We start from the raw sequence: 1153433 nt of genomic DNA, 5'->3' as shown, positions 1-1153433 counted from the left end.
TGAGCTATGATTGTGCCACTACACTCCAGCCTGGGCAACAGAGTGAAACTGTGTCTCTATGAGTGGATGAATGAATGAATGAATACATATATACATACATACATATATACACACATACATATATACACATATACAGTCAGTTGGCAATAGGGAAGTCTAGTAATAAGCAAAGAGATCCAGCTTCAGGAACTAAGAGTAGAGGCAAGATCTGGCAAATTTAAGGGTTCTAGGCAAGGTGAAGTCATGAAGTCCTTCAAATATTAATCGAACTGGGCTCCATTCTGGGAGCTTGGGATATAGCAGTGATGTCTCTGCCTTGGAGTTGGCAGATTTTCAAGGGAGTCAGATAATAAGAAAGTAAATTTTAAAATTAGCAATTTCAGCTAGTAGCAAATGCTATAAAAGAAATTAAACCAGGGTAATGAAATAATAGAAGGTGGCTGGCAGTTGGGGGAAAGATACTTGAGCCAGGATCATCTAGGCATGCCTCTCTGAGGAGAGGTTATGGGAGGCCTGAATGATGGGAAGGAATGAGTTACGGGAAGAACTGTGAAAAAGGAACCCCAGACAGAGGGACCATCAAGTGCAAAGGTCCCGAGGCAGAAACAAGTCTCAAAGGTTTAAGGAGCAGCAGGAAGCCAGTGTAGCTGGCACGGAGTGACTGAATGGAGTGTGGGGAGCTGAGGTCAGTGAAGTAGGCAGGGTAGGGTCTTGATCATTGATGAGTCTTAGAGGCCATAATAATGAGTTCAGATTTTTCTCTAAGTAAAATGAGAAGCCTTTGGAGGATTTAAAGAAGAGGAGTGAGATGATCTGAATTATATTTGAAAAAGATCACTCCAGCTTCAGTGAAGAGCAGGTTCTGGGGGACCTGAATAGAAGCAGGGAGACCAGGTAAGAGGATACTGCAGAAGCTCATGCCATGGCCAAAAGGAACGAAGTACTGATATATGCTACAACCTACGTGAAACTTGAAAACACTTATCCCAAGAGAAAGAAGCCAGACACAAAAGGGCACATATTGTATGATTCCATTTATGTGTAATGTCTAGAATAAGCAACTCCATGGAGACAGAAAATAGATTAGTGGTTTTCAGGGACTGGTGAGAGTGACTGCTTCTAAGTATAATGTTTTCCTTTTGGGGTGATGAAAATGTTCTGGAATTAGACAGTAGTAACAGTCGTACAGCCTTGTGAATAGACTAGAAACCATTGAATTGTACACTGTAAAAGGATGAATTTTATAATGTGAATAATATTTCAACTTTGAAGAAAGAATGAAGTCTAGGTCACATATTATAATAACATGTTGGATTGGATGGTGGCAGTCTTTGCATCTTCGCACAAGCAAAATTTGTCTATTTTTGGCATGAAATATCCAAATTTTATTACATAGTCCTAGATGTTCTTAGTAACTTGAAATGCTCCTCTCCCACTTCACGAAGGCATTCACCAAAGACATGTCTGCATCAATGACTCTGCTATAATTCCTAGCTTTAATTTTTTCAGGGCAGAAAATACTTTATAAAATCCAAGTAGAGAGCATTGGTCTTTACACTCACTTTGATATGACTCAACTAAGAACAGCATCATTATCTAAAAAGTGGACAGTGGATACTATCAGTGAAATAATAATAACCTGCTACAAATAAATGCTTTACAGATGTGTATTCACCCATTTAATGAGCATTCAAGTGTCAGCCATATATAGACTCTCAAAATTCTGAAAGTTCTGTGTTCTGTTTTATCATCTCTAAGACCACCTGCACCCTTTCATACACGCTATAGACTGAATGTATTCCCCCAAAATTCTTAAGTTGAAATCTTAATCCCTATGTGATGATATTTGGAGGTAGGGCCTTTGGGAGATGATTAGATAGTGAGTGTGGAGCCCTCATAAATGGGATTAGTGCTCTTAGAAAAAAGGCCCCAGAGAGCTCCCTTACCCATTCTACCAGATGAGGAAACAGCAGAAAGACAGCCATCTGTGAACCAGGAAGTGGGCCCTCACCAGACATTGAATCTGCCAGTGCATTCATCCTGGACTTCCCAGCCTTCAAACTGTGAGAAATAAATTTTTGTTCTTTATAAGCCACTTAGTTTATGGTTTTTTTGTTTTTTGTTTTTTGTGTTTAACAAGGTCTCGCTTTGTTACTCAGGCTAGGGTGCAGTGGCATAATCACAGCTCACTGCAATCTCAGTCTCCCAGGCTCAAGTGATCCTCCCACCTAAGCCTCTCAAGTAGCTGGGACTACAGGTGTGTACCACCACACCCAGATAGTTTTATTTTGTGTAGAGATAGGGTCTCCCTATGTTGCCCAGCCTGGTCTCCAACTCCTGGGCTCAAGTGATCTTCTCACCTCAGCCTCCCAAAGTGCTAGGATTACTGACGTGAGCTACCATGCCTGGCCTATGGTATTTTTAAATAGCAGCCCAAATTGACTAAGACAATATATCTTCCCAATGTCCTACTATTCACTGCTTATGCTGATGCAGGCCGAGCCATTTAGAAATACTACCCTAATTGGCCGGGCACGGTGGCTCAGGCCTGTAATCCCAGCACTTTGGGAGGCTGAGGCAGGCGGATCACGAGGTCAGGAGATGGAGACCATCCTGGCTAACATGGTGAAACCCCGTCTCTACTAAAAATACAAAAAATTAGCCGAGCGGGGTGGCGGGCGCCTGTAGTCCCAGCTACTGGGGAGGCTGAGGCAGGAGAATGGCGTGAACCTGGGAGGCGGAGCTTGCAGTGAGCCGAGATCGCACCACTGTACTCCAGCCTGGGCGACAGAGCGAGACTCCGTCTCAAAAAAAAAGAAAAAGAAAAAGAAAAAGAAATACTACCCTAATTTCAAATTTGAAATGCAGAGGAAAGTTTTTGCTTAAGGATGTCTAATACTAAGAAGTCAAAGTTCCACTGAAGTTATGGAAGTTGAAAGCGAAGTACTCCAAAGACCCAATTTAGCCTGTGATCTCTAAACAGAGTTCAGGATAGAAGCCAATTGTGGAGCTACAGAGCTCAGACTCTAGAACAGACAGTCATTTGTGACAATTACAGGAAACTGACCAAGTGATTGGGGGCCTGTTTGCTTCCGAAGGTGGATAACTATCATTTAATGACAGGATACCTTTCAATCCTCTCCACAAAAGCCTTTGGCATCTGGATAGAATTCCTTTTTTATAACCGAGTTCTCCTTCAACACTAATATGTCATAAGCTCTATGGTAACCCCAATAATCCTAATTCATAACATTTCATAATATATAGTAACCCCAATAATTAGGGTTACTATAACTGATAATTAGGATTATTGGTGTTTCTATAACTATGGGGTTCCCATTGGGGTTGCTTCAAACTATGTAGATATCAACCTCTCTGCTTGCAGGAAAATCTCTTGATTTGGAAGGAATTTGTCGTTTGTTTTTTTTTTTAATTTTTGTGGACACATAGTAGGTATACATATTTATAGGATATATGAGATATTTTAATACAGGCATGCAATAAGTAATAATCATATCAGGGTAAAGGCGGTATCCTTCACCTTAAGCATTTATCCTTTGTGTTACAAACAATCATATAGTCTTTTTGTTATTTTTAAATATACAATTAAATTATTATTGACTATAGTCACCCTGTTATGCTAGCAAATACTAGATCTAATTCATTCTTTCTATTTTTTGTACCCTTTAACCATCCCCACTTCCTCCCCTCCCCCACTAGCCTTCCCAGCCTCTGGTAACCATCATTCTAGTCTCTACCTCTTTCAGTTCAATTATTTTAATTTTTAACTCACACGAATAAGTGAGAATATAGGAAGTTTGTGTTTCTGTGCCTGGCTTATTTCACTTAAGATAATGACTTCCAGTTCCATTCCATGTTGTTGCAAATGACACTATCTCATTCCTTTTATGGTTGAATAGTACTCCATTGTATATATGTACCACATTTTTTAATCCATTCATCTGTTGATGGACACAGGTTGCTTCCAAATCTTGGCTATTATAAATAGTGCTGTAATAAACATGGAGTGCAGATATCTCTTCAGCATACTGATTTTCTTTCTTTTGAATATATACCTAGCAGTGGGATTGCTGGATCATATTGTACCTCTATTTTTTGCTTTTTGAGCAACCTTCAGACTGTTCTCCATAGTGGTTGTACTAATTTTCATTCCCACCAACAGTGTTACAAAGGTTCTTCTTTCTCTACATCCTTGCCAGCATTAGTTATTGTCTGTCTTTTGGATATAAGCCATTTTAACTGAGGTGAGATGATATCTCATTGTAGTTTTGATTTGCAGTTCTCTGATGATCAATGATGTTGAGCACCTTTTCATAAACCTGTTTGCTATTTATAGGTCTCCTTTTGAGAAATGTCTACTCAAATCCTTTGCCCATTTTTAAATTGGATTATTAGATTTTTTTCCCTATAGAGTTGTTTGAGCTTCATATATATTCTGGTTATTAATTTCTTGTCAGATAGATAGCTTGCAGATATTTTCTCTCATTCTGTGGGTTGTCTCTTCACTTTGTTGATCGTGTCATTTGCTGTGCAGAAGCTTTTTAACTTGATGAAGTTTTTTAGCCCTTTGTGCATTTTTGCTTTGGTTGCCTGTGTTTGTGGAGTATTCCTCAAGAAATCTTTGCTTACTCCAATGTCCTGGAGAGTTTCTCTAATGTTTTCTTTTAGTAGTTTCATAGCTTGAGGTCTTAGATTTAAGTCTTTAATCCATTTTGACTTGATTTTTGTATATGGTGACAGAAGTCTAGTTTTATTCTTCTGCATACGGATTGTCAGTTTTCCAAGCACCATTTGTTGAAGAGACTGTCCTTTCTCCAATGTATGTTCTTGGCAACTTTGTCAAAAATGAGTTGACTTTAGATATATGGATTTGTTTCTGGCTTTTCTACTCTGTTCCATTGGTCTGTATGTCTGTTTTTGTGCTAGTACCATGCTGTTTTGGTTATTATAGCTCTGTAGTATGATTTGAAGTCAGGTAATGTAATTCCTCCAGTTTTGTTATTTTGCTCGGGATAGCATTGACTATTCTGGTTCATTTGTGGTTCCATATAAATTTTAGGATTTTTTTTTCTACTTCTGTGAAGAATATCACTGGTATTTTAATAGGGATTGAATTGACTCTGTAGATTGCTTTGGGTGGTATGAACATTTTAACAATATTGATTTAGAAGGACTTTTGAATGAACTGAACTGTACTGAGAAATCATCCCAGGAGAAATGCTCTTCTAAAAGACAATGAAAGTACAATGAATACAAGAAATGGAAGATTATAGACCAAATAAATTGATGTTTCTTAAGACTTCCTGTTGTAGGATAATTAACTTTGCCCTGATAATGACACAACAGTTCACGTAATTGTAAGAAATACAACATCCTTTACAGGAAAGGAAAACTTTTCTTATTTCTCTAATCACTTGCTAAAATTAATTTTAAACCATTTACAAAAATAATAAGGAACATTATGAAAAGTCCTTCCTTTTGAGGTTCTTTTTAGATTCACCCAGTGAATGTAGTGTGGACTGATGGGCTAATGGCAAATAAAAGATTTGTATGAAAGTTCAAGAGTCATTCTTTTGCAAAAGAGGTTTCATCTCTTCAGCCTCTTGGGGTCATGAAGCATTGCAGGTGGGGATAGTTTTGATGAATTCTCTAAGTGCTGGCCATGGAAGGTTAAGATGCCATCTGAAAGCAGCATGGGTATATCTCAGAGAGAACCTTGAGAAATAAATTTCTTTTGAGAAAAGTAATAAGAGAATTTTTTAAAAAGCAAAGTCAATGGCTTTTTACATTTACATTGATGCCCACAAGGCTAGATTTTCACATGATAGATGTTCTGAGAGTAAAGCCATTAAAGAAAAGCAGCAATGTCACTGCAAATTTGGAACATGACATTAAAAAAAATTCAGTCCATTGAAGGCAGAATCTTTTCTTGTTCCTTAAATTGCAATGAAAATATTAATACCCGCTAAGGAAAAATTTATTAGATTTTCTTGACATATTTATAAATCACATCTGGACAAAGCTGGCAAAAAAACAGATATTTCTAGACCTATGAAGTGTTGTAAAAATGGAACCTAAAATTAAATGATAGCTATAAAAATACAAGGACAAATGATAAAGTAATTTTTATTATTTCTACACAGTATAGCCACTTTTCTCTTGCTAGACTAATTTTCAATCTATTTAAAAATAAATCAAAACATTATTATATTTTCTAAAGGCATCTGGTATCTATGAAAAAATATATACAGTTTTTATATAGACATGTTCAGATCAAAATTTTTATTGCATTTGGGCAAAAGTGATTGAAAAAAGTGAAGAGAAAAATAGTTGGTATAATTTGATGTTTTTAAAAAAGTTTAAATAATTGAAAGATACCTGGAATGAATTTCTGAGTATAAAAATAAGTGACATGTTAGTTAATGTTATAAAAAGGGTAATCACCACTCATTTTATCTCCAGTATCGCAAATAATTTAAGCTCTAATTTTTTAAGTAAAAAATATCTGTATTTTTAATACAGATACGAAATGCTGAAAATTGTATAAATATGCATGTCATGTTGCTCTAAATTAAATAGTAATTGATATTATTTTAAGAAATTTAAGAAATTTCTGAGAATAAAATTAGCCAATGTTGAGCAGCTTATTCTTTTTGTTCAACTGTAATCAAATTCCTTTTTTCTAAAAAATTAATCACATGTCCTTTTTCTATGTTTCATCCATTAGTGTGAATTCAGATGTAAGCTACTTTCAATCTTCCCAAGTTTCAACCATAATTTTAAAGTTTTTAAACAGTTTAAAGGGAAAAAGCAAAAATAGACAATATATTTACTTCTTAGAGAAAACTGAAAAAAAACGTTAAGGCAATCATTGTATTAACTGAGTAGGTTTGCAAGCAGGTCATCTCTGGTCTTCTCTATTATGACATCTATTGGTTTGGTGCAAAGTAATGGCAAAACCTCAATTACTTTTGCACCAACCTAATATATGTTTAATGTCTGTTGGTTCAATTGCCAACAATTGATTGGTGGCAATTGTTGATCAAATAAAACCAACTTGAACTTTTTTGCTTTCATCCTTCTCTCCTCCTATACTTTTATTCCCTTTTTAACATGGTGGCTCACCCCTGTAATGCCAACATTTTGGGAGGCCGAGGTGGGAGGATTGCTTGAGCCCAGGAGTTCCAGACCAGCCTGAGCAACATAGGGAGACCCTGTCTCTACAAAAATAGAAAAATTAAAGTTAAAATTTAAAAATATCAAAGAATTGCTTCTAACTCCTATTCTATCCCACCACATCATTATTACTCTATCTTAGAGATCTTCAGGTATACGGAGTTAATTCTATACTGGGAAAGGCATTTGAGGTAGATAGTATGTTATCTTATTGATGACATCTTCCTTCCTTGATCACCTGATAGTTAACAGAAACTTCCTTCCTCTCAGCACTTCCTATCTCCTTTGCATAGCTTTTTTTCCCCCTGAGCACTTATAGCCTCCTGATAATACCATACTACATGTCTATATCTAGATAATTCTTCATTTGCTTATTATCTATCTGTCTCCTTTTAGTAGAGTGAGAACTCCAAGTAAGGTTTTAAATCCCTTTTATCATTTTAAAAACACTCATTTTATATTTGCTTTTATATCCTTCTAATATCTCAAGTTCTTGGTGGTGTCAAGATAACTTGGCACATAGTGGGCACTATAGAATTTATGTAAATGAATCAGGGAAATAATCTGATTTATGAAGCTTCTATTTATACTATTATTCAAACTTTAAGCACATATGCATAAATGGTGATATACCCTTAAACTATACTGGAATAATGAACAATCTTTCACTGTATAAACCATTGCTTAGAATCTTCCTGAGTTCTATTTCCTATTTTGTTGTAGTCAATTTGGGAGACGAGAACCTGGAATTGATAAAGAGTCAATTAGCATATGGTGGAAAATAAAAATATAGAAGTATTATTAGGAACTGGGATTATCTAACCAGGAGAGCAAGGATTCTTGGAGATAGTGTGACCTCATGATTGAGAGATTGAGCAGTGGAGCTGGACAATCTGACTTTGAGTCATGGCAACACCACCTGCTCAGTGGAAGACACTGGGATGATAATTAGCTTCTGAATGATTTAGTTTTTGTTATTTTTAAAATGTGAGTGTATGATTTTTTGTTTTTTGGCCTACACAGCACCCCTGTTTTGGAAAACTGTGCCTTCCCTCTTTCTATAATAATCTTACACAATTCAGGGATCAATCTCTGGATTTGTGCAGGGGCTATGGTGAAGGCGTTCTCATTCTCTGTTAATCTGACATGTAAGGACAATATAGCTTACATAGAGAGAGGCTATTTTACAATGACACCAGCCAGCAATGAGAGATGAAGAGAGAGAGAGAGAGAGAGAGAGAGAAAGAGAGATTGACACTGATAAACATACTGACAGTCAGCTGTGCCTGAAACCAGGTCCATCCTTTGGAGTTTGGAGTTAGGTAAATCAAAAATTTCCGTTTTTCTTTTAAGTTGGGTTTGGGAAATTTGCAACAGTGACCGAAACAAAATACATACCCAATAAATTTTAGTGTGTTGGTGATGATAAATGGAGGAGGAACAGAAGACATCACATAGCAGAGAGGGCTTTAAAAACTTCTAAAGTTTTATTTGATTTTGTGTGTATTTCATAATGAGAGTGGCAATGTCTAAAATAGGAAGAACAGACATGAGAAAGAGCAGAATTCATTTTCTTCCACCAAACTTTCAAAGACCTAGACCCACCAATTCTTCAGGGAGAAAGGAGGCTACTATACTAATTACTACGTAGCCTCTTACTATTCGGGCCTTTCCATAAACACACAACCCAAGCTCTCACCAATTTTTAAACACTTTTAATTTTGATGTAATTACAGGTTCACAGGAAATTATCAAAAAATGTACAATGAGGTCCTATGGATCCTTCGCTTAGTTTTCCCCAAGGATAACATCTTGAATAACACGATATTAAAACCAGGAAATTGACATTGGTACAACCCATAGAACTTATTTAGATGTCACCACATTTACATGTACTCATTTGTGTGAGTGTGTAGTTCTATGCAATTTTATCAAATACGCAGACTCTTGTAACCACCACCGCGGTCAAGATACAGAACAGTTCCATCCGCAAGCCTCCCTTACATTATCTTTTTTTTTTTTTTCAGATGGTATCTCGCTCTGTTGCCCAGGCTAGAGTGCAGTGGTGTGATCTTGGCTCATTGCAACCTCCACCCCCAGCCCCCCTGCTGCCTGGGTTCAAGCGATTCTCCTGCCTCAGCCTCCGGAGTTGCTGGGATTACAGGTGTCCGCCACCACACTCAGCTAGTTTTTGTTATTTTTAGTAGAGACTGGGTTTTACTATGTTGGTCAGGCTGATCTCAAACTCTTGACCTCAAGTGATCCTCCTGCCTCAGCCTCCCAAAGTGCTGGGGTTACAGGCCTGAGCTTCCCACTGCGCCCAGCCACATTATCCTTTTATAACCATACCCACCCACCATGTTCTTATCCCCAGCCCCCGGCAACCACTAATCTGTTCTTCATCCCTATAATTTTGTTATTTTTTATTTTATGAATGTTATATTATTTTGTTTTATGAATGTTATATGTTTTATTTTATGAATGTTATTTTATTTTACGAATGTTATATAGGATCATATACTATGTTATCTTTGGATTTTTTTTTCACTCAGCATAATTTCCTTGAGATCATCCAAGTTGTGTGTGTCAACAGCTTGTTCCTTTTTATTGTATTCCATTTCACTCTTCCTCGCCTGAAGGACGTTTGGTTGTTTCTGGTTTTTTACTATTAAGAAAAAGATGCTATGAATGTTCTTTTATAGGTTTTTGTGTTGACATAAATTTTCTCTTATCTGGAATAAATGCCCTAGAGTGCAATTGCTGGGTTGTATAGTAAGCACTTGTTTAGAGAATGAGAAACTAATTTCTAGAGTGGCTGTACCATTTTACATTCCCACCAGCAGTGAGTGATTCCGTTTCTTCATATCTTTGTAAGCGTTTGGTGTTATTGCTATTTTTTATTTTAGCCATTCTGATAGGTGTGTAGGAATATCTTGTAGTTTTAATCTGCATTTCCCCCCAAAAGCTAGTGATGTTGGGCATCTTTTCAGGTGCTCATTTGCCATCTGTGTGTCCTCTTCATTGGGACACAGGACATTTCCTTCAGACAGGAAATGTCTGTTCCTGTCTTTTGCCCACTTTCTAAATTGGATTGTTTAGTTTTTTACTGTTGAGTTTTGAGTGTTCTTTCTATAGTCTAGATACAAGGCTTTGTGTTGAATATGTGATTCACCAGTATTTTCTTCCTGTCTGTAGTTCATTTTTTCATACTCTTTACAAGGTCTTTTAGATAGGGTCTCACTCTGTCCCCAGGCTGGAGTGCAGTGACATGCTCACTGCTCACTGCAGGCTCAATTTCCTGGGCCCAAGGGCTCCTCCCACCTCAACCTCCCTAGGAGCTGGGACTACAGGTGCACACCACCACACCCAGCTAATTTTTGTATTGCTTGTAGAGACAGAGTTTTGCTATGTTGCCCAGGCTGGTCTCAAACCCTGGGGCTCAAACAATCTGCCCACCTCAGCCTCCCAAAATACTGGGATTATAGGCGTGAGCCACTATGCCCATAAAACAAGTCTTACTAGTGAGAAACATGTTATCATTTAGAGTTTCTCTGACTAATGTGGGTGATTCTAATACGAATTCTTACGAGATACTGATTGTATCAGTTGTATCGTCTTTCTTAGTCAGAATCTACCAGGGGCAAAATAGAAGGATTCATAAATCACTCAACTTTTTTTCTTCCTCTGAGTGCCTTGATATCCCAGGTGCATCAGAAACTACTTAAAACCATTTCTATGGTTTGAATGTGTTCCTTAAAAAGCACGTTTTGGAAACTTAATTCCCAATTGCAACAATGTTGGAAAGTGGGTGGAGTCTAATGGGAGATGTTCAGGTCAAGAGGACTCCACTCTCATGAATGGATTAATGCCAACTTTAAAAGGGCTTGAGGCTGCAAATTCAATCTCTTGTTTTCTTGCGAGTGCTCTTTTGCCCTTCTGCCTTCCACCATGGGCTGATGCAGCAAGAAGGCCCTCACCAGATGCCCACTCCACAATCTTGGACTTCCCAGCCTCCAGAAGCAGGTGCCAAATAAACTTCTGTGTATTATAAATTACCCAGCCTGTGGTATTCTGTTATAGCAGCACAAAACAGTCTAAGAGAGCTATTAGAGCTACTGTAATCAAATTCTTTTAAATCATTAGCATTATTTTCAATATCTTAAGGAAATTAAATAATTTGCCCCAGATCATAGATAAATAAATTAAAAAAACAGCATCTTGGAAAATAAAATTCTAATGTATTTTTTATTGTCTTAGAAATAAGTTTTTATATTTATTAGTGATATCACACCTATCAAGTATTAGCATTCTCATCTATAATCATTGCCATTTTTCAAAAACCACAATAAGGATACCATCTAGACCCAGTCACACAAGATAACTGACCATTCTCATTCTTATTATGTCAAAGGACAGTCTAGAGAAAACAGTTCATTTTAAACATCATCCCTAAGAACTACTAACATTCTCTTGGGACAGAGAAGAGAAGACTTCCATTGCTTGTCAGTAGATTTGACAGCAGACTTTCATTCTTTACTTTCTTTCTTTTTTGGATACAGAGTCTTGCTTTGTCACCCAGGCTGGAGTGCCGTGGCACGATCTCAGCTCACAGAAACCTCTGCCTACTGAGTGCAAGCAATTATTGTGCCTCAGCCTCCCAAATAGTTGGGATTATAGGCGTGGGCCACCACACTCAGCTAATTTTTGTATTTTTAGTAGAGACGGGATTTCACCACTTTGGCCAGTCTGGTCTCAAACTCCACTTTCTCCACTTTCTTTTTTTTTTTTTTTTGATGGGGTCTTACTCTGTTAGCCAGGCTGGAGTGCAATGGCACAATGACAGCTCACTGCAGCCTTGACCTCTTGGGTTCAAGTGATCTCCCCGCCTCAGCCTCCCATGTAGCTGGGACCATAGGCCCATGCAACCATGCCTGGCTAACTTTTTCATTTTTTGTAGAGATGAGGTCTCATTTTGTTGTCCAGGCTGGAACAGCAGATTTTCATTTCCAAGCACATATAGTACTCATTTAAAACTTATACAGATATCAAGTGGATAATATCTCCCTTCTTCCCAAGATTTGATTGATGATTTAATTCTGTGATCTTCTACTTCATGAGGGTGTGATTTCATGACAGTCATTTTAATTCTCTAGGTCTGAGATGGAATTGAAGTGTTATTTTTTTGGTTGTTAATTGTGAAATCTCAAAATTCATTTAACCCACTTTTGAATCTTATACACCAAAAAATGTCACACTCTAGGCATTCCAAGTTATTTAACTTTATCATGCCCTCTAGATTCATGATCAGCACTTAACTTAAACTCAGTTGGATTGTAAACGTAAATGGCTCTAGACAGTCCCTGAATCCTGTTATCTCCCCAAGTGAAGGACTCTTAATCATCAAAAAAAGTATCCTGTCAATGTATTTGATTAAAAATAACATCAGTGGAATGTTTATTTCCAAATGCCTTTTTTTGTACAGGAGGAGTGCAAGTAACTTAAAAGTGAAATTTTAAAGCTTGTAAAAGTTTGGCTTATGAATGAACTCTCTGCACATTTAAGTATTTAAAGTTCTCATGATTTGGCAGCCATTATCTAAAATGTATAACTATTTCTTTTCAACTTCTTAGAGAAATTACAAGTTCAAATAAAGTTACTAGATGTAAATGACTACTGTTTTCAAAACTCTCTGTGCAGAGTTTTTTTTTTTTTTTTCAAGTAGAGACCTTTAAAACCACTTTGATATTATCAAAAGTCCAAGCTTAGCCACATATTTTATTTTCACATTTGGACTCTTCTCATGAATGTGTCTTGCCCAAGACAAAATATAGCTGCATATATAGAAACTAAGTTTGTATCTCTGCTTAAATAACCAAGATATGTTGCATTTGAAACAGCAAAAACAAACCAACATTTTCATTCCAACTGCTCTTTGAACAATCATTATTATTTATTTTTTTTTAAATGGAGTCTCGCTCTGTCACCCAGGCTGGAGTACAGTGGCACGATCTTGTCTCACTGGAACCTCTGCCTCCCAGGTTCAAGCGATTCTCCTGCCTCAGACTCCCAAGTAGCTGGGATTACAGGCATGCACCACCATGCCTGGCTAATTTTTTAATTTTAAGTAGAGACAGGGTTTCATTATGTTAGCCAGTCTGATCTTGAACTCCTAAATTCAGGTGATCTGCCTGTGTCAGCCTCCCAAAGTGCTGGGATTACAGGTATGAGCCACCGCACCTGGCCTGAGCAATCATTTTCTATAAACTCCGCCATCTAGACTGCCCACTACTTATGAGTGGCAACACATTAGCTAGTAGATAAACAACTGGGCTCAGTGACAATTTACTAAATTTTGTGAGAAATTATATTATCTGTTGATATTCACAAGTTTGTGGTTTCATACGATCTCAAGATATAACCCATGGGAATGTCAAGGGTCCACAGAGTTACCATACACATTTTATAGATGAGAAAAATAAAGTTCAGAGAAGGTGACTTTCTCAAGGAAACACACTTAATAAATGGCAAAGTCTGGGAGCCAGCTCTAGTGAGAAAGCATATTCCATTTCCTCCGCGAATGGGACCTTTTAAGCACCAACACTCAGCAAACACTCTGCGCACAGGTGATATTTTTATTTTATAATCAAAGCTTGAGCTATATAATGACAAAGATGATAGAGTCCACAAACCCATATTTGCAATTCTGAAGTTTAAAAAGCCCCAAAGTAGGTTTTGTAATTCGTTTCACACCTGACCTGACTTGAATTCATTTGCTGGCAAAACTTGGCCTGAAATGTAATGATTTTTCATGGCTCTTATTTATTTAATTTAGTGTGAATAATCATATATTTTGTTGCATAATTATTAATATGTTTGTTACAGAGCTCTTCCTCAGACTAAATGGGGTTGTTATGTCATACGTGGTAAATGTACAGTATTACTTATAACTTTTTTTTTAATTCTGAATTTCAAAACACCTGGCCTAAGGGTTTTAGATAAGAAACTATAGACCTGAAGAACAAAAATATTAATAGCAATAACAATGAGAGTAAAACTTGCATTCTACAGTTTGATCTCATCTTTATGTATTTTTGCAAAGTACTTTCAAGTATATCTTATTGCATTGTCACCAAATGTGAATACTTCCTTATGTCTTTGGACAGATTAGCACTGTTATCAAGTCCCTTGGCCAAATATAGGCCTGACATCAAACTGATGCAGGACTTTTCTTCTCACTTTGCAAGCCGATGACCCCTGGCCAGCAATGCTCCATGCAGGGCCTTCCTCAGCCACACTGGTGTGCCTCAGCTTGCCTGTGTTATAGCTTGTACCCACATTTGTTCCTGAGCTCTTGTACCGCACACAAGAAGAATGAGAATATGCAAGACATTGGAGGGTGAAGAGGGTGGAGAATAATTGTATTGAGCAATGTAAATGGCTTTCAGTGGAAAGGGGACAGGGTGGGGATGGATCCCTTGTGTGGCTGGGTCTGGGGCCTTTTATGGACTCAGAATGGGGAGTGCATGCTGATTGGTTTGTGAGTATGCAAAAAAAGTTAAAGGGATGACACCACTCAAAGGTGGGCATGACAGTGTAGAAAACCAATTAGGAAAGGGTAGGTATATGTAAAATAGGTGAAGGATGGGAACTAATCAGAGGAAGGTGCACCAAATGGGAGGACAAGTTCTCAATCCAGTCTGAGGATTTAACTTGTAGCTTGGCTTTCAGGCTTTAAACTGTCTTCAGCTTGGAGATGGGGTTTTGCTGGGGATCTGCCCCCTATCTGCCTAGGCATTTGTCTGCCTCTATCAAAACTAAGTTTTGACATCTTAAGTAGGATATTAATTTTAAAAATTAATAATATTGTATGTCTGTGTGTATGTCTGGTGTCTGTGTATGGTTTTCCTTCTCCTGGGCTTTTCTTATAATTAAATTTCTCTAATGATTTTATTTTTATATTGGATGGCATAAGATTTTTATTTAGTTGCCTAAATGTAACTAGCACACTGTAATAAGTTAAGGGCCTTAGTGGCTGGGCGTGTTGCCTCACACCTGTAATTCCAGCACTCTGGGAGGCTAATGTGGACAGATCACCTGAGGTCAGGAGTTTGAGACCAGCCTGGACAACATGGTGAAACCCCATCTCTACTAAAAATACAGAAACTAGCTGGGCGTGGTGGTGTGTGCCTGTACTCCCACTACTCGGGAGGCTCAGGCAGGAGAATCACTTGAACTCAGGGGGCAGAGATTGCAGTGAGCCAAGATCACACCACTGTACTCCAGCCTGGGCAACACAGTGCAACTCCATCTCAAAAACAAAACAAAACAAAAAAAAAGTTAAGGGCCTTAGTGGGCTGTGTTATGAAATAGGATTCCAGCATTTATACAAAGAAAACAAAAGGGTTAATTCTTATATAAGCATAAAAAGTATTTCTTTGCCTAAAATATTATGGATAATAATATTTAATCAAGATGTTTCCTTTACTTTCCAGAAAATTTTAAATTCAAATCAAGATTACAGATATAATATTAGTTGTTTACTGGATCAGTAGTTTTCAAAATTTTTTTCCTGCTGCAAAACACATAATGGATGCAACATATTCTATCCAGTAATGGTGGAGAGAATTATTCACAAAATAGTTATTATTTATACAGACAGCAATCATTCCCATGCCTAGGGTCCAACAGAACCAGTGTGGATCAGCTTGAATTTTAATAAAAATCCAACACATTTCATAAAGCTCCCGTCATAGGTTCTGGAAGCTCATTTCCTATAGTAGCAACTTCCCCTTACTCTAGCATGCTCTTTGCTGGCCTTGGTTGCAGGCCAAGGGTGAAAGGAATCTAGAATGGATGAAAGAGGAGATAGATTATAAATACCAACTATAGCTTTGGGACCACTGCAGCAGTGTGGAGTATAACCCGTTCTATTAACTTTCCTGAATTGAGTCTTTTGTAGATTGTTGCCAGCCACCATCTTGAAGGCTTTGGAATGGACTTCATGTAGGACACAGTGGATCTTGTGGTACGGGTGAACTGCAGTGGACATCTCTTATGCTCCACTTCACATCCTCTCAGCCCATCTTTTACTAGTGGCATTACAATGGCCTATACAACCTAAATGTTCAAAGTTTAAGGGAGTCATTATCCTTCTGAAAAAAATCCTTGATACAACGGTAGTGGGGATGGATGGATAAATGCTCCTACCTCCTCTTCAGGAAGACAGCTGTGAGAGATACTTTATGGCTCTTTAGACTATCCCAGCAGCATCAAGCCTTGGGCATTCACAATGATGATCAACTTGATAACATGGCCTTTTCTCCCTTCTTTCTCTTCTGTTTTCTAGATTGCCTCTTAAGTAAGCTGTCTTAAGGGGCCATCCAGGATTAGTCTTGCCTGTTACATGCTTCATTGGAAGTTCTTAAGGCTACAGTTGGGCTTGAAGATTTGCAAGAAAGACTCACAGAACTCAGAAGAGCTGGTATGTTCATGATTACTGCTTATTACAGAGAAATGAGTACATACTAAAACCGGCAAATGGGAAAGGTGTATGAGACAATGTCCAGGAGATATCAGGCACAAGCTTCTGGGTGGAGTTGTATGGGGATGCATTTAATCCTCCAAGCAATGGTATGTGACAACATGTGTGAATTATTGCCAGTCAGGAAAGCTCACATAAGTCTTGGTATCCCGGATTATTATTGCAAATTGGTCAGGTAGGCATGGCTGACTTTAATTGCTCAGCCTACAGCCCCACCCCTCTACTTATGTCAAATTGATACAGCATGGTCCAGGACCCTCTGGCATATGAAAACACGCTTCATCAGGCAGGATATTCCAAGAGCTCAGACGTTATCTACCAGGACTGGTCAGTCAAGGACCAGTCCTATGAAGAAAGACCTTCTTTGGAATGTACAGGATTTGAGCAACCCAGACCTGCTGAGTTAATCCTTTACTGCACACATGTATTGGTCTTATCACTCTAACTACAACATAAGGTTCTCAAAGAAATGGATATTTATACAGTTTTTCACCCAAGTAAATACTTAGTAAAGTCCCTCTGCCAGAGTTAGAGCAAATCAACATTCCTGAATTCCACCCCCCAATTTTTTTTTTTTTTTTTTTTTTTTTAAGCAGAGTCTCATTTTGTCACCAGGCTCTCATTTTTAACCCAGGAGTGCAGTGGCACCATCTTGGCTCACTGCAACCTCTGCCTCCTGGGTTCAAGCCATTCTCGTTCTTGAGCCTTCCAAGTAGCTGGGATTACAGGTGCCTGCCACTGCACCCAGCTAATTTTTGTATTTTTAGTAGAGACAGGGTTTCACCATGTTGGCCAGGAAGGTCTCCAACTCCTGACCTCAAGTGATCTGCCCACCTTGGCCTCCCAAAATGCTGGAATTACAGGTGTGAGCCACAGTTCCCAGCCAGTATTCCTGAATTCCCAAACTGATTTTCTCCCAAGAACACATTTCAGTGTGCATTTTGAAAAGTACTCTGGGGTATTTGTACACCAAGCCCCATTAGTCCTCAGTTAAGGGTTCTCAGGGATATTAATTTCCCCATTTCTTCCTTCTGGACTGCCATTTTGCATCTGGGCAAAGCACATGGTTCCAAAATGCCCTCAGGCAAAGAGGTGCAGGTACCCGCAGCTGGAAGTGGGCTAGAATATGCTGAAGGGGCAGGGAGAGGAATCCAGGCGAGGCAATGCAGCAGCTGCTACAGTGCTCCAAAGTTCCCTAGGGTTGAGGAGGAGGAAAATGAGTTAGAATTGTGGACGCCTTCAACTTATTGTCACTTGATAGAAGAGTCTCATCTCCTAGAACACAACACAAATTCCATCTTTGGAGCTCAAAAAGCTGAAAGTCATATAAGACTGATACGGTGGGTAAAATCTAATGTAAATTGGTATTGGCATTATATTTGCATTATAGATAAGGTTATAACTTCAAGGAATAGGTGAATATCCACTATAAATCAATAATGATTTTTTAAAGGTTTAGTCAAAACAAAATGAGTACACACTGCAAATGGGGAGCATGGCATTTCATCATGAATATTAACTAAATAAACATAAAGACATTTAAAGACCAAGTTAATAAAGGTGTGAGCAGATAGGATCTGGAATAGCACATCCCAAATGGAAAAACCGTATTAAGAACCTGAATAGTCATCTGATGTGACTGTGCTTATTGTCTGAAGATCTCTTCTGGGGTTTTGTAAGGGAGTTTTATGGAGAACAAACTAACAAGGGGCAAAATATAAATGGCTGGAGTCTATGATAAAAGCTTATAGGGAATAGTGCTATATTATTTCTTTAATTTTCTCCAGCACTGTTTTTACAGCTATCTCAGTGAGCAAAATGCAAGTTTTATAAATAACTTCTTGCATGGAGCTCTCTGATTTATCCCATTCATAGCAAGCTACATCTGTGCAGGCAGCATAGCTTAGCTGTGGAGGCAGGGGGCAAAGAACTGACTTGACTGAAAAACATGAACACGTTGGCAAAAGGTAGCCAAATTCTAAAAAAAGCGGGGGTGGAGGAGTAGATTTTAAGAGTTCTGGCTCAAAAGTAGAAATATAGAATTGATCTGAGTATATTAATATTGCTTAATAAAGAATATTGCAATGTGAGTGGGTGGCCTACATGAAAATATAGAAAAGGGGATCAGAACAACCAAAGTCAGTAGTGTCCTTCCAGCTGATATTGACTCTGACCCTAAGGAAAACAAATACACTTAGTAAGGGCTATACTCTGCTCTGAGTTAGAAATGACTCACTTAGCTTCTGAAGATACTCTGCCATTTCTGTCAACCTCCATTTGCTCTGAATGCATGCTCATAGAGCAAACTACTGATTTGTTTTCACATAGGCTTTAAGATATCTTGAAACCAGGAAGAGCTTGCTGAAGAGCGGACATGACTATGTCTGTCATTGTAAAAGAACGGCCCTGATGATAAACTGATAATTTGGTAGGTATTGTTACCTTAAGTCAGATGACTGTTTTGGTAGGCTGAAAAAGTCAAGTTCCTGGATCACAAAGTGAAGAACCAGATTTGAAAGTGTTAAAGCCAATCCATGAGGTCCGGCCTGGAAAACTAGCCATGCAAGCCCCACTCAGTTGACCTATACACCTTCAAACTGGACAATAGTACCCACATTAGTAGTATACGTGTAAGAACATATGTAAAAGAAAACCTCCTCAAATCACACAGATAAAAGGGCCTAGTACACTATGAAGAGCCCAGACTCTCCAAGGATCATTATGGGGACACTCTGTGCCTCTACTTCTGCCCCTTTAAGATTCCAAAATCTATGCATACAGATAAACGTTGTCCTCCAAATTCCTTCTGAGAATCTATATGTTCTCTCAAAAAAAAAAAAAGGTTACTCACCCTGAGCAGCATAGCAAGACCCCATCTCTACAAAAAAATATAAAAATGAGCCAGACATGGTGGCACACACCTGTAGTCCCAGCTACTCAGGAGGCTAAGGCAGGAGAATCATTTGAGCCTAGGAGCTCAAGGCTGCAGTGAGCTATGACAGCACCACTGCACTTCAGCCCAGGCAACAGAGCAAGACCCTGAATTTAAAAAAAACAAGCAAACAAAGAGGTTTCTGTTCAAATGCTTTTAGGAACTTTACTTTGGAAATTTCCCTTAGAGCCATTTATGCAAAAATATCTGTTATTTAAGCCACCCAGTCTATGATAGATTTGCTGTAGCAGCTTGAACTGACTGAGACACTCTCAACCACATTCTCATCCCCTGGAGAAGAGGAACCTGGTCCATTCTCCTCTAGAGTCCCCTAACACTCTGACTTGTGCAAAGTAGGTGCTCAGTGGAGGTTTGTTAGACTAATGAGTGTGATTACTCATACCTCTACATAGGAAACTTTTTGCAAATAGACTCAAAAATATTTCTTTGACTTTTACCACTTAAACTAGAAAACAGTAACTACTTGGCAGCAGAACAGGGATCTAGACCTGATACTCCTGTAGGAGGAGTTCATGATCTTGTCCATTGGATCATTCAGATAGTCCTTTCAGAAAGAGATAAAATGCCTAAAAGGTAAAGGGTCGTGTCATGACAAGGGTCTTTTTACTTGCTGCAATAGTTTTGGTTGCAGAGCAGTTCCAATACTCTGGGTGTTGCCCATGTCAGGGCCTGGTAAGAGTTTCCCAAAGAGCATTTCCTGTCTTTTTGCATGGCAAATGCCAGCCACAGTCTTACCGCACAGGTGAGTGAATGGATTGATGCTCTATCACATAAGAAATGCCATGCTAAATAGGCATGATACAGGTAATGGTTTTGTCCTTTTCATCTATATAATATATTATAATATGTTATTTTCTATTATGAGGTCTTCATAAGCAAGACAATATGTTCTTCAATTTCCTGTTCTTGTCTCATTGTTTTCTCTGACCATTCTTATTCAAAATTCTCCTGTATGTTTGTTTTTTGTCAAAGTGACTGCAGTGTAAGTTGAGAGCAATGTAAAACAGAAACTTCGAAATTGGCAGCCATGACACAAGAGGCTGTTTTAAATTAGTTGGGAGGAATAGGATTAGGGAAAGATGTTTTTTGTGTGCTATTAGCAGTTTAATTCATTAAGATTTTAGTAAGGTACTTTTGAATGGCTACTTCTGGCTGCCTGCTTTATTAAAATTGACTGAACTCCATCATGTCTCAATATTTGTTCTTGACATTTCTGTGCATCATTTATGTTCTGGAAATAAGGTAGTCCGTGTCTTGAGAGAACTTGTATTAGTCTGCTTACACGCTGCTAATAAAGACATATCTGAGACTGGGTAATTTATAAAGGAAAGTGGTTTAATTGACTCACAGTTCCACATGCCTGGAGAGGCCTCACAATCATAGTGGAAGGTGAAGGAGGAGCAAAGCCACGTTCTTACATGGCGGCAGGCAAGAGAATATGTGTAGGGGAATTCCTCTTTATAAAACCGTCAGATCTTGTGAGACTTATTCACTTTCATGAGAACAGCATGGGAAAGAGCCGCCCCCATGATTCAATTACCTCCCACCAGGTCCCTCCTGTGACATACGGGAATTATGGGAGCTACAATTCAAGATGAGATTTGGGTGTGGACACAGCCAAACCACATCAGAGCTGGATGTCTTAGGCTGGAATATAGAGAAGCAAACAAAAATAACCACAATATGTTATATGTTATAATAAATTGTAATGTTTTGTGTTATATAAAATTACAAAGGTATAGGGTGGTTGATTATTTCTGGCTTAGAATAGGCAGCTTAGGAAAGCAAAGTGAAAAGAAGAATTCCAGGCAGAGGCAAATGTAGGAGAGAAGGATTGAGGCTGGAATGTGCACAGGATATTCAGGTAAACAATAGTGAGTGATGGGGTTGGTGAAGAGAACAGATGGAGGCATAACTGGAGAGCTGGGCTCAGGTGAGGTTGTAAAGGGGCTTTGTTTACTGTGCTAAGATGTTCATGTACTGTCTGGAGTGGGTGGTGAGACGCCATCAAGAGTTTCAAGTGGGTTTCAATGAGTGCACAGAAATGAGGCTGGAATGTGCACAGGATGTTCAGGTAAACAATAGTGAGTGATGGGAAGGTGGGGAAGAATAGATGAAGGCGTATCTGGAGAGGTGGGCCCAGGCTAGGTTGTAAAGGAGCTTCATTTATTGTGCCAAGATATACGGGTAGTATCTGGAGGGGGTGGTGAGAAGCCATCAAGAGTTTCAAGTGGGTAGGTGTCATGGTAAGATGTGTGTTTTAGAAAGATCACTCATGCAATGTGGGAGGTTAATGGAAAAAGAGTGAGCCAGGAGACGGGGCTGTTAAACAACTTCAGGACTGATTCAAGCAGTGGGGGTGGAAGAGGAGATGGATGTAAGAGACTGTTCAATAGATCCCAGTGGCCTCGCTCTTCAGAGAGATTATGACAACATAATGGGAGATAGACAGAAGAGTAGCATGCCAGAGTGTGTGCACAATTGTCCTCCCATGTCCTCAAACTCAGTTTGCTACTTATTTCTTAAGCATAGCACCCTAAGATACTGCACGTTGTGAATTTTATTCTATTTGTTTATGATTTATGATTACTCATTATTTTAGACTAAATCAGAATTTGTGATGAAAAAGGTAGTTGGGTACAATTTGACTTGGCCCCATATATTAAAAAAGAAAGGAAGACTTACTAAGAAAATTTAAAGTTTTTTCTTTTTTTAAACTCTTTTTTGAGATAGGGTCTTGCTCTGTTGCCCCAACTGGAGTGCAGCTGTGCTATCATAGCTCACGGCAGCCTCAAACCCCTGGGTTCAAGCAGTCCTCCCACCTCAGCCTCTTGAGTGGCTGGACTTCAGGTGTGCACCACTATAGCCAGCTAATTATTTCATTTTTATTTTTTGGCAGAGACAGGGTCTCACTGTGTTGCCCAGGCTGTTCTCTAACTCTTGGCTTTAAGTGGTCCTTCTGCCTTGGCCTCCCAAAGTGCTGGGATTACAGGTGTGAGTCACCATGCTCAGCTAAAGATTTCTTCTAAAAATAGCAGTTTTGAGCCTTTAAAAAGCACAAAAGGCCAGAGAAATGTAACATGTCCCGGGTCCCCTGTCCATGCAGGAGCCATACCACTGTCCTCCCCTGGTCCTGCTCTTCACCCAGACTTCTCTTCTGTGGTTGCCAAAGAAGCCAGTGGGACTAATCTTAGACATATTAGAAAAACTGTGGGTTTGGGAGTGAGAAAAAAGGGGAAATATTCTCCCTAAGAATATACGGAGAGGTGGAAGGAACTACAGCTTTAAAATCCCCTGCCAATTTTAATTTTGTTCTTAGAGACATTCCAGCACAATGGAAAGAAAGAGGGATTTGCTACTGAGAAAGTACAAGACAAGAGTGCTAACATTTTTTAGGGTTTTGTTGTTGTTAGAATGAGGAAAATAAAGCTAGGTAACTTACCCAACATCACAGAACTAGTAAACAATAGTAGAACTCAGACTTGAACAAAACACATGGCTTCCTAAACAATGGAAGACTTTGGGCCAGGCATGGGGGGTTCACACCTGTAATCCCAGCACTTTGGGAGGCCGAGGTGGGTGGATTGCTTGAACTCAGTAGTTCAAGATTAGTCCAGGCAACATAATGAGACCCCCGTCTCTACCAAAAATACAAAAAATTAGCCAGGCATAATGACGTGCGCCTGTAGTCCCACCTACTTAGGAGGTTGAGGTGAGAGGATCACTTGAGCCCCAGAGGCGAAGGTTGCAGTGAGCTGAAATTGTGCCACGGCACTCCAGCCTGGGCAACAAAGCAAGACCCCATCTCAAAAAAAAAAAAAAAGGAATGGAAGATTTTTAAGAAAGAGAAAGGTACTGATGTGGTATTTATGAGAACAAGGAAGATAACATTTAATATTTGGGGATCCAAAATGTAAAACAAACCTAGAAAGATTAAGAAGACCATATGGATTAAATCTTTCATGAATGACTAAAATTAAGCACACGCCCTCCCAATCCCTGGTTTTCTGTACTCTGTACTCTTATAAATTTATTTTTAAAACTTTTATGGTTACAGATGTACAGGATTATCACTTGCTATTTTTGTCTTTTTAGTGGTTATTTAACTTAAAAGCACAAACTATAAATTATGTTTAATGCAACGATATATTCAATAGCTGGTTCTAGACAAATAACTCCAGATTAGAGATCTGACCAATAATACAGTCACGTAGAAATAGGAAAAATATGACCTGCCTGTTGATCTTAATTTCAGTTGGAATTACTAGGGATTTAATAAAAGATGAATAACTCATCCCCATCATCATTGTCATCTTCATCACCACTAATATTGATCAAGCATATTAAATGTCCTAGGAATGGTATATTATCATTTAATCATCATTATCACTCTATGAGAAGGTGTATTGCAATCCCTTGTCACGGATGCAATAACCATGGCTTAAGGACTGTAGCAGACGCTTTTGGAGCACCATGCTACATGCTCTGCTACACCTGGTATCAGTCCATTTTGGTTATACAGTTCCACGCATGTTGCCCAGGTCCCACATCAATTCATTAGCATTTTACTAATGGGGGCTTCCCTATAATTGTTTATATGGTATTGAGATAATGCATGCTATGGCAACACTCTGGCACACTTTATTCTTTGCATAGGATGAGTTGCAGGGCCAAAGTCACTGCCATGGAGTTAGCTAATTGGTTAAGGACATCAGCATTGCTCTGCTTTGCTGCCTTGGGAAGCTTTGAAGTCTCAGGAAGCTTCTCAACCACTTGACAATCTGGAAGTGTCGGGGAGCTAATGACCAGAGGGGACTCTCAACCAGTGAAGGCAAGAATCACGGCTGAGACAGCTTCTGAGATGCAATCTATGCATAGTTCCTTAGAAGGTCCCCACACAATTGAGTCTCAGTTGCCCCCAGTGGTAACTAGATAATTTGTATGCTCTCTATTGGCTTCTCTTCCTTCCAAGTCTCACTTTTCTCATTTCTGCTTCCCAGGATCACCTTTGAAGTAAACCATCTTTACCCAAGTTCTCAGGAGAACCCAAAACAAGGCAGGTATATTAAGTATCTTGCCCAAAGACACTCAGTAATATGCAGAGCCAGGATTCAAACCCAGAAAGTCTGTTTTCAACACCTGTGGTCTTAGGCACTGTCCTGAGGAACTTGGGCTCTAATGCAAACAATAGGCACCTTGTTATATAAACTCCAGAGAGTCACATGAAGAGTAATTTACATAGATCACTGAGTCTAGTGATAAATAAGTGTGATCTTCATGCCTACATCAGGGTCATTAGTAAGAATCAATTCAAGGTGGAAAGTAATATACAATTGGAGTAGTTATCAGGTTTAGAGGCAAATTTTGGACAGTCTTTGCAGGCCTGTGTTCTGGTTCTGACTCTACTACTAAAAACATTTTGTGATTTGGGACATGTTATTGAACTCCTCTCCTCATCCGTAAGGTGAAGACAATTCTCACCCAGCCTGCTGCCTAAGACTACTGAGAAGCCCAAGGGATATACTGTACCTGAGATTTCTTTGACTCTCATAAAGCACTTGGCTATTATAAATTATTATTATTAAAACTTTGACTCATAACCCTTATCAATTTGTATGATTATTTCTGCACATGTTATGCAACAGGCACCATGGACAAACTTTTTAAGGGATATGCTAAATAGAGTAACATATGACCTTGCTGTGACATTAGTTACAAGAGAGTGGAATTGAATATAGAACAGATCTGATTTTGAGCCTAAGAAATAGCATTTTACTAATGGGGGCTTCCATATAATTGTTAATATGGCACTGACATAATGCATGCTGTGACCACATTCCAGCATACTGCATTCTTTCCCTAGGTTGGATTCCAGGACCAAAATCACTTCCCTGGAATTAGCTAATTGGTTAAGGAAATAAGTTAACTCTTCCAGATCATTATCCTTAGTACCAATTAGTGCTAATGGATCCTAATAAAGAACGGGCTATAATAAAGAAAGGGCTAAAACCAACCTAAGGACATTTAATGAGATAAATGTAAAATCATAGACCCAGAGACAAGGAATTTTAGAAAAGGAACACTGGTCATCATCCCATTGTTTGGGAGAGCCCAATAAATATTACTCTGTGCTGAACCAATTGAGAAATAAGATAATGAAGTTAGACAGTTGGGATCAAAACTATTACATTATCACTGATAAAGCTGATAATGAAGAAACTGGTTTAAGCATGCAGGGAAGTGGCCCTCGCAATAGGGAATCCTACTGGACTACTGCAGACCTCCTAACCTGAAAAAAATGCTTGCAAAACTTAGAGCATGGGGAGAGTAGGCCAGAGTACATGCTTTTGGTGGCTTGTTTATTCCTGAAGAAAGAGGAGATTGTGTAGCAAGTTGGTGACAGTGCCAGGGCTGAAACCCAGTGCTGTTCTATTTATTTATGTTTTTTTAAAAGGGGCAAAATCAGAATGGCAGAAACCTCCTGTTTATTAGCATTGTGTCTGAAAAAAGTTGGAGGTTGGGATTGTTTCATTAACTATCAACTTAATATGAAACAGTCTGTGATGGGTGCGGCTCTGGTATAGGGTCCAGATCACATAGAATAGCATTTCTTGTGTTCCTAAAACTGAGATGAGGATTGTACTCAACTCCAGAAGCCACATTTTATTAGGAGGATTGAAAATAAAAAGTACAGAAGGATACCATGAGGATAGTAAGAAGCTGAAACAGAGCTGGAGTTTTAAAAGCCCTCACAGAAAAGAGAAAGGACACTTGTTTCTGCAGAGCTCCGGAAGAAAGAAGGCAGAAACCAACACTAGCGGCAGAAAGCTGAACGAAGGCAGTTATAAGTCAATAGAAGGAAGAACTTTCTAATACACACACACACACACAGACACATACCCCTAAGCAGTGAGTAGGATGCAAATTTGATCGTGTTTCCTCCATTTGATCCTGTTTCCCCTTGTCTAAAACTACTGAATGGTTCCTTAGTACTCTTAGGATAAAGATCAAGTTCCTTAGCAGAGTTTACAAGGCTCTTTGGGGAGTGGCCCCTCCTTGGTGTCCAGCCCCAGCCTGCACCTGGTCCCCTTTTCCACTGATGGCAACCATACTGACCTCCCTTCTATCCCTGGTGCACAGCAGCCTCCTTCCCACCTGTTGAAAGTGCCAGTCCTTCTGCCTGGGTAGTCTTCCTTCAATTCTATATCAAGCCAGCTTGTATTCATTCTTCAGCTCTCAGTTTACCCATCCTCCGGGAGACCTTCCTGACCAACAAGAGGAGGTCATTTTGCCTTTGTGTGCTGCCCTTCTTAAGCATTTGTCAGAGTTGTGCCTTTACTTTTGTTTTGTTTTGTTTCTTTTTAATGTGGTAAAATATACATAACATAAAATTTACCATTTTAGCCACTTTTAAGTGTATAGCTTAATGGCATTAAAGACATTCACATTGTTGTACAACCATACCGTTATTCATCTCCAGAACCTATTCATCATCCCATACTGACACTCTATACCCATTAAACAATAACTCCCCATTCCCTCCTGCCCCCAGCCCCTGGCAATCGCTATTTCACTTTCTGTCTCTATGAATTTGACTATTCTGGGTGCTACTTTTTTTGTTTGACTCTTTAAGTAATGTTTGTTTCTCCTACTAATCAATGAATTCCATGAGAACAGGGAATGTGTTTTTGCTCACAATATCCCAGAGCCTAGCACAGTGTCTGGCGTATGGATCTCCTGAAGGAAGGAGTGGAGGGGAGGAGACAAGGAAAGAGGAAGGAAAGGGTTTCCTGGAACTGGCAAGTCTTAAGCAGAAAATATTAAGGACCATCTTAGGGGAACATAGTTGAAAATATTTCTGCAATGGATAGCAAGATTGAACAAGATGAAGTTATTCAGCAAATATTTACTAAGCACATACTGTGTTGCAGGTACGAGGTACAGGGGATACTGTACTGAACCAATCTGCACTGATGTAGAGGTACATTTCAATTCTAAGAATTGGTGATTAGATGGAACAAATCCATTTAATACCATGTGACAGAAAAAATAAGAACGTACAGCATTCTGGACCAGGTTTTCATCCCAAATTGCAGTCATATCTGATTTCATTAACTACATATTCTTGACCTTGAATATTGGAATTACTTTTTATGGTGAGCCATAGCTATGATTTACAGAGGATGGGAGAAGGAGAATCAAGTTAATGTCTTGTGGAAAACAACCGTGAGAACTAAAATAAAGAACCATTCCAGTGATTCAGACCAACACTTTTTAGTAACCACTAAGTACGCAATTAAATAAAGCCCAACTGAGTTTGTTTCCACTGCTTCCGAAGAGTTTGAATATGTAAGAACAGAGATGAGAAAAATTCTAATTCCCTTTTCCTGGAATGTTGTCCTCAGTAAAAGGCTCCATTTGGAAGCAATTGCTAAAAAAATTTTTAATTTTCGTGTTCTAAAACTGTGTACTTGTGATGAAAGAATGAAATCAGACTTGCAGCTCTTTCTGTCGGGAGAGGCAGAGGCAGAATAGATCATGAAGGAACAGAAGGATTGTGAAGGATAAGGCCAGAGCTGATTCTGAGCTTAAAGAGCACAAAATGAACCCCCTGCTGATATTTAATTTCTCTGTGCAATTTGTTATTTTATTATTTTCTTTTCTTTTTGAGACAGAATCTCGCTCTGTTCCCCAGACTGGAGTGCAATGGTGCGATCTTAGCTCACTGCAACCTCTGGCCTCCCGGATTCAAGCGATTCTCCTGCCTCAGCCTCTCGAGTAGCTGGGATTACAGGCGTCCACCATCACACCCAGCTAATTTTTGTATTTTTAGTAGAGACGGGGTTTCTATGTTGGCCAGGCTGGCCTCAAACTTCTGACCTCATGATCCGCCCGCCTCAGCCTCCCTAAGTGCTGGGATTACAAGTGTGAGCCACCGCGCCCAGCCTATTTTATTATTTTCTTGCTGGCCTATTCAGAGTCGCTGGTGAGACTCATCCATTGTTATTAAATACCTTCCCACCATCACTGACCTTGGAGCATGCTGCCTAGCGATAGCCATGTGAGAAGCAGCTGGAAGGCGAATTAGTGCCACAGTGCATGGCCTCTGCCCTTGGGACATTCAGTTTGGTATCCACATTTGCAGTCACTGCTGTCTTCGTCCACGTTGCCTTACCACCTACACCCTTGTCCTCTTCTTGTGCATCAGCAAGAGTTTTGTGCATGGGAAGAGTATTGTTGTATCTTAAGATAAGGAATATCAGATCAGACTAGTCTACAAGATGCAGAAAAAGTAAGAACATGGAAAGAGACTGAAGATACATTGGAAGAGAAGATAATGGAGTGAGATTTTGGAGGAGGTGGGAGGGGTGAAACAAATGCCCATTCATCTGAAAAGTCATTTTAAGACTGAGTTCCAGAGGGCTGCTAAAAATGCTTAGGGTTCTCTAACTTGGCAACTGTTCAAATGTGCAACTCCTCTATTATTGCTCCTTCTGTATTTGTTTCTTCTCACCAAAGTACTTTAGTAAAATAATAATTCAAGAGAAATTTATCATTCAGCTCTCAAAATAGCGCCATTCAGAATACAAATTTAACTACACTGGCTTCAATGCTTTGAAAATGTTCAGGATCTCATTAATTTTGACCTAATTTGATTAGTATATTTAAGAATCATATTATATAAATGTAGTTTTATAAATTCCTATGTAATAGAATAAGCATGACCTAAATAAACAATTTATTAACAATTCAGATATATCCAAATGGTTAAATATCTAAACACAGTTTCCATCAAGGTAACCATCTGGATATACCTGAATACTAAAAAAAAAAAAAAAAAGAGAGAAAAATAAATGTAGAAAAGTGGTGTTTTTTTTTTTTTTTTTTGAGACGGAGTCTTGCTCTGTCACCCAGGCTGGAGTGCAGTGGCGTGATCTCGGCTCACTGCAAGCTCCACCTTCCAGGTTCATGCCATTCTCCTGCCTCAGCCTCCTGAGTAGCTGGGACTACAGGCGCCTGCCACCATGCCTGGCTAATTTTTATTTTTATTTATTTATTTATTTATTTATTTTATTTTTAGTAGAGACGGGGTTTCACCGTGTTAGCCAGGATGGTCTCAATCTCCTGACCTCATGATCCGCCCGCCTTGGCCTCCCAAAGTGCTGGGATTACAGGCGTGAGCTACTGTGCCCAGCCCAAATATCATTTTCTTTCATCTGTGTCTATGCATTACAATTTTAACTATTACTACTAATGCTTACTTCCTAGAATTGACTCATCAGGAGTTTGTTCTACCACCATTTCTAAATACAATTCGTAACTTTTACCTTTAACTGATTGCAGCAAAGCTGCAGTTTTGTACCATAGGTGACTAGGTAGCCATCCAGGGATCAAACATTCTTCATTTTCTCTCTCTCTCTCTCCCCCCAACCCCCTATTCTTTCTGTTCCCAAACCACATGTTTCCTAAGCCAAGGTTATTTTAGCAAATCCCACCTCTCTGACACCAACTGAAAAGGGAAAAACGTTTTTTTGTTTTTTTGGTTTTTTTTTCCCTTATACTCTCACTTAACACTCACAACACTTCACTTCTGACCACCAATTGTGTAGGGATCTTTTTCACACCAAGCAATTCCCTAGTTCTCTGCAGACACTGACTGGGCATTCTACAGTTTCACCCAATTTTAACACTATCTACCTGGAAATGGCTTTCAGAGTACACAGGTTAAGGGCTCAGTCCCATAAGTGAAGATGGGACCCCACTTCAGATATCAATCACAGCTTGTCACCTGCATTTCTGGCTGACCAGCTATAAATCAGAGGTTTGCATGACCTCCTGCTGGGTTCAGTCATTTGCTAAAGCAGCTTATAGAACTCAGGAAAACAGTTTAGGAGTCAAATTTTGAACTAGGAGCATTATATAAAACTAGATTACCAGATTATCACAAAGGATATATTGAAAGATAGAAATGAACAGCCAGATGAAGAGATACATAGGGAGAGGTCCAGAAGAGTCCCAAGCACAGGACCTCCTGTCCCTATGGAGCTTCCAGGTGTGCCACCCTCATAGCACATGGTTGCGTTCTTACTCACCACCCAGAAGCTCTCTGAACTTCATTCCTTTGGGTTTTTATGGAAGCTTCATTGCAACAACATGATTGATTAAATCGTTGGCCATTGGTGATCAACTCAACCTTGAGCTCCCCTCCCCTCCCTGAAGGTGAGCAATGGGGCTGGAAATTCCAACTCTCTAATCACATGATTGGTTATCTTGCCAACCAGACCTCATCCTGTGGTTATCTGGAGGCTTTCTAAAAATTACCTCATTAACATAAATTCATGTATGGATAAAAGGGGCTTGTTATGAATAACACAAGATGCTTCTTTCACTTTTATCATTCTGGAGCTGTTTCAGGAACCAAGGGCAAAAAAGTCAAATATTACAACAATAAGATACTACCATAGCTCTAATAGCTTAGGAAATTTCAAGGGTTTTAGGGGCTGTGAACCAGGAACTGTGGATGAAAACCAAAACATATACTTCTTATTATATCACAATATCACACAACTGTACGCAATAAATATTATCTTCACATTTCAGATGGGGAAACAAATGTAAAGAGAGGAAGGGACTTCCCCAAAGAGAAATATAAATTAAATTGAAATGAAATCAAATTAAATCATATCGTGAATGTAGAATAGAGATGAAGCATGAATGACAATTGATATTTTAATTAAATTCAGAATTTAGGTCTTTGAGAATGAAAGATTAAAGGTTCCTGGCTGAATTAAATAGTTTAGTACTATAAACTATAAACTTTCCTCTTAGTACTACTTTCACTGTATCCCATAAGTTTTGGTATGTTGTGTTTCCATTATTATTTGTTTCAAGAAACTTCAATTTCCTTGTTAATTTCTTCATTGAATCACTGGTAATTCAGGAGCATGTTGTTTAATTTCCATGTGTTTGTATAGTTTTTTGAATGTTTTAAGGCTTGTTTTGTCGTTTTCTTTCAGACTGAAGAACTCTTTTTAGCACTTTTTTGTAGAAAAGACCTGGTGTTGATGAAGTTCTTCAGCTTTTGTCTGGTAAAATCTTTATTTCTCCTTCATGTTTTAAGAAGATTTTCACTGGATATACTATTTTAGCATAAAATATTTTTTCCTTCAGCACTTTAAATATGTCATGCCACTTCCTCCTGGCCTGTAAGGTTTCCACCAAAAAGTCTGCTGCCAAACATATTGGAGCTCCATTGTATGTTATTTGTTTCCTTTCTCTTGCTGCTTTTAGAATCCTTTCTTTATCCTTGACCTTTGGGAATTTGATTATTGAATGTCTAGAGGTGGTTTTCTTTGGGTTAAATCTATTTGGTGTTTTATAACTCTCTTGTACTTGAATGTTGATATCTTTTCCAGGTTTGGAAAGTTCGCTGTTATTATCCCTTTGAATAAACTTTATATCCCGATGTCTCTCTCCACATCCTCTTTAAGGCCAATAGCTCCTAAATTTGCCCTTTTGAGGCTATTTTTTCTATATCTTGTAGCCCTGCTTTATTGCTTTTTATTCTTTTGTCTCCTTTGTGTATTTTCAAGTGGTCTCTCTTTAAGCTCACCAGTTCTTTCTCCTGCTTGCAATTCTACTGTTAAGAGGTTCTGATGCATTCTTCAGTAGGTCAATTGCATTTTTCAACTCTAGAATTTCTGCTTGATTCTTTTTAATTGTTCCAATTTATTTGTTAAATTTATCTAATATGATTCTGAATTCCCTATGTTATCTTAAATTTCTTTGAGTTTCCTCAAAATAATGATTTTGAATTCTCTGTTGAAAGGTCACATATCTCTGTCTCTGCAGGATTGGTCACTGGTGCCTTATTTAGTTCCTTTGGTGAAGTCATGTTTTTCTGGATGGTCTTGATGCTTATGGATGTTTGTCAGTATCTGGGAATTGAAGAGTTAGGTATTTATTGTAGTCTTCACAGCGTAGGGTTGTTTGTACCCATCCTTCTTGGGAAGGCTTTCCAGGTATTCTAAAGGACTTGGGAGTTGTGATCTAAGTTTTGGCCATTGTAGCTGTATCTGTATTAGAAGATACCCCAAGCCTGGTAATGGTGTGGCTCTTGCAGACTCATAGAGTACTTGGATAATAGAGGTGGACTTGGATAATACCCAGAAGAATTCTCTGGATTATCAGGGAGAGACTCTTGCTCTCTTCCCTTACTTTTTCCCAAACAAATGGAGTCTCTCTCTGTGTGCTGAGCTTCCTGGAACTGGGGAAGAAGTGACATAAGCACAGTTGTGGCCACCACCACTGGGACTGTGCTGGGTCAGACCTGAAGCGAACACAGCACTGGGTTTTGCCCAAGTCCCACAGTAACCACTGTCTGGCTATTGCCTATATTTTCTCAAGGTCCTAGGGCTCTACAATCAGCAGGTAGCAAAGTCAGCCAGGCTTGTGTCCTTCCCTTCAGAGAGGCAAGTTCCCTCCCTGCCTCAGGGCCTGGGCAGATCTAGAGATACCATTGGTGAGCCAGGACCTAGAGTCAGAACTTTAGGAATCTACCTGGAGCTCTATTCTACTGTGGCTGAATTGGTACCCTAGCCAGAAGTCAGAGTTCTTCCCACTCTTCTCTCAATTTTCCACTAGCAGTAAAGTCTCTCCCTGTGGCCACCACCACCGCAGGCCCATGGCCAGTACTGCAGGACTACTGCTGATGTTCACGCATGGCTCAAGGGCTCTTCAGGCAGCTTATGGTGAATGCTTCCACACCTGGGACTCTCCCTTCAGGCCCAGGACAGGTCCATAAATGTCCAAGAGCCAAGGCTTGGAATCAGGGACCCCAAAAGCCCACTTGCTGCTTTATACCATTGTGGTTGAGCTGGCATCCAAGCTGCAAGACAAAGTCCTCTTTACTCTTCCTTCTTCTTTTTTCAAGCAGAAGGAGTCCCTCCTCATACCCACCATAGCTGGAAATGTGCTGAGTCACACCTGAAACCAGTATATCTTTGAGCTTCACCCAAGGCCCATGGCAAACACTGCCTGGGTACTACTACTAACTATTCGGGGCCCAAGGGCTCTTTAGTCAGCAGGTGATGAATACTACCATGACTGGGTTCCTCCCTTCAAGGCAACTGGTTTCCTTCTGGCCCAGAATGTGTCTAGAATTGTTGTCTGGGATCTAGGGCCCAGAATGGGGGACTCAGGACTGTGCCTGGTGCCCTATCCTACTGTGGCTGAGCTGGTATCCAAGTTGCAAGACACAGTTTTCTTTACTCTTCCCTCTCCCCTCCTCGAGTGAAAGGAAGGCATCTCTCCCAGAGCTGTGAGCTGTGCTGCCTATGGTGGGGGAGGGGTGGTACAAGCCCTCCCTTGGCCATCCAAGCTGGTGCCTCATTGAGTCACATGCCCCTCAAGTCCACTGGCTCAGAGCTCATCACAGCACCAGGACTTGCCCAGGAACTGCAGTCCTTGTGGCCTAGACTGCCTTTAAAGTTTATTTAGGACACCAAAGCCCTTTAGCCCATAGTGGTAAGGCTTGCTGGAACTCAGGTTCCAACCACTGGGATGGGTGACTCCCCTCTGACTAGGGCTGGTCTAAATGCTCCCTCCGTGGGCACTGGCTGAGTTCTGCCCAGTGCTGCTTTCTGCTGTAATAAGGCAGCACTGAGTTCCAATGAAAAGTCCCACAATCACTGTACTCTCCTTCCCCTAAGCACATATCTCCTCCTTCAGTGATATGAAGTTCAACCAGGTACTGTGATTGCTCACCTGATTTTTTGTTCATATAAAAGTGATTTTTTGTATGAATAGTTGTTCAGTTTGGTGTTCCTGCAGGAAGGATGATCAGTGAAGGCTTCCATTTGGCCACCTTGCTCCTATCTCTGGAATGGCCAAATGGAAGCCTTCACTGATCATCCTCCCTTGAGCAAGAGAAAATTCTCCAGCAGATTGCCATTACACTTCATTTGTACTATCAACCCTCATAGGTCTCCAGCCTATCACCCACACTGCAGATTTTGGATTCTCCAGCCTCTGTAATTGCATGAGCCAATGCCGATCAATCAAGCAATCAATCAGTATAAAAATAAATAAATTGAAGTGTTGATCTCCACTCTGGCTGTTTAGACCTAGTCCTAGTTCAGTATCTTAAAAGCAGTCACCCATATATACTCATTTTAAATAATGCATTGATTCAAATATGGCTAAAACTTGCAGCAAACACCACTCTGATGAGAACAAAGAAAAGGCCATCTGTGAGCTGCTGCTACAGGCTCCAGGAGATAGCCAAAAAACTGAGTGCTCAAAGTGTGAAAGTATGAAAAGCGGATTGTCTGCTCCCGAACACACATCCTCACTGGGGAACCTGAAAGTCCAGATCACAGGAGAAGGATTTGACCTTACCTGGAGGTGAGACGAATTTAGAGAGCTAAGTGAAATACAGGGATAGAAGAAGAAGCAGGAAGAGCCCTGTGGGAACTCTCAGTCCCCAGGGAAGCTGTCTCTGACTTTGTCTTGCAGGGGTGCTTGGGGAGAGCTGCCAGTGGAACTGGGCAAAGACCACAGGGAAAAGGAAACTTCCAGCTGAACTTTGTAATAATTTCAATGGAACACAAAGTTTCCTGGATAGGATCTGGGGGAGGGGGTGAACTAGGAGTGCAGACACCTTCACAGAAGCCACAGCAGGCAGGGAGGTGTGAAATCTGAAAGCCCTGCTTGCTTTCTCAGCAGGGAGGCTTGAAGTCTGGGGCAAGTTCTCAGCCATGCTCACCAGCTGCCTGGAAATAAACTCAGTGCTGTTAGGCAGCACAGTGGGAGAGAGACTGGCCTTTAGGAACTGGGTGAGGCCTGTCGTTGGTTGCTTTTCCCAATTTCCCTGGCAACTTTTATGAAGTAGCAGAAGCAGCCATAATCCCCCTGGGAACATAACTCCATCAGCCTGAGAACCACAACCCCATCCCCCATAGCAGCTGCAGCAAGCCCGGTACAAGGAGAGTCTGAGCTCAGACATGCCTAATGCTGCCCCCACCTGATGGTCCTTCCTCTATCCACCCTGGCAGCTGAAGACAAAGGACATAATCTCTTAGGAGCTCTATGGTCCTGCCCACCACCTAATAAACCCAAATACTTACCCAGGCAACCTTAGGGCAAGCTTGTCTCCTCCCTATACTACTGCAGCTGGTGCTCTCTTGAAAGCACCACCTCCTGACCAGAGGCCAACTAACACAAAACCAGCACACTAAGCAAAACTACAATCAAGGAACCCTCACAGAGTCCACTTCACTCCCCCGTTACCTCCACCAGAGCAGGTACTGGTATCCATGGCTGAGATACCTAAAGATGGATCACATCACAGGACTCTTTGCAGACACCCCCCAGTACCATTCCAGAGCCCAGAAGCTCTGCTGGGTGGCTAGACCGAGAAGAGAAATAACAATCACTGCAGTTCATCTCTCAGGAATCCCCATCCCTAGGGAAGCGGGGAGAGCATCGCATCAAAAGAGCACGCTGTGGGACAAAAGAATCTGATCAGCAGCCCTTGAGCCCCAGATCTTCCCTCTGACATAGTCTACCCAAAGGAACCAGAAAAACAATTCAGGTAATATGGCAAAACAAGGTTCTTTATCACTCCCAAATGATCAAACTAGCTCACCAGCAATGGATCCAAACCAAGACAAAATCTCTGAATTGCCAGAAAAAAAATTCAGAAGGTTGATTATTAAGCTAAAGAGGCACCAGAGAAAGGTGAAGTCCAACTTAAAAAAAAAAAGATAGAGGATGTGAATGGAAAAATCTCCAGAGAAATAGATATCTTAAATAAAAAAACAATCACAACTTCTGAAAATGAAGGACACTTAGAGAAATGCAAAATGCACTGGAAAGTCTCAGCAATAGAATTGAACAATAGAAGAAAGAACTTCAAAGCTCGAATACAAGGCTTTTGAGTTAACCTAATCCAACAAAGACAAAGAAAAAAGAGTTTTAAAAAAATGAACAAAGCTTCCAAGAAGTTTGGGATTATGTTAAATGACCACACCTAAGACTAATTGGAGTTCCCAAGGAAGAAGAGAAATTTAAAAGTTTGGAAAGCTTATTTGAGAGAATAATCAAGGAAAACTTCCCTGGCCTTGCTAGAGATCTAGATATCCAAATACAAGAAGCTTAAAGAACACCTGGGAAATTCATTGTAAAAAGTTCATCGGCCAGGCACAGTGGCTTAACCGTGTAATCCCAGTACTTTGGGAGGCCAAGGTGAGTGGATCACTTGAGATCAGGAGTTTGAGACCAGCCTGGCCAACATGGTGAAAACCCATCTCTACTAGAAATATAAAAAATAGCTGGGTGTGGTGGCTACTTGGGAGGTTGAGGCAGGAGAATCACTTGAACCTGGGGGGTGGAGGTTGCAGTGAGCTGAGATCGCACCATTGCTCTCCAGCCTGGGCAACAGATCAAGACTCCATCTCAGAAAAAAAAAAAAAAAAAGATCATTGCCTAGGCACATAGTCATCAGGTTATCTAAGGTCAAGATGAAGGAAAGAATCTTAAGAGCTGTAAGGCAAAAGCATCAGGTAACCTATAAAGGAAATTAGATTAACAGCAGATTTCTCAGCAGAAACCCTACAAGCCTGAAGAGACTGGGGTCCTATCTTTAGCCTCCTTAAATAAAACAATTATCAGCCAAGAATTTTGTATCTAAACTAAAACTAAACTTCATAAATGAAGGAAAGATAAACTTTTTCAGACAAAAAAATGCTGAGAGAATTTGCCACTACCAAGCCAGCACTACAATAACTGCTAAAAGGAGCTCTAAATCTTGACACAAATCCTCAAAAGACACACAATAGAACCTCCTTAAAGCATAACTCTCACAGGATCTATAAACCAATAACACAATGATAAAAAGGTATTCGGGCAACAACTAACACAATGAATAGAATATTACCTCACATCTCAATACTAACATTGAATGTAAATGGCCTAAATGTGCCACTTAAAAGATACAGAATGGATAAGAATTCACCAACCAAGTGTCTGCTACCTTCAAGAGACTCAACTGACACATAAGGACTCACACAAAGTTAAGATAAAGGGGTGAAAAAGATATTCCATGCAAATGTACACCAAAAGTGAGCAGTAGTAGCTATTCTTATATCAGACAAAACAAACGATAAAGCAACAGCAGTTTAAAAAGACAAAGAGGGACATTATATAATGATAAAAGGACTTGTCCAACAGGAAAATACCACACTCCTAAATATGCATGCACCTAACACTGGAGCTCCCAAATTTATAAAACAAATAATTACCACTAGACCTAAGAAATGAGGTAGCAACACAATAATAGTGGGGGACTTCAATACTCTTCTGACAGCACTAGACAGGACATCAAGACAGTCAACAGAAAAACAATGGGCTTAAACTATACCCTAGAAAAATGTACTTAACAGATATTTACAGAACTGTCTAGCCAACAACTGCAGAATATACATTCTATTCATCATACATGGAGCATTCTCCAAGACAGACCATATGATAGGCCACAAAACAAGTCTTAATAAATTTAAGAAAATCAAAATTATATCAAGTACTCTCTCAGACCACAGTGGAATAAAATTGGAAATTAACTCTGAAAGGAACCCTGAAAACCATGCAAACACATGGAAATTAAACAACCTGTTCCTGAATGATCGTCAAGTTAAAAGGAAATCAAGATGGAAATTTAAATTTAAAATTCTTTGAACTGAACAATAGTAATGACACAATATCAAAACCCCTGGGATACAGCAAAGGTGGTGCTAAGAGGGAAGTTCATAGGATTAAATGACTACATCAAAAGGCCTGAAAGAGCACAAATCTAAGGTCACACCTCAAGGAGCTAGAGAAACAAGAACAAAGCAAACTCAAACCCAGCAGAAGAAAAGAAATAATGAAGATCAGAGCAGAACTAAATGAAATAGAAACAAACGAACAAAAATATAAAAGACAAATGAAACAAAGAGCTGGTTTTACGATCATATGATCATCTCAATAGATGCAGAAAAAGCATTTGACAAAATCCAGCATCGCTTTATGATTAAAACCTTCAGCAAAACTGGCATAGAAGGAACATATGTTAAGGTAATAAAAGCCATTTATGACAAACCCACATCCAATATTACACTGAGCAAGAAAAAAATTGAAAGCATTCCCCTGAGAATTGGAAGAAGACAAGGATGTCCACTTTCACCACTTCTATCTAACATAATACTGGAAATTCTAGCCAGAGCAATCAGACAAGAGAAAGAAATAAAGGGCATCTAAACTGGTAAAAAGGAAGTCAAACTGTCACTGTTTGTTGATGATCTGACTGTATACCTAGAAAACCCTAAAGACTCATCCAAAAAGCTCCTAGAACTGAGAAATGAATTCAGCAAAGTTTCAGAATACAAATTAATATACACAAATCAGTAGCTCTCCTATACACCAACAGCGACCAAGTTGAGAATCAAATCAAGAACTCAATCACTTTTACAACAGCTGCAAAAAAATAAAATAAAACACTTAGGAATATACCTAACCAATGAGGTGAAAGGCCTCTACAAGGAAAACTACAAAACATTACTGAAAGAAATTATAGACACCACAAACAAATGGAAATACATCCCATGCTCATGGATGGGTAGACTCAATATTGGGAAAATGACCATACTGCCAAAAGCAATCTAAAATTCAATTTGTAGACTGAATTGTAATCACCAAAACTGCATGGTACTGGTGTAAAAATAGGCACATAGACAAATGGAACAGAATAGAGAACCCAGAAATAAAGCCAAATACTTATCACCAACTGATCTTCGACAAAGCAAACAAAAACAAATTTATGTTTGGGGAAAGAACACCCTATTCAACAAATGGTGCTGGGGTAATTGGCAAGCCACGTGTAGAAGAATGAAACTGGATCCTCATCTCTCACCTTATATAAAAATCAACTCAAGATGAATCAAAGACTTAAATCTAAGACCAGAAACCATAAAAATTCTAGAAGATAACATCAGAAAAACCCTTTTAGACGTTGGCTTAGGCAAAGACTTTATGACCAAGAACCCAAAAGCAAATGCAACAAAAACAAAGTGCTAGTTTGTTGAAAAGATAAATAAAACTGATAGACTATTAGTGAGACTAACTAAGAAAAGAAGAGAGAAGATCCAAATAAACTCAATTAGAAATGAAAACGGAGATATTACAACCGATACCACAGAAATACAAAAGATCATTCAAAGCTACTATGAACACCTTTATACGCATAAACTAGAAAACCTAGAGGAGATTGATACATTCCTGGAAATATACAACCCTCCTAGATTAAGCCAGGAAGAAACAGAAACTCTGAAGAGACCAATAACAAGCAGCGAGATTGAAATAGTAATAATAATAATAAAAAAATGCCAACAACAAAAAAGTTCTGGACCAGATGGAGGATAACTGAATTCTATCAGACATTCAAAGAAGAATGGGACTTAATTAAACTAAAAGGTTCTGTACAGCAAAGAAATAATCAGCAGAGTAAACAGACAACCCACAGAGTGGGAGAAAATATCCAGAATCTACAAGGAACTCAAACAAATCAACAAGAATAAAACAAATAATCTCATCAAAAAGTGGGCTAAGGATATGAATAGACAATCTCAAAAAAAGAAATTCAAATGGCCAAAAAACATGAAAAAACAATCAACATCACTAATGATCAAGGAAATGCAAATCAAAACCACAGTGCAATACTACCTTACTGCTACAAGAATGGCCATGATAAAAAATTTAAAAATAATAGATGTTGGCATGGATGTGGTGAAAAGGGAACACTTTTACACTGCTGGTGGGAATGTAAACTAGTATAACTGCTATGAAAAACAGTGTAGAGATTCCTTAAAGAACTAAAAATAGAAATACCATTTGATCCAGCAACCTCATTATTGGGTATCTACCCAGAGGAAAAGAAGTCATTATATGAAAAAGATATTGCACATGCATGTTTATAGCAGCATAATTTGCAATTGCAAAAGTATGGAACCAGCCCAAATGCCCATTAATTAACAAGTGGATAAAGAAATTGTGATATATATATATGTATACCATGGAGTAATGGCCTTCACAGCAACCTGGATGGGTTTGGAGACCATTATTCTAAGTGAAATAACTCAGGAATGGAAAACCAAACATTGTATGTTCTCACTCATAAGTGGGAGCTAAGCTATGAGGACACAAAGGCATAAGAATGATACAATGAACCTGGGGGAAAGGGTGGGAGGAAGGTGAGGGATAAAAGACTACACACTGGGGCCGGGCGCGGTGGCTCACGCTTGTAATCCCAGCACTTTGGGAGGCCGAGGCGGGCGGATCACGAGGTCAGGAGATCGAGACCATCCTGGCTAACACGGTGAAACCTCGTCTCTACTAAAAAATACAAAAAATTAGCCAGGCGTGGTGGCGGGCGCCTGTAGTCCCAGCTACTCGGGAGGCTGAGGCAGGAGAATGGCGTGAACCCGGGAGGCGGAGCTTGCAGTGAGCCGAGATCGCGCCACTGCACTCCAGCCTGGGCGACAGAGCGAGACTCCGTCTCAAAAAAAAAAAAAAAAAAAAGACTACACACTGGGTACAGTGTACAGTGCTGGGGTGATGGGCGCACCAAACTTCAGAAATCACCACTAAATAACTTATTTTTGTAACTAAACACCACCTGTTCCCCAAAAACCTATTGAAATAAATAAAATGAAGTATGAAAGAATAATTAATAATAAACAAACAAATACGTACATGCATCCCAGTGGTTCTGTATCTCTGGGGAACCCTGACCAATACAAAGGGCATGATGTATGCAACCTACTCTCAAATGTTTCTAAGAAAATTTTACATTAAAAATATGTGGCAAAATGTTAAAAATGGTGAATCTGGGTAAAGGTATATGAAGTTGTTTATACTATTACTGTAACTCTTCTATATGTTTTAAGTTATTTCAGAATAAAAAGTTGGACATTTAAAGTGGTAGGCCATTTATGTTTCAGCTAACAAAATTCTAGTCAGGGGAAGACCCTGACTGGCATTTTTCATAATAGGCCAGGATTTTTCTTGTTTTGGGTTCTGCTGAAATGAGAACCTAAATCAAGCTTTAGGTTTAGGCAAGTTATTGGGGGTAGGGGGGGTGTATCTCAGGAAGCAGAAATGAGAGAATGGAAGAGTCAAACAGGGAAGAAGCATTATCAGTTGAGCTCTCACTGTAGGTACCTGTGACTCATTCCTGCTGGAGACCTGTGGTAGCCAGGCTCCAGGATGGCCCCAATGAGCCCTGCCTCCGTACAGTCATACCTTTGTGTAGTGCCTGTTCACTCTGTACCAGGGTTGGTGTGTCTGACCAATGTCACATAGCAGAAGTGATGGTAGGTCACTTACAAGATTAGGTCATAAAAAAGACCATGGCTTTCATTTTGGGCACTGGCCCTCCCTCTGGGGGAAGCGATGTGGTGAGGAGTCTTATGAAGAGGTCTATGTGGCCAGGTGAAGCCTCCTGTCAACAGTCACTCTGTCAACAGAAGTGGATCCTCCAGACCTAGTCAGGCCTCCAATGACTGTAGCCTTCGCAGACTCATTGATTGTAGCCAGTGAGAGCCATTGAGAGTCTCTGAGCCAAAGTCACCCAGCTAAGCTGCTCTCAGATTCCTGATGCATAGGAATTGTGAAATAAAAAACATTTGTTATTTTAAACCACTGTTTGAAGTAATTTGTTACACAGAAACAGCTAACACAGGACCCTCTGAGGAATCGTGTTGAATATATCTCAGAACTGTTCCTCCAAAGATGGGGAGGCTGAGGCATTTATCCATAAAATCCCATTCCCACCTTTGCTGAGAGTTAGGAACCCTCGGTGTGAACACTGGAGGTGAGATGCCATCAACGTGCTGGAGCTGTTCAACATTGTTGAAATTGAAACTGACCCAATTTTCCCACAGAGCTGATGTTTATGGTTTCTTTGAACAGACATAGAAATTGATCCTCTCAATCTTAAAACTTGAGAAAGTTAACATTTGTCTTACCTGAGTTCCTTTCTCAGGAAACCAACCGTCAGGCCTCCCAAATAGTATCGAGGAGCTGAAACTCACTAGATTACTTCATTTGGACAGTGAGAGATCAGACTCCCTCATCTGTCATGACTGCCTAACTGACCATCTGCTTCCTGTTGACCAACTCCTCTTGTTTACCCTCCCTAATTCCTGTTTTCCCACACATGGTTACATTTCTTCCCTGCTATATAAACCCCTTATCTTAGTAGGTCAGGGAGATGGATTTGAGACTGATCTCCCATCTCTTCAGCCGCAGTACCTGATTAAAGCCTTTTTTTCTTTTTAATGATACTTTAAGTTCTGGGATACATGTGCAGAATGTGCAGGTTTGTTACATAGGTATACATGTGCCATGGTGGTTTGCTGCACCCATCAACCCATCATCTACATTAGGTATTTCTCCTAATGCTATCCTTCCCCTAGCCCCCTACCCCCCGACAGGCCCTGGTGTGTGATATTCCCTTCCCTGTGTCCATGTGTTCTCATTGTTCAACTCCCACTTATGAGTGAGAACATGGGGTGTTTGGTTTTCTGTTCCTGTGTTAGTTTGCTAAGAATGATGGTTTCCAGTTTCATCCATGTCCCTGCAAAGGACATGAACTTATCCTTTTTTATGGCTGCATAGTATTCCATGGTGTATATGTGCCACATTTTCTTAATCCTGTCTATCATTGATGGACATTGGGTTGGTTCCAAGTCTTTGCTATTGTGAATGGTGCTGCAATAAACATACGTGTGCTTGTGTCTTTACAGTGGAATAATTTATAATCCTTTGGGTATATACCCAGTAATGGGATTGCTGGGTCAAATGGTATTTCTGGTTCTAGATCCTTAAGGAATTGCCAAACTGTCTTCCACAATGATTGAACTAATTTACACTCCCACCAACAGTGTAAAAGTGTTCCTATTTCTCCACATCCTCTCCAGCATCTGTTGTTTCTTGACTTAATGATCGCCATTCTAACTGGTGTGAGATAGTATCTCATTGTGGTTTTGATTTGCATTTCTCTAATGACCAGTGATGATGAGATTTTTTTCATATGTTTTTTTGGCTGCATAAATGCCTTCTTTTGAGAGGTGTCTGTTCATATCCTTTGCCCACTTTTTGATGGGGTTTTTTTTCTTGTAAACTTGTTTAAGTTCCTTGTAGATTCTGGATATTAGCCCTTTGTTAGATGGATAGATTGCAAAAATTTTCTACCATTTTGTAGGTTGCCTATCATTCTGATGATAGTTTCTTTTGCTGTGCAGAAGCTCTTTAGTTTAATTAGATCCCATTTGTCAATTTTGGCTTTTGTTGCCATTGCTTTTGTTATTTTAGTCATGAAGTCTTTGCCCATGCCTATGTCCTGAATGCTATTGCCTAGGTTTTCTTCTAGGGTTTTTATGGTTTTAGGTCTTACGTTTAAGTCCTTAATCCATCTTGAGCTAATTTTTGTATAAGGTGTAAGAAAGGGGTCAAGTTTCAGTTTTCTACATATGAAAGCCTTCTTCTTTAGCAATATTCATCTCAGTGATTGTCTCTCTGTGTTGAGCAGACTGAACCCCTGGTGTTCAGTAAGGAAATCAAAGGTGGGCTATGATTTCAGGAACGTATGTGGAAAAGGGGCACAATAAAGCATCTAAATAGTATCATCTTTAACGTTACCAAAACAAGATACAGGGTTTAAACAATGTGAAGCTCTCTTGAGGATCTTTTCCCTCTTTATTTACTGTTAGTTTCTTAGTCTTCAAAGTTTATCTCATAGAAATAGTAATCCAAGCAGAACTGGAACTGTTTTAAAAACTCCAAAATGCATAATTCACAGATTGCCATTGTTAAAATTGTCTGCCATTTTATATGCTATAAAAATACACACGTTTTTATTGAAATCATAATCATAGTTTATAGCCTGCTTTTGTCACTAACAAATATATGGAAAACAATGTCCAATGTCAAGTGATACCATTTTAATAAGTAAATCCTGAACACATCATCCAATGAAAAACAACAATCTAACTTTTCAGGCTTCATTGTGTTTTCCAGTGTGAGGAAGTTACCAGATGGAGCTTTGAGCAAATGAAGGGTATGATGTCATTTATTTAAGTGACACAAAATAAATCCTGTGCCATGACCTCTATAGAGGCACTTCTAAGAGCGTATTGAAATCACTTTCCAATTATATTTTTCAATCTAAGTTTTCTTGTTAAAAATAAAAATGAGGCCAGGCACGGTGGCTCACGCCTGTAATCCTAGCACTTTGGGAGGCTGAAGCGGGTGGACTGCCTGAGCTCAGGAGTTCAAGACCAGCCTGGGCAACATGGTGAAATCCCATCTCAACTAAAATACAAAAAATTAGCTGGCATGGCAGCATGTACCTGTAATCCTAGCTACTTGGGAGGCTGAGGCAAGAGAATTGCTAGACCCTGGGAGGCGGAGGTTGCAGTGAGTGGAGATCACGCCACTGCACTCCAGCCTCGGTGACTGAGCAAGACTCTGTCTCTAAAAAAAATAAATTAAATTAAATAAATAAATATATATGAGTTGAGCCAGTGGTTCTACTTCCCTTTGTCAGGTGGGGTGCCAAGAACTTGGCCTGGTACTCATTCCACACTTGCTGCTTGACCAGGTGCTTACTGATGGCCTCCCCTATGGGGTAGGCACACACCAGCTCTAAAGCCCTTCTCCTGAATCCAGTGCTGGCTTCTGCTAGAAACAACTTCTTGGGAATGAAAATGCATTTCGTTCCTTCACTAATCTAGAAGAGAGAATAAACATTTTGATATTTATTTTGAGAGATTTTTAGTTGCTTAATGCATAAAGGTAATGTAGGTCAAACATGGATTTGAGAGTTCATATGTCTCATTAGGCCCACCCCAGTGCCTAATGAATCAACATGGATGTGATGTATATAAGAGGAGTGGCTGACTAGTCTACCCAATCTGGGAACCAGGATGGCAACTGTGAAGTCATTTGGGTCCATTATGTCCTAACATCCCTCCTAACAAATAAAACATTCTGCATAAAGACTATAAAAGGATTAGTCTAGAAAATATGAGCCCTAATGGGGACAAATGATACACAGTTAAACTATAAGATAGTATAAGATAGGTAGTTATTTAACAATTGGCAGGTAACCTGGAATATGGGTCTGATGTTAACTGTTAATTCTCTGTCAGTAGGCCATAGTGTTCTCATCTCTGTTCTAGTCCTCGTCTAGATCTTTCTCTTCTTCTATTGGGCCAGGTTTTATTCCTCTGACCTCTATTGTACATTTCTATGTTGTAGATGGATCTGTATGAGCCAGGGACACATTTATGAAAGAGAAACTGATCACTCTGTCGTATTAGACTTCATTCTCTCTTCAACTCAAAATATCTGTCTCCCCCAAGGTTCAGCAAGGTATTTTTTTGGTTTTTCAATTTGTGTTCTTTTTAAATTGCTATTTTCCAATGCCAGTGTATCAGATGTTAGGATCCTGGTTCTTTAAAATACCTTCTATACCAGTGTGAGAGTAAATTAGAATCCTGTAAGATTTTAAAAGAGGAAGAGAACATATTCTTGGTTGGATATTCCCTGGGATGCAGTCTCTTATTATTTAAATGGCTTTTCTTGTAGAGCTGTTTCTCTGTTCTAGTAACAATGCTTCCATTGTAACTGCCTGCTCTGGAGAACAGAGATTGGCCCCATAGTGGACTCTGTAGGCTAACTCTGCACAGGTTCTATAGGTACAGGGAAGGCTCTGGCTATGTAAGTTTCAAAACTTCTTTGAATACTCAACTTTATATTGCTTGAAAACTTTGTGAATCTCAAAAAGTGAGAAAAATTAGGAAAATCTGAAAAGTTTCAGTTAACATGGGATAAATCCTGAGTATACATGACGTGGAAAATGGCAGATGAAAACTGGTATTTATTCTTGAAAAAAAAAAACCTACCAATAGACAAAAAAAATTCCAAGGGAGGCCGGGTGTGGTGGTTAACACCTGTAATCCCAGCACTTTCAGAGGCTGAGGTGGGTGGATCACTTGAGGTCAGGAGTTTGAGACCGGCCTAGCCAACGTGGAGAGACCTCATTTCTACTAAAAATACAAAAATTAGTTGGGCATGGTGGTGTGTGCCTGTAGTCTTAGCTACTCAGGAGGCTGAGCCAGGAGAATCGCTTGAACCCAGGAGGCAGAGTGTGCAGTGAGCCGAGATCACGCCACTGCACTCCAGCCTGGGTGACAGAGCAAGACCCTGTCACAAACAAACAAACAAACAAATCCAAGGCAATTTAAATATTTTAAATTCCATTTTAAAAATGTTTCAATATTTCTGAACCCAAAGTTTTTTGATTTCCATAAATCTCTTTGGATTTCTACGTTGTAGGATGCTGCTAGGAACGTTGTGTCCTGTCTGTGAGCTCCTATGTGCTGAGCAAATGAACATAGCATGTGACTTTTGGAAGAATGATTCAGAGACCACTTTGGAAAAAAGATGTGCTTTTACCAGACACAAATGAAGATCACATGATTTGTCCAGTGTTTCCTCCAAGCCCTCAAATTGTAAGAGAACCCAAGTCACTAAACGTCAAAGGTAACTTTTTATTAATTAAGCAAGAGACCAGAAAAATAAAATCAGCAGCAGATTTTTAATTAATTCTACTGTAACAATGAACCTACACATGGTCTTTTAGGAGTCAAATAAAATAGGAATGTAAACTATGTATTCTAAAATCCATGTAAAGTTCAGAATCAGATATTCAGAAGGAATGAGCCACACTACCAATTAAAATATCTGTTAAAAATTCAAGGCAGATAATCTATTTTTGTTTTGTGTCTTAAAAAATTTATCATAATGGCAAAAATGAATGATTGTTACTTTTGGGGACAGCCAGACTTGAGCTAGGACTTGCAGGACAGAAAAAGTCTTGCTCAGGAGGGCAGATGATCTAAATTAATTTCCTTTTTTTTTTTTTTTTTTTTTTTGAGATGGAATGCTGCTGTGTTGCCCAGACTGAAGTGCAGTTGTGTGATCTCGGCTCACTGCAAACTTCACCTTCTGAGTTCAAGTGATTCTCCTGCCACAGCCTCCCAAGTAACTGGGACTACAGGTGCCCGCCATTCACACCTGGCTAACTTGTATTTTTAGTAGAGATGGCGTTTCGCCATGTTGGTCAGGCTGGTCTCGAACTCCTGACCTCAGGTGATCCACTCGCCTCACAGCCCCTCAAAGTGCTGGGATTACAGGCATGAGTCATCGCACCTGGCCTAATTTCCATTTTCTTAGTAACCAACATGCATGAGTCTTATTTTCTACCTCACACATGAGTCTCATTTCTTAACTCATGAGACAAATCTTTATACATTTTTCTTAAGTTATAGAGCCCAGAACTGGACAGTTTATTGGTAAACATCTGTTCAGCATTGAGCTTTCATTTCCATACAGGAAGGCGAACACCTAAATTAAGCAGAAACTTACAAACCAGTTTGAGGAGCCAGCACCCAGAAGCTAGGTGCCCCCATTATCTTTGAATCAAATGTTTGTGGAGGGAAAAATAGAATGTTTCAAAGTACTCACGTATGTGATTACATAACAAACAGTTTGGCTACTGTAAATAAAATATTTTGGTCTTTTTCAACAACTTAAAACTTATTTTAAGAATATTTTTTTCTGAGCAAATGTAGGTTCCGCCAAAAATAAAATTTTATAATAATCATCCCCTTTTAACATAAAATATCCCAGTTTTCTAATAATTTTTTTTCTGAGACAGGATCTCACTCTGTTGCCCAGGCTGGATTGCAGTGGCATGACCTCAGTTCACTGCAGCCTCGACCTCCCTGGCTCAAGGGATCTCCCTACCTCAGCCTCCCTAGTAGCTGGTACTACAGGTGTCCACCACCACATCCGTTTAATTTTTATATTTTTTGTAGAGATGAGTTTTCACCATGTTGCCCAGGCTGGTCTCAAACTCCTGGCCTCATGTGATCCACCTGCCTCAGCCTCCCAAAGTGCTGGGATTACAGGTGTGAGCCACTGCAACCAGCTGGTAATTTATAGATATATATCTGAGTTTGTTGTTTTATACTACCTGTGCCTATGATGGACCTTGTTCTTACTTAAGTTTTTGCATATAGTCCAGCTTTTTTCCATTTTCTTGCCTTTTGTCTCTATGAGAAAATGCTGACATTATTATAAGAGTAGAAATTTTGGAATCAGAGCCTAGTACTGAAACTTGCTATGTAAGGGACATTAGACCCAATCCTTTATTTTAGGAAGCCCAGTTGGTTTTTTATTTTTTATTTTAATTTGTAAAGTGAGGATAAAATAACTTATAGGTTCATTGTAGGATCAAATGAGTGAACATATATAAAACTCGTAGCGTAGTTTCCCCATATTAGCTACTCAATAAGTGAGAGGCTCTCCTTTTGTATGAGGTAGCCTAGACATCCTCGATCTAAAAATTAATAGTTGTCTAGGCTGTGAGAGCATACGCAAATATCTGTTTTAAAATAATTATTTTTAAGGCTGGGCATGGTGGTTCACACCTGTAATCCCAGCACTTTGGGAGGCTGAGGCAGGTGAATCACTTGAGGTAAGGAGTTTGAGACCAGCCTGGCCAACATGGCAAACCCTGTCTCTACTAAAAATACAAAAATTAGCCAGGCGTGGTGGCAGGTGCCTGTAGTGTTCAGCCTGTAGAGGCTGAGGCAGGAGAACTGCATGAGTGCTTGAGTCTGGGAAGCAGAGGTTGCAGTGAGCCGAGATCACGCCACTGCACTCCAGCCTGGGTGACAGAGCAAGACTCCCTCTCAAAAACAAACAAATAAATAAATAAATAAAATAATTTTTTAATTACATATATGCAAACTAAGAATTAAATATAACATAGATTAGACTTCTAATAGAAGGCTCTGAGAAGACTGTAACGTAATTTCAAGTCTCATTTCTCCAGAGCTCTTCAAGAATGGAGTCAGTCTAAAGGCCAGATAATATGAAACTAAATGAGCTTTGTTTCTGATTCTCTGCCTGAGCCCCATCCATAGCCTGGTAACACATGCAAAGCCCGTAATCAATCTTCTTACTTCCTTGGTGACCACTTGGTCTAGGAAAAGTTCCAGGAAAAGGCATTCCTTCAGTTGAGGTTTATAGTGAATAGTAACCCATAAAAGTGACTGAAAAGTAGTCTATAAATATATATGCCTGATAAAAGTGATTAGCAATCAGGAAATATTTATTTATAATGTGTGAGACTATGGGAAAGACGAATGAGATGTGTTCTTTGCCTTCAAGAAACCTCAGTCTGCTTTAGAAGATAAGATTTGCTTTTTGCATTGATCTAATTGCTTTTTGAAAAATGCAAGGACTTTTTAAAAAATGAGCTAAATTTATGTGAGGAAGAAATTATTATGTTTTCCATTCTCAATATGTACCAGGCACTGAACACATATTATCTCACTTAATGCTCTTGCCAATTCTGTGAAGTGGATATAATTATTCTCATTTTTTAGATGAGAAAACTGAGGGTCATACAGGTTAGGTGACTTGGGTAAGGTCCATAGGAGTGGCATTTCCAAGAAGGCAATGCAGACCAATGTCTCTGGATCCAATGTCCACACTATTTTCACTAACTCTTATGGTAGCAGGGAGAATGGAAGGGAAGAAATAATTGTGAAATACACTTTGAAGAAATAAATTATAAATTTTAAAATTTATAAAATTTAAAAAAATTTTTTAAATTATAAAATTTAAAATTTATAATTTTTATAATTTCTTGAATAGGGATGTTTTAATATCAATACTTTATTAACAAAATTATATGAAGCCTTGGGTGAATTTTAATGAAAGCTTTCATAAATGAGACAAGGTGAGAGCATCAGGAAATGAAATAATTAAGTGTGTTGAGGGAATCAGATTAGTTTTATCCTCCTATTTTAAAAGACTTAGCTTAATAATTTTAATAAGTATACTACTGTGCTTTTATGCAATGTATTTTTACTGTTGGCATTTTAAATTTAGAAGGCACCATTGTGAAAAGGAAAAAGCATTAGGTTAGAAGATCTGGGTTTGAGTTTTAGCTCCCAAATTACTATCGTGTGTTTGATTGTGGGAGGCTCACATAATCTACTTTTAATCTTGTAGGAATATTATTACAGATTCTACCTGATCCAGCCATCCATCCATCCACTTATTCAATTATTTATTCAATATACATTTATTGAGCATCTACTAAGTGCCAATCACTTTCACTTGAGACATCTTAGAGTTAAACTAGATTCAGATTCTGCCCTGGAGGAGACCAGTATAGAAAGAGACAGACATGAATATAAAACAAGGCAGTGTAAAACATCATAGGTGACATAAAGAAAACCTGTCCTGATCACAGTGGACAGAAAGAAGAGGTCACTTCTTGGTGACTATGTTGCCCAGGCTGGTCTCAAACTCTTGGCCTCAGAGATCCTCCTGCTTTAACCTCCCAAAGTGCCAGGATTACAGATGTAACCCACTGCACCTTGCCAAGAGTTAGTTTTTAAATCATTGACAGTATGAAGGGTTTCTTTTCTTTTCTTTTCTTTTGGTGGGGAGATAGTGGCTTACAGTAAAAAAAAAAATTATACGCTATATCTCAACTAGAAACTAAATGAAACTAAACTAGTATGCACTTTTGAGACATTAAGATGAAATCAAAAACTAACACCAATCATACTTCCAAACTCATTTATCATATCAAAGCCAGAGAAGGACACTATAAGAAAATAAAAATTACAGGCCAATATCCCTGATAAACATAGATGAAAAAGTCCTCAACAAAATACTAGCAAGCCAAATTCAACAGCACATCAAAGGATAATTCATCAAAAGGATAATTCATCGAGATCAAGTAGGATTAACCCTGGGATGCAAAGAAGGTTCAACATAGGTAAATTAAATATATGTAATGTACTGCATTAAGAGAATGAAGGTCAGGAATCACATAATCATCTCAATAGATGCAGGAAAGGCATTTGGCAAAATTCAACATCTTACAATGATAAATACTCTCAATACATTAGGTACAGAAGGAATGTATCTTAATACAACAAAGTCTATATATGACAAGCCAATAACTAGCATTAGTGAAAAGTTAAAAAATCAGAAAGGAAGAAGTTATTTCTGTTTGTGAATGACATGATCTTATATAAAGAAAATCCTAGGGTCTGTTCCAAGATGGCCAAATAAGAACAGCTCCGGTCTGCAGCTCCCAGCGTGATCGATGCAGAAAACAGGTGATTTCTGCATTTCCAACTGAGCCTCTGCTGGTGGTACCCAGGCAAACAGGGTCTGGAGTGGACCTCCAGCAAACTCCAACAGACCTGCAGCTGAGGGACCTGTTTGAAGGAAAACTAACAAACAGAAAGGAATAACATCAACATCAACAAAAAGGACATCCACACCAAAACCCCATCTGTAGGTCACCAACATCAAAGACCAAAGGTAGATAAAACCACAAAGATGGGGAGAAACCAGAGCAGAAAAGTTGAAAATTCTAAAAACCGAGAGCCTCTTCTCTTCCAAAGGATCACAGCTCCTTGCCAGCAATGGAACAAAGCTGGATGGAGAATGACTTTGACGAGTTGACAGAAGTAGGCTTCAGAAGGTTGGTAATAACAAACTTCTCTGAGCTAAAGGAGGATGTTCGAACCCATCGCAAGGAAGCTAAAAACCTTGAAAAAAGATTAGATGAATGGCTAAGTAGAATAAACAGTGTAGAGGAGACCTTAAATGACCTGATAGAGCTGAAAACCATGGCATGAGAACTACGTGATGCATGCACAAGCTTCAGCAGCTGATTTGATCAAGTGGAAGAAAGGGTATCAGTGATACAAGATCAAATTAATGAAATAAAGTGAGAAGAGAAGTTTAGAAAAAAAGAGTAAAAAGAAATGAACAAAGCCTCCAAGAAATATGGGACTATGTGAAAAGACCAAATATATGTTTGATTGGTGTACCTGCAAGTGACAGGGAGAATGGAACCAAGTTGGAAAACACTCTTCAGGATATTATCAAAGAGAACTTTCCCAACCTAGCAAGGCAGGCCAACATTCAAATTCAGGAAATACAGAGAACATCACAAAGATACTCCTCAAGAAGAGCAACTCCAAGACACATAATTGTCATATTCACCAAGGTTGAAATGGAGGAAAAAATGTTAAGGGCAGCCAGAGAGAAAAATCAGGTTACCCTCAAAGGGAAGCCCATCAGACTAACAACGGATCTCTTTGCAGAAACTCTACAAGCCAGAAGAGAGTGGAGGCCAATATTCAACATTCTTAAAGAAAAGAATTTTCAACCCAGAATTTCATATCCAGCCAAACTAAGCTTCATAAGTGAAGGAGAAATAAAATCCTTTACAGACAAGCAAATGCTGAGAGATTATGTCACCACCAGGCTTGCCTTACAAGAGCTCCTGAAGGAAGCACTAAACATGGAAAGGAACAACCAGTACCAGCCACTGCAAAAACATGCCAAATTGTAAAGACCATCGATGCTGTGAAGAAACTGAATCAACTAACAGCTAACATCATAATGACAGGCTCAAATTCACACCTAACAATATTAACCTTAAATATAAATGGGCTAAATGCCCCACTTGAAAGACACAGACTGGCAAATTGGATAGAGTCAAGACCCATCAGTGTGCTGTATTCAGGAAACCCATCTCATGTGCAGAGACACACATAGGCTCAAAATAAAGGGATGGAGGAAGATCTAACAAGCAAATGGAAAGAAAAAAAAAAGGCAGGGGTTGTAATCCTAGTCTCTGATAAAATAGACTTTAAACCAACAAAGATCAAAAGAGACAAAGAAGGCCATTATATAATGGTAAAGGGTTCAATTCAACAAGAAGAGCTAACTATCCTAAATATATATGCACCCAATACAGGAGCACCCAGGTTCATAAAGCAAGTCCTTAGAGACCTACAAAGAGACTTAGACTCCCACACAATAATAATGGGAGACTTTAACACCCCACTGTCAATATTAGACAGATCAATGAGACAGAAGGTTAACAAGGATATCCAGGACTTGAACTCAGCTCTGCACCTAGTGGACCTAATAGACATCTACAGAACTCTCCACCCCAAATCAATGAAACATACATTCTTCTCAGCACCACACCGCACTTATGCCAAAATTGACCACATAGTTGGAAGTAAAACACTCCTCAGCAAATGTAAAAGAACAGAAATCACAACAAACTGTCTCTCAGACCACAGTGCAATCAAATTATAACTCAGGATTAAGAAACTCACTCGAAACTGCACAACTACATGCTCCTGAATGACTACTGGGTACATAACGAAATGAAGGCAAAAATAAAGATGTTCTTTGAAACCAATGAGAACAAAGATACAACATACCAGAATCTCTGGGAGACATTTACTGCAGTGTGTACGGGGAAATTTATAGCACTAAATGCCCACAAGAGAAAGCAGGAAAGATCTAAAATCGACACACCCTAACATCACAATTTAAAGAACTAGAGAAGCAAGAGCAAACAAATTCAAAACTAGCAGAAGGCAAGAAATAAGTAAGATCAGAGCAGAACTGAAAGAGATAGAGACATAAAAAACCTTTCAAAAAAATCAATGAATCCAGATGCTGTTTTTTAGAAAAGATCAACAAAATTGACAGACCACTATCAAGACTAACAAAGAAGAAAAGAGAGAAGAATCAAATAGACGCAATAAAAAATGATAAAGGGGATATTACCACTGATGCCACAGAAATACAAACTACCATCACAGAATACTATAAACACCTCTACACAAATAAACTAGAAAATTTAGAAGAAATGGATAAATTCCTCGACACATACACCCTCCCAAGACTAAACCAGAAAGAAGTTGAATTTCTGAATAGACCAATAACAGGCTCTGAAATTGAGGCAATAATTAATAGCCTACCAACCAAAAAAAGTCCAGGACCAGATGGATTCACAGCTGAATTCTACCAGAGGTACAAGAAGGAGTTGGTACCATTCCTTCTGAAACTATTCCAATCAATAGAAAAAGAGGGAATCCTCCGTAACTCATTTTATGAGGCCAGCATCATCCTGATACCAAAGCCGGGCAGAGACACAACAAAAAAAGAAAATTTTAGACCAATATCCCTGATGAACATCGATGCAAAAATCCTCAATAAAATAGTGGCAAACTGAATCCAGTAGCACATCAAAAAGCTTATTCACCACAATCAAGTCAGCTTCATCCCTTATATGCAAAGCTGGTTCAACATATGCAAATCAGTAAACATAATCCATCACATAAACAGAACCAATGACAAAAACCACATGTTCATCTGAATAGATGCAGAAAAGGCCTTCAACAAAATTCAACAGCCCTTCATGCTAAAAACTCTCAATAAACTAGGTATTGATGGAATGTACCTCCAAATAATAAGAGCTGTTTATAACAAACCCCCAGCCAGTATCACAATGAATGGGCAAAAAATTGGAAGCATTCCCTTTGAAAACTGGCACAAGACAGGGATGCCCTCTCTCACCACTCCTATTCAACATAGTGTTGGAAGTTCTGGCCAGGGCAGTTAGGCAAGAGAAAGAAATAAAGGGTATTCAATTAGGAAATGAGGAAGTCAAATTGTCCCTGTTTGCAGATGACATGATTGTATATTTAGAAAACCCCATCGTCTCAGCCCAAAATCTCAAGCTGATAAGCAATTTCAGCAAAGTCTCACGATACAAAATCAATGTACAAAAATCAGAAGAACTCCTATACACCAATAACAGATGAACAGAGAGCCAAATCTTGAGTGAACTCCCATTCACAATTGCTATAAAGAGAATAAAATACCTAGGAATCCAACTTACAAGGGATGTGAAGGACCTCTTCAAGGAGAACTACAAACCACTGCTCAACGAAATAAAGGAGGACACAAACAAATGGAAGAACATTCCATGCTCATGGATAGAAAGAAGCAATATCGTGAAAACAGCTATACTGCCCAAGGCAATTTATAGATTGAATGCCATCCCCATCAAGCTACCAATGACTTTCTTCACAGAATTGGAAAAAACTACTTTAAAGTTCATATGGAACCATAAAAGAGACCGCATTGCCAGACAATCCTAAGTAAAAAGAACAAAGCTGGAGGCATCATACTACCTGACTTCAAACTATACTACAAGGCTACAGTAACCAAAACAGCATGGTACTGGTACCAAAACAGAGATATAGACCAATGGAACAGAACAGAGCCCTCAGAAATAACATCTGCAGCCATTTGATGTTTGACAAACCTTGCAAAAACAAGAAATGGGGAAAGGATTCCCTATTAATAAATGGTTCTGGGATAACTGGCTAGCCACATGTAGAAAGGTGAAAATGGATCCCTTCCTTACACTTTATACAAAAATTAATTCAAGATGGATTAAAGACTTACATGTTAGACCTAAAACCATAAAAACCCCAGAAGAAAACCTAGGCATTACCATTCAGGACATAGTCATGTGGAAGGACTTCATGACTAAAACACCAAAAGCAATAGCAACAAAAGCCAAAATAGACAAATGGGATCTAATCAAACTAAAGGGCTTCTGCACAGCAAAAGAAACTACCATCAGAGTGAACAGGCAACCTACAGAATGGGAGAAAATTTTTGCAATCTACCCATGTGACTAAGGGCTAATATCCAGAATCTACAAAGAAATTAAACAAATTTACAGAAAAAACAACCCCATCAAAAAGTGGGCAACAGTTATGAACAGACATTTCTCAAAAGAAGACATTTATGCAGCCAACAGACACGTGAAAAAATGCTCATCATCACTGGCCATCAGAGAAATGCAAATCAAAACCACAATGAGATACCATCTCACACCAGTTAGAATGGGGATCATTAAAAAGTCAGGAAACAACAGATGCTGGAGAGGATGTGGAGAAATAGGAAAGCTTTTACACTGTTGGTGGGACTGTAAACTAGTTCAACCATTGTGGAAGACAATGTGGTGATTCCTCAAGGATCTAGAACTAGAAATACCATTTGATCCAGCCATCCCATTACTGGGTATATACCCAAAGGATTATAAATCATGCTACTATAAAGACACATGCACACGTATGTTTATTACAGCACTATTCACAATAGCAAAGACTTGGAACCAACCCAATGTCCATCAATGATAGACAGGATTAAGAAAATGTGGCACATATACACCATGGAATACTATGCAGCCATAAAAAAGGATAGTTCATGTCCTTTGTAGGGACATGGATGAAGCTGGAAACCATCATTCTGAGCAAACAATCATAAGGACAGAAAACCAAACACTGCACGTTCTTACTCATAGGTGGGAATTGAACAATGAGAACATTTGGACACAGGGTGGGGAACATCACACACCGGGGCCTGTCATGGGGTAGGGGGTTGGGGGAGGGATAGCGTTAGGAGAAATACCTAACGTAAATGACAAGTTGATGGGTGCAGCAAACCAACACGGCACATGTATACCTATGTAACAAACCTGCACGTTGTGCACATGTACCCTATAACTTAAAGTATAATAAAAAAAAAAAACCCTAAAGACTCTACAAATAAAAATATTAGAACAAGTAAACAAATTCAGTGAAGTTGCAGGATAAAAAAATCAACATAACAAAAATCAGTAGCATTTCTATACACTAACAACAAACTACTCCCCAAAAAATCATGAAAATGATCTTATGATAGCAACTCAAAAAATAAGATACTTAGGAATAAATTTCACCAAGGGAGTGAAAGATCTGTACTCTGAAAACTATAAAACATTGACGAACAAAATTGAAAAAGACAAACATAAATGAAAAGATATTCCATGTTCATGGATTGGAATAATTAATATGGTTAAAATGACCATAAAAAACCCGAATAGCAAAGCCATCACAAGCAAAAAGAATAAAGCCAAAGGTACCATACCACCAGATCTCAAAATCAGAACTACAGTGTATCTCCACTAGAAACTAAATGTCAGTACCATGCTGTTTTGGTTACTACAGCTTTAGTAGTAGTATAGCTTAAAGCTGTAGTAACCAAAACAGCATGGTACTGACATAAAAACTCATACATAGTCAAATGGAAGAGAATGAGGGACCCAGAATTTAATCCACATATCCACAGCCAACAGATTTCTGACAAAGATGTCAGGAATACTCACTGGAGAAAGGACAGTCTCTTCAACAAATGGTGCTGGGGAAACTGGATATCCATATGCAGAAGAATGAAACTAGACCCCCACCTCTCACCCTATACAAAAATCAACTCAAAATGGGTCAAAGGCCTAAATGAAGAAGAAAAACAATAAAGTGACTAGAAGAAAACACAGAGAAAATGCTTCACAGCAATGGTCTGGGAAAGATTTTATGAATAAGACCTCAAAAGCACAGGCGTCAATAGGAAAAATAAACAAATGGGATTATATCAAACTAAAAAACTTCTGCACAGCAAAGGAAATATCAACAGTGAAAAGACAACCTACAGAATAGGAGAAAACATTTTAAAATTACTCATCTGACAGGGGATTAATATCCAGAATATACAAGGAACGGAACCATCTCAACAGCAAAACAAAAATCTGTTTTTAAAATGGGCAGATGATTTGCACAGACGTTTCTCAAAGGGAGACATGCAAACAGCTAACAAACATGTGAAAAAATGCTCAATATCATTAATCATCAGGGAAATGCAAATCAAAACCACAGTGAGGTATAATCTCACTCCATTTAGCATGGCTATTATCAAAAGGATAAAAAAAGATGCTGATGAGGATGCAGAGAAAAGGGAACTTTTATACACCGTTGATGGGAATGTAAACTAGTACAGCTACTATGGAGAACAGTATGGAGGTTTCTCAAAAAACTACAAACAGAACTACCATATGATCCAGCAAGCCACGACTGGGAATTTATCCAAAGGAAAGGAAATCATTATATTGAAGGAACATCTGTACCCTATATTTATTGCAGCACTATTTTCAACAGCCAAGAGATGGAATCAACATCAGTATCCAGCAACAGATGAATGGATTTTTAAAAGTAGTATATATACACCATGGAATACTACTTAGCCATAAAACAGAATGAAATCCTTTTATTTGTGGCAACATGGATGGAATTGGAGGACACTATCTCAAGTTAAATAAGCAAAGAACAGAAAGTTAAGCACTGCAGGTTCTCACTTGGAAGTGGAAACAAAAACATTGATCTCATAGAAGTAAAAAGTAGGACAGGATAGTAGAGGCTCAAAAAGGTAAGGGAAAGGAGGGGATAATTGGGAGAGATATGTTAGAGGATCCAAAATTATAGCTAGATAGGAGACAAAAGTGTTCTATACCACTGTAGAATTACTGCAGTTAACAATAATATGTTATATAGTTTCAAATAGCTAGAAGGAGGATATTAAATCTTCACAACACAAATAAATGATAAATGTTTGAGATGATAGATATGCTAATTACCCTAATAGAATACATTATGCTGAAACATCACTATGTACTGCATGAATTGGATGGTATTATTTGTCAATTAAATAGAAATGAAACAACTTAAAAATGTATACAATTTTTAAAAATTGCTAAAATGTCCATACTGCTCAAATTAATATACAGATTCAATCCAATTTCTATCAAAATTCCAACGACATTTTTACAGAAATAGAAAAAACAATCTTAAAATTCATATGAAACACAAAATACTCTGAATAGCCAAAGCAGTCTTGAGCAAAAAGAACAGAGGGAGGTATCACACTACCTGATTTGAAAATCTACTACAGAATTACAATAACCAAAAAAGCATGGTACTGGCATAAAAAAAGTCACATGCACCAATGGAATAGAACAAAGAGCCCAGAAATAAATCCACACATTTAAAGTCCATTGATTCTCAACAAGGATGTCATGAACACACAATGGGAAAAGAACACTCTTCAATAAATGGTGCTTTGAAAACTGGATATTCATATACAGAAGAATGGAATTAGATCATCACCTCACACCATATAAAAAACTCAATGCAAAATGAATTAAAGACTTAAATGTAGGACTTGAAACTTCAAACCTCCTAGAAGAAAACATAGAGGGAAAGCTGCATAACACTGGTCTAGGCAAAGACTTTTTGCATATGACTCCAAAAGCATGGCAACAAAAGCAAAAAGAGACAAATGAGATTATATCAATCTAAAAAGCTTCTGTACCACAAAGGAAACAATCATCAGAGTAAAAAGAGACAACCTATAGAATGGGAGAATATATTTGCAAACCGTATGTCTGCTAAGAGGTTAATATCTAAATACATATAATGAACTCAAACAACTCAATAGTAAGAAAACAAATAGCCCAATTAAAAAATGGGCAAAGGACCTGAATAGACATTTCTCAAAAGAAGACATACATATTGTATAACATGACGACTACAGTTAACAAAATATTGTATTCTTGAAAAATGCTGAGAGTGGATATAAAATGTTCTCACCACAGAAATAGGAATGCTTTTACACTGTGAGAGTGTAAATTAGTTCAACCATTGTGGAAGATGGTGTGGCAATTCCTCAAGGATCTAGAACAAGAAATACCATTTGACCCAGCAATCCCATTACTGGGTATATACCCAAAGAATTATAAATCATTCTACTATAAAGACACATGCACACGTATGTTTATTGCACCACTATTCACAATAGCAAAGACTTGGAACCAACCCAAATGCCCATCAATGATAGACTGTATAAAGAAAATGTGGCACATATGCACATGGAATACTATGCAGCCATAAAAGGAGTGAGTTCATGCCCTTTGCAGAGACATGGATGAAGCTGGAAGCCATCATTCTCAGCAAACTAACACAGGAACAGAAAACCAAACACTGCGTGTTCTCACTAATAAGTGGGAGTAGAACAAGGAGGACACATGGACACATAGAGGGTAACATCACACACCGGGGCCTGCCAAGGGGGTGGGGGGCAAGGGGAGGGAAAGCGTTACAACAAATACCTAATGCATGCAGGGCTTAAAACCTAGATGATGGGTTGATAGGTACAGCAAACCACCATGGCACATGTATACCTATGTAGCAAACATGCACATTCTGCACATGTATCCCAGAACTTAAAGTAAAATAAAAATAAAAAAGATTTAGTTGTAAGAATGTCCGCCAGGCGCGGTGGCTCACGCCTGTAATCCCAGCGCTTTGGGAGGCCGAGACGGGCGGATCACGAGGTCTGGAAATCGAGACCATCCTGGCTAACACGGTGAAACCCCGTCTCTACTAAAAATACAAAAAAAAGAAATTAGCCGGGCGTAGTGGCGAGCGCCTATAGTCCCAGCTACTCGGAAGGCTGAGGCAGGAGAATGGTGTGAACCTGGGAGGCGGAGCTTGCAGTGAGCCGAGATCAGCACCACTGCACTCCAGCCTGGGCGACTGAGCGAGACTCCGTCTCAAAAAAAAAAAAAAAGAATGTCCAATAAATTTTTTTATTATGAAAAAATATTATCACCACAAAAATGACAACCATATGAGGTAATGCATATGTTAATTAGCTAGATTTAGTCATTCCACAATGTATAAATACTTCAAAACATTATGTTGTACACAATACATACATACATACATACAATTTTATCTGTCAATTTAAAAATAAAAAGTAAATATTTATTTTGGGGTATGATAAAGCAAATATCTTCAGTTACACGCTGTTACTGAAATTTAAGGACTATTATTGTTCAAGAACAATTTTTAAATTAAAATTCTTTATACTCAAAAAAAGGGCATAAATGGTTAATAGGTATATTTTTTTTAATGTTCAACATCACTAATCATGAGAGAATGCAAATTAAAACCACAATGGGGTATCATCTCACACCTGTTAGAATGGCTACTATCAAAAACATGAAAGATAACACAAGTTGGCAAGGATGTGGATAAAAGGGAACCCTGTACACTCTTGGTGGGGATTTAAGTTAGTACAGCCATTATGGAAAATAGTATGGAGGTTCCTCAAAAAATTAAAATAGAACTAGTATGTGATTCAGCCATGCCATTTCTGCATATATATCCAAAGGAGATGAAATCAGTATGTCAAAGAGATATGTGCACTCCCATGTTCACTGCAGCATTATTCACAACAGCTAAGACATGTAAACAACCTAAGTATCTATCAGCAGATGAATGGATAAAGAAAATGTAGTATATATACAAAGTGGAATACTATTCCGCCTTAAATAAGAAGGAAATCTAATTTGCGACAACATGGGTGAACCTGGAGAACATTAAGTGAAATTACCCAGACACAAAAAGATTTAAAAATTGCATGATCTTATTTATATGTGGAATCCAAAAAATTCAAATTCATAGAAACAGAGAGTAAAATAGTAGTTACCAGAGGCTAAGGGGTAGGGAGTTTGGTGAAATGTTGGTCAAAGACACAAAGTTTCAGTTACACAGGAGGAGTAAGTTCAAGAGATCTACTGCATACCATGGTACTATAGTTAATAACAATATACTGTATACTTGAACATTGTGAAGAGGTAGATTTTAAGTTTCTTACCATACACAAAAAATGGTAACTATGTGAGGTGATGCATATGTTAAATAGCTTGATTTAGCCATTCTACAATGTATACATATATCAAAATATCATGCTGTGTGCCACAAATAATACAATTTTTAGTCATCAATTAAAAAATTTAATAAATAGTAAATAATAAGCAGTTTTTATATTAAGTATAGAAACCTTAAAAAGAGAAAAATCAAATAATTTTGTCTATTACTTTTAATTTAATGGCAGCTAAAAATAAGTAGAAATACTACAAATCTAATAAATTCAAAAACAGAAATTTAGGAGGAAGATATGCAAATGAAATTACTCATAGGATTATATATTACAAGGCAAATCAAACTGTTGTATAGGTCAAGCTAATCTTTTTTTTCAGTGTAATGAAGTAGGATTTGCCCATTAACTAAGTTATGTAGATCTACCTTGCTTTTTTGCCTATGTTCAACAAGATACTTAGAAAGGAATTATTTCCAACCCATTAGCATGGTGGTTTTTCAAACCTGAGTGTAAGAATCACCTGGGGAATCTGTGAAAATTGCAGATCCCACGGCATCATCTCCTTCTGCCAGATTCTAATTCAGTAGGTCTGAGGTGAAGCCAAGGAATCTGCATTTTAGCACACATACAAGGGTGTTTTAGTGCTTCAGGTTCACAGACCATACTTTGAGATAAACTATATTGTAGATGGTCAAGTAAAAACAATCTATCCCACATGTATCCTGATTTTTTTTTTTTTTTTTGAGGCACTGTCTTGCTCTGTCGCCCAGGCTGGAGTGCAGTGGCACAATTTCAGCTCACTGCAACCTCTGCCTCCTGGGTTCAAGCAATTCTCCCGCCTCAGCCTCCCGAGTAGCTGGGATTACAGGCGCATGCCACCACGCTCGCCTAATTTTTGTAATTTTAGTAGAGACGGGGTTTCACCATGTTGGCTAGGCTGGTCTCAAACTCCTGACCTTGTGATCCACCCACCTCAGCCTCCCAAAGTGCTGGGATTACAGGCGTGAGCCACCGTGTCTGGCCATGTATCCTGAATTTTGAGATACAGTTGATAAATGATCAATTCTAATTGGAAGATTCCTTTAGCATCAAAAGGTAAACTCATGTTATGTCATATTTATCCTTTGAACAAGATCTCCAAGGATTTGGCCATGATCCTCAAGTTAGACTTGAGGTCCAAGATGGCTGTGACTATGACATGTACCTACAGGCTCCCAGTAAGGAAGAGTGTCACCCATCGCCTCTTCTGTTGGAAACTTCTCTGCTCTCCTGAAACCCACAGTGGATCATTTTAGGGAATTTAAATTAGCGTGGGCATGCCCACTGGTGTGCTCTGACATGTAACCAAAGGAGACAGGGAAAAGTCAGGGTTGAATGAATCCTGGAATTTCAGAACTGGAAGATGATGCTTGAGGGTCTAATCCTCTAAATGTACAGATGAGTAAACAGGCAGCCAAATAAATAAATAAAAATGTAAGCAACTTACTAAAAACCACATTTGTGGAGTTTCCCTGTACTCTATGTCAGATGATAGCCTGACCTTTAATTCCTCCATAATGATGGATTGCTTCATCCATCCTTCCATACACCAGGAAAAAACAAACTAATTAGATGCATATTTTCTATCTACTGAATGGCAAAAGGGATTCTTGGAGTGGGGCAGCAGGCAATTTGGGCTCTTGCAATTTTCCTTATAATTATGTCATTTAAAATTTTTAATCTGTCCTCTCTATTGAGATGTCTTCACTGGTAATGAATAATGACAGATGCAAACTTTTTAACTAGAATTTCATATGTTATGGAAATACTGACACTCAAGAGTTGAAGAAAACTCACTGGTGTTTTTGCTGATAAAATACATAATTTGCTTTTAGTTGCTCCTAGATTTTTATGTTGTATATACCAGTACAAAAAGAAATAACTGACATAAGTGTACCTGATTTGCTAAATAACTAGCAATCATGGCAATAGTTTGATAACAGTATGACAGATAGGAAGAAAAACAGCAGCTATTCTATATAGTCTGTGAGGACCAGAAAGTGAAATCTATGCTCTTTACTGTAGCTGAATGCATAGATCCCAATAAAAATGGCATAGGTATCAATAAAATGAGAAATGAATTGATTCCTAGATTCAAGGCCAAGTGCTTCTTGTAAGCCACCTCAAACCATTTTGTGAAACAGATCAAGGTGTAGATAAATGCATGCACACGCAGCACATTCATATATACACATAAAACTATTTTTCTCTTTCACTTCACCATCATTCATTCAATTTATTCAACAAATTTTTACTTCATGCCTATCAAGTACCAGGCACTCGTGTGAGTAACAGCAGCAAACAAGACATACCAAGCTTTCTGAAGCTCATAACCTAGAAGGAGGAAGACAGACCATAAGCAAAAAAGCAAACAGATATACAAGGTAATTTCAGAAAGTAATAAGAGCTCTGAAGAGTTGGACCAAGACATGAGAGACAGACTGGGTAAGAGGTCATTTTGATGGGAAGACCCCAGTGAAGAAGTGACTCTGAGATGGGAACAATGAGAAGGAGCCTGAGAGTGTAAACCACTGTGTGAAGAGGGAGGAACATTCTGAGCAGGGCAAACAGCAAGGACAAGGTCAGTCAGGAGGCAAGAATAAGCTCAGCCCTAAGCATCGTGAGCGGGTGAAATGAGCAAGAAGGGGATGGGTATGAGCTGAGGTTGGCAAGGCAGGCAGATGTCAAGTCATGCTGGGCTTTAGGGGTTATTCCAGTGTTGCATAGCAGTAAGGGTCAGAACTCTGATTTTCTGATTTATAGCTCAGGTCCTTATTCTCCCCTTTGCCACTTTCTTTGGGGGAAACATAGAATGGAATAGCCAGCTGCCCATTCAAACAAAACAGAAACCTGCCAAGCTCTGGGAGGCATGGAAGAGGTAACTATGTCCTCAGTCGCATTTTGCCTTCTTGGATGTGGCTCCCCTTGGGGTTCTCTTACTTTGATTCCCATCAGTCCTATCCTGCCCAAGTCCCTGAAGTATAGTGGTCCATACACGGACAAAGAAATACTGCTGTCCCTGTTTCTCCTTGGCATGTGTGAGATAAGCAAACATTTTTAAAGGAGAAATTTAGTAAATAGAAAGGGAGAAATAGATTTCCAAAATACAGGTTCCTGAACATAAGATTCATTCATCCCTGTGTTACCCAGCCTCAATGGATTGGTGCAGATCCTCAAATACCCTGACCAGCTTTTTTCCCACCCAAGTCCCACCCATTATTTGACATTAGATCTTGGGGACCCATCCTGTTTCCTGACTGTGGGAGATGATCTTCCTGTCCAGTCTGTCATTCTGAGACCAGTTTGCAAAATAATCAAATTAAACTTTAATTCAAACTTGCTTTCCTTATGAATGAAAAAAAAAATTTACTTTCCCAAGAAGCTCTTTCTTCATTGCCTATCCAAACCCTTTTCATTCATTAAGATCCAGTTCACATTCTATCTGATCACTCTGGGTTATATTACTGTCTTTCTCTAAATAGCTACCTACCTACCATTTATGTGAGCCAACAAAGCACTTATTTACATATGGGTTTATTCCCAAATTGTGGCAGCAAAGCCATAAACTTCTCAAGGGTAGAGACAATGTCATAATCTTTTATTATTACTGTCTGTTATAACTTGAAATGTAAATGTTGCATTTTTGTTTTTGTTTTTGTTTGTTTGTTTGTTTGTTTTTGAGATGGAGTCTCGCTCTGTCACCCAGGCTGGAGTGCAGTGGTGCAATCTTGGCTCCCTGCAAGCTCTACCTCGCGGGTTCACACCATTCTCCTGCCTCAGCCTCCTCAGTAGCTGGGACTGCAGGTGCCCACCACCGCACATGGCTAATTTTTTTTTTTTTTTTTTTTGTATTTTTAGTAGAGACAGGGTTTCACCATGTTAGCCAGGATGGTCTCGATCTCCTGACCTCATGATCCGCCCGCCTCGGCCTCCCAAAGTGCTGGGATTACAGGCGTGAGCCACCACACCTGGCCCTGAAATGTAAATGTTGTATTTCTTGGATTGTTATTTTTCAGTTATTTAAAAAAAAAAACATAGACTACATTTATATCTTAAATAAATTAAACAAAAAGATATCTTTCTTAATTAGACAGTCTAGCATAACTTTGGGTACAAGATTATGTAACTAACATCCTTATTAAATTTAATTAGGAGGTAGGGGGTTGCACTTATATACTAACATTTTTCCTTTGTGCCAGGCAATGTTCTTAGTGCTTTGCATAAATATTTTTATTTAATTAAGTGGAATAAAATCTGAGTCACATGTAAACATTAGTGTACATTTAGGATGTGCAAATAAGATGAATTATTTTTATCAATTTAAAAATGTCAGTTAATCTAATTCAGCTACCCAAGAAATCATTCCTCAGAATCCCAAATTTCTGTCTTGATGCACCTCATCATGATGAAATATCAAACTTAGAATATTCAATACACTATAACATTGCTAAGCATATTCTCCAATAATTTATAGTGATAATCATGTTCTTAAAATATGATTACAAAAACTATTTGAATTGTCCTAAAACGATTTTCATTTTATGTATTTGAATTATGCCATTAAGTCAATAAGTTCCTCTAAAACAATTACTTTATCTCACTTTCCTTGGTATATTCTCTTAGTACTCAAGAGTATCTTTGTTTATATTAGATTCACATGACTGTTCAAATATGTAACTGTGGATGCCAGAAATATTTTTCAGATTAGGGCAAATAGTTACTGGAAAAAAATTACTATTTTTCTACTAAAATAGTCACTGGAAATTTTTTTCTAAAAATACCCAATATGAAATGTGGTAGAATTATTTAATGTGGGAACCACAGCTTTAACTCAAATATTGTTGGCATCAGTGAGAGCCTGTGTTGCTACATAAAGGAAAAAAATAGCCCTTATTATAAATGAAATATTAAAAAGATTTCAGAAATATATAAATTTAAAAGAGGTCACTTATATTTAGTGATATATTTAGTGATATAACTTGAAATGTAAATGTGTATTTGTTGGATTGAATGTTATTCTTCAGTTTTTTTAAAAAAAACCATGGGCTACATTTATATCTTAAATAAATTAAACAAAAAGTTATATTTTCTTAGATAGTCTAGCACATAGCATCACTCAATAAATGTAACCTTTCATATCACATTATCACATGACTCTCAACATTTCCAATGGTGAGATTTAGTGAGTGATAGGGATAAGTTACTTATATGTTAGTCTTTCATAACAGTCTCAATCAATACTTATTTAAATATTTACTCATGCAGATATTCATTCCTAAAACATTTTTGTCTAATATGTGCCAAGGACTGAAGAATTACATGTTTTCTATAATACATACAGGATGTGCACATACATCAGTACCTAATCTACTGTACTCTAAAATTTAAATATTATCTCATGCTTTCAGCAGGGAGTGATTATTTAACTATATGTATATCATGCTTCTATTTACACCTCTAAATTTAAGTAATAAATAGAGGCAGATTTGCCAAGAAACAATGAATCTTAAACTTTTGAGTCCCTCATTTGCACAGGCCCCTTGCAAGGTCTAAGAGGAGTTCCAGCAACAGAGTCACAAGGACATATATTTTTTGTCAAATTTGAAAATGTAAGACATTTTAACTACAATTGTTTAAGAGCTTTCCCGGGGGGCAGTTCCAAGATGGCTGAATAGGAAGGAACAGCTCCAGTCTATAGCTCCCAGCGTGAGTGACACAGAAGATGGATGATTTCTGCATTTCCAACTGATGTACCAGTTTCATCTCACTAGGGATTGTTGGACAGTGGGTGCAGGACAGTGGGTGCAGCACACTGAACGTGAGCCACAGCAGGGCGAGGCATCACCTCACCCAGGAAGCACAAGGGGTCAGGGAATTCCCTTTCCTAGCCAAGGAAAGGGGTGACAGACGGCACCTGGAAAATCAGATCACTCCCACCCTAATACTGCGCTTTTCCAACGGTCTTAGCAAACAGCACACCAGGAGACTCTATCCTGCGCCTGGCTCGGAGGGTCCTACGCCCACTGAGCCTTGCTCATTGCTAGCACAGCAGTCTGAGATCAAACTGCAAGGCGGCAGCGAGGCTGGGGGAGGGGCACCCGCCATTGCCGAGGCTGGAGTAGGTAAACAAAGCAGCCAGGAAGCTTGAACTGGGTGGAGCCCACCGCAGCTCGAGGAGGCCTGCCTGCCTCTTTAGACTCCACCTCTGCGGGCAGGGCACAGACAAACAAAAGGCAGCAGAAACCTCTGCAGACTTAAATGTCCCTGTCTGATAGCTTTGAAGAGAGTAGTGGTTCTCCCAGCATGCAGCTTGAGATCTGAGAACAGACAGACTGCCTCCTCAAGCGGGTCCCTGACCCCCGAGTAGCCTATCTGGGGTGCACCTCTCAGTAGGGGCAGACCGACACCTCACACGGCTGGGTACCCCTCTGAGATGAAACTTCCAGAGGAACGATCAGACAGCAACATTTGCTGTTCAGCAATATTCACTGTTCTGCAGCCTCCGCTGCTGATACCCAGGCAAACAGGGTCTGGAGTGGACCTCTGGCAAACTCCAACACACCTGCAGCTGAGGGTCCTGACTGTTAGAAGGAAAACTGACAAGCAGAAAGGACATCTACACCAAAACCCCATCTGTACATCACCATCATCAAAGACCAAAGGTAGATAAAGCCACAAAGATGGGGATAAAACAGAACAGGAAAACTTAAAATTCTAAAAATCAGAGTGCCTCTCCTCCTCCAAACAAACGCAGCTCTTCATCAGCAATGGAACAAAGCTGGGCGGAGAATGACTTTGAAGAGTTGAGAGAAGAAGGCTTCAGATGATCAAACTTGTCCGAGCTAAAGGAGGAAGTTTGAACCCATCGCAAAGAAGTTAAAAACCTTGAAAAAAGATTAGATGAATGGCTAACTAAAATAACCAGTGCAGAGAAGTCCTTAAAGGACCTGATGGAGCTGAAAACCACGGCACGAGAACTACGTGACGAATGCACAAGCTTCAGTAGCCGATTCGATCAACTGGAAGAAAGGGTATCAGTGATGGAAGATCAAATGAATGAAATGAAGCGAGAAGAGAAGTTTAGAGAAAAAAGAATAAAAAGAAACTAACAAAGCCTCCAAGAAATATGGGACTATGTGAAAAGACCAAATCTACTTCTGATTGGTGTGCCTGAAAGTGACGGGGAGAATGGAACCAAGTTGGAAAACACTCTGCATGATACTATCCAGGAGAACTTCCCCAATCTAGCAAGGCAGGCCAACATTCAAATTCAGGAAATACAGAGAATGCCACAAAGATACTCCTCTAGAAGAGCAACTCCAAGACACATAATTGTCAGATTCACCAAAGTTGAAATGAAGGAAAAAATGTTACGGGCAGCCAGAGAGAAAGGTCGGGTTACCCACAAAGGGAAGCCCATCAGATTAACAGCTGATCTCTTGGCAGAAACTCTACAAGCCAGGAGAGTATTTCTTTAAGAATATTCAACATTTTTAAAGAAAAGAATTTTCAACCCAGAATTTCATATCCAGCCAAACTAAGCTTCATAAGTGAAGGAGAAATAAAATACTTTACAGATAAGCAAATACTGAGAGATTTTGTCACCACCAGGCCTGCCCTACAAGAGCTCCTGAAGGAAGCACTAAACATGGAAAGGAACAGCTGGTACCAGCCACTGCAAAAACATGCCAAATTTTAAAGACCATCGAGGCTAGGAAGAAACTGCATCAACTAACGAGCAAAATAACCAGCTAACATCATAATGACAGGATCAAATTCACACATAACAATATTAACCTGAAATTTAAATGGGCTAAATGCTCCAATTAAAAGACACAGACTGGCAAATTGGATAAACAGTCAAGACTTGTCAGTGTGCTGTATTCAGGAAACCCATCTCATGTGCAGAGACACACATAGGCTCAAAATAAAGGGATGGAGGAAGATCTACCAAGCAAATGGAAAACAAAAAAAGGCAGGGGTTGCAATCCTAGTCTCTGATAAAACAGACTTTAAACCAACAAAGATCAAAAGAGACAAAGAAGGCCATTACATAATGGTAAAGGGATCAATTCAACAAGAAGAGGTAACTATCCTAAATATATATGCACCCAATACAGGAGCACCCAGATTCATAAAGCAAGTCCTGAGTGACCTACAAAGAGACTTAGACTCCCACACAATAATAATGGGAGACTTTAACACCCCACTGCCAACATTAAACAGATCAATGAGACAGAAAGTTAACAAGGATATCCAGGAATTGAACTCAGCTCTGCACCAAGCAGACCTAATAGACATCTACAGAACTCTCCACCACAAATCAATGAACCATACATTCTTCTCAGCACCGCACCACATTTATTCCAAAATTGACCACATAGTTGGAAGTAAAGCACTCCTCAGCAAATGTAAAAGAACAGAAATTATAACAAACTGTCTCTCAGACCACAGCGCAATCAAACTAGAACTCAGGATTAAGAAACTCACTCAAAACCGCTCAATTACATGGAAACTGAACAACCTGCTCCTGAATGAGTACTGGGTACATAACGAAATGAAGGCAGAAATCAAGATGTTCTTTGAAACCAACAAGAACAAAGACGCAACATACCAGAATCTCTGGGATACATTTAAAGTAGTGTGTAGAGGGAAACTTATAGCACTAAATGCACAAGAGAAAACAGGAAAGATCTAAAACTGACGCCCTAACATCACAATTAAAAGAACTAGAGAAGCAAGAGCAAACACATTCAAAAGCTAGCAGAAGGCAAGAAATAACTAAGATCAGAGCAGAACTGAAGGAAATAGAGACACAAAAAACCCTTCAAAAAATCAATGAATCCAGGAGCTGGTTTTTTGAAAAGATCAACAAAATTGATAGACCGCTAGCAAGACTAATAAAGAAGAAAAGAGAGAAGAATCAAATAGACGCAATAAAAAATGATAAAGGGGATATCACCACCGATCCCACAGAAATACAAACTACCATCAGAGAATACTATAAACACCTCTACGCAAATGAACTAGAAAATCTAGAAGAAATGGATAAATTCCTTGACACGTACACCCTCCCAAGACTAAACCAGGAAAAAGTTGAATCTCTGAATAGACCAATAACAGGCTCTGAAATTGAGGCAATAATTAATAGCTTACCAACCAAAAAAAGTCCAGGACCAGATGGATTCACAGCTGAATTCTACCAGAGGTACAAGGAGGAGTTGGTACCATTCCTTCTGAAACTATTCCAATCAACAGAAAAAGAGGGAATCCTCCCTAACTCATTTTATGAGGCCAGCATCATCCTGATACCAAAGCCGGGCAGAGACACAACAAAAAAAGAAAAATTGAGACGAATATCCCTGATGAATATCGATGCAAAAATCCTCAATAAAATAGTGGCAAACTGAATCCAGCAGCACATCAAAAAGCTTATCCACCATGATCAAGTGGGCTTCATCCCTGGGATGCAAGGCTGGTTTAACATATGCAAATCAATAAACATAATCCAGCATATAAACAGAACCAATGACAAAAACCACATGATTATCTCAATAGATGCAGAAAAGGCCTTTGACAAAATTCAACAGCCCTTCATGCTGAAAATTCTCAATAAATTAGGTATTGATGGGACATATCTCAAAATAATAAGAGCTATTTATGACAAACCAAAGCCATCATACTGAATGGGAAAAAACTGGAAGCATTCCCTTTGAAAACTGGCACAAGACAGGGATGCCCTCTCTCACCACTCCTATTCAACATAGTGTTGGAAATTCTGGCCAGGGCAATCAGGCAGGAGAAGGAAATAAAGGGTATTCAATTAGGAAAAGAGGAAGTCAAATTGTCCCTGTTTGCAGATGACACGATTGTATATTTAGAAAACCCCATTGTCTCAGCCCAAAATCTCCTTAAGCTGGTAGGCAACTTCAGCAAAGTCTCAGGATACAAAATCAATGTACAAAAATCACAAGCATTCTTATACACCAATAACAGACAAACAGAGAGCCAAATCATGAGTGAACTCCCATTCACAATTGCTTCAAAGAGAATAAAATACCTAGGAATCCAACTGACAAGGGATGTGAAGAACCTCTTCAAGGAGAACTACAAACCACTGCTCAATGAAATAAAATAGGATACAAACAAATGGAAGAACATTCCATGCTCATGGGTAGGAAGAATCAATATCGTGAAAAGGCCACACTCCCCAAGGTAATTTGTAGATTCAATGCCATCCCCATCAAGCTACCAATGACTTTCTTCACAGAATTGGAAAAAACTACTTTAAAGTTCATATGGAACCAAAAAAGAGCCCACATTGCCAAGTCAATCCTAAGCCAAAAGAACAAAGCTGGAGGCATCACGCTACCTGACTTCAAACTATACTACAAGGCTACAGTAACCAAAATAGCATGGTACTGGTACCAAAACAGAGATATAGACCAATGGAACAGAACAGAGCCCTCAGAAATAATGCCACACATCTACAAATATCTGACCTTTGACAAACCTGAGAAAAACAAGCAATGGGGAAAGGATTCCCTATTTAATAAATGGTGCTGGGAAAACTGGCTAGCCATATGTGGAAAGCTGAAACTGGATCCCTTCCTTACACCTTATACAAAATTTAATTCAAGATGGATTAAAGACTTAAATGTTAGACCTAAAACCATAAAAACCCTAGAAGAAAACCTAGGCAATACCATTCAGGACATAGGCATGGGCAAGAACTTCATGACTAAACACCAAAAGCAATGGCAACAAATGCCAAAATTGACAAATGGGATCTAGTCAAACTAAAGAGCTTCTGCACAGCAAAAGAAACTGCCATCAGAGTGAACAGGCAACCTACAGAATGGGATAAAATTTTTGCAATATGCTCATCTGACACAGGGCTAATATCCAGAATCTACAAAGAACTCAAACAAATTTACAAGAGAAAAACAAACAGCCCCATCAACAAGTGGGCGAAGGATGTGAACAGACACTTCTCAAAAGAAGACATTTATGCAGCCAAAAAACACATGAAAAAATGCTCATCATCACTGGCCATCAGAGAAATGCAAATCAAAACCACAATGAGATACCATCTCACACCAGTTAGAATGGAGATCATTAAAAAGTCAGGAAACAACAGGTGCTGGAGAGGATGTGGAGAAATAGGAACACTTTTACACTGTTGGTGGGACTGTAAACTAGTTCAACCATTGTGGAAGTCAGTGTGGCGATTCCTCAGGGATCTAGAACTAGAAATACCATTTGACCCAGCCATCCCATTACTGGGTATATACCCAAAGGACTATAAATCATGCTGCTATAAAGACACAGGCACACGTATGTTTATTGCGGCACTATTCCCAATAGCAAAGACTTGGAACCAACCCAAATGTCCAACAATGATAGACTGGATTAAGAAAATGTGGCACATATACACCATGGAATACTATGCAGCCATACAAAATGATGAGTTCATGTCCTTTGTAGGGACATGGATGAAGCTGGAAACCATCATTCTCAGCAAACTATCGCAAGGACAAAAATCCAAACACCGCCTGTTCTTACTCATAGATGGGAATTGAACAATGAGAACACATGGACACAGGAAGGGGAACATCACACACCGGGGACTGTTGTAGGGTGGGGGGAGGGGGGAGGGATAGCATTAGGAGATATACCTAATATTAAATGACGAGTTAATGGGTGCAGCACACCAACATGGCACATGTATACATATGTAACAAACCTGCACGTTGTGCACATGTACCCTAAAACTTAAAGTGTAATAAAAAAAAAAAGAGCTTTCCCTTTCCACTACTACTTTTCCTTTATCACATTTTCCATTTTGTTGGGTGGCCTTGGTGTGACCAGAGGTATTTTGAAGATCCACCTTAGGGGAAGTTGAACTGGAGACATTCAGCCTGAATTTAGTGGGATCTATTGATTCAGTCATCAGTCAGTTGTCTGTGTAGTTAGGTTACTACTGGCCTCCCAGGATAAAATTTCCTCGATGAATAGTGCAAGTGCCCAATCTGGGACTCATCTGGTATCATAATTCAAAGATTAAGGGCATGGGCTATATAGTGTAATGAATGTGGAGACAAACAGAGCTTTGAAATAAACAGAGCCAGATGCTAGTCTATGAAGAATTCTTTCAATTATCAGATAGGTAAAATCGTAAGTTGAAGATTTTATCTCATTTTCTGCTATTCAAAATGGAAGTTCTATTTTGTCAGAGACATGCTTGATATTGCAATGTATTCAAATGTAAACACATTGTATTTTTTAAAGTAGGAATCCTAAAATAAAAATGTTCAGAATTCCTATGAATGGAGGGTACAAATTTACAGTGACACTACAAACAGTGTTTTTGTAAGCAAACTTGGATATCTGTGATCTCAACATATCTGATCATCTCTTGGCATATCTGACACATCTTGCAGTGTGGAAATTCCAGAGAAAATGGGTTCCAAAATTCCTTTTCTTAAAAAGTGATCTCTAAATTATATAAGGTTCATGTTCCACAAAACCTGGATCTGTCCCTAGATTATCCTGAGCCAGTGAATCATAAAATCATAACATCTTAAGAGATGGTATAGACTTTAAATACCATGTAGTCTGGTGGGGTTTTTTTCATATATTTTCTTTTAAGTTTCAAGATCCTTTCTTTTTTTTTTTTTTTTTTTTTTCCAAATAAAGGCCTGTGTTAGTTTCTATAGCACTTCCCAGGAGGTGCAATAGAAAGTCTTAGTAGTTGACATTATGAAAAAAGTAGAAAATAATAAACCCTGGAGTTATATATATAAGATGTATACTTGTTTCTATTTAATAAGAGAAGAACATATGCAGAGAACAAGTACACCAAATAGTTCTAGAAAAAAAAATAAGAATTGTACCAAAATAAAGAAAGGATTGTCTAGCATGGGTAATCAAGAATCATAAGAAAAGGAATCCAACAATATGTGTCCTAATGATAGATTAACCCAATGTCCTAAAGACAAAAATTAAATATGTGTCTTCAAGCTCTCATAGCTGGGGGGTCAAACTTCTATACTACCAAACTAACTATAATAAAACTCTTGGCCGGGCACGGTGGCTCACGCCTGTAATCTTAGCACTTTGAGTGGCCAAGGTGGGTAGATCACTTGATCTCAGGAGTTCAAGACCAGCCTGGGCAACATGGCAAAACCCCGTCTCTACAAAAAAATGCAAAAATTAGCCAGGCATGGTGGTGTGTACCTGTAGTCCCAACTACTAGTGGGGCTGGGGCAGGGAGGATTGCTTGAGCCCAGGAGGTGGAGGTTGCAGTGAGCCAAGATTACGCCACTGCGCTCCAGCCTGGGTGACAGAGACCCTATCTCAACAAAAAAAAATAATAAAAAAATTCTAATACAATGTACATAGTTTTATATAATTTTATTTTATTTTTTTAAAAATGTAGCCACATGGTTCAAATTTCAATTATAAAATATTAAAAGGTATAATTTTAAATTTTACATTTCTTTTTAAGTCCCTCTTTTTCACTTGTCCCCCATCTGCTCAGTTATGAGTGTCTCAGAAGCCCCTCCCAATCCAGGTAACCACTGATCAGTGTGTTATGTCTTCTTACAGAGTTTCTTCATGCATAATAAAGAAAATAATGAATTATTAGTCCCTCTTTCTAAACAAATTTTATTCTCTTCCCAGGTTTTAAAAATTGAAACATAATATACCATAAAATTCACTCTTTTAAAGTGTACAATTAAGTGGTTTTTATTATATTCATAAAGATGTACAGCCATCATCACTAATTAAAGAACATTTTCATCACTCCAAAAATAAATGCCCCTTAGCTATCACCCCCCTGCCCCCAGTTCCCCCAACCCACTATCCCTAAGCAATCATTAATCTACTCCTGTCTCTGTAGATTTGTCTATTCTGGACATTTCATATAAATTGAATCATACAGTAGGTGGCCTTTGTGACTGGCTTCTTTCACTTAGCACAATGTTTTCAAGGTTCATCCATGTTGCAGCATGTATCAGTGCTTCATTCCTTTCTATGATTGACTATCCCCATTGTATAGACATATACCACACTTGATCTATTCATTAATTGATAGATATTTGTTGTTTCCAAGCTTTTGGCTATTATGAATAATACTGCTACAAACACACATGTACACATTTTTGTATGAACAGGTATTTTCAATTGTCTTGGGATGCATCTAGGAGTGGGATTGCTGGGTCATACAGTAAATCTACATGTAATTATTTTGCAAAACTGCCAGACTCTTTTCCAAAGTGGCTACATCATTCTACCTTCCCACCAGCAACGTATGTGTGTTCCAATTTCTCCACTTCCTCACCAACAGTTGTTATTGTCCATCTTTTTAAATTATTTCACTTTTTAATACAAAAGGAAGGAAGCATACCATGCACACTGCTGTGAAACCTGCTCTTTCCCATAATATCTTGGGCAGATTTTGCTATCTGGAAAACAGAAAGGACCTGTTTCTGGGAAGCAGCCTCAGCTGGTACAGAAGAAGAGGATGTGAGGGGAACCCTGAATGCATGTGTGCATGCACTCACACACACACATTAATACAATATAGTATATATAATATATACATGTGTATAATGTATATACTATATAACACACTATACTATATATACACTATATATACATACTATTTCATTTGTTCCAGTTTTCTGTATCACAAACACTCTCACAGAGGCACCTGAAAGGCTCCAAGAACACCATCAATAAACTACTTATCTGCTGTAATCACAGCACTTTGGGAGGCCAAGGTGGGCAGATTACTTGAGGTCAAGAGTTCGGGACCAGCCTGGCTAAAATGGTGAAACCCCATCTTTACTAAAAATACAAAAATTAGCCAGGCATCGTGGCAGGTGCCTGTAGTCCCAGCTACTCAGGAGGCTGAGGCAGGAGAATCACTTGAACCCAGGAGGTGAAGGTTGCAGTGAACAGAGATCGTGCAACTGCACTCTCCAGCCTGGGTGACAGAGCAAGACTCTGTCTCAAAAAAAAAAAAAAAAAAAAAAAAAAAAAAAAAAAAAAAGCTACTTATCTGGTTCATCCCTCACTTGACATGCAAGGAAACCAAGTCCAGAGAGGCCATGTGACCTTCCTAGGTAGACTGGTTTGCCGAAGCTATTGTAATAAAGTATTGTAAACTGGATGGCTTAAACAACAGACATTTATTATCTGGGGTTCTGGAGGCTAGACATCCAAAATCCAGGTGTCAGCAGGGTTGTGAGAGAAAATCTCTCTTCTGACCGCTGTGAGAGAAAATCTGTTGCAGGCCTCTCCCCTGGCTTCTGGAAGTTGGCAAGCAATCTTTGGAGTTCCTTGGCTTCCAGAAGCATCACTCTGATCCCTGCCATCAGGTTCACATGGCTCTCTCCCTGTGTGGGTCTTTGTGTGCAAATTTCTCCTTTTAATTAAGACACCCATTGTACTGGAGTAGGATGCAGCCGAATGCTCTCATCTTAACTTGATTCCCTCTGTGAAGACACTGTTTTTAAATATAGTCGTGTTCTGAGGTGCTGGGGCTGGGACTGCAATATATGAATTTTGGAGAAACACAATTCAACCTGTAACACCAAAGTTATTGCCACTAGCAATGCTTTCTAGATTTCCCAGATATCCTTGAATTTCCTAAGTGTCTTTTATATGAAGGATCTAAGCTTATAAAACATTTTCATTAGTAACACCTCTAATTAAAGACAAATCCCTTAATTCCACAAGAAAACAACTGAGATTTGATGTCAATTCGAAAAGCTAGTTATTAATCGATCATAACCCATTTTGTGGGCATTAATGGAGGATAACTCTTCATGCTCACTGTGAGCTGAGGGTCAGGAAATATGGTGCCAAGCCCTGACTCTGCCATTCATTCACTGTGGGATCATTTACCTTCTGGATTGCCACTGCCTCTTATTGTAGAGGAGTTGATACGATTTTGAAATTCCGGATGATCCTCTGATTCCTATTCTATTTGGTGATGCTCTGTTTTGTGCTAGTCTCTTCTATGCCCCCACACAAATATAGGCAACAGAGAGACAGATGATATGTACAAGCAAGCATACTTATAACACTTATTCACAGCCCCCTAGATTCTTAGAAATAGAAGGCTTTCACTGACTGTCCTCATTTAACAAAGAAATGGAAGCCTAGGGGGCTTAAGTGACTAGTCCTAAGACACACACATCATTCCTTGCTTGAACAACTTCAAATAGGGCAGTGGTCCTTAAATTAGATCCACAGACCCAGGGGTCTTCATGGATGAATTTTAGGGGTCTATATATCTCCTGAGAGTTAGTACACAGAAATGGAAATGAATGTACATGTGTACATTTTAATTTTTTCTGTTGGAATGAGTCCCTAGCTTTCATCAAACTCTCAAAGTTCTGATAAATCCTCAGCTCTCAGCACAATGCCTGGTATATAAGGCATACCTAGGAAACATCAGTTGACTTATGTGTGTCAAGTTCTCAACCACAGAAAAGTTAATAACTACTGAAATAGGGTAAAATAGAATACAGTCATTCTCTGGAAAATAATCCTCACTAGTTCCCATCACCCGAATGCCCTATCTATACAGAGTCTTTCATCATCCTGCTGTTCGGAGTCCTGGATGAATTACACCATGCTCTGCTTGTCTATTAAACCAATAGAGAAAGATTTTTTCAATCACTATTTCATCTCCTTCAGGAAATCATCCATCTTTTAAATTTCACTTTACTATCCTATTTAATTAATAAGGGTTTAAAGGTAGTTAATAAATTATAATTAATTTAGGAAATGACTGTTTTGTCCTTATTAAAGTAATTCAAATTTTAAATGCTTGTAATTTTCATTAGTTCAATCAAGTAAGACATCCCCATTCCAATTAAACCTAAGCTAACTTACTTTACTGTTAGTCCAGGGAAAATCTCTGATACATTGAGCACATGTGATAGAATGATTATTAAAACTGTGACTTTGATAACTTAATTATTTCTGTAAAGAAAAAAAAATGTGACTCTAAAAAAGGCAGGGAAATGCCTTGGGTCCAAGACAGGTGGTATCATAAGCAGAGAGCAGCAGCCCCATAGAGTAGGTGCTCAATACAGATGCGATGAAGCAATGAATTAAAAAGAAGTAGCTGGCCAGGCATGGTGGCTCACACCTGTAATCCCAGCACTTTGGGAGGCTGAGGCAGGCAGATCACCTGAGGTCAGGAGTTTGAGAGTAGCTTGGCCAACATGGCAAAACCCCATTGCTACTAAAAATACAAAAAGTCAGTCAGGCATGGTGGTGCATGCCTGTAATCTCAGCTACTCGGGAGGCTAAGGCGTGAGAATCACTTGAACCCAGGAGGTGGAGGTTGCAGTGAGCCAAAATTGTGCCACTGCACTCCAGCCTGGGCGACAGAGCGAGACTGTGTCTCAAGAGAAAAAAAAAAAAAGAAGTAGTTGATACTTCTAAGAGAACAGAAAAGGCCGGGTGCGGTGGCTCATGCCTGTAATCCCAGCACTTTGGGAGGCCAAGGTGGGCAGATCATGAGGTCAGGAGATCGAGACCATCCTGGCTAACACGGTGAAACCCCATCTCTACTAAAAAAAAAAAATACAAAAAATTAGCCAGGTGTGGTGGCGGGTGCCTGTATTCCCAGCTACTCGGGAGGCTGAGGCAGGAGAATGGCATGAACCTGGGAGGTGGAGCTTGCAGTGAGCTGAGATTGTGCCACTGCACTCCAGCCTGGGTGACAGAGTGAGAATCTGTCTCAAAAAAAACAAAAAGAGAACAGAAACTCTCTTTGAGCAGAAAACTATCCACCTTAAGAACAGCTAATAGGACATCCATCAGTGGAGGGATATATAATGGTGAGACCCTTGTCTAAAAGATCATGTTTTTTTTTTGTGACCCATTGAGGAATGGTGCCATGCTGACAATTATCAATATGGATATCAAATACAACTATCTGTCTGTAGTTATTAAACATTTCCTTCTGTCAATTTGTTACTAAGGACATGCCAATATGGAAGAAGCCCAGAGGTCCAGGAACAGGGCCTCAAGACGGAAGAAGTATGATACCCTACAAGAAGCAAGCCAGGCCATTTGTGCCATAGATATGTGAAATAATGAATTATGTTAAAAAATCAAATCTTATTTGGAAATAATGTATATTGTTAAGTATTTACAGATAAGGATTAACTTTGCCAATGAAGGTTAAAAGCTCTCTTCCTTACAGTACAGGGTCTTACTCATGTTTATGTCCCCAATCCCAGGAAAGAGTAGCTGCTTAATAAATGATTGTGGATATAAATTAAGTTTAATCAAGAACATTATTAAGATAATCAAGGAAGATCTTACAAAGTTTTGCCATTTATCTTGTCTAGTTTGTTCAGCTACCTTATATTACAAGGCAGGAGTGACTTTTGCATCCTACAAACTTCCTGGAAGAGTAATTATCAGTTAGACATCTAGGGACCATCCAAGACTTAAATGAACACAGGAACTTTGAGTGCTCCCTTGGTGATCATTTTTATCAAAAGGATCTTTCTATCTCATTACTCTGTACTCCTTTGAGCAACAATCCTCAATATTTTAGATAATAAAGAACCTAAGAGCCAGATGTTCAATGAGACACCAAATTTATTCCATTTATCTTACCTGGAGCTGAGGTTTCTTTGTGTTAAGCGTTGTTTTTCTAGAAGCTGAGAATGATGTCTTGGGAGAGACTGTGGATGCTTTCAGAGGAGTACATATTTTGTTGTTACAGATTTTTATTTTAAAATTATTCATATTATGATCCATTTATTAGATGAAATACTAGGCATTTCTTAAAATGGAGTCGTAGGAGGATATTTAATGAAAAAGGCAATACATATTTTAAGCTTTTTCCTGATTTTTATGGTACATTGAAATTATTTTATGTAATTAATAAAAATAAATATGTGACAGATAACAGGCCCACTATTGGTAGATTCCAACTCAGAAATCAATTTCAATATTTGTGTAGCATCATTTCACAGAAATGTTCTTACTTTCTAAACTTCTCCCAGGTACATCAACAGTTCCTCTTGGTGGAAGACCAGTGTGGAAATTTTTTAGGGTGGAAGAATCTGTCATTACCCAGGAATGTACAGATATTTTCTGATAATTCATCTGAGTAATTACCAGACAATGGCCCTGAAAAAAAGACTGAATAACTGACTACCAAAGAAACTTGGATTTCTTTAACGCATCATCTTCTATACTGACATGTAAAGATTATTTAATTCAAAATTCCAAAGAGGAGTTGAAATTACTCCTGATTAGTTATACTATTGAATCATCGAATATGTCAATGGGTAATCTATGGTCAGGTTCAACTAGCTCCTAGTTCTAGAGATGATCATAAATATGAAGGCATTATAGAAGATATGTAATCTTTGGTTGTAGCTCTCTACCAGAATTATAACTGAAAAAGTTAATGCTTCTATTACGTACTTACAGATGTGATTAATACAAGGAAATCTGAGTTTAAATTATCAGAGATAATGTTTGTTCCAGCCCTGAAAGAAAATGGGGGATTCAAGATGCATTGAAAAAATGTCTATTTATTCATACAAAACACTCATTGAGATTATTACGCACTAGGCCTAAGATAAAATGAGCAAGGCAGAGACAGTCCCTCACTGTGAAGTGTATGTATTTATCCACTCACAAGTACTTCTTGAGCATCTTCTATGTGCCAACATTGTAGATTTGGGGTGGAGAGGGTCATAGCCCATAGTGCTAGCCTTGAAAAGGAACAATATATTCTATTTGTGCTCCACCTGGAGATATTGAGGAAACACACTACTTAAAAAGTTGGGGGAGACCATTACATGATATCATTTAAGCAAATGTGCAGTGGTATAGGCAGAGTAATTTGAGGTAGGATTGTGAAATAGATGACATTTGATTGCAGTGCTCCACTTCTGTTTTTATATGTATATTTCCTTTCTCTGAGTGTCTCTGAGGCTCCTCAGCCCCTTCTTGTGGTCTCCCCCTTGATATTCACCATCTATGTCCTCACAGTGAATTCAAGGCCAAATAACTAATTTGATAAACTAATCTCTAGTAAATTGCCATGGAAAATAATTTAGGGTTAGTCTCTTAAATAAAAGATATGAATTTTAACTTCAGCCTTGTAGAGACACCTGGAATACAACCACCACGCCTCATATTCTAATTATGCTGTTAATTTATGTGCAAACATCAGTGCAAGGTACTATGTGTTAAGCACTAAGGTGATGCATAAAGGAATAAGATGCTAGCTCTATCTATCAGGGGTCTCATGAGTTAACAAGGGGGAAAGATCAATATAGAGACAACTTTGATCAAAGCAGTTAATAGCATGGGCGGAATAGGCACAGTGCCAAGAGAGGGCTGAGCTTTCACTGGTGCCAGCTGTTGTGCACGCCTGAGATTCTGACGCTTGATGTTAATGGGCGTTTGTAGCTAAACCTGTTGTCACATTTCTCTAATGAAACCAAGCCCTAGGCAGGGAAGTGGAGAAGTGAGGGGTGACCCCAGTATAACAGAGGAGCAGGGCAATTAGTGAGCTCCCCATGGGAAAGATAACCTCTAGAAAGAGAAGGCAGGGCTCTGAGGTCCAGCCATTCCCATCCACATGAAGAATCTCTGTTCTTTCATTAGCTTGGAAGGTCCAGGTCCAATTTTTCCAAAGAGTTAGCTTTTTCTTAAATTCATACATAGCTTTTCAGAGATAGAAGGGGGGCTGATGAAAGGTTACTGTCCCAGCCTACCGGGTCCAAAGACTTTTGAAGGAGTTTTGTCTTTGTGGTTTAACCCAGCAATGATGAATACTGGTAATTCCAGGTCAAGTTGGGGGAAAGATAGTGCCTTGGCAGGGCAACAAGGATACAACTGTGGGCAGCCAGTGCCTTAATTACCGCTCAAGTTACACTCAGCTTTGGAGGCTTATGCCAGGAAGATAGGTCATGAAACTTATCTACAGGTCCCAAGTGCATCCTCAGGTCTCCTGGATCCTTCCCTTCTTGTATTTTCATTCCTGTGACATAGATCAGATTTTTCATTCTCTCTAGATTACAACAACAATATTCCCTGTTTCCAATAAATCTGATGGCAATGCATCCTCTTTTTTTTTTTTTTTTTTTTTTTTTGAGATGGAGTCTCGCTCTGTCGCCCAGGCTGGAGTGTAGTGGCACAATCTCAGCTCACTGCAACCTCCGCCTCCCGGGTTCAAGCAATTCTCCTGCCTCAGCCTCCCAAGTAGCTGGGATTACAGGTGTATGCCACCACGCCCGCTAATTTTTGTGTTTTTAGTAGAAATGGGGTTTCACCATGTTGGCCAGGCTGGTCTCGATCTCCTGACCTCATGATCCACCTGTCTCGGCCTCCCAAGGCAATGCATCCTCTCTTAGCAGTCACCAGAATAATCCTTAAACACAATTACACTGTGTTAATTATATAGATAAGGGTAGTTTTCTTCTAATGTTTTTTGGAGGCTGATCCTAAAGTATTGAAAGCTTCCACCTACCTCATCTCATCTAAGTTAATTTCTTCATCCCTCTATGTTACACACACTCTCCTCTCCAACCCAGAAACACAATTTAGGCTTATCTGCTGAAGCATGTTGTTACACTATCTGTGCTATTTACTTCTCTGGATGCTTTATCCAGAGAAGTTACCCCAAAGCTGGCTTTACACGTGTTATTCTAGGAAACCTCTAATCATTGACTCTAACTTAACCTTTCACATCTGGAGTCAATGCTTCCAGTATTAATATTAATTTGCTTGTGAACCTGCTTGTTTCGATTTCTTTATTCCAAATGTGTTATTTTGTTGTTTCATGTCACATTCTAACTTCCTAAGGAGCTTTCAAAGCCTTGAGATTGGAAACCATGTCCTCCAGTTGTGTTTTGTTTGTTTTTGTACTCTCTGCATCCCATCTCCCCACTCTCCAAGACAGTTTATTTTGAGCTATATATTTCTATCAATTAGCGGATCATGAAATCAATTTAGTAAGTCTCCTACTAACATCTCTAAATGAAATAGAATCGAACCTAAGAGAATTGAAAACATGAGAGTGACAGACGCATGGTAAGGGCAAGTATCTTTCTGAAACTCTGACACAGGAGTGTGCATCAGGCTATGATATAAAATATATTTCATACTATGAGTTGTGGTCAAAACAGCTTGAGAAACACAGGTAAGGATGAAACATCTGCCTGAAGCAAGAGATTTACCTTGTGCAAATTTATTTGGGTCCCCCTAGCATTTGCTCCCAGATTCCTGGCTTTAGTTTGGCTTTTGGTGTCACCCAGTTGGCTCCAACCATTACCCAGGTGACCTCTCAGGTTGGATCCTGCTTGCCCCTTGGATTGCAGGCTGACCTCAGCATGCTGCTGTTCACACTGACCCTATACACCTTGGTCTCAAAACTTTCTGCCCCATATTATTTTTTTATATTTTGAGATGGAGTCTTGCTCTGTCACCCAGTCTGGAGTGAAGTGGCGTGATCTCGACTCACTGCAACCTCCGCCTCCCGGGTTCAAACGATTCTCCTGCCTCAGCCTCCCGAGTAGCTGGGACTACAGGTGTGCGCCACCATGCCTGGCTAATTTTTGTATTTTTAGTAGGGACAGGGTTTCGCCATGTTGGCCAGGCTGGTCTCAAACTCCTGACCTCAGGTGATTAGCCCGCCTTGGCCTCCTAAAGTGCCGGGATTACAGGCATAAGCCACTGCACCCGGCCTCTGCCCCACATTATACCGGATGCAACCTTGCTCCAAGCAAAAGCCCAGACATGATGATGAGAATACTGATATACATAAATGCAGATACCCGGCTCTTTTTGGAAAGAGAGTCCAATATTCTCTTTCTATGTTAAAGTATTGGGTGCCTGGTACCTGATTTTATTATATAATGGGAAAAACAGACTCCAGGAAATTAACATTTCTTGGAGCTTCCTGAGAGTAAAATTCTAATTCATGGAGGAGTACTTAAACCCATGATTTTAAATGAGCAACTTAGTTGAATTTTGAAAATACAGCAGCAAAAATTCAGCATTCTTGAAGAAATAAGTCCTGTGAGAAAAATATTCTAATTACTAGTTACATCTGAGATGATATAATTTTTCTAACTTTCCTAATGCAAATGATTGGCTTTAAAAATGGCCTAGAAGGGACTTTCCTCTACAATAATTTTGCTTAAAATATACAAATTAGGTAGTGATTTGGAGGAAATCTGTAGCTTTTCTTGTTGCCATGGTAACAATCTACGTTTCCTTATATTTGTACAGTCAGAATGGTCCAGGCATAGTTTGCCCTGGAGCCGTAGATGACTATGTTGGTGCCATGGAGTGCTCTCACAACATCTGAAAAATGATAATCATGTCCTTATCTTATTTGCTGCCATTTAGCGAATGTAGAGGAAACAACATATAAATGAGGTTTCTTTTGCAGAAGCAGCTATAACCTAATGAAAAGCCTGCCAGTAGTTCATTTTATTAGACTTTAATATAATGTACTAAGTACACACAAGCTAGAATAGAAGTTCCTTGAAAAAAATTGAGGGATATCCAGTCTCCCCAGCATAATTATATGAATGGCTTTACAGTCTTGGCATTGAAGACTTGAGAACTTGAAAAAGACTCAGAGAAGAGCTAGCAAGATATCGATGGAGTGGGAAAGAAGGTCCTTTGATGAAAAATACTAGCACCATCAAGATTACACTGTTGCCTGATTTCTACAGACACACAATAGTAAGGAGTAGGTGATTTCATGACAGTATGGGTAAGTCAGGACTGAATTATTAACACTAAAACTCTGGTGAAGGTTTGAAGCTGGTCTCTGAATGTTTCCTCGTCCAAAAGCCACAGCTTTGCCCTGGGTCGGGTCTGTATTCCAGGAGACCAGGCACTGTCTATCATGTGGGACATGACTAGTGTTCAATAAATATTTGTAACACTTGGCTTCATCTTATATTCCTATATTTATTTTTCTTACATTTGCATTTCTCATTTATATTGTATTTTCTTCTATAGATTTCCTTTATGGAACAGGGAGGTTTATAAATTAAATGTTGTTGAAGAGAAAAGGAAGAAAATAAAATGGGAGGGCCATAAAGAACTTACAAACAAAGGTGCAATGTATGGGGTTTGAAGGATGGAAAAATCACCTATCGATGGATGAGCCAGGAGAGGTTTCATGGAAGAGGTGATTTTTGACATGATTATAATCAGTAGGTAGTAGTGTGACTGGCAGAGAGGATTCTGAAAGGTGAAGACAGCCAGGTCTTCCAATTCATCAAAACAAATTTGTACTCAAATATTTATTGATTCTGAAAAAGAAACTGAAAAGTACAAAATATAACAATATAACCTGTAGTATTGGCATAAGGAACAGTGAACCAGAAAGGCTATCTTTTCTCTGGGCCAAGAGGAAAATAATGGGAGATTCCTGTTGAGAGAGGAAAACAAATTTATCAGAATTTAGAATCATTCTCCCGACTCTTTTTTTAATTTTAAAACATTTTTTGAATGTTTGTCAGTACAGAGTAGGTGTATATATTTAACATGAGATATTTTGACACAGGCATGCAATGCATAATAATCACATCAGGGTAATGGGGTATCCATTATCTCAAGCATTTGTCCTTTGTGTTACAAACAATCCAATAATGCTCCTTTAATTATTTTTAAATGTACAATTAAATTATTTTTGACTATACTCACCCTCTTGTGCTAGCAAATACTAGATCTTATTCATTCTTTGTAACTACTTTTTGTGCACATTAAATGTCCCCACTTAACCTACATGTTTCCAAGCTTCTGGTAACCACGCTTCTATTCTCTGTCTTCATACATTCAGTTGTTTGCATTTTTAGACCCCACAAATAACTAAGAACAAGTGTAGTTTGTACTTCTGTGTCTGACTTATTTCATTTAACATAATGACCTCCAGCTCCATCCATGTTGTTGCAAATGACTGGATCTCATTTTTTTATGGCTGAATAGTACTCCATTGTGTATATGTACCACATTTTCTTTATCTATTCATCTGTTGGTGGAAATTTAGGTTGCTTCCACATCTTAGCTATTGTGAATAGTGCTGCAGTAAACATGGGAGTGCAGATATCTCTTCAATATACAAATTTCCTTTCTTTGGGGTCCTAGCAGTGGGATTGCTGGATCATATTGTAGCTCTATTTTTAGTTTTCTGAGGAAGCTCCAAACTGTTCTCCATAGTGGTTGTACTAATTTACTTTTCCAGTAACAGTGTACAAGGATTCCCATTTCTCCACATCCTTGCCAGCATTTATTATTGTCCAGCCTATCATTTTAGTTCTTTAAAAGTGGCTGTAATTTCTCTTGTTCATTTCATGATCAAAGTCAAAATGCATTACTTCCTAATCTATCAATCCGTACTCTTGGTCCAACAGAACCCACTAATCATTCCCTTCCATCTCACATGCACCTCCACCTGCCTGCTCTAGCCTCACCTGAGAGTAATGAACATGGCCAGGGCATCCTCCAAGACCGCGGGAGACTAAGGCTGCATTATGGGACGGTCTCCTGGGCTTCCTAGCACAGTCTGGCCCTCCAAGATTATCCTTCTCCTTAGGGATATCTAGCACATGATCACCCCCACTATGACCCTGCTGGACTTAAGAGGGTGAAGCTTCAAGGACACCCAAATCCTTTCACATCTGAACCAAATGGACCGAAGCTTTGAAAGAAGCTGGAGTTTCCTCATGGCCTGTCTAGCCTCCTTGGTGAATTCTGGTGTCCAGAGGACCTTTCATTTGCTCTAATGGCTGCCATCCAGTAACAACATCTTTCTCAATAGAGAGGTACCACTCAGTTTTTACCCATAAGGGTACAGCCTAACTCAGCCCATCAAGACAGGGACACCACATAAGCCTAAATATTCTGTTTGCCCTGAGAGGGCTGGAGGCGGTTATCACCCCTCCCATCTCTGTGGCTGAATTCTTGACTGATGCTGTATTTCCCAGGATCTTCTCTGGTCTCCCACAAGCACTAGAGTCCTGCCTAAAATAGTTTCAGTTCACTGGAGCCCTAATTCCCACATCCAGAATATGATAGCCCTGTTTCTCCAGGCTGTATCTTGCTTCCAGGACGCCTTCCAGATATACCATCTACACACCCTTCTGAATCCAAAAAGTCCTTGCTTCTCAGTCTTGCCCTACCCTCTGAGAGAGAGTTTGAATCCTGATGCCAGATTGGGTTGGACTAAAGCAATGTTTTCCAAATTTCTCTAGTCATAAAAGCTCATCAGGAGCACTCATTAAAAATACAGAATCCTAAGCTCTCTCCTAAAGATCCTGCTGTGAGAGACATGGGGCAGGGCCTGGCCATGTATTTTTAGCAAATGTCCAAGATGATCGCTAGAACTTTTTGATATTTAGAGAAACACTAGATTAAAGTTTGCTGTACTTTCTTAGACCTGGTGATTTGGGTTTCTAGCCCTAGAAGGGCTCAACCCTTTTGTCCCAACTAATTTCCCGTTGCTTCAACCTCAACCACTTCAATCCTGCCCTTCTTTCTTCCATTTCCCAGCATGTCTTATAGCCAACATCACCCTCACCATGATACTCCTTATACACAGAAAGACTTCCCTAAGATTCTGTTACTAATCTTGCAGGGAACTAGCCTCACCTTCCCGCCCCTTGGATCCGTCCCCTTGGACAGTATGGCTGGCCCATATCAGAATGGAGTTTTCCACATTCCATGGACATGGTGATTTTAATCTCTGGGCCTTCCTGGGAGGGCACCAGCTTTTTATATTCATTAGTTTCTTTTGGCCCTTGCTGGTAACTTCCTTTTTGCTGGATGGCCTATGATCAGCCTATTTATGGTAATTCTAACACTTCAAAACAATATAAAAATACAGTCTCTACCATAGTGTTATGCATATACCTATATCCTCTAATAATTTTTCCTAGGGGTGTAATGTTTACAAGATTTGTCTCTTCCATTTAACCACAGATCTAGTAATTATTAAAACCACTTATTTAGCACCTTTATTTATGCAAGCCATTTTATAAACATATATAATACAGTAAATATTTTAAATTTTCATTGTATTTCTTTTCTCCTTGAGAATAGAGTCCAACCCCTCAACTTGTTTCTTATCCTTCCTTATTTCCCACAGAACTAAAATGCAAAGACACAAAGTAGGCAGTCAGTAACTGATTACAACATTAGTTAATAAAATAAATGAGGCATGTAAGGTATACAACTGAGTGATAGTGAGAACACATAATTAACCTCAAAGACTAGAATGCTTGGAAATCACTTATTAGATGAATGTAATATATCAGGCATGAAATGTCAAAAAGAGAAGAAAGGTCTGCATTTTTGGACCCCTAGGTCATCCTAGACATTAAAGAGGGCCACACCCCCCTGGCAATGAAATGGGACAAAATAAAAATTTGGCCATCAATACTGCCTCTGGGAAATCTCAGGCAAAAGGAAGAAAATGAGAAATAGAAATGAAATCCTAAGCCCACCAAGCAACAGAACAGACCTCTTCTTTGCCAAGGGACCCCAGAGAAACTCAAAAACTGAGTTCCCAGCCATGACGGGATGGGAGGTTGGAGAAACCTCATTATAACCCCTCCCTCACCTTTTCCTAAGGGTTAAACAGAAACCAGCCCTTTGGAAAGACTCACTCCACCCCTAGTATCAACCACCTGATGCTACCTCTCCCTTCTGTGGTTTCTACAAAATAACCGGCCAGCATTCCTTCCTGATAAGAGACCATGGAGGATGCGCAGTAAGGGTTTTCATGTCCTCTGCTTCAACTTTTGACCTCAGAGGGCTGAAAACTCCTCCCTGGGATCATGCTAACTCCACTATTTTTTGAACATGGTACCCATGAAGGGGCATGAAGTTTACTGGGGCATGTGCATATTTCTCCTTTCATAAATATTCATGACTCCTGCTATAGTTTATTGAAATATGTATGTTTGGCCACCCCTTTCAGCATAAATTCCTGTTCCCTTTGCTCCTCCCTCAAAGAGCCTGTTTCTAGCTTGTCAGAATGGCCACCCTGTAAGATGCAACCTTACATGAGAAATAAAGCTCCGCTTTCCAAACGAAATAGAGCTACATATTAATCTTAATCTACTTGACAAGTGGAAAATAAAATAGAACAAATAAAAACACAACTCAACTCAACTCTTCTGCCTGAAAATACTGAATGTTCAGGTTGACAGAAATCTAAAAAATGGTGTTTTCCATGTTTATGTTGGTGTAGATCCTATGGAGATGAGATTAGCTGATTTAGGGTTTGTAAAGCTAAGAAATACAGGGAGAAGTTCATTCTGTTTCTGGGAATTCTGATCCTAGATACTCTTCTTAGAAATCATGATAGCTTTCTCTGAAAATGCTTTACTTTGAATCAGTTGCATTCAGGAAAATAGATAATGCTAGCAGAAAAAGGGTAGGATGGCTGTGAATTCATGAGGGAATGGTCACTGACTAAGCATCTGGTACCTCCCAAGCTCCATGCTCAGTGCTTTGTGCATACTCTCTCTGCTGAGGTCCAACAGCACCTGGCATATCAGAAAACTGAAGCTCTGGGAAGTGATATACTTTGTCCCAGGTCACTGAGTCACAGAGCCAGGACTCTGACCTAGGTCAGTCTGACTCCAGAGACAAAGTTATTTTCCCAACATCCAGTTACCAACCCAACTCAATCAAAGGCTATTGAGCACTTGTGCCAGACACTGTTCTAGAACTGGGATGGCAGTGATCACAGACAAAATCCCTGCCTTTGAGGAGTCTACATTCTAGGGGCTCCCAGATTATCATTTGTGATATTTAACATATTTAAGATCATTTAAGATAACTTTGAGATATCTGGAGAGACACACCAAGAAAGGAATGATGAAGCTATCAGAATCCTAAATCAACAAGAAACCACATCCAGAGATGTTTTTTTACACTTATTTTTCTAAGGTTCACTAAAACCAAGGCAATTTTTTTCTTTATTTCAAAATGAATGAAAGGCAGAGAAGGCATGCATGCAAGGAATGACATTAGAAATGGCCCGATTAATGTCTCATAAATGTTAACTTTGTGATTCATCTGCTACATTGCATTAAATACCCATAGATACCAGGGTCCACTTTGATATTTGTTTCTTGTGTCATATTTAATAAAAGAAGTCATGTTCTCTATTCCACACAGACACTCCATGTAGCTGCAATTGCAGTTCTTATTCTGGTCTTCTCTTGACCTTAAAACTTCTAAAGGCTTTGGAGAAGAGTTTAGAGTGGCCCAAACTATAAAGAAAATTGAATTTAGCAAGCAATTCCCAAGAGTCTCCAAAGTTCATTTATGTAATTGCCAATGCAGAATCATTTTTAAATCTTGAACAGAAACCTCCTTTTGCTTTCACATTTTTTCCCAAGTATAGAATAAAAATCATTTAGGAATAATTGTCTTCAGATTTGGTATGATACTGATCTAAAGATTCAAATAAGCAACAACCCTGAAACAGCTTTGGGAAAACCTACTTTAACCCTGTAGTACCAGGAAGTCTTGCATTGGAATGAGAAAATTAGCAATTTTGAGTGCCCCCTTATATTGTCAACATTTTGACCAAGGCGAGTGTTATTGAAAACACTACCAAACTGGAGGTGCCTTTATTCATATGTAGTTATGTTCGTTGTTTTAAAAATCTAGACACATTCTTGCCATGCAAAGGAATAATTCAGACATTTAAATCCTGAGACTCTTGCCCTCAGTACTAAAGTATAAATAAAGAGAACTTCTCTGCTCTGCTCTCCCTACCTACCTCTGCTAGTCAGATTCTTCCAGCACCCCATCCTCTCTTCAGAAATACGTATGAGTGCACACAGAGCAGAGACCAGATTTATGACTATAAATGGAATTTGCTGACCTGGATTTGGGTTTTGTGAGGATAAAAGAGAGAGATTACATTAGGCACAAGGAAGAGAAGGCAGTGAAAAAGGGAGAGAGAAGCGAAGAGCTTTCATATATTAAAAAGGAGCAGAAGAGAGTGATGGAAACTGGACCAATGGGAGGGAGAGAAGAAACTAACACTGAAAGGAAATATTATTGAGGAAACTGTGACCAGAAAATTGTTATGGATTATTGTCAACCTTCCTTTTTTCCCAAAGCATTTGGTGTTACTTCCTTATACAAGTAGTCCAAGAACTCACATTCTGGCATTTAAAATCTTCTTTAAAAAAAAAATTCATATACCTAATTACTTCTTTCCATTGATTTGTTAAAATTTGATCTTTATGTTTGAAATAGTTTCTCACAAGAAATTGGAAAAATAGTACAGAGAATTATCATGTACCCTTCACTTCCCCCAGTATTATTACATATCCCCAGAGCACATTGTGAAAACCAGGAAATTGATGTTGTTCAGTATTATTACCTCAGATACAGTCCTTATTCATATTCCAGTGTTACTTACACTTTTTCTTCTTTTTTTTTTTTCTTGGTCTATAGTTTTCTGAAGTTTTATCACACATGCAGATTCGAATAACCAACACCACACTCAGGGTACAGAACTCTTCTGACACTACAAAGAAACCCCCAGTATTCTTCCTTGAGAATCACACCCTTCTCCCAGTGCTAGTCCCAGGCAACCTCTGATCTGTTTTCCATACTATTATTTTGTCACTTGGGGTTAGTTATATAATCAATCATGTGGTATACAACCCTTTGAGACTGGCTGCTGCTGCTTCTTTTTTTTTTTTTTGAGAGAGACAGGGTCTTGCTACATTGCCCCAGCTGGACTTAAACTCCTGGGCTTAAGCAATCCTCATGAGTAGCTGGGACTACAGGCATGTGCCACTGCACCCGGCTGTGACTGTCTTTTTAAGCTTGCCTTTAAGATCCAGCCTTCACATTGATTTTTAAAGTTCCAATTAAGCAAAATTTAAAATAAGACCAACACCTTATTATCTAAACATTTGTTTTCCATGTGCTCTATTCAAGAAAATAAAGTGATCAGAATAGTTTTTTTGAAATTAAAAATAAAGAGAGAATGGTGACATGCAATTTGGAATGAATTGCACAGTTAATAATTTAACTTTTTTGGAGGTCATTAAGAAGAAACAGCTTTGGCAAGTTGAAGCATCATATTCTGACTTCCCTACAAACTATGATATTAGGATCCTTGGGACCATAAGCATTTTAGTCCATGGCTCAAAATGGCTATTGCTATTTTAGGAGAGCAGACTAAAGTTTTCGAGAAAAAATTTGCATTAAGAATCAGTTTCACAGAACCCAGAACTTGATCAAATGCTGATTACCACAATATTTCTCTATCTGTAACTGGCACTATCTATGAAAAGCAGCAGATTTTCATAACCATTTCCATCACTAATAAAGTGGCGCATTTGCAAAGTTTCTATTAAGATACGTTTATTCTCTCAGAATTTTATAGCCTTGGATTTTAAGAATTTAATGTAAAACCCACATGAAGCTAAATGTTAACAAAACAGTCAATTCTTCCTAACAGAAGAAGCATTTGTGGCTGTATAAGTTTGAAGAATAAAAAGTAATTCAGATAAATGGACTTTCTAAAGGACTCGTTTTGGCATAAAAACAGTTTCAGAAAGATGGTATATAAAGTTATGTCCAGAAACTATAGAGTTGGTATTTAAATAAATATTAATAGGAAAGTTCTGCTAAGCCACTGCAGGAACATGTATCCTAATGGGTGTGCCCAGCTGGCAGCTTTCCAGTTGTACAGCCTCATATGACTCACTGTGTTGGGGCCTTTGGCCTGGACTACCTGCTCCAAATGCACACAAATACAGAGCTTCTTACTCGGTCTCCCCTGGAACACCTCACCTCACCTTTCAGACTTCCTATTACAGCTGTGGCAATGCTGCCTTAGGTGGACTCCTGCCTGGAAAGAAACAGGTTTTATGGTGGTGCAATGCCCCAGGTGGCATGCTTGCTGATCTTCAAGCTGTACTAGCAGAGACCAGCAGTCTCTATCCGGACAGACAGACCACTTCCCAGCTCCACTTTAAAAATCACAGCCTTTCTGCTTTTGTTCAAAAGTCAAAAAATGACAGATGTTGGCAGGGCTGTGGAGAAAAGGGAACACTTATACTCAATGTGAATATATTGGTGGAATGTAAATTAGTTTAGCCACTGTGGAAAGCAGTTTAGAGATTTCTCAAAGAAGAGTTGAATGACCATTCAACCCAGCAATCCCATTACCAAGTATATACCCAAAGGAAAATAAATCATTCTACCAAAAAGACACGCACCTGTATATTCATGGCAGCGCTATTCACAATAGCAAGGCCAGGCACAGTGGCTCACACCTGTAATTCCAGTGTTTTTAGAGGTCAAGGCAGAAGGATCCCTTGAGGCCACGAGTTCAAGAACAGTCTGGGAAATATAGTGAAACCCTTTCTTTACAAAAAATAACTTAAATAAAATTAACTGGGCATGGTGGCATGTGCATGTAGTCCCAGCTACTTAAGAAGCTGAGGCAGGAGTATTGCTTGCGCCCAGGAGCTTGAGGTGCAGCAAGCTATGATCGCACCACTGAACTCCAGCCTGGGTAACAGAGCAAGACCCGGTCAGTCACTCTTTTTAGATCATACTCTTTTTGAAAAACAAAAAAACAACAAATATAGAGACAATAGCAAAGACATGGAATCAACCTTAATGCCCATCATTGGTGGATTTACTAAAGGAAATGTGGCACATATACACCATGGAAAATTATGCAGCCATAAAAAAGAATGAAATTTTATAATTTGCAGCAACATAGATGCAACTGGAGGCCATTATCCTAAATGAACTAATACAGAAATGGAAAACCAAATACCATGTGTTCTCACATATAAGTGGGAGCTAAACATTGGGTATATATGAACATAAAGATAGGAACAATAGATACTGGGGACAACAAGAGTAGGGAGGGAGGAAGGGGGGCAATGGTTGAAAAACTACCTATTGGATACTCTGCTCACCACCTAGGTAACACATTCAATCATACTCCAAACCTCAGCATCATGCCATACACCTTTGCAACAAACCTACACATATACCCTCTGAATCTAAAATAAAAGCTGGAAAAAAATCACAGCCTTTCTGAACTGTGCAGGTGGCAAAGAGACACTATGCACAGTGCAGCTGAACAGCTCTTTTCTGAAGCATCAGGCCCGGTGATTTGGAGGCAGGGTAACATTTGGGGGTTGGGGAGTGGCTAACCCAGCAGCAGGAAGGGGGATTTTGTTAGGTCAAGGGGAGTGGTGGACATACCCAGTTGTCAGGGATAGCCATTCAGGAAGGTGGGCAGGCAACTAGCCCCAAAGAGGTACAAAAAAACACATCAGGTGGTTATCCCAGCAGTGCATGGGCCAACAGGGAACTGAAAGTAACAAGATGGTAGAGATCCAGCCAGTGGTCAGCATCAGGAAGATTTGGAAGCAGATTACCAAGGTAGGCGTAAAGTTGAGGGGAACGCAGCAGCATCCCTGTTACTGGCACTGGGGTACAATTTTGAGTTAGAGCACAGGAATAAGGTAAGGAAGGGAAAGGAAAAGGTACTGAAATTGATAGGCAGCCTACTAACCTAGGTGCTTTAAGCATATGATCTTATTTAATTCCCACAGCAACCATGCAAAGTAGGAATTAGCCTTATTATATAGGAGAGAAAAGTGAAGTTCAAAGAGAAATGAATTTTGCCAAAATAACACACTTAAGGAGGGGGGCAGTCAGAATTTGAACTTAGGACCAGCTGACTCCAAAGATACCATTGCTGTATTCCCATTGTCATTTGTCCTCATTATTTTTTAGTGCCAAATCTTTGAGAACACAGCCCCCAGTGCATATTTCCCATTGTGTCATTTATGTTTTCCCCTTTAAATTACATTGTATCATAAATTAGAGACTTTAAAAATGGGTCTAAATTCACTTCCAGTGCCTATGGGAGGGAAATAAGGGTCAGACCTCTCTGCAAATGATGTGTGGAGGCAGTCAAGAGGAAATCAGTGGGTTGGATGAACAAGCTTCTGCAGGGTCCCCTGAGGATGAAGGTGAACCAAAAGCAGCAATCAAAACTTGGAGTATAGGGCTAGAGTGTGTTTGGTGAGGCCAGGTTGGATGAAGAAAACTAGACTCCTCCCATGAACTTTTCACAGTATTCCACAGCATTTCACAGACACACAGTGGGGGCCGACGGCTCCAATGGAGCCAGTGTCAGCCCTAAGGAACTTCAAGGAGGATATGTAAACATATAGATTTTTTGGTCCAAATATTTATTGCAATTCTCTTGATTTTTAAAATTGTATACTTTATATCCAAGAAAATAAAAAATAATTTAAACAGCAATCTCTAGTTTTCCTCCTAAATGTCATCTTTCAAATACAAATCTTGTATGTTTTTATACAGTATAAATATTTTCAAATGAAGGGTGGTTGGCCATGTATCTTTTCCACCTTCGATAATAGGTGGAAGGTGCAGTAAATGTAATTTTTAAAATTAAAGACTGAAGTTCATTTGGTATTTCAGAGCACCACCTGGTGGATTAATTAACAATAACAGTCCAAAACAAAAATGAATCTTAAAACTGGCTCCGAAATAAGAAGTATTGGAACCCTTATGAGGCTCACTTCTTCTATTCTTTTCCCTCTCCTTTAGCTCTCTTTTTCCCCTTCTCTCTCTCTTTCTCTCACTCTTTTCATTTCCTACCTAGTCATTTCCTCCCTCCTATTTTGTTTATACCTTAGAACTTGTCCACATCATCTACTGGTATTGATGAGTCCTCAGAGTGGGTAAGGAGCTCACTTACTTATGCTTGGTTTAATAAGATCTACAAGGTCTCTAAATTTCAAGTAGAAAGGCAAATATAGAGTTGCAAAATTCAGTTGTCTTTCAGAGACTGAATCTTTTTACCTAGGGATGGGCCTGTATTTCCCCAAGGTGGAGTTTTTGTTTGTTTGTATGTCTGTTGTACACACAACATTCATTCCAATAGAACCCCTCTTTCCTATTTTATTTGTAAATAATGCCTAAAATTGACTAATTTTCAGTGTTTTTGCCTGTTGTTCTGAGTAAGCTGCCCAATAGCTTTTGACAGAGAGGCAACCTGGTTTACTGCAACCTTCTTAAAGGTGTCTGATCTCACATGACCCACATGTAATATGAATGAATGGAACAGGAAAGATATAAGACACCAGGGAGTGGGGAGACTGAGGACCTGGAGACCTCAAAGCTTGTCTATGGGGGTACACATTATTCTGATCCAGCTGCTGCTTTTAGTTTTTTAAAGAGAAGCCAAAAACTTGATTTTTATTTTTATGAAGATCCTTAAGTGTTTAAATGTTAGCAAATTTTCAAAACATACCTGCAGACCACAAATGGCGCATGGGCCAACCTCTGATTTAAAGTGGTGGGAAACATCAAAAAAGCAATACACCATGATCAAGTGGGTTTCATCCCAGGGATGCAGGGATGGTTTGACATATGCAAGTCAATAAATGTGGTACATCACATACGCAGAATTAAAAACAAAAACCATATTATCATCTCAATAGACACAGGAAAAACAATAAAATCCAGCAGCCCTTTATGAGAAAAATTCTCAACAAACTAGGCATAGAAGGGACTTAACTCAGAATAATAAAAGCTATACATGACAAACCCACAGCCAACATCATACTGAATGGGGAAAAGTTGAAAGCATTCCACAGTGAGAACTGGAACAAGACAAGATGCCCATTTTCACCACTTCTATTTAACACAGTACTAGAAGTCCTAGCCAGAGCAATCAGGCAAGAGAAAGAAATAAAGAATATCCAAATTGGAAAAGAGGGAGTCCAACTATCACTGTTTGCCAATGATACACCTACAAAACCCTAAAGACTGCTCAAAAAGACTCCCAGATTTGATCAATGAATTTGGTAAAGTCTCAGGTTATAAAATCAGTGTACACAAATCAGTAGCACTTCTACACACTAACAATGACCAAGCTGAGAATCAAATCAAGAACTCAAAATTAGCCAGGCATGGTGGTGCGTGCCTGTAATCCCAGTTATTTGGGAGGCTGAGGCAGGAGAATAGCTTGAACCCAGGAGGCAGAGGTTCAGTGAGCCGAGACTGCGCCACTGCACTCCAGCCTGGGTGACAGAGTGAGACTCCATCTCAAAAACAAAACAAAACAAAACAAAAAAACCAATAAACTCAATTCCTTTTACAACAGCTGCAAGAAAAGTAAAATACCTAGGAATATACTTAGTCAAGGAGGTAAACAATCTCTACAAGGGGAACTACAAAACATTGCTGAACGAAATCACAGATGATACAAACAAGTGGAAAAATATCCCATGCTCATGGATTGGAATAATTAATGTTGTGAAAATCACCATACTGCCCAAAGCAATCTATAGATCTGATACAATTCCCATCAAATTACCAACATTATTTTTTCACAGAATTAGAGAAGACAATCCTAAAATTGATATGGAACCAAAAAAGAGCCTGCATACCCAAAGAAATCCTAAACAAAAAGAGCAAATCTGGAGGCATCTCATTACCAGACTTCAAATTATACTCCAAGGCTTACAGTTACCAAAACAACATAATAGTGGTATAAAAATAGGCACGTAGGCCAATGGAACAGAATAGAGAACATAGAAATAAAGCCAAATACTTACAGCCAGCTGATCTTCGACAAAGCAAACAAAAACATAAATTGGGGAAAGAATACCCTATTCAACAAATGGTGCTGGGGCAATTGGCAAGCCACGTGTAGAAGAATGAAACTGGATCCCCATTTCTCACCTTAAATAAAAATCAACTCAAGATGGATGAAAGACTTAATCTAAACCTGAAACCATAAAAATTCTAGAAGATAACATTGGAAAAACTGTTTGGGGCATTGGTCTAGGCAAAGAATTCATGGCTAAAACCCCAAAAGTAAATGCAACAAAAACAAAAATAAATAAATGGGATCTAATTAAACTAAAAAGCTTCTGCACAGTAAATGAAATAGTTATCAAAGTAAACAGATAACACACAGAATGGGAGAAAATATGGCAAGCTATGCATCTGACAAAGGACTTGTATCCATAACCTACAAGGAACTCAAAGAAATCAGCAAGAAAAAAATAATCTATCAAAAAGCGGGCAAATGATATGAGTAGATATTTCTCAAAAGAAAAGGGGGTATACAAATGGCCAAGAAACATATGAAAAAGTACTTAACATCACTAATCATCAGGGAAATGCAAATTAAAACCACAATGAGATACCACCTTAATCCTGCAAGAAAGGCCATTATTAAAAAGTCAAAAAACAATAGATGTTGGCATGGATGTGGTGAAAAGGGAATGCTTATACATGGCTTGTGGGAATGTAAATTAGTACAATCTCTATGGAAAACAGTGTGGAGATTCCTTAAAGAACTAAAAGTAGATCTACCATTCAATCCAGCAATCCCACTACTGAATATCTACCCAAAGGACAAGAAGTCATTATATGAAAGACACATGCATACATATGTTTATTAGAGCACAATTCACAATTGCAAAGATACAAAAGCAACCTAAGTGTCCATTGACCAATGAGTGGATGAAGAAAATATGGCATCTATATATACACCCACAGAATACTCTTCAGCCATAAAAAGGAACAAAATAATGTCTTTTGCAGCAACTATTAATCGTACCTGTAATCCATTTTTCTAAGTGAAGTAACTCAGTAATAGAAAACTAAATACCGTATGTTCTTGCTTGTAAGTGGAAGATAAGCTGTGAGTATGCAAAGGCATACAAAGTGATGTAATGAACTTTGGATGTAGTAGGAGGAGGGTGGGAGTGGAGTGAGGGATAAAGAAAAACTACACATGGGTACAATGTACACTACTTGGGTGACAAGTGCACTGAAATCTCAGAATCCACTACTATATAATTCATCCATGTAACCAAAAACCACTTGGACCCCAAAAGTTATTGAAATAAAAATATATTTAAAAAATAATAAAGTGGTAGGAATATAGACAACTCACTGGATGATACAACATGAGTAAAGAATAAGTCTGAGGATAAAATCCACTCTGTTCTCTGAACAAACGACTTTTATTATTCCCAAGGATCTCTATCGCCTCTCACACTCTGAATCCACATTATCTACCCCCATTCTTGACATAATCACATCACAGGATCATATAAAATTGAGATATCCTGGCAGTGACCTTTTATCCATGAGAATGACGTTTGTCTTGAAATAATCTGAGGTTCAGATTTTGGCTCCAATGAGAAGCTGCTGAGCAAAGCTAAGAAAAGCAGTTATAGAGTTTATAGGCTTCAGATGTGTACTGTCAGATTAATCCGTATTTAAGTTTAAAATGTATAAGTTAAATATTTGGATTCTAATTTTGACCATTTATAAAACCTACTCATTTATACACCCTAGTGGGGCAAACAGAAGCACTTTACTGCTAACTGATTTGGGAAAGATGTTGATGGAATTAAGACAGTCAAAGAGAAAAAAATTAATTTCCTTACAGTTCTTTGCGAAACAGTACATGGGGTTTTGTTTGTTTCTACTTTTTGTTTGGCATGAAAAAGACTCATAGAGTGTGATGTTTTAGTAACAAATTTCATGGCAAAAATGATTTGAAGGAGAGGAAGGAATTAGGAATATTTTGTTATTATAAAGTACTTGCCATTAAGTGGTATAGTGTTGAGAGAGTGGGCTTGGATTACCTGCAAATGTACATTACAAACTCTAGGGTAACTACTAAAAACAAGTTTAAAAATACATAATTGACATGCTAAGAAAGGAGAGAAAATGGAATCATAACACACTCAATTAAAAACCACAAAAGGCAGAAAAAGTTTGGAGAACAAAAATAGAAACTAAGATCAAGGGCAACAAATAGGAAACTATAACAAATATGGTAGATATTAATGTAACTCTATCAATAACCAACCTAAATGTTGATGGTCTAAATATAGCAATTAAAAGACAAAGATTGTCAGAGTGGATCAAAGATCAAGACCCAACTATATATTATCTACAAGAGACCCCCTTTAAATATAAAGACAGATATAGATTAAAAGTAAATGGGTAGGTACTGGGATAATTGGCAGCCACATGTAGAAGAATGGAACTATATCCTCATCTCTCACTTTATATAAAAATCAACTCAAGATGGATCAAAGACTTAAATCTAAGACCAGAAACCATAAAAATTCTAAAAGACAAAATCAGAAAAACTCTTCTAGACATTGGCCTAGGCAAAGAGTTCATGACTAAGAACCCAAAAGTAAATGCACCATAAACAAAGATAAATGTATGGGACTTAATTAAACCAAAAAGCGTCTGCACAGCAAAAGAAATAATCAGCAGAGTAAACAGACAACCCACGGAGTGGGAGAAGATCTTTGCAAACTCTACATCCGACAAAGGACTAATATCTAGAATCAAGGAATTCAAACAAATCAGGAAGAAAAAACAAATAATCCCATCAAAAAGTAGGCTAAGGACATGAATAGACAATTCTCAAAAGAAGATATACAAATGGCCAACAAACATGAAAAAATGATCAGTATCACTAATGATCAGGGAAACACCAATTAAAACCACAGGGTGATACCACCTTACTCCTGCAAGAATGGGCATAATCAAAAAATAAATAAAAATAGATGTTGGTGTGGATGTGGTAAAAAGGGAACACTTTTACACTGCTATTCTACTAAGAGTAGAACTACCATTTGACCCAGCAATCCCACTACTGGGTGTCTACCCAGAGGAAAAGAAGTCATTATATGAAAAAGATACGTGTACATGCATGTTTATAGCAGCACAATTCACAATTGCAAAAATATGGAGCCAGCCTAAATGTCCATCAATCAATAAGTGGATTTTAAAAATCTGATATATATTCCACACACCATGGAAAACTACTCAGCCAAAAAAGAACGAAATAATGGCATTTGCAGCAACCTGGATGGAGTTGGAGACCATTATTCTAAGTGAAGTAACTCAGGAATAGAAAACCAAACATTGTATGTTCTCACTTATAAGGGTAGCTAAGCTATGAGGAAGCAAAGGCATAAGAATGACATAATGGACATTGGGGACTTGGATGGGGAAGAGTGGGAGGGGGGTGAGGGATAAAAAACTACACATTGGGTACAGTGTATACTGCTTGGGTGATGGGTGCACCAAAATCTCTGAAATCACAGCTAAAGAACTTATCTATGTAACCAAATACCACCTGTTTCCACCAAATTATTGAAATAATAATAACAAAAAAACAGTTTCCCATTAGCTCCTTGAAGCATTTATCTTTGTATCTTATCTCTTGGTACAGTATTTGGCACAGACTCAGCATTTGGTGAATGCTTATTGAATGAGTGGAAGAATGAGTAGAAAAGCCACTTGTCTAATTCTGAGAGTTATCTGGTTGAGAACATAACATTTTGACACAAATTGCAATTTCTTCATTTTTCTCTTCACTTTGCCCATCCACCCTGTAAGGAACATGGCTGTGCTTTAGTCAAGCATAAGCCGAGGTAAACATCCAAAGTGACTCAGCAAGTCTAGAGTGCAGATGCATAACTCCACTTGTTATCACAGCCATGTAGCCATAACATGGGAAGGCTCATCATTTGGCTCTAAGCCAGTAATGTCTGTAAAAGGTATAACTGCCCTGCTGACACTGTACAGGCACTGGTGCCCAGAGAAAGAGAGGGAGTCAAAGTTGTCCGTTTTTCAGACAGACAGAGGGGAGCCAGGGCACAGCACGGCTTGGCTCGTGCCCAGAGAGAGAGAAAGAGTTAAGCTGCTGACCCTGAAGGCAGGGGAGAGCCGGCCACACAGCTGTGTGTGGGAGCCAGCTGCTGAGAGGAGCCGCAGGGCTGGAGCAGACAGCAGAGACAAAGCTCAGTGTGAGAGAGCTAGTGGGAGTAAGCTGCTGATGAGAGAGCTGCTGAATAAAACTACATTTCACCTGCTTACGGCCCCCCTGCGTGTTCTTTCAGCTACATGCCCATCTGCCTACTCCCCTCGAACCTCAGCATGGGCTGGAACCTGAACCCAAGCAGGGCATTTGGCATAGTGATGAACCTGACACACTGTATCCCAGGAGGCACAAAATTGTGCAACCTCTCTACCCTTTCTCACTCCAGGAAGCGTTTACCTGGAATTTAGTCTGGAGCCACAAACTCTAGAGCCCACCAAAAAAAAAAAAAAAAAAAAGTAAATGGGTAAAGAAAGACATACCATGCTAAGGGTAATCAAAAGAAAACAGGAGTAGCTATATTAACTTCAGACAACGCAGACTTCACAGCAAGGGAAATTGTCAGGAATAGAAGGGGATATTACATGATGATAAATCGGTCAATAATCAAAGAAGACATAACAATCCTTAATGTGTATATGCCTAAAAAAGTGTCAAAATGTGAAGCGAAAACGGATAGAACCTCAAGGAAAAATATTTGTATCCGCTTATAGCTGGAGACTTTAGAAATGAACAGATCCAGCAGGCAGAAGAGTCAGGTTAAACTCAACTGTACCATTAATCAACTGGAAATAATTGACATGTGCTCCACATTTTGAAATGTATTCACTAATTGGGTAATACATTTTTGTGGTGTGTCTCTCCTTTTAGACGTCTAACTTCTTACCGGCAAAAGTATTCTGCATTTCTCATTCTTTCCTTTCTCTGGGCCTGTATTCCTCATATAAAAGTCTAGGCTGTAAAAGGGAGGCATGAGCAGAAATGAGCTCTCAGAATACTGCTCTAACAAAACCAAACATAAAGGAAATAAAACATAAATTGAGCTGCTTTTAAGTTCTATGGCCCTCAGCTGCTTGGCTATTGTAGCACTGGACCCCTATTAACTCCAGTAGGGATGGCACCAGGTTCAAGAGGCCAAATAAAAGACCTGCAGCCAGTGAAGAAAAAATAGGGCTTATTTGGAGGAACTTACAGGGTGGCCCAGTAGTGGTGGGCTGGACGAAAAGAACCACAACCGCTTATGAAATGCAAGCAATTTATATAGCATTTTTACTTAGCACTCTCCCCTTAGCAACCTCTTCATGGCAACCCTCATTTCTTAAGTGATTGCTGTCAGGTGTATCTGCCATACGGGGTATGTTTAAGTTATGCTTTCAGGTGCATCTACCATACAGTGATGATTATCCTTGATTTTCAAAATGTTTCCATTACTTGTCTCATAGTCTAGTTAATTCATGCACTTATTCTTAGAGTAATCTACGGCCAGTCTGATATCAGCCGTGGTAAATACATGACTCATACGTAAATTAAATACATGAAGATGTACTGACCACATCAAATGCGTTTGTGTCATGAAATTAACAGTGTTAAGAACACACATGTGCATGTACGTGCACACACACACACACACAGTGCTCAGTCACAGATGCTACTAATTTCTGACAAGTGATTGCACTGCCTGATTCAGTGATGCTCCAGGAATAGACCAAGCAGTAGGAAAGAATAGAAGACCCAGAAACAGATGCACTCATAGGGTTTATGTAACAGTTTTAGTATTTTTAACCTGTGCTATTCATTCAGTCATTTATTCATTCAACAACTATTTATTGAATATGTACTAAATGTCAGGCACTGTTCTAAGTATCCTGAATAAGAAAAAAATCAAAAACTATTTTTTATTTTGTTTAATCTATGGCAGCTCAATGAGAAAGGTACTAGGAAGTCCATTTTATCAATGGACAGGCATAAGTAAATTTACTTGACCAAATAAATATAACCAACAAGTGGTAACCATGGGGTTCAGATTCTAGTCTATATGTCTTCAAAGCCTATGTGCTTTCACCACACCCTGTTGCCTTCCACCATAGAAAACATTTAGAAGGGATTAGCCTGAATTTCAAATCAAAAATTTCAAATGACTCTGTCAATGACTTTCTTTTAAAACTGTAAGAACTGTCCATGGTAAATGCACACCTTAGAAAGCTGCATGTTTCTTGATATTGTTCTTGTACTCTCTGTGCAAGAATACAGTAAAAATCCTAGAAGACAATGTAAAAATAATGAATCTCTCTCTTTCTCTCTGTACACACACACACATACACACACACACAAGACTACACACACACATAAACATATATGAAGCAACCTTGTAAAGTCATTCACCCTATTCTTCCCTGGCCAAGTCACATGATTTCAAAAAATCCCATATACCTCCCTTGGAATAAAAATTTGCTAGAAGAATTGTTCATCATTTATTTTGAGAAATAATTTTAATGGTGGTAATATTTTACATTAATATTACAAGATTAATAAATATTACTTAATAAATTAATTTCTTCTTACTTAAAAATAAATGCATGATAGTTTCAGATAGCTTCAATTATTAAAAAATAGATCTTTAAAAATAAATAGGCTTTTTCCTAATTTCTAAATTGCATAATTTTCTTATAAAGTGGTGACATTAATGGCCCTTCAAACAAGCTATTCTATTTCCTACAGTGTATTTTTCAACAAGTGATACTACATGAAAAGATACTGGAGTACAAACATATACAATGATTTTTTAAAGACAATAGTCAGTTTTACCATATCCCCTAACACCAATATAAAACCAAACTTGTACAGTAAAGGTAAATACAACATAAAATAAATGCACTGTATTGCATTAACTGCATGCTGAGATGTGCATATGTCAGTTAAAGACCATACTCCAGTGAAAGACCAAAGCATAATATGTGGAAAAAAAGAAAAGATACAACAATGGGTTAAAAGGGCAGTTTTCTCCTCTGTTCAAACAGAAACCAAGGATTTTTTTTCCTTGCGTTTTCCTTGTTTCAACTCTAGTTATTGACATTAGCATTTACATTTTACAACAGAACATTAATTTCCAAAAACATCCTAAGACTTCCGGGGCTTAGGTGTGTATCAGTCGGGATAGGCTAGGTTACCCTGCAGTATCGAACAACCTGAAAAGTCTCAGCAGCTTAAAACAATACTTATTTCTCCCCAGGTGCACATCTATTATGGGTCAGCAATGAGCTTTGCTTGCTCATGGGAATCACCAGGAAATTCAAGCCAGAGGCTCCATCCTGACAAACCCAGAGGCAGAACATAACTAACCACGCGGGGGCTCTTCAAGCTTCTGCCCAGAAATGACACACATCATTTCCACTCATATGGGGTTTTGTATTTTTTGTTTTGTTCTTAAATTTTCATTTATTTTAATAGACAAAACATGTTTTGAAATATGTATGTATTTTTGAAATATGTATGCATTTAGAATTGTGAAATGGCCCTGCTTACATATCACTGGCCAAAACAAGTCACATTACCAGGCCTGCCATCAACAAGGGGGCGGATGAATAACTCTTCCCCAGGGAGAGTTACCGAAGGTTTATAAGTGATAGAGTCTTCCACAAGCTTTAGGATTACCTTACAGCTGGGACTATAGTTTACCAAATAGGCTCATCCACATCATCTCACTGGATCTTGATAACATCCATATGATGCCAAGGGCAGGAAGGGTGCGGGCCGGTAGCAACAGCAGGCACTGCAGAATATTTAAGCAGAACTAATCAGTGTTACCTGCTTCTGCTATTCCTGGTCTTCCACATCAGCCAGTCAGTCAGGGAGCAAAGAATAGGACAAAGCCAGACCAATAGTAGAAGGAAAATCACAGCTGCTTCCAAATTGCCCTCACGTCTACCAATTTCATCCACCCTGGGTCCTGCCTTTGGAGTGCTCCCCATTCCTCCTGCTCTCTGACATCCCCAGGAATGGAGAGGGAGGCACCAGAGGGGAGACGACTGACAGGACAGGGCCACAGTGAGACATATTGAGACCCACCAGGGGTCATCTGCTCTGAGGTCATAGAGCTATGCTGCAGTGCAGCTGCATCCCTGGACAGTAATAGAAATATTATATAAGAACACAGGGCACCTGCTCCAAGTCAACCCTTGTTGAATAAATAATAACACTGTGTAACAGCTAATTGTGAGCATGTGCTTCTTCTTCTTTTTCTTTTCTTTTTTTTTTTTTTTTTTTTGAGGGGGAGTCTCGCTCTGTTGCCCAGGCTGAAGTGCAGTGGTGCAATCTCGGCTCACTGAAACCTCCACCTCCTGGGTTCAAGCGATTCTCTTGCCTCAGCCTCCTGAGTAGCAGGGATTACAGGCGCACACCACCAGGCCTGGCTAATTTTGTATTTTTAGTAGTGATGGAATTTCATCATGTTGGCCAGGCTGGTCTCAAACTCCTGACCTCAAGTGATCCACCCACCTCGGCCTCCCAAAGTGCTGGGATTACAGGCGTGAGCCACTGCGCCCAGCCAGAGCATGTGCTTCTTAGTTGATAAAACTTAGCCAGGTTCAAGTGTGCTGGGCCTTTTGATCTCCAACAGGGGCCCAACATTACGATGGCTCACCTATTGTTCCCAACCCAGCTGTCAACGCAGCTCTCTGTTTCTGCCACAGTGGTGGGTAAATTCCCCTCGCCATAGTCATCACAGTCACAGCATCCTTCCCTCCTAGAAGAGTCGAAATGCAGACAGTAGTAGTTTGTCAGCTGAGTCTCTCTGTTCCTTCCTGGATGACTGCCGCCATCCTGAAGCTCCAGGTGCTGTTCTGCACTCCCTAAGGGTGTAGTAAAAGGAGTCCACAGCACTAGAGTGGGTCCCAGAGCCTCTTACCCGGACCCTCCACCTGTCTGCTCTAGGCAGTGGAGCACAGTGAGTAAGCACACAGGTGCTTACTCAGACAGACCTCAGCTCAAACCTGACTCCATCACTTGCCAGTTGCCTGTCTTTCAACAACTGTTTGCTCTTGCATTAACTCCTTTTTAAAGTGGAAATGAGAATAATAGTAGTTACTGCCCAGGCTTATTGTAAGGTTTAAATGAGTTCTGATGGTAAAGCATTTACCCGCCACTGCGGCAGAAACAGACAGCTGGGTTGGGAACAATAGGTGAGCCATCGTAACCTTGGGCCCCTGTTGGAGACCAAAGGGCCCAATACCTCGAAAGCCCTTTTGTCATCTCTGCTTCCTCCCGGGGGGAGTGAAAGCTAGTGTCTCATGATGCCTGACCTGCAGAAATCACCCAATTATGCTGACTGTCACTATGTTAGTTGTCATGACAATTATAATGTGCTTCTCAGCTGCGTAGAAGACCATACACCTCCCCCTCCTGCCTTGGGCCAGGGCTTCCAGGACCCTACTGTAAAGCCGTTATAGGAAACTGGCTCTTGCACTCTCCCCCTAACCCAGCAGAACAAGGAAGCCACATGCCTTCCCTCCAAGGCCCCAGAACTCTCTTGTTTTGTTCTCTCAGAAGCAAAAAGTACAATGACTTGAATTCTCCCCACCAGTCCCTTCCATTCCCGAACTTGGGGCTGAAGTGTCTCCTGAATGAAACCCCTACCCCACACTTGCACTTTCTATTTGTCCTTCCATCTTTGCAAACCTTGCTCCTCCAGGGTCACCAAACACTAAACGAGATGCCTTCCATGCACTACAAAAATTAACACTCATTAATCACAGACTATGTTGTAATGTGAATAAAGAAAAATAAAATTAGCTTTAAAATGCTTAGAAAATGACATCCATTAAATTTAGAGGCTCACAAAGTCCAAGGCATCTCAACTCCTAAATTCTTAAGTCCCATTACATTGGTTTCTTCCTCATGGTGTTCTGCCTACTGCCCACGATTCCTATTGAGCAAATGTAGAGCAAATTAATTTGTTTTTCATCTTTTGACAGGTTTCATGGTATTTAGAGGAAAATAAAAGTGTTTTATTGATTCGACAGTGAATCTGAAAGGCTTTCACATCTATCCTCAAGTCAATAAGTGCTCTAAGGGTATAGATCATCAAAAATAAAATCAAGGGCTTAAAATATGAAGAAAGAAAAGGAATAGCTGTCATATCACTGGAGTCCTCTGGAAAGCAAACTTTAATGCTAAAACTGTCAATAAATTGATTGCATAGCATAAAGTTGTGCAAACAGCCCTAGGGTGGGAAGGCATTTGCTGTGTGCAAGGAACAGAAGGAAGGCCCCACACAATCTAGAGCATGGTGGGTGAAGACGTAACAGGTGTGAGATGTCAGAGAATGATGTGGTACATTAAGTTATTAGCCTCACTCTGCCACACACACACACACACACACACTCTCTCTCTCTCTCTCTCTCTCATGTCCTTTGACATGTAACTTTGCAGTGCCACCCATGAAAGAGAGAGTATATTTCCCACCCCTGGACTTTGGGTTTGCCATGAAATTTTCTTTGGTCAATGAGATATTAGCGGATGTGACACAAGAAGTGTGCTCAAATACATAGGTACACCTCTTGTGCTCTGCCGTTGCCTATTGGTGTCTGGTCCCAAGAGGTGAATGAGAGACAAAGGGCAGAATGTCCCCACGCCACCCTGCCACATGAAGCCAAGCTGCCCAGTCCACAGAGCCTGCATCAGCCAGTCCCCACCCAACCTGCAGGCATGTGAACAAACCAACTTCAATCGGCAGAACTGCCCTGGCTGCCTGGCAGCCCCATGAGAAAAAGAGCCGTTTTATACCTGAGTTTTCAGTGCATTTTGTTACTCAGTATTATTGTGCCAATATCTAACCATTACCAATGGTGACACTTTAGATTTTTGACTTGCATCGGATTATGGTGAAATTACTGAAATTAAGAAGTTCCAGCAGAGAAGCAGTTTGGGGAGAACACTAGAGTTCTCTTTTGGCTGTGTTGACTATGAGGTGCTAATCTAACAGACAGTTGGGGGGAATATTATCTTGTTGTCTTGGAATTGCCAGCAAGACTTGTACTGAAAAGAAAAGGTCCTCAGGACCCCATATTCTAAAGATAGCCACCAATGAACCACCAGCATTGTGACCAAAGATGATCCCCACAGGGCTCACTAAGAGAAGCCAGAACTCATCCACCACCTTCCAGCTCCCTTCCTCCTACCTGAAGTCATAAGAGAATGACTAGAGGGACTGGGAGGTTGGCCCTGTGGACAGAGCAGTGATGGTGGAGAGACTCTCCTTCTGGGGAGGGGGTGCTTTTCCTAGCTTAAGGCAAGTAAGTGATGGGAGGCTTCAAGAGAAACTCACAATGGAGCAGCATCACTTTGAGCTGCCTTTGCAAGAAGGATACCAATCTTTTGTTCCCTGACTGAGTGCTTGCTGCAGGCCTATTAGGAGATACTGGTGGAGCAGAGTGTGGTGAATGAGATCTGAGGACAGCTTGACATCTGCCCCTGAAGTCTCTGGTCTTCTAGAGACTGGTGCCCACTTCTGGTCTAGACTTTTCTTGAGCCAGGTGGTCTTCTGGTATAGCCTGTATCCAAAGGATATAAAGGGGTTGTGGCATCAAGTGCTGAGGGAGAAAATGGGCATCCCCCAACCCTTTCAAGTTCTCTAAGTGCTCAGAGGGTGTGGAGGAGGACAACAGAGGTTCTTTCAGCTCCTTGTGGAGAAGCAGGTAAGTGAACAGAAGGGTGCGAGACATGGGTTGCCTACTCAGTGAGATACCCAGCTCTCTGAGGGGTATCAGTGACAGGGCAAAGATTAGTGCTGCCAAAGGAAAGACCACATCAGGAGAAGAGGCCAAGGAAGGGTGCTTCCTTCATGAAACCTTTCACTTCTCTATACCTCACCTCTGCCTCTCCCCAAGGAGGAGTGAGCTAGTGTCTCAAGCGAGATCACAACCCCTCTGGACTCAAAGCAGCCAGGACCACAGCTTCAGATTTCATTGGAAGGAAGAGAGAAGCCAAGAGGTAAGAAGCTATATTTAAGGACTGAAGTTTTGGATTGGACTAGATTAAGTTTTAATAACTGAAAATGATTGAATAATTATGGAATTGGGCCAGGATAATGTTAAGGGAGCCACTAACCAGCAAAAGAGTAGGAGTCAAGCCAGCACAACTAAAATCAGTTAAATAAATTAGATAAAACTATTTTGTGTTTGTCTTGATGACGTGAGACTCAACAAACTCCAGTTACACCTACTAGACATTCATATAGAAACACATCAATTTGGGTATATAAATCTAGAGCCCAGAAGGAAGATCATGAATGGAAAGATAGATTTGGAAATGATGGTTATAGAGACGGACCCTGCTGATGGTTAAAACCATGGGACTAGATAAGAACTTTAGAGACAGTGACAAGCCCTAGAACACTCCACAGTGACACATCAAGCAAGAGTGGAGTCAGCAAATCACAGTGGGAAGCGGGCCTTGAGAGAAGTGAAATACAGCATAATGTGTCCCAGAAGCAAGAGAAGAAAATGTTTTCTGAGGAAGAGAATAGACAACTGTGATGGTATGTGGAGATGGCACCTTTGGAAGGTGATTTGGTCATCAGGGTGGAGCCCTCGCTATGGGATTAGTGCCCGTATCAAAGGACACATCAGAGCTTGCCTCCTCTCTCTGGTCTCCACCTTGTGAGGACACAGTGAGAAGTTGCCATCTGTAAGCTAGGAAGCAGGCCCTCGCCAGAAACCAATCAGCTGGTGCCTTGCTCTCGGACTTCCACTCTCCAAAACTGTGAGAAATAAGTTTTTGTTGTTTAAGCCATTCAGTCTATGGTATTATAGCAACCCAAACGGACTAAGACAACTGAAGCAAAGACATCGAGATGTCTAGAAATAAGAGAAGAATCTAGAAACTACAATGGGTTTTTTGGTCACTCAGCAGTGACCTGACAGAGGCCACCTTACCAGAGCGGTGGGAGCAGAGGTACAGGTGGACCAAGCTGAGGAGAGACCAAGAGAGGAGGGTGCGGAGACCACCGATGACCCTTTCAGGAAGCTCTGTTGTCAAGAGGAGCAGAGCAACAGAGTGGTAGCTAACGGGCTGGGGATGGGGAGTATGGAAGGTTTTCTTTGCGTCTGTTGAAAAAAATGAAATCTCTTGGGCATATCCGCATGCCGAAGGGAAGGATCTAGGAGAGAGGGAGAGGCTAACCGTGGGACAGAGTCACCACAGCAGCAGGCCACACCCTGTTCTAAGCATTTCCCAGAAACTTACTCCTTTAACCTTCACAACAACTCTGTGAAGGAGATAGCATTAACTCCAGATTTTACAGATGGGACAACTGAGGCATGGAGAAATTACATAATTTTCCTAAACTCATCCACTTGCATTGGCTGCCAAGGCAAACTACTACAGAAGCCGTGTCCCCAACAAATGACAGAGGATGGGACCAGGGCATGTGAGGAGAGGCTGGCATTTGACAGGCTCAGGGACACCTCCTCCACAGACAGGAATGGATGGAGACTATGGTTACAGATGGAGGGAAGTTATGTAATGGAGCCATGATGGAATGAAGAGGGGCTCCTGCTTTCTTACTTGTTTTTACTAAGCACTGTATAAGGCAAGACCATCAGATCAAAACCAAGGGGAGAGAATTTAGGAGAGAAGAAAAGAAGTGAAATCGTCACTTCAGAGAATGAGAATACTAACATATTAAGGAAATAAAGTACAATGATGGTGCATGGCTATACACCACGCAGACAGACTAGCTAACACGTTTGAGAGGTATTTCCTCCATATTATTCAGCTGTTCAGGTTCCCAGTTTATACAGGTTTGAGAGAGAGAGAGAGGAGGGAGAGAGGAAGAGGATAAGGATATTTGTAGAAGTATGGTTATAGTGAAAAACCAAGGGATCTAAGTTGGATATGGAGAGAACCAACCACAGGAGCAGAAAGCATGACAGTAAAGAAACAGAGAGAGAGAGGTGGGTCCATGGATGAGAGGTCCCAATGGAACTGAGGCACTGTTGGAATGGGAGAACCAGAGCACACAAGCTGGAGGCATAGAAGAGCCTGGTTGGGAGATGAATGCTACAGTAGAGATTTTGGGAATAGTCCAGTTATTATAAAGATCAACATTAGACCATGGGAATGGTGGGTGAGGTAGGGAGAACCAATCCAGGATCAGAGAGACTTGGGTGCTGGGTGCAAATCACCAAGAATGAAGACAGAGAGTAGTGACAGGAAGACAGTGAAGCAGTCTGTGGTCAGCAGCGAATGAGGAGGAACCAGGAGGTTGTAGTAACTGGAAGGGGGAAAGGGGGAGGGGTGGGAAAGTCAGAGGCCATGAGATTCAAAGGAGCTGGGTGTCTAAACGAAGAAAGAGGAGATAAGGTTGGGAAGCAGCAGTAGGGTGCTAGGAGGACACTCACCCCACCCCCAGGGCTGCAGTACTTGTAGTGTGAGAAATCGCAATAATAAACTGCATCCACGGGAGAGGGCTGTGGAGGAGATGGTGTCTGTAGGAAGCACCCCAGTTTCAATTAGGTCCAGGTGGGAAAGATGTTCAGCACAGCAGTTGAGGAGACTTGAGGATGCAGGAGAGTTTGCTGTGACCGACCTTAAGTTCCAAAGGGCATGTGGAAGAAGGTAGAGGTTGGGGAGGAACAGAAACTGGGTCAGATGAGCAGAAGCACAGAATGGTAACAGAGGGTATGAACAATATGGAAGCCCTTCCAGTGGACTGTGAGGCATGATGGGATTCATTCTCATAAGCCCCTGGTGTCCAGTCCAAGCTGAACAGTATGGGGCCACTGGGCAACAGTCCTCCCCTGCTGACCTCAGAGTGTGGTGCCCTAAGTAGGAACCCTGGGTGTGAGGGCCTTTTTTAGTTGTCTGTAGTTCAAAGAGGCCTGCAATGAAGGCACAACAGCAGGGAGGAAGAACTAGAAAATTAGTCACAGTTCTGTTTCTACTGTGCAACAAAGAATAATCATTTACCAGCTTAAGTAGAACAGTGATTAAAGGTGTTAGTTATTGGAAAGTATTGAATTGGTGTGGTTCTTGCTATGAATTCCAAGTATGATTTGAAAATGAACTTACGCCCTCAACTACACTCAAACACTAGTCACTTGAATTAATTCAGAATTAAAACACACAAATGATTTACTTGGATGGAATAAGCATAAGCTAGCTTCTTAAGGGTTCTTTCCTGCTGTGAACATTGACTAGAGTCCTTAGAACAGAAAGTATTCAGACTTGATTCTACTGAAAATTGCAAAATGACATTGGTGGGCATTCAGTTGTTACTTATGACAGACCTTGTAATAAATTGCCCTGTTTATAAATTTAATATTTCATAATCCAAATGTCCATGAATGGATGACTAGTTGATGAAATTATAATATGTCTAGATAACATACCATATAATATACTTGTTTAAAATGAGGTATACACAATGAGATACCATCTCACACTTGTCAGAATGGCTATTATTAAAAGTCAAAAAATAACATGCTGGTGAGATTGCAGAGAAAAGGGAATGCTTATACACTGCTGGTGGGAGGGTAAACTAGTTCAACCATTATGGAAAGCAATGTAGTGATTCCTCAAAGAACTAAAAATAGCAGTATCATTTGACCCAGTAATCCCACTACTGGGTATATACCCGAAGGCATATAAATCATTCTACCAGAAAGACACATGCACACATATGTTCAATGCAGCACTGTTCACAACAGCAAAGCCCTAAATGCTCATGAACAGTAGACTGGATAAAGAAAATGTGGTACATATACACCGTGGAATACTATACAGTCATAAAAAAAGAATGAGATCATGTCCTCTTCAGGAACATGGATGAAGCTGGAGGCCGTTATCCTTAGCAAACTAACACGGGAACAGAAAACCAAATACTGCATGTTCTCACTTATAAGTGGGCGCTAATAGAACTTACGGACACAAAAAGGGGAACATTGGGACCTTCTTGAGGTAGGAGGTTGGGAAGAGAGAGAGGATCAGAAAGAAAAAGAAACTGTCAGGTACTACGCTTAGTACCCAGGTGATGAAATAATCTGTACACCAGACCTCTGAGTCATGAGTTTAACTATATATCAAACCTGCACATGTACCCCTGAACCTAAAAGCTAAACTATTTTTAAAAATTTAAAACATAAAAATGAGGTATATCTATATATACCAATGAGGTATTACTAAGTGAAGAGAGAGAGAGACAGTATGGGAGTGCACACTGGGGGGGAGGGGGAGAGAGAGAGAGAGAAAGATTAGATAGATGATAGATAGATAGATAGATAGATAGATAGAGATCTTTTTTTTTCAGGGGTTACTTCTCCATGGTAAAAATATTGAGTGTTTTATTTTTAAGTTTCTTCAGTCTTTATATTTTTTACAGTGTCCAGTTGTAGCACAGAGAAACAGGAGATAAATAAATAAGGTTTGTATTTATCATGGCCAGCAGAGAATCTCAAAGCTTAACCAAAAGTTTGTATTGTTCCTTGGATGAATCCTGTTTGTTATTTAAGCTTGTCTGAAAACTCGCTATTGCATGGATTTTTGTGCTTCCCTTGTGCCTAACATTTCCTGATTCTCAGTTAAAACTACATTTGCAGCAGAGTGTCCTGTGTCCAAACCAGACTGTGGTTTGCAGCAGTGGTGACCGAGTAATCCCTGTAGAAATCAATCAGTGTGAGTTGATCATCAAGATGGCTCATGTCTGACTGAAGAAGGAGATGCATTTCTTTTCTGGGGTGAGCAGGGATGCTCAGAAGAGGGATGACAGGAGATGAATGGGATGGGATGGAGTCTGTGCCCTTCACAGTCCAAGGCTCTGGTTCTGAATCATAATGGAGAGAAGGTTTAACCATATAACTGAAGGGCATGGAGAAGTCTACTCTATCCCGCAACAGACCAAAAGACCACCATGTAGAACTGACATTGTTCCCGGAGGCATTCTCCTGGCAGCCAAAGGAGCTTAGCGAGGAGACGAGCAGAAATTTTGAGTGGACAAGCTTCTAAATACAAGCAAACACTACCTTAGGGATGCCTGAAATAAGAAGGGAGATTCCAGGGAGGGAATGGGGAGACAACAGCTACCATGGTTTGGGCATCAATGTTAACACAGCTGCATCTGTAGTGAAGGCATGAGGGAGGCTATGTGGGGTTCACTATCAAACAGGGTTATCAGGAATTAGTTAGCCTGTCCAAGAGTATGGGTCCATATCTCTTTCCTTGCTGGGAGATTCCATTACATATTCCTCATGTCCATATTTCTGGCCCCTTAAAAAACTGTCGTTTACTGTATTTATAGGACTACATTCTGATTTAGGTCAGAACTTCTTTAACCAATCCTGAAGGCTGTCAAAATACTTGGTTTCTCTTTTTACATTCAAATTACTCCATGCTAATATCAGAAAAACTCATGGAGTCTTCAATTTATCTTTGAGTTTTGATCTAATTTTATGTGAAAAATTTCCACTTGATAGTGCGATTTTTAAAAACTGTCCTCTTTGGGCATTTAGTCAAACACTGATCACATAAGGGCTCATTTTTTCAAAGAACAAACCCATGAACTGAGAATCCTTGCAAATGTACTTGATTTTAAGTGAAATGGCTGGCCATTCTGAAATAAGAATAGTAGGGTTTTTAAAAAACAGAGGTTTAATGACATTTGTCACATGCCTGCATTCAAGTACTAGGCTGTAACTTTTAGCAAAACTAAGTCTTTAAGAATGTGCCATAAGCTCTACTGAAAAGAACATAAATAATGGAAGCCGGAGCCTAGAAAATGGCAAGCTGGCTCAGCCTCCTGTATCATCATTCATTAGATCCAACTCCAAAAGCTAGAAGTCATAAAAAATGCATGCAGGGTTTCTTTTTAAGCATTAACACACCACTACTTTAAATGTTGTTTCTGACTGAGAAATTCCTCTCTGCAGGTACTTTTTACCCCTGTAACCTCAGCAAACTGCCAGGGCCTCAGGAGACTAAACAAACGGCCAACTTAAAAATTCATTATATTATCTGCTCCCTTTCCAAGACATAAAATGTACTCTGTAATATTTGCTCTTCTGAATCCTGAGACTTTAATCTTCAAGGCTTCGTGTGCTTGTATGACACCATCTCTTGTCCATTATTTTTAAAAACACATCATATCTGAAAGTTTTAAAATGAGAAGTGAAAATGCCGCTAGTCAGCATATTAATTTCCCTGAAATAAGCAATATCAATAGTGATGACAAAAGTTACATCAGTGCACTAGATTCCTGAGAAGGAAGTGTGAAATGCTAAACTACATAGTTCGCAGTTACCAACCAATGGTAGCAAATGGATGATAAAATCCAGGGGCATGAACTCACTGTTAGAAGTCCATGAACAGAAGAAATTCAATTTCATACAGCTACGAAGATAACATAAAATTATCAAGTATATAATATAAAAGTGTGATGGTCAGGCACCATTTTGAAAACATAAAGACTAGCCATCTGGGCAAAGGCCCAGACTTAGTACAGATAAAGCAAGTGGCTGCTTACCTTATCACATCTCAAAGACTTCTAAAAAGGGCCCATGAACTCAAGATGGCTATAGCTCAAGTAGGCGTAGTCAAGACTTCTGCACTGCAGAATGGGCACATAGAAAAAGAAGGAAACGAGCAACCAGAATGAAGGAAACTGACCCAGCCAAAGAGCAAAGAGGGATTCCTGAGAAAGTGATAAAAGAGTGAAAAATAGAGGTTATTGACATTATTTTATTTTAAAATAATTCCTTAGGGTGTAGGTCATGATTAAGAACCAGCTTTTCTTTCTCAGAAAACTTGGGGCTGAATTCCTAAGTGAATTCAGTTCAAAGTATTTGTCTAAAATTTAGTCTGTGGCAAATATAGTAGAAATGGGTTAAATGAATTAAGAAATTGAAAGGACTAGCAAAAAAATCATAGATTATTTATGGATAATGTTTCTGTTCTAAAGAAATATAGCACTTTTTTGAACGCAGTAAGAGAACAGAGGCAAAGAGAACAATTTGATTAGACAGAGTTACAAGAAAAGCCCCCAAAACTCCAAGAGTTTAGCCAATAATCATAACCCATTATGAATTAAATCAGAAATAAGCAAAGTCACTTCAAACGGATGGAATGGCTAATTTAAGAGTATGATCTGACTATAACTTCACCTTGATGATATTGGTATATGTCATGAGAGAATGTGTCACTCAGAAGAGCAATCAGTCTCAAAACACAGGACATGGGGACTTAGAGTTAGCAATCAGTTCCCAGCACTGGCGAGACACTGAATTTGGAAATACAGTTGCTTCACTCTCGAAGTGCTCTTAGCTACAGGGCTTAGATTTCTACCAGGTAGCCCCTTGGCCTGGATAAAAGATCCCTTAAAACCACTTACATAACTTTACTTCAATTCTGTCTTCACTTAGCAAGCCCCCAACTGTTAATTCAACCTCTCAGTCACCCTGATACTGGAAGGGTTCATTAGATGATAAAAATGATAATTTTAGTAACTGGAAAGAGATATTCTCCATAAAAATTAATAAATCAACAATCAGATTTATACACCATTTGCTCATAAGTTAATATGAACCTGTCTTCTCCTCTTGTCTCAGGTAGCATCCTGTGAGACACTGACACAGAAACTTCCAGAATTGCAAATTTAATATCAGAGCCAGATGATGGGAATTCCACCACCCCATAAGTCAGCTTGGCTGCCAGTTAGCTAGCCCCCTTAAGTGGCTCTACCCCTTCATGTTATTAAAAAAAAAAAAGAAACATATGGTGGAGCACAGTGGCTCACATCTGTAATCCCAGCACTTTGGGAGGTGGAGGTGGGCAGACCGCTAGAGGTCAGGAGTTTGAGACCAGTCTGGCCAACATGGTGATACTCTGTCTCTACTAAAAATACAAAAAATTAAGTGGGTGTGGTGGCGCTTACCTGCAGTCATAGCCACTCTGGGGGCTGAGGTATAAGAATTGCTTGAACCTGGGAGGCAGAGGTTGCAGTGAGCTGAGATTTCGCCATTGTACTCCAACCTGGATGACAGAGCAATACTCTGCCTCAAAAAAAAAAAAAAAGAAAGAAAGAAACGTGTAAGAATACATGATTCACTTTTCACTTCATATCCTGTGAATTTAGTACTAGATGATTACATGAGACAGAAATCAACTATGTACATCAATAACTAGTATTAAATTCATTAGATTGTGCAAGGAGAGATACTATATCTTTTTTTATTGTGGGCCATCACGCAGTGTCTGATATTTTAGGAACACATGAAGTATTTTTGAAATAAAAAAAATTTTAAGAAAGGAAAGGAGATGAAGCAAAAATAATCCAGTTTCTTTCCAGAAGATTAAGCTACTGATGAGACATGATGACTTTTCATATGACTTACATCAAGTGGTTTCCTTCCTTTTGAGGAGCTATTCATGACACTTTTGGAGGATAGAGAGAACTATGAAAATAAATCAATCACATAATTGGACTGTTCCTTATGGTACAAGGGTGGGAAGATGTGGTCCTGCTTCAGTATAAACATAAATTAAGGTTATCTTAAAATCATTTCCTGTTTATATTTACTATCCTGCCTGAAGAAAAGAGACACCTGAAAGTCCACTGTGTTTGTCTATCACTCAGGTATACACAGTCTACAGAGCTAAGTTTCAACAAAAAAATATAATGTTGAAGAAAGAGAGACTAATAACCCATAAAAAGGTGATAAACAGCTATGCTGATGTTGTCCTTATGCTCTCTGAGGGAAGAGATGAGATAAGCCATAGTAGATCAGTCAGGACATTCAAACCCTTGTTATGGAGACTCAGCAAGCCTTTTGCACACACTGTAGACACTGCTGCATCATCTTGAATTATGCAGTCTGCAAGTATTATGAGCTGCCTAACAGCTAAGCTAGTCCTATGCTGTTATAAGGTCAGAGATCAGGGTCCACAAAACGGACTTATTAAAATTTAGTGAGGACATCATGCTAAGTGAAATAAGCCCATCACAAAAGGATAAACCCTGTATGATTCCTCTTATATGATGTACTTAGAGTAGTCAAATTCATAGAGAAAGAAAGCAGAATAGAGGTTACCAGGGGTTTGGGGAAGGGAAAATGGGAGGTTAATAGGTACAGATGTCATTTGGAATGACAAGTTCTGGAGATGGATGGTGTTGATGGCTGCACAATATGAATGTACTTAATACCACAGAACTGTACACTTAAAATCGTTAAAATGGTCAATTTTATGTTGTGTATATTTTACCACAATAAAAAAAAAATCTAGTCCGGGCACGGTGGCTCACGCCTGTAATCCCAGCACTTTGGGAGGCCAAGGCAGGTGGATCACAAGGTCAGGAGTTCAAGACCCACCTGGCCAACATGGTGAAACCCTGTCTCTACAAAAAATACAAAAAAATTAGCCGGGTGTGGTAGCGGGCACCTGTAATCCCAGCTACTCGGGAAGCCAAGGCAGAGAATTGCTTGAACCCAGGAGGCGGAGATTACAGTGAGCCAAAATCTTTTCACTGCACTCCAGCTTGGCAACAGAGTGAGACTCCATCTCAAAATAAATAAATATAGTTACTTATATATTTAAAATAAATAAATATAGTTACTTATATATTTAAAATAAATAAATATAGTTACTTATATATTTAAAATAAATAAATATAGTTACTTATATATTTAAAATAAATACAGTTACTTATGTATTTAAAATAAATAGTTACTTATATATTTAAAATAAATATAGTTATTTATATATTTAAAATAAATATAGTTACTTATATATTTAAAATAAATATAGTTACTTATATATTTAAAATAAATATAGTTACTTATATATTTAAAATAAATATAGTTACTTATATATTTAAAATAAATATAGTTATTTATATATTTAAAATAAATATAGTTACTTATATATTTAAAATAAATAGTTACTTATATTTAAAATAAATATAGTTATTTATATATTTAAAATAAATATAGTTACTTATATATTTAAAATAAATATAGTTACCTATATATTTAAAATAAATATAGTTACTTATATATTTAAAATAAATATAGTTACTTATATATTTAAAATAAATATAGTTACTTATATATTTAAAATAAATATAGTTACTTATATATTTAAAATAAATATAGTTACTTATATATTTAAAATAAATATAGTTACTTATATATTTAAAATATAGTTACTTATATATTTAAAATAAATAAATATAGTTATTTATATATTTAAAATAAATAAATAGTTATTTACATATTTAAAATAAATAAATATAGTCACTTACATATTTAAAATAAATAAATATAGTCACATATTTAAAATATATAAGTATAGTCACTTACATATTTAAAATATATAAGTATAGTTACTTACATATTTAAAATATATAAGTATAGTTACTTACATATTTAAAATATATAAGTATAGTTACTTACATATTTAAAATATATAAGTATAGTTACTTACATATTTAAAATATATAAGTATAGTTACTTACATATTTAAATGTATAAGTATAGTTACTTATTTAAATGTATAAGTATAGTTACTTACATATTTAAATGTATAAGTATAGTTACTTACATATTTAAATGTATAAGTATAGTTACTTACATATTTAAATGTATAAGTATAGTTACTTACATATTTAAATGTATAAGTATAGTTACTTACATATTTAAATGTATAAGTATAGTTACTTACATATTTAAATGTATAAGTATAGTTACTTACACATTTAAATGTATAAGTATAGTTACTTACATATTTAAATGTATAAGTATAGTTACTTACATATTTAAATGTATAAGTATAGTTATTTATATATTTTCAATGTATAAGTATAGTTATTTATATATATTCAATATATAAGTATAGTTATTTATATATATTCAATATATAAGTATAGTTATTTATATATTTTCAATATATAAGTATAGTTATTTATATATTTTCAATATATAAGTATAGTTATTTATATATTTTCAATATATAAGTATAGTTATCTATATATTTTCAACATATAAGTATAGTTATCTATATATTTTCAATATATAAGTATAGTTATCTACATATTTAAATATATAAATATAGTTATCTACATATTTAAAATATATAAATATAGTTATTTATATATTATTTAAAATATATAAATATAGTTATTTATATATTATTTAAAATATATAAATATAGTTATTTATATATTATTTAAAATATATAAATATAGTTATTTATATATTATTTAAAATATATAAATATAGTTATTTATATATTGTTTAAAATATATAAATATAGTTATTTATATATTATTTAAATAAATATAGTTATTTATGTATTATTTAAATAAATAAATATTTTTTATATTTAAAATAAATATTTTTTATATTTAAAATAAATATTTTTTTACATTTAAAATAAATATATTTATTTTTATATTTAAAATAAATATATTTATTTTTATATTTAAAATAAATATAAATAAATATATTTATTTATATTTAAAATAAATATATTTATTTTTATATTTAAAATAAATATATTTATTTTTATATTTAAAATAAATATATTTATTTTTATATTTAAAATAAATATATTATTTTTATATTTAAAATAAATATATTTATTTTTATATTTAAAATAAATATATTTATTTTTATATTTAAAATAAATATATTTATTTTTATATTTAAAATAAATATATTTATTTTATATTTAAAATAAATATATTTATTTTATATTTAAAATAAATATATTTATTTTATATTTAAAATAAATATATTTATTTTATATTTAAAATAAATATATTTATTTTATATTTAAAATAAATATATTTATTTTATATTTAAAATAAATATATTTATTTTATATTTAAAATAAATATATTTATTTTATATTTAAAATAAATATATTTATTTTATATATAAAATAAATATATTTATTTTATATTTAAAATAAATATATTTATTTTTATATTTAAAATAAATATATTTATTTTTATATTTAAAATAAATATATTTATTTTTATATTTAAAATAAATATATTTATTTTTATATTTAAAATAAATATATTTATTTTTATATTTAAAATAAATATATTTATTTTTATATTTAAAATAAATATATTTTTTATATTTAAAATAAATATTTTTTTATATTTAAAATAAATATATTTTTTTATATTTAAAATAAATATATTTATTTTTATATTTAAAATAAATATATTATTTTTATATTTAAAATAAATATATTTATTTTTATATTTGAAATAAATATATTTATTTTTATATTTGAAATAAATAAATATATTTGTTTATATATTTAAAATAAATAAATAAATATATTTGTTTATATATTTAAAATAAATAAATAAATATATGTATATAGTGAGTAAAAAAATATTGTGAAGGCACAATTTGAATGGGGTGAAATCAGCCACCCAGATGCAGCAACCTCTTCTTCTCACTCAGACGCCTGGCATATTAAAATGCTCTGAGAATTAGCCTTCCATTATGACCCTTAAGCATAGTTAGAATGTCCCTCTCTTACTGGAAGTAAATGATTCTAAGAACTCAAGCATCTGCCGCTAATGCCATTACCTTCATTTACTGAGGGCAAGTTTTGCGCTAGTACAGATCCCTTTACATAAGCCATTTCTTTGGAATGAGATTCCACACCCTTGTGTTCTTGCCCTGGCTTGACTCTTCAGCCTCACTTTTCTCCAGCTCTATGTCCAATTGCTGCATTTCCCTAGAATGTACCACAATCTTTTGCCCCTCCAGCTCTATACACACAGACACACACACACACACAGACACACACACACACACACACACACACACAGCTTTTCTTGTATATGTGGTTCCCTCCTACTTTCATTTAGCCAACTCTGGTGCATCCGGCTGACTTCAGTTCAAGACTTCAGCTTCCTTTGATAAACATCCTGATCCCCACCGGAATCAGTGTTCCTCAGACCTGGCTCCACGTTAGAATCACCTGGGGCAGCTGAAAAATTACTGACCCCTGGCTACACTTCCAGAAATTTATTTAACTGGTCTGTGACCAGGGCATTGTTTGTTTGTTTAAAAAACAAAACAAAAACAAAAACCGTCTCTATGGGATCTTATTCAACAGTGGAGGCAGAGAACCACTGGCCTAAACTGGGTTATTTTCCCCCTCACCACCTGATGTCTCTCATGCTTCTCCCTATCTTAGCCCACATCTTATTTTATTAAAATCACTTGTTAGTTTAGGCCTCCCCTTTGAAGCTCAAGTTTACCATCATATTCACAGGGCCTAGAACAGCACCCAGCGCATTGTAAGGGCTGAACTACTGTGAACAAATGTGAACCAGAAAGAGCCAGTCCTGCAAGATGGATTCCAAATAGCTAACTGGGCCTAAATTTAAAACAGAGCCAAGCAGCCACTTGCTGACTAAAGGTCACACACACACTTTGAGCTCCCTGAAAACCCACACCTCTGCTCAACTTTGGGACTTTCAGAGCTCACCTGAACCAACCAAACAGGGCTCAGCTGTATCAGCCAATTAGAACTAAGAGCATTTTAACCCTTAATTTGCATAAATGGATCTGATTGAGAACCTGAGCAGGAACTTTTGCTATAAAATCCAAACCCTCCCTTTGTTCTCTGGAACACACCTTTGTTTTACACCAGGCTGTTACACCAGGCTGTGTCACCCCAGTTTGCACTGGAATGAAGTCTCTTTCCTCCAAATTCATTTTCAAATAACTTGTTTACATTACCTTGAGTTGCTTTCTTGAATTAATTTTGTACCCACTAAATGAGGCTCAGAGACGCTAAATCATTTACCCAAAGTCACACAACAATTGAACAGCAGAGTAAGGACTAGAATTTAGCTCTCTCTGACTACAAAACTCTGTTTACTACACCACACTGCTTTCTGGCTTCTTGAATAAGTTGCTCGTAATGAAATGAGTTATTCCTACTGAACAAGTTCAAAATAAAGATGAAACCAGAAGTGTGCTGTGAATAACTGGATGACACACATCCAAAGATCACTCAATTTCCTAAGTACTCAGGGACAAGCTTTTGTAAAATCTGGACCTCAGATGAACATCAGCAACATACTCCCGAACAGGCTTAATCACCACTCTCAGAGGGACATTTATTTCTCAGTGCTTAGAACTCTTTTTTCTAGTACTCTAGATCCATTAAAACCTAAAATGGTTTGGATGTATCAAGTTTCTGAGTAAACAACAACAAACAAAACAAAACCAGGAAGAGAAAATTGTGAATTGTAACGGCCACTGTAACTTTCTCAGGCAACCACACCAGTACTGCTGACAGCCACTCACTCAATTTTAGATAGGACCTGTTATGCATGTGTTCAAAATACAAAACTAGGACTTCACGTTTCCTGTGTCCACTCTGTCTCTGCCACAGTATGTGTTTTCCTACAAAGGCAGACACTGCTGAAACTGCCCCACTGCCTGTCTACAGCAGAGCGCACACCATGGCTCTAGATGCACCAGCATGAAGCTGCTTTCCAAAATACAGGCAGTTGTTGACATCTGAGGTTTGCTAATGTCCTGAGATGAACTTCCACCACTGAGGTTTCCCTGACTGCTCAGGAGAGGAGCTTGGCTGCCAAGTGCCAGATGGCATAGAAGTGCCAACTGCTTACTTCTCAGTACCCAACCCCAGCTTTTATTATGGAAAATTTTAAAGCATATACAATAGTAAGTAAACGCTTCTACCCACTATGGAACCAGATAGTAAGCATAGAGTGTACGAGTCTTTGATTAAGACGGTGAGTCAGGGCAAGGTGGCTCGGGCCTGTAATACCAGCACTTTGGGAGGCCAAAGTGGGCAGATCCCTTGAGCCCAGAGGTTCAAGACCAGCCTGGGCAACATGGTGAAACCCCATCTCTACAAAAAATACAAAAATTAGTCGATTGTAGTGGCATGGGCCTGTAGTCGCAGCTACTCTGGAGGCTGAGGTGGGAGGATCGCTTGAGTGTGGAGATACAGGCTGCAGTGAGCCGTGACTGTGCCACTGCACTTCAGCCAGGGTGTTAGAGTGAGACCTTGTCTCAATTAAAATAATAATAATAATAATAATAATAATAATACGGTGAATCAGGCTACAATCCTAGGTTTGCACAGTATTCTAGTGGCATATTTGTCAGATGGGCCACTTGGCACTTGGCACAAATGAATAAATATACCTTATTTTATTTTATTTTATTTTATTTATTTTATTATCCTGGAAGTCTCACAACCATTTCTCCAAGCTTGCCGGTGTAATCTTTTGGAACTTTATGGGGAGGCCTATAGCTTTCATTGCATCACTCGCTGGGAATAACTTAACAGACAGAAAATCATAGTGGTTACAAGTAGAAGCTTTGGTCAGGTACTCTGGGTGTATCCTGGGTGAGTCCCAGTTCCACTACTTATTAATCTTGTGAACCTTGAACAATTTGTTTTAACATCTCTTAGCTTCCTTTCCTTCATCTATGAAAGGTAAAAAGAAAAGTAGCTAATAGGGTTATTGAGAGAATTAAATGAGATAATACAAGCAAAATACTTAGAACAATGCAGTTTGGTTTTTTTTAAATAAGTGTTCCATAAATGGCAGTGGTGGATACTGTGAGTTACAGCTGTGTTCATTCCTATAATCTTTTCCTACTTGGTCTTGGTTTTATTAAAGGCCTCCGCCCTAGCAGCCGTTCCCTGGGGTCCCATGGTGTCTCATGACCATAGCCACTTCACTTACATTTCTCGCCGTAATGTTCAAAGAGCCTACAGATGGCTGAGTGAGTTGTATAATCAAAGTAGCTCTGATGTCAGAGGATGGTGAAGTCACTCTGGCCTGAATATATGGAACGCTTGGTGCAGGAGATGAAACTTTTAAAGTTAATTTAATTTAATTTAATTATATTTTACCCCAATCCCTAGTATTTGTTGGATTCATTAAAAATACACATAATACAATGGTGAAAATAAACAGGTTAGAGTCAGAGAGAGGGGAGAATACAGACAGGGAAATAGAAAGCTAGCTATAGTATTTCACCAAATTGTGTCCCAGGAAATCTTAGGCTTGATGTGTGCAAATCAGGATGTAAATATCCTCTTACCAAAGCAAAGAAGGAAAATATAATCAACTGCAAAACTCATATATGTCAATATATATCTCATATGCCAGGCACTGTTGTAAACATTTCATCTATACTAGCTCACTTAATGGTCACTGTTAACACTCTATCAATTGGTGTTGTTTTTGCTGTTTTTATGGATGGGAAACTGAGGCTCAGAAGGTGAAATAAGTGGCCCCGTGTTCACTGTGGCTGCACTGAAATTTGAACCCTGGTAGCGTGGGTTCAAGACCCATGCTTTTAAGGTCTGGACAATACTGTTCTGATAGACAATGTGGCATAGAAAATAGCAAACAAGCAGTGTAGAGAAAGCATTTATTATCACTGAGATCTGAGTCCCCAAAAAGACAAAACAGTTAACAAAGCATACTAGTTTCCAGATTTGAAGATTTCCCAGATCAATTAAAATATTTTTTAAATGGTGGGGGATAGAGGGATATTATGTACAATTGGCAACCTCTTTTTTGTTTGTACGTGCCAAGTAACAGCATTAAAATAACTACCAGGGTTGGGAAAACTGGCTAGCCATATGCAGAAAACTGAACAGAAAACCAAACACTGCATGGTCTCATTCATAAGTGGGAATTGAACAACAAGAACACATGGATACAGGGAGGGGAACATCATACACAGGGGCCTGTCGGGAGGTGGGGGGCTAGGAGAGGGAGAGCATTACGACAAATACCTAATGTAGATGACAGGTTGATGGGTGCAGCAAACCACCATGGCACATGTATACCTGTGTAACAAACCTGCACGTTCTGCATATGTATCCCAGAACTTAAAGTACAAAAAAAAAAAAAAAAAAGAAAAGAAAAGAAAAAAAAAAAGAAAGAAAGAAAGAAAAGCTACCAGGAGCATCAACATAGCTCCTCACAAAATAAATGACCTTGACCAGGCTTGGTGACTCATGCCTGTAATCCCAGCACCTGGGGAGGCCGAGATGGGTGGATCACCTGAGGTCAGGAGTTCGAGACCAGCCTGGCCAACATGGTGAAACCCGGCATCTACTGAAAGTACAAAAAAATCAGCTGGGCGTGGTGATGGGCGCCTATAATCCCACCTACTCAGGAGGCTGAGGCAGAAGAATCACTTGAACACGGGAGGTGGAGGTTGCCGTGAGCCAAGATTGTGCCATTACACTCCAGCCTGGGCAACAGAGGGAGACTCTGTCTCAAAGAACATAAATAAATAAATAAATAAATAAATTTAGGCACTGAAATATATATATACACACACATACATACTATATATATACACACATATATATACACACACATATATATACACATATATGTACACATATATACACATATATATACACATACATATACACATACACATATATATACACATACATATACACACACACACAAAGAGCATACTCTAAAAACTAAAGGACCTTGCTTTAAAAATGTGAATAAATTCAGCTTTGTGAAAAATATACACATACACTGTCCATATCATTCTCATTTTACCTGTTTGGTGAAGACCAATTGGAGAAACTCAGTGATGCATTTGAGAATCGCTGACAGTCTCCCCCTGGATTACCTCTGTGACCTCAGAACACCAAGGGCCTACGGCAGAACTGAGGGCTCCATTCTTCTGGTTGGTCTCAAAATTAGGTTCTTAAGAACCAGATGATGTGATCAGATCAGAAAACACAGAAGGTCTGCGAAGAGCAGCCTGAGAGGGAGCCCGTGGTTCGTGATTATCATACAAGGTGTACACGGTACCCAAAATATGAGCACATCCCTGCCGTGGCTGAGATACGCCACAGTGACACTTAGTGTGAGGACATCATTTCAGTCTTGAATGAAAGCTATGACTGTTACTTTTAAAAGGATATGAAATGCAAAACGAAAATATAAGATTAACCCTAGGAACATTATTAGATTTTCCTGATGCTAACAGATTGGCAGCATTTTTTTTCTATTTTGTTTGGTAAAAAATTTGAGTTGCTTATAAATTTATTCTAAAACTCACTGGACACTTTCAGAGGCTGAAGCGAGCAGCCCCAGTGTTTAGGGAGTTGTATTTACAATACCTACTGTTCCTCTATTTCCATTAGAATGCAATTATCCTGCTTGGGGAAAAATAAAGGTCACTGGGTTAATGGAGCTCACCTTTCTTTTTTAGTCCATAAATAATAAATCAAATATAATATTTAAAAAGAAAACTACATCCTATATATCACTGTATTTCTGATGTTTTCTTCATAGGACATTTGAGTATATGGTGCTTACTCTGGCCATAATAGTTGCAGTCCAGCAAGTTCTTACAGCACTGGTTCAGTAAAGAAGAACATAGAATGCATCTATTAAGTTGATATTCATAGATACTAAAATGTTCCAGAAATTTCTCATGATACTTTCAAATCAGATTACTGTACATTCTACTCTGAATTTGAGGAGCATGTCACAGAATGATTTACATACAGAAAAACTCATGAACTTTATCTGATAAGTATTGACAAAAGTATCCATTTGAAAAACTCGAATCATTATAGATTCAAACACATTCTGGGCTTCCATAATGGCCTACTGAGAGTAGAGAGTAGACAGTACTTATGACCACACTAATACTAATAAATATCTCTAGGCAAGATTCTGTTGCTCCTAGGTTCCCTAATGAAAAACACAAAGACTTTCCTCCCAGTTAAATAGCTGAATAGGGCTCTCGGCCCAAAGAAGTCTAATCAATGCTTTCACTTCAGTTTCCCAAGGGATCAACTAAGCAATCCCTCCCATACCTGGCACATCAAGATTTATAAGGCAGAGGAGGAATGCATGGCCTAAATAGCTTCAGAAAGCCATTTGTCATGAGTAATAAAAAAAACACCTTAGAGTAGCTGCTGTTAGATCACCATTACCCTCAAACTAAGGCTGCATGTCTCACGAGATTTATCTGATAAATATTTTTAAATAAAAAGGAATTATAGTACACTCCTGAGCCTGCTATAAAAATTGTTAAACACTTGTAATTACTCCCCAAAAATAATAAAAATGAAAAACTCTGCTTTCCACTTGACACAGGCTTGTGCAACAAACACCACTGTGATTGTCAAACAACAGAGTCACACACAGCTCCTGCTTCATTACGTGTTCCAGCAGCATCATAGCATGGCCCTGGGAAGAGGTATTTTAACTTTAAATTATAAACCTACCAATGAACCAGTCAACCATTTTCCTAAACAACACAGCACTTATAGTCACTTGACAATTTTTTTTAATTTGACGAACATGTTTGCCATCAACAGCATCGTTATTCTTTATTATAATTAACAACAACAACTAATAGTAATAATACTATTTGTTCAGTTTTGTTCTGCCAGGTACTAATCAAACAGATTTACATGGATTATCCTGAAAATATCTTATGGTCTGTGGCAATCTGTTATCAAACTAAGGTTACTGATGTACCAGCACAAAGCATCAAGATCTAACACTATGCCATAGACAAATTTTTTGTTAGTATTCATTCTCAATGTAAATATTTTGGGCTTTGGCATTTATCAAGGTTTCCCAAAAAGGTTTTCTTAAAATAGTAGATGTTTTTAGGACTATGATCAGATATTTACCTCTTTACTTATTACCAGAAGTTTTACATCTGTTTCACATAAAATTGAAGTAGGTAGATTGGCATTAATTGAAAGGCAGATTTCCTGAAAAATAAAAACAAATGCCTCTCTTCTAGAATTATTTCAGCTCTGACATTATTCTTATAATAAACTCTGGGAAACTGGAATTATAAGTATGCATTATTTTAAGCAAATACTTTTTAAAAAATAAATCTTGAGCTTACAGAATTAAGAAATATGAACTGTTTGGACTTTACTTTCAAATAATTCATCAGCCTTGGCAGAACTACTTTCGGCAAACTATTGCACTAAAACAGAATGTCAGGTTGAACGATTCTTTGCTATGGAATGCCTCATGTGTTAAAACAGAAGCATGATCTGTAAGAATACATAATGCTGTGTCCTACCTACATTCAGCACTGTTACTGAGGAAAGGGGGTGCTTTGTTCTGAAGATGACAAGCCTGAAGGGAGAAGCTGACAGAGATCCATGATGCTCAGTGAGGGGGGATAGTGTTAGTGTGACCGTACACAAAATTATAACACTTTTTGTGATTACAAAATTGTTGGGAGGCTGAGGCAGGAGGATTACTTTAGGTCAGGAGTTCGAGACCAGCCCAGGTGGCACACCGAAACCCCATCTCTAGAAAACAATTTTTTAAAATAGAGGGTGCGGTGGCTCACGCCTGTAATCCCAGCACTTTGGGAGGTCCAGGCAGGCTGATCACCTGAGGTCAGGAGTTCAAGACCAGCTTGGCCAACATGATAAAACCCCGTCTCTACTAAAAATACAAAAATTAGTGGTATGGTGGCACGTGCCTGTAATCCCCGCTACTCGGGAGGCTGAGGCTGGAAAATTGCTTGAACCCAGGAGGCAGAGGTTGCAGTGAGCCAAGATTGCACCACTGCACTCCAGCCTGGGTGACAGAGCAAGACTCTGTCTCAAAAATCAAACAAACAAACAAACAAAATCCAAGCATGGTGGCATATGCCCGTAGTCAGCTATTTGGGAAGCTGAGGTGGGAAGATTGCTTGATTCCAGGAGTGGAAGGCTGCAGTAAGCTATGATTGTACCATGCACTCCAGCCTGGGAAACACAGCAAGACCCTGTCTCTAAAAATAAATAAATAAATAAATAAATAAAATTGAAAAAGATGTGGCAATAAAGTCTCAAGGTAGGGGTGTCTTAGAGAAAGAAGCATGCTGTGACCTCAAAATTAAAGTTGACAAACACCAATCTAGATGATCTCCAAGTTCCTTTCCTTTAGTTGAAAAACCAATGGCTTGATGTGGTCTCACACAATTGAGGCAGCACAGTGGAGTGAACGAGCAGTAAAATCAGTATTGGGCTCTTATTTCTGCCACTCATCAGCTGTGTAAACAGGAGCGATTTGGTTAACTGCTCTGGTTCTCCATTTATGAAGGAGTAAAGTCAAAAGGTTTGTTTAGCTAACCGCTGTGGCTCCATCTCATACTAACAATTGCTGATCCTGGGCAGAACCTTGGAGTCCACAGAGGATCAGAAAGTCCTAAGGGGGCCTCCTGAGCGCTTCCAGCACTATAATGTCTGCCCTGTCACAGGCTGGCCAGCAGTCTCGAGTAGCTGGGATTACAGACACACGCCACCACACCCGGCTCATTTTTGTATTTTTAGTGGAGATGGGGGTTTCATCATGTTGGCCAGGCTGGTCTCGAACTCCTGACCTCAGGTGATCTGCCTGCCTTGGCTTCCCAAAGTTCTGGGATTACAGGCATGAGCCACTGCACCCGGCTGGGTTTGATTTTTTTTTTTTTTTGATTGCTGGAAATACATGATTTGTTTTCTCCTTTGCCCTTCACATTGAATTTGTTACCAATAAAATATCTGGAATCCATCTCTATTTGGTATCTTGATGGCTAGTGCTTTGGTTCAGGGTCCACTGATGAGTTTCCCAACTGCTCCCCAATTCCATTTTTGTCTTCCCTTTGCTAATAGCACCCCCACATCACCACAGTCATCTATTTAGAAGTTAATCTGATCCATCTCCTCCCTACGTAAAAACCCTCAATGAGCTCTACTGCCTGTAGCGTTAAGTCCAGAATCTTTAGCATTTTTTCTAATACTGTATCTCACCTTAACTGGCACTTTCAAAATCAACCCCAGCAAATGCTCCCATCTTTCAAGACCTTGTTACTTAGAGGTGTTTGGATCTGAGGATCAGCAAATCCTATCTGACCATGACTCAATATAGAAATTAAATGTTTTATTATTTATATACAAGCTGCTTTCTTAGCCTAAATGTTATCCTTTTTACATAAAATCTTTTACAAGAATATAATTTTTTGTAAATAATTAAAAAGAGTTCCTTGAATCAATCACTATTTGGGTATAATTATTTTATTTGTGAATATCACCCTACCTCCAAGGCTACATGGTTTACAACTCATTCATTTAGCTGGTCGATCTTTCATATAGCAATAATTTGTGACTCTTATTGTATGTTCTATATGTTGACAAACTACATATTAGGTTATATGTTGGTTCTACACTACCAAGTAAAAATGTGCTTTTATTCTAAGTATTTCAATTAGTGAGACATTTGATACTTAAGGACAATACTATAGCATGTTATGTTAATTATTTTTATGCAATATCATACAGATTACATAATTTAATGATGATGAGCGACTGAGAAATTGAGAGACTATTTACCCCTATGAAGTCACCTTCTTCAAACTCACTTAAAATGTCAGAGTTTGAATTTTTGTTTGTGCTTGTATTGCTTGAGATGACCTTTAAATGTCCAGCAAGAATCCAATAGCACTCAAGTGGTAGGTGTCCTTGTCTTAGAACCAGACTTTCAGCTTCATACCTGGAGAGAAAGAATATCAAAAACATCTAGCATGCAAAATGGTTAGGATGAAGTCATTGGTGACAAACAAGACAAAACACAAAACCCTTTCATCTTCATCTGTAAAGAAATTTACGTTTTGTTAAGAAGCAAGTATTGTCTTCCTCTGGTACAGACCTGGAAGGCAGGGATTTCAGCCACCTTATCCACTACTGTAGCACCGTGCCTAGAATGGTGCTTGGCCCAGAAAGCAGGGACTCCATCTACATAAATTGAGTGCATTTATGTATAGGCAAAAGGAGGTGCTGTAAAACCACAGAATAGAAGGTCTCCACACACATTTCTTAGATGAGTCCTGCAATTTCACAAAATATAGGCACGTTTTTTAATTGCTACTGCTGAATTCATGATGTAAGGCAAGATTTTTGGTTTTTAGAGGATAAATTTGGCGTTGGTTTGCACACCTTTTATCAAGACTTTTTTTAAGTACTATCTTCAGCAACAGGTTTGTATATCTGCCAATTCTCCTATTCGTAGGTATTTAGCCAGAGGATGGTCATTTTCCCACCCTTGGTTTATAAAAATAACCTATCCCTGGCAGTAATGCATGCCAAACTAAAATGGGCGTTAAAAGGTCACCTTGGACATTTGATAAAAAACACAGGATTCTTTTGCACCTTGGAAATTCTGATTAGGTAGCTCTGGGGTGGAGCCCAGGAATCTGTATTCCTAAAGGGCTCTCCAGATTATTTTGATGAGGACCATACTGTGAGAAATGCTGTGTTTGAGGCTAAGAATGAACATTATTGATATCATTTTATTTTTCTTATATGAGTATTATTTTTGTGTGAAGACTGGAACAAATCATGTTGAAATATTGAAATATTGGGAAGTCTGCATAATTTCAGATTTTCAGTTAGTAATTACACTATCCAGAATCCTTTCTTCCTAGAATAGCAATTATAATTTCTATATTCCAAATTAAGCAAAGAGAAATGTTAGTTGAGAAAGAAGATAGCACTATTATATAGCAAAGATACTACCATTCTTGTGTTATCAGTGAGAAGGGCTAAAATGTAGCACTTGACCTGCTACGAATTAACTAAATGATTCTGAGAAGGTCAGGCATGGTGGCTCACACCTGTAATCCCAGCACTTTGGGAGGCCGAGGCAGGAGGATCGCTTTAGCCCAGGAGTTCGAGACCAGTCTGGGCAACATAGTGAGACCCTGTCTCTATAACAAATACAAAAATTAGCTGTGTGGGGTGGCACATACCTGTAGTCCCAGCCACTCGGGAAACTGAGGTAGGAAGACCACTTGAGCCTAGGAGGTCGAGACTGCAGTGAGCCAAGATCACACCACTGCCCTCCAGCCTGGGTGAGAGAATGACACTCTGTCTCAAAAAGAAAGAAAATGATCTTGAGAAAAATCACTTATCCTCCACTTCCAACTCTTCACTTATAAAATGGAAAAAACCTGTATCTACATACTTCTCAAAAATGTTTTAGGAGAAAAAATACAGAATGTATAACAATGACTTGAATTCTTTACAAATAAAGTATCGGGATTTTGCCCTACTTTACTATGTTTGATGATATGAAGGAAACTTAGAAGTAGGAAAACTCCCACCAAAATAACAAGTTAGCTTGCCACAGTTCCATTAATGCTGACTGAAGGCACTAGACCCCTGAGCTAGAGACAAAGGACATTCTTAGCTGCAGCAGAACAGTAATGAGATTTACCAGCATGGTTGCATCAGTTTCTCAAGTCCCAAATCCCATAGGGCAATATGGAGGGCCCAGTAGAGCTTGCAGACACAGTGGGGTGAGTCACAGGAGAGGAATGTGTTTTTAAGCAAGCCTATTCTTTGTCCGGAAAAAGCCCAAGTACAGTGTAAAAACTGCAATGCACCATCATCTCAGAATTACCAGGTACATGAGCAATCCCGAGAAGTGACCCAGGTATAACAGTCAAAGCCCTGGGATGTTGGCAAATGCAGCAAGTTGTGTAGGAGCCCAAGAGGCCCATGGTGGACTGTATCTCAGCAGACAGGGCATAACAATGAAAATGAATACAATTGTTTTAAAAGGTTATGCAGTTACTTAAAGAACTATGATTCTAGTTCCAAAGGAAAAAGATGGAGGAAATTTTACCATGCTATTTTCGCTGCCTTTGGAAAGAGGATCAAAAGATTAAAATGTGGAGACTACTGACTTTCCATTGTTTATGTTCACAGATTCCAATTTTTTGAAAACCACTACTTGAAGCCCATAGTCTTGAAAAAAATTATTAAAAATTGCTGAAGTAACTGCCACATCATGTAAATATCCTCAAAATAATGGTTGGTTTCTATGAACTAAGAAGAAAAGAATAGTCCTTTGGACCACTGTGGAATCACAAGAAGGAGGCCAATAAGATGTGATAGAAAAAGAAGGAGAAGAGGGCATGTAGAAAGGAAAGGTTACAGAGGGAAGAACTGATATGTGGATGATATTTTTTCCAATAGAAAAAATCCTGGTTTTGAAGACTAAGTTGGGTTTAAAGCATCACAGAAAAAGCAGGAGGACTCCACATCCTGTTTCCTCTCTCTTGTATTGTAAAAGTATGGATGAGGGCCAGTCATTCTCAGCCAGGCTTTGAAGTGCACCATTAGGCTGCCAGATACCCATTACACTAATTGGATCACCAGCCTCATCTAGATCTCATTGGCAAAAGGATTCCAGGGCTACCCATTTCTTCTGCAGCATTAAATTGACATACAATAAACCATAAAATATTCACATGGACCTGTACTCTCCTTTTGTATTATATGGTAACCCCAGAATGATTTTCCAACAGGCTACTTGAATGATGTGAAGAAATGCCAATACTAAATATGTTTGTTGGGCTTAAAACACTTAATTTTACACTTCCAGAGGATTTGAAACATTTGCGAATGGAATCACTGTCTGCCTTGAGAATTTTTTCTCATTAAGCCTACAGACACAACTGCTCCAACCTAAGAAATACAGAAATCAGAATATGTTTAAGAATAGAAAAAGGAAGATTTAATATATTCACATTCAGAAAGAAAAATGTCTACATCAACATACATATGGCTATATATAGTCATGTGCTACATAATGACATGTCAGTCAACGATGGAGATGGTAGCTCCATACCTATTGTTGCTTCTGAAGACCCTTCAGTGGGGCAAGATGCAGAGGTGGAAGACAGTGATATTGATGATTCTGACCCCGTATAGGCCTAGGCTAATGTGCATGTTTTTGTCTTCATTCTTAACAAAAGAGTTCAAAAAGTTTTTAAAAAATTAAATAGAAAAAAGCTTATACAAAGGAACAGAAAGAAAATAAGTTTGTACAGTTGTAGAAGTATTTGTATTTTAAGCTAAGCATTATTACAAAAGAGCTTAAAAGCTTAAAAATTTAAAAGTGTATAAAGTAAAAATGTTACAGCAAGCTAAGGGTAATTTATTATTGAAGAAAGAGTCTGGCACAGTGGCTCATGCCTATCATCCTAGCTACTCAGGAGGCTGAGGTGGGAGGATTGCCAGAAATTCTAGACCAGCCTGGGCAACACAGCAAGACCTTGTCTCAAAAAAAGAAAGAAAGAAAACAACAACAACAACAACAAATACCCTAGCTGAGTGCGGTGGTATGTGCCTGAAGTCCTAGCAACTCAAGAGGCTGAGATGGGAAGATGCCTTGGGTCCAGGAGTTCAAGGCTGAAGCAAGCTACTGCCATTACTCTTCAGCCTGGGCAACACCACAAGATCCCATCTCTAAAAAATATAAAGAAAGAAAAAAAATTAAATAAATGTAATGTAGCCTAAGTTTAAAGTGTTTATAAAGTTTAAAGCAGTGTACAGTAATGTCCTAGGCCTTCACAGTCACTCACTACTCATTCAGAGACTCACCCAGAGCAACTTCCAGTTCTGTAAGCTCATTCATAGTAAGTGCCCTATACAGGTGTGCCATTTTTAATCTTTTATACTCTATTTTTACTGTATCTTTTCTATGTTTCGATATGTTTAGATACACAAATAATAACGTTGTGTTATAATTGCCTACAGTATTCAGTACAGTAACATGCTATACAGTCTTACAGCCTGAAGCAATAGGCTACACCATATAGCCTAGGGATGTGGTAGGCTATACCATCCAGGTTTGTGTAAGTCCACTCCACGATGTTTGCACAATGATAAAATCACCTAATGACACATTTCTGAAAACATATCCCCATCGTTAAGCAACACATGACTATATGTAAATTTTATACTGAAATATAAGAAAAGCCTATGAACACTAACTACTTATAGATATATTGATTTATTTTTTGTTTTTATTCTCCATTTAAAACATTAGATTTGAATGAATATCAATGTTAATTTTTATTGAAATAACTAATGCTTAATGAAAGTAACTCTCCACTAAAACTTTTGGATATCCACAATTTTTTAAATGAGACTTCATGTTAATGCCACACTATTAAACTTTTTCCAAAAGAGTCACATACTCAACAGATTTTATGTTAGAGATTTCTGAATTTCAGACAACAGAATTCACTCTGATTAGTTTAAGAACAAAAGGATTTACTGCAGGTAGCAGGTCACTTACAGAATCTTTGGAAAGATTTGTAAAATGGTTTCTAGTCCAAACTTCCAGCAACAACTCTGGTGAAGATGCTGGGCAGACCTCAGAACCACGTCTCCACCATAGTTAGGAAGGGGGCCAGGGGCGGGGGGCACCACATCTGACCAAAGAATCGCATGATTTTTGCCAATATCTGCACCAGAAAAATTGATGCCCCATGTCCTTCCTTTTTCCCCACATATATTGATTTCAAATGAAAATATCATGAAGAGCTATCTAGTTGTCAGAATCTAAATCATTATACATTAAAAAGAAAAGGTAGGCTCAGAAAGGTAGCTTTTAGTTTGTTTTCTCCTTTGTTTTGTTTGTATTCTACATTGAGATGATGGTGTTTACACTGTCAAAAACTATAAAATTATTAGAATCTGTTAAAAATATTTGAGACAACCTGAAATTACAAATGTTAACTGTATTTTATTTATCATAAAATGTAAGGTCTTCACCTAACACGTTTTGCATGTTTTTTCACATTCTAGATAAATAAGTGGATTGTTACAGCAGTCTAATAACTTTTTTATTGTTTTGGTACTTTGCTTATATTGTTTGATCATTATCCTATCTTCCTTCCTTCTTCCTTCCTTCCTTCTTTCCTTCTTTCCTTCCTTCCCTCCTTCCTTCCTTCCTTTCTTTCCTTCTTTCCTTCTTCTTTCTTTCCCTCTTTTAATTTTTTTATAGGGCCTCACTCCATCACTCAGGCTGGAGTGCAGTAATCCTATCTTGGCTCACTGTAGCCTCAATCTCCCAGGCTCAAGTGATCCACCCCAGCCTCCGTAGCAGCTAGAACTACATGGACGCACCACCACACCTGAATAATTTTTGTATTTTTTGTAGGGATGGAGTTTCACCATCTTGCCTAGGCTGGTCTTGAACGCCTGCACACAAACAATCCTCCTGCCTCAGCATCCCAAATTGCTGGGATTAGAGGCATGAGCCAGTATGCCCGGCCCATCATTCTAGTTTCAATCCTACTTTCCTTCAGGCTGGTTTGAAAACTCACCATTATGTTACAGAGTTCAAAGAACAAACCCCAAATTATTACATACTTTTTGGTCAATATTTATTTGCAATGTGTCTTTTGTCTTTGAAGTTTTGTTAAACTCTATTCACTACCTGCCACTGCCTTTCTTAGGGGACTGCCAAGACCTAAATGGAACATTTTCGTGTTACTTACTCTTGATAGATTGCAGTCTGGCAAAGTTGGAGTTGCACTGTACTTGGCAAACTGAAAAATGACCTATTCTTCCTCAGCCATAGTTGAATCTTCAAAAGAAAATAAAGAAAATTTAAAAAAAGCTTATAGAAAGGCTAAAGGAAAATTATTATAATGCTTTGCTATTATCTCAAATTCCTTCAGTGTTTCTGAAACCAAAACAAGAATAGTTTGTATGTGTTCTCCAAGGTCTAATCATTTTTTATGTGATAGATGCCAGGAAGTAAAACCTTCTATATACAGATTCACGAGAATTTGATATGATCCTAATAAAGCAAAACTTCTCCTATGGAAGGGAAGGAGACATCAGATCCAGTAAGGAGCACTCTGAACTTCCGTGATGCTAGGCCACCTACCTCCATGAAGAAATTGGTAAGGAATCTTTCAGAACCTAGCTTGCCCAGCAAAACAGGATAAGCCGAGGACCAGAAAAATAAAATCTGATGGTGTTCAGGAGTCCTTCATTGGAAGACATTAGAGGTGAGATTTAAACATGCCTTTTTTTCCTCTTCCAAAGTATTAGGTTTTGAAATGTATTAACTTTGCATCTGCCTGCTATTTTTAAGAAGGAACAGTCTTAAAGGAGTTATTTAAGCAGAAACGAAGGATGACAATTACTTTCATGAATACATATGAAAGTATAACACTCACTGGTAGAGGTTAATACATAGTCAAATCCAGAATACTGTAATGGTGGTATGTAAATCATACACATCTCTAGTATGAAGGTTAAAAGTAAATATGATTAAATAATAACTAAAGTAGCCAGGCATGGTGGCTCACACCTATAACCCTAGCACTTTGGTAGGCTAAGGCAGGCAGATTGCCTGAGCTCAGAAGTTTGAGACCAGCCTGGCCAACATGGTGAAACCCCGTCTCTGCTAAAAACTACAAAAATTAGCTGGGCATGGTGGCAGATGCCTGTAGTCCTGGCTACTTGGGAGACTGAGGCACAAGAATCACTTGAACATGAGAGGCAGAGGTTGCAGTGAGCTGAGATCATGCCACTGCACTCCAGCCTGGGTGACAGAGCGAGACTCTGTCTCCAAAAAAATTAAAATTAAAATTAAAACTGAAGCTATAATAAGTTGTTAAGAAATATACAGTTTAAAAAGATAAAAATTGTGGCATCAAAAACACAAAATTGCAAGGGGAAGGGTAAAAAAGTCTAGATTTCTTTTTTTTTAGACGGAGTCTCGCTCTGTCGCCCAGGCTGGAGTGCGGTGGTGCAATCTTGGCTCACTGCAAGCTCCGCCTCCCAGGTTCACGCCATTCTCCTGCCTCAACCTCCCGAGTAGCTGGGATTACAGGCGCCCGCCATCACGCCTGGCTAATTTTTTGTATTTTTAGTAGAGACGGGGTTTCACCGTGTTAGCCAGAATGATCTCGATCTCCTGACCTTGCGATCCGCCGCCTCGGCCTCCCAAAGTGCTGGGATTACAGGCGTGAGCCACCGCGCCCTGCCAAAAAGTCTAGATTTTTTGTATGTGACAGAAGTTAAGTTGTTATCAGCTTAAAATAGTAGACTATAACTTTAAAAGGTTTTATGGAAGCTTCATGGAAACCACAAAACAAAAATCTACGGTACATATTCAAATGATAAAGATGAAGGAGCCAAAGTTTAGCATTAAAGAAAAATCATCAAATCACAAAGATGGACAACAAGAAAGGAAGAAAGAAACAAAGGAGCTACAAAAAACCAGAACATAAATAACAAAATAGCAGTAGTAAGTCCTTACCAGTAAATAATACTCTTGAATGTAAATAGATTAAATTCTCTAATCAAAAAATAGAGTGCCCGACGAGATTTAAAAAAAAAAAAAAAAAGCAAGAACCAACTGTATGCTCCCTGCAAAAGACCCACCTAAACTTTAAGGACATGCATAGGTGAAAGTGAAAGGATAGAGGGTGATATTCTATGCAAATAGTAACCCAAACACAGCAGTGAGCTATACTTATATCTGACAAAATAGACTTCAAGTCAAACACTGTTGCAAGAGACAGTGAAGGTCATTATTTAATGATAAAGGGGTCAATGCATCAAGAGGACACAACCATTGTAAATATATATGTATTCAACATTGGAGCACCTAAATACATAAATCAAATATTAATGGACCTGAAGAGAGAAATAGATAGCAATACAATAATAGTCAGAGACTTCAATACTCTACTTTCAACAATTGATAGATCAACCAGACAGCAAATTAAAATGGAGATACTGGACTTGAATGAACAGTTTTGACCAAATGGACCTAATAGACATACACATAATATTCCATCCAACAGCAGCAAAATACACATTCTTCTATAGTGCACATGGAACATTACACAGGATAGACTATAAGTTAGGCTACAAAACAAGTCTTAACAAATTATTGCAATCGTATCTAGTATCATTTCAGACCACAAGGGTATCAAACTAAAAGTCAATAACAGGAGGAATCTTAGAAAAGTTACAAACACATGGAAATTAAGCAACATACTCCTGAAAAACAAATGGGTCAAAGAAGGAATCAAAAGGAAAATGTAAAAATAGGTTGAGACAAATGACAATGGAAACACAATATACCAAGACCCATGGGATGCATCAAAGTCAGTTCTAAAAGGAAAGGTTATACTAGTAAATGCCTACATTAAAAAAGAAGAAATCTCTCCAATAAATAGTTTAATATTATGCCTCAAGGACTAAGAAGAAGAGAAATAAACTAAACATAAAGTTAGCGTGAGGAAAGAAATAATACCAATCAGAACAGAAATAAATCAAATAGAGAACAGAAAAACTGTAGAAAGAACTGATTAAGAGTTGGTTTCTTGAAAAGATAAAATTGGCAAAACCTTGGCTAGTCTATCTAAGGAAAAAAAAGAGAATATTCAAATAAATTAAATCAAAAATTAAAGTGAAGAAATAACAACAGATACCTCTACGGTAAAAATGATTATAAGGAACTATTATGAACATTTTTATGCCAACAAATTAGGCAATCTAGAGGAAATGGAAAAAATCCTAGAAAAATATAACCTACCAAGATTGAAATAGAAAGCCTGGACAGACCAATAACAAATAATTAGATTGATGGAGTAATTTTAAAACCTCCCCCAAAAGAAAAGCCCAGGACCAGATGGCTTCACAGATGAATTCTTCCAAAAATTCAAAGAGTTAATACCAATACTTCTTAAGCTTTTTTGAAGAACAATGCTAGAGGAAATACTTTCAAATACATTTTATGAGACCAGCATCACCCCAATACCTAAGCCAGACAAATACATCATCGTAAGAAAAGAAAACTACAGGCCAATTTCTCTGATTAACAATGATGTAAAAATCCTCAATAAAATATTAGTAAACCAAAACTAACAAACATCAAAAAGATTATACGTCATAATCAAGTAGGATTTATCCCCGACATGCAAGACTGGTTTAACATATGCAAACCAATAAATGTGATACATCACATTAACAGAATAAAAGATAACCAATGATCATCTCAAATGACTCAGAAAAACTCCAACATCCTTTCTTGATAAAAACTCTCAAAAGTTTAGATATAAAAGGAAAGTTTCTCAATGTAATAATGGCCATTTTTTAAAAACTCACAGCTAACATTAAAATCAGTGAGGGAGAACTAAAAGCTTTTTCACTAAGATCCAGTACAAGGCAAGGATGGCCACTCTTGCCACTTCTATTCAACATAGTGCTGGAAGTACTAGCAAGAGCAATTAGACAAAGAAAAAGAAAAAAAAGTGAAATGAAAGGCATCCAAACCAGAAAGGAAGAAGTCAAATTATCTCCATCTGCAGATGACATGATTCTATTTAAGAAGCCCACCAAAAAATTGTTACAACTAATAAATGAATTCAGTAAAGTTGCAGGACACAAAATCAACATGCAAAAATCAGTAGCATTTTTATACACAAATAACAACATAAATGAAAAAGAAATCAAGAAAGTTATCCAATTTATGATAGTGTTAAAAAATTAAAACACTTAGGAATAAATTTAACCAATAGGTGAAAGAGCTGTACACTGAAAACTATAAAACACTGATGAAAGAAAGTGACGAAAACACAAATAAATGGAAAGATATCTTGTGCTTATGGACTGGAAGAATTACTATTGTTTAAATGTCTGTATTACCCAAAGCAATATACAGATTTAATGCAGTCCCTATCAAAATCCCAATGACATTCTTCACAGAAATTTTTAAAAAATCCTACAACTTTTACTGAACCATAAAAGACCCCAAATAGCTGAAACAATTTTGAGAAAGAAAAACAAAGTTGGAGGCATGACACTTCTGCTTTATAATTATATTACAAAGTTCTAGTAATTAAAACAGTATGGTACTGGCATAAAAACAGACCCATAGACCAGTGGAATACAATAGAGAGCCCAGAAAAAAATCCAAACATATATATGGTCAACTAAATTTTGACAAGCACACAAGGAGGACACAGTAATAAAAGATTGGTCTTGTCAACGAATAGTGCTTGGAAATTTGTATTTCCACATGCAAAATAATGAAACTGGACTCTAATACTATACACAAAAATCAACTCAAAATGGATAAAAGACCTGATATAAGATCAGAAACCATAAGACTTCTAGAAGAGAACATAGAGGAAAGGCTCCTGGATATTGGCCTTTGCAATTATTTTTTGGATATCACACCAAAAGCTCAGGCCACAAAAGCAAAAATAAATTAATGGGATTACATCAAACTAAAAAGCTTCTGCACAGCAAAGGAAACAATCCACAAAATGAAACAGGAGCTTATAAATTAGGAAAAAGTATGTGTAAACCATATATCTGGTAGGGGTTACTATCCAAAATTTAAAGAAGTCATACAACTCAATAGTGAAAATACAAATAACCTAATTTTTTAAATGGGCAAAAGTTCTCATTTCTCCAAAGAAGACATAAATATGGCCAACAGGTATATGAAAATGTGCTCAACATTATTAATCATCAGGGAAATACAAATCAAACCACTATGAGATACCAACTCACACATGGCTATTATCAACAAGTCAAAAGATAGCAAATGTTGGTGAGGGTGTGGAGAAAAGGAAACTCTTGTACATTGTTGGTGGGGATGTAGACTGGTACAGCCATTGTGGAAACCAGTATGGAAGCACCTAAAGAAATTTAAAATAGAACTACTATATGACCCAGCAATCCCTCTTCTGGGTCTATACCTAAAGAAAGTGAAATCACCACCCTCTAAAGATATCCACAATCCCATGTTCGTTGTAGCATTATTCACAGTAGCCAAGATATGGAAACAATCTAAGTATCCACTGATGAATGAATAGATAAAGGAACTGTGATATGATATGATATGAGATGATATGATATGATATGATATGATATGTTCATTGTAGCATTATCCACAATAGCCAAGATATGGAAACAACTTAAATGTCCCATGACAGACGAATGGATAAAGAAACTGTGGTGTGTGAGTGTGTGTGTGCGTGTGTGTGTGTGTGTAATGAAATATTATTCAGCTCTAAAAAATAATGAAATCTTGCCATTTGCCACAACATGGATGAGCCTGGAGGACATTATGCTAAGTAAAATAAGCCAGACACAGAAAGAAAAATATTGCATGATCTCATTTAAATGTAGAATCCTAAAAATATCAAAAATACAGAGACATAGAATAAAACAGTGGTAACTAGGGGTATGGGGATGCAGGGGAGGAAATGGGGAGACATAGGTCAGAGGACACAAAGTAGGAGGTGTGTAGGATGAACAAATCTAGAGCTCTAATGTACAGCATGAAAACTATAGTTAATAAAATTGTACTATGTATGGGTTTCATGCTAAACGAGTAGGTTTTAGCTGCTCTTGCTACTAAAACAAAAAAGAATAGGTAACTATGAGAGATGATGAATATGTTAATTTGCTTCACTATAGTAACTTTTTTTTTTTTTGAGACAGGGTTTCACTCTGTCATCTAGGCTGGAGTGCAGTGGCGTGACCGTAGCACACTGTAGCCTTGAACTTCTGAGTTCAAGTGATCCTCCCACCTCAGCCTCCTGAGTAGCTGGGACTACAGATGTGTGCCATCACACCCAGCTAATTTTGGCTTTTTTTTTTTTACAGATGGGGCTTCACTGTGTTACCTAGGCTAGTCTCTAATTCCTGGTCTCAAGCGATCTTCCTGCCTCGGCCCCTCGGCCTCCCAAAGTGCTGGTATTACAGGCGTGAGCTGCCAAGCCTGGCCTATCGTAACCTTTTTACTATATATGGACCTTATAACATCGTGTGGTATACCTTAAATATGCACAATAAATTTTATTTTAAAAAATAGACAAAAGATTAACTCAGAGTGGATCGATGATCTAAATAGAAGAGTTAAAACCATTAAAGCAGAAAACAAGTCTTTATGATCTTGGATTTTATAACAGATTCTTAGCTATGACACCAAGAGCACAAACATTAAAAGAAAAAATAAACTGGACTTCATCGAACTACTTTTTGCATCAAAGGACTTCCTCAAGAAGGTGAAAAGACAACAAAACAGGAGAAAATATTTGCAAATCATATATCTGATCATATCCAGAATATGTAAGGAACACTTACAATTCAATAACAATAAGGCAAACAACCCAATTTAAAAATGGGCAAAGAACTTGAATAGATATTCCTCCAAAGATATACAAATGGTCAATAGGTATTAGAACAATTGCTCAACATCATTAGTCATTTAGGAAATGCAAATCAAAATCACAATGAGATACCACTTCACACCTACTACAATGGCCATAATAAAAAGAAAAGAAAAATAACAAGTGTTAGCAAGAATGTGGAGAAATTGGAATCTGTGGGCATTGCTGGTGGGAATGCAATATGGTGTAGCTGCTGTGGAAAACAGTTTGGCAGTAACTCAAAAAAGTAATTGATTATATGACTCATCAATTCCACTCCTAAGTATATACCCAAAAGAACTAAAAACACTTACTCAAACAGACATTTGTACACCAATGTTCCTTGCAGCATTATTCACCATAGCCAAAAGGTGGAAACAATCCAAATGTCCATCAACAGATAAATGGATGAACAAAATTTACTATGCACATACTGTGGAATATTATGCAGGCATTAAAAAGAATGAAGTTATAATACATGCTACAACATGGATGAACCCTGAAAACATCATGCTAAGTTAAATAAGCCAGCCACAAAAGAAAAGCTATTGTAAGATTCCCCTTATATATCTAGAATAGGCAAATTCATAGAGACAGAAAGTCAATTAGAATCTATCAGGGGTTGGGGGAAGTGGGTAATGGAGAGTTATTACTTAATGGTCACAGAATTTCTGCATGCGGTGACAGAAAAGATTTGGAAACAGATAGTGGTGATTGCTGCACAATGGTGTTGTATGTGTAATTAATCCCACTGAATTGTAAACTTAAAATGGTTGGAATGGCATATTTACATTATACATATTTTACCACAATAAAAAATCCTAAGATATGCTCATAACAGGTAGAAGCTATTACTTAAGGTTTTAAGTACCCTAAAATTTCAAGTGTTTTTAAATCTAGTAGCCATTGCAGAAAATTGTTGCCTAGCAGGTCAGAAAATGAGGTCAGCACTACAAAGGAATTTGGGGGACAATGAAACAGTTCGGTACATAATCATTATGGTGAATACATGACTGTGTATTTGTCAATACCTGTAGAACTAGAGTTGAACAAACAAAGAAATTATAGATAATGACAGCTAGGTTTGTATCTGTGGGAGAAATAAATTACAAACAGGCTAAAGGAGGATTCTAGAACAATCCCTGTGCTAATGGACTAGAGTTAGAGATATCATTACGAACTAATGTTTATTTAATATGTATACAGATGGATATACAGAAATAAATACAGACACATGGATTGGTATACACACAATCATTCGCTAGCTCTAAAAGCTGAGAGGGGCTATAAGCAATGACCATCTAGAGGCAATGGGGAATCCTAGGCACCAGATTTTGGGTTCTAAATGCCATTCTCCAATAAAATGAACCATGTTTCTTAAAGAAACGGGTGATTCTTGGGCTGGAACATGGGAGATAGAAGAGGTTCCTCTTTCAATGACAGAGGTAAGTTAGTGCTGAAAAGAAACATGCAAAAAGATGAGACAGCTCCTAATAATTTGAGCAATACAATAAACAAGAACAGTAATGAATCGTAACCCAAAAAGTAAAATAACTATCTATAAATCAATAAATATCCATGAGTCTATATACAACAGAAAGAAGGAAAGAGGAGGAGGGAGGGAGAGAGGAAGGGAAGGAGAGGAAGAAAAGAAGATAGGGAGGGAAGAGAGAGGAAAGAAGGAAGGAAGGAAGCAAAGAAGGGAGGGAGAGAGGGAGGGAGGGAGGAAGGGATTTTCCCTAACAGAATAATTCCAATTAATACATGGAGAAGAAATGTGGAAAATAGAATGTCACCGTTAGGGTGCCACAGTCATAACTGCAGCAGGCAAGACCCACTGACAAATGCTAAAATTAGTGAGCAAAACTTTAAAGAGGATCAGGGCATTCACATTGCTTCAAAATATCTGCCATCAAATATTTATTAATAACTGTGGTAGTTTTAACACGTCTACAAATCCTTAAACACTCTCCCTCCAGGAAGTGAAGCTTAATACCCCTGGATTGGACTTAACTCCAGGGTCTGGACTTCGTAACTCACTTCCAAAGGACAAAGTATGGAAAGGGGAAATGGCAGGCAGTACCTTAACCAAGTGATCAAGCCCAACATCACTAGTAATAACACATAGTGACATTCAGCACCCAAAGTCCATAACCTCAGTCTAATAATGAGAAAACATCAGACAAAACCAAACTGAAAGACGCTCTACAAAATATCCAACCACTGCTCTTCTAAAGTGTCAAGGCCATGAATGACAAAGAAAAACTGAGGAACTGTCATAGATTGAAGTAAATTAAGGAGGCATGACAACTAAAGGCCGTGCAGTATCCTAACCTGAATCCTGGAACAGGAGAAAGACATGAGTGGAAATACTGGGGAAATCTAAATAGTCTGTAATTTAGTCAATTTGTTGAGCTCATCTTAATTTCTTAATTTTGATTATTGTACCGTGGCTATGTGAGATATTAACATTATGGGAAGCCAGGTAAAAGGTATATGGGGACTGTCTGTACTATCTTTGCAAGTCTTCTGTAAGCCTAAAATTATCAAAATAAAGAGTTTAAAATTTGTTTAGCCTCAGCTGAATACAAGGGTTATACTCAGCAACTTGGAGTGGAAGGGTTTCAAACCCTGGTGAGTGAAGTTGAAAATTAAAACAACTCAGCAGTAACCACTTACTCCTTATTACTACTCACCAGGGTAATTTGTGTTCAAGTTTCCCAAACTAAAGTCTACCAGGAAATTGGCTAGGGGAGTGTTCTCGGTTGTTGCTCTGCCAGCTGGCCCTATTTCAATCCACCCAGCTGCAGGCCCTGCAGTAGACTAGGGAGATTCAGCTTCCAGTTCAACCCCTTTCTCCTGCTATCCCTGCATCATGGATGTAGTTTAGCCCTGGTGGGTAATTTGGATGTTTGGGATGGCTAAGCTGAAACAAAACAGATGGACAGATGGAAATTGGTGATAATTGGTACTTTGTAGAAAGGTGAGAAAAGCATAAAGAATGTACAGTTGATCCCTAAACAACACGAGTTTGAATGGTGTGGGTACACTTACACATGGATTTTCTTCTGCCTCAGCCACTCCTGAGACAACAAGACCAACCCCTCCTCATCCCCTCCTCCTCAGCCTACTCAACGTGATGACAACAAGGATGAAGACCTTTATGATGATCCACTTCCACTCGATGAATGGTAAACATATTTTCTCTTCCTTATGATTTTCTCAATAATATTTTCTTTTCTCTAGCTTACTCTGTGGTAAGAATACACTGTAACATATGCATAAGAATACACATTACATACAACATACATGTACATATAAGAGTACATATAGCATACAAAATATGTGCTAATCAACTATGTTATTGGTAAGGTTTATGGTCGACAGTAGGCTATTAGTAGTTTTGGGGGAGTCAAAAGTTGTATGTGGATTTTCAACTGCACAGGGAGTTGACACCCCTAACCCCTACATTGTTAAAGGGTCAACTGCAGTAATGTTCAGCTCTGTCCTTTCTTCTTTTTTTTTTTATTTTTTATTTTTTGAGACAGAGTCTCGCTCTGTCGCCCAGGCTGGAGTGCAGTGGCGCTATCTCGGCTCACTGCAAGCTCCACCTCCCGGGTTCATGCCATTCTCCTGCCTCAGCCTCCCGAGTAGCTGGGACTACAGGCGCCCACCACCACGCCCGGCTAATTTTTTTTATTTAGTAGAGATGAGATTGCACCGTATTAGCCAGGATTGTCTCGATCTCCTGACCTCTTCTTACTGAAAATGCATGCGGCATTCATGTAAGCATCTACCTTAAGGACAATGCAGAGGAAACCCTCTGGCTGACAGAAATTTTATTCCCTGAACTGACAACTACTCTTACCTGATTAAATACAAACTTTCCATCCCTGCCAGTATCTTTTTGACAACATCCAGAACAGGGATTTCCAACCTATCACCTCTGGAGCTCCTTGAAGAAGTAAAAGGGGATTGGGATTAAGTGGGGTTTTGAATTTTGAATATTTCCAAATGTCTAATGAGATCATTTATTTACCTGTGATAAAACCACCCAGAATAATATGTGAATTGTTTTTGCTTCAGCTGGAATCACATCCACTCAGTATGGAAATATGGGTTATTTTTATTGTATTTTTATTTATAAAAAATAACTGATCAAAAGTGCTGATAGGAAGATATGTCTTAAATTTTCAAAAGAGGGAGATAAATGGACTATTAATGAATGACTTTTGTTCAGGAGGCAAAAACCTTTGAAAACATAGGGTTCGTGGGGCAGCAATGATTAGGAACTAGTGCACTACTGTGTAAGACAGATCCCCTGCCCTTGGCTCTTGACTGTGAAAGTCCCCACTCCTACCCATCATCAGCATCCTCACCCCCAGCACTTCTTCCTACCCTGGAAAGCCTTTTCTGGTGATCTTTTCCTGTAAATTAGAAGTGCTTGGTAATTTAATGTCATCTTAATTGATTTATGCATATACAAGAAAGCTATCAACCTCAAAACATGCACATAATTCATAAAGACTTGAGTAAATATAGTGTCTATTTTTACATCTTCAGGATTACAATTTGTTATTTAAAATAGATTCTCTAAGAAAGATGAACTGAACTTAAATCATGTTTATTTATACTCCTTTTTCCAAGTTGCAAATTCACTGTTAAATTGAAGTCTGCCTATGCCCACACACGAATTTCAGCTCATAGTAACAAGAATTTATATGGCTTTGATATTTACTAGTGTTAGATCCCTCTGGGCTAAAAGGATGTCAGTGAATTCAAGGTAATGTCATAAGCACAGAAAACACTGACTTTTAGAAATGTCTGGTGCCAAAAGATGATGAAAATACTTGTAATACAGCACTTTATTCTTAGGATATTCTGAAATGCTTTATATCTTAAGATGTTTAAAAATCAATACTGCTTTTTACTTTATAGCTGGTTTACAAAACATAGTACACATCCTTTAGAAGCTAAAAAACAACAACTGTAAATCCAATTTACCCAAGCATATAAAAATTTTCACAGAAGCAGAAAAGGTTCACCTAATATTTTAGGGACAGAAATCTATATCTATGTAATGGATCACTGAAGTCTGCTAGTGAAATGTACTAGTTCCTAATCATTGCTGCCCCACGAACCCTGTGTTTTCAAAGGCATTTGCCCCCTGAACAAAAGTCATTCATTAATAGTTCATTTATCTCTCTCTTTTTAAAATTAAAGACATATCTTCCTATTAATCAGTACTTTTGATCAGTTGTTAAATACATTAATTTATATTCAAAATTAATTATCTATCTCAAACACATTCCACAAAAAAATACACATATTAGGAACTCAAGTATCAAGATTTCTTTAATCAGTGTACAAAATACATGAAAGGAAAGAACTGCTTCATTAGACCAAAGAAAATAGAAATATCCCAACCACCTTTATTTAATGCCATTTGTTTTCTAAAACACTAAAACTTAAGGAAGGAATAAGAGAGTAGAAATGTAAGAAAAATAATTTGACATGATGTTTTTTATAGTGTGATATGGTTTGTCTCTGTTTCCTGACCCAAATCTCATCTTGAATTGTAATCCCCCCATGTCAAGGGAGGGAGGTGATTGGATCATGGGGGCAGTTCCCCCATGCTGTTCTCGTGAGAGGAGTGAGTTCTCAAGAGATCTGACGGTTGTATAAGTGTTTGGCATTTCCCCTGCTTGCACGTCTCTCACCTGCCACCTTGTAAAGAAGGTGCCTGCTTCCCCTACACCTTCTGCCATGATTATAAGTTCCTGAGGCCTCCCTAGCCATGCAGAACTGTGAGTCAATTAAACTCTTTCCTTTATAAATTACCCGGTCTCAGGTATTTCTTTTTAGCAGTGTGAAAATGCACTAATACATAGTGCTAGCTTGTATTTGCTTAAAATAATAAAATAAAAGCATAATTGGATAGTATTGGAATAATCATATATCAGAAAAACATCTTTTTTTTTTTTAACCTCTCTGAGATTTTCTTGGCTTCTTAGATTAGGTTGAATGAACAACAATGTCTTCAGCTTTTCAAAATCTTTGCTCTATAAAACAAAGTGTATTTACATTGAATGCATCTCACTTGTCCCATGGACACAACTTCTAAAAACTTGGAAAGGATTTATCGTCTGTGGAACATGAGGTGTTATGTTTAATTTTGCACATACATTTTGTTGAAATGACTTTAAGAAACAGATTTACTTAAAACAATTGAAGCACCAAGCATGGAATTCACTGGTCATGTTACAGATAGACAAGTTTAATTATAACTAAGACAATAGGCCCATTATAATAAATCGAGAGTTGTTTGCATAATGAAATGCTATTTCTTGAGTTATGATTATGATTTACCCTATGAATATAGCTTAATTTCAGATCAACTAAGTCAAATAGGGTTCACATTCACCAAACAGATTTCATGTACCTATAAAAAAGGGTCAATAGTAGTCATTTTCTTTTTATCTAGGGAATTCAGTTTGAAAATAGTATTACCAACTAAGGGCTATGACATAAGGTGAAACACAACTCAGTTCAGTTGTGTTTATTTATCCCAATTATGCATTATCTTTTACTATTTATTCCAGGTCTTCAGTATCAACATAAAAAATTATTTCCATGCTATATCTTGCTACTCTTCACATCACATATGTGATGATAACAATCTGAATACAGGCCAGGCACGGTGGCTCACGCCTGTAATCCCAGCACTTTGGGAGGCCAAGGTGGATGGATTACCTGAGGTCAGGAGTTCAAGACCAGCCTGGCCAACATGGTGAAACCCTGTCTCTAAAAAAATACAAAAATTAGCCGGGCATGGTGGTGGGTACCTGTAATCCCAGCTACTCAGGAGGCTGTAGTGGGAGAATCACTTGAACCCAGGAAATGGAGGTTGCAGTGAGCTGAAATTACACTATTGCACCCCTGCCTGGACAACAGATAGAGACTCCATCTCAAAAGAATAAAAATAAATTTTAAAAATCTGAATACAGATCTAAGATACTCCTTGACCTATTCTGATAACTGTTTGTTCTTAATAGTAAAAATAATAATAATAATTTATTGAGCATTTAGTATGTCAGACACTATTCCAAGCACTTTATATGTATTAATTAACTCATGAAGGCAGTTTCCATTTTCTGGTTTCCTGTATAAGAAAAAAAACTCTCCTGGTTATTTAATATTTCTATGAATGACATACAGGCAATATTCTGACTTAATCCTTCTGGTTTTTTGTAGCTATTTGTAAAAAGGGAATGAAGGACAGCAGTACCATGTAGCCTATCAAAAAAATATAGCAAAGATGACACAACACGTAATCCTATACAGCTTGCCTATACAGGGAATTATCAATACATCATAAAGTGTGAAGCAAATTAACACTCCCATCATAGCTGGAATTATTCTAATAGGATCTAATACCATTCGCATGAGCTCATGAAAAATGAAATTTTACCTAGTCTAATCCTAATGAGTCCAATCTACTCAAATGAATGCCAGCAAGCAGCAGAAAATTATTATTGATGTAATAAATAGCAATGTGCCTGTACCAAATAAAAATAACAGGAAAGTAAATTGTTTTATTTGATGTCAGTATATTCCCCAAATATATATATCAAGGAATTTAACTATATTAAGCATAATCAACTGAAATTTTCAGAATTAAGTTTTAATCTGTGATGGAATGCATATATATAAGCTTGAATTATTTTAACATTAAGTGTGTTAAATTTCAAACTAGTCTACAAAAACATTTAACTATGAAAATAGCTAGTACATTCATGTGCATAGAAAAAAATGGAGGAAAATATACCAAAATGTTAAAATTAATCATCTGTCATTTAGGAAATAGAATTTTTTAGCCATTTTTATTTTGTTCTTGATAACCTTTCTATAATATCCAAGTTTCCTACACTAAACCTGTATTACTTTTACTTAAAGTTTTTAAAAATAGCTACAATTTTTCTGATTATAAAAATAATACATTTACATTTCAAAAGTGAAAATTTGTTGAAATTCTACCAACCATAATCACTGTTAGATTGTGATGCATTCTAGATCTCTCTGATTCTCTGTGTCTTTGTCTGTGTGTGTGTCTATAGAGTGGGAGAGATGGAGAAAGGGAGATGTTTATATATGTATATGTATGTTAGTATGAATATATATTCACACACACACACACATATATACATCTGTACAAATATAGAAATATAATTTTATAGAAATAAAATTATACTATTCTGTTTTGTAGCCTGATTTTTTTCCCTCAATGGTATATTGATTTTTCCCATGTGTATATTGTTATTTCTAATAGCTGCATCTTATTCCATTACATGATACATCAAAATATATTTAACCCAGTCACTGCTCAGCATCCAGTTTAAATATCAGTTCATCTAAGAAGCCTTCACTGCCTCTCCAAGTTAAGGTTCAACACCCATCTTATGTGCTCCAACCACAGTCTATACCACATTCAATTAATGTTTAGTTGACTTTCTTCTTTCCTAAACTGTAAGGTATGTAAGGACAGGGATCATCTATCTCTAGTTAATTTTTATAGCCCAGTACCTACTACAGTGCCCAGTAGGGGTAGGTACCCTATAAATCATTGTTGAAATATAAATTGTTTCCTTCTTAAAAACTATAAACAGTAAGATGAACATCCTTAAACATACAAATCTGTGAACTTATCCAATTGTCCTCATGAAGTAAATTTCTAAAATTGGAATTGCAGAAAAAAAAATGGTATGGGCTTTTTGAACTTTAATACATATTTTTAAATCACCCTCCAAATCCCTGTAGGAATTTACATTCTCACCATCAGCGAATGAGTGTATCCATTTTACCATGTCCTTAAAATACTGAGCCTTGTTATCCCTTTAAAAACTTTTCCAAATGTGATATCTTATTACTATTCAGCATTTTATCATTACAAAAACATTTTAATATATTAGAGATTTTGCTATCCTTAAAACTAGATTGGGATGTAAATAAAAAATACTAACCAAGTTATATTTGGAAAAATTGTTCATGCTAAATAATGGTCCATTCACTGAATGATTCTTCATATTCAAGTAAAAAAGTGCCCACTCTTCTGTGTGACTCTTTTCAGTGTACCTAAAGATGATATAAATTTAAAATATAAACACATAGAAAAAATATATATATAAGTACCTACTTGATGGAGAAAATCTGCACAAAAACAAGCTAACATTGAGATAAATCATGGATTCAAAAAACAAGGTGAAATTGTCAATTAACTGCCGAGGAGGTGATGTGTTGCTCTGACACAGGAAGTTGGAAGATGCTCTGTTGTGCATTCCAATGGTCTGTGGTCTCCATCCACAGGGATGCTAAACAATACCCCAAACTCACTGTGTCCAAAGCAAAACTCATGTTCTTCCTCTTTTCCCCAAGAACACTTAGTAAATTTTAGATCCAAGGCTATCATATTATGTCTAAGAGTTGTGCTGCCCAATATGGAAAAGCAGTTAATATAAACTGAGATGTGCTGTAAATGTAAAAAATACGCACTGCATTTTGAAGACTTAATATGAAAAAAGAATGTAAAATATCTCATCAATAATTTTTACATAGATAACTTGTTGAAATGACCATTGCTACTGGTAGACAATATCTGAGTTACTAGTGGAAGGTATCATTGTTACTGGTGGAAGCTATCAGTGCCAAATCCGTACATGTCTGCAGCTACCTCAATTCTTGCCTCCTCAGAAGAAGGTATTCGACTGAGGGGCATAAGGCAGAAAAAGAGACCGAGGCAAGTTTCAGAGCAGGAGTGGAAGTTTATTTAAAAGGCTTTAGAACAGGAAAGAAAGGAAAGTATGCTTGGAAGAGACCCAAGTGGGCGCCAAGGTCAAGGGCCCCATTTAACCATGATCATAGGACTTTATAGGCCCACCTCTTTCCCGTGATTCATTCCTCCCTTAGGGTGGGCTGCCAGCATGCTCGGTGCCCCCCTTACCCTTGGGAAGGGGGCATGTGCAATGTGTTTAGGAAGTTGTATACATGCCCATCTGAGCCTTTCTTCCCTTTTCCAGTGGAGTGTCCCCAAAAGGTCATACTTCGCCATCGTGTCTCTTAAGGAGCATGCCCAGGAAGTTCCTTCTCCCTGGCATCTGCATTCAATTAACACTTTAATATTAACAGCTGTGGATCATCAGGAGATTGTCTCTCCTTGGCACTCTGGTGCCCAGTTGCCAAATTATCATTTTTAGAGAGGCAGTGTGATAATTGTTGAACCATCACCTGACATCCCTAGTGGGTTGGGGAGAAGAGCCCTCTCCTGCCCAACTCATGCCTGTCTAACTACCTGTAACAACCACGTTTTTGAGATATTAGGTTGAAAACATATCATTCAAAATAACTTCACCTGTTTCTCTTTTCCCTTTTTTTTAATGTGGCTACTAAAAAATTTAAAATTATATATGTGGCTCATGTTTATGACCTGCATTATATTTGTATTGGACAGCAATGGTCTAGAGCAGTGAGATCAGGGCTAGATTATGAAGCTAATTATCAGGTTGGATGTTATGCCCTAATAATCCTGCAGAAAGGAACAAGAAAGTGAGAATAAAAAGGAGAAAGGGAAATCCCATGAATTGTGCTTGGTGTGGACTTTGGCAGTCAGTGAAGGGATCTTCCAGGCATAAGAGACAGAGTAGAAGCTGAGGAGAACTATAAACCTGAAGATAAGAAACCTATGTTATACATGCCAGATTGTCTAAATCTATGGCTGTCACTGTGTTATCTCTCTGATGTTGTTGCCAGAGCTTTTAGCAGTGCCTCAGGACATTCTAGTCTTGTCTGAGTTGGACTACGAGGTAGCAAACTTGAGCTAGAGTTAAGGTTAAAATGAGAAGGTGTGGAAGCTAAACAACTCCATTTTGGATGCTAATCCACCATATTGACTTATTAACCCCAGTTCTGGGAATGCCTCTAAGATTTCTATTTGATTTACCATTCCTTGTGTACTTACATCCCCTTAGATGAAAACAATATTGACCATAAATCCTGCCCTTAGGTAGACTCACATAGCATTCCTGCCTTTCCCTGAGGGGTCAACTGTAATTGTTCTACACATTCCTTCCCTAAGGTCTGGGGGGTAATGGGGTTAAGAGTGGGTAATCCACCATCTTGTCTTACGCCACCTGAGGCACAGACATGCTTCTATTCATAAGTCCCTGTTAAATGTTTCTTCCTGAGAAACTGGATTTGTCAACCTCTTTCTTTGGCCTCTCTGCTTCCTTGGACTCTGGGGATCATTTTGCATAGACCTGCCCACCACGGAATGATGGTATGTCTCCCAGTGCCAGGAGTGACCCTAAGAGAGCCAAGAGGATTTGAAGGACAGAAATCAGCTGCCCCACCTACCAGGAAAGTCCTTTTCCACTGCCAACCTTGAAGTTCTGGGTTTGGGTAGGGGGTTCTGTCTGTATGTTTTTATTTTGGTTGTGCAGTTCAAGGATGGCATCATTCCCTAAGGACCTCCTTTAAAGGACCTGCAAAACCCCAGTCTACCCCAATCTTAAAGTTTACCTGAACCCAATCCGAAGTCGCCACATGCTTTGGAATCTGTGTCCTGTTATCATCAAGTTCCTCTTTGTATCCATCCCCTTTCCCAGTGAGCAGATATCAGCCTAGTCCCAGTTACTTCAACTTCCCTCCTGGTCTTATTCCATGGAAATCTCCACATGCTGAACTACTTGGTAACAAAGGCTAATGATCTCTAAGGTCTTTTTCAATCTATTGTTACCATAACAAAAAGCATATCAGTGGTTGCTTGGGGCCAGTATGGGAGTTATTACAATAACTTTTGGGAGTAATGGGTACTTTCATTATTTTGATTGTGTGATGGTTTATGGGTATATATATATATATATATATAAATGTATCAAAATGTACATTTTACATATGTCAACTATACTTTCATAAAGCTGTTAAAAAACAGCATTAACATGTTTCCTTCTCATAATCAATTTCATCAAACAAGAAATGAATGATGAAATACTTATGTATAACCCACTCTAGCTATCTGAGTCCCTGGTAGGAACAGGGACTCTCTTGGCCAAACAGCATCTCAACGGGAACTTATTCTATCATCTGCTTTACACACACAAAACAATATTTTGGCAGCATACCTTCCATAATATATCTCAAGGTGCTCATCAGAAGAGAAAGTCGTCTGATATACATTTGAAACCATTGGATTGGTTGGTTGTCTTTCCATATAAAGAAATATCTCTAGTGAATAAAGAATAAAACTCTAAAAACCTTCACCACCCAGTATAGTAGAGTTATTGTCTTAGGTCAGGTTTCATAGAAGCAGCACCTGAGAGGAGAATTCTTGTGCAAGTGATTTGAGGCTCTTGAGTGAGAGCTCTCAGGAAGTGCCACAAGCAGGACAGGAAATGAAAGCAGCCAGGCAAAGATGCAGGGCCAGCTGCAGTCCAGCCCCAGCCTGTTCCCACAGGGAGCAGGGGAAAAATGACTCACACCACAAAGGTGTTCCCTATAAGGCAGCAAGATTGGCTCTATGTACCCCCTGGTCAGTCATCCTTTAGCTATTGACCACACCTGAAAGTCTTGAGGTGTAACCTCCTGGGCATCTCCCAGCAGGCAGCTTCCATCAGCAAGGACAATTCTTGAGACAGGGTGCAGCTGTGAGCTGTTGGCAACCTATGCTCGTAGCACCTGGAAAATGGGGATATGATTTGTCCTCACTAAACTCATGTTGAAATTTGATCCCCAGTGTGACAGTGTTAGGAGGTGAGGCCTAGTAGGAGGTGTTTGGATCATGAAGTTGGATCCCTAAGAATGGCTTGCTGCCCTTCTTGTGGTAGTGAAGAAGTGCTCACTCTGCCAAGGCTGTATTAGTTCTCGCAAGAATGGATTAGTTCTTGACAGAGTGGGTTGTTATAAAGGCAGGACGTCCCTCGTGTTTTGTCTCTATTTGCATTTGTCCACTGCCCCTTTGACCTTCTCTGCCATGTTATGATGCAGCATGAAAGCCCTCACCAGAAGCCAGGGCCATGCCTTTGAACTTCCCAGCCTGCAGAACTGTGAGCAAAATAAACCTCTTTCTTCATAAATTACCCAGTCTCAGGTATTCTGTTATAGCAACATAAAATGGACTAAGACATCATATAATCTTAGAAAAGTTACTTAACTCTGTATTTCAGTTTCCTCATCTGTAAAATGGGGCTTATGAGAGCAGCTGCTTCATATGCTTGCCAAAACTAAATAAAATAACAAAGCACTCAGAATAGTACTTTATATTAAACTGTATATGCAATTTACTCAAAGTTATGCATAGCACATAATGATCAATAACTGTTATAAATTTTATTGTTGTTGCTGTTATCCTGTCCTCAGGGATGCCTGCACCAGGTGTCTCATTGCTCAAGTGCTATCCAGGTGGTTTATACATCTGGACACCCAGGAGTGAAATTTTTTGTCTCAATATTGAACTTAAGGGTAATCTAAAGACTCCACATCTAGGTGACTGCCTAAATAGATATATGCACATATCCATTTAATCTGACATTTCTCCAAGCTCAAAATCAAACAAGTGTAGAGCCAGGCCAGGCGGCTCATGCCTGTAATTCCAGCAACATGAGAGGACTGCTTGAGCCCAGCAGTTAGAGGCTGCAGTGAGCTATGATTGCACCGCTGTACTTGGCCCTATCTCTTAAAAAAAATAAAAATAAAACATATTTAAACAGGGGTAGCCTTTTGTCTGTTTCTCTTTAAAGAGTGGGATAGGTGCTATTTCATCATTGGCTGCTTTTTTACTTATGTGGAGACCCTCAATAGGCAGATTCTTCTTCTAGTCTGTGGTAGGAAAAACAAAGAAAAATAAAACCCCCTCTTTCCTAAGCCTCCAGACCCCAATCATGAAACCAGAGTTTCCCTCAGGCAACAATGTCCCCACAAAGTTATACCCAAGTATAATTTTGCACAAAGTTATACTTGAAGCAACACTTCAAATCAAAGTCCCAGCGGCCAATTCTCTAATTCTTGCACCCTCCAGAGGCAAATATGAAAAACTTCAGACGCTTCCTCCAGTTCTTTTAGTTTGGGGAAACAAACTGGCATCTCTGACCCACACCTGACTAGAGAAGGTGGGATGGGTCAGTGGCGAGTGGGCACGGCTCTCGGGAGAGGGAAGGCAGCGATTCCAGGAGTCGGGGTCGCCTCGCTGCGATGGCAGGTTCAGCTTCGGTTCACTAATCGCAACCAGCCCCACCGCGGGAGACGGGGAGAGCCCTGGCTGCTGCAGGCCGGCACCTGGGTAGATGTTACCTTTTCCCGCACAGGGTCAGTCCACAGACGTGCACCAGCACCCCGGCGACCGGTCACAGCCTTCTCCTCGCCCCGGGCGGGCGCGGCCTCAGGGAGCCCGCAGGGCTTGGGGCCAGGACCATGGCCATCCACGCGCTTCGGCCTCGCACTCCCCGGGTATGCTGCGGGCCCTCTCCATCCTGGGAGGCGGGGTCCGGGGAGGACACACCCCCGGCCCGGCCTCTCCGAGCGACCCTTTGGATTTTTCTCTTCCACACCGGCTCATCCGAGTGGAGCCCCCCACCCCACACCCCGCAGTGATCTGGGGATGGGGAAGAGGGACGGGCGCTAGCGGTGGCGCTCCAGCTGGAACCGATCATGCCTATGTGGAGGTGGGGGATTTGAACTTTTATTTTATATGAAATTAATAAGGATAAACTGAGGAGGTAGAATATAACATCTTCTTTCATTCTTAAAAGAATGCATGGCTTTTAAATAAACGTAGCGGGACAAGAGAGACCCTAGGGGCAGCGTTGCCTTGGGTGCAAGTTTGAGAAGCGGCTATTAGGTACACAGGTGCTTCTTTCTAAATTCAAGTTATTGAAGCTAGACCCCGCGGCGCGCTCTGCGTCTGGGTCTAGGACACGCCTTCTAGCTGCGATCCACGTTGACCCCGCACAAGCCGAGGTGCGAAGGAGGATCGCAGACCTTCGCCCGGGTTAAACTCCTTTACCGAGAGACCGTGTAACCTGCATCTGGGCCCTCCTGGAGAAAACAGAGAGGCCTGGTGCATAAAAAGCCGTTTGCAGAACGTTAGACAACTGGGCGGTAAAAGCAGAGGTCTCTCCTTGGGCTGTAGAATAAACCGCACTGATGGCTCAAGAGGCCCTAGAACAACAGTTCCTTCTGTTAGGTTGATTCATAAGTCATTGCTGTGTTGGTGGATCAACAGAATAGGCCCGGCTGCTTTAAATTTCCTGGGAAGTGAAGCTAAATATGCTTTAGTCATCTATAAGTAGTTACAATGCCATGAGCAACAGCCATGTAATGAACTGGTCATTAAGAAATGTAATGTTTTCTATAATTTTCACGTTTTTGTTCCATTAGAAAGGCCTCAGAATGGAATTATGCCAGAAATACATGAAAATATACATGATTTTATTAGACTTACCTAAAATATGTGGTTTATAAGGAAACTAATCTAAAACAGTAAATCTGTGAAAGCCACTGTTGCCTTTATAATTCAGCTTAATTTTTTTTAAAAAAGTTATGAACACAATCAAGATTTTTTTTCTAACTGGGGAAGGATAGAAGGATGGGTATATGGATGCCCAAATCTCAAGATTTAAGCTGATTCTGAGTCTGATATAAATAATGATCATGAATTTAAGAACTATCTAGTCTTAAACATACACTGATTTAAGAACTATCTAGTCTTAAACATACATTGATTTTTGTTTTGTTTTGTTTTGTTTTGTTTTGTTTTGAAGACGGAGTCTTGCTCTGTCGTCCAGGATGAAGTGCAGTGGCACGATCTCGGCTCACTGCAACCTCCACCTCCTGGGTTCAAGCGATTCTCCTGCCTCAGCCTCCTGAGTAGCTGGGATTACAGGTGTGTGCCACCATGCCCAGCTAATTTTTGTATTTTTAGTAGAGACGGGGTTTCACCATGTTGGTTAGGCTGGTCTTGAATTCCTGACCTGGTGTTCCGCCCGCCTTGGCCTCCCAAAGTGCTGGGATTACAGGCGTGAGCCACCATGCCTGGCCAAACTTACACTGATTTTTCTTATGCAAAATCAGCTCAGTAAAAATAAATAAAAATTTAAAACTGTTGGAACCCCCCAAAACACTTTAAGCCTTGACAAAGATATGGCTGATCTGAGTCACATATGGTTACAACTTCTGTTCTCAGATTATAGATTAACTCATTTTCTTGTTCTCTACAATGACTAGTGAGAATTAAACAGCATCAGGGACAAAAATCTCCTGCCTTCTTAATTCATGACCCTTGTTATAGATTAACTTCTCTCTTGTTGTCCTGCTTTGCTTAGACCAGATGAGAGAAAACTCAGGACTGTTAGACCCTCTGTTTTAAAAAAGTGTTATATGTACCTTTCCCAAAAAAGAACATTCCCATAACTAATCATATTGCTGTAACTATTTGCCAACGTTGTATGAATAATGTTGCAATCCTGCTAAAAACACCTCTGTCTCTGCCAATAGAAATGAAACCTTAACTTCCCTACTTGTGAATGCTTACTCCATTCCTTTGGAGTTGGTGTTTCCAGGTGGTCCATTCTCACACTTTGCACTTGAAAAAACTCTCTTTAAATTCGATTCTGATCTTTTTTATTATTTTAGATTGACAGCTCTGATCAATTAGATCACTCCCCTAGATACTATAATAGACTTCCCACCCCCAACCAGAGGCTGTTCCCTGTCTCAGTGAATGGCACCAACTTGTCCACTTGTCCAAGACAGAGACCCAGGAATCATTTTTTATTCCTCCCCCATTCTAGTGGCTCTCAAATTCATTCTCTCTGTGGCTACCACAATGATCTTTATAAAATACAAATTTGTACACATCACTCCTTTGCTAAAACCCCTTAAATGATTCCCCATTGACCAGAGGATAGTCCTAACCCCCTCATTAGATTTTAAGGCTCCTTCTAGTTCACTTCATCACCTCCACCCCTTCCACCTGCTTCTTGCCTCTTTTTACTCTCTCCACCTCCTGCCATCCCTCCTTCCCAATGGCACTTGTGGTTAAATTGCTCCAATTTCTGCAAGGTACAGGAATGTCCCTTTGATCACTGAGCCTGAAACACCCTTCAGTCCTTTCTTCCCTGACAAGCTCCTTCTGCTCCATCAGATCTCTGATTAGATTATTTCCTGTAGGTAGCTTCTCAGATTCCCCACTTGCAAGTTCTTATAACCCCACCAGCCCTTATCACACAGTATTGTAATTACTTTTTCCTCCATTTCACCACTAAACTAAGCTGCTGACCTGTGCCCAAAAGGAAGCTGCATTTGGAAAGAGCCTGAGCTTTCAACTCAGAGAGACCTGGGATCTAAATCCAGGTCTTGCATTTACAAGTTATGTGCACTTCAACAAATTTCTTAACCTGGCTGTCTGCATCTCAGTTTCCTATCTGTAAAGAAAGAGGATCATAATGAAAATTAATGAGACAATGTGTGTAAAGCATTTTGCAGGTAGCCAGGCACTTAGTAAATGCTCAGTAAATAGTAGTTACCAGTGGTAACCTTTCTGCCCTAAAGCTCCTCCCAGACTGGGCTCCTCCCAAGGGAGTGGAAAGCTCTTGTCACACCAACTAGAGACAGATGAAGAAGAAGACTATAATTTTTCCTAACCCCAAAAAGATTCATATTAGCTGTATATATTCACAGAGGTTATTTGAATGGTCTGTTTCGTGCCTATTTATCTATCTGAACATGCTTCATGCCACCAGTATAATCAAAGACTAGCATGAAAGTATTTTGAACAAAATACAGCATTTTGAAGTGATATGTTCCTTTCTTATTATTTGTTGAAAAAAATGTGATTTTAAAACATTAAAATATTTGAAACTATCTTAGGGCTAAGGGACCATAAATAACTTAAAACAGCAAACCCTCACTTGTAGCCAAGATCATTGACATTTTCCTTTAGCATCCTTTTTACCAGAAAGGATAAGTCGTAAAACAAATTGTTAGGAATGTTACCACACTTTCTGCCACCATCTACTATGATAGTGATATAACTAAGCAAGTGAACAGCTAGTATGATAAGACAGGCCCCAGGAATCAGGAAAATCTGTATCTTGTATAACATAGCCTTAGATAATTAAGATTAGGGTTTTGTTTGTTTGGTCGGTTGTTTTTTGTTTGTTTGTTTACAATTTATCATATACATCTTAGACTAACAGATTATTAGAACTAGAAAATATATAGTATTCTGGAGAAAAGGAGAAAATTGAACACATACATACGTACTTTCACTACCTCCAAATTCCACAAAAATGATAGTAAAAAAAGGTGGTTGTAAAACACATAAGATAAGTATGGGAGAGGAAACATCGCAACAAAACTGTAAGCTGGAAAACAGTGGATGAGAGGAAACTTACTCAGACAGCTGATTTAGACCTCAATCCTAAACCTGCAGGAGAAAGCTAAAAAGCAACCCAGTTTCACTACAGAATCCAGGACGTCTCCGGAATAGGCAGCGCCAGATACCTCTGAAAGTAGGGACAAAACTAGGGCCATTGAAGGATTGGATTGGTTAGTTTAAGAAGCGATTAGAACTTCTGATCACTCATTGTCACTCAGTGTAGCAAATCAAATGCCTCTCTAACACCCCATCCAAACACTGGAGGTTTACTCACTTTAGATAGAAAAAAGAGTTTCTGGAGTAGGAGTTATTAGGCACAGTTGAGGGAGTATTATGCTGAACCCAGTCATATTAACAGAACATTGACATGCCGAATGTTGAGAAGACACCCCTCCCCTTCCAGTCTCTCTTCTTCAGCTCCAGAATGAAGAGAGCCAGCGCTGTGCATTTTAAGTAGGAAATGTAAAAATACTTCTCTAGGAAACATGAGTACTCCTAATTAATATATATTAAGGATACCCACAAAATGGCGCTGGCAAATCACCCTCCAGGAATCCCACAGTCAACAAGCTTAGAGCTCTTAAATATGAGCAAGTGGCCAAAGATCAGATATCTGAGGGAAAGCTATGGCATGAAAGAAACTAAAACAAAGGAATAAAGGGGAAAAGCAAATTAAAGAAATAGAGACCTCTGTAGGAAGAATAAGTCCTTAAACGACTATAATTAATGTATTCAGACAAGTAGGAAAAGTTATTTTATTCATAAGACAATAATAAGATGTTCTCTTTAAAAAAGAAATATTCTGGAAATCAAAAGTTCTTGGAAATCGCATGTATAATAGTATAAATAAAAACTCAATAGAAGAGCTGGAAGATAAAGTTAAGAAAGTCTTCCAAAAGTAGAAACCAAAAATACATAGAGTTCTGCTTTGGCAGCATATATATTAAATTTGAATGATATAGAGAAGATTAGCATAGCCTGTTCCAAGGATGACACACAAATCCATAAAGCATTCCTTTAAAAAAAAAAAACGGAAAGTAACAAGTGTTGGAAAGATTGTGGGGAAGCTGGAACCCTTGTGCACTGTGGGTAGGAATGTAAAACGGTGCAACCACTGTGGAAAATAGTATGGCAGTTCCTCAATAAATTAAACATAATTACTATATGATCTGGCAATTCCACTTTTGGGTATATTCTCCAAAGAATTGAAAGCAGAGACTCAAATAGATATTTGTACACTCGTGTTCATAGTAGCTTTATTCACAATAGTCAAAATGTAGAAGTAACCCAAATTTCCACTCAGAGATGGATAAACAAAATGTGACATATACATATAATGGAATTTATTCAGCCTTAAAAAGGAAATCCTCACACAGGCTACCACATGGATAAACTTCGAAGACATTACACCAAGTGAAATAAGCCAGTCACAAAGAGACTAATGTATGATTCCACTTATATGAGGTACCTGGAGTAGTTAAATACATAGAGACAGAAAGTATAACAGTGGCTGCTAGGGGCTGGGAGCAGGGGTTAGTGAGGAGATATTGTTTCGTGGGTACAGGGTTTCAGTTTGGGATGATGAAAACATTTGAGATGGATAGTGGTGATGGTTGCATGACAATGTGAATGTGCTTAATTCCATCGAGTTATACACTTAAAATGGTAAATCTTATGTATATTTTACCACAGTAAAAAAACTGACACTTTAAGCATTAACTTAAGTGATATAGAGGCAAATATTAAAAGAAATAACTCAGAGTTGGAAGTGGTTTCTTCCAAGGATGGGAAACTGTCAGAGGAAGGGCTAATGTTTTTCAAAGAAGCTTTGTAAAACTATTTATCTCTTTAAATTATGTGCATGTAAAACCGTGGTAACAATTTTACAAATAACACTAATAATGAACTTGAAGACTGAGCATGATGAACAAGTAACACTAATAACGAACTTGAAGGCTGAGCGCGATGGCTCATGCCTGTAATCCCAGCGCTTTGGGAGGCCGAGGTGGGTGGATTGCTTGAGCCCAGGAGTTTGAGACCAGCCTGGGCAACATAGCAAAACTCTGTCTCTACAAAAAATATAAAATCAGCCGGGTGTGGTGGCATGCACCTGTACTCCCAACTAATAGGGAGGCTGAAGTGAGAGGATCACCTGAGCCTGAAGAGGTTGAGGCGGCAGTGAGCAGTGATGGTGCCACTGCACTCCAGTCTGAGCAACACAGAGAGACCCTGTCTCAAAAATAAATAAATAAAATAAACGAGATATTTTTAATTCCCTCAATTTCATGGGGAGAGTAGGACCTTTGGCCAAAGTAATCTAAAACAGCAAGTGGCAGAATAAAGACTTGAACCAATATGTTCTAAATCAAAGTTCAGCATCTTACCACCACAACGCATTGTAGTCTATGATAGCATCTTCCTTAGTACCCTAAAATAAACTTTTCTGGGTGTCCTGGCTTAAACCTTCTTAAATTACGTTTCTTAATGTTTTATTAAATGCCTAATAATACTGCAGATTTTTCCATTTTTACCTAGCATTATTCATTAATACCTAATGACATTTTTTCTAATCCAAATATGCTTTTGAAATAATATACTTTTCCTGACTTTTTTCTCTATCTTCATACTTAAAATTGAATAGGTTTTGGGGTCCTATATTTAGAGTTGCTCCTTAAATAGTTGGAGAGACTTTGCTATTGCTGAATAAGATACTGTTCTTTATTTCTTTTCTTTCTTTCTTTTTTTTTTTTTTTTTTTTGAGACAGATTCTTGCTCTGTTGCCCAGGCTGGAGTGCAATGGCGTGGTCTTGGCTCACTGCAACCTCTGCCTCCCGGGTTCGAGCGATTCTCCTGCCTCAGCCTCCCGAGTAGCTGGGATTACAGGCATGCACCACCACGCCTGGCTAATTTTTGTATTTTTAGCAGAGATGGGGTTTCACCAGGTTGGTCAGGCTGGTCTCAAACTCCTGACCTAAAATGATCTGCCTACCTTGGCCTCCCAAAGTGCTGGGATTGCAGGCATGAGCCACCACATCTGGCCAGTCCTTTATTTCTTGGGTGGGATATTTTTGTACTGAGTCCAAAGAGCTACGCATGGTCACCTTTATGACAACAAAAAGCATTGCCAGTTCAATTCAACTCAAGTCACTAGTCTAATATTAATTTTAATGTTAATTTTTTCCATTAGAAATATGATATCATTATAAAGAGCATTTAGACTAAGGAATGATATATAATTTACCATGCTTCAGACTTTACAATGAAGCCCTTATTTGCACAGCGCTTCCAACAATACTCCATTAGTTATCAGTTGAACATATACTAATGCACATCTATGAAATATTTTTTAAAGAACTGTGAGGACCTGTCATAAGCATATCCTCCAACACTGACAAAGTGCCTTTTCCCAGAATACTGTGCTTGATAAGTTATCCGTGTGAAAACTCTAAATAAGATCTATTATGCTTTTAAGATATCATCCCTTATCAAAATAGTGTAGATTACTCCGTATGGTTTCTCATCACATGTGACTGTTTCAACCAGGTTGTGTGCTTCTTGAGGGCAAGGTAGTACAGCACTACACACATAATAAGTGATCTTTAAGCATCTGTAATAAGTAATGAATCAGAGTATGGAATCATGGAAAGTTACAGCTGAAATGGGGCTTAGGGATCCATGGGCCTACCTACCTCTTTTCACAGTAAAGGAAATGCTAATGGATATTTGAATGTATATTTATGTGGGATATTTCATATGCATTTACTCACAGCAGCCCCTCTAAATAGGTACTGTTATTACCCCATATTAAGATATTAAAAAGAAGATCAGACAGGTCAAGTAACGTACTCAAGGTCACATAGCTGGTCAGTGCTTACACTTGGACTGTAGCCAAGGTGATTGGAGTCCAGAGCCTGTGCTTTGCTAAAGTCTAGAGATAGATGTTAGCTCATTTACATGTGATCATATGGCTGGCTGCTAACAGAGGCAGGCCTAGAATTCAGATTGGTTGGCTGCCCAGAGCAAAAGCTTATCTTGGGACCCACTGATGCATATTTTAAGTTAAAAATAAGTTTCTGTGTAGGGATGCTCTTGGCTATAATTTCTCATTTTTATATAGCAAAATTTGAAAAGACTACATGTAAATTACTCCTGCAAAATTGTCTCTCTGAAACATGTATCTCAGAGCTGAAAAAAGTTAGCATTGATTCGCTTCCATTTCTTAAATAAGGAAACCGGCTCAGAGAGATGAAGAGACAAATCCAAGACATCCCACAGCTAAGGGAAGGTGGGCAACTGGGACCAAGTCCCCTGCTTCCTGGGGCAGAGCTGCCTCCGCCACATTCTGGTTCCATGTGTCAACAGAGTCTTCTATTGCCCATGCTCTATAAATCCATATTCCAGATATATCCTTCTGGAACTTTCCATTTCCCTAATTACTTTCATCACACTTCCAATCTCTGATTTACTCCTTATCTATTACTGTCTATAATATCAGACTCAATTTATGCACATCCTCAGATTAGCTCTTGCCATCTGCCCCCTGCCACTTGCTCAGTAGAAAGCCCTGGCCACTGCCACCATTGCCTCTCTGCCCAACACTGCAGGATATCTGTTCATTCTATGGGGGGCGGCCAGAGGCTGCATGGCCTCCCTTGGGCCCCACATGGGAGCAGCCATAACTGCTCCCACATCAAATCCAGCTTACAGACTCTCTGAGGCCCTGTGCTGTGCAGCACGGGATGTGGATTTCCCATCAGCTGTCCCAAGCAGTCAAATAACACGACAAAAATTGGGCAAACTTTGACCACTGAGAGACATAAGACAGGAAGGAACCAACATATAAGTTTCTTTCATTTCATTTCTTTCCCATGACTTTTCCATGGACAGCTTCAAGGCATAATGGTTTCATATAGCCTGTCGGGAGACATCCTTGTAACCAAAATATCAGCTGCATTTTCTTTTGAAGCTTTTTCCAGTACAGTAACGTTCTACAACTCTCTCTGTATGGCCCCTCACTCTTGCTACCCTGGGGTTGCACTCCCCAATAAAACAATGGCAAGAACCCTTTACCCTACTCCTATCACAAAAGCTTCATAGCAATGAGTGAGTTTTGGAGGAATAAAACTCAAATTTAAAATATCTCTGGCTGGCCACAGTGGCTCATGACTATAATCCCAGCACTTTGGGAGGCCAAGGCAGGTGGATCACTTGAGGTCAGGAGTTCAAGACCAGCCTGGCCAACATGGTGAAACCCCGTCTCAACTAAAAATACTAAAATTAGCTGGGTGTGGTGGTGGGCACCTGTAATCCAAGCTACTTGGGTGGCTTAGGCAAGAGAATCACTTGAATCCAGGAGGCAGAGGTTACAGTGAGCCAAGATCACACCACTGCACTCCAGCCTGGGTGACAGAGTGAGACTCTCTCTCAAAAAAAAAATCCTTTCACAAACTCAATTGGCAATTGTGGTGGGTGAGCATTCTTTTCTGAGATCTCCTGAGTCCTGGCAAGGAGGAGAAGGGACACACAGAGGTTGGCAAGGAAGAGGTCAAGGGAACTGTAATACTCATCATTGATCTTCATTTCTTTCCTCCACTTTCAAACACTTCAGCTCTCAGCAGATATTTTTGGACCTAGGAGAGGAGGTCCTCAAGTGAGGAGAGGTCATGGATGTGTATATTCTTCTAGGATATCTAGAATATCTAGGCAATTAACTTAGAGTGTGGAATCTTTGGGTTGCTCTTAAATTCAATGCTGAGGGCCAGGTGCTCCCTCCCCTTTGAAAGCGAGGCGTTGCTACCCACTCTGATTCTGGAGGAGGGAAGAGATTTCACAGATGGGAAGGAAGAAAGACTTTGGAAAGGAGCTGGCAGCCCTGGAAGTTGAGCTAGTAGCACATGGCTCTGGGTGTCCAGCTATGAAGGGGACCTGGGCAGGACCCAGGCAATCAGGCATCTTGTATGGGCACCTCTGGTCAAGTTATAACTGCTACTATCTACTGAGCATTTTCTACAGTAAGCACTACTTTAAATGCTTTACAAGAGTTAACTTATGTAGTCCTTGCCACAAACTGTAAGATACGTAATATTATTATCTACATTTTATAACTAAGGAAGCTAAGACAAGGTAGCACAGGAAAGTTCAGTGACTTGCCCAAGCTCACTCAACTTGAAAGGGGCAAAGCCAGGATTCAAATCCAGTCAAACTGACTCCAGAATCTACTCTCTTAGCTATTGTAACACTGTAATACTGTCAGGGAAGCTGCGGAAACCCCAGCCCATGGAAAGGACAGAGCAAAACCTTCTGTGGTCATTGCTAAGCTATTGTCTCTCGGCTTCAAACATATCCTATACCTGGCTTGGTGATGCTGTTGCTAGGGCTCTGCCAACCACATTTCAGCTTTGTCAACTGGCTTGTCTTTAGCCTTGCCAGTGGGGGCTCCATGGAAGACTTGCAAGGCTGGAAGAGGAAGAAGGGGCTGTCTGCTTCCTATGGGCTTCTTGTTCCTCTCTATCTTCCTGCTCCAGTAAGCAATATCGCAGCAATTCTTCTCCACCCTGCAGGAGCTGTGCCTTTCTGTAGCAGCAGCTAAATTCAGTTTACAGTTTTTCAGCATTTATAGAACCCACCTTCATCACATTCTCATCAGAAACGTCCAGCACTAACTGGCCGAAGGTCCCTCCTTAGAGATTAGGGTCCCAGTCCCCAGGCCCCCTCCTCTGAACTCAGAAACGCCAGTTCAGCTGAACAGACCTCCTCCTCAGAGACCCGAGTTTCAACTCCATGGGTCCCTACTCTAAATTTGTAAGTTTTCATCATTTCAACCTCTTTTCTTTGTTTCCTCAGTCCTAGGGGTGGTAGAGTCACTTCCTGCTGTTGCCACTTCCATGATACAGAGTTCTTCTTTTGTCTTTTACCTAGTCAACAATTATTCATATGAAATTTTCTAAGTCAAAATAACTGTTGTGTTTTCTCCTTCTTGACTAGACCCTAACAAAACAGATATACCATCTTATGGTTAATCCTGGCACTTGAATTTGCATCAGAGTTTAACAATTTATCAATAGCTCGTGAGATATTGCCAAAGTTGGGGGAAGGTATGTGTGGAATAAACCCAGCCAGTAAAAATTCTGGGAAAACAAACAGATTCAGATCAATTTACAATGTGACATCCTCAAGAAAATAATGCTAAATTCCTCACACCTGCCAATGTTTCATCTTACACAACAATGATATTCTGTCTTCACCTTTTATTAAATCAATACTGGAGACAGATTCAAGTATCTGTTGTCAATAAAGGTCATGATAGTCTTATGGAAATAGAGAGGATTTCAAAAATGTATATATAATGAAGAGCAAGATCTTGCCCTGTGACAGACTTCTCAATGACATCTTTATCTTCCTACCACATAGGAATCACTCAGCTAGGCTAGCTATTTTTGTAATGATGGGGAGTGGGAAATACTCTGGAGTAGGTAGCAAAGTACTTGGGTTCTAATCCCATCTATGCCATTTCATATTAACTTGGTGCCCTCGGGAAAAGCACTAACTTCTCTGAACCTCAGTTTCTTTATTTCAAATGAAGTTATTAATACTACTTACTCTGCCTCCTTTATAGGCTTATTCAATTCACTATTTATTCATCATCCATAGGCAAGATGTGTGGTAGGTATCCGAGGATTTAGATAGAAAAGTAAACTACAGGTCGGGCATGGTGGTTCATGCCTGTAATAAGCCCAGCACTTTGGGAGGCTGAGGCGGCCAGATCACTTGAGGCCAGGAGTTCGAGACTAGCCTAGACAACATGGCAAAACCCCATCTCTACTAAAAATACAAAAAATTAGCTGAGCATGGTGGCACGTGCCTGTAATCCCAGCAACTCAGGAGGCTGAGGCACAAGAATCGCTTGAACCCCAGAGGCGGAGGTTTCAGGGAGCCAAGATGATGCCACTGCACTCCAGCCTGGGCAACAGAGCGAGACTCTGCAAAAAAAAAAAAAGAAAAAGAAAGAAAGAAAAGTAAAATACAGTCCCTGCCCTAAAGAAGTTTACAATTCATTATTTCTTTATGCGTTCAACAGTTATGAAACACTATCTGTCAGGCACTGTGCTAGGAGCTAAGAATACAGTGATGTCTAAAGTATGATTCCTTTATTCAAAGAGATTACAGTCTGTACAGCAATAAGACAAGGGTGCAGATAACTAGAACAGGAGGCAGAGTATACAATAAGGAGATGAAACTAATCAGTTAAAGAAACAGAGGACGTACACTGAGTTGAGAGGGTCAGGAGAGGCTTTGTAGATCTGGTGTCATTTGAACAGACTATGGACACAAACTTAATGAAGGAAAGGCAAAGGGAGTAACTAAAAAAACAAGCTTCATGAAAGCCTAGAGGCCAGGCATGGTGGCTCATATGTGTAATCCCAGTGCTTTGGGAGGCTGAGGTGGGAGGATCACTTGAGGCCAGCAGTTCAAGATGAGCCTGGGCAATATAGCGAGACCCTTTCTCTATAATTTTTTTTTTTAATTAGCCGGGCATGGTGGCATGCACCTCTATAGTCCTAACTATTCAGAAGGCTGAGGCAGGAGGATCACTTGAGCCCACGAGTTTGAGGTCATGGTGAGCCAAGATTGTACCACTGTATTCCAGCTTGGGCAACAGAGCAAGACTTCATCTTAGAAAAAAAAAAATCCTGAAGTGGAGTGGAGTTAGTGGAAATTAGAAAGAAAAAATGAATATAAGTGATACTAGATGAACAGTGCTCAAAAATCCATATAGGGCAATTATAATAACAAATGAGTTACTGTTGAGGATATAGTAATGGATAAGGCAGATGTGTGGTCTGTTTTCAAGAAGCTTTTGATTAGTTGAGACTATGAAAAAGTTTTGAAGTTTCCTTAGTATGGTCTGTCTTAAAATATAGTGTATTGATAGAAAATTTGAGGTTCCATAAGGCCAACAGATTGGGAGACTATTGCCAGTGAAAAGATGGCTTCGTTTTACTCACAGATCCCAGGAAGAAGGGAGGAAGGGGCATACCATGTCTCACAATGGAGTCGGGGGAGACACAGGGAAGCACCAGGGTTGGTCAGGAGGCAGAGATAGGGGGAAATTGTGGGCAAGAGCTTTTATTACGATTTCCACAGGCAGGAAGAGATGACACAGGGTAACCAGGTTTAGGATTGGCTAGTTTGAATAATTTCAGCAGGCTCTGGAGCATAGAGACTGGCCTAATTGTCTAGCACTTGGCTCTGGAGTGATTGGGGCAGATGGCCAGGAATATGAGATAAAGAAGGTAGAGGGGGTATGGGATCTGGATTGGTTGGTTTGCAGCTGAAAGTTATACTTTCAGGTGAGGTATTTACTAGCTCTAGAAATTAACAAACTCTGGGAGGGGACATCGCTTCAGGGTCAGCAAGGCCCCAGATGTCCAAGCATCAGATTACAGAAAATACAAGACATAGTTAATACAGCCTCCTTAAAATAGGGGAGCGTATTCAGCTTTGTATCCCTAGCATCCACCATAATACTTTGCACATGAGTGTTGGTTGGATGATCAGATTAATAAATCCCCTCTTTGACTCTTTAACTCTGTTAGAGTTTGACAACTCATCCTTCAGTTCTCAGCTGGGTGGTCACTTTCTTAGGGAGGCCCTCTCTGATTCCTTAGACAAAGCAAGTTACCACTGTCATGGACACGTCGATGCACCGCCCCAACACCCCTTCAGTGAAGGAGGGCTGACAGACAGCCTTCAGTAGGTTATGCATAAAGCTAAAAAAGCAATCCTTTTAAAAATTAAAGGTACTTTTAAAACAGAAAATGAAAGGTGAATGAGTGGTTATTTTCTTTGTGGCAAGGCTACTTTATATCATAATTAGTATTCTTTCAACTTTGAGAGGCAGAAATCCAACCCAAACTTACTTAAGAAAAAGAATTTATTGGTTTATATGACTGGAGAGCTATCTTCAGGCATGGCTGGATCCAAGGGGTCAAATGATGACATCAGAATTCTCTCCATCCTCATTTACCTCACATCTATTTCTCTCTCTGTGCATGACCTCATCTTTTTCTTTTTTTTAACTGAAAATAGCCTCCCTCTCTGTCACTGGGGACAATGGCATCAAGCAGCTTCTGTTTACCTTATACTTACAGCTCTCAATCCAGTAAGAAGATAAAGATCATCATTGTTTTCACAGAACCCGTATAAAATTTCAGAGGACATTTATATCAGTCAGGATCCATTCTAGACACAGAAACCACATTGGTTATCTGAACAGGAAAAATTTAACAAAACAATTTTTAACCAGAACAGTAGAAGATGGTTTAGTAAAAGTTAACATCCCCTGCAACTTTTTTAAATAAGTGACCAAAACACCACACACACACAAGGACGCTATTGAATCCAGAAATAGCAGGTACGAAAGAGTAGCTACTAATTGTAGGCTCAGGATGAATTAACAATAAAGGAACCAAGGACTAAAGGAGCCCTCTCCTGTTGAAGGATGAGGCTGAGACCCCTTTGAAAATGATGTGGCTAATGCAGGAGCCAGAAGCCTGCTGGTGGTAAGTCCATTTGCCATAGGTCACAGACCACAGCCAGTCTATAGAAGCAGCTTGCAATTGAAGGAGGGTGTGGACAGACTGCAACTTGTCTGTTGAAGCAGCCCACTGCTGCCTAAGGGTGTGGCTGAGCACGGCTGCTGAAAAGTGGTTGCAGATGGGGAGCACATGGCCTGAGGATACAACTAGAGCTCCCTGGTGCAGCCCCTGGGCTCCCACCCGAATTAATAAGAACAATAATGTTATATATTTAATATGCAACATATTATATACATATATATAATAATAATGTAGGACCAGGACCTGGAAAGGAAGATTCTTCTGCTGCTCTTGCCTTGCAGGGACACCCCATTGTTCTCGATTGGTGCAGTTTAACATTCCACTAGCAAGCACAGGAAAAATGTTTACAGGGCTCAGTTCCAAGATCCCAAAGCAAGGAAAAGAAGGATGGGTTTGAAGCTGGGAGACGGTAAGTTAGGCACAGTCCTGCTTGGGTCATATACACAGCCCTGAACCAATCACCGTGACTAGGGGAAGGAGGACTCTGATTAGCTAAGTCCAGGCCAGATTCACGCATAAGCAAGGGGCAGGAGGAACAGCTCCACCTCTACACGTGGAATGGCTTCTTCATAGAAAAGATGGATTCTTCTACCAGAAAAAAGGAAGAATGCTAGGCAGAGGAAAACAATAGATATCCTTTGTATATTATATGTTGACCTTAAAATGTCTGGTTCTATTTGAGGTTGTTAGTATAAGAAAGGGAAAATTAAAGCCTTCCTTTAAGACCAATGAAACTGTGTTCATTCTTTCATTTAAAAGATGGTTATTATGAGAAGAGCGCATCCTTATCAGTTCTGAACTCCTGGCATCTTTGTGCATGTAGGCAAAATTGAAAGGTCTGGCTGGGCATGGAAACTCATGTCTATAATCCTAGCACTTTGGGAGGCCGAGGCAGGAGGATCACTTGAGCCTAAGAGTTCAAGACCAGCCTGGGCAACATGGCAAAACCCCATCTCTACACAAAAACACAAAAATTAGCCAGGTGTGGTAGCATGTGTCTATATTCCCAGCTACTCTGGAGGCTGAGGTGGGAGGATCACCTGATTCCAGGAAGGTCAAGGCTGCAGTGAGCCACAATCAGGCAACAGAGTGAAACCCTGTGAAAGAAAGAAAGAGAGAAAGAGAGAAAGAGAGAGAGAGAGAGAGGGAGGGAGGGAGAGAGGAAGGAAGGGAGAAAGAAAGAGAGAAGGAACGATCTAAAAATGAAAGAGAAGACAGTCAAATAAAAGGTTAAGATAAGAAGATGGTAACTTGGCCAGGCATGGTGGCTCATGCCTGTAATCCCAGCACTTTGGGAGGCGGAGGAGGGCAGATCATGAGGTCAGGAGTTCGAGACCAGCCTGGCCAATATGGTGAAACTCTGTCGCTACTAAAAATACAAAAATTAGCTGGGCGTGGTGGCACGCGCCTGTAGTCCCAATTACTCGGGAGGCTGAGGCAAAAGAATCGCTTGAACTCAGGAGGCAGAGGTTGCAGTGAGACAAAATCACGCCATTGCACTCCAGCCTGGGTGACAAAGCGAGACTCCATCTCAAAAAGAAAAAAAAAAGGAAAAGAAAATCATACCTTTATTTAATGATTAAGATGTCCAGAGAAATATGTGTACAATTTTTTTGACAACTTTTTTTCTTTTCTTCAATGTTTAAGTTCAGGGGTACATATGCAGGTTGTGCACGTTTGTTACATAGGTAAACATGTGTCATGGTGGTTTGCTGCACAGATCATCCCATCACCTAGGTAAAAAGCCAAGCACCCATTAGCTATTCTTCCTGATGCTCCGCCCAACCCCCCACCTCTGAAAGGCCCCAGTGTGTGTTGTTTCCCTGCATGTGTCCATGGGTTCTCATCATTCAGCTCCCACTTATAAGTAAGAACATGCAGTGTTTGGTTTACTGTTCCTGTGTTAGTTTGCTGAAGATAATGGCTTCCAGCTCCATCCATGTCCCTGCAAAGAACATGATCTCATTCCTTTTTATGGATGCATAGTATTCCACAGTGTATATGTACCATATTTTCTTTATCCAGTCTATCATTAATGGGCATTTAGGTTGATTCCATGTCTTTACTATTGTGAATAGTGCTGCAGTGAACATACACATGCATGTATCTTTATAATAGAATGATTTATATCTCTCTGGATATATACCCAGTAATGGAATTGCTGGGTCAAATGGCATTTCTCCCTCTAGGTCTTTGAGGAATCACTACACTGTCTTCCACAATGGTTGAACTAATTTACACTTCAACCAACAGTGTAAAAGCATTCCTTTTTCCCCACAACCTTGCCAGCATCTGTTGTTTTTTGACTTTTTACTAATAGCCATTCTGACTGGTGTGAGGTGGTATCTCATTGTGGTTTTGATTTGCATTTCTCTAATCATCAGTGATATTGAGCTTTTTTTCATATGTCTGTTGGTAGCATGTATGTCTTCTTTTGAGAAGTGTCTGTTCATGTCCTTTGCCCACTTTTTAATGGGGTTGTTTGGTTTTTTCTTGTAAATTTGTTTAAATTCCTTGTAGATTCTGGATATTTGACCTTTGTCAGATGAATAGATTACAAAAATTTTCTCCCATTCTGTAGGTTGTCTCTGATGATAGCTTCTTTTCCTTGCAGGAGCTCTTTAGTTTAATTAGATCCAGTTTGTCAGTTTTTGCTTTTGTTGCAACTGCTTTTGATGTTTTCATCATGAAATCTTTGCCCAATGTGTACAGTTTTTTTGAGATGGAGTCTTGCTCTGTTGCCCAGGCTGGAGTGCAGTGGTGCAATCTTGGCTCACTGCCAGCTCCACCTCCCAGGTTCACGCCATTCTCCTGCCTCAGCCTCTCGAGTAGCTGGGACTGCAGGTGCCCACCACCACGCCCGGCTAATTTTTTTTTTTTTTTTGTATTTTTAGTAGAGATAGGGTTTCACTGTGTTAGCCCAGATGGTCTTGATCTCCTGACCTCGTGATCCACCCACCTCGGCCTCTCAAAGTGCTGGGATTACAGGCGTGAGCCACCGCACCCCACCAATGTGTACAAATTTTTTTAGCAAATTTTTAACTACTACTTATGGTCAAATTGGAACAAACCAGTAGATATAGTAGTTAAGAGCACAAACTGTAGCATAATACTGCCTGCATTCAAATCAGCTCTACTAAAATGTGACATTGGACAAGATATAACTGGTAACTTGTGTCTAAGTTTCCTCATATGCAAAATTTGAGCAATAATACCTATTTCATGGGACTGTTTAAAAGATTAAATAAAATAACATCTGTAAAGCTCTTAGAACAGTATCTGGCAAGTAGTTAGCACTATATGACTGTAAGGATCATTATGAATTGGTTGTTATAGCTATTATGATGATGAATTGGTTATTATTAGTTGGATATCAAGTAATATAATTTTCACTCCATTTGCTAATTTGAAATCCCCTTTTCTCCAAAATTAGGAAAAAGCTTATTTTAAAAACATCTAACTGATATATATATGTTGGCACCCACAAAACAGGACATCCTATAGGAATAGTTTTATTCTTTTTTCATTACCTTATGATATTGAAGTAGCCTCTTCATAAACATAAATCATATTTCATAGAACCAAAAAACAAAAAACTTGTTATTGGTATTATCCTATAGAATATGGAGGAAAATACAAATCTTTTCTTTATAAGCTTTATTTAAATATTCACAGACTTGTATGAAAACACAATCTTCCTGAAAATCTATTTGTGTATATATTTTTTCAGAAGAATGTGGGGTTTTTTTTCATGAAGTACTTTTAGGATTTCTCTTATTTTTTTCATTTAAAAGGAAACTTCCTCTGTAAAACCAATGTTTTAAAATCACACCAGAACATTCTGAGCAAGAGATGTACTCCAGCTCTGGCTGAGTCAGAGAAACCCATAATGAGGACTCTGGCACTGACTATGAGCCTCTGAGGCCTTACTACTGTGACACATTCTGCAATATTAGTGATAAACTGATGTCTGAGGTATCAGGCATCTCAAATCCTCATCAGTGAATACTACAATGTCAGGCAAGAGTGGTCACAAAAAGAAGCAACTATATTTCTTTTCCTTTCACAGATAGGGCTGGTTCTTTATTAACTCTTACAATCGAGTTGTGGGATTACAAATATCCATAACCAAATGGAAACAAGAGAAAACACTTCACAAAGTATACCCACTTGAAACCCACCCTAAATCATCATAGTGTGCACAGACAGGCACTCACATGCATATACACACACTCACAAAACGTTCCTAAACTATAGTCACCAAAGAAGTATGAGATTAAGTAAAACTCATATGATACAATAATAGAATGTTTGTATGTAATAGAAGATTAAATATTTGGATAACAATACTGTCTTGATTCCTACAAATAAATTTAAGCAATACAATACAGAACTGGCATTTTCCAATCTCGTATGTAATCACACATAAAAAGATATCAAGTTCAGGACTCTATTAATAAGGAAGTTTTAGTTACAGCAATGTTTTATTACTAAACGTTGATTTAATAATAGTTAGCTTTAATTCCTGAGCTTGTGATTTCAATGTTACTTAAGACATTATTACCAAGGGTGGAAGCAACCAATGTGGATCAGAGGTGTATTATTTTCCTTGTTGGGCTTTAAGGAGGGCTACCATGTTGCCATAGAAAACTCTGTTTCCTCAAGACAACCCACAGAGTAGGAGAAAATCTTCACAATCTATACATCCGTCAAAGGACTAATATCCAGAATCTACGAGAAACTCAAACAAATCAGCAAGAAAAAAGCAAACAATCCCATTAAAAAGTGGGCTAAGGACATGAATAGACGATTCTGAAAAGAAGATATACAGATGACCAACAAACATATGAAAAAATGCTCAACATCACTAATGACCAGAGAAATGCAAATCAAAACCACAGTGCAATACCACCTTACTCCTGAAAGAATGACCATAATCAAAAAATCAAAAAATAATAGATGTTGGTGTGGATGTGGTGGAAGGGGAACACTTTTACACTGCTGGTGGGAATGTAAACTAGTACAACCACTATGGAAAACAGTGTGGAGAGTCCTTAAACAATTAAAAGTAGAACAACCATTTCATCCAGCAATCCCACTCCTGGGTTTCTACCCAGAGGGCTTTCCCTCTGGGTAGAAGTCATTATACGAAAAAGACTCTTGGGCATGCATGTTTATAGCAGCACAATTGGCAATTGCAAAAATATGGAACCAGCCTAAATGTTCATCAATGAATGATTGGATAAAGAAATAATGGTATATATATACCATGGAATACTACTCAGCCATATAAAGGAATGAAATAATGTCATTCACGGCAACCTGGATGGAATTGGAGACAATTATTCTAAGTGAAGTAACAAAGGCATGGAAAACCAAACATCGTATGTTCTCCCTCATAAGTGGGAGCTAAGCTATGATGATGCAAAGGCATAAAAATGAGACAATGGACTTCAGGGACTCAGGGAAATGGTGGGAGGGGAGTGAGGGATAAAAGACTACACATTGGGTACAGTACCGCGTACACTGCTCAGGTGATGGGTGCATCAAAATCTCAAACATCATCACCAAAGAACTTATTCATGTAACCAAACACCACCTGTTCCTCAAAAACCTACTGAAAATAATAGTAATAATAATTTTAAAAAGAAAACTCTGTTTCCTCATAGATAAAATGAGGACAATGATATCTACCTCTTAGCTTTGTTGGAAGATTAAATGGAACAATGTATATTTTAGAGGCCAACACACAGAGCCTGTCATTGATAGTGCTGGTAAATAGTATTTCTCCTCCTGTCCTAGAGGTCACTCAAGGACTTAATGATGTGAGGCCATACATAACCGCCTAAGCCAAAAAGGCTTTGGAATGTGGGCCTAAAAGAAGACACGGAAGTTGGGTCCCAGCCCTTATTTGCATAGTGTTTTCTACTACGTCCTTATGCACCTGAAGAGCAGCCCTGAGAAGAACTTTGGTTTAGCAAACTCCCAACAAGGCCAACTCTGTAATTCCAGAAGAGCAATTAACTACCTTAGCTATGAACTCTGTACAGACCTATTATTCGAGTAATTTGTGAATGTGCAAAGAGGATTCCTATTATCATTTGCTCATATGATGATCCTATTACTTATGTACAGATAGCGGACTTCCAGATTTCTTAAGAAAATAAATAATTCTATGGTTGCAAAAAGTGTGAAAAATTTAAAGACTAGGTTGGGAAGTGATTAATGCAAGATTCCAAAACTGAAAATTAAAAGAAAAAGTATTCTTTCTCTCTGAAAACAAAATTAATAAGGATAAAATAGGTCTGGACTATTTTTAGACTTAGAAATGATAGTTGACCCCTTTAATTGTGGATATTTTAGAACCTAGGCTTCAGTTTCTCAATTAACTCAAAGTTTAATCTATAGATCTTATATGCAAGAAGGTCTTTTCTTCTAAGTATCTAGTCTTCCTCTATACCATCAGGGCTACATCCATATAAACTGAGGCCTCCCCAGCCATGCTTCATCACTTAATCAGATGGTGAACTAGCTGAGCCTCACTAGTGCAACAATAGGTATTAAAAAGTCCTTTCTTTTAGGAAATACACTTGGGGGACATTGGGGTTCTTAAAATGAGTCTTTCCAGAAACATACCATTTTGCCACAGTTCCCTCTTTATCCCGACTGACAATTCTATTGCATTTCAGAAAATAAATTTACAGACTAGAATAATCTTTAGCTGTGAGGAAAAAATATTTTAATAGCTCTATTAAACATCTTACTGAACTTTTTTGGATATATTTGTTACTTTTCAATAACCTCTTGTTTTGATGTTAGTTTTCAAAGATCTGATATTTTATTCCTCTCAATTAACAAAGAAATCAAGGTCTCTAAAAATTTTCCTTTTTTCACTTTTAGTGAATTATCTTTTGTACTACTTTTAAAGTTGAATCCTTTGAATTATTTAACTTAGGTAATGTTTTGATAGATTGTAGAATTATTGAGAACCTTAAGAAAAACATTTATTAGCATTTTAACATGACTTTTTTACTTTTCCCTTTGACTCTTATGGTTTGGGTCTGTGCCTCCACCAAATCTCATGTAAAGTTGTAATCCCCATGTGTTGAAGGTGGGGCCTAGTGGGAGGTGATTGGATCATGGGGATAGTTTCTAATGATTTAGCACTATCTCCCTAGTGCTGTATCATGATAGAGTTCTCACAAGACCTGATTGTTTAAAAGTGTGTAGCACCTGCCCCTTGTTGTGCTCTCTCTCTCAGTCTTTCTCTCACCATGTAAGATGTGCCTCGCTTCCCCTTTGCCTTTCACTGTGATTGTAAGTTTTGTGAGGCCTCCCCAGCCATGCAGAACTGAGTCAATTAAACCTCTTTTCTTTGTAAATTACCCTGTCTCAGATAGTTGTTTATAGCAGTGTGAAAATGGACTAATACAACTGTCAAACAAATCGATATAAGAATATTCAAACCAATGGCATATAGTTTCTGAACATACTTACTTGATGGCACACATTTCATTTTGGAACTACAAAGTCACTAGGTCAGTTCCTGAACTTCTGATTTCAATGTTACTTAAGACAATACTGGAATACATACACATTCTTTTCTTAAGAACCTAAAGAGAAAGTTGCAGTAGTTTCTCCAGAAGTACATCTGAGACTCTCACAAATTAAGACCAATTCCCCTCTATCTGTAAGGATATAGCACTACCAAATCAGCTATGCGAAGTATTTCCAAAAAGTCATTACAAGACTTTTTGATTTACTTATTTGTTCTTTAGTAAACATTAACAAATAAATGAATAAATGAATGCAAGAATGCCCATTATATGTAAGTCACTACAGCCCACATATCTTGGATATGTAGTAAGAGAAAAAGCATGGTTTCTCACCTCATGAAACTTGTAGTCTAGCAGGTAACAAAACATGATAAAAAGAATCATGAAAATAATTATCTAATTACAATTTCAGTAACAATATTGTTGATGAGTTCCTGAGTCATATGATTTTTTTTCTCCATATGAAGATGAAAACACATAGGAAATACTTTTTTTCTTTTGCTCTGTCACCCACACTGGAGTGCAGTGGTGTGATCTCAGCTCACGGCAACCTCCACCTCCCAGGTTCAAAACAATTCTCCTGCCTCAGCCTCCCAAGTAGCTAGGACTACAGGCACATGCCACCACGCCCGGCTAATTTTTTGTATTTTTAGTAGAGATGGGGTTTCACCATGTTAGCCAGGATGGCCTCAATCTCCTGACCTCATGATCTACCTGTCTCAGCCTCCCAAAGTGCTGGGATTATAGGCATTAGCCACTGTGCCCGGCTGGAAATACTTTTTTAAGTGTAAAATCTGAAAAATAATTTCTCTTCAAAAACGTATCTCCTATCATGGGAGGCCATTTATTCATTCCCTAGGTGGATGTAGAAAGCCGTTGTGACATATTGACTCCACTTTCCATCTTTCACATTCAATTGTGTGCCACTGCTTACTGATTTTATTATCAGATGTATCTTACATTCATCCTCCTTTCTCCATTTCCATATCCAAACATAGTGCTACTTGATATGGTTTAGATTTGTGTTCTGACCCAAATCTCATGTTGAATTGTAATCCCTAATGAAGGAGGAGGGACCTGGTGGGAAGTGATTGGATCATGGGGGCGGATTTCACCCTTGCTATTCTCACGATAGTGAGTTCTCATGAGATCCTGTTGTTTAAAAGTGTGTTGTACTTCCTCCTTCTCTCTCTTCCTCCTGCTCCAGCCATGTAAGACTGTGGATCCTTCCTCTTCACTTTCTGCTATGATTGTAAGTTTCCTGAGGCCTCCCCAACCATGCTTCCTGTACAGCCTGTGTAACTGTGAGTTGATTAAACCTCTTTCTTTGTAAATTACCCAGTCTCAGGTATTTCTTTATAGCAAGATGAGAATGGACTAATACACTAGTCCTTTGATCACCTTGCTCAAATTGTTTTCATAGATTCCCAGAATCACAAACAAAATAGGAGGATATTAAAGGTCGGAAAAGATCCTAGAGAATATTCTTCAGATGAGGAAACTGAGGCTCAGAAAGGCAAATGTCTCACCCAGGACTCCACAATTCAGCCTAGCTACAGGCATGTCAAGTTTTTCTTTAGAGCAGCCATGGTAGACACTGTTGGTTATCTGCTCATAGCTATTCCCATCCCTTTCTTCTTTGTTAGAAAGTCCCACCTCCCATGATAGCAGTCAAAAAAGACAAATACCATTATGCATCACTTAATGATGGGGATATCCTCTGAGAAATGCACTATTAGGCAATTTTATCACTGTGCCCACATAATAGAGAGTACTTACACAAACCTAGATGGCATAGTCTACTACATACCTAGGTGGGCTATATGGTAGAGCCTATGGCTTCTAGGCTACAAACCTATGCAGCATGTACCGTACTGAATAGTGTGGGCAATTGTAGCACATGGTAAGTATTTGTGTAGCTAAACATATCTAAACATAGAAAAGGTATTGGGTTGACATCGTGGGGGCTATGATGTCACTGGGTCATAGGAATTTTTCAGCTTCATTATGAGATGATGGGATCACCATCCTGTATGCAGTCTATTGTTGACTGAAATCTTGTTATGCAGCATATGACTGTACTTGCTTTCCTAGGGATGCCATATGATCCATTTATGGCCACTGAGATGTAAAGGAAAGTCTGCTTGATGGTTTTTGAAAAAGATTTTTCTTCCTCATGAAAAGAAACATAAAAGAGCCACCTCTCCTACTTTCTGTCTTTGGATCTGAACCACACAGCCTCAGGACAAAAAAGCCAACATCTGAGGAAGGTAGATCAGAAGAATGGAAAGCATTTGGGATCTTTATCTATGAGTCCTGAGCTAACTCTTGGGACTGCCTACCTGCAGACCTTCTATTACATGAGATTATTTATATCTTTATGTCATATATTCTGTTACTTGCAGCTGAGTGCACCCTGGATGTATGACTGCTTTATTTCTTCATTTTCTATCTACCCCATTGAGCTCCATAGAGCAAGGAATTGGCCTATTTTTTCATTGCCGTATCACCAGTTCTTAGAAAAGAGCCTGGTACATAGTCAATTCTTAATAAATGTCTGTTGAAGGAATAAATGAATGAAAGAATGAATGTCAATAACCTTAATTGGCCCTCTACTTCTGTAGAATAAAGTCCAAAGGCTTAGCTGGTATTTAAGGCCTTCATGATCTGGCCCCAATCTATCTTTCCAGGCTAATCTTTTACCTTCACATACCCTACAACTCAGAAAAGCTGGGCTATTTCCTGTTCTTCCAAATATCCGGTCTTAGTCCATCTGTGCCACTATTATAAAATACCACAGACTGGGTCATTTATAAGAAACAGAAATGTATTTCTTACAGTTCTCCAGGCTGGCAAGTCCAAGATCAAGGCACTGGCAGGTTCAGCTATCTGGTGAGGGCTGCCTCCTCCGGATGGGAAGAATGTTGTGTCTTCACATACCAGAAGGCAGAAGCGCAAGTCAGCCAAACCTGCGTGAAGGCTCTTTTATAAGGGCCTTAGTCCTATTCAGGATGGAGTAGCCCTCATGGTCTACTCACTTTTTAAGGGCCCCACCTCTCAATACTATCACATTGACAACACCTGAGTTTTGGAGGGGGCCCATTCATACCACAGCACAGCCCTCATGCTTTTTTGGCTCCCTGGACTGGCATGTGCTTCTCTTCCACCTCTCTACTTTTCTCTCATTCTTCAAGCTCCAGATCTTCTCTCATAGCACTTTCTCCAATACCTTTCAGGTATAAATGCCTTTTCTATTCCGTGTTTCCTTCTCCTTTGTGCCTTTATCACTCTTACATATTTATGATAACTCTTTGGTGTACTAATCTCCATTAGATTAGAAGTTCCTTGAGGCTAAGAAATTCACCCTCCTAATTTCTATGCTTTACCCTAGTAGGTGGCTAATACATTTTTGTGAGTGGAGGCATAAATAGTATTAAATTGAGCCCATTAAAAATTTCCATTTTAAAAATAATTTAGACCCAGGAATTGGTGCAGACTGTCATGGAAGCAAAGATCAGGAGGCCAAGGAAGGGAGGGAAAGAGACTTGTTGGAAGTGTTAGGAGCAAGCACAAATGTCTTTTCTCTTGCCGATGATAGAAAAGTTCTTAATGGAAGATGATCCCAATCAATAGAGCCAGACAGCTGATTTATATAATGGCATCAAGCTGAAATCGTGGTCTTTGCATAGTGTTGTGAAAGGGGAAGAGGCTACCAAGACTGGAATAGCCAGGGGACTCCACAAGTAGATCTATGAGTATCAGTCGGTGGTCGTAAATATGTTTCCCTACCAGCAAGCCACAGAGGAGCTCCAGAGAGCAGCCTGCTTGAGGCTGGTCGCGGAAGACTGACGGTGGGGCTAGTGAGGCTGCTGTATTTTGGCTGCCGCCGCCGCTGCTGCCACTGGGCAGATACCGCAGTGAGGGGTCTGACCGCGCTGAGTGCTCTCGGGAATCTGGGCTCTGGCTAGGAATGAGAAGTTAAGAGAGGGAGGGCTGAGAGGTGGGCAGGACTCACCAAGGAGCTGCAAACCCAAACGAGAAATCTAGGGAGCAAAAGGAGAGGAAAGAGTGAGCTTGAGCCAAGACATCAGGCCAAGTGGAACTGGAGGAAATGTCATCACTGGTAAAGGAGGACTTGGAGAAGAAACTGTTTAAGCCACTCTCGCAGAATCTGTACGAGTTTATTGAAATAGAGTTCTCCGTCCAGGACAGGTATTACCTCTGTGTGTCAGGTAATCTGTTCCTTCTGTTATCATTTCAAAAAGCAAGTCACCCAAAGATGCTTGGATGATAGAGGGAATTTTTTTTTTGTATTTATTTTCCTATATAGCACGTGTACCTTCTTCTGATAAGAACTTAACTATGCCAGGTTTAAGAATTTGGGTTCTACAGAATTTTTTAGAGTGTTAAAAATGAAAGAAAAAAACATTGTATTAGAATACTTTGGTTAATTGTGGAGAAATGAAACTGGTGTGTCCTTCTCCTGATTTGATTATTTTGTCTCCAATCGTTTGTTTAATTCATTTGCATGGCATGCAATTTTATTGTGCAAGAACTCATTTTTAAAAATGCAACAGAGAGCTCTCTGTATACTTTTAAATACATTGGAGAATTGAGTTGTACAGCACCATTTGCAACTCGTCTGGAACACTGGCATTCTCCCTTTTCATCCTAGGAAAAAAACAAAGCCTTAGATTTTCTTCTGAGGGCTTTAGACTTCTTGTGGTTTATTTGAAGACAGAAATTATATTTTAAAACTTCTTTCTCTTATAGGAAGTGTGCTCACAAAAACAATACCTTAATGGTGAAACTAGTTCATGAAAATGGAACTTTAAGGATAACAGGATGTCCTCCAAACTGTTTAACTAAAATAAAGATTTTTACCCTCATGTTTCCAAAATTTATAAAAATTGTCCAAAGCTAGGAACAGGCTTTTGCACTTAATTATGATTTGCCTAACCTGTGATTTCTGTGCTGAATTTAGACAGGAGTGCTCATGCCATTATTGAACCGAATATACAGTATTCCCTTTTCTTGGTCCATGCCTTTTAATACTTTTCAGGCGTTTAGGAGAAAAGAGCTTAGAAACTTTGTGTTCATTGTGGACTTGCCTATCTAAGGAACACACCTATTTTCAGAAAACAACTTCTTATAATTCCCTTTCTGGTAATTGACTTAGAAGGCCTTTCAAAGTTGTCAGGAGGGAGTGCTGTAAGGGAAATAGAATGTCTTTAAAGAACATGCCAAGAATTTTTAGAATTCTGTCATTTCTAATAAATATAGTAATATTTACCCAATAATAACATTAGAAATATTTATCTGACACTTTAGCATATTTTGCTATATAACTACAAAGTATAGAGGGTATTCTAGCGACATAAAAAAATTAATTGGCCCAGGAAAAAGAAGGAAATTAAGTATTTTAAAAAGTCAATTAAAAACAATATAAGTAAGAAACTATATTGTATCCTAGCCATCAAATCACTGTATCTTAAAATATTTGTACTGAATATATTAGAGAAGATGCTTATTCCAACATTAAAATGTAATAATTTTGTATTTGTTGTAATTTCCACTTTATAAAGCTGATTTCTCATTGGTAACATTAGTATACACATATTTTTAAAGAAAAACATGAAAAATTAAATAATCACAATAATTTATATATCTAACTTACCAAATATATCTTAGTTTCTCCCTCCAAATTATGTAATTAACTAGACTCGTTCTACCTGACATGAAAGAAAAGTCTCCTAGATTTAAATGTTTGGAAAGAATTCAATAATTCTGTCATGTAAGAAACAAGGAAAAAACAAGATCTCAGAGATGAGGAAGAGAAGACAATATTGTGCTATTCTAGATACAAGTTAACTTTATAAGCCATGTCAGTTCACTAACTTTTCACGACTCTCTTCTATATCACATCATCAATTTGAGAGCACTTTCTCCAAATGTAACACCTTTTTATGGCAATTAAAAATACATTTTGCTGGAACAGTAATTTAAAATAAGTCAGCGTGTTGCTTGAATAGTCTTGGCTTTCACCAAGCTTGACTCAGACAATTTCCATTGGTAATGAATCAAAGAGATCACATCGTAATTGTTGAGATATGAAACTCCATACTTTGAACGATGGCCACCTTCAGGGAGTAGAGTCACATTATGATTTCCTCTTTATTCCCTACAATCTAGCGCTTCTAAATTTGTGAGACTTGCGAGTCCAGTGTAGTCAAATTCCATCATGTATTTTTTCAATTAATGAAAATATGTTTAAATATGGTTAAGCTTTCTCTTTATATGACCAGAGTCTCTCTTTTGCAGGGGTCTTGCAGCCAAAGGATTATGACTTACTGTTAAATCTTGATATTTACCTGGTTGATGTCAAAATTAGATGTCAAAAACTCAATTTCCCTTTCTGGTTTGCTAGGATGTACATGGAGGATTTCCTGGGACCACAGCCCACTCCCACCTTAGGGTTTGCATGGTCGTTTCTCCCTGGAACTAGCGTCCCCTACCTAGAACATTATCACTGGAAGTTAAAAGTAGCATCTTCTTATGAAGCAGGGAGGAGCTCTATTATGTGCTGGCACTAGAAAGGAATAAGTCACATGTGCAATTGTGAGAGTGCACATGAATTAAAGAAATGCTGAAGGACTTGACATAGCATATTAAAGCATTAGCCAAAACTGCATGGAAAGTAACAGGGCATAGTGGAACAGACCTTCACACACTTGGAATCAGGCAAACTTGGTGTGAAACCTGGTGCTGCTTTGCCACCCACCAGCTGTGAAATCTGGGGCAAGATAAGTAGGCTCTTTGGCCTCAGTGGTGACATCTCTGAAACAGAAATAAAAACACTTATATCTACCCACAGTGCTCCCCTGTTAAATTCTTACTAGGATAAAACCAAATGTGATACACTGTATTCTAAATAAATAGAATTAAATTAAGGTTATAATTTTCAGATATACAGAAAAAATAATTTATCATTAAAAATATGCTGAAATATATGTGTATATGTGTATATATGTATATACTATAAATACATATTTATAGTAAAAACAAAATAGTAAACATATGTGTGTATATTTAATATAAAATAAAAAATTGATATATTGTATATTATGTTAATTTAAAATTATATGTATATTCAGATGTTGATTATTTTTCAGTATTCTCGTACTTCTAGAAAAACATCTTCCATTCATAGATATTAATCTGAAAATAAATGGCATTTGCTAGAATTATAAAAATAATATGCATGAATTCTCTATACATATTGTTTTTTTAAGCCATACCAGAACTTCTCTGTGAATCAAAGAATCTAATAATCATTTACAATAAGAATGTTAACAATAAGATTGTTAAATAAGAATGAGTTAATGAGAAAAGGAGGTTGCTAAAAACAATTTTAAAGACTTCATTTGGGACCACTGCTGCTACATTTGTGAATTCCCAGTATCTTAACAACAGAGAGCACAATCTAAAGAATTTCTTTCTTTAAGTTGTCATTTCAGGAGATAATAGTATTGTCTGGAAGAGGTTAGTTTAATTTTTCAGCTGTGAATTGAGAACAAACTATCCTAATACATAGTGTTTTGAAGAATTAAACATGGACTAATGTTTTAAAAAATTTTCATATAATTAAAGATGTTATTAGCAGTAGTAGAATAACAATTATGCAGGCCAAAATACATCCAAACAGCTATGCATATGTTCTGATTATAGAGCCAAACATAGTTTATGTGTATATTCTTTTTCATTTTTCAAGTTGCAGTTTTACTCAAGGCTGTTTTTTGTTTGTTTGTTTGTTTGTTTGTTTGAGACGGAGTCTTGCTCTGTCACCCAGGCTGGAGTGCAGTGTCACGATTTCGGCTCACTGCAATCTCCGCCTCCTGGGTTCAAGGATTCTCCTGTCAAGGTTGTTTTGCTACGTAATAATTTAATATCTTCCCTTTTATGACCTATAATACTTCCTTTAATAAATATGAATAGATTTGGTTCCGCGACAACACAGAAATCTTGTGCTCAAAAAGAGAACACACTTGAAGAAATTCTAATTTGATGGTGTTTATTATTCTCTATGTTAAAAAATAATGAAAAGAAGAAATATAGGATTGATTTCCAAGAGATACATTTTATTAAAAAATAAAATACATATATCATAAAATTCACAAAACTTACTAATTGTTACTGATTGTAACAATTAATTACAATCACAATTGTCAAATGGGGAACAGACCTTGAATATTAAAGTAGATTTTATACTTTAAAATTCTTGCTCTTTGTCTTCTAAAGTTAGAAAAAAACACTTTATTATTTTTGTTCAAGACTCTATATTTGTTTCAAGTCTCTCTCTCTCTCTCTCTCACACACACACACACACACACACACACACAAACACAAAATGCATTTGTGGAATATCACTAAATGTCTCTATGGAGGAATTTATTTAAATTTAATTTAATTTTATTTTTTGAGGCAAGGTCTCACTTTGACACCCAGGCTGGAGTGCAGTGGCCTGATCTTGGCTCACTGCAGCCTCAACCTCTGGGGCTCAGGTGATTCTCCCACCTCAGCCTCCTGAGTAGCTGGGACTACAGTCATGCGCCACTATGCCTGGCTAATTTATTAGTGTTTTTTGTAGAGATGGGGTCTCGCTATATTGCCCAGGCTGGTCTCGAACTCCTGGCATCAAACCATACTGCCTCAGCCTCCCAAAGTGCTGGGATTACAAGCATGAGCCACCACACCCAGCCCTATGCAGGAATTTAAATAAAATATTCTGACTCTCCAAATCAGGGTAATTGTAGGTGAAGGTTACAATATGGAAATGATGAAGCTCCCATTTGAGTCCTCTTGTTACCTTGCGTTTATTGTGACTTAGCATTTAGTTCTAAAAGGGCCGGTAGCTAGGATTTTAGAGTGGGGATATTATCATTATCTCTAAAATGAACAACCCACATCACCATCATCAGTCAGTAACTTACGAGACAGATTTTCCCAGTGGCTAATCTATTACCTTGGAGATCTAAATGTGGAAATCAAGATGATCTGCCAGTTCTAAACTCCAAGCCATTTGCATCATTTGTAGAATGAATAGGAGCTTGATTTCAGAGCTTTGAAGGGGGGAAGTATTTAAAATTTTTCATTATTAGCATGGCATTATTGATGATGCAATAAAAGGGATAGCCGTAAGGCATGCCTGCTGAGTGCCAGGCACAAGTCCATTTAGTACCATTTATATGCTTTATTCCTTTTAATCTTCACAACCAGCTTATGTGATAGGTAAAATTCCTGTTTTACAGATGAGGAAACCATAGGTCACAAGAAGTTAAGTACCTAGTCCAAGGCCCACAGGTCATAAATCTAATTCTAAAACCCAAGTTTTTTTCGACTTTACCGTATTGCTTCTAATCAGTAAGAGTAGATGCTTTTCTTAACACATTTGCCCGGCGCTATGGTAAGTCCTTCACATATTTTATCTTATTTGCCACATCTAGGCATGATGAAATTGAAGCATACAGTAGCTAAATAACTTGCCCAAGATAATCAGCTGATAAGTGACTAATGGAGGCTTTAAATCCAGGTCCACTTGTGCCAAATTACTATGCAATATTACTTTTAGTAGGGACACTGAGAAATGCTAGATCGGAGCTCATAAAGCCAAACCTTGCATATGCCTCATTGGATGTCCCTTCTCTCTTGGTGCTTCTATTCCCACAAAATCACTTTCCTTCTCTTTCATTCTATCTCCCATTCTGTAAAAACATCAGCAACTCATGTCCTTACTTGCTTATAACCAATCTTTTTCATTTTAAAGACACTCAGTGTAGCCCAAAATTTGATTTTAAAAAATATTTCTAAAGAAAAATATTATTTGAAAATTACTCTTTTGACCAGGCATGGTGGCTCACACTTCTAATCCCAGCACTTTGGGAGGCCGAGGTGAGCATCCAGATCACCTGAGGTCAGGAGTTTGAGACGAGCCTGGCCAACATGGTGAAACTCTGTCTCTACTAAAAATACAAAAATTAGCTGGGCGTGGTGGTAGGCGCCTGTAATCCCAGCTACTCAGGAGGCTGAGGCAGGAGAATAGCTTGAACCCAGGAGGCGGAGGTTGCAGTGAGTCGAGATTGTGCTGTTGCACTCCAGCCTGGGCGACAAGAGCGAAACTCCATCTCAAAAAAAAAAAAAAAAAGAAAAGAAAAGAAAAAAAGAAAATTACTCTTTTGATGAAAGTAATGGTAGTCTTCTCAGTGACCCAAGACAGCACCATATATGTTGTAACATTTCACTGATGCTGCTTTTCTTTAATATCTCATAGTAATTTATCTCCATTATTTAACTTAAATGATGAAAACAATTGTATAACAATAGGATGTAAAAGAAGAGTTGTTTCTTTAAAGCATTCTGTGCAACTTACTTGTGAGCTACTGTTTTCTTCTATTCTGCCAAATTATATTGGATCAATCGGGCAATGTTTCTTCCATTTAGCCTCATGAATAATAGTGACTATTTTACCATGGTAATAGAGGCATTTATTAATGACAAAGTTTATTTTAAAATTTAAAGTGAAAATAAATGATTGGCATGAAGTTCAAATTATAATTCTGAAAATGCTGACTAAAATTAAAACTGGAACAGATTAACTCTGAAATTCCCTGAGTCTATAGATATACTCACTAAATCATAGTTTGATAATGGAAACTCTGCTGTTACTGAAAACAACTCTCTAACATTTTGATTATATAAACACATTTCTGTTTTAAGACAATGTGATAGGTTTCCACTTTGCCACTGCATTAATGTGGATACGGCCATTTAATTTTAGCTGGCAGCAAAGCTCAAGTGTGGAAATTAGGGATTGGGTTGACTCCAGGCTAAGTAGACTTCTTTGGCTTGTGGCTAAAGACAATTCTTGGAGACTCCTTAGCTATAAAGGAAGCTGTTTTGTCAAAAGGTTAACTTTTAAAGAATTCTCTTTTACTTTCTTAGTTTGGTGTTAATGGGACAGTGACCATTAATGTAAGAAAATGTGATGACTTGTAGGACTCACCTTCTTCACGTCTCTTCTCTCCATTCCCCACCTCCAACCTATCCTTTACGGAAGATCACAAAATAAGTTTCTGAACCTTAAAAGCTCAGTCTGTCCGTTCACTTTAAGTCCTTCAGTGACAACTTCTCTCTCTTATACAGAGAAATGCATGGCTTTCAGAATAACCTTTGATCTTCTCAGCCTGGTATTCTAGACCCCTCAGGAACTAGTCTTGCCTAACTTGTTCCCTGCCACCTGTCCACCCTCACACCTCATGCCAGCAATACCAGATGCTTTTAATGACTTAGAAGTGTCAAGTATTTCATGTCTTTGTGTGAATGCTTTTCTAGAACTACCTTTACCCATCTTCATTCTGCTAACTTCTACTGCCATTTACAACTCAGGTTACCTCTCTCAGGAAGCTCTCCCAGACCCCCGCTTGGATGAAGACATCCTTCCTCCACGTTCCTCAATTACTTTGTCTATTTCTTATTTGCAGAACTGTGAGCACAGGTTTTCTTTCTGAAGACCCCACTCCCTACAATCTCAGTGACAGCAGGAATGATGCCTTATGAGATTTAATGTTTTCAATTCCTAACACAGTGCTTGGTACAAAAAGGGCACTCAAATATGTATCAATTTAATGAGATGAATGCGTGGCCTACAAATGACCATAACATGTTTTTCTTAACATGTAGATGAGGCAGTGGAATTTGCTCCATGAAAATTACATTTTTCATACCTCCCCAACCCCATTCTCTCCCACCCCCTAAGCACCACGTGAGACAGCTAGCTGGAGCAAGAACATAGTCCTTTGGTTCTGGGGTACAGCTTCTTTCTGGGCATACAACTGCCTCCTGGTGGAGGAAAATGTCTCCAAGATCTTGTCCTTAGTAAGCATGACAGATTCAAGTGTGCCTCCACTTCACCACCTCTGCCTAACAGCTTCACTTTTAATCCTTTCGTCTTCCCAAGACTAACATCTACACCAGTGGAGATGGAAACTTTTTAGTGCTAGAGAAGGATAGGTGGGCAGAAGCCCACCAACTTTGGTACACTGTCAGAGGGATCACAGACTCTAAACTAGCTCATTGACCCCAAGTTAAGATCTTCTGCTTGAGGTCCTCTCCAGAAGATGTGCCTTAGTCACTCCCTCTGCCTCCAAAACGTATAATCCCTCCTCTTCCAAACTCCTGGAATATGTGATCTCCATCATAGCCTTTAGTCTTCCTTCCTATTACCTTTGTAAATCCTACCTAACCTTGAGGCTGGCACACAATGTGCACTCAAATAGTGTTAGTGCATGAAGGAGTCCTCTGCAAGTTGTCTTCTGCCCTCAGCATTCTAGAGAAACTGCCCTCATGGAGGAAATTCACGATCTTCCAAGTCAGATTCAGTGCTAGGGCTGAACTCTGCCTTACCTAATAAAGGGACTTCACGGGATTGTCTCCAAACCTTTAAACTTCACCATCCTCTTGATTCCCATAGCATTACACAGCCGGGCCTGTCTCTCAGACCCCTTCTCAGACGTCTTTCCTGGCATCTATTTTTCTTCTCACTTTCTCTCACCTCTTTCCTCTGCTCTTTTCTCTACAAATGTGGTTTGGGGGCCAGGCATGGTGACTGTCACCTATAATCCCAACATTTTGAGAGGTCGAGGCAGGAGCATGGCTTGAGGCCAGGAGTTTGAGACCACTATCACTATCACTGGGTAATACAGTGAGACCCATCTCTACAAAAAAGATAAAAAAAATTAGCCAGGCATAGTGGTGCATTCCTGTAGTCCCAGCTACTCAGGAGGCTGAGGTGGAAGTATGCTTGAGCCCAGGAGGTTGAGGCTGCAGTGAGCCATGATCATGCCACTGTACTCCAGCTTGGGTAACAGAGTGAGACCCTCTTTCAAAATGAAAAACAAACAAACAAACAAACAAAAGACAACAACAAAAAACTGGCCTTGGAAAACTTTCCACACAAAAAAACCCAAGTATCTCCATTCCTAAACTACAAAACTTCCATCTCATTCTCTTTTGAGATAATTTGTGGCTACTTCAACTGTGTGTCAAAAACAAAACTCATTTTTCCACCCAACCAACTCACCCTCTCTACTTTCCTATTTGGGTTTGTATTCAGTGTTTGGTTTTCATCCAGTGTTGTTTCCATCCAGTGCTATTTAAAATCTTACTTGGATTTTCCACTTCTTTATCCATGACCCACATCCCATGCCCAGGTTACTACAACAGCCTCTTAAAACAAACAAAACAAAACAAAACATTTTTAACAGTTACTGTAAACCAGGCACTATCCTAAGTTCTTTATATATTTTGTCTACTTTAGTCTTTACACCCTATGAATTTGTATCATTCTGATGTCTATTTTACAACATAAGAAAAGTGAGGTTTAATCTCTCTAGAGATTCAATCATTTACTTAGACCACACTGTTAAGAGGTGGTGTCATGATTTAACTCCAGAATGTCCAGTTCCAGAACTCATTAAGCTGCATTGCATTTTCCAGGGTCCTCCAGTTCCTCTTTCATTTCTTCTTCCATGTATCCTGTACATAACTGCTGCCAGAAAAATTCTACTTTAATAGAGTACCATTTTATTAGTCTTTTGCTACCAAAGGAGGGAGACTCAACGAACAGGTATTGCTATAAGAGCTTTTGCTGAACACCCGACACAGTGCCTTCTTCTGAGATTTGTCAGACTGCTCCCACTCCCTTCTCCCGAGGACTGAGCTCTGTCATCAACTCTCAGCTCAACTGGCTGTCTTGATTTCAGTATCACTGGCACCATCAGGCAATGGATGCTCCCTTTGCTAGACCCAATTCTAGAGCCCTTACTATAATAGGTCAGCCTCACATCACTCCATCCAGAAAAGAGAATTCAGACACAGGTCCAAAGTGGTTTCTGTTGCATTTCAAATCCAGAGTCTTTCAAAACATTTTCACAACCTTCTGTACCTAGTGAATCCTACTGCCCACATGTCTTAACATCAACCAACCCATGCAGTCCACTTTCTTTGATTCTACCTGGTGACATTAACTTCTATTGCTGATGCATTTCCACATGCTGCCCTTCACCTAGAAATGTCTGCAGTATGACCCCTGTCTTTTCAAAATTTAAGCCCCATCTCAAATTCTATTTCATTTGTAATTCCTGCCTTAACTACTCCGATCCTTTCCCTTCTCAGAACTCCTATTGAACATGTAGTCTGCTCCACATTACTTATCTTTCACTATGATTATACTGTGATATATTGTTTTATGTCTACAGCGCTAGGAGAGCATGTCAAAGTGATGCTTTCCAGAACCAAGGGAGAGTCTTCCCCACCCCGAGAAAAAATTCCAGAGTCACTCTTAGAAGACAGAACCAGCTTGCAACTCTCTAAGTAACATTACTCATCTTGAAGGGAAATCTTAGGCATTCGATCCCCACCTGCCACCTCTTTATAATATGTTATTGTATGTGACATGTGTGTTAGCCTTGTCTCCCCAGTGAAACCATAAATTTTTAGAGGGCAGGGACCATGTCTTTTACTTGTATCCCCTGCGGCATCTATTACAGTTCTATCATGCAAGTAGCAAATACTCAGTAAATACTCCTTTATTATAATAACTCATTGATAATTTTCAACTTAAGAGCTCTGTGCTCAAATATTGATTCTTCTGATGTGTGTATGTAAGACCAAATGATTTTAAGACAAAAAAAGCATTTCCCTCATTTTGTTCCCACAAAATAAGCAAAAGTTTTCCCATATCTTTCAAAGTATAGTACTAAAAGCTTTTGTGCAATTAGCACATTTTGAATACTAGAATTTGAGAAACACACTTGAGAGGATTACAATCTCGAGCAATACCAAGCGGGTTAGCAATAGCTGTGATGCAAGCATTTCTACATTGTAAGTCTCAGAGTGAATTTAAAGGCAAGTGTCCACAGTTACTGCAGTATTTGCTTGGTCACTTACTCTTCAACACCGTGTTGCTGTAAAGCAGTACTGTTTACTTCCATGACCTCACTTTCTTATATTGTCATAAATTGAAATTCCAACCTGTTCTGATAAACACTTGGCACTGACTGTATGCTAAGGCTAAGCCTCTTATTTCCTGCCCCAAGATGAACCCTATTTTCTACCACAATGCTCAGAGCTCAAAGCACATAGCTCAATGTTCTATTTAACAGACATTACTGTGGCAGTATGTAACCACAACTGTAGCAAAAATAAAGTTAATACGTTGAGCAAATTTGGGGGCACACTGTGAAGATTCAGATACATCAGGACTCACAATTGAGGCGCAGCTATAATGTGGGTTCAAGGTCATTTTATTAAAAGGGGATACATAAATACCAAAAAGTATGACTTGAATAATTTATTAGCTTCTAAGAATTTATGTAAACTAAGTATTTTTCTGTCCTACAGTGACCAAAAAGGAAGAAGTAAAAATAATCATGGTGAAACACTACAGAATAGGTTTAGATGAAAAATATGAAGTAACAAAAAAGTGGTCTTTGAACGATCTGCAGATGATTGATGGAAAAGAAGCAGATACTGTAAGTGTTACATTTTACAAGGAGATGTGGAATCAATATGCTGGAGATCTTTATGTTCAATATCCTGCTTCATATATTCTTGGCATGTACTAAGTGTTAAGATGACATTATATTGTTCGTAAGTGGCATAGTTTAATCTACTGGGATGATGTACTGGTTTTTTGATTCTGTTTTTAGGAGTTTCAAGTGGAATTTTGTCTATTAAATGTAGAAGCACCTTTCCCAAGGGCCATTTAACAGGTTAAACACAATCTACCAGTCAATCCTGAAAATTTAAATGCCGTTTTTCCAAATATATGATGCTTCTACCATCACTTTCTCCCCACCACAATTTCCTCTATAAATTTAGGGGATTTCTTCCCTCATCTTCAAATTTTACCATCAGCAAGCCCACTTTATCCTCTAGAAGGATGGAAATCCAATAATCTTAGAGTTGAAAGTGGAGAAAGAGTAGATACTACAATCTCCCCACTTGACCCCTGACAAGTGATTTTCACGGTCTGTTTTTGAACTCTGCTGTTGATGGAGAACCCTTCCCCCTTGAACTTTCTACCTCCACAATGCTTAAGTACTGGCTCCTGAGGCTTCAAATGCCCAATTACCTTTAACTGTTACCCAGATTTCCCATTGAGTAAAGTCCTATTGACTCTCTGCCCTCATACACTCATTATGGCATGGGTGGAAATGTATTATAACCATAATCCTACAAACTGCAATTGTTGGGTTACTCTGAATTCCCTCTAGACAGAAAGCTCCTTAAAAATTATGACCATGGTTTTCATCCTTTATCATAGCCTGATAGGTGATAGGCACTCAATAAGTCTTTGTAGTGTTATTGTTGAATGAATTAGAACTCTAAGTTCATTTATTCTTAATCTTAATAAATGCCATAGTCTTCATTTGGCCTGTTGTTCCAACCTTTAACATCTTCTAATATCATTATTTTTTAATATCACTATAGTATGATTCAGATTTAATGAGCACAACATTTAGGACTTCATCCAAGTCAGTAATAAAATTGATGAGGCAGGCAGGGCCAAGTATGTACCTCTAGATCATTGGTGGTTACCATTACTGCTGCTAGTAGTGCTGTTACTTGCTACCAACAATATTCAGTAAACTCTTATGAGGTGCCAGAAACCAAGCTAAGCTCCTTTCATGTATATTTTTACATAATCACCATAAAATCTCTTGAATTAGATTCTATTATTCCATTTTACAGATGAAGAAAATGAGACTTAAAGAGATTGACTTGCCCAAGGTGACATAGCTATTAAGTGGTAGAGCTAGACTTTACCCAGAAATCTATTAATTTGCCTTCTTTGGATTGGTTGTTGAAAGCCTCTACAAATTCATATATTCATTCATTCCTTCATTCATTTATTGAGAATTTATTGTATACCAGGCCCCACTAGGCTCTGAGGATACAGTAGAGAATTAGCCAAAAGCACTTATCTCTGCCTTAATTATTCATCTAATCTGAATATCTAAAATTTGTCATTTACTAAAATCAACATATACTATCTGCTATTACCTGGACTTTTCAACTTAAAAACCTTTTTAAAAAAGTTGGTGTGTTTGACATGACTTCTTGGCAAAAGAATGCTCGATTTCATTGCTGCGTTTCCTAAATATTCATGTAACACCTTTTTGACAATATGTTCTACCTAAATGTTTGCTGCTTAGGAAATGGTTAAATATATTATTACCTATTTATGTGATAGAATATTATACGGCCATTATAAAATATGCTTCCAAAAGAATATCTCAGAACACAATTGTTCAGCCACTTAACAAGTTTTCTAAAAATCAGCTAAATATAAAACTTTTCTAAAATATTACATCAATTTTGCATATTTAGTCATGTTATTGAAATATGAATCTTAATGTTTTTACAAAAAATATGTCAGTATATGTATATATGTATATACGTGTATATGTAAAACAAACCAGTACTTTAAGTTACCTCTGTGATAAGATTACAAATTTTTTAATTATTATTTTCTGTTTTATATTTTTCTGTACTTGTCCAATTTCTATAATACTGCATTTAATTTGATCAGAAGTGAAGGTCAAGTTCACTAATCTGTAGTTTCAGGAACTAGCCCCACAAATTAACTATCCCCACCAATCTTTGACCCATTTTTCTTGTCTTTTTTCTCCAGCTCTCAAATATTACCGATGTTATCATTGATATTTACAAGTTTGCTCAATGCCCAGGATTATATTCACCAGGACTGTCAATTTAGATTCATTTCAAATCAACTAACTGTGCTCTATTTTTTCCTCACTTTTCATGGCCTTTAATTCCATCCCAACATTGTTGATTCTTCCCTTTTCCCTTTCCAATTTGAAGATTATTATCTTTCACAGTGAACAAGATACAAAATATAGGTTGAGTATTTCTGGTTTTCTCATCACTTTAAGACCTAAAATATTCAATTGCCAGAAGAAAAACCATAATATCTAAAAAGTAGTTCTTGCAAGATTTATTTTCTATAGATGAAGTAAAAATACCCTGACTGTTCTGGGAATTTCTACTTCTCTTTTTTGAAATCAAATCCTTGGGGGTCAGCATTTATTACATTTTTTACATTTACATGATTGCATTTAATTTACAATAAATGTAATAATTTACATTATTACATGTATTGCATTTACATATCAATACCAATGATACAGTTTTATAGAGAGCAATTTTGAGCCAAAAAGTTGTCAACTTTAAACTGGAATGGAATTGAAATTGAAGTCAATTTATAAAGCAGAAATCAAAATGACTGGGGATTTGGAGACTGGTGCAACAGGAGACAGGATGATGTAGCAAAAATTGAGCTTGTGCTGATTGAGATCTTGGGTTTTGTCCTGGCTCTGCCAATAACTAAATGTGTGACCCGGACTTCATATCTCTGGAAACTACTGTGTTATCCCAGCTAAAAACATATCAATAAATGATTCCTGAGATCCCTTTTAGTTCTAGCATTCTATCAAAAGAGAGAGAGAAGGAGACAGGCAGATTTGTATCCTATGTGCATGCATACTCAGGCTCCAATTATTACGCTAAAGGAAAATATTACTCTTTTGCAATTATCTCAAAGGCATGAGGGGTATTTTCTACCTGATGAGGAGCAAATGTTTGCAACAGAAAACTCCCTAAGGAGCATGATTGGTATCTGGTGATGCAATGGATGTGCTTTCCCTTTATGGAGATTCTTGGCAGAACTGTCTTTCAAGCTGTAGTTATGAGCGCCAGAAAAAAAAAAATTGTGAATGTGACTGTAAAAGTGCTGCGCTTAAAAAGCACGCCACCTTTATACATTGTTTTTTTAAGTATGATTATGGTTTTTTAATTTTTATTTTATTTATATCTTTTTATTTCAATAGGTTTTTGAGAAGCAGGTGGTGTCTGGTTACATGAGTAAGTTATTTAGTGGTGATTTCTGAGATTTTGATGCACCTATCACCCAAGCAGTGTAACTGTACCCAATGTGTAGTCTTTTATCCCTCACTGCTCATCCTACCCTTTCCTTGAGTCCCCAAAGTCCATTGTGTCATTCTTATGCTTTTGCATACGCATAACTTAACTCCCACTTATGAGTGAGAATATATGATGTTTGGTTTTCCATTCCTGAGTTACTTCTCTTAGAATAATGGTCTCCAATTCCATCCAGGTTGCTGTAAATGACATTATTTCATTCCTTTTTATGGCTGAGTAGTATTCCATGATATATATATTATATAAATCATAATATATGTTATATATATTATTATTTCTTTATCCACTTGTTGGTTGATGGGCATTTGGGCTGGTTCCATATTTTTGCAATTGCAAATTGTGCTACTATAAACATGCATGTATAAGTATCTTTTTAATATAACGACTTCTTTCCATCTGGGTAGAAACCCAGGAGTTGGATTGTTGGATCAAATGGTAGTTCTACTTTTAGTTCTTTAAGGAATCTCCCCCTTCTTTTCCATAGTGGTTGTGCTAGTTTACATTCCCACCAGCAGTGTAAAACTGTTCCCTTTTCACCACATCCATGCCAACATCTACTATTTTTTGATTTTTTGATTATGATCATTCTTGCAGGAGTAAGGTGGTATTGCATAGTGGTTTTTATTTGCATTTCTCTGATCATTAGTGATATTGATCATTTTTTCATGTTTGTTGGCCATTTGTATATCTTCTTTTAAGAATTGCCTATTCATGTCCTTAGCCCACTTTTTGATCAAATTGTTTGTTTTTTGCTTGATGATTTGTTTGAGTTCCTTGTAGATTCTGGATATTAGTCCTTTCTTGGATGTATACATTGCAAAGATTTTCTCCCACTCTGCGGGTTGTCTGTTTACTCTGCTGATTATTTCTTTTGCTGTGCAGAAGTAAAAGCATGATTATGTTTTGTTTTTAACTTTTTAAATGGTAATATCACAATCTTTAGGAACTATCATTTATTAAGCTCCACGCTCGTTTACATGATTATTCGCATGTAAATTTCACAGCAGCACTATCTAAAATAAGGAGAAAAATGAGAGTCAGATCAGATAAGCATTTTGCCCGTGGAACAATCAAAATGTTGTCTAACTTTAAAATTCATCCTCTATTTCCTGCCTCCTGCAAGAATTTTCCTATTTAAAAAACAAATTGCAAATATGTAAGTTGCCTGTATATGATGTTACCTACTACATGCTGGTGAATTATTAATACTCCTGTTTGGTTGAGTCCTCTGCCTATTTGTTATTTAGGGCAATGTTTGCCTCCACATCTCCTTTCTTAGGACTACTTCAGGTCAGTTCAACACACATTTGTTGAGAAATTAGTAGTCATCATGCATAAGTACTAAGAACATGATGATAAATAATGCGAAATATCTGTCTTAAAGAAGAGTTAGGAGTTAGGCAGATAATGAATGTGAAAGCATTTTGTAAACTTTTTAAATGCAAGGCATCATTGTTACTGCTATTAACAGTAACAATTATTATTTTAACATGTAGGACCTAGATCAGGTTTGGTTTCCACTTTTTCTTGAAACATTTCTGCTACAGATATAGTAAGAGCCTAGAGGCAGTCTTTAGTAAATTTGTCAGTTTCAGTCGAATGATTCGATCGTCCTTGCTATTACCTTCAAAAGTAATTCCTTGCTGTAAACTTCAAAGACAGCAAATTGGTGATCTGTAGCATGCCAATGGCTAGCTATCATGTATTTCTTCCTTCTACCTTGAAATAGCACAAGGAACCAACCTCCTACTAAAAAGGGAGAGAAACCTTTTCTGTTTTCCATAAGTCTGTGAGTTTATTCTCTGCTTTATTTATTTATTCCCTACTCATCCTCTCCAATTCATTACATTGAGAAGACTTAATAACCGCACAGTCTGAGGCACATTTTATTTGTATAATTGAAAAAACATAGATGCTTCAAAAATAACTTTTCTTATTGTTGATTTTTAGAAGCAATTACTTTGAAGTAGGTAGCTTTGGAAAGCCCATTTGTAGATTTTAGAAATATGTTTGATACTGATACTTTACAATCAATAAACATATCCAAGAGAATATGAGAGAATCCAGGAAACCTAACTACTTTCTTGGCTACCAACTAAATCATGTCTCTCATTCTCTTCCAGGACAATCCATTTTTTGATCTGCACTTCAAGAAAGTGTACAGTTTGGAAGCATATAGCTGTGCTTCTAAATATGCCTTTGCTCGAACTGTAAATAAGCTGAATCATGCATATCTTAAAAAGGACTTACAGATCGTGAACTTTGATTCTACATACATTAATGATGATTCCATTTGGTCCTCCAACAATAAGGATTGTTTGGTCCTTATGAGAATATGCTTTTACGCTTTCAATCTTGTGTGCTTGTCCCTATGTCCCTTGCCACTCTGAAGCTGTGTACCATGTTCCTTCATCAGTGACCTATGAAAATGGTTTCCCAAGTAAATATTGATTGTCATAATTTTGTTTTTCCTTCATCAGTGATTATTATAATTTAAATAAAAATAAAGTAATGCTTTGTGAATTGCAGTGAAATGCATTTTAATGTAATCATTCAACATTTAAGACTTCTTGCCAATGTGATCCTTGGTAACTTTGGTAGGAACTGGGTGGTTTTGACTAAATTAGTATTCTCCTAAAGAGTGTGAAGAAAAACCATAAAAGATCTAAGTATGTGGAAAAACACTTTGTGTTCATGGATAAGAAGACTTAATATCATCCAGATGTCAATACTACCAAAAGTGATCAGCAGATTCAATGCAATTACTATGAAATTTCCAACAGCCTTTGTTGCAGAAATGATCCTCAAAATTCATATGGAATTTCAAGGGGTCCCAAGTAGATAAAGAAAAAGAAGTACAAAGTTGGAGAACTCACACTTCTTGATTTCAAAACTTATTATTAAAGCTATAGTAATCAAAACAGTGTGGTACCTATATAAGGAAAAACCTATAAACCAATGGAATAGAATTGAGAGTTCAGAAATAAACTCACACATTTATGGTCAACTGATTTTTGACAAGGGTGCCAAGTCCATTCAAAAAGAAAAGAATAATCTCTTCAACAAATTGTCCTGGGATGACTGTATATCTACATATAAAAGAATTAAGCTGGACCCCTACCTCACACCATATACAAAAATTAACTAAAAACATAAAACAAGAACAAAACATAGAGGTAAATGGGCAATGGGTTTTTGTGACATCAAAAGCACGAGCAAAAAAAAAGAGATAAATTGGACTTTATTAAAATTAAAATCTTTTTGCATCAAAGGACATTATCAAAAAGTGAAAAATAAACCTACAAAATGGGAGAGAATATTTACAAATCATATATTTTATAAAGCTTTAATATCCAAACTATATAAATATATTCTACAGCTCAATAACAAAAAGACAATAACAAAAAGACAAGCAATGCAATTTAAAAATGGGCAAGAGCTTGAATAGACATTTCTGCAAAGAAGATAGACAAATGGCCAATAAGCACAGGAAAAGATGTTTAATATCATTAGTCAAGACAAAAATGCAAATCAAAACCACAAAGAGATACCATAGCACTGACAATACCACTTAGATGCCACTAAGAATGACTATCGTTTTCAAAATGGCAGGGGTAGGAGGGAATAAGTATTGGCAAGAGTGTGGAGAATTGGAACCATCATACATTGCTGGTGGGAATGTAAAATGGTGCAGCCACTATGGAAAAGAGTTTGGCAGTGTCTCCAAAAGCTAAACAGAGAATTAATATATGACCCAGCAGTTCCACTCCTAGGATACATACACACACACACAAAATGGAAACGGGACTTGAATAGATATCTGTACATCAGTGTACACTGTGGCATTATTTACAACAGCCAAAAGGTGGAAACGACTCAAGTGTCCATGAAAAGATGAATGAATAGACAAAAAAAGTGGTACAGCCAAACAATGGAATATTATTCTGCCTTAAAAAGAAATGGAGTTCTGATATGTGCTACAGTATGAATGAACCTTGAAAACGTTATTCTAGGTAAAATAAGCCAGCACAACAGGATATATATTGTATAACTCTCCTTATATGAAATATCTAGAATAGGCAAATTCAGAGACAGAAGTAGATTAAAGATTTACAGGAACTGGGAGGACAGAAGAATGGAGAGTTATTGCTTATCTGTTACAGAGTTATTACTTATCAGTTTCTGTTTGGGGTGATGAAACACTTTTGAAAATGGTGATGGTTATACAATCTTGTGAATGTAATTAATCCCACTCACTGAATTGTACATTTAAAATGGTAAAATAGCAAATTTAATGTTATATATAACCACAAGTTAAAAAAAAATGTAATAAGCCAAAAACCATTGAACTGTACACCTTACATGGTAAATTTGTATGATATGTGAATTATATCAGTATCTACATAATTATATAACCTAGATCTATAATCTATAATTATATCTAAGGCTATTAAAAAGAGAAAAAGTGGTCTTTAAAAAGAAGAAAATCTTGTCATTTGTGACAACATGAATAACCCTGGAAGACATTATATGAAGTGAAATAAGCCAGGTCCAGAAAGACAAATACAATATGATCTCATTTACATGTGGAATCCAAAAAAGTAGATTTCATAGGTGAGTAGAGTAGTGGTTACCAGCGGCTAGGGGGTTGGGAGGGTTAGAGGGATTATGGAGATACTGTTCAAAGGATACAAAATGTCAGTTAGACAGGTGAAACAAGTTCAAGAGATCTATTGTATTATATATTATGGTAACTACTGTTAATAATTACATATTGTTTACTTGAAAATTGCTTAAGAGAATAGATTTAGCTTGATTTACCCATTGTACAATGTATGCATATTTCAAAATATCATGTTGTACCCCATAAATATATACAATTTTGGCCAGTGCTTTGGGAAGCTGCAGTGGGAAGATTGCTTGAGACCCAGGAAATTCAAGACCAGCCCGGGCAATGTGGCAAGACCTTGACTCTAGAAAAAAATTAAAAATTAGCCAGGCACAGTGACATGCTCCTGTAATCCCCATTACTCAGGAGGCTGAGGCAGGAGCCCAGGAAGTGGAGGGTGCAGTGAGCTATGATGGCACCACTGCACTCCAGCCTGGGCAACAGAATGAGACTCTGTCTCTTAAATAAATGAATAAATAAATAAATAAATAAATAAACATGGGAGTAATTGCTGCAGACGTAACCAACAAATTAATGTTTAAATTAGTGGGTAAAAGTTTAGGTAGAGATGGAATGTTTTAATAGCCTCAAAGTGTCTCCCCTAACATATTTGTTGACTAAAAATAAAAAAAAATGTAAGTTTGCAATAGTAGACATCTGCTAGACATCATCTTAACCAGGGGTCAAGGATAACATTCCAGTATGGGGACATAACAATATTACATGCCACCGGATATGAGGCACTAAGAAAGGCACATCACCTCTGATATTCCTCCCAAATCCATAACCCTAGTCTAGCCATGAGACAATATCAGGCATACCCAAATTCAGGGACATTCTACAAGCTACCACTCTTCGAAAGTGTCAAGGTCAGGAAAGACAAGGAAGAACTGAGTGTATTTGTTTGCTAGGGCTGCCATAACCAACTATCACAAATCAAGTGACTTAAATGACAGAAATTTCTTGTCTCACAGCTCTGGAGTTCAGAAGCCCAAAATTAAGGGGCTGCAGGGCTCGTTCCTTGTGAGAACTGTGAGGGAAGGATCTGTTCCTGGCCTCTCTCTTGGGCTTGTAGATGGCCATCATCTCTCGTCTTCACATCATCTTCCTTTATGTCTTTGTACAAATTTCCCTTTTTATGAGGATACCAGTCATATTGGATTAGTATTAGATTACCACTCTATTGACCTCATTTTAACTTGATTACCTGTATAAAGACCCTATCTGCAATTAAGGTCACATTCTGAGGCATTGGAGGATAAGACTTCAACGTGTGAATTGGAGGTGAGGAAACACAATTCAGTCCATAACCCTGATGAACAGATTGGAAGGAAGTTTAAGGAGACATGAAAACGATGTACAATGTAGATTGCTAGATTGGATCCTGAAGCAGGAAAAAAAAAATATGGGTGAAGAAGCTGGTGAAATCTGATAAGGTCTATAATTTAGTTAGTGGTATTATACAGAGGTTAATTTCTTAGTTTTGATCATTGTACCATGGTTATGTGAGATGTTAGCTGTGGGGGAAGCTGGGTGACAAGTGTGTGTGTAGGAGTTCTCTGTACTATCTTTGCAGTTGTTCTGTAAGGCCTTTATTTTTTTTTTTCAAAATAAAAAAGTAAAGATCTATTCAAGTTTATTTCCTATGAAGGAGCTAAAATATAAAGGCCATCATTTTATAGACAGCATCAAAATGTGGAAAAATGAGTTAGTTTAATCTTATTCCCTGAAAACAAGTCATCTAGTATCTAGTTGTGTTGAGAATTGTCCATATTGTTGAGAATTAACAAAGAGGACAAGAGGTAAAAACAACTTTTGATAAAAGCAGGGAGTGAAAATAAGGATGTGCTAAAAAAAAAAATCTCATATATCCTAGGCCAAGTCTTTCACTGCCCTCTCCAGTGAATAAAAACCTATCCATATAGTTCATGTGTTTGCTTCTTAGGGGAAAAGTTCAGACTGTGGTTAACAAAAGTGACCACTTCCTATATTAGAGTGATGTCTTTATAAAGAGAATAAAGATAGTATCTCATTCACCTTTGGATTATATACAGGAGGCACTCAAGATATACGTATTTAATTTTTGACATATAATTTTTATAAAGGGGAAGCAGCCAAGATGGCCGAATAGGAACAGCTCCGGTCTACAGCTCCCAGCATGAGTGACGCAGAAGATGGGTGATTTCTGCATTTCCATCTGAGGTACTGGGTTCATCTCACTAGGGAGTGCCAGACAGTGGGCGCAGGACAGTGGGTGCAGCGCACCGTGCGTGAGCCAAAGCAGGGTGAGGCATTGCCTCACTCGGGAAGTGCAAGGGGGCAGGGAGTTCCCTTTCCTAGTCAAAGAAAGGGGTGACAGACGGCACCTGGAAAATCGGGTCACTCCCGCCCTAATACTGTGCTTTTCCGACGGGCTTAAAAAATGGCGAACCAGGAGATTATATCCCGCACCTGGCTCGGAGGGTCCTATGCCCATGGAGTCTCGCTGATTGCTAGCACAGCAGTCTGAGATCAAACTGCAAGGCGGCAGCGAGGCTGGGGGAGGGGGGGCCGCCATTGCCCAGGCTTGCTTAGGTAAACAAAGCAGCCAGGAAGCTCGAACTGGGTGGAGCCCACCACAGCTCAAGGAGGCCTGCCTGCTCCACCTCTGGGGGCAGGGCACAGACAAACAAAAAGACAGCAGTAACCTCTGCAGACTTAAATGTCCCTGTCTGACAGCTTTGAAGAGAGCAGTGGTTCTCCCAGCACGCAGCTGGAGATCTGAGAACGGGCAGACTGCCTCCTCAAGTGGGTTCCTGACCCCTGACCCCTGAACAGCCTAACTGGGAGGCACCCCCCAGTAGGGGCAGACTGACACCTCACACAGCCGGGTACTCCTCTGAGACAAAACTTCCAGAGGAACGATCAGACAGCAGCATTCGCAGTTCATGAAAATCAGCTGTTCTGCAGCCACCGCTGCTGTTACCCAGGCAAACAGGGTCTGGAGTGGACCTCTAGCAAACTCCAACAGACCTGCAGCTGAGGGTCCTGTCTGTTAGAAGGAAAACTAACAAACAGAAAGGACATCCACACCAAAAACCCATCTGTACGTCACCATCATCAAAGACCAAAAGTAGATAAAACCACAAAGATGGGGAAAAAACAGAGCAGAAAAACTAGAAACTCTAAAAAGCAGAGTGCCTCTCCTCCTCCAAGGGAACGCAGTTCCTCATCAGCAACGGAATAAAGCTGGACGGAGAATGACTTCGATGAGTTGAGAGAAGAAGGCTTCAGATGATCAAACTACTCTGAGCTACAGGAGGAAATTCAAACCAAAGGCAAAGAAGTTAAAAACTTTGAAAGAAATTTAGACGAATGTATAGCTAGAATAACCAATACAGAGAAGTGCTTAAAGGAGCTGATGGAGCTGAAAGCCAAGACTCAAGAACTACGTGAAGAATGCAGAAGCCTCAGGAGCTGATGCAATCAACTGGAAGAAAGGGTATCAGTGATGGAAGATGAAATGAATGAAATAAAGTGAGAAGGGAAGTTTAGAGAAAAAAGAATAAAAAGCAACGAACAAAGGCTCCAAGAAATATGGGACTATATGAAAAGACCAAATCTATGTCTGATTGGTGTACCTGAAAGTGACGGGGAGAATGGAACCAAGTTGGAAAACACTCGGCAGGATATTATCCAGGAGAACTTCCCCAATCTAGCAAGGCAGGCCAACATTCAAATTCAGGAAATACAGAGAATGCCATAAAGATACTCCTCGAGAAGAGCAACTCCAAGACACATAATTGTCAGATTCAAAAAGTTGAAATGAAGGAAAAAATGTTAAGGGCAGCCTGAGAGAAAGGTCAGGTTACCTACAAAGGGAAGCCCATCAGACTAACAGCGGATCTCTCGGCAGAAACTCTACAAGCCAGAAGAGAGTGGGGGCCAATATTCAACATTCTTAAAGAAAAGAATTTTCAACCCAGAATTTCATATCCAGCCAAACTAAGCTTCATAAGTGAAGGAGAAATAAAATCCTTTACAGACAAGCAAATGCTGAGAGATTTTGTCACCACCAGGCCTGCCCTACAAGAGCTCCTGAAGGAAGCACTAAACATGGAAAGGAACAACCAGTACCAGCCGCTGCAAAATCATGCCAAATTGTAAAGACCATCGAGGCTAGGAAGAAACTGAATCAACTAACGAGCAAAATAACCAGCTAACATCAAAATGACAGGATCAAATTCACACATAACAATATTAACTTTAAATGTAAATGGACTAAATGCTCCAATTAAAAGACACGGATTGGCAAATTGGATAAAGAGTCAAGACCCATCAGTGTGCTGTATTCAGGAAACCCATCTCACGTGCAGAGACACACATAGGCTCAAAATAAAAGGATGGAGAAAGATCTACCAAGCAAATGGAAAACAAAAAAAGGCAGGGGTTGCAATCCTGGTCTCTGATAAAACAGACTTTAAACCAACAAAGATCAAAGGAGACAAAGAAGGCCATTACATAATGGTAAAGGGATCAATTCAACAAGAAGAGCTAACTATCCTAAATATATATGCACCCAATACAGGAGCACCCAGATTCATAAAGCAAGTCCTGAGTGACCTAAAAAGAGACTTAGACTCCCACACATTAATAATGGGAGACTTTAACAACCCACTGCCAACATTAGACAGATCAACGAGTCAGAAAGTTAACAAGCATACTCAGGAACTGAACTCAGCTCTGCACCAAGCAAACCTAATAGACATCTACAGAACTCTCCACCCCAAATCAACAGAATATACATTTTTTTCAGCACCACACCACACCTACTCCAAAATTGACCACATAGTTGGAAGTAAAGCTCTCCTCAGCAAATGTAAAAGAACAGAAATTATAACAAACTGTCTCTCAGACCACAGTGCAATCCAACTAGAACTCACGATTAAGAATCTCACTCAAAACCGCTCAACTACATGGAAACTGAACAACCTGCTCCTGAATGACTCCTGGGTACATAACGAAATGAAGGCAGAAATCAAGATGTTCTTTGAAACCAATGAGAACAAAGACACAACATACCAGAATCTCTGGGACACATTCAAAGCAGTGTGTAGAGGGAAATTTATAGCACTAAATGCCCACAAGAGAAAGCAGGAAAGATCCAAAATTGACACCCTAACATCACAATCAAAAGAACTAGAAAAGCAAGAGCAAACACATTCAAAAGCTAGCAGAAGGCAAGAAATAACTAAGATCAGAGCAGAACTGAAGGAAATAGAGACACAAAAAATGCTTCAAAAAATCAATTAATCCAGGAGCTGGTTTTTTGAAAGGATCAACAAAATTGATAGACCGCTAGCAAGACTAATAAAGAAGAAAAGAGAGAAGAATCAAATAGATGCAATAAAAAATGATAAAGGGGATATCACCACCGATCCCACAAAAATACAAACTACCATCAGAGAATACTATAAACACCTCTACGCAAATAAACTAGAAAATCTAGAAGAAATGGATAAATTCCTCGACACATACACTCTCCCAAGACTAAACCAGGAAGAAGTTGAATCTCTGAATAGACCAATAACAGGTTTTGAAATTGTGGCAATAATCAATAGCTTACCAACCAAAAAGAGTCCAGGACCAGATGGATTCACAGCCGAATTCTACCAGAGGTACAAGGAGGAACTGGTACCATTCCTTCTGAAACTATTCCAATCAATAGAAAAAGAGGGAATCCTCCCTAACTCATTTTATGAGGCTGGCATCATCCTGATACCAAAGCCGGGCAGAGACACAACCAAAAAAGAGAATTTTAGACCAATATCCTTGATGAATATTGATGCAAAAATCCTCAATAAAATACTGGCAAACCGAATCCAGCAGCACATCAAAAAGCTTATCCACCATGATCAAGTGGGCTTCATCCCTGGGATGCAAGGCTGGTTCAATATACGCAAATCAATGAATGTAATCCAGCATATAAACAGAACCAAAGACAAAAACCACATGATTATCTCAATAGATGCAGAAAAGGCCTTTGACAAAATTCAACAACCCTTCATGCTAAAAACTCTCAATAAATTAGGTATTGATGGGATGTATCTCAAAATAATAAGAGCTATCTATGACAAACCCACAGCCAATATCATACTGAATGGGCAAAAACTGGAAGCATTCCCTTTGAAAACTGGCACAAGACAGGGATGCCCTCTCTCACCACTCCTATTTAACATAGTGTTGGAAGTTCTGGCCAGGGCAATTAGGCAGGAGAAGGAAATAAAGGGTATTCAATTAGGAAAAGAGGAAGTCAAATTGTCCCTGTTTGCAGATGACATGATTGTATATCTAGAAAACCCCATTGTCTCAGCCCAAAATCTCCTTAAGCTGATAAGCAACTTCAGCAAAGTCTCAGGATACAAAATCAATGTACAAAAATGACAAGCATTCTTATACACCAATAACAGACAGAGAGCCAAATCATGAGTGAACTCCCATTCACAATTGCTTCAAAGAGAATAAAATACCTAGGAATCCAACTTACAAGGGATGTGAAGGACCTCTTCAAGGAGAATTACAAACCACTGCTCAATGAAATAAAAGAGGATAAAACAAATGGAAGAACATTCCATGCTCATGGGTAGGAGGAATCAATATCGTGAAAATGGCCATACTGCCCAAGGTAATTTATAGATTCAATGCCATCCCCATCAAGCTACCAATGACTTTCTTCACAGAATTGGAAAAAACTGCTTTAAAGTTCATACGGCACCAAAAAAGAGCCCGCATCGCCAAGTCAATCCTAAGCCAAAAGAACAAAGCTGGAGGCATCACACTACCTGACTTCAAACTATACTACAAGGCTACAGTAACCAAAACAGCATGGTACTGGTACCAAAACAGAAATATAGATCAATGGAACAGAACGGAGCCCTCAGAAATAACGCCGCTTATCTACAACTATCTGATCTTTGACAAACCTGAGAAAAATAAGCAATGGGGAAAGGATTCCCTAGTTAATAAATGGTGCTGGGAAAACTGGCTAGCCATATGTAGAAAGCTGAAACTGGATCCCTTCCTTACACCATATACAAAAATTAATTCAAGATGGATTAAAGACTTAAACGTTAGACCTAAAACCATAAAAACCCTAGAAGAAAACCTAGGCATTACCATTCAGGACATAGGCATGGGCAAGGACTTCATGTCTAAAACACCAAAAGCAATGGCAACAAAAGCCAAAATTGACAAATGGGATCTAATTAAACTAAAGAGCTTCTGCACAGCAAAAGAAGCTACCATCTGAGTGAACAGGCAACCTACAAAATGGGAGAAAATTTTCACGACCTACTCATCTGACAAAGGGCTGATATCCAGAATCTACAATGAACTCAAACAAATTTACAAGAAAAAAACAAACAACCCCATCAAAAAGTGGGTGAAGGACATGAACAGACACTTCTCAAAAGAAGACATTTATGCAGCCAAAAAACACATGAAAAAATGCTCACCATCACTGGCCATCAGAGAAATGCAAATCAAAACCACAATGAGATACCATCTCACACCAGTTAGAATGGCAATCATTAAAAAGTCAGGAAACAACAGGTGCTGGAGAGGATGTGGAGAAATAGGAACACTTTTACACTGTTGGTGGGACTGTAAACTAGTTCAACCATTGTGGAAGTCAGTGTGGTGATTCCTCAGGGATCTAGAACTAGAAATACCATTTGACTCAGCCATCCCATTACTGGGTATGTACCCAAAGGACTATAAATCATGCTGCTATAAAGACACAGGCACACGTATGTTTATTGCGGCACTATTCACAATAGCAAAGACTTGGAACCAACCCAAATGTCCAACAATGATAGACTGGATTAAGAAAATGTGGCACATATACACCATGGAATACTATGCAGCCATACAAAATGATGAGTTCATGTCCTTTGTAGGGACATGGATGAAATTGGAAATCATCATTCTCAGTAAACTATCACAAGGACAAAAAACCAAACACCGCATGTTCTCACTCATAGATGGGAATTGAACAATGAGAACACATGGACACAGGAAGGGGAACATCACACTCTGGGGACTGTTGTGGGGTGGGGGGAGGGGGGAGGGATAGCATTAGGAGATATACCTAATGTTAAATGACGAGTTAATGGGTGCAGCACACCAGGATGGCACATGTATACATACGTAACTAACCTGCACATTGTGCACATGTACCCTAAAACTTAAAGTATAATAATAATAATAAATTAATTAATTAAAAAATTTAAAAAAAAGAGATGATCTCTGCACTTCTGAGAGAATCTCCTAGAATGTGTATACGGAGTTCAGCACTGTGCATTTTTAATGACTGCCCTTTATTGTAATATCACTCTACAATATGTATATTAAATAAGGCAGCTGCATAAGAAAAGCATTGAGACACAATGTGATTCTGCAAGCCAATCTTTGCCTTCCTTATATTTATTTGTATGTCACATTATATTACTTTCCAATAATGATGTCAAATGTGCATCTACTATCTAACTAATATTTATTTATAATATTTACTTAATTAATATTGATACAGGTAATTACCATCCTCATTTAGTGACTCCCTGACTTCCTCCCATAAAGCTACAAAGAAATGGAAAGTATCACGTGGGGATATTTACATCTATTTCTAACAAAACCTAAAACAAACACCAATTGCTTTATATATTTAACAGTAGAGACATTTCTTCCTTGCTGCAGTTGTTACAGATATTTAAAAAATAAAGAATCTGGGCCGAGGTGGGCAGATCACTTAAGCCCAGGAGTTCGAGACCAGCCTGGGTAACATGGCAAAACCCCATCTCTACTAAACCCCATCTCTACTAAAAATACAAAAGATCAGCCAGGCATGGTGGCACGTGCTTGTAGTCCCAGCTACTTAGGAGGCTGAGGCAGAAGAATCGCTTGAACCTGGGAAGCAGAGGTTGCAGTGAGCTAACGCCATTGCGCTCCAGCCTGGGTGACAGAGCAAGACTGTCTCCAGAAAAAACAGAACGAAAAAGAAAATAAAGAATCTGGGAAGTGCAGCACTGTAACTCTCATTGTCCACCCCCAACCCCCACAAAGATTTACTTGGTGTTCTTTGTGTTGATACTAATAGTCTTACATCTCTGAAAAAAAGTTCTTCCTTTCTTAGACAGGAACATTCATCATTAAATTATAAGAAAACAATGCTAAGAAATAGAGAAGAGAAAAATGAAAGTAAGTGTCATAATAAATGTCAAATGTTTCAAATGTCACATTTCAAATTGAAATTATATAAATCTACATGATTTTAAACATTTGAACATTTTAAACATTTGAAGATCCCTTAGCTTTATACCCAAATTAAAATTAATCAGACTGATATCAAAAGACAGTTTGGATGCCAGTAAAAGAGGCATCCAAATATGAAATATGAAAGTCCACTTCCATGAAATCTATGAGTTTTCTCACTAAACAATGTCCTCAAAGCCAGTGGAGCTACCACCGATGGGTGTGTCATCAGAGACAGCCCTAGAGGGAGTGGGGCACTTTTGCCCTTCCTCCTTCAGGGGTTCAAGCTGAGGAAAAGGATGGTCTCCCTCCCCCTTCAAAAGGTGCAAAATGGATTCAGGTCTTGAGAAGAACATGAAGTCTTTACAGTCTTCAGGCCTCTGCTTTACTGATGCACAATAACAAGAGCGATTTCTCTGAGGAAACAATTAACTTCTATAAATCATCAATATTTACTACTCTTCACCATTTAGAAGAGACTTTTCCCTTGGAGCTTACTAACAATGGAAAAGTTATTTCATGCTATGTAAGTATGAGATTCCCTCATATGTGATACATGTTAATATATACAGCCTTCTTTCTATGTAAAGGAAGCGGGACCTCAGAACCTCCTTGGGTAGAACCTCCTTGGGTGACTATTACATGTTTTTCAAGTAGGTAAATCTGCCCAATTTAATCTACTAAACCAATCTGCATGTAGTAACAGCTACCATTTATTGAATGCTTATACTGTGTGCCAAGCAATGAGACAAGTGCTTTACAAGAAACGTCTTAGCAAATATGCCCAAGATGGGATTACTATTTTTTATTTACAGATGAGAAAATTGAGGCTCTGAAGAGTTAATAACTTGCCCTGTGGGCACTGACTCAGTAAAGGGTAAAGACCAGATTTGAACCCCTGGTCTGTGTGATTCTGAAACAGGAAAATTCCCTTATCCCCGTCGCAGGGCATGCGATGGGGGTGTCACTCACTTCTTCAGTGCCCCACTGCTCAAACCTCTAGGGGGAGCACGCAGAAGGGCAGGTTGTGGGGCTCGGACTCCACGGCAGCGTATAGGGGTGAACGTTTACAGCTCCTGAAGCCCTGCTCAGCGTTTGTTACAGGGTGCTCTTTTAGTTTAGTCATCCGGACTGCTTGTGTTAGCTGGCTCAATTAGACCTCCTGCCTAATTGCAAGAAGAGGGCTTTCTGTGTCCTGAGGTTTCTTGCCTTGGTGTAACCGGAAGAATCGGATCCCACGTGAGGGCTTGGAGAATGAGTGCAGGATTTTATTGAGTGGAAGTAGCTCTCAGCAGACGGAGAAGCCAGAAGGGAGATGGAGTGGGAAGGTGGTTTTTCCCTGGAGTCCGGCTGCTCAGCAGCCCAGATCTCCCCTGACCACCTGGGGCCAAAATCTGCATCATTCTGCCGGTGGATGGCCTGCCTGTTGATGGCCTGCCTGCATCTGTTGTGTGCTGTTCCCCTGGCATGCTTCCATGCACGTCCAGCCGCTTGTGTGTTCTTCCGCCAATATGTTCTTCTCAACATCCAGCTGCTTGTGTCTCTGCCTACTAGGGTCTCAGGGTTTTTATAGGCACAAGGCAGGGGTGTGGCAGGCCAGGGTGGTCTTGGAAAATGCAACATTTGGGCAGGAAGGCAGGAGTGCCTGTCCTCACCTAGGTCCATGGGCACAGGCCCAGTGGTGGAACCCTAGCCAGGGCCCACGTCCTTCCCTTCCCAGCACTTCCCTGCCCCACTCCCGTGTCAATTCCAGTAGTGATATACTTTTCATTACTTCATGTTGCTTCTTAAGTCTACTTCTCGCAGTGGGCTGTGATGACATAAAGATATTCATTGAGAGACTACCATGGTATACCATGTGTCCTAGGACTAGACAATTTGTTCCTCAGTTTTCTGGTTTTAAAATGAGGATAATAAAGATTCCTTCCTCACAGGGTAGTTGTGATGATTAAGTTAATTAATACATGTAAAATGCTTAGAATAGTACATAGCACATAATAAGTGCTATGTAATTGTTAGATATTATTCTGAGTTCCAGGAATCAGAGATACATCAGTGAAAAAAACAGATAAAAATCTTTGCTTTCATAAAACTTCATTCTAGAGAAACAGCAAATGAACAAACAATATATACAATATATCAAAATGTAGCAAGGACCATGAAGAACAAAAGTAAAAAAGGAAGATAAAAAATAGTGGGAGGAGGGTGGTTGGGGGACTATTTTACATAGGTTCTCTTGGAAGGCCTCAGTGAGGTAACATTTGAGCAAAGACTTGGAAGCAACATGGTAGTAAGCCATGCAGACTGAGGCATGAGAATTGCTTGAACCCAGGAGGTAGGAGGTTGCAGTGAGCTGAGATCATGTAAGTGTACTCCAGCCTGGGTGACAGAGCGAGACTCTGTCTCAAAAAAAAAAATTAGTATTTGCTAGATTGCAATAATTGGTTCTTCAGGGGTTGAGTGGGGAATGCTGCCACCAGGATAAACACTATGGAATTCATTGCACTTCAAACTTTTACTTAGTTACCTTGTGCTTCTTACGGAAGTGGACAAGCTGGCAAAGAAAGGAGTTACTATGCTTGTGGGAGTAATCAACTGTGATTAGCAAAAGGATCTAGGATTGTTGCTCCACAATAGCACTAGGGAGGAATTTGGAATCCAAATAATTCGCTGGGGCTTACTAGGTGTTTCTGTACCCAGGGATAATTTGAACAGGTAATTACAGCAATCATGGCTTAACCAGAGAAAGGAAAATAAAGGCTGAAGGTGGGGGTCATTTCACCAGAGAAACAACCTAGACCAGCTGATGTGCTGGTCAATGGTGAGGGAAAATTAGAATGGGTAGTGGAAGAGGGAGTTAAGACAAGTATGGTCCTGACATTGATGCAGCAGTAAAAACTGAAGCTTATTCTATTAACTCTCTTATATTAAGGCTTTGCTGAGATTGTGGCTGGCCATCACCTTGAAGAGACCTCTGTGAAGGACTGAACATAACAGAGCGCACAGGCAGATCAGAGTGCTGCAAGGTATGGACACCTTCTATGTCCTTCTGTGCAACTTAGGCCATGACTTCAAATCCCTTCAGCCTATTATTCTAACCACTGCTGCAGCAACCTGCTCGGAGCAGGTTTGATGACCTTTGAACAAGTGCGAAATACCAGCACCTCTCCTCTCACTTCCTGCCCCAGCATGTCTCTGATGTGGGAGTCAGCTTGGCATTCATAACTGTGCGATTTGTAAGTGTGAAGCAGTTAATGCCCAAGGGCATTAACCTTCGATCAAAGAGGAGAGGAGCCGACATACAAATGCTTCCTCCATTCTATCCTTTAATGGACAGTTCTGAGACTCATTTCATAAAGCTTCTTAGAAGGTCCTAAGGGACTGAGAATACATTCAAATATGGTGATGACCAATTCAGTAACACATTCTTATACTGCATCTCCCTCTTTTTTGTTTTGTCTTCTTCCTCTTCCCTCATTTTGCTCCCTGGGATCAAATTTCCAAATAAACTGTTGCATATAAGTGTCACTTTGCAGGGAATCCAAGAGGAGAGAGGATAATTTAATTTTTGGACACACACGTTTGAGGTGTCTATAAGACATCCAAGTGGAAATGTCAGGCGATGGGCAGTATATACACAAATCTTGAGGTTCAAGAAAGAGATCTAGGCTCCTGAAATGCAATTCATTTCCCAACTTTGAGGAGGGCTATAAACATACAGGTAAATAAAAGAAAGATAATAGGACCAAAAAACACATGCAGTTGTCATAGAGTGTCCACAGTAAGCATTCCGGTGCCAAGCAGGAAAGGGTCTTTGTAAAGATATAACCAGATCCTGCTCTTAAAAGGGAAGTTATTTGATGAAAGTGAAAAGTATTCTAACTACTGTTTGCTCATTTAAATTTCTAGCACACTTATCTGATCTGTACCTCTCTTTGGTCACTTATTTTGTGTCCTATTTTATACATATTTGTACCTACACCTTGTCTAGTCCTACCACACTGTGAACTCCTTTAGGTTAAGATTCATGCCTGAATCACCTCTGTACCTGGAATCAAAGTGCCTAGCATTAAAAAAAAGGTGCCAGGAATATGGAATAAATAAAACACCCACCTCGCAACCAGCAACATTGGCATCATTTATGCCTCCCAAACTTAAATATGCATAAGCATCATCTTGCTAAGATGCAGATTCTGATTCAGTAGATCTGAAGTGAGCCAGAGAGGCCGCATTTCCTAAAAAGCCCCCAGATGATACCCAAGCAGCTGATCCACGGACCACACTTTGAGTATCAAGGTCATGAGGACAATGGTTCTTGACCTTAGCTGCATATGAGAATCATCTGGGAAGATATTAAAAGTACTGATGTCTGGGTCCCACCCGCAGAGATTCTGATTTAACTCATTTAAGCTCTCCAAGGTTTAAGTAGCAAAGATCTAGAGTTAATAGAGCTTTACATATGAAAAAAGAAAACATTTAATCGAATTTCTTCTTAAATGAATTGCTGCAAATATCTGAATAAATAACTCTTAATCCCCAACTCCCAAGTCAGTTTCTGTGCCACAAAGGCCCCGCCCCTGCCCTTCCCTGACACGCCCCTCCAATGAGGCCTTGTTCCACCTGGCCACGCCCGTCGGTTGGCGCTCCGCCCCTGCCCTTCCCTGACACGCCCCTCCAATGAGGCCTTGTTCCGCCTGGCCACGCCCGTCGGTTGGCGCCCCGCCCCTCCGCGTCTATTGGTCGCTCCCTTTTTCCCCGGTCGCTTCTTCTTCCTTCTCTACGGGGTCAACTTCCGGCGCGGAGTTTGTCACATGCCCGGATATAGGAAGTGTTGGGGGAAGGGCCGCTTCCCGTTCAACGCTTTATTGAGGGGCGCATCCTAGTGGCCCCCATCCGGTCTCCGTTTTGGAAGACCTGCCTCGGCACAGCCAGGCTCAGTCCGGCCTTGCGGTAAGCCTTCGGCCGCGGCTGCCCGGTAGTCCCGGCGGCGGCGGCGGACAGACGAGCTGACAGGCACCAGGGTCTAAGGCGGCTCCTCAGTCCGGCTGCTGTCTCCACGCCTGGGGCCGGGCACCGCTCCTTCTTACCTTCCTTTCCCCGTTTGTCCCGGTAAGACGAAGTTTGGTCAGAGCATTCTCCAGCCCCTTGTCCTCGGGTCTAGGAGAATGCGGAGCTGGGAGGGCAGTCCTCACGCGCCCCATTACGGTTCCGCCCATCGGAACCAGATTTTCTTTGTGCAAAATGACCCTGATCGTAAGCTCTTTGGCGTGGACCAGGAGAGGAGAGCGTGACTGTGCCTTCCTCTTTGTCCAAATTCACATCCCGGCTCCCCAACCCCAACTCCCCCCCACCCCCCGCCAAATCTCTTAAGTGTATTTCTCTATTTCCTTGCACAGTTTTATCTTCTAGATGACAATGCTTCATGCACTGATATATCTCAGCAGCATACAGGGCCCAGTGCACACGGGCACTCACGCTGACCGGCTATTTGTCACACAGTGTAGTGGTCCAACTGAGCTGAAGGAAACAACCAGTACAGAGTAAGCAGTGGCTGGCTGCCTTTGGAACGTGGTCAGACATGGGTTCTCAGACCTGGAGAATAATTTTAGAGGACCTCTAGGGATTTATTTACTGACTTTCAGAAAAGTACCGTAAAGACTGAAGAGTTAATCACTCGACTCTTAGGATGTAAATGCCATAGAAACACCCGGCTTCAGGTCTTCATAAACATATCTGTCATGTTGACTACTGTAACCTAGAATAGTGTCTGCCACCTAATAAGCATGAGTATTTGCTGAATGAATGAAGAGTCACATACTGCTTTTCATTATGGCTAACTCCTTTATGAGGTATGCCCAATCCTGTCTTGTTTTGCCGCTTACTGTACACTCAGTTGCTTTTAGCCAGAGAAGGAGTATGTGGTAAACGTTGGTCCCTATTATTCATTTGACCAGTTTTTACTATTCAGTTCTAATTACCTTAAAAGATATTTAAGTATCCACTAAACACAAAACTATGATGAACATCCCTCCCTTCTTTAAGAGAATTCTTGAGATAGAGAAGCGTATGATTTAATGAGCCCATTAGATGGCAAATGCTTGATTTGTTTAGCAAATGCAGTAAGTGCTGTAGAAATTTCGAGGAGAGATCACTTTGGATTAAGATCTTCATTGAATCAACTTCATGTAAACCATGAAGTGTAATTAGGGTTCGGATAGGGCGGAGATGATATTCCTTACATGGAAAGTACCAAAGTGAAGATTTGATGTCCAAAATGAACAGAGTGCTTGGAGTGGAATGTTTTTGAGAACATTAGGAAAACGTTGAGTAAAAGCGTGATGTGATACAAACTGTCTTTTAAAATTATCTTGCTGTTCAGGGTTGTGGGACCTTGCAAAGAGATAACCAGATTTTGTAGGGTTAAGTAAAGTTGATATGAACCTGGGTCAGTATATTTGCAGTGCGAAAAGAGAGGAATAAATTACATGTAGATGGGGGAAATCGCAGAATGTGGTAGCAGATTTCATGTTGATAAGGGAATAGGGAAGCAAATATGGTAGATTTTGAACCTGGACATTTGCTTATAGATGTGAAAGTTAGAAAAGGGGAATCTTGGAGGAGCTATAGCTGTCATGTTAGTGAATTTAAGCATTTGTTAAATGCCTAGTTTGCCAAGCTCTAGGAATACAAAGATGATTAAGACATGGTCCTACTTTTAATAGGGGATAAAATACAGCTAGCTAGAAAATACAATTCATAAATGCCGTATTTATGAAGTAGAGGGGAAGTGTTAGAGAGGTAGAAATTACTCTTTGCGTGGGGCGGCGGCAGGGAGGGGGCTACTTTACAGAAAAGATGACATTTTAGCACAATCTTGAGGGATGAATTGTAATTTCCTAGGGAGAAGAGAATTCTAGGAAAAGAAGATTGCATGAACAAAAGCCCAGAGATAGAAAAGTAAACTGGCCAGTGCCATTGTGGCTTGGGCTTAGGAAGAAATATAAAATAGTGTCTGGGCCCTACAACATATTAAGGGATTAGCAGCATGGACACTCTATAATAGGCCAAAAGGAGGATAGGTTGGGTGAAGGTGTGGAGAGATGGAGAAGCAAGCAATTGGGGAAAATTGTATTTCATGGCTTTTATATCCTCTGCAAGGTAGATTGTTAAGTCATTTGCAGAGAGGGAGGAGGCTAACCGCTAGACCTGGAAACTGAAGGAGAGTAATAAGGATTTACAACAATAGTCATGGGGAACAGAAAAAGGAATCATCAAATGAGGGATTAATTGCCGAGCAGCATTGAAAGTCTAACTTTCACTGGATGTAGATATTTGTAATGCACGCAATGAGCGTGGATATGTGGCTTTTGAAAGTGGCATCTGGTAGTCCAAGAGAAGTGAAGAAAATAATACAGTTTATGGAGATTGATAAAAACAAGATCAGCTGGTCTACAAACAGGGTGAAATAATTGTAGGGGATAGTTTAGGTATAGGGAAATGAGCACTGTCTCCAGGCTAGGTTGGAAAAGAAGTAAACTTGGAGAGGCCAGATTAACAGAACAGAAAGAAGGGCAGTGTCAGAAGACTAGAGGCCGAGATGAAGTGGAAGTGGGAAGATGTGAATTTTATGAGAAAAGCAATTTTTGGAATTGGAGCAGAGATAGAAGTTTTACAGATTGAGTAAAATATTGGAAAGACTGGGTTTACAAAATAGTCATTGTGCTATAAAAATACGTTGTAAATCATTTATTTAAAAATCATGATTTCTTCATTTTCCCATAGAAAGAAATAGTGTTTTAGAAGTTAGTGTCCTAGGCAAGCTCACATGTATGAAATACTACACATTTGCATTGAAAAATTGTAATACATATCCACACAAATATGTATATGAAAAATAAAATAGAGATTTAAAATTATTTTAAGTTGATGTTTGAAAAGATGCTGAGTTAGATAAGAAAAAGGAGATAAGTGGAAACCTATTTTTATAACAGTTTTATTGACATTACGTATCATAAAATTTACCCTTTTCAATTGTATAATTGAGTGATTTTCGGCATATTCACAAGGTTGTATAACCATCATTACTATCTAGTTGAAAGACATTGTCATCACCCCAAAAAAGAAACTCCATACCCATTAACAGTCAATCCTCCTTTCCACCTTCCCTTCCAGCTCCCGAAAACCACTTATATTTCTGTATCTATGGATTTTCCTACTCTGGATATGTCATATAAATGGAATCATACAATATGTGGTCTTTTGTGGCTGACTCCTTTCACTTAGCGTAATCTTTTCAAGATTCATCAATATATTTTAGCATGTTTCATTACTTCATTTCCTTTTTTTTTTTTTTTTTTTTTTTTTTTGAGACAGAGTCTCCCTCTGTCGCCCAGGCTGTAGTGCAGTGGAGCAGTCTCGGCTCACTGCAAGCTCCGCCTCCCGAGTTCATACCATTCTCCTGCCTCAGCCTCTCCGAGTAGCTGGGACTACAGGCGCCCACCACCATGCCCGGCTAATTTTTTTGTATTTTTAGTAGAGACGGGGTTTCACCGTGGTCTCGATCTCCTGACCTCGTGATCCGCCCGCCTCGGCCTCCCAAAGTGCTGGGATTACAAGCGTGAGCCACTGCGCCCGGCCCTTTGTTTTTTTTGCAGCCAAATAATAATCCATTGTATGGATATACCACATTTTGTTTATATATCATTTGATGGACATTTCTGTTATTTCTATTTTTTGGCTATTGCAAATAGTGCTACCATGAACATTCATGTACAAATTTTTGTGTGGACATATGTTTTCAGTTCTGCTGGGAGTGGAATTGTTGGATTATAAGGTAGCCCATGTTTCACTTTATGAGGAGTCACCAAGCTGTTTTCCAAAGTGGCTGCACCATTTTACAATCCCACCAGCAATGTATGAGAGTTGTTTCCTCTCATCTTCACCAACACTTGTTATTTTCTATCGTTTTTATTTTAACCACCCTCATGGGTGTAAAGTGGTTGATACCTCATTGCGGTTTTGATTTGCATTTCCCTAGTGGCCAGTGATGTTAAGCATGTTTTCATATGCTTATTGGCCATTTTTATATCTTTGGAAAAATGTCTGTTCAGGTCTTTTATTCAATTTTTAATTGGGTTATTTGTCCTTTTATTGTTGTAAGGGTTCTTTTTGTAGAAAACTATATTAAAAGATTGAGCAGTGGGTTGAAGATTTTTTTCTTAAATCTTGTGTGTGTGTGTATACTTGGTGAGCATTTCCAAACATTTTAGAGTTTGATAACACTGGTTCTCTAATTTTATTTCCAAACTTACAGCTTTGTATTTTTGTGATATAGGTATATTCATATATTAAATCATTTTTCCTAGGCTTGTTAACCAAAAATTATTTTCAAATCATAAATTCAGAAGTATAAGATGGAATGATGTTGAGGGTGAGCTTAATATCTATACTCCACATTTTTCAGCTGAGGAAAGATGACAGCAATCAAGCATGCATTACAAAGAGACATTTTTACACCAAATGATGAACGCCTGCTGAGCATTGTGAATGTCTGCAAAGCAGGAAAAAAGAAAAAGAACTGTTTTTTATGTGCCACAGGTGGGTATTTAGTAAGAAAGAGTACTTGTTTTGTATCCTTTTATTATTTAGAAGATATTTCCTCTTTGTTTTGAATATCCTCATTGTCTCTGTAATTGGAAAAATTGTTGGGTCAACACATTCCTAGTTAACACTTGGCTTTGACAGGCTGTTAATTGTTGCCAATCTGGTGGCAGTGAAATAGTATCTCATTGTGGTTTTAAATTATATTTCCCTATAATGATCAGATTGAGCATCTTCTCATGAATTTCTTAGTCATTTCATTCTGTTGTGTATGAAATTTACCTGTTTAAGCCTTTTACTCATTTTTCTGTTGTGTTGCTTGTCCTTTTACTGATTTGTACAAGTTCTTTCTATAATCTGGGTATCAACCTTTTGTTGGTTGTATGCATCCCAGTTAGTGGCTTGTCTTTTCACTTTTTATGATGCCTTTTAATGAAATTTATAATTTAAACTAAATGAAATTAATTAATCCTTTATGGCTTTCCCTTTTGGTGTCTTAAAAGATCCTTCCCTGTATCTTTTGTGCAGTCATAAAAATATTTTCCTAAATTCTTAAAGTTTTATAATTTTGCCTTTTACAGTTTAGTCTTAGTTCACCTGTGTCGACATCTGTCATGGTGTGTGTGAGCATTTCTGGTTGTCGTCTTATATGTTATTTTTATCTTGTTTTTGTTCTTTATTCCACCTAAATTTTAGAAACAACTTGTCAAGTTTCAGACTTTGTTGGGATTTTGATTGGAATTGTTTTGAACCTATAGTTCAATTTGGAGAGAACTTGCATTTTTATTGTATTGAATCTTTGTGTCCATGAACATGGTACAGTTCTCTATTTATCTAGGTGTTTTTTAACTTTATAAGTTTCATCATTTTCTCTAAAGGTTTGGCATGTATATTCTTGGATTTACTCCTGGGTATTGGTTTATTCTTAGATTTTATTTGATAGTCATGAAAGCGCTTATTAACATTAATACATTTTAAAATCATATATTGTTAGAATTCTACAATGAATTGTTGGTGTTTTATATGGATGTCTATCAGTCTTGCCAAACTTTCTTATTAATTCTAATTATTTGTAGACTTTTTGAAAGTAGTGATATTTTTCTTCCTTCCTTTATAGTTTTTATATCTTTTATTTTTGTTGGTTTAGTTTCCTAGTTAGGACTATCAATACAGTCTCCATCTCAAGGAGAATGACTTCATTTTTAAGCATGGTATTTGGTATAGGGTTTTTATAGCTATACTTTACAGTGTTAAGTAAGTTCCCTTCTATTCCTGGTTTCTTACACTTTTTAAAAAAATCATGAATGGGAGTTGAATTTTATCAACGGCTTTTTCATGTCATTGATATTATCATAAAATTTTCTTCCTTGTTAGTGTAGTATATAATTGTGCTTGGTTTTTCAAATGATAAATTGACTTTTTAGAATGACCTCACTCATTCGTAATGTATTTGTATTAGGCCATTCTTGCATTCCTATAAAGAAATTCTTAGGCCAGGAGCAGTGGCTCATGCCTGTAATTCCAGCACTTAGGGAAGCTGAGGTGGGCAGATCGCTGGAGCCCAGGAGTTTAATTAAGACCAGCCTGGGCAACATAGTAAGAACTTTATATATAAATATATTGTTGCTCTTTGAAATGGTATTTTGCTCTTTCAAGCCTCGCAGACTTTACTTGTGTCAATCATTCTTTAGATTTTTACCTTATACTTTTCTTTAAAACTGGTCTGAATTAATTTATTATTAATATATCATTCCTTTATTTTTCAAGGAATCTCCTCTGATCTTCTAGTCTGACTTAGATGCTTCTATTAGGATTCTGTGCTTTCCTCAGTCATAGCACTTGTTGCAAAGTATTACACCTCTTTTAGTATCAGCTACTAGGCACCTGAAAGCTATACTTGCAATGAGTGAATGAAGAATGAGTGAAAGGGGTAATATTTCTAATAAAAGTGTGTGTTTTACTCAACAGTGACAACTGAACGCCCTGTGCAGGTTAAGGTGGTCAAAGTCAAGAAATCCGATAAGGGAGATTTCTACAAAAGGCAGATTGCATGGGCCCTTCGAGATCTTGCTGTGGTAGATGCCAAAGATGCTATCAAAGTAGGTTTTTCTCAGTTCTTTGACCTGTGTTCAGAAAGCATCTTTCATTTTATAACATGGTATTACGTATTCTAAAATGATCTAAAAACAAATTAATATATATGTTTGTTTTCTTATTTTTTTGCTTTTTTTAAGCTATAATTATGTTTGTGCACAAGCTACATAAACTAGAGCAAAATTACCTTGACTGTATACATTTCTGTGTTTAGATTAAGTATAATTTGTATAAAATCTATACATAGTATGAATTTTAAAGTGGTGTGTCATGAGTTTTTTTGCTTGTTTGTTTGTTTGTTTAATCAAAATCATGTAACCAAAGTGATCCTTCCTTAGTCTTCATGAGTAAACATAGAATCACCAGCTGGGGCAGCCAGACTGGCCTTTTGAGGCCACCATGGCTTTGATGTTTGTGGATCAAAAAAAAAAAAGAAATGATAGTGGGTTACATATCTTATTTTAAGGAATGTAAATAATAAGATCTATGAAGATATAAACTTACACGTTATAGATAAACCACACTCAAACTCCAAGAAAGGTGATTAATGTGATAATCACATTAAAGGACCACCTATGTTCCTGACAGTTCAAAGCTTTTCACTGCAATACCCTTTTTTCAAAGCAATCAAGTTGGCCTCCTTTGATTAAATTAGGTGCTTCCTGCCCCTGGCCCTCTCTCACTCTGCCCTTCATCTTTCTCTGCGGCCCTAACACACCTCCATAGCACAAGGGAATACTTTGTACCACAACTACTTGTATGTCGATGGGACGAACATAATAGCAAGGCTTATACTAGTGAAACTACAGGTGCTTTTTGACTCTACAAATCTCATACATTTACTAAAAAGGCACAAAGTAAAAACAACAAAAAACAAAAAAACTGCCTGTGTAAAGCAATCTGATAAAATAAAATTCTGATTTTACCCTTACTTTGGTACAAACCTCCAAGGATCAAAAATCTGGACAAAATGACAGGTAGTTGAGTTGGGTGCAAAAAAAAATGAAGTAAGAACAATTTGAGGAGAGCCCTCTATATCTGTATAATTCAGATTTCTTCCAAATGTAAATCATGCCTTTTCTTTAAGTATTCTAGGCTTACTGGCCCTTTGTTTTATCCCTAAGGAGCACCCAATGCTTAGAAAAATGTGAAATGTAGAAACAGGATTTGACAGAAATTTAGAAAGATGGAGATTGGAAAGAAAATTATAATGGGATGTTTAAAAATAATTTAGGCCAGGCGTGGTGGCTCAGGCCTGTAATCCTAACACTTTGGGAGGCCGAGGCTGGTGGATTGCCTGAGCTCAGGAGTTCAAGACCAGCCTGGGTAACACGGTGAAACCCTGTCTCTACTAAAATACAAAAAATTAGCCGGGCGTGGCAGCACGCGCCTGTAGTCCCAGCTACTTGGGAGGCTGAGGCAAGAGAATTGCTTGAACCTGAGAGGCAGAGGTTGCAGTGAGCCGAGATTGCGCCACTGCACTCCAGCCTGGGCAACAGAGTGAGACTCTGTCTCCACAAAAAAAAAAAAAAAAAAAAAAAACTTTTATAAGTAATTTTTATTACCATGGGGAGGAATCAAGAGTGGAAACTTTTCTGGTTGTTTTCTGTTAAGACAAAACACTTTAAGGGTTTTTAAAACTGCACCTTTATTAAAAAACATTTTTCCCTTCAGTAGTTTTGCACTTCGTAACCCTGTTGACTTGCATAATTCAGTAACATTGCTGAATGCTTATTTGAATGCATTCCCACAGCTGATGCCTCTTGCCAACTTGCTTAATGGATTTTTTTTTTTTTTTTTTTGCATTTTATGTAGGCACCTTGGTGTGTGTATGCTATATATGGATATAAAACATAAAATTTTTATACATAACTTAACATTAGCCATTTAGTATCACACATTGATTTGTGAGTGTTGCCACTGGAGCACTCAGCTTCTTTTATGGTATTATGGGAAATATTCCCAGGGAAGAGATTATTTCCCATCAAGTTTCATATTAGTTGCCAATACTCTTGTTGTATTTTTTTGTCAGTAATAATGCAATTACCTTTTCATTGTAAATGCAGGTTTTAAATTTTTGACGCTTCAATTCTGTTTATTAAGCTATAAATTGAACGAATTAGTAGTTCCATGCTGCTGTAATATGATTGTTGTACCAAAGGTCAAGTCCTGATTCCTGAGATACTCCAGTTCTTCACAGTGAAAGTCTGATATAACTTCCCTTACTTTAATGTATTTACATTTCCCCCAAATAACACTTTAAATGAATCAAATATATTATTATTCTTTTACCCTGTAGAACATTAAGAATATTTGAGCCTATTTTTTAATTCCTTGGATGTGAAGTATACATCCATAAGTTTGTTTGTTTGTTTGCTTGTTTGTTTTGAGACAGGGTCTCACTCTGTCACTCAGGCTGGAGTGCGGTGGCACAATCTTGGCTCACTGCAGCCTCCACCTTCTGGGCTCAAGCCATCCTCCCACCTTAGCCTCCTGAGTAGCTGGGACTACACGTACATGCCACTACACCCGGCTAATTTTTGTGTTTTTTGTAGAGAAGTGTTTTGCCATGTTGCCCAGGCCAGTCTCAAATTCCTGGGTTCAAGCAATCTACCCACCTCGGCCTCCCAAAGTGCTAGGATTACAGGCGTGAGCTACCAAGCCCAGCCTGTTTTTTTATATAATAGTCAAGTAGTTCTATTCGTTCAAGGGAGAAATATTAGCCTGATGTGGATTATTGCTGTAACGTGGCTTAAGAGACTTGAAGAAACTATAGTGTAATTCTCTCAGATTGGTTGAGCTTCTTTATCACATGAAAGAATGTTAGGCCAGGAACAGGGCTCATGCCTGTAATGCCAGCACTTTGGGAGGCCGAAGCAGGAGGATCAACTGGATAACCTGGGGAGATCTTGTCTCTACAAGAACATTTTAAAAATTAGGCATGCTGGTATGTGTCCATGTCCCCAGCTACTCAGGAGGCTGAGGTTGAGAGGATTGCCTGAGCCCAGGAGGTGGAGGCTGCAGTGAACCATGATTGCACCACTGCATTGTAGCCTTGGCAACAAAGTGAGACCCTGTCTCAAAAAAATAAAGAACTTTGAGACCTAGCAGCACTTTTAGCTTTCAAGATATCTTTAATCATTCCTTATTTTCAAAATAGAAAATAATTAGGGGCAATCTCTGCTTTTCACCTCACTTGTTCTTAGAAAGTACACCAGGATATACATTGCATTTTTCTCAAGTTTTATACTTAGAAGATGTAGTCCTTATTAGGGAGTTAGTGTCCAATTACAGTTTCAAATAGTAGTACATTATTAAAGAAAATGTATAACTAAAACTCTATAGGCAATTTAAAAAGAAAAATTAGGTCCATGTCAAAGCTAGAGACCATTGTCATCTTACTGATGAGGAAGCTAAGCCACAAAGCCATTAATGCATCCTATACTTCTACTCACAGACCTAAAGGGCATAGGAAGAAAATGACCACAACAGTATGTTGTTTTTTCATCCAGCTTCTTTGGGGTGGTAAACTTTTTGCTATAAATTGAATTCTCCAAACTCTTCCTTTCCAGTTGCTTAGCTGATTTTTAATACCCTTCATTTTCCAAAAACAGCATAAATTCCTATGCAGATTTTACATTAACAATGTAAAAGGATGTGATCAAAAATAATATCTTTTGTATATTTTTATTTTAGGAAAATCCTGAATTTGATTTACACTTTGAAAAAATATATAAATGGGTTGCCAGCAGCACTGCTGAAAAGAATGCATTTATTTCATGCATTTGGAAATTGAATCAGCGATATCTCCGGAAGAAAATTGATTTTGTCAATGTTAGCTCACAGCTTTTGGAAGGTAAAGTTAAATAAAAATGTATATGTAAAATCAATTATATGTTTAAGTGAATATATAATTTGACATCATTCAAATTAATTAGAATACTGAATTATCTTATCGCAAAAGAACTTTAAAATAATTTTTCTTATTGCAGAAATTATGCTTGTTTATTGTAGAATATTAATACATTATGATAAATAAATAAAAACCACTTATTCTTCAGCAATAACTACTGTTAGCACTTTGTTAGATATTCGTCTAGTCTTTTTGCTATGCATAAACACCTTTTTAAGATAAAGAAATTTACGTTATGTTTTCTAACATACTTTTTCATATAATGTATCATGAACATTTTTCATGTTATTGAATACTTACCCCAACATTATTTTCAGTAGCACCATAGTGTTCCATTATATGGATATACCATGTTTATTTAACTAATCATTTATTTTTTAATTTTCCAATCTTTGCTTCTTTTAAACAGCTCTGGGATAAATATCCTTGTAGCAGTATTTTTGTACAGAGGGTAGATGTAGCGGTTAAGAACATAGCTCTGAAGTCAGACTTCTTGGGTTCAAATCCTGGCTTTGCCACTAACTAGCTATATGACTTTGCATTGATACTTACTCTCTATGTTTCAGTTTCCCTTATCTCAGAACTAGAGATAATAATAGTATCTACTTCATAGGGTTGTTATGAGGATTAAATTACTTAATATATGAACATAGTAAGAACAGTGCCAGGTACATAGTAAGTGCTCAGTAAATATTAGCTATTATTATGTTACCAGTATAAAATCCTTAGACATGAAGATTATTAGAATATTTTTGATCAGTATATCTTCAGGAATGTTACTATGCATCATTTTGTGTTACAAGACAAAAACTCTACCATTAATTAGTGAAAATATGAGATTTTCTCTACTTTTAAAATTTCTTTCCTAAAGATATAAGCATTGTAAGATAGCACTTAGTAATTAGTGAGCCTGCTGCTGATTTTAGGCTTGATGCTTGGCACTGGCAGAAACAAGTCACATATGTCAGCCACCAGTAGTGCTGGTCTTATGTAGGAATCCCCAGGGTTGCCATCTCACCAACACTAGTCCCCAACGTCTTGGTAATTGAGTGTGTTAAGGGAATGACCTTCAAGAAATTTATGGTGACTTTTCATGCCTTGAATCGTGGTTTAATTTGCTTCGAATGGCTTTTATTTTTTTACCATTTCAGGGTTGAACATTCTGATGAGTCAGTGATTCAGTGATTCACAAGCTTGCTGTTCTGTCTTCAAATATTATGCATTTCCAGATGTTATTTATTGTGTAAGATGATTTTAAACCAGTATATTTCAGGACAGTCATATAGAAAAATACATACCCTACCTGGATCTGCCTCATTAAGAAATACTACCAAAATCAGTGAGAAGAGTATTACTGTTTTTGAAAATGAAGTGTCTAACTTAAAAAAAAAAAAAAAGGGCATTCAATTTTTCAGGCCATAAAACAAGAGTATAGACATGTTCATGTATATAAACATTAACCCTAACTGAGATCGATTTTAAGAATACTGAGAAGATCCTTAAGGGTCTCATTTTGAAAATCACTTGCTATACGTCAGTAACTCTTGCTTTGGTTTAGTGGAGTTCAGGGAATAGCTTCATTAATGTCTACAAACTTGTTTTATGGGCCTTGAAATCACAGCCTTTAATTCCCATTAAAAAAAAAGTCTCTAAGTTTTGAGTGATGTTAGAAAACAAATAAAAAATTATTACCACCCCAGTTTAAGAGCTCAATAATTAAGTAAGACTATTTTGATTATAAATGGTAGCAGTGGCAACTTGGTAGTTTTTATTGTTGACAATTGAATATGTAAGTTAAATAATGGGGCTCCTCAGCAGAATAAGGTTTGTAAAAGAGGACTTTTCAGCAGTTGAAGTAGATTGAAGTTTTTATTTGGCCTTTTCTTTCATTCTTTTACTTGCAACCAGCTTTTTAAAAAAGAATCTTTGACTTGAATCCTTAAATGCTGGCTTGAACTGTTATTTTGTGTGATTTTTTACTTGCCTCAATCTTGTCCTTTCTAACCATGTTTTGTGACTAATCCTCTGTGAGGGAGTGTCTGGGTAAAGCTTTTGGGCCTTGAGTAACATAACTAGGCTACATGCATGAGTCACAACTGACCTAAATATAATCCCCAGGAAATGATTAGTTTCCCAGTTTTCTCCTCTAAAGGTTAGTTAGTACTGTTTCTTAAAAGACTAAGAGAAATTAGAAAGATAAATATATTTGTAGTCACTATCAGAAAGTGAATAAGAAAAATGAACATGGCAAATTTAGCTTCTTATGGATCTTTCCACTTGGTAGTTGATTTGGCTGTCTTTTGAACTTTAACGTGAAGTTCAAATGAGATATGGGTAGTATTTTAAAAATTTAAGCCTGTTTACTTTTCTACCCAGCTAATATTCTTTGCTTACTTTCCTCTGCTTTTTTCATACTTTTTACTCTCCAGAACTGCCTAAAGTTACAGAAGGTGCGTAACACCTTTTCTTCTTCTATTCCATATGTTTTTATTAGTTGCCTTTGTTATATACCATTGGTTGTATGTTTTATGAAACGATGTACTGGGACAAATTTATTTTAAAAAGCTACATAGTAATAAAATTAATGATAGTATTTATTATTGGCTTTCAAAGGACATATCATTAGAAAATACTTCTGAAGCAGTTAATTATAATCGTGTAAAATATTTGTTTAAGTCTACTTGTGTAAGGACCTGTACAGAATGATTTGGGCAGTCCCTGCCCCCTAGTGGCTAATAAGCTGTCACACATGACAGTTGAACTTTTTCGCAGTGAATTAAATGGACTCATTGAAAGGACAAGGAGATCGGTAATATCTCTCTAAAGAACTTATATACTAAAATCTGTAATTGCCTGTACCAAAAGTTTTAGTCTTCCTTTTGTTCTGGGACAAATGAACGTATTTCAGGTCATGCTGAATGTAAATATTCATTTTCCTATAAAATATTGAATACTAAATGCATCCAGAGTTTGTGATTTAAATCATGCCCCATTAAGTCTGTGAAATTGCTAACTTTATTTGAGTGATAAAACAACATCTTAGGAGTTAAAAATGATTTCTTTCATTTTACCTCCTAACCTCAAACTTTATTATACAGTGCTCACATGCTAGTGTATTTCCTCAAAAAAAAAAAAAAAAATGAACTGAAACATCTAGAAAGCATTTCAGATTTGACCTCTTGGTCTTTTGTTATAAAGCATGAAGCCTGTTTAACTTTTTATAATTTCAAACAGCCATGTTGTTGTTGCTCTTACATTAGAGTTATTGAGAAAGCTGTAACTTATCTTTAGAAATGTTATCAATGCATGTGAAATTTTTTTAAGCAAAGAAATGGAAAATTCAGTTAATATTCTAGTGACCAAAATAAATTATGGATTATAGATGCATTTTTCATTTTAATTAAAAAGTATTTGGCAAAAATATACATACTGAAGATGAAAGTAACAAAAGTAACAAAAGAAAAATTTCACCTGGGAAAAAAAGGAAAGTAAATTGTTTTTGTGTGTACTGAATTCATGGTCATTGTTTTGTTAGAGCAACAGCCACATCAGGTACGAAAAAATGTTTCAGTTTGTTTCCACCTGTTTTTGTGTTTTGTTTTTACATTTTAGCTTAATTGTATTTTGGGAAATTGTGGTGAAAGCCTGTTATAACACTTGTAAGTTAGTGCATTAGACTGCATGCTTTTTATTTATTTTTTAGGACTTTATTTTATTAACATATGAAATTATTTATAAAAATAAAGTTTGATTTTTTTCATATCGTTTGAATCATTCTATCCTCTTTTTCAGCTGCTAAATGTGACCTGTGCTTATAACTATACCTAGCTATATGTATTATGTTATAGTCTTTTCTACTTTTTTGACTATTTTACTTCGAATTTTTACCTCTTTAAGAATCTGTTCCAAGTGGAGAAAATCAGAGTGTGACAGGAGGTGATGAAGAAGTAGTAGATGAATACCAAGAGTTAAATGCAAGAGAAGAACAGGATATCGAAATAATGATGGAAGGCTGTGAATATGCAATCTCGAATGCGGAAGCCTTTGCAGAAAAATTGTCCAGAGAGCTGCAGGTGCTAGATGGGGTAAGACTTTCTTGAATTCTATGAATAAGTGATGTATAGTGGATTGAGAAGGCTAATGATGTTCATATTATACTACCTCAGCACTTAAGCCTTTATAGTGTGTTATTGCCATCTTTATCTATAAGCACATTACCAGCTGCCATCAGTCTTTTACTGTTCTTGTTCAAAAGATGAACTATTCCTGTTAAGCCAATGAAGACAGTTGGCTGAGATTCTGGATTTGGGGAGGTTCTTGATATGAAGTGACGGGAGTAAAAACTAGGCCAAAGAACATCTTGGGAGTTGATTCGCTCAGCCTCTGAAACATGTCTGAATAGTTCAGTGCCAAAGAATAGCATTTGTGTGTATGTGTGTGGTTTGAAAAAAAGTAAAAATAGAGATGAAGTATAAAGAGAGAAATGTGGCTGAAATATGTGAATCATTTACCAAAGAAGAGTGGAGTGAGTGTGGTGAAAACAGGAGAGCCAGAGAAAAAGATCTGTGACTTCTCTGCTAAAATGTTTTAGAATAGACCTTTTTGTTTTGTGTGCAGTTTTTGAGTGTAATTCAAATGCACAGCACCTGCTGGGGCAGTGGCTTACACCTGTAATCTCAACATTTTCGGAGACTGAGGCGAGCAGATCACCTGAAGTCAGGAATTCGAGATGAGCCTGGCCAACACGGCAAAACCACATCTCTACTAAAAAAAAAAAAATTAGCCAGACATGGCGGCATGCTCCTGTGGTCCCAGCTACTTGGGAGGCTGAGGCACAAGAATCGCTTGAACCTGGAAGACAGAGGTTGCCGTGAACTGAGATCGTGCCACTGCACTCCAGCTTGGGTGACAGAGTGACACTCTGTCTCAAAACAAAACAGAACAAAACAAAAAAATCAAACGCACAGCATCTCTTATGCTAGAGTAATCTAAAATCATTTGGGTTTGTTCTGGTTTTAAGAAAAGGTAAGCATTTAAGAAATCCCTCAGAGGATAAGGAACATTTTAAAGACTTAAATTTTAGTGTTGTATACATGAAAGGTACAGAAGTTACGGGGTCTGACTCAGGCCCAGAGAGATTATATGAATAGTCCAAGCTTATAAGTTTACAGAGTTCACTGAAAGCAAAGCCTAGAAATGATTTTAAGATGTTAAGGAAGAAATCCTGGGCAGATTCAAACCCCAGCTCTGTTACTTAAGAGATGTCAGTGGCTTCTGAACCCTTCTGACTCTTAAAGTCGTATTGCACTTACATTTTATTTACTGTGGATAGTATATAAATAACGTGTGAAACCACAGCGTCAGCTGTACAATGATATTCTTTAAATTTCTGGTCCAGGTTTTTCATCGTGCCATGTTACTTGCCTTCTTAATATGGCTTAGTGATTTATATTTTTTGTTCTAATTAATATTGTATATATGTTCCAAGTCAGCATATTGCTTTGCAGTTTAATTTTGGATTTGGCAGTTTCCTTATTTCAGGGAATTCAGAATCAATAGTCAGAATCATTTAGAAAATAGTGATAAGGGGATGGTGGTTTGTTACTGCTTTGCCTGGGGAAGAAAAAAAAACACAGTTGAAAGAGAAAAGAAAAAAGATGATAGAAGGAGCTATCTATCGGCCATATGCTCTTCTACATCCTGTTACTAGTTCCCATCATACTACAGTTATAAATTAGTTTCATATATCCTTCAGAGTCTGGTATACCACTGCTGCTTTCTCAACTAAGATATCACATAGGTGATTATGCTTTTATTTAGGGTTTCACATAGGTGTTAAGAAAATTTCTAGCTGGTAGAATTGGAGGAAATGTTAGAGATAACATGGCCTAATGCCTCCTGAATGTATAGAAATGAGAATGTGCCATTACTAATGATACTTTCTGGCACCTTACTTGTGCATTCTGGAACCTTACTTGTGCAGTCTGTGGAAATATAAAATCCTAAGGCATGGTCCCTAACATTGATTTAGAGGCAAGTGTACCTGCATGAAATACTGTGTAAAACATGGAAGAACATAAAGTGATAAACTGAAGTAGATGTGTAGGTATATATCAATTTTTGTTATGCTACTTTCAAGGAAATTTAGCAACATTTCACCTTTATTCTCTTACACATTTAAATAACGTGAAGTATTTGTTTGTTTGTTTGTTTGTTTGTTTTGGTCTTTAACTTTGTAGGCTAACATCCAGTCAATCATGGCATCTGAAAAACAAGTCAACATCCTGATGAAATTGCTAGATGAGGCTCTAAAGGAGGTAGATCAGATTGAACTGAAACTGAGCAGTTATGAGGAAATGCTCCAAAGTGTAAAAGAACAAATGGATCAGATCTCTGAAAGCAACCACCTAATTCATCTTAGTAACACTAATAATGTAAAACTCCTATCTGAGATAGAGTTCCTTGTGGTAAGTATGATCATAAATTACCAACAAAAAAAAAACTAGTGATGATATATAAAACCCATTTGTAAACATTTTCTAATTTCCTTGTGAGAACAGGATTTAAAATAATTCCAAAGACCTAATGATAGGACTGAGTAGCATCTTGCCTGTAAATCTCCCAAAATTACACATGCAAATGGTGTGTTTGCACATATTCTAGAACCACATGGACTTGGCCAAAGGTCATATAAAGGCCCTTCAGGAAGGAGATCTTGCTTCTTCCAGAGGCATTGAGGCCTGCACCAATGCTGCTGATGCCCTTCTGCAGTGCATGAATGTAGCTCTTCGACCAGGTATGTTCATTAGAAATGACAAAAATGTGACCAAGAATCTGAGACTAAGCCTGTAACTTGTTATAAAGGTTTTGACAAGAAATACATGAGACAAGTGGTTTAGGGTTACATTATTAGCTATTCAAGTTTCACTGATTTCCCAACTTATTTCTATTGATACTAGGAACTTTTTTACTTCAGTTCCTCCTTCTAATTGTCCTCAATGACTATAGTCAACACCATGATCTTTATTTAGTACTATCCACAGAACCCAGCAGAAAGTAGGTGCTTTGGTTAGACCAGAGCAATTATTTCAAAACTTGAGTGTCCGTCAGAATCCCTAGAGGTCTTGTTAAAAACATAGATTGCCTGGCCCCAGTCACAGATTCAGCAGATCTGGGCTGAGATTTTAGAATCCACATTTCTAACAGTTCCCAGGCGATGGTGAGGCAAGACCACACTTTGAGAACTACTGTGAAATCCCATTTTTCTCCTGCTTAACTTTTATCAAGTAAATGAATACACCCATAAAACTTTTGGGTTCTTCAAAACGTTAGATACGTTTAATGTTCCATTAAACATCAAGGAAATCTTTTTACCCATTAAACTGGTCACAAAATGTCGTTCTGTGTCAGGCCATGACTTGCTTCTGGCAGTCAAACAGCAACAGCAGCGATTCAGTGATTTGCGAGAGCTTTTTGCCCGGAGACTGGCCAGTCACCTCAACAATGTTTTTGTTCAACAGGTAATTTTATTTTATTATTAAAACGAGCATGTTCTTATAGCTTATTTATGTATTATCTTAACCTTACATTTCCACAAAAATGTTAATATGTTTAATTGGGGTTGCAGTCAATTCCTTCACATATTTGATTTTAAGATTTTGAAATAGGAGCCTCTTTGCTCATAGATGTACTTTGGGCCTCAGCTGCCTCTTTTGGTAGACAGTCTAGTTCCTTTCAGCTGATGCTCTCTGATTCTAGAAATCAAATAACTATGCATATGAATTGCATATACTACTTAGATATTTTTATTTATAAAAGTAAGTCCAAACTTGTTAGATGTTTACTATTGGACCTGTTTTATTTTTCAGTATTTTGAGGTGAGACTCAGGACTTGATTCAGTGTTTTAAATGTTTTGTAAGTTCTGTGTACTTAGTACATAGTATAATTGTTAAGAAAATGACTGTAGCTCAACTGCAAATTTCAGTTGATCTAATCTTCATATAAATGCTTTACCTATATTTTTATATGGAAAAGGATGTTATAATTAAGAGTGTGGTAATAATATTGTCATTAATAATATTAAGAGTACCTTTGAGGGATTTGAATAAAAGCCATTTTAATATCTAATACAATAAATTAGGTTTCTTATTTTTTCATCTCTTTTAAAAGTCCCTTTTATTTTATTAGAGTTATTGAATGAAAAAAAATTGGGGGGATATCTTGTTCATCAAGAAATACTGCCTGAAAACAATGGATTTTTACTTTATTTTCACTTTGCAATATTCTAAAACAATTGTATTTACTATATTTTATTTCCAATTAGTTTACTCAGGCCCTCCTTCAACTCTATAACAGGTCCTACTTTCTTTCGGTTCCTGTGAGTACATCAAATTTGGCTCAAGCTTCTCTGATTCTGTTTTTTTTTTTTTTCTATAAAGTTTGCTAAACTTAACAGCAGCCGAATCTTTACAGATTATAACTTACTGATTTAAGCTACCTGTTAACCACATTTGTAGCAGTTTTTAAATGTCCCATAGTAGAGACTATTTTGGCCAAAAAAGCATTTAATCTCATTCTGCTTGCTTTTCTTTCTGTCATTTTTTCACTCACTTCATTTAGTAATAAATAGTAATATTGCTCCTTCATTTAGTAATAGTAGTAATATTAATCCTTCATTTATTTAGTATTGCCAGGTGATTGAGGTACATACCAGACATTGACTTGGGATAAATGAGAGACCAATCCTGTCCTCTAGTAGTTCACAGTCTAGGGAAGCGAGACAAACAAATAATATACTCAAGAGGGATAAATGTTATGACAGCGAGACTGTGGGAGCGTAAAGGAAGACCACCTAACTAAAAGCACGGTAGGGGGGAATCAGAGAGATTCCCTTAACATTCCACTTGACTGAAAAGTGTCGAGAAAAAAGTAAGCTTAAATGTCACATAGGAAATACTAATTCATGTTTTTCTTAGGTACTTACTTCAATAACATCTATTTCTATACAATTCCTTAGTTTTTAAAAATGACACTGTTGACAATTATGTTATCCACATTTGTTAGATAGTATTGAAAATACCAGCCAATAAACAATAGTCTTTTCTGTACCCTTAACTGTTTGTTGTAACATGCAGTTATTTATGATTTTGCTTCTTGCCTTGTAAACTAATGGCTTCGTTTAAGATGAATGCTTCCCATTTCTGAAAAGCTAATATGTGTTATTACATGTGAGTGATGCATGTTAAAAACCAGAATGCTGCGACAACCTGGGGTGTGCCAAAAAAGGTGGAAGAAGATATCCCACACATAAGAAAGATTTTCTTAGTGTTGCATTCAGTGCATCAGGTCACCTAGCAAAATTGTTGAGAAACATGGGTATTTCTATTCCTGGTAGGGAGACAAGCTGGGAAAATTGATTAAAATAATATGGTACACCTCTTTGGCAATCACAGAATTTTCATTGTATGCTTATTATATACTCACTGTCTACCATATATAAGAATAAGCAATAGTTCCTACCCTCAAGATGCTTGTAAGAAGGAATTAAAACTAATGTACTTACTCTTTGTAAGGAGTTAAGACTAATGTACATTAGCAATGTATGTAATAAATTGCTAATTGTAGAACTGTGGACTGTAAGTGCTAAAAAGGTTTAATCAAAAGTGAGTTTATTGAGAATTTAAGGAGTGAGATATGGAAGGAATTGCAGATAAGGTAGGACTTGAACGAGTCCATGCAATACAGTTTATAGCAAATGTATAGTTACAACATTTACAAATATTGTACTGAAGAATCCAGTGAAAATAATCTATTCACAATATAACAGTAATTTCAAAGCATTGATTCTCAGTCTTTTTAAAATTCACAAATTAGTAAAATTAAAAGAAATAAAATTCGGAGACTGACCAAATCACCAATTTTTTTATTTTACCAAATAAAGACCTTTAAAAAGAAATACTATTATCCACTTTCATTATCTTTTCATTTTAAAAATGACATTTTGGCACTAAAAGAATAAGAATTTCCTTTCCGATTTTAAAAATTAATACATTTACCCTTATGAAGGACTCACTTCTTTCATTGTACTTTTTCTTATTGCTATAGGCCAGGAAAAACATCTTGCATTTGGGAATGACTGATCCAGAGCATGCTATCTGTAATGCAACTTTCCTATTAATACTTCTGTGTTATCTATACTTAAGTGAAACTTGAAGTGTATTTTAATATAATAATCACTGTAATATAATATGAGAGTAATGTTACATAAAGAGTAGTTAGCTTCTTTTAGATCTTTCAGATCTTACACACTCAACTTCCCCTGAAATTATAGGCTCTTGCCCATAATTTTTACATTTACTAGGGATTTCTGTATCTAGAAAGATCAAGAATGAGAATCTGGTCAGTTTACACTAATTAGGATTATGATATTGAAAACAGTCAAATTAAGGCTAATGAAATTGAGGAAATATTTGCATAAAGAATATGTCCTTTAAAAAATTGTTTTGGTTGTTTTTTGAAAGATTTATTTTGATAACTACTCTCTGCCTTTTGTTTCCCCCTTTGGTTCTACAGAGGCCTCATGATTCTATCTACTTTTGCCTTTAGCAACATGATGAGACTGATTATGTACATAACTTAGAGAAAATGAAAATAAACTGAAATGCACTGAACTAAAAGTACAACCAGGAAAAAACTGAAGTTGTGGAACTTTTTACCATATGCTTAAGTTTAGAAATTTTTCTCTCAACATACATATACAGAAACAAGCTATAATAAAATAAAACCTGTATTGCAGACCACCAACATTCAATTTCTTTTACAAAAATTGTTTCCTTAAGCATATGTCACATTTTTGTAAACACGGATTGATGATCTCTGGTTAAAAGCTTAGAAAGACTTGTGATTAAGATCTATTTTTGTGAGGTTTGTTGGAACTTTGCTCAGATTTTTTTTTTTTAAGAAAAGAATAAGTAAGTATGCCATAACAGAAAGAAAGAGTTCCAAATCTTGAAAATTTATTCAAATTTTGACCCCAATGTATCATTTCTTTAAAAAAGTCACTATAGCAAAGTGCTTAAGAGTGCAGACACTAGAGCCAAACTTCCTGGGTTCAAAATTCTGACTCTCCTACCTCCTAGCTGGGTTACCTTGAACAAGTTAATTGACATTTGTGCCTGAGTAAACAGTAGTAGAAGAACATAGACAATAATTTTGAGTCTTGAATCATTGAGAAAAATTAATGAGGAAGATTGTTTTGGATAACGATACATTGTTACTAATAAAAACTATTTGGTAAACATTTGTATGATATAAGTCTGTCAAATATTCTTCCCCTTTAATCAGCGTGACCAATTAAGGCACATAGTTTAGGCCAGGCGCAATGGCTCACACCTGTAATTCCAGCACTTTGGGAGGCTGAGGTGGGCCAATAACTTGAGCCCAGGAGTTTGGGGGCAACCTGGGCAGCATAGTAAGACTCCATCTCTATTAATAAAAATAAATTTTTAAAAAATAAAACACAATTTGGAGACATTTATAGACCTAAAACTATAATATCTATATCTGGCTAGTATCTAATACATGTGATGCTGTAGAATCCTGATTATCCTTCTGGCATCTTGGTTAAAAAACATTTCTGTAATAGAATGTTTATATTGACCTTTGGCAACATAGAAATAGATAATAGTCCAATGGTAATGCCTGTGTATTTTACTTAATATTATTGATTTTGTTCATCTTTATTGTTAGCCCTTACAGAAAAGATATGGTAGCCCAGGCATTCTAAAAATACAGAATTGTTCCATTCTTCAACACTTTAGCTCTTAGTCCTCATTGATTCTTTTGGAAGATGTGATTGTTTTATATTCAGGTAGCCACCCAGAAAAGAACATCCACATAGGTCCACGCTCCATTATCCAGAATTCTGGGGGTCAGGAGTGTTTTTAGAATGTTTCAGATTTTAGAAAAGCAATACAGTATATATACTGTATATTATATAATCACTCCAAGCACATGTTTTTGCAACAAAAAATATGAATAGTCACTCTAAGCACTATAAATAGGCCCATGTCAGTTCAGGTCACATTTTACCATCAAAATTGTTTTGGTGCCAAGCTTAGTCTGAGTTTTCAGAGCTTTTTGGCTGTCAGAATTACAGAAAGGGATTATGGACCTATTAATATACCTTGTGTATAACATCTGTGGTAGCTGTGAACTTCTGTTGCCCCTGTGTTCTAGTTCTTGTTATTTTGAACTGGTCAGTTTCATTTTGTGATATTTTTCTGCCATCTCTAGTTCAGTTTCCCAAGTTAACCTAAGTAGATATCAGTAAGATGAATCTGAGAAGTATATTGGTTGTTTTGTACCATTTTATATGTAATTTCTGTATAATGGGTCCCTTTTTCTTTTTAATTTCCATTTTAAATTGGGATATATTCTCACATGAAGAAAATTTTCCAACAGACTGATTTGAAAACATTTATGAAGAAGGGACATGGATAATGATGTGGGTTTTTGTACTTGGCATGTCTTATACTCCCATCTTTCTTTCTCAGTTACCAAGGAACTCCTCATTTCCTCTAGGCCAGAAATGTTTTCTTCTGAATAGTCTGTATTTAAAAGAAAATTTTTTAAAATTCATAACCACTAGGTTATTTTGTGTATATAGTACAGTATATAAATTAGGTGAAAGAAATCCCTTTTAACTTAAAAGAATTTAAATTCTTAAAATTCAGGATGCTTATTTAGCTAATTTATACCAACTAGTATGATACACATTCATAATTAGCTTTAGGTAACCTTACCAGGAAATGAGTTAACTAGCTCCAAAACTCTAGCAGTCTGTGTAATTTTAATACAGTTTTCACAAAATGCTGACAAATAACTTCTGGCTATCTAGGCAAATTAGATTGAGTGAAAATTACATCAAATAAATCTGTCTTGGTTTGCCTTTTTCTTGTTGTTGGGAAATTGTATTTTCAATTTGAATCTGCTCCAAGACAGAAGTAAGACTCAGATGACCAAGGTTCCAATTCCAAGCTCTAAGACTTTATATTCTACTTTTTTTTATCTGTTGTTTTAAATATTACAAACTCTAATGGGAATACCATAAATGTAGACTGTTTTGAATGATTTCTCTATTTGTGTTTCTTAATTCAAGCTATATCAAGAAGGTCATTTGCTTGGTAAATTGTGAAATATGGTATGAGAGAGACAAGCTTCATTAAAACGTTCCATCTTCATTCCTTTAGAAGACGGAATGGGTAGTTGATTTATCAGAGTGCCATTCTTGCGTATTTATGATTATCTTATGGTGGTAATGTTCATTTGATATACACAGGATATAAAAGTTGTGTAAGTATTTGGTTTTTATTTTTCTGTGTTCTATTCTTAATTATTTTTCTATGTCTTATTGGTTTGGCTTGGCCACATTTTGGTCATTGTTTAGACTTTTTATTGTAACATTTCTTTGTACTGTTGATTACATTTATTTACTTATTTTACTCACTTTAGGGTCATGATCAGAGTTCGACTCTTGCCCAACACTCTGTTGAACTGACTTTACCCAATCATCATCCATTTCATAGAGATTTGCTCCGATATGCCAAGCTGATGGAGTGGCTAAAGAGTACAGATTATGGAAAATATGAAGGACTAACAAAGGTATGGATTTGACGTCATTTACTCACTGAGAATAGAGCATTATCTTTTAGAATTAAGAGGTCATGTGTTCAGTTCCCCAAGTTTAAAATACTGTAGTACATTCTTAGCAAAGCAGAAAATGAGTCAGTGCTCTTTACCAGTGATAACATTCATTTTATTTACTTGGCTAAAGGAGAGCTAAATTTTAAACTTCAGTATGGAAAAATATTAAGCCATACTGTAGCCTAAAGCATCAATTTAGTTAAATGCTATGCTTATTTCCTGAGTTTCTTTATGTACAGTATAGAAACAAGGAAGTATGAGCATTGCAAGTGAGGTATTTGCCCTCTGTGGATTTATAATCTGTTCTGTTAAGGAAATACAAAGTGTCTCTTTATTAAGCAAGCATTCCACTATTCCAGGCACCTGGGGCCTACCTAATAAGCATCTACTCTAATGCGCTTTCGATCTGACTGGGAAGAATCATACATAAAACAATCAGCAAAAAATTAAACACTAAACTGGAAATGAATTTTAAGCGTGTGGCAGTATAGACAAGGAAAAATCTCTGTCTCGAGACCATGGGGGAAACTTCATGGACAATATCAGACTTCAGTTGATTTTAAATAATGAGTGCAATTAAATAAACCAGAAATAAGAGAAAGGGCATTCCAGGGATGGGGAGAGAGATGTGCAGACAAAGGTGGGAAAAATACACGCTTGTCCTAGAACAATGAGGTTAAGGGTGACCGAAGCAGAAATTTCCTATTCTAGGGCAGTGAGAAATTATGTTGAAAAAGATGAGCTATGGGACCTACCAGCATTCCTCAAGCATGGGAAAAGATTAAATGAGGGAAATTTAATTAAGAACCTAAAGTAATAATTCAGACGAAATGAAGTGTTGAGCCAGGAAGATGGTGTTGGGAATAGATAGAGAATATAAACCAAAAGAGAGACTCCAACAGCAGAAGGAACAGGTTGATGCCAAACTTGCTGGGCTTGGAGTTTAGAACAGTAGTATATACTGCTGACTAAAATTCTGCACTTGGGGAAGAGCAAAGTCATTTATTCATATATTCAATCAGTAAATGAATTGAGCACCTATTACGTGCTAACACTTGTAAGCACTTAGAGATACAGCATTGAAGGAAACAGGCAAATACTTGCCTTCTCAGAGTACGTATTCTAGAGGAGACAGACAGACAAAAAAGTTAATTATATAGTATGTTAAAAGGTGCTGCTGAGTGTTCTAGAGAAAATAAAGCAGGGAATGCCAGGACTGGGAGAAGGGCGTGGGATAAGGATTTCCAGAGGAGAGCTTTCCAGGCACAGTGCAAGTGCCCTAAGGCAGAGCGTTCCTATTGTGCTTGCAGAGCAGGGAGGCCAGTGTGGTAGGAGCACTGTGAGCTAGGGGCAGACCCTGGTGGGAGCAGGGTGGATCTGGAAGGGATTGTGGACCATGCAAAGATTTGTCTTTTACTGTGCATGACATTGCAGGGTAGGGAGGGGAGATGGTAGACTTTGAGCCATGGAATGACATGGCCTGACTTAGATTTAATAGCCATTGTAGCAGGAAGCCATAGGGACAGTCCTTTTCTGGCATTTATGCTGTTGATCTTTAGTTTAGGAATTGGACATCATATCCCTTTTTAAAAAAATAGAGCTAACGAATTCCCACCTATCTAGTCAAATACGTAAATAGCTAATAGTATTCTAGATAGTCCTGGCTGAAGATCCATTTTATTAAAATTCTGAAATACTCTGAGAAACATCTAAAATCTTTTATCTGTAAGTTTTTGTGAATTTGAAGTTTAAAAATAAGAAATCTAATGCATAAGCTGTGTTAATAATTAATAATAATTATATGGACAATATGGCCCTAAAAGATGTTCTAGAATTGAAAATAATGATATGTTTTGTCTCTGTGGAATGAGAATATTGGAATTGCTAATATAAAAGCAACTTCTATCTGGTATCTTAGAGTCATGCTTCAGAAGAAAGCAGAAGGGTTAGGTAGAGATTTATGAAAAGTGTGATAGTAAGAAGGAGGCAAATTATGTATTCCTATCCATGCATTTGTGTTTACATATTTGACAGTAGGACATTTTTATGTATCAGTTTTCATGTATTTTCTCTTTGAAGTGCCTTTGCCCATTTAAAGTAAAATCTGGCTCTTGCACTTCTAAACTGAGATAATAAGAAAAGGGATATAAACCTTAGTAAAATAAATAATATTTTTAAATTATAATTTTAAAAATGCTTTTCAAAAAAAAAAATCTCCTGAGGTGCTTATATACTTCTTGTCTGGCTAGCTATTTTAGGTGAGATTATTTTAGTTCCTCTGAATTAGTATATTAAGCATTATACACCTCCACTGTTGTGTTATATTTTCTTTTGTTTTGTTTTCATTCAACAGAATTCTGATTTGGAGATATCTTAAGGAAAAAATTTACATTACTGGAATTCTTTGCCTTTTGAAGTTTTAGGAGGATTAATATTCTGAATAATTAAACATAAATTATATTTCCTTAAGAGTTTTGTGCCAACAAGTGCTTTGTCCCCTAGTGAATATTCAAATAAGTAATCAATAAGCTTTTTGCCTAATTGTGTTCCCAGTGAGTATTATTGCCCTATCTTTATATATAATGCAGTATTCATGAATGTAATTTAAAGTGAAGAAACAAGATTAGAGCCAACCTAGTAATGATTTATGGAATCATTCTCTGCTCAGAGTATATTTTTGATTGACAATATTAATGAGCTTTTTAAATGAAATTGACTTTTTCCCAGGAATGTTGCGTCATCCTGTGATTTGAGCTTTTCACAGATTATGTATTTTTACCTCATCATCTAATTTGGTTGCTGAAGAGTTGTCAAAAACAGGAATTTTAAGGAAGAAGAAAGGAATGAAAGAAAAAAGAAGGAAACAGACCAATCAGTGTTTCTTTAGTAAGAAATCATAATTCAGAAAGCTATTTGCACTTGGTTAGGTTTACACAGCTCACACTTTTTGGCAGGAACAGGAAAAACTTGTTCAAAATTCTTTGGGAATAAGAATCACTAGCCACTGCCTCTAGCTGTACTGAGGCTGAATCTAAGCAAAGCCCCATTTTTTGGTATACAGAAAGTAGTTGTAGCTTGGACTGCCCAGATTCCCTCCTCCCGGGACTGCTACCCTCGTCTGCAACTCTGGGTCATACATGTATGGCAGTTAGTAGAGATGGTCCATCCATGCTTGGGTAGGAAAGGAGTTTTCCTCTCCTAATAGCCTCCTGAGATTGGCAGTCTGACTTGAAGATGACTCACATGTCTTCTCTCCACCTCAGTTTTACATTTGTAGAATTTGTCTTATTGTTGTGAACCCCAAATGTCTGAGACAAGATCTCAGTCAATTTAGGAAGTTTATTTTGCCAAAGTTAAGGATGCGCACCCATGATACAGCCTCAGGAGGTCCTGACGACATGTGCCCAAGGTGGTCCGAGCACAGCTTGGTTTTATACATTTTAGGGAGACATGGGACGTCAGTCAGTATATGTAAGGTGAACACTGGTTTGGTCTGGAAAGGCCAAACAACTCGAAGCAAAGGTGGGACAACAAAGTGGGGAGGGGGCTTCCAGATCATAGGTAGACAAGCAACAAATGGTTGCATTCCTTTGAGTTTCTGATTAGCCTTTCCAAAGGAGCCAATCAGATACGCATTTATCTCAGTGAGCAGAAGAATGACTTTGAATAGAAAGGGAGGCAGATTTGCCCAAGCAGTTCCCAGCTTGACTTTTCCCTATAACTTAGTGATTTTGGGGCCCCAAGATTTATTTTCCTTTCACATTGTATAAAGAAAAAGTAAACCATGGAGACCCTACAGCGGGCCCAGGTTCCACTGCTTGCTACTCGAAAGCCAAACACTAGAGGCAAGGGTTGCTGTGAGGAAAGGCAGATTTAATCAGCCAGAGAAGCTGAGGTGAGTGGAAGGAAAAAAAAATCAGAGAGCCAGTAGAGAAGATGGTGAACTAGCATTCTAAAGTACCATCTTAAAATTTAAAACTTACCATAGGGTTTTTGTTGTTGTTGTTGTTGTTGTATTGTGTTTTGTTTTGTTTTTGTTTTTGTTTTTGTTTTTTTAGTGTCACTCTGACACCCAGGCTGGAATGCAGTGATGTGATCACAGCTCACTGCAGCCTCAACTTCCTGGGCTCAAGCAGTCCTTCTGCCTCAGCCTCCTGAGTAGCTGGGTCTACAGGCATGTGCCACCGCTCCCAGCTAATTTTGCATTTTCTGTAGATACAGGGTTTCACCATGTTGCCCAGGCTGGCATCATAGAGTTTTGGAGAGACACTGATACAGTAAAACCTTCCTGTGGTCTTTCCTATCAGTGAGTTCTGTTGAGTGCCAGGAAAAAAGGTATCTAAGTCATTTGAGTCCCACTGAAAAAGTAATACATCCCAATGAAATAGGAATTTTAATTTATATTTGCTTTTAAAGTTATACAAAGATCATGGGAAATAATTGCCCATTTGACTAAGTGTTCTTACAGAGATATGTGAAAAATGTATATGGCATACAAATTGAAAAAGGACAGGATCTATATATATTATGTTTGGTCCAAATGCTATTTTATAAGAATACAGCTATAAAATATTTTAAGACAATCAATGGTAAACTGTGAATCAATATACAAATATTTACACAACATGTACCTTTTGGAAGGTATACCTGATCTTTAAAGCAGGTAAACATGTTCTAAAAATGGACATATTAATTTGAAATAATATAGGAAGTTGAAGCTTAGATTTTATGATAAACTTAAAAGAATAGCTAGGTACAACTTTTCTGCTTTATTTAAATTTTATTTTCTGGTTTATTTAAATTTAGTCAAATTCTGTTTGTGGCATTTAACTTCATACTTGGAAAAATATACAGTCTCCCACTGTTGAGGAACTCTTCTGGAGAGTATATTTTTATGTGATAATAAGTAGAGATGATGAAGAAATGATTTTTGTATGCCAAAGGATAGATGTTTTTATTTAAGCGAGAATTAATCAAATCTGTTTTAAGAAAATTAATTACTTGATTTTGAAAACTGTAAGATATACTAACGAAGTTCTTATGGAAAATAACCTATTTTGGAGTAATACCCCAAGCTGGCAGAGGCTCAGTGAAACTAAATATTCTTAAGTGCCATTGACACTATTTATTATTGGTCTGTTTTTAAAGCAACATGACAATATAGAGGAAGAGCAATTAAGATTCCCATATACTTTGACCCTGTAATTCCATCCTTAAGAAATTATTTCAAAGAAATAGTTCATTAGAGATGAAAAGCTTATTGTAACATTGTCTATCATAGCAAAACATGGAAACCACTTCATTGTCCTGTGTTAGGGGATTGGTTTACTTAATGGTGCTACACCAACAAAACTGAATACTGTGCTGTCATTAAAATGTGAGACTGGAGAAATGTGTTTGTTCTGATTTAGACATTCTGTATAGTATGATTACAGTGATATTTAAAATATGCAAAAGGTAATATAGAAAAATGAAAATATAAATATGGTTATGTTTGACTTCATATTTTTGTAAATTGTTAATGTTATGATACCTATTCAATTGTTTTTTAAGACAGAAAATAACCTATTTTTATATCCTGTGAAATACATCAAAGTTTTGGACTATGAAATTTAAAACAAGCATGAAGGACTTGAGGAATTGAAAAATTGAAATTGTTATATGTATTTTATTAATAAGAAGTACATGTTACTTTTATTTTAAGAATTACATGGATTATTTATCCCGACTATATGAAAGAGAAATCAAAGATTTCTTTGAAGTTGCAAAGATCAAGATGACTGGCACAACTAAAGAAAGCAAGAAGTTTGGTAAGCTTAGGCATGTCAGTTCATTATCTTCCTATTAAAAATGGTTTTATTTATAACAAATAATTCTAAGACTTCTTAAGCAAGGTGGAGGTAGATCCAGCAGAATTTATGAAAAAAGAGGTCTAAAACATTGGCTTGATTTATAGCTGTTTCATAGAACAAATATGTATATCTGTAAATTTTCTTTAATTAAAATTCTGCAGTATGTGACTGTGACAGCGATTGTGTATTCATGCTGTAATCAAATATATATATTCATAAGAATAGCAGTTGGTGAGAAAATGAAGTGCAGTCAAGTAGAGAAAGTACTAGACTGAGAGACAGATGTTGGGAGTTCAGTTTAACTGATTCCCTAAAAGACTTTTTATAACAGTTGGGGGCAAGTCACTAATCTCTTAAGTCATTGCTCTCCACATAGAAATGAAACTGGTTCCTGGCTTCTTACTTCTCACTGGCTATTTTGAATCAAAAAGAAAGTTTAAATATTTTCTCCCCTGCCAAAGGGCTATAAAACCGTCACCAAACATTCTCATGTTATTTTACCTTATTTTTCTAAAGAGATGCTTTGATGCATGTTAATTTTTGTTGTTTATAAGTATTTTAAATGGACAAAAACATTATTTGAAAGAATAGCCAGTGACAGTATCAAGTTATGAGGAAGGTGATTTGCCGAGGCCACATTCTGCTCTTGCATGTATCCATCTCTGGAGTTCCTTTTGGATGGAGTTTTGTGCCTATTCAAGTCAAAACCTGGCCTTAAATGGCCACATTGTGTACTCCTCAGTGTGTCTGCATAGCTCCCCTTTAGAATAATGAGTTTAGCATTTGCCTGTTGAAAGGAGCCTATGCCCTAAGCAACTTCAGTAATCAAGAAACAGGATTCAAAACTGATAGTACATGTTTCCATTCTTTTCTGTAGGACAGAGAAGACTGTCATTAATGGGTAATTATTCTGTAACTCACTGTTTTTAAAAAAATGCAACACTAATATATTGATTATACTAGTCCAGACGTTTGAAATGGTTTGAATTTGTCTGTAAATATGCTACACTTTACAGATACTGATAAGAATCTTGGGACAGTAGGCTTTCGGAAACAGAAATGCTAACTCATCCTAAAGGTTAATTGTTCTTAAACAGCAATGTGTTTATATCCCTGTTAATGTTTCACTGTGGATATGTTATGCTTTTTTTTTTGAGTAAACAGCATATTATTAATGCAGTTACATGTTTAATGTTTTCATTAAGTATATTTGTCACCACTTGTTAGTGAACCATTTTATTTTGAGAGAACTCCTTCAGTATATGAAAACTGGAGGTAAGAGAGAAATATTTCTAAAATTATCTCCTGAGTAGGTCATTAATCCCAGTATCATACTAGTTTATCGAGTCTAAGATTCTCATTAAGATAAATGAAATAATAAGAATATAACTTAAGTACAATAGTATCTTAATGTTATCATTGCATTAACCTGAAACCTAAATTTTTTCCTCCTTGAGAAATTCTTAAATTATCTTGTTAAAAACATTTTTAACTAACATAATGCAGGTTAAAAGGTACTTTTGTAGTTTTATAAGTGTTAAGATCACATATCTTCTATTAAATGTGTCTATTAAATAGCGAGGAATAGGAGAGTTATTTGTGACAATCGAGTGCATAGAAAATTGTGCTCACTTTAGCAGCACATATACTAAAATTGGAACAGTACAGAGAAGATGAGCATCGCCCCTGTGCAAGGATGACACACTAATTTGTGAAATGTTCTATAAAACAAATGAAAATTACAGTATCAATTATTTTGATATCAGCTACAGGAGAAGAAAAACTAAATAAACAATTTGGAGAATAAAAATTGGTTCATGTTTGAAAATCCAACTTTTAGCCAGTATTTTAAAAATTAATTTCAAGTTAAATGCAAATGACTTGAGAAGTTCTAAATAAGATATAGTGTACATTTTTTTCAAAGATATCTTTTCAGTGATTCAAATTGTGTTTAAATGAATTTTTCATACTATAGACTGTCCTGGCTTATAATTGTTCGACTTAGGATTTTTTTATTTTACAGTAGTTTGAAAGCAGTCTGCAGTCAGTACGAACCATACTTCAAGTACCCATAGCCATTCTGTTTTTTACTTTCAGTATGGTATTCAGTAAATTACATGAAATATTCAATACTTTATTATAAAACAGGCTTTGTGTTAAATGATTTTGCCCAACTCTAAGCTAATGTGTTTTCACCATGTTTAAGGTAGGCTAGGCCTCTGGTGTTCAGTAAGTTGAGTGTGTTCAATGCATTTTCTCTTTATAATATTTTCAACGTGTAATGGGTTTATCAAAATGTAACTCCAGCCTGGCGCAGTGGCTCACACCTATAAACCCAGCACTTTGGGAGGCTGAGCCGGGAGGATGACTTGAGCCCTGGAGTTCGAGACAAGCCTTGGTAACATGGCAAAACCCCATATATACAAAAAAATCAAAAAGTAGCCAGGCATGGTGACATGCACCTGTGGTCCCATCTACTCAGGAGGCTGAGGGGCATAGATCACTTGAGCCTGAGAGGTCAAGGCTGCAGTGAGCCATGATTGTGCCACTACACTCCAGCCTGGACAACAGAGCAAGACCCTGTCTCAAAAAAAAAAAACAAAAAAAAAAAACAAGAAATGTAACCCCATCATAAGTCAAGGAGCATCTGTAATTATAATTAAAATAGAAATCTCATTTTAGAATGATGACTTTTCAATGAATGAAAATTAAGTAATTATAAATGAAATTTAAATTAATTTTGCTTTTTGCTTGCTTGTTTGCTCTGAAAATTCTGGGTCATAAATGCTAGTAAGAATAAATGCTGGTAAGAATAGTCAGAATGAATGCATCTTACAAAAAGAAACTATATAGTCAATATAGTGATAGAGAATCAGGGGAATAGAGAATGCTTTCTTTTTCAGCCACTCTTGAGTCAAGTCTTTAACATCTACTTAGCTGAAATAATTCAAAATTATGCTAACGTACCAGGGAAGTAGCTTTTCTTTGTGATAAGACCTTTGTGTAGGTTACTGCCTTTTTAAATAGATTTATTTTGATATTTTCAAAGGCATGGAATTTTTTCCCACAGGATTGATATTTCAGTGTATTTTTTTCCTTTGTATTCTACAAATTTAATGAAATGACAGGGAAAGGAAATTTAGTAATTATTTTTTTAGTCACCATTTTTACTTTCTACTGTTGAGATATATATATCACCTCTCATTTGTATGAGATTTTAGTCCCTTAATACATACATTTACATAATCATTGCCCTCCTTCCAATTTAATATTCCAAATCTTTAAAATAGCCAAGATTATTCTATTATTGTTTCTCCGCTAAACTAGGAAACCTTGTTGATTCCAAAGAGTCGTGAATACAATGCTGAATTCAGGGATGGCTGGAAGATTAACTCAATAAATATTTATAAATTACCTATTATCTAATAACTCACTGTTATAAGTACTGGGAATGCAGCAGTAAACAAAGACCCTACCTTTATGAAGTTTACATTCTAGTGGGGATTATTTAAAGATATTTAACATTTTACCTGAGTATTATCACTTGCTGATAAGGGATATAGGCTGTTTTATGAACCTCAAATTATAATTAATAGGCACTACTACTAAGTCTGTATTCCTTATTGACTACTAAAGAAAGAAAACTAGTCAGGCATGGTGATCCACATCTATAATCTCAGCTATATGGGAGGCTGAGGTAGGAGGATCACTTGAGCCCAGGAGTTCAGGTCCAGCCTTGTCAACCTAATGAGATCCTGTCTCAAAAAAAAAAAAAAAAAAAAGAAACCATATAAAGAATTAGATTTTGCTCTGGCACTGCTGAACATAGCATAGTGACACCTTAAGGCACCAGAAAGTACTGTTCAGATTGGCTAGCTAGTAGCTCCAGCGTGATCCCTGTTTACCACTTTAATGTCCAGCCTTGTTTTTTCATATTCCCTTGAGCTTCAGGTAGCCAAGGCTAGAAAGATATACCTGTCACTGATGAAGATATACCAGTCACTGATGTGACAAGATTTTTGCCTTGAAGCTTGGCAGGGATAATGTCAGTTGACACATCTTTTTGCTGTTTTAAAGATATTTTTAGGTTTTAGTTTTATTCTTTAACATTCTGTTTCATCCTATGATCTTTCTTCACCTTTCACATCAACTTCTAATTTGAGTATAGACTGTTTTGCAAAATTAGCTCTCATATTGATCTAATAGATATTATAGAGAGAGAAGTTTTAGATAAAAGAAATGCCTAATGACCTAAAAAGAGTTCAAATTCTTATATTACATCTGTTCCCTAAACTTTACCCTTTTATTCATACATCTGATTGTTAGTGTTATGATATGTATCTTTCATTCTGAGCACTCACAAAGCCAGTGATTAAGTAATTCAGCTTGATAATTAGTTTTTTCAGTGGTTTTAAAGCCCCACTCATATAATTTTTTGTTGGATATAGTATAAAATTATTTAGTCAGTGGAGAATCCTTTCAGGAGTTTTCAGGGAATACAAGATTGTTGACATCTAAATCTGCAGCTGCATTCTAATAAATTGCCACTTTATTTACTTGAATTATATTTTCTCAGGAAACCCAAACTTGCAAATTTAGTCTTTTAAATTTAAGTGTACCAGCTTCATAAACTTAAAAAAAAAAACATTTTAAAGTGTAGGGGGGTTACACGTAGATATTTCTACCTGAATATTTGAGTAAAAACAATACATTAAAAGTAAAGTTTTTTTCTCTCATATAATTTCTCAAACAGTAGGTGACCAACTAAACATGTGTTTGCACTTCTTGTTACTTGATGCTCATGGTTCTTTGCATGTGTCTTTTAAACTAGAGCTTTAACTTCCTCTTGTGCATGGTTTGTGCAAATTGCAGTTTATTAACTTGTCTTTGTCTTTGATGCTTGCAACCTAATCCATCACAGCTACACTGCCTCGAAAAGAAAGTGCTGTCAAACAGGAAACAGAGAGTGAGTATGCTTAGTGTATTAGTAGGTATTCTCAATGCATGTTTGTTTAATGTCTAGAAATTAGTTGTCTTGAAAAAAGGTAACACCAAAAATTTTGATTGCTCCGAATTGCCAGGTATTGGTGAAAGAAAGCCAACATGATGGTAGTGATATGGCTGTATCCAAGAAATATATGATATAGTTAAAATTACTTGACGAGTAGTAGAACATTGTGTCAGAAATTTGTGAAAAGACTTAACCATTATACTTCTATTTTCAGGCTGTTTAGAAACTATAAAAAATCTTGTATAGATATGGTCGGATTTTACATAATGAAGCCAAAGTTTATCTTTAATTGTACCTGTTCTGTCTTCATTTGTCTTTTCTGACCATTAGCAAATAGTACAAGTTAACTGAGAGATATTCAGGAAGGATGTTTTTAAAATATATTAGTTATTGTTTATGTTTAATTCTGAATAAAAATATCACATTTTCTTCTAAAAATCAAATCCTTTAATTCCTTGGTGTATGTGAGCTATTGCCAGCTATATGTTCTCATTTTTCCTCATGGCTATGACGGATACCAAAATTTTACCTAAACACAGATGTCCCATAGTGATGTATGTATTACATTTCAGTTGTATTTTAAATATAACGAGTTTTCAGGGTGTTTTTTCTGTTCATTTTATTTAGTTTTTAAAGGACTATAATCAGTTCACTTACTGGAAAAGCAGTTTCAGAGTTTGGAACATACTAAGTTGAATCATATGTAATTGACTTTTTTTGGTAGGGCAAAATGATCAAGTATGGGCGGTTTCATGTGGTTCAACGTAATATATTGATTTATTGTGGAGGTAACATTGAGATGCAGCAGTTTTCTTCTGAAGTATAACAAAGTCATGCTGGCTAATATGCTAACGTGGTCCTCATTGATCTTCATCCATATTCCTGTCCTTTTGAATGGAAAAGAAACCCTCATCTACTTTAGTCTAGCGATATCACCAGGCGACTTTATGAAATGGGCAGGTTATAGACAATATGCTCTTTAAGATCCCTTTCAGTCCCATTCTATGGATCTGTGTAGTTTCGCTTCTTTTTTCAATATGCTCAGGATTAGGACACCAGTGTTAATGGAAGATAAGGAAACTATACCACCTATCCCTTATAGAAGATTTGTGCACTAACTAATATGAGCCCTGGAAGATCAAGCCAGTAGAAGATAGAAGATCTATCCCTGCTTTATACTTTGGATCATTTATTTGTGAAGATCACAACTTTCAAAGTTTTATTATTTCTTAGGTCTTCATGGAAGTTCGGGGAAATTAACTGGATCTACTTCTAGTCTAAATAAGCTCAGTGTTCAGAGTTCAGGGAATCGCAGATCTCAGTCATCTTCCCTGTTGGATATGGGAAACATGTCTGCCTCTGATCTCGATGTTGCCGACAGGACCAAATTTGATAAGGTAAACTAAAATAACAAGTACTTCTTAAACATTAACATTAGTTTTCTAACAGCAGTTTGTGGTTGCTCTAAGTGTGTTCAAAGATTTGGGTTCTTCTGGCTCTCTTAAGCATTAACCATGTCTTACTTTCCAACTGAATCGAATCTGGGGGAAAAAAAAAAAAAATCTAGTCAAAGGACAAGTAAAATGTGAATTATCAATGAAATGGCATAAAAGCTTTATTAAAATTTGTTATAAATCATAAAATGCTTATATCTCAAATCTAAGTTGTTTGGGCACCTAAAAAGTAAGAGGAAATAAAAGCTTTTGTGATGCTGGCCTTTCTCTGTACTAAATTAAATAAGTTTTTTTGTTTGTTTGTTTTTGAAATGGAGTCTTGCTCTGTCACCCAGGCTGGAATGCAGTGGCACAGTCTCAGCTCACTGCAACCTCCACCTTCTGGGTTCAAGCAGTTCTTCTGCCTCCCTCCCAAGTAGCTGGGATTACAGGTGCCTGCCACCACACCCAGCTAATTTTTGTATTTTTAGTGGAGATGGGGTTTCACCATGCTGGCCAGGCTGGTTTCGAACTCCTGAGCTCAAGTGATCTGCCCGCTTTGGCCTCCCAAAGTGCTGGGATTACAGGCATGAGACATCATGCCTGGCCATAAATAAGTTTTAAAAGTTGATCTTTGTGCTCCTCTTTCCAGATGTGAAGTGAATAACTGTGAGTTTTATTTTAGGTTTATTTTGTGGCCTTGTTATACCTTGCTAATACCATTGTCCTGTAGATCTTGGAAGAGTTTGTTTTTGGGATTCCATTGAGATTATAAATTCATAGATTAGTGAGATTATGGATCCATGGTCTGTGCAGAAAAGAAAATTAAATGTGGAGTGTTATTTTAAGCATTTGGTGCAGTTCTTTCGTTATAGGATCACTTTGGTTTTCTTCAGATCTTTGAACAGGTACTAAGTGAACTGGAGCCCCTATGTCTGGCAGAACAGGACTTCATAAGTAAATTTTTCAAACTACAGCAACATCAAAGTATGCCTGGAACTATGGTATGGCTCACAGTGTATTTTGGATAGTATTTATGATCTGTAATATAATTAGCGTAATTAATATGTGGTCACAATTTTATTATCAGAAGAGAAAAGGAAAGAATTTATCATGTAAGGATTTTTTTATGATGTAAGGATTTAGGATGTAAGGAATTTTTGTAATACCACAAGATGATAAAAACAGTGACAGATGAAGTTTGGGCATCTAATTTAATATTTCAGAATATTACAAGCCTAAATATTCTCTAAATTAGTGGGGGGAGGAATGTCTGAGTTTACTTTGCAAAGAACATTATTTAAAAGGCTAGTTTAACATTTTAGTAGTCATCAAGACAAATATAATGTTTTAAAATGATGTTAGAGTGTATACACTTTGGTATACCAAATAACAATAATGATAAATAAAAGAAAATGAGGCCTCAGATTTGCCTTCCTTGTGGCTTTGTTACTAACTAGCCATGAGATCTTAAGCCAGTTATTCGATCCCCGGCTTTCCTCTTCTGTAAAGTAGATATCATAGTGCCTATTCAGCATGCCTTTCTGGTAGCATACATATAAGAGAATAAGATGAGAGAGTTTCTTGAGTATTTTGAAGAACTTAAAAACAGTGCAAATAAAGTGTTTTTTAAATTATCATCTCAAAATTGTATGCCACAGACAATCAACTTATAAAAGCAGCCATAAAATAAATGAGAAATGGATTATGATAAATGGTTTAGAGTGTTCATTGTTATGGTAGTAATGGTGGCAAATTTGTTTATTTGTTGGCCTCTGTAAGAATTTTTTATAGCATTTTTTTAATGCTGAAGTTTTATTAGAATAATTGATGAGATTGCCTTAATTTTTTAAATTCTCTTTTGAAAGTTGTGTTTGGATGTTTTCTATTTTTGTGGTGGTTGTTGTCAAGCTGCCCCCACTCCCACACCTTGCGTTCAGCTTCCTGTACCTCCCTACTTCCCCTCAGGTGCACACACAAATACAACTTCTCACCCCACAAAAGTTCTTGGATAAAACCTAAGAAGAGTATCTCATGAACATTCTTAAATAGCATACTAAATTATATAGCTAGCTTTATCATAATGCTACCTTTAAAAATGATTATTTTTCATAATGTATTCTTTCCTAGGAATTTTAAGACTGAGCAGGCTTTTGCTATATCAATACTAGTCAAATTGTTGGTCTTTTATTATGTAAAGTGCCTGAATAATTTTTGCAGGCTGAAGCAGAGGACCTGGATGGAGGAACATTATCACGGCAACATAATTGTGGCACACCACTGCCTGTTTCATCTGAGTATGTCTTTGTTACTATCATTGTTTATTTTGGAAAAAATAAACTTTAAAATATGGAGTGCTGCTCATTGAGGGGTCTAGATGTTTCTCAGTAGCCTGACAGCACTCACAGTACCAGCATGTGTGTCTATTGTCTTATCAAACGTTTTACTGATTTAAAATAGGTCCTATTTTATGGCTCTTCAACTCTTCCTTGCTCCAGGACTTACAGAAGATGAAGTCAGTCTGTTGTTTGCTGGTAGGGGGAAGCCTTTGAATTGTAGTGTATTTCTTAGAAATCACAAAGCACATTTCATGACCCAGCTTTACAAATTAAAACTAATTCAAATGATAAAACCCAACATCAGTAAAATATTTTTATATCAAAAGCTACTATAATCATATTTAGACATTTTTATTTGTTTTTTGTTGTTGTTGTTTTCTGAGATGGAGTCTCCCTCTGCTGCCCAGGCTGGAATGCAATGGCGCCATCTCAGCTCACTGCAACTGCACTTCACCTCCCGGGTTCAAGCGATTCTCCTTACTCAGCCTCCCAAGTAGCTGGGATTACAGACATGCACCACCACGTCTGGCTAATTTTTGTACTTTTGGTAGAGACAGGGTTTTACCATGTTGGCCAAGCTGGTCTTGAACTCCTGACCTCAGGTGACCTGCGCACCTTGGCCTCTCAAAGTGCTGGGATTACAGGCGTGAGCCACCACGCCCGGCTATTTAGACATTTTTAATTGAAATTTAATTACGGTATTTTTGTCCTTTTGTATATACCCAGTGGATTAAAGTTAACGGTGAATTCACCTGAAGCTTGTTATAACTTTATACTTCTTGTCTGTTTTCTGAACAGGAAAGATATGATCCGCCAAATGATGATTAAAATATTTCGCTGCATTGAGCCAGAGCTGAACAACCTAATTGCATTAGGAGACAAAATTGATAGCTTTAACTCTCTTTATATGTTAGTCAAAATGAGTCATCATGTGTGGACTGCACAAAATGTGGACCCTGCTTCTTTCCTAAGTACTACATTGGGAAATGTTTTGGTGACTGTCAAAAGGAACTTTGACAAATGCATTGTAAGTTTCCTTTTTTAAAAAAATACCTTAGCATCCTAGTCATTGCAAAATATAGGTAAATGTATTTAAAATCGAGGGATTTCCAGCTTTCTGTTGGGGAATCTGTTGTTTATGTCCCTCGAAGCAGGGCATGGCAACAATCTACATGAACAGAGTTAGTTCGGTGGCACTATGCCAGCTAGTTTCCATTCCACACTGTGAATCTTGGCAAGTTTTGGAGGAAGTGGCACAGTGGCACCAGTTGCTTAAGAGATCCACTGGAGGCCAGATGCAGTGACTCACACCTGTAATGCCAGCACTTTGGAAGGCCGAGGTGGGCAGATCACCTGAGGTCAGGAGTTCGAGACCAGCCTGGAGAACATGGCGGAACCCCATCTCTACTAAAAATAGAAAAATTAGCCGGGCGTGGTAGCACATGCCTATAATCCCAACTACTCGGGAGGCTGAGACAGGAGAATTGCTTGAACCTGTGAGGTGGAGGTTGCAGTGAGCCAAGATTGCACCAGTGCTCTCCAGCCTGGGTGACAAGAGTGAAGACTGTGTCAAAAAAAAAAAAAAAAAATCCACCGAATCACTGACATCTCAGTTTATTAGTCAATCACCATTGATTTAATGAAACAATTGAAACTATCATTTGGGTTTATTGTTATTGTTCTTCTTTTAATACATTCTAGTAAGAAAACTAATTTGATTATTTTAATTATTTAATTTATTTTAATAGTTTAGTAGCTTTAATAATTGTATTTTATTTTAGGAATAAATTGTTATAACTGAGCAATTATCATTTTCCTCCTAATAGAAAAAAAATTTGACAACTTTCTTACTATCTGTTACTTTTTTTTTTTTTTTTTTGAGATGGAGTCTCGTTCTTGTTGCCCAGGCTGGAGTGCAACAGTGCAATCTCGGCTCACCGCAACCTCCGCCTCCTGGGTTCAAGCGATTCTCCTGCCTCAGCCTCCTGAGTAGCTGGGATTGCAGGCATGCGCCACCACGCCCTGCTAGTTTTGTATTTTTAGTAGAGATGGGGTTTCTCCATGTTGGTCATGCTGATCTCAAACTCCCAACCTCAGGTGATCTGCCCGCCTCAGCCTCCCAAAGTGCTGAGATTACAGGCAAGAGACACCGGCCATCTATCCATTACATTTTTTATACTTGTATGTATGAATTGGGCTAGGCCAGGTTAAAAAATGCTTCATGAACATTTCTCAAGGCATGGCACTAGAGAAGGTAATCTAGACAAAGATATAAATCCACATTTTCTCATAAGTTGCATATATATATATATATAAAGGACATAGGTTCGCCACTAAAGAAGAGGGTGGTTTCTTCTGCCTGTCATCCTTCTGTATATCTTATTTTAATAATGTCTTATTTTTGATAAGATCTTATCTCTCATTTATGAACACTGGTCAATAAGATCAATAGACAGCATTTATAAATGAGTGCTTACTGTGTACCAGGCACAAGTCTGGGCACTTTGCACACATTATGTCATCTAATCTTAAACCCAGCCCCTCAATAAGGTAGATTGTTTGAGAGGTGAAGTTACTTTCCCCAGGTCCACAGTTAAAAAATATGGATCTTGTATTCAAACCCAGAAAGTCTGGTTCTAGTACCTGCAATCTTACCACTACCTTTTCTACTGCATCTGTTTTTCACCTCACAGTTACCAATACTGATGAAGTAGAACATTAGTACAGATAATATGAAATAACTGACTATACTCTTAGGGTTTTCTTATACTAATGTCAGAAGCCTAGAGATAATTATTTTTCTAATCCATGTGTCATATGGTTTTCGAGTTATACTCCGCAAATCTCAACACAATGAAATGTTAGGTAGAAGCTGAAATAATACAAAAGTATTTGGCAGTGTAATCATTCCTACTGAGTAGATTTAGATCCCTTCAGAATCATGGAACCATAATTGAATCCGTGGATCGTTTTGAACCTAAGATTCTGTCTGCATGAAACATTTCTTTCGCATTTTGTCATATCATGCACAAGCAGTTTGTGGAACTAAGGCTAAGTGACTAATAAATATATGGAAAATTAAATAATGCAAATCCATATGGAAATGCCTATCCTCCCTCTTTGTTTCTGTACTCTGAAAATAGAGAGTTTGTCTATCCAGACAGAAATTTTAGACTGATGAAAATTGGAAATGACTGTGGTTCTCAAACTTGACCACGTGGCCACCAACCAGAAGTTACCCGGAGGGATCCTATAGGTGCTCTGGAATCTTCTCTCCTGTAACCTAAAATCAGTAATTGCCTTGTACTCATCTTTCATAAATGGTAGAATGTGTGTTGACTGTTTTTACTTTGTACAGAGACTTGAAGTTCACGGCCTTGATTGTATTTTGTTTTGTTTCATTTTATTTTTTGAGACAGTCTTGCTCTGTCACCCAGGCTGGAGTGCAGTGGCGCAATCTTGGCTCACTGCAACCTCTGCCTCCCAGGTGCAAGCAATTCTCATTCCTCAGCCTCCCAAGTAGCTGAGATTACAGGCATGCACGATCCCACCCAGCTAATTTTTTTTTTGTGTTTTTTGTAGAGACGAAAATGGCCAGGCTGGTCTTGAACTCTTGGCCTCAAGCAATCCACCCACCTTGGCCTCCCAAAGTGCTGAGATTACAGGCATGAGCCACCGTCCCCAGCTTATAGTTGGTTTTAAATAATCTGTATTATTTTGATTTTCTTAAACTTACTGTAAAATGGTTTTATTATCTATAGAATTAGTTTTTCTTAGTTATCCTTGTTTTGATTCATCTTCAATTAGTAAGCATCCAAAGTGTTCTAGGTACCACATAATATCCTGCCTCTATGATATCTATGTATATATCTATATCTCCATCTATATATTTTGTTATGATTATATGTAGTTTTAAAGTTGCTTGGTTATTTATCTCCCTTGCTCTCTGCCTAACTTTAGAGTAACCAAATAAGGCAAATGGAAGAAGTAAAGATCTCAAAGAAGAGTAAAGTCGGAATTCTTCCATTTGTTGCTGAATTTGAAGAATTTGCTGGACTTGCAGAATCAATCTTCAAAAATGCTGAGCGTCGTGGAGACCTGGATAAAGCATACACCAAACTTATCAGAGGAGTATTTGTTAATGGTAAGCTTTTGTTATGTTCTAAAGAATTGTTATAGCTATTGTTTTTATTTCTGGTAACTAAGAAATCGGGAGCAGATAGGTTCATTATTTTGTATATCTTATAGTCTTTTTTAGGTTTTCTAACATTAAAGATTTCTTGAATTTGAAAAATAAAACCTATTTGTATTCATTATGAACCACTTACATTTTAGGGTTTATGTGGGCTTATGACTATGCAAAATTGAAAATCTTTTTTTTTTTTTTTTTTAAGATGGGCCTCACTCTGTCACCCAGGCTGGAGTGCGGTGGCATGATCTTGGCTCACTGCAACCTCCACCTCCCAGGCTCAAACGATCCTCCTACCTCACCCTCCCAAGTAGCTAGAACTACAGGTGCACCCTACCGTGCCCTGCTAATTTTTTGTAGAAAATCATTTTTTAAACACAAAAACATGACCTTCCAGATTACATTTGCATTTTAACAAGTGGTCTTCTAGAGATGATGGGCTGTGATGTGTGTGTAACCTTAAGCAAATCAATTCACTTATTTAGGCCTCAGTTTTTCATATCTACTATACAAGGAAATTAGTACTAAAATACAAGAGAAATTAGTGCTGAAATACTGTAATTCGCTTTCTTCCTGTGTCAGATCCCACAATTAAGTTACAGAAAAGTCTGGACATGTCATTTCATCTTAAATAAATGATCTGATTGCATATATTCAGGAATTGTAAAAGCTAAAAAATTGATAGAAAATGGAATCATCTCACCAATTGTTGCCCAGGTTGGAGTGCAGTGGCATAATCTCGGCTCGCTGCAACCTTCACCTCCCGAGTTCAAGCAATTCTGCTGCCTCAGCCTCCTAAGTAGCTGGGATTATAGGCAGGCATCATCACGCCTGGCTAATTTTTGTATTTTTAATAGAGACAGGGTTTCACCATGTTGGCCAGACTTGTCTCAAACTCTTGACCTCAAGTGATCTGCCCGCCTTGGCCTCCCAAAGTGCTGGGATTACAGGCATGAGCCACCGTGTCCAGCCTTGATTTTTTCTTTTAAAATTCAAAGTAGCTTTGCTTTATCTGATTCTAAAGTAATGTGGCTAGGCACAGTGGCCCACACCTGTAATCGCAGCACTTTGGAAGGACCAGTTGGGGGATCGCTTAAGCCCAGGAGTCCAAGACCAGCCTGGGCATCATAGTGAGGCCTTGTCTGTACAAAAAAAATTTAAAAAATTAGCCAGATGTGGTGGTGTGTCCCTGAGTTTCAGCTACACAGGAGGCTGAGGCAGGAGAATCATTTGAGCTCAGGAGGTCAAGGCTGCATTGAGCCTTGTTCATGCTACTGCACTCTAGCCTGGATGACAAAGCCAGACCCTGTCTTAAAAATAAATAATAAATGAATGAATGAATTCATTATTCGTTCTTTATAAATCTTTATAAACTAAAACTTATAAAACTTAAGAACAGACAGATATTCCTTTAATTGGATAAAAAATCTATCTCAGGCCTAAAGCTTACATGATACTTAACTGCAACAGTAGAGATATTCCCTCTGAAATGAATTTAAAGCAGAAATATTGTTAGATCCTTTATTATTTAGCATTGTTATTGAAGTGCTAGCCAGTACAAGACCTGAAGCATAAATAACTATTTATCCCCAAAAATCAGCGAAAAGAATTTTCAAATCAAGAAGAAAGTAAAGATCATTTTTAATCTTGTTGTACAGAGATAATGTTAAATTTTTATTCTTCCAAACTTTTAAATTCCCTCTCCCTCTCTTCTATATATGGGCATATTGTGTGTGTGCTTTCTTTAATATAAAAGTGTTGTCATACCTGACACACTATTTTTGAAGCTGCTGGACTCTATATAATCTTAGTATCTTTCTTAGTTAGTTAATATAGATAAACATAATCATTTTTAATGATTGCATAGTCATCCATATGTCATTATCCATTTACCAAATCTTCTATTAATAAACATTTAGGATTTTTTTAGTTTATGTATCTTTGTATACTTGTCAAATAATTTCTTTAGGGTAAATTACTAGAAATGGAATTACTGGGTCAAAGGATTTATGTATCTCAAGTCTTTTCCCAAATTGTGATACAGAAAGCTTATGTCAGTTTAGTGCTATGAGCAGTTGCATTACAGCTGTACCAATGCTGGGTATTACTAGGTATTACCAATCTTTTTATTCTTTGTCAACCTGATAGGCTATAAATTATCTCACTATTTTATTTTGCATTTCATTGATTTTGTGTATGGTGTCTTTACTTTACATGAATTTTCAAATTTTATCTCCAATTTATTTATCTTTCCCCTTAACAGTCTTCTAAATTTTGGGCCATTCTTAGCAAGGTCACACTATTGCAAAATTATTATTTTTCTATTAGTTATATTTTCTTTAGTACTTATGATTGTATTAATTTATTTGTTTGCTTTTTACATTTTAAATAATTTAGCAATTTAGAATTTGACTGCAAGATGTAAAGTAGGAACTTAAATTTCATATATTAAAATGGTCCAGCCGGTTGTCCTAACACATTTTGAATAATTCATCATTTCTCCATTGATCTGAAAAGCTACTTTTATTATATACTGAATTTCCATATACACATGGGACTGTTTTAGGATGACTTTTTATTATGATTAGGTAGATCTGAAGACTCCCATTACAATATATTGTATTAAGTCCAGAAATGTGCTTAATTCTTAAACTTACAAATGAAAAAAAATTAATAATATAAATGTTTATAGCTAAATATGGTCATACTCAGAGATGTTATTTTATTTTTTCTGTTTTGGTTTTAGTGGAGAAAGTAGCAAATGAAAGCCAGAAGACCCCCAGGGATGTGGTTATGATGGAAAACTTTCACCATATTTTTGCAACTCTTTCTCGATTGAAAATCTCATGTCTAGAAGCAGAAAAAAAAGAAGCCAAACAAAAATACACAGATCACCTTCAGTCTTATGTCATTTACTCTTTAGGACAACCTCTTGAAAAACTAAATGTAAATATATTTTCATTCAGCATTTTTCCTACTTTTGAACCTATACACATAAGTTTGCATATGAATAACCTGCAGACATTTATCTTAAATTTTCTCATGTGTTGGTGCACAGGGGACTCAGTTATTGAAGCTGCCAGTGTGCCAGACACTGCTAGATGCTATATATTTTATTTCTTCTTTCTGTACATTATTTTTATACATTATTTATCTACTATATTTTAATGATAATTTTACTAATATTATTCTATTATGCATTATTTCTTTTAATTCTTATAAACAATGATGTGTAAGCTAAGATAATGTTATCCCCATTTCACAAATGAAGAAACTGAAAGTAAAAAAACTTGCCCGACATCATAATAGCTTATAAATTACAAAGCTGGGGGATGAACCTAGATTAGGCTTTGCCGTTACTCTTTCCCATTTCTTACTTTATAAATGACCAAGTTTACAATGTCTAGGTGGAAATTTCAAAAATATTATTAAGATAAAAGAAAAACCAAAAATTACTTTCTACATTGCCTTTTACTTTTCTTTCCCTTCTTTTTCTTTCCTTACTTGAGTCATTTCCCAGAGTAAGTCTGTTAATTAAAGTTAAGAAATGATGATTTTAGGGAACTTTACAACATAGTGAAAGCTTAAATGAACCTTTTAAACTAACTTTGTCTACAATATAGTTATCTTTTATAAGCTCTTAACTTGAAGTTAGAGTAAAATAGCGCGGTGACTCACACCTGTAATCCCAGCACTTTGGGAGGCCAAGGCAGGCGGATAACGAGGTCAGAAGATCGAGACCATCCTAGCTAACAAGGTGAAACCCCGTCTTTACTAAAAATATTAAAAAAATTAACTGGGCGTGGTGGCACGCGCCTGTAGTCCTAGCTACTCGGGAGGCTGAGGCAGGAGAATCACTTGAACCCAGGAGGCGGTGGTTGCAATGAGTGGAGATCACACCACTGTGCTCCAGCCTGGGCGACAGAGCAAGACTCAGTCTCAAAACAAAACAAAACAAAAGAATATGTATCTGCTGTCAACAATTCAAAGAAATACTTGAAAGACATTTAATCAAATGCAGAACTAATTCCTTACAAAACTTAAGAACAGACAAATATTCCTTTAACTGGATAAAAGATCTATCTCAGGCCTAAAGCTTACATGATACTTAACTGCAACGTTAGAGACATTCCCTCTGAAATCAATTTAAAGCAGAAATACTGTTAGATCCTTTATTATTTAGCATTGTTGTTGAAGCGCTAGCCAGTTCAACAAGACCTGAAACATAAATAAGAGATATGGAAAACAGAGACAAGATTATCACCACCTGTATATGATATGTTGAAATTACTGGTGTTGGTCAAGTGACAAAATTTAAAGCAAATATACTGAAAAACAGTGTATTTCCTGTCTACCAATTAAGAGCTTATGTAAAAACAAAATTTTTAAAGCACTAAGAATAACTTCTCAAAGAATGATAATTTAATGAATAAATAATCACTAAGAAAATTTTAGAAAAAAGTAAAGAGAGGGAATGGGGTTTGTCAGCATTAATTCTTTGTATCGTGCTCAAATACAGTTATGCCAGTCAATAAAAGTATATATATAAAAGAAGACCTGGGAATAATAGTTACAATAATATAACAGAGTCAGTATATTTAATATAGAAGATCTTACTAAAATCAATAAGAAAAGCACTAAGACCCCAATTTATAAATGGGGCAAGGGGCTGAATCACTACTAAACATATGAAAGCAGGTTAACCTTATTTATAGCCAAAGAATTATAAAATAAAATGACAAACTTTTTTTACTCTGGCAACTATTGTTTTAAATTGTCATAATGCTTATGATGGTATAGTGAAGTAGCAACCTCATACACTGTTGACAGAAATATAAATTGGTTGAGCTTTCCTAGGAAGCAGTTTGTATATATACTGAAGAATCTTTCAAATACTTAAAGTTATGCTCTTCAACAGAGTAATTATAGTCCTGGAAATTTAATCAGTAAGGTGGGTAAATACTTATATACAAAAAAAAATTATGTCAAATATATTTATAGTAGATTTTCTAAAGTCTCACTAGATTTGCCAAGTCCAAAAAAAGAAGGGGGAGTGGGATGTTAAATATCTAGTACTAGAGGAATGAATAATAATTGTGGTTCAGTCATTGTATGAAATATTATGCAGCCATTAAAATTTATATTTAGGAAAAAACAATATTAAATGTAAAGTGGGACATGAAATTTTAATCTCCTGTATGTATTCATGCATCAAAAGATTACAAGGAACTCTACAATATTAACAATGCTCATCTCAGAAGTATGTTAATAAGTGATTGTTTTATTGTTTATACTTTCACACACTGATTTTTGCATGGTGATTATACACTACTTTCTAATCAGATTTTTTTTTAATGTAAATAATAATAAATGCAGGTCTTAGCCATTGTTTCTTTTCATTTCCTTGAAGCATTTCTTTGAAGGTGTTGAAGCTCGCGTGGCACAGGGCATAAGGGAGGAGGAAGTAAGTTACCAACTTGCATTTAACAAACAAGAACTTCGTAAAGTCATTAAGGAGTACCCTGGAAAGGAAGTAAAGAAAGGTCTAGATAACCTCTACAAGAAAGTTGATAAACATTTATGTGAAGAAGAGAACTTACTTCAGGTATGCTTAGTTCTTTTGACCATCTGACTTAAAGATCCTTCCATATATTGCTTTTCTTTAAATAATTTTCTAGAAATGCTACAGATCTAGACCAGGAGGAGAGTTCCATTAGAGTATAGACCAGATTAATGAATTGTGAGGAAGAAAGGAATACTGTTTATATAAGCATATATGGCTATTTCTGCTTATTTCATATTTCTGCTTTATTATGGTGAGGCATTAAGTTTGTTTTTCTTTGGTTGGTTGGTTGGTTGGTTGAGTGGTTGGAATTAGAGATGGGTTCATAATCTGGCTCCAGATTAAGCTGTGTGACTTTGGGAAGTTACTTAACCTCTCTGAGCCTTAGTTTCCTTATTTGATAAGTGGAAACGATACCTTTCTTGTACAGTAGCCACTGTATTGGGCAACATAGCAAGACCTTGTCTCTACTAAAAATTAAAAAAATTAGCTGGGCATGGTGGCACGTGCCTGTAGTCCCAGCTACTCGGGAAGCTGAGGCAGGAGGATCACTTGAGCCCAGGAGATTGAGGCTCCAGTGAACTATGATCCTACCACTGCACTCCAGCCTAGGCAACAGAGTGAGGCCGGGTCTCAATTAAAAAAAAAAAAAAAAAAAAAAAAAAAAAAAAAGGAAGAGAAAGGAAAGAAAGAAAGAAAGAAAGAAAGAAAGAAAATCAGCTTAGAGAGGTGGAGTAATAGGACCAAGCTCTCTTAACTAATGGGTAGTGGAGCCAGATTTAAAGCCTAAATTAAGCCATTATTCTTTATAAACCGTATTGAAAGGCCCAGAGATGAGTGAGAGTAATTCTGATTTCAACATCATGGAAGACTTTTCCTGAGGGATATTGCATTGTTTGTTTTAACCTCTGAAAGTCAGATGTACTTGAACAGGCAAAGTGGGGATGGAGGGAGTAGCATTCTAGAAAGAAATAATATGAGCTAAACGATGAAAAGTAAAAAGCATAACACTGCTTAGGGAATAGCGATTGGTCTTAAGTTGGCAGGAATTTAGGATTTATGAGATATAGGATTTACAAGAAAAAATCTTGGAAGAATACATTCCCTCAGCTGTCAAATAGGGAAGATGATCATAATACCCACCCTCACCAGGTCATCATGAGACTTAATACTACAATATATTCATAAAGTGCTTTGTACTGTGCTGATAAAGAGTAAGCTTCAATTAATGTAATCTGTTTAAGCCATTATGTCAATGTGTGTATCACATTGTGTCTTGGTAGTTGTCTACATATTAGCCTCCACTGTTAGATTGTGAATCACATGATTGCAGATAATGGGTCTGAGTCATTTTGCTGTCCTCCAAGGCATCAAGCAATGTTTTACATCAACAATTTAAGATAAAGAAAATTTTAAATGTTATAGGAAATGAAATTAAAGCATTACATTTTATGTAATCACTAGTCTTAGTTCTATACATAATTGTGCATATCCACATCTGTGTTGCATATTGGAGTATATAATAGCTAAAATGTCATGAGTGCTTACTTGTATCAAACGCAGTTCGAAGCACTTTATGTACATTTCTTATTTAATTCTCACAGCATTATGAGGAAGGTCTTATTATTATCTTGGTTTATAGATGAGGAACTTGAGGCATAGAGCAGTGATGTCATGTACTGAAGGTCACAAATCTTGTAGGTAAAAGTGACTGGGATTCTGGTTTCAGAATGCATGTTCTTAGCTACTATACTACCCAAATTATTAGAATATGCCTTGGCATTATTTCTGCATACTAGATTACATATTATTTCCATTCATAGCCTAATGACTTTTTTTTAAAATAATAGGTGGTGTGGCACTCCATGCAAGATGAATTTATACGCCAGTATAAGCACTTTGAAGGTTTGATAGCTCGCTGTTATCCTGGATCTGGTGTTACAATGGAATTCACTATTCAGGACATTCTGGATTATTGTTCCAGCATTGCACAGTCCCACTAAACCTTGTGAAAGAAGAAAAGATAACTGAATGAAGCATTTGAGTATACCAGACACTATACCAAAATACCAAGCAACTGTTTTGAGAACCCAGACTTAAAATTTTATGTATTATTAAATGTTAGATAAATGGGTAGTACCATACTACAAATATTTAAATGCAAAATTACCAACCTATATAGCAGTTTTATTTGCCCTATAGGTTGCATACTAACTTAAGCGTTCATGTCATCATAAAATGCCTTTAGCATTTCTCAATGACTGGATGGGAAATTTTCCTTTATTGCCTAGCTGCTTGTGTTTGAGTGGTTGTCCTATGAGCAATGCATTTGGAGTTCTTCAGCTTTCACTACTTCTCTGTTGCTTGCTAATCATGTAACTACTAAAATACTGTACAAAATTGTTTTTTCACACTAACAAATGTGTATATGGAGAAGAGGGCTCATGTGATGATCATTTGTGAACTTAGATTTTTGAGGATTATGTGACTAGTAATAAATGTGAAATAAATTTTCAAAAAAGTTGAGATTTGATAATATTTTTAGGTCTATTATATGCTGTCTTGTGTATTAAAGCAAGTTCTTACAAAATCCATATACAAAAATTAATTGCAAGTTTATATACCACAAAACACTTAAAAGTTTAATAATAAGTAAAGTAAGCCGGGTGCAGTGGCTCATGCCTGTAATTCCAGCACTCTAGGAGGCCAAGGAGGGAGGACTGATTGAGGCCAGGAATTTGAGACTAGTCTGGGCAACACAGTGAGACCCTGTCTCCATAGAAAAACAATTTTTTGTGGTGGCACATGCCTATAATCTAAGCCACTTGAGAAGCTGAGGCAGGAGGATTGCCCCAGCCCAAGAGTTTGAGTGAGTTGTGATTGTGCCACTGTACTCCATCCTGGGCAACATAGCAAGATATTGTCACTTGAAAAAAAAAAAAAGAAAAATAATAATATTGAAGATGTTTAGTATTTAGGACTAACTCTAACAAAAGATGTGCTATATCCTGAATTGTGGCCCTACTAATATTTTATGTTGATGCCTTAACCCCCCATGTGGCTGTATTGGAGATAGGGTCTTCAAGGAGACGATTAAGTTTAAATGAGGTCAGAAGAGTAGGAACCCTGATCCAATAGACTCAATGCCCTTGTAAGAAGAGGAAGAGACAGCAGGGCTCACTCTCCCTCTGCTGTGGGAGGGCACAATGAGAAGGCAGCTGTCTGCAAACCAGGAAGAGAGCCCTCACCAGAACCTGACCATGCTGGCACCGTGATCTCAGACTTCCAGCCTCCAAACTGAGAAAATAGTTTGGCAGCCCAAGCTAATACAAGATGTATAAGACATTTATGGAGAAATTAGAACTACTGAAAGATATTAAAGAAGACCAAAATAAGTGAAGAAGTATTTAATGTTTCCAGATAAGAACACACATACTAAAGTAGAAATGGCAGCCCTTTTTGTTTTGTTTTGTTTTGTTTGTTGTTTTTTTTTGAGAGAGACAGGATCTCTCAGCTCTGTTACCCAGGCTGGAGTGCAGTGGTGTGATGATAGCTCACGGCAGCCTCTATCTCCTGGGCTCAAGTGATCCTCCCACCTCAGCCTCCCAAGCAGCTGAGACTACAGATGTGCACCACCACATCTGGCTAATTTTATTTTTTGTAGGAATGGGGTCTCACTATATTTCTCAGGCTGATCTCAAACTCCTGGGTTCAAGTGAGCCTTCTGCCTCAGCCTCCCAAAGCACTAGGATTACAGGTGTGAGGCACTGCACCAGCTGGCAGTTATTTTCAAGTTTAAAGATTCAGCACAGTTCCAGTCAAAATCACAACTGTCTTTGTTTGGTTTTGTTTCTGTAGGACTTGACAAGCTAATTCTAAAATTTATATGAAAGATCAAAAGACTAATAGCCAATACTCCCCTTGGAAGCTGGAAGGAGTTTCCTTATCAAGAATTATAATTAAAGCAGCATTTTATTGGTACGAAGATAAACAAATAGACCAGTGGAATGAAACTGAGAGCCCAGAAACAGAACCATAAAAAATGGACTATTACCCGTGTGGCATGGCAAGTCAGTGGGGAAATGATAGACTTGGAATAAATGGTACTGAGACATTTGGTAGTCCATAAGAGAAAAGGTGAAAATGGAACACCTGTCTCACACCACACAGAAAATGAATTCCACGTGTACTGAATACCTAAATGTGAAAGGCAAAAACTATATAGAACTTTTCAAAGACAGTGTAAGAAAATATCTTTTTTGCCTCAGGACAGAGAAGGATTTTGTTTAAAAAGACACAAAATTGCAAATTGGAAAAAAATAATAGATTTGACTATATTAAAAATAAGAACTTAATGGTCTTTTGATGAAAGTGAAATAACAATCCACAAATTAAGAGAATATAACTGCAACACGTCACAAAACAATCAGCATCCAAAGCCTATTTTTAAGCTCCCAAAAATCAGTCTAAAAAAAAAAACCGTAGAACAGAAAAACCCAAAAAACTTACAAAGGCATTTCACAGACGAAGGAAACAGAATGGCTAATAAACATACGAAGTATTCACCTTTATTTGTTATCAAGGAAATGTGAATTCAAAAGGATGTGAAGCCATCAAAACACAAATGCTTCTACAATCACTTAAACCATCTGACATTATCTAGTAAAGATGTGTGTCACCTATGACTCAGTAATTCCAGTCTTAGGTGTGTGCCCCGAAGGAATAGATCTTAAAATCCTGTATGTCTCTGCCAGATGCTCTCCCCTTCGTTTCCTGCTTTACACATTAGAATAACCTATGTGCTTATAAATACATGTGGCTGGGCCCCCGACATTACATTTCAATTGGTCCAGAGTGGGGCCCAAGCATCTGTGGTTTTTAAAAGCTTCCCACTAATTCTGGTACTCTAAGGATTGAGAACCACTGCCACAAAGAAACTCATGTATTATGAATTAATATTAGGTTGGTGCAAAAGTCATTGCCATTAAAAGTAATGGCAAAAACTGCAATTACTTTTGCACCAAACTAATACAAAGTCTAATGAAAGTTCCCATCACTACTTTTGTTTGTAATAACAAAAAACTGCAAATAACTGCAAAAAACTGCAAATAACTGCAAAAAACGGCAAATAACCCATATGTCCATAATGGTAGAATGGATAGATTGAGGTATATATTCATTCAGTAGAATACCAATACAGTAGTGAAAATGAAAGTAAATTTCTGCTATACAAACAATGTACATTAATGACAAGAAAATAATGTCAGATGAAAAAAGTAAATCACAAAATACACGCAGTATGATCCTATTAATATAAAAATTCAAAAACCTTTAAGATTAAATAATATGTGGTTTGGGATTACAAATGTAAAACTAAAGAAAAGAGAATGATAAAATTCTGGAGTGATTGGAGGAGCAGGAAAGGAAGGGGATGGTGTCTGGCAGGGACATACAGGATTTCAAAGGGATATTAGAATATTCTTAAACTGGACAGTGCATACACAGATTTTTTGTATCCTGATACTTTATATCCTATATATAGTTTATAATTTTTTTTTTTTGAGACAGGGTCTCGCTCTGTCACCCAAGCTGGAGTACAGTGGCACGATCACAACTTGCTGCAGCCTCAACCTCCTGGGCCCAAGCAATCCTCCCACCTCAGCCTCCCAAGTAGCTGTGACTACAGGTGCATGCCACCATGCCCTGCGAATTTTTTTTTTTTTTTAAAGAAGGGGTTTTGCTATGTTGCCCAAGCTGGTCTCAGACTCCTGGCCTCAAGTGATCTGCCCACCTCAGCCTCCCAAAGTGCTGGGGTTACAGGCATGAGCCATCATGCCCAGTCATAAATCTTATTTTATATCAATTCAACACTTGATTTAAATATTTAAAATCAAATTCATATATGTGGATATGCATATATCTTTACTGATAGATAATGAAACCTAGACATTTATGGATAAGATCTAGGACCAAAGGAGATTTTAGTGCCTTGATCAAGGTCCAAGCCAGGTATTAACAGAGCTGATTGATATTCCACACAACACCAAATTCCCTCTCAAAGTGCCAAACACTTCCTTTTCTCTATTGATATCAGGGATGACACAGATATAAACATATAGCACCTCCAAGGACAAAACACTGTCTGGTATCTTCATTAGCAGGCAATGGTTAATTGTAATGAGGTGATATGGCTCTTACTTAAAAGGTGGTGGATAACTCTCATCAGTTATAGTTTTATAAACCTTAAAGATCTATACTATTATTTGCTAGAAGTGATAACAAGAGAGGAACACAGAACTTTTAAACAAACTGTTGAAAATCATAACTTAGAGAATATTTGTAGATGAGAAAGTACTAAGAAAGTAAAAATAGCTTTTCCAGGAAAGTTAAATGTGTAATATCAATGGTGTCAAAGATTATTAGTTCTCATGGCTATCTGCTTTGGGATCCTCTACTTCAATGTTTCTCATTGTATTTATTAAACAACTGGGAATCTTGTTGAAATGCATATTCTGATTCAATAGGTTTTGTGTGGCCCAAGATTCTGCATTTCTTACAAGCTCCCAAGTAGCATCAATGCTGCTGTTCCATAGCCCCTGCAGTTCAAGTTGCAAAGCTTTGAAGTGTAAAGTTACATCATTTGTGCCTCTGAATGACACTAGGCACCAAGGATATATATATCCTTCATATATATGGTATATATATGAATATATATGATATATATATCCTTCATATATATGGTATATATATGAATATATATGATATATATATCCTTCATACATATGGTATATATATGAATATATATGATATATATCCTTCATACATTATATATATGAATGTATATGATATATATCCTTCATATATATGATATATGTATATGAAGGAATACTAGTCAGCCATAAAAAGGAATGAATTAACAGCATTTGCAGTGACCTGGATGAGATTGGAGACTATTATTCAGAGTGAAGTAACTCAGGAATGGAAAACAAAACATTGTATGTTCTCACTGATATGTGGGAGTTAAGCTATGAGGATGCAAAGGCATAAGAATGATACAATGGGCTTTGGGGACTTGGGGGCAAGAGGGGGTTGCGAGGGATAAAAGACTAAAAATATGGTGCAGTGTATACTGCTTGGGTGATGGGTGCACCAAAATCTCACAAATCACCAGTAAAGAACTTACTCATGCAATCTGACACCACCTCTACCCCAACAACTTATGGAAAATTTTTTAAAAAGAGAGGATGGGGGAAGAAAGTCAAAAGGCAGTGGGATAGATGAAACAGGGAAGAAGAATATATTAACATAGATGGAGAAAGCGTTATAGGACCAACAGGCTCATGTGCCTGCTGCAGTAACAGACCAATTACACAGAGATAGCGGAGATGCCACACACAGTTTAATGACTGTAGGTGTCTGGGCACGTGGCTCATGCCTGTAATTTCCACATTTTGGGAGGCCGAGGTGGGAGGATTGCTTGAGCCCAGGAGTTTGAGACCAGCTTGGACAACATGGTGAGACTCCATGTCTACAAAGTTTTCTTTTAAATTAGCTGGGCATGGTGGTAGGCATCTATAGTCCTGGCTACTAGGGAGGCTGAGGCAGGAGGATCACTTGAGCCCAGGAGTTTGAGGCTGCAGTGAACTGTGATTGCACCATTGCATTCCAGCCTGGGTGACAGAGCAAGAAATATCCTGTCTCTATTTTTGTTAATTAATTAATTATTGCAGGTGCTGAGCAAGAAGATGTGAGGAGACCCTCAAATCCATCTCCCAGAGAAGTTCCAGGCTGGAATTTTTAAGGGGATCATGGAGAGTGAGGGGTTGGAAAATTGGGGTCAGACAAGGGGGATGGATCCATCAGGATGTGAAAACTACATTCTTTGGTGAGTCAACTCCTCATGGGGAGCCTTCAGACCAGCTGAGTCAGTAGTGTGATCAGTGTGCAGGACCTGAAGGACTATTTCCAAGGGAAGACTAACATTTCACAATGTGAAAGTTGTTATCTATAGAGCGGTTAAGGAAAATGGTAATCCAGGGTCTACGTGATTCTAGGACACTAGGCACAAAACAACCATGAAGAAGCAGGCCAGAGAGCAAGCTGACCTCATGGTTAATGTTGAATATGCTGCAAACTTGGTTTATTTTCCTTTCTCCCCTCTGTCCTTCCCTGGTTAATTTTATAAAGTTTACAGGGCAGTTTCAAAAGGGAGTTCTAGGAGGCAATGGAGAATACAATAAGCAAGACAAAGCAGCAGCAGCCTATGAGCATATTGCTTGCCCAATGGTCTTGTGAGAACGGCTTCTCTGCATTCAGCATCTCAGTCAACTTCACATGCGTATCTGGATCTCATACAAGATGATGGGTCTTTCTGGAAGTTACATATTTTGCCTAATTGACTAGAAGAGAGGATAGTGAAGAAGTTAAATTGAAGGCATATGTTCTGATCTGAATTTTATACTTGTCTCCATTTAATTTTAAACAGCTTTTCCTGTCATCCTTTAATTTAAATTATGTTACCCCATAATTCCCACCTAAGAGCCTATTCTTTTCCTTTCTTGGCATTTACCTGAATTTGAAATATATTTATTTGTCTCTTTATTTCCTCAGTATCTTGCCTCCCACACTTAGATTGCAAGGTTTATAATTTGGATCAAGACTGTTCTGTTTACTAGTATCTATCTAGCACATGTAAGTACTTAATAAATATTACATTTTGGAGGCTTGGGGGATTTTGTTTTGAGGCAAGTTCTCGCTGTGTTTCCCAGGCTGGAGTGCAGTAGCACAATCATGGCTCACTGCAGCCTCAACCTCCTGGTCTCAAGCGATCCTCCCACCTTAGCCTCCTGAGTAGCTGGGACTACAGATGCACCCCCACCACACATGGCAATTTTTAACAATTTTTTGTAGAGATGAGGTCTCACCATGTTGCCCAGGCTAGTCTTGAAATCCTGGCCACAGGAGATCCTCCCACCTCAGCCTCCCAAAGTGCTGGGATGACAGGCATGAGCCACAGCACCCAGCCTACTGACAGGCATAAGCTATAGCACCTAGCCTAAACATTAAGTTTAAAAAGACAAAAAGTGAGCTGGGTGCCGTGGCTCACACCTGTAAGCCCAGCACTTTGGGAGGCTGAGGCGGGTGGATCGCTTTGAGCTCAGGAGTTTAAGACCAACTCGGGCAACATGGCAAAACCCCATATCTACAAAAAATACAAAAATTATGGCTCACACCTGTAGTCACAACTACTCAGGAGGCTAAGGTGAGAGGATCACTTGAGCCCGGGAGGTGGAGGTTGCAGTGAGCCGAAATGGCACCACTGCTCTCCAGCCTGGGTGACAGAGCAGGACCCTGTCTCAGAAAAAAAAAAAAAAAAAAAAAGACAAAAAATGAACAGGTCATTAATTCATGGAAAGATGAAATGGCAACTCCTATTTCTTTATACTGCCTTCAGTGTCTAAAGCACAGCCATACTCTCCATCGTCAGTTCCAGTTGGGTGGAGGCTCTGCTCACTTTGTTCCCTGCTTGAGCCCAGTGCCTAATATGCTGCCTTGCTTCAAGAGCTCAGTAACTAGATGTTGAAGACATATTCATGCTAGGGTCTGAGTGAAGGAGTTGTTATCTGGAAGTTGGCCCACAAAGTAAAGAAAATTGTGCTCTGCCTCTAATTCTTACTTCACACAGCATTCAATACAGGATCTTGCACACACTGTAGTATCAATTCAACCTATGCCTGTGGATTGAATTAAGTTCATGAAGGGAACTAAGCGAACGTTATTGCCTGTAGAATTTAGACATGCTCTCTTTGGGAAGAGGATTTTCTAGATCTACTTCTGTAAGGCCCTCTGCTAGACACTGTGGGCTGTGGGGACTGCCTACTCTGCCTTGCTAATAGAACACTGCTTTTTTTTAAGTCTCGTTCTGTCACCCAGGCTGGAGTGCAGTGGCACTATCTCGGCTCACTGCAACCTCTGCCTTCTGGAGAACTCTGCTTTTTATAAGGCAGGAACATGCCCAGACTAAGGTAAAGAATCAAAATTGGCACAAAGCCAATTTTGTGCCAATCTGCTGCATATTAAAATCACTGGGGAAATGTTAAAAAATACTGATATCTGCAACCCACTTCAGCCAAATAAGAATCTCTGACCGACAGCAGTGGCTCGCCCTGTAATCCCAACACTTTAGGAAGCTAAGGCGGGAAGATCATTTGAGCCCAAGAGTTCAAGACCAGCCTAGGCAACATACTGGAAACTTGTCTCTACAAAAAATAAAAAAGAATTAGCCGGATGTGGTGGTGCACACCTATAATCCCAGCTACTCAAGAGGCTGAGGTGGAGGATCGCTTGAGCCCAGGACGTGGAGGCTGCAGTGAGCTGTGATCACGCCACTGCATTCCAGCCTGGGTGACAGAGTGAGACCCTGTCTCAATCAATCAATCAATCAATACATACATACATACATACATGCATACTACCTCAGGATTTTCCTAAACATAGTAATCATACTTTAAAATCTTGTTATTCAAAAATTACACTTTAGAATCTCCACATACAACTCAAAGTACGAGACCTATAACTGCATAGTGATTTGTCTTTTTGTTTTTTTTTCCTAGAAGTATTCTAGGAAAAGCAAAAGAATATTCAACAGTAGCCTGGCTCTAGCCATTTGCAATTAAAATGAGAAGGTGAAATGTGGCATCACACACTATTGTAGATTAGAACAGTATTTTGTTTCATTAATGGTTTTATAAGCCTGATTTTACTACTCAAGAGTAGTAATGAGTTGTTTCTGTGTTGAATGAACCAGCACATTAGTTTTAAAGTGATGTGCCATTCATACTTTAGGGCTAATAGAGAACAGAAGCTGTGTCCTTGTTTGGGAAGAAAAGATGAACTAAAAACCTTACTGGATGAATGTACAAATGCTCTGGTGAGCATTTTGAAATGAGAGGTATTAGTTTGGTTTCTTGTGTCCAATATGAGGGGAAAGGTAGGAGGTTTTCTACTGAGGGATCAAAGAAAAATGTAGACCACTGAATGATATGTGTGCATTCACAGCAAATATGTAAAAATAACGTGTATATAAATAGTAGAGTGTGGGCACAGTCATTTAAAATTTTAGAACAGTGGGCTAAAATTTCTTTAAAGGTTATCTAGACGTTGCTTTTAAGCATTAGGGGGTCCTATATAAGTTTCATTGAGTAATGGATTATATAGGATAAATAAATTCTTGCCCAAACTTTTACACTCATTTACTGGGTAACATTAGGCAAGTTATTTAACATTTTTGGGACTTGAGAAGCACAATCATGGTACTTTTGTGTCTTGTACATGACACATCATTATTTGTGCGGAAAAATGTGAGGGTTATTTGGGAGAAATTGTATGTTGTTTCATTCGAATTTAACATATCTGGCATTTGCCATATTTTAAGAGAGATATTTAGCCTTTGGAGAGTTTGTGTGGGCCAACAGTTCTTTTTAGTTTATCCCCCAGGCTTTGCCAAGTGGCAACCAAACCAATATCTATTGCTCTTCAACAACTTCAAGGTCAGCATTGACCAGTCAATATTATAGCCCTTAGTCCAGGAGAACTTTCTAAAAGGATTTTAAAGTGCTGGAAGAATACATTTAATCCAAAATACCACATGCTTTCCTAAGAAAGCTTGGAAGCCTTAAATTTAATATGAATGAAAATAATCTTAAAGTAGTATTAAAATTTACTTATGATAACTTTCCTTGAAATTTATAAACCAAGTTTTCTTTAAATTAATAATAGCTATAAATGTACTACGTCTACCCTGTGCTCATAAAAATTCATGTCCATATTTATTTATTCAGGAGGAGTAATCTGCTGTAAGATTGATCAAACCATGAAATGTATCACAGTGAATAGGACTCCAAGTAGAAGAGAGGAGGAGGCTCTGACTTTTATCGATGAAGCCTGAATGATGTGCCTCTCCCTAGGGCACTATTCTAAGCATTCTGATTTTTCTGCTGCTTCTCAGAATCCCTTGTCTTTTAAATAATTTCTTGCTGTCTAGTCTTGTCTTTGGACATATACACATAGTTTATTTTTCTGTCTGAAAAATTATATTGCTTTTCAACAGAAAGTACAAAATCTCTCAAATTACTCTGTAAATAAATCAAACTGTCTCTCATTCTATATCACAGTAGAATCATGCTGGATCCTGGTGGGAATATCCACCACCGTCCCACTCTCAACAAGGACTGGGCATATGACTAAACTAACTGGACCAGGCGGACACTCTACTTCTCTGCTAGGAATCGGAATCTTGAGCAGAGTGATGCTGGGTGGAATGAAGGTAGTTGGAGTTAAATGCTTCCTGTGGTCATACCAAAAGAGACTGCCCATAAGTTTATTCTATAAAGACCCCCAAGAGTTGTCCTGGTTTCTATCCCACCTCAAGGTCAGGTGGTTCTGTTTTCCTTTATTCTGTGAATTACCCAATGTTCTTCCATGCTAGGGTGCAGGAGTGGTAGAAAGCACTTAAGTTAGCTGAAGCCAATTTCTGTAGCTTGCAATCAAAGATCTCCAATTGATATAAGCATAAAACATGTATATAAACAAAATAAATAAACTATGTAAGACAATACAGTACATCATAGATGCCAAACAAATGACACAGATAGCAGGGGTTGCAATAGCTCAGAGGAGCTAGATATATCTATGGTCTGATAAAGTCAAGGAAGATTTTATAAAGGAAATGGGTTATGTATCTTTGAGTTACTGTTGCCCATCCATTGGGCAGCATCTATGAAAGATCAATAGCAGTATAGCATCGAGTTAATAGCTCAGGCTCCAAGTCAGAGAGAACTTGGGCTTAAATCCTGGCTCTGTCTGGCTATATAATTTTATTCAGGTAAGTTAACCGTTAATGTCTTTGCTCCTGTTTCTTTATTTGTAAAACGTAAGGATTAATACTCATATGATAGGTTCACTGTAAGCATTAAATCAGATAATGCTTGTAAAATGCTTAGCACAGTACTAATATGTACTCAATTTTAAAAAGAAATGAGCCAGGCACTGTGGCTCATGCCTGTAATTATAGCACTTTGGGAAGCCAAGGCAGGAGGATTACTTGAGCCCAGGAGTTTGGGACCAGCCTAGGCAACGTAGCGAGACCCCTGTCTCTACAAAAAATTTTAAAAATTAGCTGGGCATTGTGGTGCATGCCTGTAGCCCCTGCTACTTGGGAGGCTGAGGTGGGAGGATCACTTGAGTCCAGGAGGTTGAAGCTGCAGTAAGCCATGTCTGTACCACTGCACTCCAGCCTGAGCAACACAACAAGACCCTGTCTCAAAAATAAATAAGTAAATAATTTAAATTTTAAAAATGAAAATAAATGAATCAATGGTGTGTTTCTTGGCAATGATTGGGAACTCAAACTCAAATACCCAGGGTGAATGGATGAAATTGTACAATATCCTTGGTCCGAGAAAAGGACGAGAAAGGAATCCATTTCTCTTGCTGCCTCCTATCCAACCCTCAACCCACCCCTACACCGTCACACACACATACATTTTCTGAGGATAGAGGGAATCTCATCAAGGTTTTTGTGAAGCTTTAATTATCCACGAAGCCTTTAATAGTGTGCCAAAGTTATTTCATTTGCCTTGTAATAACCCTGCGAGGTAAGCCTTCTTATCACTGTTACACACAGAGGATACGATGTCTTCACCCAGGCCACAGTATCACCTGAAGATTAAGAAATGGATTTTTATCAGTTTGCTGCCTTTCTTAAATCATAAGGCCTCTGTTCCTTTTATATTTGGCCAAACATGACTAAGAAGGCAACTATTTTAACAATTTTGTTTTTGTTTTTGTTTTTGTTTGGAGATGGAGTTTTGCTCTTATTGCCCAGGCTGGACTGCAGTGGCGTGACCTTGGTTCACTGCAACCACCGCCTCCCGGGTTCAAGCAATTCTCCTGTCTCAGCCTCCGGAGTAGCTGGGATTACAGTCGCCCGCCACCAAGCCCGGCTAATTTTTTGTATTTTTAGTAGAGACGGGGTTTCACCATGTTGGTCATCTGGTCTCGAACTTCTGACCTCAAGTGATCCCGCCCCGCCTCAGCCTCCCAAAGTGCTGGGATTACAGGCATGAGCCACCGCGCCCAGCCAATTTCTTTTCATAAGGAAGCCTTTCAGGATTTTTCAAACAAGATCTACTTTAGCTTTCCTAGAGAGAAAAAATTATCCTCTAAAGTTTAAGATTCTTGAGAGAGATGTAGGCCCATAAGTATAATCAATTTAAAGGTGATATTCTAGAAGTATGCATAATAAGTTGGAGGAATGGATTCTAGCTGGGAGAGTTTAGGGAGCCTTGATACTTCTTTTTCTGCTACTCCATATAATCTATTCTTCTCATAGGAGCCAAAATGGCATTTTAAAATATGAACAGATCATACAGATTTCCTTGTTTATATCCTTTTGTTCCAGTTATTATAGCTATGTAACAAATTACCCCAAACTGCAATGGGGGGAAAACAGCCATTTTGTTTTGCTTGTGTATTATGTGGCCTAGGATTCAGGCCCAGCAGAGATGGCTTTGTCTTTGCTGCATGATGTCTGAAAGCTCAGTTGATGCAACTCAGGTTGGGACTGAACTCATCTGAACACTTCTCTTGCAGGACTGGCTGTTGGCTGGGAGCTTGAGGCCCCTCCAGATGGTTTCTCTATGAAGACTTTGTGCTTTCTTACAGCGTGGTGGCTAGGTTCCAAGGGAAGATGTTAGAGGAGAGAGAAACACACACACTCATACACACACACACAGAAAGAGATTATGACCTACCTGCAAAAGTCACATCACCTCACTTCTGCCATATTTGATTGGTCAGAGAAGTGATATGCCCCTTGCATACCTCAAATTGAGGGAACACAGACTCTACCTCTCAATGGAGAGTGTCAGTCACTTTGTAAAAAGAGCATGTGGATGGGATATATACTGCGGCAGCTATCTTTGGAAAATTCCATCTACCACACCTTTCAATAGTTTCCTAGAACAATGACGCCTGGCTCAGAGTAGGTGTGCAGCACATATTTGTTGAGGGATGAACTGAGTGAATAAGAAGGGATGGTGTTTATTCTGAGCCTTAAAAGGCAAGCTACTGAGTTTTTTTGTTTTTTTTGTTGTTGTTGTTTGTTTGTTTTTTGTTTTTATTTTGACAGGGTCTCCCTCTGTTGCCAAAGCTGAGTACAGTGGCATGATCTTGGCTTACTGCAGCTTCAACCTCCTGGGCTTAAGTGATCCTCCTGCCTTAGCCTCCTGGGTAGCTGGGACTACAGATGCACACCACCATGCCTGGCTTTTTTTTTTTTTCTAGAGATGGGCTGGTCTCAAACTTCTGGGTTCAAGTGATCTTCCCACTTCAGCTTCCCAAAGTATTGGGATTACAGGCATGAGCCACTGTGCCCAGCTGAGATTTTTTAAAAACAACTTTGCTGAGCTATATAATTCACATATATTACAACTTAAATGCAAAATGTAACCTTTACAATCAATGGCTTTTAGTGTATTTGCAGAGTTGTACAACCATCACCACTAATTCCAGAACATATTTTATTACCCCAGAAAGAAACCCCATACCCACTAGCATTCACCCTCCATTTCCCTCCAACCCCTAGCAACCACAAACCTACTTTCTTTATAGATTCACCTATTTTAGATATTTTGTATGAACGACTGGACTCATACAATAGGTAGTCTTTTTCTGATTGACTTCTTTCACTTAACATTATATTTTCAAGGTTCATCCATGTTGTGGCATGTATCAAGAGCTTCACTCCCTTTTATTGCCAAATAATATTTCATTTTATGGACATATATTTTATTCATCTATTCATCAGTTGATAGAAATTTGGATTGTTTTTGCCTTTTAGCTACTGTGAATTATGCTGCTCTAAACATTTGAGTACATTTCTGTGTGGAAGCACTCTTTTATTTCTCCTGAGTATATATCTGGGAGAAGAATTGGTGGGTCATATGGTAAGTCTATGTTTAACTTTTTGTGGAACCGCCAAACTGTTTTCCAAAGTGGCTATACTATTTTACATTCCCAGCAGCCATGTGTGAGAGTTTTGATTTCTCCACATCCTTGCCAACACTTGTTATTACCTGTCTTTTGGATTATAGCCATTTTAGTAGGTGTGAAGTCATTTTTCATTATGATTTATCCATATGGATGATTTATCCATTTCTGAAGAATAATGATGATGAGCATCTTTTGATGTGCTTTTTGGCCATTTATATATCTTCTTTAGAGAAATGTGTATTTAAATCGTTTGCCCATTTTAAAATAGGATTATCTCTTTATTTTCAAGTTGTCATCATTCTTCAGCATATCCTGAATTTAAGTCCCTCTTCAGATATATAATTTGCAGAAAATTTTTCCTATTCTGCAGAAAAGGTTTTCACTTTTTTGATGTTATTGTTTGTAGCATAAAATATTTTAGTTTTGATGGAGCCCAATTCATCTATTTTTTTCTTCTGTCAACGTATGCTCTTGGTATTGTATCTAAGAAAACATTGTCTAACAAGCAAGTGTTTTTATAGTTAAGGAAAATTTGGATGTGGGGGAGAAATAACAAGGGGGAAAGAGCCATGTAAGTTAAGGCATGGGAGAATGAAAGCACCTGGCAAGACGTTTTCAGAATTCAACATATTTGGAGGCAGAAGGGTAGAGAGGAGGGAGTCTACAGTGCCCAGAGCATGAAGGATTTGTATACAGCAGAGGGGTAGAGATTTGAGAGTCGTTACCATAGGTACAGTAGCAGAAATCACAGAAGTCTATTCGATTGCTCAGTGTATTATACTAAGAAGAGAAGAGCTCTGAAGCTGGAACTCTGGGGAGTGCCAAAATTTAGAGAGGATAAGGAGCTCACAGTGGAGGTTGGCCAAGGGTGACCAAAGATATAAGAGGTAGTTGGGAGAGATTGTGTTACAGTGACCAAGAGAAGAACACGTTCCAGAAACAAAAGTGTGATCCACAGTGTCCAATAGTGGTTAAATAAGACAAGGATGGAAAGAGTCCACTAAAATTGGCATTTGGTTGGTCATTGCTGACCTTGGTCAAGGCATATCAGTGCTTCAGTAGCAGAGAGAAAGCCTGATTGTGGTAGAATTAAGTGCAAAGGTGCATAGGAAGCTTTAGGTATTAAGGAACCACTCTTCCCTGAAGCTCGATCATGAAGAAAAGAACAGTATTCACAGCACTTTGGGAGGCCAAGGCGGGCGGCTCATGAGGTCAGGAGACCGAGACCATCCTGGCCAACATGGTGAACCCTGTCGCTACTAAAAATACAAAAATTAGCTGGGCGTAGTGGCATGTGCCTGTAATCCCAGCTACTCAGGAGGCTGAGGCAGGAGAATCGCTTGAACCAGGGAGTCAGAGGTTGCAGTGAGCTGAGATCACATCACTGCTCTCCAGCCTGGTGACATAGTGAGACTCCATCTCAAAAAGAAAAAAAAAAAAACAAAGAAGGAAAAGAACAGTAGTAACCCAGATTGATACCCAGGGTCAAAGCCAGGATTTTATTTAAATGACCTCAAGCACCTGTATCTGTCAGAGTTCAGTGAAGAAAATCAAAAGCATTCTAGGTATTTGAAGAATTTAGGCCAGGCAAGGTGGCTCACACCTGTAATCCCAGCACTTTGGGAGGCCGAGGCAGGCAGATTGCTTAAGCACAGGAGTTTGAGACCAGCCTGGGCAACATGGCAAAATTCCATCTCTACTAAAAATACAAAAAAAAAAAAAAAAAAAAAAAAAAAATTACTGGTGTAGTGGTGCCCGTCTGTAATACCAGCTACTCAGGAGGCTGAAATGGGAGGATTGCTTGAGCCCAGGAGGTCAGGGTTGCAGTGAGCTGTGATCATGCTGCTCCACTCCAACCTGGCTGACAGAGAAAGACCCTGTCTCAATAATAATAATAATAATAATAATAATAATAATAATAAAAATTCATGAAATTATGTGCTTACAAAATCAGTGGAAGTGCTGGAGGGCCAGAAGTCAAAGGGCCATCACTGAACTTTTGGCTTCAAGATGACATCACTACTGCTACAATCCACAGCTTCCACCACTGCTACCACTGTAGCTGCCACACCATAGCCTCCCTGCTCCACCTCTGAGATAGCAAAGGGGAAAAGGACGACAGCTGGTTTAGATTTTTTGAGCTGGTTTAGATGACCGTGGATGTGGAAGCAGGAAGTGGAGACGTGCTCCTTCCCATATGTAGCAACCCAAACATATACTGGTTAGAAACAGAGCCCTGTTTCCAAATGGATAGTCGTATGTGATTATCCCAGAGCACCGTGTACCAAGCACTGCAGTCAGAATGTACTCTCTGGTTTAATTTTCACAACAAGCGCACTAAGGGAAATCAGCTGCCCATGTAAGCAGTTTTCCAAGTCACATGGCTAAGAAGTGATGCAGCCACAATTCCAACCCTGGCTTGTCTGACTTCAGCTGTGCTTCCCTGGCACGGTCACCAAGCAAAGACATTTGCTACCTGCCCACTTGGGACAAAGCAGAGAAGAAGGGCTTTTATTTTCAACCGACCTTCCAAGAAATTGGTTTAGAATACTCCAAAATGACCTTGGAAAGAGCCCTGCTCACCAGTCCTGGAAACTAGACATAAACTGGGTCCTGTTTCTTATGTCTATGCCAACAATTGATTCACTGGATTGGCATTTCTCATCCCCATTTTAATCAGCCTGTCAAAGTTATGTCTTCTTTAATTTAAAAAAGAATCATATTACTACTTTTTAAGACATTGACAAATCCAATTGATCAATCACCACTGCATTCCATGTTACTCTATCACATTAGAGAGCAGAGGCTGTATTGGCTATGCTTTATGACACATCAAAAATAAAATAAGACATGAAAGCTTTGAACATTACTGCTATGGTATCAGTCACATGAAAACAGGAAAGCCATGATAAAATGCCTTGTCATCATCTAATATCTTCACTCTATTACTCAGTGTAAGGTCACTTATATATGAAGCACTTTTATAGGAAGCAATTAAAAGAAACCTGTAAATAAAACCTCATAGGCCGGGCACAGTGGCTCACACCTATAATCCCAGCACTTTAGGAGGCCGAGGTGGGAGGATTGCTTGAGCCCAGGAGTTCAAGACCAGCCTGGGCAGCACAATAAGACCTCATTTCCACCAAAAAAAAAAAATTGTTTAATTAGCCAGGCTTGGCGGCAGGCACCTGTGGTCCCAGCTACTCAAGAAGCTGAGGTGGGAGAAACACTTGAGCTGGAGAAGTCAAGGCTACAGTGAGCTGCGATTGTGCCACTGCACTCCAGCCTGGGTGACAGAGCAAGACCCTATCCCCAAAAATAAATAAATAAAATTAAAAATAAACGCTGACAATTTAATCTCTGTTCTATTTAAACTATTATAATCAGATATAATCCTATCAAGAAAGCTAAAAAAAAAACTAGGCATCCCAGCAAGTTTATATAACAGTATATTTTTAAAAGATACTTAATTTACTCTGTATTACTTGATAATTGTGTCCAGTAACTATTCAACAATTTATTCATTTATCAAACATTTATTGATGGCTTATGGAACTACCTCTGTAGGTTACTTACTTCAAAAACTCATAGTGTAATGGAGGAGACGGATGAGTGAAAAAATTCAACCAAAATATTTAGTCTTCATCTTTAAGGAAAAGAGTAAAATGGGGGCCAGAACAGGGAAAATGTTCAAAGTTAAGTGAGGGGCCGAGCATGGTGGCTCACACCTGTAATCCTAGCACTTTGGGAGGCCGAGGCAGGCTGATCACTTTAGGTCAGGAGTTCAAGACCAGCCTGGTCAACATGGTGAAACCCCATCTCTACTAATAATACAAAAATTAGTGGGGCATGGTGGTGCATGCCTGTAATCCCAGCCACTCGGGAGGCTGAGGCATGAGAATCGCTTGAGCCTAGGAGGCAGAGGTTGCAGTGAGCCGAAATCCCACCACTGCACTTCAGCCTGGGCAACAGAGCGAGACTCTGTCTCAAAAAAAAAACAAAAAAAACCCACAAAGTTAAGCAAGGGCTTTTACTTTGTAATCATGACAGTTGTATATTGTTTGAATTTCTCTCCAAGCATATATGAGTTGATAATTTTGAAATATGGTAAAATGTAAATGTTAATGAGGTTTATATCTTAGAAATTATTAATATGATTTTTCTCTTTTGCTTTTGCTGGAACATATTTTTCTTAGTGGGCCCAAGATACTAACCAGCCTCAGAAGGAGATTAAGTAATTTGTTATACAATAACAACATTTGTCACTTACTGTGTCCCAGTCACTCTTCTAAGTAATTTACATGTAATGCAAAGAGACAGAATTAATACTCAATTTCTGACCTTTAAAATAAAATTGTGCAACCAAACAATAGCCTTAAAAACCAGGCTATTATAATCTTTTTTCTTTTTTCTTTTTTTTAGACAGGGTCTCACTCTGTCACCCAGGCTGGAGTGAAGTGACAGAATAGTGGCTCACTGAAGCCTCAACCTCCTGGGCTCAATGGATCCTCAGCCTCCTGAGTAGCGGGAACTACAGGCATGTGCCACCATGCCCAGCTAATTTTTTTGAGGAGGGGTAGATATGAGGTCTCACTAAGTTGCCCAGGTTTGTCTTGAACCTCTGGGCTCAAGTGATCCCTCCATCTTGACCTCCCAAATTGCTGGAATTACAGGCGTGAGCCACTGCACCTGGCCTCAAGCTATTGTATTAGAAGAGGACTTTTCAAATTATTTTAATAACCTTCATCCCCTATCTATTAGAAACCAAGTGTATTAATCAAGTTTCTCCAGAGGAATGGAACCAATAGGATACACATACACACACACACACACACACACACACATCTCACATATGTATACTTACATTAATATATTTCTCACATATATTCTACATACTATAGATATATATGAGAATTGGCTCACGTAATTTTGGAGGCCCAGAAGTCCCACCATCTGCCATATGCAAGCTAGAGAACCAGGAAAGCTGGTGGTGTGATTCAGTCTGAGTCTGAAGGCCCCAGAACTGGGCACTTCAATGTGAAGGGCAGAAGAAGATGAATGTCCCAGCTCAAGGAGAGAGAGGATTTGCCCTTCCTCCACCTTTTCACTCTATTCAGGCCCTCAACGGATTGGGTGATGCCACCCACATTAGTGAGGGTGGATCTTGTCTACTTATTCAAATGTTACTCTCTTCCAGAAACACCCTCACAGACACACACCCGGAAATAATGTTTCACCAGCTATCCAGGCATCCTCAGCCCAGTCAAGTCAACACATAAAATTAACCATCACACTGAGCCTGGAGACTTAACTCAGAGCATTCTCTCATACTGCAGAGAAGACACCCTCCTGTTATAAGGAGAGGAGCAGGGCCATGGGTTTAACTCCTCTAAGTAGAAGGGCGATGGGTTACAGAGGAAGAGGAGGAGGGAAGTCATTCCTCTTCTGTCCCAGAATTGGGGGAAGGAAAAGGAGAGACAGACAGAGCCAGGGACAGAGACGAAGAAGCAACACAGTCAGATGTGTGTCCTGACTGTGCATGCGGTGACTGGGGGAAACACCAAGGACAAAAGGGCATCGTTCTCCCCAACTCCCCATCTGAGACTCTGAGAAGAGACTTTACCGCAGGCTACCTCATCTCAACCCTAGTGGGGCCAGCATGGCCAGGTAGAGGGAGGTTATGAGGTTTAACTTGAGAGTCTTCTAAAGTTTCCACAGGGGGCCCTATGACCCAGAAGTCTATGAGAATCTGGCGGGGATCCATAGTGCAGGTGAGGCAGGTGAAGGACTACCAGGTAGGCCAGGACTAAACTGGAGTCACAGCCAGAAGTCAGAGGTGTCCTGCAGGGAGGACCCAGGGGAAACCGAGGGAGTCAGAGAGAGCTGATAAGGAATCGCTCCAGCCCCAGACATCAGCTGCATTGCCAGCCATGCTGAGAGCTACCAGGGGCATAAAAGTCGACAAGGTGGAGGACACTGTTCCCAAGACCTCAGGGTCAGGCAACCCCATTCCTCCTCGGATACAAAACACCTAGTCAACATCTTGGGGCTGAAAGGGTGAGAAATCTGACAGCTGAGCTTTTCTTTTCCTACACAGACTAACCTCTCTTAAGGGATTGCTAAGTGAGTAGATCAGATTAAGTTTAAACCAGGAAGGATTTAAAAGTTAATTGTTTTTACTCCTCACCCGCAGGTGGGATTCAAGGAAGAAGGCTGGACTCATTAACAAAGGGACTATATAATGTCTCCATACTTCTGAGATGCGATGTGAGTTAAATTCACAATCCTGCTAAATAAATTTAAAAATCAATGACAATACAGACTATTAAATGCTATGAAAAGAAGCATAGGGTACTATGGGACTTCTAGGCAGCAAAAGTAATTGCTGTATGGCATCAGACCCATGGAGCACCCAGCCTGGGATCTGGTCTTCCCAGTGAAACCCCTGCACATTTGCTGAGGATTGGAGCAAGGGAGCATGGTTGATCCCATTTTGTCAAGTGGAAAATTAAGAGCATTCCCATTCTCTCTTTAGCATCCATTGATTTATCCAACTCTTCTTGAATATTTTAATACATCTGTACTACCTCTTGGAGGCTTCAGGTATCTGTAGAGAATATTTTTGCAAGTTCTGTTTGTTAGCATCCAATTTTGGAGTGTTAGAGAGGTGAAACAGGCCCTGTCTGTGTATCAGAATATTCCTCTTCCAATGCATTTTTCCCTTAAGAAGAAAAATAAATATACTCTATTTATGTGCAAGGTTTAGATAGTATGTTACCGGAAAGGGGTCCCAATCCAGACCCAAGAGAGGGTTCTTGGATCTTGTGCAAGAAAGAATTTGAGGCAAATCCATAGAGTAAAGCAAAAGCAAGTTTATTAAGAAAGTAAAGGAATAAAGAATGGCTACTCCATAGCAGAGCAGCGCCATGGGCTGCTCAGCTGCTTGTACTTATTGTTAGTTCCTTCTTGATTATATGGTAAACAAGGGGTGGATTATTCATTAGTTTTCCAGGAAAGGGGTGGTAATTCCTGGAACCAAGGGTTCCTCCCCTTTTTAGACCATATGGGATGACTTCCTAACATTGCTATGGCATTTGTAAACTGTCATGGTGCTGGTGAGAATGTCTTTTAGCATGCTAATGCATTCTAATTAGCGTATGATGAGCAGTAAAGGTGATCAGAGGTCATTCTCCTTGCGATCTTAGTTTTGGTGGGATTCAGCCGGCTTCTTTACTGCTAACTGCTGTTATCAGCAGGGTCTTTGTGACCTGTATCTTGTGCCAACCTCCAATCTCACCATGTGACTTAGAATACCCAGCCTCCTGTGAAGGCAGCCCAGTAGGTCTCAGCCTTATTTTACTCAATCCCTGTTCAAGATGGGGTTGCTCTGCTTCGAACGCCTCTCACAAGTATTGTTTCACTCAGAATGGCTCAAAACATGAATTTTATATCCTCAGCCGGGCGCGGTGGCTCACGCCTGTAATCCCAGCACTTTGGGAGGCTGAGGCAGGCGGATCACGAGGTCAGGAGATCGAGAACATCCTGGCTAACAAGGTGAAACCCCATCTCTGCTAAAAATACAAAAATTAGCCGGGCATGGTGGCAGGCACCTGTAGTCCCAGCTACTCGGGAGGCTGAGGCAGGAGAATGGCGTGAACCCGGGAGGCGGAGCTTGCAGTGAGCCGAGATTGCGCCACTGCACTACAGCTGGGCAACAGAGCAAGACTCCGTCTCAAAAAAAAAAAAAATTTTATATCCTCACATCCAATTCTTCCCCTTGCTCCTGGATAATAACTCAGGCAAAATCCATGACTTTTCTGGTTTCTCTGTTGTAGTAAAACAAGCCCTTAATCAGTAATTAAAATATCTAGTTCCATTTTATAACCAAATCTTTAAACACAGCTTATGATCAATATTCTCATCCTTCTCCAGCTTGGGCCTGCTGCCAGCAGAGAAGAAAAGGGAGGTGGTCACGGTCACGTTCTTTACTCTAATCATGCCCACTTCCATTCTTCCCCTCCCTGAATTGCTGATGGAGAGCAGGAGAGCTCTCACTTGACCAGTACTGCTATGACCCAGCCTCTGCCCTCTGGCCCTACCAGGTGTTTAAACCTGTCTTTTTTGCTGTGGGTTCTTTGGGGATCCTCCTCCCTTGAGAGAGAGAGAGACAAGAAACAAGTGGGCAAGCCAGCCTGGACCTAGGAAATAGACCTGTATCAAGCCCAAGTCAACAAGTGAGTATTTTCATGTTTCTGCACAGTTAGGACTTTCTGAGCAAGTTTTTCTGGAGTCCAGATTAAAGAACAAGCTTTAGAAGTTAAATTATGACTATGACTGAATAGGTAATGAGACAACTGTAGAGAGATTTGTCTCCCCAGAGGTCTGTGTTTACACTTCAGAGGAGCAGGGTGGGAGGGGGTAAAACCTGCAACCAAGAAAACATCCCAAGAGCTGTAAACGAGGAGAAGCTTCTCTTATCTTCCCCCAGACACTTATTTGCATTCCAAAAGGTAAGAAGCCCAGACCTTTCCCTTTTCTTCCCCAGCAAAATTGGTGTACACTAGAAAGCAGAGGTTTCTCTCCCTTTCTCAGAAGGGGAAAAGAGAAAGCTGACCCTCTTGTATATAAGCTCTCAGATTCATAATTTTGAGGGGGGCTTTCTCTCCTGCAGTACAGAACCTAGTACATATAAGAGGACATCTGGCTTTCATCATATCACTCTAGGGGGTTGGGGCAAGGGAACTGATAGTTATTGACATGAATTATAATAACTTTGTTCTCTGCTCCAGAAACTTTATATTTGCATTCAGAATAACATAAATAAATACAGGTATTAAAAACCTATCAGCCATTGAAAGAAGACTGTGCATGGTTCTGTCAGAGGTTTGTGAACCAGAGCAACTCCATCTTAAATAGGAACTGGGTAAAATGAGGCTGAAACCTACTGGGCTGCATTCCCAGATGATTAAGGCATCTATGTCACAGGATGAGATAGGAGGTCAGCGAAGATACAGGTCATAAAGACCTTGCTGATAAAACAGGTTGCAGTAAAGAAGCCAGCCAAAACCCACCAAAACCAAGATGACCACGAGAGTGGCCTCTGGTTGTCCTCACTGCTGCACTCCCACCAGTGTCATGACAAATGCCACAGCAACATCAAGAAGTTACCCTGTATTATTTAAAAAGGGGAGGCATGAATAATCCACCTTTTGTTTAGCATATAATCAAGAAATAACCAGAAAAATGGGCAACCAGCAGCCCTTGGGCCTGCTCTGCCTATGGAGTAGCCATTCTTTTATTCCTTTACTTTCTTAATAAACTTGGCCTCATTTTAATCTATGGACTCACCCTAAATTCTTTCTTGCATGAGATCCAAGAACCCTTTCTTGGGGTTTGGATCAGGACCCCTTTCCAGTAATAGTTCTTCACTGGAGCATATGTGATTCATATGCTAAAAAGGCTAATGTAATGCTGAAACTGCCCTTACAAAGATTATGACAGCAAGAGAAATTTAGCATGGCTGGCTCTATCTTGCTTGTAGACTCATGGGCTGGCTGTACTCACTCACTCCTGGGCATAGGCCAGGCTAACCATGTGATGAATTTAGTTTACAGTTTAACTATGAAGCAAGGATGATAATAGTCCTTCTCTAAAACGGATTCCCTCCTTGTTGGGGGGCTGAAACTGCCTTTTATAAGACTAACGAAAGGCCACAAGATTAGGATTTTGGGAAGGGCCTACATTCTCCTAAAATATAGACATAGTTTCTATAATCCCTTACTGTTCAGGAGTCATGTAGCCAGAGGTCAGAAGATTTGTCACTTCCCCATTTGCTCCTGTAGATAACATCACTATTATAGAACCTAAGATTGGTCTTTTGAGATGTTTGTCAGACTTTAGCATTCTGGAAACCAATTGACCCCACCCAGACCCATGAATTATTACTCAGCTGGTCTTGTGGCCCCCACTCAGAGGCAGAATCAGCACATGAGGACTGTTTCCACACCCTTATGACTTTATCCCCAACCCATCAGCAGCACCAATTCCCTAGGCCCCTGCCCCTGAAATTTTCCATAAAAATCCTAGCCTCTGAGTTCTCTGGGAGACTGATTTGAGTGATAACTCTAGTCCTTCACTCAGCTGCCTTGCATTATGTAAACTCTTTCTTTACTGCAATACCCTGGTCTCAGTGAATTGGTTTTGCCTGTGCAGTGGAAGAAGCAAGGATGAACCCATTGGGTGATTACAGTAATAGACTGTTTGATATACATTGAGTGTGCTGTGCAGGTATAGTAAGAGAAATAAGCATATCTCAATACTCAGCCATAATCTAACACAATCATTTCTGGGAATACATTTTAATAAAAAAACTGAGAAACTAGACTGTTTCTACTCCAGAGGAGTTAGCCAGATAAGGGATGGGCTTGGAGACCATGTCAAGTGAGCAAAAATGGAAGGATCTGGGTTATTTATTCTGAAGAGTTATCACATGCATGAGACAAAAAATTCATTTTCTTTTGATTGCTTGGAACAAATTGCTCATACTTATGGAGAAACAGATTTTAGCTTCATATAAAGAAGACTTTTTCCAACAAAGACGTTCAGCAATGCAATGAGCTGCTTTAACAAGTAGAGCACTCTCTTTTGTCATTGGACTTGTTTAGGTGGCAGCTGGGATGGCCATCTGTTGGAGAGGTTGCAGAGGAAGTCTGTGTTCTATGTTGGAGGTTGGTCTAATTGAACTTTGAGGACTCTGATAACTCTATGTCTCCACAAAGTTTAATTGATCTTTGTCTGAATATTTCCATATTTGGTCATTGTCCTGCGGAGCTCCCTTTCTTGGCAGCCTGCTGTATTCCCAGAATTGTGTTAACTTCCTGAGTTCAAGTCAAGGCTCTATGATTTACTTCGTGATTTCTGGTAAATTACTTAATCCCACCTGTAACATTGTGAAACCAATACTTCCTACTTTTAGGCCTATTATGGAGATTAAATGAAATGGTACTTGTAAAACATGAATTGTGTAAAGCAGCACTCACTAGAACCCAGTAATACACAATGGCTATGATTAGTTTATTAGTCTCTTAGCTTCTTGTCTGTCTCCATCCTTCTTTCACTTGGCTACCTACTCACCCTTCACATCTTACTTAGTTTTCATTTACATGCCTCTTATTTCCAGTGAGTTTGAGTCTCTTCTTATGGTAAAGAGCCATTTGGCAAATTATATTTTCATACTTGTGCCTACTGTTAAATTATTTTTCTAATTTATTCTACTATTTGTTGGTCATTTTACTGTCAATTTATACGATCTCTTTCTATATTAGGTTTACGATATTAGTTGCAAATATTTTCCTGGCTTATTCTTTGTCTTTTGATCATAGACCTTTTGACGTGAAGCAGGCTTGTTGTTCTAATATTTTTATTGATTTTATTTTTTTACATAGGGTCGCTCTCTATTGCCCAGGCTGAAGTGCAGTGGCACAATCCTGGCTCACTGTAGCCTCAACCTCCCCAGGCTCAGGTGATCCTCCCACCTCAGCCTCCCAAGCAGCTGCACACAGCTTTTAGGTTGGTGCAAAAGTAACTGTGATTTTTGCCATTAAAATAGCAAAACCGCAATTACTTTTGCACTAGCCTAATAATTTTTTTATTTTATGTAGGGATGGAATCTCTCTATGTTGCCCAGGCTTGTCTCGATCTCCTGGACTCAAGCAATCTACCTGTCTTGGCTTCCCAAAATGCCTAAGCCACTGTGCCCAGCCTGTTGTTTTTAATATAGTAGTGTTCATCAAGTCTTTCATTCACACAGAGGTCGTGAACCTCTACCTCTATTTCTTACTGACACCAAAAAGTGATTAAAAGGTATAATTCCTTGTGCTATCATTATGAAATGAAAATGTCTGCTGTTGTTGTAGACACACAAACTGCTACATCATCAAGATGCTTCAGCGCTGTGCTTTTAAAAGGGACCCTTTCTTGATATAATTTTCCAGTGTCTCTGCTACTAAAGAATAGCTTCTCATAACATCTGATCATTTACACAGCTTGAGTGTCTTTTGTAGACAAGGTACTACAGAGGCTCCACTACAAGGCTCCAGACAGGCTGGAACTATTGTAACCATTTTCTTTACCTGCCAAGTAATCAGGTTGCCAGTCAAACCGTACACCTATGGAATAGGGAAATTGAGTCCCTGCTGCTTAAATAAAAGGCCCTGAATTAGCTGGCAGTAACACTGACATTTTAGATTCATCTCTGGCCTAGTCACTACAGAGAAGCAACTGTGTTATACTGGAGAGAATACTGGACTTTGTGTCAGAAGGCTTGATTCATTTACTTCAGTGCAGCGCGATTCAATTCAATTCACATTTCCTGATCTTCTATTAAGGCCAGATAGTCTGCTTGGGTTATGGGTACAAAGAAGCTGTTTTGTCCCTTAAAGAGCTCACAGTCTAATGGGAGAAACAGGATCATCAGTGACTACAGTAAACAACATCCAAATACACAGACTGTCTTAAAAATACAGAGAAGAAACCTAAGAAAAAGGAACTTGATTTCTCTCTGTTAATTTCTGTTACATATTATGTGCACACACCCAACTATATCCCAGACATTGCTGTTATATCACCTTCAGTGCCTTATATCACAAACCAAAGTTACTATTGGTCCCCTGTCCCTTTCCAGCCCCTCTGCCACACCAACAAGATAGCTTCCTGATTATGCCATCTCAGGGTCTTCAGTTTCTGAAACTCTAAACCTTGATGTTTATCTGGATTCCTTCCCCGCCACTCACAGAGGCCCTTCCCTCACTAAGCCCTGCCCATTCTTCTTTTGTAATATTTTGCACATTTCCTTCAGACCTTTATCATGTCATTAAAAAAATCTTCTGACTCTTGTCCTAGATAACATTGTTTTCTGCACCAGTCACTATTCACCATTCCATCCTTCAACTACCCAGATATATTTCCCCCAAACTAATTTCATCAAGTCATTTTCCAGCTTTAAAAGGTCAATAATTCTCCATTACATATTGGATAAAATTCAAGCTCTGAAATCTCATATTTGGTGGGTCCTTTAGTCATCTGACTTCACTTTTTATTTTCAGTCTTGTCATTATCTATGCCATTCGGCTTGTCCCTGGCCCCATCAGATGGCTGTATTTATTATTGAGAAAAACATTCTTCCTTATCATTTTTTCCCATCCTGTTATCTCCTCTCCTCCCTTTCTTCCATCCCCACATCTCTTGCTTCCTCTTCTTTATGCATCCAAGTTCTAGTCATTTCAAGGTCCAACTCCAAGTCTTATCTACTCCATAAAACTGAGAAGTAGCTCAGTTTTATGCTGAGGTCTTCATATCAGACCTTCCTCTGAAGGTCTTCAGAGCGTTTTTTTCTTTTCTGAATTCCTAAAATATTTATTCTGTGGCCTTAACGGGTATTTAAGCATATATGTATCAGATTGCCAGGGCGGCTTAACCAACAGAAATGTATTGTGAAACAATACATTTCTGGAGGCTTGCGTTCTGAGATCAATGTGTTATCAGGGTTGATTCTTTCTGAGGGCTGTGAGGGAGCGTCTGTTCCATGCCTTTCTCCTGGCTTCTGGTGGTTTGCTGGCAATTTTGGCATTCCTAGTAGATGACGTTCTCCCTGTGTTTGCATGATCTTCCCTCTACCTCTTCACATGGTGGTGTTCTTTTTATGAGGATACCAGTCACATTGGATTAGGGGCCCACTCTACTCCAGTATGACCTCATCTTAACAAATTAAAGCTGCAATGACCTTATTTCCAAATGAGGTGATATTCTGAGGTATTTAGAGATAAACTTTAAAGTCCCAGGGTGGGGTGCAGTGGCTTGATCACAGCTCACTGAAGCCTCAACCTCCTGGGCTCAAGCTCTCCTCCTGCCCAAGCCTCCTGAGTAGCTGGGACTACAGGAATGTGCCACCACACGTACCTAATTCTTTTTTATTTTGTAGAGACAGGTTCCTATTTTATTGCCCAGGCTGGTCTCGAACTCTTGGGCTTAAGCAGTCCTCCCACCTCAGCCTCCCAAACTGCTGGGATTTCAGGCATGAACCACTGCGCCCAGCCCATTTGTGATCATTGTTAACAGCAGCTTGAGGAAACTAATACAAGGAGGAAAAGTAGGGAAGGGACCAGATACACTGATGGAATCAGCGTAAGTCAGGTTGGAATCAGCTGGGCCATGCACTGATGGAATCAGCATAAGTCAGGTTGGAATCAGCTGGGCCATGCACTGATGGAATCAGCTCTGGCCCAGGAAATTCCTGCCTTTCACACCCCACACCCTGAGCAAGCAAATGCCAAGGAGCTGCTGGAAGACCGGTTAGTCTGGGGAGACAAGTTAGCCTACGCATTTCTATCACAGTGTCTAGGAGCGTCATCATCTATCTTTCTTATTGTTCCCTAGAGAAGACCACATTGATAGCAGCCAGAAAAGAGCTTGTTGATGTCCGGCATGAATAATGCCTGTCTGTGCCCAGAGAGTTTGCTCAGCCTGCCATGGATCCTTCCTGCTGGGGGCACCTGCAGAAGTCGTGAAGGTGGGGAAGGAAAGCATCCACCCATGCCTAAGGTGAAACTGCATGGAACCAGCTCACGATTCTCTACAGCAGAAGACGGTGGGAAACACTCCACCGGAGACAATCCTGCTGCTTTTAGCCGCACTTCATTTCCACTTCCAGAGCTACCTGGTGCCACCTGTGCCTTTTGAGGTTTCTACAGAGTAGTTAGTTTGCTCCTGAGCTTTTCCCACTGCTGGATGAGATTCAAAATTTTCAGAGCTAAGTCAGTTTCCAGCTGTCCTTCTGTTATGCAATCCTCAAATTGTATTGATATTGTCTTCTCTACAATCTCTTTGTCCTGATGGTTTTTAAAAAGCACCTTAAAAATTCCTTTATTGGCCAGGTATGGTGTCTCATGCCTGTAATCCCAGCACGTTGGGAGGCTGAGGCAGGCGAATCACTGGAGCCCAGGAGTTGGAGACTAGCTTGGGCAACATGGTGAAACCCCATCTCTACAAAAAAATACAAAAATTAGCCAGTCATGGTGGCACACTCCTGTGGTCCCAGCTACTCGGGAGGCTGAGGCAGGAAAATCACTTGAGCCCAGGAGCAGGCAGGTTGCAGAGATTGTGCCACTGCACTGCAGCCTGAGCGACAGAGCAAGACTCTGTCAAATAAATAAATAAGCCCTTTATTGTAGTTTTAGGGGAGTGAAGGAGGGAGAGAGCTGAAATAACTGTGTATGTTTAACCTGCTCTCCTTAGTTAGATGGTGCAAACTTTTTATCTGAAGATTTGTGCCTTGATTCACTTCCGGAAAATTCTTAGCTGTTATCTCTTCAAGCCTGACTTCTCAGCTATATTTGTTTTTCTGTTGCTACAAAAACAAATCACCCCAACCTTAGCAGTTTAGAACAACTCACAGGTATTATATCATAGTTCTGCAGGTCAGAACTCTCTAGGTGGGCTCTGCTCCCTAAATGAAAGTGCCTGGGCTCTTATCTAGAGATAAGAGAATCTGGGGTAGGGCCTGCTCATTCAGATTGGTGTAAGGAATTCATTTCCTACAGCTGTAGGGCTAAGGTTCAGTTAACAGTTGCTGGCTGTGAACAGGCTCTCTCTCAGCCCCTCTAGGATGTTTGCATTCCCCTCAGACTGCCCCTTCCATTTTTGAGCCAGTAAGCCAGCTTGTTATGTCCTTTTTTTTTCATCAAGTCCTTCTTATACTTCACTGCTTTTGTTTGTTTTGTTTTGTTTTGAAGTGAACCATCTTTCTACTCTCTATCTCCATGAGTTCAATGGTTTTAAGTTTTAGCTCCCACAAATAAGTGAGAACATACAAAGTTTGTCTTTCTCTGCCTGGCTTATCTTAACACAGTGGCCTCCAGTTCCATCCATGTTGTTGCAAATGACAGAACCTCATTCTTTTTTATGGCTGAATAGTATTCCATTGTATATATGTACCACATTTTCTTTATCCATTCATCTGCTGATGAACATTTAGGTTACTTTCAAATCTTGGCTACTATGAATAGTGCTGCAATAAGCATAGGAGTGCAGATATCTCTTTGATATACTGATTTCCTTTCTTTTAGGAATATACCTGGCAGTGGGGTTGCTAGATCATATGGTAGCTCTATTTTTAGTTTTTGGAGGCATCTCCAAACTTTTCTCCACAGTGGTTGTACTGATTTACATTCCCAACAATAGTGTACAAGGGTCCCTTTTCTCCATATCCTCTCCAGCATTTATTATTGTCTCACTTTTGGATAGAAACCATTTTAACTGGAGTGAGATGATATCTCATTGTAGCTTTGATTTGCATTTCTCTGATGATCAATTTCATATACCTGTCTGCCATTTGTATGTCATCTTTTGAGAAGTGTCTATTCAGATCTTTTGCTCATTTTTTAAATTGGATTATTATATTTTTCTTTTAGAGTTGTTTGAGCTCCTTATAGTTTCTGTTATTAATCCCTTGTCAGATGGTAGTTTGCAAATATTTTCTCCCATTCTGCAGGTTGCCTCTTTGTTGATGGTTTCTTTTGCTGTGCAGAAGCTTTTTAACTTGATGTGAACCTATTTTATATTTTTGCTTTGGTTGCCTGTGTTTTTGGAGTATTACTCAAGAAATCTTTGCCTAGTCCAATGTCCTGGAGAGTTTCCCCAGTGTTCAATGTTTTCTTGTAGTAGTTTCATAGTTCTAGGAGTTAGATATTTCTTTAATCCATTTTGATTTGATTTTTGTATATGAGGAGAGATAGTGGTCTAGTTTCATTCTGCATATGGATATCCAGTTTTCCCAGCACCATTTACTGAAGAGACTGTCCTTTCCCCAATGCATGTTATTGGCACCTTTGTCAAAAATGAGTTCACTCTGGATGTATGGATTTGTTTCTGCATTCTCTGTTCTGTTCCATTGGTCTATTTTTATACCAGTACTATGCCATTTTGGTTACTATACCTCTGTAGTATTATCTGAAATCAAGTAATGTGATTCCTCCAGTTTTGTTCTTTTTGCTCAGGATAGCTTTGGCTACTCTGGGTCTTTTGTGGTTCCATATCAATTTTAGGATTTTTTTGAAATTTCTGTGCAGAATGTTATTGATATTTTGATAGAGATTGCATTGAATCTGTGTTGTGGGAATTCAGGGACCCCGAACGGAGGGACTGGCTGAAGCCATGGTAGAAGAACATAAATTGTGAAGATTTCATGGGCATTTATTAGTTCCCCAAATTAATACTTTTACAATTTCTTATGCCTGTCTTTACTGCAATCTCTGAACATAAATTGTGAAGATTTCATGGACATTTATCACTCCCCAATCAATACTCTTGTGATTTCCTATGCCTGTCTTTACTTTAATCTCTTAATCCTGTCATCTTCATAAGCTGACGATGTATGTTGCCTCAGGACCCTGTGATGATTGCGTTAACTGCACAAATTGTTTAAATAATATGAAATCTGGGCACCTTGAAAAAAGAACAGGATAACAGCAATGTTCAGGGAACAAGGGAGACAACCATTAGGTCTGGCTGCCTGAAAGCTGGGCAGAACAAAGCCATATTTCTCTTTTTTCAAGAGCAAATAGGAGAAATATCACTGAATTCATTTTCTCAGCAAGGAACAGCCCTGAGAAAGAGAATGCGTTCCTAGGAGGAGGTCTCTGAAATGGCTGCTCTGGGAATGTCTGTCTTTTACAGTTGTGGATAAGGGATGAAATAAGCCCCGGTCTCACGTAGTGCTCCCAGGCTTATTAGGATGAGAAAATTCCCACCTAATAAATTTTGATCAGACCGGTTGTCTGCTCTCAAACCCTGTCTCCTGATAAGATGTTATCAATGACAATGCATGCCCAAAACTTCATTAGCAATTTTAATTTCACCCCAGTCCTGTGATCTCACCCTGCCTCCATTTGCCTTGTAATATTTTATTACCTTGTGAAGCATGAGATCTCTGTGACCCACACCCTATTTGTACACTCCCTCCCCTTTTGAAAATCACTAATAAAAACTTGCTGGTTTTGCAGCTTGGGGGGCATCATGGAAACTGCCGACATGTGATGTCTCCCCTGGACACCCAGCTTTAAAATTTCTCTCTTTTGTACTCTTTCCCTTTATTTCTCAGACCGGCCATCACTTAGGGAAAATAGAAAAGGACCCACATTGAATATCAGGGGCTGAATTTTAGATTACTTTAAGTATTATGGACATTTTAACAATATTTATTCTTCCAACTCATGAACATGGAATATCCTTCCATTTTTGTGTGTCCTCTTCAATTTCTTTCATCACATGTTTTATAGTTTTGAATTGTAGCAATCTTTCACTTCTTCAATTAAGGTAATTCCTAGGTATCTAATTTTATTTGTAGCTATTGTAAGTGGGATAACTTTTAAAATTCTTTTTTAGATTGTTCACTGTTGGCATGTGGAAATGCTACTGATTTTCATAAGTTGATTTTGTATCGCACAACTTTACTGAATTTATCAGTTCTAATACTTTTTTGGTAGAGTCTTTAGGTTTTTCCAAATATAAGATCATATCATCTGCAAACAAGGATAATTTGACCTCTTCATTTCCAATTTGAATGCTCTTTATTTTGTTCTCTTCTCTGAAATTCTCTAGCTAAGACTTCCAGCACTATGTTGAACAACAGTGGTGAAAGAGGGCATCCTTGTCATGTTCTAGATCTTACAGGAAAGGTTTTTTCTCTCTTTTAGTATGATTCAAGCTGTGGCTTTTATTATGTAGAGGTAGTTCCTTCTATACCCAGTTTTTTGAGATTCTTTTTTGAGAAAGGGTCTCACTTTGTTGCCCAGGCTGGAATGCAGTGGCGTGATCTCTTCACTGAAGCCTTGACCTCCCGACCTGAAGCAATCCTCCCACCTCGGCTTCCCAAGTAGCTGGGACTACAGGTGTGTACCATCACACCTGGCTAACTTTTGCATTTTTTTGTAGAGATGGGATTTTACCTTGTTGTGCAGGCTGGTCTCCAACTCTTGGGCTCAAGCAATCTGCCCACCTCAGCCTACCAAAGTGCTGGGTTTACAGGTGTGAGCCACTGTGCCTGGCCCTTTGAGGGTTATCATGAAGGGATATTGAATTTTATCAAATGCTTTTTCAGCATCAACTGAAATAATCATATAGTTTTTGTCCTTCATTCTGTTAATGTGATGTATCACATTGATTTGCATATGTTGAACCATCCTTGCATCCCTGGGGTAAATCCCATTTGGTCATAATGATCTTTTAAATGTGTTGTTGAATTTGGTTTGCTAGTAAGTCAATTGAACTTCTTCTCTTTATAAATTACCCAGTCTCAGGTATTTCTTTATAGCAATGTGAGAACTGCCTAAAACATCCAGGGACCCTGACCTCAGGCCTTGAAGTTCAGCAGTGACCTTGACTCTGGTCTTCCATGTCACTTGGAACAAAGCTCACTAGTGGCTTTCATCCTACTCACCTTTTTGCATTTCTTTTTTGGGTTTTATTTTTACATTTTCTAATTGGTATGTGCTTGGGGCAAAAGGAAGCTAAAGAGTAATCTTGACTGGATGGCCGTTGCACAGCCATTTTGCTATGATATTAATCTATGACTACCTCTTTTCAAAAAAGATATCTGTTGTTCACAAAAAAGTGTTAAATTGTACATGTGCAAGATGTACAAAAGTCATCTATAGAACTCAACTCATTGCCTCCTAGAAATTCCATAAAACAGCTCATTAAGGCATGAGAAAAACAGAGGAGGCATAAAAAGTGGAAACATTAATATATGAATGGGTACAACCAATAGAGCAGTTACATGCTATACAAAGAGTAAGCACATTTTTAGAGTAGAAGTGTTACCAGATTGGAAGTTGGAGTTCCAGGTTCTTGGTGTTGCAAACAAAGAATTGGAGGAGACACACAAATAATGACCCCACAAGATGTATTAAGCAAAGAATGTTCCAGAGAGAAGAATGGGCTGATCCGCGAGTGGTATCAGCCCTGGGTTAACACAGCCTTTGTTCTTTTATACCACCTTACTACTCTTACTTAACTTTTAGGGAGGAGGTTGCCTATAATTGACATATCAGTTTTCTTGTTGGTTTTCTCTCTCAGTGTGCCTGCGTGTGCTTGCCATTCCATAATTTTAAGTGTATGTATGATATGCATTCCATATGTATGGGCTTTAAGTAACTTATTATAATAAAAGGTTATACCAGATTTGTTTACTGCAGAAAGCATTGGTTCATTGCTTCAGCTTCCTTATCAGATGGTGCCTTATGCTTGTTTTGGTGAGAAAAGGCTGCGGGTTGATTTTCTGACTTCTTTCCCTATTCTCCTGCCTCAATTCCCTCTGAGAGATGTGATCCCCATAAATCATAATAGGTTGCTGAGGGTTGAAGTTCTTTCTTCTACACTTGCTTCCAGCTGAGTGGGACTGTTGGCCCCACCTAACAGGGGACCACAGAACTCTTACCCTGCTCTATCCAGGGGGAAATTAAGAAGTCTGGACTTATTTCTTGTAGGATGATGTCTGGGGCTTCAGGCAATATAGCCATTTGTAGCTTGATAGATTCTAAACATGAAGAAATAAATCTGGTTAGCAAATTCACAGTGTAAGGGCCAAAAATGAACAACAGAAGAATTACAGTTTAGGGTCCTGTAAAATGGGCTGTCCAACTTTTTGCAGTTGTTTAAACAGAATTTAGGGTGTTTTGTGCAGTTCATAAATTGGTTATATTAGTTGCCTCAGTCAGATGTCCCAGTACCTTGCCTGAGGAGTTAATATAGAAACAACATTCTTCTTTTCGAAAAATGCATAATCCCCTCCAATTAGCTTCGAGGAGACTTAGCCCCCTCCTATTTTGTAAGACAATGCCTGCCTGGGAATCTATATGTCGTTGTTCTTGGATAGCTGCTGTAATTTCTGCCAAAGCCTGTGTTTGTTGTGAAGACAAGTGAAGAGAAATGGACCCAAGTGTGGTTCCTAAAAGTCCTGTTATTGCAGTTGCTAAAGGATGTAATACTGCTGGAACTGCCCTTTTTACAAATGCATGGCTGTGTCTTATATGGAATGGGAATTTTGTACTAGCATTTGCATAAGACAGTCTTGGAAGTAAAGCAGTGATGCCGCAAGTCCCTTTCCATTGGCTCAGAAGACTCATGTACCCTGAATTTCCACATATGAAATACAACTCTTGCCCACGGTCCAAAGATACTTCATATCCCCATGATGCTAGTTCCAAAGGTGCGTCTGAGCCACTAGAGGAAGTTCCAGTGAGTTGTTCCCATAAAAGTGTTCCAGCCACAGCAAGTTATGCATTAAGCCTAGAGTGGAAAGATAAGCCGAGGTGGAATTTTAAGAATGATCTTTGGACCCCCCCAAGCCAAAGCTTGAGCTAGAGGCAAAGATGAATTGTTGATTAACACTGTGGTCCAACCAGTGGAAATATTGGAAGAATTGGTATTACTTGTATATTGAGGTCGCCTTGGATCAGGATACTTAAGGAGGAGGAATTGGTTTTGTTTTCCTAGTTTGCAATATGAATTGATTTTTATTTCTGAGGAATTATAATGTTTCTCTTGATTTGTCCAACTGAGGACAACCTCATATAAACAATTGTTTAGGGATCCCAGAAAGGTCCCATTCGTTTGGTGGGAAGTGAAACAAATTGGGAATTGGCTCTCTGAGGTTAGGTTGTGAAAAACCCTTACAGGATTTGGGGCATTTGTAAAATTTAAATTTGGGTTGTTTCTTATGATCTGAGATAAGACTGTTAGGAATAAGCTTTCCACAGCTGGACTGGGATATGTAACTTCTGACTGGGTGGCAACAGTGACTCTGGCATTGACCTTGACTATATCTTCTAATGGTAATGGTAAAACTTCAGCTGATAGTGATCCTGAGGTACAAATGTAACAAGAAGTTAAGTTAGTTAGCGTGGCTAACTGTTGAATCTGTTTAAACACTTGGTATTGAGGCTGGACCCCCAATATTGGTGAAAATAGGATTATGGACATAAAAAGTGGTTCCATTGTGGGGGAAGCAAGCAGTTAAATGATAAATATATATAAATAACTAGGATTACTTACTCCACGGTAACTATGCAACAAAGACACCAGCAAAGTCAGTAGGGATTTACCTATCTTTTGGATGCCTTTTAAACAGGTACTTCAGATCCTCCACAGGTTCACAGGGTAGCGACTGATGGGAGCTTTAGGTTCCAGGTCTGGAGCTTTAGGTATTGCAGGCTTGACCCTGGAAAGATGTATCCAACTATTTAATCCTAACACGTTAACTGCAGAGGGTGGTTATTGTAACTGAAAAAGGTCCCTTCCATTGGGTTGTAGCTGCTGAGCAGGTGACCCCTCTTTCCATGTTTTAACAAGTACTCTATCTCCTGACCTAATCTTGGGTTGCTGGTTAGTTCCTCGTATGGAAAGCCTTTCATTCCAGAACCTTTATAATGCTTGTTGAAATTTTCTCAGATTAATTAGGTATTTTATTAGCCCAGCTGTTTCTGGATTAGTTATTCGATCATTAGTTAAGAAGGGTCTCCTGCACAGCATTTCCTATGGGCTCATATTTACTTTTGCCCTTGAGGAGTTACAGAATCTCAAAAGGGGTACGGGTAGTAAACTGACCAAAGTTTCTGATGTTTCCTGGCATAGTTTAGCTAGTGCCCATTTTAGAGTTTGATTAGCTCTTTCTACTTTCCTGGAGAATTAAGGTCTCCATGCTGAATGTAAATAGTATTTAATTCTGAGCACCTTAGCCACCCCTTGAGTTATCTGGGAGACAAAGGATGGGCCGTTATCACTCTGGAGGCTTTGGGATAACTCAAACTGTGGAATTATTTATTTTAAGAGGACTTTTACAACTTCGTTAGCCTTTTCTGCTCTAGTAGGGTAAGCTTCAACTTAGCCTGTAAAGGTATCTATCAGTATTAGCAAAAAACTTGTATCATCTGCAAGCTGGCTCATGGGTAAAGTCCAAATGCCAGTCTTCCCCAGGGTAAGTTCCCCTTCTTTGGACTGGTTCCATTAGTGGAGGGATCTTGTTTCCAGGATTGTTAAATGCACACAGCAAGCAGCCTTGACAGACCTGCTTAACTACTGAGGCTAAGTTAGACCCAATAAAGACCCTGTTTGCTATGGCCAGAGTGGCATCTCTCCCCATCTGGAAACAGTTGTGCAGGGTTTCTAATAACCTTCCATTGGGCTGCTTGAGGGATATATACTTTTGATCCCATATACTACCAAGATCCTTGTTTCTGTCCCCCTTGCTCCCTTATAATCCGTTCCTCCTGTGATGTGTATTCAGGTTCTACTGGGGAATCATAGAAGGGAAGCAGTGCTAAGATTTTTTGAGATTGCGCCTTGAAGTCCACTGCTTTTGCTTACCTGTCCGTCTTTTTGTTCCCTTGTGCTATAGGAGCTAAGGCCTTTTGATACCCTCTACAATGGATTATAGCAATGGCTTTTGGCAAATGTATTGCCTCCAACAACTAGAGAATTTCAGGCCCATGCTCTATGGGCGAGTGGTTCCTAGTTAGTAGTCCTCTTTCTTTCCAAATTGCAGCATTAGCCTTAACCACAAGAAATACATATTTGGAGTCTGTACAGATATTAAGCTTTTTTCCTTTCCCCAATATCAGGACTCAGATAAGAGCAATTATTTCAGCTTTTTGTGCTGACATGCCCTGGGGATAGCAGTTGGACTTCAGTGATAGTGTTGTCATTTACTATTGTATATCCAGCCTGGCATTTCCCATTTGATGCAAAGCTGCTGCCATCTGTGAACCAGTCATTCTCTGAGTCTGGGAGTGGCCAATCTTTTAAATCAGGTCAGCTTACATATGTATGTGTGATGACCTGCTCACATGAATGACCAATTATTGGGCCTGTGGGCAGCAATAGAGCTGGATTCAGGGTATTATGCATTTTAAGAATTACCTCTGGATTGTCTAGAAGTATAACCTGGTACTTGGTTAACCTTTTCCTCATCATCCAAATATACCTTTTTATTTCCAAGACTGATTTCACCTGATGTGGTGTTAAAATTTCCAGTGGTTGACCTAGGGTGATTTTAGTGTCTTATTCCACTAAAATAGCAGTAGCTGTTTTTGCTTAGAGGCAGCCTGGCCACCCCAAGTTCACACGTCCAATTTCTTGGAAAAATAAGCAGTTGGTCTGGGTTCTGATCCCAATTTTTGGGTTAGCACCCCCACAGCTGTGCCCTTCTTTTCTGCTACATGCAAGGAAAGGGGCTTAGTGAGGTCTGGGATGCCAAGAATGGGGGCTTGGCCAAATGCCTGTTTTAACTTGACAAAGGCTTTCCTCACTTCTGGAGTCCATTCTACTAACTCATTTTACGGCCCCCTTGTTGCTTCATAAAGGGGCTTTGCTATGAGCCCAAAATTTGGTATCCATATCCTGCAGAACCCCGCCATTCCTGAAAAGGAACAGAGCTGTTGTTTGGTATAAGGGGGTCCAGACTGCATATGACTTATACCTCTTCTGGGGATATCTGCTGGGCCCAAGGGTTTAGAATATAGCCCATATATTGGACTTATTGGAGGGTGATTTGAAATTTTTCTTTGACATTTTATATCCCCTGTCTTCCAGGAAATTCAAAACTTTTACAGTATTTTAGTCAGATGCTTCCTGGGTTGGGCTACACACAAGAAGGTCATCTACATATTGAAGTATGCTTCCATTTTCCAATAATAATGGAAAACCCTATAAAAATCCCTTTATGGGGTTTGAGCAAAGAAATGGGTGCTATCCCAAAAGCCCCGAGGGAGCACTGTCCAAGTGTATTGTTTTTCTTTGGTATCTGGATTTTGCCTTTCAAAGGCAAAAAGGTGTTGAGACTCTGGGGCCAGAGGAATGGAAAAGAAGGCATCTTTCAGTTTTAGGACCAAGAACCATTTTGCATCCTGTGGCACCTGAGCCAAGACAGTGTATGGATCTGCCACCAATGGATGGATGGGGATAACAGCTTCATTGATTATTCTGAGATCCTGTACTAGCTGATATCCCCTGAAGTTTTTAAGATGGATAAAATGGGAGTATTGCAAGGTGAATTGCAAGGCTTTAAAATTTCATGAGTTAGCAATTCCTGAATTATGGGCCTCCAGCTTGATTGGATATGACTTTCAGTTTGGAAAATAGCTGGAGTCTTTTAAAGCTGTATTTTGACTGGCTTTGCCATTTTGGCTTTCCCTGGTTTCCCGGTATACCAAGCTAGTAGGTTAACCTGTTTGTTAATGGGGTCTGGGACACTGTTTATTTCCCCAACTGTCATCAGTCCTGCTGGGCAGTGTTTATACTGTAGTAATTCCCCTATTTTAACCATGACATCTGCCCCCAACAAGCGGACTGGGCAGCTTGGTATTACTAGAAACTCCTATTGGAAAATTTGCTTCTCAAATTGACAAGTTAAAGGAGGATCAAAGGATCTCATTTTTGGCTTCCCCTCCATTCCCATAACATTCATGGGCTGGGAGGAAAGTTTTCCTGCACAAGCAATAAGGACAGAGTAATTTGCCGCTGTATCAAAAAGAAACTAAATTTGGGTGCCCATGATGTCTAGAGTTACCCGGGGCTCCTCAATAGTAATGATGATTTTCCTGGACAGGGACAGTGAGGAAGACCCCAGGCCACTTCAGTCTTCATCTAACTCCTCCTTTTACACTGCCAGAGTTTTGACTGACCAAGCCCCTCCGTGGGAGCAGGGGCAGTCAACTGGCCAGTGCCAACGGTCATGACTGGTGCCTTCACATTGATGGCAAGGGCCCAGTGCAGGCTTAGTATGGTCCTTTGCCCAATGCCCATCTTTTTTTGCACTTGAAGCAAGAGTCTTTGCTAGCGTTATCTTTGTAGCCCTTTGTGTTTCCCTTGGATGCTCTTTGGGCATTCAAGGCATCGCTAATGATGGTTGCCATAATTCTGGCTTGCTGGGTTTTTTTTTTTACTCTGTTCCCCTTTTCCTTCCTCCAGTTCACGATTGTTGTACACCATAAAGATGGTGTCAAGGAACTGGTTTTGTCTGTGGCCCCCTTTGCAGCTTCTGGAGCTTATGTCTAATGTCTGGGGTAGAGTGACTAATGAAATGTTGTGCCATTAATATCTTGCCTTCAGGAGAAGCAGGATCTAAGTTTGTATATATTTTAAAGGCTTCTTCTAGTCTACTGTAAAACATGGTTGGATTCTCTTCTTTCCCCTAAGTAATCTCCCTAAACTTATCATAGTTTACTCCCTTTGTTACACCTTTTTTCATTCCCCTCAGGGGTGCCTCAAGAAATTTAGTTTGATTATTCATTCTCATGGGGGTATTATATTTCCAAATGGGTTCAGTAGTAGGGACTGTATCTGCTCCCGATCTGTTGCCCTGCAGGCTACATGCAAAACGTTCATCAGTGTCCTGGCGAGCAGCCTCAAATATTCATTCCTTTTCCAGAGGTGTGCAACAGGTGGCCAAAATGAATTGCATGTCTCTCCAAGAAAGGTTGAAAGCCAAAGTCAAAGTCTGGAACCCAACAGCAAATTTCTGAGTAACTGCCCAGTTTTTCCTTACATTGTTGGATATCAGTTATTAAGAAGGAGACCTGTACCCTGATGGGACCCTCAGTTCCTGCCACCTCTCTGAGAGGTAGCAGGACAGGTGGTGTCATTGAATATGGTGTTCCTAAGCTAGTATGGGGAGGGATCGCTAGGACCCGTGACTCTTGTCCTTCTTTTGAAGCTTCAAGTGCACTTGGACCTGGATTATAGGAAGGTGGCTATTGTTCACCCTGACACATATATACCCCTTGCAAGAGCGGGTTATCTACAGTATTCGGCTCAGTTTTAGGAGTTTCTTTCTGTGGAGAAGTGCTGGGAGCTTTGAAAATGGTAGGCTTTTGGTATAGGGCCATGAAGGCTTGCACATATGGTATTTCTGACCATTTGCCTTGTCTCTTACAAAATAGTTCTAATTGGAGGATGGTGTCATAATTGAGACTTCCATTGACTGGCCATTGCTCTTGACTCCCTAGCTGAAATTGAGGCCAAAAGGTGTTACGATAAAATATTAGGCATTTCTTTCACAGGTTTTCAGGGTCGAATTGATTCCAATGATTGAAGATGCAGCCAAGAGGGGAGTCAGATAGGACTGAAGGAATGTTTCCCAACACTAATCTGTGGAAAAGAAGAAGGGAGTTGTCAGGCCTCTGAGCCCAAGCCAAGCCATTGCATCCCCTGTGACTTGCACATATATGCCCAGATGGCCCAAAGTAACTGAAGAATCACAAAAGAAGTGAAAATACCCTGCCCCGCCTTAACTGATGACATTCCACCACAAAAGAAGTGAAAATGGCCAGTCCTTGTCTTAAGTGATCACATTACCTTGTGAAAGTCCTTTTCCTGGCTCATCCTGGCTCAAAAACCTCCCCCACTGAGCACCTTGCGACCCCCACTCCTGCCCACCAGAGAACAACCCCTTTGACTGTAATTTTCCTTTACCTACCCAAATCCTATAAAACTGCCCCACCCCTATCTCCTTTCGCTGACTCTCTTTTCAGACTCAGCCTGCCTGCACCCAGGTGAAATAAACAGCCTTGTTGCTCACACAAAGCCTGTTTGGTGGTCTCTTCACATGGACGCGCATGAAAGGAGTCTCATAGGTTCATGAGTTTACATCTAGAGTCTCCCTTAAGGGTGTCCCCTATTGAAGGATCTGGACTGTAATTTTGGTCCATTTGGGCATCCCCCAAATGGACCTGTCCTCTGAGTGCCAGACGTCTCTAGCCATAGTGGGCACCAGTGCCATTTGAAGAAGGATCCTGCCATAATTGGTGACCTATGATAAGTTTCCCTTTAGTTCCTGGGTGTAACCTTTGGCTTCTAGTATCCCTGTAGCTGGCCAAAAGAGTTTCTTCCCAAATGGTTTCCTTAATTATTGTAGTAATTCTAGTTTGAAGGGCAAGGAATTGTAGACTGCCTAGTTTAAATTTGTTATTAGAGACTGGCCTCTCAATAAGATAGTAGAGTGCCCTCTGACTATATGAGATAAACCGGGCACAGCAATTTCCTCATGGATCCACTGTGCAATTTATGCAATGATCCGAGAGTCTCCACCAGGAGTTTTCTTTTAGCACCAGATGTACTAAACTAAAACAATCTAGATCTGATCCCTCACAGAAGAAGCAGGGTACTCTCATTATCCAGGTGGTTGGCCCTAATCTTCAGGCTGATGCTAATCCTTGGGCTCCCCACAGTCAGTTACCTATTGCCCTGGCCCTTTGGGTTGGGGGGAGATCTCTAATTGGTCAAAACATGATATCCCAACACAAATGAAGAAAAGAAAAAAAAATAAAACAAGCAGCAAGGCTGGGCACGGTGGCTGGCTGGGCATGGTGGCTCATGCCTGTAATACCAGCACTTCGGGAGGCCGAGGTGGGCGGATCACCTGAGGTCAGGAGTTCGAGACCACCCTGGCCAACATGGTGAAACTCTGTCTCTACTAAAAATACAAAAATTAGCCGGGCATGGTGGTGGGTGCCTGTAATCCCAGCTACTCAGGAGGCTGAGGCAGGAGAATTGCTTGATCCCGGGAGGTGAAGGTTGCAGTGAGCCGAGATCATGCCACTGCACTCCAGCCTGGGTGACAGAGCAAGACTCCATCTCAAAACAAAAACAAAAAAACAAGCAGCAAATAATGTAATAATTATAGCCACACAAACATGCACCTCACTGTTGCAGGGATTGATCTTGTACCCCGTGGGACCCATTTGTTCCATTCCCCAATCAGATTATCCTGTCACGTTGAGGCAGGAATTTAAAGAAAGTTTTGTACTGCATTTACTCACTCTAAAGATAGTAACAAGCAAGGCTATAGGAAGGTCATGGTGACCTAGTCTAAGAAGCCAGGAATGAGCTCCAAACACCCCTGAGCAATGGTTAAGAAAAACAAATTCCTTTACTGTTTCTCTTTCCTTAGACCATTAATTATGATTATTTTTGCCTATGTTTAGAAAGATTTGTAGGTTCCTGTTTTTCTTTTGACACAGCTGCAAGGGCACCAGCTAAGCAAAACCACAAGTTATGCAAATTTCAGCAGTTATGCTGTAGATTACGAAACCTGTCACTGTGTGATTTACTGCCTTGGTTCTGCTTCTTTAATTTAGCCTATATAAGCCAAGCTCTGTCTTTGTTCAGGGCTCAGCTTTTTGGATGCAAATCCACGGAGCCAGTGCACACCTTAATAAAATCCTCCTGCTCCACCCATTGGTCTTTCTGGTCCTCTGCTTTCCCGCAACAATGGGAGTCTTCAAGCGGCCAGTGCCTTTTTCATTCTTAACTGCCCAATCCGTGCCAGCAGAAGGCAGCTTTAAACCAAAGTGAAAGAGCTGAAGCAAAAAAGAAAGAAAATAAAAAGTCCCAGTTCTTCTGGGCTTACCTCCTGGCTGGCTCACCAAAATATGTTACCAGATTGGAAGTTGGGAGTTCCAGGTTCTTGGTGTTATGAACAAAGAATTGGATGAGACACACAAATAACCACCCCACAAAATTTATTAAGCAAAGAATGTTCCAGAGAGAGGAACGGGCTTATCTTCAAGTGGTGTCAGCCCTGGATTAATATAGCCTTTGTTCTTTTATACCCACTTCCTACACTTCTTTAACTCTAGGGAGGGGATTTCCTATAATTGTCATATCTGTTTTCTCGTTTTTTTCTCTCTTAGTGCGCCTGCGTGAGCTTGCCATAATTTTAAGTGTATGTATGATAGGCATTCCATAGGTATGAGCTGGTCAGTCTTCTGACTTCCTTCCCTATTCTGCTGCCTCAGAAGGCCTATTTGGGAGAAAAGTAAACAGGAAAGAATGAAACTCCCTCTGATTGTCTGGGAAATTTTCAGGGGAGAAATGGAATTCTAGGATTTTACTATGTGTTTTCCATCTGTGAGTGGACTATAACGGTTTATTTCAATTTAATTCCACTCACAAATGTTTTGCTGAGTAGAATAGTCTCTGACTCAAGGAATTCACATTTGGGGGCGGCAGAGAGAGACGGATCAACAAATGATTGTATTTTGATGGATGAATTCTATGGTTCTACAGAGAGCCTGCGGGAGATACTATTGTGCGATAATTAATTGCATTGGGTGGTTGTCAGGGAAAGTTGCAGAGACAACGTGATATCTGCGTTTGGGGATTACGTGGTGAGCAGGCGTTCACCTTGCAGGTGAAGGCTACTCCGCTGCAGGGACCGGTACTGGGGCGGCGTTTGTTCCCCGCACGCAGTAGGTGATCCACACCTCCCGCCGACAGGAGGAAGAGGATGCCAGCTCAGGCACCAGCTGAGGTTTGGCATTTGCTGGCCGCGGGCGCCGACCTCCAGGGGGCGCCGTGGCCTCGCGCTGTCCGGGCCGTTGCATTTCCGGGCACTGGGGCTCCGCCATCGTCGCCAAGCGCGTCCCCGCCGCGAGCCGCTAATCGTCCGCCGCTCCCGTTACCGGGGCAACCGCGGCGCCTCCTCCGTGTCGGCCCCGATCGTCCCTCCGCGCCATTTTCAAACTGCTCTAGCGCCGGAGTCCGTGCCTGGACGGAAGGAGCTAGTGGGGGACTCGAGGCCTGAGGGCAATGCGGCTGGAGGCGGAGGCAACGGCGCCTGGAGCTGCCGGTGAGTCCGGACGTGGGAGCCAGGGGGCCAGCTGCGGCGGTGGTGGCGCCTTCGCCTTCTGGGCGGTACCCGCGGGCCGGGCTCGGGCACTGCCGGGAGGCCGCGCGGCCGCGGGAGGAAGTGAGGCCAGGCCGGGTCGGACCGGGCGGGGAGGGGCGCGGGGACTCTTCCCACCCACCCCGCTCCCTGGACCCCCTTCCCGTCAACACCCGACGGTAAAGTTGCAAACCGGAGATTGGGTGGAGGAGAGCTTGGGCCGGCTCGTCAAGGAGCGTCTGTGTGGGCCGTGCAGACAGGCTTGCTGTTGACCAATGGATAGATTTAAACATTAAACTGCCTTCTCAGTGTAACAGTCATCCATGCTCTTTGTAACAAAAATGTCGCAAAGCGTAGGACGACAGCCTTTAATTAACCTTTGCCCAGCTCCTTTGAAGCCTCTCCACTGCTTTCCAGCCTTTACTACTTTGAGTTCAATAAGAAAGGACTCTGAGATAACCACAGCTAACGGGTTTCTTTGTTGTCGTTTGGGGTTTCTTGTTTATTTTCTTAAGCCCTGTGCACACATACATACAGCATTAAATGTACTGGTTTTCAGACGCCAACCCCCAGAGTTAAGTAGATGGATACTTCTACACGTATATGTATGGCGGACCCCCAAACCTAACCTTTTATGTTGCTTTGCTAGAAACTTAGAGTATAGCCACCATATTTGGATGGGGGTTATGGGGAAAGACAACAGTTCATGGGTGGGGACGGCCTAACATGTTTCTATCTGGGAGGATTTTAATCCGTCCTGTGTATTGAGGCCCTGGCCATGATTTATTGATTCATATTCATTCTCATTCTCTCCCCTCCAAAGCAGGATGTGAGGAGGTATTATCTCTGGGTAACTGGAGTTGGTAGCAAAGAGGGGAAATGTTTTGAGTGGTACACCCCCTGTAAGTTTACACCCTGCTAGTAATACACCTGGATTTGTCAGGTGTATTTCTGATGTCTGCAGGAATTTCCCTAAAAACCCTGCATCACTTAGGTGTCTCTTGTGGAAAGAACCTAGGAAATCTATGAGGAAGCCATTCAAAAAAAGTTAACAAGAGCAAAGAGAAAGATATACAGAAAGGAGTGACCAAGGAGAGACTCAGGAGACCTGGTCTCTGATGACTGCCCACCTACTTTGTGGCCCCGTGGTTTTGGAAGAGTTACTTTCTTGAGGCAGCCTTTCCTCATGTTTAAGTAGGGATGATATCATTGGTCTTTCTCCCTCACAGGGTAGCTGTGAGGATCGACTTTTACATGTGTGCTCATGCATGTAATGCATTTTTTATATATTGTGAAGAACAACAGATGTAAAACAAAATTTTTATTTGGCTTAGAAATACGAGTACCGTGACTACAGTTAGTTAGCAAAGGTTAGAAAAGAGCAGAGTTTCTAAAGAAATGATCTTTGGGCTGAGCGTATTGGCTCACACCTGTAAACCTAGCACTTTGGGAGGTAGAGGTGGGAGAATACCTTGAGCTCAGGAGTTGGAGACCAGCCTGGGCCACATAGCAAGACCCTGTCTCTAAAAAAGGTAATAATTAAAATTAAAAAAAAAAGAAATGCTCTTTGGATAACTCCATTTTAGGGCAGATTGATAGGAATATATTCATAAATATTTAAAAAGACAAAGATAAAAACTTGAACAGAGGTACTTATGTGTGTCTTTTTTTTAATTGAAGTGAAATTTACATGATGAAATGCATACAGCTTAAGTGTACTATTTGAAAAGTAAATTCTCTAAATGTATACACTTGTGTAACCACGACCCCAATCAATGTAATATTTTCATTACCCTAAAAAGTTGTGTCTTAACTCTTAACGGGCAATCTGCAGCCCGCCTCACCTCCCCAGACAACTCTTGTTTTAATTTCTGGCCCCATAGTTTAATTTTACTTGTTCATCAACCTCATGTAAATGGAGTCATACAGTATTTGTCTGGTTTCTTTTGCTCAAATAATGTTTTTGAGATTCATCCATGCTGTTGATGTGTATCAGTAGTTCCTTTTATCCCTTAGTATTGCACTGTATAAATATATCATACTTTATCCCTTCTGCTGTTGATGGGGGTTTAGGTTGTTTCCAGTTTGGGGCTACTGTGAGTAAAGCTGTGAACATTCTTGTAGAGTCTTTTTGTGAATATTTTTTATTTCTATAAATACCTGGGAATAAAATCACAGAGTTATAGTCTAGAAGTATGTTTAACTTTATAAAAAAACTGCCAGACTTTTTCCAAAGTGATTTTACATTCCTGTCAGCAATGTGTGAAGATTCCAGTTGCTCCAGATCTTTGTCGACATTTGCTATTGTCGGTCCTTGTAATTTTAGTCATTCTAGTTTGGGAGAAAATATACCTTGTTGTTTTAATTTGTATTTCCATGTTGACTACTGTTGAGCACCATTTCATATCATCATTCCCATTCAGACACCTATGTGAGGTGTCTGTTCGAATCTTTAGCGCAACTAAATTACAGTTTTAGCCCAAATTAATGTTCTTATTGGGATGTTTGTCTTATTATTGAGTTGTAAGAATTCCTTTTATATTCCCTATACAAATCCTTTGTCAGATATTGTGAATATTTTCTCCCACTCTTTGGTTTGCCTTCTCTATTTTAATTGAGTATTTTGATGAGCAGACATTTTAAATTTTGATGAAGTCCAATTTATCAAATTTATCTTTTATGTTTAGTGCTTTTAAAAGAGGCCTCTCTGAGAAGTCTCTGCCTACTTCAGGCTTAGGAAAAATCTTTGTTTTCTCCTAGAAGCTTTAGTATTTTAACTTTTACATTTAGTTGTATGAGGAAGTATTTATTTTAATGCAGTAACAGGAATATCATAAGCATTGGCTTTAAATCTGAATTTTCCAGAAGGCTACCTACCTGAAGAAAAACAAAAAATAATTGCTTCATATTAAAATAATTTTTTCTTCTTATTGTGAAACAACAATCATAGCTATAGTAAGATAATGATGTTTCATTCTTTTCTCTCAGGACTTTAATTTTTGGAAGTGAATAAAACTTGTTTTAGAAGACGAGATGACTACAGCTGTAGAAAGAAAGTATATTAATATTAGGAAAAGACTGGATCAGCTGGGATACCGCCAGACTCTGACAGTGGAGTGTTTACCTTTGGTAGAAAAACTTTTCAGGTAAAGACAAAAATACAGTTTTCAACCTATATGATCCCTAACCACTTACCTCATTTCTGATTGAACTTCATGCTTTGGTAAAGAAAAGGGTAGCTTTTCGGAAAGTCTTTCAATCATGAAGCTTATCTGTTTTTTCCCTGTCCTCAATCCAGGCCTTCCACATGGCAGAACTCTAAAGGCCACCACTCACGCTGTACTGTTCAAAGTCAACATTTCTGGGGGTTTTCTCTGTGAATGGAATTACAGTTTTTTGGGTTTCTGATATAATTGAGAGACACTTTTCCCTTAAGTTCTTTTTTTTTCCCCCCCTTAAGTTCTATGTCTGCTTCACTGGTCTTCAAATACAGTCATGGATAGTTTCATGACAGGGATACGTTCTGAGAAACATGTCATCATTAGGTGATTTTGTCGTTGTACCAACATCATAGGGTGTGCTTACACAAACCTAGATGGTGTAGCCTACCACAAACCTAGGCTATATGGTCTGTATCCTATGGCTCCTAGGCTACAAACCTGTATAGCATGTTACTATACTGAATACTGTAGGTAATTGTTAACACAGTGGTGCCTATTTGTATATCTGAACATATCTAAACATAGAAAAGGTATTGTGTTGTGCTACAGTGTTAACAATGGCCAGGATCTCATGAGGCAATAGGAATTTTTCAGCTGCCCCCATTATAAATCTTACAGGACTACTCTCCTTCCTATATGTGGTCTGTCGTTGACCAAAATGTCATCATGTGGTGCATGACTATATTTTAAGCCTCTTTAGAAATATGTTTTTAGTTATTAGAAAGTTAATGAAATATTTCCTGGTATTTAAATTTTCTGTTCTTTTAGCGACTTAGTTCATACAACTGAGAGCCTTCGGCAATCAAAATTATCTGCTGTGAAAGCTGAAAAAGAAAGTGCCAATTTTGATTTTGTTTTGGAACCCTATAAACTTGAAAATGCAAGATTGAGTAGAGAAAATAATGAATTATACCTAGAGTTAATGAAACTGAGAGAACATTCAGACCAACATGTTAAAGGTAAGTGAAAATTTGATAATTTTTAAAATGCAATGTCTTTGTCCTTTTTGTTTTAGAAGGAAAAGCTAACGTCTAATTTTAAAACTATTGATTAGAAAATATAGTAGTCCTACAGCTGGATGGTGTGTGCCTATAGTCCCAGCTACTCGGGAGTTTAAGGTGGGAGGATTGCTTGAGCCCAGGAGTTTGAGACCAGCCTAGGCAACATAGTGAGAACTTGTTTCAAAAAAAAAGAAAAGAAAAGAAAATATGGTAGTCCTTCTGCTAATAGCCCCTGAAATACTATAGGGTATGTTGAAGAGTTCCTGAGAAGGAAAATAAATGTGCATTATATAGCTATGATAATCACTATATGTGGATTAAATTTTTAGAATTAAAACTTTAATTAAAATTTTAGAATTAAAATTGCCATAGGGAATATTAAATGCTGGATTTGAAGAAATGTTCTTGAAACAACTTTTGTTTTTCCCTTACTGAAAATAAAAGTAGTAAATAAGGTGAAAACCATGTATCATGCTGACTGTTTTATAGTCAGTCTTTGAGCTGTCAAATAGAATAGGATGATTTCAAAGGTACTAGGGAAAAGATAATTATATGGTTATCTTTGTATGAATTATTCTTATATTCAGTAGAAAACTTTATCTAATCCATGGTATGAATTCATAATCCTTTAGCTTCAGACCCAATTTACTGGATCAAAAGCTATGATGTACGTTAGGCTAATACAATAGCTGAAAAATGAAGATTCTTTTTTGTGCTTAGTGAGTTATTTGCAGTTTTGTTAATAATAGTAGAAGAAGGAATAATTGTCAACTAAAGCATGCATAAGAAGCAGGTGGAGACTTTTAAATTGATATGACTTTTTGTATTTTGTGAAGTGGAAAAACTTCATTGGATTTCTTGATCTTTAAAATGTCCTTTGAATCTTTTTCATTTTAAGAGTTGAAAACTTCATTGAAGAAATGTGCACGTGAAACAGCTGATCTGAAATTTCTGAATAACCAATATGCTCATAAACTCAAACTGTTGGAGAAAGAGAGCAAAGCTAAGAATGAAAGAATTCAACAACTTCAAGAAAAGAATTTGCATGCTGTAGTACAAACTCCAGGTAAATCGATTCCTTCTCGAGACAAATTATACACATTTAATCTTTTAACGATATTAACACCATTGACTAAAGTAGGACTTTGGATTGGATTTTCATGCTTAGACTTTAGTGTTTGAAAATATATATTGAATAGACCGTAAACTTCTTGATTTATTTCTAATGATCCGGGTAGTAATTTATACATGTGCTTAGAAATGTATGTAGTATTAGTTACTTAGATACTAGTCTAACTTTAATGCCCAGAGCTTTCTCTAATCAATATTTTAAATTCTTTTTTCTATTATTATTATCATTATTATTTTAGTTGTAAAAGTAATCCATACTCATTAAAGAATTTGGAAATTATGTACTTTCTTAGTTTATTTTACTATTTTTAGCATTATGCTTTGTAGTTATAGAGCAAGAAAAGGAAATGATGGGTCCAGGTGCAGTGGCTCACACCTGTAATCCCACCACTTTGGGAGGCTGAAGTGGGCAGATCATTTGAGGCCGCTTCAAGACCTGTGTGGGAACGTGGTGAAACCCCACCTCCACCAAAAATACAAAAATTAGCTGGGCATAGTGGCGCAAGCCTATAGTTCCAGCTACTTGGGAGGCTGAGGTGGGAGGATTGCTTGAGCCTGGGAGGCGGAGGTTGCAGTGAGCTGAGATTGCACCACTGCACTCCAGCTTGGGTGATAGAGTGAGACCCTGTCTCAAAAAAAAAAAGGAAATGATGGGCCACATCCAGAGTTGGTGATTGTTCAGCAGGTATGGGTTGGTGGTAGAATCTACAATATTAGTGACAAAATCATTAAGATAGCTGAACCATGGGATCAAGATTATGAAATTAAGTGAGTAACAGGGGGCTGCTGGATTATGAGGCTAGGTCAAGACAGATTAAAGAGCATCATGAGTACCAAAAGTAATTTGTTTGCTATGAAGATTGCAGTCAGAGTGGAATTTTGGAGTTGAAGAACTAGAAGCCAGCAGAGTTCTGAGTGATGACAAAGGCCAAAGTGTAGTCATCTTATTGTGTGCCTGAAGTTGAGGGGAGAGGAGACTCCTGAGAGTGGACAGATTAGAACTGTGAAGCCAGGTGGGGGACGACTCAGTGGAGTGTGAGATAGTTTAGTAAATGAGATAGATGGACATGGGGACTGTGAGCAAAAGGCAGAAGAGACAGAGAAAAGTGGGAGTCAACCTTGAAAATAACTAGAAGATTAAGGCAAAAAAGAGGATAATCAGGTTTCCTGAGGAAAGAATGGGATAGACTCCGGAGAGATTCAAGATGTATAATCAATATAGTGAGTAAATGTAGATTTGGGAAACAGAGGAATTCTCAGACTTCTCTTTCGAGTGAATGAGTTAGGTGGAGGATGATACTATTTCTTAAGTTAGAGAATGTGGGAAGCAGAGCAGGAGTCCACTTTTGGATGTGTGGAGTATGCTATACCCACAAGACATTCATGTCTAAATTTTTGGCAAACAGTAGGATATGTAGATCTGTTCTCAAAAGTGTGGGCCCTGGTGGAGATGCAAATTTAAGAGTCATTGGAGTCTCATGGTAATTGAAGCTATGGGTGTAGTAAGAATTATCTAGTGAGATTATGTAGACTGGGAAGAGAGGAGACCCAGAGTCAGATGTGAGGGAAATTGGTATTTAAGGGACAGGTGGAAGAAGACAGTTTCTGAAAGAAACTGAGGAGCCACCAAGGAGGAAAACCAGGAGGTAAAGAAAGAAGGAATGGTTAGCTTTGTTCAGGTGTGTGAACAAACAGGTCATTTAAATACTTTTGGCCCAGTTTTCTTATCCTTAAAACTCCTTTTGTATACTCCTACCTCTGTAGGACTATACAAAATTTGTTAGAATTCTAATGAGACAAAATTGTGGATTATGTTTGTTCTTCACAAGGATCTGCTGGTTTTTCAAATACACTTCTAATCTTGGCAAAATCCTTAAAGAGATAAATTGTCCATGTGTTTTTGACCAAGACAAGATATATCTAGCCATAAGAAAATTTAGTCCTGCTACTTGTAGAGATTAAGAAAACATTCCCTCCTAATTCAGATTATAGCATGACTTTATATTACAGATGACATTCCATTCATTCTAACTTTGCTACTTACAATTTCAGTTATCTTTTATGTTGATATTAGCTAATAACCACACATATTTTAGTTCTCACTGCCAGTTTTCTGCTAGGGATAATTTCTTGAGCTCATAATAGTGAACACCACAGGCACATTCAGCTTTTTTTTTTTGAGATGGAGTTTCACTCTTGTTGCCCAGGTTAGAGTGCAGTGGCGCAATCTTGGCTCACCACAACCTCGGCCTCCCGGGTTCAAGAGATTCTCCTGCCTCAGCCTCCCAAGTAGCTGGGATTACAGGTGCCCGTTACCACGCCCAGCTAATTTTTTTGTATTTTTAGTAGAGACGGGGTTTCACCATGTTGGCCAGGCTTGGTCTCGAACTCCCAACCTCAGGTGATCCACCCGCCTCGGCCTTCCAAAGTGCTGGGATTATAGGTGTGAGCCGCCATACCTGGCCACATTCAGCTTTTAAACTTGCCAAAGTCTTATCCCCATCTAGTGGGCAAACATATTAAGCCTGGGCATATATGCCAAGCTTGCAGGCATATAAAACTTGTTTGATAACCGTGTCTTGTTGAGGTTTTTAGGAATGCATTGTTTAGTTAAAGATCAGGGTGGATATTTATATATTGATGGAGAAAATATTTTGTCAATATGTGTTATGAACTGCAGACACACTTTATAACCGAAAGGCTAACCTGGAATATTTAATTCTAAGACATGGTTTTGTTTCTTCTTAGTTTTTTAAGACACTCATTCTTTTTAGGTGGCAAGAAAAGAAGTATTGCTTTCAGGCGCCAGCGTATGCAAATTGATGAACCGGTTCCTCCCTCTGAAGTCAGTTCATATCCAGTTCCTCAACCAGATGACCCTTACATTGCAGACCTCCTTCAAGTGGCTGATAACAGGTGCATTAAATAATTCTTTCTTGGCTTGAGTTAATCGAGCACTCAATTAGCTGTAAGTTTCTTGATAGGAGGGCTTTTTTTCTTGTTAACTGTTGTGTCTCCAGTGTCTAGCACAGAACTTTGCACCGGCACTCAGTAAATACTTCCAGATTGATATAAAATGTTTTTACTTGTTTTGAAACTTTGATCAAATGGATCATATATCTAAGGTTTCTGTTCATACTGGCTTAAAAATTATTGCCATCAAGAACCTGTTTAAGTAGAGCTGCTTTGACATTTTGTGTCGTCTCCAAGTAAGAGGTATCTTTTGCAAGAATCTTTATTGCTTCAGATTTGTGTCAAATGTCAGTTAAATATGAAGAGATGTGTAACTGGATTTGAAATTCCTTTCTTAATGGTTTCTCTAGCTCTGTGTTTATATTTCCTTACATTTGAATCATATATAAATTCCATTTGATTGAAATGTTATTAAACCTTCTGGGCAAGGCACTGTGTAAGTGCTCTGAGGATATAAAGATGAAGAAGATGGTGTTTCTGTTTTTGAGAAGCTTGTAGTCCAGTACTAGAGATGAGATGAGAAATTCACAAAACACCATTAAGAAAATTATAAGAGGCTCAAAGGAATGGATGAGCACTAGTCTCCATGGTGATAGCTGGAGAAGCATTTCAAACTGTAGAATACACTAATGGAAATAGTTCATGCAGGTAGCTTTTTATTTTGTAGATTATACAGAGAATGTGGGGGGTTTTATTAATCTCAATAGATAAAGCTAAAAAAAGAGCACTGGGACCAGGTGCAGTGGATCATGCCTGTTAATCCCAGCACTTTGGGAGGCCAAGGCAGGAGGATCGCTTGAACCCATGAATTCAAGACCAGCCTGGTCAATATAGTGAGACCTTTTCTCTACAAAAAATTTAAAAATTAGCTGAGCATGGTGGCATGCACCTGTAGTCCCAGCTACTTAGGAGGCTGAGGTAGGCAGATCGCTTGAACCTGGGAGGCAGAGGTTGCAATGAGCTGAGATTGAACCACTGCACTTCAGCCTGGGACACAGAGCAAGACCCTTTGAGCTACTGATTAGGATCTCTTCACTCAGTTGTCACATAATATTTTTATATAGTTGTTTGACCTTAACTGGGAAGTGTTTTGTTCTTATAATCTAGGACTTTTCAGACAATATGTTTGTATTATTTAGGGAATTATTTGGGCTGCATAAGTGACATTAGTCTTTTTTAATTGTCCTGTTTAATTTATATATGCACATTTTGTTTGTATTCAGAGTCATTCATGCATTTATATGAGTGCAGTTGCATACATACTCTTCTCCTAAACCTAGATTAGTAGAAAATGTTGGTTCCAGTTAACATCAGGTACAAGCCGTATCCAGCCTCATTTACTCCACCCCATGGAAAATCTCTTTTAAAAACAAACCTGGGGCTGGAAGCACTGTGGTTCACGCCTGTAATCCCAGCACTTTGGTAGGCCGAGGCAGGAGGATTGCTTAAAGCCCAGGAGTTCAAGACCAGCTTCGACAATGTGGAAAAACTCTCTCTCTACAAAAAATTTAAAAATTACCCAAGTGTGGTGGCATGTGCCTGTGGTCCCAGGTACTCGGGAGGCTGAGGTGAGAGGATTGATGGAGCTGTGGAGGTTGAGGCAGCAGTGAGCTGTGATTGGGCCACAGGATTCTAGCCCGGGTAACATAGGAAGGCCCTGTCTCAAAAAAGAAAAAAAAGCAGACCTGGCTTCAGGCTTTGTCTTTCCAATATGAAAATGGATTAATTATGTCGTAATGTACCTGAACAATTCAGGTAATTTGGACAAAATCTTGATTCTGTTGGAATTAACAAGTTCCAGAAGGAATAGGTTTTTTGCTATAGTTACATATGATCTTTTTTCCAGGGTTTCAAAGTAGTAGTAGACAATACAGGGTTAGGGTCAGAAAACACATTTTAGTTTCTTATTTCACTTACTAAGTCTGTGAATTGTGGAGTAAACCTCAGTTTTCTAAACCTAAGAATTGGCAGCAGTACCTCAAAGAATTTTCCTGGGGATCGAAATGCAATAGTGAGGTGTTTCTTGCACAGTGTATCTGAGTTTCAAATTATTTACTACTCAGTTTTAAATCTGTTGTTACAAACCAACTCTCCATGATGATGTACTGTATTTTATATTGATTTGGGGACCCTTTGGCACAGTACGTCCTACCTGTTTGAGAAGCTGAAAGTATAGAATTTATGAAATAACACATCTAGCTTCGTTTCTTATTTTGTATTTCTTAACAAAAGTATATTGGCATTAATTTAAAGTGCTTTTCAGGATTCAAGAACTTCAACAGGAAGTCCACCAGCTACAAGAAAAGTTAGCAATGATGGAAAGTGGGGTGAGAGACTATAGCAAGCAGGTAGGATTTTTATTTACTTGCATAGTAGGGATTGAGATAGGTATGCTGTGATTGTAAATAGAATTGGGTTATATTTGAAATTACTGATACTGAGTTTTTATACAGCTTTCCTCTTTTTCATCAGGTTTGTTAATAGAGTTAATAGCTGGAATGGCTTAGGTGGCTTTACTTACTTAGCCTGTCTCTTCAAAAAATTTAAAAATTAGCCAAGTGTGGTGGCATGTGCCTATGGTCCCAGGTACTTGGGAGGCTGAGGTGGGAGGATTAATGGATTGAAGAGCACTTATTTACTCGATTCTCTTCACTATTCATTGAGGTGAATAGTAGTTTTTTGTTTGTTTTTTCTTTTAGCTGAATCATCTATCTCCCCAAATATAATTTTATAACCATATTACCGTTTTCATCTCAGGAGACATTTTATTAAGTGTGCTATGTTTTATAATTGTATTTTTGTGATTTTTTCTACTCTTATTATATATTTTGTCATATTGAACACCAGTCTCTTAGAAAGTTACTCTTTTGTGTTGCTAATTTTGTTGTTTGTTTTCTCTATAAGCAGAAGTCCTCATACAACAGTTTTCTGAAGAATCAGGAGAATTAGTAGATGCAGAGTTATATTATAACCATAGCAAGCTTTGTCTTTTCATAATTTCTATTGATGTCTTGGCTAAATTCTGATTTGGGTAATTATAGGCTTGTTTTCTTAATATGCTTCTTGAAGGTTAAATTGGGTAACATGTTTTTCATTTTCTGCATTGACTGCATTTTTTTTGAGTGATCTGCACACACAAATATAGATGTAACTTAGGTGTTGGTATAACTAAATCTTTAAAGTGTTTTGAAGATTAGTTGGATAAAAATGGAGTTAAAGAAAATTGACCAGGCATGGTGGCTCATGCCTGTAATCGCAGCACTTTGGGAGGCTGAGGCTGGTGGATCACTTGAGATCAGAAGTTTGAGACCATCCTGGCCAACATGGTGAAACCCCATCTCTACTAAAAATACAAAAATTAGCTGAGGTTGTGGTGTGTGCCTGTAATCCCAGCTACTCAGCAGGCTAAGGCAGGAGAATCTCTTGAACCTGGGAGGCGGAGGTTGCAGTGACCCGAGATTGCACCACTGCACTCCAGCCTGGGTGACAGAGACTCTGTCTCAAAAAAAAAAAAAGGAAATCATAATGTCAACCAAAAAACTTACTTCATGAAGAGATGTTGAAAATATCCAATATGCACGAGTTTAATATTACTGGCATTTTTTCATTTTATAATTACACTTTCATTTTTTTCAGGTACTTTATGAACATAAACTTCTTACCATCTCTGTGAGGTGGCTGAAGTGTTTGGAGAAAACAGCTTGACTACTCTGATTAAAGCCACCAGTTTATTGTGGTTTGCAATCTTAGTTGAGCTTACTCTGCTGCCTATCAGTTATTTGTCTTTTTTTGCTGGAGTTTATTCTTTCTCAGCACATATTCCAGATTTTCCTGTTTTTAAGCTGTTTTCCCAATTTATATAGTACCCATCTTCGGCCGGGCACGGTGGCTCACGCCTGTAATCCCAGCACTTGGGAAGGCTGAGGCGAGCAGATCACCTGAGGTCTGGAGTTGGCGACCAGCCTGACCAACATGGAGAAACCCTATCTCTACTAAAAATACAAAATTAGCCGGGGGTGGTGGCGCATTCCTGTAATCCCAGCTACTTGGGAGGCTGAGGCAGGAGAATTGCTTGAACCCGGGAGGCAGAGATTGCGGTGAGCCAAGATCACACCATTGCACTCCAGCCTGGGCAACAAGAGCGAAAACTCTGTTTAAAAAAAAAAAAAAAAAAAAAAAATCCATCTTCTGAGAATGTCACCTTGTCTCAACTTTCTATCTCTACCTTTAAAATTAGCCATATTTGTACTCAGGCTATCTTAAGACTTGGTAGGCAGGGTATTGTTCTTCCTGTTTAAGGCTGAGTTGCCTGTGCTCTCGACCCCATTTCCTCTTTTTTCCTTAGGACCTTACTTTAATCAATTATTCTTTTTTTCTTTAACAAGTACTTATATAACCACTTTACAATGATTAATTAATTTAATCTTCATAACAATCCTGTGAAGACGTACTTCTATTGTCATAGCTAACATCCTTTTTAAAAAACTCTTATTTTTTTTTTTTGAGACGGAGTCTCACTCTGTCGCCCATGCTGAAGTGCAGTGGCGCGATCTCGGCTCACTGCAAGCTCTGCCTCCTGGGTTCATGCCATTCTCCTGCCTTGGCCTCCTGAGTAGCTGGGACTACAGGCACCCACCACCACACCCGGCTAATTGTTTGTATTTTTTAGTAGAGACAGGGTTTAACTGTGTTAGCCAGGATGGTATCGATCTCCTGACCTTGTGATCCTCTCACCTCGGCCTCCCAAAGTGCTGGAATTACAGGCATGAGCCACTATGCCCGGCCAAAAAACTCTTTTAACTACCTCCCCCTCTTGAGGATTCCTTCTCCCTCTCTATGCAGACTTCTCCAAAGACTGTCTTACTTGATATCTCCATTTCTGTCTCTGCTTCTCCACCTCCTGCTCACTCCTTAACCTATTGTAGTCTTGTCTTCTGCACTCACTATGTGAACTGGTCTAGTTAATTACATTAGTAACATTAATTGCTAGATCCAAAAGGATACTTACAGACTTTGTTTTCTTGACCTACTCTGTGGTATTTGATATTATTGATAATTGCTCTTTGAAACTCTTCCATGACTTCATTTTTTTCCAGTTTTCTTTTTTTTAAGCCTCTTTTTTTTTTTTTTTGCTTTTTTTCAACTGTCCACTCCCTGAAATATTACTGTTTTCTTGGATTCTGTCTTTGACCCCTTCTCGTCTTATGTATCTTTTTCAAGTGTCCTCATCTGCTCTCTTGGTTCAAAATACTGCCTGTATATTGATGACTCCTTCATCTCTCTCTGGCTCAAACTTCTCTGCTAAACTCCAGACCCATATACCCACCTTTACATTGGGCATTTCCACTTGGGTGTAGTCTTTTTGTACTCATATGCCTTGTACTGAACTTTTTCTCTTCTGGTTTCGACTCCTTTATTCTCTACTTTGGTTGGTAGCATCAATGTTTGCCCAAGTGCACATTCTGTATTCTTTCTAGATCTCTTTCTCTTGCCTTCACATACCACTCACCAAGTTCTGTCATTTCTCCTGGCTAAGTGCTTCTTAAACTTATTTCTTCTGTTCTATCCTCTACCACTGTTTTATTTTAGTTATTAATTGTTTCTTATGCATTTCTGCATTAGGTCTCCATGCCCCTGCCTCTGTTTTTATTCCTGTCAATTTCATCCTTTAGTCCAGCATAATCGTAATTAGTTTTGTCCTAATTCTTCAGACATCTCCAACTACTAGATCCCATGCACATTACATCCAGTCATACCAAGCTATTTCTGCTGTCTCAAACATTCCATGTTTTTGTTGCTTTTTGGTATGTTTGGAATGTTTGGTTATTTATTTAAGAAAACCAAAGCTTGGGCCAGGAGTGGTGGCTCACGCCTATAATCCCAGCACTTTGGGAGGCCGAGGCAGGCGGATCACCTGAGGTCAGGAGTTCAAGACCAGCCTGGCCAACATGGTAAAACCCCATCTCTACTAAAAATACAAAAATTAGCCAGGCGTGGTGGCACATGCCTGTAGTCCCAGCTACCCAGGAGGCTGAGGCAGGAGAATTGCTCAAACCCGGGAGGCAGAGGTTGCAGTGACCCGAGATCATGCCACTGCACTCCAGACTGGGTGACAGAGTGAAACTCCATCTCAAAAAGAAAAAGAAAAAGCCAAAGCTTGAAAGTGTGAGCCTTTCCAAATTCTTACATAAATAACAGATAATTAAATTCACCCCAGTTTCCTATTCTTTTTAATATTGAGGTTCAGTAGCAACTTACTTTTCTTAGTGTGTTACACTCATTCATTTATTCTACCAGGAACTGAAGTAGTTGAGATTCAGTTCTAGTACTTGAGCATGTATGTAATCTGCTAGCAAGTTTCTTTTTATATCAACATTGTTAAATCTTAAAGGAGGGAAAAAAATACAAAAATTAAATTAGGAAGAATCTATGTAGTAAAAATACATATGAAAGATATAGTGACAGCATGTCTGTTGACATTTTCTATGTAATTTATTTTTGTTCTGCATTTATGCATATAATATATGGACACAAATGTGAATGTTAATCTCTTGTATACATTGGTACATAAGAAAATATATCCAAATAAATGTTTGTAGAGTGTTAATCATTTGGTTGAAAACCAGATTTTTTAAAATGACAGCATGACTATATCTTCAGATTGAGCTAAGAGAACGAGAGATAGAACGACTGTCAGTTGCTTTGGATGGTGGTCGGTCCCCTGATGTCCTTTCTCTGGAGTCTAGAAATAAAACCAATGAAAAGCTTATTGCTCATTTAAATATTCAGGTAATGGCTTTTATAATTATTTCACTGAGTGTATATAATGGTGTTTATAATAAACACTATATGTTAATAATGGTCTATGGGTTTGTAAAAGTGGCAGGAGTTGTTCACTGAGGTATTATTTGCAATGGGAAAAATTTGATAGAACCATAGTATCCAGAAATAGGGTGGAGTTATTGAAAAATCATGTTTTCAAAGACTAATGAAGCAGTAATTAACATGCACCATAACATTAACAATTTAAAGGAAGAGAATAAACTCTGGGCACATGATTGCCAATTTGCTTTTAAGAAAATGTATATATGGACTTGGAAAGAGAAAACAAAGAGAATATACCAAAGTATACTAACAAAGCTTATCTTTCTGTGGTGGGATATTCTCCTTTATGGTTTTCTCTTTTTCTTTTTTAAAATTTTTATGAGTATATATTTATTTTATAATGAAAAAATTTAAAAATATATATAAAAATTAAATACCTAGCTTTTATCTACTTACGTAGTGGATTCCTTTGCCATGCATTTGACCTAAGGCTGAAAGAGCAGGAGAGTTCCATGCAGTGTGACACATGAACTTTAGAAATTTTGGTATGACAGAGTTGCCTGGGCTACAAACAGAATATAGTAAGTAAAAAATATCAACAGTAGCTCTAGAGGAGTGCTGTCCCATAGAAATATGATATGAGCCATATATGTAATTTAAATTTTTCTAGTAGCAGCTTGATTTAAAAAAATAAAGAGGTGAAATTAATTGTAATAATATATTTACCCCAGTATGTCCAAAATATTATAATTTCAACCAGTAATGTTTTTACATACCTATTTTTTTGTTTGTATTATCTTTGAAATCCTGTGTATATTTTACAGTTATAGCACATCTCAATTTACACTAGCCACATTTCAGATGCTCAGTAGCCACATGTGGTTGCTAGAGGCTACTATATTGAACAACACAGTCTGTTATCATCTTGATATTCTTGTTGTATAGAACTCTGTATTGGGAAAAAGTTCACACAAATTTCTTCTCCTTTCTATGCTTGAAAATCAAAGCCAATGGATATGTACTTTCATTACACTGCACATGGTCAGTTTTGTAAATAACAATATAAATTTGCAAATATAAAATAGCTGTAGTTTTAATCTTCAATAATTTTTAAAATATAGTTTTTTGAAGTATTATTTGGAAAGTCAGTGTTTAGGATAATTTTCCAATTCATATACCTCATAAATTACAACTCCAATTTAGGTTGACTTTCTTCAGCAAGCTAATAAAGACCTGGAGAAGCGTATACGAGAGCTTATGGAAACCAAGGAAACAGTGACATCTGAAGTCGTTAATTTAAGTAACAAAAATGAAAAACTCTGCCAAGAATTAACTGAAATAGATCAGTTAGCACAGCAGTTGGAAAGACATAAAGAAGAAGTGCTTGAGACTGCTGATAAAGAGCTTGGGGAAGCAAAGGTAATGAATGATATGTGTAGATTGTGAGAGTGTTCATTAATTCTCCTAGCACACAGTAAGCTTGATCCCTTTTGATATCTGCATTCAGGTTTTTGGTTTATTTTGTATGTCTGTTTTTGTTTTTTTGCTTTGGTAATTCAGGGTTTTCTGAAGTGTTGTTTACACCCTGTAAATGATTGTATTTGTTTTAGTTGTTTGAGTGTCTCTCTGAAGCACACCTATTCTTAGGATGGATCTCCAAACTCTAGTCTGTTTTCCTTCACGATTTTTATCTCTGCCCCTTTATCTATGCATTGTGAGAGAGCTTTTGAAGTTTCCCCTCTATGTCATTTTTGCTCAAGAGTCCTTTTTTTTTGAGACAGAATCTCTGTCTCCCAGGCTGGAGTGCAATGGTGTGATCTCGGCTCACTGCAACCCCCGTCTCCCGGGTTCAAGTGATTCTCCTGCCTCAGCCTCCAAGTAGCTGGAATTACAGGTGCCCGCCACCATGCCCAGCTAATTTTTGTACTTTTAGTAGAGACGGGGTTTCACCATGTGGGCCAGCCTGGTCTCGAACTCCTGACCTCAGGTGATCCATCCACCTCAGCCTCCCAAAATGCTGGGATTACAGGCGTGAGCCACCACGCTCGGCTTGTGTTTTTTGAGACATGGTCTTGCTCTGTTGCCCAGGCTGGAGTGTGGTGGGACAATCATAGCTCACTGCAGCCTCAACCTCCTCAGGCTCAAGCAATCCTCCCATCTCAGCCTCCTGAGTAGCTGGGACTACAGGTGCATGCCACAAGGCCCAGCTAATTTTTTGATTTTTTACAGAGATGGGATCTCACCATGTTGCCCAGGCTGGTCTCAAACTCCTGGGTTAAGCAATCCTCCTGCCTCAGCCTCCCTAAGTGCTCAGATTACAGGCATGAGCAGCCATGCCTGGCCACCAAGAATTCTTTAAAAGTGTTTTTAAAACTGTGTATGTCCTTGCACATTTTTAAGTTGGTAATTATAATAACATTTTTCATCTTTTAAGTTTAAATGGAAAGGGTGATATTTCCAGTCTATTTTAAATATAATATCTTAAAATAAAACTATTTCATTGTTCTTTTAATTATAGCCAGTAAAATCTAAATGATCCTTTCTCCTTGAAATTTCCATAGAATTTTATCTTGTTTCAACTAGTTTTATGCTTGAAAATCTTTTCATGATCATGCTATCATACATCTGTACAATAAAAAGAATAAATTTAAAAAGAATGAATTTTTTTTTATTAAAAAAAAATTCTGACAGCCTGATGGGAAAAAAAAGAAATTTTTTATTTTTAAAAATTTCCTGTAACTGTAAGGTTCAAGGTGTTAACATTTTTATCTGAATAGTGTCATCATTACAATTATTAATTATCAGTGGGTTAAAGTGACAAATATACCACAAATGTTGATATTTATGAAATAAAAAAGTAAAATTTTATTGGAAATACATCTCTTAATGAATTATAATGGGAGAAAATAGTGTCTTATTTAAAGCCTTTGGCCAGCCCCAACATTTCAGATTATCTTTTGATCTGGTACTCTAAAAGTTTTTTATATCTTGAGACAGTGCACTATTGGGGTATGAATGAGATACATGCCATTCTTTGAACATTGAGAGAAAGGCATTTATAAAAGGGAGGGTAGGAATGCAGAACTCACATGATAGCCAGGCCACAAACAAATTATTAGGTAGATCATTTTTAAGAAGCACTGAATATGCAGATTAAGGATTCAGATGCTGATTCCTTAGAACTATGTGCATACCATAGTTTTATGTAATACTTGGAAAGTGTTCAATTTATCCCAGGAGTAAGTATAATCCAGTTTGAAGACCACTGCTGTATATCACCGAATTGATTTTATATAGTGCCACCTCTACTAATTAGTGGAATAGAAGGAAATTACCTCAATATTTTAAAAACCATGTGTGAAAGGCCCACAACAAACAATCATACTCAGTGGTGAAAAACTGGAAGTTTTTCCTCTAAGATGAAGAACAAGGAAGGATTCCCACTCTTGTCACTGCTGCTCAACATAGTACTGGAAGTCCTAGCCAGAGCAGTTAGGCAAGAAAAGGCATACAAATTGCAAAGAAAGAATAAAATTATCTCTGTTTACAGATGGCATTTTATATGTAGAAAGCCTTCAACATTCCACAGAAACCAGAACTAATAAACTAATTCAGCAAAATTACAGGATACAAAATCAGCACACAAAAATCAGACGTTTTTCTATACACTAAGAATAAACTATCCAAAAAGGAAATTAAGAAAGTAATCCCATCTGCAATAGCATCAAAAGGAATAAAATACTTAGAAATAAACTTAACCAATGAGATGAAAAACCCGTACACTTGAAAAACTATACAGCATTGCTAAAGAAGTTAAAGAAGACACAAATAAATGGAAAGACATTCCGTGTCCGTGGATTGGAAGACCCAATATTGTTAAAGTGTCCATACAACTCAAATTCAGCACATTCCCTATCAAAATCCCAGTGGTGTTTTTTTTTTTTTTTTGCAAAAATAGAAGAAACTTCTAAAATGCATATGGAATCTCCAAGGACCCCAGACCACCAACACAATCTTGAAAAAGGATATAATGAGTACAGTTTTAATTCTGTTTTTGTGGTTTTAGTTTCATTACAACACTCCTATATCTCATCCCTCTCTTTTTCCACCACCTTTTGCATCTTCTATCCTTGTGCACACAGCATGCTAAACACAGCTTCCCATGTCCCATTGCAAATGCTGAGAAATGACAAGTTGGCTCAACAAAATGTTCCTATTGGGTCATAATATTTTGATCTTGGCATTCTGTTCTCTCAGTTGCAGTATAGAGAGGATCCAGGTTGGTAAAAGCAGGTATGGAGAAAGCAAATAGGATAGGAAAATCAGGAAATGACAGTGCCATAGAATTACCACAAAATTTAAGGCCCGAGGAAGATCCTACAAGGTGCTCAAGTGGCCTTCTTCAGATGTTGCAAGTAGGCTCCTGTAAACATTCGGGATACCAAAAGATTAAAGAGAAGCCTCAATTTTGCCTCTTCGTTGAAATTGATAGGGATAAAGCCTCAGATCTCACTGGTAAGAGGGAACGTGAAGTAATTGCAAAATTACTTGATCTATTTGCATATGACTTAAGTATTCTTAGACTTTTAAGTATATACCTAATAGGCTTTTTATTCCTAGAAAGAGATTAAAAGAAAGCTCTCTGAAATGCGGGATCTTGAAGAAACAATGGCAAAACTTCAGCTGGTAAGTTGATGTCATGTTGAATTGCCAGCATTTTCAGTAAGAAAATTTTTATGGGAGGCTGAGGTGGGTGGATCACCTGAGGTCAGGAGTTCGAGACCATCCAGCCTGATCAACATGGTGAAACCCCGTCTGTACTAAAAATACAAAAATTAGCTGGGAGTGGTGGCGCATGCCTGTAATCCCAGCTACTTGGGAGGCTGAGGCAGGAGAATTGCTTGAACCTGGGAGGCAGAGGTTGCAGTGAGCCGAGGTCACACCATTGCACTCCAGCCTGGGCAACAAGAACGAAACTCCATCTTTAAAAAAAAAAAAAAAAAAAAGAAAAAATTTGTATGCTTTGTTTTATTGCTCAGCTCCTGACAACCACTAATCTACTTTCTGTTTCTGTAGATTTATCTATTCTGGCCATTCCATATAAAAGGAACCATATATTTTGTGTCTGGATTCTTTTAGTAAGCATAATATTTACAAGGTTCATGCATGTGGTAGCATTTATGAGTACTTCATTCCTTCTTATGGCTGAGTAATATTCCACTGCATGGACATGCAAGTTTATATTTTTATAATTCCTTAATTTTATGTATAGTAGGTAGCTGCTAGAAATTTTACATTCTTTTAACTACTTTATGATTTGTTAGTTGACTAATATTAAAACCAGGAGTTAATTACTTGAAATATTTGTTGATTAACTTGAAATATTTGTTGATTATTACAAAAGGCACTCCATCCTCTTTTATTTATTTATTTATTTATTTATTTATTTATTTATTTATTTTTTGGAGACAGGGGCTTGCCTTGTCACCTAGACTGGAGTGTGATGGCATGATCATAGCTCCCTGCAGCCTCAAACCCCTGGTGCTCAAGTGATCTTCCCACCTCAGCCTTCTGTGTGGTTAAGACTGCAGGCATGTGCCACCGTGCCTAGTTTTTTTTTTTTTTTTTTAGTAGAAATGAGGTCTTACTATGTTGCCCAGGATGGTCTCAAACTCCTGGACTCAAGTGATTCTCCCGCCCCGGCCTCCTAAAGTGCTAGGACTACAGGCATGAGCCACTGTGCCCAGCCCAGTCCTCTTTTAATAGCTTTGTTTGGTAATACAAACCATTTTCCTAGTCACATTTCTTGTTCTGGTAGTCTTCAAATAACAAAGGAAGTAATCATCCCAACAGAAGCCTAAATGTAGCCTACAGAAAAAGCGTATAGTCCTATAGTCTGCAACTAGCAGAAAGAGTGTCTTGCTTATAAGGTAGAAACCGGGTAGTCACCCAAATGATTGAGGATTTTAAAAAAATAACCTGTTGAATTGGAAGAGTTTTCTCTAAGATTGGAAATAAAGGTAAATACTAATTTCCAAGTTCTTTCATTATGTATACTTTTTATACAGTCTAGCTGCAGTGTCCTGGTGGCATAAGTCAATTAAAAAGGAAGCATGAGAGCAAGGGATTTTTGCTGTTTGTTCACTGCTAGTTGTATGTGCACTAAATGTTGGATGTGATTCATAATACTTGTCTCAGAACTGTGACCAAGTTTTAGTAGTGTTGGCTTACAGTAAGATGTTGCCGTAGTTACTTTCTTACCTTTCTTATTTTTTCTACTAATGCAAGATTCTATGTATTTTTAAGATAAGAATGATAATATTGATAGCTAACATTTTTTAAGTACTTACCGTGGTGGACATGTTGGATACCATGGAAAGTACTTCATAACCATAGATTCATCCTCGCCAGTGAATCCTTAGTGTCCTGGTCTTATTATCCTTGTTGTGCATATGAGGCTGAGAGAATAACCAGTATAGTTATAGATACACTGTGTGTGGTGATCTTAGAAGAATTTATCTTACTACTGCTCTCTTAAACATGAAAAAGCTTTAAATTTTTTAATCATATAAGTATATATTCATTTAGAAAAAAATAAGACAATATGCTAAACTAACTAGAAGAAAATAATTCTCCCACCCTCAAAGAAGCATTGTTGATATTTGTGTTTTCAGCCACAAATGATAATTAAGTTTAATTGAAACCTTATATTTGACTAATTAAGTATATGTACACACACGTGTATGTAAATTGCTGTTATATAAATGTGCTTATAAAAATCTATCTTAAGTGCGATAATATTTTATAAAGTTGTTAGAAATCTTAATTATAGTATTAAAATTTGCAGGAATTGAACTTATGCCAGAAAGAAAAGGAGAGACTGAGTGATGAACTCCTTGTAAAATCAGACCTAGAAACTGTTGTTCATCAGCTTGAACAAGAAAAGCAAAGACTTAGCAAAAAAGTTGAAAGTTTTGCAGTTACAGGTAAGATGTCAAATTTTGATAGCTAAAAAATGATTGTGATTTCCTCTTGATGTATTGTTTTTCTTAGTATTCATTCATTCATTCATTCAATAAATATTTGTTGAGTGCTTACCATTAGTCAGAAACCATAGTAGTTACTGTAGATACAGTAGAAATCTCTCCCTCAAGGACCTTAGAATTTTTATGTTTTGGCTAGTTTATACAGGGAGCCCTGCTTGAATATTTTGCAATAGAAATGTGTCCTTCTTTGAGACAGGCTAATAATAGAATTAAATAAGACTAAAGGGAAGGCTATTTTGATAGTGGAAAATTGAAGTACAGAATCTTTTCAAGGAAATGCAGTTATATTATCTTAAAATACACACACATAAACACACACACAAATTGAAATAGGCTAACTTTCTACAGGTACCAGTTCTAAATGACTTGGCATCAGGAACATATAAGAATTCATTCGGCTGGGCGCAGTGGCTCACACCTGTAATCCTAGCACTTTGGGAGGCTGAAACAGGCGGATCATCTGAGGTTGGGAGTTCAAGATCAGCCTGGCTAACATGGTGAAACCCCGTCTCCACTAAAAATACAAAATTAACTGGGCGTGGTGGCACGCGACTGTAATCCCAGCTACTCAGGAGGCTGAGGCAAGAGAATCGTTTTAACTTGGGAGGTGGAGGTTGCAGTGAGCCTGAATCGTGCCACTGCACTCCAGCCTGGGTGACAGAATGAGATTCCATCTCCAAAAAAAAAAAGAATTTATTCATTCATTAATTTGACCGATGTTTATGAATCACCTCCTGTGTGGGTGTGTGCCAGGCCCTGTTTTTGAGTGCTGGGGTGTATAGTGGCAAACAAAATACATAAGGGCCCTGCTCTTGCAGAGCCTTTTTTCTTGCTAGGGAAACAAACTAATGGCACATAAATTAAGAAGTTAATTTTAGTTGATAAGAGGTATTAAATTAGAATGGGAGGATGTGCTAGAGATTGAATGAAGTGCTCAATGACAATACACCAGCAATATGAAGATCTGGGGTCTAGTTTTCTACGCAGAGGAAATGGCACGTGCAGAAGCTTGGTACCATCAAACTCTGTGTGTCTTAGGAAGTGAAAGAAAGCCAGTTACTGTATTAAGAAGAGTCTCTATCCTAGGCCCATGTGGATAATCTGTTTGAACTCCTCTCTACTTATTAGCGTGTAACTTGAGCATGTTACTTAAGCTCTCTGTGCCTCAGTTCCCTATCTGTGGGGCTAATGATGACACCTACCCTGAAAAGTTGTTGTGATAATTAAATGAGTTAATATGTTGAAGTGCTTAGAACCATGTATAAAAGTTTAAAACAGGCTGGGTGCGGTGGCTCACGCCTGTAATCCCAGCACTTTGGGAGGCCGAGGCAGGCGGATCACCTGAGGTCGGGAGTTCAAGACCAGCCTGACCCACGTGGAGAAACCCCATCTCTACTAAGAAAACAAAAACTAGCTGGGCGTGGTGGTGGGTGCCTGTAATCCCAGCTACTCAGGAGGCTGAGGCAGGAGAATCGCTTGAACCCGGAGGCGGAGGTTGCAGTGAGCCGAGATCGCACCATTGTACTCCAGCCTGGGCAAAAATAGTGAAACTCTGTCTGAAAAAAAAAAAAAGTTTATTTTTCTTTTTGATAGCTATGTGTGGCCTATCATTTCAGTGTAATCTTTCAACTGTCTCAAACTCTCTTGTTTCCCTGTGTTTTGGGTGCATCCCCCTGCCAGATACCCAGCCATGGATGAGCCAAACAGTTTACCTTCTACACTTTTATACATGGTCAGCTGTTTGAGTGTGCACCAGGCACATTGAGAGCACTGTAAATTAGATGGTCCTGAACCTCAGCAGACTGCTCAGCGCTGTATGGAAATCTTACACTGTTCTCTTAGCGTTTGATCTTCCATTCTCCACGGGGGATATTTAAAATGTTTTGCACTGTCAATAAACCCGTGAGTCCCATTTCCCACCTTCATTCTGAGTGGATGATCCTACCTCCAGTTTTCCTAAAAGAAGGAAAGCTATGACAGGGATTCACTCAGTCTTCTGGCCTCAGATTAAAAACGTGTGCATCTTGTTCCTTCCTGTTCAATGCAGGAATGCCCCTCTTATAAAGGGCCGGTGGCTCCATCTATTCTCTGGGCCCTAACTTCTCTAATTTTAAAAACCTTACAAATTAATGATCTCCTCTCCATAGTTTTAATCTTTGTACTGTTTTTTCCCATTGGCATTCACATGCTTACTCTCACCCATTCCAATTCAAAAACTTTGACCCATTCCTATGCAGCCACTCGTTTCTTCTCTTCATAGCATCAGCGTCTTGAAAGGTCAGCCATACTTGCTGTTCTGCTTGATCACCCACTACCCCTTAGCTCCTCAGTCCACTCCAGTTGGCTTCTGTTGCCATCTCTTCAACAAAACTGCTCTTGTTAAAGTCATTCACCTCTGTTATGCTAAATGCAGTGGCTGCTTTTCATTCATTTGCTTATTTGACTGCATTTAATCCAGTTGCCCATTCTTTCCCACTCTCCTACTTTGTTCTTACCTCTCTGGTCAATCCTTCTTGGGGCAAATTTGCCAGTTCATCCTCTAGTTTGCATTGCACACTGTCCTTTTGTAGCTTTTATCCTACTACAATTAGAATAGTTGTGCAGCCTTGGCTATGCTTTTTATACTGTATCCTTAGCTGGTGCTGGGCATGTAGTAAATGCTTAATACATATCTGTTGAATGAATGAAAGAAGAGATGAGAATAAATCAGAATACATCAGGAAAATCATTCCATGCCTCAGAGTTGTAATGAACATAAATTAAATTAGGTTCAACTATATGAAATTGCCAGTATTTGATTACTTTTGACTCATGAAGAGGCAATTTCTATGGTAAAAGCTAATAATTATGTTTATTTGAGTTATTTTGCTCTCTTTGTATATGTGTATACTGTATTAAATTCAAACTTAATTTTAAGTTTGTGCATGTTATGATTGTTTATAGATACATTTTCTTTTAGTGCATTTTCAGGTCCCGGGAAAGTACTATGTGGTAATTTATTGCTTCATTTTGTAGTACTGCATAGTACCCATCTTATGATAAGACAAAAGCAGGGAGACTTGGACCTATTGGACTTTATTTAAACTTTTAATTTTTGCTTTTTTTTCCCTTCTTTCCTCTCAATATTTACCTCTTCAATAGATTTGGTACCTACAGGTGTTATGTAGAACAGTTCATGATTTCTAGTAGCTTTCATTCTAAAAGTTATTAATATAATTTACTTGACTAATCAACATTACGTATACAACATTATTTTAAGAGTTAACCACTTTAATTTACAGAACGACAACTTACTCTGGAGGTTGAGAGGATGAGACTAGAACATGGAATAAAACGTCGAGACAGGTCACCTTCTCGTTTAGATACATTTCTGAAAGGTATAGAAGAAGAACGAGATTATTATAAGAAAGAGCTAGAGAGACTCCAACATATAATACAGCGAAGATCTTGCTCTACAAGTTATAGCGCACGTGAAAAAAGTTCAATATTTAGAACACCAGAAAAGGTAATGTCCCTTTATAAGAGTGGGCCAGAAAGTATCTTTATGAATACATTTTTCTGGTTTATTATTATATTAAATGTAACTTTATTCGTACTTGCTTTGAAAAATCCTGATTTTGATTCTTGTTTTCTTTTATGGCCTGCACTATAGGAACACTACATTAATTAGGAAAATTACTTAAGAACAAACTATAACATATAGATGACTGGAAATTAAAGGAAAGGTTGAATAACTGAGTTGTAGAAGTGCAGTGGCACCTGGCCTTCCAGTACTCATATTGTTGGACATTCCCTCTCTTTTTAGAATTTACTTTCTGTATCAGCTGCATTTTCTCTCTCATAGCAGAGTGGCTTTGTATGCATGGCAGGCAACATGGTTTCATGTCATTTCCAGCCTTGGACCAGTTAGGAAGGTGTGTCACATTCTACTGACCAAGCATCTTCTCTATTAACCGTACTATGGGAGATAGATAGAAATGGCAAGTGAGTGCTGGGGAGATTGTTTTGTTTGTCCACTACAACCATATTTGTAAGTTGATGATCCAAAGATGTTCTCTCTATGTTATTTTCTAATTGCATCTCCCAATGTGTGTATTATTTAAAGTTGACCATGATTCATGAGAGATTAAAATCATGTGTCTCTATTTTAGGTCTTAATTATTTTTAGTGTTTTATGACTATCATTTGAGTTCTTCAGATTTTTCTTCTTTTAAGCTTTGGAGTTCAGGAGTCTTGAAGGCTTATGTGACATTACTTTATCTACACACTAGGTAAAATTAGGGGAAATCTGGGAGTGTAAAGTACTCATTAAAACTCAAAACATTTGATTTCAGACTTGGCCAAATTTACTAATTTTGTCATGTTTTTCCTGAAGATCTTGTGTCCATTGTCAAACAGTTTTGTCTTCTGATTAGACTTCATTTTTTAACCTCATAGGCTAATGGCTGAATTTTGATTTACTGTTGTCAGTGTAAGCACTATACTATGTTATCTATTATAAGAATAAGGCCAGGTGGTGTGGCTCCTGTAATTCCAGCACTTTGGGAGGCCAAGGCGGGAGGATCACTTGAGGCCAGGAGTTCGAGACCAGTCTGGTCAACACAGTGAGATGCCATCTGTACAAAAGAAAAATTAAAAAATTAGCTGAGCATAGTGGCATGCACCTCTTGTACCACCTACTAGGAAGGCTGAGGCAAGGGGATTGCTTGAGCCCAGGAGTTCGAGGCTGCAGTGAGCCATGATCTCGTCACTGCATTCCAGCCTGGGTGACAAAAAAAAAAAAAAAAAAAAGAAAGAAAGAAAAAAAAAGAATGAATTGGTGGGAAAATGCAGTACAGGTTATTAATAATTTATGTTGCTGAGTTTTTTTTAAGTTCCGTATATACTTAGGACTCAGGAAAAATAAGTGACTGAATTGATCATTTTTATTGTATAGAGGAATCTCCCACAAAATGATTGATCAGTTTAATTAAGTTTCAAATACTAAGGAGATAAATATCTCAGAGCTTTTAACCAAAATATTTGATCCATTTGCTCTGTGCTGGATTCACAATTGAAAGACAAATGTGTGAGACATATTGGTAAGGCACTAGTAAAATTAAGTGAAACTTTTCTCCCCTTCAACTTATTTACATTCTTGAAGTTATAATGGTACCTGGCATAGACAAAGAATTTATTTTCTAGAGTTCAGAAAGCCAGGATGTTCAGAGCATTTTAGAGTCCCAATAATAAAGTGCAGGCATGATAGAGGATAGTAGGTAAGTACCTGAATGAAATGGGTGGGGTATAAGACAGTTGTGAGTGCTGGGAACTAGGAAGTGCATTCCCCACCTAAAATTAGCTATTTTATTTTACTTTATTTATTGAGACAGGATATGGCTCTGTCACCCAGGCTGGAGTGCAGTGGCATGATCTTGTCTCACAGCAACATCTGCCTACTGGGCTCAAGCCATTTTCACATCTTAGCGTACTGAGTAGCTGGGACTATAGGCATGTGCTACCATGCCTGGCTTTTTTTTGTTGTTTTTTGTATTTTTTGTAGAGATAGGGTTTTTCCATGTTGCCCAGGCTGGTTTCAAACACCTGATCTCAAGTGATCTGCCTGCCTTGGCCTCCCAAAGTGCTGGGATTACAGACGTGAGCCATGGTGGCCGCCCTAGAATTAGCTGTTTTAAACATGTTCAGGAACACTTGTTGGTAAACCACAAAGATCATTCTACAGCTGGATTTGGTACTAGCTGTGTTTTCAACCCCTGCTTTATGGCAGACTGTTAGGCACAGTGTTGGGATTGTAATAACTCAGAAAAAAATGGACATTTTTAAATATCAATTCTCTATTCCCTGTGTAGGGTGGGTACTATCCTCCTCACCTTGTATTCACCCTGGTTCCCACTGTGAGTTTTGAGTATGGTGTAGGCAGAAGTGCTTTGCAATTGGAGCCTAACACAAGTTCCAACTCCACAAACTGGCTTTATGATGTTGGAGAAGTTACCTAACTTCATGGAACCCTGTTTTCATCATTTCAGAGTGGGGAAAGTGACTACAACTTCTTGTGAAGATTAAATGAGCTAATTTGTCGGTTTTATTTTTAATTGACAAATAATATGTATATTTATAGAGTATAGTTGGATGTTTTGATCTATGTATACATTATAGAAAGATTCAGTCAAACCAATTAACATGTCTGTTTCCTCACCAACTTATTTTTTTGTGGTGAGAATGTTAAAAATCTATTCTTTTAGCAATTTTGAAGTATACAATAGTTATTATTAACTGGTAACCATGCAACACAATAGCTCATTAAAACATTCCTCCAGTCTAACTGAAACTGTGCCCTTTGATCATGAAATAATTTGTGTAAGGACCCAGCGTAACATCTAGTTACCGGTGAATGGTTTATTTCCTTATTATTTGCTGGTTCAAAGCACATCAGTTCTGGTAGAAAGCTAGGGTCAGTTCAGAAGATAAATACTGAGTGCCTGCTCTGAATGAGGCATAGAATACAAAGATGAAGACAGTTCCTGCCTTTACAGCCTTCAGCATTGCGCATGTGTGTGCATGTGCATGTGTGCGTTTAGGGGACAGTGGAGTAGTGAAAGGGTGTTATTCACAATTATACATTAACACTAACAAATATGTACAACAGATATATTTAAAGAAGAGTAGAGTTTCTGCTTAGGGAAGTCAGTCAGTAAATGTTCAGGGAACTCATGTTTTACTGGGTAAACTCATGTTTTACTGGGTACCATACTAGACACTGAAGATGTAATGAAAAAGACCAGGTTCCTACTGTGGCCCTCATGGAGCTTAAATTTTAGTCGTACAGAACCTTATAACCTCATTTATAATGTGTTTATGAAAAAAGTACAGAAAATATTCAAAACACTATAAGAGTATATAGAAGGAGATCTAAATTAGATTGAAAAATCTGAAAGAATTCCTTGGAGAAAGTGACATTTAAGCTGACACCTAAACAGTAATAAAAATAGATTGTCAAATCTTTGTTTATTGAGCTCTCCTTTTCTAGAATCTGTACAGACTGCCTCTTTCTGGAAGATTATTTTGTTTTTCTTTGGGAGAAAGTCTCACTCTGTCCCTCAGGCTGGAGTGCAGTAGTGCGATCATAGCTCACTGTAACCTTGAACTCCTGGGCTGAAGTAATCCTCTTCCCTCAGCCTCCCAAGTAGCTAGGACTACAAGTGTGCACCACTATGCCTGGCTAATTTTTTAATTTTTTGCAGAGGCAGGTCTTGCTCTTTTGCCCGGGCTGGTCATGAATTCCTGGCCTCAAGCAGTCCTCCTGCCTTGGCCTCCCAGAGTGCTAGGATTACAAACGTGAACCACCACACCTGGCCCAGACTTTTTAAATTTAGATATGGTTAGATTACATAGCTTCTTTTATAGTTACATTGGTTAAGTCCCAAAACACTAATCTGCTTTTGTACTATGAAACATCTTGTCCTTTAAAGAGTTCGGATAACTAATCCCATCCATCATGCCTCGGTTTTGCTTATTTAACCAAGGGATTAATTATTTCCAAGTGCAGGTGAGAGGTACCTCACAGATATCTATCATTTACCAAATCTACATTGTATGTGGTATTGGCATAACAGATGTTACATAGTATAGGCCAGGTCTCTTTTCAGTGTATCATATTATCAAATTATCCCTTCTTGGCACTTCTGCATTTAGTGCTTGTAACATTAAGATACCATAGATCCCAAGTCTACATTTGTTATTTTTCTTTTTTTTAATAGGAAAAAGGCATACAAATTTATTTACATGTGCATGGGGAGAATCAGAGTGCTCTCATCTTTATTTTCTACCATAGTGATGAAGACAGTGAATCTTTTGAATTGTACTAAATTGTAGGCATCTTTTAAATTGCACTAAATTGTAGAAATGTTGGAAGTAGTTGCTTATTCAGTGAATATTCTTAATATATACTGCCTGGTAGAAATATTTGCATTTATTTGACTGTATAAAAAGACCTCCTGTAGGTCTGAAGCTGAGACAGTTGGGGGTTGGTATGCCTGGCGTATTGATCTTAGATTCAATCATAGAAAACACTGAGAAATGTGCTAGGCTGTTACAGTTACCTGTACTGGGCGAGCAGGCACACAAGTACCCTGCTGGCCCCTTCTCTGGAGAAGATAAACTAACTAGTGGCTCTAAAAAATTACCAGGCATCAGAATCACTTAGAGGGCTTGATAAAATACAGTTACTTGGCCCTACCCTGAAGTTTCTTGACTGAGTAGGTCTGGGTTGGGCTTCAAACTCCAAAATTTGCATGTCTGACAAGCTTTTAGATACTGCTAATGCTTCTGGTCTGGGGATTATACTTCAAGTACCACGAGTATGAACAACTTTGGGAGAATAAAAATTGAAACATCTCATGGGATCTGATCAAGTCACATCATTGGCAGCTAAGTCTCTTCTGGGAACTTGAAGGCCAGGAAATTTGCCCTGGTACTGCCAGTGCTCTCATCTGCTCTCATCATAGATTTTTAAAACTGTGTTCCTTAATTACATTAAAGGCACTTGTGTTCTTTTTGTCTGGTAGCATCTTTCAGTCAATCTCATCATCAGTATCCTTGTGACAACCATGTGGTGATGATTATATTTTGTTTTTTGATTATGTTTCAGGGTGATTACAATTCAGAAATTCATCAGATCACAAGAGAAAGAGATGAACTTCAGCGTATGCTAGAAAGATTTGAAAAATATATGGAAGATATACAGTCCAATGTTAAATTATTGACAGCAGAAAGAGATAAACTAAGTGTCTTATATAATGAAGTAAGAAATGTATTATAATTAAGCCAATAGATTGTATAGAACCAGTTAACTATAATGGAGCCTGTATATATCTTTCACATTACTATAATATATGGACCTGTGATATTTCTTCATAATTAAAATTATCAGTAGTAGTTTCTACTATCATTCTGTTTCTAAAGCACAAATTTCTCTTATTTTTTCATATTTATTCTTTCCCTTTTCTAGCCTGTCTATGTGTCAGATCAGTTAGAGATAGTCTTCTTTTTCTAAAACTACCTGAAGGCAGGTCTCAGCCTGACTCTGAGCCAAATTTATGCTTGGAATTCAGACGTGGGGAAATGTCTATCAAAACAGTGGGTAGCACCCACTATTTGGATATATTGGCTATTTAGGACTTAGTCTCTAAATACTGTACTCTAGGAAGAGGGAATTGGTATTCAGCTTGGCCCCATTAACAAAGCCTCAGTTGTTAGAGGGCAAGGTAAGTCTGAGCAAAGCATGGTGTCTGTCACCTAAATTTGTTAACATACCCATCTCCCATGAAATCCTACCGCTATTTTGAGAAGGGGAGGAGGCATGCAAGTTAAAGGTCACGTTGAAAGAGTCACTTAATGAGTTTTTTGGGGGGAATTCTGCAGTGTAAATTGATCCACTTCTGGGCTTTCCCCATTGCTAGCTTAGATTTCAGCTTTCTTGGGTCTGCCTAGTTACTTCCTGCTTGTCTGTCTGCTGTCTAGTTTCCAATATTTTGTGGCTGGTGCCTCCCTCAATCCCCTTGTCTTTTTTGTTTTATTATTCTTACTATTTTAATCCTTCTCTCATTTTGTTGGGATTTGCGAAGAGAGTGACGGTAGCATGTGTTCAGTATGCCTTTTTTAACTGGAAACATATCCAAAGTATTTTTTATTTATATCTTTTACTAAAGTGCCTTTTTAATTTATATCTTTTCATTCTTTAAGGCTCAGGAAGAATTATCTGCCCTAAGAAAAGAATCCACCCAAACCACAGCACCCCATAATATTGTTAGTCTTATGGAAAAGGAAAAAGAACTTGCGTTATCTGACTTAAGAAGAGTTATGGCAGAAAAGGAAGCTTTAAGAGAAAAATTAGAGGTAAGAAGATTGACATGTTTTTGAAAGGTAATTTGTTGAGAAAAAGAGGTCTTTGTATATACATTTTCCTGTGAAGTTACTATTGGCCAAATCCAGACCACTTTGTTTATGTATGGCCTGTGAGCTAAGAATGGATTAAGAAGAATATTTCATTGTTGATAAAATGTTATTGGATTACCTTGCTTATTTGTTTATGTATTATCTTTAGTTTCTTTTGTAGTATGACCTACAAAACCTAAAATATTTACTGTTTTTTTACAGAAAAAGTTTGCCAATCCCTGAACTTAATCAGAAGTTTCTCATATGGGAAGACAGTATCTTTGTTTGTTTGTTTGTTTTTGTAACAGCTTTACAGAGATATTCACATACCATACAATTCACCCACTTAAAGTATACCATTTCATTGGTTTTAGCATAGATGCTCTTTGACTTACAATGGGATTACATTCCAATAAACCCATCATAAGTAAAAAAATGTAAGTCAGAAAAAATGCATTTAATACCCCAGTAAACCCATTGTAAAGTCTTATATTGAAAAATCTTAAGCCATTGTTAAGTCCACAGGCTCCTCAACTTATGCTGGGGTTACCTCCTGATAAACCCATAACGAAGTCAAAAATGTAAACCAGGGACTATCTGTATATTCATAGACTTGCTCAACCATCACACAGTCAATTTTAGAGCATTTTCATCACCACAAAAAGAAACTCTGAAGCACATTAGCGTCACTCCCCATTTCTCCCATCCCCTCTTAGCCACAGGCAGCCACCTGTGTCTCTATAGATCTTCCTGCTCTGGATATTTCATATAAATTGAATCACTCGATATGTGATTTTTAAATGTCTGACTTCTCTCATTAGCATAATGTTTTCGAGATTCATCCATAATGTTGCTAGGAACTTGTATACAACTTTTTGTCTGGATATATATTTTCATTTCTCTTGGGTATATTCCTGGTCATATGGTAAGTCTGTGTTTAACCATTGAAGCCAAGCTGTTTTTATTCCCACCAGTAGTGAATAAAAGTTCTAATTTCTCCACACTCTCACCATTACTTGGTACTATCTGCCTTTTGTATTATAGTCATTCTGGTGGGTGTGAAATGTCTCCATTGTGGCTTTGATTTGCATTGCCTTGAGGCTAATGAGGTTGAGCATCTTTTCATATTCTTATTGGACATTTTTATATCCTTTTTTAGAGAAACGTCTGTTCAGATTCCTTGCCGATTTTTAAATTGGGTTGTCTCATTATTAAGTTGTAAGAGTTCTTTATATATTCTACATACAGCCCCTTATTAGATATGTGATTTGCAAATACTTTCCCCCATTCTATGGGTCATTTTTTCACTTTCTCAGTGATGTCTTTGAAAAACAAAATTTTTTAATTTGGATAAAGTCCAATTTAGCTATTTTTTTCTTTAGTTGCTTGTACATTTGGTGCCATATCTAGGGTCAGTACTTTATAGTTTCTTTTATAATCTCCAAAAATATAAGTATATTAATACATATAAAGCACTTAACAATGATTAGCACATTGTAAGTACTAAATCCTAATATTATGGAGTCCATAGTTTATTTGCAATCAGTATTATTGAATTAATGCTTTGAAAGTAGCAGCTAAAATTAGAAATAAAAACATTTAAACATTATAAGCTTAGTCTTTATGTCACAATGTTCAGTTGAAGTTTCACCCTAAATATAACAGTTTAAGAATACTTTTAATTGGAATCTTTTGGAATACTGCTTTCCAGAAAGTGTTTTCTTATAAAAATAAGTGTTAAAATTGCCAAATGGGAAACTTCTGTGCAGTATGGCAGCTTTTAGCACAAGCTACTGACTTATCCTTTTCCATATCTTTTGAAATGACCAAAGAATGTAAAAATAGGATTTTTTAAATGCAGTAGTACTGAAAACTTGGAAAAAGCAACATTTGTATTATCAGAATCCTTCTGGGTTGTAGGAGGCAGGATTTTGTGAGTTTACAACAGATCTTTTACTTAAAAGTGTAACTAATCTCAATCCTTAAACCTTTTCCAGAGTTTCCCATTATTCCACTATCTAACCAGTTGTCAAATCCAAGCATCATCCGTCACTAAGATCTCCCTGAAAGCTCATATCTCTCAATCACCAGGTCCTATCAGTGCTCTCGCTTGAAAAATATTTAACATGTATTAAGCCCTTCCCATGTGAGAGGCTCTGTTCTATTAAGTGCTTTTTACATGGGTTGTCTCAGTGAATCTTCAAATCTTCACAATAGCCTCTTTTTTTTTTTTTTTTTGAGGGGCAGTCCCGCTCATTGCAACCTCCACCTCTCAAGTTCAAGCGATTTAGTAGAGACAGGGTTTCATCATATTGGCCAGCTGGTCTCAAACCCCTGACCTCAGGTGGGGTCCACCTTGGCCTCCCAAAGTGCTAGAATTATAGGCATGAGCCACCATGCCCGACCTGTAATAGCCTTTTTTAATAGGTACTGCTTACAGATGATGTCTCCGAGTTACAGTGAGTTTAAATAACTTGCCCAAGGTCATCCAGCTATGAGTTACAAGGAATCTGGCTTCTGAGCTCACATTACTTTGTCTTGAATTTGTTTACTTCTTTCTGTTCCCCTGCTACCATCCTGTTCTGGTCATTGTTCTCCCTCACCTGCATTATTGTATTATTGGCCCCTGTACTAGCCTTACCTCTCTTAAATCGATATTTCACACTGAAGTCAGAGTTATCTTTCAGAGATATAAATCTGATCATATCACTTCCTATTTAAAATCCATTAACTGTTTTCGAGGACTTCAGTGATTGGCCTTTGCCTACCTCAAGGTCTAGCCTCTTTCCTCTAAACTCATCTCCCCTGTTCACAAGACTCCAGGCTTAATGGACTTTTTCTTGCCACCAGCCTTCTACATAGACTATTGAAAGATTCCTTCACATCTTCCACTCTTCTTGTCTAGCTGATTCCTATTTATCCTTTAAGTCCAGGCCAAACATCATGTCTTTTGATGGGAAATGAACCCTAGAATCTAGATTCCCTTTTGATATTTTGGCATAAAGTTCCTTTTCCTAGCAGAATATTCATGGATTTTATTTTGAGCTTTTATTTAGGTTTTGTCTTTTCTACTAAGCTACAGTAGCTATGCTGTCAGAGACTTCATCCGCTTTACTCACTACTATATTCTTGATACCTTGCTTGGTGCTTGGTATAGAGTATGTACTCAATACTAGTTGAGCGATTAAATAAATACATACAATACAGTGACCCTTTCAACCAAATGTGTAATCTGAACATCAGATGTGTCTGTTTCTTTTTTAATGAATAACAAGGATGGAAATGAATCCATGCTAGAAAAACTCTCAGTGAACACCAAGTTATATTGCTTATCCTAGACTTAGCAGCAGTAAGTTGGATAAAGTAATGTAACCAGAAAAATAGTCCCTGTGTTTATACTGTTGACCAGCCCCTTATTGAAACTCGCATCTCTTGCATGGCCTTGTAGTATTGTGTTTCCTGTGTCTTTCTGATCTTGTCTTCCTTTGCATTTTGTTTCTCTTACATCTCCTCTTATGAGGGCATACTCCTGAGCTTTTTATTTAACCTGCTGGTTTTGTCCTTTTATAGTTGTGCTATTATGGATTAATCTGTATAAATCTTTATAAATGAATCCTTACTAATCTATGTCTTCTACTACAATCACACATGGAGGTAGAGAGTGTAAAAGATGAGAACCTATTGTGCCTTTTTTAAACCAAAAACATCATTTTTGTAAAATGTCTAATGATTTTCTTTCTAAAACATTTCTGTGTTTTATGAAAGGACAAATACAATATAATAGAACTGTAGACTTACATTGCTTACTGTGGTGATTTTGTTTTGTTATCTGATACAAATGAACATTTTCTTTAACATTCTTTTTCAGCATATTGAAGAAGTGAGTCTTTTTGGAAAATCAGAATTAGAGAAAACTATTGAACATTTGACATGTGTTAATCATCAGGTAATGTATCAAACTGGATTTGAGGTATCTTGTGTTATATAACTATGTCAATTACAGTTTTAATACACTATTTTTTAATTTTAATTTTATTTTTATTTTTATTTATTTTTTGAGATGGAGTCTCGCTCTGTTGCCCTGGTTGGAGTGCAGTGGCACAATCTCAGCTCACTGCAACCTCCAACTCCAGCTTCAAGCGATTCTCCTGCCTCAGCCTCCTGAGTAGCTGTAACTACAGTTGCGTGCCACCATGCCCGGCTAATTTTTTTTGTATTTTTAGTAGAGATGGGGTTTCACCATGTTGGCCAGGCTGGTCTCAAACTCCTGACCTGACATCGTGATCTGCCCACCTCGGCCTCCCAAAGTGCTGGGATTACAGCATGAGCCACCACGCCTGGCCTAATACACTGTTTTATACAATTACAATTACAATAGCTGGGCATGGTGGTGCACACCTGTAGTCCCAGCTGCTTGGGAGGCTGAGGTGGGAGGATCACGGGACCCCAAGAATTAGAGGCTGCAGTGAGCCATGATGACGCCACTGCACTCCAGCCTGGGCAACAGAGCAAGACTACAACTCCAAAAAAAAAATCACAAAATAGTATACTAGAAAAGCTGTATAACAGCAGTTAGGAGTGTGTACTCTGAAGGCTGATTACTTGGGTTCAGATCCATCTTTGCCTCCTATTACCTGCAGGCAAGTTGCTTGACCTTTCTGTTCCCTGATTTCTTTATTCGTAAGTAAGAATAGTGCTAGTACTTACTCCTTAGGGTTTTTGTGAAAATTAAATGAGTTAATACATATAAAGAACTTAGAAGCGTGCCTGGCATATTGTAAGCTCTTAGTAGGTATTAGCTATGATTATTGTTGTTTTGCTGTTATAAAAAAATCATATAGGCCAGGCATAGTGGCTCATGCCTATAATCCCAGCACTTTGGGAGGCCAAGGTGAGGCAGGTGGATCAGTTGAGCCCAAGATTTTGAGACCAGCCTGGGTAAGATAGTGATACCCCATCTCTACAAAAAATTTACAAATTGGCCAGGCATGGTGGCATGCACCTGTGGTGCCAGCTACTTGGGAGGCTGAAGTAAGAGGATCACTGGAACCTGGGAGTTCAAGGCTGCAGTGAGCTGTGATCACACCACTGCACTCCAGTCTGGGTGACAGAGCAAGACCCTGTCTCCAAAAAAAGAAAAAAAAAATTATACAGACGTAGAGTAAAAAGAGAAATTCACTTCCATTCTTTATTACTCTCTCTGGAGATAGGATTTTTAACAATTTGGTATGTTTCTGTTTTTATAATTTCAACTTTTATTTTAGATTCAGGGGTACATGTACAGTTTGTTATATGGGTATACTGTGTGATGCTGAGATTTGGGGTACAATTGATCCCATCACCCAGGTAGTGAGCATAGTACCCAATAGTTTGTCAATCTTTGATGTGTTTTGTTTTGGCTGGCTTCTATTACTATGCCTTCACTGTTTTAATATATTTGCCTTCTAATTCTGTCATCTGAGTTGGTTGAAGTGTCACCTCATCATGGATTATATTTTCCTGTATCTTTGTGTGCCTGGTAATTTAATTTTAGGTTGGATGCCAGACATTGTGAATCTTACCTTCTTGGTTGCTAGATAGTTTGTATTACTATGAAATACTATTGAGGTTTGTTCTGGGATGCAGTTAAATTATATGGAAGTAGCCTGATCCTTTTCAGTCTTGCCGTTAAGCTTTGTTAGGTGGGATCAAAGTAGCCTTTAGTCTTGGACTAATTTTTTTTCACTACTGAGATAAAACCCTTTTGAGTACGCTACCTGTTGTCCTATGAATTATGAGATTTTCAAATGACTGATGGGCACAGGAACTTTTCCTGGCCCTGCATGAGCTCTGAGTATTGTTCCCTCTAATTTGTTCGTGGTTCTTTCCCTGGCCTTGGGTAGTTTACTCTGTGCTGAGCTCTACTCAGCCGAAAACTTAAAGGGTACCCTTTATAGATCTGTGGAGCTCTCACTCTTTGCACCTCTCCTCTAATACCTGTCCTGCAAACTTTAGCTGCCTTGGCCTTCTTTGACTGTCATGCCTGTCTTCTGAACTTGGGGCAGACCACTGGGTTCCATATCGGTTCCTTTCCCTGTGTCACAGTTTGGAAGTTCTCCAGGCAATAAGTTGGAGCAAATGTAAAGCTCATCACATTTGTTTCCTGTCTCTCAGGGGTCACCGGTCATCATTGCCTGATGCCTATTGTCCTGAAAACCATTGTTTCACATATCTAATCCAACTTTTTAGTTATTTCAGGCGGAAGAGTAAATCTGGTCTCTATCACTCCAGCTTGACCAGAAGCTAAAAGCAGTAATATTAATTACTGGAAAATGTATCTGAAGAAAGTACTAGAAGTCATTGGAAAGAAACAAAGAAATAAGAAAATATTTTAAAAGTTAAAATGTTGGAGAATAGCCTGAGAAGATCTAATATTCAGACTAATATTTAGTTAGGACTCAAGGAGGACATAATAGAATGTGGGAGAGAGAGTATTTGAAGAGATAATGATTGATGATTTTCTAGATATGAAAACACAGGAACCCCCTGATTCAAAATGAATTCCAAAAGCATGACAAATCCCAAGCAAGATAAATAAAAAGAAAATGCATACAATTTTAGTAGTCATGAATAATACAATTTACCTATGGATAAATTTACAGAATCTTTATAGGAAACATTATGCAACCATATTGAAAGTCATTAAAGAAAGCCTAAATAAGTGGAGGATTATATCAGGTTTATAAAAAAGGTTATAAAAATAACATAAATTTTCCCCAACTTGATCTGTAGAGTTGAGGTAGCTGTAGCTGAAATCCCAATAAGAGTGTGGGGGGCGGGGGATGAGGGGGAAGAATTGACAATAGATCTTAAAATTTACTTGAAAGCAAAAAGCCAAGAATCACATAGAAGTTTTAAAGAAGAACATGGTGCTAGACTTGTCCTCCCAGATGTGAAGCCTTTAGAGTCATAGTAATACGTAATAGGCTGGGCATGATGGCTTACGCTTGTAATCCTAGCTCTTTGGGAGCCAGAGGCAGGAGGATCACTTGAGGTTAGCAGTTCAAGACCAGCCTGGCCAACGTGGTCAAACTCCATCTCTACTAAAAATACAAAAATTTGCCAGGTGAGGTGGCACGCGCCTGTAGTCCCAGCTACTTGGGAGGCAGAGACAGGAGAATCACTTGAACCCAGGAGGTAGAGGTTGCAGTGAACTGAGATCATGCCACTGCACTTCAGCCTGGGTGACAGAGCAAGACTCCGTCTCAGAAAAAAAAAAAAAGGCTGGGCGTGGTGGCTCACGCCTGTAATCCCAGCACTTTGGGTGGCTGAGGCAGGCGAATCATGAGGTCAGGAGATCGAGACCATCCTGGCTAACACGGTGAAACCCCGTCTCTACTAAAAAAAAATACAAAAATTAGCCGGGCGTGGTGGCGGGCGCATGTAGTCCCAGCTACTCGGGAGGCTGAGGCAGGAGAATGGCGTGAACCCAGGATGCCGAGCTTGCAGTGAGCCGAGCCGAGATCACGCCACTGCACTCCAGCCTGGGAGACAGAGCAAGACTCCGTCTCAAAAAAAAAAAAAACATAATAAAACAACAGGGATTGGGAGAGACTGATCAAACCCAGTAGAGAGCAAACCCACAAATGTAAGAATTTGATCTGTGAAGTAACTCAGATCAGTGGGAAAAGGAATGATTATTCACTAATTGTTTCTCAGACTATTGGCTATTCATATTTTAAAAGGAAAAAATTGGATCCTAACTCAAATATGCCACACCCAAAAATCAGTTAAAGGTTACTTACAGCCTTGAATGTTCAAGATATTACTACATTTTTAAAAGAGGTGCAGAAGATCTTTTTGACCTTGGAGAAATAATAATATCAGTCATTTATATAGCATTCACTATGTTTCAGATACTTTTCTCAACATTTTATACCCAATTATTTTAATTTTCATAACAGTCATATAAAGTAAATGCTAATATTGTCCTCATTTCACAAATAAGGAAACTGAGGCAGAGGGGAAACTTGCCTAAGATCACACAGCTAGCAGGTGTCTGGTGCCAGAATGTGTGCCCCTAAACAAGACACAAACACAAATAAGTTTATTCCTTAAAGGAAAACACTGATAAATAGGACCACATTGGCAAAAAAAAATCTTTGTTTATCTACTTAACTATAAATTGAAAAGATAAGCCACTGATAGAACAATTTGCTACACATTTAATCCCCCTCCCCTGAAAAAGCCTCAACAGAAGTTGTGAATAAACTCTTTATGGAGGAAGAAATTACAAATGGCTAATAAACATAAAAGATATTCTACCTCAATAGTGGGGGAAATGTAAATTAAAACAGTAAAATCATTTTACATCAAGGCATTAGAAATTATAAAGTTGTAACATATATTAGCAAATATGTGTAGCTCCTAGGAGTGCAAACTTCATATCTGTTCCAAAAAAATTGGTGTTATCTAGCAAAGGCATACCCTATGAGCCAACAATTCCCTTTCTAGATATGTACCAGATATGATGGAGCTCAGCAAAATATGATCCCCAGGGCAAATGCAGCCTCCAGTCTGTTTTTGCAGCATGGTTTTGCTCGTTTATTTACATATTGTCTGTGGCTGCTTTTGTGCTGTGATGGAGTAGTGGTTACTGATCCATCTTCTTTTTTCTTGTAAATTTTTTTCCTTTTGTTAGTAATTGACTTTGTTTTGGTTTGCTTTGCTTTTTGTTACCTGGTTTTCATTGAACCTATTGCTAATTTTTGTCAAGAGTTCCAATATCTCTGACTTATGCCTTTAAATATGTTTTGAATATACAAACATCAGTTTCAGTTTTTTCTTCTAAAAACCTCGCTTCTAGAGCTGTGTATTCTTATTCCTTTACTGTCATTTTAGCAATGCTTTCAGAGGGAGGGGAGATAAAATATGTGTCGTCAGTCCACAGTTTTAACTGGAAGACTTACATTTATTACTAATATTTATTGGTTTTGAAATTTAAATGTAGGTCATTTTCCCATCTAGAATTTATTTTTGTATGTAAAATAAAGAAGAAATCCAGCTAAGTTGTTTTTCCAGTGACTGTTTGTCCCTACACTTATTTATTTATTTTAAAGAGACAGAGTCTTGCTCTGTTGCCCAGGCCGGAGTGCTGTTGTATGATCATAGCTCACTGCCTCCTCCAACTCCTGGGCTCAAGCAATCCTCCCACCTCTTCAGCCTCCCTAGGAGCTAGGACTACAGGTATACCATCATGCCCGGCTAATTAAAAAAAAAAATTTTATTGTAGAGACAGGGTCTCACTGTGTTTCCCAGGCTGGTCTCAAGCTCCTGGCCTCAAGCAATCCTCTTGGCCTCAAGTGGTCCTCTTGCATTGGCCTTCAAAGTACTAGGCTTAAAGGTGTGAGCCACCATGCCCAGCCCCCTACTCTTATTTTTTAAGTTTATCCTTTTCCTACTTCCCAAAAATGCTATCTTTTCTAAATTTACATCTGTGCATGATATTTTTCACTGTTTTCACTTTCATAAATTTGCTTGCGCATTTGTATGTGAAATCTTCACTGTTCTAATTATAATAACTTTTTTTTTTTGAGACAGAGTCTCACTCTGTTGCCCAGGCAGGAGTACAGTGGCGTGATCTCGGCTCACTGCAACCTCTGCCACCAGGGTTCAAGCGATTCTCCTGCCTCGGCCTCCCAAGTAGCTAGGACTACAGGCATGTGCCACCACGCCTAGCTAATTTTTTGTATTTTTTCGTAGAGATGGGGTTTCACCGTGCTAGCCAGGATAGTCTCCATCTCTTGACTTCATGATATGCCCACCGCGGCCTCCCATATAATAACTTTATAGTTTGTTTTGATATCTCATAAAGCAAGTATACTTGTATTTTTTCCAAAAATTTTTCCTGTTTTTTTCTTTTTTTTTTTTTTGTAAATGAATTTAGAATCAAATCTAAGCCATCCCCATTTTTAAAAAGCTTTTGTTAGAATTGTATTGGAATTCCATTGAATTTACTATTATTTGAGGAAATTTTAGTGTATTTACAATATTGTGCTCCCATCAAGAAACATTGTGTGCCTTTACATTATGTCAGGTTATATTCTGTGCTTTTCAGGAAAATTATACTGTTTCTTCACATAGATCTTGCCCACTTTGTGTTTGGGTTACAGTGTTTTGTGCTGTGTTTTTTTCCCCTCAATTCAGTCCTATTTACTTATTGTGTTTTAGAAATTCCCCAAAATTTTCACTCTGCCAGTGGTTTCCTTCCTGTTTCATTGCTGTTATAGATATATTCTTTTCTCTTCGTGCTTTTTATATTTTGTTTGTATCTTTAATGGTAGTGAGGAAAAAGAAATTTTACACCCATTCTGACTCTTAGAACCTAAACTGTACACATGACTTATAAAGTTTTTTTAAAAATAAATCTATTTTCTTAGTTTTCTTCTGGAAATATTATTAAAGAGTGCCTAAGAAAAATATCATTAACGTATTAAGATATATACCTACTTTTTTTTATTTAAATTATAGCTTGAAAGCGAAAAATATGAATTAAAGTCTAAAGTGTTAATAATGAAAGAAACAATAGAGTCGTTAGAGAACAAATTAAAAGTCCAAGCTCAAAAATTTAGCCATGTGGCTGGTGACTCATCTCATCAGAAAACAGAGGTGAACTCACTTAGGTAAGTTTATTCAAAATTTTCTAATTTCATTTCTGGGAATGTGTTTGTGGTTATGTAAAGTTTATAACCATGGCATTTTGGACTGGGCCTTTGTGCAGTAGTTTTAGAAGTTGGCTTTGCAGTAGACTCACCTGGGAGCTTTTGAAAAGTATGAATTTAAGGGGCTGATTTTGGGAGGTTCTAATTCACTGAGAATCTACTGGGGTAGGTTTTGGGTATCTGTGTTTTTTAAAAGAGATTTCACAGATTAATATGATTGCAGGCAAAGTTTTTCAACCTTCTTCCTTTTGAAATCCTCTTAAATACTTCAGATCATTTGTATTTCATAGTGTAAGATACTGAAAATTACAGAATTGTTTACTACCTATGCCATTTTCTTTCTCTTTCTTGCCTCTTTCAGTGAAACGTAAAGTCAAAGAATTTATCTCCAATTTTTAACCCTTTCTGACTTAGAAACAGAAGTTTTTAAGTAGGGAGGTAAGACATATGAATAGTGTTCCTTTTAGGAAGCTAACTTTGGTGGAAATATGGAACATGGATTTCAAGTCTTAGAGATTGATGGCAAAAAAAGGAGACCGAGGATCTGGACTGAAGCAGTGGTAATGAACTTAGAGAACAGAGACCAAATTTAAGAAACACTTTTTACATAAAATCAAAAGGTTTAGATGACTAATATGGGGCTGAGAAATACGATAAGTAGAACATTTACCTTAGCATATTGGGTTGTTGGTTAGTCATTAATTAATTTAGAATACAGAAGACTCAGAATACTCAAGGAAACAAAAGGCAAACAAAGCTTTTTTTCTGGTCAGAGTAGCTGCAATAAGTAACAAGATACTGAAGGTCGGAATAAGGGGACCACTCTGAAGAATCTGAGGAAACACCTCTCTCTAAATTACATTTGCAGTCAGAATCAGGAAAAGATTTTCAAATGTCAGCAAGACATTACATCTGTGAAACATTTAGTCATGAAACAGTGACAACTTGAGATCAGAAAGGATTATAGTAATGACACTTTAAAAAAAAGATTTAACAAATTAAAACTGAAAAGTTAGTGAATGGCATTGGATATTGGCAGAAAACTGAGTTGGTGAAATAGAAAAAACAAACTGATGAAAGTCACCCAGAACTCCAAAGAACAAAAGTAAATGATGAGAAAAAAGACATAGTTCCAATATACAAAAAACTAGGAATCACAAAAGTATATAGTAAACAGAGCAAATACAAGAATCAAAGGAATTAGGAAAAGAAAAGTCTGAGACTGTAGTTCATAAGGGTTCTCTGATTGTCTAATGACTTAATGAAGTAAGACCAAGAACTGGGTGTGTCTAGTTAATTAAGGAATACTATATTAGCGACTCATAAAGAGTATCTTCAGTTTTGTTCTTTTGCTTCTCTGACGATAGTTTTGATAGGTTAGACCTCAGGAAGAACTAAAGTAGATACTGCTTTTTTCTTTGCTTTTTTCTGTAAGAGGAGAGCTGAACGGACTGGTATCTCCTCTGGCTCATGTCTGGATTCAGCTCTAAAGTACAGATAACATGACATATTCTTGTCATCCAGAATTTCACTTGTCACTTTCGTGTCCAGCTGACTGGATCTAGCATGTAATCCATTTTGTTTTTCCTTGAGATTATGGCTGAAACACCTCTTTTCCTCACAGGAGGCTGTTTCCAGTCTTAGAAGGCAGAGCTCTCAGTGCCCTTTCTTGGATAACCTAGCCTATAGCTCCTTTGGAGTTTTATTTCTTGTACTACTACTAATATCCTTTTCTCTTATGAGCTCAATCAGCCTCTTCCCTCACCTAGGAGTAATTCAGTCACTGGGCCATTGTGAGAATTTCTGTCTACCTTTCTACCAGGTTACCTTGTATAACCTGGGGATATGGCATTATTTCATAACTTTGTTTTGCTCTAACAGAAAAATATGACTTATCTTGTCTCTTAGGAAAGTGTATCAATCATATTCTCCATATCAGTAAGTATTGGTAGAACCATGAGTTGAAACCATTGAATCCAAGTCTAAAGCGAAACCAAATACAAACCATGATACCCGGCACTCTTGGGAAGTAAAACTACATTATCTAAACCTTTTGCCACTTTCAGTATGATTAATAGAGCTCTTGCTACCCCTTTGATCACATCATGTTCTCTTTTCCTTGACATGAAGACATTTAAGAAGCTGAGAGTCAGGGCCAGGCATGGTGGCTTATGCCTATAATTTCAACACTTTGGGAGGCCAAGGTGAGAGGATTACTTGAGCCCAGGAATTCAAGAGCAGCCTGGGCAATGTGGTGAAACCTTATCTCTGCAAAAAATACAAAAGTCAGCCAGGCATGGTAGCATGTGCCTATATCCCTAGCTACCCGAGAGGCTGAGGCAGGAGGATTGCTTGAGCCTAGGAGTTCAAGGCTACAGTGAGCTGTGCTCATGCCACTGTACTCCAGCCTGGGTGACAGAGTGAGACTGTCTCAGATAGATAAGGCATATATGTTCCTTTCCATCCCCCTGAGGTACCCATCTTCATTTTCCCCTCTTGCTTCAGGCTTTTTCCACCACATTTTATTACCAACAAACAGGCTTTTCTATATCAAGCATAATCTTTTTTTTTTTTTTTTTTGAGACGGAGTCTTGCTCTGTTGCCCAGGCTGGAGCTCAGTGGCACGATCTTGGCTCACTGCAACCTCTACCTCCCAGGTTCAAGCAATTCTCCTGCCTCAGCCTCCCGAGTAGCTGGGATTACAGGCGCCTGCCACCATGCCCGGATAACTTTTGTATTTTTAGTAGAGAAGGGGTTTCACCATGTTGGCCAGGCTGGTCTCAAACACCTGACCTCATGTGATCCATCCGCCTGGGCCTCCCAAAGTGCTGGGATTACAGGTGTGAGCCACATGCCCGACCTAAGCATAGTTTAATTGTCCAAATAGAGAATCTTTTGTCTAGTTTCTTTGTCTGTTGTCAGAGCACATAATATAAAATCTCACTTTTAACCATGTTTTAAAGTTAAATTACTGTCATCTCCCTTTAATTACAGCATTTAATGAGATCTGGCATTTTATACCCCAGATCAAAGCTACAGAATGCTGTAAAGGAACTTTTGTCTACCCGGGAAGGTTAGTCCCCCAGAGCATGCTAGCCAGTCTTTAGAGCTGAGGTCAACAGTCTTTTTTTTTTCCTTGTAAATAGACAAGAGTCAATATTTTAGACTAAGCTTATCCAACCCACCGTATTTTGTTGTTGTCTGTTTTGTTTTGTTTTAGGCTTTCAGCAGCCTGAAGCCATGGTTTTTAGTCTGTCTCTAGTAATAAGCGAAACAGAGGGTTGAGGAAGAGACTTTACTGGCCCAACCAGAAACAGAACCTAAGAACCTGTGACTGTATTATCTCACTTGGACACCCTGTTAGACTGTGCCGGCTATATAGTTTATGTCACACCTGCTTAACACTGCCCTTGTAGCTTGAAAGTAGCCCTAGGCAATATATAAAATGAAGTAGTGTGGTATGGACGCTGAAATTTTGATTTCATATAATTTTCATATGTCACTAAATAATAATTTTCTATTGAAATTTTTTTTTAGTCGTTTAAACATATAAAAACCATTTAAACATGTAAAAACCATTTACACCACTCAGGCCTTACAGAAATTGGCATCCGGCTCTAGTTTGTCAACCCCTGCTCAAGGAAAAATTGTTTCCAGCCCAGTTAGACAATTCAGTTTTCTCAGTCAACCCCCTAGTAAACATCCTTAAGCCTCACAACTGCCAGCTATGAGGCTCTAAACAATGAGAATCCTGCAGCTGAAAATACTGTCAGACTGTCCTCAGTTCACCTTAGTCTTTATCTGTGTATGTTCAAAACCAGAGGGTATACTCTTATCTAGGATCAAATAGATGCTGTAGCAGATTTTCCTGGAAATGACCCATAAAGTCTATCCCATATATATTAGTTGTTTTACTAGGATTTCTTTAGGTGTATTCAGAAAACCAAATGTAACTAGTCTCCCATGAGAAGTATTTATTTGTTAAGGTAATTGATAACCATTTTATTTTATTTTACTTATTTTGAGACAGGGTCTCACTCTGTCAGGCTGGAGTGCAGTGGCACAATCATGGTTCACTGAAACCTTGACCTCCTGGCTCAAGCAGTCCTCCCACCTCAGCCTCCTGAGTAGCTGGGACTATAGGCATGCACCACTACACTCAGCTAATTTTTAAAAATTTTTGTGGAGACAGGGTCTCACAATGTTGCCCAGGCTGCTCTTGAGCTCCTGGGCTCAAGAGAGGACCATTTTAGGTAAGCCAAAGAAGACTCATAAGTTATCTGGATGCTTAAGAACTGTCTTCTGGGCATTCCTAACATTTTTTTTTCTACCAGGACAGGAAGAGGAACCAGAACCCTGAGTGAGGATGGCTGAGTTTGTGGATCTAGAATTGAAAGGGTCAAGGGATCTAGGGCCACTAGTTACAACCATCATCCCCATCCAGAAATCTAAAAGAAAATCCAGTCCTAATTTCTTTTCCCTCTCTGGCTGATCAAGAGATGATACTTATTCATCTTTCTTAGTGGTAGGCTATAACCATAGACTCCTGGGAGAAATCTAAAATAAAAACAGGGATACCACATCAATCTCTGTCTTTTTTTTTTTTTTTTTCTAATAGGCCATTAAAATTCCAAACCCATCTTTCCTTTCTTAGATGGTTCTTTAGCTCCATTTTAGAACTTGAACACTTCTTATGAACAGAGGATCCTTTAAGATGCTGTCTTTGTTTAAAATTTACTGCATCATGATGGAAATAATTACCTTTGTCCCCTAAATGAGATCATGTGTAGCTCCATGTAATACAATATAACTGAGGAATTTGAATCTCAAAGAGATGGACCTCTACCCAGTCACATCTGCTAAGTGGAGAGCCAGAACTTAAGTTCATTTTTATTGCTTCACTCTCTGGTGAGAAGTTGTTACTTCCCTTTGCTACGTTTATAACATTTTCGAAGCTAAGAAACTGGTTCATTTTTCCTAACTTGATTCTCAAAATTTCCTTTCCAAACACGATTATGAACAACTAATAATGGCAGTCACTCAACTATTCTTTCCTATGACTTTTACACCTCAACTGTTTCGTTGAGAGGACCTTTATCTTAGCAAAACTTTGGTCGGAAAAGTTACATTGAAGGTCTGGTATCTAGTCTCTGTTTTCTTCTCTTTCTACCCTAGAATATAAAAAGACAAAGCTACTTTTAGGGCCCACCTAAGGGCTTCCTTTATATGTATATATATCAATCAAGATGTGATCCTGCCTTTGTCAACCCCACTTTCATTAGGACATCACCCTGCTTTATGAAGTTAGATATAAAGCAGTCTTTACATTTCTACCTGGAATTTCAAGCACTGCCAGCTGCTCAGTGTCCTTCATTAGGGTTTCTGCGGGCCATTCTGTTTTTGAAAGGACTCCGTATAGCTTCCTGGCAGGCATTTTCTCTTTCACGTAGAGGAGGTTGGCCTTCCTATATTCTGCAAAGAAGGCATTATGATGTAGTAGAAGAACATTGTTATAATGTTAGACTAGCCTTAATTTGCATATTTTCTTTGCCCTTACTTTCTTTGTGACCTTGGACAAGTTTTTTTTGTTGTTTGTATTCAGTTGGGATAACAGTTCTAATTATGGAACCGTCCTAATTATGGTACTGTTCTAGGAAAAAATGAGCTAATATGTACAAAGTACCACTCTCTGTTGTTATATCCCATGGAACAGCAGTTCTAGCTTTTAGGAATAGTGTGAATACGGTGCAGTCACCTGAACCTGAACCTCACACATAATTTTAGGAAGTAAGATTGCTTGAACCTAATGTCTTTCTAACTTGGTTTTGTTTAGTTTTGCAAGTCTAAATAAATCAGTCCCAACTTGACTCTCCTCCCTACCTCTTGATCATCATTCACTTGCTATTAGAACAGTCAGGGTCATGTGTTTTGTCTTTCAGAATACCTCAATACTGCCAGTAAAACTTCTTCATTCCTATAAAGATGTCCCTTCTTATTCGTGGTTTTGGAATTCAAACCTCCTTCCCTTTAGGCGATTCTAAGCTAAGCTACCCTCAGTATCTTTTTCCATGTCTTATTCCTCAAAAGGAAGCCTAAAAGGAATCCATGGAAATTCCTAATAAATACTCTGAGGTGAGAGCCATGTCTTTTCAGCAAGGCAGGATTGTGAAGTCTCAGGTCAGGGCTAAAAGTGTTCTGAAGACTCTGCATGACATGAAAGCAAATTTTTACTGTTAAACCTTCCAGGAACGTTACTTCTGACAAATAATCCTACTGATCAGTAACAGATTTCTCTGAAATCATCTTTGTCGTTAACCATGTAGGCCGCTGTACATCCTTTCTTTTGCTCCCTGAACCAAGTCTTCAATCTGCAGGAAATGCCTACTTTCCCTGCTTTCTGTCACTCCATTTGACTACCCGGCCAAAAAGTCAGAATAAGAAGCAATATTAAAAGTTCACAGGTCAGGGCTGGGAATGGTGGCTCACACCTGTAATCCCAGCACTTTGGGAGACCGAGGCAGATGGATTGCTTGAGCTCAGGAGTTTGAGACCAGCCTGGGCAACATGGTAAAACCCCGTCTCTACTAAAAATAGAAAAATTAGACAGGTGTGGTGGTCCATGTCTGTAGTCCCAGCCTCTAGGGATGCTGAGGTGGGAGGATCACCTGAGCCCAGGAGGCGGAGGTTGCAGTGAGCTGAGATCTCACCACTGCACTCCAGCCTGTGTGTCAGAGGGAGACCCTGCCTCAAACAAACAAAAAAAAGAGCTCACTGGTTGAGATGGTTAGGATTTATGGATAGTGCTTTGAAATGCCAGGTCATACTGTAAGAACAGGATTTTTCCTTTGCCTCCACTATTGGAAAAAGATTTGAAGGAGAGGGGGTTAACATTAGGAAACTAAGAAGAGCTTTAAAACTACCAAGAAGCTACTGGAAAAGAGCACACAATTAATTTGATTTTTATACTATATTATTTTTAGGAAGATGGAACCATTTTGGAGAAGAATAGTGGACAGCAAGAAATAATAATATATAATGCCATAGATTATACTGGAGGAGCTTTAAAATAAAAAATAGCAAACTTTAAAAATAAGACATCAAAATATTTTTAAGAAATCTCATTTTTTAAACGTATTTCTATGAGAGATAAAGAATACCATTTGTTTTTGTCCATTGATTCTTTAGGATAGTAAATGAGCAGCTACAGCGGTCAGTTGATGACTATCAGCACCGACTTTCCATAAAAAAAGGTGAACTTGAATCAGCCCAAGCACAAATTAAAATACTGGAGGAAAAGATAGGTAAATGTTTTAAAATTTTGTTTCTGCTAATCCTAATGTACTTTGTCTAACAAACATTTCTTTTCATTTGTAGATGAACTAAACCTTAAGATGACTTCACAGGATGAGGAGGCTCATGTAATGAAAAAGACCATTGGTGTTATTGATAAAGAAAAAGACTTTCTCCAGGAGACTGTAGATGAGAAGACAGAAAAGATTGCAAATTTGCAAGAAAACCTAGCTAATAAAGTATGTGATCGTTTAATGTAATTTTCCAGCATCCAAACAGAACAGTTTTTTTTGTTTTTGTTTTTGAGATGGGGTCTCACTCTGTCACTCAGACTGCTGGAGTGCAGTGGCATGATCACAGCTCACTGCAACCCCTATCTCTTGGGCTCAAGGAATCCCCCAACCTCAGCAATTGGAATTACAGGCATGAGCCACTACTCCTAGCCGGAAAAGATTATTGTATTTTCACTTATTCATTTCTTTTTTAAAAGGCTTATTTACTTTTGGCAGGATGTGGTGGCTCACACCTGCAATCCCAGCACTTTGGGAGGCTGAGGTGGGAGGATTGCTTGAGCTCAGGAGTTCAAGACAAGCCTGGGCCACGTGGTGAGACTCCATCTCTACCAAAAATACAAAAAATTAGCTAGGTGTGGTGGTGTGCACCTGTGGTCCCAGTTGCTCAGGAAGCTGAGGTGGGAGGATCACTTGAGCCCAGGGGCGGAGATTGCACTGAGCTGAGATCATGCCACTGCACTCCAGCCTGGGTGACAGAGCAACACCCTGCCTCTAAATAAATAAATAAATAAAAAGTTTATGTACTTTTATTGGTACATATGAGATGTACATATTTTTGGGTTACACATGGTAATTTGAGACATTCATATAATCAAGTCAGGGTAATTGGGATATTTATCACTTTATTTTTTTCTTTATGCTAGGAATGTGTAAATTACTCTTTTTTAGCTGTTTTGAAATGTGCGCTGGATTAGTGTTAACTGGAGTCACCCTATTGATATCTCTCAACACCAGGTCTTATTTCTTCTAAGTGTATATCTGTGCCCATTAATCAACCTCTCTTCACGCCTCCTCCCTCATCCTTTTACTGGTCTTTGGTAACTACCAGTCTACTCTCTGTCTTCATGAGATCCACTTTTTAGCACCCACGTATGGGTGAGAACAAATGATATTTGTCTGTCTGTGCTTGACATGTTTCACTTAACATCATGACCATCCATGTTGCTGCAAATGACAGCATTTCATTCATTTTCATGGCTGAATAATATTTCCTGTATATATATACCGGGGGCAGATATTTCTTTGATATATTGATTTCTTCTCTTTCAGATATTTACTCAATAGTGGAATTGTGGGATCATATGGTAGTTATAGTTTTAGTTTTTTGAGGAACCTTCATACACTGTTTTCCATAGTGGCTGTACTAATTTACATTCCCACCAACAGTGTACAAGAGTTCCTGTTTCTCCATATCCTTGGAGCATCTGTTATTCCCCATCTTTTTGATAAAAAGCATTCTAACTGGGGTGAGACAATATCTCATTGTGGTTTTAATTTGCATTTCTCTGATAATTAGTCATGTTGAGCATTTTTTCACATGTTTTTTGGCCATCTGTGTATTTTCTTTTGAGAACTGTCTATGAAAATCTTTGCCCATTTTAAAATTGGATTATTTGGAGTTTTTTTGCTATTGAGTTGTTTGGGCTCCTTGTATGTTCTGGTTATTAATCCCTTGTCAGATGGATAGTTTGCAGATATTTTCTCCCATTCTGTAGGTTGTCTCTTCACTTTGTTAATAGTTTCCATTGCTGTGCAGAAGCTTTTTGGCTTAATGTAATCCCATTTGTCTCTTTCTACTTTTGTTGCCTGTGCTTTTAAAGTCTTACACAGACAATATTTGTCCACACCAATGTCCTAGAGCATTTCCCCAACATTTTCTTCTAGTAGTTCCATAGTTTCAGGTCATAGATTTGAGTCTTTAATCCACTTTGATTTGAGTTTTGTATATGGTAAGAGATAGTGGGCCAGTTTCATTATTCTGTATATGGTTATCCAGTTTTCCCAGCACCATTTATTGAAAAGACTGCCCTGTCCCCATTGTATGTTCTTGGCATCTTGTTGAAAATGAGTTGGCTTTAAATGTGTGGATTTATATCTGGGTCCCCTATTATGTTCTGTTGGTCTGTGTGTCTTGTTTTTACACCAATACTATGCTGATTGGATAGCTGTATGGTATATTTTGAAGTCAGTTAGTGCGATCTCCAGCTTTGTTTTTTTGCTCAGGATTGCTTTGGCTATTTGGGGTCTTTAGTGGTTCCAATTTATTTGAGGATTTTTTTTTTCTACATCTGTGAGAAATGTTGATCATGTTCTAATAGGGATTACATTGAATCTGTAAATTGCTTTGGGTATTATTATCATTTTAACAACATTAATTCCTTCAATCCATGAGTATGGAATATCCTTCCATTTTTTTATGGCCTCTTCTATTTCTTTCATCAGTGTTTTGTAGTTTTCCTTGTATAGATCTTTCATATATTTGGTTAAATTGATTCCTGGGTGTTTTCTATTCTTTGCAGCTATTGTAAATGGAATTGTTTTGTTGATTTATTTTTCAGATTGCTGGTGAAGTATAAAAATGCTGTTGATTTTTGTAATCTTGATTTTGTATCGTGCAACTTACTGAATTTGCTTATCAGTTCCAACAGTTTTTTAGTGGAGTCTTAAGCTTTTTCTAAATACAAGATCATGTGGTCTGCATATAAGGCTAATTTGACTTCTTCTTTTCAATTTGGATGCCCTTTTTTTCTTTCTCTTGACTAATTGTTCTGGCCAGGACTTCCAGGATTATGTTAAATAAAAGTGTGAAAGTGGGCATCCTTGGCTTGTTCCAGATCTTAGAGGAGAGGCTTTCAAGTTTTCCCCGTTCAATATTATGTTGGCCCTAGGGTTAGGCCTTTGTTATTTTGAGGTATTTTCTTTCTGTACCCTTTGTTGAGGGTTTTTACAAAAACGGGATGTTGCAACTTATTGAATGCTTTTTCAGCATCTATTGAAATGATTTATATGGTTTCTCTTCTTGCTTCTGTTAATGTATCACATTTATTGATTGTGCATGTTGAACCATCCTTGCATCCTTGGGATGAATCCCACTTGATCATGGTGAATGATCTTTGTAATTTATTTAAAAAATATTATTGAATTTAGTTTGCTAGTATTTTGTTGAGGATTTTTGCATATATTTGCATCAATGATATTGGCCTGTAGTTTTCTTTTTTTGTTGTGTTTTTGTCTGGTTTTGGTATCAAGATAATGCAGGCCTTGTAGAATGAATTTGAAAGTATTCCACCCTTTTCAATTTCCTTGAAGAGTTTGAGCAGGAATTGGTATTAATTCTTTAGATGTTCAGTAGAGTTCAGCAGTGAAGCCGTTAGGTCCTGGACTTTTCTTTTGTGGAAGACTTTTTATTACAGCTTCTATCTTATTACATGCTATTGGTTTGTTGAAGTTTTCTATTTCTTCATGGTTCAAACTTGGTAGCTTGTAAGTGTCCAGGAATTTCTCCATTTCTTCTAGGTTTTCCAATTTGTTGACATGTGATTGTAATTGTCTTTCATGATTCCTTGTATTTTCTGTGGTCACAGTTATGTCCCCTTTTTTGTTTCTGATTTTATTTATTGGGTCTTCTCTCTTTTTTTATTAGTCAACCTTAAAGGTTTGTTGATTTTTGTTTATCTTTTTTAAAAACCAACTTTTCATTTCATTGATCTTTTGTATTTTCTTTTTTTTTGAGACGGAGTCTCGCTTTGTCGCTCAGGGTGGAGTGCAGTGGCACGATCTTGGCTCACTGCAAGCTCCACCTCCTGGGTTCACGCCGCCTCCCGGGTTCACGCCATTCTCCTGCCTCAGCCTCCCGAGTAGCTGGGACTGTAGGCGCCCACCACCACACCTGTCTAATTTCTTTTTGTATTTTTAGTAGAGACGGGGTTTCACCATGTTAGCCAGGATGGTCTCGATCTCCTGACCTAGTGATCCGCCTGCCTCGGCCTTCCAAAGTGCTGGGATTAGAGGTGTGAGCCACTGTGCCTGGCTGATCTTTTATATTTTCATCTCAATTCCATTTATTTTTGCTCTGATCTTTATTCTTTCTGGCCTTCTACTAACTTGGGGTTTGGTTTGTTCTTGCTTTTCTAGTTCCTTTCTAGTTTCTGGTTGAGGGACATCATCACTAGTTTGTTTATTCGAAGTCTTTCTAGTTGAGGTACATCATCACTAGGTTGTTTATTTGAAATCTTTTTTTGTTTTGTTTTTTTTGTTTTTGAGACAGAGTCTCACTGTATTGCCCAGGCTGAAGTGCAGTAGCAAGATCATGGCTCATTGCAGCCTTGACCTTTCAGACACAAGCAATCCTCCTACCTCAGCCTCCCAATTAGCTGGTACTACAGACGTGTACTACCATGCCCAGCTAATTTTTAATTTTTTTGTAGAGACGGTGTCTTACCATGTTTCCCAGGCTGGTCTCCAACTCCTAGTCTCAAGCAGTCCTCTGGCTCAGCCTCCCCAAGTGCTGGGATTACAGGCATGAGCCACCATGCTCAGCCTCAACTTTTTTGATACAGACATTTATTGCTATAAACTTCCCTCTTAGCACTGTTTTTGCTGTATTTCACAGATTTTGGTACATTATATTTGCCTTTTCATTTGTTTCAAGAATTTTTTTAATTGCCTTTTTAATTTCTTCATTGACCCATTGGTCATTCAAGAGCAACTGTTGTTTAATTTCCATGTGTTTGTGTAGTTTCCAGCGTTTCTCTTATTGATTTCTAGTTTTATTCTGTTTTATTCAGAAAAGATACTTGATATGCTTTCTACTTTCTTGAATGTGTTGAAACTTGTTTTGTGGCATGAACTTGTTTTGTGTCTATTCTGTAGAACGTTCCATGTGCTGATAAAAGGAATTTATTCTGCAGCAGTTGGGTGAAATGTTCTGTAAATGTCAGTTGGGCATATTTGTCTAGTGTATAGATTAACTCCAATGTTTCTTTGTTGATTTTATGTCAACATGATCTGTCCATTACTGATAGTGGGGTGGTGAAGTCCCCTACCATTATCGTATTGCAGTGTGTCTCTCTTTTTAGATCTATTAATGTTTGCTTTATATACCTGGGAACCTGGTGTTGGGTGCATAAATATGTATAATTATTATACTCTCTGTATTGACCCCTTTATAATTCTATATAGTGACCTTTGTTGTCTCTTTATAGTCTTTGACTTGTAGGCTACTTTATCTGATATAAGTAAAGCTACTCCTTCTGTTTTTTGCTTGCATGGAATATCTTTTTCCATCCATTCACTTTCAGTCTTATTTGTGTCTTTATAGGTGAAGTGGGTTTCCTGTAGGCAGTATATAGTTGGGTCTCATTTTTAACCATTCAGACACTCAGTCTTTTAATTGGAGAATGGAGTTAGTTCAGTGTTGTAATTGATGTGTAAGGACTTAATGCTGCCTTTTTTTTTTTTTTTTTTTTTTTGCTTCTTTTCTAGTTGTTTTATAACTCTTCTCTTTCTTCCCTTTTTATTGTCATCCTTCGTGGTTAAGTGATTTTCTCTGGTAGTATGTTTTAATTAATTGCTTTTTATAGCTTTTTACACTGTGGTTACCATGAAGCTTACAAAACATATCTTTCTAAGTTATTTTAAAGAACTGACAACTTACCTTAGGTTACACACACACAATAAAAACAAAGAAGACCAGGCATATTGGCTCACACCTGTAATCCCAACACTTTGGGAGACAAAGATGAGAGGATTGCTTGAGGCCACAAGTTTAACGTAGTGAGACCCCATCTCTACAAAAATAAAAAAATTAGCTCGGCATGGTGGTACCTGTAGTTCCAGATATTCAGGAGCCTGAGGCAGGAGGATCACTTGAGCCCAGGAGTTTAAGGCTGTAATGAGCTATGATCATACCATTACACTTCAAGTCTGGGTGACAGAACAAGACCCAGTCTCTAAAAAACAAACAACAAACAAACAAAACAAAAAACCCACAAAGACATAACTAAAAACAAATTCTACACTTTATCTCCCTCACATTTTGACTTGTAGTTGTCTTAATTTACAGATTTGTATATTGCCTATCTCCTAACAGGTTGCTGTAGCTATATTGTTTTTGATAGATTAGATTTTTAGGCTTCATACTAGAACTATAAGTGGATTGTATACCACAACTACAGTATCAGAGTATTCTGGGTTTGTCTCTGTATTTAATTTTACCAGTGGGTTTTATACCTTCAAATGTTTTCTTTTTGCACATTAGTTTTTTTCTTTCAAATTGAAAAACTCCCTTAGCATTTCTTTTAAGATATGCCTGTTCGTGGTGAATTCTCTTAGCTTTTGTTTATCTGGGAAGGACTTTATATCTTCTTCATATTTGAAGGGCACTTTTGCTGGATGACATATTCTTGTATGGCAGTTTTTTTCTTTCAGTACTTTGAAAATGATAGTCTACTTCCTCTTGGCCTGTATGGTTTCTTTTGAGAAGTCTGTTTCTAGATGAATTGGAGTTCCTTTATATGTTATTTGCTTTTGTCTTCTTGCTTTTAGGATCCTATCTTTGTCCTTGACCTTGGAGAGTTTATTATATGCCTTGGGGCAGTCTTTTTGGGGTTGAATCTCTTTGGTGTTCTCTGACCTTCGTACACCAGGAAATTTATCTTTCTCAAGTTTTGGAAAGTGTTCTGTTATTATTTCTTTGAGTAAGCTTTCTACCCCTTCATCTTGCTCAACTCCCTCTTGAACACCAGTAATCCTTAGGTTTTGTATTTTTCTATATCTTGTAGGCAATTTTTGTTCCTTTTTATTCTTTTGTTGTTGTTGTTCTCCTTTGACTGCGTAATTTCAAATAGCTTGTCTTCAAGCTCACTGATTCTTGCCTTTGCTTGATCTATTCTCCTGTTGAGATCCTCCAATGAATTTTTCAGCTCAGGAAATGTATTTCTCAATTCTAAGATTTGTTTGACATTTTTTATTATTTCAACCTCTTTGTTAAATTTCTCTGATATGAGCCAAGTGTGGTGATGTGCACCTGTGGTTCCAACTACATGGGAGGCTGAGGCAGGAGGATCCGTTGAGTCCTAGGTGGTTGAGTCTGCAGTGAGCCATGATTACACCACTGCACTCCAGCCTGGGCGACAGAATGAGACCCTGTCTCAAAAAAATATATTAAAAATTTTTTTCTGATAAATTTCTGAATTTTCTGTGTTATCTTGGAGATCACTGAATTTCCTTGATACCTCAATTTTGAATTCTTGGCCAGAGAGCTCAGGTGTCACTGTCTTGTCAGGATCAATCACTGGTTCCTTGCTTTGTCCATTTGGAGAGTTCATGGTCCCCTGTTTGCTGTTGTTTCTTGCGGATGTATGTCTGTGTCTTTGAAGGATTAGTTATTTACTCCAGTCTTCTCTGTCTGGCTTGTTTTTTGTTGTTGTTTTTGTTTTTGTTTTTTGAGACAGAGTCTTGCTCTGTCACCTAGACTGGAGTGCAGTGGCATCATCTCAACTCACTGCAACCTCCATCTCCTGAGTTCAAGCTATTCTCCTGCCTCAGCCTCCCGAGTAGCTGGAATTACAGGCACGCAACACCACACCTGGCTAATTTTTGTATTTTTAGTAGAGATGGCATTTCACCATGTTGGCCAGGCTGGTCTCGAACTCCTGATCTCAGGTGATCCACCTGCCTCAGCCTCCCAAAGTGCTGGGATTACAGGCCTGAACCACCACACCCAGCCTGGCTTGTTTTGGTTTTCATTGGTTACATTTGCTTAGAGAGTCTTCAAACTTTATTGAATTTCATTATACTTTTTTTCCTAGGTCACTGCCTCCTTTTTGTCACTAGATGGTGGCTAAAGCCCAAGTTTGCCTTGGCTTTAGTGAATGCTCAGACCCCTGCCCATCTGGGATGGGGGAGGTCCCAAAGGGGATGTCCCAGCAGGTGGAAGGGCTAGCTAAGGGTTTGTGCCCAGGGGACCTGTGGAATGTACCTCCTACAGCATGTTGTTACTGAACTACCACTCTGATTGGGTGTCTTTGGCTGAGTAATAGAGAAGAGTTTCCAGGGATGAGGAGGTAGTCCTACATCCCCACTTTGTCTCTGGGTATCCTCAGGGACAGGTCTCCCTTCAGGTATCCATGATGTTTCCTGTGTGTTGAGGCATGGAACAGGTCTCCTGCCAAATTACCCAAGATAGTAGAAAAGCTGATTGTCCACCTCAATCTCACTTTTTCCGGTGTAGAAACCATGAGTTAGGGGAGATTTTCCAGGTACTTGGTGCCAGGCAGATTGAGAGAAGGGGCATCACAGGTGTGAAAATTCGATTCTGTCACCGTCTGCTCAGAGGTTTTTTACGTCTCTGTGGCCCAGGAACTGACTCGTCCTCATATTTGAGTCCTGGGATAGTGCTGATGATAATGTTAGCATTGTATATTTATTTTTGGTTTTCTTTGTGAGGATTGAAGTCAGCTTGTGACTACACCACCATTTTAGACCCAGAAGTTTCCCAAATATGCAGTTATTATTGGCCATGTAGAAGTTTCTAAGACCTAGGGCCATATTTTCTAATGTTTAAATGTCATTTTTTTCAAATAATGTTAATCTTCAAAATGTGATTTTATCTATTTCTAGAATGTGATTTTATCAGATCTCATTAAAGCAAACTCAAGAAAACTATTCAAGGGTTGGTCAAAACATGCCAGTATGTGAAGTATGATTGGGACATGGAGATATGTTTACTTGGAGCTTTGTTTTAGGCATACTTTATATAATTGAGCTGTGTATTTGAACTATATGAATATGACAAGTTACATAAATTTAGCTAAAGACATTTTGGTTTAAAATCTTACACATTTTTATAATTTCTATAGGAAAAAGCTGTTGCTCAAATGAAGCTAATGATCTCAGAGTGTGAATCATCTGTGAAGTAAGTCATTAATGAAATTACATCCAGCTTTTTAGGAGATTTTCAGTGAATACAGCTTTATCTATTCAGTAGCATTGCAGCAATAGAAGAATTTCCCTTTCAATTTCCCCATTTTTGTCAATGGTAGCATCATTTTCTCAGTCTCCAGCTTGAAAATGTTATCTTCTTTAACCTCTCCTTTTCTGTCATCCACATCTAAACACTTATGTCTTATTAACTATTCTCCTATATACCTATTTGTTCCTTATTTTTACTATAATTATGCCACTTGGAGCCTAATCATTAAAACCTAAAATTACTTTAGTAGCCAATCTCGAATTTATTCTCCATCTAAACCTATCTTGAGCACTGTCACAAAATTTTACATTTTATGTATAGTCTCTCTAGGCAGATTGTAAGCCACTTCAAGAAAAAAGTCACTTATTATATTTATTTTACATACCCTTAACATTTTATATAATAGTGGGGATTATAAACATTTAATAAATATTTGCCAGTTGAATCTATGCCTTACTTTTTGTTTGTTTTTGAGACAAGGTCTCACTCTGTCGCACAGACTGGAGTATAGTGGCGAGATCTCTGCTCACGGCAACCTCACCCTCCCCAGGCTCAGGTGATCCTCCCACCTCAGCCTTCTGAGTAGCTGAGACTGCAGGCGTGTGCCACCACGCTCAGCTAATTTAAAAAAATTTTTTTGTAGAAACGACGTCTCCCTATATTGCCCAGGCTGGTCTTGAACTCCTGGGCTGAAGCTATTCAACTGTTTTTTTTTTTTTTTTTTTTTCTGTTGAGACGGAGTCTCGCTCTGTTGCCCAGGCTGGAGTGCAGTGGGGCGATCTCGGCTCATTGCAAGCTCTGCCTCCCGGGTTCACGCCATTTTCCTGCCTCAGCCTCCCAAGTAGCTGGACTACAGGTGCCCGCCACCACACCCGGCTATTTTTTTTTGTATTTTTAGTAGAGACGGGGTTTCACCGTGTTAGCCAGGATGGTCTCTATCTCCTGACCTCATGATCTGCCCGCCTCGGCCTCCCAAAGTTCTGGGATTACAGGCGTGAGCCACCGCGCCCAGCCCCCAAGCTATTAAACTTTTAACACTTGAAAGTTTTCTGTGTTTACTTGACTGTTGGAATAACATTTTTTTTACTTCATTTGCATGTAATTATTGGTAGAGCTCTAAAATACCTGTTCTACCTAATTAATAGGTCTCTTAATGCAGCAGTTATAATTTCTTATAATCACAGTATATTTGTATTCTAAGTATACTTAGGCTATAAGTTTTCTTTTAAATGAACTACAGTTTTTAAAAGTTTTCTTTATTAGTTTCACATCACTCATTTAACAGCCAGCTGAAAGAAACATTGGTTAATCGAGATCATGAGATAAACAGCCTCCGGCGCCAGCTTGATGCAGCTCACAAAGAACTCGATGAAGTAGGAAGATCTAGAGAAATCGCTTTTAAGGAAAACAGAAGACTGCAAGATGACCTGGCTACAATGGCAAGAGAAAATCAAGTATGAACACAAGGCATAAATTTTGATAGTTTTATACTTTCCATTGTTTGCTAAATATTAAAGCTCTAAATATTTTTTCTAAAATCTGATGATATAAAAATAAGTGACATAAATAATTCATTAAGGACAATGGTGTTTATCAGGGTATTAAAAAATGTAGCTTAGGCCGGGCACAGTGGCTCACACCTGTAATCTTAGCACTTTCAGAGGCTGAGGTGGGTGGATCACTTGAGGTCAGGAGTTCGAGACCAGCCTGGCCAACATTGTGAAACCACCCCCCGATCTCTACTAAAAATACAAAAATTAGCCAGGCCTGGCGGCATGCGCCTGTAATCCCAGCTGCTCGGAAGGCTGAGGCAGGAGAATCACCTGAACCTGGAGGCAGAGGTTGCAGTGAGCTGAGATCGTGCCACTGCACTCTAGCCTGGGCAACAGAGTGAGACTCCATCTAAAAAAAAAAAAAAAAAAATGGGCAACAGCGTGAGACTCTGTCAAAAAAAAAAAACACATAGCTTAGAATGCTGCTATATATCACAGGGTGTCTAATGGGTGCAACTGGTCTTCTCACCATTTTGGTCTTTGTTGCAAGGAAACCTAAAGGTGGGAGCATGAAATTCTGTATGTCAGAAATCATTGTCACCCTACTGGGTGAGGACATCAGCATCCCTCCCAGAGCAAAGTTTCTGTGTTTTAAAGACTCAGGATAGGTTTTAATTATTTGTGCAAGCTTCTGTCGGCTCCAAAATACACCTGTAGATAAATGAATGAGTGTTTTAGAATGGCAAGTACTGAAAGGTGTTAGTTCTGTTCGTGCTGGTTTCTTAAAAGATTGTACTGAGAAAACCAGTGATTTTACTGTTTTAAACATCTTACAATTTTAAAAAATTATTTTCCGTATTATTCAGCATAAAGCATATTGATGAAATATGAATGTTTTTTAATGTCAACCCCTGACCATAGCTAGCCTTTAGTGTAAATGCCAGATACATGATCCGGACTATTATGGGAAATGTGTGATAAAGTTGGTTAAAAAGTCAGTATCAGACCAGGCGTGGTAGCTCACGCCTATAATCCCAGCACTTTCGGAGACCAAAGTGGGAGGATTGCTTGAGCCCAGGAGTTTGAGACCAGGCTGGACATCATAGTGAGACCTCATCTCAGAAAATTAAAAAAAAAGATTAGCTGGTATGGTGACATGTGCCTGTGGTCTCAGCTACTCGGAGGGCTGAAGTGGAAGGATTGCTTGAGCCCAGAAGGTCGAGGCTGCAGTGAGCTGTGATCACGCCATTGCACTTCAGTCTGGGCGACAGAATGAGACTCTGTCTGAAATATTTTAAAAGGCAAGATCAGCCAGGAAAAATATGTGAAAATAACACTTAGGAACAGTTTTCCTTTTGCCCTACTCTATCTTATTCTCCAATTCCAAAGGAATTATTTGAATATAAATAAAATTTATTTGGTGTTGTGTTCATTTTAGATTGTCTTTAATTTTCTGATTTGTAGGAAATCTCATTGGAATTGGAAGCATCAGTGCAAGAAAAAGAAGAAATGAAGAGCAGAGTTCATAAATACATAACAGAGGTGTCACGATGGGAGAGCTTAATGGCTGCCAAGGTGAAAAATATTATTTAGGTTGGATTTAAGACTGAGGTTTTTTTTTTTTTAACTTTTTCATGTGCCTCTACAATTAGATATTAAACATTTTAAAGTAGAGATCTTGTCTACTGCCTTTTTCTATTTTTCCCATAGATTTTAGTGTGGTACCTGCACAGATATCTAATGCTTCCTAAATTAGAACAGAATGCTGTGTATATGTATGTGTTTATGACATAGGTGTTCCAGGAAGTGACAATTACTAATTTAGAAACAATTTTATTGTGATTAAACCAGGAAAAAGAAAATCAAGATTTGTTAGATAGATTTCAGATGCTTCATAACCGTGCTGAAGACTGGGAGGTCAAAGCCCATCAAGCTGAGGGAGAAAGCAGCTCAGTTCGACTGGAACTTCTTTCTATTGACACTGAGAGGAGACATCTTCGAGAAAGAGTGGAGCTATTAGAAAAAGAAATTCAAGAGGTAATATATTTATTTGTTTTGTAAAGATGTTATTTAGTGAAACAGAAAACATTCAAAGATACTTTATTTATTTATTTATTTATTTATTTATTTATTTATTTATTTTTGAGATGAAGTCCGACTCTGTTGCCCAGGCTGGAGTGCAATGGCACGATCTTTGCTTACTGCACCCACCTCCTGGGTTCAAGCGATTCTTCTGTCTCAGCCTCCTGAGTAGCTGGGATTATAGGCGTGTGCCACCACACCTGGCCAATTTTTTGTAGTTTTAGTAGAGATGGGGTTTCACCGTGTTGGCCAGGCTGCTCTCAAACTCCTGACCTTGAGTGATCCACCCGCCTCAGCCTCCCAAAGTGCTGGGATTACAGGCATGAGCCACCGCACCCGGCCTCAAAGATACTTTATTGACCTGAGGTCGTAAACATTGATAAAATCAAGTTCAGTGGTAAATTTCTGTCATTCTCATAATTTGCATAGAAGCCCATTACTTTTTTTTGTAGTAAAAGATACATACATCAAATTTCCCATTTTAACTATTTTTAAGTAGACAGTTCTGTGGCATTAGTACATTCACAATGTTGTGTAACTATCACCATTATTTGTCATTCTGCTTTCTGTCTCTATGAATTCGATTACTCTAGATACCTCATATGGTGGAATCACACAATGTTTGTCCTTTTGTGACTGATTTCACTTAGCCTTAAGGTTTACTTTACCTCAAGGTTCATCCATATTGTGTAGCATGTGTCAGAATTTCATCCTTTTTTAAGGCTGAATAACATTTCATTGTATGTATGTACCACATTTTTGTTTAGCCATTCCTCTGTCAATGGACATTTGATTTGTTTCTACCTTTTGGCTGTTGTGAATAATGCTGCTATGAACATGAGTATACAAATATATCTGTTTGGGTGCTTGCTTTCAGTTCTTTTGGGTATATACCCAGAAGTGGAATTACTGGATCATATGATAATTCTGTGTTTAATTTTTTGAGGAATAGCCATGTGGTTTTTCCATAGGTGCTACACCATTTTACATTTCTACCAGCAATGCACGAGGGTTCCAGTTGCTCCATATCCTTGCCAACACTTGTAATTTTTTTATTTTTTATAAGAGCCGTCATAATGGGAATAGAGCGGTATCTCGTGGTTCTGATTTGCATTTCCTTAATGGTTAGTGATGTTGAGCATCTTTTCATTTGTTTATTGACGATTTGTGTATCTTCTTTGGAGACATGCTTATTCAAATCCTTTGTTCATTTTTTAATCAGATTGTTTTAAATTGTTGTTGTAGAAGTTCTTTACATATTCTGGAGATTAATACCTTAGTGTATATGTGATTTGCAAATATTTTCTCCCATTGTGTGGGTTGCCTTTTCAACAGTTTTTGATGTACAGAAGTTTTCAATTTAAATGAAGTCCAGTTTTTTTTTTCCTTTGATGCCTATACTTGTGGTGTCATATCCAAGAAATTATTGTTAACTGCAATGTCATAAAGCTTTTCCCCTATGTTTTCTAATAAGAGTTTTATAGTTTTAGCTCATATATTCAGGTCTTTGTTTCATTTTGAGTTAATTTTTACAAATGATATAAGATAAGAGCCCAGCATCATTTTTTTGCATGTGGATTTAAATAAGATTTTGTCATAAAGACAGTCTGATAAAAATCTCATAATAAAAAATTTGAGTTCAGTTAAAATATAGGGACCCTGGGTTAGATTGATATACAATAGTTGGCCATTATTGTCATTTTTGTTTTGTTTTGTTTGTATAGTTTTATAATTTTTATCTTTCAGGAGAAAGTATTGACTATCTGTAGCAGATAGAATTATAGCCTCCAGAAAGATATATTGAGCCCCAGTCTCTTATTTGGAAAAAGTGTCTTTGCAGATGGAATCAAGTTAAAATGAGGTCATAGCGGATTAGGGTTAGACCCTAAGACCAATGGACTGATGTCTTTATAGGACAATGGATATTTGGACACAGAAAACACAGGAGAGAACACCACGTAAAGATGGAGGCAAAGATTAGAGTGATATGTGTAGAAGTCAAGGAGTGTCAAGGACTGCCAGTAGCCATCAGAAACTAGGAGAGAGGCAAAGAACAGATTCTGCTTCAGAATCTCCAGAAGGAACCAAACCTGCCAACACCTGAATTTTGGACTTCCAGCTTACCGAATTGTGAGAGAATAATTTCTATTTTTTTAGGCCACACAATTTGTGGCAATTTGTTACAGCTGCCCTAGGAAACTAATACAGATTATAGCACCAGAAAGTGGGTTGCTGCTACAACAAACACCTGAAAATATGAAAGTGGCTTTGGAATTGGGTAATGAGTAGAGACTGAAAGAGTTTTGAAGTGCTTGACAGAAAAAGCCCAGATTGCCTTGAAGAGATCATTGGTAGAAATAGGGACATGAAAGGCAATTGTGATGAAGACTCAGAAGAGGTGAGAGCTGTAAAGAAAACTTCTATTATTTACAGAATACATATGTTGTCATGGATGGATTTTGCCAGAAATATGAATGTTTCCTCTGGTGATGTCTCAGACAGAGTTGAGAAAAGATGTTACTTGTTATAAAGTGACAGAGAACTTGGCTAAGTTACGGTCTACTGTTGGGAGAAAAGTAGAATTTGTAAGGGATGAACTCGGATATTTAGCTGAGGAGATTTCCAAGCAAAGTGCGGAAGAGACATCCTGGTTTCTCCTTGTTACTTACAGTAAAATATGAAAGGAAAGAGAGAAATGGAGCAAGGAACTGAAAAGCAAAAAAGAAAGCAAGACATGAAGCCAGGTGTGGTAGCTGACACCTGTAATCCTAGTACTTTGGAAGGTCAGGGCAGGCAGATCGCTCAAGCAATCCACCTGTGTCCACCAAAAAACTACGCTCAGGAGTTCAAGACCAGCCTGGACAACATGGCAAAACCCCATCTCTACAAAAAATACAAATAATTAGCCAAACATGGTGGCATGTGGCTGTAGTCCCAGCTACTTGGGGGGCTGAGCCCAGGAGGTCAAGGCTGCAGTGAGCCAAGATCATGCCACTGCACTCCAGCCTGGGTGACAAAGTAAGACCTTGTCTCAAAAAAAAGGAAAAAAAAAGAAACCAGGCCTTGATTTTGGAAAATTCTTAGCCTATCCAGATAGTGTGCTCTAGAGTATGGCTAGAAAACCTCTTGGTGAAGAGATTAGATATGTGACTCATGAATCCAATCAATCATCTCAGCAGAATCACTTCCAGCTTTGACTGAAAGGAACAGAAATGGGATGAAAAGAAGGAAGGTTGTTGGACTTCTGGGATCCTACTAGCAGAAGACAGACCAACAGAGCTAGTTGGCTGCAAGTTTACCTTCAAGAAAAGGACAGAATGACTCTTAAGGGTAGCTCAGAGACCAGCAAGGCCACCAAGGGCAACTCAGAGGCTGGTGGGGCTGTGGCTACCACCACAAGCCCAGACATCACAGGTCCAGATGATGGAGCTACTGTCTGTCTGCTTGGTTTCAGAGGGCAAGGCCACTGCCCCTGTGGGACACAGGGTGGGGCCGCCCTGGCTGGCTCAGAGAACAGAGCACCAGAGAATGAAGGCACAAATGATTATTTTTGGGTTTTGAAATCTAATGGATTCAGCCTGCTTGGTTGCAGACTTACTTTGGACTAGTAACTCCTTTATTCCTTTTATTTTCTCCCTTTTACAGTGGGACTTCTATGGTATGCCTATCCCACCATTTTATTTTGGAAGCAGTTTACTTGTTTTCCAGTGTCATAGGTCTGTAGATGGAGGAGAATTTTGTCCCAGTGTGGTCCATATTCAGAGTCTCACCCATATGTGATTCAGATGATGCTTAGATGAGATTTTGGGTTTAGAGTTGATGCTAGAATGTTAGGATGGAGTGAATGTGTTTTGTATATGGGAAGGACATGAATTTTGGGGGATCAGAGGGTAGGAGAATTGTGTCCACCAGAAAGATACGTTGAAATCCTAATCCCCAGTATCTGTCAACATGACCTTATTTGGAAACAGGGTTTTTGCAAATGTGAACAAGTTAAGATGAGGCTGTGCTGGATTAAGGCAGGCCCTAACCCAGTGAATGATGGGTGTCCTTCAAAGATGAGGGAAATTTAGATACAGTACGTACAGAGAAGGCTGTGTGAAGATGGAGGCAGAGATTGGAGTGATATGTCTGCAAGTCAGTGAACACCAAGCACTGGCAGCATCCACCAGAAGCTAGGAGAGAGGCATGGGACAGATTCTCCCATAGAAGCTCTGGAAGAACCAGCCCTGCTAACACCCACATTTTGGACTTCCAGCCTCCAGAACTGTGAAAGGATGAATTTTTGTTTTTTTAAAACACCTAATTTGTGGTAATTGGTTATGGCAGCCCTAGGGAACTAATACACTATCTCTAAAAATTTTTCTGTTAAGAAGAGTATAATAACTAATTAAAGGAGTGCCTTTCAACCTTCAAAAGAGTTTTTCAGCAACTGTTCTCAACTAATCTTCAATTATTTTGTTCTTTATTATTGTTCATGTTCGTATGTGGTATATGAAATTGGCTGTTACTAAAGTATAAGCCAATTTCACAATACAATACTAAAGTATTATATTTGTTTAGGGGAGCTTTTATTAATGCACTAAAAAATCTAAATACTTTTCTGCAATTTTTGAAGTTGATTAAATCTTCACAGCACAATATTAGATTTTCAATGTGGATTTGTGGAGTTTTTTTTTAAGAGTCAGGGTCTTGCACCATCGGCCAGGCTGGAGTGGAATGGCTTAACCACAGTTCACTGCAGCCTTGAACTCGTGGGCTCAGGTGATCTCCTGCCTCAGTCTCCCAAGTAGCAAGGACTATAGGCATGTGCCACCACACAGCTAATTTTTGTATTTTTTTGTAGAGACAGGTTCTCACTATGTTTCCCGGACTGGTCTCAGACTCCTGGGCTCAAGTGATCCTCCCACCTCAGCCTCCCAGAGTGTCGGGGTTGCAGACGTGAGCCACCCAGCCGTTTTAATAGCCTCTTGCAATAATTTTATTTTTCAATGCAGAATTCTCCCCAAAACCTAGAAGTAGAGTTTATATCAGTTTGTATTTATTACTCATAATTCAAATTGTGAGAAATTTCAACTGTGGATTCTTCTAGAAAAAAAAATTTATCATTATTTGAAATTTTTTTCATTATTTCAGTTATTAAAATATTAAAGTTGTTCACTATTTATTTAAGTTAAATTTAAATTATCCAGGTATATAGTTTTGAAGTAAACCCCATTTTTGGAATTTAGAATTTAACTGAAGACAGTTGAGGAGTGATATGTATATATATTACTTTTTCTTGAAATGGCATTATTATAACAAAGATAATTTTTAAAGGAAAAATTTAATGCAACCTCAAAAATCCCTCATATTCACAACACCCTGATACAATAACTTTCTTTTTTACATTTCCAAATATATAAATATATACATGAGGTACTCAGTTACCATGATTAATAATTATACACAATTCCTATTGTTAAGCATTAAATAGGTCATCTTTAAATAGTAGGCAGCTTCCTGAGAGTATTTTAAAATAAGCAAAAATTGGCTGTCATATTTTTCTAAAGTGAGATTGTTGGCTGTACAAATTCAAGTTCTTAAAATTATTGGGTTATTTTAACTTTTTACTTGTTTCTTTTTCTTTTTTCAGCACTTAAATGCCCATCATGCTTATGAATCTCAGATCTCATCAATGGCAAAAGCCATGTCTCGATTAGAAGAAGAGCTGAGACATCAAGAAGATGAGAAAGCAACAGTATTAAATGACTTGTCATCTCTTAGAGAACTTTGCATTAAACTTGATTCAGGCAAAGATATTATGACCCAGCAATTGAATTCGAAAAACCTTGAGTTTGAGAGGGTAAGAAAGATAAATTGTCTTGGCACATTGTTTTATTGAGCCCTACTCTAATTATTTTACTTTAGTATTCACCACACCGTGCATATACTTGTTTCCTTTTAGAGTAGTTACTCTTTTTTTTGTGATGGAGTTTTGTTCTGTCGCTTAGGCTGGTGGAGTTCAGTGGTGCGATCTCAACTCACCACAACTTCCGCCTCCTGGGTTCAACCAGTTCTCCCTCAGGCATCTCAGGATGCCTCAGCATCCTGAGTAACTGGGATTGCAGGCATCTGCTAACACACCTGGCTAATTTTTGTATTTTTAGTAGAGATGGGGTTTCACCATGTTGGCCAGGCTGGTCTCAAACTCCCAACCTCACGTGATCTGCCTGCCTTGGCCTCCCAAAGTTCTGGGATTACAGGCATGAGCTACTGCACCCAGCCTACAGTAGTTACTTTTGACTACAGGATTTTGACAACCAGATTTGACTGCTTGATTCTTTGCAAGATTTCTCAGGCAAACGTAGTGATGAAAGTGGGTGGTGTTTTGGAATAGATGGCTATCTAGGAGATTATGAATTTTCTGATTATAAATCAGCATATCCTAATACATTCTTTCTCTGTTTAAAAGTAAGACTTGAGGCCAGGTACGATAGCTTACACCCGTAATCCCAACACTTTGGGAAGTCGAGTCAGGCAGATTGCTTGAGCTCAGGAGTTTGAAACCAGCCTGGATAGCATGGCAAAACCCCGTCTCTACAAAAAATACAAAGAATTAGTCAGGCATGTGGCATGTGCCTATAGTCCCAGCTACTCGGGAGGCTGAGGCGGGGAAGGTTCACTTGAGCCCAGGATGTCGAGGCCGCAGTAAGCAGAGATTGTGCCACTGCACTCCAGCTTGGGCAACAGAGTGAGACCTTGTCTCAAAAAAAAAAAAGTAAGACTTGAATGAAGGATTGAACAGTTCAGTGCTTCCGAAGTAGAATATTTTTCCCGATAAAAATCTCAAGGTGTTTAAATCTTAATTAAACAAGTCTATTTAGCTAGAATTTACCTTTCCCAAATGGAGGCATTACTTTAAATAACCTAGTGTTTGTTTTCAAACATGGATGTTTTCAATTTTCACTCATCTAGTAGTATCTTTATTTTCAAGTACTGAGAAGCTATAATACTGGCTTGATTATGTAGTCAGAGTAAGCATATTCAACCAGAAGGGTCTCATTGCCCTTGTGGTTTTATCTTAATGACCGTCTCTTGATAAGGTACCATGACTAAAAATTATTTGAGGATTTGAGTAGATCCTATAGCCAAATAAGCCCATAGTAAAAATAGCAAAGATTATTTTGAAAATAAAGTGTCTTTCTTATACTTAAAGAAACAGTTCATAATCTTTAACCCATACCCAAAATGAAACAAGTGATAGGTGAATAGTTCCACAGAGCTATATTGTCAGATAAATAATTTTTTCAGAGTAAGTTTAAAATTGTACTGAAGTAATCTTACTTTGTTTTTCACGTAGGTTGTGGTGGAATTAGAAAATGTAAAGTCAGAGTCAGACCTACTGAAAAAACAACTGTCAAATGAGAGACATACAGTTAAAAACCTCGAATCATTGTTGGCTACAAACAGAGATAAAGAATTTCATTCTCACTTAACCTCCCACGAGAAGGATACAGAAATCCAGCTACTTAAGGAGAAGTTAACCCTTTCTGAAAGCAAATTGTAAGTGTCTTAAGTCAACTTATGCAAAGACAATTGCTTGTGAAGGATAGTTTTTTAATTTTTTTGAAGTGGAGGAAAGGTTAAGAGTATGAAAGATAGGCCAGGTGCAGTGGCTCACACCTGTAATCCCAGCACTTTGGGAGGCCAAGGCGGGTAGATTGCCTGAGCTCAGGAGTTTGAGACTAGCCTGGGCAAGATGGTGAAACCCCGTCTATACTAAAAATACAAAAAAAAAAAAGCCAGGCGTGGTGGCACACACCTGTAGTCCCAGCTACTCAGGAGGCTGAAGCGTGAGAATCACTTGAACCCAGGAGGTGGAGGTTGCAGTGAGCCGAGATTGCACCACTGCACTCCATCCTGGGCGACAGAGCGAGACGCTGTCCCGAAACCAAAATATTTGGCTTATACATCTGCTGCTTTTGGAAATTTAGGAGACTGACTCGGGAGAAACATCATGTTGGGAGGTGCAGACCTGTATATCTTCACTACAGAGGTTGTACCGTGGGAGTAATGAGAAGAGAAAACGTTAGGAAAGCGCCTACAGTTGAGGAATGGACAGAGGAGTCAGTGAAGGAGAAAGTGTTCTCAGGAGAAGAAGAGGTGGCTGTGTCTTATGCTGTAGATTAGGAAAAAGGACTCTAAAAAGGCTATGAGATTTTACCCACATACGTATATTGATTACTTTGGGAGAGACTGATTATGTCATATTTTTAGAATAGAAGGATTTAGACATATTTGTAGGAAGAGGGAAGGAAACCCAGAGTAGAGTACACATGGAAGAATGAGCTTTTGAAAGGTATTAAAAATATTAATATTTCTCTTTCCAAGGCAAGAGTCAAGAAAGAGCCAATGAAGACACTTTACATCTTGGTGTTACCATTTATGTCTCATTCAAATTTGTATCCCTAGCATTGCTTTAGTGCTTAGCACATAATAGATGTTCAGTAAATGTTTCATAAATAAACTAAATGAATGAAAAACAAAATGTGATAAAAGCTCTAGAAGTTTAGAGAATTCTTGTTGAAAGGTCTTGATCTTCTCTTTATTAATTTAAAAAACCCACAGCACCTGACTCTACAAAACGGAACATTTATTTCTTGATTTTTTAATTTGTTTTTAAGAACTAGTCAAAGCCGGGAAAACACCATGCTTCGAGCTAAAGTGGCACAGTTACAAACAGATTATGATGCTCTGAAAAGGCAGATCTCAACTGAAAGATACGAACGGTAAGACAAATTTTTTTTACATTTGACAATGTTTTTATGTGTTCTCTATTGTACTTCAGAAAGTATTTAATATGGCTTACAAATAACAAACTTTTTAAAAAGCTAATACATAAAGTACATTTCTTTGGTAATTCTTCCTTTTAAAAAAGGCAACAAGTGTTGGGGAAGATAATAGCTCTACAGTAACTAAAATAGCAAGTATTACATAGCGGATGCTATATAAATATTTATTGAATAAAATTGTTTAATAATCTGAAAAATAAGGTAAAATAGGAAGTATTGGATAAATATTTCCTATAGCATTCCGCAGGACAAAATTAGAGCCCAAAAGTATTTCAAAGAGTATAGAGAAGCAACAACAATCCCTATAAGAGCTCCAAAATGTATGGTTCAAGTAGGATGTTCCACATACAAATCATAATAAAGGTAATGATTTGAAGATAGTAACAGCAGTTAACAAATGTGGACCAGACACTATATAAGTGTCTGATGAATCCCACCAACAATCTATTATTATGCCTACATTATAGGAAACTGAGATCACATAAATAGTAAGTGGTAGGAAACCAAACAGATTTTAATTCTAAAACCTGTACCCTTAACCTCTTCAATGTATTCCCTACAGCTTGGTAATTTTCATATTCACTCATATTTTGGTTCATTTGCTTTACGTTGAAAAATTTAATCCCCAGGTGTTACAAACCCGGAATGAGACCTGCTTTAAATCGAAGTCTAACTTGAAAATCAGTTGCCAAGTTACTTGTCTTCCATTACTCTTTCCTACTATATTAATACCATAGACATCTGCATTCCTGAGATTTCATTCTCAATTAGTGGCCAAATTGCGTGTTAGATCAGTTTTTGAGTTATTCTTACCTATTTACATCAAAACTTTATAGTGATGTGCTATTTGAAGTATAGTGACAATTTGCTATGAAATCAATATTTACGATTTCATAAAGGCCTGGCTTGGTGGCTCATGCCTGCAATCCCAGCACTTTGGGAGGCCAAGGCAGGTGGATTTACTTGAGCCCACGAATTTGAAATCAGCGTGAGCAACATGGCAAAACACCATCTCTACAAAAAAATTTTTGAAAATTAGCTGGGGCATGGTGATGGGTGCCTGTAGTCCCAGCTACTCAGGAAGCCGAAGTGGGAGGATTGATTGAGCTCAGGAGGTTGAGGCTGCAATGAGCTGTGATCGTGCCACTGCCCTCCAGCCTGAGTAACAGTGAAACCCTGTCTCAAAAAACAAACCAACCAACAAAAAAGTAAGCCGTAGGTAGCAGCAGTGACATGAAAGCAGGATTGATAATTTCTTGTAATTTAGAAGATCTAGTTTCTGAATGTACTAAACTGTACATATATAATGATTTCCATTTCTTAAGGATAACTTAAATTCTCTGCAAATCAAAAGTCCTAAATCAAGCTCTCTATTGCCCAGGCTTATAGACTTCCCCACAGTTCCTCCCCTTGTTCCTTGCCTCAACGAAACCTTGAGCCTCATGACCATGTCTTTCTTGCTCTTTACTATCCACCTACATCATACATTCTCATCGGTGCAGTATTACCCACCATCCTCCAAGGGAAAAAATTGTTTCTTGGGGGTAGGGGATAGAGGTAGCAAAAAAATTTTAGGTTGTATAAGTTAGTAGAATGGTTTATGTCCCTCCAAAGGGCCACAGGACATAAGCAGTGTATTAAAATTTCATGGGATGGAGGGATAATCTGGGGAGGAAAAAGTCTAGAAAAGTTCCTTTGGGAGAGTAGTACTGAAGAAATCTTGAGAAGCACTGAACTAATTAGAAATCTCAGGTACTGAAGAACTCAAGTTCTTTAAGAGTCTAGGCCAGAGACTATGAATAGCCCACAAAGGAGATGGCAACATAATCCCCATTCTTGGTGGGGGCATACCCAGACACAGGGAAGGAAAGTATGATGGAGAAAATAGGATTCTTTCCAATCTGACTTTTGGGAGTTTTGAGACAGGAAGACGGAAGAGGGCTAGATATATGTGCAAGACGATATGGTAGGCCTGGCATGGTGGTTCGTGCCTGTAATCCCAGCACTTTGGGAGGCTGAGGCAGGAGGATCACTTGAGGCCAGGAATTTAAGACCAGCCTGGGCAATATAGTGTGACCCCTATCTCTAAAAACATTCTAAAAATTAGCTGGGCATGAAGGTGCACAGCTGTAGTCCCAGCTCCTCAGGAGGCTGAGGCAGGAGGATCGCTTGAGGCCAGGAGTTCAAGACCAGCCTAGGCAACATAGTATGACCCCTATCTCTAAAAACATTTTAAAAATTAGCTGGCCATGAAAGTGTGCACCTGTAGTCCCAGCTCCTCAGGAGGATGAGGCGGGAGGATCGCTTGAGCCCAGGAGTTTGAGCTATGATTGTACCACTGCACTTGAGCCTGGGCAATAGAGCAAGTCCCTGTCACAAAAAAAAAGAGAGAGAATTAGTAACCCTAGCTATGGGGAACATCAAAGTATAGGCAGGAGAAAAGGATCCAGTAACAGAGCTAAGGAGAGATCATCTAGGTAGAAAGAGAACCAGAAGATGTAGTGTCATGCAAGCTAAGGGTGGTTACTAGAACCAAATCCCACAGAAGGGTCTAGCATGTCGGCATTTAATTTTTAAGAACACATTAAACAGGTTTGTTATAATTTTTTTAAGTATAAAGAAGAAAATTAAATTTATCTGTAAGTTCTACCCTCCATAGTCACCATTAGCCTTTTTGAGTTTAACATCTTGTCATCTAGTTTTTGTGTGTGTCTATCTATCTGTGTGTTCAGTTGGTATCCTATTTATTTTCACTATATATACCATGTATTATAATTAATATAACATAGTAATATATAATATATAATACATATAATATATAATATACTAATATAATATATATCACATAATATATATAATATACTATATATTATATGTAATATATATTATATCATATATAGTATATCATATATAGTATATAATATATTATATATAGTATATTGTATTTTATATAGTATATTTATATATTACATAATATATAATGCATTATATAATACATAGACATCTCATATAATATATAGTATTTATATATTATATAATATATGATATATAATGTAATATATATAATATATATTATAAGTAGTGGATAAAAGATTTTAATTAAAATGTACTATAAGATTGTTCAAAGCAATTATAAATATTATATAATATATTGTATGTTATATATTTATAATATGTATTTTACATATTATATGTTATATATTGTATATTTTATAATATATGTTACATATATTATATATTATATAATTAGTATATTAGTATTAGTTATATGGTATAGTATATAGTATATTAGTATATATATAATTAGTATAATTAGTATATCAGTATTACTATTAAATTTAAATCCTATGTCTTTGTATGATTTTTAAGTAGCGGATAAAAGATTTCCATTAAAAGAATATGCACTATAAGAGATTGTTCAAAGCAATTAGGTCATTAAAATAATACCTTAGAAGCAAAATGCTCCTCACTATATATATATATTTAATTTTTTAATTGAAATATTTTATCCACTACTTAAAAATTGTACAAAGACATAGGATTTAAATTTAATAGTAATACTAAGTAATTTATTACAAATTAGCTAATAACTCTTATATTTGTTTGCCACTTTTTGATTTTTCCTGGTGCTTGAATATATCTCTCTTGTTTGATCTTTACTAACAGAGAACGAGCAATCCAAGAGATGCGTCGACATGGTCTTGCTACACCACCCCTTAGTTCCACTCTGAGGTCTCCTTCACATTCTCCTGAACATAGAAATGTGTAATTATCAGAAAGGTATGTATGTAACACCAAGGACAGGCAAAACTAATCTGTGGTTGTAAAAATTCAGAAAGTAGTTTTCTGCATCAGGAAAGGGGAGATTGCCTGGTAAGGCGTTCAGGAGAACTTCCTGGAGTAATGGAAAAGTTCTATATCTTGGTGATAGTAGTTATGTGGGTATATACAATTGTAAAAATTCATAAAACTGACCATTTACAGTGTATGCTTTTTTTTTTTTTTAAGAGATGGGGTCTCGGCCAGACACAGTGGCCCACACCTGTTATTCCAGCACTTTGGGGAGGCTGAGGCTGGAGGAACACCTAAGGCTAGGAGTTTGAGACAAGCCTGGGCAACACAGTGAGACCTCCACCTCTACAAAAAATACAAAAATTAGCCAGGCATGGTGGCACACACCTGTAGTCCCAGGTACCAGCTGCTGGGGAGGTGGGGGAGGATACTGAGGCAGGGGGATGGCTTGAGCCCGGAAGGTTGAGGCTGCAGTGAACGGTGATTGCACTATTACAGTCCAGTCTGCATGACAAAGCAAGCAGCTATCTCCAAAAAAAAAAAAGAGTTCTCACTATCTTGCCTGGGCTGGCCTCAAACTCCTGGGCTCAAGCAGTCCTCCCACCTCAGCCTCTTGAGTAGCTGGGACTACAGGCTGGTCCATGCATTTTATCGTATATAAATTATACCTGAATTTAAAAAGAAAAGACATCTACAGCATAACATTAAATGACAATATGAGCTATCACAGGATATTATTTGATGAAGGGCTAAATTCAGGCTACAAATAATAGGTAGTAAAAATGTAGACAAAGCATAGAAACAGTAGTACACATGGTACAGTAGTAACCTGGCAGGAAGGGCAGGCTGTGGGGGAATAATGAGGGAGAGAGGTTTGGAAGGTAGAGTGGGATATATAGAGTATTATATTGAATGTGAAGCTAAATTAGAGATTGTAGACTTTATTCTGTAAGTCAAAAGGAACGTGAACGTCAGTCCTCCTGTGTATAGGATGGGTACAAGGGAAGGGTCAAGCTGAAATAACTGTTTCTGGTAGATTAATTTCACAAATGTGTTTGAACCATATTGGAAAGGATAGGAACTAGAGGTAGAGAGACCAGTAAGTGGTATGAAATGAGGAGTATAATAGTTCAGGATTAGTATAATAACATTGAAAGCTAGGACATAATTTTTAAAGTAAACTATGATATATATACAGAAAGGTACCATATCATAGATACATAGTTCAATGAATTTTTTCAATGAACAAATTGAACACATCCAGGTAACCTGCATGAAAATCAAAAAAACAAAATAGGCCAGGCGCAGTGGCTCACACCTCTGTAATCCCAGCACTTTGGGAGGCCGAGGCGGGTGGATCACTTGAGGTCAGGAGTTCAAGACCAGCCTGGCCAACATGGTGAAACCCCATCTCTACTAAAAACAGAAAAATTAGCTGGGCATGGTGGCACGCACCTGTAGTCTTAGCTACTTGGGATGTGGAGGCAGGAGAATTGCTTGAACCCAGGAGGCAGAAGTGGCAGTGAGCCCAGATCGCGCCACTGCACTCCAGCTTGGGTGACAGAGTGAGACTCCATCCAAAAAAATAAAATATAAAGCCTGGCACAGGAGACTGAGGTTGCAGGACTACTTGAGCCCAGTTCAAATCCAGTCTGGACAACAAAGCAAAACCCCATCTCAAAAAAACAAAACAAAAACAAAACAAAACTAACTTCTCTTTGGCGTCAGTCATAAGCCCTGGTCTAACAGTAACTGTCCTGACTGTTAAAAGTGTAGATTTCTTTTTGCTTACTTTTAGACATTTTATAAATGAAATCATGTTCCTGGCTTCTTTTTCTCAACAATACATTTGTGAGATCCATCCATATTGTTGTGTGTATTTGTAGATTGTTCACTCTTGTTGCTGTGTATGGAATGCCATTATGGAAACTTACTACAATCCAATTACTCCTCCTTCTGTTCATAAGCACTTGGCAGTTTCCAGTTTGGGCTATTACAAATAGTGCTATGGTTATACTTAGAAGTGAAATTGATGGATCACTGGATATGTGTATGTTCAAGCTCTAGGAGATATGGTAAACTGTTTTCCAAAGTAGTTGTAAAGTGCCAGGATGCATTTGACTGAGGAAGGATCAAAGGGATGTGCTGATTCACTGGAGATGGGAATGAGTGGGAAAGAAACATGAGTCAGACCCAGGCTTTGACAGGTAGTGACTGTGGAAAATGCATACTCATTGACAGAAATAGTTATGCCAGTCTTGTTTAAATTGATACATTTCTTTGCCTCTTTTGATAGAAATATATAGAAGATAATTAAACATTTCCTCTGACTCAGAATCCTCATTGTGAACATTAGTTATGTGCTATTCTTTGACGTACTGATGCCCTCAAGTTTGTAGGGCCTTGGTTTAAATGATTCCTGATTGCTCTGCTTCTGCTTTTGTGTTTGATTAAGGCATTTATTTTTCTCTTTCACTTTGAGGACCACTTCTCAGTGTTCACTGTAGTCACTGTGTCCTTCTTGAATTGCTGTGTTATTTTCATGTGATCAGATGGTGGTTCACCTTCTTGTTACAAAGGATTGTAAGAATGTGACACAAACATTTTCTCATGTTTGATTCACAGCTGCAGTTTAGATCAGGGGTTGGTTGGTAAACTAGGATCTGCAAGCCAAATCCATACCACTGCCTATTTGTGTAAATTAAGCTTTATTGGAGCACAGCCACACCCATTTGTTAACAGATTGTCTAAGACTGCTTTACTACAGTGGCAGAGTTGAGTAGTTTTGACAGACCCCATGTCCCACAAATCTAAAATATTTACTGCCTGTCTCTTGACATCATGTAGCTCTGGAAAACTCAACTGTAGACCTGTAAGAAAATAAGAGTGAAAGGCAAATAATTCCTTGGTTTTATGAAAATAGGCTTGACCTTGTAGAGTCTCTGAAAGTATTGGGGATTCTCAGGGATCCCCAGACTGCACTTTAAGAACTACTGATATGGAACATAGATTCCTGCAGTCCCTGAAACTGTGATGAATTAGACACTGCGTTTTTGTTTTGTTTTGTTTTGTTTTTAGAGCCAGGGTCTCACTCTGTCACCCAGGCTGGAAGGATGTGGCATGGTGATAGCTCACTGAAACCTCAAACTCTCCTGAGCTCAAGCAATCCTCCCGCCTCAGCCTCCTGAGTAGCTGGGACTACAGGCATGCCACCACACCCATCACCACTATCTAATTCTAAGATTTTTTTATCTCCCCAAACAGAAATTCTGTACCCATTAAACAATCACTCTCCAATCCCCAGACCTTAACCTTCCCAGCTCCTAGTAACTTCAGATCTACTTTTCTGGTCTGTATGAATTTGCCTATTTTACATTTTCATATAAGTGAAATCATACATGTGTTCTTTTGTATCTGGCTTATTTCACTTAGAATAATATTTTCCAGGTTCATCCATATTGTAGGATATACCACATTTAAAAAATCCTTTTGTCAGTTGAAGACACCTGGGTTGTTTCTATCATATGGTTATTGTGAGTAATGCTGCTCTGAGCATTGGTGTACAAGTATCTGTTTTAGTCCTTGTTTTCAAATCTTTTAGTATATACCTAAGACTAGAATTGGTGGGTCATATGGTAATTCTGTTAAACTTTTTGAGGGACTGCCAAACTGTTTTCCACGTGCTGCACCATTTTATATTTCCACCAGCAATGCATGAGGGTTCCTGTTCTCCACATCGTCACCAACACGTTATTTTCCATTTTTTAATTACAATAATTCTAGTACATGCAGATTAGAAAGCTTTTATAATCATCAACAAACTCATAATTTATAACTTTGTAATAATTTACAATTAATTTTTGAGGTATATTAATGAGATTGTTATTTACTAATCCATTTCCCCTCGTATTTTCTAAATATTGTCACCAAAACTAATTTTAAGGGATTTCCCCAAGCACTCAGAAATGAATTGCTCAAGGAAAAAAAAATGAATTGCTCAACTATAAAATGGCATCTCAGATTAGTGTCTCTCTGATAGTTAAAATAGACAATCCAACTTTTATTATTTGTTTTTTGACTGTCATATCTAATGCATGCTATTTGAGATAGGAAAAGCCTACAAAAGTGTTTTTCCGATTCTCATACACCACTCAGCATACCACTTCAGACACTGTGTTCTCCAGCAGACATCAATTGATCTCAATTTTAACATTTGACTCAATTCTGACATTATCTGCCTGGAGATAGTGTCAGATCCCACAGATCAAGAGCCCAATCCCACAAATCCCTTCCCCTTGACTTCAGATGCCAATAGCAAGTCCCAGGTTGTGATCTGTGCTTCTGACTGAAGAGGTTTCCACAGCCCCCTCATCACATTCTATTAATTTGCTAGAGCAGCTCACAGAACTCAGGGAAACATTTTACATTTACCTGCTTATTGAAAAGGCTATTATAAAGGATACAGATTAACAGGCAAGTGGAAGGGATGCATAGGGCAAATTATCAGGAAAGCAGCTCAAAGCTTCTGTGCCCTCTCAAGGCGCGCCACCCTGTAAGCATCACCAAGTGTTCAGCTATCTGAAAGGTTCCTGAACCCAGTTTTTGGAGGTTTTATGCAGGTATCACTAAGTAGATATGATCGATTAAATCATTAGCCATTCATGATCAATTCAACCTTCAGCCCCTCTCCTCTTTTTGGAGGTTGAGGTGTGGGGCCAGTGGCCCAGTTCTCTAATCATGCATTGGTCTTTGTGGTGATCAGCTCCCATCCTGAAGCTATTTAGTGGCCTCTAGCCACCAGTCATCTCATTAGCTTGCAAAAGACAAAATTATCACTCTGGAGATTACAAGGAGCTGTGGGCCAAGAACCAGGGGCAGAGACCCAATATACACAGTCATGCATTGCTTAACAACAGGGAATATGTTCTGAGAAATTTGTTTTACATGATATTGTGCAAATGTCATAGAATGTATGTACCTACACAAACCTAGATGGTATATAGCCTACTGCATACCCAGGCTATATGGTATAGCCTCTTGCTCCTAGGCTAAATCTGTACAGATATATCTGTACAGCATGTTACTGTACTGAATACTGTAGGCAGTTGTAACACAATGGTATTTGTGCATCTAAACAGAGAAAACATACAGTAAAAATACGGTTTAAAAGATAATAAATGGTACACCTATATAGGAGACTTACCACAAATGGAGCTTGCAGGACTGGAAGTTGCTCTGGGTGAGTCAGTGAGTGCATGGTGAGTGAACGTGAAGGCCTAGGACATTCCTGTTCACTGCTATAGACTTTATAAACACTGTATACTTAGCTACAAAAAATTTATTGTTTTAATTTTCTCCAATAATAAATTAACCTTAGCTTACTGTAACTTTTTTCCTTTATAAACTTTTGTTTTACTTTTTAAAGTGTTTTTCTAAAAGCAATGACACAAACACACACATTATCCTAGGCCCACATAGAGTCAGGATCATCAATATCACTGTCTCCTGCCTCTACATGGTGCCCCACTGAAAGGTATTCAGGGGCAATAACATTTACGGAGCTGCCATCTCCTGTGATAACAGTGCCTTCTTCCGGAATACTTCCTGAAGGACCTGCCTGAGGCTGCTTTATAGTCAACATTTATTTTTTAATGAGTAAGAGTACACTTTAAAATAATGATTAAAAGCATAGCATAGTAAATACTAAGCAATAGGAAGTTTTCAGTTCTGTTATAATCTTATGGGACCACAGTCTTTTATGCAGTCTGTCATTGACCAAAATATCATTATGGAACATATGACCATATTTCTGTGTGTGTGTTTTGTTTTGTTTTGTTTTGTTTTAGAGACAAGGTCTCGCGGTCTCGCTCTGTTGCCCAGACTGGAGAGGTGCAGTGTGCCATCAGAGTTCACTGTAGCCTTGAACTCCTGGGCTCAAGCAGTCTCCCACCTTGGCCTCCTGAGTAGCTGGGACTACAGGTGTGTGCCACCATACCCAGCTAATTTTTGTATTTTTTTATAGATACTGGGTCTCACTATGTTGTCCAGACTGGTCCTGAACTCCTGGGTTCAAGCGATCCTCCTGCCTCAGCCTCCCAAAGTGCCGGGATTACAGGCATGAGCCACTGCACCCAGCCTGTGTTTCTTGTTATAATGCAGTATCACACAGACTCACTGAGGAAACATAAAATACAGAGATATATAAATAAGGAAACAAAAATCACTTTTTTAAACAAAAGTATAAGCCAGGCAGGGTAGCTCACACCTGTAATCCCAGCATTTTGGGAGGCCAAAGTGAGAGGATCACTTGAGCTCAGGAGTCTGAGACTAGCCTAAACAACATCGTAAGACCTCATCTATACTAAATACCAAAAAAATGAGCCAGGCATGGTGATGTGCACCTGCCTGGAGGCTGAGGCAGAAGGATCACTTGAGTACGGGAGATCAAGACTGCAGTGAGCTATGATCACGCCACTGCACTCCAGCCTGGGCAACACGGCAAGACCCTATCTCTAAATAAATAAATAAATAAAATAAAGTACAATGAATAAAACAGTACTTGAACTTTAAGAAGTAGAACAGTACTTCTTAAATATAACTGGATGTGGGGCACAGAGTTTTATTAGATTCTATAATTTCATTTATAACATTATTGAATTTCAGTTTTTTATGAATATGTTGAATAACTTTATCATTTTTCTCTTAACCCACCTTTCAATTTCCTCCCTTTCAGAATAATGGCTTTCAATGAGTTCCTATGTGGATTTTTAAAATAACAGAACAGTAATGAAATATTTGAAGTACTTGTTGCTGAAAATCATGAACATGGACACAAATTCTACCTCTGTCAACTTTTACTTAAATCAGTGAATATGTTAAAAAGTTTGGTTTAAAAGAACTATATCTATATGTATATTTTCATATATATGACAGAACAAGAATATGTATTAATAGTGCCTAATGTATCTATATTTTTATTATTCATGAATTAAATTACTAAAAGTATGTTTATACTGTGAATTAATATAATGTATTCACATTATTCTTTAATAATCTGTTTATTAATAAGCCATGATATATGTATGTAAATATTCTTACAGTACTTGTTTTTAGTTGTCATGCCTATGTTTAGACCATATCTTAATGTATTCACAAAGAATTATCAACTTTGATGCTATGCTGTCATGCTTAACTTTTTCTTCTTAAAATTATTCATAGATCTACTGTCTGTTGTCAAGGGGAATATATTCAGGTCTAGTCTTATAATAGCAGAGGTCTTGGTAAAATAACTACCATATATAACGTGTTATTGCCATCTAGAAGAACTATGATGAGAAAGATACATTTATATATTATGTAAAATGTTAACTGTCATCATATGGACTCTATGTAACACAAATTCTATCAAAAGCAAACTAAAAGCTATATGCAGAGTTTTGTATAAAACAATAGAACAGAAATTTGGGACATTTTTCTAGGAAATAAAATTCCTCGGTGTATTAATCTAAGGTTTCAAAGTATAAAAGTATATGGGGTAGGCCGGGTGCAGTGGCTCACGCCTGTAATCCCAGCACTTTGGGAGGCCGAGGCGAGTGGATTTCCTAAGGTCAGGAGTTTGAGACCAGCCTGAGCAATGTGGTGAAACCCCATCTCTACTAAAAATACAAAAATTATCTGGGCTTGGTGGCGGGCACCTGTAATCCCAGCTGCTTGGGAGGCTGAGGCAGGAGAATTGCTTGAACCCGGGAGGTGGAGGCTGCGGTGAGCCAAGATCATGCCATTGCACTCCAGCCTGGGTGACAGAGTAACACTCTGTCTCAGAAAAAAAAAAAGAAAAGTATATGGGGTAAATACAGTAAAACGTTTTGTTAAATTCCAATATACATTCAGTGATACCACTCTTTTTCTTCTAAGCCTGTGTGTTATAATTTACCAGTTCCCCAAAATGCCATTTTTAACGCCGAACTGTGTAATATACATGGAAAACAGCTTTTTACAATTAATTTTCAAAGTTGTAATTTTAAAGAATTTGGGTGTATACCTATGTTAATGAAACAACAGAAGTACAAAAAAGAATATCAGATACAAAAATCAATCGTGAAGAAAATCTGTTCTTAATATATTTCATTATGATTGAAAAACATAAAAACTAACATAGGAAAGTGAATGATCAGTTACTTATGATATATTTTGTTTCCTCTTGTGGTTTAATAAAGTGAAGTGTGTGTGTGTGTGTATACCTAGGGGTGGGCAGTGCTCTTTTTCTAAAACTAATATGGCTTATATATCTGAATTATGCCCTTTTTAGTGTGTATTAGGATGTGGGCTGGTTTGCTTTTCTACCACCTTTGTAATTTTATGTATCCCATCTCCTTTGTGTGAATTCATATATTATAGCAAAATACAAGAGACATGGGACTGTTTGCAATACCATATGGAAATCTTTTAATAAATATATGTAAATAAAATAAAAAATATTTGTCCCCACCTTTTCCCCAAAAGCAACAGCAAGACATATTTTGTTAGATATTTTATTTTTAATGTTTTCTATAATTTAAAAATGTATAGCCTGCCAAATGTTGTTTTCATAACCATGATATTGTTTTGAAAAACAGTTTTATCTTAAAATACTGAATGTTCTGACCTTTTATAGATGTTTTTGATTTTGTTTTAAATAATTTTAAATTATGGAGCTTGACCTAGATTTGCCAATAAACTTTCTAGCCTATTTATTTTCTCTTTCTTACAAATAAGGTTTTTATAATTTTATATTAGGGATACTCTTAATTCTAAAATTAAGTAAAGTTTATTCAAATCAAACTTTATCATGGTGGGATATGGACAAATCCCTGAACATAGGTGCCAGGCACCTTTCTTAACTGACTTTTATTTCCATTTAGTTCAAAATAATAATAAATGAAGCCAAAGTTTATTTCTGTTATCCGTCCACAAAATGGTTAAACGTGTGTGCATATGAATATACTCTCTTCTCACTTGCAAATGCTCTTTGTTGAGCACATTGACTCCCATTAGACTATGACACTTGTTGCCGTACCTTATTGTAATTCATCATACAAGTGATCTCATACTTCTCTCCCTAATTCTTAGAAGACTTTAGCAAGTGGCTTACTATCTTTCTACCATTAGTTCTATTATCAGCCTTTTTATATCAGTATCTTCTTGGGCCAATGGTTATTGACTATACCTGCATATTGTAGTTATCTGGAGAATTTTAATGAAAAACTGATGTCTGAACCCCTACACCAGACCAAATATATCAGAAATTCTGCAATTGAAGTATGGTCTTTTAAAAATTTTTAAACTTAAAATTGACATATAATGTACATATTTATGAGGTACGTAGTGATGTTTCAATACATATATTGTGATCTAATCATTGTAATTAGCATATCCATCATCTCATTTATCATTTTGTGTTGAGAACATTCAGTATCCTCTTCCTAGACATTTGAAGCCATATATTAACTATAGTCACCCTGCAGTGGTAGAGAATACTAGGAACTTCTTCCTATCTAGCTATAATTTTGTATCCTTTAGCAAATGTCTCCCTATTGCTCCCTTCCCCCTATCCTTCCCAGCCTCTAGCATCCTCTATTCTACTTTTTACTTCTGTGAGATCTTTTTTTTAGCTTATACATACAAGTGAGAACATGCAGTGTTTAACTTTCTGTTTCTCACTTATTTCACTTAATTAACAATGTCCTCCAGTTCCTTCCATGTGACTGAGAATGACATGATGGTGGTTTTGTTTGTTTGTGTGTTTTTAAGGTCCCCTAGAAGACTGTTATGTTCAGCAGGGTTAATAATGTTAATTTAAGAGGCTGATCCATCAAATTGATTTCATGACCCACTAATGGGACTTAACATATAGTTTTGAAGAACACTGCTTTAGATCTTGTCGTCACCTCCACAGTCCCAATTTCTAGCATCCTACTCACCCCTCTTTCTAGGTTACTGTTTTGATTATGAACATACCAACATTTCTTTGACTCCACTAGGTTCTTTTTTTTTTTTTTAATTTTTTATTATACTTTAAGTTTTAGGGTACATGTGCACACTGTGCAGGTTAGTTACATATGTATACATGTGCCATGCTGGTGCGCTGCACCCACTAACTCGTCATCTAGCATTAGGTATATCTCCCAATGCTATCCCTGCCCCCTCCCCCCACCCCACCACAGTCCCCAGAGTGTGATATTCCCCTTCCTGTGTCCATGTGATCTCATTGTTCAATTCCCACCTATGAGTGAGAATATGCGGTGTTTGGTTTTTTGTTCTTGCGAAGCTCCACTAGGTTCTTTAGACAATTGATTCTATCATCTATCACTTATCTATAATTTCATCACCCTCACTTTTTTTTAATGTTTATTTATTTAGAGACGGGGTGTCACTCTGTTGCCAGGCTGGAGTGCAGTGGCATGATCTCGGCTCACTGCAGCCTCCATCTCCTGGGTTCAAGCGATTCTTCTGCCTCAGCCTCCCGAGTAGCTGGGACTACAGATGCGCACCACCACACCCAGCTAATTTTTGTATTTTTAGTAGAGATGGGGTTTCACCATGTTGGCCAGGATGGTCTCAATCTCTTGACCTCATGATCCACCCGCCTTGGCCTCCCAAAGTGCTGGGATTACAGGTGTGAGCCACCACTCCCAGCCCATCACCCTCACTTTCTTTAGCATAGACATCATTGTCCTTGCACATCCCCTAAATTCTTATCCTTCTGATCTGAAAAACATCCAGCTGCTTGCATCTATACCTACTGACTCTTTTTACTTTAAATTTATGGCCCTGAAAATCAAAGGCCCGCAGCACTGTGTGGCAATCCTTATACACTGTTCTGGTCAATTCACACTTTACCTCTCCCCAACAAGTATTCTTCTCTTTATTCAGACCTTCTATGCTTCTCTCACTTTGTTTCTTTTTTTTCTATGAGACAAGGGAAACAATAGAAAAGAAATTTCTCACTCTCCAAATCTATCAACGTGTTCTCTATCCAACTAATTTTCTTTCTTCCTATTAGGACATGAACCATCTCTACCCTTTAGCCATTCTGTCTAGTTGTGATCAGTAGCCATCTCTTCTACTGGAAAGACTTCTGTCAGGTATGGTGGCTCAGCCTATAATTCCAGCACTTTGGGAGGCTGAGGCAGGAGGATCACTTGAGCCCAGGAGTTCGAGACCAGCCTCGGCAACATAGGGAGATCTCATCCAGAAAATTTTTAAAAAATTAGCTGGGCATGATGGCGTTCACCTGTAGCCCCAGCTATTTGGGAGGCTGACGTGGGAGCACCACTTGAGCCCAGGAAGTTGAGGCTGCAGTGAGCTGTGATTGTGCTACTGCACTCTAGCCTGAACACAGAGTGAGATACCCTGTCTCAAATTAAAAAAAAAAAAAAAACCCACATTCCTGAGTCATTTTTGCTCTATTGGCTTGTTCTCACTTGCATATATACCTCCCATTTTTAATCTCCCATTTTAAAACCTTCCCAGGCCCTACCATTCCATTTTTGTACCCTTTATAGCAAAAATTCCCAGAAAAGAGTTATCTAACTCATGTCATCTCCCCCTTAACACCCACCTTTCTTGAACTACTGCAGTCATGCTTAAATTCCCATTACTCCAGTGAAACAGTCCTCATGTTGTCAAATCTGATGGATCACCATCAGTCTTCTGTTTACTCCATTTCTCAGCAGCATTTGACATACTGATTTTTCCATTCTTTAAAAAAGATTTTCTTTAGCCAGGCGTGGTGGCTTACACCTGTAATACCAACACTTTGGGAGGCCAAGGCAGGCGGATCACCTGAGGTCAGGCGTTCTAGACCAGCCTAGCCAACATTGTGAAACCCCGTCTCTACTAAGAACACAAAAAGTAGCCAGGTGTGGTGGCAGGTGCCTGTAATCCCAGCTACTCGGGAGGCTGAGGCAGGAGAATTGCTTGAACCCGGGAGGTGGAGGTTGCAGTGAGCTGAGGTTGCACCATTGCACTCCAGCCTGGGTGCCAAAAGCAAAACCCTGTCTCAAAAAGACAAAAACTAACAAACAAAAAATGGCCAGGTGTGGTGGCTCACACCTGTAATCTCAGCACTTTGGGAGTCCGAGGTAGGTGGATCACCTGAGGTCAGGAGTTCGAGACCAGCCTGGCCAACATGGTAAAACCCCATCTCTACTAAAAATACAAAATTAGCTGGGTGCGGTGGCACACGCTTGCAGTCCCAGCTATTCGGGAGGCTGAGACAGGAGAATTGCTTGAATCCAGGAGACAGAGGCCACAGTGAGCTGAGATGGTGCCACTGCACTCCAGCCTGGGCAAGACAGAGCAAGACTCTGTCTCAAAACAAAAACAAAAACAAAAAAAACCATATTCTTAATTTTGCCTCCCCAGTACCAAACCATCCTGGTTCTTCTTACTGGTTTTTCAGTTTCTTTTACCGTATTTACCAATATTTCCTGACTTTTTTTTCATTTGATGAGGGTTTTTTTTGTGGTAAACATACCATACAAATTATCATTTTACCCATTTTTAATTGTACAGTGCAGTAGTGTTAGGTTTATTCACATGATTGTGAAATATCTTCTCAACTTTTAAATGGAGTATCCTAGGGTCTTAGTTCATCTCTACTTACTCTCTTGTTAACTTCAGAATTTATCTCTTCAGTTTCTGCCTTTTTTTTCTGAATTCTAGGCACATATATCTAAGTACCTGCATTAGTTGTTTCTCACATTGCTATAAAGATACTACCTAAGACTGGGTAGTTTATAAAGAAAGGAGGTTTAATTGACTCGCAGTTCCACATGGCTGGGGAGGCCTCAGGAAACTTACAATCATGGCGGAAGGTGAAGGGGAAGCAAGGCACATCTCACATGGTGGCAGCAGAGAGAGAGAGAGAGAGCACAAGCACAAAGAGGGCAGTACCACACACTCAAACCATCAGCTTGTGAGAACTCACCATTATGAGAACAGCAAGGGGGAAATCTGCCCTCATGATCCAATCACCGCCACCAGGTCCCTCCCTCCATACATGGGGATTACAATTCGAAAGAAGATTTGAGTGGGGGACATAGCAAAATCATATCAGTACCTATTCAATATCTCCACTTAACCCAAAGTCACAGTAAACAGCTAAGTAAATCGTACCACCATTGTATTAGTCTGTTCTCGCACTGCTATAAAGAAATCCCTGAGGGGGTAATCTGTGAAGAAAAGAGGTTTGATTGGCCACAGTTCTGCTGGCTGTACAGGAAGCATGGCACTGGCATCTGCTTCTGAGGAAGCTTCAGGAAGCTTTTACTCATGGTGGAAGGCAAAGCGGGAACAGGCCCCTTACATGGCAGGAGCAGGACAGAGAGAGCAGAGAGGTGCTACACACTTTTAAACAGCCAGATCTCATGAGAATTCACTCACTATACAGAACCAAAGGGTAAATGGTGCTAAACCATTCATGACAACTTTGCCCCCATGAGCCAATCACCTCCCACCTGGCTACACCTTCAGCATCAAGGATAAGACTTCAACACCTATTTAATCCAAACAACAGGCTAGGACCAAACCTGTTCAATTTGTCTCATATAATATTTAATTAAGGTGAATATCAATAGGAATCCAAGCAGCAGGAAGAGGCCAGCTAGCAGTATTAGCCTCATTCATGCCTCCCAGGAGTCTAGACATAGCCAACTGTGAATACCTACCATGGTGAGAGCAGAGGGTGTTATTTTATTCATCCAGAACGTAGCCTAAAGCCAATCTGTTACCCATCATGACGCATGCAGTATAGACTGATCTGAGAATCTTGGATGCCATTGACAAGTAGACAATAGATGAGCCAGAAAGCAGCACTCATCCACAGTGGAGAGAGTCCATGGCTCCGTCTTCCCCACGTACAAACGTATAACCCAAAAGGTCCCCAGTCACTCCAGTTTGGGTTTTGTGGATCATGGGCTGGTTAAGACACATGGACTATCCAGGTGTGGTGGCTCACACCTGTAATCCCAGCACTTTGGGAGGCCAAGGCAGTTGGATCACCTGAGATCAGGGGTTCGAGACCAACCTGACCAATATGGTGAAACCCCATCTCTACTAAAAATACAAAAATTAGCCAGGCACGGTGGTGCACACTTCTCATTCCAGCTACTCAGGAGGCTGAGGCAGGAGAATCGCTTGAACCAGGAGGCAGAGGTTGCAGTGAGCCAAGGTCGCATCACTGCATTCCAGCCTGGGTGACAAGAGTGAAACTCCATCTCAAAAAAAAAAAAAAGACAAAGACACATGGACTATGTCACTGAGTAGTTGCAGCCTTGATAGTCACACATGGCACCACCCAAAGCTGCTCAGCAGAGAGGAGGAGATGCATATGAATTTGTATCCATCAGATTGAAAAAACGCTGTGCTAGTCTGTGTGTCTGTGCGTGGACAAGGTGGAGTCCATGTTTGGGGGCTGCCATTGACAGCAATAGGTACAGCAAAATGGTTCAAGAGCAGCCACACCCACGTGAGTTTGTTTTCATAGCACGTGGACAGGGATGACAGATACGGCAGCAGGTCAGATTGCCAGCCACTGCAGTTTCTTGCCTCAGGCAGACCATATGATTTGTCGCCAGACTGCAATGTAGGATCTAGGGGACAAAGAGAGCATTCATTGCTACTGGTTTGGGCCCTGCTCAAAAAATGCTGATTTGTGGGTTAGCTGATATAAAGGACCAAATAGAATGCCCAAGTGAGACACATACTGTCTCCAACAAAGTCCAATAGGGAGCTCAGCCTCCTTTTTGGTGTTGGGGGCCCAGAGATAAAGGTCTCCCCAATACTGTTTCCTGGGTGTCAGAGGCATCATGATTCTGCCTACATTATCCCAAGAAACTTAACTAGGCAAGCAACCCTCTGAATATTGTTGGGGTTTACCAGCCACCTCTGCACCAGCCAGGGGCACTGAGACAGGCTTATTTTATTTTATTTTTTTAAGAGACAGGGTCTTAGCTGGGCACAGTGGCTCACTCCTGTAATCCCAGCACTTTGAAAGGCCAGGGAGGGCAGATCACTTGAGATCAAGGGTTCGAGACCAGCCTGATCAAAATGGTGAAACCCTGTCTCTACTAAAAAATACAAAAATTAGCCAGGCATGGTGGTGTGCGCCTGTGGTCCCAGCTGCTCGGGAGACTGAGGCACAAGAATTGCTTGAACCTAGGAGTGGAGGTTGCAGTGAGCCAAGACTCTGCCATTGCACTCCACTGTGTGCAACAAAGCAAGACTCTGTCTCAAAAAAAGAGGGTCTCACTCTGTTGCACACGTTGGAGCCCAGTCATAGCTCAGTGCAGCCTCGAACTCCTGAGCTTAAGCAATCCTCCCGCTTCAGCCTCCTGAGTAGCTAAGACTACAGGCTCATACCACCATGCCTGGCTAATTTTTTACATTTTTTTATTGAGATGAGGTCTCGTTATGTTGCCCAGGCTGGTCTCAAACTCCTGGCCTCAAGTGATTCTCCCACCTCACGCTCCCAAAGTGCTGGGATTACAGGTGTGAGCTGCGCCTGGCCTGAGACTGAGGCTTCTGACTTGCCAACCAACAGGACATCATCTATATGGAAAAAAATTTAAATCAGAGGGTAGAGGCACTCATGATCACATGCTGGCGACAAATGGCAGGGAGTTTGTCTCACTAGCACATCTCTGCTTTATCTCTTCCCTGCTTGGGAAACCCTCTCTGGCACTTATGGGATGTGAAATATAAGTATATAACACATCAATTCCTACTATATGTTCAGATGTACAAGCAACAACAGTACAATGAATTAATCCAAAAGGTCCTCCCCATAAGGTCACATTAGCTCCCTTACCCCACCTCAAACCCTACCCACATCCCATGAGTTAAATCTGGGATTTAACTGGACACGGTAGGATGGCAACTTGGTTGCCTGAATCCAAAAGAGCCAGAGAAATGTGAGTCTCTCCCCTCCTTGAAGTACCTCAGTATATTCATACGGTGTGTATGCCCTCCTTGGGGACAGGGAGACATAGACCCAATCATTTGGTTCCTTAAAGTAGCAGGACTTTCCTAAACTCAGGAATGAGAAGGAGGGAGAGATTTTCTGGCGCAGTGGGAGAAGGTAGCTCCTCCCTGGTAAGCAAAGCTTTGTGTTTACTTTTTTTTTGAGACAAGGTCTCACTCTGTCCCCCAGGCTGGAATGCCGTGAGTGGTGCGATCTTGGCTCACTGCAACCCCAACCTCCCAGGCTCAAGCGATCCTCCCATCTCGGGCTCCCAAGTAGTTGGGGCTACAGGTGCATGCTACCACACCCAGCTAATTTGTGTATTATTATTATTATTATTATTATTATTTGAAGAGATGGCGTTTTGCCGTGTTGCCCAGGATGGTCTCGAATTCCAGGGCTCAAGGGATCCACTCACCTCGGCCTCTCAAAGTGTTTGGATTACAGGTGTGAGCCACCATGTCCAGCTTGTGTTTACTTTTAATTTCAAGTGGCTGGCAATGGTTAATGGTCCAGACTCAACCAAACAAACCCCAAATTTCATATCCTTACTGTTGTCACCATTTATTTCCACTTTGGAAACCCCTTGACACAGCCATATTGTCTTTTGACTGGAGCCACAGGGCTTGCCGCCCATTGTCATGATAACATCCCCTCCTTACCCTGTCTGAGGAGGACAGCACCATGAGGCAGCTTGTTTCAATCCTTCCTCTCATTGCTCAACCTCTAAATTTTCATTAACAGGTAGGACAGTCGGGGATTCCTATTTCTTCCCCCTCACCCAACGCTTGGGCAATAGCACTCACTACCAGATCCTGCACAATCTTCCCACATCCCCTGACCTTATCCTTTCTCTTCTCAGTAGCAAGTGCTCTGTCAGCAGCCTATCCTTGTTGCCCAAATGGTAAAGAACTATCTGAGATTCTACCCTGCTTGCAAACTAGCAAGGTAGTTTCCTGAATGCACAGTTTCCTGAATGCTAGCAGAAGACACAAGATTTCTGGGTCAGAGACAAAGTTCCTTGCTACTGCACAGCAGGTAGCATGAGTTTTGCACCAGTTCCTCATGTCCCCAGATCCCACAGGGACAATGCAAGTCAGCCTAGATGAATGCTGCCCATGTAGTGAGTTTACATCACAAGCTAAAGAACTGGAACTTAGGAAAACTCAGCCTTCTTTCTACAAGGGGCTGCAGGCAAACCTGCCCCAACTTTACCCTGGGAGGAGACAGCAAACAAACCTTCTCCCTGCTTGGGGATGACATTATCTCTTTTTCCTAAAACTGTTTGCTGTACAAATATCCTGGAAAAGACAGTCTAGGAAAAACTGCCAGAGCCTTTGCTCAAAAGATATGCAGAAACAAGAGGATTAGTAAAGAAATTTTCCACCCAAAATGTTAAATTTTTTATTTTGGTAAAATATACATGAAATTTACCATTTTAACAATTTTTAAGTGACTATTCTGTGGCATTGAGTACATTCACAATGTTATACAACTATCACCACCATCCATTGCCTGAACTATAATATTATTTTTAATGCGCTACTGGTTTTTATTTTCTAGTACTTTACTGAGATTTTAAAATCTATGCTCAGAAGTGGGACTGACCTACAGTTTCCCGTTGAGTGCAAGCAGCATGGTCTGGCTTTGATGTCATAGTATCCTAGCTTCCAAGAACAAATGGTAAAACCTTCTCTTCCCATGTTCTGGAATTCTTTGCATTACATGGAACTGGCTCATAAAATCACCTGGGTAGGTGTCTTTTTTAGAGGAAACTATCTGACTACCTTTTCAATTTCTTCTACAAATTAGATGTTCTCCCCCTCCTTAAGTCAGCCTGGTAATTAATTTTTTTTTGGAAAATCTTCTATCTTATCTACCTTTTTAAAAGGTCATCCATACCTTAGTTATCTTTTTCTTGTGAGTTATTTCTTGTATCTCTTGACTGATAGATCAGAAATAAGTCACTCTTTCTTCCCTTCCTTTTCTTTCTTTCTTTCCTTCCTTCCTTCTTTCTTCCTTTCTTTTTCTTTCTCTCTTTCTTTCCTTCCCTCCCTCCTTTCCCTCCTTCCTTCCCTCCCTCCCTCCCTCCTTCTTTCCTTTCTTCCTCCATCCCTCCCTCCCTCCCTTCCTTCCTTCCTTCCCTTTCTCTCTCTCTCTCTCTCTCTTTCTTTCCCCTCCTCCTCCTCCCTCCCTCCCTTCCTCCCCCTTTCCCTCTTTCTTTCTTTTTTGGTCTTGCTATTGCCCAGACTGGAGTGCAGTGGCTTGATTATAGTTCCTGCAGCCTTGAACTTCGGGGCTCAAGTGATCCTCCCACCTCAGCCTCCCCAGTAGCTGGGACTACAGGTGTGTGCCGCCACACTTGGCTATTTTTTTTTAATTTTTGGTAGAGACAGGGTCTCACTATGTTGCCCAGACTGGCCTCAAACTCCTGGGCTCAAGCAATCCTCCCTCCTCAACCTCCCAAAGTGTTGGGATTACAGGCATGAGCCACCGCACCCGGCTATGTTTTTTGTTTTGTTTTTTCCTAAGAATCAACTTTTAATTTTGTTGGTAAAATCTACTGTTTGATTTGTTTTCTATTTCATTAACTTCTGCTTTCATTCCTTCCTTACTTCTGCTTTCTTTTTCATTTGTTCACATTCTTGAGTTATATGTTCAGTTTATTTTTAATCTTGTTTTCTAATTTATGCATTAAAGGCTACAAAATTTCCTCTGAGAACCTCTTGGACTGTACTCCCACAGGATTTTTTTGGTCATTAGTTTTTGACATTACTTTCTAAGTAGATTCCAACTTCAGTTCTGGATAATTCTTTATTGGGGTCACCGTGTAACTTATCATCCAAATTGGGACACTTTGGAGAGCAAAATACAGTTATGCATCACTTACCTACAGGAAATGTGTTGTTCTGAGAAATTTGCCATTAGGAGATTTCATCATGTGTGACCATCACAGAGTGTACTTACACAAACCTAGGTGGTGCCTACTACACACCTAGGGTAGGTATATGGTATAGCCTATTGCTCCTAGGTTACAAACCTATGCAGCATATTACTGTACAGAATACTGTAGGCAATTATAATATAATGGTATTTGTGTATCTAAACATAGAAAAGACACAGTAAAAATACAGTATTGTAATCTTATGGGACCACTGTTTTATATACAGTTCTTCATTGGCTAAAATGTCATTTTGCAGTGCATGACAGTATATGTGTTATGTCAGGAAAATAAGTGCTAACTGAGGCTCTCCTAGGTGAACTGGAAAGTATATTCACCCTATTTTTAACAAAAAAAGTTACTTATTTAAAAGGAAGTTTTAAAGTTTTTAAGTAGATAGGATTTTGTTACAAATTTCTAATTTATTGAATTTCGATTAAGGAATGTGGCCTGTATGGATTTTGCTTTTTGAAATTTGTTATGTTTTGGCTTAAAACTTGCTTAACTTTTGTGATCATTCCAAAAACTTTTGTGCAAAATGCATATTTTTTGTTTGTTGGGTATGCACTTCTTATCTTTTCGTTTTTGTTTTTGTTTTTTTTTTTTGGAGACAGGATCCTGCTTGGTTGCCCAGGCTGAAGTGTGATCATAGCTCACTGCAGCCTCAAACTCCTGGGCTCATGGGATCCTCCCCCCTCAGTCTCTGGAGTAGCTGGGACTACAGAGCTAAAAGATATCAAGTTTGTGAATTCTCTGGATAATTATCTTTGTCTACTTGATAAGTTAATTCCAAGAAAAATTAAAATTCCTCTCACGGTGAGAGCAGAGTTGTTTGCTTTTCCTTTTATTTCAGTTTTTGCCTTAAATATAGTATGTTTCTTGACTTATGATGGGATTATGTCCTGGTACAACCATTGTAAGTTGAAAATATCCCTAAGTTGAAAATGCATTTAATACCTTTAGCCTACTAAACATTATAGCTTAGTGTAGCCTACCTTAAACATCCTCAGAACACTCACATGAGTTGGACAAAATCATCTAACACAAACCCATTTTATAATAAAGTGTTGGCTATCTCATGAAGTTTATTGAATACTATACTGAAAGTGAAAAACAGAATGGTTTCATAGCATCATAAAGTTGAAACAACATAAGCCAAATCATCCTAAGTTGGGAACTATCTGTAGTTTATTAAAGCAAGAATTTTATTAACTTTTTTTACTATTTAAGGAATTTTAATTAAAGCAAGAATTTTATTTTTATTCATTTATTCTTCACTCTGTCAGTAATTTAAAAGCTCTGTTGTTAGATACATACATTTCAGGACTGTTACATATTTTTTGTTGGCTTGCACCTTTTAGCACTTAGACTTTTTACCCTGAAATCTCTTTTATCAGACACTAATATTGCAACTTATGCTGTCATCTATTTTGTAACAACTTTGTTGAGATATAATTTACATGCCATAAAATTCACCCACTTAAATTACATGATTTGATGACTCAGTATATTTACAGAATTGTGCAGCTGTTATTGCAATTTTAGAACATTTTCATCATCACCAAAAGAAACCCCACACTGGCAGGGCGCAGTGGCACACGCCTGTAGTCCCAGCACTTTGGGAGGCCGAGGCGGGTGGATCACTTGAGACCAGGATTTCAAGACAAGCCTGGGCAACACAGAGAAACCCCATCTCTACAAAAAAATTAAAAAATTAGCTGGGTGTGGTGGCATGTGCCTGTAGTCCCAGATACTTGGAGGCTGAGGTGGGAGGATCACTTGAGCCCAGGAGGCAGAGGTTGTAATGAGCCAAGATGACACAACTGCACTCCAACCTGGATGACAGAGCAAGACTGCATCTCAAAAAAAAAAAAAAGAAAAAAGAAACCCTATACCCACCATATCCATTCACAGTCACTCTCCATTTTCCCCCAACTCCTCCTCCCTACAATCATAATCTACTGCTATCTCCATAAATTTGACGGTCTGGACATTGATACAAATGAAATCATATCACATGCGGTCTTTTGAGTCTGGTTTCTTTCACTTAGAATAATGTTTTCAAGGTTCATCCATGTTGCATGCAAGGTTCATACATGTAGCATATATCTATCAGTACTTCATTCCTTTCTATTGCCAAATAATATTCCACTGTATGGATATCCACATTTTGTTTAATACATTCATCAGTTGATGGACATTTGAGTTGTTTCCACTTTTGGCCATTCTAAATAATGCTGTTATAAACACTCATGTATACGTTTTTGTGTGGATATGTTTTCATTTCTCTTGGGTATTTTTCTAGGAGTAGAATTGCTGGGTCATTGGTTATTCTACCATCAGAATATATGAAGTTTCCAATTTCTGTATGTCCTCACCAACACTTGTGATTATCTGTCTTTTTTATTATGGCCACCCTAGGTGTGATTTTGATTTGCAGTTCCCCAATGGTTAATGATGTTAAGCGTCTTTTCATTTGCTCATTGGTCATTTGTGTATTTTCATTGGAGAAATGTCCATTCAAATCCTTTGCCCATCATAAAATTGGGTTATTTGTCTTTTTATTATTGAGTGTTATGAGTACTTTATGTATTCTGTATACAAGTCCCTTGTTAGATACATTGTATGATTTGTAAATGTATTGTCCAATTCCTTGCATCATAGTTTCACTCACTTGATGATATCATGTGTAACATAAAAGTTATAAATTTTGATATTGTTTATTTTTCTCTTGCATTGCTTGGTTTTTGATGTCATATCTTAGAAATCATTGTCTAACCTAAGGACATGATTTATGCCTTTGTTTTCTTCTAAGAGTTTTATAGTTTTAGCTCTTACCTTTAGATCTATGATCCATTTGAGTTAACTATATAGTGAGATAGGGGTCCAAATTGATTATTTTGCATGTAGATTTGCAGTTGTCTCCATGTTTTCTTCTGTTAGTATTTGCCTATTATATTTTTCCGTTACTTAATTTTCAGACACAATAATAATGGTAATTTAAAAGATATGGGAACTAGAACAGTTATTCCCATTTTACAAATTTAAGGAAATATCTGAAGTTAATTGAATTATCCAGTGGACTCATGCTGAGGGACAGAAAGTCATGGAAAGGGATGATACACAGACATGGTGGATTATAGAATGGAGAGGCTTTGGAAATCCTTGGTCTAACTCAGCGTTTCTTAACCTTAGCACTATTGTCATTTGGGGCTGGATAATTCTTGGTTGTGGGGGCTGTTCTGAGCATTGTAAGATTCTTAGCAGCATCTCTGGCTTCTACCCAGTAGATGCCCAGTAGTAGCACCTGCCATCCCCAGTGTAGACCACCAAAAATGTGCCCAAGACACTGCCAAATGTCTCCTACAGTGCAAGTATCCCTACAGCTGAAACTACTGGTCTAACTACGAAATTTATTTCCCACATATTTTCTATAACCTCTCACACAGCAGTTAAATGGTTAAGTGTTAAAAAAAATTCTAGATGTTCTGCATCTTGTTTTTGTTTTTTGTTTTTTTTGTATTATGGCCTCTGAAAAATGTTTCCACTGGTAGGCAGTTAGCTATCGAAAACGTGGAATAGTAGACTGATACTTGGGGTTAGGGTGCCATGCAATCTTGTTATAGCCCTGGATATAGTTGCTATGAACCAATGTATTTGAAAAGTGAGGGAAAAAAACAGCACCTGTCAAAAGTGGTGCCTGATGGATTCCGATTTCTGAGGCCCATGAGAGACACTAAGTCTAGTTGTTAGAATGGTCCAATATGAGCATCATTTCTCCAGAACTCCGGCGATATTTTTTGGGTGTATATGAATTGGGGTGCCTTGTCCTACAAAGTGAAAAGATAGTAGACCTACGTTTGACTTATGAACATTTGAATTTTTATATGGACATTTGTTTGTGTTTTCATGTAGTTGGCAAGACTATAATATATATCAAGAACAAGATCCCAGCTATATGTTCTGCATAGATTTGATTTTTGGCTTCTGGGAACTTCTTTTTTTTTTTTTTTTGAGATGGAGTTTCTCTCTTGTTGTCTAGGCTGGAGTGCAATGGCGCAATCTCAGCTCACTGCAACCTCCGCGTCCCGGGTTCAAGCGATTCTCCTGCCTCAGCTTCCCGAGTAGCTGGGATTACAGGGATGCGCCACTACGCCTGGCTAATTTTTGTATTTTTAGTAGAGACGGGGTTTCGCCAAGTCGGCCAGGCTGTTCTTGAACTCCCGATCTCAGGTGATCCGCCTGCCTCGGCCTCCCAAAGTGCTGGGATTACAGGCATGAGCCACCGCGCCCGGCCGGCTTCTGGGAACTTCTATCGCTACTAAACTCAAATCAAAAGAAATTTGCTCAACCCTTTCTAAAACTCTGCATTATTCTAATTTGGAATAAAGCAGACATAGTTTAGGATATGTGCACACTGAACTAAGTATCTATATTCACAAAAATACAAAGCCATATATTATACTGATATTTAACTTAAATGTTTATCCAGAATAAACCAGTTGGATAAGGTAACATGCACTAGATTCTCCCAGTCTCAAGGTTGCTCCTTTAAGTCGTGCAGTGAAATTACTAGTCCTTGGCCAATAAGGTGAAACCTCGTCTCTACTAAAAATAAATACAAAAATTAGCTGGGTGTGGTGGCGGGCGCCTGTAATCCCAGCTACTCAGGAGACTGTGGCAAGAAAATCGCCTGAACCCGGGAGTTGGAGGTTGCAGTGAGCTGAGATCGCGCCACGGCACTCCAGCCTGGGCAACAAGAAACTCCGTCTCAAAAAAAAAAAAAAAAAAAAGAAATTACTAGTCCTATTTTTGGCATTTGGGACATCTGGCTCAATACTGGGTATAGTTTAGGGCTATCTTTCGTATTTTGCATCTTTTGTCTAGTCATTTTGCTTTAAAATTTCCTGTTTAATAATGATATTCAATTATTTTTAGCATCCTTGCATACATAGTAAACTAAGAAGATCACCAGAAACTGATTTCCAGTAGTTGCATTGGCATAGTCACAGCAAAAAGTATGAAGGAAAAGTCTTGTTTTCTTCGTTAGCCCACAAAAGGAGAAGTCATTTTCCTTAAAGCATCAAAATCAATATTTAATTTCATTATGGCTGGGGACAATAATGCACATCGTCAATGTCACTCCGTTCAGATGTACAGGGACTCAGCAATGCAATTTCTAGCCTTTCTATTTCTAGGTGGCATTTTCCAACTTACTCAACTCTCAGGAGTCCCAGTGCCATTTATTGTGGTTGGGACTCTGCAGGGCGAAACTTCTCCTGGTCTCCCGGTATCTCCTATTAGAGAGACTGCTGCGGGCAACAGGGACCGAATTTGCAACCTGTGGGGTGGTGACTGATGGTCCAATGTTCTCGCCACACGCAGGATGAGCCTCGCTGTGAGCCGACCACTGTAACCTCAGACCTCACGAGTTCAGCACTCCCTCGAGTCAGGCTTTGCAGAAGTCGGGAGGGCACTGGTCAACCCCACGCCCCTCCTTGGGGCCCGCTCTGGGTTTCTCCGCACCCCTGGGGAGGGGAGCCATCTGGTGCGCGCCACTCCCGGAGGGCGCGAGAAGGAAGCCGGCGCCTCGCGCTCAGCTGTCCCTGGGCGAAGCCGGGCGGGGCGGCGGCGCGGGTCCGAGCGCCCGAGGCGCCGGCGGAGCATGTGACCACGCCGCGCGGGGCCGGGCGCGCAGTGCCGCGCGGTGGCGGCAGTGGGGAGAGCAATGGAGGCCACGGCCGACTGAGAGGCGGGTGCGCTGCTGGTGCTGCTGCCGCGGCGGCTGCTGATGCGGAGGCTGCCGCGCGCAGTGCCAACGAGTCCGCCGCCCGCCCGGGACCGCCGGTCGCCGGCCAGCCGCTCTGCCAGCGGGAGCGCCAGGCGGGGACCTCAGGTGAGCGCCTGCTCGGCCCGCGGCCGGAGCCAGACAATGGGGACAGGGGCGGGCTTCTCTCCTCCACTCGCGCCCCTCCGGGCCGGGCCCCCGCAGCGCCCCGGGACTCCAGGGGACATGGCCCCGGGGGCGTGGGCTCGGCGCGGCGGGCGGTGGGCTTCGGGGCGGTGTCCCCATGTGGGAGGCGCGGACCCTCCCCGAGGAACCTGCGCGCGGCTTGCGCGCTTTGGATCCCCGCAGGGGAACCTGCCGCCGGGCTGCGCCCCGGGAACTTGCGGAGAATATGGGACCTCGCCTGCCTTCTCCTCTTCCCGCGCCTCGCCATCCTGTCCCCGGGTCCCTGGCTCGGTCCCGACCGCGGCAAGGGCCAGAACCAGACCTCACCGTCCGGGATCGTGGACGCCGTCCGAGCTCAGCCCTCTCCCCACCGCCCCCGGAGCTGCATTGCTTTGTTTAACCTCTGCCAGACCGTTTCGCACAAACTCTTGTTGCCCCAATTCTGATGAGCCACCAGTTTGATAGCTGAGGCAAGACAAAGGTTTCCCCTGTTTACCAACGGCCGGGGCCAGGAGACTGCGCGCTGCCCGTGGTGTAAAATCTGTTTTCTTTATCTTCGCCCGGGGCTTGTTGCGATGGTTTTCCTGGCACTATAACCGTCCTTTCTTGCAGAGCTCTGTAGTGGCGAGATTGGACCTCCTAACCCTACGGATACGGTGGGTGGGGTATGGCTTTTTTTTTTTCATGATTATCAGTAAGCAGAAGCCGACTTTGAATTTTATAATATGTGTTCTTGAGTTAGAGACATCGTAATCATTTTCTGAATTCTGAATTTTAAGAGAATATATATTTCAAGACACATTGATTCAGTGGAGGGGGAGGGGGAAGAAAACCTAGTAAGTACGACCATGTGTTGTGAAATTTTAATATGGTTTTAGGAATAATGGCTGGGAAACTGATCTGGTGTAGGTGAGGGAGTGTGTGTGTGTGTGTGTGTGTGTGTATTGGGGGTGGTAAGTGGTGGTGGTGGAGAGGGAGTGGTTAGAATACAAAGGATAAGGCAGTTTTAGAAAAAGATTCTTAGTAAATATCCTGTGGCAAATTTTTGATTCATTAAGTTGTGAGTTAAATCAATGTTTCCTTTAAAAATCACCTATAGTAATTGTGGAATTATATAAAAAATGGCTCACAGTTCTTTGGCATTGTTTGTGACTCAGGAATCTGAATAAAACAGTCAGTTTTGAGTAATTTTTAAAAAGTCAACAAAGAGAAGACTCCTTCACTACTGTCTCCTTTATCCTTTGGGAAAAGGGAATCCTTGTTCAGTATATTCAAGAGAAAATTGCCTATATGAAAAAAAATTTCAAAGGCAGCTTTGAAAAAGAAACATTTTGAAAAATGTAATATGGTTGCATTACAGATCACTTCAACTCAGAAGTGGGCAGGGAAAAAAATCATGTTACTGGATCGCCCTTTCCACTGTTGATTATTTAAAATGCATTGTATTCAAAAGCTTAATTTTACAGTCATCTCTAACACATTGAGAAACTTTCACTCTAAAGACTTAGCAGTACTTACCGACCACTGAATTTGGAGGAGGAAGCTAACACCAACTTGACAATAGGCAATTGGTGTGAGAAACAAAAGCTAGCTCTTCATAATAGTTCATAGTTCTTCATAAACTACAAAGCACTATAATAAATGTAAGTTATTATTATCGCTAGATGAGGAAGCTGTGTTTTACAGTTTTTCTCTTACCCAATTTCAGACCAATTAATTGACATTAATTTGAAATTCTCCAGGGAAAGGGACAACCTTTTAGTCTTTTTTTGTGGTCCGTATTTCTGATCTGGCACACAGTAGGTGTTCAGTATGTAGTCATGGAAAGAAAGAATGAATAGGTGAAAAAAATACAAGTGGATAAAACGTGTACAGATGGAATTTGTTTACTTCTTTTTATTCAACGAACATTTACTGAAGGCCTACTGTGTGCCAACAACTGTGTAGAGGTTTTCCACATACAGTTGATGAAAGCTTGGTGACCTCCTTTTTCAGTCATAGTTGATGTGTGTTTCTTCCAAGAATGGGGTCTCTTGGGTGGTTTTTTTCATCATTTTAAATCATCTCCTGTAACTGAGTAGCACAATAGAACATTTCACTTGTTGTATGTGCATATAGTTTCTCACAATGGCCTGTGGGGAGGCAGGGCAGATATTATCATTCCCGTTTTGTAGATGAGGAAATCCAGACATGGCGAGATTAAATGACTTGCCAGCTCCTTGCCACTAAAGCAACAATGCCAGGGACAGAAGCTGGATCTCACGCCCAGAGCTTTCTCCCCTGAATCACACAACCTTCTCCAAGATACACTGTACCCCCAGAAAATCACGCTGGAATTAGACCCCATGAAAAAGTCTACCTTTTGGATAACTTTTACATAAAGAAAAGGTATATTTTACAACCTAGTACTTAGGGGAGTGGTTAAATACACAAGTTCTCGAGGCAGGTGATTGAATTTGAGCATTGGCTTTACTGGCTACTAGCTCTGCATCCTTGGCAAGTGATTTAATCTAAGCCTCAGTTTCCTCATCTGTAAAATGGGGGAAGTAATCCTATTTAGAACATTTTTGTGAGGATCAAATAAAATAATGTGGACATAGCACAGTGTTTAGTACAAACTAAGCACTCAGTGTCAGCTAATTTTTATTTTCATTATTTTAATGTAAAGCAATGGCTTTTAAACTTTTTAATTTTTTATTTTATTTTTATTTTTTTAAAGAGGTGAGGTCTCACTGTGTTGCCCAGGCTGGTCTCAAGCAATCCTCCTGCCTTGGCCTCCCAAAATACTAGGATTACAGGCATGAACCACTGCGCCCAGCCTAAACTTTTATTTTTGCACAGTAAGAGATGCATTTTACTTTGCCACCCAGTATACAGATACATTGTAAATATCTGTAATTAAAAAATTCATGAAGTAATGCTTAGACTTTGAATGTGCAATGCATTCTTATATTTTTTATTCTATTTTATTTTAAAAATGTTGGTTGAGATCGCTAAATGATTTCACATCCCATTAATGGGTCAGGAACTACGCTTTGAAAAGCACTAATGCTAAGGATAATCAGGTTAAGTGCATTTAAGAAAACTGTTGTTGAATCTTTATTTCTTTTCTTCAAATGGTTTACAACATCAATTGGAGTTTGAATACTAAATTACATTTAAAAATAAGTTCTTAAACATTTCTTGGGAATTACCATCATTTATTGAATATTTCTCATGGTCACGTTACTGTGTGCTAAGTAGTCTATTTATATATGTTATCTAATTTAGTTCTCACAACAGCCCTGTAAGTAGGCCTTGTGTTTACATTTGATAATTGAAATTAAGACTCAGAGAGCTTTTTGTTAACTTGCCCAAGGTCCTAAATTTAGAGAGGGATGAAGCAAAGATTCAAACTGAGTTCTCTCTGATCCCAAAGCCTGTCTGCCCTCTTAACCCCCATGGTTTTCTGATGTTCCCTCATAGTGATTTCTGAAGATGTTTCATTTCTTCCTTAACATAAATTTGAATGTCGATATTGAGAATTTACCCATTGTGGTACATCTTTTGTAGTTTCCTTTGAAATGACTCATTTCAAGTCAGTTTTCAACTTAGGGAAGTTAAGGAAGCATAACGTAATTCTTTCTGGCTTTAGCTGGTCTTTGATGTAAATATTTTGTAAGAGCTTCTCAGGTTTTTGTGATAGAGTCAATTAATTGGTCATTTTTATTGAGCATCCAAAGGTTTAATATATCTTCCTAAGAGACATGAAATAGCTGTGTAACTATAAAAAGACTTCATTACGAATGAATGTCGGCTTTTGTTAAGGCACAAAATGAAGCCTTACAAGCTACAAAAGAGTACTTCATAGTGTATTGATTGGTCTTAAAATCACAAGGTGCTAAAAGTATTTACTTTGTAAAGTACTTTAAGAAACCACCACCAAGTATCCTATTAGCATTTTTTGTTTTTTGGTTTTTCAGTTCTTTACACGTTTCCTATGTGTATTTGTAGCAGTATTTTAATTTTAATATTTTGATATTTCTAGGACTTCCCTCTTTGAAACACATTGTCAGGAAGAATTAAGGCGTTTTTCAGGAAATATATTTTATAAATAATACTTAGAATACACAAATAGATGCTTTTATATAATAAAGGCAAATTTCACTTTTTTTTTACATTTATATCTTCTACATTAAAACGCTTATGGTGTCTGGTTTGCATTATTGCTATTATATGTAGGAGTGTAACTCATAAATAACATGATTACCAGGTGCCTAAAAATGTATAAATATGCCACTGCTCTTGCATTATAGCTTTGGATACTCCTGTGTGCATGAGGCTTTAAACTTTTAACCATATATTTAAACAGTTTATTTGTTGAATTAAGGTTAGTGTTTTCAAAGCTGACAATTTAAAAATCTGAATTTGTGTAGATCATGATGATATGTTAGACAAAGAACAGTAGTTTCATGGTTTATTTATGTGGTTTGAGTAGCCATATATTTCTGTTCATCAGTCTTTTTAAATTAAGATTTGATGTAAACAAATATAGATATAATTGCATTTATTTTTGAACATCAGATTTCATCCTTAGGCTGGCCCTCAAAATATACTTTGCAGCTAATGAAATTGTGTAAAGTTGCAGCAAGCCTGTGTTTTATGTGTATTTATTAATTCTGTCTACTACTTGACCCTTAGTGGATTGTTATAGTTTTTGTGAGCATCAGGACATGGCCCACTTATTGGGTGGTCATTGTAATTTGTATGTTCGGGCAGATACAAAACTTGGCTACCTTTACATTTTGTGTCCTGTTTATTCTTTTATTCATTTATGTTTTTATTTATGTATTTCTAGGGTCTTGCTCTGTCACCCAGGCTGGAGTGCAGTGATGTAACCATGGCTCACTGCAGCCTCTACCTCCTGGGCTCAAGTGATCCTCCTAGCTCAGCCTCCTGAATAGCTGGGACTATAGGCACATGCCACCACATCTGGTTAATTATTTTTTGTAGAGATGTGGTCTCTCTCTGTTTCCTAGGCTGGTCATGAACTCTTGGGCTCAAGTGATCTACCTGCCTTGCCTCAGCCTCCCAAAGTGCTGGGATTACAAGCGTGAGCCGCCACTCAGGGGCTCCTTTTTATCCTGATGTGAAAATTCATAGAGATAAGAACAAAATCAATTTAGATATTAATTTATTCTGGTGGCTTTAAGGCAGATGCATATGCATATTTTAGGTTTATATAGATGTATGATTTTCACACATATATGAGAAGTACCAGATTATAAACTCTTCTCTAAAGTAAAGAAATACATATTAAGTAACTTTGTGGAAATAAAAAAACTGAGTAACAACCCTGAAGAGATGTTTTTATAGTCACATGTTGTCAGCCTTATAGTCACATGTTATCAGACATATTTAAGAAGCCAAATAGAACAACCATATGTAAAAGCTTTTATATGTGAAAAAGTGATACCATTTAAAATGTCAAAAATGGAAACATAAATATTTCAGTCAGATTTTAAAGTCTTCACCAGGTCTTTCAGATGTTTCCAGTGTTTTTCAAGTGGCGTACTTAGGGGATTAAGAAGAAATGTCAAAAAACTTGCTTTTGAAACTGGTACTGTATTCAATATGAATTGAGGAAAAGACACAGAAGCTGCATCCCTGAAACACTTTAAAAAATATTTAAATCAGAAGTAAATTTAGCCCACTAGAAACGGTTGTTAGAATAGAGTTTAAGAGCAGGTAGCAGCTGCTAAGAGGAATTAGAAAAAGGAAGGACAACTTGCTAAAAAGGCATTTTGTTTTTACCAGGGAAGGTAAGAACGATCTTGTCTGGAGGCTCACTGGCCTCACCCCACTCACCTGGGGAGGGATTGGCTGGCAAGAAGGAAGATAAGGAGACAGGGAGGGGGAAACAGGTTGTCTGAAAACTTGATTATTATTTAAATCTAGGATAAGCCGGATTCAAGGAATAATCTGTGAAAATTCTTGTATGTAATTGTTAACCCCTTGTTAACAATGGGCTGTTTCCTCACTTGGGAGAAATAAAAAGGAGAGGCCATAGTCCCAAGATCACCATTTTTGAAAGAGGAAACATCATTACTCCAAACCCCATTGCCAATACCATTTATGGTCTCGGGTGGGGGCCACAGCTAATGTTCTTAGGGAAGATTGTGACAGATCCAGCAGGGCTGTTAAGACACTGCTGGTGAATTCCAGGCTGCCCTAAATGATTGCAGTCAGGATTTTTCTTCATTTTGAAAAGTTTTTAATACATTTAGAATGACGTTTTCTCCACCAGAGTGTCACTGTGACAGAGGCAGTGGGCTTTCCTGCTTTATTTATGATGCACCTGGCCATGCAAGTTTGTGATGGGTTAACTGTCTTCTAGAGTTAATGAGGTCAGGGTCACAGGTTCAATTCTTGGGAAGACCAGTTAGCTTTGCTTTGTTCTGTGAGCGCATATTGTACTCTTAACCCAGGCCAGCCATCTGGTGGAGGCAGATCATTGATCACAAAGGCATTAATAAGCAAGACAGTGTGGGAGCAGCAGCATGAATCTTTCTCATGGATGTTGAGTAATTAGAGAAACAATTCCAAAAGCCTGTGCACATTTGTATTATTTTTATAGCATTATCTTAATAGATAGAAGATAACATGGTTATCAAATATTTTTCTTTGCCATTTCTGTTGAACTTTCATCTGAACAGTTGTCTTTTCAAGTTATGATTTTTGAGATGTCTCATTCATTCAGTAGTTATACTTTGTTCTGAGTATTCTTAATCTCCCTGGAGGTTTGTAGGACAGTGACTGTGGCAGTGAGAACAGTCATGCTAAAAGCAGTAGATCAAACCACCTAGTTGTTTACAGATCCAATTCCACTGAATTTAAAAAGTTTAAAAAAAGCAAAACACCATTTTGAATGAGGGTAAACAGACTAAGAAATTTAGGAAAACGCTTTATACTTCTTCTAAGTAGACCTTGATCTGAAAATCTGTCATTCCCTTTATTAAAATAACTTCTAGTGTTAAGAGAAATATCAGAGATCATCTAGGCCTGTGCTGCTCTATACGGTCCTGCTGGTCCCATGTGGCTAGTCCGAATGGAGATGTGCTATCAATTTAAAATTCATACTAGGGCCAGTGCTATGGCTCACACCTGTAATCCCAGCCTTTGGGAGGCCAAGGCCAGGAATTCCAGACCAGCTGGGCAACATGGCAAAACCCTGTCTCTATAAAAAAAAAACAAAAAACAAACAAACAAAAAAAACACCCTCTCCCCGAAAAACCAAAGTTAGCTGGGCGTGGTGGCACACGTCTGCGGTCCCAGTTACTTGGGGCTGAGGTGGGAGGATTGCTTGAGCTAGGGAGGTTGAGGCTACAGTGAGCCTGTCTCAAAAATAAAATAAAATAAAATAAAAAAGTACATACTAGTGCTGGGCCTGGTGGCTCATGCCTATAATCCCAACACTTCAGGAGGCTGAGGCAGGTGGAGCCCTTGAGCCCAGGAATTGGAGACCAGCCTGGGCAACAAGGTAAAAGTCCTGTTTCTATTTTCTTCTTTTAAAAAACCAACATACTGGATTTGAAACATTTGGTGTGAAAAGAGAATGCAAAATATGTCATTAATAGTTTTTTAATGTTGATTACACGTTGAAGTAATAGTTTTGACTATGTTGGATTGAATAAAATATTGTTAAAATTAATGTTACCTTTTTTTACTTTTAAAATGTATCTACTAAGAAATTTAAAATTACATATTTGGCTCACATTTGTGGCTTGCATTATGTTTCTGTTGGGCAGTGCTGGTCTAGTCCAACCCTCATTTTACTGATGAGAAGGCTTAGGTTCAGAGGTGAGTAACTGAGCTGAATTCTTTCCATTGCCTGTAGTCTCTCCCTGCTAATAGGTTAGGGGCTCAGGAAGACTGAAACTCTGAACTACAAGAGGACCATTTAGTGCATGGCAATTGTATGTTGCAAGATCTGTGCCTAAGCCATTGCCTGTTAGGTGTTTACTAGTTGTGTGTGTGTATGTGTATATTCACCGTGCCAGTTGTGTGTGTACACACATACACCTAGTGGAGGGCTTTGTTTATTTATAATGTAGATGTTTAGGCTTAGTTTTACCTTCCTCTGTACGTCAGAGGTCCTGCATTAAAATATTAGACATTAACAGTTGTGACAGGGGTAAATAAGATATGGTGCTCATTTAAGTCAGCACTTTCATATGTACTTCCTATTACCAGAGGATTTCAGATAGGTTGGGTTTTTTTTTTTTTTTTGGGAGACGGAGTCTCTGTCATTCAGGCTAGAGTGCAGTGGCACAGTCTCAGCTCACTGCAACCTCTGTCCCCAGGTTCAAGAGATTCTCCTGCCTCAGCCTCCTGAGTAGCTGGGATTACAGGTGTGCGCCACCACACCTGGCTCATTTTTTGTATTTTTAGTAGAGATGGGGTTTCATCATGTTGACCAGGCTGGTCTTGAACTCCTGACATCAAGTGATCCACTCACCTCAGCCTCCCAAAGTGCTAGGATTACAGGCATGAGCCACCGTGCCAGGGGTGCAGTGGCACCATCTCGGCTCACTGCAGCCTCCACCTCCCAGGTTCAAGCGATTCTCCTGCCTCAGCCTCCTGAGTACCTGGGATTATAGTTGTGTGCCACCACGCCTGGCTAATTTTTGTATTTTTAGTAGAGACAGCGTTTCACCATGTTGACCAGGCTGGTCTCGAACTCTTGGGCTCAAGCAATCCCCTGCCTCGGCCTCCCAGACTGCTAGGATTACAGGTGTGAGCCACCGCACCTGGCCTCAGATAGTTTCAAGTGAGCCTTGATGGACAAAGCAGCAATGCTTTCAGGCTGAATCATTTTTGGAAGGAGGAGAACTGAGATGAAGGGAGGTCTTTTGCCTGTGTTCTGAAGAAAGCATATGAACCGTGAGTGACTGTTTCTTAACCACGGATGCTCCTGACGTTCCAGTCTGGAAAGAATAGCCAGGGTTGGCTGGTGCAAAAGCCATGGCCTCAGAAAGTAGGCTTCCTGTCAGTTTTGTGAGCATAATGGTCTTTAACTAGCAAAGATAAAAAGGAGGAGAACTTCATGATCAAAATTTTTTGTCTGCTATTTTTAGTTGAGATTTGTATTTCCTAATCAACATAGGCAGCTCAGATGTGACTGTAGTGATTAGCATCTTAAAGATGTTTACTTTATGCAGCTTCTGCACTAGCCTTTCCTTTTGGCTCACGCAGTGTCCCAAGTCACTTAATTTGTTATCAGTGGCCCAGTGACAACTAGTGAACAACAATTTTGTCAGGGAACCTCCGACACTTCAATTAATTTCATAATCCATACTAGAAATTAACCTTTATGAATCTGTCCATTGAGAAGGGCCGCTGTGCATTGTGAAGGTTGGAGGAATGTTGGTTTATAAAAATATTTACAGATTATCATTTTTCTTTTTTTTTGTCTGTTACAAACAACCCCGGTTGATCCTAGATACAGACAAATAAAGCAAGACAGCAATCTCTGAATGGTTACCTTCAAGCGGGCAAAATAAGTAACTGTGTCCTTTGTTTTGAAGTTTAATGAAGATTTCCAGCAAGGCTTGGTGGCGCCTGTCTGTAGTCCCAGTTACTCAGGAGGCTGAGGTGGGTGGATCACTTGAGCCTAGGAGTTTGAGATCGGCCTGGGCAACAAGACCAAACCCCACCTCTACAAAACAAACAAACAAACAAACAAACAAAAAACAAAGACTTCCCTCCCACAAATTAGCTGGGCATGGTGGTGTGCACCTGTGGTCCCAGCTACTCAGGAGGCTGAGGTGGATGGATTGCTTGAGCCTGGAAGGTTGAGGCTACAGTGAGCCGAGATTGTGCCACTGAACTCCAGCCTGCGTGACAGAATGAGACCTTGTCTCAAAAAAAGAAAAGAAAATTTCCATTTCCATCCACATTCCACCCAGCCAGTCATGATAAAACCATTTTCTCTCATGTCAACCAACCTGTACTGAACATATACCATGTATTGGGTACCATGGGCATAGTATGACAAGAACAGGAGTTGGAGAAGTACAGATTGCTTGAATGTGACAATGGTAGGTCTCGGCCCAAAGTATTTTGTTGTGCTTTCTTTTTTTCTTTTTTGAGACAGGTTCTCACTCTATTGCCCAGGCTGGAGTGCAGTGGCATGATCTCAGCTTACTGCAACCTCCGCCTCCCAGGTTCAAGTGATTCTTATGCCTCAGGTTCCCGAGTAACTGGGATTACAGGCATGCGCCACCACACCTGGCTAATTTTTGTATTTTTAGTAGAAAAGGGGTTTTGCCATGTTGGCCAGGCTGGTCTCAAACTCTTGGTTTCATGTGATCCACTTGCCTCGGCCTCCCAAAGTGCTGGGATTACAGGTGTGAGCCACTGCACCTGGCCTGTAACTTCTAACTTGAAAAAAGAAAATGCAGCATTCTTGCATAGTTGCCAAACAAATACATTATGATGTATGCTTTTTCAGAATTTCCTAGCTGATTTCATGGGCTGCCATGTTTAATGGCATATTCCCTTTCCAGCAGTATCAGATTTTGTTCCTTTGGGTCATCGGTGCAGTCAGTTAGGATGTTGGGAGTCGTACTGAACGTGGAGGAGTGGTGCGTGTCCCCTGTTTCCTTCTCGCCTCCCTACTCCAGCTGTTCACGCCAGTTACTGTGGAGTTTCTAGAGAATGTAAAAATAAAGAACTCATAGTCCGTCTAGTACAGAAGAAAGACAGGGCTGAATTTAAAGTGGACTGCAATGGAGAAAGTGCTGTGAGAGCACAGGGGAGGGAGTGAATACTCATAACAGGGTAGAATAAGGGAAGATCAGGAGGAAGCTCACAGAGGAAGTGATATTTGAGCTGGGTCTTGGAGAAGGAGTAGAAATGTAACAGATGGAGATGGGGTGGAAAGTTATTCCAAAGGTAGGGACAGAGTGAGCAAAAATGTGGGAAGCTTGGTAGCTATGGTGTGAGGTGGCAGGAACGTCAGGCATGGAGGGGAGGGGCAGGAGACAAGACTAGAGAAGTGGGCCAGGAACAATTTGGAGAGATGGAAAAGACTAAAGAGTGCCGCAATGGACTGAATGTTTTTGTCTCCCCAAAATTCATATGTTGAAATCCTAAACCCCAAGGTGACGGTATTAGGAAGTGGGGCATTTGGGAGGTGATTATAATGGTCGTGAGGGTGGAATCCTGATGAATAGGATAAGTGCCCTTATAAAAGTGACACCAGAGAGAGCTCCCTCACCCATTCAACCATGTGGGACACAGCAAGAAGACACCATCTATAAGCCAGGAAATGGACCTTCACCAGACATCAAATCTGCCAGCTCCTTGATCTTGGACTTCCCAGCCTCCAGAACTGTGAGAAGCAGATTTCTGTTATTTATAAGCCACCCAGTCAATGATACTTTGTTATAGCAGCCTGTATAAACTAAGACCAGTGCTGACACTTGGGTAATGGAGAGCTGTCAGAGCAGGGAGCAGCATAATCACATTGACTTTGAAGGGTGACTAGGAGTTAAGAGACCTGGCTCTAAGGCCCGGCTTTTTCTCACTCCACTTTTCTGAGCATAAATCTCTCTCTCTCTCTTTTTTTGAGGCAAGGTCTTGCTCTGTCACCCAGGCTGGAGTGCAGTGGCACAATCATGGCGCACGGCAGCCTCGACCTCTGGGGCTCAAAGGATCCTCCTACCTCAGCCTCCCAAGTAGCTGGGACTATAGGCGCTCACCACCATGCCCACCAGTTTTTGTGTTTTTTTTGTAGACATGGGGTCTTGCCATGTTGCCTAGGATGGTCTTGAACTCCTGAGCTCGAGTGATCTACCTGCCTTGACCTCCCAAACTGCTGGGATTATAGACATGAGCGCCACTATGCCTGGCCCAAATAGCTCATGTATTAGGTGAAAGAGTGGGGCAAGTGTCATGTAGTTGGCCAGTAAACAGATGACAGTAATTTCCATGTTACTCTGCATGAGGCACTGTCGTGGGTATTGAGATACAGACAGGATCCCTGCACCATGGAGATGACATTCTGGTGGGAGAGAGAGACAATAAACAGTGGCAAATTGTGTATGTATACATAAGTATATAATATACCATCAGATTGTGATGAGTGCTATAAAGCAAGTAAAGCCAGGTGAGTGGAGTAAAAAGTAGTTCTGTTTCTAGATAGAGTAGCCCAGAGTGCTTTGAATAAAATAGATGCCACAAGAATATTTGGAATGTCTTCCAGATCCAGCATCGTAGGTCTAATTAAGTGAAAAGCTATGGGAATTCAGTCTCTTCAGCATTGATTAAAATCAGTTTCCAAATAGATGTAGTTCTTACAGTTTTGATTAGTTCCACCAACATGGTTGTTGATGGGCAGAATCTTTTTTGCACTCCATCTTTCAGATAGCTTAAGTACAGCATCATCTCATTTTAAAAAACAGTTTATTCGATGTCATGAAAAAAATGCCACTTGTGTTGGTAATTTGGATCCTACTTCTTTTTTCTCAGCACATTATTCATCCCCAATTCTGAGGCTTGTGGAAGGAGGAAGATGCTGACGTTTAAGCAACCAGATTTAAGGCAGTTGTTCAATGTATCAAATAGCTCTTCTAAGTTATTTTAATATAAATTAAAACTAAATGGGAGCTCTGGGACAGCCCTGTTTTAATTATAATTGGAATGCATCTTAGGAGACCATTCTACCTCTTATAATCATAACAGTGTCATTATGATTTTTTTAAGAAGAATCACTAATTAGCCAGGTCTATCCTGAGGTCTTAGAGTTTGGTTTATAGATGATTCTTGTTGAATCAAGTGGAAGGCTGAGGCATGTGAACATTCATCTTGGCCCTAAACCTTTTTCCCTGGTGATACGAAATGGTTCAGCAGTAATCAGCAGCAGAAAGGTATGCTTAAAACCGGCTTGTTCTTTATGTGAGATACCAGGTTGAGCAAACTGGATTTACCTTTCATTGAGGATTATTCACGTGGAATTTTAAACTGATTTCCTGCAAATTCTGTCCACAGTGTTGGGAAGCTAGAGTGGTAGACTGTAGTTTCTGAGCTAACATAAGATCTGATCTCTGACCTTCTGCTGACATGGAATCCAGGTTATGTTGCCTTGTTTCCTTGGATGGGAGTTCACAGCCAGTGAAACTAGCCCTGCCTGAATTATTTACTTCATCTTCTCCTTGAAGACGGTTGCAAGGAGTTTTTATAGAACCGAATGCCTTACAAATTTGGGGCTTGCAAATGTATTTCTGTTCTTTCTTCATTTTCCCTTTTGCTGAAGATAGAAACACCTCCTGGGTCTTTGGTTCAGCCTGCTGTTGTTTACAGTCCCTGCTGTAGATTACCTCACTCTGCCAGTCCCTGTCGTAATGTGATTTATCTTTTTAAAATTAAATTCTCATCATAATTCCCTCAGGCATCTGTCTTCCTCAGAATGTTTAGTTATTTCATATAGAACTTAAGCAAGGAAGGAAGAAAGGAAAGGAAGGAAGGGAAGAAGTTCTGTTTGGAGACTGTGCTAACAGGTCATATTGGGCTTGCTTATTAGATCTGCATTTCTAGTATTCTTGTTTTTTCCCTTCAAATAATAATTTTTTTTTTTTGAGACAGGGTCATGCTCTGTTGCCCAGGCTGGCATGCAGTGGTGCGATCATGGCTTACTACAGCCTTGACCTCCTGGGCTCAAGTGACCTTCTGCCTCAGCCGCTCAAGTAGCTGGGATCATAGGTGTGAACCACTGTGCCCAGCCCAAAAAGTTTTTTATTATGGTAAAATATATATAACAAAAATTACCGTCGTAAACATTTTAAAGTGGACAGTTCATTGGTATTAAGTACATTCACAGTGTCAAGCAGGCATCACCACTGTCCATTTTCAGAACTTTTTCATCATCTCAACTAGAAATTCTGAACCCATTAAACAGTAACTCCTCATTGTTTACCAGGGGCAGCCCCTGGTAACTTCTGTTCTATTTTCAGTCTCTGTGAATTTGCCTGTTGTATAACTGGGATCTCATGTAAGTGGGATCATAGAATGTTTGGCCTTTTGCGTCTCATTTCAGGTCACATGCTTTTAAGGTTCATCCGTGTTGTAGCATCAGATTCCATTGTATGACTTTTTAAAAAAAAATGAAATTTTATGTTGATGGATATTTGGGTTGTTTCTGCCTTTGGGCTACTCTGAGTAATGCTGCTATGAACATTGGTGTACAGGTATCTGAGTTCTGCTTTCTATCCTTTTGGATATATATGAAGGAATGGAATTGCTGGATCAAATTGTAATTTTATGCTTAACATTTTGAGGACCTGCTAAAGTGTTTTCTGCAGCAACTGCACCATTTTACCTTCCCAACAGCAATGCACACACAGCATTTCAATCTCTCTATATCCTCACCAATTCTTGTTGTTTCCTGCCTTTTGATAATAGCCATCCTAATGGATGTGAAGTGGTGTCTCAGTTTGGTTTTGATTTGCAGTTCCCTGATGACTAATGATGTTGGCATCTTTTTGTGTGCTTATTGGCCATTTGTATAGCTTCTTTGGAGAAACGTCTGTTCAAGTCCTTCACCCATTTTTGAATGGGGTTGTTTATTTGTCGTCGAGTTGTGGGAATTGTTTATGTATTCTGGGCATCAGTCACTTGCCAGATACATGATTTGCAAATTTCTTCCATTCTGTAGGTTGTCTTTTCATTGTCTGGATAGTGTTCACATGTTTTCTTAACTATAATATTTAGTTATCCATGAATGTGAAAGAGGATTAATGTAAAAAGCAAGCAGCAAACACAAACTTAGCTGTTCTAGTAGGCTTTATAATGATACCTTGCATTAGGGTGGACCAGCACACTTTTCAAAGCTCTTTCATATACCCGATCTCATTTCAGGGTTAGCCAAGTCTTCTTCCCTACCCCTGCAGAAATTTGCCTTTTTCCAAAGCCAGACATTTTGCTTGTTCTTATAACCTTCTTGTCTCCCACCTTCTCGGGGAACTGTGGTCTGAGATTATCTCCTTTCTCTTCACTGTTTCTTTCCCTTTTTATTATGAATATCCTTAGGCTTCACCTATTGTTAAAAAAATACTCCTTGATCTTACTCCCTCTTTTTTCTTTCACTCCCTCACACATTTTTCACATGTGTAGCTTCGAGTCTCTACCTTAACTTTTAAATTCTCCACTAATTCTTTGTTTCATTCATTCTCTCATCTTGAAGTGAAACTGCTTTCTACAGATTCATCGAAGTTTCACCCACAGCCCCCAAAATACAGTGCCCTCTTAGTGATCTGTATCTGGATATGGACGGGTCCCAAATGTCTGCAGTGATTCTTCCCCCTCGAAGATGGCTAGTCATGGGAGTTTTGGCCTTGTAGTTCAAGATGACCAGCTGTGGTTGCGGGGCAGTGGGTGGAGGAGAAAAGCCACGTGCAGCAGGATTAGAACTCTCAGAAGTGCCTCTGGAACCTCTTGCCATGAGTCTTTTTTACATTTTTTTATTTTTTTTTTGAGATGGAGTCTTGCTCTGTCGCCCAGGCTGTTGTGCAATGACATGATCTCAGTTCACTGCAACCTCCACCTCCCAGGTTCAAGCAATTCTCCTGTCTCAGCCTCCCGAGTAGCTGGGACTATAGGCTCATGCTACCATGCCCAGCTAATTTTTGTATTTTTAGTAGAGATGGGGTTTCACCATATTGGTCAGGCTGGTCTCAAAATCCTCACCTCAGGTGATCCACCCACCTCAGCCTCCCAAAGTGCTGGGATTACAGGCGTGAGCCACTGCGCCCAGCACCATGAGTCTTTATGATCACTCAGGGACTGTTACTTTCCGAGATTCACCACCTGCCCTCTGTAGTTACTTGTTTGTGGGGCGAGGCTTCTGGGAGAAGTATCTTAGCCTTTTCCTTGTTGTCATGCAGGTAAGCCCTGACTCCTTGGTAGTATCTGCAACCTCCGGTGAGGTACAGTGTATACCACTTCAGCTTCAGCTAAGTGTGCACTGACTGTCTTGGTTTACTTGCTGGGCTCATGGCCAGCTGGTTTTTTTTTTTGTTGTTGTTATTGTTATTTTTAATTGTGGTGAAATATACATGACATACACTTTACTATTTTACCCATTTTTAAGTGTACTATTCAGTGGGATTAAGTATGTTCAGTGTTATCTAACCATCATCACTGTCCATCCCTGAACTTGTTCATTATCCCAAACTGAAACTCTATACCTGTTAAACAATGGGTTTACCTATCATCCCCTCCCCTCAGCCTCTGGCAATCTCTATTCTACTTTCTGTGTCTATGAATTTGCCTATTCCTGATTCCCTCATGTAAATGGGGTCATTCAATATGTGTCCTTTTGTATCTGACTGGTTTCATATAGCATCATCTTTTCAGGGTTTATTCACGTGGTAGCATCTATCAGAACTGTATTCCTTTATTCATGGCTGAATAATATTCCATTGTATGGATATATCACATTTGATTTATCCATATTCATCTGATGATGGACATTTGGGTTGTTTCTGCCTTTTATCAATTGTGAACAGTGCTTCAGTCAGCTAGTTCTGAGGATGCTCCCAGGATGCTCTACATTGCAGGGCAGATGCTGTGGCTCTCTGTAACACCCCCAGGCAGCCACTGCAGTTGGTTAGTTTTGAATACCCCAGCAACAGATAGGAAATCTCACAACTGTATTATTACTTCTCTTTTTAAGGGTTTTTTGGAGCATTCTTAAGTACATCAAAACTCAGCATTCTACACGAGGAGTTTTTCATCATAGCTTGTGGTCAGAAGCTTATCTAAAATCACAGGTGTGGTGGCTCATGGCTGTAATCCAAGCACTTTGAGAGGCTGGGGTGGGAGGATCACTTAAGTCCAGGAGGTTGAGGCTACAGTGAGCTATGTTCGTGCCACTGCACTCCAGCTTGGGTGACAGAGCGAGACCCTGTCTCAGAACTAACTAACTAAATAAACAAATACACGAATTAAATAAATAAATAAAATTGTAATTGCAGTCCTCATTCTGTCATATGGGGAAGAGAAGCAGGTGGCAGGTGGAGAATAGTGGTGGTGACACTCCCTAGTAAACAGGATTGTTCTGCTCTGGCCCTATATGTCTGCCTAGAACCCTTTAGCTCTCCCCACCACACCACACAGACAGTACACAAAGTACAGGGAAGGCCTGTCTCAGTTCTATGCACATGGAAGAGGCTGTATAAATAGCCTGCTGAATCCTGCAGGAAATAATGAATGAATGAATGCGTGTTCACCGGGTAGGTGGGTATTATATGTGACTGAAAAACAGCCTAGAAGAGGAAAGAAGATGGTGATAGGAGAAAGCAGGGAAAAGTAAATGGCTTAAGACAATGGAGAGTAAAGATCAGAGCCAGATGCATTTAAATTAATTAATTAATTCTTAATTAATTCTTAATTTAAAGAATTAGCCAAGATGGTTCAGAGGGAAAGTTGCAAAATAGAACAGGGCTTGCCTAGGTCCCAAGATTATACAAGAGCCTTTTGCATTTTCAGGAAAGAATGGAAGTCTTCTTCTAGGAGCCTCTGTTTCTTATAGAATATTAGGAATAGAAAATGGGAATCCAGAAGAGAAAAAAAAATAAGACAAAACTAAGATAGATGATTCTTCTGCACAGAAAATCCAGAAGAAGGAGAAGAGGATTTATTAGAGGTGGGGAAGGTGAGAAAGGCTGAGTATTACAGATAAGGAGCTCTTGTGGGCGGCTAGTGTGACTTTGTGCTGAAGAATCTGGCCTGCCCCAAAACATGCCGCATAATATTCAAATTTTGATCATTTGATTCACTTCTTTGGATCTGGATACCTGTCTCTAAAGCGTTCCTCTTAAAAATCTAATTCTTTGCCTGGGCGGGATAGCCTGTTATTAGCATGGATTCATGTATATAATTAGCATTCATCAGCTAACAGAAAAACAGGTCATGGTTCTGCACTTCATTTGCATGACAAGTTCTCTCCCCTTCATTTTTTATTTATTTATTTATTTATTTTTGCTCTGTCACCCAGGCTGGAGTGCAGTGGCATGGTCTCGGCTCACTGCAACCTCCACCTCCCAGGTTCAAGCGATTCTCCTGCCTCAGCCTCCTGGGTAGCTGGGATTACAGGAGTGCGCCACCATGTCCAGCTAATTTTTGTATTTTTAGTAGAGATGGGGTTTCACCATGTTGGCCAGACTAGACCCGAGCTTCTGACCTCAGATGATCCACCTGCCTCGGCCTCCCAAAGTGCTGGGATTACTGGTGTGAGCCACCGCACCTGGCTGTCTACTTCATTTTTCAGACCAAATGGTTGCATTGCATTCTCATTCATTCAAAAATATTTATTGAGTGTTTACTATTTGGCCAGAGGTCATTTTAGATCCTGGAGATGTCCTTGCCCTCGTGGAGCTCACATTCCAGTGTGTGTGTGAGGCTGCAGGCAGCAAATGGATAAGAGAGGTCATATTTCAGGTCATGGTCCAGAGTTGGGGAAAGAAAGGCAGGGAAGAAGGATCAGGCATAGGAGGTTGGGAAGATGGTGGTGGTGGTGGCTTTGGATAGGATGGTCAGGAACAGCGTCTCTGAGAAGCTGACATTCGAACAAAGAGCTGCAGGCAGTAGAAGAGCAAGAAGTCCTGTGGTGATCTGGGGAAAAGACACTTCAGAGGGAAGGAACAGCAAGTGTAACGGGCCAAGGCCAAGCCTGCCTGCCAGATCTAAGCAACAACATGGCCGCTGCAGCCTGAGGAGAGGGAATGGTAGGGACAGCAGGAGAGGAGGTCTGAGGAAACCAGGATCAGACTCTATAGGGCCTGGAGGGCCATCAGAAGGACTTTGGCTTTTACTCCAGATGAGACAGGCAGACTTTGGAGGGTTTTAAGCATCAGAGTGACATGATCTGACATATTTTCTAAGGATCTGTCTAGCATTGAAAATGGACTTTAGGGGAAGGAGTATAAGAGCAGGGAGTATCCTTACTTAGAAGGATACTGGCAGCTTGGATCAGAGCAACAGTGACAGAGAAGGGTCAGATTCTGGACACATTTTGGAGTTAGAGCCAATAGGATTTACTTGCAGCGTGGACGTGGGGTGTGAGAGAATGAGGAATCAAGGATGATGCCAAGGTTTTTGCCCTGACTGAGGTGGTAGGACTACAGCGGGGGATGGATTTTGTGCATAAAGATCTGGAGTTTGAGTTTGGACAGTTTAAGTGCTGTGGTGGGCTGAAGAGTGACCCTCGCCCCCTCCCCGAGACTCATGTCCACTTGGAACTTTAGAATATGGCCATATTTGGAGGTAAGGTCTTTGCAGATGTAATTGGTTAAACATCTTGGGATGGAATCATCCTGGATTTATAGTGAGCCCTAAATCCAGTGACTAGTGTCCCTGTGAAAGGAGAAGAGGACACGGAGACATAGAAGGGAGAAGGCTGTGTGGAGACAGAGGCAGGGATTGGAGTGATGCTGCCATAAGCCAAGGAATGCCAGGAGCCGCGGGATGTGGAAGAGGCAAGGAAGGGTCCTCCCTTAGAGCCTTTGGAGGAACTGTGGCCCCACTGACACCTCGATTTCGGACTTTTGGCCTCCAGAACTGTGAGAGAATAAGCTTGTGTTGTTTAAGCCACCCAGTTTGTGGTCACGTGGTATTGCAGCCCTAGGACACTAATACAGATACCTGTTAGACATTGGCGTGTCCATGTTGAAATGACAAGTGAGCTTGGATTTCATGGAAAAAATTGCTGTTGGGGTTACAAAGTTGAGAGTCTTTAGTTTAGAGATGGTGTTTAAAGTAGTGAGAATGGCTGAAATCCTCAGGGACAGTGTCTGGAGAAGAGAATAAGTTTGTGGACCCAGTCCCGGGACTCTCCTGTCTGCAGAGATTGGGCCAGTGAGAAGGAAGACCAGCTCATGAGCTCATCCTGGCAGATATCTGGTGGAAAGCACTGAATCGTTCTCCCTTCCTAAGTATCAAGGAGAAAAATTAGGTATGGGTTTAGAGAGCTCCTACTTTTAAGGCACTCAGTTACTTTTGTTCTAAACTAGCCTCAGATGACTTCCCCCCAGGGAACATTATATATCAGGGAAAGAAGAAAGGATAGGGAGGACCCTTTGTCCTGTTAAAGAATGAGCAATAGAAGAAGGCTGCCAGAATAGTCCTGGAGCAGCAAAGAAGCTGTCTCAGTCTTTCTCCTTCCCTGCTCGAAAAAAGAGACTATACCAGATCAAAGAAGGAATAAGAATCAATTAGAGAGATGGACTCTTTCAAATAGTCATAGCAGGTCGGAACTAGAAGGGGCTTAATTAAATGTGATAATGTTTCTACAAGCTTAGCCTACAGCTCTGCATATAATGGGTGAGCAACTTCTGTAATTATTATTGGTTAATAGCTATTTCCTAATCCTAAATTTTCAATGTGGAGATAAGGAAACGGAGAGTCAGATATTTTGGAGCCAACGGGTGATTTCCTTCAGCTACACAAAAAGAAAGAAAAATCGGGAAAGTCGGTAGCTTGGCATTTAAGGCCTTCTTTGCTTGGTTCAGGGTGCATTTCTGGTCCACGCTCTTTACCCAGCACTCTCAGGTGTGATCTCTGCTCAGGGCAGCCAGCTCCGTCCCTCTCCTCTCCTCCCGGTTCCACGCCTTCTCCACGTTGTACTTTGCCTACTCTCCTTCCACTTCCTCTCTCCCTATCTGAGTCCTTGCCCATTTTTTTTTTTTTTTTTTTTTTTTGAGACGGAGTCTCGCTCTGTCACCCCGGCTGGAGTACAGTGGCGCCATCTCGGCTCACTGCAAGCTCCGCCACCCGGGTTCACGCCATTCTTCTGCCTCAGCCTCCCGAGTAGCTGGGACTACAGGCGCCCGCCACCGCACCCGGCCAATTTTTTGTATTTTTAGTAGAGACGGGGTTTCACCGTAGTCTCAATCTCCTGACCTCGTGATCCGCCCGTCTCGGCCTCCCAAAATGCTGGGATTACAGGCGTGAGCCACCTTGCCCGGCCCGAGTCCTTGCCCATTTTAACAGCTCTAGCACCACCTGAGAATTCTTTCCTGACTTGTCTAGCAACACAGCTCTCTTCCTCTTTGAAATTCTCCAGCGTGATTCCCAGGACACTGGGTGCTAAAGCTGCTCTGCTCGGGGTGGTGATGGGGGGTCAAACACTTTTAGCTTCCAGCCCCCCTGCCGTTTCTGTAGACTTTTCCTACCTGTGTTGCAGAAGGAGTCTGTTGGGTAAATACTGCAGGAATGCCAGGGGCTATGCTCTGTGTGTGTGTGTGTGTGTGTGTGTGTGTGTGTGTGTGTGTGTCCACAGGCAGGTATACCTTTTTAGGTTCTCAGGAGGAGAGGCAGAGAATTGTCTTTTTTGCCTAGCAGCTGCCCTGGTAAAACCCTGATGACAGAGGTTGTGTGTTGTGTCTGGCATGGCCTCTTTGACATTTTGCCATCATCGACTACCTTGCCGTAAAAAGACCTTGTAAGCCTTTTAAAAAGTTGGATCCTCCTCATGTTATCTGAAATAAAATAGATGGCATGATAGCCCTATTTGTACTGACAACTTCTGAGAATCAAATAACTTACTTTGGTAAGACTTTTATTCTCCTAAAGTTTTTGCCCTAGGATAAACTTAAGATAACACAGGAAGAGGGCAAATTGAGTCCTTGCAAGAAAGACACTGGTGACAGTGGAGTGTACCTGCAGTAACCAGTATCCTTTCAGATAGACACTTTTTTACTTCATGGGCAGAAAAGCATCAATTTCCTGTGGTGAAAGTAATGGATGATTATTCTTCTTGTTTTTATCTTGGAGCTATCTGTCTAAAATTGTATTTACCTTGTCAATGGGAGATCTGGGGTGTATCCTCTGCCTTAATATGTTGTGATGTTAACAATTGCTGTTAGCACAGGTTGCATTTCTTTCTTTCTTCCTTTCCTTTCCTTTCCTTTCCTTTCCTTTCCTTTCCTTTCCTTTCCTTTCCTTTCCTTTCCTTTCCTTTCCTTTCCTTTCCTTTCCTTTCCTTTCCCTCCCCTCCCCTCCCCTCCCCTCCCCTCCCCTCCCCCCCTCCCCTCCCCTCCCCTCCCCTCCCCCCCTCCCCTCCCCTCCCCTCCCCTTCCTTTCCTTTACTTTCCTTTTTTTTGGAGATGGAATCTCACTCTGTTGCCCAGGCTGGAGTGCAGTGGTGCGATCTCAGCAGCTCCCTGCAACCTTTGCTTCCCAGGTTCAAGCAATTCTCCTGCGTCAGCCTCCTGAGTAGCTGGTATTACAGATGTGTGCCACCACGTCCGGCTAATTTTTGGTATTTTTAGTAGAGACAGGGTTTAACCATGTTGGCCAGGCTGGTTTCAAATTCCCAACCTCAGGTGATTCACCCACCTCGGCCTCCCAAAGTACGGGGATTACAGGCTTCAGCCACTGCGTCTGGCCAATCTCTTTTATACTTATAAAAGTTTCAGAATTGGGGCCGGGCGCGGTGGCTCACGCCTGTAATCCCAGCACTTTGGGAGGCCGAGGCGGGCGGATCATGAGGTCAGGAGATCGAGACCATCCTGGCTAACACAGTGAAACCCCGTCTCTACTAAAAAATACAAAAAATTAGCCGGGCGTGGTGGCCGGCGCCTGTAGTCCCAGCTACGCGGGAGGCTGAGGCAGGAGAATGGCGTGAACCCGGGAGGCGGAGCTTGCAGTGAGCCGAGATCGCGCCACTGCACTCCAGCCTGGGCGACAGAGCGAGACTCCGTCTCAAAAAAAAAAAAAAAAAAAAAAAAAAAAAGTTTCAGAATTGGGACATTTGGGCCCAGATAAAGTGTGAACTCTAGCTAATCTAGTATAAGAAAGATAAATTATGCTTCTGTTTATCCTTATACTCTCATAAATTCTTTTTACATAAGGCTTTCTACCTTGCGTGCTATAAAGGTTTTCATTAAAACTGAGTGAATGAATAGATACCTATACTAGTGAAAGATGGTTTATGGCAATGCAGACTGATTCGCTTTGTCAGAGTTGCTTCATATCTGGTAATGAACAAGAATAGAGACAAAAATTTGCTTTAATTCCATCATGTATCTTCTACTTTTCTCCTTTCAAAAACACAGCCTTATTGAGATACAATTCACACACCGTAAAATTCACCCTCTACTCTGCACAATGCAGTGGTTTTTAGTATATTCACAGAGTTGTGCAGCCATCACTGCTATCTAATTCTAGACCTCTTTCTTTCTTTCTTTCTTTCTTTCTTTCTTTCTTTCTTTCTTTCTTTCTTTCTTTCTTTCTTTCTTTCTAAGTGTTCTTTAAGTTCTGGGATACAGGTGCAGAACGTCCAGGTTTGTTACATAGGTATACATGTGCCATAGTGGTTTGCTGCACCCATCAATCTGTCATCTATATTAGGTATTTCTCCTAATGCTCTTCCTCCCCTTGTTTCCCCACCCCAGACAGGCCCCCGTGTATGATGTTCCCCTCCCTGTACTCATATGTTCTCATTGTTCAATTCCCATTTATGAGTGAGAACATGCAGTGTTTGGTTTTCTGTTCTTGTGTTGGTTTGCTGAGAATGATGGTTTCCATATTCATCCATGTCCCTGCAAAGGACATGAACGCATTCTTTTTTATGGCTGCATAGTATGCCATGTTGTATATGTGCCACATTTTCTTTATCCAGTCTATCATTGATGGGCATTTGGGTTGGTTCCAAGTCTTTGCTATTGTGAATAGTGCTGTAATAAACATACGTTTGCGTGTGTCTTTATAGTAGAATGATTTATAATTCTTTGGGTATATACCCAACAATGGGATGGCTGGGTCAAATGGTATTTCTGGTTCTAGATCCTTGAGGAATCACCACACTGTCTTCCACAATGATTGAACTAGTTTACACTCCCACCAACAGTGTAAAAGCTTTCCTATTTCTCCACATCCTCTCCAGCATCTGTTGTTTCCTGTCTTTTTAATGGTCACCATTCTAACTGGCGTGAAATAGTATCTCATTGTGGTTTTTGATTTGCATTTCTCTAATGACCAGTGATGATGAGTTTTTTGTCGTATGTTTGTTGGCTGCATAAATGTCTTCTTTTGAAAAGTGTCTATTCATATAATGGGTTAGCAACTTCTGTAATTATTATTGGTTAATAGCTATTTTCTAATCCTAAATTTTCATTGTGCAGATAAGGAAACGGAGAGTCCTTATTCATATCCTTTGCCCACTTTTTGATGGGGTTGTTTTTTTCTTGTAAATTTGTTCTAAGTTCCTTGTAGATTCTGCGTATTAGCCTTTTGTCAGATGGATAGATTGCAAAAATTTTCTCCCATTCTGTAGGTTGCTTGTTCACTCTGATGATAGTTTCTTTTACCGTACAGAAGCTCTTTAGTTGAATTAGATCCCATTTGTCAATTTTGGCTTTTGTTGCCATTGCTTTTGGTATTTTAGTCATGAAGCCTTTGCCCATGCCTATGTCCTGAATGGTATTGCCCAGGTTCCTTCTAGGGTTTTTATGGTTTTAGGTCTTAACGTTTAAATCTTTAATCCATCTTGAGTTAATTTTTGTATAAGGTGTAAGGAGGGGTCCAGTTTCAGTTTTCTGCATATGGCTAGCCAGTTTTCCCAGCACCATTTATTAAATAGGAATCCTTTCCCCATTTCTTGTTTTTGTCAGGTTTGTCAAAGATCAGATGGTTGTAGATGTGTGTTGTTATTTCTGAGGCCTCTGTTCTGTTCCATTGGTCTATATATCTGTTTTGGTATATACTGTAGTCTTGTAGTATAGTTTGAAGTCAGGTAGCATGATGCCTCCAGCTTTGTTCTTTTTGCTTAGGATTGTCTTGGCTATACGAGCTCTTTTTTGGTTCCATATGGAATTTAAAGTAGTTTTTTTCTAATTCTGTGAAGAAAGTCAATGGTAGCTTGATGACAATAGCATTGAATCTATAAATTACTTTGGGCAGTATGACCATTTTCACGATATTGATTCTTCCTATCCATGAGCATGGAATGTTTTTCCATTTGTTTGTGTCTTCTCTTATTTCCTTGAGCAGTGATTTGTAGTTTTCCTTGAAGAGGTCCTTCATGTCCCTTGTAAGTTGTATTCCTAGGTATTTTATTCTCTTTGTAGCAGTTGTGAATGGGAGTTCACTCATAATTTGGCTCTCTGTTTATCTGTTATTGGTGTGTAGGAATGCTTGTGATTTTTGCGCATTGATTTTGTATCCCGATACTTTGCTGAAGTTGCTTATGAGCTTAAGGAGTTTTGGGGCTGAGACGATGGTGTTTTCTAAATATACAATCATGTCATCTGTAAACAGGGACAGTTTGACTTCCTCCCTTCCTATTTGAATACCCATTATTTCTTTCTCTTGCCTGATTGCCGTGGCTGGAACTTCAATACTATGTTGAATAGGAGTGGTGAGAGAGGGCATCCTTGTCTTGTGCCGGTTTTCAAAGGGAATGGTTCCAGTTTTGAGCCATTCAGTATGATATTGGTTGTGGGTTTGTCATGAATAGCTCTTATTATTTTGAGATACGTTCCATCAATACCTAGTTTATTGAGAGTTTTTAGCATGAAGGGGTATTGAATTTTATCGAAGGCCTTTTCTGCATCAATGGAGACAATCATGTGGTTTTTGTGATTGGTTCTGTTTATGTAATGGATTACATTTATTGATTTGTGTATGTTAAACCTGCTTTGCATCCCAGGGATGAAGCCGACTTGATTGTGGTGGATAAGCTTTTTGATGTGCTGTTGGATTTGGTTTGCCAGTATTTTATTGAGGATTTTCACATCGATGTTCATCAGGGATATTGGCCTGAAATTTTCTTTTTTTGTTGTGTCTGCCAGATTTTGGTATCAGGATGATGCTGGCCTCATAAAATGAGTTAGGGAGGAGTCCCTCTTTTTCTATTGTTTGGAATAGTTTTAGAAGGAATGTTACCAGCTCCTCTTTGTACCTCTGGTAGAATTTGGCTGTGAATCCGTCTGGACCTGGGCTGTTTTTTGGTTGGTAGGCTATTAATTACTGATGCAATTTCAAAACTTGTTATTGGTCTATTTAGGGATTTGACTTCTTCCTGGGTTAGTCTTGGGAGGGTGTATGTGTCCAGGAATTTATCCATTTCTTCTAGATTTTCTAGTTTATTTGCATAGAGGTGTTTATAGTATTCTCTGATGGTAGTTTGTATTTCTGTGGGATCAGTGGTAATATCCCCTTCATCATTTTTTATTGTGAATTCTAGACATTTTCATCACCCTAAAAAGAAACCATTAGCAGTCACTCCTGGTTACTCCCTCCCCCAAACCCCTAGCAACCAAGTCTCCTAGCAACCATTAATCTGCTTCCTGTCTCTATGGAATTTGCCTATTCTGGACATTTTATATAAATGGCATTGTATAATATCTAAATATGAGGTCTTTCGTGTCCATGGGTTCCTTTCCCTTAGCGTGTTTTCAAGGGTCACCTACATTGTAGCATTTATTAGTGCTTCATTCCTTTTAATGGCTGAATAATATTCTGTCATATGGGTATACCCACTGTAGTTATCCATTCACATTTTGCTGAGTTTCTGTATGTTCATTGTGGCTGTGATCAGACTTACTGTAACCCCAAAGAGAGATTTAAACTTCATGGGGAAGGGAGCTGATTAGGAAAAAAAAGTCTAAAAAGCTTCCTTTGGCCGGAAGAATGTTTCCCTTCAAATTCGTATGTTGAAATCCTAACCCCAAGTACCTCAGAATGTGACTGTATTTGGAGACAGGGCCTTTAAAGAGATCATTAAAATAAAATGAGGTCATATGGGCAGACCCTAATCAATATAACTTGTTTCCTTATAAGAGGAAATTTGGACACAGACACACACAGAGGGAAAGACCACATGAAGGTAAAGGGAGCCATGCCTAGTAGAAAGGAACCCTGCCAGCACCTTGATCTCAGACTGTGGCCTCCAGAATTGAGAAAATACATTTCTGTTGTTGAAGCTTCCCATTCTGTGGCACTTTGTTATGGCAGCCCTTGTAAACGAATACAGGGGTGATATAGAAAAAAGGCTGAGGAGCACTGAAGTAGAGTAACTACCTTATTTTTTTTACTTCAGCTCTACTTTCTGATTCTCTGAATTATTGAAGAATTGCAAAACTGGTTTTTAATGTTAAAGTCTTATGAATAAGTACCATTTGCAAAAGAATTTACCCTTCCACATCAACATCCAATTTGAACCTCAGAATTGCTCTGTAAGGTGATTAGACAGGATTCCTATTCTATACCTGCCACTGGGTCTTTATGCATATCATTCCCTCTGCCTGGAAAGACAGGTCCCTACCCCTGCATGCCACCTTTTTTTCTTTGCTAAATTCTTTCAGGACTTAACTTCCTCCAGGAGGCTTTTCTGGCCCTGCAGTGTGCTTTCTTAGTGCCAGCCATACTGCACTGTGATTGCCTGTTTTATTGTCTGTTTCCTCTGTCAGACTGGAAGCTTTGTGAGGGGGACCCTATCTGTCATCGCTGAATTTCCAGCATCCAGCAGAGTGCAAAAATGTTTTGTTGATGGACAAATAATATCATATAGCTAATAACTTGAACATAGGTTTTTTTTTAAACACCTAAGTGCAGTCATTTCTCAACTCTACATGCTGCTTCTTAATTCCTCCTAATTACTTGTCCTAATGGACATGGTTTTATCTCTGAGTATAAGAGTATGCTAGTGGGATCTGCACCCTGCACTGTGCTGTAGGCCCCTTCACATTTGAACAGTGTGATATTAGTCCATTCTCATGCTGCTAGAAATGTGCTACCCAAGACTGGGTAATTTATAAAGAAAAGAGGTTTAATTGACTCACAGTTCCGCATGGCTGGAGAGGCCTCAGGAAACTTACAATCATGGCTGGAAGGCAACTCTTTACAGGGTGGCAGCAGAGAGAATTAATGCCAGCAGGGGAAGTGCCAGATGCTTATAAAACCATCAGATCTCATGAGAACTCACTATCACAAGAACAGCATGGGGGAAACCGATTCAGTTCCCTCCTATGGGTCCCTCCCATGACATGTGGGCATTATTGGGATTACAATTCAAGATGAGATTTGGGTGGGGCACAGCCAAACCATATCATTATGTATACGTGCACGTTTGTGTGTAATTGACACCTTGTCTTGTTACCAAAGGATTTAATGCTGCCTACCAAAAGCCTCATGTAAGTCCAAGTCTTCTGTAGTTTCCTAGTAACCTTTTATGGGAGACCGTTATGCAAACAAATTTCTTCCTTCTAGCAGTTCGTGGAGATGGGTAATAGATAATGTTTTTGATATAACATGAACTTAAAGCTGAATCCAGATTTTATGTTCACCATGATCATAATTGTTTCATTCCTTCTTTGCACGTAGACTTAGCAGCTCATATGTCAGGCCTTGGGGATATAAAGGTGAATAAAGAAAGGTTTTTACTCTAATGGAGTGTACCATTTTTCAGAGGATAGTCATGAACACAGATAAATTCTACCACAGCAGGGTTACTGCTGCAATAGGGTTATGAACAGACTGCTGTGAGACCTTAAGAGCTCAGCAGCTGCTTTGCCTGCAGGTATTTGGGGAAGGCATCATATCTGAGCCGGGTTTTGAAAGGAGTGCAGGAATTTGCCTGATGAAAAATGGGAAAGGAGTACATAAAGGCACCAAATTATGAAAAGATCTTGTCTCACAATGAATATATACGTGATAAAAGACTGAAAAGGAATATCCCCAAATCAGTAGTTGATGTTTTAAAAAATAATTATATATTTTTAATTGACAGATAATAATTGTACTTATTCATGTGGTACATTGGTGTTTTATGGTTGTAGAATTGTAAATACTTTTTTTTCTTTTTAAGAATTTCCTTTAATATTGTTGTTTTATTGGTTTCATAACTCAGTAACATGAAACCGGCGCCTGTGACTATTGAATCAGGAAATTAAAGTGAGTTAATTTATTTTTATTGCTAATGTTTGTACTGAATTTAACATATAGATTAAAACATGAGTATTGACTGATTTACTAAATTGTTACTAGGTTTTAAGGAAAAAGTACAGAACAGGATACCATTTGGTCCCTTTTTTCCTTTCTTTTTGAGACAGAGTCTCACTCTGTCACCCAGGCTAGAGTGCAGTGGTGTGATCATAGCTCACTGCAGCCTCAATCTCTTAGGCTCAAGCAATCCTCCTGCCTCAGCCTCCTGAATAGATGGCACTACAGGCATGCGCCACCATGCCTGACTAATTTTTTAAAATTTTTTATTTTTAGTAGAGATGGGGTCTCACTCTGTTGCCCAGGCTGGTCTTGAACTCCTGAGCCCAAGCAGTCCTTCCGTCTTGGTCTCCCAAAGTGCTAGAAGTACAGGTGTAAGCCACTGCACCGGGCACCGTTATTCATAAACAGACTCCAAGTTTCACTTTTCCCTTGAGTCTCCATTGACCAGTTCTCATCGGAGATCAGGATATGCCTGGTGGGGGTTACCCTTGGCTGAAATATATGGATAAAGGGTGTCTCTTAGCCTGGCTGAGCAGAGAGAGTTCGCCCTGGAGGCAAGTAGTGGAGTGTGTTCAACCAAGAAGGCTACACAAAAGGGTGGCTGGGAGGGATCTGGGAGAGACTGGATTATTTATCAGACCAAAGTTATAATGGAGTAATTCACATATGGAGCTCTCAGAGGGCACTGCAGGTCCAGAGAACGGAGCAAGAAGTGCTGAGCAAGGGATGTTCAGGAAACGAAGTCTGCAGACACTTGGCTGGTGGTGGAAGGTGCCTTTTATGTGGAGTCCAGTGTGTCCTGCCAGGGAAGAGGAGGCCATTTAAAGGCACCGTGCTGTCCCAGACACCAGGCTTGGAGGTTTTCCCAAAACAACTTTAGAATGAGGTCAAATAGGCTTTTCATTTCACTGTGTATACCAAAGGTTATGACTGACTCTAAAGATATATATGTAAAGATGTCTCCTTTCTGATTTTATTTCTGGAAGGAAGATTTCAAAAAAATTTTAATTGCTTCATGTTTGAATCATCATTCTGTATTTTTTTCCCTCCAGGGGATGTTTATTTTATCAGAGTCAAAACCAAACTTATTTCTAACATCGTCCTAGTAATTTTTTCTTCTTTTCTTTTTTTTTTTTTTGAGATGGGGTTTTGTTCTGTCATGCAGGCTGAAGTGCAGTGGCATGATCTTGGCTCACTGTAACCTCTGCCTCCTGCGTTCAAATCGTTCTCGTGTCTCAGCTTCCCGAGTAGCTGGGACTACAGGTATGTGCCATCATGCCCGTCTAATTTTTGTATTTTAGTAGAGATGGGGTTTCACCATGTTGACCAAGCTGGTCTTGAACTTCTGACTTCAAGTGATCCACCCACCCAATCTCAGCCTCCCAAAGTGCCAAAGTGCAGGCATGAGCCACTGTGCCTGGCGTAGTCATTTTTTCTTTTAATCTTCTTTTTTGTTTTTAAAATGGTAAAAAACTTCAATGAAAACCGTGCAGTAGCAGATCTGTCTTTTTTCCAACAACGGAAGGCAAGTGTAGGTTTACCATTGGGCCAGTTTAATCATTTGAATGATCAGAACATGAGCATTAGAAGAATGGCTTGAGGGGGGATATATGTGACAGGATAAGGAAGATTGCAACATAGAAATACTGCTTTCTAATGGCTTACAATTAGTGTTATTAGCTGAGCGTTTCATATTTTAGAATACCTTTCAGAACAATGTTAAAAGAAATGGCGGTGGCATGTGTCATTGCTTATGCCCATAATCCCAACTACTTGGGAGACTGAAGTGGAAGGATCGCTTGAGGCCAGGAGTTCAAGTCCAGCCTGGGTAACATAGTGAGAGCCTGTCTCTAAAAGTAAATAAATGAAAATAAATAAATAATCTTTTTTAAAAAAGAAATGGTGGTAAAAAAACTGAACTGTATGGGGTTATCTCAAAATAGTAGTGTTTGCTTACCTCTGGAAAGATGATCATGTGTTCTGGCCCATAAAACGGTATTTTTTTTCCAGAGATGATTTAAACAATTCTAAATTTGATGTCCATAAACCATTTTACATTCTTTATAGGCAACCAAGTACACACAATCAGATATTAAATTGCACCAGATTTTTACTTGTTTTAAGGGTGTTTTATGACGCAAGTCCAAAGATCAGATGTCACGTCTGCCAGGAAGTGCTACATCATTTTTACTTTTTCTGCAGTGCTGTTACAGCACACATGCATGCTACTGCATGGGCAATGAAGACTTCTTGTTTTGTTTATCAGTTAGGCTCGGATTATAAACTGAAGAGTGGCTCCCACTTTTATGAACCTACTTTGAACTTGAGTATTGTATGTGCTGTGGTAAATGGTGATAGCTTGCCAACTCATTAGGAAGGTCAGCTTTCTAGAAGATAGAATTACAAAATAAAGGCCCCTCTCCCTTCAGCAGATTGTTTCAGTGGCAAAGCAAGGTGACGAGACCTAAAATATTCATTACTTCTAAAGACACCTACCCTTTAGTGACCAGCAACCAGGGCACCAGACCGTTATTAACAAAGGCAACTGATACATTTGGAGAAGCAATGCCTTTCTCCCTAAAAACAAAATTCTAAGTGGTTTCTCAAGCTACATCAGATCTATCCACTTACTTTCTCTTTTACTCCAGTTGTGCCTTAGATTAAATGAAATACCTGCATAACTGTTTTTTGTTTATTTATTACTAAATTTTTTTTGTAGAGATGGAGGTCTCACTATGTTGCTCAGGCTGGTCTTGAACTCCTGGCCTCAAGCAGTCCTCCTACCTTGGCCACCCAAGGTGTTGGGATTATAGGCATGAGCCCCTGCTCCTGGCCCTGTCTTTTGTTCAAATTATTTCATATCAACAACAATTTGCACGTAGTACTACTTTGCCTAGGACCCACCTGGATGTTCTGTGGAGAATGTATCATGAATAGTTTTATTTTTAACCATCCGGGCAGCTGTACCATATGACACCCAGAAATACAAGGATCCCACTGAGATAGCGCACTCAGGTAAATGGGCTAATTAATTTTCTGATAAAAGCATTTTTGTGTGTGTATTGTCTGTCCTTATTCATTCAACTCTAGGAGGTACGTATTTAACATTTGTGGTTGGTGGTGATGTCATGAAATGTTAAATAATATTTAAAGCAGCTATGAGCTATATAAGAGATGTTGCAAGACATTAAAAGTAAAATTAATGCTGCACATTTGTAAAGGAAAATTGTCATTGTAGGATACATTGGTAAGGGAAGACTGTGGGATTTTCATTCATCCATTCATTTATAAAATGTTTATTGAGAACTTATTAAGTTCCTGGAACCTCTCTGGTTATTGGGCATGGGGTAGTGCATAAGATAGGCCAGGTTGGCTGGGCGTGGTGGTTCATGCCTGTAATCTCAGCACTTTGGGAGGCTGAGGCGGGTGGATCGCTTGAGGTCAGGAGTTCAAGACCAGCATGGCCAACATGGCGAAACCCCATCTCTACTAAAAATACAAAAATTAGCCAGATGTAGTGGTGCACGCCTGTAATCCCAGCTACTTGGGAGGCTGAGGCAGGAGAATTGTTTGGACCCGGGAGGCAAAGTTGGAGTGAGCTGAGATTGAGCCATTGTATTCTAGCCTGAGTGACAGAGCCAGACTCCTTCTCAAAAAAAAAAGGCTGGGTTTCTGCTTTCAAGGTGCTTACATTCTTTTGGGAGAACAAGAACAAAGCGATAAACAAAAAGTTTATTTCATAAGAAATATTTGATAGTGGCTCTGCAGAACCTTAGTATAGGGTGGTATGATAGAGTTGCCTCTAGAGACTACTTTAGATTGTAAGTCAACATAGGCTGCTGCGAAGAGGTGATATTTAAGTAGAGGCCTGAATGATAATAAGGAACCGACCATGCAGCGATCTGGGCATTCCAGACAGAGGGGTGGACCACGCCTAGGGCCAAAAGCAGGAAGGAGCTTGACATGTTTGTGGAACAAAAAGATGAAATCCAAAAGATGAGTGAGGACCAGATTGTATAGGAGTTTGGATTAGGTGCTAATTGCAGTGGTAAGCCACGGGAGGCCTTTAAGCAAAGGAGGGCCATAAGTTTATGTTTTCAAATTTCATTCTGGCCACTGTGGAAGGAAGGCAAGAGCAGAAGCAGTGATACTAAGGTGACTGCAGAAGAGATTCTGGTGCCTTTTATGAGGGGGATGGTAGGGTAGATGGAGTGAAGTAGATAGATTTGGGTATGTTTTGGGTTGATAGCCTATAGGCCTGCCAGTGGATTTGAAATGAACGTAAGGAAACAGAACTCAAAGATGACTTCTAGGTTTCTGGCTCAAGCAGCTGGGTAAATGATGGTGAACTTTGAAGAAAGGATGGGATTTAGAGAAAAGGAGCCAAGAATTTCAGTTATAGAGCTGGGACTAGATGTGACTTATGGAGAAAGTGTTTAAGATTTGGCAAAAACAAAAAGCTTTTACTCAGTGCCCCCAAGAACAGAGGACATCAAATTCTGTTTAGTAAATTAAAAAAAAAGTATTATAAATGTATAGTTGTTTCCATAAGAAGGGCCCATCAGGAGAAAAAGTGCAGCAGAAAGTTTGGGAATTGAAGGAGTAGAAAATAGAAACAGGATAAATAAGCAAGTCAGAGAAAGATACACAGATAAAGAGCTAAAAAGAGGAAATGCAGGCAAAAGAGACAGATGTGCAGAATTAGAGAGAGAAGGGGCAAGCACGCTCACACAGACTCTTCACTCTCTTCCATTCTAACCTGGAGCCAGAAAGACACTAGAGGCAGTTGTGAGATCAAAACTTTTTTCTTTATTATAATTAACTATGGAGTGATAACAAGACACAGACCAAAAGCAAATAGGACCAAATCTTTATCTGAAACAGGAAAGTTGTCTTTATTCTGTTGTTTGTTATTAGAGTGGATCTTCTGTCCTGAAATATTTCCAGGATGAAAATGGTTTTTACAATTTATTAGCTAAGCAGCAAGTTGAATAATGGCCAGAAAAATATATTAGTGACTGTGCACAATTACTCACTTTTGTGAAGATAAAAGGCTGCCAAAAGTGGTTATTTCTCCTAAATGAAAACAGTGAGAAATTAACCGTCAATTAACTGGTTAGACTGAACTTTGGGAATAAACGCAGAAACAAATGCACAATTCATCCATCCATCCATCCCATACCATACCACACAATACCCTACTCTACTCTACCCTACCCTACCCTACCCTACCCTACCCTACCCTAAACTTACCTAAATTTCTTGATGTCATAAATAGGCTCTATTTAGAATAGAAAAACACTTCACATTTTTTTATTTGTTAGATTTTTGTAAATAATATCTATAGCTACCCTAGACTAATTGTTAATTTTCTTAAGATTGGTTATTGGTTAAAAATATGTTTCCTAGGCTAGGTATGGTGGCTCATACCTAGAATCCCAACACTTTGGGAGGGTTGAGGCAGGTAGATCACTTGAGCCCAGGAGTTTGAGACCAGCCTGGGCAACATTGAGAAACCCCATCTCTACAAAAAACAGAAAAAATTAGCTGGGCGTGGTGGTGCACATCTGTAGTCCCAGCTACTCTGGAGGCTGAGGCAGAAGGATCACCTGAGGCCGGGAGGTCTAGGCTGCGGTGAGCTGTGATTGTGCCACTGCACTCCAGCCTGGGCGACAGAGTGAGACCTTATCTCAAAAAATATATGTATGTATTTACTAGAAATCCACAAGAACCTACAAATGAATTGATTCAACAGTGCGGTATGAGGAGCAAGGTTTTAGATTAGTGCATTATTAGAATACCAAGAAACAAGGCAGGTGTACTATAAGAGGCAACATTATTGGGACCTCTACTGTGCATCACCCCAAAAGACCAGTGAAACTCTCTAACAAATAACAAAAATAATACTACATAGTTTAAAAGCTATGGAACAACCTTGGACTGAAAAGTCATGAACTACGTTTGGCTGAGGGTTTTTCTTATTATTTCACTCTTTCCTTTTTCCTTTTCTTCTTCCTTCCCGCCTTCTCTTCATTTTCTAAAAAAATTCTTATATGGATTTTCCTTAAGAGGATGTGGAAGGAACACTCAATAAAGACACTGATCCTGGATTCTGTTATTTAAGATTATGTCTTAGTAGTTCTGTGAAAAAAAACTAAACTAGTTTCTAAAATCTATTTTAATATAACATTCTAAAATAATATTTTATATGAAATTTGTATTTATCTTTTTATTTTGACTTCTTGCCTCTTAGGATATTAATGATGTTGTTAATAATATTGTTACAGTTGGGGTCAGTGCCAGCCAGCACCAAGACAGAACAAGGCCGTGGGCACTGAGATATGTCTGATGAGATGATGGGGAATGTGTTATGATTTATAAAGACAGATAAATTATCACTGCCCTTTCCTAGTAATTGATATTCAATATCTGCCACAAGAGGAGTTTTTTGTTTGTTTGTTTGTTTTAATGAATGATCATTCAAAGTAGAGAGTTAACATGGAGAATAGTCTGGTTAGTGTGGGAAGTTCTGTGCTGGGGTTATTACCATTTGGATTTTCCTTGGAAGTTTCTAGGTGAGTTTTGATTAGGACATATAACTTCATCAAAGGTTAGGTGATCGGATTGCATATAAAGCTGCTTTAAGTATTAAAATAGAGGCATTTTGACTTGGATTACCAGTGAAACCATTTTGGGCATAGTCTTAACTGTATGTGGTGTGATTGAGATGTCTGTGGGTTGCCATGTAACTCCACAGTTTGCTTTTATGTGTGTGATTGTGAGTGGGAAGGGTGGAGTATGGGCGCTTGGCATGAACAGATCATACTTCCTGACATCTCTTCTCCACAAGCATTCTTTTCCAGGTGACAGAGACTAGAACACATTTCAGGAGACACTTTAAGAGTGAAAGGTGAGAGGAGGAACGGACAGTGGAGAGGTGTGTGCTGCGCATGACTAAATATTTCCTTCCCGTTTGACATTACTCTCCCGGGAGTCCTTAAAACAATATTAGTAGAATCTTTATTTTAAAGTTTATTTATGTGGGTCTTAAGGAAGACCTAAAGTCTCCCTTTATTTTTTTTTTACCTTCAAGTGGAAATTATTTCACATCTATGTTTGATGTGGTGGTGGGTAAAGCACCCTGGACTTAGAGCCAAGAGAAACGGATTCTTGTCTGAGCTCTGCTGCTGAATAGCTCTGTAGGCTCAAAAACGTCTCTGCCTTACTGGGCAGCAGAGTCTTCATCTGTCTTAGAGGTTGGCAAAGTTTTCCTGTAATGGGCCAGATAGCAAATTAATTTAGGTTTCCCAGGTTACATACAGTCTCTGTTGAGTATTTTACTTTGGTTTTGTTTATTTGTTATAATCCTTTAAAAATGTAAAAACCATTCTTAGCTCCTGGGCCACACAAAAGCAGGTCACGGGCTGCATCTGCCCCCTTGCCTTCATTGGCTGACCCCTGTTCTGTATGAAAGAAAAGGAGGGGAAGAAATGTAAAAGAAGGAGCTTGAACTGACAATTTTTAGATATAGGACTCTGATCAATGTTCTGAGGAGCACCAGGCTAAAGAATAGATTCTGGAAGCAAGAGTTATTTATTTATCTTTTTCCCTTAGATTTTTAATATTATGTATTTATTCATGGTATAGTTTCTCTTTTGTAATTTCCTCAGTTTAAATTAGATTTCACTCCTATTTCCTATTCTTCAATTCTCCCTGCATATTACTATTTACCATTTGTAGCACTCCCCAGATTTCTTATTGCATACTCATTCCTAGAGAAGCAAACAGATGAGAGGAATGGCTTTCTTTGCAGATGGAGACGTGACCTTTCACTTACAAAAAGGGAAGCAGCCATTTGATTGCCCCTGGAGACCTAAGCAGGGTTGTGAGTGCTAAGCAGGCAGAGCCCAGCAACTCTGAATCTTGGGAGGGAGCCAGGAATTGCAGGGGGTCGGGGAGTGCATGCTAATAAAGACCTGCGTCCTTCCTTTCTGTTAGTGTTTGTTTGTTTGTTTGAGACAGGGTCTCACTGTGTCACACAGGCTAGGGTATAGTGTTGCAATCATGGCTCATTACAGCCTTGACCTCCTGGCCTCAAGCAATCCTCCTACCTCAGGCTCCTAAAAGTGTTGGGATTATAGGTGGTGAGCCACTGAGCCCAGCCCTTTCTGATAGTGTTGAATCCTATTACTCACACTGAACCAACAGTCTGAAGTTCTATCTGAAGTGTCCCCTTCGCTCATGTTGGAATATGCTGACATTTTTGTTCCTGAGGTACCCCGGACACCTCCTTCACTTTCCCTTCACCTCTTCCCTCATCTAATCCATGCAAATCCAGTGCCCCATTCTATTTGGATCCCCTTCCCTACCCCTCCTATCCGATTTCCATGGCAGTCAGGAAGTGTCCGGGTGCGTCACTTTCCCGGCACCGCCCAGTGAGTTTCCTCTTATCGTTTCTCCATGGAGGCTGTTGGCTGGTGCGGTTGGTGAATCAGCCTGGCCCCCATCAATGCCACGTGGTCTTATGACTGACTTTGGGGCTTTGATCCTAGAACCACTATGAACACATTTCCTCTATTCTCAGGCAGGCACATCTGAGAAAGAAACTGTCACCGCTCCCCTCTTTCACCTTCCATTCACTTCTCTACCACAGGTACTGGGTACCAGCCCTGCCATGCCACACAAATGCTCTCTCTCCCTCTTCTTCCTTTTTGAAGGAGTACTAGTGATTTTGTCTTTTTTTTATTTTGAAACGGAGTCTCCCTCTGTCACCCAGGCTGGAGTGTGGTGGTGTGATCTGGACTCACTGCAACCTCCCCGTCCCGGGTTTAAGCAACTCTCCCTGCCTCAGCCTCTGGAGTAGCTGGGATTACAGGCATCCGTCACTATGCCCGGCTAATTTTTGTATTTTTAGTAGAGATGGGGTTTCACCATGTTGGCCAGGCTGATCTTGGACTCCTGACCTCAGACGATCCGCCCACCTGGGCCTCCCAAAGTGCTGGATTACAGCCGTGAGCCACCGCGCCCAGCCCTAAAGGAGTACTAGTGATTTGGCATTGAGAAATAGGATGGATGCATTTTCAGTCCTTTCCTAACTCAATGACTTTGTTGCAGAGACACTGTTGGCCATTGACATGTGGAAATGTTTCATCCCCACATTTCTTGGATCTTCCTCTCGCTTCTGTCTGCTCCTTCTTGCGGAGTCTCCTCCCTGGGCTGGTTCACCCCTTTAATGTTGCAGTTTACCTGATTCTTTCTGAAACCTTCTTCTTCCATATGCCTTCTTTAGCTGGTTTCACTCATTCCTGTGGCTCTGTCACCTCTATGCTTATTGCTGCCAAGTGTGCATCACCATCCCATCCGAATATTTTCACCTACACATCACACTCTTTTATCCAGATGCCTACTGGACATAACTGGTTCAATGCCCACAGACATCACAAAATTCAGTGTATACAAAACCGACCTCAGTCCCTTCTCCCTAAAACCTGAAGCTCCTCTTTTTTTACTTACTTATTTCAGTTACCCAAGTCACTGAAGCCATAAACATGAACATCTTCCTAAGGAGTGTGTCATCACTCTTTCTTCTCCTCCTGTATCCTTCCTTCACCTGTCTGCTACCATGTCGCTAATTCAGGCCCTCATTACCCCTCTCCACTATCTCTTTCTCTTTTGTTTCCCCTTAAACCCATCTCTCCTTCTGTCACCATGTCTAAAATTTAAACGCATTATCATTTCACACACTTGAAAATTCTTTCAAGAATTTTCTAACACTTACAGAATAAAGCCCCAAATCTCCAATGTGACTAATGACTCTATGATCAGGCTCCTCCATCTCTCTAGATTGTTTCTTTTTTTTGTTTGTTTTTCTTTTCAGCTTTTATTTTAGGTTCAAGGGGTACATGTGCAGGTTTGTCACATGGGTAAATTACCTGTCATGGGGTTTGGTGTACAGATAATTTTGTCACCCTAGTAAATAGCGTAATACCTGATAGGTAGTTTTTTCAGTCCTTACTGGGGCCACCCTCAAGTAGGCCCTGGTGTCTATTGTTCCCAGCTTATTTATTTATTTTTGAGACAGAGTCTTATTCTGTCTCCCAGGCTGGAGTGCAGTGACGTGATCTTGGCTCCTGCGATCTCTGCCTCCCGGGTTCAAGCAATTCTCCTGCCTCAGCCTCCCAAGTGGGGAGGCTGGGACTGCAGGTGTGCACCATGATGCCCGGCATTATAAGTTTAAGAAATACTTACTTATACCAAAATTATCTCGTTTCTCAGGCAGTAGGAAGAATAATGGATTTAGTATTAAAGACCTCAGTTGAAGTATTCTTTTAGCCATTTTTAGCTAAACTGATTTGTGCCAAGTTACTTACTGCCTCTAAGGCTCTCATCTTTAAAATGGGCACACTACTACTAATAATTGAATAATTGAACAAATTATATACTGTAATTTTTTTTTGACGGAATCTTGCTCTGTTGCCCAGGCTGGAGTGCAGGAGTGCAGCAGCATGAGCGTGGCTCACGACAACCTCTGCCTCCCGGGTTCAAGCAATTCTCCTGCCTCAGCCTCCTGAGTACCTGGGATTACAGGTACCCACCACCACGCCTGGGTAATTTTTGTATTTTTGGTAGAGACAGGTTTCGCCATGTTGGCCAGGCTGGTCTTGAACTCCTGACCTCAGGTGAACCACCTGCCTTGGCCTCCCAAAGTGCTGGGATTATAGGCGTGAACCACCATGCCCAGCCTAGTTTTTCTGTAGTATTGTACCTCAACTTTTTCACTAACGAGTTAGAGATATTTTACTTTGGGTTTGAGTAAATGAATTAATATTTAATATCACCAGTAAAGTGTAGCATTTAGAATGTCCCCTAAAAGTCTGGGACCACAAATTTGTGCCCTGTGAAGATCCTACCTTACCCGGAATTTGAATTTCCTGTGCCAGCTAAATTGGGTCACTTTGTTAGTGAAAGCTTGTGTTGCTGCAGTCCCAGGGCATCTTACCCTTTGTTAGGCTGTAAACACGATGCTGTCCTCTTCCCTCCTACTCCTTTGCTGCTTTTGTTACTTGAGGGTTCACTTTGCGGATTTGTTTTTCTGAGCCCTATCACTTTTCTTGATAGAGTGTCTACTGTTAAGTTGCCGCCTACGGCATTGCTTCCTGTGGGGAACCTAGCTAGTGTGTGTGCAGGAACTATTTAGACAAAGTAGTTTTGGTCAAGGTATTATAGGATTTTTTTTTTTTTTTTTTTTTTTTTTTTTTGAGACGGAGTTTCGGTCTTGTTTCCCAGCCTGGAGTGCAATGGCACGACCTCAGCTCACCGCAACCTCCGCCTCCCGGATTCAAGCGATTCTCCTGCCTCAGCCTGCTGAGTAGCTGGGATTACAGGCATGGGCCACCACACACAGCTAATTTTGTATTTTTTAGTAGAGGCGGGGTTTCTCTGGTTGGTCAGGCTGGTCTTGAACTCCCAACCTCAGGTGACCCACCTGCCTTGTTCTCCCAAAGTGCTGCGATTACAGGCATGAGCCACCTTGCCCGGCTATAGGATTTTATGGTCTGTGACACTAGGTTCCCGACTGAATTGTTCCAGGTGCTTACCTGTGAATGGGAGGAGGTTTTATCAACCATTAAGAGTTTTAATCCATCATTAGTCTGTATAAAAAGTTCTTAATGAGGAGTATTACATTGACTGTATAGTTTCACCTTAAAATTTCATTTTAAAATAGTTTCATTTGCTTAACCAAAATATTCTGAGGGGCATCTAGGGGCCAAAAACTACTCCTCATGAGGGGATAACAGTGGAGAGCAAGAGAAATACATATTCTGCCTTCCTTAATCAGATGCCTTAATATGAAAGGTAAACTTTATTTTCCTTTTTTTTTTTTAAAAAAAAAAAACTGGCAGGATCAACTAGTTAAGAAAGGTAAACTTTACATAGGTAGTTTCACATGTGATGAAGATAATGAACGTGAAGTACAGTGTTTAAGGGGAGCTGTAAAGGACTGCATTGGGGTCATCTGCCTGGCACCCCTTTTCTAGGAATCTCCTCTTATATCCAGGCGTTCCTGTGGTTATTGTTAGTGCAGCTTGACCCGAGGCTGGGTCCGAGGATGAGCACCTGCCAAGCTGGGCCAGGGATTTTTTTGAGACAGGATCTCATTCTGTCGCCCAGGCTGGAGTGCAGTGGCACTATCTTGGCTCTCTGCAGCCTTGACCTCCCAGGCTCAAGCAATTCTGCCTCAGCCTCCCGAGTAGCTGGGACTACAGGTGCGTACCACCACACCCAGGTAATTTTTGTATTTTTTGTAGAGACGAGGTTTTGCCATGTTGCCCAGGCTGGTCTTAAACTCCTGAGCTCAAGTGATCTGCCCGCCTTGGTCTCCCGAAGTGCTGGGGTTATATGTGTAAGCCACTGCGCCCAGTCAGGGCCAGGGATTTTTGAAATGGGTCAGAGGCTAGAAGACCAAGGAATTTCTGGGTGTCTAAACAGCAGTGTGAAAGTGTTGGTCCTTTTAGGGGCCATAGTTCCAATCATAAGTCCTGAAGGAGTGGAGGAAGCCACAGTTAGGGGATGGGAGGACGTGACTCTGTTACGCAGAGGTTTGGATCCTGGAGATGGAGTGAAAGTTCTGGCAGTGTTTGGGTTTTTGGTTAGAGTTCTTTCTGAGATCCAACTGGGTTCCTCAGAATCTTTACAATAAATTTCCCTTATTTATTTAAGCTAGTTTGGGTTGAATTTCTGTTGCTTCACACAATAGTAGTTTTTTCTTTTCTTTCTTTTTTATTTATTTATTTTTTTTGAGATGGGGTCTATCTCTGTTGCCCAGGGTGGGGCGCAGTAGTGCAATCCGGGCTCACTGCAGCCTTGAACTCCTGGGCTCAAGCAATCTTTGTGCCTCAGCCTCCTCAGGACTATAGGCATGTGTCACCATGCCAAGCTAATTTTTTATTTTTAGTAGAGATGAGCTCTCACTATCTTTTCCAGGCTGGTCTCAATGTCCTGAGCTTAAGTGATCCTCCCATTTCAGACACCCAGAGTGCTGTGTCCTGGGATTTTAGACCTAAGCCATTGTGACTGGCCAGAGTAGTTCTTTTTTTTTTTTTTTTAAACGCAGGCATATGTAACAGGGGGACCTCACCTAAATTAAGGAATCAGGGAACACCACTTGCAAAATATTTTTACAGCAGTGCTGTAATTGTTGGTTGGATTCCCAGGATAGCCCATAAATGATCATTTAACTCATAGTGTAGCTGGAATTTCTCTTTAGAATCAACTCATTTGTTCATATTGAAAGCCTGCTATGTTTCAGGGGCTGTGGGAAAGTGAAAGGGATGATCATGCACTGGGCGTTTGAGGAGGTTTTGCTTTACTAAACCACTTGCTGCCATTGTCATGTGCTCTGTTATCTCCTCCTAGGTTTTGTTACATTATGGGTTAAGTAGACTTTGGTGGGCGAGTCTGGGAAACGAATTTCCATATGATATTGTTCTATGGAAAATGCATTTCCTAGTTTGTGGGGGAGGAAATTTATACCCTTTTTGCTATAGCAATTCATTAATGCAACCAATATTTATTGAATACCTTCTGTGTGTCAAACACTGTTGGAAAGAGTAATGAAAGATACAGAAAAGGATCTGCTGTTATGGAGCTTAAATTTTAAACTTTGAGAGGCTAACACGGGAGACTCGCTTGAGGCCAGGTGTTTGAGACCAGCCAAGGCAACATAGTAAGACCTTGTCTCTATAAAAAGAAAGAAAAAAAGTTTAGTGGGCCGCAGAGTTGGGGAAGATTGTCAATGAACAGTGAACAAATAAATGAACAAAATAGTTTAGTGATAAATGTCAAGAAGAAAATAGAAGAGGACCTGTGGAGGAGGGTGACAGGTTGGGGTGATGAGTGACTTTGTGCCAGGGAAGGCATCACCGAGGAGGAAACTTTTCAGCTGACATGCAGTTGACTCAAGGAAAGAAGGTGCATGGTGCTTCCAGGAATGTGCTTCTCTTTTCTACCAGCTCTGAGGCAGAGGATATCTATCCATCTTGGGCCCCGAGGAATAGTCCTTTTGCTTATGGGAGTCGGTGTGGTAGAGACCTGTGCTGTCCCAGTACCAGTGGCTGTTAGCCAGAAGTGCCTGTTGAGCACTAAATGTGGCTAGTCCAAATTGAAGCATTCTGTAAGTGTAAATTTCAAAGATTTAGTATGAGAAAAAGAATGGAAAACTTTTATATTGATTGCACAATGAATTGATAGTATTTTGGGTACATTGGTTATATAAAATATATTATCAAAATACATTTCACTGGCTTAATTTATTTTATTTATTTTTTAATTTTTTAATTTTTTTTGAGACAAGGTCTCACTCTGTCGCCCAGGCTGGAGTGCAGTGTGTGATCATACGTCGTTGTAGCCTTAAACTCTTGGGCTCAAGTGATCCTCCCACTTCAATCTTCCCAGTAGCTGAGACTACAGAATGGCACTACCACACCCGGCTAATTTTTAAATTTTATTTTATGTAGAGTCAGAGTCTTGTGATGTTTCCTAGGCTCGTCTCGAACTCCTGCCTCAAGTAATCCTCCTGCCTTAGAGCAGGAGAGCAAAGTGTTGGGGTTATAGGCATGAGCCACCACGCTCGGCCTCTTTTTAACTTTTTTAATGTGACTACTAGAAAATTTAAAATTACATATGTTGCTTATACTGTGTTTCTGTTGGACATCACTAAATATATAGATGAATTAGTGCGGGTGCTTTGGAATCAGACTGAAGTGGATTTGAGTGCTAGGTCCACTACTTACTGGAGTTTTTTCATAGTTTCTGTGCTTGTTTGTTTTTCTTTGGCAGTTTATTTGGTTCTCCTTAGTCCTTTCTTATCTGTTAAATGAGACCCATAATGCTACCTAGTAGGGTTATTTTGAGGATTAAATCAGATTTGGTTGAGTGCCTTACTGTGTGCTAGGCACTGAGGAGTCATGCTAGCCTGTAATTCACAAATGTTAGTTTCCTTTCCCCACTTCCTGATGCGATGTTAAGTCCTGCCTCCTGTAGGTACTTGGGGATGTGTCTGGAACTCAGAGAGCCAGGTTGAGAAATCATTGTGCAGGTTCATGACGCGTATTCATTTGCATTTTTGCTTCTTTTCTCTTAAGGTTCTGGAGGTCTTTATTAGATGATGAATATAATTATTTCCGTTTTACAAATAGAGATGTCATTATAGCCAAAGTGGCCCTGTAGAGTTCCCTGGGCACGTGGAACCTGGCCTTGTGTTTCCTGCACCCAGCTACCTTCCCTTCTTTTAAAGGCTGTCATCTTCTTCCACGAGGTAGGCGAGTCCTGCCACTGAAAGTCCTGAATAGGAATTCTGATGCCAGGTTCCATTTGAGATCTTCAGTGCCAATGTGATGCCTTATCTTCTAAATGTTTTCAATGCTCTTGTTCTACAAAAGTGACAATATCAGAATCCTGAAGACCTTGCTTATGCTTCAAGAGATTAGGTAACCAGAGGCCCTTCTGGCCCAGGGCAATTTTAGATAGTGATTCATTGGAAGAAAACTCTGATGCCTTTTATTTTGGCAGAAACGCAAAGGCCTTTCCTTCTCAGGTGGTCTCTGTTTCCCTGTCAGTAATGTATGCACCAGGGCTGGCAGTTTCTGGGCCTCAAATTGGGACATAGTTTTGATAATTGGCTTGAATAAGGAAAATTTAAATTGGTATCACTTGGATGACTGCATTTGGGTTCTTGTTAGATAGTCACTAGAAGTCAGATGCATTGGATGGAAAGGTTCGCATCAATTTTAATTCAAGTCATATTGATTGAGTCCAATGTTAGAAAAAATGTTTTACTGTTTTATTAAATATCTGAGGGATTTAAAAATTGTAGTTGAAAGGAAACTATTCAAGATGCAATGAAAACTACATTGGTTGATATGTATATTTTCTTGCAATAATTACTTGTTTCTTTTGAATCCTTGCTGTCTCAAGGAGCTTATGTGCTTTCTTCCCTAAGTAGTCATTATTTTAATGTTTATGATGTCTGCTCCATTGGCTACTGCAGTCTTTCAGTTGGAATCATATGCATAGGAAAAACTAGAAAGAATTCATAAAATGATTTTTATATATTTACTTATGTATTCCATAGTTTCATATAGATTCTTTTTTTTTTTTTTTTTTTTTTTTTTGAGACGGAGTCTCACTCACTTTGTCACCCAGGCTGGAGTGCAGTGGTGGGATCTCGGCTCACTGAAACCTCCATCTCTTGGGTGCACTGAAACCTCCATTTCCTGGGTTCAGGCAATTCTCTCACTTTAGCCTCCCGAGTAGCTGGGACTACAGGCATGCGCCACCACACTCAGCTAATTTTTGCATTTTTAGTAGAAACTGGGTTTCGCCATGTTGGCCAGGCTGGGCTTGAACTCCTGGCCTCAAGTGATCTGCCTGCCTCGGCCTCCCAAAGTGCTGGGATTTCATGTACATTCATTTTTATATGTTAACAGAATTATCTGACAGATCTTATAAACTACATTTCTGGTAATAAAAGCAAATATATGTTATTGATTTTGTTAATTCTAGTTTTTAAAAAACTGTAAAATATTTTCAGATTTATTGATACATTGTCATCCATACACTTACCACCTAGATTTAACAATTGCTAATTTTTGCAATATTTACTTCAGCTATTTCAAGATATAGATTATTTAGAATGTATTTAAAATCCCTTTTGTATTCCTCAGCAATACATTTACATCCCTTCCGCCCTACTGGTAAACACTATTTTAATGCTATATCCTTTTCATTTATTTAAAAAATACTTTAGGCTGGGTGCTCGCGCCTGTAATCCTAGCACTTTGGGAGGCCAGGGTAAGAGGATCACCTGAGTCCAGGAGTTTGAGACCAGCTGGAGCAACATAGTGAGACCTTGTCTCTACTAAAAATAAAAAAATTAGCTGGGCATGGTGGCACCTGCCTGTAGTCCCAGCTACTTGGGAGGCTGAGGTGGAAGACTTGCTTGAGCCCGGGTGGTTGGGGCTCTTCTGAACTAACATTTTAGTTGGGGAAGACAGATAATAAACTAGGAATCAAGAGCACGCAGTTTATCAGTACTATTGTTATCGCAGTGGAGAAATAGCGACGGCAGTAGAGACAAAGTGGGGGAAAGGGAGTAGGGAATACGGCAATTATAAACAGAGTTGCTAGGGAGGCCTCATTCAGAAGGTAACATCTGAGCAAAGGCTTGAAGAAATCGAGGTGGTAGCACGCGGCTATCAGCGGGAAGAGTGAACCAAGCTGAGGACACAGTGTGTGGAAATGCTCCAAGGTGGGCTGCGCCTACCTTGGTCAAGAAGCAGTAAGACCAGTGTGGCCAGGGCGGAGTAAGTTCGGGGAGGAGTGGTAGAAGATGAGGTAACCTGGTCCCTCATGTAAGGCCTTATGCAAAGACTGGCTTTTGCGTCAGAGAGATGGAAAGTCACTGGAGGATTCTGATGAGTGATATAATCCAACTTATCGAGGTCACTCTGATGTCTGTTGAGAGTGACAATGTGGGGTGGGGAGACCAGGTAGGAAGCTCTTGCTTATCCAGCTGAGGCTCATCCAGCTGAGATAGGATAGTGTTAGTTGTGGAGTAGTGAGATATGGTTTTTATATATTTCATATTTTCAAAGATAGAACCAACAAGATTTGATGAAGGATTGGATGTGGGAGATGAGAGAAAAGAGGAGAGTCAAGGATGATGCCAGAGTTTTCTGTCTGAGCTATTAGAAGGGTGGAGTTGGTTTGGTATATATTGAGTTGAGGAGGATTGTAGAAGGAGCAGGTTTGCAGGGGAGGATCAGAGGTTCAGTTTTGGACATAGTAGGTATTTAAGTAGAGATGTAGAAAAGGCAGAGGAATATATAAAGCTGGAATTTTAGGGAGAGATCTGGGCTGGAAACATACATTGGAGAAGCATCAGTATATAGTTGATATTTAAAGCCGTGAGACTGGATGAAGTTACCCAGAGAGCAAGAATCAATTGCAAAGATGTTCAAGGACCAAGCTCTGGAGCACTTCAATGTTTACAGGCTTGGGATATGAAGAGGAATCAGCCTAGACTGAGCAAAAGCCTGCGAAGTAGTGATGATGAAGTTCTGGAGCCTAAAGATGGAAGTGTTTCAGGAATAGAGGATATGGGTTGGGCGTGGTGTCTCACATCTGTATTCACAGCATTTGGGGAGGCCAAGGCAGGTGGATTGCTTGAGCCCAGGAGTTCAAGACCAGCCTGGACGACATGGTGAAACCCCATCTCTACCAAAAAATGCAAAAATTAGCTGCACGTGGTGGAGTGCACCTATAGTAGATCCAGCCTGGTCAACAGAGTGAGACCTTGTCTTAAAAAAAAAAGAGAGAATAGAGAAATGACCCTCTGTTTCAGATGCTGTTGAGAGGTCGAGTGTGATGAGGACTGAGAAGTGACCATTGGATTTAGTGGTATGAAGGTCACTGGTGACAGTGACAAGAGCAGTTCGATGGAACAGTGGTGGTGACAGATGGCCTGGAATTAGCTTAAGTGATAATAGAAGGAGTTGAATTGGAGATAAGTAGAGAAAACTTTTTTGAGTTTTACTGTAATGTGGAACAGAGAAGTGGAATAGAAGCCATAGAAGGGAAACAAGGGTCAAGAGTTATTTTTTTAAAGATGGAAAACAACATGTTTATTTGTTCCCATTTGCTAGTGGTTGCTTAAGTGAGGAAAGGAAATTAATGATGCAGAAGAATTGGGTAGAATTTCTGGAGCTGTGCCCTTGAATGGATAATAATGGATGAGGCCTGGTGCACAAAGTTGGAGGTTGGCCTTAGACAAGGAAACAGACGTGCCATCCATAGTGATAGAAGGGAAGGCAGGATACTGTCCATGGGCCCAGCTACAGGCAGATTAGTATAAGTAGTGGTGAGAGCTTTTGGCTCTATCATCAGCTGAGAGTGAGGATGGAGGAGGCCCTGTTGGGGCTTTGAAACAAGAGGGTGAGGTACAAAATAGTTTTCTGGGAGAGTGGAAGATGAATGGTGTGGAAGGGTGTTAGGATTGCTTAACTGCAGTAAGGGCTCTGCTGCTTGAAGTTAGTGACTGTGAGTTGAGAATGTGACCTGTCCTCTACGGCCATACCACCATGAATGTGCCCGATCTCGTCTGATCTCGGAAGCTAAGCAGGGTCGGGCCTGGTTAGTACTTGGATGGGAGAATGTGACCTGTCAGTCTAGTTGAGTGTGTTTTTCTAGCCGTGTTCAAAAGCACTTGTACAGTTGTGGAAGAGGCAGGGATTGGGTTTGGCTAGGTTTAGTGTTTAGACAGGTAAGCCAGATGGAATGAGAAGAGAGGCTAGGGAGGTGAAGGTGTGTGCAAGGACATGATTGTGATGATAGACTATGGATCTAAGCAGGCTAAGAAATTTGAGGACAAGAAAATAGTGAACAATGGTGAAAGGGTCAATGGCATGTAGGTCCAATGGGATCAAGGAATTGTTAGATGGAGAGAGTGGGAGGGAAAAAAGGAAGGGATAGAGAACAGGATGGAATGATTGCTGTCGTTAATAATTTCAGAGAAGTAGCATTTTCATTTATGGTCTGGTTTTTAGTTGGCAACTGGTTTAAAGAATTATCTCTTTGGTGTATCCCTCTCCTGAAATTGTTAATATTCTGTAAATCAACACTTAAATTTACTAAAGGAACCCCAGAATGAAAAAAAAATTGGTATGTATTTTTAGTTTTCCAAAAAGTTTTTAAAACTATAAATGCTTTGCTTATAGGTTTGATTTTTGCTGTTTCTGTAAAATATTTTTCTAAATGCTCTTTGGGAAATCCAGTGAACTTAGACTTTCCAGTTGGAAATTCTGGTGCTTTAAGCACATTGACTTGACAAATGTGTTACTGTAGACATGGAGGGGACTTAGTAAATTTACTTTGAAATTGAAGTCAAATTAGCTGGCACCAAAAGCATAATAGGAAAAACAGGAAGAACTTAAGGTTTTCTGGTACAGTAGAGTGATAGATTCTGGTATGGACAGGTTGAAAATTCTGCCTTGATTTTTTGTGTTTTCATATATGAAATTTTGAAATTTTTTGAAGGTTTTATTTTCATATACGATAGGTAAGTCTAATGTTAACTATATATACATTTATACTACTTCGGGAAAATGTAAATAAATATTATGGTCTTGGGTGATTCTACAAAGTGTGATAACTTTAAAAAAGCAAATTAATTACTGAAGGTTTTTCTGATGTACTCTGTAAGAGTAATTTTAGTTGTCACAGATTTAAAGCATTATTCATTTTTAAAAACTGGTATAAACTCTACTTCTTCCGCTTACTAATAACAAGAACTTAAAGTGCCAACAGGATAATTCCCAGGGGTTAACACCTTGTTTCCCAGGAGACCTCCACATTGAAACTTGGTGCAATCTATTCTTTTTTTTGAGACAGAGGCTTGCTCTGTCACCCAGGCTGGAGTGCACTGGCATGATCTTGGCTCAGTGCAACCTCTGCCTCCCGGGTTCAAGCAATTCTTGTGCCTCAGCCTCCAGGTGTGCACCACCACGCCCGGCTAATTTTTGTATTTTTAGTAGAGATGTGGTTTCACCATATTGGCCAGGCTGGTCTTGAACTCCTGACCTCAGGTGATCTCCCCACCTTGGCCTCCTAAAATTTGGCTTGGGATTACAGGTGTGAGCCATGGTGCCCAGCCCGGGATCTATTCTTTACCAAGGTAAACAGCATGAACTCTCTGCTGAATTCCTGTTAATTACATTAGAAACAGCATTTGTGTAGATTCAGTGACCATTCATTGAGGAACAGGTGACAGTTTAGATTTCACTTGAAGAATGGGTGACTGTGGACCTCTGAATAATCAAAGTTTATTTTGAAAACTTTGTCTTTCAAGAGTATTGTAGCTACCTTTAGAGTCACATGGAAGATGTTGGTACACTGGACTTGTATTTGTCTACCAGTGACTACCTTATTCAGGTACAATTTTGGGGGTCAGGATCTGTCATGAGTATTTGATGTTCCCTGTTTCCTCTGACTCCTTTATTTTTTCAAATGAAGTTGGACCTAATAGATACCTGTTCTTTTGGGACATGCTTTGATGATGTACTCACTTGCCTTTGTTGTAAGGTATGACTTGGCCAAAACCACAATTTCCCCAAGCTAAAAATAGATATGTCTGTGGCTTGGAGGAACAGTATCCTTCAGCCGCTCACACTGGGGCATTTTAGGCTTTTGGCATACTGACTGTTCCGAAATGGCTGGTTTCCATGATTCCCAGTGTCCTTTGATGGTTTCGCCCTAATGAGACCTGGCTCCCATTCCCATGACTTACAGGCTCAAGAAAGGAGGCTCTGTGTGGGTTAGCAGACGTTGAGACTTTCGTGGGCCAAGCCAACAGAGTTCAATTTGTCACTCACTGGGCTAAATTAAGTGAGCACCATGCTGGAAGTGGGACAGGCTGGCCAACTGTGCATCATACAATGCTGCATGTGTTGCTATGGACTAACTCTGAAACTGCAACATCTCTCTGTTAGCAGACACCATTGAAATAATATCCTGGAGAAATCATATGTGTGTCATTTTTGGCACCAGATGTTGGTCCTTGAAACCAGTTGTGTATTGTTTTTCCAACAGGATTATTTCTAGAAAATGAATGAATTTCTGTTAAAATAAAGACAACTGGCCAGGCACGGTGGTTCATGCCTGTAATCCCAGCACTTTGGGAGGCCGAGACGGGCGGATCACGAGGTCAGGAGTTTGAGACCAGCCTGGCTACCATGGTGAAACCCTGTCTCTACTGAAACTACAAAAAAATTAGCCGGGCATGGTGTCAGGCATCTGTAATCCCAGCTACTTGGGAGGCTGAGGCAGGAGAATTGTTTGAACTCGGGAAGCGGAGGTTGCAGTGAGCCGAGAGCATGCCAATGCACTCCAGCCTTGGCGACAGAGCAAGACTCCATCTTGCGGGGATGGGGGGGAAGGGGTGGAAAGACAACTATTTAATTTCAACATCAGAAAGAATTAATCTCGCTTGAATAGCATACATAGCTAAATTTAATAAATTACTTCATTCTGAGCAGCTCTATATAATAATTGTGCCTTTGTTAATTGCAAAAAAGGTTGACATTTTAGTGACAAGAAGCAAATAGTTACAGAATTAGAGTAACTTTACTGCCTCCCTTCACAAACCTTCACAAAACTGTCAATAGGAAGATTTTAGGGCCACCCTATTGTTAGGGGCTGAATCTTGGTCCCCACCAAAATTGGTATGTTGAAGTTTTAACCACCAGTACCTTAGAATGTGGCCATATTTGGAGATAAGGTCTTTACAGAGGTAACTAAGTGAAAGTGGGATTGTAAGAGTAGGCCCTAATCCAGTATGAGTGGTATCCTCATAAGAAGAGGAAATTTGGATGTAGCATACACAGAGAGGAGAAGATGGCCTTCTGTAAGCCAAGGAGAGAGGCCTCAGAAGAAACCAACTCTGTTGGCACCTTGGTCTTGGACTTCTGGCCTCCACAATTCTGACAGAGTACATTTCTGTTGTTTAAGCCACCCAGTTTGTGGTAGTTGGTTATGGCAGCCCCAGCAAATGAATATCTATATCAAGTGTGAGCAAGAGAATGAAAACAAGATTTTAGAGGGAAGTAAGTAAATGCAAGTTTTAAAACCTCAACTTGGATTAAATGTGATCTCTGTGGGGAAAACCATGTCTTAGTCCCTCTATTACCAGTGCCAGACCCCCAGTTGAGGTGGGGAGGCAGTAGAATAGGGAAGTGGAATTTTCTATCTGGAAAGGATCTTAGGCATCATCTGTTGCGGTCTCCTTATTTATAGAGAAGCTTCTTGCTTTCTAGTTAAAGGCAGGGTCCAACCCCTTTTCTTCCCAAGTATATATTTATATATAATTAGGCTCTGTTGTTTTGGCAAAATTGACTTAGGAAAACAACCTGATTTTCTCCCCTTCCTCCTGTCCTTGTTGTTGTTGTTGTTGCTGTTATATTTTCCAGATACAAACAGCCACATAAAAAAAACATAATTATCTGTGTATCCCCCACCTACTTTAAGCTATTAAAATATTATAAATTAAGCCCTTTCCCTGGTCACATTTCTCTCCCTTCCCCTAGAGGAGACTGCTGTGTTGAATTTGGCACTTGGCGTCTGTGTATATCTTTGTACTTTTATTAAAAACGAATGTGTTGGCCGGGCGCAGTGGCTCACGCCTATAATCCCAGCACTTTGGGAGGCTGAAGCAGGTGGATCACCTGAGGTCAGGAGTTTGACACCAGCCTGGCCAACATGGTGAAACCCCATCTCTACTAAAAATACAAAAATTAGCTGGGTGTGGTGGTGGGCATCTGTAATCCCAGCTACTTGGGAGGCTGAGGCAGGAGAATCGCTTGAACCCAGCAGGTAGAGTTTGCAGTGAGCTGAGATTGCGCCACTGCACTTCAGCCTGGGTGACAGAGCAAGACTCTGTCTCAAAAAAAAAAAAAAAAAGAATGTGTTACTAAACAATGTATGATACGAATGTGCATATATTAAACATTTTATAAAACATATGTTACATGTATCCTTCTCAACCTGTTTTTATTCCACTCAGATTTGTTTAGGGATTTGTCCTTGTTGCTAAATATATTGCACCATTTCATTCATTTCAATTGTTATATAGTTTTTCATTTTATGAATATACTACATTTCTTTAATCTCTTGCTGATATTTAGGCTGTTTCTAGCTTGCTCCTACTAAAAATGATGCTACTGTGAATATTTTTGTGTATATTTCCTTGTGTATATATGTTATTTAGGGCATGCATTTGTGGGTGGAATTGCTAAGTTGGAGCGTGTACATTTTCAGCCTTTCCAGATACTGCCAAATTATTCTGCTGCAAAGTGATTATACCCATTTACACTCCCACTTCATAGAATGAGTTCCTGGTGTTCTGTATCCTTGCCAGCAATGATTTTTTGCCAATCTTAATGCATTTACATTTTTCTGATTATGAATGAATATCAGCATTTCTTTTCATGTTTATTAACTACTTGGGTTTTTTAAAGTTTGTCTTTTTTCCATTCTAATCAGAGCCAGCATGGATGAGTGGTCCTAGCATTCACCTTCTTCATTTTACAAATGAGGAAATGGGGGTAGAGAAATGTATGACTAGATCAGTGTTCCCAAACAGATAAAAACCCAGGAGCCTTGACTCCCAATCCTCTAGTCTTCCTGTTATACCAAATAGTCAGATCATCCATTTGAACGAATTACCTTTTTGGTGCTGTTAAGGATAGGATCCAGGCCTAGAATGACAGACCAGAAGAGTTTAACTAGAGAGTGTGTGCCAATTACATATGTGATCTTGTATCTGAACTTTCTGAAAACCCAAATCATCACCTCCTTGTTTAAAACCCTTCTGGGTTTCCCGTTGCCTGTAAGTGAAAGCTGTTTAACATTGTCTGCTGGATTCGACCCCTCCTGCTCTTCACACTCTGCTGATCCCTCTCTGCCAGCCACACTGGCTTTTGGGACTTCATAATTGCAGAGCTCCTTTCTCAACAGGCACTGACGTTCTCTCTGTCTGAGCTCTCCCTCTTTGTCTCATTCTTGAGTGCTCAGCTCCAGCTGTCACTTTCTCAGTGAAGCCTTTCTGGACTCCCCTACTTTGTGCTCATAAAGCCTTAGCACTCATCACAGTTGCAAGTTTACGTTGTGTACCATTATTTATTAGGGTCTCTCTTCTGTACTAGCCCTTGAGTCTGAGAAAGTCGGAAACCGAGTCTGTTTTTGCTTACCATCCTATCCCTCGCTTTTAGTAGTGTGCCTGAACTCAATAAATATTTGTGGAATGAATGAATGAATAAATGGTCAGAGTTTTTAAAAAGCCCATTTTATGTAATTCCTTGGAGGTGAAAGGGTCTCTATCCAAGGGGACTAGCCCATTTCTTTCTCAGCCTAGACGTACACATATTCTTCAGGAAAAGAACAGTACCATATGGACTGTATTGAAGATTTATATTCATTGCTCAAAGACATGGCAAAGGGATAGGTAGGAGAGGAGTGAATAAAAAAGAGGGCTGGGTGCAGTGGCTTGTGCCTGTAATCTCAGCACTTTGGGATGCCATTGCAGGAGGATCACTTGAACCCAGTGGTTTGACACCAGCCTGAGCAACATAGGTTGTTATTAACTTAGAGGGGAAAACCTCTGAATAGATCTTAGCTGGGTCTTTTCTGCTAAGATTCTGGTTTGAATAATTCAAAATGAGGGTACAACATAAGAATAAGAAGCAGTTTTCGTTCCCTCCCTCAAGTGATTACTTTTACTTGCACAAGACAAACATGCATTCTATCTATGACTAATTATTTTGTTACATTATTCCATAAAGGATAATGGAATTGGCAGAGTTCACACAGTGAGATTCTCTGTGTCTTTTATAATTCCAGCATTACCTGGAATGAGAGAAAAGAGGAGATATCTTTACCTTTTTGTGTGCATAACTGTGATTCTTAAAACACAAAATAGCCACAATTCGTTGATGTTATTTATTTTTTTGAGACAGAGTTTTGCTCCTGTTGCTCAGGCTGGAGTGCAATGGCACAATCTCAGCTCACTGCAATCTCCGCCTCCTGGGTTCAAGTGATTCTCCTGCCTTCCAAGTGTCTGGGATTACAGGCATGTGCCACCAAGCCTGGCTAGTTTTTTGTATTTGCTAGAGACGGGGTTTCACCATGTTGATCAGGATGGTCTCAAACTCCTGACCTCAGGTGATCCACCCGCCTTGGCCTCTCAAAGTGCTGAGATTATAGGCTTGAGCCACTGTGCCCAGCCCATTGTTATTATTCTTAATTCACTATCGAAAAAAATAAATTGTCTTCGCGCAGTAGCTCATGCCGGTGATCCCGGAGCTTTGGGAGGCCGAGGTGGGAGCATCGCTTGGGCCCAGGAATTTGAGACCAGCCTGAGCAACATAGATAGACCTCACATCTACAAAAAATAAAAAAATTAACTGGACATGGCATGCGCCTATAGTCCCAGCTGTTTGGTGGGTGGAGGTGGGAGGATTGCTTGAGCCCAGGAGGTCAAGCCTTCAGTGAGCCATGATTGCACCACTGCACTTTAGCCTGGGCGACAGAGAGAGAGACCCCGTCTCAAAAAACAAACACAAAAAAACAAACAAAACCAAAAAGAGACAAATTATCTCTGGATTGTTCACTTAGCAACAGGGAGCAAATACACATTTTTAAGAGGGATGATAATGAGTTGTCACATTTTCTGTTTAGCTGTGACATTTATTTCTTAGGCAGGGAGTTCAGAACTTCGAGGTCTTCACTTTGCTTACCACCTTGGGAACTGCACGTTCCCAGTGGGTTGTGCTCCACGAGCTCTGTGCTTTCCCTGAAAGCAGGGATGCTGGACAGAAGCTTTAAAACTAATTAAATAGGCCGGGCGCCGTGGCTCACGCCTGTAATCCCAGCACTTTGGGAGTCTGAGGCGGGCGGATCATGAGGTCAGGAGATCGAGACCATCCTGGCTAACATGGTGAAACTCTGTCTCTACTAAAAATACAAAAAATTAGCTGGGCATGGTGGCGGGTGCCTGTAATCCCAGCTACTCGGGAGGCTGAGGCAGGAGAATGGCGTGAACCTGGGAGGCGGAACTTGCAGTGAGCCGAGTTGGCACCACTGTACTCCAGCCTGGGCGACAGAGCAAGACTCCGTCTCAAAAAAAAAAAAAAAGCTAATAAAACTACCTGCCCCCAAGTAAGTAAAACTATTCTGCTATAAAATTAAAATAGAAGATACTTTCCTGTAGAATATTATTGATCTTTCAAATGACTCTTTACAGTAATTAAAAGCATCCAGTTACTTCCAATTCTGAGTAAAAATAACAGATTCAATGAGGCTAAGTTGTTTAATCTGCAAAGTATAAATTCAATCTGTTCTCATTTTTAATGAAATAATGTTTGCTGGCAGGGCAAAGTGGCTGACGCTTGTAATCCCAGCACTGTGGGAGGCCAAGGCGGGTGGATCACTTGAGGCCAGGAGTTTGGGACCAGCCTCGGCAGCATGGCAAAACTCCGTCTCTACAGAAAATGAAAAAATTAGCCGAGCGCGGTAGCATACCTTTGTAGACCCAGCTCCTTGGGAGGTTGAGGTGGAAGGATCGCTTGAGGCCAGGAGGTTGAGGCTACAGTGAGCCCTGATCATGCCACTGTGCTCCAGCATGGGCAACAGAATGAGACATATATATAGATATACTAATCTGTAATTTAGGGACGTATCTTATGGTCGTATGAGGGTTAATGAGGTTTCGTAAGTGAGTTTATAGGTTTAGAATTTGTTTTCTCCTACATTATAAGCCAAGGTTAAGCGTTGGCTATTATTATTTATGTTGTTATTATTATTATCTGATGCCTTTCAATGTAGCAAACCTAAGTTGTCTTTTTCAGGTGGAGACAGCATCCTTTCTGACCTTTAATAGCTTTGTTTTCCATCAAAATTTATTGAGTTCACAGATTAGCTGGAATATGATTCTAACTGGAATATCTGTGATGTTTGTTGTGTGTTTATTACATTTTTTTCCTGCTCTTGCTGTTCTGCAAATTCATTCCTGTAAAATGTAATTGCTTCTTTTTGAGCTTTTGGTTGGAGCTGGCCTTTGGCAAAGTTGAGAAATAGATTTTTTTTTTTTTTTAGTTTCTATAAGTAATCCCTTTTGTGACCTTCTTCTATCCCCAAGCTCTGTCTCCATTAAAACCTGCTTTCTGCAAAGTGGCTGGGTGTGTATCGAAGTTAACTATGCTGTAGCTTAGTCTCCTGTTGTAGAACTTCCAGGCGCAGGTGAAAGGGTGCATAAAGCATTTTGCTGGGCAGTGTCCTTCTCCTTGGTTCCCATTCAGGGGCCCGGATGAGGCAGACTGTACTTGCAAGTCCAGACTTCTTGTCTTTTTAAAACTCTTTATAATCTGATTTGTCCCCAGGCCACACTTCTTCAAGCTAAATCCTCTCCTTTAGACTTCCCCTGCATGAGGCAGAAACGGCCCTAGGGAGACTCTGAATTATAAACCGTAAACAACTGAAAGAGCACAGTAAGAGGAGACACAGAGTTCAAGTCTCCAGTGTCGATCCTACGCTGAAGAGTTATAAAAATAAACTCTGGAGACTGCTAGTGTTTAAAAGCACTCATCCTTATTGAAGGAGACTTTTACTTCTCTTGGCCTTCTGTCACTGTCAATCTAAATAGTATATGTGGAAAGTTCCAAGGCTGGCAAGATTGATTTATTCTGCAATCTGCCATCCCTTTCAGTGTTAGCTATGTGGAATTTTCTCATCAGCCATAAGAAAGCTGTTTAATAGTCAGAGCAGGTCACATAGTTCCCTAAAGCAAATAGCAGACCGGCTTATCTGAACACTGTGAGGGAAATCATTATTCTTTTTCCTTGGTTCCTCTGTAATAGTTTGGTCTTTAATAATCAGATCTCATTTGGGTTGTACAAGAATGTGAGGCTATTTAATGAACACCATTGAGCTGTGATAATTGTCATGGTGGAAAAGCACAAATATGTTTACTAGAAAAGCACACGGCGTACTGAAAGCCAAGCTCTGTTTTCATGCTAAGGCTGTACAACTTCTGATAATAGTGCCTTAGGTGGCACCAAGGATAATTGATGAAACTTGCCAGCTGTGCACATGAGCATCTGTTAGAGGCAGTGAACGTAATATTTATTTATTTATTTTTAAGAGATGGGATCTTGCTCGGTCACCCATGCAGGAGTGCAGTGACATGGCCATAGCTCACTGCAGCCTCAAACTCCTTGACCCAAGCGATCCTCCCCCCTTAGCCTACTGAGTAGCTGGGACTACGGGCATGTGCCACCACATTCAGCTAATCTAAAAACATTGGTTTTTTTTTCAGAGATGGAGTCTTGTAGTGTTACCCGGGGTGCTCTTTAACTCCTAGCCTCAAATGATCCTCCTGCCTCCACCTCCCAAAGATTTGGGATTACAGGTGTGAGCCACCGGCGCCCAGCCTGGATTGGCCATTTTCCGTGTGACCTTGAACAGGTTATCAGCAATCTTAGTGCCTTCATGTTCCCCCTCTGTGTAATGGAGGCAGTGATAGTACCTACTTTAAAGGGATATTAAGTTTATGATGCACTTAGAACAGTATCTGCCACATACATGCTTAGTAAATTTTAGCTACTGTTAATCCTTTTTTTTTCTCTCCTCTTGTTTCTAACCTGATACTCTTGCTCTCTTCTTTACTTCAAAAGTTTTCTGTCTTGTCATTTCTTTGGCCTTTGGACTTTCCAGGGCCGGCCACCACTGGCAGTCCCATTGGTCTTTTCAGGGCTACCCCATGGAGTGGCAATGAGCTGTCCTTCTTTTCAAGTTTCGAAGGTAGAGCTGCTTCTTCAGATCATCCAACCCAAATCTTCATTTTACCTTAGGGAAGGAGAGTGCACTTGGTTGTCCTGGCTGAGATGGGCATTTACTGCTGGGGTACAAGGATGGAATGTGCTGATTCAGATGGAGGAAATGCTACAGGTTGTGGAGCTGACACATTTGTGTATCAATCCCTTAATCCACAGAAAGGTACCTGCATTTCTGTCCAAGTTGGGATTCACACATTAGGCCATTGCTAGTTGCTTACAACATTTTCATTTCCTCTTTAACAAAAGGAGCCATGCACATCAACACTGTGTACGCAGATCCCAGACTATGTTAGATCTAAGCATGTGGGGCATCCTGTTGCCCTGGAGAACTACTCATTTTTGCAGCTTTCAGAGAGAAAAGAGCCCTTTTTGAAATGTTGTTTTAGATGGGATACGTGAAAACCAGTAACTAGTTAATCCAGAGCAGTTACTTTTGGTCAGAGTGGCTAGTTAGTTGCCTGCCTGCCTGCTGTCTCTTTTCAATTACAAAGGGAGAAAATACGGAAAATACTATTTTTACAGTTGAGAAACATGGCAGACACCACTTTAAACAAATGATTAAGATTAGCACCACCACCGGTATAATCCTGTATCGTTAATACCCCTGATATGATACATTGTGAAGGACACAACATCACTTCTCTGGTATTTTCCCCAAAATGCACAAACCTCAGTCTGTGCATGAGAAAACACCAGAAAAATTCAAATTGGGAGAATATAAAATACAATGATTGACTAGTACTCATCCAAAGTTTCAAGGTCCCTGTCATGTAGGGACCAGCCCTACGGGGCTTAGCGGGTGTTCTCCCCGTGTGCGGAGATGAGAGATTGTAAAAAATAAAGACACAAGACGAAGAGTTAAAGAGAAAACAACTGGGCCCAAGGGACCACTACCACCAAGACGCAGAGACCGGTAGTGGCCCCAAATGGCTGGGCGCGCTGATATTTATTGCATACAAGACAAGGGGGGCAGGGTAAGGAGGGTGAGTAGTCCAAGTAATTGATAAGGTCAAGCAAGTCATGTGATCATGGGACAGGGGGCCCTTCCCTTTTAGGTAGCTGAAGCAGAGAGGGAAGTCAGCATATGTCAGCGTTTTCTTCTATGCTGCACTAATAAAAAAGATCAAAGACTTTACGACTTTCACTATTTCTTCTACCTCTATCTACTACGAACTTCAAAGCGGAACCAGGAGTACGAGAGGAACATGAAAGTGGACAAGAAGCGTGATCATTGAAGCACAGCACCACAGGGAGGGGTTTAGGCCTCTGGATGACTGCAGGCAGGCCTGGATAATATCCAGCCTCCCACAAGAAGCTGGTGGAGCAGAGTGTTCTCTGACTCCTCCAAGGAAAGGAGACTCCCTTTCGCGGTCTGCTAAGTAATGGGTGCCTTCCCAGACACTGGCATTACCGCTTGACCAAGGAGCCCTCAAGCGGCCCTTATGCGGGCGTGACAGAGGGCTCACCTCTTGCCTTCTAGGTCACTTCTCACAATGTCCCTTCAGCACCTGACCCTATACCCGCCGGTTATTCCTAGGTTATATTAGTAATGCAACGAAGAGTAATATTAAAAGCTAATGATTATTAACGTTTATACTAATGGTTGATAATTGTCCATGATCATCTCTATATCTAATTTGTATTATGACTATTCTTATTCTAACTATTTTCTTTATTATACTGAAACAGTTTGTGCCTTCACTCTCTTGCCTCGGCACCTAGGTAATCCTTTGCCCACACTGTCACAGGTTGGAGGAGACTGAGGGGCCATAGCAGCTAAAAGCAATGTGGGATACTGGCTTGGATTCTGGAGCAGAAAAGGGTTATTAGGGGAAAAACTGGTGAAATCTGAATAGGTCTATAGTTCATAGTTAATAGTATTGTAACAATGTTAATTTATTGGTTTTGCTAATTGTATTATGGTTATATAGGTTAACATTAGGAAAGGCTGAGTGAAGGAATACATGAACTCTGTAAAATTTCTGCAAACTTTTTGTAAATTTAAAATTATTTAAAAATTAAATATAAAAACATTAAAATTCCATAAGTAAATGAAAAAAGTAATCAACAGTTTGGAAGATACAGTGAGGAAACCTCTTACCAAGTAGAGAAAAAAAAAGACACGAGATGGAAAATAAAAGGGAAAATATAAGAAAATTAGAGTATCAGTCCACGAGGCCCAACATTCAAATAATGGAAAATCCACAGAGAGGGACAAATGCGAGAGAGTAAGTTATCAAGGAAATAATTCAAGAAAATTTCAGAAAACTGCAAGGACATGCATTTTATATTGAAAAGGTCCATTGAATGCTCAGCATAATAGATGCAGAAGGATCTGCCCATCCTGAAGCTTCCTGGTGTGACATTGCAAAATATTTGGGATAAAGAGAAGATTGTTAAAGCTTTCAGGAAAAAAGGGGCAAATCAGGTTACATACCCAAAGTTAAGAATCAAAAGCATCAAACTTCTTGCCAACACTGTTGAAACACATAGATATAAGAAGGCAGTAGAAAAATATAGTAAGAAAATGGAGCAGTGCCTTCAAAATTCTGAGGGAGGTATTTTCAACTGAAAATTCTGTCTTTAGGCAAATGTGTGTGAGGGTGGAAGAAGTATGTTTTTACATATTCAGGGCCTCAAAAATTTTACTTCCTAGGAACTTACTGGAAGATATGCCTCATCAAAGTAGAGATGTCAAAAGGAAGAGGAAAACATGGAAACCAGGAAATAGTGCATTTACCATGAAAGTGAGGTGAAGGGCATCCCCAGGATGATGGTGAAGGAGAATCTCAAGATGATAGCTTTGCAGTAGGCTTAGACTAGAGCGGGATAGTCCATATTTGAGCATATTAGGAGTCTTCAAGGGCCATATCACCAAGAAGATGAAATTGACAGAATTATTGGTTTAACTCAGTACAAGATTTTTTTTTTTTGAGACAGGGTCTCATTCTGTAGCCCAGGCTGGAGTGTAGTGGTGCAATCTTGGCTCACTGGTACCTCCGTTTCCCATGTTCAAATGATTCTTGTGCCTCAGCCTCCCGAGTAGCTGGGATTACAGGCACCCGCCATCACGCCTTGCTGATTTTTGTGTTTTTAGTAGAGACGGGGTTTCACCATGTAGGCCAGGCTGGTCTCAAACTTCTGACCTCAAGTGATCCACCTGCCTTGGCCTCCCAAAGTGCTGGGATTACAGGTGTGAGCCGCTGCATCCAGCCTAATTCAGTAGAAGATTTAAACAATTTGTGGAGAATTTTGAAGATAATCGGTGTTGCATACATAAAAAACAAAACTGAAACAATTAGTCACTCAGGGTGCAGTTTGGGTGGAAAGATGAGTTGTTCAAGAAAAGGAAAATATGCTTTTCAGAGTAGGGGATTAAAAGAAAAATTAAAAAAGGAAAATAGTATACCACATGGCTCAGTGGTAAGTAGCATTTATGTAGTAATGATGTAAACACTGAATATAGAACCGTACAAAATGATGGAACAACTAGCAGGAGGGTAGGAGGTATGGATGTGGACGGGGGTGGGGGTAGCTTCCATAGTAAAAAGTCAAAAAATAATACATCTTTATTACTCAAAAATCAAGAGTTGCAATACAACACTGCATTCGAAGATACGAAAGTCAGTGTTGAAAGAAACAACTAAAAGATGTGAACGTGGTTGCCTCTGGGAAGTAGGAAAAATGGGGATGGAGGAGGGCACAGCTGTTTGTGTAATGAGCCATGTAGAACTACTTGATTCTTTAAACTGTGTGTTTATACGACTTTGGTGTTAAGGAAACATACATATACAAAAGTAAAGTAAGTAAATAAAAGTAAAAATGAACCCCCCAAATGTAAGTAATTTGAAAAATTTTAAAAATATATGTATATATTTTTGAGACGAAGTCTCGCTCTGTCACCCAGACTGGAGTGCAGTGGCGCAATCTTGGCTCACTGCAGCCTCTGCCCTCTGGGTTCAAGTGATTCTCCTGTCTCAGCCTCCCAAGTAGCCCAGCTAATTTTTTTTTGTATTTTTATTAGAGATAGGGTTTCTCCATGTTGGCCAGGCTGGTCTCGAACTGACCTCCAAGTGATCTGCCCGCCTCAGCCTTCCAAAGTGCTGGGATTACAGGCGTAAGCCAAAGCACCCAGCCTGAAAAGTTTGAAATATTAAATTCACCCCAAGATGTGAATTAATTTTGGTTCTTACGTGGTAACCCTAAGAGGGGAGAAAAAGGGTACAAAAGTGACAGAAGGATGTATAGTAGAGGAAGCACGACCATGCATACATTACAGTTTGCCAGCTGTCCTGGTTATCAGACCTTTTCAAAAACCTTTTTTCTTTGAGATAAAAGACACTTATGAGCTGAAGTAGAAATTGCACCTAAACAATACTGCTTGAAATCTTTGATTCAGTTCTTCACTCTTTCTCACCCATTTCTTCTTGCTAGGCAGGAGTCAGGCATGGTGGTTGCTGGTATTGGGTTATCATTTGTTGAATCAAGCTGAATTCTGCTTGCTTCGTGCAACAAAGCCAAATGCTGACATCTGGATAGCAGCAAGAGAAAGTGAGGCATTTATAGCAGGGCACCAAGTGAGGAGAATCGGGCAGCTCATGCTTAAGACCCCAACTCCCAGATGGCTTTCAGGTAAGGATTTTTAAAGGTGGGGAGGCAGCAGTTACAGGCAAAGTCGTAAATCAGGTTGTTCTGACCCAGAAAGGTGGGACATCTCTAAGCGGCGGGAGAGAGGTGGAAACCCCCAGATCATAGAAGGATTCAAAGATTTTTGGATTTGCAATTGGTTGAGGAGGCTTTGTCTAAAGATTTGGGATCAGCAGAAAAGAATGTTAGCTCTGGCTAGTGGGGGGACCTCTTCCAGGCCCCTGAGGAAGGAATTTAGAACAAAGAACACCATTCAGTTCATCCCTCAGCTCCCCCTATCTGAGGTCCACTGCCAGCACACCTGGGTTTCTGAAAATTAACTCAAGGACATATGTTATAATAAGATGTTATCTTTAGTTTCTATGGGGTAGAAAACATCCCCTGACTCTCCTTGGCTATTGTTTTAAGTTACTATTACCTTTTTGCTTATCAGGTTGCCCATTTACTTTTCAAGGCTAGCTAGGTGCCTGGCATTTCTCTTCAGGGAATTCAACGTTTTCCTTTATTTCTATGCTTGGAGGGCCCCATGGGCTGCTAAGGGGTCCTGCTGCATCACATTATTGGATTTTAGGTTAGTTTCAATTTCAACAATTAGGCTCCATTAATTTTTGGTTTGAAAATATAATCGCTGTAACTAAAGGTGTTTTAAGACTTAAAAAAAAAAAAAATTCCCAGATAGACTTCAGTAGGCCTAACTGTCTATCTGTTCAAAAAGTCTGGTTGTAATGTTAAACCACTCTATTGAGGTCAGTGGCATCTTAATATGGACTTTGCTCTAATAGCTTGATTCAATTAACTTAGTGTGTGAATAAAAATTCTTGTTTCTGGTTTGTGTTCTTTTGAGTTTCTGTCTTTATCTTTTAAAAATTTGACACAGTTTACTGTCTTATTGCTGTAGTCTACTGTTTATTGTTCTATTGTGTGTTGCTGACTAAAAATATCAGTTATATTTGTTTGTGGATCTTTTCAAAGTGCTAAAATAGAAGTCAGTTAACACCCACAATTGCACCAGTTTAACTGACAAATGCAAAATAAATGTGATGTCTAATGATAGGCAGTAAGTCTTTTTCCTAGTTTGCAAAAAGCTGTTCAGAAATTTAATTGAAAAAAATGAACTTCTTTTCTATGGGACATTTTTAGTGATTATAAAAGGATTCCATTGGAGGCCATGGGAAGATACTTCTCCACATTGTTCCACTTGAAAAATGATATTTTAAATGTATTTTTAGAGGGGAAATGAGGGAGCTAAGACGATTGAGCAAAATCTGCTAGTTTTTGTTCCCTGTGACACTCTATGTCATCTTGGTGGCCTGATAGCACTTCATCATAGCATTTATCTCAGAGTATTGGACAAATCTGATATATTTTTGCTTCTCCCACCAGACTGTCAAACCTCTTAGAGATAGGAGTTGGGTTCTATACTTAGTGGTGTCCTCAGTGACTAGCACTATGCCCAGGGATGAAATTAAATGAATACATGATTAGAATTCGCACAAAAAGAATTATTTTCCTTGGACTGACCACTAGAAGCATTTTTTTAAACTGGAGATCTCCAAGCTTTCTTGTATACATAAAAGCATTTGAGGCCCTCCACAGTTAATCTCAGAAAAGGCAGTCTTCCTTTTTAAAAAATTTACTTCCTGTGAAGGATAATTGACTTAAAAATATTAATTATATATAGAATTAATTTGGAGTATGTTCATCATAAGTAACCAAAAACTTAGCAGTGACTTGAACAAGTAAGGACTTTATTTGTCTCACATGTAAAGTGTCTAGGGTAGGTAACCCATGGCTGATCTGGTGGCTCAATTATGTTGCCATGGATTTAGGCTCTTTCTATTCCTTCATTGCTCCTTGTAGGCCCGGTTCTTATGCTTGTCAATAGGTGCTATATACACACCTATTGTAATATAGGCACCTATTGGCAAGCATAAGAACCGGGCCTGCAAGGAGGAATGGCATCACCTCCACTTTTCATGCAAGAAAAAGAAAGAAAGGCACAGGGGTTGAAAGGCATGCCAGAAGAATCTGGCCCCTTTAAAAAAAACTTTCCTAGAAGACACTCCAATGACTTCTGCTTACATTTCATTGGCCAGAAATAGGTCATGGCTGTGTATAGCTGTGAGGGAGTCGGGGAAGATAAATATTTAGCTTTTCAACATCTATAGGAAGACATGGACAAAGTAGATTGTGAGTGACTTTGGATAGATTATCTATAAAATAAATTTCAGAAAACAGACCTTTTCTTAATTTTTTTTTCTTTTAAAATAACTTTCCTGGGGCACTATTTCAAACTGTAGGGCAGGACTCATTAGAGGTGCATAATCAATATAGTCAGTTGCTATCATTATTAAAAGAATGAAATAAAGTAAAATAGAAAAGACTAGAGTATATCAGAGTGCATCTCATTTGGTTAGGACTTGTATTTTGTGCAACACTTGTTGCATTTACATATTTATATTTATATATGTAGTATATTTACATATGCAGTATACTGTGTCACAGTATAAAATATTTCTTGCCTGTGCATTATAGTAAAAAATCTGAAAGCCATTGTTCTGAAGAATCATTCATTTCATGAGTATTTATTATTCCAAGCAATTTGGGGGATATGCAGGAAATGTATAATAGAGGAGATAAAATGTATAAATATTTATAATAAGGAAGAAAGCTGTATATGCTATAAAAGATATCAATAAAATGTTGTGGGAGGTCATTGGAATTGACTTATAGTAATTCCAATGGGTATAGGAAATGGGGTGAGCAGTGACATTTGAACTGAGACTCAAAGGATCAGAGATTCTTCCTTTTTTGTCTACCTCTATAAAGGGACTGGAAATTGTTCACAGTTGTGTTGAAGCTTTCAAACCCATATCATAACCCTAAGTTACCTCACGACCAAATTGTTGTAGAACTATACAATTTTAAGAGTACCTTTATTTCACTATGGACCTATTAATTTTGCCTCTTTTAAAAATGACTGCATTTTCTAAATCCCAGAATATCAATGTGGCTTTTGGACAAATCATCTTTACCTCTTGGTTTCAGTTTCCTCCTTTGTAGATGGAAATAATTGCTGCCCTTGTCTTATTAGAAAAATATAATCATATAGGTGCTCCTAAAAGCAAAGCTATTATATTAATAGAAATGTGAGATTGGCATTGCTAATAAAATGAAATTCATTTAAAAATCAAAATTCTCCTAGACTCAGAGTTTTAGTATTGGAAGATTTTTCAGAGATCATGTGGTCCAATGTCACCTAATCATACGGAGGAAATGGAGATTCAAAGAGGTTACAGTAATGAAGCATATGCCAGAAACCCAACTTGGGTTATCAACTTCCCAGCCCATTGCTGTTATTTACTACCCTAGTTAGTAATTTTAAGAAGAGTGAGGAAGTGAGGACCCAGGAGAATGCTATTTTAGAAACTTCCTTTCTTACTAGAAAGAAAATTATTTCAGCCCTTGCAAATCATTTGTCATAAATGTAGCTAGAACGACCAGTGTTAATTGTTTTCATCCCTACTGCTCTGTTAGTCTGGTCAGCATTATCTGGTTTATAAACTGGATTTTTCGGTCATTAGAATTCTGAGGTTACTGCTGAAGATACAGTGACCCATTTTCAGAATCAAAAAGATCAGCTCATTTGTCTTCTTGCCAGTTAGTGTTAGGTGTTTACAGCTCCTTGTTTTTCTCTGCCTGCACTCTTAAATAATTGCTTTAACTAACAAGCCTAGTCATCTTCTCTGCGTAGTGCGGAAGGTGATAATAAATTGCACCAGGCTTAAGCTGTAAGAGATTGTTAAGTCTTCTTTCTCATGTGGATATGTCTATTTATTTAATCCAGGTTTGTGAGTGACATGACTCCTGCTCTGACTCAGAAAGGGTAGCCTTGATGTTCTGGTCTCCTAATGGCATAAGGGAAAGGGAACTTTCCTGAGGAAAAAAATAAATGGAAGAATTTTGTCTAGAGCCTAGACATGGCAGGATAGACCCTTTACACAATCTACACAATCACTGTAGGCATGTTTGTCTTCATTTCTATGGGGTAGATATTATTCTGTTCATTTTACAAGGTCAGAGTAAGTAATGGAGATGCACTTCAATGATAGATCCTTCTCCTTTCACTCTGTACTGCACCATGATGATTATATAGAACATTATAGAGGGATCTGTGCTTCATAGTAGATTTTTTAAAAGGACTGGGTGTTCACAGGCCCTGGTGCATCAATTTCAACCCTCATCAAGTTTGTCAAAATCTGTGCTCTATCTTTTTAAAGCCTCCTTATTGTAAGTAAACTTATGCATTTTAAATGTAAGTGACATAGTGCATCTTCTTTTTGTTTTTTTTCCAAGTGACAGAATTTTTTATTTTTTCATTTATTTATTTATTTTCTAGACGGAGTCTCACTCTGTCTCCCAGGCTGGAGTGCGTGGCACGATCTCGGCTCAGTGCAGCCTCCGCCTCCTGGGTTCAAGCGATTCTCCTGCCTCAGCCTCCCCAGTAGCTGGGATTACAGGCGCACGGCACCACGCCTGACTAATTTTTGTATTTTTGGTAGAGACAGGGTTTCGCCATGTTGGCCCGGCTGGTCTCGAACTCTTGATCTCAGGTGATCCGCCCACCTCTGCTTACCAAGGTGCTGGGATTACAGACATGAGCCACCACACCTAGCCGAATTTTTAATTTTTTTTTTTTTTTGAGACGGAGTCTTGCTCTGTCACCCAGGCTGGAGTGCAGTGGCACGATCTCTGCTCACTGCAAGCTCCGCCTCCTGGGTTCACGCCATTCTCCCACCTTAGCCTCCTGAGTAACTGGGACTACAGGTGCCCGCCCCCACGCCTGGCTAATTTTTTTGTATTTTTAGTAGAGACGGGGTTTCACCGTGTTAGCCAGGATGGTCTCTTATCTCCTGACCTTGTGATCTGCCCGTCTCGGCCTCCCAAAGTGCTGGGATTACAGGCTTGAGCCTCCGTGCCCGGCCCGAATTTTTTATTTTTCAAATTACTTTTCCATAATGAACCTTGAGGATATTATGCTAAGTGAAATAAGCCAGTCACAAAAAGACAAATACTGTGTGATTCCACTTATGAGGTACTTAGAGTGGTCAAAATCATAGAGACAGAAAGTGTGATTGCCAGAGGCTGGAAGGAGGTTGGGAAATGGTGATTGCCAGAGGAGGGGGTGGGGGGAGGAAAATGGGGAGTTATTGTTTAATGGATACAGAGTTTCAGTTTTGCAGGATGAAAAGAGTTACAGAGATGGATGATGGTGATGGTCACACAGCATCATGGACGTGTTTAATACCACTGAACTGTACCCTTGAAAATGGTTAAGATGGTAACTTTTATTTTAAGGGTATTTTAACATAATACAAAAATTGGGCAAAATTATTTTCCATAAAAGTCAAATATTTTATGAATGTTTTTTGTTTGTTTTCGAGACAGAGTCTCGCTCTGCTACCCAGGCTGGAGTGCAGTGGTGTGATCTCGGCTCACTGCAACCTCCACCTCCCAGATTCCAGTGATTCTTCTGCCTCAGCCTTCCAAGTTACCTGGGATTACAGGCGCCTGCCACCATGCCCAGCTAATTTTTGTATTTTTAGTAGAGACGGGGTTTCACCATGTTATCCAGGCTGGTCTCGAACTCCTGACCTCAGGTGATCCACCCGCCTCTGCCTCCTAAAGTGCTGGGATTACAGGCATGAGCCACTGCGCCCGGCTGCTTTATGAATATTAAAACTACTAAAACAAAGCCTGTCCTCTGTATCATTTGTTTCTACTCAACTGATGGACTTTTATCACTAATGACAGAGGAGACGAATGTAATGCATTAAGATAATACACATCAGCCCTAGGCTAATCACTTACGAACCAGAAGGGACCTCAGAGATCACATGGCCCACTCTCCTCATTTTGTATAATCCAAAGGCTCCGTTTCCCCACCTACATGCTTCTGAGCGCTTTCATTTGTTTGTTCGGTCACTTAGGAACACTTACTGGTACTATACTTACTGCATGCTAAGTACTGGGTTGGATCCTGAGGACACATTCTTTGATTTCAATAATCCTACAAATCTATGAGAAGGAACAGACTGACATACTGTGAACTACATACAAGTGAGTAAGTGGGGCAGTCGAGCCACAAACTACAGGAGCTTTGAGGACACATTGTTAATTCTGCCTAAACATTTTCATCTTTCATTGCAGTGGATGATTAGGAAGCGCAGAGTTTCACTTTGGTTTTGTTCATGGATGTTTAGAATGTTTAAGTAGGAAAAGAAGCCAGGTGCAGTGGTTTCTGCCTATAGTCCCGGCTACTAGGGAGGCTAAGGTGGAGGGATTGCTTGAGCCCAGGAGTTTACTCAGCCTGGACAACACAGTAAGACCCTTTGTCTAAAATATATATAAAATAAAATAAAAATAAAGTAGGAAAAGTATCAGAGGCAGCAGTTTTCTTAATGGGGGAAGAATACAAGAGTATAGTTTTCCTTCTGTGCAGTAAGTTCTCCATCAAGTTCTTTTATACAGTGGCAATTCTGTGTACATATAATCAGAGAAAGTGTTCCATCTATATTTTACAGTGGATAATTTTTTACTTACATCAACAAAATACTCCTTATATGGGCCATCCATTGAGACATGAAAACATACAGAACAATACAGCCAGTATTTATTAAGTTCCTGCCATATGGTCAGAACTGTAGTAAACTTTATGGAGGATTCATCGTCATCAACATAGTAGCTAGCATTTCCTGAGTGCTTTCCTTGTGCCAGACATTGTACTAAGCATTTTATATGCATCATCTCATATAATTCTCCAAAAAACACGGCAGAGTTAGAACTGTCTCCAGAGACCATGCTCTTAACCACTACTCTGGACAAAAGAAGTGAAAGATAGGAATCTATAGTTTAGAAAGTTTTAGACTTTTTACAATGGGGTAAATTTTCAAGGAATGTTACAAAATGATATGTAATTGAGTTCTATTCTCAGTCTTTTTTTTTTTTCTTTTTTTCTGAGACAATCTTCCTCTGTTGCCCACGCTGGAGTGCAGTGGCGCCATCATGGCTCACTGTAGCCTCCACCTACTGGGCTCAAGCGATCCTCCCACCTCAGACTCCCAAGTAGCTGGGACTACAGGTGCATGCCACCACACCCAGCTAATTTTTGTATTTTTTTTTTGTAGAGATGATGTCTCGTCATGTTTTCCAGGCTGGTCTTGAATTCCTGGGCTCAAGTGATCTGCCTTCCTTGGCCTCCCAAAGTACTGGGATTACAGGTGTGAGCCACCGGACCCAGCCCTATTCTCAGTTTTTTCCACTTATATATCTCATCTAGTTTTACAATTTTAATCCTCATCTCTCAGTTGATGACTTCTGGAAAGATATCCACAAGCCACACCTCTCTTATGACTCCACACCTGCTTTTCTAGCTTTAATTGGACACTTGCAGATAGTTGTCCCACAGGCATTTCATACATAATATGTCTAAGGAGAAATATCTGAGAGTCTCATCCATATCTGCTCATTCTCCCTGCTCCATACTTTGTTGATGACATTGCTCTCTGTGCTCTTCTCCAAAACACAAGCATTGTTGCCCCTCCTTTTTTTCTTCCACCATCCCATAGCTGACTCCACTTTAATCTACTATTTGCACTACCCCTTGTCGTTTATCTAAACCATTCTGATTTCAGGATTTTGTGATGAAATTAATTAAATAGGTTGTGTGAAGGTGAAACTAGTCAAAATGATCAGACTGCTTGGATGTGAAGAAAAAGTGGATGCTAAATCAGTGTTCACTGGTTACATATTTAATTCTGACATGCATGCCAGAACTCTGCAAGACAAGGAGGTTGGGAGCTTACTTTGAACTGCTCCTTTTTGCTCCTGTAGCCTTTTTTATATATCTCTGTGATCTCACTGGTCATGTTTTCATAATTATTTGTTTGTGCTTGTCATTCCTTTGAATAGCAGAGACTCTGATCCTATATGTCTTTGAAGCCCACCCCACAATGACAAGCACACTGCCAGGCACAGAACAAAGATTTATTAATGTTTGTTGATTAAGGGAATGATTCCCTTAGTTTTAAAATAAAAAAAATTAACTGAAAATATGCTGAGAAAGCATGGTTTAATTTTCTAAGAAATTACCAAATAGTTATCTATTATGACGCAGCCAACCAAATAATTTCAGAAAATCTTATCCTTCTTCACATCAATTCACACAAGTTGTTAAATCTCAGAATATACGATTTCCCTGCTTAAATATCTTTACCAACTTCTCATTACCTAATAATCAAGTGTCCTTTCAACTCTGATTATAAAGCTTAGGTCTATGATTTCTTACCTGAAAAAATTTAAATCTAATGTGAAAATAAGATAGATAGAATCCCATAGTAACTAGCAGAATGGTTTTAAATATCCATGTATAAACGATGATTCAATCACATTAATGCCAACAGTTAGCAGTTTGGGTCTTGTTTCATATTTCTTTTGTGAAAGATAATTATCTATTTGATTTGGGTTGTCCTGCCCTTTTAAAAACATTGGTTTAAGCATGTGATACCACAGAATAACAGAGGTTTGTCAGTTCTTGCATTTCACATATAGAACACAGCATCAGTCAGCGCTACTAGTTCTGAGACTTATCAAGGTCTTGGATTTTTTTAAACTACTGCTGATTAATCTCAGAACAGAAGGGTATCAAAGACGGTGGTATACCTAGAATATATAACCTGGACTGGATCATTCTTTAACACTCCCTCTTCATATAACATTACTATTTTTGCAAATAGTCATTTAATATCAGTACTAATCATTATTGTCTTGATGCTTTAGTTTTAGTTTAATTAAAACAACAATAAATTTCAATTGTAAAGATACTCATATTCAGTAAAATATTTCCTGTGCAAAATAAAATTTGCACTTCTCAAGCAAAAATACTGCGCCTTACATTTTGCAATATTTCACTGTTTTAAATGCAAATAAAAATGTCAAATGGTCACATAAATGGCAGGAATGAAGTAACTGAAATTTTATTTCTTCCTATCACAATACTGAGCCATCATTGTTTATTTGAATATGCTGTTTACAAGGTCAGGAGTTTGAGACCAGCCTGGCCAACATGGTGAAACCCCATCTCTACTAAAAATTCAAAAATTAGCCGGGAGTGATGGTGTGCACCTGTAATCCCAGCTACTCTAGAGGCTTAGGCAGGGGAATTGCTTGAACCTGGGAGGTGGAGACTGCAGTGAGCCACTACTGCACCACTGCACTCCAGCCTGGGCGACAGAGCAAGACTCTGTCTTGAAAAAAAAAGGAATATGCTGTTTAAATGCAGGACTATGTAGCATGATGGGTTACATGAACAGAGGTCTAAAACTAGATTAAAATGAATCCATGTAGCTGAATCCACTTCCACAGATGTATCAGTGGGCATTCTGCAAACTAACTTATCTGTAGAATAAATGTTTATTAGAGATATAAAATTAAAAACATGCTCATTTGAAGCTTATATGTATATGATTAGTACTTGACAGTGATTGCAGCAATTGTTTAGAACCTAGACCAACAAAAGGTTTTTTGGGGGAGGAATATTTTATCATGGACATTGTTTTCTATTGCCAGTGCATGATGATAATTAAAAGCAGACTGGGTTTTAGTCAGCTTTTCATGTTTTAAAATTCTCTATAGGCAGGCACAGTGGTGTGCACCTGTAGTCCCAGCTACTGCGTAGACTGAGGTGGAAGGATTGCTTGAGCCCAGGAGTTCCAGGCTGCAGTGAGTTATGATCACTTCTGTGAATATCCACTGCACTCTAGCCTGGCAACTTAGTGAGATTCCATCTCTTTAAAAAAAAATGTCCTTGTATTGTGCAAGAGGAGATTAGCGATACTAAATTTATTAAACACGTTAAAATATAAGTGCAGCCACTAAGAGAAGAAATAAAGCATATAACCTCCAAATTGTAGACCAAAAAAAAAAAAAGAATTTTTAAATTCAAAAAAGAAAAAAAAGTCAGGAAAAGCAGGGAAGGGGAAAAAGAAGCAAAAAATTTGCAAAAATTAAAACCTCCAAATTCTCTATAGACATTATATCCCCTTACTGCCTGTACCTGGACAGCATACTTCCACTGCCCTGGGCTTGATACACCACTGATTCGAGTCTTGTTTTTTGATTTCTGCTTCATGGTTTCATTTATTTTAACTGACACTGATAAACATGCATTATGCACTGTTATTAGGTGGATCCTGACTTGTTTCATGGATGCACTTATCTCCTTCTGCCCCCAACATCTACCACTGTCTTCATTTCCAGTCCTCAATAACATCAGCAATTTTTCCAAACCCTCACTCTCAGACAGGCAGGAGAGCCTCCTTGTTTGTTGTGCTTTAGCTTTATTATATTTCAAAAATTCAATAGTAGAAAGTGTGATTTGCATTTTCCAGCCCTGCTCATGGTAGTGTGACCTTACATCCATGGATGAATATCAGTGAAATATTGCTTGAGGACAGAATGCATTTCCAAATAAATTGGTTCACTAAAGGGCAGCTGGGGTGACTTCTTGCTATTCTGCATCTTGGTATCTTTTTTGTCAATTAATACGATGGAACATAATGTTTCCTCAAACTGTTATGAGCATAGATGTGTCACAGCTAAATGCCACATCCGTTAAATTTTAGGAAATCTGGAATGGCATTAAAATGTTTAATAGTTATCAAAGTAAGATAGTCTTTTTAATGAAATTTTCAATGGTAGTAGAGTGTAAATTACAGATTTCCCTTTAATATGATCAATGGATAAATGTTAATAAGAGCTGACATTTGCTGAGAGCTTACTGTGTGTGAGGCACTGTTCTAAGTACTTCACATGCATCTGCTGAGGGAGTGGATTAGTTGGCTTAGCTGCTATAACAAAGTACCATAGTCTGGGTGATTTAAACAACAGACATTTATTTCTTATAGTTCCAGAGGCTGGGAAGTCTGAGATCAAGGTGCTGACCTATTTAGTTTGTAGTGAGTAATCTCTTCTTGGCTTGCAGAAGGCTGCCTTCTCTCTGTATCCTTATAAGGCAGGGAGAGAATTATCTATCTTCCACTTCTTGTAAAGCCCACCAATTCCATCATGAAGCTCCCCTCTCTTTGACCATGATCTTATCTAATCCCAGTTGCCTTCCAAAGCCCCATCTCCAAATACAGTCACGTTGAGGGTTAGGGACTTCAGCAAATCAATTTCAGAGGAGACACAATTTAGTCCATAGAAGGTAGGCAGTCTTATTAATCTCGTTTTATAGGTGAGGAAACAGAAGCATAGAGAGGTCAAACAATTTGCCCCAAATTACTCAGCTAGTAGGTGAAAGGCCTGGGATTCCAGTCTGGGCATCCATCTTCAGAGACCACAGTAGTACCCCCCCTGCACTGTCCATGGTGCTTAAAGGGACCCTTGGATATTCCTAAGTTCTAGAGAAGCTGGAACCTAGACTGTATTCAGTAAATGGTTTCTGAAATAAAACACTTATTTATAAGTCCAGAATCTGAACAACCATGTTTCCTGACTAACCACACCTTGTCCATATCTGTAACTAATAGGGCTTCCTTACTTTAAAATCATTTTTTTTTTGATACGGAGTCTTGCTCAGTTGCCCAGGCTGGAGTGCAATGGCGTGATCTTGGCTCACTGCAACCTCTGCCCCCCAGGTTCAAGCCATTGTCCCGCCTCAGCCTCCCAAGTAGCTGGGATTACAGGTGCCTGCCACCACACCCAGCTAATTTTTGAATTTTTAGTAGAAATGGGGTTTCACCATGTTGGCCAGGCTAGTCTTGAACTCCTGACCTCAGGTAATCCACCCGCCTCAGCCTCCCAAAGTGCTGGGATTACAGGCGTGAGCCACTGTGCCCGGCCAAAATAATTTTTTAATGATGGAAATGTCTGTACATACACAAAGGTAGAGAGAGATAGTATAATAAACCCTTGTGAATCCATCACCCAGATTTGACAGTTATCAGCATGTGACCAATCTTGTTTCATGTATATCCCACCCCTGCTGGAGTATTTTAAAGCAAATTCTAGACATTATATCATTTTATCTGTAAATTCTCCATTATGTGTCTTATCAGAACAGGACTCTTTTAAAATATAATCACAGTCCTGGTATCACACCTAAAAATAATAATAATTCCTTAATATCTAATATCTAGTCAGTGTTCAGATTTTCCTATTTCACAAATGTCTTTTTACAGTCCAATTTTTCTATTTTATAGATGTCTTTTTACAGTTGCTTTGTTTAAATCACAGTCCAAATAAGTTTCTTACATTGCATTTGGTTGAGATATTTCTTAATTCTCTTTTAATCCATAAACATTGCCTCTCTTTTTTTTCTTAACATTTGTTGAAGAAACATGGTTATTTGTTCTGTAGAATTTCTTATGTTGTCTTTCCCTACTTTTGGTAGAGGAAGAGTTGCTTTTCATTCCTGTAAAGTCTAGGAGGGGATAGTAGAACAATTGTGGGCTCTAATATCCCTAAGTGGAACCGCTGGCCACTGGGAAGCAGAGAGAGACAAAAACCAGCTTGACAATCCCAGGGCACTATGTGAGGACCTTTTTCTGTGATGCTGAGTGTATATTTAATGATATGCTTTAATTTTTTGAAAACATATGTTTACAGGTGTTCAAAAAATTAATCTCCTTTAACCAGAATATCATTTAATTGGAAATATCCAACGTTATGTTCATTCTAAAAAGCTAGGTTTGGGGAATGGATACTTTGATAGTAAAGAAGATGTTGTGTGATACTTTGGGACCATGTGACTATCTTTGTCCCCATGTAAAAATCGCTTTCACCCAGTGACTTTTGCATCCACTGATGATTCTTGCCTAAATGAGTTATGACCTGAGGATTGCAAAATGGTGATTTTTTTAATTGTATTGTTTCTTCTACATTTATTAGCTAGTATTCTCATGTAAAGAAAAGTCTTTCGTATTTTTCTCCCCTTGGTTTTATTTGCCCTCTGATTACCCTGCCTCTTTTTCTTTCATCATTTTATACTCATGGATTTTAAATTTTTTTATTAAAAAAAATTTTTTTTTAGAGACAGGGTCTTGCTCTGTCACCCAGGCTGCAATGGTGCAGATGGTGCAAATGGTGCATGGCTCACTGCATCCTCAACCTCCTGGGCTCTAGCAGTCCTCCCACCTCAGCCTTCTGAGTAGCTAGGACTACAGGCATGTGCCACTATGCCTGGCTTATTTTATTTTTTTGTGGAGATGGGATCTTACTGTGTTGTTCAGGTTCGTCTTGCATTGTTAGCCTCAAGTGATCCTCCTGCCTTGGCCTCCCAAAGTGTTGGGATTACAGGTATGAGCCACTGCGCCTGACTGGATTTAAAATTTTTAATGTTTATAATCTATTACTGTCATTCTTCTTCTTTTTTTTTTTTTTTTTTTTTTTGAGATGGAGTTTCTCTGTTGTTGCCCAGGCTGGAGTGCAATGGCACGATCTTGGCTCACTGCAACCTCCGCCTCCCAGGTTCAAGTGATTCTCCTGCCTCAGCCTCCCGAGTAGCTGGGATTACAGGCGCGCGCCACCACACCTGGCTGATTTTTGTATTTTTAGTAGAGACAGGGTTTTACCATCTTGGCCAGGCTGGTCTCGAACTCCTGAACTCAGGTGATCTGCTCACCTCGGCCTCCCAAAGTGCTGAGTGGCATGAGCTACTGCACCCAGCCTCTTTATTCTTTTTGATGCTTGTATTGTCCCAAATTTGGCCAGTGGGAAACCCTTCAAGCCAATTCCTGTCCACTTTTAACATGATTTCATTTAGTCTTTGAGCACTTCCTTACTTTTTAGCCTAATAACATATGCCAGGCTCCCTCGTATCTTTCCTGCCCCACACCAAAACTCAGCCATATCTTTAAGGATTTCCACCTTTTAATGGGGAACAGTATTTAGAAACCAAGATCTGGGCACTAGGTGTACTCTTCGCTTACTTCTATGGCTGTTTAGATGTGGTCATAAGTCTCCAGCTGAGAGTGGAATGCACATGTCAGGCCCTTCAACTTTGCTTAGACAACCCCTTAATCTCTTACAGATCATTTAGGCTTGTTGAAGGTTGAATGAACTGTATTTTTAGTTTCTCCATTCTCTAAGGATAACAATTTGTAGGCTTTTTCCTCTTCTAATTGACTTAGAATTTCACCTGCACTGTTGTTAGCTAAAGAATCTTAGAACTGTAGACTCTCCAGTTTATATCTTTGTACTTTGAAATTGTTTTAACCAGTAGTTCTTTACTAATTTTGAGTCTTAGCCCATTTTGAAAATCTGATGAAAGTAGATTGTAGACCTAGAAAAATGCTTGTACACCAAAAATTTTTACATACAATTTTATTGGGTTCTTGACTTCTAAAGCCCAGTTATCTCTATGAAATCAAAATATTATGATCCCACTTGTGTTCTAACGCTATTATTTTATATATAAGGAAGCTTGGGGATCTAGAACTAGAAATACCATTTGACCCAGCCATCCCATTACTGGGTATATACCCAAATGACTATAAATCATGCTGCTATAAAGACACATGCACACGTATGTTTATTGCGGCATTATTCACAATAGCAAAGACTTGGAACCAACCCAAATGTCCAACAATGATAGACTGGATTAAGAAAATGTGGCACATATACACCATGGAATACTATGCAGCCATAAAAAATGATGAGTTCATGTCTTTGGAGGGACATGGATGAAACTGGAAACCATCATTCTCAGTAAACTATCGCAAGAACAAAAAACCAAACACCGCATATTCTCACTCATAGGTGGGAATTGAACAATGAGATCACATGGACACAGGAAGGGGAATATCACACTCTGGGGACTGTGGTGGGGATGGGGGAGGGGGTAGGGATAGCATTGGGAGATATACCTAATGCTAGATGACGAGTTAGTGGGTGCAGCGCACCAGCATGGCACATGTATACATATGTAACTAACCTGCACAATGTGCACATGTACCCTAAAACTTAAAGTATAATAAAATAAAAAAAAAAGAAATTAAAAAACAAAGAAATTAAAAAAAAAAAAAAAAAAAAGGAAGCTTCGGATCCGTGAGAGTTGGGGTGACTAGCAGAAACAAGACTGGCATCTAGGGCTGGTTGGGTTTGTTTTTTGTTACTGTTTGTTTGTTTTCTATTCTCATGAAAAAGAATTGGTTTGCTCTCCTGCTATGCTTTGAATGTTTGTATCCCTTCCAAAATTTATAGGTTAAAACTTAATCCCCAATGGGACAGTGTTGGGAGATGGGGCCTTTTGGGAGATGTTTATGGAACTTGGGAGGCGGAGCCCTCATGAGTAGGTTAGGTGCTCCTATGAAAGGGCTTGATGGAGGGAATTAGCTCTCTCTTGCCCTTCTGCCTCCTGCCATATGAGGACATGGTGTTTCTCCCCTCTGGAGGACACAGAAGGAGGGCCCTTGTCAGATACTAGTGCCTTGATCTTGGACTTCCCAGCCTCCAGATCTGTGAGAAAATAAATTTTTGTTTTTTATATATTACTCTATCTCAGATATTCTGTTAAAGCAGCACAAACAGACTAAGACACCCTCATTTATATCTCTGCGTAAGCTCTGGAATTTAGGGAGAAAAAGAACTTTAGTAGAAAGAATAGCCTGTAGAGGAAAGAGAGGAGTGCATTTTTTCTTTTTTTAAGAACAAGAGTTCATAGAAGCAGGGTAACTGAGTTTTCCAGTTTAAAAAGGATAAATTTTTTTGTTACTGAAATTATGTTTCCTAGAATTCCTTCTTCTCTCTTCTTCTGCCTTAATATTTAACTTCAAAGGTGGCTGATACTTTTGGAGGCAGAGGCCAAAGATAATGTTTTGGGAAGGTAATAGATTATAGAATTTTCTACCTGTGAACAAGAGCATCCTCTGTTGTATAGCACCTATTTCCCTAGGGTCTCATGAGATAGATGTCTGGGTGTGCATGGCTGGTGTTGTGAAATGCTGTCAGAGGTCATTCTCAGTTGTCACTGAGCCATATGCAGTTCTTTAGGATTGATGTGTGGTTTCCTGCAGAGACCCTGTTATTCAGCACACCATTGTGACCTTCAATGTGGAAAGCCTCATTAAATCTCGGCCTTGCTCCAGAAAGCCAGAGCCAGCTCCAAGGCAGCACATATGGAAGCTGTCTGTGGGCTTTGCTTGCGCAAAGGGACACTCCTATTACATTGTCCTTAGTATCACAATGGGTGGAAGGGGAAAATATGACTGTCTTCTCTCTAGAGTTTTCTTTTAGTGGAAGACATTGATTGAAGTACAGGAAGGCACTAGAATTTGAGCGAAATAAAATGGGAGTCGTCACCATGTCCCCATCAAATCAATATTTCCTGATGTGTGCTTGAATGAATGTGTGTGGGGGTGTGGTCTAGGGAGGGGGCTGAAAGTTTTAAAAAGCTGGGAAAATGTAGTTCTATTAAATGTAACTGAACCTGGGAATGATTTTAACCCAAACTGCCTAGATTGAGAGAGTCTATTAAATAATACATGACTTTAATTTAGTGCTTTCCATAGAGCATAAAGTGTCTGCAAAGCATGACTTAAAGACTTCTGAGAACACGATTGAGAGCTTATGAGGATGAAATGGAGTTCGTCTCTCTCTCTTTGTATGAACAGTAATCCTTAGTCACTGCGAATTCTGAAATTTTTTTGGCCTGGTGCCTTGTGTTATAGTTAATTTGTGGCTGGGCAGAGCTTTCATTCCATTGTTGTAAATGCTTCTTGACAAGGGTGACTGGATCCTTTTCTATTATTTTGATTGTTCAAAGTGGAAACACAATTAGGAAGGTGCCTCAATTTTTATTTTTATGAAATTGATGGATAAATGATGTTCAAATAAGATGTAAATGAAAATACTGCTTAAGAAGTTTCTGTACGTAGGAGGCTGAGGAGAGAGGATGCTTTGAGCCCAGGAATTTGACGCCAACCTGGGTAAGATAGGGAGACCCCCCACCTCAGAAACCAACAAAAGGAATTTTCTGAACCTCCCGCATAAAATGTTCTTTTCTACATTAAAAAAAAAAAAATCAAAGACCATATTCTGTGATAACTGGAAAAGCCCTAAAGATAGTTTAAAATCAATAATAAACTTAGCTATATTCACTAATATTGTTTGGGTCAGTAAGAAAAAATATTTCTGGGTAAAATTTCTTCAGCAAGTATTTATTCTTTAATAGTCAAGAAGATATATAAACAGTTATTTTTGGGACCTATTTTTAAAAAAACTAATCGTACTGTGAAAATGTTTTACCTATTTATAAAACCTTTTTGTTTTTTAATTTAATTTTTATATTATTTAATTTTAAAAATGTCTTTGAGACAAGGACTCACTCTGTCACCCGGGCTGGAGTGTGATAGCATAATCATGGCCTGCTGCAGCCTCAACCTCCTGGGCTCAAGCAATCCTCCCCCCTCAGCCTCCTGAGTAACTGGGACTACAGGCGCATGCCTGGCTAATTTTTAAATTATTTGTAGAGATGGGGGCTCCCTAGGTTGCCCAGGCTGGTCCTGAATTTCTGGGCTCAAGTGATCCTCTTGTCTCAGCCTCCCAAAGTACTGGGATTACGGGTATGAGCCCCGCACCCGGCCAAAACTTTTTTCTTGTAATTTTCATCAGTGATTGATTCTGAGAACACAAAGGCAAAAGCCTTAGGGCCTCGTGTGAACTGGCTTCTTTGTTGTCTGGATTTAGATTTTCAGTACACAGATTTGCAATGACTTTACAGATTCAGGCTTTTAAGACCAACTCCCTGGAAACTGTTAACTTCCTCCTTGATGTGCTGCACCGTGGGGCTGCTGCCACCAGGTGGATGCTGGTGCCTAGGTAATGGTCACCTGTCCACACTGGAGGGCACTCGATGATGCAGCAGTTTAGCACGCTTTTATGGAACTGACCATGCGTCAGGCACTGTGCCCGGCACTAGGGATACAAAGATGGATAAGACAGAATCCTGGCCCAGAAAAAGCTTACAGTAGAGAGTGGGAGGCAGATACAAAACCCAGGGATGTGATAGGATTATGCGTACAATGCTACAGAAGCACAAAGAAAAAATGTGACCATGGAATGTGTCCTGAAGGGAACTTCTGTCTGAGCTGTACCATGAGGGATGACTGTGAGTTTGATTCAAGTGAGAATAGTCTTGAAGATAATGGATTTCAGCAGAACATAACTTACTTATGCTATATAGCTATGTTTTTCTATAAAGCAGCAACCAGGCCAGGCACAATGGCTCATACGTGTAGTCATGGCACTTTGGGAGGCTGAAGCGGACAGACCACTTGAGCTTAGTTTGCGACCAGCTTGGGCAACATGGCGAGACCCCGTCTCTACAAAAAATACAAAAATTAGCTGGATATGGTGGCACGCACCTGTAGTCCCAGCTACTTGGGAGGCTGAGGTGGGAGGATTGCTTGAGCCCAGGAGGTTGAGGCTATAGCAAGCCGTAAACTGTACTTCAGCCTGGGTGACAGAGCAAAACCCTGTCTCAAAAAAAACCCCTAAAAACTGTAACCATAATCTCAACAAATCTAAAAATCCTAAATCTCCAATTACTAACGATAACAATTAATGTAATGTATATAGGAAAATTACTTGGAGCAAGATTTAGAAGAATATAAATATTTTAATATATTTATCTTCTGATTAATCCTCAGTTGTTATCAAACAATTCTTATTCCAATATTGGCTTAAAACCCTCTTAAAATTACCCTGAATCTTTTAAGATCAAAACTCAGTGTAACCTTCCTTCCCTATCACTCCTTATCTTTCTATTTTATTTATCCGTTTATCATCTATAATTTCTCTTATTTATCAGAATTAAGGACTTCCAGCTAAGTTGAAATTTTAAAAAAAGGCTTTGCATTCCAGCTTATCCACTTTATTTGATTTGCTCATCTACTAGTTGGTTAGTACACAATGCTTAGTAATGTCATAGTTGTTTTTTTTTCCTGTTTCTTTTCATGGGACAAAATTGGCTTTCTGCCAACCTTATTTACATTTTCCTTCTATTCCACCCCATGAAGCTGCCTTTTCCTGGGCACTGTCTCCTTCTCTCTCCCTGTCTTCTCCTCTTCCCACTTCCCCTCTCCACCTCTCCATCTCCCTCTCCCTCTCTCCTTTTTCCTCTGCTTTCAGAAAAGGGTTAGAGATTAGTCATTTGCCACTTCTTGTGGTTCATTTCCTTATATGTAAAATGGAGGCAGTGATGCTTGTCTGACTGCTCATAAGCTTGCTTGTTATAAGCAGAAAATAAAACATAACCTGGATGAAAAATGCTTTGTGAATCATAAAGCAGAACATATGTTAAATGCATTATTATAGCATTTTGTCTGTACACTAGTATGAATTTAAATCAATATACTGCTATTAATTTAAATTCTTAGGTTCTTAAGTCCCGGTTGAGCTACAACGTGGTATAACCTAGGCTTTGGAGTCTGGTAGATTGGTCCAAGTCACCTAATGTTTCTAAGACTCTGTTTCCTCATCTCGATTAAGTGCTATAGTATCCATTTTACAAAGTTGTAGAGTTTGAATGGGTTGACCTAATGTGCCACAGAATGCCACATTACAGATGATTAAGAGATTATCTTTTCCTTCTTTCCTTCCTTTTTCCAGTGAGAGCCAGAGATTGCTTTTTGGTCAGGTCATCTAAAGATGTTGCTGAAATCATATATAGGCAGGCACAAGTGGTATCTTCTTTTGCCCATGAAGGTGGAACAATAAAGCTTTAAACGCAGTTTGATGAGCTCAGGTTTGTGCTTGTGTAGTATGGAGCTTTCTATAGGGCCTGCTCTTGTGAACAGCAATCCCAGGGGATTCTGAACATAATGGATCTGGGGAGACACTGTTCCAAACCTTCCTTTGTGGTCTCTTATTTTATTGAGTAATGCTTTCTTTTAGAGTATTTAATTTTTTTCATGTTGTAGAAGTAATACAGTCTCATCATAAATGCAGAAACATAATATGGGCAGTGAAAACATTCTTATAAAGCCTTCCCCCAAAGTTAATACTATTAATACAGTTTGTAGTTCTCTAGATTTTAAATGAACATGTCATAATGCATTTATATATGTTAAAATAGTATGTATAACAAATACATCATTTATTTTACAAAATTTGGGTTATATTATAAATATTGATACTTTGCTTTTCTGATGTAACTATATTTTTGGGTCTTTTTCCATGTAAATACATAGAAAACTTCTGTAACATTCAACAACTTTGAGGGAGTTCTACATGATAATAGTGAAGAATATGGCTATACATTCAATTATATTTTATTATTATTTTTAGACAGGGCCTTGCTCTGCCTTGGCTAGAGTGCAGTGGTGCAACCACAGCTCCTGTAACCTTTACCTTCCTGGCTCAAGCAGTCCTCCCACCTCAGCCTCTCGAGTAGCTGGTACCACAGGCATGTGCCTGGCTAATTTTTTTTGGTATTTTTAGTAGAGATGGGGTTTCACCATGTTGCCCAAGCTGGTCTCGAACTTCTGGGGTCAAGCGACCCGCCCACCTTGGCCTCTCAAAGTGCTGGGATTACAGGCATGAGCCACCGTGCCTAGCCAATAATTTTGTTTTCTTTCAAGACAGGGTCTCACTCTATTGCCCAGTCTGGAGTGCAGTGGTGTGATCACGGCTCACTGCAGCCTCAACCTTCCAGACTCTAGCAGTTCTCCCAACTCTCAGCCTTGCCAGTAGCTGAGGCTACAGGGGTGCACCACCACATTTGGTTAATTTTTTTGAATTTTTTGTAGGGTTTCACCATATTGCCCAGGCTGGTCTCAAACTCTTGGGCTCAAGTGATCTGCCTGCCTTGACCTCCCAGAGTGTTATCTGTCTTCTCTGTTCTGATTGGCTATATCACAAACTCCACACTTCCTCATATTTCACTTCATATTGCTTGCTAATGGTTTCTGTATAAATTGACCATACTCTAAGCTTCTAGAGGGCAGACACATCATTTCCAAAGGACGCAGCATAAGACAGGATGATTAGTAGTCGTGGTAACTTGCTAGACACATATTTATTTTTATTAGATGCTCTCCTGAGATTTCTTTTTCTCCCCTCCCGTTCTCATCAATTAGCTAATAGGCCTAAATTTGAGCATCTAAAATAAAAATATATCATATAGTGCTACTTAGCTATTGGAGGTAATTCAAAGGACCTCTGTGAGGCCAAGAGGCACCAATTTCTGTAGTGCTGGACAGCAGAGCACTCCAATATCTGACCTATTTTTTTGCGATAGCAGACAACACAGCAGAAGCTGTTAGAGGTCTGATTGCCCTTGTAGTTTGCACCCTCGCTGAGTCACTATTTCAGAACTCTTTTAGATTGGTTGGATCCTGTCACCCAGATTTTCTTACGTCTGCAATGTGAAAAACCTGTTTATAAAATTAGAAATTTATTATTTTAAAACAAGAGCAGTCAGTGATGATGCAGATTGTGTTTTATTTTATTCTTTGTCCTGAACACACTAAATAGAGTAGTAATATATAGATGTGAAAACTCCAAAGGGCAATGTGTAGTGTGGGTAAGGCAATAATTTTTATCTTTTTAACATTATCTTCAAAGGAAGCATGAATTTGCTGTTGTTGTTTTGATTGTGGTTATTTTGCAATAAATAAGATGGCACTTTGGTTTTAGAGTTACCTTCTGCATGTCACTGTCTCCCGTCAATCAATCAAGCTATCAATCGTCACCCAACAAATATTTAATAAACATGGATTTAAATGTGTAAGAGAAAGTATAACTCAGTTCAACAGTATTTACTGAGCATTTATTCTGTGTCAAGCCCCATGCTAGTGGAAGAGATACACTAGTTAACACGAAGTGAATGTCTTTCTTGTCGAACCTACAATCTGCATGAAAACAAACCTTAAACATGAAATTACAAGGACAATTCAGATTAAATGTACATAAAAATTAAGCTGAATTGGTTGAAACAAGGATAGGATATAGTTCTTTCCCGTAAGGACTTAATAATTTAGTGTCAAAAGATACATATATACATACACATATTTACTCGAATGACAAGTAGAATAAATACCATGGAAGGGGTACAAAAATACTTTGGGGCAAAGACTAGAAAATGATTAATCAGGGCCTCAGGAATTGTGAAAGACTTCATGAATAAGAAATCAGCTTGGCGGGGCGGGGTGGCTCACACCTGTAATCCCAGAACTTTGGGAGGCTGAGGTGGGTGATTGCATGAGCCCCGGAGTTCGAGACCAGCTTGGGCAACATGGCAAAACTCCATCTTCACAAAAAATACATAAATTAGCTGGACGTGGTGGTGCACACCTGAGGTGGGAGGATCACCTGAGCCCAGGAGGTGAAGGTTGTAGTGAGCCGAGATTCCCACCACTGTACTCTAGCCTGGGTGGCAGTGAGACCCTGTCTCAAAAAGAAAAAAAAAAAGAAATCGACTCAGAAGGGTAGACATTTTGGACAGTCAAATAAAGGAAGGAAAAGCATTTTGGATGTTAGTGGCACTAATTAATCATACCCCCCATTCCTTCCTGTTGATGGGAGATTAAAATGTATTATCAGTGGTATTGTTGACCAAGCTGGTTGAGGAATGTGGCTTGGACCCAAGACCAAACTGGGGCCTGTAACATTCCTGCCCTCCCCCACAATTTCATGTGTCTACACCATTGGAGGCAGAACAGCTGGAGAACTGCATGCTGAGCTCCAGAAGGGATGTGCTCTGCTTCTGGGCAAGCAGCTCTGTCTGAGAGAAGGAACTAGCCAGAGGCTGGGTCATGCACCAACACCAATCTTCTCCCCAAGCATTGTTTATATCTCTTAAAGGGACAGGAGGAGATATGAGTAATGATTAGCATGAAAGCTTCTTCCTCAGTATTTCCCTAAGAGAGTAGACTGTGGGCAGAGGTTATTATAGGCAAAGCCAGGAACTTGGGGAGAAGAATAGAAGAAATCTCACTATAGTAGGTAAGAAAATGAACAATTATAATGAGAAATTGTGTGGTACAAACTAAGAATTCTGTATAGATCAGATGTCAGGGAAGAAGGGAGATGAGCAGGTTCTAGAGGGGTCAAGGAAGGCTGATTGCCTGGAGAGAGTAGAACTTGACCTGTATCTATGATTCAGATGGAAAGAACAGATTCATACTGGCTTTTTTTTTTTTCCCCTAAATAGCAGGTAGTGCCTCAATAGAAAACAAGCTGAGTTATATGCTTTTGGGCCGGGCGCGGTGACTCACGCCTGTAATCCCAGCTCTTTGGGAGCCCGAGGCGGGTGGATTACAAGGTCAAGAGTTCAAGACCAGCCTGGCCAAGATGGTGAAACCCCATCTCTACTAAAAATACAAACAAAAATCAACCAGGCCTGGCGGTATGCGCCTGTAATCCCAGCTACCTCGGGAGGCTGAGGCAGAGAATTGCTTAAACCTGGGAGGTGGAGGTTGCAGTGAGCTGAGATTGTGCCACTGCACTCAGCATGAGTGACAGAGTGAGACACTGTCTCAAAAAAATAAACCAAAAAACAAGCTGAGTTATATGCTTTTGCTAAAAGCCATGTGACAACTCAAGCAGTTTCTTGGAACAGTGCATTATTTGATGAAGATAGGTTGACTTTGGGATTTCCAAAGCAATTCCAGGTAAGGGACTAGGCCAGGTGGCATGACAAAGAACAAGGAAATGTCAAATGTCAAGGAAATGTCAAATGTCCATTTTCAGTGCTCCCGGCATCCTCCAATTAGTGTTATCAAATACCTGCTCTGTTGTTGCCTGACCTCTTCACATCCATCTGTGTTTTCTGTTAGAAGAAAATGAGTATCTTTATTTGATGGATGCATGCCAGACTACAAAGACAGACGACGTCTCATCTTTTAAAACGATGTTGTTGAGTGGGTTGTGAATGAGGAAATGTGGTTGAAGAGATAGTGAACAGTTCCACGCTCAGGTAACTTGAAGTTTCCTTGAGGTAAAATTGACACAGAATGAACTGCACATATTTAAAAAGTTCAATTTAATGAGATATGACATAGGAATAGACCTAAGCTGTACTCTTTGCTCTTTTGAAACTAATAAGGAAACCGTCACCACAATTAATAGAAAGACTATTTCACTCTCCAAAGTGTGTGCATGCTCATTTGAAACTCATCCCGCCTTCTACCCACACCCTAAAAAACAACTGACATGCTGTCACTATAAATTAATTTGCATTTTATAGAATTTTATGTAAGTGGAGTTATACAGTATGTACTCTTTTTTTTTTTTGGTGGAGCTTTTTTTCACCATGGTGATTCTGAGATTAATCCCTGTTGTTTTGTATATCAACAGTTTGCTCCTTTTAATTAGAGTAATATTCTATTATATGGCTATACCATTTTGTTTATTCTTCTGTTGATAGAAATTTAGAATGTTTCCTGTTTTGCTGTTAAAATAAAGTTGCCATAAACATTCATGTACAAGTCTTTGTCTGGAAATAAGCTTTCATTTCTCTTGGATAAATACATAGGAGTGAAATGGCTGTGTGTGTGGTAGGTGTATGTTTAAGGTTTTAAAAAACTGATGAACTGTTTTCCATAGTGTCTGTGCCATTACACATTCTCACTAGCAGTATATGGAGGTCCAGTTGCTCCACATCCTCACCAATAATTGGTATTGTCAGTCTTTTAAATTTGAGCCCTTCTAGTGGGTGTGTCATGGTATCTTTTGTGATTTTAATTTGCATTTGCCTAATGACTGATGATGTTAAACATCTTTTCGTGTACTTGTGTGTTGTATATCTTCTTTGATAAAGTGTCAAGTCTTTCACCCATTTTCTTACTGGGTGCTTTGATTTTTTATTATTGAATTTTAAGAGTTCTTTACATAATCTAGATACAAGCATTTATTGGAAAGATATTTTACAAATATTAATATTTTCTCCCACCTTCTGGCTTGCCTTTTCATGTTCTTAACTGTATCTTTTGAAGAGAAAAAGCTTTTAATTTTGAAGTCTACTGTATTGATTGTTTCTTTAAGGTTTGTGCTTTTTAAGTCCTATTAAGATATATTTGCCTAATTCAAGATAACAAAGACTTTCTTCTACATTTTTTCTAGAAGTTTTATAGTTTGAGTTCTTTCATTTAGATCTGTGATCCACTGCATATTAACTTTTGTGTGCTGTGTGATGTATGGGTTGAGCAAGGTTTATTTAATTATTTTCTTATACATATCCTCCATGAATTGCCCTCACACCATTGTCAAAAATCAATTGGCATACATGTATGGTTCTATTTGGGGATTTTCTATTCTGTTTCATTCATCTGTAGGTCTGTCTTTACACCAACACCTGTCACAATGACTATGATGTCACCAGGCAATAGAAATTTTTCAGCTCACATCAGGCGTGGTAGTGCATGCCTGTAATCTCGATGACTTGAGCCCCAGAAGGTCAAGGCTGCGGTAAGCTGGAATCATGCTACTGCACTCCAGTCTGGGCAACAGAGGGAGACCCTGCCTCAAAGAAAAAAAAAAGAAAAGAAAATTTTCAGCTCCGTTATTATCTTATGGGACCACCATCGTATATGCAGTCTCTTGTTGACCAAAACATTGTTATGCGGCTCATGAGTATAAATGTATAAAGCAAAAATAGTAACAATAAATTATAGGATTTATAACCAAAAGTCTTCTAGAAGTAAAATGTATGACAACAGTGGACAAGGGGCATTCCCAGGGCTCACCTCCTTTATCTCTCTTCTCTCAGGGGTCACTGCCCTACACACTGTTGTCTAGTGCCTAAAAACATTGCTTCAGATATTTTGTCCAGTTTTTAAGTTTAAGTTGAGAAGACAAATCTGGTATCTCTCTTACTTCATTATGGCCAGAACTCAGGTAACTTTTTAAAGAATGAAAAATGTTGAAACAAGATTGTAGATTTAAAGCATGTTGTTATTTCACCAGCATGGTGGTGCACGCCTGTAGTCCCAGCTACTCGGAAGGCTGAGGCAGGAGGATCACCTGAGCCCAGGAGTTCAAGGTTGCAATGAGCTATGACAGCACCACTGCACTGCAGCTCAGGCAATAGAGCAAGACCCTGTCTCTAAACAAACAAACAAACAAAAGAGAATGTTGTTATTTCAGATACTCTGATTTTCTGGATTTAAGGGTAAGGATAAGGTAGTGGGTAAGGCCCTTATCTTCACTTTATTGGATAGCTTTTGCATTAATACACCTTAGCTCCTGAAAGCCTTTCTTTGGTTATACCTTTTAGAGGTTTAGACACGCTAGTCTAAAAGTGACATTGACCAACCCCCCCACCCACTCTCCTACCTTGGTGACTTTCTCTGAGATTGTGATTCAAAGATTTAAATGATTGAAACAGGAGATAGATGGGATAATAAAAGGAATAATATTAAATCTGGCTGGGTGTGTTGGCTCACACCTGTAATCCCAGCACTTTGGGAGGCTGAGGTGGACGGATTGCTTGAGGCCAGGAGTTCAAGACCAGCCTAGCCAACATGGTGAAACTCTGTCTCTACTAAAAATACAAAAATTAGCTCGGTGTAATGGTGTGTGCCTGCAATCTCAGCTTCTTGGGAGGCTAAAGCACGAAAACTGCTTGAACTTGGGAGGCGGAAGTTGCAGTGAGCCAAGATTGTGTCACTGCAACTCCAGCCTGGGTGACAGAGCAAGACTCTGTCTCAAAAAGAAAAATAAAATAAAATAAAAAGTAAATCAGTAACACAGCAGCAGAAAGAGACCAAATCTTGGGAGCAATGGGAAAAATGCACTATTGAATGTTTCTATTAAAGTTGTTTATATAACTTACAAAAAAAATCGCTAACACTTCAGTTCTCTGATTCTAAATTCAGACTTTATCTATTAACTATCCTGTACTATGAGACTGTACTCGAACTCCTGTTTGTAAAAGGACAGGTTATCATCCCTCATCAGGAGAGGATGAAACATGAGATTTGTGAAAAGGTTTTATGACCCTACCTAAGACTAGAAGAAATGCCTCTTCTAGTTTCAAACTTTTTGACCTAGAAAACTGAAAATAACCTGTCCCTTTTTTAATCCACAAAGAAAACACATTTGATGATTCAAGGTTTCCATCTTTTCCAGAAGAGATCTTCTATTTTCTCAGCAGATTTTAAAAAGCTCTGATTATTAGAGCCTCCAATAAGTATAACTTTAGTAGGTTTCATAATTAGGGCCAGTGTGTATCATAATTCTTCTTATGAAAGGCCTACTGATGACATGAAGAAAAATGCTAATGAAGTTGTCAAAGGTGTCTATATATGGTTCAAATTCAACCAGAAAAGTTATTTTTAAGTTTGTTTTCATCAAAAGGTGCTTCCATATACTCAATTCCAAATATCTTTAAGCAATAAAATCTTTCTTCTGCTACTTGATTTGTGAGATTGCTTCAATATTTAATAATCATTCTATGTCATAATATTACTGTCATACCTCTAAAGCTTAGGAGCAAGAAAAAACCTTGGTTTACCTCTTTCTCTTCTTTTCTGAGTCTGGAAATAGTTCTCTCTCCCTTCCTCTCTCTTTCTCTCTCTCTTTCTTTCCCCTCTCTCTTCACCTTACTTTCTCAATCTTCTGTCTTTTTCATTGCTACTTGGGAAACAGCCTTGTTCTTTCCTTTCTACTGCATCCCCAGAGGCAAGGATATGGAGGAGAAAAGGTTATTAAACCTTGCAACTGGCAAGCTTAGAGTGGTTCTTCTGTTTTTGAGTAGATAATGAAAGAAAGAGGAGGTTCTGAAGGGAATGCTGGGGCAATGTCTGCTCAGTTTCATTTGTGTCATGGCATCTGAATCTGTAGCCTGCCTCAGAAGGCGTGCTTGCAAATGAAGCAATGACAGTGTGAGAGGAAGAGAAATGCTTCCATATGCTGAGATGATTAACATCTACCATGATGGGAGAAGATGCGTTTCTGTCCCTGGGAGTACAAGGAATTTCAAAATTCTTACTTAAGAGAAAAAAAATTCCTTTTTTGCATTTTTTTCTTTTTTGCACAAATATAATTACATTTATATAAATAAAAAGGAAAAAAATCCGTAACCATTCTCCACATATTTGAGCTTTGCATTTTTTCCTGTTCCCTTTCAATACTTGCCTACCTGCACAATGATTTGGAAGTTAAAATTGTAACATAGATACAATTTGGTATTTAGGTTTTTCAAAAGACAGCCTCACAGAAATTTTGTATGTTTTCGCAAATTTTTTCCTGGATTACTGTAAACTTGTTTAGTTTTGTCTTACTGTATGTATTTATAAAAGTGTAGTCATCAGAGGACACAATCAATTTTCTTCTCTCTTTTTGGAAATGCATGTTTTAACTTCTTTTAACATTTTATGCCTCAGCTCCCTTCCCCTTTATCCCTGTATCCACAGTGACTCTCCACGGTTCACTTCATCTGAGATGTTGAAGACCTGGCCGTCTCTCAGGCATGGTCACTGTGCAGGAACAGCACCTTCCTGTTCTCTAGTCTTTGCTCTGGATTGTAGCAGAGGCTGGAAATGATTCTGAATGAGTTTGGGGAAGGCACATTGGCTGATACATACTGCTTGGTTATTAACAAGCTCTTTTTCGTGTCCCATGCACCTTCTATTAGAGTTGTCCTTTGCTGGTTGCATTTGTATTGCTATTTTAATAACTTCTTTGTCTCATTCTCTGAAGCATGCATACACACATCAATAAAGAGAAAACATCTTTCCTTAAAAAGTGTGATTGAAATTCCTTCTACTATTGAATTTTTATTTCTTATTCCTGATAGAATGACATAAATATTCCTATATTATATAAGTACTTGTGCACACAGACATACCTATTCTCTGGAAACGTGTATTCATAGTCTCAGATCATGAAAGACAAACAAAAAACAATCCTGAACAGCGTTGTCAGCATTGCACAGGGCCAGTTCTTTGAAACATCCGCTTTTGCCCTGTCCATCAGGTCTCTCATCCTCACTTTCATTGCACCTGTGTTAAAGTCCATAATCTATTTTAACAACCACTCTTTTGGCAACATCCTGAGCTTTCTTGTCCTTCCATAATGCAGTCCCAGCAAAAACTAAACCCTGGGTATATCCCAACTCTTGGCTTTCTCCATGCCTGTTTCCAGGCTGCTGGGTTCATTTAGAAAGAGTCACCTAACCAGGGATGAATGAATGAGAGAATCAGAGAAACGTACTGTTCTCCAGTTTATGAACAAATTAAAAATTATGGAGGCCCAGAATAACTTCTAGGAGTCAGTGAAAGAGGAGGGCTTGTGGATTGGAATAGCTAGAGAAGCCATGAGGCTTAGCTTCTCTTCAGTGTTCTGCCATTACTTCTGGTAACTACCACCAAGTGGCATGTTATGAAGAGACAAACCCAGACATTTAACAACAAAACCAAAATTGCTCAAACCCTGCATACCAGAGATCCACACCAAACAGACCTTCTGTGTTTCCCACTAAAGAAACAGAGACTGCCTGGAAGATGCAGTGGGGCAAGCTGATGGGAAGGATTGAAATGCCAAACAGAGGACTGACTGATCGTGAAACCCCGTTGAAAGGATGTTGGTGTAGTTACCTGTGATCTAAGAGTGATTTACCTGTCACCAGTGCTTTCAAGATATACTCCAGAACTTGAAATAAAGGTTCCTTAAAGATTATCTTTCTTGGCTGGGTGTGGTGGCTCACACTTGTAAGCCCAGTGCTTTGGGAAGCTGAAGTAGGAGAATCACTTGAGCCCAGGAGGTCGAGCCTGCAGTGAGCTGTGATCGTACCATTGCATTTCAGCCTGGAGGACAGAGTGAGACTCTGTCTCAAAACTTAACAAAAAAAGCAAACTCAAAACAAGAGATGCTGAATATCTCATAAGTAAAAGTAAGTATCTAAACTAAGGAAGTAGTATTTTTTTTTTTTTTTTTTAGAAACAGAGTCTTACTCTATCAACCATGCTGGGGTGCAGTGCCATGATCGCAGCTCACTGCAGCCTTGACCTCCTGGGCTCAAGTGATCCTCCCTCCTTAGCCTCCCAAATAGCTGGGACTGCAGGCACACGCCACCATGTTGGCTAGTTTAAAAAAAAAATATAGAGATGGGAGTCTCACTGTGTTGCCCAGGCTGGTCTCCATCTCTTGGCCTCAAGTGATCCTCCTGCCTTGGCTTCCCAAAGTGCTAGGATTATAGCCATGAGCCACTGCACCCAACCGAATTTGCTTTTATTACCTTCTCCAAATTGTGAAAGTAATAGGTGTTCATTGAAGAAAAATAGAATGTAAGAAGTTTTAAAAAAGAAAATTAAAAAACCACACAGTTTCTTATACCCAGAAATAATCATTGTTAATATTTTATTGACTTTCTGTTTTTATACATTTGTAAAGTTTTAACACCAATGGGATTATCCTACATTGATTATTTTTTAAACCATTTTGCTTTTTAATATACCATGGGTGTTCTTTCACATCAAGAAATCTATATGATGTTATCTAATGACTAGATAGTATTTCATGGTTATGCCATAATTTAATTAGCCACTTCTGTAATGGTGGCATTTAGGTTGATTTATTTCTTTGTCTTTATTTGTTTGTGGAAATGTTGGCAGAGTGCCCTTCTGAAAGTTTGTGCCTTTTTGTACTGTCAGCCTTGTCAGAAAAATACCTGTTTCCCTATATCCTGGAGAAATCTGGGAATTATGATTTATCTTTTCAAGATTTATCCTTTTTTCTTTTTACTTTTATGCTAGGTGTTATAGGCTATGTGAAATTTGAAATGTTTATGTAATTCTACCTACCAGTCTTTTCTTTCATGTTCTTGGCTCTGTTTTCATGCTTATAAAAGTCACTTCTTTCAGCTATTTATAACGTTTTCTTTTAGTATTCTAATGAGTTTAAAAAATATTTCCTCTTTTAATCTGCATGGGATATAGTTAGGTATGAATTAAAAGTAGTGATCTATCTTAATTTTTCCCAAATGTTTAGTTGATTGTCACAACAGCAATTATTAAATAATATAATTTCTTCTATGCTGATTTAAAAGTCCAAAAATTCCTACACTAAATCTCAATAATTTTTAGATCTATTTATGTATTTCCTAACATACCTCTATGATTATTTTGGATATTACTGTTCTGGTACCACATTATTTAAATTTCAGTGTTATATTCCATTTTACCATTCGGTAAGACAAGCTCCTTTTCATTGATTTTTCTCTTTCAAATTTTTTTTTTTTTACGTATTATCAATCATTTACCTTGCTAGAAAAAATTTTAGAACTATAGTATCTAATTCTAGACATAAAAATTGTTTGGCTTGATTGGACTTGAGTTAAATCAGAGATTCATTTGGAGAATTTTTCCCCATGTAATCTCTGTTTTTTTTTTGTTAGCTTTATTCTTGGGAATTTTTTATTTCTATTGTTGTCATGAATAGTCTTCCCCTGCCCTTTTCTAACTTGTTAAAGTGGGAAAGTTGTTTTCTTGAAAAACTTAATGAAAACTTATTCTTATTACTCCTAGTTTAAGGGTAGATAATCGTGAGCTGAAATAATGATAATTTTTGTCTTTTTCCCCAATACTTTTACTGTGTCTTTTTTGTCTTACTGCATCTCAGCTAAAATATATAAAACAATAATAGCATTTTTCACAGGTCTTCTGTCTTATTCCTTGTTTTCCTTCTGTCGATTCATGAAGGAGGATATTTTTTGTTCTCTTGCAATAAATATCTTCTATAAAGTTGAATATTAATATCTATTTTACATTTTTGATGATTATGATGAATTTTGAGGTCGTGAAATATTCATGATCATTTATCAAAATTATATATTTTTTCTTCTTAGGTTTCCTAATTTTGTGTCATCCTTGCAGTCTTCAAGTAAACCCATATTGGCCATGATTCTTTTATTAGACTGTGGGTTTTGACTTCTAATATTTTTGCCTACAGTTTTATTGTGGGTGCTATGTTTTTCATCTTTATTGTCAATGTTATACTTCATTCATTATTTTAATAAACATATAGAATTTATATTTTGTGCTGGAATGCTGTTAAATATTAGGGATTAAATGGTGAGCAAGATTATGAGATCTCTGCTCTCTTGGAGTGTGTAGTCTACAGAGGGATGGAGTTAAGAAAAGAGGAAATTAAAGCACAGTGTTGTAAATGCTACAATGAGGGAAATATATGGCGTGTGGGAAAAAATAAGAGGAGTCTCTGTTACAGAGTTGGAGAAACCAGAAAATGCTTTCTGGAGGAAGTCATCTTAAACTGCCATTTAAGTAGGAATATCCATTTGAGAATCAGGCAGGAGTGGAAAGGAAAGGGAGGGAGACAGAAGAACTTGTGAGAAGACCTACAGGTGAGGGAGCACATGGTGCTGCTGAGCAAAGGAAAAATGTTAAGTAGAAATAGAGCAAAAGTGGAGAAGCGGGGAGAGTTGAGAGATGAGGCTCCAGTGCTTCCCAGAGACCAGAACTTCCAGCACCTTATAGAACATGTCGTGGAGTTTGGATTTTCTTCCAAAATTAATGAGGAGCCATGAAAGGATTTTAAACAGAGAAATGATATGATCAGATTTCTCTGTTAATGGAATCTCACTCATTGGATAGGAAGAGAGGCAAGACTGGAGCTAGGAGACTAGTTTGTGGAAATCCTTGCAGAGGGATGACAGCGGTGAGAACGAGGATAACTGGAAGCTCTCATGTTCCAAGAAATAATAATAGATTTTGACTATACTTGGGCCAGGGCTTCTAACTGGGATGTTGAATCATAAATTTTTGCATTTTTCCTGGTTATTTTTTATTTTTCTACCTCTTTCTGAAAACATTTTGGTAAGGCATATTTTTCTTAAAAATTACCCATTTTGTGTATATTTTCTTTCTTCTTCTTTTTTTTTTTTTTGAAATGGAGTCTTGCTTTGTTGCCCAGGCTGGAGTGCAGTGGCACAATCTCAGCTCACTGCAAACTCCGCCTTCCGGGTTCAGGTGATTTCCTGTCTCAGCCCCCCAGTAGCTGGGATTACAGGCACTGGCCACCATGCCTGGCTAATGTTTATATTTTTAGTAGAGACAGTGTTTTGCTGTGTTGGCCAGGCTGGTCTCGAACTCCTGAGCTCAAGTGATCCACCTGCCTCAGCCTCCCAAAGTGCTGGGATGACAGATGTGCACCACCATGCCCAGCTAATTTTGTGTTTTTAGTAGAGATTGGGTTTTGCCATGTTGGCCAGGCTGGTCTTGAACTCTTGACTTCAAGTTATCCCCCCGCCCCAGCCTCCCAAAGTGCTGAGATTACAAGTGTGAGCCACTGCGCCTGGCCACCATTTTTTGTATATTTTCAAAAATTTTAAGTATAGAGCTTACATCCAATTTTCTTATTTTAAGCTCATCCATATCTGTGTTAAATCCCATTTTTTATTCCAAGTGCTCCATATTCATATTTTCTCATTGATTCTTGATTTTACACACCAGAGATGTACTCACGTCAGCATTTCCCAAATGAGTATTTCACGGAATGCTATTCCAAAGAATGCTGATAAATAAGTGTTCATGCACAAATAAGTTTGTGAGACTGAATCACACAATTTAAAACAGTTATATCTTTTAGGACTTTTTAGAATCTTTAATAAACTAATATGCATTATGAGTCCTTAAGTAGAAGGTTTAGTATGTAGTTTTCAAAACCTTTTTCTCCCCATAGACCATCTGTTAATATCTCCTGAAATGAGTGTTCAGTGGAACACAGTTTGAGGGTTTCAAAGAATCAGCTCTTAGTTTTATTTAATAAATCTCTTTGTTTTCTAATTTATTAATTTCTGCTTTTATTTTCATATATTATTTTTTCTTTTCATTTTTTTCTTTGACACAGGGTCTTACTTTGTCACCCAGGCTGGAGTGCGGTGTTGTGATCTCAGCTCACTGCAACCTCCATCTCCCAGGTTCAGGCGATCCTCCTGCCTCACTCAGCCCCCCAAAGTAGCTGGGACTAGAAGTGTGTGACTCCACACCCAGCTAATTTTTTTTTTGTATTTTTTGTATTTGAGATGGAATTTTGCCATGTTGCCTAGGCTGGTCTTGAACTCCTGAGCTCAACTGATCTGCCCGCCTTGGCCTCCCAAAGTGCTAGGATTCTAGGCGTGAGTCACTGCACCTGGCCTATTTTTTCTTACTTTTTTTTGGTTTATTTTGTTGTCCTTTTTCTAGTTTCCGAGAGTTAAATACATAGTTTATTCATCAGCAGCTTCAAGGTTGTTTTAAGGAATGTTTTAAAGCTATTAATATTCCTCTGCGTATACCATTGACTTCATCCTATACATTTTATTATTATGGACTATTTGTTGTTAATTTCTGAACAAGCTGTCATTTCAGTTTTGATTTCTATTTTGATCCAAGAATTATTCAAAAAAGTATCTTTTAATATCCAGCAATTCATTAGACTTTGCTTAACATTTTCATTTACAGTTGATTAGATATAAAGGCATTCGGTTTATTATTCTTTTGTTATAAACATGATCAGCTATTTAATTTATTAGTAATATTGACAGTCTTTTTAACTTTTCTTTCTTGTATTTGTCTGATACGTATTTTTGCCCGGTATTTTGTTTTCAAGTTTTCTTTGCCATGTATCTCTTTTTTATTTTATTTTATTTTATTTTATTATTATTATTATACTTTAAGTTTTAGGGTACATGTGCACAATGTGCAGGTTAGTTACATATGTATACATGTGCCATGCTGGTGTGCTGCACCCATTAACTCGTCATTTATCATTAGGTATATCTCCTAATGCTATCCCTCCCCCTCCCCCCACCGCCATGTATCTCTTTAATTAATATATAAGATTTAAAAAAATCTCACCCTGACGGCCCTGCTCTTTTAATATAGGAATTTAATTCATTTACATATATTTGACAATGATATATTTGTTCTTTTATGACAGCATTATTGAGATAGAATTTATACACTATACATTTGCCTTATTTAAAGTGTGTAATTCAATGATTTTTAATCTATTCAGGCTTTTGCAACTATCATTGTAACTGGCTCAGTTGTGCTGCTCACTGCTCAGAAGTCAAAGCATGAGAAGCAAGGTGTAGTAAAAGAAAAGCAGCTTTTATTGGTCAAATGCTAGCAGATGGGAGAATGGCTGGGCTTGAGACTCAAAGGAACCACCTGCTCCTTCTGGGCTGAGCGAAGGGGTTTAAGAAAGAAAAGGTGTGGGAAATATGCGGGAGTGGTGGCAAGGTGGGCACATCTTGTTCCAATGGTTATCTTGAGTAATTGCCCATCCGGAGGTCCAATTTGCATCATCCTGACTTTGGCCAGTAGCGGTGGGCTAACTGTTCCCAACTCCCCTTGAGTAAGAGGATTCTGCAGCTGGCCCTCTCTGCCTGGTTTGTTTCAAAATTGGCCCCTGGAATTTCTAAGCAAGCACATAATTAGATAAGCGAGCACTGTTCATGGAAGGGCCTGGTGGGAAAAAGAGAAACAAAGCGTTTCAAAGTATGTTTCAAGGCTGAAAGCAAGAAACGAGCAAAAAGAGTTTTAAAATGCATTTTGAGACTGGGATACTCGGTTATATCATCACAATCAGTTTTAGAACATTTTCATCATCTGGAAAGAAACCCTGTACCTATTAGCAGTCCACTTGCATTTTTTTTCCAACCTCCTTCCACACCTAGCCCTAGGCAACCACTGACCTACATTCTGTCTGTATGGATTTGCCTGTTCTGGACATTTTATATAAATGGGATCATATAATATGTGACCTTTGGTGTCTGGCTTCTTTCACTTAGCATAATGTTTTCAAGGTTTATCAGTGTTGTAGCATGAGTCTTTGTGTGCAAGTTTTTTGGTGGACATATGTTTTCATTTCTTTTGAGTGTATGTGTAGGAGTAGAATTGCTGAGTCATGTGGTAGCTCTATGTTTAACCTTTTGAGAAATTGGCAGACTGTTTTCCAAAGTTTGTTGCACCATTTTACAGTCCCACCAGCAATATATGAGGGTTATAATTTTTTCACATTCTCACCAACTCTTGTTATTGCCTGTCTTTTTCATTATAGCCATCTGTTATGTGCTTGTGTGCCCCAAAATTCATATGATAAAGCCCTAATTGCTAACATGACTGTATTTTGAGATGGGGCCATAATGGAAGTAATTAGAGTTAAATGAGGTAGTCGGTTGGGCCCTAACCCAATATGACTTGTGTCCTTATAATGAGAAAGGTCAGAGACACAAGGGATGCACAGGCACAGGGAAAAGGCCATGTGAAGACGTAGCAAGAAGGTGGCTGTCTGCAAGCCAAGGAGGGAGGCCTCAGGAAAAACCAAACCTGCCAACACCTTGATCATGAACTTCCATCTCCAAAACTGTGAGAAAATAAATTCCTGTTGTTTAAGACATCCAGTCTGTCTGAGGTTAGCATCCAGTACTAAGGTTGTTATGGCAGCCTCAGCTAGTGTACTATCCTAGTGGATATGAAGTGGTACCTCATTGTGCTTTTGTTGTTTTTTTTTAAAAAAAAATTTTATTTTTTCAGAGACAGGGTCTCCCTGTGTTACTCAGGCTGGAGTGCAGTGGTGTGATCATTGCTCACTGCAGCCTCAAACTTGTGGGGCTCAAGGGATCCTCCCACCTCAGCCTCCTGAGGAGCTGGGACTACAGGTGTGTATCGCCATGCCTGGCTAATTTTATTTTTAATTTTTGTGGAGATGGGGTCTCACTATGTTGCCTAGGCTGGTCTTGAACTCCTGGCCTTAAGCAGTCCCCTGCCTTGACCTCCCAATGTGCTGAGATTACAGGCATGAGCCATTGTGCCTGGAGCTCATTGTGCTTTTGGTATGTATTTCCCCAATGACTAATGATGTTGAACAACTTTTTATATTTGTTACTATCCCTTGCATCATTTATGTTTTTCATTTATAAGGATTTCAAATTGTTTCTTTATTGTTCAGTTTATTTTCTTTACTACCTTCTGCTGAACTGATCAGATTCTGAAGTTAAATTTACTATTTCAACTGTAGTGATGTTTATCCTTAGATTTTTTTTTTTCCGGGGCAGGGTGAGGAGTTTCGCTCTTGTTGCCCAGGCTGGAGTGCAGTGGCGTGATCTCGGCTCGCTGCAACTGCCGCCTCCCAGGTTCAAGCAATTCTCCTGCCTCAACCTCCCAAGTAGCTGGGATTACAGGCGCCTGCCACCACACCCAGCTAGTTTTTGTATTTTTAGTAGAGATGAGGTTTCACCATATTGGCCAGGCTGGTCTTGAACTCCTGACCTCAGGTGATCTGCCTGCCTTGGCCTCCCAAAGTGCTGGGATTACAGATGTGAGCCACCGTGCCCGGCCTATCCTTGGATTTTAATAAATGTATGTAAACATATATATTCTGTCCATGGCAAGAATGAAACAGTGAGATCCCTGTCTTTTTCCTCTTTTCTCTGGCACCACTACTGCCACTCTCCCCTCCCCCATCCTCCTGCTAGGCCAGTGCTGCCAATTGATCTCAACTCTGTTTCTATCCCATTGTAAAACTGATTAGAGTTAAATAGGAGATGAAGCCTATTGCTGTATTATACTACAAATCAGTACAAAGATCTAGCCTTTCATGAAGAAAGATAAAATTCTCAAACTCCTCAGATTCTAGTTTGAGATTAGTAATAGAAATGGAAAGAAAAGAAGATTTCTTTTGTGGCATTTCCTTATTCAGTTCCTTTTAAATATTCTACATGTGCTTATCTGTAAATTTGCGCATAAAACTCCTGAAAAATGGGAAATAAATGAAATAATGTTTGAGCCAAACAAAATGTAGAGATTTGGGGGGAGAGCACATTGTATAATTTCAAAGCCAATAAATTAAAAGCGATGATTTTTGTTCAAAGTATAGTACAGTGAAATAGTCTCAATAGAACTTTGTCAAGTACAAAACCCTGATTTTCAGAGCTAGTTTGAATTTTTATGGCTACACATAATTCTTTCAGATGAGCTGTGCATGTGTTGCTATCTCAAGCCCATTGGTCTCCTGGAGATTGCTGTAATGTACTTGTGTGCATTCTTGATGTCAAAGTCATGTAAATTTCTTAACTTCGGCTTCAGCATGAGTGTTTTCCTAGTTCTGATGACTTTTTAAAGATTTTTGCCTTATAATTGAAAACTCAGTCTCTCCATATTGATTGGAGGACTGAAAAATATTTCTATAACATTTATTATAGAAATGACAGATTGTTCAAGTAGTCAACAATGTTTATCAAGCCTCACTTATAAAGCACTATATTAAATGCTATGGGAACTTACAGAGAAAACCCTCAAGAAGCCCAAATTCTGAAGCACACATTGAAACATAGAGATCAATCAAAGTAATACTTGCAAACCACTTAGTGGTTACATTTGGAAGCTCTGAAGTCAGCGTAAAATAGATTAATGTCCCCATTTGTTAGTGCCATGATGTTAGATGTCATGAAGCTTCACTTTGTACATATGTAAAAGGGAGAAAATAGTAATAGTACTGCCTCATAGGTTTGAGAAGTTTAAATAGGATAAAACATGTACATGTGCTCAGTGTAGTAGCTGGCACGTAGTAAGCATCTGGGAAGTAGAAGCAATCATTTTTAATAGCTTTACAATTATGAAATATATATATCCAGAAAACACACAGATCATGTATTTACTCTTTAACAAACAGTGATAAAATGAGCCCTCATGGAGCCACTACTCTAGTGGCAAGAAATGAAACATTGCCAGCATCCGGAAACGACACCTACCCGCTATGCATCTTCCCCATCATAATTTCTTCCCTTACCACCACCTACTGTCTTGACTTTTCTGATAATAATTACCTTAAAGTATTACCAGCTAAACAATATAGTTTTGAACTTTATTAAATGGTTGTATCTTGCTTCTTTCATTCAACATTGCATTTGACATCCATCCTTGTTGGTGAATGTTGCTGTAATTCATTTATTTGCATTACTATATGGTAGTCCACTACATAAACAATCGACCTAGTCTGCTATTGATGGATATTTAAGTTATTTTCAGTTTTTGATTCTTACGAACAGGGCTGCTATGAACATCCTGGTGCTGATATTCAAGAGATTCTCCAGGAGTGCAATTGTTGAGTCATGGGGGATGTGTGTCTTCAATTTTATTAGATAGTGCCGAACAGTTGTCTAAAATGGCTCTTCCAGTTTTCACTGTCAACAGCTCTGTATGAGGGTTTTCTTTTTTATATATGTGTATATATTTTTAGAGACGAAGTGTCGCTCTGTTGCCCAGGCTGGACTGCAATGACATGATCTCGGCTCACTGCAACTTCCGCCTCCCGGGTTCCAGCAATTCTCCTGCCTCAGCCTCCCGAGTAGCTGGGACAAAAGGCGCGTGCCACCAAGCCCAGCTAATTTTTGTAATTTTTGTAGAGACGGGGTTTTGCCATGATGGCCAGGCTGCTGGTCTCGAACTCCTGACCTCAGGCGATCCGCCTGCCTCAGCCTCTCAAAGTGCTTGGATTACATGCGTGAGCCACCTCACCTGGCGGGTATGAGGGTTTTCATATCCTCACAAATAGTTGGTATTGGTCAGACCTCTAATGTTTACCAGTCTGATGCACAGGCTTATTATTATAACGCATTGCCTTTTTTTTAACAGTCTCAAATTTACAGAAAAGTTGCAAATACAATACAAATAATGTTTTTTCTTGAGCCGTTTAAGAGTAAGTTGCCAACTAGATACTTTAATATCTTAGAATAGTTTGTGTTTTCTATGAATGAGGATATTCTCCTATACATTCATAATCCAGCCAACAAAAAACAAGGAATTAACATTATTAGTTTGCTACCATTTAATCTACAAACCTCATACAAGTTTTGCTACTTGTCTGAATCATGACCTTTATAACGAAAAGATTCAGTTCAGGTTGCATGTTGTATTTAGTTGCCATGTCTCTGTGGTCTCTAATCTGGAACCATTCCTCAGCCCTTCTTTGACTGTGATGACCTTCACACTTTTGCAGATTATGCGCCACTTATTTTGTTGCATATCTCTCAGTTTATGATTGGCTGTTGTTTTCTCATGATTAGATGCAAGTTAGGTATTTTCCCAGGAATCTCACAGAAGAGGATCTGTGTTCTCATTGCACCCTATCAGGTGGCTCTTGATTTTGAGTCATCCCGTCACTGATGATGTTAACTTTGAACACTTGATTAAGGGGGTGACTGCTGGGCTTTGGCACTGAGCAAATAGTTTTTTCTTTTTTTTTTTTTTTTGAGATGGAGTTTCACTCTGTCACCCAGGCTGGAGTGCGGTGGTGCGGTCTCGGCTCACTGCCAGCTCCACCTCCCGGGTTCACTCCATTCTCCTGCCTCAGCCTCCCGAGTAGCTGGGACTACAGGTGCCTGCCACCACGCCCAGCTAATTTTTTGTATTTTTTTTTTTTAGTAGAGACGGGGTTTCACTGTGTTAGCCAGGATGGTCTCGATCTCCTGACCTCGTGATCCACCCGGCTCGGCCTCCCAAAGTGCTGGGATTACAGGCCTGAGCCACCGTGCCCAGCTGCAAATAGTTTTTTCTTTTTGTAATAAATATTTTTGGCCATGTGTGGTGGCTCACTCCTGAAATCCTAGCACTTTGGGAGGCTGAGTCATGAGGATTACTTGAGGCCAGGAGATTGAGACCAGCCTGGACAACATACCAAGGCCTTGTCTCTACAAAAAAAGAAAAAAAAAAACATTAGCTGGGCATGGTGGTGCACACCTGTAGTCCCAGCTACTGCAGAGGCTGAGGTGGGAGAATCTCTCTTTCTCTCTTTTTTTAAAAAAAGCATTAATGCAGTATCTGTCCAAAGAGAGGCTCTCTTGCACCCAGGAGTTCAAGGGTGCAGTGAGCTATGATTACACCTCTGCAACTCCAGCCTGGGCGACAGAGTGAGACCCTGTCTCTAAAAAGATAAAATAAAGTGAAGTATTTTTGGCCAGTGAGAGGCACTTCAAGCTGGCTCTGTCTTTTTGATATGTCACCCTTTTTCATGTATAATGTCTTTACTTTCTGGCACTGACATCCTGTGCTAAGTCATCTTCCCATGGGAATGCCCTCTTCACCTGTAGGAGGGAAGATTTATTGCTTGCTCAGATCTCTCCTCTGAATTCCTTCCCTGTCTTTTCTGTTGCCCACCTGAGTACTTCCAGTTGGATATCTTATAGGAATCTTAAATTTTCTTTGTTCAAAATACAATTCCTGGCCAGGTGCAGTGGCTCACGCCTATAATCCCAGCACTTTGGGAGGCTGAGGTGGGCGGATCACCTGAGGTCAGGAGTTCGAGACCAGCCTTAGCAATATGGTGAAATCCCCATCTCTGCTAAAAATACAAAATTAGCTGGGCATGGAGGCACATGCCTGTAATCCCAGCTACTCGGGAGGCTAGGCAGGAGAATCGCCTGAGCCTAGGAGGCGGAGGCTGCAGTGAGCTGAGATCACACCACTGCACTCCAGCCTGGGCGACAGAGTGAGACTTCATCTTCGGGGAAAAAAAAGCAATTTCTGACTTCATTTATTAACTAGATTCCTCCTCTAGTCATCTCCATCTCAGTAAACTGCATCATCACCCTCTTCAGGCGAGAAACCTTGATGTCAGGCCTTATTCTTTGCGGTCTTCTCCACCAACCCCAGCCTCACTCTGTCAGTAAATATTCTGTATTTTACCTCTGAGATGTGGTGTATGTCTTCACGCTTCTCTCCAAATCCTCTTGGCTGAGCCCTCCTTCCTCCTGTTTCTCCCACTAGGCTCTTCATGGCTTTCACCACTCTCACTTCATCTAGTCCATGTCCATGCATCTTTTATCCATGAAAATCAGAGCATGTCACGTCCTTGCTTAAAATTCTCTGCAATGCCTTGTAATTCCTCTCAGAATGAAATGTAAAGTCCCCCATGATCTGACTTGTATTTCGTTCTTCAGCCACATCTCATGTTCCTCTTTCTCTTGCTGAAATGTAGACCGCAAGGGAAACATAACTTCTTTTGGTTCCTTAGACATTCTGAGCCCTTTTCTCCCTCAGGGCTTCACCTGAACAGATGTCCTTTTGCCCTTTACTAGCTACACTCATCTTAATTGCCCCCTACTCAGATGGGTCTTCCCCAATTATGCAAGTTACATTTATCTCAGCCCATACCTCGTTATTCACTATCAAAATCCTGTTTCTTTTCTTCCTAGTACTTAACTAGGCACTTGGTTATTTACTTGCTTATTTTACTTTCTATTAGAATAGCAGCTTGGACTAGCTTGTGCCAGAGTGCAAGCAGACTATTAGAAGAGAGTCACTGTGGTTCAGTGCTTAATACCACCAGAAGTGAACATGATGCATTTGCCTAAAGGAGGATCTGCAGCCTTTTTGAGGTATGGAGAAGAAAATTTAAATATGATTGTTGGCCGGGCATGGTGGCGCATGCCTGTAATCTCAGCACTTTCGGAGGCTGAGGCAGGTGGATCACTTGAGCCCCAGGAGTTTGAGACCAGGCTGGGTAACATGGCGAAACCCCGTGTCTACCAAAAATACAAAAATTAGCGGGGCTCAGTGATATGCACCTGTAGTCCCAGCTACTCGGGAGGCTAACGCAGGAGTATACCTTAAGCCCAGGAGGCAGAGGCTGCAGTGAGCCAAGATCACGCCATTGCACTCCAGCCTGGGCAACAGGAGTGAAATCCTGTCATAAATAAATAAATAAATAAGATTGTTGATGTAAGAGAATCAAATAATTTTTATAAGCTATTTTTTTCTAAAAAATACAACGGGGTGAGACAGGAAAACAGAATCTGTGAGAATCTATTAATAAACTATGAAGAAATCTGCATTATGAATTCCCTTATCTTTAAAATAAAAAAATAGCTTATTTTTACAAGGACATTTAGCTCACAAGAGTCCTTTGAAAGCCAGTCTCCTGACTTCTGTTTTCCATCTTGTAAATCATGGCTCCCAAGGAGGACAGAAATGTAGAGTGGGAAAATGAGTCAGCAGAGATGCTCATCATTGTCTTTTAGAAGGTTTTGTTAGGGGATACAGTTGCTAGATAGAGGAAAAAAGAAGCAGCAATAAAGAATAGGAATCTAATTACTCACTTTTCTATGAGGTATTTGACCAAATATCTAAGAGATATTTTAGACCAGTTCACATCTGTCATAAGAAATCTGTTGTGAAAACTTGGGATTTTTTTTTACCTATTGATTTTTAAAAAGTTTTTCAAAACTAAATGTTTTGTGTTAAAATTGCAATTCAGTCCAATCATCATCATCATCATCATAGCAGCCCTTTTAGTCAGCTATTTTGTGGCAATAAATAGCCCTTAAATCTTAGTGGCTTGCAAGAACAGAGGTTTGTTTCTTGCCCACATTGTACATCTGTGGCAGATTGGCACAAGTCTTTTCATTTCAAGATCCAAGCTGAAGGAGGGGCCCCTATTTGGGACATACTATGCTCATATCTAAGGGAAAAGAGAGAGTCAGTGGACACACACAGTGTTCCTAAAACTTCTGCTTTGACATTGCGTATTTCATGTTTTCTTACATGCTGTTAGCCAAGGCAAGTGACATGGCCAACCCCATTGTCAATGGGTGGACATAAATAACGCTCTTGTAGGATCCTGCAAATGACATGGAACCCGTGGGTATATCAGATCATATTCTGGGGATACATGAGGAACCAGGAAGGAGACTGAGTATTTCGAAAAAATAATACAAAACATTGCATTGGCAAACATTTACTAAATGCAACTATTTGCCAGGCACTGTTTTAAGCCTTCTACATCGATTGAATCCCCATAACTATCCTATCAGGTAGGATTATTATTGCTCCCATTTTACAGATGAGGAAACTGAGGCCCAAGCCAGATTTCAAACCTACGCTGTCTAGCTCCTGGGCCCTCACTCAAGGAAATGCAAGAATGAGCACAAGTTTTCGGTTGAAACATTTGTGTGCATGCTTTCTGAGGAGAGCAGTGCTGCATATGAATTAGTAATAAACTGTATAGAATACAGTTTGTGTAGGAATAGCATATTTTCAAATAACTAAAATTTTAAAGAGATACTAATTGTGATAACTAGATGGGCCTACCCATTGATCTCTAAGGACCTGAGAATGTCTTTTCATTCAAATTTGCCTTTGGAATCAGCATTCTGATTTGTGAACCTATGGGAAGAAATGTGTTTTGGTTCAAATATTTATTGAGTTTTTTTTGAGACAGAGTTTTGCTCTGTCGCCCAGGCTGGAGTGCAGTGGTGTGATCTTGGCTTACGGCAACCTCCGCCTCCTGGGTTCAGGCGATTCTCATGCCTCAGACTCCCAGTAGCTGGGAGTACATGCAGGCTACCACGCCCAGCTAATTTTTGTGTTTTTAGTAGAGATGGGGTTTTTGCCATGTTGGCCAGGCTGATCTTGAACTCCTGACTTCAAGTGATCCGCTTGCCTTGGCCTCCCAAAGTGCTGGGATTGCAGGCATGAGCCACCGCACCTGGCCGAATGTTGTCACTTTAAAAGTCCCACTCACTGTCTTCAAGGTGCAGTTCAGTGGCCCTTCCTCTGAGAGGCTTTGCTGGGCGCCTCCAGCTGAGTTGGCTGCTGCTGCTTCTCAGGTGTGTTAGAAAGAGCACAGGAGATCTGACTTTACCACCCGCCAACCGTGTGACCAGGACAGGCTCTGGGCTCAGTTTTCTTCTCTGAATAATGAGAATCAGAATACATGCTGTAGAGAGTGGTAATGAAGCTTCAATAACATTTCATTTGAAAGTACTTTGTGACCATTTGGGTTTTCTGCAGAATGTAAGATTTGATTAATCTTTACAACATTTTTCCTGACTTCTTCTCTAGCCTTTCTGTCCTCCTCTCTTCATTCATTCAACCAGGTTTTTCCTGAGCAGTTAGGGACAGTCACTGCAGTGCTTAGGTACATGGACTCTAGGACCAAACTGCCTGAGTTTAAATCTCTGTTCTACACTTAATAGTCGTATTACTTTGGTATTTAAGCTTACTTTGCCTCAGCTTTCTGATCTGTAAAATTGAAACAGTAATAGCACCTTATCCTTTGGGTTATTGTGAGGGTTACATGAATTAATATATGTAATTATTTTAGAACCTTCTGCCTGTACATATTACCACTAGAATGTGTGTTCTGTATAAGGGCAGAGATTTTTTGTTGCTGTTTTTCATGACTGTAACTCAGTGCCAAGAACAGTGCCTGGAATTAATGGGCACTTAATAAATATTTGTCAAATAAACTAGTAAATATGATAAACCTTGTGGAGAAAAAAATTAAAAAGACAAAGAATGAAATTACATAATGAATGCTTTTATTAAAGTATGGTAAATATTGTATCATCCTTTTCAAGTTGCCATGAAGGGTTGCAGTAAAAATTTATGGAGATAAGATTCCTGATGGAAAAAGTATCTTTGAAAATCAAAGGGCCTGTAATTCCAGCACTTTGGGAGGCCAAGGTGAGAGGATCACTTGAGGCCAGGAGTTCTAGACCAGCCTGAGCAACATAGCAAAATCCCATCTCTACAAAAAAATTAAAACTAAAAAGAAAATCAAAGTTTACTAAACGATGAGATTGTTAAGAATTGGGATTATGTCTTCGTATGATTTTGGATCCATAGCACCTAACTTGATTCCTAATATCTGGTAGAAGATCAAGAAATGAAGGAACAAATGAGTGAATGAATGGATGAGTGTCTACACTCTGGAAGATTGACTGGAGGAAATGTCATCCATCCACTATTTTTTGAATTTCTTGTCAGTTAGCTAGCAAATACCATCGCTGAGCAAAATCATCTCAGTGGGTTGCCTAAAGAATCACCTTCATGGAGTTGGTCTTTTACGTCTTACACTATGATATTTTTTTTAAGTCAAGGATGATACTATGAAAGAAAACCATATGGAGTCGTTACTGCATTTATTACAGAAGTTTTCAGGGGAGTCCCATTTCAGTGTTGTTCGAAGAATGCTCTGTTTGAGAACTTCCTTTTAAAATTCAGGGCCAGGATAACTTTGCCTTCCTGAGGCACTGTATGCCTCTTCCTTTTTGCTGATGAGAAGGATGGGACTAACTGGGTCTCTCTTTTCATTTTGAGTGCCTGGGGCCCCAGAGTCAAACTTGAAGTTCAGTGATGGCATACATGTATGTGTCTTTCATTTTAGTAGTCTTGAATTTCTACTCTCATTTAAAATATTTTCCCTGCCTGGATTTTTTAATTTCTACCAATGTTTTGCTGTTATTTGGTTACATATGTACCTGCTGAAAGCTATGTCAAATCCATGAAGAATGAGGCAAATTATAAATAAATACATATGCATGGATGCATTCTTGCAATCCTAAAACAACTACTCATACTGAGGCCTCCAGATTTGGTTGCTGACACCAGTGGGAAGAATCCCTTTTCCACAGATCAAGTAGAAATACCAAATGTTCTGTATCTCTATGTTGTGCCTGTGGTTCTGATGTATATATGTTCTTTACAATGTTCAGATCATGCAGGGGTGGCTTTCTGAAAATGAAAGGCTGGTTTATGTTCAGTTTGCTGAAATAGCGCTTTTGCCTGAAAATCTCTTGACCCTTACAGAAAATGCTGTAAATAAATTTATGGTATTTTTTTTTAAAATAATTCCTCTAAAGGAAAGAACAAAGATCATCCAGCAAGTTCTTGCCTTCTTCCATCAAGGTAGACCTTGTTTGTGCTCTGCCCTTAATCTCAAAATAGCATATTTCTGAGGAGTTGTAATTATTGCACCTCAATTGGCAGTCACTTTCTGAGTATTTTGTAGACGGTGATAAATCTCAGCATAAGACCGCCAGCCTGATATTTGTTTTAGGGCAAAATAATGCCTTACCTTTATGGCTGGCTGTCATGTGGGCGATGATATGTCAACACAGAGAGGAGAATGTGTGTCACAAGGTGACAGCAAACGACCACATCTGTCAGGGTGATGTCACAGAGCTGACGCAGCCATCAATCAGCTCTTTAAGGATCCTGGCTGAATTCTGAATTTGCATATTGATGAAAGGTAGAGAACTATTTCAGCACAGATCTTAGAGCACAACATTTTCAGCATTGTCCTGTGAACTCCAGAGAAATACAAGCCTGCACGCTTTCTCCCCTGAGCCTTTGAATGCTCTTTTCTTTTTCACTTTCCCATGTGGCAAGAATTGGACTCTTTCTTCATCTCCAACTTCAAATCATTTTCCCTGTGGAGCATTTCCCAGCTGTCCCATGCCAGAGTGGTTGCATGTTGTATGTTATGTGATGGCAGTTATTACTTTATAGTGTTGTGACGATGTCTCACCCCTCTGGGGAGGAATCACTACTCAAGTCCTGTTATAAAGTTATAGAAAGGAAGGAAAAGTTACTTAAAGGAAAAGTATTCACAGGGGAAAACATTCTAGCACTGACTGCTATATCTCTAGTACATTTTTACTGTTTTTTGGGAACAGGTCTCTTTTATCGATTGATAAATAAAAATTTATACATTTATAGAGCGGGTCTCTGTAGTCAGCTATATACAACCTTTCTGTGCATAATTGCACTGTCCAAATGCTGAGGTCATCAGTGCTAAACCAATAGTCTTGGCTGGACGCGGTGGCTCACGCCTGTAATCCCAGCACTTTGGGAGGCTGAGGCGGGTGGATCACGAGGTCAGGAGATTGAGACCATCCTGGCTAACACGGTGAAACCCCATTCTACTAAAAATACAAAACAAAATTAGACGGGTGTGGTGGCGGGCGCCTGTAGTCCCAGCTACTCGGGAGGCTGAGGTGGGAGAATGGCATGAACCCAGGAGATGGAGCTTGCAGTGAGCCAAGATCGTGCCACTGCACTCCAGCTTGGGTGACAGAGCGAGACGCCTTCTCAAAACAAAGCAAAACAAAAAACAATAGTCTCTTCTGACCCCCCTATAATCTGCTGGGCATGGTCCTACATAGTACCTACAGTCTCATCTCCTTGAGTTAAAAAATATTAAAATATTAAAAATAACTTTATTGTTATTGTTATTTTTTGAGACGGAGTTTCACTGTTGTTGCCCAGGCTGGAGTGCAATGGCACAATCTAGGCTCACCGAAACCTCCACCTCCCGGGTTCAAACGATTCTCCTGCCTCAGCCTCCTGAGTAGCTGGGATTACAGGCATGCGCCACCACGCCTGGCTAATTTTGTATTTTTAGTAGAGACGGGGTTTCTCCATGTTGGTCAGGCTGGTCTTGAACTCCCAACCTCAGGTGATTCGCCCGCCTCGGCTTCCCAAAGTGCTGGGATTACAGCCGTGAGCCACTGTACCCGGCCAAAAATGACTTTCATTGGAATTTTTTTCTAAAACTTAATGCATATTTGTCTAATGTAAGCAATTATACCAGAAAAATCCTAGCTAAGTCACTCCCATATTTTGATTTTTTTTTTTTGAAGAAGTCTCATTCTGTCGCCCAGGCTGGAGTGCAGTGGCGCGATCTCCACTCACCGCAACCTCCAATTCCTGGGTTCAAACAATTCTCCTGCCTCAGCCTCCTGAATAGCTTGAATTACAGGCATGTGCCACCACATCTGGCTAATTTTTGTATATTTTTGTAGAGACAGGGTCTTGCCATGTTGCCCAGGCTGGTCTCAAACTCCTGAGCTCAAACAGTCTGCCCACCTCAGCCTCCCAAAATGCTGGGATTACAGGTGTGAGCCACCGTGCCTGGCCACTACCTGCTTTTTAAATCAAGCTATTTATAAAGTTTATATTAATATGAACAGACCCTCGCCTCCTGTCTGCAGAAGACAGATGCTGCATGATGGATCATTAAGGCACTAAATAAAAGGGCACTGAATGCAGGTTTGACTTGGGCTTTTGCCCCATCAGCTATGTTGTCTTTGGGCAAGCTGCTTAAACCTTGGGAGTCCCAGTTTCTTAATCAGTAAAGTGAGGACAGTCATGCCTACCTTTCCCAGGTATTAAACAAATGAAATGATTTGACGTGCGTATGTGCACCTGTTACGTGATAAACTCTGAGCCTGTTCACCTCTGCCTCTGGTGCAGCTTCCTGCTCAGTGCTCCTTGTACCCTGGACTCCTGCCATTTGAACCTCCTGCACTTCGTTAATAGGCTGGAATACCTTGTGCGTGTTTCCTCAGTACCTTTTATCTTGAACCTGTTCACCAATGCAGGAGGAAGATGCAGAAGAAGATAAAGCATTCCACACAAAGGTTTTATCTGGGCATTCTGGATATAGTAAGAAAACTACAGAAATATTCCTCATCCTAAATAAGATTTGTAGTTTTAAAAAAACTCATTAATGTCTTTAAAGAAAGTAATTAACTGAAAAGTGTTCATTATTCTTGGTAATGGTAATAACTAGTTCTCGGTCTATGGATTTGTAGGGGTAACTCAGCGAGATGTTTGTTTTTATAGGAAGATCACTTAATGAAAGTGATTCTATCAGAAAGGACTAAAATAATATTTTGCTTTTGCATAAATTTACATGTTTAGGCAATGTGTAAAATTAGGAGGGCCTGTGGAAAGAAAGAACTGTTTCATTCTTGTGTTTGAGGTTAAGGAAAAAAAAAGCAACCCAGATTGATGTAATTTGGAGCTTGAGAATGATTTTTTTTACACATGCCCACCAGACTATTCACATTACTAGCAAATGAAATCTCTTCATTTTTAAACTCTTAATTTTTTTTTTTCCCTGAGATGGAGTCTCACTATGTCACCCAGGCTGGAGTGCAGTGGCACAATTTCAGCTCACTGTAGCCTCCGCCTCCTGGGCTCAAGCGATTCTGCTGCCTCAGCCTCCCAAGTAGCTGGAATTAAAGGCACCTGCCACAACTACCCCACACTCTGCTGACTTTTATGTTTTTAGTGAAGATAGAGTTTCACCATGTTGGCCAGGTTGGTCTCGAACTCCTGACCTCAGATGATCCACCTGCCTCAGCCTCCCAAAGTGCTGGGATTACAGGCATGAGCCACTGCACCTAGCCAAAGGGCATTTTTTTTTTTTTTTTTGAGATGGAGTCTCGCTCTGTTGCGCAGGCTGGAGTGCAGTGGCATGATCTCGGCTCACTGCAACCTCTGCCTCCTGGGTTTAAGTGATTCTCCTGTCTCAGCCTCCCGATTAGCTGGGATTACAGGTGCGTGCCACCATACCCAGCTAATTTTTGTATTTTTAGTAGAGATGGGGTTTCACCTCATTGGCCAGGCTGGTCAGGAACTCCTGACCTCAAGTGATTTGCCCGCCTCGGCCTCCCAAAGTGAATTGTGCTTTGGCACCATTCCGCTTGCGCATTCTTTTAGCTAATGTTAACCACAGCCTAACCAGGGCAGGTGAGACTACAAGTACCACTTTGTTGAAAAGCACAATTTTGGATCAGAGATGGGTAGATTTTTATTATTAGGCTCGAATTTTTATTTTTAAAAATTATTACTATTTTTTTTTTTAGAAACAGGGTCTCACTTTGTTGCCCAGGCTGGAGTGCAGGGGTACAATCATAGCTCACTGTAACCTTTAACTCCTGGGCTCAAGGGATTCTCCCGCCTCACCCTCCCAAGTAGCTAGGACTATAGATGTGCACCACCATGCCCCTGCTAATTGTTGTGTTTTTTTTTGTTTTTGTTTTAAGAAATAGGGGTCTGGCTATGTTGTCCAGGCTGGTCTTGAACTCTTGGTCTCAAGATCCTCCCACCTTGGCCTGCCAAAGCACTGGGATTATAAGCATGAGCCACCATGCCTAGCTGGGCTTGAATTTTTAAATTGAATCATTTGGATTTAACCTTCACAATTCTTTCTTTTTCATAATATCCTTTGAAACAAGTAAGTAGTTAAGAGCCAAGGCTAATACAGATAAATCCTTAACTTGGAGCCCACCTGGTACAACTTCACTTTCCATTATAGGACATAATTACTGAAGCCTGCCTTGTCCAAGGTTTCGTACTGTGCTTTTCACAGTGGGGGACAGCAGAGATGAGGCATTCAACATCCCACCTGTCAAGGAGTTTAAATTCTAGTAAAAGTTTACAATTTAGAAATAATCAGCCAAAATGTTGTTTAATTTGTTGGTTGGGGTAGAGTGCTCTGCCTTAGAGATAGGGATTGGCAAACTTCTTCTGTAAAGGGCCAGATGGTAAACGTTTTAGGCTTTTGGGCCAAGTGGTCTCTGATACAAGTACTCAATTCTGCTGTTGCAGAGGAAAAGCAGTGTAGACATTACTTTAATGAATGGGCATGGCTGTCGTCAGTAAAATCTTGTTTGCAAAAACAGACTGTGGGCCACATGTGACCAATGGGCTGTAATTTGCCACCTCTGCTCTGGGGCATGGCCTCTTCACCCCCCACGCTACTCTGAGACCTCTTTCAGCCTTAGGAGATGCCTCATGAGCATCTTCTCTGTGCCAGGTAGATGAGGAAAATGAGTCTCTGCCTTCGAGACGTTCCAAGGAGAGAAAAAGATAGAGTAAGACATTTAACCTCTGACAATGACTCAATTTTAAAGCTATAAATATTCAGCCTGGGCAACAGTGAGTCCCGTCTTCAAAAAAAAAGCTAAAAATATTGATACATAATATTTTTCCTCATACAGCACAGATGTGCAGATTGATGAGATGGTTTGTGTAAAATATTTTGATTTACTCAGCTGAATATCATTTGTAATGTGAAATTGATGCTTGTCCTTTAACAATCTCAAAGGAAATGAGTAAATAAACCAATCTATCCTTTGTTCATATAGAGTCCCCTTATGTTAAAAAAAGTAACAATTTTTATCTAGTTTGATTGCTTCATTTTATTTTTATGAAGCACTTTAAAAAGTTTTGTTTTATGACATTTTCTAATGGGACCAAATTGCTTTTAAAATTTTATTTCTTAATACAATGAGAAAAAATATCTGTATAATTCAGGAACACTGCAGTATGCACTCAGCAAGTTACAAATCCATGATATCTTCCTGTTATTTTGATTTTCTGAGTTATGCAAGTTCTTTGTGTGTATCTTTTCTTTTTTTTGAGACAGAGTCTCACTCTGTCTCCCAAACTGCAGTGCCATGGCACAATCTCAGCTCACTGCAACCTCTGCCTCCTGGGTTCAAATGATTCTCATGCCTCAGCTTCCAGAGTAGCTGAGATTACAGGCCCATGCCACCATGCCCAGATAATTTTTTTGTATTTTTAGTAGAGACGGGGTTTCACCATGTTGCCCAGGCTGGTCTGGAGCTCCTGGCCTCAAGTGATCTGCCACCTCAGCCTCCCAAAGTGCTGGGATTACAGGTGTGAGCCAGTGCCTGACCTTTGTATCTAATGGGCATTCTGACACTTGTAGAGCTTCTGTAAAAATAGACAGGAAGTTTCAGACATATACTTTTGCTGGTACAGGAGACAATTTTTTTTTTTTTTTTGAGACGGAGTCTTGCTCTGTCGCCCAGGCTGGAGTGCAGTGGCGCAATTTCGGCTCACTGCAAGCTCCACCTCCCAGGTTCACGCCATTGTCCTGCCTCAGCCTCCCCAGTAGCTGGGACTACAGGGGCCCGCCACCAAGCCCAGCTAATTTGTTGTATTTTTAGTAGAGATGAGGTTTCACCGTGTTAGCCAGGATGGTCTCAATCTCCTGACCTCGTGATCCACCTGCCTCGGCCTCCCAAAGTGCTGGGATTACAGGCGTGAGCCACCGCACCTGGCCCAGGAGATAATTTTTTAATTGCTCAAAAAACTGTATATTCAGAAATGAAAATGAGCTACTGATACGTGCAACAACGTGGAAGAATCTCCATAGCATTAGGCGGAGTGCAAGAAGCTGGGCACAAAAGGGAGCCATACTGTATGATTCCATGTATATGACATTTGGGAGAGAGCAAAACTATAGGGACAGAAATCAGATCAGTGGGTACCAGAGGTTGGGGACGGAGGATGGGATCGACTACAGAAGGAGTATGAGGGAACTTTTTGGAGTGGTGGAAATGTTTTATACCTTGATTGCAGTGTGGTGACATTATTGTGCATGTATGTGAGCTGTATACATAAGAAGGGTGGTAAGTTATACCTCAGTAAGCCTGATCAAAACTGTTATAGAGTTTCTCAGGCAAAGATAAATGGAGAATCAACCTAAAAGGTTCTAATAAATTGCTCTTCAGGTTAAATTCTGAATGCAATTTGGTTCAGAGTCCTCCATTTGTTTCCTTTCAGACAGACCTAGTGAGAACATCTGGGCAGGACTGATCTCTGAAATCAAGTGGGAGGAAAGAGAAACAACTTGGGCAGTTGGAATGTCCTGACCCAGATGGCAGTTTCTGGCCATTCTTTGCAGATTCCAGAGCAGCTCTTGTTTCACTGTGTTAAGGAAGTTCAGGTGAATTTTATCACTTTCTGCCATCGTCAGTCTGACCTACCCGCATCTTTACCTCCAACTGCCTGGGAAAATGAAAGGTGCAGACTGCAGGCACTTTAGCAGACACATTACTGCCTTCAGTGATGTTTCTCGGCCTAGTGGTTTAAAGAACATCCACTGAGAGTCTGTTCTTAGCTGGGCACTGACGTAGCAGCAACAGACAGAAATCCCTGCTCCTCCGGAGCTCACATCTACAGGATGGCTAACAGCTCTCATTTATTAAGTGCTTACTGTGTGCCAGGTGCTATGTGTACTGACTCATTCAATCCAGGAAACCATTGATTATTAATAATGATTATCACCATTGCCATGTAAAGGTGAGGAAGCTGAAGCACTAAGATTTAAGTAACTTACCCAAGGACACACAGTTAGTATGCAGCAGATTACTGCTAAGTCCATGCTTTTAGCTACATTGGCTCTCTGAGCAGTGTGCCAGTCAGCGAAAAGGTTATACCTTTAAGAGACCCAGAATCTCAGTACTTCATGCATTAGGGAATAACTTTAAGGTTAAATAAAGCTATCCTATTTATGTAGAAAGAGTTATCTCATGAGAAAAAAGTCAAATAACATTAATAATTTACCGAAAAAGAAATGCTACTCAACATACATATAGAAAAATGTTTACCTTACAAAGAAATTAAAAAATAATATTTTGCTTATTAAATTAGCAAGCAAAGAGTTCAAATGGAGACAGCAAAAACTAATTCATTGCTAGTGGAAATTGAATTTGTTTTGTAAGAGACAGGGTCTCAATCTGTTGCCCAGCCTGCAGTGTAGTAGCACAATTATAGCTTACTGTAGCCTGGAACTCTTGGGCTTAAGCAGTCGTCCTTTCTCAACCTCCAGAGTAGATAGGATTATAGGCACACAACACTACACCTAACTAATAAAAAAATGTTTTTTTGTAGAGATGGGTTTTTTTCTATGTTTCCAAGGCTGGTCTTGAACTCCCAGCCTCAAGCGATCCTCCCTTCTTAGCCTCCCAGATTACAGGTGTGAGCCACTGTACCCAGCTGGAAATATAAATTAATATAGTTTGGAAGGCAGTTTGCATTCTGAGCCTTAACCATATTTATTTCTTTTAACCCAATTTTTTCACTTATATGATTTTATCTTTTGGAAGTAGTCCAAAATATGGAAAAAGTTATGTGCAGCAAAGATATTTGTTGCAGTGCTATTTTAAAAAATGAATACAATGGGAAGATCCTAAGTGTCCAACAACAGATGAACAGATAAGTAAATTAAGAAATACTCATTTGGCTGGGTATGGTGGCTTAAACCTGTAATTCCAGCATTTTGGGATGCTGAGGTGGGTGGATCACCTGAGGTCAGGAGTTCAAGACCAGCCTGCCCAACATGGTAAAACCCCGTCTCTACTAAAAATACAAAATTAGCTGGGTGTGGTGGTGCCTGCCTATAATCCCAGCAACTCGGGAGGCCGAGACAGGAGAATCACTTAAACCTAGGAAGCGGAGGTTGCAGTGAGCCACACCACTGCACTCTAGCCTGGGTGAGACAGAGAGACACTCTGTCTCCATAAAAAAAAAAAAAAAAACCATTTAATGGAGTATTACACAGGCAATTACAATGATAGTAGCAGCAAGGACAATTTAGTAGCATGGAAAAATACAAAACATTAGCTGTAAAAATTGTTTTTAAAGGAAGAATGCAACATTGCATGTAAAATATAATGAAAACTTTTTAAGGCAGAGAAAAGGGCCTTCAGCTACAGTTTTCAGTTTTCAAACTTCATCTGTGAATCTTACAATACTAAATAAAGCACCATACTCAGAAATTCTGACTTAATAAGTATGGGACAGTGCTCTGAAATCTGCTCATCTGACAGGCACCTGAGGTGATTCTGGTGTGAATGTCCATCCATCAGACTCTAAGAACACTGTCTTGAAAAAACTACACTGACAAAGTTTTAGTGGGATTGTGGGTAATATTTTTCACTTCTTGATTTTTCTTTTGTGATTATTTACTACTTTTATAATGAGAAAAGGAAATTTTAAGTTTACCTTTATTATACAATTTATGAAATTACCAATAGATTTATAAGTTATTTCATTTTTTTCAAAAAAGCTGTGTTATATCTGTAGAACTATTAAAAAGCACGTGACAGATCCACATTGTACTGATATGCAACAGATCTCCAAGTTATTTTAAGAGAAAACAGAAATGTGTAGGACAATGTGTATCTAACTTATTAAACTGGATATTGCCAAATTATAATTGTATATATGTATGGGCTATAAAGTGGTGCTATGATATATGTATACAATGTGGCATGATTGAATCAAGCTAATTAACATATCATCATCTCAAATACCACTTATTCTTCCTGTCTAACTGTAACTTTGTACCCTTTGACCAGCATCTGCCTGTTAGCTCCCCTCCCCAACTTCTGGTAACCACCATTCTGCTCTCTGCTTCTATGATTTGGATCATGTTAGATTCCTCATATCAGCAATAATACGTGGTATTTGTCTTTCTGTGCCTAGCTTATTTCATTTAACATAATGTCCTCTAATTTCATTCAAGTTGTCGCAAATGATAGGATTTCCCTCTTTTCAAAGTCTGAATAGACTATTCACAAAGCCAATATGTGGAAACAACCTAAATATTCACCAACAGATGAATGGACTTAAAAAATGTGACATATGTATACACAGTAATATTATTCAGCCTTAAAAGAGAAGGAAATCCTGCAATACACAACATGGATGAACCTTGAGGAAATTATGCTAAATGAAATAAGTCAGTTAATTTTATTTATTGACCTAGTATCCTAAAACCCTGGGAAACTCACATATTACTTCTGGTTACCTTTGATAGATTCCTCAGGATTTTCTACATAGATTATCATGTTGTCTGTGTATAAAGATGGTTTTACTTCTTTCTTTCCAATCTGTATCACTTTTATTTCTCTTTCTTGTCTGTTTCACTGACTATGACCTCTACTACAATGTTAAAGAGAAGTAGAGAGTATAGACAATTTTGCCATGTTGCCAATCTTGGGAGGAGATCATTCAGCCTTTTATCAAGTAGGATGTTAGCTGTAAGTTTTTCATAGATGCTCTTTATCAGGGTGAGGAAACTGTCTTGTATTCCCAGTTTTAAAATCATTTTTATTAGAAAAGGATGTTGTTTTTTGTTAAATGTTTTTTCTGCAACTCTTTAAGATTTTTTTTCTTCTTTTTGTCTGTTAATATTGTAAATTACACTGATTGTGAACCGACCTTGCATTCCTGGGATAAGCACCACTTGGACATAATATATTATCCTTTTACCATATTGCAGAATTCAAATTACCAATTTTTAACTTAATGCTTGCATTTATGTCCGTAAGGAATATTGCTCTCTAGCTTTCTTACCATGTATTTGTTTTTGGTATTAGGATTATGCTGGTCTCATAAAATGAGTCTCATTGAAAAAAATAAGAATAAAGGCTTAACAGTATTCACATATATATGTCATTTTATTTATCTTTTTGTCCACTGATGGATATATATATTATCTGCATATTCAACTATATATATAATTATATATAACTATGTAACTACATATATAATATAAATTTATATATATAAAACTATAGTTGTATATGCAAAGGATCCCTAGAAAGACACAAAGAAATTGGAACCATTCATTCCTTTCCTACCTTTAGGTCAAGGGGATTCAGGAATGCAGAAAGATTTTCCCCTATCATACTACTGCTGTGATACTATGGATGAGTAGATGAATGGGCATGAGAGCTAGCCTGAGAACCTAATGACCGTTTATCACATAGCTTCCATAGAAAAAAGTCATCGGTAGTTCAGCAACAAACTTCACAAGCCAATATATTAAACAAGTCAAATTATTTAAGGTTACAGACTACCTGTGTTGATGGGGCTCACTACAAAGGCATTCCTGAAGTGGGTAAGATTCATTAGGGGCTGAGGTGTGGAGGGATCAGTGGAAATCTGTTCCCACTGCCAGAGAACAAACAAATAGGCAGTAAGTTGTTTCTTCGTAGCTGAATCAGGAAGAATCTCTACTATATTCTGAAATCCCAACAAAGGAGACTAGGGATGAGCTGATTTAGAGGAAATGAAAATATGAGAATGGAAATTCAAGACAGTTCCATATGGAAGGCCATATGGTTACAGTTTTGGGAACAAGCATCATATCTAAAGTATAAATAATTTTTATCATCTAATCAGGAGCCTTGAGTTTCTAGCATTAGCTCGGGGAATAGTACTCTCAAAAGGAAAGGCTCTTTGGTGGTCCATGTACCTCCCATGCCCAGAGAACAGGTTCATGAACCCATGCCAGGCCTATCTTTTCATGCCTGAACTTTAGAGTTTCCTTTAAGAGTATTGGTTTTGTTTTGAGACAGGGTCTGGCTCTGTCACCCAGGCTGGAGTGCAGTGGTGCTATCTTCGCTGATGGCACCTCTACCTCCCAGGCTCAAGCAATCTTCCCACCGCAGCCTCCCAAGTAGCTGGGACTACAGGTGCACACCACCACACCCAGCTAATTTTTGTATTTTTTTGTAGAGATGGGGTTTTGCCATGTTGCTCAGGCTGGTCTCGAACTCCTGAGCTCAAGCCATTCACCTGCCTTGGTGTCCCAAAGTGCTGAGATTACAGGCACCACGACTGGCCCGTTAAGAGTATTGTTAATCTTTAGCCATTTGTTCTGCAGCGAAGTATCAGGGAGATGAGTTTGTTTCCTAAGATGTGCTTGTGAACAGTTGCCTTTGAGAAGTTGAAAATAAAGAAGCAGATCAGTTTACTCATCTGTAATTCAAACAACCAGCAGGGGTATTTATCTGGTGAGCTACTTTGCTGAAAAGAATTGAATGAGTTCAGTTTATGATACTTAGGTTCTGTTTGTACTTTCACTGAGTAGAAGAACAACAACAACAACCACAACAAAAAAACCCTCCTTTTTCCTTCCTCCTCTTCCTCCTCCATCCCCTGTAATGGAATAACATTCGAATGCCAACATCACAAACACAGAGGACCCTTCGTTTCTTGGCTTGCCACTCCCTGCCTGTCACATGCCTTCTGGTTTGACTGGAGTAATCCTGGTAGAATCCACGTAGCTCTGAAGAGTGGGTATTCTGAAGAGCGCAGGTTCTTTGAGGGGATGATACATGTTCAGGTGCTCTGTTGGGAGTGGGTACCACGAATCACAGTGGTAGTGGCAATGTTAAGTGGAAGGTCCAGGGAAAAACCAAGAGTTCTCTGTGCTGCTCATTGAAAATAGGGAGGCTTAGAGATCTGGGTATCATTTTGGATACTTTTGGTATAGTCATTTTATATACTTTTGGTATTGGGTATAGAAAATCTTGGCTAGGTAAAGAGGGGCTGGATTTTGGGGGAACTCGAATGGCAGACTCAGACATTTATTCTGTGAATAGACTGGGTGCAGTGGTTTGCACCTGTAATCTCAGCACTTCGGGGAGGGAGAGAAAGGAGGGTTGCTTGAGGCCAGGAGTTTGAGACTAGCCTTGACAACATAGCAAGACCCTATCTCTACAAAAAATTAAAAATTAGCCAGGCATGGTGGTGTGTGCCTGTAGTAGTCCCAGCTTGAGGCTGAGGCGGGAGGATCGCTTGAGCCCAGGAGCTCGAGGTTACAGTGATCTGTGATTGTGCCACTGCACTCCAGACTGAGCAGCAGAATGAGACCCTATCTCTTAAAAAACTATTACGTGAATAATGGGGAGTCATCACGTGTTTTGTAAATAGGGGGTAATTTAACACAAGGAGAATTGGCTGAATTAATCTGGCAGTAATGTTTAGGGTTCAACAGAGGCAGACAAACTAAATAATAGGATGCTGCAGCAAGTCATGCATGAGTAGGTGGGATTCTGCATCATGGTGGTGACAGAGATAACAGATTAAAGGGACATTCAAAGAAAGAAACAAATAAGATTTTTAAAAAAACTGATCGGGCATGGAAAATGACAAAGAATGAAAAAGCAGAATGACAGAGATCGTCTTAGAAAGACCATGATCATTATATGACGAGTTAATGGGTGTAGCACACCAACACTGCACATGTATAAATATGTAACAAACCTGCACATTGTGCACATTTACCCTAGAACTTAAAGTATAATAAAAAAAAAAAGAAAGACTATGGTCATTATAGCTGACGAGGAACAGATACTTACTGTGAATATTTATCAGTGGAGGAGCAAAAGAGTATGTAAAAACAACCAGGAAGACACAGTATCAAAGAAACTAAAGGAACAGTTTCAAGTAGTGTTGTCCAGTTAGCAGCATCATAGATTAGGGGGGCTGTAGATCAGAGACTGGTGGGTGTCAAGACAAATGCAAATTGAGCAACGGTTTTTATTTTGGGATTCACAGGTTATTGGTGACTTTGAAAAGTGCAATTTGAGTAGAATGATCAGATAGGTGAGGTTGGGGGTAAAGGAGTGAACAATGCTGAGATGGTGGAGATAACAAGTATGGACAATTTGCCACTGAAGTTTCACAACAAAAGGAGGAAGATAAATAATAATGAATAGTGGTAAGCTTACAGACTATCAACATTGTAGCTTAGCTAAGAAATGTTCCCTGTGCAGACAAATAGTAGAAAATTATAAGATCTAGGGGTGGTGGTGGGGAGTTTCAACCATATGCCTGCCTCCGTCCTGTGGGTAAGGCACCTGTGAAGATGTTTCCATGTGCTTATGGTTTCAGATTTTCCACCTTTATAGCTCCAAACACACAGCTTTAAGGAGGTCTGTTGAACCTGCATGTTCCCCAGAAGTTCTGTTGGGGAAGAGGCTGGGGAAGGCAGGAGATGGAGGAACAGAATTTCTGTACTCCTGCTGGTGCGTGGAGGTATGGCGGTACCTTTGAGCGTTTTTCTTTTTTTTCTTTTTTTCAACTTTACAGTATAACTTTAAATCTAGCCAAGGCTGGAAATGGGTCTCCTGTCCCAAAGTTCAGATCATTCCTGCAGTACCCTTCTGTTAGTTGGGGAGTCGCAGAGGAATAAAAGGAAGATAGTATCACTATTTAGGTCCCACTGTCCACTAAAACCGCTTCTTTTGCCAATTGCTATTGAGAATGGGCTGAGAAGACACTGCTCAAAGTGACCACATTGTATTTGCCTGAAAAACTGAAGCCATCTTGATGGGAACCTAATTCTGCATGGCGGGAAACAGCAAGCAGCACAGTTACTGCTGCTGGGCAGAAATCTTCTGAGTAATTCAGCTGTATTTTCTCTGTTACAATCTGTTCTCAAGTGCCAGGTCACAGGCATCATGACTTGCAGAAGTAAATGAATCTTGGAGATGTGGTTCTAACACCCAGCCTTTCTTTTTTTGAGACAGAGTTTCGCTCTTGTTGCCCAGGCTGCTTTGCAATGGCATGATCTCGGCTCACCGCAACCCCTGCCTCCCGGGTTCAAGCAACTCTCCTGCCTCAGCCTCCTGAGTAGCTGGGATTACAGGCATGTGCCACCACGCCCAGCTAATTTTTTTTTTTTTTTGAGACAGCATCTTGCTCTGTCACCAGGCTGGAGTGCAGTGGCGTGATCTCGGCTCACTGCAACCTCCACCTCCTGGGTTCAAGCGATTCTCTTGCCTCAGCCTCCTGAGCAGCTGGGACTACAGGTGCGTGCCACCATGCCCAGCTAATTTTTGTATTTTTAGTAGAGACGGGTTTTCACCATGTTGGCCAGGATGGTCTCAATCTCCTGACCTCATGATCTGCCCACTTCAGCCTCCCAAAGTGCTGGATTACGGGCATGAGCCACTGTGCCCGGCCTAATTTTGTATTTTTAGTAGAGACGAGGTTTCTCCATGTTGGTCAGGCTGGTCTCGAACTCTCAACCTCAGGTGATCCGCCCGCCTCGGCCTCCCAAAGTGTTGGGATTACAGGCGTGAGCCACCGCGCCCGGCCAACACCCAGCCTTTCTGACTGTTAGACTGAAAATTTGAAACGCAGGCAACTTTCTCTTAGCACTTGTTTTTTAGGGTGACCCCACAGATCGCAGGAGCTGTGAAACATCCTGTACACAACCGTAGCAAATGGAAAAAAGTCAAAGAAGTTTACCTTTGAGTATACATGCTCTGAGTTCACTGAGGATCACATTGCTCTTCCTTCTCCTTCAAAACATGCATTGCCTCATTCTTGCTGATTTTGTTCCTGTATTTGAAAAAGTGCCCAGATGCATTCATTCTTGAATTACAAATTGTTAACATTTCAGGTGTTCTGTAAAGTTATCCCTGAGGATATGAGAAAGGAAATTAATAGAGATGGGTGTTGAACTCCAAATATGAGTGTTCAACAGAACAAGTTGTAAATTGCTTTCTCATCAGCAAATGGGTTTCCATGAAGCTACTTCATTTTAGATGACACCTCGCTATATTAAATGTGTTTAGAGCTTCATCAGGCCTATTTTGTCTAAATGAGAAGAAACTGAAGAAAGGAAAACCAGATTTCAGACTTGAAACCATACATAGACATACAGTCAAAGCTCATTATTTATGGATTCCATATTTGTCAATTTGCCCACTTGTTAAAATTTATTTGTAATAATTGGTAAACATTTATTTGCTTTCACTTCTTTTGCATATATGCCCAGAATTGCATATATGCAAATTGCTAGATAATGTGGTCATTTTATTTTAAATGTTTTTAGAGACACCATACTGATTTTTGTGTCCACTGTACGTTTTACATTCCTACCAACAGGGTACAAGAAGGGCTTCAATTTTTCTGCATCCTCACCAACACTTGTTATTTTCTGTATCTTTGATAATGGCCATCCTAGTAGGTGTGAGGTGGTATCTCATCGTACTTTTGATTTGTATTTCCCTAATGATTAGTGACGTTGAGCAACTTGTCATGCACTAATTTGGAATTGATGTATCTTTGGAGAAATATTTATGCAAATCCTTTGTCCATTAAATAAATTGGGTTGTTTGTTACTGAGTTGTAGGAGTCACACTAGAATGGTTCAAACTAAAGTCTGGCAACACCATTTTTTTAAATGCATGCTTCTTTTTTTGATTTTTAAATTTTTAATGGATACATAATAGTTGTACATATTTATGGGGTACATGGTATATTTTGATACAAGCATATAATGTGTAATGATCAAATCAGGGTAACTGGCACATCCATCACCTCAGACCTTTATCAGTTCTTTGTGTCGGGAGCATTTGAAATCCTGTCCTCCAGCTATTTTGATATATACAATAAATATTGTTAACTAAATTGCCCTATTATGCTACTGAACACTTATTCTATCTAACTGTATCTTTGTACCCATTAATCAACTCCTCGTCATCCCCCTCTCCCTGCTTCCCTTCTTAGCCTCTGGTAACTATCATTCTACTCTGTAGGAACATGAGATCAATTTTTTAAATCCCACATGTAAGTGAGAATGTGATATTTGCCTCTCTGTTTCTGGCATATTTCACTTAACCTAATGTCTAGTTCCATCCATGTTGCTGCAAATGACAGGATTTCATTTTTTATGGCTAAATAATATTCCATTGTGTGTATATATAACACATATTCTTTATGCATTCATCTGTTGATGGACACTTAGGTTAATTCTGTATCTTGGCTATTGTGTGAATAGTGCTTCAATAAACATGGGAGTACAGTGTATTAGTCTGTTTTCACACTGATATAAAGAACTACCTGAGACTAGGTAATTTATGAAGAAAAGAGGTTTAGTAGACTCACAGTTCCACAGGCTTAACAGGAAGCATGATTGGGAGGCCTCAAAAAATTTACAATCATGACAGAAGGTGAAGGGGAAGCAAGGCATGTTTTACATGGTGGCAAGAGAGAAAGAGTGAGGCGGGAAACTGCCACACTTTTAAACTATCAGATCTTGTGAGAATTCACTCACTATCACGAGAACAGCATGGGGGAAATCCATCCCCATGATCCAGTCACCTCTCACTAGGCCCCTCCCCTGACAGGTGGGGATTACAATTTAACATGAGATTTGGGTGGGGACACAGAGCCAAACCATAACATACAGATATCTGTTTGATACACTGATGTTCTTTTGGATATATTAACATATGCAGCAGTGAGATTGCTGGATCATATGGTAGTTCTCTTCTTAGTTTTTTGAGGAACCTCCATACTGTTGTCCATAGTGGTTGTACTAATTTACATTCCCACCAACAGTGTACATTCTCCTTTCTCTGCATCCTTGCCAGCATATATTACTTCCTATCTTTTTGTTAATAGCAATTTTAACTGGTGTGAGATAATATCTTATTGTGGTTTTTGATTTGCATTTCCCTAATGATTAATATACCTACTTGCCACTTGGATGTCTTTTGCCATTTTAATTCAGTTTCTTTAGCAGAAGTTCTGTTTTTTAATTTTTTTAAATTTTTAAAATTTTTGTGGGTATGTAGTTATGAATTACATGAGATATTTTGCTTCAGGCATGCAATACATAATAATCACATCAGGGTACACACACAGGATATCCTCTTTTGTCATTTTTAAATCAAATTATTTGTTTTTAGCTGTTGAGTTGTTAGAGTTCTTTATATATTCTGGTTATTAATCCCTCGTCAGATGGATAGTTTGCAAATGTTTTCTCACATTCTGTTGGTTGTCTCTTCGTTTGTTGTTTTCCTCGCTATGCAGAAGCTTTTTAGCTCAATGTAATCCCAATTGCAAATTTTTGCTTTGGTTGCCTGTGCCTTTGAGGTCTTACTCAATAACTTTGTCCAGGCCAATGTCCTGAAGCATTTCCCCACTGTTTTCTTGTAGTAGTTTCATAGATTCAGGTCTTACATTTAATCTTTAATTCATTTTTATTTAATGTTTGTATATGGTGAGATATAGAGGTCTGGTTTTAGTCTGTATATAGATATCCAGTTTTCCCAGCATCATTTATTGAAGAGACTGTTTTCTCCCCAGTGTGTGTTCTTGGTGCCTTTGTTGAAAATTATTTGGTTATAAAAGTGTGAATTCATTTCTGGGTTGTCTATTCTGTTCCATTGGTCTATGTGTCTATTTTTAAACCAGTACCATGCTGTTTTAGATATTATAGCTTTGTAGTATATTTTGAAATAAGGTAGTGTGATGACTCCAGCTTTGTTCCTTTTGCTTAGTTTTCTTTAGCTATTCAGGGTCTTTTGTGGTTCCATGTGAATTTTAGCATTGCATTTTCTATTTCTCTGAATAATGTCATTGGCATTTTGATAGGGATTTCATTGAATCTATAGATCACGTTAAGTAGTATGGGCATTTAACAATATTAATTCTTTCAAACTATGAGCATGGAATATCCTTCCAATTTCTTTTTTTTTTTTTTTTTTGAGATGGAGACTCGCTCTGTCATCCAGACTGGAGTGCAGTGGCACAATCTCTGCTGACTGCAAGCTCCGCCTCCCAGGTTCACACCATTCTCCTGCCTCAGCCTCCTGAGTAGCTGGGACTACAGGCACCCACTACCACACCCGGCTAATTTTTTTGTTTTTGTATTTTTAGTAGAGATGGGGTTTCACTGTGTTAGCCAGGATGGTCTCGATCTCCTGACCTTGTGATCCACCCGCCTCAGCCTCCCAAAGTGCTGGTATTACAGGCATGAGCCACCGAGCCTGGTGCAATTTCTTTCATTGGTGTTTTATAGTTTTCATTGTAGAGATCTTTTAATTCTTTGGTTAAATTTATACCTAGGTATTCTTTTTGTAGGTTTTGTAAATGAGATTACTTTCTAGATTTCTTTTCCAGATTGTTAACTGTTGGCATATAGAAATACTACTGATTTTTGTATGTTAATTTTGTATTCTGCAACCTTACTGAATTTATCAGTTCTAACAGTTTTTTTTAGAGCCTTTAGATTTTTCTAAATATAAGATAATGTCATCTGCAAACAAGTACAATTTGACTTCTTTCTTTGCAATTTGGATGCCCTTTATTTCCTTTTCTTGTCTAATTGCTCTATCTAGGACTTCCAGTACTATGTTGAATAAAAGTGGTGAAACTGGGCATCCCTGTCTTGTTCTAGAGCTTAGAAGAGAGGCTTTCAATTTCCCCTGTTCAGTGTGATGCTATCTTTTGGTTTGGTTTTGTCATACATGGCCTTTATTGTCTTCAGGTATGTTCCTTTTATACCCAGTTTCTTGAGGATTTTTATCATAAAGCAATGTTGAATTTCATTGAATGCTTTTTAGGAGGCATCTATTGAAATCATCATATAGTTTTTGTCTTTTATTCTGTTAATGTGATGTGTTGATTTGTGTATGTTGAACCATTTTTGCATTCCTGGGGTGAATCCCACCTGATCATGGTAAATGATCATTTCAATGTGATGTTGACTGTGGTTTGATGGTATTTTGTTGAGGATTTTTGCATCTTTTTTATGTCTTTGGTTTTGGTATGAGGGTAATGATGCCCTTGTAAAATAAGTGTGGAAGTATTCCCTTCTTTCCAATTTGTCGGAACAGTTTGAGTAGAACTGGTATTAATTTTTCTTTAAATGCTTGGTAGAATTTAGCAGTGAAGCCATCAGGTTCTGGGCTTTCCCTAATGAGAGACTTTTTATTGCTACTTCAATCTTGTTACTTTTTATTTGGCTGTTCAGATTCTCTATTTGTTCAATCTTGGTAGGTTGCATGGATGTAGGAGAGTAACCATTTCATCTAGGTTTTCCAATTTATTGTTGTACAATTGTTCATAATAGTCTCTAATGAGCCTTTTTATTTCCATGGTACCTGTTGTAATGCCTTCTTTTCTGTCTCTGATTTTATTTATTTGAGTCTTCTCTCCTTGTTTCTTAGCTTAGGTAAAGATTTGTCAAATTTTTTTATCTTTTAAAAAAGCCAACTTTTTATTTTGTTAATCTTTGGTGGTTTATTGTCTCAATGTTATCTGTTTATGCTCTAATCTTTATTATTTCTCTCCATCTACTAATTTTGGGTTTGGTTTTTTCTTGCTTTTCTAGTTCTGTAAGGTGCCAATGCCAAATGTTGATGAGATTGTGTAAACTAGAACTCTCATATATTACTGATGGGAGTGCAAAATGATACAACCACTTCTGAAAAATGTTTCACAGTTCCTTACAAAGTTAAACCGAGGCAGAATGTTGAGCTCATTTCTTTGCATTTCCCTTCTCTCTGGGATCGCCTCAGCCTGTAAGTTGGACAAAAGGTCCATTCACTTTATGTTCCTCTAAATAGCCACTTTCTGCTAGGTTTCTCAGTAGTTTTGCCCTGTGCCTCCTAAAAAACCAGTGGGTGTCTCAAAAGGAAAAGTGGTACAAAATGTCTGACTTGCCTCAATTTTATTTCCCTTCTCCCTTAAGATCGTGGCTTCTCATGCCCTGGCTGTCTTGGTAGTCCTCCGAAGCCTTTAAACAGATTTTAAAAATAACTTTTGGGCCGGGCGCAGTGGCTCACGCCTGTAATCCCAGCACTTTGGGAGGCCGAGGCGGGCGGATCACGAGGTCAGGAGATCGAGACCATCCTGGCTAACACGGTGAAACCCCGTCTCTACTAAAAATACAAAAAATTAGCCGGGCGTGGTAGCGGGCGCCTGTAGTCCCAGCTACTCGGGAGGCTGAGGCAGGAGAATGGCGTGAACCCGGGAGGCGGAGCTTGCAGTGAGCCGAGATCGCGCCACTGCACTCCAGCCTGGGCGACAGAGCGAGACTCCGTCTCAAAAAAAAAAAAAATAACTTTTGTCCAACTGTTCTAGTTGTATTCAATGAGAAATTGGTCTGCTAGAAGCTAGTCCCTCATAGCCAGAACTGAGAATTCTTCTCTAAGCCCATACAAGCCAACCCCCATCAGGGCTTGACACCCTTGTCCATCCTGAGATTTGGAGTGACTTCGTCCTGTATTGTTGCCCCAGAATGTTGTCTTGTTTCACAGAGCTTTGCAAAGGGCCTGTGTTAATCTGAGGTTGTTTCTTGGACATTTTCTACCTCCATTCCAGCTAAAATCTACATTCGTTACATCCTGGTTTTCATTCAGGCAGCTTTAGAAGGGATTGTGCACTCTCTACCCACAGGAAGCTCATTAACCTAGTTAACTCTGTGATTTGTATTAGAGTAAAAAGGTGCCTTCACTAGGAAATAACCTAATGATTACTGCCTTCACGTCTGCTAAATTGGATTTGTGTCTTCTAGCTTCTTGAATTTTAGTTAAACTACATGAAGAATATATGTGCAATCCTATGTGTAAGCATATGGAAGTCTCAGTATTCAGGGATGTGATTCTTTTAGTCCTCTCAAAAGGGGGAAAGTTAATAATAAATGCTTTTAAAGCTCTATAGTAAATTTTGGCTAAACAGTGCAAATCAAATGTTGGTAAACCTAATTGGAAGACTCATGGAGGGGGAAGAAACCTCTTTTGTGCTGACTTCTGCCAAGGATTGGAAAAGAGATTCATTTTAAAGGCTCCCCAAGAGAGGATTGAAGACATAAAGTTCTTGATGTTTTGTTTTTTTCTCAACAGCTTACAAGAGCAGTGATTCCCAGGCTTTCTCAGCAATGTACCCCATTTCCTGACATTTACGGCTGAAGGTGAAGTTTCCCTTTTGCAAGGAGAAAATTTTGGTGGAGAATTATCCAACAAGAAAAGGACCTGTGGCTATTAAGATAGGTAAGTCTTTTACGTAGAGTATGGAGAGGGAAGTAGCTTATGGAAAAAATGCTAAGGAATGTTTCATTTGTTGTAAGTGGGATTCTAGGACTAGTATGTATTTCACTGAATATCAGGACAAGTGATCCTTGTCATCAGTGATCTAATCCTAGATTGCATTCCCAACTCTTCTACTTACCAGCTGAGTCAACTTGGACAAGTGACTTAAATTCTCTGAACCCCAGTTATTTCATCTATAAAAGAAAGTTTCATGGGAAAAGGTTTTGTAAATGGGAGAGGACATGTAATACAAAAATGTGGTTATCACCCGGGTGCAGTGGCTTGCACCTGTAATCCCAGCACTTTAGGAAGCTGAGGCGGGTGGATCGCTTGGGGTCAGGAGTTCGAGTCCAGGCTGGCTGACATGCTGAAACCCATCTCTACTAAAAATACAAGTCAGTCAGTTGTGGTGGTGGGCACCTGTAGTCCCAGCTACTCAGGAGGCTGAGGCAGGAGAATCGCTTGAACTTAGGAGGCAGAAGTTGCAGTGAGCCAAGATTGTGCCACTGCACTCCAGCCCGGGCAATACAGCGAGACTCTGTCTCAAAAAAAAAAAAAAAAAAAAATGGTTATCATTGTTCATTGTTTTCTTGCTATTAGAAAATTCAATGGAAACAGTGGCCTTGTGTCTCATGGTGCTTTTGAGCCATAGAGCTTGGTCCTGTGAGTTTGGGGAACTTTGTCTTCTGAATGCTGGGAGTGGGAGGCATTCCTCATCTGCCTCCCCTGTAAAAATAACATCATATCAGCCGGGCACGTTGGCTCACGTCTGTAATCCCAGCACTTTGGGAGGCCGAGGTGGGCGAATCACAAGGTCAGGAGTTCAAGACCAGCCTGGCCAACACGGTGAAACCCCATCTCTACTAAAAATACAAAAACAGCTGGGCGTGATGGCGGGCGCCTGTAATCCCAGCTACTTGGGAGGCTGAGGCAGGAGAATCGCCTGAACCCGGGAGGGAGAGGTTGCAGTGAGCCGAGATCTCGCCGCTGCACTCCAGCCTGGGTGACAGTGCAAGACTCCATCTCAAAATAAATAAATAAATAAATAAATAGCATCATATCATTATTTTGGCTGCAGATATCCGCCACTTACTTTTTGTAAGTTGTGGGAAGGGATGGAAGTTAAATATGAGATCAAAGGAAATAAAATAACAACTACCTATCAACAGTGACCTATTACGATAACTACCTGTTAATAAAAACTACTCATTAGTTGTCTTAGTTGCTATGATAAGCATTGTATTGACTATTTGGTTACTTTATTTCATTAAATTCACATACCAAGCTTTGTAAGATGAATGTTACCTCTACCATGAGAGTTCTCCTGGATTGTCAGCACCCCTTAGGGAGTCACTTAAAGAAGATAAAAGTCAGTCTGATTTCTTGTAATTTGAGAGGTTTTATTAGATGGTGGGAGTTTGAAGCTTTTAATTTTTTTCTAATTTTTTACAGTGAACACATACGGCTTCTGTAATAATTAAAGTGGTCATTTGAAAATGAATGATGGATTTTTAGAAATTTTTTTCTTAAGCACCTACAGTGAAGTAGGTACTATTTTTGATGTTTGTTCACATCAGTGCATGGAGCTTAATGTTGTAGCATGGATGGAGATGATAAATAATGCATATAATAAACACATTACTAGGATATTAGAATCCACTGAGAACATGGAGAAAAGAAAAAGTAAAGTAGAGCAAGAGAAGTTGGTTAGTGGGGTGGGAGTGCAAATTGCAGAAGGGGCCTCATCGAGGAAAGGCAGGAAGTCAGGAGTTGGCCCTGGGCCTGTTCCAGGTAGAGGAAGCAGTGGGTGTAAAGGCCCTAAGGAGGGAATGCAGCTGGGGTGTTCCAGCCACAGCCAGGAGCCAGTCAGTGCTGGAGCAGCGTGAGTGGGAGGGTCGATCCACAGGAAATGATGACACTTCTTGGTTTAGATGCATAAGATAGGTTGCCTTATTTTCTTCTGCAGTTAAAGAACACTTACTCCCTCCACCCAGCACACACACAAAATACATACATTAGGCCTCTAGCACCATATTAATTTGCTAGGACTGCCATAAGAAATTAGGCAAACAGAGCTTAAAACAACAGAAGTGTATTGTTTCACAGGTCTGTAGGCTAGAAGTCCAAAATCAAGTTAGGGCCATGCTCCCTGTGAGACACATCAAAGGGAAACCTTCCTTGGCTCTTCCTGGCTTCTGGTGGTTGTTGGCAATCCTCGGCGTTCCTGGGCTGCAGCTGCATCCCTCCAGTCTCCGCCTCTGTCATCACCTGTCATTCTCACTGTGTGTCTGTGTCTACACATGGCTGTCTTCCCTCTTCTTATAAGGACACCAGATATATTGGACTAAGGACCCACCCTACTTCAATGTGACCTCATCTTAAACTAATTACATCATCTGCAGCAGCCCTACTTCCAAATAAGGTCAAATTCAGTGGTACTGCAGGGTCAGGACTTCAGCTTACTTTTTGGGGGATACAATTCAAACCATCACAGCTACCTTAAATAATAAGTAATAGATATTACTATTCCCATCTTACAAGTAGAGAAACAGGCTCAGAAAACTCAAATAACTTGCCCAAGATCAGAGTCAGTAATCAAAACAGCCAGGTGGGCTTGACACGATGGCTCACACTTGTAATCCCAGCACTTTGGGAGGCTGAGGCAGGCGAATCACTTGAGCCGAAGAGTTCGAAACCAGCCTGGGCAACGTGGCAAAATCCTGTCTCTATAAAAAATCACAGAAAATTAGCTGTGTGCCTGTGATCCCAGCTACCCAAAAGGCTGAGGTGGGAGGATCACTGGAGCCGGGGAGGTTGAAGCTGCAGTGAGCTGAGATTTTACCACTGCACCCCAGCCTGGGTGACAGAGTGAGACCCAGTTTGTCTCAAAAACGAACAAACAAAAAAAGCAGAACAACAACTCCAACACACACAACAACAACAAAGAAACAAAAAAAAAAAACCAGCCAGGTCTAGGCCAGGCATGTCCTAGCTATCTGCAGTCCCAGCCACTCAGGAGGCTGAGGTGGGAGGATCGTCAGTGTGATTTCACCATGCTGCTTATGTGCTACTAGGGCCGTGATATCAGGCTGGAGCTGACAAGACCCTGACCCAGGGTAGGAGTTGCACACATACGACGTTGCAGTCCCTGTCCAAATTGCTTAACTCCAAGAGAGCTCACAACTGATGTTCTACCTCAGCTTTCCTATCAGAAGCCATTCCTCCTTCTAGCATGACAGACTTAGGAAATAGATGCTTTTTTCCTCTTTTAGGAAGTTTTCCAGGGAAGTAATACTGTAATTTTAAAAACATATGTAGAACATTTTGTGATGGAATTAAATGATTTTTTCTCATACAACGTAGAAAAAAAAGATGTGTGTGTGTGTGTGTGTGTGTGTGTGTGTGTGTGTGTATGGCTCCCTGATTCCGTTGGTTTCTTGCAATAGAATTAGGGGATTTTGGCCGGGTGCGGTGGCTCATGCCTGTAATCTCAGTACTTTGGGAGGCCAAGGAGGATGGATCACCTGAGGTTGGGAGTTTGAGACCAGCCTGATCAACATGGAGAAACCCCGTCTCTACTAAAAATACAAAAATTAGCCGGGCATGGTGGCGCATGCCTGTAATCCCAGCTACTCCGGAGGCTGAGGCAGGAGAATTGCTTGAACCTGGGAAGCGGAGGTTGCGGTGAGCCAAGATTGCACCGTTGCACTCCAGCCTGGGCTACAAGAGTGAAACTCCGTCTCAAAAAATAAAATAAAATAAAATAAAATAAAATAAAAAGAATTAGGGGATTTTGAAAGCCTTGAATATATTTTGGCTTTTCATTATGTTTAAAGATTCCCTCTAAACGTGCAGCTGTCTAGCCATTTGTGTTCCTTGGCCTGCAGCTGCATCACTGCAGTCAACTCTAGAACCTTATTTTAGGCATGGTCTTGAGGACTGCACGCGAGAAAAGGAAGGCTACACCAAAACAGAGCTGAGCACTTTTCCATGCCTGCACAGGCACGTGGTGTAGAGGGACATCCTGAGTTAGGCTGAAGGTAGAAGAAGCGACCACTGGCGGTCATGCTAGAGAAATGTCTAAATCCTGGTCAAGGAAAGCAAGTGCTCAAAGCTAAGTGTTGTGTTAAGTCTGGGAGGTGAGACAAAGCCATGGTAGGAAGACCATACCTGACCTCAAACCAGGAAGATTCACGAACTAGAGCATGAGGCAAGGTGAGTGGTTCGGAGGTTGGTTGGTGAGGGCTTCAGGGGCCTGTTTGTCTTTGGCTCTCACTGTGCCATGTGGAAGTGAAAGGGGAAGGTGTCATGTGAGCCTGGGCAGCCCGCATCTGCTTTTCCTCAGTTTGCATTCAACCATGTTTTTGTTTACATAGCCTTGTAGTTTCCTTTCAAGGTCCTTTTTTTAACCTCTGTTCTAAATGTGTTTTTATTCCCTCTAAGCTTTTGTGCTTCTCTTTGCGCTTAACAGCAAATTGCTTTGGATCTTCATCTTAGTATAAAGAAGGGGAAAAAAAGCTGCCTCTCATCTAAAGATCCTCCTGCTCTCTGTTAACATTTCTTTCTTTTTTTACCCCCAAGACAGAGTCTTGCTCTGTCGCCCAGGCTGGAGTGCAGTGGCGCGATCTCAGCTCACTGCAACCCCCGCCTCCCAGGTTCAAGTGATTCTCATGCCTCAGCCTCCCGAGTAGCTGGGACTACAGGCATGTGCCACCATGCCCAGTTAATTTTTGTACTTTTAGTAGAGATGGGGTTTCACCATGTTGGCCAGATTGGTCTCAAATTCCTGGCCTCAGGTGATCCACCCACCTCAGCCTCCCAAAGTGCTGGGTTTATAGGCGTGAGCCACCACGCCTGGCCAACATTTATTTTCTTTGTCCTGGAAGTGTGTGGAAATAGCAAGGTCATCATATTCTAGTGAATTAAAATGACACTTAGTCTTTGTCTGATGTTACTGCCACCAGATGCGACTCCCTGGGACATACCTCCATCACACAGGTCTGGCTAGGGTTCTAGAGTCTAGTTAACACAGGTCTCCTCGATTGCCTTTTGGTTATCTAGCTGGCACTTCGTAGCTGCAGATAAATAGTTGCTGCTCTTGCTACTCCTGCAGCTGTTGATTGTGAAGTTAGACTACATGGGCCAGGCAAATCTGGGGTCATTGGTTTGAATTACTTCTCTGCTACCAACATTCAGGTAAGTACTCGGCTTTTCACAGGAAAGCCCCAAAGATGACTGATACTAGAATTTAAAGACTTATTTAATCCCTCTTATCACTATGGAATGGAAACAAGATCCTCCTTTTTCCCCAGTAGTGGTAGATTGTTGAGCAATGAGAAATAATTAGTCCTTTAATTGTAACACTTTTAAAAATAATCAGGTGAAATTCACATAGCATGAAATTAAACATTTTAAAGTGAACAATTCAGTGGCATTTAGTTTATTTATTTTATTTTTATTTTTTGAGACGGAGTCTTGCTCTGTCGCCCAGGCTGGAGTGCAGTGGCGCAATCTCAGCTCACTGGAAGCTCCGCCTCCTGGGTTCACGCTATTCTCCTGCCTCAGCCTCCCGAGTAGCTGCGACCACAGGCGCCCGCCACCACGCCCGGCTAATTTTTTTATATTTTTAGTAGAGACAGGGTTTCACTGTGTTAGCCAGGATGGTCTCGATCTCCTGACCTCGTGATCTGCCCACCTCGGCCTCCCAAAGTGCTGGGATTACAAGCGTGAGCCAGCGCACCCGGCCTTCAGTGGCATTTAGTATATTCAGACTGTTTTGCAACCATCACCTCTGTCTCTTTCCAAAACATTTTCATCACCCCAAAATAAAACACTGTACCCATTAAGCAGTTACTCCCCATTTCCCCCTCCCCTCAGCCACTGGCAACCACCAATCTTTCTGTCTCTATGAATTTACCGTTTCTAGATACTTTATATAAATGAAATTGTACAATCTGTGATGTTTTGTGACTGGTAAAATGCTTAATTGTTATTACCAATCATTTATTTTTTCAATCTTCTCCTGTCATTTTGCTGGGAGAGCTGGGGTGCTATGGGAATATTATCTTTCTAATTAGGACCTCCAAAAAGAAAACCCCTTCAGAACACCTGCTTCGCTTTAGTTGCTGGTGGACTTCTCTTCATGAGACAGATAGCAGTTTAGAATTTAGTTACTTAATCTGCAAGGATATGGAGAATTTGACTTCACCTTATTTCACTTCTACCATGGGGCTCAATCCCCTTGGGCACCCTGTCTCCCCACCCCGACTTATGTCATTGTTCTAGTGGTCTGAACTTCAGTTTATCCCATCATCCAGATGAACCTGTAATTGATATTTTGGCATTGGGATAGCTGGAGATTATATTGCTAGCCTAGGCAACAAAGCAGTCTCTCCCAAGGGAGTTAAATGATACTAGCCGTTGAAGATGAAAATTTGAGGAATACTTTACACTGTCATCTCTTGGGGAGGCTGATCACACCCATCCCTCCTTTCTTCTGTCCTTTGTGAAATAGAGGCTGCTCCGGGAGGGCTCTGGGATGCAGACAGCAGCGACTTGAAATGAGATTCCTCTCTCCATCTGCCAGACGTAACCCAAGATGAGTTGCACAGATGAAGCTGGCAGAGAAATGGGAAACTGGATGGCAAATGAGGTTCTGAGGGAAGCAAAATTCTAGCTAAATCCTTTTGTGATGGTAGAAGAGCTCTTGGTCTAATAATACAGAACTTAAGAATTAGGTTGGTGTAGTGCTAGTGGTTCAGCAAATGCAACCTGTCTGCAAGTCTCTTTCCTGTAGACTTCCTGGGAGTGTAGTGTTTATGAACAGGTGCCATGGGACCACAGTTAAACACAGGACAAACGATGACTTGTCTCCATCAAATGTGATTATTGTATACTGTACTATATGCTAGGGAGGACTGAATCATCACCTCTATGCTCTAAGATATCTCTTCCAGGAGCTTGAAAACACCAACTTTAGAGTAACTAGTTTGACAAGAAATAGCAGAGAGATGGGGATGGGGTAGGGGCATTTTGTTGATTCCTTTCCTCTTCCCTCCCTCCATTAACATGCATGGAACTTTTTACATGCCAGACATTGTGCTGAGGGGTGAGGATATGAAGTAAGCATACTGTTCAGGAGTTCATGGTCACTTCCTCCTTCCTGTCACCTCTCTGCTGCCTCAGGTTCTCCTGCTCTTAACAGAGAACTGTAAGTAGTTGTATCTTGTCTGTCCTCCATGATAGGAAGTAGCTTCTAAAAGCCAGGGGGCCAGGCACGGTGGCCCATGCTTGTAATCCCAGCACTTTGGTAGGCCATGGCGGGAAGACTGCATGAGCCCAGGAGTTCAAGACTAGCCTGAGCAACATAGTGAGACCTCATCTCTAACCACAAATTTTTAGAAAATTAGCCAGGCATGATGGCGCACCCCTATGGTCCCAGCTACTCACAGGGAGACTGAAGTGGGAGGATGGCTTGAGCTTAGAGGGTTGAGCCTGCAGTGAGCCATGATCATGCCACTGCACTCCAGCCTGGGCAACAGAGAAAGACCCTATCCAAGAAAAAAAAACAACAACCAGAGCCTTTGAATTTGCCATTGAACCTTTGAATCTAGCATTGCCCTAGCAAATACTTAGGGCATTGCAATGGGAATTGAACTTTATCAAATTGAATTCAGATATGTAAACAGATAACCAGGTGAAGTGTGATTAGTGATATTTGAGAGAGTTTTGCACAGAGTGCTGGGGAACACAAAGGGCAGCATAAACAACTGCCACAGGGAGCCTGCGGGCCTCCCAGAGGTGTCATTCGAGCTGTCTTGAAAGATGAGAAGGTGCTTGCCAGACACTCGAGGGGGGCACACAATCTCCGCAGGTCACATTTATGTCAACATGTTTCTTAAGAGAGGCCCTTGGATCCTCTAAATCCTGTCCTTTCTTTCATTTATGTAACTTTAGAAAAATGAATGCTTGATTTACCAGCAGCTTTGGATCAAGCCTATAGACTGTACAGACTTCTCTTCCAGCAAACGATCATCTTAGTACTTCTAGGGGATAAAGCCAAAAAATACCCCAAACCAACCAAACAACAACAAAAAAGCTATTGAATTTATTACCCCTACAATGTCCATTTTAATCTTCTTTTTCCTTATTAAAATCAATAAATTTTTTTTTCTTCTAAATTGGCCCAAGTGAAGCCAAGGTTTCGTTCCCATGATCCTTTCATCATTTCAACAGACGCACACTGAATGCCTCCCACGGATAAGGCACTGCTCCGGACTCTAGGCTGACAAAGAACAAACAGCAAGACAGTTTCTGCTCCCGCGGAGACCAAAAATTGACACCAAACAGAAAGCTAAAGTCAGCATGGAAAATGTCCTCCACTACTGTTTACTGTTAAAGCATAATCTATTGTTTACAAACATGCACACAGATTAAGTGTTAAGCTTCTTGAAATAAATGACTAATTCTGAACTGCAGTTCAGAGGTCCAAGGAACGATGAAGAAGGCTATCCTATGACTGGAAGATTTACCAGGAAAAGGAAAAAGCATCCTTAGTCTAAACTTCACTGGGCACATATTTTAAGAAGCCTCAGAAAGTTCATTCCATGCAGAAAAACATCCCCCAAAAGGAGCATTTAAAACAGAACTTAAATTTTATATTAAGGACTTGGATATGTATATGTATTTTCAAAAATCGATATCATTTTATTTTCATTTCTTTGTGGTGAATTTTGATGTTTTACTATTATAGAACTGGAACCACAATTTCTAATAATTCTTATTATTGGTCTAATAATATAGAACTTAAGAATTAGGAGACAAGGACATAGTTTACCAAGGCTTGACATGCTTGGCCCATCTAGGAACTACTTAGTGCTTGAGTTGGGGAGGGCCTATGATAGATGAGATTGCTCACCCTGATGCTGCCAATTCCAAATGCCCATCTTCTCTTCTCCATCTCTTCTGGTCAATAGCTTAGCTGTCCTTAAAGGATAAATTCAACACCAACCCAGTTTATTCTCTGATATCTCCTGTTCCTGGAAATGAGTGTTTTATTTTTTCCCTCCAGACTCCTACAGCAGCTCATTTATATCTGTCTAGCCTCTCTCTCTCTCTCTCTCTCTCTATCTCTCTATTTCTCTCTCTCTCTCTCTCTCTCTCTCTCTCACACACACACACACACACACACACACAGAGAGAGAGAGAGAGAGAGGGGTTAACATTTTCCACCTGGCTTATAATTTTTGGTAAATATGTCATATCCCCTACTAAGTGACCACCTCCTTGGAGTCAGTGCTATTTTCCTTCATTTCTTTATATCTCATTTCCTCCACCCTCATCTGAATACCTATCTCAATATTAAACCATAATGGGCTGGGTGCGGTAGCTCACGCCTGTAATCCCAGTACTTCAGGAGGCCGAAGCGGGTGGATCACTTAAGAATGTGCATCACCTAAGGAGTTCGAGACCAGCCTTGCCAACATGGTGAAACCCCATGTCTACTAAAAATACAAAAATTAGCCAGATGTGTGGCATGCATCTGTAGTCCCAGTTACTGAGGAGGATGAGGCATGAGAATTGCTTGAATCTGGGAGGGAGAGGTTGCAGTGAGCTAAGATAATGCCATTACACTGTAGCCTAGACAATGGGAGTAAGATACTGTCTCAAAAAAAAAAACAAAAACAAAAACCATATTGGACACTCAGCTGTGATTCAGTGACTTCAGTCATTGGGATTTCAGGCTAGATAAATATATGCAAGAATGTCTGCCTCTCTTCCCACTGCCATTATCCATAGCATAACTCCTTAAACATTATTTCCTAAAGTAGTTCCACGGAACAGTAATTCTAAGGAATATTTAAAAAGTATTTCTTTTTTTTTAAATTTTATTATTATTATACTTTAAGTTTTAGGGTACATGTGCACAACCTGCAGGTTTGTTACATATGTATACATGTGCCATGTTGGTGCGCTGCACCCATTAACTCGTCATTTAGCATTAGGTATATCTCCTAATGCTATCCCTCCCCCCTCCCCCCACCCCACAACAGTCCCTGGTGTGTTATGTTCCCCTTCCTGCGTCCATGTGTTCTCATTGTTCAATTCCCACCTATGAGTGAGAACATGCGGTGTTTGGTTTTTTGTCCTTGCAATAGTTTACTGAGAATGATGATTTCCAATTTCATCCATGTCCCTACAAAGGACATGAACTCATCATTTTTTATGGCTGCATAGTATTCCATGGTGTATATGTGCCACATTTTCTTAATCCAGTCTATCATTGTTGGACATTTGGCTTGGTTCCAAGTCTTTGCTATTGGGAATAGTGCTGCAATAAACATATGTGTGCATGTGTCTTTATAGCCGCATGATTTATAGTCCTTTGGGTATATACCCAGTAATGGGATGGCTGGGTCAAATGCTATTTCTAGTTGTAGATCCCTGAGGAATCGCCACACTGACTTCCACAACGGTTGAACTAGTTTACAGTCCCATCAACAGTGTAAAAGTGTTCCTATTTCTCCAGATGTGGAGAAATAAAAAGTATTTCTTGAAAATGTTTATGGTTAAATACTTTGGGCGATTCTGAATTAAACAAAGTTAAATAAGATTTTTTCTTGCAGGATGTATTAGTCTGTTCTCACATCTAGGTCATGCTGATATAAGAGGTGGGCTTCTATGGCCTTGGACAGCTCTGTCCCTGTAGCTTTGAAGGGTACAGCCTCCTCCCTAGCTGCTTTCACGGGCTGGCATTGAGCGTCTGCAGCTTTTCCAGGCACATGGTGCAAGCTGTCTGCGGATCTACTATTCTGGGATCTGGAGGACAGTGGCCCTCTTCTCACAGCTCCACTAGGCAGTGCCCCAGTGGGGATTCTGTGTGGGGGGAATCCAACCCCACATTTCCCTTCCACATTGCTCTAGCAGAGGTGCTCCGTGAGGGCTATAAAAAATTAAAAAATGCACTATCCTGAGAACAGCATGGGGGAAACCACCCCCATGATGCAATCACCTCCTACCAGATCTCTCACTAGATACATGAGGATTATGCGGATTACAATTCAAGATGAGATTTTCATGGGGACACAGCCAAACCGTATCATGGGACTTCTCAAATTGTAGGCATTGAGGAGATAAAGTGAATAATGTATCCCAAAATTATTTGACCAGAGAAACCTTGATAATTTTCCTAGAATGTGTATTCATTTTCTATTGGCACTGTAACAAAGTATCATAAACATAGTGGCTTAAAACAACACAAATTGTAGTTCTAGAGATCAGAAGTCTCAAATGAGTCAGCAGGCCTGGCTCCTTCTGGAGGCTCTAGGGGAGAATCCCTTTCCTTGTGTTTTTCAGCTTCTAGAGGCCACCTGCCTTCCTTGGCTTGTGGCCCCTTCCTCCCTCTTCAAAACCAGCTGCATAGCATCTTCCAGTCTTCCTCTCTCCCTCCCTCCCTTCCTCCCTCCCTCCCTCCCTCCCTCTGTTCCTCCCTGTCTCCCTCCCTCTCTCTCTGTGACCTCTGCTTCTACCATCACATCCTCTCCTGTGATTCTGACATTTCTGCCTCCCTCTTATAAAGACCCTTGTGAATATACTGGGCCCATCCAGATAATCCAGGCTCATCTTCCGACTGCAACATGCTTAACTTCAGCACATCTGATCCCCTGTTCACAGTTCTGGGAATTGGAAAGTGGACGTCTTTGGAGAGCCATTATTCTACCTGCCCCAGGACATGTGTTCTGCGGCAGCACTGCCTGCAGTCAGGGCGTTTGCCTCCATTCTGAGACCTGTGTGGAACGCCCAACCACCATGTACGACGTTATTTCTAAGGGAAAGTGAATTCTGAGTTGTGAAACAAAACAAATTAACATCTGTGATACACAGCCATGGATAAACTGTGAATTCTTTTTAGAGTAACCTTGGCAGTGATAACCAAATAAAGACCAGTAAAGGCTTTCTTGTACATTAATCTGCTTAAACTCCCTTCTCTCAGTCCCAGATGTAGAGCTCTTGTTTTCACAATACATCAGACAAATTGTGTGCTAGAACTGCCCAGAAGAATTATTTTCTGTCAAAATCAAGACCTTTTAAACTGTATATAAATATGAACCTACTGTATATTGAAGTAAGAACAAAACTCATCATTTTGTGATAAGTTTACTCTTTATTCAAGAAGGTATACTGGCCAGGCGCATTGGCTCACACCTGTAATCCCAGCACTTTGGGAGGCCGAGGCGGGAGGATCACCTGTGGTCAGGAGTTCGAGACCAGCCTGGCCAACATGGCAAAACCCCGTCTCTCCTAAAAATACAAAAATTAGCCGGGCATGGTGGTGCACACCTGTAATCCCAGCTGCTAGAGAGGCTGAGGTGGAAGAGTTGTTTGGACCCGGGAGGCAGAAGTTGCAGTGAGCCAAGATCGTGCCAATGCACTCCAGCCTGAGTGGCGACAGAGCAAGACTCCATCTCAAAAAAAAAAAAAAAAAGAAAGTATACTGTGCTGGGAATTTTAACTTTTAACCATGTCATACCCAGTGCCCAATAGATTTCAGCAACATATATCTAATCCTGTAGTCACTAAATAGGGCATGATACAAATGTGAAATCTAATGTGAAGACTTGTGGGGAGAGGTTCATCATGAGGAACAGTAGAGAAATGAAATGAGTTGAAAAGAACTCAGACCAAGAGATAGAGAAAGGATTAAAGTCTAATATATATCGTATCATGAAAATTTTGTTTTAAAAATAAGCTTTGGGAAAGAAAAAAAACCATAAACATTTTCCCATGCAGAAAAGACAAAGTACTCAAAGGAAGACCCTGGATTTTAAGTAGAATGAGAAGACCTTTTCCTGATCTGAAAAAAAGTGAACTTTTCCCTGCAAAACACAGGCATGAAAGATCTTTGAAATTCCACATAGATTCATGATACCTGAAATTAAATGGAATGGGATAAGATTGATTAATATTAGCTTCTCTTCACCCCAAACAGACAACACTTAACACAAGACTATGAGTTCCTCCATGGCAGGGACAGTGTCTGATTCATCTTTGAGTGCCCAGCTGATTAGTCTATTCTCATGCTGCTAATAAAGACATACCCAAGACTGGGTAATTTATAAAGAAAAAGCGGTATAATGGACTCACAGTTCCACTTGGCTGGGGAGGCCTCACAATCATGGTGGAAGACAAAGGAAGAGCAAAGGGATGTTTTACATGGCGGCAGGCAAGAGAGGGTGTGCAGAGTCACTCCCCTGTATAAAACCATCAGATCTCATGAGACTTATTCATTATCACGAGAACAGCAGGGGAAAAACCTGCCCCCATGATTCACTTACCTCCCACTGGGTCCGTGGCATGACACGTGGGGATTATTACAATTCAAGGTGAAATTTGTAGGGGGGGCACACAGAGCCAAACCATGTCACCAGCCTCGGGATACACCCACCACATAAAATGATCAAAGTTTGTTATCATAGCACTGCTTCATCTGGGGGAGACTATTTAAAAGAAATTGGCAAAAGAAAGGGTGTGTGAGAAAAGAAAAATAAAAAGTATGGTATACTGTAGACTGTTGAGATTTTCTGAGGACATGTCTAGAGATTTTCTTCCTTCCCAAATTGTTCTTTTCACTCCAGCATATAATTTTCCCTAAAAAAAAATGCAGTATGAGTAGAGAATAACAAAAGTATATTGAGATTCAGATGTTGATATTAAGTTATGAGAATCATTCTTCAACAAAATTGCAAATTGCTACTTGTTGTATACCCGGTATCATACACATAATCAATCTCAGAGACTCACTTACAAATAGTCAAATTGGTGTATACTCAGTCAAAGAATGCTTATAGGCTATTATGTTTTATTTAGAAGATCGGTGAAAAAGTTTCTGTCTTTTTTTTATATTCCAATACTGGAGCATCCTCTATCCTGCTTTTTTGAGGTTGTAAAATCACTGAGGACAGCCTATGACTTCTTTTTCTATCCTCTGTTTGTGTAGTTTGATATTATAGGCTTTGTGGGCACTCAGTGAGTAGCTGATGACTTGGATTAAATGGAAAAATATAGCAATAAGAGCACTGTAAAAGTCAGCATAGGTAGGCATAAAATGATTAGGAATACATTCGTTTACATAGTGAACTATCTTGATATATTTTCCTATCTCTTTACTAATATTCCATTATTAGATGGGCCGATTGTAAAGGACAAAGTCACAGGCAAGACTTTGCAGTATACAGTGGCAAAAGATTCTATAAAAGAAAATGTGTAACTGATTTCAGACCAATCCAACAGCGGGCATTTGTAAGCCAGGCCCAGGAAATTTCAATCAGAAGCAATAATGTGCCATTCACAGCAATATGACAGTGGTAAAGAAAAAAGTGGTGAAGCTTCAAAATACCCAATTCTCTAGGGTGGTGGGATTTAAGTGAGCAACATGGAGCAATTAAGCCAAGGAAGCAGCTAAGAGATACATAAAAGGAATCAAAATTGAATAAGGAACCACTAATGTTATTGCTTATGTTTCAGAGGCAAACAAAATGAAAAGTAAAACCATGATCTGAATGTTTGCATCACCCCCTGAAATTCATATGTTAAGATGCTAACCCTTAAGGTGATAGTATTAGGATATACAGCCTTTGGGGGGTGATTAGGTCATGAGGGCAGAGCCCTTATAGATGGGATTAATGTTTTTATGAAGGAGACCCAAGAGAGTTCCCTCATACCTTCTGCCACATGAAGACACAGCAAGAAGGCACCATCTAAGAACCAGAAATTGGACCCTCACCAGACATCAAATCTGGAGCCTTGGAATTTCCAGCCTCCAGAACAATGAGAAATACATAAATTTCTGTTGTTTATAAGCTACCCAATTTATGGCATTTTGTTATAGCAGCCCAAATGGACAGAGACACGTGGGACATAGAGATAGTTCTCTGGAAGTGGCTTGACCCTCTCCAGTAGTTTGAACCTCTGGGATAGATCTGGCCAAGTCCAAATGGAGACATTACATTTATGTGGAGACTGTGTTGTCACAGCAATAAGTTCAGTAATATTAAGAGAGGGATGGAAGTAATACATTTAGGACTTTTAAAAGTGAGATACTTTTTGTAATGTTAATAGAAAGTATTGAGTTTGATCTTTTCTACTTGAGGTTCTTCATGGATAATGTGAGTCTTTAACAGATTAAGACTTTGGGATGGAAGAGGTCAATAAAAGGATATTTTGAGTTTAAGGAAATACTTTATACTGTGATGTGCAAGTGGGAGGACACATGGCTCGCTTAATACAAACAACCAGCATTCCAGAATACGGGAGTTTCCAGGCTTAGAGGGGAGGGCAGTCAGAACATGGCTATAAATATGCGGGGAAAAGATGCGTCAATCTTCATGGCAAAATATTGTAAGAAATAGCTGTAAAAGCTACACAAATTCCAAAAGTCAGAAGTTTAAAGTTTATGGAAATGCAGATAAATGAATGCTTCAAAAATGGGGTTAGTCCTAGAAAAAGTATAAGAAAGACTAAAAAAAATGACATGAAGGTATTAAGACAATTTAGGTGATTACTCATATCAAGCAGGAAGGTGGGTCTCAAAGAAACCTATGGGCATATGCTAGAAAAGCACATGGAATTTAATTTTTCTAAGGAAACAAAACTTAAAAATGGAAATGTTTCATAACTGACAATACAGGAGGGCAAAAATTGACTTTATATAAATGTAAATGTTTCAGAAATTATTTTTGCCTTTGGTCATGAATCCAGGATATATTTTTCTAATAAACAACCTCTGTAAGAATGAGTATCTGTGAAAACTTCTGCGTTATTGGGAAAATAACACAGGAACAATAGAAAACATTATCATTATCTTGTTTTATCAACCTGTTCTCTTATCCTAAGAATATGATGAGAAATTATACTGTAATAACACAATACAAATCTTTGGGTATTAGAGATCATTTTGAAATAGAATAGATGCAATGTGAGAGGGTTGTAAATTTGGCAAGATATATTTTTCTTACGCATAGTTTAGGGATTAAGTAGTTTCATTCAGTATAAACATAGCCTCTGTTAATACTAAAAAGGAAAGCGTCCCTGAAATAACCCTACCTTTCCTTTTCAGGTAGGTAAATTTCTCCATCAGGATAAGGGTCAGGAATTTGATGGAGACTGTAATTCAAAGAATGTGCAGTTTTTAGAGAGTGTGAAAAGCAATAATAATGTCAGTGTTTTATTACAGGTATCAGTTTGTTTCCTCCATCTCTTCCATTTTTTTGCATATTATGTGATGACCATGATGAAAGGTAATGTACTTTCTTTCACAGAAATGGAGGATACAGGACAGAATTGATAACAGTGGGACACTGCCCCTGCCAATTTCATACGCTTTGTGCTCATAGATTTGCATGCTGTACTTTTTATTTCAGTGACGTTTAACAAAGTCATGGCCATGGAGGAAAGTAAACTTACAAAGAATGTCCATAATGAGGCTGTGAGTGCTGATGTTTCAGGTATGGTACAAAGTGGTGACTCTGAGTTGCAAATTAAAGAGACAGAAGCCCTCTATTCTATATTCTTTTTAGTGTAGAAAAATACCTGGATTTACCAATAGATAAATTGTATAATAACCTCATCTGTCTAGGACACATCAAAGCACCTAGATATAAGCAAAAGCAACAGCTAAAGCAGCTTAAACAGATGCCATCCGTCCTCTGCACTAAACTCCTTTTAGGCTCTTGCTCAACATCTAGTGACTCTGTCTTTACTATAATTCTATCATGCTTGATTATCTAATTTTCTATCTCATAAGCACAAGAAGCAATAAATTAGAAAGGAGAAGCAATTATGAAAATCAGACTCACCTAACTAATAAGACACTTGAAATGTGAAAGGAAGAGGCAGAAAACTTACTTTAAAATAGGCACCAAAATACTTTAAAATAGAGGGCCATCGAGAGGGACAGACTGTTGTATATTTACTTCAGTTTCTCCTCAAGACATCATTTTATTGCATCAAAGCTTAATAGCAATGGCCCTGAAACGTCCAGTATTCCATTCAGTATATCATCTGTTATAGAAAAATTCCCATCAAAAATGCTTTAATTTTCAAAAATGTTGATACTGATAGGGATAGGGGATTTAGTTAACATCATCCTTCAATAATACCAGATACATAAGAATTATCATAATATATTACATTGAATAAGTCCTAAAATATATGTTTTTATTAGTAGTGATCAGAACATTTTGATTTTATATTCCCATTTTATTTTTTTTCTTGCAAAATTCCTTCCAGTAACTTACAGGGAAACTGTCGATGATTGGATTTATCACACTTTCTTGGCAGAGATTAAAAAAAAATGTAGCTAATTCATTCTTGCCAGTTAATTTCCTCTGTGGGGTATTTTTTGCTCTGTTTTAGTTAATTCAGAGCAGAGTTTCTCTCCCTTTAAAAAAAATAGTAGGTTGAAAATAGCTTATTTAGATGTTACACACTTTTCTCTTTAGGAAAGTAGAAATCAAAGTTAGGAACAGGAGAGCTAGGAAGACATTCTCAACATGCTAACACCAAACTTCTCTTTCTTCCCTCCCTCTTTCCCCCACATCACCAACACACACCCTCTGGCCAATGTATGATTTTACAGTGTGTTTGTGAAAGCCTGGCCCAGCATAATTTTCTGTGACTCAGGCAATGAGGCTTTTACCACATCTCTAGGGAGGTTACAAAGTCTATTAGACCTCTCTATTTCCTTGTTGTGCAGGGTGATTTTTTTTTTTTTTTTTGAAACGGAGTCTCACTCTGTCGCCCCGGCTGGAGTGCAGTGGTGGGATCTCTGCTCACTGCAAGCTCCTCCTCCCGGGTTCACGCCGTTCTCCTGCCTCAGCCATCCAAGTAGCTGGGACTATAGGCGCCCGCCATCACGCCCGGCTAATTTTTTGTATTTTTAGTAGAGACGGGGTTTCACCGTGTTAGCCAGGATGGTCTCGATCTCCTGACCTTCTGATCCGCCCGCCTCGGCCTCCCAAAATGCTGGAATTACAGGCGTGAGCCCCTGCACCCAGCCGGGTGATTTTTTTTTAATTTAAGAAATGCATTCTATTTTTCTTGATTCTGTGACTTCTTGGACTACATTATTTCTTATCTTTCCTCATTAGAAATCACTAATTTACTTTGCTGTGTGATTCATCTGCACAGTTCCACAGTTACTTGTTGGTATTTAGGAACATAAAGGAGTTGATCTCTTATTTAAATCCCAAATCAGATTCCATTTTCGGAAATCAAAAACGTACATATAAAATGGCGGTACATCCACCATACGTCTTAAGCTATCATTTCTTTGAAATATAAGAAAATTTGCAGCCCATTGACCATGAACTCCAAAAAGAAGAGAGGAGGTGCACTTTGTCCTGAGGGAATTTGTGGTATCATAGGTCTTTGAAGTTGGCTCTAGCATTCATCAGTGAAGAAGCAGACCCATAGTAGTCTCATTCTTACTCTTGTATAATACAACAAGATATTCTACCCATCTGGTCCTGGAGTAGGGCGGAGGCTAGTGTTTAGTGTGGAAATATTAATAGGAGGAGACAAAACAATTAGAAAGTATGCACTGAACTACTTAGTACTTGTGAAGAAGTAGAAGCATAAAACCCAGAGAAGAGGTCTTATTCTTTATGTATGAGAGTTTTATTATCTACTGTGTGCCAGGTATGATGCTCTGAGTTATTTCACAGGTACCATTTTTCTTAAGAGTCAGGGCCATGTCCCTTTATTGTCTGTAAGATGGAAAGAGAAAATGTGTCCCTTCCTCACGCTGACTGAAAGTAAACAAAAAAAAAGACAATATAAATTTGTGCTCTTAAAGTTGAAGGGGAAAATAAATGGTGTAGAAAAAATAATATATTTAAAAATAAGACCAAAGTATTAACGTTATAGGGGGGACTAGTTTTCGTTTTGGTGACTCGTGATTCAGATTTCATAAAATCTGAGGAGCCATAGATTATGTAGTGTTCAGTAGTCAATTTCCTGTTTTTCTTTCATTATTTACTTCCTGACTTTTTTACCAGCTTCTGGGTTTTTGTTTATGTTTTGGTGGGCTCCTTTTCACCTCCTCTGGAATGGAGTAGCATTTTGGGGGCAGTCAACCCTGACAGCTTGGTGCATATACAGTAGGCAAGCCCACGAGTTCTTTAGGAGTGGTCTTGCCTGATATATATGTGTCACAGGTGTTCCTCCTGAGTTACACTGCCGTGGAAGGATGATCAGGGGAAAAATAGCCACTTAAATGAGATGTTGCCCACAAAAATACTATCAAAGTAGCAAACTGAAAGTAGAAGTGCTGAAATGTTGTGGCAAATATTGTATAAAGCAGGCCACTAGCTCCAATTTGCAAATGTTTGGTTATATAGATATTTTCACTCTAATAGCATCTTTTTCATGCTTTTATCAGCAAGTTAATTTAGGTGTGAGTAACAGACTTAAAGAGAACCTGCCTGGGCGCAGTGGCTCATGCCTGTAATCCCAGCACTTTGGGAGGCTGAGGCGGGTGAATCACGAGGTCAGGAATTCAAGACCAGCCTGACCAACATGGTGAAACCCCATCTCTACTAAAAATACAAAAATTAGCGGGGTGTTGAGGTGCGCGCCTGTAATCCCAGCTACTTGAGAGGCTGAGACAGGAGAATCGCTTGAACCTGAGAGTCAGAGGCTGCAGTGAGCCAAGATGGTGCCACTGCACTCCAGCCTAGGCAACAGAGCGAAACTCCGTCTCAAAAAAAAAGAAAAAGAAAAAGAAAAAGAGAACCTAATATTTCTTTATGCCCTTAGTTTGAAATCTAACCAATATTGTTCTGCTTTATGCCTCACTTCCTAAGAACTTGTCAAGTTTCCTTCTAGAAAGACATTTTCTCTTCTTTGAGCTTCCAAGGACAGATTTCACATTACTGCAAGTTAAACTTCTGACTTTTAGGATCCCAAGCTGGGAATAGTGTCTCTTTCCATAGACTAGACGATAACATAGAAATATTCTTTTGTTGCCATTTAGTTTGGGAATAAAAATGGATTTCATTTTTTTTTTTCAAAAAGTAGAAACTTCAAATATTCAGAAGTCTATTATTTTTTACCAAATTCATTATAGCAAAACAGTTTCTCCTTTATGTTGGTGATCACACTGGCTTCTCTTTGAGCATCCCAGATGCAGTATTTGTTGTAAGTTCTCCCTTTCTTTGTGGCTTAGCATTCAAATAGAAAGTTCTAATAGAAATGCCAGTCCCCAGAGAGCTCTTGTCCATTACACTATGCTGTTGATAAATGGAATTAATTTATCCTCTGTGGCTTTTTAATTAAACTAGAACCTCATTTTTTTATATGAAACAGTTCAACACAATGAAATCTTCACTAATCATCAGTTGGGAACCCAGAACCTGAGTCAGATTAGAAAGAAAAGGAATGGACATCTCTAACTATGCTTTCTCTCTCAATATTAACACTGTTAGTTCTAATAAGCATAATGGGAGCATTGATCACTCTACACAGGGGCTCTGTAAGTTGCCATAGGATATGAGTCACCCTTCAGAAGTTTTTTAATATGCGACACTCATTTCACTGATGCTTTAAGAAGCCACTTTCAACTGTATGCTCCTCAAATATTGCCAAGAACAAGAAATTGGAAAGAGGCTTGTCCTGCTATAGCTTTTATATATTCTACTACCTTCCAGAATTTTTAATATAAAATTACTGAGAAATTAACAAAGAATACACTGTAGTATTTTTTAATAGACTTTATTTTTTAGATCAGTTTTAGGCTCACAGCAAAATTAAGTAGAAAGTGTAGAGAGTTCGCCTAAACCCTCTGACCGCACAGTGTAGTATTTTACTTTTTAAAATTCACTTTCAAAAGTAAAACAACTTTATTGAAACATAATGCACATACCATAAAATTCATCTTTTAAAGTTTTGTAATGCCGTGTGTTCCAGTATATTCACGCAGTTGTCCAATCATCACCACTAATTTCAGAATTAAAATTTACTTTTAAAAAATGAAATTAAAATATCATTGAGGAAGTTTAAAGAGAAGGAGAAAAAATACTGATTTCTAAAACTCACCATTCAAACCAAACTCTTGTTCTTTTTTGGTGCATTTTATTTCAGCTTTTCTTAACATCCAGATATTTTTATATGGACTAATGAGAGAATTATTTATTTTTAAAATTTCTTATGAGCGTCTTTGGCTCTGTCTCTTTAAGGCTACTCAGAGTGTGCTGAGGTGTGCTGTGATTTTACTGCTGTGTGTACACATGAAAATATTAAAGTGAAGAAAATAACTTAATGGCTATGTATGCGGTGATGTGATGCTTTCTAAAATAAACCGTCTCTCTTTATACTTGAACTTTCCAGAGCACTGTTAAAGCTTTAGACTTTTGGTCATTAGTAGTTGATAGATATCTTTTGTTCCTGCATTCTAGGGCATGAAAACAGTAAAAGCTTAAATTAATTGATAAAACTGGCATGTCTTTAGATGATGCTCTTCCCTTAAACTGAGGGCAAACTTGGCACTGGGCATTGTGGAGTGATTTCCAGTAGCATTGATGGGAGGACTGAGCAGTGAGCATGTAAGAGGGAACAACAAGAGAAAGACAGTCAATGGGAAAATAGACGGTGGGTATGAAATGCATTTACGGAAGTTTCACAGATGGCCAAAAAAATACTTGAAAAGATGCTTGGGGGATGTAGATGAAAACAGTTTTTCAAGTCCATGGAAACAGTTTTGAAAATTGATAATATTGAGTGCAATGAAGGATTTTGGCAAGTGGATACCCATGAACTATGAGAGTGTAATTCATTGACCCTATTAAAAAGCTTAATAGCATGTATTAAGATTCAACATCTCTAGTCTCTTAATTGAGGAATACCACTCTTAAGAACTTTGCAGAGGTAAGAGCATATATTAAAACATATGTACAAGTTGTTTATTGAAGCCATATTTGCAATAGTAAGAAGTTGGAGACAAGTTATTGTTCAGCATTAGGAAAACTCGCTAAATAAATCAAGATACAGATGGCCCTTAAAAAGTATGCGGTACCTGTCTGTGTACTGCTTAGCGCACATGTGCATGATATATTTTTATGTGATTGAGTGGAAATTACAATTTTCCTTTTATTTACAAAAAGTGCATTTGTAGCTAAAGCTGTTTATGTGTAGGGAAACTGGGGTGGAAAATATTTCACTTTTTATTTTGTATGTTTTTAAAAAATTGACTATGAGTGATTTTTACTTGTTTTCTTTTTCCTGTTTTTCAAGTGACATCCTTTTTTTTAGACGGAGTCTCGCTCTGTCACCCAGGCTGGAGTACAGTGGCGTGATCTTGGCTCACTGGCAACCACCACCTCCCGGGTTCAAGTGATTCTCTTGCCTCAGCCTCCCAGGTAGCTGGGACTACAGGAGCCTGCCATCACACCCGGCTAATTTTTCTATTTTTAATAGAGATGGAGTTTTGTCATGTTGGCCAGGCTGGTCTCGAACACCTCACCTCAGGTGATCTGCCCACCTTGGCCTCCCAAAGTGCTGGGATTACAGGTGTGAGCCACCGCGCCCAGCATCAGCAACCTTCTTAAGCTTTCCAAAGATGAAAGATTACAGCAATTTGAGCTAGGCTAACAAAGTATTGTCAAGTAGAAGTCTTTGAGGAACAAACTTTAATGAATAGGTTTTAAAAAATTCTAATTAGTATATCAGCAGCTTATATAGAAAAAGATGTTTCTAAAGTATATGGAAATAGTTTTTACTCAGATTAAACCTTCTGAAATAACTTTTATTTTTTCTAATAAAAGTATTTTATGATCACTATAAAACATTTTGAAAAGAAATAGGAATATAAAGATTATAATAAAAATCACCTGATTCTATCACCTAGAGATAATAGTAGGCTAAATCTTAAGACTAACTTATGGTATCAATTTGAAATTTAAGAAGATTTTATTTTCACTACAAGAGTTTGCTTCACCCTAATCAGTTTGTCTAATTGCTGAATTAGTTGGGGGGATATGTATGATATTAATGAAATTTCCTGAATGATTCTTATAGAAAAATCAGCTTTGATAATGCATATTGCAATAAGAATTAGGACAGAAATGCTGCAAGGTAAAAAGAGGGAAAGAAGAAGGCAGTCAAGTATGTCAACCAGATTCTAAAACTTCACATTATTAAAGAAGACAGTAGACATGTCTGTAATCTAGCCAGCAAGTAAAGAAATTTCCCTTTGTTTCTTTCTCCTGCTCTTTTGCACTGGCAGCCAGCCATAATCAGCAAGGGTCTGGCCAGGTATGGAAGGGACCAGCATCGACCACCTGGAGCACTTGTGCTATTTTGTACCTGGAGAGTAATTCTCTTGAGTGACTCCTCACAATATACTCATACTTGTAAGAGGACCAGTTGGATTACAGAGTTAACCACCAGAACCAAAGCTTCTGACGCTGCAGGATGACTTCAGTGTTCCTCTTTTCATGATGGACCCTGGGTGCTCTGCCATCATCAGTCCATAGATTACAGGCAGGTCTGGGCAGTAGCTTCTTGAGGTTCCTTCCTTCCTTCATTCCACTGTCCAGAGTTGCATATTGAACTGTGCTTCCAGAGGTTACAGCATTGAGTAGTTTCTAACTCCTCAGCACTTTACTCTGGCATCCTCACCTCCAGGAAAGGCTACATAATTTGCAGGGTCCAGTGCAAAATGAAAATGTGGAGTCATTTGTTCAAAAACTAAGAACTTAATGAAAGCACAGTGTGGAAACAAGCACTTTGGGACCGCATTGATTCCATGCCCATGAAGCTGGCTCTGCCCACCTTAACCTTACCTCCTGACCAGAAGTAACCTATCACCAAGAACAGGCACATAGCTAGTACCTCCAATCCTCGTTTTCTTTGCTGAGTTCATCTAGTACCTGCCTCCATACAAGGCCATTGGCCTTCTAATCCCTGGGACAAAACTGCTGTTTGAGAATGAAAGAAATGTGTCCTCTGTAGACAGATGCAGCCCCCTGGGCCCATGACTTGAAGCCTTGTGCATATTCAAAAAAGACTGCCCTTCTTTCAGGTGGACACAGCCCTGTGCTGGGGCATGTAGCTGGCACTTGGTGAGTGGCAGGCAAGCTGGATTCTACCTGCCTCCAGCATTCTTGGCTAGGCATCCTCATGCAGGGAACAGTCTACATGATCCCACACAATCGCCTTGAGCAAGGAACAACCTGGTTGGTCCATTGCCATGGAGTGGCCAGATTGCTGAGCTAGTAGAGATCCATTAGACTCTCCTTCTGTTTTTCCATTCCAAGTTGGTGGGTGTCTTGGTCCATCTTGTGCTGCTATAACAGAATACCCACAGACTTTAACTCGAAAAGAAAAGAAATTTATTTCTTACAGTTCTGGAGGCTGGGAAGTTCGAGGTCAAGGGGCCTGCATCTGATGAGGGCCTTCCTGCTGCATCATCCCATGGTAGAAGGCAGGTGGGCAAGAAAGCACATGAGCAAGACAGAAGGGGTGGAACTCATCCTTTTGATCAGGAACTCTCTTGATAATGGCATTAGCCCACTCATGAGGGCTTAGCACTTATGACCTGATCACCTCTTAAAGATCCCACCTCTTAATGCCATCACAATGGCAATTTAAACATGAGTTTTGGAAGGAACATTCAAATCATACCAGTGGGGTTTTAGGTTTCACTCCTAAGATGATACACTTTTCAAGAAAGAAAAGAACTTAAAGAAATAAAAAGAGCATAGTGGATCATTATAATCTTTCTAATCTTTTGCAGTTCCTGGCTAGCTTTACTTGAGAGTAAGCAGGGAAAGGTGAGGATTGAGGTAAGAGAAGAAAAGAAGTAAAGTCAGGTCTTGAGAGGCTTTTAAAACTGGATTCTGACATTAAAAATTAAAAAGACACCCAGGTACAGTGGCTCATGCCTGTAATCTCAGCACTTTGGTAGGCCGAGGCGGGAGGATCACTTGCACTGAGTTCGGGACCAGCCTGGGCAACATAGCAAGACCTCATTTCTACAAAAAATAAAAACTTAACCGGGTGTGGTGGCATGTGCCTGTAGTCCCAGCTACTTGGGAGCCTGAGGTGGGAGGATTGCTTAAGTCTGGGAATTGGAAGCTGCAATGAGCTATGATCACACCACTGCACTCTAGCCTTGGCAACAGAGTAAGACCCTGTCTCAAAAATAGAGAAATAAATAATTAAAAAGACATCAGATTCCCTTGCTTTCCCATGCCCCACCCCCCCCAAATAAGTAATGCATACACCCAGAAAGAGTTATGAGAGCTAGGATGCTGTTCATATGGGTCCTTTGAAACCCTGTATATGTTCCTACTGTGAAATTATATTAGGGTAGCAGGAGAGTCATGCTGAGTTACTGCTTGACCATCTGGCCTGGTATTCAGACTGCAGTAAAGCCAAAGAATGGGTTGAGGTGGTACAGAGACCACTGGGATATACCTTAAAAGAGCCACAGTTGTCCAAAATGGAATACCAAGCGCGCCCCGATAAACTGTTCTAAGCAATTTTACAATCCGGTTAAATGGTTTTTTTTGTATGTGTGTGTGTAAGTGCAAACATGCATATATGTGTGTGTGTGTTGGGGAGAAGGCTGAGAGTTGAGTCCAGTACGCCATTTTAGAAAAAAGTACTTGTTTATTTTTTTAAAAGTATTTATTTGTTTATTTAGAGACAGAGTCTCTAATAGAACAGCAGGCTGTTCCTGAACTGCTGGGCTCAAGTGATCCTCTTGCTTCAGCCTCCCAAAGTGCTGAGATTACAGCCATGATCTACCATGCCTAGCTGAAAAAAGTACTTTATTTTATTTACTTTTTTAAGTCCTCAGATTTGTTTGTCATTTTTAATGTTAAAAATTCAGAATCTATGATTTTGAAACAGATTTTGGCAATCCCGTAGCTCAGTATTCTACCCGTGGACTTAGAGATATTCTGTGTGAACAGATTGATATAAAAAGATATATGTGTGTATGTGTGCTTGCTTCCCTTTTCTCTAGATCAATCTGGAATTTATAGAAATATGGGACTAGAATATTTAAATATTTAAAGCCGACTAGAAAGATATTTTCTTTGATTTTTATTTGGAAGCATCCTTTTCCTCTTCCATATTGCTTTGTTCCTGATAAAATAACCAGTTCTCTAGGTTAGAATGAATTAATATGTGCCCGTTTTCCCTGTTAGGCTGTAAGCTTGACCATGAAGAGCAGAGACTGAAAATAACAGTGGCATAAATAACATAATTTATTTCTCTCTCTTATAACAGCTCAGGGACAATCTGGTGGCTTCACTCCATAAGGACATCTGGGACCCAGGTTCCTCACTCATGTGGTCCAAATGGCTTGCCACTGCATGCGTGCCCTGAGAAGCAGGATGAAGCAAGGGAGGAAAAACAATATATGCCTTCCCTTTAAGCACAGATTCTGGAAATTGCCTGTATCCCAGTCATTGGAACTTAGCCATAAACGTAATGGCAGACAGCCAGGTGCCCAGCTATAAATCATGGGTGTTTAACATTATTGACAGCCATCCGTCTCTGTTACACTTATCTTTGACAATATGTTCTGCTCATCACATCACTTTTTATAGGAGATAAACAAAACCTGGTCTGTTTTGGACCTATTTGCTTCCTTAAAGTTCCAGTTAGATTATGTTGCATTTAACGTGAGTCCATTTTGGTTTGGTTTTGTCTGTCGGGGCCTAGTGCACAAGCTCAGTCCAAAACAGTGGCCTCCCATACTTTTGTTTAAAAATTCTCCCCTTTTGGTCACGTTGTCCCTTAGGTGAGAGTGTAACCAAAACTGAAGGCTTTAGTGCCACTCTCATTTATCATCATTTTGGGTTTACGGTCTCAGCACATCATTCATAAGTTACAGTGTCCTCATGGTCACACATTTCTTTGTTTTTCTTTTTCCAGTTGAAGAGACACCATTTAACATTCTGGAGATGGCTACATGCAAACATTTAAAACTTGTAAGGGAATACAGTGCACCAGGGGGACTACTATTATGACTGTCTGGAGGATAATACCACGAGTTTGGAGTATGCTTCTTAGCCAGGGTCCCCTTGAACTAAACCAACTAAAATAAAAGAGATCAAAGAATGAGCTAGATAAGGAGTCTGCTCATTAAGAAACAAAAACAAAAACCAGCCTGTTCAATTCCTTACAACTGAATCTCTATAACACCCAACATATTCCTCCATGTGCAACTATAAGTATCAGCAACTGTACAGACACCTCTGTTTAGCCAGTAAGTAATCTAGAGTAATTCTATTATTTAGCACAACTTTAGCAAAAGAATTTAAAACTATAGCCTTTACAGTAGAATCTGTTATGGAGCCTATGATGAGAGGTAAATTTCTAATCATTGCTTCATTTACTCCAAACCATGGAGAAAGAGACCTAACATGTGCTGCCTATCCAGGAGAGTGAAGGCCTCCTGGCAATGTTCTCTTTAACCTATGATGTGGGTTAAGGGGAGTGGACCAGTGTTCTTACTGATTATGAAGCAACAAAGGTACCATTAAAGTTTCTTGGCCACAGTGGCCCTTTATCTCCCATCTATCAAGGCATAAGGTTGTCCATGTATACAACTGGCTGCAAAATCCTCCACAAATAAAAGTATAATCCACGAGTACACACACGAGACCCCTTTTTCAGGTCTATTCATAGAGGCTAAGCAAGGAAAAAATTGAGAGATAAGAGTTCTCATGATAGCAGAGAAGTCTTTTGTTGATACATTTTTAAAACTTGTTTTCTCATATATATATATATATATATATATATACGCTTATTTTATTTTATTTTTTCATTTATTTTATTTTATTTTATTTATTTATTTATTTTTTTTGAGATAGGGTCTTCTTGCTCTGTCACCCAGACTGGAGTGACACTGTCTTGGCTCACTGCTGCCTTGACCTCCTGGGCTCAAGTGATCCTCCTGCCTCAGTCTCCCAAGTCACTGGGACTGCAGACACACCATGCCTGGTTAATTAATTTTTTTTTTTTTAGAGATGAGGGTCTCACTATGTTGCCCAGGCTGGTCTCTTGGCCTCAAGCAATACTCTTGCCTCGGCCTCCCAAAGTGCTGGAATTACAGACGTGATCTATCATGCTGGCTGCAGAGAAGTCTTGATTCATGATCTTTGGAAAAAGCTGTTCATGTCTGGGATGCCATCTGCTTCTGGGGAGAAGCTTCCCTGGTTAGCTTTACCTTAAGGTCTCCAATGGACATACAGTTCCTAGAGTCTGGATGGGCCCTTCTGAGCTGTGAGATTACAAACCCAAGGTTCAAGGTCCTGAGTTTTGCTGCAGTGTGAGTAGCAAGGGCAGTCTTTCTCTGATGACATTCTCAGAAGACTCAATCTCCAGGTTCTAGATTGTGAAGGGATTTGATTGTTCTCAGTCAGTGGACCATAAAAAGCTTTCTTTACCTGGTGAAAATACACTTTGACATATGCATTAAAGCATTCCAGCATTTTGTTATGTCAGAGTTTAGTAGCAGAAGGTACAGGAGAATCTATTATTAGGTACACAGGCCTTCTACACATATCAGAATTTTAGGAATCTTATATAGTTTTGCAACATATATTAACAACGTATTCACTAAAATACACCTTAAAGAAGTTTAAACGTCATTTATTATTTGGCAGTGCTTTCCATATGATTTAACATATCAATCCCGTTAGCTCTCTTATGGAGGCTTCAGGGGCTCTCTGTAGTATTCCAAAATTCAAGGTCAAAAGAGGCTTAATTTTGAAGTGGAAATTTGATTTTGGGAAGCCTGTCAAATATAAAAGGTTTAAAACACTTGATCAAAATAGGGTCACAGGTCATCATAAAATAGTAGTCATTTATTTAGGTAAAGTGATAATGAAAAGATTTTAAAAAGCAAAAACATTTACTCTCTGATAGGGGAGACGCAGTTTTCCAAACAATCTAAAGACCTGAGAAAGACAGCGTGAGGCAGAATCTGTCTCTCTCTCTCTTTTTTTATTTTTTGCAGTTTACTCAAAAGGTAAACAAAAATATCTTGCTATCACTATTAACAGTATAAGAAATTTTTGTTCAAAAGAGAAAACCAAATTTTACTTTTGCATTAGTGTATTATCAATAAAGCTAATTTTAATAAAACCTTATAAACAAACTCATTCAATGTCAGTCAGCTTTTGACCACACCAGATTCCCATAACCCTTTTATAATCTCGTACAATTAAAAATTTTTTCAACTTTTTATATTTTAATTTTATCTACATTCCTTTTATTCCTTCAATTTGAAACAACCTTTAAGTAACTTAAGTAACCTTTAACTAACTTCAAACTGGACAAACTTCAAACTAGGCAACTCTAGTAACTTCGCCTAGACAAATTTTTTTTAACAAACATACATTTTATGCCTTTATAACTTCCATCATCAAAAGCATATCTTGCTTTTATGTACTATACAGAATTGTTTTTCTTACATCTAGTTGTTTTAATTACATATATTAACTACATGAACTCTTTAACCCTAGTTTTTAGTGAAATCCCTAGGAAGTAATTTCGAACTGTTTTATATCAGTATTTGCAGATAAAAATTATTAAATTATTCTATAAATTTTAGAAAGATGTTTCTTCCTATATTTTATTAACAGATGTAAATATATTTAGCTTCTCTATACCATACAAAAATAAGATGCCAAACTATATAAACCTAAACTTAGGTTTGATAATTAATGTTTTAATATTTTTTAACTTACAAATGACTCCCATTTTATGATTATGCTTTAACATAACATCACTTTAAGATTTAAAATTACTGAAAAACATTTTGAAAGTAGGGCACAGGTACCCTCCCTAATGTCTTTTCCAGTCCTCCTGACTCACTAGTCATGCAGCATCCAAGGTGGCTATGAAGGGCAGGGCTTATCTGAGTCCTGAATTTACATGCCAGGAGAAGAGCTCAGGACAGAAGACAGAGCTGTGAGGTCGATGCCCTGGAGGATCCAACCCCTCTCAGAATATCTGGGGCCAAAGCTCAGGCAGGAAGAAGGGGCCATAATGGGCTTGACTCTGACTTGTAGCTGCTGGTTGAGGCACTGAGAACGTGTTTCCAGACTTCACCATGGCTACCTATGCAGAAGTCTTAATTCAGAGGCTAAAAACTAGAAACACAAGATCACAGTCAAATCAAGCAAGTATAAAATTATGTTTAACAGATAATTTTGAAACCATTCCTATTTTTAAAAATACCTTAACCTTTATTTTAGGTTCAGGGATATATGTGCAGGTTTGTTATATAGGTAAACTCGTGACTTGGGGGTTTGTGTACAGATCCATTCCTGTTTTAGCAACAATTTAAAAACTAGCTATATTTACCACATATAATCACATATGCATAACACGTATAGACATAACAGACACATAGACAGAAGCAGATCTTACAGATTTGTAAGATTCCTCATTTGCCACTTTTCAAAGTTTCTTCCCACTGTCAATCTCTTGATTACCTCTTTTATGCTTAAAACAATTGTTAGGGAGGCAACTCTAAATTTGCAGCTTTAAAGAGAGGACACAGGCAAAACAAGGTAAAAGTTTACATCTCAAAGCACAGAACTTAGATTTAAACAAAGGCAAGGTTTGTTAGGTAAACATTAATCCATTGTCTTCCCCATAATTAAAGTTCCTAGTAGTTTGGGTTTAGAGACAGAGATACCCTTACAAATGAAGATTTCCTTTATAGATGTAAATTTCTTTTATAAAACGATCTGAAGATTGCCAGTTAGATGAGATAAAGGTGTATTTGAGTTCTATAGGTGGTCTCTTTAACTTAGCTGTAATTACTGAGTTTAGGGTGGTGCCCATTAAGGAACAGAGCAAAGGAAGAGTTCTCCATGCCTGGTCTCTGCATGTATAGATCTGAAAAAGAAGCAAGCTCACTTTACCCTAAGGGCTACCTTTTATGAACACTTTATCTAGAATAAAGCATTTTATTTGCTTTTCTTGAATAGTCTTTAAAAAATATTAAAAATATTGAAATCTTTTTAGACACTTCTGCATATCAGTAGGCATCCCTAGATGAGACTAATTTGGGAGCCTTCGTTTTCAAATGCATTTCTTCAAGTTCAATGTTGTGCATTTGTAACATTCCATTGTAATTTTAAATGACCTTTAGTAAGATTTTGCCATTTCTAAAGCAATTACTGCTTCCAGGGCCTACTATAATACTTATGTCAGAGGCATTTGGACCAGAGCAACTCCATCTTGAATAGGGGCTGAGTAAAATGAGGCTGAGACTGACAAAGGATTTTTCCCAGTCACTTTGCAAGCTGGGAACCTCTGGCCAGCAATGCCCCTGCCCGGGCCTAGCTTGGCCATACTGCCTCCTGCAGGAGGAGGCCTGCCCACTCCGCCTGCCCAGGCCATGCCTGGCTTGTGGACCAGCTCAGCCCATGGCTGTTCCAGGTGTGCCCCAGCCTGCCTTTCTTATAGCCTGTACCCAGCTTTGGCAGTTCCTGAGTTCTTGTCCCACATCCAAGAAGAATGAGTATACGCTGACAATTGAAGAGTTAGGAAGGTAGAGAAGAATTTTATTGAGCAAGGAAACAGCTCTCAGCGGAGAGGGTATGTGCAGGGGTCAGCCACCCACAGTCGGGTGGTTTCTCCCCCAGTGCAGCTGAGTCCGGGGCTTTTATGGGCTCACAATTGGGGAGCGCGTGCTGATTGGTTTGTGAGTATGCAAGAAAGGTTAAAACAAAGGCACAACTAAATGTGGGCATGACAGTATAAAACACTAATTAGGGAAGGATAGGTATATGTAAAACAGGGGAAGGATGGGGATTAATTAGAGGAAAGCGTGACAAATGGGAAGACAGGCTCTCAATCTGGTCCGTGGATTTGACTTGTAGCTTGGCTTTCAGGCTTTAAACTGTCTTTGGCCTGGAGGTGGGGTTTCACTGGGGACCTGCCCCAATCTGCCTAGGTATTTGAGTGCCTCCTGCCACTATCAAGACCTGCTGGGCTGTATCCCCAGGAGGCTATTCATTTTTAGTCACAGGATGAGCTAGGAGGTTGGCACAATATACAGGTCACAAAGACCCTGCTGATGAAATGGGATGCAGTAAAGAAGCCAGCCAAAACCTGCCAGAACCAAGATGGCGATGAGAGTCACTTCTGGTCATCCTCACTGCTCATTATATGCTAATTATAATACATTAGTATGCCAAAAGACATTCCCATCAGCACCATTATAGTTTACAAATGCAATAGCAACATCTGGAAGTTACCTTATATAGTCTAAAACAGGGAGGAACCTGCAGCTCCAGGGATTTCCCACCCCTTTCCTGGAAAACACATGAATAATGTACCCATTGGTTAGCATATAATCAAGAAATAACCGTAAAAATAGCCAACCAGCAGCCCTTGGGGCTGTTCTGTCTATGAAGTAGCCATTCATTTACTCCTTTACTTTCTTAATAAACTTACTTTCACTTTACTCTGTGGACGTGCCCTGAGTTCTTTCTTGTGCAAGAGGCAAGCACCTTCTCTTGGGGTCTGTATCAGGACCCCTTTCCAGTAACACTTCCACATGTAAATGTAGGCATAGCTGGACAGTGGAGTAGTTAATTCTTTTGAAATTATGGATCTCATTTTTACCTTGAATCTTGGCTTGGGCTCTCAGATCCCCTTGATCAACTTAGCCAATGATTTTTCCCTACCAAAGTACACACAGAAAAAGAAACAAAGGGGGGAGAACACAAAAATACCTGCAAATTTCCAAAGCCTAAGTTTGCCACCCCTGCAATATTGCCATTTACTACCAGTTTCTGTCTGACCCAGTCAGGTATCTAAGGCCTATAAATGGATCCAAGCCAGTTAATTATTGGATCCAATCTGATCCTGGACTTAGTCCAGTTTCTGTCATGACTTCCAAACCCAGTTTGCATCAGAAGTTTGCTCAAGCAAACTCAGAGAACTCACAACACAAATCTGTGGAGCTTTGGAATCCAAGAGAGAACTTACCATGGCCCCCTGTTGCTGCACAAAAGCAGTGGACACAATGGGCCTAGCAGGTAACCTGTCTTGGTCATTCAGTGCTCCTGGAGGTCTCTGTAAGCTCTACTTTGGATCTCACTTCAGATGCCATCTGTTAAAAGACAAACCTTAGACAAATTAAAGAGTTTAATTGAGGCCAGGCACAATAGGTCACACCTATAATCCCAGCACTTTGGGAGGCCGAGGCAGGTGGATCACCTGAGGTTGGGAGTTCAAGACCAGCCTCACCAACATGGAGAAATCCCATCTTTACTAAAAATACAAAATTAGCCGGTCGCAGTGGCGTATGCCTGTAATCCCAGCCACTCAGGAGGCTGAGGCAGGAGAATCGCTTGAACCCGGGAGGCAGAAGTTTCAGTGAGCCAAGATCACGCCATTGCACTCCAGCCTGGGCAACAAGAGTGAAACTCCACCTCAAAAATAAAATAAAATAAAATAAAATAAAATAGTTTAATTGAGCAAAGAATGAGTCTTGAATCTGGGGTCACCTCCACTTCCACAGCCCCTACACCCCCAATCCCCAGGCCAGAGTACATTCAGAGAGACTCCAGTACAGCCACATGTTGGAAGATTTATGGACAGAAAAAGGAAAGTGACATTAGTAAATGGAAGTGAGGTGCAGAAACAGCTGGATTGGTTACAGTTTGGTGTTTGCCTTATTTCTGGATTGGTTACAGTTTGGCATTTGCCTTATTTGAACACGATTTGAATAGTTGGTCACCTTTGATTGGCCAATACTTGGTGATTAGCAGAAGAGTAGGTTATGCTCTGTTTACACATATAGTTAGGTTACAGTTTACTATGGAGAAACCTTTTGGCTGAATTTAAAATATGTAAGGAGGCAGCTTTAGGCTAAACCTAATTTAACAACTGAATGACCAACTGAAATACGTTTTTAGGAGAACATCCAGTAAACCTGAAGATAATAAGAAAGCCTGAATGGTCTCATTCAGGGTAGAAAGGGTGAGAAACAGATTGGTAAGACTCAGGTAATTTTCTCCTTGCTGTGAATTTCTTGTCTTAGTCCATTCAGCTGTTTTAACCAAATACCATCCTGGGTGGCTTATAAACAACAGAAATTGATTTCTCACAGTTCTAAAGGCTGGAAAATCCAAGATCAAGGCACTGTCAGATTTGGTGTCTGGTGAGGGCCTGCTTCCTTGTAGATGGCCATCTTCTCACTGTCACTCCACATAATGAAAGGGGTGAGGGGGCTCTCTCAGATTTTTTTTGTAATTAGAAAAAAATAACAAACCTGCACATGTATTTTTTTATTTAAAAAATATAGGCCAGGTGCGATGGCTTACGCCTGTAATTCCAGCACTTTGGGAGGCCAAGGTGGGCAGATCATGAGGTCAGGAGATCAAGACCATCCTGGCCAACATGGTGAAAACTCATCTCTACTAAAATACAAAAATTAGCTGGGTGTGGCGGCACTTGCCTGTAATCCCAGCTACTTGGGAAGCTGAGGCAGGAGAATCACGTGAACCCGGGAGGCGGAGGTTGCAGTCAGCTGAGATTGCACCGTTGCACTCCAGCCCGGTCAACATTGTGAGACTGTCTCAAGGAGAAAAAAAAAAAAAGGAGACAAAAAAAAAAAGGAGACATATCGCACCACTGCCCTCCAGCCTGGTGACAGAGCTAGACACTCTCTCTCTCTCTCTCTCTCTCTCTCTCTATATATATATATATCAAACAGTTATTTTTTTTTAAGAGACAGTGTACTGGCCAGGCACAGTGGCTCACGCCTATAATCCCAGCACTTTGGGAGGCCAAGGTAGGCAAATCATGAGGTCAGGAGTTCGAGACAAGTCTGGCCAACATAGTGAAACTCCGTCTCTACTGAAAACATAAAAAATTGGTTGGGTGTGGTGGTGTGCGCCTATAATCCTGGCTGAGGCAGGAGAATCATGTGAACCCGGGAGGTGGAGGTTGGAGTGAGCCGAGATCGCACCATTGCACTCCAGCCTGGGCAACAGTGCAAGACTCCATCTCAAAGAGAAAAAAAAAACAAACAAAAAAGACAGCGTACTGCTCTTTCACCCAAGCTGGAGTGCAGTGGCGCAGTCATAGCTTACTCTAACTTCAAACTCCTGAGCTCAAGCATTCTTCCCACCTCAGCCTCCCAAGTAGCTAGGACCACAAGCACATACCACCACACTCAGCTAATTTTTTTAATTTTTAAATGTTTTTGTAGAGATGGGGTCTCACTATGTTGCCCAGGCTGGTCTTGAACTCCTGAGCTCAAGTGATCCTCTCACCTCAGCCTTCCAAAGCATTGGGATTACAAACGTGAATCACTGTGCCTGGCTCATATGTCTTTATAAGGACACTAATCCCATCCATGAGAGCACTGCCCTAATGACCTAATCATTTCCTGGAGGCCACACCTCCTAATACCATCACCTTGGCAGTTAGAATTTCAGCGTATTAATGCTGGGGCAACATAAATATTTAATCCATTGCACTTGTGCATATGATTGAATTCGCAGTTTATCATAATGCATATTTACTGCCTTGTTTTACTTTATCTTTCTTTGTATCTTGTCTCTTCAACTGGACTATGAGCTCTTGAGAAACGAGTCTAAGTCTGTCACCTGTTTATGCCCTTGACAGTCTCTAGCACAATGTTACACATAGAGACAGCACAATAGATATTTGTTGATTGCCTGATGTTTGCTCACTGAGTAGTATTACTATCCTCAATTTATCTTTTGGATGCTGAGGTTGAAGGTGACTGAGAGAATTGTACCATTCTTCCGGTGGTTCTAAATGCATTATTGATTAGTAACAGAATTGACTAGCATAAATGGCAGTTGAGGATTTTCTTCCTCTCTTTTATCTTGTGTCATTTTAGCAGAAAGTGAAGGACGATTTCCAAGCCTCCTAAGCTGCATGATAAATAACTGCTGGATAAATTAATATGCTCTTATAGATGAGAACAAAACAAGGGACCAGGTCTGGCTGTCCTGATTTTGCTTTCGTTGTTCAGCCCACCGACGGGAGTAGCCCTTGCTCTTGGTTCAGGTCCCAGCTCCTCCCTTGCTTGTCTGTAGCTGTGGGTGAGTCATGGCAACCTTGTTGGCCCTCCCTTTTCCAATTGTAAAAGAGAAATGCGTTGCCACCAGATGATGTCTTAAAGCGCCTCCAACTTCTGGAATGGAAGACCCTCTGGAAACACAGAGCTGTGTGGTTGCAGGAAATGGGTTCTTTGCATGATAACTAACTCATCTTCCTCTCTCCCCCAACCAGATTTCCTGCTGAGGTAAGTAATGTGGAGTGGGTTTTTTGTTCTTTTTCTTCAGCCTTCTGTTCCTTTTGTGTATGTCTGGCCTTGTAAATATGGTGAATAAATGCTATAATTATAACCCTTTTTGACAGCTCTGTAATTTAATTGTAATTCATTCTGAGCATCTATTTAAGACAATGATGTGTATTGAAGATACAGCTGTTCCAATCTCATCTGCTAAACTGACAGGCATCGGTTGGAATCATAGTCCCAGTAACTGTAGGAACTTCCGATCTATTCAAGACCAAATAGAGGGATACACTCTCTGTGGGGTGTGTGTGTGTGTGACTGTGTTCCATATCCTGGTTTGGCAAAAGTGGTAATGTAGTATTTGGAGAGAAGCGGCATTTAAAATCGGCCTTTGCAAAAATATGAAAATTATTCTGAAGTAGAAAATGTCTCAGGTTTACTTTTTGCAGAAAGCTAAGCTGAATATTTTTGATTAACATTCAGAGGGGTCCCTCTGTAAACCTGGAATTGATTCCTGGTAGCACTGGCTGGGGGTCATTGCTCATCAGATGTCCGAGTTTCCTAGGGATGCCCTAACAAAGTACCAAAAACTAGATGGCTTCAACAACAGACATACTGATTATGTAAACCAAGAAGTATCTGAGGCAAGTCTCAATCAATTTAGAAGTTTATTTTGCCAAGGTTAAGGACATACTCATGACACAGCCTCAGAAGGTCCTGACAACATTTGCCCAAGGTGGTTGGGCTTCAGCTTGGTTTTATACATTTTAGAGAGACATAAGATATCAATCAATACATGTAAAAGTACATTGGTTCAGTCCAGAAAGGGGGAGGTGGGGTGGGAGGGGGAGGGATTCCAGGTCCTAGGTGGATTCAAAGATTTTCTGGTTGGCATTTGGTTGAAAGAGTTTATTAAAGACCTGTAATCAATAGAAGGGAGTGTCTGGGTTAAGATAAGGGGTTGTGGAGACCAAAGTTCTTCTTATGCAGATGGAGCCTCCAGGTAGCAGGCTTCAGAGAGAATAGATTGTAAATGTTTCTTATCAGACTTAAAGAGTCCATTCTGTCAGTATTAAAGTCTCTGTTTTAATGTTAATGCTGGTAAGCTGTGCCTGAATTGCAAAGGGAGGAAGGTATAAATAATGAGGCATATTTGACCACCACTTCCCCTCGAGGCCTGAATTAGTTTTTCAGATTAACTTTGGAATGCCCTAGGCCAAGAGGAAGGGTTCATTCAGTTGGTTGTGGGAGCTTAGAATTTTATTTTTTGTTTTACAATTGTGTCACAGCTATGGAGGCTAGAAATCCAAAACCAAAGTGTTGGCAGGGTTGGCTCCTTCTGAGGGCTGTGAGGGAGAATCTTCTTCTTGCCTCTGTCCTGGCTTCTGGTAGCCTTAGGTGTTCCTCGGCTTGTACATGATGTTGTCCCTGTGTCTTTACGTTGTCTTTCTCTAGGTGTGTCTTTGTCTCCCAATTTCCCCTTTTTACAAGGACATCAGCCTTATTGGATTAGGGCCACCCTACTGACCCCATTTTAACTTACTTCTAAAAAGACACTGTCTCCAAATAATGTTACATTCTGAGATAGTAGGGGTGAGGACTTCAAGATACCTTTTGGTGGGGGACACAATTTAATCCCTGTCAAATGTCTGCTTGAATATGAAGGAATTTTCTTCTTTTCTTTTTTTTCAAGTAGAGACAGGGTCTCACTATGTTATCCAGGCTGCTCTCAAACTCCTGGGCTCAAGCAGTCCTCCTGCTTTGGCCTCCTCAAGTGCTGGGATTACAGGAGTAACCACCTCACCTGGTCTGCTTTCTTTCCCTCCCTTCCCCTCCCTTTCCATCCCCTCCCTTTCCTTCCCCTGCCTTTCCTTCCCCTCCCTTTCCTTCCCCTCCCTTATCTTCCCCTCCCCTCCCCTCCCTCATTTCCTTCCCTTCTCCCCCCTTCCCTTGCCTTCTCTTCACTTCTCCCCTCCTTCCCCTCCCCTCCCCTCCCCTTCCCTTCCCTCTTTTCTTTCTTTTCTTTCAACAGGCTCTCTCTCTGTCACCCTGGCTGGAGTGCAGTGGCATGATCATAGCTCATTGTAACCTCAAACACCTGGCCTCAAGCAATTCTCTCGCTTCAGCCCCACAAAGTGTTAGGATTACAGTCATAAGCCACCATGCCCAGCCTAGAAATTTTCTTCCTATGACTGCAAATAATTTCAGTCCCAAAGGCTTTTAGATGATTGCAGGAAGAATCTCACAAGAATTATTTATTTCATAATGATATTGTTCTTCTCATTTATTTTGGGCTATAACATAGAGCAATACATTTACCATCTTTCTTGCTATTTGGCCAGGTAGTTGCAGAGTAGCCTGTGGTGCCTTTTGACCTTCATTGCCCTGAATATAGCTTACAGAATGTGAGATGTTATGAAAGAATCTATAATGGGGCACCTCAGAACTTTCTAACTGGTAGATGAATTGAAGATGGACTCATCTAATTGAAGATGAATAACTTGCCTCTTCCCCAACCCCCAGTTCTCTTCTTACCTTACTTTTACTCCCTGTTGCAAGAGGGAGTTTGAATATAATTCAAGAAGATGCCCCTAGTAACAGGAAATTCCTTCATTTGAGGATTCTGGTGGGCTAGACCACAGTAGGTTATGAAGCAAATTTGAGAACAGTAAGATTAAGGAAACGGAATGGAGATAACTCAATGTGATAGAAATAACAGTGAAATGAATATTAGGTTTTGTTCGTTTGTTTGTTTGTTTGTTTGTTTTTGAGACAGAGTCTTGCTCTTTCGCCCAGGCTGGAGTGCAGTGGTGTGATCTCAGCTCACTGCAACCTCTGCCTCCTGGATTGAAGCGATTCTCGTGCCTCAGCCTCCCGAGTAGCTGGAGATTACAGGTGCATGCCACCACACCCAACTAATTTTTGTACTTTTAGTAGAGATGGGGTTTTGCTACGTTGGCCAGGCTGGTCTTGAACTCCTGGCCTGGAGAGAACAGTCAAATTGTTGTTTCAGCCTCCCAAAGTGCTGTGATTACAGGGGTGAGGTACCATGCCCTGCTGAAATCAATATTAGGAAAACATCCTGGTCAAGGTTATGCAACTCATGTGATCTTGGAGAAGTATATTCACCTTTTGTTTAGTAAGTGTTCATTGTGGGCATTGGATCACTAGGTGATTTCTCAGATACCTTCTAGCTTAAAGTCCCATGATTTCAGGGACAGTTAGACAGTAATGATTTAGGTCAATGCTTAAATGTGTGTGTTTAGTAAGAAGTTGTAAAAGGTGTTGGGTAAGATATTTAATATAATCTATGAAAACATAAATGACCATTTGGTGCATTCAGGCTTACAGTATAATACTGCAGGCAGATAATATGAAGAAACGAATTGGGAGTATTTGGTTGAAAGAAATACAAGAAAGGAAATAAGATTATATTTGATTGAAAGAGGAAAAAAGGAATAAAATCACTCAGAAACTTACCTTTGGTAACGTAGGCAGGGCAGTGGTCTGGAGGACCAATTACACTAGCTCCTTCACTGCAGCTTTGATCAGCAACCATACCTGTGTTCTTATTACTGATCAAGTGTTTTTCTGCAGCCAAATTCTTACTTTCACCATAAGCTGAAATACTCCTAAACACAGAAGAAAAAAAGATTAGACTGAAGTCCTTTGTTTTCTGGGAGATTAGCACAGGGATCTAATTAGGGGAACTTGTGATTTCCAGTCTCTGCTCTTGTAACCAACTGTTGCCTCTCCCTAAATAAGCTTGTGGAACTTCACTCTGCTCACTAGGATATGAGACAGTGGGATTTTCATTGGTGTATGCCCAAGGATAAGTTGGAGTTCTTTGAAGGAGTCAGATAGCCTGCTGGGGCCTGCTGGAAGAAGGGTACAAGCCTCCCTGCAGCTGTTGGTGTGCTGTGTGAATAATACAAGATGTTGATTTCAAGGACCATCTGGAATGGAGGCAAACCAATAAATTCATTTTAGCGGACTGGTAAAATTCTTTGCAAGCCCGGCTTTTGATTTTTTTTTTGGAATTCCATTCTTTGAAGTTAGAATTCTTTGGGGAAGGGGTTGGGTTGACCATAAGGCATGATCTTTCATTTATTCACTACTGACTAGTACAAATAATAATATGGTACACTGTGACATGCAGTGTATTATAGCCTTGAACAAAGGACTGTGGGCATAGTGGATGGCAAAATTGATTAGTCCTAATAGGGGAGCACAGTCCCTGGTAGTTCTGCTTGTGACAAGTGAGGGCAGGCTTCCAAAAGGATATATCATTTAGCTGGATCTTGAAAGATAGATAGAAAGTAAAAACTCACCAGATGGAGAAGTGAAAAGAAGGTCCAGGTAGAGAGAGAGTCATGTACAAAGAAAGCATTTGGTATATTCAGAATCCAGCGTCCTTGGGGTTTGGGATTTGTAGTGAGGAGTGGTAAGCCAAACCCCTGGAAAGAGGGTAGGTTAGGGCTAGATTATGAAAGATGTTGAATATTGTGCCAAGCTAGGGAGTTGAACTTGATCCTGTAGTTAAGAGGGAGACACTGTAAATTTTGAAGCATGATCAGATCCGCATTTTAGAATGATCAACCCAACAGCCACATGAAGAATGGATTGGAAAGTACAAAATTGCAGTCAGGAAAATGAATTTGGAAGCTATTGAAATACTTCACAGAAGAAAAGCCACAACAGTATGTTTGGTGTACATATTTGTTATTAAGGGGAAAAAAGAATATAAGTTAAGATTTTCTTGTAAATGCATACAAATATATTGAGAGGTTCACATAAAACAGCAGTATTTTGAAGAAGGGGAAATTGGCTTGAGGAATGGGGTGGGAAGGAGAATTTATTACTAATACCCCAAAAGCAAATGCAGCAAAAACCAAAATAAATAAATGGGACATAATTAAACTGAAGAGTTTCTGCACAGCAAAAGAAATAATCATCAGAGTAAACAGACAACCCACAGAATGGGAGAAAATATTTGTAAACTATACATCTAAGAAAGGACTCATATTCGGAATCTGCAAGGAACTCAAACAAATCAGCAAAAAAAATTAAAAAATAAAATAAAAAAACTCCAAAACCCAAATAATCCCATGAAAAAGTGGGCAAATGACATGAACAGACATTTCTCAAAAGAAGATGTACAAATGGCCAAGGAGCATGTGAAAAAATGCCCAATATTATTAATTATTAGGAAAATGCAAATTAAAACCACAGTTCACCACCTACTACCTTACCCGAGCCAGAATGGCTATTATTAAAAAGTCAAAAAACAGTAGATGTTGGCATAGATGTGGTGAATACAGAACACTTTTACACTGCTGGTGGGAATGTAAATTAGTACAACCTCTATAGAAAACAGTATGGAGATTGTTTAAAGAACTAAAAGTAGATATACCATTCAACCCAGCAATCCCACTACTGGCTATCTACCCAAAGAAAAAGAAGTCATTATATCAAAATGATGCCTGCACGCATATGTTTTTTGCAGCACAATTCACAATTGCAAAGATATGGAGCCAATCTGAGTTCCCATCAACCAATGAATGGATAAAGAAACTGTGTGTATATACATATCACAGAATACTACTCAGCCATAAAAAGAAATGAAATAATGTCTTTTGCAATGACTTGGATGAAGCTGGAGGCTGTTATTTTAATTGAAATAACACAGGAATGGAAAGTCAAATATTGTATGTTCTCACAAGTGGGAACTAAGCTATGGGTATGCAAAGACATACAGAGTGGCATAATGCACTTTGGAGACTCTGAAGTGGGGAGAGTGGGAGGGAAGTGAAGATTAAAAACTACGTATTGGGTACAGTGTACGCTACTTGGGTAAGAGGTGCACTAAAATCTCAGAATTCACCACTATATAATACATCCATGTAACCAAACACCACTTGTACCCCAACAATTGAAATAAATATATGTAGACATATAAGGTAAATAAAAATAAATTTAAAAGAATTCACTTTATGCCTTTTTTAACTTTGAATTTTTTCACCTCTGGGAATATCTTACCTGTTTAAAAATTAAATTAAAGGGCCAGGTGCGGTGAGTCATCCCTGTAATCCCAGCACTTTGGGAGGCCGAAGCTGGTGAATCACTTGAGTTCAGGAGTTCAAGACCAACCTAGCCAACATGGTGAAACCCCATCTCTACTGAAAAAAAAAAAAAAAACCACCACAAAAATTAGCTGGGCATGTGGGTGGTGTGCGCCTGTAATCCGGCTACTTGGGAGGCTGAGGCAGGAGAATCACTTGAACCTGGGAGGCTGAGGTTGCAGTGGGCCGAAATCACGCCATTGCACTCCAGCCCGGGTGACAGAACAAGACTCCGTCTCAAACAAACAAACAAAAAAATTAATTAATTAAATTAAAGAAATAAAAGTTAAGAAACCAGTAAACTTAAAAAAAAAAAAAGCAGCAGATCTTCACCTTATAATGGCCATGGTAAAATCTCCTGAGTAGAAGTTCTTGAAGATGTTGACAGTAGGCAAGAGATAATGAGCACCTGAACTAAGGCAGTGTGGCTTTAATCTCTTTTTAAACCACAGGTTCATCTCTTTTTCGTTTTTCTTGATTCTTTTCTCTTTTTTTTTTTTCCTAATAACACCTTGAGTTTGTTCTCTTGAGTCTCCCACAGTCTGGGTTTTGCTAGTTGCATCCCTGTGGTGTACTTTATAAATGTTCCTCTGTCCTCTTTATTTTATGTAAATTGGTAGGGATTGAGGTGCTTTCAGATTTAGATTAATTTTCCCTTTTCAAAACTATTTCATATGTGGTGTGTTCTTCCATCAGGGACAGATCATGTCAGGTTGCCTCATTTTTTTGGGTCTTCTAGTACTTTTATGGTTTCATTTTTAATATTTTAGTCTTTGTTCCACTTGGAGTCTATCCTGGTGTCTGGTGTGAGTGTGGTTCCAACTTTTTCTTTTCCAGTTGGCTGTCCAGCTGTCCCAGCAACACTTACTGAATGGTCTTTCTCCACTGACTTAAAATGCCATTTTTATCATATATGAAATTCTCAAATGTGTTTGGTCTGTTTTCTGGGCCTTCTGTTCTATTCCATTGATTTACCTGTCTATTCATACAACAGTTTCACACTGTTTTAATTGTTACTGTTACTATTTTTTTAAATTTTTTTAGACAGGGTCTCACTCTGTGCCCAGGCTGAAGTACAGTGACGCAGTCTCAGCTCACTGCATCCTCGAACTTATGGGCTCAAGTGATTCTACCACCTCAGCCTTCCAAGTAGCTGGGACTACAGGCACTTGCCACCAGGCCTGGCTAATTTTTTAATTTTTTGTGGAGACAGGGTCTTGCTACATTGCCCAAGCTGGTCTTGGATTCCTGGCCTCAAGCAATCCTCCCTCCTTGGTTTCCCAGTGTTGGGATTACAGGTGTGCACCACCATGCCTGGCCTGTTTTAATTGATGAGGTCTGTAAAACATCTTAATATTTGACAGAGCTAGTTTCTTTTTATTACTCTTTTTTTTTTTCAGAGTTTTCTTCGCTATTCTTTTTTATTGGAATTGCATTTGATTTCCAAGTTAAGAAGAATGACATCTTTATGATGTCAGTTTTTCCTATCTGAGGCCACACTATGCTTTTCCATTTGGTCACTTGTCTGTCCTTTAAAAATGACTTGAAATTTTGTTCATGTATCACCTTCACATTTCTATTAAGTTTACATCTAGGTCTTTTATTGTGTTGGCTGCTATACTTGAGGTCTTTTCATCCATTATATCTTCTGTTTGTTACTGGTGGAAGCCATTGCTTCACATTGATCAGGCTTACTAAATTTTCTTGTGTTTTAATAGTTTTTCAGGTGATTATCTTGAGTTTTTCATCATATCATCTGTACATAGTGATGGTTTAATCTAGTTAATTAGGAAGATGCAAATTAAAACCACAGGGAGGTACCTACCACCTTGCCCCAGCCAGAATGGCTATTATTAAAAAGTCAAAAAACAATAGATGTTGGCATGGATGTGGTGAAAAGGGAATGCTTATACATGGCTGGTGGGAATGTAAATCAGTACAACCTCTATATTATATAGTCTTATATTGACCTAATTTCTTTCTGTTTCTTTGGCTTAACCATATACATACTTAATCCTGCTTCAAACATGTTTTTTCTTCAGTTGCTAGTTCTAGTTTACCACATAGTGTCTTTTGGCTTAAAGCCAGCTCTTCCAGCACAAGACTGCTCCTGGAAGCAGGTGACCTCACTATCTCCCTTACCTTGAAGCTGGGAGCCAACCCTTTACCCTGAAGTTGGGAGCCAACTGTCCTCAATTGGTAAAAGATCTGGAGAGGGTTGAGTGTCAGAGGATACAAGCCTTAGCCCATGTGCCCTTCAGTGTCCACCTGAAGTCTTCACTCTTTGGTCTCCACACACTTATTCTTGCAAGGAGATTAGCTCTTCATTTGTGATCTTCTCTCAACATGGTTATTTATTTATTTATTATTTTGAGATGGTGTCTTGCTCTCTTGCCCAGGCTGGAGTGCAGTGGCACGATCTTGGCTTACTGCAAAAACCTCTCCCTCTCGGGTTCAAGCAGTTCTCCTGCCTCAGCCTCCCGGAGTAGCTGGGATTATAGTACGTACCACCATGCCTGGCTAATTTTTTTGTAGTTTTAGTAGAGACAGGGTTTCACTGTGTTGGCCAGGCTAGTCTCAAACTCCTGACCTCAGGTGATCAACCCACCTAGGCCTCCCAAAGTGCTGGGATTACAGGCGTGAGCCACCATGCCAGCCTCAACATGGTTATTTTTTGAATAAAGACATTTTGATTGAATATTCCTCTTCTATGTCTTTCTCATCTTGATCTTTATCTTTTCTCTTTCCTCCATCTCTTCTGCCTCCCTGAACCCGTTTCTTCTTATCTGCCTTCCATTTATTTCTCTCATCTTCTATTTCTCTTCCATATTTCTCTTTCCCCAAGTACCCCTTATTCTTTGTATAATATTTGATTTTGAGTCTTAGGGGTGCCTAAAATCTTATTATAAAGGGAAAAAATCATACAGCTTAATTACTATGCTTGATTAGGTAGAAATATTTAGGACTTCCCTTTTGTTCATCATTGTGAAAGTGAGACAGGAATGACCAGTTAGTGAAGCGGGATTATCATGCCCAGTCTATCTAATGTCTTCCTGGACCTTTAGGAAGTAATTCAAGATCATAACATTAGCTGTGAAATAATTTTTGAGATATTACTGTATAATACAAGGAAGTCTCCATTTTTAGGTAGAACCCATTCTTGGAAGTCACATCTTCAAGCTGTTGCTGTAAGGCAGAATCCTAAATTTGCTTTCTATCCTGCTCTTCAACTTTCTCCTTATCCATTTAGATATTATTCAGTGTCACCAGAAAATGCAATGAATGTGTGAATGGAACCCTGAAAGTGAAATATTGGGCCTGAATGAGCAAAATAGCAAAAGTGAAGTCGTAAGAAGTGGGGCCTTCTTATCCACATACCATTGGGTCACGTTGGGTTTTCTACCAAGGTTGGAGTCATATTCCTTAAGGGCAGGAATCATGCCTTAATCATCATTGAATGTAGGACTCTGACTATCCCAGAGGAGGCACGTTATAAATATTTGATGATTTGGTGAACTAAACTAGACCAAACCATCTCATTAGATGGGCACATTGTTTGGGATCTAGGAATTGTGTTGTGAGATTGGTGGTTGATTTAGATCACCTTTCAGTCCTGGTATATTGCATTGCAGATCAGCTGCTGAGAATGAGAGAGGAGAAACGCAGATACAAGAACTATGAAATGAGTTTTCTTGGCCCTTTTGTGTTGGCTCAATTAACCTCCATTCCTTAGGGACTCCAGAGGTCTATAGTGCAATAAATTTCATTATGATGATTCAGAGTCAGCAAAAAAGAGTAAAATTATGTTGTGTATGCTCTGTTGCTAAGAGAAAATTTGAGAAATCCATTTAAGATAGTGCTATAGTTTTGATGTTTGTCCCCCAAACCTCATGTTGAAATTTGATCCCCAGCATTGGAGGTGGGGCCTAATGTGAGTTGTTTGGGTCATGGTAGGGGGTGAATCGCTCATGAATAGATGAATGCCCTCCCTGTGGGGCAAGGAAAGGTGAGTGAGTTCGCTATTTGTTCCCAGGAGCTGGTTGTTAAAAAGAGCCTGGCACCTGCCTTCCTTCCCTCTTTCTTTTCCTCTCCTTCACACCTCTCTCTCTGTGTGTGTCTCTTTCTCTCTCTCTCTCTCTGTCTCTCTCTCTCTCTCTCCCTTCCTTCCTCCCTGTGGCTTCTTCTCCTTTGCCATGTGATCACTACACTTACCAGCGTCCCTTTGCCTTACACCATAAGTGGAAGTAGCCCGACACCTCACCAGAAGCCAAGCAGATACTGGCACCATACTTCTTACACAGCCTGCAGATCTGTGAGCCAAATAAAGCTCCTCTCTTTATAAATTACTCAACCTTGGATGTTCCTTGATAGCAACACAAATGGGCTAAAACAGGATTCCAGTAAAAGTGGTCAACATAATGTGAGAGATGTACTTTTGTTAACTCAAAATCTGCTACTTCCTGCAGTCAGATAAGCAAGTTGTTGCTGTAAATACTGTGACTATTATATAAAGAACTCATTTTCTTTTTCTGCTTGTAACATTTCTTCTGAACATGAACATTATGGAATAATCATAGCCAGACACAGTACAAAAGTGCTAGAAATTTCAGGTGTGGGACACAAAGGTGGGTAAAAGAATCTCAACTTCACTGATAGATACACTAAGTTAGAATGTTAAGTGATAAAGTCATACAACAACATATCATCAATAACAAGGAAACTTCCTGGTCTTTCTGAATCTACTGGCAGCTTCTGGGTCTCCCTTGCCAAAAATTACTTTATGATCCCCTTATAAAAGGCAGAACTAGATTTTAGAGCAGAGCTCGACCAACTTTTATAAAGGGCCAGATAGTAAATATTTTAGGCTTTACGGGCCACATAGACTGGCTGCAGCTGTTCAACTCCATCTTCGCAGTGCACAAATAGCCACAGGCAGGGCTTAAACAAATGGGTATTCCAATAAAACTTTATTTACAAAAACAAATATGGGCCACACTTTGATTTAGAGAATCACCTGGGTTTTTGAAATGAGTGCTCTTTCTCATGATCAGCAACAAGTGTGTTATATCTCACAATACAAACTGCCTTACAGAAGGTAACTGTGTTCTAGGACACAATCCACCAGTGGTCTACCTGGTCGTATTCTCTTTCTTTTTTTCTTTCCCTCTCCCTGCCTCTTAGGAAGCACTTAACCTCTACCTGTAGTTTAGACCTGGCTCAGTATCGAGGCTAATTCTTTACAAAGCAGGATATATGTAAGGAGCATCAGGTCAGTCATGCTGCGTGTTCTCCTTTCAGTGTATACCCAATTTCAGGTCCTAGGCCCCTACCCTGTCCCTGCCTTGGAGCCTTCCTGGTACCCCCGTTACTCCAAGACTGAAATTCTGCCTTTCCCCCTAACCCCAGTCATTTCAGGGACCGTGTCCTCATATGATGCTAGGCAGTGTATAGAAACAAAAATATACCTGACTTTTGTTACTGTGTACTTAATCTGTACTGGACAATGGTGTATGTGCATGGATAAAAGTATATTATAACACTCTTTATGAGAAAAAAATTTGGTCTTCTAACAGAAACAAGACTTCAGTACATTAAACTTAACAACTATGATTTACTGTAAATTATATTGAGTACAATTAAATGTTAAAATATATAGTTCAGTCATTAATTGCTTAGGTGGAAGGTTACATCTACCAGACACATGTGCTGAGCCTTGAAGGTTATACAGAATTTGCCTAAGCCGGCCAGGATGGTAGCTCATGCCTGTAATCCCATAATCTCAGCACTTTGGGAGGCCGAGGTGGGAGGATCGCTGGAGCCCAGGAGTTCAAGACCAGCCTGGTTAACATAACGAGACACCATCTCTACCAAAAAAAAAAAAAAAAAAAAGAATTCCAGGTGAGGGTGTTACTGTTGTTATGAGGGAAGCAGCTAGTGTGGGTTGCAGAGAAATCGGAGAGAAGGTCAGACAGATGAAGGCACCAGATTGAGGAGGACCTGAAAAGCCACACTGAGGTTGTGGAGTTTTATCAAGAGGACAGCAGAGAACATCTGATGATACTTTATATAGGTTAGTGAAAAGTATATTGTGATAGAAGAATGATGGGCTAAAACCCAGAAGTTAAAGGTTCCTGTTTCAATCCTGCCATTTATTAACTAGGAGACCTTGGAGTCATCATATAAAATCCTTGAGCCTATGTATTTGACAAACGACAAGTACATATCACAGAGATGTCATGAGGATAAAGTGAGAAAATAGTTGTGAAAAATGTTTTGAAAGTCATACATAAGGTTCTCCACAAATGTAAGAAATTGCAATGATATTATAACAGTGGTGATGCAGGAAGATTATGCTCGCAGGCATAAACAAAATGAATTGTAATGGGGGAAGTTAAACAGCAGAGACAGCTCGTTTCAGTAGCACAGTGGGGTGGTTTGAATGTATGTGTTTCTCCAAAATTCATTATATTGGAACCTAATCCCCAAGGTGATGATATTAGAAGGTGGGGCCTTTCGGAGGTGGCTCTGCCCTTGTGAATGGGATTCATGCCCTTTTTGCCTAGAGCCCCTTTTGCCCTTCCATCTCTTCCGCTCTTCGAGGACACCATGTTTGTCCCTTCTTTGCCCTTCTGCCATATGAGAAGGCAGCAAGAATGGGTCATTTGTGAGGAACAGGGCTTTCACCAGACACTGAATATTCTGGCACCTTGATCTTGGACTTCCCAGCCTCTAGGACCATAAGAAATAAATGTTTATTGTTTATAAATTACAAAATCTAAGGTATTTTGTTTTAGCAGCCTGAATGGACTAAGATACGTGTGAATGAATGGAAAAGGGCCTCTACCATGCTATGTATGGATTACCAACTGAGGAATAACTCAAACACAATAAGAAATCCACAATAAAACTGTATTGAACATATATCCTGATGCTTCTTAGCTGATACAAATACCACCTCATGATCATCATTGTAAACATCCTTTCTAAATGTACTGTATGGTACCTTCTGAATAAAGGGAAGCTTGCCTTTTTGCAAACTCAGCCAGGGATAAGGTGTATAGCAGAATGCAGGAGCTCATTTTCATCTTCATTGCTTCCATTGCTACCCCTGCACAACTCTGTGATTTATCTCTGAATGTCTTATTAGAGCTCTCCAGTACTCAGTTCCTTTATAATGATGGAAAAACAACTAACAGGGTAAAACTTTGAGCAAATATTACTGCTTAGAATTAAATATTGCTTGGAAAAAGAAAAGCATGTCTTTATGTTTGCCCCTGCACTATGGATTTTCTGCTTATTATTTCCTTGTGTCTTTTATCTTCCCATTAAAGCATGAAAATAGTTCATATCTCTCCCCATCTGTTCACCACATTAATTGCCCTGGGCGGGAAGAACTTTCTTCAGTATAGGTCTTCTTCCTCTTTGTGGTTTTGAGTCCATTACATACCCCAGCTGCTTTACTGTTTGACATCTTAATCTTCTTATTGGTTTTGGGGTACGTCCTTGGTGCCAGCTAAGCAGGTTAGGTATGGTGACTGAGGTGACCCTTAGCTCCTTTGATAAAAAGCATGCAGGGCTTTTTCTGCATATAATGAATCTTGGGTGGTGATTTGGCCTTTTCAAGTTGAAAAGCAGGTATATATCAATTGTTCTATTAAACAACATGTACTGAGCACTGCTATCTGTCTGTGGTGGCCCCGGTGGAGGACACAGAGACACAGGGCATTGTTCCTACCAAAAAGTAGTGATGTGTTAGAAAAGATGAAATTGAGTCAGAAGGTCTAGTTCTGCGCTAACTTGCCTCATAGCCTTGCTTTAGCTTCTTTTTCTAGAAAATGAAGGGATTGAACCTGAACAATGGTTTTCGAGCAGTGTTTCTGAAAGATTCTTGGCACTTAGGACCTGTCACAGAGGGCTGAGCTTAGGCTCCTAAGGTCTTCAAAGTGCTGCAAGTCTCTCTCTTGTATATATTAGGTTTCCATATAAAATTTCAAATAAAGGTCTTCAGAGCTGAAAGTATTTGCAAGCAAGTGGACTAAATGGGTTCCAGCATTTCTTTCAATTCTCATTTTCTGTGAGCCTACAACTACAACAAAATATAACAACATAAATAAGTTTGTGCAAGGTATTGTGACATAGAATTCAGTATCAGTTGTTCAGCAAGTACTGACTAAATTCCTTGTCGATTGGAGAATGTCATCGCCTCTGAACATCATAGCTGTCTTCAGGTAGGTAGCTTATGGACTTGGATCACCATATGTATGTGGAATTTAATATGGTTGGTTGTCCTGGAAAATATAGAAAAGTAAAAAACAAAAGAAAAAGAAAAAGAAAAAATTGTTAACAAACACTTTACCTAAAGAGAATCACTCTTACACTTCTTCTGATTTATTTTCCTTCTAGGCTATGTTCTTGTACATCATGATATTTTAACATAGTTTTGAAATACACACACACACTGGGTTTATCCTGGCTTTCTGTTTAACCCTAGAATATAGATTTTTTTCTAAGTGTCCCAAGAGAAGAGGCAGTATCTATTGTCCAGCAATATGTATCCAACACATTGCTCGATGCCTGGACAATGGTAGGTGCTCAATGAATATTCACTAATGAAATTACTTGTTAAATAAATATCATGCAAATATAAAAATGTATGTTTCTGACTGTTCTCTAATATTAAAAGCTTCTGTTGCTTATCTTCTAAAGCTGACTGTTGGCTTGTGTAACCCAGCAGCTCCACTCCTGTGAATACTCAGCAGAAATGCATGCATTTATTCACTGAGACATGCTGTAGAGTGTTATAGGACCAATACTAATAATAGGAAGAACGAGAAACTACCCAAATGCCTATCAACCTAAGTTGAGATAAATATGCGGATTCACACAAGCAATGCAAAGTAGCAATGGTAATGAGCAGTCCACAAGCCAGATACAAAAGAGTGCATGCTACGTGATTCCATTTACATAAAGTACAGGAAAAACCAAGTCAGGATAGGGAGCATGAGAAGAATTCTAGATGCTGCTGTTGGATTTCTTGATCTGGATGCTGGTTTACTTGGTTGTGTCCATTTTTCAAAAACTCATCAAGTGTTAAAATGTGGCTGTTCTTTGACCCAGCAATTTAGGTATTCAGACTTTATATACAAGCAGCTATAAAATGGACCTTCCAATGATTAAGTCACCAAAGAACATGTGTTGTGTATATGCTATGCACCATGAAGAAATATCTAAGGATGTACAAAAAATTTTAGTGAGTAATGGTGTTTATTGCAGTTACAATAAGTTCCAAACATGGAGAAAAATGCAAGCCAACTCAACTCTCCCACAGTAGGAGCATCTGTACAGTAATTCCACCTTCCTGCTCCTTATCCCTTTGTGTTTCTGCTCCCCTACTCATCGCCAGGCAACCACTAATCTGCTTCCTGTCACTATAGATTAGTTTACATTTTCTAGAATTTTATATAATGGTATCATACAGTGTATTCTCTTTTTTATCTGCCTTTTTTAACTCAACATAATTATTCTGATTAACTCAGATTCCTCTATGTTATAGCATGTACAAATGCTCTAACATTCCTTTTTATTGCCAAGTTAATTCCTTTTTATCGCCAAGTAGTATTCCATTGTTTGGATATACCACAATTTGTTTATCCCCTCTTGATGGATATTTGGATTGTTTCCTATGTGGTGCTTCTGTGAATATTCTAGATGTCTTTCATTTTTGTTGGGCATGTTTTCATTTCTCTTGGGTAAATACCTAGGAGTGAAATGGCTAGATCCTAAGGTAGATGTATGCTTAACTTTTTAAGCAATTACCCAAGTGTTTTCCAAAGTTGCATTCCGGTCAGCAGTATATAACGTCCCCTTTTGCCACATCCTTGCCAACAGTTAGCATATAGTGTCTTTGTAGTTTTAGCTAATGCAATAGGTGCTTAGCACTATAGTTTAAAACATGTATCTTTATTTATTTATTTATTTATTTATTTATTTATTTATTTTTTGAGATGGAGTCTCACTCTGTCGCCCAGGCTGGAGTGCAGTGGCGCGATCTCGGCTCACTGCAAACTCTGCCTCTTGGGTTCAAGAGATTCTCCTGCCTCAGCCTCCCAAGTAGTTGGGATTACAGGTGCCCGCCACCAGGCCCAGCTAATTTTTTTTTGTATTTTTAGTACAGACGGGGTTTCACCATATCGAACAGGCTGGTCTTGAACTCCTGACCTCAAGTGACCCACCTGCCTCAGCATCCCTAAGTGCTGGGATTACAGGCTTAAAACATGCATCTTTCTTAATAACTACTTTTGCAGAACTTTTTTTATGTGCTTATTTACCATTTGTATATCTACTTTGTGAAATGTTCATTTCTTTTCTCAGTTTTTAATTAGATTACTTGCTTACTTATATTAAGTTGCGTTAGTTTTAAAATACATTTTGGATTCAAATGCTGTGTTAGGTATAGAATTTATCAATATCTTCTCCAAGTCTATAACTTATAATTTCAGTCTCTTAAAAGTATCTTTGGAAGGGCAGATTTTTAAATTTTTATTTCATTTTAGTTTTAGAGACAGGGCCTTGCTATATTGCCCAGGCTGAACACCTGGGCTCAAGAGATCCACCTACCTCAGTCTCCCGAGTAGCTGGGGCTGTAGGCATGCATCACTGTGCATAGGAATATACAGTTTTTTTTTAACCATCATTTGTTGAAAAGTCTAACATTTCCTCACTAAATTGCCTTTACATCTTTGGTCAAAAATCAGTTGTCAGTATATACATGAGCTGGACTCTGTACTGTTTATCTTTCTTGTCTTCTGATTTATTTTTTATCTAGTTATTTTTATGCCAATACCACACTGTATTACTTGATTCTGCACCTTTATAACACTTAAAGTCAGATAGTGTTATTTCTCCAGTTTTATTCATCTTTTAAAAACCTGTTTTGGCAACTTTAGATACTTCGCAGTTTCATATGAATTTGAGAATCAGTCAACTTCAGCAAAACTGCCTGATGAGAATTTGATTGGGATTGTGTTGAATCTATAAGTCAATTTGGGTAGCATTAATAACAATATTGAGTCTTCCAACCCATGTATATGGTATATCTCTTCAATTATTAAGTTATTTTTTATTTCTCTTATAATTGTTTTGTAGTTTTCAGTGTACAGATCTTTCACATCTTTTGTCAGATTTATCCCTAAGTATGTTCTATTTTACAAATGGTGTCATTTTTATAATTTCAGTTTTCAGTTGTTTGTCTCTGTTACATAGAAAGAAGTTGATTTTTATTTATTGATGTATCCTGCAATCTTTCTGGACTCACTAGATCTAGTAGACTCCATCATTTTTAATAATAGCTTTATTGAGATATAATTCACATACCAAAAAATTCACCCTTTTAAAGTATACAACTCAGTGTTTTTTACTATATTCACAGTATCGTGCAACCATCCCACTATCCAATTTTAGAGTTTTCATCACCCTTGAAACAAACTGATACTCAGTAGCAATCACTCCCCATTCCTCCCCTCCAATAGCCCCTGGCAATCACTGACCTGTTTTCTGTCCCCTGGTTTTGCCTTATCAGAATATCAGAATAAATGGAATTACTCTGGCTTCTTTCACATAGCATAATGTGAAGGTTCATCCATATTCTAGCATGAATGAGTACTTAATTCCTCTTTATGACTGAATAATATTTTCCATTGTGTGGATCTATATAACATCTTGTTTATTTATTTATCAGTTGATGGATATTTATTTAGGTTGTTCCCACTTATTAACAATGATAGATAACACTGCTATGAACATTGTGTGGTGATTCCATCAATTTTTAAACTCTGTTTGTTATAATAAAAATATTATTTTTGTAAAAAGAGAAAATAGCGAAACAAAGCTTAGAGAAGAATGATTAAAGAGTCAACCAAGAATGGTTAAAGAGCCAGGATTTGATAGGGTAAAGGAAAGGTAGGGAGTAGGACAAAGGTAACCACAAGGTTTAAAGCCTTAGTGGTACTAGAAATTGGGAAACGGTGGGGGTATTGATTAATTCGTTTTCATATGACAATTATATATGACGGGACTTCAAGTGAAAATGTTTCAGTAGACAACTGGAACATAAGTAGAAGACTAAAGCTGAAAACATAGGCTTAGAAATTAGTATAGCGGTGCTATAAAGCCAAGGGAACTGATTTTCTGCTAAGCACAAACAGGAATTTAAGCAAGATACACCTTCTGTTCCACCTCCAATCTAATTCATAGGGTGGAGTCCTGTTGTGTTTAAGGGCATGCATGTTTTCAACAGTTCATTGCATTTGTATGCATATTGCGATATAGTAGACTTTAACGTGTCTACAAACTATGGATTTTAAAAGAAATAAAATGCCTTACCCTATATTCACATGATTGTATCCTTAAAGATACAGTGGGAGTAGGGGAAAAAATTGTAAAAACACCTGTTAAGTCTTATCTGGCCAAATGCCATAAAGCAATACATCTTGGGGGTATTTGTCAAGTCAGAGCTTTCATCAAAAACAGATAAGACATCTAAAGACATCCAAACCATTTAAGGATTCTGTTTAGGAACAATGAAATATTACAGAACTTAGAAACTTTAATTTTGTGAGATGTCTACGGGAAGATAATTTTAGAGGTTATTTTTATTTCCTTGGGGAAACAAGAAAGAGATTAGCATGTTCTGTTGTGCTACAGAGTCATTAAATACCAGCTCACATCTCTATCAGTAAAAGCTAAGTTTTTTGAGTAGTTGAATTGCTCTCTTTGAACAAAGGTATCAGATAAACCATTTGTCTAAAACTCACAGTTGCACAAGTGTACAGTCTCTCAGGACAGTGGCAGCAAAGTACTAATTGAAAGTCATACGCTACATGCTCAGAGTAGAAAGTATGATCATGTCCAGATTAGTGTGTTAACTGCTCCCACATCCACAAATCCTCATTGTTGACAGTAGATTCAGCTTTTGAAACAAAGGTCTAAGCAACCGTACAGGGAAAAATGGATTGGTTTGGCTATGGAAAATTTAAAACTTTTATGATACCATTCACACAGGAAAAGACAAAACTACATGTATCTATATCTGTGTAGATGCACATACAAGACAAGGGTTGGGAAGGAGGAGTTCAAGAGGGCATGCTTTCTCTGGCCAGAGTTTTAAGACAAGAACATATTTACCTACTGTGGGTGTGCCCTGCCCACCATCTGTGCATGAATCTGGGCCTCCACCACAGCCTCAGTTATCTGCGCTGGGTAGCTGGTGGCTATTAAGAACTGAATTGTGTCCTTGAAAAATGCTATGTTGGAATCTTAATCCCCAGGACCTCAGAATGTGACCTTACTTATTAAAAACAGGGTCTTTACAGAGGTGTTGCAGTTACAGTAAGGTCATTAGGGTGGGCCCTAATCCAGCATGACTGATGTCCTTAAAAGGGGGACTTTGGAGAGAAAAACATGCTCAAGGAAGAGGATGTGAAGGCTACGTGAAGAGACTGGAGTGATGTGTCTGCAAGCCAAAGAACACCAAAAATCGTCAGCCACCACCTGAAGCTGGAGGAGGAAAGGAAAGATCTTCCCCTAGGGCCTTCAGAGGGAACACGGCCTTGATCTCAGACTTCCCCTCTAAGAACTGTGGGAGAATCAGCATCTTTTGTTTAAGCCTCCCATGTCGTGGTACTTTATTGTGGCAGCCTGAGCAAACACAGTGGCTAAGGAAACTCATTTCAATCAGAGACAATATTCAAAATTCAGCACTGAATATTGGCAGGACTAGGCACTAACCAGTCAGAAGAGATGTCAGCTTTGAACTACTCACACAGGTGGGCCACTGTGGGGCACAGAGATGATGTATGGAAACCAGGAGTCACATAGGACGATGGCTCAATGACATGAGAAAACAGGGTGGAGGGAAGGAAACTAAAGAATGCTCAATACCTTGAAAATGGGCAGCAAAAGAAAGATTAATTTAGATGCAACCAATAAAAATATTTTCAAAGACTAAAAAAAAAAAAAAACTTTTGTGCTGCAAAATATGCCATGAGAAAAGTTAAAAAGCAAACAGAAAAAAATATATTTGCAACGTATTACAAATGTTTATATTTTAAATATGTTAAAAATGCATAACTTCAGACCATTTTCCACCAATCAGAGATGGAGAGGCATGTGTTGTTGGTGAAGATTCAGAGAAATCTCATGCATCACTTTTTGGAGTATGAATTGCTATAACCCCTTTGGAATGTAATTTAGCAATGTATATTAACATTTCAATTCACACCGACCCAGCAATCCCATCCTTTGGAATTTATGCTGTAGAAATAAAAGCATCAGTGCCTAAGATGTATGAACATCTTTATTTATTTTAACATTGCTTATAGTGATATAAAAGAAAAAACCTGGAATAGCTGAAATGTCCATTAATAGGGGGAAAGGTTGAAAGAATGAGTTAAATTTAAATATGTGGCCTGGAGGGATATCTATGATATATATAATAAAATGAAGAAAACAAATTATAGAATGAGTTATAGATTATAATTCCTTTTTATTAAAATGAAACCAATATGCATTAATATATTCATGTAAATAAATACATAACTTAAAGAGACCCAGGCATGAGCCATGATGAGTATGATTAATCTAGCTTTTTATAGATTAAATCCACTTGTATGCATTTAAGTCCTATAAAAAATTAGTAAGAAAGATGGACCTTAGGTTCAAAGAATTGGGTTGATTATAAATTTTGATTCATGACTCACTAGCTGGTCAGTAAATGCAGCTTCATGTTATCACTTTTTTGGACTACCTATTATTGATTATGTGCATATAAAATATTTAATCATTTGCCTGTTGCTGAACATTTTAAATGGTTTCACAATATTTAGTTTTAGAAGGAATGCCATATAACCATATTTTTGTAAACTTTCTAGGTGTTTTCCTAACAGCAATTCCTAGAACTGAAATTTCTAGGTTAAAAGATATTACATACACACACACACACACACACACACACACACACGAACACATACACATACACATATGTAGATAGAGCGATGGATGAATCAGTCAGTAGATATAAATATAGGCATACATGTGTAGTATGTATAGATATAGGAGATATGTATAGATATAACCCAGCAATATATACTTTCATATATTATAAATATTATATTTATAACATGAAAATATATGTGTTATATGTATTGTATAATCTAGTTATCTAGTGCTATATAACAAACTACCTCTGAACTAATTGTTTATCTATCCATCCAGATATATAAATATCTTTTAACCCAGCAGCCTACATAATTTTCTAGTTAATTTACTCATGAATCTGTAGTCCAGATAGGGCTCAGTCAAGACGACTTATGTCTACTCCAATTGACATTGGCTGGGGAGGCTTGAAGGCTGCAGGCTGGAATCTTCTGAAGGCTCTTTCACTCACATGTGTGTTGCCAGTGCTGGGAAGAGTTGAATATCAGGGAGCTAGAACAGCTAGGACAGCTGGCATCCCTCTGGCATCTTTCTCTATATGTGGTCTCTCTACATGTTGGCTTCAGGATAGCTGGACTTCTTACATGGCCACTTAGGGCTTCAAAGCCTTGTGTCCCAATAGAGCTGCAGGTGGAAGCATTGTCGCCTTTTCTAACTTAGCCTTGGAAACCATGCAGCATCCCTTCCACCACAGTCACAGGCCCACCCAGGTGGAGCAAGACACATAGACTCCCACCTGTCAATGGAACAGCATCAACAACTGATTGTAAGAACATGGAGAGGATGGATATAGCGGTGCAGCCATTTTTGGAAAATACAATCTGCCATGTCGTTTTAGGACTTTTGATACATATTGCCAAATAGCCACTCCAGATACTGTACAGTGATGAAAATGATTCTTCCTGAAACTGCTAAAGAAGGATGTTATTACTTTTTTTCTGTCTTTGCCAATCAGATTTTTTTTAAAAGATGGTATTTCATTTTGTAAATTTACTTTTTTGGTTGCTACTGATGTTGAAAATATCTGTACCTGTGTACTGGCCATTTTGATTTCTTTTGTGAGCTGCCTGTTTACATCCTTCCTGAAATTTGTAGTTAGAGTTTTAAAGATCAGTTAGTTCAAAATCCCTCCTTTCACTGATTAGGAAATGGAGTCACCAAAAGCCCCAAGTTCAGAGTTTTCTAAACTTATGTAAAGATTACATCAGCACTTCAGGCGGGGTGCAATGGCTCATGCCTATAATCCCAGCACTTTGGGAGGCCGAGGCGGGCAGGTCACTTGAGGTCAGGAATTCGAGACCAGCCTGGCCAACATGGTGAAACCGCGTCCTACTAAAACTACAAAAATTAGCTGGGTATGGTGGTACGTGCCTGTAATCTCAGCTACTCAGGAGGCTGAGGCAGGAGAATCGCTTGAACCTGGGAGGCGGAGGTTGCAGTGAGTCAAGATGGTGCCACTGCACTCCCGCCTACATGACAGGCTCAAAAAATGATAATAATAAATATTATTATTTAATAATAATATTATAGAACTTAGAAACTTTCATTTTGTGAGATGTCTATGGGAAGATAATTTTAGAGGTTATTTTTATTTCCTTGGGGAAACGAGAAAGAGATTAGCATGGCCTTGTGAAGTGGGTGTCATCATGCCCCATTCGCAGGCATGGTGACTGGCCTTTAATGTCAGAGTACATGTTGACATGTTTTATCCAAGAATGTTTTATCCAAGAATGATACAGAGAGCCATCAAAACCTCCCTCTCCCCTAAGTTTAGCTGAAATGAGATGACCTAGATGTCATCTCATTGCATTTAATAAGCAGGACTGAACCTGGAGCAAATTCAGGTTGTCTTTGCACCTTAAAAACAAGTGTCTAAATCTAGAAATAGGATAGATACTGTCAAGTTAAATAAACCTTTGTGATAACAAAGTTAGCCATCTTCAGAGTCAGTGAGCATTCAGCTTCCCCGTGTCCTGGGACCCCCGCTCCCACCCCCTGCCCCAGACTCTTATGTGTTAACAACACCAGACTAACACAAAAAGCTTTATCTTATAATTACCTCAAAATTACAGACTTCTAGAATATGCACACTTTAGATAGTACAGATGAACATCTGTTCTGCTGATGTTTGTGTGTGAAATGAATGAGATGAAAGTCAGGAGGAATGATTAAGCCTATGACGGGTTTTTTTAACAGGAATTTTAAAAGGCCATTAAATTCCAGATATTTTAATTTCAATTATTCTTTTTTTATTCGTCCATCTCATATGCTCCAGACACATACTAGACACTGATAATACAGAGCTATAAGACATAGTATTCATTTATTAAATATGTATGTATACTTTTCCTTGTCCCAAAAGGCATATGAAATGGGTTATAATAAATGGCATTATTTCCCACCTCAGGAAATGGGGAAGATCAAGGAGGACGTGGACAAAAAACACCGTGATAGAGATATGCCAAAGGATTGCCCTGTAGCACGTGGAGGTTAGGTAGGGGGATTCCTAACACAGACTGGGGAGGGGGAGTAGGGTACCACAGAGAAATTCCTTGGAGGAACAAATTACACAAAACTCATCAACACTGTTTTCTGTATTGTACATTTTTTCCTGTTTGCCTTTTTTTCTGGCATTAGGAGGGCATTACAATTTTAAGCAGAGCTCAGACACAGTTGCTCTTCTGTTTAGCCAACTTGCATGCCTGATCCTTTTCTTTTTCTTAAATTCAAGGCCTCACTTTGTCACGCAGGCAACAGTGCAGTAGCGTGATCGCAACTCACTGCAGCCTCAAACTCCTGAGTTCAAGTGATCCTTCTGCCTCAACCTCCCTAGTAGCTGGGACTACAAGCATGCACCATCACACTTGGCTAATTTTTTCTGTAGAAACAGCATCTTGCTGTATTGCCCAGGCTGGTCTCAAACTCTACCTCAAACAGTCCTCCCAAAGCACTAGGATTACAGGCATAAGCCGCCACACCTACTTGATCTTTAAAAGGAAGATTCTTAGGTTTGTCTTCTGTGACTTCAGGCCATTCCTTAAACTTATTTCAGAAACTTATGTATCTGGTGAGCTGTGCTGCACCCCCAAGAGTTCCACTGTGCAGCTATGATTAAGTCCATCCCCACACCCACCAGGTTTGCAGATGCCCTGCCACGCTGTCAGCATGATGGATGGGCCTGCATTACAGTGGCTGCAGTGGGGGAAAGCAGAAAAGGAGCTCAGAGCGTTATCAGCTGTCCAGCCTACAAAGTCCGTGTTACGGTAATTGCCATTTTCTTTTGTGTTTCTGGTTGACATATGGAAAAGGGCAGACTATAAAGTGCTCATGAAATTTTCCTTAGCTCTTCACTGCAGTGTGGTTATTCAGTACAGGGCTTGTGTGCTTTCTGGATCCATTAGGCCTCATTTCTAACTTGAGTGGATTTCTGTTTATTGCAACCAAAGGGTCTTGAGTAAAAGAAATACTGAAAGCACAAGTTTATACATCTTTTTATCTGACCATCAATCAGTGGTTCAGTTCTCCAAGATAAACTTTAATTTCTGAAATTCTGTTTCATTGAGTCTTGTGGAAGTTTTCTATGCTTGCTCAATTAATAAAGTCACCGAGAGAATGAGTGAATAAAAGCAACTAGGGTGAATTACCCCTCCCAATTCCTCTGCCTCTAATTTCAGCAAGGGACTTCTGTTTCTCTTTGGAAACCGGCATTTCTCTTATTCATTTAATAAGTGAATACATAACTAGAGACTGCTATGTTCCAGGCATGGTTAATAGATGCTAGGAATGTAAAGATAAGGAGGACATGGACCTTGCCCTCCAGGAGTTCATGGTTTAGTGGGGGAGACTGACAAATAAACCGGAGATAACAGTACAGGAAATGCAGTTTAAGGGTAACATTGGGTGCCGTGGAAACACACAGGTGCAGTACCTGCTCAGCCTTTGGAAGAGCTCTTGGAGGTGATCAGGCGATCAAGGAAGGCACCCTGTAGGAGACAGCACCTGAAATGAGTTTGGAAGGATGAGTAGGAGTGAGCCAGAGGGAGAAACTGAAGGGCGTGTTCTATGTACATGGCCTCACTTGAGCAAAACTAGGAGGCTGTAAGAAAGTCTGGTTCTTTCATGTCAAAATATAAAGTAAGTTTTGTTCCCTAAAAATATCTCAGAATAAAGAGAGGCCTTATAGATTGTTAAAAATTTTTTATATTACAGGCTACTCTCTGATTTACTTTATTTTGAATGACAAAGTAAGAAGCCTGAAACTACCTCTGTCACTGCTAGTTTGTATGCCTATGGAGGTCATCCTAAAAGGAAGCAAAGAAATTCAGTACAGATTTAGTTAAGTCCTGGGGTGGGGGATGACTTCACAATCGCAAGTCTTGAATATCGTTGCCAATAAACCTTCTAAAAATCACTTGAAAATGAAATAGAATTAGTGGTTACTTTGTGGAGATCATGAGTATACAGCCACAGGATGAACGGAAAAATAAAACTATCCTTATTTTAAGCAAATGGATATTTGTGGCTTGAGATAAAATTTCCAGTAATAGCATCATATACAGATGAAAAAAATGTTTCCAGTTTCATGATAATAGAGTAAAGCTATTTTCACTTCCTTCTGCTCTTCCAAATCCCCTACATAATAAAGAGAACAAGATATAGACATGCAAGCTTTGGTGACACTAGGAGGCGTGTAGCCCTGAACTAGGATTTATGAAGAATGAACAGTGGTGCAGGAATGGCGAGAAAGTGGTAAGGTCAAATCTGCGTTCCTGCAAGGATGAGCACCCCAAGAACCCATGAAAAGCTCAGAAAAAGACGTCGGGGGCCACAGGAGGCAGAGGCGATGGGAGGTCAAGGACAGGGATTTTAGGAGAAAACCTGTCCATGGAGCACTTGAACCCCATTTTCCTACTCCCATTCCAGATCGATAGAGAACTAAGCCTCCTCTGCCACTGCATAAAACCAGAAGTTTATCCCCTGGAAAAACAAAACCAGAGGACCACCAGGCTCTGAGATAGCAGGCGAGGGAGGGTAGGAACGAGGACCCTATGTGAAAACAAGGGAGTACGTGGAAGTTTGTACACTTCACGGTGACTACGAGCAGCCTGGCGCACCAGGTAAAAGTTAGAGGGATGCACCCCTAGAGCGCATGAGCCGCCCCAGAGAAAATCCTGTAATACTGTCATTTGAGAGTCCCGAATTTGGAGAAGCTCCTGATGTCCCCCACTATCTATTTTCCCTTTATCCTTTTTACTAATAGAACTTCCCCAAGTTTTGGCAAAGAACATGGATGACTGGGTAGAGTCTGCCTCTTCCAGATTCCCCTACAGTGGGCTGTGTCCACCAGCTAAATTTTTAACAGTGGTGCGAGCAGTTTCTGCTTCAGTCTCTTAAAAGAAATCTGTTTGTCCTTGTCTTTCTCTCGCTCTCTTCAAGAGTAGGCTGTGGATGTGGTGCCTGTGAGGGAGCCTCAAACATAGATCAAGATCAGGCCTTAGGAGACAGTGATCAACCAAAGATCAAGGCCTTAGGGGATGGTGGAACAACAAAATAGGAAGAATAGAAAGAGTTGCAGCATCTACTTGTCCTGTGCCACTCATCAATGTAAGGAATGTTAGAAGAGAGGGAAATGAACTCCTAACTTGTTTGAGTCACTGTATTTTGGAGCCTCTTTTTTGTAGCAACTTAGTCTATAAACAAATACACTATATTAAAAAACAAAACACCTGGCTTTTTGCTCAAATACTGCATTATAATTTTCTCCAAAATAGCATATTATCCAGTGTAAAATAGCATTGGATTTTTTTAAAGGGCTTTCTTTTTTTCTTTTTAATTTTTGTGGATACATAGTAGGTGCATATATTTTTGGGGTACGTAAGATGTTTTGACATGGGTGTGCAATGTGAAATAAGCATCATGGCGAATGGGGTACCCATCCCCTGAAGCATTTATCCTTCGAGTTACAAACAATCCAATTACACTCTTTAAGTTATTTAAGAATGTACAATTAATGTTATTGACTATAGTCACCCTATTGTACTTTCAAATAGTAGGTCTTATTCATTCCTTCTAACTATTTTTTGTACCAATTAACCATCCCCCTCTCCCTCAAAGCCCCTTACTACCCTTCCTGGCCTCTGGAACCATGCTTCTACTCTCTATGTCCGTGAGTTCAAAGATAGTGTATATTTAAATTGATCCAAAAGTCTTCCAAAGACTTTTCTTTTTCTCTTTTGCTGGGAGACAGGAGGATTGTCTTACTGGGAAAATGGGAGACTACCTGAGATTCAGGACCACCTTATATTGGTTTCTAGTCTAATGTTCTGGGAACTTGAGAAGATTCTGAAGGCAGAAGTATAGAGTGTGAAACAGGGAGTAGCCCTGGCTCCCATCAAAATTTACATAATGGAGGTTCCCTAAAACCAGGGTTCATATGCTGGCAATGATGTTATGGGCCTGATAATGAGGGGGCCTGGAGGGGGGTTCATATGCTGGCAATGATGTTATGGGTCTGATAATGATCCCCAGAATTTTGGTGTGAGCACCTGGGTGACTTATGCTACCATTTTGTGAAGTAATCATAAAGTGTTACACATTTAGGAAAGAACATGATGGGTTTAGTTTTAGACATACGGAGGTACCTACGGACATCCAAGTAGAGGTCCAGGCTACAGATCCAAAGCTTATATTGGCTTTTGATATAGATGTATTTTTTACTTTATTGCTAAAATTCAGCTAGTATATGTCAGGGTGGCTGTCTCAGTTGGTAAAATTCTGAAATGCTCTGGACTCATTGATAAATGGTCATTTCCTTCAGACTCCCAAGTGCATCCCATTTCCCACACACTAGCTGTTCTAACCCTTCTTGGGATACCCCCATACCACCCTACAGTCCATGATGAAAGGGTTAATACCTGGCCCAGAAGTGGGCCTCCAGGACCCTGCCCAGCCCTGTGGCTGTCCTGTCTGCTCTGTTTGTTAACGTTTTGAGTATAACTCCTGCTCACAAATCATGAAGGTGGAACACATTTCCCACATAGCCATGTGCTTAGTCTGTTTCACAATCTTCCACAAATCCCATCCTAAGCTGCCCTTCCAGTCTAATTGATATCTCTCCTAAGTGCCCTCTGCTGCAGGCAGCATTAATTACCCACTGCTCCCTGACTCCCTGCATTTTCTCACCTTCATTTCTTTGTGCTCATTTCTCAAAATTTTCTCTGATTTCCAAATATTCTGTGTTTTATTCATCTTTCAAGGCCAATTCATTTTCCCTTCTACAAGAAAGCTGCCTTCATCTAGAAATGTTAATTCCATCCTTGAAATAACCACCCCCTTCTCATGGAGTGTATCACTTCCTATCTTATTTAATACATTAGGAATATATTACATTATCTTAGTATTTTCTATGAAGTCTTCCTCATAGTGGATAGGTAATAAATAATTGTTGAATGAATTCAAGTATGAATCTAAATCAAAAGACTCTCTACCAGTTACCATTGGTCTGTGGTTGCTAGCAATTTTCTCACTTCTTTAGAATGTCTAATCTCAGAATCCCTGAAAATCTCCCTGGCTGTGATACCTATGGTATCTTTTGTCACATGCCAAAAAAACAAAACTAAACAACAATAACCAAAAGCAAACAAATGCAGAAATGTTTACTGGTTTTCTGAACTAAAGCCTTTGGTACGTTCAGTTGTGTTTTGGTCATCTCTCTTTAATGTAAAATGGTAAAAGTGATTTTCCATTTCCTGCACTGACTTTAATTAATCTTCCAGAAATGCTGGAGCAGAGCTTTTCTAAGGAGTGTTGCACTGTTTGTTCTACTGCAGCAAATCAAGCTCCTATTGTAACACTGGTGGCATAGGATGAATCATTACTTTGGCTGGGACAAACTGTTTCCTGAAGTCAGATACAAGAGCAGAATACCTAATGGTACCTTAGTACCTATATTCTGTCTCAAACACTCAGTCCCCTATTGCCTTTCATTGAAGTAAAGGAAAAATCGAACTTCCAATGTTTGGTTGAGATAGCAAATAATTTGCACTCAAGGTCACTGGCATGTAAACAGATTTTATTCTCCTTGCAACATTGAATTGCTTTTTCTCTCTCTTCTTTTACATAAGATTCAAGCAAAATGTAGACTATGTTATGTATCGTGTGCCTCATCTGTTTTATAAAGAAGGAATGTCTGGCATTTGTCCTAGGTAGATACTGATGGGGAGGAGGATGGGCAGGAGGCATTGGCCACAGCCTGAAGAGTACATAAGGCTGTGATTTTGAGCCCCAACCTACTGGCCTGTGCTCTCAGCCAGCGCTCATGATATGCAGTGCAGTTCTCAGCGAATCTTTGTCAGATGTGAGGGAAGAGACACTTCCTTGAGTTGCCATTTTTCTATCCTCTGAAAGTAGAAAGTGCCGAATGGAACTAAAGCTTCTCATCTCTGCCCTCTCATCTCCCTCCTTTTTAATTGATATCTCCTAGTGAAAAGATTATATATCTTCACGTGGGGCCTTAGGTGGAAGGTGATTACAAGTGAGGTTACTTGCTGTGTCTGTAACTGCAGGGTCAGGAGGGATGCATGCACAGTCACAGGGCGGGCAGTTGAGCTCCTTCACACAGGGGTTCTCAGAGCAACTGTCAGGGCAGAATCCTGGGTTGGATCCCCCACTGGCTGTTTTCTCCTTACTGGAATTAGAACTATGTCCAAAGCCAATCTAACAGTACCTGCACTCACCTGACTCATACTGTAGGAGCTTTTTGTCATAACATACCAAGTGCCCTACTGAGCTTCTACATGGGGCATGCACACTCCCATGGCATGGTGTTTCTGAGGGGGGATAATTTACCTGATGGAAGAATCTCATGTTTGATCGGGAAACTGTAGGCTTCAGGCAGCCCAGAAGGTAAGTGTATGGAATGTAAAGAAAAAGGCCCTGTACTTGCCCTCTGAAATTGGGAAATGGGGGAAGAAACAGGCATCTGTTGTCACCCTAATGACATCAGAATATAGCTTGCAGCTTCCTGCCTTCATGGCAGCAGTTTTCTAAGACAGTGAATCCCCCAACATTGTTATTAGTAGTAGTACTTAGGCACTGGTATTAGTGCTAGTACTGGTATGGCTAGTGCTAAGAATCAGTACTTGGGTACTGCTGTTAGTATTTAGATACTGAAAAAAGTTCGAGTACATTCATAGTTGGCCCTCTGTAAGTCATTCTCTCCTGCACTTTTATAAGCTTTGTTGAATGTGAGACAAAGAGTTGTGGTATTACAAGGACAAGGGAGTTGCAAATAATCCAAGCTTTGAGCTCTGTGATCATCCTCTGTCATGGGGTTGTGGGAGAAGCAAGGCTAAAACCCACTGTGGCATGAGACCCTTTGCACACTACAGCCTCTCCTTCTGCCATATAAGCTAAGAGTTGGGGCCCAGGTGTAGACTGTATCTTTTGAAGCTCTTGAGTCTGTCTTAGTAGATCAGTCTTACATGGTGAAGCAGTATTCTTATGATAGTCTTTTCTTGCCGTGGCTTTATTTCTTCTGTTAGGAGTAATTGATGATATATTAGCTACTTTTCCAGATGTGTGATTTGGCAGTGGTTGAGTGGCAGCTGATAGTAACTCAGGAATCTAAAGAAAAAAAGTCCACTTTGGCTTTCAGAGTTACATAAAGGATCTCTGCCTTCCTCTCTTCCAGTAGTTGGCAGCCTTCCAATTAATAAATAGGAGAGAAAACTCACCTAGAGAATCCTGTTGTGAGCTGGGCACGGTGGCTCATGCCTGTAATCCCAGCACTTTGGGAGATTGAGGCAGGTGGATCACCTGAGGTCAGGAGTTCAACACCAGCCTGGCCAGCAGGGCAAAACCCCGTCTCTACAAAAAATACAAAAATTAGCCAGGCGTGTTCATGTATGCCTATAATCCCAGCTACTCAGGAGGCTGAGGCAGGAGAATCACATGAACCCGGGAGGGGGACGTTGCAGTGAGCCAGGATTGCACCACTGCACTCTAGCCTGGGCAACAGAGTGAGACTCCATCTTACAGAAAAAAAAAAAAAAAAAAAAAAAAGAGAGAGAGAGAATCCTATTGTGAAGCCTGGGAGTGGACTTTGCATGGGATGCGTCATACTTACAGTACTCCACAGTATTTTATCACGATAAATAACATGGGAGAGTGAATTCTACGAGGCTGAAGATTCTGTATGGTATACCCAAGGAAATGAATAAAATATCACAGCAGCACCAGAATGTGGAATGAATCTTTCCAGTGGTGGGACTGTGGGATCCCACTAGAGAATACTCAGCTTATCATTCCAATACAGGCTCTTCTTACAAACTAGCAGCATTATTTGTTTCCCACTGAAGAATCAGGAGTGTTACAGAGAACAGCACAGTGCAATTTGTCTTCAGAGAGTTTCCTTCATTCAAGTGGTTAGAAAATATTTCTCAAAATAATTTGTCCTGAGTCAGAGCTGACATCTTACTATGGAAAAATGCGCATTTGAGGGACCTGGTGCCGCTCGTACCTGGAAGACTCTGTGTTTTAAACTTTTAGTAATTAATCTGCTCACTTTTGGTGAGCTAGAACTAAAACTCAGCCAGCTAAGTATTTATTAAGTGCCTATTTTGCTCCCATCATAATTAGGTAGGTCATAGGCATAGATTTTTAAAAATTAAGATGCCATCAAGGCTCAATGCATTATTTTTTTTTGAATGCACATTTTCTTATTTATTTATGAAATAGTTGTGAATTATCTCTATATTAACCTTACCTATGTGTTTTTTTTAAATTATACTTTAAGTTTTAGGGTACATGTGCACATTGTGCAGGTTAGTTACATATGTATACATGTGCCATGCTGGTGCGCTGCACCCACTAACTCGTCATCTAGCATTAGGTATATCTCCCAGAGCTATCCCTCCCCCCTCCCCCCACCCCACAACAGTCCCCAGAGTGTGATATTCCCCTTCCTGTGTCCATGTGATCTCATTGTTCAATTCCCACCTATGAGTGAGAATATGCGGTGTTTGGTTTTTTGTTCTTGTGATAGTTTACTGAGAATGATAATTTCCAATTTCATCCATGTCCCTACAAAGGACATGAACTCATCATTTTTTATGGCTGCATAGTATTCCATGGTGTATATGTGCCACATTTTCTTAATCCAGTCTATCATTGTTGGACATTTGGTTTGGTTCCAAGTCTTTGCTATTGTGAATAATGCCGCAATAAACATACGTGTGCATGTGTCTTTATAGCAGCATGATTTATAGTCCTTTGGGTATATACCCAGTAATGGGATGGCTGGGTCAAATGGTATTTCTAGTTCTAGATCCCTGAGGAATCGCCACACTGACTTCCACAATGGTTAAACTAGTTTACAGTCCCACCAACAGTGTAAAAGTGTTCCTATTTCTCTACATCCTCTCCAGCACCTGTTGTTTCCTGGCTTTTTAATGATTGCCATTCTAACTGGTGTGAGATGGTATCTCATTGTGGTTTTGATTTGCATTTCTCTGATGGCCAGTGATGATGAGCATTTTTTCATGTGTTTTTTGCCTGCATAAATGTCTTCTTTTGAGAAGTGTCTGTTCATGTCCTTTGCCCACTTTTTGATGGGGTTGTTTGTTTTTTTCTTGTAAATTTGTTTGAGTTCATTGTAGATTCTGGATATTAGCCCTTTGTCAGATGAGTAGGTTGCGAAAATTTTCTCCCATTTTGTAGGTTGCCTGTTCACTCTGATGGTAGTTTCTTTTTCAATGCATTATTTACAGGCAATAAATCTTACCAGAATACGAGGCACCTGCCTTGGCAGTTATCTTTCAAAGACTATGAAAGCCTCCATCTCCACAGAGACCCCTTGGAGTATTTTGGAGAAAGGGAGATGCCTCCCTGAGCCTATCTATTAGCTCTTTACACCAGAGCCTTGCACCCACCTGCTGAGTTTTGTGTCATTATTAGGAAATAGTTTGGTTTCTGGCCATCTTAGAAAAAAGGAAAATTCCTTGTCTCATGGTTCTTTGAACTGTAGTTTAAAATTGTATGTGTGCCTGTTACTGTCTTTGTATCTGATTTATTACCAACATTACTAGTTTATGTGTTTGTCCAGAATTGTAGGCAACTTGCGGGAGAGTTAACATTGTTTTCTCACTATCCAGAATACTGCCATCTGCCAGTGAGATCTAATAAGTCCTGGGATTTGGGTAAAACAAGATAAAGAAACCTTATTCCATCTTCGAAGTAAATCTGAATTGCCCTGTAAAATATCTAAAGCTCTTTAACTTTCCTTCTCATTATGTACTTCCTAATATTCTTTTTCCTCTTTATTTTTTTCTTTCTCACATTTTGATTCTCTATATCCCACTATTCTCCTTTCCCTTCTTTTCCTGTTCCTAATTTCTTTTCTCTTTTTTGATAATAAGTAAGAAATGCCATATAATGGTCAAAACATACCCATTCATTAATTTTAAAAATTTCTTTTTTTCTCTTGTTCCATCACTGGTATCTAATAAAACATTTCTTAATACTAGCTAGCAATATAATAACTAATGTTTTTGCTGGACATTCTACTAGGTGCTTTATATACCATATCTAATTTATTCCTTACAAGTCAATAAGCTGTGTATTATTATCACTCCTATTTTACAAACAAGAGAGCAGAAACTTAACAGATTATAGAACTTGCCCAAAGTCTCCTAGCTAGTAAGAGAATTGAGACTTAGAACAAGTGTCTACCTCCAGAGCTCAAATGCCTTGCAAAGAATGAGCTCTCAATCTAGTAGTGTTCCCAAGACACACTTTTGAAATGCAGCAAAATGGTTAAGAGCATGGTACTTGGAATTAGACAGACTTGGTTTGAATCTCAGCACTGCCAGGGATTAACTGTGTAACAATGGGCAAATCATTTCAGCTCTCTGAGCTTCCATTTTCTATCTATAAAACGTGGAAAATAATACCTCACAGAGTGGTTGTGAGGTATTACATGTAAAACTTTAAGCCTGGCACATGGCCTAAGTTTAATACAGTATACTAATATTACTATCTATGGAAAAAATAGTATTTGTTCCCCTTGCAACCAACTTCATTTAATTACAAGCATATTTCAAAATAACTGTTCTCAGTAACCATTGGGAATTTTTCCTTGATCTAAAGATTCCTTGAATCCATTCATGTCTTTATCCTACACAGCTGCTGGCAATTAGTAACAAATTCTGGAATTTCCCATGTGATGTAAGAAGGAGCGCAATATAGTGCTTCCATTTAATGGTTCCAGAATAGTCTTCTTCCATCTTTTACTTAATACCCTGATGGCATATAAATACTTTGGATATTTGGTCTAGGAAGGGAAGCCCTGAAAAACTGATAGAGAGGAATAGAGTATGCCTTGACCGCCTGAGTCTTCTGGTCTCAGCGCCTGCCTGGTCAAGTGTGTAGACATCAGGCTGAGAGTCGAGAGGCCTGGTTTCTTCACTCATTTGGCATCTAACCTTGTTCAGTTAGCTTAACTTTTCTGGTCTCACGTAGAAATCAAATAGTGGCTTCACTGTCACTTCCAACTCCTTGAAATTGATATTTGAAAGGCACTCAAAAAATATCAGGTGATGCGATTCAGCAGAGATGTGTCTGGTGTGTGCAGATTTTATTTCCTTTAGCCCAGGCCAGAAATTTATATTGAAAGTGAAGCATATATGAAAAATAAAGCATAATACTTTCTTAAAGTTCTACCCCAAATTATGAGTATTTAGGTTATGCTTAAAACCAAGTTCAGTGGCCACTAAGGCTCATGTTTAATGAACGTTCTTTTTTCCTTAATTGAGAAGTGGAAGATTTTGTGAAACTCTGGTAGAATTTTGGTACTTGAGAAGCAAAATGATCAAAGCCAAAGTTGAGATCTCAGCAGTATGAACATCAGCTCTGGCTTTGGCAATGTCAGAGAGCTTATTTAATCGCTCTGGCAGCTCTCGGCTTGTTTTTGCACACAATGCTTTTGCTTCATTTAGGCAGAGTGACTGCCACATATGCAATGGAGTGTAGATAAATCGTTATTGACTCTTGCATCTAAATGCCTAACTTACTGGGAAATGTGGCCATTTTTCTTGATCAGTATTTCTCAAATATTTTTTACTTCATCCAGAGCAAGAAATATGTTTTATATCAGAACATATGTATGTATAAAGTTGTGTATACATACGCATATAAACTGCAAACAGAATTACCAAGAAGTAGTACCAACATTATGTTGTATTTTACTCTATTATCTTCTTTTCTATTATACTTAGTGTTACTAAGCAATTTTGGTCATGACCCACTAAATTGATTGCAAGGTTCACTAAATGGGCTATCACCCACTATTTGAAGAACACCGGCCTTAAGATTCCTCTTAGTCCAAAAAACTACTTTACTTATCTGGGCTTTACATACCCTCAAGGAAAAACTTCACACACTCTTCCAGTTCACTCCCACTACACACACATACCACCATCACAACCATCTCTAACACCACCAAACTCTTTGAACGCCTAGGTACACATAACTCCATCGGCTGCTACCAGGGATTTTTTTTTTCCCCTAACAGGCTCCAACTTCTTACATGAGGCCAGAATTAGGAAAACTGTGAATTGTGAAAAGCAGCATACTCTCCTCCTAACTTTCTGTGGGTTCACTGGCATCAGGAACTCAAGAATTTCTGTGCTGTGCCAGTGCCAGCTCAAGGCTATAGTATTGACTGTAGGACTGCAGTAAATACTCTGGCTAGCCATAGTCCCAGATCTGTACTGAATAGAGTGGAAACAGGGATCTTGTGAAGGTAGCGTTGAATAGCACTGGTGATCCATAGATAGGCTGAGTTTAGCATGCAGGATATAAAGTTACAGGATTATTGAAGCAGGAGTCCAGGCAGAGTGCATATTCCTCAATACACACAACACCAAGAAAAGCAAACAGACAAACACAGGTTAGCACAGTCTGGATATACTGGGGCAGAATTGGTCAGTGACTGAAGCTGTCTCTTTGCATCATTGGCTCATAAGTCCAAGGCTGTCTGAGGCATGACTTTGCCCCTAAGAGTAGAACCTCAGGACTTAAAAGGAACCCTGAGCGGTTCGTGTAATTCCCTGATGTCTTAGAAGTGTGTCTGAAGGCAGGTTCACATATTTTATGCAGCTTTGAGGTTCACATGTTAGTCACTCTTCTCAGAAAACCTCACTGGGCCTGACCCCAGGGTAGCAGTGGGATGACAGGGGTTGGGGATTCGGGTTATAGGACTGTGACCTATTCATTCTCCATGAGCATGTTCTTCCCTAGGAGTAGAGACCTGCATCCTGACGTAAAGAGGAGACATGAAATGACTTGGCTCTCTTTTAGCAACTTACAGACCATACTCTGGCCTCTCCCAGGCCCTGAAGGTCATTTATTTTGCAAAATAAGCCACAGTAATAACACCACTAGCAAAATTTGGCAAACAAACCAGGAATGGAGAAAACATAATGCATATAATTAATAGGTAATTGATAACGTAATAAGTTTTATGAGCCAGATATGTTCTAAACTTCCTTAGTTTTTTAAAGAAACAGTTCATAGAATTTATATCTAGGAGGGACCCTCGATAGTTCAGTCACCTCATTTTGCAGATGTGGGAACTGAGGTCCTAAGAAGCTAGAAAATGGCAGAGGTGGCCAAGCCCAGATCTTTAAGACTCCAGGGTTTGTTTCCCCACGCCTCACAGTCTCTTCAAGTAAAAAGGATTTCTCCTCATTGCTAAGAAATAGTACACAAAAATGTCATCGTTTGAGCCACTGTTCATGGACTCAGCGATGTTAAAAGCAAAAAACAAAACAACAAAGCAAAACCAAAAAACACAGCAATAGTTTCCCAAAGGGGCTGCATTTAGGTCATAGAAATTTGAACCATAATATGTGTGCTTCAGATTTCCTGAGATTTCCTGATGCCAGCTGTGGGGCTCCTGTGGCTGTCTTTGAGGACTTTGGACAGTGAAGGGTTGCATAGCTAACACGTGCATTTCTAAGTCACCTGTCACCATAGAGCCCAAATTATATCACAAAAGCAGTTTCCAACCATAAAAGGACAGAGGACAGCTCTGGGTTTTTTTCCTTTACTCCTACATCACATGAGTCAGTGGTCACTATTCAAAGAGGCAATACATCAAGATATGGGTGGAAACTTCAATCATTGACCCTTCAAATCTCAGAATTGGAAGGTCATCTGTTCCACCAGTATCTGGTGCATGAGTTAATTGAAAGATTCTGCAGAACGTGTAGCAATTGTATCTCTTTTGTCTCCCCAGAATAGGACCATGCCAGCGGGAATCTATTACTGGTCTGAGCTATTGTCTAAGATTTAGTCTGGGAAAGAGGAATGTGGTTAGAGGACAGTGACTGTCACAGGGCTGTTTCATCTACATGTAGTGCTCTCCAATGAGAGCAGAGTAAGAAGCCAAAAGACATAAACTGTGTCAGTGCAACGGAGTAAGTCTAGGATCAAGGAAGAATAGCCAGACAGGACTGTCCCACCCAGTCTGGAATCCTGAGACAGACTATAGAATTTCATTAAAAATCTTTTAAAGCAGAGTTTTGTGGGTTTTTTTTTTTTTTTTCTGTTCTCAGGTGTCATATCAGTGTAGCACTATTCACAGATCAGCACAAAGGACAAGGCGACTTCTTTTTATTTTCCTCAACCATGTGAACACTAAGGTTTTCATTCTGCTACCTCTTGGGTTTGTACTTCATGGATCTCATCTATTCAATAAGCAATCAAGCACTTTGCAATGGGTCCAGGGAAGGTTAGTGTCACTTTGACCCTGGCCCACTTCCCACTGGCACCATCTAGAACCCCTGCTAAACTTGTCAAGAACTGATACTCACATAGTAGAACTAGTGACTTCTGCCCTACATCTCTAAGAGCTTTTACATACTCCAGCATGGTTTGAGAATTTGACTTTAAACTCACCTTTTATCCAGCAGGAACTATTACTGAACCTGCCCCTAGCTTTAAAAAAGAAAAGATCAGCTGGCCGCGGTGGCTCGCGCCTCTAATCCCAGCACTTTGGGAGGCTGAGGTGGGCGGATCATGAGGTCAGGATTTTGAGACCAGCCTGGCCAACATGGTGAAACCCCATCTCTACTAAAAATACAAAAAAAAAAAATAATAATAATAACTCGGAGTAGTGGCAGGCACCTATAGTCCCAGCTACTCGGGAGACTGAGGCAGGCAAATCACTTGAACCCAGGAGGCAGAAGTTGCAGTGAGCCAAGATTGTGCCACTGCACTCCAGCCTAAGTGACAGAGTGAGACTCCATCTCAAAAAAAAAAAAAAAAAAAAAAATACTAAAAATTGGCCAAAGAAATCATTTTGAAATCTATAACTAAACAGTTATTTAATTAACCTGTATTGAGTCTCTGTGTTATCAATAATTACTACAATTTTTCTCATGATTTCTAGCTGTCTAACTGATTAGCCCATTTGCAGTTAAACCAGTGGTAGCCACAAAAGTTAGTAAATGTCCTCTCCTCAACAATCCTCAATAAACACTCTTTTCTTCAGGGCTCATTTCTGGTTTATCAGCACCATTCTGCTCTCAATTTAATGAAGGCACTAATGTAAAGACACAGAAACCTTGAAATTTTTAACAGTTCATGGTTCAAAGAGTACCAAATGGAGACACTGACTCTTTAAAAAAAAAAATCAGTTAGCTTGTTTTTAAAAGAAATCAGTGACACTGCAATAACATCACAGAGGCCACAAACTTGCAAACATGATGCCTGGACCTGCTGAGAAGAAAGTAACAATTACATATTGGTAAGACCTGTACTGGCCAAAAGATGAGAAATAAATCCCACTAAATTTTACGGGCCATCCATGTCAGTGAAATTTCTAGGGGTCTAGGGCTGTGAGGCATGTTGAGATGTCCCTTCTAAGGTGAAAGATAAGTTGTTGCATCTGACCTCTCCTTTTAACCAGAAAAAAAGCATCATGTCTGGTGGCTTTTCTTTGGATTTTGGAGGCAACGTATTTCTCATTTGTGTGTGTTACTTTGGCCCATTTACCTTGTAACCAAAAAGCTGCTCATTTTGAATGGGGCCCAGGACAAGAGAATGTTCTGCAACAGGTCCAGACTGCTGTTCAAGTTGCTCTGCCATTTGGGCCATATGACCCAGCAAATCCAATGTTGCTTGAAGGGTCCTGGCTGATAGGGATGCTGTTTGGAGTACTTGGCTGGCCCCTATAGGTGATTCACAGCTCACACACTTAGAATTTTGGAGCAAAACTCTGCCATCCTCTGTAGAGAACTACTGATATGGTTTGGCTATGTCCCTACCCAAATCTCATCTTGAATTGTAGCACCATTAATTCCGACATGTTGTGGGAGGGACCCATTGGAAGATAATTGAATCACGGGGGCAGGTCTTTCCCGTGCTGTTCTTGTGATAGTAAATAAGTCTCAAGAGGTCAGATGGTTTTATAAAAGGGAGTTTCCCTGCACAAGCTCTCTTCTCTTGTCGGCCACCATGTGAGATCTGCCTTTCACCTTCTGCCATGATTGTGAGGCCTCCCCAGCCCCATGGAACTGTAGTCCATTAAACCTCTTTCTTTTGTAAATTGCCCAGTCTTGTGTATGTCTTTATCAGCAACATGAAAACGAACTAATACAACTACTCTCCTTTTAAGAAACAACTTTGGCCTAGTTATGAATATTAATAGAAACTGAATGCTTAACCATGGGCCACCAAGTTTCCATGAAGCCTGAGCTGCCTACTGTGAACTGGGCATTGTCTGAGCCACTACACCATGAAGTTAGGAATGTACAGCAGTACTCCATCATCAAATGGAAGTGGTGTATACATGAGATCTGGCTTGAGCAGGCCCTGAGGGCACATTTAAGCTGAATAGGAAGTGGCCCAAATGCCCATGGTCTTCATTCTTGCTACATTACCTTCTTTCTCTCAGCCCATATCTATGGAATGTAAACCAAAAATAAAATTCTAAGTCCCCCAACAGATTGAATGGACCGCTTCTTGGTCAAGGGCATTCCAAAGTAAACCTGAAAAACTAGTTCAGGCCATTATGGGAAGGCGGGGGGTCAGTCATACCTCATTATACCTTTCTCCCTTTGGAATTCAGGCACAACTGACCAGCGTTAACATTAAAACAGAGATCTTAAGACTGATGGAACAGACTCTTTGAGGCAATAAGATACATTACAAAATAACAGGTAGCAGGCTCTGAAAGAAATGGAAGTATTTTACCCTGCAGTATATTTTGATGTTCTTTTTTTTTTTTTTTTTGAGATGAAGTCTCACTATGTCACCCAGTCTGGAGTGCAGTGGTGCGATCTCGGCTCACTGCAACCTCCACCTCCTGGGTTCAAGCAATTCTCATGTTTCAGCCTCCCAAGTAGCTGGGATTACAGGTGCCCACCACCATGCCTGGCTAATTTTTAAATTTTTAGTAGAAATGAGGTTTTGCCATACTGGCCAGGCTGGTCTCAAATTCCTGACCTCAGGTGATCCACCTGCCTTGGCCTCCTAAAGTGCTGGGATTACAGGCGTGAGCCACCATGCCCGGCCTTGATGCATTTTTTAATGGCCCTGCGGGCTGGGTGCAGTGGCTAACACCTGTAGTCAGTACTTTGTGAGGCTGAGGCAGGAGGATTGCTTGCACCCAAGAGTTTGAGACCAGCCTGGGCAGCATAATGAGACCTTGTCTCTACAGAAAAAAAAAAAAAAAAAAAAATTAGCTGGGCTTGGTGGCACACACCTCTAGTCCCAGCTACTCCAGAGGCTGAGGTGAGAGAATTGCTTGAGCTCAGGAGGTCAAGGCTGCAGTAAGCTGTGATTGTGCTGCCACATTCATAAAGTGTAAAGGCCTGCAAAACTGTCTCTTGTGGGGGAAACATAGTAGATCTTCCAGGTCTTTTTCTGATTCAGGAGAGATTAACTAAGAGTCTGGTACCTTTTTAAGTCTGATAAGAAACATTGGCCGGCCATGGTGGCTCACGCCTGTAATCCCACCACTTTGGAAGGCCAAGGCAGGCAGATCACAAGGTCAAGAGATTGAGACCATCCTGGCCAACATGGTGAAACCCTGTCTCTACTTAAAATACAAAAATTAGCCAGGCATGGTGGCGCACACCTGTAGTCCCAGCTACTTGGGAGGCTGAAGCATGAGAATCGCTTGAACCCGGGAGGCAGAGGTGGCAGTGAGCCTAGATCGCACCACTGCACTCCAGCCTGGCGACAGAGTGAGACTCCATCTCAGAAAAAAAAACAAAAAAAAAAAAAGAAAAAAGAAAAGAAACATTTACCATCTAGTCTATGAGGAGGTTTCATCTGCATAAGAAGAAACTTGGCCTCTACAACTCCTTATCTTAACTCAGACATTCCTTTCTATTGATTCCAAGACTTTAGATAATAACTTAACTCTTTCAACTAATTGCCAGTCAGAAAATCTTTAAATCCACCTATGACCTGAAGGCACCTCCCCACTTTGAGTTGTCTGCCTTTCCAGACCAAACCAATGTGCACTTTTAATGTATTGATTGATGTCTGCTTGTAACTTCTAAAATGTATAAAATCAAACTGTAACCCAACCAGCTTGGCCACATGTTCTCAGCACCTCCTGAGGCTTTGTCATGAGCATGTTCTTAACCTTGGCAAAATAAACTTCTAAATTGATTGAGACTTGTCTCAGATACTTTTTGGTTTGCAGGCCTTGTGGGGAGTTCCCTATGTCTAGTTGACTGAGGGAGAGAAAACTCAGGCCTGTTTAAAGTTGGTTCTGCACAATAATGCAGGCACCACCCAAAAGCAATAATGCTGTAGCCCCATTCTGAGACAGCCCTGAAGGACAGTGGTGAAGGGAAATCCCCCCAGTGGGTAGAGCTTTGAGCAGTGCATCTGATTGTTCATTTTGCTTGGAAGGAAAAATGACCAGAGGTCAAGTCTATACCAATTCATAGACTGGGTAGTCAGAGATTTGGAAGGAATACAATTGGAAAATTGTGACAGAAAGGTCTTTGGGAAGAGGTATGTGGATAGATCTCTCTGAATGGGCAAAGAATTTTAAGATATTTGTGTCCCATATAATGTTCACCAAAATATTACCCAACCATATATGCTCTAAAGTCTGAATCCAGTATATGGCACTCTTTCTCTCATAGTCAGGATTCATGGGTCTGCAATTAAAATGCAGATTCAGTCGCTCACACTCTTGTTCAATTAACAAGAGTGAGTCTGGTATAAAGAAAGTGACTTTATTCCAAAGCTTAGCTTAGGGGAAGAGACACAAGCTCCTGCCTTTAAGGGTACTGCTTCACTTTTGGGGCAAAAAGCAGGGGCTTTTAAAGCGGGACTTGGCATGAATGGCATGCAGGGGAGGGAGCAAGCAGATGTGAGGTCTGCATGACTCACTTCATCTACCGGATGGTCAAGCTGGCACCATTGTGGGCAGAGCTAGGTTGTAAGGGGGCTGTTGCCTTGAGATCCTCTCTAGGTGGGAGAGAATTCTGTTGAGGGCACACTTCAGGTTGTAAATTGACTGTTGTCTCTTGAGGCCGTCTCCTGGTGGGAGAGTTCCAATTCTGGAGTTTCTAAGTAAGCGCATAGATAAGCTTGCCCTGTAGGGAGTGCCTGGTGAGGGGAAGGTAAAGGTTATAACTCATTTCTAAAGCACTAAGTAGGAGGTGGGGAACAGGGGGAAAGGAGGAAAAAGAAAAGAAGTTATTTAAAAACATAACTCATTCTCTTTCTCTTAGAAAAATGGAGTACTTGGTTACAGGTCCAGGAATCAAGGGGTAGAAATAAGAGTGGCTCCCTTTACTATCACTCCAGTGATCCACTACGAAAATTGTTGTTTTCCATCCTTAGAGACTTAGTTCCAAAGGGAGGGACAGTGATTCCATTGAACTGGAAGCTGAGACAGTCATCCGACCCCTGTGGCTCCTGCCTCTCAGTCAACAGGCAAAGCAGGGGGTTGCTGGACTGGCTGGGGTGATTGGTCCTGATTACTAAGGGTAAGCTGCTGCTGTACAATGGAAGTGAGGTAGAGCATGTCTAGAATACAGGAGATCCCTTAGGGCCTTTTAGCACTCCCAAGTCCTGTGATAAAATGCAATGGAAAACCATAACAATCAGAACCCAATTGAGGATGACTAATGGCCCAGATTCCTCAGAGATGCAGGTTTCAGTCTTCCCACCAAGCAAAGAATCACAAGCAACTGAGGTTTTTGTGGAAGGATAGGGAATATAGAATGGTTAGCAGAGGAAGATAGCTATAAGGATCTGCCATGACCACATGACTGGTTGCAGAAGCAAGGACTCTGATAGTTATGAGTATTTCTTCCTTATTTTGTTATGAATGTGTTTGCATATATATTAACCCAACATTTTTGTTTTCTTCCCTCTGTTATCCACTTATCATCTAACATAAGATACGATAATGATAGTTAACTTTCTCTCTCCGTATTTAAGTTGCAGAATATCAGAGGAGAAGTGTGAACGCCACCCAGGGACTTTGCATCCTCTTCTGGGGGAACGGGTTAGTGTGATTTCAGATGTAGGTGGGATACTTGTATCTTGTTAGTGAAAGGATGACTCTCTTATTGACTTTATTAAAAACTTGGAGATTAAGTATCGTTTAAGGACATGTGTATAGATGCCAAGTTGACAAAGGGTGGAGTGTGATGATCTTTTCGATGTGTCAACTTGGCTAGGATATAGTCCCCAGTTATTTAATGAAACTGTAATGTTGTTTAATTGAGCTCTTGTGAATGTATTTTATAGGTGTAATGAAAGTCCACAGTCAGTTGACTTTAAGTAAGGGAGATTACTTGAGATAATCTGGGTGGGCCTGGTTCAATACATTGAAAGATTTTAAAAGCAGAGCAGAGGCTTTCCTGAGAGAATACATTCCGCCTTTGGACAGCAGCTTCAGTCCATGGCTGTGAATCCAGCCTATTCTTCCTGATAATTTTGCCCTATGGATGTCAGACTTGCCTAGCCTGGCCTTGGTATGAGCCAACTCCTTGCAATATATCATCTGTCTGTCTGTCTTTCTGTCTATCTGTCTGTCTGTGTATCCATCCATCCATCCATCCATCCGTCCATCCATCCCTCTCTCCCTCTCTACCTCCTGCTGGTTCTGTTTCTCTGAAACCCCTCAGATGTCCTTGAAAGTTTTGTCCATCAGTGTAGCCAGCAGGGTCCAGCACTGATCCTACAAGTGTTGGGTGTTCAATACTATGTGTAGAACTGACATGATTTTAATGTGTTCAGCCTTTGTGTAGGGGTATCCTTTGCTGAAGTAGTTAGGTACCACACTAATGCTGCAAGGCAAAGTAGCAGGCAGCTCCCCTGCCAGTATTTTCCACCCAAAGTCAGTCATTGATTCACGGCACCCTCTGAAACTCAAGCGGTGGCGGAAACCGGCAGTGGAAGGAAACACAACCCACACATCTTCTAGCATGTGGGAGAAATGTGGCCAAACACTGAGGCTTCACATTAAAAATATCTCCGCCTCTGTTACTGATTCTTCTTCTTTTTTTTTTTTTTTTGAGACGGAGTCACTCTCTGTCACCCAGGCTGGAGTGCAATGGTGCAATCTCAGCAACCTCTGCCTCCTGGGTTCAAGTGACTCTCCTGCCTCAGCCTCCCCAGTAGCTTGGATTACAGGTGCCCACCACCACGCCCAGCTAATTTTTGTGTTTTTATAGAAATGGGGTTTTACTATGTTGGCCAGGCTGGTCTTGAACTCCTCACCTCAAGTGATCTGCCTACCTCAGCCTCCCAAAGTGCTAGAATTACAGGCGTGAGCCACCACACCTGGCCCTCTGTTACTGTTTCTCAATATTATTTTATTTCTCCTGTGAACTGTGAAACATATATAAAAGGAGGTTGTAACAGACCAGTGGAAAAAAACTAGAAAAACTAAAAATTGATATGGTTTTGAGAGATGGGGGAGGAGAGGATAAGAAACAGCCAAAGAGTTGTGATTTTTATTGATAAGTCCTTGCCTAGACCTAGGTTAAGTAGAAACCTATTTCAGGAGATTCTATTTAGGTGCATATAGTCAGCTCTGCTATAAAGCCATATATGCATTGCTAAAAATCCACATACTTTGCAAAATCATGAAATGAAAACCACAGGGATTATGGGGAAATGGGGAATATAGCATTATACCCAAAAGAGTCACCGTACTAAAAAGAGTCACATACTAAAAAAGATAGAAACCTAATGAAAAATGTAGCTCAGTTTTGTACACGTCAGATGGTTAAGAAATACATCAATACAATAAATATGACACTTTGCCTTGAAAAAGTCCTGAAAAAATTTGCCTGTGGACTTGGATGTCGGAGGGGTTGCAGCTTGTGCAATATTGTGAGGTGATGGAAGGAGAGTCATCTGAAATTGGACGGAAACCTGTAACACTGCGTGTTGATGGGCATAGGCATATTTCATAATCACTGGATACCTCAGCGATCTGAAGTATCCAGAAGGTCTTTGGGGTTATGTATGTATGTGTTTTGTCTTATTTCTACACACTTCGGTTCAGCTGGGTGCGGTGTTCTACATTCTCCTAGTGTAAGCTTGTTCAACCTGTGGCCTAGAGGCCACATGCAGCCCAGAATGGCTCTGAGTGCAGCCAGCCCCACACAAATTCATAAACTTTCTTAAAACATTATGAGATTTTTTTGTGATTTTTTTTATAGCTTATCAGCTATCATTAGTGTTAGTGTATTTTATGTGTGGCCCAAGGCAGTTCTTCTTCCAGTGTGGCCTAGGGAAACCAAAAGATTAGACACTCCTGACCTACTGTTTCTCACAGGGTGAGATAACATATACCAATCACGTTGAAACAAATTTGCACTTTCAGAACAAGGGTGATTGCAGGACTGACTGTAGAGCATTAAGAGATCACTGTCCTTTATCTGTACTTTCAAAATCCCAAAAGTTCTTTGTAAGTTTAGCACAAATTCATTTGTTAGCAAAGCTTAATGTGAATACTGATGTTTTCCTAAAATATTGCACTTCGATTATTAAAGTGCTGTCACAGACCCCATGAGGGTCTGAATATACCTGTATAGAGTTGTAAAAATTCTGATTTCCAAAACACATCTGGCCCTAAGGGAAGAGGGAATGGTAGGTCTATGTTGTTGAGCGTCTGGTTTGTGTCAGGCATCACGATGGGTGTTGCAGATGCAGAGACACACAAGGCACAGTCCCTGGGAGACCCAGGGAACTTGAAGTCTAGAAGGGGCTACCACACTCTTTGTGCTGTTGTAGTAGATGTCTGTACTATGCACAAGCAGAGAACAGAAGAAGGAGTCATTCTTTCTAGCCAAAGTGTTCAAGGCAGGCTTTCTAGAGAATGTGACACCTGGATTGTGTTTGCGGGGAGTGGTTAGGAGTTCTCTAGGCAAAGGAGAAAGTCATTCCAGGTAGAAGAAAATGTGTAAAGGTGTGAAGGCACAGTTACAAAACAGCAGGTCCAAGGTGATCTCTTAAATGTCACACAACTATAACATGGTGTATTAGTTTGTGAGGGCTGCCATAACAAAGTACCACAGACTAGGCGGCTTAAACAATACAAATTTATATATTTGTAGTTCTGGAGGCAAAAGTTCAAGATCAAGGTGTTGGCAGCAATGATTCCTTCTGAGGCCACTTTCCTTGGTTTGTAGATGGCCATCTTATCCTATGTCTTCATATTGCCTTCCCTCAGTGTATGTCTGTGTCCTAATCTCCTCCTCTTATGAGAGAACCTGTCGTATTGGATTGTGGCCCACCCTACCTAGCTTATTTAACCTAATTACCTTTTAAAGACTCTATCTCCAAATATTCGCATTCGGAGGTGCTGGGAGTTAGGACCTTAAAATATGAAATTTGGAGGGAATATTTAAAAAATATTTTTTAAAGATCAATTCACACATGGGCTGGCACAAGAGAAACATGAGCAAAGCACACAGAAGCTGGAGGAAGGTGTGATGAATTATCACTGGAGTTGGGGGCTTGGGAAAATTTTAAGGACATAGGTCTTGAAGAATGAGTAGAATTTCATCACGTTGAGTTGTGCCCGATCTCTCTCTCTGTATTAGTCTGTTCTCACACTGCTATAAAGACATACCTGAGACTGGGTAATTTATGAAGAAAAGAGGTTTAATTGACTCACAGTTTTGCAGGATGTACAGAAGGCATGGCTGGGGAGGCCTCATGAAACTTACAATCATGGTGGAAGGCAAAGGGGAAGCAGGCACATCTTCACATGGCGGCAGGAGAGAGAGAGCGAAGGGGAAAATGCTACACACTTTTAAACAACCAGATCTTATGAGAACTCACTCACTATCATGAGAACAGCAAGGGAGAAATCTGCCCTCATGATTCAGTCATCTCCCACCAGGCCCCGCCTCCAACACTCGGGATCAGAATTCAACATGAGATTTGAATGGGGACAGAGCTAAATCATATCACTCCCCTACTACAAAACCCCATTATAGTAGTCCCCCTGAATAAAGTCTACCTTATAATCCTTAAAAAAAAGAGAGAGAGAATTTCATCACATTGAGAAGGAAGCAAATCCAAGTTTTAGGCCTGCATTAGAAGCCTAACCACATATACCACATATACCACATATGCCACATATGCCATAGCCTATGTACCTAAATGTCCAGGACCTGGTATTCCCTGAAAGGGGCTGGTCCCCATGTTCTCTGCCTCTGACCCCTGGGCCTCTCACCATCTGTTCAGGGACCTGAACAAACACACATGCTTTACAAACAATTTGTGCAGTTAACACAATCATCACAGGGTCCTGAGGCAACATACATCCTGAGCTTACAAAGATGACAGGATTAAGAGATTAAAGTAAAGACAAGCATAGGAAATTATAAGAGTATTGATTGGGGAAGTGATAAATGTCCATGAAATCTTCACAATTTATGTTCAGAGACTGCAGTAAAGACAGGCATAAGAAATTATAAAAGTATTAATTTGGAGAACTAACAAATGTCCGTGAAATCTTCACAATTTATGTTCTTCTACATGGCTTCAGCAGGTCCCTCTGTTCGGGGTCCCTGACTTCCCGCAACAAATATCTTCTTTCCTCCACGCTTCCCCCAGAAAAAGAGAAAACCGTTTCTTCTTTCCTCTTGTCACTGGACAAGCTGCCATGCTCACCTTACCTCATGCCTCCTGGAAGTAAAGTCTCAGTCCTCAGCCTTGTCATAGCATGGCCCTGGGGAGCACAGCCTATCTGACATGTGGCCAGCTCCTCCGTCATAATGGAAATGTGCTGGGATTATGGGTCCCAGCAAAACTCTGACAGCCACAGAGGACTTGTGCATGCCAGTGTATGTCTAGTCATTTTTCTTAGCAGTTTCTTCTCAGAAATATTCAGATATTCCAGAGCTAAGAAAAGGATCACAAAATTCTCCTTAACTTAGTAAAATTATGGGATTCAGGCCATTGTTGTATACATGTTTGAAATCAGAAGTTGAAATAAACATTATTTAACCAAAGTAGCCCAAAATGCTTGTCAACTCATTCATCTTTACTGAGCAGTGTGCTCAGGGGTATAGAGGAGAGGTGTGTGTGTGTGTGTGTGTGTGTGTGTGTGTATGAAATATATGGTACCAAAGAAAAGAAAACATGTTTTAAAGAAATAATGAAGGCTGTTTCCCAAAGTGTGTTCACAGGAACCCTAGTCTCACTGGTTGTTGAGAAAGTCAAGTTTCCAAGGCCAAACAAGGCATCTGAGGCTGAAATTCCAAACAAGTTTAGGAAGCCCTGCATATCCTCTGCTCTTTTGGAGAGCAAATGCGATAACAGCATATTAAAGACTCTGAAAGGTCCCATAGTAAACAAACAGATTTAACTTTATTTTGCCTGGATTCTCAAAAATGTACTGGTACCAACCCATAGGGCACATTCTGATAAATCCTGGAGTAAGACATTTATGATGCTTAAAAGGGACTATCGTAGCACATTTCTGTTCCTCACTCGGAAGCATATCCTAGAAATCCAATGCAGAGGAATTGGATGCTTTTATTATTGTAGGTGTAGAAACGAAAATGTAGGAATTGCATCCTTATGACAAATGGAAAATGAATCAGATTTGCTTGACTTCCCTAGTGATTTTTAATTTTTAGAATCTTCTATATAAACTAGTAATTATGATGATGCAGCCATCAAATGGTATGTAATCATACCCTTGAAATAATGGATAATGAGCACTTTTTTAAATGAAAAAAAAAAACCTGAAGTAATTATTGGATGATGAAAATAAATTAATTCAATTCAGTACTTAAAAAATGAAAATTACTATGATCCCTGAAGCAGTATAGATGCATATGTAAGTTCTTTCATAAGGAAAATTACAACAGAAAAATGCTGAAATATTAAGAAAATGTGGCAAACACTGCCTTTTTTCCTATAAATTCAATCTTACAGCTTAAGATGGCAAATTTCTAGAGAGGCTGGTAAGCAGATGTTTCATAGCTAGTAAAAGATGGGATCAGGATTTGAGGCAAGTCCTCTTGTCTCTGGGGCCCACATATTTAACCCTTAACTAGAGCTGCAGTGAGGAAAAATAAATTGATAGTAACATTTCTTCCCTCCTGTCCCCTTCTTCCCACTGCCCAACCACCCGACAAAAGTAAATTTTGTGTTGTAAAAGTCTAAAATGCCATCTTAAATACTACAGTGTTGGAGAACACTTTGCTAAATTATACTTCTATATGGCAGTTGTTCTGGAATATTTCCCATTAGCATTGCAGACGTGCTCTGTTTCACTACATTGTTAAAATTGCTTCTATCTTTTAGGCCCCATCTGTGTACCACAAAAACATTCACATCAGCAGTTGTTATTTATCAAGAAAATAGCTGCTACTGATGACCATGTACTTAATCCAGTTGATTCTGTGGAGACAAACTGCTAATACTGCCCCAGCATCATAAACTGATCATAAAATAGTTTATCTAGTGGTTGCTAATAGACATATGCTCAGGTTTTCATAATGGTCATGCAACATAGGATTGTAAAGCTTTGAGAACTTGCTTTTTTGACATGAGAGATCTTATATTTGAGATTATCAATTGGGGAATCAAATAAGAGTATAACTCCTTACCTAGTTTATAAAATTTTATTTCCTACTAATGTCACTTAAGTTTTGCTTCCTGAATGTAGGATGGGCTAAAATGTAATTTCTGAGTCTTTTCAGGAAGTCAATGCTAGAAAATTGATCAAGTACCACAGTCAATAATAAAATAACCATTAAATACACTTTTAAAGTTATTTAAGTTTTTTTTTTTTTTTTGAGACGGAGTCTCGCACTGTCGCTCGGGCTGGATTGCAGTGGTGCGATCTCGGCTCACTACAACCTCTGCCTCCCGGGTTCAAGCAATTCTCCTGCCTCAGCCTCCCAAGTAGCTGGAATTATAGGCACCAGCCACCACGCCCAGCTAATTTTTTTTGTATTTTTAGTAGAGACGGTGTTTCACGATGTTGGCAAGGCTGGTCTCAAACTCCTGACCTCGTGATCCGCCTGCCTCAGCCCCCCAAAGTGCCGGGATTACAGGCATGAGCCACCGCGCCTGGCCAATTTATTTAACATTTAAAGATATTTCTGGTGGAAAGTGTATTACTGATTTTGGAAATGAGGAAGGGGAAATTAGTTTTCATAAATGAGATGTCACCATACACTAATAAGACTTTGGAGCAGACTTTTAATGATAGCATCTATGTTCTGAGTCCTCCTTTGAAGGGAAATTGGTGTTTGTAGGACTTAGGACCTCTTTTTTTCTTACGGTAAGAAGAATTGGTTGTTGGGTGGAGAATCCAGTTAGGTTTTACTGTTCTTTCACCGTCCTGATAATAACTAAGGCATTGCTGAAACAGCGTTCCCATGTGATTATAAGTGCACTGTCTGACACTTGGACTTTGTTCCATTTTCCAGGGTGATGCGTGTGTACTTGTGTTAAGTGATTGCCCATATTAAGTGTGGCACAGAATGATAGGGTACCTTTTTGATAAACAGTCCTCAAGTAGGCTAGCTCTATAAATGGGCCACCTGAAGGAGGCCATTCTCTGCTGCCAAAACCCTCCCAGTTCTCAGAACTAAGGCTTCCAAATGATGGCACCCTCTCCCAGCCTTTTTCTCATCCTTGTGTGTATTCAGCTCCTTCCAGAGCCTGTTCACTTTCTGTTTCCCCCAACAATGTGACCAGTGCAGCAAACAATTTACATAGTAGATTCCACCATTCACAACAGTGAGGTGACACAGAGGACCTCATCAACCCTCTTAGCTGACGTGCAGAGATTACCTGTTGGTTAAATAGATGAGTAACCTGTTTAGAAAACTATAATTTAATATCTTTATTTAGAGTTAACTCAAAGTAAACCTCAACTGAACATTATCAAATTCCCCTGACTTCATGGCAATGATGAACTTTTTTTCTAATCAATAAATTATAACATAATCTACAATTCTCTGCTTATCTCAAAAGCTAAATCTGTGGACCCAGGCTGGGATAATGATGTCATAATTGATATTCTTATAATGTTGCTATTGTATTTTGGAATGTTTCTGATTAGAAATTTTGGGGTTATAGTCAAGGAGCAGTGTTGGGTAAAAAAAGCAGCTGTAAAAAAAATTATTTTTAAAAAGATAGAAATTTGGGGGTTTGATATTTAGTGGGGAAAAGGCAACTGATATAAAAGGAAAAAATAATTTTACTTTGGAAATAAGTGGAATATAATATAAATAGCCATTTGACCACTTACTGTGATGCTGCCAAACTAGAAATCAGGCATTGTTTACATATTTTCAGCCTTGGACAGTCGTAGAGAAAGTTTTCAATTAATACAGCAGTCATTGCCAAAGATCAGTTATAGAATAGTGCAATAATGATACCTGTGGTGCTTTACAGAATGTTTTTACATTTAAATTTTTAAAAATCAACCTTTGTAAGGACATTATTTTAACACACGCCTAATGCTCTTGGATGATCTTCAGAAACTACTGATTATAGTTCTTAAATATTATTCATTGGAGATTTTATTGATAAGAACCTAAAGTAGGTGTCATGAAAATCACTGGCCTATATTCGCTTCTGAATAAATAACCAATGAAAAGATACAAACATTCTGAAATCAAACCCTCCATTTTTTGTAAACCATTTTTAAATGATATCTCAATTGTATTACATGATGTGTTAGGCCATTCTTGCATTGTTATAAAGAAATTCCTGAAACTGGGTAATTTATGAAGAAAAGAGGTGGCCGGGCATGGTGGCTCATGCCTGTAATCCCAGCACTTTGGGAGGCTGAAGTGGGCAGATTAATTGAGGTCAGGAGTTGGAGATCAGCCTGGCCAACACAGTGATACCCCGTCTCTACTAAAAATATAAAAATTAGCCAGGGGTGGTGGCACACGCCTGTAATCCCAGCTACTCAGGAGGCTGAGGCACGAGAATTGCTTGAACCCAGGAGGTGGAGGTTACAGTGAGCCAAGATCGTGCCACTGCACCCAACCTGGGCGACAGAGTGAGACCCTGTCGCAAAGTAAAAAAAAAAAAAATTTAATTGGTCCACAGTTCTACAGACTGTACAGGAAGCATGGTGCCAGCATCTGTTTGCCTTCTGGGGAGGCTTCAGGGAGCTCTACAGGGCGAAAGGCAAAGTAGGAGCAGGCATGACACATGGCAAAAGCAGGAGCAAGGTTAGTGGGAGGTGCCACACTTTTTTTTTTTTTTTTTTTTTGAGACAGAGTCTCGCTCTGTCACCCAGGCTGGAGTACAGTGGCATGATCTCTGCTCACTACAGCCTTCGCCTCCCAGGTGTGAGTGATTCTCCTGCCTCAGCCTCCTGAGTAGCTGGGACTACAGGCACACGCCACCACACCTGGCTAATTTTGTAAGTTCCACACTTTTAAGCAACCAGATCACACAATAACTCATTCAATATCACGAGGACAGCACCAGGCCATGAGGGATCCACCCCCATGATCCAGTCACCTCCCACCAAGCCCCACTTCCAACATTGGGGATTACAATTCAACATGAGATGTAGAGGGAACAACATCCAAACTATATCACACACTTTCCTGTCTTTCAAATAATACACAGTAAAAATAATTTAACTCTTTTTTGTACCTAGCACAATGCATATGTATAGCAGGCATCTGATATGTTTTAAATATCCTTTCCTTTAAATGTGATCTGACACAACGTTGTTTCAGGGGACCACTGATGTTGGAGGCTCTGTTTGCACCTGTACTAATGCTCCCAGATGATTGTCTTTTTGTAATTGGTTATTATTCTGTCTGCATCCTCAGCACCTTATGCCGCTGCTTAGGATGAAATAGTTTGAACCACTTCTTCTCTTCAAATTTTCTTTTTCTTTTTTCTTTTTTTTTTTTTTTAAGAGATGGGGTCTCATATTGCCCACGGTGGTCTTGAACTCCTGGGCTCAAATGATCCTCCCACCTCAGCCTCCCGAGTAACTGAGATTACAGGTGTGAGCCACCACATCTGGCAGCACTTCAAATTTTCTGTGACATCTCAGTAAGGCCAAAATCGAAGATCACAGAGGAAATGAGATGTCTGGCTTGTTTCCTCACTGACCTCATTTGTGTGCCTGGATTCCTCTATGGATCTGGCCAGCAGAGCTCTGGGGCCTCTGATAGTCAGCTGGGTGGAAGGTGGGGGAGTTGTATCTGTGCGTTTTGTGCAGGTGTTTTTCAGTTCTCGTTGCGAGCCTCTATCTTTACTTCTCTCTCAAAACTTCTTACTCCCTGTTCAAAGATATGTTTCCTGTGATGTAGGCATGCTATTTTATCTCTTCGTGTCTCAGGTTCCTCATCTGTAAAATGGGCATGTTAATAGTGTCAATGTAATAGGATTGTTGTGAGGATTGACTGAGTTAATATTTATAAAGTTCTTAGAGCCGTGGTACATAGTAAGGGTTAAGACATGTTTTTAGGCCAGGCCCAGTGGTTCACGCCTGTAATCCCAGCACTTTGGGAGGCCAAGGCGGACGGATCATTTGAGGTCAGGAGTTCAAAACCAGCCTGGCCAACATGGTGAAACACCGTCTCTACTAAACACACACACACACACACACACACACACACACACACACACACAGTTAGCCAGGCGTGGTGGCAGGCGCCTGTGATCCCAGCTACTCGGGAGGCTGAGACAGGAGAATCACTTGAACCCGGGCGGCAGAGGTTGCAGGGAGCCAAGATCGTGCCATTGCACTCCAGCTTGGGCGATAAGAGTGAAACTCCATCTCAAAAAAAAAAAAAAAAAAAAGTTTTAAAAAATAGTTGTCAGACCACTAGAAAGGTGGCTCTTTAAGCTTCTTAAAGAAAAACGAAACATCCAGGAAGATGCTGCTTCTGGTAGAGGGTGACTTACACTTTCTTTTCCAAGGAAAGAGTGGAATAACATGAAGGAATTTGTATCCAAAGGCGGAGGACTGAAAGGTATTACCTAAAATACCTCTAACAAATGTTGGCAGCAAGCCTAGTTCCTGACTAATGAAGTAATATATGGGAAGATGTTCATAGCAACTCCTTTGGGGCTCTTCATAGTAGATTTTAAAAAGAGACAAGGGAAATAAACTGGAAATATATGGGGATAGAGGGAATTAGGGGGCAAAGCTTATGCCAGGAGTTGGCAGTTATCTTCTGTATCTAATAAAGGCCAAAACAGAATGACCCTCAAACTGGAGATATGTGTAGATAGAGATAAAAATATTAAAAAAAAAAAAAAAAACTATCTGACTTAAGTGTTTTTCTCAGCCTCTTCAGTGGAGAAGGGCATTTGGCTATCTGCTTTGTTAAAGAAAGCAGGCACTGCCTTATTGCATGTGCAAAGAGGTGCTGTGCTGGCCACCATGAAGCTTGAAATCTTTTCTTTTTCTTTTTTATTTTATTTATTTATTTATTTTTTGAGACAGGGTCTCACTCTGTTGCTCAGACTGGAGTGCGGTGGTGTGATCACAGCTCACTCAGCCTCAACTTCCCAGGCTCAATCAATCCTCCAGCCTCAGCTTCCTAAGTAGCCAAGACTAAAGGCGTGCACCACCAACCCGACTAATTTTCTTATATTTTATAGAGATGGGATCTCACTGTGTTGCCCAGGCTGGTCTCAAACTCCTAGGCTCAAATGCTCCTCCCACCTCAGCCTCCCAAAGTGTTGAGATTACAGGCATGAGCCACCATTCCCTGGCCACTTGGAACCTCTTCTTGTTCTCCCCAGATGTTTCTTGGGAGCCTGGGGGACAGAAGATTCACCATGCCTTTGGCTCGTGCTCTGTCTCCCTGTGCATGGATCGCGCTGGGGCTGGCTCCGACATTCCTGGCACAGGGCTTGGTCGCTCATTCAGGCTGATGGCCGCCCTTTGCCCTGTCTCCTTTGGCCGGAGGCAGCTGGGTTATAATTTGCTCCTTAGGCTTGGAAGTGCAGCCCTGCCACACTGCAGCATGTGTTTATTTTACAATCCACAGACAAGAAGAAGGGAGGCAAATTCCAGCCTTTTAAAAAGTTGTTTGGCAAAAGGAAAAAGAAAGACCCTTCGCTGTTCCGGGCGCTGTCGTTGGGGAAGAAGAGTTACTCTCACCAGAGTGTCAGCAATGGGACCTTCTCTTCGGATGAGGAGACCCTGGAAGACAATCTAAGGTAATAACTTGCACTTTCCTTTCAGATCTTTGGTGGAGTCCCAGGGTGGGGAATGGGATCCCAAAGGAAGTAGGTGCTGTTTTTGGTTCCAGGAGACAAGAACAGAATCCCAAACGGGGCAGGGCATTGGGATCACTCCTGTAATCCCAACACTTTGGGAGGCCGAGGCGGGCAGATGACTTGAGGTCAGGAGTTCAAGGCCAGCCTAGGCAACATGGGGAAACCCCGTTTCTACTAAAAAAGTACAAAAAAATTAGCCAGGTATGGTGGTGTACACCTGTAATCCCAGGTACTGAGGAGGATGAGGCACAAGAATCACTTGCTTGAACCCAGGAGGTGGAGGTTGCAGTGAGCTGAGATCATGCCACTGCACTCCAGCCTGGGTGACAGAGTGAGACTCTGCCTCAAAAAAAAAAAAAAAGGATCACAAATGGGTTCCATCTCTGGGAACGTGTAAGACTTGGTGTATTCTGCATGGAGAAGTCACCTTGGGGAGTTATCAAATGAGTCTGACCTCATTTTCTGGGAGTGCACAGGAATTGGACATTCATTTCGCTGCTCTTGTTTGTGGAAGGAGGCAACATTTCACTGGCTTGGCTCACCAGGGTTCCTCAGATTGAAGAAGACTGTGTTTCCTTATGCCATTGCTTTACAAATAGAAAGGTTGTCATAGGCTAGACTTTACACCCTTGTTGAGGATGCAGGTTGCTCAGGCACAGGTGGTCACCCTTCATACCCCTGGCCATCTCTAGCAACTTCTGGAGCCTGTTTATGATGCAGCTTTTGCCTGCCTGCCTGCCTTCCTTCCCTTCTTCCTTCCTTCCTTCCTTCCTCCCTCCCTACGTCCCTCCCTCCCTCCCTCGTTTCCTCCTTCCCTCCCTCCTTTCTTCCCTCTCTCTCCCCCACTTCTCCCTTTCTTCCCTTCCTTCCTTCCTTCTTTCTTTCCCCGCCTCTTAGAACACAGGCACTAAATCTGGGTGTGACAGTGTCAGGAACTCAGAAAAGTAGGGTCAGGAAGTACTTTCTTACCTGAGTGCTTGGAATTGAAGTCAGTATCAGAGCTGGTTAAACTCTGATACTGACAGCTTAGAAACCAGCTCCTCTGAGAAACCTTTTCCGACAACCCCATCTGATTTATTTGCCCTTGCCTGTGTTCTTGTAGCATCGTGTGTCTGGTTTCAGCAGAAAACTTGTCACTTTCTGTGGAAATTATTGATTTGCTTCTGTCTTCTTCACTTGACTGTCAGTTTCATGAAGTCAGGGACTAGGTTTCATTCAGCCTTGTATTACGTGCTCAAAAAAATGTTTTCCATGAATGCCTGACACTGCATAAGCTAAGTGGAAGGAATAGATGGTATCATCTGTGATATTCTCACCGTGCTTCAAGGACAGAGACAAAAATATCCTCTGTGGTGTGTGTCAGTAAGTAAATTCTAATGAACACTGCTGTTGTCTAAATTACAAAACCCTCAGACCAGTGGTACACATTAACTTTTACAGCAAATATTCAGCAACAGCATTTGTTAGTCCTGATACTGACTCTTTTCCTTGACAGCCCTGTGTTTATTTTCTATTGTCTTTACTCTGTAGGGTAAGAAAATGATTTAATTTGACGCAGGGAAAGATGTAACTGAAAGTAGAGCACAGCTAGTGCTAACTCACTCAGCTGTTGGAATGTTGTCCCAGTGGATAGTCAAGGAGTGTGCAGTTTGAATCCATTTTGATTTTACTTCAGGTTTTCAATTGTAAAATAAGAGAGTGAACTTTTTGGCCTCACGGTATCAGGATGAGGAACAGATAGTAAAATGAGAGTAAGTGGCAGTTTAATACAAAATGAGGTCAAGTCTAGAAAGTTCTCCCTTAGAGGGACAGTTCTATGGAAACACAACCCATCATTTTTGTAGTATAGTAGGTATAGCATAGTTTTGCCAAGTCTGATTTCATATTGAGCCATGTTGGACTCTTACAGGAATGTGGACCCTGGAGGTTCTCTTCCCATTTAAGTCTTATATTCTGTTAACTTCTTGGGGTTTTCTGTAAGGTTTCAGGTTTTACAAAGCCTTGGGAAATTCCACTTTGGATCAAATAGCTGCATTTCTAATAATGTCACCTGTCCTCATTATTGACTCTTGTCCACAAACCTGCATTTATGAGATGTGTACTATATTTTAATTAAACACTTCTTTTTATAATAAACTCATCTCATAAGTAAGGATATAAAAGGATAAGCTTTGGACTATTAATTTTTAAAATGTCACTTTAAATATTTAAAAAATTAGTGGGTATATACCCAGAGGAGTATAAAGCATTTTACCATAAAGCCACACACGTGCAAATGTTCATTGCAGCACTGTTCACAATAGCAAAGACATAGAGTCAACCTAAATACCCATCAGTGACAGATTGGATAAAGAAATGTAGTGCATATGCACCATGGAATACTTTGCAGCCACAAAAAAGAACAAGATCATGTGTTTTGCAGGAACGTGGATGGAGCTGGAGGCTATTATTCTTAGCAAACTAATGCAGGAACAGGAAACCAAATACTGCATGTTCTCACTTATAAGTGGGAGCTAAATGATGAGAACTCATGACACAAAGATGGGAACAACAGACACTGGAATCTACTTGAGTGTGGAGGGTGAGTGGGGGGAGAGGAGCAGAAAAGATAATTTACTGGGCTTAATACCTGGGTGATGAAATAATCTGTACAGCAAACCCCTGTGACTTGAGTTTACCTACGTAACAAACCTTCGCGTGTACCCCTGAACGTAAAATAAAAGTTAAAAAAAAATTAGGATAGAAACACAGCAAGGTGTGGCAGCAAGTGCCTTTAATCCCGGCTGCTCGGGAGGCTGAGGTGGGAAGATCATTTGAGCCAGGAGTTCAAGGCTATAGTGCGCTATGATCATGTCTATGAATAGCTACTGCACTCTAGCCTGGACAACATAGAAAAAAAAAGTTAGAAGCACAGGAAAATAGAAGTAATTAAAAAATACGTATTTCTCTTTTCTAGGGAATTGACAATTGCAAAGTAATTTCACCTACAAAGTAAATACTACATATGTTGATTATAGTATAACTGAGCTTCTAATTATTTGCCTTATTTACAGATGGAGAAAATGAAAAATGTTCTTTTCAGAAATTCTTATTTTTAGTTCATGGTTCAATTAACAGACTGTTACTTTACATTGTGTAATGATTCAAAAAATTTTCTGTACATTTTATTTGCTATCTCCAAAATGGACAGTTCTCACAAAAGCACAAAACTCAAAGCTCCATTAACGTGATTTTGGGTAGAGGTTACAAGAAGGTAGATTTCAGCCCGATGTGAGGGAGAATTTCCTAATTAGAACGCCTGAAAATGGGAGGCTTGGCATGTGCCCACAAAGGTTGAGGCCAGTGAAGGTGGGATTTCGGCACTGGGTGGGAATTGAAGGGAGCTGAACTTTAACATCCTGTCAAACTCCCAAGAATCTGAAATTCTAGAAATGTTCCCATGACCGAGAATAGCTCCTTATTGATCTGCTCCTTCTGCCTGAAAATTTCCATTTCCTTTGGGTTTTTAAAGCATTCTTTTCTTTCTCTAGGTTAGAAGCCTTTCTCTCTCCTAGGCTGCTGCTTTTAAATTATACATTCCTTGGGAAAAGCAAAGCAATAAAACATGATCCATTTTTAAGAATCTAATGTGATTTCTTTTCTTAATTAAACACAACTAATATTATGTTCGCAAAGGCGTGTTAAAACAGTTGTTAAATTTTAAAAGAGGGAGAGGGTCATCTTGGTAAATAGGTTTGGGGAATTCTGAACAAAAACAAATTAAATAGGATTCTTTATGTGGGACTCGACAGAACTTTTACTATGCGAATGTGTCCTGTGAATCCCTAGGAAGAAGGATGTAGTATGCAGTATTTCAATATTCCTTTGACCATAGGCCCTTTTTCCACTGAGAATATCCAATGGCATGTATTAAAGATACCACTAATTGAAGTTATTACAATGTATTCACTTTTGCATAGGTGAACTCATATAATATTTACCACAACTATTTAAGATTGATATTATTATCAACAGTTCAAAGATGAGAAAACTAAGGCTAGCAAGTAATTTGCCTAAGGTCATACAGCTTATAAATCCCTGAACCACTATTCAAGCAATAAAGAGTGCATTCTTAAGCATCCACTACTGTGCCTCTCAAGGAGGCTGCTGCCTCACTAGGGAGCTACTCATATGGCCCTGAATCATCATACTGGTCCTGAGTCACTAGGCTCAGATGTCTGCCTGCCTCCAGCTGCCTGATTGAGGCTCTGATACTTACTGGGACTCTACTTGTCCTGCTTCCAGTTTCTACTGAACACCCAGTGTTTGTTACATCATGCATAAGTACAACACTTTATATTAAGTGCCAGATGTAAGCACAGTGAGATGTGAAGGGGTTCTGGAGAAGATGAGCTCACTTGGACTGGAACAGTCGGGAAAGAGTTCAGGAATGAGGAGGCCTTGAGCTGACTCCAAATGATGGGCAGGACATGGAGTAGCTGAGAGGGAAGGCATGAACCTGTCAGATAATGGCATAAGCAGAAATTTTCATGGAAGAAGGAATATGACAAATAGAATAGGAGGGAACTTTCCAACTCTGTGAGGCCAGTGTTATCCTCATATTAAAATCAGGCAAAGATATCACAAGAAAAAAACTCCACAGACCAATATCCTTTATGACAATAGACACAAAAATCCTTAAGAAAAAACTAGTAGCCTGACTCCAACAACATGTAAGAAGGATTAAGTAACATGACCAAATGGGATGTATCCCAGGAGTGCAAGGTTGGTTTAACATAAAAAAGCCAATCAATGTAATATACCATATTAATAAAATAAAGGATAAAAACCATGTGATCATCTCAATAAATGCAGAAAAACTATTTGACAAGATCCAACATCCTTTCATGATTTATAAAAAAAAATAGACAACACTGGAAATAGAAGGAAACTCCTTCAACTTGATAAAGAGCATCTGAAAAATCCACAGCTAATATCATATTTAATGATGAAAAATGAATGTGATCCCCTTAAGATCAGGAACAAAACAAGGGTTTCTTATCTCATTCCTTCTATTCAACACTGTATTCTACAGTACTATACTGTTGGCAATAGCTGAGACATTTAGAAAAGAAAAAGAAATAAGAGGCATTAATCTTAGAAAGGAAGAAATAAAACTGTATTTGCAGATGCCATGATTGTATATATAGAAAGTCCTAAGAAATACACACACAGAAAGCTATTAGACTAATAAACAAGATTGAGCAAGGTTATAGGATGCAAGATTGGAGTTTTTGTATCTCAATTGTTTTTCTGTACTCTAGCAATTTATAATCTAAAAATGACGTTAGGAAAACAATTCCATTTACATAGCATCAAAAAGAATAAACGACTTAGGAATAAGTTTAACCAAGAAGTGCAAGACTTGTACACTAAAAATGACAAAATATCATTGAAAGAAATTAAAGAAGATTGAAATGATGGAAAGACATCCCGTGTTCATCTATTGGAAAACATAATATTGTTAATATGACAGTACTCCCCAAATTGAGCTACAGATTCAATGTGGTCCCCATCAAAATCCTAGCTGTCTTTTTTCCCCCAGAAATTAGCAAGTGGATCCTAAAATTCATATGGAATTGCAAGGGACCCAGAATAGCCAAAACATCATTGAAAAAGGAGAACAAAGATGGAAGACTCACACTTTCCATTTAAAACACTTACTACAAAGCTACTGTAATCTAAACAGTGCAGTACTGGTATAAGGATAGATATAAAGATAATGGAATTGAATTGAGAGTTCAGAAATAAACTCTTACGTTTGTGGTCAATTGATTTTCAATAAGAGTGCTAAGACAATTCAATGGGCAAAGAAGAATTTTTCAACAAATATTTCCGGGACAATTGGATAGCCACATGCAAAAGAATGAAATTGGAACCTTTTTTACATCATATACAAAAATTAACTCAAAATGGATCACAGACCTAAATGTAAGAATTAAAATTATAAAACTCTTAAAAGAAAAAGTAAATTTCCATGACCTTGAATTAGGCAGTGGTTTCTTAGGTACCAAAAGCACAAGTGACAAAAGGAAAAACAGAAAAGTTGGACTACATCAAAATTAAATTTTGTGTTACAAATGATATCATCAAGAAAGTTATAAAACAATCCACAGAATGGATGGAAATATTTGTAAGTCATATTCAGAATAAGTAAAAATAAAAAACAAAACTCCCACAACTCAATAATAAAATGACCCCCTCCCCAAATTTTTTTTTAATGGGCAAAGTATTCTAATAGACATCGCTCCACAAAAGATATAAAAATATCAATTAACACATAAACCATACTTGCTCAACATCATTAGCCATCAGGGAAGTACAAATCAAAACCACAAATGAGATATTATTTCACACTCATTAGGAAGGGTACAGGCAAAAAAGATAGACAGTAACAAGTGTTGATGAAGATATATAGGGATTGGAACCCTCACACATTGCTGGTGCGAATATAAAATATTAGTGGTTTAGGGTAATGTTTAGTTCTGATCCCATACCTTCACTTTATAAATGGGGAAACAGGCTCAAAGAGGTGACAGTGCTATTAGTGTTAGAAATGTGACTACACCCACTGTTCTGCACCCAGTGTCCGACAATCCCCAGTGAGATGCACCTGGTACCTCGGATGGAAATGCAGAAATCATTCATCTTCTGCGTCACTCATGCCGGGAGCTGTAGACTGGAGCTGTTCCTATTCGGCCATCTTGGGTAAACTAAAGAGCTTCTTCACAGCAAAAGAAACTACCATCAGAGTGAACAGGCAACCTACAGAATGGGAGAAAATGTTTGCAATCTGCTCATCTGACAAAGGGCTGATATCCAGAATCTACAATGAACTCAAACAAATTTACAAGAAAAAACAACCCCATCAACAAGTGGGTGAAGGATATGAACAGACACTTCTCAAAAGAAGACATTTATGCAGCCGAAAGACACATGAAAAAATGCTCATCATCACTGGCCATCAGAGAAATGCAAATCAAAACCACAATGAGATACCATCTCACACCAGTTAGAATGGCGATCATTAAAAAGTCAGGAAACAACAGGTGCTGGAGAGGATGTGGAGAAATAGGAACACTTGTACACTGTTGGTGGGACTGTAAACTAGTTTAACCATTGTGGAAGTCAGTGTGGCGATTCCTCAGGGGTCTAGAACTAGAATACCATTTGACCCAGCCATCCCATTACTGGGTATATACCCAAAGGACTATAAATCATGCTGCTCTAAAGACACATGCACACGTATGTTTATTGCGGCACTATTCCCAATAGCAAAGACTTGGAACCAAGCCAAATGTCCAACAATGATAGACTGGATTAAGAAAATGTGGCACATATACACCATGGAATACTATGCAGCCATAAAAAATGATGAGTTCATGTCCTTTGTAGGGACATGGATGAAGCTGGAAACCATCATTCTCAGCAAACTATCGCAAGGACAAAAAACCAAACACCGCATGTTCTCACTCATGGGTGGGAATTGAACAGTGAGAACACATGGACACAGGAAGGGAAACATCACACACTGGGGCCTGTTGTGGGGTGGGGGGAGGGGGGAGGGATAGCATTAGGAGATATACCTAATGTTAAATGACGAGTTAATGGGTGCAGCACACCAACATGGCACATGTATACACATGTAACAAACGTGCACGTTGTGCACATGTACCCTAAAACTTAAAGTATAATAAAAAGAAAAAAAATAGAAAAGAAATGTGACTACAATCCAAGCCTGCCCATTTTGCACATGGTAGTGCTTTATTCTTGAATAGCCCCATCCCCCATCTCCACCTCCTTCCTTTGTCTAATTCCTCTCCATCCTTGAGTTTTCTGCACAAATGTGCCTTCCTTAGGAGAGCAAGCTTTCTTTGATTCCCTCAGCCTAGATCAGGCCCCTTCCCCTGACATTGTTCTCACAACTTCCTTGACCTTTCCCTAAAAGTAATCTTTGTGACTTGCCATTCATTGTATTTCCCGCCTCTAACGCTGGGCCTGGCACATAGCAGGTATTCAGTAAGCATTTATTCAATGAATGAATGCATGATTACTGCTCTTCCCCATACTGACTTTTCCCACTGGACAAGTCAATATTCATCTAATTTGGCCTCCAGTTTCCCACCTTGGTAAAGAGTATCACTGTCCCTCAGACCTGCTGGAAAAGGAAGAATCCACAGTTGGTGCCATGAGACTTCATGTTACCAATGAAGTTATACTGAAGTGCAGGCACCCTGCTTACCGTTGTTTGCATTGATTCACCTGACCTTGCTGCTTTTCAGAGGATGAAGTCAGAAAGGACCTGTTTTACTTGATTGTTTATCCTCTATCCTTAGGAAGCTGGGATGTGCTGAAATTGAATAGGGAATGGTGAAGAGGTGCAAAACCCATTAAATAAAAATTAGGTACTAAGCAGGAAAATCAACAGAGCTGAGCTGAATATGTCTAGAGAAAAAGAAGGTTGATGAATCAGTTATAGCAGGGGTCCCCAACCCCCAGGTGGTGAACCAGTACCGGTCTGTGGCCTGTTAGGAACCAGGCCGCACAGCAGGGGGTAAGTGGCAGGCAAGGGAGCATTACTGCCTGAGCTCCACCTCCTATCAGATCAGCAGCTGCATTAGATTCTTATGGGAGCATGAACCCTATTGTGAACTGTGCATGCGAGGGACCTAGGTGGCGTGCATTTTCTGAGAATCTAATGCCTGATAACCTGAGGTGGAACAGTTTCATCCTGAAACCATCTTCCCACCCCCTGTCCATGAAAAAATTATCTTCCACAAAACCGGTTCCTGGTGCTGAAAAGGTTGGGGACTGCTGAGGTATAGCGATTCTTAGAGATACAATATGTGGTAAATGCAGCAGAACAGGAGCTAGGGACCTCTCAGGAAGCCAGGTGTCTCACTCGAGAGCTGTGTGACCCTAACCTAGCTAGCCCCTTCATCTCCCAGGATTATTAGGAGGACAAAAATGCATATGACATTGCGCTATCTGCAATAAAGCACTTTAAAAAGCAGGTTAATATTAGTATTGAGATAAAGAGGATATTGATGACTACTATTTCCAGAGCATGAACCAGAGGAAAATTGATTCAAATGACAGCTACAGAGGTTTATGGAAAGATCTTTCTCCACATGGGGAAACGTGGGAGTGGAATAAATAGCATGGAAGCCTGTGAAGTGGGCTTTAGAGGCAAGTTAGAAGATCGTTTGTCTTAGGTGGTGTCTTAGGACTGAGCTTACAGACTGGAGTAGATGACCCTCTGACTTCAATTCTAAGATTCTCCATTTGAGATTCCAAACTTTCCTCCTCTTCCTTGAATTTGTATGATGTACCCTGTTTCTTTTGTAATTAACAGATAATTTGGTACACTATAGCCTATCAAATACCGTATATTTTGATAGAATACCAGGAGTTCAGGATGAGCCTCTAAGTCAGATAATCTGACTCCAGTCTCTTCCAGCAACTCTAGTTTGTTTGATGAGGATATTTAATTGCTCTTTAACATTTCATTTGAATGAGACTCACGGATCTGTTTAGGAAGAAAACTGCTGATCAATTGCAATTGCCCCTGTTGTCATGGAAACAAGCTGAAATGGGACTATAATTATATTTCCTTATTCCTGAAGTGAATCCCTAATCATTGCCATAGTAATTACCCAATATCTATGGTCCCAAATTACATGATTCTTGTCCAAAAAAGACAAAGGATAAGGAATAGGAGGGCTGGCCTGAGGCATGCATTCACTGTGCAGCTGCAGAAAGCCTTCTCCTTTTTTGGATGGGAAGAATTTCCCTCTGTAGGCTCACACTCCACAGTTGGATGATGTCAGCAGGTCTTAGATTGTGCCCGGTGCTTAGAAGAGTGGCTAGAAAGCTGTATCAGGTAGGATGATTGCAGTTTTAACAGAAATCAGAACTACTAGCATCTTCAACAGGAATGAAGTATATTGTCTGATGGACCAGAAAGTCTGGAAGACTTTCCAAGTTCCAAGGTTGGTTGACGAAATGGCCCAGCAACATCACCAGGATCCAATCTGAGTCCCTTTTTCTCTGGCATCCTCAGGGAGTGGCCTCTTGTCCTCAGGTTTGTTCCCTCATAGTCATCACAAGATGGCTGTCACAGTTCCAGGTGTCATAGGCGGATGACAAAGACCACAGACAGAAAGAAGGCAGTCCCTGTCTTGTATGATTGTGAATGAGGAGAACTTTCTCAGAAAGGCCTCTGCCTACCAAACTGCCTCTTGCTTTTCATTGTTCCTTTCGCATAGATGCTATCTTTCGCAGATAGTGGCACCAGACGACAGAGCTTAAAATAGAGATAGCTCTTCCTGACGCCTCTCCGCTCTCCTTAGCACTAAGTGCCTAGTGTGTGAGAGATGGAGTAGTGTGGCTGCAGGGCTAACTTAGTTTGTTTTGCTTTCCTTTGCAACCTCTCTCTTTGCTCTGACCTTCAAGTGTGCTGAGCTCCAGGTCACAGACCCAGCATACACCTCTGTCTCATCTCTCCCATTCCTCCAGATAGGTATGAGCATAGAGCACTGGGCCTGGGTTTCAGCATCCCAGGACCATGGGGTGTGACAACCTTTGCTCTCAGGCAGCAGCACATGCCACCAAGAAAGAAGGGCAGCCTCCTGGGGAGAAGTAGAATCACAATACAGGGAGTTGTGCAAGTGAGTCATCCATCCAGGTGGGCTAGACTAGAAGAGAGAATCCAGACACAGACCTAGAAGCATAGTGTGGTAGCTGTTTTTTTGGTCACTTAGCCATTAGCATCCAGTTCCCCTTCTCAAGTCAAGGTGACTCCCTGAAAGCTCCTTCCCTTTTAGGGAGTTGTCTTTACCTTGCTGTGTGTAGCTCTGGTAGGACATAGTGCCTGCTTCCTAGGACAGAAATCAAAAGTATCAGATCTTCCCCTTCCCCTCCCACTGCAGCCTGGTGTAAGCCTGCAACCCAGCCTGGCCAATCACATGTTCTCCCCTAGGACTTTGACTTGGCAGGTGAGTCAAAGATGTAGGGAACACAGCTTCTAGGAGGAGCAGTTACTGGCTCACTCTGCGGCCTAATGGCGGCTGTGGCTCCTGATGCCTAGGCTCTAGAGCTCTCCTACCTAACTCCAGTGTTTTTCCAAGCCTGCAGTCTGGTTTCTTTTGTTCTGTGAGCCTCAACTGTACTTCTAGTACATTTTCTTTAGGTAGAGTGAAACAAAGTTTCTGTTGCCTACAGATCAGACTGGTAACTGACACATGTAGACACCAGGAAAACTAGGTGTGAGAGAGAAGGTTTGAAATAGAAAGTGGGAAGCAAAGCCTGGAGCAGCTCCCTGGTTTAAGTTGAAAAGAAGGCTCAAAAGAAACCTTGAGAGAGGCTGAACAGCCTCCTGACTTGCCACCCGTTGGCTTCTTGGAGCTTTCTGCAGTGACCTCCTGGAAAACAGCCATGATCTGAACATATTCTGCGTTTTCCCATAACACATCTGCATCACGCTTTCCACTGTGATCTCTCTACAGAAAACCCACCTGGTAAACCAACTCACCCTACAGTAGTAATCATTTTCTTATCCTTTGAAAATGTTTGGTGGGGCACAGCGGCTCATACCTGTAATACCAGCACTTTGGGAGGCTGAGGTGGGAGGATTCCTTGAGCCCAGGAGTTTCAGACCAGCCTGGTCAACATAGTAAGAACCCATCCTAAAGTAAAAAAAAAAAAAAAAAAAAAAAAAAAATGCTAACAAATTTGATAATAGAAAGCACTGTGGGAAAAACAAAGATAATAGATGTGATCCCTGACCTAACATAGTACTGGGGTGGAGATAAGATGGTATCACTATTGTCAGTAAAATCACATTGGCCAGGCACGGTGGCTCACGCCTGTAATCCCAACACTTTGGGAGGCCGAGGCAGGTGGATCACCTGAGGTTAGGAGTTCAAGACTAGCCTGGCCAACATGGTGAAACCCCATCTCTACTAAAAATACAAAAATTAGCCAGGCGTGGTGGTGGGTGCCTGTAATCCCAGCTACTTGGGAGGCTGAAGTAGGAGAATTGCTTGAACCCAGAAGATGGAGGTTGCAGTGAGCCGAAATGGTGCCACTGCACTCCAGCCTGGGCTACAGAGTGACTCCGTCTCGAAAACAAAAAACAAAAAACCAAAAAAAAAAGAATCACATCTGTGTCATACTTTACAACATGCAAAGCACTTTTATTTTCTCTCTCATTAAAGGCTTGATTACAGTAACCGTAACGTCAAACAGCATGAGATTCATACAAAGAGATTCCTGAGGGACAAAAGGGAGCAAGAAAAGGTTTGTGGGGCTGATAAGGTTTGAGCTGGATCTCAAAAGATGGTGTATTAGTCTGTTTTCACACTGCTATAAAGAGACTGTGTAATTTATAAAGAAAAGAGGTTTAATTGACTCACGGTTCCACAAGCTTAATAGGAAGCATGGTTGGGAGGCCTCAGGAAACTTACAGTCATGGTGGAAGGTGAAAGGGAAGCAAGCATGTCTTACCATGGTGGAGCAGGAGAGACAAAGAACAAAGGGGGAAGTGCCACACACTTTTAACCATCAGATCTTGTGAGAACTCACTCACTATCACAAGAACAGCATGAAGGAAATCCACCCCCATGATCCAATCACCTCCCACCAGGCCGCCCCTCCAATTCAACGTGAGATTTGGGTGGGGACACAAATCCAAACCTCATCAATGGGTAAGAACCGAATTTCGAGACTGGCACTGGGCAGTCCATGCAGCAGAAGACCCTATGCGGTAATAGAATCCAGTGATGGTATTTGAGGAACTGACAGGTCAGGTTTGCCTCATGGGTGCTTGAAGTAGGGTGACATTAGATAATAACTTTTTTTTTTAAGAGACAATGTCTTGCTCTGTCACAAAGGCCGGAGTGCAGTGGTGGGATCACAGCTCACTGCAGCCTCAAACTCCTGAATTCAAGCAATCCTCCCACCTGAGCCTCCTGAGTAGCTGGGACAACAGGCACGGGCCACCACGCCCCATGAATTTTTTATTTTTTATTTTTAGAGACAGGGTCTTGTAGTGTTGTTGCCTAGGCTGGTCTCAGACTCCTGACCTCAAGCCATCCTCCCGCTTTGGTCTCCCAAAGCACTAGGATTATAGGTGCCCAGCACTGCTTACACCATTCTTAGTGTTTTACATATCATAAATTTAATTCTAATGAAAGCCCTGTGAGGTAGGTCCTATTATTATCCCCATTTAACAGTTAAGGAAACTGAGGCACCTGGAGGTTTAGAGACTTGCTGAAAGCCACACAGCTGGTAAATGGTAGAACTAGGTTTCAGAGGTAAGAACTAATCCCTAAGAGGTAAGAGGTAATCCCTACACTACACAACCTCTGTTTCATAGAGCCAGAGTACTTTAGGGCTCTGGCATGAAGAGCCTTAAATGCCAAGCAACCACTGCAGCTTTATCTGGGAGGATTTTGGCTTGGGAAAACACCAGTGGTTTCTGAGCTGGCAAATTAACTCCTTTAAGATTAATATAGGGGGCTAGGTACAGTGGCTCATGACTGTAATCCCAGCACTTTGGGAGGCTGAGGTGGGCAGATCACTTGAGGCCAAGAGTTTGAGACCAGCTTGGCCAACATGGCAAAACCCCATCTCTACGAAAAATACCAAAATTAGACGAGTGTGATGGCATGCGCCTGTAATCCCAGCTGCTTGGGAGGCTGAGGCGTGAGAATCTCTGGAACCCCAGAAGTGGGAGTTGCAGTGAGCTGAGATTGTGCCACTGTATTCCAGCCTGGGCAACAGCGTGAGATTCTGTCTCCAAAAAAAAAGAAAAAAAAAAAAAACCACAGAAAACTCGGGAGGCCGAGGCAGGAGAATGGCATGAACCCGGGAGGCAGAGCTTGCAGTGAGCCGAGATCGTGCCACTGCACTACAGCCTGGGCAACAGAGCGAGACTCCGTCTCAAAAAAAAAAAAAAAAAAAAAGATTACCGTAGGGTTTCAGAGAAAGCTGAATTGGAAAAGATGCAACTTGGAGATCATTTACAGATGTCAATTATATTGCAATAGAGTGGAGGTAAAACCAGGGCAACAGTAACAATTATACACTCATTGATTTTTTGACTGCTCTCAGGGTTCCTGCATTTATTCCTGCAGATTCCCATTAACATCTTATTGTGTGTTCAAGAGCAAGTCCTCTGGCTCCCACTGCTGCCGTGGTCAGGGTGATGAGCATCATGCCAGTGACTTCCTCTCAAAAGGTCCGGGAAAACAAAGTCTGCAACGGCTTCAACATAAAAAGTAATAATAAAAATAAAAGCTTCACCTGAGCAAAGGTTACAGTGTGTGAGCCCTAACCATTGCTGCTGGCATGCTTATTAGCATAATCATCCTATCCATATACTATTCCAGCAAATTGCAATGACTCATCCAGGCCTCCGCTGAGTTTCCTAAGCTCTTGACAACTTTAAGCACAGAAACAAGCCCTTCAAAACGCCCTGTATTTTGATGTATTTGCTGCCAAAGTGAGCCTGACAGTACTATGTTATTTATTCTATAACAGTCTTTTATTCCCTTTTATTTTTAGAGGCAAGGCCTCTGTCACCTAGGCTGGAGTATGGTGACGTGATCATAACTCACTGCAGCCTCGAATTCCTGGGCTCAAGCAATCTGCCCGCTTCAGCCTCCTGAGTAGCAGGGACTACAAATGTGCAGCACTATACTTGGCTAATTTGTTTTTTTTTTTTTTTTTTTTTTTGATACAGAGTCTCTGTCACCCAGGCTGGAGTGCAGTGGCATGATTTTGGCTCACTGCAACCTCTGTCTCCCAGGTTCAAGCAATTCTTCTGTCTCAGCCTCCTGAGTAGCTGGGATTACAGGCGTGAACCACCATGCTTGGCTAATTTTTATATTTTTAGTAGAGGGGGTTTCACCATGTTGGCCAGGCTGGTGTTGAACTCCTGACCTCAGGCGATCTGCCCACCTCGGCCTCCCACAGTGCTGAGATTACAGGCAAGAGCCACTGTGCCCGGCGAACCTGGCTAATTTTTTATTATTTTTTGTAGAGATGGGCTCTTGCTATGGTTCCCAGGCTGATCTTGAACTCCTGGGTTCAAACTATTCTCCGTGCTCAAAGCGTTGGGATTATAGCCATTAGCCACCGTGCCTGGCCCTAAAGTCGTCGTTTGGAGCCTCTGGGTAAAATCTTGGAGTTAATTCATCTGACTCTGGGTAAAGGAAAGGAAAGAGGAGGTGGAGTAAAGGAGAAATACCAATGTGTGTGTCCTGCTGTCTTTCTAAACCCATAATGAGTTAGATCAAAGGGCTTAAATGTTTTAAGATGTAGGTAGAACAGGACCCTGTAAACCTCTGTGAGTTTTTCTTAGTGCTAAACGCATCTTCCCTTAGAATTGACTAAGCATATTCAAAGCCTCTAGTCTGTAGCTAATGGTTCCTGGAGTGGGTTCATGGTATTTGAACCTTCTTGGGTAGGAGTGGCATGGATGGAACCCTATGGGCTATTGTTCTGTGCATCAGGTACCAGGATCAGGTTTTCGAGAACTGACCTCAAAATTTCCCATGATTTTAGGCAAATGTCAAGGATTTTTCCTCTTGTTCTCCTTTTTTCTTCTTCTTTTCTTAATTTCCTCCTCTTCTTCTTACCTTTCTCCTCCTACTCTTCTTTTTTTTTAAAAAATTCCATTTTTATTTCAGATTCAGAGAATACATGTATAGGTTTGTTACAAGGGTATATTACGTGATGCTGAGGTTTGAGCTTCGTTTAATCCTGTCACCCAGATAGTGAAGAAAGTACCCAATAGGAAATGTATCAGCTCTTGCCCCCCGCTCCCTCCCTCTCTCCTGTTGGAGTCCCTAATGTCTGTTGTTCCCATCTTTATGTCTGTGTGTTCCCAAGACTTGGCTCCCACTTATAAGTGAGAACATGCGATATTTAGTTTTCTGTTTCTGCATTAATTCACTTAATTGCATGTCATCCTCGCACAGGGACCATGATAATCTCCATATCGTTCCAGTTGTAGTGTATGTGCTGCTGAAGTGCTCCTACTCTTCCTCTTCCTTCTCCTCTTTCTTTTACTTCTTTGGTCTTATGAGATCGCTACTGATCTTTACAGATATTGACTGTTTAATTTGGGTGGAGGAGATCAAGATGATGTAGATCTTCTATGTGGAATGGGGACTTACGGCACACCTATTTACTTTTTCAGCCGTGTCTACACATAGATATGAGTCATAAGGCTGCATTCCTGTATTTTTAAAATCTTCATCAGCACACCTATGTTCATTGCAGTGCTACTTACAATAGCCAAAAAGGAGAAACAACCCAAATGCCCATTGATGGATGAATGTATAAACGTGATATGTACATACAATGGAATTATTCATTCTTAAAAAGGAAGGAAATTCTGACACATGCTACAATGTGGATGAACTTTCAAAACATTATGCTAAGTGAAATAAGCCAGGCACAAAAGGACAGATATTATATTATTCCATTTAAAGGAAGTACCTGAAATAGTAAAATTCATAGAGACAGAAAGTACAATAGTAGTTACCAGGGACTGCGGAGAGGGGAGAATGGGGAGTTATTGTTGCATGGATATGAAGTTTAGGATGATGATAAAGTTCTAAAAGTTGATAGTGCTGATGGTTTCATTGTAATATGAGTGTATTTAATGCCACTGAACTGTGTACTTAAAAAATGTTAAAATACTAAATTTTATGTTACATACATTTTATCGTGATAAAATCTTGATCAATATAATACAAATATGAAAAAATGTATGGCTGCTGGGATCCCACTTGGTAATGACAGATTTTGTGTTTAAGAATTAAAACTGGGCTGGGCATGGCGGTTCACACCTGTAATCCCAGCACTTTGGGAGGCCAAAGCAGGAGGATCACTTGAGCCCAGGAGTTTGAGACCAGCCTGGGCAACATGGCAAGATCCCATCTTTATGAAAAAAATAAAAACTTAGCCAGGCACGGTGGTGCACGCCTGTATTTCCAGCTACTTGGGAGGCTGAGGTGGGAGGATCCCTTGAGCCTGGAGAGTTCGAAGCTGCAGTGAGCAGAGAGACCACTGCAGCAGAATGCCTGGGCAACAGAATGCCTGGGCAACAGAATGAGACTCTGTCTCAAAAAAAAAAAAACAAAGTAAAACTGGTATATCCTCTTTTGTATAACATTTGCAATCGTGGGTGAACTGGAACCCTCTTAATGCTCCTTTCTTGTCATGATCTGGCAGCCACCATTCATATAATGTCGTTTTCTCTAAGAAATCCAAACATCTATAAACACTGTATTAAGCTGTGTCAATAGGAGCCAGGAGCCTGAGTTCTGGTTTCTGTTTTGATTGGGTCTCTCTCTTCAGTTTGCTGGGCCTCAGCTTCTCCATCCATAAAGACTTGGGTCTTGGACTCCATGAGCACAGAGGGGCCCTTTCTGCAGTGGCTGTTGGCTGTGTGAGGGCTGTCCCTGTCATCGCTGATACAGTACACTGCCTTTTGCTGCTTCCAGTTTACTCGTAGAGACTCACTAGAGATGTGAAGAGCAGCGCTCCAGGCCTCCAGGCATAGGTGCAGAGAAATATTGTCAGGCAGAGTGGAATGCAGGCTCAGAATAGGTCTGTGAGCTCAGGATTTCCAGTCTTCTGCATGAATTTTTACATTGTCTTTGAAAGATTTCTGAAAGTGAAAGCACAGGCGATGTTATCTGTTAAGGTTTTTGCATTGTATCTTCCTCCTAATCTGGACTTTACCTCACTTACAAAATAATATAGCACAGAGTCCGGGGGATGAGAGTAACAAAGAAATAGAAAAGATAGGAGTTCTGTGGGAAAATTGATGAATTCATGTTAAGTATGCAGAAACAGTGGGAAAGTCACTCCACTGTAGCTGGAGACACATGAGGAGAAGAAGAGAGTATTGGAGTGAGGCAGTTATTAAAGGTAAAGCCAGAAGAGCAACCTCAGGCTGTTCTCCCATCAATGTCTTTGGAAAGATAACTGCAGGAGGCAGTGAAAAGTAGAGGGGCAAGTCCAAAAGCTGGTATCTTTGGGCTGATTAGAAATGCCTGATGAAATGTTTCAAAGCCCAACCTGTCTGTCAATAAAAATAATATCAATGACAACAGCAAATCAGGACAGAAATGTAGAAATGACAGTTAAAACATCTCAGCCATGCTCCTTTGTACATGTACATAGGAGAGCTGACTGCCTTCTAAAGCCCCAGGAACTTCTGCTCTTGGGACCTCCAATCCAAAGGGACCATTTTTCTGGCCTCTGTAAGTCGGGGCTGTGATTCTTTTCTAGGCTTATGAAAACTATGAAAACTGTTGCTCAGATACCAGTGCTGTTCTGAACTTCCCAAGTGGGCCTTTCTTCCTCTCTTTGTAGAGTTGGCTTTTACCATGTGTGCTTTGCATTTGACTTCAAATCTTGTTTAAATTAAAATGATTGTTAAATGACTATATTGACAATCCTCCAGTTGAAGGTTTAAAATCTGTGGGATTTTAGAGGTCTTTATACAGCTCTTCTCACAAGCAAGAGGCTGCTCTGGTTCTCAGTAGCAGAAGAGAAGGTTCCCACCTGGCAAGTCCGTTTTCTATCATTTGAGCAGAGAGAGAGTGAGGGAAAGTTGCAGCATTGAAGCTGAAAGGCCCCTCTCTCTTGGTTCCCTCTTAAAAGGAAGCAGGGAGAGGTGGAGTTGGCCTGCTTCACAATCAACTGTGAAAGATCTTTAAATGTCAAGAATAAAGAAGTCCGGACGAACTCTGCTAAGGTACAATTTGTGGTAAATTGCCTCTCCACCTCCCAATCATGTAATTTGCACTTCCCAGCTGGTTAAGGACCATGGTTCCACCAAGCTCTGTGTTCATTAGAACATGGTTTCAAGCTGAGATCTCCACGCAAAGGCTATTCAGTTTCAATTCCAACCCTGCCTCAAATTTTGGAACTTTGGGCAATATTTTTACCCATCTCAGCTTCCCCTTCAGAGAACAGGAAATAATCTACATTGTAGAGTTGTTTGGAGCTGGAACTGGTAACCATGCTCACCAAAGATTTAATATTAGATTTAATATTATACAAATGCTGCCCTCTTTCTCCTGCTCTCACCACATGACTGACGTACCTGCCCCCATTTTGCCTTCTACCATGATTGTAAGCTTCTTGAAACCCTCGCCAGAAGCCAAGCAGATAATTGGTGCCATGCTTATATAGCCTGCAGAACCATAAGCCAGTTAAACCTCTTTTCTTTATAAATTACCCAGCCTCAGATATTTCTATGCAGTAACACAAAAATGACCTAATATAGAAAACTGGTACCAAAGAATGGGGCATTGCTATAAAGATACCTGAAAATGTCAAAGCAGCCTTGGAACTGGGTAACAGGCAAAGGTTGGAAGAGTTTGGAGGGCTCAGGAGAAGACAAGATGAGGGAAAGTTTGGAATTTCTTAGAGACTGGTTAAATACTTGTGACTAAAAATGCTGATAGTTATATGGACAGTGAAGGCCAGGCTGATGCGCTCTCAGATGGAAATAAGGAACTTATTGAGAACTGGAGCCAAGGTCTCCTTTGTTGTACTGTAGCAAATAAATTGGCTGCATTGTGTTCGTTCCCTAGGGATCTGTGGTAGTTTGAACTCAAGAGTGGTGACTTAGGGTATCTGTTGAAAGAAATTTTTAAGCAGCAAAGCATTTAAGATGTGGCCTGGCTGCTTCTAACAGTTTACACTCAGATATGCCAAGGAGGGGGACCTTAGGAAATAACCCAGGCTCTCAGCTGAGGCTCTGGGAGGACCACACCCTAGAAGTGGAGGCAAAACAGAAGTAGTCTGAGCCTTACAAAGATTTCTAACCAGCCATGAATTAGCTCAGTCTTTGATTGGATTGAAGTGATGTGCTTCTTTGCTGTTTGCAGCCTTCAAGAAGATCAGGTGAGTCCTATCTGGAAGGAGAGAACCCAGCCTCTAAATTTTTTTTTTTTTTGAGACAGAGTCTTGCTCTGTCGCCCAGGCTGGAGTGCAGTGGCACAGTCTCGGCTCACTGCAACCTCCACCTCCTGGGTTCACGCCATTCTCCTGCCTCAGCCTCCCAAGTAGCTGGGACTACAGGCACCCGCCACCGCACCCGGCTAATTTTTTGTATTTTTAGTAGAGACAGGGTTTCACCATGTTAACCAGGATGGTCTCCATCTCCTGACCTCGTGATCCACCTGCCTCGGCCTCCCAAAGTGCTGGGATTACAGGCGTGAGCCACCGCGACTGGCCACCTCTAAAATTTTTGAGGCATGATGTGTGAAGTCTAATTAAAAATTACCAGGCATCTAAGAAACAGACCACAAGAAAAACAAGATAATAGACATAGACCTAAAGGTGACCTAGATGTTGGAGTTTCAGATAGACTTTCAAATAATTGTGATTAATATATTCAAGAATATAGTTTACAAGATGGAGAATTTCAGCAGAGAACTTAAATTTATTAAACAATTAAGTGGAAATTTGAGATCTAAAATATACTTCTGAAATTAAGAACTCAACAGATGGGTTTTAACAGCAGATTGGACTTAAAGAGAAAATTAGTGAACTGGAAGCAGGTCCATAGAAATATCCAGTCTGAATCATATTGAGTAAAAAGAATGGTAGCTATAATAATGAGAATAAAAGTTATGTGGCTTGTAGTTAAAAGGGTTTAACATGGGAGGATCAGAGAGAGATTAGAGGAAAAATGGGGCACAACAGTATTTCAGAGATAAAGGCTGAGAATTTTCCAAAGCTGATGAAAGACATCAAGCTACAGATTTAAGAAGCACTGTGTAACCCAAGCTGAATAAATTAAAAGAAGCTCACACCCTGCTACACCAGAGTAAAACTGCTAAAAAACAAAGATAAAGAGGCTAACTTTAAAATCAGCTATAAATGAAAGATAGCTGTATTAGTGTGCTCTTGCACTGCTCTGAAGAAATACCTGAGACTGGGTAATTTATAAAGAAAAGAGGTGTAATTGGCCGTGATCCTGCATGCTGTACAGGAAGCATAGTGGCTTCCACTTCTAAGGAGGCCTCAAGAAGCTTCCAATCATGGCAGAAGGCAAAGAGGGAGTGGGGTGTTTCACATGGCAGGAGCAGGAGCAAGAGAGAGCAAGGCAGGAGGTGCTGCATGCTTTTAAACAACAGGATCTTGCAAGAACTCACTCACTACCATGAAAATAGCACCAAGGGGATTATGCTGAACCGTTCATGAGAAATCCATCTCCATGATCCAGCCACCTCCCACCATTGGAGACTACAATTTGACATGAGATTTGTCGGGGACACAGATCCAAACCATATCAGTAGATCATGTGTCTTTTCAAAGATGCAGTAATACAAGCTTATCTACAAAAATTCTATGCTTCAGGTGTGGTGGCTTATGCCTGTAATTCCAGCACTTTGGGAGGCTAAGGTGGGAGGATTGCTTGAGGCAGGAGTTCCAGACCAGACTAGGAAAGATGGCAAGAACTCATCTCTACAAAAAATTTTAAAAGTAGCCAGGTATGCTGGCATGAGCCTGTAGTCCCAGCTACTTGGGAGACTGAGGCAGGAGGATCCCCTAAATCCAGGAGTTCAAGGTTGCCCAGCAGCTATGATTTAGCCACTGCACTCCAGCCTTGGTGACTGAGACCCTGTCTTAAAAAAAAAAAAAAAAGAATCAGCAGTCATGTCATTATAATTGATAAATAAACTTAGCAAAGTCTCTGGTTATAAGATCAATATATAAAAATAAGTTACATTTTATATCCATTAATTAAAAAATTAGAAAATAGAATTTTTAGTCTATACCATTTACAATAAATTCAGAAACACCAAATATATAAGAATAAACCTATCAAAATATGTACAAGACCTCTATACAGAAAACTTCAACACATTTGTTAAGAGAAATTAAAGATGATATAAATACATGAGGAGTCAGCCCATATTCATGGATTAAAAGATTCAGTATTGTAAAAACATCAGTTTAAAAATTTATAGATTTAATGCCATCTAAAAGCAATCTCAATAGTATATTCATGTATGTGTATATGTATAAATTTATGTAGAAGCCAGGTGTGGCGGCTCACGCCTGTAATCCCAGTACTTTGGGAGGCCAAGGTGGGCTGATCACTTGAGGCCAGGAGTTCGATACCAGCCTGGCCAACATGGCAAAACCCCGTCTCTACCAAAAATACAAAAATTAACCAGGCGTGGTGGTGGGCACCTGTAATCCGAGCTACTTGGGAGGCTGAGGCAGGAGAATTGCTTGAACCCAGAAGGTGGAGTTTACACTAAGCCGAGATCATGCCACTGCACTCCAGCCTGGGTAGCAGAGCAAGACCTTGTCTCAAAAAAAAAAAAAAAAAAAGATAAAAGAAAAAAAAAGAAAAGAAAAGAAAGAAAGAAAAAAACCCAGAAAACCAGAGCTGAAAAACTTAACCTACTAGATATCAAGACTCCTTAAAAAGCTACAGCAATTAAGATAGTGTGTTATTGGTATAAAAACAGGTAAGTAAAAAAAGTAAAAACAAAACAACAACAACAAAAAACAGACAAGTAGACCAGTGGAACAGAGGCCAGAAAAAATTATAATATAGACAGTTACTTAATTTATAGCAAATTGCTCATTGTCTTCAAACCTTAGTTTCCTTGTCCATAAAACAGCCTTACTAACAGTGCCTACCACATAAGTTTTAAATATTATATATCAAAAAGATTCTGATATTATGTTAAAGAGGTTAGCATATATGCAAGATACATCACAAGTGTCCAATAAAATTTAGCTAGGATAAATGTTACCACTGTGAGCACCACTATTATAATTACTACTACTGCTATTATTACTTTTCATTTTCTCTATTTTTCAATATGATCATCTGGAAGTGAGTAATGAATGGACATCAGATCTTTGCCGGCAACAGGAATGTTTGGAGTTCAACACCAAAGAGCAGGAGAGTGCCAATTCTTAGCCTATGTGGAAAAATAAATCAGGGGGATAGACTTCATGACGCAGTCAAGGTTGACTTAGAAACTGGAATGGAACTTAGCCTAGCACTGGTGTATTCTGTACACACAACTGCGAGAAATTAGTAAACATATATATATGCCCTTTGCAAAAATACAATGTAGAAATGAAGTCATTTACCCCTTGTCTCAACTGAGTCATAACCAGGGATCTGAAAAAGAAGTTTAGACAGAGAATATTCAGAAGTTCGATTCCACAACTTCAAATGAAAAGTTTATTTCATAACATTTTTAGGTGAACTTGGAAGCTCAGTTTGTGACATAGGTCCCAGGTTCTTTGAGGACAGGGAGATCATAACATATTAATCTCCCTGCATGTTTCCTAAAAGAGTGCCTCATATTCCATAAAGGGAATTGCTGCTATATGGTGCCCTGGGTTATTTAGCTGAAGACGTATGCCTTATTCTAGCTATTTAGTGTCTTCAACCCTCTCATAGTCCAGGCCCCATGGCATCTGCACCGTCTTCCTCTCCCATACCCTGTGTCACTCATGGTGGCAATACTATATGACCTTCTACCACTTTAAAATATGGCAGCTGGCTGGCATGAGATTATTCTCAGCAGATCTGAGTTCAGTTTCTCAGTCTACTCCTTCAATTTGGATGTCTTTATATAAGTTATTTACTCTCTGAGTTTCATCTGTCACAAGATGGTGATGATGGGGATTAAATGAGATAATGAAAGTAAAACTCCACACAGTTTTTTTTTTAAATCAAAGTAAGGGTTGATGTTTATAATAATTATTATTATTGCCTAAGATCACATAGCCAGGAGGCTCACATCCAAGTCTTTCGTTTGTAAACCTCGCACACTTTTACACCATGCTGCCTGTAATTTAGCAAACTAGATGATAAAATTTGGTAATTAGTCTTCCCAACTGGGTCTAGACTTGGGCAGATAACAAGTACAGCTGCCCCAGGACCTTGCCCACTGCATTCTGTAATTCAGTTCGGAGGCACTGCCTGGGAACACCTGCCCCCAACGCTGGCTATTCTTTCATGCACTTGGTCACTGAGAAAACCCCAGTAGGGGCCCCTTTCTGGGGAGGGGAAGGAGGAGGTTGTGCTCTCTCTCCCCTCCAAGTGCTGCCTGTGTTGCCTGGCATTGTGGCAATGTGCATGCCTTGCTGCTCTTCCTGCCCCTGTGAGGAGCTGGCAGCCTCAGTGTGTACTCTTTCCCAGAGATAAGTTAGTTTCCAAGATCAAGTAAGGAACAGTTTGCTTCCTTACTGCTATCTTACTTTCTTACTTCTGCTGCTTCCTCTTTGTGCATTTCTTTTTTGTTGTTTTTTTTTTGAGACTGAGTCTCGCTCTGTCTCACCTAGGCTGGAGTGCAGTGGCGCAATCTTGGCTCACTGCAATCTCCGCCTCCCGGGTTCAAGCGATTCTCCCATCTGAGTCTCCCAAGTAGCTGGGATTATAGGCGCCAGCCATCATGCTCGGCTAATTTTTTTGTTTTTGTTTTTGTTTTTTTGGTATTTTTAGTAGAGATGGGGTTTCACCATATTGCCCAGGCTGGTCTCGAACTCCAGACCTCAGGTGATCTGCCTGCCTCTGCCTCCCAAAGTGCTGGGCTTGGCATGAGCCACCGTGCCTGGCTGTCTTTGTGCATTTCACACGGCTTATACCTCATTGTCTGGTAGAAGTCCAGACTTCCTCCAAGTCCAGCCCTTCAACTAAAAAAAGTGTTTTAGCTGGGCTTAGTGGCTCATGCCTGTAATGCCAATGCTTTGTGAGGAAGCCAGGAGTTCAAAACCAGCCTGGGTAACATAGCAAGACCCCATCCCTACAAAAAATAATATAAATTAGCTGGATGTGGGAGCAGATGTCTGTATTCCTAGCTACTCTGCAGGATCCCTTGAGCCCAGGAGTTTGAGGCTACATTGAGCCATGATCACACCACTGCACTCCAGCCTGGGCAACAGAATAAAACCTTGTCTGTAAAAAATATAAATAAATAAAAATAAAAATTTAAAAAGTTTTTGTTGGATACCAGCCACCTCTAAGGTGTTCCATATATGCAAAGCCTGTCAGAATGGCCCTAACACAAATGTCTCCCATTTTCCCAAAATTGCTAAAGCATTTATTGTCTCTATCAACAATTCTCTAGTCCTCTTCCAAAGTCTTTGTTTGGGATGTGTACATCTTTCTTCCAGTTTGGTTGTCATCTGAAAGAAAGAAATCCTTGCCTCTTACTTCTAGATTTGCATGTTACTTAATAAATTCTGGTTGGCAAGACTTACTGGGACAAAACTGATAGTGACAGCTCAGCTGGAGAAAGGCTCTTCCAATTAAAAGTTCTGCAGTGCCTTCTGTCTTGGATCCTATACAAATAAGTAACTGTCTTTGTGTTCTCACGGTGAATGGCTCTGAACCAGGTCTATGTAAGAGATGGGGACCCTTTTGTCTACCCAGCTCCTTGGCTGACCCCCAGCAGACAGGGACACAATGCTGAAAGTGCTTGCCGAATGAGACTGGGAATGTGGGTGGAGTCCCTCCAATCAGGAATAATGGAAAACTGAATTGCCAAAAGAAATTTTATCCTAATAAAATGAAGCACATGATTTACATTCCAGGTCCTTCAACTATTCTATGGGAACCCGGGCATTTTCCCATGACAGTATTTTTATCCCTGATGGGGGAGCAGAAAGTGAGCAGACAGTTCAAGCAATGTCACAGGACAACATCCTGGGCAAAGTCAAAACTCTTCAGGTAAGACAGCTTGAGAGTGGAAGGTACGAGCCATAGGAGGGGCCCAGTTATGAAGGGAAGTGGGAAAAGTCCCGAGCTTGGCCTTGAGTAATGGATTGGGAGGTCCAGAGGTCACTCCTGGTAAGAATTATTGCTTTCTTGAATTCAACTGTATTCTCTGGAAACCTCCTGCCTACCTTCAAGAGCTACACTATCACCATTGCAGCCATCTGCATGACACACCCTCTCCTTTTCTTTCAAATTGTTCCCTCATATTTTACTGGACATGAAAACACGTACCCAAGAGAAGCTGCAGGACTTGGGGCCAGGCGCGGTGGCTCAGGCCTGTAATCCCAGCACTTTGGGAGGCCGAGTCGGGTGGATCACTTGAGGCCAGGAATTCAAAAGCAGCCTGGGCAACATGGTGAAACACTGTCTCTACTAAAAATGCAAAAATTAGCTGGATGTGGTGGCACACACCTGTAATCCCAGCTACAAGGGAGGGTGAGGCAGGAGAATCACTTGAATCCGGGAGGCAGAGGTTGCAGTGAGCCGAGATCATGCCACTGCACTCCAGCCTGGGTGACAGAGCAAGACTCTCTCCCCAACAACAACAACAACAACAAAAAGCTATAGGACTTGGATGAGAGGAAGAGTTCCTAACCGTTAAGCATTGCCCATAATCCCTGAATCAGGGCTGACTGTTGACTGAGCGTGTGCACAACACATATCCACTTTCCGAGTCTCTGTAATTGGACAGTGAATGATACGACTCTATTTTTCTGTTGTATTTGTAAATCTCACCACCCTAAGCCACCTTGTCTCAGAAAAAAATCACAAAGCTCTTAAGCCACTTCCAGTTCACTCTGCAGAGTGGGGCAGTTTTCCTACCTAAAATCTACTCGGGTGGTACCTCCCTAACAATGAAAATATAATAAATAATTATTCACTAAATATGATTGAAATGACAGATAATACAGGAAAAGCAAGAAGAGCAGAGGCACTTAGAGCCTGACTATGAGGTCTGCCTAGTTGCTTCGCAGATAGAATTCTCTCACCTGGCCAGGCACAGTGGCTCACTCCTATAATTCCAGCACTTTGGGAGGCCAAGGTGGGTGGACTGCTTGAGCTCAGGAGTTTGAGACTAGCCTGGGCAACATGGTGAAACCCCATCTCTACCAAAAATACAAAAGTTAGCCGGGCATGGTTGTGCATGCCTGTAGTCCCAGCTTCTCAGGAGGCTGAGGTGGGAGGATGGCTTGAGCCCAGGAAGCAGAGGTTGCAGTGAACTGAGATTGCACCACTGCATGCCATCCTGGGTGATAGAGTGAGAGCTTGTCCAAAAAAAAAAAAAATTCGCTTACCCAAGAGAAATGCCCAAGCAAGCACTTCTCTGAGGCTCCCCAGCTAGCTGCTTGGAGGGTCTCCAGGTTATGAACAGAGGGCTCTGGTCTGCTGGTTTCCACCTGTCTGTAAGTCTACAACAATGGATTAAATGAATGAATCAATAAATGAGCAAAAAAAAAAAAAAAAGGAAAAGAGAACAACTGCCCTCAGTAGCTACTGATATGCTGAAGCACTGTACTCAGTAGAGATCAGCAGGAGATCAAGACCATCCTCGCTAACACAGTGAAACCCCGTCTCTACTAAAAATACAAAAAATTAGCTGGGCATGGTGGCAGGTGCCTGTAGTCCCAGCTACTCAGGAGGCTGAGGCAGGAGAATCACTTGAACCCAGGAGGTGGAGGTTGCAGTGAGCCAGGATTGCACCACTGCACTCCAGCCTGGCGACAGAGAGAGATTTCCTCTCAAAAAAAAAAATAATAATAATTTCTGAGGTGTTCTTGTTTCTATGGAGCGTAGGCTGTGTATTTTGTGATATTTTGTGGAAATTGTGTCTGGTCACATATTCCACATAACACCCAGCTAAATGTAGCACGTGGCAGACAGGGAAGTAGCCAAGAGACCTTGGAACGACACCCAACTTGCCTAGATCTTGATGCCTGCTGCCACCGCTGCCCAAAGCCATAGTCCTGCCCTCAGGGCCAACCCCAGACATGTCCTTCAAATCTTAGCATTTCCTAACTGGCTTCCATTCTTGGTTCTAGCTGGCTGTGCTCTAACACTTTTTATAGAAAAAGCAAGCTGTGACTTCTTATAGGTTGAAGAAGAGGGAAGTATGGTGATGGCCAAAGAAAACCTTGACCCCCTTCCTCCTTACCTTTCCTTCTTCAAGTCTTTTGATTCTTGCAATATTATTCCTAAGAAGTTGTGAACTTCCGGTTCATTGGATCCCCTTTCTAAGAGGAATGACTTACAGATTTCAGTTCACAAAACAGCTGTATTTTATGAGAGCTTTTTAGGAGTTTTTAAAAAATCAGATAAAAATCTCTTGTCTTCAATGATACCTGCTCTGTCACATCACACCACATGCCACTGCCACGCCAAGAAGTGGATTTAGTGTTGTAAAAAAGTATACTATATAATTCTGCAGTATTGGAAAGATAGAAACCCAATAAAAATATTTCTGTTAACAGTAAGGCGTGATTTTAAATAACCTGATGTCATAATTAATAAAATGTAAAATGACTAACTTCCCCGAAGTGACAATTGCATAAACACAGGAAGAAAAATGTGAGTAAAGCAGAATAACTGTTTAATTTGTGTGTGCTCATTTTGACAATATCTATTCAGACGAAGTCTGCCTAGTTTTGCTTCTGCTGCATGGATTCACAAGCTTCCTTTCAGCTCTGTAGTTATACTTTTGAAAACATAAAAGGCTTTGTTCGTTCTTTGAGGAGGGAAATGGGGACCATTATCATAGAAAATGTGATTTTTTTGGCGTGACTTGAGATATAACTGAATCATCCCCAAAAAGACTGTGCTTTATTTTTCAGTCGACTAAGCAGTATGTTCCTGGTAAGTCGTAGAAGTGATAGTAACTTTATTAACTTGCATGAATGCTTTGCATTTTTCCATGACAACGTGATGCTGGTATTGATGCTTAGTAAGCAGCCTAAGAGACCGCCCCCTTGTAGATGCCAGCATGGAATGAGAGAATTTAGTTGTGTCTGAGGCATGTATGTTTTTATGTCTGGAATTGTCTTTGTGTATGTGTGTGTGTTTATTTTTAAAAAGAGAGAAGTAATGGAAAACACCTATTTGACAGTGTATGTCCTGGCAAGCTGATTAGCCACCATTATTAAGACATTCTTCTGAGATGAGATGTCTACTGGAGTGCCTTTTTTCTCTGTGGCTTAAGAAACTTCCCAGCCCTTCGAGTTCCTAGAGACCCACGGAAGGGTGTCTGTCTGTAATGCCTGCATTTGGAAAGGTTGCCCTCTAGTGCCTGCACATGGTGGGCTCACCGAGAACTGTCTTAGTTTGCAGGTTGGGATCTCTCCACGGAGTACAGAAGAACTCAATACAGCAAAAACCAGCCTCCCCTTTCCTGAGTAATGTGAATCTACCATCTGCCACAATTTCTGTGGCAGATTTAAAAGAAAAAAATCACTATTTAAAAGAAAAATCACCATTTTTTTTCTAAAGATAAAAATAGTGCACGTGCAGAGTGAAAACAAATTTTAATATATGGGGCAGTTATAGGGACAAAACCAACAGTGGTGTCCTTTGTGAGGACTCTGTACATAACAGAGTCGCTCTGTGGCCAATAGTGTGAATACCATTTGAATGAGTGACAGAATGCAGTGAAATATAAAGCCAGCCCCACCTGGCTGTATGGCTTTGGGTGAAGTCGTTCAACCTCTCTGGCACTTTCTCCTCCTGAAAACTAAGGGGCATGCACACAAGGGGTGATCTCAGGATCTGCGATCTCTATACAATCACTATTGACCTGCTGTAGCATGGAGTGGCTTCAGAAGCTTCGCACTTCGTTGCATTTCAGCTACAATGACCTTGACATTCCCTACAGCTGCCCACCAGCACGGATCAGGGAGGGTGCCTGTTTGTGTAAGATCAGACCGGGCTGTGAGGTATGTACCAACTGGTGATAAAACTCAGGGGTACCACAGTCTGAGGCTGCAGGTAATTGTTAGGATTATACCACACCTTTGTCAGGAAATGCTTAGTCTGTTTGTACCATGGATTATCTGGTGTAGGAGGGAACACCGCCATCCTGAGTGGCTTGTATCTCCCACCGAGCTGGATTTCATTTACAAATACCAAAGTCATACATTCGGGGATTTTGACACCTTACTGCAGCTGTCAAGGACACAAAGAATAAACACCCGCTCTTAGCCACTTCTTCCTAGAGCAGGATGTCTTTAATTCCGTATGCTTTTTCTTTTTTTTTTTATTATTCGTTTTAACTATGGAGATACCTGTAGTTTGCTCAAAAAGACAGCAACTTTATTTATTTATTTTTTTCTGCTTTGCTCTTTAGACATAGTCTGAAGGATAGGAAAATCTAGACACTGGCAGAGAGCTGCAGAATATGGTGTGCTCGGCATTTCCACATTGTAGGAATAAGCCTTATAAATATGGATATGCATTCCTGTAATGTCATTCTCCAGCATTCCACATTACAACAAAATGGTCCAATTTGAATGAATAAAATATAGTTCCTTGTAGCTCACATTCCAGTCTCAACAGTAACTCCATTCATGGCCACCAGCAACATGGAGCGTCAGTTGAGGCACAGATTTCCACTCTCCCTTCTGTTTATACTTCCCGTGTGTATAAAGAAGGAGTCTGGAAGCTGGGTGTGGTGGCTCATGCCTATAATTCCAGCACTCTGGGAGGTCGAGGTGGGTGGATCACTTGAGGCCAGGAGTTCAAGACCAGCCTGGCCAGCATGGTGAAACCCCATCTCTACTAAAAATACAAAAATTAGCAGGACGTGCAGGCATGTGCCTGTAATCCCAGTACTCGGGAGGCTGAGGCAGGAGAATCGCTTGAACCCCAGAGGCGGAGGTTGCAGTGAGCCGAGATCGTGCCATTGGCACTCCAGACTGGGTGACAGAGCGAGACTCCATTGCAGGAAAAAAAAAAAAAAGAAAGAAGGAACCTAGGGATATATATATTTTTTAAAGATGGGAGGAGGAGTAGTTTATCTCTCTGAAAACTTAAAGTCTGGCTTATCTTAACAGTCTGGTTTTCAGTGATTGTTTATTTCATAGTTCCTCTCATGACAATGCCTGAGTAGTGGGCAGAATTAAAGTAACAAAAAACACACATTTATCCACATAGTCAATTCACATGACACCTGAGATTGTCAAACAGGTGTGAGCAGTAAACTTAATTGTTGATACAATAAATCACACAAAATGTCCTAACAGCCAGTCTCCTCTGAGTTGGCTGAAGGAAGCATTCAGAGGAGGTACCACAGGGAGAGCCTGTAGGGGCGAGGCCTTGGCCTTGGGTACCTGAGGATTGAGCACCATGCCTCGGACCCTGAGTCCTGCCCTGGCCTGGGTCCACTGTCTCATCCCAGATGGCTGTAGGGCATGTCTTCGAGGACAGTGCTTCGTCTGGACATAGAAACTGTAGCCCTCCTCTTCGTCACAGCCACCATTCTCCTCTTTCATCTCAGTTTCTCTTCCTAAGTTCCCCAGCCACCAGCCTGAGTTTGTTTTCTCTGGGGGGATTTCAAGTCAGCTTCTTTACTAAGATGCACACTTTCATTCTAAAAGGCAACAGCATGATGCTGATTTTGCCAGGATGAACATATCTGTGACATACATGATAGATACATTCTGCTTCCCTCCCTCCCTCTGCCTCTTCTCCCTCTGCCCTCCCCTGCCAACATCCCCCAGCTGTTGTAACTGCAGCTGGTCTGCTCTTCCTGGGCCCTGCTCCCTCTTCTTGCCTATGCATTTTCTCTGTTCCCTGTCCCTTCCTCTCGAATTGCCTCTTTAATTCTCAACTTCACTTCCTAACATTACTCTTTTCATTTCTCTGCTTTGTACCAGGCACCTTCTTTTTCCTGTTCTTATTCCTTTTTTTTTTTTTTTCCTTTCCATGTTCTCTTTTCTGTTTGTAGATATAATAGTCATTCCATCTTTGGACATTATTTCAATTCAGACTGTGATTACATTTTGCCTTATTCTTTTTTTGTCTCTTAAGCATCAGGATGGACCAACATGAGTATTATAACAAGGGCCCTAATGAAGTAAAACAGGCCAGGTGTGATGGCTCATGCCTGTAATGCCAGCACTTCGGGAGGCGGAGGCAGGAGGACTGCTTGAGTCTAGGAGTTCCCGACCAGCCTGAGCAACATAGCAAGACCCCACCCAACTCTACAAAAATTTTAAAAATTAGTTGGGCATGGTGGTGTGCATCTGTAGTCCCACCTATTTAGGAGGCTGAGGTGGGAGAATTCCTTGAGCCCAGGAGTTTGAGGCTGCAGTGAGCTATGATGGCACTACTGCACTTTAGCCTGGGCAACAGAAGGAGACCCCAACTCTAAAAAAATAAAATTTAATTTAAAACATTTAAAATGAAGTAAAGTTTAAGTATATTCAATTTTTGTGTGTGTGATGATGGCAAAAATCCTAATTAAATGGTATTAGAGTGTTAGGCCAGGTCCTCCTTGGAAATTCATTAAAGAATTATCCTTTCCAGCTGGGTGCAGTGGTTCATACCTGTAATCCCAGCACCTTGGGAGCCTAATGCAGGAGGATCAGTTGAGCCCAGGAGTTTGAGACGAGCCTGGGCATCATGGTGAGACCCCGTCTCTACAAAAAAATCTGAAAATTAGCCAGGTGTGGTGGTCGATGCATGTGGTCCTAGCTACTTGGGAGGCTAAGGCAGGAGGATCACTTGAGCCCAGGACATCGAGGCTGCAGTGAGCTATGATCATGCCACTGCACTCTAGCCTGTGCGACAGAAAGAGACCCTGTCTCAGAAAAAAAAAAAAAAAAAAAAAGGAATTATCCTTTCCACTGTAAGCACAAGAAATGTCCTCATCTCAGCATTGGTAAAAAGCAGACCCTCCCAACAGGAGATGTCTCAATCTAAGGGGATTTAGAACAGTTTCCAGTTCTTGGCCAACACTCCTAGAGAAGGCTGGGCTGGGCGGACACAGGAACCATTCTTCTGCACAGGTCCCCACCCCCTCTCCCAAGGCTGCAGGGTGAGATGGGCCTGTTACCTTGTTATTTCATGTCCTCTTGTCTAACTCCATCCATTGGCTGTTCTAACCATGCCTGCTTATTGATTTGCTTAGAGTAGATACTACCTGCCACTTCCTGTTGGACTTGTTTTTAGAAGACACCCTTTTCAGCCTTCTCCTCCCCACAACCCTTCCAGGCTGCTGACGCTGTACTTCCCTTGCTGAACTTGGCTTTTCATGTGTGCTCCTGTCCTGTGAGGCTGGGAGAGCCAGGTATACAAGCCCTTGCCTGGCTGTGCTCCTGACTTGGCATGCTGGGGTCCCCAGGGGGCATGTGGAGGGGACCCTTGGGCTTATCTCTGTTATATCTCTGCAGTCTCACTGCCCACTGTGCAAGGCTGAGGGGGAGCTGGGCAAACGTGGGTGGATTTGGTACTGCTGAGTTCAAAGGGAGAGAAGACATTTCCCTCAAGGGATTCTTCCGCCAGGGAACATCATTGAAGTATTAGAAATACTCTGCCTCTTTATTTCTGCCCCTGGAAGAAAGAAGTACAAAGTCAAATTTATGAGCACCAGTGGAGTACAATGAAAACAACACTGAATGTTATTTTTAAAAGACCTGAGTTCAGATTCCTTTTGAGCCACTCATTCTTTCCATAAGCTTGGGCCAGTCACCTCTCTCCACTGGGCCTCAGACATTTTTTGCAAAGTGAGGGGTTTGGAGTAGGTGATTGCTATGGCTTTTTGCAGCTCTGTGGGATTAAATATTAGCCAGATTAGAGATAAATATCAGGCCAGGTGCGGTGGCTCATGCCTGTAATCCCAGCACTTTGGGAGGCCGAGGTGGGCGGATTGCTTGAGACCAGGAGTTTGAGACCAGCCTGGGCAACTTGTTGAAACCCCATCTCTACAAAAAATACAAAAGTTAGCTGGCTGTGGTGGTGCACGCCTGTAATCCCAGATACTTGGAAGGCTGAGGTGGGAGGATCACCTGAGCATGGGAGAATCATCTGAACCTGGGAATTCAAGGTTGCAATGAGCCAAAATTGGGCCACTGCACTCCAGCCTGGGCAACAGAGCGAGACCCTGTCTCAAACAAACAAACAAACAGAGAAAGATGAACATTTCAGAAAATATATTCTTTGAGGAATATAATGACTATGTAACCCAAGGACCTAGGTCTAGAGCAGTGGTTCTCAGCTGGGGGCAATTTTACCCCCCAGGGGACTTTGGGCAACTTCTGGAGACATTTTTGCTTTTCTAATCTGGCCTTCCTCTACTTGCAAATACTATTTAATCTTCCTAATTTCTACCCCATTTTCCCCTCCCTTTTCCCTGTCCTTTTAGCCACCACTCACCAGTAAACAGTCCCTCCCTGGCTTTTCCCCATTTGGTTCCTCTGTCTCCTTTGTCACGGTTAGGTGGCCACAGCAAGGCAAAGAGGATGTCCAGATTGTTCCTATCCTTTATAGGGTTTTAGTATTGATCATGGAAAGACTTGCTGGCTCTGGGGCCTTCTTTGCCTTGGCAGTGACCCAGTGTGGCAGAATGCAATGTTCTGGTTTGGGGTCTCAAGCTAAGGGCTGGTGAGGAAGGCTGCAGAAGTATAAATCTTCAAAGTGAATATGTCCCAAAGGGGCTGGAGAGTTGCACCAACCTTTAGGGTCTTGATTTCCCTCAGTGGTTCCTACATTTCATGTAACTGTTTTCTATAATTTTTTTTGCACTTTTAAGAGACTTTTTATGTAAATGAATTTATAGGTTAATCAAAAATTTTTGTCATAACATATATCCCAACTTTTGGTTCAGAAAATGTGGCCACAATGCCCACTGGGAAATGTTGGGATCTCCATGAAAGAGGTGGCTGGATGAAAAAGCTCATGGCTTGAAGGTGGGAAAGAAAAAAAAAGAAAAGAAAAGAAAGTGGAAAACAAATTAACTTATTACAGGATGGCATCATGGTTTCCTGGCATGGTGTTGAGTCTAGAAATCAGTTGTGCACAAGGTATGCCTCAGTGATCACTAGACATGCTGGAGAACCTGGTTGTGGTGGTTGTGAACTGCTTCACTGCTTCAGAATGTCTTTCTTCTGTTTCTCTCCAGCAACAGTTGGGCAAGAATATCAAGTTTGGGCAGTGGTCACCCAATGCCATTCCCATGAATAAGGCAAACAGTGGAGAGGCTAGCTTAGAAGAGGATCTGTTCCTGACCAGTCCCATGGAAATTGTGACTCAGCAGGACATCATCCTCTCAGACGCAGAGAACAAGGTAAGTCTCCTCCAGGGAATGACTTGATTGCTCATAAACCAGGGCAGGACATTGGGCCTCCAGTAACCCTGGGGTCTGCAGCAGGGGAATTAGAGGGAGGAGCTTTTCTGATGAGTAGCTCAGGGCTTGAGGGCACTTCCTGGCAGGTGTCCTGACCTGTAGCCAGTGAAGAGGACGGGGAGGAAGAGGAGACAAGCCCTTTGCAGGCGGTCTTCCCAGTGTCTTTCACTTACCCTTCAAGGCTTATGCCTACCTCTTCTGGGAAGCCGTACCTGGCCTCACCCCAAGCTGTACTGTCTTCTTGTGCCTTTGCTGTGTGTCTTTACCATTTTTTACACATCTGTTCTCCCTATCTATGTCCATGTAACTGTTTTCTCTCCATCTCTAAACATGGGATTCCTTGAGAACAAACTGGGTCTGACACATCTTTGTCTCCCTAGGACTGAGCCACTGCCTGCTTTGCAGTACTGCCTAATTATTTGTCCAAGTGGACTAATTTAAAGGGAAATGAAAAAAGAAATGCGTAGGGGCTCCGTGAGATAGAAGACATCAAACAGGCCAACTTGAAGAGTACCTAGTCTGGAAAGAAAGTCACATTCCAGCACCATCCTGTCTAAATTTGATCTCTTGACACTTTGAGCATATCCTGAAATGAGAGTTCTTCCAAAGCAGCAGAAAAGATGCCCTTAGACCTCTTAGGGAAAAAGGAGCAAAGTCCAACCAGTAGCGAGTCAGGAATTCTCTAGGTGAGGCACTGGGGTTTCACTTTAAAAAAAAAAATGAAAAAACAAAAAAAAACCCATTCTCTAGGCTCTGCCTATCAAGACCCCTGGAATTTTGTTGGGTGTTATTAAAATGGGCATGTCTCAGAAGAAATCATGCATTAACTGATGTGTCATGAGAGTAGTGAGAAAGACGAGTGATTTGCAGAGGCAAGTGAGGAAGGGATGTGAAAAAGGACATTCCTCCCCTGTTGCCCATTGTGACACCTGGCACCCACGCATTGACACCCTTTGTGTGGTAGGTCAAGCAGGGATGGGCCCATCTCTCCCGGCAGCTCTAAAATTGCTCTTCCCAACCTCTCCAGTGCTAGGCAGAAGCAACAGCCATCGCCTTGGTGCAGGGGTATCCTGAGATCTGAAGCCAATGTCCTCACAGTTATTGATGAGCTCATAAGTGCTGGGCACTGTGGCCTGGGGCATTGTTTGTTCAGCAGGCTCTGTCTCAGATATGGGTATTACAGAGGTGAGCAAGATTCTACAAGGGGCCCCCCACCTCTGTAGTTTACACCCTAATGAGAGGGTGTAACAAACAACAAACAAGTCAACCAATATATAAATAGAATCATTTCAGATCAAGAAAAATGTTGGCTGCACAGAAAATAAAACAGGGTAATGGAAAAGTGAGTAACTTGGTGGTGGAGAGGTCTCTTATTTGGGTGAGGAGTGTAGCAGGACCCTAGTGGGGGCAAGGGGAGGGTAGAGAGAGGTGCCAAGCCGGATTGTATAGACCATGGGAAAAGGGTGAATTCTATTTGGAAGATAATAGGAAGCCTCTGAGTAATTTTAAGCAGAGCAGTGACATAATCTGATTTGTATTTTCTGAAGATTCTTCTAAGTGTGGTGTGGAGAACAGACGGAGGTAGGGCAAGCTGACATGGTTGCTCTGGAAGGGAAGAAAAGACTCTTTTGTAAGAAATGGCAATACAGGATAGATGGTATCGCAGGGGCCAGGCAGTATGGCTCATACCTATAATGCCAGCACTTTGTGAGGCTGAGGTGGGAGGATCACTTGATGCCAGGAGTTTGAGAACAACCTGGGCAACATTTTGTAGAGACCTCATCTCTACAAAAATTATAAAATAGGCTGGGCGTGGTGGCTCACGCCTGTAATCCCAGCACTTTGGGAGGCCGAGGTGGGCGGATCACCTGAGGTCAGGAGTTCGAGATCAGCCTGGCCAATATGGTGAAACCCCATCTCTACTAAAAATACAAAAATTAGCTGGATGCGGTGGCGCATGCCTGTAATCCCAGCTACTCGGGAGGTTGAGGCTGGAGAATAGCTTGAAGCCAGGAGGCAGAGGTTGCAGTGAGCTGAGATCACGCCACTGTACTCCAGACTGGGTGACAGAGCAAGACTTTGTCTCAAAAAAATATATATATATAACGTAAAAAGTTAGCCAGACGTGGCACATGCCTCTAGTCCCAGCTACCTGAGTGGCTGAGGCTTGAGCCCAGGAGTTCTAGGCTACAGTGAGCTGTGATTGTACAGCTGTACTCCAGCCTGGGAGACAAAGTGAGACCCTGTCTCAAAAAAAAAAAAAAGAAAAAGAAGATACCACCATAGGAGGCATAGTGGGCCATATGAAAGGTACAAATGACCTCTGGGGGTCTCCTGGGCATGCCTAGGACATGGGGGTGTGAATCTTTAGCCTTTTTCTTCTCCCTTTCTGCTGTTTTCTTGGCCCCTCCCTGGTCTTTCACCATCTCAGCCCAGCTCTTTGCATGTGGAGTTGGTAGGCCTTCTTCTCACTCATTGCTTAGATGGGGGAGGTGTGGCTGGAGAAGGGGCAGAGGCAGCCAGCAAGGCCAAAAGCATTGAGGTTGGAGGCCATGTATGAGACACAGCCCTGCACCCCAGGGAAAGTGGCTGTTGAGCTACTCATATTCTGTCAGGCAGTGGAGAAAAACACAAATGACCGAGACTGGGGACTACCCAGGTGGGAAACACATTGAACTCGGGGAGTGGCTGGTACACCCTCTGTGTCTCAGGTAGTGCTGGTGGAGTTTGGATATTAGCATAGTCTCCACTGGGACACCTGCTGGCTCTCTGAGGCCAGCTGCACCCCTGTGTAGAGGAGGGGGTGACCCTACCCAGGCACAGACAGTGTCTGGTTATTTGCCCAGAACTTCCTGTTCAGGCCTTTGACTTGAATGCTCTCTTACTGTTCCAGTCCAGTGATACACCAAGTTCTCTAAGTCCTCTGAATCTCCCTGGAGCTGGAAGTGAGATGGAAGAGAAGGTAATATGATTTGAACTTATTTATTTAGCTTCTTTCCTTACTTAACTTTCATCTTGCCCCCCCCTTTTTTTTGCGACCTGCTGCCTCATTTTCCATTCATAAATGTTGCCTTCATATATTTAAATTCCTTCAGAATGCCACTAGTGACAGATGTTGGAGCATCTGTTTCCATGGCAAGGCAACTGCTGGAACTGAACTCTGCTCTGAAAACTGGCCATACTCCCAGCATGCCTGTGTTTGGGGTCCTAGAAGTTGGTAGCTTTCCTCAAAGGATCATGTACTTCAAGATCCTGTTAATTGATTGAAAAAGGCATTCCAGAATATCCAGTCTGTAAGGAAATGAGTCCTCTTATATTTAGAGAAGCAAAACAAAAACAAAACAAAAAAGCACTTTAGCATTTCTCTACTTTTATGTTGTTTTTTAAAGTTTTCTGTGTCCTTTTTTTTAAACCTGGGACTTTACCTGCAGGAGTGTAAGAACCCTGTGGACTCTTCTCCCCGGGCACCTCTTCTGTAGGAGCCAATCTGCCCCATTGAGGACCTTTCATCTGCACAAGGGGCCAGGCATCCTCCCAAGTCCTGGCAGACAGTATAGGAAGCAGGATCTGCTCCTGAAGAAGGGGATGGCTCAAGACAGTGCTGCCGCCCAGACAATGAGGAAGCCAGCTGGGATAGCTAGAAACAAAGCACAGCACTTAAATCTCAGCATCAAGTGCTTATCTATGTCTTCAATCTGTCACATTTGGCTCCAACTCCTTTTTCTCATGCATCTATTAGGGGATGGAAACAAATGTTTCATTCAGCAATAGCTTAGAATCTCATGCCCATTATAAAGATAACCATAAATAAATGAAAGCTAGAAGGCCAAAGCTTGATTTTTCTGTGCTTCTTGTCATAAATTAATATATACTAAGCATCCATTTTGCTGTTAGAGCTAGCTGCTTGGTCTTTCATCTTTTGTGCATATAGAAGATAATTGCAAAAAGCAAGCCCATCTGCTAAACCTCACCACTCCATGCCTACAGCAGGAACAAACAAATAAACCCTGGCCACATCGGAGCTGCTGGCATAGTGCCGCACCCCCTGCCGCACTCTAGCAGGAGCCCTTTGCTTGCTGCCAGCCTGTGAATTCTCTGTAGGTACAGGCGTGGTGTCCTACCTTCTGATTCAGTGTGGCCTCTGGGTTCGGGCTGTGTCACGATCTCTCTGATCTTTCCAAATCTACCCTTCATCTGAGGTTGTGTTTTTTTTTAGTGATTGCATCTGTATTCTAGAGCTGCAGGCCATTCCACAATTCATCCTTTGAAGAACCGCACTTGTCCCGGTGGCAGATTTTTGCCGCTCATTTTTCTCATCAGGTCCCTCTTCCTTTTATCTTCTCAGTGCAGTCAGTACCCTGAGACTTCTTTGGAGCAATTGTACCAAAACTTTTGTGTGTGTGTGACAGAGTCTTGCTTTGTGGGCTAGGCTAGAGTGCAGCCTAGCGATCTCAGCTCACTGCAACCTCTGCATCCTGGGTTCAAGCAATTCTCATGCATCAGCCTCCCCAGCTGGGATTACAGGTGTGCACCACCACACCTGGCTAATTTATTTTTAAAGTGTTTAGTAGAGATGGGGTTTTGCCATGTTGGCCAGACTGGTCTCGAACTCCTGGCCTCAAGTGATCTGCCCGCTTCAGCCTCCCAAAGTGCTGGGATTACAGGTGTGAGCCATCGCACCCAGCCATACCAAAACATTTTTGTCGATCAGGAATTTCGTGTTCCAGGTATAGATGCTATACTTTATTTTCCTTTATTCCTTCAACAGATATTTATTGAGCACTGACCAAATGAGGTTTGCTACGTGGGTGTAAAGGGGACCCATACAAAGATGAAAAAAGACACACTCCCAGCCTCAAAGGGACTAAGTCCTGTGTAGGAGCTGAGGCATATATGCAGTGTCTGAGAGTTTAACAGTTCTTAGCACAGAGGTGATCTAGGCCAGGGGTCAGCAAACTACTCATTATTTTAGGCTTTGTAACATGAAGCTACAAGTACTCTCCTTTGTGCCACTCTTCCTTCATAGCACAAAAAGCAACCAAAGACAATGGGTGTAGCTGTGGCCCGGTAAAACTCTGATTCTCCAAAACAGGCTGTGGGCAGTATTTGGCCTCCTGGCTATGTTTTGCTAATCTTGGAGCTACTCTGAACCTCATATTAGTCAAAGTAGGAAAATTAGTTCCTAAAAGTTATATGACTTTTACAAGTTAATACCAGTGGACGCTGGCAGAACAAATAGTCAATGTCCTTTGGTTCCAAAACGGGTGTTCATTTCATTTTCTGAGGAGTTCCCTCTGCTCACCTGCATTCCCTGGGCCAGGCTGGGCGAGGCGCACACTGGAACGAGTGCTACCGTTCTGCGATTCCCTGCAGGTTGTCTTCTGATCCCAACTGACTTTCTATTTTAATCTCCCCTACAGGTTGCTCCCGTTAAACCGTCTCGGCCAAAAAGGCACTTCTCTTCTGCTGGCACCATCGAAAGTGTCAACTTAGATGCCATCCCCCTGGCCATCGCTCGCCTGGACAACAGTGCCGCCAAGCACAAGCTGGCTGTTAAGCCAAAAAAACAGAGGGTGTCAAAGAAGCACAGGCGCCTTGCCCAGGTGTGTAGAGCCTGCACGGGCTGACCAGGCAGGTGCCCTTGCCTACTGGGCACTAATTCTACAAGTGGGTTGGCATTGGGGTGGAGCCATGTAAAGACCTGAGTGTCTCCCCATCGGGAACTTGAGTGTGTGGCGGTGTTGGGGAATACACAGGCCTGTTTACTTTCCTCGCCCTTTCTGGCATGAGGCTGGTGGACCTCAGAGGGAGCGGTTGCCTTTTGAGGGGCTCCAGACCCGTTGTGTTTGCTTTGCAGTGGAAAAGTGGTTTAGCCAATGCTCCCTCAGTTTGACTAGGATAGGCTTCCAAATCACAAGCTCCAGGGGACATTAATGAAGTCCAAGTCTCTTTTTGCTCATCTATCTAATGCTTGAATATTGGTTTTCCTCGTTTGTTCATATTAAGCAAAGGAATTAGGGAATGACAAATAAAGGAGCTGGTGGGGAGGGGGGCGCGGAAACAGAATACACGTCCTTTTCTCCATTCCCACGACAGAGTCTTGCGTGGGGTGACCGATGCCTGAGTTTAGCTATCCCTGAACTTGAGAACACCTGCTTCCAGGTGTTCTTGAGAAATTAAGAGGGTTGCTGGCACTGTGAATAGGAAAAGGAACGACTGTGGGTGGAGAAAGCAAAAGGCTAATTGTGTTTTCCTTTCCAATGTTAGGATCCACAACATGAGCAAGGCGGCCTTGAGAGTCGGCCCTCCCTGGACCAGAACGGACACCCAGGCGAGGACAAGCCAACGTGGCACGAAGAGGAACCCAATCCGCTGGATTCCGAGGAAGAGAGAAGACGCCAAGAAGACTACTGGCGAGAACTGGAGGCCAAGTGCAAGCGGCAAAAGGCGGAAGCAGCCGAGAAGAGACGCCTAGAGGAGCAGAGGCTGCAGGCGCTGGAGAGGAGGCTTTGGGAAGAGAACAGAAGGCAGGAGCTCTTGGAGGAGGAGGGCGAGGGGCAGGAGCCGCCTCTAGAGGCGGAAAGGGCGCCGCGGGAAGAGCAGCAGCGGAGCCTGGAAGCGCCAGGTTGGGAGGACGCGGAGCGGAGGGAGCGTGAGGAGCGCGAGCGCCTGGAGGCCGAGGAGGAGCGAAGGCGTCTGCAGGCCCAGGCCCAAGCGGAGGAGAGGCGGCGGCTGGAGGAGGACGCCAGGCTGGAGGAGCGGAGGCGGCAGGAGGAGGAGGAAGGAAGATGCGCGGAGGAGCTCAAAAGGCAGGAGGAGGAGGAGGCTGAGGGATGGGAAGAGCTGGAACAGCAGGAGGCGGAGGTGCAGGGGCCGCCCGAGGCGTTGGAGGAGACTGGGGAGGGCCGGCGGGGCGCGGAGGAGGAGGATCTGGGGGAAGAGGAGGAGGAGGGCCAGGCGCACCTGGAGGACTGGAGTGGGCAGCTCAGTGAGCTTCTGAACGACTTTGAGGAGAGGCTCGAAGACCAGGAACGCCTGAAACCCGAAGGACAAAGAGAACACTCCGAGGAGCCAGGCATTTGCGAGGAGCAGAACCCAGAGGCCGAGCGGCGAAGAGAGCAGCAGGGAAGGAGCGGGGATTTCCAGGGGGCCGATCGTCCTGGGCCCGAGGAAAAGAGAGAAGAAGGGGACACGGAGCCTCTCCTGAAACAAGAGGGGCCGGTGGAAGCCGCGCAGCCTCCGGTGGAGAGGAAAGAAGCCGCCGCCCTTGAACAAGGCCGCAAGGTGGAGGAGCTGCGGTGGCAGGAGGTGGACGAGAGACAGACCATGCCCCGGCCCTACACGTTCCAGGTGTCCTCCGGAGGGAAGCAGATTCTCTTTCCCAAAGTCAACCTGAGCCCCGTGACGCCCGCAAAGGACACGGGGCTCACCGCTGCTCCCCAGGAACCAAAGGCCCCCAAAGCCAGCCCAGTCCAGCACGCCCTACCGTCGTCCCTGAGCGTTCCCCACACCGCCATTCTGGTCACGGGCGCGCAGCTCTGTGGCCCGGCAGTCAACCTGAGCCAGATCAAGGACACCGCGTGCAAGTCCCTCCTGGGCTTGGAGGAGAAGAAGCACGCGGACGCCCCAGCTGGGGAGAACCCTCCCCGAGGCCCCGGCGACGCGCGGGCGGGCAGCGGGAAGGCTAAGCCCCCCCAGGAGTCTCCCAGCAGCGCATCCGCACTCGCGGAATGGGCTTCCATTCGGTCCAGAATCCTGAAGAACGCAGAGAGTGACCCGCGCAGCAGCGAGAGGGACCAGTTGAGGACCGGTGATGAGTCCACTCCCAGGGGCCGGTGTGATTCCCGCGGGAACCAACGGAAGACTCCGCCAGTCAATGCAAAGTTCTCTATTATGCCTGCCTGGCAGAAATTTTCTGATGGTGGCACGGAGACCTCCAAACAGAACACGGAAGCTGAAAGCATACGAAAAAGACCCATGCTGGGACCCAGCGAAGAGACAGCCCCCCAGCCTCCTCCTGCTGGTGTTCGCGAGCTCGGGAAGGGTCCGGAGAAGTCGGAGATGCACCGGGAGCCCGCAGACACCACCGAGGGATGCAAATTTGCCAAAGACCTCCCGTCTTTCCTTGTCCCAAGCCTTCCTTACCCTCCGCAGAAAGTGGTGGCCCACACAGAGTTCACGACCTCGTCGGACAGCGAGACTGCAAACGGGATAGCAAAGCCAGACCCTGTGATGCCAGGTGGAGAGGAAAAAACCTCACCGTTTGGAATAAAATTGAGAAGGACCAACTATTCCTTGCGCTTCAACTGCGACCAACAGGCAGAACAGAAGAAGAAGAAGAGGCACAGCAGCACCGGAGACAGCGCGGATGCAGGGCCGCCTGCAGCGGGGAGCGCTCGTGGAGAGAAAGAGATGGAGGGTGTGGCCCTCAAGCATGGTCCATCCCTCCCCCAAGAGCGGAGGCAAGCCCCTTCCACCCGGAGGGACTCCGCTGAACCTTCCAGCAGCCGCTCTGTTCCTGTGGCCCACCCTGGGCCTCCACTGGCCAGCAGCCAGACCCCGGCTCTGGAGCACGACAAGGCAGCAAACAAAATGCCACTGGCACAAAAGCCAGCACTGGCTCCCAAGCCCACCAGTCAGACCCCACCAGCATCCCCACTTTCCAAACTGAGCAGGCCCTACTTGGTAGAGCTGCTGTCTCGCCGAGCGGGGAGGCCGGACCCAGAGCCAAGTGAGCCGTCCAAGGAGGACCAGGAGAGCAGTGACCGCCGGCCACCCTCGCCCCCAGGCCCCGAGGAAAGGAAGGGACAGAAGAGGGACGAGGAGGAAGAGGCGACAGAGAGGAAACCTGCTTCCCCACCTCTGCCTGCCACTCAGCAAGAGAAACCTTCTCAAACACCCGAGGCCGGGAGGAAAGGTGGGTAGCTGCAGGGTGGGTAACTGCTGCCAGCCGAGGTGTCAGAGCCAGGGCATCAAGAAGAGATCCACACGCAGGTTCATGAGAATAATTTACCAACAATACAGATTTGAAAAAGGAAAGTTTTATTAGAACGCTGCAGAACAAAACCGTGGGGCGCCTCAGTGAGAGGACTGAGTGCCCTGGTGGATTTTCCTTAGGAGCATTTATGGATCTTAAGTCGAGAGCTTAAGGGTAATTGGAAGGGTAATTTGGGCCACATTAGCCATGTAGGTCGTGATAAATGATTACATTTGTGGACATTTTGGTGCCTTAATGTCAGCAAGGGTTGCAAAATGAGTTTTGCCATGACATTCCAGAGATGTCTAGAAATTCTAGTTATAAAAGTTGAAAAGCCTGGAACCAGATGCCTATGTTAGATACTAGGGAAGTTTAATTCTGAATTCCCCAGATAAGGAGTTTTGCCTCTGGATGGTCTGTTTGATGGTCACCAGGTGGTCCTTGCGCTCCTTGTCTGCCTCTGTCCAGCTCATTGACTACGTCACTGCTAGAACCAGAAGTGCCCAACGCCAGAGGTAGCCAGTGGAGCTGGTGTTGGGCACACCTTCATTAATTAGAGGCTGGTGTGGGATTCCCGAAAGACACTTACTCGTGATTCATAGTAAGCCTTGTTACTTCTCATTCTTTCAAATTTGGGAAATGCTGACCAACTCTGCAGTGTGTCTGCAGTTCACTCTTGATAATGATACTTATTTACACAAGCGATAAAAGGTGCCAACAGTTAGATGAATGCCTTTTCGGTTGGCAATAGAAATTGAAATAATAATCCCAATGACTGAAGATGTCATTAACCATTTTGAGGGGGCCTCGCAGTGATGATAAAACTGGAGTGTCCCCTACCAGTGTCTTCACTGTATCTCTGGGCAGTAGTGGCACCATGATGGCAGTTTAGGGGACTTTAGGTGTCTCCATCAGACCTATGGATCCTCTCTATGGGATAATTGACTGTCTCCATTTTATGTAAAATGCTCTGCAAACGCAGCTTGGGTCCCTCCATCCCCCCACCCACCCCCTACCCTCTCCCAGCTCACCACTGCAGAGCCCTCCTACAAAGAAATTTTGGAGCAAGCCTTACCTCTGGCTGACCCTGATGTTTCTTCAGATTAAATGTTTGGGCCAACAAAGCTGTCAGTTGGATTAGCTTTTGTGCCCCCAGAGAACCTTCATCTAATACTTTTTCTTTTCTCTTATGCAGAGTATAGGAGGTAAAGTATGGGTCAAAGCCAAAAGTTACTCACATTTCCCAGAGAAATTGTCCCCTGAGGTTTTCTTAGGAGGGATTGTTTTCTCCTTTGTTCAAGTATTTAGATTTGGGGCAGTTTTTGCAGAGGAATGATTTGTTTCCTGAGGAGTGTTGGTCTGGTTACTTGCCTTTACAGAAGACAAGACCCCATATATCCTTATTTTATTTTATTGTTTATTATTGTTAGTATCTAGAGACAGGGTCTTGCTATGTTGCCCAGGCTGGTCTTGAACTCCTGGGATCATGCATCCCTCCTGCCTAAGCCTCCTCGTAGGTGGGACTACAGGTGTGAGCCACCGCACCCAGCTTGTCCTTTTTTAAATGGTCCACTTGCTTGGCCTGGTTTTCTGGACAGACATGTTGATCAGCAGTTTCTAGACCATTTCTCCCTAATGATTTCTGTTTGTCCTGCTGGATGAGGGGCCCGTTTTTGGTTTTGCCACTAGTGTTTGTGGCACTGGCTTTCATAGTATCTGCAAAGTCTCTCTCACAGCCTCGTCTGCTATGTCACTTGCCTTCTCCAAAGAAGTCATGCTTCTGCTCACTTCCTTCTCTTAGGGCTGTCCCCTTGATTATTATAATTTTCTCCCCAAATCTATCACTGTCCCTGTTTTCTTTCCCAGTGGAGCCAGTGAGGACAGATTCTGGGCTGTCACACTCTGCTATTTGAATTTTTCCTGATTCGATACAGAAATAGCCTGAAAGCAAGGATCACTCTCTCCATTCACTGGGGTTTTGTTATGCAGCTTGCTGCTGTAGCCCAGGACTGGCCAAATTTGTTTGACTGAACACCCCATCAGGATAAAAATGTTAGGCAAGGACCTGCAATTTATTTGTTGATTGTATACATGTAGTATCATTGTTAACTAAAACCCCTGGAGCACCAGCTATACTTACACTTAACAACAGTGGATCTAAATCTGCAATTGCAAATCATGGTGCTATTTTTTATTCTCTTTGGCCAGCTTCTTGTTGGATATGATTTCTTCGGAAGTAGCAGGCAAAGAGTTCCTCAGCTCTGTTATTTTCTCATACTCGTATTATTAGTAGTATATTGTCTGCAGGACTTTCTTTATGCCATATGCCATTTGTCTATTGTGGAAGGGATCATTTAGTTAAAAGGAGATATAAACTCGCCAAACTGCAGAACCTCCCATATGCTAAATTCAAGAACCACTGAGAACAAAAAGCACCCACCACATGCAGCCCCACATAGCCTTCCCAGCTTCCCTGGAGATTCTTTAAACATACCATTTGTTATTACATGGCCTTTGAATATATGGGCTATGGGGTCACTGCCAGTCAGGGTACTAAGTATTAGAAAAGCTTGATTTTGGCCAGATGTGGTGGCTTACACCTGTAATCCCAGCACTTTGGGAGGCTGAGGTGGGCAGATTGCTTGAGCCTACCAGGAGTTCAGGACCAGCCTGGCAATGTGGCAAAACCCTGTCTCTACAAAAAATTCAAAAATTAGCTGGGCATGATACACAGCTGTGGTCCCATCTACTTGGGAGGCTGAGGTGGGAGGATTGCTTGAGCCTAGTAGGTCGAGGCTACAGTGAGCTGCGATCTCACCACTGCACTCCAACCTGGGTGACAGAGTGAGACCCTGTCTCAAAAAAAGGAAAAAAAAAAAAGCTTGATTTTGTTTTTATCCTTACATTTAAAAATAGAGAAATAGAAATTCTAATCTTTCTTTCTTAACTCCAGTGAATTGCCTCTCACATTTCCTGTGACGTACGCAACCATTTTTGGAGACCAGTGCTTTATAAAGAGGCCTGCATTGCCAAGGCTGGGGCCAGTGAGGACAAATATGTAGACTTGTAGGGTGTTGACTCTGAATCTACCTGGTGAGATTAAAACAGCAATGATAATCCCCATGTGCTTGTACTATAAACACTTTCAGGCCAGGCACGGTGGCTCACACCTATAATCCCACAGTTTGGGAAGCCAAGGCGGGCAGATCACTTGAGGCAAGGAGTTCAAGACCAGCCTGGCCTTGGACATGGTGAAACCCTGTCTCTACTAAAAATACAAAAATTAGCCAGGTGTGGTGGCGGGCACCTGTAATCCCAGCTACTCGGAGGCTGAGGCAGGAGGATTGCTTGAACCCAGGATGCAGAGGTTGCAGTGAGCAGAGATTGTGCACTGACTCCAGCCTCAAAAAAAAAAAAAAAAACCTTTCATTACACCTAGCATCTCATTCTGAAATTCTAACGTACTTATGGTGGATAAAACAGAAAAATAGCTTAGTATCCCTTTCTCCAAGGAATGCCCTTTGGGAGTAGTGACTAGAACCCTGTGATCCTTGCTCATCTCCTCAGAACTTGAGGAGGCAACTCAGGTGGACTATGATACGCCTGTCCACTGAGTTTAGAATGAGAGAGAATGGGTTTATATTGGAGCAAAATACATTTTTAATTAGGAATTTTGAACTCCTCAAATAGGTGATGCAATTGACTATCTTTCAAAACCTTGACTGTAATAAGAGATTTTACTGTGTTTGGATGATTTCAACACTAGTCATCCTTTGTGCTTCATCATTTACAAAGTTATTTGCATCGTCTCCTTCGGTGCTCACAGCACACGGATAGGTAGGTAGTCTTGGCTCCATCTTACAGACATGGACAGCAGTATCTGAAAAGTTGAGTGACTTGCCTGCTCCCTACAGTGGTAATGATGGCACATGGAGGAGTTCTTTCCTAGACTAAGTGATCTTCCGTTATCACAGCCCCATCATAGTGTGAGTGATGGTCCAGTGTTGAAGCTTCTGAATATATACTCTTTGGTATGGGTGACTTTGCCATCTTGGGTGCCTCACATGGAGGTGGGGAGGCCCTTCCACCAGCTTCATAAAATAATGGCAGTAACCTTCATGATCCCAAAGCAACCTCTACTTTGGTAGCAGAAGCCTGTCAGGCACTGGCCTCCCCCTGAGGTGGACTCAGTTTATATATAAACCAGATCTGAATTCCACATTGTGGTCTTTCACTGCCACGTCTTGTGCTTCTAAGAGAACATCTTTAATGATTTGGGTCCCTTTTTGTCACTGAATCCCAATTGAGCTAAGCCTGGTCAGTGGACATTTCTCCTACCAATTTTGCCAAATACAACATCTTGTCTTTGCTGTCTTTTAGTTTTCTTTGGTATTGGTAGATTTCTGCTGGTCTCTGAGGTTCTGCAGGCAGTTGTGGAGGATAAACGGTTTTATTCTTCTTCTCCCATTTTTGAGAAGTGTCAAGAGAAGCACTTGTGTGGACCTGGGATTGGGGTAAAATGCTGAGATGAAGGAGACCCGCCAAGGCCACTGCGTCCACATTGCACTCAGCTGTTCCAGTACTGCAACCACTATCTTCCCTCCTCCTCCTACCCAGAGATTTCTTTTTTCAAATTAGTCAATTATAAATTTCATTACTAATACTTAAAGGCATTTTGACCCTTCCAGTAAATAATAGTCTAAGTTGTTGGCAGGAAACTGGCTGGTTGTTTTAGTGACCTTCCCAAGCAAGTTCAGATTCAGTGTTTAGCCAGAATCAGAATTCCCTTTGGTATAATAGCTTTCTATAGAAATCATTTAGATCTTGGCAACTTGGTTTTTAGAAGTTTTCTAAAGAAGTGTTACAGGGACCTGGAGTAAAAAACAGAAACTCGTTAAGTTTCAGTGTAAAGCAGAATGTTTGAGGTGATGAATTCTTTTTGATTTTCTGGTTAACTAAAGATGAAACAAAAACTCTTTCAAATTCAGTTTTGTTTTAAAATACTTCTAAGAGATGTCAGTCTTATTTTCTCTGTTAGATCATAACTGAATCGTTATTTGATGATTTAGGGATATTGCAGTGCCCCAGGCTCATTATAAATATGAATTCTCTTTGTACAGCATTGTAGATCTAAAGAATATAGAAAAATAAGCAGAATCTGCCCCCTGCCCTTTTTGCTTGAATTTCTAATTTGAATTTATTTTCTCATCACTGCTCTTTCTTTTCATCCTGGAATACGATATAAAATCCAGTTGACTGAGAGCCCTGGAAGTAAGGTTCTGGACTACCAAAGTGTAAACTTCTATTGGATTTCAAAAACAATACTATAGTGAGCTCCTTTCCTTTGAGATAATAAGAGATTCAATAACTGATTATCTCTGAACATGCATAATTTTTACTTGAGGGAAAAGGAGATTCTTGTCTCATAGGCATATAAGAACAGCTCACTTTTGTAGAGTGACCAGGATTTGCCAAGAACTGTTGTAAATGTTCTGGTTGCCAGGATCTCTTTTAATTTTCATGGCAACCCAATAAGACATTATCATCTCCACTTTCTAGATTAGAAAACTAAAGCTTAGAGAAGTTAAGTAGTTTTTGTAAGATCATCAAAGATCAAATCCAGGTCTGCTCAATTTCAGAGCCTAGTGCTCAACCTGTCACACGAACCTCCTGTGAGGTATTTACCCCCAATTACATAGGTGAGACAGTCAACCACAAGAAAAACAGAGATGGAAGTCAGAAGGCCTATGTTCTAGCTTCAGAAGCCTGTGTACTAACTGCTGAGTGACCATGGGCATGGCACTTGGTGGCTGGAGTACTCACATCTATTAAATGAGTGCAGTGAACCAAAATCATGGGCTTCCCACAGTGTTCTTCAGCTTCCCCATTAGGCAGAGTAGTGCCCCTTTTTCATCTTTCCAACATTGGAGTTCCACGTAGTATGTTCTTTGAGGGGAAAAAATGGTTCCATGGCTAAAAATAAATTTCATTTAAAGCAATGAATTAGGGCCAGGTGCAATGGCTCACGCCTATAATCATAGCACCTTGGGAGGCCAAGGCAGGTGGATCACTTAAGGTCAGGAGTTCGAGACCAGCCTGGCCAACATGGTAAAAACCCGTCTCTACTAAAAATACAACAATTTGCCAGGTGTGGTTGCAGGCGCCTGTAGTCCTAGCTACTCACGAGGCTGAAGCAGGAGAATTGCCTGAACCCAGGAGGCAGAGGTTGCAATGTGCCGAGATTGCACCACTACTCCAGCCTGGGTGACAGTTCAAAACTCTGTCAAACAACAAAAAAAAGGAATGAATTTAAAAAAGAACAACGAACCAAATACCTATCTGGATCCCCTGGAGGCCTGAGATGTTATGACCCTGGAGATTTATTTGAGTTTTTTTCTAACAGAGTAACTTCTTCCATTTCTAGGGAAGACAAATGCCCTTGTTTTTCTGGTGATCAAACATGTTACCTTCCCACCCAGTGGAGCCACTCAGGCATCAGCATAGAGCTTGTGCTAGGAAGGGGCCAGCTGAATATGCCATAGGGTTATTAATATGTCACAAGTTTTAGGGGGTGAGGAACTGAGATAAGTCCGCGGTTAAGTTCACTGCAAACCGGCCTTTGTCTTATTCCCCACAGAGAAGCCGATGCTTCAGAGCAGACACTCCTTAGATGGCTCCAAACTTACAGAGAAAGTGGAAACTGCTCAGCCGCTGTGGATAACGTTAGCACTGCAAAAGCAAAAGGGGTTTCGGGAGCAGCAGGCGACGCGGGAGGAGAGAAAGCAAGCCAGAGAGGCCAAACAGGCAGAAAAGCTCTCCAAAGAAAATGTGAGTATCCTGGGCTTCAGCTGTGATTTTGCTTTCCTGAGCTTGGTTCTCTTTTCAGTCACAAGGATACAAAAAAGGCTAGCTGGGCTGGTGGAAAGTACTTAGAGAGGGCCAAGCAGTAAATAAACTGACCACCATTAAACCAGGGAAGCGTTTTCAGTGTGAAACTGGGTTTGGTTTGTTTATGCTCTTAGGTTAACCTGATTTGCCATAATCCACGATATGCTTACAGCAGTGATATACAAGTTACATGAGAAACACAAACATTTTGCAAGGAAACTGTGGCCAGATGTTATAATCAGTTTGATGAGGCTCTTCTGGGAAAGTAACTTTCCCTGTTAGGCACACTGGCTCTGAGCTGCTCCCTCACCGGAAGCCGTGGTTGAGCGTACATGGCTTATACATGTAATCCAGCCCACCGTTGGAAGCAGAGGTCAGGGGCTGGCAGGCAGAGGCCCCGAAGGCCTGCAGGGTCAGTCTTTCCATGTCTTAGGTTGAAAACATGCTTCCCATGACTGTCTCTGCCCACGCAGGTCAGTGTCAGCGTGCAGCCTGGAAGCAGCAGTGTCAGCAGAGCAGGTTCCCTGCACAAGTCCACTGCTCTGCCAGAAGAGAAGAGGCCCGAGACTGCAGTGTCCAGGCTTGAGCGCAGAGAACAGCTGAAAAAGGCCAACACTCTTCCTACGTCTGTGACAGGTAGAGAGCAGGTCCTTTGCTTTGTAACTGTAGTTCCAGGTTTCTCTTTGTAGAGCGTGCTTTATATCCTACAGTGTAATGACTAGCAGAGCACCTCAGGCATTTCAAAGCACAGGCTATCTGATAACCTCATTCATAAACGTTGACACTGATTAAGCTCATTTGATAAAGACCACCAGGAGCTCACCCACTATCAGTGGTGTGTTGGTGAATATTTAACAGTTAGCTCTTGAGGGGGTAGAGAGACCTCTGTTTGGAGCATCTTCAATTTCTCAGTGTAAATACTCCCACCATGGCCTGTTCAAAGCTATTACACCAATATGGTGTCAGCTGGCTCACTACATTTGTGAACGTTTAGCACGGCAGTATGAGCCATCTCCAGCACCCTCTGCCTATATTCTGACAAAGTTGGGTTTATTAACTTACAGAAGAACCTTCTAAACAAGAGAAAAGACAAAATTATAGCAGGACTTGGGGTAAAGGCTGAAGTTTAGGTAAAATTTAAATGGAGTAGCATTTTAATAAGTCAAATCAAAGCCATGGTGTCCTAAAGGAGATAATATCAAGACTGAGCTGAAACGTTTGCTCAGGCTCCTGTTTCCTTTAAAACTACAAAGTTAAGTTAAATGTTTGAAATGTTTGAGGTCATGGATATCCAACTTACCCTGATTGATCATTACACATTATTTGTATGTATTAAAATGCCACATGTACCCCCAAAATATATACAAGTATGGTGTATATATATATCAATTTTAAAAATACAGAAAAGAAAGATAAATGTGGGCCAGGTATGGTGGCTCATGCCTGTAATCCCAGCACTTTGGGAGGCCAAGGCAGGCAGATTGCTTGAGCCCAGGAGTTCGATATTAGCCTGGGCAACATGGCGAAACCCCGTCTCTACTAAAAATACAAAAATTAGCCAGGTGTGGTGGTGCATGCCTGTAGTCCCACCTACTTGGGAGGCTGAGGTGGGAAGATTGCTTGAGCCCAGGAAGTGGAGGTTGCAGTGAGCCGAGATCGTGCCACTGCACTCCAGCCTGAGTGACAGACTGTCTCAAAAACAACAAAAACAGAAAAGATAAATGTGTAAAATGTTGTATCTGAAAACCACTACCAGGAGCTCCGCACCCGGGTTGGAAATGGAAATTGCATCTCTGTGATGGTGACACGTGGCTCAGAAGCTCCAGGCAAAAGTGAGATGGTCTGTTCTCACTGATGTGATTTCACGCAGCAGGTTTCTGATAGTCTGTGGCTTTACAGAGTAAAGTTTCTCAGCACAGTGTCTTTGATGTTAATTAACAACAGCAGTTTTTATATGTTCATAACATGTAAGAGATGTACACATTTAGAAAATATTCTTTATTCGGTTAAAAGGTAAAATGATGTAATGTATCCAACTATCTCCTTATTACCAATCACTTGAAGGATGGATGACTCTGAACAGGCTCCCTACCAGTGATTAATAGGGCATCTCTTTTCCCCACTAGGCTCCACTATTCCCCAAAGGGCGTCTAATCTCTAGACCCAGGCTTTTCTATGCCTTGGCTACCTGAGGTCAAGAGATATTAAGAGGTCTTACTATTAAAGATATATTTACTACTGGTGACGGAGGGAAGCTTTATATTTGATTTTTAGTTTTGTTTGGCATTTTGAGGGAGAGACAGAATCTTGCTCTGTTGCCCATGCTGGAGTGTGATGGCGCCATCTCGGCTCACTGCAGCCTCCGCCTCCTGGGTTCAAGCAATTCTTCTGCCTCAGTCTCCCAAGTAGCTGGGAGTACAGGCACACGCCACCACATCCAGCTAATTTTTGTATTTTTAGCAGAGACAGGGTTTCACCATGTTGGCCAGGCTAATCTCGAACTCCTGACCTCAAGTGATCCGCCCACCTCGGCCTCCCAAAGTGCTGGGATTAAAGACGTGAGCCACCATGCCTGGCCCAAAGCTTTATATTTGAAAACCACTTTAGAATGCTGTGTAATTTCTTAAGAACCGCAGGCATTATGTCATTTGATTTTACTTATAGGAATTAAGGGTTCTACCTGTTAGAACCAGAAAGAGAAAGAGTGAGAAAAAGAGAGAGAATGAGTTTTTTTCAAAATAAAGTGAAAGCCCCAAAGTCAAAGAGGTCAAATCTTTCTCTGCCTGATTCCTCAGAAGTACTAAAGGATTAATGCAACTCAAGAGTGGCTCTAGCTTAATAAAGCAAGTCTTTGTTCTGAAGTATTTGTCTTCTCAGTCAGTATTTCCTGAGTTCTAGAAGCATATGTGTAAGCCATTGCCATAGGCACTATTTATGACTCAAAGATAAGACAAGCACCCTCTCACATTAAGAAGCCTATACACTCTGATAAAGTGATACGGTGCAAAGAACTGTGAGACAAGTATGACATGGGAGCTGGCAGGATCTGTGAGACTCAGAGGTAGAAGCACCCAGTGGATGCTTTTGTGGGGACGGTAGCTTTTTTTTTTTTTGAAGCAGAGTCTCTCTCTGTCACCCATGCTGGAGTGCAGTGGTGCAATGTCGATTCACTGCAACCTCTGCCTGCGGGGTTCAAGTGATTCTCCTGCCTCAACCTCCCAAGTTGCTGAGATTACAGACACCTGCCAACAAGCCTGGCTACTTTTTGTATTTTTAGTAGAGACGGGGTTTCACCATGTTGGCCAGGCTGGTCTCGAACTCCTGACCTCAAGTGATCCTCCCTCCTTGACCTCCCAAAGTGCTGAGATTACAGGCGTGATCCACCACGCCTGGCCAGGAAGGTAGCTTTTAACCTCACCAGATCCAGTCGGCTGGGTTGATCTTTTTCTTCATGGAATTGACTGGTTATCATGCAGGCATAGCTTCTTTATATAGATTAGGCTTCTGGAAATTCTTTGAAATTAGAACTGACTACTTTGGTTGTTGTAATTCTGTGTGCAAGAGTTATAAACACATAGCTTGCTTTCCTTCATTCTCCTCACTGAGGGAGTCCAGGAATTTGCCTCTCTGTGTTTCACTGGGTTTTCTTTTTTCAGTCTCACACTTCTGATAAATCAAAATATGGCTGGGGTGGGGGGTGTTGGAGAGATGTTCATCAAAGGATACAAAATTTCAGTTAGATAAGAGGAATACGTTCAAGAGACCTAAGAGAGTAGATTTTAAATGCTCTCACCATAAAAATGATAACTGTGAGGTTTTGTATATTTTAATTAGTTAGATTTAGCTATTTCACAATGTATACATATTTCAAAACAATGTTGTACATGACAAATACAGTTTGTCATGATAAATACATAGTTTATCTGTTAATTAAAAAGAAAATTTGTAATGTGGCTGTGAACTTACTTTTTCCTTTTCCTTCAAAACAAAATCCAGTGGAGATCTCCGACTCGGCTCCCCCAGCACCGCTGGTAAAAGAAGTCACCAAGAGGTTTTCCACCCCGGATGCTGCCCCCGTGTCAACAGAACCAGCCTGGCTGGCTTTGGCCAAAAGAAAAGCAAAGGCTTGGAGCGACTGTCCACAGATTATTAAGTAAAGAGTGACTCTCACCCATCCCTACTGCCAGTTATTGGCTCCTCTCTTGCCCTTTTTATTTATTTATTTTTTATATGGGGTAAAGAAATCAAGCTAGGGAAAAGAAGCATGTTTTATAGGCTCCAAAATAATGTTTAGAAACTGAACTGGTGGTGTTCATTGTAAAGAGTGGATTTGCACAACCCTAGGTCCTGGTGCCTCGAGCTCCTCCTAGTTCTCAAGAGAAAATTCCGTCCACAGGACCACATGAAGCAAAATCTCTAAGCTAAGAACTCGTGAGAGCCTGCCATGCCCATTTCATGGCCTTGCACACACACCCACCCACACACCATTCAGAACATGTACTTTTGCCAACCTTTTGTAATGGTTTTTTGATTCTATGCACTAATTTTCTTTGTCCAAAACATTTGCTCTACCATATGTCTGGGAATGTTTATCCTTTCTACAGTAATGGTGAAAGGATCATATCTAGCTAAAAGCAAGAACACCCATTCTCCTGAATGCAGTGAGTAATTGGGAATCACAAGGAACATTCTGGCACCCAACTGTGCCCATGTTAGTTTTCATGAGTTTTCCCTACTCTGAAGCTGTAACCCAGAAGGCACATCCATTCACATTTTTACCGCACTGTGGATTCATAGTGTGGGGCCCTGTTATTCCAATACCCTCCTTAAGGACATGTGAAGCATTTGGCCCAGTTGGCTCCCAGGGAACATTTTAATTTAATGTAGTGAAGAAAGACAATTCTAGATCAGAGCTACAAGTTCACTTTCTGTCTCTGAGAATCTCCGTCTAGGGCAGTAGTTCTTATGATGTGTAGGCCCTCCTAGGGCCTACTCAATCAGAGCCTGTGGGGACTGGGCCAAGAATATGTATTCTGGCAAAAACTCTTCGGGTCAGTTCTGATAGATCCCAAAGGTTAAGAACTGTGAGAAACACTGATCCTAATGCAATCTAGTTTTTCAGACTTCGAAGGGGAGGCTCATTCACTCAAAAAGCAACAGTGAGACAGGAAAAATAATAAAACAACCCCCCAAGCCAGCCATTTATTACAAGAAGCAACAGGTTATTGACATCACATGTTTGAAAATTCCCTTTGGTCTTTAGGGAAAATAAACAGGAAGCCAAGATTTGGAGCCTTTGTAATAAGGACTTCCTGCAGAAAGTCTTTTCTTTACTATAATTAATTCATATTTAGAGTCACATGTCCAGTAGCATTTCTAATTTTGAGCATTCACCTTGCTACCTTTAAAAAACATCTGAGTTTTAAGTGGCCTTTTTATCATCATACACATGTGCATACAAAGAAGGGACTTGGCAGTTTAAAAGCCACATATATTCACTTTTATTGCCCTAAATTTACATGAAACATAGACATACTAGCAAACTCACATATTGCTGGTGCTAACCTTATATTTCATAGTGTTGGCATATTCCCCTTTTCTTAGATTCTTACTCCAAAATATAGGTACACATCCTTTGCTCTGTGCAGAGGGAATTACATCCTTTTTCCTCTCCTACAAAAACATGCTTTATTAAGTATCCATCATTACTTTCCTTTATGCTCGCTCAGTATGCAATGTGCTGTTATTCTACCATGTACCTTAAATAAAGGATGATGGCAAAGTCATTTACCATGTAGAAACCATTTTCTTTCTAGAAACAATAGCTCAGCCTCACTGTAGCAGCTGGCATGTGTGGTCAAGTGGATAGTTGTACTCTTGCAAGTTGGATTTAATATCATATATACTGGACCTTCAGACTGTTAAAAATCAATGTAACCTTTTTTTATTGCTATGGCAAGCAATTAGTATTTCACTGCACGTCTTCCATACTAATGTTCATTTCTAAATCTTATATGTAGGCATTTATTAGTTCCAATGATTTCCTCACTAATATAACACTTTTTAATGGGAATCTTTCCACCTACAGCCCTGGAATGATAATGCTACAGTAATTCTTCTGAATTGACTTTTTCTTTCATCCTGTCAGCTTTGGACAATATCCCAATTATGGCAGGGAACAGGTGGGGAACTAAGATCAGTTACAAAAAATTGTAGATGTGTCATCTTTGTATTGGCTGGGATATCACTGTGCCCAAACAAAATAGGCGAAATACCTCAGTTAAAATTTTTCCATCAAAGTCTTTAAAAGAAGAGTATACTGAAGAAAGGGCAGTCACAGTACTTACTTCTAACAGCTTCTAAAGGGTACATGTTTAACATTTCATTTCAAAATCACCCCAAATTTGCACTAAATACCAATGAAGTGTTATTTTGCTTTAGTAGTCTTCTGAGCAACAAACTATGGGGAATTCTGTAAAAACATATAAAAAGTTCAAGATTTTTTTTTAAATGAATGATTACTATGTTAAATGCAAGCTTTTTTTTTTTTTATTTAAACAAACATACACTTCTCCTGGCAAGGTTATAGATGATTAACCTCTGTTCATAGACTTATATATAAAACTAGAGGGTTTTTTGTTTACTTTTTTAATTTTTCAAGTGCAATTGATTCTTACACAGACATTATTACTATTATCATTTAGCCAGTTATCTGCAAATGTATAGTATGTATTGTCTCTTCTTGTGACGTTTAGTTTAATTGCTTATTTTAAAGCAGAAACATTAGTTACAAGTGTCTCACAATATTTTTACCAACAGTAAAGTAGAGACTTCTTAATGAAAATACCTTAGTGTGATTTTAATATAATTTGGATATTTTAGTTGTATAAAGTTTTAATGTAAAATGTCCATTATTGAAGGGAAAAGATCTTTCAATAAAAAATACCCATGAGATCTTCGGCACTGATGGAATGTGATTTCGATGACCAACTGCAAAACAATCTCATTATATTTACATAACTTTTGTTGAACAAGAACAACTTTAAAGTGTTTTATTACATTTTTTTCCCTAGGTATTTTTAGAGAAAAATAATGAACGGGGGCAAATAAAATGTTTGTCTCAATCCTAACTTGGAATTGAATGGTCTGGGTCTCAGACACAAGGATTGTACAGCGACCTCACAGCATGGGCTACTCACCAGCAGCAGCAGCAGAAGCAGCAGCTGAGAGCACGTGAGAACTGCAGCTTATGGCCACACATCAGACATACTGACTTAAAGGGCCAGACCTTGGTGAAATGAAAAGTGAGTTAGGCATGTGAGCACTTGCCTTGGCTGCCAGAAAACTCAGTAATCAAGAGAAATACTATTTTGATGCAGTATTTTAAAAAAATCAAAATTAATGCAAAAAAAAACCCATTCCAAGATGAGCAAAAGATCAAATTTTTTTTTAGTATGTATAACTTGAATTAATTTTATTTATTTTTAAAATATTTTGCATATTTTTCTTAAACCTACGGCACTTAGTATTCCAAGGAGGTCTCCCATCTAAGTACTAACCAGGCTTGACCCTACTTAGCTTTTTTTTTTTTTTAATTTAATTTTATTATTATTATACTTTAAGTTTTAGGGTACATGTGCACAATGTGCAGGTTAGTTACATATGTATACATGTGCCATACTGGTGTGCTGCACCCATTAACTCGTCATTTAGCATTAGGTATATCTCCTAATGCTATCCCTCCCCCCTCCCCCTACCCCACAACAGTCCCCAGAGTGTGATGTTCCCCTTCCTGTGTCCTTGTGTTCTCATTGTTCAATTCCCACCTATGAGTGAGAACATGCAGTGTTTGGTTTTTTGTCCTTCTGACAGTTTACTGAGAATGATGATTTCCAATTTCATGTGTCCCTACAAAGGACATGAACAAATCATTTTGTATGGCTGCATAGTATTCCATGGTGTATATGTGCCACATTTTCTTAATCCAGTCTATCATTGTTGGACATTTGGGTTGCTTCCAAGTCTTTACTATTGTGAATAGTGCCGCAATAAACATACGTGTGCATGTGTCTTTAGAGCAGCATGATTTATAGTCCTTTGGGTATATACCCAGTAATGGGATGGCTGGGTCAAATGGTATTTCTAGTTCTAGATCCCTGAGGAATCGCCACACTGACTTCCACAATGGTTGAACTAGTTTACAGTCCCACCAACAGTGTAAAAGTGTTCCTATTTCTCCACATCCTCTCCAGAACCTGTTGTTTCCTGACTTTTTAATGATTGCCATTCTAACTGGTGTGAGATGGTATCTCATTGTGGTTTTGATTTGCATTTCTCTGATGGCCAGTGATGGTGAGCATTTTTTCATGTGTTTTTCGGCTGCATAAATGTCTTCTTTTGAGAAGTGTCTGTTCATGTCCTTTGCCCACTTTTTGATGGGGTTGTTTTTTTCTTGTAAATTTGCTTGAGTTCATTGTAGATTCTGGATATTAGCCCTTTGTCAGATGAGTAGGTTGTGAAAATTTTCTCCCATTTTGTAAGTTGCCTGTTCACTCTGATGGTAGTTTCTTTTACTGTGCAGAAGCTCTTTAGTTTGATTAGATCCCATTTGTCAATTTTGGCTTTTGTTGCCATTGCTTTTGGTGTTTTAGACATGAAGTCCTTGCCCATGCCTATGTCCTGAATGGTAATGCCTAGGTTTTCTTCTAGGGTTTTTATGGTTTTAGGTCTAACGTTTAAGTCTTTAATCCATCTTGAATTAATTTTTGTATATGGTGTAAGGAAGGGATCCAGTTTCAGCTTTCTACATATGGCTAGCCAGTCTTCCCAGCACCATTTATTAAATAGGGAATCCTTTCCCCATTGCTTGTTTTTGTCAGGTTGTCAAAGATCAGATAGTTGTAGATATGTGGCGTTATTTCTAAGGGCTCTGTTCTGTTCCATTGATCTATATCTCTGTTTTGGTACCAGTACCATGCTGCTTTGGTTACTGTAGCCTTGTAGTATAGTTTGAAGTCAGGTAGCGTGATGCCTCCAGCTTTGTTCTTTTGGCTTAGGATTGACTTGGTGATGCGGGCTCTTTTTTGGTTCCATATGAACTTTAAAGTAGTTTTTTCCAATTCTGTGAAGAAGTCATTGGTAGCTTGATGGGGATGGCATTGAATCTATAAATTACCTTGGGCAGTATGGCCATTTTCACGATATTGATTCTTCCTACCCATGAGCATGGAATGTTCTTCCATTTGTTTGTATCCTCTTTTATTTCACTGAGCAGTGGTTTGTAGTTCTCCTTGAAGAGGTCCTTCACCTCCATTGTAAGTTGTATTCCTAGGTATTTTATTCTCTTTGAAGCAATTGTGAATGGGAGTTCACTCATGATTTGGCTCTCTGTTTGTCTGTTATTGGTGTATAAGAATGCTTGTGATTTTTGCACATTGATTTTGTATCCTGAGACTTTGCTGAAGTTGCTTATCAGCTTAAGGAGATTTTGGGCTGAGATGATGGGGTTTTCTAGATATACAATCATGTCATCTGCAAACAGGGACAATTTGACTTCCTCTTTTCCTAATTGAATGCCCTTTATTTCCTTCTCCTGCCTAATTGCCCTGACCAGAACTTCCAACACTGTGTTGAATAGGAGTGGTGAGAGAGGGCATCCCTGTCTTGTGCCAGTTTTCAAAGGGAATGTTTCCAGTTTTTGTCCATTCAGTATGATATTGGCTGTGGGTCTGTCATAGATAGCTCTTATTATTTTGAGATATGTCCCATCAATACCTAATTTATTGAGAGTTTTTAGCATGAAGGGTTGTTGAATTTTGTCAAAGGCCTTTTCTGCCTCTATTGAGATAATCATGTGGTTTTTGTCTTTGGTTCTGTTTATATGCTGGATTATGTTTATTGATTTGTGTATATTGAACCAGCCTTGCATCCCAGGGATGAAGCCCACTTGTTCATGGTGGATAAGCTTGTTGATGTGCTGCCGGATTCAGTTTGCCAGTATTTTATTGAGGATTTTTGCGTCAATGTTCATCAAGGATATTGGTCTAAAATTCTCTTTTTTGGTTGTGTCTCTGCCCGGCTTTGCTATCAGGATGATGCTGGCCTCATAAAATGAGTTAGGGAGGATTCCCTCTTTTTCTATTGATTGGAATAGTTTCAGAAGGAATGGTACCAGGTCCTCCTTGTACCTCTGGTAGAATTCGGCTGTGAATCCATCTGGTCCTGGACTCTTTTTGGTTGGTAAGCTATTGATTATTGTCACAATTTCAGAGCCTGTTATTGGTCTATTCAGCGATTCAACTTCTTCCTGGTTTAGTCTTGGGAGGGTGTATGTGTCGAGGAATTTATCCATTTCTTCTAGATTTTCTAGTTTATTTGCGTAGAGGTGTTTGTAGTATTCTCTGATGGTAGTTTGTATTTCTGTGGGATCGGTAGTGATATCCCCTTTATCATTTTTTTGTTGCATCTATTTGATTCTTCTTTCTTTTCTTCTTTATTAGTCTTGCTAGTGGTCTATCAATTTAGTTGATCCTTTCAGAAAACCAGCTCCTGGATTCATTAATTTTTTGAAGGGTTTTTTGTGTCTCTATTTCCTTCAGTTCTGCTCTGATTTTAGTTATTTCTTGCCTTCTGCTAGCTTTTGAATGTGTTTGCTCTCGCTTTTCTAGTTCTTTTAATTGTGATGTTAGGGTGTCAATTTTGGATCTTTCCTGCTTTCTCTTGTGGGCATTTAGTGCTATAAATTTCCCTCTACACGCTGCTTTGAATGTGTCCCAGAGATTCTGGTATGTTGTATCTTTGTTCTCATTGGTTTCAAAGAACATCTTGATTTCTGCCTTCATTTCATTATGTACCCAGTAGTCATTCAGGAGCAGGTTGTTCAGTTTCCATGCAGTTGAGCGGTTTTGAGTGAGTTTCTTAATCCTGAGTTCTAGTTTGATTGCACTGTGGTCTGAGAGACAGTTTGTTATAATTTCTGTTCTTTTACATTTGCTGAGGAGTGCTTTACTTCCAACTATATGGTCAATTTTGGAATAGGTGTGGTGTGGTGCTGAGAAGAATGTATATTCTGTTGATTTGGGGTGGAGAGTTCTGTAGATGTCTATTAGGTCCGCTTGGTGCAGCGTTGAGTTCAATTCCTGGGTATCCTTGTTAACTTTCTGTCTCGGTGATCTGTCTAATGTTGACAGTGGGGTGTTAAAGTCTCCCATTATTATTGTGTGGGAGTCTAAGTCTCTTTGTAGGTCACTCAGGACTTGCTTTATGAATCTGGGTGCTCCTGTATTGGGTGCATATATATTTAGGATAGTTAGCTCTTCTTGTTGAATTGATCCCTTTACCATTATGTAATTCCCTTCTTTGTCTCTTTTGATCTTTGTTGGTTTAAAGTCTGTTTTATCCGAGACTAGGATTGCAACCCCTGCCTTTTTTTGTTTTCCATTTGCTTGGTAGATCTTCCTCCATCCTTTTATTTTGAGCCTATGTGTGTCTCTGCACGTGAGATGAGTTTCCTGGATACAGCACACTGGTGGGTCTTAACTCTTTATCCAATTTGCCAGTCTTTGTCTTTTAATTGGAGCATTTGGTCCATTTACATTTAAAGTTAATATTGTTATGTGTGAATTTGATCCTGTCATTATGATGTTAGCTGGTTATTTTGCTCATTAGTTGATGCAGTTTCTTCCTAGGCTTGATGGTCTTTACAATTTGGCATGATTTTGCAGTGGCTGGTACCGGTTGTTCCTTTCCATGTTTAGTGCTTCCTTCAGAAGCTCTTTTAGGGCAGGCCTGGTGGTGACAGAATTTCTCAGCATTTGCTTCTCTGTAAAGGATTTTATTTCTCCTTCACTTAGGAAGCTTAGTTTGGCTGGATATGAAATTCTGGGTTGAAAATTCTTTTCTTTAAGAATGTTGAATATTGGCCCCCACTCTCTTCTGGCTTGTAGAGTTTCTGCTGAGTGATCAGCTGTTAGTCTGATGGGCTTCCCTTTGTAGGTAACCCGACCATTCTCTCAGGCTGCCCTTAGCATTTTTTCCTTCATTTCAACTTTGGTGAATCTGACAATTATGTGTCTTGGAGTTGTTCCTCTCGAGGAGTATCTTTGTGGTGTTCTCTGTATTTCCTGAATCTGAATGTTGGCCTGCCTTGCTCGATTGGGGAAGTTCTCCTGGATAATATCCTGCAGAGTGTTTTCCAACTTGGTTCCATTCTCCCTGTCACTTTCAGGTACACCAATCAGACGTAGATTTGGTCTTTTCACATAGTCCCATATTTCTTGGAGGCTTTGTTCATTTCTTTTTATTCTTTTTTCTCTAAACTTCCCTTCTCACTTCATTTCATTCATTTCATCTTCCATGGCTGATACCCTTTCTTCCAGTTGATTGCATTGGCTCCTGAGGCTTCTGCATTCTTTCTTCACGTAGTTCTCGAGCCTTGGCTTTCAACTCCATCAGCTCCTTTAAGCACTTCTCTGTATTGGTTATTCTAGTTATACATTTGTCTAAATTTTTTTCAAAGAAGTTTTTAACTTCTTTGCCTTTGGTATGAATTTCCTCCTGTAGCTCGGAGTAGTTTGATCGTCTGAAGCCTTCTCTCAACTCGTCAAAGTCATTCTCTGTCCAGCTTTGTTCCGTTGCTGGTGAGGAACTGCATTCCTTTGGAGGAGGAGAGGCGCTCTGCTTTTTAGAGTTTCCAGTTTTTCTGCTCTGTTTTTTCCCCATCTTTGTGGTTTTTATCTACTTTTGGTCTTTGATGATGGTGATGTACAGATGAGTTTTTGGTGTGGATGTCCTTTCTGTTTGTTAGTTTTCCTTCTAACAGACAGGGCCCTCAGCTGCAGGTCTGTTGGAGTTTGCTAGAGGTCCACTCCACACCGTTTGTCTGGGTATCAGCAGTGGTGGCTGCAGAACAGCGGATTTTCGTTAACCATGAATGCTGCTGTCTGATCGTTCCTCTGGAAGTTTTGTCTCAGAGGAGTACCTGGCTGTGTGAGGTGTCAGTCTGCCCTTACTGGGGGGTGCCTCCCAGTTAGGCTGCTCAGGGGTCAGGGATCAGGGACCCACTTGAGGCAGTCTGCCTGTTCTCAGATCTCCAGCTGCGTGCTGGGAGAACCACTGCTCTCTTCCAAGCTGTCAGACAGGGACATTTAAGTCTGCAGAGGTTACTGCTGTCTTTTTGTTTGTCTGTGCCCTGCCCCCAGAGGTGGAGCCTACAGAGGCAGGCAGGCCTCCTTGAGCTGTGGTGGGCTCCACCCAGTTCAAGCTTCCTGGCTGCTTTGTTTACCTAAGCAAGCCTGGGCAATGGCAGGTGCCCCTCCCCCAGCCTCACTGCCACCTTGCAGTTTGATCTCAAACTGCTGTGCTAGCAATCAGCGAGACTCTGTGGGCATAGTACCCTCCAAGGTAGGTGCAGGATATAATCTCCTGGTGTGCCATTTTTTAAGCCCGTTGCAAAAGCGCAGTATTAGTGTGGGAGTGACCCGATTTTCCAGGTGCCATTTGTTACCCCTTTCTTTGACTAGGAAAGGGAACTCCCTGACCCCTTGCGCTTCCCGAGTGAGGCAATGCCTCACCCTCTTCGGCTCACGCATTGTGCTGCACCCACTGTCCTGCGCCCACTCTCTGGCACTCCCTAGTGAGATGAACCTGGTACCTCAGATGGAAATGCAGAAATCACCCGTCTTCTGCGTCGCTCATGCTGGGAGCTGTAGACCGGAGCTGTTCCTATTCGGCCATCTTGGCTGCCCGCAAAAGATCAAAATTTTAAGGAAAGGGCATTGCTAGGAACAATGAATGCCTGAAATCACCATGTATAACCATGAAATTGTACTATGTGGGGGGTGTGGTATATGTGTGTTTATTTTATTCTACATTAGTACTTCATTTAAAAATAACTAAGGAACGTAATTCGGTAACTAGATCCTGCCTTGGAAAACCTTTTGCCATGAATGACAAATTCACGTAATAAAGACTGTTTTTAACCCACCAAGTATATTCTGTTTCTCCCCCCGCCCCCCAGCTGGGATCTTGCTTTTTTAAAGAAAAAAACATAAAATTAGCCTAATGTATTAGGGTTCTCCATAGAAACCTAGCGATTAGGAGAGATGATGTATTATGAAAATTGGCTTAAGTGATTATGGAGACTGAGAAGTACCACCATCTGCCATTTGCATGCTGGAGACCCAGGAGAGTGGTCCAAAGGCTTCAGAACCAGGAGCCCTGATGTCCAAGGGCAGGAGCAGATGATGGATACATCTCAGCAAGAAGACAGCATTTTCCCCTCCTCTACCTTTTCATTCTATTCAGGCCCTCATCAGATTGAACGATGCCACCGACATTGGCACACTGGTGAGGGAGGACCTTCTTTACTCAGTCTACTGATTCAAATTCAAATGCTAATCATCTTTTCCAGAAACAGCCTCACAGACAAACCCAGAAATAATGTTTTACCAGCTATCTGAGCATCCCTTAGCCAGTCAAGCTGACATATAAAGTTAACCATCACACCTAATTAAACAAAAGTGCTACTAATTATATTGATGTGTTTTGTTCTCTAACTCCTTGTAAAAGCTTCTGTCATTCCTATGGGAAGTAAAATATAGTTGTTCTCTAATCAAGTGTAGTAGACAAGTTTCCATTTCTTAGCCAAAATATAATCTTCTTTAATATAAAATAAGTCCACATGCTGTATAATGGTAAAATATTTTCAAATATCTCACATTTGTTATACAAATAAGGACTGTATTTGATTATTTTTGATTGCCACCCAATAAATCCAGACAATAAACATAATTATCTCTACACCCAATAATGAGCATTGATTCCAGGACCACAGGAGAAGAGAAGACTTCTCCAGGAAGTTCATAAACACTTTGCAATTGTCCACTCTGAGATTCCAAGATCCACACTTTCCCATCAGTAGATGCTGCTGCCAGCAACATTTCATTGCTGCCATTGTAGTTATGGAAAGCAAACGGTGTTGCATAGACCCTTGAAGTAGTTTCAAATTTCCACTGCAGGTGACCTTTCATGTTACAACAGTAGATAAAGCAATCATGGGAACCAAAAAATATTTTTTGCTCTGATGGTGAGGTACACGGGGATGAAAAGATTGGTCCACTGGTAGAGAACTGCCAAACCTATAACAAGTAATAAAAATAAATATAATTCATTCATCTAATTGCTCCAATTCTCCCTTAAAGCTCTACGAGGTTCTTAATGCAAATCTAAGAGATATAGGCTATTTGAATGGTAACTATACACAGACAAAATGGCTTTTTCTGAAAAGTAGCACTATCATACTAGACCTCTGTCCCAGTGGTAAAATGTAAAATCTAAGACAAAATATACTGGAGTGTTGTTACTATGTGATTCACTGCCGTGCATAATAAGTAAAATTAATTTTGAACTCCATTCAAGAGTTAGTATTATTCAGAGACAGAGAGTTCAAAGGTAAAACTACATTGAGTTTTCAATATTATCTTTTTTTAATTTTTAATTATTATTATTATTATTATTTTTGGAGATGGAGTCTTGCTCTGTCGCCCAGGCTGGAGTGCAGTGGCATGATCTCAGCTCACTGCATCCTCTGCTCGCCAGGTTGAAGTGCTTCTCCCACCTCAGCCTCCCGAGTAGCTAGGTGCATGCCACCACACCCAGGTAATTTTTTGTATTTTTAGTAGAGATGAGGTTTCACCATGTTAGCCAGGATGGTCTCGATCTCCTGACCTCGTGATCCGCCCACCTTGGCCTCCCAAAGTGCAGAGATTACAGGTGTGAGCCACCACATCCAGCCTTCAGTGTATCTTATTAAAAACTGGGCCAGGCATGGTGTTTCATGCCTATAATCCCAGCATTTTGGGAGGCCAAGGCAGGCAGATCACCTGCAGTCAGGAGTTCAAGACCAGCTTGGCCAACATGGTGAAACCCCGTCTCTATTAAAAATACAAAAATTAGCCAGGTGTGGTGGCACGCACCTACAGTCCCAGCTACTGGGGAGGCTGAGGTGGGAGAACCACTTGAACCTGGGAGGCAGAGGTTGCAGTGAGCCAAGATCACACTACTGCACTCCACCCTGGGCGATAGTGAGACCTTGTCTCAAAAAAAAAAAAAAAAATTGAGACCAGTTTTCAATATATCTTCTTACAAACTATGTATCTTCTTTTCCAAATGTAGGAAAAAAGAATTAATTGTGCTGAAAGGAAGAGTTTATGGGCAATGATAAACAGTTATAAGTTGTGGCCAGGCACGGTGGCTCACACCTGTAATCCCAACACTTTGGGAGGCCAAGGCAGGTGGATCACCTGAGGTCAGGAGTTCGAGACCAGCCTGGCCAACATGGTGAAACCCCATCTCTACTAAAAATACAAAAATTAGCTGGGTGTGGTGGTACACACCTGTAATCCTAGCTATTCAGGAGGCTGAGGCAGGAGAATGGCTTGAACCCAGGAGGCAGAGGTTTCAGTGAGCCAAAACTGTGCCAGTGCACTCCAGCCTGGGCAACAGAACAAGATTCCAACTCAAAAAATAAAATTAAAGAAAATAAAATTCATATGGAACCAAAAAAGACCCAGAATAGCCAAAGCAATATTGGGTAAAAAGAACAAAGCTGGAGGCATCACAGTAACTGACTTCAAAATAAGGCTAATTTAGCCTAAATGGCACTGTATTGGTATAAAAATAGATAGATCAATGTAATAGAATGGAGAACCTAGAAATAAATCCACATAGTTACAGCCAATGGAGTTTTGAGAAAGGTGTCAAAAATACACAATGGGGAATGGACACCCTCTTCAATAAATGGTGCTGGGAAAATTGGAGCTCTACATGCAGAAGAATAAACCAGACCCCTCTCTCTCACTGCATATAAAAATAAACTCGAGATGGATTAAAGACTTAAATTTAAGACCCAAAACTAGTTAAAACTACTAGAAGAAAACATAAGGGAATCACTTCAGGACACTGGTCTAAGCAAAGCTTTTATAGCTAAGGCCTAAAAAGTATAGGCAACAAAAACAAAAATAGTTAAGTGGGACTATATTAAGCTAAAAAGCTTCTGCACAGCAAAGGAAACAACAGAGTGAAGAGACAGCCTGTTGAATGGGAGAAAATACTTGCAAACTATTCATCCAACAAGGGACTAATATATAGAATATGAGGAACTCAAACAACACAACAGTAAACAAATCCTATTAAAAAGTGGGCAAGGGAGATGAATAGACATATCTCAAAAGAAGACATACAAATGGCTAACAGGTATATGAAAAAAACACTCAACATCACTAATGATCAGGGAAATGCAAATCAAAACCACAATGAGATATCTTCTTACCAAGTTAAAATGGCTGTTACTAAAAGAACATAACAAATGCTGACAAGGATGTGGAGAAAAAGGAACTTACACTGCTGGTGGGAATGTAAATTAGGGTAGTCATTGTGGAAAACAGTATGGAGATTTCTCAAAAAACTAAGAAGAGAACTATCATATCCAACAGTCCTACTACTATTTACCCAAAGACAAAAAATCAGTATATCAAAGAGACAACCTGCACTCCCATCTCCCATGTTTACTGCAGCACAATTCACAAGAGCAAAGATATGGAATGCACTTAAGTGTCCACCAATGGATGAGTGGATAAAGAAAATGTAGTATATATAGATGCAGTGAAATACTATCAGGCCATAAAAACCAAGGAAATCATGTCATTTGCAGCAACATGGATGGAACTGGAGACTTTTATCTTTTTTTTTTTTTTTTTTGGAGACAGTCTCGCTCTGTCACCAGGTTGGAGTGCAGTGGCACGATCTTGGCTCACTGCAACCTCCACCTCCCGGGTTCCAGCGATTCCCCTGCCTCAGCCTCCCAAGTAGCTGGGACTACAGGCGCGTGCCACCATGCCCAGCTAATTTTTTTTTTGTATTTTAGTAGAGACGGGGTTTCACCATGTTGGCCAGGATGGTCTCGATCTCCTGACTCTGTGATCCTCCCGCCTCGGCCTCCCAAAGTGCTGGGATTACAGGCGTGAGCCATGATGCCCGGCCATTGGAGATTTTTATCTTAAGTGAAATTAAGCCAGGCCCAAAAAGACAAATATTGCATGTTCTCACTCATATGTGAGAGCTAAAAAAGTTGATCTCAGGGAGGAAGAAAATGGAATATTAGAAGTTGGGGGCCGGGCGTGGTGGCTCATGCCTGTAATCTCAATACTTTGGGAGGCTGAGGCAGGTGGATCACTTGAGGTCAGGAGTTCGAGACCAGCCTGGGCAACATGGTGAAACCCCGTCTCTACTAAAAATACAAAAATTAGCCAGGCATGGCAGCATGCGCCTGTAGTCCCAGCTACTTGGGAGGCTGAAGCAGGAGAATTGCTTGAACCCACGAGGTGGAGGTTGCAGTGAGCCAAGATCACACCAATGTACTCCAGCCTGGTAACAGAGCAAGATTCTGTCTCAAAAAAAAAAAGAAGTTGGGGTGGGTTGGCTAATAAAAAAATAAAAACAGGTTAGTTAATAGGTAAAAACATATAGTAAGAAAAAATAAGTTCTAATGTTCAGTAGCAGAGTAGGATGACTACAGCCAACAACAATATGTTGTATATTTCAGAACAGCTAAAAGAGAAGACGTGAAATGATCCCAACACATAGAAATAATAAGTACTCAAGGTGATGGACACCACAAACACCCTGACTTAATCATTACACAGTCTATGATTGTAACAAAATATCACATACATACCCCATAAATAGGTACAAATGTCTGTATCAATTAAAAGAATCCAGGGGTTTTATTTAAACTTTCATAATCTCAATAGAAGTTATAATAAAACAGGCTAAAAACTGGTAATATTTTAAAAATTGGGGGAGATGACAAAAGAAGTGTAACAATGTTTGGGTAGAAATCTTTTAAATCTACTATGTCTTCTTTAAAAAATTAAGAAATCCATGGCTTCACAATTAAAATAGAACTACTTCTCAACACCGTGAGTTGAATAATGATGTTTAAAATGTTACTTCAGTTGTCACCATCTGCTTTGCCTTTAAGAAAAGTAAATTTTAAAAATATAAATAGAACTATAGATATATAAAATTTCTAGTTCTATTTTTTATATATACATTTTTATATATATAAAAATGTATATATAAAAAATTTCTAGTTCTATTACCTGTTCTCCAAAGTGAGTAAAGCAGAGTAAATTCCCATCTACACAGCCAATACAAATATACTGTGAGCAACATCGTGGGGAAGAGAAGAGTGGTTTTCCGCAGGAATGTTTCCAAATAACGTTCCCAGTAGCCTGTCACAGGAAAAAGCAATTCACAGCATTTTATGTCATCCTACTAATCAGTTACCCTTTAAAAAACAAACTCATACATCTCCTAGGGGTAGAACTAAAATAGCAGAAAATGCTGTAGTGGTATGCAGACATAAATGAAGCTGGTATACATATATAAAATTAATCAGTGCTATTTATGAGAACTAGGAAAAAGGCTTGCAATAAAAGCAGCAAAGAAAAAACTAGCACCTAAGAGTTATCCCTGTGATGGACATAAAGTTCTTAATATGATGAAAAAAATTCTGTCAATTTGAACCTAGGAGGCAGAGGTTGCAGTAAGCTGAGATTGCGCCACTGCACTCCAGCCTGGGTGACAGAGGGAGACTCTGTCAAAAAACAAACAAACAAACAAACAAAAAAATACATATATATATACAGGAATTTAAATTTTCTTATCTTTCTAGATCTCATGTCAATCATTTTTAATGAATTCCAGTTTGGTGTATGTGGACTACTACAATTAACTGAAAACTACTCAAACTTTCAAAGCTCAAAGCAAAAGTTTTACAAATTTAAAGAAAAGTAATAAAATCAATACGTATTATTTTATGCCTACAGGATTTACAGCCAGTAAAAGTCCTCCCAATGTAGCAAAATACAAATGATGTGGAATCAGGTTCAAACACGGAGAGGAAAAGACAGTTCCTCCACATTTTGACTTCCAAACACACTTCTTTCTCTGCAAATAAGAAAACAAATTAATTTGTTCTTGTTGATGGTTAACAAATCCATATAACCTACCCTTCATGATATTATGTCTGTTTAGTTAATATAAGTTTTTATCTTTAGTATAAAATACATGCCTACTGTGGAGAATCAGATTAGTATAAAGACAAAGGACACTACCCAGAGACAACCAGTGTTAACATTTTAGCATTTTCTCATTTGATCTTTTTGGGGTATGGGTGTGTGTGTCTGGGCGCACACATCTGAGAATATGTGTATATACACACACACGATCTAATATAGCTGAGATCATTCTGAATATATAACTTGGTATCATATTTTGCTCACTGATTTTGTAAAATGATTTAAATATAATTTTAATCCATAATATCCCATATGAACATAAATAATTTCTCTCTCTACCTTATCATTGAACGTTTTTTGGAATTTCTAGGTATTATAAACAACTTAGAAATAGGCATCTTAATGCATATATTTGACTATGTTTCTGATTATTTTTGCCAGGATTTCTAAAAAACGAATTTTATTGGATCAAGGATATGATATTGTTACCTATGGTCAAATCGTTTTCATTAGAGGCCTCACTAGTTACAACCTCTTACCACTCTCATCAGCATTTAATGTTATGATGAATATGTCTTCTAATCTAATACCATTTGTTTATCTCAAGAGTTTTTAATTTTCATTCCTTTGATTATTAAATTCATGAACTATTTATATACATTTACTAGCTGTCTCTTCTTTGGGGTCCTGTGTATTAATGTCCCTTGTTTATTTTTCTATCTGCTCCACATTTGTCTTATTAATTTGTATTTGATCTTTATTTTCATTAATACTTATAAATATAAATGAATTTCTACTTTTTTTACATTTATTTCAAAAATTTTCCCAGCTTAATTTCATAATTCTTACATAACATTTTAATTTTTATGTAATCAGGTCTTAAAATATCTTATTGATATCTTCGTCATTTTTTTCTACTGTCAAGATGATAATCCTAAATTCTTTAATTCCAAAACTCTGAGTAGCACACTTATTTGTGGTAAATTTGGTAATGAAGTTAAAAAGGTCTTAAGATATTAAGACTTAATTAATGCTTTATTCTTCCCAGACCACACAAGCTTGGGAAATAGTTAATACCTGTTCCAAGGCTCAACTACACCTGACAGTTACTCACTCTTCTTCTAAGTATTGAAATTTAATGCTTCTATGCTTATGGTATTAGACTAATGAGGTGAATTTTCTTTTTTTTTTTTTTTTGAGATAGAGTCTCACTCTGTCACCCAGGCTGCAATACACTGTCACAATCTTGGCTCACTGCAACCTCCACCTCCCAGGTTCACGCAATCCTCCCACCTCAGCCTCTGGAGTAACTACCATTACAGGCATGCGCCACCATGCCCAGCTAATTTGAGGTCAATCCTTACATAAATATCTAAAGCATATGCGTGCTGGTCATGAGATCCAATGTAAATGAGTCCTGTGGTTGGATCCATGGTTGCCGAGCTTTTGACAGCATCTTCAGTAGTAAACATCCAGTATTTTTCTCCACTATTACTTTTCAGAACATAAACTAATCCATTATAACAGCCTACCAAGAAACAAAGCACAAAAGATTTGATATAGATATATTACTGGAAAATAATTCTTTAGCCTACAGCATGCAATTTATATTCAGTCCTCCTCTAATACATAGGCTCTATGATAAGCTCATCTGGCTTACATTTTAGCAATGTAAAGCAGAAACTGAATTAGTAATCACTTATGTAAAATATCTATTTAGTAGGTGTATCTTATCTTTTAAAAGTACTTCACTAATTTTTTTACATATTTTTAAGAAGCGCTTCACTACTGAAAAAATAATAAAGTACACTGTGGTGGAGAGAGATTTTTGACACATCTGGATTCAGATTTCATCACGACTGTCACTGGGCATTTAAATCACCCAGTGTTGCTAAGCCCCAAATTATTCATCTGCAGAATGTGGAGTCATCTACTTCCAGGGTTATTGCAACAATTCAGATAATGTGAACAAATACCCAGTGCATAGAAGGTGTTTAAGAAGTGCTAACGTTAATAGTCAATGTTCATTGAGCATTTACTATGTGTCAGGTGTTATTCTAAGTATGTTACATCTATTAATTCATTTAATCCCCACAGTGAAGTAAGTACTATTATAACCACATTTTATAGATAACAAAATTGAAGCACAGAGAGACTAAATTACTGGGGAAAAATTACAGAGCTCATATGTGGCAAACCAAGATTTGAATCTAAGAAGTCAATCTCCAGAGCCTATGCTCTTAACAACTAAACTGCTTTTCCCAAATTGCTGCTATGGATGAGAAGACAGGGCAGGAGTCCTTGACCTTGGTGTAGCCAAAATAACCTAACTGGAAGTAGAGATAGTTCAAATGTACAAAGTGAAGGTCACTCAAATTCCCTGGAGATCATGAAAATCAGGAGAAGTAGAATTTGGGGACAGCTATTTAGGGCAATTTCATTGATGCCCACTCTCTAGACAGCTCTGCCTATGGCCGCTGCCACTCATTTGAGGCCCAATTCCCAATGTACTTTTTATGCTTTTTTTTTTCCCTGGCAGTTATTATTTAGTAGCAAGAGAGTAGTGGCCAGCTCAGAGATGACAAAGAGAAATGTCCTACATAGTAGAGCACCCCAGAACTCACCTGGGTAAAGATTTCTGTCAATTCAGTTTAATTCCAAAAGACAATACAAAAGAAAATCTTTTTGACCTTGGGTTAGGCAAAGATTGCTAAGATGACACCAAAAGCATGACCCATTAAAAAAATTAAATTGGACTTCATCAAAACAAAGGACTCCACTTCAAAAGACACTACGTCACTACGCTAAAAGAATAAAACACAAGCCCCAGACTGAGAGAAAACATGCAAAACATATATCTGATAAATGATTTATATTCAGAATACATAAAACAATTCTTAAAACTCAATTTAAAAACTTAAAAATGGGAAAAAGATTTCAATAGACACTTCATAAAAGATACACAGAGAGCAAATGAGGTTTTGAAAAGGTGCTCGTCAGACATGGTGGCTCACGTCTGTAATCCCAGCACTTTGGGAGGCTGAGGTGGGCAGATCGCTTGAGCCCAGGAGTTTGAGACCAGCCTGGACAACATGCAGAAGCTCTGTCTCTACAAAAATTACAAACATTAGCCAGGTGTGGTGGTGTATCTGTAGTCCCAGCTACTCCAGAAGCTGAGGTGGGAGCATCACCTGAGCCCAGGAGTTCGAGGGTGTAGTAAGCCATGATGACGTCACTGCACTCCAGCCTGGGTGACAGAGCAAGACCCTATCTAAAAAAAAAAAAAGATGCTCAACACACTGGTCACTAGGGAAAGGCAAATTAAAACCACAATAAAATTCCACTCATGATTATTTCAACGGCTACAACAAAAAAAAAGTTAAAGCTGACAATACCAAGTACTAGCAAAAATGTGGTGCAACTGGACTTTTCACACATTGATGGTGGAAATGCAAAACACAAAAAATTGGGAAACAATTCAGCAGTTTCTTATCATTCAGGTGTATTACTGAAAGTGTTCTGTAGTATAATTTTCAAAATGCCGTTGTTTAAAGGGGAAGAAGGGAAGAATCACATTCAGATTCAAGTAGATTGCTGCTAGGATAGCACAAGTAGGGAAAGCTATTCCTAAGCCTTTAGTCTGAAAAGCTTTGATGAAGATTCCATGAGCGTATAAAATGAAACCTAACATACTTGGGAGAGTAAAAAGAGAGTTGTAGTCAGGGGGAGATATTACACCCAGGACCCCCATATTCCTAATAGAGTAAAAGTCACCTATACCTTAATGAAACTAAGCAGCAGTTAGTAGCTAACTCTTAATGAGCACTTATGAAAAAATGCTCACCAGGCCAGACATGGTGGCTCACGCCTGTAATCTCAGCACTTTGGGAGGCTGAGGTGGGCAGATCACTTGAGCCCAGGAGTTTGAGACCAGCCTGGACAACACGCAGAAGCTCTGTCTCTACAAAAATTACAAATATTAACCAGGTGTGGTGGCACGTCCCTAGCAATGCACCAATCGATTCATAAACAGTTATCTCATTTAATCCTCCCAAAAGCTTGATAAAAGATTCTAGTGTTTTAAAATATGTCCAGGAGGCTGGGTGCAGTGGCTCACACCTGTAATCCCAGCACTTTGGGACGCCGAGGCAGGTGGATCACAAGGTCAGGAGTTCAATACCAGCCTGACCAACATGGTGAAACCCCATCTCTACAAAAAATACAAAAATTAGCTGGGTGTGGTGGCATGTGCCTGTAATACCAGCTACTCAGGGGGCTGAGGCAGGAGAATCACCTGAACCCGGGAGGTGGAGGTTGTAGTGAACCAAGATCGCGCCACTGCACTCCAGCCTGGGAAACAGAGCCAGACTCCATCTCAAAAAAAAGAAAAAAAAAAAAAAGTACATGAATTCTTTGATGTACTTCCTTTCAAGAGGTGGAGCCTAATTCTCTTCCCCTTGAGTGTGGCTTGAACTGAGTTATGCACTTTTTTTTTTTTTGAGACAGTCCTGCTCTGCTTGCTCAGACCAGAGTACAGTGGCACAATCACCACTCACAGCAGCCTCAACCTACTGGGCTCTAGTGATCCTCCCACCTCAGCCATCCAAGTAGCTGGGACTACAGGCATGTACTACCATGCCTAGCTAATGTTTGTATTTTTTGTAGCGACAGAGTTTCTGCATGTTACCCAGGCTGGTCTCGAACTCCTGGGCACAAGCGATCTGTCCACCTCGGCCTCTCAAAGTGCTGATATTACAGCTGTGAGCCACCGCGCCTGGCTGAGTTATGCCCTTCTAATTAACAGAAGAAAACAAAAAATAATGGTATGGAATTTGGAACGCTAGGTCATAAAAGATACTCTGTTCCTCTTTACTTGCTGTCTCCTGGATCACTCTGAGGAATGTTAGCTGCCATGTTGTAAGGGCAGTCAAGCAGCCTACAGAGACGCGTATGTGGCAAGAATTGAAGCTTCCTGCCAGAATCAGCAAAGAACTGAGGCTTTCTGCTAATAGTGATGTAAATGAGCTATCTTGGCAGATTTTCCAACCCAAGTCAAGCTTTCAGATGGCTATAGCCACGTGAAAGCCCTGAGCCAGAACTGCCAGCTAAGCTGCTCCTGAATTGCTGACCCATAGAAACTATGAGACAATAAATTTGTGTTGTTCTAGGTTGTTGAGTTTTGGGGTATTTGTGATGCAGCAACACATTTTATTATTATTCCCATTTTACCCACAAGGAAAGTGAAATTCTAAGAGGTTCAGTAACTTGCCAAAGGTCACAGAGTTCATAATAGCTATACAGGTAGGTTCAAATCCAGGGACTCTTGACCCCAAGGCCCACAATATTAATCAGCACAGGGTTAACTATAATTTTTGGACAGCAACCAAACCCACCATATTTAGATTTTTAAAAAATTTAACTTGGGCCTATGAAGATTATTGTATGGTAATTCAATTTAACTTCACAAACCTCAAATTCAAAAACTTACCCACCACAATAAAGTTTCCACACTTAGATACACATGCTGAGGATTCAATTCGATCTCCCAAAATCTGTTCCCATTTTACCTTCCCAGAGTAAAAGTCAACTGCCTTCATTCTATGAGAATGGGAACCAATGTACACAGTTGTAGATGACTTATCAAAAGTGGGTATTACAACCAGCGGTGAAGCATCTACACATTTGCCTGTGTCTGACCTCCACCTCACATGTAACTCCATTTTCTGAGGCCCTATCGCAGGTTTCCCCTCTTCAGAAACTTTTGCAACACAGGATGGATCTTTTGACTTCCCAATAAGAACTGGAGAATTTAAGTCTTTCAAATTTTGAATGTTGGTCTGTGAAACTGAGTCAGAAGGACAGGCTGAAGAGCAATGTCCTAACTTTGTTAAAAACCTAGTGGAATTCAGAGACAAAATTTGACTCCCTCTGCTCAGTACAACAAAAGCATTAATCTCATTCTGGCAAGTGAAAGTCATGATGGCTTTCTGATGTAAAGATGTTCCACTGGCTTCCTCTTGATTAATGTCGCTGAGTTTCCTTTTTGTGGCACAACTCTTCCTGAATGTCACATCTTCATCTGGAACCACTGTTTGAAGGATGTGATTATAAATCTCTAAAATGGAACTGCTGAGAATAATTTCCAGAAGCCCAGGTACTGATGTACCAACAAGTTTTTCAATCTCACTGAGGAGCCGGATGGACTTTAAGGAATCTCCACCACTATTTAAGAAGAGTGACTCATCAGGAACCCTCAAAAGATCTTCTGGGAGATTCAGAGTAGACTACAGATGAGAGAATAGAGAAATATGTGACGTAAAGGTCTAAAAGCAAAAGACTTCAACATTTACAGGTAATATATAGAGATGAGAGTACCTACATTAATAATTAGAAATATAGGTCGGGTACAGTGGCTCACGCCTGTAATCCCAGTACTCTGGGAGGCCAAGGCGGGCAGATCACATGAGGTCAGGAGTTCGAGACCATCCTGGCCAACACAGTGAAACCCCACCTCCACTAAAACCACGAAAATTAGCTGGGTGCAGTGGTAGCCACCTGTAATCTCAGCTACTCGGAGGCTGAGGCAAGAGAATCGCTTGAACCCAGGGGGTGGAGGTTGCAGTGAGCCAAGATTGCGCCACTGCACTCCCGCCTGGGCGACAGAGTGAATCTCCATCTCAAAAATAATAATAATAATAATTAGAAATATAAAATAAATACTTTTAATAATAAAAATAAAGTTTTAAATTATTTTATTTATGTTAAAGGAGATCACTGTACTGCCAATTTTGTCACAAATTCACTCTAAAAGTACAAAATATACTTCCCTTTAGAGCAGTTTTCTTACCCATAAAATTGGGACAAAAACATCTGATTTATTTATTATAAAGCCCACAAGACACCAATAGCCAATATTTCTATAATATGGGAATAATTTGTCTTTGGCTGCTTCATATAAAGCAAAATTACTTTCCAAGAATCTAAAAATGAAGTAGAAGAGACTTTTATCTTAGATACCCTCTATTTTTAGACAAGGCTACACAATTACATCCTCTTTTCAGAACCCTTTAGAAAAGAAAAATCTACATTTTATTTAAGAAAAATTATTAACTTACTGAGATATATTCTTAAACAAACTCTCTCAAGTAGAAATACATATTAGTACTGAAAGTTCTTTTAGAATAATGATGTAAGCCCTAAGTATAACAGACAACACACTGTGCTATAGCAAGATTTGGCTATTTTCTCAGCTCTGACAAGAGTGTTACTACATTCCACCGATCCTCTTAGAGAAAAGTTATGTCAAAACAGGCTTTGTCTACTTGTGCCTTTTATGACTACTTCACTTTCAATAAATTTCTTTGTCGGAAACTTAATCTAGTCTTATAGTAGAGAACCTAACCTTCATTTTAATACAAATTGGATAAATGAAGATATACTAGCTAACATCTGGGTAGCAATAACATTCTCAGAAAATTTTATCCAACTTGTTAGGATGATAGCAGTCCCTAAAGATATAAAATGACCTCTTTATAATAATAATTTTATAACTTAAAAATTGTACCTTCCACAAATACTGTAATTTTTCCCAAAGGTCCTCTTTCCCACTGAGCTTATTCTCAGACTTCAAGTTTATGTAGTTTAAATATATCTTGTTTAACTCAGAAACATCAATTTTGCCTTAATATAAAAGAGAAATAACAAATGTTTTAAAACATTTTAAAATTTCACTCAAAGCCTTTATATATTCATTAGCCATATACATTTTTCTTTGTACAACACAGAAATCATATAAAGAGTTTGTTGTCAACAATCAATTCTAAAAAGTTGTCTGATACTATCAAGAATGTAGAGAGAAATAGATGAGAAACAGGTCAGGCATAGTGGCTCAGTCCTGTAACCCCAACACTTTGGGAGGCTGAGGTGGGAGGATCGCTTGGGGCTAGGTGTTCAAGACCAGCCTGGGCAACACAGCAAGACCCTGTCTCTACAGAAAAATTAAAAAATTGGCCTGTAGTTCTAGCTACTCGGGAGGCTTAGATGGGAGGATCACTTGAACCCAGGAAGTTGAGGCTGCAGTAGTGAGCCCTGACTGCACCACTGCATTCCAGCTTGGGTGAAGAAGTGAGACCCTATCTCCAAAAAAAAAAAAAAAAGAAAGAAAAAGGAAAAAAGGAGCTAATATTTATCCAATTTATCTCAATTTCAAGAGTTAAGGAAATAGTTCCATTACCTGAGCAATTACTGCATGTTGAAGTATATATTAAATAAAAATGAAATTGGGAAGGCAATATGGTGATTAAGATTATATATTTTGAAGTCAAACAGTCCTAGACAGATAAAACAAACAATAATAAAAATAAAATTAAAATAAAAAACAGTCCTAGACAGAATATCAATTCTATCACTGTGATAGGTTAATTGTATGTATCAATGTGGGTGGGGGCCACAGGGTGCCCAGATTAACCATTTTTCTGACTGGGTCTGTGAGGGTGCTTCTGGATGAGATTAGTAGATGAAACTAATTAAGGACTCAGTAAAGTAGATTGGGCATCATCCAAACTGTTGAGGGCCAAAATAGAAAAAAGGCAGAGAAAGGAAGAATTTGCACGCTTTTTCTTTCTCTTTTTTGAGATGGAGTCTCACTCTGTTGCCTAGGCTGGAGTGTAGTGGCGCAACCTCGGCTTACTGCAACCTCTGCCTCCTGGGTTCAAGTGATCCTCCCACCTCAGCCTTCCAAGTAGCTGGGACTACAGGCGTGCACCACTGCAATCAGCTAATTTTTTTGTATTTTTAGTAAAGACAGGGTTTCACCATTTTGGCCAGGCCAGTCTCAAACTCCCAACCTCAAGTGATCCACCTGCCTTGGCATCCCAAAGTGCCGCGCGAGTTGCCGCCCCTGGCCTGCACCCTTTTTCTTGCATCACTGCTTAAGCTAGGACATCTCATCTCCTCCTGTCCTCAAACAGGGATTTATATCATCAGCTCCCCTGATTCTCAGGCCTTAGGACACAGACTGGATACAGCACCGACTTTCCTGAGTCTCCAGCTTGCCAAAGGGAGATATTAGACTTCTTAGCTTCCATAATTGCATGGGCCAATTCCTGACAATAAATATTTTATCTATCTATATATTGGTTCTGTTTCTGGAGAACCATGACTACTATACTAATATAACCACTAACTCGCAAAATGATTTTTGGAAAATTACTTAACCTCTTTTTTTTTTTTTTAGATGTTGCCAAGGCTGGAGTATAGTGGTTATTTACAGGCACAAACATAGCACACTGTGCCCTCAAACTCTCGGCCTCAAGCCATCCTCCACTTTGGCTTCCCTGAGTGGCTGAAACTACAGGCGCTGACCACCATGCCTCACCTAACTACTTAACCTCTTTAAGCCTTATTTTCTTCATCTGTAAATAGGAATAATACCACCTATCCACAGGATTTTCTGAAGATAAAATGAATTAATTATACAAAGCAGTCAAAAGAGGGTCTATCACAATAAATGCTAGTACCATTTATAAAAATAAAGATTTATGTTATCATTAAGCTAGTTATGAATACAATTAGTATTATTTGGCACTGAAACATATCTGCTTTAAATTACTTTACCGTGGGATGTCAATGGTAGAGAATCGATCAATACAAGCTCATCCGGGACTGCATGACTTGGAAGATATTTCTGCAGTTCTTTAAAGATGTATTCTTTTACTGAAGCATCTTTAGACACCATGAAGAGAATTAATTTTTCCTGATTATACCATGTAACTGCACAAGACTCCACTTGCTGAAGCTCTTCAGCAACCTATAAGACAGATTATCCTAATTTGCCAGTGAGGATATTTACAAACAAGCTTCCTAAAAGCTTATTTTTTTTTATGTCTGAAATCAAAACAGCTGAATTAAATTTTAGAATATACTGGAGATTTTTTAAAAATTGCTTTGCTACTGTTACTATTACTTGCACAGAGGGTTCATAATATTTTTCAAAATAATAGATCCTAAAGCAAAATAAGCCAGTTAAATTTCACAAATATCAAAATCTAATTTGTCACTTATTTAAAGAATAACCATCTCTTCATGCTGGGGATAAGGGACACCCTGAATTATTCATACCCTTTATTGTAATTCATCACTAACACAAAAATGTCAGGTGTAAATAATAGAGACCCCAGCATAGAAAATTGGTGGTGGCTGCTTCTACTACTTACATATATTAATAGATATTCAATATTTAAATAGTTCTACCTGTTGCACAAGTTCAATGTTAAGACGTTTGCCATGACGTTTGATCTGACTGTCTTTTCGTCCCAAAAAAAAAATCTCTCCATCTTTCACAGTCACAAAGTCTCCTGTAGCTCGCATTGTGCCAAGTGGTACTGTCACTTCATCATCAAGAAAACACACTCTGTTTCTGCCACCTTCCCAAGATATAAACACCAATGTCATAAAAATCCAAGGGAAATATATTAAAAACCATAAAATCAACATCTCCAAAAGTTCAGTGACTAAACTTCAAAATTTAAATATTAAAAGATGGGCTCATTTTAAAATGTTATCTGATAAAATCAGACACAATAAGTTCAGTAAATAAGCAGAGATAAAATGAAATTTATTTCTTAAAATTTATGGAATTAAAAAAATTCTTAGACTACTGATTAAATATAATTTTGGCTATAAATATAAATATGAAGGTCCAAGTTACAGTCTCTAAATTACTTTTATTAATGTATTAGACATTATTATCTGAAATAATTATTGTAACATTTGGTATTTCATGACTATATGAATGAGATTTAAAATTATCACTGAAAAGCATGAGATAGACAAAAGAAAAAGACGAAAGGAATAAAATTAACACATCAGATCATTTTTCTTGAAAAAAAAATTCCCAATCAACAAATATAAAACAACCTAAAAATACTTGGCCACTGCCTTCCTGAATTGTGAAGCCATTAGTATCTCTGACTTCAACTACTGTTCCAAGAAGTGGAAATCCCAGTTGTACAGGCAATTCACATCTATGAAAATAAGATCCAGAGCAGATTTAAAATTTTTCATTTGAATAGAATATTTTCCAATATATTTAAATCATACTGTACCAAATAAAGAAAAAAAAAAGTTTGTTACGCTCTAATTCAAAGACTGACAAGAGGAAAAGGTTAGGTGGAAAGGTAACCATATATGTTATTCATTACTATTTAGTACAAAAAGTTGTAGCAGTATCTTGGCACCAGCTATAGTAAGGAAGGTTCTGGATTCCCAACTTAAAATATCAGATACAATCATGTTTCTAAAATTATTACCCCAGCACCTATCAAAAACACTGTCAGTGTTAAGATCCTAGAAATATACAGCCTCTCTTCTCTATATAGTACAATGAAAACCCTTACTTGAGAGTAGAGTTAAGAGTCTTCTCTGGAATCCTATAAATGGTCGCCCAACTTGATACCTCTGTGATACCATAAACATTAAATATTTGTGTTTTATTGCCTTCTCCTCTCCAGCTTCTGAGAACTGTCAATGATGGAAACGCTTCACCACCAAGGGCTAATACTCGAAGAGAAGTAGTGGCTGACAAAACAGTTGACTTGATAAGCTGAGATCCAAATCTTCTAAGCAATGTTGGTGTTGCCTGTAGATACATTAAAAATAATTTATTTATTTTCCTTCACTTCTTTAAAAAGGTAAGCACTGTAGTTATTATTTCAAAGTTAACATTTGGAGCCCACATGGAAATGAAGGCTGTGTTTATCAAATGGGAAATCCCATTTGGAAAACTACTGGTGCAACATTATCTTCTTGTTTTTTTTTTTGTTTTTGTTTTTGGTTTTGTTTGTTTGTTTTTTGAGACAGCGTCTCACTCTGTTGATCAGGCTGGAGTGCAATAGCATGACCATGGCTCACTGCAGCCTCAACCTCCCAGGCCCAAGTCATCAACCCACCTCAGCCTCCTGAACAGCTTGGGACTACAGGCACGTACCACCACACCTAGCTAATTTTTTAAATTTTTTGTACAAATGGGGCCTGTGTTGCCTAGGCTGGTCTTGGACTCCTGGGCTCAAGCAATCCTCCCACTTTGGCCTCCCAAAGCACTAGGATTACAGGCATGAGCCACCATGCCTGGCCCAACATTATCTTCCTAATGTGGATATCACTTATGCTTTAGAAAAAAACTCAAGCAAAAATATTACTTATATTTCATCATACTGATTATACAAAAAGGTTTAGGATAAAAAGGACAAAATCTATAAAATCAATTTACCTTTCCTTTCTTACTCTGTATAAAAAGTATACAAAAGGGTTTAAAAATGTGCCTAAGTAGCTCTCTCCTCCCGCCGTCCAAGATGCCAAAAGGAAAGGCCAAGGGAAAAAAGGTGGCTCTGGCCCCTGCTGTTGTGAAGAAGCAGGAGGACAAGAAAGTGGTGAATCCCCTGTTTGAGAAAAGGCCTAAGAATTTTGGCACTGGGCAGGACATCTAGCCCAAAAGAGACCTCACTCACTTTGTGAAATAGCCCTGCTCTATCAGGTTGCAGCGGCAGAGAACCATCCCTCAATAAGCGGCTGAAAGTGCCTCCTGCGATTAACCAGTTCACCCAGGCCCTGGGCCGCCAAACAGCTACTCAGCTGCTTAAGCTGGCCCACAAGTACAGACCAGAGACAAAGCAAGAGAAGAAGCAGAGGCTATTGACCTGGGCTGAGAAGAAAGCTGCTGGCAAAGGGGATGTCCCCAGTAAGAGACCACCTGTCCTTTGAGCAGGAGTTAACACCGTCAACACCTTGGTGGAGAACAAAGAAAGCTCAGCTGGTGGTGACTGCACACGTGGATCCCATCGAGTTGGTTGTCTTCTTGCCTGCCCTGTGTCATAAAATGGGGGTCCCTTACTGCATTATCAAGGGGAAGGGAAGACTGGGATGTCTAGTCCACAGGAAGACCTGTACCACTGTCGCCTTCACACAGGTTAACTTGGAAGACAAAGGCGTTTTGGCTAAGCTAGTGGAAGCTATTAGGACCAATTACAATGACAGATACGATGAGATCCACCGTCACTGGGGCGGCAATGTCCTGGCTCCCAAGTCTGTGGCTCGCATCGCCAAGCTCGAAAAGGCAAACGCTAAAGAACCTGCCACTAAACTGGGTTAAATGTACACTGCTGAGTTTTCTGTAAATAAAAATAATTAAAATAATAGAAATTTTCCTTTAAAAATGTGCCTAAGTAAAACAATAATGAATAAAGATTTATAACAAAAGCTTTATTGAGGTATAACTGACATATAATAAACTATTTTAAGTATACAATTTAATATGTTTTATGTATATACTAGTAAAACCATCACCACAATCAAAATAATGAACATAACTGTCTTAGTTGATTTGGCTTACTGTAACAAAAATACTGTAGACTAGGTAAGAAATGTAGTGCTCACGGTTCTGGAGATGGGGAAGTCCAAGATCAAGGTATGGGCAGACTTAGTGTCTGGTGAGTACTCTACTTCATAGATGGTACCTTCTTGCTGTGTTCTCGCATGGTAGAAGGAACCAACAAGCAACCTCAGGCTTCTTTTATAAGAGCACTAATCTCATTCATGAGGTTCCCACCCTTGTGACATAGTGATCTCCTGAAGGCCCCACATCTTAATACCAACAGATTGGGGATTAGATTTCAACATATGAATTCTGGAGAGACACAAACATTCAGATGACAGCAATATTTATCACTCCCAAAATTACCTGTGTACCACTGTTAGTCTCCTCTCCAACTGGACCCCTTATCCAGACAACCACTGATCTATTTTCTGTCGCTACAGATCAGAATAATCTTGTATAATTCCATTAATATAAATTATATATATAATTATATATAATTATGAATAGAAATTATATATTCCATTTATATAAATGGAATCATAAAATAAGTAGCCTGTTTTGGCCTGCCTTCTTTCACTCAACATAGATACAATTCATCTATGCTGCTAAGTGTATCAACAGTTTCATTCCTTTTTATTGCTAAGTGGTATTCTATAGTATGGATCAGGACTGGGTTTCACTGTTCCATATAACATTTAGGATCAACTTATTCATTTCTAACAAAAAAGCCTACTGGATTTTGCTGGGAAGTGTGTTTAATTTACAGATCAATTTGGGGAGAAATGCAATCTCAACAATATTAAAACTTCTAATCTATAAAGACAAAATATTATTTAGGTCTCTAATTTCTATCAACAATGCTTTATAGTTTTCAGTGTACAAATCTTGCTCTTTAGCTTTATTCCTATTTTATTGTTTTTGATGCTAGTGTAAATATTATCTTAATTTCATTTTTAGATTTTTCTTTAATATATATACATATATATGTACAAATATATATATAGAAATACAATTGATTTTTGTATATTGATCTTCTATCCTCCAACCTGACTAAACTTTATTATTTCTAGTAGTCCTCCTCACCACACCCACCCCCCTACAATATTTTCTATATACAGGATCACATCAACTGCATATAAAGAGTTGTACTTCCTCCTGTCCAAGGTAAGTACCTTTAGTTTTTTTCCTTCTTGCCTTATTGTACTGGCAAGAACCACCAGAATGTTGAAGTGGCAAAGGCAAACTTGCTTGCCTTGTTCCCAATGTTAGGGTCAAAGTATTCAGTCTTCTATCAAGTATGGTGTCATATTACCTGTAGTTCTATTGTAGGTGCCCTTCTTCATATTGGGAAAGTTCCCTTCTATTCCTAGTTTGTTAGGAGCTTTTTAAAAAATCATAAATGAGTGTTGGATTTTGCCAAATCCTTTCTCTGCATCCATTAAGATAGGTATGTGCTTTTTGTTCATTATTCTTTACGTAGTATATATCATCAATAGATTTTTGGATGTTAAACCAAACATGCATTCCTGGGATAAATCCCACATGGTCACCTTTAAATTTACTGAGACTTGTTTTGTGGCTTAGCATATGACTTATCCTATGAAACGTGCCAATGAGCTTAAAAAGAATTCTGCAATCATTGGATGGAGTGTTCCATATATGGCATTTGGTTGATAATGTTGTTCAAGTCTTCGATACTAGCTGATTTCTGTCTAGTTTTTCAATCAATTATTGAAAGTGGGATATTAAAATCTCCAACCATTGAGTTGTCTACTTATGTTTTCAATTTTGTCCATTTTTGTTTCATGTATTTGGAAGCTAGTTTTAGGTGGATATACATGTATAATTGTTACATCTTATTGATATAACAAAGTACTTATTGATATACTGACAATCTTATCCTTATAAAATTGTTATTGTTGCTTGCTTTTTTTTGTTGTTGTTGTTTTTGTTTTTTTTTTTTGCTAGTGCATTTCTTTGCTAGTAACCTGCCTGGACTAAATCCATGAAGTCTGTCTCCCCTCATATATGTGGCCACTGATGTTGCTGCTTAGTTGTTTATTAAAAAATATATGTTCTTCTTTTTATTTTTTGTGAGACAGTTTCGCTCTTGTTGCCCAGGCTGAAGTGCAGTGCCGCAATCTCGGCTCATCACAACATCCGCCTCCTGCCTCCTGCCTCCCGCCTCCCGAGTTCAAGTGATTCTCCTGCCTCAGCCTCCTGAGTAGCTGGGATTACAGGCACCTGCCACCATGTGTGGCTAATTTTTTTGCATTTTTTTAGTAGAGACGAGGTGTGGCCAGGCTTGTCTCGAACTCCTAACCTCAGATGATACTCCCACCTCGGCCCCCCAGAGTGCTGGGAGTATAGGCATGAGTCACCTCACCGTGCCCGGCCTTATGTTCTTTTTCTTTTTTTTTTTTTTGAGACAGAGTCTCACTCTGTCTCCCAGCCTGGAGTGCAGTGGCACGATCTTGGCTCACTGCAATCTCCACCCCCCAGGTTCAAGCGATTCTCCTGCCTCAGCCTCCTGAGTAGCTGGGATTACAGGCACCTGCCACCATGTGTGGCTAATTTTTTTGTATTTTTTTAGTAGAGACGAGGTGTGGCCAGGCTTGTCTCGAACTCCTAACCTCAGATGATACTCCGACCTCAGCCTCCCAGAGTGCTGGGATTACAGGCGTGAGTCACCTCACCGTGCCCGGCCTTATGTTCTTTTTTTTTTTGAGACGAAGTCTCACTCTGTCTCCCAGCCTGGAGTGCAGTGGCACGATCTTGGCTCACTGCAATTGCCACCCCCCAGGTTCAGGCGATTCTCCTGCCTCAGCCTCCTGAGTACCTGGGATTACAGGCATGCACCACCGTGCCCAGCTAATTTTTGTATTTTTAGTAGAGACGGGGTTTCACCATCTTGGCCAGGCTAGTCTTGAACTCCTGACCTCGTGATCCACCCGCCTCGGCCTCCCAAAGGGCTAGGATTACAGGTGTGAGCCACCGTGCCTGGCCAATGTTCTTCTTTTTAAGTCTGAGTTCTTATGAGTCATCCCATGTGTAGAAAGCAAGTGATCAATCAATGATCACTAGACAGACTGTCCAAGTGTGGACTGTCCAAATGCGGACAGTCTGTCAAGTGAATGGTTGGACAGACAACTTGAAGTTTAATTCAGAAAAATGATTTAAGGTCACAGCTTATAAAATATTTATAAAGTAGAATGACTCTACATCCCAGTAGGTACTTACTGTCCCAAATCTGTATGTGGATAGGGGAGCTCATTCAAAGTTCAGGTCATTTTCAAGCCTGATCCATCTTTTATTTTCTATGGGCCCTTTTGTGTCTCTTATGTGCATGAACACAGCCTCAGGTTCAGTCAGGAGTTGCATCAGTCCTTTGGTCTCTGATTCACATGAGTGCAACCTCAGCCAGGAATATGCTTATCCCACCACCACTGCAATCTCAGGCTAGAAGAGCTGTTGACCTCCCAGGCTAGGGAGCTGTAGGCCTCCCTACTGGCCTACTTCAAGATCATCATTTCCACAGATGCTGCAGCTGGTCATGGGCATTACTGACTATTACAAATTAAGTGAGCCCCTTCAAACAGACAGAATCTGTGTGTTGACTGAATTGGGGTGGGGATGATAGGAGCAGACCCATACCAGAATGCCACTAAGTTCCACTATTTTTACACAAAATTCAGCAGTTTTAAAAAACATAAACATTTCTAAGATTGCTATATGTCTTTGGTTGATTTCCAAATGTTGAAATGATTGTTTTTTTTTCCACTTTGTCCAGCTTTATAGTTGCTTTTTTGGGGAAGATAATCTGTTAATCTCTTCACTTGGCCAGAGCCAAAAGTCACATGGGAATAAAGATTTTTAAATTGTTTCTCTCAATAAAATCCATACGGAGTTGTAACAGACAACCTGAATTTTAATTCAGAAAAACGATTTAAGGTCATGGCTTGTCAAAACATTTACATAGTAGAATGACTCTACACCCTCATAGGTACTTATGTCCCAGTTAAGATTCTGGTTTTTAGTAATAAATTATGATGGCAACACTATAAGGCATCCTAAATCATGCTCTTACCTGTTATGCCAAGAAGTTTATCATAATGAAAATCTCTTGTCAAAATAGGGGCTAAAATGGTCCTGGCTCTTCATTTTCACTAAGCCGAATTTCAATGTTGTGGCCTAACTTCTGGTGTTAAGTATAATATCAACTTTGAACTCAACAAATAAACGCACATCTACGAATACTCAGCAAAATAAAAAAAATGGAGGCCGAGTGTGGTGACTCACGCCTGTAATCCCAAGACTTTGGAAAGCCAAGGCGGGCAGATCACTTGAGGTCAGGAGTTCGAGACCAGCCTAGCCATGGTGAAACACTGTCTCTACTAAAAATACAAAAATTAGCAGGGTGTGGTGGCGCACACCTGTATTCCCAGCTACTTGGGAGGCTGAGGCATGAGAATCACTTGAACCCAGGAGGTGGAGGTTGCGGTGAGCCGAGATCACACCACTGCACTCCAGCCTGCGTGACAGAGTAAGATTCCATCTCAAAAAAATAAAAAATGAAAAATAAAAAAATTGAAATACTTTTCAGATGCTCATAAACTGAAATGCTAAATTGAGGGGCAGAATACAAGTCAGCATCCTTTGCTAGTAAATCATTCTAGACATACAAAAATGAGACTTAGTAGATAATAGAAAAAATAGGGAATGTTAAATTTCTTCTGAGTTTTTTAAGGAAAAACTCAGGAAAAATGGAAAACATTATTATGCTGACACATTCCTAGGTATCAACCTAATATTTTACTCTAAAATGTTTTACTTTTAGACCATGCATGGTGGCTCATGCCTGTAATCCTAGCACTTCAGGAGGCTGAGGTGGGATGAATTGCTTGAGCCCAGGAGTTCAAGACCAGCCTGGGCAACACAGGGAGACCCTGTCTCTACAAAAGATTTAAAAAATTAGCCAGGCATGATGGCATGCACCTGTGGTCCCAGCTACTCGGGAGGCTGAGGTGGGAGGATCACTTGAGCCCCAGAAGTCAAGGCTGCAGTGAGCTGTGAGCAAGCCACTGTGCTCCAGCCTGGGTAACAAAGCAAGACCCTGTCTCAAAACAAAAAAGTTTTAAAGGGCATCAAGTTTAAATAATATAACTTTGTTACCAAGAGTATGTAAATAAAAAATGTCCAAATATATTTTAGGTTTGTGATAAACCAAAAATCAATCCTTTATTTCCCAAGAAACTCCTTATTCCTGAAACAAATAAAAGAGGTCTTTAATTTCCTCCAAAGCTTAGTCCATTTCACTTTGGAGGCCTTCTTCCCCCCCACAGTAACTCAAGATATTCTATTCTTTTCAATTTCCAAAGCTTTAGTAGTATGTGTTTGACAGCTTTTTTTGTTTCTTTGTTTGTTTGTTTGTTTGTTTTAGACTAAGTCTCGCTCTGTTGTCCAGGCTGGAGTACAGTGGTGTAATCTTGGCTCACTGCAACCTCCACCTCCTGGATTCAAGAGATTCCCCTGCCTCAGCCTCCTGAGTAGCTGGGATTACAGGTGTGCACCACCATGCCTGGCTAATTTTTGTATTTTTAGTAGAGACGGGGTTTTGCCATGTTAGCCAGGCTGGTCTTGAACTCCTGACCTCAGGTGATCCACCCACTTTGGCCTCTCAAAGTGCTGGGATTACAGGCGTGAGCCACCGTGCCTGGCCTTGACAGCATTTAAGAGCCCTGCTTCATGTCCAATTAGGTCTGGGTAAGGTTTTTATTTGTAAATAAAATCTATCTAAGGAGTGCTTTAGTAAATAAAAAAGTGTATATTATATTAAAGCAAAAATCCTTGATGACTTATATATCATTTGAAAGAAACTGGACTTAGGAGAGAAAAGATGAACCCTGGGGGTGGAGCCAAGATGGCTGAATAGGAGCAGCTCCAGTCTACAGCTCCCAGCGTGAGCGACGCAGAAGACGGGTGATTTCTGCATTTCCAACTGAGGTACCAGGTTCATCTCACTGGGGAGTGCTGGACAGTGGGTGCAGTGCACCGTGCGTAAGCCAAAGCAGGGCAAGGCATCGCCTCACCTGGGAAGCGCCAAGGGGTCAGGGAATTCCCTTTCCTAGTCAAAGAAAGGGGTGACAGACGGCACCTGGAAAATCGGGTCACTCCCACACTAATACTGCGCTTTTCCAACGGGCTTAACAAACGGCACACCAGGAGATTATATCCTGCACCTGGCTCGGAGGGTCCTATGCCCATGGAGCCTCGCTCATTGCTAGCACAGCAGTCTGAGATCAAACCGCAAGGTGGCAGCGAGGCTGGGGGAGGGGCGCCCACCATTGCCGAGGCTTGAGTAGGCAAACAAAGCAGCCGGGAAGCTCGAACTGGGTGGAGCCCAGCACAGCTCAAGGAGGCCTGCCTGCCTCTGTGGGCTCCACCTCTGGGGGCAGGGCACAGACAAAGAAAAGGCAACAGCAACCTCTGCAGACTTACATGTCCCTGTCTGACAGCTTTGAAGAGAGTAGTGGTTCTCCCAGCATGCAGCTTCAGATATGAGAACGGGTAGACTGCCTCCTCAAGTGGGTCCCTGAACCCCGGGTAGCCTAACTGGGAGGCACCCCCAGTAGGGGCGGACTGACACTTCACATGGCTGGGTACTCCTATGAGACAAAACTTCCAGAGGAACGATCAGGCAGCAGCATTTGCAGTTCACCAATATCCGCTGTTCTGCAGCCACTGCTGCTGATACCCAGGCAAACAGGGTCTGGAGTGGACCTCCAGCAAACTCTAACAGACCTGCAGCTGAGGGTCCTGACTGTTGGAAGGAAAACTAACAAACAGAAAGGACATCCACAGCAAAAACCCATCTGTACGTCACCATCATCAAAGACCAAAGGTAGATAAAACCACAAAGATGGGGAAAAAACAGAGCAGGAAAACTGGAAACTCTAAAAATCAGAGCTCCTCTCCTCCTCCAAAGGAACGCAGCTCCTCACCAGCAACGGAACAAAGCTGGACAGAGAATGACTTTGACGAGTTGAGAGAAGAAGGCTTCAGAAGATCAAACTACTCTGAGCTAAAGGAGGAAGTTCGAACCAATGGCAAAGAAGTTAAAAAACTTGGAAAAAAAATTAGACAAACGGCTAACTAGAATAACCAATGCAGAGAAGTCCTTAAAGGACCTGAGCTGAAAACCATGGCACGAGAACTACATGACAAATGCACAAGCCTCAGTAGCCAATGGGATCAACTGGAACAAAGGGTATCAGTGATGGAAGACGAAATGAATGAAATGAAGTGAGAAGAGAAGTTTAGAGAGAAAAGAATAAAAAGAAATGAACAAAGCCTCCAAGAAATATGGGACTATGTGACAAGACCAAATCTACGTCTGATTGCTGTACCTGAAAGTGACGGGGAGAATGGAACCAAGTTGGAAAACACTCTGCAGGATATTATCCAGGAGAACTTCCCCAATCTAGTCAGGCAGGCCAACATTCACATTCAGGAAATACAGAGAACACCACAAAGATACTCCTCAAGAAGAGCAACTCCAAGACACATAATTGTCAGATTCACCAAAGTTGAAATGAAGGAAAAAATGTTAAGGCCAGCCAGAGAGAAAGGTCAGATTACCCACAAAGGGAAGCCCATCAGACTAACAGCTGATCGCTCGGCAGAAACTCTACAAGCCAGAATAGAGTGGGGGCCAATATTCAACATTCTTAAAGAAAAGAATTTTCAACCCAGAATTTCATATCCAGCCAAACTAAGCTTCATAAGTGAAGGAGAAATAAAATCCTTTACAGACAAGCAAATGCTGAGACATTTTGTCACCACCAGGCCTGCCCTAAAAGAGCTCTTGAAGGAAGCACTAAACATGGAAAGGAACAACCGGTACCAGCCACTGCAAAATCATGCCAAATTGTAAAGACCATCAAGCCTAGGAAGAAACTGCATCAACTAATGAGCAAAATAACCAGCTAACATCATAATGACAGGATCAAATTAACACATAACAATATTAACCTGAAATGTAAATGGGCTAAATTCTCCAATTAAAAGACACAGACTAGCAAATTGTATAAAGAGTCAAGACCCATCAGTGTGCTGTATTCAGGAAACTCATCTCACGTGCAGAGACACACATAGGCTCAAAATAAAAGGATGGAGGAAGACCTACTAAGCAAATGGAAAACAAAAAAAGGCAGGGGTTGCAATCCTAGTATTGGATAAAATAGACTTTAAACCAACAAAGATCAAAAGAGACAGAGAAGGCCATTACATAATGCTAAAGGGATCAATTCAACAAGAAGAGCTAACTATCCTAAATATATATGCACCCAATACAGGAGCACCCAGATTCATAAAGCAAGTCCTTAGAGACCTACAAAGAGACTTAGACTCCCACACAATAATAATGGGAGACTTTAACACCCCACTGCCAACATTAGACAGATCACCGAGACAGAAAGTTAACAAGGATATCCAGGAATGGAACTCAGCTCTGCACCAAGCGGACCTAATAGACATCTACAGAACTCTCTACCCCAAATCAACAGAATAAACATTCTTCTCAGCACCACACCACACCTATTCCAAAACTGACCACATAGTTGGAAGTAAAGCACTCCTCAGCAAATGTAAAAGAACAGAAATTATAACAAACTGTCTCTCAGACCACAGTGCAATCAAACTAGAACTCAGGATTAAGAAACTCACTCAAGAACCTCGGCGCAGCGAGCGCGGGCGGCCAGCCAGGGCCAGGGGGCGGTGGCGGCCAAGGTCCGACCGGGTGCCAGCTGTTCCCAGCCCCCACCTCGGGCCCGCCGCCGGCGCCGCCATGGGCAAGAAGCACAAGGCCGAGTGGCGCTCGTCCTACGAGGATTATGCCGACAAGCCCCTGGAGAAGCCTCTAAAGCTAGTCCTGAAGGTCGGAGGAAGTGAAGTGACTGAACTCTCAGGATCCGGCCACGACTTCAGTTACTATGATGACAGGTCAGACCATGAGCGAGAGAGGCACAAAGAAAAGAAAAAGAAGAAGAAGAAGTCCGAGAAGGAGAAGCATCTGGACGATGAGGAAAGAAGGAAGCGAAAGGAAGAGAAGAAGCGGAAGCGAGAGAGGGAGCACTGTGACACGGAGGGAGAGGCTGACGACTTTGATCCTGGGAAGAAGGTGGAGGTGGAGCCGCCCCCAGATCGGCCAGTCCGAGCGTGCCGGACACAGCCAGCCGAAAATGAGAGCACACCTATTCAGCAACTCCTGGAACACTTCCTCCGCCAGCTTCAGAGAAAAGATCTCCATGGATTTTTTGCTTTTCCTGTCACGGATGCAATTGCTCCTGGATATTCAATGATAATAAAACATCCCATGGATTTTGGCACCATGAAAGACAAAATTGTAGCTAATGAATACAAGTCAGTTACGGAATTTAAGGCAGATTTCAAGCTGATGTGTGATAATGCAATGACATACAATAGGCCAGATACCGTGTACTACAAGTTGGCGAAGAAGGTCCTTCACGCAGGCTTTAAGATGATGAGCAAACAGGCAGCTCTTTTGGGCAATGAAGAGACAGCTGTTGAGGAACCTGTCCCTGAAGTTGTACCAGTACAAGTAGAAACTGCCAAGAAATCCAAAAAGCCGAGTAGAGAAGTTATCAGCTGCATGTTTGAGCCTGAAGGGAACGCCTGCAGCTTGACGGACAGTACCACAGAGGAGCACGTGCTGGCGCTGGTGGAGCACGCAGCTGATGAAGCTCGGGACAGGATCAACCGGTTCCTCCCAGGCGGCAAGATGGGCTACCTGAAGAGGAACGGGGACGGGAGCCTGCTCTACAGTGTGGTCAACACGGCCGAGCCAGACGCTGATGAGGAGGAGACCCACCCGGTGGACTTGAGCTCACTCTCCAGTAAGCTACTCCCAGGCTTCACCACGCTGGGCTTCAAAGACGAGAGAAGAAACAAAGTCACCTTTCTCTCCAGTGCCACTACTGCGCTTTCGATGCAGAATAATTCAGTATTTGGCGACTTGAAGTCGGACGAGATGGAGCTGCTCTACTCAGCCTACAGAGATGAGACAGGCATGCAGTGTGCGCTGAGCCTGCAGGAGTTTGTGAAGGATGCTGGGAGCTACAGCAAGAAAGTGGTGGACGACCTCCTGGACCAGATCACAGGCGGAGACCACTCTAGGACGCTCTTCCAGCTGAAGCAGAGAAGAAACGTTCCCATGAAGCCTCCAGATGAAGCCAAGGTTGGGGACACCCTAGGAGACAGCAGCAGCTCTGTTCTGGAGTTCATGTCGATGAAGTCCTATCCCGACGTCTCTGTGGATATCTCCATGCTCAGCTCTCTGGGGAAGGTGAAGAAGGAGCTGGACCCTGACGACAGCCATTTGAACTTGGATGAGACGACGAAGCTCCTGCAGGACCTGCACGAAGCACAGGCGGAGCGCGGTGGATCTCGGCCGTCGTCCAACCTCAGCTCCCTGTCCAACGCCTCCGAGAGGGACCAGCACCACCTGGGAAGCCCTTCTCGCCTGAGTGTCGGGGAGCAGCCAGACGTCACCCACGACCCCTATGAGTTTCTTCAGTCTCCAGAGGCTGCGGCCTCTGCCAAGACCTAACTCTAGACCACCTTCAGCTCTTTTATTTTTTTAGTTTTATTTTGCACGTGTAGAGTTTTTGTCATCAGACAAGGACTTTGATCCTGTCCCCTTTGGCATGCGGGAAGCAGCCCTGGGGAGGTAATGAATTGTCTGTGGTATCATGTCAGCAGAGTCTCCAAGCCCCACGAACCCTGGGGAGTGGAGTCATACGCTAAGGCCATATGGCCATCGTGTCAGCAGAGAGAGTCTCTGTACACAGCCCTGTGAACCCTGAGGAGTGGAGTCATACACGAAGGGTGTGTGGCCATCGTGTCAGCAGAGAGAGTCTCTGTACACAGCCCCGTGAACCCTGAGGAGTGGAGTCATATGCGAAGGGTGTGTGGCCAGGCCGCAGAGCTGCGTGCCGTCTGTGTCCGAGCATCACGTGTAGCTCCAGCCCTTATTTCTGCCAGTGTAGACACCTCTGTCTGCCCCACTGTCCTGGGGTCGCTCTTGGGAGGCACAGGCATGGGTGTGTCTGGCCTCATTCTGTATCAGTCCTGCGTGTTCCTGTCATAGCTTGTGTTTCCCAGGCAGGCCATGGTAGGGGCCTCGCAGGGGCCACTGGGGAGCACAGGGCCAGGCTGGGGTGAGGAGAGCTCCCCTGTTTTCTGTTTAATTGAGCCTGGGAAAGGAGTGTGTTCTGCCTGCCCGTTACAGTGGAGCGTTCCGTGTCCATAAAACATTTTCTAACTGGGAAAAAAAAAAAAAAAAAAAAAGAAACTCACTCAAAACCTCTCAACTACATGGAAACTGAACAACCTGCTCCTGAATGACTACTGGGTACATAATGAAATGAAGGCAGAAATCAAGATGTTCTTTGAAACCAACGAGAACAAAGACACAACATACCAGAATCTCTGGGACGCATTCAAAGCAGTGTGTAGAGGGAAATTTATAGCACTAAATGCCCACAAGAGAAAGCAGGAAAGATCTAAAATTGACAACCTAACATCTTAATTAAAAGAACTAGAGAAGCAAGAGCGAACACATTCAAAAGCTAGCAGAAGGCAAGAAATAACTAAGATCAGAGCAGAACTGAAGGAAATAGAGACACAAAAATCCCTTCAAAAAATCAATGAATCCAGGAGCTGGTTTTTTGAAAAGATCAACAAAATTGATAGACTGCTAGCAAGACTAATAAAGAAGAAAAGAGAGAAGAATCAAATAGATGCAATAAAAAATGACAAAGGGGATATCACCACCGATCCTACAGAAATACAAACTACCATCAGAGAATACTATAAACACCTCTATGCAAATAAACTAGAAAATCTGGAAGAAATGGATAAATTCCTCGACACATACACCCTCCCAAGACTAAACCAGGAAGAAGTTGAATCTCTGTATAGACCAATAACAGGCTCTGAAATTGAGGCAATAATTAATAGCCTACCAACCAAAAAAAGTCCAGGACCAGGTTGATTCACAGCCGAATTCTACCAGAGGTACAAGGAGGAACTGGTACCATTCCTTCTGAAACTATTCCAATCAATAGAAAAAGAGGGAATCCTCCCTAATTCATTTTATGAGGCCAGCATCATCCTGATACCAAAGCCTGGCAGAGACACAACCAAAAAAGAGAATTTTAGACCAATATCCTTGATGAACATTGATGCAAAAATCCTCAATAAAATACTGGCAAACCAAATCCAGCAGCACATCAAAAAGCTTATCCACCATGATCAAGTGGGCTTCATCCCTAGGATGCAAGGCTGGTTCAATATATGCAAATCAATAAACATAATCCAGCATATAAACAGAACCAAAGACAAAAACCACATGATTATCTCAATAGATGCAGAAAAGGCCTTTGACAAAATTCAACAACCCTTCATGCTAAAAACTCTCAATAAATTCGGTATTGATGGGATGTATCTCAAAATAATAAAAGCTATTTATGACAAACCCACAGCCAGTATGATACTGAATGGACAAAAACTGGAAGCATTCCCTTTGAAAACTGGCACAAGACAGGGATGCCCTCTCTCACCACTCCTATTCAACACAGTGTTGGAAGTTCTGGTCAGGGCAATTAGGCAGGAAAAGGAAATAAAGGGTATTCAATTAGGAAAAGAGGAAGTCAAATTGTCCCTGTTTGCAGATGACATGATTGTATATCTAGAAAACCCCATCGTCTCAGCCCAAAATCTCCTTAAGCTGATAAGCAACTTCAGCAAAGTCTCAGGATACAAAATCAATGTGCAAAAATCACAAGCATTCTTATACACCAATAACAGACAAACAGAGAGCCAAATCATGAGTGAACTCCCATTCACAATTGCTTCAAAGAGAATAAAATAAGAATCCAACTTACAAGGGACGTGAAAGAACTCTTCAAGGAGAACTACAAACCACTGCTCAAGGAAATAAAAGAGGATACAAACAAATGGAAGAACATTCCATGCTCATGGGTAGGAAGAATCAATATCGTGAAAATGGCCATACTGCCCAAGGTAATTTATAGATTCAATGCCATCCCCATCAAGCTACCAATGACTTTCTTCACAGAATTGGAAAAAACTACTTTAAAGTTCATATGGAACCAAAAAAGAGCCTGCATTGCCAAGTCAATCCTAAGCCAAAAGAACAAAGCTGGAGGCATCATGCTACCTGACTTCAAACTATACTACAAGGCTACAGTAACCAAAACAGCATGGTACTGGTACCAAAACAGAGATATAGATCAATGGAACAGAACAGAGCCCTCAGAAATAATGCCACATATCTACAACTATCTGATCTTTGACAAACCTGACAAAAACAAGCAATGGGGAAAGTATTCCCTATTTAATAAATGGTGCTGCGAAAACTGGCTAGCCATATGTAGAAAGCTGAAACTGGATCCCTTCCTTACACCTTATACAAAAATTAATTCAAGATGGATTAAAGACTTACATGTTAGACCTATAACCATAAAAACCCTAGAAGAAAACCTAGGCAATACCATTCAGGACATAGGCATGGGCAAGGACTTCATGTCTAAAACACCAAAAGCAATGACAACAAAAGCCAAAATTGACAAATGGGATCTAATTAAACTAAAGAGTTTCTGCACAGCAAAAGAAACTACCATCAGAGTGAACAGGCAACCTACAGAATGGGAGAAAATTTTTGCAACCTACTCATCTGACAAAGGGCTAATATCCAGAATCTACAATGAACTCAAAGAAATTTACCAGAAAAAAACAAAAAACCCCATCAACAAGTGGGCGAAGGATATGAACAGACACTTCTCAAAAGAAGACATTTATGCAGCCAAAAAACACATGAAAAAATGCTCATCATCACTGGCCGTCAGAGAAATGCAAATCAAAACCACAATGAGATACCATCTCTCACTAGTTAGAATGGCGATCATTAAAAAGTCAGGAAACAACAGGTGCTGGAGAGGATGTGGAGAAATAGGAACACTTTTACACTGTTGGTGGGACTGTAAACTAGTTTAACCATTGTGGAAGTCAGTGTGGCGATTCCTCAGGGATCTAGAACTAGAAATTCCATTTGACCCAGCCATCCCATTACTGGGTATATACCCAAAGGATTATAAATCATGCTTCTATAAAGACACATGTGCACGTATGTTTATTGTGGCACTATTCACAATAGCAAAGACTTGGAAGCAACCCAAATGTCCAACAATGATAGACTGGATTAAGAAAATGTGGCACATATACACCATGGAATACTATGCAGCCATAAAAAATTATGAGTTCATGTACTTTGTAGGGACATGGATGAAGCTGGAAACCATCATTCTCAGCAAACTATCGCAAGGACAAAAAACCAAACACCGCATGTTCTCACTCATGGGTGGGAATTGAACAGTGAGAACACATGGACACAGGAAGGGGAACACCACACACAGGGGACTTTTGTGGGGTGGGGGGAGGGGGGAGGGATAGCATTAGGAGAGATACCTAATGCTAAATGATGAGTTGATGGGTGCAGCACACCAACATGGATGGCACATGTACACATATGTAACAAACCTGCACGTTGTACACATGTACCCTAAAACTTAAATTAAAAAAAATAACAAATGTAAATATAACGCCCCCCCAAAAAAAAAGAAAAAGAAAAGATGAACCCTGACAACACAGCTAAAATTCAGAATAAGAAAAGGCACGTGCCTTACACAAAGGAAAGGACAGCCTGTCAGCTTCTATACCTCTCCTCCTTACTCAAACCAAGTCAAATGTGATCTGCTGATGACATTCCCAATAACTATTGTGAGATAAATAAAATCACCATGAAACTATATGCAAAATTTGTCATGTTCTTGGAAAAGAGTAAGTTTCTATCAGTTTCTCAGAAAAATTTGATCCCAAAAAGGTTAAAAACAACTGCTAAAGTAAATTTATCTGAGATTGTGCTAAAACATCAAACAAGGGGATGAGATTTAAAGAGGTAGAATTCATTGACCTGACATAGAAGGAAAGCCTCCTTCCCTTTTAGTGACTGTCAATCAAATCTATCAAGGAACTTTGCAAACATTCCATGAGAAATATGCTCTTTGAGTTTAACAGGTAAATAAAACAGTTATAGTAAAATCTTATCCAGATCCACAGAATTCATGGAATGACTCTCTAACAGATGAGAATTTATATCCCCTCACACCCAACAAGCCACACTGCTGTACTCGGTTCATATATATACATGAATTAGGATGAAAAACACATTGCCTTAAAGAAGTTCAAAGTATCAAATTTTGTTTTTATAGCAGAAATTTAATATCCTCTCTCGTTACCCTGGATAAAAATCTGATAATTTTAGTTTATCAAAATAGAAAGTGGAAGGTGGGTGTGGTGGCTCACACCTGAAATCCCAGGACTTTGGGAGTCCAAGGCGGGCAGACTGAGGAGTTTGAGACCAGGAGGCCAGGAGTTCAAGACCAGCCTGGCCATCATCACAAAATGCTGTCTCTATTAAAAATACAAAAATTAGCTGGGCGTGGTGGTACACGCCTGTAATCCCAGCTACTCAGGAGGCCAAGGCACAAGAATCTCTTGACCCCGGGAGACAGACATTGCAGTGAGCCGAGGTCATACCACTGTACTCTAGGCTGGGCGACAAGAGTGAGACTCTGTCTCAATTAAAAAAAAAAAAACAGACAATGGAAACTAATAATCAAGATGCACATATGCACACAGGTATACGAATATAACACACTATGGTCTGAATGTTTCTGTCTTCCCCTCAAATTTGTATGTTGAAATCCTAACTCTCAGGCCAGGTACAGTGGTTCACGCCTGTAATCCCAGAACTTTGGAGGCTGAGGCAGAAGGATCCCTTGAGGCCAGGAGTGACATCGGCCTAGCCAACATGGTGAAACCCTGTCTCTACCAAAAATACAAAAATTAGCCCGGTGTGGTGGCGGGTGCCTGTAATCCCAGCTACTCAGGAGACTGAGGCACAAGAATCGCCGGAACCCAGGAGGCAGAGTGAGCCAAGATCACGCCACTTCACTGCAGCCTGGGCAACACAGCAAGACTGTCAAAAGAAAGAGAGAGAGAGAGGGGGACAGAAAGAGAGAGAGAAAGAAAAGAAAAGAAAAGAAAAGAAAAGAAAAGAAAAGAAAAGAAAAGAAATTCTAACTCTCAAGGCAATGGTATTAGGAGGTAGGGCCTTTGTGAAGTGATTAGGTCATGCAGGCAGAGACCTCATGAATGAGATTAGTGCCCTTATAAAACCCTTTCCATCAAGTGAGGACCCAGTGAAAAGACTGCAGTCTAATCAATCAGCGAGTGGGCCCCTCGTGAGAGATCAAATCTCCTGATGACTTAATCTTGGACTTCTCACCTCCAGAACTATAAGAAATAAATGTCTGTTGTTTATAAGCTACCCAGTTTATGGTATTTTGTTACAGCAGCCTGAATGGACTCACACACACAATCAGGAACTATGCTACACTGTCTCATTTAATTCTATTTGAGATGGGTATTATTTCCATTTACAGATAAAACCTGAGGCTCACAGCAGTTAAACATTTAACTAAGATATCTACATATTATGATATGCATATAATACTGCTAATTCTCTAGTACCGTTAGCTACTTACAATGTAGTAACTCAAGGCTTGTGTACCAGTCATATACTTGTGTACCCGCATGACCTAATCACCAGTCAGATACACATTTAAATAACATTTTAAAAGGCCAAATTTCAAAAATACTTGTTTCTGTAGGTTAATGTAAAGTACACTGATGTAAAAATAAGAAAATCTATATTCCTAACTCGATTATAATTTAATTTACTTATACTAGCTTTTCATGAGAAACACAACATACATAGATTTTAAGACAGAAGAGGCAGCCTATCCTTCTCAAATCCAAAAAATCTGAGTCAAAGTCAAGGTCCTCTAATTATTATAGTATGCACAAAATACATAATAAAAGAATTTTCTAGGCAGAATTCATTTATCTTTTTTCATTTTCAAATAAACAACAAAAAAAGTCACATCCTGAGGATACAGCCCTTGATAATCTAACCAGATTATATTAATCCATTGTAAAGAACTACAGGAATACAAAATATTCTCTAAAACACTTAAAATATTGAAAAATGATAAACAAAACGTTCATTGCTACTAAAATGTACCTGCAAAACAGTCACCCTATGATGGGAAAAGAGAACGCTGGCTAATTTTGATGGGAGCAACTTGACGGAAGTTGGTACAATAAGCAGAGAGGCACCACTTGATAGAGCAAGAAATATTTCCACAACAGAAGGATCGAAGGTCAGAGGTGAAGCCAGAAACAAAACATCTTCTTGTGTGATGTCAAAAAGTACCCTAAGGCAAAACAGAATGCAGTTATGAGAAACGTCAAACATTCAGTAAGCACATATCCTAAAAAAGTGTTCGTGTGTTTATGATGATCAAGTTTCTGAATGTTGGCCAGATTTTATTCTTCTCTCTTAAATTAGCCAAAATGGTGCAATCAAAATTCAGGAAATCTTCTTTATAAAAGAATTAACAGCTATTTAAAGCAATATCCACGTTTTACCAGACATATTTTATCATCTGTGATGACTTTTGATGTGTCAACTTGGTTTGATTGAACTACTGTCCCCGGAATTTCCTCTCTAGTATGTTTCCTGTTAGGGAAGGAGACAAGGGATATTCTCTTGAGAGCTGAAGAACAGAAGGGAGGCTGCTGCTTAGCAGCACACACGCCTTCTTCAAGCAGTTATTCAATCAAACCCTGTAGTCCCTAATCAGCTGATTTACTTAATCAAAAGGGAGATTATCCAGGGTTGGCTGGATTTACTTGGAAGGCCTTTAGAAGAAGTTTTAGGCCTTCTCTGATGAAGAGGCCCAAACAGCAGCTGGGTCTGCAATTAATCTCCCTTCTTCCCAATCTGATTTCACCTGGGACAGTCTCATGGCCACGGGATTCCAGCCTGCTTGTGATCACCCCTTCCTAACTGATCCCTATGGACTTTAGACTTGCTTAGCCAGGCCCCACAATTGTGTAAACCAATTTCTTATAATCAATCCCTGATCTAACTCCTGGCTCTGCTCCTCTGGCAGAATCCTTATTCTGTCATACTTATTCAATGATGTTTAATAGAGACTTCCGACTCCCCTTTCTATTTAGCATTTTCTTTCAGTATCTGAACAAAAAGCAGAATTAGAATATATGTGGTTAGGCTCTTATACAGCATGGGTAGTCATTGTTGAGCCTATGACACTATTTTAATTTGAACACACAAACACCACTACATCTAAAAGCATCTTAATTTCAAAAAAGCTTCAAATATGGTATAAACATTTTAAAAATTATAACTATGTATATGGTGTCTCAGGTAAAATAAAAACTCATTGTGTGTTAAAGATGTAGGGGCCGAAAGAAAGGCTGTGATACCTTTCCTCCCCATCATAAGGCTCACAGCCAACACTCTTATAAACAAAAGACAGTTTAACAACAGAAAAGCATGACAAATTTATTTAATCAAAGTTTTATGAAACATGGGAGGCTTCAGAATGAAGACCCAAGGACCCAAGGGAAAAGTGTCCATTTTAATGCTTAGATTCAATAGAGTGGACAGCGGTGTAGAAATGTGATTCAACAAAAAGGGAATGAGTAATAAACTGAGTGGGAAAATCCAGCAAGGCCTGTCCTTTTAAATTCCTGGCCTCTCTGTGTGGCATTTCTTCCTCCCATGTATAGGGCAGGACCCTTTCTGGAATGAGTCTTATGTTCTACTTTCAGACAAGGTAAGTAAGAGCAATTTCTTTACAGCCAGCTCTTACATATAAAGGTTAGAGTAATATTTCTATACTTCTAGTTTTTTTTTTTTGTTTTTTGAGAAAAGTCTCGCTCTGTCACACAAGGTGGAGTGCAGTGGCATGATCTCGGCTCACTGCAACCTCTGCCTCCCAAGTTCGAGCGATTCTCCTGCCTCAGCTTCCCGAGTAGCTGGGATTACAGGCATGCATCACCACACCTGGCTAATTTTTTTGAATTTTTAGTAGAGACTGGGTTTCAACCATGTTGATCAGGCCGGTCTCGAACTCCTGACCTCAAATGATCCACCCACCTCAGCCTCCCAAAGTGCTGGGATTATAGGCATGAGCCACCGCGCCTGGCCTCTAGGTTTTATGACTATCTTTGAGGGAGAGGGGTTCAGTTACTATGGCCTGCCTTGGGAAGAAAGAGAAGCAAGAGAAAGAAGGGCAGGAAAAGGTCAGAAAGAGACTTTACTTCTGAAGTCCTTCCAATGTCCTTCAGTTCAAAGTACTCAGCATGCCAAAGTGCCATACGTTGGGGTATCATTTTCTGAGCCCAACAAAGGCTACCCTCAAACTTCAAGTTTTAGAGGAAGTATTCTTTACATATATTGTCTAGCTTCCTACTTAGGTATTCAGGGGAGAGCAAACTTTCTAACAGGCTTCCAACAAAGCTTAAATTCTGAGAATATTTTTAGTTTTTCAATTCTATGAACAAAAATGGGCAAGGTTACACATGCATACAGGATGAATGCTCCATGTAGTTCATTTCAAGAAAGCAGCTTAAGATGCATTCAATATAAGAAAAGTTGAAAAAAAAGAAGAGACAGATTTTAAAGGAAGAAAAAAAAGTGGAATGCAACAAACATTTAAACATATTACTTGTGAAGCTTAGGCTGGGTATCTAATATATTGTTCCTCATTTTCCCAACCACCATATGAGGCAGGTATGATTATGTGAGAACCTAACTCAGAAACCAAGTTGGTATGAAGATTATTTTAAGGTAAAGACATTTGAGGCTGGGCGCGGTGGCTCACGCTTGTAATCCCAGCACTTTGGGAGGCCAAGGTGGGCAGATACTTGAGGTCAGGAGTTTGAGACCAGCCTGGCCAAGATGGTGAAACCCTGTCTCTACTAAAACTACAAAAAATTAGCCAGGCACGGTGGCGTGTGCCTATAGTGGGAGGCTGAGGCAGAAGAATAGCTTGAACCTGGGAGGCAGAAGTTGCAGTGAGCAGAGACTGCACCGCTGCATTCCAGCCTGGGTGACAGAGTGAGACTCTGTCTCAAAAAAAAAAAAAAAAAAAATGACATTTGAGATTCAACAAATGCAGAAACCTTCTTGGAGCTTCCCTTATCTGACTGAAAGTAGAAACTTCAGGGAAATGAGGCTGCCATAAACTTCTTCTTCAGAGTGGTTTTACTCCCAGGAAGACCAAGGGTAAACCTACCATAAATCCCCTCTCTGAAGACTGTTATGGCCATGAAGAAGACAGAAAGACCACTGCACCTGCATACCCAAGTATTATCACAAACTTTCTTATCTCCTGTTTATTTTCCTGAAAACCCATTTCTCTTTCCAAAACAATTTATTTGTTCTTCCTATGAACAAATAAATTTTATGAACAAATACATTTACAAATACATTTAAATGAACTTAATAAAATGCAATTCCATTTCTTTTGTAAACTGCTATATGCACAGGAATAAACTTTTTTTCTCAATCTGTCTTTTGTCAGTTTAATTCTCACTCCCCTAGATACTGCGTCACAGATGGTAGAGGAAAAGCTCTCCACCCCCATTTTAAAATGGAGAAAACTGAAGTTCATGGAGGTTAAGTACCTTATGCAAAGTCAAACAAATCAACTAATTTTTAACTGTTTAAAAAATAGTTATCCTTATCCAAGCCTTAAAATTAATCCCCTGATTTGAAAGATCTATCTAAATTAGATTTCAAAATTTCAATAAAGGAAACCTAGTCCTTCCCTTTCTGGAGCTATCATTCTCTCTGGAGGTAGTGCTGCCTTTTACCAACATATGCAAGAAAACTCAGCTTTGTCTTTTTTTTTAAGACAGAGTCTGCTCTGTCACCCAAGCTGGAGTGCAGGGTCTTGCAGCTGCCCAAGTTCAATCACAGTTCACTGCAGCCTCAAACTCCTAGGCTCAGCAATCTTCCTGCTTTGGCCGCTGGAGTAGCTAAGACTACAGACTTGTGCCACCATGCCCAGCTAGCACTATCTTATTAATAGGTTATTCTGGTAATATTTGGGGAGCCAGCAACAGAGATAAGATTGTTCTAATATGTGTTTGAAATTTAATACTCCCTAGCTTAGTGATCTAAGTCTAAAATAGAAAATTTAACATTACTGTTTTAATTTTTAAATTGACTACTTTAACATTTCATCTCTTTAGAATCTAATTATTTACCACCTCACTTAAGAACCTAAAAGCAAACCAAAAAAAGATTTCTAACAGGCAAATCAATGAATGAAGTTGAAGCACAAAATAGGTATCAAGAAATTTGTATAATTTAGTCATAAATCAACCCTTCACCCCTCATTAAGCAAATGTTTGCTCCCATTTCACAGACCATTCTTATCACTGCTGGGCCAGTGCCTCTCAGTTGGCTGTCTCTCCACCTCCCCCAGATTCCTTATCTGCTTCATTTTCTTCAAGTTCCCTACATCCCCATCCCCACCTCACCTCCCACACTCTTAGGTATGACTTGGCCTTCTGCTTCATACAAAAGTTAAAACCTGCTGGCTTCCTCTAACACCAAGAAATGTATTTACTTTACTATCCTAATCTTTTGGAGGCTCTCAAAAAAAGAGGTATTCCACTCAGTATTTTAAATAATGCCATTCCCTCCCATCTAAATGTATCTTCCTCCCATCTAAATGTATCTTACTCCTTTGTTAATACTCCTACTACTAATTCATTATTTAAACCAACCCCTTCTACCAATTCCCCACCCTCAGCCTCTAAACCGCTCATCTTTTTTTTTTTTTTTTTTTTTTTAAGATTGAGTCTCGCTCTGTCACCCAGGCTGGAGTGCAGTGGTGCAATAACGGATCACTGCAGTCTTGACCTCCTGGGCTAAATCAATCCTTCCACTTCAACCTCCCGAGTTGCTAGGATTATAGGCACAGACCACCAGGCCCAGCTAATTATTTTTAATGTTTCTTAAAGACAGAGTCCCACTGTGTTACCCAGGCTGGTTTTGAACTCCTGGGCTCAAGCGATCCTCCTGCCTTAGCCTCCCAAAGTGTGGGATTACAGGCATGAGCCACTGCACCCAGCCAACCTCTCCCATCTTAAAGACAAAACACCTGTGTCCATCCCAGAATTCCTTCTTTTCCATTAAAACCAGTTTCTAGAAAATAACATTTGACTTTTGTTACCTCTATTTCGTTATCTCCTATTCTCTTATCTCCAGCCTAATGTAATCTATCTCCAATCTTGGGGATTAAGAAGTCACTAAAGACTATAGTGTCGATTACAACAGACATCTTTCTCTACCAGCATTTAACCATTTCTTCTTTCCAGGCCTGCATGTGCCATCCAATACCATAGGTCCACTGAGCACTAAGAATATGGCTAGTCCACGTTGAGATGTGTAAGTATAAAATATATGCCAGATTTTGAAGATGATTAGCATAAAAAATGCAAAATACCTTACTAGTAATTTTTATATTGATTACATATTGAAGTAATGTTTTGGAGTATACTAAATTAAATAAAATATATTGTTAAAATTAACTTCACTTGATTCTTTTTTCTTCCCTTTTCATTCATTCCATTTTACTTTTGAATATTACTTAAGCATTTAAAATTACATAAAACTTAAAATGACATAAAATTACGTACATGTTTCATGAGGTTTCTATTTCTGTTTCCTCCTTTGATTTTCTAGGACTACACCCCTAAGGTTCACTTCTTCCTCTCTTTCTTGGCAAATTAAGAATGTCAACTTTGGAGATTTCTAATCTCTTGACCACATCAGCAAGTCAAACTCCACAATACTATTACAAGAGTGAACTTAACAAAATGAGAATCTTTTAATGGTTCCCCATCATCTACTGGATTAAGTTCAGCCTTCAACAGGGCATACCAGGCTCCTGATCTTTCACTGTTTCCTCAGCCCTGCTCTGACATTCTAGTAGGACAAACTCCTTCATTCTCATATAACTCTGCTAGTACCTCTGCTAGGAAAATCCTTTCTCCCTTTTTATTAATAATTAAGATGCAAAGCTTCTAATCATATCATTTGTTTGTTCCGTGTCTGGCCCTAGGCTTGGATGAAACAGGTGAAGGGCCTAGTCTGCAGAGAACTAAAGTTCAGATACAGCTGAAACAAAAAAGACTCAATTTACTTCTTAGGACTATTAATTTAGGAACAAGAGTTATAAAACCAAACGTTTTAAAATTATTTTTTTCCCTTTAAAATACAAGGTTTTTTGTTTTGTTTTGTTTTTGAGACAGTCTCACTCTGTCACTCAGGCTGGAGTGCAGTGGCATAGTCTCAGCTCACTGCAACCTCCACCTCCTGGGTTCAAGCAATTCTCCTGCCTCCGCCTCTCCAGTACCTGGTATTACAGGCACCCACCAACACGCCTGGCTGATTTTTGTATTTTTTCAGTAGAGACAGCTTTCACCATGTTGGCCAGGCTGATCTTGAACTCCTAACCTCAAGTGATCCACCCGCCTCAGCCTCCCAAAGTGCTGGGATTACAGGCATAAGCCACCACACCTGGCCTACAATATAGATTCTGAGAAAGAGTCAAAGACTAGAACTTACCGAAAATGCTGGATATTTGGTACTATACACTTATGAGGCACTCTGACAATCTTCGGTATCCCTGTAGTCCCTGATGTATGTAGAACATAGGCTAAGCAATGCTTTAGCCTCAGATCCATGTGTTCTTCTGCTTTTTCTTCATTGACATGCTCAGAACTTATGCTTTTTATTTTTTCTTTTTCATATTTCTCTTTTCCATCATTTAGCATCAAGTTCACCTCAGTATTTTTCCAGTGAAGTCTGAAGAGCACTAGGTCATTATGTTCCACTGTAAATGTATCATAGTTCAATAATGTTTCATGAAAAGATTTAAATTTCTGTGTGAAATGGGGGACAAAGTTTACAGTATTAGTATGTTAAAAGATATTCTTCTTTATATAGAAGTAATATGAAATACAGTCATCCCTCAGTATCCTTGGGGGAATTGGTTCTAGGATCATCTCAGATACCAAAATCTGAAGATGCTCAAGTCCCTTATATAAAATGGTGCTGTATTTGCATATAACCCATGCACATCCTCCCATATACTTTAAATGATCTCTAGATTACTTATAACTAATACAAAACTATGCTAATTAATGCTATGTAAATAGTTGCTATATTTTTAAATCTGTATTAGTTTTTACTGTTGCATTGGGTTTTTTTTTTTCTGAATATTTTTTTTTTTTTTCTTGAGACAGGGTCTCACTCTGTTGCCCAGGCTGGAGTGCAGTGGTATAATCTTTATTTTTTTATTTTTATTTTTTTTTTGAGACGGAGTCTCACTCTGTCGTCCAGGCTGAAGTGCAGTGGCGCAATCTCAGCTCACTGCAAATTCCGCCTCCCAGGTTCACACCATTCTCCTGCCTCAGCCTCCCGAGTAGCTGGGACTACAGGTACCTGCCACCACACCCGGCTAATTTTTTTGTATTTTTTTTAGTAGAGACGGGGTTTCATCGTGTTAGCCAGGATGGTCTTGATCTCTTGACCTCATGATCCGCCAGCTTCAGCCTCCCAAAGTGCTGGGATTACAGGCATGAGCCACCACGCCTCACCACAGCAGTGTAATCTTAACTGACTGCAACCTCGAACAGCTGGGCTCAAGCGATCTTCCCACCTCAGCCTCTTGAGTAGCTGGAACTACAGGTGTGCACCAAAACACCCAGCTAGCTTTTTATTTTTAGCAGAGACGATGTCTCACTATGTTACCCAATCTGGTCTCAAACTCCTGGCCTCAAATGATCTCCTGCCTCAGTCTCCTAAAGTGCTGGGATTATAGGCGTGGGCCCCAAATATTTTCAGTCTGCAGTTGGATGAATCCTCGGATAGGAAACCTCTGGATACAGAGGGCCAACTGTATTCATTTACTCATTCAACATGACGTTTTTGGGGAGTGGGGGGGAGTACTTGCTGTATACCCAGGGGTAAAAAGATAAATAAATCTCCAAGAGCAAAGTGCTGTCCTTACTAACTTATTTTCAAAAACACCAGACATATACAAGCAATTATAATGCAATGCGTATGATAATAAAGCAGGCTTGAAATGTTAATGGGAACAGAGAATGCCGAACTCTGCCTAGAAGGTCAGAGATTGCTTCATGGGTAATATTTGTTATAAGTAGCTATTCTCCAAATAATAAAAATGGGCACTTGAGGCAAACAGCCAACATTGAGGATCTGACCTGGGAAAGCTGGTATGTGAACATTAAGCATTCCAATTAAGGTAAAGAACGGGGTGGGGGAGAGGGAAAAGGTGAGGTGCGTTGTTGATAGATGAGATGAGATGCAAATCTTTAATAACCGTGTACACTCAGCACTAAGGAGTTTAGATCTTAACCTGTAAGTGACAGGATCCAGTTGAAGGTGGCAATAGCATAGATTAGACTCTATCAAGGACAGAATAATAAATGAGATTCTGCTAAGTGAGAACCATTTAATGAGTCTTTTGCAGTAATTCAGATATACTATATGGTCCTGAACTACTATTCTGTTACAAGAGGAGTGGTTAGAAAGGGTCTATGAGCAAAGAATAAATAAGACATGGTGACTTTCTGGATATAGAGTGAGTCTAAGAAAATTGTTGGGTTTCTGGCCCAGGTGATTTGGTGGATGGAGAAGAATTAATCCAGAAGTGAGTTTGGATGAAGAGATGCTAAACTGAATTTGTACATGTTGAAAGTAAGGTTTCTTTGAATATATCTTTTTAGGTTGACAACAACAGCTTAATGAAATATAACCTAAGTTTTCACATTAAATAAATCAACATAAATAATGAGAAAAAGGTCACAACCCAGAAGCCTACAGTGTTTTCTTTGTGTGTTTAATGTGTGTATGTATTGGGTAGGGGATGTGGTGGGCCTGTAATATTTAAAAAATTAAAGGCCTACATACGCTTCAGATCTAGCTCAAAACCATCCCTCCCCATTAAAATTCTACTATATCTACTGGGTTATGTTTACTTCACTTAGGACAATTATCACACTATGTAGATGTTATAGGTTCAGAAGTATTAACTTTTCTCTCCAACTACATTATAAAAAGCTGGAAGGCTTATATGCTAATGCCCTCCCAATCATCCTGTCCCTAGTGCAAGGTTTCTCAGCTTCAACACTACTGATATTTTGGACCAGAAAATTCTTTGTGGAGTGCTGTCTTATACACTGTAGGATTTTTAGCAGTATCGCTGGCCTCTACCCACCAGATGCCAGTAGCACCCCACTTCCATCATTACAATAAAAAATATGTCTAGACATTGCCAATTGTCCCCAGTTGAGAACTACTGCTTTAGTGGATGCTGGGCATACATACAGTAGATGCTTAAAAATACTTACTGATCGTTCCTGTGTTAAATGAAGGAAGAACACTTACACCATCATCAAAATCATGGGATAGGGAGCAAGGTTTTGCTGTGCCCAACTCCTTTTTGGGTTTTGCTATGTCCAACTCCTACTGGTCATAAAGAATACCTTGACATTGACAATTAATACTGATACTCAGCTACCTTTTATAAAATTTTCACTAAGATTGCTAAGAAAAATAAACATCACATCCCCATTTCAGTTTTGCTTACTTATGAACAATGCAATAACCAATTTGAGGACTAGAGGAAACTTCGGCTACACACTAATAAGTAATTATTTTTAAAATATTTATTAACCAGACCAGGTGTGGTGGCTCATGCCTGTAATCCCAGCACTTTGGGAGGTCGGGGCAGGCAGATCACTCGAGGTCAGGAGTTCAAGACCAGCCTGGCCAACATGGTGAAACCTTGTCTCTACTTAAAAATATACATACAAAAATTAGCCGGGTGTGGTGGCATGCACCTGTAATTCCAGCTACTTGGGCAGCTGAGGCACAAGAACCACTTGAACATGGGAGGCGGAGGTTGCAGTGAGCTGAGATCGCACCATTGCCCATTGCACTTCAGCCTGGGTAACAGAGTGAGACTCTGGCTCAAAAAAAAAAAAAACCCTTTGAGTCTCTAGAAAGTCCCCCATATACCTCAAGTTCTTGACACTTCTCACACACACACACACACACAGTTGGGGGGGGTGAAAGCGGGGAATGCATTTAAGTTACCCCAATACAAACTGGCTCATATAGAAAATGGGCAAAAACAAGCTAAATTGAATATATTTTTATAATGTTCTTCCCCTTTAGTAAAACAATATTTTATAAATAATAAATAAACAATGAAGCATGGGCTGCATCTTGCTGAAGATATAACACCAATTCTTGCCCCAGAAACAGAGTTTCTTGGTTATATCTTTGGTTGGCAATCATTTAAAAATAAAAAAACAATAAATTTACTTTTCTGGAAAGATCTCTTCTAAGTACCAGTCTCTTTTTCAAAATGCAAGCTTAGTTATAATTCTTCAGTGTTGCTGACCAATGTAATTGCCATAAATATGAAAGTTCCAAGTATTATAAAATTTTGCAGTATAGGAAATACTTTGGAAAGAGAAATTCAAAACAATGCATAATATATTATTAGAAGGCTAACAGATCTGTTCATACCACAGAATAGTGGCTCACAATGGAGTGTGAGGGGTGGAGAGCCCCTCCGGGGGACAATTGGCAATGTCTGGAGATTTTTGGTTGTTATGACTGGGAGGTGCTACTGAGGTCTAGCGAGTGGAGGTCAAAGATATTGCCAAATATCCTATAATATACGGAACACTCCTCACAACAATTACTCAACCCTAAAAATGTCACAGTGCAAAGACTCAGAAACCTTGCCACATTTAGCAGACTTAGGAATCCAGGTGGGAGAAGGAAGGAATGTTTCAATTGAAATAAATGTAATACAGGCAAAAAACAATTGAAACATCCAGACTTACATTAATTTGTTTTTTTTCAACAAGGATATACTTTAGATTACATTTTTTCATAAAATGAGTTGATAATGACGGTGGTGAATCTGGCTCGATAGGTACATAAGCAGCTGGGACTTGGAGAATTCTAAAGAAAAAAGTACACAGTCAGCATAGAATGTCTGTTGATTTAGTATTTGTTTAAGCATTTCTATTTCTCTATGCACTTTATTTACTTTTTGTAGCAGCATAAAAATGGTTTCTGGAGCACTTTATTGCTGATCAGAAATTTCCAATGTTTTCATTGACACATAGTTGGTAATAAACGCTGTCATTTTAGCCGGGCGCGGTGGCTCACGCCTGTAATCCCAGCACTTTGGGAGGCTGAGGCGAGCGAATCACCTGAGGTCGGGAGTTCGAGACAAGCCTGACCAACATGGAGAAACCCTGTCTCTACTAAAAATACAAAATCAGCCGGGCGTCTGTAATCCCAGCTACTTGGGAGGTTGAAGCAGGAGAATTGCTTGAACCCGGGAGGCGGAGGTTGCGGTGAGCCGAGATCACGCCGTTGCACTCCAGCCTGGGCAATAAGAGTGAAACTTCATCTCAAAAATAAATAAATATATAAACACTGTCATTTTATCTTTTCTTAATGAAAATCCTGAGTATTTACTATGTTAAATTCTTATCACTTAATATAGAGAAATACAAGATTTTTTTAAAGTTAAGCATTTTAAGTAGTTTCAGGTATACTTTAAGGACACTAGATCTTTGCGCATAGTAAATTCTCAATAAATTTCGTCAATAATTGAGTGAAAGTAAATTTTTGTTGTTGTTTTTATTTGTTTTATAGAGATGGGGTCTTGTGAAGTCACCAGGGTGGTCTCGAACTCCTGGCCTTAAATGATACTCCAGCCTCAGCCTCTCAAAGTGCTGGGATTTACAGGTGTGAGCCACTGTGCCTGGCCAAGTAAATTTTTGAACATCTTTTGCTTTATATTTATATAATTAATTTACTAAGACACATATTATAGAATGAATAAACTATTTCTTTGGCAGTTTATACTTACTGCAGAGTTCTAGAATAGAAATCACTATATGAGGATAACATTCTAGAACAATTTAAATGATTGAACATTTTGCAAATATTTGTTGGAATAGTGTCTTCTAATGGGTTCATATTTCAATCTATATCAACTATTATCCAAAACTCTAATTTACTGATTTATTGAATACCTTAGTGCCTAAAATTTCAGTTGCGGACAAAAAACATAGTCATGTTATCTGTGAAATCCTGTTTTCTTTTATCTAACAACAAAGTGTTATAAATTGTTATAATTGTTTTCCTTTAACAGATTAATGAAGCCCTTACATTTTGGAGATACTTATATGTTCTATTAGTGAAAGCTTCTAGTCTTTCCTAAATAAGCTCAGAATAATTAATTTAAATAATATAAAAATAATACTAGGGGAAATGCAAACTTCTTTAGCCTCTCTACAACTGACCAAACAATATAGAAAAGTCCAATAGTAAACAGAACAATAACTTGCAATATACTCTATTAAAAATTTACATTAGCTTGGAGTAACATCAAATTTACAGTTCTAAAAAATATTACCCTAAAATCCAAGAGGGTAAGTCTATCCCAGGTTGGCAGTAGAGACCAATTTCCCGAATTCCTTGAAAGTCACAGTGTAACAGCAGAAAATTTGATAATTCAGAAGCAGCATTAACCACAGTCTTGTAGGTGTAGTAAACTGGAAGCTGGTTGTTGCATTCATCAAAACATACAGCTACTCTGTCCATATAACAGGAGGCAGCCTTATGCACCAATTCCTGAAGAGTCATTTCACTGAAGTTTATCTAAACATCAATTTGTAGCACAGAACCCTGTGTATATACAGAAGTGTTAGGGGGAGAGGGAGTTTTAGAGAGCTCGGTGGAGGGACAGGGAAAAACTTCTCTACAATAATATCTCACAAAAATAATTATATCAAAGATATATAAATGAAGAATCTCTGAACTTATGAAATTATGGTAACTTTACTGAGGACAATGAGGTTGAAAATTAACTTGATACATCAACCTATGCTGGGTCAGAGCATCAAAAAAATTTGGGAGGGCAGTGGTATACACAGATGAAAATGAAGCAGGTAAAAATGGAGACTTCTCTCTCAACGGACCACAATGTAAATATGAAATATATAAAAAATTAATCAATAAAATCAAATTTAAAGGACCCCACACTTAATTTTTTTACTTTCCTTCAGTAACTGTTACAGATTTGTTAAGATAGAGTAGTCAAAATCTTGTATGGTGACTTTAAAATTACTAATGTGGCCGGGTGCGGTGGCTCACACCTGTAATCCCAGCACTTCGGGAGGCCGAGGTGGGTGGATCACTTGAGGTCAGGAGTTCAAGATCAGCCTGGCCAACATGGTGAAACCCTGTCTCTACTAAAAATATAAAAATTAGCCGGGCAAGGTGGCATACACCTGTAATCCCAGCTACTCTGGAGGGTGAGGCAGGCGAATCACTTGAATCCAGGAGGCAGAGGTTGCAGTGAGCCAAGATGGCACCACTGCACTCCAGCCTGGGTGACAGGGCAAGACCCCATCTCAAAATAAATAAGTAAATGAAATAAAAATAAAATAAAATGACTAATGTAAATAAACTTTGCTTTTAAATTCCAGTAGGAGCTAAACTCAGATGAAAGCAAAATCAATCTTTGACAGAAGAAAGCAAAAAACCCTATTCCTATTCATTCAGTTCTAGACAACTATATATAAAAACAGTGCTTATTACTATACTATTAATATTTTACAGAAGTCATACTTGTATAATTGTCAAGAAGTAAACTCTTCATACTGTATAGTTTATTTTTAAATTGCCAATAAGTTCACTTAGACTGAAAATATAATATTACAACTCAATAAAGCAGTATATCAATGCAATGTTCTCTGGGTTTCTTAAGGCAGATTATATTAAAAGATTCGAAACAGTATTTCAAGAAAGAAACACTCGGGATCAACAGTAAAAAAAATTCACAGTGTTTCCTTAAAGGTGAAAGTTATTTTTTTCCCTCTCTGAACTCTGTTTTCCATATTTTAAAGCAATTAAGACTTACCAAGTAGCCTGCTTCAGTAAAGTTTTTGTTTGTTTTTGTGACAGTCTCGCTCTGTTCCCCAGGCTGGAATGCAATGGCGTGATCTCGGCTCACTGCAACCTCTGCCTCCCAGATTCAAGCGATTCTCCCACCTCAAGCTCCCGAGTAGCTGGGATTACAAGTGCGCGCTACCATGTCCAACTAATTTTTGTTTTTGTTATTTTTTTTTAAGTAGACACAGGGTTTCTCCATGTTGGCCAGGTTGGTTTTGAACTCCTGACCTAAGTGATCCACCTACCTTGGCCTCCCAAAATGTTAGGATTACAGGCGGAGCCACCGCGCCCGGCCGAGTCAAGTTTTCTTTTCTTTCTTTTTTTTTTTTTTTTAATTTGTTCACACCTATTTGAATTGATTTCCTGACTCAAAATTTTCATTTATATCAACTAATTAACATCAATTAGGAAAAAGAAATCCTAAAGAGAGTAAAATGAACCAATAACTGCCAAGACCCATAAGTTTGAAAATGCTGTGATTTCTAAATATACAGTTTAAACATATAAGGCAATTTTAGTACTTACATTATTTATTTTTAGTAGGCATTTCTATAAATATTAGCTCTTTTTAATGCACAAGATACAATTTTAAGCTTTCCTCAGACATACAATGATCATTATGTAAATATAAGGGAGGCTTTCTGCAGCATGCGCTTAAATTATGAGGAATGAGTTCATTTCGCAACATACAGGTAGTGCAGAAGGGTACCTACACTTCTATACGATAATTAAGATGTTTCTTTCCATTTTCCCAATGGTTGCTACAGACATTTAAGGTAAAATCCATTCTTGTTGTCTCAGGTTTTCATTTTCATTCATTGAGTCACAAATAACATTCTCTGCAGTAGAGAATACTAAACTTATTAATGCCCAAATGTTTGAGACCTTAAAAAGGAAAAAAAAAGCAAACTCTGGTAAGCAGATTTTACATGTAAAAGGAATAAATTTACTTGCTACAACTGTAGAAGCTGCTATTTAGTCAACAAAGATCTTAAGAGTGTCAACAAATTCAATTGCTATGGGGCCTCTCTCTAGGTCACTGGCTGTTTTAAAAATGGATAAATAATCCAGAAACTTTATTTTCCCAATTCCCCGGCTTCTTAATTTACGGTATGCAACGAGTAACAATGCAATTTACAGCTTCCTAAACATTTCTTCATTGCTCTTCGAAACCACTCTAGGGGGTAGCTGAGCGCGGAGCACACTTATTTCCATTTGAATGGAGGGGCGGAGGCTAGTGATGCAGAAGTGTACACACAGGTCAGGGTTAGTCTGCACCACACCAGCACGCCAGACCCCGATGTATTAAATCCGAGGTCAGGCAGTGGTCCTGAAGCTGAGCAAATGTATGTGGAAGCAGGCTCAGGCCTAGCGGCACTTCGCCTCCTTCACACAGACCCCCGCCGGACACCGCGCCCTGCCGCGACTCACTTAGCAAGTCTCGCGGATTAGGTTTGATCGCATTCGGCCCTTTCCCGGATAGCTCGTCGCGGATACTTCTCACAGCGAAGCAGCAGCTCCCAGAAGCCGTAAAGCTATCCCAGAGCGAGGCACCATACGTAAATCTTCCGCGTCGCTATGTGACGTCAGTGCGAGCGACCCCGGGCAGGCTGCGTGGAGCTGGCGCTGCCTCTCCTGAAGCCGAGGCGCTAACTTGAGTGAAGAGGTCTATAGGCTTTTTCACTTTTGGTTATCTGCTCAGGCGCTCCTTGGGGTCGCGCATGGTCTCGGACAGGGTTTGCAAGGACTTCGGAGCTAACCAGTTTGGAGCCATAACCCTTTCGTACTTGCCAAAAAACTCTGGGCAAGACTCTTGAATTTTGAGCCGCAGTATTCTCGTTCATCAGGTGAGAATAAAAACATCACCTAGGGTTGATGTGAAGAGAGATGAAATCATTGTGAAATAGGAGAGTTATTGCTTTCAACCAATGACATTTTCTGGAAACGTGCTGGAGATATGGCTGCAGCAGTGACGCCTGCAAACGACGTTCCTGTCATCATGATGCTGACATTTTAATTGGGAAGCAGATTGAAACGATAACTAAGGAATTTGACAGGAGCATTTAGTAGGACCTGTAAAGAAATTAAAGCAGGTCCGAGGTGGAGTTTTGTAAACTATATGCCTGAATAGAAGTTTCTGTTTCCAAGGGAATCGTTACAGTTGGAGACATGTCAATTATTACGATAAGCGTCAAGGGCAATAACAGAGGTGTTTTAAAGCTACTGTCTGGTGGCAGAGTAATCGGGATTTTTTTGTTTGGGGGGGTTTTAGCCGGGGGAGGGACTGCGAAGACAGCTCTGCATCAAAACAGTACGTGAGAAAAAAGCATAGGACGCTCTCGCAGCCGTAGTTGTTGGTGACAAGAAACTGTGCTTTTAATCTAAGCAAAAAATATCTCCACATGCCAACTATACTTTTCCAAGATGTACCATGGACTACTCAAACTAACACAGCCTTATTTATGTATTTAGGTTGGAAGTGGGCAAAAGTGTATCTTGTCTATGTTTCTATGTTTCTACGTTGGGATGACACCATCATCCACCCAGCCAGACAGTTATCAACCTTCCCACTTTCTTACCCTCTTACATCCGATTAGACCCTATGTCCTCTAGTTCTCAGTCTTGAGACCAGCACCCAGCTGGCCACATCAGAATTGCCAGTGGTGATGTTTTAGAAGATTCCAAATTCCTGGACTCCATCCCCGGAGGTTCATCCCCTAGTTTTCTAGTGAGGGGCCTAGAACCTGCGTTTTTTAAGTGTCATGTTCATCGCCATTACTGCTACTTTAGTTCAGGTCTTCTTGGTCAGCTTTTTCCTAAAACGTTTTCAGTTTTGTTTGCCTCCAGTTGACTCTGAATTGCTGCCAAAATGATGTTTTATTATTCCAGTATCATCATCCAACTCTGATATTAATGATACCTTTTTTAAAGTTTTTCTTCCCTTGCAGTATCTATTTCCCTCGTTTCCTTTTTCTTTCTTCTGTTGATTTTGTGCTCTATCTTTCACATTAGAGGCTTTCCTAGGATGTCTGGTGGTCCTTATCTGCTCATATGTAAGTGGGGGGTATATTTAAAAGTTGATTGGAAGCTGTTGAGCCCATGGGACGTTTGTTGAAAATCAAGTGGGAGAGGAGGGGTATGGAGGCTGGGGTATGTCTCAGAATTTAGTACAATTTTCACTTAATTCTCTTTGTTTTAGGTGCCTGATGTCCTCCATTACAGAGACTCCGTTTTACTCCTGAAACAATAAAAAAAGCCTTCAGAATAAGGCGGGGGCCGGGGGTGGCGTAAAGGATATAACACTCTCCTAAATGAACTTCCAGTCCTTTTAGGTACCCTCTTCACTTCTACTTCCTGAAGCCAGTTTCTTAGCTTTTTAGGGGGTTCTGTGATACAAATAGAATTGCTTGTTGGTTTTGCTCACTGGGGGTTTAGAATTCAGGTTTTTCAAGTCAACTGAGCCCTTTGCTATTGATTCCAGAATTTCATTTCCATTCCTTTTCTTTAATCCTTAAGGGTGTATGACTTTAAAAATCCTGTTACTGTCATTTTCAGGGAGTCTTAGGGAGCAAATGTAGAACACTATGTTTAAGACAGCATTTTTACCTGATAATCCAGGGTGATCATTCTAAAACATATACCAGATCAGTCATAGCATTCTTCTATGAGAATAAGAAGCTTCAATGATCCCTCGTTGCCTGCATAACATTCAGACTCTTCAGTAAGGTAAACAAGAGAGTTCATTTTCTTTCTAACCTGATATCTCACAGCAGGCCACTGCTCCCCCACCCATCTTCCACATTCCTCACACCTGATACTGTAAACTCTAGTCATAATGAGAGGCTAGTAAGAGTTCTGAGAATACAAAGTCCTTATCATGTTTCCACACCTGTTTTGGCTGGGCTCACGCTGAAATACCCTTCTTTCTCCATGCCTGCTTGATGAAAATACAGCTTAAACATCACTTCCTCAGTGATGCCTTTCTTCAAGCCCTGAAGAATAATTTATCCAGACTCCTCCAAACTCCATCCCACGAACCCACCATACTCTTGGGAGGGGTCATTTGTCATGGGACCTGCAAATTCTGGGTTTGCCAAGAATGTAAGGTCCTAACTGCTCTTTACCTAGATCATTTTTTCAGGGTTGTTTGGGATGATCAGTTTCATAGCTGAAGTATTCTTCCCAAAGAGTAGGCTTGCTTCCACTTAACTACAAAAGTAGTGAATCCCCCAAACTCAGTATTCCTCTCCTATAATGTAACCCACTGACTACACGTGCAGACATCCCTGGAGGCCCATCTTCACCATCCCGGTGGGACTTGGGGGACATGGAAAATGCATAAACATGAAGTTCTGGCTTCTGCTTTTGCCATAAATTACAAAGTTCTTTGTCACCCAGGAATCCAAGTTTACTGCCATAAAACAGTTAACAGGCTATCTTACTAACTTTAAAATAGGTTTCAATACCAGACCCTTCCCAGACAGTGACATATATTTCTTACAGCATCAGTTGTTACTGTTGCTGCATTATTTCCAAATCTGACCTCCTATACTAAATAGCACCCTTATAAGCAGGGATTCATGTCTTAGGCGCTTGTTTCCCAAACTATCTTTTTTTTTCACTCAGCTCCATCCACTTAAACTGTTCCAATTGCAGGGAAATATCAAATGCCCACCCTGTACCCTGCTGATATTTTGTACCTTGACTGGCACACTCTACTTATTTTAGGGCTTATCTCTCACTTGTCAATGTCATTGTTTCCTTAAAAAGTTCAAAAATAATTTGGAAAATCCTTGACCCTACCTGAAACAAGGTTAGGTCCTCCTGTTATGTGCTGTTGTAGCACATATCACAGTTGGGATAATAAGGCATTGTGTGAGTTACTCTAACAGTGTTCAGCTGCTCAGGAGAAGGCAGAGAGCAAATTAGTGGTTGAGTTTTTCAGGCTTGGTGTTTTGACAGGTGTATTAGTCTGTTCTCACATTGCTTTAAGTAAATATCTGAGACTGGGTAATTTATAAAGAAAAGAGGTTTAACTGACTCAGTTCCACATGGCTGGGGAGCCCTCAGGAAACTTAAAATCATGGTGGAAGGCACCTCTTCACAGAGCACGAGGAAAGAATATGTAACTATGAAAGTACACTGGAAGGCCAGGAGTGGTGGTGGCTCACACCTGTAATCCCAGCACTTTGGGAGGCCGAGGTGGGTGCTGGGTTTCAAGAGATCAAGACCATCCTGGCCAATACAGTGAAACCGTCTCTTTGAAAAATATAAAAATTAATTGGGCATGGTGACACACGCCTGTAGTCCCAGCTACTCGGGAGGCTGAGGCAGGAGAATCACTTGAACCCAGGAGGTGGAGGTTGCAGTGAACCGAGATTGCGCCACTGCACTCCAGCCTGGTGACGAAGTGAGACTCCATCTCAAAAAATAAATAAATAAATAAAAATAAACCTCACTGTTTGTTTTAACAATAACAAGCGTGGTAAGGGTGGTGTCAGTCCATAAGTTAGATAGGCAGTTGCTAGGCAGATGTTGTTGCAGAAGTATGTGTATGTGTGTGTGTGTTGTGTTTAAGGTTGTGGTGGCCTTTGTGCAGGTTGTAAATTTTTGTAGTCTTTTGATAGTTCTTGTTATCAACCATATGTACATGAGAACCCTTCCCCTTCATGGCGTTTCCTGGCTTCGTTTGTCAGGGTTTTAATACGAGTGACTCCATTTTGAATCTGACAACTTTCACATTTCCCCTTTTGATCAAGGTCTTTCTCAAAAGCATCACTGATCAATCATCCTGTATTTAGGTTTTGATATCTCTTGGTGCCAGTCTGCCCCCATGTTGAAGGGAGTCACTGGTAACTAGGAATTAGCATCAAAACCCTTTAGCCACATTTGAACAACAAGAGGTTTGGAGGGAGTGGATCTCAGGCTAAGTCTACCTGGAGTCCACTGCTAAGTTCAATTCTGTCTGTTCCATAGGCACTGTCTATCATCTCAAAGTGCTGGGAGAGCATTATTCTGTTAGGAGTTGCATTTCTATGCAAATTTGACAAGAAACAGGTATAAAGTTCTTAAAAAAAAAAAAAAGAAAATACAAAGTAACAATCTCAGCATAAGTTTTCAGCCGTGAACCTAGGCTTAAAGACAACCAGTTGAATAAATCAAATGATCATGAAGAATTAGGTGAGACCTATTATACCATGTGGGCTATTTTCTTATTTTGTGTATATAAATTCCCCAAAGGAATGTATCCAGGTACAGCATGTAGTATGAGCAAAAGCACAGACATTTCTTTGTTTAGCTGGTACACAGCAATCCTATTACTTAGCATTCCATGACTGGCTTGAATTAAAGCAGAGAGAGCTAACTCTGTTTTAAAAAAGACCATTAGTACAATTTGAACAAAAAGTTTACTGAGGATGTTGCCAGTATTACCCCCTGGGTGGACTAAAGGATTTATGAAGTCAGATTCTGTCAAGTCACCCACAATATCTACCGATTGTGAAATTATCCTGCCAAATCAAAGAGGTAGGCATAAACAAGGAAGAATTAAGAGGGGCAAGAGTGTCATTAGGATGGGGAGTTATGTTCCATCATCTTGGGAAAAGCTGCCCACAGTATGGAGATGTTAGCTTTTCATTCCGGTTTACAGTTTTAATGTCTCTGGTTATAGCATTGGGCAGTTTTGTGAACCTTTGGGCATGAGATTTCTCCCTTAAAATTCAGTTAGTTTGAGCTTGGGCTTTAAGAACATAGCAAGTCTCGTTTTTAGTAATTCTATGGAAGAAAGTTGGATTGGAGGAACCTAGAAGAATTAAAGATCCAGTCCAGCGACCAAGGTTTACCTAGCTGCACAGAAATTTTCTTAACAAACACTGGCAGGTGCCCTACTAGAAATCTTTCTTGTCTGTGACCAGTTTATCCTTAACATGGGAGACTTTTTCTTTGGATACCTTCAATATTAAGTATGTAGTATTTTCAGAGTGGTGCCTTTCACTTAGTTAATATGCATTTATGTTCCTTCTGTCATTTAATGGCTTGATTGCTCATTTCTTTTAAGCACTGAATAATATTCTATTGTCTGAATGTACTACAGTTTATCTATTCATTTACCTACCCACCCTGACACTTTGAATCTAATCCTGCTCTTCCATGACACTCCCTCTTTCCCCATAGTGCTTCCAAGGAACTTGCCACGATGTAGTGCTTACTTAGTACTGCTTTTCTAATTACTTTATTTGTCCCTCATAGTCAACCAGCAGTTTTGCCTGGTTCATAAGAGATGGCCTATTTATTGAAATGCCTGGATCAGAGAAATAAGATATGACTAGCTGGTGCCAAGAATGGAGCCTGGAAGTTGTCTCCATGCTGTTTACCATAAAGCACTAACTAAAGTCACTATTTAAAAAAAAAAAAAAAAAAAAGGACACACATATTTAAACATACTTATTACACATATTTATCAACAAGGCATCACAAGTAAGTCACAAAAAGTAGGCTTAGTTTAGTTCACAATATAAATCCCGTGAAAACACATTTTTCATCTCTGCAGTTTATAATACTCTACGTATATGAATTTAAAGCAGTTAAACAACATTTGAGATTAAGTTGGTAAAAAAAAAATTGTAATTGAATTCAGACTTCAGAAAATTGTGAAGTAAAAGGCCATGATGGAGAAATATTAAGAATCTGTAGAATTACTAAACTGTCACAGTATTATTTTCCTTTACAACAGCATCTCAGTAAAACAAAAACTACAGAAAATGCAAAGTAAAATCAGAGATTTTGGTTTAGTACTTTCCCTGAGTCTCTTGTTTTAAAAATCAAAGTAAGGCCAGTTCAAAATTGACCCACAGGTCTTGCCTCCTCCATGCTGCCATGGGGAGTACATTTAAGACAAGAGGCTACACATGTTGAGGTGGTCCCAGGGCTTTATTCAAATGCCAATTTGCCCGTGTCACTGCCACAGGGTTATCTGACCCACTGCTGCATGTGGGCTTAAAGAGCTGTCAAAATTTTATCTTGGCCTGCTATAATATAATATGCGAGACTATATACCAAAGGAAGACAAACAGTTTCAGTTATTAATAAATATTAAATTTCTAAATGGATCTGGACACTATATACATCAAATTATGGTAACATAACAGAAACGAACGCTTTTATGTTTAAAAATTCTTACATAAACAAAGGTTTGGGGTCAAGTCATCTTAAACTTCTAAATCTCAGATGTTACAAGAAAAAACTTCAAAAAAGAAATCAAATTCATTAGATCTTAATAAAGTAGAAAAAAGTGATTATAAGATGATACTTGGACTTGGATTGTAAGTTGATACTAATTCCCCAAAGTGGTTGTCTCTTTGATCCTTAAACAAAACTGGCCCCTATTGTGTCTGTACTTGATCACTTAATTGCAATAATATTTATGTGTATGTGTACATGTATATGTACATCTACATGTATATATGTTTGCAAGTGATCAAGCACTTCATTAAAAAAAGCATATGATAATTAATTAAATTAAGGATAAAGGGATTGTTTGAATCTAAAAATTTGGTTTTTATTTCAAATGTACCAGGTTACTTGCTGAGCTTATAGTATCAGGGCACTAAATACTATGGATCACATTTTCTAGTCAAATGTAGGAAAAACTTTTTCACAGATTTTTACAACCCTTTTTAGGACATCTCAAAGAGAGATGGCAAAGATCTGCCAATTATGTCTCCTTCCATCATAATGAAATCTTAATTGTAAACTAATTTCAAAAAGTTAATAATCATTAGCTTTCCGAAAGCTAACAATCATGAGTTGTCTTAAAATCAGAAGTGAAATGATGGCTCAAATCACAAAAGTATGACACTTATTCACATTCTTATTAATTATTTAATCTAATAATATAAGTATCCCATTGCACATGTGGGGAAACTGAGGCACCACAGATTATATTTTATGTGTTTTTTTAAAGATTTGTCTACAGTTAGACAGGGAAGCCAAGGTCATAACTACAGCCAGAACTGTAGAGGCTAGACACCTATGAGGTATAATGTATTCTATTCAAACTTTGTGTGAAATGGTATATTTAACTCACCTGTCTTGTTGGCATCACCTCTCCTTAACCCTAACTTCTTGCAAACCCTTTAAAGCATGGACTTGGCAAATGTCAGTGACCACCTGCCTTATCTGACCAGGTTAAAAAGGCTAGCCAATGCTTGTGTAAAAAAAAGACCACCACATATTGTTGTATTATATGCAACTGGAAATGTTCAGTTATCGCACTTTGGTATCCTTTTCAGAAAAAAAAAAAAAAAAATCTCAAAACTTATAAAGGTAAACATAAGCATGGCATTTTACATTGTACCAACTGAGTAACAGTAAATAGATGAGGTGTGACCACTATAACTTCTTGACCAACTTTCTATCTTGAAACTACACACATCCAACCCTACCAGCTACCATTCTAATTCTACAGGATATTTTCCAGTGAGACAAGCTGTACAATGACCACTCTTTTCAAAACATTCCAGACCATTTCCATTTTCTTGGATCATAATATCGTGCTTTTTCTCTTTCTGTTTTTTAAACTTTATCCCTTCTTGTACAGATGAAACCAGTCCTTCTACTGACAGGTACACAACACTGTTTGCTCCTAAAGGAAGAAAGAGGGAAAAATAAAAATGTAATGAGAATTCCTTTAGAAAGGAAGAAACGCGTCAACAGAGAATAGTTACAAACAGAATAATTTAAGCTAGGATAAAAATTTCTCCTTTAGCCTTTCTTTAAAAAAAAAAAGGAAAAAAAAATCAATAAAACTCAGTTCCTTTATTTTTAAAAATTTTAATTGGAATCTAGGGGATAACATAATTTAAAACAGCAGAGGAGGCTTCAAGTCTAGAATGGAATTAGAGGGCATTGGGAGTAATTTTCTTAATTGAAAAAATGGAATTTAAAGTCAGGAAGATCTAGGTTCAAAGTTAAGCTCAAGTTCACTCAGTTTTCCTAAGTCTATTTTTTCATCTATATAAGATGGTGGAAATATTGCCTAAATGTAAAGTTTTTATGATGTTATGATAATATAGATAATATAGGCAGCATAGTTTCTGGCAAAGTGTGAGTGCTTATAACATGTATGACACCCATCAGGGTGATACTTAAAAATATTTAACCAGTGAGACACATGCATGACAGGTTAAAAGAAACACCAGCCACAAACAGATGGTGTGGAAGTACCAAGGCACAATGACTAAATATCATGTGTTATTTCCACAGTTTATACATCACCTGATTTTGAAAGGAAGATGTCTTACCCAGGATAACTTAGATCTCGAAGTCTCCTTATCTCATTATTGAATATGAACCTACACAAACTTTTTACTTTGTGATTTGTATCCACATCCAAATTACTCTGTTAGAATCTGATTAAATTATTTTTGTTTTTCTTGGGATCTGACTTTTGGGAGGCTTTAAGTGATATGCTTGCACTTCCCTCCACCTGGAAACCACCTCTTCCTTCTCTGATCTCACCTTGGCTTAGCTCTCCAACACAAGACTCTGTGGTGTCTGCCCATGCCCACTACTCTCACTGTTGAGAATAGTATTCAATATCTGTTTAACATATATAACTACTTTTAACAAACACTGAATACTCCTTTTTACTAAAGGTGTAAAGACTGTCAAGCTTTGGATTTTCTCTGTTAATAATCAAAGTTTATAGAAATTTTAATACTTACCTAGATATTCTGCAAGGTGATCAAATTCTGGTTTATTGGCAATGAGCTCTTCTTTTGTAGGAATGTTTATTCCCATGAAGCATGGATATTTAATTGGTGGTGAAGCTACTCGAATGTGTACCTTGGAAAGAAATCATTGCACACAAGGTTTTTAAGACTATGCAAAATTCTTTCATTGTGCAAATACAATACAAAATTGTTTTGCAGAATATTCAGTAACAACATACGGGTAATAAATTATTCTTTCTACAAGGCTGCTTCTTGGTTTTTTTTTTCTTTCACCTAATCATGAGGAAGTTTCTTTGTCTAGATATCCTACTTCTCATTTGATGTCTTTACATTCCTAGAGCCACTTTTCTCTTGTAATACCGGGTACTTCTGCTTATCCCTTATCTTACCATTTTAAAAAGAAAAATACAATTTACCAGGTTATAACAAAAACCTTACTACTACAACAGAGTTGTTTTTGTCTGTTATTGTTTTTTTTGCCTTTCATCAGGTACATTTACATGGCTATACTCTGTGTCCACATTTCCTTTTTAAACTTTATTAGAATAGATTTTCCCATTTTTGCTACGCAGTCTTCTTAGTATTTAATGGCTGCATCATATTTCATCACACTGATATATCAATTTACTAAATTATATTCACCAACAGGGAGATATGCCATTTCCAGGTTCTTTGACTTAATTCTTTTTCACTATTGCAATAAATGATGAAATTATGTTAAACTCTTGTATCTATTACATAATTGCCACAGAATTTCAGAGTAAGATGATCATAATCCTAAACACAGGTATAAAAAAGGCTGGAAAATCATAATCCCAATTATCTTGGAAACTTTCTAAATAAACTGGCATGCTGCTTTTCATCCCACTTTCTTCTACAGTGAGATTTTATTTTTGATTTTTCAGAGATGGGGTATATGTTGCCCAGGCTGAGACTTTATTTTTAAATTTACATAACTATTAGTTGTAAATGGCATCTCACTTCTGTAGTATGAGCTACTGAAATAGAATAAGCTTTGAAATCTTAAAATAATATATCTATATAAAAACATGTACACAATAAATATATACATTTGTCAATTTAAAAAATAAAAATTAAAAAAAATTTTTTTTCAAGACATAAAGTGAGGCCGGGTATGGTGGTTCACACCTGTAATCAAGCACTTTGGGAGGCTGAGGCAGGCAGATGGCCTGAGCTCAGGAGTTTGAGATCAGCATGGGCAACATGGTGAAACCCTGCCTCTACTAAAAATATGAAAAATCAGCCGGGCATGGTGGTGTGTGCCTATGGTCCCAGCTATTTGGGAGGCTGAAGTGGGAGGATCTCTTGAGCCCAGGAGGTGGAGGTTGCAGTAAGCTGAGATCGAACCACTGCATTCCAACCAAGTGACACAGTGAGTCCCAGTATCAAGGAAAAAAAAAAAAAAGACATAAAGTGATATTAAAATATAACTTGGCCAGGCACGATGGCTCATGTCTGTAATCCTAACACTTTGAGAGGCCGAGGCAGGTGGATCACCTGAGTCCAGGAGCTCAAGACCAACCTGGGCAACATGGTGAAACCCCGTCTCTGCTAAAAATACAAAAATTAGCCTGGCTGCAATGGCGCATGCCTATAGTCGCAGCTACTCAGAAGGCTGAGGTGGGAGGATTGCTTGAGCCCCAGAAGCAGAGGTTGCAGTGAGTTGAGATGGTGCCATAGCACTTCAGCCTGGGCAACAGAGCCAGACACTGTCTTTAACAAATACATTTTAAAAAATAATAAGTCAAAGGTATTACACTGGGATTGGCTGCATGTCTTCAAGTAGAGAAAGCAATCAATACTCCATTGATTTTAAAAAGCATTCTATTGTGTGTTTTTAGACTTTTTTTTTTTTGAGATCACTTTGGCTCACTGCAGTCTCTACCTCCTGGGCTCAAGCCATCCTCCCACCTCAGCCTCCTAAGTAGCTGGAATTACAGGTGTGTGCCACCACGCCCCACCCATTTTTTGTAATTTTAGGAGAGGTGAGTTTCACTATGTTGTCCAGGCTGGTCTTGAACTCCTGGACGCAAGCAATCTGCCCACCTCAGCCTCCCAAAGTGCTGGAATTATAGGCATGAGTCACTGTGCCCAGCCTATTTTGTGTAGTTAGTCTTTTAATTAATTTTGTAAAAATTTTAGGTTTTTTAAATTTTAATTTTATTATTATCTTTTATTTTTGTAGAGACAGGGTGTCACTATATTGCCCAGGCTGTTCTCGAACTCCTGGGCTCAAGCAACCTCCTACCTCAGGCTCCCAAAGTACTGGGATTACAGGCATGAGCTACCTCACCCAGCCTTAAGCTTTTATATTGAGCTTTTTAATCTATTAAGGATTACATTTAATGTAAGTGTGGCTGTGACATGTTCTCCAAGTTGCTACACAGTTATTCCTAAACCAAACTGATAAAAAAAGTTAATTTATTATATTGAACATCCATTTTGATTCACTATCCTAAATTGCAATTTTATGCCAGTATCTTATTGTTAACTGATGCTTTAGGATATGTTTTAATATTACTTACCTCTTTTGCACCAGATTCTTTGAGCAGTTTTATTATAGGTGAGATGGTATTGCCTCTGACAATTGAATCATCTACAAGAACAATTCTTTTGCCTCTAAAGTTGTCTGACAATACTCCAAATTTTTTTGCAACACCAAGTTGTCTTAACCTCATGTTTGGCTGAATGAAGGTTCTCCCTACATACCGGTTTTTACACAGCACCTCCACATATGGAAGTCCACACTGATAGAGAAGAAATGAAAGGACAATGAGGAGTAATATACAGAATAGGCAAATATTTTCTCTAGATTGTGTTGCCGCCACAATATTCAAGTAAAATTTCAAAATAATTTTCCTTTATTATTTGGAAAAAAGGCAAAAAGAAAAACCACTAAACAAAATATACTTGGTGGAAAAACCAATTCATTTTGTGAGGACTCATAATGTTTTTGTCTTAAACATTATTCCTCTGTTTTGAAAGATAACACTAAGCATATGAAGACATGACAAAGATTAAATCACTGTCAGAAAAATTCATTATCAAAGTGATAATTTTTAAAGAAATGAATTAAAATAAATAAATTAAAACCAGTAGACCAATGAGATACTTTTTAGGGATAGGAAGTAATTAACCCATTTATCAAGGTAATCTTTTCGAAAATGTATGCATATTAATTCTTTTAGAAGTTAATAAAGTATCCAAGGTAGTGAATATTGGATGTTATACCCCAGGATTACTACAGTTACACCATCTACCTGGTTATGAAAATAAAGCATAACACTGACAACATCATGCTAAATGAACATAAACAGCTTTATTATTACCCATACTTAGTAGCAAGCAAATATTCCAGTGACTTGTGAAGATAATTCAAGACGTTTATTTTAATATTAAGTAAATTTTTCCACTGAATATATAGTTGATGAACACTATGGGTTTGAAGTACATGAGTCTACTTATAGGTGGATTTTCTTCCATCTCTGCCACCCCTGAGACAGCAAGTCCAGCCCCTTTTCCTCTTCCCTCCTCAGCCTACTCAACGTGAAGACAACAATGAGGATGAAGACCTTTATGAAGATCCACTTTCACATAAGGAATAGTAAATATATTTTCTCCTCCTTATGATTTTCTTCAAAGCATTTACTTTTCTCTAGCTTACGTTATTGCAAGAATACAGCATATAATACATATACAAAATATGTTAATCAACTGTTTATGTTATTGGTCGGGCTTCCAGTCAACAGTAGGTTATCAGTATTTAAGTTTGGGGGCATTAAAATGCATACACAGATTTGACTGTGCAGAGGGTTGGCACCTTTAACCCCCAAATTGTTCAAGGGTCAACTGTATAGTCATGATGTTATCTTTTTAAAAAGAAGGGGGCCAATTTCTGAACCCTTTAGTGAACGTTTTTTTCTTTTCAGTGAACCTTTTAGTGGTTTTCACTAAAATAGTGCCATTGGATAAAAAGCCTGGAAAATAAAAAACGCTTGTAAACAAACCAACATTAACCACCAAAGCTTTCTTTCTCCTTAGAAATGTTGATGAGTTTCTCTTTATAGGCAAGGGTTTCTTATTCCACAGCTGGGAGAGCAATTCACTGCATGTTAATTAAGAGAAAATACCTTTCCTGCATAAGCAAGAGCAGCAGGCGTAGCAGATTCTGGAACAGTGCTAACCAAATCTGCATCCACAGGTGCTTCAATCGCTAGCTGCTGGCCACAACGGTATCTTACTGTATAAACCATTTGGTCTGGTGTGTTTGGAAAAGGAGAGAGAGTATTTTTACTTAGCATGATATAACAGTGTTATTCTAAAAAACTAGTGCTAGAATTCTACAGATTGAGTATAAAAAGAAATGCAATATATACAAAAATATGAATGTGGAAATACACAAACTGGGGAACTCAACTGTGTGGTTTTAAAAAAAAATTGACCTTCATATAGATCTAAAAAATCATAATCCTTACTCCTAACAAAAAACAAAATCCAAGAGTCAAAAGGAAGTGAAAAATAGTGATCTTATGACTTGTGGGCTCAGTCCTATATCCACAACATATAACTATATGCCTTCAAAGAGCCAGGTAAGCCTTTGAGGCAAGAATTGCCATGATTCAAGGAGATAGCTAAAACACTTATATGAATGTTCTAAGAAAAGAAATCTACTTACCTTCAAACATACTGTCTGGTCTTGCAAAATAAACATATTCAAAGATACAAAAAGCCATTGGGTTTCCTTCAGACCTTGATATAATATCAAGTGTTTGGACATTGTGTCTGGATATTTCCACAATTTCTCCAGGCAAGACTTCACGGTAATATCTTGGGAAACAATGTTAAAGAAAGAAGACTTTTAATAAACTAGTCCTTAAGGCTGATGAAAATATTAATTATAAAGCACACAGAGTACCTTCCCTTAGAGAAACAATTGATTCATTCAATATAAAATCTAGAAGTGACTTTTTAAAGTGGTATGTCTCCTGCAATGATTTCTTTATAATCTCTCTGTAAACACTAAGTTCTAGTATAGAATTAAAAAATTAAGGGCCCTAAGTTGTATTGAATTTTAAAAGAATAAAGTATAAAGAAAACATTTTCTCCTGGCTTACATTTTTCTATCATAACTATCTCTCATTGAGGAAGTTCTTCCTTTCTAAAATAAGTCTCTATTTTCATATTGTACTGTAAAAAGAGAAAAATTATACAAAATAAAGAAAATAAGTTTCATAGTATCTTGAAAGAATGCCAGCTTCAGAATTAGAAGCTATTACTAGAACATTAAACTCAGTGCAACTGCTGAGCATAACATGCATAAGAAAAACCATTTATAAATATTTTCTTGCAGACATCAAAAAGAAAACTTCCAAACTTTCACATAAATAAGAAACTGTCTAAAAAAAATTCTTTTCAACATGGGAAAATAAAATATGTCAAACAAGGTAAAACTTACCTTGCACCAATAGATAAGAAGCTACAAGATTCTGAAGACACCACCCATCCTTCTGTTTCTGATGTTTTTTTCTCTGTAAATCACAAATCAATTCAATTAATGGATTCCAGAAATTTTAAGAGGCTATTTCAACGGAACAGCTAACACTAAATAAATAAGTAAATAAAACTCATAGAATAGCCATTTCTAAGACTTTAAGAGCACATGGATCCTCATTTGACTTGAGCCAAAGATAAAATAAATGATCTTCTAAGATTCCTTCTAACATTATGATTTCATGGCTAGAAAAAGATATCTTGATAAAAGTGAAAAGAAACCACTAAAATCATACTGCAGAAATGAAAAAGCTAGGCAAAGGACATGAATAGGCAATTAAGACAGGAAAAAATAGGAATCTCCATTAAAAACATTAAAAGGGATTCATCCAGCCAGGCGTGGTGGCTCACACCTGTAATCCCAGCACTTTGGGAGGCTAAGGTGGGCAGATCACCTGAGGTCAGGAGTTTGAGACCAGCCTGACCAACATGGAGAAACCCTGTCTCTACTAAAAATACAAAATTAGCTGGGTATGGTGGCGTGTGCCTGTAATCCCAGCTACTCGGGAGGCTGAGGTAGGAGAATCACTTGAACCTGGGAGGCGGAGGTTGCAGTGAGCTGAGATCGCACCACTGCACTCCAGCAGCCTGGGCAACAAGAGCGAAACTCGGTCTCAAAAAAAAAAAAAAAAAAGGGACTCATCCTCAGGAGTACTCAAAGAAACGTACTTTAAAAAGGAAGAATACATTTATTTTTATTTTTTTTACCTAGCTCCCTCCCACCCATCAACTTTCTATACCTAAAGATTTCAGGGCTTGATAGCAGTAGGACAATAATGGAAAAACATTATGAAATGATATTCCTTCTAAAGTTTATTACCTTTGTCATTTATATCAGACACTGGAATAAGACGACCAATGCATAAGGGACGATTTCCATAAGGATCTCGTACTGCATAAATAACATCTCTGTGCATTATAAGCAGGGAGTATGCTGTGGGTGCTTCCTTCATCAAGTTTTTAATCCTGGAATTAATTAAATAATTGAATGAATAACTTCAGTTATAAACATATGCAAGGCAAAACTCTCCTTACTAGAGCTCTAAGTTTAGTCCAGTTCTCTGCTTACCTGGCTACCCAGTCTGGGGTGTCATCTTGTTCCTGAGGAGGGGTATACGCCAGTAACTGGGTAATCATTTCACTATCAGAACTTGTAGACAGACCAATACCATGACGCAGAAGCTATATAGAAAAAAAGAGAAGCTTAATCATCAGAGGGGAAGCTCCACCCCACCCCAAACCCAGTAGCCAACCATAATGAAAAGAAATAAGGCATTCTGTGGATGTCCAGTTACAAAAATCCTGCATCCCACTAATGCAGCAGTCCCCAACCTTTTTGGCACCAGGGACCAGTTTGGTGGAAGACAATTTTTCCATGGACCAGGGACAGGGGATGGTTTGGGGATGATTCAAGCGAATTACATTAATTGTGCACTTTATTTCTGTTATTACTATACTGTAATATATAATGAAATAATTATACAACTCACCATAATCTAGAATCAGTGGGAGCCCTGAGCTTGTTTTCCTGCAACTAGACAGTCCCATCTGGGGGTGATGGGAGACAGTAACAGATCATCAGGCATTATACATTAGCTTCTCATAAGGAGAGCACAACCTGGATCCCTTGCATGCACAGCTCACAACAGGGTTCATGCTCCTAGGAGAATCTAATGCTGCTGCTGATCTGGACAGGAGACAGAGCTCAGGTGGTAATAGTGAGCGATGGGGAGCACCTATAAATACAGATGAAGTTTCACTTACCACTCACCTCCTGCTGTGTGGCCTGGTTCCTAACAAGCCACAGACTGGTACCAGTCCCTAGCACAGGGGTTGGGGACTCCTGTGCTAATAGTATGTATATACTAATAACGGATGACCATGGCTGGAGGCAATAGGAAATCTAGAAGATTTTCAAGCAGGAAAAATGTGCTTTATGAGATGTACAGAAAAGCTTTTGAATACTAAATTTGAAGGCACACAGACCTGAAAGTGGGTAGGGGGTCCTGAAAATTTGGTTTGTGGGTCTGACCTTTTCTACCCTCAACACTCTTGATGAACTGGGTATATTCCTATAAAAGTAGTACACTACAGTGATAACTTTCAAGCTGGGTTTGTTAGTGATCATAATGGTGGCTACCCATCCTCATTGATTATTACTGATAGAAGAAAGTAATCAACTGTATCGAACAATGAAATGTAGCAGATGTAATAAATATCGCTTGAGGGTACTCTATGATAATTCTGAACAGGACTGACCAAGACAAGGGCAGCCCCATGGACATGCACAGATTGAGTCTGAATGGGCACTACAGAACATCTTCAGTAGGGAGCTAAAGGTAGAGATAAAGTTTAGCATCTAGGTAAGGCGTTATGTCAGGAAACAGTGAGGTAGTGGTTATCTCTAAGTGGTGAATTTTAAAGAAATTTTTACTCCATATTTATACCTTCATGATTGTCTGAATTTTTAAATGAACTATATATTTTTTCATTTGGGGACAGAAAAGCACAATAAGGTCATTATAATGCCTATGAACAGGGCTGGACAAAGCTCTAGGAAATGTCTAAAGACAGAACTGAAAAATGGAATGACAGTGAGTGGTACAAAAGCCTGGGTTCTAAATATTTTTGACCCAGCAGTTCATTATTATTAAGCTTCTGTAACTGTTCATCATATGTGAATTGCCCAGCTCTAGAATGCTTATAGGATGGGGCGTGCGTGTAACCATCTATTACTAAATATCACCAGGTTCTGAAGTTACCAAGTCAAGGTTATTGGGAGCTAATAAACTGAAGAAACTCAACATTAATTAATGAATGCCTGAATGGATAAAGGGAAGCTACTAGGAATGAATATAGACAGGCAGTTAAAAAAAAAAAAAAAGAAAGATGAAATGATGAATGAAAGCATAGGCACAAATTTCACATCATTAGCACAGAAAGCTCCAAACAACATGCTGTGAACCAAGAGTTTAAGTAAACAGTCTCCGTCCCTTTTCCCATATTCTAGTTTCCTGTCATTGTTTCCAATTCATTTTTTCATGTCATCTTCAAGTTTATACTACATTTTATTTTTATGCTTTTGTGATATGTAAGAAGATTTATATATGTTATTTTTATCCTGGTCTTTCCTGGTACACAGCTCCTAAAACCCTTAGAATTGCCAAAATGATAGGTGTCCTTTTGTATGCTGTTGAGATGACTGGTAGCTAGGGGCTCCTGCACAGCATCAGTATGAGGGCTAGTTGCCAGGGGAATCAACCAGAGGGTTGGAGCTTCCAGCTTCATCCCTGGACCCCCAGGGAAGGGGAGAAAGGCTAAAGGTTGAGCTGATCACCAGTGGCTGATGATTTAATCATTCGTGCCTACTTCATGAAGCCTCCATAAAAATCCACAATGACTAGATTCAGAGAGCTTCTGGATAGCTGAACACTTGGAGATGCCTGGAGGGTGGTGCCCCTGGAAAGGGCATGGAAGCTCCACGCTCGTTCCCACATACCCTGCCTTTTCCATCTTTTCACCAGACTGTTCTTCTGTAGCCTTTGTAATATCCTTTATAATAAACTGGTAAATGTATACAAAGCACTTTCTTGAGTTTTGTGATGTTTGAAACCAAAGGTAGTGCTAGGGCTGCTGCAGGAACTCCCAATTTATAACTGGTTGTCAGATGTATCAAAGGCCCGGACTTGCAACTGGCATCTGAAGTGCGGGACAATCTTGTGGGACTGAGCCCTTAACTTCTGGAACCTGACTTTACCTCCAGGTACTATCAGAATACAATTGAATTATAGGATACCCATTTGGTGTCCTCTGGAAAACTGGCTGGTATAAGAAACCCCCCTATTTGGTGACAGAAGTGTGCTGAGTCTGAGAATAGGAAAAACGGCTTGATTTTTCTTATCTCATACAAGCTTTGAACATAGCAACAGAGTTAAAGAGATAGCAAGTCCATAAACTCTAATTTCTCTATGCTTCCATCCATAAATCAACTCTCCCAAATCTCTAAAGCAGTGCATTCAAAAAGTGAGTCTAAAATGCATATTCTCACCCTTGTCTCCAACTCTAGGGGACAGCTTACAATCTGGAATTGTAACAAGTACTCCAGATTATTCTGATGCAATTGTTTGTTGCAGTTAGGTAACAGGTAGCAACAATTAGAAAATGCCCTTTACAAAGATCCTTAACTTTTATTCATTAATCCATCCTAATCATTTAAAAAGGCTTAGGGAAAACAAACAAACAAAGAAATGTACCTTTTTCCTTAATCGAGCAGCATTTACCAATTCGCCATTATGTGCCACAGCTATCTTCCCATGAAGTGTTTCAACAACGAAGGGCTGACAATTTTCTAATTCACATTTTCCTGTGGTGGCATACCTTGTGTGTCCAATTCCAAGATTTGAAACATATAATTTTTTCAAATTGTCTTCAGTAAAGACGTGATTTACAAGACCCATTCCCTTGAGAAATCAAAAAGTGCAACTTAGAAAAAAACAGACTAGTACTGCTAGTAATAAACGTCTCTCTTCTCTGCCCAGCCAATCCAAATAAGACAAAGAAGTACATTTATTTTCTCTGTGTTTCAGAATTCTAATCTAAAAAAAAGTCAAAAACAAATAACCTAATTGTAAGAACTGTGAAGCACTTACTTAAAAAAACTTACTGAGGCAAAAGTCACATACCATAAAATTAACCATTCTAAAAAGAACAATTTAGTGGCATTTAATACCTTCACAATGTTGAAGCACTTGTGTTTCATAAGATACTATTCACTAAAACATTTAAGAACAGATGTAGTAAGCAATAAAATTTGTCAAGTATAAAAACTAAAATTTGCATTAAAAAAATCAAAGCATCTTAAAGCATTTAAATAAATGACTCCCTATTTGAGTTGGTCTTAGGCAAAAAAGTGTAACTGGGGAAGAAATACATCCTAATTTGACAAATGTTAGGATATAAAGTTGAAAGTGGCTGATCCTAAGAATATTACTTTTGATTGCAAATTATTTATTCAAATCCCCCTCCCCATATTAATGATCATCTGTCTTTGTTATCTTTGTCATCCCATTTCTTTTTTCTTTTTTTTTTTTGAGATGGAGTTTCACTCTTGTTGCCCAGGCTGGAGTACAATGGTGCAATATCGGCTCACCACAACCTCCGCCTCCCAGGTTCAAACGATTCTCCTACCTCAGCCTCCCAAGTAGCTGGGATTACAGGCATGCGCCGCCATGCCTGGCTAATTTTGTATTTTTAGTAGAGACAGGGTTTCTCCATGTTGGTCAGGCTGGTCTTGAACTCCCGACCTCAGGTGATCCTCCTGCCTTGGCCTCCCAAAGTCCTGGGATTACAGGCATGAACCACTGCACTTGGTCTGTCATCAACATTTCTTAAAGTTCAAATTTACCTTGTGTGATTTGAATGTTGGCACTGAACTCCCATCACTAGTCACAATACCAGCACTCTCCTGACCCCTGTGAATATAAAAAGATATTAGCTGTTAAATCTGCCAATTGATTAGCTTCTTGAAGAACTTTATCAAGCATACTTTCTCAACAAGCATCCATGAACTTAGTGTGACAACACATTAAATGCTACTTGTACTAGCACTACTTCCATTGATGATGCTGATGCTGATGATTAGCAATCACAGCAGATGACAATGTAACAATTAGATATCTCATCTAATATTAACTAACATGCCAGGCAGTCTGTCCTAAGCATTTTACGTTGTAAAAATAAATAATTTAAAAGCTATTGGAACCCCAAATATACTTTAGGCCTTGAGAGAGATATGACTGTGATCCAAGTCACATATGGTTACAACTTCTGTTTCTCAGATTGTAGATTAACTCACTTTCTTATTTTTCTTGTTCTATACAATGACTAGAGAGAATTAAAAGACATCAGAGACAGCCGGGTACGGTGGCTCACGCCTGTAATCCCAGCACTTTGGGAGGCTGACGTGGGCGGATTACAAGGTCAAGGCTGGAGACCATCCTGGCCAACATGGTGAAACCCTGTCTCTACTAAAAATACAAAAATTAGCTGGCCATAGTGGCACACGCTTGTAGTCCCAGCTACTCAGGAGGCTGAGGCAGGAGAATTGCTTGAACCCGGGAGGCGGAGTTGCAGTGAACCAAGATCGCACCACTGCACTCCAGCCTGGGCGACAGAGCGGAGACTCCGTCTCAAAAAAAAAAAAAAAAAAAAAAGACATCAGAAACAATAACCTCCTGCCTTCTCAAGTGATGACCTTTGTTAAAGATTAACTTCTAGGTGGAGGCGGGTGGACCACGAGGTCAGGAGATCGAGACCATCCTGGCTAACACGGTGAAACCCCGTCTCTACTAAAAATACAAAAAATGAGCCGGGCGTGGTGGCGGGCGCCTGTAGTCCCAGCTACTCGGGAGGGTGAGGCAGGAGAACGGCGTGAACCCAGGAGGCGGAGCTTGCAGTGAGCTGAGATCGCGCCACTGCACTCCGGCCTGGGCGACAGAGCGAGACTCCGTTTCAAAAAAAAAAAAAAAAAAATTAGCTTCTGTTTTGTTGTCCTGCTTTGCTTAGACCAAATGAAAGAAAACCCATTAACATCCTCTGTAAAAAAATGTTAAATGTACCCTTCCCCAGAAGAACCACCACCTATAACAATCAAACTGCTGTAACTGGGCGTGCTAACCTTGTATAAAAAATGTTGTGATTCTGCTAAAAACTCCTCTGTCTGCCTATAGAAATGAAACCTTAACTTTCCTACTTTGCAATGCTGACTCCATTCCTTGGAGTTGGTGTTTCTGGGTGAGACATCCTCAAACTTGGTGCTTGAATAAACTCTCTCTAAATTAGATTCTGATCCTTTTAATTATTTAGGTCGATAGCATGCGTGATCTAATTTGGTTTTCACAACAATCCTATGAAGTAGGTACTATGATTACCATGCCCATTTTACAGATAAACACACTAAAGCAATAGAAAGGAAGTTACTTTCCCATTGTCACACAGACAGCAGGTGGTAGCCAGGATTCCAATGCAGACAATCCAACTGCAGAATTTATGCTTCTAACCTCTACTCTTTATAACCCCTAAATAGGGTTTCAACAGGATGAGTATGTAGATGTAAATTAAAATCTCCAAATATAATAGAGGCAAAATGCATAGTTGGTAACCATTTTTTATGCCTTTCTGCATTTTCCAAATGTTCTCCAATAAATAGCACTTTTGCTATTAGAAAAAAAAAAATTGTTTCTGAAAACCCTCTGCTGACCAGGCACCCTTTCCCATGTCTGTGTCTCATTTCCTGCATTAGTGCTGATTAAGTGGTGATACAGAGAAAAAAGCCAAAATCTAGACTGAAGGTAGGGCAAGACATAGTAAAGACTAAGAGCATCCATACCACTGTGCAGTATAAACTCTCATAAAGGTTCCAACTGCTTTGCCATTTTTAATAGTTCTGAACAAGTGCTATAAATAGTAGATGTTTATTGACCAATTTTTGTTCCAAAGAATATATATCAGGATAGAAACAAAAAGTAAACCTCTTCCATATGTGCCTGTAGACTTTAGTAGCTGTTAATACATTGATTTATTTGGTAAAAAGGAACCTTTTTCAAAATTATATATTGCAATTGTTGCAGTGTTTTATTAACGAGAAAAACGACAACATTAGATACGTTGCCAAGTAAAACTCTAAAAAAACTTGGCATGATCACAGCTCACAGCAGCCTCAAGAAATGATTTTATTAAATGCATTAAATACTGAAAATAGATATGCATAATACTATATACCATATGGGACTAAATAAATTGACTTATGATTTCTTTTATTTAGTGAAATGCTGTGGGGTCTGTAAGTTAACCAATGTTAGAGGACTAGGTGATTCATGTCAGAGGAAATATATTATTAACATTGGCTATAGACCTCTTGGAAAAAGCCTCTGCCAACCATTTTCAAAACAATTTTTAAAAATCAACAATCATTTGGTAAAACAGTAAATTATGTAAGAAAAGAAATACACAAAAAACGGTTTTCTTTCCCTTTTGTCTCAAGGGTAGTTTTTCCTTCAGGCTGAAATGATATAGTTAAGAATCATTTAGATCCAGGCTTCTTTAATCACAAAGCCTGCTTATTTGGCAGTTTCTCAAGTTACTCCCTCAGGCAGCTTGAACCAGTTAAACTACATCCTTTCAGCTCTTCGGAGCTTATTGACAACCAGCCATCTGGTTTCCTAGGAAACAAAACCTTGGCAGAAATAGTGAATCATTTCCAGGTCACTTTCAACATGGAGAGTGGAGCAGGAAAGCACTGGACTGAGGAGGAGATTAAAGCTTTGCTAAGTGTCTGGGCAGAAAAAAATATACGAAAACAACTTTATGGAACACTAAGAAATAAAGGAATATTTATTTACATTGCTAAAAGGCTGCAATCATTAGGAGTATACAGAGATTGGAAACAGTGCCGGGCTAAGTACAAAAATCTCAAATATGAATATAGAACAGTTAAATATGCCCATAACTCTGGAGACAGCTCTAAAACTATGAAGTTCTTCCATGATTTGGATGTAATCCTGCAGTATGAACCTGCCACACAATTTACAGAGGAAGATGCAAATGGCAGGTACCTGGAAACACTCAGCCCAAGTACAGCCCCAGAGACCACTGAAGGTAAAAAAAAAAAAAAAAAAAAAAAGAAAAGTACTCTTGTTTTTCTTTTGTTTTACAGTTTTATGAACTGTAAAAGTTCAGGACTTCTGTGGCCATATGATAAATATAGACTGAAATATCAAGACTGTGGAAAAATAACCAATTTATTATGCTATTTTGCACAAGGTTAAGAATTTTTTTAAAAAGAGGTTAAATATTACCACTTTAAAAAAATCTGTAAAATACAGAAAAAGCACATTACAATGGCACTGACTGCTAGTGCCAACTGCATGTGATATGTTTTTGAAATATGGATTGAGTTCTAAAAATAGTTTAAGTTTTAATTTTATAAGAGTGGTAAATAAGGGGAAAAATATCAAAAACATTGCTCAACTGATGTTTTTCCACAGCTCCAAACAAGAACTTTCTCCTTTATTTAATTTGCGTTTTCCTAAATTTATAAATAAAAGCACATTTAAAATAACTGTTCTACACTATTTCATTACTTGTTTACAAGAACAGCTCCATTTTAACAATGAAGAACAGCTCCATTTTAACAATGAAGTATAATGAAGATTTAGTACATTAAATGATCTGAGACTAAGTGATTTACAGGGGTTTCTTGACGTGCTGTGTTGTTAAACCCAACACTATTTACATAGAATCTACTCATTGTCTGTGGAAGCATTAGTAGGCAAAGGGAGGGAAATCAATGACAGTAATGAGATGTCTACCATAGTCTAAATCTTATAGATGCTATTTCAAGAGCAGAATTATTCAAAAATCTGTAATACCCACTATCTGTGTGTACCATGGGCAAAGCACTAAGTTATATGCGTTTAGTAATGCGAAGCCTCAAAAAGGACAGAACTGCAAATAAATTTAACACCTGAGAGAAAACAGTAAATAGTTTAATAAAAGTACCAAATGTGAATGGGGTTAAGAGGACAAAGATTACAACTGGTTAACTTAAGTTAGCTAATTTTCATGTTTACAGCTCAGTAACAAATCATTTCATTAAAAGAAGAATCCACCCTGCCTGCATTCTTTCCATTTCTGAGATGACACCAAATTCTGAGAAAGCTTTGCAGTTATTACCATATTAAACAGCAATCACATTATTTTATTCAATTAAACACCTTCGACTCTTCATTATTTAAGTGCTTTAAATATTGATTAATAAATAAGTAAATCACTTAGCTTCTGAAAGTCCCCGATTTTAACCAGGAGTTGGTCTGATGAAGATGTGGGTGCCAATATCTCTACTTCTTAAAGGGATCTTCAGCACTTTCAGGTACTCCCTTGGCTCCAAACTCCTTCGTTTTCACTCATAAACAGAGGGACTATCCTTACAACATAACTATGCACGTTTAGTTACCTCAAACTCCCAATTCCAAAATCAAACTCTCTATTCTCCCATCACTTTTTTTTTTTTTTTTTTTTTTGAGAGAGGGTTTCACTCCTGTCACCCAAGCTGAAGTGCAGTGGTGTGATCTTGGCTCATTGCTGCCTCAACTTCCAGGACTCAAATGATCCTCCCAACTCAGCCTCCTGAATAGCTGGGACTATGGGGTGTGAGCCACCATGCCCGGCTAATTTTTTGTGGGATGGGTTTCCCACCATGTTGCCCTGGCTGGTCTTGAACTCCTGGGCTCAAGAGATTCTCCTGCTTCGGCTTCCCGAAGTGAGGCACGATCCACCACATCTAGCCTGAATTTGATCCTCCTACAAATTGCTTCCACCTTAGCATCACTATATTTCCAATCACTTATACAGAAACATTTGAGATATCCTTGATTTTTGGTCAGTCACTAAGTCTTTAAAAAATCTGCTGACATACTGCATAACATTTTCTCTCTGCTCTATTCTCATTATAACTAACCAGAACTTCATCATGTCTCATATGGAATATTAATGTAACCTCTTTACCGGGCTCCCTAGTTTTCACCCTCTTCCCATATACTTTCCACAATACCACTAGTTGTTCTTTACATTTTTAAATTATAAAATTATAAGCACATTAACATTTTGGTTGCATTAAAAATAATCTTTAAATTATACCCAAGATTAATCATGATCTAAAATTAAATATTACAATTAATGGTTCCATAATATTTAACTGAGTGTGGGTCTTCACCACCCCCATGCAAATGATACTGCAATGAATACCTTTTGTCCATTTTTAGTATTATTACTTTAAGACACAAGTCCTAATACTGATTCAGGAGGATATAATTACTTTGGTTTTTTGTTGTTGTTGTTTTTGTCTTGTTTTTGGTTTTTGGTTTTGTTTTGTTTAAGACAGAGTCTCACTCTGTCACCCAGGCTGGAGTGCAGTGGTGCAATCTCAGCTCACAACCTCTGCTTCCCAGGTTCAAGCGATTCTCCTGCCTCAGCCTCCTGAGCTGGGATTAGAGGCGCAACGCCACCATGCCCAGCTAGTTTTTGTATTAGGAGAGACAGGGTTTCATCATGTTGACCAGGCTGGTCTCGAAGTCCTGTCCTCAAGTGATCTGCCCACCTTGGCCTCCCAAAGTGCTGGCATTACAGGCCTGAGGCACCATGTCTGGCCATTACTTTGAAACATTATTTCTAAAACAACTGCTTTCCAAAATAACCGTACTTCACTAGCCATGATAGCGTCCCTTCTGTAGAATCACTGTCATGCAAAATTATGGAGTATTAATGGGAAGAAGGGACTTTCCAAATTTGATAAGTAAATAATGATTTAGGCCAGGCATGGTGGCTAATGCCTGTAATCCCAGCACTTTGGGAGGTTGAGGCAGGTGGATCACCTGAGGTCAGGAGTTCAAGACCAGCCTGACCAACATGGTGAAACCCCGTCTCTACTAAAAATACAAAAAATTTGCTGGGCTTGGTGGTGGGCACCTGTAATCCCAGCTACTTGGGAGGCTGAGACAGGAGAATCGCTTGAACCCAGGAGGCAGAAGTTGCAGTGAGCCAAGATCACACCACTGCACTCCAGCCTGGGCGACAAGAGTAAAACTCTATCTCAAAATAAATAAATTAAATAAATAATTAATGACTTAGGCTAATTTAAGAAACAATGGCCTATAATGATATACAAATTGGTAACTTTTAATTTGCATTTGTTTAATTACCAGTAAGGTAGAACACTTTTCTATACAATTTTACAAACTGACCTTTCGTGTCAATTGGGGTCTTAGAAATTTGCATGATTTTCTTGCCTTATGATTTATTTGATCTGCAGAATCCAAAAATTTTTAAGGTAATCAAAGTTTTCTCCCTAGGGCTTAGGAAGCCCTCCTTGCACCAGGTTTGATTCATTATGTAATGTTTTCTGGTTTTTCCTATGGTGGAACCAGCAGAATTTTTATTGGTGTGTGATACACGGAAGAAGGGAAGAAAATGAAAGTGCCTTTTCCACTGTTGGGATCAACCTCATGCAAGTGGTAAGGATAGGCCACTTGTTAGGCAGCAAGTAGCCAGGACCAGAGCCATGGCAAAAGACCCAAATACACTTTTGACCAACTCTAAGAGGCTTCATCTTCTGCTAAATCTCATCATCCTCAGCCTCAGAATTCCTTTGGCCTATGGCTGCCAAACCACATTCCTTCAGTGGTCAATTTCCCCTCTATTTCACTCCTCTTATTTTATACAAATGTATCGCAAGTAATGATTTAAGACTTTCACTTTAAAATCCCCAGAGCCTCTGCCTACAGTTTTAGGATTCATGCTGTGGAATGAGCAACTTAAGAAAAAATTATCTGAAGAGGTTGGAGAGAGAGCTTTTCTGTTTCACTATCATCTGTATGTTTGGTCCAGACTCTTTTCTATGGAGGTAAATCTAGACTCTAAACCAGGTAATAGAATAGAAACCCTGCCTTTATTTACTGCTCTCATACTCAAGCTCAGGTGTTAAATAACCTGGGCCCTGTTTCTCTAAAGGTAATTCTTACATAACTCCAGATTTTTATTTTCCCTGTTTTCAACCAAATCTAAAACATTCCTCGACAACATTTTAGCCTAAAGCAATTATAAAACCTGATTTAAAATTTTTGACAATTTTTACCTTGAGAGTTTATAAAAATACAACTGTGCCATCTGAAAGCAGTGATGTGCTTTTGTACTTATGTTTATTTTTCATTTGTTTTCCTATTTTAACATAGAAACCCTAATAGAGTTTTTAAGATGATAAAGAGCATATCTTTTCTTTTTCTTCAATGGGAATGCCTGTAAACATAATGGTGAATCATGATTTAAAATGAATATTTATGCCATTAAAATCACACCTAAAAGTTGATATATTAATGTAAAATACAATGCTACTTTTGTTACTCAATAAAATAGAAGTGGAAAAACATTTGGCAATGAAATGATTAATGAGATGAGTAAATTTTTAATTGAGACATTACAAAGAGCAATCAAAAGATACTTATCCGCCTCCCAATTAGTCTGCAATTTCATGTAATTATAATTCATCTTCATGTGTCAATTGAGTTAAAAATCATGTAAATTGCATTCCTTTCTAAGATGTACTTCATCCTCCTCATTTGATCACTTTAAAAAGTAGCCTATGCCTCATTTTATGAAAGCCTATATAAAAGCATCCAAACCATAAAACAAGGAAATCAAAGGAGGAATTCAATTTTTATGGTTGGCATGGTTCTTTTAAATGACATATTCCTTAGTCCATTTAAACATAATTTAACTTCTGGAAACTTTAGTATGTATCAATCAATAAATTATATAAGATACTTAAAAACTCTAAGCTATTTGATCATACATGCCAAAAAAACAGCATTTTCTAATTAGCTATCTCATTGCAGGACCTACTCTTTTACATTACTGGTATTATTTAGCAAATGCCTACTCTGTTAGAGCACCCAAGTTACAATTATAAATAAAACACCACATTTTAAAATTGTAAGGCTGGGCACAGTGGCTCACACCTGTAATCCCAGCACTTTGGGAGGCCGAGGATCACCTGAGGTTAGGAGCTCGAGACCAGCCTGGCCAACATGGTGAAACCTCGTGTATACTAAAAATCCAAAAATTAGCCGGGTATGGTGGCAGATGCCTGTAATCCCAGCTACTCATAAGGCTGAGGCAGGAGAATTGCTTGAACCCGGGAGGCAGAGGTTGCAGTGAGCCGAGATCACGCCACTGCACTCCAGCCTGGGCGACAGAGTAAGACTCTGTCTCAAAAAAAAAAAAAAAGTAATTTAACTTGAAAACTAACTACAATCATTTCTAAAAACTTAAAAAATTATCAAACAATTCTAGCAGAACTTCAAAATGGACCATGTCAATGGGATGGAAAAAATTAGATTTCTCTTTAAATATACAAATATTTAAACTATATTATACAACTTTATTACAAAATGTCTATCACAAATCTATTTTCAAGAATATGACCACATTTAACTAAAGCTATTAGAATTATCAGTCATATTGTTTCTAAAAGGAATTCTGTTATATTTACAGGTAAAATGTCAATTGCATCAGTAGATAAGGAAGACGTCTCAGGAAATCCTTTACTTCTGGTTTCTCATGTCAGACCAATGGAACTAGGTATAGTATAATGGATGGGACAGAATGAAACTGATCTAATTTCAAACGGAAAGACTGGTTCCTAATCTGAGAAAATTGACAATTTTTCCTGGAAGAAACACTCAGAATTGATTTATGTTTCCCTTTTTGCCAACCTATACTGAAAAAAATTATTTCTAAAGCAAATGATTTCCTTACGAAATTTAAGTTTCCTAGAAATGTTGGTTCTCTAATTTCCGAACTTTACTCTTTAAATATTATAAGAAATCTGATGGCTAAACTTACTCATAGTAATGAACATGATCACTTTAGTGTTGAGGCAAGGAATTAAGACAAACAGAATTTTACATCTGAAAGTAAACATCAGAGCCACAACCAGGTCAAGGATAATTTGAATCACCCAGTGAATTAAATTCAGTGTAAATCCTTCTTTGCTTCTGTTTTTCTTTTCTTTTCTAGTCTCACTCTGTTGCCCAGGCTGGAGTGCAGTGTCATGATCCCAGCTCACTGTAACCTCTGCCTCTGGGGTTCAAGCAATTCTCCTGCCTCAGCCTCCCGACTAGCTGGGATTACAGGAGCGCACCATCACGCCCAGCTAATTTTGTATATTTAGTAGAGACAGGGTTTCACCATGTTAGCCAGGCTGATCTAGAACTCTCGACCTCTGGTGATCCACCCGCCTCGGCCTCCCAAATTGCTGGGATTACAGGCGTGAGCCACTGCACCCGGCCGCTTCTAATTTCTTATTGAAGCTAGAAGCAAAAACCTTACTTCTAACTTACATAATAGAAAAACTTATTTGTAACCCAAATAAGAAAAAAAATTCTGAAAAAGCATTACAAAGACATTAAATATTTGTAACCTAAATAAGAAAAAAAATTCTGAAAAGCATTTCAAAGCAAAGACATTAAATACACCATAAAATATCTCAAACAAATGCTATAAAGTTTTTTTAATGACTTAAAACTCATGAACCTGATAAAAGTTATTAATTGTAATATCATTTGTATGATAGGGGCCAAAACCTAAACTCAATTATTACTGAACCATTAATTGTAATATTTAATTTTAAATTATGGCCAGGCACAGTGACTCACACCTGTAACCCCAGTATTTTGGGAGGCCAAGGTGCGGGATCACTTGAGACCAGGAGTTCAAGACTAGTCTGGGCAACATAGTGAGACCCCATGCCTAAAAAAATTATTAAAAATAGTCCAGGTGCAGTCAGTGGCTCATGCCTGTAGTCCCAGCTACTTGTGAGGCTGAGGCAGGAAGGCTCACTTGAGCCCAGGGGTTCAAGGCTGCAGTGAGCCATGACTGTGCTACACACTCCAGCCTGTGCAACAGAGTCTACGAAAAGAAAAAGAAAGAAACAAAATAAATTATGATTAATCTTCGGTATAATTTGAAGATTTGGTTTTGGTTTTGTTTTTGTTTTTTTGAGACAGAGTATTGCTCTGTTGCCAGGCTAGAGTGCAGTGGTGCAATCTCGGCTCACTGCAATCCTGCCTCCCAGGTTCAAGCGATTCTCCTGCCTCAGCCTCCTGAGTAGCTGGGATTACAGGTGTGCACCACAACACCCAGCTAATTTTTATATTTTCAGTAAATACAGGGTTTCACCACGTTGGCCAGGATGGTCTTGATCTCCTGACCTTGTGATCCTCCTACCTTGGCCACCCAAAGTGCTGGGATTACAGGCGTGAGCCACCGCACCTGGCTGAAGATTATTTTTAATGCAAACAAAATGTTAATGTCATGCATGGTAGCGTGTGCCTGTGGTCCCAGCTACTCTGGAGGCTCACTTGAACCTGGGAGGTTCAGGCTGCAATGAGCAGTGATCTCTCCACTACACTCTAGCTTGGTGAAAGAAAATTAATTTCTTTTTTAAAAAATTTATTTTATTTTATTTTATCTTATTTTGAGACAGGGTCTCACTCTTTCGCCCAAGCTGGAGTGCAGTGGTGTATTCTCGGCCCATTGCAACCTCCACCTCCCCGACTCAAGCAATCCTCCCACCTCAGCCTCCCAAATACCTGAGACCACAGGCACATGCCACCAAGCCTGGCTAATTTTTGCATTTTTTTGTAGATACAGGTTTTGCCCTGTTGGGAGGCTGGTCTCCAACTCCTGAGCTCAGGCAATCCACCTGCCTTGGCACCCCAAAGTACTGGGATTACAGGCCTGAGCCACCATGCCCAGCCAAAAATTCCTTTCTTTAATAATATTACATCCAATTTGAAACCCTGTCTCAAAAAAAACACAAAGACCAAAGTTAATGTGCTTGTAAGTTTATAATTCAGAAAATGAACCTACTTCTTTTATGAAAATGAAATCTGAGAAAAACACAAGATAATATGGTTGTCAAAATAACCAATATAAAGTCAAGTACTGTCAGTAATGTAAATGAAGTATAAAACTGTTCTAGAGACCTAATACGCACCATGGCATATTAAAGGATTTATAACTAAGTGGAGACATACTGCCTAGGAACAAGGCATTATGAAATTTCTGACACATTTCCCTACCATTAAAAGAAAATACTTCATTTAAAATGGCTTTAGTCTTTCTGTAATTTTCGCAAGGCGTAAGCACTGATTGTTCTGTGTGACTCTTCCAAGCCCTCAGCTTATGAGTAGCCTCAGTTCTCAACCCTGACTACACATTAGATTCACAATCTGGGGATGAGAGATGAGGCAGGTACCAGAGTGGTGGTTTTTAAATGCTTCCCAGTAGACTGATATATAGCCAAAGGAAATCGTAAGATAAAGAAAAAAGAAAGGAGTTAAATTGTTTGTACCTATCCTATTTCAAAACAAATTATCTACAATGAGCCATTTTCTTAATTACTGTTTTCTATAGTAAATGCTACACATTTATATATTGAACTTCCACTATACACTGACATACACCCTACATACTAAAGGAGTGGTATGGAAGAGAAAAAAAAGGTATACAGGAAAGATGATCAAAATATGACTTAAAAAACACAACTTTATTAAAGCCAGTAACCGGCATAATAATGGACAGATTTAGGTTCTGTATTTTGTTTCCCCACTGTTTAAGAGAAAAGCTAAGCTATGATTTGTTACTCCATCTCCTATGGAGGAAACTGCTTTCTTTAATAATGTTGCATCCAATTATTTACCTTGTCTGATGTATATAATGCATATATCTTTTACCTCTCTACCTAATGCAGGTATCTCTACGTCAGTATTGGAACCCTCTAATAATACAACTTTTATCCCAACTGTAGCAAATGAAGGAGGAAAGCACTGGACTGTGCCAGAAGTCAGGGCTCTAATAGACATCTGGTCTGATAAAAGCATACAACGACAACTAGAGGGAACAGTGAGAAATAAGAGGATATTTCAACAAATTGCAGCCAAGCTTCAGAAATTTGGAATAGACAGAGACTGGAAACAGTGCAGAACAAAATACAAAAACCTAAAACATGAATACAAGATCGTAAGAACAGCTCAAGATCTAGGCATGACTAAGAGTATGAAATTTTTTACTGAGTTGGATGCTATTCTGGGACCCAATAAAACAGAAAAATCACGAGACCAGGAATCCCAAGATGGAGAACATGTCACAGAATGTGCCAACGTAAAAATGGGAGAGGACCAGACAGGTAGGAAGGTGAAGAAAAATAATCTTAACATCATGTTACATCACACAGGTTCAAGGATCCCTTTTCCAAAATGCCTGGGATCAGAAGTGTTTTAGATTTACATACTTTTTCAGATTTTAGAGTATTTGCATATACATAGTGAGGTATCTTAGAAAGGGGAGCCAAGTCCAAATATGAAATTCATATGTGTTTCATACATATAGCTTAAAGCTAATTTTATGCAATATCCTTAATAATTTTGTGCATGAAACAAAGTTTTGACTATACCCATCACATGAGGTCAAGTGTATAATTTTCCACATGTAGCATCATGTTGGTGCTCAAAAAGTTTCAAATTTTGTAGCATTTCAGATTTCATGTTAGGGATGCTCAACCTGTATTGAGAATGTTCAGTACCATAAGAGGAATATTATATATGTAAGTTAAATAGGTTTCATTACATGCTATTTGACAAGCTAGCTGAATTTATTATGAAACAGATTTAGTATACATTTGATCTTCCCCAGAATAGAAACAGTACAGTTATACAAAAAGGAGGAAATAAAACTGGATTCCCAGAATAAAGTTTAAAATAGATCAATTTTAATAAAGCAAATATGCAACCCCAGATGGCAGAAGTTAAAGGAAATTTTCATACTAATTGTGGTAAAATTGAGTAGAACAGAAAAAGGGCATTGAAGAACTTAGAAAAATATAAAATACATGAGACTTTCTTAGAAGTAGTACATTTCTCTGAGACCCATCATAAATGTCTTTAAAGTATATTTAAACCAAAGGATTGAGATACAGTACATACACACTAAGACATGATAGCATGAAATAAACTGAATGAGTTCTAGACCAGGATTCAGGAAATCAAAGTTGTAAGGCTCTGTGGAACCTTGAAGTAACCAAGTGTCTCCTCTAGACCAGGGGTCCCCAACACCTGGACCCTTACTGGTCCATGGCCTGTTACGAACTGGGTTGCACAGCAGGAGGTGAGTGGTGGGCGAGCCAAGCTCCATCTGTATTTACAGACACTCCCCATCATGCACATTATGACCTGAGCTCCGCGACTCCTGTCAGATCAACGGCAACATTAGATTCTCACATTAGATTAGAACACTGGAGCACGAAGACTGTTGTGAACTGTGCAGGCAAGGGATCTAGGTTGTGTGCTCCTTATGAGAATCTAATGCCTGATGATCTGTCATTGTCTCCCATCACTCCCAGATGGGACCACGTAGTTGCAGGAAAACAAGCTCAGGGCTCCCACTGATTCTAGATTATGGTGAGTTGTTTAATTATTTCATTATATATTACAACGTAATAATAATAGAAATAAAGTGCACAATAAATGTAATGCACTTGAATCCTCCCAAAACCATGGCCCCCTCACCCCCTGGTCCATGGAAAAATTGTCTTCCATGAAACCAGTCCCTGGTGCCAAAAGGTTGGAGACCGCTGCTGTAGACCTAACTCCAAAATTGGGGGGTGTGGACAAGATGGTCTTAAAGACCTCTACTAACCACAGTGTCTCCAGATTTTATTATCTGGCTTAAATGATGAGTCCCAGTTGTAAGACAGTCTGCGTCTAGGGAAGAGAGGGGAACCACAGACAGTTAAGACTGGAAATGCTGGTGAGAAATCTCAAAATATTTCGCTGGTGGACAAGAAAGAAACTGGTATGCTAGAGAACTATACATCTCCCCCAGTTAGATGACTACAGATAAAGCAGCCCAACAGCAGTGGCATGATATCTTCATACAGTCATTGCTGGAGATGCAGCTAAAGATGATTCCATTAGTTATGTCAGAAGACTTAGTTAGAGACTCAGATACATACCCAATATCTATAGTGACAAAAAGATGCTTAAGGGTAGGGAATCTAACTAATCATATTTAATATTAGGGTCCCTTTAAAAAGGAAAATACTACATTAGAGTTTAAAACACAATTCTGGGCCAGGCGTTGTGGCTCATGCCTCTAATCCCAGCACTTTGGGAAGCCAAGGTGGGTGGATCACTTGAGGCAGGAGTTTGAGACCAGCCTGGCCAACATGGTGAAACCCCATCTCTACTAAAAAATACACAAAAAATTAGCTAGGTGTGGTGGCACATGCCTGTAATCCCAGCTACTCGGGAGGCTGAGGAATGAGAATCCTTGGAACCTGGGAGGCAGAGGTTGCAGTAAGCCAAAATCGTACCACTGAACCACAGCCTGAGCAACAGAGTGAGACTCTGCCTCAAAAACAAATAAATAATCTAAATAAATAAAACACGATCCTGAAGTAAATTTAAAAAGCCAATATATATCCCCTTATGTTCATACATTCATTGCTGGAGATGTAGCTGAAGATGATTTAGTCAGTAATAAGTCAGAAGACATAGGAGATACAGATAAAAAACAAGGTCTTGACACACATAAAATAATATTCTGGTTTTTGTGTGTGTGTGTGTGTATGTGACAAGGTATATACATAAAATGCTATTACAAGACACTGCTATGGCCTGAACTGTGTTCCTCCCACCAATATTCATATATTGAAGCCTTAACTCCCAATGTGATGTATTTGGAGACAGGGCCTTTGAATGATAACTAGCTTTAGATGAGGTCATGAGAGTGGTGCCCTCATAATGGGTTTTAGATTTTATATCTATATATTAATAGACGCTACCATACCTAAGAAATTATGTTATAACATTATATGAAGTACTGTTGGATCATAACTCAAAACACATAAATGAAAGGTGGAAATAATTAATGGAAGCAATGTTCCCCATCGCTGTTTTTCTCCAAGTGTAGCAGCATCAGCATTAACTGACAACTTACTCAAAATGCAAATTCTTGGGCCCCATCCAGAATCAGAAACTCTGGTGTTGGGGCCTAGCAATCTGTTTTAACAAGTCTTCCAGGTTATAATGATGCAAGCAAGTTTGAGAATCATTACCCTCTGGTATAGGGCACTAAGGGTTTGGAGGTGAGATTTTGTGCTTGCTAACCTGATAGTTTGCCTCTTCTACACAAACCAAAACTGGGGAGGAGGAGATCACCAAGCCCCCAAGCTGAAGTTTATCTGTTAAAAAGACCTTGTACCTAGTCTATCAGTCCAAAGCTTCATATAACTTCACAAAGTGTAAAGCTCAATGTTAATTTAGTTAATCAAATTTCCTATACTCCTGGCAAACTTATTTCTCTGGTTTATCAGATAGGACAGATTCTTAGGTTTCCATAGGCATCACAGCTATGGCCTTTGTCATTAAGAGTTAAAAATCAAATTATGCCAGGTGCAGTTGGCACATGCCTATAATCCCAGCTTCTTGGGATGCTAAGATTGAAGCATCACTTAAGCCCAGGAGTTTGAATCCAGCCTGGGCAACACAGCAAGAACCCATCTCTAAAAATAAAAAATAAAATTTTAAAAAATAAGAAAATCAGATTACTGCATTGGTTAATAAGGAAAAAAGATTTCCATCTAAAAAGTTAAGAGCTTTAGTATTCAGAAGATTTTAGCTTGTTAGTCCTCTGGAAAACTTACTTAAGTACAACCTCAAGATAATTTTTTACATGTAGAAGAAAAAGATTAAGTCAAAAGTACAAGTTTTTTTTTTGTTTGTTTGGCATGTTTGCATGCCAAATATGAAATATTTGGAATATATTTAGAAAATGTGAAACAGGACAAATGCATAGTCATCCTAGAAATTATATTATTTTAAACTGTCACATGAAAATTCAAAGCAAAGATATAAACCCACAAGGATCTCAGCAGCTAAATACGTAAGAAAAAAACTTAAACAGGCAAGGATTTTAGGTACACCTGCAATATATACCTACTGATTCACAAATTGCCACTCCGCTCTTAGGAAGAATGTAATAGAACGTAGTATTGAGGTATAAAAATATGGATTATTTATCTTCAGGGAAAAAAATTCACATGAAATAGTCTTTCTTTAAAACAACAACAAAGTGATGGGTATTTACATGTAAAAACAGAGGTCACTTCATTTTTATTTTTTATATTTCACTGATGAATTTTTGAAATTGGAGTTGCTATTATTAATAATAGCTCCATATTGTTAACTTTGATATCTGGCCAAAAAACCAGTCCCCCAAAAGTATTCTCTTTCCTATCTTAAATGTATGCTATAAGCCATACGCTTTTCTTTACTTCAAATGAAAATCCAGCTACAGCTGTAGACCCCTTGGATTCTGAGTATCTAGAGTGGTTCCCAATTTGGAACTTCTGAAGATTTTGATCTAGTAGGTTGGAGTCAGTTCAGGCATCCGTATTTTTAGACGGTTCTCAAGCATAGCCAGCACTGGAAACCGTAGCTAGGTTATCATGCTCAGACCAGCAGAGGACTGATTCACACAGAAGTTTCAATTTGATTCCATTCAGGGAAGAAAAATTTGCTAATGCCGATAGATTATCACTTAAAAATTAATGACTAATGGAATATGAAGGAAATCAATCACGGAGAAGAATCATAGACTGCTCAGGCTATTCCTATTATGTTAAGTAAAAAGAAGTGGCCCATGAAAATTGAATAAACTAGATCTTTGGATCTAAAACATATTTTATTTTTCTCCCTGGTCTGAAGCATAAGTGAGAGAGGATAAAAGGAATCAAGAAGTTATCAAAGGAGAAAGGACTCTGTCAAAAGAGAAAATTTGTGTTTGACAATCTTATCACCTACCTGTCTCTTCTGAGTAGGAGAAACAAAATTGACTTAATTCCGCTCCAATATCAGCTGCCATTTATATGAGCTGGAATGCCTTATTATCTATGTATTCCCGCAAGCCGCTGCTTTCTGGTATAGGACAGTCACAGTTAAACCTATTTCAGGTCAGAGGGGTGGAGTCAAGCATACTTAAATAAGCATAGAAGTTTCATGGTAGTAAAATATATCCTATTAGAGGAGGTCACGCTGATCTTCAGCCTAAAAATCACAAGTGAAATACCTCAATGTTCATCTAAGAATAACCCTAGAAATGCCCATTTTTCTTTTGGTTGTAGCAAAACATATTTCCAAAATTCAAAAAGTTCACAATGAGATGGCCAGCAGGGGGCATTAAGGAATCTACTGTTACCATCTCAAAGGGTACGCTAAGAATTATGTTTTCTTCTAATTCATTTATCTCTTCCAAAAGAAAGAAATTGGAAGTAGTTTTCCTTAAACCTGGAATATTTAAACACTTTTGTATATTTTACATGCATTATAATTTGTATAATCTTAGCAGTAAAATTATTACATAAATTAATGCACTTTAGTCATATGAAACACAATACTGAGAACTTTTCATTTTAATCCAATAGTACATCCAGATAGAGAAGAACTGATTACTAAAACTTCAGAAAACCGAAGACTTACAAATGTGAAAAAAGAAAGCTCAGACATAGGTATGCTGCTAATCTTAAATACAGGCAACTTGTTTATTATGAAGTCATGATTTTTCTAATTTGTACTGTTGGTAATATTTTAATAAACTTTTAAGAAGCTGTGGCATAATAAAGAATATATCTAGTTTTGGTCTCCTGTTCCTGGCACAAAGCATCAACAACCTTTGGAACTTCCAGAGACAGAGGCATCTTTGTTATGTTAATGAGGCTACTCTAGGTGGGTTCCCAGATAGCTTCAGGATAGGGGGTAGTCACCGAAAAAGACCGACCATGTGATGAGGGTTGGAGCTTTGTGCCAGTGTGACCTCCATGAAGGAGAGTGTGGCTGGAGGTTGAGTTCCATCTTGTAGCCAATGACTTAATCAATCACATCATAAAAACTCTGGCTTAGAGGAAGATTTGGAAGCTCCGTACAATGCAGTACATGTTTCCTTAGTTCCTTTATAACTTCCCACAGACATCACTGCATTAACCTCTACACTTGACTTGTCTTTACTTTTCTATTCTCAAACCTCAGCAACTTTTCTGAGATGTAATTTACATACAATCAAATTCACCCAACTAAAGCATATAACTGTGGTTTTTAGTATATCCACAGTTATACAATAATCACCAGTATCCCATTTTAGAACACTTTGATCACCCCACAAAGAAACCCCATATCTGCCAGGCACGGTGGCTAACGCCTGTAATCCCAACACTGTGGGAGGCCAAGGCAGGCAGAACACGAGGTCAAGAGATCAAGACCATCCTGGCCAACATGGTGAAACCCCATCTCTACTAAAAATACAAAAATTAGCTGGGCGTGGTGGCCGCGCACCTGTGGTCTCAGCTACTCGGGAGGCTGAGGCAGGAGAATCACTTGAACCCAGGAGGCGGAGGTTGCAGTGAGCCGTGGTCACGCCACTGCACTCCAGCCTGGGCGACTGAGCAAGACTCTGTCTCACAAAAAAAAAGAAAGAAACCCCATATCCATCAGTAGTTTAACTGCTTGACCACACCTCTGTAACCCCTGACAATCACTAACCAACTTTCTGTTTCTACGGATTTGCCTATTCTGGACATGAGTGGTACCCTCCAATATACATTTTTGTGTCTGGCTTCTTTTGTTTCACGGTTCATCCACGTTGTAGCATATATCAGTGTTTCATTCCTTTTTATGGCTGAATAATATTCCAATTTACAGATATACCATATTTTGTTTTCCCACTTATCAATTGACAGACATTTGGGTCACTGCCATTTTCTGGCTCCTATGAATACTGTTGCTATGAACATTCTGGTACAATTTTTTTCCCATTTTGGTAAAATATACATAAAATATTTACCATTATACCCATAAGTACATTCACGTTGTTGTGAAAACATCACCACTCTCCATCTCCAGAGCTTTTTCATCATTCCAAACTGAAACTTCTGTAGCCATTAAACAATAACTCCTCCATCCCAACTCTCCTTAGCCTGTAGTGACCACTATTCTCCTTTCCATCTTTGTGAATTTGACTATTCTAGGTACCTCATATAAGTGGAATCATACAATATTCGTCCATTTGTGCCTGGCTTATTTCACTTATAATATCTTTAGGGCTCCTCCATGTTGTAGCATTTATCAGAATTTCCTTCATTTTAATATTCCATTGTATGGATACGCCATTTTGTTTATTCATCCATCGATGGTCATCTGGGTTGTTTCTGCCTTTCGCCTATTATCAATAACTGCTATGAATGTGGATGTATAAATATCTGCTTGAGTCCCTGCTTTCAATTCTTTTGGGTATATACCCAGAAGCGAAATTGTTGATCATATGGTAATTTGTGTTTAATTTTTTTAGGACCTGCAGTACTGTTTTTCCACAGCAGGTATATGTTTTTATGTGAACATGTTTTCAGTTCTTCTGGGTTTATATGTAGGAGTGGAATTGCTTGGTCATATGGCATATGCTGAAAGTTTCTGAGGAACTACCTGTTTTCCACCATGACTTCACCATTTTACATTTCTATCACCATCTTTTAAAAATCATATCCAACAAGAGCGATTTAAACACATTTTCAAATTTCCATGAGGCACTAGGCATGGTGGTAGGCACCTGTAGTGCCAGCTACTTGGGAGGCTGAGGCAGGAGGATCGCTTGAGCTCAGGAGGTCCACGCCAGCCTCGGCAACATAGTGAGACCCTGTCTCTTAAAAAAAAAAAAAAATTCATAAGGCTGAAAAATTATTCAGAATTAAAACCTAGGAGAATTTAAGATGAGAGGAACTCACTGTTGGAAAGCATTGTGGAGTACACCTTCCCCCTGTCACCCCCTGCTGCACATCATCACCCCAAAATAACACTGGGTCCACTGCAGGGTCTAAATTGGTAAATTTTAAATGTCATTTTGATATATGAAGTCTAACAGAGAAGATCGCTATTGTGTATTACCTAAAATGCTTCCTTATACCTGAGTTGGTAGAGAATACAGTAGAGAAAGAAGGAAAATGTCTATGCCCACTTCTCACTAAAAGAAATTAAGTAAACACTGGGACTTTCCATATTCACAAATATCCAGTGAAGATCACCTATGATGAAAAGCAGCTAAATTATTCTCACTAATAATGAGAACAGTCTGTCTTATAATTTTTAGAATATACTGTTTGAATATGGACACAAAATTTCTTTTGACTCATATTGAAGTTATTATTGTATTCTTGGTACTTTATGCCATCACAGTTGCTTTAAGTGAATGATAATCAAATACAAGATTTATCTATGTTTGAATAATTATAAATCATGTTGATTTGTAGGTAATCCTTTAGAAGATGCTAAAAGTCATTTACAGATTATAACAGTGAGTGACACAGAGGCTGGAAAATACTGGTGTGATAGTGAGGTCAGAGCATTGATATGGTCTGATGAAAAAATTAAGCGAATGCTTGAAGGGGCCACAAGAAACAAGAAAATATTTGAGGAAATTGCCAGAAGATTAATTAATGCAGTTTGGGATAGACAGAGACCGGAAACAATGTCATATGAAATATAAAAATGTAAAATATGAATATAGCATTTTACAAAGAAAAAATGGCAACCCTCCAAGAAAAATGAGATTTTATGAAGAAGTTGACTGCATCCTAAGAAAACCAACTCTCAGAACTGCCAAATGGAGACATGGTAACTTTGGAATTGACATTAACAAAAAAAATTCTAGACATTCCTCTTTGCATTTTCATTTAGCAAGAGAAAAACTCTTTAAAAATGAAATCCTTACACTATTGTATGCTCAAATGACCCTTAAAAATCATTAAAAATAGGTACCTAATTTAAGCCAAGAGTTTCAACTTTTTTCTAAACCTTGTACCAAAATATTCCTAATTCTTAACTCATTCTTTATTTGTCCACCTGCTTAAGTTTTCTTATTTTAGTATACCTGAATGCTTGAAAACCATTAATGTGTTTCAAATCATGTCACATAATGATTCTTTTCCTGTGTTTTTATTAAAGAATTATTTGAAGGTCACAACAAAAGCCAAGGAACTTTGAGCTTCAAGAGAAAAGCACATGAAGATGGTAAGAGCCAGAGAAATAACAAGTTCTTCCACACAGTGGAAACAACTTGTTGCTTTTTCCTGATAACAGAGATATTTATTCCTGTCCTTGATAAATTAGACTAAATATATTGTTTATGAACTGTATTAGAGCAGAGAATGCTGAGAAATAATTTATTTCATAGCTCATTGAGTGAAAGTTCCTGCAGGAGCTAGAGTTTATATTTTAAAAGAAGAAGAAAGAAAAAAGAGTGAGAGTAACACTGAAAGTAAATGAAAACTTGCCCGGAGTTAGGTAACTGTTTGGTTATCATGGTCCTTTAAATTGTACTTTACAGTGATTGTTGCAATTATTGTTATCAGATGTAAAAAGAAAAAAATCCACAGTTCTTCAAAGGTAGTCAATAATCAATATAACATTTTAATAAGTCTGAAAGTCAAACTCAGAAGCCAACCTAATAATGGGAGCTGTAATTCCAAAATGACCCATCACAGACATCAGAAAAGATAATATAATGCAATATAGCATGTAGAAGAAAGAAAATGCACATAAGACTAATAAGAAAACCTGAGTTCCAGTCTCTCTTTGACCCTAATTCCTCAACACAGAGCAAATCACTGCATCTCTCTGGATCTCTAAAATAATCCAGCTTTAATGCCTTATAGATTTATAATTTATGAGATTGTTTTTTAGTTAACACAAAAAATTGAAGAGTAAAACAAAATTTTACAAAGTAGACACACCAAATCCACCATTCAGGACATAAAACTTACTAGCACCCTAAAAGCCTCCCAGTCATTAATCATCCTTCCGCCCCCATAAACATTATCACTATTCTCACTTCTATCACCATAGATAGTTTGGGATTCATACTATATGTACTTTTCTTTCATTCAACATTGTTTATGAGATTCACCCATGACTTTACTCACAACAGTAGTCTGTTATTTTTTATTGCTGTAGAATAGTCCATTGTAAAAATATACATCCCAGCCAGGTGCAGTGGCTCAGGTCTATAATTCCAGCACTGCCTTGGAGGCCAAGGCAGGAGGATCACTTGAACTCAGGAGTTCAAGACCAGTCTGGGCAACATAGTGAAACCCCCCATCTCAATATTTAATTAATAAATAAACGTATATCCCATTACTTTTTCAAATCTATTTCACTGTTGGACATTTCAGCTGTTTCCAGATTGGGGCTTTTTTGAAAAATTGCATGTCTCTTAATGGACATATGTATGCATTTCTGTTGAATACATACCCAGAAGTGGAAGGCAGGGTCATAGGGCATGCATATATCCAAGCACTGTTCTAAGCACTTTACATATATTAACATATTTAGTCCCAATCACAATCCTATAAGGTAGGTGCTATTATTATACCCAATGTACAGATGAGGAAACTGAGGCATAGAGAAGTCTACGCTCCTGAACCAATAAGGTCTCTGCGAGGGCAGGGACCACATCTGCCCTGTATGGTAAAGTATTCCCAGTGTCTACCACAGTGCCTTAGTAATATACTTAGATGTACATTATTCCTATTTGTTGAGCTTCTGCTCAACAAATACATTTTGAATAAAGTATTAGCAAATAGCAAGAATTTCTCTTCCCCTTATAACCTTTTATCTCAAGTGAACTGAAAAGTGTATTTTTCTATGTCTGGATATAAATGCAAGTCAGATAAAACTCTTGTACGGTTAACCCTTAACAGTTTCTCCTTTCAGGTTAAACTGCTAAGGGTTAACCGCACAAGAGTATCATTCTGAACCCACTGAATTTGAACATTAGACCTTACAATATATAAGTCTAGGCCAACAGATGAGGAAACAGACTCAGAAGTTAGAAGACTTGCCCAAGATTAAACTGATGTTACTGGAAAACCTGGGGCTAGATTTCAGTTTGTATGTTAAGGAGCTCTTCCCAATATTGACCAGAATGACCAAGCAGTGGTACTTGGAGACTTTTGGGAGCAGGTAAATTCTGCTTCAGACTAATGTAAAAAGCTAAGTTCTAATAAAAAAAAGTTATAAATGGAAGGATTGAAAACACTTATTTTAAAGCAAGAATCACTGAATTATAAAATAACTAAAATCAAAGACTGGAACAATTTGCAAGGACACTTAAAATAAGTCACTCCCTCAAACCAAAATTTACTTGACTCAGATAAAGGTTATAGATTAAGGGAGTAAAAAGTTAAACACTATAGGAATGTTACATATTTGATAATTTTCAGTCAAATATGAAAATCAAAATTAAGTAAGATATTCCCTGCCTTAATTTGGCAGCCCAAAGTAAGTTCTCTGACAATCAAATCCTGTGTTCTCCACAAAACTAAATGAAGATTAACTGGGAACTAGATCCATATAAGTCTGACTGAGTGCATCTCTCATTCTCACAAGTGCCTTTCCAGTGGTAATGTTCTGTACTCTGTTTGCAGAACCAGTGTCTAAATCTCTTAAGAAAAGTGCTCCTGAGATCATTACAAATCAGTTTCCTCAAAGCATAATAACAGAACCAAAAGATTCTACAGAATGTTTCTGCAGACAGAAAACCCAACTTCATCAGGTAAATCTTATAAATTTTTAGAAGTATGAAAATGTTTGTCATTGTAAGGTTCAATTCCTAACCATGAGAAGTGATAATTCACTGAATGGAAGGGCATGGTTATCTCCTAACTAATCAAGGAAAGGCTAATTAGCTGATTCATGGCATAAATCTACAGACATTTACTAATTCCTTTTATGGAATCTTCAAATATGTCCAGGCCATTCTAGTCTCCATAAAATGTGACTGTGTTTTAAAGATGAAAATGTTTATTCTAAGAAGGGGTGTCTGGTTTGTTCAGAACTCTGCAAACTACTGAAATGATGTTTTCAGGACCAAAACAGCATTTGGTGATTATATAAATCAGGCATGAACACACCCACACACATGCATGCACAGTTTACAGCTAAGAGGACATGTGAAAATTCCCCTACAGAAAGCAGAGCTACGGAATAAATCTGAAGATAGCCAGAACTACTAAAAACGGGGAGTACATCTGGATGAACCCATCTGGGTTAAATATCCAGTGCATGACTGGCTTAACTAATTGATACTCTATTTATTTTTATATGAAATGGCTAATATACCTTCCAGGTATTCTGTTAACCCCAGGACTAAATGTTTCAGATTACATTATACCCAAGACAAAAAACTGGACCAAATACAAAGCAAAAGTGATAGAAATCTCATCTTCTAGATTCCATCTTCTTAAAGATAAGGTTGGCCAGGCATGGTGGCTCACGCCTGTAATCTCAGCACTTTGGGAGACCGAAGAGGGTGGATCACTTGAGGCCAGGAGTTCAAGACCAGCCTGGTCAACATGGTGAAACCCCGTCTCTGCTAAAAATACAAAAATTACCTGAGTGTGGTGGCGGGCGCCTGTAATCCCAGCTACTCGGGAGACAGGTACGAGAATCACTTGAACTTGGGAAACGGAGGTTGCAATGAGCCCAGATCATACCACTGCACTCCAGCCTAGGTGACAGAGTGAGACCCTGTCTCACAAAAAAAAAAAAAAAAAAAAAGGGGAGGCCAAGGCGGGCAGATCACGAGGTCAGGAGATCGAGACCATCCTGGCTAACATGGTGAAACCCTGTTTCTACTAAAAATACAAAAAATTAGCCGGGCGTGGTGGGGGGCGCCTGTAGTCCTAGCTACTCGGGAGGGCAGGAGAATGGCGTGAACCCGGGAGGCGGAGCTTGCAGTGAGCCGAGACTGCGCCACTGAACTCCACCCCAGCCTGGGAGACAGCGAGACTCTGTCTCAAAAAAAAAAAATCAAGAAGATAATATATAAGAAATAAATTCCTTCATCAAAAAGGAAAAAAACACAATCAAACCTTTTTGCAGTTGTTTTAAAACTAACCAGTGAGTGAATGAGGGTGAGAAAGTGAAAACAGAGCTTTCTGCAACAGACCACCACTTCTCAGAGTACGATATATATATACACACATATATATACACACATATATATACACACATATATATACACACACATATATATACACATATATATACACACACATATATATACACATATATATACACACATATACATATATATACACACACATATATACACACATATATACACACACACATATATATATACACACACGCACATATATATATCTATATATATCTATAAAACTAAACTAAAAGAAAAAGTTCTTAGTTTTATTCTGGCTCTTATCTATCAGTTTCGAGCAGCAGATACTCGTATTTCCAAGACATAAGGGAGTGTCATTGTTCCTCCAAGCATAATCAGTCCTCCCAAAGGATGAGCACTTTAGCTCATGTAAAATTTTGAATTGATTATGGGTGAGAACCAGCCCTCTTTGTGCACCTTAATGATTCTATGCCTACACACGAGAAATGTTAAATTGTTTTTCAGTAATACATTTGTTCCTCAAAACCACATAATCACATCATTATTGCCCTTATCTGGTATTGTTTAATCTTACAATTCTTTCACAGAAAAGCAACTATAGAAAACAGATATATGTAACCAGGAATCAAATGGTATTCATCTAAAAAAAAAAAAGAAAAAAAAAACCTATAACCATGAATACCAAGTATTTTCCTAAACTGGGTACTAAAACTCCAACCAGTGCTAACATGTAAGTTAAAAAAAAAAAAAGCCCCTTTTTCTTCAGGCACACATTTAAAGGGAAGGAGAAAGGGGGATGAAAATTTCTTGAATAACTTTGGCAAAAAAAGTAAATATAGTGAAGTACAGTTCATACGTATTTTCTACAGACCACCAGGCAACCCTAAAGACCTCTAGATTCTCCCTCACCCCCATGACAGAGTATCCAAAATAACAACTGCTTTTTTTTTTTTTTTTTGAGACGGAGTCTCGCTCTGTCGCCCAGGCTGGAGTGCAGTGGCGTCATCTCTGCTCTCTGGAACCTAAGCCTCCCGGGTTCAAGCGATTCTCCTGCCTCAGCCTCCGGAGTAGCTAGGACTACAGGAGCGCATCACCACGCCCAGCTAATTATATTTTTAGCAGAGATGGGGTTTCACCATGTTGGCCAGGATGGTCTCGATCTCTTAACCTCGTGATCCGCCCGCCTGGGCCTCCCAAAGTGCTGGGATTACAGGCGTGAGCCACCGCGCCTGGCCAGTTTCTAAGAATGTTACAAACTAATGTTGCTCACAACTACCACATAATCAAGAGTTTACTTTCTCCTTGGATTATGTAACTAATTTTCTCAATAAATTTTTTTTTAAAAAACAAGAAATCTATTATGGTCAACCCACAATTATCCAAGATTGGAGCTACGCAAGTTAAAAATATTCTTTTTGATGCTTCCCACATTCTCAGCTCTTTAGTAAACAAGGAACACACAAAATGTGAAACTGAAATTCAAGTATCTGGGACAATGAAAACAGCAAAAAGTACTTCTAATTTAAGTTTGGTGGAGGAAAAGCTAATCTTTTGGAATGCGTTTATACGTGTTGCACCCATTTTGCTGTTACGTGTTATTGCCAAGTTCCTTAACTGTAGTGTAAGTTGTTACTACTGTATTGCCTTATGGAAACTGTAATACTTTCAGTAAGAATATCAAACCCAGGTTTGTTTTTCTTATCCTAGTGTAATAATTTATATCAACTTCCAGTTAAGTCAGGTAGTAAGAAAAGGAAAGATCACCGAAGCAAAGTAATTTTTTTTTTAACTCGAAAGGATCTCCCAATTTTTCAAAATCAAGTGTATGGATCTTGGCATAGAGACACTACTCCCCTGTCCCCCTTTTGAAGAAGGGAGTTAATTTTTGTCATGTTATTACCAACGTTTTCATTCATTAGGCAAGACGTCTACCAATGAATCTTTTCCAGATGCACTGTTCCCTATGGTTGGCTTATTTCCATTTAATTTATGTGAGATCTACTACCAGTAGTCATTCTCAACATCAACTAGTCATCTTTCCCTGGGTCTGAAGTCTAGCATCCTCAAGTTCCCATAGCGATAACTACTTTCAAACCCATAATCTGCTCAATAGCTCTGCCCTTGCAAACAAAAGCTTGTGGTGGTTGGAGGCCCCGCGCGAAAACCTTTAGGTGTTGAAGGACCTGGACTGGCCGCCACGCCACACTAGCCAATATATTACAGGAGCAGCCACAGGCTCCGGGAGACTAGAACCCGCATGCAGTCGGGGAGGAGCCCTGACCCAGCTAGACCAAGCAAACCGGCGGTTTACAAGCTGGCCAGCCTCTGGATGGGTGCACAGACCGGGGGGCGGGGAGGGAGAGAGCCCCTAAAAGGCATAAGTGGCTGGGAGGGTGGGCAGGACAGGCTAAAGTTCATGGAAGCGAGGTGCCCCTCGTGCACGCCTAGGCAACCCGGTCGACGCCACAGGCAGGTACTGGCTTAGGTCGGAGAGGTCGGTCCTCCCGGGCTCTCGGGCGCTCATGAGAACGCCGACTGCGGGAAGCGGCTCCGAGAGATGGAGACGCACGCCCCCGCCACCCCCACCCTGTTGCTCACCGGTGCTGCAGCCCCACGAGTCCCAGAGTGATCACATGCGGTACATCCAGCTGCGTGGGCCACTCTCCTGAGGCGATGCACCCGAACACGCCACATTCCTCTCGGATCCCCAACTCCTCCAGCTCCATGTCGCCGCCGAAAGCACGTGGAAGGACCTGCCGCTGCGGCCAAGGTGTAAGCACCAACCAGCTGCCAGCTCGGCCCGTCGAGCTCAGAAGCTCGCGCTCGCGACAGGCGCTTCCTTCCCGAGGGTGGCCCCAGCTACTGCGGCGGCGCGCGCTGTCCCTAGGTGGCGTGGCCAGCTCAGCCCTGCTCCTCCCCCTCCGAGTCCACCAACGAGCGAGGGCGGAGGGGCGGTCCCGCGGCTGAGGGGCGGGGTCACGGATGCTGTAGGGTGGAGCTAGCCTTCCCCTAAGAGCTGCCTGGAGAGCTGTATTTGCTGCACGTGGAAATCTCCGTTATTTTCCAGCACCCAACACTAGCGTAATGGGAGTAACGGACTTAACCTCATTTCTCTTTCAGAGCATTTAGCCTTCATATGCCCTTCCCTGCATGCTTCCCCCAGGCCGTCAAGACTTGGTACGCTCCAACTTCTGAGCCGCTCCCGCAGCCGAGAAGGGGCCGGGGTATGCGAGCTTCCGCAGAGTGGGGAGGGGCCGCCAGTGCGCGCCACTTTTCGCCTGTCCGGGCACTGCGCCAGCGCGGGGCGGCCCAGAGGCGAGGTCGCGTCTCTGCGCCTGCGCGGCGGGAAGCCAGCGGGGCGTTGTTTCGTCCGATATCCACGTTTCAGGCTCCGCCCATACCCCTCCGGGTTAGGCGGCTGTAGCGGAGCTCGAAAAGAGTGGCGCAGGGTCGCGCGGCCCCGCCTCCTTCCCCGCCCAGCGAAGCTCTCTGACCACCCCTCTTTTCTAGAGTTCTGCCTCGCTTCCCGGCGCGGTCGCAGCCCTCAGCCCACTCAGGATAATGGCGACAGCTGAGGGTGAGTAACAGGGATCCGGGCCCTTCACGGTCTCCCTGACCCCCAGGCCGTGAGCTCGCGGCCACGTGCGAGCCGCGAAACTCTGTCCCGCCTCCCTGCAGCAGCGCCTCTAGGCAGCCGCGCGGGCGCACACGTGGCCCAGGCGCTCCCGGGCCTCCCCGAACTTTACTGCCTCGGGGATGGGGAGAAGGAGCAAAGTAGAGGAGAACGAGAAATGGCCAAGGGGTGAAAAGGTGCCTGGAAGTATTATTTATAATCAATAGCTATTGCAAAATACAAGCAAATCAGTCTTGATTCGTCAAAACCTGAGTCTTGCTTTGCCCGTTAGGTTAATGACCTTTCTAAGAAGGTTAATAATTGAAACTTTTGAAAGACCTGTCTAGAGGCCGGGCCTGGTGGCTCACGCCTGTAATCCCAGCACTTTGGGAGGCCAAGGCGGGCGGATCACCTGAGGTCAGTAGTACGAGACCAGCCTGGCCAACATGGCGAAACCCCGTCTCTTACTAAAAATACAAAAAATTAGCTGGACGTGGTGGCGCGCGCCTGTAATCCCAGCTACTCAGGAGGCTGAGGTAGGAGAATCGCTTGAACTCGGAGGCGGAGGTTGCAGTGAGCCGAGATCGCGCCACTGCACTCCAGCCTGGGCGACAAAGCGAGACTCCGTCTCAAAAAAGAAAAAGAAAAACCTGTCTAGGGGGCGTGTGTGTGTGTAAGTAGTCTTTGATGCCATGGTGTGTGTGTGTGTGTGCACGCGCGCGTGAGGTAGTCTTTGATGCCACGATAGCTTGGGGGGAGTGTACGTGCGTGTGCGTGTTTAAGTAGTCTTTGATGTCATGGGTGTGTATGTGTGCGCGCGCGCGTGTTGAAGTAGTCTGATTCCATGATGGCTGGGGAGGGGGGGTGTTTTTAGGTAGTCTTTGATGCCATGATGGTGTGTGTGTGTGTGTGTGTATGTGTGTTCGTTCCAGTAGTCTTTGATGCCACGATGGCTTTGAAGAACTCCAAAACCTTTAGGCAAAAAAGTTGCACTATCAGGAAAGATTGTTCTTGCTCTTTATGCTGGAAAAAAACAAACGTTGGTTTTTCCCACACACTCAGTTGCTATATGTATAGTGAGGCAAATTGCTTTTGTGGCTGCTGGGTACATTCTTTTCCACATAGAAAGTAACTGAATTTAGATTTTAAAAAGCTGTAGACTCAGGCCGGGCGCTGTGGCTCACGCCTGTAATCCCCAGCACTTTGGGAGTCCCAGGCGGGCGGATCACGAGGTCAGGAGATCGAGATTATCCTGGCCAACATGGTGAAACCCCGGCTCTACTAAAAATGCAAAAATTTGCTGGACGTGGTGGCGTATGCCTGTAATCCTAGCTACTCGGGAACCTGAGGCAGGAGAATCACTTGAACCGGGGAGTCAGAGGCTGCAGTGAGCCGGGATCGCACCACTGCACTCCAGCCTGGCGACAGAGAGAGACTCTGTCTCAAAAAAAAAAAAAAAAAAAAGCTGTAGACTCAGCAAAAAAGATTCAGATGATATTGAGTATCAACTCCCTAGAATCAAGGCAAGGATCAGAATTTTTCTTGCAATCATGGTACCTGTACCTCTAAAATGGCAAATCTCTAAAATCTTTGCTCTTCCACTTCTTTCCATTTGTGTACCGTTGGCAGGTTGATTTTTCTTAAATGTCACTTTTATGGTCTCTAAAAGGCAAAAGTGGCCACAAAGGCAAAAATGGCATCTCTAGAGATGTTAAATCCAGTCTGTCCAGTCTGAAATCCCTTTTCATTCAAATCCTGAATACTGCTATCCTTTCTACCTCTTCAGCCCTTTGATTTTTCTCTCCTGTGAATCCTTAGCTATGTTCCAGTCAAGTTAATTCACCAAAGTTTGTTTTTCATTATATACATTTTATTTATATTATTTTTCCCAGAACATTGCTGGCTAATGGAAATATAATGTAAATTTGTCTTCTATAAGCCACATTTTAAAAACTAAAATAATAAAAAAACTGGTGCAATGTGTTTATATATATATATATATATATATAAAAGGTTTTTTTTTTTTGTTTTTTGTTTGTTTTGCTTTGTTTTTGAAATGGAGTCTCGCTCTGTGTGGCCCAGGCTGGAGTGCAGTGGCAAGATCTCAGCTCACTGCACCCTCCACTTTCCAGGTTCAAGTGATTCTCCTGCCTCAGCCCCCCAAGTAGCTGGGATTACAGGCACGCTCCACCACACCCGGCTAATTTTTTTTTGTATTTTTTAGTAGAGTCAGGGTTTTGCCATGTTGGCCAAGCTGGTCTCAAACTCCTGACCTCAAGTGATCTGCCTGTCTCAGCCTCCCAAAGTGCTGGGATTACAGGCGTGAGCCCATTTTAATATATTTTATTTAACCCTATATACACAAAATACATTTCAACATGGAGTCAAGATGAAAAATTCTTTAGATATTTTACAATTTTTTATATCGAATGCAGTATATATTTTAACAAATGACATTTCAACTTGTAATAGCCACATTTCTAGTGGCTGCCTTATTGGACAGCAGAGTCCTAGAATTTTCTTATCCTTTGTGTAAATTCTGTGCTTTCCCAGACTCTTAAATTTCAATTCCATGAATCATTTTCAGTCCTCATCAATCTTTCCAGAATTCATCTACAAATTTATAGCAACCATTTTGGCACTTGCAGGGTATGTCACGTATGGTTGTTTCTTATGTTGTTTCTACCCATTAATTGAAATTCCTTCCCTCTTTAATGACTAAGTAATACAGATTCAACTAAATTAAGGGGAGGGGCGTTAGATACAAACTTTGCCCGGGCTTACTGCATATTAATATATATAAATGTTAATTTCTTTATCTGATCTGGGCACTGTTTTTTTTGTTTTTGTTTTTGTTTTTTCTTGAGACGGAGTCTCCCTCTCTTGCCCAGGCTGGAGTGCAGTGGCGCCATCTCAGCTCACTGCAACCTCCGCCTTTCACGTTCAAGCGATTTTCCTGCCTCAGCCTCCCGAGTAGCAAGGATTACAGGCGTGCACCAACACATCCGGCTAATTTTTGTAATTTTAGTAGAGACAGGATTTTACCATGTTGGTCAGCCTGGTCTTGAACTCCTAACCTCAAGTGATCCGCCCGCCTCAGCCTCCCAAAGTGCTGGGATTACAGGCATGAGCCACTGTTCCCGGCCCACTGTTCTTTACCCTTCCCTCTCTTTTATCCTCCATGATGAATTCTCAAAACTACTATCTTAAATATCTTGCATCTTTGCCCACTACTCTTTCCTTAGACCAAGACATTTCTTTTTCTTTTCCTTTTTTTTATTGAGACAGGGTCTCACTCTATCACCCAGGCTTGAGTGAAATAGTGCAAATCTTGGCCCACTGCGGCCTCGACCTCCCCAAGTAGCCGAGACTACAGGCATGCACCACCATGCTGGGCTAATTTTTGTTTTTTTGGTAGAGATGGGATTTTGCCCTGTTGCCCAGGCTGGTCTTGAACTCCTGAGCTAAAGCAATCTGCCCTCCTTGGCTTCCTAAAGTGCTGAGATTACAGATGTGAGCCACTGCACCTGGCCAGACGTTTCTTGTTCAAGTTACTGCAACAGCATCCTAACTGGTCTTCCAAGCTCTAGTTTTTGTTCACTCACCCCTTCCTCCCTTCATTGTCCATACAGAAGCCGTAATGATCTTTCCAAATAGCGTTTTGCTTTAGCACTTGAAAGCCTTATAGCTCTTCTTGGGTAAAAGTCTAAACTCAATCAGCATGGCTTGTGAAACAAGAAGGATGTGTAGCAAAATGGAAGGGAAGTTTTCCAGGCCTAGGAAAGAAGAGATTGTCAGAAGCTAGGGGAAGATTGTATAAGAATTAAAGATGTTGGAGTTCTAGATAGGAAATAGACAAATAAGAGTTTGGAGCAGTAAGCCAGGGCTGTATCTTAAAGGGACTTTTAAACCATGTTAATGAGTCTAGACATTACATTAGGGAGGGTAGAGATTCATCCTCTAAATTAGGTGCCCTACAGTGGCAACTGTTAACTAAATTACAACTACTTTGTTTAATGGTCCTCCACTAACTGGTGATGTGGCCCCTGTCCAACTCTTAAGTCTTGTCTCCTGCCATTCTTTTCTACAACTTAGCTGCAGCCCCCACCCCTTCCCCTGCCCAACAGCAATGTACATATACCCAGAGCTCCAGCTCCAACCAGACTGAAGTTCTGCAATCCACTTTGACCACCTTGTATTTATTCATCAACACTACCTACCCCTTTCTCTCCTTTGGCTAAATTTTGATCATTCTTCAGATTTCAACCTAACTGTCACTTTCTTGTAGACTTCTTTTTCTAATGTCTAGACTAGTCCCATAGTCTGTATTTATTGCATTCTATTATTATGATGTCTTATTTAATATCAGCTCCCCTCAGACTCAGGTCTCTTGAGAGCAGGAATTATTATTTACTGGTACATCCCTTGGCACATGGATACACTGGGAAAATGTTGATACTGAGAGTGTTGTGGAATTATGAGGGTTGATTTCTCTCTTTCGAAATTTTAAGTTCCTAAACATCTGTTATCTTTACTCTTTCTCTAAATCATCCTTTTGTGTACTTCTTAGGTTTTGTGACCAGCATCAAAATTGGATTCCTTTGTGCTCACTTCCTCACAATTTCTTACAACTGTTAGTGAAGAGAAAGGATTAATGGGGGCAGGGACAGGATTAAGAAATAGAGAGGGATGCTTCCAAATGTGCTAACTTCAATGGGATGGCATGCCTCCTCTTGAATATTAACTTGAAATCAAGAAACTCATCTGGCTGAATGTTCCCATTTTGCCTACAAAAAAGCAAATATCAGCAAAAATCGCATATTTTTTCCTGCAAGATAGTTTAGATACTATACTGTGAGTGTGTCTGTGAAAATACTAGTATAGTTACATTACTTTAAGTAGGTCTTAATTAATTTTAATTCTAGTTCGGTTCTGCTATGAGAGGCAGGTTAATAGTGGAAAGAGCACAGGATTTGATGTCAGAGGAGTTAGGATTTTATCTACCTCTTATATTTCCTAACTGCATGACCCTCAACCCTTTTGATTTCTGCTTTACTAATTTCTACAATTATTTATGTAATTAAAATTCTTCACAAAATCATGTGAATCAAATGTGATGGTATGAGAAATACATTGTAGAGTATATGGTTTTATACAGATGATTTAATTTTTATTAATATTACTTAATCACTGTATATTTACAGATTAATTGTTCTAGGTGATTTAGTCTTCAGCATTCAGGAAGTTTCTGAATTTTGGTCTATTTCCATTTTATTTCCACAGTACTGAACATTGGTAAAAAATTGTATGAGGGTAAAACAAAAGAAGTCTACGAATTGTTAGATAGTCCAGGAAAAGTCCTCCTGCAGTCCAAGGACCAGATTACAGCAGGAAATGCAGCTAGAAAAAACCACCTGGAAGGAAAAGCTGCAATCTCAAATAAAATCACCAGTTGTATTTTTCGGTTATTACAGGAAGCAGGTAAGCAGCTCCCTCAAAGTCTCTTCTCTCACCTTCTCTGGTAAGCATGTCGATGTCTTTCATGTGAAGTTGGCATTAATATGAACAACTTGTTTGCAGATGTCTCAAAAGCTAAGTGAATTTAAATCAAACCAAGAACCCTTAAACTTCACTATAACACCTTATTTGGTTTGGGATTATTAGTATCATTGAATTAAAAGGAATCTTAACAAGTTTGCTGTAATCTTTATCTGGCACATGCACTCTCTATGCAGCTTACCTCTCCAAGGCCATCTTCACTTTAAGGAATTTAACTATGAAGGAAACCCATTTTAATGTTAAGCAGTTCTAACAGATGAAGAACTGAAATTTACTCCCTGTAATTCTATACAAATGGTCTTTGTTCTGCCTCTGGGAGATAATACAGAATTTCAAATTCCTCTTCCACTTGAAAGCCCTGAAAAGTAGCTGAAGACAGCAACCAAACCTTCTCCTCCTGCCATTCCCCAAGTGAGATATTTGAACTAAAACCCCAGAGCGCCCTCCTGTTCAAAAAACTGAATGAAGGCTCTATTTTCAATAGAGAAATAGATTCAAAAGACCAAATGAAGATCAGAACATTGTGTGGTGGGTATTTGAAGCAAAGGGAAGGAAATTAGGATAAAGGGGTTTTCTGCAGGGATTCAGTCAATTGCTGGTTGGTCTGTAGTATATGAAATTTCAGCTAGGAAAAGATTTGAACTCTTGCCGCACAGTGTAAATAGCCTCATTGCTTTGGATCATTCAACCTACGAAACCTTACCTATGAAATAAAAGCTTTTTCTTTATCATTCTTGCCAATTCTAATTTTATAATTTAATAACTTTCCTTACTTTTAATTCCAATATTCCCAGTTGCCCTTTCATTTCTTAGAGTTTCTAGTAGCACTAATCTTTCTTAAATTCAACAGGGGATTTAATGCTTTTGTTTTCAGTTAAGTTAGATGTACCTGCCTTCCACAAAATAACAAGGTAATGTAATTTAAATACATTGTCAGTGCATTCCTGGCGTAGTTTTGTCTCTTCCAAAGTATCCTATTTCACAATTTTGATTAATGTGAAAAAGATTTAATTGCAAACCTGGATTGTCATCTACATCATAAATTCCTCTATGCTGTGAAAGTGAGTGTATTGCTGTAAATTTAAAGGATCTTCCAGAGTTCCTAAGTCACAGAATCTAAGATTTTTATTTCAAGGTTTCTTGATTGGTAGCTTCCCAATGACTGAGGTAATTTCTAAAGAGAGCATCAAATTAATTTTGGGTTCCTTTTGCAATACCGATAAGTGTTCCATCTATTTATTTATTTATTTTTTAATTTATTTTAAGTCAGAATCTTGCTTTGTTGCCCAGGCTGGAGTGCAGTGGCACAATCTCGGATTACTGCAACCTCCGTCTCCTGGGTTCAAGCGATTCTCATGCCTCTGCCTCCCAAGTAGCTGGGATTACAGTTATAGGTGCACGCCACCATACCCGGCTAATTTTTGTATTTTTAGTAGAGACGAGGTTTTGCCATATTGGCCAGGCTGGTTTCGAACTGCTGGCCTTAAGTGATCCACCCGCATTGGCCTCCCAAAGTGCTGGGATTACAGGCGTAAGCCATCACACCCGGCCTGTTCCATCGATTTTTTTTTTTTTCTTCCCAAGTTTTAACTCTCCCCATTCACTTAAACATTTTTTAAAGTGCTTAACTCTTTAAAATGTTAGCAGTCAGAAGATTACTTTCTGTGTACCCTTGGTAGTTTCACATAGCTACAGGATTATATTAAGTAATGGAAGATAAAGCCTGACTTTTTATTTGCTTATTTAGTGTATTTTCTGAGTGTATTTACACTCATCCCATTATCCATTTCCAGAACTTTATAACAAGTAAATTAGAGTGACTCAGTTGTGTTATGTTTGTCCAGGACTTTCTGCTTTAATTCTGAAGAGTCCTGTGATCAGGGGAACAGGGAAGGATGGTTACCTAAATGAAATACTCCAATAATTATCTTTAAACTACTTTATTTGGCACTTAACATAGCTAAAACTTAACTGGTTCACAGGAAATGTTGAAAGATATTTTCCAGATTTTATGTCTAGTACTATGAAACTAAGTAAACCTGAATTTTTTTAAATTTCTAAACACACTAGTTTTAGGGTACATATTAGGAATTCCATTAAACCTTATGTGATTTTTACTTGCTTAGTCAAATAAATGCCTTATCTAGTTGGCCATCAGTGGTCTATTTAAAACTGTTTTCTTTACAACCAGGGTTGTGTTCCAAATTAAGGTAGAAAGTAGAGAGGAAAGAGCATCGGAATGAGAATCAGAAAATCAGGATTCTACTTTTCTCACTGTCACTCAGGAACAAACTGTAAAGGACTATATAAATAAGAAGTAATCTTTTTCCGTGGAAATAGTATAACTGTGTTATAACTGTGTTATACAATTTGTGGATTTGGTTTTATTACTTAAAAATTAAAATCTGGCCTTCTTAGTGATGATGAAATCCCAATTTCCTCACAGAAACTCACTATAATTACATTAAGTGTAATAATAGTATATGAAGAATGGTACTACAGTTGCTAAACCACAGATGGGCATCTGGACCGATCTAAAAGAGGGATGGCCACGGGGACATATGTATTAGCTAGAATTACTATTCTAGCTAATATATGTTCATTGTAATCCAGAGTGTGTCAGTGACATAAACATTTTTTAGTAACCTGGATGAGAGTTTTGAGCTTTGTAGACAACTAAGATAAACAATGGGAATTTTTTTCTCACCATGCACAGTCATGGAATTTGCTTTCATATTTAGCAGTATTAGAAGCCATCATTATGTCATCTAAACTGAGTCTGTTTTAGAAACTTTTAGGGATTTTTTGTGCAGAGATGATTACCGTAGCTTCATTATGTGCTTTTGGTTCTCCTTGGGATTGGGGGGTTCTCTCTAAGACGAAGTTATCTTTATATTAAAAACAATAAAATTGGATACTACTGTGTCCAGCTTGGTAGACAAATGAGCAAATATATGACTAATGATTAACAGACCTAAGAGAGAAGAGCTCTTGAAACCAAGGATGTAGTTACCACCCCAAGTTGAGAATTGATTAAAGTCACCTGTCTATCCATGAGCCTGATCATTCATTAAAAGTTAAACAACAGATTGCATCTAATTTTTTTTTTTAAAGGTTAAAATGACAGTTTTACTTCCCCTCTTTTCATTTTTTCCTTAGGGTTTCTGTTCATGCAACATACCACAATTCTTTCTTTTTTTCATTTGAGTCTTACGAGTCAGATTCAAAGAGAGGGCAGAGGAAATAGTGTAGGGTTTGGACAGTGCGTTTCAAGTCCAGGCTCCATTACCAAATGGCTACATGACCTAGTGTGTGAAATTACTTCTTTGAGCCTCTGTTTTTTTCACTGTAAAATGTATAAATAATAATACCTACTTCAAGGCCAGGCGCGGTGGCTCACACCTGTAATCCCAGCACCTTGGGAGACTGAGGTGGGCGGATCACGAGATCAGGAGTTCCTGACCAACATGATGAAACCCTGTGTCTACTAAAAATACAAAAATTAGCCAGGCGTGGTGGTGCACACCTGTAATCCCAGCTACTCAGGAGGCTGAGGCAGGAGAATCTCTTGAACCCAGGTGGCGGAGGTTGCAGTGAGCCAAGATCACGCCACTGCACTCCAGCCTGTGTGACACTTTGTCTCAAAAAAAAAAAACAAAAAAACCTACCTCAAAATTTTATGCACAGTTAAATGAGACAACATATATAACACACTTAGCACAGTGGAGGGTTTCCATAAATAGAAGCTCCCTTCATGTACGGATACACATATAACAGCAAAGATCCCCAATTCTTTCCTGATAATAAAAGTTAGACTAGAGGATTAGGTTGGGATTGGAAATAGTAATGCAGGCTGAAAATAAGCATTATCTCAAACCCATGTAGGTTTCCAGGAGATATTTTAAATCATGTTAATGCTGTAGCATTACTTTGTACTGTGATGTAGTAACACTTCCAGGAGAGGCAATACAGCAAAGTGGTTAAGTGGGCGGCTCCTAGAGACAGGGTAGGTTGGAAATCCTGCTTTACCTAATACTAGCTGACATTACTACTGTGTCTCAGTGTCCTTACCTGTTTTGTTGGATTGATCTTAATAGTATCTTATCAAATGTTATGAGGATTAAACAAAAAAGATGTATTTAAAATGGTTGGAACAATATCTGCCATAAAATAGGCTCCTGATATTTTTTAAAAGAAAATTGTGATAAATACATAAAATTTACCAGTTTGACCATTTTTAAGTGTCCAATTCAGTGGCATTATGTGCATTCACAATGTTGTACACTCATCCCATTATCCATTTCCAGAACTTTTTCATCATCCCAAACAAACTGTGTAGCATTAAACAATAACTATTCCTCCCACTCCTCAGCCCTTGGTAACTTCCATTCTCTTTTCTGTCTGAATTTGCCTATTCTAGTTACCTCATATAAGTCAAATCGTAAGTATTTGTTCTTTTGCATTTTGTGTTTTTCATTTAGCCTAGTGTTTTTAAGCTTCATCCATATTATATAGCATGGATGTATCAGGAATTTCGTTCCTTTTTATGGCTGAACAATACATTGTATGTATAGTCATGTGCTGCTTACTGTTTGAGTCAACAACTGACCGCATCTACATTAAATAAAGAGAAAAATTACACTTATTTTTGATAGAGGTTCTTTGTTGCTTGTAAAGGGTAGAGTTTTATTGTGCCTCAGATCTACCTTTTTACATATCATTTCAATACCTTTTTTAACTTTGGTTATCAATATGTAGGTATTAAAACTGCCTTCACCAGAAAATGTGGGGAGACAGCTTTCATTGCACCCCAGTGTGAAATGATTCCAATTGAATGGGTTTGCAGAAGAATAGCAACTGGTTCTTTTCTCAAAAGAAATCCTGGTGTCAAGGAAGGATATAAGTTTTACCCACCTAAAGTGGAGTTGTTTTTCAAGGTAATTATCTTATGCCTCTGTTTTATGTCTTACTGTAACACGGCAATAAATTTATAATTAGAAACTCTAAAGGTTTAAATATTCAAGCAAAGTTTTTGATATTTTGATATTGCAAATGTCATTCCAAAATTTGTCTTATCTAGTTGCCAATGTCAATAATGTACACTTCCATTAACAATGATAAATCAAATTTTAAAAAGAAAGCATCTGAAAATCTTACCTTTGAACCAAGATGACTAACAGGAAGAAGAGAAAAGTAACATTTAATTAATTTTTTAAAAATTTAGTTGAAATATTTTTATATTCTAATACAGGAAAACTATACTAACAATGTCTCTTGTAAGTGAAAATATATAAATAAAGGTTGTAAGAATCAGTGGTTATGAATTTTGTAGGCTTTACTGCTTTTAACCATCTTGATTTATGCTGTTAAGCATACATCTGCCTGGGAAGCAATATCAGTCTTGCTTTTTAATCAATGAGTTATGTAAACGTGTGTATTATGATTATATAGATCAAGAATTTATAAAGATATTGTCATGTAAAGTTGGGACACTGCTGAGAATAAAATGAAATTATTTCATTTTTTTCACTTACCTCTTTGTCTGAGGTCTCTTGAATTATCAAATAATGTCCCTAAAAAATTATAGTGCTGTATAAATTCTAATAAAAAGTGAGGTCGGGAGGTTATGAGAACTGTGGTTTTGGAAAGATTTGATTGATTAAAATGTGCTTTGGCCTTCCTGTCATGTCTGATGACTGTTATTAAGGAAAAACAAAAATCACAAACTTAAATTCTGTTTAAATTCGTTTATAGAGGTTAAATTCTTTGAAATACTTTGTGACCTAGAATAAGTTACTCACCTAAATACTTTGAATTTTAAAGTGCTATTGAGAGTAAACAAATTAAGAGTAATAGTTTTTTCTGCTTGCAGGAGCTAACTAGGAAAAAAAAGAGGAGTAATAATTGCTTTGAATTAAGGAGTATCGTAAACAAAAAATTTCTTTAGATGTCTCATTTTGTTGCCCAGGCTGCTCTTGAACTCCTAGGCTCAAACGATCCTCCTGCCTCAGCCTCCTAAATTACTGGGACTACAGTGTGAGCCATTGTACCTGGATCAAAATTTCTTTTCTTTCTTTTTTTTTTTTTTTGAGATGGAGTCTCCCTCTGTTGCTTAGGCTAGAGTGCAGTGGCGCTCTCTCAGCTCACTGCAACCTCCATCTCCCGGGTTTAAATGATTCTCCTGCCTCAGCCTCCCAAGTAGCTAGGATTACAGGTGCACACCACCACACCCAGCTAATTTTTTGTATTTTTAGTAGACAGGGTTTCACTGTGTTGGCCAGGCTGGTCTCGAACTCCTGATCTTGTGATCCGCCCACCTCAGCCCCCTAAAGTGCTGGGATTACAGGCATGAGCCACCATGCCCGGCTGTGGCTAAAAATTTCTAAGGAGTTCATGCTCAAGGTGAAAAGGATGTTGTTTTTTCTGAAAAGTTTAAAAATTTTAGATTGAAGTTAATTGTACTCCTATACTTTATTCACAGGATGATGCCAATAATGACCCACAGTGGTCTGAGGAACAGCTGATTGCTGCAAAATTTTGCTTTGCTGGACTTGTTATAGGCCAGACTGAAGTGGATATCATGAGTCATGCTACACAGGCTATATTTGAAATACTGGAGAAATCCTGGTTGCCCCAGAATTGTACACTGGTTGATATGAAGGTACAGATAAAACAAGTACAGATAAAACAACAGGATTTGAAAGTAAAGGTTATAGTTGAGAGATGCTTTCATAAAATAGTTTTTGAAAACTTTGTTGACATGCTGTTTCCAGATTGAATTTGGTGTTGATGTAACCACCAAAGAAATTGTTCTTGCTGATGTTATTGACAATGATTCCTGGAGACTCTGGCCATCAGGAGATCGAAGCCAACAGAAAGACAAACAGGTAGATAATGCTTCAGGTTTTTTATCCTTTTTGAGATCAAGCTGAGATAGAGGAGAAAGGAGAGATGAGGGGAAAAAGCAAATTATTGTTCCTAATGATATGAACCTGTTTTGTGGATCGCTGTTTATTTTTAAAGATAAATGTCTCTGGTATCCTAATATAAGAATAATAGGAATAATACTTTACATTTATAAAGCAAATTTCTCATCTGTTATCTTAATAACATTGTCACAACAGTAACAGCAAGTATTATCTTTGTTTGGCTAAATGAAAACTAAGGGTCTTAAGAGGATGGGTATCTTCACAATTACTAGAGTCAGGGACAGATCTGGGACTCTATCCCAAGTCTCCTGCATGTTACCAGGCCACATTTCTGCTCCTATATAAAACAACAGACACTTCTCAAAAGACATTTATGCAGCCAACAAACATGAAAAAAAGCTCATCATCACTGATCATTAGAGAAATGCAAACCTAAACCACAATGAGATACCATCTCACACCAGTCAGAATGGCTGTTTTAAAAAAGTCAGGAAACAACAGATGCTGGAGAGGCTATGAAGAAATAGGAACGCTTTTACACTGTTGGTGGGAATGCAAATTAGTTCAGCCATTGTGGAAGACAGTGTGGTGATTCCTCAAGGATCTAGAACCAGAAATACCATTTGACCCAGCAATCCCATTACTGGGTATATACCCAAAGGAATATAAATCATTCTACTGTAAAGACACGTGCACAGGAGCAGCACTATTTACAATAGCAAAGACATGGAACCAACCCAAATGCCCATCAGTGTTAGACTGGATAAAGAAAATGTGATATACACACACCATGGAATACTATGCAGCCATAAAAAAGAATGAGATTGGCCAGGCGCGGTGGCTCACACCTATAATCCCAGCACTTTGGGAGGCCAAGGCAGGTGGATGACAAGGTCAGGAGTTCAAGACCAGGCCGAGATAGTGAAACCTTGTCTCAAAAAAAAAAAAAAAAAATTAGCCAGGCATGGTGGTGGGCACCTGTAATCCCAGCTTCTCGGAAGGCTGAGGCAGAGAATTGTTTGAACCCGGGAGGTGGAGGTTGCAGTGAGCCGAGATTGTGCCACTGCACTCCAACCTGGTTGACAGAGCGAGACTCTGTCTCCAAAAAAAAAAAGAAAGAAAGAAAAAGAATGAGATCATGTCCTTTGCAGGGAAATGGATTCAGCTAGAAGCCATCATCCTCAGCAAACTAACACAGGAACGAAAAACCAAACACCACATGTTCTCACTCATAAGTGGGAGTTGAACACTGAAAACACATGGACACAGGGAGGGGAACAACACACACCGGGGCCTGTTGCAGGGTGGGGAGCAAGGGGAGGGAGAGCATTAGGACAAATACCTAATGCATATGGGGCTTAAAACCTAGATGACAGGTTGATGGGTGCAGCAAACTACCATGGCACATGTATACCTATGTAACAAACCTGCACATTCTGCACATGTATTTAAAATAAAAAATAACAGAAAACAAAATTAGAGCAAGACCCTTTCTATACTTAATATATAAAAATTCTCAAGGCAGTTAATTGTAGTTGCTAGTACAGAAAACACTTAACCTTAAGTGAAAATAAAAGTATACTTTACTATGGAACTTTGTCTAGTTTAATTCAGGAAGTGAAAAGATGCATTTTCAGAAGTATCCCTTGCTATACAAACTCTTCATAATCCCTCCCCAAAACTCAGAAACCAAATAGTTTCAGGTAGCAAGAGATACTTGTTTTCTAAACTTTCTATCTTATTTTCTAGTCTTATCGGGACCTCAAAGAAGTAACTCCTGAAGGGCTCCAAATGGTAAAGAAAAACTTTGAGTGGGTTGCAGAGAGAGTAGAGGTAAACCTTCTATAGTAAAACTGTATGTATTATGTGTTTTTCTTCTAAGAAAACCTTGTTTCAAAAGAAAAAAAAATGGGAGAGTATAGTGCTTTTCTTTTCAGTGACTTTGTTTTTTGTTGTTGTTGTTTTTGAGACGGAGTCTTGCTCTGTCGCCCAGGCTGGAGTGCAGTGGCGCCATCTCAGCTCACTGCAAGCTCCGCCTCCCGGGTTCACGCCATTCTCCTAGCTCAGCCTCCCGAGTAGCTGGGACTACAGGCGCTGGCCACCACGCCCAGCTAATTTTTTGTATTTTTAGTAGAGACGGGGTTTCACTGTGTTAGCCAGGATGGTCTTGATCTCCTGACCTCGTGATCCCCCTGGCTCGGCCTCCCAAAGTGCCAGGATTACAGGCGTGAGCCACCACGCCCAGCTCTTCAGTGACTTTGAAAGTGAGGAACACTTTTAGGAAATGTATCAGCTGGGCTATCCTTACTAGTATACTGGAACTCCGTGCTGTTAAGCTGGCCAATACATACCTCCCAGATCCTGTTGGGGAAACCTGGAATCTGTCTCCTCCCTACCCCGTAGGAGAAACCTTATATTTCCTACTCACTTGCACTGCTAGTCAGAGTTCCATTAGCATCTGTGTGACTTTAAATATTCCTTTAAGTTTTATGGTATTACTATAATTCTGGGAGTTGAATGGGGTTTGTGATTATGCAAGGGTCATAATCACATTTGAGAACATTATTCTTATAGGAATATATATTTTGAGTTACAAGCAATTAACTTACAAAGACTTAGAACACGACTTCTGATTTGGCTAATCATACCTTGAAGCTTCCATTAAACAAAGTGCACTAAAGGTCTTAGGATGAAATATTTTGTATTATAATTTCCTGAAAATTAAAAGATTTTGAGTATCTTTACTGTTTATTTTAAATAATTTGTCTGATAAAAATTGAATTCTTTAGGTCTTAATGATGAAGACCACTTTCCTTTATATATTGAGATTTTTAAAAATAAATCCTGTCTTTTTGTTGTTTGTCTCTGTCTTAAATTTGATCTGTTAAGAAAGAAAATATTGGGCCCAGATATAATTTTACTACAAACTCTAGCTCATTTATTCATTTTTGTTTTTATGTTCTTTTCATATCCACGTATTTTTTCTTCAGTTGCTTTTGAAATCAGAAAGTCAGTGCAGGGTTGTAGTGTTGATGGGCTCTACTTCTGATCTTGGTCACTGTGAAAAAATCAAGAAGGCCTGTGGAAATTTTGGCATTCCATGTGAACTTCGAGTAACATCTGCACATAAAGGACCAGATGAAACTCTGAGGATTAAAGCTGAGTATGAAGGTAAACCACAAGTAATATGGACATTTCAGGTATTTCTGATTTTGCTAAAAGTAATTACACACTTTAGACTAATAATGCTGAAAAAGAGCTTTGTCACTTTTCTAAGGGAAAAACACATGATATACTAGGCTTTCTTTTTTTTTTGAGATGGAGCCTCACTCTGTTGCCCGGGCTGGAGTACAGTGGCGCCATCTCAGCTCACTGCAAACTCCACCTCCCGGGTTCACACCATTCTCCTGCCTCAGCCTCCCAAGTAGCTGGGACTACAGGCGCCCACCACCATGCCCGGCTAATTTTTTATATTTTTAATAGAGACGGGGTTTCACTGTGTTAGCCAGGATGGTCTTGACCTGATCTCGTGATCCGCCTGCCTTGGCCTCCCAAAGTGCTGGGATTACAGGCATGAGCCACCACACGCCTGGCCGCTAGGCTTTCTTAATACTCACCTCCAAAGAGCTTAAGGTATTCTAGAAGCTTAGAAAAGAAAGGAGCAGGGAGAAATAATTAAAAATGCAAGTATGAAAAGAAAACAAAGACTAGAATGATGAGAACCTCTGGCATCCTTACCTGGTAAGAAGCCCCTGGAGCATTGCTTCTAATATACTCCAATAGAAAATAGGCCCCCACAGTTACAGGAGGCGGGAGGTTGAAATAGCCGGTTCTCTCGGGAATCTTTAGTTGCCACCCTTTCCTGGGAGGCAGTCAGATAGGAAATTAAAGAACAGTTTCAGAATATAGTACATAAAAAATAATGGTATAGCAGTGATCTAAAATAATGGAGCCCTGGGTTTACAACCAAATGTTTCTCAACTGGAAAAAAATGTTGATTATTTCGTGTACAGGTTGTTGCTATGGAAGTGTAGTTACTAATTTTGGGGGAGTGGGAGGTTGGGGGAACTCAGACTCCTTTGATAGCTAATGAATTCTAGAACTCTTTTCAGAAAATCGCAAATACATACAATTTTGGATTCTAGGTTAACAAATCTCTGCTTTAGGAAACAGAAGGATAATTTATAAATTTATCAAAGAATGAATTGCTTAAGAGATTATGTTAAAAAATGTATCAAAGGGCCTTAAAATTTGGGGGACACTATATTAATTAAACTTTCATTCAACTCTTGTTTGAAGACGTGTCCCTAAACCCCTAGTTTATATTAACTGGTTCTCCCTGCACCAGTTGAGGGACCACCCAGTCAAGAAAGACACCTGTTCAGATGGTGTCATTCTTCACTTTGGCCAGCCTATGCAGCAGTAGAAGAGGCCTATGAGCTATTCCCTCACTGACACCCTGCTATCCCCTTTATAATGTAGATCTCAAAAACAACCAAACCGATTCCAGCTACTTTATTACTTGACTTATAGTAAGTGGCAGAGTAACCTTATGTTTTGAATATATGTGTAATAATAGTATCTTTTATGTTTTTTCAGAGAAGACTATTCAAGGACCTCAATTAAAACATATAGGCCTTAAACCAAAAAAAAAAAAAAAAACCCTGTCTTTAAATCTGTTTTGAATGTTTAGCATAATTATACACTTGTTATTTCCCTAGGGGATGGCATTCCTACTGTATTTGTGGCAGTGGCAGGCAGAAGTAATGGTTTGGGACCAGTGATGTCTGGGAACACTGCATATCCAGTTATCAGCTGTCCTCCCCTCACACCAGACTGGGGAGCTCAGGATGTGTGGTCTTCTCTTCGACTACCCAGTGGTAAGATACATTGAATTTTTTAAAACTGTTCATTACAAGCATGTAACAGATGCACAACAGTAGACAGAATAGCATAATAAAATCTCATGTACCCATGACCTAGCTTCAGCATTTAACATCTTGTTGTGTCTACAACCATCTCCTGCTGGATTATTTTAAAGCAGATCTTAGACGTTATAGTAATTTATACTTAAGTATATGTTTAAGTAATACAGGCTCTAGTTTTTAAATCATAATCATGATATTGTTATAGAACAAAAGGAGCCCACTATCTGATGCATTAGAAACCAGTACTATCTAAGCCACCAGGTTTTTGAGAAAGAAAGGCTTCCTCTTTCAAGTTGACCAACAAGGAGACATGAGTCCAGCTCAAATCTGTGCTGGCTTTAAGGCAGCAATTTTATTAGAAAAGGTTTAGGGGATAGATTCTGGGATTAGTAGGTGATTGGTGGAAGGAAAGGGGAGGTCTAGAAAGTCCTTGGGCATGTGCAGTTATCTCTTCATGTTATTTCATGGATCACGTGTGTAAATTTGGGGGAGTTAGAATGAATTGTGGAAATTGGGCCTGTGACATCAGTAAGCTGGTTCTGTGCAGACTCTAGTTGGCCATATTGTTTAATCTACCATTCTGCAAACTCAAGAATTTCTGTTAGTTGTTGGTATCTTTTAACTCTTGGGGACACAGTTTCAATACCATATTCACACCTAAGAAAGACTAGTGGTAGTTTCTTAAGGTATAATTTTTAGTTGGGGTCCAAGTTTTCTAATTGTCTCATCTGTTTGTTCAGATCCACCACAGTCCTTATATTGCATTTAGTTGATAATCTCTTGATTTTTTTAATATATAACAATTCATCCTCCCTTTTTCCCTTTCATTTTTTCAATAGAATTTTCTATATTTTGGATTTGGCTTCTTACATTTCTAGGTGGTGGTAAACATGCTCCTCCATTCCCTATATTTTCTATAAACTGATGGTGAGATCTGTAATAAAATCAAGTTTAGATATTTTTTTCCCAAGAATTCATGGTATTGATTTTTTTTTTTAAAGTAAATGTGATCGTGTTACTTCTGTAGAGAGAATACAATTTTATTCTTAAATATTGGGGATAAGGCTGGGTGCAGTGGCTCATGCCTGTCATCCCAGCACTTTGGGAGGCTGAAGTGGGCAGATCTCTGGAGGTCAGGAGTTCAAGACCTGCCTGGCCAATATGGTGAAACCCCATCTCTACTAAAAATACAAAAATTACCTAGGCATGGTGGTGAGCATCTGTAATCCCAGCTACTCAGAGGCTGAGGTAGGAGAATCGCTTGAACCTGGGAGGCAGAGGTGAGTCAAGATTGTACCAATGGATTCCAAATGGGCAACAGAGTGAGACTCCGTCTCAAAATAAAAAATTGGGGATAAAAGATAATAACATAAGGAAGTCCCCTTTTGGCTGATGGAACTGGATCACATAACAGTGTTGTGGTTCGTTCATCATAGTCCAAGATATGATCTGATGTTCTGCAGTTTATGAGGGTCAATATTGTTTCAGTAGGAGATTTGCTTTATTACTAAAATCCCTAACTTTTCTCATATCTGTATATATCCAGTCTTGATATGTGTCAAGTATATTAAGTCTTTGAGCCCTCCAACCTGGTCCAGTGGACTGGCTTCTCTCTAGGCATCCTGTACTGCTGTTGTCTTAGGATCCCCCTTTACCATCATTTTGGAGACTCATTTTGCCTTTCTCTAGGCTTGGATCTCCCATGTTTTCCCCTTACTTGGTTTATTTTTATTTTGTTGGAGTACATTCTTGAACTTGGGGGCAAAAGAATATAAAAGGTAAATTTTGATACCTTGTGTATCTAAAATGTGTATATTGAAGCCCTATACTTGATAGTTTAGAAATAGAATCCTATGCTGAAAATCATTTTGCTTTGGAATTTTGGGAGCATTATTACTCCACTGTCTCCTAGCATCCACAGTTGAGGACTCCATTGCTTTTCCACCAATCTGATTCTAGGTTTCTTATGAATTTTGTTTCTCTCTGGAATCTTTCAGGATCTTTTGTCTGTTTTCATTGTTCTTAAATTTTACACAGATGTGATGTGCTGAGTCTGTTTTCATTATGGACTTTCAGTGAGCTCTTTTAATCTGAAATTCATTTCCTTGAATTATTTAATTTTCATACCCCTCCATATTCTCTCTTCTCATTTTTGAATTTATTCAAATTTGGGCTTCCCTTGATTTCTATTCTACTTGTTTGTCTTGTTGGTATACTTTCTGGAATATTTCCTAAATTTTACATTCCAACCCTTCTATTGAGTTTTTCTTTTTTTTTTTTTTTTCTTGAGACGGAGTCGGGCTCTCTTGCCCAGGCTGGAGTGCAATGGCGCAATCTCAGCTTACTGCAGCCTCCGCCTCCCAGGTTCAAGCGGTTCTCGTGCCTCAACCTCCCGAGTACCTGGGATTATAGGTGTGCACCACCACACCTGGCTAATTTTTGTATTTTTAGTGGAGATGTGGTTTCACCATGTTGGCCAGGCTGGTCTCAAACTCTTGACCTCAGGTGATCTGCCTGCCCTGGCCTCCCAAAGTGCTGAGGTTATGGGCGTGAGCCACTGTGCCCGGCCTTCATTTTGGATACAGGTGTTTTTTGTTTGTTTTGACACAGGGTCTTGCTCTGTTGCCCAGGTGGGAGCACAGTGGCATGATCATATCTCACTGGACCCTTGAACTCCCGGGCTCATGTGATCCGCCCACCTCAAACTCCCATGTAGCTATGACTACAGGCCCACACCATCACACCTGGTTAATTTTTTTACTTTTTGTAGAGATGGGCACTCCATATGTTGTCCAGGCTTGTCCTGAACTCCTGGACTCAAGCAATCTTCCCACCTCAGCCTCTCAAAGTGTTGGGATTGGGTAGGAACCACTGCCTCTGGGTTTTTTTTTTTTTTTTTACACAATGTTTTTATATTTCTTTTGGTTTTTGTTTTCTGGGTTTTTGTTGTTGTTGTTGTTTGTGTTTGTATGTTTTTAAATTTCCAAAAGCTCTTTTTTGTTCTCTGGAGATGATTATAGTCTGTTGCATATAGTTACTTTCTTCAGCTGTCTGGTAATCCTTGGCTGTTTGCGCTTTTAAGAGTGGAGTACTATAAAAAAACAATTGGAAACTTCAAGTGGGTGGTCCGTGTCAAAATTGGGCTTCACTGTGGGGTGTATCTGGTAGGGATTGTTCTTCAAACAACCCCTCACATTAGTGTCTAGGTATTTTCTTAAGTGTTGACCAGAATTACTCAGAGAACAAAAGTTGTCTGTGCCTGGCGTCCCCTAGTTCAAAGACGCCAAGACTGAAGTCTGTTTTACCTTCAAAAAAATTAAAGGCCTGGCTTGGTGGCTCATGCCTATAATCCCAACACTTTGGGAGGCAGAGATTGGTGGATTGCCTGAGCTCAGCCTAGGCAACCTGGCGAAACCCCGTCTCTACCATAAATACAAAAATTAGCTAGGCATAGTGGCACACGCCTGTGGTCCCAGCTACTTGGGAAGCCAAGGTGGGATGATCACTGGAGCCTGGGAAGTTGAGGCAGCAGTGAGCCGTGATTGCACCACTGCACTCCGGATGACAGAGCGAGACCGTGTCTCAGAAAAAAATAATGTTTAAAAAGAAAAAAAAATTGCTACAGTGCTTTAAAGAGGCAGTTACTCAGGTAGATGGAGTGGGGAAGGAGATTTGAGGACCTAGCTTCTTCTTAGACTTCGAGTCAATCATCTTCTTATTAGTCCCTATTCCCTTCCAAAGGTATCTGGTGCCACTAATTTAGTCAGTCACCCTTTGGGGGAGTTCTGTAATGTCAGTCATGTTGCTTCTCATCTTTCCCTGCTTTCAGTTTAGAATTAAGTTTTTTTTTTGGTTTTTTTTTTTTAATGGAGTTTCGCTCCTGTTGCCCAGGCTAGAGTGCAATGGCGCAACCTCCGCCTCCCGGGTTCAAGCGATTCTCCTGCCTCAGCCTCCCAAGTAGCTGAGATCACAGGCATGCACCACCATGCCAGCTAATTTTGATTAAGTTTTCTTGGTGTGCTAACTTAGCTACCACTGTGTTTGCCTTTCAGTTGCCAAAATGTTACTGCTGTTATCTGGCCTTGTGTGTTCATGCCTATTTCCTTTACTGTTTTTATAGGCTCTGAGAGTTAAATTTTGTGCCTAAGCTATCTTTAACAAGATGTGACTATACAAATGTCTCAAGCTAAAAATCAGCAGCTACAAATAAATCTGTAACCAAATTTATGCCAGAGGAATTGTATAGATATCCATGGAGCTTACAAAAGGGGAGCATGATAAGCAAAAAATTGGCAGTTTTTATAGTAGTGCTGTTTCAGGAGTGACAAATAATCTGGAAGACTTGTACATAATGATCACTAGAATTGGGGATAATCTTTTGAGGAGTAGTTTTACAGTAACCTGTGTAAAATCCTGAAGACTGCCCATATTTCTCATCTCTGATGTCATGCTCACTAGATAACTTTTTTTTTTTTTCCTGCAATTTAAGCTATTCTTTTACCAGAAAGGGAGTCCTGGGCAGGAGGCACAGGTTATTTCAAATATTAGAGTGGAGCACTCTACCTAGCGTGCTAACAATAGTGGTTGACATTCTTGGAGCACATACTGTGTACCAGGCAATGCTCTAAGCACTTTATCTATGTTATTAACTCATTGAAGTGTCACATCAGGTAGCTACTAGTTAAAATTCCCTTCTCACAGAAGAGGAGAATAAATTAACGTGAAGTAACTTGACCAATACCACATATTAAGAGGTGGAGCTCCATAAAATAACGTATTAATACAAATTAGTAAATTGGCCTTGTGATTTGTATTTGACTCTGTTCTTGGGGATAATGGGAGTCAAAGAGCCTGATGAATTCCAAGAATATCGGGAAAATCGAGCTTTTGGAACTATAGCAAACACTAGACATAATAGTACCCCTGATTCTAGCAAACACTAGACATAATAGTACCACCTCAAGACACTGCCTGAGCAGACATGTGGCCCCTAGGATGTTACTTTTTTATTCTGCTGTCTTGGATCTTATTAATATTTATTTATAACTTGACATTTCCTAAAATTATTCTACGGATTTGACTTTTTTTACTGCTCAAAAATATTAAAATAGTTCAAATGCAGACAGAAAGATTAGCTAGAAAACTGTCAAAACAACATAGCTCAAGTTTGTCTAAGAACAGGTACTTTTGTACTCTTACCTTGACCCTTATTTTGCTTCAGTTGTTCTTCGCCAGGGATTGAAAGGGATAGTGTATGTGAACAGAAGTTTCAAAGAGATAAGTTTCTTTGTGAGTGAGTTCTATAAGAAGGGTGATAGATGATATATATAAAATATTTCTTCATGGCAGGTAATACTGACTGCTTTTCCTCTTGTAATCACTTTACCACTCCGGTATTAAAGACAGTTGTACAGATTCTACTTTAGATTAGAATAATGCAGTAGCTTTTTATTTTCTGTGGCAGGACTGCTCTGAGTATAAAATTTTTTGTGAGGTTGTATTTTCATTACTAATTGAGCTCAATTTTCTGTCTTTTCCTTGCTGAACCAATAGGTCTTGGCTGTTCAACCATACTTTCTCCAGAAGGATCAGCTCAATTTGCTGCTCAGATATTTGGGTTAAGCAACCATTTGGTATGGAGCAAACTGCGAGCAAGCATTTTGAACACATGGATTTCCTTGAAGCAGGCTGACAAGAAAATCAGAGAATGTAATTTATAAGAAAGAATGCCATTGAATTTTTTAGGGGAAAAACTACAAATTTCTAATTTAGCTGAAGGAAAATCAAGTAAGATGAAAAGGTAATTTTAAATTAGAGAACACAAATAAAATGTATTAGTGAATAAATGCTTCTCTAGAGCCATATTAATAAATATGAACATCTAACCCCTCCTTTCTTAGGCTAGACCCCAAGATATTTCAGCCAGCCTTTATCATTCCTCTTACTTTATCCTTTTTCCTTAAGTATTGGTGGTCACTACTATTGAGTTTCTTCCTTAACACTGATTAAATGATCTTAACTCCCTCAGCTAAAACTGGCATTACTGACTCCCAGCTATATTTCTCCAGACTTGCATTTTTTTTTTTTTTTTTTTTTTTTTTGAGACAGGGTCTCACTGTCGCCCAGGCTGGAGTGCAGTGGCATGATCTCAGTTCACTGCTGCTTTCCCTCCTGGGCTCAAGCAGTTCTCCCACCTCAGCCTCTCGACTAACAGGGACTATAATCTTGCAGCACCATGCTGAGCTAATTTTATTTTTTGTAGAGATGAGCTCTCACTATGTCACCCAGGTTCGTCTCAAACTCCTGAACCCAAGTAATTCTCCTATCTCAGCCTCCCAAAGTGCTAGGGTTACAGACATGAGCCACTGTGCCTGTCTAGACTTGTACTTTCAACTGTCCATTTCTCCCTGTCTGTCCCATGGGCACTCATAAAAAAACAGAATGCTCCCAACTTTATTCATCTTCCAAGCCTGTAACTCTTGGTATACTCACTGTTGCAAGTCAGAAGCTTGATTTCATCATTGATGTTTTTCTCACGTTTCACATCTCACTCATCACCAAGTCATGTTGGTGTTAATTTCTGATTAACCCTTGAATTTACCGTCTTCTCATCCTCTGTACAAAAGCCTCAAGGGAGGGTCAAATTCAACATTATCCTGATCTAGACAGCCCCCATTCTCAATCCACCCTTTTCCAAGTTGATTGCCCAAGGACTTGTAACAATAAACTCTCTTTTGCACCACAGACTTCTTTGAAAATATACATGCTGTTGACCCTCTCTGTAGAAAACCACACACATAAAACTTACCAACAGATTTCATTGGTTCTTGGGTTCTCCCGAAGCCTATCCATGGTTTATAGATTAAGAATTGATGAGGTAGCTGGGCACAGTGGCTCACACCTACGATCACAGCACTTCGGGAGGCTGAAGCAAGCAGATCACTTGAGGTCAGGAGTTTGAGACCAGCCTGGCCAACATGGTGAAACCCTGTCTCTACTAAAAATACAAAAATTAGCCAGCCGTGATGACAGGCACCTGTAATCCCAGCTACTCGGGAGGCTGAGGCATGAGAATTGCTTGAACCCGGGAGGCGGAGGTTGCAGTGAGCCTAGATCATGCCACTGCACTCCAACCTGGGCAGCAGAGCAAGACTCTGTCTCAAAAGGGGAAAAAAAAAATTGCTGATGTGACCCATGAAGGGAACTCATTTTCCTCGTAATTTTGGACTGCCACACATTGGTACCTTTAGTTCTCTGAAGGCCCACGTTTTTATCATTAAGACCTATTTGTTAGCTAGTAGAGCTTTATGTTCACTGTCCATGAAACCTTCTGTAACCACAGTGACAAGTAGTTCTTTCTCTATTGAATTATTAGGTCCAGAATAGAAGATGTCATTGTACACTTTATTTCCCTCACACTGTGTTACGCTCTGATGTGCTATGCTTAGCTATCTGTCAGAGATTAGTAAATTATAAAACTCATGTGTACTACTTAAGTTTATATCTTATGCTAGTTTATAAGAACAATTAAAAGGACTTAGAAGATTAACTTTGGTTTCATGGTCTCTGAAGTCACTGACTGCTATTTCAGCTTGTTTACCCTTACCTAGCATTAAGACTCCATCTACTTCTGTGCAGTATATGAAAATTTTTAAACTTTCATTTAGACTGGTGGATAGGACTGACCATTACAAATTGTCGTTATCCATTTTTTTTCCTTTTTTTTTTTAAGAGCCAAGTTCTCACTGTCTCCCAGGCTGGAGTGCAGTGGCATGATTATGGCTCCCTGCAGCCTTGAACTCCTGGACTCAAGCTGCAGCCTCTCGAGTAGCTGGGTGCATGTGCCACCACACCCAATTATGAATTTCATCATTAGTTTCTTAGTAGAGTCCACATGTCCTCAGTAGTAAGTTCATCAGTGCTAAATATTTGAAGGTATTTCTACTGTTTTGTAAAAGTAACTTAAGCCTACCTGGTCTGCTATCTTTTGAGTATTTATACTTTCTACGGGCTTGTAGGTAAACATAAATAAAAAAAGAAAAATCCCAATAATACAGTTTTTAACCTTTTATGATAAAGACATGCTTAGAATTGCTGTTAAGCTTTCTGAGATTTAACCACTGAAACTAAGTAAAAGACAAAGCACTTAGGTAAAGCTTCATTCAGTATCCATTCACCCAATACTGGTTTGATTCTAGGGCCTAGGAAAATAGGACTGAGCAAAGCCCTTGTCCAGATGGAACTTATGTTTTAGAGGGGAAAACAAACCATAAAAAGGTAAACAGTATAAAATCAGGAAAGGATAAATGTATATGAAGAATCAAAATGAGGACGGTGATGGGGATAAGAGGGGAAGGTTTTTGAGGAGAGCAGAGCAATGATGTAAAAGCAAGACACACAGATAGGGAAATAGCTTTCCATACTAAGGGAATGGGAAATAAAGCTGAGTTTTGCCTTGAGGACCTCCAAACATGAGAATTGCTAGAGCTCTGTGAACAAGGATGAGAGTGGAAGACAATATAAGCAAAGGCTAGATCACTTAGGGCCTATAGGCCACACTGAAGTGTGACAGGAAAAACTCAGTTTGAGCAGAGGCTTGACATACTTAACATATTTAAAGGTTCTCTGGCTGTTGTGTGGACAAGAGGAGAAGCAGAGATTAGTTAAGAGGCTATTGTAGCCCAGGTGAGGGATGATGTATGATCTTCAACATGTCTAATTTTTTTGTGCCTCAATTTCATGAAATGAAAATGCGACTAATACCACCTCATAAAGTTGTGAGAATTACATGAGTCAATATATGTAAGGCCCATCATGGCACACAAATGTGTTATGTAATATCCATTTGGCAGACTGAAGAACAACAGTATGAATGGAATTCATTCACCATGAGAATTACCTGGAATTCTCTGGGCATGGTAGCTCATGCCTGTAATCCCAGCACTTTGGGAGGCCGAGACAGGCGGATCACCTGAGATCAGGAGTTCGAGACCAGCCTGACCAACATGGAGAAACCCAGTCTCTAATAAAAATACAAAACTAGCCGGGCATGGTGGCACATTCCTGTAATCCCAGCGACTCAGGAGGCTGAGGCAGGAGAATCGCTTGAACCTGGGAAGCGGAGGTTGTGGTGAGCCGAGGTTGCGCCATTGTACTCCAGCCTGGGCAACAAGAGCAAAACTCTGTTTCAAAAAAAAAAAGAAAGAAAATTACCTGGAATTCAATATTGCCATCGGCTGATTTAATTTCTAATATGAAGAAAGGGGCAGTGTGATGTGCCACGGAGCATCCACAAACTGCCATTTCAGCCCAGCCAACCTTAGAAAGCCATTGAAAAGAGTTGTTTTTAATGGTGTTTTTACATCCAGCTTCCCACACCTCAAATACTTGGGGTGGAATTGTTAATCTCACATTGCAGTACAATGAAAATAGTGGAATGGAAGTCAAGTTATAAAATGGAGCTAAATATTTCTTCTGCTTGCCTCTGAGTTGACAAGATACCATAAGATACTGTACATGAGGCTGGGCGCGGTGGCTCACGTCTTATTTCTTCTGCTTGCCTCTGAGTTGACAAGATACCATAAGATACTGTACATGAGGCTGGGTGCAGTGGCTCACGCCTGTAATCCCAGCACTTTGGGAGGGTGAGGTGGGCAGATCACCTGAGGTCGGGAGTTCAAGACCAGCCTGACTGACATGGAGAAACCCCCTCTTTACTAAAAATACAAAATTAGCCAGGCATGGTGGTGCATGCCTATAATTCCAGCTACTCGGGAGGCTGAGGCAGGAGAATCGCTTGAACCTGGAAGGCAGAGGTTGTGGTGAGCTGAGATCGAACCATTGCACTCCAGCCTGGGCAACGAGCGAAAATCTGTCGCCAAAAAAAAAAAAAAGATACTGTACATGGAAGCTTCTCAGGCTAAATCCATTAATATAAAAATACATTGTGGATACTGATGAGATGGCTAATTCTGTCAACTTGACTAGGCTACGGGATGCCTTGATAGCTGGTCAAACAACATTTCTAGGTACATCTGTGATGGTGTTTCTGGAAGAGACTAGCACTTGAATCAGTAGACTTGAGTAAAGAAGACTGCCTTCACCCATGTGGGTGAGCGTCATCTAATCCATTGAGGGCCTGAATAGAACAAAAAAGGGGAAGGGTGAACTGCTGGGACATCCATTTCGTGCCCCCAGACGTTGGTGCTCCTGGTCCTCAGGCCTTCAGACTAGGACTTAACGTTATTGCCTCCCCTGATTCTCAAGCCCTCGGGTTTGGAACTACACTGGCTTTCCTGGGCCTTCAGCCTGCAGAAGGCAGACTGTGGGACTTCACCTCCATTTTGCAGAGCCAATTTCTCATAATCTGTACATATCCTATTGTTTCTGTATTTTTTAGAGAACAAATACAGCCTATTATGTATATATAAGACCCTGGGAATGCAAAGATGAACAAAATTAACCTTCTGCTCTCAATCTTGGAAGTCTCTAGAGGCAGACAATTTCAGAACACCGTATATAGTCTTAATATGGAATTAACAATAGGGTATTGTGAATACACAAAAGTAGGAAGGACTCTCTGATCTCTAGAAAACAATTGTATACTGTGAATGAAAAAGACTAATTCTCCACAGTCTATACTCAATCTCTCTTACCTTTCCATAATTTTCTTCAGCAAACTTATTACCACCAAACATAGTACATGTTTATTTATTACCCATCTCTCCCAACTAGAAAATAAATGTATTACACTGGGCTGTCTTCTTTGTTGTCAGCTGTATCACAGCAACTGGTGTAATACACGGCACTGGCATATACAAGACAAACACTTGTCAGATGAATAAAAATGCAAATTCCAGGAGGTAGGGGGACACATAACTACATAGAAGTTAGAGGTGAATAGCATGCAAGGGGGCTAGGAAATGAGTAAAGAGACCTATGTGAGTTGGGGAGGTGGCAAGCAGAGGCCAGATCACAAAAGCTCTTACTGTTCTTTGGAGTTCAGATTTTATCATGAGGGTAGGAAAGTGGCATCAGATACATGCTTAAAGAGATCAGTCTGGTTTTTTTCCCACCATGTGAAAACAGAAGATGCCATCTATGAATCAGAGTGGGCCCTCACCAGACAATCTTTCCATCCTTCACAATGTGAGATGTAAATTTGTTGTTTATTAAAAAAAAAAAAAAAAACACCACTATGGTTTGGAAGATTCCTGTTTCAAAAATGGCATGTTAAGCCCCATATTTATAGGCTGTTTGCCACGAAACTCCATTAAAATGATATAAGAAATAGAAACAAGTCCACAGCAGCAGAATTCTGAGCATTTCTAAAAGCTACAAAGTATATAGGATTAGAATGATATAGAAACCAAAATTGCCAATTCTTATATAAAGTCAATGTTCTAAAAAGTACTACTAGGACAGTGGCTCTTAACTTTTGGGAGGGGATGGTGGATATAAACACCTTTGGAGAATACAGTGGAATCTACATTTTCTCAGAATAACAAAATTTTGGGTATACCCAATTTTCTCACACAACATTTTGGGTATACCATGTCATCTGGAGCTCCCACCCCCTGAAATCTAAACATAACTGGCTTGAAACCTGTGACAATTCTAGTCAGTAAAAGTCTAAAGCTCTTCTCATGATTTTTACTAATTCACAAGAATTACACCCTCCAGCACCTAGAGTTCAAGCCACCTTTCATGCTCTTTGCATTGTATATACTGGAAGGACCAGACAAAAATATGGCAGGGCACCATATGCCATATCAGGAGCTGGGCAGTTTCTGCCCTCAAGGAACTCAAGATTAGGCAAGGAATGTGAAACAAAAAATGCCAACTATGTGCCAGGCAGCATGCTAGATCCTAGGGATACTGCAGTGAGCAAGGTAAATATGGTTCCTTGGCCTCAGAACTATAGTCCATACAGAGTGAGATAACCCTTAATTATCAGTGCTCAGAAGTAGAGAGTCCTATAGGCAGTCTCCCAACCTTTTTGGCACCAGGGACCGGTTTCAGGGAAGACAATCTTTCCACAGGAGTTGGACAGCTGGTTTCAGTATGATTCAAGCTCATTACATTTCCTATTAGATTCTCTTAAGGAGTGAGCAACCTAGATACTTCACATTCCCAGTTCACAATAGGGTTTGAGCTTCTGTGAGAAGCTAATATCACAGCTGATCTGACAGGAGCTCAGGCGGTACTGCTCACTGGCCCACCGATCACCTACTGCTGTGCCGCCCGGTTCCTAACAGGCTGCAGACCAGTACAAGGGTTGGGGACCCCTGTTCTAAGAGGATGCCACCAGAAGGCTGCCCAGTCTGCAAGATCAAATGTTTCCTCAAAGTAACTTTCAACGTATAACCAGAAAGACTGAAAGACAAAAAGAAGTTAGCAAGGCCGGGCACGGTGGCTTACGCCTGTAATCCCTGTACTTTGGGAGGCTGAGAGAGGGCGGATCACTTGAGGTCAGGAGTTTGAGACCAGCTTGGCCAACACAGTGAAACACCATCTCTACTAAAAATTCAAAAATTAACCGGGCGTGGTGGCTCATGCTACTTGGGAGGCTGAGGCAAAAGAATCGCTTTAACCCAGGAGGTGGAGATTGCAGTGAGGTTCATCCTGGGTCACAGAGCTAGACTATGTCTCAAAAAAAAAAAAAAAAAAAAAAAAAAAGCTAGGTTCCTGAGGGACACAGGAAGTAGTAGACGTTGTAAAGGTCATGACGAGATATGAGTCTGAAGAGCAGGCCATTCAATAAAATACAACATTCACATCAAGTGAATCACTCACATCGTCTTGGTGTGGTGGCTCATGCCTGTAATCCCAGCACTTGGGGAGGCTGTGCTGGGAGGATTGCTTGAGCCCAGGAGTTCCAGACCAGCTTGGGCAACACGGCAAGATCCCCGTCTCTTAAAAAAAAAAAAAAAAAAAAAAAAAAAAATCACTCACATCAAGTGTACCCAACAGATATCCATTCCCTTCGTACATCTGAACACATCTTGATATTACGGTCGCAAGCAAACCCTAATATGTTATATCTCTAGAAGAAATATAGTATCCCCATTTCACAATCGGGAAAACAGACTCCCAGAAGCTAAGTAACTTGTTTATTGTCAGACATCTAGTGAGTCGCAGAGCCAGGGAACTGACCACGGGCATTTTCACCCCATTACCCTTCCAGCTTATTGCCGACTGCTCCCGAAGGGAGCGAAAAGGACAGGCAAAGGGTTTCACCAAACCCTTTGTAATGGGAGATTCTTGCCTTCTTACCTTTCTTCACGTTTGCTTCTCTGCCAGAATGTCTTCCCGCACTTTCCCCAGAACCCAAGTTCTCCTAATCATCTTTCAAGATCCCTTTCCCTCAACCACAGATGAGCCGTGCCTATTTCTCCTTCAAATGACTCCCTATGGCTTCTAGTTGGTAGTCTTTTATTTACCACCTCATAGTCCTTTTATTTATATCCCATAAATGATCGTCCGGCCCCGCACCGTGGGACCAGGACGCTGCCTCGACCATGGCGGTCTCCTGGAAACAGGCTGCTTTGAGCCGAAACTGGTGACCGTTTCCCAACCCCGTCCAGGAGTCCCACGCCTCTTTTCTCCAGGCCAACTTCAAGTGAGGTGTATCAACTCTATCCGCACAAATTTCTTGCCACGAGAGCAGAAGATTATGATCTCTGATGCTGCCTTAGGGCTGAAGACGCTCCCAACTCGGCGACGCTTAGCAATCATCGACTTCCTCCTCCTCTTGGCTGCCTCGGAGATCCTGTTCCGGGGCAGAGGTCTCCCCGCCCCGCCCCTCGTCTCCTCCAAGATGGCGAGCGGCGGCAGCGGGGGGGTGTCAGTACCTGCGCTGTGGAGTGAAGTGAACCGGTATGGCCAGAACGGCGACTTCACGCGCGCTCTCAAGACCGTCAATAAGAGTAAGTGTCGGGGTGGGCACTGGGGCGGGCCCAGGCCCGCTGGAGGATGCGGCCTGTTTCCGGCGCGCGAGACCACCTCGCGCGGGAGGCACGGGAAGGGGAGACCCCCGAAACCCCCCCGCCTATTGTCCGCCCGGCTCGGGCCCTAGCGCCCGGAAGACGCAGGTCTCATTCCTCGGCTTCACCAGGCCAGCCTGGGGTCCCTGGTTGCTTAGAGCCACGTGTACTTCTCTTTTTACTCTCCGCGGGAAGCGAGGGAAGGTTTTAAAGAGACCGCAGCTCCCGGAGTCCATTTCAAACTGTTTTCTTATTTGACTCCTTTGCTGCTTTATTTCACAAATATTCCAAAGTGCCTCCTTTTCTTCTTTGTCTTGAGCGCAGTGATCAGGACTCTATTGCTGAGGGAGCTTGTTCTCTTTGGCCGCTAAAGGGGGAGGAACCTGCTTGGGACACGTAGTTTAGAGGCTGGTGCTAATCAGATGGAAGCTGTACGGGTTCTACGGGGCGAGAGGAAAGGGCTGGATCTGGATGTCAGGCCTGTCATTCCCATAGATGGGATCTCTTCAGTGTTATTAAGTTAGGAAATATGTGTGTTGAAGCACCAACACTTGAAATAATGTCGGAAGAAAAGTTTGGCCTGTTTTTTTGCCCTGTAAGGGATGATTTCGGGTTTTACCGCCTTTGGTGTGAGGTTTAATTCATCATATTCTTTTGTTCCTTACTACATACCTGGAATATGGCCATGCTACTTAATGTTCTCGGTGGTGCGCAGTTCTTCTCTACTGAAGATACAGCCTGTGCATGTTAGATTTGGAAATGTAATTACCAAGGCAGGGCTTAGCTGTTCAGAGTAGCAGTAATCTAAAAGGTGTGTCAGTAACATGCAAAGCTATCTAAGTAATTTTCAACACTCTAGTACTGGGTTAACGTGAAAAGTAGTGATTGTGCCCACAGTGCACTTTTGGTGATTTCAGACATTGAGGAAAATAGCTACGAATTAGAATTATTTGATCCCTAAATTTGTTTGAATTAACTCTAGCCTTCCAACCAGTACTGTATACTTAGTATAGTATTTTGCAGGAATTCTTTAATCAGCCAAGATTGTCAGCTTGTTTACCAGTATGTTTTCTTAATTGGTAGAAATTCTTGTGATTCTTTGAGAATTGGACTTCTGTAGTTGCACAGGAGCAAGAGTAACTATGATCCTGGTCATTTTAACACCGAACAGTTGTTAGCGTTGAAACTTGCCACCTGAGTTCTTCCTTATACTTTGGTCATCTTAGTTGAAAAGGGGAAATTTTAATGATTTTTGGAAACGTTGCCAGCAAGATAAATTGCCTTTGTATTATACTTTATAAGATTTTTCCAAAATATTCATTTCATGTTGTCAGTAACCTTATTAAATAGGTAATGCTTTTCTAATCATTTTGTAGCTCAGAAAACTGAGATTGGCTGTTAAGTGATATGCCCAATACCTCAAAGCATTGGCAAGCTTGCACCAAACCTAGGTCATTTGCTTCCAAATTCTACCTGAACTTTTTCCCTGTGAAGTATTGAACTATGTAGAATGTAGCATGCATTTCAAGATGAAATATCTGGAGAAATTGCTTCTTTCTTCTTTATTTCACTGCACTTTTTTGGTACATGTATATTGGGAATCTTTATCTCATTGAAAATTTAATCTATAACTCTCCTTATTGTCACTTCTTAAGTTAAAAGCGAAGATTAGTTGTTTTCTGGGTTTGTTTTGTTTTGTTGCTGTTTCTTCCCGTCGTTCTGACCAATTATTTCTGTTGCAATAAAAGTAGAAATTTAGCTTTCGGAGAGACAGGGTGGGAAAATTTAGTAAAAATGTGAAAAGGAAATGGATTTAAAAATGACTTTTCCTAAAATTGTTCTCTAGTACTACAGATCAACAAAGATGACGTAACTGCCCTGCATTGTAAAGTGGTATGCCTTATCCAGAATGGAAGTTTCAAGGAAGCTTTGAATGTCATCAATACTCACACCAAAGTGTTAGCCAAGTAAGTGATTCAGTTAGTTGCTTGTACAGTTATTAGAAACACTTACTATAGCTATAATCTCTTCCATGTTTTTTCCCAACTATTTGCTGATTTTTTTTAACGTTTTTTCCTTCCTTTTTTTTTCCCCCTTTTGCTTGTCAATAATGTTTCTGAACTGGAAGGAATACTAGTAACTTCTGTTTTTTTCAGCCTTAGAGAGTTTTTTTTTTTTTTAACCACTGTGTTTCCTTTGAACCACTAAGGAGGTGAACCATAGAGAGTTGTGGGGCATAATTATGAGTCCTTGGAGGATGTAGCAAGAATAACTCAGTCGAAGTTTCTTCACTGTTATACCTAGGCTCCAAAAAAATATGTATTGAAATTAAGTTTGAAGCATATTAATGGGATACTGGTTTATAAGGTGCAGAACAATATATATTATACTTCCTTTTACAAGAGGAGGAGGATATAAAAATTTATATATACATTTGCCTGTATTTGCAAAACAAACAGTATAAAGAGAAACAATGAATAGTCATTTGTGGGAGGCCTAAGAGGGCGGATCACGAGGTCAGGGGTTTGAGACCAGACCGACCAATATGGTGAAACCCCATCTCTACTGAAGATACAAAAAATTAGCTGGGTATGGTGGTGTGCACCTGTATTCCCAGTTACTTGGGAGGCTGAGGCAGGAGAATCACTTGAACCCAGGAGGCAGAGGCTGCAGTGAGCTGAGATCGTGCCATTGCACTCCAGCCTGGGTGACGGGGAGACTCCGTCTCAAAAAAAAAAAAAAAAAAGTCATTTGTAGGAGGTAATAGGAACAGGTTAGATTTGGGTAGCAGTGGGAATAAAGCCTCTTAGTGTATCTCTTTTTCTTTTTATATTTGAGGCGTATAAATGTGTTAGAGATTAAAAATTAATTGTAAACTTTATTAAAAATAAAAGGGAAATAGAGGCAATGCTGCTTTTCTCCTATTAAATATGTTTGCTAAAATTCAGTCTCTTGATTTTGGGCATTTTGTGAGAAAAGAGACATTTTCAAAAACATTTTGTCAATGAGTCTTGGATAAAAGTGTTTTTTTTTTTTTTTTGGGAGGAGTCTTGCTCTGTCGCCCAGGCTGGTGGAACCTCCACCTTCCGGGTTCACGCGATTCTCCTGCCTCAGCCTCCCAAGTAGCTGTGATTACAGATGTGCACCACCACGCCCAGCTAATTTTTGTAATTTTAGTAGAGACAGGGTTTTGCCGTGTTGGCCAGGCTGGTCTTGAACTCCTCACCTCAAGTGATCTGCCCACCTTGGCTTCCCAAAGTGCTGGGATTACAGGCATGAGCCACCACACCTGGCTCAAAAATAAATTTTTTGTTAGGTAAGTAAATAAAGGACATTAGCCTTTGCTTTGATAAATATTTTTCCTCATGGATTATGGTTGAAACATCAACAATGAGGTATCACATTAATGTAGATGAATTTTTAAGTGTGTGTATGTTAGTAGTGTTTACCAGTTGTTTGATTACAGGTACTTCTTTTAAGATTTCTAGTTACTGTTTCTTTGCTAATCATTTGTTTCTTAAACAAGTTTAAAGAAGTATTATATGGCTTATTGTTTTGTTAATGAATTTAAGAAACTTCTAAAACAACCCATTTAACATCCTTCAGATTATCTTTGTATCTAAGACAATTACTTATTTAGCAGATTAATGATTTCCTTCTTAAATGTTTATTTCAAAAGGCCAATAATTTTAATAACAATATCCATGAAAGACAGGCTAGGGAAATTGATATATGCTTAATTATATGTTTGATTGATATACATTTACAAGCTATCTGATATTTAGACAAGTCTCTAACCTTTGTCAGTTTTCTCATCTGTTATCAGGACTAAATCCAGTGTTTAGAGTGGTGTTGTATATAATGGGTGCATTGCATTGTTAGATAATAATCAGATACTGTTTTTTTTTCCTTCTTCAGTAACTCTCTCTCCTTTGAAAAGGCATATTGCGAGTACAGGCTGAACAGAATTGAGAATGCCTTGAAGACAATAGAAAGTGCCAACCAGCAGACAGACAAACTGAAGGAGCTTTATGGACAAGTGGTAATTACTGCTTTTAAATACATGTTGACAGTGATACTGAGTGAGCATGACTACCTCTAGCAAGGAGCAGGGTTGAGGAAACCCAGCCCATCCTGATGCTCCACAAAACTGACCACCAAACCAGTCCTTAAGGTTTGAACATAATTCCTCTTCTTGATCTTCATACAAACAGTTGCATATATAATATGCTATGAACAAATGACTTCCTCAGGTAATCAGAAAATCAAAGAAAATGAACTAATCTGTTTAATTTTGACTTTTGAGTTAGAAAGATGAAGCACATTGAGCTTGCATATTTAAACAGATTTGAAATACTATTTCACTAATATTTTACTCTAAGGATGTCATGATAGATAAGAATTTAGATGATTCTAGCCCATGAAATTGTGAAAATATTTTAAAGTATTTTGAGACATAAAATTAAGCCTAATGTAAAATAGGGCTGTTAATGACAAGAGGACAGAAATGTGTATCTTATAGCTAGCAAAACCCTCTTAAAGTTTTTCTTTTTTTTTTTTTTTTTTTTTTTTTAATGGAGTCTCTCTCTCTCTTTCCCAGGCTGGAGTGCAGTAGCACTATCTCGGCTCACTGCAGCCTCTGACTCCCAGGTTCAAGCGATTCTCCTGCCTCAGCCTTCCAAGTAGCTGTGATTACAGGCATGTGCCAACTCGTGCAGCTAATTTTTATATTTTTTAGTAGAGATGGGGTTATGTCATGTTGCCTAGGCTTGTCTCAAACTCCCGGCATCTAGTGATTTGCCTGCCTTGACCTCCCAAAGTACTGGGATTACAGGTGTAAGCCACCATGCCTGGACTCCTCTTAAAGACTTTTAAATGTCAATTTAGGGCAAATAATGTTGTATTGAATGTATTGTCCTCAGGAGGTAGTATGGATTTAATAATACAAATGAGTTGAAGATAGATTTGGACAAATTCATGGATTGTACGTCTATAAAAAACTTTTAAGGTAAACTGGATAACTTTAGGGTAAATTCTAGCATTTTGAGGTTAAGGACATCAACCTGTGTCATACATAATGGACTAATTGACCTAGAGTGGCAGTTGTTGTTCTTTGAGCACAACTTGAATGAAATCAGTAGGAATTCTATTGTGTCTGCTTGAGACTCACCTGTGTGATAGCTGGTTTCTGAGAAAGATAAAATGAAGATTATAGCGAACTCCTAGGAAACATTAAGTCTTTTTCTTAACATTTAATTTTGTTCCTATTTTAGTAATCATTTTGTGTTGTGGAAAAATATTTTCATTGTAATTTTAGATCTAGGTAACAGGGTTACCTAGACCTATAGAAAAGTGTTCTTTCACAACCTATTTAGGCACTTTACTAATTTCAAGAAGAAAGGTAAAGAAAATCACTTTTCGCACTTGGGGAGGCCAAGGCGGGCGGATCATGAGGTCAGGAGATCAAGACCATCCTGGCTAACACGGTGAAACCCCATCTCTACTAAAAAATACAAAAAATTAGCCAGGTGTGGTGGCGGGCGCCTGGTCCCAGCTGCTCGGGAGGCTGAGGCGGGAGAATGGCATGAACCTGGGAGGCGGAGCTTGCAGTGAGCCGAGATCGCGCCACTGCACTCCAGCCTGGGTGACAGAGCGAGACTCCATCTCAAAAAAAAAAAAAAAGAAAATCAGTTTTCTGGGTCGGGTGCGGTGGCTCACGCCTGTAATCCCAGCACTTTGGGAGGCTGAGGTGGGCGGATCACTTGAGGTTGGGAGTTTGAGACCAGCCTGACCATGGAGAAACCCCATCTCTACTAAAAATACAAAATTAGCCAGGCATGGTGGCGCACGTCTGTAATCCCAGCTACTCGGGAGGCTGAGGCAGGAGAATCTCTTGAACCAGGGAGGTGGAGGTTGCAGTGAGCCAAGATCACGCCATTGCTCTCCAGTCTAGGCAACAAGAGCGAAACTCCGTCTCAAAAAAAAAAGAAAAAGAAAAGAAAGAAAATGACTTTTCTCAACTGAATCCTGCCTACAGAACCACAATATAGTGAAAATTCATTTTAAAAGTATTTTCAAAAAGTAATTTATTTGAAAGTATGACTAGTACATGGAACTATTTAAAAATTATAAAACATAAACAGTTGATTGTTCACGTTATGCTGAACTAGGATTCCTACTTAGTGGTTCCAAAAAAGGTTTGCATGTTATTAAAGACATAACACCATATTTGTCTCTGATTTTTTACTTGCTATTTATTATTCAGTTATACCGTTTGGAACGCTATGATGAATGCTTAGCAGTGTATAGAGATCTCGTCCGAAACTCCCAAGATGATTATGATGAGGAGAGGAAAACAAACCTTTCAGCAGTTGTTGCAGCTCAAAGCAATTGGGAAAAAGTGGTTCCGGTGAGTATCCTTGTGGTGTACCCATACAGTCATGAATTATTATTCATATTTAGTATTTAACTGGTATTTTGTCCCCTGACAGGAGAACCTGGGCCTCCAAGAAGGCACACATGAGCTGTGCTACAACACTGCATGTGCACTGATAGGCCAAGGCCAGCTGAACCAGGCCATGAAAATCCTACAAAAAGCTGAAGGTTGGAAGTTTGTTAAACTTATCTGTAAATATAATGTGCATATAACTTTGTAGAGTATCTTCTAAAATTGCATTTGACTTCTGTGAAATTATTAAATGGAAGTTATTGATGCAGTGACAATTTCTCCAAGTTCCTGTCGTCTTTCTCTCTCTTTTTTTTTTTTATGGAGTGGGACAGAATCTTACCCTGTTGCCCAGGCTGGAGTGCAATGGCACGATCTCAGCTGACTGCAACCTCTGTCTCCCGAGTTCAAGCAATTCTCCTGCCTCAGCCTCCCGAGTAGCTGGGATTATAGGTGCGCGTCACCACACCCAGCTAATTTTTGTATGTTTAGTAGAAATGGGGTTTCACCATATTGGCCAGGCTCACTTCACCCTCCGCCTCCCAGGTTCAAGCAATTCTTGTGCCTCAGCCTCCCAAGTAGCTGGGATCACAGGCACATGCCAGAAATGCGCAACTAATTTTTGTATTTTCAGTAGAGATGGTTTTCGCCATGTTGGCCAGGCTAGTCTCAAATTCCTGTCGTCAAGTGATCTGCCTGCCTTGGCCTCCTAAAGTGCTGGGATTACAGCCGTGAGCCACTGTGCCCAGCTGAAGCTTTTAATTAAGAAAACAATTAATTTATTAGAGAACTGTGTCAGGTATTAACATGTGAACATTTTGACTTTGCTTGTGCATAAATTTTTCCCTGGAAGCTATAAAAGTGATGTAGGTACTGCAGTGATCACTGGGGTGGAAAAAAAGGTGAAACAAAGTCTGTTTTACTGTTAAATATTAGGGGTTAAAATGAGATCACAGTTTTACTGTCAAATGTTGAAAGTTAAAATAAGAACAAAGGTTAGAGCATCATGAGAAGAAAAATCTGTTTAAGAATTATAATTTTTTTGGCTGAGTGCAGTGGCTCACGCCTATAATCCCAGCACTTTTGGGAGGCCAAGGCAGGAGGATTGCTTGAGCCTAGCAGTTCAAGACCAGCCTGGGTAATATAGTAAGCCCTCGTTTTTACAAAAAAAAAAATATATATATATATATATGTGGCCGAGTGTGGTGGTACACACCTGTATTCCCAGCTACTCTGGTGGCTGAGGCAGCAGAGCCTAGGAGGGCCTAGGAGGTTGAGGCTCCAGTGAGCTGAAATCATACCACTGTATTCCAGCCTGGGTGACAGAGTGAGACGCTGTCTCAAAAAAAAAAAAAAAAAAAAAAGAATTATAATTTCCTGACCTCAAGTGACCCACCCACCTTGACCACCCGAAGTGCTGGGATTACAAGTGTGAGCCACTGCACCTGGCAAAATTATAATTTCTTGATCATACCCAATGAAGAACATTCTCATACATTGTGGGTTTGAGTGTAAGAGTAATACAGACTTTTCAGTGAGCAGTTTGGTGATGTGTAGCAGATTTTAAATTTACCTACCCTTTGATCCAATAATTTCACTTCTAGAAACTTGAGGAAATGATTAGACAAATTTACGTATGTGTCTGTATGAATGTTCATTGAAGGAATATTCATAAGAACAGAAATTTAGAAACAGCATAAAGTTCTGTACTATTAAAGGATTGGCTAAATTTTACCATAATCACAAAGTAATTACAGTCACTACAACCAATAACATTAAAAAAGATACAGTAATGTAGATCTATGTTTATTGTAACAAAGATATCCACAGGATATTGAATGGGGAAGGGAGGTTTCAAAATAGTATGCACCGTGTCTCACTTTCATTTTAAAATGCAGCTGTGCATTTACATAAAACTAAGCCAGGTATGGTGGCTCACAGCTATAGTCCCAGCTACTTGGGAGGTGGAGGTGGGAGGGTCACTTGAGCCCAGAATTTCAAGGCTGCAGTGAGCTATGATTAAGCCACTGCACTCCAGCCTGGGCAACAGAGTGAGACCTCCAACTTTAAAAACAAACAAACAAAAATATTAAAAAACTAAATAACCGAAATGCTAGTAGTGTTTATCTCTGGGTGGTAGGATTATTTATTTTTATACTTTTCTATAATTGATTTTTCGCAATTAATATTTACTACATTTGTATTTTTTAATGCACTTTACAAATATTTTTAGCACAGACACAACAAATGAAAGAAAAGTGCCAAAGAGCTAGGAAAGTCAAGAGACCGATAATATATATGTAGTATATTTGATGCTAATGTAAATTTCACAATTGCTTGTTACTACGATTATCTTGGAATCTTCTGCTTAGGAATTTAGATCTTGCTCTTTGGAATAGTGAAAGAAATGGGATTTACCCAGCAATACTACTTTTAAAACAATTTTTCTCCTGTAGATCTTTGCCGTCGTTCATTATCAGAAGACACTGTAAGTATTCCATCATTGTTAAACCTAAATTTTACACTTCTGACTATGATAAATTACTGAGGCTTCATTGTACTATTTATTGACTTTTTTTAGAAGATGGCTATTCATTAAGTAGGAATCACACTAGAAACCACCCTCTAGTATCAGTTATTTGATGAAGTCTACTAGAGTGAGAAATCACAATACAAAAAAATTTGACATAACCTTAAGCACTTGATTATACATTTATATAATGTAAATTTATTCCCCCATTTTAGGATGTAGGACTAAGGTCTTTGAGGACTGGTCTGCTCCTAGGAGTTCCATGTGTATTTCTTATGTAGTGACATAATTCAACATTCCCAATTTACACTTTTGGTTTTTCTTTTTAAGTGTAACAATATCTTAAATACAGTTGGTAAGCACTTCCATTATAGAGTCCTTATGTTTTTTTTTTGTTGTTTGTTTTTTACCAATCTCTTACCATTTTTTGGTTCACAACTAATTAGACAATAATTTTCTTTAGGAATTTACCTTTACCGTATCTTTCTGAGTATTCAACGTGATTTACATTGAAATATGTCTCTTTTCACATTCATAGTTCTCTCTCTCTCTCTCTTTTTTTTTTTTTTTTTTTTTTTGAGACAGGATCTTGCTGTTTCACCCAGGCTGGATTGCTGTGATATGATCATAGGTCACTGTAACCTCAAACTCCTGGGCTCAAGCAATCCTCTCACCACAGCCTCCTGAGTAGCACCACCATGCCCAGCTAATTATTTTCTTCTTTGTAGAGATGGGGGTCTCGCTGTGTGGACAAGTTTGGCTTATCTCAAACTCCAGGCCTCAAGTGACCCTCCCACCTCAGCCTCCTAAAGCACTGAGATTACAGGCGTGAACCACCATGCCCAGCCCATAGTTCTTCTCTTTAATATTTTTAAGTTTTATCATTTCCTCATCAAACACAACTGCATAATGGGTTTGGAAACAAACATATCTGACTCCTGGTCAGCAGATACTCACCAGGTGAGAGCAGGAGTGTTGGGTCATTAAAGGACTGTTGTCTCCTAGTCTTGAGTATTCATTGTACAGCCTTTTCAGAAGGAAAGGAGAAATGTGGATTAATCTGGAGCATCGGTTAAGGGAGCTACTACTTTAATTACAGAATTTGTTCAATTATAGGATTAAAGTACAGAATTAGTTCCAGCTTTTGAAGTTTTTTTGTATGGTGTTAATTGGAATTTTCTAGTTTTTGAGGTAGAGTTATGGTAGAATAGAGAGAAAAGCATTTTTAAATGTGATTTTTATGAGAAAATTATGTTTCCAGAATTTAGGGGTATCATTATAAAAAGATACACTTCCATGCTTGTTTTTTACTTACGTTTTTTAATTCTTGGGCTTTAGAGGATGATAATGATCAATAAATGGTAGTCCTAAACTTGTTACCATGTTCTTCTAGGATCTTTTTGCCTTTTCTTTTTTTTTTTTTCTTTAGATACTTCTTAGAAGTTGAAGTCTTTTTGCTGTTTTCACTTAAACTTCTCTCTTGCTGGCTGTTTCTAAAGAACTGACTCTAAGGGAAAATTTCTGAAATTATGTGTCTTCAGGATTGTATCTCTTTTGAATGTTTGGGTCATTTGGAAAATATGTAGATCAGTTTGGAAAATTTATATGGGAAAAATATTTCTTTCTCTTAGGATGGGACTGAGGAAGACCCACAGGCAGAACTGGCCATCATTCATGGTCAGATGGCTTATATTCTGCAGCTTCAGGGTCGAACAGAGGAGGCTTTGCAACTTTACAATCAAATAATAAAACTAAAGTGAGTTATTAAAAGGAAGTGTCTTTTATAGGGGATGGGGTTCTTTTTAAAGGTTTGTTTGGTTTTGACTGTTGCTTGTTGTTCACAGACCAACAGATGTGGGATTACTAGCTGTAATTGCAAATAACATCATTACCATTAACAAGGTATGGAGTATTTGTGCTTTCCATAGATATATTTTACCCTGAAAGCTCATCACCCTAGTTTTAGTTTTGTTCTAGGATAGACTAAGTGTTCTTTTTAACATGATGAAAAAAGTCCAGTTGTAGCAAAATCACAATGGATAGTATTACTTAACTCTCCTAATGATAATGATGCTGCAAGGTATACTCAAGTAATAAAACCTTTTGTAGTAGACCCTAGACTTTAAGATCCTCCCCTTTTCCCAGCATCTAATAGTATAGAGACTCTCTCTTTGTAAGAGATATAAATTATTGGGGCTTTTAAACTTTTAAGTATACGCATGTTTTATATGATTTCTTCATCTATGGAATCTGAATGTGAAAGTGTTCTTTATATAATTTTTTCTCGGGTTTTCTTTTTTTAGGGGGTATGGACAGGTGCTCTTTCTTCTCCCCCACACCCCATCCCATGTAAAATACTATAAATATATATATAAGCACTCTTAACTTAGAGTACTGTACTAATGTCATTAGCCACCATTAGGAACACTCTTTTTTGTTTTGTTTTTTTTGAGACCAAGTCTCGCTCTGTCGCCCGGACTGGAGTGCAGTGACACGATCTCGGCTCACTGCAACCTCCGCCTCCCGCATTCACGCCATTCTCCTGCCTCGGCCTCCCAAGTAGCTGGGACTACAGGCACCCGCCACCATGCCTGTCTAATTTTTCGTATTTTTAGTAGAGACGGGGTTTCACCATGTTAGCCAGGATGTTCTCATTCTCCTGACCTCGTGGTCCGCCCACCTCAGCCTCCCAAAGTGCTGGGATTACAGGCGTGAGCCACCGTGCCCGGCCAGGAACACTCTAATGGAAAAAGCTTTATTTTTCTTTCTTTCTTTCTTTCTTTTTTTTTTTTTTTTGAGACTGTCACCCAGGCTGGAGGGCAGTGGTGCAGACATGACTCACTATAGCCCCAGACAGTCCTCCCAAGTAGCTGGGACCACAGGCACACACCACCATGCCCGGCTAATTAAAAAAAAAAAAATTTGTAGAGACAGAGTCTTGCCATGTTGCCCAGGCTGGTCTTTAAACTCCTGGGCTCAACAAATCCTCCTGCCTCAGCCTCCCAAATTGCTGGGATTCCAGGGGTGAGCCACCACACCCAGCCTGGAAAAACATTTCAAGGTCACATTTGAAATCCAAGTCAGTGGAAAGTAAGAAAAGTAACATTTGAACATACAATTTATCTTGATATACCATGTGATTTTTCAAGTACCACCTTATTTCTTCCTCTCAATAATCTTTTTAGGTGGTAGTCCTTATCTCTGTAGGAGTATAATCTGAGACTAAAAGTAGTTAAGTAATTTGTATAAGGTCATAGCCTACTTCATAAGAGGAAAAACTTGGATTCAGATTCTAGTTTCTGACTTCAAAGCTTTCCCCTTCTACTACTTAGTGGTTCTTCTCTCCTGTGGCAGAAATGTAGTATATCCTTGGATGTAGATAATGGCATTAAAAGGGGTAGTAATCATGGGAGGTTGCTGTTGGCCATTGGTATGGTATAGATTTCCAAACATTGATACTAGCCTTTGAATCTTGGCAAAAATATATACCTGCCTATGTTTATGAATTTTGAAATGCTTGTCAGGACAAATTTTTTTTTCCCCCAAGATGGAGTCTCTGTTGCCCAGGCTGGAGTGCAGTGGCACAATCTCGGCTTACTGCAGCCTCCACCTCCCGGGTTCAAGTGATTCTCATGCCTCAGCCACCTGAGTAGCTGGGACTACAGTCACGTGCCACCACACCCGGCTAATTTTTGTATTTTTAGTAGAGATGGGGTTTCACCATGTTGGGCAGGCTGGTCTCAAACTCCTGATCTCAAGTGATCCTCCTGCCTCAGCCTCCCAAAGTGTTGGGATTATAGGCATGAGCCACCACACCCAGCCAGGACAAATTATTTTTATCTGACATACATAATTGTAGGGGAAGAGAGCATGTGAGATACTGAAGATCTCAGTCTGAACATAACTTATACACTGAACTTTCTTTAGTCAGTGGGTATTTCTGACTTTTTCAAAATAGTACTGGATGCAATAGGTAATGAAAAATACAAAGCTTCATCACATAGTTTAAAATCTCTTTCTGGTGTTGAAAAAAATTGTTCATGTTTAAATTTTTTGTCCGTATACTTTATATATTTAATACTACATTTGGTGAACGGAAGGATCTCTGGTTTGGCAAGTTTGAGCTGACCCTTGAAGGAGGACTGTGGTTTGAAGGTTAAGCAACAGCACAAAAAAAAGTACATATGAAGAAATATTTATGATTTGTAGGGGAAAAGTGAGAAAACAGAAGAGGTTATGTATTTGCTGGATAGTTTAAAAAGTAGATTAGATTGAACTATATCAGGGCCTTGGAAATCAAGTTTAAGAAAAGTCTGGCAGTGACGTGCACAATTAATTGAAGTATTAAAATTGCGACATGAGAGAACCAGCTAGAAAACACGGTTTCTTTAGGATTGATTTATATGAAAGGCAGTTTCTTGCTGTACATTAAAGTAGTTTCAAATTGGTTTGGAGCTCGACAGTAAGAAAAAGTAGAATTTATTTTAGATTTTTTCGCTTCCTTTTTGTCTTTAAACTGGTAGAAGACCTGGTTTAAAAAAGCACAGTGGTATCATGTATTTGCAAGTAAATACATCGTTTTACAAAGCTAGAGTATTGTGCACATAGTAGATACTCAGATGCTCAGTTTGTGCTTCTCAGGATGCAATCAGTGTGACTTAGTTTTCTCCCTTTTTTTGGAGATGTATGTGACTTTCAATAATTCTTAATAGGACTTTCTTTGGGCAGATAACACTGTGCCCCCACATGGGAATTTTAGAAATTGAGCTTCTTTATGCTTTTGCTTGGCTAAGAAGAAGGGGCTTTAGGAAAGGAAAAATAGTAGATATGTTACATGAGTATTTTCTGCTAAAAAAAAAATGGGTTCAAAAGTGGTACAGATATGTTTCTGAGGTTTCATGATTGCCTTACAGAGTCACTACAGGCATACCTCATTTTATTGTGCTTTACTTTATTACACTTTGTAAGTTTTTCACATATTGAAGGTTTGTGGCAACTCTGTGTTGAGCATATCTGTTGGCTCCTTTTTTTTTTTAAGATGGAGTCTCGCTCTCTTGCCCAGGCTGGAGTGCAGTGGTGGGATCTCAGCTCACTGCAACCTCCCAGGTTCAAGCAGTGCTCCTGCCTCAGCCTTCCGAGTAGCTGGGACTAGCGTGTGCCACCACACCCAGCTAATTTTTGTATTTTTAGTAGAGATGGGGGTTTCACCATGTTGGCCAGGCTGGTCCCGAACTCCTGGCCTCAGGTGATCCACCCACCTCTGCCTTCCAAAGTGCTGGGATTACAGGCGTGAGCCACTGTGCCTGGCCATGGTGGTATCATTTTTTAAACAGCATGTGTCCATTTCATATCTCTGTATCAGTATTTTTTAGCATTGAAGTATTTTTAAATAAAGGTATGTACTGGGCCGGGCACAGTGGCTCACGCCTGTAATCCCAGGACTTTGGGAGGCCTAGGTGGGCGAATCACGAGGTCAGGAGATCGAGACCATCCTGGCTAACACGGTGAAACCCCATCTCTACTAAAAATACAAAAAAAAAAAAAAAAATTAGCCAGGCATGGTGGCGGGCACCTGTAGTCCCAGCTACTCGGGAGACTGAGGCAGGAGAATGGCGTGAACCCGTGAGGCGGAGCTGGTAGTGAGCTGAGACTGTGCCACTGCTCTCCAGCCTGGGTGACAGAGCGAGACTCCGTCTCAAAAAAAAAAAAGGTATGTACTTGTTTTCAGACATAATGCTGTTGCACACTTAATAGACAACAATATAGTGTAAACATAGCTTTTATATGCACTGGGAAACCCAAAAATTTGTGACTCCTATTGTAATATTTGCTTTATCGTGGTAGTCTGGAACCAAACATGAAATATCTCCAAGATATTTCTGTATTTTGAAGAGGAGTGAGTTACTTTTTATTTATCATCTAAATTCTAGAGGGCATAGCTTGTAGAAATTGCCAAGTTAGGTATTTTTGTAGTCCTAATACACTGCAATTTGTGCTGTCCCTTTTTTTCCTTCAAAAAGCTCAAAACAAGCAATTAATAGTGGAAAAATAAAACAAATCTTGTTCTCCATTTCTTTAAAGCAGTTCACTTGTTAAGCCTTTTTATACCTAGGAAGCCTCCTTTGAGAAGGCTTTAAAAGGAGTGGGGGTAGATTCTGGGATAACTATATGTACATGAGTAGATTTGAATTGCAGAGATTCAAAAAGAGTAGATTTGAATTACTTCTGTGAATCAAGATAAATTTATATGCATCTTATTAGCTTAGGCACCCCAATCAGGTAGATAGATTCAAGCTCTCCTGCTGTATCTATATAAAGTTAATAGAAAAAGGAATAAGTTGAAATCTGAGATTCTGTTAATGGTGGATAAACTTTTCTTTGTTAGGACCAAAATGTCTTTGACTCCAAGAAGAAAGTGAAATTAACCAATGCGGAAGGAGTAGAGTTTAAGCTTTCCAAGAAACAACTACAAGCTATAGAATTTAACAAAGCTTTACTTGCTATGTACACAAACCAGGTGGGTAATTACCTTTGGTGTCATGGCTAAACCTTTTGTAATATGGTATATGAGGAGTAATAGGGATATTAGTCTAATCTGTTTATAGTTTTTGTTTGTATTTTGTCTTCAACTCATAAATATATTTTTTTGCCTTCCTCAAAATATTACATATATTATTGGCTGGGCACAATGGCTCATGCCTGTAATCCTAGCACTTTGGGAGGTTGAAGTGGGCGGAATGCCGGAGTTCAAGAGTTCGAGACCAGCCTGAGCAACATGGGGAAACCCTGTCTCTACATGGTGGTGTATGCCTGTAGTCCCAGCTACTCTGGAGACTGAGGCACAAGAATTGTTTGCAGTGAGCTGAGATTGTGCCACTTCACTCCAGCCTGGGCAACAGAGAGAGACTGTCTCCAAAAAGAAAAAAAAAAAAGAAAGAATGTTATGTGTCATAGATTTTATTTATTAAACAAGTAATTTGCCCAATTTCTTATAAGGGTGTAGGGTTGACACCTTTTAAGGGGAAGAAAACAGTATTCACACCTTTAAATGAGATAACTTTCTCATTACCTTATTTCTAATCTGAATTAAGATAAAATCATCAAAGATGCTAGCCATGATTATAGATTTAAGACCCATCTTTCATTTTTGCTGTGTATAATCACATCAAGTTATAAATGTTAAGGAAGTCAATTCTAACTCCAGTAAGCATTCTAATTCTAATTTTATACTGTTTTAGAGCAGAAGTTTTAGTGAGAGACAGAGAAGCAGTAATTTTTTTTTTTTTTTTTTGAGATGGAGTCTCGCTCTGTCGCCCAGGCTGGAGTGCAGTGGTGCGATCTTGGCTCACTGCAACCTCTGCCTCCTGGGTGCCTCCTGGGTTCACGCTATTCTCCTGCCTCACCCTCCCGAGTAGCTGGGACTACAGGCGCCCAGCACCACGCCTGGCTAATTTACTTGTATTTTTAGTAGAGACGGGGTTTCACCATGTTAGCCAGGATGGTCTTGATCTCCTGACCTCGTGATCTGCCCACCTCGGCCTCTCAAAGTCCTGGGATTACAGGCATGAGCCACCACGCCCGGCCGAGAGGCAGTAATGTTTTTATTATTTAGAACTGAGTCAAGTTATTCTTAATAATGTAGCAAAAAATACATATATGCATTTTGTTGTTTTTGAAGAAAATGCTTATATTTGATGTGTTTGATTTTTTTAAACAGTTCTAGAATTTAGGCATCCAAGTGAATGTTTAGAATTTCTCCTTTACTAAAGACTCTTAGAGCTCATAGATTAAATTCAATAAATGGAAACCATTTTCTTACAAGAAAAAATTGAGAATAGATACTGTAAACTGATTCTCTTACCCTAGGCAGTTCTTTGGTTAATATTTGTTTCAACTGATTTTCCCATGTTTCTTTTCTTTCTGGTCATTTAGTGTTTAATTTCATTAACCAGTTTATTTTTCTTGTGGGGGTTGGATATCTTCTAGGCTGAACAATGCCGCAAAATATCTGCCAGTTTACAGTCCCAAAGTCCCGAGCATCTCTTACCTGTGTTAATCCAAGCTGCCCAGCTCTGCCGTGAAAAGCAGCACACAAAAGCAATAGAGCTGCTTCAGGTAATATAATTACTTGAATGAGGTGTCAGACATTTGCAGCTTTGTTTCATTTTCATTGTGTTGTAATAACCTACTAGCATGTAAATTTAATGGGAAAACTAATCAGAAATGTACCACTACACAAATTTCATTGTCATTTTAGTTAACTCTTGGGTTACAGAGCTTTATATAAATTTCTTTGTGTTATATAAATTTCTATAATGTAAATATTTGTTATAAATGCTGAAGAATGCTGTTTTGTTTGGAGATCTGTTTAACCTGAGTTAGGGGATCGTTTAGGCATGTATAATTCCAGAACATACTTAACCTCTTTTGCAATAATCTGATCTCCAGTGAGTTCTACTCCAGAACCTCAATTATGGAGATACTGACTTTGTTTTTATCAACCCAAACCAGCTATTATATTGCATATTTAAATTTCTTGAATATAAACTACATTGGAAAGTTGGATAGGTACAATTAGGATCATCCTGACAGACAAAATTGCCTAACAGGGACACTCAGTGAAGAGACACCGCCCCTTCTCTCCCCACAGCAAAAAAAAAAAAAAAAAAAAAAATCTATTTAGTAATCTTTATTATAGTTGACCCTTTGTATTCTTGAGTTTTGCATCCAAGAATTCAACCAGCCATGGATTAAAAACATTTTGTGGGGGTCGCCAGGCGTAGTGGCTTATGTCTGTAATCCCAGCACTTTGGGAGGCCCAATCAGGCAGATCATCTGAGGTCAGGAGTTCAAGACCAGCCTGGCCAACATGTTGAAACCCCATCTCTACTAAAAATACAAAAAATTAGCCTGGCATGGTGGCGCATTCCTGTAATTCCAACTACTTGGGAGGCTGAGGCAGGAGAATCACTTGAACCTGGCAGGCGGAGGTTGCAGTGAGCCGAGATCACGCCACTGCACTCCAGCCTGGGTGACAGAGCAAGACTCCGCCTCAGAAAAAAAAAGCACATTTTGAGGTTGGAAATGTATGACTGCCTCTGTACTGAACATATACAAACTTTAAAAATCATTACTCCCTAGATAATATAACAACTATACACATAGGATTTACATTGTATTAGGTATTATAAGTAATCTAGCAATGATTTAAAATGTATAGGAGCATGTATGTAGGTTATACGCAAATACTATACTTTTATATAAGGGACTTGAGCATCCTTGGGTTTTGGAATCGGGGGTGGTTCTGGAAGTAATACCCTGTGGCTGAGGGATGATGGATTTCTCTGTTAGTGACTTACAGAAAACTTGACATCACTGCACTTACTTTTAGAGCATACCTTTAAGAAAAAAAGTGAGTGTTGAATAAAAATTTCCCCAAGTTAAGATTTTGACCTGCAGCCAGAAGTTTAATGTTTTAAAACTGGATTTAAAATCTTATGTAGCTAAGTAATTGTAATGTATACAATTAGTTGTGTAAATTAAATGTGATTTTTTTCCCCAAACTAAAAAAATTTAGGAATTTTCAGATCAGCATCCAGAAAATGCAGCTGAAATTAAGCTGACCATGGCACAGTTGAAAATTTCTCAAGGTATTATGGTTTTCATCATGATTAAAATATTTTAATGAAAACATGTTTGGAATGATTAAGCAGTTGTGAACTATGTGATTTTAAGGTTTTTTGTGTAATAGTAAAGCATAATAATTACTGTTTCAAACATGCAGCTAGATTGTATGATCTCCAACAGATTTAGTAGTGAGGTAGTTGCCCCTTTTCGTGGATTATTCCTAAATTATTAGAATGATTCTTAATCTATGCCTTGAAAGTTCTGAAGCAAAGGATTCCTCTCTTCCAAAAGACCATACATACTACTCAAATTGCCTGAGTATGTCACATGCAGAAATGCTTATGTCCGTCACTTGGTAATATTTGTACGACTACTTTGCATCATCGTTTTCAGAATTTCTTAGCTTGGCCCTTCATCCTTACTTCATTTTACACTTTGCCACCTATGTCTTTGGGCTTGGGGAAAGGTAATAGAATTTAACGAGAACTGATGTGTTTGAATCTTAAAACTGCCAATGTTTTTGTCTGTGGTTTTCATCTAACTTTGAATATCTAGAGCCATGTTGCCCAGTTTGGTAGTCACTAGCCACATACAGCTATTTTAAGTTTAAATTAGTTAAATGAAATTTTAAATTCAGTTCTTTGATTATGCTAGCCACATCTTAGAAGCTTAGTAGCTATATGCAGCCATTGGCTACAATATTGGACAGCACAGATATAGGACATTTATATCATCACAAAAAGTTCTGTCGAACAGCTCTGGTATAGAATGTGGATTTTCAATGGGGGTGACAATTCTTCACAAAAATCTTAAATATTACAGTGGCTGAAATGAAAATTTTATGAGTTGAAGGAGGGGAGTTGGCAGTTAGGGAAAAAATGTTTAAAATGTCCTTAGTAGGGCAATAATGAAAATAAGGTTGAGACACACTGCTGATCTCCCTCTTATCCAATTCTCACATTTCTTTGCTTTCCTTGTCTCTTTTTCCTTCTCCTCAGCCCTGTCTTCTCTTCCTTGCCCTTTACTTGATCTTTCCTCCTATGTTTAGTTTATTTTTTCAAGGATTATTTATTATCTTGAAATTACTGACAGTCTGTCATGGTTTTTTGTTTGTTTTTAAAGACTGGGAATTTTGAGTTATTGAGGTTTGCAATGAATACAAAATCAGAATTTAACACCATAGGAAATTTTCCATTGCACTCATGTCTACAGTAACATATTTCAAGACCTTTAGGGAAGGACCCCCACCTTCAAGTTACAGCCCAAAAAAGAAGAAATAGAACTCAACAGACTGGGAGCTGGGAGACTTCTTTTCTGGTAGCAGCTCTGCCATTAACTTTCTTTGTGAGCTTAAGCAAGGTATATTATTTCTTTAGAACTCAATTTCCTTATCTCTAAATGAACAGAGTTCACCATCCCCAAGACCCCAAAGTTTATATGTTTAGCGATGTTACAAAACATGAGTTATGGTTGCTTTCCTAAGGAAAAGTAGTGGGAGGAAGTAAAATTTCTTGTATTTTTTTTTTCATAATATGTGTTCTTCTATGTAATGCTGATTTTGTTTATTCTCCTAAGGTAATATTTCTAAAGCGTGTCTAATATTGAGAAGCATAGAGGAGTTAAAGCATAAACCAGGCATGGTGAGTTTAAAAAATTACAAAATTGAAAAGTAGTTGAATTGATAATTTGTATGTCTAATGTGTATTCACTTTATTTATATGTCGAATGTGTATTCACTTTAAGGTAGGAGTAGTAATTATAATAGTAATAGTTGTCTGGTATAAATTTAATTTCATTCTCTGCTCTGGTATTGGTTTCTTATTCAGTCAAATGTGCCAGGCACTATTAAGGCCTTATAGTATCACTGAAAACCAACCTCAAATAATCTCAGATCTGTATAGGAATTTCTTAGCCTATATCATTTTTGTCAGTGTGATTTCTTTAAATTAGAACAATTTCATAATTGTGGCCAAGAAATTTAGTTTTTAGTTTTCTGATTATTCAAATATTGCAGGTTTCAATCATTAATACAGCTGTGAAAGCATCTTTTCCATAGTAGAAACTAATTCTGTAGTGGTAGTATGTGCATCTTCTGGACAGCGGCTGTTTTATTCATGTTTGCATTCTCTAACATGGCCTCTGTGCAGTTGGCACTCAGTAAATGTAATATGGTAGTGCTTTCCCTTAAAGATTCATATTTTAAGGATCGTGCTATAATTACTTTACCTTAGAGTCAAATACAGTATATGACTGAAAATAAAATGTTTCTAATATTTAATATATGACCACCTTTTACCTTTCAAGGAATGTATCCATTTCATTTAGGTTGCTGACTTTATTGGCATAAAAGTTCTTCATTTTATTTCTTTATTGTCCTTTTAATATCTATAGAACCTCTCTCATTCCTGATATTGGTTATTCATGTCTTTTTTTCTTTTTCCCTCTGATTAGCCTGTCCAGAGGTTTATCAGTTTTACTGATTGTTCTTAAAGATCCAGCTTTTTGTTTGTTTCCTTTCTATCCTCATCTCCTACTGCTCAGCATCCCCCTCCCCCTCCACTCCAGCTATGTAGGCCTCCTTCCTGTCCCTCAGCCACACTAGGCACCCTTTTTACTGGCTTCAAACAGCTCATGCCACATGGGATTCATCATGAGAGTTCAGCCACTCTATGTATGCCTCACTGATCATACACTTAAATGTCCAGCAGTGTCTTATTGTAGAAACATTTCTAAGGGCTTATTCTCAACTTCCGTACTTACCAAACCATTTGTGAACTGGCACTGCTTTAAAGGAAAGTTTTATTTTACAGATATCTACCTTCATATTTGGAAAACACGGTTGTTCATGGTATTTCTAGAAGTAAAGTTACTATGTTCTCTAAAGGGAGTAGCTTTTATGATAAATCAGGTATTAGTGGAGAGCCTTTATTTGCTATTTCTTCAGCGTTTTTTATTTTCAAAAGCGGTATTCTGGGAGTGAAGGGGGAGTTCACTAATTTATACCTTTGGCTGTGTAGGTATCTGCATTAGTTACCATGTATAGCCATGAAGAAGATATTGATAGTGCCATTGAGGTCTTCACACAAGCTATCCAGTGGTATCAAAACCATCAGGTAAATAAATGGAGTAAAATGTTATGAGAGCATGTTTTTACATAAAAATAAAGATGTAGTAGTGAAAAAATTCAGGCAAACAAGTATTACACGTCACTATTTTAAAAGTGGAATACTATTTAGATTATCAAATGCATTTTTTTAGTATACCAGATCCAAATTAAGTTATTAGAAATAAGCAATGGCTGCAAAATAGAAAAATAGCACATTTATATTTATTGAAGCTCCTTGCTGTATGTGTATATGCATTTGTGTATGTAATCTCAAGAAATAATAATAGTACATGATTGCATATTTAAGAGATCGTCTTAAATAGCTAGAGAGCCCATGGGTGGTAGTAATTAGTACAACAGTAATACATGGAATAGTTGTTTATCATGTCTCTATCTAGTAGGAATATCTTAATTTCCAGTATGGATCTCTGTATGGGCAGTATCCAACTTAAAATTATACATACGCTGTGCAGGTGGCATTTATACTGTTAGTACTGTTAGCAGTGGAGGGGTATCAGTGCTCTGGGAAAGTATTATATTAAATTAATGTTTGAGAACTATGGTGGCATATCTTTAAGATTTGATTATTGTAGGGGAATGTTTCCAGTTGTAGACAATAGATATAGGTTGTTTTCCAGATTCATCAATTGGTGATTACTTGTACAATTAATAATTTGTCCACCTGCTTTCCTCTACATGTGTGGATGATTTTGTTGTTTCAGGCATTCAGTGAAACTTAAGATGAGGGATCTAATGCATAGGTGTATTTCTTAAAGGTCTAATGAATATAACTGCATGCACTTGCTAGATATTTAACTTGAAACTTTTTTTTCTTTTTATTGAAACTGTAGCCAAAATCTCCTGCTCATTTGTCCTTGATAAGAGAAGCTGCAAACTTCAAACTCAAATATGGGCGGAAGAAGGAGGCAATTAGTGACCTACAACAGCTGTGGAAGTAAGCTCTGAAACGTGGAGTTGTAGAAATAACACATTTATTGCTGCTACTTGATATGAGGGAGTTACTTGTTTATATTACTTTCTCCAGTTTTATAAACAGTTCAATAATTTTCTTATTTCTTCTTTTAGACAAAATCCAAAAGATATTCACACCCTGGCACAGCTTATTTCTGCTTACTCACTTGTAGATCCAGAGAAAGCCAAAGCGTATCCTTTTGATTGTTATTCCTTACAGCTCCTCAGTAGCACAATAGATCTCTTCTGATATCTGTGTTTTGACCAGAGCTTTTTCAATTGTAAACTGCAACTAACAAATCCTCCTTTTAACTAGTAAAACCAAAAAATGAGAATTTATTGATCAGTGTGATTGAAAAATGTGGCGATAGATCCAACTTAGGGTTCAGTTTCATCCAGAAGCAAAAATGAAGTCAAAAGGGTATGGCCTCTTTTCCTCCAGGTTCAAGATCAGCAGCAAGGTAAAGAAAAAGCATATTTTATGTGGGTACTTTTGCATGATTCTGAAATGTTATTTTCGGATTCAACTACTTAGGTCACTTGCTTATCTCAAATAGTTACCTGATAAGCAAATTTGGTGCCCTTATTGAACTTGGATCATATGTGCTACTCTAAATCAGAGTGTGTTCCCAAAACTGAGGTGGGTTGGTGGATGCTAAGCAGTCACAAGTCATAAACTTGATAGTTGTTTTGGAATGGAGTTTGTATTAAGCCACCACCTTGCTCCACATCACTGTGTTAAGGAATAGAGAATTAGATTATGACTCCTCATGTTCTCCTTTCAGAATACTGTATGTACTATATAATTGATATGACTTGTTATTGTATAGAAGATTTAGGAACATTTTTTGCTTTTGTTGAAGGTCATCAAGAAAAGACAGTCTTCCAGTGTCAATAGATACATTGGCAAACATATATATCTATATAAATGTGTGTGTTTGTATATATTATGTTCCTGAACTCCTGTTCTATCACAGTCTTAGTAAACACTTGCCATCGTCAGATAGTATGTCTCTAAAAGTAGATGTTGAGGCTCTTGAAAATTCTGCTGGTGCTACGTACATTCGGAAGAAGGGTGGAAAAGTTACTGGAGATAGTCAACCAAAGGAACAAGGGTAATATTTTTCATCGTAACGTTCTCTAATGCTGATTTTAAATTAGACAAGGAATAAAAAATACATTCTCATAGAAATTTCATGTGAATAAAGTTCTAGTTCTCTTTGTTCCTTTTCCATTTCTTTCACTGTGCCCAGCTCTTTGTCCTTATTTCCTTCCCTTTTCCCTCAGCCCAAAATTAACCTCTGGTATTAATTTAATCTATTATTCCAGAAGTTTTTCTTTGTGTTTACACACAAACATGGTTTACAAATATTTTCTTTAAATTGGTTTATTTATTACTATTTTTTGTTTGTTTGTTTGTTTGTTGAGACAGAATCTTGCTCTGTCTCCCAGGCTGGAGTACAGTGGCACAGTCTTGGCTCAGTGCAGCCTCCGCCTCCCGGGTTCAAGCAATTCTGCCTCAGCCTCCCGAGTAGCTGGGACTACAGGCTAATTTTTGTACATTTAGTAGAGACAGGGTTTCACCCTTTTGACCAGGTTCGTCTTGAACTCCTGACCTCAAGTGATCTGCCCACCTCGGCCTCCCAAAGTGCTGGGCACCACGCCCAGTTATTTTTTACAGAAGGAGGATTGTATTGTACTTAGTGTTTCCCAACTTACTTTTATTTAATGAGTTTTAGAGATCTTTCCACGTACAAAAATGTGGACCTATTTCATCCTTTTTATGCATAACACTCCATAGGCTGGATGTGCCTTCCTTTACCTTTCAGTTATTGTTGTACATTTAGTACATCATTTAGTATATGATTTCTTTTGCTGATTTGAAGAAAAGGTTAGTCGGCTTCATCTACTTAAAAGAAGTCAGATTTTGACTTGTTTCTTCCATCGTCATCTTAAAAATATAGTTAGCAGAGACCTACAGTAAAATGTTTTAAGATTTTACTTTTGACTCAGGATGAATAGAGCATGGAAAAGATAAAACATTTCCTTAGCTTTGTGACTTTTATAAGTTTTTGCTACTTTCCTTTTTTGAATGCCTTTTGAAATCTAAATTTTTCCCTAACTTAAAAAAAACTCAGCAACAATGACTGATTTCTTTCTAACAAACTCCGCATTTCATAAAAAGCATTGTTGTTCTCATAATAACTTCCAAAACTTTTAATAAGGAATTGGAGTCTCAAAGAGGTTACATTGTTCTGAATTCCATTTCATCTTACAATTATAAATTCAGTCTGGGTTCTTAAATGGATTTTCAATTAAGTATGTTTACTATTTTTTTTCTTCACCAAACAGGGTTGAGTAACTACTAAGAACACGCAGTTCCTTCTTTAGCCTGGCATAGTGGCTCTGTGTTCCAGTTACTGGGAGGCTGAGGCGGGATGATTGCCTGAGCCCAGGAGTTTGAGGCTTCAGTGAGCAGTGATTGCATCACTGCACCCCAGCCTGAGTGACAGAGCAAGACCCCCATCTCTAAAAATAATAAGTTTTTAAAAGTTTTTTTTAAATAATCTTTGTTTCTTTTGTTTGTTTGTTTTCTTTTTTGAGACGGAGTCTTGCTCTGTTGCCCAGGATGGAGTGCAGTGACTCAATCTCGGCTCACTGCAACCTCCGCCTCCTGGGTTCGAGCGATTCTCCTGCCTCAGCCTCCTGAGTAGCTGGGACTACAGGTGCCTGCAATCACGCCTGGCTAATTTTTGTATTTTTAGTAGACAGGGTTTCACCATGTCGATCAGGCTGGTCTTGAACTCCTGACCTCAGGTGATCCACCCACCTCAGCCTCCCAAAGTGCTGGGATTACAGGCGTGAGCCACCAAGCCTGGCTTCTTTCTCTTTTTTCTTAGACAATCATTAAGATATACATTGACTTTTTAAGCTTTTAAGTTTCAGCACAGTATTTTCATTATGCATTATTAATGCTATTTATTTTATCTTATTAGAAGTTAGTATTTTGTTATACTAACTTGGATGCAAAGGTTTAGTTTCCTTTAACAATACAGTATGTGATAGGTTTATGCTAGGTGTTGACCAGAAAATAAATCATGGTACTTGCTCTCAAAAGAACTTGAGCCCTGACATGGTGGTGGCTCATGCCTGTAATCCCAGCACTTTGGGAGGCCAAGGCAGGCGGATTACTTGAGGTCAGGAGTTCGAAACCAGCCTGGACAACATGGTGAAACCCCCATCTCTACTAAAAATACAAAAATTAGCCGGGCGTAGTGACACATGTCTATAATCCCAGCTATTTGGGAGGCTGAGGCAGGAGAATCACTTGAACCCAGGAGGTGGAGGTTGCAGTGAGCCAAGATCTCACCACTGCACTCCAGCCTGGGTGACAGAATGAGACTCTGTCTAAAAAAAAGGAACTTGAATCTAGCAGAAGGAAATATATTTAAACAGTAATTGCAATAAAGATTGCACCTGTTGTGATTGTACAGGGCATAGAGGAGTACACCGGAGGGAATAGTCACTTCTTCCTGAGGACAGTGGGAAGTTAGGAAAGGCTTCATGGAGAAGATGATTGTGTTGACTCTGAGGAAGATGAGGACGAGGTAGGCAAAGGGTGAGCTAAGGCAGAGAAATAAGAAATAGCAGAGAACCCTTGGGAAATTTTAATATGGCTGTGGAGTATAATTTGTAGGGAGACAATTTAGAATACTATTGCACACTCTGGGTAAGAGATGAAACACTCAAGTAAGATACAGTATGTTGCATTTCTTATTTGGGGTATCCTGAGAGAACTTTCACAATTGAATGACTTGTAGAATGAATTTTTGGTAGGAATTGTTGTCTCATCTTTTTAGTTCACTGTTTCATATTTCTCGAGTTATATCACATAAGAATATATAGAGAGATGTATTTTTATGTTTTTCTCTTTTCACTAGAGCTTTCAGAATGCTTTTTTTTTTTTTTTTTTTTTTTGAGACGGAGTCTTGCTCCATCGCTCAGGCTGGAGTGCAGTGGCACAATCTCACTCACTGCAGCCTCTGCCTCCCTGGTTCAAGTGATTCTCCTGCCTCAGCCTCCCAAGTAGCTGAGATTACAGGCACGCACTGCCACACCCAACTAATTTTTGTATTTTTAGTAGAGACGGGGTTTTACTATGTTGTCCAGGCTGGTCTGCAACTCCTGACCTCAGGTGATCCACCTGCCTTGGCCTCCCATCGTGCTGAGATTACAGACGTGAGCCACTGTTCCCAGCCACTTTCAGAATGCTTGACAATTATTTTGAAGTGTTAATTTTTATGCCCTTTTTAGTGCCTTTTTTGGTCAATGTACTTAATATAGATTTTACTTAACATAAAAAAATTAATAAACTCACAGGTTTAAAATACAAAAGATAAAAAAGTGTAAGAGTAAGTAAAAAGTCTTCCATCTGTGTCTACCCACCTCCCTCCCAGGGCCATAACCAATGTAACTTGTTTTGAATCTCCTTCCAGAGATATTCTTTGCATGTATCTTACCTACACATGTTCTTCTGGCAAAAAATTTATTCTCTAAAGTCTTGCCAAACATAGAGTAACTTACCAAGGGATTCTAGGTAGTCATGCTTGTGCAAATTACTTTTTACATAGACTTAATGTGTGCCACTGAAAAACTTTTTTCAGTGTAAACAGAATCTGTTTTCGAATCGTCACCTCTGTTTTCTAAACTACTTTCCAAAAATTATAGTATCTGAAGCTTAATTGACTTTAACCTGAATCAAATCTTAACTAATTTGTTAGCTTTGGTAAGCTGATACCAAGTCTTAAACCATGTTTATGATAAGTGCCCAACTAACTCTTATAGAGCACTTACTTAATGCTCTATAAATATTTTATCACAAAGACGGTAATGATTTTTTTTTCTCTTTGTAGACAGGGAGATTTGAAAAAGAAGAAAAAGAAAAAGAAGGGTAAGGTATTAAAAAAGTCTTTATAAATTTTCTCCAAAATAAATGTTTGATTTTAGCCCTATATAGAAATATTTGGACATAAATATACTGCGCTCTCTTGTATCTTTGAAAACTTTTTATCTTGACTATAGCTAACATTTAATTTTATTCTATTACTTTAAAGATCGCAATTCACTAGTTTGCCTAAATTCAAATCGTTGCTCCCTCTTTTACTCTGTGACTGTGCACAGGCTATTTAATATACCTGCCAGAGTTTTTCATATGTAAAATGGAATATGATAGTATATATCTTGTAGTATTAAATCAGATACTACATGTAAAGTTCTTAGAGTGGTGCCTGGCACAAAAGTAAGCACTTACACATTTTGATGTTTCTGCTACACATAACTACAAAATTCCATCAAACTAGCTTAAGAAAATTTACTGTTTATAAAGTTGGCAGTCTAGAGGAATGTTAGCATCAAGGTTGGTTGACTCAGTATTTTTACCTCTTTGTTCTGCTCTCCACAAAACAGAATCCCATTAGAGTCATATGATGTATATTGTAAACAGTCAGGGCCACATACTTGTCATTTATATCCATCACAACAAAGAAGCCCTCTCCAGACTTGGCAAGTATTTCTCATTAATCTGATTGGGCCAAGCAGGTCAGTGTCCAGCCTTGAATTATTAACCAGGGAAATAATGTGCATTGATTGGCTTGGAGTGTGGCTTTAATCTCTGGAAAAATTGGGTGGCATTACCGTGCTTGATTTTACCTAGTCAGATGTTATCCTTGGAGCCACCCAAGTTCCTGAGGTTTTGAGGAATCTATCATATAAATCAGGTTATTTCTTGATTTTGCTCTCTGCCGTCTTAGGATACAGGTTTCCCAAGGCTTAGCTCAGTTTATTATTACTCCTCCATCTGTTTTCCAGCTACCAAAATTTTATTGACAATATCTTTTCTTCTGTCTTCCTTTAATGTGTTTTATTACCATTTTAGTGGAGTTTGAGGAAGGTACACAAGCTAATGTTTGTATCCATTTCACTATCTTTAACTGGAAGTCTTATTGGTTCTTTTGTCACAGTACTTCAAAATTGGCAAACATTTAATATTTGTTTTGTGCATTAGTAATACTGCAAGGAAACAGCTGATGACTGTAGGTGGTAATAACCTAAAATTTTACTTTCTTTTCTATTTTTATAGTTTCCAGATGAATATTTTTTTAAATTTACAAGTGATATATGCTCATTCTAAAAACAAAGGTAGTTGTTATCTATCATTATAGAATGGCCTAAAGAGTGTAAAATTCCCTGCCCAAAATTCATGCTCCCGGCTGGGCATGGTGGCTCACGCCTGTAATCCCAGCACTTTGGGAGGCCAAGGTGGGTGGATCATTTGAGGTCAGGAGTTCGAGACCAGCCTGGCCAACCTGGTGAAACCCCATCTCTACTACAAATATAAAAATTAGCCGAGCAGTACTCATGCATGCCTGTAATCCCAGCTACTCGGGAGGCTGAGGCAGGAGAATCGCCTGAACCCGGGAGGCCAAGGTTGCAGTGAGTTGAGATTGCGTCACGGCACTCCAGCCTGGTGACAGAGTGAGATCCTCTCCCTGCCCCCAAAAAAAAGCATGCTCCCAGAGACAATTACTTAACTTTTTTATGTGTGTATATATGTATATACAGAATCAAACATATCATTAGGTACTCAAAGTTTTTATAAAATTGTTTTGAACATAATATAATTTGTTTGTTTTAATCTTCTACTTTAGACTGAATTGTGAAGAACATTTTTCCAAATTAATAGATGCCCTTCACTTTATTTATTTTTTATTTTATTTTATTTATTTATTTATTTTTTTTGAGACGGCGTCTTGCTCTGTTGCCCAGGCTGGAGTGCAGTGGCGCTATCTCGGCTCACTGCAAGCTCCACCTCCCAGGTTCATGCCATTCTCCTGCCTCAGCCTCCCAAGTAGCTGGGACTGCAGGCGTACCCCACCACGCCCAGCTAATTTTTTGTATTTTTAGTACAGACGGGGTTTCACCATGTTAGCCAGGATGGTCTCGATCTCCTCACCTCGTGATCTGCCCACCTCGGCCTCCCAAAGTGCTGGGATTACAGGCGTGAGCCACTGCGCCCGGCCTGCACTTCAGTTTTTAACCAATTGAATAGCTTGCTATAGTGTGGGCATATTATAATGTAATCATCTTCATTGATAGATATTTAAGTTATTTTGCCATCTTAAAGAATATCAGCCCACCCATACATTGCCCTATCCATCTTTAAAAAAAAAGAAAAGGAGTATCACCGAGAATATTCTGTTCTTAACTTTGTATCTCTTGGGTTTCTGCAGGATAAATTTCTAGAAGTCTATAAATTTCGAATGGTACTGCCAGATTAAATTGCTTTCCACAAAGGCTATACCAGTATACACTTCCCCTAGTATAGTGTTGGTGAGTGCTTCTCACCATTTCACCAACACTGGGTATTACTGCAAGTCTGATAGAGTTTTTTACCCTTCTCATTTTTAATTAGTGAGGGTGAACATCTGTTCAGAAGATGAATGACTTTCCTTTCTCCTAGCCTACCTTAATTATAACTGAGTCCATTTTTCTTTGAGTGGTTTACATATTGATCAGCAAGAATTCTTTCTCTATTAAGGATTTTTTTCCACTCCTCTATTACATAGTTTGTATTTTAAATTTTTTCTTAGAAATATATTTTTTACTAAATGAAGATTTTAAAATTTTTTTATAGATGTATCTGTGAAGTCTTTTTCTTTATAGTCTCTGAATTTTTTTGTCATGCTGAGAAATAAGGCCTTTTCCCCCTTCAGTAAAATTCAACACCCCTTCATGCTAAAAACTCTCAATAAACTAGGTATTGATGGAATGTATCTCAAAATAATAATAACTATTTATGACAAGCCCACAGCCAATATCATACTGAATGAGCAAAAGCTGGAAGCATTCCCTTTGAAAACCGGCACAAGACAAGGATGCCCTCTCTCACCACTCCCATTCAACATAATATTGGAAGTTCTGGCCAGGGCAATCAGGCAAGAGAAAGAAATAAAGGATATTCAAACAAAAAGGAAGTCAGGTTGTCTCTGTTTGCAGATGACATGATTGTATATTTAGAAAACCCCATCGTCTCAGCCCAAAATCTCCTTAAGCTGATAAGCAACTTCAGCAAAGTCTCAGGACACAAAATCAATGTGCAAAAATCACAAGCTTTCCTGTACACCAATAGTAGACAAGCAGAGAGCCAAATCATGAGTGAACTCCTGTTCACAATTGCTACAAAAGAATAAAATACCTAGGAATACAACTAACAAGGGATGTGAAGGACCTCTTCAAGGAGAACTACAAACCACTGCTCAAGGAAATGAGAGAGGACACAAATGGAAGAACATTCCATGCTCATGGATAGGAAGAATCAATATCGTGAAAATGGCCATACTGCCTAAAGTAATTTATAGATTCAATGCTATCTCCATCAAGCTGCCATTGACTTTCTTCACAGAATTAGAAAAAAACTACTTTAAATTTCATATGGAACCAAAAAAGAACCCATATGGCCAAGACAGTCCTAAGCAAAGAGAACAAAGCTGGATTCATCATGCTACCTGACTTCAAACTATTGTTACAAGGCTACAGTAACCAAAACAGAATGGTACTGGTACCAAAACAGATCTGTAGACCAGTGGAACAGAATAGAGCCCTCAGAAATAACACCACACATCTACAACCATCTGATCTTTGACAAACCTGACAAAAGCAATGGGGAAAGGATTCTAGCCATATGCAGAAAACAAACTGGACCCCTTCCTTACACCTTATACAAAAATTAACTCAAGATGGATTAAAGACTTAAACATAAGACCTAAAACCATAAAAACCCTAGAAGAAAACCTAGGCAATACCATTCAGGACATAGGCATGGGCAAGAACTTCATGACTAAAACCCCAAAAGCAATGGCAACAAAAGCCAAAACTGACAAATGGGATCTAATTAAACTAAAGAGCTTCTGCACAGCAAAAGAAGCTATCATCAGAGTAAACAGCCAACTTACAGAATGGGAGAAAATTTTTGCAATCCATCTGACAAAGGGCTAATATCCAGAATCAACAAAGAACTTCAACAAATTTACAAGAAAAAACCCCATCAAAAAGTGGGCAAAGGATATGAACAGACACTTCTCAAAACTGCCATTTATGTGGCCAAGAAACATGAAAAAAAGCTCATCATCACTGGTGATTAGAGAAATGCAAATCAAAACAACAATGGAATACCATCTCCTACCAGTTAGAATGGCGATCATTAAAAAGTCAGGAAACAACAGATGCTGGAGAGGATGTGGAGAAATAGGAACACTTTAACATTGTTGGTGGGAGTGTAAATTAGTTTTGCCATTGTGGAAGACGGTGTGGCAATTCCTCAAGGACCTAGAACCAGAAATACCATTTAACCCAGCAGTCGCATTACTGGATATATACCCAAAGGATTATAAATCATTCTGCTATAAAGACACATGCACACTTATGTTTATTGCAGCAGTATTCACATTAGCAAAGATTGGAACCAACCCAAATGCCCATCAATGATAGAGTGGATAAAGAAGATGTGGCACATACACACCATCAATACTATGCAGCCATAAAAAACGATGAGTTCATATCCTTTGCAGGGACATGGATGAAGCTGGAAACCATCAGTCTCAGCAAACTAACACAGGAACAGAAAACCAAACACCGCGTGTTCTCACTCATAAGTGGGAGTTGAACAATGAGAACACATGGACACAGGGAGGGGAATATCACACACCAGGCCTGTCGGGGGGCGGTGGGAGGCTAGGGGAGGGATAGCATTGGGAGAAATACCTAATGTAGATGACGGGTTGATGGGTGCAGCAAACCACCATGGCACATGTATACCTATGTAACAAACCTGCACGTTCTGCGCATGTATCCCAGAACTTAAAGTATAATAATTTAAAAAAAAAAGACCATTTTGCCTGCTAGATTATACAAACTAAACTTTCTCAAATAAATTCATTTCCATTTTAATGTTATTTATTCCCAGGCTTAGAGACATCGTTTAAACAAACTATCTTGAAAATATTATGACATATCTCTCATTTCTTTATAATCGTTATGCAGGAAAATTGCCTAAGAATTATGACCCAAAAGTTACCCCAGATCCAGAAAGATGGCTGCCAATGCGAGAACGTTCTTACTACCGGGGAAGAAAGAAGGGTAAAAAGAAGGATCAGATTGGAAAAGGGACCCAGGGAGCAACTGCAGGAGCTTCATCTGAACTGTAAGTTATTGCTCCACAATTGAGGGCACTTAGAACATACGTTGTTTCTAGATTGACTCAAGGCTATTAGTGAGAATTTGTTAATATAAAGTATGAGAAATGTGATGTATCTTTGATAAATGTTTATACTACACTTATGCAAATGAAAGAAAATATATTGCCTTTTTAGACTAGTTTTTCCTTTAGTTTTTACAATTCAGTCAAATAGTTTTAAGTATTTACAATATAATCAAATATATATTGTGAAATATATATAGTAAAAACTGTATTATAAAAACTAAAAAGTCTCAAGGCAACTAAATACACTGAGTCATTCAACTAAATAAATATCTAGATAAACAGATGTAAATAAATAATATGACTAGAAAGAAGTGTTAGAAGTATTAATACGTTTTACATGGTGGATGACAGGTTATTTTAAAAAATTTTTTCTGGCCGGGCGCAGTGGCTCACGCCTGTAATCCCAGCACTTTGGGAGGCCAAGGCAGGCAGATCATTTGAGGTTGCTAGTTCGAGAATAGCTTGGCCAATATGGTGAAACCCTGTCTCTATTAAAAATACAAAAATTAGCCGGGTGTGGTAGTGCGCACCTGTAATCCCAGCTACTCGGGTGGCTGAGGCAGGAAAATCACGTGAACCCAGAAGGATCACGTGAACCCAGGAGGTGGATGGAGGTTGCAGTGAGCTGAGATGGTGCCACTGCACTCCAGCCTGAGGGACAGAGCAAGACTCTGTCTCAAAAAAATAAAATTTTTTATTTTCTACGCTTTCTAAAACTTGGCATGTGTACCATGTTTTACTTTTCTTCAATAAAAACAGTGAAAATGTTATTCAAAAGAAAAGTCGATAGGGAGTTGGGGAGCTTACCTTAAAAGAAGTAGAAAATGTGTGGGAGATTGTTAAGTGTGATAAGTAAAACCCATGTACATACATTTTTATACTCTTCCTTTGTTGAATATATGAGTGACCAAAAATGATCTGATGATTTCAGGGATGCCAGTAAAACTGTGAGCAGCCCACCCACCTCCCCAAGACCTGGCAGTGCTGCAACAGTATCTGCCTCTACAAGTAACATCATACCCCCAAGACACCAGAAACCTGCAGGGGCTCCAGCAACAAAAAAGAAACAGCAACAGAAAAAGAAGAAAGGTGGAAAAGGTGGCTGGTGATGAGAATATTCTTGTTGCAGGCTGTTTTTAAACTAGTGTCAGTGACACTAGGAATATAATAAAGGTAACACAGCAAGAAGCACAGAACTACTCCCTCTTCATCTCCATATTTTCATAATTTCTTGTGTTTCAAATAGGGAAACATCTTCCTCAAAGTCTGCCTAGTGAGATATGGCCTACTGGTTGCCTCATAGCTTTGTACAGATTATGAGGACTGAAAATAATTGGGCATTTACCCATCTTGGTATCTGTTGTATCCTTTATCTGTGTGTGCTGATTCGATCTTTTTTCAGTTTCACATACCTTATCTAAGGTTTCCCAGGATTTAAACAGAAACTACTTCTGTGATTTCAGCTGGAGTCTGAAGATACTTGTTTCTGTTCAAGTCCCACTTTAAATTATGTCTTAGGAGACTGAAAGTGGAATCTTCTGAGCATTCCTAAATATCTGCTTAGAAATATCATGTGATAAAGAGGGACCTTCTTAATACACTGATGTTCTTCACTAAATGGATGGCCACAAGAAAAATAAAGTAAATGTCTTAAATAATTTAACCATAAATTTTCTGTCATGTGATACTGGAATATGGGATACTTTTCATGTTTTTATATATATATAAACATATATATATATATTATATATATATATTATATATATATATATATATATATATATGGCTCCTTTGTGCCCCATGTCATTTTCAGATTATGGTAGCATGCTGATACAGCACCATGAAAGAACTCAAGGAAAATATATCAATGTAAGAAGTTCACTCTTAGACCTAGTGTTCTGAGGTCACATGGGTTTGGACTGTCTCAATCAGAAAGATTAATGACTGTTATCAAGAACATGAACATTGGCTTCCTCCATAGAGAAGAAATCAGTATCTGAGTTGCATACCAGGCAGTATTAAAATCTAACAGGTCTGTTTGGCCCATTGATAGATACTCAAATGGTGTCTCCTTCTGGTTATGGATTTTGACCATTGATTACCTTTCTCAATGTAATGAAGTATTTTACAGTCAATTTGTGGTGTAAATGTTGCTCTTGTCTTTCCTTGCTTACAAACTACTTTCACATTGAACAGCTGTGAGACAGACATATTGAGATGCCTGCCCTTGTTAGTATTCATTTTATGCTGCCCAAGATATCATTTAATTTAGACTTAACAAGTATTTCCTTGTGATTATATTACTCTGTCCTTGTTAATAAAGTGCTGCTGTGTTTGACTCTGAACATACTACCAAAACTTCTTCAAAGAGTTTTTTATGAAAGACTTTCCTCCTTTACAAGAAAGAAATGGGGTGCTGCCTTTCTGTTTAGTAAAAGCAGAATTTGCAGTGGCATCTAAAGAGATCTTTTTTAAATACAAATGATGTATTGTGGCATAATCCTTTTTTTGAGCTCTACAGAGAACAGTCTTTTGGTAATAGTGGCAGGTATTTATTCCTTCTGAATATATACCCCATTATAGGAATAACTGTTACTTATTTAGGATTCCATCATTGAAAATTTTGACCCAAGGCACAGCAGTGAAATTTATAGTTCTCAATTTAGTTGTCATTATTGACAGGCATTGGTATTATTAGTCATTGCTAAGCAACTGAAACTTCATCAGTTCAAATAAGTTTTAATTGTCAAATGAAGTATAAACACATGAACTTTCTAGAAATATTTCCTCTTTTGGATAGGTCTTTAACCAGTTCATATATATACTTTGTCAAATATATGGATGTGTATGTGTACATTTATAAGAACCAGTATGGATACATCCATTCACTGTGGTACATTTTAAAATAAAATATTTTAGCAGTGAATATGGATTAAGGTGTTTTGGGTGTTGGCATTTTATGGAGGACTTCCTGGTTAGTATAACCAAGAATTTTCTTTTAAGCTGAGTATCAAAATTGTGTGTACTGTCCCTCTTAGCAAACCCATAAAACTAATCTAATGGGATTGAGAGAACCCCGTGTAAACTTACTGAAAATTCATCTTGGTGTGTGTATAAACAGAAGTAAACCTTTGAAAAAGTCATTAAGCATAGCAATTCCAATGCTATTGGGAACAGCCAACCTTAAATATCATTGCATCACTCAAGCCTTCTGGAACCTGCTATTCATTGTTCCTTACAAGTCTATTTGAAACAGATACAATGAAGGAAAATAAGTTTATTACATTGAAAAATAATTGTGGCCGGGCACGGTGGCTCGCACCTGTAATCCCAGCACTTTGGGAGGCTGAGGCGGGCAGATCACCTCAGGTCAGAAGTTCGAGACCAGCCTGACCAACGTGGAGAAACCCCATCTCTACTAAAAATACAAAATTAGCCAGGCATGGTGGCTCATGCCTGTAATCCCAGCTACGTGCGAGGCTGAGGCAAGAGAATCGCTTGAACCTGGGAGGTAGAGGTTGCAGTGAGCTGAGATCGGACCACTGCACTCCAGCCTGGGCAACAAGAGTGAAACTCCGTCTCAAAAAATAATAATAATTGTGCTGGACGGGTGCGGTGGCTCATGCCTGTAATCCCAGCACTTTGGGAGGCCCAATCAGGCGGATTACCTGAAGTCAGGAGTTCGAGACCAGCCTGGCCAACATGGTGAAACCCCGTCTCTACTAAAAATACAAAAATTAGCTGGGCATGGTGGCACATGCCTGTAATCCCAGCTACTCGGGAGGCTGAGGCAGGAGAATTGCTTGAACCCGGGAGATGGAAGTTGCAGTGAGCCGAGATTGTGCCACTGCACTCTAGCCTGGCCGACAGAGCGAGACTGTCTCAAAAAATAAATTGTGCTAAACTGAAATATACTAAAGAGTTCAGTTTAGCAAGATAAAAGGAACCCTCCAGATATTTCTTAGCCAGTTTGAGAAACAATACCACCTTTGAAAAGCCCCTCGTGTGCCTTATTTACCATTTATTAGATAATTAGGAGTGACTAGACTATTTGGTTTTGGTTTTAATACTGAGCATTACTAGCAGCTGTGATCCTGGCAGGCTATCTCCGAATAATTTTTTTTAAAGTGAAATACAGGCCGGGCACAGCGGCTTATGCCTATAATCCCAGCACTTTGAGAGGCAGAGGCGGGGAGGATCACTTGAGGTCAGGAGTTTGAAACCAGTCTGGCCAACATGGTGAAACCCCGTCGCTACTAAAAATACAAAAATTAGCCGGGCGTGGTGGCCCACGCCTGTAATCCCAGCTACTTGGGAGTCTGAGGCAGGAGAATCGCTTGAATCCGGGAGGCGGAGGTTGCTGTGAGCTGAGATCGCACTACTGCACTCCAGCCTGGGTGACAGAGACTCCGTTTCAAAAACAAAACAGGAACTTAAAACAATGGAACCCATTCACGTTCTTCTATTTGTCTTTAATAATCCTGGGTAATAGTCAACTAATAATCCTGGGTAGTAGTCTGGAGACACTCCTAGCGGAGTTTACTCGGGAGAGGGCGGAGAAATACATGACATGAGCAGTACAGGCTCAAGGTTGGGAGCTGAGGCAAGGTTGAGAATCCTCCCGGAACCTCTGGATTCTGACGCCCCAGGGGTTCTTCACACAGGCTGACCGGGCTCGGGATTGAAGCCGGAGACGTCAGACGCTAAGGTTGCTTAGACTGCGGCCCACGTGGAAGGCTCTTAGCCACCCTGCCTGGCCCGAGGTAATCGCGCTAGGGACGCTTTTTCTGCAGCAATGATATACCCCGCCGAACTGTCCCACGTCCTGGTTGGGACCTCTTGGTTTCGCTTGGCTGGGCTCAATCCATCCGTACGCCTCCGCCCTTCCCTCTTTGCGAACTCTTGCGGGTTCAGCGAATCGGCTGCAAGAAGCCCTGCATCCGCGAGGTAAGCGGCGGTTGGCGGCGGTGCCGGGGTTGGCAGCGCCCGCGGGTTGTCTACGCCGCGGGGCCTACGTCTCTGTCGGGCGTGCACCTCGGGAGCCACACCTGGGGCCCAGAGCCACCGCTCAGCACGCGGCGGGAGGGAAGGAAACCGCGGCGCTGGGGATGGAGAGGGGGAAAGTGAAGAAGAAAGAGAAGGAAAAGGAGACGCAGAAGGAGAAAATCAGAGAAAAGGGTAGGGAAGAGAAGGTGAAAGGAAAGGAGGTGGAGCAGAAAATTAAACAAAAAGAAAAGCAAGAGCAGCAGGAGAGGAGAAAGGGAAAAGAGGAGAAAGAGGAAAAGAGGACAAAGCAAGGGAAGGAGACAAACAAAGAGAAGGAACAATTTAAGGGACAAGAAGAGAAAGGGGAGAACAAGGACAGCACCTTGACAAGGACCCCGCTCGAGCCGCTGGTAAGAGACCCAGTGCCCAGGACCCCTTGCCCCAGGGCTTTTGTCGGCCGTTCAGACCCCAGCGCTGTCTCTGTTACGTCGGAGGCCCCCGACCGCGCGGGAGCGAATGGATCTCAACTGAGGGCTATTTACCTATGGATGAAAGAGATGTGCCAAACTTTGAACGACCCATCCCCTTTTCCCGGGCCCCCTGCCCACCCTAGCCCTTATCGCTACCCCTGTGTCTTAACCTCCGTCGGGTCTGTTGTTGAGGGACAAGAGATCTCGGTCTTCATGGGGACATGGGGAACGGCCCCTCTACTGCCCTTAGATCTGTCCAGCGTGCAACACTAGCGCACAGACCACCTGACCACATTTAGAAACCAGCCCCGAACCCTCCCCACACGCAGGCCCTCTTTGCATTGAATGCGTTCTTTGTCAGAAGGGGCAGGGTTCCTGAACGCAGGAGGTGTTTGGGGACGCTGCAGTTGTTTTCAGACCACCAGTACCATGAATGGATGGCGGAAAAGTTTTAACTGACAGGTCTTAGAAACTTGGCATTATTTGGGTCAGCTGAATGGTCTCTGTGCTCCTGGAGTTCCTGAGCTGGCTCCTTGGCTTAGAGCTGCGCTCTGGTTCTAAACAATTTGAATGATTAACACAGTTTTGTGTGTGTGTGTGTGTGTGTGTGTGTGTGTGTGTGTGTGTGTTCTTTTTTGAGACAGGGTCTTACTCTGCCTCTCAGGCTAGAGGGATCCTCCCACCTCAGCCTGGCACCGCCCCCATCTCCCAACCTCAGTGACTGGCACTACAGGCACACGCCACCATGTCCAGCTAATTTTTGTATTTTTGTGCAGAGATGGAGTTTCGCCATGTAGCTCAGGCTGATCTCAAACTCCTGGGCTCCAGCAATCCGCCCACCTCAGCCTCCCAAAGCGCTGGGATTACAGGCGTGAGCCACCACTGATTAACAGAGATTTGATCTCTGGTAAAACACAGACTACATAGACTCATATTTGGCTAAAGGAATAACTTTTGACAAAAATAGTGGTGTTCAGAATCACATTTTGTGTCTGAACTGTTTTACAAATTCAGCTTTCCTTAGGAGAAGGTAAATGTGAGGAAGCCTGAATGCAGAATTTCTAGGTAGGATGGGTGTAGGGACAGCAACGTGGTTGGAAAGGGAACTGATATTTTTGTTTTTGTTTTTTTGAGACAGAGTCTGGCTCTGTCGCCCAGGCTTGAGTACAGTGGCGTGATCTCGGCTCACTGCAACCTCCACCTCCCAGGCTCAAGTCATCCTCCCACCTCAGCCTCCCAAGTAGCTGGGATTACAGGTGCACACCACCGTGCCTAGCTAATTTCTGTATTTTTGGTAGAGATGGGGTTTCGCCATGTTGCCCAGGCTGGTCTTCAACTCCTGAGCTCAAGCGATCCACCCGCGTTGGCCTCCCAAAGTGCTGGGATTACAGGCATGAGCCACTGTGCCCGGCCTGGGAACTGCTTTTAATTCACACTATTTTATAGGGCCTAAGATGACATTAGTCTAGGTACCACTAAGAAAGAAAAAAAAGCCGGCGCAGTGGCTCACACCTGTAATCCCGGCACTTTGGGAGGCCAAGGTGTGTGGATCACCTGAGGTCAGGCGTTCCAGAACAGCCTAGCCAACATGGCAAAACCCCATCTCTACTAAAAATACAAAAAAAGTAGCTGGGCATGGTGGCATGTGCCTGTAATCCCAGCTACTCGGGAGGCTGAGGCAGGAAAATCGCGTGAACCTGGGAGGCAGAGGTTGTAGTGAGCCAAGATCGTGCCACTGCACTCCACAGAGCGAGATTCTGTATCAAAAAAAAAAAAAAAAATTCTCCCAATCAAAATGTGACATACTTTCAATTGTCAAAGACATTCTAATTTCAGAGATATTAAAATGTGGAATGTGGGGGGAATGTGTATCTTAGAATGAATGAAGTATGTTGGGGTAGGCTGAATAGGGCCTCTGGTGAAGACTGACAGGACACAATCCACTCTTGGCTGCCATTTCTTGGTGCCAGTATTGCTTTAAAACATGCAATTGTAAGCCATCCAATGAAATCTCCCTTGCCCCTCTTCCTTACCTTGACACACTCTCAGAATGACATCCTAACATTTAGATGCAAATGAAGGGAATGGAGAAGAGGCAGGGATGGAAGACATCTATGAAAATACAATTTAGTTTAAGAGCCATCAAAGATTTGCTCCAAGAACAAATACGTACATTTTTTCTTTTTCTTTTCTTTTCTTTTTTTTTTTTTTGAGACAGAGTTTCACTCATGTTGCCCAGGCTGGAGTGCAATGGCGCGATCTCAGCTCATTGCAACCTCCACCTCCCAGGTTCAAGTGATTCTCCTGCCTTACTTAGCCTCCCCAGTAGCTGGGATTACTGGCATTCGCCACCACACCCGGCTAATTTTGTATTTTTACTAGAGACGGGATTCCACCATGTTGGTCAGGCTGGTCTCGAACTCCTGACCTCAGGTGATCCGCCCTCCTTGGCCTCCCAAAGTGCTGGGATTACAGGTATGAGCCACCACACCGGCCTACTTTTTTTCAAATTCTGTTATTCACTATATGGCCTTCATAAATCATGATCTCTGTACAAGTCTTTATTAGGCCAGACCTCAAAATATCTCATTTTCACATAGATGTTTCTAAAAAGAAAGTGGGACAGACATTCTAATGCTGTTTAAGATCACTTTTTTCTAGAAATCTAGTTTAAGTCTAATGTCAACATTTAGAGTTCAAGCAGAACAAACAGAAATGTATACGATTATTGTTATTTCTAAACCAGCGCCATTGAAGACAATTATTAGAGTTTTTTGTGCATAAGAAACTTCTTTAGTAGGATCTTTGAGAAGTAGAATTGAATTCCTATGAGCAGTCTGGCTATATTGTTGCTTATTTATTATTGTTTATGTTAAAGTTTACACCCTGGAAACCACCTTTCAGAGCACCCTGTACGATCTTCACACCAGCCTGCCCTTCTGTCCCTCAGTCATTTGCCATAAAAATTCTAAGGCTAATACGTTGATAGAATGCTTTTTTCTTTTTTTTTTTTTTGGGATGGAGTCTGTATCACCCAGGCTGGAGTGCAGTGGTGTCATCTCAGCTCCTGCAACCTCCACCTCCCGGGTTCAAGCAATTCTCGTGCCTCAGCCTCCCAAGTAGCTGGGATTACAGGCATATGCCACCATGCCCGGCTGATTTTTCTATTTTTGGTAGAGACAGGGTTATGCCGTGATGGCCAGGCTGGTTCCAAACTCTTGGCCTCAAGCGATCCACCAGCGTCAGCCTCCTCAAGTGCTGGGATTACAGATGAGAGCCACGATGCCTGGACTAGAATGCTTCTTTCTAAGTTTACTTCAAGTTCATCAGTTTGGTTTTTTTTTTGAGATGTTGTCTTGCTCTGTTGCCCAGGCTGGAGTGCAATGGCGTGATCTCGGCTCACTGCAACCTCCGCCTCCAAGGTTCAAGCAATTCTCCTGCCTCAGCCTCCCAAATAGCTGGGATAACAGGCACCCACCACTGCACTGGGCTAATTTTTTTTTTTTTTTTTTGAGATGGAGCCTTGCTCTGTCGCCCAGGCTGGAGTGCAGTGGCACGATCTTGGCTCACTGCAACCTCCACCTCCTGGGTTCAAGCAATTCTCCTGCCTCAGCCTCCCGTGTAGCTGGGACTACAGGTGCCTGCCACCACGCCCGGCTAATTTTTTGTATTTTAAGTAGACACGGAGTTCCACCATATTGGCCAGGCTGGTTTCGAACTCCTGACCTCAGGTGATCTGCCTGCCTTGGCCTCCCAAGTTCATCTGTTTTTAAAACAAATACTCATTTGTGATTGAAACTGGCTTAATAATTTCTATAACCTTTTCATTTAATTGTGATACTTATATTAGAATTATAAGAGGGAGGCTGGGTGCGGTGGCTCATGCCTGTAATCCCAGCATTTTGGGAGGCCAAGGTGGGCAGATCACGAGGTCAGGAGTTTGAGACCAGCCTGACCAACATGGTGAAACCTCGTCTGTAGTAAAAATACAAATTGCGGAGCGTGGTGGCATGCTCCTGTAATCTCAGCTACTCGGGAGGCTGAGGCAGGAGAATCGCTTGAACCCAGGAGGCGGAGGTTGCAGTGAGCCGAGATCGTGCCACTGCACTCCAGCCTGGGTGACAGAGCAAGACTCCAACTCAAAAAAAAAAAAAGTATAAGAGGGAAACCTTGCCCTGAGATCTTACAACCTAGTTATTCAATTATGAAGACAGGAGAAATTAATAATTGAGACCTTAGATGCTTATGCACCGAGTGGCACAGTCAATACATGCACCACAGAGGTCCCAAGACCCCAAACAAAATGAATTCAGGTGCAGTCTCCAATTCATAGACACGAATTCAAGAAGCAAAATGAAGTCTGAGAATTGGTCCTGTAATCTATAGCACTGCTCATAAATGCTGATAGTATAGTATTTATTTGATAGACTGATCAGGAGGTGGGGGATAGAGGAGGGATGTGAAATTAGTATCACATAATGAACAGCTAATTAGAAAATATTAACTAGTTGGTACTGTTTGTTCTAGACGTATAAAATATTCATGAAGTTTTATCCTTTTTTTTTTTTTTTTTTTTGGAGACAGGGTCTCACTCTGTTCCCCAGGCTGGAGTTTAGTGTGCGATCTCAGCTCACTGCAACCTCTGCCTCCTGGGTTCAAGTGATTCTTGTGCCTCAGCCTCCCAAGTAGCTGGACTTACAGGTGCACGCCACCACACCTGGCTAATTTTTTGTATTTTTAGTAGAGATGGGGTTTCACCATGTTGGCCAGGCTGGTCTGGAACTTCTGACCTCAAGAGATCCTCCTGCCTCGGCCTCCCAAAGTGCTGGGATTACAGGCGTGAGCCACTGCACCTGGCCCGTGGAGTTTTATTCTGGTTACAGTTCCAAGAATATTATTGGATTCTGCCGAGACCCAGAAAAATGAGCCCCTGATAGCATGGGCTTATTGATTTATCTTTTTGTTTCACAGGAGAAAAACAAGCAAATCCTAGTGCTGGGCCTGGATGGAGCAGGAAAAACCAGTGTCCTGCACTCTCTAGCTTCAAACAGAGTCCAGCACAGTGTGGCACCCACCCAAGGTTTCCATGCAGTTTGCATCAACACTGAAGACAGCCAAATGGAGTTCCTGGAGAGTAAGCTCTCTGTTCCTTAGTTACAAGATAGCCACATTTTATTGTCTCTTAAGCCAGATATGATGTTAGCAACATTGAGTCCTTGTGAAAACTAACACTGAATCAAATTTTCCTAGACTTTTAGAATGGATGTGTAGTTTAATACCCAGGTACACTGTGGGGGGAATCACTTTTTGCTTTTTTGATGCTCTCCTTTTTACAGTAGTGGTGATAAAGGGGAATTTAGAGGAAGGCTTTAAGCACTCCCTCCTATAATCTCCTGTAATCAGCCTTCTTCCCACACTACTGCAAATGAGCATGCAATCTAAGTGTAAGTACAGTGTGCTTGCTTCTCTGCAAATAAAATTATAGACAAGCTCTAAACCTCTTCTTCTAAATAGATGGCAGTCCACAGGCCCCTACTGGATAGTAATTCTGGAGTCACCACCTCTAAATATTACTGTCTCCTGAAGTTGGGTCAAGTCCTCTTGTCTTCTCTTTACACATTCATCCATCCTCATGGCATTAAATACCATCTATATGCTAATGGATCCCAAATTTATCTATCCAGCCCAAACATATCCAAGTCCTCTAAAACCTAACAAGGGAAAAACAAAATGCTTGATTTTTCCAATATCTGTTCTTTTCCCTTTAATCTTCTGGTCAGTAAATGGTTCCATACCCATCAAGTTGCTGTAGCCAGAAACCTGGGAGTCACCCTTGACTCCTCCTTTTGCATTCCCACCTCCAGTCCACAAGTAAAACACTATGAATTTTGCTATCTCCAACACATCTCTCAAATTCATTGGTTATATCCTTTGTACTGCCCCTATGCAAGTCGGAACCTCCATCATCTATTACTTAGATTATTATAGTCACCTTTTTACTTTGGCTTTTATCTGTTTACAAAGAGAAGTATTTTAACACATACTTTTAAGTCATTTGCTAATTTAAAACTCTTCTGTGGAGATCTCATCCTTGTAATAAAATCCAGAGTCTTTGTTATGACTCATGAGGCTCTTCATAAACTGCCTCCTCCCTAACCTTACCTCACCCCAGGCTTATTGTACTCCTTTCCTTCTCTCCTTTTAAAAGAGCTTTCTTGGGTGTGCCTTCTGTCAGAAATACTACTACCCCTGCTCTTCCCTTGATGGCTTGCTCCTTAGCCTTCAGGTATTAGCTTACATGGCCCCATAAAATCAATCATTCTTTTTTTTTTTTTTTTTGAGACAGAGTCCTGCTCTGTCACCCAGGCTGGAGTGCAGTGGCACGATCTCAGCTCACTGCAACCTCTGCCTCCTGGGTTCAAGCGATTCTCTTGCCTCAGTCTCCTGAGTAGCTGGGATTACAGGCACACACCATCATGCCCAGCTAGTTATTTTGTATTTTTAGTAGAGACGGGGTTTCACCATGTTGGCCAGGCTGGTCTCGAACTCCTGACCTCAGGTGATCCACCCACCTTAGCCTCCCAAAGTACTCAGATTCAGGTGTGAGCCACCGCGCCCAGCCCATAAAATCATTCTTTCTAAGTATGTTCCCCAATGCTGTTTGCTTTCTCCATAAGGTTTTTAATAACATTCACTATTTATTTTTGTTTTTGATCTGTCCACCCAACTAGATGGTAACTTTTGCTATACTTGTTTTGTTCAACAATGCATACCCAATGTCTGGCAAATAGTACATATTCAACAAAAATGCATTAAGTGCCAACTATGTTCCCGATTTTTATCATGATCATCAATATCCTGAAAAAGAACAGCAGTTTATGCTTGCAATCTTTGAGTTTTAAAATGTGTATCTGCACAGTGGCTATATTAAGCCATCAATTTAGGTAAATTTTCATAATGCCACAGGGCAGAGCTTCTAAGGAGGCTTTTTTTTAGGATGCGGCATCCAGTGGTATTCAGTGATATAAATCTGTATGGGCTGTTATGCTGTTGTGTAACACTTGGAGTATGTTGGGGATTGGTGGGAGGTGAAGTTTTATTGTATAAGCCTATTCGTAGAAATGATATATTCACATATAATTTTGCCTATATCTCTTCATCAACATTCTACAGATCATCTCTAAAAAATTCTTGTAGTTTATGCACTAAAAAGTAGTGGCAAAAATAAATGGAGAGATTTCAGCTGCTATTATAGTTTTTGAAGGGCCTTCCTGTGACAAAACCACAAATCCTGGTTAAAATTTATTTTTTAAAGCATCGAAGAACTTGCAACAAGTTAGACAAATTTTCAAGGCTACCTGCTTTACTCTTCCTGCTCTTTCCCTCCTCCCAAAGAAAGAAAAATAAAACAACTCATGAGTTCAAACTGGAGTGGCAGCCACAGTAGATAAGCAAAGAGAAAAGTGGTGTTATCTAGAGGCACATACCAGTATTTAATCTGCAGTGGGCCTGAGACAAAATAGGAAAGAACTAACTAAGATGCCTGCATGACACGAGGGCCCCTGGAAGAGTGCTAACATGCTCCCAGTCAGTAGCTCCCCCAGTTTCTAATTCTGGAGCAAAGCCCCCCAATATTCTCATAAATTAAGATTAATCAAATATGAGTTCAGGCCAGGCATGATGGCTCACACCTGTAATCCCAGCACTTTGAGAGGCCAGGGCAGGTGGATTACTTGAGTCCAGGAGTTTGAGAACAACCTGGGCAATATGGCAAAACCCCATCTATACAAAAAATATAAAAAATGAGCTGAGCATGGTGGTGCATGCCTGTAGTCCCAGCTACTCTGGAGGCTGAGGCAGGAGGATCGCTTGCGCCCAGAAGGCAGAAGTTGCAGTGAGCCATGATCACGCCACTGCATTCCAGCCTAGGCAACAAAGTGAAACCGTGTCTCAAAAAAGAAGATGACAAAATCTACTGATCAAAACTAGCATTTAAAGCATTTATAATCTTAAATGATTATAGCTGAAAGGAAAATAGCTGAAAACTTATAGGTTAAATATGCAATGTAAATTAGGTAAAAGAACAACAGAATAAAACCAAAGAGGGTAGAGGGGGAGATAATAAAGACACGAAGCCAATGAAATTGATGAAGACACAGTAGCAAAGATCAGCAAAGTCAAAAGTTAGTTCCTTGAATAGATAAACAAAATAGACAAATTTCTGGTGAAATTCATTAAGGAAAATCTGGAAACCACATATAAATAATGTCATGAAGGAAAAAGAGCATATCATTGATTAGGATGACAAGAGTATAATACCTGTATTAACAAATTTGTACCAATAGATATAAAGTCCTGGATAAGTGGCAAAAATCCTCCAAACATGTGTCTTAGGAAAATGGACTCAATAAGAAATAGGAATATTGAATAATTTAAAACTTTTAAAGAAATCAATAGCGAAAAATCATCCTATAATGAAAAACACCAGATCAGTTTGTTTATAGGTGGGCTCTTATCAATCTTAATCTTACATAAATTCTTTCAGAGAATAGGGGAAAAAAAGAAATGCTCTCCAACTCACGATATGAGGTCACTGTATATCCAAACCAGCAAAGATAGTATAAGAAATGGAAATGTAGAAATCTGAACAAAATTGTAGTAAACTAAATTCAGTTAACATATTAAAGAGATAATGTATCACTAGATGAGTTTCTTCAAGAATGAAAGGTTGGTTTAACATTTGAAAAATAGCCAGGTGTGGTGGCTTATGCCTGTAACTCCAGCACTTTGGGAGGCCAAGGGGGCGGATCACTCACCTAAAGTCAGGAGTTCAAGACCAGCCTGGCCCAACATGGTGAAACCCTGTCTCTACTAAAAATACAAAAATTAGCCGGGCATGGTGGCAGGTGCCTGTAATCCCAGCTACTGAGGAGGCTGAAGCAGAAGAATTGCTTCAACCCAGGTGGTGGAGATTGCAGTGAGCTGAGATTGTGCCACTGCATTCCATCCAGTCTGGATGACAAGAGCAAAACTCCATCTCAAAAAAAAAAATTTTTTTTGAAAAAAATATGTCATTCACCACTTTATCCATCAAAGTAAAAAACATAATCACCTTAATATAAGCAGAAAAAAATCTGCTAAATTCAGTTTCCATTTATGATAAAAATTCTTAATAAGCTAAAAATAAATGGGAATTCCTTAACCTACCAAAACCTCAGAAAACTTTACTCCTAAACAGAAAGTACTAAATGTTAGAAGTACTTTCATTCAACATTATACAGGAGGGTCTAGTCAGTTTGAGAAAAAGAAATAAAAGGCGTAAGAATTAGAAAGGAAGAAATAAAACAGTACTTATTTACAAATGATATAATTGTCTTCAAAGAAAGCCTAAAACACCCTTCAAATTATTAGAAATGATAACAGCTTGGCAAGACAACTGTATATAAAAATATAAAATTAATTGTATTTCTGTTATCCAGCAGCATGTAGCCATTCTCAATAGCAACAAAAGATAGGAATAAATCAAACAAAAAAAGTGTCTATCTATAAAGAGAAAATGTGTAGATGTCATTGAAATCAAAAGACCTAAATAGAGACATAATACAGTTTTCATGAATAGGTAGACATTATATCAAAAGAATTAATTCTCCCCAAATTGACGTTTAGATACAATTCAATTCCAATCAAGGAGACTATCCTTATGACTTCAGGATAGAGAAAGATTTTTTAAACAGGATACAAAAAATAATAACCATAAGAAAGATGGATAAATTTAACTACATTTAAATGGAAAACATCTGTTCATTAAAAAGATGCCACAAAATAGGGGAAGATACATGCAACACATCCAAGCAAATGCCTAGTATCCAGAATATATAAAGAACTCCTACAAATAAAGACAACATAAAAACATTGGCAAAAGACATGAATAACATTTCACATAAAACAAATTAGAAGTGAACATATGAAAAATACTCCACTTGATCAGTAAGTAGAATTCAAATTAGGCAAAAAAAAAAAAAAAAAAAAGAAAAAGAAAAAGAAATCTGAAAATATCAAGTTTTGAAGAGGATGCGGCCGGATGCAGTGGCTCACGCCTGTAATCCCAGCACTTTGGGAAGCCAAGGTGGGTGGATCACTGGAGTTCAAGGGTTCAAGACCAGCCTGGGTGACATGGCGAAACCCAGCTCTACAGAAAATACAAAATTAGCCAAGCATGGTGGCTCGTGCTTGTAGTCCCAGCTACTGGTGAGGCTGAGAAAGGAGGATCGCTTGAGCCCAGAAGGCAGAGGTTGCAGTGAGTGGAGATTGCACCACTGCCCTCCAGCCTGGATGACAGAGCACAACCTTGTCTCAAGGAAAAAATAAAATAAAAATAAAAAGAGGATGTGGATGTAGAGGAAACTTACTGGCTATTAGCTGTTGGCAGAGTGTGTATTGGTACCAACTTCTTTGGAAAACAATTTGGCGTATTTGGCATTAGTTACATGCTTAGATACAAGGAGAAACTCTTGCTTGTATGGACCTCAGGAGACAAATACAAAAATGTTTAGAGCAGCATTGTTTATTGTAGCAAGAAATGAGGAACAACCCAAACGTCCACTGATGTTTAAACTATGTGTGTTAAAACCACATGAGTTACTTAGAAGGTCACACAGCACTATTTTAACAAATTAAAAACACAAAATACTTCAAGGAATGACTAGCCTACCTCTATAGAAAGGAAGCCAAAGGAAAGGCAAAGATCCTTTCTTGTTAGCATTTAAAATACTTTTTGTTAAGTTCTTGAAACAGAGGTCCAAAAAGTTTTTCTGGCAAGGACTACATAGGAACTAATTTATGCTTTGCAGGCCACATGCTCTCTGTTGCAACCACTCAACTCTGTCTTGAGAAAGCAGTCATAGACAATACGTTGTATATATATGTCAGTGTTACTATAAAAGTTTATTTCTGGGCACCAAAATCTAAATTTGATATAATAGTCCTGTGTTAGAAAATATTATTCTGTCTTTTTTTTTCTCCAAAATTTAGACATGTAAAAGCTATTTTTACCTAGCGAGCTGTACAAAAATAGGCAGTTGGTCAGATTTGAACTGTGGGCCATGGTTTGCCAATACTCCTCCTAGGACAAAAATAAAATCCATTGTATGTATGTTATTATCATTAACCAAAAAGTTTATTCCGTGAAGAATCAGCAGGATGAAGTAATCAAAAGGCATTTTTTTTTCTGAAGCAAATATTCCTGAATACCCACAGGATCATATTAACTCTCAATGCAATATTAAGAGGAGAAGTTACTTCTGGGATTTTGACAAAGGAAAAAAATTGTGCAAGTGAGACTAGCCAATGAATTCAGTTCATTTAAAAATTATTTTAATGTGTATTTTAGCCTACCATCCTTTCCATTCTTAATTATTTTAGTAGCATACTCCCATTTTCTTTTTCTTTTCTTTCTTTTTTTTAGATAGATGGGGGTCTCACTCTGGAGTGTGGTGGCGCAAACACAGCTCACTGTAGCCCTGTTCACACCACTGCACTTCCTGGGCTCAAGTGATCCTCCCACTTCAACCTCGCTAGTCGGTAGCACCACAGGCATGCACCATAGGCATGCACCACCACACCGGCTCATTTTTTAGTTTTTATTTTTGTAGAGACAGGGCCTCACCCTGTCGCCCAGGCTGGTCTTGAACTATTGGGCTCAAACAGTCCTCCTGCCTCAGCCTCCCAAAATGTTGAGATTACAGGCATGAGCAACTGTACCTGGCCTTACTCCCATTTTCTGAGCTATAACTGATAAACATGCGTGGCTGACATGGCTGCTGTGGACAATGGGATCAGGAGACATCCACTGTAGTATTTAGCATCTCTCTGCTGATCCTTTGTGATACAGTTATGAATGAACCACTTGTGATGGTTCTTCTCACCAACCAGTTTACCGCTAACATGCCTCTTGGTCACTCTGAGGACTGGGTACACTCTAACACGGTGATATTTTATCAAAACACCTGTCCTGTGTTCAGAAATCTAGATGTGCCCTCCCTGCTCCCTGGGTGGGGGCTTCTGTGATTTTGCGTGTGTGTGTCTTCTTCCTCTACTATTCTCTGTAGTTGGTGGCAGTAAACCTTTTCGGTCCTACTGGGAAACGTACCTATCCAAGGGATTGCTGCTGATCTTTGTGGTGGATTCAGCAGATCACAGCCGATTACCTGAAGCCAAGAAATACCTTCATCAGCTAATTGCAGCAAACCCAGTACTTCCTCTGGTTGTGTTTGCAAACAAACAGGTAAAAATCTGTGCAAATATAAATTGTACTCAAGAGTTTTGTAATACAAGAAATGTATACTTTTAATAGCTAGATAGTCAATAATATGCTATATATTTAACTCAGTTTATGTTTATTAGAGCTCTTGGATTATAAACACCTTGAGGGTAGAGACTGTTGTTCATTTTTGTGTCCCTTGTAATACCTAGTATACTGTCTTGTGCATGCTAGGAATTCAACAGATGTGTGTTGAACTTAGTTCAATAAATACATATTGTTAAATTTGATTCAACAAAATATTTGAGTGGCTACCATGTACAAAAAAATCATTTTGCTTTAGATCTATCAGACTGACCTGAACTTATTCTACACATGCATTAAAAATATTAAATATATGTGGAGAATTTGGAACCCTTGTGCACTGTTGGTGAGAATGTAAAATGGTAGAGCTGCTATGGAAAATTGTAACATGGTTCCGCAAAAGAATCAAAAATAGAGGCTGGGCACGGTGGCTCACGCCTGTAATCCCAGCACTTTGGGAGGGCAGGGGTGGGGGATCACGAGGGTCAGGAGATTTAGACCATCCTGGCTAACATGGTGAAACCCTGTCTCTACTAAAATACAAAAGATTAGCCGGGCTTAGTGGTGGTCACCTGTAATCCCAGCTACTCGGGAGGCTGAGGCAGGAGAATGGCGTGAACCTGGGAGGCGGAGATTGCAGCGAACCAAGATCGTGCCACTGCACTCCAGCCTGGGCGACAGGCTCAAAAAAAAAATCAAAATAGAATTCTCTTATGATGCAGCAATTCCACTTCTGGGTATACAGTGAAAAGAATTAAAAGCAGGGACTCAAATTGATGTTCATATGTTTGGCTGTTTTATGTTTCTTTATGTTTTATATTGTTTTGTTTTGTATGTTTTATGTTTTTTATGATATGTTCATAGCAGCATTACTCATAACAGCCAAAAATGGAAGCTACCCAAGATAAATGGATATATAAAATACGGTATGCACATGCAAAGGGATTTTTTTTTTTTAAGGCAGAGTTCTGCTCTAGCACCCAGGCTGGAGTGCAGTGGTGTGATCTCAGCTCATTACCTCCTGGGTTCAAGTGAGTCGCATGCCTCAGCCTCCCAAGTGGCTAGGATTACAGGCATGCGCCACCACTCCTGCCTTTTTTTTTTTTTTTTTTTTTTGAGACAGAGTCTTGCTCTGTCTCCCAGGCTGGAGTGCAATGGCGCAATTTCGGCTAACCACAACCTCCGCCTCCCGGGTTCAAGTGATTCTCATGCCTCAACCTCCTGAGTAGCTGGGACTACAGGCACATGCCACCACACCCAGCTAATTTTTGTATTTTTAGTAGAGACAGAGTTTCTCCATGTTGGCCACGCTGATCTCGAACTTTTGGCCTCAAGTGATCCACCCACCTGGGCCTCCCAAAGTGCTGGGATTACAGGTGTGAACCACCGCACCCGGCTACAGTGGAATCTTGTTCAGCCTTAAAAGGGAAGGAAATTCAGACACGTGTTCTGACATGGATGAACCTTGAGAACATTATGCTAAGTGAATAAGCCAGTCACAAAAGGGCAAATACTATATGATTCCATTTATACGAGGTACCTAGAGTTGTCAGATTCATAAAAATCGAAAGTGGAGTGGTGATTTCCATGGATTGTGGGAGGGAGGAATGTGCAGTTATCGTTTAATGGATACAGAGTTTCAGTTTTGTAGAAAAAAGTTTTGGAGATGGATGGTGGTGATAGTTGTATAACAATGTGAATATACTTAATGCCACTGAACTGTACACTTAAAAATGGTTAAGGAGAAAAATTTTGTTATATGTATTTAACACAATAAAAATTGAAAAAAATTTAAACATCTATAATATTGTAATGCTGAAGTCCCTTTCTCAATTGTTAGGTTTGCCAATCATAGAAGAGCTCAATTCCTGACTTTTCTCCTACTACTTCTATGGGTGAATGTATATGGAAGTAAACTAAGTAATTATAAATGATGACCTAAAATAGGAGCCTATGTTAAAGTCCAGTACAGAAGCTAGTCCAGCAGATTTTGACATTTTGCTGGCATTTTAAAAGAGAGGTTGGGCCGGGCGTGGTGGCTCATGCCTGTAATCCCAGCACTTTGGGAGGCCGAGGTGGTTGGATCAGGAGGTCAGGAGTTTGAGACCAGCCTGGCCAATATGGTGAAACCCCATCTCTACTAAAAAATACAAAAATTAGCCAGGCGTGGTGGCGCATGCCTGTAGTCCCAGCTGTTCAGGAGGCTGAGGCAGGAGAATCACTTGAACCCGGGAGGTGGAGGTTGCAGTGAGCCGAGGTCGTGCCACTGCACTCCAGCCTGGGTGACAGAGTGACACTCCGCCCCAAAAAACAAAAAAAAAAAAAAAGAGAGAGAGAGAGGCTGATGCTTTTATTGTTTTAAGTGGAGCATCTTAAGTACCATAAACTACAAAGATTTAGAAGATCATGGTACATGTAAGTGAGCTGTATAGTATTCCATAGCATTAATATACCAAAATGTTATCATTTTCTTACTGCCAGGAATTTTGAGTTATTTCCAATTTTTTATTGTTCTTAACAGTGCTGCCAGTGAGCCTTCATGTATGTGTCCCTTTGTGGATGTGTATGAACATTTTGCTGGTGGATATGCCTAAAATAATTGCTGGGATTTTGGATTTGTACATATTCTGTTTTATTAGATATCACCAAGTTACTTTCCAAAGATGTTGCACAAATTTATTCTTCCACCAGCAGAATATGACAGTTTTTGCAGCTCTACATCCTTGTCAATACTTGGTATTATCAGACTTTTTCATTTTTGCCAATCTGATGGGTGAACTTGTTTTTTATTATTCTAATGTGCATTTCCTTAACTACTTGTGAGTTTGAACATTTTTTCAGATGTTTATTAGTCTCCACATCTGTAAATTGCCTATTAATATGTTTTCCCAAATTCCTACTAGGGTGTTTATCTTTCTTATTTCAGTTGTAGGAGTCTTTCATATCATTTGGAAAAAATAATTCTTTGTTAGTTATGTGCATTACAATTATCTTTTCCAGCATCTGGTGGCTTATCATTTTACTTTGCTTACTTTTATACAAAAGATTTTCTTCCCTTCCCTCCCCTCCACTCCTCTCTTTTCTTTTCTTTTTTTTTTTTGACAGAGTCTCACTCCATCACCCAAGCTGGAGTACAGTGGTGTGATCTCGGCTCACTGCAAGCTCCACCTCCCAGGCTTAAGCAATTCTCCTACCTCAGCCTCCCAAGTAGCTGGGACTACAGACACGAGCTACCACACCCGGCTAATTTTGCATTTTTTGTAGAGACAGGTTTTCGTCATGTTGCCCAGCCTGGTCTTGAACTATGGGGCTCAAGCAATCTATCTGCCTCGGCCTCCCAAAGTGCTGGGATTACAGGCATGAGTCACTGTGCTCGGACCTTTTATTTTTTGAGACAGGGTCTCACTCTGTTGCCCAGGTTGGAGTGCAGTGCAGTGGCATGATCATAGCTTAATGCAGTCTCAACCTCCCCAGGCTCAGGTGATCCTCCAACCTCAGCCTCCCTAGTAGCTGGGATTACAGGTGTGCACTACCATGCCCAGCTAAATTTTTTGGGCATTTTTTGTAGAGATGGGATTTCACCATGTTTCCCAGGCTGGTCTTGAACTCCTGGGCTCAAACAATCTACCCACCTCAGCCTCCCAAAGTGTTGGGATTATAGATGTGAGCCACTGCACCCGAGTGATTTTCATTTTTAATATTCAAATTTATCAATACTGTGCCTTATGGTTTGTATCCGTTGTCTTCATCAAACTGAATAAACAGAGCCATTTGTTATCACATTTATAACTTTTATTGGGCCTTGATGATAAAAGATTTGAATATCCTAGTTTAAGATTAATGCATCTTTGTTTATATTCCTTGGCCAAAATATTTGGTCCAAGCTTTTAGGTGACTCACTGGTTCAAGTTATTTTGTAAGGGTTTTCAAAAAGTCATCTTACTATCTTTACTCTTTGGGTTATGACCTCTATTAAGGCACATACAGGAAAGTGTGGAATAAACCAGGTATTTTTGCCTGATGTGCTTTATCATTACAGAGAGCCCCTTCTCCCATCCATCACCCTCCCTCCCTCTCCTATTTCTTCCTCTCCAACTCCACCAGTGAATTTATTAACCTGAGATATCATTCACATGTTACTGGATCCATTAACACTGTTCAAAAAGTTAGCATAGGCTCTAAACAAATTCAGGTTTCAAACAGGCAACTAGCAATGTCCAGAGAGGTAATCAACTCCAGCGAGGTACCACGGACAGCACATCAGGAAAAGCCCCACAGGCTCCAAGTGATAGAATTTGATAGGTTCGGGACATGCACAGTGGCCCATGCCTATAATCCCAGCACTTTGGAAGGCCAAGGCGGGCGGAACACCTGAGGTCAGGAGTTCGAGACCAGCCTGGCCAACATGGTGAAAACCCGTCTCTACTAAAAATAGAAAAATTAGCTGGGTGTGGTGGTGCGTACCTGTAATCCCAGCTACTTGGGAGGCTGAGGCAGGGGAATCGCTTGAACCTGGGAGGTGGAGGTTGCAGTGAGCCGAGATTGCACCACTGCACTCCAGTCTGGGTGACAGGGTGAGACTCCGTCTCAAAAAAAAAAAAAAAAAAAAAAAAAAAAAAAAAAAAAAAAAAAAGATAGGTTCATATGATACAGGAGAAAAAAAAAGACAAAATATTAGGTTATTTCCAGAGATTTAAAAATGGTCTTCTAAAACGCAGGGGGAATGCTATGAAATAACAAAAAGCCAATTACAAATGCAATTTTAGAAGTGAAAAAACTTTTACAAAGGACTGGAAAACTGTAGCTGAATCTGTGTATTTATGAAAGGGAATGTCACAGGTCATTTGCTTAAATAATTCTTGGTGTATGAGAGTTAAAGATGTATGTTTTGACCTTGCCATTTCCATCGTAAGGAGGTTTTGGCCCTGGCATGCGGCCTAAGCACAGGCTTCCTGTCTTCCCCTCTCTGCCTCTTCCTGTGGGTTTCCCTCTTCCAAGCCTCCCCAATCTCTTTCCCTGTCTCTCCTCTGAGCCTCCTTTTCCCACTGCACCTTGTCTGAATCTGTTCCCTCTCCATTCTCTTCTCTGTCTTCCTCTACTCCCCAAAATTGGTCGAGGATTTTTTTGTTCAGTAGAAATAATGAGGACAAAAGAAAACTCACAGTGGCAAGAACTATAATTGGTAAAGTATCATATAGACCTAAAACAATAGAATCAAATTTCTGTTATTAAATATAAATAAAAATAATTGCTCCTGTTGAAATAATCTTAGAAGACTAAAAGGAAAATGGAAAAACAAAATTAGTCTGGGTGCAGTGGCTCATGCCTGTAATCCCAGCAGTTAGGGAGGCCTAGGTGGAAGGATTGCTTGAGGCCAGGAGTTTGACACCAGCCTGGGCAACATAGCAAGATGCTCCTCTTTACAAAAGATTTTTAAAAATGAGTGGGGCATGGTGGCACACACCTGTAGTCCCAGCTACTCGGGAGGGTGAGGCAGGAGAATTGCTTGAACATGGGAGGCGGAGGTTGCGGTGAGTCAAGATTGCGCCACTGCACTCCAGCCTGGGCGACAAAGCAAGATCCTGTCTTTAAACAAACAACAAACAAACAAAATTAGAAACAGATTGACTGCACCGTTTAGAAAATTAAGGTATTATATTGGCTTAGCTTCATTCCAGAATATACTTTTTTTTGGATAACTCATAAATGCTGGCATAATTCTGATGAAAACATTTTTATTCAAACAACCTCTGGGCTCATAATAATGGAGTCACAATAGCCTCTATATGAAAATGGTGTGGTCACTGAGAGCAATAAATAAGAGTAATAAATGTGTTTATCTGAAAGGATTGCAAAATAACCAACTTTGTCCTATTCTTATTCCACTCCGGATGAAGGATCTTGAAGCAGCCTATCACATTACAGATATCCATGAAGCTTTGGCATTATCTGAAGTGGGAAATGACAGGAAGATGTTCTTGTTTGGAACCCACCTGACTAAGAATGGCTCAGAGATACCCTCCACCATGCAAGATGCCAAAGACTTGATTGCACAGCTGGCTGCAGATGTGCAGTGACCAGGACTCAGCCCACTGTGCGGCTCATGACTGAGATGTCATCAGTGTTGAATGGCAGGCTTGAAGCCAAAGGTTTCCACCTCAAATAAAAATTAAGCCATTTCCTATTTTCTCAGTGCATGGGATGTATATAGTTAGCCCTCCATATCCATGGGTTCCACATCTGGGGATTCAAGAACTGTGGATCAAAAACATTCAAAAAGTAAACCCACTGAAGAATAATAACACAACAATAAAAATAATACACATTTTAAAATACAATATAACAACTATTTACATAGCATTTTCATTGTATTAGGTATTATAAGTAATCTAAAGATGATTTAAAATACACGAGTAGATGTGTGTAGGTTATATGCAAATACTATGCCATTTTCCATCAGGAGCTTGAGCATCCACATTTGCCTGTGAGGATCTTGGAATCAGTCTCCCTGAGAATACCAACGGACAACTGTACAAAGATAATGCTAACATAATAACAGCATCTCTATTTGGATTTTGAATGTTAAAAATATTTGTAAAACAGTGTATTGGGGGTATTGGGATTTTTAATCAACAAAGGTAAAATGAACATTAGCAAGCATTTGTCCCATTTATTGTTTTGCAATGGCATGAAATTTATATGAAATTTTTTTGTGGGGGTGGATAGGGTCTCACTCTGTTGCCCAGGCTGGAGTGCAGTGGCATGATCTCAGCTCAGGTGATCCTCCCTCCTCAGTCTCCCAAGTAGCTGGGACCAGAGGTGCACGCCACCATGCCCGGCTAATTTTTCTATTTTTAGCAGAGATGGGGTTTTGCCATGTGGCCTAGGCTGGTCTCGAATTCCTGAGCTCAAGCGATCTGCCCGCCTCGGTCTCATAAAGTCCTGGGATTACAGGAATGAGCCAGTGCACCTGGCCTTGAATATATTTTAGTATGTTTTCTCTTTTCAAGTAAAAAACCGGGTGTCTTTCCATTAAGTGGATCTGTTTAACACTATAAGAAATATCAGGGTAGGACAATGAGGAAAGTGAACTTTGTCAAACCCCCAGAGAAATAAACATTAACAGTATTCAGAAAGAGTTAGGAAGGGCTTCTTTTCCAGGAGCTTGTTAGACGAGATGAGGAACATTGTGGGGATTTGTTTTTAAAATTCTTAACATTTTGCTTTTATATAGATAAACTTTCTTCACTAGAAAGAGTGATAACTATATTTATTTGCAGACACTCTGTAAATCCAACTTGTAACTATAGTGCCTTGCTTTGGTTTTAAAAAAAATTGTAAAGAGAGTTTGCTCTATAAATCCTTCCTTTTAAAATTTGGAATCTGTGGTGAAATAATACAAATATGGGGTCAGGCGTGGTGGCTCACACCTGTAATCCCAGCACTTTGGGAGGCCGAGGCGGGCGGATCATGAGGTCAGGAGTTCAAAAGCAGCCTGGCCAACATGGTGAAAACCTGTCTCTACTAAAAATACAAAAAATTAGCCAGGGGTGGTGGTAGGCACCTGTAATCCCAGCTACTCGGGAGGCTGAGGCAGGAGAATCGCTTGAACCCAGGAGGCAGAGGTTGCAGTGAGCCAAGACCGCACCACTGCACTCCAGCCTGGGCAACAGAGCAAGACTCCGTCTCAAGAAAAATAAACAAAATAAAATAAAATAAAATTTGGAATCTGTGGTGAAATAATACAAATATGGGGTCAGACATGGTGGCTCACACCTGTAATTCCAACACTTTGGGAGTCTGAGGCAGGAGGATCATTTGAACCTATGAGTTTGAGACCAGCCTGGGAAACATAGTGAGACCCTGTCTCAAAAAAAAAAAAAAAAAAAAAAAAAATCCAAATTTGGTGAAGATAACCCCTCTCAATATTAGCACATAACTGTCTCTAGTTTTAGGTTAAAATAGAACACAATTGAATTTATGCATGCATGTGCAAAATGATGATTGCCCTCTGCAAGATGAGACATTGGAGAGTGAGCCTTTAAAATCATTACCTTTCTCATATCAGCACCACGCCATCATGTTTAATGGTATCTTATCACAGCAGCCACTCAGGTGTCTAATGTTAAACCTTCTTGTCTGGCCTATGGAGGGTGGATCACACAATGATTCGGAATTGTCAGAAATGTTGGATTTTAACCTCTGCCCCAAGGATTACCGCGAATGGACCCCTGGATGAATTCCTTGACTGTCTTGGTCTTGTCCTTGTAAAAAGATCAAGTGAGATGCAGACCACTTCCAGCCCTAAACTCTGATTCTATGTGCTTGTCCCTTCCCTAGGTTTTCTAAGGTGATCAGGGACATAGAGAAGTTTCTGGATGCTTATTTCAAAGATAAGGCCAAAAGCTTTCAGGATGGGGAACAATATCTCTGTTCTTCCCTGTTTGGTCTTTTTAATCTCAGATTCTGATTTTAGATTCTGCATTTTGGCAACAAGTGTTGTGGCTGGAGTTTTTCCTTCAGTGGACAGTTATGGAGTGCCAACATGGCAGTCATTGCTTGACACCAGGGTGAACAAAGCAGGGATTCTGTACTTGAGATGCTCTCAGGCTAACGATGAGGGTTTGTGTCATGGGGGTTTCTAACAGAAATGGCACTAGACAACAAGACAGATTGGTGTATTGTCAGAGAGGCTGCCTGGCTGGTAGCCTGCCCAATGGGCCTAATGGGGTGGCATACGACCTTGGAGACTTTACCACAATCTCTTGTCTGTTGCCAGCCTTCCGGGCTTACAAGCATTCCAGGTTTGAGAAGCTGAGTCATGTTAGAAAGTAGGTTTAGTTAGCACACCAAGAGTGGATCTGCCTTTTCATTCAGTAAACATTTTGGGAGCACCATGTGCCAGAACTCTTTCAGCTAAAAATAAATTCAGTTAAAAGGAAATTCAGGCTGGATGCAGTGGATCACGCCTGTAATCCCAGCACTTTGGGAGACCAAGGTAGGTGGATCACTTGAGCCAAGGAGTTTGAGACCAGCCTGGGCAACTTGGTGATACCCCATCTCTTCAAAAAATACACACCAGAAACAAACAAACAAAAAACTAGCCAGATGTGATGGTGCATACCTGTAGTCCCAGCTACTTGGGAGGCTAAGATGGGAGGATCACTTGTGCCTGGGGAGGTCAAGGCTGCAGTGAGCAGTGATTGCACCACTGCACTTCAGCTTGGGCAATGGAATGAGACCTTGTTCAAAAAGGCTGGGCACAGTGGCTCAGGCCTGTAATCCCAGCACTTCGGGAGGCAGAAGCAGGAGGACTGCTGGAGGCCAGGAGTTAGAGAGCAACCTAGGCAACATAGAAAGACCCTGTCTCTACAAAAATTTTTTTAACGGAAATTCAACTCAAATTTGTGTGTACCCCCACAAAAAAAGAATTTTTTTTTCTTCATCATCCTGGAAAATCTGGGCATGGGTGGATTCAGGAGTTCAGAAGTTCAAAGATAAGACTGTCTCTCCATGTCCTGGCCCTGCCAACCTCTGCTTGGTTTGATTCTTAGATTCCCTCCTCAGAGCAGCAAGATGACTGCTGTCAACACAAGCCATTCTTATAGCTCATGATCTCAGAGTAAGATGGACCTTCCTTTTCTGAGCAGACATCCATTAAATCTCATGGAGGGATACCAATTGGCTCTTCTGGGGTTGCATATTCATCCTTGAACCAATTACTGTGGCTGGATTGGTCAGACCTGGGTTAGAAGGAAGGATCAGCCCCTTAAACTATACTGAATGAGTTCCCTGCAGAAAGGAGGGGTTCTGCCTTCAGAAGAAAAGGGAAGGGATTCTAGGCAGGAAAACGAAATAATGACAGCTATTCACAGTCATTCACTGTGCTTGGCACAGGGAATATACCAGTGACCAGGACAGAGAATTTCACTGTCTTTAAGGAGCTTACATTCTAGCTGGGGAAATACACAAAAATAAACAAGCAGATGAAATAATTACAAATTATGTTGAAGCAAGGAAATGAAATAGAAAATAATGTGGGAACATTTTTAAAATTAATATGGGCTGGAAAGACCTCTTTGAGTGGGTAATATTTAAGCTGAGCCCCAGAGGCTAGAAAAGAGCCAGTATGTAAACAGTGGGAAGAAATGGGCTCCACGCAGTGGGAACAGGTGTGAGAAGAGACTGAAATGGGAAAGAGCTTGACACTTTAGAGAAGAGTAGGGAGGCCAGAATGTAGACAGCAAGGGTGGAGTGGCTCAAAGTAGACTAGAGAGGGAAAAAATAACCAGAGTATGGAACACCTTATAATGTAAAGCTTGAGGATTTAAAAAAATGGTTTGGAGTGTTATGATTGGAGGTGATCAAAGGTAAAAGTCAGAAGTTCCACCAGTTCAGAGGCCACTGTAGAATCCAGAGAGATGATGATGGGCCTGGGTGGCCTGCCATGACCTTATCATGATGTCATTATGGTGGGAGTGGGTTGTTATAAAATGAGTCCAGCCCTGGTGCCTCTCTTTCATGTTCAGCCCTCCCACCATGTTATGCTATGCTGCATCAAGAAAGACTCACCAGATGCCACAGCCATGCACTTGGATGCCCCAGCCTCCAGAGCTATGAGAAATAAGTTCTTTATAAATTACCCAGTCTCAGGTATTCTATTATAGCAACATAAAATGAACTAAGACAGACTTGGAAAAGAATTCATTCTGTGTGATCATTATAATCTTTCCCAATAAGCAGACTCCTTGAGAAGCAAGTCATTTCAGAAAGCTGCCTGTGACCAGTGCAGTGGCTCATGCCTGTAACCCCAGCACTTTGGGAGGCCAAAGTGGGTGGATCGCTTGAGCTCAGGAGTTTGAGACCATCCTGGGCAACATGGCAAAACCCTGTCTCTACAAAAAATACAAAAAATTAGCCAGGCGTGGTGGCATGCGCCTGTAGTCCCAGCCACTCAAGAGGCTGAGGTGGGAGAATGGTGTGAGTTCAAGAGGCAGAAGTTGCAGTGGGTCAAGATTGCTCCACTGCACTCCAGCCTGGACGACAGAGCCAGACCCTGTCCCAAATAAAAAAGAAAGAAAGAAAGCTAAACATGAATATTTTGATATACAGTGGCACCACATTCATAGCAAGTGGGCCTAAAAGATAGGCTGTAACAATTGCAGTCTATTGGCTTAGATCCCCTCCTTTCTGCAGTTTTTGAGAAGGCACAGCCTCTATGATGCTCATTCTGTACATTCACAGTGGCCTGAATCCCCCTCTTTCAATTGACATGTTCTTTGGACTTTCGAAGACATTTCATGTAACCGGGGACTACTTTTACTGATTTAAGGGCCATCCTGCCTCTTTAAGGTGGATTTACATAACTCCTCCCTGATTGGTTTAAAGGTTGAGTTAAAACTCTCTGAGAGTAGCTTTATTTCTCCTTCCAAGTTCTGGGGGATATTTCCTGAACTTTCATACAATATTACACACATCTATATCAAAGTAAGGTTGAAGGAGATTCCGATTCATATACGCACATGCTAGAATGAATCTTCTAGTTCCATTCCAGATAACATTCACAATCCAAAATATTTCTCTTCTAACTTTTCTTAGCATCTATGAGACTAAGTACATACAAGGAATACCCAGTAACGAGCAAAAGGGGTACTTGGTTTTACTAAATATTTTAACAGACAACTTATTCCTTAACACCTCTAGTCCCTTCCCTTGAAAATAAACACATCAGTAAAACTCCACCACTTCTATTCCCCTCTATCACACTGTCACCACCATGAAAATTAGCTGAAAGCACTCCTCAAGGATTGAGAGACGGCCAGGCCACCTGTTTTTAAAGTCTCTTGGTATAATAAGTGATAAAAAAGAGAGGATGCCAAAAACAGGGTTACAAGAAGTGTGGTATATTTAAAAGATACCACAGTTAACAAATTAATGGACGCACCCACAGAACACAGCACACAGTTGTACTGTTCACAAGATAATTACAGCCCTTTATAAAAAGTACCTGATAGCATGCTTCAGTAGATAGTGAGCCCTGTAATGAGACACAAGATGTACATGAATGTATTTTTCTTTTAATCCAGTCAGTGTTTCTTTGTGACTGTGTATAGAACTTCATGTGGAGATAAAGTAAAACATTCAAGTTTGAGACTCTTCTTGAATGTAAGCTTATGTCAAATGTCGCACTGGTGGATCCACCTCCCCCGCACCCCCCGCCCCCCGCCCCCGCTCCATTCTGATGGTCGTGCATTTAACTAGAAATTGATGGAAATCAGTGTTAGTAACTGAGGGCCTTAGAATATTATCAGTCTCAGCATCCTCTCCCAGCATGATTAGGGGACAAAAGCCCGTATAGAGATTGTGTCCAGGAACCTCTGGGCACAAGCTCTATATAGATTGCCTCTGGGGTCTGAGGGGCGCCCTAACTAGATTAGAAACTGACATGTTCTACCCCAGGGCCTCCGCGAACGACAGCAGGCGAGAATCCTTGCTCTGGACACGGGGAACAGGGTCAGCATCTCGTCTCCTATCTCCACCGACCTGTCTCTGGCTTTTCTCCGTCCCCGGATGAGCCCAGAAGGTCCTGGAGAGTGGTGCGTCCCCTTGGCAACCGTACAACGCGCAGGAAGGCGGAGTGAGATGTGGCTGAGTCCGGCCGGGGCGGGGCTGTGTGGGACTAGGGCGGGGCTCGGGGGCTAGACCGGGGCGGGGCTGTGTATGGCTGGGGCGGGGCTCGGGGCGGGGCTCGGGGCGGGGCTGGGCGCGGGGGGCCCCGGCAACCCTTATCGTATCGCGCAGAAAGCAAACTGCGCCTGGGCAACCAGTCGGGAGGGTGAGCCCCGCGCGCGACAGAAGCTTCTGGCGCGAATGGAGAACCAAGAGTTTCTAAGTTCGTCTGCGCCGTCCGAGGTGACCGATGGGCCGGTCTCAACAGAAATATCCACTTGCTCTGAAGTCTTCCAGAAGCCCATTGTGCTCAGGATTCTGGACACTCACAGAGAGCTTGAGGAGTCCGAGGATCCCGAGAAACACGAGAATCCCGAGGAACCCGAGGAGGTCAAGGAGCAAGACCAGCGAGACGAGTCCGAGGAATGTGATGAGCCTCACGAGTCCTATGAGCCCCACGCTCCCTATGCGCCCCACAAGCCCCGGGACTCCTATGCATCTTACGAACTCCTTGGGCCCCATGCAGCCCCCAAACTCCTCAAGGCCCGTGAACCCCGCCAGCTCCGCCACACCCGTGAGCCCCGCAAGTCCCGCGAGGCCAAGGAAACCGAGTTGCTTCCCAGCGCCGCAGTAATGATCTCCCCCTCTCTGATCACCAGAGCCCCGCCACGGCCTCAGCTGTCTTTCCTGGGTGGTAGGTGTTCCCCTTCCCTCGTCCCCTCTCCTGCTTCTCCCTTCCCCTCATTCCCCACGCGCTGAGCACCCACGCCCCATGTAGAACCGGGGGTCCTAAGGTGGAGGTTTGCATGCAAGAGCTTGCCATATTGAAAAGAACTCGTGTCATTTACCTGTTGCTTCGCAGTCATCAGCCCTTGGGTTTCAAGGGACTCATATGGGAAACTGACACCCTGATAATGAGAGAAACTGAATCTCTCCTCTTCCACTGCCACCTAATGAGCTATTGTTACCTCCTTTTGAAGCCCTTCTTCATTCGCCTCTACAGTTAAGTCATTGCATCCCTCTGGGTTGCACTTTGAATGTTACCCTTATTAGAGCACTTAAGATCTTGTATTTCACCATTCATCTTTCTCTTTAACTAAAGAGAGTGATCCTTGAAGGGAGGATATTTTCGTCAGTGTTTGGCATATGGTCACATGTGGAAACAAAGCATTCATTGAGCAAGTATTCAAAGAGTATGCATCTACAAAGTGCTCATGATATGCTCAGTCCTCACCACCTTCACAAGGTAACAGAGCAGATGGGACTTGGGTATAAACATCCTTGCTCTGACCCCACTCGCTCATTTATGACCCCTCACTAATGACCCAACCCAAAGCAATTATTTGTCCTCATTGGACCGCCAATCTTTTGGGAAACCAATTTTTATCTTATGTTCTCACTGACTGCTCCTTACCCAGCCTCGATTCCATGGTCTGCCATTGCAGTTGCTCCCTTATGTCTTCCACCATTCCATTGGCTCTCTGGTTATCCATCATACTTCTGACAAAACCTCAACCCTGATTAAACCCAGCCGTCCATCTACTCGCTTCTTACACCTCAGCAGTTGACTCTTGCTGTGCAAAATTGCACAGTCATACTGTCTGGTTTATTTCAATTTCATCTCAATTGGTCACTTGGCACTGCCTGGCAAGCTCACTTTATTCCCTTAGTAAGCTAGTTTTCCCAGTCTCTGAAGATGACTAACTGCCTTACTCTCCTCTAAACTTCACACCTTTGACCCCCCCACCCAGCTGAAGACTTTGCCCCATTCTTTATTGAGAAAATAGAAGTGATCAATCATGAAATCCCTTATTTTCTTACAATAGATCTATTGCTTTACCCGCATCTGTACCCATGAATTCTGCCTTTTCTCATATTTCAGGGAAGAATTGTGCCTTTTTTTTTAAATGAAAGGCAAAATCCTTCACTTATGCTTTAGGTACCACTCTCATTTCCTGAAGAACTTTCTTCCTGCAGTTATCCTGTCTCTTCTACAGCATCAATTTCTCCCTAATTAATCAGTACCATCATACACATATTCTAGAATCTTCCATCTTGAAATAACTCTTGACCCCATGTCATTTTCAGACTCTCCCCTTCCACCAGCATCACCCCCATTTCTCTGTTGTTCTTAATTGCAGAACTTGTCAAAAGAGTTGTCTATACTCACTGACTCAATTTCTTCACCTCTCATTCTCAACACATTTGGTTAGGCTTCTTTCCTCTACTCTCCCAAAACTGCTCTAGTTTACTGCTTTTCTCTCTGCCGCCACTCCTATCATCATGCATAGAGATTTCATATCCACTTGGATGATCCATTTGGCTTCTCAGTTCTCTGACCTCCTCACTTGGAAAGATCTCGTCCTTCACCCCATCGTAGGCACCCACTATCAAAGCCATTGTTAACTGCTCTACCATTTCCAGACTATTTCAAGCACTCTAATCTCTAACCATGTCTTAGCTTTCCAGCTCACTCCTCCATGAACCCCCCTATCAAATTTTCAGCTTAAGGGACTTCAAATCCATTGATCCTACTAACTTTTCATTATATATCACTATCTTATGTCCTGCTGTCTCTCCTCACCTTATATTCCATGGACCAACAATGGAATCACTGCCTTGATTCTCTCTCCCTCTGTCATTCTTGCCTTGTTAAATCCAACCCTTGCCTGCACTTGGAATAACAGATAATGGCAAGAGAAAGGCAAACAACTATGCCAACTATGATAACTGACCTTTAAATCCATGCCCCTGAACTTCAAGTGGGCTCTCAGTGCTGCTTGCCAGTCATACTGTATTTCCACAGTCAATTTATTTTCCAGCTGTCCCAGAAATTATGGTGAGTGCTCTTATTCCTCAACCTTATGCATCCTTTCCTCCTCGCTCTTAGCCGATGATTTCACTTTTTTCTTCACTGAAAATAGAAGAAATTCTGAAAGATCTTCATATCTTTCCACCATGAAATCCACCAAAATACCAGCATCTATACGTATGTACTCTACATTTTTTCCTGTTAATAATGGATGAACTGTCCTTGCTCCTATTAAAGGCCTTTCCCTCAATCTATATGTTGGATTTCAATCCCATCTAACTTCTTTAAGCTCTTTGCTCCTAAAATTAGCCTCTCTCTCCTGCATCATTGTATTCCTCCTCTACTGGATCATTCCCATCAGGATACAAACATGTGCAATGGACTGGGTGCGGTGCCTCACACCTGTAATCCCAGCACTTTGAGAGGCCAAGGTGGAAGGATCACTTGAGGCTGGAATTCAAAATCAGCCTGAGCAACATAGTGAGACCCCCTTTCTACAAAAAAAAAAAAAAAAAAAAAAATTATTAACCACGCATGGTGGCACATACCTGTAGTCCCAGTTACTGGTAGACTGAGGCAGGAGCATCACCTCAGACTCAGCAGTTTGAGGCTACAGTGAGATATGATCATGCCACTGTACTCCAGCCTGGGAAGCAGAACAAGACTCTGTCTGAAGAACAAAAACAAAAACTAAAACCAACTAACCAAACAACAACAACGACAACAGCAAAATGCACAATAACTCTTATCTTTAAGAAACCCCAAACCTTCCCTGAACCCCGTGTGCCCATCCAGGTACCATGATTTCTTTGCTCTGCTTTAGAGGAAAAATTTCTCAATTGAATTGCCTGCAAGTCATCATCTCCATGTCCTCTTTCCCCCCTTTTCCCCCTTCTCTAGAGAACCACTTAAATTTTCATCCCCTCCACTTAGCTGCAGTGGCTTTTGTTGAGGTCACAATGATCGCTGCCTTGTGAAATTCAATGGCTAATTCTTCATCTTCATCTTACTCATCTGACACATTAACCTCTTATTTTCTTAGAAGTCTTCTTTACTTGACTTCTGGGATGCCTCTACCTCTGTTGTCCTACCTCACTGATTGTTCTTTAGTCAGTTTCCTTTGCTGAATCCTCCTCTTCCCAGCCTTTAGGTTGAAGTGACCAATGGCTTAGTCCTCTCAGATTCATTCTTCTAGAACTTTCCTTATTCCCTGGGTTAGGTCATCAGTTCCATGGCCTTAACTATATTCTGGTAACTTCCCAAATTATCTCTAGCCTCAGTTTTTCCCCTAAACTCAAGTTTTATAACCAGTCGTTGATTTATCATCCCCGCTTGAATATCAATTTGGCATGTAAAACATAAGGTGGGCTGGGTGCAGTGGCTTACGCCTGTAATCCCAGCACTTTGGGAGGCTCAGGTGGGTGAATTACCTGAGGTCAGGGGTTCAAGACCAGCCTCGCCAACATGGTGAAACCCCGTCTCTGCTAAAAATACAAAAAAAATAGCTAGGCGTGGTGGCACATGCCTGTAATCCCAGCTACTCGGGAGGCTAAGGCAGGAGAATCGCTTGAACCTGGGAGGTGGAGGTTGCAGTGAGCCGAGATTGCACCATTGCAATCCAGCCTGCACAACGAGAGTGAAACTGCATCTCAACAACAACAACAAACAACAACAACAACAACAAAACCATAATGTGCCCACCAATGAAGTCTTCCTACAACACCCATATGTGCTCTTCCCTCATTGTTTCCCATTTCAGCAAATGGCACCACCATTTATTTATCCAGGTGCCTAAAAACCTTAGCATCATTCTTGACGCCTGTTTTTCTCTTACACTCAGACTTTAAACCATTAGCAAATTGTAACTTTGAGCTATATCCTGACTATGCCATTTCTTAACATTTAAAATGTCATCATCTTTGTAAGCCACTATCATCTCTTGCCTGGTCTAAGGGAGGAGACCACCACGCATATTGTCTTATGCCCAATTTCTGCCTCCAAAGAAAGAAGAAGTAAAAACTAAAAGGCAGAAATGAAATCCACAGGCAGACAGCCCAGCGCCACACCCTGGGCCTGGTCATTAAAGATCGACCCCTGACCTAATTGGTTATGTTATCTATAGATTACATACATTGTATGGAAAAGCACTGTGAAAATCCCTGTCCTGTTCTGTTCTGTTCTAATTACTGGTGCATGCAGCCCCCAGTGATGCTTGCTCAATCGATCATGACCCTGTCATGCGGACCCCCTTAGAGTTGTAAGCCCTTAAGAGGGACAGGAATTGCTCACTCGGGGAGCTCAGTTTTTGAGACATGAGTCTTGCTGATGCTCCCGGCCGAATAAAGCCCTTCCTTCTTTTACTCAGTGTCTGAGGGGTTTTGTCTGTGCCTCGTCCTGCTACAGGTCCACTGCAGTAGCCTCCAGCTGGGTTCTTGTCTTGCACCATCCCCGGTTCATTATACCTACACTGGTCACAGAAGTCCCTTAGAACATAAATTATATGCAGTTCTCTTGCTCTCAACCCTCCAGAATGGGTTCTCACCTCAGGTAGGGTTCTCACCTCTAAGGCAGGGATCCCCAACCTTTTTGGCACCAGGGACGGGTTTCGTGGAAGACAATTTTTTCAAGGGGTGGGGGGGAACTGTTCCACTTCAGATCAATCTATCAAGCATTAGTTAGATTCTCATAAGGACCCAGCAAGCTAGATCCCTCACATGCGTATGCGCAGTTCACGATAGGGTTTGTTTCTGTGAGAATGTAATGCCACCACTGATCTGACAGGAGGCGGAGTTCAGGCTGTAATGCCTGCTCGCCTGCCACTCACCTCCTGCTGTGTAGCCTGGCTCCTAACAGGCCACAGACAAAACCAGTCCACAGCCCGGGGGTTGGGAACCCCTGCTCTAAAGTCCTTAGCAGGCCTACAAGGCCCCACTTGATCTGAGCCTGTCACTAACCTCACCTTGAACTTGACCTGATATGTCCATGACATCATGTCCTACTACTCTCCTGTCGGTTTTTGCTCTGCAGGCACATGGGCATCCTTGCTCTGAGCTCAGGATCATTTCACTTGCTTTCTCCTCTGCCAGGGCACTCTTCTTTCAAATAACTTGTCATCTCCTTTTCATGGGGTACCAAAAACAGCATTATTTGGCCTGCTCATTTTCTTTGAGACACTTATCGGACTGCATGATATATCTATTTGTTTACTTGTTTACATTAAGCTCTTATGGAGGCAGGACCTTTGTCTTTCATCCTTAGTGCCTCAAGCTTGCCTGGAACAAGTCAGGAATTAATTGTTGTTGAATGAAAGATCTCTTCATTTGACCGCTGTGTTACCAAATCCAATGGTTTCTTCTCTATCGTTAGCATTGTCAAAAAGACTCAAAGAGTTAATACCCATAAAGGTCTTAGAACAGATGTGGTACATTGTAAGTGCTCAGTAGATGTTAGCTAGTAGTAGTAGTAGTGTTGTAGTGTTATTATTATTATTATTACTATTTTGAGATGGAGGCTTGCTGTGTTTCCCAGGCTGGAGTGCAGTGGCATGATCTTGGCTCACTGCAAAGTCCGCCTCCTGGGTTCAAGCGATTCTCCAGTCTCAGCCTCCAGAGTAGCTGGGATTACAAGTATGCGCCACCATGCCTGGCTAATTTTTGTATTTTTAGTAGAGACAGGGTTTCACCATGTTGGCCAGGCTGGTCTTGAACTCCTGACCTTAGGTGATCCGCTTACCTCAGCCTCACAAAGTGCTGGGATTACAGGCATGAGCCACCACGCCCAGCCAATGTGTTAGTATTATTATCTCATTAAACCTCTTGGCAGCATCTAACACAACTGGCTACTCCCTTCTCGTGGCCTCTGTGACACCATAGTCTCCTAGTTTAGCATCCACCTGACTGTTTCTCCTTCTCAGGCTCCTTTGCTGAACCCTCTCTGAATTCTTGAATTCTAGCAGGCTCTGTCCTGACTCCTTTAAAAAATATTTACACTTTTACCCCTAGGTGGTCATAACCACACTCACTCAAGAGTTTAGCATTTCTATGCTGCTGCCTTCTAAATTTTTATATTCTCTCTCTTCTCTGAGTCTGACACTTACTATTCAACTGCCTCCTGGACATCTCCATTTGCATGTATCATATGCTTCTCAAATTGACTATACTTTTTCAAACAGAAGTCCTGATTTCCCTTCCAGCCTTGTTCTTCCTTCAGTCTCCCCCATCTGAGAAAATATCTTGAAGTTGCTCAAGCTAAAGAAAATCTATTCTTCTTGCCTCACCTTCAAGTACAATGCACCCAATGAAAGTTCTATCAGTTTTATCTCAAGAATATTTCCTGAATTTATTCATTTCTGCTGCTAACACACTCACTCCAGTTGTCCAGTTGTGGTCACTTCTCACCTGGATTTCTTTTCTTTCTTTTTTTTTTTTTTTTTTTTTTTGAGACGAGTCTCGCTCTGTCGCCCAGGCTGGAGTGCAGTGGCGCGATCTCGGCTCACTACAAGCTCCGCCTCCCAGGTTCACGCCATTCTCCTGCCTCAGCCTCCCGAGTAGCTGGGACTACAGGTGCCCGCCACCATGCCCGGCTAATTTTTTTGTATTTTTAGTAGAGACGGGGTTTCACCATGTTAGCCAGGATGGTCTTGATCTCCTGACCTTGTGATCTGCCCCGCCTCGGCCCCCCAAAGTGCTGGGATTACAGGCGTGAGCCACCGCGGCCGGCTTCACCTGGATTTCTACATGAGTTTCCTGACAAGTCTGCCTGTGTCTACTCTTGTCCCCTGCAGCCCCATGGCTACCGCAGCCAGAGTGGGTATTTTTAAAATGAATCAGATCATGTCTTTCCCTTATAGTCCTTCCTGTGGCGTCTCATTGCTCTTACAATAAATCCAAGCTTCCTGCAGCAGTGTGTAGAGCTCCACGGGGTCTCTGACATCCCCTACCACTCGCCCTCATGCTCACTTGGTCTCAGTCATACTGGCTTCCTTTCTATTCCTCCAAAAGGTGAACCCCTATACTTGCCCTGCTTCAGAGTCTGCATCTGTGGTTCTCTCTACCTGGCATGCCTATTGTTTTCCCAGGATTCTCTCATGGCTAATTTCTATTACTGGGTCTCAGCCTGTTTTTAAGAGGTGAGAAAGCTAATCTTTTGTAGGGCTTTTCCTGTCCATGCTACCTAAAGCAGCCTTCCTGAAGTCACATGGTCATGAGACTTTCTCTAAAAAGTTTTCAGACTTTGCTTTAGAAAACATTATTTTAGGCCGGGCATGGTGGCTCACGCCTGTAATGGTTTGGGAGGCCTAAGCAGGCGGATCACCTGAGATCAGGAGTTCAAGACCAGCCTGGCCAACATGGTGAAACCCAAGCTCTACTAAAAATATAAAAATTAGCTAGGCATGGTGGCATGTGACTGTAATCCCAGCTACTCTGGAGGCTGAGGTAGGAGAATCACTTGAATCTGGGAGGTGGAGGTTGCAGTGAGCCAAGATCATGCCACTGTACTCCAGCCTGGGCAACAGAGCAAGACTCCGTCTCAAAAAAGCAAAACAAAAGAAAAGACTACTTTAAAGCCTTCTACCTTCTCAATTTGTCTTCTAGATTTTCCTTGTCAATTCCAGTAAGTCTTTACATTAATTCCTTTAGTAAAGCTCAACAAACACTAAGTATATTTATATAATATTTACAAAAAGTGGTGTAAACGTTGGGCAATAATTAGCACATCCCCGTGCCTCTACTCACTCAATAAGATTTTTTTCGTCCAACATTTATTGAGCGACTACTAAGTCACTCTTCTATGTCCTATGGAGTGCAAAGATGACTAAGACATGGCATTTTGGTTGTGTGCCAAATTCTAAAAATTTATAGAGTTGGTTCTATTATTCTATCACCTAACAATAGTATCATCACCTAATCATCACTGTTATTGCTGAACTTTATTGAGCACATACTATGTTTATGGTGTAGGTACTGAGCTGTAGATGAATAAGACATGGATTCCTTCCTTGAAGAACTATTTCTGTGGTTGGGGAGGCTGAATATATCCACAACAATAACACATCCATAGCATACAAAGTAAAATGTACTGGAGTATCCTACAGGACAAGCACTTCATTTTTCTGAGTTAAGTGGCAACAATAACCTCTTTTTATTTTTTACTTATTTATTTTTTTGAGATGGAGTTTTGCTCTTGTCGCCAAGGCTGGAGTGCAATGGTGCAATCTCAGCTCACTGCAACCTCTGCCTCCCAGGTTCAAGTGATTCTCCTGCCTCAGCCTCCCGAGTAGCTGGGATTACAGGCCTGCACCACCACACCCAGCTAATTTTTGTATTTTTAGTAGAGACAGGTTTCACCATGTTGGCCAGGCTGGTCTCAAACTCCTGACCTCAAGTGATCTGCCTGCCTCAGCCTCCCAAATTGCTGACGTTACAGGTGTGAGCCACCGTGCCTGCCTTAATGTAGTGTTTTCTAAAGCAGAGTCTGAAAACTTTTTAGAGAGAGTCTCATGACCATGCTACTTCAGGAAGGCCCTGACTTCTCTCCCTAAAGTAGGCACCCCCTCCTTCTGCCTTACCAGCCACATCACACTGATTTATTTCCTTACCAGCGCTTACCACTATCTGAAGTTATTTACTTGCTTGTTGTCTGTCTTTCTACCTGAAAGGTAAGCTGCATGACCTTGGACTGGGATTTAAGTTTCTTTATCCTTCTCTGTTCCAAAGCTTAAAATGAATGGGTAAAGTCAGCATAAAAGTCATTCATATGGCCATTCCTGAACACTTTCTAGATTCACTCAAGAGTTACTGAGCTCATATTAATAGTAGCTTGTGTTCATTGAGTGTTTTAAATATTTAATGTAATCTCATTTTATCCTTAAGACAACCCTTTGAAGTAAGTACTATTTGCGTCCCCATTTTACAGATGAAGAATGTGAGACTTGGTATGTTGTCTCCATGCATATAGTGGAGGACCGGCATTCAAAGCCATATCATGGGCCAGGCATGGTGGCTCACGCCTGTAATCCCAGCACTTTGGGAGGCTGAGGCAGTTGGGTCACCTGAAGTCAGGAGTTCAAGACCAGCCTGGGCAACATGCCAAAACCCTGCCTCTGCTAAAAATACAAAAATTAGCCAGGAGTGGTGGTGCACGCCTTTAAGCCCAGGTACTCAGGAGGCTGAGGCAGGAGAATCGCTTGAACCCGGTAGGCAGAGGTTGCAGTGAGCCGAGATCGCACCACTGCACTGCAGCCTGGGCGACAGAGTGAGACTCTGTCTCAAAACAAAACAAAAGCCATATAATACCTTCTGATCAGTGGTGAATGAAAAAGAAAGAAAGAGAGAGAGAGCAAGAAAGAGAAAGAGAGAGAAAGAAAGAAAAGAAAGAAAGAGAAAGAAAGAAAAGAGAGAAAGAAAGAAAAGAAAGAAAGACAGCCAAAGCCCATCAGTTCGTCCAAAGCCTGTGAACTACTGACGAGATAGGTTAGGCCCCTTAAATGGGAGAAAAGAAGCACCGCTGCTATTTTCTCTGGAAGAGTGGGCTGGGAAACATTTTGGGGACAGAAAGTGATACTGGAATTGTACTACAGGAAAATCAGCCAATGAGGATGGATTGGATGTGTCAACTCCTCCCTACTGTCCCCAAAGAAATGTCAATGTTTGAACACTGCTGTGCCCAGGAGTCATGGCTCCAGTTGCATCCTGGGGATTTCAATTGGAGCATACATTTAGTAGAAGAGGAAACTTGGTTCTGTTGCGAAGAGCACTGGACTAGGAGTTAGGAAACTTGTGATTTACTTTCGGTTACATCATAGCTGTGTGTCTGTTTCCTTTCTAATGAAATGAAGTGGCTAGACTGGCCAATCACTATGAACAAATGTTGAGAGTCTATATTTTAATATAACTGCTTAATTTGATATAACAAGATATTGCCAAAGTGCAGTTACTGTATATTCTTGAATATAACGACATTTAAATGTTTTTGCCAATTTGAATATATAAATTTTAAAAAATAGAGCTAAAATAGACAAATGTTTATAATTGTATTACAAAAATTTAAATTGAAAAATAAAAGTAACATATTAAAATAAATGGTATAATTTAGAAATATTTATTCCTAATGTCATATTTCATGGAAAACAGTTTTATTAATTTTTTCACTTGCATATTTGACATCACTAGAGTCATTTTTTGAGTAATTTAATACACTTTTTAAGGGCACATTATTTTTATTTCTAAGTTATTTGAGATAGAAAACGTAAAAGATTTTTTTATTATGGAAATTTCTTAACATACACAAAATAGAGAATGTTATAATAAACCCCTATGTACCCATTACGTAGTTTCAATAATTAACACTGTTTTTGAATCTTGTTTCATCTAGGCACCCCCCAACCCTAATTTTTGGGCATCCTGTAGGACAAATTTGTTTTAAAGAAACTGCCAGATACCATGTCATTTTACCCATAAATACCTCAGTATGCAGCTCTAATTGCTAAGGATTTTTAAAAAGCCACATAATTATCATGTCATAATTACACCAAACAAAATTTACAATTATTCTTTCTTTCTTTCTTTTTTCTATAGAGATGGAGTCTTCCTAGGTTGCCCAGGCTGGTCTTGAACTCCTGATCTCAAACGATCCTCCCACCTCAGCCTCCCAAAGTGCTAGGATTACAGGCATGAGCTGTCATGCCCTGCCACAATTATTCTTTAATGCCCACTAAATACATGTTTCCCTAATTGTCTCAAAAACATATTTTTACAGTTGATTTGTTCAAATTAGGACTTAAACAAGAGCCTCACATTGCATTTGGGAGTTAGGTCTTGAAGGAAACCAAAATACTGATGAATGTTAAGTAAAAGACAATGAAAACGCAGAGGAATGCTCTGCCTCAGGCTCCGTTTGCCTGGCGGCGGGGACATCAACCCTTCCTTACTGGAGAAGGCACTAGCAGGCAACAGAGAAATCTGGGAACAGATTTTACTATCTTCCCACATTTTCCTGACTTTAAAAAGACCACAACTGCTTTCTCCTTTCTCTGGTCACTGTACAGCATGTATGGCTCTTTGTTAAAATTCTATTTAAGCAGAGCCCCCAAACCACTGCGTTGAGAGAGAAATACTTTTGAACTGAGACCTCTCCTGCATGATGGGTACGGCTCATGTTCATAAACTTCTGCTTGTTTTTCTTTTGTTAATTTACCTTTTTTTTTTTTTTAGGAGAGTGTCTCAACTAAGATCTTAAAAAGGGGAAGAAAATAACGTATGTTTTCTCCCCTACAGTCTGTTTGTCTCTGTTATTCTTCATCAATAGACCTTGTCCTCTCTCCCTTTTAGAAACACCATGTATTTGTCAGGAAAATTCGGTAAAATATCCCATATTGCAGATTAAGAGGCTTGCTTCAACTCAGAATAAATTATTTTTGGCAAGGTTCTTTGATAGGTGGTGCTGAACGTGCTCTTCCTCTAGCACCACACTTTGAGTAAGGCGCATGCCTCTGGCTCTCCCACTTGTGGGGAATGTAAGATTGATGAGTGGGTTCAGGTGAGGTCAGCCCTGATCCCTCAACTTTAGTTCCAATCCACCTTTCACCAGATGGTTTTAACAACCAGTCTTGTTCACTGCCTAGATACCATTATTTTATTAGATTCTATTATTTTGTTAGGAGTAAGACAGGGTCCCTTTGAACCTGTGTTTGATGTTGTCACTGGAAATTATCACGAGCCATCAGAACCCATTCATGTCATGTAAAAGTAGGAACTTTAAAAAAAAAATTCATCCTGTACGTGTACTTTTACCTTTACAATACAATCACTATGTGGTTTATTGCGTTTTGTGTTTATGTTTTGCTTTTTTTTTTTTTTTTTTTTTGAGACAGAGTCTCCAGGCTGGAGTGCAGTGGTGCGATCTTGGCTCACTGAAAGCTCCGCCTCCCGGGTTCACGCCATTCTCCTGCCTCAGCCTCCCGAGTAGCTGGGACTACAGGCGCCCGCCACCACACCACGCTAATATTTTGTATTTTTAGTAGAGACGGAGTTTCACCGTGTTAGCCAGGATGGTCTCGACCTCCTGCCCTCGTGATCTGCCCACCTTGGCCTCCCAAAGTGCTGGGATTACAGGCGTGAGCCACCGCGCCCAGCCATGTTTTGCTTTTTAAAATAAGGTTTAGGGGTGGGCATGGTGGCTCACACCTGTAATCCCAGCACTTTGAGAGGCAGAGGCTGGTGGTCAGTTGAGGCCAGGAGTTCGAGACCAGCCTGGCCAACATGGCAAAACCCCTTCTATACTAAAAATACAAAGATTTGCCAGGTGTCGTGGTGTGCACCTGTAGTCCTAGCTACTTGGCAGGCTGAGGCACGAGAATCACTTGAACCCGGGAGGCAGAGGTTGCAGTGAGCCAATTGCGCCACTGCACTCCAGCCTGGGTGACAGAGTGAGATTCTGTCTCAAATAAATAAATAAATAAATAAATAAATAAATAAATAAAATAATGTTTAAAGCTTTAGAACAACACCTAGCATTTAGGATTATGAGATTATATTCCCAAGAATAATTACTAAATCTGTTTTGAATTTCTTATTCCTTTCCTTCGCTTAACCTATTAATTTTGGTAGGGAGAACTCTGTACTTTTCCCATTCTAGCATATATTGAGAGAGAGAGAGAGAGAGAGAGAGAGTGTGTGTGTGTGTGTGTGTGTGTGTGCATGTGAGAGAGAGAGAGAGACAGAGAGAGAGAGAGAGATGGAGTCTCGCTCTCTTGCCCAGGCTGGAGTGCTATGGCCCTACCTAGGCTCACTGCAACAACCTCTGCTTCCTGGGCTCAAGTGATTCTCGTGCCTCAGCCTCCCGAGTAGCTGGGATTACAGGTGTGAGCCACCACGCCCGGCTAATATTTGTATTTTTTGTAGAGATGGAATTTCACCATGTTGTCCAGGCTGGTCTCGAACTCCTGAGCTCAAGTGATCCGCCCGCCTTGGCCTCCCAAAGTGCTGGGATTACAGGTGTGAACCACCGTGCCCGGCCCCAATACGTTTTCCTTGCCCAGTTCTTTGTTGAGAAAATAAAGCAATTGAGAAAGCATCTCTTAAGATGGGTTCTTTTAAGAGCTTGCATATAAGGTAACCTTTACTGAAGAATAATTTTTGGGGGAAAATCATGCCTCATACTCAGTCATTTATAGTACTTCACTGGAAACTATTTTTTTAACTTAGTTTCATGCAACACAAATCAGGAATAAACTTTGAAGAGGAGAAAAACGTAAAAAAAAATAGGGTTCTATTTGGTTTTCCACCAACGTTTTATAATTTATGTTGCTCCTTGTATAACACCAGTTAAGACCTCATCCGAGAGATTTTTTTTTTTTTAATTTCAACTTGTGTCGCAGTTCGAGTTGCTTGGCTCCGCTAGGCCGAGCCCCGCAGCCCTCCAGCCGCTGCCAACCTGCGCCCCCTGGTGGCCTGGTTGCCGGCCGCACGCGCTCTGGCTCCGCCATCTGGAGCGCCACCTGGCCCGAGGGCGGGAGGGAGACTGTGGAGCAGTTCCAGACCCGCTTGTGGACCTGCACAACTACGTCATCCTCTGCAACACTGACCAGAAAGCTCAGCAACGGCAGCATTCTCAACAGGAAAGCCCATCGCAGGCTGCGCTTCTGTGTCCCCGAGACGACTGTCCGCAAGGTGGTGGTCAGCACGCCCGGGGCCATCGAGCCTGTCCTATACCACTGAGGACAGTGCTGTCCACACAGACCCGCCCGGCGCAGCTGTGTCAGTGTAAATCCTAGTCTGCGGCCGGGCTACTGACATTTGCATGTGATTGACTAATCTATGAGAGAGAAAACAAACACAAGAAAGAAATAAATGGTGATGAAGCCCGTGTTCCGCCCTCCTCCTAAAAGATTCCACTGTTAGGAACAGCTGGTGTCTTTCTTTCCCTGGTAGAATGCTCTGATAAAACTATGCTAGGCTTTATTATCTATGCTTCCCTTATTTTTCTTACCCTTCTCCTGACTATTTTTCTCTTTCCTTGAGTTTTTCATCTAAAAACAGACATATCCTATTGTAGTCTGTTTATGTAAGCAACCTCAAATCCTTTTAGAAATGAAGGGAGGGTAGAAACACATAAACCAATGAAAATACATGTGAGTACATGTTTACAAAGTAGGTTTAACATTTTACTAATAATTTTCATGGCTAGGTGTGGTGACTCATGCCCAGCACTTTGGGAGGCCAAGGTAGGAGGATTGCTGGAGCCCAGGAGTTCAAGACCAGCCTGGGCACCATAGTGAGACCCTGTCTACAAAAAATAAAATTAGCGTGGCTTGGTGGCACACACCTGTAGTCCCAGCTACTCGGGAGACTGAGGCACGAGAATCGCTTGAACTGGGGAGGTGGAGGTTGCAGTGAGTGATGATTGCGCTACTGCACTCTAGCCTGGGCAACAGAGAGACCCTGTCTCAAAAAAAAAAAAAAAAAAAAAAAAGCAGTTGGAACCCTTAATAGTAAACACTTCCTTAACAATTACTTAAACATTTTTGTTTATGTTTGTTTGTTTGAGACGGAGTTTCACTCTTGTCCCCCAGGCTGGAGTGCAATGGCATGATCTCGGCTCACAGCAACTTCTGCCTCCTGGGTTCAAGCGATTCTCCTGCCTCAGCCCCCTGAGTCGCTGGGATTACAGGCGCCCGCCACCACACCCAGCTAATTTTTGTTATTTTTAGTAGAGATGGGGTTTCGCCATGTTGGCCAGGCTGGTCTTGAACTCCTGACCTCAGGTGATCCACCTGCCTTGGCCTCCCAAAGTGTTGGGATTACAGGCATAAGCCACCGTGCCCAGCCACATTTTTTTAATTCACAGAAATTTAAGCAGAATCTTAATTCCTAAATTCTTAGAATTAATAATGGATATCATTTATAGTGTATTTACTGTGTTTTGGACACTGTGCAGAGTGCTTTCCTTGTATTATTTAACTTTCCTCTAACAACTTTTTGAAGCAAGAACTCAGTCGTGAAAATACTTAGTTGCAGAGATCCTAAATAAACTTGCCTTAGATCAGAAGTTAGAGCCAAAATTTCGTTCCGGGAACTCTGATTCCAGAGCCAGTGGTCTCAGCCATTAAATGATATCATAGCAGTTCCCAAACTTGTCTGCTTCAAAAAATGCTGATGCCTGTGTCCCTTCCCCAGAGATTGTGACTTAATTGGTCTGAGATGTGGCCTGGGACTTGTAGTTTGTAAGAGATCTCCAGGTGATTCTAATCTGTGGACAAATTTGGAAACCACTATAACACTGCTTTGCTTGGGACATTAGCTAACAACAGCCACCTGAGAGCTATTTAATCCTGCCAATTAGTGAGATAACCTCAAAAGTGTGTTTTCTAAAATAAAGAGTGAAAACTTTACCTATAGGAGAAATTATAGCATGAAAGAGCAATAGCAAAGAGTTATTCATTCACATTATCAGTACTTATAGATGGTCTTTTAGGACTGATTCAGTTTTTTACTTACTCTCTAACCTGTGTCAGGTCATAAAGCTGAAAGGCAAGGTTGGTAATACATAAAAAGCCCATAGAATAAGCGCTGCAACTTTCATGGGTGACAGCACGGCTGGCTGCGAGGGACATTTTTGTAGACTACTCTCCCTTTTCCCTTAGGTCTGAAACAACAGAAAATATCTGAATTTAAAAGTTCCATTTACTTTTTTTTGTTTAAATTCATAGCCTGCCTCCCAATGGAGCGTAAACTTTTTGAGAAGAGAGACCTTCGTCATTTGTGTTCTCTCCATACTGGCACCATGCTTGCCTATAGGAGCCAAATCACAAGTTCGTTGAATAGTTAATTGTGTTTCCTACAGTGCTCTATTTAAGCCATTGATACACTGAAGTTGTAACCAATAATTGTAACTACCATTCATCTACTATATGCAAGATGCTATACATATATATGTAAGTGATGTACATGTATACACTAATCTTGTTTTATTACTAATCCTCTTTTTTTTTTTTTTTTGAGATGGAGTTGTTTCGCTCTTGTTGCCCAGGCTGAAGTGCAGTGGTGCAATCTTGGCTCACTGCAACCTCCGCCTCCCAGGTTCAAGCAATTCTCCTGCCTCAGCCTCCCAAGTAGCTGGGATTACAGGCACACACCACTATGAGTGGCTAATTTTTGTATTTTCAGTAGAGACAGGGTTTTACCATGTTGGCTAGGCTGATCTCGAACTCCTGACCTCAGGTGATCTGCCTGCCTTGGCCTCCCAAAGTGCTGGGATTACAGGCATGAGCCACTGCACGAGGCTGTTTATCACTAATCTTTACACAGACCTATTAATCCTCCTATCTGAGAAGGGAAAACTAAATCCCTGAGAAATTAATTTACCCAAGATTGTACAGTGGAGTAAGCAACAAAACTGAGGTTTGAGCCATGTCTGTCTGATGCTGTAGCGCACCCACTTTTCTTTACCAAAAACATTCTAGACAATGTTATTTCAAAACTCTTAGATGGGATTAAAAACTCCCAAGAAAAGACTCTGGAGCAATCCATCATTATAAGGCCTATGGGATCACCTACATTTTTCCACGTTAAAACAAAAAAACAAAAAAACCCAGCTTATAAATCAGATTTTTCATTAGCTTAACCATTTCTTCTGTTTTGGACATTTCAGGATTACCTAATTTCCCACTGTTTAAGATACCACAGTGAAGATTTTTCTGCATAAATCTTTGCCCACACTTGAATTATTTCTTTAGGGTCCATTTCTATAAATAGAATTGGACTAAGGCATGTAAACATTACCGACTTACACTATCAAATTATTTTTCATAAAATATACTAATTTAGACTTTTACCAGCAATGCACAGAAGGACTCATTTCATCTTACCCTTCCAACATCTTTATACTTTGCAAAAAAATTTTGCCAATTTGCCAGTTTAAAGAAAAATCTCATTTTTTGCATTGTTTTGATTATAAGCAAGTTTGAGCGTTCTCTTTCTGTTTTTTTTACCTTTCCTGTAGTGCTGATGAACTTTTACTAATGTTAGTTATTAGCCCTTTATGTATCTTCATATGTGAATTCTGTTCTCATCCTTTGTCTATTTAATTTTGACACTTACCTTAGTGTTTTTCTTATAATCTGTACATTTATACTCTTCAAATGTTAAGACTATTAACCCTTTATCATATTTATTGCCAAATATTCCTCCAAATTTTTCTGTCATCTTTAAGGTTTAATTTTTGACACAGAAATTTTAAGTATTTTAATCTATTTATATTGTCCTTTATATCTTTTGCCAGCTTTAACTCTAGAAGATTAAAATCCAGGGATCAAGTAGATATTCTCTTATTTCCTCTAATTCAGTTTTTAAAATATTTAACTCCTTGATTTACCTTTGGTTTATTTTGGTACATACTATGATATATTTCAGTTGGCCATTTCCCCAAATATTTTTTTCTAACTCCTTTCTCTTTTAATTTGTGATGCTATCTTAATCATATCTTTGATTCCTGTTGAATCTAATTTTTGCTTTTACTTTTGTTTTCTTTTAGCAAATCCTGTTTCCTGTGACTTTGTAAGGAAATGGTAAGACATAGTTATAGTACTATTTTCACAGACCTAAACTAATAGGCCAGCCAATCTGGATGGGGCAGATTCATTTGACGTGGGTCTACCTTGGGGTTTTCAAAAAGGACATTCCTAGGCTCTCCCTTTGTCATAAGGTCCTTTTCTTTCTTTTCTTTTCTTTCTTTCTTTTTCTTTTTATTTTTTTTGAGACAGAGTCTCGCTCTGTTCCCCAGACTGGAGTGCAGTGGCATGATCTTGGCTCACTGCAACCTCTGCCTCCCGGGTTCAAGTGATTCTCCTACCTCAGCCTCCTGAGTAGCTGGGATTACGGGCATGTGCCACCACACCCAGCTAATTTTTGTATTTTTAGTAGAGATGGGGTTTCACCGTGTTGGCCAGGATGGTCTCGATCTCCTGACCTCGTGATCTGCCCGCCTCGGCCTCCCAAAGTGCTGGGATTACAGGGGTGAGCCATCGCGCCTAGCTGGAGAACACTTCTATTCACTTAGTTTTTCACTTGTTTGCTAGGTACTTGACTTGTTACTTAGTAGATCTGAACCTTTAAGGGATTTGGGATTCTGCACTGACAATCTCGAATCACAGATTTTGTGAAGCTCCAGTTCAATGTATCCCAATCTCCCTTGCCTCTAATTCAAGTACGGTAGCTAATGGCTTTTCAAGAAAGTTCCCTTTATGAAAAAAAGAAAAGAAAAAAGTATATGTGTACATGTGCATATAATGCACAACAATAAATGCCTCCTGAATACCGATGCTTACCCTTTGTTTGGCTAAGATAGAGTTAGAAGAGGAGACAGAATACAGGTTGAGCATCCCTAATCTGAAAATCTAAAATCCCAAGTGCTCCAAAATCTGAAACTTTTTGAGCATGGGCATAACACCACAAGTGGAAAATTTCACACATAAGAACTTACCACAAACTTTGTTTCACACACAAAATTATTTAAAATATTATATAAAATTACCTTCAGGCTATGTGTGTAAGATGTATATAAAACATAAATGAATGTTGTGTTTAGACTTGGGTCTCATCCCCAAGATACCTCATTATGTATGTACAGATATTTCAAAATCTGAAAATATCAAAAATTCCAAATAGTTCTAGTACCAAGCATTTTGGATAAAAGATACTCATCCTATAAAATCATTAGGGAGAAATACCAAGGGTTCATATCAATGGTTCATGTAGGTGAAAAGTAAATAATACCAGATTTTATTTTCATCTACTTTTTAAAGAAGTGGGTCAAAACCATTCATATTTATTGTTATTGTTTAGCTCATTTACATGTATGGTTATTATTCAGACTTATTTTGTATTTTATGTTTAATATTTATTTTTTAAATTTTATTTTAGAGATAGATCTCACTACATTGCCCAGGCTGGTCCCAAATTCCTGGCCTCAGGTGATCCTTCTAACTCAGCCTCCTGAAGTGCTGGCATTATAGGTGTGAACCACCACACCTGGCTGTATTTACCATGCTTCTAGTTTTTTCCCCCCTTCCTTATTCAGGCAGCAAATACTACTACCTTATTTTTGTGTAATGGTTTTCAGTTAAAAAAAAATAGGTTTTCTCACAAGAATTCTGAAAAGTAGATAGGACAGATATATCAACTAGATTTTACCGAGAGAAAATGAAATTCAGCAAAATTATGTCACTTTCCCAAGGTTGTCAGGTGGCTGAGGAGTAGAGCGGGTAGAATTAACATTTACTGAATATTACCAAGTATCCACTCAAAATACCACAGTACTTAAAATAAATAATGTATGCTGAGTGAGCAAGCTTTCCTGTGACTGGATAGTTTGTGTCTCATAAATTTTTATACTTAAAAAGGCTGTGACGAGTGTGGTTTCAAAAAAGTTTTTCGTTATTGTTATTTCTTACTGCTTCTTGTTTCTCTTTGATCTGTTAATTCGGGGTCATCATGTGAGGAAATTGTGCCATCTCCATTATCTATCCCTGTATCCTTTAAAAAGTTCGTTTTTATGCAAATGTGCTGTGCCTAATTAGCCCGGTATGGTGTCCGTAGTCCCAGCTACTCAGGAGGCTGAGTTTGGGTAGTAGTTCGAGGCTGCAGGGAGCTGTGATCATGCCATTGCACTCCAGCGTGGGGAACATAGTGAGACTCTATCTCTAACAGAAAAAAAAGAGGCTGAGAGGTTATACAAATGTGCAACCTTGGTAGCTGCTGACTATTGAGCCCCCTCTCCCCTACTGCCTCCTCCCACGGTGCATCAATCACCACTTAATTAGGAAGGCCATTTCCTCACATCATGCCTTGTATGTGCTCTGTCAGTGACTGAATCCTACCTGACATCAGGGCTAGGGCTTATTCTAAAAGGGTTTGGAGCCCATTAAAGAGCTCAGGCAAGTGTTAGGGGGATGCTTTTCCTTATCACCTCCCTCATTATACATTGAAGCATTTCCTTTGAGTAATTCTCCTGGCCTCTTGCCTCACTCTTTAATTAGACTTTCCATGGGGTAGGAGTGACATCTGTTTGATAGGTTTGGGAGAGAGAATTGGTCCCTTCTGGGACCCTTTTTCTTTGGGGCCTGCCAGTCTACAGTGATCTGTAAGATGGTGCATCAATCTGTACAAGGATCTTTGTGATCTACTCTCTATCACATAGCAAGTTTAGCCCCTACAGGAGGAGGCCTGCAGCTTTGGGATGTCAGTTCAATTCGGGGGTGTCAGGGATTCAAACTACTCATTTCGATATGGTTTTGTCAATAACATATAGTATTTTTATTCTATTTGTCTGACTCCTGTGCCTATTTTTCAGTTGGTTTCTAAAGATGGTAGACCAAAAGAGTTGTCATGTATTGGCCCCATCAGATTCCAACCAAGGCCATACACAGTTGTAATATGAGTCACCACAACATAGGTGGTGTATTAGTCTGCGTAGGATAGACAATGCTACATTAACAAACAAGACACAGAACTCTCAATGACTTAACACAATAAAAGTTTATTTATTTCTCCCTCCTGCCAGAGTCTAGTGTGAATTGATTGGCCCTCCTCTACCTTGTAGCTCTGCTGTCTAGGATATGTGGCTTCTAGGTCCCTGCAACAGGGAAAGAGAAAAGTGGAAGAGACGCACTAGCTCTTATGTGATACCCAGTACTCTTGCTGAAATTAGACGTGACAGTTATGTCACTCCAAACAACTGCAAAGGAGGCTGGGAAACATAGGGCAACACATGGACACTTGGAGGGCACAAACTCTCTCTGCTACAAGTGGATTAAGAAAAATTAGGGAAGGTTCAAGGGAGCAGAGTGAGGCACAGAGGGGATTGAGTGATACCAAAAGTGTATTTTGCCTATTTCATCGTTTTTCCAAAGTCAGATATTCTGTCTGAAATTTGTCTGTACAATCTCTTCAGAATCCAGTGCCACCAAGCCATCTACAAATGACCTTAATAGACTGATTGAGGTTTTTCCTGTTAACAAGTGTGCATTTTACCTCGGGTCTTCTGGAGACAATATGTTCTTTGTTTGGTTGCATAATTTATTGTCTTAATTTTATTATGTGCTCTATTAGTAATTCTAGAAGTGAGAATGTTGGGTACAAAGAATGTTTGGATACTTTGAGCCTTTCAGCACTCTTCAAATCACATCAAATACAGCATTGGTTTTAGTTCTTCTTTTTTTTCCCCCTCATATGGGATTTGTTTGAGTAGGAGTCATCTAATGTAACCACATTTCTTAAGCATTCTCTTTGAATTAATCAGCTGCTATTTGTTAGTTTTTCTTCTAGGAAGAGAACCCCAAATCTTTCAAAGCCTAAAAAGCAATGGGGAACTCCAGACAGGTAAGGCAATATTGTATGGTCTTGTTTGTGATGATTGTGTTCATTACATAAAACAGGTAAGTATTATTTATCCATCCACCTCTACTTAACTGGATCCTCTGAACCAATATTGTCACCTCATTGTAGTCAGCATGTAAAAGCCTAACCCTTGGTCAGTGGTTCTTAAATTTGGCTGTACATTGGAATCACCTGGGGAACTTTAATAATGACTGAGTGCTTTCCCCAAAAATCCTGATTTAGTTGATATGGGGTGTGCCATAGACTTGGGGAGTTAAAAGCTCCCCAGATGATTCTATAGGCAGACAGACTTGAGAACCACTGCTCAAGGGTGTGACTCCACACTCTTCTGAAACTTTTTGTGCATTCTCCAAGTCCAGCTTTGCTGCCTGTATCTCTAAGGCTCCTATCACTAATCCTGATACCTCTAAGCCTCTTATTAGAACACACCTGTCCTCTGGGTCTCCAGCAAGCTGGACCCTTAGTCCTTTCACGCTTGGCCAAGGGACTCCTCTTTTTCTTCTTTGGCTCCTGAGTCAAGCTTGAATATTTTTTGGATCTCCTATTGCTTTTTTTTTTTTTTGAGGCAGGGTTTCACTCTGTTTCTCAGGCTGGAGTGCTGTGGTGCAATCATGGCTTACTGCAGCCTTGACCTCCCAGGCTCAAGTGATTCCCCCACCTCAGCCTCCTGAGTATCTGGGACCACATGTGTATACCACTGTGCCCAGCTAATTTTTAAATTTTTTTGTGGAGACGGGGGTTTCCCTATGTTTCCCAGGCTGGCCTCAAACTCCTGTGCTTAAGTGATCCTCCCATCTTGGCCTCCCAAAGTGTTGGGATTACAGACGTGAGCCACCATGCCAGTCCTATTGCTTTTTTTTTTTTAAACAAAATTAATATACTTTAATTTTTAGAGCAGTTTTGGGTTTACAGAAAAATTGAGCAGAAAGTAGAGTTTCCATATTTACCACCCCTCCCCCTAGTTTTTCCTACTACTAACATCTTGCATTATTGTGGTACAATTGTTAAAATTGATGAGCCAATATTGATATATTTTTACTGATTAAAGCCTATGGTTTACATTAAGGTTCACTTTTTGTGTTGTGCAGCTTTATGGGTTTGACAAATGCATAATGTATCCACCATTATAGTATCATACAGGACAGTTTCACTGCCCTAAAAATTACCTGTGTTCCAACTATTCATTTCTTTTCCTCTTTCCTCCCTCTCCAAACCCTTGGCCACTACTGATCTATTCACTGTCTCTATAGTTTTGTCTTTTCTAGAAAGTCATTTAGTTGGAACTGTACAGTATGTAATCTCTCAGATTGGCTTCTTTTACTTAGTAATATGCATTTAAGCTTCCTTTATGTTTTTTTTTGTCTTGATAGCTCATTTCTTTTTAAGATTATATTCTATTGATGTGGGTACTATTTAGTTGTATAGATGTATCATAGATTATCCATTTACCTATTTAAGGGCATCATGGTTGCTTCCAATATTTGTCAATTATGAATAAAGCTGCTATAAACATTCACGTGCAGGTTTTTTTTGGTATATTTAAGTTTTTAGCTAATTTGGGTAAATTGCTGGATAATATGGTAAGAGTATGTTTAACTTTGTAAGAAACTACTAAGCTCTTCTAAGATGACTGTACCATTTTGCATTTTAACAAGCAATGAAGGAGAGTTCCTGTTGCTCTCCATCTTTGTCAGCATTTGGTGGTGTCAGTGTTTGGATTTTAGCCATTCTAATAGGTGTGTAGTGGTATCTCATTGTTTTAATTTGCAATTCTCTAATGAACTGATGTTGAGCATATTTGCTTATTTGTATATCTTCTTTGGTAAGGTGTTTGTTCAGTTCTTCTGCCCACTTTTTAGTTGGGCTATTTGTTATTGTTGAGTTTTAAGTGTTCTTTGTATGTTTTGGATGCCAATCCTTTATCAGATACTTGTTTTGCAAATATTGTCTCCCAGTCTATGGTTTAGCTTTTCATTCTCTTAGCAGTGTGTTTCACAAAATAGAAATTTTAATTTTTATGAAGTTCAATTTACTGATTTTTTCTTTGTGAATCATGCTTTTGGTGTTGTTTCTAAAAACTCATTGCTAAACCCAAAGTCACCTGGATTTCCTCCTGTGTGTTTTTCTATGAAACTCCTGAAAGTTTTATATTTTTGTGTTTTATATTTACATCTAGACACATTTTGAGTTAATGTTTATGAAAGGTGCAAAGTCTGTGTCTAGACTATTTATTTTTGCATTTAGATGTCCAGTTGTTCCAGTACCATTTGTTGAAAAGACTATCATTTCTTTTTTTTTTTTTTTTTTTGAGATGGAATTTCACTCTTGTTGCTCAGGCTGGAGTGCAATGGTGCAATCTCGGCTCACTGTGACTGCAACCTCCCGGGTTCAAGTGATTCTCCTGCCTCAGCCTCCCAAGTAGCAGGGATTACAGGCAGGCACCACCACGCCTGGCTAATTTTGTATTTTTAGTAGAGATGGGGTTTCTCCATGTTGGTTAGGCTGGTCTCGAACTCCTGACCTCAGGTGATCTGCCTACCTCAGCCTCCCAAAGGGCTGGGATTACAGGCATGAGCCACCGTGCCTGGCCAGGACTATCATTTCTTGATTGGATTGCCTTCAATCCTTTGGCTATATTTGTGTGGATCTACTTATAGGATCTGTATTTTATCCCACTCATCTGTCTCTTCTTTCACCAGTACCACACTGCCTTGATTACTGTAGCTTTGTAAGTCTTGAAGTAAGGTAGTGTTAGTCCTCTGACTTTGTTCTTGAATATTATGTTGACTATTCTGGGTCTTTTGTCTTTCTATATAAACTATAGAATCAGTTTGTCAATATCCATGAAGTAACTTGCTAGGATTTTTACTGGGATTGCATTGAATATATAAACCAAGCCAGGAATAATTGATATCTTAATATTGAGTCTTCCTATCCATGAATATTGAATACCTCTCCATTTATATAGCTCTTTTTTGATTATTTCATTAGAGTTTTGTAGTTTTCCTCATATAGATCTTTTATGTATTTTTTTGGAATTATGCTTATGTATTTAATTTTTTGCAATGCTAATGTAAATAGCATTGTGTTTTTTATTTCAAATTCCGATTGTTCTTTGTTGGCATACAAAAAATCAGTGGACTTTTGTATATTAATGCTGTATCTTGCAACTTTGCTATGCTCTAAAGACTAAGTTTTAAGAGGCTTAAAACTGAAAATATAGTATGCATTAAATTGTCTCTTATTCATGGATAGGAACACACACATATATATTGAGTAGAGGTATACACTGCTAAGAGAGATGTTAATGAATATTATTAGAACTGTCAAAATCTTGGAACACTCAACCCACCCTATTTGAAAACAATAGAAAAATTGGAGACATTATTTGATTAGGGAGTAAAGTTTAGAAAAGTTAAGTAACTTACCCAATTCAACTTGGATTTGAATCTACATCCATTGCCCACAAAGCCCGCTTCTTTCCATTATATCACCCTGTCTATTTTAGAAAGGCACAATTCCTTTGATGGCATGGAAAACCAGAGGCAAGATGATAATTTGGGGCTATTGAAATAATGCAGGAGAGAAATAATGATAGCCTATCCTAACACATTGGCCTTAAGGGTTGAGACAAAGGTTAGAGTCAAAACATAGATGGACAGGACCTAGTGACAAATGAATTATAGAAGTCTGAGGAAGGAGTAAAATATGATTTCTAGTTTTCTGTCTTTAGAAATAAGGTAGAAAATGCTATTATGACTGCGAAAGAAAATACAAGAGGGGGATAGGTTTGGGAGGAAGATACATTAGGTCATGCAGATGATTTTGAGACATTCAGTAAGTATCTGGAAATATGGATTTAGCACTCAGGAGACTACTTGAGAATAACTGGACAGACTCATTTGGGATTTGCCAGTATTTAGTAATAATCAAATAACATTGAGGATGGGCACAGTGGCTCATGCCTGTAATCTCAAGACTTTGGGAGGCTGGAATGGGTGGATCACTTGAGGTCAAGAGTTCGAGACAGCCTGGCCAACATGGCGAAACCCCATCTCTACTAAAAATACAAAAAATTAGCCAGGCGTGGTGGCATGCACCTGTAATTCCAGCTACTTGAGATAGGTTGTGGCAGGAGAATTGCTTGAACCTGGGAGGTGGCAGTTGCAGTGAGCCGAGATTGTGCCACTGCAATCCAGCCTGGGCGACTGAGAGAGACTCCATCTCTAAATAATAAAAATAATAATAATATTGAAGATATTGGAAGCCTGGAGCACGTGCCATTGTTTGAGTTGTGAAAGAAATGCTAAACAGAGAGAGGCCAGGTGTGGTGGCTCACGCCTGTAATTCCAGCACTTTGAGAGGCCAAGGCGGGTAGATCACTTGACGTCAGGAGTTTGAGACCAGCCTGGCCAACGTAGTGAAACCCCGTCTCTAATAAAAATACAAAAATTAGCCAGGCATGGTGGCACGTGCCTGTAGTCCCAGCTATTCGGGAGGCTGAGGCAGGAGAATTGCTTAAGCCTGGGAGGCTGAGGTTGCAGTGAGCTGAGATCATGCCACTGCACGCCAGCCCAGGTGACAGAGGGAGACTCTGTCTCAAAAAAAAAAAAAAAAAAAAAAAGAAAGAAAACAAACAAACAAACAAAAAACAAACAGAGAGAGCTGCTAGAAGAGAACCAGGAAAGAGAGAGTCTCAAAGGCCAGCGAAGAAAATTATTAAAAGAAAGACGGATCCTATGAGGAAACATTCAAAGAATTTGTGGTTGGCCAGACTAGACTGGCAAAGAAAGTTTGAAGGCTGATTTCTAAATTCAAAAAGTACATAAAGCATTTTAAAAAGATGAAAGCTAAATAAATATTTGTTATGATGGGAGAGATTATAAGAATTTCAGAACAACAAAACTCTGTAAATGGAAATGAGAGCTGTTTTGTGTTTTCTAAATCTGGAAATCTGAAACAGACTAGAGTTTTAGCTGTGCAGAATGGGGTGATTGAACACTGAACCCCCAAGAATCCTTCTAGTTCCATTATTCTAGAATTCTGTGGGTAATTGTGATGGTGTCAGACTTGGTTCTATTTCATGGATCCATCAGACAGGTGTGGTATGGATAAAGATCCTATCCTCTGGGGTCAAGTCCTGGATATGGACCATAGAAGATTACATTTTTATTTTCTTGATATTACTAGCCATGTAACTGCTAAACAGGTAATTTTTAAAATGCTGTCAGTAAAGTGGTACATTATCTGTTTATAATATGCTACTTTAGCCTGTTGGTTAGCCTCCCCACTTCCTGATGAAGTTTACCTCCAAATTTTTCTTTTTTTTTTCTTTTTGAGATGGAGTTTCCTTTTGTCGCCCAGGCTGGAGTGCAGTAGTACGTTCTTGGCTGACTGCAATCTCCACCTCCCAGTTCCAAGTGATTCTTCCGCCTCAGCCTCCCAAGTAGCTGGGATTACAGGCATCCACCATCATGCCCGGCTAATTTTTGTACTTTTGTAGAGACAGGGTTTCACCATGTTGGCCAGGCTGGTCTGGAACTCCTGATCGCAGGTGATCCACCTGCCTTGGCCTCCCAAACTGTTGTTGGGATTACAGGCATGAGCCACCACGTCCAGCCACCAAATTTTTCTTGACTGTAGAGTCTCTGCTGTTTCTCACCAAGCCAAATATCCTGCTTTGTACATTATCCTCAGTGACTTTTGTTCATACTCTGTGTTTTCTAGTTCTTGTGGCCAAAATTTGTTTTATTTTATTAAAAAAATATTGTGGGTACATAGTAAGTTTATATATTTACTTGTGGCCAAAATTTTTAAGCAGCTAATAATCTCATGAGGGTTCAGTGCTTGGACGGCATCATTTGGACCATATTTTATGCACTTGATTTCATTGTTGTGTCTAAGGTAACTTTTGCTTTGAATTTGAAACTGGATGCAAACCCAGTATATATATACACATTACCTCAGCTTCCTAATCCCTGACCCTCCTAACCTCTCTCCATCTGAGCTGTTATATTTACCCCTATCCAAAGACATGTTTTTCACTCTGTTATTACCACTGATAATGGCCTGGCCAAATCCTATTGTCTTTTGATTTTTTTCATCCTTTTATGATGTCTAAGTTATATTTGATGCTCTTTGATATATTTTATGGCTTATCAAAATATATTTGGTTTGATATATTTTATGCATCCTTATCTCAAACTCTTCCCCTCTTTGACTTCTATTACATGGTTTTCTCACCTCTACCCACTACTTCTTTCTTTTTTTTGAGATGGGGTCTCACACTGTTGCCCAGGCTGGAGTGGAGTGGTGTGATATTGGCTCACTGCAGCCTCCACCTCCTGGGTTCAAGGGATTCTGCTGCTTCAGCCTCCCAAGTAGATGGGATTATAGGCATGTGCCACCACGCCTGGCTAATTTTTGTAGTTTTAGTAGAGACGAGGTTTCACCATGTTGGCCAAGCTAGTCTCGAACTCCTGTGGTGGTGCGTGCCTGTAATCCCAGCTACTCGGGCGGCTGAGGCAGGAGAATCACTTGAATCCGGGAGGCAGAGGTTGCAGTGAGCTGAGATCGAGCCACTGCGCTCCACTCCAGCCTGGGCAACAGAGCAAGACTGTCTCAAAAAAAAAAAAAAAAAGAGTCATTTTTTATATTTTCACTAGCAATCAATTTTTTTTTTTTTACCATTTTATCTGTATGCTTCTTAACAGAAAACTGTTTTGGGGAAATCAAGATCCTATTCGCCCTGTTTCCCAGGGTGCTTTGAAGGCTCAGCTGACCAAAAGACTTGAGAACCTTGCCCAGCCCAAGGAAGTTTCCTGCCACTATGTACCTAACAGGTTAGTGTCTGTATGTTATCATGTTACTTTATCAGGAGGTTTTTTGTTGTTGTTTTTTGCTTTTTGAGACAGAGTCTCACACTGTCACCTAGGCTGGAGTGCAATGGCATGATCTTGGCTCACTGCAACCTCTGCCTCCCAGGTTCATGCGATTCTCCTGCCTCAGCCTCCCGAGTAGCTGGGATTACAGTCACACACCACCACACCCAGCTAATTTTTTGTATTTTTAATAGAGACAGGGTTTCACTATGTTGGCCAGACTGGTCTCGAGCTCCTGACATTGTGACCTGCCTGCCTTGGCCTCCCAAAGTGCTGGGATTACAGGCATGAACCACCACGCCTGGCCTTTATCAGGAGTTCTTAGGGAAAATGGACATAGAACTTTTATCTAAAAGCCACAAATTGTTCAACGTGCAGTCAAAATTCATTGAGAATTAGGGATTCTATATCTGTTTCCAATCTGGTGCTACGGGTAAGCTTTTCCAGAGCAAAATCTGATACTTAACTATTGCAGACTTGTAGTATCTTATAATGCTTTGGTTTATGAGGATTAAAAAAAATAAAATGAAGGTGTTATACAAGGATACTTCCAGAATTAGGAAGACATATCTTCAAGATATCTTCGAAGAATTCTACAGAAGCCATTATTTTTTCAAGTTAGGGTCTCCAATTTTAGAATTAAAGACACTGTAGAAGTTCAAGAGATATCTGAAATCACCTGTTGCGACTCCTGCCGAGGACTGGCCACTCCCTTCTCTAAGTTCCCCTCACCTTGGCTTCAGTGATACTCTCCGTCCTGGCTTCTCTCCCATCTTCTTCACCTTGCCCTCTCAATATCCTTTGTGGGTTTCTCTTTCTTTGCCATTGTTGCCCAATGTCCTGTCCCTGGCTTCTTTCTCTTCCTGCTCTAAACTCTTCCCAAATGTGGAGTTGTCCTCTCATAGGAATTTTGCTTCCATTCTTGTGGTGGTGACCTCCAACTCCTGTTCCCAGCCTAAACCTCTCCTTATCTCAAAAGTATTATCTTCCCCTGTGGGAAGGTGCTACAGGAATCTCCAACTCAACAAGTTTGTATCATTTTTTAAAAAATTGAGATGATGTCTTGCTATGTTGCCCAGGCTGGTCTCGAACTCCTGAGCTTAAGCAGTCCTTCTGCCTTAGCCTTCCAAAGTGCTGGGATTACAGATGTGAGCCACTGTACCTGGCCAGCATGTTTGAAACTGAACTACTTTTTATTTTTTTGGAGACAGAGTCTTGCTCTGTTACTCAGGCTGGAGTGCAGTGGCCTGATCTCGGCTTACTGCAACCTCCACCTCCTGGGTTCAAGTAATTCTCTTGCCTCAGCCTCCCCAGTAGCTGGGATTACAGGTGTGAGCCACCATGTCTGGCTACTTTTTGTACTTTTAGTAGAGACAGAGTCTTGCCATGTTGGCCAGGCTGGTCTCAAACTCCTGACCTCAAGTGAGCCACCCACCTGGGCCTTTCAAAGTGCTGGGATTACACGCATGAGCCATCACGCCTGGCCAGACATACTTTTTAATCTAATGTTGAGGTGGATATTTGCTTCAGAATGATATTCACAGGCTACAATCATTGGCGTATTTATTTACTTGTAAAAGTTTATTCAAGAAGATGAATTAAATAATATTTTCAAATTTCTTAATGAAGATCACTTCATTTTTTTGAACACAAGAATGCCAGTTGTACATGATTAGTCTTCTTTCTAGAAAATATAGAAATGATCTTTGCATGTTTGGTGACATTTTATCATTATGTTTGGTGGCATGTTACTATTAAATTTAATTCAGCAAATATTTTGCTACAAAAGAATACCTGAAGCTGGGTAATTTACAAAGAGAAGAGGTTTATTTAGCTCATGGTTCTATAAACAGAGAAGTATAAGAAGCATAGCGCTGGCATCTGCTCGGCTTCTGGTGAGGGCTTTTCATGCTACCTCATAACATGAAGAAGAAAGTCAAAGGGAAAGCAGGCATGTGCAAAGAGGGAAAACCAAGGGGCATCCTGGTTTCATAACAACCCATTCTCATGGGCACATTCCTGTTAAAACTAATCCAGTCTCAAGAGAGTGAGAGCTCACTCACTACTGAGAATGGCACCAAGCCATTCATGAAGGATCCGTCCCCATAACCCAACACCTCCCATTAGGCCTCAACTCCCAACACCACCATACTGGGAATCAAATTTCTTTTTCTTTTTTTATTGAGATGGAGTCTTCTTCTGTTGGCCAGGCTGGAGTGCAGTGGTGCGATCTTGGCTCACTGCAACCTCCACCTCCGGGTTCAAGCGATTCTCCTGCCTCCACCTCCTGAGTAGCTGGGATTACAGGCGCCCACCACCATGCCCAACTAATTTTTGTATTTTTAATAGAGACGGGGTTTCATCATGTTGGCCAGGCTGGTCTTGAACTCTTGACCTCAGGTGATCTGCCCGCCTCGGCCTCCCAAAGTGCTGGGATTACAGGCATGAGCCACCGCGCCCGGCCTGGGAATCAAATTTCATCATGAGCTTTGGTGGAGGCAAACAAACATATTCAAATTATAGCACGGGGGCAAAGGCAAGTAAGACACAATTATTGTTTTTAAGGAGTTTATCATCTATTATGGGGGATATACAAGGTAGATTAAAGTAATAACCAAGAAGCCTTTGGAGTGGAATAAAGAAGAGATTATATTTACTTTGGAGGGATCAAGGAGGAGAAAAAAGCTGAATTGTCCCTTTCCCTATTCTCTCTTCCTAAAAGTATCCTAAATTTTCCTATGATTTCTTCCAGAAAAAAATAAATAAAATTATGCACGTATGTATCTTTTGCCCTTTAAAAAAAAAAAGCAAAAGGAATCTTTAGTGTGTGTGTGTTTATATGTGGTTTCTTTCTGGTAAAATCCTTGATCTTCTCTCCTTTAAAATGTGTTCCCCAGACTTGAGCCATCAGTATATTATCTTCACAAGCTGCCATATTTGTGTACCATTAAATTATTTATTCAGTATTTGTATTTAAATGACATGTGTCTAATAAAACTCAATACCACTCATTCCCTCTAAATTCACTCAAGTGCTACCTAAAACCATTTGGAATACCATTTGCGGTGTGTGTGCATCACATTTGCTTCATATTATTTTAGACTTTTCCCTTATATCTTTATTTTACTTAATTCTGTACTGTATAATAAGAATATATTTTAAAAGGCAACAAAAATCTACTGTAGGCTTACAATTCAGAGAAACTATTTTGTCATATTTTCTTCGTCTTTTTTTTTTTTTTACTATGTGTGTATTTACATATATAGCCTGCTTAAAGATTTTGAGATAATAAATATAATTTATATAGTGCTTTTTTTTGCTTAAAAATCTTTCTAAACTTTTTTTTAGGAAGAGTAGATAATTTATTAAGCAAGTAATTCTTCTATTGTTAGAGATATAGTATATTTCCAATTTTGTAGCATATGTAACATTGTTGTGAATGAACTTGTGCATGAAACTTTCATGAATTTTTAATTATATCCATGGACTTGATTATGAGTTAATTACTGCATCTAAAGATAAGAAGGTTGTTAAGGCTTTTTTTTTTTTTTTTTTTTGGAGACAGGGCCTCACTCTGTCACCCAGGCTGGAGTGCGGTGGTGTGATCTTGGCTCACTGCAACCTCTTCCTCCTGGGTTCAAGAGATTCTCCTGCCTCAGCCTCCCGAGAAGCTAGGACTACAGGCACATGTCACCATACCCGGCTAATTTTTTTTTTTTTTTTTTTTGTATTTTTAGTAGAGACGGGGTTTCACCATGATGGCCAGGCTGGTCTCAAACTTCTGACCTCATGGGATCTGCCTGCCTCGGCCTCCCAAAGTGCTGGGATTACAGGTGCGAGCCACAGTGCCTGACCTGCTGTTAAGGCTCTTGATGCTCATTATGAATTTGCTTTTGGTGCTTGCTGGTTGAATGATTTAAGCTTTCTGCTAAGTTAGCTCTCTGAGGAAAGACTGTTGGGGGAGGGGAAGGAGATGGATACAGGCAGTGAGGGAGCTTAAAGTAACAAGAGAAGGATGAAGATATTATTATTTACCTGCAGTTTGGTTTCAGATAAAATACCAGTTTAAGGTGGCCATTTCTCTATCTCTTTCAATATATAACTTTAGTAAAAAGTTAACGAACTTTTTCTGGAAAGGGCCAGATAGTAAAGTTAGCCACACACTCTTTGTTACAACTACCCAACTCTGCCATTATAGCACCAAAGCATCCATAGACATTATGTACACTAAGTATGTATGTGATGCAATATAACTTTAGAATTCTTGCATCTATGTCCATGAGGGATATCGATTTGTAGTTTTCTTGTACTGTCTTTGTCTGGTTTTGGTATTATGGTAATGGTGTCCTCATAGAATCAATTGGAGAGTATACAGACTTGGTATTTATTGGTATTTAAATATTTAGTGGAATTCTCCAGTGAAGTCGTCTGGGCCTAGAGTTTTTTGGTGAGAAGGTTTTTTAACTATAAATTTAATGTATTTTATAGATATAGGGCTATTCAGATGACCTGTTTCTTTCTGAGTCAGCATTGGCAGTGTGTGTCTTTCAGATAGTTTATTAATTTCGTTGAAGCCACAATCTGTGGAAATTTTTTTTTTTTTTTTTTGAGACATGGTCTCACTCTGTCACCCAGACTGGAGTGCAGTGGCATGATGTCTGCTCACTGCAATCTCCACCTCCCAGGCTCAAGTGAACCTCCCACCTCAGCCTCCCAAGTAGCTGGGACTACAGGCACGGCACGCACCACCATGCCTAGCTAATTCTTTGTATTTTTAGTAGAGACAGAGTTTCACCATGTTGGTCTGGCTGGTCTTGAACTCCTGACCTCAAGTGATCCACCCACCTTGGCCTCCCAAAGTGCTGGGATTACAAGCGTGAGCCACTGCGCCCAGCTCATTTATTAATTTCATCTGTTTTGAAATTTACTGGAGTAAAGTTGTTCATATATTTTCTTATGTTTGATATCTATCCAACCTCCTGTGATGATCCCCTCAACCCCTCATTTCTGGTATTGGTAGGTTGTGCCTTCTCTCTTTTTTTGCTGTCATTCTGGCTAGAGATCTATCAGTTTTTGGTTCCATTGATTTTCTCCATTATTTTACTGCTTTTTATTTCATTGATTTCTCCTCTGATCTTTATTATTTCCTTTGTTCTGCTTACTTTTTATTTTATTTGCTTTTCTTTTTCTAGTTTCTTATGATGGAAACTGAGATCGTTGACTTGAGACCTTTCTTATTTTTTCTGATACAGTCATTAGTGTGATGCATTTTCCTCTATTGTTTTAGCTGCATTCCACAAATGTTGATATTTGTGCCTTAATTTTCATTTAGTTGAAAATACTTTCTAATACCTCTTTTGATATCATGTTTGAGCCATGGATATTAGATGTATATTATTTAGTTTCCAAAATATATGGGGGATTTTCCAGATGTCTTCCTATTGATTTCTAATTTAATACCACTATGGCTAAAGAACATATTCTGCATTATTTTAGTCCTTTCAAAATTATTGAAACTTTTTTATGTCCCAGATTGTGATCTATCTTGATAAATGTTCGGTGTGCACTTGCAAAGGATGTGTATTTTGCTGTAATGGGTAAAGTGTTCTATAAATGTCACTTAGGCCAAGTTGGTTGGTAGTCTTGTTCAAGTTTTCTGTACATCCTTACTGATATTCTGTTTACTTACTTGTTCTATCAGTTATTATGATGGCATATTGAAATTTCTGACCATAATTGTGGATTTGTCTATTTCTCCTTGCAATTCTATTGGTTTTTACTTTATGTACTCTAAAGCTCTGTTATTAAATGCATAAAACTTTAGAATTACGGTTGAGCATCCCTAATAAAAAAATCTGAAATCCAAAATGCTCCAAATCCAAAACATTTTCCGTGTTGACATGACTGGAAAGTTACACACCTGACCTTGTGTGATGGGTCACAGTCAAAACACAAGCACACAACACATAGTTTATTCATCATCCATAAGGGAAAGTAGATGCTCCCAGTCCCCTTTCTGTACTCCCATGCAAGGACATCCATGAAAGTTAATAAAATGGTTCAATGTATACAAACCTTGTTTCAGGTAGAAAATTATATAAAATATTATATAAAATTACCCTCAGGCTATATGTATTAGGTAGATTTGAAACATAAATGAATTTTGTGTTTAGACTTGGGACTATTTCCAAGATATCTCATAATGTATATACATATTTATTCATCAATCCAAAAAATTCAAAATCTGAAACACTTCTAGTCCCAAGCATTTTGAATAAGGGATACAGTTAACCCCTTTATTATTACAAATTGACCCTTTTTTTTATCATTGGTAACATATGTTTTACTCTGAAATCTACTTTGTTGTTAATACATATATGCCAGCTTTCTTTTCATTATTGTTAGCATGACATATATTTTTTATCCATTTACTTTTAACCTATTTGTGTCTTTACATTAAAAGTACATTTGTTATAGGCAAATGTTGGTTTTTATCCAATCTGATAATCTCTGTTTTTAAATTGAGATACTTAGATCATTTACATTTACTGTGATTACTAATATGTTCAGGTTTAAAGCTGCCAACTTGCTGTTGTTTTCTGTTTATTCCATCTTTTTTTGGTTCCCCTTTCCCCTCTTTGTTGCCTTCTTATTTATTTATTTACTTATTTATTTATTTGAGATGGAGTTTTGCTCTTGTTGCCCAGGCTGGAGTGCAGTGGCACAATCTTGGCTCACTGCAACCTCTGCCTTCCGGATTCAAGCAATTCTCTTGCCTCAGCCTCCCAAGTAGCTGGGATTACAGGTGCCCACCACCACACCTGGCTAATTTTTGTATTTTTAGTAGAAACGGGGTTTCACCATGTTGGCCAGGCTGGTCTTGAACTCCTGACCTCGTGATCCACCTGCCTTGGCCTCCCAAAGTGCTGGGATTACAGGCATGAGCCACTGTGCCCAGCCTGTTGCCTTCTTTTAAATTAATTGATTTTTTATTATTTCAGTTTATCTTCTTTATTGGTTTATTCACTATAACTTTGTTTTTTAGTTTTAGAACTTTAGAACTTATAATGTGCATCTTCAACTTATCACAGTCTATCTTTCTATCTTTAATTTATACTACTTAAAGTATGATGTAAGATTCTTTCTTTTTTTTTTTTTTTTTTGGCAGAGTTTTGCTCTGTCATCCAGGCTGGAGTGCAATGGTGCAATCTCGGCTCACTGCAACCTCCGCCTCCCAGGTTCAAGCGATTCTCCTGCCCCAGCCTCCCAAGTAGCTGGGATTACAGGCATGCGCAACCACGTCCAGCTAATTTTTGTATTTTTAGTAGAGATGGGGTTTCAGCATGTTGGTGAGGCTGGTTCAGACTCCCAACCTCGTGATCCGCCCACCTTGGCCTCCCAAAGTTCTAGGATTACAGACATGAGCTACTGTGCCCGGCCTAGTGTAAGATTCTTATAATGGTATATTACCATTTCCCTACTTCTGGCCTTTGTGCCACTGTGATCATACATTTTACTTCTATAAATCTTACAATATATTATTATTATTTTTGCTTTAAATAGTCAAATCTTTTAAGGAGATTTTTAAAATAAGAAAAAGTGTTTTATATTTACCGACATTCTTACCATTTCCCATACTCTGCATTCCTTTGTGTAGATCTATTAAATCTATACATTTCATTTTGTATTTTTCTTCTTCCTGGAGGACTTTCTTTAATAATAATTTTTTTTAATTAAGATGGAGTGTCGCTATGTCACCCAGGCTGGAGTACAGTGGTATGATGTTGGCTCACTGCAACTTCTGCTTCATGGTTTCAAGTGATTCTCCTGCCTCAGCCTCCCGAGTAGCTGAGATTACAGGTGCACACCACCACGCCTGGCTAATTTTGGTGGTTTTTTTTTTTTTTTTTTTTTTTTTTAATAGAGACAGGGTTTCACCATGTTGGCCAGACTGGTCTCCAACTCCTGACCTCAAGTGATCCGCCGCCTCGGCCTCCCAAAGTGCTGGGATTACAGATGTGAGCCACCATGCCCAGCTTATACTTCTTTTAGTTCAGGTCTGCTGCTGATGAATTCTTTCAGCTTTTGCATATCTTAAAATTCTTTATTTCACTTTCATTTTGAACTGTATTTTTGGTGGGCATAGAACTCCAGATGGACAAATACTGCCTCACTGTCTCCATTATTTCTGATGAGACTTTGACTGTTATTTTGCTTTAATGATTTTTCTCTTTGTCTCTGGTTTTTAAAAATTTGATTATCATATATCTTAATTTTTTTTCATAATGTTTCTTCTGTTTGGGGTTCATTAAAATTGGATCTTTAAATTTACAATTTTCATCTAATTTGGAAAACTTTCAGTTATTATTATTTCAGATATTTTTTCTGCTCCTCCTTCTTTGCGGGCTCTAGTTGGATGTATTAGACTGCTGGAAGTTTTCCCACAGCACATCGAATCTGTTTCCTCACCTCTGTGTTTTATTTCTCTCTATGTCTTCATTAATCTTTTCTTCTACAGTGTAATATTTGTCTCACCCAGGGTATTTTTCATCTCACCCATTGTAGTTTTTAATCTCTAGAGGTTCATTTGGGTATTTTTATATTTTGTGTCTACTTAACATGCTCAATCTTTTCTTTGCCTTCTTGAAAATACGCAACACAGTTACAATAGCTGTTTTAATGTTCTTGCCTACTAATTTTATAATATATCATTTCTGAGTCTGTTTCTAATGATTGATTTTTCTCATTATGGGTCATAATTTACTGCTTCTTTGCATACCTGGTAGTTTTTGATTGGGTACCAAATATTGTGAATTTTACCTTACTGGCTCCTGGATGTTTTTGTATTCCTATAAATATTCTTGAGCTTTGTTTTGGGATGTAGTTACCTTATTTCTAAACAGTTTGATCTTCTGAGGTTTTCTTTTAAAAAAATAGCTTTATTGTGATTAATTCACTTACCAAATAATTTGCTCATTTAAGGTATATAATTTAGTATAAAAGTATAGTGGCTTATGCCTATAATCCCACTTTGGGAGGCTGAAGTGGGAGGATCACCTGCACTCAGGAGTTAAGACCAGCCTGGGCAAAATAGTGAGACCCCATCTCTGTACTGAAAAAATTAAAAATGAAAAATTAAAGTGTATAAATTAGAGTTTGGTAGTATGTTCACAGGACTGTGTAACTATCATCAAAATCTAATTTTAGAACACTTTGTCTTCCCTAAAAGAAACATTAAACTCATTAGCAGTCAATTCTTACACCCCTTCAACTTCTCCAAGCCCTAAGTAACCACTAATCTATTTTCTGTTCCTATAAATATACTTATTCTGGTAATTTCATATAAATGGAATCTTACAATATGTTGTTCTTTGTGACTGTCTTCTTTTGCTTACCACAATATTTTCAAGATTCATCTGTGTTGTAGCATGTATAAGTACATTTGTTTTTATGGCTAAGCAATCTTTAATTGTATGGCTTTGCCACATTTTATTTATCGATTCATCAGTTGTTAGACATTGGCCTCTTTTTACATTTTGGCAAAAGTAATGCTGCTATGATCATTTGTGTACAAGCTTTTGTGTGAATGTATGTTTTCATTCCTCTTGAATATATAGCAGGAGTTGAATTGCTGTTTCACATGATAACCCTATATTTAACTTTTTGATGAACTGCTAGACTGTTTTCCAAAGTGACTGTATCACTTTATAATCCCACCAGTAATGAATGAGAGTTCCAATATCTCCACATCCTTACCAACACTTGTTATTATCATTTTGATAAAGCTGTCCTCCTATGTGTGAAAGTAGTACTCATTGTGGTTTTGATTTGCATTTCCTTAATAATTTTTGATGTTGAACATTTTTTCATTTGTTTGTTGGCATTTGAATACCTTCTTTGGAGAAATGTTCATCCAAATCCTTTGTCCATTTTTGAGGCTTGCTTTTAAGTTTTTTTTAAAAAAACGGGACTGGTGGCTGGGTGTGGTGGCTCATGCCTGTAATCCCAGTACTTTGGGAAGCCCAGGTGGGTGGATCACTCGAGGTCAGGAGTTTGAGACCAGACTGGCCAACATGGTGAAACCCTGTCTCTACTAAAAATACAATTAGCTGGGTATGGTGGTAAGCACTTGTGGTCTCAGCTACTCAGGAGGCTAAGGTGGGAGGATCACTTGAGCCTGGGAGGTCGAGGCCATGATTGCATCACTGCATTCCAGCCTGGGTGATAGAGTGAGACCCTGTCTCAAAAAAAAAGTTACTGGAGATGTCTTTATTCTAGGGATAAACCCAATCCCTATTATACTATCATGCCGGGAAGTGGAAGTCTCTTCTAAGTGTTTTAATTTACCAAAGTATTTACTTTAAAAATATTACCATTTGTATTTCATGGCCCAAGGATTTATGCTGTAATACTAAGTGAAAAATTTGAACATAAAACTGTATATATACTGTGATCCTACTTTTATTTTAAAATGTTTATTCCTTAAACATACCAAGATATTTCCCATCCCAAGGCCTTTTTCTCATTTTCTCCTCTGCTTAGAATGCTTTCCCCATTTTTAAGTCACTAAGATGTTTTGATCCTTTAAGTCTCAGCCTAGGTCTCAGCTTTTCACAGAGACCTTCCCTGACTATTCTCTTCAGCATAACTTTCAACATTCTCACGAACCTACCCAGGAAGCCTCTATCTCTGCTGAATAGTTGATGCCTTCATAGTACTCACCACAACTATTTACAGTTATGTGTTACTTAATGACAGGGCTATGTTCTAAGAAATGCATCCGTAGGTGATTTAGTTGTTGTACAAACATCATAAAGTGCACTCACACAAACCTAGATGGTATAGCCTACTACACACCTGAGCTATATGGTATAGCCTGGTGCTCTTGGGCTACAAAGCTGTGCAGCATGTTACAGAATACCATAGGCAATTATAACACAATGGTAAGTATTTGTGTATCCAGACATATCTAAACATAGAAAAGGCACAGAAAGCTATGGTATAAAAGATAAGAAATGGTACACCTGAATAGGACATTCACTAAGAATGGAGCTTGCAGGACTGGAAGTTGTTCTGGGTGGGTCAGTGAGTGAGTGGTGAGTGAACATGAAGGCCCAGGACATGACTGCATGCTACTGTAGACTTTATAAACACTGTACACTGAAGTTATACTGTTCATGAAAAGAGTTTTTCTTTAATAATATATTCACTTTAGCTCACAATAAGCTTCTTTTTTAAAATTTTTATTATTTATTTATTTTTGAGACAGGCTCTTGCTCTGTCACCCAGGCTGGAGTGCAGTGGTGCAATCTTGGCTCACTGCAACCTCCCCCTCCCGGGTTCAAGCAATTCTCCTGCCTCAGCCCCTCGAGTAGCTGGGACTATAGGCATGTGCTACCACACCCTGTTAACTTTTGTATTTTTAGTAGAGTCAGGGTTTCGCCACGTTGGCCAGGCTGGTCTGGAACTCCTGAGCTCAGGTGATCCACCAACCCCAGCCTCCCAAAGGGCTGGGATTACAGGTGTGAGCCACCGTGCCTGGCCTTTACTTTATAAGCTTTTTAACTTAAAAAAAAAAACAAAAAACCTTTTTGACTATTTTATAATAACACTTAGCTTAAAACACAAACACATTATACAGCTATCCAAAAATATTTTTTCTTTATATCCTTATTATTATTTTTTAATCCACAGGACTCTGCTTGATATATATCCTTATAACATAAGTTTTTTTTTCTGTTTTAAAATATTTTAAACTTTTAAAACTTTTTTTTTTTCAGAGGTCTTGCTCTGTTGCCCTTACTGGAGTGCAGTCATACTCAGCTCACTGTAACCTCAGCCTCCTGGGCTCATGCGATCCTCCCACCTCAGCCTCCCAAGTAGCTGGGACTACAGGTGTGCGCCACCACACCTGGTTAATTGTTTTGGATTTTTTTTGGTAGAAACAGGGCTTTGCCACGTTGCCCAGGCTGGTCTCAAACTCCTGGGCTGAAGCAATCCGCCTGCCTGAGCATGGTGGCTAGCACCAGTAATCCCAATGCTTTGGGAGGCCAAAATGGGAGGATAATTTGAGGCCAAGAGTTCAAGACCAACCTGGGCAACATAGTAAGACCCCCATCTCTAAAAAAAATTTAAAAAATTATCTGGGCATAGTGGCACATGCCCGTAGTCCTAGCTACTCAGGAGGCTGAGAGGGGAGGATTGCTTGAGCCCAGGAGTTTGAGGCTGCAGTGAGCTATGATCACACTGCTCTCCAGCCTGGGTGACAGAGCGGGACCTGACAAAAAAAGAAGGTACAAACAAACATTAGCCTAAGCCTACAGAGGGTCAGGATCATTCATATCACTATCTTCCACCTCCACATCTTGTCTCACTAGAAGGTGTTTAGGAGCAAAACATGCATGGAGCTGTCATCTCCTATGATAAAAGGCCTTTTTCTGAAATACCTCCTGAAGGACCTGTCTGAGGCTGTTTTACAGTTAATTTTTTTTTATAAGTAGAAAGAGTACACTCTAAAATAACAATAAAAATACAGAAACCCGTAACATGTAGTAAATACATAAACCAGTAGCATAGTTGTTTATCATCACTATCAAGTATTATATACTGTTTAAAATTGGATTTTACAGGGAAGTTAAAAAAAGTATTATGTACTGTACATAATTGTATGTGCTGGTAGGTTTGTTTACAGCAGCATAACCATAAACATATGAGTAATGCAGTGTGCTATGATGTTATGATGGCTACAACATCACAAAGCAATAGGAATTTTTCAGCTCCAGTACAATCCAGTATAATTGTTGTATAGGTGGTTCATTGTTGACCGAAAGGTCATTACACGGTGCTTGACTGTATTTTACATTTGGTATTCTCCCCTTGACATAGAGAACAAGCTGCAAGAAAGCAGTGATTATCCTATTCTCCACTCTCTCCTAGTGAGTGCTCCTAACACAGAACCTGGTGCTCAATACGTATTTTTTGAGTGTATAAATAGAGGGAAAAAAGACTCAAATTATTCCAAGATATTACCCATTACTATCTCTGAATGGTGGACTACTATATGCTTTTTGTTTCTCTCTCTTAAACTTCTTTATTTTACAAGTTTTGTATACTGAATATTTGTCTCTTTGACAATGAGAAAAATGCAGTGTACTCTATATTAAAATAATATTTGAGGCTGGGAGTGGTGACTCGCACCTGTAATCCCAGCACTTTGGGAGGCCAAGGCAGGTGGATCACCTGAGGTCAGGAGTTCGAGACCAGCCTGGCCAACATGGCAAAACCCTGTCTATACTAAAAATACAAAAATTAGCTGGGGGTGGTGGTGCACACCTATAATTCTAGCTACTTGGGAAGCTGAGGCAGGAGAATTCCTTGAACCCAGGAGGCGGAGGTTGCAGTGAGCTGAGATCGCACCACTGCACTCCAGCCTGGGTGACGGAGCAAGACTCTATCTCCAAAAAAAAAAAACCAAAAACTTGAGTACCTGCTACATTGACAGCGCTGTGAGACTTGGATGTGTGGATGACTCTGGGAGGAGGAGAAGCACGTAAGGGCAGCAGCAGTACATTCTGTTAATATGCAGCATCTATAAGGAAAAGATATGCAAATATGAAATTTAAAATTAATATACAAGTTGATTAATAGAATCATTTGAATAGTGCTTTGTGAATTATAAAATAACATATACACTTCTCTTGTTTAGTCTTCATAATCACCATATATTGTTTATTTTCTCCATTTTGTAGAACACTTATGTACTTCTAGGTGTTGGCAGCATAAGGCATAAGTATTATGGTCAGTACAGATTTTCCTGGCATTTGGTGGTTGCCATTCCCACCTGAGAGAATGTTGAGTAGCAGTTGTCTCTGGTGTCTTCTTTTTTTTCTATCTCTCACTCACTGCTTGGGCCTTTCCCCTTGGCTCTACTCTCCAAGCACATCTGGCCTTTGTGCCGCTCATTGGCTGTGTAATCACCTTCTTCCCAACCACTGTGGCTCCTTTTGCTTGAGTCTAAGGTCTCCACAGTGTGCCCCATTGTTCAAAGTCACCACTTCCTTCTGTATTTCTAATTCCCAAACTGAACTGCCATTTCCTTCAAAAGGCCAATCCCAGGTAGGGGCTAGAGGTTTCCTGCCTTTTTAAGCTGGGCTATGTGTGGGTATGGGTGTGGGTAGGTGAGTCAGTGCAGTTGGGCAGTAGAGTCAGGGCTGGGCAGCCTCCAGCCCCCTCAAAAGATATGTGTGGTGGTGTAGACAGGCCTCAAGACTGGGTGGTCGCGAGCAAGGGGGATACAGTCTTATATGCAGATTGAGGCTTACAAGACACCAGTTCAGCCTAGATGTAAAGGATGTTTACAGCTGCAACCAGCAGACAGAGGCTTGGGCAGAGAGAGGGATGGAGATCTGTATCTGTGAACGTCCTAAAGGAACAGAGGTCCTTATAATAGAAGCAAAAGTGGGACTGCAATTTGAGTTAACATTGGGTCTGGGGGGGTAGTCAATGTCACTTCCTTTTCCACTGATGATGTATTTTGATAAGGAAAGATTGAAGGGCAGCGTTGTTAAGAAGAACAATGGTGGCTGGGTGTGCTGGCTCATGCCTGTAATCCCCGCACTCTGGGAGGCTGAGACGGGAGAATCACTTGAGCATAGGCATTCGAGGCTAGCCTAGATAATATAGCGAGACCCCATCCGTACAAATATAAAAAAATTAGCCCAGCATGGTGATGCAAACTTGTAGTCCCCCCTACTCAGGAGGCTGAGGCAGGAGCATTGCTTGAGCCCAGGAGTTTGAGGCTGCCATGAGCCATGATTGTGCCACTGCACTTCAGCCTGGGCAATAGAGCAAGATCGTGCTTCTAAAAATAATAAATAGACAAATAAAAGAAGAACAATATTGTTACTTATCCTAAAAATTCATAGTTAACAAGCCCCAATAATGATTACTCTGTGCACATCATCAAGTAGAATGTATTCCTAAACTCAGTTATCTAGCAAAGTATCAATATAATTCACCCTATAAAATAGAAATATATTTAAAAATTTATTTATATAGATGCTAAAGGAAGTATTTGGTTTTAAAAGCAGCAAATCTTCTCTTCATCTGTATATCTTTTGGTCTATTTGGAAAATGTAATTGCCAGGCATGGTGGCTCATGCCTTTAATTCTAGCACTTTGGGAGGCTGAGACAGGAGTATTGCTTGAGCCCAGGAGTTCAAGACCAGCCTGGGGAACATAGTGAAATCCCATGTCTATGAAAAAAATTTAAAAAGTTGCTGGGCATAGAGGCACATGCCTGTGATCCCAGCTACTCGGGAGGCTGAGGTAGGAGGATCACTTGAGCCCAGGAGGTTGAGGCTGCAGTGAGCCCGTGTATGATCCTGTCTCAATTGAAAAAAAAAGATGTCTGCTGGGCGCGGTGGCTCATGCCTGTAATCCCAGCACTTTGGGAGGCTGAGGCCGGTGGATCACGAGGTCAGGAGATCAAGACCATCCTGGTTAACACGGTGAAACCCCGTCTCTACTAAAAATACAAAAAATTAGCCAGACGTGGTGGTGGGCGCCTGTAGTACCAGCTACCCGGGAGGCTGAAGCAGGAGAATGGCGTGAACCCGGGAGGCAGAGCTTGCAGTGAGCCAAGATCGTACCACTGCACTCCAGTCTGGATGACAGAGTGAGACTCCGTCTAAAAAAAAAAAAAGAAAAAAAGAAAAAAAAGAAGATGTCATTTATTTGAGAAAACTATCTGTTTTGAGTATAATAGAAGCCAGTTGAAAACTTGATGGGTGTAACCGTTTCTAAAGCAATTAATTTCTCCTCACGTGGAAAATAGCTCATCAGTAATAAACTGTCATACCTGCTCCCCTAGGCCTGGGGATCAATGTTGGAAAATACTATGATAATTTGAAATCATGCTTGTTTCGTTTACTTCTTTTCTCTTCTACAACTTGCAGGGCTCAATACTACCACAGCTGGGGAAGAGAGTCTGTAATTTGGGAGATCACTCCTCCTGCGTTGTTTAGACAACCCTCCAAAAGGATCCAGAGGCTGTCACAGCCCAATGGATTCAAAAGACAGTGTCTACTAAATAGGTAAAGTATCTTGAGAATCTCTGTAAATCCTAATCTAATTTGGCCCGATGTCTCAGTATTTTTGTTCTAATTTTAGTGTGTGCAATTTCATGAGCTAAAAGTCCACTTGTGTTCCAAAGCATCAGGTAAAAAATCAAATATTTGCTGCAATTGTAGGTAATCAGAAGTTCATCTTCGGGAATTACATTTGACTCAAATTGTGGTGAAATTAAAATTTATACTAAACCTTACCATTGTTAGCCAGTTAAAAGGAAATATGCAACTAAAACACCACAGGTTTTTGCAATTTGTGGAATTTGCTCTCCTGTATCTCTCTGACTTTGATACTTTTTCTTCCTTTTGCTTTGAAGGCTGAATTTCTCCTTGTCTTTATAAGACCACTAGGTGGTACATTTTCCATGGGAGCTAAGATTGTGATGTGGTTGTTGCAAAAGCTAATTCAATGTTAGGTTGCATTAGTGGAATATATACAGTGTACAGTTGTGGAGAGGTGATAGTGCTGCTGTGTGCTACTTTAGTCAGAACACACTGGGCATGTATGTGCAGTTATGTATGTTATACCTTAAGAAATGATAATAAACTTGAGACTATTCGGAAGGTGGGAAATGAGATATTGGCCTTCTGGAAACTATGTTATGTGAAAAATAATTAAGAGAAATGACATGTTTAGTTTAAAAAAGAGAATAAGAAAGTGGTGACAGCTGTGTTAAAATATTTAAAGGGTTGACATCTGGAAGAGGAAGAAGAGGTGAAAGTAAAATTACTTTATGTTAATCCTAGAACTAGAAGTAGAACATTGACAGGGCAGCAGACGTCAGCTTAATGGAGGAAAATCTTTCTGACTAGCTATCGGGTAATGGAAACTGTCCAGTAACGGAAAGTGAACCAGCATTCCACCCTCATCCCTGCAAGTTTTCAAGCCCAGGCTGGAACTGTGACTTTACATGGGTTTTAGAAAAGATTCCTACATTCAGAGAAAGGTTGAACTAGACAGCTTGAGTCTTTTGCATCATAGAATACTGCGAAAGAAGGCCCAATTCTTCCCACAAGGTTTCCTCAATTACTTATTTATCAATTCATTCAATAAAATCTGCTGTACCAAATACATAAAATTTGGTAGTTGTGTATACACATAAATTTGGTAATGTGTCTATAGTTATAAACAAAGGAATACTTTATTGCCACTTCTTGAGACCTCAGTTTGATGTTGCATGTAAATAAAATGCCCTTTAGTGTTAAAACATTTTGTATTTTTTTAAGTTTATATTTCCCTGCTTTTCTAAGTAGACTTTTCTGCTGCTTGAACATACATGTAACCATTATTCATTGGCTTAAGCTCTTTATTATGAACATCAGCTATTTTATAATACCTTAATATAGAAAACCTCTCAGGAGCTGTTTAAGTATAAAGCCAGGATTTTCCTTAGGCTAAATGGTCTGACTTCTGTGCTTTCAAATTATGAGATATTTGCTTCTCATAGTTATTTCTGTCATTTCTCCTTTTGTCAAGGGAATAGTCTCTAATCAACCACTTTTTAAATCTTCTGCGAATTGGAAGCAGATCACCAAGCTTGTTATAATTATGTGAAGGAAAAAAGCAAGTGCTTAGTGAAGATACACAGGGCTGTCCAATAGATTACAGATATGAGCCTGGACTTTGTGACATATATTTTAGTTGATTAACTAAAGGAGCTCAAATGCATGTTTGAGGAAGTAGAAGAAATAATCAGCAAACTTCAACACAGGTCAATTGAGATTATCAAGTCTGAGAAACAGAATAGAAAAAAAATGAAGTAAAAAGAACACATCTTCAGAGACTTGTGTGACACTTTGAAGAGTATCAACGTAGCCATAATGGAAATCCCATAGCAGAGGAGAGAGATCAAGGGGTGGGAGAAATACTTGAAGAAATAATGGCCCAAAAACATCCTAAATTTGATGAAAAATATTACACATCTGTGAAACTCAATACACTCCAAATAGGATAAACTCAAAGAGATTCAGAACTTGACACATCGTGATCAAACTGTTGACAGCCAACGACAAAAAGAAAATCTTGAAAGCAGCAAGAGAAAAACAACTCATTGTATACAAATGATTTGCAATAAGGTTAAGAAGTTATTTCTTATCAGAAACCATGAAGGCCAGAAGGCAGTAGTATGCCGTATTTAAAGCACTGAAGGATTGTCCAGGTGTGGTGGCTCACGCCTGTAATCCCAGCACTTTGGGAGGCCAAGGTGGGTGGATCATCTGAGGTCAGGAGTTTGAGACCAGCCTGGCCAACATGGTGAAACCTCATCTCTACTAAAAATATAAAAATTAGCCAGGTGTGGTGGCTCATGCCTGTAATCCCAGCTACTCAGGTGGCAGAGGCACAAGAATAGACTGAAAGTAAAAAAATAGGCACAAATAGACTGAAAGTAAAAAAAATGGAAAAAGATATACCATGCAAACCAACCAGAAAAGATCTGGATTGGCCATACTGATATCAGACAATATAGACTTTAAGACAAACATCGTTACTAGAGACAGAGAAAGGACATTTTATATTATAAAAGAGTCAGTCCATTAAAAAGGGAGGTGGAGGTTGCAGTGAGCAGAGATTGTGCCACTGTACTCCAGCCTGAGCCACAGAGTGAGACTCTGTCTCAAAATAAATAAATAAATAAAATAAAGCACTGAAGGAAAAAGATTGTAAGCTAGGAATACTCTGTTTAGCAAAATTATCCTTCATAACTGAAGGGGAAATTACGATATTCCTAGATAAGCAAAAATTGAGAGAATTCATTGCCAGCAGACCTGCTTTACGAGAAATAATAAAGAAAGTCTTTCAGACTAAGTGAAAGGACAGTTATCCTGGGCAATATAGTGAGATCTCATCTCTACAAAAAATAAAAAATTTACTGGGGTGTTGTGGTGAATGCCTGTGGTCCCAGCTACTCGGGAGGCTGAGGCAGGAGAATTGCTTGAGCCTGGGAGGTTGAAGCTGCAGTGACTATGTTACTGCATTACAGCCTGGGTGACAGAGTGAGACTGTATCCCAAAAAGAGAAAGGCATTTGACAATAACTCAAATCCAAACAAAGGGCACAAAAAGAATTAACTACATAGGTAAATATAGAATGTAGCACATTTTATATAGTACATTATAATTACATTAAAATGTAAATATGTATATATTTTTGTTTGTAACTCTTTTTCTTCTACCTGACATAAAAGACAATTGCCTAAAGCAATAATTATAAATTTATGTTGATGGGCATACAATGAATAAATAAAAGTACAAAGGAGGGGGAGGGGATAGAGCTATATAGGAGCAAAGTTATTATATACCATAGGAATTAATTTGGTGTTAGTCTGAACTAGATTGTTGTAAGATGTACAGAGAAACAACTAAGGAAATAATTTTTAAAATGTAATAAAATAAATAACAAGGAAATTTAAATGGCACAGTAGAAAATATCTAACACAAAAGAAGGAAGAAATGAAAGAACAAAGGAACAAAAAATATAACATATAGAAAAAATAGCAACATGGCAGGCATAAATATTACCTTATCGGTAATTACATTAAATGTACATTACATTAAATGTAAATGAATTGAACACTCTAATAAAAAGACAGGATAAAAAAATGGATAAAAATTCACTCAACTGTATGCTGTCTACAAAAGACATACTTTAGATTCAAATAAACAAATAGACTGAAAGTAAAAAAATGGAAAAAGATATACCATGCACACCAACCAAAAAAGACCTGGATTGGCCATACTGTTATCAGACAATATAGACTTTAAGACAAACATTGTTACTAAAGACAGAGAAAGGACATTTTATATTATAAAAGAGTCAATCCATTAAAAAGATATAACAATTATGGCTGGATGCAGTATCTCACACCAGCAATTTGGGAGGCCAAGGTGAGAGGATTGCTTGAGGCCAGAAATTCAAGACCAGCCTGGGTAATATAGCAAGACCTCATCTCTACAAGAAAAAAAAAAAGTAAGAAAGAAAGAAAGAAAAGATAACAACTATAAACATGCATGCACCCAACAGCAGAGCAAAAACCTGATAGAATTCAACAATAATAGTTGGACACTTCAATACCCCACTTTTAATAATGGGTAGAATAACAAGCAGAAGATCAGTAGCGAAATAGAAGGCTTGAACAACACTAGAAACCAACTATATCTAACACATGTCTATGAAACCTCTACTCAAAAATAGGAGAATACACATTCTTCTCAAGTGTACATGGAACATTCTCTAGGATAGATCACATATTAACTCATAAAACAAGTCTCAATAAATTTAAGAGGATTAAATTCATAGAAAATCAATTCTCTGAACCAGTTCAATGAAATTGGAAACTGATAGCAGAAGGAAATTTAGAAATTTAAAAATATGTTAAATTAATTACACTCCTAAACAACCAATGGGTCAAAGAAGAAATCACTTTGATATGAATAAAACTGAAAACATAACATACCAAAGGTTATGAGATGCAGCTAAAGTAGTGGTTAGTGGGAAATTTATAGCTGTAAATGCCTATATTTAAAAAAAAAGAAAGGGCAGGGCATGGTGGTTCACATCTGTAATCCCAGCAATTTGGGAAGCTGAAGCGAGAGAATCATTTGAGGCTAGGAGTTTGAGACCAGCCTGGGCAACATAGTGAGACCCTATCTCTTCAAATAATTAAAAAATTAATTGGGCATGGTGGCATGTGTCTGTGGTCCCAGATACTCAGAGGCTGAGGTGGGAGAATCACATGAGCCCAGGTGGTCAAGGATGCAGTGGGCTGTGATTGTGTCACTGCATTCCAGTCAGGGTGACAAAACAAGACCCTGATTTTGAGTTTCTCAGAAAATCAAATAAAATGAGAAAACAAACAAATAAAAGCCAGCAAATGAGAGAACCTAGATGAAATGGACAAATTATTATAAAGACAAACTACTGAATCTGAGTCAAGAAGAAATAGACAATCTTAACAGATCTGTAACAAGTGAAGCGATTGAATTAATAAAAAGCTTCCTATGAAGAACAGCTCAGAACCAGATGGCTTTATTAGTGAATTCCATGAAATATTTAGAAAATAATTAACACCATTCCTTCAAACTCTCAAAAAATCAGACACTTTCCAACTCATTCTATGAGGACTTGTATTATCCTGATAATAAAACCAGAAAAGATGATTACCAGATAAGAAAACTGCAGACCAATATAGTTTATGAATATACATGCTATAATCCACACCAAAATACTCTACTAGCAAACCAAATCCAAATGTACATGCAACAATTCATACCAAAAACTAACAAACTGAATCCAGCAAAATGTAAAAAAAATTATACACCATGACAAAATTGGCTTTACCCCAGGAATGTGAGAATATGTTGAGTGCAAAATACAAAAATCAAAGCAATACACTAAATTAATAGAATGAAAGAAACAAAAACTACATGGTCATCTCAATAGACTCAGAAAAAGCATTTGACAAAATTCAAGATACTTTTATGATAAAAATGCTAAACAAGCTAGGCATGGAAGGAAACTTCCTCAACTTGGTAAAGGGAATCTACAAGAAACACACAACTAATATAATTAATGGTGAAAGACTGAACGCTTTACCCCTGACATCAGGAACAAGCAAAGTTGTCAGCTCTCACTATTACTATTCAGTCTCATACTAGAGATTCTAGCCAGGGCAATTAGGCATGAAAAAAAATAAAAAATAAAAAAACATAAAGGGCATCCAGATCGGATAGAGAGAAGTAAAACCATCTCAAGTCAGAAATGACGTGATCTTGTATGCAGAAAATCTTAAGGAATCTACATAAAGACTATTAGAGCTAATAAATTAGTTCAAGAAGGTGCAGAATCCAAAATCAATACAGAAAAAGCAATTGTATATCTACTATCAATGAACAATCTGAAAGTGAAATTAAGAAAACCAATTTTGCAGTAGTATCAAAAGAACAAAATTATACATGTAAGGAATATTGCTCAGCCTTTAAAAGGAAGAAAATTCCAACACATTCTGCAGTATCAATGAACTTTGAGGACACTATGCTAAGTTTAATAAGCCAGTCACAGAAAAGACAAATACTGTATGATTTCACTTATTTGAAGTACCAAGAGTAGTCAAATTCATAGTGACAGAAAGTAAGATGGCTGTTGCAGGGAATAGGGAAGGAGGAAAAGAGGAGCTTAACATAATGAGACCTTGTTTTCTACTAAAAATAAAAAAAAATTAGGCCAGCCATGGTGGTTTACACCTATAATCACAGCACTTTGGGAGGCCGAGGCAGGCAGATCACCTGAGGTCAGGAGTTCGAGACTAGCCTGGCCAACATGGTAACCTTGTCTCTACTAAAAATACAAAAATTAGCCAGGAGTGGTGGTGTGCACCTGTAATCCCAGTTACTTGGGAGGCTGAGGCAGGAGAATTGCTTGAACCTGGGAGGCAGAGGTTGCAGCGAACCGAGACCACATCATTGCACTCCAGCCTGGGCAACAATAGTGAAACTCCATCTCAAAAAAGAGAAAAAACTAGCTGGGCATGGTGGCACAAGCCTGTAGTCCCAGCTACTTGGGAGGCTGAGGCTGGAGGATTGCTTGAGCCTGGGAGATCAAGGCTGCAGTGAGATGTGATGGTGCCACTGCACTCCAGCCTGGGTGACAGAAGGAGACCCTGTCTAAAAAAAAAAAAAGAATAATTCCAGCTTCCTTTTTTTCATAGAAATTGATAAAGTGATCCTAAAGTTCATATAGAAATGCAAGGGACATCAAATAGCCAAAAACTTTCTTGAATAAGAACAAAGTTGGAAGATGGTTTCTCATTTCAAAACTTACAGAAAAGCTGCAGTAATTAAGACAATTTGTTACAGGCACAAGGATAGACATTTAGAGCAATGAAACAGAATTGATAGTGCAGAAGTAAACCCCTACATTTATGGGCAATTGATTTTTGGCAAGGGTGTCAAGATAGTTTAATGGGGAAAAAATAGTATTTTCAACAAATGGTGCTGTGATAACTGGCTATTTGCATGCAAAAGAATGATGTTTGATGCCCACATCATACACAAAAATTAACTCAAAATTGATCACAGACCTAAATATAAGAGCTAAAACTATAAAACTCATAGAGAAAAACACAGGCATACTTCTCTGTGATCTTGAGATAGGCAATGGTTTCTTAGATATGACCTTTGGTGTCATATCTTAGCTATGACCTTTTGTTGTCATATCTAAGCTCATGTGACAAAAGAAAAAATAAATTGGACTTCATCAAAAGTAACTTTTATGCATTAAAGGACACTACCAAGAGAGTGAAAAGACAACCCACAAAATAGGAGAAAATTATTGAAAATTATATATCTGATCAGGGACTAATATTCGGAATATATAAAAATTATCCTGAAAACTACAATAAAAGACAACCCAATTTTTTAAATAGGCAAAGGATTTAAATAGATGTTTACCCCAAAAAGATTTACAAATAGACAAGAAGCATATGAAAAGATGCTCAGCATCATTTGCCTTCCTGGAAATGCAAATTAAAATCACAATGAGATACCACTTCACACTTATAAGAATGGCAAGGATAATGATAAGAAATAATAAATCAACAAAAAAAACATGTCATTGAGGATGTGGAAACATTAAAACCCTTATACATTTCTGGTGGGAACGTAGAATACTGCAACTGATATAGAAAACAGTTTTTCAGTGCCTCAAAATGTTAAATATAGAGTTATTATATAAGCCAGCAATTAGACTCCTAGACATGTACCCAAGATAATTAAAAACATACATTCACACAAAACTGGTACACAAATATTCCTAGCAGCATTATTCATAATAGCCAAAAACTGGCAACAATTCAAATGTTCATCAATGGATATGAATAGATAAACAAAATGTGGCAATCCATACAATGGAATATTATTCAGCCGTAAAAAAGAATGAAGTATTGATACATCAATCTTCTAAACATGCTAAGTGAAGGAAGGCAGACACAAAAGGCTACATATTTGTATCAGTCTATTTATTTGAAATTCCTGGCCAGGTGCAGTGGCTCACACCTGTAATCCCAGCACTTTGGGAGGCTGAGGTGGGCAGATCACTTGAGGTCAGGCGTTCGAGAACAGCCTGGCCAACATGGTGAAACCCCATCTCTACTAAAAAATACAAAAATTAGCCAGGCATGGTGGCGTGTGCCTGTAATCCAAGCTACTTGGGAGGCTGAGGCAGGAGAATCGCTTGAACCCAGGAGGCGGAGGTTACAGTGAGCCCAGATAGTGCTACTGCACTCCAGCCTGGGTGACAGAGCGAGACTCCATCTGAAAAAAAAAAAAAAAAGGAAAAAAAAAAGAAATTCCGGAATAGGACAATCCATAGATCCAAATCCATAGAGACTGAAAGTAGATTAGTTGTTCCCAGGATTCTGAAATTAGATAGTGGTGGTGGTTGCATATCTTTGTGAATATTTTAGAAACCACTGAATTGTATACTTTAAAAAGGTAAATTTTATGGTATGTTGATTGTATCTCAGCAAAAAAACAAAACCCAAACTAATAGCCTACCCCTAGAGAGTAATCATGTATTTATTTGAGAAAAAAGTATTTTCCATATTAGGCTCGTAGGTTTGTCATTTAATTGATAGGTTTTTGATTAGGGAAAGAAATATGTGGGTAACAGCCTATGAAAATTGGCCAAGTGGCTGGCAGTTATGACCAGCACTATCTCAAATCATACTACAGAGGAGACTGGCCGTTGCAGAGGGGCCCTCAGTGGTGACTGGAATTTTTATTTCAGAGATTTAAGAGGAGGAATTGGTATAAAATGAAGTGTTTTTCATAATGAAGGTCACAACTCATTCATAACAGATCATAAAATCAATTCCAGTTTTTTTATAATGAAATTAAATTAAAATTTAAAAATTAGAATGCATTGTATAGGATAAGTATTATTTCATAATAATTTTGGTTTCAGATACACAAACACACATTTACATATACTGTATCACAATATAAAATGTAAATTTTTTTTTTTTTGAGACTAGGGTCTCACTTTGTCACCCAGGCTGGAGTGCAGTGGTGCAATCTTGGCTCACTGCAGCCTTGACCTCTTGGGCTCAAGTGATCCTCCCGCCTCAGCCTTGCAAGTAGCTGGGACTACAGGCACATGCCACCACACCTGGCTAATTTTTTTAGTTTTTGTAGAGACAGGATCTCACTATGTTTGCCTGGCTGGTCTCAAACTCTAGGCCTCAAGCAATCCTCCCACCTCCACCTTTCAAGGCAGAGGGATTACAGACATGTTGGGATGCCTGTTGGAATTACAGACATGAGCCACTGTGCTGGCAAAAATGTACTTCTTACTGTGGATCATAGCAAAAAAATTTTAAGAAACACCAATCTGATAGAAAGAGCATGACTGTGGGATAGATGTTCCTAAGATAGAAGCAGTGTAGATAATCGATTAGAAGTTGATTGTAGTAATGGAAAATCCAGTTGTTGTTTCTCCATCCAACAGTTATAATATTTCATGTTTCCATTTGCATATAGACCCTTCAGTGATAACTCAGCAAGAGATTCTCTTCGAATCTCTGATCCTTCTCCCCGGATATTACAACTCTCAGTAGCCAAAGGCACAGACCCAAACTATCATCCTTCAAAAAAAGTAAGTATGCCCTTGTGGAAGAAACAGTTCCTGATTGACTTGTAACATGCTGCCTACCCTTTTTTTCTAGATGTGTTTTCCTTTCTTCCTGTTTATTTTTCCCTCTTACCAAATGAACTTTTCTGACTCTTTCTTCCATGCCTAACATATCAGTCAGGATTGGATCAGAGAAGCAGAACCACTGTGGATGATGTAGAATACAGGATTTATTATAGAGATTAGCCCTTCAGCAATTGTGGGAACAGGTGGAGAAGCCTGTGGAAGGCTGTTATGGCAGCTGGGACTTGAGTCTGTTTATACATCTAGAAGCAATGAGATATAATAGGGGCAAGTCAGCAGTTCCCTGGAATATGTCTATGATAGGGGAAGCCTCTACGGGTTCTTTAGGCAAGGAGGGTCTAACCTCTTCCGATGGAGGAAAGGTTGATTCTAATAGCAAGGGAGGCTCAGCAGTATTTTGGGGTTTAAAGTCCCCAGCTTCATTGGAATCTGCCCACATATCCCCATTCCAATGTTGAAGGCCCCACTCTTGTCCAATCATTGCTCTAACTTTAACATAAAAGACTGTTCAAATTTGGAAATTCAATTTTCACTATAATTCACCCACTCATAAAATTAGATTCTGGGTCTGGTTTTCAGAATGTTCAGCCCTGTGCTGTTAGAAGATAAGGCTTTCAAAATTTTAGAGAAGTCATAGAAGCTTTCTGGTTCTGTATGTGGACATTACCGTGGGATTTTATTTTTTTGTTTTTTAAGACAAGGTCCCACTCTGTCACCCAGGCTGGAATGCAGTCATGTGATCACAGCTCACTGCAGCTTTGACCTCCCAGGCTCAAGTGATCCTCCTACCCTGGCCTGAATAGTTGGGACCACAGGTGTGTGCCACCACAATCAGCTGATTTTTACATTTTTTGTAGAGACAAAGTTTCCTTATGTTGTTCAGGCTGGTCTTGAATTCCTGGGCTCAAGCGATCCTCCCACCTTGACCTTCCAAAATGCTGGGATTACAGGTGTGAGCCACTGCGCCTGTCCTACAGTTGGAATTTAAAGGCCTGAATTTACCACTTTCTTTTCTCAAGTTCTTCAGTTCACTTAGAAGTAACCAAGAAATCCTACTGCACTTATTTATTTCACTAAAATGTTTGCTTGCAGCAGCTGCTTCATCACCCAAAGCCTTGCTTTCTGTTTTGCCACTGCACGCCATGGACTACAGTGTATTTTTTTTCACCACTAGCAATAGGATCATTAATGCCTTTAAATCTAATCAGTTTGGAAAACAAACTCCAGATAATCTAAAACCAATACAGAGAACCCAGCCTTAAAGTTCTCATCTAGGTGTCTGTTGCTGGATGCCAAACCATCCCCAAACTTAGTGGCATAAAACAACAATGATTTTATTATGTTCAAGGATTTTATGACTGAGAAATTCTGACTGGGCAAGCAGGTATGGCCTTTTCTCTGCTCCATGATGTCTGGGGCCTCAGCTGGGAAATCTGTAATGCCTTGGGTGTCTGAAATGGTTGGGGCTGGAATCATCTGGAGGCTCCTTTACACTTGTCTTAGTCAGCTTGGGCTGCTGTAACCTAAAACCATCGTCTAGGTAAATTAAACAAAAGATATTTATTTCTCACAGTTCTGAAGCCTGGGAAGTCCAAGATTAAGATACTGGCATATTCTTTTCTTGGTGAGGGCCCACTCCCTGGCTTGCAGACAACCACGATTTTGCTGTATACTCACATGACCTCTTCTTTGTAGGTTCTCAGAGAGAAAGATCTCTGGTCTCTCTTCCTTTTCTTATAATGACACTAATCCTATTATGGGGGTTCCGGTCTCATGACTTCATCCAAATCTAATTACTACCCAAAGTGCTCCACCTCCTAATTCAATCACTGGGGGTTTGGGCTTCAACATGTGAATTTCAGAGGGACACAAACAGTCAGTCCACAATAACACCTATGTGTGGTGCCCAGGCTGGGATAATCTGAAAGCTAGATAGACTCAGTTGGGAATATCTGTAGGAGTTCCTTCATATGGTCTCTCCATGTGGCTTAGACCTTTCTTGTCAGGAGAGCTGTTCTGAGAAGGAATATACTAATATGGAGTGTCTCAAGGGTGAATATTTTGAGAGAACAGGTGGAAGCTGCATGGTTTTTATGGCTTGGCCTTAGAAGTCACATAACATTACAGCAGTCATACTCTGTTTATTGTTGTAGTTACAAGTCTGGCCAGATTCAAGGGGGCAGCGACACAAACCCCACCTCTCAATTGAGAGAAGTGTCAAAGAATTTATAGGCACTTAAAAAAAACTGCCACACTCAATGATGTAAGCTTTTTAGGTATCCTTGAGCATGGATTTTATATGCAGAAAAGACTGTTTAGAGGTATGCTATAAATAATCAATAGTCTCATTTTTAAATTTTCAAATTTAAAAGTTGATTTTTCTTAGGCTTTTAAGTTTGGCTTGCAAGTTTTATTATTCTATTTATAATTCCAGGAGTTTTTAACAATTAATTTTAAGAGCCCTAAATAATTTTTTTTACATAGCTGCCCCTAAAATGTTTATTTTATAAATTTACCTTTTACACTTTATTTTCATTCAACTTACTCATTTTACAGTGCATAAAACAATTGTACTTTATCCATTCTTCCTTGGTCCATTGATTGATTGATTGATTGATTGATTTCTTCATTCAACTTTTTTGTTTTTTTGTGATTTTTCCATAAGTTATTGGGGTACAGGTAGTGTTTGGTTACATGAGTAAGTTCTTCAGTGGTGATTTGTGAGATTTTGGTGCACCCAACACCCAAGCAGTCTACACAGCACCATATTTGTAGTCTTTTATCCCTCACCCCCCTCCCACTCTTCCCCCCAAGTCCTCAAAGTCCATTGTATCATTCTTATGCCTTTGCGTCCTCATAGCTTAGCTCCCACATATCAGTGAGAACATACAATGTTTGGTTTTTCATTCTTGAGTTACCTTATTTAGAATAATTGTCTCCAATTTCATCCAGGTCACTGAAAATGCTGTTAATTCATTCCTTTTTATGGCTGAGTAGTATTCCATCCTATACATTTACCACAGTTTCTTTATCCACTTGTTGATTGATGGGCATTTGTGTTGGTTCCATGATTTTGCAATTCTGAATTGTGCTGCTATAAACATGCATGTGCAAGTATCTTTTTCAAATAAGGGCTTCTTTTCCTCTGGGTGGATACCCAGCAGTGGGATTTCTGGATCAAATGGTAGTTCTACTTTTAGTTCTTTAAGGAATCTCCACACTGTTTTCCACAGTGGCTGTACTAGTTTACATTCCCACCAGCAGTGTAGAAGTGTTCCCTGATCACCGCATCCACACCAACATCTACTGTTTTCGGATTTTTTGATTATGGCCATTCTTGCAGGAGTAAGCTGGTATCGCATTGTAGTTTTGATTTGCATTTCCTTGATCATTAGTGATGTTGAGCATTTTTTCATATGTTTGTTGGCCATTTGTATATCTTCTTTTGAGAATTGTCTGTTCATGTCCTTAGCCCACCTTTTAATGGGATTGTTTGTTTTTTTCTTACTGATTTGAGTTTGTTGTAGATTCTGGATATTAGTCCTTTGTCAGATGTATGGATTGTGAAAATTTTCTCCCACTCTGTGGGTTGTGTTTACTCTGCTGACTGTTCTTTTGCTGTGCAAAAGGTCTTTAGTTTAATTAAGTCTCAGCTATTTATCTTTGTTTTTATTGCATTTGCTTTTGAGTTCTTGATCATGAAATCCCTGCCTAAGCCAATGTCTAGAAGGGTTTTTCCAGTGTCATCTTACAGAATTTTTTTTTTTTTTTTTGAGACGGAGGTTCACTCTTGTTGCCCAGGCTGGAGTGCAATGGTGTGATCTCGGCTCACTGCAACCTCCGCCTTCCAGGTTCAAGCAATTTGCCTGCTTCAGCCTCCCAAGTAGCTGGGATTACAGGCATGCACCACCACGCCAGGCTAATTTGGTATTTTTAGTAGAGAGGGGGTTTCTCTATATGGGTTAGGCTGGTCTCGAACTCCCAACCTCAGGTGATCCGCCTACCTCAGCATCCCAAAGTGCTGGGATTACAGGCATGAGCCACTGTGTCCAGCCATCTTCTAGAATTTTTATAGTTTCAGGTCTTAGGTTTAAGTCCTTAATCCATCTTGAGTTTATTTTTGTATAAGGTGAGAGATGAGGACCCAGTTTCATTGTCCTACTTGTGGCTAGCCAATTATCCCAGCACCATTTGTCGAACAGGGTGTCCTTTCTCCACTTTATGCTTTTGTTTGCTTTGTCAAAGATCAGTTGACTGCAAGTATTTGGGCTTATTTCTAGGTTCTCTATTCTTTTCCATTGGTCTCTGTGCCTATTTTTTTTTTCTTTTTTTGAAATGGAGTCTTGCTCTGTCACCCAGGCTGGAGTGCAGTGGCGCAATCTCAGCTCACTGCAATCTCTGCCTCCCAGGTTCAAGTGATTCTCCTGCTTCAGCCTCCTGAGTAGTTGGGATTACAGGCGCGCACCACCACACCTGGCTAATTTTGGTATTTTTAGTCGAGGCACAGTTTCACCACGTTGGCCAGGCTGGTCTTGAACTCCTGACCTCAAGTGATCCACCCGCCTTGGCCTCCCAAAGTGCTGGGATTACAGGTGTGAGCCACTGCACCTGGCGTATGTGCCTATTTTTATACCAGCACCGTACTGTTTTGGTGACTATGGCCTTATAATATAGTTTGAAATCAGATAGTGTGAGGCCTCCAGATTTGTTCTTTTTGCTTAGTCTTGCTTTGGCTATTCAGGCTCTTTTTTGGTTCCATATGAATTTTAGAATTGTTTTATCTAATTTTGTGAAGAATGATGGTGGTATTTTGATGGGGATTGCATTGAATTTGTAGATTGCTTTTGGCGCTATGGTCGTTTTCACAATATTGATTCTACCCATCCATGAGCATGGGATGTGTTTCCATTTGTTTGTGTCATCTATGATTTCTTTCAGCAGTGTTTTGTAGTTTTCTTTGTAGAGGTCTTTTGACTCCTTGGTTAGGTATATTCCTAAGGTTTTTGTTGTTGTTGTTGTTGTTTTGGGTTGTTGTTGTTTTGTTTTTGTGTGTGGGGGGGTTTTTTTTGTGTGTGTGTTTTTTTTGCAGCTATTGTAAAAGTGGTGGAGTTCTTGATTTGTTTCCCTGCTTGGTCACTATTGGTGCATAGAAGAGCTACTGATTTGTATACATTAATCTTGTATCCAGAAACTTTGCCAAATTCTTTTAGTAGTTCTAGAAGCTTTCTGGAGCAGTCTTTAGGGTTTTCAAGGTAAATGATCATGTCATGCAAACAGTAACAGTTTGACTTCCTCTTTACCGATTTGGATAACCTTTATTTCTTTCTCTTGTCTGATTGCTTTGGCTAGGACTTCCAGTACTATGTTGAAGAGGAGTGGTGAGAGTGGGCATCCTTGTCTTGTTTCAGTTCTCAGAGAACTTTCAACTTTTCCCCATTCAGTATTATGTTGGCTGTGAGTTTGTCATAGAGGGCTCTTATTACATTGTTATGTCCCTTGTATTTTGCTGAGAGTTTGCTGGATTTTGGAGAGTTTTGGAGAGTTAGATGCTTTTTCTGCATCTATTGAGATGATCATGTGATTTTTGTTTTTAATTCTGTTTATGTGGTGTATCACATTTATTGACTTGCATGTGTTAAACCATTCCTGCATCCCTGGTGTGAAACCTAGGTATTAAGTTCAAAATTATGCATGGCTAAAAGGTTCATTCAATGTGCAAGATAAGCAAATGTATTGTAAGGTAATGAAGTACAAAAAGTTCATTCACATAGTTTCAAGTGGTACTTTTTGCAGCTACCATTTAAGAAACTAGCACTTTTCAAGTTGTAGTATCGAGGAAGAATATCCAGGTGTCTGAAAAGGCTCTTGGGCTCAATCCATCCTCCTGCCTCAGCCTCCCAAACTGCTCATGTCACAGGCATGATCCACCACACCCAGCCTTATGGTTCTTTCTAAGTTGAAAATTACATTAAGGAAAGGAACTGTATCTTATTATTCCTTGTTGTGTCTTACATACTATAATTGACTAAGAAATATTTGTTTAATAAATTGAATAAGTACATGATTATTTTAAGTCTTTTTAGATCGTAAGCCTTAATTGAAAGCAATGGTTGTCATATATTTCTTTCATTTTCCCAGAGGCTGAGAGGACAGAAAGCTTTATTCATGCTTTAAAATGCTTAAAATGTTTAATTAGTACTTTGTTGTGTCGTACAAAGAGGTAGGATCTTCAGTTTGAATGTTACCTCTACCTCTTACTGTGTAAACTTAAATAAATTAATGAATCTCACAATACCTTGGTTTCTGTCTTAGAGAATTAGAAATAAAAATGATACCCGAGGTGATGAATAAATGATTCAATATGTTATGGTTTGATTTGTGTCCCCATCCAAATCTCATGTAGAATTATAATCCCCAGTGTTGGAGGGGGGGTCTGGTGGGAGGTAATTGGATCATGAGAGTGGATATCCCCCTTGCTGTTCTTGTGATAGTGAGTGAGTTCTCAGGAGACTTGGTTGTTAAAAGTGTGTAGCACCTTCCCCTTTGCTCTGTCTCCTGTTCCCACCATGTAAGATGTGCTTTCCCTTTGCCCTTCCACCATGATTGTAAATTTCCTGAGGCCTCCCCAGCCATGCCACCTGTACACCCTGCAGAACCATGAGCCAACAAGACCTCACTTTACAAATTACCCCATCTCAGGTAGGTCTTTATAGCAATGCAAGGATAGACTAATACACAAAACATGTGAAACACTGTCAGTGTTAGTATCATCATAATAATAATAATCATCATCAATTAAACAGCACAGGAAGGAATTTTAACCCACAGTTAAAGCCCCACTTTATTTCGTTATTGATTATATTTTCCTTCAAAATTTTGTGGTAAGCTTTGACTTTGAATACAAGTAATTTAAATAGAAGACCATGTAAGTTGGACAAATTTCCACAATTCAGATAGTGAAGAATAACTTGGGAGTCTAGTGGGGAGATGTATGGTTCTGCTTTTCTTCTTATTGGCTTTGGCTTCTTTTTCTTATCTATTCCAATTAGAAGAGAGACACTTAAATTCACTATAAGCATGGTGATTTGTGATAATATGAGCCCCAATTCCCAACGGGCAAAAATAATTATGAACAAAGCTAAGTCACCCTTTATAGCAGGGATCCCCAACCCCTAGGCTGTGGACCAATACCGGTCTGTGGCCTGTTAGGAATCAGGCAGCACAGCAGGAGGTGAGCAGGAGGGTGAGTGACCATTACTACCTGAGTTCCACCTCCTGTCAGATCAGCAGTGGCATTAGATTCTCATAGGAGCGTGAACCCTATTGTTAACTGTGCATGCAAAGGATCTAGGTTGTGCTCTCCTTATGAGAATTTAATGCCTGATTATCCGAGTTGAAACAGTTTCATCCCTAAACCATCCTTTTCCCAACACTGCCCATGGAAAAATTGTCTTCCGTGAAACTGGTCCCTGGTGTCCAAAAGGTTGGGGACCGCTGCTTTATAGCATTCTTTTTTGGTGGGGCTGAGCCTGGCCTCTTGGCTGAGTTTATCATTACCATTTATCTCTGAATCAGTTATTTGCTATTGCCTCAAAGTCTTTAGTTTAACAGTTAAGTTCTTGAAAAGCTACGTTGGGGAGCCACAACTTTGCGCGAGTGTCTTGGTTGAGCGCAGCACCCATTCATTGCCCTCGAGCGTCCATCCATCTGTCCGGCTGGCGGTCCAGCGAAAGGGGCTCCAGGCTGGACGCAGCCGCCACCCGGGGGACCGAGGCCAGGAGAGGGGCCGAGAGCGCGGCTGACCCTTGCAGGCCGGGGCAGGACACGGTGGCCGCGGCCATGCAGTCCTGTGCCAGGGCGTGGGGGCTGCGCCTGGGCCGCGGGGTCGGGGACGGCCGCCGCCTGGCTGGGGGATCGGGGCTGTGCTGGGCGCCGCGGGGCCGGGACAGCAGCAGTGGCGGCGGGGACAGCGCCGCGGCTGGGGCCTCGCCCCTCCTGGAGCGCCTTCTGCCCAGACACGACGACTTCGCTCGGAGGCACATCGGCCCTGGGGACAAAGACCAGAGAGAGATGCTGCAGATCTTGGGGCTGGCGAGCATTGATGAATTGATCGAGAAGACGGTCCCTACCAACATCCGTTTGAAAAGACCCTTGAAAATGGAAGACCCTGTTTGTGAAAATGAAATCCTTGCAACTCTGCATGCCATTTCAAGCAAAAACCAGATCTGGAGATCCTATATTGGCATGGGCTATTATAACTGCTCAGTGCCACAGACGATTTTGCGGAACTTACTGGAGAACTCAGGATGGATCACCCAGTATACTCCATACCAGCCTGAGGTGTCTCAGGGGAGGCTGGAGAGTTTACTCAACTACCAGACCATGGTGTGTGACATCACAGGCCTGGGCATGGCCAATGCATCCCTGCTGGATGAGGGGACTGCAGCTGCAGAGGCGCTGCAGCTGTGCTACAGACACAACAAGAGGAGGAAATTTTTTGTTGACTCCCGTTGCCACCCACAGACAATAGCTGTTTTCCAGACTCGAGCCAAATATACTGGAGTCCTCACTGAGCTGAAGTTACCCTATGAAATGGACTTCAGTGGAAAAGATGTCAGCGGAGTGTTGTTCCAGTACCCAGACACGGAGGGGAAGGTGGAAGACTTTACGGAACTCGTGGAGAGAGCTCATCAGAGTGGGAGCCTGGCCTGCTGTGTGTGCTACTGACCTTTTAGCTTTGTGCATCTTGAGGCCACCGGGAGAATTTGGGGGTAGACATCTCCTTGGGCAGCTCCCAGAGATTTGGAGTGCCTCTGGGCTATGGGGGACCCCACGCAGCATTTTTTGCCGTCCGAGAAAGCTTGGTGAGAATGATGCCTGGAAGAATGGTGGGGGCAACAAGAGACGCCACTGGGAAAGAAGTGTATTGTCTTGCTCTTCAAACCAGGGAGCAACACATTCAGAGAGACAAGGCTACCAGCAACATCTGTACAGCTCAGGCCCTCTTGGCGAATATGGCAGCCATGTTTGCAATCTACCATTGTTCCCATGGGCTGGAGCATATTGCTAGGAGGGTACATAATGCCACTTTGATTTTGTCAGAAGGTCTCAAGCGAGCAGGGCATCAACTCCAGCATGACCTGTTCTTTGATACCTTGAAGATTCAGTGTGGCTGCTCAGTGAAGGAGGTCTTGGGCAGGGCCGCTCAGCGGCAGATCAATTTTCGGCTTTTTGAGGATGGCACACTTGGTATTTCTCTTGATGAAACAGTCAATGAAAAAGATCTGGACGATTTGTTGTGGATCTTTGTTTGTGAGTCATCTGCAGAACTGGTTGCTGAAAGCATGGGAGAGGAGTGCAGAGGTATTCCAGGGTCTGTGTTCAAGAGGACCAGCCCGTTCCTCACCCATCAAGTGTTCAACAGCTACCACTCTGAAACAAATATTGTCCGGTATATGAAGAAACTGGAAAATAAAGACATTTCCCTTGTTCACAGCATGATTCCACTGGGATCCTACACCATGAAACTGAACAGTTCGTCTGAACTCGCACCTATCACATGGAAAGAATTTGCAAACATCCACCCCTTTGTGCCTCTGGACCAAGCTCAAGGATATCAGCAGCTTTTCTGAGAACTGGAGAAGGATTTGTGTGAACTCACAGGTTATGACCAGGTCTGTTTCCAGCCAAACAGCGGAGCCCAGGAAGAATATGCTGGACTGGCCACTATCCGAGCCTACTTAAACCAGAAAGGAGAGGGGCACAGAACGGTTTGCCTCATTCTGAAATCAACACATGGGACCAACCCAACAAGTGCCCACATGGCAGGCATGAAGATTCAGCCTGTGGAGGTGGATAAATGTGGGAATATCAATGCAGTTCACCTCAAGGCCATGGTGGATAAGCACAAGGAGAACCTAGCAGCCATCATGATTACATACCCATCCACCAATGGGGTGTTTGAAGAGAACATCAGTGACGTGTGTGACCTCATCCATCAACATGGAGGATAGGTCTACCTAGACAGGGCAAATATGAACGCTCAGGTGGGAATCTGTCGCCCTGGAGACTTTGGGTCTGATGTCTCGCACCTAAATCTTCACAAGACCTTCTGCATTCCCCACAGAGGAGGTGGTCCTGGCATGGGGCCCATTGGAGTAAGAAATACCTTGCCCCGTTTTTGTCCAATTATCCCATCATTTCACTAAAATGGAATGAGGATGCCTGTCCTGTGGGAACCGTCAGTGCGGCCCCATGGGGCTCCAGTTCCATCTTGCCCATTTCCTGGGCTTATATCAAGATGATGGGAGGCAAGGGCCTTAAACAAGCCACGGAAACTGCGATATTAAATGCCAATTACATGGCCAAGCGATTAGAAAAACACTACAGAATTCTTTTCAGGGGTGCAAGAGGTTATGTGGGTCATGAATTTATTTTGGACACGAGAGCCTTCAAAAAGTCTGCAAATATTGAGGCAGTGGATGTGGCCAAGAGACTCCAGGATTATGGATTTCACGCCCCTATCATGCCCTGGCCTGTGGCAGGGACCCTCATGGTTGAGCCCACTGAGTCGGAGGACAAGGCAGAGCTGGACAGATTCTGTGATGCCATGATCAGCATTCGGCAGGAAATTGCTGACATTGAGGAGGGCCGCATCGACCCCAGGGTCAATCTGCTGAAGATGTCTCCGCACTCCCTGACCTGCGTTATATCTTCCCACTGGGACCGGCCTTATATTCCAGAGAGGTGGCAGCATTCCCACTCCCCTTCGTGAAACCAGAGAACAAATTCTGGCCAATGATTGCCCGGATTGATGACATATATGGAGATCAGCACCTGGTTTGTACCTGCCCACCCATGGAAGTTTATGAGTCGCCATTTTCTGAACAAAAGAGGGCCTCTTCTTAGTCCTCTCTCCCTAAGTTTAAAGGACTGATTTGGTGCCTCTCCCCAGAGCATTTGATAAGCAAGAAAGATTTCATCTCCCACCCCAGCCTCAAGTAGGAGTTTTATATACTGTGTATATCTCTGTAATCTCTGTCAAGGTAAATGTAAATACAGTACCTGGAGGGAGTCGAAGCTGATGGTTGGAAGACAGATTTGCTTTGGTATTCTGCTTACACGTGTGCCAGTTGCCTGGATTGGGAGCCATTTTGTGTTTTGCATAGAAAGTTTTAGGAACTTTAACTTTTAATGTGGCAAGTTTGCAGACTTTATAGAGGCTATCCTGGAGACTTAATAGACATTTTTTTGTTCCAAAAGAGTCCATGTGGACTGTGCCATCTGTGGGAAATCCCAGGACAAATGTTTACATTTTGTATACCCTGAAGAACTCTTTTTCCTCTAATATGCCTAATCTGTAATCACATTTCTGAGTGTTTTCCTCTTTTTCTGTGTGAGGTTTTTTTATCTGCATTTATTAGTATTCTAATAAAAGCATTTTGATTGGAAAACAAAACACAACAACAAAAAAAAGAAAAGCTACATCAGAATCCATGTAATCTTGTTTGAGAAAGATAGAAATTGATCCTTTCAGCTGGATTATAGGTTACTGCAAGATTCCCACCCTTTCTGCTGGAGTGTTGAGAAGTCTGGCCCAGAGGTCAAATCATACTTTGTAATCTTGAACTAAATAGTGTTTATTACTTGATGCTTATAAGTACTGTTTTATTTTTCTCCCCTAGATGCAAACCAAGATTTCACTTTCTACCCTGAGTGCGATTGCAACTCCAAGAATTATAGAGCTTGCCCACCCAAGGATCAAGTTAGAGGGTCTGTGCTATGAAAGACAAAGAAGTGAACTGCCCATCCGTCCTGTAAGCTATCACTACCTTCAGCTCACTTTTTGGCTGCTCTTAGGATGCCATTTTGCCTCTACAGGGCATAGCCCAAAGTCACTGGAAAAGAGAATCTGGGAAGAGTGGTCTGTGGCAGGAAGAGAGACTAGCTAGATGATAGGGAGAGAGGGAAAAGAGTAGAGCACCAAGAGCATGGGCTTTGGAGTTCAGTTTTGGAGCTGGATTCAAATTGCAGCCTCGTCACTACAAGCTCTATGATGTTGGGACAAACTTCCTGAGCTTTATTCATTCAACAAATATTTGGATGCCTACTGTGAGCCAGGCAGTGATCCCAGTGAACAACTTGGAGCTCTATGCTAATCAGGGGAGACAAACAATAAATTAGTCAATAGATAATGTCAGATCATGCTAAATGCTATCAGGAAAATAACATAGAAAATGAATGACTGTGGGGCAGGGCGGTAAGATACTTTGCCTATGGTAGTCAGTGAAGGCCTCTCTAAGGAAGGAATATTTGAGCTGAAACCTGACTGATAAGGAGTCAACCAAGTGAAGATCTAGAAGAATATTCCAGTAAAGGGAAGAGTACATGCCAAAGTACTAAAGTTGGGATGCACTTGAAATTGGGTGGAGCAAGGTGAGCTACAGAATTCTGGAGATAGCCGCCCTCACCGAGTGGTCTGCTGTGTTGAGCAATAACAGGTAAGTCATGGCACTCAGCACAGAGCCTGGAACCTTTGATGGCTTCCCTCCCTCTTCATCCTTGACATTCCCCACCATCAATTGCAGTGCCAACTTGGTGCCCTATTCCAGTTGGGTTTTCAAAAAATATCTAATGATCATGTTGCCAAAAGAGGTGGGGCCAGTTTCACCCTGTTTCAAGGAAACTGAGGATTTAATATGGAATTCTATTAGGAAAGAAAACCATTCTGGGAATCAGAAACTCTTGGATGAGTGTCTTAAGTTTACTAAAGTGACTTGTGACTGTCAGGCAAATGACTTTATTCTCAGTTTTTTGGTATGTAAAAATGGAAGTAATGGAGATCTTTCCTTAATTGCTAGGATTGTTTGGGTTTATTTTATTTTTTAAGGTCTTTAGAAAAAAGGAATACCACTGCAGAAAATCATAGTCTTAGAACCCGAAACAAATCTGCACCAGTGCAATGCAGAACACTTTCAAGACTACTGAGAGTGGTGTTAGCTGTCCACCCTAATTCTTTTGTTTGTTTTTTTGTGGTGGTGGTGGTTTTTTTTTAGGCAGTGTCTTGCTCTGTCACCCAGGCTGGAGTGCAGCAGCACGATCATGGCTCACTGCAGCCTCAACCTTCTGGGCTTAAGTGATCCTCCCACCTCAGCCACCTGAGCAGCTGGGACTACAGGCATGTGCCACCACTCCCAAGTTTTAAAAATTTTTTTGTAGAGACAGGGGTCTCACTATATTGCCCAGGCTGGTCTGGAACCCCTGAGCTCAAGTGATCCTTGTGCCTCAACCTCCCAAAGAGCTAGGATTATAAGTGTGAGCCATCATGGCTAGCCCCACTCTAATTCTTTTGAGTGAGCCTTTAAAAGAGAGTAGTAGATGTCATCCTAGGTATTTTACCAATAAAGCAACATAACAGAAAGTCAATCTGGTAGATGTGGTTTTTAAAGTAAGACCAAAAGGAGTCAGTCAATATATGTTTATTCAGCACCAACTATGTGCCACAGCCAATTTTAGCTTTTAGCAAACAAGTAATTCCCCTTGAGCAGCTTATATTCTAATGGGGAGAAATACAGTCAATAAACAAAGTGATAAATGAGCTAATGTGGGTGTTGACATGTGCTATGAAGAAGATTAAGTAAGTCCCGCAGAAGAGGGTAATTAGGCTGACTTGTCTTGCCTGGCCAGGGAAGATCTCCTTGAAGAATGTGATGTATGAGTCTAGAGACTTGAGTGAGGGAGAGGCAGCCAAGCCAAGGCTAAGGGAAGTTTTTTTTTCAAGGAGAACTAGCAAGTGCAAAGGTCCTGAGAGGGAAGGACCTGGTCCAGGGAGTCTGTGTGGCTGGAATCACAGGGATCAAGGAGAGGAGGGGAGGAAGATGAGGTCAGAGGGGTGGGGCAGAAGGCAGATCATGTAGGGCCTTGTAGGCCACAGAAGGAGCCTAAGTGATAGGGTTTGGCTCTGTGTCCCCACTCAAATCTCACCTTGAATTGTAATAATCCCACATGTCAAGGGAAGGACCAGGTGGAAATAATTGACTCATGGGGGTGGTTTCCCCCATGCTGTTCTCCTGATAATGAGTGAGTTCTCATGAGATCTGATGGTTTTATAAGGGGCTTCCCCCTTCGCTGGGCTCTTATAGTCTCTTGCCCCCCACCATGTAAGATGTGCCTTTGCTCCTCCTTTGCCTTCTGCCATGATGGTGAGGCCTCCCCAGCCACTCCCCAATGGAACTGTGATTCCATTAAACCTCTTTTTCTTAATAAATTACCCCATCTCAGATATTTCTTCATAGCAGTGTGAAAACAGAATACACTAAGTGTGTGTATATATGTATATATACACAATAATATGTAATAATTATTATTATTTTGAAACAGGATCTCACTCTCTCACCCAGGCTGGAGAGCAGTGGTGCTATCACAGCTTATTGTAGCCTCAACCTCCCTGGGCTCAAGTGATCCTCCCACTTCAGCCTCCTGAGCAGCTGTGACCACAGACATGCACCACCATGCCCAGCTAATTTTTTTTGCTCAAAATTATTATTTTTTATTTTATTTTTTAATTTTTTTCACTTTAAGTTCCAGGATACATGTGCGGAATGTGCAGATTTGTTACATAGGTATACATGTGCCATGGTGGTTTGCTGCACCTATCAACCTGTCACCTAGGTTTTAAACCCCACATGCATTAGCTATTTGTCCTAATGCTCTCCCTCCCCTTACACACCCCCTGCCGCTGACAGGCCCTGGTGTGTGTTGTTCCCCTCTCTGTGTCCATGCATTCTCATTGTTCAACTCCTTCTTATGAGTGAGAACATTTAGTGTTTGGTTTTATGTTCCTGTGTTAGTTTGCTGAGGATGATGGCTTCCAGCTCCATCCATATCCTTGCAAAAGATATGATCTCATTCTTTTTTATGGCTGCATAGTATTCCATGGTGTGTATATACCACATTTTCTTTATCCAGTCTATCATTGATGAGCATTTGGATTGGTTCCAGGTATTTGCTATTGTGAATAGTGCTGCAGACACTTCTCAAAAGAAGACATTTATGTGGCCAACAAACATATGAAAATAAAACTCAACATCACTGATCATTAGAGAGATGCAAATCAAAACCACAATGAGATACCATCTCACACCATTCAGAATGGTGATTATTAAAAAGTCAGGAAACAACAGATGCTGGCAAGGCTGTGGAGAAATAGGAATGCTTTTACACTGTTGGTGGGAATGTAAACCAGCTAATTTTTGTTTTTCTTTGCTTTCTTTTTTTTTTTTTTTTTTTTGTAGAGATGAGGTTTTGCCATTTTGTCCAGGCTAGTCTTGAACTCCTGGGCTCAAATGATCTGCTCACCTCAGCCTCCCAAAGTGCTGGGACTGATTACAGGCACAAGCCATTGTGCTTGGCTGAGCCTAAGTATTATTTTTAGCAAAATGGGAAACAATAGGATGGGTTTATTTATTTATTTATTTGAGACAGAGTCTCACTCTGTTGCCAGGCTGGAGTGCTGTAGTGTGATCTTGGCTCACTGCAACCTCCGACTCCCTGGTTCAGGCGATTCTTCTGCCTCAGCCTCCTGAGTAACTGGGATTACAGGCACGGGCCACCAAGCCCAGCTAATTTTTGTATTTTTAGTACAGACGGGGTTTCACCGTGTTAGTCAGGCTGGTCTCAGACTCCTGACTTCATGATCCACCCGCCTTGGCCTCCCAAAGTGATAGGATTACAGGTAGCAACCAACGCATCCAGCCCAGCATGGGTTTAAAGCCTGGTAGCGATATGATCTGATTTGGGCTTTAGAAAGTACTTAGCTCATGAAGCTGTTGTGATGATTAAGTGGGAATGATTTAGGTAAAGCTTAGAACACTGTCTGGCTCACAGAACACACTCATTATATGTTCATTCTCTCCCTCAGTAACTGTCATGGAAGGCTGCATTGTACAGGAGCAAGGATGGAAGCAGAGAGACCAGTTACGAGTCTGTTGCAGTAATCCAGAAAAGAAATGATTGTGACTTAAGTAGGGATACAGCTATAGACATAGAGAAATGTAAAATTTGGGATATATTTTTGTGTCTCTTTGTTTCCACTATAGGTACCTCCTGCTGCCATGATAGCTAAACCTAGCCCCCGAACAATAGCTCTAGCGAAGTCCAAGTCTGTTCATCAAGATTATCTACCTGACCGTGATGCCCATTGGCCAGTATCTTATGCTACTACTCATTCCAAAGCATCACCTAGGATTCAGGAACTAGCTAATCCAAATAAGAGGTATGTCAATTTCAGGCTAAAGTGGGACAGGAAAGGCTGGGGTTCTGGGGAGAGGGAGAAAGTTGACCTAATAAGGCAAATGAAAAGAGTTGTAGAAATATGAAAAGAACTTCCAAAACATCTTACTTAATGAATTACATTTATTATGATACATCTATGGTCTTCTTACCCTAAACATAACGCTACTGTTAAAAGGTTAGTGGACTAGGTATTGCAACTTAGATCTAGGATGGGGCAGGTGGATCACACCTGTAATCCTAGTGCTTTGGGAGACCAAGGTGGGAGGATAGCTTGAGGCTAGGAGTTGGAGACCACCCTGGGGAACATAGTGAGACCCTGTCTCTACAAAAAACTCTTTAAAAATATTGGCCAGGCACGGTGGCTCATACTGGTAATCCCAACACTTTGGGAGGCAGAGGTGGGAAGATCGCTTGAGCCCAGGAGTTTGACACCAGCCTAGGCAACAAAGTGAGACCCCCATCTCTTCAAAAAAATATAAAAAATTAGCCAGGTGTGGTGGCATGTGCCTGTAGTTCTAGCAACTTGGGAGGCTGAGGCAGGAAGTCATTGCTTGAGCCCAGGAGTTTGAAGTTACAGTGAGCTATGATCTATAACACTGCACTCCAGCCCAGGCAACAGAGTAAGACCCTGGCTCTAAGAAAGAGAAAGGAAAAAAGAAAAAGAAACTTAAGATCTAGGAGACAGTCTGATAAGTATGTGTATGGAATTATTTATCTAACATATATTATTAAGTGAAACAGGTTCTAGAACACAGCATGTAATATGTTGCAATTTGTGTAAGAAAAAAAGACATGGGCCATATACTTGTTTGCATATGCCTGTAGTATCTCAGAAGGGTATACAAGAAGCTAGTAACAATGGTTGCCTTTGGGGGCCTAGGGAATTGGGATAGGAGGAAGACTTATTTTTCAATAAATAGGCTTTTGTATTTTTCCAATGTTTTGCATCATGTACGTGTATGGCCTAATTCAAATAGATAAGAATATATAATTAACAAAGAAAAACATTGCCTCTCATTTCTGTTTATTTTTTGGAGGCCTCTTAACTTGCCCGAGCCTCAATTAATTTTGTTACCTTGACGGATAACATCTGATCCCTCTTTTAAAGCATCAGTAGCAAAACCTAGGAGAGGCAGAAAAAGTTGTGGAAGTCTTGAGCTCAGGGAAAAGGAAATATGCTAGTCTTATATAATGACATGTTTAAAATGCTGTAATGTGTTTATCCTTTAAAAAAAATAAATTTGCCATCAGATGAAATGAAGCTCATTCTCTGTTCATTAAAGAGAAGAGGCTGGATGCGTTGGCTCACACCTGTAATCCCAGCAGTTTGGGAGGCCAAAGCAGGCAGATCACTTGAGCCCAGGAGTTTGAGACCAGACTGGGCAACATGGTGAAACCCCGTCTGTACTAAAAATACAAAAAAATTTGCTGGGCATAGTGGTGCACGTCTGTAGTCCCAGCTATTTGAGAGGCCGAGGTAGGAGAATCACTTGAGCCTGGGAGGAGGAGGTTGCAGTGAGCAGAGATCGCACCACTGCACTCCAGCCTGGGTGACAGAGTGAAACCCTGTCTCAAAAAAAAAACACAATAAAATAAAAAATAAAAGAGAAGAATATGATCAAGTGCATTATCAAGGTTTTTATCCTGATGACAAAATTATTATTTGGTGGTAAGGTGCTGAGAGTGGCCAACTTCAAAAATTTTATTTCCTTAAGTCTACCAGAGAATACTCTGGCTTGTTTTAACATTGACAAATTATGTTATGGTAAATGATACATAGGGGATACAAACTCAGGTCTGTCTGATTCCAAAACTCAAGTTCAAGACTAAGCAACTTCCTGAATTTACTTTCTGGGGAAAGAGAAAAGGTTTTGGAATCTGAGAGACATATAAATCTGGATTTGTCTGTAAATTCATTCATTTAACTTCATTTAACTGAGTCTTGATTTCCTTATCTGTATAGTGGAGGTCATGAAAATAAAATGGGGTAATATCATAGTACATAACATACAGTGGATGCTTGAGAAATATTAGCTACCTTCTCTGTTCATCTTATTTCAGGTTGATTTCTTTTTCCCCTATTTCAGGGCTCCTGTGCGTATTGTGTATTATGATCCAGATGTCTTTAAAACCAAGCCAGCTGCTTTGAAAGCACAGTGTTCTCAAAGGATCCGGGAGTTGTCACAACCTCTTACACGTTAATTACAGAAAGCCACAACAGTCAGACCCTGGTTATGTATCTAGAACACATATTAGATGACTTAGTTCCCTGTTGCGGTACTGTCAGTTTACATTCACCCCTTGCTTCCCCTCCCACAAAATGAGACCTTTAGGGAAAACCACCATGATCATTAAATAGCAGTTGTTGCTGTTACCTGTCACTGAATCTTTAGCAGATTTGAGGACTCCAGCATGCAATAAATGAGAAAATGAGAGACTGCCTCATTATCCTTACTGTTTCCTCACAAGCATCTTGGCTGCCTCATTGCTGTAGCTGACCTGAAGAAACACTCTTCCTTATATTTGTGGGTTTTGCTTTTCCTTTCCCAGTGAGTTCCATGTTCCCCAGTAACTGATCCTACCTCAGTCCCTTCTCCAGTAAGTCCTGGGAAATGAAATCATTCTTTGTGTTATTTCAGCATCCCCTTATTACTTAGAAAAAACACTGAAAAAGTGAAGCTCTTTTGGAAAAATTGAAATACTTTTTATAGTCTATAAATACAATTTATAATTGAAATTTAGGGAACAGGTTACCTTAATGATGATGTCACCAATCTCTGTTCCTTTACTCATGCCAGAGTCACTTACCATGAATGAGAGAAAAAGCAAGATTGGTAAGCATTAAAATTCTCTGTAAAATTGCATCTGCCCAGAATTTTATTCTCTCTATAGATCAGTATTTTACAAATTAAACTAACTTTTATGGGGCATATCTAGATTTGCATGAAAATGAACTTACTTGAAAGCCAATTTTACAGATGAATGAGTTCTACCTTTAAGGTCTTTGTGTTACAGAGGGGTAATATCACATAGCAGTTTTGAACTTGAGTTTTGGAATCAGATAGAACCTGCAGTTGTCTCTGTCATGGATTATTTACCAGGTATGTGATCTTAAACAAACTTCCTAACTCCCTGTGCTGCAGTTTCTTTATGTAGAAAATGGGTTCCTGCAGCATTCTCGTAAAGATTAGATGATAAAATGTATATAATAAAGTATATATTTGAAACAAAAATTTTTATTTAGAAATTTAGCTGTGGCTAGGCACAGTGGCTCATGCCTGTAATCCTAGCACTTTGGGAGGCCAAGGCAGATGGATCACGAGGTCAGGGGTTCAAGACCAGCCTGACCAACATGGTGAAACCCCGTCTCTACTAAAAATACAAAAATTAGCCTGGTGTGGTGGTACACACCTGTAATCCCAGCTACTCAGGAGGCTGAGGCAGGAGAATCACATGAACCCAGGAGGCAGAGGTTGCCATGAGCCGAGATTGCACCACTGCACTCCAGCCTGGGGTGATACAGCGAGACTCCATCTCAAAAAAAAAAGAAAAGAAAAGAAAAGAAATTTAGCTGTGTTTCACATGTTTAAAGCAGCACAATTCACAATTGCAAAAATATGGAACCAACCTAAATGCCCATCAACCAACAAGTGGATAAAGAGAGTGTGGTATATGTACACCATGGAATACTACTCAGTCGTAAAACAAAACAAAATAATGGCATTTGCAGCAACTTGGATGGAGTTGGAGGCCATTATTCTAAGTGAAGTAACTCAGGAATGGAAAAACCAAACATTGTATGTTCTCGCTTATAAGTGGGAGCTAAGCTGTGAGGATGCAAAGGCGTAAGAATGATACAATGGACTTTGGGGACTCAGAGGGAAGGCTGGTAGGGGGGTGAGGAATAAAAGATTACATAATGGGTACAGTGTACACTGCTTGGGTGATGAGTGCACCAAAATCTCAGAAATCACCACTAAATAACTTATCTATGTAACCAAAAACTACCTGTACCCCCAAAGCTATTGAAATTAAAAATAAGAAATTTACCTGTGCTAGCTTTCTAAGGGTACAGTGGCATAATTCATATCAGTGGGGAAAATATGCCTTGATTCTTACATTAAATGAATGTCTGTTGAGTGTCTTTGCTTTGCCAGACCCTGTGCTTGGCACTGGAGATAACACAGTGAACCAAACAGATATGGGTTCTGCTCTCACGGACTCTTTAGCTTATTGGGAGAGATGATTTCATTAGAATATTCACCAATAAATGTAAAATTACAACACTAGCAAGTACTATGAAATAGTGTTATGAAATAACAGAATAGAGAACTTTGATCCCATGGGAAGGTGAGGGAAGGCTTCTCTAATGAAGGAACAACTGGGTTGGATGCTGATGCAATGCCTAACCTTGTTTTTACTTCAACTCGTTACTTTGAATTTTGTCCTGCTTGTCTCTTTAAATCACCTAGCCTTGCTTTTCATGTAAATAAGACTCTCTAGCTAGGAAAGCCGGGCAAACTCCAATTGACCCCTTAATTTACAAGACACTAGGGCTCCTCACCCAACCCCCTCTCGTGAGGAGTTGGCCTGGGTAAACAGATCCTCAGCATTTCAAAGGAGCCCAATTAACTGATAAGGTACCAACACCAACAATGTATGAAGTTCCCAGGAATTTTCTCCAAGAGATAACAACATAAAACCTTGAGTTTGTGTCTGGCATAGACCCTATATCTAATTATAATAAAAGATTTAGAACCTTGCACCTGGTACCGTTGCTCTTCTTGTAACCATTTGTCTTTTAAGTTGTTTATCACTCTGTAACCATTTTGAGTCTTTTGATTCTTGCATGTTTTTACTTCTGTAGAATTATTACATTTGAGTCCCCCTCCCCTTCCTAAACCTAGGTATAAAAGTTAATCAAGCCCCTTCCTCGGGGCCGAGAGAATTTTGAGCATTAGCTGTCTCTTTGGCCGCCGGCTTAATAAAGGACTCTTAATTCGTCTCAAAGTGTGGCGTTTTCTTAACTCACCTGGGTACAACACTGAAAACTGAGTAGGACTAACTAACCAAAGAGGATACAGGAAGGCATTCCAAGTAGTGGGAACATATGTTAAGTGGACAGTTGTTGATTTTTGGATCACTCTGAATTCATTCTTCCTCCGTCTGATAAGAACTGCGCATTTGCTCTTGGAGAATTACTTTCTCCTCATTGTTTAAAGCTTTATGGGGATTTTTATTCAAGGTTTCCTAGCCGAGGTATGGATACGTAACCCAAGTCAGCCACACCCATTGAACTGTCTTCTGGGACTGTGGATCTTAAGCATAGTGAAGCAAGGGTGATGGAGCTGATATTTCCATATAGGTGCCCTGATGAGACTTTATTTTTCTCCTACTACCTGTGTCCCTGGCGCTGTTCTGACTCCTACCCTGGTGCTCCGGCTATTCCTTTGATGCCGGAACTGCCTTCCAGTAAATCCCCTGAGGCAGATGGAAGGATGCATCAGGGACTGAAAGATTGCCAGTGTGGCTCAAACAGAAAGAAATAGGAGGTTGTGTGAAGCAAGAGGAGGCTGAAGGATGGGAGCCAGACCAGACCAGACCACGTAGGGCACTGGAGGACAGGTTAAGGATTTTAGTCTTCATCCTAAAACCAAAGGGAAGCTATTGAAGTAATTTAAGCATGGGGTGATGTGATCAGAGTTGGCTTTTGAAGAAATAGTTCTGACAAATAAATTGGGAAGGGGGCAGTGGAGGTGGGTAGGCCAAGTTAGGAAGTTATTTAGTACGTCATTTGAAATGTGAAAATAGTTTGTTGGTACCATGGTGGAGACGGTAAGAAGTGACAGGCTCAAGAGAGATTTGAGAAGGTGGATTTATGGGATTTGATGATGGGTTATATATGGGGAGTGGGAGAGGAAAGAATTCAAGATAACTTCTGGATTTCTAGGTTATGAAACAGGATAGAGAGTGCTCTGGTTTGAATGTTTGTGTCCTTCCAAAATTCATGTTGAAACTTAATCCTCAATGCAATAGTATTCAGAGGTGGGGCTTTCAGGAGATGATTGGGTCTGAAGGACTCTGCCCTAATAAATTGGATTAGTGCCCTTGTAAAAGGGCTTGAGGGAGTGAGTTCATCCCTTTTCTCTTTTTGCCATGTAAAGATGCAGTAAGAAGGTGCCGTCTTGGAAGCAAAGAACAAGCCCTTACCAGATACCGAATCTATTGGCACCTTGATCTTAGACTTCCCAGCCTCAGCTGTGAGAAATAAATTTCTGTTCTTTATAAATTAGCCAGTGTTTGGTGTTTTGTCATAGTAGCCCAAAAAATTAAGGCAGAAAATTAGTACCAGGAGTGGAGTACTGTGTAACAAATACCTAAAAATGTAAAAACAGCTTTGGAACTGGTAATGGACAGAGACTGGAACAGTTCAGAGGAGCAGGCTAGAAAAAGCCTGTGTTGCCATAAATGGAGCATTAAGGGCGATTTCTGGTGAGAACTCAGAAGAGTTGTAGAGAAACCTTCAATCTTCTTAGAGATTACTTAAGTGGTCATGAACCAGACAGTTGGCAGAAATATGGACAGTAACCTGGGCATGGTGGCTCCCGGCTGTAATCCCAGCACTTTGAGGGACTGAGGTGGGAGGATAGCTTGAGCCCAGGAGTCCAAGACCAGCCTGGGCAACATAGGGACACCCCATTTTTATTTTAAAAAAAAGTTTTTTAGAAAACTAGCCAAGCATGGTGGTGCTTGCCTGTAGTCCCAGCTACTCAGAGGCTAAGGTAGAATTACTTGAGCCTGGGAAGTTGAGGTTGCAGTGAGCCATGATTTTGCCACTGCATTCTAACCTAAGCAACAGAGTGAGACCCTGTCTCAAGAAAAAAAAAAAAAGAAAAAGAAAAGAAATATGGACAGTAAAGGCCATTTTAGTGAAGTGTCAGATGGAAATGAGGAACAAGATAGTGGAAACTAGAGAAGTAAGTTAATAAGTGACAAAAAGAAAAAAAAGAACCTTGGTTACATTGTATTCATATGATATTTGCAGGAGAAATCTCTAAGCAAAGTGTTGAAGGAGCTGCTTGGCTTCTCTTGACTGCTTGTAATAAAATATGAGAAGTGAGAATTGAATTAAAGATGGAATTTATAATTAAAAGAGAGGCAGAACTTAAAGATTTGGAAAATTCTCAGCCTTGTCAAGTTGTAAAGGATGAGAAGCATGGTTGAGAGAGAACACCAAGATTGTGACCAAGAGAATGTTTGGTAAGGCGATTAGTATGGCTAGAAGGAAGTCAGATGCTATTAATCAAGACAATGGAAGAATGACCCCTAAGGTATTTTGGAGATCTTCAAGGCTGCCACTCCCATCACAAGCTCAGAGTGCCAGGCCCTTGAGGACAGAATGATTTCAAAGCAGGAGCACAGGGCATCTGTGGGACCTTGGGGCCCACTTCCTAGTATTGCCTCACATTTCTGCTCCACAAATTCTGGTGCAGTGCCCCTCAGCCACCCCAGGTATGGCTTCAGTGGGCCCAGGTACAATATAGTTGGCAGAGAGTCCCCACTAAGACAGTGTCTAATGGAGCCATGAGAATAGGGCCACCCTTGTGACCCCAGGTTGGTAGAGCCACCAACATGCAACATCAACCTGGGAGAGCCACAGTCACATGACTCCAAACCCTGCTGACCATGGGTTGTGCCCAGCAAAGCCAAGGGGGTGAGCCCACCTGGGTGAACCTTAGTGTGTTCAGAAGATGGGACATGGAGTCAAAGAAGATCATTCTCAAGCCTTAATATTTAATGTTTGCTTTGTTGGGTTTTGGACTTACTTGAGACCTGTTACTCTTTTCTTTCCTACCTCTCCCTTTTGGAATGAGAATGTATATCCTATGCTGATATCACTATTGTCTTTTTTTCTTTCTTTCTTTCTTTTTTTTTTTTTGAGACAGAGTCTTGCTCTGTCACCCGGACTGGAGTGCAGTGGCGTGATCTTGGCTCACTGCAACCTCTACCTCCCGGGTTCAAGTGTTTCTCTGCCCCCCGAGTAGCTGGGATTACAGGTACCCACCATCACGCCAGACTAATTTTTGTATTTTTAGTAGAGGCAGGGTTTCACCATGTTGGCCAGGCTGGTCTCGAACTCCTGACCTTGTGATCCGCCTGCCTTGGCCTCCCAAAGTGCTGGGATTACAGGCATGAGTCACCATGCCCAGCCACTATTGTAATTTGAAAGCACATAACTTGTTCGATTTCACAGGTTCACAGCTGGAGGGGGAGTTTGCTTCAAACTAATCGTTCATTTATATCTGATTTAGATGATATTTACGTGAGACTTTGGACTTAAACTTTAAAGTTGATGCTGGATTCAGTTAAGACTTTTGGGGCTATTGGAATGAAAAGAATGTATTTTGTAAGTGAGAAAAACATGAATTTGGGGGAACCGGAGGCAAAACGCTGTAATTTGAATGTTTGCATCCTTCCAAAATTCGTGTTGAAACTTAATTTCCAGTGCAACAGTATTAAGAGGTGGGGCCATTAGGAGATGATTAGGTCATAAGGGCTATGCTCTCATCAACGGGATTAGTGTCCTTAATAAAGAGCTTGAGAGAGTTCATCTCTTTTTCCGTTTTTAGCCATGTGAAGATGCAGCAAGAAGGTGCCATCTTGGAAGGAGCAAGCAGCCATCAGTTGACATTGAATCTTCCAGTGTCTTGATTTTGAACTTCCCAGGCTGTAGAACGGTGAGAAATGAATTTCTATCATTTGTGAATTATTCAGTTCATTGTATTTTGTTAGAGCAACCTGAATAGGCTGAGAGAGATAGTGAGAGTCAAACAAATGGAAACACATCCCATGCTTATGGATGGGTAGAGTCAATATTGTGAAAATGACCATACTGCCAAAAGAAATCTACAGATTTAATGCAATTCCCATTAAAATACCACCATCATTCTTCACAGAATTAGAAAAACAATCCTAAAGCTCATATGGAACCAAAAAAGAGCCTGCATACCCAAAGCAGGACTAAGCAAAAAGAGCAAATCTGGAGGTATCACATTATCTGATTTCAAACTACTAAAAGGCCATAGTCACCAAACAGCATAGTACTGCTATAAAAATAGGCACATAGTCCAATGGAACAGATAGAGAACCCAGAAATAAACCCAAATACTTAACAGCCAACTGATACTTGGCAAAGCAAACAAAAACACAAAGTGGGGAAAGGACACCCTATTCAACAAGTGGTCCTGGGATAATTGGCAAGCCACATGTAGAAGAATGAAACTGGATCCTCATCTCTCACCTTATACAAAAATCAACTCAAGATGGATCAAGGACTTAAATCTAAGACCTGACACTATAAAAATTACAGAAGGTAACATCAGAAAAACCCTTCTAGATATTGGCTTAGGCAAGGATTTCATGACCAAGAACCCAGAAGCAAAGCAAATGCAACAAAAACAAAGATAAATAGCTGGGACTTAATTAAACTAAAGAGCTTTTGTACAGCAAAAGGAACAGTCAGCAGAGTAAACAGACAACCCACAGAGTGGGAGAAAATCTTCACAATCTATACATCTGACAAAGGACTAATATCCAGAGTCTACAACGAACTCAAATCAGTAAGAAAAAAAAAATCCCATTAAAAGGTGGGCTAAGGATATGAATAGACAATTCTCAAAGGAAGATATACAAATGGCCAAGAAACATATGAAAAAATGCTTGACATCACTAATGATCAGGGAAATGCAAATCAAAACCACAATGCGATACCACCTTACTCCTGAAAGGATGGCCATAATAAAAAAATAACAAATGTTTGTGTGGATGCAGTGAAAAGGGAAAGGGAACACTTCTGCATTGCTCATGGGAATGCAAACTAGCATAACCCCTGTGGAAAACAGTGTGGAGATCCCTTAGAAAACTAAAAGTAGAACTATCATTTGATCCAGCAATCCCACTACTGGTTATCTACCCAGAGGAAAAGAAGTTGTTATACGAAAAAGACACTTGCACACACATATTTATAGCAGCACAATTCGCAATTTCAAAAATGTGGAACCAACCCAAATGCCCATCAATCAATGAGTGGGTAAAGAAACTGGTATATGTTTATGATGGATTAATACTCAGCCGTAAAAAGGGATGAATTAATGGCATTTGCAGCAACCTGGATGGGATTGGAGACTATTATTCTAAGAAGTAACTGAGGAATGGAGTGTATGTTCTCATAGGTGGGAGCTAAGCTATGAGGATGCAAAGGCATAAGAATGATACAATGGACTTTGGGAACTTGGGGGGAAAGTGTGGGAAGGGGGTGAGGGATAAAAGACTGCAAATCAGGTTCAGTGTATACTGCTCGGGAGATGGATGCACCAAAATCTCACAAATCACCACTAAAGTACTTACTCATGTAACCAAATACCACCTGTTCCCCAATAACCTATGGAATTAAAACTTTTTTTAAAAAGGAAAAAGAGAGTCAGAATACACAAATGAACAAGAGCCAGGCCACATATGGCAACAGAACTCTGCCTCACAACCTCTGCAGCAACCATGCCAGGAAGCTAAGCCTCAGAATACACAAATGAACAAGAGCCAGGCCACATATGGCAACAGAACTCTGCCTCACAACCTCTGCAGCAACTTGCCAGGAAGCTAAACCACAGCCTCTGCAACAATCATGCCAGAATGGTCAGAATTTGCTCAATGGTGCTTTATTGGTGCCTATGTTTTTGCCCCCACTTCTAACTCAGGACCAACCAGAGAAAGCCAAATACACTCCCTAAGCCAATCACGTAAGACCCCCTAGTTCTTGTTAACCCCTTTCAACTTCCCCACACAAGCAGCCTCCAATCAGAGCATATCCAAAGCCTCCCCACACCCCTGCTGCCGTAAAGCTTCCCCTCTCCCCTAACTGCCTTTAAGTTTCTGTCAAATGCAAGTGACTCCCTTGCTTTAGCCAGCTCTAAATAAGTAGCCTGTGCATGCTCCCATTTGGGTGGTCTTTGTTTATTTTCACAACAATGAGCCCTTCACTGATTTAGGGGACACTGTGTGAGGACCAGAAGAGGAGCGTGGAGAAGCATGTGTTCAGTTCTGGACACATAGATTAGAAGACACCTTTGAGACATTGAAAAGGAGATGTCAGGTACAGCCTGCATTGTGACTTTCATGGACCCAAGGCACTTTTGCCTTCCTGGATAATTAATTTCTTCCTTAAAATAATATTAAAACTTACATTTTATAACGTTGTTGGTATAAAGATGGACATGTTAATATATACTAAAACATTTTTTACCCAAACATTTCTTTTTTACTTTTTCTTTTTTTTTTTTTTTGAGACTGAGTCTCACTCTGTTTCCCAGGCTGGAGTGCAGTGGTGCGATCTTGTCTCACTGTAACCTCTGCCTCCCGAGTTCAAGCGATTCTAGTGCCTCAGTGACTACAGGCATGAGCCACCATGCCTGGCTAATTTTTGTATATTTAATAGAGATAGGGTTTCACCCTGGTGGCCAGGTTGTTATTATTATCTTCTTGCTTACTGAATTGTTTACTTTTTTTTTCAAGACAGAGTCTCACTCTGTCACCCAGGCTGGATTGCAGTGGCGCGATCTCAGCTCACTGCAATCTCCACCACCCGGGTTCAAGCGACTCTCCTACCTCAGCCTCCCAAGTAGCTGGGCTACAGGTGCGTGCCTCCACGCTCGGCTAATTTTTGTATTTTTAGTAGAGATGGGGTTTCAGCATGTTGGCCAGGCTAGTCTCGAACTCCTGACCTCAAGTGATCTGCCCACCTCGGCCTCCCAAAGTGCTGGGATTACAGGAGTGAGCCCCCACGCCCGGCCTGTTAACCTTTTTAATTGCTGGTTGCAGGGCCTAGCTAAGTGCCTGGAATTTCCCAGGCATTTTGAAGGGACTCAAAATCTTTCCTTTATTTCCATGCTTGGGGTGCCCAGCAAGCCCCTAAGCGGAGTCCCTGCTCCATCTCATCACAGCCAGGCCCATAAGGGTCCCAAGCTGTCTTCAGTGGTTAGCCTTTGTTCTCCCTTACATAACTCTTCCCCTTCTTCCCAGAGGGTTTTACTTCCTAAGGGCCTGTCTGAGGAGGTGCTGGCCCATGGCCACCCTTGGTAGCAGAGACATGTTACGGGCAGTAAGGGGAGGGAGCCTAAAGACACATATTCTATTAGAGTTTACGTTGCTTTTTGTTTTCCATCTGGGAGGGGTTGCCAGGTGCCTTCCCCACCCACCAGCTGCATGCATCTGCCTGCCTGCCTACTCTCTGTTACCAAGGTGTGGTCTGCTAGGACTTCCAGGATGCTGGGCACCCTGGGTAGGATTGCAAGACAGGGCAGGCATCAGGCTGGGTATGGAGAAAGGTGGCTCGGTATGGTGGGGAGCAGAAAGAAGCTGTAGACTTCAATGTTGCCCTCTGCAGATAACAGGGACATAATGGTGGTGGGTGGGCAGCTGCTCTGTGGAAAGGCAAGGATGGCTGCGACTCAGGCAGGCGGACATCAAAGAAAAGCAATAACAGACCTCAACTAGCAAACCTCTTTTTGTGTAATGATCTCAGTAGGCAGGAATGTCCCAGAGCTTGGATCATTGGAAAACACCACACTCCTGGCTTCAGGAAACTTAAAACATGGCCTAAGTCAGGCAGCCATTTCAAATTCCACCTTCTCTGGGATTATTACCACATAGTTGACTATTGATGGGGAAAGAATAAGTGACTACATCATATGATTTCAGATGTTCAGGGAAGGTAGTGTAGACATGTGACTAGAATTGTACATTCTGAAATGAGAAAGGATTTGAACGCAGGACCTACCACTTACTTGATCTGTGTATTTGGATAAATTAGCTAACCTCTCTAGGCTTCAATTTTCTCACCTGTAAAATGGAAAGACGAATAGCGCTGTCAGTGCTGGCTCCTCAAGGCACCACCACATAGGCTGTGGACAAAGCAAAGCTGAGTTTATAGCTTACTGAGGTAAGAGGGCTCTCACTGTCTCAGTGGAGTCCTGGTAGCATTTAGTCAAGGGGAGGGCCATGTAGGATATTTATAAGAATTCGAGGGGTCCGGTCTAGGACTGGTCTTTCATTGGGAGAGCTTGAATAGGATTGGGCAAGGGATTGATAGACTCTATAAGGAAAGGATTTCCAATAGAGCCTTGGAAAGTTGATGAGACTAGTGGAATACTTTCAGGATAGTAACAATAAAGGTTATTTGCAACTTCATAATCCTGGAGAAGAGTTTCCTAAAGTAGTGAAGACTGTGGAAAAATATAAGTCATGTTCATGTACATAGTACACTGTGAGGTGGATGGGGTAAGTTTTGAGTTCTCTGATCTTGGCCGGGTGTGGTGGCTCACATCTGTAATCCCAGCACTTTGAGAGGCCAAGCCGGGTGGATCACTTGAGGTCAGGAGTTCAAGACCAGCCTGGCCAACATGGTGAAACCTCATCTCTACTAAAATACAAAATTTAACCAGGAGTGTTGGCACACAACTGTAATCCCAGCTGCCCCAGAGGCTGAGGCAGGAGAACAGCTTGAACCCAGGAGGCAGAGGTTGCAGTGAGCTGAGATCATGCCACTGAACTCCAGCCTGGCCAACAGAGCGAGATCCGTCTAAAAAAAAAAGTTTTCTCTGATCTTGCCTCCAGCATGCTTGTGAAGATGAAGCGAGACAATGGATGAAACACTTCTGAGTACAGGCATGGCACAGGGTATATACTCAATGATTGTTATCATTGCTATTTTTATTTTTCTGTCAAAACCCTATCTCACTTGCCAGTTTGCTAACACATAAAAATTCCACCTCCAGAGTTGTTTCCCCACCACCTAGAGGTTTATCTCTTTTTAAAATGCAAACACAGGCAGAAAAGTTACCTTATTAATCCTTATCAGGCATTTACACCTCAGCATGGATGTTTATAAAATCCTAAATGAGGAGCCCCAGAAGTTTAGAATATAAGCTTTACTAACCCCTTAGGAGAAATAGCACAATACATCCTTATGCTATTTGAGAGGGGCATTGCACATGCCCAGTTCCACATGAGGCAAACGGACAGCAGTGCCAGATCCAGAATTCCTAAATTCCTCTCCCAATCTGGTGGGTCAGGCTGCTCTGATTTGTGACAATGCCTTTACCTCCTCAGCGTTGGTGCTTCCCAAGTCACAGAAGGAAGCTGAGGATTTGCAGGTGGAGGAAGAATGCTTCATTACCTCTACAGAAAAATATCCAGTTTGTTCTTGAAGGCACACATTACTAAAGAAGCTCATTAGGCTATAGAGGTAGTAAACTGCCTCACTTTACCCCAAAGTACCTGCGATCAGTCATCTCTTCTGTACGTTTCTACACTATGCCCGCAGGCACTAAATCAGGGTATGTCAACCCTGTCTGCACCTTACAGTCAACAGAGGAGCTTTAAAAAATACTTAAGTTGGCTGGGCACAGTGGGACACGCCTGTAATCCCAGCACTTTGGGAGGCCGAGGCGGGTGGATCACCTGAGGTCAGGAGTTCAAGACTGGCCCTGATCAACATGGCGAAACCCTGTCTCTACTGAAAAATACAAAAATTAGCTGGGCATGGTGGCGAGTGCCCGTAATCCCAGCTACTGGAGAGGCTGAGGCAGGAGAATTGCTTGGACCCAGAAGGCAGAGGTTGCAGTGAGATGAGATGGCGCCACTGCACTCCAGACTAGGCTAGAAAGTGAGACTGTATCTCAAAACAAACAAACAAGCAAACAAACAAAATAAATACTTAAGCCCAGTCCACCCTTACAACCCCTGACCAGGCAACCCTTGACCAAGTGAATCAAAATCTCAAGGTGAGGCTCATTTCAAAAGTTGCCCAGGTGACCCTAATGTGCCGCCAAGAACCACCACTCGGATGAGTGCTGCTCAAAATTTAGCTGCACAAGAATCACTCAAAGGACTTGTTAAAACACAAGTTCTGGGGTTTCATCTCCTGGAGATTTAGTAGATCTGAATTGGGGCTTGAGAGTGAGCATTTCTAAGGAGCTCCCAGGTGATGCTAGCGCCATGGATTAGTTTGCTAGGGCTGCCATCATAAAGTGTCATAGTCCAGGTGGCTTAAACAACAGACATTTATGACCTCACAGCTCTGGAGGCTGCAAGTCTGAGATCAAGGTGTCGGTGGGGTTGTTTTCTTCTGAGATCTCTGTCCTTGGCAATCTCTGTGTCTTTATTTAGTCTTCCTTCTGCTAGTGCATCTGTGTCTAAATTTCCTCTTCTCTAAAGGACATCAATCATATTGAATTAGGGCTCATCTAATGACCTTATTTTAACTCAGTTATTTCTTTAAAAGCCCTATCTCCAAATGCAGTCACATTCTGAGGTACTGGGGGTTAAGACTTCAACACATGAATTTTGTGGGGACACAAGTCAGCTCCTAACAGGCTGCTTGCTGGGCATGTGGACCCCACCACCTTGAGTAGCAAGTATCAAAGAACCAGTGTGGGTTCACCAAGTAAGTAATTTATAAGAGGTATGATCTCGTATGGCTTCTTTTATATGTCCCTTTAATATTGACAAAATCCTTGAGTTCTCTTTCCATTTCCCTCTGGAGCAAAGTGAGCTAGTGGACAGTGACAGATGGCAGTCAGAGAAATAGCCAGGGCTGTAGACCGTAGTGAGGACTTTTCACACAAGAAGCACACGGGGGCTTTCTAACTTCAGACTCTCTGCTGAATAATTCCAAGGTGTGGGAGTCATTCCTTTTTTAAGATCTTCCTTTATTAGCCTTCATCTGCCAACTCAGATGTTCAATGCAAGGTGTCTGTATTTTCCTGTGTTCATGTTCTTGTGTTAATCTACATAGTTACTTATTTTATTTTATTTATTGTGGTAAGAACACTAAACAAGAGATCTACCCCCTTAACAGATTTTGTAGGTATACAATATATTATTGCTAATTTTAGTAGTCCCTGCTTGTGCACAGGGGATACCTTCCAAGACCCTGAGGGGAGCCTGAAACCTCGAATAGTACGGAACCCTATGTATACATCATGTGTCACTTGATGACAGGGATATGCTCTGAGAAATGTGTCACTAGGTGATTTTGTCATTCTGTGAACATCATAGAGTGTACTTGCACAAACCTAGGTGGTACAGCCTGTTGCTCCTCAGCTACAAACCTGTATAGTTACTGTACTGAATTTTGTTACTGTACTGGATACTGTAGACAATTTTAACACAATGGTAAGTATTTGTGTAGCTAAACATAGAAAAGGCACTGTAGAAATACAATATTATAATCTAATGGGACCACTGTCATATACTTGGTCTATTATTGACCAAAATGTCATTGTGCAGCACATGACTGTATTATGTTTTTTCCTACTACCTACCTACCTATTGTTGTGGGGTGGCAAGGACTACCTGAGCCGGTGGTAGCAAAATGGGAAAGGGCCTCTTTTCCCCCTCACAGGGCATGCATTGGGGGTGTGGCTCCCTTCTTCAGTGCCCCACTGCTCAAACCTCTAGGGGAGCATACAGATGGGCAGGGTGTTGGGCTCTGACCCCACGGCAGTGTCTAGGGGTGCCGTTTACAGCTGAAGCCCCAGTGGGCATGTGTTACAGGGTGCTCTTTTTGTTTAGTTGTCCGGACAACATAGGCGGCTTGTGTTAACGAGCTCATTTAGACCCCCTTCCTTATCACAAGGACAGAGGGATTTTTGTATCCCAGGGTTCTTGCCTTGGTGTACCAGAAGAATCTGATCACATGTGGGCTTGGAGAATGAACTCAAAGTTTTATTGAGTGGAAGTAGCTCTCAGCAGATGGGGGAGCCAGAAGGGAGACAGTTTTCCCCTGGAGTCAGGTCGCCTCTGACTGCTCCGTCCAAATTCTGCGTCCTTCTGCTGGTCAATGGCTTGCCAGTGCTTGTTGGCGCGCTCTTCCACCAGTGTGCTCTCCACAACCAGCCGCTTATGTCTTCTTCTGCCTTGTTGCTCACGACATCCAGCCGCTTGTGTCTCTGCCTTGCTAGGGTCTCGGGCTTTTATATGGCCAGGGTGGTCTTGGAAGATGCAACATTTGGGTGGGAAGGCAGATGTGCCTGTCCTCACCTAGGTCCATGAGGGTAGAGCCCTGGCCAGTGATCACACCCTCTACCCAGCATTTCCCTTCTCCACTTTCATATCATTTAAAGGGACCACTCTCTTCCCTTCCCAGCACTCCCATATCAGTAGGGGATAAAAGAGTTTACCAAGACAGTTGTAAATAAGAAAGGCAGATTTATTACAGAAAGTATGAAAATACATTGCCAGGAGGCAGCAGGCAGAACCAGCACAAAAGGAGCGGACTGCAAGGAAACAAAGGCGTATTAGTTATTTCTCACGCTGCTAATGAAGAAATACCCAAGACTGAATAATTTATGAAGGAAAGAGGTTTAATTGACTCAGTTCTTCAGGGTTGGGGAGGCCTCAGGAAACTTACAATCATGGCAGAAGGGGAAGCAAATGTCCTTTACGGTGTGGCAGAACCCAGAAGTGCCAAACAAAAAAAGAAAAGCCCCTCATAAAACCATCAGATCTCGTGAGAACTCACTCACTATCACAAGAACAGCATGAAGGTAACCGCCCCCATGATTCAATTACCTCCCACTTGGTCCCTCCCACCACACAGGGGGATTATGGGAACTACAGTTCAAGATGAGATTTGGGTGGGGACACAGCCAAACCATGTCAAAAGGCTTGCTGAGGATTTTATAGAACGGAACTTGGGCTGATTGATAATGCCAAAGCAGCACGGATCTTAACTTGCATTCTTCTGCCAGCCGGGGTGTTTGAAAAATTGAAGCATTTGATGATAAACAGGAAGTTTGGGAGTTCTGTACGTTATCTGTGCAGGAGGGCCATATGTCCTGGGCCATAAAGAAAAGCAGCCCTGTAGCTTATCTGCTTCCTGTTTTTGTTTATATGTTCTGGACCACGAAGAAAGGCAGACATATGGCTTATTTGCTTTATCTCTTTGCTTTCCCCTGGTCCTACAAGCCTGACTCCTTTTCCCTAATTAGGACACCATGCCTATGATAAAGTTTAATTTATAAATTAGGCACTGTAAGAGATGAACAATGATAGCTAGTAATAAAATAGAACAATTGTGATAATATGCTGTAATAAAAGTTATGTGAATGTGGTTTCTCTCTCTGTGTCAAAATATTGCATTGTACCCTACTCACCTATTTTCAGACTGTGATTGACCTTGGGTAACTGAAACCTCTAAAAGCAAAACTGCAGTTAAGGAGGAACTACTGTATAGGTACAATGTGGCAGATTTCTAGAGCTTATTCATCTGGCTTTTACTGAAACTTGATGCCTGTTGTTAGTAACTTTCCATTTCTCCTCCCCCCAGTGGCTGGCAACTACCGTTCCACTCTTTGATTCTATGAATTTGACTGTTTTAGATACCTCATGTAAGTGGAATCATACAGTACTTGTCTTTCTGTGACTGGCTTATTTCACTCAGCACAATGTCCTTAAGCTTAGTCCATATTGTCGCATGAGGCAGGATTTCCTTCTTTGTTAAGGCTGAAGGATATTCTGTTGTGTATATATACCACATTTTATTTATTTGTTCATCTGCAGATGAACATTTAGGCTGTTTCCACATCTTCACAATATAACATCAAAAGCATAGGCAACAAAACTAAAAAATAAGTAAGTGAAACTACAATGAACTAAAAAGCTTCTGCACAGTAAAGAAAATCAGCAGAGTGAAAAGGCAACCCATGAAGTGGGAGAAAATATTTGCAAACTATTTGATAAGGGGTTAAACCCCAATATATATAAGGAACTCCTACAACTCAATACTAAAAAAAAAAAAACAAAAACAAAACCAGAAAAAAACTAGCTTATATAGCTCTGATCTCCATGGAGCGGCTGTTGTAGGATGGTCTGCAGGGCTGACTTGAGGAATGTCATAGGCAGCTCTACCAGGCACTGCAGAGTCACAGCTAAGGCTGGCTGGCTGGGACTTGGATGCATCTACACTTACCTAAACAAGCTGTTTCAAAGTCTCTCACTGGGCATCCCTTCAGCAGCGAGGCTGTAAATCCTGCATGGGAAATGCTAGACCAGGGCCACAGCCTTGCCTACAATCTGCACTCACTTCACAAGGAAAGGAAAGTCAGGACCCAAGAATCAGACTGGGGCTTGCACAGCCAGAATGAAACCTCTCTAAATGAGTTACTGTTGTCCAGCTCCTTGGGAATTTTTTATGCTGAAAGAAAAGAAAACCCCAAGCTTATGTTCCAAAAGAGATTTTTGGTTTATTTGGATGATAAGATAAAAAGTGAGTTGCAGCCTAAAGGAAACAAAATAGTCTTCTAGTTTTTTGTTTTTTGTTTTTTTTTTTTGAGACGGAATTTTGTTCTTGTTGCCCAGGCTGGAAGTGCAACAGCGCGATCTCAGCTCACTGCAAGCTCCGCCTCCTGGGTTCAAGGGATTCTCCTGCCTCACTGCCCGAGTAGCTGGGATTACAGGCATGCGCCATCTTGCCCAGCTAATTTTGTGTTTTTAGTAGAGACGGGGTTTCTTCATGTTGGTCAGGCTGGCCTCGAACTCCCAACCTCAGGTGATCTGCCCACCTCGGCCTCCCAAAGTGCTGGGATTACAGGCGTGAGCCACCGCGCCCGACATCCTTCTAGTTGTTTTTAAGGTGCATGCAATTCAGCAGGGCCAGCTGAAGGCTGCATGCATTCTGCTGTGGAAATAGTTTAAATACTCTAAAGTAATGTAATGCAGCATGATATAAAAATTTTAAGTCTCACTGTAAGGAAGTGACTTGTAAACTGTTCTCAATTGCTGCCTAGCATCTGAGAGTGCCCCTTCAGTTAGCAAACTGTAATCCTCTTCATTCTCCATGTCAGGAGAACCATGGTTGTTCAAAGACATCTGAAATTCTGTGAGTGAGGTTAGTATTTATTATATTGTTATTCTAATATTGACTGTTACTATAATTTGAAAGATTTTACAAATCTTATAAAAATGTCATTCAAGTGATGATGTTGCTAAAACTGGACGGAAAAAAAACGCAACTATAAATCAGAAAGTCCAGCATAAAATTTAGATAGGAGAAAATGGTATGAATAAGGCAATCATGACTGTACTATTAATTTAGGAGACTGCCTATTAATTTAGGAGACTATAGGAAAAATTAAAAATAGTGCTAAAAAATGAAAAGCAACATGAAAGCAAAAATGTGCTCCAATACACTGCACTCCAGCCTGGGCGACAGAGCGAGACTCCGTCTCAAAAAAAAAAAAAAAAAAAAAAATGTGCTCCAATAGTTATAGGTTTTTGTACTCCCAGAATGCATCTCTCATACTCTTTATTTATTCCTATGGAAAAATGAATCTTGAATTATGAGAGATCTCCAAAAACTTGTTCTTTGAAGAAAAATGACCCTCTCTGTATGACACCATCTAGTTCACAAGAATCAAATTGTATGGCAATGCCAGTTGTTTATGTTGAAGAGCTAGAACTTGAGCAAACATCTCATAACTGTAGGGCAGGTAGTTTATCCTGAAAAATCATAGCAAGTATAAGGTAATTCATCCTTAGACATTATGGCAAGATAAAAGATGATATGTGTGCGGAATCTGCTTGTACATAGGAATAGATCTATGAAGTGATGCTGATTGAACACAATTAGAATTGAAAATAATATGCACAGTTATTATAGCTATGGAAAAATATAAACTTGCCTACTGATAAAGACAGAGACAATGTGAACTGATGTTAAAGGTTAGATATACAATGTAAATGTGTATTCACTGGATTCTCATTTCATTTGCTGTATAGTTGTTTGTGTGATTAATAAAAGCAAATTGGAGTGGCTGCCAGGGCTGGAAAAGGAAAGGGAGAGAGGAATGAATAGGTGGAGCACAGAGGATTTTTAGGGTGGTGAAATTACTGTGTGATATTGTAATGGTAGAAACATGCCATCATACATTTATTCAAACCCATAGAATATACACCACAACAAGTGGAACCTAATGTAAACTATGGACTTTAGTTAATAATAATGATCAATATTGGCTCATCAAGTTTTTAACAATTGTACCACACTAATGCAAGATGTTAATAAGAGAAATTGGGGGACGGGGTAGGGAGCAGAGGTATATATGGGAATTCTATATTTTTTGCTAAATTTTTCTGTAAACATAAAATGCTAAAAAAGAAAAGAAAGTCTATTAATTTTTTTACAAAAATAAATTAGTGGAAGAAGAGACTGCTGCAGGATAGATTCTTGGGGAAATCTTGACTCATCCACACAAATCAGGTTAAAACATGCTTGAAGTTTATTTTGCATGAAGCAGCATTATTTATTTTGCAAAGGCAATAAGGAATAAGAACTAAATGAGAGCAATAAAAATACCTCGCACCCATTGCCAAAATAAACTTTCTCATTTGGTTGACTATCATGAACATTAAATCTATCCAGATGAATCTATTTCATCCTTTATAGGCAAAGTTCCAAATCTCCCTAGGCTTATTTATTAAGTAAACACTGTATCTTAGCAATTCTCACTACAGGATTCACCATATTAACAAACATATATGAAGGTGTTTAACAAAGTGCTTTATTGTTAGTATCTTGTTGATCAGCAATAACACATTTCATTTTGTTCTGAGAACATACAGGTTTTGCTCAGGCAGAGAACCAAGTCTTCAACTCCCTCTCTGTGGTGGGAGTTTGGCTAATCCAGGAGAACTCAAACTGGCTCTCCACAATCAGACTCCAACCTCCTCCAGCCCAAGAGCCACCTACATCCTTCTCCCCCATGCCGCACACTGCCTTCTCTGCCTTGAATAATAGCCATAAACTCAGGTGTATGAAAAGCATGACTTTATTCTCCATAACTCAGCTTGCTTTCTGACTTTGAGCCTTTTTACCCCCCACTCGGCTGGTGGAAAAACAGTCTCGCACCTTTCTGAATTTTCAGGTGCTAAGATGTTGAGTGGTGGGGCTGGAGGGCTGGGGTTAGGGGATAATGGGAGGGAAGGCAGATTGGGATGGTCCTCTGGGCCCTGGTCCACACGGGTTACTGCTAGGATGTGTTCTTCTCCTCCATATGTTCCCTTTGGGTCCTCCAGCTTCCTGCTGCCTTTCTAACCTGCCCAGGATGCAGGAGCCTTTGATGAGGCTCCTTTAATTCTTTCTGCTTAGACACAGCCATTTTCTCTCTAGGGCTTTCTTTCCTAAATAGTGACCATGTTGCAAAGCCAGGCATGATCCTTTCTGCTCCTAGAACCCACAGCCTCTCCTTTTTTCTTTTTACCCCCACCCATGGAAAACTCTTTCCAGTCTGGGGATGACACAGCTTCTTTTTCTTTAATCTCCTCCACAATGCCCCACCTCTTGGATTCCCTAAGGGTGTAAGCTTTTGGAACAAGGAGCAAAAAAACACTTTCAAGCTTTATCTGTGTTCTCCCTTGCTACATTCCTTCCCCAAGGCAATGAGGCCAAGAGCCTTCTCTAAGGAAGGGAGAGGAGCCCTAGAGAGAGAAAAAGAAAGAAATCCACATTTCAAAGTATTATTTGGCCATGATATGGTTTGGCTGTGTCCCCATTCAAATCTCAACTTGAATTCTCCCAGAATTCCCATGTGTTGTGGGAGGGACTGAGGAGGAGGTAACGGAATCATGGGGGCTGGTCTTTCCTATGCTATTATCATGATAGTCTATAAGTCTCATGAGATCTGATGGGTTTATTGGGGGTCTCCACTTTTCCTTCCTCCTCATTTTTTCTCTTGCCACTGCCATGTAAGAAGTGCCTTTCACCTCCCACCATGATTCTGAGGCCTCCCCACTCATGTGGAACTGTAAGTCCAATTAAACCTCTTTTTCTTCCCAGTTTCATGTATGTTTTTATCAGCAGCATGAAAACAGACTAATACAGTAAATTGGTACCAGTAGAGTGGGAGATTGCTGAAACAATACCCAAAAATGTGGAAGAAACTTTGGAACTGGGTAACAGGCAGAGGCTGGAACAGTTTGCAGGGCTCAGAAGAAGCCAGGAAAATGTGGGAAAGTTTGGACTTCCTAGAGACTTGTTGAATGGCTTTGACAAAAAATCGATAATGATATGGACAATGAAATCCAGGCTGAAGTTGTCTCAGATGGAGATGAGGAACTTGTTGGGAACTGGAGCAAAGGCGACTCTTGTTATGTTTTAGCAAAGAGACTGGCAGCATTTTGCTCCTGCCTTAGAGATTTGTGGAACTTTGAACTTGAGAGAGATTATTTAGAGCATCTGGCAGAAGAAATTTCTAAGCAGCAAAGCATTCAAAAGTTGACTTGGGTGCTGTTAAAAGCATTCTGTTTTAAAAGGGAAAAAAAGAACATGAAAGTTTCAAAAATTTGCAGCCTATGATGCAGTAGAAAAGAAAAACCCATTTTTTGAGGAGAAATTCAAGCCAGCTGCAGAAATTTGCATAACTAGCAAGGATCCTAATGTTAATCCCCAAGACCATGGGGAAAATGTCTCCAGGCCATTTCAGGGACCTTCATGGCAGCCCCTCCCATCACAGGCCTGGAGGCCTAGGAGGAAAAAGTGGTTTTGTGGGCCGGGCCCAGGGTCCCCATGCCATGTTCAGCCTAGGGACTTGGTGCTCTGTGTCCCATCTGCTCCAGCCTTGGCTGAAAAGGGCCAACACAGAGCTCGAGCTGTGGCTTCAGAGGGTGGAAGCTTCAAGCCTTGGCAGCTTCCACTTGGTGTTGAGCCTGCGGGTGCACAGAAGTCAAGAATTGAGGTTTGAGAACCTCCACTTAGATTTCAGAAGATGTATGGAAATACTTGGATGTCCAGGCAAAAGTTTGCTGCAGGGCGGGGCCCTCATGGAGAACCTCTTCTAGGGCAGTGTGGAAGGGAAATGTGGGGTCAGAGCCCCCACACAGAGTCCCTACTGGGGCACTGCCTAGTGGAGCTGAGAGAAGAGGGTCACTGTCCTCCAGACCCCAGAATGGTAGATCCACCAACAGCTTGCACTGTGCACCTGGAAAAGCTGCAGACATTCAATGCAAGCCTGTGAAAGCAGCCAGGAGGAGGCTCTACCCTGCAAAGCCACAGGGGTGCAGCTGCTCAAGACCATGGGAATCCATCTCTTGTGGGTGACCTGGATGTGAGACCTGGAGTCAAAGGAGATCATTTAGGATCTTTAAAATTTGACTGCCCTGCTGGGTTTCAGACTTATATGGGGCCTGCTACCCCTTTGGTTTGGCCAATTTCTCCCATTTGGTATGACTGTATTTACACAATACCTGTACTCCCATTGTATCTAGGAAGTAACTAGCTTGCTTTTGATTTTACAGGCTCATAGGAGGAAGGGATTTGCCTTGTTTCAAATGAGACTTTGTACTTTGGACTTTGGGTTAATGCTGAAATGAGTTAAGACTTTGGGGGACTGTTGGGAAGGCATGATTGGTTTTGAAATGTGAGCACATGAGATTTGGAGGGGCCAGGGGCGGAATGATATGGTTTGGCTATGTTCCCACCCAAATCTCAACTTGAATTGTATCTCCCAGAATTCCCACAGGTTGTGGGAGGATCCAGGGGGAGGTAATTGAATCATGGGGGCCAGTCTTTCCCGTGCTATTCTCATGATAGTGAATAAGTGTCACAAGATCTGATGGGTTTATCAGGGGTTTCCACTTTTGCTTTTTCCTCCTCTTCCTCTTGCTGCTGCCATGTAAGAAGTGCCTTTCACCTCCCGCCATGATTCTGAGGCCTCCCCAGCCATGTGGAAATGTAAGTCAAATTAAACCTCCTTTTCTTCCCAATTTCAGGTATATCTTTATCAGCAGCATGAAAACGGACTAATACAGGCCATGTATTTTACTTGTATGTAGTTCTTATCTCCCCTAGTAAAATTTCAGCTTCCAGATAGCAGGAGTTATTTCTCAACAGAGTGAAGTCAGAAGGTGTGTTTCCCAGACAATCTCCAGGGTTTCTCCAAGAAGCTTTCAAGAAAGCCCTGTGGCTACCCTGTGGGTTGGCCACACTGGTCCCTGCTGCTAAGTGGTAAGACTTCCCTTCCCAGCCGATGCCAACCATCACATATGTGGTCACCTTTGGAGACACTGGATACCTCTCAACACAGTTCAGCTGAGAGGAAACTGAAGGAATGAGACATAGGACAGATAAGTTTCAATGGAAGAAGATGAAGATAAGGAAAAGAAAAGGCCATAGTCTCCCATGGGTGACTGGGATGAGAAATAAAATATGAAAGTGAAATTGCCTTTGTAAAAATTATAACAGAAAAATATGACAGTAAAAGAGATCTGACCTAACCAAGTCCATCTTGGCCTTAACCTCCAAACTGTCCTTGGTCATTCTTGGGCATGGGCCAAGCTAATTTTTGGAGAAATTTAGCTTATAGTGTAACCTTAAAGCAAGGATAATAATAGCCCTTCCCAAAACTAAACTAAAGTCTGCAAAGTTAGGATTACAAGAGGGGCTTGAATTCTGCTAAGATGTATGCATAGTTAAATGATAACCTGCCATTGTTCCAGAGGTTACAAGATTTGTAACTTCCCCAATTACTCCTGTAAATGACATCAGTATTGTAGAACATAAGATTTGCTTTTTGAGGTGTCTTTTCTGACTTTTCCATTTCTCACAACCTGATGAGTCCACTCATGACTCAACTAGTCCTGTGGCTCCTCCCCAAAAGCAGACTCAGGGCAGAAGGACCATTTCCACACCCTATGAGTGCATCCCCAACCAATCAGCAGCACCCATTCCCTAGCCCCCACCACCAAACTATCTTTAAAAAATCCTAGCCTCCAAATTTTCAAGGAGGCTGATTTGAGTAATAATAAAGCTCCAGCCTTCTGGTTAGCTGGCTCTACGTGTATTAAACTCTTTCTCTGTTGCAATTTCTGTCTTAATAAATTGGCTCTATCTGGGCAGCCAGCAAGATGAACCCATTGGATGGTTACAAAAAGACCTCAGAAACCAGTCCAGAATTTATAATTTTGTCCAAGATAGGCCCTATTTCTGTGGAAAGGGGATTGTGTGAGCCCATTGACTTTCTTTTTTGTTGTCTGATGAAACCTTTATTCAATCTCTACTCAACTAAGCAGGGAGGCCACAATGGCAGTATTTGGCTCCAGGTTTTTTCATGTGGGCTGGAGCCCCAGGGCCCAGGTGGGTGGCCCACCGCTGGGAGGCACCATACCCATGGAGAAGAAGGACAATGACAACAAGCTCTTTGCTCCAGTGGCCATTCTGTTCACCACTCCCCTCTTGCTTCCACTGCTCAGGGCTCAAATGTTCTCCACAGTTCCTTGCAGCTCTAAATCTTTCCAAAGTCCTTAACAGTCTTATTGTCAGCCTTTCTAGTCCTCTAGCATTTCCTATATACAGAGAGGACAATATGTCATCTTAGCCTCACAGCTGGGCCTAGATAATATGTTTGGGTGCCCAGCCTTCTGTTACCCACTGGGAATGAAAAGTGCAGCAATTGGCAGGAGGAGGTAGCCTTTCCCTCTCCACCTCCTGAGTAAGCGACTCTAAGGTGTCCTGATCTCAAAATGTGGTGAAAACCAGCTAAGGAGGCTCTGCAGGGATGTCTCATCACAGGGTGAGCTTATACACATCTGGTTTTACACCTTTAACCATGGAAGGCCAACATCCTTATTCAAACCACATCTGAGCTTCTGCTTGATCCTTAACCTGAGTTCAGTTCTGAAGGTGCATGCAGACTTGGAGAGTAATTAATTGTACTGTATAAGACGGACATACATGCCTCCTGGGAGATCTGCTTAAATTCCGGAGCTGGATGCTAAGTGAACCCATCTAGTGAGAGCAGGGTCAAGGCCTCATTCGTCTCTGGACCCCAGTGCCCAGCCCTGTGTCTGCCACCTTGTAGCCACTCTGGCAGTGTTTACTGTACTGAAATGAAACTGCATTTAGTCCGTATTTGTGGAATTTGGATCAATTTATCAGACTTTTTAATATCCTCAAGTAAGTCTCAGGCTCTAAAATAAATAAATAAATAAACTAGCTTCATTAAATGACCCAGGGATCATAATTCTTTGGCTTTGCTTTTCTTACTGCTCTCCACATCCCCCAAGCATTAAGGAGTGCAGAGCACAAAAGAGGAGAGATTGAAGGGAAAGTCCCTTCTGATTGTCAGGCTAGAGACTCATGTGCTTTTATGGAATAAGTATTTTGTACCAGGACTGGACAACATAGTAGCTTCCTTATGAGAGAAGATGAAAGGAATGATGATGTTGGCCAGAGCAGGAAAAAAATACCGAAGGTTCGCTCTTCCTTCTGGCTAGCTGTTCAGCTCCTTAAAGCAAAACAATCCTTCTCTCTGGCATATGTGTTAAATCTGGCACTACTGTGGCTTTTTCCCCCAACAGTGCAAAGCAAGTTCCCTGATTATTATCCTTATTCAGGCTCAGCTAACCCTATAAACAGGACCTCTTAGGTTGCTGCTATTGTTTTGAAACTTCCTTGGCTTTGGAGATGGTCTATGACTTATTTACTAATTGCAGAATCTAAAACTATTGGTGGGGTTTTCACTCACAATTCTCACTTGTTGGTACAAATGGAGCAACTTATGTCAAAAGATAAAATTATGACACATTTAGTTTAAAAATCTAAGTGAATTTTATTAGCTATTCTATAACTGGGCAACACTTCAATCTATAGAATAGAATGAGTGTTCTCCTGGGCATGGCAGAATAGATTTTATAAGTGGGAACAAGGAAACAATAATTTAAAAAAAATTTTTTCAGAATGCATTATTGGAACAGAGGAAACAATAATTTTAAAAAGTAGATTGGTTAACACAAGCTTACTACAGGTCACTTCTTATAAGGGTTAAAGCAGAGGGGACTTCCTTATTATGCTGACTCAGGCAAACTTGGCTTTTTCTGGTTGCTGTGAATCTCTTGCTTTCAGGAGAACGCTAGTCCATTTGGGGATTTACCTGCTTCAGCTAACATAAATGACTCCATTTTGGTTTGGTCTGGTCTGCTGGAGCCTAGTGCAGGAGACTAGTCCAAAACAATGCCTTCCTATAGACTTTGTTTAACACTTGATTGAAAAGGAATTGAATTCTCTAAACCTCCAAAAGATTCCAAATGGTTGCTGTTTGACCTTGTGGTGTACAACATGGATGGGTCTTGAAAACATTATACTATGTGAAAAAATCCTGACATGAGACAATGTATCATATGGTTCTATGTATATAAGATATCCAGAATAGGGAACTTCACAAAGACAGAAAATAGATAAGTGGTTGGGGTTTCAGGGGAGGAGAGAATGGAAACTGGCTGCTAATAGGTACAGGGTTTCTCTTTGGAGCTGTCTTAGTTTGGGCTGTGTATTAGTCCATTCTCACCCTGCTATAAAGAACTGCCCAGCAGTAATTATAATTTATTAGGAAATAAGTTCAATTAACTCACAGTTCCACAGGGCTGGAGAGGCCTTAGGAAACTCACAATCATGGCGGAAGGGGAAGCAAACACCTCCTTCTTCACGTGGTGGAAGGAAGGAGCAATGCTGAGCAAAGGGTGAGAAGCCTGTTATAAAACCATCATATCTCATGAGAACTCATTCATTATCATGAGAACAGCATGGGGGTAACTGCCCCCATGATTCAATTACCTCCTACCCAGTCATTCCCCTGACACATGGGAATTATGGGAACTGCGGTTCAAGATGAGATTTGGGTGGGACACAACCAAACCATATTGGGCTGTGATATGGTTTGGATGTTGTGCCCAAATCTCATGTTGAATTGTAGTCCCCAGTGTCGGAGGTGGGGTCTGGTGGGAGGTGTTTTGATCATAAGGGTGGATCCCTCATGAATGGCTTGGGGCCATCCCCTTGGTGATAAGTGAGCTCTCTCTCTGAGTTCACATGAGATCTAGTCATTTAAAAATGTGTGCCACCTGCCCCCTCAACTCTCTCTTACTTGCTCCTGCTTTCGCCATGTGATGTGCCTGTTCCCCCGTTGCCTTCTGTCATAATTGTAAGCTTCCTGGGGCCTTTCTGGAAGCCAGGCAGATGCCAGCACCATGCTTCCTGTAGAAGCTTTCTTCCTTGCAGAACCATGAGCCAATTAAACCTCTTTTCTTTAAAAATTACCCAGGCTCAGGTACTTCTTTATAGCAATGCAAGAATGGCCTAATATAGGTCTGCTATAACAAATTAACATATACTGGGTGCCTTAAACAACAAACATTTATTTCTCACAGTTCTAGAGGCTGGGAAGTCCAAGATCAAGGAGCTGGTGGATCTTGTGTCTGGTGAGAGCCCACTTGCTGGTTTGCAAATGCTGTCTTCTCATTGTATCTTCATATACTAGAGAGCAGAGGGCTCTTGTGTCTCTTCCTTGTAGGAGCACTAATCTCATTCATGAGGCCTCCACCCTCATGACTTAGTCACCTCCCAAAGGCACCTCCTGATACTATCACATTGGGGGTTAGGATTTCAACATATGAATTTTGGAGGGACACAAATATTTAGTCTATAGCAGGAGTGATGGGAATGTTCTGGAATTATATAGAAGTAATGGTTATATGACATGAAAAATGGACAAAAAATCAGCAAATCAAATTTTAAAATGGTGGATTTTGTTATGTGGATTATATCTCAACTTAAAACATTTAAAATTACTATTACCAGTACAACACATATTTATTGAATGTTTAGTAGCCTATGAGGTGCCCTGCTGGGTCCAGGTTCTAGAATCTAGAGTAGTGGTTCTCAACTTTGGCTGCATATTAAAATCACATGGGAGCTTTTAAGAATCCTGATGCCCAGGCCACACCCCAGACCAATTAAATCAGAATCTCTGGGGTGGGATCCAGGCCACAGTGGTTTTTAAAGCTCCCTAGGTAATTCCAGGATGCAGCCAAGGTTAAGCGCCACCAGCCTAGAGCATCATGCCTTCTTAACAGGTTGGGGTCACTTGAGAAGTGACTGCTCTTTCTCCCTGTCTACTTTTATCCAAGAACAGCAATCCGCAAAGACAACTGCATGCCCTCAAGAACAGACTCCCCTTCCAAGTCGAAATGGCTCCTTAATTTCTCCTGTTTAACTGATACTTTCATTTTTGTGGGTGACTCAGAAATGTTCAGTAGTTTAGCTTTACAGTTTTTTTTCTCCTTTTGGATTAGGTTGATTCAACTGTGGGCAGAGATTCATTCATTCCACTTTGGAACAGAAGTCAGATTCTGTCCAAATATGTTGGCACTTCTGCTCTGAAAAACCTGAATTTTATCATTTGTAAATTTCTGAGTGAAAAATTAAGATACAACATACATGTGAGGGCTTTTACACACGTCTGTGCTCTCTCTTCTGCACTGATCATCCAACTTTAGCAGTTCATTTAACTGTCTTTAATTTTGGCCTCCCAGCTTTGGTGTTCTAAATCCTCCATTGTTAGCAGCTCACCAAGTTGCTTTGCTGTCACATTGACTCTGTTTGATAAATCTATCTGGGATTTTGTCCAAAACCACAGCAGTCCTAATTAAATCTACCAACCAAAGTAGAACATGTTTTCATTCATCCCCAGAAGCTGGAGCCAATTTGTGAAGAAGATGGAAATGGGCAAAGAAATAGAAATGGAAGATTTTAAACAGCCATAAAGAGTAGTAACAGCGGATGGGCACAGTGGCTCATGCTTGTAATCTCAGCACTTTGGGAGGCCATGGTGGGTGGATCACATGAGGTCAGGAGTTCAAGACCAGCCCGACTAACGTGGTTAAACCCCATCTCTACTAAATACAAAAAATTAGCCAGGCATGGTGGCACATGCCTTTAATCCCAGCTGAGACAGGAGAATCACTTTAACCCAGGAGGTGGAGGTTGCAGTGAGCCAAGATCACACCACTGCACTCTAGCCTGGGCAACACAGAGAGACTCTGTCTCAAAAAACAAAACAAAACAAAAAGGCAACAGCTACTTCAGGTTATAGAAGGGCCAAGCATGCAGGGTTTTAGCTAGTTAGTGACCCACCCTTGGCTCCCTTGGTTGGAGGCAAAGGGGGTGAATACAAAGGATCAGTTCTGGTGCTGCTCATGGTGACTGCAAGGAGAGGAAACTCTAGAAGAAAGACAGAGAAAAGACTGGTGGCCACAAGAAATGTCTGGCAAGTACGTAAGAACACAAAAAACTATAGAGGCCTGTGGAGTGGAAGAAATTCAGACAAGAAAGGGTGGGGAAGTAACAAGCATGTGCTTTTAGATCTGTCTTTTGATAGCAATGGAATCTAGCCATCTATCTGGAATGACAGTACAATGCACAAATCTTAAGAGTACAGCTCAATGAATTTTTACACAAATACACCTCTGAGGCCACCAGCCAAATCAAGATTTATCAATAGAATATTTCCATCTTCCCAGAAAATTCTCTCATACCCTGTCCAGTTCAAAAGCCCCCTCCCCTCACCTATAAGCAGCTCTTATTCTTATTTATCACCATGGGTTAGCTTTGCCTGTTCTTGAAGTTCATATGAATGGAATAATACAGCATATACTCATTTGCAGATGGCTCTTCTTGCATAACATGTTTTTGAGATCCATCTATATTGCTACATGTATCAATTATTTTCTAAATTATTGCCATATAGTATTGTATAAATATGTCATAACACTTATCCATTCTCCTGTTACTGGACAAACCCAGAAGGGTTGTTCTGAGTTTGCAGCTATTATGAATGAACTGCTATGAATATTGGTGTCCATGCCTTCTTGTGGATGTACACATTCAACTTTTCTTGGGTATATAGCTAGGCGTGGAATTGCCCAGTCATGGAATGGGTACATATTTAACTTTAGTAGATATTGTCAAACAGTTTTCCCAAAGAAATTGTATCATTTTACACTTTCACCAACAATGAAAATTCTAGTGGTCATTTGTGAGATGAAAAGAAAGTCAGCAGCTACGTTAACCTTGGCCAAGTCCTGGCACCACGAAATTTGCAAGGACCTGTGAGATATGGAGCCAGTAATGCTTTGCAGCTGACTGATGAAAGACAAACAAAAAAAACAGAGGTGAAAGGGGAAGCCTGTAACTGTCTTACCCCCACCAGTGCCAGCAGGAAGGAAATCCTAAGCTATTTTTAGGCAGTTTCCTAGCATGGACATTAGCTAGTTAAAGGGAAGGGGATGGAATGGGAGATGCTAAAATTGTTTTCAATTAACTTACTGAAAAACAAACATAGGCAAGGTAGGCAGCAATGCTTCTCATATTTCATTGGGCATCAGAATGTTTGGGGAGCTGGTTAAAAATATAGATTCCCAAGCCCTACCTGCAGAGGTTCTAATTTAATAATCCTAGTGGTAGGAAAAAAAATTTGATTTGTATTTTTAACTTTTTTTGTTTGTTTGTTTTGAGACAGGGTCTCACTCTGTCACCCAGGCTGGAGTGCAGTGGCATGATCCATAGCTCACTGTAACCTCGAACTCCTGAGCTCAAGCAATCCTCCCACCTCAGCCTCCTAAGTAGCTGGGACTACAGGTGCATGCCACCATGCTTGGCTAATTAAAATTTTTTTTTTTGTAGAGACAGGGTCTCGCCATGTCGCCCAGGCTGATCTTAAGCTCTTGGCCTCAAGAAATCCTCCCACCTGGGTCCCCCAAAGTGCTGGGATGACAGATGTGAGGCACTGCATCTGGACTACCCGACTCATCTTTAGATGGCTCTGGAAGTCCTGGAAGAGGGCGTGGCCGCCAAACTGGTTTTGCGTCTTGGAGAGACACTGGGCACCCTAGTGCTTCTTCTCCGCCAATTTGTGGAAGAAGTAGGCCAGGTGCTGTGGCTTATGACTACAACCCCAGCACTTTGGGAGGGTGAGGCAGTAAGATCACTTGAGCCCAGGGGTTCGAGACCAGCCTGGGCAAGACTCACTCTCTACAAAAATAAAACAAAAGTTATCTGGGTGTGGTGGTGCACACCGGTTGTCTGAGGTACTCGAGAGGCTGAGTCGGGAGGATCACTTAAGCCCAGGAGGTCAAAGCTAAAGTGAGCATGATTGTCCCACTGCCACTGCACTCCAGCCTGGGTGACTGAGGGACACCCTTCCCTCCAACCAAAAAAAAAAAGTGGCCCACGCCTTCCAGAGCCACATCATCATGGTTGAAATAGAAGCCCAGAGAGAAGTAATTGTAGGAAGCCCACAGATGGAGTTGATGGCTGCCTCCACATACGTCGAATAATTCTGCTAAATCTGGGAACTCATGGTTGGTCGGTCAGCAATAGGGAGCTAACCACAAAAATGGTGTGGCTGGTCCTAACACAGTCAGGTAGGAAGGGTTACCAAAAAAACTCCAACTAGCCTGTGCGCTAGGGTGGAGCCTTGAGAAGTTCACGCAGTTTGCAGCACGGAAGAGCCTGGCCCCTCCTCTTCCTGTGTGGAACCTGGGATTCAAACTGCGAGGCGGGAAGAGCACCAAGAGGAACTGTGGCCTTTCGGAGAGTCCCTGTTCCCCCCTTTTTTCCTTTTCACCCAATAAAGCTCTGCTTTACTCACCCTTCAAACCGTCTTCAAGCCTAAACTCTCGTGGCTGTGGGACAATGACTCCATCTTTAGCTGAACTAAGGAAAAGTCCTGCAACAGCCCCAGAAGCAGGAGATGGTGGAGAAGGTGATTCTGGAGGTTGCAGGTGGAGAGGAGATGGGAGGGCAGTCAGAGGCTAGAAGAAAGGGAGTCCCAGGTCCGTTTTATCCAAACATCGTTGAAGCAAGAAACAGATCCACAGACCAACAAACGCGCTAACAAGTGTCCTCTTAAACACACGAAAATTGGGGGAAAATTTCCACCATCCACTTTGTCCCCTGGAGTTCTTAGTCCTACTTACAAGTTAAAAAGCGAGATGCAGGCCGGGCACGGTGGCTCATGCTTGTAATCCCAGCACTTTGGGAGGCTGAGGCGGGCGGATCAGCTGAGGTCAGGAGTTCAAGACCAGCCTGCCAACATGGTGAAACCCTGTCTCTACTAAAAATACAAAAATTAGCCCACGTGGTGGTGGGCGCCTGTAATCCCAGCTACTCGGGAAGCTCAGGCAGGAGAATCACTTGAACCCGGGAGGCGAAGTTTGCCGTGAGCCAAGGTCTCACCATTGCGCTCCAGCCTGGGCAACAAGAGTGAAACTCTGTCTCAAAATAAATAAATAAATAAATAAAAAATGAGATGCAGCGTTTTTCCTACCTTCCTTTTTGCCAAAAAAGACAATCACAATAGATAATTCTCAGCCCTTCTTTTTAAGGGATTTATGGTCAATGAGAAATAAAAATAAAATCCTAAGCCTCCCAAATGACTGAACGGACTATTTCTTGGCCAACGGGACTGCAGTGAAACCTTGGAAGCTGCGTTCTCGGCCAAGACTGAATGGGGAGGTCGGACACACCTCATTGGAGCACAGATTGGTTCTGTCCAGTCTATGGAGAATGCGCGGTGAGGATTTCCATGACCTTTCCCCCACTTTTTGACTTCAGAGGACTGAAAATTCCATTCTTGGGCCGGGTGCGGTGGCTGACGCCTGTAATCCCAGCACTTTGGGAGCCCCAGGCCGGTGGATGGCTTGAGGTCAGGAGATCAAGACCAGCCTGGCCAACATGGCGAAACCCCATCTCTATTAAAAATACAAAAATTGGCCAGGCATGGTGGTGCGTGCCTGTAATCTCATCTACTTGGGAGGCTGAGGCAGGAGAATTGCTTGAACCCGGGAGGCGGAGGTTGCAGTGAACCGAGATCGCGCCATTGCAATATAGCCTGGGTGACAAAGCCAGACTCCGTCTCAAACAAACAAGCAAACACTCCATTCTTGTATCAATGCTAATACCACCGTTTTGGGAACGTGGTTCCCATGGAGAGGCATGACGCTCAGTTGCACATGCGCATGCTCCTCCTCTCATAATTATTCATCACCCCTCCTATACCTCATTGAATATATATATTTGGCCACCCTGCTCACCATAAATTCCTGTCTTATTCTTTCCACCGTTGAAGTGTCTGTTTCCGGGCCCTGGCTGGATGCTATGTCTCCCGGCTCATAAGAATGGCCACCCTACAGGATGCAAACTTTTAAGAGAAATAAAACTCTCCTTTCTGAATTATGAACTTCACCATTCTTCTGTTGACATTTGTTTCTATGTTGAACTATGAAGTGATATCAAAAATTACTAATATAGTGTAAGGGAGAAAACACAATTTCTTTTTTTTTTCTTTTCTTTCTTTTTTTATTCCATTTTTAGGTTTTTAGTTGAGACACTCTCCTAAAAACGAAAGTCAGATTAAAAAGAGGAAAACAAGCAGAAGCTCATTAGTGGACGGACGCTGCGCCCAGCCCACCTTGCAAGACAGGCATCAGTTTAAAAGTATTGCTCAAGCTAGCTTGGGGCCTAGATTAAATACTATATTAACAAAGAGCCATAAATCCTACACAGTGACAAGACAAAGGAAAGAGTAGCTCCAGTCTTTTAAAAGGCAGGAAAATGTGGGAAGATCATAAAATCTGTTCCCCGAGTCCTCTGGTGCCCGCTGATGCCCTATCTGGACCCATAAGCAAGTGCTGTCCCCAGTAAGGAAGGAAGAGTTTGCCACCAGGCAAATGGAGGCTGGGGCAGAGTGTTCCTCTGTGTTTTCAGTGTCTTTGACTTAACTCCTCAAAATTTGGGGGAGAAATATTTTAGGTTTTTTAAGTGGCATTACAAAGTTCAAGCTATTTTAGCATTTAGTAGACACTCGATACAAGTTGGGAGAATTAACGTTTATTTCATTTTTTAAAAGTGTCTTAAGTGCCTATTATGTGACAGAAACTGTGCTAGGGCAAGAAAGCATGGTGAACAAGACAGAGGAGGTTTCTACTTTCAGTAAGTTTTTATTCTGAGGAACTGTATTCGTTAGAGTTGGATAACGACCATAACAAAAACACATAAATACTCAATTCTCAGTGGCTTAGCACAATAAAAAATGCATTCTTCACCAAGTTCATCTTAGAATAGTGTGGATTGCTGAGAAGACAGGTATTCTGTTCCATGCAGTCCTTCAGGATCCCAGCCTCCTTCCATATTTTTTTATGTCCACAAAGTCTTCTCCATTAAGCCAGCAGATTAAGAAAGAGAAAGCCAGGAGATTGCACAGGTAGTTTTTATGGCCAAGCTTGAAAGTGGTATACACTACTTTACTCACATTCCATTGACCAGACTCAGTCACATGGCCACACTTAACTGCAAAGGGGATTGAGAAAGGTAGCACACAAGAAAAGAAAACAGGATTTGGTGAACATGTAACAGCCTGTACTGCAGGAAACAAGAATAAATAAGTGGATATAATCCAGTGTGGTAACTGCTGTAACATAGGGAGGTAGAGTGCTTGATAACATAGAAGAAGGATACCCAAGCCAGATGGGGTTTAGGCAGGGAGAATATCTGTACGAACTGATGTCTAAGCTGGAGCAGAAAAAAAAAGTTCATTTCTCTTTAGAATAGTGTAACTTGTTCATTAATGAGATACCCCTTGCATGAAGAATTTGTTTAAATCCAAAAACACTTTTTTACAAGGTAACCATTAGAAAACAATAAGCCCTTTTAATGGGTTGCTCTGGTTCCCTGCTTTAAGAAATAGCATAATGTGGCATACACTATTGACTGTCCAATAGCCGTTCCTTCCTTCTTCCTTGATAAGAAAATGCCAGTTTTCTTCAGCCATTAAGCAACAATGTGTTCTAGGAAAATGGGCTCTAGGAAATGGGCTATAATTGGTCTAAGCCAACCACGGTAATCCAATCCACCTTTCATTCATTCAACAAATATTTAATAAGCTCCTGCTACGTGCCAGTCTGTTCCAAGTGCTGATTGTCTTTACCAATTATAGGCATGGAGTGGGCATGTGGCCCAACTCCAGACACTGAGAGGTAAGGGAAGACTGCTAAGGAGCTTCTGGGAAAAGGCTTTTCCTCTGTGATAAAATAAAATGAGAGATGCCTGAAAATAAAGCCAGGACCTTTCCTGTGTTTGGATGATGTCGTGTAGGATGTGATGCTTGGAACTGGAGCAATCATCTTGGGACCATGAGGAGAAAGAGAAGAGAATCCCAGAAAGGATGACTGAGAGCTCTGGCCTAGTCAGGCTGTTGAATTAACTGAACCTGGAATGACCTACAGAAAAACAAAAAACCTGATATGCCACTTTCAGTTGAGTATTCAGTCACTTGTAGCAAAAAGTATCTTAACAAGTATGCATGATTTTGGATTTTGTTTTCATTGTTTGTTGTGGATTAGAATGGGTGAATTTTCTTTTTTCTTTCTTTCTTTCCTTCTTTCTTTCTTTCTCTTTTCTTTCTTTCTCTCTTTCTTGCTCTCTCTCTCTCTCTTTCTTTCCTTTGTTTTCTTTTTTGAGGTGGGGTCTCACTCAGTCACCCAGGTTAGAGTGTAGTGGCACGAGCTCGACTCATTGCAACATCTGCTCCCTGGGCTCAAGTGATCCTCCCACCTTAGCCTCCCAAGTAGCTGAGACCACAGGTGTGCACTGCCACACCCAGCTAAATTTTTTTTTTTTTTTTTTTTTTTTTGCATTTTTGGTAGAGATGGGGTTTCTCCCTGTTTCCCAGGCTGGTCTCCAACCCCTGAGCTCTGGATATCCATCTGCCTCAGCCTCCCAAAGTGCTGGGATTATAGGCATGAACCACCATACCCAGCCTTGGTGAATATTTCAATAAATGGATGAAGAATCTGACTTTTTCATTTTCTTCCTAGCTGTGTTGTTGATCCTACAGGAATTTCTGTCCTAGGCATCTTTGTGGACAACAATCATATTCCATTATCTTGTTGGCTGCCCCTTTGGCCACTGCAGATTCCCTGTTGGAAGCTGATGTGTTTGGAGCAAAGTCGCATTCTCTATTCTGGGTGAGGTTATCTTTCTCTAGGTCCCCTACCTGTGGCCCCTCAGGGAGGACTTCCAAATGAGGCTGTTTGTTTGTTTGCTTTTAATGTAGAAGAGGCGTCTCCTCATTTGAAGAGTCAGCTTTCTTTCTGTGAACCTCGTCAGCCTCCCTCTCTCCTCTCTCTTTCCTCCTCTTTTGTTTTTTTTCCCCACCATGCAATGAGTTGGGCTGTGAGCTATACTTTGTGGCTGGTGAGATTTTTGGAGGCCTCCCCGAACCTTGTGTCCCCTCTCAAACCTCTGCTTGAGTTGTAATCCCCAGGTGTTGAGGGAGGAATTAGATGGGAAGTGATTGGACCGTGGAATTGGTTTCCCCCATGCTGTTCTCATGATAGTGAGTGAGTTCTCATGAATCTGATGGTTTGGTAAGGCAGTTTTCCCTGCTCTTGCTAGCTCTGTCTTATCTGCCGCAATGTAAAGAATGTCTTTGCTTCCCCTTCGCCTTCCGCCATGACTGTAAGTTTCCTGAGGCCTCCTTAGCCATGTGGAATTGTGAGTCAATTAAACCTCTTTTCCTTATAAATTACCCAGTCTCGGGTAGTACCTTTGTAGCAGTGTGAGAATGGACTAATACACTTGTTCAAAACAGAAACCTGGCAAACTTCATGCCCTAATTTAGAACTTTCTGCCTGAACTCAGTGGAAGCCCAGCTGAGGAATTAATTGGTATGTCAATAATACTTGAACTGAATATTGAAAATATTTTGGAATAAGCTTTAATTTTGGAATAAGTAGGTCAAATAGCTTTTTACTGGAATGATTTGGCCTAGATTCACAGATATTTTGGATGCCACTGCTTCTCACTATCTTGATGATGACAACAAAGGGGATATCTTTTCTATGCACTGTGAGACTTGGGTGCTAGTGCATGTTCGCTCTGCTTATAATCTAAAAGATCATCCTTTGGGACTTACATGTCTTTCCATTTCTTATGTTATTGGCTGTTTTGACTAGTAGCTATCATTTGAGGAAGAAGGATTGGATAGGTCAGGATATTGACAGAAAATAGATGGCAGAGGTAATTGAAGGCAGTTTAATGAAGGAACTCTACAAAGGTATGAAGAATATTAAGGGACACCAACAAGGGATAGTGAAGCATTGGGGCTAACAACAGTTACCACCTCTAGGCTTGGGTCAAAGGGAGGGTCAAGGGGAAGAAGATGTTACCAAAAGCTGGAGAGACCTGTAGCTGTGTAGAGGGCCCTCCTGATAGAGGCCATTGTCTTGAGAAGAAGAACGTAGTCACTGCTAAACTGCAAGTCTAGAAGCCCAGAGCTGCAGCAGATTTGAGGGAGTTGGAAATAAACCACTGCTTTGAAGACACTAAGACTGGAGGTTGTTTGTTAGTGCAGTTAAACCTAGTATTTCCTGAATAATGCAGAGACTCAGGCTCTTTCTGCATGGCTGTCCTCCAACCCTAAGTTGTTGCTGTCACCCATGCAGCTTCGACAGTAAGATGGCTCATTACTATGCTTGCATTCTAGGAAGTGGGAAGGAGAAACAAGAAAGCATACTTATTCCTTTTAGAGGCATGACCCTGAAGTACACATATTACTTTCTTGGCCACACGTAATGTTCTAGTTATCTATTGCTGCATAACGAATTATCCCAAAGCTTAGCAGATTAAAACACAAACATTTATGATATCAAATAATTTCAGGAGCAGCTTAGCTGAGTGGTAGTGGCTAAGGGGCTGCAGTTATCTGAAGGCTCAACAGGGTCTGGAGGATGTACTTCCAAGCTTACTTACTTGGTTGTTGGCAGAGCTCACCTCCTCACTGGCTGTTGTCAGGAGGCCTCTGTTCTTTGCCACATGAGCTTCTCAACATGTAGAGCTGCTCAACACGCTTCTCCCAGAGCAAGTAATCCCAGGGGGAAGAGAGAGAGAGAGAGAGAGAAAGCTTAGTGTCCTTTAGAACCTAATCTCAGAAGTGACCTAGAAGTATTTCTGCTTAATTGTGTTAGTCAATTCTGTGGCACAATGTACCAATTCTGTGGCACAACGTGGGCAGGGACTATGCAGAGGTGTGAATACCAGGAGGCAGAGATTGTTGGAGGCATCTTGGGGGCTGGCTAAAAACCTGACTATAAAGTAAGTGAGAAAACATAGCCTTTAGACAGGCAGCCATCTCCCAGATAAAACTACTGAAAGAAGGGAAAAAGAGCTAGGGGACAATCAGAATTCTCTCCCTTAACCTGCCCTTCTAGCTACATAAATACACATATGTAGTCTCCTTTTCATACATGAATACATGAAATGAAACTATGCCTCTAGATTACAGTTCCTGTGCCCCTGAGGATTCTTCCTCTTAGGGTCACTATCCCAGGACGCTTGACTTCTTCACTCCCAGAGAATGCCAAGTTTCTATCTAAAGAGCTTTTTTTTTTTTTTTTTTACAGGAGTGGGAAGAGGGAGCTTCTATCTGGAAGAAGAAAGAAAGAAGAAAGAAACGCCTTCTGCATTACTAATCTGGAACGCTAGGGCTGATTCATATGAACCATGAGTCAGTTTGTCATTGCATTTAGTAGTTGGATGAGTTATACAAGTTGAGATTCAAATAAACGTTTCTTAAGTTTTTCTAAGTTTAGTTGGCAGACTCTTCTAAGAAGCCACATTGATATTTGTTTACAGGAGCACATTCCTCATGCAGCAGCACTCACTATCTGTAATGATACAATTGTCTTGGTGAAGGTAAAGGAGAGGGTCTCTAGGAACCCTTGCTCCTCTGTTTCTATAATTGTTTCTATAGAGCTCACCAGGCTCATAATGCCAGGTTTCATAAAACCAAAAATCTTATCTCCTGCCTTGCCAATATAAGCTGTGGCTGATGTCCCGGATCCTTGCCTGACTTGTGTCCACTTCACTACCTCTTAGCACGTCCATCATGGGAAAAGAATGTGAAGTTTCAAATTATTTGTATTATTACCACAATTGTTATTAGTCACTCTGACATTGAGTTGAGACAAGGATACATTTGAACAGTTGATATGAGGGTTTTAAAGGACCTTTCAGTGGACAATAGAAGATGTGGAACAAAGTTTACACTTGAGGACGAGAGTTGAGAGAGAGTAGCAAAAAGTCTCCAAGAAGGTAACAGGCCAGGTGCAGTGGCTCACACCTGTAATCCCAGCACACTGGGAGATGAGGCAGAAAGACTGCTTGAGCCCAGAAGTTCGTGACCAGCTTGGGCTGTCAAGAAAGAAAAAAAATAGCCACGTGTGGTGGCAGGTGCCTGTAATCCCAGCTACTCTGAAGGCTAAGGCAGGAGGATCCCTTGATCCAGGGAGATCAAGGCTGCAGTGAGCTATGATTGCACCACCATATTCTATGTAGCCTGGGTGACAAAGCAAGATTATGTCTCTATTTGTTTTTTAATTTTAAATTTTGAAATAGAGATGAGGTCTCACTATTGCCCAGGCTGGTCTCAAAGTCCTGGGCTCAAGCGATCTGCCCACCTCAGCCTCCCAAAGTTCTGGGATTACAGGTGTGAACCACCACACCCAGCTGAGACCTTTTCTCTTAAAAAAAAAAAAAAAGAGGGTAACTTATCTGCCATACATTTGTATATAGTTTTAAAAATTATGTAACCCCTTGAGGTCCATAAATTCTCCACTTGTCAGGGGTTATCTTTTCTTTTAGTATGTAAAAATAATTTTCCTCAAGTTGCCATTGGCTGAGAAAAATCTAGTGCTACTTCTGGTTACCTCTTACTATGAATCTCTGGTTCCCCTATATTCTTAATTACACTAGGGGCTGAGATTCCTCCCTCCATGCACTTCTCTCTTCCTTTATTTGCTCTCCCATTAGTAAGGGCTCTTTTTTATTACAAATGACAGATACACCGAGAAAGGGATTCACTAGTTCACAGAGCCAGGAAGGCTGGGGTAGCCCAGGGAAGAGTGGGAACCAAGGCCTCAGGACTTTCTCATTCCCATCTGCCTGGCTTCATTCCCTCCCTTTACAGAATGGCTTTCTCCATGAGTCCGAGTCAAAGGCTACCTGCAGCCCCAGCCCTCCATCTTCACAACTCTCCATGAAAGGTGACAACGTAGAACCATCTCTCCAGGTCCAATTGCAACAGTTCTGGCAAAGGACTTCTTTGGCCCAGCCTAGGCAACATAGTGAGATCCCATCTCAAGAAAAAAAAAAAAATTAGCCAGGTATGGTGGTGCATGCCTGTAGCCCAAGCTACTAGAGAAGTTAAGGTAGGAGGATCCCTTGAACCCGGGAGGTCGAGAGCCCATACTTGGTTCAGTTCATGTATGCCAAGGGATATGACGCTGTCATTGGCCAGCCTGGGTCTAACTGTCATGGGGGGAGAAATCTGGGGAACTGTGATTAACGGCTCTATCAGGACCACATGAAGTAGAAGTAGTTCCCCAAATGTGAAGGTGCTATTACCAGAAAAGAGGCAGACAGAAGCCAGCACTTTCACTGTCTACGGCCTCCTGCAAGCGCGGCTCAAGCAGATCCTTCCCCAATCCCTAAAGCATCACCAGTACAAGGCCATTTTGTGAGACAGAGCTGTTGGGAAGGTTGAAGACAGCAAAAAACAATTACAGCACAGTGACAGCAAGCCCAGCACTGTATAGATAGTCATTGAAAATAGAACATTTGATATTTTAAAGTTCCTAAGCCCAGTCCACCAGCCTCTCACTGGTGCTCTTCTGGGTCAGCTGACATTGTGCCTGCCGTCCCTTACCAAATCATTCTCCTCCACCTCTCCATTCTCCAAGTGCCCATGGATCCTAAACGTCATCCTACCTGAATCTCCGTGGGACAAATGGTATTTTATTGTGCACAGCCACTGAGTTCTTTTTTCCTCGTCTTCTAGACCTATATTTCACAGCCCCCAAAACTATTAAGATGTTTTCCTAGGCCGGGTGTGGTGGCTTATGCCTATAATCCCAGCACTTTGGGAGACTGAGGCGGGCAGGCCACCTGAGGTCAGGAGTTCCAGATCAGCCTGGCCAACACGGTAAACGCCCGTCTCTATTAAAAATACAAAAATTGGCTGGGTGTGGTGGCATGCGCCTATAATCCCAGCTACTGGGGAGGCTGAGGCAGGAGAATCGCATGAACTCGGGAGGTGAAGGTTGCAGTGAGCCAAGATTTGAGCCATTGCACTCCAGTCTGGGCAATAAGAGCAAAACTTCATCTCAAAAAAAAAAAAAAAAATATGTTTTCCTGAACAAGACAGCCAATTTTTTCCTTAGGAAGCATCCTTCCATCCTCTCAGAACAATGGTTCAATCTGCTGCTAGCTTCTGAATTAAGTTCTTCTCCCTGTTGCATGTGTATTTACGCATAGAAAACATGCCTTCCCCCAATATGATATAAGGTTAGTAAGACGTTACCTCTGTGTGGTGGGATCATGGGTAATTTTTTACAGTGTTTTAAACATTTATTAGTTTCATTAGGCAGGGGTTTCCCTCTCCCTAATTTTTGGAGCCCGATCATGTGTAATTTTTATGAGTTTTGTTGGTTTTATCATTTCTTTCTTTTCTTTTTTTGCTTATTTCTATTTCTACAATGAACAACTGAAAATGGTACAAGGCAAGAAAGGAGTGAAGAACAGAACCTGCTGCTTAAGTCCCTTTTATCAAGAAATGCAAAAGCCTTCCCCAAAGGCTTTTTGACCTCCCGCCTTTGACCTGATCCTTGTTGGATAGACTGTGTCACATGACCACACAGCCTCAAGGGAGAATGGAAAAGAGAGGATTTAATGTTTCCAGCCCTTACAGTCTCATGAAAGAAACGTGACAGCAGAGAAGGGGCTTGGGTATGATGATGGGTCCAGCTAACCTAGAGTGTCTGCAACTGCACACCTAGGATACAAGGTGGAGAGAGAGGGCACTGTGCAGTTTTTCTCAGTCTAGGGTGGGCATTATTGTTTTGGTGTATGACCCTGGGTGTCCAAAAGAGACTCATGACAATAAAACTTAGAGCTCTGGGTTCTTGTGAAGACTTATCTCAGGCATCAAAGTAAACCTTGCCCTGTCTGTTAGTACTTTGTAGCAGTAGCAATTATTATGACTATTTACAAAGTGCTTTTTAAAAATTTAGTAGAATGTTGCTATCCCTGTTTCACAGTTGAAAAAGCAAACTCAAGGAGATTAGTACTGGTAACATATTTGCATTTAAAAGGACACTGAACCCTCATTCCCTCCCATCACATGCCATTCAAGGACTCTAGACTATTGGGCAGAGGAAGTGATTCTTTTACCATAAATGGGGCTTCTGGGCCCAAGTTAAAGGCTCACTCTCTGCCCAGCTGGTTTTGTCCTGGATTGTTCTTTTTTTTTTTATTTTTTATTTTTTTTATTAACGGGTCTCAATCTGTCATCCAGGCTGGAGTGCAGCAGCATGATCTCAGCTCACTGCAGCCTCTGCCTCCCAGGCTCAAGCAATCCTCCCACCTCAGCCTCATGTGTAGTTGGACTACAGGTGCATGCCACCAGTCTCCACTAATTTTTGTATTTTTAATGGAGACAGGGTTTCACCATGTTGTCCAGGCTGGCCTTGAACTCCTGGGCTCAAGTGATCTGCCTGCCTCAGCCTCCCAAAGCGCTAGGATTACAAGTGTGAGCCACCGTGCCTGGCTGTTGCTCTGGATTGTTCTTGAATCATCTCTCTAGTGTGTTGGAAAGACTTCTGACCTGGATCTTAGACCTGGTTTAGTATTTCTCTCATTGCCTGACATGGACTAATCACCATACTCAGTCTGCTTTGTTCACAATTTAGATCACCACTACTTAGGTTGCAGGAGAGGATGCTAGATATGAGTCTGTTTTGCTCAGACCCTGGTGCACTGTGTATTTGTTGTCAGAAGAAATGTTTTAAGATACAGGAAGAGGAAGCTTGCCCAGGGATGTTTAATAGGATCTTGTAAACATCTGTATTCTAAATAAATAATTGTTAGTGTTTCCACTTTTGGTTTCTTAATTTTAGAGAACCAGAAAGACTGTTCCTGAACTAGAGGTAAGAGTTCAGAAGTGTATACCTGTGTCATCCCAGGCTGGATTAGCAGGTGTAGTTATCAGCCTTTCCAATATCCATCTTTCCCTTCTTCCTTACGAACAGAACCCTAATTTTGCTCAAGGCAGCACTATGCTCATTTACAAATGCCCCAATTCCCAGACTCCCTTGCAGCTAGGAGTGGCCATGTGACCCACTTTGGCCAACGTGATGTAGGTGGAAGTTGTTAGGTGGGGGCTTCCAGGAAATCTTTTTAGAGAGGAAAGTCTTAGCTGGCATTTGCCCTATGCTTTCCCTCCCTCTTTCTCTTCGTTTTGTTTGAAAGGCAGATGCAGTGTCCAAGTATCCATGAATACAAAAGCTGTGTACTACAGATAGTAAAATGGGAAGATGGAATGACCCCAGCTCCTTGACAACATTAGGGAGCTACTCTAACAGCCCTGGATTACCTACCTGGTGATGTCTTACTTAAAAACAATCAAGAAAACAAAGAAACGGCCAGGCGTGGTGGCTCACACCTGTAATCCCAGCACTTGGGGAGGCTGAGGCGGGTGGATCACTTGAGGCCAGGAGTTTGAGACCAGCCTGGCCAACATGGCGAAACATTGTCTGTACTAAAAATACAAAAATTAGCTGGGTGTGTTGGTGCATACCTGTAAGCCCAGCTACTCAGGAGGCTAAATCAGGAGAATCGCTTGAACCTGAGAGGCAGAGGTTGCGGTGAACCAAGATCATACCACTGCACTCCAGCCTGGGCAACAGAGTGAGACTCTGTTTCAAAAAAAAAAAAAAAAAAGAAAAAGAAAAAGAAAAAGAAAAGAAAACAAAGAAACAAGCCTATTTGCTTAATCCATTGTAATCAAGTCACTCTTCCGTGCAATCAAACACAGTCTTAACTGATAGACTATTAAAATGGTGTCTTACTCTGTTTGGCTGCTATAACAAAATATCTTAGATTGGGTAATTTGTAAACAACATAAATTTATTGCTCGCAGTTCTGGAGGCTGGTAACTCCAAGATCAAGGCACCAGCAGACTATGGTGAGCCCTCAATCTGGTGAGGGTCCATTCCTCCCAGGTACTTCCTATGTATCCTCACATGACAGAATGGCAAACAAGCTTGCTCAGGCCTCTTTTATAAGGCAGTAATCCCATTCATGAGGGTGGAGCCCTCATGACCTGGTCACCTCCCAAAAGCCCCACCTCCTAATATCACCACCTTAGGGATTAAGTTTCAACATATGAATTTTGTTGGGGGCCGGGGTGTGGGCGGGGGGGACGGGACACATTCAGGCCATAGCAGACATCTAGTGTGCTATGATAGTAAATGAATGCAAATTGAGTGTAGAGTTTGTTAGAACAGAGCTGCTCCAACTTCCACGTGCATATAAACCGCTTGAGGGCCTTCTTAAAAATGCAGGTTCTGATTCACTGGGTCTGGAACGGGGTTTGAGATTCTGCATTTCTCACCAGGTTGAAGCTAATGCTGATGAGGCTGGTCCTGGAACACACTTTGAGTAGCAAGGATTTAGAAAATGGCAGCTCTCCTGGTCAGTCAGCTCCTACCACATAGGAGCTATTATTTTGTTTCTCTTTGATATGTTTCTTATTTCGTTAAAAACCTGCAGAGAACTCACTCAGTGCATCTTCAACAAAAAGTTAAGGTTTTATTTAGAATATCATTTTAGAGACAAAAAGCAGTTCACTTTATTTAGCAAAATAAACTTAACCAATGCATTTAAATATAGTAAATTCAAGAACTTTGGTGGTTTTTTTTCTTAGATGCTTGCTTTTTTGCCAGTTGGAGTTTCTGTCTTCTGGCCCAACAGGCTTCTTTCCAAGTTAATGCAGCTATATTCCAAGGAAGTGTTTTATGAAATCTGAATACTCAAACACCCCTTCTGTATTTTCACTCAACCATCATTGTATTAGATGATACATAAGGAAAGTGACTTAGGGAAGGAAGTTCAGAAGGAAATGTGTTCCCTTCTCCCTCATATTATCTTTTCAACAGAGGCCTGGATTGCTAAGTGGATTATGAAAGCAAATTGCTACTGGGAGGTGATGGTCAAAAGCAAACTTAGATGGTTTTCACACCATCTGTCATCATGACTCAAAGGGAAATGCTAGCCACACCATTTTTCCAGTGAAGCCACTGCTTTACACAGAAGATACACGTAGCTTCCTATTGTTATTTTCTTTTCTAATTATGTACATTTAGAAAAAAAATACAACACTGTGTTAAACAGCAGGACAGCTAGCAATGGAACATACAACACTATGCTGAAAAACCACAACAGCTTGGTTAAGCGGAGGAGAGAAACAGAGATGGTCTTCATGGAGTGAAGCTGTCAATGCCTGCCATCTCCTTAGTCTGTGACGGATCTGCACTCTGAGGGCAGGCCTTCTGAGCGCCGCCACTTTGCCAGGCGCTGCTTAAACCATTTCTGGAAGAGAGAAATGAGAAAAAATATTTGTCACATACAAAAAACTGAAATGCCTGTTCCCTTTCTAAAAGGTAGCCTCTGTGGCACAAGTGGAAAGGAGAGAATCAAGGAATGTTTCCATAGGGATGGTTCTCACTGTGACACTAAACTTTCCTGCCTCAGGACCTTTGCACATGCTATTTCCTATGTTTAGAATATTCTCTCTTTATTCTTTATCTGATGATCTCCCTGTCATCCTCACATCTCAGCTTAAACAGGACCTTCTCAATGAAGCCTTCCCTGATCACTCTATCTAAAGTGGGTTTCCCACTCATCTCCTTACTTCCCAATTTAGTATTTTGTTACTTTCACAGAACTTTTAGCATCTGTCATGATTTACTTGTGTATTCACTTGTTTTAAATCTATATTCCCTTCTAGAATGTAAGATCCATGAAAAAAGAGACTGTATTCATCCTATCACCATTGCATCCTTAGCCACTAGTACAAAGGTTTAAGAGTTAGAAATTAATCAATATTTGCTGAATAAATAAAAGAAGTTAAAGCATCTCCTTAATGCCCCAGATAGATCTCTATGGCTGCTGTCCAAAGGCCTTCCTCATTGGTAGCAGTTAGTAAGAATTTGTTGAATAAGATTAATAGGTAACTGAGCACTGCACAACCTCAGAGCACTCCTTGGGGATGCATGGAGTAGGCCAGCCCAATCTATCCTGCTCCAGGGCCACTGAGCAGTGAGAGAAGCTAAAGTGGGCCTACCACTTTACTCAGAATCTCTCAGCTCCGTATGACTCAAACATTCACACCTTACAGAAGTGACCATGGATGTACAGAAGGCCCCAGATGGGATGTTTCTAGACACGGTATCATATGAGGCCTAGAACATGCCTATATGTTGTAAGGCAGTGTGGTATACCCTTGAGAAATCAGTGGCTGCCTTTATCTTGCTAACCGGGGTGGTACAGAGCTCCCCAAAGAGGAGAACAGGAGAACCATGCTGGGGATAGGGCCAGGGTCTGGACCAGGTTGATCAAGAGGAAACTGGGAATAAAAAACAAAGCAAAACAACTTTGAAGAGAGACTAGTGAGGAAACAGATGAGCAAGCATTGACCTACATTGGAGAGGATGAGGACAGAGCTCTATGGGAAGTCAGCACCTCCCCCAAGCTCTGTTCTCCTGTGCTTCCCAACCATTCACATGTCATGGGGTACATTGAGAAGGACAATATTTGTGTGTCACTGGTGTGTAGGCAGGCTGTGTGGTAGGTGACTACCCAGGGTTCTGCAGCCCTGGGCTCTGCCAACAGGAAGCTCTAGAGTAACTAATTGGCTATGAGAACTTGAGGAAGTCCCTAAAAATAGAGCACCAATCATCTGTAAATAAAAACGTAAGCTTAGGGGGTTTCTACTGTCCCTTCTGGTATTTCTATAATTCACCTGTTCTAGGGGTAAGGGGACGAGGAACAGGAAGGAAGCAGAAAGAGCACAGCTGTGAGATGCCAGATCTGGGATGTGCTGATGGAGATGGGATGGTGAGAAACCTCTAGAGGGCTCCCCACATAGCATGGCTTGATGCCTATACAGATACTCAGAATGAACAGGATGGGCTCTAGGAAGCTGAAAGGGAATTCAGTATATAAGCCCAAGATCAGAAGAAAGTGTGAGAATCACAGGGGGAGAAGGAGCAAGGCCTAGAGGAGAGGCTGTTGAGCTTGAATAGGGGTAAGGCTCTGCAGGACTGCTTTGGGCTCCACATCAATGCTAAGCAGGCTGAATAGCATGGGAACACACCTACACCTCACCCACCTGTACAGCAGAGTTTACACACTGAAATCCTTTACACGGTTGTCAAGATCTTACATACCTTTACACTGGGGTGGCAGTAGAGAAAAGTAATCTAAAGCCAAGCACAGCAGACTATCGTGGGGGTAGACTTCTCTTTGGGGGCTACTTTCTGGGTGCCATATTTTGCTCCTGGAGATCAAATCACTACCCTTCATGAGAAGAGAGAATTCATGTAACTTTGGCAGCTTCAATCGAAATTCTACTGCTAAGGGTGGGCCCATTTTCTTCTGTAACCTGTGTGCGTGTGTTTAGTTAACTCTGGATTCTGGTATGAGAGCAGCAAGGTTCCAGTTTCATTAATGAGGTAGCTCTGTGGGGGGTTTCAAGGATGCAAGGTCTGATTAAATAGGATTTCCAGTTACTACAGCTGAATAAATGGCAGCATTGTAAAGACTGACTAATTAAAATCTGGAGGAGGAAAATCTCACTTTCTATCAGATTTCATTTAAGACAAAATGGTTGAGCTGGTCTCATTTAAAAGAGCCACCCACATCTTTACACTATGTAATGAAGCAGAATATTGATGGACTGTTACTGAAAATAACTTCAGCAGGGACCACATTTGTGGTTTTGTGAGTTGGTACCCAAATGCTTAACAAACTGAGCCCTAACATTGGGGGATGGGAGGAGGTCAAGAAAAGCTCAACTATTTTTTGAAGATGCGTATTTTAAATCAAGTATATATATAATAATTTAGCAAAACCAGTTGCAATCCAACAGAAATCATTAAATACCTTGCTTGCTTTTTTCCCTTTAGAGCTGTATCTTATCAATCTCACGCACATCAGTGCTAATTTTCCACCTGGCTTTATCCTTCTCTTCTTTGTTTCAGTCATCCACTGGGAAAGACATTCATCCCTTGCTTGCTTATAAATGAATGCCCTCATTACCCTTGCCCATTGATGGAGATTTATTTACTCTGAATAAACAGATGATAATTAGACACTGTGATGGGAAGGGGCTGGGGCAAAGGAACATTGTTCCTGTCCTTTTCTCTAGTAACTAACATTTCATTCTTTTCAGGAAGAGACCTTTAGAGGTCTTTATTCCACCGATAAAACATCCAGTGACTAAAACCACTGGGTTCTGGGAACAAGCTCAGGACATCAAGAGGAGATAAAAATACTTGGAGACCTCCCTAAGAACCAATTCCAGTTACATTGTGCTTGAATTGAAGAGAAAGGGAGAGAGAGAAAGAGAGAGAGAGTGTGTGTGTTTGTGTGTGTGTGTGTGTGTGTGTGTGTGTTTGAAATAATAGAAAACACCAGATCATCCCAACCTCCCAGGGGGCTGAGGAAGGAGATTTCCCAGCCTCTTCTAAAACTGACTTCAAAATAAAAGACATAGGGCTGGGATTCTGTAAGTTTTCACCTAATTTAAATCTAGGAGATATTTAGATTACTGTATTGAGAAAAACCCATTCTAACATCCCAGTAAATGCAACTTAGAAAGTTATTTCAATTACAGCACCCTTCACTTTACTTTGAGTTCTTATGGGTGCCACCTCCACCCCCACAGAGAATTTTGTCCTGAAGTGGGACAGTTATAAAGAGGTCAGCAAATCTCCCAAGACAGAGAATGTTTCAACTTCTTAGTCCCGCTTGTCCCTGCCCCAAGTATCAGCCCTGTGAATCAGTTCTGGTAACTATCTTGCAAGAGCACTGGGCAGCTCAGGCTTCTTTTTGTTGTACTGAAGTATTACTTGTTCTAGGGAAGTTAAGAATATGATTCCATTTCTGGAGGTGGGTGGTGTTGGGGTGGGATGAGGACTCAGGCACATGAAACAAATGTTAGTTTGGCTTTAGTGACACTTTCCCATGGAAAGGAGCAACACTAGTAAGAACAGAGATAGGGGAGGCTGGCTGCGATGGCTCATGCTTGTAATCCCAGCACTTTGGGAGGCCAAGGCAAGAGGATTGCTTGAGACCAAGAGTTCAAAACCAGCTCAGGCAACATAGTGAGACCCCCATCTCTACAAACCATTTAAAAATTAGCTTAAAAATTAGCCAGATGTGGTGGTAGTACATGCCTATATCCCAGCTACTTGGGAGGCTGAGGTAGAAGGATTGCCTGAGGCTGGGAGGCCAAGGATGAGGTGAGCCATAGTCGTGCCACTGTACTCCAGCCTGAATGACAGAGTGAGACACTCTCTCCAAAAGAGAAAAAAAAAAGAAAGAAAGAAAAAGAAACTGGGGAAGTGTCAATACCAGACATTACTTATATGTAGGCCTGGCAGGCCCTAGCCTCCATGGAGTTATTTAAAGGGTCCTCAAGACCTGCTATAAACAAAAATAATTTTAATGACGGAAAGTTCATCATTGGGCATATGTCTCCAGAAGACACTTTCTTTTTGTAATATTTTTAAATATTTAATATTTTTATTTTTATTTACTTACTTATTTTGAGACAGGTTCTCCCTCTGTCACCCAGGCTAGGTGGTGCAGTGGCATGATCGTAGCTCACTGCAGCCTTGAACTTCTGGGCTCAAGGGATTCTCTTGCCTTAGCCTTCAGAGTAGCTGGGACTACAGGCATGCACCAGCACACCTGTTTGATTTTTTTACTTTTTTATTTTTTGTTTTTTGTAGAGATGGGCAGCGTCTTGCCATGTTGCCCAGGCTGGTCTGAAACTCCTAGCCTCAAGCAATCTTCCTGCCTCAGCCTCTCAAAGTGCTGGGATTACAGGTGTGAGCTACTGTGCCCAGCCAGACACTTTCTTTTTCATAGGAGATACTCTCTAAAAATATAAATGTTGTTTGAGAAGATGAAAGAAGAAATCATTCTCATTCACCAGTACCCATGGGGGTAGTGGGGTGAGAGGAGAAAGAATGGGAAATTGAAAGATGACACCCAATCCAGTAAGGGCAAGAAGACAGCCTGTGGTTCCTAGGAAGTCTTTCTCTGAGCTTGCTAAGTGCTGCCTGTCTCTAAGCTCTGGGGTTCCAGATGCTTCCCTGCAGGTCAAGGCAGGAAGACAGAGGGGCAAGCCAAGCTGTGGTAGCCGTAGGGAGGAAGAAGGTGTCGGTCCTGTGGCAGGAAGAGGAAGCCAGGGGCCCTGCTAAGAGGCTGACTCACCCCACATCCACTCATTTTGGGGCTGGGTCTACCACTTGTTTATTTGAGAATGGCAGAAGCGGGGAAATGGGAGGACTGCCTGAGAGGTGCAGAAGAACCTGCTATGCAGAGGTCTGAATTGGCTGACCTCAGTCACAGAAAAAAAGCAGGTGCCCTTTTCTTCTTCCTACCCCTAACCGGATTTTATTTCAATTCTCTAATATCATGTGAATCTTGAGGAAAGGTTGAATATAGCCTGGGAGGACTGTTGCCTAATGCAGAGGAAAGACAGCACCAAGAGAGTTGTCAGTTGTCTCCTCCTGCTCATCTAGTGATTTCTATGCCTCCTCTGTAGAGAGAGCATAGCAAGGTGGTTAAGAGTCTGGGCTTCCAGGGTTCAAATCCTGGTCCTGCTGCCTTCTGGCTGCTGTCTTGGGCAAGTATATTTAATCTTTCTGTGCCTCAGTTGCCTTATCTGGACAAGTGGGCTAATAGTATCTACCCTCACAGCATTGTTGTGACAAATAAATGATGTACTACTTGGACAGTGCCTGGAAAAATGCCTGGCAAGTATTAGCCATTACAAAGGTCAACGTAATTATGCTGCTTTATAGGTAAGATGACTGATGGCAACTCGCCAGGCACAATCAGAGGCCGAGAAGGGGTTGGACCTCTCGTTGGTGCTGTGCCCACAATATTTCACAGCCTTGTTTTTAAAAGATAAGTTGTCTCCATGATCACTCCTCTTTTCTAAGCATAGCGTGGGATTTCAAATGATAAAATTTCAGCAGGCTGCCTTCTCAGGGGATGCCAAGAAACATGAGCTGTTAGACTTGGGTTACAGTAAATCACCTTCCTTTAAGTTCTGGTTCTGGTTGGCCAGACAGCTGTTCCATTTGCTAAAAATAGATATGTTTGCGTTTCTGTTTGACCTGTAAATGACAGGATCATCTATGGACAAGCTCTCCAAAGAGTGCCTCTGGCTTAATTAGTAAAAATAATTTTGGACTTGGGGTCCAGGGTCTTGGTCCTTGGATCTACTGGATCCATTACAAGCTTCTAAACCTCAACTGAGCATGGCTCATGGTGACAGGACAAGTGCCTGATGCTCTGGTATATAAAATAGGAAAAATAATGTCTCTGCTTTAGAGTTGAGGTTAGAAGTGTGAAGTGCTTTGGGGACCCACAGGAGAGATGCTAGATCAGTTCCAAGTAGTCTATCATGCAAAAGGATTGTCTTTCCATGACCAAAGGGAAAAGAGAAGTTGGAGTTTAGACAGGATTTTAAAAGTCAGCTAAAGGCTCCCACATTGCACCTGTGGTTAACAACCACAGGCCGTGTTGCATTCTTTACCTGGCATTTTTCGGGATAATACAGGAGCATTTAAAAAATAGATAAGTCAATGAATGCACTTAGGGGGACATCGGCTGCCGCTCCCGTCAGCTGAAATGTCAGCTATCTACCGTCTTATAAAACGCCAGGAAAAACCTCTAAACCTTAGAGCCGGGGAATTTTTTAAAAAATCGGAACCAAATCTCCCTGGCTTCGTGCAGTGTGAGTTCTGCAGCTCGGGGGCCGCTGCAGTGTGATGTGGTGGAGAGAGCATGCTTCACGGCTCCTGCCATCCTGACAGCGCCCTCCCTCCCGGCCTCAGCCTCCTGGTTCGCCAAACCGGAGGACTGAATTTATGGCTAGCCGGTCTCTGGGGCGCCTTCCAGCTCTGACATTCCCGCCTAGAATAGATCTTCCCGAAGGTTTCGCAGACAGACCAGAGGGGACAGAGCCGGGAAGGCGAGACAGGGACAGGCGAGAGACGCTGCTCCCAACTCGCAGAGGGAGAAAGCGTGTATCCCGGGCTGCCGGGGAGAGTGGAAAGGCAAGGACTGGTGACCGAGGGGTTTCTGCGCAGCTCCCGGGGAACCACGGCTGGATGGGGGTGGCGTGGAGACCGGGCGCCCATGGGAGCGGGGAAGCGGGGAGGCGGCGGCGGGAGCCATGCAGGGTCTGGGCCCCTGGGATGCGGGCAGAAGCGATGGGAGATCGTGGGGAGGGCAGCCCGGCGGGAGGCGCGGACGAACAGGACCGCCCAGCCGCGAGAAGGCTCAGCCCAGGCAGGGGTCGGGGCGCGCTGGGCGCGTGTGAGGACGCACCTGGGTCTCCTCCTCGGAAAGGCCGGCCTCGGCCGCGATGAGGCACAGCGTGGTGGAATCCGGGTGCTTGTCGACCTTGTTGAAGTTGTACTCCAGGATTTCCACCTGGTCCTCCGTGGGGCCGCTCGCGGTCTCCGCCGACATGGTCCCTGCGCGCTGCGGGGCAGGGAGAAGCGGCGGCGGTGAGCGAGGCGTGGGGCGGGCGGGACGCAGCGAAGGAAGGCGGTCGCGGCGCCGCCGGGCAGCCCCAGCCCCAGGCCGCCCCCTCCAGCGGTGCCACGGCCGCCCAAGTCCCCGGTGGCTGCACGCTGAGCGGGGGCTTACGGCTGCCCCCCACCCGGGCCTCCCTCCCCGGGCTGAGCGCTGTTGCGGGCTGACGGCAGAGCCTAGCGTCCTGCGCCTCCCGCGCCCCCCGGGACCCCTTGCAGGAACTGGATCCCTGCCTGCGACGGGAGCGAGACTGATGACTCCGCGGGCCCTCACCGACCTCCGGCTCTAAGGAAGGAGTGAAGGAAGCGCGGGGGTGATTTTGAGAAATCCCCTTAAAAACTTCCTCCCGAAAGGGGGACCTCCCCTGGGGACAGACTTGACAGATCGCGAGGGTGGGTTCGCCCGAGTCCGCGGCTAGCCGGCCTCCCCGGTAGGCGGCCTTCTGTCTCTGCAGTGGGTTGGCGCTTTAGGGCCCTCTCCAGGCAGGGCTGCACACCCCACCCTTCCTCCAAAAAAGTTCCCCGCAAGACAAGTTACTTCTCACAGTTGGGGAGACGGAGGCGGTGCTTTTAATGTCTTTCCATTTTACAGAGATGGAGATAGGTCCGCAGAGAAGTGATTTAAGGCGGGGGATTGAGACACGGGAGAAACTTCCACCTGTGGGCTTGCATGTGCCACTCTGCCGCTCTGCAACCTCCTCCTTCAACCCTTCGCCCCCGCTCTTTCTAAGTATGCTTTAGTGAGTCCCCGGCCTGCAGTCACCAGGCCACTATTCCACAATTTACGGCAAAGAGCCAGCCTCACTGTGTGCTCCCCGAGGGGAGGACTTGCAAGATGGAGCCAAAATCCAACTGAGGAGGATCCAGTCAGCTGTCTTTTAAAATTTCAGACTTCCCTGTGATTGTACTAAAATGTACTATAAAGTCAGGAAAATGGGCCCATCACAAGCTTCAAGATCTCTTGTATCTCCTTACTTTAGAGCCAACCATTACTCTAGCAAATTTGAAGCAACATGACTTCCTGATGGGTTCTCTCCATACCTACGAAGTCTCTGAATTGGGACCAAAAACTTAAAAATTTTAAAAATTGGCAGACGTAACCCCATCCACCTCCTCCTGCTAATTTAAGATGCATGAAGGTATAGAAAGTTGGAGTCTTCAAGATATCCTTGGCTGTGGGTTTGGCACACCTGTCAGGACTTGACTGTCGCTGACAGTAAAAGACAAGGGCAAGTGTGGGAATCACGTTGGTTTGTTGTTTTAACAAACAATTGCAAAATCATCCAGCACAATCCTGAGTAGGTTGTGATGTGGTTTGTGCCTGGGATGAGCCACACTTCACTGATGTCCCGGCAGAATGTACCCAATGCTGTTATAACCTTCTCCACTGTGACCTGCATCTTCTACTTCCTAAATAAATGTCTTTACCTCTCCTTTGGGTCACTTTGAAGGGGCTTTCAGGCACGACGGGAAGTCATTCTACTGTGAGAGTCTGGCTCAAGTCACTTGCCAAGCCACCATGAAATCCCATGTTTTTAGGGGATTCTGTGCTTTTCCACCTAAAAATCATAGCACTGATTCCTGTCACGGTGCTAGGCAGGAGAGGGTCATACCAGGTCAGAAACACTTCCTCTTCTGTGTGCACCCATTGCCCGTACCTTTGACACACAACTTCAGAGCTGGGAAGAACCTTGGAAATTACCTCTTCCAGTCTTCTTCTGTAACAGCCCAGGAAAATGAGAATAGGAAGACTAACTTTCTGAATGTTGCCCAGCTGGTGACCTGTGCTCCGCTAGACCCTTCTCAGTGGGGCAGTCTGTCATTAGTCTGGTAGGAAAAATCAGGAGGGCAGTAGTCATAATGCAGGCAGGAGCTCATTGCCATTTTGAATGGGCATAGACTGTCCTAGTAGGACACCAATTCTAGCCAAAGTTGCCCACGGGAACCACCCACCACTGCTTGCTTTGCTTGAAAGAAAACAAGGGCTGGGAGACAGCTGCCTCTGATTTTACTTCTTGCCTCAGGAAGGTTCCAGCTAATTTTGTGTAACATAGTTGTGCCGGCTCTTCCATGAAAATTTTGTCTTTTTCTTTGTAGAATCCTCAGTCCTTCAGAAATATTAATTTCTAAACTGACTGTTCTGCTTATACTTTCTCCTCTTTTTTGGTTATTTAATTCCGGTTATAACACTCAAGGGCTGCTACTGGTCTTACATTTAATTTACTGCATTTTATTTTATGAGATTTCTGTGGCTTCTTGTTACAGGACTTTGTATGAGATTTTGTGGAGAGGTCCTGGTTAACTTTAAAGAACTCCTTGGGTTAGTTGGCTGAGAACCATTGGCTTTGGTTGGCTGCTGAGACTTGTGGGAGGACCATTTGAAAGCGCCTACTTCTCCCAGGTACACCAAGCAAACCTGATTTCTAGAAACGAAGGTGGAAGATCTCTATAGTCAAATGTATCTGTTATTTCTCTGCAAAGCTCTCAGCCCTTTGCTTGACAAATGTTTGCTGTTACTTCGTTTCTTCTCTCGCTCTGTCTCTCTTAAAGAAGATATAAATCAAACTGCCTGGGTAACCTTGGCCTTATAAAGCTTTTCAACTATTTCCAGTAAGAAAACAGTTGAGAAGTTTCTCTGAAGATAGTCTAAACAATTTCAGATTAAAAGAACTAAAAATACTTTAAAGCTACTCAGACGTTAATCTTAGCACAAGTTTTATTGTTGTGGCTATTCATATCTCATCAGACATTCAAGGAGTAATTTGTCCTGTGGTTATATTTTTCCTTTGTGGTTTTGGGAAGACATTGCATAAGCTTTTTCAAGATGTTAAATGCAATCTGCTGGCTTTTTTCTAAATTAATTCCAATGCTTGGGGTAGACAGTTGGGTCAACCCAATGGTTCTACTTTTGTCCCCTAATCCTGTAATCATTTATTTTAAAAATATCTACTTTTATAAACTAGCTCACAAAAAGCACTATCAACTGGAAATCTTTGGTTACCTCTGTAGTAACCAAAAAATTGCTTTGGGCTCACATTTGTCATCTTATCCTCCCTCTCCCAGTCATTCTGACCTCTTTGTAATAGCACTAATATCAAACCAAGAACAAAAGGTTATCAATGGCAGATTCTCCAAATAAACCCAGAGTCCTGTGGTGAGCTGGCCAAAAGGGAAACAAGCCAGTGGATTATTCTTTAGCCTATATTTCTTTTATGTTCACTGTGAACTTCCTGGAAGCAATGGGCTCTTGAAACATTTTGTATTTTCCTAAGTGAGGAAAATGATGTGTGGCCACTTCCGCAAGAGAAGTGGTGGGTCTTTGGAAGGGGATGGGGTCTTCCCCTTCGTCACTTATTCAGTTACTCTGAAGGCGGTAGAAGGGGGCATCGCCCAAGCTGTCAAGGCGCCCCAGAAATGGAAAAACAGAAGTCGAGTATTCATCTGCCTCTCCAGGCTAGCACAAGAGCTGGAAGGAGAGAGAGAGAGAGAGAATTGTTCTTTTAAGTATAAACTTGGAGATTGGTATCCTTAAGCTAACAGCAGTGCTTCTCAAGCCTGGATGGGCTTCAGAATTACCTGTGGAAATGTCTAAGCCCACCTCTTGAACCAGAACTGCATTTTAGAAACCTAGCACGAGAGAGACACAAAAAGTATTTCAGCTCTTAAAAGGATTTGCAATTTAATCATTAAAATCAATTCTAAATATTCTTATGCCGTTCACCTGCTCTAATGCTGTATATCATCTTAACATTTAAGTAGATGGTAGGTTGAAGTCATTTTAAAGGAATAAGCTTTTAGAAGTAGATATTAGAATGACTAATTTAAACCTAATGCTATTAATCTTTTGTATATGTGGTCAGAAATTGGGAAAATGCCTTTAAAATTATAAATTAGCAAAAGAAAACAGATATTCTCCAATGCTTTCAAAAGTTCAGAAATGAAATAAAACCCTTTTAAAAACTTTTCAGAAAAAATGCATTCTTGTGTTGAGATCAGAGTTTAAGAAAGCAAATCATTGAAAGGAAAACTTCCAGTTCATCACACACATTTTAAGTAAATGACTTGGACGCCAAAAGTCACAATGGAAAAGATTTGGCAGTCTTAAGTATTACTGTTCTCCTCTAATTCCTTAAATTTCCCAATGAGAAAAATTCTAAAATTTAAGTTACTATTTATGTACAAAACATATTTAATAGAACTTAGAACCAAACATTACTCTGAATACATCCCAAATACATAGCATCATTGCTACCTTTACGGGAACAAGATCCCAAATCTAAATAGGAAAATGCATTTTAAAATGTTATATTGATTTCAACTTTATATATTTAAAAAAACTGGAGAGAAATACCACAAAATGTTAACAGTGGTTATATCTAGATTGTGCAACTATGGATTTGCACAATCTAAAACATTTTCTTCTTTATATTTTTCTGCTTTTTCAAATTTTCTATAATAAGCATTTATGACTTGGGGATTTGAAAAAAAATTTTTTTTCCCCCTATATAACAATGTCCTCAATCGGACCAGTTGTCCACCTTGCTCAAAGTTTTATTTGATTATTGGTATCAAATAACATTTTTGGAAAAGTATGAGAGTTGTTCTCCAAGACTATTTAGAAGATTAGGGAAGTAAATATTTTCATTTTTTATGCAAACATGATTAGGTATCAAATAGATATATGTAATGTACATGCAAGTTATGAAGCATAAATTAAATAAACACTGGTGAATCCCACTCAATTTAAGAATTAAAGCATTACTAAGACTATGGAAGCTACCTGTTTTTCTCCCGGAGTCCCATCCCCTTGCTGACCTGCCCCCAGAAAAAAAACACAATTCTGAATTTTGTGTTAATCATTCCTTTGCTTTTCATTTTATTTCAATTTTTTAGAGGCAGGGTCTCGCTGTCACCCTCAGGTTGGAGTGCAGTGGTGCGATCATAGCTCACTGTAACTCCTGGGCTCGAGTGATCCTTAGGCCTCAGTCTCCTGAGCAGCTGGGATTACAGGTATGAGCCACTGCGTCCAGCCACTGCTTTTTAAATTAGTTCTATCACATATGTATGGATCCCTAAAAGAACTTTTTTTTTAGTTTTGCTCTTGAGTTGTTTAAAAATGGTGTCATACCATATACAATTTTTCTGTAAATTGCTTTTTTCACTCAACAGTGTTTCCAAAACAAATCCACATTCTGCATATAGAGAAGTTCATTCATATTCAATGCTGTTTTTATTTTGTGAATATACAATTTATGTAGTAGATGTCTTTTCCTACTGGTGGATATCTAGGTTGTTTCCAGATTTTTTTCTGTTTGAACATTGCCTCTCTGAACACTCTTGTATATGCCTTCTGCAGCCTCTCTATGAGGATTTCTCTAGGGTATACAGTAGGGGTAGAACTCCTGGTTTATAGAGTGTGTGCTGTTTAGCTTTACAATATAACGTCAACTTGTATTTTAAAGTTGTTGAACAAAACTACCCCCCTTACCACCAGTGTATAGCATTTCCTTTGCTCCAAATCCTCATCAACACTTGTACGGTCAAACCTAATTTTTGCCAAAGTTGTTGTGTGTTCTTTTTATCCATGAATAGTATCTAAGCCTTCTTGAAGCTATTTATGTTTTCAGCCTGCATGACATCTTGGGGCTAAAAGTTTCCACATGTTTACTGTTTCTGTGTAAAAATATTTCCTGTTGCAGCCCAAAAGGAGAGTTGAGTTATTTTGTGAGAGTTATGGACTCTGTTTCCAGGCTAGCCCAGTTATTTCCATTGGTCACCAAGAACAATACAAATATAATGTATGGAAAACTAATTACTAAGACCCTTTGTCTGTATCATGCTAAAAATGTTACCATTTTCTCCTCTACAGAACTCCTGGGAGTCAGGATTTGATTTTGCGCTTTAAAATATGTTGGCCTTATTAATTATTGGTCCCTCCCACAAAAGTAAATATCAAAGTCTCCAAATGAAAACCACAGAGATAGATTGAAAATGACCAATTAAAGAAGAAGAAATAAGGGAGAGATGGAAAGTATAAAAGAAAAATGAAAAGAAAGTGTAAAAGAAAGATGGACAGAAAGCTGTTAGGCTGTGGGTTTAAAACAGGATATCCATGTAAACTGAAATAATGCGCTTACATGTTTAAACAGCTAAGTGCCAGTTCAAAAGCAGTTTGATATTAGTTATTTTCATTTCTCTCACAATTCTCTCTTAGAAATCAGAATGGAGTTAGTTCTATTTTGAGGTTTTTTAAAAAGAGTTAAATTGTCTACAGCATCAGAGGAAGACTCAGAATTCTACCTTTTATTCTGGCTATAGCAGTAAAGGCTCTTGATTTCATGAGCATCAAGATTGATTCATTCGTCCAAATGTATTATTTTCTTTCTTTCTTTTTTTTTAGACGGAGTCTCATTCTGTTGCTCCGGCTGGAGTGCAGTGGTGTGATCTTGGCTCACTGCAACCTCCGCCCCCCGGGTTCAAGCGATTCTCCTACTTCAGCCTCCCCAGCTGGGATTACAAGTGCACACCACCACACCTTGCTAATTTTTGTATTTTTAGTAGAGATGGGGTTTTGCCATGTTGGCCAGGCTGGTCTGGAACTCCTAACCTCAAGTGATCTGCCCGCCTCCGCCTCCCAAAGTGCTGGGATTACAGGCATGAGCCACTGTGCCTGGCCCCCAAATATATCTTTCTTATGCTCTATTGATGTCAGAGGTTCTAAGATATCACCAAATCACCTGTTTGAATCTTTAAGCTCTAACTTAATCATCCTCTGTCCCTTTAGTTAAGAGTTGGGGCTGGAGGCAGCCTGTCTTTTCTTTCCCACTGTGGGATATAGGCCATTTTCAACCTTTTCCTGCTTCATTACTTGGCTACTGGAGTGACATTCTTTCAGACTTCCATGCATCTCTTTAAAAAGCCCTAACATCTACTTGACATTAGGCAATAAAGATAATGGGATCTCTCCTTTCAAGTTTTGTTCTGATTCCATTTTTCACAAGAGTAAATTGAAATGCAGATGATTTGGGCAGGTTGTTCCTTTGTTCTGTAAAGTCTGAGCTCTTAACTTTTGACCCCATGTAACAATTACAGGTACAAGCAGAACCACTTGCTATCAGGATAAGCAAGCATGCTGTTCTCCTAGAACATGCTGCACTTGACTTGATGAGGCAGGAAGACTGAGATGACAGCTATACTTGAATTCATGCCATTCCCACTGGTCACCAGTGACCACACCCTCCTAGATACCTCTTATTCCTGCAAGTTTTGTCGAGTCAAGGTGTCATCAGGTTTGGTTTTTGATGGTATATATCTCAGTAGTTAGTCCATCTCTTAAAAATATGAAGTGCTGCCTTTTGAAATTTTTCAGTTCTGCATATATGATGTGTGCCTTTTTTGTTTTTTAGACAGAGTCTCGCACTGTCCCACAGGCTGGTGTGCAGTGGCACAATCTCAGTTTGCTGCAACCTCCGCCTCCCAGATTCAAGCAATTCTCCTTCCTCAGACTCCTGATTAGTTAGGATTACAGGCACCTGCCACCACGCCCGACTAATTTTTTGTATTTTGAGTAGAAACGAGGTTTCACTATGTTGGCCAGGCTGGTGATGAACTCCTGACCTCATGATCCGCCCGCCTCGGCCTCCCAAAGTGCTGGGATTACAGGCGTGAGCCACCGCGCCCTGCCTGATGTGTGCCTTTGTAGGTGCTCTGTGTAGTTGCTAAACCAGCTTGCTATTTCCCAGGTCCTCCTTTCTAGGTTGGCTTTCCTCTTGCCTTAGGAACCACTCTGTTTTAGAAACATGGCAAAATTAAGAACAAAATGAAATTGGAATTAACGTAGAAAAAAGTTCAAATAATGAGAAGTCTTCTGTACTAATTATTTGAAATGTCACTTTGCTGAGCCTCCATTTCATTTATGTAAAGAAGGAATATAATAATGTCTACCTTTGCCTAGTTCGCAGCTTTATGGTAAAGTTCTTATGATGTTATTATAGGGAACATGTCTCTCAACTGTAAAGTGCTTGCTTGGAAGATTCTTTTTTTTTTTTTTGAGATGGAGTCTCACACTATTGCCCAGGTTGGAGTGCAGAGGCGTGATCTCAGCTCACCAAAACTTCCACCTCCCAGGTTCAAGCAATTCTCCTGCCTCAGCCTCCCTAGTAGCTGGGATTACAGACGTGTGCTACCAAGCCTGGCTAATTTTTTTTTTTTTTTAAGTAGAGACAGCGTTTTGCCATGTTGGCCAGGCTGGTCTCAAATTCCTAGCCTCAAGTTATCCACCCACCTCAGCCTCCCAAACTGCTGGGATTACAGGCGTGAGCCACCATGCCCAGCCTGATATTACTATTAAATAGCTATGAGCTAGGCTTTCAGTAAAGTATCCCCTGGATGGCAAACCAGTAAGAAGAGCTTATAAACTTCACTTCTTCTGGGTTACAATCTCTTATCTTTCTGGAACGGTAAAGCACAATGGTTGAAATTAGACCCCTTAAAAAAAAAATCCAATGCTGTATATTTGCTTTATCATAACATGTATCCCTACATGGCACTTCTCAAGAATGGCATGGCAGGGAGGGATATGATATCTTAAGCATGTTTTCTCATTATGCACTTGTACACTGTGCATTGGTTTATACTTAGTTGTTAGCATTTTCACTAAAATAATAATTTCTCTGCTCCTTCCTCACCACCATTCCCCAGTTCCTCCTCTCCTCTCATCTATTAATGAGGAGGCATAAATAGGACAGAAGATGAGTAGTGAGGAAGGTGATAACAAGGAGGAACAAATATTTTATGAATTGGTGAGTCATTTTTTTGAGATTGTCATGGCCTATGAGAGTAATGACCAAATGGAAATTCTTTGTTTTGTTTTGTTGGAGACAGGGTCTTGCTCTATCACCCAGGCTGGAATGCAATGGCCCAATCATGGCTCACTGCAGCCTCAACTGCAGGGCTCAAGCGATCTTCTCACCTCAGCCTCCTGAGTAGGCGGGACTACACGTAAGCACCCCGACGCCCAGCTGATTTTCTTTATTTTTAGTAGAGATGGGATCTCGCTATGTTACCCAGGCTGGTCTCAAACTCCTGAGCTCAGCACAGTCCTCATGCCTTGGCCTCCCAAAGTGCTGGGATTATAGGCATGAGGCACCATGCCTGGCTGAAATTGTTTTGAAATAATTTGTTCATAAGCCTGTCTTCTCCAGTAAATTATATGCACTTCTATGGGGAATGTGTCATTTCTTATACATTTAAATCTCCCCAGTGTTCATTAGGAGAGTCTGGCACTTAATATGTGCTCATTGGATGGCTGTTGAACAGAACCTAAATAATGGCATTTGACATGACTTGATTTAGGACATAACTTCGGAAAAAACTGCTCTGTGTTCAACAAGGACTAGCCAAAATGTAAAATTGGAGAAAATAACACTCTAGCCTTTTGATATCATCCTCAGTGCCCCCAAACAACATAGAGTTGATTCCTATTGCTGAATCACCTACAGAAACCTCACCTCTGTTATTATAACAATAGTGACAACATATTTATTGAATAATTACTATGTGCCAGGTCCTGTCTAAGTGCCTTAGATGCATTCATTCACTTTATCATCAGAGGAGCAGCAACACTATGTGTTCTTATTGTTTTCATTTTATATATGTAGAAACTTATATAGATGGAAACTTATATACCCTTCCCAAGGAGATGGATATTACTTCCTCCAAATCACAAATCTAGTATGTGACAGAGCAGAGATCCAACCCAGAAAGTCTAACTTCTGCATCCATGCTCTTAATCACTACACCATCTTTCCTCTTTGCACCGAACAGTTCTGCAGACAGCAGATCCTTGATGGGAAGTTGTGGTGAAAGGGGCAGTAGAGCCAGGTGGGCTCGAGGAACAGGAGAAAGGCAGTGCCCGGTGTCTGCTCTGGCTCCCTGTGGGTTGGGGCCAGTCTGAGTACTTCCCTCCCTGTGGCGTATTTCTCAGTGTTGGTGACCAGACATGGCTCTGCCCCAGCTCAATGGATTAGCCAGGGATTTCAGTTAAAACCACCGGCACTACCAGCCAGGCTGGCTTTCCTTCCCCACACGCTCTTCTTCAATTGATGCAGACATCATTGAAAGATAGCATTATGTGAGTAATATAGAATACAAACAAGAAACGTTACAGCATCTGATAGAATAGAAAGGCTGGCTTCAACCAGACCAGCTGGAGCTCAGTGATGATTGCTGCCACTTAATCTCTAGAGGTACAGAGTTTGGTAGAATTAAGGATCCTCCTGAAACTGTTGTTGAAACAAGTCTCTCAGTAGTCCAGACTTTCTGTAGCCGCTTACTGAAAACAGGAAGATATTATGAAAAGCCATTGGAGGAAAGGGTGTCTGTGAATGACTTCCAGCAGTGAATGAATCATTAGTCAACCCTGGACATAAAACTCTGCATATGCCCTGAGTTCTTTTCATTGATAGCCCAATTCATGTTCTAATCTTGTATGTGGAAACCTGGGGAAACAGTGAAAGATGCTCATAAAATCTTAGGCTTCTTCTTTGAATGTGCTATGAAATAAGTGGAGTATTTAGTCTACTTTCATAGAAATAAATGGGCAAACAAAAGAAAGCAATTCCATTTCCATAATTTCCATATAGGAGATCTCCATTTTGTAAACAGGTTGCTTTTCTAAAGGTCTAGTCTAACTCTATGATGATTGTTATGAATTCAGAAAAAGTTTTCCTGAGAAAGAATATTGTAGGTGTGTAGATAAGATCCCAGGCTAACCCACTAAAGGTTTCATAGATACTAAACTGCTATATATCTGTAATGGAAAAAAGTATAAAATAATCCTATTGAAATATCCTGGTGAAATGTAAGATATTTCATTTCAGTTATTTAAAAGAAAATACTTAAGAAAATTCAGTTTTAATTAAAATCTTGCTTAGGGAAATGAGGTTTTGGTGCAGATATTGAAGAGGGTTTCAAGGAACTGTTGAGGACTGTACAGATTTATAGCACAACTTCAACGTGTCCAGGTATCCAGAATTGTCATTGAAACATTGGTAGGTACTCAGTGAATATCTATTAAATGCATGTTGATTGAATTTCATCTTCCCTTCAAGAAGTATGACTTTCCTTTATCTTGACGTAAAAGCATAAGGTTCTCTTTAGAAAACACTGATATTTTCCCCCGATATCAGAAATCTATTTGCCTCATTTCTTGGTGTTTTAGGACATTAGACATTTTCAAAGAGATTTGATAATTCAATTTGTTTGACAAATCTAGCCTCTTCTCTATTATCCAGTTTGAAAAGCCCTGAGTGCGTGGCTGTGCCCCATAGAAATCTCTAGGACAAACTGTTTTTGTTTCTCTGTTTATATTTGATCACAGGACTGACTCTGTTGGAGATGTAATGGATATTCGCACTTACTAAGCATTAGCACAACCATATTGACAATAACCAAAGCAGGCAGAGGCCCAAGCATAACTCAGTCTACCAGACAGATTCCTATCCTACATATTCAAGTTGCAATAAAAATGAAAGATTGGGAAATTTGAAGCTAAAATGTTTCCTCTTGCCTTTAACCACAGAGCTGCAACACTATGCATTTTTAAGAGTGAAAAACAGCCTCCTGTTCATCACTGTAGTTAAGTATATGTTGTTCTTTCCTCCAGCATCCTAACAGACCTGCATTTTGCTAATCCCTAATAGCAGCAGTGATACCTAGGTTCAACAGGAGCATTTTTACTATTCTCTACCTAAGTGAGAAATTTAACATTTTATGTATAATAAAGGGACCAGATATCCAGGTTTGCCTGGGACACTTCTGATGTACGCCTGTTGTACTGGTGTAATTATTAATAATTTCAAGATGGAGTCTCACTCTGTCATCCAGGCTGGAGTGCAGTGGTGCGATCTCGGCTCACTGCAACCTCCACCTCCCAGTTTCAAGTGATTCTTGTGCCTCAGCCTCCTAAGTAACTGGGACTGCAGGCGCCCACCACCATACCCAGCTAATTTTTGTATTTTTAGTAGAGTCGGGGTTTTGCCATGTTGGCCAGAGTGGTCTCGAACTCCTGACCTCAGGTGATCCAACCGCCTTGGCCTCCCAAAGTGCTGAGATTAACAGGAGTAAGCCACCATACCCGGCCAAACTGATTATATTTATATACTTGTGTCATAGATGAAATAAAGAAAGCAAACAAAGGAGAATGGAAATATCAGTGTGAGAAATAGGTTGTTTGAGAAATGATTAATGTTGTTAACTGTGAACAATAAAGAAAAAGCAGGAGTTACTTTGCATTTTCTTCTCCTCATCCTTCTACCCAAGGCACCAGAATGGAGATAGAAAGATTTTGGCCTTTCATTTCCCTACCCAACCACCAAGTGGTGCTGTCAGGCAGGAACAGTTTAGTTGCTGGCCAGAGCTCTTGGCATGTGGGAAGATAGAGAAGCAGAAATAATGTGTCTGTTCTTTTTTTAGTTTTTTTAGAGATGGGGCCTTGCCGTGTTGCCCAGGCTGGTCTTGAACTCCTGGCCTCAAGCGATCTTTCCAAGTCATTGAAATTGCAGGTCTGAGCCATTATGCCTGGCTCTGAAAGAAGATACTTTTGAGTATATAGCATTAGTTGCAGAGGGAATGTTTGTGTTATCTGTAATGGATAAATTATATGTAGGAAATACACTTTAAATCCTCACTAATGAATGAAAATATTAAACTGGCATGGAGTCATAGGAAGGGCACTGGATATGGAGTCAGGGCTGGATTTCATTTCTAACGCCTCCACTTCATACTCACATATCCTTGGCTGCTTTATTTAACTTATTTAAAACCTAGTTCTCTTCTCTGTAAAATGTGGCTAAGAATGTCCTTCCTTGCCTCTTTACTCCAGTTGTGATCCAGTGAGATTATGCTCATGAAACAACCTTGCGCTTTTCTAGTGTAAAATGGCATATGCATTTCCCGAAGTGTTATACTTATTTCTTAATCTAGAAAAGTGAAGGTGTGGGCCAGATGACTTCTGAGGGAGTTTCTCTTCTCAAATTCCGACAGTCAGAGTGGCCTAGGTTTTAAGTGATCATGTTCTTCCTCATCAACAGTTTGCTGATGTCGCTGACTCAAGAAAGAAGAACACAGAGGCCTGTTCTAGGCTCTGCTCCTGATTTGCTGAACACTTTGTGCCTAGTTTCTACTTCAAGGGACAACGGAAGAACCCATGAAACACTAGGAACCAAGGAGCTTCTTGGTATTCAACCTGGCTATTGAGTTAATGTGATCATATAATTTGTCACCTAACCTAGAACACTGAAGAATAAAAGGAGTGCTATTAATAATTACACCAGGGGAGTCCGAGGCAGGTGGATCACCTGAGGTCAGGAGTTCAAGAGCAGCCTGGCCAACATGGCAAAACCCCATCTCTACTAAAAATACAAAAATTAGCCAGATGAGGTGGTGGGGGCCTGTAGTCCCAGCTACTCAGGAGGCTGAGGCAGGAGAATTACTTGAACCCAGGAGGCAGAGATTGCAGTGAGCCAAGATCACACCACTGCACTCCAACCCGGGTGATAGAGCAGGACTCTGTCTCAAAATAATAATAATAATAACACCAGTACAACAGGCATACATCAGAAGTGTTCCAGGCAAACCTGGATATCTGGTCCCCTTATTATACATAAAATGTTAAATTTCTCACTTAGGTAGAGAATAGTAAAAATGCTCCGGTTGCACCTAGGTATCACTGCTGCTGTTAGGGATAAGCAAAATGCAGGTCTGTTAGGATGCTGGAGGAAAGAACAACATATACTTAACCACAGTGATGAACAGGAGGCTGTTTTTCACTCTTAAAAATGCATAGTGTTGCAGCTCTGTGGTTAAAGGCAAGAGGAAAATAGCTTCAAATTTCCTGATCTTTCATTTTTATTGCAACTTGAATATGTAGGATAGGAATCTGTCTGGTAGACTGAGTTATGCTTGGGCCTCTGCCTGCTTTGGTTATTGTCAATATGGTTGTGCTAATGCTTAGTAAGTGTGAATATCCATTACATCTCCAACAGAGTCAGTCCTGTGATCAAATATAAACAGAGAAACAAAAACAGTTTGTCCTAGAGATTTCCATGGGGCACAGCCATGCACTCAGGGCTTTTCAAACCAGATAATAGAGAAGGAGTCAGATTTGTCAAACAAATTGAATTATCAAATCTCTTTGAAAATGTCTAATATTCTGATATGGGAAAAATGTCGCAATATTTTCTAAAGAGAACCTTTAAACCAGAAGAGAAATGTGTACTACTAAGCTTGGAAGCAAATAACAAAAGGATCAACTTTCTAAATAGTTTGTAGAGAGGAAAAATGGCTCAAATAAGTTTAAATGGCAGCTAATAAATATTCCTTTTATGTTTTGGAGTATGTTATTAATTTTTGATTGCCCATTTAACTTCTTTTGTTTAGGAGAACATTAATTAGATTAATTAGGTCAATACGCTGAAGGATAGAGAGATGTATTTGTTGCACGGAAGAGGAAGGGTGCTCAAAAGCTTAAATGATGATAGAAATCAGTTTGGTAGTTTAAAAAAATCTAATACTGGCCGGCCGTAGTTGCTCACGCCTGTAATCCCAGCACTTTGGGAGGCTGAGGCGAGCGGATTACTTGAGGTCAGGAGTTCGAGACCAGCCTGACCAACATGGTGAAACCCTGGCTGTACTAAAAATACAAAAATTAGCCAGGCATGATGGCAGGTGCCTGCAATCTCAGCTACTCGGGAGGCTGAGGCAGGAGAATCGCTTGAACCCGGGAGGCGGAGGTTGCAATGAGCCAAGATTGTGCCATTGCACTCCAGCCTGGGTGAAAAAAAAAAAAATCAAATACAGATAAGCTACACATACAATGGAGAATCAAGTAGATAAAATTGTCATATTGCTCTGTAGACATCCAATCACTTTAGAACATTAAAATGTTCTTTCTAAAAATGTTCTCATTCCTAATGCCTGACTCTGAAAAGAGCTGTTCATTTGTAATTCTGGGGATGTGACATCATGACTGGTTTTTTTGAAAATATATGCTGGGTTCTACGGTATTTTTGCCTGAGCTCAAATTACATAGTAAGATACATCAGAGACCTGTGTGGTGTTGCACATGCACCATGGGTAGATTTTCAGGCTGCCCAATCACATGCCTTTCCTTAGGCCATTAGACTGTCTACTGCAAGCAGACAGAACTTCCTCAGGTTAGTTGTGTATTTTGAAAAGTCCAGAAAAGAGTCTTTGACAGAATGGAATTATCTCTTTGCATAAATATGTATTAATAGATTATTATTTTTATGGTCCAACTACCATTCTTATTTTATGACTATAATTAGGTCATGGATAAAATGACCCACAGCTGGTACCTTGCAGAGCTCCAAATTATGCCAAAGTCCAACCACCCATGCTGCTTGTTGCCATGCTACTCAGTGATATGGACCTGCTTTTTTTCCCCAATTGAGTGGTTTTTATGAGCAGGTGTTCAGCTAATAGGACAAACAGAGGGTGTGCAGCTTTAGCCAGCTCATTAACATCACGAAATAATTGAAAAGGACAGATACACCAGAATGTCCAGCTCAGGGGACAGCTTTGAACCTACAATAGATCACTTTTCTGAGCATCAGCTGTGATACTGCAGAAAGAGATTGAGTGAAGCTTCAGAAGACCCGGAGTCTCCTTCCAGCTCTATCACATAATCTCCAGGTAACTTTGGACAACTGTCTTAATTGCTTTAGACGTCCATTTCATCATCTACTATTGAAGCTATTAACCTGCCCCACCTGTCACACAATGTTGTAGGATTCAATGAGATGGATTATGTTTATGAATGGCACTATAAATTATCAACACTACATAAATACAAGGTACCATTATTAAGGTTCTAATCTAGCTTTCCCAGTGACTCAGGATATAATTGGGCAACAAAATGACATCAGGTTTTGCAATCATTAAAATGGCAAAACATTTTAGAAACTTCACTCAACCTCATGACTAATAAGATTTCTTAGAACATTTCATTTGCTTTTTCTGGGTAATCAATAACCAATATCGAGAAATAAAATGCTTCTAGAATTTATAAAGCCAAGTTTAAGAAAATGACATTTGGCTGGGTACAGTGGTTCATGCCTGTAATCCCAGCACTTTGGGAGGCTGAGGTGGGAGGATCACTTGAAGCTAGGAGTTCGAGACCAGCCTAGGCAACATGGAGAAACCCCACCTCTACTAAAAATACAAAAATTAGCCAGGCATGGTGGCACACGCCTGTAATCCCAGCTGCTCTGGATGCTGAGGGACAAGAATCGCTTGAACCCGAGAAGTGGAGGTTGCAGTGAGCCGAGATGATGCCACTGCACTCCAGCCTGGGCGACAGAGCAAAACTTTGTCTTAAAAAAAAAAAAGAAAAGAAAAGAAAGAAAAGAAGATGACATTGAATGCAACCACCCACTGCTAAATTTGATTGGCTGAAAAATTATTATTATTATTATTATTATTACTTGAGATGGAGTCTCACCTGTCTAATTTTTGTATTTTTAGTAGAGACAAGTTTTTGCCATGTTGGCCAGGCTGGTCTCGAACTCCTGAGCTCAGGTTGTCTGCCTGCCTCAGCCTCCCAAAGTGCTGGGATTACAGGTGTGAGCCACCGCACCCAGCCTGACTGGCTAAAAAAAATTTTTTTAATAAAAAAAAGAAAAGAAAATTATATTGAGAAGGGGAGATCACTGAAGATTGTGCTCTTTTAGTTCTAGAAAATTATTTGTCACTCAATCTCTTATTAAAGTACAAGGGAACCTGGAGAAGCTTGTAAATGTTTGAAATACTAACTGGTTACATTATGTCTCCATTTATCATGGACAGTTCAATATTCCATGCTGTGTAAATAAAACATAAACCCTCTAGCCCACTCCTTTCCCTTTCTGTTTCCCATGAACCAGATCTAAAGGGCGGTGGAACAAACATATGAGAATATTCATTACAGCATCATTTCAGAGAATTGGAGGCAAGAAAGATGTCCATTACTGCAGGAGTCAATAAGTAAAAGATACATATAATTAACAGACTATTGATAATAATGCATTAGAAATATCATCAACAACATAGATACTTAAAATTATAGTGTTCAGTGAAAAGAAAGAGAGAAAAGAGGGAAAGTGGGAGAGCAGGAGAAATGGAATGAGATATAAAACCTAAGAGGGGGTCTTGTATATGCCATGAATTAAGGACTATGTTAACTCATCATACGCCTAAAGACAAACAAAAAAAAGGGCTTTAAAAAATAAAAGATTGGTGGACTGCCCCATCTTTCAGAGCTTGTCTGTGTAATTAATTCTTTCCACTATATTTTTTGTATAATGAGGGGAGTACTTCATGGCTTATTTAATGTCCTTTATACTGCAGCCCCACCAATCCTTGGTCTTGGATTTTTTCCTCAAAAGCCAAGATGAAGAGCTGGTTATTGACCTCCACGACATCCTTCCATGCTTTTCAACACCATCATTCAGTGGCTTTATAGCCTTCTCTTGTCCAAGCTAAATAACATCAGGCTTTTCTGCGTTCCTTATAGATCTGATTTGAGTGTGTGTGTGTAGTCTCGCTCTGTCACCCAGACTGGAGTGCAGTGCTGTGATCTTGGCTCCCTGCAGCCTTCGCCTCCCGGGTTCAAGCGATTTTCCTGCCTCAGCCTCCTGAGTAGCTGGGATTACAGGCATGCACCAACATGCCCATCTAATTTTTGGATTTTTAGTAGAGACGGGGTTTCACCATGTTGGCCAGGCTGGTCTTGAACTCCTGACCTCAGGTGATCCGGCCACCTCATCCTCCCAAAGTGCTGGGATTACAGGCATGAGCCACTGCACCCAGCCCTAATTTTACTATTGTTTAGTCAACTATTGTTTAACTCTTGAGTTAGTTCCAAGGACTCTCCTCCCTTTTCAGCTGTGGAACCCTGAGCCAGGTACAGTGTTTTAATGAAAGTAGGGGTGGCCTCCTGCTTTCTTCCCTCCTGTTTCATAAATCCCAGTTCCAGCCATCTCCAAAGATGCTAGTCTATGTCCCAGGAAGAGGGTAAGGCATATAATAAAGTGATAGATACTTCCAACATTAGTTATTAAATTAAATATTAGCCACTGAATTAAAGTTTTTTGTAAAACAGATTTCACTCCTGGCACCAGCAAACTGAAAATCTGGAAAGGGTTGATGGGGGATATCAGGGCTAAGGAAGATTGTTTATGTACATTTCCTTAGGGAGAAGCCACAAGGAAGAAGTGAAAATACATCAACAACGACTAGACTATCTAAGCAGATCTGTCATGACCTTAAGAATCCTAGGAAATTTTCCTCATGATCCTAGATGGAATGACTAGACCTAACAGCCAAAATGACTGCCACTAGTTTCCTGCCCAGTATACACTAAGAGATTAGAACTGATCAATGTCTGCCTCAGGTTTTTGTTTCATTTCGTTCTGAACATATAAGGACAGAGTAGATCATTTGTGAAAGGTCTGGCAGTGTTTTCATGTTTGGTCACATTTTATCAAAACTACCAGAAGCAAATTACAAGAAATTATGTGGAGATGGGTAAAATTAACTTCTCTACTTTTTATTTATTTGTTTGTTTTAGAGATGGGGTCTTGCTCTGTTCCAGACTGGAGTACAGTGGCGTCGTTATCATAGCTCACTGCAGCCTCGAACTTCTGGGCTCAAGCAACCTTCCCGCCTCAGTCTCCCAAGTAGCTAAAACTACAAGTGTGTGCCACTATGTCTGGCTAACTAAAAAAAAAAAAAAAAAAATGTAGAGATGAGGCTCAAACAATCCTCCCACCTCTGCCTCGCAAAGTGCTGGGATTATAGGCACAAACCACCATGCCCAGCCAACTTCTCTACATTTAAAAGAGCTTCTATTGCTACCCAAGTATGGCCAAATAAGAGGCTGAAGCACCTGACCTTGTGATGAACAATTCCTTGAATGCCCGACATTTATACTGAACTTCTTTTTGGTTTAGCCAACATAAATATACCAGTTCTCAGCCTTGGCGGGAGGGATACAATGCTTCCCACAGGAACCCTGAGTTACGGGGAGAGTAAATGACTTGGCACAGAGGTCAGAATGAGGACTGGGGCTGACTGGGTTCAAGAGCCAGCTCAGATACAAGCTCATCCTAAGATTCCAAGCAAGTCACTTTATGCTGTTGCATAAAGTAGATTGTACTCATAGGTAACCATATAGTTCATTGCTCAGGCCAGGTATTTTTTAGAGTAAAAGGAGGTGCTATTAATAATTCCACTGGGACAATGAATCTTTCAGGCTCACAGCTGCTTCAAAATTCCATTACAGCTGAGAAAATAGGACCCAGGTTCCTGCTCACCAGACCTGTCCTCTGCTCCCCTGGCAGGAGATAGCTCAGCCTGGAGTTCTGGGGAAGATTGTTCAGCATATTGTAAAAGATAGATGTAGGCACTTTCCCAGCAAATAAAAAGGACAGCCTAACCTGCATCTGCTTTATTGCACTGTGTGTTCAAAATCAACAGCACTGGAAGGCCAAAAACACATCAGGGCCCTTGCCCAGGAAGACAGCAGATACATGCACCTCCTGCACCAGGAGACATGAGCCTTCCATTTGCAGCATCAGGCTTGCTGCCCCTCTATCAAACCTGTTCCCCTGTTCCCCAAGTGAGTGGGCAGGATGGGTATGGTCCAGGACAGAGCAGGGGCTGCTTCAGGATCCCCAGGTGATGGTTTTTAAAAGGGCAGTTTACTGCTTTATAAACCACTCCAAGCCATAGGTCATCCTTCTACGAACAATGTCATCTTTCTATAGCACTGTCCACTGTCCCTATTCACTTGATGTTTTAAAAGTCAAAGGAAGCTGGCCAGGTGTGGTGGCTCATGCCTGTAATGGCAGCATTTTGGGAGGCCAAGGTGGACGGATCGTTTGAGCTCAGGAGTTCAAGACCAGCCTTGGCAACATGGTGAAACCCTGTCTCTACCAAAACTACAAAAAATTAGCCAGGTGTGGTGGTGTGTGTCTGTGGTCCCAACTACTCTAGAGGCTGAGGTGGGAGGATTGCTTGAGCCTGGGAGGTGGAGGGTGCAGTGAGCCGAGATCATGACACTGTACTCCAGCCTGGGTGACAGTGAGACTCTGTCTCAAAAACAACAAAAAGTCTAAGGAAGCCATCAACAACATCCAGAAATTAAGCTGAGTTAGGTCATAACACAGCCTTAAAAAATGTCCAAGTGACCTCTTGAACTAAGTCATTGTGTAATGAGAGAATTTGGAAATGAAGGTGAAGGAGAAATATTCAAAGAAAAGTCATCCAAGGAAGGAAGAAATTCTATCGGTCATACAAACCTGTTTGATCAGTCTTGCAAACTTGTCATTTGTTTTTCTTTTCTTTTTTTTTTTATTTTGGAGAAACTCTGAATAACAGGAAAAAGCATTTGGCTTCCAAGTAGGGGCATTAAACTGGTGTTGACTGCTGCCCTGATGCCAATGGCCTAATCCGTTCCCCAGAGCTAGAGTGCCAGGGCTCCCAGGGACTCAAGATGGAGCTCGCCATCACCCTCTCCTCCCCACTGCTGCTGTCACAATGTGCCCTCTGGCTGCAGGGCTGCTCTGGGCTCCGACTGCCTGCAGACTGCCTCCCCAGAAGGGATGTTAATTACACACCCAGCCACGCCCCTTTTCAGAGACAGGACTGGCCACAGGCAGCTGCCACTTGTTTTCAAGAACTGCCGCAATCTGGTTTTCAAACTGGGCGAAAGTGCCCGAATGGGCCCATGGCCACATGCACTGGGAGGGGGTGTGGGGGCTGCCCCAGCTGCACAACTGGGTCCCCAAAGAATGAGGCTCCTGGCCACTAATACTAGGCAAGCTACTCTGCTGGTGCCAGCCTTCTGCTCCCGAGAAAGAAGCAGGTAATATTCTAAAATCCTTATGAGCAGAATTTCTTGACATTTTGTCTCCATTATAGTAACCTTAAGGTGGCTCTCCATTTTTCAGAAAGACACAGGAAATGCAGCTACTTCTGATGAGTTCAACTGCATTGACAAAAAATGGACTAATTTAGAAAAAACAATCTAACAGGGCCCACAACCTATAGATGGTTGCCTACTGGATATGGTTTGAAAAATTATACTGAAAATGCACAATCTTGGTATATTTTTGCCCAGCAAGTTTCTTGGAATTCTGACCAATAAGGAGGACATATTTTGCATAAAACTTTGATTTGCCTGATTGCCCCATTTAAAAATTCAAATGGTAACTATATATAACATTTCAAGGAACTCCTAGATATGTTATCTTGCTGGAACCTACTTACTATACCAGGGAGGGACATAATTCATTGAACAATTATTGTCTATTAACATCCTAATTTTAATTAGTTTTCCAGAGATGGGGAAAACAAGCCCTGAGAGAATAAGACCTGGAAAGTGGCACATTTGGATTGAAGGGGAGGTAAAAACCAATTGGAAACATGGCCAGGGTGGAGCCGGTGAGGCTCTGTGGTCCCACAGACACCTCTGAACTGACACCTGCACCCATACAGGTGCTGAGGGAGAGCTAAGGAGCCACAGACAGGAAGGACAGAAGTCACAAAGACAAACTTCACCCACTCATGCTTTTGCCTGGGCCTGACCTGGAAGTCCTAATTAAAAGACCCTGGACTGCCAGATAGACTCATCCCAATGCTGGGAATGCACACATGCTATTTCTTGAAAGAACAACTTGGCTGTCCCCCAGAACAGAGTGCCCGGTGTGTACACTGGGATTCCTTTCAATAATTAGAATCCTCTGCTTATGCCAGATATTAATCGGGAAAAAAAGGAAGCTTTAGTTTTGAAACATCCCTTCTCACTCATTAGCACAATCCTTTAATAATGCACCTTGGAGGCCCTGAGTAATTCTTCTAGTTTGCTGCCCCGCAGCATGTCTGGGTTCCAAGGATTCTCTTGGAAGGTGCTGGATACCCTATCCTCGCTGGAGCTGGGAGTGTCCAGAAGCAGCCTCTTTCTTTACCTTTGAGCTTCTGTTGCTGTGTTCCCTGAGCCTCCCAAGCCTCATCCTGCTCTCGGACTTGGTGGTCAGGTGGCATGGGGCCATCCCCATCCTCTCTTTGGCCCTTACTGTCCTTATCTGTCAAGTGAATGGTTTTGATTTCACTGGTTTTCATCCCTAGCTGCACATTAGACTCACCTGGGGAACTTTAAAAACCAATCCCAGGGCTGCACACCTGGGGATTCTGATTTAATTGGTCCAGGGTGGGGCCCAGTCACTGATTTTTTTTTTTTTTTTTTTTTTTTGAGACGGAGTCTTGCTCTGCCACCCAGGCAGGAGTGCAGTGGCACGATCTCCGCTCACTGCAACCTCTGCCTCCCAGATTCAAGCGATTTTCCTGCCTCAGCCTCCCAAGTAACTGGGATTACAGGCGCTTACCACAATGCCCAGACTAATTTTTGTATTTTAGTAAAGATGAGGTTTCACCATGTTGGTCAAGCTGGTCTCGAACTCCTGACCCTAGGTGATCCACCCGCCTCAGCCTCTCAAAGTGCTGGGGTTACAGGCGTGAGCCACCATGCCCTGCCCCAGTCACTGAATTTTTTTTTTTTTTTTAAGTTCTCCAGGCCCCACAACCACTAGGTTAGATTATCTCCAGGGACCCTCCCAGTTCTATAAAAGTCTATGATCCTTACTGTCTGGTCTCTGTGCTTTACTGAATTTATTTTTTTCTCCATAAATACTCATCTTTTATGTTCAGCATGTTACATAGGCTGATTTTTAGAAATGCTTTTACTTATTTAAAAATTATATTGTTGGTTAGGCACAGTGGCTCACACCTGTAATCCCAGCACTTTGGGAGGCCAAGGCAGGCAGATCGCTTGAGCTCAGGAGTTTGGGTCCAGCCTGGGCGACATGGCAAAACCCCATCTCTACAGCTGGGTGTGGTGGCACAAGTCTGTGTTCCCAGCTACTCGGGAGGCTGAGGTGGGAGGATTGCTTGAGCCTGGGAGGCAGAGGCTACAGTGAGCCGAGATCGCGCTACTGCACTCCAGCCTGGGTGACAGAGTGAGATCCTATCTCAAAAAAATAAAAATAAAAATAATGTGGTTAAAGTATTGTTTGTTGGGAGTAATCAGCTATAATACTGAATGTTTAAAGTACACAATTTGATAAATCTTCCCATATAAGAAATGGTCACAGTCACAATAATGAACATAACCATCACCCTCAAAAGTTTCCTGTGTCCCTTGGGAATCCCCCCAAACATTTTTTCTCCTGCCCCTACCTTCCCAAGTAACCATGGATCTTCTTTCTTTCTTTTTTTTTTTTCTTGAGACAGAGTCTTGCTCTGTCGCCCAGGCTGGAGTGCAGTGGTACAATCTCAGCTCACTGCAACCTCTGCCTCCCGGGTTCAAGCAATTATCCTGTCTCAGCCTCCCGAGTAGCTGGGATTCCAGGTGCCCACCACCACGCCCGCCTAATTTTTGTATTTTTAGTAGAGACGGGGTTTCACCATATTGGCCAGGCTGGTCTCAAACTCCTGACCTCAAGTGATCCACTCACCTCGGCCTCCTAAAGTGCTGGGATTACAGGCGTGGGCCACCACAACAAGCCACTTTCTTTTTGCTATAGATTAGTTTGCATTTTCTATCATTTTATACAAATGTAATCACTCAACACATCCTATTTTGTGCATGGACATAACTTCTAATTATCTCCCCGGGCTTTAGATTTCAAGCTCTTTGAGAACAAGATCCACTTTTTCTTTTCTCTTCCTCTTGGCCTTCAACTTATCTTTTCTCAGATATAGCCCTTAATCATTATTTGCTTGATTGACGTAAGACCTTCATGAACTTAAAACCAAGCTTCAGTTTGGTGGCTAATAAGTGCCTGCCACGTTGAAGGTTTTTAACTCGCCACCACTTCTGGAGAGGTTCCTCAGTTGGCAGCTTCAGCCCAGTTAAAAAAAATAATAATAAGCATATGAGCTTCATTTAGGTCTGTGGACTTCTAGGAGTCCAGAAAGTGAGAGTCAAGGTGTGGGTTGGGGTGTGGGGTGGAAGGGGAGGCTCAGGATGCGAGGAATGAATACCTGAGAAAGGTCCTTGGCTTTCACCAGATTCTTGATACAAAGGGATAGACTATGGAATTAATGCCCTGCTCTATTCCTATCTGCTTTTCATGAATCTGTTGTTTAATTATAAAACCTTTACTATCTGCTCCTCCCTTCTCCTCCCTTCCCACCTCCCCAGCACCTTTGTTTTGTTCTCTGCCTGCCCTGGTTATACTTAACCCTACTTAACTAAACACACTACAGGGCCCTGTCCAGTGGCAGTGCCACTTCATGGGAACTGTTTGCATTTCTTTTCTCTTTAAGAGCTTCTTATCTGAACTATGTGATAGGTTGTACCTTTTTATTCAATGGTTCTTATTCCACTTTACTTAACAGTTTACCCTGAATACTTGGATGCCACTCACATATCACAAACCTATACTTTCTCTAAACCCCGGAGCCTGGGATTCCTTTTCATCTCAAAAAAAAAAAAAATCACTGTTTTTGTTGTTATAAATAAGTATTATGAGAACCAGAAGTAACAATAAACTGCAAATTCAAAATCAAGCCACTTCTCCATCCAGAGACACCTCCCTCACTTCCCCTTGTCAAACACAAAACATATTTTAAAACGATATTATGTCTGATTTTAGATAAAAGTCTGGGATGTAGAATAACAATAATCTGCTTCTAAATGAGAAAATCATAGGCATCTGACAAATGCTGGTTTCAAAGTTATCTTTCCAAAATAGAAGCGAGTAAGAAAAACATCTCACCTGCTTGGCCAAAAGACCAACACCGACTCCCCTTCCTCCAAATTCCCCTCGACCCCATGCAGTTTTGTTTGTAAGGGACTGATGTCTTACACCCAGCAGCATTTCCTAGCTTCTGCTTGGGGGTAAGCTTGTCATTCCTATTCTCCCTTTCACCTCCACCGTTTTCCAACAGATGAGCAAATACGGTAACGATAGCATTTTGGTCTAGTTCCTGCACAAACTCATTCCTCTGCATAAAAGGCAGACCTTTGAAAGGTACTTACGTGGAAGAGGCAAAGGCAAGCGCAAGCCCTGGGTTTGGAAGCTGTGTTTGCTGATGCCAGCCTGCTTAAATAGCTGGGCTGGCTGACGCAGGCTGCTGATAGCACGTTTATTTACGCCTGTGAGCACACACTCGAACAAGGACCTGAAAAACCTGCAGCGTGGGCAGGAGGTAAACCACTGAAAGTATGCCGAGGTTACGTCTCTCCTGGTTATTCAGGTTTGATGTTCAGGCTGGGACTTCTGAGAGTCTCATGGAACTTTCTCGTCACTATCTTCTCGTCCCTGACCTCTCTCCTAGCCAAGCAAGCTTCTTCACCAAGATAGGATAAGAGAGATGTGGCTGAGAGAAGACGGGGAAGAGAAAAGGGACCCTGAGTCTTTTCATCCACTTCCTTACTTTGAGCGAGTTTCCAGTTAGATGTTGCCTCATTTCAAAGCGTAGATCTGGTGCGGTTGATTTCACAGCTCTGAGAGCTGGATGCCAAACTAAGAGCCTGGACAATTGCCCAATTAATGAAAGGTTGTTTTCTTTTGGGCACAGAATGTACACATGAAGAACAGTTAAAAGGGAGAGATTCGGGCTAGGATGATACAATTTTAGGTCTCCCTCAAAAACTATTCTCATTTATTTCCCCTGCATCTGTACTTTCCTCTTACCATCCCCTCCCCTTCGTTAATGAAATTCCTGTCTAAGGGGTGAAAGATTCCCCATGGGCTTGCAAATAAAAAGCCAGTGTGTGAGCAAGTCTGTGGGAAGATGCATGCAGAGTGTGACAGAGAGTTTAGGGGCTCGTGTGACAATCCGTGGAAATGTTTCTAAAGGCGAGGGTATGTGTGTGGGTGTGAGGACCCGGCTGTTGGATGTTTACGTATTTTATTAGCTAGATACGGGAGCTAATACTCAATTGCAGTGCACTAAACATTATTAGGTGGGTATGATTTTGAGGGAATGAGGGAAGGGAGACAAGGTCTGGTGAGATCATCTGTGGGATTATCTGTGTGTATTTGCTGGTTTGTAGCACAAACCGGTAAGTGCCATCCAGAGAGCCACACCCTATATTATTCACTTCAGCAGAGAAAGAGAAAGCCCACTTGAGTCTCTTGGGAACAGTAGCCATATGTGAAAGAAGAGCAGCGCTCATTCAGAATACCTCTTTCCCTCTTGGAAAAGGGGGTGACGGTTATAAAACATGTGTGGGAAAGAGTAGAGACAGGGGGCCCAGGTTAACCCAACCTTGGTTACCAGAGGAATTCTTTTGTTTCCTGCCTAATTCATTGCCTAACTTCTGATCATTCTATGGCCAAATCTGGATTCTTGCTGCCACGATTTTTTGAATGGGCAGGGTCTATGTCTTGTTTATCATTTGATACCCACAGCATTATTATTATTATTGTTGTTGCACAAATTATTACTATGACAGCACAAATTATTATGATGATGACAATGGTGATGATCCATAATCTAGTAAGACTGACTGTGTGTCAGGCTCCATGTAAGGACTGTACAGAGAGTTTGTCTGCTTATTTAATATGTAATACAATAACCCCATGAGGTTGTATTGTTTTTTGTTTTTCACTCAGGCTGGAGTGCAGTGACACGATCTTGGCTCACTGCAGCCTTGACCTCCCGGGCTGAGGTGATTCTCCCACCTCAGCCTCCCAAGTAGCTGGGACCACAGGCACACACCACCAGAAGTGGCTAATTTTTTGTAAAGACAGTATTACACCATGTTGCCCAGGCTGGCCTCAAACTCCTGGGCTCAAGGGATCCTCCTGCCTCAGCCTCCCAAAGTACTGGGATTACAGCCGTGAGCCACCATGCCCGGCTGAGTTAGTTTTTTTTATTATCGTTATTTTACAGAAGAGGAAACTGATACTCAGAAAGACTAAATAACTTTCCCAAGGTCACAGTGAATGATGGGGGTGGAATTTGAATCCAGTTCTATCTGATTCCAGAGTCAGGGTTTCACTCAGGACTGGCTTGAACCAATACTTAGAAAGTTGCCTAAGAGTGTTTTCACCTATCCTTAATTGTGTTTTTGTTTATCATCTGTCTTCCAGAATGTGATTTCCATGACAACAATGACCTTTCTGCATTGTTTACTCCTGTGATCCAGAACAGTGCCTGGCACTTGGTAGGTGCTCAATAAATATGTGCCATTTGTTCAGTTTCTAAATTCCTGTGGAGGCAGTACAGCCCAACAGATAGAGGTCCTGGCATCAACAGAGTCTCATCCTGGTTCAGATGAGACATTTCTTTTTCTCTTGCATAATGTGTCAACTTCAAGCTATTTCTCTTTATCCGGTGTATCATGGAGATTAAACAAAAAGTAATTGAAACCATGAAGCAGTTTTTACATCACTTGACTCTGCAGGTAGCAGGTATATGGTTCCGGTTGTTTGGGGGTGTAATGATGAAACCAAGACCTCTAGCTTTTTCCATCTTTCATTTTGTAGCTCTCAGTGTGACAGCATTGTCTCTCCTCATGGTGGTAAGATGGCTACAGTAGCTCCATTCATCATATCTTTAAACAAAATATCCAAAGACAGGTAAAAAGTGTCCCAGGCTTTCTTTCTCCTAAGTGTCTTTCCTTGTTAGAGAGGAAAACCTTTTCAGAAGTCACTAGGAGTCTTTCGCTTATGTCTCCTTGCTGAGCACTGGGTTGTGTTAGCCAACACATTGGCTAAATCCATCATTTGCAAAGAGGAAAGGGATCAGGCTGATCATGGTTCCTCTCCTGGGTCTAAGGGAAGAATCCACCTTCTCCAGACAAATTGCTCTGATCATCTGAACAAAATCAAGATTCATTTATTAGTGAAGAAGCAGAAAAGTGCTACCCACAGTTTTGCCAGTCTAAGAGATCCTTTAAAATACAATAACCTAAACTTCTTTCATGCTTGGGCACCAGTCCAGCCATGGCAATTGGGTTTTACTATATCAGTTCTCTCTTTCTATGCTTTTTTTTTTTTTCCCCAGTGAGATAAGTTTGCTTTGGCTCTCAGTAAAATTAAGAGTATTTCAACAGCCTGCAAATAAGGGAGGTAGCTGGCCACTAATTTTTTTCCTGCAGGTTTAGATCCTAGGTCTTTATATCACCACCGATTTCCAGGGACTATCACATAATCTGTCAGCCTCTTGTCTTCTCCCGTGCCAGATGGGATTAGATGATGCTGTTGATTTCTTAGAGAAGTTGGGTCCAATAACACAACTAATTATAAAAACATGACTCATTTTCCTGCTCCTCCTGTTGTCTATTATATTTCAGTGGAATTCCAGGATCCCACATGTTTGCCTCTGCCTCTGCCTGAGAGCTCCAGCTACTGCCTGGGTTATGTAAACTAGAGACATATGGCTGAGATGGTAATTCTCACATAGTTCTTTTTCTCATGGTGATTAACAAACTTCAAATTACCACCCACAGTAAGTGTTATTTTTCTTCTATTTGCTGTTCTAAACCTTTTCCTTGCCAAAGGTTTTGGGAACACTTTTCTTCATTGGCTCAAATCAAGAGAATTAGGAGGAAGAATGGGGTCATGGGATGTTCCTCCACAAGAGAGGAACAATGCCTGGGGGAGGAAAGGGGCTCAGTAAGTGTTTACTGTGACTGGACAAATGGTGGAAAGGAAAGAGTGTGGGCTTCTCAATCCTGCAGACTTGCATGAAGTCCCACTACTTCTGCTTACCACCAATTTGATCAAGGGTAACTTATATAACTTCTCTCTGTTTCCTCATCTGTAATATGGGACCGATGAGAATTATCTCACAAGTTCGTTGTAAGGACTAAAGATATGTAAAGCACTTACATAATACCCAGAACATAGTAGGCACTCCATAAATGGGTAGCTACTGCTAATAGTTACAAGAAGAAGCTGGATTTTCCTATCCTTGGTCATCTTTGTGGAACCCACACAAAATAGTTAAACCCAAAACCTCCAGGTGCCACAGCAAACAGGGCATTGGTAGAGCCACATATAACGCAGGGATGTCTGGATAGTGGGGACAGCTATTCTCTTCCTACCAAAAGCTAGAGATTATTGAAGTGCAGGAAGTCGATTTATGAATAGGGAGCATGCGGACCTGAGAAATTATGCAAAGAGAGAGAAGCCATTCCTTGGGGAACACAAAACTGCCAAGGACATTTCAGTAAATTCACAATGAAGACTCTAAGCCTCCCAAGGGCCCAAATCTGACCTATACAGAAACAAATGAGGAAGAGGGTAGCCAGAGGATAGAGGCGAGCTTGCTGAGAATTCTGCCCCCAAGGTGTGAACTTGCAAGCAGAGAGGCCGAGAATTTTGCAGATGCTGTGGCAGTTCGAACTCCCAGAGAGCCCTTCCTGGCCCAACCTGGCTGGGACGTAGAACAGTGTAGGAAGCAGAAGAGGATCAGCCAATGGCAGAGAACCTGGACAAAGAAAAGGATGCCAACCGACTGAGGATAGAGACATTTCCCTTGGCTCCTCCCGGCAAAGGACTTCTCAGGTTTCCTGCTGAGAAGGGAGTGGAAGCTATGACATAATCACACTCTGTATTCTTTGCAGTTTGTTGTAGGCATGGTAATTATTAAGTCATCCTTTCGGTGCACTGTATATACTAGATTCTTTTTTTGAAACAGAGACTCGCTCTGTCACCCAGGCTGGAGTGCAGTGGTGTGATCTGGGCTCACTGCAACCTCCACCAGCATGTCCAGCTAAAATAGTTTTCTATATATATATACATATATATACACACACACTCACACACACATATATGTTATATATAATGTATTATATTGTATTATATAATGTATTATAATGTATTATATATTATATAATATATTATATCTATTATCTATTATATAATATATTATATCTATTATATATTATATAATATATTATCTATTATATATGATATCAATATAATATATTAATATTTATATATTAATATTAAAATATAATAATATAATACATAATATAATAATATAATATTTAATATATATATAGTATTTTTAATGGGAACAAGGTTTCACTATGTTGGTCAGGCTGGCCTTGAACCCCTGGCCTCAAATGATCCGCCCCCCTTGGCCTCCCAAAGTGCTGGGATTACAGGCATGAGCCACTGCACCTGGCCTACTATATATACTAGATTCTAAGTGTGGATTCTACCATCTTTCTAATTCATTTGTGGTCCTATGGAGTGTTAGGTGAGTTGATGACCGCGAGTTAGATGTTGCATCCCATCAACAGCGTCTGTGCCTGGGTAGGCCCCTGTTGCGCATCTGGTGTGGCCCCTGTTGCGTTTGTTCTTCTACTTAAGAAACACAGTTTCTTCTCATTCCATTTAGATTCATCCAAGGTTTAATGAATGAGGAGGCCTCAAGTATGGTTTTCCTTCCTGATCCCCTTCCTGTGATTGGCTAGAGAAGGGGATGGCCCTTGGCAATTGTGAGGCGGGGGGCGGGTGGGCATCACTCATCTGTGGAAGGAGTTGGGGAGGAGGCCTCTTTCTTCACTCATGAATGAATGCTTCACTTCACTGCTGTCAGGTGGGGCTGCCTGAGAAGCAGTGTGGTGACATTCTCAGGAGGGGTGGGGGCGGTGCCTCACCTAAGAGGTGGCCTCTTCCATGACTGATAGAAAGATGTTGCAGACTGGGGCCACCTGGCCTGATTGTAATCCCCTAACACACAGGGTGAGGACAGAGTCCTCACACCCACTACTGAAATTTCAGGGATGGGCCCTATGCTAGTAGAAAGCAGGGGGTGGGGAGCTGGGGACAAGAAAAACAAAATCATTTGGTTAAAAAGCTTGCTTGACTGGGCACCAAACCCAGGCACTCTGGTTTCACAGTCCATGGTCTAATCACTGCACTGCGTGGCCTTTGTAGCTACTTCTGACAGTGTCACAGGAGCCCTAGGTAGGAGGGAAGAGTAGGTACCACCTCCTCTGCACGGGGTGCCCCCAACCCCAAGTACTGTTTATTTAAGACACTGACTTTTGTGAATGATTTTACTTGGATACAGAGAGGGGAAGGAAAGGAGGACTGAGCTAACAAAAATATAGTTTGAAGACAAAACAAAAGAAAACAAAAACCTATGTGCCTGACATGACACAGTGGAGAAAGAAAGGGCTGAAAATTATTTGGGCTAACATCATGGAGAAGCTGAAGGAAGAGAAAGAGTTTTGATTCGAGTCTAGACTCTTTTCTTCCTCCCTCCTCTACCACAGAGCACCAAGGAAGACTCACAAGGCTCATGGGTGACCTAGAAAATCTCACCTCTCCTCTCCATGTCTCAGGCCCTCATCTGTATAAGGAAAAAGTTGAGCCAGTTGATGAACCAGAGGTGATGTCTCTGAGATCCATTCGGTTTTAATCTCTTGTCCTCCAAGGGGAGAGGGTCAGGGGCAGGTGAATGTGGAGGAGGGCCTCGGAGCAGCCACATGAGCAGGACAGCTGCTCCCATTCAGGGCTGAGAAAGCCTAATGCATGAGTGCAGCTTTCCCAACTGTTTGTTCCAACATTGAAACACTACTTCCACCCCCATGCCTCCCTCCCAGTTCTCTCCCCAACCACCTGTCCTTCCCCAGACCTTTTAGGGTCCAGGAACTAGAGGGCAATACCTGCCACAGTGTGTGTGCAGGCAACCAGGATCTGCTCCAGCCACAACCCTCTCAACAGTGTGTTTGCTCAGTGCCTGCCTTTTCACTGCAGACCAGGGAGACATCCTGAAAGAGAGAACTGGAGTGGGCTAGTAAAGAAGGAAGGAAGGAAGGGAGGGAGGGATGGAGAGAGAGAGGGAGGGAGGTGGAGAGGAAGGAAGGAAGGAAAGAAGGAAGGAGGGAGGGAGGGAAGGAGGGAGGGGAAGAGGAAAGAAGGAAGAAAGGAAGGAAGGAGGGAAGGAAGGAAGGGAGGGAGGATGAGGAGAAGAAGAAGGAAGGAAGGAAAAAAGGAGGGAGGGAGGAAGGGAAGGAGGGAGGGGGAAGAGGAAGGAAGGGAGGGAGGGAGAGAGGGAGGGAGGTGGAGAGGAAAGAAGGAAGGAAGGAGGGAGAGAGGGAGAGAAGGAGGGAGAGAGGGAGAGAAGGAGGGAGGGAGGAAGGGAAGGAGAGAGGGGGAAGAGGAAGGAAGGAAGAAAGGAAGGAAGGAGGGAAGGAAGGAAGGAGGGAAGGGGAAGGGAGGGAGGAAGGGAGAGAGGGAGGGAGGGAAGGAGGGAGAGAGGGAAGGAGAGAAGGAACTATAAATCATCCTTGAAAAATGTCTAAAGATTTTGATTTCTGCTTTTGGCAAAAATATGCTGTGGTCAGCTTTTGTTAACCAATTCAGTGAAATTCTTCTCTATGTATTTCAGGAAAGCCCTGCCTCCTTCGTGGCCCATCTCTGAGGTTTCTGCAACCAGGCAAGCCCTGGCAGTTCTGTGGGTGATAATTTAGGGTCCCTTGTAGAATGTCTTCTGATGTGGCACATTATATAAATGGTGGTGCACACGCTTGCATCTGGCTTTCACCTCTCTAGAGAGTCAGCTCCCAAACTAGTCTTTCTAGTGGGCTCTGAATAACCTGCAAGAGGGTCTTGGGTTGATCCTGTGAGGCTGACACCCCTGACTTTGTTCTCTGACAGAGGGAAATGGCCCCATCTGTGCCAGAGCCAAATCTCAGACTGAAGACAACTTAGTATGGTGTCAGGGTTCAGAGGAAAAGGCTTTGGGGACAAGCTGGACCTGGTTCAAACCTAGGGTGATCAACTTTCTTAGTTTTCCCGTAACTGTCCTCACTTTAGCACTGCAAGTCCTAAATCCCAGAAAATCCCTAAGTCCTGGGCAAACCCAGATGCTTAGTCACCCTATTCTAGCTCTTTCAGGCCTTAGCCAGTCATTTCCCTTCTTTGAGCCTTAGTTTCCTCATATGTGAAATGAGGGGAATGATAACAACATCAAATGGTATTTAAAGACTAGGGTCAATATGCATTCAAAAATTGTTCATCAAGAAAATTAGAAGTTTAGGTGACAAAATGGTCTCTCTGTTTCTGTTCTGAGAAGGAGTAGATGTCTCCTCTCCCCAGTGTGTTTTGACTGTTTCAAGTGGAGGTGTGAGGACAGCACTTGAGGATTCTGGAACACTCTTCAGGAAGCCTTGCAGGCCCTGGCAATTGATGAGCATGAATTAAGGGCTCTCCCAGCTCTATGATTATGTGGTTAAGTGTAAATGGCAGAAGCAGCTGCCTGCTTGCAGAAGTCACTTTTAGCTGCTACCACTTGCAAATCACAAATAAGAGATTACGAAATCTTTTGTTTTAGGCTTCTTTGTTGCCCCTTGGCTATTGTCTGCAGAGATTCTTAACTAATAGCCATGTTCAGAATGACTGTTTGCCAGAAACCACTGTTTCACGGCTGAAAAATGAAAAGAAGTCAATGTTTTCTAAGGACTCCATTGCAAGGCAGTTGCAGGGTGAGAGTGGATTTCACAGGCATCTTAATTCCTGGCAGTAATGGCTGAGGGCTGTCTTGGAGACCAGAAGTGGCAGGCAAGAACTCCCTTAACAAAAGAGAGGCAGGGGGATTATTTATTCAAATGCCCTGATAGAAGAAGGCCTAATCAAAGACACCATAGAAAACAAGCCACAGGCAGATAGGGAATATTTGGAACATGAGAGTGTCAAAAGGATCCAGGCTTTTGCTAAAGGAAAGGAAATGACTAGGGGAAATGGCCTTTTTATAATTGAGTGGAGCTATGTCAGAGCTATGCGCCAAGGGTTGGGGATTATTCAAAGTGCAAACACCTTTATTATCCTGGTCCTCCCACCCCCATCACAAATGAAGTAAGAATCATTAGAATCAGTGCCAGATTCTGACTGAAAATAGAGGTCTTCAGAAGTTGGCAAATTCAACATGCAAGACTGGCACAAGTGATAATGAACTTGTTCTTGGCCACGGCAGTTGATGACACAATTTTGCATAATTAGAACACCTTTGGAAGTAGGGCGTAAAAAAGGACCCTCCAATCTGGAATTGACTGATTTACATAAACATTAGTGTGATTAGTGGTTTCAACTCTTAAGGTACTTCTCATCATTCACATTCTAATTGATAATAAATAGGGCAGAATGCCAAGGGGAGCAACACTCACGGTGCTTAGTGCCATAGAAAATTGCCCACGAGTCTGTGGGGAAGTCTGCAAAGTAGGTGTTTCTAGGTTACCAAAGTCATCTTCTTTTCTTGTGCTTTCCATCCTTTCCTAGAGAAAATTAAATTCTAGAACAGTTAATTTAAAAGTCAAGAAATTTCATTATCAGAATAATGCATTAAGGTGTGTCTGCTATCTATTGCTGCCTAATAAATCACCCAAAAACATAGTGACTTAACAACAGTCATTTTTAACCTCTCCCAGTTTCTGTGGGTCAGGCATTCAGAGAGGGGTCAGTGGGGAGATTCTGGAGTCCCCCAAGTGATTGTCAGAAGAAAGGCTGGAGCCAGAACAGCAGAGGGGCTGAAGAAGCTGCAGTCTTGCTAGGCACCTCTATCTTCGGAGGTGGTCTCTCCATGTGGTCTCTCTATAAGAGCTAGTTTGAGCCTCTTCACTATATGGCAGCTTCAGAGTAGTGAAATGCTCCAGTGCAAGTATTTCAGCTCCCAACACAGCAGCTGCATCAACTTTTGTGACCTGGCCTCAGAAGTTTCTGTTGGTTACAAGGGAGTCACAAGCCCACTTAGATTCAAGAGAAGGGGAATTTGATATGACTTCTTAATAGAGAATGGTGATATTCTAGAGGGGAATGGGGGGTAAGAGATATCACTGTGGCCATCTCTTGAAAATACAATATGCCATCAGGTGTAAATAATTGATGATCATAATCTTTTAAGGAAATATTTATATTTTAAGAAAATAATATATTAACCCAAGCAAATCTTTAAACTAGTAGAATAGGTATTGAAGAACCAATCAACTGCCTTCAATCCCTTCTTCTCATTACCTATTTTTTTTTCTTTTCTTTTTTTTTTTTTTTTGAGATGGAGTTTTGCTCTTGTTGCCCAGGCTGGAGTGCAATGATAGTGATCTTGGCTCATCACAACCTCTGCCTCCCAGGTTCAAGCGATTCTCCTGCCTCAGACTCCCAAGTAGCTGGGATTGCAGGCATGTGTCACCACACCTGGATAATTTTGTATTTTTAGTGGAGATGGGGTTTCTCCATGTTGCTCAGGCTGGTCTCGAACTCCCAACCTCAAATGATCTGCCTGCCTCAGCCTCCCAAAGTCCTGGGATTACAGGCGTGAGCCACTGTGCTCGGCCACCTCTGATTCTTTAGACTAGAACAACTGGATGTAATATAAGTCTCCTAGGGCTGCCATAACAAAGTACCACAGACCGAGAGACTTAAGCAATAGAAACGTATTGTCCCACAGCTCTGGAGGCTTGAAATCTGAGATCAAGGTGCTGTCAGGTTTGCTTCTTTCTAGGGCTGTGAGAGAAGCCATGTCTATCCCTTATCTTCTGTGGTTTACTTGTAATCTTTGGCATTCCTTATTCTGTAAAATCATCTCCCTGATCTCTGCCTTCATCTTCACAGGGTGTACTCTCGGAATGTGTACATCTGTGTCCAAATTTTCCCTTTTTATAAAAACACCAGTCATATCAGATGAGGGGCCCAGCCTAGTTCAGTATAATCTCAACTCAACTAATTACAACTGCAATGGCCCTATTTACAAGTAAGGTCACATTCTGAGGTACTAGGGTTTTAGGACTTCAACATAATGATTTTTAAAGGGACCCAATGTGACCCATATCATGCCTCTTATTTTCTGAAGGAAGAAGCTTCTTTTGATATGGTTTCTGGGAGCATGAATTGGAATAGGTAAAATTTTCCAATTTTATATCTGTCTTTTCCTTTTCATGACACTTGACATTCTCTCCAGCCTCCTAAATACCTTCTTTATATTTTAAGTAAAGGTTTTCATTAAGATGATTAATGTCATTAGAGTATTTTAGGATTAAATATTCCTTTAATTAAAATGTAATTATCAAATGTTGGCTATGGGGCCTCATCCCTTCCCAAACTTTCCATAGTCCTAGTGCCCCTAGTTAAATAACTTCAGGTTGCATGGGATTTTTTTTATGACTATCCCCTCGTAACCTGGGATTCACCTATGCAGCAACCTAGTTTAGTAAAGAGGCTTAAAGAGCAATTTATTGACTTTGGGGATTTGAGATTGTTCTGTCTCAATTTATTTCCTTTGAATGTTTATAGAAAAAAAAAAGCACAACCAACTGCTCACTGGGGAAGCCACAAATACTTGGCTTTCCTGCCCTGGCACTTATCTTGTACTTGATGTTTTCAAAATACCAACTAATCATTAAATAGCCAGTTCCCACTACATCTTTGTGAGATACGAGAATTCTTGCCATTTTCAGTAAAGGAAATTGAAGTAGAAAGCACCAAGGCGACCTGCGCAAGGTGACAGAACAAATCAGAAGCAGATCCAGGTGGCTGCATTTTATGAACTAAAAGTTTGTCTTGTGTAAACCCAGAGATAGGCTGTCACAGCCTTATCCCTTTCTCCTCTTCCTGAAAGCCAAACGCCCACTTTTCCCCTTGCTCTGCAGTCCTTGGAGGAGCAGCACACAGGCAAGCATGAGCAGACGCCAAGCACACAAGGACCATGGCCAGCAGATGCCCACTGGGAGCAGGCATGTTGTTAGTGCTTGTAAAGCTCCCTGGAGATCTCAGAAATCTTAAGGCGAACTTTTGGGACATGAAACCCTGAATCAGAAGATGGGACTCCAAAACAATCTCTTTTGTACTACAGGGTGGTAAGATCTGGGAAATTTGGGTCACATGAACAATAATGAAAAAGATGTGGAAGGTATTCCTTCTGGTCCTAAACTGTAATCCTCTTGATCATAGGATCTATTAGAAACAAGCTCCCTGAAATCCTTCGGTCTAGTCTTAAGCCAGGAGGCAGTAATAGCAAACTTTAAGGACTTTCCTTAACTCTAGGAAGATGCTACAAGAAAGAATCATAGGCATTAATGTGGCTGCCTCCCCAGAAATGCTGGGAGGCACCAGATCACCTTTCAGTGTTCGCAAAGTTCTCATTTTTTTTCCTCTGGTGAAAAAAGATTGCATATAATTGGCTGGTCCTATACTTGAGTGAGGGGGAATTCAATGGGATGGAAATTATCTTATTTAAGGTGCTCATCCAGACCAGCATTTTACACTTAGGCAGGTCATTGAAACAAAATTCATCCTCAAAATCGCATTCTCCTCTCCTGATATCAAGCTTCTCTTTCCCTAATTTTTTCTTTACTCATTTACTTTTTAATTTATTCCTTTTTTTATTTTTTTGAGATGGAGTCGTTCTCTATCGCCCAGGCTAGAGTGCAGCAGTGCAATCTTGGCTCACTGCAACCTCTGCCTCCCAAATTCAAGCGATTCTCCTGCCTCAGCCTCCCGAGTAGCTGGAATTACAGGCGTGCCACCATGTCCGGTTAATTTTTATATGTTTAGTAGAGACGGGGTTTTACCATGTTGGCCAGGCTGGTCTTGAACTCCTGACCTCAAGTGATCCGCCTGCCTCGACCTCCCAAAGTGCTGGGACTACAGGCGTGAGCCACCATGCCCAGCCTACTCATTTACTTTAAAGCTGGGATTGGTCTTTCACTCAGCAGAGGCATAACTGGTCAGGTGTGTTTTGCTCTGGTAATATGATTCTCATGTGGAGTAAAAGACAAAGTGGACCTCTTTTCGGGCAAGAATATAGTCAGTTGAAGCTTGTCTTTTTCACATCAAAATGCCATCTTGGTCTTGCACCCCTAAATCCTAGGCATAAAGATCGAAGCGTTTAGGTTTATTTGCATAGTCAAAACTAAGAAACTCATCCTATTTCTCATTTAATCTTGGCCATTAGGAATCTCAGAGTCAAATTTAGTGCTCAGTTTCACTATGCGTTCTTAGTTTAAGTTTTCAAGCATAAACTGTCTTAGTTCAGGCTGCAATGACAGAATACCATCAACTGAGTGGCATAAGCAATAAACATTTATTTCTCTCAGTTCTGGAAGCTAGAAAGTGTAAGATCAAATTATTAGAATATTTAGTGTTTGGTGAGGGCCATTTCCTGGCTCCTAGAGAGCTGTCCTCTTGCTGTGTCTTCGTATGGCAGAATGAGGGCTAGAGAACTCTCCGGGTCTCTTTTATGAGGACACTAATCTTATTCATAGCATTCCAACCTTGCAACTGACTTACCTCCCTAATGCCCCATCTCCCACTTCTGTCACTTTGGGGGGTTAGAATCTCAATCTATGAATTTTGCAGGACACAAGCATTTAGCCCATAACAAAAACTTTTACATACACAACTTTTATTATGATCCATATCTTAATGACTTTATTTGTAAGGGTTTTTTTAAACACAAGCTGCCTTGAGTCTTTTTAAAAAACAATTTAAACATGGTATTAATAATAAAATATATTTTTAAAATCAATATAACATGCAACAATGAGAATGTCCTTAAAAATCAGTTTGTTTTGTCCACAGGTTGATCAGGAAACACTGAAAAATGACAACCAGTTCTGGTATTCACCCAGGGCACACCCATCCTGCCACACTGGAAGTTAAGATATTGAACTTTCTGTATGAGTTGTTTAAAGCTGCTGCTCTAAAGGACATGAACAGACACTTCTCAGAATAAAACATTAATGTGGCCAACAAACATTTAAAAAAGCTCAGGCCGGGCGCGGTGGCTCATGCCTGTAATCCCAGCACTTTGGAAGGCCGAGGCGGGTGGATCACGAGGTCAGGAGTTCAAGACCAGTCTGGCCAAGATGCTGAAACCCCGTCTCTATTAAAAATACAAAAATTAGCTGGGCACGGTGGCAGGCACCTGTCATCCCAGCTACTCAAGAGGCTGAGGCAGGAGAATCACTTGAACCCGAGGGAGGGGGGCTCAGAGGTTGCAGTGAGCCGAGATTGTGCCACTGCACTCCAGCCTGGGTGACAGAGCAAGACTCCGTCTCAAAAAAAAAAAAAAAAAAAAGCTCAACATCACTGATCATCAGAGAAATGCAAATCAAAACCAAAATGAGATACCATCTCATGCCAGTCAGAATGGCAATTATTAAAAAGTCAAGAAACTGCAGATGTTGGCAAAGTTGTGGAGAAAAAGGAACGTTTTTACACTGTTGGTGGGAATGTAAATTAGTTCAACCATGGTGAAAGACAGTGTGGCGATTCCTCAAAGATCTAGAAGCGGAAATACCATTTGACCCAGCAATCTTATTACTGCGTATATACCCAAAGGAATATAAATCATTCTATTATAAAGATACATATATTCATATATAAAGATGTATGTTCATTGCAACACTATTTACAATAGCAAAGGCATGGAATCAACCCAAATGTGCATCAACAATAGACTGGATAAAGAAAATGTGTTACATATACACCACGGAATACTATGCAGCCATAACAAGGAATCAGATCATGTCCTTTGCAGGGACATGGTTGGAGCTGGAAGCTGTTATCCTCAGCAAACTGACACAGGAACAGAAAACCAAACACCACATGTTCTCACTTATAAGTGGGAGCTGAACAATGAGAACAGAGGGAGGGGAACAACACACACTGGGGCCTGTCAGGTGGAAGTTGGGAGAGGGAAAGCATCAGAAAGAATAGCTAATGGGTTCTGGGCTTAATAATACCTGAGTGATGGTTTGTTCTGTGCAGCAAACCACCATGGCACACATTTACCTATGTAAACTGCACACCCTGCACATGTACCCTAGAACTTAAAACAAAAGTTTAAGGGGAAAAAAAGCTGCTGCCTGAGCCTCCAAAGTACCTTCCACAGCCACTTAACTCCACCCCTTGCCTGAGACCACTTCCTCATCCATCCTCCCAGGATCCAGTAACCAAAGAGGACCTAAAAGACCAGCTCCAGGCTATGACCAGTAGCCACTCACACAGATCAGTGCTTTAGCCATTCTGATTGTTAAGTATATTATAACACTCCCCCTTAGAGGGAACTTTTTGCTATTTTTGCTTCCTGTTATTGCAAACAATAGCTTTGCTTATTGATAAAAGTTCTAGGTAGTGGCAAAGAATACAGACCCTGAAGCTGGGCTGCTTGGATGCAGCCTGGTTCATCCTCACCTAGTCCCTGTGACTTTGGTGAGTTCTGTGTCTTCTGTATACCTCCTTTCTTTGTGCGCTGAAGGTGAGAGTGATATCCACCTTGCAGGACTGTTGAGAGGAGTAGACAAGTGAATCGATGTAAAGCAGTTAGAGCAGTACCTGTTTCAAGCACAGTGTGTTAGCCATTATGATTGAGCATCTGCTTTGTGCCAGACACAATACTAAATGATTTGAGTTTGTTATATAATTCGCAAGTACTCTATCAAGTAGGTATTGTCATCCCTAGTTTAAAGAGACTAAATCTCAGGGCAGTTGAGATGTGCTCAAGGTTACAGTGCCAGTGACGGATGGAGCAGATATAAATTCTACCTCTTTGACCCAAAGGCCATGCTTCCTCACTGCCCTAGGTTCTTCTCTGGTGGAAGTGGCACCTTGCAGCAAAGAAGAAAGAGGAGATGGCTGGCTGCTCACAGGTATCTGGTGACGGCTAGTAAGTGAAGATGCTCAGTGGAGACATAGACCTCATGGAGGTGGGGTGGCAGATGGAGCTCCCCTTTACCTCTTCTGCTTCTATTTAGAATAAAATTCTCCCATCACCCAGGCTGAAAGCCTGGCAGTCATCCTGCCCCTCCCCCTCTTCACTCCCAGACGAAGTCACCAAGTGCCCCGGTTCTGCTCATGTGATGTCTCCTACCTTCCTGCCATTCCATCCATGCCTGTGCTAACACTCCACTTCAAGTTCTCATTACATCATGTCTAGATCATTTCAAAAGCCTCTCAACTAGTCTCTCAGCCCCCGGGCCTCAGTCATCACTCCCAAAACCACCACGTTATTCCTAAAGACACTGCTGCCATCACGTGATTTCACCATTCAAAACCTTCCAATGACTACTCAGTGTCTACCGAATACAGTGAAGCTTTTTAGACAGACATTCAAGCTCCTTCATTTAATTCGAATCTTCATTTCCAAATTGCTCTCTTGGGACTCCGGTAAGAATCCTGTGATTTAGCCAGGATTATTTACTTGTTATTCCTTAATTGTGCTATTTTTTTCCCACCTCCAAGCCTTACCCACTCCACTCCCTATGGCTGCACAGTGTCTTCCTGTCTTCTAAATCCTGTAGGTCCATCATGACCCAATTTGGCCCCATCCATGCTTTGATACCTCCCCTGACCGCTCTGGGGGACTGGAACCTCTCAGTATCTGAGTGATACCGCTCACTTGGCACTTCACCTCCACTGCCTTATGTTATGAATTTGTTTTTTATTTGAATATGCTCTGCTTTCTCAGTTACACTGTGAATGTCTTACAGTCAGAGGGGGAAGGAGATGATGGCAGGAGGGCTCTGACATGGGAAGGCTGTGGGACAGACTGGCGGGCAGGCTCTTGGGATCAGAAATCAGGCAAGCTGGGTTTGAATCACAGCTCTGCTCTAACTAGGCACTCTTTGCCAAGATACCTCATCTCTCAATGTTCTCATTCGTACAATGGGGATAATGATTGTTCCTACCTCGAAGAGCTGATTGTGAGGATTAAATAAGTTAATACATGAAGAACCCTTGCCCAGAGCCCAGCACACAGATAAAGTTTAATTACTATTAATTATCATTGTTTTCACTATCAGACAAGAAGAAAGGGTTTATGATATGCTAGACACCATATAAATGACCTTATTTAATTTATATAGCAACCTGATGAGGTAATAGGGCCATGCTCATTTTAGAGATGAGAAAACTGAAGTTTTGAGAAGTTTGATCACATGGCTAATAATTCAGCCTAAACTCAGCCTTCTCTGGGTCCAAAGACCATTGCTTTCCACAAAGTTAATCCACTAAGTTCCTGAGATTTGGGGAAATGGCTTGTACTTCTTTGTAATTCCTTCAGTATCTCATAGATTGCACAAAAAAATTACTGCTGAATGGCTGGGAGATTTCTTAGAAGATCTCAGCAGCAAGTCCTTTATGCTGCTGTGGATCAAGATTGCTATCTGCCTACCACCATTTCCTTTCTCTCTCTCTAAATAATCCCAGTATTTAGCTGGGCACATAACTGCCTAAAACAGGGATCAGCCATTCTGTACAGACAGAGTCAAATTTCGGTTTTGTAGGCCATATGTTCTCATTAGAACACTCAGTTTTGGCATGGTACTGCAAAAGCAGCCATAGACAATATGTACATGAACGAGTGTGGCTGAATTCCCAAAACCTTTATTTACAAAAACAGATTTGTCCTGTGGACTGTAGTTTGCCGACCCTTCCCCTAGAGTGCAGACACACTGGCTGCCTCAAATTAAGATGTCCATGATGGTTAATTTTATGTGTCATCTTGGATGAACCACAGTGTGCCCAGATATTTGGGTAAACATTATTATGGGTCTTTCTGTGAGAGTACTTTTAGATGACATTAACATTTAAATTGATGGACTTTGAGTAAAGCAGACTGTCCTCCATAATGTAGGTGAACCTCATCCAATCAGTTGAAAACCTGAACAGACCAAAAAGAAAAGAATAGATCATAAAGCCTGAATAAAATAGAATATTTTATTTTCCTCCCCTGAGGAGAGAATTCTCCAGCAGCCTGCCTTCAGACTTCATCTGCAGCACTGGCTGTTTCTTATTCTACAGAGGACTAGAACTAGGACACCAGCCTTTCCTGGGTCTCCAGCCTGCCTGTTCACCCTGCAGATTTTGGATTTGCTAACTTCTGTAATAATGTGAGCCAATTCCTTATCATCTTTATACACACACACACACACACACACACACACACACACATCCATTGGTTCTGTTTCTCTGGGGAAACCCTGACTAATACAATGCTATTTCCCAGCTGCCCTTGTGGCAAGATGTGTCCATGTGACTATGTTCTGGCCAACAGAATGTAAGTGGCAATGCTGTGTGATAACTTCCAAGAAATTTCCTTAAATGATAGGAGGCATATGCTCTTTGGCCTGTCATCTCCCCTTCGCCCATCCTGCTGTTTGGAAGGCAGATGTGATGACTGAAGGGCTTCTGTGGACTGTGATACAGCCACAAAGCAGAAGCCCAGAGCAGCCTAAGCTGCTTACACTGTCAGAGGCATTCTAACAAAAGTGACTCCATCTTGAATAGGGGCTGGGTAAAATGAAGATGAAACCTACTGGGCTGCATTCCCAGGAGGTTAGGCATTCTTAATCACAGGATGAAATGGGAGGTGAGCAGGGCTCCTGTCACAAGATACAGGTCACAAGGACCCTTCTGATAAAACAGAATGCGGTAAAGAAGCCAGCCAAAACCCACTAAAACCAAGATGGCAACAAAAGTGACCTCTGATGGTCCCCACTGCTCATTATATGCTAATTATAATGCATTAGCATGCTAAAAGACACTCCCATCAATGCCTTGACAGTTTACAAATACCAGGGCAACGTCTAGAAGTTTTCCTATATAGTCTAAAAAGGGGAAGAACCCTCAGTTCCGGAAATTGCCTGCCCCTTTTTGGGAAAACTCATGATTAAGTCACCTCTTGTTTAGCATGTGATCAAGAAATAACCATAAAAGTAGCCAACCAGCAGCCCTCAGGGCAGCTCTGTCTATGGAGTAGCCATTATTTTGTTTCTTTACTTCTCTAATAAAATTGCTTTCACTTTACTTGGTGGACTCGCCCTGAATTGGTTCTTGTGCAAGATCCAAGAACCCACTCTTGGGGTCTGCATCAGGACCCCTTTCTGGTGACAATACCAGGACTTTTATATGAGCAAGAAATACAGCCCAGTCTTGTTTAAGCCATATTTAATGTTCCCATTGCAGCTTAACTTAATCCTAACAGGCACCATTCCTGTCAGTCTGGTGCTAGAAATAACAGCACTTCTCTTTGGCGGCCATGAAGAAATTCATTTATAGTATTTTACAAAAATTATATTAAGAGAGAATAACCCAATTTAAATCTTTCCCACAATCAGCTGTCTCTTTAGAGTCAGCAGGAGGACATGAGATTGAGGCATGAGAGAGAGAGAGAGAAACAGAAATAGATTCTTTCTAAACGGATAGGGGGAGGGGCAGAGCCAGACCAAACCCAGAGACTCTAGGCTGACACAACTGATAATACCCTGGGGACACTGAGGTGGGGGTTGGGTGTGGGGAATGGTGAGGGGTTCATTGCTGGCACTGTTCTCATCAGGGAATGATGTAGCTGGCATCAGAAATGGATGTTTCCAGCTGTGTAGACCTTAAGCCCAGCCTCAGGTCAGAAATATGGCTGGAGCTGACTATGGATGTTTTTTTGGTCATAATTCAGCCATCTGCATTAAATCATGACCTTGATCTATCCTTTGTGTATCTTCACCTTAAAAGTAAATAAAAGGGAAAAAGAAATATAGTAAGTAAATGGTCAAATCAGTAGCCCAACACCTCTCACCCTACCTTCTTCTTACTTGCTGGAGTAGCTTATTCTTTCTATAGAGTTGAGAATTCTAGCTATTCACATTTTGAGCTCCCTTGAGGCTAGGACATAGATATAAGACTTGATTTTGTCCAATTTACCTGCAAAGTCTGCTGACTGTCTTATGAGAATTTCTTCTTCACTGGATGTGATCTTGTTACCATGTGATGCCTGGGACTGCCGCAGCCACCTTGTAAGTGTGAGGGAGACATGGCAGACATATTGAGGAATACAGAGTCAAGAGATGGAAAATATCTGGATTCTTGATGACATCCCTGACCTTAAAATGTTGGACTGCATCCAGGCTTATTGCTATGTGACATCATAAATGTCCTTACTGTTTAACTATTTTTGTTTAGTTATTCTGTTACTTGTGGCCAAAAGCATCCTTACTGATCCAGTAGCCAAAAGCATTTTAGCATTCTAAGCTGTAACATCCTATCTTTACAGTCCACTTTAGTCCAAACAAATACTCACCCTTGTTAGCATGTTACTGCTCCATTTTCTGATTGGAAAGTATGCTCTATCCACTTACTGGAAGATGATGCAGCTAGGCCATCTGAGTTCGAAACCTGGCTTTACCTGTATGACCTGGGGAAATTACTTAACTACTCTGTGCCTCAGCTTCCTCATCCATTAAAAGGGAAAAACAATCATCCTACTTCATAGGATTGTACTGAGGATCAAAAGGATTGACACACATAAAATACTTAGAACAGTGCCTAGGCCACATCATAATAATCAATAAGTACACACTAGCTTTATTATCATCCTCCCTAGGAATACACCCTTCTGCAGGCTTCCAAGGCAATTTGCTGTCAAACTGTTCACCCACATTTTCCTTTGCCAAGCACTCCTGGGAATAGCTGAAATGTGAGACAGACATGGCCAATTCAAGTCTCTTGCTAGCCTGCATACCACCAGATTATCAGAAAAGAAGTTTGGCCAATGGAAAGTCTGGAAATACATCTAGAAACCAAAATTCCCTATACTCCCCAGATCCCCTACTTCTCCATGTCTGTCACCCCATGCGTGCTCTGAGATGCAGGTAACAAGGACCCCTCTGGGTTGGTTTCCCACAGGCCTCTGTGATGTGCCCTCCAATGAGATCTTAACCCTGAATGTGTCTCTCATACATCTACAGTCCTAGTGAACAGAAAGGGGAAACCTTACAGATCTTACATCACTATTACTTTTGACTTTAATACCTGCAGTTTCTCCCCCTCTTTAACTTTTTTGCTGGGCCAAGAATCTCTTCTAGTCTCCTCTTGAGACACCCGTTTTCTCATCATCCCAGTATCGTGCATGCCTTGTCTGGCTGCCATCCCCCCGGGACAGCAGAGGCTGTTGAGCTCCTTACGTTTGCATTGCGCTTGTCAATCCAGGCCAGTTTTCAGCAAATGCCTCTGTATAGCTCATCTGTAGAGCCCTTGGCAGCTTCCAAAATATTTTAGCCCAAGTTATTTAATCTTCATAAAAATCTTGTATGGTGCATGTTTTTATTCCAAGCCAGGCTCTTCGGGGCTTTTTGCTTTCCTGTAGAGATCAGCAGCAAAAAGAGGTGAGACAAACATTTTTCATTTTCTTTCCTATACCGATCTAAGGTGCTAAAGACCTTGCCTGCGGTTACCTCAGCAGTGAGTATTCTGGCAGAGAGAAAGGAAAGACTTCGCAGAAATCAACTGAAGTCTACCTGAAACTCGAGGACTTGGCTTCGGAAGGAAAAACAACAAACTGGTACTTCTCTGGATAAAAAGATCTGGTTCTGATGTCTAACTGGTGATCCAATCTAGAATCAAGTGACAGGGAGGAAGAAGGCTCTAGAAATTAGCTGACTTAAGTACTTCCTGATGTTAAATCTTTCGCCATTTCTATGAGTCCAAAGAAGCACAATATTTGGATCTCTTCAGATTAAATCTGCTCTGTTGATTTGCTCATCAGTGAGCCTCTCAAACATCTACATTGGCAACAACCTTCTCAGGACACGGCCCGTCTGAGAAGCTCTGGTGGGTGCGGGCTGGAAGGAGGAGCTGCAGGCCTCTGCATGTGGACTGGGACCAGACAGCTCTGCCACCTCAGTGTCTGTCTGCGCTGCCAGACTCACGGAAAAGTTCCTTTCATTTCTCACATTTTATTCAGTGCCAGCTTGGGAGGCCTGCAGAGGGTTCAGGGGCCCAGCCACTGTGCTAACCGGAGCACTATAAGTGACAAATGCTGTTTTTTCCTTTTTATCTCTTTCTTTCTGCCTTCCAGGAAGATTTAAACAACAATAACAACAACAACAAAACCAAAGAACTCACTTTTTACTTTCAAGCACACCCTGTTCCTTCACAAGAAAAAAAGCCCACAGAGCAACTCCATAAAGTCTCTATTCAGCACTCCTTGTTGGTTTTTGGCTCAGGGTTCAGCTAACTCATTCCCAGAGCACACAGCAGCAGGGGAGGTGGGGTTCACAGCAGAGAACAGTAAAAAGATCTCCAGATTTCCTGAGGATTCCAGAATGCATTGGAAAACCACTAGTGTTTCTGGATGAGTGGCATGGAGCACAGCAGTGACTTTATTACCTATTTCACCCCCTTAAATTGGAGCTTGCCCACATCAGGGCTGGCCAGCCACTCCAACCCATTCCTGCCTATACACATCCCCCCTCTGAAAGGGCTTCCTTGGGGGAAACTGGGCATCTTCCTTCGCCATCCCTTGAACAGGCTTTTGTAGGTGGCTTTTGCATTCGTGATTCCTATCTTAGAAGGAGATACCTAAGCCATCCTTCTGGCTGCTCGGGGCAAAAACTTTGGCATCATCCTGGACTCCCCTTTCTCACATCCCACTTCCAATACACTAGCTTAGCCGGTCAGCTCCACATTCAAACTTATTCAGGATGTATCAGTCAGGGTTCAACCAGAGAAACTGAACCAGTAGGAGAGTCATATTAAGAGGAATTGCCCTACATATGTTACCAGTTGGGGGTGTCCAGGTTCTTGGCATGTTGAACGAAGAATTGGACAAAACACACAAACAAACCAAGGAAAGAATGAAGCAACAAAAGCAGAGATTTATAGAAAACAAAAGTACACTCCACGGGGTGGGAGCGGCTGAGCATAGGGGCTTAAGAGCCCGGTTACAGAATTTTCTGGGGTTTAAATACCATCTAGAGGTTTCCATTGGTTACTTGGTGTACGCCCTATGTAAATGAAGAGGCTAAAGTGAGGTTACAAAGTTATGTATTTGGTGTACATTCTATGTAAATGACGAGTATAGTTCCTGTCATAGCTGAAGTGTTTCCATTTGATTTAGTTCTAGGAAGCCCTGAGGTTCCCTGCCTCCAGGCCTGATTCTCCTGCCTCACATAATCATGGGGCTGGTTAGGCCAGTGGGAAATCCATAGGGCAGACTGTCAGAAAGAGCAGGTTGGAACTCCTGGGCATGAGCGGAATTGCCATCCACAGGCAGAATTTCTTCATCAGGGAACGCTCAGCTCTTCTAGGGCCTTTCAATGGATTGGATCAGGCCCACCTTCAATCTAGGATTATCTCCCTGGCTGAAAGTCAGTTGATGAGGGACTTTAATCATGTCGGTAAAATGTCTTCACAGCAACACCCAGATTAGTGTTTGACTGAATAACTGAGGACTGTAGCTTAGCCAACTTGACACCTAAAACCTATTGTCACCTTATCTAGCCTTGACTCTTCCAGAGTCACCCCCAACCTTGGTCGAAACTACCATTATTTGTCCCCTGAATTATCGTGTTAGCCTCTACACCAGCTTCCTGCTTCTTGCCCTATCCTCCCTGGCCTTCCTCCTCCCACTCCCAACTATTTTCAACAGAGCAACTAGACTGACACATTCTTGGCTGCAGAGTGAGCAGTTGCTCCATTGCTCAAAGCCCTTGTGGTGGACAGAATGATGGTTCCTCAAAGATGTTCACATCCTAATCCTTGGAACCTGTGAATATGTTACCTTACATAACAAAGGGGACTTTGTACATGTGCTTAGGGTGTGGACTTTGAGATGAGGAGAGTATCCTGGATTATCCAGGGGAGCCCAGTCTAATCACATGAATTGTCAGCAGTAGAAGAGGAAGACAGAAGAATGGGTCAGAGGAATGTGACATGAAAAGAGCCTGACCCTCCATTGCGGGCTTTGAAAATGGAGGAAGGGAACCACAAGCCAACTACAAGGGAAAGGGGACCTCAGTTCTACAACTGCATGGCCCTAAAGTCTGTGAACAAACCTAATGAGCAGGAAACAGATTCCCATCTAAAGCTCCCAGTGAGGAAGCAGCCCTGTTAACAGCTTGATTGCAGCCTGGTGAGACCTGTGTGGGACTTCTGGTCTATAGAACTGTAAGATAACATATTTGTGGGTTTGTTTTGTTTTGTTTTGTTTTGTTTTTTTGAGACAGAGTGTTGCTCTGTCGCCCAGGCTGGAGTGCAGTGGCTCAATCTCGGCTCACTGCAAACTCCACCTCCTGGGTTCAAGTGATTCTTCTGCCTCAGCCTCCTGAGTAGCTGAGATTACAGGCACCCACCACCACACCTGGCTAATTTTTGTATTTTTAGTAGAGACGAGGTTTCACCATGTTGGTCAGGCTGGTCTCGAACTCCTGACCTCATGATCTGCCCCCATCGGCCTCCCAAAGTGCTGGATTACAGGCGTGAGCCACTGCGCCCAGGCTTGTGTTGCTTAAACCACTAAATTCATGGTAGTTTGTTATGGCAGCAAATGAATACAGCCCTTCAATGACTTCCCATCCTATTCAGAGTAAAAGCCAAGCTCCTCAGCATGTTCCCCTGCTCCTTTCTGACTTCATTTCCTACCACTCTCCCTAACTCACACCCTCACCCCTGCTCCACTCCCCTACTTTGGGTCCTGGGCCTGAACTAGAGTGAAGCTAGTGAGTACTCACTTCAAGATGCCAAAACCTCAGTAGTCAAGATCAGTAATATTTTAATGCAATATCAAAATTAATGTGAAAAAAATCCATGATATACAAATCATAAAAATTTGAAAGAAAGACAAGATCCAACCCTGCACTTGCTCAACTCGCCTCTTCTGCCTCCCTCTAATTCCAGGCCTGATCCTTGCTGCTCTCAAACTTCCAGTCACACTCCAGTGGCAGCGCTTTTCCGGTTGGTTTTGCCCCAGATATCTGCAAATCTTCCTCCCTCACCTGCTTGGGTTTTTGCTCAAATGTTGCCTTCTTAATGAGTCCTCCCTGGCCATTTATTTAAAATCTCAGAGTGCCCTCATGTATTAGTCCATTCTCATGCTGCTATAAAGAACTACTTAAGACTGGGTAATTTATGAAGAAATTATCAAGGTTTAATTGATTCACAATTCAGCATGGCTAGGGAGGCTTCGGGAAACTTACAATCACGGTGGAAGGGGAAGCAAATGTGTCCTTCTTCACATGGCAACAGCAGGAGAAGTGCCAAGCAAAAAAGGAAAAGCCCCTTATAAAACCATCATATCTCATGAGAACTCACTCACTATCATGAGAACAGCATGGGGGTAACTGCCCCCATGATTCAATTACCTCCCACTGGGTCCCTCCCATGACACTTGAGGATTATGGAAACTCCAATTCAAGATGAGATTTGGGTGGGGATGTGGCCAAGCCATATCACCCCACCAGCACTCCCGGACCCCTTCTTGCTTCGTATTTCCCCAAAGTACTTAACATATCTAACATATTTATTTACTACTTTTTGTTCACTGCTGTACACTAGGACATAACAGTGTGTGGCATGCAGTAGGTGTTCAATAAGTATTTGTTGTAGGAATGAAGGAAAGGAGGAAGGGAAGAAGGAAAGGAGAAGGAAGAGAGGAAGAAGGGAAAGTAAGGGAGGGAGGCCTCTGCCAATGGGGCAACAGAGTATATGTATGCAAGCAAGGGAGAACTTTCCCACTGGTTTATTGAAGCTGAAAATCCCTGAAGAGCTGCAGTAAATTTCAGTCTGTCTGTTTAAGAAAACATTAATTTATAAGCAGGGTTATTTTTTCCTCTCCCAAAAGGGAAAATGCCATCAAGAGCCAGTGTGTTCTATTAGATTAATTAGCAGATTTGGATTAGCTATGTGCTTTCTTTTCTAGGAAATTAGCTAAATTATGTTTCTACTGAAGCTGGAAATGTTTGACCTCCTGGCAGTTTGTCCAAAATCCTTTGAAGTAGAGTATCTGCAACTCTGCGTTTAATAATGCTTGGAGATTTTATTCTCTTCTAGTTCTCCCTCAACAATTAAAAATTCCATTCTGATGATCTCATCCCTTTAATTTTTCTTTTTTCTTTCTTTTTTTTTTTAGATGGAGTCTCTCTCTGTCACCCAGGCTGGAGTGCAGTGGCGCAATCTTGGCTGACTGCAACCTCCACCTCCTGGGTTCAAGCAATTCTCCTGCCTCAGCCTCCTGAGTAGTTGGGATCACAGACATCCACCACACCTGGCTGATTTTTGTGTTTTTAGTAGAGACCAGGTTTTACCATGTTTTACCATGTTGGCCAGGCTGGTCTTGAACTCTTGACCTCAGGTGATCCACCCACCTCGGCCTCCCAAAGTGCTAGGATTACAGGGGTGAGTCCCCATGCCTGGCCACCTCCCTTTAATTTTTTATGAGTGGATTCCAACAAAGCTATTGTTAAAAATCTGTGGAAATTTGTACCATAGATAAATAGAATTTTCTGTGGTAATAACAAGAAACATTGTAATAGACATATTTTAGTATAGATTGGGATGGAAAATAGGCCCAAGTGTTACCAGAATTCATTGACTAACACCCATGTGATGCAGGGGTTGACTTGAATACATGAGTTGGAATGTAAGCAGAGTGAAGTTCAGGTGCATACTAAATTATGTGGATTGTGAGCCAGGGTGGCCAATGTGGGCATGTGCAGGGCAATGAAGCAGTGGAGCCAGGTTAGGAGAGAGAAAGGAGTGGTGCAGAGGGAGGAGGAGTTGGGGGAGGGAGAGAAACTCAGAGAAGAACATGAAAGAATAGCTGATGTCCTTAGAGGAGGAAGAAATATGACGAAATGAAACAGCAACTGTAATAGGAGTTAGAAAAACTGGAGCCAAACCTGGAAAATCTTTGGGTTAAATCTATGCTTGGCTCCTTACTCACTGTGCCCCCTTGTCCAAGACACTTTACTTCTCTGATCCTCGATTCCCTGAAAAATATGTAGTACTGTTTGGGGAGGCTAACAGTGACACTGACAATGATGCTGTGGCATGATGAGCCCAGGGTGGTGGTGTAGGAAGGAGGAAAGCTGATCCAGCCTGGCCATCTGAACTGTGTATGAATGAGCTCAACTCTCGGCTCATGGTTGGTGCCTACTTTTGCAATTTGACAAATAAAAAAAAGATTGCCATCATGCAGATGATTATAGTCCTTTTGCAGATGCGTATTATGTATGGAACAATCACAAATCACAGTGCACACACATTTTGTGGGTCACTTTTTCAGATAATATTATATTGTTGGCATTTTTATTGTTTGTAATTGCCCTTGTAAAGATTTTAACTGCACTCTGTGTGTGTGAGAATGTGTGCGTGTGTGTGTGAACCCCCAGAATATAGTGGCTATTGAATCAGGATCTGGGTTTGAATTTTAACTCCACCACTTACTGTCTTGCTGTCTGACACTCAACCTCACCTATGCCTCATATTCCTCACAGAAAATAACAGAACTTGCTTCAAAGGACAACTAAGATAACTAAAGGCAGTAATGCATGCCAAGAACAGAGGATAGTGTTTGGTAGCAAGCCCTCAATAAAATATTGACTCTTATTATTATGAAGTTTTACAGTTTGTAATAATTTTAACACGCACTCTTTCCCTAAGTGGCCTGAGATAATCTGTGAAAATGGTTCGCTATTCATGTGACCTGGAGAACCCCACAAAATCATGCAAATCAAGAGGTTCCAGTCTTCGTGTTCACCTTAAGAACACTCGTGAAACTACCCAGGTCATCAAGGGTATGCATATATGAAAAGCCACGAAGTATCTGAAAGATATCACTTTACAGAAACAGTGCGTACCATTCTGATGTTACAATGGTGGAGTTAGCAGGTGTGTCCAGGCCAAGCAGTGGGGCTGGACACAAGGTCAGTGGCCCCCAAAGAGTGCTGAATTTTTGTTGCACATGCTTAAAAATGCAGAGAGTAATGCTGAACTCAAGGGTTTAGATGTAGATTCTCTGGTCATTGAGTATAACCGAGTAAACAAAGCACCTAAGATGCGCCCCTGGACCTACAGAGCTCATGGTTGGATTAACCCATACATGAGCTGCCCCTGCCACACAGAGAAGATCCTTACTGAAAATGAACAGGTTGTTCCTAGACCAGAAAAGGAGGCTACCCAGAAGAAAAAGATATCCCAGAAGAAACTGAAGAAACAAAAACTTATGGCACAGGACTAAATTCAGCATTAAAATAAATGCAATTAAAAGGACTAATAATAATAATAATAATAATAATATGAACACTACAGAAATGGGAAATTCTCCATAATTTCATCCACGCCACTCAAGATCCTCACTACAACTGTTTGGTGTGTATTTCTCCTCTCCCCCTACCTCCCCACTTTTATTTTTATACATTTACTAGCCCATTATATTATTATTTTATTTTCTTTTTTAACCACAAACCAAACAACAACAGAAGAATATTATATATACCACCTTTAAGTTGTTATTTTCATGGCAATGTTTATAGATTTAAACCTTTCTTTTCAGAGGTTGCATGAAATTTCATTCCACATATTGATGACAGCAGCAGCCCATCTGGAGCCGCTGCTGCAAAGACACTGGCTGCAGCTGGGGAGACGTGGCTGGGGCTGTTCACTCCGCAGAGGTGATGGGAGCTGGGAACAGGCAGGAGCCCCACCCCCTTTTGAGTTGGTGGGGCGGGAGACCCACACTCCCAGGCACAAATGCAGCCGCCCAGCTGTGGCTGTGGACCAGGACGTCCCTGTGCTCTTGGGGGCCTGGGAAGCCCCCCTGCCCCCCAGACTCAGAAGTGCCTGCTCCCACTGCCTGGCCTCTCCCCGCTCCTGGGACCCACTCCAATTCTGGAGCAAAGTTGTGGCCAAGCCTACATGCAGTCAAGATCCAACTGGGTGCGTGTATGCTTGGGGCAGTGCTAACGCGCCAGCCCTCTGCCACCCCAGTCCCCTCTGGACTTTGGGCACCAAAGAGCATGGGAGGGAGGCCAAGGTGAGGGCTGAAGGTGGCTCAGCTCAGGCCTGCAGGCACCCTTTGGCATGAACAGCCTGAGTGCCATGAGCAACAGCAGGAGGCAGACAGGCTCCTGGGCAGAAAATGGTGGGTCCCCATTGAAACCCCATCTTCAAGGCAGGGATGGCCAGAAGCCTAGGGGCTGGGTTGCCAGTTCCACGGACCCAAGTGAAAACTTACGGTGTTTTTTTCCTGGCCCACCCAGGACCACCCATGGACCAATCAGCACATACTTCCTCCCTTCTGAAGACCATAAAAACCCAGAACTCAGCCAGACTCACAGAGACAACTGGACAACCTGCCTGTAAAGAGGAGCTAACCATTCTCGGTCTTCTCTCTACTGAGGGCTGCAGAGACAATGGGGGACCTGCCTGCGGGAAAGAGTTACCCACTTTGGGTCTGCTGAGAGCTGTATTGCCACTCAATAAAGCACCTCTTCATCTTACTCATCCTCCAGTTGTCCATTTACCTCATTCTTCCTGGATGTGGGACAAGAACTCAGGACCCACCAAATGGCAGAACTGAAAGAGCTATAACACAAACAGGCCTGAAACACACCCGCCTGCCTCGCCCACGTTGCAGGCAACGAGAAGAAGAGAAGACGTGTGGTCCTTCAGGGAGCCCAGACTTAGGGGCTCCCTGAGCCAGGACTGTGACACCCTCTTTGGGGTTTTGTGGTTCCTGGTGTCTCCAAGCTTCTGAGGACCACCATGTTCTCTGGCGCCTGCAGTGGAAACTACTTTTGGTATGCCTGGTCCAGCCACAGCCTGGCACAGAGCCAGTGCCTGTGCCAATGCCTGGAGCTGCCTGCCCTGCCACAGCTAGCATGCCTGGCTGTGCACATGGCCAGACCCTGTGCTTGCTCACACACCCCTTGGTTCTCTGCACCTGGCTCACCCTTGGCAGGCATGGGATCCAGGCTGGTAGCACAAGCCAAAGGCAGCCTTCCGGGCCAAGTGAGTGGAACAAGCCCAGTGGGCCTCAGCAAAACTTAGGCAAAGGTGCCACCAACCACAGAGGTTTCCAGCTGACAAGGTGACACCCCAAGGATCCTGTGAAAATATGGAGGTAGTTTATTTAACTATTCCTATATTGAAGGACATTGGTTTATTTTTAATGTTTTTCACTAGTACAAACAGTACTGTAAAGAATATAGATTGTGCATATTGCTATCAATTTACAAAAGTGTTTCTATAGAAGTGGACATGATGGGAGGGAAGGTTCCAAGATGGCCGAATAGGAACAGCTCCAGTCTACAGCTCCCAGCGTGAATGACACAGAAGACGGGTGATTTCTGCATTTCCAACTGAGGTACCAAGTTCATCTCACTGGGGCTTGTCAGACAGTGGGTGCAGGACAGTGGGTGCAGCCCACTGAGCATGAGCCAAAGCAGGGTGAGGCATTGCCTCACTTGGGAAGCACAAGGGATCAGGGAATTCCCTTTCCTAGCCAACGGAAGCTGAGACAGATAGCACCTGGAAAATTGGGTCACTCCCACCCTAATATTGCACTTTTCCAAGGGTCTTAGCAAACAGCACACCAGAAGATTATATCCCGTGCCTGGCTCAGAAGGTCCCACGCCCACGGAGCCTCGCTCATTGCTAGCACAGCAGTCTGAGATTGAACTGCAAGGTGGCAGCGAGGCTGGGGGAGGGGTGCCTGCCATTGCTGAGGCTTGAGTAGGTAAACAAAGTGGCTGGGAAGCTCGAACTGGGTGGAGCTCAAGAAGGCCTTTCTGCCTCTGTAGACTCCACCTCTGGGGGCAGGGCATAGCTGAACAAAAGGCAGCAGAAACTTCTGCAGACTTAAATGTCCCTGTCTGACAGCTTTGAAGAGAGTAGTGGTTCTCCCAGCATGGACTCTGAGATCTGAGAATGGACAGACTGCCTCCTCAAGTGGGTCCCTGACCCCCAAGTAGCCTAACTGGGAGGCACCTCCCAGTAGGGGCCAACTGACACCTCACACGGCTGGGTGCCCCTCTGAGAAAAAGCTTCCGGAGGAATGATCAGGCAGCAACCTTTGCTGTTCTGCAATATTTGCTGTTCTGCAGCCTCCGCTGGTGATACCCAGGCAAACAGGGTCTGGAGTGGACCTCCAGCAAACTCCAACAGACCTGCAGCTGAGGGTCCTCACTGTTAGGAGGAAAACTAACAAACAGAAAGGACATCCACACCCAAACCCCATCTGTCCATCACCATCATCAAAGACCCAAAGTAGATAAAACCGCAAAGATGGGGAGAAACCAGAGCAGAAAAGCTGAAAATACTAAAAATCAGAGTGCCTCTTCTCCTCCAAAGGAACACAGCTCCTCACCAGCAACAGAACAAAGCTGGATGGAGAATGACTTTGATGAGTCGACAGAAGAAGGCTTCAGATGATCAAACTTCTCCGAGCTAAAGGAGGATGTTCAAACCCATCGCAAAGAAGCTAAAAACCTTGAAAAAAGATTAGACGAATGGCTAACTAGAAAAACCAGCATAGAGAAGTCCTTAAATGACCTGATGGAGCTGAAAACCATGGCACGAGAACTTCATGATGCATGCGCAAGCTTCAGTAGCCAATTCAATCAACTGGAAGAAAGGGTATCAATGATTGAATATCAAATGAATGAAATGAAGTGAGAAGAGAAGTTTAGAGAAAAAAGAGTAAAAAGAAATGAACAAAGCTTCCAAGAAATATGAGACTATGTGAAAAGACCAAATCTATGTCTGACTGGTGTACCTGAAAGTGACAGGGAGAATGGAACCAAGTTGGAAAACACTCTGCAGGATATTATCCAGGAGAACTTCCCCAACCTAGCAAGGCAGGCCAACATTCAAATTCAGGAAATACAGAGAATGCCACAAAGATACTCCTTGAGAAGAGCAACTCCAAGACACACAATTGTCAGATTCACCAAGGTTGAAATGAAGGAAAAAATGTTAAGGGCAGCCAGAGAGAAAGGTTGGGTTACCCACAAAGGGAAGCCCATCAGACTATCAGCAGATCTCTCGGCAGAAACTCTACAAGCCAGAAGAGAGTGGGGGCCAATATTCAACATTCTTAAAGAAAAGAATTTTCAACCCAGAATTTCATATCCAGCCAAACTAAGCTTCATAAGTGAAGGAGAAATAAAATCCTTTACAGACAAGCAAATGCTGAGAGATTTTGTCACCACCAGGCCTGCTTTAGAAGAGTTCCTGAAGGAAGCACTAAACATGGAAAGGAACAACTGGTACTAGCCACTGCAAAAACATGCCTAATTGTAAAGCCCATCAACACTATGAAGAAACTGCATCAACTAATGAGCAAAATAACCAGCTAACATCATAATGACAGGATCAAATTCACACATAACAATATTAACCTTAAATGTAAATGGGCTAAATGCTCCAATTAAAAGACACAGACTGGCAAATTGGATAAAGAGTCAAGACCCATCAGTGTGCTGTATTCAGAAGACCCATCTCATATGCAGAGACACACATAGGCTCAAAATAAAGGGATGGAGGAAGATCTACCAAGCAAAAGGAAAGCAAAAAAAAGCAGGGGTTGCAATCCTAGTCTCTGATAAAACAGACTTTAATCCAGCAAAGATCAGAAGAGATAAAGAAGGCCATTACATAATGGTAAAGGGATCAATTCAACAAGAAGAGCCAACTATCCTAAATATATATGCACCCAATACAGGAGCACCCAGAGTCATAAAGCAAGTCCTTAGAGACCTACGAAGAGACTTAGACTCCCACACAATAACAATGGGAGATTTAACACCCCACTGTCAACATTAGACAGATCAATGAGACAGAAAGTTAACAAGGATATCCAGGAATTGAACTCAGCTCTGCACCAAGCAGACCTAATAGACATCTACAGAACTCTCTACTCCAAATCAACAGAATATACATTCTTCTCAGCACCACATCACACTTATTCCAAAATTGACCACATAGTTGGAAGTAAAGCACTCCTCAGCAAATGTAAAAGAACAGAAATTATAACAAACTGTCTCTCAGACAACAGTGCAATCAAACTAGAACTCAGGATTAAGAAACTCACTCAAAACCTCTCAACTACATGGAAACTGAACAACCTGTTCCTGAATGACTACTGGGTAAATAACAAAATGAAGGCAGAAATAAAGATATTCTTTGAAACCAGTGAGAACAAAGACACAACATACAAGAATCTCTGGGACACAGTTAAAGCAGTGTGTAGAGGGAAATTTATAGCACTAACTGCCCACAAGAGAAAGCAGGAAAGATCTAAAACTGATACCCTAACATCACAATTAAAAGAACTAGAGAAGCAAGAGCAAACACATTCAGAAGCTAGCAGAAGGCAAGAAATAACTAAGATCGGAGCAGAACTGAAGGAGACAGAGACACAAAAATCCCTTCAAAAAATCAATGAATCCAGGAGCTGGCTTTTTGAAAAGATCAACAAAATTGACTGCTAGCAAGACTAATAAAGAAGAAAAGAGAGAAGAATCAAATAGACACAATAAAAAATGATAAAGGGGATATCACCACCGATCCACAAAAATACAAACTACCATCAGAGAATACTATAAACACCTCTATGCAAATAAACTAGAAAATCTGGAAGAAATGGATAAATTTCTGGACATATACACCCTCCCAAGACTAAACCAGGAAGAAGTTGAATCCCTGAATAGACCTATAACAGACTCTGAAATTGAGGCAATAATTAATAGCCTACCAACCAAAAAAAGTCCAGGACCAGACGGATTCTCAGCCGAATTCTACCAGAGGTACAAGGAGGAGCTGGTACCATTGCTTCTGAAACTATTCCAATCAATAGAAAAAGAGGGAATCCTCCCTAACTCATTTTATGAGGCCACCATCATCCTGATACCAAAGACTGGCAGAGACACAACAAAAAAAGAGAATTTTAGACCAATATCCCTGATGAACATCAATGCAAAAATCCTCAATAAAATACTGGAAAACTGAATCCAGCAGCACATCAAAAAGCTTATCCACCGTGATCAAGTGGGCTTCATCCCTGGGATGCAAAGCTGGTTCAACATACACAAATCAATAAATATAATCCATGACATAAACAGAACCAAAGACAAAAACCACATGATTAGCTCAATAGATGCAGAAAAGGCCTGCGACAAAATTCAGCAGCCCTTCATGCTAAAAACTCTCAATAAACTAGGCATTGATGGAATGTATCTCAAAATAGTAAGAGCTATTTATGACAAACCCACAGCCAATATCATACTGAATACGCAAAAACTGGAAGCATTCCCTTCAAAAACTGACACTAGACAAGGATGCCCTCTCTCACCACTCCTATTCAACATAGTGTTGGAAGTTCTGGCCAGGGCAATCAGGCAAGAGAAAGAAATAAAGGGTATTCAATTAGGAAAAGAGGAAGTCAAATTGTCCCTGTTTGCAGATGACATGATTGTATATTTAGAAAGCCCCATCGTCTCAGCCCAAAATCTCCTTAAGCTGATAAGCAACTTCAGCAAAGTCTCAGGATACAAGATGAATGTGGAAAAATCACAAGCATTCCTATACACCAATAACAGACAAACAGAAAGCCAAATCATGAGTGAACTCCCATTCACAATTGCTTCAAAGAGAATAAAATACCTAGAAATCCAGCTGACAAGGGATATGAAGGACTTCTTCAAGGAGAACTACAAACCACTGCTTAATGAAATAAAAGAGGACACAAACAAACAAATGGAAGAACATTCCATGCTCATGGGTAGGAAGAATCAATACCGTGAAAATGGCCATAATGCCCAAGGTAATTTATAGATTCAATGCCATCCCCATCAAGCTACCAATGACTTTCTTCACAGAATTGGAAAAAACTACTTTAAAGTTCATATGGAACCAAAAAAGAGCCTGAATTGCCAAGACAATCCTAAGCCAAAAGAACAAAGCTGGAGGCATCTCGCTACCTGACTTCAAACTATACTACAAGGCTACAGTAACCAAAACAGCATGGTACTGGTACCAAAACAGAGATATAGACCAATGGAACAGAACAGAGCCCTCAGAAATAATACCATACATCTACAACCATCTGATCTTTGACAAACCTGACAAAAACAAGAAATGGGGAAAGGATTCCCTATTTAATAAATGGTGCTGGGAAAACTGGCTAGCCATATGTAGAAAGCTGAAACTGGATCCCTTCCTTACACCTTATACAAAAATTAATTCAAGATGGATTAAAGACTTAAACGTTAGACCTAAAACCATAAAAACCCTAGAAGAAAACCTAGGCAATACCATTCAGGACATAGGCATGGGCAAGGACTTCATGTCTAAAACACCAAAAGCAATGGCAAAAAAGCCAAAATTGACAAATGGGATCTAATTAAACTAAAGAGCTTCTGCACAGCAAAAGAAACTACCATCAGAGTGAACAGGCAACCTACAGAATGGGAGAAAATTTTTGCAATCTACCCATCTGACAAAGGGCTAATATCCAGAATCTGCAAAGAACTTAAACAAATTTACAAGAAAAAAACAAACAACCCCATCAAAAAGTGGGTGAAGGATATGAACAGACACTTCTCAAAAGAAGACATTTATGCAGCCAACAGACACATGAAAAATGCTCATCATCACTGGCCATCAGAGAAATGCAAATCAAAACCACAGTGAGATACCATCTCACACCAGTTAGAATGGCGATCATTAAAAAGTCAGGAAACAACAGGTGGTGGAGAGGATGTGGAGAAATAAGAACACTTTTACACTGTTGGTGGGACTGTAAATGAGTTCAATCGTTGTGGAAGACAGTGTGGCAATTCCTCAAGGATCTAGAACTAGAAATACCATTTGACCCAGCCATCCCATTACTGGGTATATACCCGAAGGATTGTAAATCATGCTGTTATAAAGACACATGCACACGTATGTTTATTGCAGCACTATTCACAATAGCAAAGACTTGGAACCAACCCAAATGCCCATTAATGATAGACTGGATTAAGAAAATGTGGCACATATACACCATGGAATACTATGCAGCCATAAAAAAGGATGAGTTCATGTCCTTTGTAGGGACATGGATGAAGCTGGAAACCATCATTCTCAGCAAACTATCGCAAGGACAGAAAATCAAACAATGCATGTTCTCACTCATAGGTGGGAATTGAACAATGAGAACACTTGGACATAGGAAGGGGAACATCACACACCGGGGCCTGTTGTGGCATCGGGGGAGGGGAGAGGGATAGCATTAGGAGATATACCTAATGTAAATGATGAGTTAATGGGTGCAGCACACCCAACATGGCACATATATACACATGTAACAAACCTGCACGTTGTGCTCATGTACCCTAGAACTTAAAGTATAATAACAAAATAAAATTTAAAAAAAGAAGTGGACATGTTGGAGCAAAGGACATAAATATTTAAAATTTTAGTACATGCTGTTAGATTTCCCTCTAAAAAAGAAACATAAAATTTTCAAACCTTCATCAACCCTGGATATTATCCAATTAAAAACTTTTACTTTTGCCAGTGTAATGGACAAACTATATTTTGTTTCTTTTCATTTCATTTCTTTAATTACAGGTAAAACTGATCATCTTTTTGCATTTCTTTTCCTAATTATTTATTCCCATGTAACAATTTTTTGTTGGGTTGTTTTTCTTTTTGTCATTTTTGTTTTGTTTTTTGAGACAGATTATCACTCTGTCGCCAGGCTGGAATGCAGTGGTGCAATCTCGGCTCACTACAACCTCCGCCTCCCAAGTTCAAGCGATTCTCCTGCCTCAGCCTTCTGAGTAGCTGGTACTACGGGCACCCACCACCACACCTGGCTAATTTTTGCATTTTTAGTAGAGACAGGGTTTCACCATGTTGTCCAGGACAGTCTCGATCTCTTGACCTTGTGATCCACCCACTTTGGCCTCCCAAAGTGCTGGGATTACAGGCGTGAGCCACCGTGCCCAGCCTTTTGTAATTGATTTTTAAGTACTCTCTCTCTCTTTCTGTGCGTGTATGTGTGTGTACATATATATGCATAAAAATACACACCATATACTATATATATGTATATACTATATATATACACACACACACTATATATATATATGCATACACACTATATATATATACACACACACACACAATGGATATAAACCTTTTGTTATTTTTTTTTAAGCTATTTCATCCCAACTTGTAAGTTTTTTCTTTAACTTATTTATGCCTTAGAAATGAATCACGATTTTTAAAAAAAATTTCATTTTTATGTGGTTAAAGTCATATATCATTTTCTTTATAAGTTCTTTGTTTCGCGGTTTAGTTTAAAAGGTCTTCTCACTTAAATATGATTTAAAAGAATTTTGCTATCTTTTATTTTAGGGTTTTACATTTTTGGAGTTTAAATATTTAGTCTATCTGGAATTACTTTCATACATAATATAAAATTAGAATCTAAGGTTTTTTTCCCCCATGGGCTAAACATCATCTTTAATGACTACATGAAATCCCTTAACTAGCCAGGAACAGTGGCTCATGCCTTGTAATCTCAGCACTTTGCGGGGCCCAGGCAGGTAGATAGCCTGAACTCAGGAGTTCAAGACGAGCCTGGGCAACATAGTGAGCCCTTGTCTCTTAAAAAAAAAAATGAAAAAATTAGCTTGGCATGGTGATGCACAACTGTAGTCCTAGCTACTTGGGAAGCTGAGCTGGGAAGACTGCTTGAGCCCAGCAAGAGGAGCTGGGATCATGCCACTACACTCCAGCCTGGGCAACAGAGCAAGACCCTGTCTCAAAAAAAAAAAAAAAAAAAAAAAAAAAGAAAGAAAGAAAAGAAAAGAATAAAAGTCTTCAATTCCTTGCCAGCTGCTGGCCACTGGCTGGCCTCAGCTCATAACCGTATGGACCTCTCCAGCATGGCAGTTTGCCTCATCAAAGCTAGCAAGAAACTGGACTTGGTGGCTCATACCTGTAATCCCAGCACTTTGGAGGCCAAGGCAGGAGGATCACTTAAGCTAAGGAGTTCAAGACCAATCTGGGCAACAGAGAGAGACCTTATCGCTACAAAAAATGAAAAAATTAGCTGGCCATGGTGGTGTGCACCTGTCCAGCTACTCAGGAAGCTGAGGTGGGAGGTTCCCTGGTAGACCAAGACTGCAGTAAGCCATGATCATGCCTAGCCTGGGAGACAGAGTGAGACTCAATCTCAAAAAAAAGAAAAAAAATCCCTAACCTTCAGTTTGTGGCTCATCACAGAGCCCCTTCTCACATTGTTGATGGACTTCTTGTTGTGACAGGTGCTATCTGAACATCCACTAGGTGGGACACCAGGTGATGCCTAAATTTATGTTTCTCTAGGATTTAAGTTCCTTTTAGTGTCTCTCTGAGTTTCTGCTTCTTATCTGACAATGGGCTTCTCTGTATGACTGACATTGGGGCCTTCGTCTCCTTGAGGTGAGGTCAGTCCAAACAGGAAGGTGATTATATCCTAATCACCTCTACTTGATCATCAATATCTCAATTGGACACAATAAGTGCTAAGTTATACAAGAGACACAGTCATACAAAGGTGGGGGTTGGGGAGACTTTCTGATCAAGATAATATGAATATTTTAATGATCTCTTGAAACATATTGCCAAATTACCTTCCCAAAGAGCAAAGTTACAATTTATAAAGCCACTGACTGAGAATGCTAATTTCTTCAAATCCTTCCAGTGTTAATATCATCCTTTAAAAATGTTTGCCCACTTATTGGGTGGATATTATGATTTTATATTTTTTATATATATATATATATTTGTGTGTGTGCATATGTGTGTGTGTATGTATGTATATGTTGGGTTTTGCCCATGGTTGCTAGCTGATAACTCCCATAACCATTGTTATAGCCATTTGTTATAATGTTGGGGCACTTTAGGCCTCAGAAGCAGGTCTCAGGAAACAAAATCTTCCTCTCTGATCTTCTGTTCTCTCTTTCGCTTGGGAAAATAGAGAAGGACTGAGTAGAGCCCCTGAGGCCTTAACTTATAATTCTACAACAGGTTCTCCCATCTCTAAACTTTTCCTTCCTTTAAGTTGATGCTTAAACCCTGCAGTCTGCTGTCTGAGAACAGTTGGTGCTCGCTAGACTTTCCACGAGCTCTTGCCTTAGTTTGAGTTACCCCAAATGCAGAGTCTGATAGAGGTACTTGTTGTAGGTGGCTCACTGAGGAGGGATCACCTGCAGCAGGAGTGAGGGAGCAGAGAGTGTGATGTTGAGAGGGAGGATGTGTTACAAGGTGAGAAAGGTACAGAATGCCTCCTAGAGCTATTCACCTAAATGAAAGGATTCACCCCCTAGCTTCCATCCCTAGGGGTTACAAATTGCTGAGAGAGATATTAACTTCCCTGCACTTAGTGGGGTTGTGCTATGGCTTGAATATGTCCCCCAAAGTTCATGTGCTGGAAACTTTATCCCCAGTGCAACATTGTTGAGAGATGGGACCTTTAAGAGGTGATTAGGTCCATTATCAAGGGAGTGGGTTTATTATCTCAGTAGTGGTGTCCTTATAAAGGGTGAGCTCAAACTCCTTTTCTCTCTCTCTTGCATGCCTTCTGCCACCATGTGATGCCTTCTGCCATGTTACAATGCAGCAAGAAGGCCCTTACCAGTTGTGGTACTTTGATCTTGGACTTCCCAGTCTCCAGAACCATGAGCCCCCCAAAACTTCCATTGCTTGCCAATCTGTAGCATTCTGTCATAGCAGCACAAAATAGACTTAGACAGACTTGTGGGCTCCAGGGTGCTGGAGAAGAGCCTGGGGTGGAAAGCTGAAGAACAGGCTACCTCATGCAGAGAGGATGCTGTCAGTGAGAGCAGCATCTGAGCTCCAATAGGGCAACTGTCCACTGTAGCCACGGCTGAGATCAGAGGTGGCCAAGGGGATGTGATGTGTTTGTTACAGTGCTCCTACATTGCCCTGCCTCTCTTGCAGCTAGGTTGTGGTCATGTAATTCTTCAGTCTACATGGAGGACCCTGCCCTGGAGAGTACATCAATTCATATCAGATCTGTGTGAGTAAAGAATAAACCTTGGTTGTGTTAAGCAACTTGCATGTTGGGATTTATTTGTATTGTGGCATATCCTGGTATCAATTTACTTTCATTAAATCAAAAGTCACGCCCCAAAACAACCAGGATTGGAAGAGGAATAGACATTTCCCCTATACCATTACACTCTATAAATGGACCAAGCACCAGAGTAGGCAAGTGAGAATCTACAAACTGACGGACGACATCTTAATCTCCTGGGATAAGTTTTCTATTGAAATTGATATGGCAAACCTCAACATATTTTGTTATATACAAATACCCTTTCCTTATGTTCTCTCATTAAGTTTCACTTTACATTTTTATCACAGCTCCTGAAACCAGCATACACCGTGAAGGAGCAGAAGACTTCCCTGCCCCCTTGACGTAACTCTGGTGGACAGAGCTGGTGACGAGGTCTATAAATATCAGATACAACTGGTCAGGGGTACAGTTTACCTAGTGGCACATGTGGAACCATAGTTCTTGTTCTCTCCTCTTTATGGGACAATTTATAGACAATTAGAAGATTCCCCCTTGGAGCTATCACAATATAGATTGTCAGAAAAGGCTGTTTTTTTTTTTTCCAGCCAGCAATTAGTAGTCTGGAGTTAGAGTTCTCTTGGCAGGTTAAAGGATCCAGTAAACTGCCCCTCTTCCCTGGATCTGCTGGCTCTCTTCACTTTGCTAAGGCTGGCCTTAGACCCTACTTATCCAGAAGCTTGATTTGAGCTGAGCACTGTGGGTAGCCCTGAGCCAGGGGCAACTTGGATGAGACCTCCGTCCCCAAGCTCCCGGTCTGCAAACAAGTAAATGTGAAACCAGTCCACAAGACTTGCACTTAGCAAGCCTTGCGCCTAGCTGAGATCAGCATGCTGGAGGACTGGGGCCTTTATGGGGTGCATTTGTCTGTTCTCATACTGCTATAAAGAGCTACCTGAGACTGAGTGATTTATGAAGAAAATGACTCACAGTTCCACAGGCTGTACAGGAAACATGGCTGGGATGTCTCAGAAAACTTATGATCATGGCAGAAGGTGAAAGGGAAGGATGCACATCTTACCACGGTAGAGCAGGAAAGAGCAAGCGAAGGGGGAAGTGCCACACACTTTCAAACAACCAGATCTTATAAGAACTCACTCACTATCACGAGAACAGCAAGGGGAAAACTGTCCCCATAAACCAATCACCTCCCACCAGGTCCCTCCCCCAACATTGAGGATTATAATTCAAAATGAGATTTGGGTGGGGACACAGAACCAAACCATATAATAGGGGAATGAGAAGTGGAGAGAAAGAAAAGCAGCCAAGGAAAAGCTTTGGTGGAACTTGGGTGTGTCTCTGGATGTCTGTGGAGTGATCTTTCATCCCAGCGTGTCAAGCCCTTTCATGTTATGCATTTTTATGCATATTATTTCTTTTATCCTCTCAACAACACCCAAGAGGCAGTTATTATTACCTCCTTTTAAAGATGACTTAATTATTCTAGGATTGAGTAAATAAAGAAATATATTGTGGATAATGAAAGCAAGGTATGACTTAGAGGCAGTGACGTGTACAGCTCAGATCTTAAGTACACAGCTTGATAACTTTTTCCATGGACACTTGGGTAATCACTACCCAATCAATATTTTCAAGTGTTCAGGTCAAGTGTGGTGGTTCATGCCTGTAATCCCAGCACTTTGGGAGGCTAAGGAAACAATATATATATTTTTAGCACACTCAAAACTCCCTTGTGTCCCCTCCCAGTCATAAATTCCCAAACATAACTATTATTCTGACCTCTAACACCATAGATTATTCATTTTGCCTGTTCTTGAACTTCATATAAATTGAACCATACAGTACATGTTCTTTTGTGTTTGGTTTCTTTCACTCATTGTATCTGTGAGATTCATCCATGTTATATGCGTAGTGACAGTTTTTTCTTTTTCATTGATGTGAAATTTTTCATTGTATAGAATATTATCTAACCTACTACTGATGGACATTTGAATTGTTTCCAAGTTTTGACCTTATGAAGGAAGCTATATGGACATGTTTGTGCATGTCTGTTGGTGGATATAAACACTCACTTCTCTTGGGTGTATATCTATGGATAGAACTGCTAGATCATAGGATTTATGAATATTTATTTATTAATTATCATTTTTTTTTTGAAACGGAGTCTCACTCTGTTACCCAGGGTGGAGTGCAGTGGTGTGATCTTGGCTCACTGCAACCTCTGCCTCCCAGGTTCAAGAGATTCTCCTGCCTCAGCCTCCTGAGTAGGTGGGACTACAGACATGCGCCACCACGCCTGGGTAATTTTTAGTAGAGACAGGGTTTCATCCTGTTAGTAGAGACAGGGTTTCACCCTGTTGGCCAGGCTGTTCTGGAACTCCCAGCCTCAAGTGATCTGCCTGCCTTGGCCTCCCAAAATGCCAGGATTACAGGTTTGAGCCACCGCACCCAGCTGACATATGAATATTTAGCTTTAGTAGGTATTGCTGATAAATGAATATTTAGCTTTAGTAGGTACTGCCAAACAGTTTTCACTCTCATCACAAGTGTATGAGAGAGGCGTGGTGGCTCATGCCTGTAATCCTAGCACTTTGGAAGGCCGAGGTGGGCAGATCACTTGAGCCCAGGAGTTCAAGACCAGCCAGGGCAACATGGTGAAACCCTGTCTCTACTAAAAATAGAAACAATTAGCTGGGTGTGGTGGCGTGCACCTGTAGTCCCAGCTAGCTGGGAGGCTGAGGTAGGAGGATCACATGAGCTCAGGAAGTCAAGGCTGCAATGAGCATAGAGCACCCCACCGCCCTCCAGCCTGAGCAACCGAAGAGACGCCATGTCCCCCGCCCCCCCACCAAAAAAAGGTGTATGGGCAATTCAGTTGCTACGTAGTTACATAGTCTGCCAACATGGTTTTGTCCTTCTAATTACTGATTTGTCTTGATTTGTCAATTACCCTTCTACAAAGAGATACAGATATTTGTTAGTGAACTACAAAACTCCCTGCGATGGAAAATTCTCCATAGACTAACAGTTAAAGGTTTAACTTAAATGTTCGATTCTGACCCTAAAGGTAAAAAGAATTGAAAAATAAAAGAGATCAGTGTAGACATGGAGAGAATTGAACCTTTGGAAAGGTTGAAATATGCTGGGCTTTGACCTGTCGGTGGTATTTGAATAGAGGGAGAGGAAAAGGGAAGACAGAGCTTAATCAAAGAGAAGTGGGAAAGAGTTGGGACTAGAGCAGGAAGAAAGCTGACCTAACTTGGCAGTGGGTGACCCTGGGGAGGAGCAGGGCAGTGGTTGGATTGGTAAGGACCAGCCAGCCTCGGGGACTTTGAAGTCAAGGAGTGGGCTTGGGATTTGGGTGATTGGGGTGGAGGAGGGGAATGGGGTGTTACCAAGTGCATACAGCCCCGAGTAGGAGTGAGATATAGTAGATGAGAGTCAACTGGTCTCTCACCCAGTCTGTTTCCTCCTATTTCTCACAGTGAGGAGTATCTTACTGTGATGAGTGTGATAGGTATTTTTCTTTCATAGGGCCACTAAATGCAAGCCAGCTACTTCATGTGTTTCCCAGCTGAAGACATAGATATGTTCCTGTGTTGAAGAGAAAACCAGATGTGCCAGATTAACTGCGAAATTGAATATCTGCATATGGTCCTGTATAGGCATTTTAAGGACTTTTCAGGGGGCAAATCTTGACTTTATGTGATTTATACTGCAGGAGATGACTTCACCAAATTAGAAGTTTTTGTGGCAGGTGTGCATGTACAAAGACATGAACATAAGTCTGGGCTGCAGGCTCTGAGAACAAAGAGAAATAGCTTCACTTCTCCTGGTCTCCTAGAGCTCCCCATGTCAGGGCCCATTTGTCTCTCCACCTGCGGACTCAGCCGTGCACTATTCATTTGCCTATTCACTTATTCATTCAGCAAACTTTCTTTTTTAAATTTAATTTTATCTTATTATTTTGAGTTCTGGGGTACATGTGCAGGGTGTGCAGGTTTGCTACATAGGTAAACGTGTGCCATAGTGGTTTGCTGCACCTATCAACCCATCACCTAGGTATTAAGCCCCACATGCATTAGCTATTTATCCTGATGCTAAATAGCTCACCACCCCCCTACAGGCCCCAGTGTGTGTTGTTCCCCTCCCTGTGTCCATGTGTTCTCATTGTTCAGCTCCCATTTATAAGCGAGAACATGTGGTGTTTGGTTTTCTGCTCCTGTGTTTGTTTGCTGAGGATAATGGCTTCCAGCTCCATCCATGTCCTTGCAAAGGACATTATTTCATTCCTTTTTCTGGCTGCACAGTATTCCATGGTGTATATGTACCACATTTTCTTCATCCACTGTCATTGATGGGCATTTGAGTTGATTCCATGTCTTTGCTATTGTGAACAGTGCTCATTTAGCAAACTTTCACTGGATGCCTAGTGAAGGGCCAATCATTGAAATTTAAGATAAAAACACAGGGTTTCTGCCTTCAAGGAGCTGACAGACAAGCAGAGAACACTAACTTGGAAGAGTTGGATGCAAAGAAGGTGTAAAAAGTGCTATAATAAAAGTAATGCATAGGACAGTAGGGCACATCGATTCTATCTGAGAATGTCCAGGAAATGTGTGAGCTGAGTCTTGAAGGATTACTTTGGAGTCCACCTGGTAGACAAGGTCGAGCAAGGGCCTTACAAGCAAAAAGGAGCAAGCCACAGTATGGCAGGAAGACTCCAAATCCTGTGGGCAGAGCATAGAGTTTGTGTGCAGAAGCAGCTAGAGATGAGGCTGAGAAGTAGCCGGGGTCAGATTACGAAGGGTTGCAAACACCAAGTGAATGAATATGGACTTTACTGGGTGGACAGTGGGAGGCAGCACTACAGGATTTGAGCCAGAATGTTACAGTTCAGCAATGAGAAACACCGCACTGGCACCGGTGTGAAGGACAAAGCACAGGGAGTGAGCCTAGATACAGGAAGATCAGTTTGAAGGTTATTACATTAGACCTGGCAAAAGAAGATGCAAGCTTAAAATGAGCCCAGGACAGCGATAATGGAGAAAAGGAAATTAGTATTTAGGAGGTAAATTCTACAGGACTTAATGAGATTGGAGGAGGTCAGGGAAAGCCAGGGGGAAGAATCTGGATGACCCCATATATTGTCTGGGTGGATGATGGTACTGTTATTTAGGAGAGGAAAGATAGGAAAAAAGGAAGGTTTGGGCAGGACAAGAGAAGGAAGAGATGGAGGAAATGAGTTTAATTTTGGTCGTTTGAGCTTCTAATTTAGTGAAGTCATCCCATACTGTATAAATCACATAAAGTTAAAATTAGCCCCCTGAAAATTCCTTAAAATGCCTATATAAGACAGTGTGCAGATATTCAATTTCTCAATTAATCTGGCACTTTTGGTTTTCAGCGCAGGAACAGATCTTACTTACCATTCAGTACTTATTTACTTACTTATTGTTCAATGCTCTTCCCAGATCTAAGTGTCTATGAAATATGTAAGTAGCCCTACAGTGTGACTTACGGAAAGATTGTTGAGCTAGAGATGTAGATTTCAGATCATTAGAAGTGATTAAGGAATCATGAAGTCTGGAACAACCAGGAAGGACTGTGTGAGGTGAGAAGAAATTAGAGACAAGAACAATGCCATGGAGAACCCCAGCCTTTAAGGGGTGTGTGATGAAATGGCACCCCAGTGAAGGAGGTAGAGGAGCAATTTCAAAGATGAGAACTCGGCCGGGCGCGGTGGCTCACAGATATAATCCCAGCACTTTGAGAGGCCGAGGCGGGCAGATCACTTGAGGTCAGGAGTTCAAGACCAGCCTGTCCAACCTGGCGAAACCCCGTCTCTACTAAAACTACAAAATTAGCCGGGCATGGTGGCGGGTGACTGTAATCCCAGCTACTCAGGAGACTGAGGCAGGAGAATCACTTGAACCCAGGAGGCAGAGGTTACAGTGAGCTAAGATCAGGCCATTGCACTCCAGCCTGGGCAAAAAGAGTGAAACTCTGTCTCAGAAAAAAAAAAAAAAAAAAAAAAAGATGGGAATTCTTAAGCCAGAAGAAGCTCTTAACTGTGTGAGGGTGATTTCTTATTCATGGTGGATCAACTCTATATAGAAAAGTGTCCAGCTCATAGTTGTTGCATGAATGAATAAACAAACGAAGAGACTGGTGTCATAAAGATAAGCAGGCATTTCCAGAAGGTACATACTCCAGTGCTGGAGGGAGGCCAATGATGCAAGATGAGAACGAAGTGTTCCCAGACTGATCTGCAGTTGAAACAGGAAGCACTAAAACAGCCTCAGCTGCCAGCCATCTTGAAGGGTGCAGCCTGAGTCACTCTCCTCCCCATTAGGACCTGGGGTGGGTCCAGGGGATGCTCTTTCTTTCCTTTTTTTTTTTTTTTTTTTGTGTCTCACACTGTCACCAGGCTGGAGTGCAATGGCACGATCTCGGCTCACTGCAACCTCCACCTCCCAGGTTCAAACGATTGTCCTGCCTCAGCCTCCTGAGTAGCTGGGATTACAGGCGCGTGCCACCACGCCCGGCTAATTTTTGTATTTTTAGTAGAGACGGGGTTTCACCATATTGGTCTGGCTGGTCTCAAACTCCTGACCTCGTGATCCACCTGCCCAGCCTCCCAAAGTGCTGGGATTACAGGCGTGAGCCACCGCGCCTGGCCGGGATGCTCTTTCTATAGTGGCTCTCTCCCACAAGCCCTCCCCTGCTTCCACCCTGATGTCCTGGAGCTGAACCTCTGCCCTTAATCCAACTCCCAAGTTCTTACTTTGGTACATGGTTGTATTAGTTATCTATTGCTGTGTAAAAAATTACTTCTAAACATAATGGTTTAAAACAGCACGTATTTATTATTGCAGTTTCTGGGGTCAGGAATCTGGACAGGATCCCTTAGCTGGGATCTCTGTTTCAGGATGTCTCACAAGGCTGCCATCAAATTTTCAACTGAGTCAGGATCCATTTGCAACTCACTCAGTGGTTCCTCAGGGGTTACTGAACCGAGGGCCTCAATTCCTTTTAAGCTGTTGGCCACAGCCTGGCCTCAGTACCTAACCATAGGGGCTTCTCCAGCATGGCAGCTTGCCTCATCAAAGCTAGCAAGAGGCTAGGCGTGGCAGCTCACACCTGTAACGCCAGCACTTTGCGGGGCTGAGATAGAAGGATCACTTGAGCCAAGGAATTCAAGAACAACCTGGATAACACAGCAAGCCCTCATCTCTACAAAATTTAAGAATTTTAGCTGGGCATGATGGCACATGTGCATGTGGTCCCAGCTACTTGGGAGGCTGAGGTGGGAGGACGACTTGAGCCCAGAAGGACAAGGCTGCAGTGAGCCATGATGGCACCAGTGCACTCCAGCCTGGGCAACAGAGCGAGACACTGTTAAAAAAAAAAAAAAAAATCTAGCAAGAGACTCGAAGAGAGTTTGCTAGCAAGAGTGAAGTCACAACCTTTTGTAATCAAATCAAGAAAGTGAGGCCAGGCGCAGTGGCTCACACCTATAATCCTAGCACTTTGGGAGGCCCAGGCAGGTGGATTGCCTGAGCTCAGGAGTTCGAGACCAGCGTGGGCAACACAGTGAAAACCCATCTCTACTAAAATACAAAAAACTAGTAGGGCATGGCGGCATGTGCCTGTAGTCCCAGCTACTCAGAGGCAGGAGAATTGCTTGAACTCGGGAAGCAGAGGTTGCAGTGAGCTGAGATCATGCCACTGCACTCCAGCCTGAGTGGTCCCCAGTGAGCCCTGCCTCCAGGCACTCACCCCTGTGTGATTTGCTCACTGTAAATGTGGGCTGCACCTGGTGACTTATCTGTAACTCATAGAATATGACAATGATGACCAGATGTCACTTTTTTTTTTTTTGAGGTAGAGTCTCACTCTGCCACTCAGGCTGGAGTACAGTGGAGCAATCTTGGCTCACTGCAACCTCCGCCTCCTGGGTTCAAGTGATGCTAATGCCTCAGCCTCCTCCCAAGTAGCTGGGGTTACAGGCATGTGCCACCACGCCCAGCTAATTTTTATATTTTTAGTAAAGACAGGGCTTTACCATATTGGCCAGGTTGGTCTCGAACTCCTGGTCTCAAGTGATCTGCCCACCTCAGCCTCCCAAAGTGCTGGGATTACAGGCATGAACCACCGTGCCCAGCCCAAACTTTCCCTAAACTTAAGATTTGCTCTGCTGAAGATAATTCTTCTGACAGTTGTCTTCACCACCTTGGTTGAACCAAGGCAGAAAAATCTCATAACCTTAGATGTCCCTGTACTAATAATAGCTAATGCTTCTATAGCGCCAATTACATGCCAGGCTTTGCATGAGCTTTCTATGAACTTTACAAATAGTAACTCATTTAATCCTCATAACACTTTTCCGAAGTAGAGGCTCTCATTAACTTATTTTACAGACAAAGCAACTGAGCCACAGAGAAGCAAGTACTATATCTTGCCAAAGGTAACACAGCTATTGAGTGGTGGAAGTGGGATTTGGGAGCTGGGAGTTTGGTTCCAGAATTCCTGATGTGAACCATTATGCTATTCAATAACCCACATATAAGCTGGAATACAATACTGTCCAGTCTGGCACACTGTGACATTAAAATAAAACATTAAAAACATAGGCCAGGCAGGGTGGCTCACGCCTGTAATCTCAGCACTTTGGGAGGCCGAGGTGGGCGGATCATGAGGTCAAGAGATCGAGACCATCCTGGCTAACACGGTGAAACCCCGTCTCTATTAAAAGTACAAAAAATTAGCCGGGCGTGGTGGCAGGCGCCTGTAGTCCTATCTGCTCGGGAGGCTGAGGCAGGAGAATGGCGTGAACCCGGGAGGCGGAGCTTGCAGTGAGCTGAGATCGCGCCACTGCACTCCAGCCTGGGCGACAGAGTGAGACTCCGTCTCAAAAATTCAAAAACAAACAAACAAACAAAAACATAGCTAAGCAACCAAAACAAAATTCCAACATTTAATTGGCATTAAAAAAGATTTAACCTATAACCTACAGCAGCACATTTTGGTTCTCAGAGCCCTTCATTTGGTAGCTTTCCTCTACGAATGTTCCCTGAAATCTAGCCCAGATTATTTTTTATTTTCTTTTTTCCATACTTCTCTCTTAGCTCCTTATGATATAAATTGACTTTGTCTTCTGGCTTCATTCTTTAGTATCCTGTTCATGTAGCCCCTTTTTTATACACAAAAGGGTGATCCTAGAATTGACCCAAGCCACCAGGAATTTTACCCCTTGTCCTCCTAACTCTCAAGTCTGCCTTCTCTATGTCTATTTCTGTATCATAAGAAAAACAGAGAACCATCAAAGACAGAATTCTCTTTGGGGAGTAGGGAAGAGGGAGAAGCTGAGCAAATTAAGAGAACTTCTCTTTAGCTGCTGGGGATGGAGGAGAGAAAAGACGGTCGAATGGGAACACATAGCTAATTATCCTTGTCTTTGTCACATTCCCAGAGATGCATGACTGAGGTGCTATGTCCTTATCATTGCAGACAGGGGGCCAGGCAGAGTGGGGCTGACCCAACAGCACAGAGGGCCTTGGGCGTGGCAGGGAAGCTTACTTCTGCAATCCAGCTGAGCCTGGTGTTTCCTCTGAAGCAGCGAACGGAGGGGAAAGCTCATGGAGGGCCAGGGAGGGTGGCAGATGCCTCCAGCTCTCCAAGCCCTGCTGCCAGCCTCAGACCCAGGATCCACGCTTTGCTTCCAAGCCCGGGGTCTGTTCACAGAAAGGCTGTGAGAGCCACTCCAGGAAAGATTAGAGCCACACTTCACTTTCTCTCAAGGTAAAACAAGGGAACAGACTTTTAAATCCTGGATGTGATGGCCACCTCAGCAAAGCATCTCCATAGGCCCTCTATCCATTCCTGCTGCCCACAGTCATTCACAATTTCTGCCCAGACTCACTTCAACTGTCCATGAAGTCACCCCCCACTTTCCACCTCTCTCCAGTCTCAGTCCAGGTCACATGCCACTGTCAGTCTAATCTTCCCAAATACCAGTCTGATCACACCATTTCCCCACTCAAAATTCCTCAGTTACTCCCCTTTCCCTGTAAGTTCCTTGCCTAGACCTCAAAAGCCTCGAAGCTCCCTTTCTACACATGTTTTTCTTTTCTTCTTCTTCTTTTTTTTTTTTTTTTTGAGACAGTCTCCGTCACCCAGGCTGGAGTGCAATGGCCTGATCTCGGCTCACTGCAACCTCTGCCTCCTAGGTTCAAGCAATTCTCCTGCCTCCGCCTTCTGAGGAGCTGGTACTACAGGCATATGCAGGCATATGCCACCACATCTGGCTAATTTTTGTGTTTTCAGTAGAGACAGGGTTTCATCATGTTGGCCAGGCTGGTCTTGGACTCCTGACCTCAAGTGATCTGCCCGCTTCAGCCTCCCAAAGTGCTGGGATTACAGGGGTCAGCCATCACGCCCAGCCTAGACATGTTTTTACATGTTTCCTGTGATCCATCTAAAATCGATGATGTCGATTGCCACGCATGCTACACTCTTCTGCTTCCATGATCCTGTCATTCCTCCTGCGCCTGAAACCTTCTGATTCCCTTGGCTCCCCTCTCCCTCACCTACCAAATTCAAAGACCATCTAAAATTTAGCTACCTCCCCTGAGAAAGATCTGCAGATAATTGCAGCTGAGTGTGAATTCTCCCCCTTTCGTTTTCCATATCATTCATTGATCCTCTTGGTCTGGCATTTTTCTTATACTACCATATATCCATATATCCCCCCCAATTATTGGAAAATATGTTGAGAGAAAAGGTGTTTTCTTGTTCAACTCTGAACTTCCTGCAGTGCCCAGCAAAGAGCCTTAATCATGTGCATGCTTAACATTTAATAAATAGTAATTGATTTGAAAAAGTCTGCGGGACTGATATATGTCCTGTTCTAATTTATCATTTCATGTCTCTTCCTGGAACAGGTGGGGATGGTGCAAGACACACTCCTTTGAAGAGGGAGGGCATGGGGGATAGCATGAGACAGGGCCTGACCTGGGCGGTCATGGCCACGTACATTCCATAGCTTGATTTCATCAAAGCCCATGAACATCTAGTCTTGGGTGTTACCTAGTGAGCAATGCCTTTAACCAGCCTGACCTCATGCTTTTCAACCCTGTCACCCACCACCATCAGAGGGGGTGTGGCACAGGGCATGTCCAACAGGAGAGACAGTTACATCGATTCAAGTCTACAAATATCCATTCAGTACCTACTTTGAGCCAGGCACTCTGCTAAGTGCTGGGGACAGAAGAATGAACAAAACAGATATGGCATGGGGACCTTCAAAATATAATTTCAGTAAGAGTAGCTGCCAATACTGATAGTGACTACAGCAGGCCCTGGACTAAGTGTCTTACATGCATTCTCTCTCTTAATCCTCACAACAATTTCTACCATCACCCTTCTGTAGATGGGAAGACGGAGACTAAAAGAGGTTAAGTCTTTTGCCCTGGATTAGCAGGTGGTAGAGATAGGATTTCAATCTAAGGTCGTATGACTTGAGTTCATTCTTAGAAGCACCAACTTTGCCTCCTCGACATGTTATTTTTTTTTCCTGCTCCCTTTACTCTCTGAGTCTTGCAGTGCGGCTTTGGGTGAGACAGATATAAAATTGACATAAACAATTTTGTCTTCCTTTGCCTCTGGAGATTCCGCATGTGTATAATCTCTACCCAGATTTCTCCAACATTCTTTTGCCTACAATACGTACAGACAAGATAGCCTGTGGGCAGAGGCAGTGGCTATTTGCTCATATATTACAATGCATCTCTCCCACCTTCCTCTGTCCTGATACTCTCCACTGTGTGTTTTATCCTCTTCTATTGTGTGAGTTTTTCAAGTCTTCTCAAACCCCTTGTACAGCAAGTAATGCACAGGTGAAGAAAATATGCCTTGTGGCCAGGTGCGGTGGCTCATGCTTGTAATCCCAGCACTTTGGGAGGTTGAGGTGGGTGGATCACCTGAGGTCAGGAGTTTCAGACCAGCCTGGCTAACATGGCAAAACCCCGTCTCTACTAAAAACACAAAAATTAGCCGGGCGTGGTGGCACACACCTGTAGTCCCAGCTACTCGGGAGGCTGAGGCAGGAGAATCACTTGAACCTGGAAGGCAGAGGCTGCAGTGAGCCAAGATTGCACCACTGCACTCCAGCCTGGGTGACAGAGCAAGACTCCGTCTCTCAAAAAAAAAAAAAAAGGCTTGAACCTATTGGCTGCTCAACATGTCACATGAATGTAGAATAATCAATGCTTAATGTGTGGAGGAGACTTAGAGGATGTCTTATCCAGGTTTCACTTTGCTCCTTAGAGATGTTTGTAGGGTGTGTTGCGGTTCCTGCCCCCACTGCTTCTGGTTGTAGGGTGTGTTGCGGTCCCTGCCCCCACTGCTTCTGGATCCTCTACCTCAATGTCCTTTGTGTGTAGAGCTTCCTGGAATACTTCCTCCAAAGATGAATTCTCTGGCTAATAGAAGTTCAATTTCTCATTAGAACGTCTGTTCACTGCTATTGGAATGTAAACTGGCAAAGCCACTGTGAAAAACTGTATGGCAGTTCCTCAGGAAACAAAATTGTATGAATTGCCATGACCATAGAAATAAACCATAGAATTGCCATATGATCCAGCACTTCCACTTCTGGATATATATCCAGAAGAATTGAAAGCAGGGACTGAGATGGATTCACACCCCCACATTCACAGCAGCATTATCCACAATAGCCCAAATGTGGAAACAACCTATGTGTCCAGCAGCAGATGAATGGATTAACAAAAGGTGGTAACTACAAACAATGGAATATTATGTAGCCTTTAAGAAGAAAGAAATCCTGCTATAAGCTACAGCATGAATGAATTTTGCAGACATTGTTCTAAGTGAAATAAGTCATTCACAAAAGGATAATATTGTATGCTTGCACTTATATAAGGTACCTAGAGTAGTCAAATTCATAGAGATAGAAAGTAGAATGCTGGCTTGGGTGCAGTGGCTCATGCCTGTAATCCCAACTCTTGGGGAAGCCGAGGAGGGAGGATTGTCTGAGCCCAGAAGTTTGAGACCAGCCTAAGCAACATAGTGAGACCCCAACTCTACAAAAAAAATTTTTTTTTTAATTAGCCAGGCATGATAGTGCATGCCTATAGTCTTAGCTACTTGGGAGGCTGAAAAGGCTGCAGAGAGCCGAGATCATACCACTGCACTCCAGCCTAGGTGACAGAGTGAGAAACTGTCTCAAAAAAAAAGAAAGGAAGAAGAGAAAATAGAATGCTAGTTGCCAGGGCCTGAGGGCAGTGAAAAAGTAGTTATAATTTAATGGGTATGTGTATTAGTCTGTTTTCAGGCTGCTGATAAAGACATACCCGAGACTGGGCAATTTACAAAAGAAAGAGGTTTGATTGTGAGGAAAGCCTCACAATCATGGTGCAAGGGAAAGAGAAGCAAGTCATGTCTTACATGGATGGCAGCAGGCAAAGAGAGAGAGTTTGTGAAGGGAAACACTCGTTTTTAAAACCATCAGATCTCCTGAGACTTATTCACTCATGAGAACAGCACAGGAAAGACCCGCCTCCATGATTTAATTGTCTCCCACTGGGTCCTTCCCACAACATGTGGGAATTATGGGATCTGCAAGATGAGATTTGGGTGGGGACACAAAGCCAAACCATATCAGTATGGAATTTTAATATAGGAAGATGGAAAAAGTTGTGGAGATGGATGGTCGTGATCATTGCACAACAATTTGAATATACTTAATGGCCACAGAACTGTACACTTAAAAATGGTTAAAATGGCAAATTTTATGCTATGAATATTTTACCATATTTTTTAAAATTTAGGCTGGGCAAGTGGCTCACACCTGTAGTCCCAGCACTTTGGGTGGCTGAGGTGGGAGGATCACTTGAGAGCAAGAGTTTGAGATCAGCCTGGGAAACATAGCAAGACCTTGTCTCTACTAAAAATTCCTCGGGCATGGTGGCATGCACCTGTAGTCCCAGCTACTCAGGAGGCTGAGATGGGAGGATGGCTTGAGCCCAGGAGTTTGAGACTGCAGTGAGCTCTGATCACACCACTGCTCTCCAGCCTGGGTGACAGAGAGAGAGAGACCCTTGTCTCAAAATAAATAAATAAATAGATTTAATTTTTTATTTTATGAAAAAGGAACCTGAGTTTCCAGGCAAACTGGCTTGTCCAAAGTTACTCAGCAAAGTGAGTAACACAGTTGGGACTAGACCCCAGGGCTGCTGGCCATCAGGCTGAACATCCTCATTAAAAGATAGTCTCACTGGGTGTGGTGGTTCATGCCTGCAATCCCAGCACTTTGGGAGGCTGAGGCAGGCAGATCATGAGGTCAGGAGTTCAAGACCAGCCTGGCCAACATGGTGAAACCCCATCTCTACTAAAAATACAAAAATTACCCGGGTGTGGTGGCATGTGCCTGTAATCCCACCTACTCTGGAGGCTGAGGCAGGAGAATTGCTTGAACCCGGGAGGTGGAGTTCAAGTGAACCGACATCACGCCACTACACTCCAGCCTGGGTGACAGAGCAAGACTCCGTCTCAAAAAAAAAGTAGTCTCTCCCCTCTAGGACGAGGGGTCTAGCAGAGACGCCAGGGGAACTCCTGGGATCATCACCCTCTAGAATCAGGAAGCATTTCCACAGTAGCCCTTCTTACTTGTCTGTGGCCTTGCTGTCTTCATTCCACTTTTGCCTCCTTTTTCTCCCTGAACTGATGCTCTTGATTGTGAAGGCATATAACATCCTCATGGCAAGGCCCTGGCAAAGCAAATGGAGGTGGAATGGGCTCCAGTGGAAAATGTATGTCTGGATGGGAGTTTTTCTGTTTTTACCACCTCTCTTGGCTCTCAGCTGTTGGGATTTCATGCAAAGTGGCATTTCCAGCACTAGGTTGGCTCCTGTTGTGAGAGTTTTGTTTTCCTATGTGTACCTCTCCTGGACTTGAGGGTCGCCTCCCACGGACACTGCCAGCTGCCGTCCTCCCGGGGTTCTGCCCATGCAGCCTGAACGGTACCTCCATTATTGACGGAGTGTGCCCTGGCAAGCTCTCAGGGCATGTCCTGTCTGGCCTGAGAGAGCGCACACACTTGGGAAACAGGTTGTTTCATCAGCTGCAAAAACTTCTGCTCCCCTATTCTAATCAGTGGACCAGATGAGAGTCCTCAGAGAGACCTAAGACAAGCCTTTTTTAATTTGGTCTTCGAATGCTGATGGACAGAAGGCTTAACCTAAGGTAGGAAAGCAAAGACCGGGGTTGAGAGTTTGAAAAACCACTCTGACCATGGAGATAAACCTTCCACAGGTAGTTCAGGTAGTGCCATACAGGGAAACTATTTTTTTCAATATTTATTAGGCATCAACCATGGGGCAGACACTGTGCTAAGAGCTGGGGTTATGCTGACGGAATGAGAGAATCAAGCCCTCTGCCCTCATGGAGCTTACAGTCTAGTAAGTTAGGAAGCCAATAATAAGTAAGGAAACAACTAAATAGACAAGAACATTATAGACTGAAGTGCTAGGGAGATGATGGCAGGTAAGTGTGGCTGGAAGAGTGGGGTGAGGCTGCTGCCTTGGATAAGGTGGTGAGAGAAGGCCACATAAAGAAAGTGAATCTAAGCTGAGACCTGAAAGATTACAAGAAGCCAAATATATGAAGAACTGGGAAAGCAACATATGCAAAGGCTGCAGGACAGAGAGGGGACCAGGAGGGCCACCAGGCTGGAGCACGGGAAGCGAGGGAGAAAGAGGTCACAGCCAGGACATCTGGGGCCTGGTGGGCTACACTAAGGAGTTTGGCTTTTATTCTGAGGGCAACAGGAAGCCACTAAAGGTTTAAACATAAAAGGAAATGATTCTGAACAGACCTCACCTCCTTGACTGAGACCTCTCTACTCATTTCTCAGACCATTCGACTCTCCAAATTACTGGGCCCTAGTTTTAAATAAGCCCTTCTCTTCACTCCTGCTAAAGGGGTAGAAATTGGGCTGTCACTGGCCAGGCATGGTGGCTCATACCTGTAATCCCAGCACTTTGGGAGGCCAAGGTGGGAGGATCACTTGAGTCCAGGAGTTTGAGACCAGCCTGGGCAACACAGAGAGACCCCCTCTCTATTAAAAAAGAAGAAAGAAGAAAGAAGAAGGAGAAGGAGGAGGTGGAGGAGAAGAAGAGGAAGAAGATGAAGAAGAAGAAGAAGAGGAGGAGGAGAAGGAAGAAGAAGAAGAAGAAGAGGAAGAAGAAGAAATTTAAAAACAGAAAGAAATGTGGTTGTCAGAAATTCCAGAGGCTGAATGGACTGTGCCCCCAGTTAAAGAAACTTTCATAAGTTTCCATCCCCTCGTCTGCTTTTAGGTGTTGGAACTCAGTGTGAAAAGCCTCCTCCTGTCTGAGTTCTGACAAAGCAGAAGAGAAACTTGAGATCCTATCACTGATCTCACCACATCTGGAATGAAGATCAGGGCCTCAGGCATTTAAATGAAAAGTCCAGATTTTCTTCCCAGCCTCTTCCCACCACACAACTGAAGTTAAGCAACAGGCATGCAACGGGTGGATGGCACATTCATCATTTTCTTCATTTACCAAAGCCACAATTAACTTTAATTAAAACTCACCCATCTGCTCCCCATTACCCCACCCCCACCTACAGAGGAAAACCCAGCTCACTCTCTACCTGTAACCCAGAAAAACAGAAACTGTTTTATGGGAGTGCATGGACCCAGAGCCTGTTTATGGAGTAATCATCTGTGTTCTGATCCCTCATTACACTGGACGGAGCCGCTGGGCAAGAAAAACAGGTTGACATCTGAAAGAGATGCTGGGAAGCCTGAGATTCTGGTCTGTTTTCCTTCCCACTAAAGGATTGTCTTTCCCAGGTCCTTAAAGGATTCCTGGTTCCCACTCTACTTCTTTCTTTTCTTTCATTGGTTACACGAATATTTCTTGAGCTGTTAATATAAGTCGGGCAAAGAGTTCTTGTACAAATCTTTTCTGGTGTGGTGGAATGAAAGAGCATGAATTGTAAAGTTGGACAACCTCAGTTTGGGGTCCAAAAAGTTTCGCTCTCCTGGAGCAAGTTATTTTACTTCTCAAAATGTTGGTATCTACTTTGGCAACCTACAGGCTGCTTTGAGCATTGACTATGACAATGAATATGAATGCTTTGTAAATTATAAAGTGCTTCAAAATGATGGCTGTTTTTTGAGGCTATTGCATTGGTTTGTACATGGATCTGCCTGTGGTCACTCACAACCTATGTATTGCCAGGGGAAGCTATTGGAGATCAAGTTTTACATTCATGTGCCCCATGCAACACCCCTTGAGCAGCCCTAACAATGTGTTCCTATAGCCATGTGATTTTATACAATTTGGAAAATAAAAGTATTTTAACAGCAATTGTTTAAGATCACTGTCTTTCCTCTCTGACCTTCTCACCATCAGCGTTCTATTCAGTAGTGATGAGTTGGTGGCAGGCATTTTTGGCATCTGACTAAGGACAACTTGAGTTGGGGATACATGAAGTTTGGATTGAGTGGCATATATTTATGTGGTTTGCAGTCGCTTTTATGTTTAGTTAGGCTATTACCAGCCCTCTTGGTGTAGGAATGACTTCCAGAAATATTCCTAATCCCATTGAGCCAACTCATCTAGTGTCATAACACCAAAGTGCAGAGCCAAGGGTCAAATTGTGGTATGAACGTGTCCCACGGTGCCTACCACCAGAAATATATGTAAGTAATGGAGGGAAAATACAGTTTGAAATGTCTGGAGCCAAAAGCTAGTCTTCAGAAAATGCTTCCAATCATCAGAGGTATACAGTTTTAAATGGAAGATTCAGTTCTCATTGATACCTGGTTAAAACAAAAGTTTGCTACTATCAGAAATATACTTGATAGGAGAGTGTACACAATTATTAACACATAATACACATATATATTTTGATGGGAATGTCACAAAATAGGATTGGTCACAATTCCTGGATTTGTAGGGCATAAACTGTAGCAGTATCACCAACAGCAAGCCCATCTGTGTGGGAAGTCCCACATTTTATGCATCCAATCAGATCACATCACCTCTTAGCACATCTGATGCTCTTGGGCTGACGAGGTCTGTTCATTGACGAAAAGGCACACAACATTGACACAGAAATGGCAAAATGGCCTGAGGAGTTTTCTTATATCAAAACTCCTATACATATTCATTAATAAATCAATGTAAGTAATAGTAATTTGATTACATAATTATAATTAGATTAATAATTATAATATAGTTCAACACAAGTACAATTTAAAATTGCTCTTCTGAGGCTGGGCCCAGTGGATCACGCCTCTAATCCCAGCACTTTGGGAGGCTGAAGTGGGCAGATCACTTGAGGTCAGGAGTTCAAGACCAGCCTGGCCAACATGGTGAAACCCCATCTCTACTAAAAATACAAAAATTAGCCGGGGAGGCTGTGGTGGGCAGATCACTTGAGGTCAGGAGTTCAAGACCAGGCTGGGCAACACAGTGAAACCCCGTTTCTACTAAAAATACAAAAACTAGCCAGACATGGTGGTGGGTGCCTGACATCCCAGCTACTCAGGAGGCCGAGGCAGGAGAATTGTCGGAACCCAGGAGGCGGAGCTTGCAGTGGGCCAAGATCACGCCATTGCACTGCAGCCTGGGCAACAACAGCAAAACTCCATCTCAAAAAAAAAAAAAGTGCTCTTCTGTATATTTTAATTTCAGATTAGTTTTATATATTTTTAAGAATTATTAATCATATAAAAATTACCAAAAAATTTATAGAGGTGTGTTGGACAGATAATGAATAAAAATATTAGTTTTTAAAAGTGTGTTGATGTTTGTAATATCTGCCAGAATTTCTACATTTGAAAAATTACTATTATTACTTCACTTATTCCAAATGAATATTTATTTTGAATAAATAATAAATATTTGTGTATTATTTATTAATAGTAAATATTTATTAAGTAATAAATATTCATTATTTATACATACTTAATTTTATATCTTTTTTTTCTTAAAGAGAATCCCCAAATTGTTTAAGCCCCAGGCCCTTCAAAGCCTGGATCCACTCCTGCTTGTATTTGGTGCTAAATATGGTTGCTCTGCCCCACTTTGCTGTAGACATGAGTCGAGGATCCATGCCCTACTCACTGCTCCACCCTCCACCATAAGCTCTAAAATCCAAGAATACACATTGCAGGTCCCAGCACCTGCCACCCAAGAGAAGAGATTCAGCATCCCAGAATCTGCCTAGGCAAATGTATTAGTCTGTTCTTACACTGCTAATAAAGACATACCTGAGACTGGGTGATTTATAAAGAAAAAGAGATTTAATGGACTCACAGTTCCACATGGCTGGGGAGGCCTCACAATCATAGCAGAAGGCAAAGGAGGAGCAAAGGCAGTTGTTACATGGCAACAGGCAAGAAAGCATGTGCAGGGGAACCGCCCTTTATCAAACTATCAGATCTCGTGAGACTTACTCACTATCATGAGAACAGCACGGGAAAACCCGCCCCCATGATTCAATTACTTCCCACTGGGTCCCTTCCAGGACACATGGGGATTATGGGAGCTACAATTCAAGATGAGATTTGGGTAGGGACACAGCCAAACTGTATCAGCAGAGATTCTCATTAATGGGTTCTGAGCATTAGGGCTAGTATAGGAAGCCAAAAGAGGGTAAGGAAGCAAGAAAACTGCAGAGATTACCAAGCACATTCCTGTCAGATAAAAACCACACAGTGCCAGCTCACAATGAAGATATTAAAAGACTATTTACACATCTCCACCCGGAGTATTAGTTCAAGCAGCAATAACCAACCATAGGGAAATATCTCTGTGGTGGAGAATGTTAGTTATCCACCAAAATCTATCTCCTTTTCTTCCAGAAATGTAGAGTTTAAGCCAGGCACATGGATACTTAACTAGAGATTCCACTTCCCAGCCTCCTTAGTGGCTGGCTGTGAACATATAACTAAGTTCACCAATGGAATGTGAGCCAGAAATGTGTGTGACTTGTGCCTGGCTTGCTTTTAAAAAGAAATGGCTTCCTTTGTCTTTTTCCCTTTTACCTCTCTGCCAGTTGTAAAGTGATGACTTCCCAGTCATCTTCAAACACATGGATGAGGCTGGGTGCAGTGGCTCACACCTGTAATCCCAGCACTTTGGGAGGCCAAGGCGGGTGGATCACCTGAGGTCAGGAGTTCAAGACCAGCTTGAACAACATGGTGAAAACCCATCTCTACTAAAAGTACAAAAATTAGCTGTGCATGGTGGTGCATGCCTATAATCCCAGCTACTCGGGAGGCTGAGACACAAGAATCACTTGAACCCGGGAGGCAGAGGTTGCAGTGAGCCAAGATTACACCACTGCACTCTAGCCTGGGTGACAGAGTGAGACTCTGTCAAACACACACACACACACACACACACACACACACACACACGCAGAGATGAGAACAATGCACAGAAATGCACAGAGCCAGAAATTCCCAAACTTCTCAGTTCACAGCACCCTTAGTGTCTCAGTAATTTTATCACAGTGCTCCCTGGCCAAAAGAAGTACCCAACAGTTCTGTTTATTGAGTAGTTTTATCCAAACAACCTAATAAGTTCGTGTATCCTAACAACTTAATGTCAAAAACTGTGAGGGGTCTGAGATTTCATCCTACTTGTAAACTAGCAAGTTAGTCTGCCACAGTTTTATGGATGCTGGCAGAAGACACAAGACTCCTGGGTCAGAAACTAAGGAATTTATTACTCTTGGCAGTAGCAATAGCCAGAGTGTCCTCATTAGCTCTGGTTTTCTGAGCCCTGATTCCTACAGTGCTATATGAAGAGGGCCATATGGCACCTGCAGACACAGTGGGTTGTATTATAAGAGAGGTAGCCTGAATCTCAGGTTACCAAGCTTTGGTAATATGAATCTTTTATAATCAGCAGTAAGCCTGCCTGATCTTTGCCCTGGAGGGAGACATTATCTTTATTACTAGACAGTAAACAGACCTGCTCTTTACTCCAGAGGAAGTTGCTATCTCTGCCTCCCGAGGCTATTAGCTACACAAACATCTTGAAAATATAGTCTGGATCAAAGGCAGCTAGGGCCTTTGCTTATGACATGTGCAAGCCCATGAGAAATCCATGGAGAATTGTCTCCCAACACTTAGTAGTCATTTGCAAAAATAAAATTTACATAAATTGAAATAAAAACAACATTTTATTTTACTTTTAAACAACTGCAATTACTTGGTAATGGGAATGTGCACCTGTTGGGCACTGTACAAGTCCTCAGACCTTGGATTCACATTGGACACTGCCACCTTTATTCACTGTTTCACACTGATTTTCTCATAACACTTACTTTTTATCATAGCAACCACCAAAGACCTAGCTTTACAAAAACACGACGTCATCAAAAGGAAAGTAGTGCTATCTAAAGTTGATACTGTGAACTACCTAGTAGCTAGTAGTTTTTGTGGCATGTCAGATGTTGAGGATCACTGTGTCTTTGTTAAAAATTTGAAACATTCCATGGTGCCCCTAGCAGTTCACTGAAGCTCCCTGGGACAAGTTGGTACACAGTTTAGGAACTGCAGCCCTAAGCAATGGTGGAAGAAGCAATTGATCCTGAATGGCCTCGTAAGTAAAGCTGTCTTGATAGCCTAGACTAATCAAATTGTTATATCAAAGAGAAATACATTTTTATCCTTTTTAAGTCTCTGAATTTTTGAGTCTCTTTTTTGCAGTAGCATAGCCTTTATCCTAACCAATGCAATCTCCTACATAATTTTGGCTGAGCCATACAATGTAGTTTTTGGTGATATATGTTCTCACATTGTGGGAAAAAATGTTTCCTATGTGTTTCTTTTGTCTCTTCAACCTCAGTCATCACCTCAATCAACATTTATTGAGTCCCTGCTATGCTGTGGCACTGGGCTAAGCATCCTTCCAAGAGCTAAATCCACTTCTATGTCACTGAGAACTAAAAATAAAATCCTAAGCCCTCAACCAACTGAACAGACCCCCTCTTGGCCAAGGGGACCCCAGAGAAACCTTAAAAACTGAGTTCCCAGCCATGATGGGACAGGAGGCCAGATGGGCCTCATTGTGCTCCCCTCTTCGTGTAGTTTAGACACCACAGCTGACCAGCATTAATGTTAAATTCGAGATCATAAGACTCACAGAATAGACTCTTTGTGGCAATAAGATACCAAAGTATAAACAGGACCTAAGGCCATGCCAGAGAAAGGTTAAGTCACACACCCCTTACACTTAAAGAATAAACTATGTTTTGACTGCCACGGGACTTTTCTTTTTCTCTATCAGCTAAGCAAGTACTGTCCTTGAGATAAGCAATATTAAAACAATTCAACTCCCTCACTGCCAGATGCTAACTGACCACCCCCCCACACACACACCCGTTTTACAAGCCACAACTACAGCTTTGATTGGACAGTACACTAATTTCAGTAACTTTCTCCTGATAAGAGACCACTGACTGTGGACTGGTTCTAGCTGGTTTACAGAGGCTGGGCACTGAGTGCCTTCATGTCCCTGCTTAACCTTTTGATGCAGAGGGTCTAATTGTAATGCATTTAAATGTTGTCTTCTCATTTGTTAAAAGTGAACATGGATCTTATGTAACATATATGTTTATTTGGTACACATGCATTGTGATCTCCTCCATGAATATTCATAGCTCCTCCTGTAACCTGGTGAATACATATACCTGGCCAACACATTCAGCATAAATCCCTGTTCCACCCTCCCCTTCCTTGAAGTGCTTGCTAACAATCTCTGCCAGAGGCTACACTTTGCAGCCTGTGAGGACAGCCACCTTACGGGCTGTAACCCTTTATAGAAAATGTGGCACATATATGCCATGGAATACTATGCAGCCATAAAAAATGGTGAGTTCATGTCCTTTGTAGGGACATGGATGAAATTGGAAATCATCATTCTCAGTAAACTATCGCAAGAACAAAAAACCAAACACCGCATATTCTCACTCATAGGTGGGAATTGAACAATGAGATCACATGGACACAGGAAGGGGAACATCACACTCTGGGGACTGTGGTGGGGTGGGGGGAGGGGGGAGGGATAGCATTGGGAGATATACCTAATACTAGATGACGAGTTAGTGGGTGCAGCGCACCAGCATGGCACATGTATACATATGTAACTAACCTGCACATTGTGCACATGTACCCTAAAACTTAAAGTATAATAATAATAAATTTTTTTAAAAAAAGTCTTTTTTCTGACCAGGTGCAGTGGCTCACACCTATAATCCCAGTACTTTGGGAGGCCGAGGCAGGTAAACCACTTGAGCCAGGAGTTCAAGACCAGCCTGGCCAACATGGTGAAACCCCATCTCTACTAAAAATACAAAAATTAGCCAGACATGGTGGTGGGTGCCTGTAATCCCAGCCACTCAGGAGGCTGAGGCACAAGAATCATTTGAACCTGGGAGGTGGAGGTTTCAGTGAGCCGAGATCGCACCACTGCACTCCAGCCTGAGTGACAGAATAAGACTTTGTCTCTGGAAAAAAAAAAAAAAAAAAAAAGAATTTTTTCTAAATGTATAAATTATGTGATTCTTCAGTTGACATTACTCGGTCTCCTCAGCTGCAGGCTCAGTCATTCTTGATCCTTAAACCAATTCTAAGCAAGTCCCTTACCCATTTACCTAGTTGGGTCTGGAAGTAACATTGGTGCCTTACTCCCAGGAGTAGCTGGTGTGCCCAGAGATGAGTTCCTGGGAATGCAAGTAAAATGAAGCCTCTGCCCTCCACTTATCCCCCTCAACCCCCTCAACATCACTAGTTTCCCAAGTTCCTGTACAAGGCTTCTCTCTCTATGACCTAGACACAGTCCCCTGCTGGGACTGAAGCTCCAGCCCACTCAGCTGGGACTAGGCATGTGACATCCTCTTGCCATTTCCCTCTCCCTAGGGGCTGGCACCATTCCTCCTTAGCCCCAGAAGCAGTCAGAATACTTGGAATCTGAACACCAGCACCCATTGAAGGTCAAGTGTTTCCAATGCTCAGTGGCTTCAGTTGCCCGCATCACTTATTGCATCAGATTCCCACGATTCAAATACAAACTTGCCATATGACTTTGGAAACGATTGTCCAAACTGCTGTCTGGAGGACAGCCCTTCAGCTGGATGAGTTTGCCAGCCCCGTCCGGGCGTTTCTCATGAGGTTATGAGTGTTTAGTTCAAGTCTGCCTTGCCCTGAAGCCTCTGCGATCCTTCTGGCATCTGCTGCTCTCTGGACAATTCCAGCACCAAAACCTGGATCACAAACTTTAGCGCTTACTCTCCTATCTGCTGATTATTTCTATGGTATTCTTAACTTCCCAGAGAAAATGCAAGGCAGTGAATTTTTTTTTACTTACTAATTTTTAATTGTATTATACAAAGATCTCTGACATGCAAATAAAGACCCTAAACATTGTAGCATCCAACATGTCAAAGTAAGATGTAATCATGTTATGTGATGGTATTATAGTCAGAAGATCTTGGAATACCAGAATCCTGCACTGGACTTCCCTGCCAAGCTCACTGAAGGAGAATATGCACAAGGGACAAAGCAAAGTAGTCAAATCCACACCTAATATCATTAATAGGTTCTCGGAAACTGCAACTTTAAGTGAACAATATATAACAGAAACCAATTTTACCATGTTTATTTTTGCATTTTTTTTAGTAGAGACTGGGTTTTACCACGTTGGCCAGGCTGGTCTCAAACTCCTGACCTCAAGTGATCTGCCCACCTTATCCTCCTACATGCTGGGATTACAGGCATGGCCTGTTTCATTACAATGTTGATAAGAAAAAAAAAATCGCACTGCCCTTTAGGTTGATCTTTGATCCCCATGCTCTTCCTTCCCCACTTCAGTGGTGCTCTGGAAGCTGGAACCCATGATCTCCAAATGCTTAGGATAAAGATACTGGATGCCTTCCTTTCACAGGAGTTAACAGTGACAGCATGAGATCATCAGGTATTTCAGTAGAAACCTAAAAAATAGAAACAAATTAGGAGCAAAGGAGGAAAGGGGGCTAAAGTTTGTTGAACACCTTCTGAAATCAACAGAACAAAATCTCATGTGGGAGTGAGATTCCAAAGCAAATATCTGGGGCAAAAGTTGCCTATTGCCAAAATGAGTCTTGAAAATTTCTTAAATAACTCAGAAAATACTGCACACATAGAGACATGTATATATTCTTTTATGCCAACATGTACGTATAAATGTAAAACACACTTCTTACATATATAATTAAAATTACATATAAAAATATATAACTAAAATTGCATATTAAAAGCGTATTTCAGGGCCGGGCGCAATGGCTCACACCTATAATTCCAGCATTTTGGAAGGCCAAGGCGAGAGGGTCACTTGAGCCCAGGAGTTCAAACAACATAGTGAGACCCCATATCTACCAAAAAAATATAACAATTAGCCAAGTGTGTTGGTGTGTCCCTGTAGTCCCACCTACTTGCGAGGCTGGGGAAGGAGGGTTGTTTGAGCCCAGGAGTTCAGGCTACAGGGAGCCAAAATCATGCCACTGCACTCCAGCCTGGGTGACAGGCAAGACTTCATTTAGAAACTAAAGCGTATTTCAGAATGTTTAATTACATAAAAGAGGAAAAAGGGGAAGAAAGGCCAGTGTTGTGGAATTCATGTAAGTTAATTATATGTATGATGTAACTCCTAAACTACTTTACATAATTTAATACTCTCAACAACACTGAAGGGTGATCACTATTCTCCTTATTTTGTAGAAAAGTAACTGGGGCTCAGAAAAATTAACTGATTTTACCAAAGTCACATGGCTACTAAATGCCACAGACAGGACTTGAACCCAGGCTTGCCTGGCTCCAAAGTCAATTTTTTCCACTTCACCACAGGGCCACTCTTCTTGACATCTGCTCCAGCAAGGGTTGGGAGGCCCCTGAACTTATGGACTTAACGATTTTGCCCCAAATTGGCTCTGGCCTTGTCCAGGTGAATATTTAAAATACATATTCTATTTATTTTATTTTTTGAGAAAAGTTCTCCCTCTGTCACCCAGGCTGGAGTGCAGTGGCACAATCTGAGCTCACTGCAGGCTTGACCAGGCTCAAGTGATCCTACCTCTGCTTTCAGAGTAGCTGGGACTACAGGCATGTGCAACCAGGCCCAACTAATTTCTCTATTTTTTGTAGAGACAGGTTTCTCCAAGTTGCCCAGGCTGATCTCAAACTTACGGGCTCAAGTGATCCACCCGCCTCAGCCTCCCAAAGTACTAGGATTATAGGTGTGAGCCACTGTGCCTGGCCTTAATATGTATGTTAAATTATATGTAACAAATAACGTACAGGGAGATAGAGTCAGAAACAGCCTTTCCAACAAACTCAAGTTCACATATCACCTCAAATTTAGCATTTACAAAGTAAAACCCTTTTTAGTCTCACTCTGTATCCCAGGCTGGAGTGCCAAGACACGATCTTGGCTCACTGCAACCTCCACCTCCCAGGTTTAAGCAGTTCTCCTTCCTCAGCCTCCCGAGTAGCTGGGACTGCAGGCACACACCACCACACCCAGCTAATTTTTGTATTTTTAGTAAAGATAGGGTTTCGCCATGTTGTCCAGGCTGGTCTCGAACTCCTGACCTCAGGTGATCTGACTACCTTAGCCTCCCAAAGTGCTGGGATTACAGATGTGAGCCACCACACCCAGCCTTCCTTTTATATTTCTTTATTTATTTTTTCTAATGGACATTGGGTATTGCTATATTGCCCAGGCTGGTCTCGAACTCCTGAGCTCAAGCAATCCTCTCACCTCAGTCTTCCAAGTAATGGGATTACAGGCACACCCCACTGCACCTGGCTTAATAGTCCTTTGATTTCACTATTTATTGCTTGCTTTCCAGCCAAAATTTTTCTGGATGGATTTTAGGCTCAACTGTGAGCCCTAGAGACTGGGCTAGGGACAGAAAATATGATGACTTTTGTCCATGTGGAATAGGAGAGCTGGAATTTGGACTCTAAATAAATCTTGAAACATTAAAGAGCTACTCGGTCCAGAAATCATGGCCTAGAAAAACTCTTCCCACTGTCCTGGGGAAGTAGATCCCACAGCAGGCCAACTGTCTGAGACCTTGGGTGTTAAGAAAATATCACTTGTTGGTCGGGCATGGTGGCTCAGGTCTATAATTCCAACACTTTGGGAGGATGAGGCAGACAGATAACCTGAGGTCAGGAGTTCGAGACCAGCCTGGGCAACTATTAAAAATTATAAAAATTAGCTAGGTGTGGTGGTGCATGCCTGTAGTCCAAGCTACTTGGGAGGCTGAGGCATGAGAATCACTTGAACCTGGGAGGGAGAGGTTGCAGTGAGCCGAGACTGCACCGCTACCCTCCAGCCTGGGTGACACAGTGGGACTTTGTCTCAAAAAAAAAAAAAAAGAAAAGAAAATATCACTTGTGAGAAAACAAAGCCTAAGACCTGATTTTTACACTCCCTTTGTGCTGCAGAAACTCTAAGCATATAAGGTAACAAATTAACACAAAACTGGTCAGGACTGTTGAAACCTTCAATGATCTGGCAGAACTAAACAGGAAACTGCTCAGTAGAGACACTTTCACTGTCAGGGCCTCATGAGAAATTCACAGCAAAAACATGTTTCACTGAAGATGAGTTTATAATCTAAAATTCAAATCACACAATTCAATTTGCATCCCCTTTAGGAAGAGTTAGCAGTCACAGTGAACAGGGAACTTACAATCCAGAATTGGAAAGAGTAGAACAATCTGCAGGATGGTGAGAATTTGATTGTTGCTTTCACATAACACATTACATAGCCTCATTATGGGACCAATGTACTAGCTACCGAGGATTCTGTTATTTGTGGAGACACACTGAGTTTGCCAAAGTGGGGAAAGAGGCCAGGTGCAGTGGCTCACACCTGTAATTCCAGCACTTTGGGGGGCCAAGGCAGGTGGATCACGAGGTCAAGAGATCAAGACCATCCTGACCAAAATGGTGAAATCCTATCTCTATTAAAAATACAAAAATTAGCCGGGTGCAGTGGCGGGCGCCTGTAGTCCCAGCTACTCAAGAGGCTGAGGCAGGAGAATCACTTGAACACGGGAGGCAGAGGTTGCAGTGAGCCGAGATTGTGCCACTGCACTCCAGCCTGGTGACAGAGCGAGACTCCATCCCAAAAAAAATAAATAAATAAAAGTGGGGAAAGAAAAATCACAGCCTATCTCGCAAAACAGGAGCATGGCAGTCATAAACCTGAGTGAGGACAATTTGACTCCCATAATTTGGAGATGTTGGGGTTCAGAAACAAATACCCCAAAATATGGTGCTTTGACATGCTGAACTAAAGAAGAAGGCTCAAGGTCTCTCTAACCTTCTCTCTCCACCCTCCTCTTGATCCCCTATCTCTCCCAAAGCACGAGATGAAGTTGTTCTCTGAAGTTCCCTTATCTGCCCAAAGTTCAGACCTGCCAAAGAGGAAAACAATGATCTCTGGTCCCTTCCTTGAATTTTAATTAACTGAAAATTCCTATCACAGGAATAAAGACTTAAAGCCTGTCAACGCACCTGGATAGACTTTTGTCAGAAACCATCGTCTGCTCTGCGGGCCCAACAGACTTGTCCAGGCCATTTTATGTTCTTCAAGCCCATTGAATTCCTCTAAAAATCATTTACTACGCCCCTAAAATTATCTACACTTCTCCATCTCCCTTTCTGCTAAGAAGAAAGGTATATGAGCATCTGTACCCCATCGGGTTGAGGGATAATCACTCTGTGATTTTCACTCCGTGCAAGTTAATACAAATTTGTATGCCTTTTCTCTTATTAATCCACCTTTTGTAAAGTTAATTAGTTGATTTCCATTGAACTCTGAAGCGTGAAGGGGAACAAGAATTCTTCTACACCCAGGAATTCCCTTGGAGTTGGAAGCATGAGGCTCAGCCATTTGCAACATCACATCTTGTGCCAAACAAATGCAAAGATTATCACTAGGAAGAAGCAATGATAAGGCAGGAGTGGAAGACTCTTTTCTCTATGTTTCCACATTCTATCAAAAAGAGAATGGAGGACGGGCGCGGTGGCTCACGCCTGTACCGAGGCGGGCGGATCACGAGGTCAGGAGATGGAGACCATCCTTGCTAACACGGTGAAACCCCGTCTCTACTAAAAAAAAAAAAATACAAAAAATTATCCGGGTCTGGTGGCGAGCATCTGTAGTCCCAGCTACTCGGGTGGCTGAGGCAGGAGAATGGCATGAACCGGGGAGGCGGAGCTTGCAGTGAGCCGAGATGGCGCCATTGCACTTCAGCCTGGGCGACAGAGGGAGAGTCCGTCTCAAAAAAAAGAAAAAAAAAAAAAAAAAAAAGTCAAAAGGAGAATGGAGACAAAAGGAGAATGGAAAGGGTATTTTCTTTTCTTTTCTTTCTTTCTTTTTTTTTTGAGACGTAGTTTCTCTCTTGTTGCCCAAGCTGGAGTGCAATGGCGCGATCTGCGCTCACTGCAACCTCAGCCTCCCGTGTCCAAGTGATTCTCCTGCCTTGGGCTGCCGAGTAGCTGGGATTACAGGTGTGTGCCACCACACCCGGCTAATTTTTTGTATTTTTTAAGTAGAGACAGGGTTTCACCATGCTGGCCAGGCTGATCTTGAACTCCTGACCTCATGATCCACCCGCCTTGGCCTCCCAAAGTGCTGGAATTACAGGCGTGAGCCACCGCGCCTGGCCGGGAAAGGGTATTTTCAAATTCATTCTTTATTTGGTAAAATAAAACAAATTATAGGTCATTTTTCTGTGAACTGGAAAGAGAATCAGAGTATCTAAACTAATGGCTCATTTTTATGTGTAAAATATATAGTCAATAAGAAGCATTTGGTTCATTTTCATCATGCTGTTTATATGTTGTCTAAAGATAAAATTTTTAAACACATGGTTATTAATGAACTTGAGGAGAAACTGCTTTGAGAGCAACTGAGAGCAAAATTCAGATATGAACATTTTTCTTCTACAATAATTGTACTTAAAGCATAAGCTTGCTAATAAATTACTCAGCTGTTTCCTACACTGACATCAAACGATTAGGATATTTTATCAATGTTACCCTAAGACAATTGTTATTTCCTCTTCTTGGTAAAATGTTTATGACCCAACTTCAAAAGAACTTCAATATTTCTTCATTAGCTGGAGGTAACTTAAGTAAGTTTCTCTATTCCTACTTGTTTGACACCAGAAACTTGAAAACCATTAGGCTTGACAGGCAAAGCAGATGGCCTTGGAATTTGTCCAGGATAATGGTGCAGCCTGGGGATCAGGACTAACCTGCTTTTCAGGCTCTGCACCAACCCCTCTATGCAATCCTTCCCCAAGTCTTGTGGGCCTTTCATATGGCTTCTCTGCCCTCATGGCCCCATCCGATGGGGCATTTGGAGGTTTACTAAATCTGGTTGCTCTGTAAAACATGTAGATTTATTACAAGTAAATATATATATATATTGCAAAATGTTCATTATAGGGGACAAGTTTTTAAAAAACTATGTTACATCTACACAATGGAATAATACTGACACAAAGAAAGGTCAAGGACACTCAATATATAGATATAAAAACCTCTCTGAGATATATTATAAAATAAAAACACATATATGTATGTATTTTAAAATAAGATAGTATTAAAAATAATTTTTATTGGAAAATATTTTACTAATATACTGAGAGCACTGTGAAATTCATTCCTGTTTTTTTAGAAGTATTAATTTTTTAATTTTTTTCATTTAATTTAATTAATTAATTTATTTATTTTAAGACAGAGTCTCACTCTGTCGCCCAGGCTGGAGTGCAATGGTACGATCTCAGCTCACTGTAACCTCCACTTCCTGGGTTCAAGCAATTCTCTTCCCTCAGCCTCCTGAGTAGCTGGGATTACAGGCATATGCCACCAAGCCTGGCTAATTTTTGTATTTTTAGTAGAGACAGGGTTTCACCATGTTGGCCAGGCTGGTCTCGGACTCTTGACCTCAAGTGATCCACCCGCCTCGGCCTCCCAAAGTGCTGGGATTACAGGCGTGAGCCACCAAGCCAGCCTGTTTTTTATTTTTTGAGACAGGGTCTCATTCTGTCACCCAGGCTGGAGTGCAGTGGTGCCATCTTGGCTCACTTCAACCTCTGCCTCCCAGACTCAAGTGATCCTCCCACCTCAGCCTCCTGAGCAGCTGGGACTTTAAGCACATTCCATGACGCTCGGCCAATTTTTTGTATTCTTAGTAGAGATGGGATTCCGCCATGTTGCCCAGACTGGTCTTGAACTCCTGGGCTCAAGTAATCCACCCACCTCAGCTTCCCAAAGTGATCGGATTACAGGTGTGAGCCTCTGCACCCAGCCTAATTTTAAATTTAGGTTGTTGCTAAATGTCCATCATAGGGGACAAGTTTTTTGAAAAACTGATGTACAGCTGGGCGCAGTGGCTCACGCCTGTAATCCCAGCACTTTGGGAGGCCGAGGCGGGTGGATCACAAGGTCAGGAGTTTGAGACCAGCCTGGCCAATATGGTGAAACCCTGTCTGCACTAAAAATACAAAAATTAGCCGGGGATGTGGTGGTGCACGCCTGTAGTCCCAGCTACTCAGGAGGCTGAAGCGGAAGAATTGCTTGAAGTCTGGAGGCAGAGGTTGCAGTGAGCTGAGATCATGCCACTGCACTCCAGCCTGGGCAACAGAGTGAGACTCCGTCTAAAAAAAAAACTGATGTTACATCTACACAATGGAATAATACTGACACAAAGAAAGGTCAAGGACACTCAATATATGGATATAAAGGCCTCTCTGAGATATATTATAAAATAAAAAAAGTTTGTTTTTTTTTTAGAGACAGAATCTTGCTCTGTTATTCAGGCTGGAGTGCAGTGGCATGATCATAGCTCACTGCACCCTCAAACTCCCGGGCTCAAGTGATCCTCCCTCCTCAGTCTCCCAAGTAGCTAGGACTACAGAAGCGCAACGCCATGCCCAGGTAATTTTAAAATTTTTTGTAGAGATGGGGTCTTGTTGTGTTGCTCAGGCGGATCTTAAACACCTGGTCTCAAGTGATCCTCCCCACTCAGCCTCCCAAAGTGCTGAGATTACAGGCAGGAGCCACTGCACCTGGCCAATAGCTTTTTTTTTTTTTTAGAAAGTAAGTTTCCACTGGGCACGACAGTACAACAACAACATTTTGTTTAGGAATTTTCTATAGTGCCCAGAAGAAGATCATCATAAATGGTGGCTTGGGGTATCTTTATTTAAAATTGCAGTCCTCTGAGGTAACTGGTTCTCCAGATGAAGAATACCTATGGTACGAATTGGTAACATAAAAAAGGGGTTTTCACAGTAGAGTCTTCAGCCCCTTGTTGAAGTTGAGGAAGAGAGTATTTTAGGCAATGAAGGCCATTCAACAAAGCTGGCAGGAGACCGGGCGCGGTGGCTCACACCTGTAATCCCAGCACTTTGGGAGGCCAAGGCAGGCAGATCACTTGAGGTCAGGAGTTTGAGATCAGCCTGGCCAACATGGCGAAACCCCGTCTCTGCTAAATATACCAAAAAAAAAAAAAAAAAAATTAGCTGGGCGTGGTGGCCGGTACCTGTAATTTCAGCTACTCAGGAGGCTGAGACAGGAGGTTCACTTGAACCCGGGGTTGGAGGGAGGTTGCAGTGAGCCGAGATCACACCACTGCACTCCAGCCTGGATGACAGAGCGGGACTCTGCCAAAAACAAACAAACAAAAGAAGCAGCAGCAGCAGCTAGTGGGTAATTTGAATGCAACTTGTAATGGAATTTTATCTTATGCCAGCTACAAAGAAACCTCATCCTGCTCTCCAAATGCATTCGAGTCTGTTAGGAACCCAGGCAGCCAAGTTTTGTACATTGCGTTTACACATGCCTGTGTATCATGTTATTTCCGAGGTGAGTCCAATCTCCCCCCGGCATTAAGATCTCCATGTGAGTTTTTCGGGGTGGCCCATCTGAAGTCTACTCCAGGAGGGCCTGAGGAACCCCGTGGACAGAACTCTCCTAAAGGAAGAGGGAACCAGACAGAACGAATTTGTGCAGAGGGGAGACAGGATCTCTAGTAGAGTTTGGTGGCTGCTACTTGTCCGAGCCCAGGATCACCGTCTACTCATGTCTGAGTCCTATGGGAGCAATAACCGAAAGAGCTCTTTCAATTGAGAACACTCACCCAATTAGAGGACAAATACACAAAAGAAACCCCTGCAGGGCATTGGGAGAATATAAACAACATTGCTCATCTTCCTTTCCTGAGACTGCAGTAACAAATTACCACAAACTAAATTCCACACAACAGAAATTTATTGTCTCACACTTCTGGAGGTCAGAAGTCTGAAATTAAGGTGTCAGCAGCACCACACTCTCTCCAGGGCCCTGGGGGACAATCCGTTCCTACCCTCCTCTGTCTTCCGATGTCCCAGCATCGTTCCACATCTCTCAGTTTTCCATTGACTTCCCCTCTGTATGTCTTCTGTAGTATGTCTGTGTCTTGTCTGTGTGTCTATCTTTTTTTTTTTTTTTTTTGAGACAGAGTTTCGCTCTTGTTGCCCAGGCTGGAGTGCAATGGCACCATCTCAGCTCACCGCAATCTCTGCCCACTGGGTTAAAGCGATTCTTCTGCTTCAGCCTCCAGAGTAGCTGGGATTACAGGCACCCCGCTACCACGCCCAGCTAATTTTGTATTTTTAGTAGAGACGGTGTTTTTCCATGTTGGTCAGGCTGGTCTTGAATTCCCGACCTCAGGTGATCTGCCCACCTCAGCCTCCCAAAGTACTGGGATTACAGGCATGAGCCACCACGTCCAACCCCTCCGTGTGTCTATCTTATAACGATACATGTGATTGCATTTGGGGTCCACCTGGATAATGCCGAATAAGCACCTCCTGTCAAGATCCTTAATTTCATCACATCGGCAAAGACCTTTTCTCCCCAGCAAGGGAACATTCACAGATTTAGGGGTTTGATGTGGATATCTTTTGGGGGGTCACTTTTTGGCCTACTGTACCACTCCTATATCCTAACAACAGAGTGAAACCTATAAAAAGGGGGACATGATGCTGTCTCCCTACTTTGCCCTGCACTTTAGCAGCACAGGGTTTCAGTGCCAGACACTGGCAGCAGAGTCCAGGACATAACATTGAAATTGAACTGACTTAATCATAAGGATGCAAGATAAACTCCTGTGAGCATTCAGAAATAGACTAAGATGAGAAGCAGAGAGGGCTAGAATCCTGCATTATTAGCAAGAGGGGACAAGGAATACCCTTCGACCTTACTATTTGACAGCTTTGTACATGAAAAAACTAATACACAAAGCCCGTGGTTGGCTTGAAGGAGGTAAGGAAGAGACTCTCTGTATCCTCTGGTTGTGACCGTTCAACCCATCCCAAGGGATGCAACTCTCAGTGCAGTGTGCTCTGACTCACAGGGAACAGCCAGCTTAGTGCCTGTCAAGGCTTTCCCTCCCAAACCCCAGGCAGCTGGATTCTGCAGGCTGGTTCTGGATCTGGGTGGTACTTTCCAGCCCCAGCCTGACACCAGTTTTAAAGGCCACCCTGGGTATCTATGGGCTCTGGGAGATGTAGGATGGAAATGACCCAAGGTCTGGGATATACACCAGGCCACAGCCAGAATGCAGGCAGTTCAGGCAGCATGTGTAGTAAATACACACTAAGATGTAATCCAGCAGGCCCCCCTGTACCACGCCCTACAGGTGGCACCAGCGTATAAAACAACCTGACAGCTACGGGCTGGAGAAGAGACACAGGCTGGCCTGGACAGGGTGTAGACATTGTTAAACACTTAGTTGAGTATCTGTGGGCAAGTCTTGAGATCGCTAAGTAGAATCTGAGCTTTGTTTCTTTGGTTTTTGGTCTTTTTTTTTTTTTTTAAAGAAAGTACAAATACACATTATGTGATTCCCTTTTCTCCTCTTAGACTGCCTTGCTCATCTGCTGCTTGATCGAAGCCATTTGCTCCTCCCCCACACGCTTTGCTCATCAAGCAACCAGAGCGTTCCTGCCACCTGAGTCATTCTGTCCTGTGCTGCTCTGTCACCCTGTGAGTGTGAAGCCCCTGCTCCGGCCCTCCAGGAGGAAGGAGGCAGAGTGAAGCCAGGCATCTCTGGAGCCATGCGTTTGGCTTCAAAGTAGGAGGGACTGGGACTCTTAGGATGGAAAGTCTAGGGTAGGAGGGCAGGGGCTTGACTTTCAGCAATAAGGTAGGGAGGGAGGTGGTTTTACTGCAGAGGACTGGGTTTTACTTGCTATGAGCCTGTTTAGCTCTTTAAGAGCTGAACCTAAGTGGTTTTTTTTTTAATATAGTTATTTATTTTGGGCTCCAGCTTCCTGCAGTTGCGGTTTCTGTCAGACTAGTTTGTTAAAAAAAGCACTTTGAACACATACCAGAGGACAGGAAGAAAGCAAAATACTGGCACTTTTGAAAAGTGTTGTTTTTACATGACTTGAATTTTAGTTCCTACTCAGGGTTAAAGGAAGTTCTCTTCAGAATAAAGAGTGCCTGTTGGGTGAGAGAGGATTTGCAACTGGAGTTGGAGATTCTGTGTCATTGGAGACATTTGTTCGTATGCATGGGCTTTAAAACACCAAGAAAAAATATACAGGAGAGTCCTTCCTTTTGTTATATACTAGCTGTGTTCCTGAAAAGGTATATGAAAACATTAAAAAACTGATCCCTATTCAGAACGCAACAGGTGAGCTCACTAAAGGGCTCTTACCAGAAAGTCTTATAAATTGAGGCACTTGAAGGGCTGGGACTAGGGTGAGGTAAGGAAGGGGATGCCTAGACTCTCGGTAATTAGGATAAATGGTATTTTAATGCAGTATTTTAGCAAATCAAAATTAATGCAAAAGAACTGATCATGAACAATAACCAAAATATTAAGTAAAGATAGGATTCACCCCTTCCCCGTTCTTTTTGGGGGTTTCAAATATTTGCAATTGCTTTATTTTTTGTTTTGAGACAGGGTCTCACTCTGTCACCCAGGCTGGAGTGCAGTGGCACGATCATAGCACACTGCAGCCTTGACTTGCTGGGCTGAAGCAATTCTCCCATCTCAGCATTCTAAGTAGCTGGGACTACAAGCAGATGCCACCACTCCCGGCTAATTTTGTTTGTATTTTGTACTGACAAGGTCTCGCTATGTTGCCCAGTCTGGTCTTGAACTCCTGAGCTCAAGCGATCCTCCCGCCTCAGCTTCCTATAGTGCTAGTGTCAGAGTCATTTGAACCAGAACAACTCCATTTTGAATAGAGACTGGGTAAAATAAGGCTGAGACCTACTGGGCTGCATTCCCGGAAGGTTAGGCACTCAAGTCACAGGATGACATAGGAGATCGGCACAAGATACAGGTCACAAAGACCTTGCTGATAAAGCAGGTTGTGGTAAAGAAGCCAGCAAAAACCCACCAAATCCACGATGGCAATGAAAGTGACCTCTGGTCATCCTCACTGCTCATTATATTGCTAATTATAATGCATTAGTATGCTAAAAGACACTCCCACCAGCGCACTGACAGTTTACAAATGCCATGGCAATGTCAGCAAGTACCCTATATAGTCTAAAAAGGGGAGGAACCCTCAGTTACGGAAATTGCCCACCCACCTCCCAGAAAGCTCATGAATAATCTACCCCTTGTTTAGCATATCATCAAGAAGTAACAATAAGTGTAAGCAGCTGAGCAGCCCATGGCGCTGCTCTGCCTATGAAGTAGCCATTCTTTATTCCTTTACTTTCCTTTCTTTTTTTTTTTTTTTTTTTTTTGAGACAGAGTCTCGCTCTGTTGCCCAGGTTGGAGTGCAGTGCCACGATCTCGGCTCACTGCAAGCTCTGCCTCCTGGGTTCACGTCATTCTCCTGGCTCAGCCTCCTGAGTAGCTGGGACTACAGGTGCCCGCCACCACGCCCGGCTAATTTTTTGTATTTTTTAGTAGAGATGGGGTTTCACCTTGTTAGCCAGGATGGTCTCAATCTCCTGACCTCGTGATCCGCCCGCCTCGGCCTCCGAAAGTGCTGGGATTACAGGCTTGAGCCACCACGCCTGGCCTGTTCCTTTGCTTTCTTAACAAACTTGCTTTCACATTACTCTATGGATTCGCCTTGAATTCTTTCTTGCAAGAGATCCAAGAACCTTCTCTTGGGGTCTGGATCAGGACCCCTTTCCAGTAACACTAGGTTTACAGGCATGAACCACCACACCTGGCCTAGAATTGTTTTCATCAAACCAGAATGTAGGACCACTATGTGAAGAGGCAGTGGGGGATCCAGGAGGTCCAGGAGTGGAAAGGAAAATGGGAGTTTAAATCTGCTGTGACCATATGTGGGAGCGTGGACTGACGTTCTCAAGGAGTACTGCTGACACATTTACTTTCTTCTTTTGTTTCTTTATGCCTGGTGGGAAGGAAGTTCTCCTCCCGGTAGAACTGCCTTTGCAAACATTATAACAGTGAGACAATTATGGCAGTGAAGGACAGCTGATCTGGCCAACCTCCATCTTGCCTTTGGGCTTCAGGCTGCCCTTAATTATTCCTAGGCTTAGGCCAAGCTAACTTTGGGAGACATCTAGTTTCTTTTTTTTTTTTTTTTCTTTGCAAGAGTCTGCTTTTAATTTTTATTTTATCAAAGAGAATCACTTAAGTCAGTATCCATTTGAGTAATCTGGCTTAAATTAGGGAACAGTCAACACTGGATTGCCATTTTAAGTTTCCAGATTAATACAAAATTAGTGTCAATAGTATAGGTTAAGCTGAAAACTTTTATAGTCAGGAGTATGGTGAGACTCAGTTTTACCTATTAAATCAGTTTTATCTATGAATCTGATTTTGCTGTAAAATCACGCTAATATTACACGCTTCAAAAAACATGCTTTTCCTTTGAGAAACTTTCTACATCTCAGCCGAAATGCCTTAATTTCATAAAATAAATGTTACAATACAAAAATCTTTTGTAAAAATATCAACTATATATGAATTAAAATCAATCTCTTCTTTTGTTAAAAGTTACCTGTAATTAAGAATGTCAGAACAACTGAGCCCCCATTCTAAAGTTTCTGTGGTGAAGTCATCTGTATTTCCTAGGTCAGTAAACCCAACAACATAATCTTGTGCTTTCCCATCTTTTACCAGTGCTAGTGTGGGAATGACTTTGATATGCAGTCTCTCACAAAGGAAAGGTGCTTTTTCCACATTCAGCTTCAAAAATTTGGTCTCGAGGTGTTTCTCGGACAATATCGCCAGAAATCTGTCTAGTATTTTACACCTGAATGTGGAGTCTCTGTAGAAATGGCAAACCACTTTTTTACTCTCCTTGACTTCTTGAAAAAAGTCTCTTTCACTAGGGATTTCTCTGTATTCCCCATGTCCTTTAGAAAGCCATTCTTGTTTCTGCTGTTGAGCTTTCCTTAGTGCCTCGAGTCTCTTTTCTTTAATGTGTTCCAGTTCATCCTCATCCATCTGATCCAGTTTTTGAATTTCAGAATCCAAATGTTCTTCCACCAGTTTGGTAGTCTGAAGCAGCTGATTCTCCAGGACTTTGGAAAACATGTCAACAGATGCATCAGCTTCCATTCTTCTGAATGGTACAGAGTTCAGCCTGGGTGCTGAGCTCTCGGTGATGCCTGAGAAGTGAAAGAGCAGCAGTTTCAAAAAACAGGTCCACTCTGGCTTTAACCTTGCAGTAGCTGCCAGTGGCTAGGGAGACATCTAGTTTCTAGTTTAATTGATAGCAACCCTTCCCAAAAATTCAACCGCCTTTGTAAAGCTAATGAGAGACCACAAGACTAGGATGATAGAGAAGCCTGAATTCTGCTAAGGTGTAGACATAAATGATTGCCAGCCATTATTCTGGGGATCACAAGATATCCAACTTCCCCAATTACTCCTCCAGATACCATCACTATTGTATAACCTATGATTGGCCTTTGGAGATGTCTTTTCAGGTTTTTTGCATGTCACAACCGATGGCTCCACCTGGACTTGGTCACAGTTCCTGTGGCCCCAGCCAGAAGGGGCTCAGTGAGGATGAAGACCATTTGCCACACCCCTATGATTGCGCCCCCAACCAATCAGCAGCAAGCACGATTGCCTAGCTACCCCTTCCCCTAAACTATCTTTGAGAAACCCTAACCTTTGAATTTCCGGAGAGATCGATTTGAGTAATAACTCTGTCTCCCAAGTGACATGATCAGCCTCGTGTCTATTAAACTCTTTCTTTATTGCAATGCCGTCATCTCAGTGAATTGGTTTTTGTCTGTGCAGGGGGCAGGAAGAACCCACTGGGTGGTTACACCTGGGCAGGTGCTGCTTCCCTGAAGGACCAACTATGCCATGATGAGGAAAAGGGTAGTGTGTGGGTACTTTTCGTTCTGTCCCACCAGATCCACTTTGCTCCCTGCTCTGTGCTTTGGTGAGCTGATCTTCTTGAACTCTATCAACAAAGATCCCTGGGGTCCTGTGTTGGAATTGGGTTAGGAAAATGGGAGGTAACAGCAGGAGATCAGAGGTTGGGAGAAGAGAGAGGTCACAGTATTGAGTCCCTGGCTCCTTTCCAGCTGGGCTTCAGGTCGGCTGTTTACCTAACTGGTCAGTTTCTTTTCTCAGCTCTTCTCTCTGAGCTTTGTAACCACCCTCAATCTCTTTTGACCTAAAGGTGATATTCTAGCACTGGCATGCCTCAGCATCCCTTATAGGTTTCCCTCAACCCTTTTGTAAATAGCCTTTTAGTAATCTCTCCTCCGCTGCCCTCTGTAGGTGTAGGATCTATCTCTTGCGGAAGACTCTAACACAAGTCGTGAGTGCCTATCACCAAGCAAAGGCAGGGCACAGTCCAGGCATCAGGCCCCTTGGCTCTCACAGTTACCTTTCCACTCGGAGAATAACGCAACCCTGCCCCGCTTTTCTGGCTTTAGATCCTGCGCACAGTTAAGGGCACCTGTGAATGAGCTGCAGGAAGTTTAAAGAATGGATAATTCCCATTAGTGTCATCTCTACCTCTTTGGATTTAAAATATTTATTCAAGAATGAGAAGCTTGATCTCATTCCTGAGAACATCCAATCACATGCCACTGAGAGGGGAAAGCCCCTAGTCAGCAGATATAAATACAACTTAGTAATTGTATCACCACTAAGCTTTCTGACGTGTTCCAAAACATTGAAAAGAGCAGGGATTTCCGGCCCCAGACAAGATGCTCTGTGCCTCTGCACCTGAGATGACAGGTGAAGCCAAGAAACCAAGAGGCTTTGCTGTGCACCTTTTAGTTCGTGTCTCATACCATATGGCTCCCCAGAGTCCACGACACCTCTAATGACCACCTTTTTCTGGTTGAGGAAGCTATATGATCAGCTTTTTGTACTGCTACATTAAAAAAAAAAAAAAAAAGTGGAGCCGGAAGTTCGATGTGGCACAGGGATTGTGAGCACAGGCCAGCGTTGAAAAGCAATGGAATCAAGGATTGCATGTGAAAGCACTGAGTGTGGGGCCTGGGTTTCAGAGCTGCTTTTTCCCCATCAGCACAACCTGATGGAAGGCTGGTCTTTGTAGAAGGAAGCAAGGGACTCCTAATCTCCTTTTAGAAAAGTGCCACTTTCTAGGTTGTTTCTACCCTCCCTCCCTCCCTCTCCTCTTTTCTTCCTTCCTTCATGTCTCTCAACCAGAGTTCTCAGAAGCAGCAATATCAATAGATTTATTTTCTTTTCCTTTTCCAGCCTAGCACTGAAGATGCCAATAAATATAAATAAAAATGGGCCGGGTGCAATAGCTTATGCCTGTAATCCTAGCACTTTGGGAGGCCAAGGCGGGTGGATCACCTGAGGTCAGGGGTTCGAGACCAGCCTGGCCAGCATGGCGAAACCCTGTCTCTACTAAAAATACAAAAAAAAAATTAGCCAGACATGGTGGCGGGTGCCTGTAATCCCAGCTACTCAGGAGGCTGAGGCAGGAGAATCACTTGAACCCAGGAGGCGGAGGTTGCAGTGAGCCGACATCACACCACTGCACTCCAGCCTGGGTGACAAGAGCAAGACTCCGTCTCAAAAAATAATAAATAAATAAAAGCCATTCAATAAAGTTCATCTATGTGATAGTCAAAATAATGGGCGCCTTCAGGTGGTAAAGAGAGAGATGGGGAGCATGTGTGTGCTTGCATGCATGTGTGTAAAATTGCCAAGCTTCACACCAGATTTTTGCACTTTGCTGTATGTAGATTATATCCCAGTTTCTTTTTTAGAATTGGGAGAGACAAGCTACCTGATAGTGATACTGTGAATTAAAAAGTGTCTCCTTCTACTAGCTCCACCACGGAGCTCCCGTACACATTGCTGATCACTGCCTGAAACTCCAGTGTGTGATCTACTTGATAGAATGAAAAAAATAATAATTATAAAGCCACAGGAAGTTGCAAAATAAACATACAGGGAAGTCCTATGCTCACTTCTTCTCCCCTAATATTAGCATCTTTCGTAACTATAGTACAATATCAAAACCATGAAACTGACGTTGCTACAGCCATGGACCTTACTCAGATTTCATCAATTACACTTGCACTCTTCTGTGTGAGTGTGTTTATGGGTCTATGCAATTTTATCACATGTGCATATTCATGTAGCCACCACCACACTCAAGATACAAAACTATTCCATTATCACATTTGATAAAATTTTAATAGGAGAAAAAGTCATATTTGCAGTCCTCTCCCAACCCCCCTAAAAGAGAAAAGTCCCCTGCTGTATTTATTGTTCTTTTTTTTTTTTTTTTTTTGAGGCAGAGTCTCACTCTGTCCCCCAAGCTGGAGTGCAGTGGCGCGACCTCAGCTCACTGCGACTCCGCCTCCCGGGTTCAAGCGATTCTCCTGCCTTAGCCTCCTGTGTAGCTGGGACTACAGGCATGTACCACAAAGCCTGGCTAATTTTTTTGTATTTTTAATGGAAACGGGGTTTTGCCACACTGGACAGGCTGGTCTCGAACTCCTGAGTTCAAGTGATCCGCCTGCCTCAGCCTCCTAAAGTGCTGGGATTACAGGCATGAGTCACTGCGCCTGGCCACCTGTTCTTTATTATGCTGAGTGGAGTGATGATTAGAAGAATAAGAGACATCTTGCTTCCCTGATGACTGTTACTGACCTAGGGATGGCTGTGCAACCTGACTGGGCATTCGGCCCACACAGACTGAGCAGAGGATAAAGAGTCTGTGGTTGGGAGAGACATTTTCCCTCCCTCTCTCTCTGCCTCACTCTTACACCCCTCTGTTTCTCCAGGTAAACCTCAATAAGGAAGCACTATAGTCTCTGATGATTTGGGCAGATATCTTACAGCCTAGGGAAAACCAACCTTAGGATGAAGCTAAGGACACCTCAGTGAAGGGGAGGAAGAAGCCTGAGATCTTAATGGTATCTTGAAAAGCTGATTCACGCAGTTACTGGAGCCCATCCTTACTCTAGACTTACAGCGAGACAGTGAAATCTCTCATGGTTTTAGTCCATTTAAGTTAGGGTTTTCTGTATTTTTCAGCCAAAAGCAAGATAACTGAAGCGTATCTACAAAAATCCTACAGCTAACATCATACATAATGGTGAAAGACTGAATGCTTTCCCCCTAAGATCAGGAACATGGCAAGAATCCCCTCTCACTACCTCTATTCAATATCATACTAGAGGGTCTAGCCCAGGTAATTTAGTAACAAAAAGAAATAGAAGGCAGCCTGACTGGAAAAAAAGAAGTAAAACTATCTCTATTCAAAGATGACATGGGCCAGGAGTGGTGGGTCATGCCTGTAATCCCAGCTTGAGGTCAGGATTTCAAGACCAGCCTGGCCAACACGGTGAAACACCATCTCCACTAAAAATACAAAAATTAGCTGGGCAGGTGGTGGGCATCTATAATCCCAGCAACTCAGGAGGCTGAGGCAGGAGAATTGCTCAAACCCAGGAGGCAGAAGTTGCAGTGAGCCAAGATTGTGCCACTGCACTCCAGCCTGAGCAACAGAGCAAGAGTGTCTCAAAAAAATACCACAAAGATGACATGGTCTCTCGTACATAAAAAATTCTAATAAAAACAAATACACAACACACACAAAAACACTAATAAATAAGTTCAATAAGGTTGGAGGACACAAGATCAATATACAAAAATCAGTTGTATTTCTGTACACTAGCATAAACAATCCACAAATGAAATTAAGAAAACAATTTAATTTACAATAGCACCAAATAGGATAAACTACCTAGGAATAAATCTAACGAAAGAAGTGCAAGATTTGTACACTGACAACTGCAAAATGTTGTTGAAAAAAATTAAAGAAGACCTCAATAAATAGACATTTATGGTTATGGATCAGAACACTTAATATTGTTAAGATGGGCCAGGCGCGGTGGCACACGCTTGTAATCCCAACACTTTGGGAGGCCAAGGCGGACGGATCACTTGAGCTCAGGAGTTCGAACCCAGCCTAGGCAACATAGCGAAACCCCATCTCTACCAAAAATACAAAAATTAGCTGAGCATGGTGGCATGCATCTGTGGTTCCAGCTACTCAGGAGGCTGGGGCAGGAGGATAGCTTGAGCCTGGGAAGCAGAGGTTGCAGTGAGCTGAGATCGCACCACTGCACTCCAGCCTGGGTGACAGAGTGAGACTCTCTCTTGAAAAAAACAAACAAACAAACAAACAAAAAATATATATATAGTTAAGATGGCAATAATCTCCAAATTGACCTACAGATTCAATGCATTCTCAATCAGAATCCCAGCTCCCATATGCAGAAATTGACAAGTGGATCCTAAAACTTTGTGGAAATTCAATAGCCAAAACACCCTTGAAAAAAAAAAGCAAAGTTGAAAGATTCATATTTTCTGATTTTAAAACTTACTACAAAGCTATAGTAATCTAGACAATGCAATACTGGCATAAAGACAGACATATAAATCAATGAAATTGAATTGAGAGTCCAGAAATAAAACCTTATGTTTATGGTCAACTGGTTTTCAACAACTGCCAAGACAATTCAATGGGTAAAGAATAGTCATTTCAACAGATGGTGCCGTGACAAATGGATATTCACATGCAAAAGAATTAAGTTGGGGCCAGGTGCGGTGGCTCACGCCTGTAATCCCAGCACTTTGGGAGGCCGAGGCGGGCGGATCACAATGTCAGGAGATCAAGACCATCCTGGCTAACATGGTGAAATCCTGTCTCTACTAAAAATACAAAAACTTAGCCAGGAGTGGTGGCATGTGCCTGTAGTCCCAGCTACTCCGGAGGCTGAGGCAGGACAATCGCTTGAACCTGGGAGGCGGAGCTTGCAGTGAGCCAAGATCGCACCACTGCACTGCAGCCTGGGTGACAGAGCGAGACTCCGTCTCAAAAAAAAAAAAAAAAAAAAAAAGAATTAAGTTGGACCCCTACATCACACCATATAAAAATATTAACTCAAAATTGATCAAAGACCTACATAGAAGAGCTAAAACTATAAAATGCTAAAAGAGAAAGCAGGTGCACATGTTCATGACCTTGGATTTGGCAATTTCTTAGCTATGATATCAAAAACACAACTAAAAAAAGAAAAAATAGATAAACTCATCAAAATGTAAAACTTTTGCGAGTCAAATGATACTATCAAAAAAGTGAAAAGAAAACCCACAGAATGAGAGATAATATTTACAAATTACATATCTGATAAGGGACTTGTATCTAGAATATATAAAAATTTCTTTTAATGCAGCAACAAAAAGACAACCCAATCAAAAGATGGGCAAATGATTTGAACAGATATTTCTGTTCAACAAGCTACACAAGTGGCCAAGAAGCACATGAAAAGATGCCCAGCATCATTAGTCATTAGGGAAATGGAAAATGCAATCTAAACCACAATAAGACACTTCACATCCATTAAGCTGACCATTATCTAAAAGATGGACAATAACAAGTATTGACAAGAATGTGCCTTCCTCAAAACTCTCTACCAGGCCAGAGGCTCATGCCTGTAACCTCAGCACTTTGGGAGGCTGAGGTGGAAGGATCACTTGAAGCCAGGAGTTTGGGACCAACCTGTGCAACAAAGTGAGACCACTGTCTCTACAAAAGAAAAAATAAATAAATAATTAGCCAGGCATGGTGGTCCACACTTGTAGTCCCAGCTACTCAGGAGGCTGAGAAGAGAGGATCCCTTGAACCCAGGAGTTTGAGGCTGCATTGAGCTGTGATGACACCATTGCACTCCATCCTGGGCAATAGCAAGACCACATCTCTTAAAACAAAAACAAAACACAACAAAAACTCCCTATCAAAAAATCTAAAATTTCTGTTCCTCCTTAGGAAAACTCGGGCTTTACCTACAAAGAGAGAGCTCAATTCCTGGAGTGGTTCACTTGTCCACAGTCAGTGCATAAAACTTTTAGTTTGGAAATGCATCTTGTGGTGTGGGAGCTGCAGTGTGCACCTCAGTGCCCCCTGGAATGAAGGACTTAGTCTCCCAGCTGCTAGAAGTGTGGCCAGAAGACAGCTCTCATAGGTCAGCTCTCTTTGGGGATTGCCTCTGATGATAAAAAACTGCCTTGCCTAAAGTGAAACCTGTTTCCAGGGATGGCCCACATTCAGTGACTAATTAACACAGGGTATAAAGGCCCGACCTCCTCCCTCCTACTTAGAGCAACCTTGCAGGACTTCTGTTCCAGATCTCCCCATGGGGTTGACTGAAGCCTTCCGTTGGGTCTGCACCACAACTCATCTTCTCTGTTTGTGCAGTCCTTCTTCCTTTCCTTCCCTTCCACAGGTGTGGAATACTTCCCTCATTCTTTGCAAAAAAATTTTTTCCTTCTCTGTAAAAGGGAGTAATCTCTTCAAAGCATTGTGGATTAAATGCATTAGTGTACTTGGAGGCACTGAGGGCAGTTTCCAGCACATGGGGTAAGAGCAGTACTTCCCGGAATAACAGAGAGAGTATTCCTGAATAGCAACTTCCTTTGTTATACCAGAAGGAACTCCCAGACTCTGAATGGCTAAGGTTCTGCAGTTTCTCTCTGTGGGAGGAGGGTTGCTAATTCTTTCATCCTCATTTGAGACATTGACCTGCCTATGTGGGCGGGGCTATCCCCTGTAAATACGTCAGAATATTCTCTGTGCTCTGTGATAATGCACATTACATTACTCCACGACAGAACCTATTGCAACACCACCATACAGGTATGTGCCTTATGAATCTTGAAAAGGGTGGATTGTGGTTCATAATGTTTCCTAGGTTTAAATTCATTCCCCTGCCTTTGTTGTTGTTTTTTGTTTTGTTTTGAGATGGAGTCTCACTCTGTGGCCCAGGCTTGAGTGCAATGGCGTGATCTCAGCTTGTTGCAACCTCCACCTCCTGGGTTCAAGCCATTCTCCTGCCTCAGCCTCCCAAGTAGCTGGGATTACAGGCCTGCGCCACCACGCCTGGCTAATTTTTTGTATTTTTAGTAGAGCGGAGGGTTTCACCATATTGGCCAGGCTGGTCTCCAACTCCTGACCTCAAGTGATCCACCTGCCTCAGCCTCCCAAAGTGCTGGGTTTACAGGTGTGAGCCGCCATGCCCTGCCTTAGTTTTTTAATCAAACTAGGAACTATCTCTTGAATGTTTTCCTGCTGAACATGTTCTTGGAAACTCTGATCTCTTCAACATAATTATGTTAATTTAGGAAGATATTTTCCCAAAAGTAACAGCAGGCTAGGAGTTAAATAGAGCGTGCTGGTCAGTAGTTTGTGGCCATGACACTAATAGTCACAGCTACTCTTCATCGAGCACCTACTAGGTGCCAAGCACTGTGCTAAGAGCTTTGTAAACATCACCTCATTAAACTCTCAAGGCCATGGTGCCTCATGCCTGTAATCCCAGTATTTTGAGAGGCTGAGGTGGGTGGATCTCTTGGGCCCAGGAGTTTGAGACCAGCCTGGGCAACATAGTGAAACCCTCTCTCTACAAAAAAAATAGGCAGGCGTGGTGGCACACACCTGTAGTCTCAGCTACTTGAGAGGCTGAGGTAGGAGAATCTCTTGAGCCCGAGGGGTTGATGCTGCAGTGAGCCATGATCATGCCACTGCACTCCAGCCTGAGCAACAAAGTGAGAGCCTGTCTCAAAAAAAAAAAAAAAAAAAAAAAAAAAAAAAAAAAAAAAAAAGCTGGGCACAGTAGCTCATGCCTGTAATCCTAACACTTTGGGAGGCCAAGGTGAGATTGCTTGAGGCCAAGAGTTGAAGACCAACTTGGCCAAAATAGACCCTGTAGCTATTTTTTTTTAATAAATAAAAATAGGTTTACACAAGGTTACACAAGTCAACAAGTAGTGGAGTCAAGATTCAAATCCAGGCTGGGCGCAGTGGCTCACACCTGTAATCCCAGGCCTTTGGGAGGCCAAGGCAGGTGGATCACCTGAGGTCAGGAAATCGAGACCAGCCTGTCCAACATGGTGAAACCCCGTCTCTACTAAAAATACAAATATTAGCTAGGCATGGTGGCGCATGCCTGTAGTCTCGGTTACTCGGGAGGCTGAGGCAGGAGAATTGCTTGAACCCAGGAGGTGGAGGTTATAGTGAGCCGAGATCGTGCCACTGCACTTGTCTGGGAAAGAGTGAGACTCTGTTTCAAAAAAAAAATTCAAATCCAGATCTGTCTGACTCTGAAGTTCATGAACGTGAATTTCTGGTTTGAACAAGACGGGATACAGGTAGCATTTATCATCTTCTCTTCCTGGAAATTAGCCAAAAAACAAAAAGATAGAGATGCAAAGACAAAATTCTTTTTCCTAGAAAGTAGATACAGTCTATTCCCCCAAAATTCATATATTGAAATCCTAACCTCTAACGTGATGGTATTAAGAGGTGGGGCCTTTGGGGGTGATTAGATCATGAGGGCAGAGCCTTTATAAACGGGATTTATAAAGCAAGCCTGAGGGAACTCATTTCTTCCTACCACCACGTGAGAACACGGCAAGAAGACGGCAACTATGAGCCAGAAAGTGGGCCCTCGCCAGACATCAAATCCAATGGCACCTTGAACTTGGACTTCCAAGCTCCAGAACTATGAGAAATTTCTGTTATTTATAAGCTACCCAGTTCATAGCATTTTGTTATAGGAGCCCAAATGGACTCAGACAGTAGGAAATAGATAAAACCCAGGTCCCCAATTACTTGAAAGGGCTGCTGAAAGCAATAAAGATCAAGCAAGGGGGCAAGTGGGAGGAAGCAGAGAAAAGAGCCTATAGCCAGAAGACACAATGGCTCTGTGTGTGTGTGTGTGTGTGTGTGTGTGTGTTACGCCTGTAATCTCAGCATTTTGAGAGGCTGAGATAGGAGGATCACTTAAGCCCAGGAGTTCAAGACCAGCCTGGGCAACATAGAGCGACCTCATCTCTACAAAAACTTTTAAAACTTAGCTGGGTATGGTGGCGTGCACCTGTAGTCCCAGCTACTGGGGAGACTGAGCCGGGAGGATTGCTTCATCTTAGGAGTTCAGGGCTGCAGTGAGCTATGATGGCACCACTGAACTCCAGCCTGGGTGACAGAGCGAGACAGAGTCTCTAAAAAAAAAAAGAGAGAGAGAGAGAATTCTTGTCATATTTACCTACAGTAATCATTCTTTGGCAGGATATATATCTTATGTATACTGTAAACCAAAGGTACAGGCCTAGGCCTTTCCCACCAGAGATGACAAATAATGCTACATTTCCCTCTCATTGCCAAATTCTATTAGCTTAAGCCCTCAGTTAGCTTGCTTTGTCACTGGAAATCCCTGGAAAATGCTAACTTGTATCTGAAATCCATCCCAGTTGCCCCCTGCCTTGTCAGCAATGATCAATCCATCTTAAGCCACCCTGGACCACCGTGTGCTCTGTCATAGCCCTGCCCTGGAGGTTTCTTTTTGTTTTGTTTTGTTTTTTGTTTTGAAGCAGAGTCTTGCTCTGTCGCCCAGGCTGGAGTGCAGTGGTGCAATCTCGGCTCACTGCAACCTCCACCTCCTGGGTTCAAGCAAGTCTCCTGCCTCAGCTTCCCTAGTAGCTGGGATTATAGGCGCCCACCGCCACGCCAGGCTAATTTTTGTATTTTTAGTAGACACAAGGATTTCGCTATGTTTGCCAGGCTGGTCTTGAACTCCTGACCTCAAGTGATCCACCCGCCTCAGCCTCCCAAAGTGCTGGGATTACAGGCATGAGCTACCGTGCCTGGCCTGCCCTAGAGGTTTCTATTATAAAATACCGTCCCTCTGGGGGCTGCAGCTCTCCCCTGTACTGCTTCATTCCAACCGGACACAAACCTTCCCCTTATTTCCACAGTACTAACTAAAACTGGGCTGTGATGTTTCACAGAGATTCTTTAGAAGCTTCTGGTTAACATAAGGGAATTGTAACACAGACCTAGAAACTTCACAGGTCTATGACTTCCCACAGCAATCCCTTGTGGAACACAGCTTTGCTTAAACCTCAGCCTGTAGTAAAGGCACTGAATCATGCCTTTAGGTATGTAGCAAAGGCACTGAACTTCACTTCTTCCCTAACCTCATGGGTGAGTCTTTGTGTACATCTTCTCTTCTAAGGGTCCAGGCCCGAGGAGAGGAAGGATTTGCCCACTCGTGCCAGCATAAGGCCTCCTTCCAACAGCCTCATTTCGCATTTCAGGACCTACCTTATCCCAGGATGACTGACAGCAGAAATGGCCCATCCCTGACCAGCAGGGCTAACCTTGCCCCAACTGGGATGAACAGTTTCTCAAGACATCCAGGTAGCTCAGTATTTTATAGGATCGTAGTCTAACACCGGGTTAAACATAGAAAACCCAATCCAGGTTATTTTTTAGAATCTCCTTTAATTGAAAGGGACAACCCTCCAGCTATTTTCGGGTCTTGTTTCTTGATCTCTTGTAACTGTTTGCATGGTAATATGTGTGTATACTTTTACCAAAAACAAGAAATAATATATTGTGTATACCTTTACATAGTTTAGCTCCTTAGACCATGCATATCAAACCCATTCAATCTAGAAGGTGTGGTAGCCAGTCTCTGAAGACAGCCGAAAATGAGCCACATCTCCTGGTATTAAATCGTTACATGGTCTTCTCACACAGAATCTGGGCTAACCTCATGATTCACTCATTCAGTAGAACATGGCAGACATGACATTATACTAGTTCTAGGCCTAAGCCTAAAGAAAGCTTCTGTTTTTGTACTTTTAAAAACCCTGAAGCGGCCGGGAGCAGTGGCTCATGCTTGTAATCCCAGCACTTTGGAAGGCTGAGGTGTGTGAATCACCTGAGTTCAGGAGGTCAAGACCAGCCTGGCCAACATAGTGAAACCCCGTCTCTACTGAAAATACAAAAATTAGCTAGGCTTGGTGGTGTGCCCCTGTAATTCCAGCTACTCAGGAGGCTGAGTCAGGAGAATAGCTTGAACCCAGGAGGCAGAGGTTGCAGTGAGCTGAGATCACGCCATTGCACTCCAGCCTGGGTGACAGAGTGAGACTCCCTCTCAAAAAAACAAAAACAAAAACCAAACCCTGAAGCAGCATGGAAGACATCAGGCTACCCTACCAAAGAGACCACATAGAAAGAGAGGTCAGTCACATGGAGAGAGGTCCCAGCCCCCAGTCATCCTTGCCAAGGCTGTAGACATATGAATCATGCCATCTTGAAGGTCCCAGCCATGCCACCATCTGACTGCCTTATTCAGCCACTATATTTGGAGTGCCTTATTAGGTGACTATAGATAGCTGAAATAGAGCGTGTTGTCCTACATGAAATTCACAGAGAAAAAGGATAGGCTACCCCAAAGATGAGCTTTCTACCTCTCATCTCTTATCTGCTTAAAGTTGTGTATTAGTCCATTCTCACACAGCTATGAAGAACTACCTAAGACTGGGTAATTTATAAAGGAAAGGGGTTTAATTGACTCACAATTCCGCATTGCTGGGGAGGCCTCTGGAAACTTACAATCATGGTGGAAGCAAAGGAGAAGCAGATACCTTCTTCACAAGGCTGCAGGATAGAGTGAGTTCAAGCAGGGGAAATGCCAGACACTTATAAAACCATCAGATCTCAAGAGACTCGCTTACTATCATGAGAACAGCATGGGGGACACAGCCCTCATGATCTAATGGCCTCCACCTGGTCTTGTCCTTGACATGTGGGGATCATGGGGATTATGAGGATTACAATTCAGGATGAGATTTTGGGTGGGGACACAGCCAAGCCATATCAACTTGTAAAATATTTTTTTCCCTTTTGATACTTCAGATATGTTAGGACTCATTTATAACGAATGTTCAAGTCCAAGTACCATCACTTTCTAGTCCCCTTAGCAGTCTCAGTGTAGCTCAAAGCCTTCACAGGAGAGTTTAGCCCTGAAGTTAGGGCCATAGGAGACCTCCTTCTTCCTTCCACTTATAACTCCAAGGGTCACAGCCTTTCTCCATTAAAGGAAGCAAGTGGACATAATTTTGCTTCCTCTAATGAAGAAATGACACAAGCCGACATAGTTAAAGTAAACAAATATAGTTAGGAAAGAGCATGCGTTACATTAAATGTTTTGCAAGGGTGAAAAAGATAAGAAAATACATACACAGAGACAAGAGATTTGAAAATATTCCATATGGGTTTGGAATAAAATGTAAACATAGTAAAATGCAATATATTGCACACCTAAATTTAAATTATAATTTTGTTCTAATCTGACTTTACAACATGGCATTTGGTATAAGACAAGCCCATCTTGGCCACCGCCTAAGGGAAATAGTCACTGGGGCAATGGTTACACCATATGGCTGTCTTACCTAAAATATGTTCTTACGACTTAGAGCAAAAGGATATTATTTCATCTCCACTTGTCCAAATAAATACATGTATAGCCAATTCCTAATTACCCAAGTGCAGTAGCAACGGGATATCATATGTTGCTGTCAAATTGTCTTCTGCCAGTTAGCTGCTTCTCATTATCATTAGATGCATCATCTTGGTCTTCATAATGGGCTTCTACTTCTGGCTCACAGCTCACCAAGTCTATAGGAAGAGGCTGGGCACAGTGGCTCATATTTGGGAGGCTTAGGCGGGTGGATCACTTAAGGTCAGGAGTTTGAGACCAGCCTGACCAACACGGTGAAACCCTGTATCTTCTACAAATAAAAAAATTAGCTGGGCATGGTGGCATGCACCTGTACTCCCAGCTACTTGGGAGGCTGAGGTGGGAGGATCTCTTGAACCTCAGAGGTGGAGGTTGCAGTGAGCCGAGATCGCACCATTGCACTCCACCCTGGGCAACAGAGTAAGACTCCACCTCAAAACAAAACAAAACAAAAATTAGCTTGGCATGGTGGCATGCACCTGTAGTCCCAGCAACTTGGGAGGCTAAGGCAGGAGAGTCGCCTGAACCCAGGAGGTGGAACCAAGATCGTGCCACTGCACTCCAGCCTGGGCAACAGAGGGAGACTCCATTTCAAATATATATATATATATATATAGAAAATAGGTATCTGTTCATTCAACCATTCATTCATTCAACAAATATTCAATGAGTACCAGTTATAGGACAGATACTCTTCAAAACACTCGGAACTCAATTCTAGCTGTCCTATCACTGCTGCAACTATTATAGAGCATTTTTTAGTCTACAAAGTTATTTCTCCTGATGTGTTAAATTGGTCACCAAACTCTTAAAACTCTCAAAGAAGATAAAGCTATTTTCTACCATCCATAAAGATTGGAAGATTTGTTTTCCTAACTTTAGCATCATGTAATGATGGTTATTGTGGCCCCAAATTGTTTCTAATGTAAAGAATGATAGTGACATCTCTGCAAAGAGAGAGGCCTAATAGAAGTTTCACATCAATAAGTGGTCATAAATGCAGGTGATGATGCCATTACAAAAACACCACTTATGAGTAATAAAATGCACTTGAAATCTAAGTACTCTTCTCAATAACAGAAATGACACAAGCTGACATAAATAAGTGACCAGCGTGTTGTGATAACAAGTGTTTTATAAATACCTACTTATATTAAACTTGGGTGGGAAATGGTGGTGGGGCAGCTACACTCACATATGTTCCTTTCTAGTTCCTGAGTACTTCCCGGAATTTTTTTCACAAGGTGGTCAGTTTTTTGCTCCATGCCTCAGGACAATGTGCAAATTTCCTTAGGCGGACCTGCTAAATTATTGAATAGACCCAGGCAAATGATATACCAAATATTTGATTAGTACCAAGAAAAGCATTTGAACACACAGCAATATTTTCTAAAAATAGATAAATTCTAGAAGCTCCAGGGCTAAAAAAACAAAAGGATAGTGTGAATTTCTTACATTTAAAATGTAGGCATTAACATTGTATTTGCCAAAATGTGGTTGTCTATTTTCATATATGAAAAATAACGGCCAGGCACTGTGGCTCACACCTGTAATCCCAGCACTTTGGGAGGCCGAGGCAGGCGGATCACAAGGTCAGGAGATCGAGACCATCCTGGCTAACATGGTGAAACCCCGTCTCCACTAAAACTACAAAAAATTAGCCGAGTGTGGTGGTGGGCACCTGTAATCCCAGCTATTCAGGAGGCTGAGGCAGGAGAACTGCTTGAACCTGGGAGGCGGAGCTTGCAGTGAGCCGAGATAGTGCCACTGCACTCCAGCCTGGGCAAGAAAGCGAGACTTGGTCTTAAAAAAAAAAAAAAGAAAGAAAGAAAGAAAAATAACGTGAACGCATTTGATATGAGGAGCTGCATGATACTAGTCATTTGAAATGTGTCCCTCAGAGGCTATATCTAGCAGTCAAGAAATTTAAGATCTACTTTTGTTTTTCAGTCTGAAGCAAAGTTAGCAAGTGTTGAAAGCTGTTAATTTTAGAGATGATGGAAAAATGATGAAAAAGAAAATGAGAATGCCCTGTTTTCCTATGACTTCAAAGAATCCTATAGACATAACTCCATTCATCTAAGAGAATGACTCTACTAATTATGTTATACATATTATATATAATTATATTGTTATATATAATAAACTAATGTCTTAGTTGCATGTTTTATAGAAAGACAGTTCAGGCCTTGGGAAAAGAATTGAGCAAAAGTGGAAAAACCAGAAAGAAACTTTTATATCTTCTAACTCTTTGGCTTAGATCATAGCTTCTTTGTAACTTGAGACACATTTTCCTCCTGTTCTAACTGGCTCAGTGGATTGTGAGCTCCTAGAGAGTGGGAATGTATCTTTTTCTTTTCTCCCCCTAGTTTCCATGTCACTCTTGATCCTCTTCCCATCTCTCAGCTCACTTTCCAATCTTTTTCCAGTAAGCTTCTCTTCTATTAGATACTTCTTAAGTCTTGCAGTTATTGGTCCCTCCTTGGCCCACTTCCGTCCTTTTTTTAAATTGAGACTGAGTCTCACTATGTTGCCCAGGGTGGTCTCTAACCCCTAGGCTCAAGCAATCCTCCTGCATCAGTCTCTCCAGTAGCTGGAATTACAGGCACGCACCACCACACCCAGCTCCTTTTTTTTTGAAACAGAGTCTCACTCTGTCTCCCAGGCTACAGTGCGTGGCACAATCTCAGCTTACTGTAACCTCCACTTCCCAGGTTCAAGCAATTCTCCTGCCTCAGCCTCCCGAGTAGCTGGGATTACAGGCGTGTGCCACCACACCTGGCCAATTTTTGTATTTTCAGTAGAGACGGGGTTTCACCATGTTGGCTAGGCTAGTCTCGAACTCCTGACCTCAGGTTATCCACCCACCTTGGCCTCCCAAAGTGCTGGGATTACAGGAAAGAGCCACATGCCCAGCCTAAATTTTAGCTCATATAGTGGAGGTGTTAGCGCATCTCAATGAGACTATCGGACACTTTCTGTTTTGGTATCTGCTGCCACCTCCCGCTAGCTACTCCTATCAGAGTAGTAGTGATGATGGTCTGTGTTCACTGCCCTCAGCATAGGGTTGGTAGAGAAAAAATGCAGGCAAGAAAGGATAGTTTACTTAGTTTTTCTATTTAAAAGTAGACTTTGAGGCTGGGCGCAGCGCGGTGGCTTATGCCTGTAATCCCAGCACTTTGGGAGGCCAAGGCAGGCGGATCACCTGAGGTCAGGAGTTCAAGACCAGCCTGGCCAACATGGCGAAACCCAGTCTGTACAAAAAATACAAAAAAATAGCCAGGCATGGTGGCAGGAGCCTGCAATTCCAGCTACTCAGGAGGCTGAGGCAGGAGAATCACTTGAACCCGGGAGGCAGAAGTTGCAGTGAGCCGAGATTGCACCATTGCACTCCAGCCTGGGCGACAAGAGGGACACTCCATCTCAAAAAAAAAAAAAAAAAAAGTAGACTGTGAAACTCATTCCAGAAGCAGTAGCCTAAAGGAAAATATATTTAGTCTAAAAATCCTTTCTTTCAAGCATAAGAATCTGGCTTTTGAACATCAGAAGCTAAAATCCCAAAGAATTTAGAGCAGTAAAGTATTTCTATAATCAATGAGTTTGGAAGAAGACATGCTCATGTAAGAGTTTGCCCCACTCTAGGTAGGGCATGGTGGCTCACACTTGTAATCCCAGCACTTTGGGAGGCCAAGGCGGGTGTGGTTTTGGGTGCCTGTAATCCCAGCTACTCAGGAGGCTGAGGCAGGAGAATCGCTTGAACCCAGGAGGCGGAGATTGCCGTGAGCTGAGATCGCACCACTGCACTCCAGCCTGGACAACACAGCAAGATTCTGTCTCAGAAAAAAAAAAAAAAGTTTGCCTCACTCTAGAGGATATAAAGATCCCCTGACAGGGTGGAGGAACAGAAATAATTCCGATAAGTATCCTATCTTGCACCATTCCAAGTCTACAGAGGAGCAAGGGGAAATAAAAGACATTCCAGATTGTCTGGGGTCTCCAAAGTGGAGGGAATCTGTTGCTAAACATCAGTCTCCACCAGGCACGTGGCTCATACATGCAATCCCAGTGTTTTGGGAGGCCGAGGTGGGAGGATTGCTTGAAGTTAGGAGTTTGAGACCAGCCTGGGCAACATAGTAGGATCCCATCCCTACAAAAAATAAAACAATTAGCCAGACCAGGTGGCACGTGCCTATAGTCTCAGCTAATCTCAGAAGGCTGAGAAAGGAGGATGGCTTGAGCCCAGAAGGTGGAAGCTGCAGTAAGACATAATCTGCCACTGCACTCCAGCCTGGGCAATAGAACAAGACCCTGTCCCAAAAAGATAAAATAAAACAAAAGTCAGTCTCATATAGGCTTCCTGCATCCAGCATGGGCTGGGCATAGGTCATAAATGTTGAAGCCAAGAGCACATGAAACTGCCCCACTACCCTACCTATATCCTTCTAATCAGGTGAACAAGCAGCCAAATATTTCCCATTCCCTGGGAGATGTGTGAAGGCAACTGAGAGAGCAGATGACTTAGGATTAGGAAGAAGGAACATGGCAACAGATAATCCCCTGGACATTCTGACCAGAGATCTGATGAGAAAATAAACATCTCAAGAGATTCCAGTGAGAAAGATGAAGAACAACCAAAGGTCAGATAAAATGTGGCCATTGAGGCCGGGCATGGTGGCTCAGGCCTATAATCCCAGCACTTTGGGAGGCTGAGGCAGGAGGATCACTTGAGCCCAGAAGTCCAAGACCAGCCTAGACAACATATCAAGACCCCTATCTCTAATTTTAAAATCAACATTTATTAAAATAAATAAATATATAAGAATGTGGCCATTGAGCTCTTGACACCACCTAGTCTCTCCCCGACCTCACCAGGATTCATCAACATAGCACTCAGAATTGAGATGCAACCCTGCGGTGAAGAGGAGAGAGGCAAGTGTTTGATTGGCTGAGAAAGCCCTATTGGCTAAAGATTACATTTCTGCCACTAGGCAGAATGGGGACTCAAGCTGAAAATCAAGTTTATTAAGCTAGGCACAGTGGTGTGCACCTTTAATCCCAACTACTTGCGGAGGCTGAGGTGGGAGGATTGCTGGAGCCCAGGGGTTAGACATTATTAGCCTGAGTAACATAGTGAGATCCCATCTCAAAAAATAATAGTAAGAATAATCAAGTTCACTTAGAACAAAAATTAGAAAAGCTTTGTTTCTTGCATACCCAAGTATGTGTATTGAAATTTGTTCAAGATACACTAGTTTTTATCTGTTCACATGACTGTCTACCCACTGGGCTATAAACTCATCAATGGTAGGGACTGTGTCTTTTCATCTCTGAATCCCCAGCACATATCATAAAGACTGAAACAGAGGCTAAATGTATGTTCAGTGGATTCAGCCACTTGATGCCCATGCAAGCATGACATACCCAATGTTGCCAAACACCCTGGGTGGGTAAGCTAATCCATGAGCCCAATCTATTTAGCCAGAGCTCCATATGCATTTTGGACAGAGAAGAGGAGATAGTGGGGGCAGTGGGGAGGCAGCCCGTGGGAAATCCCGGGAGATGCCTTTGTGTAATCATCACTAGAAATTATAAGCTTATAAAACCACGGAGAATTTTTTCAGGGCTGGAAGAATCTCTGTAGGATCTAACCCAAAACAAAGTCAGGCATTTTTGCTCCAAAGCCTGTAGACAGGGCTGGTTTTAGAGCAGGTGGATTTTACCTTTGCCTCCAAGTGTGATTTTAAAGACCTAAGCAGCTCCCTGCAAATCTCCCCCATCTGCTGTTGCTGGGTCCTACCTGGTATTCCACTTTCAATACTCCTTCCATTTCTTTAACCTGAAATCTTATTCTTTGCTAAAACGGAAACCGATTTGAGAAAAGAAATATTTTGAGTTACTATCAGCCTTTTATCCTTTGACCTAACCAAAAGAGCACAGAAATTTTTTTTTTTTTTTTTTAGACGCCAGAGTCTCACTCTGTTGCCCAGGCTGGAGTGCAATGACGCCGTCTCAGCTCACTGCAACCTCTGCCTCCCGGGTTCAAACGATTCTCCCGCCTCAGCTTCCTGAGTAGCTGGGATTACAGGTGCCCACCGCCAGGCCCTGGCTAATTTTTGTATTTTTAGTAGAGACGGAGTTTCACCATGTTGGCGAGGCTAGTCTCTAACTGCTGACCTCGTGATCCGCCCGCCTCGGCCTGCCAAAGTGCTGGGATTACAGGCATGAGCCACCGCACCCAGCCCAAGCGGAGGAATTTTTTTTTTTTTTTTTTTTTGAGACGGAGTCTCGCTCTTTCGCCCAGGCTGGAGTGCGGTGGCGCGATCTCAGCTCACTGCAAGCTCTGCCTCCTGGGTTCACGCCATTCTCCTGCCTCAGCCTCCCAAGTAGCTGGGACTACAGGCGCCCGCCACCACGCCCGGCTAATTTTTTGTATTTTTAGTAGAGACGGGGTTTCACCGTGTTAGCCAGGATGGTCTCCATCTCCTGACCTCATGATCCACCCACTTAGGCCTCCCAAAGTGCTGAGATTACAGGCGTGAGCCACCGCACCCGGTAAGCGGAGGAATTTTTAAAACAAGAGATAGGTTGGATGGAGAGGTGGAGAGTAACAGGTACATGGAAGTTGGGAAGGAGGCTCCCTGAGTGGAGAAAAGACAGAACAGAGAATCCCAGGGTGCAGATCCTTTGTAGGCTTTGCAGTTCTGCATAGGGCCTCCTATACCTATGCAAGAACAGGATGTGGATCTGGATCTGGGTGGACTGGAGAAAGAAAATAGAGGTGCTCCCCATCCCCCACTGCCTCACATTAGTCATTGGCGCCTTGAGAATTGTCCTGGCCTGCTTAGGAGCTGTTTTCTGTCTTGGATGAATTGGTGCTTTTCTAAGAAGAAAGAGAGCTGTGATGGACTGCAGCAGAAGTAAACCCTGGGGCATGCACCAACTCACCAAATTGATTCCTGGGCTTGGGATACAGAGAACTTTGTAATTATGAGACTATAATGCTTGTAAATTGGCTTGAGGAAATTAGACACACAAACCCGATTGCCAGGAGCAATGAAATAAGATAGATTTGTTGGAGCCAAATGGATTTTGTGGATGCAGGCTTCTTGGAGGCTTGGATTTTCTGTTGAGAAGACATCACTGAGCTAAATCTAATGACGGCAGGAGGTAGCTCTCACTTTCCAAAGCAAAGAAATAGTGATAGTGCTGGTGAAGATACGACAGGCACAGTCTGAAGGTCTGTCTGAGAATTTTCTGGAAAGATTGACTGCCAAGCAGCCCATGCTTCTCCTCATTTAACTGGGTCTTCTCAAGCAGGATGAAAAAGATCTAAGTTCATCTCTGCTGTGCTTCTGTTCAAGTGACTGATTAACTCACGGACACACTGGTATGGCTTAGAAACAAATACGTAGCCATTGTCTTAGTCCGTTAAAGCTGTGGTAACAAAATCCCATAAATTGAGATAAACAACAGAAGTTTATTTTTCACAGTTTTGGAGGCTGGGAAGTCCAAGATTAAGGCATCAGCAGATTTGATATGTGGTGAGGGCCTGCCCTCTAGTCCATAACTGGTGATAGCTGGCTACCTTCTTACTGTGTCCTCACAGGGTGAAAAGGCCAGCTAGCTCTCTGGAATCTCATTTGTGAGGGCTCTGTCCTCTTGTTCTAATCACCTGCCAAATGCCCCACCTCCTACTACCATCACCTTCGGGGTCAGAATTTCAACATATGAATTTTGGAGGGACACAAACATTCAGACCACAGCAATCACTGATTGTACCTTAGGAGTATTTCGACACTTAGCACCTCCAAATGGAATGGAGTCAGGAAGACTTAAGTGATATAACTTCTTTTTCTTTTCTTTTCTTTTTTTTTTTTTTGAGACAGAATCTTGCTCTGTCGCCCAAGCTGGAGTGCAGTGGCCCAATCTCAGTTCACTGCAGCCTCTGCCTGCCAGGTTCAAGCGATTCTTGTACCTCAGTCACCTGAGTAGCTGGGATTAGAGGCATGCACCATCATGCCTGGCTAATTTTTGTATTTTTAGTAGAGATGGGGTCTCACCATGTTGGATAGGCTGCTCTTGAGCTCCTGACATCAGGTGATCCACCCATCTCAACCTCCCAAAGTGTTGGGATTACAGGAGTGAGCCACTGTGCCCGGCCAAGTGATGTAACTTCTACTTCTGCTTTTCTCTTTGATCTTTACCCTCCCTGCCAATGGCTCTGCCAACTTCCTAGCCTCTCAGTTGGCATGGTGAAGTGAGCTCTGTGCTAAGTGCCAAGGATATTCTTGTTGATTCTACATCAGGGAAAATAATCTCCAGCACATCTCAATATAGATTAGCAGGACTTTAGTGCTAGAGCTTGAAAAGCAATGGGTAAATAATAATAATAATATGTCCCCGGGTTCCCCTTACAGTTTTCACAGAGGATGAAACTGGACTGCCGTGAAATGTCCCTTCACTACACTGAAGAAACAACTGCAGATACAAGAATAAATCACCAGGGGCGGTGGCTCACGCCTGTAATCCCAGCATTTTGGGAGGCCAAGAGGGGCGGATCACGAGATTAGGCGATTGAGACCATCCTGGCTAACACAGTGAAACCCCGTCTCTACTAAAAATACAAAAAATTAGCCGGGCTTGGTGGTGGGCGCCTGTAGTCCCAGCTACTCGGGAGGCTGAGGCAGGAGAAGGGGGTGAACCTGGGAGGCGGAGGTTGCAGTGAGCCAAGATCGCGCTACTGCATTCCAGCCTGGGCGACAGAGCGAGACTCGTCTCAAAAAAAAGAATAAATCCACACTGATGTCTAGACTGAAAAAACACTGAAAGCAAATCAAGTCATTTGCAGTGCTGGGATTGGTGCCTTAGAATCAAGATAACTAAAAAAAATCAGCAATTCACCTAGAATTACAATCTTTAAATGTGTCATGTCAGTATTTATGCATATGTGCATGTTTAACAAGTGAGGGTTTTTCTTGGGTTTTTGCTGTTGTTGTTGTTGTTGTTTAGTGCCTTGAAATGTGTTTAGCTGTTTCCTACTTCTCTTGAGATTAAGTGGTGACTTTTACAAAGTAGTCACCACAATTGTCCTTATTATCTTTACATTTGCATTTAATTTATAAACATTTTTCATTTGAACTACATGCTGGAGATATCCTTCAAGTGAAATAAGGCAAATTTCCCTGGTAAGGAAGGTAGAAAGGAAAGGCAATGAGAGGGGTAAGCCCCACATCCCCACTCTCACTTGCAGTTCACGTTCACAAGTTGTGCATCCCATGCCTGCCACTTCCCTGCTCCTCTCTTGCTTCTAAAATTACCCCAAGATCATCTGGCCGAGTTTCCTCCAGGATGAAAGCACATTTGTGGCGAAGGAACATTCCCGGTGGTCACTCCTTATGGTTTCTGCTCCTGAGGAAGTGGACACAGATGGGATGGAGCCGAGCCAGCCCCCTTTCTCCTGCCCCACTGTTTCCTTGCCTCTTCTCTTCCTTGGTGACCCCCGGAGACCAGGAAATCTCTGACAGTCCCTTCCTCATTCCTACAGGTGACAGAGACAGCTAGATATCTACCCGCCGCCGTTTCCCTGCTACAGACTGAATGTCTGTCTTCCCAAAATTCATATATTGAAATCCTAACCCTCAATGTGATGGCATTTGGAGTTTGGGCCTTTTGGGGGTGATTAGGATTATTTGAGGTCATGAGGGTGGAGCCCTTGTGATGGGATCAATACCCTTATAAAAAGAGGAGGAGAGGGCCGGGTGCAGTGGCTCACACCTGTAATCCCAGCACTTTGGGAGGCCAAAGTGGGTGACACACGAGGTCAGGAGTTCGAGACCAGCCTGGCCAATA

The 1153433-nt window shown here is 40.2% G+C and overlaps 14 protein-coding genes, 5 long non-coding RNA genes, 1 other non-coding gene and 4 pseudogenes across 99 annotated transcripts; 15 read left to right on the top strand and 9 right to left on the bottom strand.

The window, feature by feature from the left end:
- The first annotated feature begins 165555 nt into the window (after window positions 1–165555).
- On the top strand, window positions 165556–165654 carry LOC112209074 (U6 spliceosomal RNA; annotated as a pseudogene).
- Window positions 165655–186588: 20934 nt separating this feature from the next.
- On the top strand, window positions 186589–204417 carry EXOC1L (exocyst complex component 1 like). The gene is made up of 3 exons (XM_001137382.6): window positions 186589–187041; window positions 198266–198396; window positions 204013–204417. Exons 1-3 carry the CDS (start codon window positions 186921–186923, stop codon window positions 204277–204279), a joined length of 519 nt encoding a protein of 172 aa, XP_001137382.1. The 5' UTR covers window positions 186589–186920; the 3' UTR covers window positions 204280–204417.
- Window positions 204418–220522: 16105 nt separating this feature from the next.
- Window positions 220523–272066, top strand: EXOC1 (exocyst complex component 1). 25 transcript variants are annotated; one of them, XM_009447868.5, is made up of 22 exons: window positions 220653–220796; window positions 221243–221386; window positions 225310–225443; window positions 227415–227545; window positions 231237–231396; window positions 233883–233903; window positions 235351–235538; window positions 237693–237920; window positions 238117–238249; window positions 238864–238973; window positions 239778–239831; window positions 244967–245116; window positions 250863–250968; window positions 255932–255976; window positions 257255–257418; window positions 258351–258458; window positions 259675–259751; window positions 260592–260820; window positions 263754–263937; window positions 266729–266928; window positions 269393–269587; window positions 271396–272066. In XM_009447868.5, the coding sequence occupies exons 3-22, from the start codon at window positions 225320–225322 to the stop codon at window positions 271546–271548; spliced, it is 2760 nt and encodes a 919-aa protein (XP_009446143.1). In that variant the 5' UTR covers window positions 220653–220796; window positions 221243–221386; window positions 225310–225319; the 3' UTR covers window positions 271549–272066. The 25 variants fall into 25 exon arrangements, with proteins under 25 accessions (XP_001142585.1, XP_054539095.1, XP_526621.2 ...); XM_009447866.5 differs by lacking the exon at window positions 221243–221386 and having other exon boundaries at window positions 220575–220796; XM_016951708.4 differs by lacking the exons at window positions 221243–221386; window positions 255932–255976 and adding an exon at window positions 251888–251911 and having other exon boundaries at window positions 220575–220796.
- Window positions 252635–252741, top strand: LOC112209021 (U6 spliceosomal RNA). Its single transcript, XR_002943709.1, has one exon. It is a non-coding gene; the product is annotated as a U6 spliceosomal RNA (small nuclear RNA).
- A 22023-nt stretch (window positions 272067–294089) lies between the features above and the next one.
- CEP135 (centrosomal protein 135) lies at window positions 294090–400410 on the top strand. Of its 6 annotated transcripts, none has more exons than XM_016951704.4 (26): window positions 294090–294108; window positions 319302–319459; window positions 320303–320493; window positions 321434–321601; window positions 324441–324582; window positions 326903–326987; window positions 331300–331428; window positions 332668–332883; window positions 336085–336150; window positions 338312–338450; window positions 341792–342015; window positions 347158–347310; window positions 348252–348404; window positions 352312–352389; window positions 358953–359104; window positions 366329–366444; window positions 366518–366672; window positions 375369–375424; window positions 376767–376935; window positions 378439–378549; window positions 378826–379011; window positions 384692–384901; window positions 386399–386601; window positions 387723–387827; window positions 391557–391670; window positions 398416–400410. In XM_016951704.4, exons 2-25 carry the CDS (start codon window positions 319347–319349, stop codon window positions 391657–391659), a joined length of 3423 nt encoding a protein of 1140 aa, XP_016807193.1. In that variant the 5' UTR covers window positions 294090–294108; window positions 319302–319346; the 3' UTR covers window positions 391660–391670; window positions 398416–400410. The 6 variants fall into 6 exon arrangements, with proteins under 6 accessions (XP_016807193.1, XP_016807194.1, XP_517281.3 ...); XM_016951705.4 differs by lacking the exon at window positions 294090–294108 and adding an exon at window positions 315362–316277 and having other exon boundaries at window positions 366329–366393; XM_517281.9 differs by lacking the exon at window positions 294090–294108 and adding an exon at window positions 315362–316277.
- LOC107974317 (uncharacterized) lies at window positions 305627–315158 on the bottom strand. Its single transcript, XR_010156308.1, has 3 exons — window positions 315057–315158; window positions 307756–307871; window positions 305627–306188 (listed from the first exon to the last, which is right to left on the bottom strand). It is a non-coding gene; the product is annotated as an uncharacterized LOC107974317 (long non-coding RNA).
- A 15910-nt stretch (window positions 400411–416320) lies between the features above and the next one.
- Window positions 416321–696671, top strand: CRACD (capping protein inhibiting regulator of actin dynamics). Of its 10 annotated transcripts, XM_016951699.4 has the most exons (11): window positions 416321–416522; window positions 547488–547634; window positions 639623–639794; window positions 665508–665643; window positions 674798–674962; window positions 677916–677984; window positions 680443–680625; window positions 681290–683939; window positions 690637–690827; window positions 691361–691523; window positions 694884–696671. In XM_016951699.4, exons 4-11 carry the CDS (start codon window positions 665524–665526, stop codon window positions 695042–695044), a joined length of 3702 nt encoding a protein of 1233 aa, XP_016807188.3. In that variant the 5' UTR covers window positions 416321–416522; window positions 547488–547634; window positions 639623–639794; window positions 665508–665523; the 3' UTR covers window positions 695045–696671. The 10 variants fall into 10 exon arrangements, with proteins under 10 accessions (XP_016807188.3, XP_054539080.1, XP_054539078.2 ...); XM_054683105.2 differs by lacking the exon at window positions 665508–665643; XM_054683103.2 differs by lacking the exons at window positions 416321–416522; window positions 547488–547634 and adding an exon at window positions 608276–608368.
- LOC112209083 (U6 spliceosomal RNA) lies at window positions 655835–655934 on the bottom strand (annotated as a pseudogene).
- An 8851-nt stretch (window positions 696672–705522) lies between the features above and the next one.
- On the bottom strand, window positions 705523–759517 carry AASDH (aminoadipate-semialdehyde dehydrogenase). 20 transcript variants are annotated; one of them, XM_063808849.1, is made up of 17 exons: window positions 758052–759517; window positions 756904–757338; window positions 756186–756357; window positions 753932–754203; window positions 752340–752460; window positions 748021–748337; window positions 741589–741781; window positions 722365–722606; window positions 721886–721992; window positions 721220–721392; window positions 720584–720776; window positions 718533–718648; window positions 716457–717252; window positions 712333–712496; window positions 710775–710897; window positions 710048–710179; window positions 705523–706024 (listed from the first exon to the last, which is right to left on the bottom strand). In XM_063808849.1, exons 4-17 carry the CDS (start codon window positions 754159–754161, stop codon window positions 705635–705637), a joined length of 3297 nt encoding a protein of 1098 aa, XP_063664919.1. In that variant the 5' UTR covers window positions 754162–754203; window positions 756186–756357; window positions 756904–757338; window positions 758052–759517; the 3' UTR covers window positions 705523–705634. The 20 variants fall into 20 exon arrangements, with proteins under 20 accessions (XP_063664919.1, XP_054539081.1, XP_063664920.1 ...); XM_054683106.2 differs by lacking the exon at window positions 758052–759517 and adding an exon at window positions 714813–714929 and having other exon boundaries at window positions 755441–756357; window positions 756904–757054; XM_063808850.1 differs by lacking the exon at window positions 756186–756357 and having other exon boundaries at window positions 758052–758109.
- LOC736844 (large ribosomal subunit protein eL8-like) lies at window positions 723242–724193 on the top strand (annotated as a pseudogene).
- On the top strand, window positions 732931–735095 carry LOC104006107 (bromodomain-containing protein 9). The gene has a single exon (XM_054683112.2). The coding sequence runs from the start codon at window positions 733186–733188 to the stop codon at window positions 734965–734967; it is 1782 nt and encodes a 593-aa protein (XP_054539087.1). The 5' UTR covers window positions 732931–733185; the 3' UTR covers window positions 734968–735095.
- Window positions 759518–762904: 3387 nt separating the features above from the next.
- Window positions 762905–805378, bottom strand: PPAT (phosphoribosyl pyrophosphate amidotransferase). Of its 2 annotated transcripts, none has more exons than XM_001140991.7 (11): window positions 805008–805378; window positions 777181–777247; window positions 776030–776236; window positions 772846–772958; window positions 772597–772742; window positions 771682–771754; window positions 770902–771053; window positions 770357–770484; window positions 768752–768973; window positions 766197–766317; window positions 762905–765115 (listed from the first exon to the last, which is right to left on the bottom strand). In XM_001140991.7, exons 1-11 carry the CDS (start codon window positions 805133–805135, stop codon window positions 764919–764921), a joined length of 1554 nt encoding a protein of 517 aa, XP_001140991.1. In that variant the 5' UTR covers window positions 805136–805378; the 3' UTR covers window positions 762905–764918. The 2 variants fall into 2 exon arrangements, with proteins under 2 accessions (XP_001140991.1, XP_009446129.1); XM_009447854.5 differs by lacking the exon at window positions 805008–805378 and adding an exon at window positions 794252–794391.
- Window positions 805379–805381: 3 nt separating this feature from the next.
- Window positions 805382–830987, top strand: PAICS (phosphoribosylaminoimidazole carboxylase and phosphoribosylaminoimidazolesuccinocarboxamide synthase). 2 transcript variants are annotated; one of them, XM_001140521.7, is made up of 10 exons: window positions 805382–805586; window positions 805920–805986; window positions 811306–811503; window positions 816340–816518; window positions 818063–818242; window positions 818355–818468; window positions 820260–820343; window positions 821501–821681; window positions 823232–823390; window positions 828992–830987. In XM_001140521.7, the coding sequence occupies exons 1-10, from the start codon at window positions 805560–805562 to the stop codon at window positions 829156–829158; spliced, it is 1356 nt and encodes a 451-aa protein (XP_001140521.2). In that variant the 5' UTR covers window positions 805382–805559; the 3' UTR covers window positions 829159–830987. The 2 variants fall into 2 exon arrangements, with proteins under 2 accessions (XP_001140521.2, XP_001140440.2); XM_001140440.6 differs by having other exon boundaries at window positions 805394–805633.
- On the bottom strand, window positions 818038–828992 carry LOC112208954 (uncharacterized). Its single transcript, XR_002943540.3, has 3 exons — window positions 828638–828992; window positions 822249–822372; window positions 818038–818509 (listed from the first exon to the last, which is right to left on the bottom strand). It is a non-coding gene; the product is annotated as an uncharacterized LOC112208954 (long non-coding RNA).
- A 5541-nt stretch (window positions 830988–836528) lies between the features above and the next one.
- On the bottom strand, window positions 836529–901015 carry LOC107974315 (uncharacterized). 4 transcript variants are annotated; one of them, XR_010156303.1, is made up of 4 exons: window positions 900764–901015; window positions 900228–900257; window positions 847356–847425; window positions 836529–839156 (listed from the first exon to the last, which is right to left on the bottom strand). It is a non-coding gene; the product is annotated as an uncharacterized LOC107974315 (long non-coding RNA). The 4 variants fall into 4 exon arrangements; XR_010156304.1 differs by lacking the exon at window positions 900228–900257 and having other exon boundaries at window positions 900764–900891; XR_010156305.1 differs by lacking the exons at window positions 900228–900257; window positions 900764–901015 and adding an exon at window positions 888026–888089.
- Window positions 836913–872766, top strand: SRP72 (signal recognition particle 72). 3 transcript variants are annotated; one of them, XM_001139671.7, is made up of 19 exons: window positions 836913–837366; window positions 839270–839390; window positions 841342–841465; window positions 843689–843832; window positions 843915–844026; window positions 846325–846356; window positions 848030–848154; window positions 848243–848300; window positions 852784–852915; window positions 854385–854513; window positions 855976–856048; window positions 857601–857665; window positions 859043–859138; window positions 859983–860086; window positions 860218–860295; window positions 861081–861218; window positions 865017–865054; window positions 870202–870361; window positions 871353–872766. In XM_001139671.7, the coding sequence occupies exons 1-19, from the start codon at window positions 836913–836915 to the stop codon at window positions 871528–871530; spliced, it is 2361 nt and encodes a 786-aa protein (XP_001139671.4). In that variant the 3' UTR covers window positions 871531–872766. The 3 variants fall into 3 exon arrangements, with proteins under 3 accessions (XP_001139671.4, XP_009446132.1, XP_016807167.1); XM_009447857.5 differs by having other exon boundaries at window positions 865017–865059; window positions 871353–872084; XM_016951678.4 differs by lacking the exons at window positions 870202–870361; window positions 871353–872766 and having other exon boundaries at window positions 863598–865052.
- ARL9 (ADP ribosylation factor like GTPase 9) lies at window positions 874884–894404 on the top strand. Of its 5 annotated transcripts, none has more exons than XM_016951679.3 (4): window positions 874884–875184; window positions 880849–881011; window positions 887985–888160; window positions 894118–894404. In XM_016951679.3, the coding sequence occupies exons 2-4, from the start codon at window positions 880996–880998 to the stop codon at window positions 894295–894297; spliced, it is 372 nt and encodes a 123-aa protein (XP_016807168.1). In that variant the 5' UTR covers window positions 874884–875184; window positions 880849–880995; the 3' UTR covers window positions 894298–894404. The 5 variants fall into 5 exon arrangements, with proteins under 5 accessions (XP_016807168.1, XP_009446127.1, XP_063664940.1 ...); XM_009447852.4 differs by having other exon boundaries at window positions 875102–875368; XM_009447851.4 differs by lacking the exon at window positions 874884–875184 and adding an exon at window positions 875366–875817.
- SPMAP2L (sperm microtubule associated protein 2 like) lies at window positions 900972–974545 on the top strand. 2 transcript variants are annotated; one of them, XR_010156302.1, is made up of 9 exons: window positions 900972–901583; window positions 919233–919266; window positions 923012–923077; window positions 929809–929937; window positions 945933–946070; window positions 955638–955752; window positions 967497–968312; window positions 971910–972085; window positions 974193–974545. XR_010156302.1 is itself a non-coding variant. In XM_016951677.3 (9 exons), the coding sequence occupies exons 1-9, from the start codon at window positions 901091–901093 to the stop codon at window positions 974305–974307; spliced, it is 1398 nt and encodes a 465-aa protein (XP_016807166.1). In that variant the 5' UTR covers window positions 900977–901090; the 3' UTR covers window positions 974308–974545. The 2 variants fall into 2 exon arrangements, 1 of the variants encoding a protein (XP_016807166.1); XM_016951677.3 differs by having other exon boundaries at window positions 900977–901583; window positions 967497–967628.
- Window positions 903625–904599, bottom strand: LOC134809794 (uncharacterized). Its single transcript, XR_010156307.1, has 3 exons — window positions 904501–904599; window positions 904250–904371; window positions 903625–903803 (listed from the first exon to the last, which is right to left on the bottom strand). It is a non-coding gene; the product is annotated as an uncharacterized LOC134809794 (long non-coding RNA).
- On the top strand, window positions 963637–966814 carry LOC134809793 (glycine dehydrogenase (decarboxylating), mitochondrial-like). The gene is given in 5 exon segments (XM_063808866.1): window positions 963637–964527; window positions 964529–964579; window positions 964581–965967; window positions 965970–966544; window positions 966547–966814. Coding segments are annotated over 5 exon segments (3063 nt in total). The 5' UTR covers window positions 963637–963651; the 3' UTR covers window positions 966721–966814.
- A 44128-nt stretch (window positions 974546–1018673) lies between the features above and the next one.
- Window positions 1018674–1052315, bottom strand: HOPX (HOP homeobox). Of its 9 annotated transcripts, XM_063809614.1 has the most exons (4): window positions 1051829–1052220; window positions 1028429–1028553; window positions 1026518–1026673; window positions 1018674–1019473 (listed from the first exon to the last, which is right to left on the bottom strand). In XM_063809614.1, exons 3-4 carry the CDS (start codon window positions 1026659–1026661, stop codon window positions 1019396–1019398), a joined length of 222 nt encoding a protein of 73 aa, XP_063665684.1. In that variant the 5' UTR covers window positions 1026662–1026673; window positions 1028429–1028553; window positions 1051829–1052220; the 3' UTR covers window positions 1018674–1019395. The 9 variants fall into 9 exon arrangements, with proteins under 9 accessions (XP_063665684.1, XP_001138026.2, XP_001138195.1 ...); XM_001138026.7 differs by lacking the exons at window positions 1028429–1028553; window positions 1051829–1052220 and adding an exon at window positions 1052227–1052315; XM_001138195.7 differs by lacking the exon at window positions 1028429–1028553 and having other exon boundaries at window positions 1051829–1052279.
- On the top strand, window positions 1026000–1043742 carry LOC129143741 (uncharacterized). 3 transcript variants are annotated; one of them, XR_008547550.2, is made up of 4 exons: window positions 1026000–1026243; window positions 1028992–1029127; window positions 1033127–1035726; window positions 1039818–1043742. It is a non-coding gene; the product is annotated as an uncharacterized LOC129143741 (long non-coding RNA). The 3 variants fall into 3 exon arrangements; XR_010156604.1 differs by adding an exon at window positions 1031620–1031736 and having other exon boundaries at window positions 1033127–1043742; XR_010156603.1 differs by having other exon boundaries at window positions 1026005–1026243; window positions 1033127–1043742.
- Window positions 1052316–1077646: 25331 nt separating the features above from the next.
- On the top strand, window positions 1077647–1079760 carry LOC107974092 (large ribosomal subunit protein uL22-like; annotated as a pseudogene).
- Window positions 1079761–1129606: 49846 nt separating this feature from the next.
- LOC101058414 (thioredoxin domain-containing protein 9-like) lies at window positions 1129607–1130384 on the bottom strand. The gene has a single exon (XM_054683972.2). It carries the CDS (start codon window positions 1130308–1130310, stop codon window positions 1129744–1129746), a length of 567 nt encoding a protein of 188 aa, XP_054539947.1. The 5' UTR covers window positions 1130311–1130384; the 3' UTR covers window positions 1129607–1129743.
- Window positions 1130385–1153433: the final 23049 nt, after the last annotated feature.

This window comes from Pan troglodytes, chromosome 3 (genome assembly GCF_028858775.2).
Source record: "Pan troglodytes isolate AG18354 chromosome 3, NHGRI_mPanTro3-v2.0_pri, whole genome shotgun sequence".
NCBI classification, from domain to species: domain Eukaryota; kingdom Metazoa; phylum Chordata; class Mammalia; order Primates; family Hominidae; genus Pan; species Pan troglodytes.
This window is presented reverse-complemented; position numbering and strand designations above follow the sequence as displayed.

What these genes read in the sequence shown, in the direction of transcription:
- EXOC1L (XM_001137382.6), top strand. Translation starts at nt 186,921, where the DNA reads ATGTCATCACTGGTAAAGGAGGACTTGGAGAAGAAACTGTTTAAGCCA. An exon ending in GTATTACCTCTGTGTGTCAG is followed by an intron (nt 187,042 to 198,265) that starts GTAATCTGTTCC and finishes TCTGTCCTACAG; the next exon opens with TGACCAAAAAGGAAGAAGTA. An exon ending in ATGGAAAAGAAGCAGATACT is followed by an intron (nt 198,397 to 204,012) that starts GTAAGTGTTACA and finishes ATTCTCTTCCAG; the next exon opens with GACAATCCATTTTTTGATCT.
- EXOC1 (XM_009447866.5), top strand. Translation starts at nt 225,320, where the DNA reads ATGACAGCAATCAAGCATGCATTACAAAGAGACATTTTTACACCAAAT. An exon ending in ACTGCCTAAAGTTACAGAAG is followed by an intron (nt 233,904 to 235,350) that starts GTGCGTAACACC and finishes TACCTCTTTAAG; the next exon opens with AATCTGTTCCAAGTGGAGAA. An exon ending in AACCTCTTGAAAAACTAAAT is followed by an intron (nt 266,929 to 269,392) that starts GTAAATATATTT and finishes ATTTCCTTGAAG; the next exon opens with CATTTCTTTGAAGGTGTTGA.
- CEP135 (XM_016951704.4), top strand. Translation starts at nt 319,347, where the DNA reads ATGACTACAGCTGTAGAAAGAAAGTATATTAATATTAGGAAAAGACTG. An exon ending in TATTTAGAACACCAGAAAAG is followed by an intron (nt 342,016 to 347,157) that starts GTAATGTCCCTT and finishes ATTATGTTTCAG; the next exon opens with GGTGATTACAATTCAGAAAT. An exon ending in ACCCTTTCTGAAAGCAAATT is followed by an intron (nt 386,602 to 387,722) that starts GTAAGTGTCTTA and finishes TTTGTTTTTAAG; the next exon opens with AACTAGTCAAAGCCGGGAAA.
- CRACD (XM_054683103.2), top strand. Translation starts at nt 608,278, where the DNA reads ATGGGCCTGCATTACAGTGGCTGCAGTGGGGGAAAGCAGAAAAGGAGC. An exon ending in GCAAAGTCAAAACTCTTCAG is followed by an intron (nt 665,644 to 674,797) that starts GTAAGACAGCTT and finishes GTTTCTCTCCAG; the next exon opens with CAACAGTTGGGCAAGAATAT. An exon ending in TCTTCCTACGTCTGTGACAG is followed by an intron (nt 691,524 to 694,883) that starts GTAGAGAGCAGG and finishes AACAAAATCCAG; the next exon opens with TGGAGATCTCCGACTCGGCT.
- LOC104006107 (XM_054683112.2), top strand. Translation starts at nt 733,186, where the DNA reads ATGGGCAAGAAGCACAAGGCCGAGTGGCGCTCGTCCTACGAGGATTAT.
- AASDH (XM_016951684.3), bottom strand. Translation starts at nt 754,161, where the DNA reads ATGACTCTTCAGGAATTGGTGCATAAGGCTGCCTCCTGTTATATGGAC. An exon ending in CAGTGGCCAAGTATTTTTAG is followed by an intron (nt 721,393 to 721,885) that starts GTTGTTTTATAT and finishes TATCTTGGGAAG; the next exon opens with GTGGCAGAAACAGAGTGTGT. An exon ending in ACATTGAACTTGTGCAACAG is followed by an intron (nt 720,777 to 721,219) that starts GTAGAACTATTT and finishes TCTGTCTTATAG; the next exon opens with GTTGCTGAAGAGCTTCAGCA.
- PPAT (XM_001140991.7), bottom strand. Translation starts at nt 805,135, where the DNA reads ATGGAGCTGGAGGAGTTGGGGATCCGAGAGGAATGTGGCGTGTTCGGG. An exon ending in CTGCTCGATTAAGGAAAAAG is followed by an intron (nt 772,959 to 776,029) that starts GTACATTTCTTT and finishes TTTTCTATATAG; the next exon opens with CTTCTGCGTCATGGTATTGG. An exon ending in GTCTGATATAAATGACAAAG is followed by an intron (nt 771,755 to 772,596) that starts GTAATAAACTTT and finishes TGTGATTTACAG; the next exon opens with AGAAAAAAACATCAGAAACA.
- PAICS (XM_001140521.7), top strand. Translation starts at nt 805,560, where the DNA reads ATGCTTCCCCCAGGCCGTCAAGACTTG. An exon ending in TCGGTTATTACAGGAAGCAG is followed by an intron (nt 811,504 to 816,339) that starts GTAAGCAGCTCC and finishes ATCAATATGTAG; the next exon opens with GTATTAAAACTGCCTTCACC. An exon ending in GATTAAAGCTGAGTATGAAG is followed by an intron (nt 821,682 to 823,231) that starts GTAAACCACAAG and finishes TTATTTCCCTAG; the next exon opens with GGGATGGCATTCCTACTGTA.
- SRP72 (XM_001139671.7), top strand. Translation starts at nt 836,913, where the DNA reads ATGATCGTCCGGCCCCGCACCGTGGGACCAGGACGCTGCCTCGACCAT. An exon ending in TCTCAAGACCGTCAATAAGA is followed by an intron (nt 837,367 to 839,269) that starts GTAAGTGTCGGG and finishes ATTGTTCTCTAG; the next exon opens with TACTACAGATCAACAAAGAT. An exon ending in GACCTACAACAGCTGTGGAA is followed by an intron (nt 860,087 to 860,217) that starts GTAAGCTCTGAA and finishes TTCTTCTTTTAG; the next exon opens with ACAAAATCCAAAAGATATTC.
- ARL9 (XM_009447851.4), top strand. Translation starts at nt 875,530, where the DNA reads ATGGAGAGGGGGAAAGTGAAGAAGAAAGAGAAGGAAAAGGAGACGCAG. An exon ending in GGACCCCGCTCGAGCCGCTG is followed by an intron (nt 875,818 to 880,848) that starts GTAAGAGACCCA and finishes TTTGTTTCACAG; the next exon opens with GAGAAAAACAAGCAAATCCT. An exon ending in TTGTGTTTGCAAACAAACAG is followed by an intron (nt 888,161 to 894,117) that starts GTAAAAATCTGT and finishes CTCCGGATGAAG; the next exon opens with GATCTTGAAGCAGCCTATCA.
- SPMAP2L (XM_016951677.3), top strand. Translation starts at nt 901,091, where the DNA reads ATGGAGAACCAAGAGTTTCTAAGTTCGTCTGCGCCGTCCGAGGTGACC. An exon ending in TGCCACTATGTACCTAACAG is followed by an intron (nt 929,938 to 945,932) that starts GTTAGTGTCTGT and finishes TACAACTTGCAG; the next exon opens with GGCTCAATACTACCACAGCT. An exon ending in CTAGCTAATCCAAATAAGAG is followed by an intron (nt 972,086 to 974,192) that starts GTATGTCAATTT and finishes CCCCTATTTCAG; the next exon opens with GGCTCCTGTGCGTATTGTGT.
- HOPX (XM_009447849.5), bottom strand. Translation starts at nt 1,051,667, where the DNA reads ATGCTGCTGGGTGTAAGACATCAGTCCCTTACAAACAAAACTGCATGG. An exon ending in TTGGTCTTTTGGCCAAGCAG is followed by an intron (nt 1,026,674 to 1,051,565) that starts GTGAGATGTTTT and finishes CCTGCCCCGCAG; the next exon opens with CGCGCAGGGACCATGTCGGC. An exon ending in TTTCCGAGGAGGAGACCCAG is followed by an intron (nt 1,019,474 to 1,026,517) that starts GTGCGTCCTCAC and finishes TCTCTCTTCCAG; the next exon opens with AAATGGTTTAAGCAGCGCCT.
- LOC101058414 (XM_054683972.2), bottom strand. Translation starts at nt 1,130,310, where the DNA reads ATGGAAGCTGATGCATCTGTTGACATGTTTTCCAAAGTCCTGGAGAAT.